This window comes from Carcharhinus amblyrhynchos, chromosome 9 (assembly GCF_965287045.1).
Source record: "Carcharhinus amblyrhynchos chromosome 9, sCarAmb.v2.hapA, whole genome shotgun sequence".
NCBI classification, from domain to species: Eukaryota; Metazoa; Chordata; class Chondrichthyes; order Carcharhiniformes; family Carcharhinidae; genus Carcharhinus; species Carcharhinus amblyrhynchos.
The window spans coordinates 39,258,119-40,411,551 of record NC_137332.1 but is presented as its reverse complement, the minus strand read 5'-3'; the positions used below and the strand labels follow the sequence as shown (position 1 = coordinate 40,411,551).

At 42.5% G+C, this 1,153,433-nt stretch overlaps 4 protein-coding genes and 2 non-coding genes across 10 annotated transcripts; 4 read left to right on the top strand and 2 right to left on the bottom strand.

The window, feature by feature from the left end:
• Positions 1–118,286: 118,286 nt before the first annotated feature.
• On the top strand, positions 118,287–127,608 carry mrpl55 (mitochondrial ribosomal protein L55). The gene is made up of 3 exons (XM_080196563.1): positions 118,287–118,720; positions 122,436–122,637; positions 127,088–127,608. The coding sequence occupies exons 1-3, from the start codon at positions 118,680–118,682 to the stop codon at positions 127,232–127,234; spliced, it is 390 nt and encodes a 129-aa protein (XP_080052689.1). The 5' UTR covers positions 118,287–118,679; the 3' UTR covers positions 127,235–127,608.
• Positions 127,609–132,379: 4,771 nt separating this feature from the next.
• slc5a9 (solute carrier family 5 member 9) lies at positions 132,380–191,821 on the top strand. The gene is made up of 14 exons (XM_080195505.1): positions 132,380–132,558; positions 133,442–133,513; positions 138,509–138,613; positions 147,418–147,582; positions 151,648–151,753; positions 156,741–156,821; positions 167,043–167,248; positions 168,686–168,821; positions 169,180–169,287; positions 172,039–172,189; positions 176,114–176,282; positions 180,650–180,865; positions 186,481–186,631; positions 189,550–191,821. Exons 1-14 carry the CDS (start codon positions 132,484–132,486, stop codon positions 189,753–189,755), a joined length of 1,947 nt encoding a protein of 648 aa, XP_080051631.1. The 5' UTR covers positions 132,380–132,483; the 3' UTR covers positions 189,756–191,821.
• Positions 191,822–221,250: 29,429 nt separating this feature from the next.
• On the bottom strand, positions 221,251–322,228 carry spata6 (spermatogenesis associated 6). Of its 2 annotated transcripts, XM_080195502.1 has the most exons (13): positions 322,039–322,228; positions 319,869–320,006; positions 313,560–313,608; positions 313,411–313,452; positions 288,188–288,312; positions 263,965–264,045; positions 261,855–262,127; positions 257,865–257,973; positions 248,440–248,486; positions 245,230–245,411; positions 224,911–225,010; positions 223,795–223,880; positions 221,251–222,874 (listed from the first exon to the last, which is right to left on the bottom strand). In XM_080195502.1, the coding sequence occupies exons 1-13, from the start codon at positions 322,084–322,086 to the stop codon at positions 222,715–222,717; spliced, it is 1,440 nt and encodes a 479-aa protein (XP_080051628.1). In that variant the 5' UTR covers positions 322,087–322,228; the 3' UTR covers positions 221,251–222,714. The 2 variants fall into 2 exon arrangements, with proteins under 2 accessions (XP_080051628.1, XP_080051629.1); XM_080195503.1 differs by lacking the exons at positions 223,795–223,880; positions 224,911–225,010.
• An 18,521-nt stretch (positions 322,229–340,749) lies between these two features.
• agbl4 (AGBL carboxypeptidase 4) lies at positions 340,750–1,132,563 on the bottom strand. 4 transcript variants are annotated; one of them, XM_080195498.1, is made up of 14 exons: positions 1,132,473–1,132,502; positions 1,121,640–1,121,757; positions 1,111,187–1,111,309; positions 1,049,185–1,049,309; positions 940,671–940,765; positions 857,813–858,029; positions 748,912–748,951; positions 538,091–538,180; positions 489,971–490,085; positions 460,676–460,787; positions 450,723–450,875; positions 434,759–434,921; positions 372,563–372,662; positions 340,750–341,648 (listed from the first exon to the last, which is right to left on the bottom strand). In XM_080195498.1, exons 1-14 carry the CDS (start codon positions 1,132,479–1,132,481, stop codon positions 341,513–341,515), a joined length of 1,596 nt encoding a protein of 531 aa, XP_080051624.1. In that variant the 5' UTR covers positions 1,132,482–1,132,502; the 3' UTR covers positions 340,750–341,512. The 4 variants fall into 4 exon arrangements, with proteins under 4 accessions (XP_080051624.1, XP_080051625.1, XP_080051626.1 ...); XM_080195499.1 differs by lacking the exon at positions 1,121,640–1,121,757 and having other exon boundaries at positions 1,132,473–1,132,553; XM_080195500.1 differs by lacking the exon at positions 450,723–450,875.
• LOC145348746 (U6 spliceosomal RNA) lies at positions 608,243–608,350 on the top strand. Its single transcript, XR_013887988.1, has one exon. It is a non-coding gene; the product is annotated as a U6 spliceosomal RNA (small nuclear RNA).
• Positions 1,003,396–1,003,594, top strand: LOC145348805 (U2 spliceosomal RNA). Its single transcript, XR_013888024.1, has one exon. It is a non-coding gene; the product is annotated as a U2 spliceosomal RNA (small nuclear RNA).
• Positions 1,132,564–1,153,433: the final 20,870 nt, after the last annotated feature.

Here is a 1,153,433-nt window from a genome sequence, read left to right as displayed (position 1 = left end):
AGTTTAAAATTCTTGTGACCACCCTGTTTATCCTTTCTGCTAGAACACTGGTCCCAGATCAGTTCAGGTGAAGACCGTCCCAATATTGCTTCTGTTCCAATACTGATGCCAATGCCCCATCAAATAGATCGCCTCTTTCCTGCACCACTCCTTTAATTACATATTTACGTCCCTAATTTTTACATCCCTATTGCATGTGGCTCAGATAGTAATCCAGAGATTATAAGCCTTGAGGACCTATTCTTTAATTTAATTCCTGGTGCCTGATCTCCCAAACAGGTCCTCTTTCCTAGTCTTGCCTATGTTGTTTGCCCAACGTGGACCACAATAACTGGATCCCCCATTTCCCACTCCAATATCTTTTCAAGCTGGTCAGAAATGTCCCTCACCCTGGCACGGGAAGGTGGCATAGCATGCGGGACTCTTGCCTCTGTTTACAAAGGATGCCCCTAATACAGAATTATAGAATCCCCCACAACTACCATTTGTCTTTTTGCTTTCTACTCTTGAATGCCTTCTGTATCACAGTGCAATAGTCAGCCAGCTCATCCTCCCTACAGCCCTTTTCCTCATCCATACAAGGAGCAAGTACCTCATATTTGTTGGACAAGATCAAGAGCTGAGACTCCTCCATTTCTATACTCAGGATTCCTCTACCTGCCTCAATTGCAGTCATGCCCTGTTGTCCCTGACCACTGACTGAATTAGAGGTAGTTAATCTACCAGATATAACTGCCTCCTGAAACAAAGCATCCAGATAACTCTCCCCTTCCCAGATACTCCATAATGTTTGAAGCTCAGGCTCCAGTTCATCAATTCTGAGTCGAAAAGACGAAAACAAATGGGAAGAGGTCATAACAGTACTTCTATAATGCACCAGAAAATCCTGCAATAATGTAAAATATTAATGTATGCTAGATTTCTGTATTAACTTCTGTGCAGCAAATAACTTCAGTTTCAAAGCTGGCTCAGATGATTGTATGCATCTCTGGATTAAAATACCCTAAAATCTTTAAAAGTACAAAAATATATAGTTAAATTTGGTTTTAAATCTTTCTGTACTGTACAACCTACTGCACTGGTTATTAAAAATAGAAGATCCTCTTCTCTATGATATTTTATGTTGTATGCAAAGAAATCATATCTACTGGTTAAGCTGTTGGTGAACTGTAACAAAACTATTGTTGATCAGTTAATTATTTTGAATGGAATTTATGTTTGAAAAATATCCTGAAATTGGCCATATTGTAGAAACACTATGGCCTGAAACTTCAGGATAGCTAGAGTTTAGGCATGGAGCGCATCCCTGCCAACTCCAACAGGCAGTTGCCATTTTATACTCAATTGAGCATTAAGTGACAACCGGTGGGATTTCCATCTGCACTCAGGTGGAATTCCCACCTTCGGGAACAGCTCTGCAGTGGTCAGAACAGGTACTGCGTCACTGTGCTTGAGCCTAAGTCCCAGAACCACGCTTCATGTAAGTTAAAAGAGTCCCTGAGGCAGGAGAGTAAGGGATGCCCTCAGGAATCAGGAGGAGGATGATCTCAGTGTCAGGGAGGCAGGCCAGAATTGGGGGGAGGAAGGGCCAGAGGTGCCAGCTCCCTGAGGAAAGGTTCCCCAAATCTGAAGGGGCCCCCCTCATCAATTCCCTCTGAAGATCAAGAAAATTCACTTTTTCTATTTAATAACTTGACATAACCAAACCCACCAGTCTAAAAATTGAAATTGGGCAATAGGAGGCATACAAGTGGCTTTAAGGGCTTTAATAGAGGCATGGTTGGGCTTCCAAGATACTGTCTGCCCTACCGTGAAATTGCATCTGGGATGAGGCAGACAGGATCCCAGAGAGAATCCCGTCCATGCAATTTTATGCTGTTTCCTGCTTGGAATCCATCTGGGAAGAAGCGTAAAATGTGGGCCTATGTATGCTCTTCAACTATTTCATCAGAGATATCAACCTATTTATTTTAAAGGTTAACTCTTAACATAATGGAGGGAGGAATTTCAGATGGATGCCTCAAGTGTTCACATTCTAATATTAGGTCCCCAGTTGTTGCTTTTCCTTTAGAAATCAACATTGTAGAATATTTGAAGGAGAAATAAATCAGAAAAATATCTATTCATAGTTTCCAATTCCAATGAGGTTGATATGTAATTATCTGCTCCATCCCCCTGTACTAAGAACCCAACATGCATTCTGGCAGTTTCAACAAAGTTCCATCTAGGTGAGAATCTGCAAGTATTAACTGCCATTTATTTATTATCTCACTCAAGAGGTCAGCAGACTGTCACATTGATGTGGCCAAAGCTTTGAATCATCGAATCGTAGAATTCCTACAGTACAGAAAGAGGCCATTCAGCCCATCAAGTCTGCATTGACCACAATCCCACCCACACTCTATTCCTGTAACACCATACATTTACCCTGCTAATCCCCCCGACTCGAAGGAGGCAATTTAGCATGGCCAATCAACTGGACATCTTACCTCAAGAGCAATGTACAGCAAAAGTGAATAAATATTCTATTCCGCCAACGAAAGGATTTGTTTTTGATTCACATTAACATGGAAAGAAATTACAAGTGGACAAAGCTGAAAATGACAGAACAATTCTTTTCACTTATTTGTTTGTCAGATACCACACCTGAGAGATTCCATCTCTATTTGATAGGATGAATGGAAGTGTAAAGAAATTCCATTCCAGTTTGCATTGCTTTCAGACTTGCCCAAATCTTAAGTACCAACATCACTCAACTCCATTTGTATGAACACATTCATAACTCCAGGGGAAAGCTCCGGTTGGTCTTGTGATGGCGCCAACATTAGGAAATGAAGGTGATGTGTAAGCCAAATCTAAAGAAATGGGAACAATTAAAGAGGAGTGTTACACAAAGGACAAACTGTTAAAAAGCTTCCATTAATATGAATTTCAACCCTGCAGCAACCTTTTCTAAGCCTGAAGGGATAAAGGGAAAGGGATCTTTATGTTCAGGTATAAATCTGTGAGCAAGTGATGTTAGACCCCAGCATATGGCCTCTTCATTATCGTTGCTGAAGTTAAGGTCATGCTTCATGCAATGCTTACAAAGAGCATTTTCCTTTGAGTCACATTTTAACCAGATGTTTCTTGACCTTCCATTGAAGAGATTCCAGGCCTTCAGAGGACAGGCTTTGAGTGTTATGAAACCAGTCAAATTTAGCCATGGACTGTGAGAAACAGAGATGTACAAGCTATGTTTATCCCTCTGAGGGAACATGCTACAATGATGAGTTCTAATATATTATCACAAAAGTCAGCACTGTAGCATGCACGCAAGAAAGTCTGACCAAGTATCAGGCTACAGTTGACTGTTATTGGTCCTGCCGGGTGCCAATTCTACGTTGCATAGAATAGATGCTGTTGGCTTTAAGGCAGACAACAAATCTCAGCATCTTCTTCTCTGCTGAAAAAGAAATGGCAGTTCAACAAAGTAATTTCCAAATGGGTTTGTCAATGTCCAGAAAATGGCTAATGGCCAAAGATGCAAGAATGGATCCTGATCCCCTATGCATGCCTTCCTTTGTACAACCCCATGTAAAGTAAGACATGAAGTAATTGGGATGATTCTGTGGAACATTCTAATTTATGTGTTGTATAGGTATTTACATGTTACAGTGATTCCACTGTGATCCCACTAATTATGTAGCCATCACTAGAAAGTCTGTCAAAGTGTTGTTTAGGACCCTCAGATGTTGCCGTGAGCACCCTGGTGGGATGACCCTGTTAGGTTGCAAGGCTTGCTGTCATCCATCCGTTTGTCGACATTAACACCGAGAGATTACTGATGACTAACCCTTTGGTGCCTATAAAGGGAGCTCAGAGTAAAATAAATAAATAACTGCAACTGGAACAAAGCTTAAGTGCAAGCTGGGGGCAAAAAAAAAGGATCTTTTGGATGCAAGTCCACTGATGTCTTATTCCCATCAGGTTTTACTGGGTGACCAACACATACGTAGACCTGAAAATGTCCATTCCTGCCAATTCTTACACATGCTGAAGGAGCATTTGCCTGCTTCAGGAGGGAGGTGTAGGTACGCATTATAGGCCCAACCCCTGTTTAGACAAGCTGGAAGCCCAGGAAATTGATTTCTGTCACTGCCATTCAGGCCACTGTCTCATTGCTACCCAATTATTTCCCAGATAAATTGAGGGTGAAATGAGAATCCTTTATAATGTAAATAGAATTCAAGAGACTAGGTGAGCAAACGTTTTGGCACATCTCAGCATCTGGTTCACATGTAAATCTTCAAATGCCTGCAGTTCAGTTCTCAACACTTCGATATACAAAAGATTACTGGAGAAAAGAGAGTTCTCACTCTTTTACCTGTTCCCATTCCAACCAGATTAAGTTTCAACAAAACACTTTCAGCCCATCAATGAACAATATTTCCCTTTCCATTAACACCACTTTTCAATGAATAATATTAATTTTTGCAAATGAGTTAAATAGAATTTCATAATAACCACTAACAATGACAATTCAACAGAGGGAATAGGGGGATTTATGCCCTTGCAATAGTTTCCACACCCGCATCACTAGGCCCCATTGAACTCTCTGTACCTCTAACTGAAACCAGTTTTTTTAAAGTTTGTTTTTATTAGTGCCACAAGTAAGCTTACATTAACACTGCAATGAAATTACTGTGAAAATCCCCTAGTCGCCACATTCTAGCACCTGTTCAGGTACACTGAGGGAGAATTTAGCATGACCAATAGACCTAACTAACATGTTTTTCAGACTGTGGAAGGAAACCTGAACACCTGGAGCAAACCCATGCAGATACAGGGAGAACATGCAGTCTCTGCACAGACAGTGACCCAAGCCAGGAATCAAATCCAGGTCCCTGACGCTGTGAGGCAGCAGTGCCACCATGTTCATCCTCCCCTCATTTACCCTACTATTTGTGTCTGTGCTTTCATCCACCTGGGGTTAGCTCTGATTACCTCTTCCACTCTTTTTAAGATCTTCCTTACACATCTGAATTAAAATAGGTTGGCTTTCCACAGAGACCATTGGCCACTCTCATCTTTCCACGCAGGAGTTAAAATCCATGTTCCAAAGTGTAAACAAATGTCTGCAGGGATGCTTTCACAATTATCGTAGAGACATGTCAGTGCCATTTAGAATGATTAATGAATATAAAACTCAATATTGATGGGTAGATTACCATCCTCAACAGTTGCTGCACTTCAGAGTAAAATAATTGGCTGTGAAATATTTCAGGACATTCTGATGACATTGCAAGTTACTTTATGAATGCAAACTCTTTCCTCCTTTATTTTCATCTCAAGCCCCATGTCAAGATGTGTAAACTAAACTGAACTCCAGTGCTGAGGAAGTGCAATATTGAGGTGACATCCTTCAAATTAGATGCTAAAAGACAAGGTTCTGCCCACTTATTCAGATGGATGTTAACATAAACAAGGGAAGATAGGAGGATTGGTATTGTGGGATGATAAGGTCAAATGGATCGAAAGGCCAACTTCATCCAAACCTATCCATTAAGATTCAAAATACAACCAGCATATTTTGACACTCCACTGATGAGGGAGTAGCAGAATATATATAATTGAAACGCTTGTTCTCATGTACCTGTCTGTTTATTAGGATGTAAATGCCTCATTCATTAATTCAGCCACTGAAAAGCACATTGTGACATGGTTTGCTGTGGAAGATCTGTCCTCATAATCATATAATTATGTCACAACTGCAATATTTCCTTTCCGTTTGCCAACATGGTTTTTCTCACTATTCCTTTTCCCAATCTTCACAGACGTGCTGGGGCTGCAACGAGTCATAACACCCCACAGTCTACAGGAACCAATGCAGACACCACCACAGAGGGAAATGATGAGCAGTCAGCCCCACCCCCCCAAGTTCACCGCCACATCTGGATATAACATGGCACAGCTGCCTCCCATTTTCGTGTTGCTACAACTCAGCAAAAGGAGGAATTAATCTGAGGAAAATTCTCTGTGAAATAACCAACAGGGGAAAACAAACGAATATCTACACATGTTCATCTGGCACTCCTTCGTAAAGTCTTGAAGCACAGGAAGCAGAAAATATGATTGCTAGACACCATGTAGAGGGGAATATCTGCAGATAGCTGTATCGTAAGCAGACAAGATGTTTAACAGTTTGGCCTACCAAGATATACAGATGCCATAATAGGATTTCAAGAAGCCACACAAGATAGATATTTAGAATATATCTGAACGACAGGTGGGATCCTGTATGTTCTTAATCAGCAGTCTAGGCAGTAACACTTGTACACAACTGTATACATTAATTTGAACAAATTACAAAGAATATTGGCTTAACTTTAAATACTGAACTAAATTCAAATCAGACATTCCTCCAATCAGCTGACCAGTTTTTCTTGTAAGACTGAGTTAAATAGAGAAGCACATTGAATCTGCTTCCACTCTTCCTGCAAGAGAAGATCTGCAAAACTCAAAGGCATCCAAATGCCATTAGAAGTTTGTTCTTCACTCTAAATGACTGTCAAACCAAGGAAATGGTTTTGGAATGAAGTATACAAGAAGGAGCAGGTGAAAGTCCCATCCACTGGAACTCCAACCCAATTTGCAGCAAGGCTTAATGCTGGACTGAGAAACAGCGTCATCCACAGTGTGTCGAATTATATATATAAATATACACATAGTTATGTGTTATCAATAAACACTTTGTTCAACCATTTAAGACTCAAAACCTCTTCATGAGATTTGCTGAACAGATGTTTTACATAAAACATTGACCTTATTGAAGCATATAAGATTCTGAGGTAGTTTGACAGGGTAATGAGACAATTTGACATCCCAGCAGCCTGGAATACCCCATCAGCTCCTTCCGCCCTCCAATTTAATCAAGGTATGTTTTGCCACTGCCAGGAGATGGATGTGGGATCACTGTGGTGATAAAGTGGGCCCAGCTGCCATGTTTCCCATTGTGACAGGCCACATTAAATCAGGCCCATTAACTCACTTCTCTCTTTATAGATGCTGTGAGATCTGTTGAGTATTCACTTCATTTTCTGTTATTAACTATTTCAGACTTCTAACATCTCACAATATTTTGCTTTTCTAATATTTCCTAATGGAAATAGATCGTGCTCGCTGTAACCACATTGCCACTGTGGTCGAGGAATAGTGTTGAAGATGCTGGATGGGATGCCAAACAAGGCTGCTTTGTCTTGAATGCTATCCAGCTTTCTGAGTGTGACTGGAGCTGGATTCACCCAGGTAAACAGAGAGTATTCTATCATTATCCCTAATTGTGTCTTGTGGATGGTGGACAAGCTTCGATAAGTCATTTAATTTCCAGTCTTGTAGCCACAGTGTTTATCTGGATTGGCCTGTTGGTTCTTGGTCAATGGTGACCCTGCCTCCCGCCTCCCCGTCTCACCCACTTCTGCAACAAGATTGCTCAGAGGTGGTCAGGTGGGGACCCACCATGCAACTTTCCAAAATTCTTTGCTCGCCCTCTACTGCCACCCAATATTTCAGGATGATGGTCTTAATTATGCTTTTTGCCACAAATAAGGATGATAATTTGCAACACCAATGAAACATCAGAATGTACAATGTGTAGCCTTCTGACAATATCTTATTGTTGAAAAGCCAACACCATTGAAACAAACCTGCCCTCTGAAATATTGGTAACGAAGACTGAATATATTCATGCTTGGTGTGTTAAGTAGCTGCCTGGCAGATAATTATCAAACCAAATATTTACTAATGTAGTTTCAAGTTGTGATGACAAGACACAATAAACTATCTCCTTTGGTAATCACTTAATTTGTGCTGCATCCAGCATTTGCTGAAGAAGCTAATTTACAGCATTTAATCCTCAATTCTCTGACAGACAATGAGGTACCCTCAAAGGAAATCCATTCCATGTCAGTTTGATAATTTGACTGTTTACATTGAAGCAGTTGCACAATGGAGGTAAATGTATGTGAACAGAATTTGTAAATATCTTGAGAATAGTTGCTGCTTTTAACTCCAACCCTGATTCATGAGAACTATTCTTCAGTGATGCCAGGTCCATGAATTGTGTGTCACAACCAGATTTTATCGCTTGGGGTTTAACGAATATTATTTACTAAATAATTCAATTCGAATAACTCTCGCTTGACGACGTTGCCATAAAACAAGTCCCCACTTAGAGTGGTACCACAGGAATGGACGAAATGATATTTTTGCCTTCCCCTTTGCTCTCCAGACAGCAAAACTGGAGCTTTGCAAATGTATTACTTACATCCAAATTTGAATCTAAATTTTTCTGATTATGAGTTTTATATGATTGTCATGTTTTGGGACTGTGTTTCTAATTTAAGGCAAAATGAAAGGGGTCATGTAACCTGTTATCTGCTTGATATCTTTCCTATTTCTTATATCGACCCAAATGATTCTGTATCTTGTTCTTTCAAGTGAAGTCATCTTTCATGACTGTACTAATGACATGCTTAATTAGTTGAGATATCCAACCAGATTCCTAAATTCCTTTTTATTTTTGAAATGTCACATACCATTCAATATTATGGTCGTAGCTCTGACCACGGTTCAACTTTGCCTCTTTAGTGGTCATCAATACAATTATTTATATTTGTGCTAATAATTATATTATTAATTATAATTAATAATTATAATTGTGCTAATAATTATATTGTGCCAGGTCCCTGCTACTGCAGGCTGCCTGAAGCACCTCCCTTCTCTTGCAATCGCGGAGGCTCGCAAGATGTAACCCCTGCCAACCCCCCACTGCCTAGACTGATCGCGGATCCTCCTTCCCCCGCCAATCGTGGACCTGCCACCTTCCCCCCACCAATCACTGCAGAGTGGCAGCAGCCCCCTCATTCTCTACCCTCCCCCCACCGATCCCTGCAGAATGGCAGCAGGCCCCTTCCCCCCATTTTCCCCTCCCCATTTGCCCCTCCCCTATTAACCCTGTCCCCATTAGCCCTGCCCCCACTGGCTCTACCTGCACTGGCCCCTCCCCCTTTAGCCTAGGAATTGCCTAGGTGTCAGACTGGCATTGCCTAGGTGCCAGGGTGGCACTGCCAGTCTGACACTGCCCAAGGGCACCTCTTTGCCCTCGGCCTTCCCAGGAGGCTTCAATTGCTTCCAGTTCCACAGGTGAGGCCAAATCAACTGCTGTCCGTTCAAGGGGAGCATGTCTATTCCTCATTGGTGAGAATCTTTCGCATCGAGTTCATAAAAGGGGAACCGAGTCCTGACAATTGAGCGCCAGGCTCGCCAAGCAGATGCAAATGTCATTTTATTAAATGTAAATATATTAACATGCTTCTTGCCCATTTCCGGTGAGAGACCGACTGTGCCATATATCTAGCACTTGTAAAATGGTGCCAGTCACGCTCAGCACTTTACAGCCCATTTTACCATCACGTCGCACCTGAGAATGGGCACAATGTGATGATAAAATCACCCCCTTTATCTCTTTCTTTTTTAAAATATTCTTAATTTCGTACATTCTGTTCCTAACCTGCCATACTTTGGTGATCATTATCCAGATCTCTACCCTGCCCTACCGCCTCATTGTTTTCCTTTAATTTAATACATCTCCTCTCGCATGATCCCTTCCTGAATCAAAGTTGTTTTACCTCATTGTATACTGTGAAAATATTTCCTCCAACTTCCTTCACTTTTTCAAGCCCTCCTGTGACTCCAGGTGTTTTATTTTCATATGTCAAAATGAAGGCCAGCGCACGGCAGCTGTCGCTTTCTTGCGTTTTCACTGTTTTCACATTTTGCGTATTTAAATTGAAATATGTGAGAGGTGAAATTTGTCTTGGGCATAAGTGAATTGATAGCTTGTTTTAGACTCTGTCTGTTGCTCCCATTTACTATTGACCATCTTGCGGATGAGAAGAATTCCATGTATAGCTTCAAGGGTGACCCCGAGCAGATCAAGAGTCTGGTGAGCTTCAACACTGAGTCCTTTGGCTGGTAAAAGTAAAGTATATTTATTAATCACAATAAGGCTTACATTAACACTGCAATGAAGTTATTGTGAAATTCCCCTAGCTGCCACAGTCCGGCATCTGTTCGGGTCAATGCACCTAGCCAGCGCATCTTTCAGAATGTGGGAGGAAACTGGAGCACTCGGAGGAAACCCATGCAGACATGGGGACAATGTGCAAACTCCACATAGACAGTGACCCCTGGCGCTGTGAAGCAGCAGTGCTAACCACTGTGCCACCATGCTGCCCCATGGGGAATGCTTCTCAAAACATTTTCTTCTTGATTTCTGACTACAAATACCTGCACTAGCTTTTGGCTACTGCTGTCATCAGAGACAACAATGTCATTTAGCTGCAACTCCTGGGTGATTTGGTCCTCATGATTCTTTTTACTGTTATCATCACGATCTTCTTTACTCTTGCTGCTACATTCATGGCTTGAGGAAGGGCTCCTATCCAATTAAGGGTGGTGGGCTCTAGAAGCTGGGATGGAGCCAGGGAATTGACACGCTAGGCAGATGAATGAAATCCCATACGCGCCCCCCCCTCTCCCCCACAACTCCCTGCCCTCTCCCCATTGGAGACTAAAAGACCAGTCACTGGTCTCAATAAATCCCTCCCTGTTCTTCATGACTTTCCTACATTGGCTCCTGGTTGGGCTGCAGCTCAATTGTAAAATCTTTATCTTAATTTCAAATTCCTCTGTGATCTTACTCTCCCCAATCTCCTCCCCAACTCTAAAACCCTCCAAGATCTCTGTGACCCTCCAGTTGTGATCTTTTATACGTGCCCAATTTTAATTGTTCCAACACTGGAAGACATACCTTGAGTGGCCTGGACCCTGAGCTCTGGGATTCCCTCCCTGACTTTTCTACCTCTCACTCTTCCTTTAGTATTGTCAAATGAGGAGACATCGGGTTGACCGCGCCTGTATTCATTGAAATTGAGGAGTCCCTAATTGAAACATACAAAATTCTGACAGTGCTGGACAGAAATGATGCAGGGATGTTGTTTCCCCTGATTGGGCTGTCTAGAACAAGGAGTCTCAGTCTCATGATAAGGGCAGGCATTTAGGACTGAGATGAGGAGAAACTACTTCACTCGGGGAGGGGGGTGGCAGGGTGATCCTGTGAAATTCTCCACCACAGATGGTTGTGGAGGCCAAGTCACTCAATATATTTAATAAGGAAATAGATTTCAAGGGGGAAATCTTACCAAAAAAATTCTAAGTGTTGAATGAATGTGACAACGGGAGAGTTTTGGGTCAGTTTTTTGAGCAAGTTTGAAATTGCAAGCTACACCACCTTGTGCAAAACGTGATGCACAATCTGATTCCTGTCAAGAGTGGGTGGGGCCTAAGCTCACCGGAAAGCCGGCTCCTCAAACCAGAGGACACAATTGCACATGCACAGGCCTCTTTCTCTGTTTTGTGCAACAGAACAGAGATTTGTCAAGCAACACCTTCCCCCCCACCAGATATCACATGCCCCCCCACCACTGGTCCCCCCAGCTCAATCAATCTCCACCTAAACACCCTACCCAGCCAGATTTATTTCTACCCAAACCCCCTCCAAATCCTGGCCCGGTTGATCACTGCCCGAACTCCCCACCCATGGCCCAGTCAGTAGCTTCCAGTCCCTCTGGCAAAGCCATCATGCCAAGTCCCGTTGGTGGGGACCATATGTGATCTATATGTGATCCTTCACCAGTGAAGTAGCTAAGGCAAGTGAACCTGGACGTTAGCGTCCCTGGCTCACTAATTGTATTTAAATTTGATTTAAAACATATTTAAATATTTAAATCAGTCTCACGCCTGAAAAGGGCATAAGGCTGATCATGCCTGATATTTGGGACCACTGGGACCAGTATGATTGCAAGAGAAGAGAAATCATATGTAATCCTGATTTTTTGCTTCCCGTGTGATCTTACTGGCTCACCCCACTCATCAACCAGTGAAACAAAAAGGTATGATCTTTTATGCTTTCCTGTAAAGGCAACAACAGAATGGGAGACTGCAGGAGTATGGTGTTGAGATAGAGGTTCAACCATGATCATATTGAATAGTGAAGCAGATTAAAAGGGCTGAATGGCCTACTCCTGCTCCTGTTTTCTATGTTTCTAAATCATATTTTGCTTAAAAACCTGCATCTTTAACCCAGCTTTTGGTCATCTGTCCTAATATTCTGATGTGGCTTACTGTCAAGTTTTGTATCATAGAGTTCCTGTGAAGTGCCAAGTGATGTTAAAGGCACAAATGCAAACTGTTGTGTTTTTGTTTAGATATTGCTTGTCCTTGCAGTTCCAAATCAACAATGAGACTGAGCCAGATCTTCAGGGTTACAGCTAAACTATCCAATTTCAGGTGGGAAGTCTGGAGGCCTCACATTATAGACCTGTTTACAGTTGAATTGACAGGTTGGATCCAACCTAAAATCAAATGATATATGACCTCCATTAACCATTACAAGTGGTACAAATCAGTGCACATTTAAAATAGACTTTCCCAAGGTTTCATGCTTGAATTGATTTGGATACTTACCAACAAAAACTGTAGAAGGTTTCCAGCACCACATCATGCATAACTGCATGAACAAGGAAATTGGATAAATCCTACATTACAGTTCTGGTTGCTGTACTGGTTCTAGACTTGAATGTGGTTTTGGCAACTGTAGCTTGTATAACTCTGGTGTTATCTGAACCATTTGATTAAATAGGTAGGAGGGAGTAACAATAACACATTCTATAAAATGGCTGAAGAATAAAAATGAAGATGTGAACTTTATCAACTTATTAACATTGAGATAGGGTGGGCTATTAATCGCTATGGTGCTAATATATCATTTTGTGCTATTTCAGAATGAAAATTGTGGGATGTTGATTTTGCAGACAAACAGGGAAGAGAAATTTGGTGCAGAAAATCACACTTTCAAAGGTTTTGCAAAGCATCCTCCTACCTTGAATAATAACACTAGACATTCCTGTTACTTCATGTATAAGTTTCAAAGAGAATGAAATTCATCTTGGGAAGGGTTGTAAAATGGATCAGTTGTTATACATTGTGTCCAATACTCAGTTCCATTGACATTAATACAAAAGAACATGGTGCTGGGATTATAATGGAACAGACTCAAGTCTCTGTTCAAATCAAACCTTATTCCCATAAAGTTCAAAAATTTATGTTGGGCAAATCACTTTAGTGGGTGCTAACATTTCAAACGCATATCATATATCTAGAACGCTGTCTGTTTGTATATTTAGTAAACAGAAGGCAACTTAAAATACTGGGGTGGACATACTTAAAACACAGGAACTGGCATACCACCAAGCTATTGGCAGTCATTATTAAACTTTATGTGAGAGAAGGATTTTCAACCGTCAGACTGAAACCATGACGGAGCTTCTGGTGGCATGCTTATATTGGGTGGAAATCTGTAGAATATTAGTTCTGTCATTGATCTACCAGAAGTTGTTCATTGCAGTTAAACAACTAAACATCAAATTTGCTTGTGTGATGGTTAAAAAGCCCAAGGAGCAAGTTGTAATGTGAAAAAATATTGTTACATTGTGCCAGTAGGTGTCAATGTTGATGGACACAATTGAATTCTGGGACTGTTATTGTTTACCCTTTCCTGTGTTTGTTTTTATTCATTCGTGGGACATGAGAATCACTGGCTGGGCAGCATTTATTGCCCATCCCTATTTGGCCTTGTTCAGAGGGCAGTTGAGAGTCAACCACATTGCTGTGGCTCTGGAGTCACATGGAGGCAGGATCAGGTAAGAATGGCAGATTTCCTTCACTAAAGTACATTAGTGAATCAGATGAGCTTTTCCAACAATCAACATCAGTAGATTCTTAATTCCAGACATTTTTTATTGAATTCTAATTTCACCAAATGCCACGTCAGGATTCGAACCCGGGTCCCCCAAACATTAGCTGAGTTTCTAGATTAATAGTGTGGCAGTAATGTCATTAGGAGATCACCTCCCCCAAGCTGAAAGCTATCTTCTTCATTCCCAAAGCTGTAATCATTTTCTTAAAATCAATATAAGTATTAACATGCTTGCAAAATATAGTGCAGATCAGTATAGTGGCATCTGTTTGAAGCTACATTACATCAGAGTCCCCCAGTGTAAAGCACTAAGGAACAGAAGTCTGAGACAAATCAGGTCAGACTGCCTTCTAAGTGTCTTCCAAAAAGCCAGACTGTACTGGAAAGGAAAAGTACTTTGATCCTCTCTCAGAGAGAACATAACTGTCCATCACATCTACTTAAATTAATATCTAATAAATATAAATTGAAGATTCAATTGCTTTGCCTGATTTGAGCGATTGTTGCTGATAATCAATGTCTGAACTAAGAAAGTATTTTATTTCCCAGAAAAACACCTTTCATCTTGCTGGCAGATAATTTGCCACTTTCCAAATAAGTTTAGAGAAAACCTGAGAATATGTTTTTCTTTTTGGACATGTCTTTTATTAGCATAGCTTTTATTTGGACTGGAAGGAATCTGTCATGATGAAATGGAATATTATAGTGTATGAAATATTAGAAAAATAACATGAAAATAAGCAATTTTCCCTTCGACACTGGCTTGGGTTCAAAGAATACAACTGTATGAATATGAATAGGATCCCAGTGGTTTAGTGCCTTTACACCAAATATTGGCCCTAATCCTTTGGTCTCCTGATTATCGGAGACCAAACAGATAATACGTGTTAGAAGATTGGAAGTTCAGATGCATGGAATTACACCCGAGAAGTTTAAACTTCTGACAGACTTCTGCTCCCAGAGACCTTCCCTAGCTGTCTCCAATTCTAAGCTACAGTTTTATTTTGATGGTTTTAGTTATCCAGAGAATGTAAGACTGATTAAAACTTGGTCTAACACCAGGGTAACACCGCAATTGACCCCTCCCCCTGTATCCCCTTCCGACCACCCAATTATCCTTAGATTATCTGACATGACTGCCCATCCCTGACCAGACCTTTCTAACCTCTGACCACCCAAATACTAACTCACCTATCCACCTCACACGTCTACCCACCTGCTGCATCAAAAGTTTTGCCTTTTGAAACATAACCAGGTAAGTGTGCAGTTTTCAGTCTGAGTAGAATTGGATGTCATGGTTCTGACTGTGTTGTGTTGTGTTTCATCTTGTGTTTAGTAGATGATAGTACATAGTTCTCCGGGAAGGCAATGGCCTAGTCATGTTATCACGAGACTATTAACCTAGAAACTCAGCTAATGTTCTGGGGACCTGGGTTTGAATCTCACCAAAGCAGATGGTGGAATTTAAATTCAATAAAAAGAATATCTGGAATTAAGAATCTACTGATGATCATGAAACCATTGTTGTAAAAACCAATCTGGTTCGCTAATGTCCTGTAGGGAAGGAAATCTACTCTCTTTACCAAGTCTGGCCTACATGTGACTCCAGAGCCACAGCAATGTGGTTGACTCTCAACTGCCCTCCAAGGGCAATTAGGGATTGGCAATAAACGCTGGTCAGCCAGCAACACCCATGCCCCATGAATGTTTTGTTTTAAATGCCACATTGACATTTTGTTTCTAGTAATCACTAAGAAAATTGGTGTGGAAAATAGAAGTCATACTGGTGCTGTGTAACCAAGTGCCCTGGGATTATGGTTAATGAAAATTTTGTGTTCATAAGGTTCCAGCACATTTTGCCCACCCCTAATTGTCTTGAGAAGATGGTGGTGGTAATATAATGGTCTGGCACATGAAAGGCTAAGTGGAACTGAGTACAGTGCAGCCCACAGAGAGATATTGGAGAACATGACCCACACCTAAGGATCAGTGCAGCATTAGACAGAGTCATGTATAGAAGCAAGCTAAGTTCCTAGCTTAGACATTTACATACATAGCTTAGAACTATGTAGATACTTTCTAGTATTTAACAAATGCTTACTGTTGTACTATCTAAAACTACAAATACCTTAATAAGACCTGCCAAACTATACCCAACATCTTTACAACATGGTGGCACTGAATGGAACAATTCAAAATTTCACATAAGAAAATTAAAATCCTAGGAAACTGAAGGAAAAAAGCTCAAGATATACAGGCACAGAAGGAAATCACCAGAGGAAAAACTCCAAAGCTGGACTTGGAAGCTGAAGGCAGAAATTAAATTCCTCATTGGAGTAGAAAGCTAACTGCATCCTATAGAAGTCCACCTTCACAACCCAGCATGTATTGAGTTAGTGGATCGAGTGAGGTGAGCTAAACAATTCAAATTCCTGGACAACACAAGTCCTATAAAAAGTTTTATGCTAAAGTGTTCAGAAACTGACATTGAATTCACAATCTAAGGGGTCGGGGGAGGTGCGATTCTCCCAAACGTGCTGAATTGGTGAGAAAGCTGTTCTAGATCACAACTGTTTTCTCAGTGCAGATTCAGACTTGAATCTCCATACTCTGTGCACTGCAGAGATTCCAATCATGAATCTCATTAAAAGCCCGGGGCGAGGGGCCTATTCAGGCTGAAGTTTGACAGTTCTGGAATTCTGCACATGCACAGTGACTCCGATCTATCAGTCTCCCTGTTTTCTAGCCAGCTTGACAGCTGGCCAGCCTGGGACCTCTGCAGTGCTGCCCCTCCAGCACCCCCGCGCCTCATTCCACAGCTTGATCATGGCCCCCACAACAATTCCTGGACCAGCTTTGACCCTACCCCCCCTGGAGGGCCCCGATGTTCGCTGTCCCCAACAGTGGTGATCCCCCCACCTCCCTCATCCTGGCAGACCCTACCCAGCTGACACCCCTCACCAGGATCAGAACCGTCCTGGGAGGCAAGCCCTTCCCGGCAGATCACCACCACTCACCCCCCAACCATCCCGATCTCCGGTCTCTCTCCAGCCCAGATTGATCGCCATGCAAAGTGACAGCAAGACCCTCCACCCCCACCAATTGCCCCTAGGCACTGCCCGCAACAGGCTGCACCTCCTTGACACTGCCTGATGCCTGATGGGAGTGCCAAGATGCCCCCTGGGCATGGGCTCTTTGCCCCTTGGTCAGTGCTGGGAGCACAGTCTGGCACTGCCAAGGTGCCCATGCCCAGGGGACACCACCCTCTGCTGCCGACCCCCCTGGGGACCTCGATTGCCCCCTCTTCATTCCAACAGGATCTCCTGCTCATTCCCCGAATGTGGTGAGCTATTCTAAAACCTTCTGGAATTAAGTACTCTTGGCGGGGTGGAAGATTGAATTGAGCCTGGCAAGTTCCCACTAATCACATGCAAAACATATTAAAAACTACATTGAAAAAAGATTCAAATGATTTACCTCTCTTCCCGCCAGTTTCCAGTGTGGTCTGGACTGCGACTGTTCTCCGGCTCTGGAAGATGCGCATTCATTCCTGGGACATGCGCAAATCCCAGAAGAAGGCCGACAACACGCATCTCCCAGCCCTACCCACCGGAAAAATTGTGGGTCGGAATGAGGGAATCGCACCCCCCCCCAGATTTCTGAGTTGGCACCTGAACATGAGTTGGTTCACTCCAAACCTACACAGTTCATTGTTAAAGATTTTTTTTCCAAAGTAGGCAACTTCAATGCTTCCATGAGCTGTTGACATTGCAATGAAGTAGTGAAGACTCTAACCCAGGCAGGCATGGATGAAAAAAATTAAATGCTAAGACTGCAAACACCATTACTGGGGGAGCCTACTAAAACCAACAGGTTCAGGAAAACCCTTTTTGCAGAAACATATAACGATGCCATCTTGGATTTTCAGAAACTTCTTAAAACTGAAACTGCAATTTAAAAATTTTAACCATGGATCAGAAATCCACAATTCCCAGATCCAAGGCTCAAATTGTACAAGTTTTGGGTTCCAATGACTGGCGACCAAGAACTTACAACAACAATAGTTTATTCAGTACTCTTATCAGCTGTAACATGTTTTCACTCTGTCCATGCCCTGGGGAGAACTCTTGCACTTCTGACACATAAGAACATAAGAACATAAGAAATAGGAGCAGGAGTAGGCCATCCAGCCCTTCGAGCCTGCCCCGCCATTCAATAAGATCATGGCTGATCTGTCGTGGCTCAGTTCCACTTTCCCGCCCTCTCCCCATAACCCTTAATCCCCTCTCTTATCAAAAACCCATCAACCCGCGTTTTAAAAATATTTAGCGAGGCAGCCTCCACCACTTCAACGGGCAGAGAATTCCAGAGATTCACCACCCTTTGAGTGAAGAAGTTCCTCCTCAACTCCGTTCTAAAACGCCCCCCCTTTATCTTGAGGCTGTGCCCCCTAGTCCTACTGTCCTTTCTGAGCATGACCCTTTAAGTAGCCATGTCATCACATGACCACTCAGTCTACAAGATCAATCACTGAGTTAGGGACTTTGGAGAAAAATTAAGATTCCTTAGACACATGATTGCTTCAGGTCCAAATAAAAAGGCAAAAGCTGAATAAGTTAACAAGGTGCTTTGTTCAGTTGGCTCAACAGCTAATGATATAATAGCTAGACAAGGAATCAACAAATCATTTGCAAAATTTGATGAAGTTTTAAAATAATCTGATTTTTATTTTAACCTCAGAATTAACAGAAACAATGGTGGCACAATGGTTAGCACCATCCTCACAGCACCAGAAGCCTACGTTCAATTCTGGCCTTGGTGACTGTCTGAGTGAAGTTTGCACGTTTTCTCCACATCTGCATGGGTTTCCTCTGGGTGCTTCCACAGTCCTAAGATGTACATGTTTGATGGATTGGCCATGCTAAATTGCCTCTTAGCGCCTCAAGATGCGTAGATTAGTTGGGTTAGCCATGGTAAATGCATAGGGTTACGGAGGTAAGGCGGGGGTTGGGCCTGGTTAAGATGCTCTTTCAGAGAGTCAGTGCAGACTCAATGGGCTGGATGGCCTCCTTCTGCACTGTAGGGATTCTATGGATTCAATGTACCTAAGACCCAAAATATCATAATAAGATCTAACGAAATATGTCCAATGCCTTACAACAGTGGTGAGTTGCCTTCTTCAATTACTGCAATCAATGTAGGAGCAAGTTCCAGGTTTTTGACACTGGGGTGCTGAAGAAATGGTGAGATATTTCCAAACCTAGGTGAATGACTTGAAGGGAAACTGACTGGAACTTACAGTTCTTGCTCTGTAATGAAGTTGTGCTGGGCCTAAGCTGGCCATTGGATATGGAGAAGTGTGGTGCTTCTGAGTGCTAAGTGTCTTAATGAATGTGAAAATCATCACAAGTTAGAAAATGTAAAAATTGAATCACGTTTTGTACATTGGATGAAGCAAGTGATTACTTGCAATTGTATTGCTCATTAATTATGAAGTTGTTTTTGATATTCAACCAGATTAACATTGTATCTATTAGCATCTCTAAGTTTATATTCACATTGATGTAATCTAAATCAAAACATAATTGACTCCGAATTTGTCCAAATTCTTACTATCCTAGTTGCAGATTATATGTTACTTACGATGTATTTATTCATATTTTCCTGTAATAAAAATTAAAAACATCAACTCAAACACTTACCATTAGGCCTTTAAGACCTTTGAGGAATTAATGTTGACACATTCGCCTTTCCAAAGGAATACACTTGAAAAATATCTGCACTTAGAACTGAGTTCATTCATTGTAAATATTTTTTGAGAGAGAGGGGACTAAGTAAGTGAACTGTCTGGATCCCCATGACATTTTAATACTGGAAGAACTAACAGTTACCAAGTTGTGTCAAATTCTGTGAAAATTGGAAGCTTCTCAAAATTAGGAGAACTGTCTATGTGCAGTAATTTTATTCATTTCAGGCCTTTCAAAACAGGAAGCACATCAACATCTTGGAAATTTGAGGTAAACAACTTTGTAACAGACCATTTGAATTAATACAGAGGCAGTATTTTGCAGTTCCATTCCCAGGAGCTATACTAACCTACTTAGTCAGTAAATACTAAAGAAATGACTGGTTTAGAATGTTTCAGACAGGGGTTCCAATAGTGCCACGAAACGCAAACAGCACGTATATAAAGTCATCAAAAGTATTTTAATATCTTAAAATATGTGGGGGTTTAACTTTGCAAAGTGAACCTTCAGCTGCAGAGATATATATTCACCTCCTTCTGCTTCCCCTTCTTCCTCTTAATCCCTAAGGCCACATTCCCTCAAATCCTTTACTTCTCCTGGTCCTCATCCCCAGCTCTCTCCAAATTTCCCTATTATATCCTCCCCTGTCTTCTCCAAGCTGAGTTCACTGAAGAAACACGTCTCTTATTCCCATTAGAGTATAGAGAAGTTACAATGTGCACGAAAAATACTGTTTGCGTAGGGGCATCTATAACCACTGTTAGAGAATTTAGACATGTATTTTTGAAAACATATTCATTATTAAAAACATATACCTCAGCTAATGACACAATGCTCTAAGGCATGATGGGACGTAGTCAAGTAGGAAGAACTGCATTCCTCAGAGCAATGCAGCTACTAAGTGAAGGGAAGAGCAACTCTTATCAGTGTCTCTAGACAGTCCTAATGAATAAGATATTCACTAACCAAAGTCTGGTTGCCCAGTCTTGAGTTGCTAAATCTATTTGAAATCTTTCTCATTTAGCAAGGTGCCACACAACATGATGAAGGGAATGCTAAGTGTGAAAATGTGATTTCCTCTACACAAGGGCAGTGTGGTTGTCACTCAATGCCAATACTGTTATGAACAGTTGGTGAGAACATCGAGAAAAGATCCTAAGTCAAAAACAAAAACCATGGATACTCACATCTCAAATATTAGGAGGCTGTAGAAAAACAACAGCAGGATTAAAAATTGAAGTCCAATGGAGGAAGACCAAATAAGAGAAAAAAGAATTGTGTGACCCCCTCTAATCTGCAGAGTCTGCGCGCAGGTTGTAGAATATAGTGGCAGAGCAGGAGCCACACTACGGAATGGAAAATGGGTGGAAGCTCATGCATGGTTTTAAAAGAAGGCTATTTTTCCAATCAGGGAAAGGTGTGATTCCAGGCAATATCTGGCATATTTGAACAGAAGTGGTGCTTTGCTGTACAGCTGGGGCTATTTGAAAAAAATACATCAATCAAAGGTCTCAGGGTTAAAGGTGAGTACTGGGATGACAGCAAAAAAAATATAAAGACTGAACAGTCCCAAGTTACTAGTGCATGCAAGAGAAATGGTGAATCAATTAGGAGCTGTGGGTCCTTGAAATGAAGAAAATGAATCTTGGTGCTCCTACTCAGTACTCCGTACAAGTGGGTAAAATTGAAAATGAGTTGCTCGTACCAGCTTTTCTCAATACAAGAAATAAACCCTTTGAATAGCTTCAGAGCTCACCTCATCTCACAAAGCCAGGAACAAGAACTTACAATGAATTGACAAAGATCCTTAAAAAGTGTTACTCTCTAAATCCACTGATCATCAAGGAACAGTTCAAGTTTCACTGAAGGAATCAAGTGAAAGGTGAAAGCATTGCTTAGTTTGTGGCAACCTTAAAAAGACAAGCACAACAGTGAGTTCAGTGAAACATTAGAAGAAACTCTTTGAAATTGCCGAGTATGTAATCTCCAAAATGAGGACATCCACCGAAGATTGTTTACTGAACATGCTTTGACTTCAAAGGCGGAAATGGAAATTGCAGTGTTGATGGAACTGACTGCTAAAGAGGCTTCACAATTTGGTGCAGGAATGAAGATCCAAAAGGGATAATGGTTCACCGTTTACTTCACAAGAATTTGAGGATTATCTCAAAATGAATGGTATTCAGCTTATAAAATCCGCACTTTATCACCTATCAACCAACTGATTAGCTGAAAGATTTGTACAATCCTTGAAACATTCTCTGAAGCTTCATGGGAGCAAAATTTATCATTACGTTGTGTGAATGGCTTTTTGGCATTTTATAGAAACACTACTAATGCTACCACTCTTAAACGGGAAGCTAAGAACTATGTTTGATTTGTAATTACTTCCAGAACCTTCAGAGATAGTAGACCAATAAGAAAAATCCCAAGTTGCTAGATGAGGGGTGAGGACAAAACAACATTAATTTCAACAAGGAGATTGAGTCTAAGCATGCAATTATGCCACAAGTGAGAAATAGGTACCAATTTCTTACCCTATTCAAACTGAAGATGAACTAGTCTGGCAATGCCATGCTGATCAATTGTTGTCATCTCAAAATGATTTCTATGAATCATCTCTAGAAGCATCAACTTCTTTAGTCCCTAGTGTTGTGAATACTATTATAGAAGACTTAGTTGAATTTGAATTGCCTGATGGTTATGTTTCTGCTACTTTACCATGTAAGAATGATGCAGTATTAGTTCCAAGAGAAGTGTCTATTAGAGTTCTAAATCATTCTTCTAGGATCAAGGACCAATTCCAGAACATTGTGTACAAGCAAAGAGGAATAGCTACCCTCCCAATCAACTGTGCATTATGATTAATGGTGCATAGTACTGTGTCTGGTGTATTATTGATCCTAGATATAATGTCATTGCAATTTGTTGTTATGACCATAAAAGAAAAAGGGGAGGGATGTTGTATATTTAAGTGATTGCATGGTTGCTTTAAGAGCTGATTACATGATTTGATGGTAATGTCATTGGGGTGTTTTGCAGGCTCCTGTTTCATTTCATTTTCTACTCTGTACAGGCAACAACGCCTGCAATAAACCTCTTGTTGTTATTTTGACTCTACATAAGCAAATTTTTTTTGTTTAAAACCCACAACTGCTGACATAGTTCGAACATTATAGTTTGTAAGATATGATTCGGGAAGGATGACTATGTAAGACTGTTGCTTGACTGGTCTCTATAGCTCTTTCAATTTTGGCACAACAACAAGGGAGCAACCACAGCCCCTCAGTGGGCTGGGCCAAGTGGGGGCCTCTTGGGCATTGCTACCTTGGCAGTGCCAGTCTGGCCCCATGATACTGCCAACCAGACATCAGGCAGTGCCAAGGCAGAACAAAGAACAAAGAACAAAGAACAAAACAGCCCGGGAAACAGGCCCTTCGGCCCAACGAGCCCATGTCGCCATCTTAACACCACCAGTACCCCCCCCTCCACCCATGAACCTTGTCTAATGTTTTATGGCCATCCACATTGAGGGAAAGTAATTTAGGGACAATTTATTACTGCCAATCAGCCTAACAGCACACCTTTGGGGTGTGGGAGGAAACCGGAGCACCCGGAGAAAACCCACGCAAGCACAGGGAGAATGCGCAAACTCCCACAGACACCGGCCCAAATCCATGTGTCTGCACAGCAATCAGTGGTAGTCACTGAGCTGTTGTCTTCCCAGTATCTGGTCCAGTTTAGGCACACACTAACGACATGAAGCACTAGGCCAATCTCGAACAACCAAGAGCAGCCCAAGTACGACCCATCGCGTGTATGCCCCTCGTTGGACACAAGGCGGACCGACTTAAAACCTGTGAATGAAAAGGGAAAAAAAAACATTATAGTTGTACCATATCCGTTTACCTTACCAGGGACGCCCCAATGCTAATGACCCTTATTTAAAACAATCTCCTATATCCACCCATCTCCAACCCACTCATGTGCCTGTCTAAGTTACTCTTAAATGACTCTAGCGTGTTTGCCTCCACCACCTTACTTGGCAGAGCATTCCATACCCCCACTACCCTCTGTGTGAAAAACCTCCCTCTAATACCTGTGTTGTACCTCTCCCCCCTCACCTTAAGTCCATGGCCCCTTGTCCTATGTGTCTCTATCATAGGAAATAGCTTACCTCTGTTTACTCTATCTATACCCTTCATAATCCTGTATACCTCTATTAGATCCCCCCTCAGTCGCCGTCTTTCAAGGGAAAAGAGCCCCAGTTTATTCAATCTTTCCTCATACCCCAGTCCTTCCATACCAGGCAACATCCTGGTAAATCACTCCTGCGCTCTCTCCAGAGTCTCCACGTCCTTCCGGTAGTAAGGCGACCAGAACTGGATGCAGTACTCTAAATGCGGCCTAACCAACGTTCTGTACAACTGCAACATTAGACTCCAGCTCTTATATTCTATACCCCTTCCTATAAAGGCTAACATACCATAGGCTTTCTTCACCACACTCTCCACTTGCACTGCCACCTTCAAAGAGGGGCCTAAAGTGAGGGGTCCTCTGTGGGGGTGGTGTCCCGCATTCGGGAGGCCAGCAGTGTGGGGCTACTGCAGATGTGCTGATTCTGGTGCTGATAAATTGGCACATGCGCAGTGGCCCGCTCAGCGCTATGCTGCTGGCCTCTCCAGCAGGAACAGGCCCCGTCCACTGATTTTTGGAGTGATTCACAGTAAGGCACCCTGCAGTACACAGAGTGTGGGAGCTTCATTTTGAAACTCCTGCTGAAATAAACGGTGGGATTTATTCCAGTTTTTACATGAATTCGACACTTAGAATTTTTTTGGGAGAATCCCACCTGTCATTTTTGGTGTCTAGATAGATGGTAGATAATCCATCCTTTTTGATTTTTCTGTGGTGGTTTAATGCAGTTGTGCGTCTTGTTGGAACATTTCAGAGAGGCAGAGTCGACCTCATTAATGTAGAGCACGTAGACCAGACTAGACAAGCACGGCAGATTTCCTTGCTTACAAGGAATTAGTGAGGCAGCAGGTTTTTATGACCATCAATTATAGTTTCATGGTCACAATTCATGGGACTAGTTTTTAATTTCATATTTATTAATTAATCAAATTCAACTATCATTCGCTGCAGTGGTGGGATTTGAGCTCACGTCCTCAAATCATTCACCGAAGTCTCTAGATTACTAATCCAGTCACATTACAATTACAACATGTCAGCATTTTTGCTTCCCTTGAGCATTACTCAACCAATGGTGCAAAGAAACCAACAAAACTCGCAGCAGCAGCCGAAGTGTGGCAGTCTGCAATCAGGCCCTTACGGTCTCAAGTTCCCAGAAGTTAGCAGCACAAACATTTCAAGGGGCGCTATATGCACAGCAGCAGATTCACACCAGCTTTGCTGAAATCACTAAAAGCGTCGCCTTGTGGGAGTTATCAACTTGGGAAATTGTCTTTTAATAAAGACATTGTTTGTTAACAAGTGATTGGAAGAAGAATTCAAGGAAATTATTTTGTTTAGAGTTACTCATCAATTTTTCATTTTAGCCAGTAGTGTGCCTTAAAGTTTAATTTATTGGTCACAAGTAAAGCTTACATTAACAGTGTAATGAAGATACTGTGAAATTCCCCCAGTCACCACAGTCGGCGCCTGTTCAGGTCAATGCACCTAACCAACACATCTTTCAGAACATGAGAGGAAGCCAGGGCACCCGGAGGAAACCAACACAGACACAAAGAGAATGTGCAAACTCCACACAGACAGTGACCCAAGCCAGCTATCAAACCTGGGCCACCATGCCACCCCAGTAGCTACTTCACAGTAGCTCCTGAGCCTACATTGTTATAAAGGTATTAAATGGGTGTCAACTGAATGCTCTGTGTTCTTTAATGCATATTAAGGAAGTGGTGATTGGAGGATAACAAGAAGGATTTTGTATTACTTTTTAGGAGAAAAGTAGGTCACTGAAGGTGATATTCTACCAACAATTCCCATTCTTTCTAGTTGCAAAGAGTTTTGCTCATCCTTTCTCTTCTGCTTCTCCTTCGTGTTCATCCATGGCTTCTGGAAAAGTGGATGATGTCTTATCAACAGTAAACGAAACCACTGAGCGAGCTCTTCATCTAGCTCATTGTAGTAAAGTAAGTAAACATGTTTCACGTACTCTGGGTCAATGCTTGGATAATTACCGATTAGAATCAACTGATTGTGGTCGGGTGCATATTAAAACCTTCATCATTTTAGCACTTTGGTCAGCAATGTGTTTGTAGAGCTGTTTATGAGCCAGCCTTGCCAGTAAATCATTGTTGCAAAGACTGTTTGAGTCATTTCAGTGTTGTACAATGCAGGAATAAGGAAGAATGAATGTAGTTGACAGGACTGTTCATGCAGAGGAGCTTTGTGTACATTGCCAGGAGGAGTGGAATGAGCAGTTCACCTGAGGTGTTGAGCTACTTTCTAGAAGACATCAAACCTCTCATACCTGTGCCTCTCTCTCACCATTATGCAACTGTTCCTCATCATATGATGTCTTCTTGTAGATCTACTGCCTTTAGCTGCATGTCCTATCCATATACAAATACTGTGCAAGATGCAGCAAGCCACCTTAACACAGAGAGTCTCTCTGCAGCATATTCCAAGGAGTATCTAGACCCATCCAGACACCTGAACTATTGCTTCAAATGAGCTCAGTGATTCTCCTCATAGTCATTCTCTGGTTATACCTGAGCAGCTCAGGTGTGGAGCACTTGCAAAGGATGATCATCAGTCACATGAAAAGGGGTAATGTCTGTCCCAAAGCAGCCAAGCTTGAACAGTCCGTGTAGGGTGGATACCCATTTGTCAGAGTGACTGGATCATCACAACTGTGTGAAAAGCTGGGACACACTTGCATGATCCTTCTGCATTGACCTACAGTTGCACACTGCTGCTCTTGCCTGTTGACAAACCAGTTCACAAAAGCTCTTGGGTTATCCTGTGGAGCCTTTCGATGTGAGTAATTAATGATGTCCTGCATAGGGAAATCAGCTTAGCTGCAATCTCTGTGGCTACCTCACTCGACTGTACACATTCGAAAAGTAACGCACTAATTGGCCCTAGGAAATAATGTATGGTGACCTACCAGATGCAGTTGTGGACTTCAAGTATAAGCTATACAGACTGAATTAAGTGAGAAACATGTTGCTGTGTATGTGCACATGTTGTTACTTAAAGCAGCTTGACAAATTCTCATCTGACCATTGTATTACCAAGTGCTTTCTCTGATTATCTTCAAAGTAATTAGGTATATATGAGATTTAATGCAAAATACATGAATACTCAATTCAGATCACACTGGAGCACTGTAATTACACTTCGGGGTTATATTATTGTAAAGTTAGACATTGGGCAGTATGGGCTCATCCCTAAATATATGGCACTGAAACCTCTTTTTGAAATGAATATATCCAAGAGAATATCAATGAAAAAGCCATCAGTTTGCAACAATGCCATCAATATTATGACTATGTGTGTGCACATGCATATATGCATTGTGATATTTTTTTCTGGCTGTGCCCTGTGCACTGGTGTTCACTTCTAACAATATCTTTTGTGATTCTTTTAAGTAGAATAGCAGAGCACTGGAATTTGACCTGTACTTGCAATCTGATTATCAGTTTAAAAGCAAAATCATCACTTTCCTTTGTTATCAACACTAAATTTCAAAGTCCAGTACACAGCATAAACGATAATAACCACTCTTTCTATCAAAGTTGTACATGGCTACACATTTCCCGTAGAATGAAAAGCATGTGTTGCTTCCAGGTCTACCTTAATTGTGTCCTCTGTGTTCGTTAGATAAGCATTGGTAATAACATCAATGCTGTCAAATATTTTATATGACAGGCAATAGGTTAACTGATGTCAATCTTTCAGGTTGATGTTTAATTTCTTTTTCACACTATAAGAAGGCATTTAACTCATTCTGCCAAATTTCCACTGGAACTATTTACTCTCTTTCTGATTCCCTACCCTTCCTTGTTTTTTCTTCCATTTTGAATACATTCATTCCTTTTTAAATAATGTTGTAATCTCTGCCTCAATAACAAAAAAAGCATTCTGTTTTCTAATAACATTTATGCGCACATATGAAGCATTTCTTCTAGTTTCCCCCTTCATTCTTGTCATGATTATCTTCAATTTGGGCCAAGTCACCAATCAGTGTAAACCCCTACTAAAAGTAAATGCTATTAAATCACCTTGGCCTCATCTGTGCCAGTGAAAGCCTCAATTTGTACAGCATTTTTCAAAGCTATATTTCATTTCTTGCTTTATTACTTCAAAACCTTCTATTTTTCAAGTACTACTCCAAAATTGAGGTAGCCCCTAAAATTTTGAACCAAATTTCTCAAATGTAATGGGCCAGATACTCCAACATTGCCTGCAGTTTGGATTCACCAGTTCCGCTGCAGTCGCTGCAGATTTGGCTGAGTGCCAAATGCTCAGTTTGCTGACAGTAATAGTGGGGCATGAATGGCTGGAAAATTGTGGCTTCTCTCTTAGGTCCATGAACTTTTTGGGCTCATACCCAACCTACCGTAGCCAACTTGTGGACATGCAATTATTTGAATTTCCACATATTGGTGTAACATTTATTTATCTTATAGATTCCTGTGCTAAAATGTCAATTATTATTTTGTCTTACAGTAAAATTAATATGATATGCGTAGCATACAAACATTTACCATTTATGTGGAGGATAATGTTAGGGCCTGGAGCTGAACCTCAAGGTATATTATGAAGCCAGATTAGAGCTCAACAGTTTTTCTAGTTTGGCATAAATGTTAGAATAGGATGCTCCGCTCCAGGAGGAGTTCCACTTAGAAATTAGGGATCTTTCATCAAAACAAATTTTATTCATAACACAGTTTAAATATATCTCTAATAAAATGAATCAACTCAACTTTTAACAGTTTAACAATATTTTAAAAAATGAAAGGAAACACCTTTAATTTCTAACTTATCACTATTTCAGTTCCAAATAAGCAATATTCCTCTTAGACACAAATGCCCATTTTAAATACAGTTAGCAAACGCAGGCATACTCTCTATAAATGTTGTTAACAGCCTTGAAGCTTTCAGAGAGGTTTTGATTTTCAGAACAGCTTGCAAAGTTTTGTATTTAAACAATTCCAGCCAGAGACTGAAGTCTGAACTGTTTCTCTGCTACACACATAGCTCCTCCCATTAACCACATCATCACATGATCCTGTATACCTAAACCCATCTACCATTCCTTTAATCAAAAAACTCCAGGGAGTCTTTTGTTCCATGAATTAAAGTCTCTTAGCTCTCTCCTAAGTATCAGCATCTAAGCTGTATTCTCACCAGACATGCTGACTGCCTGTGAAAAAAGGCTGATTCTTAAAACAGTTCCCTTCAACAGAAAATATATCAATAGCACAGTATCATCACAATAGGATAGCAAAGAGAAATGGCGGCTCATCTTTATCGAACCAATATTTTCTTCTTTGTAATTTTCTTCTCGAATTTCAGTTCTCATGTTCAGAACCGCAAATTCTTGATTACTTCCGGCTCTTGACCCCACATCATATCGGCAATGTACACAACTTGCAATTTTAATAGGAAAGTAACTGAATTGGATCAGAGTCACATTTGCTGCCCAGTTAGCATGGTGGACAAGGGAAAGGGAACAGCTCTGAGGGAGCAATGGGCCCAATTCGGGCTGGACTCATTACTGTGTTTTCCATTGAATCCACAATAGAAAATGAAGTTGAGCAGAGATGGCAGCAGTTATGGAGGGCATGAGGTAGACAGGGCCCCAAGCCACCTCGGCAGGACAAGACCACATTTTTATGAACCTTCTTTTGACGTGCTACTGGAAGCAGAGACAGCAAAGTTAGAAAGGAATGGCTAGAGGTGGCCAATAGGGTTATCAGCAGAGGAGAGGTGAGGTGTGGAGGAACTGGGTCCAGTGCAGGAAATGCTGCAACGCTGCTCTCCTCACTCAGGAAACATCAGTCCTCTGTCTGAAAAGGTCATGATTTCTGGATTTAGAGAGAACTCAATCTATGCCAAAGGCTTTTCGGTAACCTAAATGACACTGGTTAACATCACTGCCATTTGACATTTGCATCACTTAACTTTACTTCACTTTTCCCTTTGGCCCTAAATGATTAACTGTTCTGCGATTCAATCTCTCCTGTCTTCCACCCTAACACAGACCATCCTTTAATCCCTTTTCCCCTCCACTCCATGATCAAAACCTATTACATCTCTAACCTTTCCCAGTTAGAATAAAAGATCATTCTCCTGAAAGGTTAATGCTATTCTTCTCTCCACAGATACTTCCAAACCCATTGAATATTTCCAGAATTTTCTGTTTTTGTTTCAGATTTCCCACATCTGCAATATTGGGCTATAATGTCCATGGAGTGACGATCACAGTTCTCTTGCCATCCCTCACCTATAGACTTACACTAAAATGCAACTTCACCTTTCTTGCCCAAACTTCTAACTTGGCCAGGTGAGACAAATGAGGTGCACTGGGTCCCTGAGGCCTCCAATCAAGTGCAAGAGAGTTGGGAGAAAGGAAACCAGTTTGATTGACAGCTCTAAAGTGTTATAAAGGGATTAGCAGTCTTTGATGTGGGTTATGAGTACAAACATTTGATTTTATAAGGGATTAAGTAATTGAGGTTTAAATGTATTGAATTGGCTTTTTTTTTAGTATAGTGAAGTCTGTAATAGATGCTAAGAACATTTGTTTATTTTGTCTTAGCATGGCTCCTGAAGTCTGCTCATGGTGGATACTGGTAAGTTAGCATGGAGGGTGTAAGGGCAAAAAATGGTGGGTGGGATGCATGGGGATTGGCCTGAGCTGACACTAAGTTGGCTTGGGGGGTTTATAGGGCAATGGGAGTAGTTAGAGGCACATTTGATTTGATTTGATTTGATTTGATTTGATTTATTATTGTCACATGTATTAGTATACAGCGAAAAGTATAGTTTCTTGCATGCTACACAGACAAAGCATACCGTTCATAGAGAAGGAAATGAGAGAGTGCAGAATGTAGTGTTACAGTCATGCTAGGGTGCAGAGAAAGATCAATTTAATGTGAGGTAGGTCCATTCAAAAGACTGATGGCAGCAGGGAAGAAACTGTTCTTGAGTCAGTTAGTACATGATCTCAGACTTTTGTATCTTTATCAGGCCAAAGAAGATGGAAGAAAGTATGTCCGGGGTGCACGGGGTCCTTAATTATGCTGACTGCTTTGCTGAGGCAGCGGGAAGTGTAGACAGATTCAGTGGATGGGAGGCTGGTTTGCATGATGTATTGGGCTACATTCATGACCATTTGTAGTGTCTTGTGGTCTTGGGCCGAGCAGGAGCCATACCAAGCTGTGATACAACCAGAAAGGATGCTTTCTATGGTGCATCTGTAAAAGTTGGTGAGAACTATAACTGACATGCCAAATTTCCTTAGTCTTTTGAGAAAATAGAGACGTTAGTGGGCTTTCTTAATAATAGTATCAGAATGAGATTACCAGGACAGGTTGTTGATGATGTAGGTGACACTTAAAATCTTGAGGCTTCCAACCATTTCTACTTCATCCCCATTGATGTAGACAGGGGCATGTTCTTCTTTACGCTTCCTGAAGTCGATGAGAATCTCCTTTGTTTTGCTGACATTGAGGAAGAGATTATTATTGTCACATCAGTTCACCAGATTCTCATTCCTATACTCAACATTGTTTGAGATCTGACCCACTACGGTGATGTTGCCATTAAACTTGAAAATTAAGTTGGAGGGGAAATTGGCTACACAATCATAAGTGTGTAAGGAGTATAGGAGGGGACTGAGAACACAGCCTTGTGATGTACCGGTGTTGAGAATGATTGTGGAGGAAGTGTTGTTGACTGTCCTTACTGGTCGTGGTCTATGGGTTAGGAAGTTCAGGATCCAGTCGCAGAGGGAGGAGCCAAGATCCAGGCACCGAGTTTGGAGATGAGTCAAAGGTTGAGGTGTAATCAGTAGATAGGAGTCTGACATGGGTGTTTTTGTTATCGAGGTAATTGCCTATAAAGACTTGATTACCTATAAAGATTTGCATTCCAACAATTTGTAAACTGAGTTTGTATCTTTATATGCCCTATTTATGAACAGAACTCCCACTTACCTGACGAAGAAGCAATGCTCCAAAAGCCAGTGGATTTTGCTACCAAATAAACCTGTTGGACTTTAACCTGGTGTTGTGAGACTTCTTACTGTGTCCACCTCAGTCCAGCGCTGGCTTCTCCACATCTTATCTAGGTGTTCCAGGGTTGAGTGCAGGGCCATGGTGATGACATCTGCTGTGGACCTGTTGAGGCAGTACATGAACTGTAGTGGATCCAGGCAGTCTGGGAAGCTGGAATTGATTCATGCTATGACTAACCTTTCGAAGCACTTCATAATGACGGATGTCAGAGCCACCAAACAATAGTAATTAAGGCACACTGCTTGGCTTTTGTTTAGTACTGGGATGATGGTACTCTTCTTGAAACACATACGGACCTCCAATTGTTATAAAGAGAAGTTGAAGATGACTGCAAATACCCCAGCCAACTGATCCATGCAGGATCTGAGTGCTCATCCAGGTACCCCATCTGGGGCAGTCGCTTTCCATGGGTTGACCTTCGTGAAGGCTGCAATGGTGACCCCAGATATAGGTTCATGTGAGGCTTCCAGGATGGAAAAGTGTTCTCCATGACCTCTTGCTCAAAACGAGCACAGAATGCATTGAGCTCATCAGGGAGAGGTGCTTTGGAGCCAGTGATTTTACATGCCTTCATCTTATAGCCTGTTATGTCTTACAGACCTTGCCATAGTCGGTGGGGGTTATTATGGTTAATCTGGGACTCTAGACAAGACTGTCTTTTGGCATTTTTGATGGCTATCCTTATATTATATCTGGCTTTCTTGTATAGGTCATAGATTGATATGGATTGATATGGAAAGTATGAGGATCATGGGGTGGCTGAGCTCCTTGAGATAGCCTGAGTTGCATGGATGGGAGTGTGTAGGGTGAGGAGTGAGGGCTAGAAGGCCTTTGTGTTGTTCTAGTGGAATTCTCTGCCCATTGAAGTGGTGGAGGCTACCTCGTTGAATATATTTAAGTCACAGGTAGATAGATTTCTGACCGACAAAGGGATTAAGGGTTATGGAGAGAAAGCAGGAAAGTGGAACTGATCCACTTCAGATCAGCCATGATCTTATTGAATGGCGGGGCAGGCTCGAAGGGCTAGATGGCCTACTCCTGCTCCTATTTCTTATGTTCTTATGGAGTCCCAGAGGCCAGGTGCATGCTTTTTAAAGAGCACCCCAGGCTACCTCTGCACTGTTTCTGGGAGTAGTGGACCCAACTCCAGAACTTCAGTTAGCCTCAACCACAATGACCCCCGCCACCCACAATCCCACACCTGGAGAATGAATTTGACCCACAGGATAATTTTCCGCTGAATCAGGTTAGAGGAGTCAGGAATTTTCCTGAATATTAATCTCCTGGATTTACCATTGAACGGAAGCTGAGCTGGACTAGCCATATAAATGCTGTGGCTGCAATAGTAGGTAAGAGGATGAGAACTCTGAAGTACATAACTCACCTCCTGAATCCCCAAAACCTGTCCACCATCTGCAAGGCACAAGTCAAGGATGTAATGGAGTACGGTCCACCTGCCTGGATGAGGGCAGCTCCAACAACACTTAAACACCAGCCAGGACAAAGCATTCTGTTTGATTGGCACCCCATCTGCCAACTTAAACACTCACTCCCTCCACCACTAATACACCATGGCAGCACTGTGAACTACGTATAAAATGCACACCACCATGTTACCTTCCAAACCCATGACTTCTTCTCCTTTACTACCCAGAAGAACAAGGGCAGTAGACACATGGGACCACCACGACCTGCAAGATTCTCTCCAAGCCATACATCATCCTGACTTCAATGGATATCTCTCTGTTCCTTCTCTTTTGCTGGGTTGACATCTTGGCACTCCGTTCCTAACAGCACTATGAGTGCACCAGCACCAGAAGCAGTAAGTAGTCGCACAACACCAGGTTAAAGTCCAACAGGTTTATTTGATAGCACGAACTTTTGGAGCTCTGCTCTGAACGACCAGAGGGCCAACAGTCGTTCAAAACTCTCGCAATCACCTTCTCAATGGCATTTAGGAATGGACAACAAATGCTGGCCTCACCAGTGTCACCCACATCTCATGAAAAATGAAAAGTAAAGCAGGGTGACGGAAGAGTTTAGATACAAATATATCCAGCAGCAGCAAGACAAGTCAATAATTCTGCAAATGAATACACAAAGTTCTAAGCTTTTGGGATATAGAATATAAGAACATAAGAACATAAGAAATAGGAGCAGGAGTAGGCCATCTAGCCCTCCGAGCCTGCCCCGCCATTCAACAAGATCATGGCTGATCTGTCGTGGCTCAGTTCCACCTTCCCGCCCTCTCCCCATAACCCTTAATCCCCTCTCTTAACAAGAACCCATCAACCCGCTTCTTAAAAATATTTAGTGAGGCAGCCTCCACCACTTCAACGGGCAGAGAATTCCAGAGATTCACCACCCTTTGAGTGAAGAAGTTCCTTCTCAACTCCGTTCTAAACCGCCTCCCCTTTATCTTGAGGCTGTGCCCCCTAGTCCTACTGTCTTTTTTGAGCGGGAAGAGTCTCTCCACCTCTATCCTATCCATCCCATTCATCATCTTATACGTCTCAATGAGATCTCCCCTCATTCTTCTAAACTCTAACGAGTACAAGCCTAGTTTATTCAGCCTCTCCTCATAGCTCAATCCCCTCAACTCCGGTATCAGCCTAGTAAACCTCCTCTGCACTCCCTCCAGGGCCAAAATATCCTTGCGCAGGTGCGGCGCCCAAAACTGCACACAGTACTCCAGCTGCGGCCTCACCAATGCCCTATACAGCTGCAGCAAGACCTCCCTACTTTTATATTCAATCCCCCTCGCTATGAAGGCCAGCATCCCATTCGCCTTCCTGACCACCTGCTGCACCTGCAAGCTGGGTTTTTGCGACTCATGCACAAGGACCCCGAGGTCCCTCTGCACCGTCGCCTGCTGCAGTTTTTCGCCCCGTAAGTAATAGTCCTTCCTACCATTCTTCCTACCAAAGTGGACCACCTCACACTTGCCAACATTAAATTCCATTTGCCATTTCCTGGCCCATTCGCCCAGCCTATCTAGATCCTTCTGCAGACTCTCCACACCCTCCGCACAATTTGCCTTTCCCCCAATCTTGGTGTCATCAGCAAATTTCGACACCCTGCACTCGGTTCCCTCCTCCAGATCATCTATATAAATGGTAAATAGCTGAGGCCCCAGCACCGACCCCTGGGGCACTCCACTAGTCACCAACCGCCAATCCGAATAGCACCCATTGACCCCCACTCTCTGCCTCCTATTTGACAACCAGTCCTCTATCCACGCTAACACCCTACCCCCAACTCCATGTCCCCTGACCTTCTGCAATAACCTCTTGTGAGGTACCTTGTCAAACGCCTTCTGAAAATCCAGAAAGACCACATCCACCGGCTCTCCTCTATCCACTGCCCTAGACACATCCTCATAGAACTCCAGTAAATTTGTCAGACACGACTTCCCTTTAATGAAACCGTGTTGCGTCCGCCCTATCAAGCAATTCCCTTCAAGATGCCTCGCAATTTCCTCCTTAATGACGGATTCTAACATTTTACCTACCACAGACGTTAAACTAACCGGCCTATAATTCCCCGCCTTTTGCCTGGCACCCTTCTTAAACAACGGCGTAACATTAGCCGTTTTCCAATCTTCCGGCACTTCCCCGGAATCCAGCGACGTCTGGAAAATAACCACCAAGGCATCCACTATCACCTCCGCCATTTCTTTCAGAACCCTCGGATGCATTCCATCCGGTCCTGGGGACTTGTCCACAATCAGCCCCTCCAGTCTGTCGAGCACCACCTCTCTAGTAACAGTAATGTCATTAAGACCCTCCATTCCTACCACCTTTCCATCTCTAACACCCGGCAAATTATTCACGTCCTCCTCCGTGAAGACAGAAACAAAAAAGTTATTCAAGACCTTAGCCATATCCCCATCCCCTACCACTAGCTCCCCTTTCTCATCCTCTAAAGGACCAACGTTCACCCTAGCCAGCCTCTTCCTTTTTATATATTTATAAAAACTCTTGCTATCCTTTTTTATATTAAGTGCTAGCCCAGCCTCATAGCTTCTCCTACCCTCCTTTATCAACTTCTTTGTCAATCTTTGTTGACATTTAAACCTTTCCCAATCCTCTTCTCGCCCACTGCTCTTAGCTACTCTAAATTCCTCCGCTTTTAATTTAACACTTTCCTTCACCTCCTTCGTTATCCACGGCTTATTACCTCTCTTCCTACTGTCCTTTTTAACCATCGGAATAAATTTCTGCTGAGCACCAAGAAAGATCTCCTTAAAGATCCTCCACTGCTCCTCAGCAGACCTACCTTCCAACGCACTCCCCCAGTCCACATTTGCCAATTCTTCTCTCATCCTACCATACTCCCCTCTATTCAAACAAAGGACGCGTGTCTGGGAACCCACTTTCTCCTCCTCCATCTGCACCAGAAACTCCACCATACAATGATCACTCTCTCCAAGAGGATCCTTCACCGCAAGGTCCCTAATTCTACCCGCCTCATTACATAGCACCAGATCCAAGATAGCTCGCTCCCTCGTCGGCTCCAACACACACTGTTCAAGGAAATTATCCCGGCAGCATTCCAAGAACTCCTCCTCGAGCCCACCTCGTCCAACATGGGTCGACCAATCAATATGCAGATTGAAATCTCCCATAACTACTGCCGTCCCATTCCTGCACGCCGCACTTATTTGCGTGTTAACAGCCCGCCCCACCTCCAGATCATTATTCGGGGGCCTATAGACGACACCCACCAGCGTCTTCCTCCCTTTGCTGTTCCTAATCTCCACCCACAACGATTCCACGTTCTGCTCTTTGGCTCCGATATCATCCCTTGCTACCGCCTTGATACTATCCTTAATCAGCAGAGCTACGCCACCCCCTCTTTCCTCCTGCCTATCCTTCCTAAACACTTGATAGCCCTGTACATTCATCTCCCAGTCCCTGTCACCTTGCAGCCACGTCTCTGTAATGGCCACCAGATCGTATCCATTTGTGTCGATCTGCGCCACCAGCTCATCCACTTTATTCCGAATGCTTCGTGCATTCAGATAAAGCGCTTTCATCCTAGCCTTCACCTGGACCCTATTTGCCGTAACGCCACCAATTGGGACATCCTTGGCCTCTTCCCTTACCTGTACCCTATCCTTAACTTTAGACCTCGTCGCGTCACCTACCCTCGCACCCTCCCCCCCCCAATTAGTTTAAAGCCCTGTCTACAGTCCTCTTTACTCGATTCGCCAACATTAAATCAAAGAAATAAGATGGAGCCTATTGAAAGCATTGGTTCAGCCATAGTTTGATTATTGTGCATCATTTTGGGCACATTACTTTTAGAAAAGATGACAAGGCCACAGACAGCATGCAGAAATTCATAAGATGATATGAGGGATGAAAGGTTGTAGTCTTGAAAAGAGGCAAGAAAGCATGAAGCTTTTCTTATTAACAAGGTTAAGAGGAAATCTGATAGGTCTTCAAAGTTATGAAGGGTTTTGATAAGGTTAATTAGGAAAGGAATTTCTATTGGCGTATGAGTCAATGAGTTGGGGGCATAAGTTTAATATCATTACTATAAATGATAAAGGAAAGATTGATAGTTCTATTATGCAATTGGTTGTTAGGACACAAAATGCCGCACAAGAGAAAATGGTGAAAGGACAATATATGAGCTTCTGAAAGTGAAGTAGATTAATTTTTGATTCTTTTTAAGAATGAGCAAAGAACAAGTGAATGTGATAAAGTGAGCAAAGCTGTTACAAGTACAACGGGTCGAAAAGACTCCAGCGCTGTAAAATTCTATGACTGTAAAAAAAAATTAAATAATACTTAAGTTCCAGTAAATTTGTAGATTAAAGCCAGGTTATAAAGATTAATGTTTAGTTGTAAACCTGACAATGCTGAGTAGCTAACTAGTTCAGACAGCTTGGAATTTATGGAAATTACTTTCTGAAGTTTATCATGTTTGATAGTCCATTACTTAAAATAATTATCTGTAATTTCCTTGCCTCAGTCGCATTCAACTTTGGATACATTTAAGCTTGGCACGTTGAAGTACTTGTTATGTTTTACTAGCGTCTTACAATGCTCATGGATCTTTCTGTCTCAATGGCATGATTTGATTTATGCTTAGGTCTTTTATTGTCTTTTCAATGTTTCTTTTATAATTTTTTATTAAGTTGATAAAAATGTAATTAGGCAGTAAGTAGTGTCATTAGAATAAAGGTCAATTTATTGCATATTTTAAAACTTAGTGCCGTATGATTTATAACCAAAAATAGTTCGCCCAACAATGTGAGATATAGATGCCTGTTTATCACAATTTGATGTTTTCAAACCATGCTTTAACTTTCTGGTGTAGTATCAGTGAAGCTCATCACTGGGAGGTTAAAAGATGATTTATAAAGCATTAGAGAGAGTATTTTCCATCTGAGTGTTTCTAGTGCAAGCTGGGAGCACATATTAAAAAGTTGTAAAATTTCAAGTTCATTTCTTTGCTTTCCATTAAAATTAATGAAGGGAAAATTATAGGCTAGGGTGTGAAATGTCCTGATAAGCATTTCCAGTGGGCGCCAGGAGCATTATAGTGGAAAATTGCCCCTTGTATTCCTTTGTGGTTTGGCTTCAGTACAACTAGAATCAGGGTAGGTGGTAATGGACATATTGCTGCCCAAATTTCAGATGTTTATGCTTCAAACAATATCTGAAATTAATCTTCAAAAGTGAAATAAATCCTTACTTAGGAAGTAATGCAATGTAATGTGATATACAATGTAGATCTCATTATACAAACGGGCATAGATTGTTCCATAACATATTATAGCCGGAATCTTACTATGTTCACACCAGCAGGATTTTCCCATCCGGCCATTGTGAACGGAGCTTTGACTGGCCACCAAATTCTCCAATCTTGCTGCAGTGGAAGTGTAGCGTAAGATTGCATCCTAAATATTTTAAAGGTTTCCTTAAACTTAGTCCTCAGCAGTGAATGTGTGAGCAGTCTTAGTGTGTCAGTTTCTCTGGACCTCCCTCTTCAAATAGATCTCCTTCACAGATCTTTCATGAATCACTTAAGCCTAACCCATATGTTACAACTTATTACAAGAGCAAAATACTGTGGATGCTGAAAATCTGAAACAAAAACAGGAAATACCCAGCAGGTCAGACAGCATCTGTGGAGAGAGAAACAGAGAGCGAGATTCTCTGGCCTGCCCTCAGTGTTTTTCTGGGCAGTGGGAGGTAATGCACCATTTGCTGGTGGTGGGATTTTCTGGTTTTGTCGCTGACAATGAAGTGCCCCGCGTCACTGGGAAACCAACGGCAGGGGATGCAGCGCCCGGGGGACCAGAGAACCCCGCCGGCATGATCAGTCAGAGAATTCCAACCCAGGTGAATGTTTCAGCCCTGCAAAAGCTTGCTTCCATTTCTCTGTGGTTTGACCTGGTACACTAGAATGTATGTTTAATTCAAGCACCAAAAGTGAAACTTCTCCAAAGCCAGCTTGAGATGCGCAGAAGGATACAGAATACTGATCAAAGTGAAACAGACATTTCTATTATAATTACGTTCCAAAAACCTAAGACAAACACAATTCTGGCTGCATGTCAATTTCATTCACTTAATTGGTCAACATGTAAAAAGAATTCAACTAAACTGAGCACTGTGGCAATTTTAACATTAAATTTGAAATGTCCATTACTTTAAGTAAAAACTGGCAGCAATTTTAAATTATAGTGCACAATCACAAAGAGGGGTGATTCTCCCACCCCACTGCGCTGATGAAGCAGTATAGTGGGACGGGAGACATAAGCGTTTAGCAGGCTCCCCATTGGGCGCCACGATCTCCACACGTTTCTGGCCGGTGAAATTCCAGCGTCAGCAGCTCCAGGCAGGAAATCAGCATGGAACTGATTAAAATATTTCGATACAGGTTAGGTGCAGTGGCCATGTTAAATATTTTCTCTCAATGTAGCTGAACAGGTGCCAGAGTGTGGCAACTAGGCAATTTTCACACCAGCTTCATTGCAGTGTTAATGTAAGCCTACTAGTGACATTAATAAATAAGCTTTTAACTTCATTTTTACAGATTCAGGCCAGGTGTCACATCATTATGTACCTGGCTATACAATATCAGGTCCTCCAGAACTCACCAATGTCAGCTCTGCAAGGGACTGGGTGAGAGGAAAGTGGCTCCGAAGCTCCTGGAACTCTGATGTGACACTGCAGGATGCATGTCAGTGGAATAGAAGGCTGATTCCATCATACTAATTTTCATAATACTTGCAGGACAAATACAGGATCTTGTTAACAAATAGACCAGGACACGAGAAAGGGATGGAAGATTATGGAAGGGAGTACAGCAAGAATGAAACTTCCTTACAGAAGGGACTACATTCATTTAATGGGATAGGCAGCCTTTTGGAACACAAAATGCAATCACGCTGTAAAGGAGTTTCCTCCCACACCCCAAAAACGTGCTCTTAGGCTGATTGGTGAAACAAATTATCCCTAAATTAGTCTTCCCTTAATCTTCCCCAATAGGCATAGAGAAAGGTCATAGGTAGAGGAGGGCACTCATAATGTTAAAATGGCAGCGCGGGCTCGTTGGGGCGAAGGGCCTGTTTCCCGTGCTGTGTGTTGTTCTTTGTTCTTTGCCGACCATTTAAGTTTCAGAGGATGATGTGGAAATGCAACCCGCACATCTTAGAGAGAGGAGGGAAACGTCTGTTCCAGGGACAAAGGCATCGGGAGCAGCCATAAAGCTGATGTTTGTGGAGCTGGATGCTTCATGAATTGGTGCCTCTATACCAAAGGCATTCCCTTACTGTGCTATAGGATGAGAAATGGCCTCACCAATCAGAAAACCAAAGTGTTGTTCGCTGAATAACAGGACAGGGAACTGGATATCCCATGGGCAATAATTCAAGCATTTTGGGAGTTCTCATGGCACCATGTACCTTATTCCAGAAACATATAACACAGCATCATTCATCTCAATTGTTCCACATCCTGTAATGCATGTTATAAACATGGAATTTCATATCCAAGGTTCTTGTTCCCTTCCATTTAATCTATGAATTCTGGCAGATTTGAATATGGAGACTGCATCAGCCAATTAATATAATACCTTCAATCTAAAGGAAATACAAAATGTCAGGAAAATGCCAGAGGAGAAAGACATATACCTGCATTTCAACTTATTGGAAGAATTGAATGCTGCTCTGATCTGGCAATTGAACATGGAGTTGAGAGTTAATGGACTTTTGTGACCAGTTATAATTTCTGTTATGCATTGTTTCTACATGTTCTTCAATAACTTCACAATATTTCACCAGCTGTTGGTTTCCTCATAAAAGGTTGTTTAAAGACAGTAAGGTGCCTTAAACAAATAATGGGACACTTTTTCCCTCCAGAGGCTGCAATCCAGGAAACAGATGAGGAGGGAAATGATGAGCAAAAGAATGTAGTCCCCTTTATCATCAAACAATTCATCATTCCTCCTCTGCTTTGAAATCAGCAGCTAAGTAACACCTAATTGAGAAGGCGCAGTAGCGTAGACAAGGAATGACAATGTGGTGAGGCAGACAAAAGGAAACTGAAGGTTGTTGATTTAGTTCAATGGAGACCAAATACCTGTCAGCACACAGATGATAATCATGTGAGTCCTGTAATGAAACAAAGGATGTTAACCTAGCATTAAACACATATGAATGTTCTGCACGGCCTCATCCAGTATGTGTGACAAATGGCTGGGATAGCAGTGAAATCCACAGTCCTGCTGTACTCCAACATTTCAGGTAGTTTTACCTCATTTCAAGACACTGTAGAGGGAATGGTACTGCACAAACTTCTGCAAACCTTCTTCCTTTTCATGAACCTTGTAAAGAAATCTGTTAATTTAGCATGCAAGTCTTGAGAACAGTTTGGAGAGATGCATATCAACAAAACTGCAAAGTGCACAATTCAACTGACAGATATTCATAGTTTTATGTAGTTTCCTGAGTCTAGGAGACCCATATTCCCACTGATTACAAGAAACTGGAATCCTGTTCAGGAACTGGTCATAGAGGTGACGTTTTGCCTCAAAGAGTTAAACTTTGTAGGACAGTGCAGCCAAGGAGCCCTCCTCTTGTTCAATGTCCATTTTTGGGAAATGCTGGGCCCTGATTTAAGAGCCACCTCCAACGCAAGAGGCTCATAATCTTTTGCAGCACCTATGTGGGCCTCACCTAGGGTGTGATGTAGAAGAATAGGCAGGAGAAAACTTGATTGGATGCCATATTCCAACAACCATGAGGAAGAGGGAGAGCAACACCACAGAGAAAGTTGGATCTTTGTGGGTAGCTTTCTTCAGGTTCAGCCGCAAGCATCATTGCTTCACTGTTGACTTCAAAATCTGTGACTTTGTGGTTTACTTTCAGGACATGCAGTGTGTGAAATCAATAACCCTGACGAACATAGGGAATTTGACAATCTTGAAAAATATTATGGTTCTTTTCATCATTTGCTTGGAATAATTGTTAACTGTATAAACTGAATTGTCCTGGTAAAGAGAATATTGATGATTTTTCTCTTAGAAAATGTACAGCAAATTGACTCTCCGATGGCTTCATTGAATGAGCTGAATTCTAAATGTTTACAGCTGTGCTAATTTTCTCTTCCACAGTCAGAACTGTATGTGCTGTGGAGCTTGATAACTGATTTGGCTGCAACAACAAAGTTTAAGAACTGAAGCATGACGCTGCTGAGATAAACCTCCTGGTAAAGTTCTCAGAAAGTGCATTGGGTTTATATACCCTATGGATAGATACAATTGTGATGATATGGTTTCTGTCTGATGTTCCTGATTAATCTGACATCTCTTGTGGCTTACTGCTGGTCTTTTTTCTCCTCATATCAGGTAAATTGTGATGCCTATTGAGAAACCCATGGTGCAGCCTTTAAATAAATGCTCTCTGCTCCCTGAGGTCACAGTTTCTTGAGTACACATTCAACACTTTTCCTTTAAACAAGTGCCTAATAATCAGTTTTGGACAAATTGTGCACATGTTTACAAAGGAACATGGGAAGGCAGATGTGGTACAATAAATGAAAGGTGATGTTATCCCACCAAATTACATGCTCACATGTAGGTGCCAGTCAGAGAGTGGATGCATTAAGCACATTACAAAATGTAAGGAAGTTTGTGTGAGGCACTTTTTGGGCACAGAATAGATGATTAATGGGCTTAGCCTAGCCCTAATTGCAGACCCAACAAAGGTAACATTAGAAGGCTGAGTTGTCATGGCCCTATAGTTAGGGGCTGGGATGCAAACATGTGGGATAAGTGATCAGAAGAGGAGCCCTACACTTTTCCACTGCCATATTGTTCACCAGTCAGCTAATGGAGCCACTTAAGTAGCCAATCAAAAGCCTTCCTGGCCCCAGTGTTCATGAAAAAACCCTCAATTTCACTTTGGGGGCACCTTGTCATTGAGCAGCAGTTCAGAACTGGCCATTGTTAGAAAGTAAGAAATCTCACAACACCAGCTTAAAGTCCAACAGGTTTATTTGATAGCAAGAGCCACTAGCTTTCAGAGCGCTGCTCCTTCATCAAGTGAGTGGGAGTTCTAATCACAAACAGGGCATATAAAGACACAAACTCAAAACTCAATTTACGGAATAATGATTGGAATGCGAGTCTTTACAGCTAATCAAGTCTGAAAGGTACAGACAATGTGAGAGGAGAGAGGGTTAAGCACAGATTAAAAGATGTGTATTGTCTCCAGATAGGACAGTTAGTGAGATTTTGCAAGTCCAGGCAAGTCTTGGGGGTTACAGATAGTGTGACATGAACCCAAGATCCCGGTTGAGGCTGTCCTCATGCGCTGAACTTGGCTATCAGTCTCTGCTCAGTGACTCTGCATTGTTGTGTGTCGTGAAGGCCGCCTTGGAGAATGCTTACCCGAAGATCAGAAGCCAAATGCCTGTGACCGGGTAGTCCAAACGTTGCTGCCCATTGCAGTATATTGAGGCCTGACAATTGTTTGTTTTTGCCAAGTCACCTGAACCACAAAGTGAGCACCTTATGCTAACACCAATTAAAATAGTTCATTCTCTGGCCTGAAAACCTTATTATTACATCAAAAATTTATTCATAAGAACATAAGAAATAGGAGCAGGAGTAGGCCATCTAGCCCTTCGAGCCTGCCCCACCATTCAATAAGATCATGGCTGATCTGAAGTGGCTCAGTTCCACTTTCCCGCTTTCTCCCCATAACCCTTAATTCCCTTGCCTACCAAAAACCTATCTACCCGCATCTTAAAAATATTTAGCGAGGCAGCCTCTACCACTTCAACGGGCAGAGAATTCCAGAGATTCACCACCCTTTGAGTGAAGAAGTTCCTCCTCAACTCTGTTCTAAACTACCCCCCCCCCCTTATCTTGAGGCTGTGCCCTCTAGTCCTGCTGTCCTTACTGAGCAGGAAGAACCTCTCCACCTCTATCCTATCCATCCCTTTCATTATCTTATACGTCTCAATGAGATTCCCCCTCATCCTTCTAAACTCTAACGAGTACAAGCCCAGTCTATTCAGCCTCTCCTCATAGTTCAACCCCCTCAACTCCGGTATCAGCCTAGTAAACCTCCTCTGCACTGCCTCCAAGGCCAAAATATCCTTGCGCAATATCCTTCCATTTTGATTTCATTAACAATTTCGTGGAAAATTGAATGGATACATAAACGCGCAGGCAAAATACTGTGGGTGCTGGAAATCTGAGATTGGTACAGAAAAACACTAACTCTGTCTCTCTCTGCCCAGTTGGTGCCAGATCAGCTGAGTGGTTCCAACTGTTTCTTTCTTGTACAAACACCTTGAGTGGGATATTCCAGCCACGCTCGCCCCAAAACTGGAAAATCTCAGCCAAGGTCAATGGACCTTTGTGTGGACCGTCCCCTGCTGGCTACGATTCCTGCAGTGGGCAGGGTGGGAAAATTCCACCCCCCCAACCACCCCCTACCCCCCAGCCCCCACCCAGAATTGTTTTAAGAACATTTCAAAAAGGTCATACTTCAAGAAATTACAGAATCCCACTCCAAGTAAGTAAGAATGCTACAACATTTCCTGATCTGATGAGACAGATTCTGTATGAAAATAGCAGTATAAATGGACATGATCTCATTTTATTTTAACTAAGTATAAATGCATGTGATTGTCAAACGTTAGACATTCTTAACAATGCATTGTTTGCAACATTCTTTTCTTAAAATATTGTCACTGTGTCTGACAGATAGCAATAGCATGTCATGTGAACTCCCTTGCCAATTACACTTTCTTTTCACTCTTTATGTCAAACACCGGTGCTGACTGTAATTGATATAGAATGCTACAATGTTCCATGGGTAAATGTGCAAGGTAAGTGGCAGAGACACAATAAAACAATGAAGACATCCTGTGCCAGTCCCTTTAGACAATTCATGGCATTATAAACTGGTAAATATCAGACAGAACAAGCATTGTGAAGAGTACTTTTAGTACTTTAATGTAATAGTGCCTATCTAAAAGGAAAATATGCTGCCAACTGTGTTCCCTTTTTATAATGTTTGACCTTCCCTTGCATTTAATGATGAATCTGTTTTGTGGTGTTCAGGTTTAAAATCTCATTTAAATGCAGCACAATTTTGGGATCCAAATATGTCAGCAATTAACCATTTTATTTGTGTATTTCAACAATGTCAATTCACTCCCGAAAAGTTTTTAAAAAAACTTACAAAGAATTGTATCTTGATTGAGAGGATTGCAGAACCTGCTGTGGATTTTTCCTTCTATTCATTTAAATGAAAAGATGATTAATTAGGCAACTTCTGTTACCAGTGTGTAGTGCTACCCACCAGATGTTCGTCTTGTTTTGCAATGCTTAACACGCAGGTGGTTAAAAATGAAAGTCTAACTCATAATGTGCTGCTGTGTAGGTGTTAATTGAAGGTGAGGCAGCCCAATGGAGAGCTAATGTGAAGCACTTCAGAAAAAAACAAGGCAATATTTTTCTTTTTTTCCCAAAGAAAGGTTGGTAACCCTCTTTCGAAAGTTATTTGTGACCCACAAACAAAATGGTGATTTGTAAAACTACAACATAGCTCGTGAAAAATAGACAAAGACAAACCAATCACATTATACCGATAATATTCTTTTCATAGAGAGTGTGCCACTTAACCGGTACTGATGATGAAAGGTTTGATAATCTGTCTATGGAGTGTACAATTATGTGTAATAGCTCACTGCAAATCGAGCAAAATAGGTCCTGCTGGAAATAACAATGTTAGTTAAAATACAAAAGAGATCCCACCGGAATGAAAAATGCAAATCTGAAATTAAGCAGATTACTGAGAGAGAGAATTACATAAATTTCCACACAATAGGATTCTTAGAAAGCTTTCTATTTTTATATTTTAACTTTATTTTTCACAAATGATCCCATGGTTAAGACATCAAAACTTCATGCGCAGCTTTCGAAAACTAAATTCATACCATTTACATTGTAGAAAATTGCACAGTGATATCATTTTCAAAAAATTGAAATTTGTGAAAACCCAAATGTTTTCATATGTATTAGTATTCCATAATATGTAGCACATCTATTATTGGACATACATTAATTATGCACCACAAACGTTAGCGATGTGAGAACATTTCTTATAAGAGAAAGGGAGCAACAATTATTTGATCACCAAAAGAAAGTGCAGCAGTTTATACTGTGTGTGTGAGATTCATGATTGATAACTGCTCCATCCATTTATTGAAGACCCATTCCGGAGTTCAGCATTTACACTATTGTTCATATGTTAGTTTTACAGCTTGATTAGCTCAATGCATCCCAGATGTATCAAACCCTTCCTGCATAGATTTAAGTGCGTCTTTTGTGCTGAAAAAATCCCCAACAACAGGCAATTGGATTGATATTCATCTATGGAGTAGAAGGGTCTGGTACAGAAAGGGTTAATGTAGGACTGCGTATAATACAATTCACTCAGTGATGTAAGAAACCATATGACTCAGGGCCAGTGTCAATCTGGAATTGGACACAGCTGGATTAAGACCTAGAATGGGGCCAGCTCCAAACTTTCTACCATAAATTGGAAAATTTTAGAATAAATAGCTGTTTTTCTGATTGGCAGACAGTGACTAGTGGGATACCACAGGAATCTGTGCTAGGACCCCAACTGTTAACATTACATATTAATGATTTAGAAGAGGGAACTAAATGTACTATCTCCAAATTTGCAGTTTAATGTGGATAAATATGAGGCTATCTATTTTGGTAGCAAAAATAAGAAGACGGGTTATCGTTTGAATTGGTGTACATTGAAAGAGATGGATACTTGGTGAAACCTTGGTGCCCTCGTGCATCAGTCACTGAAAGCACACAGGAACAGCAGGCAATAAAGAAGGCAAATTGTACGCTGGTCTTCACAGCAAGAAGATCTGAGTATAGGAATAAGAATGTTTACTGCAACTGTAAAGTCATCATAGTCCCAGATGACCATAGGCTGCTCTCCCCTTTAACCTGAGGATTACCATACCTGAGGCAAGGGCAAGGTTGAAAAAGCTGGGCACGCATGACTAACTTCAGCTGGTATGGGAATTGAACCCATGCTGTTGGCATTGGTTTGAACCACAAAACCAACCATCCAGCCAACTGAGATAACTAACCCCCATCGGCTGTTGGTGAGGCAATCCCTGGAATAGTGAGTGCCGTTTTGGTGTCCTCATCTGAGGAAGGATGTCCTTGATGTAGAGGGAGTGCAGTGAAGGTCTACCTGGCTGATTCCTGGGAAGGCAGGATTGTCGTATGAGGAGAGGCTAAATCAGTTAGGATTATATTCATTGGAGCTTAGAAGCGTGAGAGTGGATCTCACAGAAACTTACAAAGTTCTAACAAGGTTAGACAGAGTAGATTCAAGAACGTTCCCGATGGTGGGGGAGTCCAGAACTAGGGAGTAATAGTCTGAAGATGAGGGGTAAAGCTTTTAGGACTGAGGTGAGGAGAAATTTCTTCACCCAGTGGGTAGTGGATATGTGGAATTCACTACCACAGAAAGTAGTTGAGGCCAAAACCTTATGTCATTTCAAGAAGGAATTAGATATAGCTCTTCGAGTTAAAAAGACCAAGGGACATGGAGAGAAGGGGGATCAGGATACTGAAACCAAAAGAGAAAATGTTGGAAAATCTCAGCAGGCCTGGCAACATCTGTAAGGAGAGAAAAGAGCTGACGTTTCGAGTCCAGACGACCCTTTATCAAAGCTTTGACAAAAGGCCACCTGGACTCGAAATGTCAGCTCTTTTCTCTCTTTATAGATGCTGCCAGACCTACTGAGATTTTCTAGCATTTTCTCTTTTGGTTTCAGATTCCAGCATCCACAGTAATTTGCTTTTATTTTAATCAGGGTATTGAATTTGATTATCAGTCATGAAAATAATGAAGAGTAGACCAAGCTCAAAGGGCCGAATGGTCTCCTCCTTTTCTTTGTATATTTCTCTACCTATGCTTATAAGTTGTTCATACAGACTTGGGCTGGAATTCTCTGACCTTGCCTACGGCTAGGATTCTCCAGTCCCCCTGCTGTGAATAGAGTTTTAGCTGGCACCAAATTCTCTGTTTTCTCTGGTTGTGGTGGTGGGGCGAATGAGATTGGAAAATCCCAGCCTCGACATTAACATATTCCAGACAGGAAGGTCAACAATCCCAACTTCTCCAATCTACCTTCGTAACTGAAGTTTTCCTGCTGCAGCCACTTTCACGAATCTTTTCTGCATTATCTGCAATACGTTTACATCTTTTCTAAAATGTACAGAGCTGAACACATTACTCCAGCTAAACTCTAACTAATGAAATATACAAGTTCAGCTCACCTTCTGCCTCTTATACTCCATGCTATTACGAATAAGATCTAGGATACTGTAAGCTTTATGAACTGCTCTCTCCACCTTTAATAACTAATGTACATGTGCACCCAGGTCCCTCTTCTCCTGCACATCCTTTTGAATTGTGCCCCTTATTATACCTCTCAATGAATGAATCACCTCACACCTATATGTTCATTCCACCAACTTGTTTGTGTGCTTTTGGAATTCATCATTAATATATTATCAGGAAATCATGGGTCCCAATATAAAACTCTGGAGAACTCCACTACAAATTTTGCTCCAGCCTGAAAAATAACCATTAACCAGTGCTCTCTCTCCTATTACACAGCCAATTCTATGTCCACGTTCCTACTGAAATCACACAACGTTTTGGTCTCAATTACTGCATTTTGCAACAGTCTTCACAATAGAAGCAGCTATAAACCAGAACATAAAAGGGAGGGAGGGAGCTCAGGCAAACTGCAATCACCAGAACTCTGGTACTGAGTAAATTGTTGGAGTTGTGGGCTGGCAAGTGCCAAGGACCTGATGGACTCCATCCTAAGGTCTTGCAAGAAGTGGCTAGTGAGATAATTGACGCATTGGTTTTAATTTTCTGGAACTCGCAAGATTTGGGGAAGGTTCCATTACATTGCAAGATAGCAATTGTAACACCATTATCCCAAAAAGGGAAGGAGACAGAAAGTGGGAAGTTAGTTTAACATCTGTTATAGGGAAGAAGTTAGAAGGCATTAACAAAGGAGCTATAGCAGTGCATTTCAATAAGTTCAAGGTAATCAGGCAGAGTCAACCGGGTTTTGCAAAAGGATAATCATGTTTCACCAATTTATTGGAGTCTGGAGTTCAATAACCTATGATGCAGATAAAGGGGAACTGGCGGATATACTGGACAAGTACTCCTTAAACAGATGCAGAAAATAGTCAATAGGTCTAATGGAAAGCTGAACTTCATATCTAAAGGGTTGGAGTATAGTAATGTAGAAGTTAAGCTGCCTTTGTACAAAATTATTTTTAGATCCCCTTCAAGTACTGTGTACAGGTATGAGCACCATACCTTAGGAAGGGTATTTTGGCCCTGGAGGGAGTTCAGGGCAGGTTTAGAAGAATGATATTAGAACTTCAAGGGTTCAGTTACAAGGAAAGATTGGACAAATTAGGTCTTTATTCTCTGAAATTCAGAAGTTCGAGGGGGGAATCTGATAGAAATCTACAAAATATTTACGGGGAAGTACAGGGGGGATAAGGATAACCTGATTCCCCGAGTTGAAGACTCTAAAACCAGGGGCCATGATCTAAAAATTAGGGCCAAACCATTCAGGAGAGGTGTTCGAAAGCACGTTCCTGGGGCTGGAAGTAGTCACTCGGTGGTTTACAAAAAGTGATTGAAACAAAGCTTTTGCAATAAGCAAAAATACTGCAGTTATCATTAGCTAATGGGGAGAGGAAGGTTGAAATAATTGTAGCGATAGCTCAGTATTCAAAATGACCAGAAACACAAACAGAGGCAGAGATTCTCCCAAAATATTGTGTCGAATTCATGTGAATTCATGAAGTAAATCATGCTTTTTTTATCAGTGGGGGTTTAAAAGTGAATATCCCACAGTCTGTGCACTACTGAGTTCACTAGCGTGAATCACGTTAAAAATGAGGAGGCGGGGTCTATCCGCATTGGAGAGGATGGGAGCATAGCACTGAGTGAGTCACTAAGCATGCATGGATCTGTCAGCACTGAGATCGGTGCAGCGGCCCCGCACTGCCGGCCTCCCGATTGCTAGCCAGCCCCATGATCCCTGCAATGCCAGCCCTCCGACCATCCACAGAACCACACTCAATCCCCCCCCAACCCCGCAGCCCTGATCCCCTGCCAGCTCCCCCGCCCAACAGTGCAGAAACTCCTCCCGACTCCAATCGCGCCCCCCCCCAGAGGCTCCTCCCCTATAGGCCCCTCCTCCTATTAGGCCCCACCTCTTGGCACTGCCCGATGCCTGATGGGGATTACCAAGGCGCCCCCGGGCATTGGCATTTTGTCCCTTGGGCTGTGCAAAGGGGCCAGGCTGGCATTGCCAAGGTGCCAATGCCCAGGAGCATCCCTAGCACCTGATCCTCTGGGGGGCCCCCGATTGCCCCCTTCATTCCAGCGGAGATGGGCTGCCAGCGCTCCAAAAGTGGGGAGACATTATAAACCCCGCTAGAGTGAAATACTCCTGATGGAGCAGGGCAAGAGGCTAGTGGACCTGGAGGCTTCAGTCCTGGGCCCATTAATTGTATTTAAATCAGATTTATATGCTTGTTTGCATGTATAATGCAGTTCTGCGACTATTTTCAGTGCAGAGCTGACAATGCCAGAAATTTGGTGCTGGGAGACGCTATTGGGGCAGGACAACCAGCATGGAACCCACGCATCAGGTGCCGCTTGAATCTCCTGGCCCACTGCGCTCAGTAAAAAATGACTAGAATTCAATTACAAATGAAACAGTTTGAGCTTGAAAAAGAATTAAAGCAGCTTGAATTTGAAGCAAAATTAAGAGAAAGGGAGTCCATTGCAGCAGAAACAACGAAAGAAAGGAAATAATAACAAAGAAATGAAACTGCTGGAATTGCAGGTGGGGGGGGGAGGTAAACAGAGAGAGGGAAGGGAAAAAGAGAATTTGAATTTCAGAAACTGGCAATGAAAAGTGAATGTCAATTTAAAATGGCAGAGATGAAGGGAAAAGTCTGGGAGTAGAAATGAGGACAGGGAAGAAGCGTCACAGTCTTGTAGTCAGAGGCTTGGTGGGCAGCTACTTAAATCTGTCCAAGTATTGCCAAGGTTTGATGAGAAGGATGTGGAAGCCTTTTTCATTTCATTTGAGAAAGTAACTAAATAAATGAAATGGCCACAGATCATGTGGTTTGATAAAAGTTGGCAGGTAGAACTAGTGAGTTTTTGCATCACTATTAGAGAAGGTATCTGGAGCTTATGATGGGGTGAAAAGAGTCAGTTCAAGTGCATATGGACAATTGCCAGAGCCTACAGACAACAGTTTAAAAATCTAAGAACCGGATCAAATGTCCACGGAAGTTGAAAGGATCAAACAGAGTAATTTTGACAGGTGGATAAGGGCTTTGAAAATTGACCTGACACGTGAAGCTCTTAGAGAGATAATTACTTTAGAGGAGTTTAAAAATTTACTTCTTGATGGAGCGAGAACTCATGTGGAAGAACAGAGGGTTAAAACTGTAAGGTTAGCAGCAGAAATGGCAGATGATTATGAATTTATTCATAAATCAAAGTTGGATTTGACAACAGTTCCACCTTGATGGAATATAGGGATAGAAACTGAGGGAAAGGAAATCCTCGGGTGCTAAAGAAAAGGAGATGACAGAGGGAATGATAAAGACAGTGTACCTCAGGTTAAAAAGAAAATATGAGGATGGAAGAGAAATGAAAAGTCTCCAATGTTTTCACTGTAATAAAGTGGGACACAAAAGGTCACATTGTCAGTAGTTTAAGAAAAGCACTGGGAGGAGAGATGTGGTAAAACAATATAAGAGAGTGCAGTTTGTTAAGGTGGTAAAGGAAACCCCAGTTAAAGCTAAATAGCAAAAAGAATGTACAGCTTGGTAGGGGCTGATTAATAAGACGGTGTCAGATCTATTCAAAGAATTTATGTATGTAGGTAAAGTTTACTCATGTGTGCCAGGAAGAGTAGGTAAAGAAGTTAACATTTTAAGAGATATGGGGGAAAGTCAATCTTTGATGGTAAGAGATGAGGAGTTATGGAATTTGGAAAAAATATTGATGGAAAATATGATAATATGTGGAATACAGGTTGAGAAGAGTAGTGTTCCATTACATGAGGTGAGGTTGGAGATTCCAATGAAAAGTTGTGAAGTGATAGTAGGTATAATAAAGAAATTATCTTGTTCAGGGATACAATTTATCTTGAGTAATGATCATAGGTGAGAGCGATGCCTACCGTGGTTGAAAAGCAGTGGAAAATCAAACAACTGAGTTGTTAAAGGATGCATATCTCGGGATTTTTCCTGATTGTGTGGTAACATGGTCACAAAGTCACAGGTTAGGACAGGAGGAAAAAACAGAGTTAAAACAAAGAAGTTGAAGTTCAATTTTCAGGAACAATATTTGATCAGATTGTTGGAAAAGAAAAAGAACAGGTGGAGGATGAGGTGGGTATTTCTAGTTCAGGAAACCTCAAGCCGTGATAAAACCAGCACCCTTAATACCCATTCCAACATTTGAGGGACCTTTTACAAGGGTCTGTATTGATTGTGTAGGACCCCTCCCTAAAATGTAAAGTGGGAATCAATATCTATTGACCATAATGGATGTGTAGGCTAGATTTCCAGAGGCCATTCCATTATACAATATTACAGCTAAAATGATTATAGTGGAATTACTTAGCTTTTTTACTAGATACGGACTACCCATAGAAATACAATCAGATCAAAGATCAAATTTTATATCAAAGTTACTCAAGGAGGTTATGTTAGCATGCTTTGATTTGATGAAGTGTAGGGTACTAGCAGTAGTGTTTTGAAAAATGAAGCCATCTTCGAATATTGATGGTTCATTTTTTTCTTAAGGGGGAGGTGTGACAAGACTGTGCCTTCAAGACGTGTATTTTAATCATGTTTCTTTGCAGGTTTTATCATGCAGCTCCAAGCATTTCACTGGCCATCATTTTGTCTGTAGCCAGTGTCCTCTAATTGTTACTGAAGCAATATAATGGACATATTGTTTGGTTTAACTTGGATTAATGCTGTGTACTGGGGTGCTATGGTTTTTTTTGGAATTGCTGGGTAGAGCATGATTGACAGGTCAGGTCCTGCCTGAGGACAGTTCTTTTCCCCCCCAACAGAAATGTCCAAGGTTTTAGTTTGATTTTTCTCAGAAGCTGTTTGGATGTGAGACAGAAATCCATGGCTCTTGTTTTCCCCTCATTCTGGAGTTGAAAATTCTGCTGTCGGTGAGTTGCAGTTAGAAGCTGGTGGAAGCAGGTAGTGTCTCTGTCTCTCTCTCTCAGTCTCTCTCCCTGTCTTCAGAGATATGCTGAAAGTCACAGGACTGGGAAGCCTCAGAATCTTAATCAAACATCCAAAGGGCCAATTCATTGCAGGTGTTAAAAGGCTGCAAAATCCAGCATCACATGAGTGTACTTGTTTCCTGTGCCAAGTTAGAGAGGTGTTTGTTTGTGGAGTGTTGTTTGACTTGGAACATCACAGCTAGCTGTTAAGGTTTATACTATATCATGGTTGTGTTTTATGATTGGTAAAAGTCATGCTAATTTTTCTTATGTATTAACTGTGTTCTTAATTAAACTTTGTTTGATAAAACTTTCCTAGAGGGTCACTTGAATCATATCTGGAGTAAAACACTTTATGCTCACCCGGGTCAAATTCATAGGGTCTAGGCTATCTTCATAAAACACCTTAGAGATTCTGGCCTGGGTCATAACAGTGTGAAAGGTATCTTGTAATGACTTATCCTTTTCCACTCACACAATAAAACAGGGATAAGAGAAAGAAAGGGGTACTGGGCTAGACCACAAGTTATGGTTTTACATGAGCCCAGAATCAAAAGTCTAATGGAGTGTATCTTCAGAGGGTAGGTTGGTTATCTGTGACAGGGTGGTCCATCTTTCCAGAATCAGACTTTTACAAGGGGAGAAGGCATGTAGAGTTGAATTATGGTTCAAGGCACTAGTTCCAATATTCTAATAGTTCATAATGCAGATAAGGGCCAAACAATTGTACCTGGACAGAGCTCTTTCTGCTGTTAACAGTTTGATAGTAAAATGATAAATAGCAATAGGCTGTTTGCCTCTTTGGAGGTCGAAAATTACTGAAGATAAGATCCAACAGCTTACTAATTAAAGGAATCCAGACAGCTCAAGTCATAACAAGGCCTCTGATTGAAATCCATTGGCTGCAATCTTACCACCTTGCCATGTCCCTATTAACATGGATAGCTGGGAAAACACTGGCAAAAAATCCTATCTGCGCCCAGCATGTAATGGTTTTCTATCTTCCTGGACCCTTTTGAATGGCAGCAATCATTTTGCGGTGGGTCGCAGTGGAGGCTGCAGGAGCGGGGTGCTGACTCCTGATTTGGCCAGCCTCATCGGTGTTGTCTCCTGAAGAAAGAAGGTACATGGCTAAGTGCAAGGGAGGGACAAATATCTGGGCAGATTGCAACTTACTGGAAAAAGGTCACATGAATGAAGGTTTTATGGCTTCTCAGTTCTGTGGCACACCCCCGCCCTGGCTGTTGGTCATGGCTCTCTCCATGGACTTCCCCAACAGCTCCATTGCACGCTCCTCGCTCTCAATGAGGATGCTCAATTTGGACATCCCACCTCCGATCTTCACCCACTCCTGGTGATTATGGGCTATCTTCTCCTGTGGGGATAGAAATGGGGTTTGAACACCTGATAATGAAAGGTAATGCGGTGTTAGGGGTGGGGGCAATCAGGTGGCATGTATTGGGACCGTGCCTTGGCAGGCAAGGGCTGTGACAAAGAGTGCTAGAGGGTTTGGAGGGAAGGGCAATGGGGTCAGGTGCTGCAAGGCCACTGGACTCCACAACGGCATGTTTCACCGGGAGGCCCAACCAGTCAACTGAGTGTCAGAGGATTGTGATGTAACGTGCACCAAAGAGACCAGTGTGAATTATTCTCCTTTCCTGGCCGTTATGACAATTAGAAACTTTTTGGGAGAACTCCACTCATGGGATGCGATCTTAGCAGTCATTCATGCACTGAAGTCACTGCAAGCGAAGACAGAAAACTTGGTGCTCAGCCAGATCTCCGTTCACTACAGCAGGATCAGAAAATCCTGCCAGGCTGAGCGGCTGGAAAATTCTGCCCATTGTGTCTGTAGCAGGATTCTTCAATCTGGACAAAGTAACTGGGTGTTAAGCGCAAACTGCAGCTATCCAGAGGAGTCAGCAGAAAGAGCTCTGTCCAGGTACAATTGTTTGGCCCTTATCTGCATTATGAACTATTAGAACATTGGAACTAGTGCCTTGAACCATAATTCAACTCTACATGCCTTCTCCCCTTGTAAAAGTCTGATTCTGGAAAGATGGACCACCCTGTCACAGATAACCAACCTACCCTCTGAAGATACACTCCATTAGACTTTTGATTCTGGGCTCATGTAAAACCATAACTTGTGGTCTAGCCCAGTACCCCTTTCTTTCTCTTATCCCTGTTTTATTGTGTGAGTGGAAAAGGATAAGTCAATACAAAACATCTGCTGTGACAGACACTCATTATCAAATAATTAATAAGCAGCACATTTAGCAGGGTTTTCCTCAGCAATCAAAAAATTAAAGAATACTAACAGAGAATAGAACCACTCAGCATGAAGAAGGGAGAATTACTCTGGTGGTGTGATATAGATATTAAATATTTTGCATCAATTTTTACGAATGACAGTGGAGGGAGTAAACAGGGAAAAAAAACCATGTATTATCAATGATCAAGCTAACTGTAGAAAAGAAAGTGTTCTTGTAAAAAGGCAGGAGGGCTGGGATGTTCCGGAAGGGTCAAGTTCAGACATTTTTGGGTAAAGCTGAGAAACAATAGATGTATGATTATATTGCTGGGTGTATTCTGTGAATTACCAACCTTTGGAATTGGAGTGTATTCTCAAGTTTTCAGTGGGATCAGAGTGTGATCCTAGGTTCTCAATGGGATTGGAATTTATTCCCAGATTCTCGATGGGATTGGAGTGTATTCCCAGATTCTCTGTGGGATTGGAGTGTATTCTCAAATTCTCAATGGGATTAAAGTTTATTCCCAGATTCTCGATGAGATTGGAATTTATTCCCAGATTCTTGATGGGATTGGAGTGTATTCCCAGATTCTCTATGGGATTGGAGTATATTCCCAGATTCTCAAAGAGATTGGAGTATATTACCAGATTCTCAAAAAGATTGGAGTATATTACAGATTGTCTGTGGGATTGGAATGTATTCCCAGATTCTCTATGGGATTGGAATGTATTCCCAGATTCTCTATGGGATTGGGGTGTATTCCCAGATTTTTAATGAGATTGGAATGTATTTCTAGATTCTTGATGGGATTAGGGTATATTCCTAGATTCTCTATGAGATTGGAGTGTTGGATCAGGCTTTCTGAATGCTGCCTGAGATCCTTAAACAAATAACACAAATTGGGAGACAAGGGCATATTCCTGTTAGGAACACAATACTGCATTTATCTTATGAATCAAAAGATAAGAATAGTTCTAAATCCAAAAGTTACATTGTGTCTGTGGGTTGAAAGCATTCTGCTGTTCTGAGAGGGAAATATTCCCAAGAGTTTTACTTTCTTGACTTTGGAAAGGACAGATGGGTGAATGAAACACCAGTTACCATCTATAACAATGTTTACATAAGGTAATGTAGTGCAATCCACTCAAAGATTCTTCCATGAAAGAGAAATGGAAAGTTTTAAATGTCTGAGAGGGTGATGCTCTAAACATTAATATAGTGCTACATCCTTTTACTCAAACTTATGAGAGGTATTGAGAAAATATTTGAGGGTCATTTTTTAAGTAAACACTTGTTCTAGCAGATAGCTGTGTCTTTGTTGCCAGTTGTGAGATAAATTGGTTTTGTGAACAATATGTTCTCAAATACTCAAAACACTTTAAAATCTACTTAAACAACACATCTTATATAGAATTAACATGCCCAGAGCCATGTAAGTGATGAGGAATCTCAAAAATATGAAGTCTAATTATTATAAAGATGAACAGTTAATGGTGACTATGTGTGCCTTCTCTAATCCTTTCACATTCAAACATTTGCTGAAAGAGTATACCTTCCTGTAAGACAGGGACTTACAATAAGATTTACAAAAACTGGCACGTTGATATTCAAGAGCACTTGGAAACTTTCCCAAATTTTCATGTGCTTAGAAGGACTAGCATGATGATAACCAGACTATTTCAAAGACATCTCCCTGACAATTTAATATGACAGTTTATTAAACTAATAAACTCCCCTCAAATTAATCTTAGCTTACATCAGTTCCACCTTGCCAACTCTGATCATCCAGTAGAGTTACAGCATGTGAATCTTTCCTTTGAAATTTTCTGTGAGGTGTTTTATATTTGCAAATATTTGTACTTTATTGAAGTCTTGTGCAGAATATAAATTTGAACATATATTCAAATGTTGAAATACCTGCAAATATAGCTTCTATCTGGCATCAGGAGTGGATACTTATACATACATTTCAACTACGCTTGTTAGCTAAGGCTGCTTCATGCATGATTAAAAAGTGAAAAAGGAAGTAAAATGTCCAGCTATTGTAAATATACTACATTTGCAAACTGCCAATTTTCATCAAGCTATTAAAGGTAAGAACAGAACCATTTAGCTTTCAAAAACAAAGTAATACTCATTTATAAGTGCAAATGAGTGTAAATTCACTTATCAGTGGAAAGATTACTCAGAATTTAGGAATAAAGCAACACAAGTAAGCCACTCAGCCCCTCAAACCTGTTCTACTATTCACTGAGATCATGAATAGAATATTAGGGCATTGGTCATGCTAAAGTCTCAGCGTACCTGAACAGGCACTGGAGTGTGGCGACTAGAGGATTTTCACTGTAACAAGGATACACGTGACAGTAATAAATAAACTTTAAAAAAAGAGGCAAAGTCAATTTGGAAACAACCTGTTCAATGCCAACCCACCTTGTAGTAACATGGGACCTTAGCTCCTCATTGGGGAGAACCAATGGATCCTGGAGAAAGATAAGTTTGGGGTCTTGGCCATGGGAATATCTAGGCAGGATAGGGAGAGGTGGTGGGTAGGAGTGGGTGCTGAGTGTATTGCAGCAGGTGGGTACAATGAAAGAGGAGGGGGCTTCTATCTCAGGAGTGCTAGCCCATTTGACCTTTGATTACTACTTAAATCTGGTGTGCCGTTTGCTGATTTTGGTGGCTGCCAGCCCCATCTATTATGGGGTTGAGCTCAGGGATATGCGGGAAAATGGTAGGGTGGGCACCTATCCTACTTTATGTATCCCTCGGTCAAAAATAGGCCCAACAGAGGCGCATAAAAACAGTCTTGAATTGATTTGTATCCTAACTTCATCGACATGTCTTGGCTCCATATCCTTTTTATATCCTTGTCCACTAAAAATCTATCAATTGAGCTAGTATCCATTGCCATTTTGTGCAAGAGTCTTCCACATTTCTACCCTTCTTTGCATGAAGAAGCGTTTTGCAATTTTCTTTCTGAATGTCTAGTTCTGTTTTTAATGTTATGTTTCCCTATCCTAGAGTCCACTGGAAGAAGTCTCACAACACCAGGTTAAAGTGCAACACCATCCACCAGTTTAAAGTGCAACACCATCCACCAGGTACACGGTACATACTCTTGCAACTCAGCCAGCGTTGTCTACCTGATACACTGCAGGAAAGGATGTCCTGAGGCTTGGTACATTGGAGAGACCATGCGGACGCTATGACAACGAATGAATGAACATCGCTCAACAATCACCTGTCCTCTTTCTGTTGGCAAACACTTCAGTAATCTCGGGCATTCAGCCTCTGATCTTTGGGTAAACATTCTCCAAGGCAGCCTTCATGACATATGACAGCGCAGAGACACTGAGCAGAAACTAATAGCCAAGTTCCACACACATGAGGACGGCCTCAACCTGGATCTTGAGTTCATGTCACACTATCTGTAACCCCCATGACTTGCCTGGGCTTGCAACATCTCACTTACTGTCCTGTCTGGAGACAATACACATCTCTTTAACCTATGCTTAATGCTATCTCCACTCACATTGTCTGCACCTTTAAGACTTGATTAGCTGTAAAGACTCACATTCTAATCAGTATTCTGTAAACTGAGTGTGTGCCTTTCGATGCCCTGTTTGTGATCAGAACTCTCCAGTCACCTGACAAAGGGGCAAAGCCCCGAAAGCTAGCGGCATTTGCTACCAATTAAACCTGTTGGACTTTAAGAAAAAAGGTTGGACTTTAACCTGCTGTTGTGAGACTTCTTACTGTGTTTATCCCAGCCCAACGCCGGCATCTCCACATCTAGACTCCACTACCAGCAGAAAAACTAATACGCCTACATAAGTTAATCCGTTATGTGCTGGTAGATTCTGATGAGCCTGTACTGTACACTTTCCAAAGCCAATATATCCTTTCTAAGGTGTAGTGGCCAGAACAGTACCTATTACACCAGATGTAGTCAAATCAAGGCTTAGCATAGCTGTAGCAAAACTTCCTGAGTTTATCGTTTCGCCCTTCCATTATAAAGACTAACATTCTATTCGGCTTCTTGGTTATTTTTTCTTTTCAGCTACTTCTTTTTTGTATAAAAATAGAAAATGTTGGAAATGCTGTCAGACATGTCAAATATTTCCGGCATAATATTTTTGTTACACATTTGCAGCATCCACAGTATTTTGCATTGTATATTAGTGAGGGGGCACAGTGGTTAGCACTGCTCCTCAAAGTGCCAGGGACCTGGGTTCAATTCTCAGTTTGGGTCGTGCGGAGTCTGCACATTCCCCCTGTGTCTGCATGGGTTTTCTCTAGGTGCCCCGGTTTCCTCCCACAGTCCAACAGACATGCTGGTTAGATGCATTGGCCATACTAAATTCTCTCTCAGTGTACCCGAACGGGCACCAGAGTATGGTGACTAGGGAATTTTCACAGTAACTTCATTGCAATGTTAATGTAAGCCTACTTGTGATGAATAAATTAACTTTATCCATGCAACCCTATCTTAGTGCTCAATATACCTGAGCCATGAATTCTGATTAGATCCCCACCCTCATCCCACCTGTTCCTGGTTTTTCACCAAAATGAATGCTGAAAGCTGCCTCCTGCAGTTTTGCCCACTCAGTTCGTCCATCAATGTCTCTTTGTAACTTTGTATCATATTTGCACTACTTATATCACCAAACTTCATGACATCAGTAAACCTGGATATTTCATTCTTGATCGTATCATCTAATTAATTAATGATAATGGTAACTAGCAGAGTAAGTAGCAGAGCCAACAGCACAGATCTTTGTCACTTCCTTGCTATCAGAGTAAACGACAACTTCAATGCCTTCTATGTCCTACACAGTGTTTATTTTTATTCACTACTGGGATTTGAGTATCACGACAAAGCTAGCATTTGTTGCCCATCCTTAATTGCCATTGAAAAGGTGATGTGAGCTGCCTTCTTGAACTGTTGCCGCTGAACTGGGATAGATAAACCCACAATGTGATTAGGAAGGGAGTTCCAGGATTTCAACTGGTGGAGAGGTGGATGGGAAAGGATAGCTGACACAAGGGGGGGCAAAAGGGCAGGAACAAATTGCAAGGGTTTGAAGAAGGGGGAATGATGGAAGACAGAGGGGCAGGAAGGCTTTGCAAGATGGGGAGGAGGAAGGCAAATGTTGAGATTCTTGATGACAAAGACTTCTCCAATTAGATCTATCCACAATTGATTTTTCACATGCATTGGGTACGACATATAGGGTCTGAGATTAGTTTTCAGGATGCTTTTATATCTACATGAAGGAAAATTTATGGTGCGGGTTCCCATGTTCAACTGATTGGAGCATCCCTCTTTTCATGTGTAGGAATCACATGGCCAGCTCAGCAAAGCTGAGCTCTGATGATCCTGCTCTTAATAACAGGCATAATGAGGTGTTAGGGACTTTGTCCTGCCACTTGATGTTACATCAAGATCTTCAGCAGTGAAGGTGGAATGAACTTAATTGCTTTATGTGCCACTGGTAGGTTGTCCAAGCCCCACAAGCTCCATACCGTCTCTGAAGCTGTGGATGAGCCTGCCAAATGTTGGGTTTGATTTTGCCATCATTATCCAATGTGACTTTGCTGGAGAGGTTACTCCCACAATAGCAGAACTTCTTAAGGGTGGATTGTTGGTTGTGACTTTGGGATGTCGCTGTTTGTGGACAGGGGCAGGTTGGTTCAAGATCTTTTTCAGATTTATTGTAACAGGGTTCTGAGGCTTGTGCTGTGTTCAAACCGGTGCTGTGGATAACTGTGTGATGCACAACATTACACTAGATCATCAAGTTAGTGTAAACCAATGCATTGATTCATTGTGTAATTGGTCAGATCCATGCATTGGATCATTGGATTGAATTTTTATGCTCATGATGGGTAGCGGGAGTTGAGAAAATTCCCAGCCTTGTGCACCCACCTTGGGAAAAAGTGACTTCGGATATTTGATCATCATTGCTGTGAGGCGGATGCAGGCTGAAGTTGGGCCATCCAACCCTGGAACACTCCTGCAAAGGCAGGCCTGATTTAGAAGGTGGGCTTTTCAAACTCAGGCCCTAAACAAAGGAAGTCACTCACTGTGACAGGAAAGAATTTGTGGAGGGATCACAAGGGTGTGTACAATGTTGTCATGTGAGTGTAAGTTTTAAATGTTGGCCAACTGGTTATTATTGTTGTAAGAGATATCCCATTAAGAGACTTCCATACAAAACTTTAGTTGCTGAAGTCTGCCCATTGCAAATATGTAAGGCATGTCCACACAGATGTTCACTGTTGCAAAGGTCCACCACACCCAGCCCTGCAGATGCCTGAATCTTTGCAGCTACAATGGGTCACAACACTATACAACAGATGAAATGAGCATGGCACCTCAGGGGAGGTATCAGGTCACCAGATGCATATCTTTCATGTCTAGTCACATGTCATTTCATCATTCACATTTTCATGTGTGGGCACTTAGAAGTGCCTCACACACAACTGTGATATCAGCACATTGTTCTTTAGGCATGTGTGACTCCAAGGGAATATTCTAGCAGGGTCCTGTAAGCTCCAGACCACATCATGACATTCTGGGGTGAACAGCAAAGGGACAGGCCCTTCAGTCCTCCAAGCCTGCACCAATCATGCTGCCCAACTGAACTAAAACCCCCTACCCTTCCGGGGACCATATCCCTTCATTTCCATCCTATTCAAAAAATCCTATTCAGAAAAGAAAAGCGTACAAAAGGTTCAGGGAACTAGGTAATGATAGGGATCTAGAGGAGAATACGACTTGTAGGAAGGAACTTGAGGAGGAAATTAGGAGAGCCAGAAGGGGTCATGAGAAGGCCTTGGCAGGTAAGATTAAGGAAAACCCCAAGAGCAAAAGGATGAGATGTGAAGGAATAGGACCTATCAAATGTGACGGTGGGAAAGTTTGTATAGAACCGGTAGAAATAGCAGAGGTGCTCAATGAATACTTTACTTCGGTATTCACTGTGGAAAAGGATCTTGGTGGTTGTAGTGCAGGCTTGCGGCGGACTGAAAAGCTTGAGTATGTGGCATTAAGAAAGAGGATGTGTTGGAGCTTCTGAAAAGCATCAAGTTTGATAAGTCGCTGGGACCGGATGGGATGTACCCCAGGTTACTGTTGGAGGCGAAGGATGAGATTGTAGAGCCTCTGGCAATGATCTTTGCTCATCGATGGAGACGGGAGAGGTTCCGAAGGATTGGAGGATTGCAGATGTGGTTCCTGTATTCAAGAAAGTGAATAGAGATAGCCCAGGAAATTATCAACTGGTGAGTCTAACCTCAGTGGTTGGTAAATTGATGGAGAAGTTCCTGAGAGACAGGATTTATGAACATTTGGAGAGGTATAGTATGATCAAAAATAGTCAGCATGGCTTTGTCAAAGGCAGATCGTGCCTTACAAGCCTGGTTGAGGTTTTTGAAGATGTGACTAAACACATTGATGAAGGAAGAGCGGTAGATGTGGTTTATATGGACTTCAGCAAGGTGTTTGATAAGGTCCCCCATGCAAGTCTTATTGAGAAAGTGAGGGGGCATGGGATCCAAGGGGACATTGCTTTATGGATCCAGAACTGGCTTGCCCACAGAAAGCAAAGAGTGGTTGTAGATGGGTCCTTTTCTGCATTGAGGTCGGTCACCAGTGGCGTGCCCCAGGGATCTGTTCTGGGACCCTTACTGTTTGTAATTTTTACAAATGACCTGGATGAGGAAGTGGAGGGATGGGTTGGTAAGTTTGTTGATGATACAAAGGTTGGAGGTGATGTGGATAGCTTGGAGGGATGTTAGAAGTTGCAACGAGACATAGATAGGATGCAAGACTGGGTGGAGAAGTGGCAGATGGACTTCAACCTGGATAAGTGTGTGCTGGCTCATTTTGGCAGGTCATATGGGATGACAGAATATAATATTAAGGATAAGACTCTTAGCAGTTGGAAGATCAGAAGGATCTTGGGGTCCAGGCTCATAGGACTCTCAAATCAGCTTCGCAGGTAGAGGATGTGGTTAAGAAGGCATATGGTGTACTGGCCTTCATCAATCAAGGAATTGAGTTTAGGAGCTGGGAGATAATGCTGCAGCTGTATAAGACCCTGGTCAGACCCCACTTGGAGTACTGTGCTCAGTTCTGGTTGCCTCATTACAGGAAGGATGTAGAAGCCATTGAAAGGGCGCAGAGGAGATTTACAAGAACGTTGCCAAGATTGGGTGGCATGCCTTATGAGGATAGGATGAGAGAGCTCGGTCTTTTCTCTTGAGAGAGAAGAAGGATGAGAGGTGACCTGATAGAGGCGTACAAGATGTTGAGAGGTATTGGTCAAGTGGATTCTCTGAGGCTTTTTCCCAGGGCTGAAATGGCTGCCACAAGAGGACGAAGGTTTAGATTGCTGGGGAGTAGGTACAGAGGAGATGTCAGGGGTAAGTTTTTCACTCAGAGGGTGGTGGGTGCATGGAATCAGCTGTCAGCGGTGGTGGTGGAGGTGGATTCGATAGGGTCTTTTAAGAGACTTTTGGATGAGTACATGGGACTTAGTAAGACAGAGGGTTATAGATAAGCCTAGTAGGTAGGGATATGTTCAGCGCACCTTGTGGACCATAGGGCCTGTTTGTGCTGTAGTTTTTCTATGTTCGATGTTTATGTATTTGTCAAGGCGCCCCTTAAACTCACTACCGTATTCACTTCCACTATCTCCCCCAGCAGCGAGGTACTTACACAATAGCACACTACACAAAGCCCATGAACTGTTACTCCCACCAGTACAAATCTATGCACTACTCAAGGGTCCAGCAGGTGATTGCACATGTGTACTGCGTATCGTGACATAAAGAGAGAATCATGACTTATCCGTATGCTTCATTCATTGTCATGGCAGAATATCCCAGAGGAGCAGTGTAACTGAGGCTGATGGGAAGCATGGTAGAACAATGGTTAGCACTGCTGCCTCACCGCACCTTGACCCAAGTTCAATTCAGGTCACTGTCTGTGTGGAGTTTGCATGTTCTCCCCGAAACTCTCTGCATGGGTTTCCTCCAGGTGCGCCAGTTTCGTCCCACAGTCCATAGATATTTATGTTAGGTTGATTGACAATGCTAAATTGATGCGAGTATTAGGGGGTCTAGCTAGGGTAAATGTGTGGTGCTACAAGAATAGGACCTGAGTGGGATGTGGTCCATTGAGACTCAATGGTCCAAATTGCCTCCTTCCGTACTGTAGGGATTCTATGATTAAATACACCCTGGTTCTGTGACCAGGACCTGGAGATCCTGGTGCAGGAGGTCAAAAGCTGGAGAAATATCTGTAGCAGCAAGTAGAAGGAATGCTCCTGCCCTCATAAAGAGAGCATGGCAGGTAATTATTGCTGAGGTAAATACATCAGGCCAATATGTTTGAACATGGAACCACTTGTGACATTATAAGGAGGATATTATAAATGCATCCAGTCAATTTGAGCTGTTTGACTGAATCAAACATTGGTCTCTGGTTTTGGTCTCATGACACAAATGTTGAGTATGTCCCCATTAACACGGATAGCCGAATGGACACTGGCAGCATCTCCCAGAAAGATGGCGGCAACGTTTTGCAGCCAAAACCATGGTAACCAGGCATGAGGTGGAAGAGCCTCCAGTCAGAACAGCAAGAAGGAAGGGGAATGAGATACCCTGAGAAAAAGTCCACTACTGAAATAAGCTTTCTCGCAATGACCGAAAGGCATTGTAGGCGAAGGTTTAAAATGTCCCAGAGTGGCCTGCGATAGTGCTTTGATGGCGATGTGTGTCCAAAGCATCATAACTTTCACTTGTGCAGGGCCAGCTATTGACATGAACTTCATTGCTCTTTGACTCTGAGTCTCCACGTCTGTTAGGAAATTACACTGCTCGCGTATAATAACATCAGTTCCCATCTGGGTTCAAGTGCAGCCCTCCCCTCTTTCCTGCCCAGAGCCCACTACACTGGCTTGGACATGTTCCAGTTTGATGAAAACTGCCCATATGCCAATTGGAATTGGGCTCTTAGGTACATTAATTTTATCAAAATCGACAACCCAGTGCTTGTGGGCAGGTAGCTGTTCACTGTTTGAACTCTCTGAGAATGGCTTGGGATTGGGACTGTGTTCCTCTTTTTTTAATTATTTCAGGGAACATGAGCATTGCTGGCTGGCCAGTATTTATTGCCCATCCTTAGTTGCCCTTGGAGAGCAATTGAGAGTCAACCACATTGCTGTGGCTCTGGAGTCACATGTAGGCCAGACCAGGTAAGGATGGCAGATTTCCTTCCCTAAAGGACATTAATGAACAAGCTGTTTTCCCAACAATCGACAGTGGTTTCATGGTCATCAGTAGATTCTTAATTCCAGGCATTTTTAATTTAATTTATATTTCACTATCTGCTGTGGTGGGACTCGAACCCAGGTCTCCAGAACATTAACTGAGTTTCTGGATTAATAGTTTAGTGATAATCTCACTCGGCCAACACCACCCCTCCTCATACCAATGTCATAGTTAGTGTGCCATATTGCTGGCCCACCACAGGCAATTGAAAATTCAGCCCCCAGTGACTGTGATTCCCCCCCGTTGCTACATAAATGCAAGTCATTTTTTGCTATAACAAAGAAATTGGCTGTTGATCCCATGAAGCCTACATTGCTGTTTTTACCCAGAAACTATCCAGAATCTCCACTCTCATTTTTGCTCCTAATTAATTTCAAGACTTCTCAATTTCAAACAATATATTACAACTTACAGAATGCTTTTCTTCTCGTCCTGCTAGCCATCCCATGTTAGAATTCCTACAATGCAGAAGGGAGCCATTCGAGCCCTCGAGTCTGCACCAACACTGACAAAGCATCTTTAACCAGGCCAACTCCCCACCCTATCCCCGTAACTCTATAATATTCATCTGTAATCTTTCATATGCCTTACCACAGTTTGCTTTATTCTCCAATAATGTCAGTTAGTTAAGATGCTGGAGGGCTAATGATAACCCAAGTAACCGTGCCTTAAGATCTCATGAGTCGGTAAGAAAAAAAAATATAGAAAATATTATAAGAAGCAGTGGTTGGCTTTCTTCAGGCGTCAGACACATTTATTTGTGTTATTTTAAAAGGTAAAACTCACAAATTACTGACAGATTACTTGCAGACTCTGTGTAGACTTGTCGTAAAATACAGCATATTATTGTGACAGGACTGACATAACTCATCCATCTGGATCCTGAATTAGTAACTGGAAAAAAGGAATTTCTCCACCTTGACACATCTTAGGCTGTGGTATTATATTCCTCAGTGATGGCTCTGGGGATCAGAGACAAACATATCGTCATTTTTCTAAACTAGTAAAAACAAAGAAAGTTGTACTGCTTTGTTTCATCACTGTTTCAAAGAAATCCACAATTTCTTTCAAACTAGCTGTCCAATTTATCTCCTGGAATCTGTTATGGTCTATGAATTATTTAAAAAGTCATAAATCATCAGACCATTCAGGGCATTGAATACATTTAACCTTTCTTGGTTTAAGAGAAAATCAGAATATAAATCACAGCTGGTATAACTAAGTTCCTGCCTATTTTACCATTTTCTTCCAAGTAATTCCTTTTACTTGTAAGTTCCTACAGTGCATCCTGTAGATGGTACGTACTGCCGCCGCTGTGCATCGGTGGTGGAGGGAGTGAATATTTTTAGATAGGGTGCCAATCAATTTGTCCTGGGTGATGTCAAGCTTCTTGAAAGCTGTTAGAGCTGTACTTACTTAAGCAAGTGGAGAGTATTCTATCACATTCTGACTTGTGTCTTGTAGATTTTCAGGCTGTGGGGAGACAGGAGGTGAATTACTCGCTGCAGGATTCTGAGCCTCTGATCTGCTCTTATCACCACTTTATTTATACTGCTAGTCCACTTCAGTTTCTGGTCAACAGTAACCCCCAGGATGTTGATCGTGGGGGAATTCAATGATGGTAATGTAATTGAAGATCATGGGGTAGTGGTTAGATTCTCTCTTGTTGGAGATGGTCATTGCATGGCATTTATGTAGCATGAATGTTCCTTGTTTCGTGTCAGTCCAAGACTGGATATTGTCCAGTCTTGCTCTGCATGGACATGGACTGCTTCAGTATCTGAGGAATCGCGGACGGTGCTGAACATTGTGCAATCGTTAACAAACATCCCCACTTCTTACTTGTGATGAAAGGAAGATCATTGATGAAGCAGTTGAAGATGGTTGGGCCTAGGACACTACCCTGAGGAACTCCTGCCATCCTGGAACCAAGACGATTGATCTCCAAATACTATGCCATCTTTCTTTGTGCCAGGTATGGCTCCAATCAGCAGAGAGTTTTTTCTCCTTAATCCCATTGTCTCCAATTCTACTAGGACTCCTTGATGCTGTATTTGCTCAAATGCTGCCTCGATGTCAAGAAACAGACATTTTCACCTTACTGCTGGCATTCAGCTCTTATGTCCATATTTGAATTAAAGCTGTGAAGAGGTCAGGAGCTGAGTGATCCTGATGGAACCCAAACTGAACATCAGTGAGCAAGGTTTGTGCTAAGCAAGTGCTGCTCGGTAGCAGTATTGATGACCCCATCCACCACTTCACTGATGATTAGGAATTGACTGATGGGGTAGTAATTGGCTGAGTAGGATTTGTCCTGCTGTTTATGTACAGGACATAGCTGGGCAATTTTCCACATTGCTGGGCAGATGCCAGTCCTTGGAATTTTCTTATGAACTTGCATTATTATCACCACAATTAACATCATGCAACAGTGACATGCAAAGCTATGTTAAAATTCGAGGTGATGGTACACATTTTCTAGTGTTACACTTCAAAAGTGACCCATTGCTGCAACAACTTAGGCTCTTGGAATTGGATAAATGGGTCTTCATTCACATGTTGCTGAAATCCCAATTTCTCATGGAAACTGCACTATTAGTGTGCATTAACCTCATTAATAATTCTGAAGTGATGTGACTGTGTGATATTTGGTCCCTTAAGAAATTCCCAGATAAAATGAAAGGCACCAGTGCTTGAAGCTAATTTGCCTTCTGGAAGAGTTGTAATTTGGCTGCTGCGTTTGACTTGCCAAAGTGACCTTTGGGCATTACAATTGTGTGTTTTCCTTTTTGTCACTTGCCACTGTTATCTGCAACGTAACAATCCTTCTGGTGAATATCTAGCAGCATTCCTGTTGTAAGCACCTTGTTGAGCAGAGGCATTCTGTTGAGCCTGCCAATAACTGTGAACAAGGAAGACAAATTCCTGCAGATGGAAGACAGGAACGTTCAGATCACTGACAGGCAGCACATGACATGGCTCATGTTCAACCACTTGGCAATGTCAGCAAACACTTGCTTCACTATCTGTGAAGATGGTTGTTGTTCATGTTGTACTAGAGCCTGGCATTCAGGCTACATCAAGCAGAAAAATAATCTGTCCATTGTGGACAAAGCCACTAACACATTGATCCTTTTTTGCTACAGGAGCGTTTGATGCCATCATTGACCTCTAGAATAAACAGGAAGAAAGAAGGGAATAACTCATGTGGAATCATCACTTCCCCAGGTGGCTGTGTTCCACAAAGTGCAAGGGCTCGTTGATGGCACTTCTGTTAACATCAGTACAGAACTAATACAACAAGTCAGACAGGAAATGCCATGTGGCTTGTTCTCCCCACTTGAACTCCGATGGAATGTACAATTGGTCTGGGTTGTTCTGAGAAGCTGTTGAAGATCATCTGCAATTGCTGCGTCTGCACAACTTGGTTATTTGTAGAAGGAAGTCTCTGTAGCCAGAAAGACTAAAATTGAGCCTGTACTCTTGGCTGCAAAGAAGGTAGAAGCAAGCAAAGGAAATGTGTAGTCAAGTGGTATGTAGGTTAGATAGAGTAGGGTGTCCAGCAGAAATTGACAGGACTCACAATTAAACGCAGCCCTTGAACCCATACACATTTCAATGATAATTTCTGTACCACACAAGCCCTGTACAACATGCTTTTTCTGCCTTCACTACAATGGTTATACATTTGCCCCGTGCATCAACAGTTGCATGTTCCGTTTAGGAAACCAAACACTTCAGAAGTTGAAAGTCTATTTCACATCTGATACATTTTCCTGCAGTAATGCTTTCTTCTCCAGTGTAATGCAGGGTATGTGTTGTCTACATTCTAATACCACACACCTTTTAAATACTGCCTCAGTGGAAACATCATGTGTGGACAGCTGATCCTTGAAAAGGAATTTATGGTTTCCTTGTGGTGAATGCCCTTTTTGTTGAATCAGAAAGCCTTGCCACAACTGCCAGCGCTTGGCACCTTCACTTGCTGGTTTTTCCCATTCTTATCTTCCCCTTCTGCCTTTGATAAGGCCTTTATAAGTTAATTTTCACTGACAGTTAAATTTAACATCTCCAACTTTTACCAGAGCTCATGAATATCATCAGTAAAATGCATGCAAGATTGCACCACAGTTCAGTGTATATTTAAAGTTCTGATTGTTCCATTTGAATGAAACCTCAGTTATTACAGATGGTGCCTCAATTCCTCTTGGCAGAAAGTCCTTGAGTTAAAACAGCTTTTTCAAAACTTTGGAGCCTTTCAGACGGAAAAGGTCAGGATGCGAGTTGGATTGGATGGCTTGGATTTAATGCTTCCCTGCTGGCTGGTAAAACTAATACCTATTTAGGGGTTTCATCCCACTGCCAATGGGATTAAACCAGCTGAGGGATAGGTCAAACTGCCAGTCCAGCAGGTTTCTCAGTGTAAGGTGGTGGTGGTGGTGGTGGTGGTGGTGGTGGTGGTGGTGGTGGTGATGGTGGTGGTGGGGGGAGGGGGGACAATTGCCAGTGTTCAAGGTGGCGTTGCAGATGCATGAACGCTTCTAGCCTCTGCATGGTCAGCAGCTCTGACGCCAGGCTACCTCACCTCGAGACTTACATTGCTGTTATTTTTGATAAAAGAGGTTCATGCCGGTATGCACCAGTAGACATGATGCTGTTTTCATTCTGCGACAGTGCACAGACCTTATCATTCCAGTAAGTGGACTTGATGCTGGTTCGTGGAAGATAAGAAATACTGCCTTCCAACTCATGAACACCATTGAGGAACTCTTCCAATGAGAAATAGGAAAACTACAATGAGAGCCAGATGACCACCAGGGGATGTCATGGAGCAAACATTAGCTGCTTAGATCGATCTGGAGGTACTCATTAGTACTTGTCATCAACACCATCCAGAACAATCAGGGTATGTTGCTTCCAGTACAACATTGTGCAGCAAAGAAGGAATATAGAAAGGGGAGGATGCAAGCTTGAGGATGAGGTTTTCCCGCTGGAGGTTCTTCTTTGGCGAAAATTAGGCTGATTTTCCAGCCTTGTTTTAACTTCTCATGAATTCAGTATTTTCAATCCGAGAACAAACTACCAGGTGAGCCGTAGCAGCTTGCTGCTGAATGCTGCTGTCCTTCTCTCGGATCCTGGCTGACAAACTTGTCTGTCAGTTTTGGGGATGCCTTAGAAACCTTTCCCCACTCAAATCTAATCTGAATATGAATTACATGGGCCTTGTGTCCAGGTGAAAACACTGATTACCTATCCATGAGACATCAACTCTCTTGGAATTAAACTGATAGTTTAAAGCATGACTGTACAACCCAACATTCTCAACACTCTTTTGGACCGGTGGAGACTCACAGTCTATCCCCTGTTAGCAAACAAGCTCCTGCCATTCTCTCCAAGTATAAACTTTGCACCTTCTTCCCAGTGAAACAATCTGTCCCCACTTTAATCTCTAACAATTCAAACCATCCAAGTTTACTATCGAGCAGACTGCAGAACATGTAATAAGACTCCCTTCATTTTACCTTAAATTAAAGACACAAAACATAGCGATCTTAATTGCAATATCTTCCATCTACTCTTGCACTAAATAGTTCCTTAGTGTGCATCCACTCTTTTCACATCCATCTGATGGATCCTATCACATAATTAAATCCATCATGAAATAAATGAAAGGGCAAATTGATACTCAAGACAATAAAAGGCAAGGTGTGGATTTGGTGCTGGAGAATAGTTATGTGCCCTCTGACAGTCCCTTTCAGAAGTAATAGACCCCTCTGAGGAATCATCCTCCAGCATTCCAAGCTGTACGTTCATAGGCCCTGGAAGTTAAAAGCAAGAAATATGAGTTAGCCATGGCAAAGTCACAATTTTGACCATTATAATAGTCCTTTTATAGTTTTGTCGCTGATGAAATAAGTGCCAGAAACCTTCGACCTTGCTGGGATTTTCTGGTCCCACTACAGTGAATGGAGTTTTGACTGAGCACCAAATTCTCCATTCTCGCTGGCAGTGCTGGCAAGGTGAATGAGACCGGCGAATTCGGCCCAAAGTCAGCATATGTGTGTCAGAAATAGTTGCAACTCTGCCAGCAATTTCCAGTGAGTTCCCTATCTCTTGACCTCTGATTAAGAGGGATGCCTGGCATTCTCTTCTCTATCCATGACCTGCATCGTTTTTGGAGACAACTTCAGTTCTCTCATTGTCCTTTGTGCTCTTATCTCTGACTGGGAGCAATGAGATTGACCTGTAAAAGAATGAAGGTCAGGTTCTGATTGACCTGATCAATGCAGTGTATTTTATGAGGGTGACTAGGAGACAGGTACGTTACATTGCATAAAGTTTGGACTGAATGGCAATGGTGGGAGGATAAAGGGGAAGCGATAAAGTGCATAGAAAGCTGAGTGATGGTGCAACGTACATGGGTGTGAGGCGTAATATGATGGAACATCCTTGGCAACATAAAGTAACATAGGGGAGGAGGGTTTACACCATCAAATGTGTCAAATCAGTTAGTATACTCATTTTCCTGTTCTGGTTAGGTTATTAAATCACTTCATGCACTCCATCCAAGAGCGGGCATAATGTCCTTACTGCTTATCTCCTCAGCTTCCATAAACCATGCCTTCTTGGTGAGAGCATCAGCCTTTTTCCTGTCACTGATTTTGATTTGATTTGATATTATTTATTATTGTCACATGTATTAGTGTACAGTGAAAAATATTGTTTCTTGCATGCCACACCGACAAAGCATATCGTACACAGAGAAGGAATGGAGAGAGTGCAGATTGTAGTGTTACAGTCATAGCTAGGGTGTCGAGAAAGATCAGCTTAGTGCAAGGTAGGTCCGTTCAAAAGTCTGATGGCAGCAGGGAAGAAGTTGTCCTTGAGTTGGTTGGTGCATGACCTCAGACTTTTGTATCTTTTCCCCGATGGAAGAAGATGGAAGAGAGAATGTCTGCGGTGCGTGGGGTCTTTAATAACGTTGGCTGTTTTTCCAAAGCAGCGGCAAGTGTAGACAGAGTCAATGGATGGATTGGGCTTCATTCACGACCCTTTGTAGTTTCTTGTGGTCTTGCAGTACACACTGTATGACTACAGCTCGGAGCAAATTAGGGGAAGCAAAATTAAATCTGGGTGTTGCCCTTGCCCATTGTGCATTCATGAAAATAGCTTTTGGCTCCTTCAAATTCTATATCTACTTTGTTCCTTTATATAGAGTTGAGCTCACATCTTGTGGATGCACCTCATGCCTGGACTGTGGCCTGCAGGTGTGAAAAATGGACAGTAAATTTATTACCTGGGCCAAACAGAATTTAGAGAATCAATGCACTGACTTGGATCCTGTGTTTCACCAGCACAATTCCTCTCAATTAACTTGGAAGCTGGCTTCAGATTAATATTAGGGCCAATTCTAATGCCTTGCGCCTCACCAACAGTGATTCATGTGAGGAAAACATAATACATTATTTAATCAATGTCATTCTCTTTAAAGTGAAAACCCCTGTAATTTGACATGTCTTACTTCAGTGATGTGTCAATAACTAGCTTTCAGTATTAGTAACCTCTAATTACAGCCTTTTGCTAATACTGCAGATCAAAGCTGCACATAATTGCTCAGATTCCACACTGAGCAGTTGGTTTCTACAATATTTACATTAATGACCCATTTATTTTTGTTTCCATTAAATTATAGCTATCACAGTTGTAATGTCTGCCATAGAATTAGTGGTCTGCAGTTGTTAACCAGCACATTTGTGGGAAGTACTATTCATTAACTATTGTATGATACCCATTCCTTTCCAAAACTCCAAATTATGTACTTGTTTGGTTTGGCAGATTCTGTGTCTGAGTGAAATATTTTAGCAATATCATCACATAACAAGTTTTCTAGGGTATTAACCCAGCCTCTCTCCCGTACACAAAATGGGCAGTCATTAAAATGGCAGCAGGAACTCACCCGATCCTGTTGCCTCCCCATAGGCTTGCAATCTTGACCTACTCTTCTGAACAGGAGAAAGGCAAATGGGGCCCTTCGCTATATATCTAGATGAGGCTTTGATGAAATTGTCAGAATGTGGAGATGAAGGTAATCACTCACCTGATGAAGGAGCAGTCCTCCGAAAACTCGTGCTACCAAATAAACGTATTGGACTTTAACCTGGTGTTGTGAGACTACTTACTATGCTTACCCCAGTCCAACACTGGCAACTCCACATAATCTGTATTGTAGGGATCCTATAATTCTATATCCTTGCAATATCACCCTTTGCAACCTGACAGCAATGCTCTCCTGAACATTTTCTGAACCACTTCCTATTGCTATTATTGTTGCTATTCTTTCCGGTTTTTGGCAGTAGTCTTTCACCACTCAAAATCTGTACCAACTTCTGAACTATAAAGTGCTTCCTGTCAGATTGAGACAATTGTCTGACTGGGCCTGTGTACATAGCAGCAATTAGGGAAAACTTTCCAGGCCACTTTTCCAGGATGGGCTGAAAGCGTTGCCCTTTGCTTCCGCCTGCACCCAGACAATTCATGTCCAACTGTTAATTCAGTCCTTTCTAAACATTTTACAATGATGAAATGTTGCAATGCATTATTGTCATCATAGTACCCTTGAGTGCCTTTAAGGAAAACATAGATTTTCCTCTGAGCTGGTCAGTGCTGTTGCATAACAATTGACAAAATTGAATACTTGCTGCCGCAGAAGGAACTTAACAATTTTTCGGAATGAACTAGACATGCTCTGTGCAGCTATACAGGTGAGAGAACTGCAGAAATACTGGTCTTAATATTCCAAAGCTCTGAGCAATTGTGTCCTTGGACCAGAAAATTGAAAATGCCACACAATTATTTAAGATGTGAAGGAGAGAAAAAAAGGTTAATGATACACCTGTCAGTTTAACATTAATGATGAAGCTGTTACTGGAACCTATTAACAGAGACTGAGTAACTAAGCACTCGAAAAGGTATCAGTTAATCAGAGACAATTGTCTGACTAATCTAGTTGAACTTTTTGAGCAGGTTGCAAGCATTATGGCGAAGGGTGTGTCCATGGGCATTGTCTATATGGAGTTCCAGAAGGCATTTGATAAAATTCCACCCAATAGATCATGTTTGTGAAAAAGCAAGGGATTTTAGGTGTCATGTAAACAAATACTAATGTGCAAGTACAAATAGTAATCAAGAAAATTCTTCTAGCGTTGGCCTTTATAATTAGAGTTGGAATGCAAAAGAGAGAAAATTATGCTTCAGTTGAACAAAGCCTTGGTCAGATCCCATCTGAAGTACTGGATTCGTTTACAGCACCAAATCTCAAGAAGAATACTTAATCATAGGATCTTAGAATCCCGACAGTGTAGAAAGAGGCCATTCGGCCCATGGAGTCTACACTAACCACAACCCCACCCAGATTCTATTCATGTAACTCCACATATTTACCTTGCGAATCCCCCTGACACTTGAGTCAATTTAGCATGGCCAATCAACCGAACCCGCACATCTTTGGACTGTGGGAGGAAACTGGAGCACCCGGAGGAAACTCACACAGACACAGGGAGAATGTGCAAACTCCACTCAGACAGTAGCCCGAGATTGGAATTGAACCTGCATCCCTGGTGCTGTGAGGCAGCAGTGCTAACCACTGTGCCACTGTGATGCACCAAAGTCAAAGAAGAAGTCACAGATTTATCAGAATAATATTAGAGTTAAATGCAAAGATAGATGTATTAAGTCATGGTTTATATTCTCCTGTGTTTAGAGAAGTGATCTATGTTGCAAGTATAAGGACAGCTGTACATCTTCAATGTGTTTCTGTGACAGTCAGGAATATCCTGCGTTATTGTATTCCAAAGTCATAAGTTGAATATTAAAGCTTAATACATTTTTTTGCACCTGTTGCATAATAGTAATGGCTGCACACATCTATATGTTCGACAAGTTATGTGCTTCATTGCTTTTCTTAACCAATATGTAACTTTATCTAACAGCAATAAGCTTAGAGATTACTACTGCCAATACAATATTAGCCAACAAACGCAATGCACTTCTATTTTAACACTGGTGTCAGTCTCTATACTGTATGGGCTGACACATACAAGGCAGAGAAAGAGAAATATCATAATAATGCATTTGGCATTCATCCAAAAACATTATCAATAGTAATTTTAAGTTTGCTAACTGAGCTGCACAATAGGCGCAAGAATTAACTTCAGCATCCATGAGCTGAAGCAAAGACAACTGTGTGAACCATTCCACTCCTGACCAATAATAAAGAGACTCCTGCTGGACTGTGCGTTGGTGTGGAATCTCAAGAAGGTGTTTGCTTAGCTTTGCATCCCAGGGTTTGTCAGCACTCAACACTTTGGTTTACATGTAAAGAATTGTGACTTTGCTGAGGTATGGGGAGCAGACAAGACGCTGTAAAAGCACAATTCAACATGAAAAAATGAGAGAATATTGGAAGGACAAATTGTGCAACAAAAAAAATCAACTGCAGAAACAATGCAAAGTATTTAGACTGGCAAAAGTCAAGCAGTGTACATATTGCAGTACCTGCTAAAGTGCTGTGCAATGTGAAGCAGAAATAAATAATGATGCACACAAGCAGGTGAATGCCATCACAAAGAGGTACAAGAGTCGCATTTATCTTCTTACTTTGAATGCACTTGTTTTAGTTTCATCATCCCTTTTCCAGTATCAACGTTTACACAGTCCAGACTGCAGGCATGATCCATCCCAGCTGTTGGACACTCTGTTTGATAACGGAAGGGTCAACCTCTCAATGTAATGCTACTGAATTTTTATACATTTACTCAATCAGACATCTTTGTGTCAATTTTGCAACGGTTGCTAAATGTTTGTCCAAGATCAAGGAGATGGTGCATTTTTTCAGATGCTGTAGGTTCCTGAAGCTGATTTGTGCATAATTACAAATATGTGATAATATTCAGTCTCCAAAATAATTTGATTTTAAGCATTAAAAGCCGAAGAAACTGTAACAAAACGAGACCATTTAATTCAGCCTGTACTTTAGGCTCATTTCGGGAAACGTACAAAGAACATTTTCAGTTTTCTCTTCGCTTTGCGCCAAGTTGCTAACTTGGTGCTCCAACCCAAAATAGCAAACTGTTCATTTATTTTTGAATACTTCAAAGAGTTGGAAGCTAAGCGAGGTGCCAATCTAACAGTCCTTTTGTAAGCACAAAGCTCTCCACTGATCCTGTTTCAAGCCACGTTGCTGTTAATGCTGACCTGTTTACTTTACTGGATGGTTTTAGCAGCAGTCAGAGTGGGTAGGTAGCAAAAGACCTTTGACAGTGTGAGTAACTGAAACACTACCATTCCCTTCTCTACAGGGATTGAAATGGTTACAACATCACACATTTGTCCAAAGTTTCCCCTGCTGTGGTTGAGGGAAAGGGGGGAAGTTGGCATGGCATGGAGGAGAGGGGGTACATGCTTAAACATTGAGAATACTCTGCAAGGACATAGTAATTCTAAAACTCCTTTTTCCTCATCAGTCTGAAAACAGTATCCTTTTGTTTTGCATGTGCTGTACTTCAGAGGCGATATCCAACCAACCTGCCTGCTTGCTGAAGTAAATGTAAAAGATTCCATGGCACTTATTTCAGAGCTATCTCAATGCCCTCCTCAACTGTAATCCACAACCAAACACCCACAAAAACAAATGGTTAATCATCTCTCTACCCCTTGTGGAAACTTGCTGTATGAAAATTGGTCCAGCATAAAAGAACAGTGACGACACAGTGACTACACATCAAAATGTAATTCACTCCCAGTGAATGTTTGAAGATCTGAAAGTTGATTTATCAATCACACCACAGCCATCTGTACCTGACAACCTCCACCAACTTGTCTGTGTTTGCCAGTTTCAAAGTTCCAGTGGATTGGGGATTTACCCAAGCGGTCCATGGTTCTGCTGCTTTGCATCAGTTTACAAGTGTCATTCTCCCAAAATCCCCACTGGAGTAAAGTATCAGAGAATTTTAAGCATAATTTACATCAACTATAAATCAAATTTCCACAATTTTTAATGTTGGGATGATTTTCCGGCCTCGCCGCACCTTTTGCAGATCACGCCATCCTGGAAAATAGCATGTGGGCCTAAAGCCTGACTTCATGCCTGGCTCCAAATGGTCTGCAATCATCCTCAACCCTTTTTAGTGGCACAAAGCAGAAAGGATGTGAGGCCGATTAGCATATTTAAAGTAGCATTTAAATACACTTAGCCCATTCGACGCCGGATTCTCCCAGCTCCTGGGATCTGCCAGTGGTCTCCATTAACAGAGACTTGATGTGATGGCCATGCAGGTGGGCTCGGAAGCCATTGAAGTCCCCAGGTAGTTGGGGACATGGCTTGGCAGTGCCCATCTGGCAGGGTCCAATGGGCAGTGCTCATCTAGTAGTGCTGATTGGGCACTGCCAGTGTGCCACAGCAGTGCCAGGGGATGGACCTGGACAGTGTTGGCAGAGGGGGAGATCATGTAGGAAGGTTATTGGGGGGGCGGGGTCATGGAAGGTGGGTTGTCCAGCGGTGGACCTTGAAAGAGGGTTTGCATAGGGATAGAGCACGAGGGGAGGCATGTCAGGAGTCATGAGCAGGGATGCATGGCAGGAGTCATCAGGAGGGCCCCAATGCCCCAGCACCGGCAACCCGTATCAGGGAGTTGTTGGTTGACATTTTGCTGATTGGGGGGCTCCAGAATCTGTGAGACAAGGGGGCCCTTCCAGAACAGCATCTGATCGCTTTGCAGCCAGGCTCACTGGCGTGTCTAGGCCTCATTCCCCTCAGATGGAGTGCACAACTCTCCACTCTCCAAAGAAATGTTGAGTGTGAGGTGATTGCATTCCTTACCACGTCGGTCCCACTCCGGTTTTCTCGCCATTATGACACTAAGGCTGGAAACGTCCGGCTGTTCAACCCCTGCCACTGCTGCAAGCGAGGATGGAGAATTCGGCACTCAGCTGCAGCGGGACCACAGAATCCCACTGGCATGAACGGCCAGAAATTTCCACCCTTAGTGTTTCTTTGGGGAAAATCGTGGCCATTGTTTAAAAACAGCTGTGAGGCAATGCAGCCGCAGCCAGAGAATTGATCACAGCATGGGATCCAATTAATCTGCATGGGAAGTTTCCATTGTACAAACACACTTCAGATCCTTTGAGGAGAATTTTCTAATTAGGATGGGATTTATTTGGCCACAAAGATCCAGGTAGGCACATTTTAAAAAGCTTTTAGTATTCAAATAAATCTACTTTATTAAGAAACTGACTCGGGTACATCAATCAAATTAGTAAATGGTTCTGTATTTTTTTTAAATCATAGAATCCCTGCAGTGCCGAAGGAGGCCATTTGGCCCATTGAGTCTGCACCGACCACAATCCCACCCAGGCCCTTGCCCCATAACCCCACAAATTAACTCTGCTAATTTCCCTGACAGTCAGGGTCAATTTAGCATTGCCAATCAGCCTAACCCATACATCTTTGGAGTGTGGGAGGAAATGGAGGAAACTCATGCAAATAGGGGTAAGAACGTGCAAACTCTACACAGACAGTGACCCAAGCCAGGAATTGAACCCATGTCCCTGGTGTTGTGAGGCAGCGGTGCTAACCACTGTGCCACCCATTTTTAGTGATTCCAATTCAGGCTCCCCACAGGTGGTCAACTGGGCACTCTTTTCAAAAATACTTTCTCAGCGTTATGCACATTTTCAGATTTTCACAGTGACTTCATTGCAGTGTGAATGTAAGCCTACTTGTACTAATAAATAAACTTTAAAGTTGTATTAATAAAACTGCAGGAGGGTCACCCAATTGTACCGGTTCATGTTTATGTTTGACGATACGCACATGGATTTCAGCAAAAACTAGAACCATAACTTTGTTTCTGAAAACTAATACAATTTCAGGGACAACAATTGCCTGGATTGCCAAGTACTCCCAAAGGGGAAACTCTATCCTTCTATCTTCACTATTGCCAGCAACAGTGTCATTGATGTGAGCTGCTAATGTGAAGGAGGATATTGGTTAATATTCCTGTATAAAAGGCCATGTAGGTTAAACACAGAACACGTAGCTTAACTATTGAACTACACTGGTGACAGTGAAACAGATGCAGCCTTTTGAAGTGAAGATAAACCAGTGAGTTTTTGAGGTTATTGTTTTAATGCCACATTGTATCACAAATCAGCTGTTAAGGGCATGCTCTCAGTTTTTATGAACTGGTTAAATTTTTTCCATTACGTTTTCAATTTCTGATAGAAAAACACATTTCCTTGCTAAACTCACTGCCTGTAGAATTGTTGAGTTAATAGGGAGCTCCAATATCCCTGCATCTTCAGAGATATGTTTACGATTCAAGTGCTAAATTATTACAGAATCACAGAATGGTTACAGCACAGAAGGGGGCAAAAAAGGCTATTATTTTCCTCCATCATACACGTAAATTGTGACAATATTTGGCCTTTAGCCAAAGCTAATAGCAGTACAGATGTTGCAATCCTCACACGTTGGCCTAGTCTCAGTGATCCTGCCATTCAAAACAGACCCTTTTCCTGAAGTGACAGACACAGACAAAACTGTCCTTTCTCTGGTTCACACAGCTCTCACAGATACAACAAGGAGCAATCTTTCACTAACAAAACAGACTGGTCTACAATTTAAACTGCAGCTCACTCCACTTATTGCTGAATTATGCTGAAGGAGAAATTCATGTCATGCAGTGAAGTAAAATGATGGGATTAGTGCCCCTTTAACCGACATAGACATACCACACTCTCGGGAGCAGTTAACTGGATTTTGGTTTGTGTTCTTCTCTTTGGTTTAAACGGTACAATTTTACAGTTGTATGACATTCCAGGCATAAAATGTGCATCAACCAAATTAAACTGAACAGAGGATCAAGGTAATTTACAGGTAATTTATCAGTCATGAAGTGAGAAGGTGCAACATCCACAACATTATCATCCTGTTCTAATTGTCAGGACTGGTAAACTAATGTATCTTGCAGATATTGTGCAATATTTTATGTCACTTCCAGTCTGGGCAGATGTCTTTTTTACATTTATCATCCATGGGAAAAGACAGCAGCCTTCAAAAAATTGAATATTTTCTGTTTTTGGATATTGTTAGGTTTAACATTTGCACTGAACCAATAATATATTTTAATCATTGTTTTCAAGGTTTAGTCTTACTAACATCAGGTGAAATTTCTACTTATTGAAAAAAAAGCCTTCCACTTTTGCTTTTAATGTGAAGTCAGGTGCCAGTGTGTTACTAGCCCACTGTATAGTGTAAGAAAAGTGAGTCTTAATCTAGTTCATCAGAAAAGCAGCTGACAAAGCAAACAAACACAAAGCTGGATACAGTTTGAACCAGAGCAGAAAAAGATATTACAGATCCTGACTTTTAGTTTTTGACAGTATTTGTATAAATTGCAGACTTGAGGAGAAAGGGGATAATTTTTTAAATATAAGTTTACCTGTTTGACCTCATTTAATAATTAAAATGCATGGGGTTATGAAGATTGGGCAGGGCCGGTAAAATATTTCTTTTGGCGAGTCAGTGCAGACTCGATGGGCTGAATGGCCTCCTTCTGCACTGCAGGGATTCTATTGATTCTATGTATTCTATGTCAGCCATCAAGTAACCTTCCACTGTCCATACTTGCTATCTGATTTTTGGAGGTGAATCTATAGTATAAACCATAGATTGGACTGAATCTGTCTGCACTTAGTTGATATGAGATGCTGCAAGTCATCTAAAGGACACAGCTTTAATGTCATCCAATTAAAAACTGGCTAATGGGGGTAAGTCTTTGAATCCAAACTTCAGATCTGTAACATGCCATGGGTGCCATTTCCACGTCAAAATGGCATTTATACTGCGCATACACTTCCAACAGGGCCTTGACCACTTGGGTGAGGTTATGAACCCTCTTTCTGCACTGTACCCACAATCTCAGGGTTGGACTGCTGGTATTGGCCATGATGCTCCCATTGCCAGCTCAATGTGTGTCTGGGGAAACTCCAGGCCTCTGTAAGTGGAGGATCTCTCTCCTCCTACCCACCTCCTGCATTAAAGCCTCTGGTGCTGCATCAAAGGAGCAGCCATCTGTCCTAATATGCTATTTTTACTCTTGTTCTTACCTAGAATATCTTCAACAATCAGTTCCAGGGACGAGGGATGGGCTTGGGCAAGGGCATGGAAGAAATCGAGAGGGTTTCAGAGGAGGACAACAAGTAAGTGGCGGAGAGCATGGAAGACTCGAAGAGTATCACAGGTGGGATCAGAAAGTGGAAGTGTGCAATGGGGGATGGGCCTGACATCTTGGATGTGGTCAGAGGGTGTGGGGGAAAGCCAAGGCCATTGAGAGACTAGTCAACAATACAAAGGACAACCCATGGCAAGTAGAGACGGAGGGATTGATAGCACTGAGGCAAAGGTAGTAATATGCATTATTATGAAGAAATTGAAACGTGAAGTGTTCATTAAGTGTTTTTCTAGATTGTATTTGGGCTATGAATAAAACATTATGCACATTCTAATGTTGTGCCACCTCTCACCTCTCACCATGTCTATTTGACAAACCCAGCATGGCACTTGTAACACTGCATTCTGCAGTCTCTCATTTCCTTCTCTATGAATGGTATGTTTTGTCTGTATAGCGCACAAAAAACAATACTTTTCACTGTATAGTGATACATGTGACAATAATAAATCAGATCAAATCAAATCAATCCTGAATGTGCACTGCTGGAATCTGCATGCCTGTATCTGGGAACCGAGGGACTCTGCTGGAAAGTTTCTTGCATCAGATATCTTCTTGCAGTTCAATACTGCTCCTTCCTTGCTTTAGATACATAAGAACAAAAGAAATATAAGAACATAAGAAATAGGAGCAGGAGTAGGCCATCTAGCCCTTTGAGCCTGCCCCTCCATTCGATAAGATCATGGCTGATCTGTCATGGCTCAGTTCCACATTCCCGCCCTCTCCCCATGACCCTTAATCCCCTTACCTATCAAAAACCTATCAACCCGCGTCTTAAGTGTATTTAGCAAGGCAGCCTCCACCACTTCAACGGGCAGAGAATTCCAGAGATTCACCACCCTTTGAGTGAAGAAGTTCCTCCTCAACTCCGTTCTAAACTGCCCCCCGTTTATCTTGAGGCTGTGCCCTCTAGTCCTACTGTTCCTTCTGAGCGGGAAGAGCCTCTCCACCTCTATCCTATCCATCCCATTCATCATCTTATATGACTCAATGAGATCTCCCCTCATTCTTCTAAACTCTAACGAGTACAAGCCTAGTTTATTCAGCCTCTCCTCATAGCTCAACCCCCTCAACTCCGGTATCAGCCTAGTAAACCTCCTCTGCACTCCCTCCAAGGCCAAAATAACCTTGCGTAAGTGTGGCGACCAAAACTGCACACAGTACTCCAGCTGCGGCCTCACCAGTGCCCTGTACAGTTGCAGCAAGACCTCCCTACTTTTATATTCAATCCCCCTCGCTATGAAGGCCAGCATCCCATTCGCCTTCCTGACCACCTGCTGAACCTGCAGGCTGGGTTTTTGCAACTCATGCACAAGGACCCCAAGGTCCCTCTGCACCGTCGCATGCTGCAGTTTTTCGCCATGTAAGTAATAGTCCTTCCTACCGTTATTCCTACCAAAGTGGACAACTTCACACTTGCCAACATTAAATTCCATTTGCCAGTTCCTGGCCCATTCGCCCAACCTATCTAGATCCTTCTGCAGACTTTCCACACCCTCCGCACAATTTGCCATTCCACCAATCTTGGTGTCATCAGCAAATTTCGACACCATACACTCGGTTCCCTCCTCCAGATCATCTATATAAATGGTAAATAGCTGAGGCCCCAGCACCGACCCCTGGGGCACTCCACTAGTCACCAACCACCAATCCGAATAGCACCCATTGACTCCCACTCTCTGCCTCCTATTTGACAGCCAATCCCCTATCCTCGCTAAACAGATACACAGATAAACTCTCACTTAATTTGCCTCAGAGCCTTAGATACCAGCAACAAGTACTGAATTCTTACCTCCAAATTAGTGAGCTCCACAAATCCCAAGTCTTTTACCATCTCACCGAAATGGTCACTTTTCATGTCAAAACGGCATTTATACTGTGCATAACAGGGCTTTGACCACTTGGATGAGGCTATGAACCCTCTTTCTGCATTGCACCAACATTCTCAGGGTTGGACTGCTGGCATTAGCCATGATGACTATTTACTATACTGATGAGCTGGCAAACCTTGAAAGGGGTGCTGTTTACCAGCTATTCTTCCACAGAGTATAGAGAGCTCCTCACCTTATAGAGAGCTTCCATAGAGAGCTCCTCACCTCTTCTATTAATTTCAAACTTTGTTCTGTCCTGTGCTGAGTGTTAGCCTTATTTCTTGATTTCTCAATAAAATATAAATTGAAGACAGCATCTAACTTTGCTACCATGTTATTTCATTCATGGGGAGACAGTGGCATAGTGGTTTTCTCATTGGCCTCTGATAATCCTAAGACCCAGGAAAGCATTCTGAATAGATGGTGAAATTTGAATCCAATAAAGATTTGGACTTGAAAGTTTAATGATGATCGTGAAACCATTTGTCGGTTGTCATACAAGTCCACCTGATTCACGAATGTATATGAGGGAAGGAAATCTATAATCCTTACCCATTTTGACCTACGTGTGACTCTGATGCCGGAACTTTACCGCCTCACCTGCCCAAAGCTTGTAAGATTCAATCCAAGGCCAACAGAGAATGCCATTCTGCGAGCCTCACCTGCCCCAATTCTGGCATGGGTGAGGGAGGCAGTAAAATTCTGACACAAATCTACAGCAGTGTGGTTGACACTTAAATGGCAATTAGGGATGAGCATTAAATGCTGTTCTTCTCCATCACCCCCCCCCGCCTCCCAACCACTCCCCCCAAACCTCCCAAGCAGCACAGATGAGATTAAGATTGAAAAAGACATGAAAACTTAAAAATATACAATTTTTCAATCTTCAAAATTTGAAGGAATGTGACAACACACATATAACATGGAATCCTCAGGGCTCGAGAGGTTGTTGGGTGTAATTATCACGTTATTAAATGTCACTTGCTCTCGAATGCAGCATCCCTAACTTCTCTGGTATCTTCAGTGGGGAACTAACCAGTGAGCAAGTACCCCAAGTTGATGCCCTTAGTTGTGCAGACATCAGGATGGAATTTTCCTACTCGCTTGCCACAGGAATCATAGTGGGCAAAGACAGACCATGCAAAGGTCCGTTGAACCTGGGCAGGAATTTCCAGCCTCGGGGGTGAGCGTGGCTGGAAAATCCCACTCCAGGTTTCATTGTCCTATTGATCCCTTATATGTCTTTTCTGTAAAATCCAGGACAAAACCGCAGCAAGTTGAAAGACTGCACTGGGGATGTTTGAAGAAGGTAACTAAAAATTTGAAAAATGGAAATTTGAAGTACAAACACAGGACACTTTGAACTGTACTATTAAACATGGTGATGCTGCCACCTGCTGATTAATGTTATACATAACACACACAACATTTACCACCAATAATAAAAATCAGGCCACAACATTTCTTTCATCAGGTTTAATGAAACCCTCCAACGGTGAGCCCAGTGGAGTTTACAGAGGAGAGCACCTCACTTGAATGGCGTAGGCACAAATGAGACTTCAGACATCTGCTCAGTGCCTGCAAACCCTTGCCACAAATACAAGTCCACCCGTACCCCGGTCAGCTGGAATTGCTCAGAATGTTCTTTGATCCACTGGACAGGGCAATAAGATCTAGAAATTTGTCAATGAGAAATATGGAGGAGGTTAAGGGCTCAGGGCTAAATTCCACCAGTGGGGCCCACAGGGGCCCAAGTGAAAGCCAATACCCTCCATTCATTTGGCATGCTGATCATTACTTTTTATTCGTTCACGAGATGTGGGCATCACTGGCTAGACCAGCATTTATTGCCGATCCAGAACTGCTGCTGAGAAGGTAATGGTGATCTGCTTTCTTGAACTGTTGGCACCCATGTGGCATAGGTACACACATACTGCTGTTAAGGGGGGAGTTCCAGGATTTTGACCCAGCAACAGTGAAGGAATGGTGATACATTTCCAAGTCAGGATGCTGAGTGAATTGGAGGGGAGCTTGCAGGTGGCGGCATTCCTATACATTTGCTGCCCTTGTCCTTCTAGATGGTAAAGGTCACGGATTTGGAAGACGCTGTTGAAAAAGCCTTGATGAGTTATTGCGGTGCATCTTGTAGATGATACACATAGCTGCCACTGTGCATCAGTGGTGGAGGGAATGAATGTTGAATGTGGTCGATGTGGTGCAAATCAGGCAGGTTACTTTATCCCGGATGGTGTTGAGCTTCTTGACTGTTGTTAGAGCTGTGCTCATTCAGGCAAATGGAAAATATTCCATCACACTCCTGACTTGAGCCTTCTCGATAGTAACACGTTTCAAGGAGTCAGGAGGTGAGCTGCTCTCAGAGCTTCCAGCCTCTGAACTTGCTTGCAGCCACAGTGTTTATTCTGTGCCTGGCCCAGTTCAATTTCTGGTAAGCCCAGGATGTTGAAAGTGGGGGATTCAGTGAAAGTGATATCATTGATTATCAAGGGACGATGGCTTGATTCTCTCTTGTTGGAGACAATCACACGTGTGGGGCAAATGTTACCTGCCACTTGTTGGCCCAAGCCTGTATGTTGTCCAGATCTTGCTGCATGTGGGCACAGACAGTGTCGCTATCTGAGGAGTCATGGATGATGTTGAACACTTTGTAATCACCCAACAGCAACAATAGATTTTAACAAAGGAGGAAGAGCAGGAACTTATATCTTAGGGAATCCCCATCCTGGCCAGGCCCATTAGATCAAAGTGATGAAAGTTCTTTCCATTCTCTGCAAGTCATTGAAGAATTGGCAACATTTCTGCCATTTGTCTGGAAATTTGTCAATGTGAAAACAGAGTGTTAGCAAGAAATCATTGAAACACCTGTGGAAAGTTAGAGCTATTTAAATGATTGATTTTCTTTATCTTTTGCTAAACAAAACGAAACAGGCTCTCCAAAACACTTCATTTCACCAATTTTTCTGGCCTCTTTTCAAGTGTTCTTATAATATTCCCTTTGTTTTTTAAAGTTCTTGGTTTTTGATCCTGTACCTTGGGGGCCAACATTCAAGATATGAGACCAATTTCAAAATGTACACTGATGATACCAGGGAATATTTCTCAAATTTCCATAATATCACCCATGTCGACCTTCCTGACAAACAGAATTGTGATAATGACCAGATCATCTCTTTTGGTGATGTTGTTTGAGGGATAAACATTGGCCTGGACACCAGGGATAATTCCCCTGTTCTTCTTTAAAATACTGCCATGGGATCCTATACTATCAGCACAGTAAAAGTCTCACAACACCAGGTTAAAGTCCAACAGGTTTATTTGTAGCAAACGCCACTAGCTTTCGGAACTGGCTGTTCCTTCGTCAGGTAGGCATCCACCTGACTTTAACCTGGTGTTGTGAGACTTCTTACTGTGTTTACACCAGTCCAACACCAGCATCTCCACACCTTGAGAGAGCATGCAGAGCTTCTATGTTAAAGGTGCTGCATGCATCAAATTCAATTTATTATTGCGGTTGGTAGCATCCTAATGCATGATGTTCAATTTAAATACAATTCTTGGATTAATTTGATTTTCAGTGAATTTCAGTTCATTCCTATTTGGAATGATATTCAAATCAGAACTCAACTTAATCCTTGCAGGTAATCCACCTCATGGCTTGAAATTATGTACATTCGCTTTTGCATTAGCTTTGGAAATGGCTTGTATTAATGGCAATAGAGCAACAAAACCTGACTTAGTTGTATTTCTCTTTAACACTGTGAAGTCCTTAGCAATTTCAATTCTAACGTGATTTCATGGAGCCTGCAAGAGCCTGCCCGAAACTCTCCACTCACCTGAAGAAGGGGCAAACCCAAAAGCTTGTGGGTTTACTATCAAATAAACTGGTTGGACTTTAACCTGGTGTTGTGACATGTCTTACTGTGTTTACCCCAGTCCAACGCCGGCATCTCCACATCATGACCAACAATACATGCCAACAATGAGGCATGCCGGTGTGCTTAGCCCTTTGACTAAAGACATCTTGACAAACAACATGCCAACCATGAGGCACGCCAGCACATTTAGCTCTTTGACTAATGCTATTTCAGGGCAGTGCTGTGGCACAGTGGTCAGCACTGCTGCCTCACAGCTCCAGGGACTTGGGTTCGATTCCTGGCTTGGGACACTGTGTGGAGTTTGCATGTTCTCCCTATGCCTGTGTGGATTTCCTCCGGGTGCTCCAGTTTCCTCCCACAGTCCAAAGTTGTGTGGGTTAGATGCATTGGACATGCTAAATTGTCCCTTAGTGTCCCAGGATACATATGTTGAAGTGATTGGCAGGATGAATGTGTAGGGTTGCGGGGATAGGGCTTGAGTGTTGTTGGTACAGACTTGATGAGCTGAATGGCCTCCTTCTGCACTGTAGGGATTCTATGATCTCAGCAAAGAACAATGAAGCACACATAAATATAGTGTGACAATGTAACGTGTAACATTTACATTCAAAATTTTAATTGTAAAACACTCACACCACCTTTGTGCTCTCAATGCATCTTATGTTAACGTAATGGAGTTGGGCAGGAAAGCTGTGGCTATGATGAAGGGCCTCATTGTTTGTCCAGGAAGCTCTTTCATAGCCCACCCGTGCCTGCTGTACTGTCAGCTTCGCTGGAAGGCTTCTCCAGCTGTGTGACTGCACTTGTCTCCAGTGCAGGCTGGCACTTCACATTTTAATTGTAATCACATGGAAACCAGCAAAAAGTAATAGAGTGAAAGTGGCATCCATGTCCTGTTCTGCCCTGGGAGCGTCGCAGAATAGTTAAAAATCTGCCCAGTGTTTCAACAGGGTGGCCCAGATAACTGCATCCTGGGAATAATGTCACACTGTGGACTAGATAAAGCTTTTCTTTAGAACTTTGAACATTTTCTACATCCCACCCCCTCTATCACAACACCATCCTCCCCCTTACCCAAGGATGGTTCACCTCACATATGCTGGAAACCATTAAAACTGGGATCTCTTTCCCCTTCAGAGCATTTGCCAATATCACAGACACAATAATCATAAGGACCAGAAAATAGAGAAAGAACAAAGAGACACATTTCATTCACTCCCTCACTTCATCTCACTACAGGAATTGTCATATTGAGTTATGTGTAAAACAACAAGTTAAGCACAATTTTTTGAGGTAAATACATATTTTTACTGGATAAACTGTAAATGTTCCATTTCTCACAAGTTAAATACGGCAATTGTAAAAGCTGCTATTATATCAATGATGACATATAATTTGCCTTACACCAAAACAAGTGATTAGGCAGCCTTTGCAGGACTGAATAGATTTGTCACAATCTATTAGAAAAACAATAACGTTTTATGATTCATGCATCAGGACACCCAGATCCCTGTGTCCTACAGAGATCTGCAATCTCTCACCATTTAAATAATACGCTGCTTTTCAATTCTTCCTGTCAAAATGGGCAAGCTCAAATTTTTCCACATTAACTGCCAAGATTTGACCCAATTACTTGACCTATCTATGAGCCTTTGTAAATTCCTGGATTGGATTTTTCCAGCCGTTCACACTGGCGGGATTTTCTGGCCCCATTGCAGGGAATGAAGATTTGGCTGAGCACCAAACTCTCCATCCTAACTTGAAGCAGCAGCGGGACTGGAAATGGCTGAAAAATACAGGCCCTGATGTCCTCTTCACAGCTCACTTTCCTACCTAGCTTAGCCAACGTACATTCGATCACTTTGTTGAAGTCATTGATATAAATTATAAGTAGTTCAAGTCCCAGCACTGATCCCTGTGGCACACCACTCATCACAACTTGCCAACCCAAAAAATGACACATTTACGCCCATTCTATCTTTCCTGTTAGCTAACCAAATCTCTATCTCAGCTAATATGTTACCCCCTACATCATGAGCTCTTCTTTTGTGTAATAACCTGTGGTGGCTCTTAATCTTGTCAAATTCCTTCTAAAATACAGCACATCCACAGATTCCCCTTTATCCACGTAAATTCCAATAAATTATTCAAATATAATTTCCCTTTCGCAAAACTATGTTGACTCTACGTGACTATATTGAAATTTTCTAGTTGCCCATAATAGCTTTCTTAATAATAAATTCCAGCAATCTCACTACAGCAGATGTTAAGCTAACTGCCCTGTATTTTCCTGCTTTCTGTCTCCCTCTTATCTTAATTAGAGGAATCACAGATGGGATTCTCCAGACCAGGAATTCCTGCCCAAACTCAACAAGCCAAAACATTGAATGCATTCAAGAGGTGACTCATACAGCACTTGGGGCAAATGTGATCAAAGCTTATGGGGAAAAAGCAGAATTAGACTATTGAGTTGGATGATCAGCTATGATCGTAATGAATGGTGAAGCAGGCTTGAAGGGCCAAATGGCCTCCTCCTGCTCCTATCTTCTACGTTTTTCACTCAGAGTGTGGTGGGTGAGTGAATTGGCTGCTGTCGGTGATGGTGGAGGCAAACTCGTTGGGGTCTTTTAAGAGACTTCTGGATGAGTACATGGGATTTAATGGGATTAAGGGTTATAGATAGGCCTGGTAGGTAGGGATATGATCAGCGCAACTTGTGGGCCGAAGGGCCTGTTTGTGCTGTAGTGTTCTTTGTTCTATGTTTCCATGACCTTTGAATGGTCCATCAAATCTTCTGTCTCATCCGGTATGATTCCTGCAGCAGGTGAGATAGGAGAATTTTGGCCCACATCTGCTATTTTCCAATCTTTGGAATGTTTCCAGAATCTAGGGAATTTTAGGAAATTGAAGCCAACAAATCTAATTTCTCAGCAGCTACTTCTTTTAAGGCCTTAGGGTGAAGTCCAACAAAATCAGGGGACTTGATAGCTTTTAGTTCTAATAATTTTCACAGCATATTTTCCCTGGTGATTCTACCCTCCCTTTCTCTTCCTGATTCATAACTATTTCTGGTGTGTTATTTGCACTATCTACAGTGAAGACACATGCAAAATATCTGTTCAATTTATCCGCTATTCCCTTCTTTTCCATTATTAATTCTCCATTCCCTCTCTCTAGAGGACAAATGCTCACGACTTATTTTTTCATTTTTAAATATATGTAGAAATGTTTGCTTTTTTATAAATATATTTCAAGCCATCTTTCTCTCATACTCTAATTTCTCTCTCATTAACTTTTCAGTCATTTTTTGCTGTTCCTTATATTCTGTCCAGTATTCTGACCTGGCACACATCCTTGCAGAATTACATGCTTTTTTTCTTTCAAATTGATACTATCATTAACTTCCTTAGTTAGCCACGGATATTGTATTCTTCCCTTAGAGTCTTTCTTTTTTCATTAGAATGTATTTATTCTAAGTATGCGGAAGTATCTTCTTAAATGCCTGCCACATCTCCACTGGCCTAGTCCTAACCTAATTTCTCTGTTCCCTTTAACCAGCTGTGCCTTCTCATCCTCCTAATTGTCCCATTTAAGTTTAAAACATTACTCTTAGATCCATTCCTCTCTGAATCAAACTGTGTATGAAATTCCATCATATGATCACTGCTACCTCAGGGCACCTTCATTATGAGGCCATTAATTAATCCTGTCTCATTGCACATTATCAGATCTTGTGTAACTGCACGCCCCCCTCCACTCAAGATAACGGTGGGGGGAGGGTGGTGTGCAGTTTAGATCGGAGTTGAAGAGGAACTTCTTCACTCAAAGGGTGGTAAATCTCTGGAATTCTCTGCCCGTTGAAGTGGTGGGGGCTACCTCGCTAAATATATTTAAGTCACGGGTAGATAGGTTTTTGACAGACAAGGGGATTAAGGGTTATGGGGAGAGAGCAGGAAAGTGGAACTGATCCACTCCAGATCTGCCATGATCTTATTGAATGGCGGGGCAGGCTCGAAGGGTTAGATGGCCTACTCCTGCTCCTATTTCTTATGTTCTTATGTAACCTTCTTTCGGGTTCGCTACAGGACATGCTGCTCTAAGAAGCTGTCCCAAAGACACTCTATGAACTTATCATTTAAGTTACTTTGCTAATCTGATTCATTCAATCTATATGTGAATTAAATTCACCCATGATTATCATCCTAACTTTCTTACAATATTTTCCTTGTATATCCCCTTCTATAATGTGGGTACTGTCAGTGGGCCTTTAAACCAACCCGACAAGTGATTTCTTACCTTTACTATTTCTCAGTAAGTAATCCCACAACACTAGGTTAAAGTCCAACAGGTTTATTTAGCATCACGGGTTTTCGGAGCACTGCTTCTTCATCAGGTGAATGAATCCATTCACCTGATGAAAGAGTAGTGCTCTGAAAGCTCATGATACCAAATAAACCTGTTGGGATTTAACAGAGTTTTGTGAGATTACTTACTGTGCCCACCCAGTCCAACGCCAGTATCTCCACGTCATTACTTTTCTCATTTCTACCCAAAATAATAATACACCTTGATCACCAGAATGAAAGTCATCTTTCTCTCTATTGCTACCCTTCCATTCTTCCTACCTTCCACTACTTCTTAAAAACCACATACCCTTGAATAGTCAGGACTTTGTCAATCAATGGTCATGCCTCTGTAATGGCTATTAGATCATAGATATTTACTTATATTTGTATTGCCAATTCATGTGTTTTGTTATGAATGCTATGTGCATTCAAATACAGAGCCTGTCCTGTCTTTTTACTATTTTTGTGACCTCTTGCTTCAGGAGCTGGTACATGCTCAGGCTTGTACACTTCGACCTTCCTGCCATGTTCTGATCGTCATTTCCCTTACACCTACTTTGCTTTCTTGCCTTGTCTCCTCTACTTAATTTATTGCATCTTCCCAAACTTAATACCTCACTCTTACCCTTTAGTTTAAAACTCCCTCTACCACAATCATTAAATGAATCATCAGAACACTCATCCTAGCAGTCTTCAGGTGAAGACCACCCCAACAATACAGGTCCAAGATTCCCCAGTCCTTGTGCCAGCGCCCCATGAACTGAAATCCATTTCTCCCGCACTAATCTTTGAGCCATGCATTTAACTCTCCAATCTGATTTACTCTACAAAATTTGCATGTGATTCAGATGGTGATCCAGAGACTTTACCTTTGAGGTTCTGCTTTCTAATTTAGCTGCTTATACATCTTCAGCAGAACCTCTATCTTAGTTATATTTATGCCATGGTACCTACATGGACCATGACCATTACAAATTCCTCTCCAACCTTGGCATTGCAGTCATCTGGACTCTTGCTCTTGGCTGCAAAGAACTGTGCCTATTGCCCATTATGCTGTCCACAATTACCATTATATTCCTATTACCAACTCCCTCCTCCACCTCCCACTTGAATGGCTTCCTGTATTTTGATTCGGCATAACTTTCTTCTTTTTACACTAAAGACTTCCATTTAAGAAGCCCAAGATCCCATCTGCATTGTTAGCCATTCCCTTAATCTTATAATTATGAGGTAAATAAAAATGTTGTGTTTTGGGGTTTTGTCTCTAACTTAACATGAAATGAAAGGATTCATGTGACCTATTCTGATGTCTGCTTGTCAGAAAATCTGGATGGTCTTATTGTTAGAGATTAAAGAGGGCCCAAACCATTTTATTGGCAAGAAGGGGCAAGGTGTTTATACTTGGAGATAATAGCAGAAGTCTGTGTTCTAACAGTGGGGTCTCCAAAACCCCAGAAAAGTGTTGAGAATGTCTGGTTGTAAACAGTATTGTTTTAAACTGCCCAGTTACTTGCAAGATAAAAGAGAGTTGGGGATCTCAAGGATAACTAATTAGCATTTCTACCTAGATACACAGCTTATGTGATTCATGTTGTCATAAATATGGGTTTTGAGAGACGAAGGGTTTCTAAGATATCCCTGAAAATGGATCCGGAAAAGGGAGAACATTTATAGACAACTTGGCACTATGGTTCATCATGTGGGAATGTGGGCAGGAACTCACACTCAAGTTGAAAATACCAAGTTCATGAGCAGTTAAAATGAGACTAGTAGATTTGTGTAGTCTGCATTAAAGGGAGAATCTTCATAGAAAACAATCTCACTGTGAAAGATAATTCTAAGATTGTATAATCCCACATTGAGATCAGAAAAGGACAAAAATAAACGCTGGTGAGCTTAGAATCACTTTGGGTTGGTTCTAAGAGAACTGGCACATCAGCCAAAATCTGGCCCTTAATTTTCCAACTTCAAAAGATACATTTAATAAATAAGATCTCATGATTTATTCCTTCTTTTTAAAAAACAGTCTATTTACATAAACAAGCGAGGCAGCCTAGTTCACAGATATTTTGCAAAAGTAAGAATGCATGCTCTATCTGTTTTCAGATCCTGAAACTTTGTTTACACTGGTGGTTATATTTCTGCTTTTACAGCAACACAAAGCAAACTAATGTCAAATGGACATTTGTACAAAACCAATTATGAACATGGAGTCAGATATCATGATTTCATTATCAAACGTACTAAAGCTAAGAAACGATCTCCAGTAAAAAGCTTCGCATTGTCTCATATGCATACTGGGTGCAATTTGATCTGTACCCAAGCTCATAACGTACATCTGGATGACCAGAAAACTTCTTCATATTTTCTTTTTAAAAAAACATAATTAACACAAATCATTTCTTCTTCATGGGGCTCCATCCTGGTCCAGATAAGAGTCTTAGGTGCCATGAACAAATCCCCTCAGGTCAGTTGTAAAGGCAGTAGTGAATGGACAGGAGAAATTCATTTTATTTTCTGCTCACTATCAGTCCATTTGAGTGGAAACAGGGTGCTAAGGAGAGAAAAATCATCCCCTCTAAACCAAGATGCTTCTTTTGTTTTGTTTATTAGTGTCACAAGTAGGCTTATATTAACACTGTAATGAAGTTACTGCAAAAATCCCCTAGTTCGCACACTCTGGCACCTGTTCAGGTACATTAAGGGAGCATGACCAATGCACATAACCAGCACATCTTTCAGACTGTGGGAGGAAACTGGAGCACCCAGAGGAAACCCATGCAGACATGGGGAGAACATGCATACTCTGCACAGACAGTGACCCAAGCCAGGAATTGAACCCACGTCCCTGGCACTGCGAGGCAGCAATGCTAACCACTGTGCCACTGTGCGCAATGTGAATGTAGTTGTAAAAGACCTGTCTCTGAGTTGAAAGTCCAAGATGAGCTTAATTCAATCCAGTCACCAGTTATAACTCTAGTATCTCAAATATTTCATCCAAGTAAACATTTTGAGGAAGGTGCCTTAAAGAAGCAAGATATATGCAATCGACCTTTAGTTAACTGATCCAGTTTGTTAGTGAAATAAAATATCAGTGTTATGTATGAATTTGCTCACGTTATCACAGATTAGGTTTCTTATCAGACATTAATGGCCATCAAATGTTATGGGTTCTCCCAGTCTATGCTTCTTATGTCATTGTTCTCATGGAGATTGAAAGAACTCCTGTTGAACTTTAGGCTAGCATATAATAAATATAGTTTAAAGAGCAGCTGAAAAAATGCCATGTGTAGTCATATCCACAAGGTGGTGCTGTAAATATAATAAATTGCTGACTTGTTTTGGGCTTGCTTGAGAATGCCTAATTTTATGTATTTATACTTCATAGTTACCTTGTGTTTCTTCATAGAATCTCTACAGTGCAGAGGAGACCATGTAGCCAATTGAACCTGCACTGACAATAATCTCACCCAGGCCCTATCCCTGTAACAACACATATTTACCCTCAGGGGCAACTTAGTTTGGCCGATCGACCTAACCCACATACCTTTGGAGTGTGGGAGGAAGCCGGAGCACCCGGAGGAAACCCACTGTTCATTATCTTTGATTAAGTGTTTTGTTAACACAGATTCCACTCAAAGATGCACGTTTGTATCCTGGTTTTTGGCATTCCCTCCTTCTTATTCCCCGGACCCTTCGATTTCAGCATTGTCAGCCATTCCTTCAGCTGTTCTGTCCTCAGCCTCTCAAACTTTCCCTTTCAGCATTTCTGACCCATTACTATTCTCTTGTTTGAAAGGCTCCTATTCACATTTCTTTTCAATTGCACTTTCAGATCCCAACCATTCCTCCACTTCGCCTTCCTGCTTCACACACACTTGTTGAATAGCCTTATAAAGTGGTCTGAGATATCTCTCTGCAAGTCAATGGGATAAGTGTCAATTCGTATTGGTAGCTAACAGTTAGGTACTCTCTACAACAACATGCAGGGGAACAGGTTCACAGGGATATTTAGATCTAACGCAGAACCAGCAACAATAATGATCAGGGAGTGAGGGAGAAGTTGAGCTGGAGGTGAAAGATGCTGAGCTTTGTTTGGAGGTGAGGGGAGGTAAAAGCATTTCATAGGGAATGAAGGGACTGAACTGTCAGTGGGTGGAACGCTACTGCGAGGGGGACAAGGTTAGCACTGTCAGTGAGAGGAGCTTGTGCAGTGTTGGGGTTGACAGCTCTACTTAAAATAACCTAAATCACTGAGCTGAAGGAAGACCTTTATGGGTATATCTTCATTTCAGGATTTGAAAAGGGGACATGATTGTGAAGGACTTACTCTTGACAATTGGCCACTTGACTGCATTCACCCTGTATCCCTGCTGGAGCTGGCACCAGTAAGTGCAAAGGCTTTAGCATAAAATGGTAGGTGGGCGGATTGCATTGCACTCTCTCTGTCATTGACTGAAAGAACGTCACTGTGCCACAAGCCCATGGATAACCTCACGATGCTCCACCTCTCCAGCTTCCACCCTAAACACGTTAAAGAAGCCATCCCCTATGGACAAGCCCTCCGTATACACAGGATCTGCTCAGATGAGGAGGATTGCAACAGACACCTCCAAACACTGAAAGGTGCCCTCATAAGAACAGGATATGGTGCTTGACTCACCGTTCGACAGTTCCGATGCGCCACAGCAAAAAACCGCACCAACTTCCTCAGGAGACGAACACAGGACATGGTGGACAGAGTACCCTCCGTTCTCCGAGCGGAGAAGCTACGACATCTTCTCCGGAGTCTTCAACCTATCATTGATGAAGACGAACATCTCGCCTGGGCCAACCCCACACCCCCACTTCTTGCCTTCAAACAACAGCACAATCTCAAACAGACCGTTGTCCGCAGCAAACTACCCAGCCATCAGGAGAACAGTGACCACAATACCACACAACCCAGTCACAGCAACCTCTGCAAGACATGCCGGATCATAGACACAAATGTCATCATCTCACGTGAAAATACCATCCACCAGGTACACGGTACATACACTTGCAATTTGGCCAATGTTGTCTACCTGATATGCTGCAGGAAAGGCTGTCCCTGAGGCATGGTACATTGGGGAGACCATGCAGACACTATGACAACGGATGAATGAACACTGCTTGACAATCACCAGGCAAAAGTGTTCTCTTCCTGTTGGGGAAAACTTCAGCGGTCATGGGCATTTGGCCTCTGATCTTCAGGTAAGCGTTCATGACAAGGCGGCCTTCATGACACACGACAATGCAGAGCCGCTGAGCAGAGACTAATAACCAAGTTCCGCACACATGAGGACAGCATCAGACAGGATCTTGGGTTCATGTCAACACTATGTGTAACCATTATGACTTGCCTGGGCTTGCAAAATCTCACTAACTGTACTGGCTGGAGACAATACACATCTCTTTAACCTGTGCTTAACCCTCTCTCATATTGTTTGTACCTTTAAGACTTGATTACCTGGAAAGACTCGCATTCCAACCATTATTTTGTAAATCGAGTTTGTCTTTATAAGCCCTGCTTGTGAACAGAGCTCCCACTCACCTGATGAAGAGGCAAGGCTCCGAAAGCTAGTGGCTTGTGTTACCAAATAAACCTGTTGGACTTTAACCTGGTGTTGTGAGACTTCTTACTGTGTTTACCTTAGTCCAACACCGGCATCTCCACATCATGAAAGAACTGGGCCAATATATGAAACAAGCATCGTTTTTAAAGTTTATTTATTAGTCACAAGTAGGCAATTAACACCAATAAAGTTACTGTGAAAATCCCCTACTTGGCACACTCTGGCGCCTGTGCGGGTAAACTGAGGAAGAATTTTAACATGGCCAATTAATTAACCAGCATGTCTTTTGGACTGTGGGAGGAAACCAGAGCACCCAGTGGAAACCCACACAGACACGGGGAGAATGTGCAGAGTCCGCACAGACAGTGACTCAAGCTGGGAATGGAACCCAGATCCCTGGTGCTGTGAGGCAGCAGTGCTAACCACTATGCCATCGTACCGCCATTCAGGCGCACCAACCAATATTGCACACACTTGATGCAGCCGGCAGCCAAATATGACTTTGGTGAAGGCGAACAGGTCAAAAAGGAAATAAAATCACAAATCATCGAAGGTGTCTGTCCAACCAACTACGCCCGGAGACAGATAGAAAACTGTTAGGGTTGTTGAGCCAGCATGGTCATTAGTGATTTCCGAATCCAGAGATACTGAAGCTCAGGCTGAGAAACACCACAAGTCCAACTCCTGTGAACACTGTTCATTGCTCACATGTAAGGAAACCATCTGCAAAGCAAAAATCACAATCCCACAAATACAGTTGCGACATGTCCAAACAATGCTTCCATTGTGGCGGTGCTTACCAATCCCGGATAGTGTGTCCTGCTTCCAGTAAACAGTGCAAAGTCTGTGAAAACTTTGCTCATGCTCAACTAGCAACAGAAGGGCACTATGTAGGCACAGCACAGCAAAAGGGCAAGTGAACAGACAGCACAGGCAAATGATCCTGAACATACTTTTGTACTCTTTCCAAACACAGCAACCAGCCACGCGTAAAGGCAAGCATTGGCTGCTCAGATGTAAATGCTTTCACAGAAACAGGAGCATCAGTGTCATAACACCAGGATTGCCCCATTCTCTGAAAATCAGCAAATGCAAAAATATTCACTGACAACAGTGACAACCCCCTGAAAATTCACAGTTCTTTTCAAAGACTAATCTTATTTAAAGACACAGGAACGAAGGTTGTAATTCTGTCATGTCTGGATAACGTGACACATTTGTCAGTTTCCACAACAACACATGATTGCTGATTCCAGCAACATTTTTGAATTGCATGTTGACCACCTCACTGGCATCAACAAATTGAAAGGTGTTACATATAAGTTGAATGTTGATCCCAATGTGTCTCCAGTAGTGCATCACTGGTGGCAAACCATTTCTATGTCAGGAAGCAGACTGAAAAGGAACTTTAGCATCTACTTGACTTAGAAATGATTGAGAAAGTTGGGGATAACTCTACCTCTTGGGATTCACCAATAAATGTGGCCAAGACACCCAAGAGTTTAAACCAGATTGGAACCTGCACTATGATATACTGTTATCAAACCAAGTTTAACAACCAGAAAGATACTTGCCATCGATGAAAAATGCAAGATGCTAAGCATTTCAATAAACTTGACCCTAATGTAGGATACCATCAAACTGGGCTTGCAGAAGAATCAAGATATTTTACAGTATTCAGTACTCACATTAGACCTTTTCAATACAAGAGACAAGCTCACCTTGAACAAAACCAAATATCTGAGTAAGAATCAAATTCTTCAGTCATGCATTTAATGGTGAAGGAGTATCACCTGATCTACAGAAGATTGAAGCCATTGTAAGTGTTGTATGGATGCTACAAATATACAGGAAGTCCAGAGGCTGCTGAGTCTCAACAGTATTTAGCTGCCTCATTCCTGACCTTGTGACATGATCTCCCCCTTTCGTCGTCTGACAAATGAAACCACCAAGTAGGAGTGGGAATACATCACACAGACAAGCTGAACATCAGATCAAACATCAGTTATCAGCAAGTTACAATCAGCAAGTTACATAAATGCCTACTTTGACCCTGAGAAAGTCAGCCAACTAGTTGTGGATGCAAACCCAGATGGTTTAGGTGTTGTTCTCATGCAAAAACAAAGCAAGGAACCCATCAATTGTTGTGATGACATGTTCACTACTACATTATTCACAAACAGAGAAGCGCTCTCAATCACATGGAGAATCATATATTTTCATCTATGTTTGTGAGGAAGCAAGTTTGAAGTTATAATCAATCATAGGCTATTTGCAAGCTTGTTAACATGTCCAATTAGCAAGCCACCTACTTGAATAGAGCTTGGATAGAGTTCCATGTTGAGTATCAATCATTCAACTCAGTGGACTATCTTTTGCAACATCCATTGTCGACAGTCCTACTAGTTGTAAGGAAAATGTTGCTGAACAACATCTTAATTATGTAAGAATAAATGCAATGTCAAAGTCACTAAAGCTAACTGTCATCAAAGCAACTGCAAAACAGGATGAAGTCTGAAAACTATGTATGAGGCAATGTAACTACGAAACTGGGATGATTTGAGGAAAAGAGCATCTAAAATGGAAATCGCACACAATTTGCAAGGTCATCATGATATTCAAAATGAGCTCATCGTTACAATCACACCTGATTTTGTGTCATACAATTGCATTATCATTCCAGAATCATCAAGGGAATGTGTTGTTGACAAAGCACATGATAGTCACCAGGGAATTGTCAAAATCAGATAACTACTCAGAGAAATTGTATTGTTCCTGGGAATTAACCAAATAGTAGAATATAAAATAAATCAACATTTGCCATGTCAAGCAATCACAATGTCAAATCTCCATGATCCACTCAAGAATTATCTCCAGAACCATGGACTGAGATTGGTGTTGACTTTAAAAAACGTAAGAACTACGAGCAGCTGTAAGTCATCTGGCCCCTCAAGCCTGCTCCACCATTCAATAAGATCATGGCTGATCTTTTTGTGGACTTAGCTCCACTTACCCACCCACTCACCATAACCCTGAATTCCTTTACTGTTCAAAAATTTATCTATGCTTGCTTTAAGAACATTCAATGAGGTAGCCTCAACTGCTTCACTGAGCAAGGAATTCCACAGATTCACAACCTTTGTGGGAAGAAGTTTCTCCTCAACATAGTCCTAAATTGGCTTCCCCTTATTTTGAGGCTACGCCCCCTAGTATTAGTTTCACCCACCAGTGGAAACAACTTCCCTGCATCTATCTTATCTATTCCCTTCATAATCTTATATGTTTCTATAAAATCTCCCCTCGTTCTTCTGAATTCCAATGAGTATAGCCCCAGTCTACTCAGCCTCTCCTCATAAGCCAACCCTCTCAACTCTGGAATCAATCTAGTGAATCTCCTCTGCACCCCCTCCAGTGCCAGTATATCCTTTCTCAAGTAAGGAAATCAAAACTGTACACAGTACTCCAGGTGTGGCCTCACCAGACCTTATACAGCTGCAACTTAATCTCACTGTTTTTAAACTCCATCCCTCTAGCATTGAAGAACAAAATTCCATTTGTCTTCTGAATTACCTGTTGTACCTGCAAACCATTTCCTTGAGATTCCTGCACAAGGACACCCAGGTCCCTCTGCACATCAGCATGCTGCAATTTTTTACCATTTAAATAACAGCCCATTTTGCTGTTATTCCTACCAAAATGGATGACCTCACATTTACCAACATTGTACTCCATCTGCCAGACCCTTGCCCACTCACTTAGATTATCTATATCCCTTTGCAGACTTTCAGCGTTCTCTGCACACTTTGTTCTTCCACCCATCTTAGTGTCATCTGTGAACTTTGACACACTACACTTGGTCCCCAACTCTAAATCATCTATGTAGTCTTTGCAGGCTTGTATATTGATAAAAACTTATTTGTTGTCACTAATGGCTACAGCAGATTCCCAGTTGTTGAAATGGTCACATCAACTTCAATGAAAGCAATCATCCCAAAGCTTGACCAGACCTTCACCCTGTTTGGAATTCCTCAAACAGTGAGAAGTGACAATGGACCCCATTCAGTAAAGTTGTGAATGACCTAAGTTTCACTGATCAAAAGATCACACCTCATTGGCGAAGAGCTAATGGGGAAGTTGAGAGATTTATGTGTACTTTGAGTAAAGTGGTACATACAGGTACAACTGAGAACAATTAAGTCGTGGGAGCAAAAGCTGCTTTGCTTTCTCTGCACAGAGCGACTCCTCATTCAACTCTGGAAAGCCTCCAGCTACTCTTATCTTTGGACATCCAATGTGCAGACCTTTTCCTGAGCTACCCTGTACAGTCTAATGATCAACATTGATGCAAAGGGGATTGCATACCAACAATTGAATAAGAGTAAATGCAGAATAAAACATGAAACCAAATGAATAAAACATAGTTGTTGACATTTTCCTTTCTGCCATATTTTCCTTCTCAATGCAGAAACCCCAGGAGATGTTCAAGTATTGATGTCACGATGTTTAGCATTATTCTGGGCCAACTCATCATTTGCCACAAATAGTTTTCACACCAAATTGGATTTATGCCATTTTACATGTTGAAGTGTTTATTAATTTTTAGGTACTATAATAAAAAGGAGTGTGGATGAAATGAACTATTTAAGCATCAAGTCTCATTTTAAAATCTGTATAAATTGGATTCAAATGGAGGCCATCAACTAAAAAAAAATAAATGCATTGCATATTAGAATGCTCCATTAAATCCCTGTTGCTGAGTAGGAAATGTAATTTATTTTTACTCAGTTATTTTTCTCTGCCCCAAAGGTATTATTATACGCATTCTAGTTTGGAATATGCAAGCTTGTCAGAACTAAATAAACACTAGTTTGCTTTTGCTGTAGAATTGTTGATGTGTATGATGCTCAGAATGATCATATTGCCTTTGATTGCTTCAAGTACCATTTCAGGTAATTGCAAACCATGCCAGTTTTGTAGCACATCAGAAGCAATGAGGTTTTCTTTGCGAAGTAGGGTGGTGGTTGGTAACTCATAAAATTCTGCTTATATAGGATTTTAATGTAACTGTTGATCAATCCCTCCAAACGGAACCAGAAAGCATTTTTATCCCCAGTACTGCCATTGTATCTACACACACACACACACACACATTCTGCTGCCTCACTGCGCCAGGAACCTGAGTTCGATTCCCGGCTTGGGACACTGTCTGTGCAGAGTCTGCATGTTCTTCCCGTGTCTGCTTGGGTTTTGTCCGGATGCTCCGGTTTCCTCCCACAGTCCAAAAGGCGACCTGGTTAGGTGCATTGGCCATGCTAAATTCCCCTCAGCATACCTGAATAGGCACCGGAGTGTGGTGACTAGGGGATTTTCACAGTAACTTCATTGCAGTGTGAATGTGAGCCTACTTGTGACATAAATAAATAAATAAAGTACCAACAAGAATAGCAAAAACAGTCTGGTATGCTGTTAATATGCCATCATAGAACAGATATTGCTCATTCATCTGAGCAGGGGAAATGCATATAGATTCCCTGGGATAGGCTGTCCGAAGAGCAGTAATAGGACTTCATTGGTTTCTGAGCCCAGTCGTTCTGGTATGAAGCCCAGTAATCTGGTCCTTTTCCCATTTATATCTCTGACTTTATCTGAATTTTATGGAGGTTTCGAAAGAGCTACTCTCAGTGCTGTCACTTCAATTGATAGATGAATCGGAAAACCCTGCGAAAATCAAGGTATACTGCATGCAAATAGTTCTAGTAGTAGTTTTATTAGCCCTGGGCTTCCACTTCCTGGGGAGTTGTACTCCTGAGTTACCCCACAAGGTGTGCTGGAGTATCCCTCACAAAACTGCACAGGAATTGCCTGGGCAGTTTAAACTTCTGTTGGGCAATTAACCTGCATCTAGAACAATCTGGTATTCCAATTTAAATCAGAGGCTTTGGATGCTTCCAACTTATTTTTAGCAAAATACGAAAAGCTAGAAGGATTTAAATGACCTGGGTAACTATGATATTGACCCTCCCAATGGATCCCCAACCACTTCTCGAGTAGTTGTCCCCCCCACTACCTGCCAACTAGCTGACACCCCCCACAACCTGCCACATCCCAACTACCCTCCTGATAACCTGAGGCACCCCCAGCTCCCAACCACCCCTGACTACCCTCACCCCTGACCACCAGCAACCCTGACCACCCAAATCCCCCTGACCTCCCTCCCCCTCTCAACCACCTGTTAACCCCCAACCAAATGGGCCACTGACTGCTCCCACCTCCCAATCACCCCACAACCAACCACCTGACCCTGTGATTACCTGATTCCCCCCAACACACCCAACCACTCAACCCCATCTGACCACTGAACACCCCCCCCAAAAGACCCAACTCCCCCTGACCCTACCAATTTCTCAGCTTCAATTACCTCAGCATTTAACCAAGCTCATTCCAAATCAGAAAAGTATCTACAACTCTACCTTACAAGGGACAGGTTTATTAGACACAATCAAGGGCATTTCTGACCTTTACCGAGTCAGGGACAGGCACCACAGTAACCCTACTCATGCCTAAATTCTGCCTGATGCAATTTTCAAATGGGTTTGTAAATGGGTAAGGAGCCACCCACTTAAAACAACAGGAGGGAAGAACCTCCCTATAGGTGCTCGAGGGCCCCAGGCTTTCACCTTGAGATAGAGAGATAACTGGAAATGCAGAAGCCCTTCTGTGGTCTGGTACTGACACTCGTGGATGCCCACAAGTGCCTGGATCATGGAGTTCACACCTTCCACCATGGAGTTCATCCCCTGCACCATGGAGATTGTGGCCTTCAGCAGTGCAGGACAGAAGTCCTGCACCAATGTCTCCATTGCAACATCACCCTCGTAGTGTTGATCTGGCTGCATCGGCATGTTGACATAATCCCTGGTGGGACTCCTACTGTCAGTCTTGCAATCTGAGGAGTAATGTTCCTGACGTTCCCTACTCTGCCTTTGGAGCTTCAGCAGCTGTGGGACAACTGAGCCCAGAGGAATGTCACAAAACAGGGGTTCATCAGCCACTCTACCCATGCCTAAATTCTGCCTGATGGGATTTTCAAATGGGTTTGTGAATGGGTAAAAAGCCACCCACCTAAGGCAACAGGAGGGTATAACCTCCCTGTGGCAGAGTCCTGGCAGCCAGCATTCCTCCGAGTGCTGGTTCTTTGGGATGTCCTTGTGTTCTCCTGTCCCTGCCTCCACTTGCTGTAGGTTAGAAAACTGAGGTGCTCACCAGTTTGTGACCCCAAAGCCTCTCTTCTATTAAGGCCAACCAAGGTGTTTGTCTGTGTGCTGACGGAGGGTGTGACTGAAAGCTGTGACACATTTTCCAGGTGTATGTTCGAGAATTCCTCAACTGCTGTCCGTCTGCTGTCTTCTGCCCTACCTATAAGCGGCCCTGGCTGCTACTTTGTTGTGCCTGCAAGAGAAGAGAAGTGGCATTAATGTATTGGAGTGTATAACTATGTAAGAGATAGAACACGTGTGAGTTTCACAGGGTAGACAATGGGGTTCTGGGTCCTCACTTTAATTTTTGCACCCACCTCCCCCTTACCACAGGAGCAATCTTCTCCCTCCTCAGCAAGTGAGACAGCTTTCTCCTCAAACTCTGTTAGGAGTTTCAACTTGGCCATCCATCCCGCTGACTGTGCTCCCTCCTTTTCCTGCAAGAAGATAGATGGGGAAAGTGTAAGCAGGTGTGCAGTAGGTGTGTGTGTGAGTGGGTGAGAGAAGACTGGTGAGAACAGTGACCTTCCCAGGATGAGCAAAGGAAGCCATTCATTCTCTTACTGCACTGCCCTTCCGACCTCCTGTGCAAGGAGCTGTTGCTTACCAGCGCTGCCATCGCTGCCCATGCTGAGTTGGCGATCTTGCTGAAGGATCTCCTCCTCAATGAAGGGGAAAGAATCCTGAGTCTCGCCTCCCCCACGTTCAGCATTCTGGTCAGGTCTCAGTCTGAAAACTTTCGCCTTCCTGGAGTGTTATGTAAATGTTTAAGTGGAGCTCCCCAGTAATTGAAGTACTCAGGCTAAAGGCAGGCCGGGCGAGTCAGGTTTGGTTCACTGCCAAGGTGGCATGAAACCCGAGAAAAAAATTCCTGTTTAAATGGTTAAAGATATGGAGGGGAAAACCATCACTGCCGCCAATGGGAAACACCCCAGTTTTCCCACCTGATTTAATACTTTGTCAAAACATGGGAAAATTTTGCCCCATGGGAGAACTTTTAACCATCCATTTGTGTTCTGATCAAACACTGCTCTTGCACCTATTGAAACCTGAGACAATGTCTATATCTATGTTTGCACCAAAGTGCAAAGTATATACCCCGTTCTTTTTTTTTAATTCATTCGTGGAACATGGGTGTCGCTGGCTGGCCAGCATTTATTGCCCATCCTTAGTTGCCCTTGAGAAGGTGGTAGTGAGCAGCCTTCTTGAATTGCTGCAGTCCATGTTCTGTGGGTTGACCCACAATGCTGTTATGGAGGGAATTCCAGGATTTTGACCCAGTGACTGCAAAGGAACGGTGATATATTTCCAAGTCAGAATGGTGGTGAATGGCTTGCAGGGGAACTTGCAGGTAGTAGCGTTCCCATTTATCTGCTGCCTCTGTCCTTCCAGATGGAAGTCATGGGTTTGGAAAGTCTAAGAATCTTTGGTGAATTGCTACATTGCATCTTGTAGATAGTACACACTGCTGCTGCTGAGCTTCAATGGTGGAGGGACTGAATGTTTGTAGATGTGATGCTAATCAAGTGGGCTGCTTTGTCCTGGATGGTGTCAAGTTTCTTGAGTATTGTTGGAGCTGGACCCACCCACGCAAGTGGAGAGCATTCCATCACACTCCTGACTTGTGCCTTGTAGATGGTGGATAGGCTCTGGGGAATCAGGAGGTGAGTTACTTGCCTCGGTATTCCGAGCCCCTGACCTGCTTTTGTAGCTACTGTGTTTATGTGATGAGTCCAGTTGAATTTCTGGTCAATGGTAACCCGAAGGATGTTGACAGTGGGGGATTCAGTGATTTTACACCATTGAATGCTAAGGGACAGTGGTTAGAGTGTCTCTTATTGGTGCTGGTCATTGCCTGACATTTGTGTGGCGCAAATGTTAGTTGCCACGTCAGCCCAAGACTGGATATTGTCCAGATCTTTTTGCATTTGAACATGGATTGCTTCAGTATCTGAGGAATCGCGAATGGTGCGGAACATTGAGCAATCATTGGTGAACATCCCCACTTCTGACCTTATGACAGAGGGAAGGTCATTGCTGGAGCAGCTGAAGATTGTTGGGCCTAGGACACTCTCCTGAGGGACTCCTGCAGAGATGTCCTGAAGCTGAGATGACTGACCCTCCACAACCACAACTATCTTCCTCTGTGCCAGGTATGACTCCAGCCAGTGGAGAGGTTGCCCCCGATACCCACTGATTCCAGTTTCACTCGAACTCCTTGATGCCACATTCAGTCGAATGCGGCCTTGATGTCAAAGGCTGTCACTCTCACCTCACCTCTGAAATTCAGCTCTTTTGTCCATATTTGAACCAAGGCTGTAATGAGGTCAGGAGCTGAATGACCCTGGCAAAACTCAAACTGGGCATCACTGAACAGGTTATTGCTGAGTAGATGCTGCTTGAAAGCGTTGTTGATAACCCTTTCCATTATTTTACTGATGATCAAGAGTAGACTGGTTGGGTGGTAATTGGCTGGGCTGGATTTGTCCAGCTTTTTGCGTACAGGACACATCTGGGCAGTTTTCCACATTGTTGGGTAGATGCCAGTGTTGTAACTGTAGAGTTTGGCTAGGGGAGATACAACTTCTGATGCCAGAATGTTATCAGGACTGATTGCCTTTTAACAGTATCTAGAACCTCCAACCATTTCTTGGTATCACATGGAGTGAAACAAACTGGCTGTAGATTGGCATCTGAGATGTTGGGCATCACTGGAGGAGGCCATGATGGATCATCCACTTGGCATTTCTGGCTGAAGAATACTGCGAATACTTCAGCCTTATCTTTTGCACTGTTGTGCTGGGCTCCTCCATCATTGAGGATAGGAATATTTGTGGAGCCTCCTCCTCCAATGAGTTGTTTAATTGTTCACCACCATTCTTGACTATGTGAAAAGACTGCAGAGCTTAGATCTGATCTGTTGGTTGTGGGTCACTTAGCTCTGACTATCACTTGCTGGTTTTGCCATTTGGCATGCAAGTAGTCCTGCTGTTTGGAAGCTTCACCAGGTTGACCCCTCATTTTTAGGTATGCCTGGTGTTGCTCCTGGCATGCCCTCCTACATTCTCCATTGAACCAGGATTGATCCCCTGGCTTGATGGTAATGGTAGCATGGGGGATATGCCAGGCCACGAGGTTGCAGATTATGCTAGAGTACAATCCTGTTGCTGTTCTTGCCCTACATGGATGCCCACTCTTGAGTTGCTAGATCTGTTCAAAGCCTGTCCCATTTATCACATTGATAGTGCCACACAACGCGATGGAGGTTATTCTCAATGTGAAGGTGGGACTTTGTATCCATAAGGACTGTGCGGTGGTCTCTCTTACCGATACTGTCACGGTTAGATGCATCTGCAGCCGGCAGATTGGTAAGAATGAAGTCAAATATGTTATTTCCTCCTATTGAACATAAGAAATAGGAGCAGGAGTAGGCCATCTAGCCCTTCGAGCCTGCCCCGCCATTCAATAAGATCATGGCTGATCTGTCGCTGCTCAGTTCCACTTTCCCGCTTTCTCCCCATAACCCTTAATCCCCTCTCTTATCAAAAACCCATCAACCCGCGTCTTAAAAATATTTAGCGAGGCAGCCTCCACCACTTCAACGGGCAGAGAATTCCAGAGATTCACCACCCTTTGAGTGAAGAAGTTCCTCCTCAACTCCGCCCCCCCTTTATCTTGAGGCTGTGCCCCCTAGTCCTACTGTCTTTTTTGAGCGGGAAGAGTCTCTCCACCTCTATCCTATCCATCCCATTCATCATCTTATACGTCTCAATGAGATCTCCCCTCATTCTTCTAAGCTCTAACGAGTACAAGCCTAGTTTATTCAGCCTCTCCTCATAGCTCAACCCCCTCAACTCCGGTATCAGCCTAGTAAACCTCCTCTGCACTGCCTCCAAGGCCAAAACATCTTTGCGCAGGTGCGGTGCCCAAAACTGCACACAGTACTCCAGCTGTGGCCTCACCAATGCCCTATACAGCTGCAGCAAGACCTCCCTACTTTTATATTGGTTCCTTCACCACCTGCTGCAGACACAGTCTAGCAGTTATATCCTGTCAGACCTGACCAGTTCGATCAGTAGAGCTGCTGCTGAACCAGTCTTGGTGGTAGACAGTGAAATCACCCATCCAGAGTACATTTTGCATCCTTGCCACCCTCAGTGCTTCCTCCAAGTGTAGTTCAACATGGAGGAATACTGATTCATCAGCCAACGGAGGACAGGACATGGTAACAAGTAAGAGGTTTCCTTGCTCATGTTTAACTTGAACCCATGAGACTTCATGAGGTCCAGAGTCAATGTTAAGGACTCTCAGGGCAACTGTCTCCTGACTGTATACCACTATGCCACCACCTCTGCTGTGTCTGTCCTACTGGTGAGGTAGGACTTATCCAGCGATGTTAATGGTGGTGTCTGGGGTGTTATCCGTAAGGTATGATTCCGTGAGAATGACTATGTCAGGCTGTTGCTTGACTAGTCGGTGAGACAGCTCTCCCAATTTTGGCATTAGCCCCCAGATGTTAGTAGGGAGAACTTTGCAGGGTCGACAGGACTGTGTGTTTTGCCGTTGTCATTTTCGTTGTCGATGCCAGGTGGTCTGTCTGATTTCATCTCTTTGTTGAGACTTTGTAGCGATCGTCACAATTGAGTGGCTTGCTAGGCCATTTCAGAGGACAGTGAAGAGTCGACCACATTGCTGTGGCTCTGGAGTCACATATAAGCCAGGCCAGGTAAGGAAGTCAGATTCCTTCCTAAAGGACATTAGTGAAACAGATGAGTTTTTCCCCGACGATCAACAATGCTTTCGTGGTCATGAGTAGATTGTTAATTCCAAATATGTTTTATTGAATTCAAATTGCACCATCTGCCATGGTGCGATTCAAACCTGGGTCCCACGAACATATCTGGATTTCTGGATTAATAGTCGAGCAATAAGACCACTAGGCCATCGCTTCCCACCTTTTCCAGTTGCATAAAAGCCAGCAGTACTGCAGGACTGTACCAGGATATATAAAGGTCATCAAGTTTTCGCAGAAACCATAGGGAACATCAGTGTGTGTGAATCCAGCTGTTAACTTAATGTGGAAGAGCTTCAGAACTTGTTCAGACCTGCAGTGTTGATGAATTATGAGTCTTTCACTCATACAAACAAGAGTAGTTACATGGCATACTTGGGATGATAATTAGTAATGATCGCCACCATCTGTTTTGCATTGTTGATCTTTTTTTGGCAGCTTGACAAAATCATATGTGATAAAGCATTGGATAATTTGGAAAGCTAAATTTATTCCTAGAACTATCTGAAGCCCTGTGCTGGTGAAATAAATATATGCATGGTAAATACTAAACAAATTATCTATCAGTAGAGTATACTTGTGCAATTCAAGTCTAACTTGACCTATGTTTTCAAAAGAACAATTTTTATAAAAGAATATATGATCAAAACATTGAAAATGTATGTTAGTCAAAGAAATTTGCATTTAAACATCTTCAGGTATTACCCAGGAGGGAAACATTTCCATTGCAAAGTACATATGCATTTCCACTCAATCCAGACATTTTTACAGAAAACATCATTAAATTGCTTCATAAACTAAAATGGGACAGAGAACTTAAACAAGACATATTATGAATATCCAGCTCTCTCCCTCAAAACTGCATGAACTACGTTATTTCACTCCGAGAAAAGTTTCACTGACCACTTATCTGCTCCCCAAATTCATTGAATGTCATTAGATTCTGCTCCTGTCTTGGCTCATCTGCTACTGAAATCCTTATCCATGCCTTTGTTGCCTCTAGATTTGACTGTTCCAACGTTGTCCCGGTCAGTCTCTCATCTTCCATTTTCCATAAACTTAAGCTCTCTGCTGCCTGTGCCTGAACCCACATCGAGTCCTGTTCATCCAATATTGTCATGTATTCATTGACCTTTACTGACTCACAGTCTGAGATGGGAATTTTAAAATTCCCATCCTTGTTTTCACATTTTTCTATGGCTTCATTCCTCATCTTCATAACTTTCACCAGCCTCACAACCCTCTGAGATCCTGCCCTCTTCCAATTATGACTCATTGCACATCTTGGCTGGGATTCCCCTGGCCCACTGCATTGCATGAGCAGCACAGCGGGCCAGGAGACACCAGTCTTCAGTGAGGTTCGCTGGTCGCAAATCTCCCAAGCACTTTTTTTTGGGCAATCAGCTCTGCACGGGAGACCAGAACAGAGCTGATTATCATATGGAAATAACAATTTCTATATGTTGAGCAGGCTTGAAATGGTATTCTCTGGGCCCACTAGTCCCTCCCCTCATCCGCTGGGAAAGGCTTCCTCCAGCGTGGTTTACTATTGCTAATGGAGAACAGACGTCGTCACCCCAGGGCTGGCTAGAGGCGTAGAGTGAGACAGGCCCATGGGGGACTGGAGCTGGCAGGGGGGTAGATCAGAGCCGGCTGGGGGATAGATTGGAGCTGGTGGGGTTGGGGGGGTGGTGGGTAGATCAGAGCTAGCTGGGGGGATAAATCAGAGCTGGCTAGAGATAGATCAGAGCTGGATGGGGGAGTAGATTGAAGCTGGCTGAGGGAGTGGGCCCACCAGATAAGCAATCGGGGGGTGGGGGAGTTAAGAAAACCAGTAGTGGGGAGTGATGCGTGATGGTGCACTCAGCAATATGCTGCCAGCTTTAAACTTATTTACCAGAGGGAATCATACTGAGGCACTCTGTATTGCACAGAGTGTCAGAGATTCGTTCTGACAAGTACGCCCAAAAAAATAGGCAGGAAATACTCCCTTTTTCCCATCCATTGGGCACTTAGTTTTGTTTTGGGAGAATCCCAGCCATTATTTTTGAATGAAATTTATACTTTTTAAAAAAATTTATGTCATTTAACAATTGTTTTCATTTATTTTAATTTGGTGTCTATGTGAGCAATTCAGGAAAGTTGCATCTGTAACAACTTAAATCATGTATTCATCAGTTAAAGGAATAAGCTAGGCTTTTGAAATCTGTATTGCACTTTGGCACATCTAAGTTATATTTCAAAAACATTCCCACTCTAGTTTTCTTAGAATACGCCTTATTATATGTGCAACTGTTGATGAAGGACAAGACGCTTTAACATTTTGGATGTGAATTTTTGGCAGATGTAAAGGATCATTCATACTTAAAATTCATACCTTAACTCTGCCATCTCTTAGATACCATAGAATCCCCACAGTATAGAAGGAGGCCATTTGGCTCATCGAACCCGCATGGATAACAATCCCACCCAAACCCTATTCCCGTAACCCCACATATTTACTCTACAAATCCCCCTGACACAAACAGACAATTTAGCATGGCCAATGCAGTTAACCTACATATTTTTGGACTGTGGTAGGAAACCAGAGCACCCAGAGGGAACCCACACAGACATGGGGAGAAAATGTAAACTCCACACAGACAGTGACCCAAGCCAGGAATCAAACCCAGGTTCCTAGCACTGTGAGGCAGTAATGCTAACCACTATGCCACTGTGCCACCCACCAATATGTCTATCAATGTATGTATACTGATATATACATCATGCATTTCCTGTGTCTATTTGAGGTTAGAAACATAGAAAAACTACAGCACAATACAGGCCCTTCAGCCCACAAAGTTGTGCCGAGCATGTCCCTATCGTACAGATTACTAGGCTTACCTATCACCCTCTATCTTACTAAGTTCCATGTACTTATCTAAAAGTCTCTTAAAAGACCCTATCGAATCCACCTCCACCACCATTGCTGGCAGCCCATTCCACGCACCCACCATTCTCTGAGTGAAAAACTTACCCCTGACATCTCCTCTGTACCTACTCTCCACCACCTTAAACCTCTGTCCAAAGCTTTGGATTTTTTTTCCCATTATCAAATGATATTATTAGCGAAGCACTGTAATGATCTGTCCCTGTGCATTCTGTCAGTATGTATATATGAATATCAGTTAATGCAGTAAGATTGGATTTTACTTGAAAGGAGAGTGAGAAAAGGTACTGTTGAGAGAGGGTGCCATTAACCTTTCTATAATTTCAAAGAAGCAGCTTGAGTTTTGACACACGAGGTTGCTTCTAAGTCATGCACATCAATGGTTGGGAAGTATAAAAGCAAGTACCATAATGGCTTATTTTGGCCTATGTGTGAAGATTCGGGTCCAATTTGTGAGTTTAAGTGAAGCAAATACAAAAGGCTCCAGCCCTACAATCAATAGGAGGGGAGGGAGATGACCTATCTCACAGCAAACAAGTCTTTATGCCAAAGCCTCTAACAAGATTGCTGCAATTGTATAGGGTGTTGATGAGACCACACCTGAAGTACTATGTGCAATTTTGGTGTTCTTATCTGAGGAAGATATCCTTGCAATAGAGGGAGTGCAGCGAAGATTTACCAGGCTAATTCCTGGGATGGGTGGACAGTCATATGAGGAGAGATTAAGTCAGTTAAGATTATATTCATTTGACTTTAGAACAGTGAGGAGGGATCGCATAGTAACTTATAAAATTCTAACAGGGTTAGACAGGGTAGAATCAAAAAAAATGTTCTTGATGGTTGGGGAGTCCAGAACTTGGGGTCATAGTTTGAGAATAAAAGGTAAACCTTTTAGGACTGAGGTGAAGAGAAATTTCTTCACCCAGAGAGAAGTGAATCTGTGGAATTCTCTATCACAGAAAGTAGTTGAGGTCAAAACCTTGTGTAATTTCAAGAAGGAATTATATATAACTCTTGGGATGCAGGGGTAAGGTGGGTTCAGTGTATTCAATTTCATGATTAGCCATGATTATAATGAATGGCAGAGCAGGCTCAAAGGGCCAGCTCTTGTTTCTGTTTTCTATGTATTTTTCTGTGTATCAGCAAAGAGATGAAAGATGTTATTGACAATGCTATCAAGCATTATTATAGTCTTGATCCAAAATGGACAAGTTTAACTTCATTGTTGAGGTAATAGTGACTGACTTTTTTTAAGATTCAGCATGAATTGCCCATCCCTGAGGGCAACCCTAAGAGTCATAAGAACATAAGAACATAAGAAATAGGAGCAGGAGTAGGCCATCTAGCCCTTCGAGCCTGCCCCGCCATTCAATAAGATCATGACTGATCTGTCATGGCTCAGTTCCACATTCCCGCCCTCTCCCCATAACCCTTAATCCCCTCGCTTATCAAAAACCCATCAACCCGCGTCTTAAAAATATTTAGCAAGGCAGCCTCCACCACCATCAACAGTGGTTTTGTGGTCATCATTAGATTTTAGTTCCAGATTTTTATTGAATTCAAATTTTATCATCTGCCATGGGGGATTGGAACCCAGGTCCCCAGAGCATTACTTTGGGTATCTGGATTACCAGCCCACTACGCTGCTGCCTCCCCCTACCTTAACATCAATGAGTAATTTGACCAAATCTGTAATCAAGGAATACTTGTAAAATTGGAGTTGGGGGAAACTATTCAAAGGTTGGAGTCATACCTTGCAGGAAAGTTGTTGCTGTTGGAGGCCTATCATCTCAGTTCTAGGACATCATTGCAGGAGTTCCTCGGGGTAAAGTCGCAGGTCGAATCTTCAGCTGTTTCATCAATGATCTTTCTTCCATCATAAGATCAGAATTGAAGATGTTCGCTGATGATTGCACAATGTTCAGTGCATTCACAATTTTGTTCCTCTGTGCCCACATGCAGCAATATCTGGACAACTGGACAATGTTCAGGTTTGGGTTGATAAGTAGCAAGTTAAATATTCATGCCACACAAGTGCCAGGCAATGACTATCTCCAACAACGGAAAGTCTAACCATCTCAATTTGACATTCAATGACATTACCTTCACTGAATCTCTAACCATCAACATGGGATAACCATTGAATAGAAACCTAACTGGACCAGCCATTTTGACTACAAGAGGTCAAAGGCTCAGAATTCTGTGGTAAAGTTTATTTATTAGTCACAAGTAAGGCTTACATTAACACAGCAATGAAGTTACTGTGAAATTCCTCTACTCGCCACAGTCTGGTGTCTGTTCGGGTCAATTCACCTAACCAGCACATCTTTCAGAATGTGGGAGGAAACCGGAGCACCTGGGGGAAACCCACACAAACACAAGGAGAACGTGTAAACTCTACACAGACAGTGACCCAAGCCGGGAATTGAACCTAGGTTCATGGTGCTGTGAAACAGTGATGCTTACTGCTGTGCTACTGTGCCGCTGCACCACAACTCACTTCCTAACCTCTCGAACCCTTTCCATCAAGCTGGAGGCACAAATCAGGAGCATGTCTGCCTGAATGAATGCGCTCAATTATAATAAAAGATTATGGCACAAGATAAGAGCTCATGGTTTTGCAGGTAATATGTTAGTAGTGAATGAGGATTGGCTAAATAACTGTAGAGATTCAGGATGAATAGGTCATTTCCAATGTCATGGACAGAAAATATCTGCTCTCTAACAACCCACACTCAGTATATTTTGTATAGAAAGAGGTGTGCATTCCAATTAAAGAATTCAGCAGCAAGCTTTCATAAGTTTAAAATAAAGATTGTTTATTCTCACATACTTGATCACACACACACTCACAAAGATTGGATACAGAGTCAAAATACATTTTTGCAGATTACAGTTACTTAAACATTATCACAGAATTCTGATTTATGGTTTCCAGTTTCCCATGCGGCAGGCTTGTGGTCTTTGGAATAGATTTGATTATTTGAAGTTAAAAAACAGTCTTGTAAAATGAAGGATTCACAGCAGCTTGTAAGGTTTCTTGCAGCCAAATATCTAGGAGTTTGGTTCTCAACTGAATACTGAAACTGGAACTTTTTGGCTGCTTGATGACTTGTAGCTGGATTCTCTATTAAGGACCTAACCCTTATAGGATGAACATAAGAGCATTTATTGACATCACATGGATAGATTTTGTGGCCAGAACATTAAATGATAAGTGGCATGGTGACAACAATGGTGAGCACTGCTGCCTCACGGCCCCAGGGATCCAGATTCAATTTCAGCCTCGGGTCACTGTCTGTGTGGAGTTTGCATGTTCTCCCTGTGTCTGTGTGGGTTTCCTCTGTAAGAAGTCTCACAAAACCAGGTTAAAGTCTAACAGGTTTATTTGGTAGTAAATGCCACTAGCTTTCGGAATGCTGTTCCTTCGTTAGGTGAGTGGAGAGTTCTGATCACAAACAGGGCATATAAAGGCATACACAGTTTACAGAATACTGATTAGAATGCGAGTCTTTACAGTTAATCTGCTATTCAAGTCTTAAAGACATGAGTCTTAAAGACACAGACAATGTGAGTGGATATAGCATTAAGCATAGGTTAAAGAGATGTGTACTATCTCCAGACAGGCCAGTAAGTGAGATGTTGCAAGTTCAAGCAAGTCATGGGGGTTACAGATAGTGTGACATGAATCCAAGATCCTGGTTGAGGCCGTTTCTCATGTGTGCAGAACTTGGCTATCAGTTTCTGCTCAGCAATTCTGCGCTGTCGTATGTCGTGAAGGCTGCCTTGGAGATTTTTTACGCGAAAATCAGAGGCCGAATGCCCGTGACCGCTGAAGTGTTCGCCAACAGGAAGGGAACAGTCTTACCTGGTGATTGTCGAGCAGTGTTCATTCGCCCGTTGTCATAGCGTCTGCATTGTCTCCCCAATGTACCATGCCTCGGTACATCCTTTCCTGCAGTGTATCAGGTAGACAACGTTGGCCGAATACCTCTGCAAGACATGTCGGATCATTGACATGGATGCCATCGTCTCATGTGAGAATACCATCCACCAGGTACACGGCACGTACTCTTGCAACTCAGCCAACATTGTCCACCTGATACGCTGCAGGAAAGGATGTCCCGAGGCATGGTACATTGGGGAGACCATGCAGACGCTATGACAACAGATGAATGAACATCTCTCGACAATCACCAGACAAGACTACTTCCTTCCTGTTGGCAAACACTTCAGTGGTCACGGGCATTTGGCCTCTGATCTTCGGGTAAACGTTCTCCAAGGCAGCATTCACGACATACAACAGTGCAGAGTTGCTGAGCAGAAACTGATAGCCAAGTTCCGCACACGAGGACAGCCTCAACCAGGATCTTGGGTTCATGTCCCACTATCTGTAACCCCCATGACTTGCCTGAACTTGCGACATCTCACTTACTGGCCTATCTGGTGACAATACATATCTCTTTAACCTATGCTTAATGCTATCTCCACTCACATTGTCTGCACCTTTAAGACTTGAATAGCAGATTACCTGTAAAGACTCGCATTCTAATCAGTATTCTGTAAACTGTGTGTGCCTTTATATGCTGTTTGTGATCAGAACTCTCCACTCACCTGACGAAGTAACAGTGTTCCGAAAGCTAGTGGCATTTATTGCCAAATAAACCTGTTGGACTGTAACTGGGTGTTGTGAAACTCCTTACTGTGTTTACCCCAGTCCAACGCCGACATCTCTACATCATGGGTTTCCTCCCAGTCCAAAGATGTTCCAGTTAGGTGGATTGGCCATGTTAAATTCCCCCTTAGTGCCCCAATAGGTGTAGGTTAGATGGGTTAGCCATGGTGAATGTGTGGGGTTATGGGGATAGGGTAGGAAACAATGCTTGGGTGGGACGCTGTGTCAGAGAGGTGCAGACTCAATGGGCCGATTAGCCTCATGCAGGGATTCTTTAAGAATACTTCAATTGACAACTAATGCAAACTAAAAGTGCAATCCCGATGAAGAGAGAATCGTGTCGGATATTTCACATCATGTTATACATTTCAAATGCGAAAAGAAACGGAACAAATTGACGACATCCATCATCAAAATAAGTCCGAGCTCATAGGGTATGTATCCTGGGAAAAACACCCATTTCCAAGGATGTAATTCACCCACAGACAGGGCCAAGATTCGAGCGACCCAGCGGGCAGGCAGCAGGAGGACTGACCCACAAGCACACACGCGGCCCCCGGACCGGCAGGGCAGGGCGGAACTACAATTCGGTGCCGCCGTTGCACTGCGGAGCCGGTCGGTGCGCTGAACATTTCCGGTTTGTGCAGATGGCGCTGGGCCGGAGCGCGCGGCTGTGGCGGTTTGTGCCGTGAGTATTGGGCGCGAGCCGGGCGGGGGGACGGCGGCCGTTACATTTCAAACACAGGCCCCGCTGCAGGGCGGAGCTCTCCCGTACCCAGGCTGGGATCCGTCTGCCCGGCCAGGAGCCCGTCAGTTCATTCACCTCACTGATTTGGGAGGAATACGTCATACCGTGGCCCGGATTTGATGCTGCTTTAACTCCCAGAGCGTCTTGTCACCCTGTCCCTATTTTGATTGAAACCTCCCGCGAAAAATTAAAGCTGTCAAAAGTAAGAATGAGCTGGAGATGCCGGCGTTGGACTGGGGTGGGCACAGTAAGAAGTCTCACAACACCAGGCCAAAGTCCCAACAGGTTTATTTAAATCACGAGCTTTCGGAGAATGGGATGAGCTGGATTTTCCTACCTTGTTGGAACATTGAAATGTTAGATTTAGGTTTATTAGCAGGGTTACATTAACATTGCAATGAAGTTACTGCGAAAATCCCCTAGTTACCACACACCGGGGTACACTGAAGGAGAATTTAGCATGGCCAATCCATCTAATCACTCCTTTCAAACTGTGGGAGGAAACCCAAGCAGACACGGGGAGAACGTGCAGACTCTGGACAGACAGTGACCCAAGTTGGGAATCGAATCTGGGTTCTTGGCACTGTGAGGCAGTAATGCTAACCATTGTGCAACCACCCCCCCCCCCCCCCCCCCCGCTGCCAAATGTTGCTTGATGTGAGACCAATAAGAAGTCACACAACACCAGATTAAAGTCCAACAGGTTTATTTGGTAGCACTATCTTTCGGAGCACTGCTCCTTCATCATCACTCACCTGACGAAGGAGCAGTGCGCCGAAAGCTCATGATACCGAATAAACCTGTTGGCACCTTAACCTGGCGTTGTGAGACTTCTTACTAGTCTCACATCAAGCAACATTTGACTTCTTACTGTGCCCACCCCAGTCCAACGCCGTCATTTCCACATCTTGATGTGAGACAGCAGTATTTGTGCAGAAATATCTGCTACAAACCAGCGCCACTTTAGTTTGCACTCATACTTGAAAAATGTGATCTGACAGTGCTTGTGCTTTTGGGGAAAATATGTGTATTCATATTACCAATATTACACACAAACAATAGTTTCCAATAGCTTGGAATTCAAGATTAATCTGATAATGGCACATTTTTCTGCTCACCATGTTCCAAAATTTGTGAACCTTTTTTTGTATCCTTAAAAGGCTGAACTAGATTGCTCACATCATTGGTGTCATGTTTGAATCCAAGGTGAGCTTCTGATCACATATCTGAAATAGCCTAGACCCATCTCTCATATCTCCCAACAGCACTCTTGCCTCAGCTCATCTGCTACTGAAATACCCATCCGTGTTGTTGTTACATCTAGACTTGGCTATTCCAATGCAGTCCTGGCTGGCCTTTCATATTTGTGTTCCTGTTTGTAAAATTGAGCTCATTCAAAGCATTCTGTCCACGTGCATGCTTCTTTCAATTCCCATTCATCCATCATCCCTCCGCTCACTGGTGTACATTGACTCCCCATTGAGCAGCATCTTGATTTTAAAATTCTCACTCATGCTTTCAAATCCCTCTGCAGAAAAATGTGCCATATCAGATTAATCTTGAATTCCAAGTTATTGAAAACTATTGTAAAAGATATGAAGACACATCTGTGCCTATCTTAGTAACCTCTTCCACAACTCACAGATGTGTGCTGCTTTTTGTAGCTTCTTGAACATCCAGAATTTTAATTGTTTTGCTGTTGGTGGCCATGCTGGACAAGCTGCCAAGGCCTTAAGCTTTGAAATTTCCACTCTAAGCCTCTCTTTCCTTCTTTAGGACACTACCTCTTTAACCAAGTTTTTGGGCACCTTTAATATCCTCATATAACTTAATTTCAAATTTTGCTTCAGAATTCTGTGAAGAGCCTTCGGGCATTTTGATGCTATGTAAAAAAAAACTGTGATTTCCCCAATCTTTATGGGGGATAAGCAAGATTATCAGATTTCGGTAGGTCAGATTTCTGTATTAGTTAACTTTCGCTCTTTTGTGTCATCGGACATTAAAGAAAAATATAATTTTAAAAACAATTTGGTGACTAATACTGATTTTTGGACCTCCGAAATGAAATGAAATGTCACCACAGTCCCCAAGAACCATGGGTTCCCCCTTTTGAGAGAGAGCTAACTGATGGTGATTTATTCTGAGGATCACCATACTTTAGGTGAGGGACAAGGTTGCAAATGTTCATGGATAACCTCAGCCGATATAAGAATAGAACTTATGCTGTTGGCGTCTCTCTGTATTGTGAACCACTGAGGTAACCAAATAAGATGCCTTACACAAATTGGCAAAATTAACTATGAAAACTTAATTTACTAAAAATCAAACCTTTGATTTCTTGTGTTAAGTTAATTTGCTAGAAGATATAGGGAGGTCAAATAATCATGTTTTTCTTGATAAAATTAACCATTCTGGGAAAGGAAAGTTTGAAAATTTGAAAAAAGAAAGCTCTTTGCTAATTATGAGAAACAAAGATTGGAGGTGGTGGATCAAAAGCTGCATATAATTATAAAGTTTAATAAGAAGAGCCACTAGGTGGAACAATTCCTTTGTTACCTTAGCAGCTTCCCACTATATTCTTTAAATCATTCCCTCTCCAAAAAGGCATCAAACAATCTCTTGAGTGAAAGCTGTCTTGATAACGCCCTTGACAATGCAGCACTTCTACAGCACTTCAGTGAAATGATAGCCTAGATTTTGTGCTCAAGTTTCTAAAGTAGGATTTGAACCCACAATCTTCTAATTTAGAGACGAAAGTACTAACAACTAAGTCATGTTCCCTTCATGTGAAAAAGCTTCTCCTTGGTTTCCCTTTTTATTCCTAAGTCAACTTGCTTGAAGCAGTTTATGAAAGATTTTCATATCTGCTGTCAGCCATCAGCATTGCTTGCAAGTCTTTACTGAGCTGAGTGGCTGACTCAGAATGCCCATATGCCTGACTAGAAAAAAGGAAGATTCCAAAAGAAGTATTAAATGGCAATTTATATGCACTGGATCACATTTTCCATAATGAGCCTTGACTTAGTTGTTAATACTCTAGCTTCTAAATTAGAAGATGGTGGGTTCAAATCCCACTCTAGAGATTTAAGTACAGCATCTAGGCTGACATTTCACTGAAGTGCTGTAGGAGTGCAGCATTGTTGGACGTGTCATCGTTCAGATGAGATATTAAATCAAGGGCGGTGTCTTGGGTAGATAGAAATTCCCATGACCCTATTTTGAAGAACAGCCGATAGATAACCTGAGGCAACAGAACAAAAACCTGACTATCTAATTATTACTACATTGCGGGGGGTTGTGCACAAACTAGCAGCCATTTTTCCACATTTCAACAGTTAGTGCACTTCAGATGTAATTTATTTTGGTGGTAAAGCACTTTAGGACATACTTTTGTTGTGAGTAGTAGTACATAAATGCAGAACTTTCTTTTCCCAAAAACATGATTATTTGACCTCCCCATATCTTCCAGCAGATTAACTAACATAAGGGAATCAGTGGTCTGATTTTTAGTAAGTTAGGTTTTCATAGACTTAATTTCGCCAATTTAGTTGCACGTTCAAACCTAGCTTCCATCGTCACTGAAGTTATGTATGTGCTTTAACAGACTTAGTAATCATTTCTTTAAATTTATTAGTAAAATTTTTATTTTTAACAGTTCTTTACAGCTAAATATTTCTGAAAGATTGCTTCCTGCTCTGTATCCTGTGTCCAGTGTGCCCAGGCGGAACAATTCAAATAGAACATCAATAGTTCACTTTGGAAGGCAGGTCTATGCCAGGCTGTATCCTGTTTTGCTGGTTCGACCTGATGGGTCCACTATCAATATCCGATACAAGGAGCCTAAAAAAATTATTATGGTAAGGATTAAACAATTATTCTTTAGTGAGGGAGGGAAGCAAATTTGTTTAAAAAAACAATCAAACTAGCTTATGGTTTAAGGACTTATTGTTTCTAAGGATGGCACAGTGGTTCGCACTACTGCCTTAGTGTGCCAGGGACCAGAGTTCAATTCCAGTATCAGGTGACTGTGTGGAGTTTGCATATTCTCCCTGTGTCTGTATGGTTTTCCTCCAGGTGCTCCAATTTCCTTCCATGCTCCAAAGCTGTACGGTTAGTTTGATTGGCCAAGCTAAATTGCCCCTTAGTGTCAGGAGGATTAGCAGCGTAAATATGTTGGTTTATGGGGATAGGCCTGGGTGGGATTGTTATTCATGCAGGCTTGATGGGCCACATGGTCTCCTTCTGCATTATAGGGAATTTATGAAGAAACACAAGGTATCATAAATAGAATTTTGTTATTTCAGAATCTTCCATAATGTTTTAACTCAAAAACATTTTGCAAGTATTTTAGATGAAGAGGATTTAACCCATATTAGTGGGTTTCCCACGTCAAACATTATCTTGAAAAGACTGAGTAGCTAGCTTCCAATATCATATTGAAACTTGACATAAGGAAATAAAGATGGCGGTGTATGTGTATCGCTTCATTGATCTACCTACATATAGTTCTTTATTCAAGTAGTCTCCAGGATTATAGGAAATATAAATTATATCTGCACAATAACTCAACCTTCAATCACTTAATCCAGAACACAGCAAAGACTATTTAATATCTTTCACAATTTCTTCAATGTACTGCTTGTTTCAGCAGGACTGAACTTTTTTCACAACAGCTGTTAACTTTAACAAAACATTTTACTTGCTAACTTTGTGCACATTGCTGTTTTAAGTTACAAAGAACACAATATTCATACAGCATGTGATGAAAACATAGAATAACGTTATATTTTGTGCTTTGTGGTTGAGGTGTTAAAAGTCTGTCGAAGAAGATCAGGTTAAAATATATCTGTTGCAGAAGACTTGTTTATTTAAAGAAAGGAATATGTGAGAGGAAATAAATTTCTAACTCATATTTGCATAGAATAGAAACTGAATAGATTATAGCTTATAAATTTCCTAGTAATGTTAAAGAAATCAGCGTGATTATTAAGATGGGGCTCCCCATTGCTTTACTACACAGGTTGCGGGGGAATATGTATCCTAATGTGGAGTCAGGGGAATACTTCAGCCTGGAGTCTGTTTCATTTGGTCTGAGGACCTACTTTCAATTCCATATATATCATTATAGATATTTTATTTGAGTTGAAGGGCTCGTGTTAACTGAAACATAGGTTTCACGCTGGATCAGACTTCTATTCAGTTTTTCTGAAACATAGGATAGCAACTTTGCTTATAGCAGGGTACTTAGAAAAATCAAGGTATTCAGGCAGAGTCAAAGTGATTTTGTGAAAGGGAAATCCTATTTAAGTAATTTATTGGTATCCTTTGAAGATGTAATGTGTGCTGTAGATAGTGGGGAACTAGTGAATGTACTGTACTTCGATTTCCAGAAGGCATCTGATAAACTGCCACACCAAAATTAAAATCTCATAATGAGTGGGTAACATATTGACATGGATAGAAGATTAGAACAGGAAACAGTCGGCATAAATGGGTCTTCTTCTGGTTGGTAGGATGTAACAAGTGGCATGCCACAGGAATCAATGCTGGCACCTCAGGTTTTTACAATTGGATTGGTAGCATAGTGGTTAGCACTGCTGCCTTACAGCACCAGGGACCCGGGTTCAATTCCCAGGTTGAGTTACTGTCTGTGTGGAGTTTGCGCATTCTCCCCATGTCTGCATGGGTTTCCTCCCGGTGCTCTGGTGTCCCCTCTCAGTCCAAAGATGTGCGGGTTAGGTGGATTGGCTATGCTAAATTCCCCCTTCGTGTCAGAGGGACTAGCTAGGGTAAATGCTTGGGGTTATGGGGATAGGGCTTGGGTGCGATTGTGGTCAGGGCAGACTTGATGGGCCAAGTGACTTCCTTCTGAACTATAGGGATTCTATGAATTTACATAAATGATTTAGATGAAGGAGTCAAAAATATGGTTGTTAAGTTTGCTGATGACACAACGATTGTTAAGAAAGTAAGTTGTGAAGAGAACATAAGGAGGCTACAAATGCATACAGATAGGTCAAGTGAGTGTGCAAAGATGTGGAAATGGAATATAACGTGGGAAAATGTGAAAATGTCCATTTTGGCAGGAAGAATAAAAATTAAGCATATAGCATATTTCTAAATGGTGAGAGATTTCAGAACTCTGAAATGCATAGGGACCTGGTTGTCCTAGTTCGTGAATTGCAAAAGGCCAGTATGCAGATCCAGCAGCTAATTAGGAAAGCTATTGGAAGGGGAACTGAATACAAAAGCAGGGAGATTATTCATCAGTTATACCAGGAATTGATGAAACCACATCTAGACTATTGTGTACAGTATTGGCCTCCTTAATTAAGAAAAAATGTGTGTGTTGGAAGCAGATCAGAGAAGGTTTACCAGACAAATACGTGGAATAAATAAATTGTCTTATGAGGAAAGGTTGGATAAACTAAGCTTGTATCCGATGGAGTTCAGAAGAATAAGAGGTGACTTGAGTGAAACCTGTAAGATCCTGACAATCTTGATAGGGTGGATGTGGGAGAAGCTAGAACTAGAGTCACTGTTCAAAAATGAGGGGCCACCTATTTACGACAGATGAGACTTTTTTTTGGAGGATTGTGAATCTTTAGAACACACTTCAAAAGGCAGTGGAAGCAGAATCTGAATATTTTTAAGTTCTGAATAACCAAGGGGTGAAATATTAGTGGGGTAGGCAGGACTGGGAAATTGAGGCAACAGTAAGATCAACCATGATTTTATTGAATGGTGGAGCAGGCTGGAGGATCCAAGTGGCCTACTCAGGTCCCAATTAGTATGTGCATATGCTGTTAGTCAAAGTGCAATCTAAAAGTGTTTATTTGTGTTTTATTAGTTATGCTTGACATCTCAAACTCAAATCATTATTAATACTTCACCAGAGCACCAGCAACATAGGAACAAGTGTCAGCCATTCAATTTCTCAAGCCATCCCATTAGACCTTAATGAATGTGTATCTTAATATGGCTTGCTTAATAAAAGAAATTCTTAGTTTTGAAAGTTTCGATTGACTTGTCCTCACCAGCGTCTTGAGAGAGTTTGAGATTTTCATTGCCTTTTGTATGAAGGTGCTTAGGGGTGGCACAATGATTAGCACTGCTGCCTCACAGCGCCAGGAACCTGGATTCAATTCCTGTTGTGTGTATGGAGTTTGCATGTTCTCCTTGTATCTGCGTGGGTTTCCTCCCACAGTCTGAAAGACATGCTGGTTAAGTGCATTGACCCGAACAGGCGACGGACTGTGGTGACTAGGGAAATTTCACAGTAACTTCATTGCAATGTTAATGTAAGTCTTACTTGTGACTAATAAACTTTACTTTTACTTTTATTGAATTCATCCCTAAATGGCCCAGTTCTAATTTTAATTTGATTTTATTTATTATTGGCGCATCTATTGATATACAATCAAAAGTGTTGTTTCTTGCACACTATATAGCCAGCATACAGTTTATAGAGAAGGAAAGGAGAAGGTGCAGAATGTAGTGTTAAAGTCATTGCTAGGGTGTAGAGAGTAGATCCATTCAAAAGTCTGATGGCAGCATGGAAGAAGCTGTTCTTGAGTCATCGGTACTTATCCTCAGACTTTTCTATCTTTTTCCTGATGGAAGAAGGTGGAAGAGAATATGTTCGAAGTGCGTGGAGTTCTTAATTATGCTGGCTGCTTTTCCAAGACAACGAGAAGTGTAGACAGAGTCAATGGATGGGAGGGAGGTTGGTTTCTGCGTTGGACTGGGCTTCGTTCATGACCCTTTGTAGTTTCGTGCTGTCTTGGTCACAGCAGGAACCATACCAAGCTGTAATATAACTAGAAAGGATGCTTTCTACGGTGCATCTGTAAAAGTTGCTGAGAGTCGTAAAGAAATGCCAAATTTCTTTAGTCTCCTAAGATAGTACATTGGTGGATTTTCTTAACTATAGCGTCAGCATGGAGGGACTGGGACAGGTTGTTGGAGATCTGGACACCTAGAAACTTGTTGACCATTTCCATTTCATCCTCATTGATGTAGGGAGGAGCATGTCCTCTCCAATGCTTCCTGAAGTCAATGACTTTCCCCTTTGTTTTATTGACATCGAGGGTGAGATTACTAATTAATTGTATATTGCAGTCATTTCACCCATTTGAATGACTCTTCATATTCTGCCTGTACTTTTAAACCGAATCGTTTATGTTTGCTTGTATTGTATTGGACAGGCTTGAATATTTTCCCATTGTGACTTGTGTATTTTAGTGCACTTACACAGGATAATTAGAGCACCCAGGTTGCTTGAAACAATTTTTTGATTTGTTACAGATGCCTGTCGATGTTTCCCTTCTGCCAGAAGCTGAAAGGAAAGCAAGAATGCGCAAACGTGTTCCCAAAAGAGCTAGAATGAAAGAAGAGCAATTTGAAGATGAATTTAAAGTTGACGATTATAGCAAATTCTGGAAGAAAAAGTAGTCTTCAAAATTTTGGATTTTAGAAACAACCATCACTGGACTGCTTGACTGGTGTTGACATCAGTGGAACTTTGACAAATGCACATATTATTGTGATGTAATTAATAAGTAGTTTTTTTATTTATGATCTAATTCATTTATTTTAAAATGTGTTTCTATAGGAAGCATACAAGGAATGAAAAAACAGATTCCTGTTTTTGTTTCTACTACTACATGGCTTAAATGCAAGGAGAAAATGCTTTGAATGACAATACCCATTCACATTAATTCTATGCCTCCTGTTCCTGACTACATTTGTGTGGATTTGACTTGCATATATTTAGTTGTTTTTGTGATGTATCATTAAAACCAGTTGCAGGAAACTGGATTTGAGTATTGTTAGTCATTTATCATCATTCATGGAACATTTAACTGGAGGATTACAAGTGTTTTCACTTAATTATAAATATCCTAGGAAATCAATGGTATTTGTTTACAACAATCTGAAATGCACGAGTAGTGTGGGTGGTATTAAAAGTAAAATACTTACATTTTGAAATTGGGTCAGTAATGATTGAACATAAACTTCTGGATATAACATGCACTTCAGGACAAAGTTCTGAGCAGTTTTGCCATACTAATCTTAAATTGTGCTATATTTAAAATACTGAGATGTGATTTTAATCCTATCTACTTGGCAGGAAGCAGGTTGGTGAGCAGTTTAAATTGCATGTATTAGTTATCCATCTAAGAACTGACCCATTTCAAATTAAACATAAGCAAGGGTACATTCCCAAAATATGCGAGGATCCATTTTTAGATAAGCATGTCTAGTCCAGATGATGTAATTAGGACCCAACTGATCAGAATGCAGTGATTTTTCCAGTCATGCCAACCTGGGAACAGTGGGTTTGAAAACCTTTGTAAAAAGATTGTTCAGCTTGAGTGTGAGTAATCTGTCAAATTCTGGCACGACACCTTAGCAATGATGTGAAGGTATTAGGATGCTGGAAAGATTTTCAAGAATGCTTCCAGAGATGAGAGGTGGGTAGATTAGAGAAGCTAGGGCTGTTATCCTTAGAGAAGAGAAAGTTGAGAGGAGATATGGTCAAAATCATAAGGAATCCCGTTAGATAGAAACTGTTCCCATTGATTTTAGGTGAATGACGAAAGAACCAAAGATGATATGAGGAAAATCCTTTTCACATAAGTGGTTAGTATGTGAATGAAATGCTTGTAAGTGGCAGAGGCAGATTTAATCATCACTTTCAAAAGGTATTAGGGTAAGTATCTGAATTGCAGTGGCTATGGGGGAAAAGGTGGAGGCGTTATCCTTGAGCTGACATAGCAATAGCAAGTCAAATGACTTCTTTCCGTGCTGTAAACATTCTCTCAGTCCCACATCAAATCTTGAGCACAAAAATCTGGTACTGAGGGCTTGTTGCACTGTTAGTCATGTTATCCTTGGGATGAAATAACAAAATCAAGGCCCCATTTGCCCTCTGAGCTGGTAATTAAGTATTCCCTGGTATTACTTTGAAAGAGTAAGAAGTCTCACAACACCAGGTTAAAGTCCAACAGGTTTATTTGGTAGCACAAGCTTTCGGAGTGTCACTCCTTCAGGTGAGTGAGCTGTTGTGTTCACAAATAGGGCATATGTAGACACAAACTCAATTTACAAGATAATCAAGTCTTGAAGGTATAGACAGTGTGAGTGGAGAGAGGGTTAAGCACAGGTTAAAGAGGTGTGTATTGTTTCCAGCCAGGACAATTAGTCAGATTTTGCAAGCCCAGACAAGTCGTGGGGGGTTACAGATAGTGTAATGGGTAAGCATTCTCCAAGGTAGCCTTCATGACACATGACAACACAGAATCGCTGAGTAGAAACTGATAGCCAAGTTCTGCACACATGAAGATGGCCTCAACCAGGATCTTGGACTCATGTCACACTATCTGTAACCCCCACGATTTGCCTGGACTTGCAAAGTCTCACTAACTGTCCTGGCTGGAGACAATACGTATCTCTTTAACCTGTGCTTAACCCTCTCTCCACGCACATTGTCTATACCTTTAAGACTTGATTACCTGTAAAGATTTGCATTCCAACCATTATCTTGTAAATTGAGTTTATGTCTATATATGCCCTGTTTGTGAGCACAACTCCTCACTCAGCTGAAGGAGTGACACTCTCAAAGCTTGTGCTACCAAATAAACTTGTTGGACTTTGACCTAGTGTTGTAAGACTTCTTACCATGCTTACCCCAGTCCAACACTGGCATCTGCACATCATGATTACTTTGAAAAACAGCAAGGCATACTGTCTTGGTCAATATTTATTCTTCAGTCCACATCACAGATAAAAAGATTATCTGGTCATTATCACATTGCTGATTGTGGAAGTTTGTGTGCAAATTATTTTTCCTATATTACAACAGTGATTACAAAAGAGTTAATTCACTGACTGTAAAGTGCTTTAAGACATTTGGTGGTTGAAAAAAGCATATAAATGAAAATCTTTTCTCTTTGATCAAGTTTTTGGCCATCCCATTGCCTGATTTTTTGACTCTTTGTCAAAAGTGTCACTTGATATTGCTGAGTATGCATCTTGGGATGTTTCCTAATGTCCTTTCAGGAAGGAAATCTGCTGTCCTTACCTCATCTAGCCCACATGTGACTCCAGAGCCACGGCAATGTGGTTGACTCAACTGCTCAGGCAACTAGGGATGGGCAATAAATGTTGGCCCACCAACGACACCTATGTCCGACGAATGATTAAAAAAAAGGATATGCTGACCTGCTCACTGTTGCCTCTTATGGTCAGAGATTACTATTAATTATGTTTTAGTTTAATTTATTAGTGTCACAAGTGGGCTTACATTAACACTGCAATGAAGTTATTGTGCGAATCCCCTAGTTGCTACACTCCAGTGCCTGTTCGGGTACACTGAGGGACAATTTAGCATAGCCAAAGCACCTAACCAGCACAAGCTGCAAAACTATCACGTCACATCCCCAGTTAATGATGAGACTGCCAGTGAACCTAGGATAATGGTGGTGAACTTTGTCAAGCTAATGGTGGTGAAGTTCATTAGGTTAATGGTAATGAAGCTCGTCAGGTTAATAGTGGCGAAGTTCGTCAGGTTAAGGGTAGTAAACTTTAACAGGTTAATGGCGGTGAAGCTTATCAGGCTAATGGTGGTGAACATCATCAGGTTAATGGTAGTGAATTTTGTCAGGTTGATGGTGGTGAACCTCATCAGATTCATGATTGTTTCTGAAAGACAACATTTCCTGAAAGTTTCAGACTTTTATTCTCTGAACCCCTTTCAGTTAGGGACATATACTGTAATAATGTTTCTTTAGTCCATTTCAAGTATATTCAAAAGTAATAACTTAAATTGTCATCAGTTGAAAAAGCAATGCAGCCAGTCCACTCTGTGCACTGTGAAAAATATTTATCACTCTTAACAAGAAACTGCTTTGCTTGACAGCCACGAAGAATTAAAATGGGGCAACCTTAAACAGCAGGCTTTTGAGTAAACCTGAATAATGGTCTGGCTAATTGCATTATCTGACTTAAATTTGTTAATAATTAATAATGTCTAAAGTTCAGTTTAAAAGAGTGCAACATACAGAATTCATCAAACCAGCAATCAAAGTTGCCAGAGTGTTTGAAATAAAAACAGAAAATGCTGGAAATATTCAGCAGGTTATGGCAGCACCTGTGAAGTGAAACAGTAACCCTTCAAGATCTCTGACCTTTCATCAGAACAGGGAAATGTCAAGAATGTAATAGGTATGGAGCAAGGGGTGGGTGGAAAAAGCACAAAATTAAGATCTGTGATAGGATGGAAGTCAGGAGAGATTGAAGGACAAAAGAATTAGTCTTCCAGCCAAAAAAAATATTGATGTGGCCAGAAATGAAACAAAGACACAAATTGTGTGCCTGGAGAAGGTGTGCTGCTGAAAGCAAACAAAAAAATAAGCAAAGGGAAACAAAACAGGGCAGCAATTGTTAAACTCAGTGTTAGGTCTGGAAGGCTGTGAAGTGATCAATTGAAAGATCCTTAAGCTTACATTCAGCTTCACTGGAACAGCTGCAGAGGACAAAAATGATAGCACGGGAGATAGTGGAGAATTAAAAGGACACACCATCAGAAGCCCAGGATCGTATCTATGAACAGAAGGAAGGTGAAGATCAAGTGCAGTATTGATATGCTGTGCTTGGTTGAAGTCATTAGGTTACATTTTAGCTTCATTTGAAGCAACTTTCAAGAGCGGCATCGCAGCCTTTAAGCGAAGATGCAAATGAGATCAAGCCTTGGAGGAGGAGCAATGCCTACTCCAATCCACTTGGATCATGTAGATCAAGCCCAAGACAAGAGGTGAGAGCCCTGTCTTGTCAGCTTGGATCGGAAATGTCTCAACTTGTTGAGACTCTGAATTGGACTTGATTTGATTGAATTGGAATAAAAACAAAACACAAAAATGAACAGAATGGAAGCGCTCCGCAAAGCGATGGTTCACTCTGCATTTGGTGGTCTCAATGTTGAGGGGGCCACATTGTGAGCAGCAAATGCAGCAGCTTAAACTGAAAGAAGTAAACATAAAACATTGATTGGCGTGGGAGGAGCATCTGGGACTTTGGACAGTGAGGAGAGTTGAGGTTGAAAAGCAGATGTTAAATCTGCGTTTGCATGGAAAGGTGCTGGGAGAAGGAGATGGAACAAAGAAAATTACAGCATCGTACAGGCCCTTTGGCCCTCCAAGTCTGCACCGACCACGCTGCCCGTCTGAACCAAAACCTCCTATCCTTCCAAGGACTATATCCCTCTATTCCCATCCTATTCATGTATTTGTCAAGAAGCCCCTTAAAAGAGATGGGGGATAGTCTGAGTGGATCAGGGTATCATCATCTCTATTCCATTTTGTTTGTTTTTTCAGTGAGCAGCACACCTGTTCTGGCCACATCCTTTGCCTCTTTGTTTCACTCCTGCTCACATCTTCACGCCTTTGGCCCTTGGATGACCTATCTCTTCTGTCACCCAGTCTCTTCTGATGTTCACCCTATCACAGACATCCCTTCAGTCCTTGTCCCACCCACCGCTTGCTCAAAACCTATCACACCTCCACAACTTCTCCCAGACCTGATCAAAGGTCGCAAAACTTGAAACTATTTTTTTCTCTTTCCACAGATACTTCTGTCACGTGCTGAGTATTTTTTGTTTGATTTCAGACTTCCGCCACCCACAAGCATTCTGCTTTTCGAGAATGTTTACCTTAGAGACACCAGACATCGTTGTGATTATCATTTACTTTGCATTTGTTATTAGCATTGGAATATGGGTGAGTTAATAAGAATCCCCTGAGTTAAGCCAGTCTCTTTATTTTTCAGTTTACATTAATGAAGGTTGTAGACTTGAACTCTGATGTTTACGAATGCACATTTGTACAATTGGAATAAAGTTAATATAGTGCATCTTCTGCTGTATATTGTTTCATTTGTTGGTGGGAATGTACTCCCTCCACTTTGTCGTTAAAACCTCCTTGGACTTGTACTGGAAGCTGATGTAATGCAATAAACTGACTCTGCGACCTGGTGCATTTAGAAAACCCAAGGGATTTTTAATAAAATTTTTGGGTGAAAATAATGCAGTTAAGAGATTTTAGCATTCCTTTACTATTGTTGTCTTACATCGACATAATTGAGAATTCTTTTGTGTAAACATTCAGATTCCGATTGTTCATTTTTTAATTACGTTCTTAACACTTTTTTATAGTCCTGGTGATTATACATAGATCGTGAACTAAAATCAAACATTTACTGCATGTTTATAATATAGTGAAATTTAAGCTGTTGGGAATGTCATTTAACGATCCACTTTAGGTTGCAAGCACTGCAAAATGTGAGCAAATGTTTGATTACTGTATATTTGAAATACTTTTTTTATGTGAAAATTACTCTTGGGGCTTGCTTGCTTAAGCAGACGTTTGTCGAGGTATAACTGAATTAAACAGGTAGTTTTTACTCTGAGCTGAGCAGGCTAAAAAAAATCGCGATGGCTAATTTTTCTTTGAACATTTCCTTGTTCCTGTACTTTTAAGTCCTCACTGGGTCCCAATGACCTTATTGTGATGTATACAGTTCATTTTTAATTTTTTTGTCTATTCCATTTCACTTGGACTTTGATTGAAAGACACACATCTAAAAAATCTTTTTGCATTACAGTCATCTGTGAAAGCCAACCAGAGCACAGTGGGAGGATATTTTCTTGCTGGAAGAGCCATGACCTGGTGGCCTGTAAGTGTTTTATATTTATTATTTTTGGAGCATGTCAATATTTGATAGGGATGAATGCAATATTCAAATAATAGCTAATAATCACTTGTTAATGAGTATTATTGTTTGATGTTTATGGCTTGTTCAGTTGGTCTTACAGATAAGTTCAGATACTTGTATAGTTGAACAGTATTATTTGCTGACAATGCATACCTAGTATAGCCCAAAATAGGAATTAACTTCATAGTGACTTGTACCAGTGTTCTTCCATACAATTCTACTGTCCTGTGTCTCTCTCTATATCATTTTGTTGGCACCACTGTTCTCCAATCCCACATTACCAAACACCCTTATTACACAACAAAAACAGAAAATGCTGGAAAATTTCAGCAGATTTGACAGCATCTGTGGAAAGGGTCTGGAACCTTATTTCTCTACTCTGTCTCCACAGATGCTGTCAGACCTGAGATTTCCCAACATTTTTCTGGTTTTGTTTCAGATTCCAGCATCCACACTATTTTGCTTTACCCTTATACTACATCTCCCCCAAACCTTTACCCAACACATTTACATTACAGTCCTTCTTTACTTGCTACCCCTTCCAGAATTTTGCCCCAGGCAGAACCAGTGACAGAGCAGCAGTGTATTTCCAAGTCAGGATGGTGAGTGACTTGGTAGGGAACCTCCAGGTGGTGGTGGTCCCTGGGATTTGCTGCTCTTGTCCTTCTGTGGTGTGGGTTTAGGAGCCTTGGTGAATTCCTACATTATTACATGGTACACATTGCTGTCATTGTTCATTGGTGGTGATAGGCTTGAATGTTTGTGGATGGGTAGAAAACAAGCAGGTTGCTTTGTCCTGGATGGTGTCAAGCTTCTTGAGTTTTGTGGGAGCTGCGCCAATCCATGCAAACGGAGAGTATTCCATTACACCCCAACTTGTGAATTTTAGATGCTGGACAGGCTTTGGAGAGTCAGGAAGAGAGATACTCGATGCAGAGTTCCTAGCACTTGACCTGCTCTAGTAGCCATAGGATTATATGGTTAGTCCAGTTTAGTTTCTGGTCAATGGTAACCCTCGGGTATTTATAGCCAGGGATTCAGTGATGGTAATGCTATTGAATGTCAAAGAGCAGTGGTCAGATCCTCTTTTGTTGAAGATGATCATTGCTAGGCACTTATGTGGTGCAAATGTTACTTGCCACTTGTTGCCCAAGCCTGGATATTGTCCAGGTCTTGCTGCATTTGGACATGGAATGCTACTGAACATTGTGCAGTCATCAGCAATATCCTCACTTCTGTCCTTAAGAAGGATGCTCATTGACAAAGGCGCTGAAGATGTTTGGGCCTAGGACACTACTGCAAGAAACTCTTGTGGTAATATCATGGAACTGAGATGATGGACCACAACCATCTTCCTTTGTGCCAGGTATGACACCAACCAGCAGGGAGTGTTCCACCTGAATCCCATTGATTTCACTGTTGCTAGGTTCCTTATTGCCATACTCCATCAGATGCTGCATCGATGCAAATGGAAGTCATTGTCACCTCATCTCTGATATTCAGCTCTTTTCAACATGTCTGAATCATGTTTGTACCTCTTATTCATGTTTTAGATCTGTTTGATTCTCTGTTATGAGCCTAGTGTAAGCTTTTTTCTGCTTTATTTAGTCTTTATATACTTAATCATTCAGGACATTAAAAATTTAATTGCCCTTCCATTCCCACATGTGGGAAAATGTGTCCACTCTGTCCCCAACCATTTCCTCCTATTGTTTGATTTGATTTTATTGTCACATGAATTAGTATACAGTGAAAAGCATTGTTTCTTGCATGCTATACAGATAAAGCATACCGTTCATAGAAAAGGAAAGGAGTGTAGAATGTAGTGTTCCAGTCACAAAATTAAAGCAATGTTAGAGAGTTTAAAAGAGTTAGAATGAAGTCTGAGAAGCATAGCGTGAGAGTAAAAAATAGAATTAGAAAGTATGTTGGGTGCAGCTTGCAAGAAGTCGCCACACTCTGGCGCCAGCTTAGTTTTGTTTGTATGTTTGATTATAGCTGTGTCCATCAATGTTTGATTCCAGAGTAACTGGGACTGATACCTCCTCAGCTCACTGAAGCTAATATTCATCCTATTAAATATTTTTACACTTGATTGTGCTACTCCATAACCATTCCAAACGTAATGATGTCATTGAGAGGAGATTTGAAGGAGGTGTTCGAAATCATCAGAGGTCTGGGTAGAGTAAATGGAGTGAAACTGTTCCCATTGCAGAAGGGTCAAGGGTCAGAGGACACAGATCTAAGGTGCTTAACAAAAGACCCAAAGACGACATGGGGAGAAACTTTATTTGCCCAGTCAGTGGTTAGGAATTTACTAGCTGAGGGTTTGGTGGAGGCAGACTTAGTTGTGCTTTTCAAAAGTGAATTGGATCATTGTCTGAAGAGGAAGAGGCTGTGGAGGAAAGGTTGGGAAGCGTGACTGGTTAATTGGCCCTTGTAGACAGGAGACATAGACACAATGGACCAAATGGCCTCCCTCTGTATTGTAACTATTAAGTGGTTATCCAATTCTATGTTCAAGAATATTTAAATAAATGATTAAAAAATGCATTAATGTGTCTAATTTTGCTTTCTTGTGCTCCTGCGAAATGCCTTGCCACTTTAATCCTTCCATTTAAGTTGTCTTTCCTCATTTTCCCCCTGAAAAGGTATCCCTTCACCCTCCTCTGTATTAAATTTTATCTTCCACCTGTCCATCCAGAAGGATGTGAGGCTGGAGGAGATTACAGATGAGACCCTGGATGGATTGTAAACAAGGATGATTTTAAATTGAGCCCTTGATCAATAGTTAATGTAGGGCACCAAGCATAATGGTGTCGGAGGAGTGGGACCTAGGACGGAATCTTGTGCCTTCCTCCTGTGGCAGGCTTGGTGGCAGAGGGAGCATTTAACCAGACGTGGGAGCGATGAGTAGATATCCTGCCACTTCCTCATTTCCACCCTGATTGAGTTCATGGCAGGAAACCACCAACTGAGGCTATTAAGTGAGAAACTAAATTACCTTTAACTGTGGATAAATGGAATTTGGAAAGCAGTTACACTGAAGGGAAACAATGAAATAAATGTCAACTAATTAAGATGAAATAAACAGACATGAGGATTGGGTTTTTGTATTCCCAAAAATCTCAAGAATAGGTACAGAAATTCACAAAATTCAGGCCGCAGGATCATAAATTTGAATTTCCACCTCAAGAAGAGCCCCGCACAAACTTCCCAGAGGTGGGAAAAAGTTTGGCATAGGTTTGGCTCATGGTCCAGCTTATATGTCCTGTGATGTTATTTCAGCCAAGGGGAACTTTGTATTTAATGTTTCACAGTATTTTCATCAGGATGAGGGATTTAAGAGACTTTAGGAATCTCCCCCCAGTTAAAAGAGTTTGTGAACTTTGAGAAGCCCGCTGAAGAGTTGGGAACATTCTGATGAGTAAGTGTAAAATGTCTTTGTTAGATGTCGAGTAAGTGAAAATGTGTTTTTATTGCATTGTTTTATCATATGGCTCTATCCTGAAAAGGTCTGTTGACCATTACATTGACCAGCACTGTGCAAGTGTTAGGGTGTATTGGAGTACTTTATCCATTTGAAAGCATGCTATTGCAGGTTCAAAACTGTAGAAGCGCGTGATTGGAAACCATCCTCTTGTGGTCTGAGCAGTGATTTAAGTTTCCAAAGTGCTTTTAACATAAAAAATGATGTGCTGTTCAAGCTTAGTGAGAAAAGCTTAGTGAGAAAAACATAGCCGCTTGCAACTTCTTGGATTGACAGGTCATCTGGTTTGAAATTGAAAACAGATCATCTTTTCTTTCAGTTTCAAAAGGCTCCATTGTGTGGTGCTGTAATGGTTTGCTTTGACAATGGAGTTGATTAAGAATGCTTGGCTGAGTGGCAAATGTTTGTGAAATACTTAGCTCAGCAAGTGGTTGTTTATGACAGTTGCTTAGGAGACTGTAAGCATGGTTTGATTGACATTTTTAAGAGGATTATCCTAGCGAAGCAGCAGACCCGAACCTTGCCTACCCACATCCCTAGGAGTTGAAAATAAAGCAGGAACGGGAGAAGCTGATGGGAGTGTTCAGGTTGGCAAGCCCTGACTTGCGTTCCCCAATCCCGAGATAAAAATCCAGCCTTGAGACTCAAAACTTGAAGATAAAGTAGACAACAGAATTGATTTCCTTTTAGCTAAATATTACTTGGAATAAAAGGCTGGATCTAGAACAGTATATCATGTAAGAAAATTACAACATCATTCGGATTACAAAACATGGTTCAGCGCAGGAGTCTGGTGCAAATTCAATGTGCAGGAGTTTAGAATGCTCTGGGAAAAAAAAGCAACAAGAACAGACAAGGAGGAATATGTGTTCATTTTTCTTACTATGTCATTGCTTCCCATCTGAGCTAAGAACTGTGACTGTTCCCTTTCCTCCACTAAACTGTTTTACGTTCTCAAAGTGATGTTTTGATTCGGCCTGACTACCCCGTCTACGTCCACTGGGGAAAAGAAAATGCAAGATTTAAAAAAATAGTAAAAGCAAGATGGAAGAGAGGAATTTTCACCTGTGATTGAGACACATGCTCTCTTTAATCCCAAAGTCCTTCATAAAATCAGTATCCCCTTTTCCTCTTTGCCCCTTGGATAGACTACTTGGCTGCTCATAAAGGGACCTTGTTTCCTCAACCACAATATTTAGGCATCTGGCAACAAATAATGCTAGAGCCTAAGGGGCAAAAAAGTGCTGGCATTTTGAATGAATTTCTTTGGTCTCACAGTCGAGAAAAGTTATTATTAAAGATCATATTATACCCTCAATAGATATGCTTAAAGTTGAAGTATAATGACAGAATTAACACTGATGCATTTCACAACTGTTGGAAGTCTCAGTAAAATAAAATGTCCATTATAAAAAGTGCTTAACACTGAAACCAGTATAATCCTTCTGGTTATCTTATGTTGACAGATTGGGGCATCACTTATGTCCAGTAATGTGGGCAGTGGCCTGTTTATCGGTCTGGCAGGAACAGGAGCTGTAGGAGGCATTGCTGTTGGAGGTTTCGAATGGAATGTAAGTTCCGTTGTTGTTTCTAACTTATTATGTATGTATGTTACCCTGATAAAGTGTTTTCTTTTGTCCAGTCAGGCTTAGTATGGCTTCCTGTTCTTCCACCCGCACTGTGGATCCTTGCTTAAAAGCTGCCCCTTGTTGAAACAGGAATCTCTAATGTACTGTATGGTTCAGTCTATACTGAGCTGCAGTGAAATACTGTTTCTAAATAATAAAAGCCACAGAACAAAGTTAACTAATTACAATCATTTTTTTTCTGTTTTTTCTTCCTTGTAATTGTCTTAATTTCATCACATGTATTGGATTCTAAAGTAAAGTAACATCATTTTACAACAATACTGAGTTACCTAGGAGGCAAACTGAAGACTGTAGAAACATGTCAAATTGGGACTTTTGTTATGGTTATGAGGGTCATGTGTAAAGCAGTGAGATCCAATTTAGTGAGCAGTAAAACAAAAAAGATGTAAATTATTTCAATATACTGTAGAGTAGGTCAATCTCATAAAGTCACTGCAGAGATGTCCAAGTTTTTACAATGCAATAGTTATCTACCGTAGAGACTTGGGTGCCACGCATAAAGTTGAAATCCATGTTCCCATAGATTAGCTGATAACAAATAGTGTTCTGTTTAGGATTACTCTACTTCTGAAACAATAAGCTTAAAACAATCTTTTCTAAACATCTTTAAATCAGGTAGTGCCAGGGACCCGGGTTTGATTGCCGGCTTGGGTCACTTTCTGTGCTGAGTCTGCATGTTCTCCCCGTGTCTGCGTGGGTTTTCTCCGAGTGCTCCGGTTCCCTCTCATGGTCTGAAAGATGTGCTGGTTAGGAGCATTTACCATGCTAAATTCTCCCTCAGTGTACCCGAACAGGTGCTGGAGTGTGGCGACTGGGGGATTTTCACAGTAACTTCATTGCAGTGTTAATGTAAGCATACTTGTGATAATAATTAATAATTAAATAAAATGATTCTACAGGATAGATATGAAAAGCTTATTGCCATTTACATTTTCACCCATACTCATGAAGACTTTCTATGTTACACTTGGAACGCATTCTAATTCAACACAAATCTGAGATTTTCACAATGGGTTTACCAATCGATATCCCACTTGATAAGTTCTATATTCAGGAGCAGGGGGAGCAGTAGGAGGGTACAAGGGAAGCCGGATTAATCAGGCAGGATCAAGCCAACTCAACACAGTTTACATAGCAGCATTGACAGACCCAGGTGCCTTTCCTGGGAGCTGTATCTCAGGAGGCTCCACTTTAATTATAAATGTGTGGGGGAAGCTCTATTCATCACTGCAGCAAATGCATGGCCAAAGTCCGCATTATGGGTAGTGTCTTACCATGGCACAGAGGTGACCCCACAGTTCTCTACTTGATGATTGAAACTCAGGATGCCAGAGAGACTTTGTCAGACCAGCCAATGTGTTCTGCATTCCTCTCTCTCTCTCTCTGTAAGGCAAGTTGGCTCTTTGTTGAATCATTTACCATTAGCCCTTTCCTGATTGCAAAGTTGTGAAAGACAATCTTAAAAAATACATTGTCAGCACAAACTGCAAGGTACTTCTGAGAGTATACGAAGGAATCTTTCTTAGTATCCCAATGGTTTACTCAATTATTGTCTTCAAGTATGATTCAGTACAGCACTTTTGTTTTTGTGTTAGATGTTCATGATGACACTACTAATGCTAAACATGTGAAGAGGAAGCAATTGCAGTGACATTGGTTGCAAGACAGCCGAGGAACAGATTCGTCTGGTGCATATCATTACGTAAATTTCACGCTATTATGTGGTTGTCTCAGTAAATTAAAAATCTTTATGCTGTCACCAAACTCTTAACGGTCTGGTTAAAATCATTGCTCCCCTTAAATAACCATTACTTCCAAATGCTTCCAAATCTCCCATTGTCATAAAAGGGGAACAGACATTAAACTATCCTTAAGAACATAAGAAATAGGAGCAGGAGTAGGCCATCTAGCCCTTCGAGCCTGCCCCGCCATTCAATAAGATCATGGCTGATCTGAAGTGGCTCAGTTCCACTTTCCCGCTTTCTCCCCATAACCATTAATTCCCTTGGCTGCCAAAAACCTATCTACCCGTGTCTTAAATATATTTAACGAGGTAGCCTCCACCACTTCATCGGGCAGAGAATTCCAGAGATTCGCCACCCTTTGAGTGAAGAAGTTCCTCGTCAACTCTGTTCTAAACTGCCCCCCCCCCCCTTATCTTGGGGCTGTGCCCCCTAGTCCTGCTATCCTTTCTGAGCAGGAAGAATCTCTCTACCTCTACCCTATCCATCCCCTTCATTATCTTATACGTCTCTATAAGATCCCCCCTCATCCTTCTAAACTCCAACCTTGTCTATTTAGTCTCTCTTCATAGTCCAACCCCCTCATCTCCAGTATCAGCCTAGTGAACCTCCCCTGCACTCCCTCCAAGGCCAAAATATCCTTGCGCAAGTGCGGCGACCGAAACTGCACACAATGCTCCAGCTGCGGCCTCACCAGTGCCCTGTACAGTTGCAGCAAGACCTCCCTACTTTTATATTCTATCCCCCCCGCTATAAAGGCCAACATCCTATTTGCCTTCCTGATCACCTGCTGCACCTGCAGACTGGGTTTTTGTGACTCATGCACAAGGACCCCCAGGTGCCTCTGCACCATAGCATGCTGCAGCTTTTCGCCCTTTAAATAGTAATCCCTCCTCCTATTATTCCTGCCAAAGTGGATAATCTCACACTTGCTAACATTGTACTCCATCGGCCAGGTCCTCACCCACTCGCTCAGCCTATCCAGATCCCTCTGCAGACTTTCCACACCCTCCGCACAATTTGCCTTTCCACTTATCTTGGTGTCATCAGCAAATTTCGACACCCTACACTCAGCCCACTCTTCCAGATCATCTATATAAATGGTAAATAGCTGAGGCCCCAGCACCGATCCCTGCGGCACTCCACTAGTCACCAACCACCAACCAGAATAGCACCCATTGATACCAACTCTCTGCCTCCTATTAGACAACCAATCCTCTATCCACGCTAACACCTTACCCCCAATTCCATGCTCCCTAACCTTCTGAAGCAACCTTTTGTGCGGCACCTTATCAAACGCCTTTTGAAAATCGAGAAACACCACATCCACCGGTTCCTCTCTGTCTACCGCACTAGTCACATCCACATAGAATTCCAATAAATTCGTCAAACACGACTTCCCCTTAACGAATCCGTGCTGCATCTGCTCTATCAAACAATTCTTCTCAAGGTGCATCGCTATTTCTTCTTTGAGGCAGGGAATTATAGGCCGGTTAGTTTAACGTCTGTTGTAGGTAAAATGTTAGAATCCGTCATCAAGGAGGAAATAGCGAGACATCTTGAGGGGAATTGCTTGATAGAGCAGACGCAGCACGGTTTCGTTAAGGGGAAGTCGTGTCTGACAAATTTACTGGAGTTCTATGAGGATGTGTCTAGGGCGGTGGATAGAGAAGAGCTGGTGGATGTGGTCTTTCTTGATTTTCAGAAGGCGTTTGACAAGGTACTTCACAAGAGGTTATTGCAGAAGGTCAGGGGACATGGAGTTGGGGGTAGGGTGTTAGCGTGGATAGAGGATTGGTTGTCAAATAGGAGGCAGAGAGTGGGGGTCAATGGGTGTTATTCGGATTGGCGGATGGTGACTAGTGGAGTGCCCCAGGGGTCGGTGCTGGGGCCTCAGCTATTTACCATTTATATAGATGATCTGGAGGAGGGAACCGAGTGTGTGGCGTCAAAATTTGCTGATGACACCAAGATTGGTGGAACGGCAAATTGCGCGGAGGGTGTGGAGAGTCTACAGAAGGATCTAGATAGGCTGGGCGAATGGGCCAGGAACTGGCAAATGGAATTTAATGTTGGCAAGTGCGAGGTGGTCCATTTTGGTAGGAATAATGGTAGGAAGGATTATTACTTATGTGGCGAAAAACTGCAGCATGTGACAGTGCAGAGGGACCTCGGGGTCCTTGTGCATGAGTCGCAAAACCCCAGCCTGCAGGTGCAGCAGGTGGTCAGGAAGGCTAATGGGATGCTGGCCTTCATAGCGAGGGGGATTGAATATAAAAGTAGGGAGGTCTTGCTGCAGCTGTATAGGGCATTGGTGAGGCCGCAGCTGGAGTACTGTGTGCAGTTTTGGTCGCCGTACTTACGCAAGGATATTTTGGCCTTGGAGGGAGTGCAGAGGAGGTTTACTAGGCTGATGCCGGAGTTGAAGGGGTTGAGCTATGAGGAGAGGCTGAATAAACTAGGCTTGTACTCGTTAGAGTTTAGAAGAATGAGGGGAGATCTCATTGAGACATATAAGAACATAAGATGATGAATGGGATGGATAGGATAGAGCTGGAGAGACTCTTCCCTCTCAGAAAGGACAGTAGGACTAGGGGGCACAGCCTCAAGATAAAGGGGGGGCGGTTTAGAACGAAGTTGAGGAAAAACTTCGTCACTCAAAGGGTGGTGAATCTCTGGAATTCTCTGCCCGTTGAAGTGGTGGAGGCTGCCTCGCTAAATATTTTTAAGAAGCGGGTTGATGGGTTTTTGATAAGAGAGGGGATTAAGGGTTATGGGGAGAGGGCGGGAATGTGGAACTGAGCCACGACAGATCAGCCATGATCTTATTGAATGGCGAGGCAGGCTCGAAGGGCTAGATGGCCTACTCCTGCTCCTATTTCTTATGTTCTTATGACGGATTCAAGCATTTTACCTACAACAGACGTTAAACTAACCGGCCTATAATTCCTGCTACCTTTTTTAAACAGCGGCGTAACATTAGCCGTTTTCCAATCTTCCGGCACTTCCCTGGAATCCAGCGAAGTTTGGTAAATAATCACTAAGGCGTCCACTATCACCTCTGCCATTTCCTTCAGAACCCTGGGATGCATTCCATCTGGTCCTGGGGACTTGTCCACCATCAGTCCCCTTACTTTACATGTTACAGGGATTTGCTCCACTCGATTTATTACAAGTATTTACAACTATTTACAAAAGTGTAATTTGGTTCTATCACTGTGACCATGTGAATTTCTGCACCATAATCTAACACATCTTTTATAAATATGGAACAGATCTTATACTCCTAGGCACACTAGATAAAGACATTCCTGTAAATCTGAAGGCTTCTATGGAGAGCTGGTGGAGTAATCCACTTTGCTGCTCCCGAAATGTCACCTCATTTATTCTCTCCACAAATGCTGCCTGGCCCTGTTAGACATTTCCAACATTCTCTCGTTTGTTTGAGCTTTTCAACACCAGCAATACTAGGGGCAATTCTCCCAGCCCACTCTGCTGCTCTAGTCGTGCAGTGGGCCGGGTGACATCAGCTGAGGCCATTTCGAGGCTTCCTGCTGGGCGCCCAGGTCTCCGCGCATCTCCCAGCAGAAAATTTCCAGAGTAATCGGCTCCACACCACAAATCAGCAAGGACCTGATTAGCATGTGGAAATCTGGATTTCAATGTCATTAGCAGGCCAGGGACTGAAGCCTCCAGGCTCGCTAACATCTTCCCCTCCTCCCCCTTGCCAGGACTGGTTCACCCAGCAGGATTTACAACTGCTCCCTACTAACAAAGAACAAGTGGCCTGACCCCACTACAGAGAACAGAGGCCATTGAGGGCCCCCGAGGTTATCGGGGATAAAGAGGGGCGGGGGGGAGTTGCCCCTTGGACAGTGCCAGCCTGGCCCCCTGGCCCTGCCCAAGGGGGCAAACTGGTATTCCCAAGGGTGAAAGCCAGAGGGAGAGGGGGATTGGGGTTGGGACATATTGGGTAGGCGATTGGATGAGGAGGTCCCACTGCCACTGCATTCAGGACCATGAGCAGAGGGAGAAAGGATGGCGATCTGTTTGGCCATCTGGGTTGGGGTCAGGTTGGGGCAGAGAGTGGGGCATCAGGAGATCAGGGCTGGCCAGATTGAGGGGAGGGTCGGGAAAATTGGGGCACGCCTGAGGGGAATGGGGGTCGGGACTTGCCTGAGGAGTTCCAGGAGCTCAACAAGTTCCATCCCACCATCAGACTCACCATGGATTACTCTCCGGAATTGGTTACATTCTTGGACACACGCATCTCCATTAAGAACGGTCACCTCAGCACCTCACTGTACCGCAAGTCCACAGACAATCTCACAATGCCCCCCTTCTCCAGCTTCCACCCTAAACACGTTAAAGAAGCCATCCCCTATGGACAAGCCCTCCGTATACACAGGATCTGCTCAGATGAGGAGGGTCGCAACAGACACCTCCAGACGCTGAAAGATGCCCTCATAAGAACAGGATATGGTGCTCAGCTCATTGATCGACAGTTCCGACGCGCCACAGCCAAAAACCGCACCAACCTCCTCAGAAGATGAACACGGGACATGGTGGACAGAGTACCCTTTGTCGTCCAGTACTTCCCTGGAGCGGAGAAGCTACGACATCTTCTCCGGAGTCTTCAACATATCATTGATGAAGACGAACATCTCGCCAGGGCCATCCTCACACCCCCACTTCTTGCCTTCAAACAACCGCGCAACCTCAAACAGACCATTATCCACAGCAAACTACCCAGCCTTCAGGAGAACAATGACCATGACACCACACAACCCTGCCACAGCAACCTCTGTAAGACGTGCTGGATCATCGATAAGGATGCCATCATCTCACTTGAGAACATCATCCGCCAGGTACACGGTACATACTCTTGCAACTCGGCCAACATTGTCTACCTGATACGCTGCAGGAAAGGATGTCCCGAGGCTTGGTACGTTGGGGAGACCGTGCGGACGTTACGACAACGGATGAACGAACACCGCTCGACAAACGTGAGCGGCACAGTAGCACAGTGGTTAGCACTGCTGCTTCACAGCTCCAGAGTCCTGGGTTCGATTCTTGGCTCGGGTCACTGTGTGAAGTTTGCATGTTCTCCCCATGTCTGTGTGGGTTTCCTCCGGGGTGCTCCGGTTTCCTCCCACAGTCCAAAGATGTGCGGGTTAGGTTGATTGGCCACGCTAAGAAATTGCCCCTTAGTGTCCAGGGTAGCGGAGGTTGGAGGGATTAGTGGGTACAATATATAGGGATATGGGGGTAGGGTCTGGGTGGGATTGTGTTTGGTGCAGACTCAATGGGCTGAAGGTCCTCTTTCCGCACTGTAGGGTTCTATGATTCTATGAATCATGAGGCAAGACTGTTCTGTTCCTGTTGGGGAACATTTTAGCAGTCATGGGCATTTGGCCTCTGACCTTCGGGTAAGCGTTCTCCAAGGCGGCCTTCACGACACATGACAGTGCAGAGTCGCTGAGCAGAGACTGATAGCCAAGTTCCACACACATAAGAATGGCCTCAACCAGGATCTCGGGTTCGTGTCACACTATCTGTAACCCCCACAACTTGCCTGGACTTGCAAAATCTCACTAACTGTCCTGGCTGGAAACAATACACATCTCTTTAACCTGTGCTTAAAGCCCTTTCCACTTACATTGTCTGTACCTTTAAGAATTGATTAACTGTAAAGACTCACATTCCAATCATTATGCATGTAAATTGAGTTTGTGTCATTTTTATGACCAGAACTCCTAGCCTTCTGACGAAGGGACAGGCTGTCCCAAAAGCTTGCGACATTTGCTACAAATAAACCTGTTTGGACTTTAAACTGGTGTTGTGGGATTTCTTTGAGTTCCAGGAGGCCAGCAATTGGGTGGTGTGCAAGGCCAGCGATGGGGAGATGGGGTTGCGGGACCCCATCGGTTGAATCGGTTGGACTTAAACCTGGTGTTGTTAGAGTTTTTACTGTGTTGCGGGACTGGCCAGAGATCAGAAGGCTGGCAATACAGCACCACTGCAATGTACCAATCTCCACATTGACAGATTGATGCATGCTGTGGCTCGCTCAGCACTATGCTGCCGACCCTTCCAGCGGGAATAGGCTCCACTGCCTGATTTTCAGAGGGAATCCCGCTGAGGCACTCTGAAATGCAGAGCGTCCGAGATTCAACCTGAAAATCACACTTTAAAGAATCGGGGGGAGTCACTCCCATTTTCATGCAAACTGGGGACTAAGAAATTCTTTGGGAGAATCCAGGCCACTTTATTTTGCTTTATATTGAAAAAGATTGATTGATCCCTCAGCTTTACCAACAACTGAACTAAACTTGATACTTAGGTAACAAGCTTGAGCCAAGCTTCTATCTGCAAATCACCTTAAAAATAATGAATAGCAAATTAATTTAAAAGAGATGTACGAGGCAGATTTTTTAACAAAGAGTGGTGGGCGCCTGGAACTCGTTGCCGGGGAAGATAGTGGAAGTGGATACGGTAGTGACTTCTAAGGGGAATCTTGACAAGTCCATGAATGAGATGGGAATAGAGGGATATGGTCCCCGGAAGCGTAGGCGGTTTTAGTTAAGTCAGGCAGCATGGTCAGTGCAGGCTTGGAGGGCTGAAGGGCCTGTTCCTGTGCTGTAATTTTGTTTGTTCTTTGGTTCTTTCTTTGTTCTTTGTGCTTTGTTTTTTGTTCTTTGTTTTTTGACAGGCCCCAAGGGCTGAAGTGAGACAAACAAAAATAGCTCATTTTATCCCAGTTGTTTGAATTATCTCCATGACTCACATTGACACAGGGTGAAACTAAGTTGAAATGGTCAGCGACATGGTTTAAAATAAAACAGAAAGTTAATACAGAGAGGTCTTTGAGGGCTGAATGCATATTTTTAATAATCGTTAATGAGGGGTTAGTGTGGTTTATCAAAATAATGTCACTCTGCACACAAGTAGAGATCTGAGTTCTATTCCCTCTTCTTGTTTTAGGCTACTTGGGTTCTAGTGGCACTTGGCTGGATTTTTGTTCCAGTGTACATTGCTGCCGGAGTGGTCACTATGCCTCAGTATTTGAAGAAGAGGTTTGGAGGACAGAGAATCAGAATCTACATGTCCGTATTATCTCTGATTCTGTACATGTTCACTAAGATTTCGGTAAGTGGCAGATGTGTTGCTATGTGTCGTTTCATTACTCAGTTGTAGTTTTTTAAAAGTTTATTAGTCACAAGTAGGCTTACATTAATACTGCAATGAAATTACGGTGAAAATTCCCCAGTTGCCACAGTCCGGCACCAGTTGGGTATACTTAGGGAGAATGTAGCATGACCAATGCACCTAACTCTGGGAGGAAACAGGAGTCCCCGGAGGAAACGCACGGGGACACGGGGGGGGGAACGTGCAAACTTCACGCAGGCAGTGACCCTAGCTGCGAATCGAACCTGGTTCCCCGGCACTGAGGCAGCAGTGCTAACCACTGTGCCACCGCACCGCCCCAGTTTTAGCAAGACTTCTCTAATTTTATACTCCATTCCCTTTGAAATAAAGGCCAACATTCCATTTGCTATCCCTATTACCTGCTGAACCTGCATGCTAGCTTTTTGTGATTTATGCTTGAAGACCCCCAAATCCCTCTGTGCTGCAGCTTTATGTAGTCTTTCTCTATTTAAATAATATTCAGCTCCCTTATTCTTCCTACCCAAGTGAATATCTTCACCTTTTCCTATGTTATATTCCATCTGCTAGGTTTTCACCTACTCGCTTAACCTGTCTATGTCCCTGCGTAGACTCTTTGGCCGCATTTTCCCATCCCATCCGTGGAATATGCAAAGGTCCATTTACCTTGGGTGGGATTTTCCGGTCTCGGGCGAGCGCAATCAGAAAATCTCACCCTTTGTGTCATCCTCACCACTTGCCTTCCCACTTTTTTTTGTCATCTGCAAACCTGGCAATAGTACATTCACTTCCCTCTTCCAAGTCATTAATATATATTGTAAATAACTGTGGTCCCAGCACTGATCCCTTTGGCACCCCACTAGTTGCTATCCTGAAAATGCCCCTCTTATCCAAACTCTCTGTCGCCTGTTAGTTACCCAAACTTCCTCCCATGTTAATATACTACCCCCAACACCATGGGCTCTTTTCTTATTAAGTAATTTTTTGTGCAGCACCTTATCGAACGCTTTTCTGAAAATTGGATCAACTGCTTTCCCTCTATTTATCCTGCTCATTTCTACCTCAAAAGAATTCTAATTCAAGAGGTGATGGATAAGGCAGATAAAAAAAGCAGGAAAAACTGGCCAGATCAAGAAGGGTCCGGTGGCCCAAGAACCTGTGATTAAAAAATAGCAGGTTAACATCAATAGTGCCAAACACAGTTTTCCAACAGAAAGTCCCTACCTAAGGCAATAAAGTATTCCCTCCTGCCCAACATTGGGAATGTGGTTTGTTTAACCTAATCCTCTTTCTGATCTGATCTTTATTCTTGTATTTTTTGCTTTCTGTCATTTTCTTTTTACTTGCTTTTTGGTGTTTTTTGTCCATGTTTTACATGCTAAAACCCATAGTGCTAGTTACATAGTCCCAGCACTAGTTCCTTTTGATGGATTGCAAGTGACGTTTGTACGCACAACTTGATATAAGTTAGCTACCACTTGTTGCGAGTTACTGAGTGTGTATTAAATATGGGAAAATTCAGTTTCCCCACTGATAACCTGGCCAGCATGATGGCACAGTGGTTAGTACTGCTGCCTCACAGTGCCAGGGACCTGGGTTCGATTTCTGGCTTCGGTCACTGCCTGTGTGGAGTCTGCACGTTCTTCCCGCGTCTGCGTGCATTTCCTCTGGGTGCTCCGGTTTCCTCCCACTATCTGAAAAGTGTGCTGGTTAGGTGCATTGGCTGTGCTGAATTCTCCCTCAGTGTACCCGAACAGGGTGTGGCAACCAGGGGATTTTCACAGTAACTTCATTGCAGTGTTAATGTAAGCCAAACTTGTGACACTGATAAATAAACTTTAATCTTTAAGAGACATCCATCAGGTCTTTCTATATTTTTACCAACCACCAGGGTCAGTTTGTCCTTCTCCACATGTCTTGATATGATTGATTTTTTTGAAACCTGAAGCAGTGCTATTAGCTACAATGAAACAATGCTGCATGTCCTTTGTTCATGAGCATGACTCACATTCATGGAAATAAATGACAAATCCATAAATCTTATAAATGGACATTTTAGTGCAGAAAGCACTAAACTAGAACTTCCAGCAGGAAATAATAGTTACGCCAAACTTAGCCATTTCTTCATGGTAAATGGAACTATATGCTTTATCGATATATTCACAAGTAGAAGTCACACCCAGAATTTTGTTTCTAGGTATATTTAGCCACCCTAGGGGCATAGCCAGGTGATCTAGTCCTAAGCTTCAATGCTTGTCAATTTTCAACCAGAAGTTAGAAGTTGTTCCAGACTGGTTTAGGTGACCACTAATCTGCTGCTGAATTTCCCAGTTTCTTTCACTCAGAGATGTATGCAATTGACTAAACTCATCACTCCAGAAATTCACCAAAGATCCTTCGACAGTATCTTCCAAACCCACAACCACTTCCACCTAGAAGGATAAGGGCAACAGATACTTGGAACACCATCACCTGCAAGTTCCCCTGCAAGCCACTCACCATCTTGACTTGGAAACATGTCACTGTCCCTTTACAGTCACTGTCTGTGAATCCAAAATCCTGGAATTCCCTCCATAATGGCACAGTGGACTGCAGCATTTCAAGCAGGTAGTTCACCACTACCTTCTCAAGGGCAACTAAGGGATGGGCAATAAATGCTGGCGAGGCAGCAACGCCCATGTCCCACGATTGAGTTTTTAAAAAATCCACTGACAGGGAACGCCATCCTGGATCAAGCTGTAATATCTTCAAAAATATACAAAGGGCTGGATTTTGCAGATAGCAGGAGTCAGGAAATTTGTTCCAGAAGAAAGTGCTTCGAAAGACATGATCTTCATTCCAGTGGGTCTGGGTGTTGGGTACATACTGGAGTCAGTCTCATCGCCTCCAGAAACAGTCCAGAGGCAGCCACGGAGGCTGACGACTGGCACGGCAGGTGGGTTAAAAGGCCTGACTTCGTTCTCTAGGACTTAGTCTCAGTTGTTTTGATCAATAATAAGCCCTCACCAATGATATCCCCTCATCTCATTCCCATCTACTCCCTATGTCTCATCAATGCAAATTCATGCCAAACTGCTAACCCATTTCTCCACTCTATTGCAATGGTCCCCCATATATTCAATCAAGCAGCAGTTTCCCTTGTGTGCACCTGTTTCAAAATGTTAATGGAAGCCTGGGCTTTCAGCCAAGCATACATAATGAGGATTGGCTAAGAGCCCAGAATCCCATTAAGCTTGTTTGGTCAAATCTAAAAGGTTTTGCTGGGTGGTTGATCTGCATGGTAAGTTCCCCATTGGTTTCTGGTAAAATTTGAGGAGCAACAGGGTGAGGCCCTTAGCTGGCAATTTAAGGGTCATTTTGATATGAAGACTTCCCTGCAGCCTTCTTGCCCAAGACTTGATCGGAAGGTGGAGAATGAGGGCTGGGGTAGTCCTTGGGTCATCCCACAAACTCCTCCTGATCATCAAATGACCACCTCTGCCTCAAACCCGCCTTGGGATGGCAGGGCATAAAATCTCACCACCCATCTTGTTCACTGGAGTGTTCCTGGGTTCTGGTTCTGCCCTCAGAGCAGCGTGGAGCCAAGCTAGTTTTCCTTGCCTTGATACTTGGCTTCAGAACTGTATCCTGGTGCCTGTCATCAAATAGAAATTATTTATCACAAACTTTCAGCCATAGAATGACAGTCATTTTGTTGCAGATCAGAGATCTGGAAAGTACTGAATGCTGCTGCTACCACAAAACAGGCCCCAAATGAATACACCCGCCCACATAACGAAGGCACTATGAACAGTAACAAATGATTTGTAGGGTTTAATGAACTATTGCAAATTATTTCAATTTACTTATGACATCTCTAAAACCTTATTTAGATTTTCTGCTGTAGTCTACTCAGCAGTTTAAGAACTTCAGTATTGATGGAAAATTATTACCATTGTATTTTTAAGAGAACTCTTAATTTGTCCTGATGTTTTTGTTGTTGTGTGTCGACCTTTAATGTAGGTTACAGATTGTTATTTAAAATTAAAGATTGTGTTCCTGCTTCAGACTGACATTTTCTCCGGAGCACTTTTTATCAAAGTCTCATTGGGTTGGAACCTCTACATTTCTACAATAATTCTACTGGTAGTGACTGCTATTTACACAGTGGCTGGTAAGCATTTATACAAGAAATATTTTGCTGTCTGTATGAAAAGTCCTCCACATACCACATTTAATAACAGGGTTCTAGTGCCCATGTGCTGTGAATTGTTCCAAAGCCAAGAAAGCAGACTGATGAATTCCTCTCTTATCTGGTACCAATATTGTGCTCTAACCAGATTGATAGTTTACGGGGGCGTTCTTCATACATGTACTACTGGTTCTCTTTGTGCTCAGGCTAAAATCAGGAACTCTCCACGCAGAAAGGTGCTCTTTTCTGATGGAGAGAGTGTGTACAATCATGACTTGCATTTACATAAAACCTTCACGTTAAAATCCTAAGGTGCTTCAATGGAGCGTAATCAGACAAAAATTAACATTGGGCAGGATTTTACGGCCTTACTCGTCCCAAAACCATAAAATCCCCCCCTCAAGATCAACGCTTGCCTACTCCAATTCCCCTGGTGGGCAGGACGGTAAAATTCCGGCAATTATGTCCAAAGAAGGAGACGTTAGGCTGGGCGAGGTCAAAGAGAGAGTTTTAAAGAGTACCTTAAAGGAGACAAGTTGCAGAGGTTTAGGGAGGGAATTATAGAACTTACGGTTAAGACAGCTAAGCAATTAGTATCCAGGACGTTGTACTAGCTTCTGCCTTAGCACTCTAAGGCTTGAATGTATACAGACTGATGTCACTGATTTGCTCATCCATGGTAAAAGCAGTAACATTATCCAAAAAAAAATCAACGCTGGGAAGTCTGTTGAGAAACAACAAAACTGAGTGTTTGAGGCAATTATTGTCTTTGAAACCAAACCACTGATCCAGATAATAGATGGCTGCCTGAAGAATGATAAACAAGTCACTCCTCAACATGTTGCAAGAGCTCTTCCAAGTGTCACTTTGTTAATCTACCATTCACATCAATTTTTTTATTCATCCTTCCTTAAACAAGTTAATCAGGGAGGGTTGGTAATTTCTTTTAACTTTGATCATGTGCTGCAAAAAAGTTGGAACAGTTGAGAATAATGGAGATGGATGTGCAGCAACATGGCTTTTCTCTCTCCATTGTAATGTTCATTAAATTGCCACTGTGTATTTGTAATTCTTCTTCTTCAGCAGTTAACAGAAAGCACACTCATGCAGTTGACAGATTTCTAAAGAATCCTGTTAGCTGCTGAAAGCCAAGCCAGTCAGTTTGTAGAACTAGTTCAGAAGGATTTTTCTTAACGAAAAAATCCTAACCTTGTGCAAGTTTCCTTGTGGTGGAACTCTTCCTAATGTTGTCCCCTTCCTGAAAAATATCAAAATACTAACGCAGAGTAAGTGAGTAATGCACTCACTACTCTATGGTTAGGTTCTCTCATATATTCGGTGCAATTAAGTGGAAGCTGGTGCTTGAACTTTATTTGGACCTTGTGCAAAGTAATACAGTATAAGAATCTCCAGTGGCTATTCCCTTGCAAAACAGATATACCATTTTGAATGCTGTTGAGGGAAATGGCCTCTCCGGGGATAACAGCAGTGGCCAAATTTGTGGCATTGTGGTTGGCTCTGCTGCATAGGCAAGAAGCAAAAGGCATAGAAATGCAATAGTCACAGGGATTCAATTGTGAGGGGGATAGATAGACAATTCCTTGGCCACAGAGGAGACTTGAGGATAGTATGTTGCCTCCCTGGTGCTAGGGTCAAGAGTGTCTCAGAGTGGTTGCAGACATTCTGAAGGGGGGAGGATGAACACGGTGGCACAGTGGTTAGGTCTGCTGTCTCATTGAGACAGGGACCCGGGTTCAATTCACGGCTTGGATCACTGCAGAGTCTGCATGTTCTCCCCGTGTCTGTGTGGGTTTCCTCCACGTGCTCCGGTTTCCTCCCAAAAACTGGATGCATTGGCCATGCTAAATTCTCCCTCAGTGTACCCTAACAGGCACAGACTGTGGCAACTAGGGGTGAACATTAAAACTGACTGTAAAAGTTTCCATTGGAACGTAAAGAGAAAAAGATTGACAAAAACAAATGTAAGCTGCTTATAGTCAAAAATGGGAGAATTTGTAATGGGAACAAAAAAATGGGTGAGGAATTAAATTTGTATTTTGCTTCTGTCTTGACAAAGGAAGACAGGAATAATGTACTGGAAGTTCTAAGAAATGCACATTTTAGTGAGGAGCTGAAGGAAATCAGTATGAGTACATAAAAAGTTTTGAGGAAATTAATGGGATTGGAGGCAGATAAATCTCCAGGGCCCGATAATCTTCATCCCAGAGTACTTAGTGGCCTTGGAAATAGTAGATCCATTTGGTGGTCTTTTTCTAAAATTCCTTGGACTGTGGACTGGTTTCTTCAGTTTGGAGGGTAGTTAATGTAAGTCTACTATTCAGACAGGGAGGTAGAGAGAAAATAGGGAATTATAGACCAGTGAGTCTAACGTTGGTAGTAGGGAAGTTGCTAAATCCAATTCAAGGGTTTTGTAGCACAACATTTGGAAAGCAGTGGTATAATCAGACAAAGTCAGCATGGATTTACAAAGGGGAAATCATGTTTGACAGATCTACTGGAATTGAGGAAGTAACTAGTAGAGTTGACCAGGGAGAGCCAGCGGATGTGGTTTAATTAGACTTTCAGAAAGCTTTTGACAAGGTTTTATTTAGCAGAGTACTATGTAAGGTTTAAAGTGGGATTGCAGGTAATATCTTGAGATGGATAGAAAGCTTAGTTAGCGAACAGGATGTAATTCTTTTAACACAATTAAATGTACCTTGCTAACTTTTAATTAAGCACAGATGCCAGGCACCTGCAGAGATAAAGCAGTTGGACAACAGATGGTGTGCTATTTTAATTGGAAACCTATCATTAATCTCTTACGCTAAAGAGGTACTACTAGCAAAGGAGAAAACCAGATATAGGGTCTTCTGTTGTTAGTTATGACTGGTAGCACCCAATGGGATAACTTTAAACATAATAGATTTTTTATTAGCTTTAATTAGTTATATGTTTATACAGTTTTAATTGGATTATTAATCTTGATGAGTGGTTAATTAGTTAATCTTCTGAAATGCTTTAATTTTGACAAGATATTTAAATTGGAAGTTTTTACCTGAGAATTTAAAAAGACCAGCAGAAAGTTCTAAATAAGTTTGGAGATGATTTTAAAATATTGTAGAAACTTTGGAAAGAGTGAAGAATGTTTGGTAGAAGTATAAATTAGTTGAATCATAAGAAATAAACAGCAGCAATTTCCTCGAGAAGTTAGTGCAAGATGAAAATAAAAACAGACGAGATGTAAAACATGCCATTCATTCATTCTCACCCATTTTGATTTATTGCCAAAGACTGCCGTAGGAATGTGATAATATAACACAATTCAGTTTAGAATTACAAATTGGACATAATTTTGACATCAAATTATTGCAACATTTACGATATTAATTCCTTAGACAACTGCCTAACCGTCCACATAGAAGTTAGAAAAAAGTTGTTTGTAACATGCCAAGCTCTGTTCTATTCAATTCTTGAAATATTTCAAATAGCCATGAGTTAAATTACAACTAATATTGGATTGATAATTAGCATCTAAGTTATGCCTGGATATTTTCAATTTGAGTTGATCATAATGGGGACTTCAAGAACTAGATTAGTTTTCATAATCAGATCTTAGATGCAAGCGTAATTTTTTCTCTTTATTGTCTACTTTACATTTCCAGCCTACATTGAATTTTGTAATCTGTATTTTGTAATCCTACGGATTCTCTAATTCTTCCTTTTATCAATATGTTGAACAATAAGTTCCAGTGGGTTTATACACAGAGCACTATAGGCATTGCTGTGAATTTTCAACCTTAGTTTTTCCCACATGATGATTTCCAGATTGAATAGATGAGTCACCCAAGAGCAATTATCTAGCTGCCAATTCTGGAAATGTATAGACAAAAGTCCCCCCCACTCAGCCTGGAAATGAGATGGAACCAAAGAAGGGATCAAAAACAAATTTTATTTTAGGTTGTTTGTTTTCAAAAAATCACCCTTCTTCTGTCAATGTAATAGTTGGGCAAAAGGCTGAGTGTGAAACTAGCTCAAAAAACTTTATCTATGCTGCTCTGTAATAGCCCCTAGATTGTGTTTGACAACAATTAAGTGTGGGTTACCCTCTAGTTTTTTCTTCGTGCTCCTTAAAGATGCCTTCTTCCACTCGGCACTTTTCCCAGTATTGCAGCAGAGGTTAGAATACCATCGCGTGAAGACTTTTAGAATCAATCCAGTGTTGTGGCACTCGGTATCACAGCATATTAGAGCTTTAACATACTGTGCTGCTCAAAAAAAGCAAAATTCATAAGGTACCCATTTCCCCCTCCCTCCGTCCCCCACATAATTTAGACTTGCAGTATCAGCTCATACTCATCAGAAATCTGATTAGCCATGCCACCTGAACAAGCATCAGAGCTGAATAGCCATGTCGAGCAGTAGTATTAGTAAAGGTCAGCAGTAATTTACCTTCCAATGGGCACATTGCACAGGAAAATGGAAAAAGAAAATCTATAAAGAAATGAGAGAATAAAGCTGGGAAACTGTTTTATCTTCAGCAGACATTGTTACTTATAAAACCTGAAGGACAATTGACTAATATTTCAAATTCTATGCTGGTAAGGAATTTTAAAAATCATGAGTTTCAATCCCTTCTCTTACTCAGGTCTGTGTCCTGAATTGGCTCAAGGCTTGCTTCCATTGAAGCACTATTGAATCAGAAATCTGTCCTTAAATATCTTCTGATTTGGAGCCTTGCCAAGTCCTTGTGTGAATGCCAATCATAAATGTATTTAAACTATTTGAAAGCAAAACTATGATGGTTGTGATTTCTGCAACAGACTGAAGTGTCCAAGAAAGATTTATCTTCGTTCAAATTCACCTAAAAGCTTCAGGGGAACAGCATGACTTCAGATTTAGTAGGTACAATGTGGAATTATTTGCTTGAAAAATCAGTAAATGGTTACTTTTGCTTTCCCGCTGGCAGGTGGTTTGACCGCTGTGATTTACACCGATACCCTTCAGACTGTGATTATGGTGATAGGCGCTGTTGTCCTTATGTTTATTGGTGAGTCTTTTAATATGAACAAACATAAAAATTGTACATATAAGTTAAGTATTGTCGAGAGGAATGAATATATACCGGAGAACAAATTCAGCTTACTGACTTTGAAGCCCACACATCTACCACTTATCTGTTAGTTGGAATATGATAGCTTCAGGCTGAACAGTAATATGCTTTTAATATAAACAAATTTTCAGCAGCATCGGACTACGTTTTCTGAAATGGATAAATCACAGAAAACCTTTTATATTGCATTGTATCAGTCAATTTTCCTTTTTATATTGAAAATCTAATCTAGTATTCATGAGTCTCAGTCATATGGTGTAATTTATCTCCAACCTCTATGTCCCTATCATTGTTATTACATTTCCAAATACACGATGCAGTCTCTCATGCACAAGTCCAGGGTTACTTCTATGCCTCATTCAACATTTGGCAAAAGGCGCATTATGGCACCAATCATTGCCTCCTGCAGAACACTAAAATCGGTTGCCCTCTTCTGCTTTATCACTAAACATCCTGCCCAGTATGTGCATTGAGAATTAATCTCACCAACTTCTTCCCCATTCCACTCGCACTGTCCACTATCATACTCCTGTTTCTGCTGACAGATAACAATCACTGCTTTTTCTTTCCCTTTAGAATCTCCACTTACACTTGAACAAGTCCCTTGTCTTTGAACAAATCCTTTGCCGTCCATGAAATCAATTGGATATCCTGGCTTTGATTGAAACTTGGCTCACTGCCAGTGACTCCTTGCCCATGCCAAAGCGTCTCCACTTAATAATGTTTTCTACCATCTGCCTCACCCACTGGCAAACAACAATGTGGCCCTTACTGTAAAGTTGTATCTTGACCTCAAATGTCCTCCACTGGCACATTTAGCCTCCTCTACTCAGCAGTGTGAGGTCAAAAGTAATTTTTAATCTATATTTGTCCATAAACTGTTTAAATTACTGACCCAAAGATTTATGCCAATCCACAATGCTCTATCCTACTACCTCCTGCCCTCAGTATCCTTTGCCTCTCCAACCTACCATAGGATTTTCCAGGCATCGATTCTGTCATTCTTTAACTTTTCTCTGCCTCACCTTGTACCTCGGACCCAATCCCTCTAATCATTGTAAGATTAAGTGCACACTGTTACGTAAATTCCTTCTCTACCCATGACCTGTGATCAAAAAGCACTCATAACTATTGCCATGCAGTAATGGCTAGATCAGTCACCATCTAGGATCCCAGATTCATTTGAAAGTTGTGGATGGACACCAATTCTGGGACTGCTGCTCTTATTTCCATCGCCTCCAATTTTAAGTAGCATGCAATAATGATGAAAGTGGCAAGCCCACACCCTGCACTCCCTACCTGGTCAATTCCATTGCAGTTCCAACCAGCTATGTAAGCACCTCCCAGCGCACCATTTCCCCCCCCCCCGTCAACCTCACACCTGCAATTTTCGAATATGATTCTCTATGACCTATGGTTTATGGCCCTACAGAGGAGTCATGAACTATATTCTGGATTTAAGAACCTTTGAGGTCTTACCCAGGCCTACCAGGCCCCCTTCCTTGCCAAACCATTGCCAATTTATTTCCTCACCCGACCCTTATAGCCTTCATGTCTACTCAATGTCAACTCATGTCCTACCAATCCCCAGTGACCCCTCCCACCATCTAAGCCAACCCATGGTCCTTTCACACCCACTTACTCAGTGAGCACTCTGTACAGAAGCCCATAGTAACAATGGTATGTATGAAATTGCTTAGAAAAAATGCACGCATTAACAATTCTTTGAAAAAATCTGATTTTCCTACAACCTGACAAAAATCATAGAAACCCTACGGTGCAGAAAGAGGCCATCTGGCCCATCAAGCCTGCGCCGACCACAATCCCACCCAGACCCTATCCCCACACATCTATCCACTCATCATAGGACTCATCAAGGTGAGGCAGAGAAGGGGCAATTTTAGCATGGCGAATTAACCTAACTCACACATCTTTGGACTGTGGGAGGAAACCGGAGCACCCGGAGGAAACGCACACAGATATAAAGAGAATGTGCAAACTCCACACAGACAGTGACCCAAGCCAGGAACTGAACCCAGGTCCCTGGAGCTGTGAAGCAACAGTGCTAACCACTGTGCTACCGTGCCGCCCAGTGTCAAACAAGCAGATCATTGGAGTTTCAAAGACAGAAACTTTAAACAATTCAAATCTCTTACTCTTCTGTAAATAAATATTTGGACATTAACAACATAGATCACAGCAAAAAAAAACTTACATCCATTTGAAGATTCAACCAAATAAAGTCAACAGTTCTGTTTGTCCAACCATCCCATCTCAGCCAAATAGTATTCGGTTGCCCATAATAGGCAAAGTACGCACCATACTCAATCAGACTGTGCATATAAAATCCATATGTCTACTGTTAGATGTGATTCCACCATTTTGGAGCATTTTTTTCAACAATCCTGAGTGCGCTAAAAGTTACACAAATAATCATTTTAGAGAAACCAGTCAAGCTTGTAAAATGGCACATTTATGTTGCTAGAGGTGCTGTACATTCATACGCAGGGACTCTTTCTCTGCAAACAATAAGAAAATGTTCAAGCCTTACGCTTTATTTGAATTACCTGGAGCCTGAGCACTGTGTAGTTTCCTATTGCTCTCCCCATTGCAACATCTCAACTAATCACAATTGACTTCCCAACCTTTTGCTCCTGCAACATAAAATGTTGTGATCATTTAAAATTTGGAATTCTTATATTTATCCTGATGACAGAAAGCTTTGGCAACATTTCTGTCTTTTCAGCAGTTCAAGATTTTAACTTGTGGCAGGGTGGCACAGTGGTTAGCACTACTGCTTCAGAGCGCCAGATTTGATTCCCAGCTTGAATCACTGTCAGTGCAGCGTCTGCACATTCTCCCCATGTTTGTGTGGATTTCCTCCAGGTGCTCTGGTTTCTTCCCACAGTCCGAAAGACGTGCTTGTTAGGTGCATTGACCATGTTAAATTCTCCATCAGTGGAGCCGAACAGGTGCTCGAGTTAGGGGATTTTCACAATAACTTCATTGCAGCATTGATGTAAGCCCACTTGTGTCACTAATAAATTAACTTTAGTTTTAAAATTTTAAACTTCTCTCCTTGTCTGCGTGCATTTCCTCCAGGTGTTCCAATTTCCTCCCACAAGATGTGCAGGTTAGGTGGATTGGCCATGCTAAATTGCCCCTTAGTATCCCAAGATGTGCAGGTTAAGAGGATTAGCAGGATAAATGTGTGGAGTTACAGGGATAGGGCAGTGGGTGGGCCTGGGTAAGATAATCTGTCGGAAAGTCAATGCAGACTCAATGGGCTGAATGGTTTCCTTCTGCACTGTAGGGATTCAGTGATTAACTGCAAAATATAAACTAAATATAATGATTTCTGGAAAGCCAATTATCTAAACTGCATGACATTTATAAGAACAATGCTTTTCCATAATTACTTCAAGTACCACAGAAGTGTTGATCCCACAGATTGCATCAGTTTCTTTGAAAAGAAGCCAAGGTCAACAATACCCTGTTGGAAGTTTCCTTACAGAGTACTGATGTTCATTTTCTCAAACACGAAACAAGAATTTCAAACCAAACAGTTGTTTTCTGAGTCTATCATACTGAAACATGCAGCTGATTCCACTGGAGGGCAGAAACACGGCATGTGTGGTATCTCAACTGTATATTAAGTTACAGTTGAATATGTAACTTAAGAGGAAGCTTAAAATTTCTTCCAACTCTAATGTTGTTTCCCTTTTTCTCAAGGTGTTTCCTCTTGTTGGGATTTGAATCCACTTGCAATGATCACCTTCCAATGAATTCTCCCACCCCTGCCCAGATGGCCATTCCTCATGTTTGAGATTGGCATGAGGTCTGGATTCCCCTTTTTGTTGGCTAGGTAGTTGGGGGAGGTGAGGAGGGAGTAGGAATTCTACCTGCCACAGTGACTTCACTGTAACCCATTTGTCATTCAAGGTGGAGATTGGATTGGGATTTTAAAGGGAATTAGTGGGGTAAATATGTGGGGTTACAACAAAAAGGGCCTGGGTGGGATGCTCTGTCAGAGAGTTGGTGCAGACTTGATGGGCCAAATGGCCTTCTTCTGCACAGTAGGGATTCTATAATTCTATGCAGACTTGGCTCCTGACAGAAACCCCATTACCAAAAGGGAGTCTGCTAACACCAGCATGGAAAACCCTGACGACACTGCAGCAATACCATTGAAAGAACAACTTGAAGAGATCAACAATATTAGGCTTTAACTTTGTCTGAGACAGAGATCTCAGGAGAATGAAACTGATGAATACCAAAAGCGCAAAACATGTTTACAACTGCCTTTTTGCCATGCTCACTCTCTTTCCACTGAGTTCACAGAATAGTGTTCCAAATTTCTTATGGAGATTTGTTTCCTTGACTCACTGTTGCTTTTGCTTGGTTTAAAATTAAGAATTGTGGCAATACTTTCCAAGTCAATGGAAAATAACTGTCATGGTGGAAAAGTCCACCGCTGATACACCACAGGTATATTTCATTGGCAGATTTAGACAGATTTCATCCTGAAGAAAAAGCAACAGGATGGACTAATTGGATAATTCTTTCAAATAGATATGATGGGCTGACTGGCCTCACTCTTTGTTGTAAGATTCAAATATGGAAGGAGAAGAGGCCACTATAAGGTATGTCCACTACCTGAGGGACCACTGACCTGAGATCCTTTTCCCAAAGGTCCAGGGTCAGCAGAGACAGCAGCTAATAAATGGAAGTTAGGGAGCTTACTGCATGCTGATTTGCCACTAACAGCCGTTGAAGAAGGGATGGACAACTAACATCTCAATAGCGATAGAAAGAGTTAACATGAATTTGGAGTGGGTTGAATTCAGTGATAGCCTTATCTCCAGATTGTTATGGAACTCTCCTGCTAAATTTTGTGTCGGAGAGCAGATGAAATTGCAAACTGTACACTCTTTAATAATAGGGTAGGAATTGGGGATTCACAGCCAGGCCTGCACAGACATAAACTGTGCAGCAGAGGTCACTGGTTAACAAACACAGTGGAGACTGGCGGTTGAACCAGGGATTTTGTATTTCATATGATTTGACACAACTCTGGATTAGGTCACTGGAAAAGCTTATCCTCTTGAATTTTAAAAGCAGAAAGCAAGTTAAGCATGTACAAATTTCAGTTAGTATTTGAAGCAGCAAGTGTTTGAAGCTACCTTCTGTGTTCAAGATGGAGACAGTCTTGAAATTTTTTGTATATTTTAATTTCCTCACTTTTTACTTTTGTTACAATTCTAGAAACATAGAAACATTACAGCACAGTACAGGCCCTTCGGCCCTCAATGTTGTGCCGAACTATGTCCAATCCCAAGATCAAGCCATCCCCTCCCTATAATTCTGGAGTGCTCCATGTAAAAGTGCCCATCCAATAACTGTTTGAAAGTTCCTAAAGTGTCCGACTCCACTATCACAGTAGGCAGTCTATTCCACACCCCAACCACTCTCTGAGTGAAGAATCTACCTCGGACATCCCTCCTATATCTCCCACCATGAACCTTATATTTATGCCCCCTAGTAACAGCTACATCCACCTGAGGAAATAGTCTCTGCACATCCACTCTATCAGTCCCTCTCATCATCTTATAAACCTCTATTAAGTCTCCTCTCATCCTCCTCCGCTCCAAAGAGAAAAGCCCCAGCTCCCTCAACCTTTCCTCATAATACTTACCCTCCAAACCAGGTAGCATCCTGGTAAATCTCCTCTGCATTCTCTTCAATGCTTCCACATCCTTCTTATAGTGAGGTGACCAGAATGGAACACAATATTCAAAATGTGGTCTCACCAACATCCGGTATAGTTGCAGCAATTCTGTGAAAATTTTCCTTTCATTTTTGTTTTCTTACCTGCAACTGTATGATGGCTGTGGTGAAGAAGGCAGGCACTTGATCAATGGCCCTATGCCAGTAGTAATCCCATTGAAAGGAATTAAATGTATTTGGTACTTTAGCAGCCTCCAACCCTTTAAAACAGTTATCTTCACTGATCTATATTAGTTCCAACTCTCCTCCCAACTCAAGCTTAACATTCTCATCCTTGTGTTTAAATCTCTCTACGGCCTTGCTTTCTTTTCCTATCTATATAACCGTCCCTGGTTTTACAAAGATTTCCTTCATATTATTAATTCCTCTGACTGCAGCCTCTCATGCATCCTCTCCTCCCTATACCCTACCATGGGTGAAGGTGCTATTAATCACCTAGGTCCCTCACTCTGACATTCTAGTTCTAAATCTCTCTGCAACTCCGTTTCCTCAAGACACTCCTGTACAATGCACCTCTTCAACTTTCATACTAGAAGAGATTTCATAGTGGGAAATTTACCAACTCAGTGAACCCGACCTTTAAAATTGAGCGCCTGCCAATGGAATTAGTGATTTGTATTTGGGGGTCGGGGTCTGAAAAGCAAGTTTCGGAGAGGGCGACCCTGGAATGAATGCACAAGTTGCCAGTCGTGGAAGTGGGCTGGACTCAAGACCTGCCTCTGTGCTCTCTCATTGAGTTGAAATAAATAGAAAATAACAATAAATAAAAGCATCCCTCCAACCCTAACTCCCTACACACTCCATATACCCCATCCATCCCAAATCATGCCCCTCAACTCCATGTCCTATGTCCCTCATGTCAATTTCATGCCCCTCAACTCCATGGATTCCATATACCCAATGCCAACTTGGTGCCCCTCGACCCAACCCTATCAGTCAACATGGCTTTGTGAGTAGAAAATCATGTCTCACAAATTTGATTAAGTTTTTTGAAGAGCTAACCAAGAAGGTAGATGAGGGCAATGGAATTGCTGTTGTCTCTATGGACTTTAGCAAGGCCTTTGACAATAGAACATAGAACATTACAGTGCAGTACAGGCCGTTTGGCCCTCGATGTTGCACCGACCAGTGGAACCAATCTAATGACCCTCTAACCTAAACTATTCCAACGTTATCCATATGCCTATCCACTGACCATTTGAACGCCCTTAAAGTTGGCAGGTCCACTACTGCTGCAGGCAGGGCATTCCACGCCCTTACTACCTCTGAGTAAAGAACCTAGCTCTGACATCCATCCTAAATTTATCACTCCTCAATTTAAAGTTATGTCTCCTCGTGTTAGCTGTCACCATCCGAGGAAAAAGGCTTTCACTGTCCACCCTATCTAATCCTCTGATCATCTTGTATGCCTCAATTAAGTCACCTCTTAACCTTCTCTCTAACAAAAAGTTAGAACGAGGTACCTCATGGTAGGTTGTTGCATAAAGTTAAATCTCACATGATCCAAGGTGGGGTAGCTAAATGCATACAAAATTGGCTTCTTGACAGAAGCCAGAGGGTGGTTGTAGAGGGTTATTTTTCAAAATGGAGGCCTGTGACCAGCGGTATACCTCAGGGATCAGTGCTGGATCCACTGTTATTTGTCATTTATATTAATGATTTAGATAAGAATATAGGAGGCATGGTTAGTAAGTTTGCAGATGACACCAAGATTGGTGGCATAGTGGACAGTGAAGAAAGTTATCTCCGATTGCAATGGGATCTTGATCAATTGGCCCAGTGAGCTAATGAATGGCAGATTTTAGATAAATAAGAACATAAGAACATAAGAAATAGGAGCAGGAGTAGGCCATCTAGCCCTTCGAGCCTGCCCCGCCATTCAATAAGATCATGGCTGATCTGTTGTGGCTCAGTTCCACTTTCCCGCCCTCTCCCCATAACCCTTAATCCCCTCTCTTATCAAGAACCCATCAACCCGCTTCTTAAAAATATTTAGCGAGGCAGCCTCCACCACTTCAACGGGCAGAGAATTCCAGAGATTCACCACCCTTTGAGTGAAGAAGTTCCTCCTCAACTCCGTTCTAAACCGCCTCCCCTTTATCTTGAGGCTGTGCCCCCTAGTCCTACTGTCTTTTTTGAGCGGGAAGAGTCTCTCCACCTCTATCCTATCCATCCCATTCATCATCTTATACGTCTCAATGAGATCTCCCCTCATTCTTCTAAACTCTAACGAGTACAAGCCTAGTTTATTCAGCCTCTCCTTTGAACCAGGACAGGACTTACTCAGTTAATGGTAGGGAGTTGGAAAGAGTTACAGAACAAAGAGATCTAGGGGTACATGTTCATAGCTCCTTGAAAGTGGAGTCACAGGTGGACAGAGTAGTGAAGCAGACATTTGGCATGCTTGGTTTCATCAGTCAGAACATTGAATACAGGAGTTGGAATGTCTTGTTGAAGTTGTACAAGACATTGGTAAGGCCACACTTGGAATACTGTGTGCCATTCTGGTCACCCTATTATAGAAAAGATATTATTAAACTAGAAAGAGTGCAGAAAAGATTTACTAGGAGGCTACCAAGACTTGATGAATTGAGTTATAAGGAGAAGCTGGATAGACTGGGATTTTTTTTCTCTGGAGCGTAGAAGGCTGAGGGTGATCTTATAGAGGTCTACAAAATAATGAGGAGCATAGATCAGCTAGATAGTCAATATCTTTTCCTAAAAGTAGGGGAGTCTAAAACTAGAGGGCATAGGTTTAAAATGAGAGGGGAGGGATACATAAGAACATAAGAAATAGGAGCAGGAGTAGGCCATCTAGCCCTTCGAGCCTGCCCCGCCATTCAATATGATCATGGCTGATCTGTCGTGGCTCAGTTCCACTTTCCCGCTTTCTCCCCATGACCCTGAATTCCCTTGTCTATCAAAAACCTATCTACCCATGACTTAAATATATTTAGCGAGGTAGCCTCCACCACTTCAACGGGCAGAGAATTCCAGAGATTCACCACCCTTTGAGTGAAGAAGTTTCTCCTCAACTCTGATCTAAACTGCCCCCCCCTTACCTTGAGGGTGTGCCCTCTAGTTCTGCTATCCTTTCTAAGCGGGAAGAACCTCTCTACCTCTACCCTATCCATCCCCTTCATTATCTTATACATCTCTATAAGTTCCCCCTCATCCTTCTAAACTCCAACGAGTACAGACCCAGTCTATTCAGTCTCTCTTCACAGGCCAACCCCCTCATCTCCGGTATCAGCCTAGTGAACCTCCTCTGCACTCCCTCCAATGCCAATATATCCTTCCACAAGTGCGGTGACCAAAACTGCACACAGTACTCCAGCTGCGGCCTCACCAGTACTCTGTACAGTTGCAGCAAGACCTCCCTACTTTTATATTCAATCCCCTTCGCTATAAAGGCCAACATTCCATTCGCCGTACAAAAGTGTCCACAGAGGCAATTTTTTCACAGAGGGTGGTGAGTGTCTGGAAGAAGCTGCCAGAGGTAGTACTAGAGGCAGGTATAATTTTGTCTTTTAAAAAGCATTTAGACGGTTACATGGGTAAGATGGGTATAGAGGGATATACCCATGCGAGCAATTGGAAATAGTTTAGGGATTTTAAGAAAGTGGGTGGGCACGGACAGGCTGGGTCAAAGTGCCTTGTTCCATGACCTTGTGACCCTATGACTCTAACCCTATTGCTCCCATATCTACATGCTAACTTAGTGCCTGTCCGGGCTCTCCATACATCACCCTTTGCCCTTACTCCTCCATGCCAACTCACCGAGTATCCTTGCGTAGTCCCTTGGCAACTTTCACCCTTTTAAGGCAGTTTTGACATTTGGACAGCTTTGACAGTTGGGCAGATTTTTTTACAGTTTATTGATTGCTGCTCAGTTCTTTGACAGCTTGACAGTTCCAATGAGTTTGATCGTAAAATGTGCCGAATGATAGTCAGTCTTAACAATCCCATAGTATACCTTACTTCTCCCAAAGATGTCCCAACACCCCACCCAAGTACCTGGGTGATTGCCACTAGAATTGGCAGAGGGAAAATGTGAAGAAGCAACGTTTATCTTCAAGTGAATGAACTGTATTAAATACTGATAAACAATTAATAAGCAACCACAGTTTGATCCCTGAAAACCATGGCTGATTTTTACACAGGGTATATGGGAAATTATATTTTTTGAACTGAAGGTCATGCAGTTTATTTCTACATGAGGTTGATTTTTACACGTGTATATGATATTACAGATATTAAGAATCATTCTCTTTTCATGTAATCTTAATGTATGTTTCAGGTGAATCGCATGAATGAACTGTAAAAGTCTTCTTGGCATGTGTAACTAAGAGTAATCTTTTTTTAATTTAGGTTTTAGCAAAGTTGGTTGGTACCCAGGCCTGGTGGAGAAGTATTTTCAAGCAATTCCCAATGTCACTGTGCCAAACACTACATGTCACCTTCCACGTCCTGATGCTTTTAACATGTTTCGACATCCAGTCACTGGTGATCTTCCTTGGCCTGGGCTCATATTTGGTCTCTCAGTACTTGCCACATGGTGCTGGTGCACTGACCAGGTAACCACGTCAGCCTGAAGATGTTCACATGGAAAATGTGACAACAGTTGCTACTTGATCTCCATACGACTGGATTTCTGGCAATTATTCTAGAAACTAATTGCACATTTTTTTAAATTATGGACTTCCTAAAACTATTTTCTTATCATTTCTGATTTTCTAACTACTTCTGAAGTTTATTTTTCTAGTTACAGTCACTCATTGGCACTGGGCAGCTCGATGGCACAGTGGTCAGCATCGTTCCCTCGCAGCGTCATGGACCTGGCTTGGGTCACTGTCTGTGCGGAGTCCATACATTCTCCCCATGTCTGTGTGGGTTTTCTCCTGCTGCTCCAGTTTTCTCCCAGAGTCCGAAAGATGTGCGGGTTAGGTGCATTGGCCATGCTAAATTCTCCCTCCGTGTACCTGAACAGGCACCGGAGTGTGGCGACTAGGGGATTTTCACCGCAATTTCATTGCAGTGTTAATGTAAGCCTACTTGTGACTAATAAATAAACTTTAACTACTTTAACTCATTACCATGTGTCCATTCATAACACACTGACAAGGAATTCCCATGTTAGTGAGCGCATAAGGACTTGTTTAAGTTTGAAGGGGCACAATACTGGTTGTGGAGTTGGAGCATGTAGTAAACAGACCAAGATTCTACATCGCATTGATCTTCACAAAACTGTTCAACTGAAATAAAGTCGCTATTGGTGCAGAGCTCAGAATATCCCCAATCTAACCAGACTCTCCTAAACAGTCTAATTGTTATATTGGAATATATTGTTGTGGTAATAGCAGATGAATGAATCTCTGAATGAATTTGCAGTACATTCCTCTGTTACTTTAACAAGCATGTATTAGCAGTGGTAAGCATTTTCCCACTGTTATTATCAACAGTAATTGCTAGCCTTCTGGCACTGAAATTAAGCTGCGGGATGCTAAGGTGCAAATGTTTACTTTGAGCATCTGACATTTCCTCTTTATACCTCAGTGGAAATGCTAACCCATTTAAAATAACAACCTCTAACAACAGAGGAACTCCAAACAAAGCCAAAAGAGTTAATATGTTACTATTTCATAGTGTAAATTTAGGGTTCCATTATTTCATTGTTTACCGTGTCTAACCTCAGGATTGTCATCGAAATGAATCTTTCTAACTGCCAATTCTATTAGATTTTTGACCTCTACGTCAATTGATTGTGCCTCCATTGAACTGCTCTGAAGAATGCTATGTTAAAAATGCCAGCAGCAAAATTGGTGGGATGCCCTGCTTGGCCTGCCATTGTAGCTGGCATCTGACTGCCCAATGATTGTCCATTTTCAGCTATCAGTTGAACATCATTCCTACTATAATAAATACTGCTCGCTATTGTTGTTACTGGAGTTTTAATGAGATGATAACTTTCAGACATCTTTTGAAATATATTTGTAATTGCCTCTTTTAAATAGGTAATAGTACAGAGATCTCTTTCGGCAAGAAATCTTTCCCATGCTAAAGGAGGATCCATTTTTGGAGGTTACTTGAAGATGTTGCCTATGTTTTTTATTGTTTGGCCAGGCATGATTAGCAGAGCATTGTTTCCAAGTGCGTATAAAACTCATCTGAATTTAGTTTTAAACCATAATTCAAGCAAATTCAAATTGTAACACTTGCTTTGCATAGAAAAATCAATTAAATGTTTAAATGTGGCATCTATGTAACTGATCTACATCAGTAAAGAGATAGAGAGATGAATAACAAGTGCTTTCATTTGATCCATTAAAGAGTGACAGTCCTATTCAGTAAGTTCTGTGAAATTGCATATCTTCAGGTGTATGACAAACTCACAACACAAATAGGATGAGCATATTATTTATGTTCTGAATTGTTTTTAAGAGTTAAATGATACATTTAGTGAATTGTACAATTACTGTTCTTATAAATTTAATTTGAACATCTCCAGATGAAGTGGCCTGTGTGGATCCTATTATCTGTGATTCCATTTGTGGAGCCAGAGTAGGATGTTCAAACATTGCATACCCCAAACTGGTAATGGAACTTATGCCTGTAGGTAAGAATATGCATTTACTATATTTTAGTTCTAGACATTCATATTTATGAACATTGAGCCTATTCTTTACTCCCTTGTCCACTGCCTCATGTACATTATCATTTACTGGGTCCATTGTTATGGTTCAAATCAGAAATATCCAAAATGTTGTATGGAGCTTGCCTGAATCATGAGTTTTGGCTAGGATAAGCACCATAGATATCACTTCAGGTAGATTCAAATGAACCACTAGGGAGCTTTTGTCAAACAAAGTTTATTTAAGAATATAGTTAACATGTATAGTAAGAAAATTAGTAAGAACCTTTATCAAATACAACCAAGAGACCAAAACAACCACTATAATGGATAACCCTTAACAAATATATCTGATGTGTTCCAATCAAAATCAAAACCTTCCACAGACAAAACCTTTTAAACAAGTTTAACACAGCAAAAACTAATGCTCATGTGATACTGGAAATTGAGTCCTTTGGTTGAAGTCTGCAGTCCGCTTGATACATCAGAACAGTTTGAAGATGAAACAATTTATCAGAACCCCAGGAAGAGACTCTTTGGTCAAACCACCAACTGTAGAATCTTTATTGCAGGAAGATAAGACCTTTCTTTCAGATAACCAGCAGAATTTCCAAAGCAACAGGGAGAGCAAAAACTTTTTTTAAGTCCCTTCTAAAACTAAACTGTGATGCAGAACTGAAAATGAAAGCATTTCTGCCATCCGACCTGCCAACCAGTTTGTTTTCCTCCTAACAAGGTAGAGTCATAAAAAAAATCCTAAAATATAAACAAACAACTCCCATCCAAGTCACTCAAGGAAAAATAAAAAGGCATCTGGTAGCCTGCCTGGCGACAACAATGACATTAGCTGAGGCTGAGAGCTAAAAAATCATAGAAACATAGAAGATAGGAGGAGAAGGCCCTTTGAGCCTGCTCCACCATTCATCACAATCATGGCTGATTGTCCAACTCAGTAGCTGAATCCTGCTTCCTCCCCATAATCTTTAATCCCATTCACTCCAAGTGCTACATTTAGCCACGTCTTGAATACATTCAATGTTTTGACATCATTTGGTAAAGAATCATTTTGGTGATGAATTCCATATACTCACCACTCTTTGGGTGAAGAAATGTCTCCCTGCTTCCGTCCTTAATGTTCCATCCTAAATCCTCGGACTTAAATCATGATTTTTTTAAAAAACCTTTCTTAAAGCTACACTAACGTCATACTATTCACAAGCAAATTTGTCTAAATTGTCAACTATTGTTATTCATTCATAGTTAAATTATTTCTTATCACATTTCTAAAACTTGTTTTTTTCCACCTACTATTTGATCACAAGGTGAGCAAGGTGCCTATTTTCTAGCAGAGATCAGGCAGGCAAACCACTTAGCCTAGCTCACTGTTAGTCTACTGGGACAGAATGATTTATCTTCCTTCTTTTTCCATAGATGGAGCTGTCTTGCCTTCAATCAGGCCCTTTCATTCACTGTAGAACTTAGAAAATCATCACATTCCAGATGAGAGGAATTTATTTTATTTGAAAATTTCAGTAGGATTCATTAATTTTCTGAAAATGTCAAAATCAAGGACCCATGCCCTAAATGACCAAAATCAAAGATTCATTATTGTGAATTTAACTCCCCCTGACTTGCAGAAATATGTTTAACCAAGTAGTAAAGTGAAGCTGGAAAATATCTCTCTCTATTCCTCCCTCAGCTATTTCAATGTGTTTCCTTTTGGGTGGCTAAGGTACCCATTGTGTAAGCCGATTCAAAAAGGGACCTTATACATTTCTGCCAATAGGTGGTGCACTTTCAGATTTGAGAGCCATCCACGTTCTCGGAGTTTGCATTGACCAGAAATTTAACTGGACCAGCCATATAAATACACTGGTTACAAGGGTAGGTCAGAGTCTGGGAATTATGCAGGCACTAACTGCTTCGATTCCCATGGTGGATGGGGCAGTTAAATTCCAGCCTGTATGTTTTTAAGAAGGAGTTAGATATACTTCTTGGGGCAAAAGAGATTAGTGGACATTGGGGGAAAGCAGGAACAGGTTATTGAGTTGGATGATTAGCCACAATCATAATGAATGGCAGAGCAGTCTTGAAGGGCCAAATGGCTGCCTCCTGCTCCTGTTTTCCTATGTTAATGTTCTAGACTGTCACATTGCTGACTTTTGGGTTCATTAGTAACAACCACAATCGCCTGCATGGAGTCTTAGTCACAACAGTAATTGTATGATTTAATCCCTTACGCTTCTTTGAAGTTGCTGAAAAAGATTATAATTGGGACAGCATGGTGGGGTGGGGTAGCACAGTGGTTAGCATTATTGCCTCACAACGCCAGAGATCTGGGTTCTATTCCCGGCTTGGGTCACTATCTGTGTGAAGTCTGCATATTCTCCCCAGGTCTGCGTGGGTTTTCTCCAATGCTCTGGTTTCCTCCCGCAGTCCGAAAGACATGCTGGTTAGGTATATAGGGTGTGCTAAATTCTCACTCAGTGTATCCGAACAGATGCCGAACTGTGGTGACCCAGGGGATTTTCACGGTAACTTCATTGCAATGTTTATGTAAGCCTACGTATGACACTAATAAATAAGCTTGAAACTTGAATTGTTATTAATTTACATTATCTAAATTTATGAGTTTCATCAGAAGTTTTAGATGTTGGCTTCCATTTCCCTCTCTGCACACCAAAAAATAATTGATTGTAAATATGATTGCTTTTGTTTCCTTTGTTTTTGAGCCAGGCATGAGGGGGCTGATGATAGCAGTAATGATGGCTGCTTTAATGAGTTCACTCACCTCAATCTTTAACAGCAGCAGCACACTCTTCACCATTGATATCTGGCAGCGAATCCGCAGAGACGCCACCGAATTGGAGCTGATGATTGTTGGCAGGTAACCTCACATTTCAGTAAGAAATGACAAGAAAATAAAACACAGCAGAATATTAATATGAATCACCAACTTAACACACTGCTGGATGTTCATGTGTTTTGTTTTTCTACTGGCTTTGAATTAGGTAGCCATGCTTCTGCTAAGACCAAGGGGGGCATCAGTACCATGATCAACATGGACATAGAGTCATAGAGGTTTACAACATGGAAACAGGCCCTTCGGCCCAACTTGTCCATGCCTCCCTTTTTTTTAAACCCCTAAGCTAGTCCCAATTGCCCGCATTCGGCCCATATTCTTTTATACTCATTTTACCCATGTGACTGTCTAAATTCTTTTTAAAAGACAAAATTGTACCTGCCTCTACTATTACCTCTGGCAGCTTGTTCCAGACACTCACCATCTTTTGTGTGAAAAAATTGTGCCTCTGGACACGTTTGTATCTGTCCCCTCCCACCTTAAACCTATGCCCCCTAGATTTAGACTCCCCTATCTTTGGGAAAAAATATCCGCAGCTGGAGTACTGTGTGCAGTTTTGGTCGCTGCGCTTGTGGAAGGAAATATTGGCCTTGGAGGGAGTGCAGAGAAGGTTCACTAGGCTGATACCGGAGATGAGGGGGTTGGCCTATGAAGAGAGACTGAATAGACTGGGTCTGTACTCGGAGATTAGAAGGCTGAGGGGGGAATCTTATAGAGGCGTATAAGATAATGAAGGGGATAGATAGGGTAGAGGTAGAGAGATTCTTCCCGCTTAGAAAGGATAGTAGGACTAGAGGGCACAGCCTCAAGGTAAGGGGGAGGGGGGAGCAGTTTAGAACGGTGTTGAGGAGGGTGAATCTCTGGAATTCTCTGCCCATTGAAGTGGTGGAGGTTACCTCGCTGAATATATTTAAGTCACGGGCAGTTAGGTTTCTGATAGGCAAGGGAATTAAGGGTTATGGGGAGCAGGCGGGAAAGTGGAACTGATCCACTTTAGATCAGCCATGATCTTATTGAATGGCGGGGCAGGCTCGAAGGGCTAGATGGCCTACTCCTGCTCCTATTTCTTATGTTCTTATATTGACTATCTAGCTGATCTATGCCCCTCATTATTTAATAGGCCTCTATAAGATCACCCCTCAGCCTTCTACGCTCCAGAGAAAAAAGTTCCAGTCTATCAAGTCTCTCCTTATAGCTCAAACCATCCAGTCCCAGTAGCATCCCAGTAAATCTTTTCTGCACCCTTCCTAGTTTAATAATATCCTTTCTATAATAGGGTGACCAGAACTGTACACAGTATTCCAAATGTGGCCGTACCAATATCTTGTACAACTTCAACAAGATGTCCCATCCTGTTTTCAATGTTCTGACCAATGAAACCAAGCATGCTGAATGCCTTCTTCACCATTCTGTCCACCTGTGACTCCACTTTCAAGGAACTATGAACCTGAACCCCTAGATCTCTTTGTTCTGTAACTCTCCCCAACGCCCTACCATTAACTAAGTCCTGCCCTGGTTCACCCTATCAAAATGCATCACCTCGCATTTATCTAAATTAAATTCCATCTGCCATTCATCAGCCCACTAGCCCAATTGTTCAAGATCCCGTTGCAATTGGAAATGTGTGGAAAGGCGCCAAGGACTGTTTCAGGAACAAAACTGACATTGTATATTGGTCAGACATTATAGAAACCATCAGATTTTCCAGCAAAGGTATGCCAAGTGGTCTTGCTGCAAGCAGAGCCAATGTTCTCATTCATCCTCATTTATTCCTATTCATCGGCTAAAAGAGATTTGAAAACTTCATGTTGGCAAACATTAATTACTAGAGTCTCCTCTTTCTGATGACAGATGTGCTTTGCAAAATGTGGGCATAGGATGTGAAAAACACACCAAGAAATGATCCTATTAAAGGCAAAATACTGCGGATGCTGAAACCTGAAACAAAAACAGAAAATGCCGAAAAATCTCAGCAGATCTGACAGCATCTGTGGAGAGAGAATAGGGTCAGCATTTTGAGTCTAGATGCCCCTTCGTCAGAGCTATCCTGTTCTATTAACCTGCCTTCCAAAGCCCAGCTGAGCAGAGGGGAAGATATTGGATGTAATTTTACCACCACTTTATGCCCATTTTGCAGCAGGAAAATGCCATAAAATCAGGCATAAAGCAGCTAGCAAGATTGATGCCAGTTTTCGCAACCTGTGCAATCTTATGACACCCTGAATTCTGGCGCAGTCACCTTCTCGCTAGAAATGGGCGAGAGGCTGATTTGTTTATTGAAATCAAGCTTTGTGTGTTTTTTTCGCGAGCCCGATGCTCAATTGCCTGGTCTCACATGCCTTTTTGGTCTCGCCAGGAGACGTTCCCCATGAATGGGGAATAGTTAGTTGCGTTGGCCTCACCAGTAGAACTGGAGGCAGTTAAGATCACCCAGGGAAGCCAAATGCAAGGCAGGGGTGCCCCTTCGGCAGTGCCAGCCTGGCAGTGGCACCCGGGCAAGCCAGCCTGGTTACCTGGGCAATGACCATAGGGCAGTGCCAAAGGGTGAGGCCAATGTAGGTGGAGCCTGTGGGGGAGGGCCCTGCTGTCACTCTGCATATAATTGGTGGGAGAGGATGGCAGGACTGCAATTGGTAGGGTAGGGTGGTGGGGCCATGATGGATGGGGGAGGGAGGGCGTCTGCGATCAGCGGGGGAAGGAGGGGTCCGTGATCAGGCTGGGCGCCGGGGCCTCAAATGGACTGGGTGGCAGGAGCATGACGGGGCCTGCATCTCGGTCCTGGGGCCCCCTCAATTACAGGGGATGGGGAGCTAGTTCAGTTTTCCTGCAATAGCTGGGGCCTGTTAGCTCTCTGTCTGTACATTAGACTCCTGTTACTGTTAATGTGCATGTACAACATTAGAGGTCTGCACATGCGCAATACCTCCCTCTACAGGCTGTCTGGTGAATTAAGCTCCGCCCACAGCTAGAAACTGACGAGTCCATCTTTTTAGAGACAGAGTGCATAAGACTGGGCATGAAAATTCACCCAAAAAACGGATCCAGAACTCTCCCATTTTCAGATTTGCTGGACACTTGGAAAATGTCTTATAAAATTTTACCCCGTCGAGCCTCAATGTCTGATGCAAGGACACCGGGGTGACAGTGCAGCATAGAGTTTGAATGTATGCAGGAATAATAATGGATAGTAATGCCCTGAAATTTGGCTTCAATTTCTTGTAGACATGTTGCAGTACTGACCTAAAGCATGGTGCTGTGGAGAGACAAAGTGAGAACCCACCTTGCAAGCAATTCATGCAAAAACCATTAAAACAGAGGAGAAGTGATGGGCTGTGTGTTCACAATTTTTTGTTCCATTGTGACAATCCCTTTTAATTATCCCAATGCTCTTGAAAATTGACTTTACTTGAAATTTTCCCAGTTGACACTTATGACCCAACTGGATTTTTACAAATATCTGACAACCTCATGGTCACTTACAGATACCAACTTTATATTCCAGATCTATTTATTTTAGTTCAATTCAAATTCTCCCTATATCTTCAACCAAGTGTTTGGTCAGTTTTTTTAAAATCTTTCCTTTGTTGGCTTGTTTTCCATTTTTCACCTGCCTACATTCTGCAAAGCACCTTTTATTCCTTTTTTAACCCAAAGTATATATAATGGAGGTTTTGAGAAATCATTCACCATCTTAATGTGATTGTTTGGGGCGTTTGTAATAATAAAAAGATCTCGAGTGTTTTTGCCATGATTAGCCAAGTGTCTATAAATAAAGAAGATAGTTGATGGACAGAAATGGATTAGCATAGAGACCTTGCAGTAGTTACATGGAAGCTGTGTCTGAATGTTATTTCCTATCATTTATCATGGTTATCCTCTCCAGCAGAGGAAATAAGACATTCTGATTACTTTTCTCATGCTTCTGCTTTAATTTCTTTCTTTTGGCAGGGTATTTATTATTTTCCTCGTTGTCGTCAGTATATTGTGGATCCCTATTATTCAGACAGCTAACAGTGGCCAGCTCTTTGACTACATTCAGTCTATTACCAGTTACCTTGCGCCACCAATCACCGCACTCTTCGTTGTGGCAGTGTTCTGGAAGAGAATCAATGAGCAGGTAAGAATCTGCACCACATTTGTTCTTGTGAGACAACTTTCAATTATGTATTTTGAAAGACCTCACTCATAAAGATTGGAGGCTAGCTTCAGCAGAAGGAACATTGGGATATTAAATATCTGTAATTTTAACACCTTTCATCTGGCAATACCAAGCCTGTAAAGAGAAGATTAAGAAGGCTGACCAAAAGCTTAGTTCTTGGTTGACTGAGAGTCTGAACTCAGTTAAAGTAGATAACTTGGTGCTATTCCTGATAAGTGGCACAGTGGTTAGCACTGCTGCCTCACAGCGCTAGGGACCCAGGTTTGATTCCTGGCGTGGATCACTATCTGTGGGGAATTTGCACATTGCCCCCCGTGACTGCATGGATTTCCTCCAGGTGCTCCGGATTCCTTCCACAGTCCAAAGACATGCTGGTTAGGTGCATTGGCCATGCTAAATTCCCCCTCAGCGTACCCGAATCTGGCGAGAGTCTGGCGACTAGGGGATTTTCATAGTGACTTCATTGCAGTGTTAATGAAAGCCTACTTGTAATTAATAAATAAATAAGCTTTAATAGGATTTGTTCCCCAAACAGCATTAGTGAACCAACTGCTTTTTTACGACTGTCTGACTGCCTCATAGCCACTTACTGATACAAGCTTTATTTTCCAGATTTATTTACTTTAACTGAGTTCAGACTCTCAGTCAATCAAGAACCAAGCTTTTGGTCAGCCTTCTTAATCTTCTCTTTACAGGCTTGGTATCGCCAGATGAAAGGTGTTAAAATTATAGATATTTAATACCCCGTTAATGTTCCGTCTGCTGAAGCTAACCTCCAATCTTTGAGTGAGGTCTTTCAAAATACATAATGGAAAAAGTTGTCTCACAGAAAATTCACTCAAAAATAATCCATGCTACTGAAGGGAACATTTTGTCCAGCAAAAATGTACTTTGTTGTTCAGAACCATTCTAATGTCTCCACTCAACTGGCTGAGATACAATCCCATGGGCGTTGACCAAATGGCTATACTCCAGATACAAGTGTAGATATTATTGGATGGATATCTAATGTGTGATTATTACTGTCAAGCCCCAATTCTATTTTACTCTAATTCTACCTATATATAATTTTCCAACACTGAAAACATGATCATGAACTTTGTTTTTTTTATCCATTCTGGTGTGATGACACTGAACTTTATGGTGATGGCTCCATCATCAAACCATTTGATATCATGGACCCTTTATCCAATTTCTCTTTTATATTTGTGTTTTTTTTCTGAGTGGATAGAACTGTGTTCAAAAAACCTGTGGGACAGAATTTTATGATTCCCCAGCCAGTGGGATTACAAATGGAGACAGCCTGTAAAGTTCCCCAGACAGCCTTCCCTATGTCCTTAATAAAAACAAATTACTACAGGTGCTGGAATCTGAAACCAAAAGAGAAAATGGTGGAAAATCTCAGCAAAGCTTTGACGAAGGGTCCAGACCTGAAACGTCAGCTCCTTTCTCTCCTTGCAGATGCTGCCAGACTTGCGAAGATTTTCCAGTACAATGTTAGCAAGTGTGAGATTATCCACTTTGGCAGGAATAATAGTAGGAGGGATTACTATTTAAAGGGTGAAAAGCTGCAGCATGCTACGGTGCAGAGGGACCTGGGGGTCCTTGTGCATGAGTCGCAAAAACCCAGCCTGCAGGTGCAGCAGGTGATCAAGAAGGCAAATGGGATGTTGGCCTTTATAGTGAGGGGGATTGAATATAAAAGTAGGGAGGTCTTGCTGCAACTGTACAGGGCACTGGTGAGGCTGCAGCTGGAGTACTGAGTGCAGTTTTGGGTTGCCGCACTTGCGCAAGGATATTTTGGCCTTGGAGAGAGTGCAGAGGAGGTTCACTAGGCTGATACCAGAGATGAGGGGGTTGGACTATGAAGAGAGGCTGAATAGACTGGGTCTGTACTCGTTGGAGTTTAGAAGGATGAGGGGGGATCTTATAGAGACGTATAAGATAATGAAGGGGATGGATAGGGTAGAGGTAGAGAGATTCTTCCCACACAGAAAGGATAGCAGGACTAGAGGGCACAGCCTCAAGATAAGGGGTGGGGGGGGGGCACAGTTTAGAACAGAGTTGAGGAGGAACTTCTTCACCCAAAGGGTGGTGAATCTCTGGAATTCTCTGCCTGTTGAAGTGGTGGAGGCTACCTCACTAAATATATTTAAGACACGGGTAGATAGGTTTTTGGTAGGCAAGGGAATTAAGGGTTATGGGGAGAAAGCGGGAAAGTGGAACTGAGCCACTTCAGATCAGCCATGATCTTATTGAATGGCGGGGCAGGCTCGAAGGGCTAGATGGCCTAATCCTGCTCCTATTTCTTATGTTCTTATGTTCTCTTTTGGTTCCCAAAGCCCTTCCTATTCCCAACCTGTCAATGGGATGGGCAAGGCCTAGGCCAGCCTGCAGACTCTTGTGCCAAGTCAGCCTAATTGAGACCCTTAAGTGGGCAATTAATGGTCACTTAAGAGCTGTTTTCCACCCACCCTCAATTTTGAGGCTGGCGGGAGGGGTTCAAGGAGGGGTGGGGAGAGGAATCCCTGCTTATGTGGGAAAGATGGGATGACACATTCAATGGCCTCCTTTCCGCACCTCCCCAGATCTCACCTCTCCAGCCTGCAATGAAACCACCTGCAATTTCCTGCGCCAGGTCTTAGAATCTGAGATCTGGGAACTGCTTGTAATAAGAAGTCTCACAACACGAGGTTAAAGTCCAACAGGTTTATTTGGTAGCACAAGCCACTAGCTTTCAGAGCGCTGGTTGTTCCTTCATCAGGTGAATGGGATTTCAGTTACAAACAGGGCATATAAAGACACAAACTCAATTTACAAAATATTGGTTGGAGTGCGAGTCTTTACAGATAATCAAGTCTTAAAAGGTACAGACAATGCGAGTGGAGAGAGGGTTAAGCACAGGTTAAAGAGATACGTATTGTCTTCAGCCAGGACAGTTAGTGAGATTTTGCAAGCCCAGGCAAATCGTGGGGGTTACAGATAGTGTGACATGAAACCAAGTTCCTGGTTGAGGCCGTCCTTGTGTGTGGAACTTGGCTTTCAGTCTCTGCTCAGTGATTCTGCTTTGTCATGTGTCATGAAGGCTGCCTTAGAGAATGCTTACCTGAAGATCAGAGGCTGAATGCCCGTGACCGCTGAAGTGTTCCCCAACAAGAAGAGAACATTCTTTCCTGGTGATTGTTGAGTGGTGTTCATTCATCATTGTCGTAGTGTCTGCATGGTCTCCCCAATGTAGCAAGCCTCGGGACATCCTTTCCTGCAGCATATCAGATAGACAACGTTAGCCAAGTTGCATGTGTATGTACAGTGTACCTGGTGGATGGTGTTTTCATGTGAGATGATCCGGCATGTCTTGCAGAGGTTGCTGTGGCGGGGTTGTGTGGTGTCGTGGTCACTGTTCTCCTGAAGGCTGGGTAGCTTGCTGGGGACAATGTCTGTTTAAGGTTGTGTGGTTGTTTGAAGACAAGAAGTGGGGGTGTGAGGACGGCCTTGGCAAGATGTTCATCTCCATCAATGACATGTTGAAGGCTCCGGAGAAGATGTTGTAGCTTCTCCGCTCGGGGGAAGTATTGGACGACGAAGGGTACTCTGTCCACCATATCCCATGTTTATCTTCTGAGGAGGTCAGTGCGGTTTTTCGCTGTAGCGCGTCGGAACTGTCGATTGATGGGTCGAGTGCCATATCCTGTTCTTACGTTCAAAATCTCACTAACTGTCCTGGCTGGAGACAATACGTATCTCTTTAACCCGTGCTTAACCCTCTCTCCACTCACATTGTCTGTACCTTTAAGACTTGATTACCTGTGAAGACTCGCATTTTGTAGATTGAGTTTGTGTCTTTATATACCCTGTTTGTGAACTGAAATCCCACTTACCTGATGAAGGAGCAGCGCTCTGAAAGCTAGTGGCTTGTGCTACCAAATAAACCTGTTGGACTTTAACCTGGTATTGTGAGACTTCTTACTGTATTTACCCCAGTCCAACGCCGGCATTGCCACATCATGACTACTTGTAGTTCCAGTCTTGGCCACTGCAGGAATATATCTGTTTGAAACAAAGTAGCAGGGATGAGTTGCACTATCGCAGATTGTGCACAATTACTTTACTTGAGTAAGAGATTGTGACATGATTATCCAATACAAACACATAAAAAATAATGACATTTTGCACTGTACTTTGTTCAAAGTTATCCCCCAAAAGCAACTCCTCACCTGGTGGCTAATAACATAGACTGTAAATGTTATACCCTTATTATAAATTGTCTTTGCTGGAAATGGTATTTAATAAAAGCAGTGGAACGTGTCTTTTTTTAAACCTCACAGGGTGCATTCTGGGGCCTTATGGCAGGACTCATCATCGGTCTTGTTCGAATGATCATGGAGTTTGTTTATGGAGTGCCATCATGTGGTGAAGCGGATCCCAGGCCCAGTGTTCTCAAGGATGTGCATTACCTCTATTTTGCTATAATACTATTTGGATTATCTTTAATAATTATCATCATTGTCAGCCTATTAACCCCAGCAATTAAGGAAGAGAATGTACGTAACAGGTATTCTGCATTTCACTGACCTGTCAAAGAAACTGCATCCTTTTTTCACTTTAGCGTTAGTTATAAAGTTATTTTCCATTACTGAAGTGCAATCCAAATGCTTACCTGGATCTCGTTAGGTTTTCTTTTCAGGAATTTTAGTGTATTGTCCATAAGATCTATTTATATTACATCTGAAGCCAATAGATATATGGATTTTTCTTATTTCATCTTAGATTGTTGTCTTTCTATTTTCCATTTTACTGGTATTGAAAACCCAACCCAAGCATCAGAAGAATTGCAGAATCCTTACAGTGCAGAAGGAGGCCATTCAGTTTGCACCAACCCTTATCCAGACCCTATCCCCATAGCCCCACGTATTTATCCCACTAATCCCCCTAACCTACACATCTTGGGACACTAAGGGGAAATTTAGCATGGCCAATCAACCTAACGGACACATCTTTGAACTGTGGGACGTGGTGAGAATGTGCAAAGTCCACACAGACAGTCATCCAAGGCCAGAATTGAACCTGGGTTTCTGCACTGTGAAGCAGCAGTGCTAACTACTGTGCCTCCCACTATTTCATGATTGAGCTCCTCCACTGCAGTTTCTTGCTCTGTACCATGTTGAACCAACACTTACATTTCTGGATTGGAAGAAAACCAATTTGTTCTTCATATGGGAGAGGTAACAAATTGATTGGGACTACATACATGAATCTTTGGAACTTCTTATCCCCAAAGACTTTGGATGATTAGTCATTGAGTATGTTCAAGACAGATTGATAGATTTTCAGGCATTAACTGATGAAGAAATACGGAGATAGGGAGGAGGTAGAGTTGAGTTAGACATGATCTAACTCAGTAGTGAAGGAGGCTCATGGGGACCATGTGGCTGTACTTCAGCTCTGACTTCTAACGTACTCAAAAGGTGCTAGCGCTGATTTATGGCATAATTATCTAAGCAGTCATGAAGAAAGGATTCATGGTGCCAGCTTGAATCAATCACTATTCCACTGTGAAATGAAGATGGGATTTTACATCATGATCAAAAAGATACTTAATATGTTTTATAATCAGACTTTAGCTGCTATGCAGTGCTGAAGCAGTTTTAATCTTTTGCTCCCCCCTCATGGAGCTAAAGTTGTGTGTTAACTCCAAGATCTTAATGCTTCACTTTTCTTTGATCCTTATATGTGGAGAAATTTCTATATTCCATAGCATTCTTAGGTGTCGTGATAATGTCACTGGACTAATAATAACTCGGGCTAATGCTCTGGGAACAAAGGTTCAGATCCCACCCTGGGATGGGCCTAACATTCATGAATCTTTCATGACAAGAGTCAGAGCACACGGAGTAAGAGGTCAGATAGCAGAATTGAAGTAGGTCTACAAGCTGGCTAACAGAGTAAGGGGAGTTTTTTTTGGAGGGACAGAAAGTGGGAAGTAGAGTTCCACATGGATCTGTGCTGGGACCACTTTTGTTCAACTGTAAATGTAAATTATTTGGACTCAAATTTTGGAGAAGGAAAAGGGAGAAGGCTGTTTTCATTGGCAAAGGGAGGAATGCAATGTTAAATCCTATGAAAAGTCTTTGGCTTGGAATCCCAATATTATCCAGCCCACCTCCAGGATTCTGTCATTTTGAACTCAGGACCGGTCTTCATCAATGAAGTATATATATGCATCAATGTATGTTTGAACAGATATGTCAAACATTTAAAATACTCTAGAGGTATGATTTGGTATTTTCAGTATCCGTAGACTAGTGTTAGCTTGTCTTGTGACACAGCAGGTAGTGTCCCTACCTCTGAACCAGAAGCTTCAGGTTCAAGTACCAGTCCAGCACTTAATGGCCACAGAATATGCATTTAAAACCTGCTTTGTCTGTCTCATGCCATCAGACATGGAAAACCTTTAAGTCTAAGTCTAACAGTGCACACAGCCATTAAATAAGTGTAAATTGGACAGAAATCCATAGATTTGAGTTATAGTGCCGCCTTTTGGTTACATTCTACCCATCGCTTCTCAGCCTTTTGACTAGGATCAAGTGTAGTATTGACATGCTGCACTTGGTTGAAGTCATTGGGTTGCAATTCAGCTTCATTTGAAGCAATTTTTTAAAGCGGCATCTCGGCCTTTTGGCTAAGATGCAAATCATATCAAGCCTTCGAGGAGGAGCTATACCTACTCCAATCAGCTTGGATCATGCAGATCAAGCCCAAGACAGGAGGTGAGAGCCCTGTCTTGTCAGCCTGGATCGGGAATGTCCCAACTTGTTGGGACTCTGAATTGGCTTTAATTTGACTTGATTGGATTGGAACAAAGTAAACAAAAAAAAATCTACCCAGTGACAATGGACCATTTTTATAACTTGCTTCACACTTGTAGAGATACTACTATTTGTATGAAACTACTACTTCTAGGTGGTTCTTTTACCCTTAGTGAAGTCCCCTTACTTAAGAAAGGATGTAAATGCAGTAGAGGACATACAGAGAAGGTTCATTAGATTGATTCCAGGGATGAAAGACTTGTCTTGTGAAAAGATATTGAGTAGTTTATGCCTGTACTCGCTAGAGTTTAGAATGAGAGGAGATCTAATTGAAGTATATAAGATGCTAAAGGGGGTGACAGGGTAAATATAGAGCATATGTTCCACTTTGTTGGATATTCTAGAACTTTAAGCTAAGAATGGCAGACATAAAACAGAAACGAGGAGGAATTGCTTCACTCAAAGGGTTGTGAATCTGGAATTCTCTTCCCCACAGAGCAGTAGATGCCAAAACACTAAATTTTAAGGCAGAGACAAATAGGTTTTTAATTAGTAGCGGGATGAGGGGTTATGCAGAGCGAGCAGGAAGGTGGAATTGAGGCCAAGATTACATCAACCATGATTGTATTAAACATTGGAGCTCAAGGGGCTGCATTGCCTAATCCTGCACTTAGTTATCTTCTTATGTAAACTGTCATCCCATAAACATTCACATTCAGCTACAACTGTGCTGTAATGGGCCATATAAAGAAGGCCTTTGATGCAGTGCCTTGCAAGAGACTTGCGAGAGAAGTTATGGCTTGTGGAATAAAGGGGAACATAGCGATGTGGATGCAAAATTGGCTGAATGATAGGAAGCAGAGAGTGGGGTTATGGGGATAGGACCAAGGTGGGATTGTTGTCTGAGCAGACTTGATGGGCCAAATGGCCTCCTTCTGTATGTAGGGTTTCAATGATTCTGTAATGGTCAATGGATGTTTTTGGGACTGGAGAAAGGTTTGTAATAATGTTCCCCAGGGGGTGGGATTGAGACCTTTTCTTTTCCTGATATATATGAATGATCTGGGTCTTTCCAAGCTTGTGGATGATGCAAAAGTTGGAACTATTGTAAACTGTGAAAAGGATAGTGTAGAACTTCAAAAGGACTTAAGTAGAGTAGACAGGTAGATGGCAGATGAAGTTCAATGTGGAGAAGTATGAGCCAATACAGACATGATGGGCCAACTGTCCTCCTGAACCATAACGATTTTGCGATAACAGAGGGAATCTGTGACATCAGAACTTTGCAATACCTTTTAAAAAATAAGTTTTTTTCAGAAAGTGAACTATGTTCAAAAACCATCATTCTCCCATGATTCGCATGTATTGGCAATGCAGGGAGTTGGGGGGGTGGGGAGTTGGGACTGACGATCAAGAGGCTGGCGATGGGGGTGGGGGGGGGGAAACAGTGACGCACAAGTCAACCGATCTCCCAGTATCCTGGGAGATCAGCGCATGCACAGTGGTCCCCTTAACACTCTGATGCCGGCTTCTCAAGTGAGATTAAACTCCGCCCCTCTCACCCTACCAGTGTAAATCCCTGGGCAGATTCTGTGATGCAGAATGCTGGAAATTTATTGAACTAAACTCACCCAAGAAACCTCTTGTTCCTGCCCACTTAGTTTTTCTTTAATGGAAATCGCACCCGATATCTCCAACAGTGCAGTATTCCTTCTGGACTGCCCTGGTGTGTCAGCTTTGACTTCTGTGGTCAAATCCTGGAGTGGGAATTGAATCCCGTGACTCCGAGATAAAAATATTACCCACTGAACCACAGCTGACACGTCTGTCCTTCAAGAAATTAACTTGTATTTTGTTTGCTTTTCTTAAAAGCTTTATTAGCCTGTGTTGCTTTTTCAGTGATTTGTGTGCACCCAAGATAACTTCTCTTCTCTATCCCAGTTGGACACTTATTTCCCAAGGCATTTGTGATTCTCTTTGTTTTCTCATCAAAATGTATGTTGATATCTTTCTATAATTTGTTCCTGTGTTACTCTATTAGCTACAACCACAGTTTAGTGTTGACTACAAAATTTGAAATTATAATTACAATTCTCAAGTCCATGATCAGCTAACAGCAGCTCGAGCACTAACATCTGAAAAACGACACTTCCCAACTTTTACCAATATGGGTAACAACTTTTAACCCCATACTCTGTTTTGCAGCCAGCTCTTATTCATTCTATTACTTGTTCCCTGACACCTCTGCCAGAATTTTACCGCTCCGCCTGCCCCAGGAAGTGAAGCAGGCAAGGGGTGGACCATGGAAAAGTCTGTTCACCTCGGGTGGGAATTTACAAAAAATTTTTGTGATGAGCAAGGCCATAAGATCCCACCCACATCTTCTGGTTTTAGCCATGGCTATACTATGTGGCACCACATCCAAAGCTTTTTGTAGATCTAATGGATTATGTCTACAGCTTTGCCATTATCAACTCTTTCTGCTAGTTATTTCAGAGAGTTCAATAACGTTGGTCAAGTATGACCTACTTTTTTGAGGTTCCAGTTACTCTACTACTAATTTTCTAGGTGGTACTTCTATTGCAAATTTGTGCGACAGTCTATTATTTTTCCTCTAATCTTTAACCAAGATGCATTAAACATCATCATTGCACGTTGGCAAACAGGGTGTTGAGTTTAATTGGTTTGCAGCAAAATCTCTTTTTCAAAGTTAATTTTTTAGTCACAAGTAGGCTTACATTAACACTGCAATGAAGTGACTGTGAAATTTGCCTAGTCGCCATACTCCGACACCTGTCCGGGTACACTGACAGAGAATTTAGCTTAGCCGATGCACCTAACCAGCACATCTTTGGACTGTGGGAGGAAACCGGAGCACGCAGAGGAAACCCATGCAGACACGGGGAGAATGTGCAAGCTCCACACAGACAGACAGTAACCCAAACCGGGAATCGCACCTGTGTCCCTGGCGCTGTGAAGCAGCAGTGCTAACTGTGTCACCTCTTATACAGAGTGCACGTGAATTTATTTCCATTCAGACTGCCTACTGATTGTGACTCATAAATCCAGAAACAAAATTCCACCAATGATAACATGCCAGGGGACCAAAGCAATGACACATTTGCTTTTGAAGATCTTGTTTATATCAGTTCTGCTGCAGTAAACACCCTGTTTTATCTTCCATTCAACTCAAGGTTGAAGTAGTCTGTGGCCAGTATTTTGTCAAATGAATTAAGTTTTTAAAAAAATTATTGTGCAGTCTTGACACCAAAAAAGAAACTGCATGTATGGTTTACTGAAGTCAATATAATTCACAGAGTAAATGACTGCATTGTTTGATATTTCCAAAGCTGGCTCGATTAACGTGGTGGACTAGACGTGACATAATCTTCAAGATTGAAATGCATAATACCGCAAATCAGCCAAAGAAAGTTGAAGAATCTGTTGAGAATAATGATGAAGTGCAATCTATTGCAGAGACTGAAGATCTACCCAAAGCAGGTAGATGAACAATGATTTTCTGATAGTATTGTCACATGCTAAGAAGAGAAGGGATAGGACCGATAAAAGGTGAGGGGGGAAAGGTTTGTGTAGAACCAGAAGAAATGGCGGAGGTGCTTAACGAGTACTTCGCCTCAGTATTCACGGTGGAAGCCGATCTGGGAGATTTTGTTATGGATTTGCAGCAGATGGAAAGGATTGAGTACGTGAATATTAAAGGGGAGGATGTGTTGGAACTTTTGAATTCTATCAAGGTAGATAAGTCGCCGGGACCAGATGGGATGTACCCCAGGATACTGTGGGAGGCGAGGGAAGAGATTGCAGAGCCCCTGGCGATGATCTTTGCGTCGTCAATGGAGACGGGAGAGGTTCCAGAGGATTGGAGGATTGCGGATGTAGTTCCTATTTTTAAGAAAGGGAACAGAGATAGCCCGGGAAATTACCGACCGGTGAGTCTGACCTCAGTGGTTGGTAAGCTGATGGAGAGGCTTCTGAGGGACAAGATTTACGAACATTTGGAGAGGTTTGACATGATCAGGAATAGTCAGCATGGATTTGTCAAGGGCAGGTCGTGCCTTACAAGCCTAGTTGAGTTCTTCGATAATGTGACTGAACACATTGACGAAGGAAGTGCCGTGGACGTAGTGTACATGGACTTCAGCAAGGCGTTTGATAAGGTCCCCCATGCAAGACTTCTTGAGAAGGTGAGAGGGCATGGGATCCAAGGGCCTTTGGCCTTGTGGATCCAGAACTGGCTTGCCTGCAGAAGGCAGAGAGTGGTTGTGGATGGGGCTTTTTCTGAATGGAGGTCAATCACCAGCGGAGTGCCTCAAGGATCTGTTCTGGGACCCTTGTTGTTTGTCATTTTCATAAATGACCTGGATGAGGAAGTGGAGGGATGGGTAAGTAAGTTCGCTGATGACACGAAGGTCGGTGGTGTTGTGGATGATCTGGAAGGATGGCAAAAGTTGCAGCAGGACATAGATAGGATGCAGGACTGGGCGGAGAAGTGGCAGATGGACTTCAACGCGGATAAATGTGTTGTCGTCCATTTTGGCAGAACCAACGGGATGAACGAGTACACTATTAAGGGCAGAAGTCTGAGTAGTGTTGAGGAGCAGAAGGATCTTGGGGTCCGGGTCCACAGGACTCTTAAATCGGCCTCGCAGGTGGAGGAGGTGGTCAAGAAGGCGTATGGTGTACTGGCCTTCATTAATCGAGGGATTGAGTTTAGGAGTCGGGAGGTAATGCTGGAACTTTATAAGACCCTTGTCAGGCCTCATTTGGAGTATTGTGCGCAGTTCTGGTCGCCTCACTATAGGAAAGATGTAGAAGCTATTGAAAGGGTGCAGAGGAGATTTACAAGGATGTTGCCTGGACTGGGAGGCATGCCTTATGAAGTTAGGTTGAGGGAGCTGGGACTCTTTTCCCTGGAGAGACGAAGGTTGAGAGGCGACCTGATAGAAGTTTACAAAATGTTGAGAGGAATAGATAGGGTGGACTCTCAGAGGCTATTTCCCCGGTTTGAAATGGTCGCTACGAGAGGACACAGATTTAAGGTGCGGGGAGGGAGGTTCAGAAGTGATGTTAGGGGTAAGTTTTTCACTCAGAGGGTGGTGAGTGAATGGAATCGGCTGCCGTCAGTGGTGGTGGAGGCGAACTCGCTGGGGTCTTTTAAAAGACTTCTGGATGAGTATATGGGGTTTAATGAGATTGAGGGTTATAGATAGGTCTGTAGGTTGGTAGGTGATGTGGTCGGCGCAACTTGTGGGCCGAAGGGCCTGTTTGTGCTGTAGTGTTCTATGTTCTATGTTCTATGTTCTATGCTAACCATTAGCCATAGTAATCTATCCAGTAATTCCAGCCCAAAGAGGACATGCATTCTGTCCTACAAATGCCAGTGACCTGTGATTCAAATCAAATCTGCTTTCCAGAAAGAAAATTCATTATAGCCAAAGGATAAGACTAAGAAGGGAGAAGGAGGTCTGGATCAAAAAGATATAAAAGCAAAAACAATATGGAATATTGGTGATTTTTATAGAAAATAGGGAATAAAAAGCTGTGTTTTAAAGTCTTGCTGTGTAACTTGCAGTATGTGTAATCCTGATCAGGCTAATAATGGAACATCTAGGATCTTAATGAAGATTAGGACCTAACATATTTCTCCTAGGCTGATGAGATATAAGGAATGAAAGGAATCAGAGGAATTATGGAGAAGCAGGATTAATCCATATCAAATTAATCACAGAATGAAAAACAGAGGAATTAAGGGTAGGATTCTCTGGCCATCCCCTCAGCATTTTTCTTGGCAGCAGGAGTGGACTCACTGTTTGCTGGTGGTGGAATCTTCTGATCCTGCCACTATCAATGGAAATTCTGTTCCAGCCACCCCACATCACTGGGAAACCTGTGGCAGGGACTGCCCCACCAGCGGGACCAGATAATCCCACTGGCCTGAATGGCTAGAAAATTCCAACCTAAAAGAGAAAAGAGACGTAAGAAAAAGCTAAAATTAGAATTCTGAGATCTTCTAAGATCTCTAACAAAAATATTATGTGTCGGAATGAGATTGAACGGTTGGAATTGTTACCTTTCTTGATCAGAGAAATTAATTAGCATCGCAATTGTCTCATTAGTAAATTCCAATTCTAATGTTCCATGACAAGATTAGTGTGTGAACCCAGAAAGTTCTAAAAAAAGATTTTATGGGTGTAATGTTGTTTATGCAAACAATGATGGTAATCAACCAGCAATTTCTAACACTGCATATGTCATTGAGACTTGGTGTGTCTCCAGCAAGTTTATTGTTGTTCCCCAGAATTTGGTCATTTGTTATTACATTTCCTTTGAGACACAAGGTTTGTTTATTGCAGCTGTTCATTTCATTAAATTTTACTGTTTTATTTCTGTTGAAACAGAGGAACCTCCCCAATGGAAGAAAATACTTTTTTGTTTGTGTAGCCTCAGAGTAGAGCAGAAACAGGAACTCACAGAAGAAGAATACATCGCCTTGCAGAAAAGGTTAACCAGCATTGAAGAGAAACCTCTGTGGCGAAAAGTGTGCAATATAAATGCTATTATTCTGTTGGCAATTAATGTCTTCTGCTGGGCATACTTTGGATAAGAGGAGTTTTTGGGATCTTATTTAGTGCAGGATCTGTGTTTTTTTACCTTGTTGGTGAAATAATTGTTTCTAATAATATGTTTATGGCCACAGCTATTTAAATGTTCATTTTTGTATTACTGATTGATGCAGCTAAACATTATTTCTGTTGTGCCAGATAATTTTGTAAAGCTTAAAGTGACACTTTTCTGAACTAAACATTATTATTGCAATTATAAGCGACTGCAAGTAGCTCAATTAAAGCAACCTTTCCAGGGATGCATATTTTTAAAAAGAGAAACTGAATTTTATATAAGAATGGAAAGGTAACACTCATTTTTCTCAATTTTTTCTTGTCCCTTCACCTCGACTTTGATGTTTTAAATTTTAACTTCAGCTTTTCTGTCCAATCATTCTAAACAATTATTTTTGTCATCATCCACTTATTGTAAATTAGTTGAAATATTTCTCACTAAATCAGTGAAAGACCATTCGTCTGCTTTTGTAAAATTAATATCTCATTAAAATTTTGTCAGGGCAGAATTCTTAAGTGAGGATTCAGGAACAGAGATATCTGATGGTATCAGTGTACAAATCATAGAAGGTGACAGAGTGTATTGAGAAAGTGGTTAAAAGAATGCAGGATACTGGTCTATATAAATAGAGGCCAAGGGTACAACACGGTGGCACAGTGGTTAGCACTGCTGCCTCAGACCGCCAGGGATCTGGGTTCAATTCATGGCTTGGGTCACTGCCTATACGGAGTCTGCATGTTCTCTCTCCATCTGCACGGGTTTCCTCCGGATCCTCCGGTTTCCTCCCACAGTCTGAAAGATGTGCTGGTTAGGTTCACTGACCATGATAAATTTTACTTCAGTGTACCTGAACAGGTATTGGAGTGTGGCGACTGGGGGATTTTCACAGTAACTTCATTGCAGCGTTAATGTAAGCCTACTTGTGACACTAATAAGTAAACTTTACAAAGCACTGGTTCAGCCTCTACTGAAGTACTTTATCCTATTCTGGTCACCACATTTCAGGAAGGATGCATAAGTACTGGAGAGCATGCAGAAAAGATTTGCAAGAATGGTCCAGGGATGATAAACCTCAGTTATATGAATAGATTGGAGAAGGCGGGGTTGGTGTCTTTGGAGAAGGGAAGGTTGAGATTAGATTTGATACAACTCCAGGCAAAGTAGACAGAGACTATCCCCACTGGTGGATGACTTCAAGAACTGGATGACATCACTATAAGGTGATATGGAACTAGGCTAGGATTTTACCAACATGCCGTGAGTTCTGACAAATGCAGAACCTGATAGAGCGAGAAACAGAGGCTAGTACTTTCTGGCCATTGTTGCTAGCAGGATCTTATGGTCCTGTCGATGACGCACCCCCACCATGGGTTTCCCGGGGGCGAGGGATATATTCAACAGAAAGCTCTTATCAATGGCGGGGCCACAAGATCGCTCCGCCGGCCAAGTTGATGACTTTCCATTAAAATTCTAAGGGAAAGCTAGATACAGCAGAAGCTAGTCTGTCAGGCCCAGAAAATATCACCCGAGTCTTTGAAACCCTGTGGAAATGTCCTTTGAAACTTGTGCGTTCAAAAGTAACTACAAAAGTTAAGCCCACACATTAATAAGAAGAACTAGTAACCACGAGATATACTTCAATTTTTGCAATTAGAAAAATTGATATTTGTCAGCCAAAATGAATATATGTTATAAGGCTGGAGAAGTTTTGTGAAGGAAAATACAGATTCTAAAGCTGTCACCCAAGAAGGATATTGTGAAATGGTCTTCTGGCTTTCAGTATGATTAAGATAGCAATTTATGTCAGTGAAATTTCAGACAAGCCATATTCTAACATGGCTAAACAGTATCTTGTCCAACGAACTTGAGGACTGTCAAAGTAACAGATGTCTTAAAAATTATTTGTTAAATGATGTTCCTTTTAAATGTAAGATCTTTGAAGGGTTTTGTAAGTACATTTTTAATTTTACATGTACAATCCTTGAAGTACTCACTCTAACACTGAAACTGATTTATTCAAGTAGCTTCTAGCAGTAAAAATACAGCTGCCAATTCTGTTTTACTTTTTTTTTAAAGAATTTCTGAACTGAATGCTTGGCTCACAATAACTTGATTTTATTTTTCTTCATGAAGCAGGTTTAGAGTAATAAGTTTAGTTTATTACAAATAGAAATGTAATGGGATTTGGTTAGTAATTATTTTATTGATTCCCCATTAAGAAATCGATAAGGTAAGTTTGGGGTACCCAAAAATAAAGCTAAGCAAGCCAAATTCATGGATAGCTTAGCTGTGTAATATAAATGAAATTTGGTCTATGTGCAACATTTGGATCAGCAATGCACCCCCCTTCCCTGAGCATTATTCATTTTGAGTATTGCTGAATCAATGGTTAGCCATATAGATGATCTGGAGGAGGGAACCGAGTGTAGGGTGTCGAAATTTGCTGATGACACCAAGATTGGGGGAAAGGCAAATTGTGCGGAGGGTGTGGAGAGTCTGCAGAAGGATCTAGATAGGCTGGGCGAATGGGCCAGGAAATGGCAAATGGAATTTAATGTTGGCAAGTGTGAGGTGGTCCACTTTGGTAGGAAGAATGGTAGGAAGGACTATTACTTACGTGGCGAAAAACTGCAGCAGGCGACGGTGCAGAGGGACCTCGGGGTCCTTGTGCATGAGTCGCAAAAACCCAGCGTGCAGGTGCAGCAGGTGGTCAGGAAGGCGAATGGGATGCTGGCCTTCATAGCGAGGGGGATTGAATATAAAAGTAGGGAGGTCTTGCTGCAGCTGTATAGGGCATTGGTGAGGCCGCAGCTGGAGTACTGTGTGCAGTTTTGGGCGCCGCACCTGCGCAAGGATATTTTGGCCTTGGAGGGAGTGCAGAGGAGGTTTACTAGGCTGATACCGGAGTTGAGGGGGTTGAGCTATGAGGAGAGGCTGAATAAACTAGGCTTGTACTCGTTAGAGTTTAGAAGAATGAGGGGAGATCTCATTGAGACGTATAAGATGATGAATGGGATGGATAGGATAGAGGTGGAGAGACTCTTCCCGCTCAAAAAAGACAGTAGGACTAGGGGGCACAGCCTCAAGATAAAGGGGGGGCGGTTCAGAACGGAGTTGAGGAGGAACTTCTTCACTCAAAGGGTGGTGAATCTCTGGAATTCTCTGCCCGTTGAAGTGGTGGAGGCTGCCTCGCTAAATATTTTTAAGAAGCGGGTTGATGGGTTTTTGATAAGAGAAGGGATTAAGGGTTATGGGGAGAGGGCGGGAAAGTGGAACTGAGCCACGACAGATCAGCCATGATCTTATTGAATGGCGGGGCAGGCTCGAAGGGCCAGATGGCCTACTTCTGCTCCTATTTCTTATGTTCTTATGTTCTTAAAGCTGACCGTTAGAGACTTGTGTTCACACTTACCATCTATTAACACAGGGTGTTTAACTTTCCATCATACTCCCACAGTAATAAATGTATTTGTGTAGAAATGAAGCTGTGTAATTCTTATGAAACTGACTGACCATCATTCATAGAATCCCTACAGTGCAGAAAAAGGCCATTCGGCCCATTGAGTCTGCAATCCCATCCAGGTCCTATCCCCATAGCTCCATGCATTTACCCTAGCTAGTCCCATGACAACAAGGGGCAATTTAGCAAGGCCAATCAACCTAACCCACATATCCTTGAATTGTGGGATGACACCAGAGCACCCGGGGGAAACTCACGCAGACACAGGGAGAATGTGCAAACTTGGTGTGCACAAACAGTGATCCAAGCCAGGAATCAAAACCAGGTCCCTGGCACTGTGAAGCAGCAGTGCTAACCACTGTGCCACCTTGTTCAGAGGCCAGTAGTATCAGAGGGTACACACCACCTAAGTGAGATATTACAATAAGTTTTATGAAACAATGTATAAATGAATTCATAATTTCATTTCTCATAATGTTCCTGAAAGTGTACTCGATCTACATACAGGGTTGGTTGCAATTAAAGTTTACATTTAATCCTCGCAGTATGTTTTGCAATTTGTTGGGTATGGCTAGTCAAAAAGTGAAAAGTTCTTGACAGACTTGGAGCTGCTGCCACTTCTTCTTAGAATATTTTATTAAAAGTAGTTATAATTGAGGCTTTCTCTGAGGTCCTCACATCACAGATGCTAGACTCCAGCCAAATCAAATCAATCCATCTGATATCAAGAAACGGCTGAGCACACTGAATACAACAAAGACCCTGGACACCAACAACATCCCAGCAGCGGTGCTGAAGACTTGTGCTACAGAACTAGTTGCACCTGTAGCCAGTTGTTGTGCTACAGCTGGAAACAGGCGTAGGAAAATGGACAAGGTATGTCCTATCTACAAAAGGCAGAACAAACCCATTCGGCTAACTGCCTTGTCAGTCAACTTATAGATCCCTACAGTGCAGAAGAGGCCATTCGGCCCATTGAGTCTGCATCGACTCTCTGACCGAGCATCTTGACTAGGTCCTCTATCCTGTCCTGTCCCTGTACACATTCATCATGGCTAATCCATCTAACCTAGATATCTTGGGACACTAATGAACAATTTAACATAGCCAATCCACCTATCGTGCACATCTTTGGAATGTGGGAGAAAGCAGGAGCAACTAAAACAAACCACGCAGACACAAGGAGAATGTGCAAACTCCACACCGTTATCCAAGGCCGGAATTGAACATTGTTGTGAGGCAGTAATGCCACTGTGCCTCCTTCAGTCTACTGTCAATCACCTACAAAATGCGTTGCACTAACTCTCCAAGGCTTCTTAAACAGCATTTTCCAAACCCATGATCTCTTGCCCAGCTGAAGAAGGGCAGCTGGCACATGGGAACACCACTACCTTTCTATGCCATTCCCAGGCATGGACCATCGTGACTTGGAAACACTTTGCTGTTCCTTCACTATCACTGGATCAAAATACTGGCATTCACTCCGTAACAGTACTGTGGATGGATCCACACCACAGGAGATGCAGACATTCAAGAAGGGGATTCAGCATCACCTTCTCAGGGGCAATGAAGAATGGTCAGTGAATGATGCATGCATCCCATGAATGAATAAAAAAGTAGGACATTTCAACTATTGTAATTATATAGATGAATGTTTATAATGAGTAAAAGAATGTTAGCAGTGTGTTCATTTAACATGAAAGCAAGGAATCAATAGTTCTTCACAATTAGTAAAGGATGCAGCATAAAGGTAGGGGAGTATTTCGAAAACAATATAATTAGTTGCAATGTTAACAGAAGAATACAAGGCTAACAACATTCGAGTGGATAAATGGTATTTTCACAGATCAGAAGGAAACACTGGCAAATGGAACAATAGATCAGCAATGAAAATTACATAAGCTGTGAATCTAGAGGGTATTATGTTCCAATGTGACATTTTTAAGTTTTTGCATTTATAGCCTGGGGGAGGGAGGACTCATGAGTCTCATGGGTTGAATAGTAAACGAAGCTGCAGTAGGGAAGAAATTGAGGAAGCAAATAAATTAAAGCCAACCCTCAAGCTTCAGACAGCTTGAGGAAGATAAAGTATAATAGTGGAATCAAATGTAGCTGGGGCGCATGTATTCCTGTGGATCTGTGTTCAGAGCAGAGACTGTTGGGGTGGAATTTTATTGTGTGCTTCAGGACCTTGGAGTCGGAACCAATTCGGCGTCCCGAGTCCATTCTATTAAGGACAGTGGGGCACTTGATGTGCAGGCTGAATCCGAAGGACAGCTGTTCTGGAGCCTCAACAGCCCCAACACAAGAGATAGTGCTGCTGAGGCAGGTCAGAGGTCAGGAGGAGGCCACAACATGATGGGTCCCTAATTTACAGCCTCCCCACCTCAAATGCCCCCCAACACAGGGATGGGAAAATTCAACCTATATTTTGGATATGATGTGGAGATGCTGGCGTTAGACCAGGGTAGACACAGTAAAAAGCCTCACAACACCAGGTTAAAGCCCAACAGGTTTATTTGGCAGCGCGAACTTTCAGAGCGCTGCTCGTGAAAGCTCGTGCTATCAAATTAACCTGTTGGACTTTAACCTGGTGTTGTGAGGCTTCATATTTTGGATAGGAAATGATGTTACAGTATGAGGCCCGCTCATCCTTTATCGGCAGTCTTTTTAAACCTCTTAAGGGTCATAAAAGATTCATTAATATTAAATCCTGCAGATTTAGATCATAAAAGAAAATGGTATAAAAGATAATAAAACAATTCACTAATTAGAAACCTTACCACATTCAAGAAGGTCGCTTGAATAGACGTGAATCAACTATTCCCACAATTTCCTGTCAAAGATGGGGACGATGTATGGGATTTGAAGATGAATATTTTGAAACAATAATAAATGAGTTATATACCAAAGTTCCGCTTTTCGTTTTTCAAACCCATTAAGATAAAGTAGGAATTAGCCAAAGGATCAAATCTGATTTGGGTCAGCTTTTAGACTATACCATAACATATTGGTTTCAAGATATCTTATTACCAAAAGTAGGTATATCGTAAAAACTTCAATGTAGAATGCAGTTGTTATCGGACAACAAATTTTATGAAATTGGGCACACAAAATGGAAGCAAACTAAAGCTATCCTCAGAGCCCTCCACTAAAATCACAAAGTAACAGATACTGATCAGTAGGCAAGAGCATGCTTTTAGAATGCAAATGAGGGCTAGCACATAAGGGAAATTGGACAGGATGGCACCTACAGGAACTAAATTAAAGAACACATCCCCATCCCATCAAAATCAGCACTTCTAAACCAGTCAAACAACCCATGGAGACACTTAAAATTAACACAGTTAAGGAAACATCCCTGGCCCCTCAAGCCTCTTGAAATCAATAACACACGTATGGTTCAAACCCCAGAGATTCTAGACCATTGATAACCAACCAGACAAAAACGATTAACACAGACATAAAACAATTGTTCCAACACTCGAAAACATCGAAACAGGATGGCTGAAGTCAAAAACTGTAAATAAAGGATTAGCATTTGAAACGCTAAGTTCAGGTATAACTGTAGTCCGTTGTGGGGGAGTCTTTAGAGTGCTTTCGGGGCAGTCCAACTGTATGTCCTGACTGTGCTTCTCTGTCGACGTAAAAAGAAAATAAAGCTGTGCTGTTATTGAACTTCACCCTGAGTCCATAGTGGGCGTTTCGCCCACTCGCGCTAACACAGTGTATCTTCTAGAGGTCACAGCTGATCAGAAACTGGATTGCACAATGTAGCTTTCCTAAATGTAAGCAGAATGGACGTATTTGCTTGCTTGAACTCAATGTATATGTTCAATAATTCTTGCAAATCAACTTATCTCTGGGCTTCAACGTTTTCCCAGGGTAGAAAAATCTGCTTAAAAGGGAGTGACCACTATCAACAAATGCAGCGAATATCAAATGTAGGAAAAGTAATTTGTACTATCCAATAAAGTCTTACATTCACATGGCACCTTTCACAATCTCAAAATGTTTTGCAGCCTATTACTTGCTTTTGAAGTCACTGTTGTAATGCAGGGAAACAGCACAATTAAATTGTGCTAGTGATGTTATTTGAGGAACACTTCTGCTAAAAAAAGTTTATTTATTAGTCACAAGTAGGCTTACATTAATACTGCAATGAAGTTACTGTGAAAATCCCCGAGTCACCATATTCCAGCACCTGTTCAGACAGTGACCCAAACTGGGAATTGAACATGTGTCCCTGGCGCTGTGAGGCAGCAGTGCTAACAACTGTGCCACTTTGCTGCCTGCCACTGCTATTTGAAGAATGCTGTGGATCTTTAACATCCATTTGAAGGACAGACATTAAACCTCAGTTTAATGTCTCATCAAAGGTTGGCAACTCCAACAATGTTACACTCCTTGGGCTGAGTGTGAAGTCCTGGAGCAAGTCTTGAGGTGAAGGTTCTATGCTAAGTCAAAGCAGACACCTCCAAAAGCTAAAATAGTTTCCAGCTTTTAAAAAAATGTTGAAGAAATAAATACAACTAAACATGCATTCAGTTAAGGATGTGTTATTTTATGTTAATTTACTGTCATATCTACACCATGGTTATCTATTATGATCACAATTTACAATACTGCTGAAGAGTTGTGTGAACATAATACAACTTTCAAATCCAAAATGGTTTTATGCAATTACTTGGCAAGCATCTGTCCACATGTTAACATCTGGATATTTTATATCCATAGCCTTGTATTACATTGGTTTCAGCACTTAGAATTCTATAATTCTAGCTTCCCTAACAGTGCTGCAGCCTTGGGGCTTTACAAGACCAGTGGTTGAATGTTGACAGCTGTTTAATAAACCTACGGGAAAACTGTCATAGTCTACCTTCCTGAATATAGAATGACCTTCCAGATAGTGGAAGCAGAAGTCTGGAATAATTTAAGAATCAATTGGAAAAGAAAAAACATAGAGGCTTGCGTTTATGTAGCACTTTTGCCTTACAGCCAATTAAGTTACTTTTGAAATGTAGGCACTGTTGTGAAGTAAAAACAACAAATCTAATTTACACACAGTAAATTCCCACAAACAGCAATGCAGTAATGGCCAGTTTTTATTTTAATATGGATAAATAATGACAGTAAGATGTCAGCAATAACATGTCTCTCTTTTTCAAAACCTCATGAGAGGGCAGAGTCTTGGTTTAATATCTTATCTAAAATACACCATCACTGACACTGCAGCATTCCCTCAGGACTGCACTGAATTGATAGCCTAGACTTAATGCTCAATTTTCTGAAGCTGAACCTACAACCTTATAAGTCAGAGGTGAAAGTGCTGCCGACTAAGCCATAATTATGTTGTGGGGTACTACAAACTGAAGTCATTCATCGATGGGCGACTGAATAAAGACAGACGGTAACAGAGTGGCAATGTTACTGGATAAGTAATCCTGAGGCCCAGGCTAATGCTCTGGGGACAGGAGTTCATATCCCATGATGGAAACTGGTGGTATTTAAATTCAATTAATAAATCTGGAATGTAAAACTAGTCTCAATAATTGTGACCATGACAACCATCATCAATTGTTGCAAAAACCCATCTGGTTCACTAATAGCCTTTAGGGAATAAAAACCTGCGATTCTTACTCAGTCTGGCCTACATGGGTCTCCACATCAACAGTAATCTCCTGATTCTCAACTGTTTTTTAAAACGCCAAGCAAGCCCCTTCATTTAAGGGCATTGTGCCCACATCCCTTGAAGGGATTTGAAGGAAGTTACTTAACTAACGGAGACAATCAGATGCCCTTTTTGTAAATTATAAAGTACAAATCAAGTAGGCACTTTTGTTTGTATTTAATGTTTTACTTTATTATTGTTGCAGACCAAAGACCAACTGAACAAAATAGTATACTGGAAGTTACTTGATGTCTTTTTAAAGTTTGTTTATGTGAGGAACAAAAATAAAACCCCAAAGGTGTAAATTGAACTTTCAGGCTGCATTGCAAAGCTAAGTGGAAACAATTTTGTCAGCATACTAGCATCTGCTGTATGATTACTAGAGCTTTCCATTTTCCATCCCCTGGGCTCTGGCATCCTGTTTTTTAAACATTTTAAAGCAGACAACGCCCTTCATTGCTCAAAACATGCTGGACCACGAGCTACTGAATATTTAAAATATTAAGAAGATAATAAAAGTAGGTGTCAACCTTACAGAAAACTTGCTTAATTATGCTTTTTCCTCAGTACCCCTACAATGGTGTGGCAAACAACAAGCACGACAAGTGTGCTAAACTCTGGTTGTACATGAACTGAAAGCCATGATGACATTGATAAGTTTCTCCCCTCAGAAGAGAGTCTAGGGGGCTTAATCTCAGAGTAAGGGGTTGCCCATTTAAGGGAGAGGTGGGGAGGAATTTCTTCTCACAGAGGGTAGTGAATCTGTGAATATCTTTACTGCAGAGAAATGTAGAGGCTGGGTCATTAAGTCTGTTCAAGGCTGAGATGGACAGATTTTTAATCAGTAAGGGAATTGAGAGTTATCGGGATAAAGTGGGAAAGTGGAGTTGAGGATTATATCAGATCAGTCAAGATCTTACTGAGTGGAGCAGATTCTATGAGCTAAAAAGTCTACTTCTGCTTCTACGTTTTATTGTCTTACGGAGGTAACTTTGGAGTAAATTGCCTCAGCAAAATGCTTCGTCAAGTTCCGTACATGGAGTGTCTAGAAAATTTCACTAAGTAACATATTTGATCCACTGAGAGGACCAACTACTAAATGCATGGAATTTTATTGTTGATGAAATATGCACACAACTGAATTTTATTAATAACCCATCATGTGTTCCTGATTATCACAGCCTTGACACTTACAAAATGGGACTTGTAAATTTGTAAATGTGTTGTGCTAATAGATAAGGCACTGGCCTCCTAAGCCAGGAATTGTGTTCAAGTCCCATCTGGGATGAGATTGTTTATCCCTGGGGTGGCATGGTGGCACACCGGTTAGCACTATTGCCTCATAGCACCAAGGACCTAGGTTTGATTCCTGCACTTGAGTCACTGTCTGAGTGGAGTTTGCACATTCTCCCCGTGCCTGCGTGGGTTTTCTCAGGTGCTCCGATTTCCTCCCACAGTCCAAAGATGTGCAGGTTAGACACATTGGCCATGTTAAATTCTCCTTCAGTGTACCTGAACAGGTGCTGAAGTGTGGCAACTAGGGGATTTTCACTGTAGTTTAGTTATAGTGTGAATGTAAGCCTACTTGTAACTAATAACTAAACTTTATTTTAAATTTTTCTCCAGTAGCCTCGGCAATAATTAGCAAGACTCAGTCTTTCTACTTACGTCATGACTGTAAGTACTGTGCCTTCTCTGCCATGGCCAGTATATTGGGAACTTTGAGACCCTCTGTGCTGCAGCCATGACCTTTGACTGTTTGATCAACCTTCCCTTTTGGCATGCCTCTACAAGGATAAGGTGACCATTAATACTAAGAGAACAGCAGCACTATTACCTAATGGACTCTCATCTGAATGCACAGCATTAAGAAAGGAGGACAGCAGGTCCAAAGCACATTAGACCCTGGGGTCCAGCACTCAGCAGATCCATGCTCTGCAATGTTGGAGCAGAAAATTACAGGCCGCCCCTTCAGTCAGTCCAAATTTGTTGTGCTGAATCTCTCCCACATGCTGAGTCCCCTCTTCTATCAGTTTCTCAAACCTGATTTTCCAGCTGCATTTTTGATTACCGAGTGTGATGATGGCATCCCCACCCAGGTAAAGGACATCCTGGAGATGGGTGTTCCTCCCATTGAATCATCAATACGTATGGAGACATTGCTATTTGACCAGGGTGATGAGAACCATGTGCAAGAAGCCTTACATGGAACTTTTCCACTTCTCCCACTACCCCCTCAAAAACTCTATACAGAGGCCATCGTCTTGGTTGTATAGAAGATCAACTGTATGATTTCTTGTCAACCATGACCCTTCACCTAGAACTTGGAAGATTGGAGATGCAAGTCGGCTGCTCTCTACCAGCTATGCCCCTTGGAGACATTCATCACCCTTCCTTCTTCACCCTGCCTCTAACTGCAGCTAATGGCAAATGGCACAGAATGAATGGTAAGTCCACACTTTTCTGATATCTTGATGCAGTGAGAACCATGTTCAGGAACAAACCAGCTGCAGTGTTGGCTTCAGCATACAGATGAGAAATGTGAGGATCTTTGACAACTAACTGCCTCATAATTATTAGGGTGACACTTTCATTGGCCAGATGTGCTGAACCTGAGCTCTTCCCTCCCAAAAACACCCCAGCCTCCATCAGCTCTAGGAATCTCAGTGGTCAAAGCCAGCCTGGAAAAATGGTGTGTGTCACTTTCAAAACATGCTCCATCTCCATGTTACCCACCAAATTTCTAATATCACCATTCCTCTCCCTCTGTCACACTTGAACTTCCCCCACCGGCCTATCACCATCCAAATCCACTTGCCTTTCCTCCCCTCATAGCCCGCACCTGTTACTATCCTCATGCCCACCGTGTTCCTGCCCCTTCCAGTTATCAAAGCTCCCTGTCTTGTCCCCTCCTCGTCTCACCTGATGATAGCCACCACTTGCCAGACTCTCATCTTGGACCTGCCACCATGTTACATTTCACCTCATTCCCCTTACCAACCCCCCCTGCCACCTTCTATCTGTGACTGTTCCCTCCCACCACCAGTTTCTGAGTTCCCCCACTCTTCAAGTGTCAAAAGGCACAGACCCTGCTCTCCAAGACACTCGCCCCATTTTCCTGGACACACTCTGCTGGAGACCCTCCCTCTCTTGGCACAGTGGTTAGCCCTGTTGCCTCACAGCACCAGAGACCCGGGTTCGAATCCCAGCTTGGATCACTGTCTGTGTGGAGTCCACACATTCTCCCCGTGTCTACGTGGATTTCCTTTGGGTGCTCCAGTTTCCTCCCAAGGCCCAAAAGACGGCTGGTTAGGTGCATTGGCCATGCTAACTTCTCCCTCAGTGTACCTGAACAGGCACTGGAGTGTGGCAACAAAGGGATTTTCACAGTAACTTCACCACAGTGTAAATATAAGCCTACTTGTGATTAATAAATAAATAAATAATACACTTGTAGCCTGCTTCCTGTTTCTAGCCTCTATTTCATCCTTCAAGTTTTCACCTGCTTCCCATGCCCAAACTCACTGGCAAGCTCTTGTTTCTAGTCTCTGCTCTGCCCTTCCACCCTCCCTTGCACTCTTCATCTGCCTCCCATTTGCAGACTTAGCTACTAGCCTCGATATGACTGATTGGTCCTCAAGAAGGCAAAAGAAACACCTACCGACCTGAATGTCTAGGAAGAAGTCTGCCTTGCTAAGTATCACACCATTTATCTACCATTGTGAAACAGGGCTCAATTTTACCATTTAGATTCTAGGTGCTGAATCTGGGTGCAATTCAGATCCCGACTTGGAAAACTGCTCTCAGGCACCCCCCATACACGCTCAGCTTGAAAAATAAATCATGAATCTGAATCGTGTTGTGGGCAGGACTCAGCATGCCTGAAATGCTCCAATTGGAGCGTTGAACTGCGCATGCGCAGTGAAAAAAATTTTGAAAAACGCGCCCCTGCTTTATTGCTCCCAGGCCGCAAAAAGCAGGTAAAGTGACTTAGGAGCAATGCCCCCAGGGGCATCGTTCCACCCCCACAACATAATTGACCCACCCCCCCCCCCTTATCTAACGACCCCTCCCCCCACTACCCAGACCAATCGCAACCCTCTGCCCTACCTCCCCACCACCCCTGATTGCCCGCAGGGTGGTAGCAGACACCCCACTCCTGCATCCCCCCACAAGAGATCCATCTGGCCTCCTTCCCCACCACCAACCCCCACAACCAGAGAATGATTGTGTCTCCCTCCTGCCCTCCTCCTCACCAGAGATACATCTGATACGCTCCTCCCCCACTCCCCATCTGAGAACAGTCAGGCCTCTCTCCTCCTCACCAGAGAATGATCTGACCCACCTCCCTCATCCCCACCGCCACCAATCTGAGTCAGAGAGCTGTGAAAGCTCTGAACTTACCTCTTCAGAAAGTGGACCTTTGCCGAGCAGGTCTGTTTCGCACTGGATCTGGACAGGCAATCATGATGGTATAGGGGGGAAATGCTGGTAAAGTTGGGTGGGCAGCCCATTAATTCAATTTAAATGCATGAAACTGCGGTTGCGCCCGTTTCGGCCGCAGTTTGGATTGCGACCATTTTTGGGCCTTGGTGAAGTGGGCATCTGCGCTGACGGGGATGCGGATCACGCTAATTGCCTCACACCCGGCTTTAACAAGATTTTGCGCCCGGAAACACGCGTGATGCAATGGTAAAATTGGGCCCTGAATGTTGGAAGCTGGGGGGAGGAGCAAGTTTCTGGTGTGTTGACCTTTTAATCAGCATGCACGAGATGTAAATTGGGTTCCTGGCATAGTTCTGTGAGACACTTGACCCACCTTTAAGTTGTCATGGAGGTTTGGAGAACAAGAATCTAAATTAATTTCTCGCTGTCAGGAACTGATTTTTGGCCTCCTACCAAATCTTGCTCCTCCTCCCAGCATGCCTCCCACTGCTGGAAGGAACAAAGATTCTATCCATAACTTCAACACATTCCTCCACATTAAGGGCATAAATAACAATCTAGGTGCTGATTGTTGATCTGCTGGTTGAAGCTAGTTGAGTAATGGTGGGTGAAATGAGTGAGATAGGAAGGAGGTTAGCAGAATTATTTCCCAGTGCATTGCTGACTGTGAATGCTGGCAAGAGAGGAGCATGGAGGCAACTGGAGTCATTCCTTATATGGAGATATTGCTAGGTGCTTCATTGGAGTACTTTGCAAATTGCCAGAAAGGCACTGTAGCTTGGGCTTATTCACAGAGCTTCAGGTCTGGGATGTGGATAGAGGGTTGGAGCAATGACAGGTTCAAGTAAGCATTGAGAAGGTCAAAAGAGCAGAAAGAAGGAGTGGCATGATTAAGTGTCAGCGAGGGAAAGACAAGAGAGTAAAGGAGCCAAGTGGGGTAAAGAAAAGAGAAAGAAAATAGGAGGTTTGGACTTGGGTACAGATTAATTAAAATATGCTGAAGCGGCATGGTGGCCCAGTGGTTAGCACAGCTGCTCCACTGCACCAGGCACCCAGGTAAAATCCTCGGCTTGGGTTACTGTCTGTGAGGAGTTTGCAACTTCTCCATGTGTCTGCGTGGCTTTCCTCCAGGTGCTCCAGTTTCCTCCTCCAGTCCAAAGGTGTGCCGATTAGGTGAATTGGCTATGTTAAATTCTCCCTCAGTGTACCTGAGCAGGCACCGGAGTGTGGCAACTAGGAGATTTTCACAGTAACTTCATTGCAGTATGAATGTTAGCCTTCTTGTGACACTAATATATAAACTTTTGGAAATGTTGATTCTGACAGAAGGTTGTCAACCTGAAACATTCACTTTGTTTCTCTCATCAGATATTGTCTGACCAATTGAATTTTCCCAGCATTTCCTATTTTATTTCTGGTGACTTTGATGAGGATAGATGTGTCCTGATTGTCAATGGAGAATAGAGAGAGTTCAAATTTAAATTCAGAAGTTCCATGGTAGACAGTGGGATAAAGGTAACTTGTAGATATGATAGAATCAGTTTAGATCACCGACGTCCGATATCACCCAGGTTTGGAGACTTGTGTGGACAATGAATGAATGAAGCCTGGAGTTACTTAAGTGTTTGATTTTCAGTGGATACACCACTGAAGGATCCCCTGTGCCAGCAATGGTTCGACAATCAACCATGAAGAAGCATCATGCAGATCCAAGAGTGCAGAGAACTGAGTAGTAGCCTCGGTTATTCACATTGCACATCAGCAGATATAGTGTACCACTGGAGACAGTATGGCAGTAAGAAGCTGATGGAAATCAATAAAGCAGTAGTCCAGTGGTAAGGAATGCAGGAATCTGGGAAATCAATCATCTGCTACTAAAACTGTTCAGGGCCAAGTTATTGCATCTGGACACTTCTGAAGACTCACACATGTTGAACTCAGTCCAAGACTTTTCTCAGACACCATAACATCATCAGAAGCACTTTAGAGACCCAGCTTATGTGTGTAAACAGAGTGAAATACCAGCATAAATTCCTGAAGAATTATGCATATCTTGCAACCTGACTTGAGAACCATCAGGAGGGAGATATTTCTAACAATAGTTGTTCAGATCATCACTGCTTTATTTTGTTAGGTGCAAGGTTGAGTAACATCTGGACAACATTCAGGTTGGATTGATAAGTAGCAGGTTTAATTCACATCACACGTGCAAGACAATGACCATCTCCAACAAGAAAGGACCGTTCTCCCTGGACACTCAATGGTATTACCATTGCTCTAACCTCTCTATCACCATCATGGAGGTTACTATTGACCAGAAGCTGAACTGCACCAGCCATATAAATACTGTTGCTGTGAGAGCACGTCAGAGTCTAGGGTTTCTGTAGTAAGTAACTCATCTCCTGGCTCCATATAGCCCACCAGATAAGGCACAATCAGGTCATCCAGGGAACTCTGATCTTATTTGCTTCATCTTTCCCTTTCAAGGGAAAAAAGTGCTTGACTGTGTCCAAAACATCTCTTCTTTAAGGTAGCCCATAGATCAGCTATTGTTTTTCCTGCTGACTTTTGACTCCAATTTATTCAGCCCAGATCAATTCTTACTCCGATATAAATCTTAGCCAGTCAGCTCATGTGGCTCTGACCCTAGCAGAAGCGTGAATATATCAGAGCAGAATTCAATCCCATCATCATCCAAATTCCATACGTATACACTTTGTACTATGGGACCAGTTAGTACCAATATAAAGCAGGACTCCCTGTATTTTTGTCAACTACATCTCCAGATAAGACTAACTAAAACAGCACACAGACCGAGGATTGAGCTTGACATCTCTGTGGCCTGTTATAATTCAATGTCTTACAGACAGACAGAAGCTACATTTACTAATTTAACCATTGGACTGATGGGAGTTCATGTTTATTTTATTTGTAATGCACTCCTTATTGATTATACAGCAAAACAAACATTGGCCAGATAATTAAAGTAATACTTCATTTCTTTAAGATATATTCTTTGCAAATTCTAAAATCCTGATACTTTTGTTTGCACACTGACTATCCCACGACAGGGCTGAACTGACTCCTGACAATGGAAGATGGGCTGAATCAATTATACACGAAATCTGATTGCTGAGCTAGGTATCTGTGCAGGACCCCAGGATACTATTTATGCTGTCAACCAGCCTAGTTTATTAATAGGACCTAGAAGGTTAGACCTATCACTGGGGATTGAGTTTATTTCCAATTAGTTCCCATTGACCTTGAAAGCTAATGTTTTAATCAGTAGGGTGTAACTAGTTGGATAAGCAGCAGAAATCTCCCCAGTGCTTTGCTCACAAGCTGCATATTTTTAGCTGATAAATCTTCAACTGCATCCTTGAACATACTTGAGATTTCCCTAAGTTGTGGCTTAAACTTCATGCACTTAAGTGAGAGAGTCATGCCCCATGGGAGAAAGTTTCTATTCCATACTAGGCAGACAGAAACATTGCTTATAAAGGTAAAATACTGAGGATTCTGGAAATTTGAAACAAGTACAGAAAATGTTGGAAATGATTAAGGGGTCAGGCAGTGTCTGAGGAAAGAGAAACAGAGTTAACGTGGAAGGTATGGGCGTGGGGAGGGGTGGGCATTGGGGGTGGGGTAGATTTTCTGGCCTCCCCAAAGTGCATTTCTCGCAACAGGAGGCATCATGCCATTTGCCTGTGATGGGATCGTCTGGTCTAATGGGATTTATCATTAACTGTATTCTTCACCTCTGGGAAACCCACGGCGGGGGTGTGCCATTGGTGGGACCAGAAGATCCCACAAGTGTGAATAGTTAGAAAATTCCAGCCAAAGCCAATAATTCAGACGGTCATTAATCATAGGAATTCTTTATTCCAGAGAACAGTGGGGATTCAAGGCAGAAGTTCAACAGATTTTTGATCTACAAAAGGAGTCAAAGGTTAAGGAAGACAGGCAGGAAAATGGAGTTGGGGTCATGATCAGATCAGCTATGATTGTATTGAATGGTGGAACAGGCTTGAGGAACTGAAGGGTTCACTCCTGCATCTATTTAGAATCCTACAGTGCAGAAGAAGACCATTCGGCCCATCAAGTCTGCATCAACTACAATCCCATCCAGGCCCTGTCAATATAAACCCATGCATTTACTCTAGCTAGTCCCCTTGACAACTAGGGGAAATTTAGCATGGCCAATCCACCTAACCCACTGAGATTGTGGGAGGAAACTGGAGCACCCAGAGAAAACCCATGCAGACATGAGGAGAACGTGCAAACTCCACACAGACGATGACCTAAGCCAGGAATCGAACCCGGGTCCCTGGTGCTCTGACGTAGCAGTGCTAACTACTGTGCCACCCATTGGCACAGTGGTTAGCATTGCTGCCTCACATTTCTGATATTTTTTATCAACTTTTAGGATTCTGAAGAAAGATTATTGATCTAAAACACTAATGTGAATTCCTCAGGAACATAATTAGGAGAATATCAAACAGGTTGGTGTTTCTGTGATCCCAGTTCTTTTCTAACCAACGTAAAAGGAGAAATCGAGAAACATCAATATAAATATTTTTAGAACAACAAAGTTGGGCAGATCAACAAATAAAAAAACTCACCAAGAACAGAAGATTCAAGACAGTTCTGCGAGCAGCTCATGTAATTGGGTCACCATACAAACTGTGTCAGCATTATTATAGTTTTGGTATTATTGCAAATATATGAGATATAGGGAACAGGCACACCTCATAAAATCTCAGATTCTACAAACAGAATTGAAACAGAAATTTGTGAAACAGGAATTTCCCACTCCTGACATTTCCATTTATGGGGCGGCATGGTGGCACAGTGGTTAGCACTTCTGCCTCACAGCGCCAGGGACCCAGATTCGATTCCCAGCTTGGGCAACTGTCTGTATGGAGTTTGCACTTTCTCTACGTGGGTTTCCTCCAGGTGCTCCAGTTTCTTCTCACAGCCTGAAAGGCGTACTGGTTAGGGTGCATTGACCCAAGCAGGTGCTGGAATGTGGCGTCTAGGGGAATTTCACAGTAACTTCACTGCAGTGTTAATGTAAGCCTACTTGTGACACTAATAAGTAAACTTAAATAAACTGTTGACCCTGGTAATGGGTCCTGATCATTTGATGCAGTATAGCATTTAACAAGTTATAAAATTGCTGCTCAAACTCAAAAGACATTGACCCACATTAGTAAATTTTTGTACAATTCAAAACTTCACTTCCCATTCCATTTGATAATAGAAAACCGCATATATGAAATATATATGTGCAGCTCTTATTTACTTGATCATCTACAGTTTGCATTTTTTTTCTTCATGACTTACATTTTCAAATTATATTCCAAATTATCTTTGGAACAAAAGATTAGGTTAACATTTTGTATTTCCCAGCAGTTGGTTTTACAGCACTTGAAATTAACAAAACCTTTCTTGAATAATCTGAGTAAGTTGCCGTTTACTCTTAGAATCATAGAACCCCTGCAGTGCAGAAGAAGGTCATTCAACTCATCCAGTCTACAACGACCACAAACCCACCCAGGCCCTATCCCCGTAACCCCACATATTTTCCCCACTACGCCCAACACGAGGGTCAATTTTAGCATGGCCATTCAATGTAATCCACACATCTTTGGACTGTGGAAGAAAACCGGAGCATCCGGAGGAAACCCACGCAGACACAAGGAGAACGTGCAAACTCCACACAGACAGTGAACTGAGACCAGAACTGAACCTGGGTCCCTGGCGCTGCGAGGTAGCAGTGCTAACTACTGTGCCGCCCACAATTCTGTGACATTATCCACAGCAATATTCAGATTATACGCAAAGATTAATAAGAAAGCAGATGCTGGTGTTTCATTTTGGGTATTGCTTATCAAAAATAAGTTATTTTGAAGGTATGCATTTTCTCAACAATAGATTATCTACTTTGTGGCATATTCTTTCATTGTATGATATGATGCATTTACTGCAAACTGTTGGAAACCTGACAGGTTACATTAAATGACCTGAATGTTTCCTGGTGATGTGTTTAATGAACCAGTATCAGGTCACAGTGACCCACATAGTACAAGATCTCCAATATCTTCCTAAAGTTCTGTGCATTGTTGGGGTTTGTTTCGATATATAAGCTAAAAACAACTAACTTAGTATTAAAAGAGTGGAATATACAGTATCGACAAGAATATGAGAATTAGGAGCAAGTGTAGGCAATTTGATCCTGCTATTAAATAAGAATATGACTGATTTGATTGTGCCTTCAACTCCACCTAACAGTCTACCATGTTTAACACTTGACTCCTTTGTCGATGAAAAATCTATCTAACTCTAACTCTGTATTCAATGACAGCCTCTACTGCTCTCTGGGAAGAGAATACCACAGCCAATAGCTTTCCTCATCTATGTCTTTATGGGAGACCTCTAATTTTAAAACTTTGTTCCCAGTTTGTGACTCCTCCCCTTAGCATCCAGCCTGTCAAGTCCACGCAGGATCTTAAATGTTTCAAGAAGGTCACCTCTCATTCCTCTAAACTCCAATGAGCATAGGACCAACCTACTCAGACTTTCCTCATAAACTAGCCCCTTAATTCCAGGCATCAATCAAGTGGAAACTCTCTAAATTATTTCTAATGCAAATATATCCTTTCTTAAATAAGGAGACCAAAACTGTACACTACTTTAGACGTGGTTGGACCAAAGCCCTGCACAGCTGTAACAACAGTTCTATTGGTTTTCCCCTACAATAAACACCAACATTCCACTTAGGTTCTGAATCACTCATTGTACCTGAATACTAGCTTTTTATGATACTTGGCAGATATCACTCTGTACCATAGAGCTTTGCAGTCTTTCTGTCTCCTTATATGCCAGACCTGCTATCCCAGGAATCAGCCTGGTAAACATTCACTGTGCTCCCTTTATAGGCTTGTACTCGTTGGAGTTTAGAAGAATGAGGGGAGATCTCATTGAGACGTATAAGATGATGAATGGGATGGATAGGATAGAGGTGGAGAGACTCTTCCCGCTCAAAAAAGACAGTAGGACTAGGGGGCACAGCCTCAAGATAAAGGGAGGGCGTTTTAGAACGGAGTTGAGGAGGAACTTCTTCACTCAAAGGGTGGTGAATCTCTGGAATTCTCTACCCGTTGAAGTGGTGGAGGCTGCCTCGCTAAATATTTTCAAGAAGCGGGTTGATGGGTTTTTGATAAGAGAGGGGATTAAGGGTTATGGGGAGAGGGCCGGAAAGTGGAACTGAGCCACGACAGATCAGCCATGATCTTATTGAATGGCGGGGCAGGCTCGAAGGGCCAGATGGCCTACTCCTGCTCCTATTTCTTATGTTCTTATGTTCTTATGTTTATTGGAAGGACACCCTTCCTCAGATAAGGACACCAGAACTGCACACAGTACTCCAGGTGTGGCCTCACCAATGCCCTACACAAGTGCAGCAAAACATCTTTATCCTTATAATCAAATCCTTTTGCTATAAAGGCCAACATGCTAGTTGCCTTTTAATGCCTGCTGGACCTTTGTGCTTACTTTCAGTGACTGATACACGAGGGCTCCAAGGTCTCACTGAATGTCCACCTCTCTCAATTTACCCCCATTCAGGTAATAATTTGTCTTCCTATTATCACTACCAAAATGAATAACCTCACACTTATCCACATTATACTGCATCTGCCACGCAGATGCCCACACACTCAGCCTATCCAAATCATGCTGAAGCATCTTTACATCTTCCTCACAGCTTACCCTCCCATCCAACTTTGTATCATCTGCAAATTTGGAGATAATATATTCAGTTCCTTCCTCCAAATCATTAATATATAATGTGAACAATTGGGGTCCAAGCACAGATCCCTGTAGAACCCCACCAGTCACTGACTGCCAATCAAAGACCCATTTATGCCAACTCTTTACTTCCTATCTGCCAACCAGCTTTCTATATGTTGCAAGACTTTACCTGCAATCCCATGTGCTTTAACTTTACATAGTAGTCTGTTATGTGAGACCTTGTCAAAAGCCTTCTGAAGTTTAAATAATCCACTGATTATCCTCAGTCATCCTACTAGTTATGTCCACAAAGAATTCCAACGGATTCATCAAGCATGATTTCCCTTTGGTGAATCCATGTGACTTTGTCCCAGCACTGATCCTTGTGGCACTTGTTAAAGCTTGCAAACCTGAAAATGATTCATTTTTCCCTACTGCCTGCCTCCTGTTAGCTGTCAATTCTCTACCCATGCTAATATGTTATCCCCATACCATGAGCACTTATTTTATGTCGTGATCTGTGGCACCTTACCAAGTGCCTTTTGGAAATTCAGGTGTACCACATTTATCGATTCATTTTTATTCACCTTGCTTGCTACTTCCTCAAAGAACTCTAAGAAATTAGTCAAAAATGGTTTTCCTTTCGCAAAACCATTGTTGACTCTGCCTGATTACAGCGTTATGATTTTCTAAATTTCCTGTATTAACATCTTAATAATGGTTTCTAGCACTTTTCCTATGGCAGATTTAGGCTAAACATCCTATAATTTCCTGCTTTCTGTCTTCCCCCCATTTCTTAAATAATAGTGTTATATTTGCAATTTTCCAATTTGCTGGAATCTTTTCCAAATCTAGAGCATTTTGGAAGATCACAACTAATGCGTCTCTTTGCATCTACAGCTTTTAAGGTCCCAGGATCCAGGTAAACAGATCCAAAGGACTTGCCAGATTTTAGTTCAAATCATTTTCCCAGTACCTTTTCCTCAGTGACTGTTTTCAGTTCTTCTGTCCCTTTTCCCTCGATATTCAATAAGTCTCACGATAATTTTCATGTCTTCTACAGTGAAGGCAGAAACAAAATACCTGGTATACCTGTTCAAAGCTTCCACTGTTTCCTTGTTTTCCATTATTAATTCCCCGATCTCACCCTTTAAGGGACCAACACTATTTTAGTGAGTCTTTTTGTTTTTAATTACTTATAAGAACTCTGGCAGCGCAGCAGAGTCCCTGTAGTGGGTTTCCCGCTAGGCACCACAGCCTCCACCAGTCTCCAGCTACTAGATTCCCAGCACTGTCAGCTCCACGCCAAAAACCAGCATGGAGCTGAATAAATTAGGGAAATGTGAATTTTAATATAATTTCAATATCATTAGTGAGCCTGGGACTGAAGGAAATTGGGAAAACGGGACTACCAATGGTGGGTGGGGGGCAAATCGGGGCTGACCTGGACATGTTTAGAAGGTCAGTGATCATTGGAGGGATTTGGGTGGAACAGCTTTGCAGGGTCGTTGTGCATTTCTGAAAGCTAGTGGGATTACTATCAAATAAACTGGTTGGACTTAAACCTGGTGTTGTGAGACTTCTTACAGCAATCAAGCTAGCCAGCGATCGGGAAGCTGGCAGTGCGGGTTACTGTGCATGCGCTAATCTCGGTGCTGATAGATCAGCACATGTGCTGTGGCCCACTCAGGGCTATACTGCCAGTCTCTCCAGCAAGATGAAGCTCTGCCCTTCACTTTTCAGCGTGATTCATGCTAGTGCACTCTGCAGTGCACAGATTTAATTCAGCTTTTTGGGAGAATCCCACCGTACATTGTTAGGAGGCTTATAAATTACTCCCACAAGTGACTTCTTTACTATTTCCGGTCTCTACCCAAAACTGCTTTGATATTTAAACCATTTGCCCCTTCTGCACTGTCGTCCTTGATTAACAGAACTATCCCACCGCCTTTTTGCACTTCCTATCCCTATGAAATGTCAAGTAAATTCAATATTTAGTTCACAGCTTTGGTCACCATACAATAACATCTCTGAAATGACCATCAGGTCATTCAATTTTTTTCTATTTATGCAATTAATGCATCCTTTTGTTATAAATGTTGCATGCATTCAGATACAGAGCTTTTGGCTGGAATTCTCAAGTTGCTTGTGTCAGTGGGACCTTCTGGTTCCACCAAAAGTGCAGCCCCACTGTAGATTTCCTGGCAGCATGGGGTTCAGTCAGTGAGAAATCCCATTGACAGTGGCGGGATAAAATCCCACGGCTGGCAAATGGCACACTGTCTCTGCCCATGAGAAACGCGCTATGGGGAGGCCAGATAATCCCCCTTTAGTTCTGTCTTTTTACCATTCTTGCAAACTCTGCCCTTATCTGAAAACTTCCTCAACAGTACAGCTCCTACTTTTCCCAGTGCCCCCATCAGTTGAAACTCATTTCTCCCGCACCAATCTTTGTGTCATGCATCCAACTCTCTAACCTTATTTATCTCGGTTAATTTGCTGGTGGATCAGGTGGTAATTCAGGGATCATTAGCTTTGTGGTTCTAGTTTTTAAATTTAGCCCCCAGCGACTCATAATCCATGAGTAGAAACTCTTTCCTGGTCCCATTTATGTTATTTGGGCCATGATAACAGGATCTATCCTGTTCTACTGCAAGTTCTTCTTTAGCAAGAAGTTGATGTCAAAGCATCCAGGATCAAAGTGTCCAGGTAACTTTCCCTCTTTTTGGTGTATCGCAATTTCTGAAGCTTCACCCTCAGTTCATTGATTTTGAGCTTAAGTTTTTTAAGCCTCAGATACTTACTGCAGATGTGGTCACAATGGATCACATTAGACATATTGCAGCTGCAACACATCACCTGCTCAGCCATCTTTATTGTGTTTTAATTAATTAAATTTTTGTTAATGTCTCTGGTCCTTCTTGTGCATATACTATTTCAATTAATGTTCTATATATAATTGCAATTCACTTGTTTAGATGAATAAACATACTCACCAGTATAACAACGCTGTACCTTTAAGAAATGTACTTGTGATATGTTTAAAAAAATCCTGCCCAATAAACAGTCAGCTCTATTCACCCAGTGCCACTTCGTCTGTAACCGGCCCTAGCCCCTTTTGCAGAAGCATAATTGCTCCTACTTGCTGGAATGTTTGTTTAATCTGGACTAATGCAGTTCTTTTATTGTAGTGTTTTCCCCTGAGGTTTTTTAGCGTAGGCCTTGATTAGGACAAACCATGTGATAGGGTAGGACTACACTTACACAAATCAAGTCATTTGCTACTCGGGATCTTTAGAGAGGTAGCTCTCTGGATTTGGAGACTGGGATCTGCCAAGAAATATTTTTCTCTGGAGGTTGCTCTATGGGAGTCAGAAGATTGGCATGTTTCTGTATCTGTCCAGAGGGGTTAAAAAGCATTGTACCCCTTGAGCATATATTTTTGTGCTGATTCTAAACATGGATGGGTATCTGTGGGGATTTTGATCACATTGGAACTATATAGATATCTCGCTGTTAAGAATTATACCTTGCCCTGTTTAAGTATTTCAATTGGTAAAAGTTATGCTAATTTTTTGTTATATTTCAGCTGCACTGTTAAAAAAAGTTTGTTTTAATAAAAGCTTCCTAATGGGTCAATTGAAACATACCTGAAGTGAAGCACCTTATGTCAAATTCACCTAATGCCAAATTCAAAAAAAACAAGGTCTAAGGTAACTTCATTATATATCTTGGAGTTTCTGATCTGGTCCCTAACACCAGCTAGTTTCCCACCTCCTTCTCTGTGATGTTACAGCGTGATCTTTCTTTCTAAACACCATCTCTAAAACTACTGAATAGCTGTTTTGTACCTAGTTCTGTTTTTGCTTTTCCAACAACTCACCAAGTCTAGCTCTCAGGCACTTACATTCCCATTCTTTCCAGCCATTCCAAAGTCAAAGTTTGTTGTTTCTATGCTTTTTCAAAAAAAAATCTCTCTCCACTCTTCCCCCTGCTAAGTGAAGTCTGGTGCTCTCTGCATTGTTTTGTATCCTACTCTGCCCTTTCTGTTTCCTACTGTTCATCAAGTGTAGTGTTACTTTCTCCATGTTCGTTTGTACACTACTCTGTTCTCTTTTCTCTGTTCACCATCAAAAAGTAGATTCATCAAAATGGTGCCAGGGATAAGGCAGTACAGTTACACAGAATGACTTAGACAATGCCACCATTTTCATTGGAACAAGAAAAAGGACATCTTTACTCTTTCTTGGGAAGTGGGCATCACTGATAAGATTTGCATTTATTTTCCATCCCTGGCTGTGCTTAAACTCTTGCATTTCTGTATTGTGAAGCTTCTCCCATAATCCTGTTAGTTAAGAGTTAGGAGGTAGGAGCTATCAAGTGTAGAAGTGAGCCATGAAATTATTGTGCATCTGTTATATGAAACATATTTTAATGAATACACAACCAAATAATTGGACTTGATTAAAATGAAAAAAAAAGTTCACAGCTGAAGCTGATTTTAATATATTATTAAATTATAACATACAAACTGAAATCTTTACTCCATTTTAACTTTATTTAGAAGTTTAAAAAAGTGTTGTCTTACAAAATATGCTGTAAATAACAAACTGCAAATTATTTTATTACATTAAGCAAAATCAGCTTGAAGTTGTCATAATTGTACTAAAATATTTTAATGTTAATGAAAATACAAGCTGCAATTATTTTTTTTGTTTACTTTATTCCAATCCAGTCAAATTAAAGCCAATTCAGAGTCCCAACAAGTTGGGACATTCCTGATCCAAGCTGACAAGACAGGACTCCCACTTCCTGTCATGGGCTTGATCTACGTGATCCAAGCTGCAGTTATACTGTAGCTATTAGCTTGGCATCTGAAATTTCAACCATCAGTAGAACAGTATACTATTTATTGTAAATCAGTGACTGTTACAGATCAGGTGCAGGAATTTTTAATTTTTTTTTGTTTTTATTCCAATTCAGTCCAATCAAGTCCAATTCAGAGTCTCCACAAGTTGAGACATTCCTGATCCAAGCTGACAAGACAGGGCTCTCACCTCCTGTCTTGGGCTTGATCTACATGATCCAAACAGATTGGAGTAGGTATAGATCCTCCTCCAAGGCTTGATCTCATTTGCATCTTAGCCAAAAGGCCCAGATGCCACTTCAAAGGTACACAAATTTTTAATGTTGAAATCAATTAGGACCAGCCAATGTGTCTTATCATTGAAACCATCAATTCAAACAAAACAATTTAGGCAACAAACCACTTTTAAGTTCACCTGGAATTGCACTGCAGTTGTTGTGAGATGATTTCCAAGTGGAGGTCTCACATTACTTGACATCTGTACAATCAAACATCAAATCTGGATCAGACACCTGAGTTACTGCACCTCTTTGCAAAGATGTAAAACTATTCTATTCACAACTTTAGATACGTTTGAATAGAAGGTCATTTTTAAAAAAAACTGCAATTCACTTTTTATGAATGAACTTCAATTTTGGGTTTATTGGTCACGATTCTGCATCTGGATTGGGTGGATACTGGGAGGATGAAGCTTGTAGGAGATTAGAATGAGGGGACACTGTAAAATGGAGACAAGGAGATCTTTTGAGGAGGGTTGTTAATCTCTGAAATTCCATTCCCCAGAAGTAATGGAAGCTAGGTCAATGGATTTACTCAAAGCTGAATTAAATGGATTTTTTGGATGGTCAAAAGATCAAAGGTTATTGTGGCATAAGGAAAGTGGAGTTTAGATCCCAACCAGATCAGCTATAATCTCATTGAATAGAAAAACTGGCTCCAAGGGCCAAATGGGCTACTCGTGCTTCTAAGTCCTCTGTTATTGTGCTCTAGCATCAATATGCACTGTCTGGGTACATATCACTAACACTGGTGGAACCCAACCTAATTTCCTAGGTTTGGAGAATTAAAGATGAGGCTTCTCCCTGTAAAGATTTCCCATTGCTATTTCAATGATACAAATTTATAGCAGTATTGCAGGAGGTCTGTTGCTACAGCATTACAGCAGATGGGAGTGCTGCTAAAGGGTCAGGAGTACCATGAAGATTTATCTTTTTCACCCAGTAAATACTTGTCTGAAAATGGAGCCTTCAGAAGCCAAGTGATATGGACAGGATGATGGGAAAGTAGACTGCTCAAATGCTCTCTTCCTCTATGGGAGCAAGTCAGGATTGTTACTACTGGCTTACAGTCACTTTTTCCATTGTGGCTCCTTGAAGAAACAGTAGAACTGGTAGATGGGAGAGAAATCAACCTGGGGGCTTGGATATGTCTCTACTTTCAATTATAAACTATGGGATAGGGAGAAAAGGTTTGTTGTTTTAGTATTGAAGAAAATATGTCAGATGATGAGTTGGTGGTAGGCATCACTGACGCATTTTCATTTATTCTGTTGTCTCGTCTTGTCAAGGAGAAACAACTAGTCTATTATATCATCTGCCCTTCAGCAAAGGGCCAACATTGCCTGCTAGACAATAGAGCTTGAATTAATAATATACATACCAAAAGATCTAATTCATAAACCAATAATAATTCATCTGGGATCTGTTCTTATCAGTTGCTATTAACAGTAATCTTAATTTAGAGTACTGATTGCTTGGAGTGTAAAGAAAACAACTTCTCTAGTGTGCTGATAAATAGAACTTCATAAAAATATGATGATGACAACAGTTCATATACACGGTGAAAATATATCTTGCCCTAAATGCTTTGCTTTGGAGGTTTCATTTTACTTGCAAAAACTTTGAGGTGCCTGTCAACTGCCCATTTCTTGCTTGAAGAATTGATGGTGGAAAATTGAGGGTACACAAATGTCATCTTTTGGACATCCCAGTTCAGCCTAACTTTCAGGCAACCTTGCAAATGAATGCACAACAAGCACACCCAAAACCAATGGGAGGCTGATTATAGCTACAAAGAAGAGTCCTATTCAGGTTGTACAACGCTGTTGCATTTTTTAGATACACACAGGCTTCTGTGCATTTCTCTACCCATTGCTATCAAGTGATAATTGTTTTATCCAGCATTCCTTAAGGGGTCTCCTTATTTTGGGCCTATTGGTTTGCTAATTGGCCTTTAGAGCTTGGCAGTTCACCTGAATGATACTAATAAGACACATGTGGGCTTTCCATGTGGACATTTGAGTGGGTTGTATAGATGCTTCTCCAATTTCTTGACTTTTATGAATAAATAATAAAAATTGTCCTCTAATGTCCACAGGACTGGAAATAATGAATTTAGTTAGTAAATCTAGCATGGAGAATGCATTTTAAAAGATTATCAGTTCAACTATTTATGAATGCTGCATTTCAACTGCTAAAATATTTAAACATATGTGAAATTGCCTGTACTATTCCAGTGAATTTGGGCTATATGGTTAATGTTTTCAGATGAGACTGTGAATCTAATGCGTCAAATCACAGGGCTGAATTTTTCCTACTGAGGCGGGAAACCGCAGTTGGAGCTATTTTGAGGTCCCAAATCTGCCTCCGACAGGAGAGATGGCAGCAGGAGGTCATCTGCTGAAACTAAAGAAGCCTGGGTTCAGATAACAGTAGCAGAAGAATAGGGATTCATTGCCATAAAAAATTCAGTGACTCCATGTTCTGTCAAGGTGAATGTAATCTCCAACCCTCAGGAAAGGCCTCTGGAAAATCAATCTCCAAGAGATGTAGGTGCCCCAATCTCCCAGTTTACTGTGTACATACAGTGTACTGGGAAATGTCCTGTCACTCTCCCATCCCTCCACCCCACCCCCAATCATTACCTTCACTGCCCTCTGATTGCAGGATTGGTCATCGCCCCTGGCTGATTCCCATCCCCTGACTGCAGAGGCCCCTGTCTTCTCTCCCACCACCCCATCACTGGCCCTGCCTCTCTTCAGGCCCTACCCCTTGGGCAATGCCAAGCTGTCAGTGGGTAGTGCAAGGCTGACAATTTTTTGCCTCTCACTCAATCTTACCGGCTCACCATACTAATTGACAGGAGAGATGAGCTGGAAAGATTGCCCCCAAAAACTCTGCTAAAACTGTCTTTTGAGAAAGGAATGTCTTATGAGAAAGAAACCCTCCGACAGAAAAAAAATCTCATGTCTTAAATTGGTGACTCTTTTAAACAGTGACCCCCGGTGCTAGATTCTACCACGAGGAAACATCCTCCCAACATATCAAGGATCCAATTCACTTACATAAACTTTTTTATTTGTATCCTCCTCTTGGAATTTTATTTCATGTTTTCTGTAATATCTCTTTAAAATGTCTGACATGCATCTCAAATAACCTATCCCTTAACCTCATTTTATTCCCACAAAATGGCCCTTATTTAAGTTTAAGATATTTGTATTGGACCCAATCTTCTCTCCCTCAAACTGAATGTAAAATTCAATTATATTATGATCACAGCTATCTCAGGGTACCTTCTCTATGCGGTTATCAATTAATCCTGTCTTGTTACACAGTACCAGGTCCAGTATAGCCTGCACTTCTAAGAAACGTTGCTTAAAACATTCTATGAATTCCCCAACTTGACTATCTTTGCCCATCTGATTTTCCAGTCTATGATTAAAATCCCCTATGATTATCACTGTACCTTTCTGATAAGCTCCCATTATCTTTCTTTACACTCTGTCCTACCATGTAATTATAGGGAACCTATACACCACTCATATGAAAGACTACTTGCCTTTATCTTTCTCATCCCAACCCACAACTGCAATGTGCATCTCAGTTGTAAGCCGACACATGTGAGCAGGCTTCTTCTACTTCCTCCGAAGCCACAAGTAGGAGTGGTTGAGGGTGAAGGCCACCATTTCATATGGAGCACTAAGTGGATCACTATGGAAACTCTTTCTTACTATCTGTCTACTTTCCTCTGCATTATGTAACTGATGACATTTTAAGCCACACATCTGGCACTCCTTTTATTGCTGTCATGACAGGAAAAGTGGCATGTGGTCATGAAATAATAATGGATCCTCCATATTGAGGGGAAAATCTCTGGTCAAATGAATGTCTGAATATTGTGCGCCTGCTCGTAATGCTAACTATGCAGTGCCAAGGGTACCTGTTTTTCAAATCCTCTTATGGGGCCAGAGTAATGCCTTGGAGTGGCCATGACCAGCTCACCATTCTGTACCCACGCCTTCAGCTGGTCAGCCTCAGACACTGCACAAAACACATTAACTCCTGTAAAAAAAATTTCAACCTATGCCTTTAACTGGATCATAATGAACTCTTAGAAATTTCAGTTGGCCTGAATCAGGAGGCAGATGGGACAGATATCCCATCCTTACCCCTGTCCTGGTGAACTGCTGCTGCAAATGGTGTCCCAAAATCAACATGCTGGCAGACAGCGCTGATATTTTTGGGATCCACCTGCCTTTCTTCCCATCCCTGACGATTCAGCCTGTATGTAACAATCCAGTTATTAAACATGGTGGAAATCATTCTTCATTGCTGAAACGTCATGTTATCACTTTGTGTTATTAAAAATAATGCAATCATCCTATTATTAAACTCAGTGCAATTACTGTGTTACTAAACATAATCTTATTAAATAAATCTTATGGAAGAGTGCAATCACACTATATCATTAAAAATTTGTAATCACGCAGTTATTAAACGTATCATTGCTTTGCTAAATATAGTGCAGTTACACTATGCTGTTAAAAACAGTGGCCTGAAACTTCCTCTCTGAACCTAACCCTGGAGTTTGATCTCAAATTTTTCCCACCCCCATGCCCATCAAATCAAATTCAAGTCTCCTGCAATGTTAGTAGAATATATCCAAATATTAAAATCAGCATAAACAATTGAAAAACATGGAACTTACATTTTCTTACATTCATTAAAGTTAAAGGGAAAATTAAAGTTTTTAATACAACTTACTCTATAAAAATACATTTTAAAAAATGCAGAGTATAGTGCAGGTTTCAACAAAAACTTTTTTTTAAAACCACTCCACTCGAAGTTTGCAATAATTACATGAAATTCAAATCACTTCTGTTTGCGTTAGGCAAAACGTCTGTCAGTAAACAATGAAAAAACTATACCGGACATGTTGTATTGGGTCCTTAATAGGCTGATTCATTCCTTTAACCATCTTTTGTATTTGTAGATTTAAAAACATAAATTCAAGTAACAGAGCTAGCTCTTATGCTGATTTACATAAAAATAAATTAGTAATATACAGTTGTTCAGACATTTGGAGTTCACAAAAATCATCAAAACCATAAATAAATTTAACAGGATTTGCCAATGTAATTCAATAGTTTCTCTAATGTTAAACTACCTGTACACTTTCTTAACTCCTTATATTCCAGTGTTTAACATTTCTCAGTAAGGGCTCATTGCAACAATTTCATAAATCAGTCACTTTTTAACATCATCATCTTTTCTTAGTTTAGATAAATGGAGTAAAATTTTCAGATAGTTCTATGATCTCCTGCCATTACTTTGATGGAAGATCTGTTGAACCCTCAGAAAAATCAGCATAAATGGTTGTTCACTGTTTCTTTAGAGTTAGAAATGGGCGATTGAAAGAAACCCTGAGGAAGTTACTGGAAAAGATGTATTTGTACAGCTACACGAAAATATGTAATTTTAATATTCAGTGTTCAGGAATGATTTGTCAGATTGCAAATTATTCTCCCACAAAGTTGTGTATAATGAAAAAGATGTTAAATTCTTGAGGCACAAAACTAGCATTTAGTGATTAGCTGTAAATCTTAACAACTGCAACAGCTGAAAATATATTGTTTAATATACTGCCTAAACTGTAAATATTAATTAGAAGGTATATTTTAGTGGAATTTTACAATGATTAATAAAATATGCATACCATGCTCAATATATATGACAACTCGGAATTTTTAATTAGAATTGAACTTTTCTGTGAACACAGACTACATAAAAGCAGACTGCTATTCCTTACTGACTGCATTTGACATTTAGCCTACCTAACCAATGTGAAATGCTTTATTTTTAAATGGATATCATTTTGACTTCTAACAGAGATTAGTGGCATAAAATTCACTTTTCACAGATACAGCCTTTGATCCTAACATCAACTCACTATTGATTTAATGGAATGTACATAATTTAAGCAAGTAGAGCTATGCAAGCTCTCCAAATAGTAACAAAATATTTTTCTCCGAAGTCTGAGTATGCCAAAGCTTTGGTTTGTTATTTCTAAAACTAATTTGCAGAGTCACTATATATTGAATGCAAAATGTAAAATGTTTTAATAACTTTAATATACTATAGTTGAATTCTGTGCTCCCACTTTTAGCACATGGGTAAAACAGAATTTATTTTCAAAATAAATAGGGAAATTGCCGAAAACCTAATTTTTTTCCTGATAATATGAAAAACTAAAATTGTAATGATTATTATGGACATTAATTGTTGCTACAGATAGAAAACATACCGACAATACAATTAATTATTGACCATTATTTGTGAATTCTAATACAACAGCAACAGGTTGGAGGAAAAGCCCCAAACCCAAGACAAACACAGTAACAGACAGAAGTATATTGATCTTTGTAATCTTTATGTGCTATCTGCAGCTTTTTTGTACATAGTTCTGTAGATCTTTTCTAGACTTTCTTCAAAGATTGCCCTGTGAGGCTTTCCTTGATAAACAGCAGCACGATTCGACCAATAATCACCATCACCCAGATGTACAGAAGCATTTTTCTGAAGCACTGAGCTGTATAGGGATAGAAAGAAGTCCAGATTGTACATCTGTACCACTAATTTTACAAAGCTTGTAACTTATCTATTTTATTCTAACAGTTAATACACTTCAAAAATAATTTGTTACAAAGTAACTAAAATATTTTCAGAGAAAAATACATAAAATTTGTCTATACTGCTTTTACAGTGCTTTCAAATTCTAAAGATAGAACATGTTGATGTCATAGGTTGAATACAAATTAAGTTAGGGTGTATCCCTCAAGATAAAATGAAACATGTAGGGCTTAGGCCACAGGCATTAAATGGGAAGGTGAAAACTGAAAGCCAAACACAAAATAAACAATTGTCATGAACTTCTTCAGGGGTTCTTCTAACTGGCGACCATGATTTGGGCTTCCACTGAGATGATGGCTGACAACGAGAACACCAGATGAAATTTCTGGCAAGAAATGAAGCAAAGTTTGCTCGAGAAGGTATAGTAAATATCACAGGATATGTTAGTTCACTGACTCTGGATTTGGCCAAATGGATCATAATCCTTTCTGATCCTGTGCATTTATGTACTACGAGGTATGGGATTCATTTGAAGATCAGTTGAGGACAATTAAAATCAATATTAGTTGATATAAAGCAACAACAATAAGGCAGACTGTAGAAAACAATGAGATCCATTTTTTTAGCCAGATAATAGTAAAAGACCATTTAGGTATTTCAAGGGATACATTGAATAGGGTGTTTTAGATGATCAGGGAATTGCAGATTTTTAAATAGCTGAAACAAACATCAAGTATATTGTCTTAAATTGATGATGATGATGGTAGATGGTTAGGTAGTTAAAATAAGCTCTCTTACTTGGAAACTGCCTGAAGTTTCTCAAACCCAAGAGTTTCAAGGCAAGCTTCAGAAAATTTTAGTATTAAAATCCATCTGTACCTGAGATGGTCTGAAGTGTCACACAATCGATCAATAGATGAGGCAGATCTTCTGCCTGAAGGATAATCTACTTCAGCAAAAGAATCCTACAACATGAAGCAACAGTCAAGAAATCTGATAATTACCAAAAATTCTACTTCACTATTTTCAACAATATTCTGAGGTGCAAAGCTTCATGCTAGAGTACTAAATAATCAACTGACTTCCTTTCCCACTAAGGAGCCACGACTACCAAGAGCACTTGAGAAATGTCAACACATGCTATGCACAATTTTATGCTATACTGGAATTTCCAACAATGCCAAAAGAACAAAATACATATATCAACATCAAAACTGCAATTATTAAGCTGTTAAAATTGTGAAATTTCTTCCTAAAATCTTAGTAAACTGAGATGTGATTTCAATCTCAAAAATATTGACCAGGTGATTCCTGTGTAACATTGTTTAACTATCAGTAAAGGTTTTTTGTTGGTTCTTCATAGAAAAAGTTGGAATAATTTCCTATCTCATCTGAGTTAAATATCTATTTTCACTCAATTGTTAGTTTGGCTTTGTGGAAGTACTTTCATCTTTGAGTGAGAAGACTGTGGGTCCAAGTCTCAGTCCAGGATTAAAGTAATCTAGGCTCTCAATGAGTCCTTTCACAGTCTTAATTGCCAGGGCCCATGGTTTGAGTGAGATTTTGAAACTACTTTCTCCCCATCCTGGTGAAACTTGCTGGCATTGAGAACAGCACATCGGACAGCACCGCATCAGTACTTTTGCATCTCCTCCACTGCCCCACCCCTGTTGCCTCTCCAGGGGGACCTGAACTTTCAACCCTTGGTTTCTCAGCCTATGAGAGAGGGGAATGTAGCCGCAACAATGAAATATGAAGGAAGAATACACAAAGCATTTTTAAAAAAATAGAACCATTGCTGAATATATAAAATAGAAATCAAGCTCTCAAAAAACTACGCTAAATACTAGCATGTTGAAATTCAAATTTAATTATTTAGTTTCCCTTCATTTCCGTTCCAACATTAAGTTCTTATGTGACTTTAGGTTTAGTTTTTCTGTGAATTTTTAGTCTCTGTCTCCAATACTATATAAGTCAAATTATTATAGTACTTACAAAATGCAGCTTCTGTCTTGCACTGTTTGATTTCAAAACTTTTAGTACTCGCTGATGGATCTCCTCCCATTTTGTTGGCCCAGAGAATTCTGGATAAAATCTAAATTATACATAAAGCATCCACATTGCTTTGTATCACTAGTAATAAATAAGAACAAAGTTCACACTAAATGCACTTATGGAAGGGTAAGAACCACGCTCTCTGAAGATTTTCTGAGGTCGTGACCAAAGCTTTGTGCCAAGCCACCCCTGTGACCTTATTGGAAATGGCTAATCGAAGGCCTGGCTTTATCGGCAGCATGGGCTAATCTGCCAACAATTGGATTCTGGTGGCTGCCCCAGTCTGGCCCAAAAGTCACTAATTGGCTACCTGTCGCTACCTGTAGGGTAACTGTTTCCATTGCTCACTTGCCTCTGGCATGTTTGCTGGGAGGCAGGATTGTACTGGGTGGTTGAACCAACAGGCACCTCTGCAAATCTTCCCCCATCTGCCTCCAAAGCTGCCTTTGTGTGGCTGGTAGGAGCTGCTCTTTTAAAAAGTCAAAATGCAATGAGGAAGCATGAAAATGTAAAATATATGCAATAGTAAAGCCCCAGGTTTCTCTTTTACAAAAACAGCACTATCTTTGCACTGATCTTCTATAGGAAAATAAGATTCACATAAATAAGTCCTCAAAGTTCTTTTCTCCCATGATACACATATATGTTTAAAATTATCTAAGTTGCAAGGCAACTACATCTCCTTCATGAGATAATGGGTTCTGTCACTCTAATCCCTTTGGACTGAAGCCACATTCCATAAAATTCCTGAATTTTGGAGATATGCAATTCAACCTTGTTGCAAAATAAGCTTAAGTAAGGCTAAACAATGTTGTCAGTTTTCAAAACCAAGATGGTTTTGATTTTTTTTGACAGTTCAAAAGGCGGCTCACCACCATCTTCTCAAGGACAATTAGCGATAGCAATATATGCTGGCCTAGCCAATAATGCCCACATTTGAAGAAAAAAAATCTTGAAGATATCATTACGCAAATGATTCTGACAGCACATTTGTGTTCAATTTTATAAATTTTCTTGATGAAAGGTTCTGACTCATCTTGACATGTTCATAAAACAATGTTATTTTAAAAATAAAAGTAGTCATTTTTCAATAAATCAAGGGATTTACTTAAACTATTGACAAAGTAATCTGGTAATTTGTGTCTTTCTTATGAATGTCAATAGTGATCAAAAAGCAATTGTGTGACTAGGGAAGAGAAGAGAAATAATTTTGTATTTTTAAATAACCAGTGTTGCTGTTGATCACATCAGCTTCATTACTAGCACACTGGCAATTGTACTTGTTACAGAATATTCTCACCAATAAAGCTAGTCTTTAACATCTGTTTGCCAGGCAAATTCAAATCAATCATTTAAAATCAGACATAAAGTGATATAAAAGTATTTTACTAGCTCAGCTAATTAATTGTTTGCATAATAGAGTAACAGTTTGGACAATAAAATTATTATTTTCAGGTTTATGTTGCTGTTTTAGTCAGGCACAATATGAAATATTTATCAGTTCATATCCTAGTTTTGTGAAAAGGATGACTTCCCTTTGACAATAACACACTTGGTTAATTGTAAATATTCTCACTATCAGTATGAGGTGAGGGTGACTATTCTTGGCATTTGACCCAGTGCGACATCAAGGAGTCCCAGCAAAATTGAAGTGAATGGGAACCCAAAGAAAAAATCTACCTTAATTGAAGTCATGCTTCATGCAAAGAAAGATGGCTTTGCTTGTTGGAGACCAATCATCTTAGCCCAGGACATCACTGCAGGAGCTTCTCAAGGTACTGTCCTTGGCTCAACCATCTTTTGCTGCTTCATCAATGACCTGTCCTCTATTGTGATCAGAAGTGGGGATGTTTGTTGATGATTGCACAGTGTTCAATACCATTCGCAACTTGCCAGATACTGAAGCATTCCACGTCCACATACAACAAAAACCTAACAACATTCTGATTTAGGCTGATAAGTGGCAATATTTGTGCCTTACAAATTAGCATTACCAGAGCTGAATCCCCACCATCCATATCCTGAAGATCACCATTGACCAGAAACTTAACAGCATCAGCCATCTAAACATTGTGGCTACAAGAGTAAGTCAGAGGTTTTGTGTTCTGTGGCTGGTAACTCACCTCTGACTCCACTGAACTAGCATTTTATTGAAAGCAAATGTGGATGGAGTTTATTAGTGTCTGAAAAAAAAGCCCAGTCAAGTCCTTTGTGTAAACATTTGATGTGTGCACATTTCTGTTACATCAAAGATGTACTGGAGCACATGTCCTATTACCTTTGAAATAACACATAATGAATTCCCTCGTTTCCAATATTTTATCTCACCAGTGTATTTCGTAGAACAAGTATTCATTGAGACATTTTTTTATTAACAGATAGAGAATAATGGTTCAGTCATTTGCCATTCCTATCCACTAGTCTGTGCTATTGTATAAAGTAAATGAATTGCAGCTTTACGTTATGAAATTTAGATTTTCAAAGTCAAAATGACATTAATGTTAGATATGGGATTGGCCACCCCTTGTCTGGAAGTCTCCTGGAATCAATCATTAATCTCCTTTGAACATCCAAGAGAAAACATAAGAGAGTTTTGTGGCTTGTGTATGCAGAACTTCTAATATGTCAGATTTAAGTTCTGGCTCCAAGTCCTTCCTGCCCAGCGTCGTAAAGGAGAACTCGTGTGTTGCCAACATTGGGCAAATGGCACAGGTGGCATAAGTTTCAATTGAATTCAAAACCAGACAAGAAATGAGATGAATTTGCAAAACGTATTGGCCAGAATTCAGCTGCCGTTCACACTGCAGTTTCCTAGCAGCGTGAGGTGCTTCAATGGGAATTCTCATTGACAGCAGCAGGAACAAAGTGAATGGTGTGCCGAGTCCTGCTGGAATGAAAAACGAATTAGAGGTTGAAAATTGCTTTCATGTTGGTGGGATTTCCCTGTTCGATTGACCTGTTTCCCCACCCGCCCCCACCCCTTCCAATAATATAATGGTGATCATGACTTTAAAAGGCAGGATCCCCATTTACATCCGTTTGGATGTGCACTATGCCTGATTGTCTCCCCATTCACATTTGCATGAGGGCACGATAATGTGAATCACAACAGATCCCCCATGATGTGCATCTGGTGAACAGAACCCACTAGAGGTGCACAGCGGAGAAGAGGTTATGCCCGGGCAGTACACTGACAGGGGACAGTCTGGGGGAAGGGCCAGGGGATCCACGGTGGTGGTGGGATGGAGGGAGTTTCGTTGTGGGAGGCCAAGAGGTTCCATGTCCATGGAGCGTTCCTTTACATTTTACATCTGGGTATCCTTCCTAAGTTGCTGGTGAGGTGGGAGCTGTCATCATGAAGTTGTGGGTCCCGCCCCATACTAACTTTTGACAAAGTATTTAAAAAATTGCTGGAAAAGTTGGCAGTGCACTGACAGGCTACATTCCACTTTCCCGCCCAAGAACACATTTAGCCAAAAAATGGCAGTCTACTTTTACATAAAGTTATTCTTAAATTTTTTTGTTTTTTACCCAAAAGTAAAGTTACGGACAAGCAAAGACACTCAACCATAAGGAACCCAACTTTTATATGATAAATGCTTGCAAAATGTGGGCAAATACTTAATGATCAAATGTTACTTGATTAACTCCAGGAATATATCCAATGAGAATTGACACTCAAAGGTAGATCATCTGATAGACGTTACATAAAGCGTTCAAAAATTTGAAGCTGGTGAACTGGTACAACAACAATAATAAGAACATAAGAACATAAGAAATAGGAGCAGGAGTAGGCCATCTAGCCCTTCGAGCCTGCCCCGCCATTCAATAAGATCATGGCTGATCTGTCGTGGCTCAGTTCCACTTTCCCGCCCTCTCCCCATAACCATTAATCCCCTCTCTTATCAAGAACCCATCAACCAGCTTCTTAAAAATATTTAGCGAGGCAGCCTCTACCACTTCAACGGGCAGAGAATTCCAGAGATTCACCACCCTTTGAGTGAAGAAGTTCCTCAACTCCGTTCTAAACCGCCTCCCCTTTATCTTGAGACTGTGCCCCCTAGTCCTACTGTCTTTTTTGAGCGGGAAGAGTCTCTCCACCTCTATCCTATCCATCCCATTCATCATCTTATACGTCTCAATGAGATCTCCCCTCATTCTTCTGAACTCTAACGAGTACAAGCCTAGTTTATTCAGCCTCTCCTCATAGCTCAACCCCCTCAACTCCGGTATCAGCCTAGTAAACCTCCTCTGCACTCCCTCCAAGGCCAAAATATCCTTGCGCAGGTGCGGCGCCCAAAACTGCACACAGTACTCCAGCTGCGGCTTAGTGTCAATAAAATGAAGGAGATAGTCATCGACTTCAGAAAACACAGTGGAGTACATGCCCCTGTTTACATCAATGGGGACAAAGTTCTCTAGATCACCAACAACTTGTCCTGGTCCCTCCATGCCAACACTATAGTTAAGAAAGCCTATCAATGCCTCTGCTTTCTCAGGAGGCTAAGGAAATTTGGCACATCTGCTACAATTCTCAGCAAATTTTACAGATGCACCATAGAAAGCATTCTTTCTGATTGTATCACAGCTTGGTTCCTGCTCTGCCCAAAGCTGCAAAAACCTACAAAGGGTCATGAATGAAGCCCAGTGCATCACACAAACTGGTCACCCATCCACTGACTCTGTCTACACTTCCTGCTGCCTCAGCAAAACAGCCAGCAAGGATCCCGTACATCCCAGACACACTGGGTGGAATTCACCCAAAAAAATTCTAAATGTTGAATTTGTGTGAGAAGTGGAGTAATTCATGCTTGTTTTTCAGTGGGAGTTCAGAGAAGAATCTCCCATACTCTGTGCACTGCAGAGGGCACCAGTGTGAATATCATTAAATTTCAGGAGGTGGGGCCTCTTTCTGCTGGAGAGGCAGAAATCAGCCCGCTGAGCAGGCCACTGCATAGTTGCTGATTAGTCAGAGCAGAGATCAGCGGAAGTGCAATGTTCTTGCCAGTGACGGCCTCCCAATTTGCTGGCCAGTTCGATCCCCCGCAATGCCAGCTCTCTGCATCTCCACGGTCCGTTTACTGCCCTACTAACTGTTCCTAAGCCCACCCAACCCCTCTCCTTCCAGCCCGCCATGATATCCAGCACCTCCCAACCCGCAGTGCCGACCCCCCAGCAGGCTAACCACCCAGTCCTGCCCAATTGCTGGGCTCCCGCCTTCCCCACCAATCCTGACTGCAGAGTGGCAGCAGGACCCCGACCTCCACCGATCACACCCTAGGCCCCATCCCATCAGGCCCCACCCTCTTGGCACTGGCCTATGCAGTGCCAAGTTACACCCTGGGCATTGATACTTTGCCCACTGAACAGTGCAAGGGGCACAGGCCGGCACTGCCAGGGTGCCAATGCCCAGCAGGCACCATGCCCTGCTTCCAACCCTCTGGGGGCCTCAATTACCCTTTTTCACTCCAGCTGCTAGCTCCCCAAAATGGGAGCTACTGTAATCTCTGCTGGAGTGAAATACTAATTAGGAGACACTAACTAGGGCCAGAGAATTCAGTCCCGGGCCTGCTGATCACATTCAAATAATATTGAAACGACCATTTAAATGATCTGTGCATCTCTTGGCCATTTTCTGGTGTGGAGCAGATGCCATCGGAAATCTGGCACTGGGAGATAGAAGCAGAGTGGGAACGCTCGCGCAAACCCCGCAAATCAGCCATTACAGTGTTCTCCCGGCTCGTTGCACTAAACAATTAGGGGTGCTGACCCTAATGCTGCAGGAGATATGCCCTTAATGGAATTACTTGCATTGCATAGGGAGGAGTTGTCCAAAAGAACTTGATGCAGCTAGGGAATCAATGAGCTCAAGAGGAAGAACGTGCTGAAACAAAACCCACTCGAGTTTTATCAAAGAAACAACAGTTAAGACTTTTCCAACTTAAAGCGATGGAAATCTTAACAGAGAATGATCTGAATAGGAAGTGCCGTTCCCTTGTGAGCACTGTTCAATGATACCATGAACTCCTACAAGGAGATCTACCATAAAAAGCAAAAGAAAGCTATCCAACAGTTCCTGGATAGTTTTTTCAAGCCTGTTGGTAATACTGGCTCATCAAAAGATCATCAGAATACAGTGACAAGAAACGCAAAACAACAGCAAAGTTTTCCCCAAGCTAACATGCCCAACATTAAGGCTCTGAATCACTCAAAGCTGCCTCCACTGAAATGGTTAGGGATTCCTCAAGTATTTCTGCAAATGTCAAACATCAGCAGCAACTTGTGGTGACTAACCAAAATGGGAAGAGGTTCGTTTGGGAAGGCAGTAATAAAAAGAAATACTGACCTTCCAAGCAACACTTGCCTACACGTAGCAAAGTCTGCAGATTGCTTGTTGCACTTACTATACAAGTCAACTCAGACCCTATGAGCTAGATCAGAAACAAGTCATTCATTAGCTGGAGTGACTGTTTAAGAGAGATTGGTGAATGTTGTTGAATTTAAATTTATAGAGTGTTTTTGCTAAATTCAGTGATTTCTTTTATTTTGCAAATTATTTCAGCCAGGGGAGGTGCAGTGCTACAATATGTATGGTAGAGTGTTTGAATTTTTACGTTGATTTTTCTGGACAAAAATTGTCTTCAAGAACTTAACCCTGGCTTTAACATTGATCCCTAAGGGAAACCATGCCTCACTTAAAAGGGAGATTTTCAGGGAAAACTACCACTATTTTATGTGAGGACTCATATTATTTTTAAAATAAGTTCAGCTGCAAGAATATTCAAATGTTTTTGTTTTCCATAGCCAATAGGAATGATAAATCACTCTTTTTTTTACATTAAGAATTTATATTTCATTCTTATTTATCTAATTTTCTATAGACAAGATGGGCCTAGGAGTTTAGAGATCCACCACCATTGAACAATAAGTAAAGATTTGTGGAAGAAAATGGAGTCCTTTAAAATATGGATGCAATGATATTTGGTGAGACAGTGGTGTAGCAGTAATGTTGCTGGACTTTTAATCCAAAAGCCCAGGCTAATGTGTAGGGGGCATGGGTTCAAATCCCACCACAGTAACTGGTGAAATCTGAATTCTGTTAATAAATCTGAAATATAAGTTAGTCTCAATCATGAGACCATGAAGCTATCATCGATTCTTGTAAAATTCCATCTTGTCCACTAATGTCCTTTAGGGAAGGAAAGCTGCCACCCTTAGACCCACAGCAATGTAGTTCATTCTTAACTACCTTTCGAAATGGTCTAGTAAGCCACTCTGTTTAGGGGTAATGCCTTGCTAGCAATGTCCACATTCTATGAAAATATTACTAAAAAGCTTAAAATTCCATAAAGGGACCTTCTGACAAATTAAAGTGTTTCAAATTGCAAGATCAAAAAGAATTTTAAAAATGACATCCAGAAAAGAAAGTATCAGTTTGTTGGCCACTTGATCAGAGCTGAACAGCCACGTTGACCTCTTCAGAGCAAACTGGAGAGCAGCAGAAAGGGGGATCAACCTAGGCACAGTTTGATGATGGAAGTCACAGAGTGGTTGCAGATGAATTACAGTGCATTCAGGAGGATGGCAAATAACATAGTATGACAGCAGATCTCCTGGAATAGCAGGAGTAGCTACAAACATCAGCAGCCAATAATGTCATCATTCAACTTTTTACTAATGCAGTATCGTAAGGTCATAATGCAGTATGACCTTACAGTATTTGTGATTTTTAGTTCTTCATCTGAGTGATGGTAAGGAGAAAATATTCTGGATTTTGTGTGATGTCTGATATAGTAGGCGAGCTGAGCGTTAACATAACCTCTGTTTGCGGCTACCATACTGACATGTCAACAAATGACAAAATAAAACATAAACTCATAGGGCTGAATTTTACCGTCCTCCTGGGATCTCCTCCTTGTCCCTATTAAGGCCCTTAAATGGCCACCTAGACTCAATTTTCAGGCTGGCAGATGCCAGATATCTCAGGGAGGGAGACTTAATCAATATTGGGCTGGAGTCTCCATTGGAAACTCTCTTTTGAATGGATGAAGTCCCCCCACCCCATTTTGTTCCACTCCTCTACCTATGCAAACCTCCCACAGAATATACCCTACCCACCTTTCTCTCCAACCCCTGCTGCTTACCTTACACTGACACCCTTTGTCCCAGGAATCGCATTATAGTGCCTACACCAACCATTGCAGCACTCTGCTTGCATGTGCTGGAGGGCTGTCTGTCAATCAAATTTTCAACAGCTCCCATAGAATCACAGAACTGTTATGACGTAGGCCATTTGACCTATTGCGTCTGCACCGACTCTACAAACGAGCATCATAACTTAGTGCGTTCCTCTGCCTTTTCACTATACCCCTGCACGTTGTGTCTATTCCAGAAATCACCTAATGGCCTTCTGAATGCCTTGATTAAATCTGGCTCCACCATACTTCCAGGTCGTGCATTCCACACCCAATCCACTCATTTGCCGCAACCTTACCCTCTCACTCTGCTGGCAGGGTGAGCTGGTAAAATCACGAGAGAGCTGGCAAATCAGGTTTGTGCCTGATTTCTTGCCTCTCATGATCTTATGGGCACCAGATATCCAGCGAGATCAGCCTTGCGCTGTGTTCATAGAACACAGAGATCTGAGCATGTGCAACTGTACTCTCTGCTGCTATTTGCTGGTTTTAGGTGAGTTTAGGCCCCACCCTTTTCCCTGGTGAGAGCCATGATGTGGAAATGCCAGCATTGGACTGGGGTGGACACAGTAAGAAGTCACACAACAGGTTAAAGTCCAACCGGTTAATTTGGCAGCACAAGTTTTCAGAGCACTGCTCCTTCATCAGACGAGTGGAGAGTTGGGTTCACAAACAGGGCATATATAGACACAGACTCAATTGCGAGATAATGGTTGGAAATGGTAGAAAGTTATGGCTTCCAAAGGGAAGAAACAGGTTGCCCTTAAATTCAGGTTCATTTCTCTTGAGCACCTACTGGACACAGTGGAGGCCTGCCACAAAGTTCTCTTTAGCAGGTGTGAATGAAAAACCTCACCAAAGGTGGCAAATCCAGCATGGGAAGCGGTGACAACAGTGATGAGCACCAATGCCCTAGAAAACAGGAGTCACCAAGGAAGAGGATGAATGAACTCACCAGGGTAAGTCACCCTTCTCATCATTCTGAACTCACGCATTCCTAAACCCACCACACAGTGACAGGGAACTCACTAACCGTCAGCTCAAGGGACATAGCCACTCATTCCTCACAAAAACAGAAAATGCTGGAAGATCTCAGCAGGACTGACAGCGTCTGTGGAGAGAGAATAGAGCCATTGTTTCAGGCCCTCCTGATTCGTTGACAGCTCTGACGAAGGATCATTCAGATCCAACACTGGTTCTATTCTCTCTCCACAGATACTGTCAGACCTGCTGAGATTTTCAAATATTTTCTGTTTTGGTTTCAGATTCCAGCATCCACAGTATTTTGCCTTGACATTTATTTTCTCTGTGGATCACGTCCTCATCCTGCCTTTGGTACCATTCACCACTCACAGATGCCAGGTATCCTTCTCATCTAGTCTGGCAGGTGTCCTGCTTACACTTTTCATTGACCTTCATATGCAGGACAATCTGGCTGATAACAGAAGGGAGAGGTCCCAGATTGGGGTGGGATGCCTGACTGGAAGGTTCTGACCAACTTTGAGAATAGAGTCATTCAACTGGCCAGTGAGGTTGTGGACCATTCCTCCACCCATGGTGAACTCAGTGGCACTCAACCAAGTGAGGATCTTGCATTGCCGGCAGTCAGGAGCTCTGGAGACATCTCAGAGGAGAAATGTGATAACACCCCAATTGAGGACCGTCACCAACTCACCCAAGCCAGCACAGAGACACAAACCTATATGCACCCTAGTTCTAGAGTAGCCTCAGGGTCACAATCTACTGAGCATAGCACACTGTCTGATTCATAGCAGGTAGAGGCAGGGGCATCCAGCACACCAATACTTGGTGGATAGCTGGAAGGTAGCATTCAGCTAACAAATGACAAGCCTCTGGACTTGGATCTACTTTAGTTGCTGGAGCTGCAAAGACAAACTCATAAACATTGCTCGGCATGATTGAGGAGTCTATCCATCTTCAGTCTGATGTGAAAGCACATCATGTCAACTACTGAGTTCAACACTGGTAGGATGGAAGCTGGCATGGTGACCTTGGTTCAGCACACCATACCTGCATTATTGCATGAGCTGCACTCCATTGCTGAGGCACTTGGTGGCATCCATCAGTGTAACGTGAGAGGGGGATCTAGATTCTTGTTTTCACTCCAGCTGCCTCTTCTCCTCAAGGAGTCAATCAGGAGCCCTCGGGCACTCACAGGAAAGAAGACCAGCAACTGAATGCCCAGATGACTCTGGGAGACTCCAGCCAATCTGAATCCTCTCTTCCTGAGACCACAGCATCTCCAACTCCACGGGTTGAACAAGACAGAGCTGCCATACAACAGGATCTCGAAAGCAGGCAGATGTCCTTCAAAGGACACCCACCTAGGTCATCATAGAGTGCAGCTATAAGCAGGTCACCTCTACTTCCATTATGGATGATCATGGGTGTTAATCACTGTACAGAATATTAACAATAGTAAATATGCTCCCAATAATGTCTCCTTGTCTATGGTTTCTTGTTATGATGATCAGTGTTCAGATCAATCAGATGTAAAACCTTGGCTGCTGCACAAAATGAAGGCAAGTGTTGCAGTCCAGGGCCTTTCCTCTATGCATTGATACCCTTCTGAGCACAAGTGATTGTCTGACATCAAAGTCACTCTCCAGATCAGTGATGACTGCACCTTGATGTGGATTATGATTTCTGCAAGAATCTTGTACCCAAGTGTTGCAGGGTTCTGTGATGTTATCTGTGTGCTCTCATTTCGCTAACATTCCTAACAGATAAAAGTGTGATGCTGAAGGGAACAGGTGATGATGTCTGCCAAAGGATCAAGTTGTTATGCCCTCTGTATCTCAGCAGCATCTCCCTCTTCAGAGTGTAACTGTGCTGTCCTCAGCCAGACAGGTGTCAAGCCTTCCCAACTGCATTATGATCTCAGGTGTATCTTCACTGCTTCTCATCATTCTCTTCATGGGATCTTGTGGCAACAAAGTCTCAAGCATGCTTGCCTCTTCTGGCCAGCGCAATGGCTCTTTGCCTGCATCCTTGTCTTCCAGACCTCATCACCCTGATCTCTTTCCACTTCCTCCTCACTGGAGGAGACGTGCAGCTCTTCTATTTCATCATCATCCAGGTCCTCCACCTTTTGCAATACCAGGTTGCATAGGACAAGGAAGCCAAATGATACTTGACATGTTGAGGGAGTGTTCTGGAATGTTCCACCACATCTGACGAGGCAGAACCTAATTTTCAGAATTCCGATAGTATTCTCCACAAAAGTCCAGGTTGTGGTCGGAGCCTCGTGATACTTTCTCATAACAGGAGTCTGAGGTTGCTGTATGGGTGCCATCAGCAACATCGTTTGTGGGTAGCCAAATAGCATTGGAGTGCAGGTTAGGATAAGGAAGCTCATGATACAGTTGAGCGGCTGAAGCTGTTGTTATTCGGTCATGTGGTGTGGGACAGAGGTGGGTGAGGCTGTGGTGAACTTTCAAGCACACTAAGCACTGAACCATTTGGTTGCCAGCTCTCTCTGACAATGTAAAGGGGCCTTAAGACACAGCCACAGGTGATGACTTGGCTAAGAGTGGTTCTTATGGGACAATTGATGACCATTGCATTTCTCTCTTTGATACTGCAGTGAGGAGACCATCAGGAAGATGGAACCTGATGATCTCACTTTCTGCATCATTGCTTACAGGCAGGAGAGAAAAATGAAATGGAGGTGCCTGGATCATCAAAGGGAGAAACAGAACCCTAAAGATCATGGGATGCAGGGCCTCCTCCGCATACAGAGCCTATGTAGCCTATGTAGACTCTTATAGATGTAAGGAATTTGAGATGTGCTGAGGATATAAGAGTTGTAAACACCGCAGGATCCATTTGTTATGGGTGCAGACCAGTTAAACTTGAATGGAAGTCTTAGCAGTTGACATTCTGGACTGCTTGGTGCCAGGAAGATTTTAGAGCCGCGTAGTGCAGGTAATATTACCCTGTACCGTGTGAAACCGGAAACTCTAGCTTGTTGGCTTGCCTGATCTCTGCTGAAGTTGACAAAGTTGACTTGCAAAAATGGTGTCTGCGATCTTCTGGATGCAATTAAGCTTGCAAAATCCTGCACAAGTCCCCAGTGAAACCCTGGGAGGAGCCTCTACTGAAGGAATTGAGTGCAGCTGTTATTGCCACTGGCAGTGGGCTCCCTCCAAGTTCCTGTGGCACCAAATCCTGAAGAAAGTGGCATATGTGGATGACCAGTCCCCTCGACATGGCCATCAGCAACACTGGTGCTCATTCATCTGAAGGTAGCAGTCTGTAGTCCTTAGGTCTTGTGAAGCACCTATGAACAACAACTCTCTGGGATTATCCTCTGTATGCGGAACAGGCCCTACACCCCATGATCGTTAGGGTTCTGTTCCTCCCTTCGATGATCCAGGCATGTCCATTTCATTTTTCTCTCTATAAGCAATGATGCAGAAAGTGAGATCACCAGGTTCCATCTTCCTGATGGTCTCCTCACTGCAGTATCAAAGAGAGAAATGCAATGGTCATCAATTGTCCCATAAGAACCACTCTTAGCCAAGTCACCACCTGTGGCTGTGTCTTAAGGCCCCTTTATGCTGTCAGAGAGAGCTGGCAACCAAATGGTTCAGTGCTTAATGTGCTTGAAAGTTCACCACAGCCTCACCCACCTCTGTCCCACACCACATGACTGAATAACAGCAGCTTCAGCCACTCAACTGTATCGTGAGCTTCCTTATCCTAAACTGCACTCCAACGCTATGTGGAACTATGAGGGTAAATGTTCAATGCCTATGTAAGGATAATGCTCAGGATCAGAATATTATCCTCAGTGAGTGTGCCATGCCCACTTCTCCAAAGGGATCCTCAGGCTTGCTCAGTCACCCAATGGTTCTGCTGCTCCACAACACTCAGTTGATTTTGAAATCTGCGTTTGAGGGGTTAAAATTAGAACAATGATCATGGGCACTCTCAGGAATTAGTGTTGCTCAAGTAGGAATAATTACTTCACTAACCTGACTCCAAGCATTGAACTGATGTTAGTAGAACTGCGGTAGAGGTCAATTTTTTGAATTGTTTCTCCATTTGTGTGGCTGTTTTCTTTCCCTCAATTCTCCACTCCATCCATGTGTTTGTGTGCAACCTTCCATGCTTTTCATACACACTTAAGCCCTTGCACCAAAATTTCCTTCTTTCAGTCTACTCTGCCTAACCCTCTGCCACTCCCTGCACCCACCCCCCCCTTCCGCTGCACAGAAGTCCTTGTCCTGGCAGCACACTAAAATCGAGCCACAAAGGTGACTCTGAAGACTTGCCTGTGACCCCTACCCCCGCAAATCCCAAATCCATGGCTTTCTTTCCTTGCATTCCTACTGAGATCCTCACAAGCACTGTATTGAGTTGCATAAACTCCTTTGAAGTTCCCCTTTAAGTTTAAGTTACAAGCTGATATAAAAATTGAAACAGACACTTGGCTGAAGTTTCTTCCCCAATATGGGAATGGATATAGACTGAGCTGACATAATTTCACACTACCAGCTGGCATATAATTTCATGTTATCCATGTGCCCATTTTCTGTTACCATCTCAACCTCAAGCCATTTTCCCAAGGGCAGGATCAAAAGTGGTCACCAAATAAGCCAATTATCAGAGACTAGTTGGAATTCTTCAGTTGACCACCTGCAAGTTCCTTGCGGCATCAGGAGCATAGCAGTTTTCTGAAGGTGGCTTCCTTCAGATGAGAGTCCAGCATTCCAGACAGGCTTGGTAACTCTCTCCACCTCTTCGGCTCCAGCTGTGACTACAGATTGCCCTTAGAGGAGACTCCCCCTCCATATTGTTTGGCCAGCAACTGTGGCCATGAATTAATTCAAAAGTGTTAAAAGTTGCTGATAGGACACTTCAAGATATACGCATTCACAATGTCCAATGGCAGGCTGCATCTTCTTCCATGCTGGAGGATCTCGTAACAACCCTTCGGCTTTGACAGCCCATCCACCTTCCTTAATTGAACAGTGAGCATGCTCTTTGGCCAATAGTTGATCAATCCAGCAAAAATCATTGCTGGGTGGCTGCTCTTAACATTGCCGGTTCCCAACTCAAAACCTCAACTCTTGCCCTTTGATATAGTAGCTATAGCAATTTTTTTAATGCCTGGAGTTAAAATAGGTGCTGGGGGCGTGCAGAAGGAGCCAACTTGTGCAAAACATGATCTAGAAAAAATTGACTCTCAATGTAGAACTAATGTTAAAGTTATCATAAATAAGTTTGTATAGAGCATGAACGTGGGCTAAATACTCCTCACTACATTGGTGATAATCTGGCAAAATCAAAGATTACTTAATGAAATGAAACTGTAATGGGCTCCATAGTGTGGCTGATCCGGTCATCCTTACTTTCAAATGCCTCCATCCCCAGCCTCTCTCCATCACTGTAATCCTTTCTAGCCTTACAACCCTCTGAGATATCTGTGCACCTCTAATTGTGACCTCTGGAACATCCCCAATTTTAATTGTTTCACCACTGGTGGCCCTGCATTCAGTTGTTTCGACTCTAAGCTCTGGAATTCCATCCCTAATATTTCTCCATCTCTCCACCTCATTTTCCTTCTTTGAGACATTCCTCAAAACCTCATTTTTTTGGTCATCTACCCTAATACCTCCTAATGTGGCTCAGTATCATATTTTGTTAAAAAATGTCTCTGTGAAGCATCTTAGTATGGTTTACTACATGAAATGCACTATACAAATAAAGTTGTTGTTTCTAAATAACATCCTCTGTAGCCTCAATGAAAATTGATCTTATATTTGTATTGAAGATTAGACAAGTAGATTAAATCACCAAAGCCTATTTCATAAATTTCAACACAAGACCATTCAATACTGTCGTCTACTGCCCCTTGTATAAGGATGAAAATACTCCAGGGGCTTAAAACAAACAATGGAGGTAAAGCACCACTGCGAGCATTATAATTTATGTCTTTAAACAGATTCCTTATGCAGAATGCAGCAAACATTTTACTAATACTATTGTACACCTTCATGTAGAAGATTTACAAGGCGCTAAAAAATTACTGCAAAGAAACCTGCATTTGATAACCTGTCCGTTTGTAACCCAAGCTAGTTGCTGCAATGCACTTGCTCTGACTATTTATGCAGAGGAATAGATCTGGCCTCTGACCAACAATTCAACTAAAACTCAGTTTCAGAAGACAAAAGAACCAAGCTTTCTCCAACAATAAGGAGGTTTACTGTGGACAAATTGCCGTCACATCTGTAGAATTTAAGATTCAAAGCACAGGCAAAGAAATACAGGAAGGGACAAAGACTTCCTTGAAGAATCAGAAAATGCAGGATTAATTTCAACAGTTTTGAGTAATACTTAATTCATAGTTATAAAGCAAATATATTGAAATTGTGTCCAAGGGGTATCACACATACACTCAAACTATTATTTATTCCCTACAAAAATTCATAGCTCAATACTGTTCTATTTCAAAGAACAGAATTTTCCGATTTTTTGGCAAACTGTCAACTAGGGCAGGACTGTCAACTACTGGCTGGGCTGGCAGGTTTACCAGTCATATTTTTAGCCATCTTTTTCACAGCTGTCATGCCACCTCCATGGCGAATGCAATCAGATTTGTCCATACTGCTGTCAGTTGAGTGCTTTGACACTGGGACCTCCATTTACACCCCTCCGCAGCATTCCCCACCATTTGTTCCAAGTCCAAAGCAGAGAATGGCTGCTGGGAAGGCCACCAAAATTTACAGAGGGAGCCCTAACTAGAATGTTGTACGTGATGGAAGAGAGGCTCCACAACCTTCACCTTCAGGTGGGAAGGAGACCCTCCAGCAAGATCACCAAACCTGGATGGAAGGCGGTGGCAACTCAGGTAAGCACCAACTGCCTGCACAAGAGAATGGGTGTGCAATGCAGGAACAGAATGAATGAGCTCCTCTGGGTTAAGTCACACTTCTCACCCACTCACGCAACCATTGCAACCCTGCTGGAAGTTCTGCCAACTCAAGGGTAACCACCACTTCTGCTCCCACATACTTCTTCATCTCCCATGCAGCTCCTCTCTTCATCACATCGTTGCTCCCACCCACCAACCCCACGTGCCAGGCATCCTTATCATCTGACATGGCATACGGCCTGCTTATACTCACCCCATCTGTTCTTTGGAAGGAGAGGCTAGCTCATAATAGGCGGGAGAGAGCACAGACAGCAAGGATAATGTTCAATTTAAAAATCCTGTCAGTCTGAGGACAGCCCACTTGCTGGCCGGGGATAAGGAGGACCCCTCTTGTACCAAAGTGGAGGTGGATGCAAAAAAAAAAGTGAGGATCCAAAACACAATTATCCATCTTGTCAAACTATATGAGTACTATATCTTTTATCTTTAAAGCCCTTCCATACACAAATGCCAACTTCCTTTTCTTGTTGGCAAGGCAGGAGAACTGCACAAACCTACAAACAAGGCTAAAGAGAACAGCTGTAGAGCAGCTCAGAAGCTTTCTTGAACTTGCACATGGAAATTGCATTACAGCTTCCACTGCACCTTTCAACAGCACAGAGACGCACACCTTGGTCAATAATCTGGCAGGCAAGGGTGACAGCTCAGTATTAAAGATCACTTGTTCCATCATTAACTCACAATACATCCCTCGTCTCTTCACTAACTTTGATGCCTGACCTTTATGGCCGTCCCGGTGCACTCCCTGTTCCTTCACTAACCCTGGTGCCTAACTTCTATGGGTGCCCATATACACCCTTTCTTCCCTTCAGTCACCCTGGCGGCCTTTATGGCCGCCCATGGTACATCCCCCTGTCCCTTCAGTAACCCTGGTGCCTGGCCTCTATGGTTGCCTGCTATTCAACTCCCCGTCCCCCTGACCAATCTCATGCCTGGATTCTATACCCACCCGCAGTACACTCCCCTTCCCTTCACTGACCCAGTGCCAAGCTTCTATGGCCATGTATAGCATTATCCCTCTCCTTTCACTAACCCAGCTGCCTGGCCCCCATGGTCACCCAAGTACACACCCCACTTTCCCTATAGACCTTCAACCCCACCGGATCCATAACATCCACCTTCCCACACCAGGAGCCACATAGCTGGCTTCCCCTGTGCTGCTCGATGCCCTCTCCTCCTTTAGAGTCTCTGCTAGCCCATGACAACCTGCACACTCACCTTCAAAAGTAAGGTTGCCAGGTTCCCTTTTTTAAAAAGCTGTTGTAAAACCTGCCAACATATTACAGCGTCAGGAGCAGATTATCGAGTGTCAGTGGAAGTTACGCTGGGACTGTCTGCTAATGATATGATAATAAATTCAAAATGAGGTTTCCAACCTTTCTGGGTTGGAACTGTATCATGTCAACATCAGGAAGTGGGGACAATTGCTGCTTATGATGGGTAAACCTGCCATCACAAATCCTGTTTTTTGGCTTCCGCAAAGTTTTGCATCCCAACATCATTTCTGCCTGAGGCAAAGGGTGGAACATAATCCAGGCCAAAGAAATAACACCACTCATGTTGTGATGAGCTCCACCAAAAATAAAAAATTGAAAGCAACAATATATATGAGTCAATTAAAAAACATACACCTTACTATCAATACTGTCATTTTGTAAACCAATGCAGAATGGTTGATTTTATAAAACATGAGGGTGAAAATCGTATAACTTTAATTGTGTATTTGTAAACTGTCCAAGGAAATAGATGATTGTCTCTAAACTAAAGTTTGCTGTGGTTGTAATGTTGATCAGATTGTATAGAAGCCAAAGGGTTTCGAATTGGGAAAAATATCAGGTGGTTATGCATTATGGTCTTAGAAATAATTTTCATTTATCTTCATGTGACAAACGCTGGTATTTTTAATTGGTTATTGATAAATATCAGCTCAGACACAGTATTTCCACTGTGGATCAAGCAAGGAAAGCAGGTCAGTCAAATGAATCTCTGGATTCATCTGAGCAACATTTGGCCAAAACACTAAGCATAGTGACCCAAATATGAACGAATCAATAACAATTTCTTGCAAAAGAATTGCAATTTCAAAATGTATGATCATGTAATCAATATGAGAGCTGTGAAACAGGTCACCAATCAATTTTTAAAAATGACATTTGTGACCCATGAATTTAGAACCTCATGTTGATATACTTCTACTGAAACATGTGTCTTGAATTACTTGCCTTTTATTACAGAGCCATCAAGATGGGATGCTGCTGAAATTCTTATTTTTAATTTTAGACATTTAAGCCTTAAAATTGCTGCTAATAATAAGGTTAACATCAGTGACAATGGAGTGTTACTATATTGCATCTGATTAACTGCCAGTTAGCATTCAAGTGTTGCCTGTTTTAAGAATGCTTCAGAATTGCTAGTAACATTTTGAACGCCACAGCATTACAGACATGTGTTACACTAAGTCAGTTTATTGCTGCCAGCAAAATACCTTAACAATAAGATCATTGAGGCACCATTCCCATTGAGTGGCAATGGCTCCATGGAGCATAAACACTTTGTCCTCCCACTATTGCCAATCTGCTAGTACTCCTGCTGATGCCTATCAGCTCATGCAGAAATGGTGCAGACCAAGAACTACTCAAAGGTTTGCTGCAAGGTCACCTCAATCTCCCCAGTGAAAATAGGCAACTTTCTACCAACCATGCTGTGCCCATTGGAGCATCACTGTGTAGCAGCGCATGGATAAATAAAAACATATGGAAGACAGGCACTAGGGAAAAGCACAAAGGTGATTAGTTGATTTTGTATGGAATATTGGATAATTTGATAAAGTTAGTTTGGAACTTCTGTTTTATGGTAGCTTTTATTTCAGTATCATAGGCAATATAATACTATGATGATTAGGAAAAGAAGGAAGCTAAGTTGTGAAACTGTTGGTGAATGAGGATTTGGGGTTATGTTCACTGATATTCCAGTAAAATAAGCCATTCATGGACAGCCAGCTGGAGACGAGTTCTGTTGGTTCTGTTCCCACCGCCACCCGACCTCCTTATACTCTTCTTTCTCCTCAGCAGCTTGACATATACCTGACTGCAAGGGTTGTGTCCTTATAACGGCAAGGTCTGTTGCACATTTTGCACTGCCATGACGAATTGTAAACACATTCAGGTGAGCAATGCAGAGTTCCCTCTGAACAGTCCGGGCAGTAGACCGACTGCTTAAGGCAATTCTGCTATTTGCTCAATGCCATTTTGTGTGGAAGTATGGCTTTTGTTACTTGCATGCTGCTCATGTGTGTGTGGGATTTGGGAGCCACACAGTCAGTGGATGGTCCCTGTGTCATTTCCCTGTCATGCTGCAAGCCAAGTGGAATAGAAAATACTGCACCATTGACTGGGAGCAAGTGATCGAAGCAGAACCCTTGAAGGCAGAACTAAGGCCCTCAACAGATGCCACAGTACTCACTGCAGACTTTAGAAACTTTAAATAACAGTACAGACTACCAAAGACTTCTACTCACTGCCAGTAAAAATCAATCAACTTATGAAAGAAGTTGATGGTCCTTTTAAATAGCACTGCTCCTTGCTGATGTATGTATGTTCACTTGTGAGTTTAAGAGAAGTCATTAACTGGAGCATTCGGCGCGAAAATGGCAACACTGGTATCATATCAGCGCTACACAGTGAATGACATTTAGGTACTGAAGTTACATCCATGATACTGAAAATAAAGGTGATATGCAAAAACATAAAAAGGTCTTTCTTTACTTCAAATGAAGGCATCAGGGAATATTTCAAAGAATCACTAAAGGGAAATTTCTTCTCACTATAATGTATAATGTATAAATGTTATTTAATAATCTTGGAAAAGGCGAATTTACACACAGATTCATAGAATTCCTACAGTGCAGAAAGAGGTCATTTGGCCCATTGGATCTGCACCAACAACAATCCTACCTAGACCCTGTCCCCATAACGCCACGTATTTACTTTTCTAATCTCTCTGACTCTAATACAATGCATAAACAGGCATATATATACACACATGAACAGTACATCAGTGATCTTGAAATATAAATTGATTCGAAAGAAAAAGAATAAATACCTTTCTCTGAGAGATAACCGGTTTAACACTGGGCTTTGTTTATGGAAAGATGAGGTTGTTGAATAGCTCACTGGAGCTGTGGCAGGAAAATGTTGTTTGCCAGCTGGTCCTGAGATAATAGGCTCATCAGTGTCTTCAAAAGAATAATCTAGCAGATCTTTCTCATGAGGTTTCTTGATGGCCTAGAAGATAATAAAACAGCTATAATTGTCACCAGAAATACACAATTGAAGCTTTGTCCTTGGCAAATACTAGACTTTTGAAATTCAACTGTATCTAGCTTTATTTTGATGGTCTGAAATTCAATTCGATCCATACTTTTAATCTGCAGAAACTGCAGTAAAACAGCAGCTTTGTTTATTAACAAATTATTTATGGTTTGATTTGTGTCAAGAAGTTATCAATTGTATGTTTGCATTTATAATTATTGAGCAGCAAGGTTGAACAGTTGTTGGCATTGCTGCATCACAGCGCCAAGGACCCGGGTTCAATTCCGGCCTCGAGTCACTGTCTGTGTGGAATTTGCACACTCTCCCCTTGTCTGGGTGTTTTAGTGATCAGCAACGTCCAAATAGTGGCAAGGTGAAATCTGGTCCAGTGCTTTCCAATCATCCCATATTATGCTCCTGACGTAAATCACAGATTTTCCAATCTACCATTAGCAGCGTCATGGGAAATGTGCTGATATATAAATAAAAGTCTTGCAACTGATGTGCATTTCCTTCAGTCCAATTCAGACAGTATGCATGCACATATATGCAAATTTAAATGTCACACTTTCAACCCAATTATCTTAAATTCCATTTTCATGAACAAATGGAAAAACCACCAAGAAAGTACCACTAATAGGAAACGAGAAATCAAGAATGTGCAGTTAGAAAAAAATGACTGATTAAAAAAACAGTATATATCATTACAAATGTTTTTTTCATTTCTTTTCCAACCACCCTGCCTCCACTCCCATCTTGTTTTATCTACCGCAACTGAGAAAATACTGCTAGAAATAGTTTCAATATAATAAATGCATTAAAATTTAAAAACAAATAATTCACGGCAAATCATTTTTAGTTTTCACTCGGAGGCAAGTGCTCCTCTGAGAAACTTGAGACTGGAGTTCATGCCTTTCCCAGGCCCATTATTGTCAGATGAAATGACAGATCCTAACACTCACTTATACCTAAATGAGTAAGGTGTTTTAATGTTTGATAGTATCATGGCTATTTACAGATTGCCAGAACTAGCTGTATCTAAGCCCCATCCATCACTTGCATTCCTGTGCATAATGGAAAGCCAACTGAAGACAAAGGAATCTCCAAGCAGTCCATTTTTAATAGCAGTGAATGTAACTAGGATTTGGTTTTAAGAGAAAAAATGGAAATTGAAATAAAATATGAAACTTTCCATTTTTTTCTGCATTAATTCTGTTTGAAAGACAATGTAGATTATTCTATTAAAGGACTTGTGTATTTAGAAAATGTAGCAAGCTATATGTGTGACAAACCAACATTAGCAAAAAAGGATTTGTAGTGTTTGGTAGAACAGAACATAAGCATTAAATTAACACATGCTATCAAAGTTTTATGTCTTGCACTTATCAAAACAGCTCACAAGAAATACCAACAGTAAATTTATACTGCATAAGAAGGAATTACTGATTAGCAAGTGGACTCTGATTGGTAAAGTGGCTGCCATGGAGAATTTATCAAGGAATAGTTAACTGCCAATTTTTGTTCAAATTCAAACCAGGCAGGTTGACTTTGATACGTCAAGGCGATGGGGAATGAACCAGGGAATGGCTGTCTGCCAATTTTTTATTTTATTGAAAATGGTGCAATTCATGGACAAGTTCCTTCCGTCTGCAAAGGATAGGGCCCTCTGTGTGAAAAGAATGTGGCTTTCAGGATGTATGTGAGCCACACTGCGAACTCGACTGATAATTTTATCTTGGTTTTCATGCAATTCACAGCACAATCAGGATTGTTTAGCAAATATTAGGTATGGTCTGTATTGTGCCTGTTGCAAATAGCTGAAGGGACATGCTTTGATATGATCCACCAGACATTGGGTTGTATGGCGAACATACTTAGCATCATTCCCTGGTGAGGACATGAATCTGCAAACAAGTGATGGCAAAGGCCAATACCTGCCTTCCTCTTTGGTGGTGAAGTAGTGCTGCATGAGATGTTGGCAAGAGAAGTGTCCTGTGTACAAGCCCACATTGCCATCCCACAGGTCAGAACTGTAGCATGATGTCACCAGGTCTCAGGCCACAGCTGACTGTTAACGTCCTTGGAGCTATGTTGCATGACACCAAGTCCCATTCCTCAAATCTTGCTGACCTACATTAGCTCCCAGTCAAGCAATGTTCTGACTATAAAATTTTCATCCTTGTTTTCAAATTTCTCCATGATCCCACCCCCAACTCTGTAACTTTCTCCAGCCGCACATCCCTCCAAGATATCTGTGCACATCTAATTCGGGCCTCTTGAGCATCCCCTTTCCTCCATCCACTTCTTTACCTCACGATCCTCTTTTAAGATATACCTTAGAAACTGTCCTTTGATCAATCTTAGGTTCATCTGGCCTAATATCTCTTCACATTGCTCGGTGGCCACACTTGATTTCATATTGCTCCAATGAAGTACATTTAAAAGTTTTATTGCATTAAAGGCATTATTCAAGTTCAGGCTTCTGGTATTCTTGCAGCAACTGGGATAGCTTGACATCTGTCTCTTTACTAATTCAGGCATTAGAAAGCAGATTACTATATAATTTTCAGCAAAGTTTGTCAGGGCCTCCAGACATACTTGGTGATCTCTTGTTTACAGAATTTGCTGGAGCTACATGCATCTGCAGTGTTTAAGTCAAGTGGCATAGGATTCAAACAAAAGCTGAGTGTGTTGATGTCTCTTCAATGACTGATCCTTATGACAATATTAGTTGAATGACAACAATCTCAATAGGACAGCCCTTAAACAGCAATAAGCCATGCGAAGTGGCGCACTATATTCTGTTTTTGGCAGGAGAGCAGCAAATCAGACAATGTACAGAATATTCACGCTCAGTTGGAGAAAGGGAAACAATGAAATGAAAAGACCTTTTGTACTATTTTGGTTTTCTTTTCCTTTAAATCAATATAATATAAATTCTGCAATCAATTAGGTTCATAATTTTCAAGATAAACTTGATACAACATTTAAAGCAAAATACATTTAATGAAGTCTTGCTGGGTCCATAGCTGCCACGAAGCGACGGATCTGAAAAGAATAAAACACACAAGGCACAATGACTGATCCATCACATTGAAAACAAAATAGATCTTCCCATCATCATCTGTTAATTTAAAGTCTGGCAAAATGTTTATTCCTAGTGTTAAAATACCAGTAAAATTGCAAATGCAAAATAATAAAAAAAGATACAAAGCACTTAAAGGCTGATCCCCTTGTTGGCTGCAGCCGGAAAATTCAGTGTCCATTCATCCAAACTTATTTGTCGGATGCCCAATTTTCCTTCGGGCAAACTAATATAAAAATAAAAAGAAAGCCAATTTGATAAAATACATAACTTCTAACTTGTCATATTTAATATATTTTATAATTTATCATATAATTGCAATTAGTGTTTAATTACTCAGTCTTAGGGGGATAAAATTAAAATTAAATAAAGAGGCATCAAAACTAAAGGGTTCCTAATTTTTCATTATATTAAAATTTGACACAGATAGATAATAAAAGTTAAGTAAAACATGTTAGTTCAGCAACCTATACAATAGACTGTGGCAGCATAAGGGAAGGAACTGACTGGTGAGTTTTTATTTAAATCTTAAGTTTACTAGTTTAATTAATAGAGATATGGCAGAGGACCTCAGTCCCATGGCATGTGACATGTTTCCTTGTGGAAACTCCAGGATGTTGCTTGTGCCCTGGACAACTACAGGTACACAAAGTGTTGCCAGCACAAGAAACAATGCTTCTCATGTACAGAACATGTGAAAATAATAAATCAAATCAAAATGCTGGATCACCTCAAATTCTAAGGTTTGGAGCTTGAGCAACACACTGTGCATCTGTGAGGCTCCAAATTATGTAGATAACACATCGGTATGGTCACCCCAAAGCTTAAGGACATGCAAGTAGAGATGGAATGGGTGACTAACAGACAGACAAGGGAGACCAGAAGATAGTGCAAGAGTCCCTTGAGTGCACCTGGCTCTCCAACCAGTATTCAGTTCTGAATTCTGGTGAGAATGATAGTTCTGCAGCCAGAGGCATGGTTGGCTCAGCTGTGCGGGGATGGGGAGGACGAAGATTGGGAAAACAGTACACGGAGCAGTCTTTTGTTTGGGGAACAGAAAGACATTTCTATAGCTGCAGGCCATGATTCAGGGTGCCAGTTTCCCTCCCTGTTGGCAGGAGCACTGGTGCTTCTGAGCGGCTGCAGGATTGGGGGAGGGGCAAACAACAAAAAAGTGTGGTCCATATCAGTACCAATAACAAAGGTAGAAAGAAGAATGAGGTCCTGCGTGCAGACTTTTGAGAGCTAGAAAGGAGATCAGCAGGCAGAACCTCAAAAAACTATTGTTTGAATTAGTCCAGGTGCCACGTGCTAATGAGTACAGAAATAGAAGGATAAACAAATGAAAACATGCAAAAGGAAGGACTTTAAATTTCTATGACATTACGTCACTTCTTTAGGGAGGCCTAATGGGTTGTAACTCGGCAGTCAGAATTGATGGCCCCATGGAATGGTTTGCTAGCACTGTTAGGGAAAAGTTTAAAGTAATTTGACAGGTGGATGGCCAGAATGCAGCGACAGGGAAGAAAAACAAGGTGCACAAAGGACTGGGAAAGATTGTAGTCAAGTATTGTATCGGTCAGACTAAGATGTAACGCAATTAAGTTTACAGTGCATGTATGTAAACACACAATGTAAATTTATCACAGGCAGAGTAAATATGGTTGGTGTGGTGAGCTGCAGGTGCAGAGGAATATGATGTCATTGGGATAATGAAATCTGGCTCAAAAAAGGACAGGGCAGAACTAAATATCCTTGGTTACACAATTGTAGGAAACATAGAGAAGGAAAGGAAACAGGATTAGTGAAAGTATTGTGTAAGGATCATATTACAGTGCTTGACAGCGAGAAAGAAGGGCCAAGGACTGAATCTATTTGGTTAGAGCTAAGAAACAATAAAAGTTTCACTACACTACTAATTGCTTATTATAGGCCACCAACTAGCTGGAAAGATATAGGGGGATAAATTTACAGAAAAATTATAGAAAGGTATCATGTAGAAGTGATAATGGTGAGCTTTAGTTGTCCTAATATAGACTGAGATGGGGATAGTGTAAAGGGCAAAGAGTAGCAGGAGTTTCTGAAATTCAGGAGAATTTTCTTGATCAGTATGTTTCTGGTTAACAAGGACAGAGGCCTGGTTCTGGAAAATCGAGATGAGTCAAATGGATCCAGTGTCAAGGAAAACATTTAGGAAATAATTATTATAGTTTCATAAGATTTAAGATGGACCATGATACAATGGTTACTATACTGTCTCACAGCACCAGAAACTGGGTTCAAATTCGGTTTTGGGTGACTGTGGAGTTTGTACATTCTCCCCATATCTAGCTGGGTTTCCTCAGGGTGCTCCGGTTTCCTTTCACAGTCCAAAGATGTGCAGGTTAGGTGGATTGGCCATGCTAAATTGCGTCTTACTATCCAAAGATGTGTAGGTTAGATATGTTAGCCATGGTAAATGCGAGGGGTTACAGGGAAAGGACTTGCGTGGGATGCTCTTTTGGAGAGTTGGTGCAGACTCGATGGGCGGGATAGCCTCTTTCTGCACTGTGGGGATTCTATAATTCTGTTGTTGTTCATCCACCATCATCGAACCTCAACACCATTCGTCATTTTGAGGCTGGTTGCAGTGCGTCCGAAGATGACTGATCAGGCCAATTCGGGCACGGAATGTCCTGGCACATATTGGACAGAATTGTGAAGACACTGTAGCTGTTGTGCCGGAGGCTCTGGACTTGCGCAGTTTGTGCTTAAGTTGTAATTCAGCAATACGCCTTGCTTCCCTTGACAGCCTTTGTGGATAAGGCAGCACCAGATAGGGCGGTTTTGTGCCAGCATTTCCCAGGTGGTCGTGTCAATGTCAGGGAGGCTTTGAGTGTGTCTTTGAAACGTTTCTTCTGCCCTTCATGCCAGCGTTTTCCAGTAGTGAGTTCCCCAAAAAGGAGCTGCTTGGGTATACGCTCATCTGACATACGGATGACATGACCTGCCCACCGGGTCTGCGCTCTCATCAGCAGTGTGTTGGGCTGATGGTAGACTTGCTCTGGAGAGAACTTCAGTGTCTGGTACTTTGTCTTGCCATCGGATGCGTAACATTCTGCAAAGACAAGTCATGTGGAAATGATTGAGCTGTCTTGCATGCCTTCGATACACAGTCCATGTTTCACAGGCATACAGGAGGGTAGCGAGTACCATGGCGCTGTACACCTTCAGTTTTGTTGCTGGGCTGATTCCTTGACGTTCCCATACAGTGGAGCGCAGTCTACCAAAAGCAGAACTTGCCTTTGCTATTCTGCAGTTAACTTCTGCATCAAAAGTCACTGCTTGGAAGAAAGTGCTGCCAAGATAAGTGAACTGGTCCACTGCCTGTAGGTTTCTGCCCTTTGATTGTGATTATGGGTTCTGGGTACAATGCATGAGCAGCAGACTGGTGAATGACTTCGGTCTTTTTAATGTTGATAGTGAGTCCAAAGTTGTCACAAGCCGTGGAAAATTTGTCCACACCGACTTGCATCTCTGGCTCTGAGCCAGCATACAGGGTGTAGTCATCGGCAAAGAGGAAATCTCTCAAAACAGTCTCTTTCACTTTGGTAATAACTTGAAGTCTCCTCAGATTGAAAAGCTTCCTATTCACTCTGTACTTGAGGCTGATTCCAGCAACACTATCCTGAAAGATATCATTCAGCATGGCAGTAAACATCATGCTGAACAGTGTGGGTGTGAGCACACAGCCCTGTTTGATGCCATTGGTGACTGGGAATGCCTCAGAGGATTCTCCGCCATCCAGTACTCTGGCCATCATGCCATCATGGAACTGGCGTACCATCTGAATGAATTTGGGGACATGGTCCTCCACAGGCCTTGTCAGCTTACAGTGTTGAAGGCTTTTGCGAGGTCAACAAAGGCTGTGTAGAGCTCGCAATTCTGCTCCTGACACTTCTCCTGAAGTTGGCGCGCAGCAAATCTCATGTCAGTAGTCCCACGACCTTTGCGGAAGCCACGCTGTGACTCTGGAAGCAGGCCCAGCTCCAGATGAGCGACCAGATGATTTAGCAGGACTCTTGCGAGGGTTTTTCCTGTGATGGACAGCAGCGAGATTCCTCGGTGCTTGTCGCATACTTGCCGATTGCCCTTCCTCTTGTAGAGGCGTACAATGGAAGCATCTTTAAGTTCCTGAGGAATGGATCCTTGCTTCCATAAAGGACTGGAACAACTCGGTGAGCTTCTCGAAGAGTGCAGGACCAGCAGCTTTATAGATCTCTGCGGGTATGGCATCTGCCCCTGGGGCTTTGCCACTGGATAGCTGGCTGACAGGTTTCGTGACTTCGGCTGCTACCGGTTGTTCATCCAGTGGTGCTGTTGATATCAACCTGGGGAATCCTGTCTATTGCCTCATCATTAATAGATGACGGTCGGTTGAGTACGGCTTCAAAGTGTTCAGCCCATCTCTGCAGGATCTGAGCCTTCTCTGTAATGAGAGTTGTACCATCTGTAATCAGGAGGGGGGAACTCCCGAGAGATTGAGGTCCATAGAGAGTGTTGAGGGCTTCATAGATCCATTTCAAGTTGTTTCTGTCAGCATATCCCTGTATTTCATCTGTCTAGGCGCTCAGCCAGGCATCCTGCATTTTACGCAGTTTATTCTGGACTGTCCTGCGAGCACTGGTAAAAGCATTTTTCTTGGCAGCTGAAGATGGGTCGTTCTGACAGGCCCGATGAAGACGGTGCTTTTCAACAAGTAGACCCTGTATCTCATCATTCTCATCGAACCAATCATGCTGCTTGCGCATGGAGAGCCCGAGCGTCTTCAGTGCAGATGTATGGACAGCATCCCTGAAGTGTTCCCAGTCATCCTCAGCGCTGCCTGCGAGGTGTAGGTCAGCAAGCTTGATTTCTAAGTCTTCAGCCAGTGCTGAAGCTATGCTGGCGTTCTTTAGCTTGGCTGCATTGATTCTTTTCATAACCTTGCTTCCTGGTGGTCGCCTCTTGGGTCTGATGCAGAGCCTCATTTTGGAGACAATAAGCTTGTGATCTGTCCAGCAGTCAGCACCACACATGGCCTTGGTTACTCTGACATCCTGCCTGTCTTTTGTCCTGACAATGACATAGTCGATAAGATGCCAATGCTTAGAGAGGGGGTGCTTCCAGGAGGTTTTGTTAAGGGTAGGCAGACAGAAGGTTGTGTTGGTGATGAGGAGGTCGTGTGCTACACAGGTCTTCAGTAAGAGTAGGCCATTACTGTTACACTCCTGCCCACTTGCCCACTCCATGCCTCCCAATGACTCCTTGCCAGATTGCAGAGTCACACCCTACTCTTGCATTGAAATCGCCAAGCAAGATCAGCTTGTCGGTACTTCTGGTTCTTCGTAGAACTTGTCTTTCATCTCATCTGGGTTGTTCATTGTGGGAGCATAGGCGCTGATCAGGGTGGCTTGACTTCTGTAGCTGTAATGTCATAAGCCGGTCGTTCACACCCCTGGGTAGACTATCAAGTTTCTGAACAAGGTGACTCCTGATGGTGAATCCAACTCCAGCATCATGATGCTCATCGCTGCTGCGAACGCTCCAGAAAAAAGTGTATCCACCTCCAGTAGGTCAACTGACCTACGTTGGCAAGACGAGTTTCCTCAGGGCTGCAATGTCAATGATGTATCTTGCAAGCTGTCTGGCAACAAAGGCTGTTCTCTCTGGTCTATCTGCTGTAGGGATGTCCAAAAGCGTGCGCATGTTCCAAGTGGCAATGGTGAGTGGTGTCACCATGTGTTTTATTTTGTGTGTTTGACCGCAAGATGGGATCCCCGCCAGCCGTGGTAAACTGGCGAGGGTGTAGTGAAGCAGGTAATGTTTAGGGCACCTTTTCTAGCCCCTTCCTCATACTATGAAGGTGAGCAGTGCATTCCTGAAGAGGACTGCTCAGTTGCCCAGGTAGACGCCGAGTTCCACCACTGCTTCGGTCAGCGGAAAACGACCGTCAGACCTGAGCCGCCTACATGCAGGTCTGTGACTATAGCTCCCAGTGTATCCACACCTGCTGCTTCGTCGCTCGCCCATCGCCACAGGACTTCAAGGGTTGAACAGGACACTGATGACGACGATGATGACGGTGGTGTCGAAACTAGTGCTTGATTTGGATTAAAGTGAGGGAGAGTTGGGCAGCGTCAGCCTCACTCTCTCTTCCCAATTCCCATCTAGATCCAATGACAAGACAAGAGTCAAGACGGCTGGTGGTGGGACTAGGTGCAGTGGATGACCAGGACGTCTTGTGTCTTGTCCTGCTCTTCGCTTTCCACGACGCTTGCAGAGACCACTTTCTTGACCGTTGGACCTTCCATTGGTCTCTTCTGCTCAATCCTCCAGACTCTGTATTCACATGCCCCCCACCCACTATAATTCTAAGTTACCTATGAAAAGCAGCAAGGAGCAACTTAAAATTTAAAAAATATTTAACTGGGTGAGGGCCAATTTTAGTCATGTGAGAACTGAGCTCTCCTTGATAAATTGGAATCATAGATCGGAATTTTATGGCCCCTGGATGGGTGGGTGGGGCTATAAGATTGGATGCCATGTGGCAGTGCCATGTCTGCTGCACACCCACCTCTGTGGTTATTTTATCCATAATGAGGAAGATGTGGGCACTTTGCTTGTCTGTGGGCCAGTTCAGGTCAAAGGGACAACAATAACTATGGATTATTGTAATCTACATGTAAACTGGAAAAATTAAACTGGCAGTAGTAGCCTAGATAAGGAATGCATAGCAAGTTCTTTTCATAGAGCAGCACATTCTGGAACAAGACAGCAGATTATATTAGCCTTGATATTGTGCAATGTGACAGGATTAATTAATGAACACAGAGTGAAGGCACCCCTGAGCATTAATGACCACAATATGATTTTTACATCCAGTTTGAAAGGTTTGAGTAGGTTTAAGACTAGTATTTTAAATACAAGTAAGAACAATGATGTGGTCACAAAAGCTGCACGAGCTGAAGTGAACTGCAATACTAGGCTAGAGGATAGATCAATAGAGAAGCAGTAGCAGATACTTAAAGGGATATTTCTGAATATTCAGAATAAGATATATCTACTATAAAGAAAAATTCTAAAGGGAGGACCCAATATCCGTGATTAACTAAGCAAGTTAGGGAAAGCATAAAACTTAAGGAAGAAGCGTAAAACTGTGCAAAGATGAGTGGCAGGTCAGATGACTGCTTAGTATATAAAAACAGCAGCGAATGACTAAAAGATTAATCTGGGGAGGAAATTTGAGGAAACTAGTTTGACATATAAAAATGGATAGTAAGAGTTTGCATACATATTTAAGAAAGAAAAAGAGTAAGTAGGTTGAATGTTGATCCTCTAGAGAATGATTGCGAGGATTTATTAGGCAGTAAGAAAATGGCAGATGAAATTAACAATAACTTTGCTTTTGTCCTCACTACAGATACAAAAAATATTCTAGTAAAAAATGTAAATCAGGAGATGGAAGGGAGAGAGGAATTTGGTGAAAATACAATTGCTCAGGAAGTGGGACTGGGCAAATTGATGGAGCTGCGAGTTGCCTAGTCTCTGGGTCCTGATGGATTTTATCCTAAGGTCTGAAAAGAGGTGGCGAATGAGGTAGTAGATGTGTTAGTATTGATTTTCCAAAATTCGCAATATTTTGGAAAGGTGTCAACAGACTAGAAAGTAGCAAACATAAAACTCCTATTCAAGAAGGGAGGGAGGCAGAAAACAGGAGGGTTGGTGGGGGAAGAGTTAGAATTGATCATTAGAGACATTATAGCTGGGCACTTAGAAAAACTCAAGGTGGTCGGGAAGAATCAGTACCATTTTGACAGAATTTATGAGGTGTCTAGACAATGTATATGGTGAGAAAATGTTCCCATTTGTGGGAGGTCGAGAACCAGAGAACACCCAATTTAAACTGATTGGCAAAAAAACCCAAAAGCAACAAGAGAAAGTACTTTTAGAACATAGAACACTACAGCACAAACAGGCCCTTCGGCCCACAAGTTGCACTGATCATATCCCTACCTACCAGGCCTATCTATAACCCTCAATCCCATTAAATTTATTTTTAATCCAATCCCATTAAATTTACTTTTATTTATGCGGTTGGGATCTGGAATTGCCTGATAGTGTGATGGAGGTAGATTCAATCTTGGCTTTGAAATGGAAATTGCATAAGCACCTGAAGATAACTAATTTGCATGTTATGACAAGAAGTAGGGGAATAAGACTGGCTGAACTAATGATGCAGAAAACCAACACAGATACAATTGGCAGAATGTTGGAATGTAACCATTCAATGATTTTATGGGTGACAAATATCAAAAATTAGGCAATCAAGCCACTTGCAGAGTCTGAGGTCAATCTCTGAGAATGATCATTAACTGACAGATGTGACAGTTGAGTTTACAATTTCCTTTTGAGGGAATATTACAGAGGGATTTATCTCCATTACAGGAACTAATGGATAACTGGAATCTGCAGCAGAACACCAGGTAAGAATCAGCCAGGAACCAACTGACGCTTTCATCTCTGCAGAAACACAGGCTGGAATTATGAAGGTATTTGCAAACAGAAAGGAGTGCAGTACATATACTGGCTTCTAGACCACAGTCACTACACTGACTTGTAGCTTCCAGGAGCTGATAAGCACCCCGATAAACAGTGGACTTTCAGAGAACAATAGAATGGCAACAGCTTTAGTTCTTCTGCATGATACTGCTGCCTCTCAGAATAGCTACATGTACTTGGCTACCTTATCATAGGACCACACCAGAGGAATGTGGGAGATAAGGTTCAGAAATGGTAGTGGCTTCATGCCAAGAAGAAGCTGGCATGACATATGGACCATGAACCTTTCATAGTGCATAAGAAGCCAACCACCTCTTGCATTCCTGGCCCTCAGGTTCAAAACATGTGTGTGCACACAAGGGACTATTAAGAAACTGTGGATTGTTTGTGTCCACTTTGGTAATCACAGCAATAAAAACATCTGAATTTGCTGCACACCGGAACTTCAATAACGACAGATTAACAATGTGCACCATGGTTAATATGTAGAAGCTCCAGAAAATAGTAAAATAAAGCAACTGAAGCAAAAGGGAAAGGGGAGAGGAGTGGGGCTGAGCTGAGTTACTCTTCCAAAAAGCTAGCACAAACTTGATGGGATGAATGGTTTCTTTCTGCGCTGTAATCATTCTATGATTCGATTATTCTATGCTCAAGAATATTTAAATATAAATAAATGATAAAGTGATGCAATTCTAACACAAATATTTCATAGTAGAAGATAAAACATTACAATACAGAAAGTACAAGACATTTGGCCCTACCATTATAAATCGGTGAATCCAGAGGCCAGCTCTTGTCAGAACGTGGTTTGGAAGAAGGGGAAGATGAAGCAACAAATACATCATTAGTTGGCAGCAAATTACGATTAACCTGAAAAGTACAGAAAAACGTTACTTACATTTTACCCAGTAAAATGACTTTTTACCTTTATTCATGTACATTTTATTAAAAGTAAACTGAAGATATCACATCTAATCATTCCACCTTGTCATGCCTTCAGGACATCTCAAACTGCAACGAAACCAATGAAGTATATCTGAAGTGCAGTCATAGCTTTTATGCAGGAAACCACAGAAGAAGAACCCACAAACTACAAACAAGCTGATCGATTTATTGATCAGCGTTGCCTGAAGGTAGATTATTAGCCCGAGCACAGTGAAATTTGTTTCAAACAGCACCATGAGATCTTTTAAATCAAACTAAACAGGCAGATAGGCACTTCGTGTCACATTTTTTCTGAAATAGAACAGGCATAAAATTCATACCTGCTGCACCACAGGACATGGCCCTGCAAAGATCTAAGACTGTTTTGCTGAACAAATTGTGCCACCCAATTCTTCTGGTGGGGCCTCTACAAATGACTTCTGTGCAGGCATCCCCAGCACGCACAGGGAGCTTGTGAAGCAGGAATATCGTGGAGTCATACTGACCACCCACCTGATGAAGCATCAGCATCAACTGGTCATGGCAACAGCTGCATACCTGCAAACATCACTCTGCAAACAATTCCCGAGGGATGTAAGTTGTGCCTTTACTAGCATTCTTTAAAGGGAAGGCACCAAATTGAAAGTAAAGAACTTCTGAAATTATCTGAAAATACTCTAAATTGTTTTTCCTGAGGCTGTGGTGATTTTTTTTGGATTTGTCAGTGTTGCTGCTTCCAGTCAGGGAAAACAGCAGAATTGGTGAGCAGTTCACACAAAGCTGCAAAAGCTGCCTCAGAGTCTGGAGCACAACAGGGAAATGCGGCAAAGGTTGCAGAAAGGGGAAGCTCTGCGTCAAGTCCGCTGCCATCTTGTAGTCAGAATCCTCTATGCTTGACAGTATAGTTGTCTAGTATGCCACTCTATGCACCCAGTAGCTTTGTGTGCATACCCATCAGTGCTTTTCTATATGCTGCCTCACTAAGGTCCTCATTTGAATTTTCTACAGCAGAACTTGTCTATGACCTTGTTGTCCAGGGAGCTAACAATTACCCATCCTTTATTGCCACCCTAGCTGAAGTCCACCTGTGCCCACATATGTCTGATTGTGATGATGATTGTTGGTGGGGGTGGGGAAAGGGGTGATGCCAGTGAAGACTGTTGATGGTGGAGGGAGGAAGAGGGAGGGAGGGTGTTGCCAGCATTGATCACAAGGGGATACTGGCATTGATTGTGGGCGAAATGCCAGCTTTGATCGCAGCGTAGTGAGAGAGGAAGAATAGATGCCGGCTTTAATCTCAGGGGCAGAGGGCTGATGCTGAGACGTCCATGGTGCAGTGCAGGAGGAAGGTTATATTCTTCATCTGATTGGGGTGCCATTTTTCAAGCCCTTTAAAATGCCACTCCAAACTCAATACAGCCAACTTTAACAGCTTGTTTAGGCCCTGTCTCTCAAAATAATGGCATGAAACACGCCCCCCTTTTTTGACAAAGTGCCATAAAATCTGGCGAGAAAACCTGTCTGTTTCTCTGGAGAGAAACATGGCAGTTTTCATTAACATCCTGACATTTTGCCATTTTTTGATAAGATTCTGTCCAATTTCTCTGCACCCATGAAAAGAAGAAAACCTTATGCAATAGAATTTCCAGAGTGCAAACTGCGCTGTTTTAAAAAATCACCTACTTCATCTTAACATAAACAAAGGTAGAATACCCTTAAGATAGATGTCCTTCGGTTTCAATTGCTCATTACAACTCTTTACCAAAAAGATAAGCTGTCATTGAGAGATTTGGGTAAATTAAAGGCTTTTTTAAACGAACAAAAACAATGCTGAAAGCACTCAGTAGGTAATTCAGTATTTCAGCATTTTGTTCTTATTGGTTTCAAATTTTAGCATTTAGCACTATTGAAAATGCCAACAAAAAAATGAAATTATTTTGTATTAGAGCGCAAACTGTTAAACTTAACTGCTGCAAAATAATATCGAAATTCCAAAAAAATCTAATATTAATGTATACAAACAGTTTAGTCTCTAATGCACTATATGTGATGACACCAAGATTGGTGGAACGGCAAATTGTGCGGAGGGTGTGGAGAGTCTGCAGAAGGATCTAGATAGGCTGGGCGAATGGGCCAGGAACTGGCAAATGGAATTTAATGTTGGCAAATGTGAGGTTGTCCACTTTGGTAGGAATAATGGTAGGAAGGACTATTACTTACATGGCGAAAAACTGCAGCATGCGACGGTGCAGAGGGGCCTCGGGGTCCTTGTGCATGAGTCGCAAAAACCCAGCCTGCAGGTACAGCAGGTGGTCAGGAAGGCAAATGGGATGCTGGCCTTCATAGCGAGGGGGATTGAATATAAAAGTAGGGAGGTCTTGCTGCAGCTGTATAGGGCACTGGTGAGGCTGCAGCTGGAGTTCTGGTCGCCGCACTTACGCAAGGATATTTTGGCCTTGGAGGGAGTGCAGAGGAGGTTTACTAGGCTGATTCCGGAGTTGAGGGGGTTGAACTATGAGGAGAGGCTGAATAAACTAGGCTTGTACTCGTTAAGAGTTTAGAAGAATGAGGGGAGATCTCATTGAGATGTATAAGATGTTGAATGGGATGGATAGGATAGAGGTGGAGAGGCTCTTCCCGCTCAGAAAGGACAGTAGGACTAGAGAGCACAGCCTCAGGATAAAGGGGGGGCAGTTTAGAACGGAATTGAGGAGGAACTTCTTCACTCAAAGGGTGGTGAATCTCTGGAATTCTCTGCCCGTTGAAGTGGTGGAGGCTGCCTCGCTCAATATTTTTAAGACGCAGGTTGATAGGTTTTTGATAGGCAAGGGGATTAAGGGTTATGGGGAGAGGGCGGGAATGTGGAACTGACATGATCAGCCATGATCTTATTGAATGGTGGGGCAGGCTCAAGGGACTAGATGGCCTACTCCTGCTCCTATTTCTTATGTTCTTATGTAAGTTCAGATTACATTCTACTTCACAGTAAGTTTAACATAAAAGTTCAAAAGAAATATATAAACATTTACAACTGCTAGACAGTGGAACCATGTATAGTTTCTATACAAAACTGAGTTTTACTTAAATTAACAAACTAATACAAATGCTGAAAATCTGAAAATCAGGTCAGGCAGCCACAGTGGAAAGTGAAATGGGGTTTGGGAGAGGTCATTTTAATTGGATGAGTGACAAATTTAGGTGTTGGTTGGAGCAGTTGAATGGACAAAGAATTTGGAGTATGCGGAGAACCGACTTCCTGGTTTTACTGAGGTACGACTAGGGCAGGCAGTTAACATTTAAATATGTAAACAAGGTTGGAAGCTTCCAAGTTAACCTCTTTGGAAGCCTGAAGTGAGGCCAGCTGGGTTTACTGAGCCTTGGGAAATCCAGCAGCTAGAGCAAGAAGAGTACAGAACTTGGAAAGAAGGCAAGTAGTGCCTTCATACTGCTCCTTGTGGCCTGGGAAAAACAGGAATGCTTCCTTTCACCCCCGTGACATCAGGCAACCCCTTATGCAAAACCCACTTTGCACTACCCCTCACCCGTGTTAGGGATCAGACACCCACCAGGATTCGATCCCACCCCTGGCCCTGGGATTGGTGACTGGATCAGCTAGTCCTACAACCTCATTCATTGTGAAATTTCCACCAGGAAATCTGTCAGGACAACAAAAAGGCACACATGGTGGAGTTAAAACTCTTACCGGGTTGGTAAATAAAGCTTCATCCCACCTCCCAACATAGTTTTAATATTTCAGTTCAATCAGGTCAAAGATCTTTAACCAGAATTTCCATTTGTTTAAATGTGCATTTTCTTTGGACACGTACATGTCTAATGACAAATGGAGGTTTGTTATCTGTTTCCTTTTTAAATTGATAAGGTCCAAGGTTCAGGTGTGCGAGTCTCTGATTGGCATCCTCTGAGAGCTCTGCCATCCGTCTTTTGGTATATGGTGATAGAGACCGTGTCTGGGACGCTATTGTGGGCCGCTTGTAGCTGTTATCTTTGCTGCTCTCTCTGGGGCAAGTTTTTCTCTTTGGTGATCTTGTCATGGAATTCCTGAGTGAAGGAGATTGTAGTTCCAAATTCATGTTGTCCTCCTAAACAAAAAAATTACATAAACACTTTTTCCCAATTAAATTAATAAATCAATCAAGAAAAACTTCACAAGCCGCTGTGGAGTATAACACAATCTTTAGAATAAACAATCATCTTTGAAAAGAGAGGAACACTTTAAAACACACCCATTTTAAATATTCACAAACAAGTCGAATTATATTGCAGAAGCAAGAAAAATGAGATTTTAGACAGCAATGATTTTCTTCCTCCAGGCTAAGCAAAACACAAAAAATTGTTAATTGCCTTTGAAAAGAATCACTGCATAATTTCATTAGAACATTATATTGGTGAAAAACTAAAATAACTTGTATATTTCAATTTTTGGAAACTTGATGGAAGTCCATTTTTACAAAAATAAAACCACATTCGATGGGATATATTACAAATTGGCTGTTGCACAATGCTTGTGGATTTCATCATTTTCTTGAGCTTTCCCCCTAAATGATTTGCAAACATAACATAGCAAAACAAGATGAAAATGTAAATGTTCCAGATTTCCAATACGTTATCACAGGTATTTGATAGACTACGGGGTAGTTGGACTCACACAAAATCAGAATTTGCAGAATTCATTGAAATTTTAATAATCATCACTCCTCAGTAAAACTTAAAGCCACAGCACCGAAGGAAAGCCTTAATATCCTAGGTACCGCAGTGTTTAAATTGACACAAGAAAACAACAGGCAAAAGGTAACAAGGTTCCCCAAATTTGTCCAAGCATGAAACTCTTTTGACCTCCCAAGAGTACTAAAGAACCCAAGAAACATTCTTATTACATGGAAGAATTAAACCACAAGTTATGATTATTACACAGTAGATACAAACATACAAAAATAAACTTAAAAATATATTTCTGTGTCTAATATGTATACATTTATTGTGATAAAAAAATTCTGTATTGAATAAATTTTTACCTTTTTGTTGTTTTTAATGGGTGCACCCACTCACACATACTCCTTCACTTTCACCCACCCTCACCCACTCACATGCACACTCAAAGTCACACACTTTCACCCACATACTCAGGCACGTCCTCACACACATCCTCCTCTTTACCCTGCTAATTCCCCTAATCTACACATCTTGGGACACTAAGGGCCTGATTTTACCATTTTCATCCTAAGTGCCGATTGTGGACGTAGTACAGATCCAACTTAGAAATCCGCTTTCAGGTGCCCCCATACACTCTCAGCCATCTCCAGTCTGATTCACGCTGTAGACAGGGCTTAGCGCAGCCGGAACAATCAGAGCTCTGAATTGCACAAGCGCAGTTAGGAAAAAATTGGAAAAAGTGCGCCCGTGTCAGGTCACTCCCAGGCCACTTTCTGTGCTCAGGGAGGGGGGGAGGTGCCAGATGGATCTCGGGGGAAGGGGAGGAGGGCAGATGGATCTCAGGTGGAGAGGGTGCGGGAGCGCAGGGGGGTCCTCCACGTGGCGATCAGTCTGGGTATTGGGGGGGTGGATAAGGGGGGGGCAGTGATGTGTGTGGGTAGTAGGAGGGATGGATAAGGGGACACACACACACGTCATTGCCCCCCTTATCCAACACTGCCACTATCCAGACCGATTGCCACACCTACCCAGCTTCCCCCTACCAATTGCCTGCAGAGTGGCAGCAGACCATCCGACATCCCACCACCTCCCCCACCAGAGATCGATCTGACCCGCTTTCCTCTTCCCCCCTTCCCCCACAAGACAAGTCTGAGAGAGTCCTAGATATTTACACAAATATTTGTTCTATCTTTCCAGCAGTAATGCATGTGGTCATCTGAACTGAAGAAGTTATTTTAACCTGTAATACAATTAATCAAGGCTTACCTCATATTCTATTTGCACAAAGTCTTGTGGACATTCTTTGATTATTGAAGTTGTTGAGAATTCCAATCGTGGAGCAATACCCTGAAAGGAAAATGACCAGATGACATTAGAGTCCAAATCTCTCTCATACACACATACTCACGTAGGAAAATATTATCGGACACTTCCAATTACTTGAACTGCATTGATCTCTTTTCATTCACATTTTTTCAAATACAAAATAATCATACAGTCAAGGTTTCAACTGCCACTCCGGGACTTGAGTACATATATTAGATTGATATTAGAGTGCAATGATGAAGATGTGTTACATTGTCAAAGATGTCATCTTTGGATTGAGATACTAAATTAAGATTCTAATTGCTAATCAAGGTGAATGAAATCTAGTGCCATGGCACTACTTAAAGAACAAAGTGTTCTCCCAATATTAAACAATTAAATTGTTTATCTCATGTGTTGTTTTGGGGCCTTGCTGTTCACAACTTGGCTCCAATCTGCCCAATTGACATAGTAACTACACTTCAAATATTTACAGTGCACACCTAATGCACTCGGCATGGGTGAGATTTCCATTCAGGGATCAGTAGCCTGAAGTTGCAGACACCTCCAGGTCCCAATCCTGCACTACGTCAGCACTGTTTCCATATGTGAAGAAGCTTTATTGGCCCAGAGATATCAACCATCCAATTTACAGCAAGAGGCACAGGAAGGAGGCAGGACATAGGAAGTATCAAGCCTGATTTAAAAGACAAGTGATAGCCATTGTTGAGGTTTCCATTTGTCAAAGGGATGGAAAAAGAATTGAACCAACAAATCATGTTGAAGTTTCCATCATCTTTGCACACCTGACCGTTAGATGGATCCAGGGCTTCCAATCTCATCTCCCAGCCTTAACATATACAGGTATATGTGCCTTCAGTTAAAGTTTTTTAAAGTCTATTTATTACTCACAAGCAGGCTTACATTCACACTGCAATGAAGTTACTGTGAAAATCCCCGAGTCACCACACTCTGACCCATTTGGATACACTGAGGGAGAATTTAGGATAGTCAGTGCACCTAACCAACACGTCTCTGGGCTCTGATACAAAAAGTTACTCTGATTCCAACATCTATGAGCATCGCTAAGGATGGCCATTTTTCAAGATTTCTCCACACTGGACCATGCCACCTCAGTATTCACCCTTGCCGAACAGACATCATTGAACTTGATGGTGCTGTATTGCTACTACCAGACCAGCTTTGGCTTCTCCTTTTGTTACTGTTCATGTTCTCCCGATCAACCTAGAAGACCACACACTCTCCTGCCTCACCCAGTGGCCCTGCAGTCCATTGTGATTGTATTGGACATTTCTGTCCTCCTACCTGCGCCTATCACTGTGGATGTCCCATGCCACATGTGGACTTCACCCCCGCTATCTTGAACGGTATGCATGGTTGCACATCTGCACCCTCTCACAAGAGCTGCGAGTACTGTCCCCCGCCAATCCTAACCACCCCCACCCCCAATCCATCTGTAACCTAGTACTATGCTAGCCATCCCCCAGAGTCACTGTGTTCGAGGCTCATTGACTGGCGTGGCGAACTGGTACGATTGCCCCTTACAAATTTATTTTGCTGTAAAAATAAGTAATTTCCTTTGAAACGACAAGTGGATTTCCCCTTTTTAGGAAATACATTGATATGCACATCTTTACTGAAAAGAGGGGAATCTTATAGCTGTAATTTAATTTTGTGACTTAAAACTTATAAGGGGTAGAACTGCCAAAACGTTCAATAACAGATTAGACAGCTATCGGTTCTAAGTTAAAAATACATTTCCTTTCGACCACAAGCAATTAAGAGAGATAACCAGAGGAGGCAGAATTAATGTGGTCTGTGAGGTAGATGAAACATTCATATTTGCAATAATTAAGTTATTATATTCTTTTGCTGATGGTAAGATATAATTTATTGAAAACTTTTGCAGCAAGTCTAATTATATACAAAGTCCCTGCTCTGCTTCTCTTGGATAGTATTAACCATTTACTTCATAAAATGATAACAACATGGAAGAAGTCATTCAGCCCACCATGTTTGTACTGGCTTTCTGTAAGAGAAACCCAACTTTGCTGCCTTTCACCCATAGCCCTGCAAATTTTTTTGTCTTCAGATTTGGGAGGCATGACTGAATTTGCCTCTATCACAGATATTGCATTCCAGATCCTGATTACTTGTTATGTGAAAAAAAGTGTTTCCTCATGTTGTCTCCATTTTTTTTGTCAATCTCTTTAAATAGATGACCTCTGGTTTCAATTCTTGCTCCATCAGGAGATTTCTCTCCATCTACTCTGTCCAGGCCCTTCATGATTTTGAAAAGCTCTTGTTATATAATCTGTTACACTTTGGACATACAACATACTTAAGTTACTGAGAGAAGTAATGGACTGGCCACATGCTTTGTTAATGTGAATCAACATTTTGCTAAATGCAAAGTAAGTCTAAAGTGTATGCTCCAAAATAAAATGTATGAAAGTAGATAAACCAGCAATGTGAAATGAAAATGAATTAAAAGCAGAGTAATCCAACATAATTGGTCCATAACTCAAAAGTGTATATAATTCAAAACAAGACAATAATAGTCATCAATCTCTAGTCATTAATTTTTGACAATTTATTTTGGTTGAGGTGAGTGATAGTCCTGGGATGACATCCCTTCGCTCTACAGCAGGATCACAGCATGGAAACCACCCCTCCACTCCAGCTTTAGCTATCGTGTTGAGCCATCAACATCAAATTTAGACAACTGAGATGAAGCATTAATATTCTCATCTAATTAATAGAGGATCCTTGAATTATGTCAATGCATTAATTTATATATCTTAATTTCAAAAGCTTATATCTATTCATATCTGTGCACACTTTGTAAATCCTTACTCACATTGCTATGGCAAAAATTAGGAGCATGATGGAATACTCTCCAGGAGCCTGGCCGCTCCAAAAACACTCCAGAAGCTCAACACCTTCCAAGACAAAGCAGCCCATCCAATTGGCACCCCATCCACAAGTATTCACTCCCTTCACTGCTGACACATAGTGGCAGCAGTTTTTTTAAAAAAAGATATCTTCACACAGACAGGGGACTGGTGGAAGAATTCCCGAGCAAATTATCAGCTGGTTGAACTGCGCTGTGAATGCTCCTTCAGTGACCAACAAGTCCTGGTGCTGTACTTGAACACAGAGCTTCTGGTCCACAGGTAGGGACACTGACACTGCAGGAACTCACCAAGGCTTCTTAGCAGCACGTGCATTGTGAACAACTTCAACATTGTGAAGCAACATGCCATTCCTTCCCTGTCTCTGGGTCAAGATCCTGGAACTCCCTCCTGAACAACATGTTAGTCTACCTACACCACATGGGCTGCAATAGTTCAAGAAGACAGCTCTCAGGGGCAATTAGGAATGGCAATAAATGCTGGCTAAGCAAGCGATGCCCACAACCCATGAATGAGTTAAAATTGTAGCACTTCTCTGTCAACCATTATAAATTCTTAAATCAGCTTTGCCTCTTGTAAAGTCATTCCATAAATGACTTGAAACTCATTATTAACTGTACTTGAAATTCTGCTTTACATGTTTTGGATCCATATATGATTACAAATTATCTCCAAGATATTTGGCATTCCTTGAATCACTGCATTTTCCACTTCCTGACATTAACATTTAACATGAGATATCACCACATGCAGACTCTCAAACTCTCTTTAACAGCGCTGAATAACTCCAGAGGTGCCTTGGTCACAGTTCTCTTTCTTCCTTCGGTTAACCTGACATTTTTAACAAAGCTCTTTTTTTTCATTCTTTTTAGTTGAGAAAAATTATGAACTTCAGGAACTCTGTTGTCCTGAATACATTCCGGACAGCATGGTGGCACAGTGGTTAGCACTGCTGCCTTACAATGGCTAGCACTGCTGCCTTACAATGGCAGAGACTTCGGTTTGATTCCTGGTTTGGGTCCCTGTCTGTGCGGAGTCTGCATGTTCTCCCTGTGTTTGCATGGGTTTCTTCTGGATGGTCTGATTTCCTCCCAGAGTGTGAAAGATGTGCTGGTTAGGTGCATTGACCATGCTAAATTCTCCCACAGTGTAGCTGAACAGGTGCCAGAGTGTGGTGACCAGTGAATTTTCACAGTAACTTCATTGCAGTATTAAAAGCCTACTTGTGACACTAATAAATAAATTTAAAACTGATCCCACCCCTCCTTCCAATCGCACCTCTTGTTGCATTTTTACTCACTCTTTCTGACGTATTTCTTTCAGGTCCTGAATGATCAGTCCTCAGCTTAAGCCTTCAATTCTGTGAATTTTTGAGCTTAGCATAATTCTGAGCTCTTCTACCCTTACTTTCATGCCCACTTCTTTGACCAGGAGCCAAAATCCCAGCAAAATCAGTATTATAAGCACAAGTAATACTAGAGTTCCATTTTAAGGATGATCAGTTCAAATAGATTTTACTGCCACCCTTTATTTCCAAGTTTACTGGTTTTTCCTTTTTGGTGGATAGCCAGATGAATCAGACTGAACTGGCTCATACTGACATTATGCAGTTTGTAATTGTCTCCTCATGACAAAAACCTACTAGAAGCCACTCATTACAGTTATCTGAAGAGTGCTTTGTAGAAGCTCAGCAGTATTCCCAACCTGCAGCCGCTGAGAATATAGGGGAGGGGTTGGGGTTCCAATGGCTCTCTGCCTGAAATCAGCGGGAGGATAAGGGGGGTCTGCTGCCACTCTACCTGAGATCAGTGAGGGGGAAGGGGGGGGAGGAGCCCACTATCGGTCTGGGGGTTGGAGAGGGTAGGGGATAAGGGGTCAGTAATGTTGAGGAGGGTGAGGCAATGTCTGTGGGGGCCAGGAGAAGGCATTATCCAGCCCGGGAGCGATGTGGCAGGGGAGCCGCATTCTATTTTTTTGCACATACGCAGTTGGAGGTGTGGATCAGGGCTGCAGGATTTTGGCATGTTAAGCCCCGCCCACAGGCTTGTGCAACGTGATTCAGAGTCGCTGACATTTTTTCAGGCAGAATGCGTATAGGGGCACCTGAGAATGAGTCTAAAAGTCAGATCTGAAACACTCCCTTTTTCAAGTTTCCCCAGCATTTAGAATCAAAATGGTAAAATAGGGCCCTATGTGCTAGGACTGTGAGAAGGCAATCTTGTGGAAACAACAAATCACAAAAATGGTAGTTCTTTAGAGTCCTCCTTTCTTTAAATAAGTGTAGGTATTAAAAACTGTTGTGCGAACTAGGGACAGGAAGGGCACACCATGCATGATTTTTTTGTATCCAAATGTTTAATGCAACACCAGATATGATGCTGCTGTGATAAAACTTTTTCCTAATAAATTAACATAGCTCATTATAAAGATTGAATTTCAACTAAAATTTAGATGCTAGAGAGCAATGCGAAGCTGGTAGTGTAATGCAGATCTGCCAGCTCTCTTCAGGTCTCAAAACAGTGCCTTACAATAGTTAACATGTTTATGCAAAGGAGTGCATCAGTCATGTGACTACGAATGGGTCATATTAATCCATCAATGTTTCCCAAAGGCAAAAAAAAGTAGCATCCACTATTTCACAATATCACCTTCTCAAATCACTGAGCTAATCTTAGGTCACAGACATCAAAGCTTTGCTGTGAAACTGTGGCATTGCTGACGTAAGCACAATCATCTCAATGGCACAACAATTTTGTGACACTTTAAGCTTCAATCTACACTTAACCTGGACTCACTTCAGTAACATATTTTCAATGTGCTTCTTTGTGATTTGTGATTTCTCAAAACAGCCATCATGAACTTGGTGTTCAGATGAGATTGTTGAAAATGCTTTAAAATAAAACTGGGGCAAAAATTGGTTTTGCAACACAAGCAAAGCATAGCATATGCAACATGCACCTGATGTCAGAACCCTGGCGTTCACTGCAAAATTGGCTGCAGATCACAACCAAGTGCTCTGCTGTAGTTTGCAAAATTATCTGGCTCAAATATCAGTTCAAGGTGGATAGGAGCTGGTGAATGGAATAATTGAACAAAGGCCGATATTATCCTTCCACATCAGGTAAAGGAAAAATAAAGAACTCAATAGTTCTTCAACATCATCCCGCGAACTCTTTGGTCTACAGTACATCTGAAAAAACTGAACAATATTGTACAGATTCTGTTACACTTGGCATTAAAGTGCTAACTCAGGTGCTAGGTCCCAATTTAGCATCATCAAGTGTCCTCATTGGCTTTTTAAGTGGTCATACCAAGATTCGAAAGATAAAACTAATGCCAAATGAGTTGAATGTCTGGAACATGTGCCCAAAGCTAGATGTCTGTGGCTCTGCCAAAAGCAATAACAAAAAAAGCCAAATAATTAAACTGCATGTTTTTAAAGAAGTAGCTTAATACTTAATATAGAAATCTTTATTTTGTATATGTCTCAGATTTATGATATCTAAGAGCTGCATGTTGTTAGTTATTCATTTTCAATTAGAAAATAAATGTTTAAATGAAAGTTGGCTTTTTAAAGAAATAATTCTTGGGATGAGACAGTGGCTGGTAAGTCAACATTTATTGAAGATGCAAATGAGCTGCTTTTTGAACATTGCAGTCTGTGTAGTGTGGGTACATCCACAGTGCTGTTAGGGAGGAAGTTCCAGGATTTTGTCCCAGCGACAGTGAAAGAACAAGAGATATATTTCCAAGTCAAGATGGTGAATGATGTGGAGAGAATTTATAGCATGCATCTGTTGCCTTGTTCTTTGACGTAGGACAGATCACAGATTTGGAACATATTGTCAAAAGAGTTTTGGTAAATTGCTGCAGTATGATTTGAAGGTGATACACATTGCAACCACTATGCATGGTGGTGCAGAGAGTGAATGTTTAAGATGGATGGATGGGATGCCCATAAAGTGGGCTCTGCTTTGTCCTGGATGATGATGAGCTTTGAGTGTTGTTGGGGCTGCACTCATTTAGACAACTGGAGAATATTCCATCACACTCCTGACTTGTGCTTAGATGGTGGATAGGCTGTGAAGATGTGGATGTGCCAGCGTTGGACTGGGGTAAACACAGTAAAAAGTCTGACAACGCCAGGTTTTAGTCCAACTGATTTATTTGATAGTAGACGCACAAGCTTTCGGGTTAGTCCCTCCGTCAGGTGAATGGAGAGTTCTGGCCAGAAGTCTCCATTCACCTGACGAAGGGACTAACCCGAAAGCTTGTGCGTCTACTATCAAATAAATCGGTTGGACTAAAGGCTGTGAAGAGCCAGGAGGTGCCATACTGGTCACAGAATTCCCATCTCTGACCCACTTTTGCTGCCACATTTTTTGTATGACTGGCCCAGTTAAGTTTCTGATCAATAGTAACCCCCATAATGTTGCTGGTAATGCCACTGACTGTTATGGGGTTATGGCGAGATTCTCTCTTGTTGTAGATTGTTATTGCTTAGCATCTGCATAGTGCGAATAAGCCTGACAGCTGTTCAGGTTTTCCTACATGAAGGCTGAGACTGCCGCAGTAATCAAGGGGTCGGTGCACGATATTGAACATGGTCCAATCATCGGTGAAGATTTCCACATCTGATATTATAATGGTGGGAGGTGGTTGCTGAAGCAGCTGACGATGGATGGATGAAGGACACCACCCTGAGGAACATCTGCAGTGATGTCCTGGGGCTGAGATCCTCTAACAAACAACCATTTTCCTTTTTACTGAGTATTCCCCCAATATATAGAGAGACATCCCCTCGACTCCAATTGATTTTAATTTTTTTGGGTTGTTTGATCTCATACTCAGTTAAATGCTGTTCTGATGTCAAGGACAAACAAAATAGATAAAAGCAAATTACTGTGGATGCTGGAATCTGAAACAAAAACAGAAAATGCTTGATAATTTCAGCAGGTCTGACGGCATCAGTGGAGAAAGAACACAGCTGATGTTCAGTTTCAGATACTTCACCTTTTGTTATTGACTGTCCTAATTGCTCTTGGCACTTTCGCAGAAATAAGAATTGAACTTTGTTACATTATTAATCATTGCTTACAATACGCAGAGAAATCTCTCACAACGTTTTTTGTTTGTGCAATCCAGAATTAGAAGAAAGCTCCCTGCACTCAGCTTTTGATCTGGAACAAAGAAACACATAATACTGATGGCCTGAAAATTTGATTTCATTGCGTCTAGTTTTCAGGCTTAAATGGACACATAAGCTTCCAAAATGGCAGGAAGAATTTACACACTCATTATGAATTGGAAGTGCGCTAACTGGTATTTTTGGGATACTGCTAATAGGAATCCATGGCACCAGCCAGAATTATTCAAAGCAACGATTAAAATATACAAATTAGGATCCTACACATGTTACAGGACATTTTTGTGATACAAGGCTGCCCAGTGACTGACTTACTACATAACACCAGAAGTGGTTGAGAGAGTTTAACAGGCAGGAATGACCCTTTATCAGTACTAAATAAAGGGATCATTTAGTATTTACAGGTTAGTGGCTGCTTTGTGTTTTGAACTCTTGCTGTTTCTGGTCTGTTATTTGACTGAAAACTACATTTTGACTACTGACAGAACCTGCGGGGTTCTACTGTTTTTGGCTGCCTTTGAAGCTGGAGAAGGGGAACAGCAAGAAGGGCGGTAGCGAACAGGGGCAGCTTTGATGGAGATAGGAAGAGGAGGGAACTGCACAGAGAGCATACTCACAATTGGCATTCAGAGAGCATTTTACTACATTCAATAAAGTAAGCAGCAGGTCAGGCACAATCTGTGGAAATAAATGGAGTTAACTTTTCGAGTCAAGGTGACCTTTCGTTAAGATGTTTCTTTCATTAAATTTTAAGAGGAGCGATATATGAGGTGGCTTCACTTCAGAAAGAAGACTGTCACCAAATTATGTCACCTGTTGCAGCCACAACTTGAGTCTCATACCAGTGCATGTTTGAGGTAGACTGTGTTTATCAAGTTCATCATGACAGTAAACTTTTATGGCACAGATTTCTTTCAAACTACTCCAAGTGTCATCAGTAACATGTGACAGCTTACACACCACTACATTTGGGAAGATACTGGGACACTCCACTGGAAGCAGTACTTAAATCTACTTCCCCATAGTTGTTGATTCAAGTAACTGTGGTGTGTGCCACAGACACTTAAGGAACAACTAATCCAATAATAACAAGACAGCAGTAGGCTTTGCCCACATGTCAAGATGCAAAATGCAATAGCTCGTCCACCTTTCTTTGTATACATCTTAGTCCCTTTATCAATTGTGAAAAATCCAAATCCTCAATGTGCAGCTACTTTGCAACCATAACCATTACATCATTCAGTTCTGTGCTCAGTGTCCTGATTGCAGTTAGGGCTCATTCATCTTCTGCCAACCCATTGTGCAGCTCCTACCGGGGTGGCATGGTAGCACAGTGGTTAGCACTGCTGCTTCACAGTGCCAGAGATCTGGGTTCAATTCCCAGCTTGGGTCACTGTCTGTGTGGAGTTTGCACATTCTCTCCATGTCTATGTGGGTTTCCTCCGGATGCTCCAGTTTCCTCCCACATTCTGAAAGATGTGCTGATTTGGTGCATCGACCCAAACAGGCACCAGAATGTGGCGACTAGGGAAATTTCACAGTAACTTCATTGCAGAGTTAACGTAGGCCGTACTTATGACTAATAAATAAACTTCACTTTATTCCAGTCAAGCTATCAAGGTACATACTAGGAAACAAGAGCTATCCCGTTGAGCCATTGCTCATGATTCCTATCTAGTAACAAGGCAAAGCTGCAGAGTGAGCCAACAGCTTGAGCCATGCTTGAGACACCAGATGCAATTGAAGAAATAATTGACATAATTAAGCAATGTGTAGACTTTTCCTGTGCAACTCTGCAGCAAACTCCTGAATGGGTATCCAGATGAGATCATTTGCTGTATGTCCCTTAGTTTTGCAATTATGAGGGATCAGTCCTAAGCACATCCTGGGAGCAAGAAGTACGGCAGGAGGAAGAGCATGAAAAGGAGCACAAGCAGTAGAGGCATCATTCACTTGTGCCACTACCTGCTAGTATTCTCAAAAGAACAGTTAATTGAAAAGCACTTAACTTAAACTATCCCTCCCATTTCCAATTTACCAATAGTTGCACAATCCTTACTAACATTCTTACTAACATCCCCAATTGTCTTCTTTGTATCTAGCCTTCTGGATCCTGACCTCACTTCAGTACAAATGTAAACAACTACACCAAATCTAGAACAAAAATAAAATGAACAATGAGGCAGAATCAAATGTAATAAATATGGAAACATCCTGTGCCCTGAATGTTATAATTTCCACAGGTGCTAGCTTAGAAAGCATATGGATAAAAATATTGATTATCTGACACTGTATTTATGTGGCATCAGAAATGCCCAATTTCTGATCCTCCAAAAAGGCAATATGAGTAGCTTGACCAGCACATCTACTATCAGCTTGCAACACAAATATGGTATGCTGCCTGGCCCAGCACAAACTGGTGCATGCAATATCCATTTGTACCCATTTTCTGGCACAATTAAATTACTAGGTCTGCAATTCAATTCCCAGATATGATACATTATTTTGTCATCTGTTTTTGGAGGGAAAATATTCTTCATTCCAATGGTGTATTATATTGATGTACTTCCAAAATCTAGGAATTCAAATCCTCAACACAATTTGGTTGGCTGATGATACATCTTCGCCATTGTGCAACATTAAATAAGTGGGGGAGGGGGGAATTATTTTTTCAACATTATATGACTTCTAAAAAACTTGCAGTTTCAAAGCTATATTTAATCTGAGATTGATAGAAACACGAGATTTTAAAGTAGGAAAGAATGGCAATGTATTCAGTCCTATCCAGTTAACTGGAAACACTGTTAATTTGACAACCTATTTCCCCATCTATGTAAATATCTTTACTCCCATCAAATATTCAGATACCTGGCTGGATATTCAATCGTAACTAAAATTTTATAGTTTAACTTTTCAAATAACCTATAAAATAATAAGTCTCCATGAAGCTGCTTAGCAGATAGGCAGCAAAGAGTTGGCAAAAATGGGTCTTTTTCTGATTGGCAGTCAATGACTAGTGGGGTTCTGCAGGGATCTGTGCTGGGACCCCAGCTGTTCACATTATATATTAACGATTTGGAAGAGGGAACTCAATGTGTTATCTCCAAATTTGCAGATGAGACAAAGTTGGGCAGGGGGGTGAACTGTGAGGAGGATGCAGAGATGCTTCAGTGTGATTTGGACAGGCTGAGACTGTGGGCATGTGCATGGCAGATGCAGTAACTTTGATAAATATGAGGTTTTCCACTTTCGTATTGAAGAATTTGAAGCATCATGTATCAAACTGTTGCAACCTGTGGTAGAAGACAAAAAGTTGTTTGCAAACAAGCTTGGGGCTGTGGAGCTGGTTAGAACCGGTTCAACCCGCAGCCTAGAGAATAAGGGGAAGGTGCTTATTGGGAAGTTGTTTAAGTTGTAAAATCTGTTTGGCAACAGTGAGAGTATAAAAAGAGGGACTCAAGAAAACCTTCTTTGTTATGACACTGTATGGCTAGATTGGACATCACATGCCTTCAAAATAAAGGTGCCAATTCTCTCATTGTGACCCACAAATTTCCTGGCAGATCTGGTTGGGGGAATCGCGTGTCACCATTGCGAGGGATTTGCGCATGTGTTCCCGATGTATGCGCGTCTCCCAGAGCAAGGGAACAATCGCTGTCAAGACCATGCTGAAAACTGGCAGGAAGAGAGGTAAGTCATTTGAATCTGTTTTTAACATATTTTAAGTGTAGTTTAAATGTGGATTATCGGACCCAGCACTGATCTTGCCAGGCCCAATAGCATCTCATACCCCTCCAGAAGTACTTCATTTCAGCAGGGTTTAGAGTAGCTTCTGGAGTTCGGGGAACTAATGGGAGAGCCTGCCAGAATGAAGGGGGACAATTGGGGCCCCCCCCGGGGGTTGGGTGATGAGGGGGTGGTGCCCCCAGGTATGGGCACCCTGGCAGTGCTAGCCTGTGCCCCATGGCACTGCTCAATGGGCAAAGTGCCCATGCCCAGGGGGTGAGGCCTATAGTGGGCAGGGCTGGGGGGTGGGGGGGTGGAATTGGTGGGGGTGGGGGTTGGGGGGGTCCAACTGCCATTCTGCATTATGATTGGCAAGGAGGGTATCAAATTAAAGAAAATGCATACAAAGCCACAAAGATTAGTGGGAACCTAGCGGATTGGGAAATCTTTAAAGATCAGCAGAAAGCCAGGAAAAAAGCTATAAAGAAAGGTAAGATGGATTATGAGAGTAAATTAGCTCAGAATATAAAAACACTTAGCAAAACTTTCTACAAATATATAAAATGAAAAAGAGTGGCGAAAGTAAACATTGTTCCTTTAGAGGACGAGAAGAGGTATGTAATAACTGGAAAGGAGAAAATGGCTGAGGCATTGAACAGGTATTTTGTGTCAGTCTTCACAGTGGAAGACACAAATAACATGCCAAAAATTGATGACAGGAAGGCTATGGCAAGTGAGAACTTAGAAACTATCATTATCACGAAAGAGGTAGTGTTGGGCAAGTTAATGGGGCTAAGGGTAGACAAATCTCCTGGTCCTGATGGAATGCATCCCAGGATATAATAAGAGATGGGGGGAGAAATAGCGAATGCACTAGTGGTAATTTACCAAAATTTGCTAGGCTCTGGGGTAGTTCCCGCAGATTGGAAAACAGCAAATGTGACGCCACTGTTTAAAAAAGGAGGTAGACAAAAGGCAGGTAACTATAGGCCTGTTAACTTAATTTCTGCAGTAGGGAAAATGCTTGAATCTATCATCAAGGAAGAACTAGCAAGACATCTGGATATAAATTGTCCCATTGGTAAGACGCAGCATGGGTTCATGAAGGGCAGGTCATGTTTGGCTAATTTGATGGAATTCTTTGAGAACATTACATGTGCAGTGGACAATGGGAAGCCTGTAGACGTGGTGTATCTGGATTTCCAGAAGGCATTTAAGAAGGTGCCGCACCAAACACTGCAACATAAGATGAAGGTGCAGTGTTATGGGTAATGTATTAGCATGGATGGAGGATTGTTTAACTAACAGGAAGCAAAGAATGGGGGTAAATGTATGTTTTCTGGTTGGCAATCAATGATTAGTGGTGTGCCTCAGGGATCACTGCAGCAGCAGGCGACGGTGCAGAGGGACCTCGGGGTCCTTGTGCATGAGTCGCAAAAACCCAGCTTGCAGGTGCAGCAGGTGGTCAGGAAGGCGAATGGGATGCTGGCCTTCATAGCGAGGGGGATTGAATATAGAAGTAGGGAGGTCTTGCTGCAGCTGTATAGGGCATTGGTGAGGCTGCAGCTGGAGTACTGTGTGCAGTTTTGGGCGCCGCACCTGCGCAAGGATATTTTGGCCCTGGAGGGAGTGCAGAGGAGGTTTACTAGGCTGATACCGGAGTTGAGGGGATTGAGCTATGAGGAGAGGCTGAATAAACTAGGCTTGTACTCGCTAGAGTTTAGAAGAATGAGGGGAGATCTCATTGAGACGTATAAGATGATGAATGGGATGGATAGGATAGAGGTGGAGAGACTCTTCCCGCTCAAAAAAGACAGTAGGACTAGGGGGCACAGCCTCAAGATAAAGGGGAGGCGGTTTAGAACGGAGTTGAGGAGGAACTTCTTCACTCAAAGGGTGGTGAATCTCTGGAATTCTCTGCCCGTTGAAGTGGTGGAGGCTGCCTCGCTAAATATTTTTAAGAAGCGGGTTGATGGGTTCTTGATAAGAGAGGGGATTAAGGGTTATGGGGAGAGGGCGGGAAAGTGGAACTGAGCCACAACAGATCAGCCATGATCTTATTGAATGGCGGGGCAGGCTCGAAGGGCTAGATGGCCTACTCCTGCTCCTATTTCTTACGTTCTTATGTTCTTATGTTCTTATCAGTGTTGGGACTGCAATTGTTTAAGATATACGTAGATGATTTGGAGTTGGGGAACAAGTGTAGTGTGTCAAAATTTGCAGATGATACTAAGGTGGGTGGAAGAGCAAAGTGTGCAGAGGATGCTGGAAGTCTGCATAGGGATATAGATAGTTTAAGTGAGTGGGGAAGGGTCTGGCAGATGGAGTACAATGTTGGTAAATGTGAGGTCATCCATTTTGGTAGGAATAAAGCAAATTATTATTTAAGTGGTAAAAAATTGTAGTATGCTGCTGTGCAGAGGGACCTGGATGTCCTTGTGCAGGAATTTCAAGGAGTTGGTTTGCAGGTGCAGCAGGTAATTAAGAAGGCAAATGAAATTTTGTCCTTCATTGCTAGAGGCATGGAGTTTAAAAACAGCGAGATTATGTTGCAGTTTTAGTCATCTAATTACAGGAAGGATATTAATAAGGTTGAAAGAGTGCAGAGAAGGTTTACAAGGATGTTACCGGGACTTGAGAAACTGAGTTACAGAGAAAGGTTGAATAGGTTAGGACTTTATTCCCTGCAGAACAGAAGAATGAGGGGAGATTTGATACAGGTGTATAAAATTATGATGGGTATAGGTAGAATGAATGCATGCAGGCTTTTTCCATTGAGGCTAGGGGAGAAATAAACCAGAGGACATAGGTTAAGGGTGAAGGGGGATAAGTTTAAAGGAAATATTGAGGGGGGGCTTCTTCACACAGAGAGTGGTGGGAGTGTGGAACGAGCTGCCAGATGAAGTGGTAAATGCGGGCTCACTTTTAACTTTTAAGAAAAACTGGGACAGGTACATGGATGAGAGGGGTGTGGAGGGATATGGTCCAGTGGGACTAGGCAGTAAAATGGTTCAGCACAGCCAAGAAGGCCTGTTTCTGTGCTGTAATGTTCTATGGTTCTATGTTAAAGCTGTATAAGGTGCTGGTGAGGCTGTGTACAGTTTCAGTCTCCTTACTTGAGAAAGAACATACTGGCACTGACGGGATGCAGAGGAAATTCACGAGGTTGAGAGGGTTGGCTTATGACGAGAGACTGAGTAGACTGGGGCTATACTCTTTGGAATTCAGAAGAATGAGGGGAGATCTTATAGAAACATATAAGATTAAGAAGGGAATGGATAAAATAGAAGCAGGGAAGTTGCTTCCCTTGGCAGGTGAAACTAGAACTGGGGGCATAGCCTCAAAATAAGGGGAAGCCGATTTAGGACTGAGTTGAGGAGGAACTTCTTCACACAAAGGGTCGTGAATCTGTGGAATTCCCTGCCCAATGAAGCAGTTGAGGCTACCTCATTGAATGTTTTTAAGGCAAGAATAGATAAATTTTTGAACAGTAAAGGAATTAAGGATTATAGTGAGCGGGCAGATAAGTGGAGCTTGGGTCCACAAAAAGATCAACCATTATCTTATTGAATGGCAAAGCAGGCTCGGGGGGCCAGATGGTATACTCCTACTCCTAATTGTTATGTTCTTATGATTGGTATGTGCTGGAGCGAGACCAGCAATTGGGGCAGGCTGGACAGGGTGGTGGACTGCTGGTGGAGTGGGGCGGGGGGTGCTGTCTCATGGGTGGGGGGGGTCTGATGGGGTGAGTGGGTGGGGGACTGCCACTGCTTGGGGGGAGATGGGCTGGACATCAGAGAGAGAGGTCAAGTCTGGCCTGGGAATTGTTGCAGGGGCCACAACGGTGTTGGGAGAGGCAGCACTGGTCCCAGGCTGGCCAGCAATCAAGCTGGCTAGCAAAAGGGGAGACTGACAAATCGGGACCACTGTGCTTGCGCAGAGTTCCAGAACTGTCAAAGCTCTGGCATGAATAGACCTGCCCCTCTGGGTTTTTAATGATATTCACAATTGTGACCTCTGCATAGCACAGAATGGGGAGATTCAGATCTGAAGTTGCAGTGAAAAAACAGTCGTGATCTAGACGAATTTTCCTACCAATTCACCAGTTTTGGGAGAATCACCCCCAAAAGTTCATGACCAAACTGACTCTCTTAAGAACCAGGATTTGAAGCTAAAATCTAACAGTTTGACGCCAGAATTCAACAATTGTCATATTTGGCAAGGATGATCAACATCTGAAGATCAGAAAAGGAAGCACCAAAGTCAAGAGAAGAGGCAGAGAAATGAATGCATTTGCAATAGTCGCTGGGTCAAAATCCTGGAATTCTCTCCATAACAGCATTGTATGTCAACCCAGAGAACTTAGGCTGCAGCAATTTAAGAGGGCAGTTCACCACCACCTTCTCAAAGGCAACAAGGGACAGGCAATAAATGCTGGCCAGCCAGCGATGCCCATGTCCCATGAATGAATTAAAAAAAAGGAGGTAAGCTCTCCTCCCTTTCTTTTCTTAAGATCAAGGATTTTTTCCATCTCAGATGACACATCATAGAAGTCAGTTGATGAAGTAATCGGGTATACAATCCTCTAAGGAATTTCAAGACTTTCAGGGTATCTCTAAAAAAGATGAAGTATGGGGTGCCTCTATTAATAAATGATTGATTTAAACGGGATGTCTCTACTGATTTAAACGGGATATTTAAATGGCCAGTTCACATAAGAAACCTACAACTGTGAAGGGAGGCACGGAGCCCCCTGAAGTTAGCGAACAAGAGACACAGAAATATATAAATCAATGATTGGGAAAGAAGTTACAGTTGGAGAAACAAATAGATGTTTTAAGACAAAAGTTTACTATTCACACTGATCATAACGGGGGTTATGGCCCCTACCAGACGTGCAACGGGCATTTGGAAAACGACTTGGAAAAGAATTACTAAAAATAAATTGTCTATGTGCATGGTGATAATGTCACAATTGCGACAAGAGATAATCACCCTAAAATTGCAGCAAGATAGAAGAAAGAAAATGTCCACGAAAGTGGAAGTTCATGCGAAGAGATTGAGAGAAGAATTGAGAGCTCTCAAGGAAGTTAAACATAGTCCTCGCAGAGGTGAGACTACAGATGGCAACTCGTCCCGTCCGCCCCCACAAGTTCTGCCTACTGCGAGCGTGTATCCAAATTTGGAGGGTGTAGAGAAAGAGAATAGGAGGAGACTTGTGGCTGAAATTGATTAACACCATGAGGATTCCAGCTCTGACTCAGACAGTGATCATTCAGACAAAGGGGAGGCGTCACATGTATGTCCTCTCAAAACCAAACCAGCTACTATGCTGCCTATAGGGGAAGCATCATACGAATACCATAACTGTGTTGGTTTTATTCAAGTCTTGGAATCACAGCAAGAAATGCTTGAACTTCTTCTATCTAACTCACACTGGGTCCTCTACACAGATGGGTCATCCATAGTGGAAGATGGAGTTCAAAAGGTAGGCTGGACTGTGACAACAGAAAATGCTGTGTTAGTACAGGGATCAACACCTCCAGGCACCTCAGGCCAACGAGCAGAACTAAAGGTGTTTACTGAAGCCTGTAAATTGGCTGAAGGTCAGGATACCAATATCTACACTGATTCTAGGTGCGCATTTGGGATAGCACATGATTTTGGCCAACACAGAGGGTTCCTTACTGTGGCTTGTACTCCTGTTAAAAACAGTCTACTAATTCTTCTTTGTTATGACACTGTACAGCTGGACAGCTTCCAAGTGAGCTCATGACCCTTAACTGTAAAGCACACACAAAAGAAGATACTCCGGAAGCTAAAGGCAATGCGCTAGCTGATGAAACGACAAGACAAGCCACTAGGGAAGGCAGACAAAATGATGATGAAACAACAAAGCAGCGACCAGTGTGTACAACCCTGCAGACACTGTTGCAGAAAGAAGAAATGTAAAATATGTGTAGCCGTGAGAAGTGGGAATGGATGGAAAACAGAGTGGAGCTCTTTAATGATAGTGTCTGGAGACACAGAAGTAATTGAATGATAGGTCCCACCTCAATCCTTCCTTATTTGGCGACAGATTCACTCTTTGGGACATGTTGGAACGGATAAAATAGTTCAGAGATTCTCCCAGACATGATGGAACCCACGTTTCAGAGCACAGGACAAGATAGTAGATGAAACCTGCGTCACCTGTCAGAAAAATAACACGGGAACAGCAGTTAAGCTACCCATGTTGGCTACACCGGCTCCTCCAGGATCTCTTCGTCACTTACAAGTGGACTACATCACACTACCAGCATGTAAAAAGTACACAGGAGTCTTAGTTATTGTGGATATGTTCTCTAGATGGGTGGAGGCAGCCCCATCAGGAAGGCCAGTCTCACACATTGCCAAAACCTTGTTGAAAGACGTCATTCCAAGGTGGGAACTTCTGCAATAAATCAACTCGGACCAAGGGACACAATTTACAGGGGCACTGTGTCAAGAGGTGCACAGGTTACTGAACATTCAACTGTCATATCACTGCCTCCATCGTCCACAGTCCTCGGGGATGGTTGGGAGAACGAACCAGACCATCAAAGAATGTCTATCTAAAACGTATCACAGTAAGAAGTCTCACAACACCAGGTTAAAGTCCAACAGGTTTATTTGGTAGCAAACACCACTAGCTTTCGGGGCTTTTCCCCTTCGACAGAGCATATAAAGGCACACACTCAGTTTACAGAATACTGATTAGAATGCGAGTCTTTACAGCTATTCAAGTCTTAAAGGTGCAGACAACGTGAGTGGAGGTAGCATTAAGCATAGGCTAAAGCGATGTGTATTGTCTCCAGACAGGACAATAAGTGAGATGTTGCAAGCCCAGGCAAGTCCTGAGGATTACAAATAATGTGACATGAACCCAAGATCCTGGTTGAGGCCGTCCTCATGTGTGTAGAACTTGGCTGTCAGTTTCCGCTCAGCAACTCTGCGCTGTCGTATGTCATGAAGGCCGCCTTGGAGAACATTTACCCGAAGATCATAGGCCGAGTGCCCATGACCACTGAAGTGTTCACCAACAGGAAGCGAACAGTCGTGCCTGGTGATTGTCGAGCGGTGTTCATTGATCCTTTGTCGTAGCGTCTGCATGGTCTCTCCAATGTACCATGCCTCGGGACATCCTTTCCTGCAGCGTATCACGTAGACAACGTTGGTCAAGTTGCAAGAGTATGTACCGTGTACCTGGTGGATCGTATTCTCACGTGAGATGATGGCGTCCACGTCAATGATCCGGCATGTCCTGCAGACATTGCTGTGGCGGGGTTGTGTGGTGTCATGGTCACTGTTCTCCTGAAGGCTGGGTAGTTTGCTGATGACAATGCTTTGTTTGAGGTTGTGCAGTTGTTTGAAGGCAAGAAGTGCACCTCAGTATGCCAACATCTTCATGCACAGGCTCGAACAAGACTTCTTCACCGCATAGGACCTTTAACCAGTGCTATACACTAGATATATCGATGACATTTTTTTCCTTTGGACTCATGATGAACAATCACTGAAACAGATATATGACGACATCAACAAGTTCTATCCCACCATCAGACTCATCATGGACTATTCTCTGGAATCGGCTGCATTCTTGGACACACGCATCTCCGTTAAGGACAATCACCTCAGCACCTCACTGTACCACAAGCCCACAGACAACCCCACAATGCTCCACTTCTCCAGCTTCCACTCTAAACACATTAAAGAAGCCGTCCCCTATGGACAAGCGGATTCAATAGGGTCTTTGAAGAGACTTCTGGATGAGTACATGGGACTTAGTAGGATTGAAGGTTGTGGGTAAGCCTAGTAGGTAGAGATATGATCGGCGCAACTTGTGGGCTGAAGGGCCTGTTTGTGCTGTAGTTTTTCTATGTTTCTAAGCCCTTCATGCTCAGATGAGGAGGATCGCAACAGACACCTCCAGACACTGAAAGACGCCCTCGAAAGAACAGGATGTGGCGCTCAACTCATCAATCGACAGTTTCGATGCGCCACAGTGAAACCGCACCGGCCTCCTCAGAAGACAAGCACGGAGCACGGTGGACAGAGTACCCTTCGTCATCCAGTACTTCCCCGGAGCGGAGAAGCTATGACATCTTCTCCGGAGTCTCAACACGTCATTGATGAAGATGAACATCTCGCCAAGGCCATCCACACACCCCCATTTCTTGCCTTCAAACAACCGTACAACCTCATACAGACCACTGTCTGCAGCAAACTACCCAGCCTTCAGAACAGTGACCACGACACCACACAACCTGCCACAGCAACCTCTGCAAGACATGCCGGATCATCGACACGGATGCTATCATCTCACGTGAGAACACCATCCACCACGTACACGGTACATACTCTTGTAACTCAGCTAAAGTTGTCTACGTGATACACTGCAGGAAAGGATGTCCCGAATCATGGTACATTGGGGAGACCATGCAGATGCTTCGGCAATAGACGCGGGTTGATGGGTTTTTGATAAGCGAGGGGATTAAGGGTTATGGGGAGAGGGCGGGAATGTGGAACTGAGACACGACAGATCAGCCATGATCTTATTGAATGGCGGGGCAGGCTCGAAGGGCTGGATGGCCTACTCCTGCTCCTATTTCTGATGTTCTTACGTTTACAGGACTGTCAATGACCTCATCTCCTCCGGGGATCTTCCCTCTACAGCCTCCAACCTCATTGCCTCCCAACCTGGACAGCCGGCTTCTACCTCCTTCCCAAAATCCACAAACAGGACTGCCCTTGTAGGCCCATCGTGTCAGCCTGTTCCTGCTCCATTTCCTCCTATCTTGACTCCTTTCTCTCTCCTATTGTTCAGTCCCTTCCCACCACATCCACAATTCCTCTGGTGCCCTACACCACATCAACGACTTCCAATTCTTCAGCCCAAATTGTCTCCTCCTCACCATGGATGTCCAATCCCTTTACACCTCCAATTCCTACCAGGATGGCCTCAAAGCTCTTTGCTTCTTCCTTGAACAGAAGTCTGAAAAATCACAATACACCACCACTCTCCTCTGTCTAGCTGAACTGGTTCTCTCACTCAACAATTTCTCCTTTAACTTATCTCACTTTCTCCAGATAAAAGGTGTGGCTATGGGCACCCACAGGGGTGCCAGTTATGCCTGTCTCTTTACGGGTTACATGGAGCATTTCCTGCAGCAGTCCTACTCCCACCCCTTCCCACAACTCCTTTGCCGGGTCATTGACGACTATTTTGGTGCCACTTCATGCTCTCGTCCACACCTGGAAAAATTTATCAATTTTTCTTCCAATTTCCATCCCTCTATTAGCTTTACATGCTCCACATCTGACACATCTCTTCCCTTCCTTGTCCTCTTTCTCTCTCCATTTCTGGTGATAAACTGTCCACTAGTATCCATTACAAGCCCACCAACTCCCACAACTACCTGACTACAGCTCTTCCCACCCCACATCCTGTAATAAATTCATCCCATTCTCTCAGTTCCTTCATCTGTTCTAATCATGCCACTTTCTAAAACAGCACTGCCGATGTGTCTTTTCTTTCTCAATCCGTGGTTTTCCACTCGCTCTGGTTGACAGGGTTTTTAACTGTGTCCAACCCATCCCCCAGGCTATTCCTCTCACCTCCTCCTCTCCCTACCAGAACCAGGATAGGGTCCCCCTTATCCTCACTTTTCACCCCACCAGTCTCCACATTCAAAGGGTCATTCTCCACCATCTTCTGCCAACTCCAGCATGATGCCACTGCTCAACACATCTTCCCCTCCACAACCCCACTCCCCCAACCCCATCAGCATTCCTCAGGGACTGTTCCTTCCGGAACATCCTGGTATACTCCCCATCACACCCAACATCTCACCCCCTGACCACAGCACCTTCCCATGCAATTGCAGATGGTGCAATATCTGCCCCTTTACCTCCTCCCAGCTCACCCTAAACCCTAAACATCCTTTTCAGGTGAAGCAGCGCTCCACATGCAGCTCCTTCAATCTGATCTATTGCATTGGATGTTCCTAATGCAGTCTATTCTACATCGGAGAGACCAAATGCAGACTGGGTGACCGTTTTGCTGAACATCTTCGGTCTATCCACAAGCAGGACCCAAAACTTTTTGTCGCTTGCTACTTCAACACACTTGCTCTCCTGTCCACATGTCCGTCCTTGACCTTTTGCAATGATCTAGTGAACCCAAAACGCAAACAGGAGGAATAGCACCTCATGTTCCCACTGGGCACTTTACAGCCTTCTGGACTGAACAGTTCAATTACTTCAGAGTATGAACTCCCTGCTCCACCTTCACCCCATTTCCATTTGTTTTATTTCATTCTGTTTCATCTCATTGATTCATTTTATCATCCTTCTTTCTCACTTCCATTTTTCCACTTCTCCATTCCAGCTCTCCTTCTTGCCTCCTCCCTCCCTCTCCCTGCCTTCAGGGCAACTGCCATAATCCCCAGGTAGTCCCTTAACCATCTGTATTCCTGTTTTGCTATTCACATGTTCTGATCACTTAATGGACACTTCTAGCGGCTTCTCAGCCTTCTGCATCCTCATTTACACTCCCTTTGTCTCATTCCATCCCTGCACCCCCCCACCTTCATAATATAAATCTCTGCTCATTCTCTTTGCTCGTGGCTCTGATGAATGGTCATCTAGACTCAAAACATTGAGTCTACTCCGTCCCCAAAGATGCTGTCAGACCTGCTGAGATTTTCCAGCATTTTCTGTTTTTGTATCTACCCGTTCTTTATACTCTTCAATAAACTTATTATCAGGTTAAGCGTATAGTTGCCTTTTGCTATACATATTCTATCCAGCAAAGCCAAATGCTATAAAACATCCTCTCTTATAAAAACAATTTTAAGCAATTAAGGGGAATATATAGTTTACCAGAAAAAAGTGAAGCCTAGGTTTGAAGCCAGATTAGTACTCAGATGAAAGTTTCCCATCTTCATATAAAATGCAAACATCATACTCATGCAATAGGTTAATATTAATGTCAGAGTAAAATAAGCCTTTTCTCTGACTCTAATATGGTATACTTTACTTGGGAATTCTTGAGTGACTGTTTCCTGTCCTGTCCTGCATATAGCATCTCTGATGTGGAGATGCTGGCATCTGGACTGGAGTAAGCACAGTAAGAAGTCTCACAACACCAGGTTAAAGTCCAACAGGTTTATTTGGTAGCACAAGTCACTAGCTTTTGGAGCACGGCTCCTTCATCAAGTAGCGGGAATCCTGTTCACAAACAGGGCATATATAGATACAAACTCAATTTTCAAGATAATGGTTGGAATGCGAGTCTTTACAGGTAATCAAATCTTAAAGGTGCCGACAATGTGAATGGAGACAGGGTAAAGCACAGGTTAAAGAGATGTATATTGTCTCCAGGCAGGACAGTTAGTGAGATTTTGCAAGCCCAGGCAAATCGTGGGGGTTATAGATAGTGTGACATGAACCCAAGATTCTCGTTGAGGCCGCCCTCATGTGTGTAGAGCTTGGCTATCAGTTTTTGCTCAGCGATTCTGCGTGGTCATGTGTTGTGAAGGCCACCTTGGAGAATGCTTACGCGAAGATCAGAGGCGGAATGTCCGTGACTGCTTAAGTATTTCCCAACAGGAAGAGAACACTCCTCTCTGGTGACAATCTATAGAATGATAAAATGATTGTCACCAGACAGGAGTGTTCTCTTCCTCTTGGGGAACACTTCAGCAGTCATGGACATTCCGCCTCTGATCTTCGGGTAGCGTTCTCCAAGGTAGCCTTCACAACACACAACGCAGAATCGCTGAGCAAAAACCGATAGCCAAGTTCCGCACACATAAGGACGGCTTCAACCGGAATCTTGGGTTCATGTCACACTATCTGTAACACCAATGCCTTGCCTGGGCTTGCAAAATCTCACTAACTGTCGTGGCTTGGGACAATACACATCCCTTTAACCTGTGCTTAACCCTCTCTTCATTCACATTGTCTGTACCTTTAAGACTTGATTACCTGTAAAGCCTTACGTTCCAACCATTATCTTGAAAATTGAGTTTGTACCTGTATATGCCCTGTTTGTGAACAGAATTCCCACTCACTTGATGAAGGGGCCGCGCTCCAAAAGCTTGTGGTTTGTGCTACCAAATAAATCTATTGAACTTTAACCTGGTGTTGTGAGACTTCTTACTATAGCATCTCTGACCGGGAGATCTACTATCATAGTCCAACACTGTTTCCAAAAAGTGCAAAATGCTCCCCTCTGCACTAAATCTCTTAAAATTGGATTTATAAAAGAAGATTTTTATTCCATGGAACAAAAGCTATGTTGTGATGTATTGTGAGATTTTATATTAGGAATTAACTCCACATCAATACTCACAGGAAAATCAACTGATCTCTTCATTAGTAGCTCTCTGTCCATCCCAGGATAGCTTGGTGTCAACCGGTGACCAGGATAAAGAAATTCTCTGGTGTTCTGTTCATAGAAAGCTAGTGTTTCACCGACTGCAAAGAAATATTTCAAAGCCATCAGGTCTTAAAACTCGTAATCCTATTTCAGCAGCATAACAACGGCTGAATGGAACTACTAATGCATTGCAGAGTGAAGTGACTAACACAGTCGGAACTTCTAGGATCAGGCAATAATGTTAGCAGATAGCCACGCTTGCACCAGAGTGGTCACTAGATGAGGAATATTCAATGGTGGAAATTTACTTGGTGTTGCAACCAGTTGGTGCAGTTTAACATCGCAAGTTCCCACAACAAATTAATGAAAGACCAGATAGTCTGTTTTCAAGTCATGGTTATATAGCTATATAAAAGGGTTGGCCAGAGAACTGGGAGAAATCCCAGCTCTTCAGGTTTCCCCATGGAATTTTAATGAACCAATAAGTGAGGTATTTTTTAATATTGTATTTGAAATTCACCGGCAGTGCAGCAATTTCCCAAGACTGCCTTAAGAGTTGGCCTATATCTTTGCATTAATCAATTATGGGGTTTAAACCAACAGCCCTGTCACTCAGAAGCAAGAGCATTTCTAACTGAGCTACGCTATTTACTTGACTGTAATAAATTATTTAAAGATCAAATTATACAATATATGATTGTACAAAATATACTAAAAGGTCCAGACATTTCCTTTCATAGGCGCTAATGTGAAAAGTGAGGTGCTACAATGACGTGAAGTTAAGCTCAATCTACATTTGTAGCACAGAAAGCTATGTTCTCAGGTTGAAGGGATGTGAGGCACAGAACACCAGGTCCTTAACCACTTCATTGTGTATCTTCAGCAGTAGAGCTACATGATCCACCATAATAAGATGCAAGCAGATAAACATCACCAATGACTCAATCTTTTACGCTTTCTGGCTGTATGCAATTGGTTGGAATTCAGTGAAAACAGTGATTCATTCTCCCACAATCCCACTTCGCTAGGTCCTTTATGCTCAGTGAATCATCTAATACTGACTGTTCTGTGCCAATTCCTATCTACCATTATCTAGTTCCAAGTAGGTGAGAAATTATGATGTGGTATTGGGAGAGAAGAAACAAGTGTGTGAAGAGGTTAAATTCAATGGGTTGGGATACAGGAAGATGGGGTGGGCCTCCACCACTCGAACCAGTCACTGTGTGAAAAAGTGTTTTCTCACAAAATATTTGTTTCCTTTGCAAATCATTTTAAATCTGTGCCCTCTTGTTCTTCATCCTTTTGTAAGTAGGAATAGTTTCTTCCTATCGAGTCTCTCTGACCCTCTCATGATTTTGAACATCTTTATGAAACTTCCTCTTAGCCTTCTTCTCTCCAAGTAGGCTAGACTCAACTTGCCATAGAACTACAGAATCCCTACAGTGCAGAAGGAGGCCGTTAGGCCATCGAGCCAGCACTGACTCTCCGAAGAGGCACCTCCCATCCCCGTAAACCCGCACATTTACCATGGCTAATCCACCTATTTTACACATCTTTGGACTGTGGGAGGAAACGAAATCATCCAGAGGAAGCCGCCACAGACCCCGGAAAACATGCAAACACCACACAGTTGCCCACGGTCAGAATCAAACCTAGGTTCCTGGTGCTGAGAGGCAACAGCTAACCACTGTGCCACCCATAAGTAAACATGTTTCTCAATGCTCATTAGTTTTATTTATTCTTTCAAGGAACACGGGTGACACTGACAGGGTCAACAATTATTACTCATCCGTAATTGCCCTTGAATTGAATGACAGACCGGGGAGGCAGTTGAGAGCCAAAACATTGCTGTAGATCTGGAGCTACTTGTAGGCCAAACCAGGTAAGGTTGACAGATTCTCTTCCTTAAGAGAAATTAGTTAACCAGATGGATTTTTACAATAATCGATGATAATTTTATCGTTACCATTACTGAGACTGCTCTATCCTCATAAGTGAAGTTTTTCATCCCTGGAACCATTCCTATTAACCTCTTTTCTCTCTCTAATGTGTTCACATTCAAATACTGTGGTGCCCAGAACTATATACAATATTCCAGCTGAAGTTTAACAAATGTTTTGTATAAATTCAGCACAATCTCCTTACATTTATACACTATACCCCACTGGATAAAGCCCTGAATACTATATACTTTACTAAATGTTTTCTCCACCTGCTCTATCACTTTCTATGACTTTATATAACCAGGTCCTTCTGTTGCTGCGACCCTTTAAGAATTTTACACTGATTTTATATTGTCTCTCCATATTTTTCCTACCAAAATGCACCACCTCACATTCTCTGCATTGAACCTCATTTGCCATTGATCTGCCCACCCCACCACTCTATGTCGTTTTGAAGTTCTACACTGTCTTCTTCACTTTACAATGGTTCTGAATTTTCCATCATCTGCAAGCTTTGAAACAGTCCCCTGAACTTCAAGGTCTAAATCATTAATATATATCCATCATGGATATAATGGCTCAGTTTTTCCCGCATCTTATGTTTTTATACCTATAATTTTCTAAACATGTACTGACCTCTTAAATATAAGAATTACATTATCTATCTGCCAGTCCTCTGACAGTACATCCTTTCGGAATGAATTATTAGATATAAGTAGCAATGCCTGTGTTGTCTTTTCCTGAATTATTTTAAAATAATGCAATTCATCTGGGCCAGGAATCTTGAGTTGGTTAATTTGTTCATTACATCCTCCTTTTTTATGCTAAATGCACTTATCTGGTTGCTCATTTCATAATTCAATGTAATGTCTGCCTGTTATATATCCTTGGTAAATACCAAAGCAAAGTAATATTTAATATTTCTGCCATCTCTCTACCATTAACTGTGGTATTATCTTGTCTGTTCATTAATAGTCCTATTCCCGTTAAAGCCTTCATTTTTAATTGATGTGTCTGTAAAATATTTTACAATTTTGTTTTGTGTTCCTTGTCAATTTAATGATATAGTTCCTCTTTGCCTTCCAATTGTTTTGCTTTTTACTTCTCTCCTAATCTCTTTAAAGGGTGGATGGGGTGCCAGGGAGGGGTAGTACCTCTGGTGGAGGAACATGTCGCATCCTTTTCAGAGCCGTTTGTCCACCCTTTGTCTCCAAATGGCACTCAGCTCTCACCTGTGGCCCCCCATAGCTGTTTGCATGCGACAGCGGCCACACCCCGGAAAACGGCTTCGACAAGCCGGCTAAACCAGGTGAGGGTAGCCGACGGGTCTCAACCCTCGGTGAGATAGGGAGATGTCTATCCCAGCATGTGAACACAGACTCCGGCGGATTGAGCGACGAGACTAATGGAAGGTCCAACGGTCAAAAAAGCGGTTTCTGCAAGTGTCGTGGAATGTGAAGAACAGGACAAGATACAGAACACATCCTGGTCATTCACTGCGCCTAATCCCATCTCCAGCCGTCTTGACTCTTATCTTGCCACTGGATCCAAATGGGAATTGAGAAGAGACAGTGACGCTGATGTTGCGCAACCCTCCCTCACTTTAATCCAAATCAAGCGCTAGTCTTGGCACCATAATCATCATCATCATCCTGTTCAACCTTTGGAGTCCTGAGGCGATGGGCAAGTGACGAAGCAGCAGGTGCGGATACACTGGGAGATGTAGTCACGGACCTGCACACAGGCGGCTCAGGTCTAATGGTCGTTTTTCGCTGACCGAAGCAGCAGTGAAACTTGGCATCTACCTGGGCGACTGAGCAGTCCTCTTCAGGAACACACTGCTCACCTCCGTAGAATGAGAAAGGGGCTAGAAAAGGTGCTCTAAAAACACTGCCTGCTTCATACATCCTGGCCAGTTTACTGCAGCTGGCGGGAAACCCATCTTGCGGTTGAACAAACAAAACAAAATACACGGTGACACCACTCACAATTGGCACTTGGAACGTGCGCACGCTTTTGGACAACCTTACAGCAGACAGACCAGAGAGAAGAACAGCCTTAGTTGCCAGAGAGCTTGCAAGATACAACATTAACATTGCAGCCCTGAGTGAAACTCGTCTTGCCAATGTAGATAAGTTGACTGAAACTGGAGGTGGCTACACTTTTTTCTGGAGCGGTCGCGACAGCGATGAGCGTCGCGATGCTGGGGTTGGATTCGCCTTGTTCGGAAACTTGCTAGTCTACCCAAGGGTGTGAAGACACTACAGCTTCCGTTACAGAACAGAAGTCAAGCCACTCTGATCAGCACCTATGCCCCCAAATGAACAACACGGACGAGATGAAAGACAAATTCTATGAAGAACTAGACGCCCTACTATCAGCAGTGAGCAGTACTGTCAAGCTGATCTTGCTTGGCGATTTCAATGCAAGACGAGGATGTGACTCTGCAATCTGGCAGGGAGTCATTGGGAGGCATGGAGTGGGCAAGTGTAACAGTAACGGCCTACTCTTAAAGAAGACCTGCGCAACGCATGACCTCCTCATCACCAACACACCCTTCCGTCTGCCTACCCATAATAAGATCTCCTGGATGCAACCCCACTCTAAGCATTGGCATCTTATCGACTATGTCATTGTCAGGAGAAAAGACAGGCAGGATGTCAGAGTGACCAAGGCCATGTGTGGTGCTAACTGCTGTACAGATCATAGGCTCATTGTCTCCAAAATGAGGCTCCGCATCAGACCCAAGAGGCGACCGCAAGGAAGCAAGATTATGAAAAGAATCAATACGGCCAAGCTAAAGAACCCCAGCAATGCTTCAGCACTGGCTGAAGACTTAGAAATCAAGCTTGCTGACCTACATCTCGCAGGCAGCGCTGAGGACGACTGGGAATGCTTCAGAGAAGCTGTCCATTCGTGTGCACTGTAGATGCTCGGGCCCTCTACCCGCAAGCAGCATGACTGGTTCGATGAGAATAGTGAAAAGATTCAGGCTCTACTTGTTGAAAAGCAGCATTTTCATCGGGCCTGTCAGAACGACCCATCATCTGCCGCCAAAAAAAATGCTTTTACCAGTGATCGCAGGGCAGTCCAGAAATAAACTGCATAAAATGCGGGATGCCTGGCTGAGCACCAAGGCAGATGAAATACAGGGATACGCTGACAGAAACGATTTTAAATGGTCCTATGAAGCCCTCAACACTCTCTACGGACCTCAATCTCTCGGGAGCTCCCCCCTCCTGATTACAGATAGTACAACTCTCATTACAGAGAGGGCTCAGATCCTGCAGGGATGGGCTGAACACGTTGAAGCCGCCCTCAACAGACCGTCATCTATTAAAAATGAGCAATAGACAGGATTCCCCAGGTCAATATCAACAGCGCCATGGATGACCCAACATAGTAGCCGAAGTCACAAAAGCTGTCAGCCAGCTATCCAGTGGCAAAGGCCCAGGGGCAGATGCCATACCCGCAGAGATCTACAAAGCTACTGGTCCTGTACGTATCGAGAAGCGCACCAAGTTGTTCCAGTCCTTTTGGAAGTAAGGTTCCATTCCTCAGGAACTTAAAGATGCTTCCATCGTACACCTCAACAAGGGGAAGGGCAATTGGTAAGTATGTGACAACGACTGCGGAATCTTGCTGCTCTCCATTACAGGAAAATGCCTCGCAAGAGTCCTGCTAAATTGTCTGGTCACTCATCTGGAGCTGGGCCTGCTTCCAGAGTCACAGCGTGGCTTCTGCAAAGGTCATGGGCTACTGACACATGATTTTTGCTGCACGCCAACTTCAGGAGAAGTGCCAGGAGCAGAATCATAAGCTCTACACAACCTTTGTTGACCTCGAGGATCATGTCAAAGTTCGGCTGCCCCCCCCAAATTCATTCAGATGGTACACCAGTTCCACGATGGCATGATGGCCAGAGTACTGGATGGCGGAGAATCCTCTGAAGCATTCCCAGTCACTAATGGCATCAAACAGGGCTGTGTGCTCACACCCACACTGTTCAGCATGATGTTTACTGCCAAGCTGAATGATGCTTTCCAGGACAGTGTTGCTGGAATCAGCCTCAAGTACAGAGCGGATGGAAAGCTCTTCAACCTGAGGAGACTTCAAGCTATTACCAAAGTGAAGGAGACTGTTCTGAGATTCTTCCTTTTTTCCGATGACTGCGCCCTGTATACTGGCTCAGAGCTAGAGATGCAAGTCAGCATGGACAAATTTTCCACGGCTTGTGACAACTTTGGACTCACCATCAACATTAAGAAGACCGAAGTCATGTGCCAGCCTGCTCCTCGTGCACCATACAGAAAACCCATAATCGCAATCAAAGGACAGAAACTACAGGCAGTGGACCAGTTCATTTATCTTGGCAGCAACCTCTCCCAAGCAGTGACTATTGAAACAGAAGTCAACTGCAGAATAGCAAAGGCAAGTTCTGCTTTCAGTAGACAGCGCTCCAGTGTTTGGGAACGTCGATGAATCAGTCCAGCAACAAAACCGAAGGTCTACACCACCATGGTACTCACTACCCTCATTGTTCTCCGGAGCAGTGTACCTGGTGGCTTTGGTGAGTATTGAATTTACTTGGAATCACTTTCCGACTACACTTCCGGTTCGCGGGGTTTCTGTGTGTGTATTTTACTTCCGTATCGGAAGTTAGGCGAGGGGATAGTCGAGAAGGGGGAGCGGGGGGTATAAAAAGGTAGTGATAGACAGCAGGCAGCGTCGGGAGCGGGCAGCGGAGTGAGTGGGGGACTGAGTGAGAGTTATAAGGGCTTTGGCTCGCTGGGCTTAGGCGAGAGCAGGCTTAGAGAAGGTGAGTTGCAGTTTCTATCTTTCCCGGATTGCGTTTCGATACATACAAACCCAAGGGAAGTTGGGACATGGCAGGGGCCATGGGGAGGAACATAAGCTGTGTTAGGTGCCACATGTGGGAGTTCTTGGAGGCATCACGTCTCCCGAGGGTCCACATCTGTGTTAAGTGTTTAGAGTTGCAGCGGTTAAGGGCCCGGGTCAGGCAACTAGAGGGGCATTTAGAGGATGCGTTTCTGGTCAGGGAAAATGAAGAGTTAATGGTTAGGAACCATGAGCAGGAGGAGGTCCCAGGGGCTGAGGAGCAGGATGGGTGGACAACTGTCAACAGGAAGAAGAAGAATAGTCCTGGTCCTCAGACCTCCCCAGTGGCTCCCCAAGGTTCATCGACAGGGGCACTAAAGGATAGTCAGGTGGGCCAGAATGACTCAGAGGGACAGAAGGGGGCTGGCAATGTGATGGTGATAGGGGATGGGAAGGTCAAAGGAATCGACAGGAGGTTCTATGGGCAGAGGCGTGACTCCAGGATGGTGGTCTGCCTCCCTGGAGCAGGGGTACAGGACATAACGGAAAGGATAGAGGGAATTTTGAAAGGGGAGGGGACCCAGGCAGAGGTAATGATACACGCAGGGGAGAGGGACGTAGGAAGGCGGAATAGGGCAGATGTACGTAGGCAATTTAGGGAGTTGGGGTCCAAACTGAAGAGCAGGACCTCCAGGGTGGCATTCTCTGGGCTGCTGCCTAGTACCGGTAGGGCTAGGAATAACATAAGAACATAAGAAATAGGAGCAGGAGTAGGCCATCTAGCCCTTCGAGCCTGCCCCGCCATTCAATAAGATCATGGCTGATCTGTCGCTGCTCAGTTCCACTTTCCCGCTTTCTCCCCATAACCCTTAATCCCCTCTCTTATCAAAAACCCATCAACCCGCGTCTTAAAAATATTTAGCGAGGCAGCCTCCACCACTTCAACGGGCAGAGAATTCCAGAGATTCACCACCCTTTGAGTGAAGAAGTTCCTCCTCAACTCCATTCTAAACCGCCCCCCTTTTATCTTGAGGCTGTGCCCCCTAGTCCTACTGTCTTTTTTGAGCAGGAAGAGTCTCTCCACCTCTATCCTATCCATCCCATTCATCATCTTATACGTCTCAATGAGATCTCCCCTCATTCTTCTAAACTCTAACGAGTACATGCCCAGTTTATTCAGCCTCTCCTCATAGCTCAACCCCCTCAACTCTGGTATCAGCCTAGTAAGCCTCCTCTGCACTCCCTCCAAGGCCAAAATATCTTTGCGCAGGTGCGGCGCCCAAAACTGCACACAGTACTCCAGCTGCGGCCTCACCAATGCCCTATACAGCTGCAGCAAGACCTCCCTACTTTTATATTCAATCCCCCTCGCTATGAAGGCCAGCAACCCATTCGCCCTCCTGACCACCTGCTGCACCTGCAAGCTGGGTTTTTGCGACTCATGCACAAGGACCCCGAGGTCCCTCTGCACCGTCGCCTGCTGCAGTTTTTCGCCCCGTAAGTAATAGCGAGATCATGCAGCTGAATGCATGGCTGAGGGATTGGTGCAAGGTAGAGGGCTTCACTTTTGTAGACCACTGGGAGGTATTTGTGAGAGAAGGGCAACTGTATAGGAGGGATGGGGAAAATTTGAATGGGAGAGGGACAAATGTCTTAGCAGGGAGGTTAGCTGGAGTGTTTAGCCAGGGTTTAAACTAATAGGGAGGGGGGGGTGTGGGGATGTGACTGATAGCTCAGTAGCCACTGGGGTCGGGAGGGAGTTGGGTGATAGGGTAGGTTTGGGTGAGAGGAAAATTAGCAGGGAGAAGGAGGTTCTGAGAGGCACTGGTGGGTTGGACTGCGTCTGTTTCAATGCGAGGAGTGTGACGGGTAAGACGGATGAGCTTAGGGCCTTGATGTTTGCGAGGAAGTTAGATGTGGTGGCAGTATCAGAGACGTGGTTATGTGAAGGGCAGGATTGGCATTTATATAGATGATCTGGAGGAGGGAACCGAGTGTACGGTGTCGAAATTTGCTGATGACACCAAGATTGGTGGAACGGCAAATTGCGCGGAGGGTGTGGAGAGTCTGCAGAAGGATCTAGATAGGCTGGGCGAATGGGCCAGGAACTGGCAAATGGAATTTAATGTTGGCAAGTGCGAGGTGGTCCACTTTGGTAGGAATAATGGTAGGAAGGATTATTTCTTACATGGAGAAAAACTGGAGCACGTGACAGTGCAGAGGGGCCTCAGGGTCCTTGTGCATGAGTCACAAAAACCCAGCTTGCAGGTACAGCAGGTGGTCAGGAAGGCAAATGGGATGCTGGCCTTCATAGCGAGGGGGATTGAATATAAAAGTAGGGAGGTCTTGCTGCGGCTGTATAGGGCATTGGTGAGACCGCAGCTGAAGTACTGTGTGCAGTTTTGGGCGCCGTACTTACGCAAGGATATTTTGGCCTTGGAGGGAGTGCAGAGGAGGTTTACTAGGCTGATGCTGGAGTTGAGGGGGTTGAGCTATGAGGAGAGGCTGAATGAACTCGGCTTGTACTCGTTAGAGTTTAGAAGAATGAGGGGAGATCTCACTGAGACGTATAAGATGATGAATGGGATGGATAGGATACAGGTGGAGAGACTCTTCCTGCTCAGAAAGGACAGTAGGATTAGGGGGCACAGCCTCAAGATAAAAGGGGGGCGGTTTAGAACGGAGTTGAGGAGGAACTTCTTCACTCAAAGGGTGGTGAATCTCTGGAATTCTCTGCCCGTTGAGGTGGTGGAGGCTGCCTCGCTAAATATTTTTAAGACGCGGGTTGATGGGTTTTTGATAAGAGAGGGGATTAAGGGTTATGGGGAGAGGGCGGGAATGTGGAATTGAGCCACGACAGATCAGCCATGATCTTATTGAATGGCGGGGCAGGCTCGAAGGGCCAGATGGCCTACTCCTGCTCCTATTTCTTATGTTCTTTTGAATGTTCCTGGGTATAAGTGTTTTAGGTGTGACAGAGGAGGGTTGAAGAGAGGTGGTGGGGTGGCGTGGTTAGTAAAGGAGCACATCACAGCAGTGCAGAGGGAGGACAATATGGAGGAGTTAGGAATTGAGTCTCTGTGGGTGGAGTTGAGGAATAAAAAGGGAGAGATTACGATGCTAGAGGTACACGATAGGCCACCCAACAGCCCGAGGTCAGTGGAGGAAGGTATTTGCAGAGACATTTTAGATAGGTGCAGAAAGAATAAGGTGGTTGTAGTGGGTGACTTTAACCTTCCTGGAGCAGATTGGAAGGTGCCTAGAGCTGGGGGTACGGAGGGAGAGGAGTTTGTAAAGTGTGTGTTGGAAGCGTCCCTAGAGCAGTACGTAACTAGCCCGACTAGGGAGGGGGCTATACTGGATTTAGTGCTGGGAAATGAGCCGGGGCAGGTGGTTGAGGCTGAGGTAGGCGAACAAGTGGCTAACAGTGACCACAAGTCCGTCTACTTTAGGATAAAAATGGAAAGGGATGAGTGCCGGCCGAAGGGGAGGGTTCTGAACTGGGGGAAGGCGAGCTATAGTCGGATTAGGAGGGAGCTGAAGGACACTGATTGGGAGAGGTTGTTAGCTGGCAAGTCCACGGTTGGTAAGTGGGAGGTTTTTAAGGGCAAACTGAAAATGTTGCAGGAAAGGCACGTGCCGGTAAAGAGGAAGGATGGGGAAGGCAGGATTAGGGAGCCGTGGATTACAGGGGGTATAGAAGACTTGGTCAGGAAGAAGAGGGAGGCATATGTTAGGTCGAAACGACTGGGAACGGACAGTGCGCTGGAGGAATATAGAGAGAGTAGGAGGGAGCTAAAAAGGGGTGTTAGAAGGGCAAAAAGGGGGCATGAAATGGCCTTGGCCAATAGGATTAAGGAAAATCCAAAAGCATTTTACTCTTATATTAGGAGCAAGAGAGTGGTTAGAGGGAAAATTGGTCCTCTTAGGGACAAGGGAGGGGAGCTATGTATCGAGACTGAGGGAATGGGGGAGATCCTGAATGAATACTTTGTGTCGGTATTCACGAAGGAGAGGGGATTGGTGTCGTGTAGTGTCTTGGAGGGAGCTGTAGATCAGTGGAAGGAAATATCCATTACGAGGGAGGAAGTGCTAAGGTTTTTAGGTAGCATAATAACGGATAAAGCTCCAGGGCCTGATGGTATTTATCCCAGGCTGCTTAGGGAAGTGAAAGATGAAATTGCTGGGCCTCTGACGCAAATCTTTGTCTCTTCTTTGGACACAGGTGAGGTCCCAGAAGACTGGAGGGTGGCTAATGTGGTACCGCTGTTTAAAAAGGGTAGTAGGGATAACCCTGGTAATTATAGACCAGTGAGTTTGACATCGGTGGTAGGAAAATTATTGGAAAAAATTCTTAGGGATAGGATGTATGAGCACTTGGAGCGTTGCGATCTGATTAGGGATACGCAACATGGCTTTGTTAGGGGGAGGTCTTGCCTTACGAATCTGGTGGAATTCTTTGAGGAGGTGACAAAAACGGTTGACGATGGGCGAGCCGTTGATGTCATCTATATGGATTTCAGTAAGGCGTTTGACAAAGTCCCTCACGGTAGGCTGGTAGAAAAGGTTAAGGCACATGGGATACAAGGACAGGTAGCTAGGTGGGTCGAAAACTGGCTGGGAAATAGGACACAGGGAGTAGTTGTCGAGGGGACCTTTTCTGGCTGGAGGCCAGTCACCAGTGGTGTGCCGCAGGGCTCAGTACTGGGACCTCTCCTCTTTGTAGTATATATAAATGATTTGGAAGAGGGTGTACGTGGTGTGATCAGCAAATTTGCGGATGACACCAAGATGGTAGGATTGGTAGATACTGAGGAGGACTGTCAGGTGACACAGCAGGATATAGATAGGTTGGTGTATTGGGCAGATAGATGGCAGATGGAATTTAATCTTGACAAATGCGAGGTGATGCATTTTGGAAGGAACAATGCAGGGAGGAGTTATGTGATAAAAGGTAGACCGATTAAGAGTATAGAGATACAGAGGGACCTGGGAGTGCAGGTGCACAACTCTCTGAAGGTGTCGACACAGGTAGAGAAGGTTGTGAAGAAAGCTTATGGAATGATAGCCTTTATAGGAAGGGGTATAGAGTAGAAGAGCTGCCATCTAATGCTTCAGTTGTACAGAACGTTGGTTAGACCGCATTTGGAGTACTGCGTCCAGTTCTGGTCACCTTACAACCGGAAGGACGTGGAGACCCTGGAGAGGGTGCAGAGGAGGTTTACCAGGATGTTGCCTGGCATGGAAGGACTGAGTTACGAGGAAAGGTACGAGAAACTGGGGCTCTTCTCCTTAGAAAGACGGAGATTAAGGGGGGATATGATCGAGGTATATAAAATACTGAAGGGAATAGATAGAGTAAACAGGGTAGGCTTTTCCCTAGATTGGGGACAATTACGAGAGGTCACGATCTAAGGGTGAGGGGGGGAGAAGTATAATTTGGATATGAGAGGAAGGTTTTTCACGCAGAGGGTCGTGGGGGTATGGAACGCGCTACCGAGTAGGGTGGCGGAGGCAGACACGTTGGACTTGTTTAAGGTTTACTTAGACACATGAGTGAAGCAAGGATGGAGGGTTATAGTAGAGGGTATTAAATAGGGTCAGAGCCTCGGGACGACACCGGAAATGTAGTTTTATATGTTAACGTATTGTCTTTTTATTCCACAGGGTCGGTCCACCTTGTTGTCAAACGAGGGGCATGCACACGGTGGGTCGTGCGTGGGCTGCTCTTGGAGGTTCCGGGAGTGGCCTAGTACTTCGTGTCGTTGTGTGTGCTTAATCCTGGACCAGCAGATGGGCACCGCAACAGCTCAGTGACTATCACTGCTAGCTGTGCAGATACATGGATTTGGGCCTCTGTCTGTGGGAGTTAGCGCATTCTCCCTGTGGTTGCGTGGGTTTCCTCCGGGCGCTCCGGTTTCTTCCCACACCCCAAAGATGTGCTCTTAGGCTGACTGGTGTACCAAATTGACACTATTCTCCCCTGAATCTGGCTACATTAGGGGTTCCACTCACATACACACAGGGCGGGGTAGGTGTGGGATGATGCGGCGGCGCGGGCTCATTGGGCCAAAGGACCTGTTTCCTGTGCTGGGATGTTCTTTGTTGTACTCTCCTGTATGCCTGTGAAAAGTGGACTGTGTATCAAAGACATGCAAGACAGCTCAATCATTTCCACATGACTTGTCTCTGCAAAATATTACACATCAGATGGTAAGATGAAGTACCAGACACTGAAGTTCTCTCCAGAGCAAGTCTACCATCAGTCCACACACTACTGATGAGAGCGCAGACCCAGTGGGCAGGTCATATCATCTGCATGCCAGACGAGCACATAGCCAAGCAGGTCCTTTTTGGGGAACTCTCTGCTGGAAGACGCTCACATGGAGGGCAGAAGAAACGTTACAAAGACATACTCAAGGCCTCCCTGAATTCGCTTGACATAGAAACGACCACCTGGGAAACGCAGGCACAAAATCACCCTACCTGGCGCTGCCTCATCGACAAGGGCTGTCAAGCTTACGAAGCAAGGTGCATTGCTGAAGAATAACTTAAGCATGAGCTGCACAAATCCAGAGCCAATAACGCAACAACTAAAGCGCCGACACAAGTCTACCCAATATGTGCCAGAACATTCTGTGCCTGAATTGGCCTGATCAGTCATCTTCAGACACACTGCAACCAGCCTCAAAATTACTAATGGTGTCGAGGTCCTCATGGACGACGATGGACGAACAACAATCTCTTTATATTCTGTCTTATCAAGTACTCGTTAATGTCTATGTGCTTACTGTCAGCATCTTGTCTAACCCTCAGTTTTTTTTTTATATCTTTATTTATCCATGGACTCCAACGACTATTTAATTTGTTCGTTTCTTTTAGCAAAATATATTTTTTGCTGAATCATCCTATGATTATTATTCCGTGTTTTTAACTCATTTTCCTACTTTATTAGCATATTTCTTCGTTGACCTCTCTTCCAGTATTAGGTGGTGTCTGGACTGGCCCCAATAGTATGATTGATATTTTATTATCTTTTATCTCTATACACAGAAATGTTGTTTCTGTTTTACTAGCTCTGTACTTTTTCTACTGCCATTAGAAAGTGGTTTTCTCTAATACTGCCATAATGTTTTCTCTAATAAGTACAGCTAATTCCACCTTCCCTTTTCAGTATCATTTCTACATTCTGAAATGTTTATTACCCAATCCTAATTTTTCTGCATGTTTTATTAAGCCCTATTAAATCTGGCTTCTTGCACCATATTTATTGCTTCTGGCTCCCATTTTATTGTAAACAGTGTGTACATTGCTATACGATTTAACTCATCTTTAATAACAATACCTCAAATGTTATTTTTGTTGTTTGCTTCTCTTCCTGCACATTACTACCTACCATTGGCCTGTGCTGGAAGGATTTTGTAGGTTGAAACTCAACCTATTTGGCCATGTTATGAATGCACCTTCCTTAGCCACCAAGTCCTGGGGTGGAACTTGGAGCTCCCAGTTTAGAAGCAGGGACTGCGTCACAGGACCCCTTTATGTTATTTCTAACCACCTCTAACACTTTTACATTTATATAAGTTAGTTAAGCTAATTTTTTACATTAGCACCTAAGATGGGAAAAATCCAGCTTGTACGTTTTGTCATATAAAATCGTTAAAGTGGTTACAGCAAGTAAAGAGCCTACTGAGCCTGTTGTATCTGTGTCATCTATGCATTGTTCCATTATCCCATTTTATCTCCTGGCCCTGAAAATTCCTTTTCTTCAGATACTTATCCAAATTCTTTTTGAAGGTCAATATGGAATCTGACTCCATCACACTCTCTAGTCGTGCATGACAGATTCTAAGGGCTGACTGCGTAGAAATGTTTTTCCTATTATCAACTTTGCTTCTTTAACCAACATCTGACATCAACGTTCTGTAATTCTTGATCCTTTGATCCTAGATTTCTCCCTATTCGTTCTGTCAAGACCCCTCACGATTTTGAACACCTCCATCAAATCTTCTCTTGAGGCACTCCAGCTTGTCCAAACTATCCAAGTACCTTAAGTTCTTCACCCCTATGATCATTCTTGTAAATCCTTTCTACATTCTTTCGACTGACTTCACATCTTTCTGAAGGTATGGTGTCCAGAACTCAACAGTTGTGGCCAAGCCAGTGTATTATACAGATTTATCTCAACTCCCTTGAATTTTTTTCCTGTTTATAAAGCCTGGAATCATGTATGATTGATTAACCACTTTCTCAACCTGCACTGTCATCTTCAATGATTTGTGTACATATAGCCTAGCTCCCTGTGTTCCTGCACCCTCTTTAGAATTGTACCCTTATATTGTTATATTGTTTTTATTTACTATTCACACTGTCCCGCTCACACCAATGGCACAGGCAACTCACACAATGACGCAATCCCACTCAAACTAATAGCACTGTTCGCTCACATGGCTACCCTGTATTGGTGCCACCTGTTTTCTGTCCTGTTTCTTCCATAGATTTTTTTTTCTCATCATAGTGCCGGTCATCTGCTGCCGCTCACAGGAACTGGCACACTCTAGCTCTGCTCACCTCCAACTGTCACATCCACACCGGCGCGCAGTATCTATATCTTTATTATTGTCATTGGGACTGGTCCACTTATGTCTGTACACACTCACAATTGCTTCGAAAGGGCAGGGCTTTGCTGATGGAGCTCGAACATGGGTTGACACCAATTGGTGTGCTTGGTTATGGACAGCCATTCCCCATCGACTTTCTGTGGACCCCTGGTGGGCTATGCCTGGAGCTTATTGATTGGCCGATAAGTGGCATTTGGGCAATAGCTCTGAACCTACCTGCACTGGACCCAGGGCTACTGTTTGTTCAAAAATAATTCTGGAATTTGTCTCATAGTGCATGGAGAAACTTTTTCCCACAAATTGAGACAAATTTTTTTAAAATCTTTTTTAAAAAAATAATTATTTCACATCTTTGAAATGAGATTGAGCCCGGGTGTTTTGCATCTTGCAGAACCACCTCTCCTGAATCTTGGTCCAAAACCAAACCCTGGGAAATTCCACAAGATGCCTTCCTCCAGTACGAAAAACAGGTATTCAACACTACCCTGTTTCCTGTAACTCAACTAATTTTGTACCCATACTGCTATTGTCCCATTTGTTTCATGGGCTCTAACTAACAAAGTGGTACTTTAGTTAGCACTTCACCATTTGTCTTTTGGAAGTATGTGCAATATCTTCATCAACCCTCTCTGTTGCTTCATTATAAAACTCAAGCAAGTTAATTAAACACGATTTGCTCTTATCAAATCCATGCCGGCTTTCCTTAATTAGTCTGTAGTTTCTGGCTTATTCTTACACCCTTATTGATCATGGGTGTAGCATTTGCAAATCTCCAGTTCTCTGGTACTATCCCTGTTCATAATGAGGATTCTAATGAGATTCTATAGACTCTGGAACAGTTACATCAGATTGGAGGGTTGCTAATGTAACCACACTATTTAAAAAGGGAGGTAAAGATAAAACAGGAAATTATAGACCAGTCAGCCTGATGTCGGTAGTGGAGAAAATTCTAGAGTCCATTTTCACAGATTTTACAGCAGCGCACTTGGAAATCAGTTGTAGAATCAGACAGAGTTAGCATGATTTCAGACAGCAAAATCTTGCTTAACAAATCTACTGGAATTCTTTGAAGATGTAACAAGCAGAGGGATTTTCTAGCTGCATTCGCCCTAAGGCCAGGAATTCCCACTTAAGGTCAATGGGCCTTTGCATGGTCTGTCACTGCTCACTTTGATTCCCATGGCAGGCTGGATGGGAGAATTCCGCCCGTAGAGTTGGTAAGGAAGAGCCAGTGGATGTGGTTTATTTGGACTTTCAGAAGGCTTTTAACAAAGTCTGACATAAGAGATTAGTGTGTAAAATTAAAGCATGGGGTTTGGGGTAACATTTTGAGATGGATAAAAATTTGGTTGTCAGACAGGAAACAAACAGTAGGAGTAAATGTTCTTTTTCGAATGATAGTCAGTGACTGGTGAGGTACTGTAAAGATTAGTGATGACAGCTTCAAGTTTGTGGGTGTACAGATCACCAACAATCTGTGCTGGTCCCTCCATGCCAACATTATAGTTAAGAAATCCCACCAATGCCTCTACTTTCTCAGGAAGCTAAGAAAATTTGGCGTGTCCACTATAATTCTCACCAACTTTTACAGATGCACCATAGAAAGCATTCTTTCTCTTTGTATCACAGCTTGGTATGGCTCCTAGTCTGTCTAAGACTGCAAAAAACTACAAAGGGTCATGAACAAAGCCCAATTCATCACGCAAAACAGCCTCCCATCCACTGATTCTATTTACATTTCCAGCTGCCTTGGAAAAGCAACCAGCATAATCAATGACCGTACACACCTCAGACATACTCTCTTCCACCTTCTTCCGTCGGAAAAAAGATACAAAAGTCTGAGGTCGCATATCAACCCACTCAAGAACAGCTTCTTTCCTGCTGCCATCAGACTTTTGAATGACTTACCGTGTGTTAAGTTGATTTTTCTCTACACCCTAGCAATGACTGTAACACTACATTCCACACTCTCTCCTCTATGTACAGTAGGCTTTGTCTGTATTGCATGCAAGAAACAATACTTTTCATTGTATAATACATGTAACAATAATAAATCAAATCAAATCAAAATAGGAACACCTGCTACTCACAATGTACTGTGATGATACCATGCCTTTAAGAAATGTATTTATATCATGTTTCTTCTGAGGGGTATGTTTACCTTCAGCTCTGGTCTACCTGACCAGAGTGACAATCTGTTTGCAAACCAGGCAGCTCCATGCTGAAAATGCAGCAGAATAATTGATCCTAGATAAAGAGGTGTTTGTTTTGATCTGAGCTAATACACTGTTGTTCATTTTTGGGTTTTCCCCTGGGGTTTCAGAAAAATTAGGTTGATTGACAAGAAACAGAAATATGTGAATGGGTGGAGCTAAATTTACAGGGAAAAACAAATTAGCTTCTGCTTGATCTTGAAAGAAGCAAGAGGTGTTTCCCTTTCTCTCTCTCTGGAGGCTGCTTTTTAAGTGTCAGAAGACAGAAGTTTGTTTCTGTCTCTCCATCTCCAGAAGTGTTCAAAGGTTTGAGCACTGGCAGCCCAGGCACCAGCACATAAACCTGTGTTATTTGCTAACTGATTTGAAGAGGAACTTGAGTCTATGAGGAATATTGCTTAAATTGAAACTAATAGAGATAGGTTAACAATTAAGAATTATACCTTGTCATGCTTAAGTATTTCAATTTGGTAAAAGTTAAGCAAATTCATTTATTATATTTAAACTTTGTTAAAATAAAGTTTGTTTAGCTTCCTAGTGTGTCAACAGAATCACACCTGGAGTGAAACTCCTTGTCCAGAATTTTCTGATTGTTCATGCTAGCGGGATATTCCCAAAGTGAATGGAGATTTGGCTTGCTGTCAAATTTTCGATCTTCACTGCAATGGGATTATGGCATGAACAGGCGGTAAGATCATGCCCCTTATCTTCATGTTAATGCCAAAATAAAGAGTAGTTGGGGTCTAGTCTAACTTTGCAATACACCTTGGGGTTTATGATCTGGTCCTTAACAAAATATTAATGATTTAGATTAGGGAACTAAATGCAATATCTCCAAATTTGCAGATGATACAAAACTGGATGAGAGGGCAAGCTATTAGGATACAGAGATGATTCTGTGTGACTTGGACAAGCTGAGTTTGTGGGCAAATGCTTGGCAAATGTAATACAATGTAGTTAAATGTGAGATGGTAGCAAAAACAGGAAGGTAGATTATTTGAATGGCTATAAAGGGGAATGTACAATGAGACCTGGGTTTCCTCATACACCAGGTAAGCATGCAGATGCAGCAGATGATAAAGAAGTCAAATGGTATGTTAGCCTTCATTGCAACAGGAATAGAGTACAGGAGCAGAGATATCTCCTGCCATTACCCACAGTCTTGGTGAGCCACACCAAGAATCTTGTATGCAGTTTTGGTTCCTCTGTCTGATGAAGGATGTTTTTGCTATAGAGGGAATGCAGCAAAAGTTTACCAGACTGATTCCTGGGATTGTGGGGCTGATGTACCAGGAAAAGTTTGAATTATATCTGTTAGAGTTCAGAAGAATGAAGGGGGGATCTTACAGAAACTGATAAAATTCTAACAAGACTAGATAAGGTAGATGCAGGAAGGATGCTCCCAATGGTGGGGGAGGCCAGAATCAGGGGTCATAGTCGAGGGATAAAATCCTCTTAGGACTGAGATGAGGAGAAATTTCTTCACGAAGAAAGTGGTAAGCCTATGCAATTCGCCACCACAGGGAGTGTTATATGTTTTCAAAATGAAGTTAGATATAACTCTTGGGGAAAAGGGAGCAAAGAATACAGATGGAAGGTGGGATCAGACTACTCAGTTGGATGATCAGCCAAGATCATACTGAATGGCAGAGCAGGCTCAAAGGGTCGAATGGCCTATGTTTTATGAGTTGAAATTTATATGTTGAGCTTGAACTATGCATAATTGAATCCTTCAATAATTTATTACTTAAGAGTAAAGCTTGACTCAGTTAGCAGTATGATAGAAGGTGCTAATAGATTTTCCTTTGATGTTTCAAGAAATCCTTTCAAAAATGGGGTTGACTTCTATAGATAGATTTTCTTGATGGAGTAGGGGTGCTGCAGCAGATGCAGAATATTGTTTGCTGCCCCATTAGAAAAGCTGGTTGCGAATTAATCCTGCAGTGATAATACACTCTGGTGTCCTCTTTCAAGCTCAGCATTGGACTTGCGCCCCTCAGTGGTAGAAAGTCCGGGTCTTAAGAGCTGCCCACCAATGTGATCAGTTGACAGCCTTGCAGTGCCATAGCTCAGCAGTGGGTGCTGCTGGGACTGCAAGCAATCCTACGAAGAACAGAGCAGAGATACCAAACTCAGATAATCCTGGGATTATTTTGGGGGAGCATACTCGGAAGGGATGAGTGCCCCCGGCACCACAGGTATGGGATTTGGAGAGCAGGGATTAGGCAGAAAAGTGTGGATACCATTCTGGATGGTGTAGGAGGCACCTCCCAAAAACTGTGTTCCCCTTCCCAGAGTTCACCAGTGTTGGTGAAAAGGTGGCCATCTTTCACTGCCAACTGTATTATGGCAGAATTAGGCCCTTAATTGGGCAGTTAAAGGTGGGCTAGCAGATGCTTTATCCACCTGCCATTTAAGCTTTTCTCAGTTGTCCTTCGGGGCAAATTACCTCATCTTGTTCATCAGAATTACAATGTCCATCTTTAGACACACTGTTGATTACAGCAATCTGGTCTTCACAATTATGCAGCATATGGATGTGAAAAGTACATGACCAGAAGAAGAATCAAATGGACTCAAAACATTAACTCTGTTTCTCTCGCCACAGATGCTGCGAGGCTTACTGGTTTTCTTTTCAGCATTTTTTTGTTTTTATTTCAGATTTCCAGCATCTGCAGTATTTTGCTTTTATTCTAGAGAAATATAGACCAGTCAGCTTAACATCAGTATTAGGAAAAATAACGAAATTCTTACTAAAGGAGAGAATAGGAGAACATCTAGAAATGAGAAAAACAACAATGAATAGTCAGCATGGATTTGAAAGACGAAAATCTTGCTTGCCAACCTTATTGAACTCTTTGAGGAGGAAATGGATAATCAGGAATATGTAATTTATTTGGAATTTCAAATGTCCTCCAATTTGGTGCCCTATGATAGAATAATGAATAAGATTGAAGAACATGGAGTTAGGGGACAAGGATAGAATAGATTGCTTTCTGGATTTAAGATGAAAGCAGACAGTGTGAGTAAAGTGTATTTATTCAGAGCAGTGGGAAGTGGGGTGAGTTTTTCTATAAGAGTCAGTGCTGGGATTCACGTTGTTCACAATCTACATTAACAATCCAAATCAAGAACACAGTTTCTAAATTTTTAGATGGCACCTAATTGGAAGGGATAGTTAATTCTGAGGAGGACATCAATAAACTTGCAGAATGAGCAAATAATTGACAACTTTGGTTCAACACAGGTAAATGTGTGGTGGAAAGAATGGGGGGTGACTTATTACTTGGAAGGTTTAAGTTTACTATTAAGTTTATTTATTAGTGTCTCAAGTAGGCTTACATTAACACTGCAATGAAGTTACTGTGAAAATCCCCTAGACAGCACACTCTAGTGCCTGTTCAGATATGCTGAAGAGAATTTTGCCTGGCCGACGTACCTAACCGGCTCGTCTTTTGAACTGTGGGTGGAAACTGGAACAACCAGAGGAAACCCACACAGACATGGAAGAACATGCAGACAGTGACCCAAACTGGCAACCAAACCCAGGTCCCTGGCGCTGTGAGGCAGCAAGGTACAACTGTAGGTGGGGTACAGAAACAAAAAAAAATCACTAAAAGTTGTCACATGTCAACAAGGTAAATAACAAGCAACTAAGTACTAGGCTTTATTCCTAGAATAGAATTCAAAAGGAGGGAAGTAATGGCCAGAATTCTCGACCTCACTCGTAGATGGGATTCTCCAGTCCTGCTGCAGTGAATAGAGATTTGGCTGAGCACCAAATTGTCTGTTCTCACTGGCAGCAGAAGTAGGGTGTGCAAGTCTGGAAAATTCCAGCCAATGCAAAATGTGTATCGAATGTTGGTTAGTGACACTTAAGAGTGCTGCGTACAGTTCTGATCACCATAGTACAAAAAAGCACTGAAAAATGTGCAGAGAATATCTACAAGAATGATACCAGAAATATGTATATAGACATATCAGGAGAGGACTGACATCCTGGGTCTCTTTTCCCATGAAAAAAAGAGAGGTGAAGAGTGATTCAGTAAAATTCTTAAAATGGTCTGATGTTAGGGTAGGAAATGCTTAACATTCAAGTTAGTATTTGCAGGTTAATTGATTAAGTGCATCACTGGGTGTATATAATGGGGAAACAGGAGTGATGGTAGTTGTAGAACCATATCACTGGGAATAAAGCTCCATCTGGAAGAAGTCAAGACATGGCCGGAAGTTTCCCAAAAAATGGTTCAGTCAGAAAACTCTCCAGAAAAACGGCAGATTTTTCAAAAAGACTTTCCCACACATTGGGTGCAATCTTTCTGGCCCACTGCGCCAGTCGATCGGCGGAGTGAGCTGGGAAGATAGTGCACAAGGCTTTCTTACTGGGCACGAACTAATTTCGTGCCGAGAGTCATCTTTCCTGCCGTACCTTGCCGATGTGATTGACTTTGCATCTGAAACTGATCTAAATTTTAACATGCCCGACACAGCCATTTCTGGCCTTACCAACGTTTCCTCACCAATGGGGACCAGACATTTGGTTTTGATTTGATTTATTGTTGTCACATGTATTAGTATAAAGTGAAAAGTATTATTTCTTGTGCACTATACAGACAAAGCATCCCATATATAGAAAAGTAAAAGGGAGAGTGGAGAATATAGTGTTACAATCATAGGTAGTGTGTAGAGAAAAATCAACCTAACGTGAGGTAGATCCATTCAAAAGTCTGATGGCAGCAGGGAAGAAGCTGCTCTTGAGTCAATTGGGACAGGTCCGCAGACTTTTTTAATCTTTATCCCAATGGAAGATGAAAGAGAGTGTGTCTGGGGTGCAAGGCATCCTTGATTTTGTGGCTGCTTTTCCAAGGCAGCAGGAAGTGTAGGCTGTGTTAATGGATGGCTACAAATGATATGATGGCCATGCAAGGGGTATCAGAGGCCATTAAAGCCCACAGGTCACAGGAACATGGCCAAGCATTGCCCATGGGAAAGTGCCAGGCTGGCACCCTGGTACTGCCAATGGGGCATCCTGGCACCGGGACAGTGCCAAGAGGGTGGAAAAATGATGGGGGAGAGGCAAGGGGGGTTCTGCAGGGATTGTGATAAGCAGGGCGAGGGGGAGAAGATATGCAGACCAAGGGATTGATTGGCAGAGGGGATAGGAACCGGCACAGGGAGCAATCGGTAGAGAGGCGATGTCCGTGAGTGTGGAGGGGGGAGTGGAATGCCAGCAGGTTGTCCAGTGCACTGGCAGATCAGGCGCCTGTGCAATGGCGCCCCAAGCATTCTGTCTCCAGTTTCACTGGCAAGCTTTGGCTCTGCCGCCACCCCACATCCCGCCCCCCCCCCACCCCCAACCACTGGTGAGAATTGCCTCTTTTTCGCTGTAAGATTGTGACTCATGGCTTGCTGAAAAAATTGGCGCCATTTTCTCCCATTTTCTTGCTCATTCGGCACAGAATTTGTTGCGAAAAGATTGTGCCCACTGACGTTTTTTGAAGGGACTGTGTTTTGCACCATCATTGTAAGGGGCAGGGCCTAAAAACATTGGCACCACAGAGATTAAACACAAATTTTAATTTGAAGACCCCACTCCCCATGTCCCCCCGCTTCCAGATTTCGAGACCACCTTTCCCCCATCCATCCTTATTGATGGCATATTCCATCCCCGAACATAGTTCACTGGCAAAAACCCCCAACTCCCCATCCCAAACATTGATTATCGGCATGAACTCCCCTCATTATTTTGTTGCCATGAGTCTGGCCACCACCCACACCACACCCCCAACCCCACCCCACTTTCTCATGAGCATAGATCTCCAGCATAGTAATTCTCACCGATGTTTCAACATGCTGATATGTGGGAACATATGACGTTCCCAAAAGATTCGGCATTATGCCAATTTTGCATATTTAAACTCACTGGGTGTGAACCTGCTCATGTCTGCTGGGAGGGCCTGGGAAGATCCAGATTATTTTGTGTCCTGTGCAAATTCCACTTTCAGCATCTCGCTGAGCTTTCTTGACATAGCAGGATTTGCGCCACTGATAACTGTTCACTGATAATGGGGGAAGATTTAAGGAGGAGGCAATGTTTAAGGAGGGAATTTCACCCAACTACCAATGGTACCACATTCAAAGGCACAGTGCCCAATCAAAGGACGGCATTGGGAAAGGGAAGCTCTGCTGAGAGCAATACTCCCACCCTTGCTTGCTGCCAACCACCTCCCCACCTGTTCCACCCAACAATCCCATCCCGCCTTAACTCACCTTTGGACAGGTGTCCCTCACCAATCCTTGGCCTCTGGTGGATGCATCACCACAGATAACACCACTTCCCCGGGGGCACGGGGCAGGATTTTTATCCCCTGGATCCACGATCCTGGGAAAGGCTTGTCACTGTCCACTTAAGTGCCTGATGGGCACTTAATTCAGTGCACCTTCCCAAAAGAAAGCGATGCAGGGCTCTCAACAGCTCTCCACAAGGTAAATGAGGTGTCTATTGCCTGCATTAAATACTGTCCAATATGATGAAGGCTTTGATATTTATTTTGCAAGAACGCACACCTAAAAGGTGGCATGGTGGCACAGTGGTTACCACTGCTGCCTCACAGTGCCAAGAGCCCAGGTTCGATTGGGTCACTGTCAGAGTGGAGTTTGCATATTCTCCCTATGTCTATGTGGGTTTCCTCCAGGTGCTCCGGTTTCCTCCCACAGGCTGAAAGGTGTGCTGGTTAGGTGCATTGACCTAACCAGGCGCGGGACTGTAGTGACTAGGGGAATTTCACAGTAACTTCATTGCAGGGTTAATGTAAGCCTTACTTATGACTAATAAATAAACTTTATAAACTTTATGTAGTCAGTGGATAAGTACAGAGTTAATCAGCATGGTCTCTATTTTAATTTAGATCTCCTTCTTAATTACTTTCTGGGACATGGTTTCACAAATAGTGATTGCCTTTTAACAGCCGCTCAACCTGTTATTGTTATTTGCTCTGATTGTGTGAATCACAGAATGCTTCAGAATGGAGTCTAATTCTGTATTTTACAAGAATTCACACATATGCCAGCATATTTACAGGAATCAGGACTGAGAACCCATCCAACTTTGTCTTAATAGTTCAGGGATTGTGATGCTAATTATATCATTTCTACTGTTGTTTGAGATTTTAGCACAGGTTTGAAAATCACCTGATATTTTCCTGGTCTCTACTGCTCACCTACTCAACTGATAAACTCACTGAGGCATTAAGGTGGTTTCATTTTCTTTTTTCCATTTCAGTATTTTGTATGTGCTTTCCATCTTCCTTCCACTCCCGAGTATGAAGGAACCCAAAGCATTTTAACAAAATAAAATGTCATTTGCAATATGTGTCTGTGTTTCTTCTCATATCACGCATTTATTCTGTCTTTGTATGGAAGAGAGAAATGTGTTCTCAAAATAAGTATCACATCACGTATGTCTGTTAAATGATAGTGGTACTTTACTAGGTGATAGCAATCTTCATAAAATGTATTCCCAATGTGCAAATAGTATCTGACAGGTAAACGTATTGACATTTTGCAAATATTGATGGTACCTGGCGGAGTCAGCTGTATCAATTCAAATTTTGTTGTATCCACTGTGAACAAAGGAATCATAAGACAATGTCAGTGTTAATTAAGTGTTAAACAAGTGTTGGAAATACAAATGCATGAATACAAAATATTACAGATATATTGCTCTTACTTTCCAGCATGTCTGCAACATCCCCAGGATTCATAGCTTCTGGAAAGTTCTGTATTTACATAAAAGAGTAAAAAGAACATCAATTACAAAGTACCACAATTGCTTAATACTTGGAAATAATCTTCTAATATCAGGAAACACATAAAAGTAATAGCAAATTATTGCAGGTGCTGGAATCTGAACAAAAACAGAGAATGTTGGAAAATCTCAGCAGGTCTTACAGCATCTGCGGAGAGAGGACAAAGCTAACATTTTGAGTTTGTACGGCCCTTCTTCAGAGCTCATACAAAGCTAAATGTCTTTTTTAAAAATACCTAATGATAATTTAGAAAAAAGAATTATGGCTGTGGACTCATGGGCTAAGTTTTGGTTTGAAAATGAGTTGATGAAATGGTCAATAGAAACAGTTTAGTACTTTGAGGAGAAAACTTGTGACAAGTATAATTCAAGTTATGCTCCAAATTATTAGAAATTTCAAATTAGAGCTTTTTTGCTTCATCCTTTTCCTGAGTTTGATCTAACAGCTGATCTCAATGATTTGTGACTTCTTCTGTTTGTTGTGAAGACTTCTACCAATAATGCTTTTCTTTGTTAATTATAAACAATGCCGTTGCTTTTCATTTTCAAAAATAGTAATTGACTCACGTTCATTAAATTTGTAAAGTGCTGCGCTGTTCTGAATGTTATTTGTTAAAATGAAAAGTGAACAGAAATGCAGGTTAAATTTACCTATATTTGAACAACTTCCCCTGATGTAACACTTAAGCATAGCTAAATGCCTCAAGCAATTACCTGGAAAAGGATGGGGACAATGAGAATGTTGAATAACAAACACAAATGAAAGAATCAGGGCAAGTGACAAAATACACAGTTATAAAAAGTAGCATTTGAGAAAGTTTTGAAGGTAGAAAGTGACGTATCAAGGCATTTCAGTTTGGGAAGCCCAGAGACAGGGGGTGATTCTCCCAAAGAAATTCTAAATGCTGAATTCACAGGAAAAGTGGTGTAAATCACAATTGTTTTTACAGTGGGATTTCAGACTAGAATCTCCCATACTCTGTGCACTGCAGAGGTCACAATCGTGAATATCATTAAAAGCTTGGGGGGCGACAGGGTCTATTCACGCCCTAGTCCGATAGTTCTGGGCTTCTGTGCATCTGCAGTGGCCCCAAACTGTCAGCCTCCCGTTTGCTGGACAACCCGGGACCCCGTAGTGCTGCCCCTGCCAACACCTCCACAGCCCGATCATGGGCCCATGACTATTCCTGGCCAAACCCGATCCTGCCCCACCCCCCCCAGCGCTCCAATCTTTAACATCACCCAGTAGTGACAATCCTCCCCCCCCAACACACACCCTAACTCAGCAGACACCCTCCTCATGAGAGGCAGACCCCCCCACTTCGGAGGCAGACCTTCCCCCACCTCGGCAGACAATCCCTCATGGGAGACAGACTCCCCCGGCAGACCACCGCCGCCACCTCCCCCCCAGCCCAGCTCAATTGCTGGCCTCCCTCCACTCCATCCAACCTAGGCTGATCCTGTCTGCAGAGTGGCAGCGGGACCCCTCCGCCCCCACCAATCGCCCCCTAGGCCCCCAGCTGACCCTGCCCCTTTGGCCCTGCCCAATGCTTGGTAGGCAGTGCCAAGGTGCCTCCTAGACATGGGCACATTGGCCTTTGGGCACTGCCAGGGGACACAGACAGGCACTCCCAGGTTGCCCATGTCCAGGGACACCACCCTTCCATCATCTGATCTGCTGGGGGCCCCAATTGGCCCCCTTCACTCCAGCGAAGTGTCTCACTAGTTCCCCAAAAATGGGAAGCTATTCTTAACCCCACTGGACTGAATTGATACTGGTTGGATGGGAGATGCTATCAGGCTCAGAGAATTCAGTCCCGGGCCCAACAATGATATTTAAATCATGTTAAAAATCAATTACAATGACTTGCCTGGTGTTCCTGCTGGACCGGATATCAGGCGGTGGGAGACACGTACGTGTCAGGAATGTATGCATGAATACCGCAAATCGGCGCACACGCGCATCTCCCAACCTGACTCGCCAAAAAATTAGCAGCTCGGAATGGGAGAATCACCCCCATAATAACCAATAGTTCAACCTAGACAAGGTGCACAGTGGATTTGAGTCAGAAGCTAAAAAGACACAAGATAGAACATGCAGTGAAAAAACAGAAGAGGTCCTTGTGCATGAGTCGCAAAAACCCAGCTTGCAGGTGCAGCAGGTGGTCAGGAAGGCGAATGGGATGCTGGCCTTCATAGCGAGGGGGATTGAATATAAAAGTAGGGAGGTCTTGCTGCGGCTATATAGGGCATTGGTGAGGCCGCAGCTGGAGTACTGTGTGCAGTTTTGGTCGCAGTACTTACACAAGGATATTTTGGCCTTGGAGGGAGTGCAGAAAGGACAGTAGGACTAGGGGGCACAGCCTCAAGATAAAGGGGGGGGCGTTTTAGAACGGAGTTGAGGAAGAACTTCTTCACTCAAAGGGTGGTGAATCTCTGGAATTCTCTGCCCGTTGAAGTGGTGGAGGCTACCTCGCTAAATATTTTTAAGACGCGGGTTGATGGGTTTTTGATAAGAGAGGGGATTAAGGGTTATGGGGAGAGGGCGGGAATGTGGAACTGAGCCACGACAGATCAGCCATGATCTTATTGAATGGTGGGGCAGGCTCCAAGGGCTAGATGGCCTACTCCTGCTCCTATTTCTTATGTTCTTATGTTCTTATGTCTGCTGGAGCAAATCACTGGAAGAATTTATATTTCTTGAAAAATGCTTCCTTCATCAAGAAATGTAGTTAAGAGAAATATGTGTTATAATCAAGAGAAGACATGGATACATTGACTAATTTGAGTAGCTTAATCAGTGCTTCACTAACAAAAATTCACATGGAAAGAAATACTGCTCTGGATGAAGGCAATCTATCCCCACTAATTTCAAGTATTTTATGAAATGTCAGCAGGTTTCTTTATTGTTTTCACATTTAACAATTACATTCTAAAGTAATTAATTATATGAAACACTTTAAGATGCTTCAATATGATTAAATATGATTATAGTAGCCTCCATAGTTCAATTAGAGAACTCCAGGGCAAGCAGGTGTAATTCAGTTCCCATTTTTACTTTACATATTGTATCCTAACTTCTGTATTCCCATTATAATGCAAACTGCCTATGCAAACTTGTCACACAACAATTACATCTACTTATAGTGGTATTGATGCACCATCTCCACTAGGATGGGGTGCTACTTCAACAATAGATTTACTGCATACACTCATAAAGTTCCCATTGCTAATGACAGAACAATTTTCTTATCACAATCATCTTTATGTTCCTGTTATTTTCTCTGTCCCTCTTTCTCTGCTTCATTTTTTCCTCTTTCCATTCAGTTGAAAATTAGTGGGTGGTGTGGTGTGGAATGGTACAACAGACAAGATAACTACCAATTTTCTACTGCAAATAGGAGGTGTTAGTTTCATAGTTGTATTTCCATATGGCAAGTATGGAAATCTGATTATATTGAAGACCAAGCCAAGGTTCCAGGCCATGAATTACAGCAAAGATCCAACCAGTCTGTATAGTGCAACGTCTGGGCTGTGGATGGAAGATTGTAGGCTTGTTGAGGATTCTGGTCAAACTCTGAGCTGGGGAAGGTAGAAACAATGTGAAGGGATCTGCAGATAGGTTTGGGGGCATACATGAGATTTAGCCATGGGTGCACTGCATCAGAGGAAAGCAATATAAGGATAGTGGCATCTACCATCTATTTCCTGACCTCCACACTCCATCTTCTCCCAAAGCAGCCAGCACCAAACCCAATAACATCCCCACCCCACCCAACTAACTTTGCTCTCAAACTTTCCTGGCCCTTCAAACTCCTGCTGGCTCATCTTCTTTTTCACTGGCAGCCCTCTTCCACTCATCCTTCAGTCCTTCCTTCCTCTATTGACTAACTCGTCGCCTTTTCTTCACATCCATTTCCTCTCCTCCACATTATTTTCATCCTCTACTCTCATCACATTCTTTTTACCTTTTCTTCTCCCTCACTCCCTAACCCCTTTGCTGATTCCTTTTTTGTCCACCTTCTAGGGCATATCTGAAAATGAGGTGTCAAACTGGACAAGCTACAACACCAGGACAACCTGCATGCCAAACAGCATAAGCAGCATGCAACAGACTATCCCACAACCAATGGATCAGATCAAAGCTCAACAGTCAAGGCACATCCAGTCATGAATGGTGGTGGACAATTAGACAAAGAACTGAAGGATGAGGTCCAACAAATGTCCATTGATGGTGAAGCCCAGTACATCAGTGCAAAAGACAAAGCTGAAACATTTACAATCACCATCGGCCAGAAATGCCAAGTAATTTATCCACCTTGACCTCATCTCAGATCCCCATCATCACAGATGCCAGTCTTCAGCCAATTCCATTCATTCCATGTGATATCAAGAAATGTCTCAAAGCACTGGATACTGCAAAGGCTGTGGGCCCTGACAATACCTGGCAATTATACTGAATACTAGCGCTCTTGAACTTGCCACGCCCATAGCCAAGCTGTTCCAGTACAGCTACAACACTGGCACCTACCCAGCAATGCGGAAAATTGCTCAGGTATGACAAGTTCACAAAAAAGCAGGACAAATCCAGCCCCCTGCCAATTACCACCCTTTTCGACCATCAGCAAAGTGATGGAAAGTGTTACTGTGCTGCTATCAAGCTGCACCTACTCAGCAATAGCCTGCTCACTGAAGCTCAGTTGGGTTCCACCAGGGCAACTCAGCTCCTAACCTCCTAACCAAAGATGGACAAGAGGGCTGAACTCAAGAGGTGAGAGGAGAGTGACTGCTCTTAACGTCAAGAGAGCGTGTGACTGACTGTGGCATCAAGGAAAGCTGTGGTTAATGGGAATCAAGGGAGGACTCTCCATTGGTTGAGTGATTGAATCATATCTAGCACAAAGGAAGATGGTGTGGCTGTTAGAGGACAATTGTCTCAATTACAGCACATCATTATAGGACTTCCCCAGGGTAGTGTTCTAGACACCTAATCATCACTAGCTGCTTCATCAATGATCTTCCCTCCATCATATGATCCAAAGTGGAGAAGCTGGCAAATGATTGCACAATGTTCAGCGTAACTCAAGATTCCTCAGATACTGAAGCAAGTCATATCCATATGCAGCAAAACATGGACAACAGCCAGTTTTTGGCTCGCAAGTTACAAGGAACATTTGCACCACACGAGTGCAAGGCAAAGACCATTTCCAACAAAAGAAAATCTAACCATCTCCTCATAACATCCAATGGCTTTTAATCATTGCTGAAAACCACTGACCAGAAACTGAGCTGGACCAGCAGTACAAATCCTGTAGCTACAAGGGCAGATTAGAGACTTGGAATTCTGTGGTGAGTAACTCATCTTCTGACTCCCCAAAGCCTGTCCATAGTCTAAAATGCCCATCAAATAAAAAATTATCAGAATATCCTCCACAAACTAATTCTGTTTTCTAAAAATCAAATGGGTTGTTAACTTATATGTCACCGTTTTTGTAATTTTTTTTGAGGGAAGATAGATTGGGGAAGCTCTTGGCACAGGGCAGGGTTTAGAAGTTGTCTGATAGGGAGAATGGGAGAGCTAGCAGGGACAACTTGTTTTGTCCACGGGAGACTTTTAAAAGTTGTCCCGAGGTGGCCAATTAAAATGATCATAGGTTTTGACTGGGTTGTTGCCAAGTGCAGCAACTTAAAGAGCAGACAGGGGGAAAACAAACTCCGACTACATTTTTGGAGCAGTTAGCATGAGACATATATTGGCTAGAATCGCCACATTGAGGGGCACAGCTGCAGTTAGCAGTGCTTAAACTAAATGATTGCTGAAACAACAGAGGAACAAAGACTTTTCTTATGTATTTCTTTCAATTTCAGTAAAATTGGCATTAGCGTAGTCCAATTGAAGCTTTGCTAATGCAATTACAGAACAAAGAGACTATGGCATAGAAAGAAGAAACGTAATAATACATTTAAACAAATAATCTTACATTTCAAAGCTGATAATTAAATTTGGAATTATTTACTTATGAGAAAAAACATTCAGCTTGAGAAATATTCACAGTATTGGGACAAGGTTAATTTGATAAATACATTTTTTTCAGGAAAAGAGAAGCAGGCCTAAATGATTCAAAGTGTTTTAACTAAATACTCAAAACGAAAAAGAAATTGCGAAGAATCAGGTCAATATATCTCTTTTTCTTTCTTTAGAATATGCTTGAACAAGAAGACGTATTATACCTTTTCAATCTTCATTTTGTCATTGAAGATCAATGGAAAGACAGAAGGGAGAAACTTGGTTTTCTGGAACTTTCCTAACATACATACACTAATGTAAACATCATTCTTTTCAGGTAGGAACACTCCAGGGCATGTAACCTATAATAAATTATTTCAAATAAAAAGGATCACAATGTTGCACAGAAAAATGAAATGTCATACCATCACCATCACCAACATTATGTTACCACTCATTTTGGCAATGAAATTTTACGTCTTCATGCCCTCCCATGTGTCATGTTCCATTGACAACCCAGTCATAACCTATTTTGCATCATGCACTAATATCCAACACCAAACCCCCACCCACACCTCCCACATTGATTTCTTCATTGTCAGGCAGCTTTTGTCTTTATGTTGCTGCCTTAGAGCATTCAGCAATCATTAGTAAATTTCCTGCTGGGCTAAAATCCAGTCCAATGCAGGTATTATTGCAGGTGGGACAAAATATTTGACGGATTATTTAAAGATCTGTTGACCTCTGTCAGCAATTTCCCGCATTGAGGCATGTGTGACCGGAAAATCCCACCCATAGGCTGGAATTTTCCGGCCGACTCACTGATGGGATCTTCTGGTCCTGCCAACAACAAACCCCCACTGCAGGTTTCCTGGTGGTGTGGGGTGCATAGAATGGGAAACTCCGTTGACAGCCAATGGTGGGTCGCCTCTGTCACTATAGAACATGCAAAGGTGGAGGGAGAGGGAGATGGAAAATCCTGCCCATTGTCTTCAATACATATAAATTCCACAAACAAATTAAATTTAATTCATAAAATGGTTCAAAGTTCATTTAGTAGTTTCAAAATTTTTACTTAGATAAAATTATCCCTAAGCCCATTCGTGACTTAGAGCAAATCATTTTAACTAGGTTTTCAGTCAAAATAGGTTTCAGCGATTGACAATGGACTGCTGCCAAGGACGTAATTCAAACGTGTCCTCATACTGTGTTTAATTCCCATGAAATAAACAAGGGGAGATCCTCTTAACGTCTCGACTGAGAAAATTTATATCTCCTTGAAAAATAATTTTGTTACTTTTACGCCAACAACCAGGTGATGCAACAATCACAAGTGGTAATATTTTAAACATAAGACTTGTGTGAAAGAAAGCTTCTTACAATCTTCATTGAATAAGGGGGGAAATTTCTACATTAACTTATAAACATGCTCCTACAAATGCTAACTGCTTATCATACAAAGAGTTGACATTGAAAAATCATGAAAAATGTACAGGTAAGAATACATAGATGTGGTTAAAAACTATCTAACGAATTGGAGGAAATTTTGGGAAAATCAAAGCCACAATTTTCATTTCTCGTGAGGAACTCAAACTTTTTTTAATAAAGTTTATTTCTTAGTGACACAAATAGGCTTACATCAACACTGCAATGAAGGTACTGCGAAAATCCCCTAGTTGCCACACTCTGGTGCCTGTTCGGATGCACTGAGGGACAATTTAGCATGGCCAACGCACCTAACCAGCACGTCTTTCCGACTGTGAAAGGAAACTGGAGCACCTGGAGGAAACCCATGCAGACACAGTGAGAACGTACAGACTCCACACAGACAGTAACCCATGCCGGGTACTGAACCCAGGTGCCTGGTACTGTGAGGCACCAGTGCTAACCACTGTGCCACCATGCCACCCAAACAAAACTCCTGAATTCCGTGCAAAGAACAAAATTGAAAAGCTAATTTTAAAAAACCCACAATGTAGTGAGATGAGCAAAAAAAGTTAAAATCAGAAGAGGTTGCTGCAAGTCGTTGTTGTTGTTGGGGGAGGGGCGGAGTCTTTCCCCGCCCCCATCCCACGCAGTCATTGGACACGGCGGAGAGCTTCCAGCAAATCCCAGCAGAGAACGGCCCTCTCCCTGCCTCCTATTGGCTCAACCGCACATCATTCACTACCCCCGGCCAGCTGCTGCTGCGGCCCAACGGCCGACGCTGATCAATAATCACTGCCCGTCCGCCCCTCCCGTACCCACCGCCCGGCTCACTCCCAGCCGCTCACACTCATCCCCGCCCGCCCCCTCACACCTGTCGACTGCCCGCCCGGCTCACACCCACCCACCGGTTCACTCCCAGCCGCTCTCACCACCTCCCCCCCCCCCCCCAGCCTCACCCACACCCACCGCCTGGATCTTCAAATACACCGTGAGCTTCAGAACTTTCTTCGGCATTTCTGCTTGTTTAGAAATAACACTGGATCAAGCTATTTATATCAATATATATCGCTTGAATATATATCGTTTAAAAGGGAAAGCCTGCGTAAGGTGCAGCTCGAGGCAGCGATTCAAAAGTGTGGAAGCAACGGTCAGTGGAATCCCGGCGTTGCCATGGCACCGGGCCCCACGCTGACGCCACAGAAAGGAAGTGATGCAGCAATAGTGCGGGTCAGAGTCGGGGGCCCGGTGCGGGTCAGGGTCAGTCCATTGTAGGTCAGGGCTGGCCAAATGCGGGCCAGGTCAATGATGCAGGGCCAGGCCAGTGTGGGGCATTGGAGCAAAGCCAATTCTCCTCAATCATCATTGTCCTGGCCCAGATACAATCACAACTGTCACAGTCATAGAAGTTTACAGCACAGGAAAAGGCCCTTCGGCTCATTGTGTATGCACCAACAACAGTCCAATCAAGGTTCTATCCCCTTATGATAAAAGTGAAATGCTGCAATCTGAAACAAAAACAGAAAATGCTGGAGAATCTCAGCAGGTTTGACAGCATCTGTGGAGAGAGAATAGAGCCAAAGTTTTGAGTCTGGATGCGCCTTTGTCACTGTACTGTCCTTGTCAGTGGGTTTGATCACAAGGACCTGAGAAAGTTAGGGTTAGCCTAGCCCTAACCTGAACCCCTAATGCAAGGTAGGACCTGAGAGAGCAAAGTGCAGCGTTCAGAATCCCCTTTGTCTACTAGTCCCTGACACTAAGGGTCAATTTATCATGGCCAATCAACCTAACACACATACTTTTGGACCGAGGGAGGAAACCGGAGAAATCTCACACAGATAGTCATCCAAGCCAGGTTCCTAGCGCTTTGAGGCTAATCCATTGTGCCACCGTGCTGCCCCAGCCCAGGCAGAATCAGAAATGTCACTTAGAGCTAGAAAGGTTCTTGAGAGGAGATAATGGCCTAGTATTATTATCATAGAAGAATCATAGATCCAGTCCAAAGATGTGCAGGTTAGATTGATTGGCCATGATAAATTGCCGCTTAGTGTCAGAGGAATTAGCAGGGTAAATACATGGGGTTATCATAAGAGCATAAGAAATAGGAGCAGGAGTAGGCCATCTAGCCCTTTGAGCCTGCCCCACCATTCAGTAAGATCATGGCTGATCTGAAGTGTAAAGTTCCATTTTCCCGCTTTCTCCCTATATCCCTTAATCCCCTTGCCTACCAAAAACCTATCTACCCGCGTCTTAAATATATTTAGCGAGGTAGCCTCAACCACTTCAACGGGCAGAGAATTCCAGAGATTCACCACCCTTTGAGTGAAGAAGTTCCTCCTCAACTCCGTCCTAAACTGGCTCCCCCCCCCCCTTATCTTGAGGCTGTGCCCTCTAGTCCTGCTGCCCTTTCTGAGCGGGAAGAACCTCTCCACCTCTACCCTATCCATCCCGTTCATCATCTTATACATCTCAATGAGATCTCCCCTCATCCTTCTAAACTCTAACAAGTACAAGCCCAGTCTATTCAGCCTCTCCTCATAGCTCAACCCCGTCAGCTCCGGTATCAGCCTAGTGAACCTCCTCTGCACTCCCTCCAAGGCCAAAATATCCTTGCGCAGGTGCGGCAACCAAAACTGCACACCGTACTCCAGCTACGGCCTCACCAGTGCCCTGTACAGTTGCAGCAAGATCTCCCTACTTTTATATTCGATCCCCCTCGCTATGAAGGCCAGCATCCCATTTGCCTTCCTGACCACCTGCTGCACCTGTAGGCTGCGTTTTTGCGACTCATGCACAAGGACCCCCAGGTTCCTCTGCACCGTAGCATGCTGCAGCTTTTCACCCTGTAAGTAGTAGTCCTTCAAAGAACAAAAAACAACCCAGCACGGGAAACAGGCCCTTCGGCCCAACGAGCCTGCACCGCCGCATCCTCCTACACCTATTCTACCCTGCATGTCTACGAGTGGAACCCCTAACTTAGCCAGATTCAGGGGAGAATAGTGTCAATTTGGTAAACCAATCAGCCTAAGAGCATATCTTTGGGGTGTGGGAGGAAACCGGAGCGCCCGGAGGAAACCCACGCAACCACAGGGAGAATGCGCAAACTCCCACAGACACAGGCCCAAATCCATGTATCTGCACAGCTAGCAGTGCTAGTCACTGAGCTGTTGCGGCGCCCGTCTACCAGTCCAGGATCAAGCACACACACCGGCACGAAGTACTAGGCCACTCACGGAACCTCCAAGAGCAGCCCACGCACGACCCACCGTGTGCATGCCCCTCGTTTGACAACAAGGTGGACCTCCACCTGCGGAATAAAAAGGCAAAAACGTTAACATACAAGTCTGCATTTCCGGTGTCTCCCGAGGCTCTGACCCTATTTAATACCCCCTACTATAACCCTCCATCCTTGTTTCACTCATGTGTTTATCTAAGTAAACCTTAAACGAGTCCAACGTGCCTGCCTCCACCACCCTACTCGGTAGCGCGTTCCATACCCCCACGACCCTCTGCGTGAAGAACCTTCCTCTCACATCCAAATTATACTTCTCCCCCCTCACCCTTAGATCATGACCTCTCGTAATTGTACGCAGTCTAGGGAGCAGCCTATCACTATTGACTCTATCTATTCCCTTCAGTATCTTATATACCTCTATCATGTCTCCCCTCAATCTCTGTCTTTCCAAGGAGAAAAGTCCCAGTTTCTCCAACCTTTCCTCGTAACTCAGTCCCTCCATGCCAGGCAACATCCTGGTAAACCTCCCCTGCACCCTCTCCAGAGTCTCCACATCCTTCCGGTAGTAAGGTGACCAGAACTGGACGCAGTACTCCAAATGCGGTCTAACCAACGTTCTGTACAACTGAAGCATTAGACGGCAGCTCCTATACTCTATACCCCTTCCTATAAAGGCTAGCATTCCATAAGCTTTCCTCACAACCTTCTCCATTGTGTCGCAACCTTCATAGACTTGTGAACCTGCACTCCCAGGTCCCTCTGTATTTCTATACTCCTAATTGGTCTACCTTTTATCATGTAGTTCCTCTCTGCATTATTCCTTCCAAAATGCATCACCTCGCATTTGTCAGGATTAAATTCCATCTGCCACCTATCTGCCCAATGTACCAACCTATCCTGTTGTATCACCTGACATTCCACTTCAGTATCCGCCAACCCTGCCATCTTGGTGTCATCCGCAAACTTGCCGATCACACCACTTGCTTCCAAGTCGTTTATATATACTACAAAGAGGAGAGGTCCCAGTACTGAGCCCTGCGGCACACCACTGGTCACTGGCCTCCAGCCCAAAAAGGTCCCCTCAACAACTACCCTCTGTCTCCTATTGCCCAGCCAGTTCTCAATCCACCTAGCTACCTGTCCTTGTATCCCATGCGCCTTAACCTACCATTATTCCTACCAAAGTGGATAACCTCACACTTGCCAACATTGTATTCCATCTGCCAGGTCCTCGCCCACTCGCTCAGCCTATCTAGATCCCTCTGCAGACTTTCCACACCCTCCACACAATTTGCCGTTCCACTTATCTTTGTGTCAAGGGCAAATTTCGACACCTTACACTTGGTTCCCTCCTCCAGATCATCTGTATAAATGGTAAATAGCTGAGGCCCCAGCAGTCCACTAGTCACCAACTGCCAATCTGAATAGCACCCATTGACACCCACTCTCTGCCTCCTATTTGACAGCCAATCCCCTATCCACATTAACACCCTACCCCCAACTCCATGCCCCCTAACCTTCTGTAACAACCTTTTGTGCAGCACCTTATCAAACACCTTCTGAAAATTGAGAAACACCACATCCACCGGTTCCCCTCTATCCACCGCACTAGACACATCCTCATAGAATTCCAATAAATTTGTCAGACACGACTTCCCCTTAACAAAACCGTGCTGCGTCTGCTCTATCAAACAATTCTCCTCAAGATGCCTCGCTATTTTCTCCTTGATTACGGATTCAAGCATTTTTCCTACAACAGACGTTAAACTAACCGGCCTATAATTCCCTGCCTTTTGCCTGCTACCCATTTTAAACAGTGGCGTAACATTAGCCGTTTTCCAATCTTCTGGCACTTCCCCGGAATCCAGCGAGGTTTGGAAAATAATCACCAAATAATCCACTATCACCTCCGCCATTTCTTTCAGAACCCTTGGACGCATTCCATCCGGTCCTGGGGACTTGTCCACCATTAGTCCCTCTAGTTTGTTGAGCACTGCCTCTCTAGTAACAATGATCTCATTCAGGCCCTCCACTCTTACCATCTTTCCATCGTTAACACCCAGCCAACTATTCACGTCCTCCTCCGTGAAGACCGAAGCAAAAAAGTTATTCAAGGCCTCAGCCATTTCCTCATCCCCCACCACTACATCCCCCCTCTCATCCTCTAAGGGTCCAATGTTCACCCTAGCCAGCCTTTTTATATATTTATAAAAACTCTTACTATCCTTTTTTATATTTAGCGCTAGCCTAGCTTCATAGTTTATCCTTCCTTTCTTTATGAACTTCTTCGTCATTCTTTGTTGATATTTAAACCTCTCCCAATCCTCTTCTCGCCCACTACTCTTAGCCACTCTAAACGCATCAGCTTTTAATTTAATACTCTCCTTTACTTCCTTCGTTATCCACGGCTGATTATCTCTCCTCCTACAATCCTTTTTAACCATCGGAATAAATTTCTGCTGAGCACCAAGAAAGATCTCCTTAAAGATCCTCCACTGTTCCTCAGCAGACCTACCTTCCAATGTGCTCCCCCAATCAACATTCGCCAATTCCTCTCTCATCCTATCGTACTCCCCTCTATTCAAACAAAGGACACATGTCCGGGAATCCACTTTCTCCTCCTCCATCTGCATCAGAAACTCCACCATACAGTGATCACTCTTCCCAAGAGGATCCTTCACCACAAGGTCCCTAATTCTACTTGCCTCATTACATAACACCAGATCTAAGATAGCTCGCTCCGTCATCGGCTCCAACATACACTGTTCAAGGAAACTATCCTGGCAGCATTCCAAGAACTCATCCTCAAGCCCACCACATCCAACATGGGTCGACCAATCAATATGTAGATTGAAATCCCCCATAATTATCGCCATACCATTCCTGCACGCAGCATTTATTTGCGCGTTTATAGCCCACCCCACCTCCAGGTCATTATTTGGGGGCCTATAGACGACACCCACCAGCGTTTTCCTCCCTTTGCTGTTCTTAATCTCCACCCACAACGATTCCACATTCTGCTCTTTGGAGCCTATATCTTCCCTTACTACCACCCTGATACTATCCTTAATCAGCAGAGCTACCCCCGCCTCTTTTTCCTCCCGTCTATCCTTCCTAAACACTTGATACCCCTGGACATTCAACTCCCAGTCCCTGTCACCCTGCAACCACGTCTCTGTAATGGCCACCAGATCATATCCATTTGTGCTGATCTGCGCCACCAGCTCATTCGCTTTGTTCCGAATGCTTCGTGCATTCAGATAAAGTGTCATCATCCCAGCCTTCACCTGGACCCTATTTGAAGGAACGCTACCAACCGCTATCGAGACAGGGCCTGGATGGGATTTTTGGTAGTGCATGCCTGATGGGCCGAATGGCATCCTTCTGCATTTTAGGAATTCTATAATTATCTTCAGACTATTAATCAGAAACTCAGCTAATGTTCAGGCGACCTGTGTTCAAATCCCGCCATGGCATACTGTGGAATTTTAATTCAATAAAAAATACCTGGATTGGACACCATTGTCAATTCTCGGAAAAACCCATTTGATTTACTAATGTCCTTTATGGAAGAAAAGCTGCCATCCTTACCTGGTCTGGCCAGCATGTCACTCCAGAGCCACAGCAACGTGGTTGATTCTCAACTGCTTTCCAAGAGCAACTAGGGATGGGCAATAAGTACTGACTAGCCAGAGATGCTCCTATCCCACAAATGAATAAAAATAAGATTGGTAAGGGGATCTACCGACTCAAGAACAGCTTCTTCTCTGCTGCCATCAGACTTTTAAATGGACCTACCTTATATTAAGCTGATTTTTCTCTACACCCTAACTATAACCGTAACATATTCTGCACTTTCTCCTTTCCTGCTCCCTTATGTACTCTATGAACTGCATGCTTTGTCTCTACAGCATGCAAGAAACAATACTTTTCACTGTATACCAGTACAAATGACAATAATAAAACAAAGATTACGGGGACAAAGCAGGTGGAAGGGGTTGAGAAACAGATCAGCCACGATTGAATGGCAGAGCAGACCCGATGGACCGAATGGCCTAATTTGGCTTCAATATCTATCTTTTGCTCTCAGAGGATGCTGAAAGTCTGCAAAGGGATATAGGTTGTCTGAGCGAGTGGGCGAGAGATACTTCTTATGCTCTAAATACATTTTATAGGAATATCCCTGTAGGTCTGGCAAAAGTTAAAATGTTAAGTCTGTGACTTCTCATTAGTAAGAAGTCTCACAACAGGTTAAAGTCCAACAGGTTGTTGGACTTTAACCTGTTGGACTTCAATCTGGTGTTTTGGGACTTCTTACTGTGTTTACCGAAGTCCAGTGTCAGCACCTCCACATCATACCTCTCATTAATCTAGAGTAATCACCCAGTCAGTTAAGGAATGAATATTGATGGCGAGCCAGCAAAGGTTATGGATGGGAAACCAAAAAGCTTTTAACTCAGCACATGTATGAAATACTGACAAAATGCAAATAAAACGGATTGGTTATAATTTGATTTTGACTTGATTTATTACTGTCATATGTATTGGTATACTGCGAAAAGTATTGTTTTTTTGCACACAATACAAAGTATACCGTACATTGAGAAGGAAAGGACAGGATGCAGAATGTCATGCTACAGTCACAGCTAGGGTGCAAAGAGCTATCTAATATGAGGTTGGTCCGTTCGAAAGTCTGAGGCAGCAGGGAAGAAGCTGTTTTTGAGTTGGTTGGTATGTGATCTCAGATTTTTGTCTTTCCCAACAGAAGAAGGTGGAAGAGATTATGTCCGGGATGCATGGGGTCCATAATTACGCTGGCTGCTTTTCCAAGGCAACGGGAAGTGTACAGTGTTAATGGATGGGAGACTGATTTGAGTGATGGGTTGGGCTTCATTCACGACCTTTGCTAGTTTCTTGCGGTCTTGGACAGAGCAGGAACCATACCAAGCTGAGATATAACCAGAAATAATTCTTTCTATTGTGCATCTGTAGAAATGATGAGTTTTAGTGGACATGTCAAATTTCCTGAATCTCCTGAGAAAGTAGAGGCATTGGCGGGCTTTCTTAACTACAGCTTCCACATAGAGGAACCAGGATAGGTTGTTGGTGATCTGGACACCTAAAAGCTTGAAGCTCTTTACTATTTCTACTTTGTCCCCATTGATATAGATAGGGACATGCCCTTGACTACAATTCCTGAAGTCAATGACTATCGCCTTCATTTTGTAAACATTGAGGGAGAGATTATTGTCACACGAGTTGATCAGATTCCCTTTCTCTTTCGTATACTCCAGCTCACTATTGTTTGAAATCCGATCCACAATGATGGTGTCGTCAGCAAACTTGAAAATTGACTTGGTGGGGAATTTGGCCATACAGTCAAAGGTGTATAAGGAGTATAGTAAAGGGCTGAGGACACAGCCTTGCAGACCACCGATGTTGAGGATGATCGTGGAGATGTTGCTGCCTATCCCTTTACTGACTCCAGCCTGTGGGTTAGGAAGCATAGGATCCAGTTGCAGAGGGAGAAGCCAAGTACCAGGCCATGAATGAGTCTTGTAGGCATAATGGTATTAAAGACTGAGCTGTCTATGAAAGCAGTCTGACATAGGTGTCTTTGTTATCTAGGTGTTCCCGGGTTGAGCGTAGGGCCAATTTGTAAAGCAAATCATTTGTAAAGTGAAGTTCAAAATAACCTAAAATAATTAAAATTAATTCATACATATAGACAGAATGCAATATCCTTGAACAGAAGGACTTATTTAATGTTTCATTGTGTCTATTAGTTTTATATATTTTCTAAAAATAGCCATATTTGTTATTGGTTTTGCCTTTTTATTTCTTTTCCAATCCAAACTATAAAGGGTTGTGAACATAGCCGCGTCCATCACACAAACCAGCCTCCCATCCATTGACTCTGTCTACACTTCCCGCTGCCTCGGGAAAGCAGCCAGCATAATCAAGGAACCCACAAAGACTGGACATATTCTCTTCCACCATTTTCCATCGGGAAAAATATGCAAATATCTGAGATCAAGCATTAACCAACTTAAGAACAGTTACCTCCCTGCTGTCATCGGACTTTTGAATGGACTTACCATATATTAAGCTGATTTTTTTGCATCCTAGCTATGTCTGTAACACTATATTCTGCTCTCCTTTCCTTCTCTCCTGTGTACTCTATGAATGGTAAGGTTTGTCTGTATAGCACACAAGAAACAATTCTTTTCACTGTATCTCAATACATGTGACAATAATAAATTCTCAAAATTAGGTCAAGTGGATTGAAAGTGGGACCTAAAAGAATCAAAGAAGATAGATACTGGAACACCCCCCAATCCCCAGGTGTGTTTTCTGCAGAGGTAGAGTATGTAAAATATGTCAGATGGTTAACCCACCACCTTCCCATCCAACCCTGACCTGGTCCCTACAATACAAGGGAGGGTAAGGCACTCAATAGCCAGCCCTGCCCTTAGGCCTATTGAGACATTTAAATGGACAATTATAGCCCACGCAAGGCCATCAATCCACCTCCACTGCCATGATATTCTGGGAAGTGGCAGGCGAGTAAGAGTGGACAAACTTAAACAACTTTGTGGAAAATACTGGAAGGAGGAAGGTATATTATTCTGTTGGTGTCATGTGTGTATTGGTTGGACCCCCTGCTGCAAGTTGTTACCTCTCCGACATGTGTTAGCTACTTAGGCTCCCTGACCTTTCCCTATCCAAAACCCCAGACTAGACTTTTGAATGGCCATGTCCTTTCATACTGGCGGTTCTGTGTAGCCCCATCAGTATCCACAACTGAGTTCTGGAGCTGCAGGTCTTGATAGCAGGACTTCCTACCACTGAGGGGCATGGTCCAAGTTGTTTAAAGAACAAAGAACAAAATCAGCCCGGGAAACAGGCCCTTCGGCCCAACGAGCCCGCGCCGCCATCTCAACACCACCAGTCCACCTCTCTACCCATGACCCCTATCTTATGTTTTACGGCCATCCAGATTGAGGGAAACTGATTTAGGGACAATTTATTCCTGCCAATCAGCCTAACAGCACATCTTTGGGGTGTGGGAGGAAACCGGAGCACCCGGAGAAAACCCAGCAAGCACGGGGAGAATGCGCAAACTCCCACAGACACCGGCCCAAATCCATCTGTCTGCACAGCAATCAGCAATAGTCACTAAGCTGCTGTCATCTTGCCCAGTATCTTGTCCAGTTTAGGCACACTAACGACATGAAGCACTAGGCCAATCTCAAACAACCAAGAGCAGCCCCAGTACGACCCATCGCGTGTATGCCCCTCGTTGGACACAAGGTGGACCGACTTAAAACTTGTGAATGTAAAGAGAAAAAACATTATTATCATACTGTACCCATTTACATTACCAGGGACGCCCCAATGCTAATGACCCTTATTTAAAAGGTTCTCCTATATCCACCCATTTCCAACTCAGTCATGTGCCTGTCTAAGTTACTCTTAGGCTGCTGGAAGTGTGCTGTCACTGCAGGGAGGCATAATATAAAGTCGGTCGTTTTGGAACCAACACTGCGGGGTCGGGGGGGGTGGGGTGAGAGCAGTTGGTGGGGAGCAGTTGTAAACTCCGCTGGTGGAAACTTTTCCTGGCAGGAGGGGAGAAATACCAGCAGGCCCGGATATAGCCGTCTTGGACCCACTAATCATATGGAAGTAGCAATTTCCATGTAGTAATCAGGTCGGCACAGAGCTAATTACACAAAAAAGGAGGCCTCAGAGACTCATGATCAATTGGACACCAGTTACAAGTCCTGCTAAAGGCCTCCCGCTGATATGTCCCGGACCATTGCACTACCTGAGCAGCGCAGCAGGCTGGGAGAATCCTGGCCATGATCTGTGTGAGCCTATGGGCTACCGTGACGCGGTTATCCTTTAAGTGCTGTAGCCCTTTAACACCAAAGTAAAACTGTATTGTTTGGAGCATTACTTGAACTGTTCTCAGTGAATAATGGGAGGCTAATACAACTGAGTAATTTAATTAAACAATAAAGTGAGACAGAGAGAAACTGAAGTGGTTTGCATTTGTCATCTGATCTTCAAAGTTATAAATCAACCATAGCATAACTGTCCTAACATTTCTTTTGGTATACTAGTTCCCCTGGCTCATAGACAAAGTAAAATAAAGTTGTGTCTCCTTTTTCCTGCACCAAATGTATTACATTTCTGCTGTTTCTACCTCTTTGTGTTTGTCCTTCAATTTTATTTTGTTCCTTGTCTTTTCCATATTTCCTCTTGCATTTGTCTGTGTGCCCCATGTGTTAATTTGGAATTGTGCTGCAATCTTACCTATCCTCTGAAGTGACCTAGCAAGCTGCTTAGTACAGTAACAATTAGGCATAGGCAACAAATGCTGGCTTTACTGGTGACACCCACGTTCCAAAAAAATTCGGGGTGTACCAAAGCTGGTATACTGATCAGGTCATTTTCTAAGTTGGTGTACAAGCTTTGCAGTCTCTGCGCTGAATAATTTGCTGTGGTACAGCACAACCCCATGCCTTTAAAATTCACCTAATAAAGTGCTAATAGGGGTACTTGAAATCGGAGGTGGGTTTGAGGCCTTCATCCCACCAAAACAGTGCTTGGAGGGGTGGGGGGAGGAAGTCTGACATTGTTGGACTTGATCTGGAACATAATAAGTTATTAATCTAAAGGGCCCCCTGACAGAGCCCTGTGTCAGGAGACCTAGAAAATGCTGGCAGTGTTCAGAATTTGGAAGCTCATTGTGACTTCAGTGATTTGTAGGCTTTTAATGTGAGTGTGCATTCATAAGTTCTGCGATGTCCAACTATGCCATTGAACAAAGGAGGCTTTATTTTTGAACACAAACAAGTTTTTTTTACATCTTTGCAAAGGGGAATTTAGTTGTACAACATGTCTAGTTGTAGTTGTATGGAGTTTCCCTCTGTAGGTTTCTGAGCCATTGGAGCGAGAAGAGCCTCATGCCCCTCAATTTAGTGATGACTCCCTCAGAGTCCTCCTCCATGCAGCCTTGAACCAATGTGAGCAGTGGATGCCATCTGGTAGGAAGAGAAAATTGATCAAAACCGTGTTGTCCTGAAGGAATTAGCCAAGGGGGTCAGTGTCTTGGGCTGGTGAATTTACCATTCAGAAGCTTATACGTCTGGACAGTAGTTACAATATTCAGAAGCATCCTAAATCCTTAGATTGTTCACCTAGTGAGTCTGCTGGCCTGACTTAATGGTTTCGTATTGCATTCACCTTTCCCACAGCTCAAAAGGATATTAAGGCCGGACTTTTACCAGCACACCTGCCTCAATTATGGCATTCTCCTCTAGCCTCAGGCGGGATCGTATGATTCTCGGGCGGATGTGCCGATACAATTCTGCCCTAAGGCCATACTTCTTCTGGAGCTCTGGCCTGGCTGGACAACTGCCCCACTACCCTGCCTGTGCTAAAAGCTTAGTACCATCACCTATTTCAACTTGTAAGTCAGCATCACCAGAAAAGCGAATCTTATACCACAGATTTTCAGCCTACCAGCCCCTGAGAAGGAATTCTTTTGTGGGATTTTGAACACTGGATCTCATCTGAAATGGACCAAAGCTTTAAGAGCACATTGACCTTGTTCCTGACAGCAATCTCTTTGTCACATTGTGCTGTCCTGGAGTTCAAGCCAAATTCATTTTCTTCCATTTGTGAAGGTACCCTGTAGCACAGGCAGAAGATTGCACATACTGAGTGCTTACTCACATTTCATGAAGTCATTGAGCCTTTTTTGCCAAGAGACCAGGTTCGCTTCACAATCCCAAGACTCTGACCTCCATGGCTACTCCCTTCAGGGCAGCACAGTTTTGATCAGGTTTCTCTTCTTCCTATTAGGTGGCACTCACTCCTCACATTGGTTTGAGATTGCATGGAGGTGGGCTCTGAGGGAATCATCATGCTAGCATTTTCATGCAAGACAAAGGTGTTTGCTTCTGGGGGTTTTGGCTTCTGTTTAGAGACAGTTACGGCATAAACAAGGTGGCAGAGGCATAAAGTTGTTGCTCAGCAATGGGCTTTAAAGGAGAAAGGCTTTTTGAGTTTTGTTTTTAGCTGGATATATTGCAGTTGAAGATGACAAGTCCAAGGGTGAATATCCTTCATAGCAGAAAAGTTGAACAGGACAAGAAGTTGCAAAAAGACAGATTTCCTAAAGAACCAGATAAAGTTCTGACAGCCAGGAAACTGGAACAGAAAGAATGTTTTTGGAAGACTGAAGTTAAAGGGGGGGTATTGTATTTTTCTTGTTAAAACTAATTAGAGGTTCTGTGATTCTGTTCTTCCTTATTTTCTAAAAAAAATAAAAGTTATTGTTTTTTTGAGCCAGGGTTCCATTCTGGGATCTTCCCGTCCAGTTATAACACCAACTGGGATTATAACAAAATACAATGCAAGTAGGTTCCCCTTGAGTCAGAATACACAAAATTAATCTCCGTAGATTTGGGAATAATTAACAAAATTAACTTGGCAGTAAACTGCACATGACTTGAGAATCTTTAGTCTGCAATGGCAACCATAGCTAAATGTGTCCGAACTAAAATGCAAGAAGGGAAGCGCATTTTCTGAAAAAAGAGTCATCAAAAATAAAGGTTGCTTTCCATGTCTAAGTTGAATTTTATTTTCCCTTGCATTTCACCGAAAAGGATGTTTTTTATTGTTTTTGATTTTGAGAATGATGCCACTCCTTGAGAATTTATCCTGGCTCAATTGTCATTGATTCAATGTCTAGGTATAAAGTATAACAGGAAAGACTTGCATTTATTTGGTTGTTGCATCTTTCACAAATGTCTCAGAACATTTCATATAATTACTTTGAAGTTCAGTGACTTTTACATAAACAAACAAGGCAATCATTCTGTTCAGAAGCAGCACTGTTAAGCAATAATGAGGTGAGTGACTGGTTAATCTATTTTTGGTGGTGTTGAGATATCCGTGCTTCAAATAAATCCCATCACATTCCATTGGATGTGCTGTTAAACTAAGGTCCTGGAACAGGCAGACATCACATCATATGATTTTAACATCACATTTTGAGAAAGGATAGAACCTTTAACAATGTATTACTTCCTCAGCATTGTACTGAAGTATCAGTTTAGATTATAAACTCACAACATGCTGCCTTGGAGATTGAACTGCTTCCATGTGGAGCACACACACAGAAGAACTCCTCTATTTTTGCCCAAAAAGCTCCCTCAATACCATAAAAGCATTCATTAAAGCCACAATTCGCACACCCTTGGGATCTCTATGCCTGATTTTGTTAACTGGGCTGATGTGTGCCAGCTTTGTTGGTGTAAACTAGTGATCAAATAGCTGTATAATGGCAATTAAAAATGATTTCACTTGGATCTTCACAGCTATTTGGTATAGAATCATAAAATCTGTATAATGCAGAAGGAAGCCATTCACCTGTTGAGTCTGCACTGACTCTCCAATAGACCATTCTACCCACGCCCTATCCTCATAACCCCATGTTGTTATCCTGATAATCCCCCTAACTCATGCATCCTGGGACACACAAGGGCAATTCAGCATGGCCAATCTATCTAAACTGCAGATCTTTGGACTGTGGAAGGAAACCACAGTACCTAGAGGAAACCCACACAGACACCAAGAGAATGTGCAAACTCCACACAGACTGTGACCCAAGGCCAGAATCGAACACGGTCCCTGGTGCTGTGAGCAGTGCTAACCCAATATATTTTGACCCCAAATCTAACATGCAAAATTATTCCCATGCATCTCATGAGTCCATATTTGTTTCTCTTTAATGAAGACAGCAACCATGAATTCAAGTGCAACTGATCTTGACAGCCATCTCCCACCTACCTTGACATTTTATTAATGCTGGTTCTTTAACATGGCTCATAAAAATTTTCATGAACACACTGGCTGACACAAACAGCCTGAGGCAAAAATCCCCTCCACCATTGCAAGTTGTCCTTGTGAAACTGCACCAAAGGGAAATATTTACCTTTTGAATATAAATTGAGAATATTTGAAAGAAAATATAGTTAATGACAGAAAACTTGGCATTATCTTTTACAGCAATGCCCTGTCACAATTTAAAGTAGATTAGATTATTGAACCTTGGCAGGCATGTAGATTTTTAAAAAATTGATGATCATTTTTCATATTAAGATTTAACACCTCACCTCATACATGGTGAATTTTAGTTGCAGTGGTAATAACTAACCTTCAAGAGTAATGTAGCAATAAGCAACAAACATTAAATCTATTTAACTGAAAATATTGCTTACTATATTGCTAAATAAAAGGTTCATTATATTTTGGAAGATGTTTTTCTTTTAAAATATGACAACGCACCAAATATACACATATATATAGATTATGCCATTTTTGTTATAACTAATGAGTCAAAAACAGAATAATGTTTTACCCTGGTATATCAGGCACCGAAACCATTTTGCTTAATGAGGTACTTAGTCTTTATAATTAGAACCAAAAGGGAACAATTTCTTGTTCATGGGCCCTGGTGATTATTATGTCCATTTATGCAATTAAAAAGATTTGCAATATGAATTATTTTGATAACTTGTGCATTTTCCTCCTTGAACATATTGCTGAACAAGCAGTAATCCCATCATGACAACTGTTGCACCCATAAGCTGTTAACTCTTGGGAAATTAATTAATTCAAAACTGAATAACTGAATGAATGATCTGTTGTGCAAACCAAGCTGAAAAAATTTTTTACTTAGATAAACAACAATATGTGAAATTTTTTTCCTTGCATTATTGAAACTCTAAAATGCTACTTATTGTATATTTTACTAATTTCCTATTTAAAAAGATATGTTAACATGTACATCTTAATATGTGGATTACAATACAATTAAATATTCCCTAAGGACCCTCAAGGTGCAATGACTGTCATTGTATGTAAAATAGCAATTGTATGTAAATCCCTGTGGCTTTAGATCGAATTCATAAAAAGATGATCTGAAATTCAGATATCAGGAGGCTTTCTACCGTGAATTCTTCAGTAATTAAGCAGCACAAGCACCTTATCAAATAAACACACTTTTATTAAGTTTCTATTCATTTGTTGAAATTACAACAGATAGATAAATTGTGAACTAGACAGCAACATTAATCATGCACATAGAAACTTCACTTGCAAACAACACAAAGAAAATATATATTTTTCAAAAAACGGTTAGTGTTTGCATTTCACATTCCAGTTACATTCACTAAAGCTTATTGGTATTTAGATTAACATACTTGTAAGTACAAAATTTCAAATAATGTGGCAATGACATTTAAACAGTGAAATGATTTGCCCTGCTAATCCTTTCAATGGCATTATCCTTTCAAAGGCATTGCTTACCAGATTGCAGGAAATGTTTGTCACTCCAAAAATTAGAAATATAAGGAAGAGACCAAGAAAAAAACATTACCTATATTCCACTCAATATGCTGTTCTACAGTCAGTAATGTAAAAGGTCAAAAGATTGAAGAGAAATGTTACATTAATTACAATTTTGTGAAGTGAAAGGCCTATGTGTGTTCCTGTGAAATGCTGCTGCTGGAATCTTTTTGAGGATTCACTGCAGTTCGGATAAGCAATTCAACCTATGAACCATCTACGTGAAACAAAATTCCTGTCCGCATCCAAATAAATTCAGCTTCCATGTCTAAATCTCCAAATCTAAATAAGATCAGAGGCAACTCATTGAAGGAACAAACATATCATTTTGAAAGTGTTTCTCTCCTTCGCTACTCGGAGGTTTTTGGGCTGTTCTGGGAGGATTTGTGTAATTGGTCGATAATGATAATCTCCAATCAAACACAAATCAATGTTGACTGTTTTAGTGTCCAACCAGTTTATGGCAATTACAGTAGATGTCAGTCCACCTTTATAATAATACATCATATATTACAAAGAAACAAATTTCAGAATCCAAGCAATTGAATTTACTTTCTATTGTTTCCTTAGTAAGTAGAAAATCACAGAACTGCATGCATAGCAGCAGATTTAGACATATATTAAAGCAGGATGTTAATTCTTTTATTATATATTACAAGTGTACATATTGATCTTGGAATACATTTTCATGGCATTTGTGTGACAATTTGTCTTTTCAAACTCATCAAGCACTGAAATGTCACTCAGATTGAATTCTACACAGTACCTGTCATCCTGCATTTCTGATCATTTCAGCAAGACAAACTTTATATGTTACCAATGAGTCCAACATTCATAATAACTATGAGTTTGGTTTGTGCTGTCCTCAGCTTTTTTAATTAGATAAACTACAGCAAGAATATTGAATTTTATTTTTGTTGTTTTCAATAAACTGAGCAGATGAAAATGGTCTGGGGAGGAACTCTCCATTGGCAGAAGTTATAAAAAGGAGCTGAAGTATAAACATATTATTCATACTCTATTGCTGTTTATCAAGAAATGTGCCAAAATTTCATGCTACATGGCTCTGTTTAGCGAGATAGATTAATTGGCAGATTCACAACAAATATTTAAACAGGCTATCTTGTGCTTAGCAATTGATTAATTAGGGCCAATTTTAACTGCAGTGCGAAAAGTCAAAACAAGTGACCTTGTCTGAGGGTCCAGGTCACTTAACCATCTCACTTACATTTCATCGATGAGCTGTTGACACCAAACATTTGAGGCCCCTTTGCAGCTTGCTGGTTCTAGGTAGATGGAAAATCGATCTGCTCCCACACTAAACTGGTCGACAGACATAGGCCAGATGTAGGTTGGGATTCTCCCAAATAAATTCTCAGTTCCCAACATGTGAGAAAATGGGAGTAAATATTGCCCTTTTTTTACACATACTTACCATAACGATTCTCCGACACTGCATATCACAAAATGCACCAGCATGATTCCCTCTGGTAAGTGGTGGGCGGGGTCTAACTCACTGGAGAGACCGGTAGTATAGCGCTGAGCAGGCCAGTGTGCATGCGCCAATCTGTCAGTGCGGAGATTGGCACATGTGCAGTGACCCCCCCTCCCCACCAGTGCTGGCCTCCAGGTTTCGGCCAGCCCAATAGCTGGCCTTTCAGACTCCCCCTCTCCCGGATCGCTGACCTCCCGGACTTCCCTGGGCCAACCCCTATGTGGCAAACAGGCATTGCCCAGTGGGCAGTGCCAGTTTGCCAGACTTTTGGAGATGCATAGAGGCTGTGGTGCCTAGCGGGGAATCCCATGAAATGGACTGTATTGATGTCTCCCAGCCCGCTGCAATACTTGGGCAGCACAGTGGGCTGGGAGAATTGCCCCCATAATCTCAGGATGGGTCTTAAATATTTTGGTGGCAACCCAAATGCTCATTCTAACCCCAACAAAGGGAAAGTAATACATTTCCAGAGCTGATTTGTGAGAGGCCTCCAGGATGACTGCTGGTAAGGCAACTAATCAACACCTAGTACAAATGGACGAAACATACTGGACACATTCCATTTATTTGGACCAGGAAACTGCAATTGAAGTCCAGTGATTGTAAAAGGGCAATGATTAACATACTTTGACAATCTTTCTGCCTTGTATAGGCAGGCCTCAGGCAAACTGTGGTGGACAGGATGGGAGCAAGAACCAGGTGATACATATACCACTGCAATTTAGGGCTACTATCATCCTGTTCCCACTCAGAAGTTAAAATTGGTTCTATTTCATCAGAAATAGTGCTGCATTTGTGTTAGTAAACTAATCATTAGCAAATTTAATTAACTGAAAACAGAAAAATAAACCACAGATGTTTTTCCTTACGCAGCTACCTTAGGAATCCATGAATTTTATCACCATCATTGTCAATGTCTCTCTTTGAATGTCATTCAATAAATGAAACTCAAACAAGCGAGGTATGTGGCAATTACTAGATCTTTTCTCCCAAGATAAAATACATTGGTATCATATGACATTCTTCATTGCTCAACTGAGTGGTAACCTTTATAACCAAACTCATGACCTTCCCAAAAGCATACCTAACATTTTCTAAATTAGCAATTTTACCTAATACACTAATGACTGGTATCATCCACTGCTTTTCTTGCCATGAAGTTGAGATCCCCTATAAAGTTCATGACATTCCTTTAACTAATTTACAAGAACTGCTGTTCTACTGGGTGGGACTCTCAATATCTCTGATATAAAGTACCATGCTATCATATTGATATTGCAGGCAATCTACCAAAAATGACCAACGTAGGCTGCTGAGTTTCAAAGAACATGAAGAACATTTGAAATCTTAAATTCTAAACTTCACATTAGAGGGTATTCTTATTTTGCAGCATGTTAGTTCACTCAATAGGTTGCATTAACTATGCTCTCTAGTCTAATGAAGGTAGATTGATCACCCCACGTTCGTGCAGGCTGAATTCAACAGTTCCTATGGACTGCCTATGGAGACAATCCATTTCCTTAGGTGAAAAAAAAGTAAGCAGCAAAGCAACTTGCATTGGACTTCTAGATTAAAAGCATAAGTTTGAGTAGCAGACCTGGCATTCATTTGGTAGGAAATATAAGGAAGGATACTGCTCTTTTCCTACATAAGTGAGAGTGATAGATGTAAAGTTTCAAAATATGAATTAGCATATTGATCTTGTGCTGTTACTGAGAGAAAATAATCTACAAAGAGGGATTAAAGAAGAAGGAAGTCATCACCAGACTTTATTAACTGTTCAAATGGCTTAATCGGTCAAAAGCAACAGCATAAAATGTGACAGAACAGATAAACACAAGCTATTATGATGCTTAGTAGCAGAATAAATCTTTTCAAAAATAGTTTTAAAAATTAAAATTTTGGCAATGGGAACTATTTCGAAATAGAAATTTAGAAAGAGACTTTTCTCTCTCTTTTACATACTAATCCACTTCTTGGAAAGGCCATTTCCATGCTTTAGCTATCATTCAATTTCCCTACTTACAGAGATGCAGAGATGAGAGGCGCTTGTGTGGATTGAAATTCATTGCAGCCCATCAGTTTCCTTTTAAATACTTACTGCATTTAACCTACAAACTTTCAAATCTGCAGTATATAAACCTTTGAGCTTCAAGAAGATGCTGATAACCACAAGAAATAGGAATTAAGTTAGAAGTGAATTTGATCCCATAAACATTTCTCTTCTGATGATACATCTGGACCCATTTTACCACATTAACCCCTTTTCATAGCTGTTCATAAAATGATTATAATGCCTGGGAACGAAAATCCTTTCGATTTATTTCGTGTCCCCGTGCTCCACTGACTGTTGTCTTGCTGTTTTCTGAGTTGTTTTCACAGCTTTGATGATTTGTATGTCTGAGGCCAGGTGATTTTTCTCTGCTGCAAAAGGCATGAATTATAAAAAGAAGAAAATTGCATTTGGGTAGAATCAAAGTTGTATCAATTACAATAGAAATTTACTTTTATGCCTGTTAACATTTTTCATAGACATCAATGAATTCTAATTAGAACAAGAACACAAAACAGAACAGAAACAGACCCTTCAGCCCACCAAAGCCTGCACCGACACATGACGCTTTCTAAACTAAACACGTTTTGTCTCTCCGGTCTATATCCTTCTATTCACTGCCTATTTACGTATTTGTCAGGATGCCCCTTAAACAGAAAACTCTATGAAGTATACACGTTGACAGTAGAAAATTATACTTAGATTTCATATTGGAAAGAAGTTTCACAATATGTACCCAAAAACTTCAACGAGAAAGTTCTATTTTACACTGATATAATTTGTATGGCAGATACTTTTGGATCAAAACTTTTGAGCTGATAATTCCTGTAAAGTTAGTAAATTGGCTTATTCAAACAGTTCATATGTAGTAGTTACAAAACAGGACATGATGTGGAGTTTGGGGCTGGAATAAGAACTAGTTGCAGACATCACTAGTTGTGATACATGGCAGACTATGATTGGAAACTGAGTACCACAGCCTCACAACTAGAGTCATAGAGCGGAATTTTGTTAAAAAATTCTAAATGTAAAATGGGCAAGAACACGGGGGGTTTTCTTGCCCATTTTTTCAGCGAGGTAAGTCATGGTAATTGAGAGTGTTCTGTGCATTACAGAGGCCGTAATGTGAATTTTGCCAGTAGGGGAGGGGTGTAGTCTCAGCTTGCCCATGAAGCTGGCTGCTAAGCTTTAGGGGTGCCATTGCACAGGCGCCCCGATCTCCCAGTGTAATGTATACCCCACTGGCCAACCCCACCCCTCCCTGCCCCGTTTACCACTCAGCCGATCCCCCCTCACCTATCATTGCCTGGCCAATCAACTAATACCTCTTCCCGTCCCCATTATACCACACCCCCTCAGACACTCCCCTCCTTCCCCCTCACCCATCCTGCATTAGGCCCTGCCAATTGATCGATATGGCAAGCCAGTAAGATCCCCCCAATAATCCTGAATGTGTTAAAAGATCAATTACCTGATAGCAAGTTAGATACTGCATAGATAAATTTAATATCTCCAGTGATACAATCTATAGATAAATTTAATATCTCTAGTGATACAATCTATACTCTGTTACATGAGTAAGATTGGTAAAGAGGGATATGGGCCAAATGTGGGCAATTGGGACTAGTTTAGTGGTAAAAATTGGGCAGCATGGAAAGGGTGGACGAAAGGGCCTGTTTCCATGCTGTAAACCTCTGTGACTCTATGACGATTCCAAAAATATTGTAATAAAGGGGGAGAGAAAATATGTACTGTATTGGCTCAAAATGCCTTCTCTGATCTGATCAGGAGATGTAATTGGTGGCAGCCTTAAGAAGTTTGTGACAATGGCAAATCACTTACCAAACTGAAAGGGGCTACGTTTGGATATGTGGTATGGAGATAAGATAGACCAATGGTTTCAAAGTGGTAAATGTCTTTATTTATATTTCCTTTATCAAAAATTGTCATAAAATACTACTTGCGGCATTCTTATGGTGCTACCGATAGTGTCTTCTTTTAATCCTGTCGGAATACATCGCCACAAAACAATTCACATTAACAGCCAAATAAATATGAAGCCACATTCCCTATTCAAGAGGAGCCCAAATCTGAAAATTAGTGGAAATTTATCTTATTTTATTCCCTCCTCTGCAGTTTGTCCTTTGTCAAGTATATTCTTCAACCACATACAAACAGGGACTAGGTCACTCAGCCCTTCGAGCCTGCTCAACAAGATCATGGTTGATCTGATTGTAACCTGAACTCCATATTCCCACCTAAAGTTTTTCACCCCTTGTGCATCAAGGATCTATCTTATTCCACCTTAAAAATATTCAAATATTCTGGTCCCACTGCCTTTTGCGAAAGAAAAGTTCCAAAGACTCACTATCCTCAAAAAAAATAACTTTCCTCACCTCTGTCTTAAATGAGCAAATTCTGGATTCTCCCACAAGAGGAAGCATCCTTTCCACATCCATCCCTGGAACAGGGTCTTATGAGTTTCAATCAAGTTGCCTCTTACTCTTCTAAACCACAGTAACCTGCTGGTAGATGTCTTTCCCTTATGGGGCCTGATCTTACCACCTCACCACGCCCATTGATCTGCATGGCAAGCTGGGAAAATAGCTTTGGCGCCAAAAGGTTTGATATCTTCCCAGCCCCTTTTCACTGGCGTGAAAATGGGCACAAAACTTACTGGCATGAATTTGACTGGATTTCAATATCATTAGTAGCTTCGACATGGATGGTTTCCCCCCACCGGAGGCCTCCCATCTCTACAGCAGGACATCACACCGGTGTGAATAACTACCGTCTCTTACACATCTCTGGTGACAACAATGCATTCTCAGCACTCCTTTCAGCTGAACCATCCACCTGCCCAGATACACTCACTTCAGTGGGGTATGTCAGTGGTCAGGCTTCTGGGGCACTCTTTGGTGAGCACCACACAGCTGCTGCTGCACATTGGGTGGAGGCGAGCTAGCACTCAGAGAACTGCTGGCTCCCAGGAATCAGCTGCTCCGAAGGCAGATGTCAATCCACTGGGAAACCTCATCCCAGCACAGGTACAGATGCAGAAGCAAAGCCATGCTATTCAGGTGGGTGTGTCTGGAAACTTCCTGCAAATACAAGGCCTGCTAGAAAGATCCAGAAGGCCCAGATGGACTTGGAGTGGCACTCCAGACCTTGGTCCAGTCACATCAGACCATAGCTGAGGGCATCGCCCACATTCCTTAGACTATGGACAGCCTCCAGGACTGGCATTGCCAGATGAGGCTGAGGCATCTGAAGCTGACTCCAGCAGCCACTCCATCCTATGGAGTGACCTGGAAGCCACTGACCACCCTGAAGGAGGATGAAGTACTGGAGTACAACCCTGTGCTTTCATCCCAGGATACTCTGGCATTCACCAGCCCTTCTGAATCCCCCTGTCCTGATACCAGCATCTAGTGGGAATCTGGAAGAACAAAGTGACATGGTTTCACCCATGACACCTGAAAGTCGGCCGGGCCCTTCCAAGTCCAGGCCCGCCAGAGGAGGCCAGAGGGCATGGAAAGCAGTATGCCTCTTCCACTTTCGATGTGCAATCTGGGGGAACACTCAGAAGGAGCATGAGACCTCAAAGTTAAAAAGTTGCAGGAACACTGAGTTGGCACAGATGAAGTATAGAAGTGTTAGTAATGGACAAGGGGGCACCAAATGTACACTTGCATAATTAAAACTTGTTTCACTTTAAGCCTGAGTCCCTTTCACTTTGTGCAGTGACTCTCATCAGTAGGGGATGATGGGATGGGAGTGGACAGCTTTTCTGTCTCCAGCCCAGCACTCTTCATCCCACAGGTCCTACAGACTTACTCTTAAATATAAGGCCATGTGAGCCAAAGCTAGACATGCCAGTTCAGAACTGTACCATGCTATCTGCAGAAAACCAAACTCACCCATCTGCCACCAGACTAATAAAAGTGTCCCCATCGCACACTAAGGAATGAAAAGGGAGGTCAGTGGAATGTCTTGAGACAGATCTCTTGTTATGATGAGGTGCACCACAGCTTTCCTCATAGCAAGTCGTCATCCTGATGGATGCTTAAGATGTCTGTGATCCTGCGCAAGTGGCCCACTTGAGCTCTGGAAAGATCCAGTGGCAAACAAAATGAGGGTGACAGTCACCGGGAGTGGGTGTCCTCCTCTTCTCAGTGCCAGGTGATGGAGAACCTGGCATAGGTGCTGCACTGTCACCTTTTGCAGGCATAGTCTTCTGTGGCACATGTGGTCCATCAGCTCCTCAAATTGCCAGTGCATCCTGTCGCCTCATGACTTATGATATCACTGATTCCTTGCTACCTCCATGGCCTGATGGATGGCCGGACCTGAATCTCTGCAGCAGCGTCTGATCATCCAGGTCCAACTCCTGTTGTGCAAGATCATGCCTGGGCTGCACCTGGTGCACTTGCAACTCCTGTAGGCAATTAGTAACCTTACAATATGGAATGATTCCAATCCAAAATCCATCCTCAGTATGTGAGGACAGAGAACATAGTTCATAGAACAGAGTTCATTGAACAGAGACAGTTAGCAATATTATCCATCTTTTCACTCTAACATCCTTGCTCATCCTTATGTGATGCAGCAGCTGTGGGTTGGCCAATCCTCAACATTCCCCCCGCACAGTGATCTACATCATCCAGCTTGCACAGTGAGGTCTTTGTCTCTTGTCCCCTCTTCTTAAGTTGATCTTTCTCTACACCCTAGCTATGACTGTAATACTACATTCTGCACTCTCTCCTTTCCTTCTCTATGTACAATATGCTTTGTCCATATAGCACACAAGAAACCATACTTGTCACTATATATTAGTACATGTGACAATAATAAATCAAATCAAATCTTGCCTCATGGCCTCTGACCTCCCCATCATCCCTCCCTTCACATCACCAATGGAATGCTTGTTAACGTGCTGAAGGTGGTGAAGACTGAAGGTTCCTGTCAATGAGAGATGTGAGCCTCTGGGGGAAGCTGTACTGCAGAAAGATACAATCACTGGTTCAACTGCAAATTTCAATCGAGAATTTTTGAGAGATTCAGCAAAGTTCTGAGAGTATTAATATCATCCAATGGGATAAGGATGAGACATGAGGGAGCAGCTGGTTTCCAATGGCAGAGAGCATTATCCTTTATGGAGCATCCCTGTGTGTCTCAGTGATGAGGCTGTTTATTTGATATGGGCTACATGGCAGCACTTCATTCACCTGCTACTGGGGCACCTAATTCTTGTGTGCACTCATAGAATTATAGAGGAATCATAGAAACCCAACAGTGCAGAAGGAAGCCATTTGGCAAGTCTGCACTGACAACCATCCCACCCAAGCCCTATCCCTGCGACCCCACATATCTACTGTGTTAATCCCCCTGATACTAAGGAGTAACTTATCATGGCCAATCCACCTAACAGGCACATCTTTGGACTGTGGGAGGAAGCCCACGCAGACACAAGCAGAATGTGCAAACTCCACACTGACAGTGACCCGAGGCCGGAATTGATTCCAGGTCCCTGGTGCTGTGAGGCAACAATGCTAACCAATGTGCCACTGTGCCATCCTACCACTGTGCCACCATGCCGCCTCTCAACTTTCTGATTCTCCACCCTCATCTGGTGTGAGACTGTGAATGAAGGATGTTCCATGGGAGAGAGGCCCTGGGTCAGTGATACTTTTTGTGTGTGAGGGGAGTTAAGAGCGGGCTGGCCTGAGTTAGGGATTTCTGGATGAGGACAGGACTATGCCAGACTGTGAGTAGTTAACAGGTCCAGATGTCCTTGGTACATGGTTTCCAAGGAGCCACAAGGTCAGAGCTGAGATAGGACACAGAGAGAAAGCAATACTTTTAATATTCAGCTGGCTGAAACTGATCTGGATCGGGTTAGTTGCAATACTTCAAAGAATCAATCAAAGTAGTCAGGCAAGGTTTCCTTGTCCTGCCCACCCCCCCCCCCCCCCCCCCCGCCCACCACCACCCCCAGGTCGCTCCCTTACCTTCAACTCGAACCCCAGTTGCCCCTGAGACATGTCCCCCCAAGCAAGACAAATAAGTTTGAAAATGACCATTTACCTCCTACTCCCCGTCAGATGCCTTTCCTCCAGGTTCCCACTTTTCAAATGTAATACCAAACTACACCCGCATGACTTCCGGCATTGAGGGTGGGTGAATATCATCTGGCTGCTTCATCTGGGGTCAATCCCACTAATGAGACTGAAATGAAGGTATTCAGGCAGCAACCTAATTGAGGCCAGCAGGATGGGTTGGGTCAGGTGAATCCCGAAAGACTTCAGAAAGCTGATGCCCCAATCAGTAGGCCATTGGAATTCCCACCGGCCGTCTGATGAGTGGTGAATGGTTTCCCCCCCCCATTGATTCCGCAAAATTGAAAAGAAAATTTGTAATGTTCTCACAGAAATGGTTTATGTATAAATTTCTAGGAAAATTAAACAAACGTAACCCTGAATTTATGGGGAAGTATTGTCTAGTAGGGGAATAGCAAAGTTATCGAGTAACCTCAGAAAAGTCTGATAACTGACTTGGTAGTCTTATCTACATTTAATGTCTGTTTACCATTAGAATGTGTCCTGCTTTGGGCATAATTTGTGAAAAATAGACTTATTAATAGAACATTGATATACTAAATGATAAAGTTGATGAATGAGTGTCAATGCATGTCAGTCAAAATAGCCTTACACTGAGAAATGAAAGACGAGTGAGATTGGTAAAATTTTGTCAAGAAAATGATCTGATGTTTGCAAACATATATTTTAAGTAACTAAAAAGACTGTACACTTGGAGAAGTCCAAGTGATGCACATAGAAATCAAATAGATTATGTGATGGTGAAACAATATTTTAGAAACAGTACGAAGAACATTCACACATATTGTGATGCAGTATAGATTCAGTGATCATTGTCTCCCTGTTGATAAAATTAAGATGAAATTTAAAATACCAAAAAAAAGTGACCATTTAGACCTTGATATATTGAAGGATGAGAATATCAGAGAGGCTCTCACTGTCAAAGTAAAAAGCAAATATGAATATCTCATTATTGAGGAAATGGAGCAAACTGATGTCAGAAAAAGAAATAAAAAGCAAATAGAAAAAGGTGAAAGACAGCATACAACATGCTGCTTGTAACAAGGAAAAAACTTAGAAAATGGTAAATTCTGTCCAATATCCTGTACACCTCAGAAACCTGAACAATAAGTAAGAAGAAAACAAAGGCCTTTGAAATTTGGATGCTAAGATATATGCCACAAATTCCTAAGTGCAGGCCATAAGACAAATGAGAAATGTTTGAAATTGCAAGAGCAAAAATAAATTTAAAAGGCGACAGCCATAAAAGAAAATGTCAATTTTTTGGCAATTTGATCAGAGATGAAAAGTTCTGCTAAAGAGTAAAGTATCTTATAATGACAGGTAAATATATCAGAGGCGGGAGGGGGATGGTCTTGTGGTGGAGTAGGTAGCATCCCTGTCTCTGAGCCAGAAGCTCCAGGTTCAAGTCCCATTCCAGGATTTGATGGCCAAAGCAGGTACATTCAAAACACGGCCAAATAAAACATAGCCTTCTAACGTATGCCAATGGAAGGTGGTAAGTATGGGAAAGATTCCTGGCCAGCCATGTGATGGAAAGAATGTTGGAGCCTCTAGCATCACTATCTATTGCTCCAGGCCAAATATGCATGTAAAAGTGCATGTTGTGACAACAATGGGGGTGGGACTGGCCAGTTAGCTCAGTTGGCTGGATGGCCGGTTTTAATTTGGTACCAACATCATCAATCCCCATACAGCTGGGGCAGATTTGGGATCTGCCTCCTTATTAACTCATGGTGGAGGTCATGGAGCTGTTAATCAGACCTGTCTTTGGCAGAGAACTCATGAAGCAAAGAATTATATCAGATCATTCAAAAGACATTGGGCGCAATTCTTTTTTTTCCAAGTGCTCCCGCCAATAGGTAAACTGGAGTGTTTCCCATTGGTGCTGGCAGCACCTGTCAGGTGGAATTCAAACACATTTACAACGTAAATGTACGCAAAATATAAAACATGCCGGAAATCCAGTTTCATAGAGATCAGGGTGCCCTTTAAAAAGGGCGCCCGATCTCAGCGTTCCTTGACAGGGCCCCACCCCATATCCCCTACTACAGACATGGTGACCCCTTGCTGACAAAAGGCACACTCACAACCTCTCAGCACTGAGGGGCATCCTTTCAGCACCCCCACCAATAAAAGATCAGGTGACCTGATGCCCCCATCCACAACAGCCCTCCCTTACTTCATCTAGAGGCTTCATTCGGTTCCCACAATAGAGACAATCCAATATGGAGCCCCCTTAGGTCTCCCCTGTGTGTCAGGACCAACCTTTCACTGACTCCTGGAACTCTGGCAGTGACAGTAAGAATCTCACAACACCAGGTTAAAGTCCAACCAGTTTATTTGATAGTCATAGATCTATCAAATAAACTGGGTGGACTTTAACCTGGTGTTGTGAGATTTCTTACTGTGTTTACCTCAGTCCAATGCCGGCATCTCCACATCATGACATTCTGGCAGTGACACAGCCAGCGTTTCACCGCCAGGGTGTTACTGCAAGGCTGTCACTGCCAAGGTAACACAATCAGGGTTTCACTGCTACAATGACACAGACAGGGTGGCAAGGGGAGTGGTGCCAGCCTAAGATCACAATGCAAAATGACCTCCATTTTTCCCAAGGCCAGAAGGGACAGTCCAGCCATGAGACCCCCATTCCAGGAAAGAGTTCTGATGTCAATCCATTCCCCATAATCCAACCCCCAGCCTGAGCCCACCCAACCCCCAGGTCACAGAGTCATAGAGGTTTACAGCATGAAAACAGGTCCTTTGGCCCAACTTGCCTATGCCATCCCTTTTTTTAAACCCCTAAGCTAATCCTAATTGCCCACATTTGGCCCATATCCCTCTATACCCACCTTACCCATGTAACTGTCTAAATGCTTTTTAAAAGGCAAAATTGTACCCGCCCCTACTATTATCGCTGCAGTTTGTTCCAGATACTCATCACCCTATGTGTGAAAAAATTGCCCCTCTGGACACTTCTGTATCTCTCTCCTCTCACCTTAAACCTATGCTCTCTAGTTCTAGACTCCTCTACCTTTGGGAAAAGATATCGACTATCTAACTAATCTATGCCCCTCATTATTTTATAGACTTCTATAAGATCACCCCTCAGTCTTCTATGCTCCAGAGAAAAAAGTCCCAGTCTATCTAACTTCTCCTTGTAACTCAAACCATCAAGTCCTGATAGCATCCTAGTAAATCTTTTCTGCACTCTTTCCAGTTTAATAATAGCCTTTCTATAATAGGGTGACCAGAACTATACACAGTATTCGAAGTGTGGCCTTACCAATGTCTTGTACAACTTCAACAAAACATCCCAACGTTCTGACCAATGAAACCAAGGATGCTGATTGCCTTCACCACTCTGTCCACCTGTGACTCCACTTTCAATGAGCTATGAACATGTACCCCAGATCTTTTTGTTCTGTAACTCTCCCCAGTGCCCCATCATTAACTAAGTCCTGCTCTGGTTCGATATACCAAAATGCATCACCTCGCATTTATCTAAATTAAGTGCCATCTTCCACTTGTCAGCCCACTGGCCTAATTGACCAAGATCCTGTTGCAATCGGGGATAACTTTCTTCATTATCTACTATGCTACCAATCTTGGTGTCACCTGCAAACTTACTAAGCATGCCTCCTATATTCTCATCCAAATCATTAATAAAAATGACAAATAACAGTGGACCCAGTGGACCCTGATGCACACTGCTGGTCACAGGCCTCCAGTTTGAAAGTCAACCCTCTGTAATCATTCTTTGGCATCTGTTAAGAAGCTAATTTTGTATCCATTTAGATACCTCACCCTGCATCCTATGAGATTTAACATTACGCAACAACCTACCATGCAGTACCTTGTCAAAGGCCTTGCTAAAATCCATATAGACAACATCAACTGCACTGCCCTCATCCAGCTTCTTGGTTACCCCTTCAAAAAACTCAATCCAATTTGAAAGACATGATTTTCCACTCACAAAGCCATGCTAACTGTCCGTAATCAGTCCTTGCATCTCTAACTGCCTGTAGATCCTGTCTCTCAAAATGCCTTCTAACAACTTACCCACCACAGATGTGAGGCTCACCAGCCTGTAGTTCCCCATCTTTTCCCAGCAAACCTTTTTAAACAAAGGCACAACATTTGCCACCTTCCAATCTTCAGGCACTTCACCCGTGACTATCGATGATTCAATATCTCTGCTTGGGGACCCACAATTTCCTCCTTAGCCTCCCACAATGTCCTGGGATACACTTCATCAGGTCCTGGGCATTTATCTTTCTTGATGCGTCTTAAGATTTCCAGCACCTCTTCCTCTCTAATATGTACACTCCTTAAGACATCACTATTTATTTCTCCAAGTTCTCAAACATTCATGCTTTTCTCAACAGTAAATACTGATGAGGTCCATTGGGGGAGCCTCCCTCTGCACTTTGCAGTGACAGATGGGCACATGGGCATAAAATCAACCTTCTTACCCCACCACTCGCCTCCCAACCCTAGACAATTGCCACCATGATATAATTATATAATATGAAATGTTCTTCCTTTGTTTCAAAAGAACCTGCATGGATGTAGGGGGAGATAAGGCCACATACAATTGCATAGCATAGGGTCAGACAGGATATCTATGTATAGAGCATTAAAATTCAGTATGTAAATGAAAATAAAGTTGCAAATGCAGTTAAAAAGCAGCTACTAAAATAATGAAAGTTGAGATTTTTCAAAAAATCCACACTAGATTGGGCAACTGGAGAGAAACAAGAACAAGATTCACACAAGATAGTCAGAGAAAGCAAATGATCCCATCTCATTAAATGAGCCATCATGAAATAACTGAAACTTGAACCCAAATTATTGAAAGAGCAGTAGATCACTACAAAGAAATATTGTTGTAGATATGTAGATTACTTTAGTTTTAAAACCTTGAATAAATCTTATTTATGCTAATATGTTTCCATACAGGTCAAAAATTGGATTGATAGCTGAAGCCAGATTGAATTTTTTTGGATCAATTATTTGGCTGCTACTTGTTGTTTTGTGAAAGATACATTGAAAATAAATAGTTTTGGTTTCTTTTATTTTGTAGCATTGATAGTGATTCATTGTAAAGTTTCTTCCTTATTTAGCAAATGAAGCTAGTTTTTATTCCATTCTTTAAGTTACAAAGCCAATGCGGAGTGACTGGGCAAACCTGAATCCATTTCCGTGTTTGCTCCAAAAACCAATTCAAATTCAAATTCAATCCAATTCATGATCCCTACAAGAGAGACATGCAAGGAACAAGCTGAGAAGAAAAGGCGTTGTGCCCCAACTTAGGCTTGAACTGACACTTCATCTTAGCCAAAGGTCCGAGATTGCACCACAGTTGCGCCAATCAGTATGGTTAATTAAACCAATCAGCCAAAGTGAATACTTTGAAACGTGATGCCAGTTTGAGGTGTGACACTACACATATAATATTTCAATTATAAAAGTGATTTGTACAGACAGCAAAAAATTAATTGTGTTAAAGAGGTCTTTCACATGCTATTTTCTTCCACATTTGTTCTTGGTCGTGTAAGTGCTCATATGTTGTTTGTCCTGTGCTGCCAGAATTGATGTAGGCCATTTTTTGTGCAGGCTTTCTTGAAGTACAAAAGGAGGCAATCTTCTTGCAGCATGAGCTGTCCTGCACCAGCCATCAGGCAGGGTGTTTTAGTATTGTCCATGTTTTGGTGACAAGCTCTGTTTGCTGCTTGCATCTTCATATTGTCATTCATAGCTTTCTCCAGCTGCTTCTTTTACCCCATGCAATCTTAAAGTCTTGCGAAAGACTGAAAAAAGTATCTGTGCCTTTCTGGAGCCACATATATTTAAGAGACTCCATCCTCCTAATCGTGGAATGAAATGCTTTTAGAGCTGATTTTATACTAGATTTCCTGCTTCATCTTTTGGCAAACTCCTAATGCCAAGAGAAAGTGAAGCTTGCAGTTGACTGTAGTGATAAATGAAGGACAATCCTTTAGAATCAAAGGGGATCATATGTGGGCAATTGTACTGAGAATATAGGCTCACTCCCTTCTTCTTGCTGCTCGAAATTTTACCCTATTATGATTTATATTCATTGGCCCTCATCCCCAGTAGCTTTCTGGGCAACATTATGAAAATCCCTGTTAAAATGAATACATTGACTCACAGTGATAACTCAATTTAAATGACAATCTATTGCATCAGTGAGTCACAGTGCCAAGACAATTCTTTAGTTCAGGTAAACAGTATGAAAGGAAAATATCAAAATACTTTTCAAAATAGTTCAGACATTTTACATTTTACTGAAATGAGGTAGTTCTGCGACAGACCAGATGGGTTTATATGGTAATCCAGTTTGTCTGTCTTATGCATCTCTAGAAATGGGTGCTATTAAGTAAGCGTAAATCTAAGGTAGGTTCATGATCACTATTAACGAGTATTTTATTCCAGATTTTTATTGATTAATTGAATTTAAATTTCCGAGCTTCAGAGATGGGATTCAAACTCATTTCTCTGAAGTATCAGATCAAGCCCCTTGGTTACTAGTCTAGTAATATTACCGTTATACTATCATCCCCTCGGGCACATGTAAGTATGTCATAAGGCATTAACTGTTTATGTACATTTATTACTGACTCATTGTGCAAAGCCATTACACAACCCTACAGTGTTTTTATTATTGCTGGAAAAGAGACAGGTTGAAGCTTTATCAGGACACTTTGCAAGAATACCAATATAAGGGGAAAACAATAATTTATATGTGAAATGCTGATTGGTTGGTAGGTAGACTCTGATTAGTGGTACACTTTGATTGGTAGGGCCATTTCCATAGAGAATGCACCAGGTGATAACAGTTAACTGCCAAGTGTTGTTTGAAATTTAAACCAAGGCAGTCTGACCTTGATTGGACAAGGCATTGCCCTGAGAAATGAGTCAATGAACGGATGTCACTTATTTTGTTTAGTTGAAATAGGTGCAATGTGTGTACACATTGAGGACAGTCAAAACAGGTATACACATTGTCCCTGGTTCAGCTAAACTGACAAAGCATTGACTGTTCACTGATTCATTCATCAGGGCAATGCATTAACCAATCAGGGTCAAATTGCCTGGTTTAAATTTCAAATAATGCTTGGCAGTTAATTGTCAGTCACCTGGTGTATTTTCCATGACAACACTTCTACTAATCAGAGTCCACTTACTAGCTAATCAGTGCTTTCTTCTCATATAGTATAAATTGTTGTTTTCCCCTTATATTGATACTCTTGTGAAGTATCCTGATAAGCACAAGACAAAGACCTTTGCCTTTTTTTTGTCAACAATACTCTAGTACTGTACTACCAAATGACTATTTGTACACCTGATTTTATACTGACCATTTATGTCTGTACTCCAAGAGGACTTTTATTCTAACAGATTCACAATCTAAAGGTTTGAGACACTGACACCTTCAATGGACTTTGCATATGAAACCGTTGGAACACCACCTAGCTACATCTTTTTTGGAAGTTACTAAAACATAGGAAGAGTGACAGGGTAGCACATGCCAGTCAATGTGTACATACAGCTTCACTACATTGAAACTATTTTTCATTTTGCACAAGAACACCTACTGCAAGACCTATTTGGAGTTGGACTCAGTGATTACAAAACCATGATTTTCTTGGAGGAGGTCATCCTGAAGTGATAAATGAAAATGAAGCTATTGGCTTTTTTTAGCGAATGATTAATGCCGTTCTGCTTCTGTTATGTCTCTCTATTCTTACTTGGTCCCACATAAAGTCACAAAAGAGTACCATGCAAGGATTGATTTTAGAGTTCAAGAGCTTTCATGGGAACACTTACCTATCTGGTATTCTACAACTTCTCCATCCATTAAATGTAATTACTAGTTCATGCAGCTGGGATTCATAAACTTGGCTTTGCAGCATCTTGCTCTGTTGATGTATATTCTGAAGCAAATATTTTAACATTTTTTCCTTTATTGCTACTGCCACATTGCTTGTGGCTTTGAAAACATAACATCTTATGGCAACCTATGCCTCTCTCACCAACATTTGAAGCAACACAGCTTCATAGATCCTACAGGATGCAATGTGTAAGCTTAGAAAGCTAACATTGGGTGAGATTGATATGCACAGGTAAGGAGAATAAAATGACAGTGGCAGAAGATGAACAGGCATTTGCTGTCCAGATGGCCAAGTGATGACTATCAATTACTGCCTGCACATGAAAAGGAGCATCACATTGAAATTCTGCAGCCATGTCCTACTTCTGATATGAGGAATGTAAGAGTGGAAACTTCAAAGGCACTGGTGATAGTCTTCCTTAGACACAGGGTGGCGCTGGAGGACTGAAGAACTGCAAAAGTTACACCCTTCTTCAAAAAGGGGTGCAAGGATAATGCTGGCAATTACAGTCTAGTAAGTCTGATTTCACTGGTAAGGAAACATCTGGATACTATAGTTTAGGATAAAATTAATGGGCATTTAGACAGGTGCAGAATAACTAAGGAAAGTCAGCATGGCTTCATTAAGGGAAAGTAGTGTTTAACAAACTTGCTGGGGTTCTTTGAAGTGGTAACATAGAAAGCTGATAAGGACAATGCCATTGATATGGTGTATATGGATTTGCAAAAGGTAGCTGATACAGTGCCACACAATAGACTTGTCAGCAAAATTTTAGTTCATGGAATAAAACGAAAAGTGGGCACTTGGATATGAAATTGGCCGAGTGACAGGAAACCAAGTAGTAATAAATTATTATTTTTAAGATTGGGGGAAGGTTTGTTGTGGAATTCCCCAGGGTTCAGTGTTGGGACCCTTGCTGTTCTTGATATACGTTAATAGTCTAGACTGTAAGCAGGGCATGATTTAAAAATTTGCAGATGATACAAAGATTGGAAGCATTTGTCAGCTGTGATGAGGATAGTGTTGAACTCCAAAAGGACATATACTTTTTTTCGGGAATAAGTATTTAAGTGGCAGATGCAGTTAAATACAGAAAAGTGTGAGGTGATTCATTTTGGCAGGAAGCATGTGGAGAGAAAGATTAAAACAAAAGGAGAAACTCTTAGGAAGGTGCAGAAACAAAGGACCCTTGGTGTATATTGCATAAATCATTGAAGGTGGCAGAGCATGTTGGAAGAGCAGTTGATAAAGCATGTGGTATCCTAGGTTTTATTAGTGGGATATTGAGTTCAAAGGGTCATGTTGAACTTGCATAAGACATTAGTTAGACTTCACCTGGAGTAGTGCATCCAGTTCTCGGCTCCATACTTGAGCAACAACGTGAATGCATTGGACAGAGTACAGAGGTGATTCACAAGAATGATTCCAGAGATAAAAACCGTAGCAAAAGGATTGGAGAAGCTGGGACTGTTTTCCTTGAGAAAAGAAAGTTGAGAGGAAACTTGATAGGGGTATTCAAGATGCTGAGGGGTGTGCACAGGCTATATTGTGAGAAACTGTCCCCTCTCACCCCAGCATTCTAAAAGCTGAGGAATTGATGGAGGCATTGGTGGTGATCTTTCAGGAATCACTGGATTCAGAGAGGATCCCAGAGGACTAGAAAGTAGATCGCGTAACACCGCTGTTAAAGAAGGGAGAGAAGCAGCAGACAGGAAATTATAGGCCAGTTAGCCTGGACTTCAGTCACTGGCAAGATTTTAGAATAGTAAAAAGTCTGACAACACCAGGTTTTAGTCCAACCGATTTATTTGATAATACTCACAAGCTTTTGAGGTTTCCCTCTTCGTCAGGTGAATGGAGAGTTCTGGCCTCAGACAGAGCATATAAAGCACAGACAGTTTAGAGATTACTGATTAGAATGCGAATCTTTACACCTAACCTGCTGTTCAAGACCTGAAGTGGCTGACAATGTGAGTGGAAGGAGCACTGATCACAGGTTACAGAGATGTGTATTGTCTCCAGACAGTACAGTAAGTGAGGTTTTGCAAACCCAGGCAAGTCACGGGGGTTACAGATAGTGCGACATGAAGCCAAGATCCCTGTTGAGACCGTCTTCATGTGTGCGGAACTTGGCTATCAGTCTCTGTTCAGCGACTCTGCGCTGTCGTGTGTCGTGAAGGCCGCCTTGGAGAATGCTTACCCGAAGGTCAGAGGCCGAATGCCCGTGACCACTGAAGTGTTCGCCAACAGGAAGGGAACAGTCTTGCCTGGTGATTGTCGAGCGATGTGTGACTGTTCCCTTCCTGTTGGCGAACACTTCAGTGGTCACGGGCATTCAGCCTCTGACCTTCGGGTAAGCATTCTCCAAGGCGGCCTTCACGACACACGACAGCGCAGAGTCGCTGAACAGAGACTGATAGCCAAGTTCCGCACACATGAAGACGGTCTCAACAGGGATCTTGGCTTCATGTCGCACTATCTGTAACCCCCGTGACTTGCCTGAGTTTGCAAAACCTCACTTACTGTACTGTCTGGAGACAATACACATCTCTGTAACCTGTGATCAGTGCTCCTTCCACTCACATTGTCAGCCACTTCAGGTCTTGAACAGCAGGTTAGGTGTAAGGATTCGCATTCTAATCAGTAATCTCTAAACTGTCTGTGCTTTATATGCTCTGTCTGAGGCCAGAACTCTCCATTCACCTGACGAAGAGGGAAACCTCAAAAGCTTGTGAGTATTATCAAATAAATCGGTTGGACTAAAACCTGGTGTTGTCAGACTTTTTACTGTGTTTACGCCAGTCCAACGCCGGCATACCCACATCAAGATTTTAGAATCCATTAATAAAGATGAGATTGTGCAGTACTTGGAAGTGCATGATAAAACAGAACTGAATCAGCACAGCTTCGCCAAGGGGAGGTCATGTTTCACAAATCTGTTAAGAGTTCTTTGAGGACATAACAAGGAAGTTAGATAAAGGAGACCCAGTGGATGTGATATATTTAGATTTCCAAAAGGACTTTGAGAAGGTGCCGGATAGGAAACTGTTAAATATGTTAAGAGCCCATGGTGTTAAGGGTAAGATCATGGCATGGATAGTGGATTGGCTGACTGGCAGAAGGCAGTGAGTGGGAATAAAGGGGTATTTTTCAGGATGGCAGCTGGTGACTAATGGTGTGCCTCAGGGTTGGTGCTGGGAACCACAACTTTTCACAATATACATTAACGATTTGGAAGCAGGATCTGAAGGCACTATTGCTAAGTTTGTAGATGATACAAAGATACATAGAGGGACAGGTAGTATTGAGGAAGCAGGGGGGCTGCAGAAGGACTTGTACAGGTTAGGAGAGTGGGCAAAGAAGTGGTAGATGGAATACAATGTGGAAAAGTATGAGGTTATGCACTTTGGAAAGAGGAATGGTGGGAGAGGCTATTTTCTAAATGGGAAAATGCTTCGGAGATCAGAAGCACAAAGGGACCTGGGAGTCCTTGTTCAAGATTCTCTTAAGGTTACATTGCAGGTTCAGTCGACAGTTAGGAAGGCAAATATAATGTTAGCATTGATGTCAAGAGGGCTAGAGTACAAGAGCTGGAATGTACCTCTGGAGCTGTAAAGACTCTGGTCAGATCTCACTTGGAATTTGTGAGAGTTTTCGGCCCCATATCTAAAGAAGGTTCTGCTGCCCTTGGAAAGGATCCAGAGGAGGTTCACAAGAATGACCCCTGGAATGAGGAACGGTTGAGGACTCTGGATCTGTACATGGAGTTTGGAAGGGTGAGAGGGGAATCTTTTTGAAACTTACAGGATACTATGAGGCCTGGATAGAGTGGACGTGGAGAGGATGTTTCCACTAGTGGGAAAAACTCGAACCAGAGGGTACAACCTCAGGCTAAAGGGAAGATCCTTTAAAACAGAGATGAGGAGGAATTTCTTCAGCCAGGGAGTTGTGAATTTGTGGAACTCTTTGCCATAGAGTTTGCCACAGAAAGCTGTGGAGGCCAAGTCACTGATTGTTTTTAAGACAGGTTCTTGATTATTAAGGGGATCAGGGATTATGGGGAAAAGGCAGGAGAATGGGGATGAGAAATATATCAGCCATGATTGAAAGGCAGACCAAACTCGATGGGCTGAGTGGCCTAATTCTGCTCCTATGTTTTATGGTCTTAAGAATATATCAAGGACTAGAGGGCACAGATTCAAAATAATGGATAAAAGGAATAGAAGTGATGTGAAGATTTTTTTTTCCCAGAGGATGGTTGGAATCTGGAATGAACTTCCCAAGAGAGAGGTAGAGGCAATTTTGATCAAGATATTCAGAATGGAATTGGATTGCTATTTGAAAAGAAAGAATGTGGAAGATTACAGGGATAAGGCAGAGGACTGGGATTAGGTAGTATGCTCTTTCAGAGACTCAGTGCAGACTTGATGGTCCATAAGGCCTCCTTCAGTATTTTAAAGATTCTGCGATTCTGATATTCAGTCAAAAGAAGTGATGGTTGTGCTGACTGATGTATCAGTTACCTGTTTGATGATCTGTGGTCAATACATTGACTGATACTGTAGAGGATTCCTATTCTATAGGTGAACTTGCTATTGACAACATTGTTCTTATGGTGTTAGCACCTTGAAGGAAGGTCAGCTGACTCCTTGCTGAACCTCAGCCTCTGCCAGCTATTTTTCTTATTCATTGTTAGGTAGGGTATACTAAGTCCTGCACATATGATTGGTAGCACAATAATAAATGGGAAAATTTGGTTGTTATGCCTGCTGATCTCTTGGAGATGCCTTATTTCATCTTTTACCACTTGAACCATAAAATACTGTATTTGACATGCTGTAAAATCAAGCCACATCATTTATTTTAAATTGATTTGGCAACTGCCATGGGACTCAGCAGCTTGTACTTTGATTCCTTGTCACTCACAAAGCCTCCATGAGAACCCTTTGATATGCCCCTTTTTTAAGCTCTTCTGTCCTGCTGAGGTTTTGTGAAATGCTTCACTTACATTTGACTTTCTGGTAATTTTACTCATTCCGCTCTTTTCAAAATAAATCTTTCCTATAGGTTCTGTAAAGAATAAAATGTTTAAAGGAACAACAAAAACAGATTATAAACAAAGAGAACAAAGAACAGCACTGAAAGTATTTAATTTTTTTTACATAAAATGTGTGTATCCTTTAAGAGATATATCACACGGGAATTTTCTTTTACATGTCCCATCACAAGTAGACAGGAATCATGTTGTGTCTTACATGGATTACCATTCTTTTAAATATTGAAATCCAGAGCTGAATTTGCCCCCACTAAATTTCCTTTTGGACATCAGGACCATTGTCGTACCAGTGGGCCACATGCTTGATTAGCAGTCCAACCCTCTGGGAGACCAAAAATTAACAGCTTACCTGAAGGCGCTTCTTCTGCCTTAGTTGTGCTGATATCACAGACCAATATCCATATTCCACAAACATTTATATGGGTAGTACTAGCTAACTCAACCAAGACCTGCATAATGGTAATCCTGTCAATGAAAACTTCAATTACGATGACAAGAGGGTCATCAAGTCAGCAGCGTACTCGGATATGCAAGACTTAAAGGTAGCCATTGCAGTTGCTGCATCGAGAGAACTGAGGTGATGTTTTTCAGTAGAGATGTGTGCAGAACGTGGACGACACCCTGATTCACCATCGTTATTCTGTAAGTTAGATTGTAGACAGTGAGGTCATGGGGGCAGATGTGATTTTCAGAGGAGAGACCAGCTTGCATATCCAAGTAGGTATAGCTGTAGGTACCTAAAGAACCATCATCAGGTCCTGGATACAGTGCAAGTCGTGCTTCAATTGTCTGTTGAGAGCTGGAAAGTTAAGTATTTTGCAATTAACAGCTGGCAACCATGACTTTATGTAACCTCTTTAGTATCCCTCTGCACCTGAAGGGAAAAAGAAAAACTCTGCAGAGGAATGTCTCACGGAGTCCTTTTGTTACTCTTCACATACACAGACAGCACCCTGACTCTAAAGTACCCCTTACATAACCTATTCCACGGTGAAGTCTAGTGAAGTTATTGCACCTTATGATCCATACACTGCACCCTAATTTTTCTTAACCTTTTTTTTCTCATTTCATGAGAGGTGATGAATTGTCAATCCTGATTCCAATGAAGGTGGAGAGGCCTTTAGATTGGCAAAGTGGCTGGAATCTGCCAAGGGTGAGATGTGGATACAGGAGAGTCAGGTGAAAGCACTGTATTGGCAGGGCACACTTGCAGACAAATTACAGAAGTTTGCAAGAACAACAGAGTAGTGATAATGGGTAACTTCAGTCATCCTAAGATAGACTGGGATATTGACAGTGCAAAGTACAAAGAGGAGACAAAATACCTGCGCCTCTAACCCAATGAAAAAGCAATGCTGGATCTAATTTGAGGCAACAAAGCGGGGCAAGTGGATTGTGTTTCATTAGGGAAGCATTTGGGAAGTGTGATCATAATATAATCAGGTTTCGAATAATTGTAGAAAATGAGAAGGGACAATCCAGCTGATAACCAGTTAATACTTATGTTAACTTCCATGAATTGAAAAGGGGATCTGGTCCAGGTGGGCTGGAATCAAAAATCAATAGACATTAAAGTAATCAGGAGGCCTTCAGAGAGAATATCATTTGGGTGCAGAGTAGACACATTCCTAAAAAGGGGGAAAAGAAGAGCATTAAGAGCTAGAGCTTCCTGGATGACAAAGATATTGATATTAAAACAAACCAGTGAAAGGAGCTTTATGATGAGTAATGATAGAGAAACGAGCTGAAAATAAACAATAAAGGGAAAAAGAAGGGCAAAGAGAAAAGATGAGAATAGAATGGTGGATAACATAAAGGGAATTGAAAAGGTTTTTTATTCTAAACATTTAAACATTAAAAGGATTTTCGTAAGGAGGGTGGGGCCAATTAGGAACCAAAGAGGAAACCTCGAAGAGGCAGAGGACATGGATTAGATACTAAACGAATATTTTCCATCAGTCTTCACTGAAGAAGAGGGTGTTACCAATATAGCCACAAAGGGGGAGGCAGCTGTGATATTGGATAACATTTAAAAATAAAGAAGAACTTAAAATATTGATTGGTAACCCTCAACATACGTCAGTCATCTGGTCTGGATGGGATGTATGTAACCCGGTTTACTGAAGGAGGTAAGTTTGGAAATTGCAAAGGTTCTGGGGACAATTCTCTTTGGATATGGAATTGATGTGAAGGACAAGAGGATATCAAATGCTACATCCTCATTTAGTAGAGGGTCATTGGATGGCAGCTAGATGTTGGTTAGCTTAATGTCGTCCTACTCCTTCAGGTACCGTACCATAAGAGGGCATTGGTGACCATGGACAACCATTGCATTGGCCCATAATTATGCTTGATAAAGTACTGCAGTAATTTGATATCATCTACTGCAGTGTGTCAACCAGGAAACTCTCCTGCTCTTACCACCTACCATCAGGTGTATTGGAAAGATTTACATTAATTGTTTGGCCACATTATGAACACACCTTCCATGGGCATCAAGACCTTAAGTGAGACTTAAACCTGGGGCTTCTAATTCTGAGGTAGAGACACTAGCCATTGTGCCATAAGATCTCCCCAGCTTAATGTCAGTAATGGGAAAATTGTTGGAGTCAATTATTTATGACAAAATTAACTCACATTTGGAAATGTATGGGTGAATAAAGGAGAGTCAGCACCAATTTGTTAATGACACACCATATTAACTAACTTGGTTGAATTACTCAATAATATCAAGAGTGGGCTGATGGAGGTAGTGTAATCAATCGACTTTCAAAGTGGATTCGACAAAATATCATATACAGATGTTTTTTTATGCAAAATCAAAACCATGGGTTTGAAGGGGCAGTGACAGCACACAGATAAAACTGACTAAGGGAAAGAACAATGATGAAAAGTTATTTCCCAGGCTGGGGGAGGTGATCTCCAGGTCATTATTGGGAGCAGTATTCATATATATTAATGCTCTGGATTTGGGTACACAGGACATGGTGAGAATAATAACAAACTTCTTCAGGAGGGCATTAAACAAACTGATGACAGGGGCAGGCACAAGGCAACTGAAATTTAACTCAAGGAAGTGTTAAACAAAAGAATGAGGCAAGCAATGCAAGCTAAATGGTTGCATTATTAAGGGGCTAGAAAGACCCTGGCGTGTATATCGACACATTTTTGTTGGTGATAAGATGACATGAGAAGGCTGTTAGATAAAAGCACATGAGTCATTTGATTTTATTAATAGAGGCATGTAGTAGAAAAGCATAAATGTCATGCTAAAACCTCAACCATAGTTTTGTGTTCAATTCTGGGCATCACACTTTGGGAAGAATGTTAAGACATAGAAGGGGTGCAGGAATAGCACCAGGGGTGAGGGACTTCAGTCATGTGGATGAATTGGATTTTTAGCCTTCATCTGGAAACTAACAGCGTTAGTTCTTCTGCTTGCGAAAGAAATGGTCACACAATAACAAAGATCGGGCAAAAACTGGTCGAGGCCTCACAAACCTTTGTGTTCTTCATCCAATGACCTTGCATTCAAAGCATTCATCACCAGTGTGGGAGATTGGGAAATTCTGCAAAAGTAAGCATTCACCCCTGGAATGATGCAGATGCAAAGAAATTTATTGCCACAGTCACCTTGACTGCTTCAGGCAATAGATGTTGTTCAGCTCCTTCTGCCCTCAGTTCCACTTGCAAAAGGAAGAAGATTTCTGCAACAACCTGCATGAGAACAGTAGCCTTCACTGTTACTTTGAGAGGGGAAGAATTCTGATCTTTTGCTTCTGTACTCTTTCTTCTGACCCTTAGCCAAATGTACTGGACACTCCAGCTGCATGCAGGAGTATTGCTAAGTGCAGCTGCTGATCCTCCAACTGCTGCTGCTTTGCCTGCAGTTACTGAAGTGGGTTTCATATCTGCTGTTCCTCAGTTGTCTACTTCAATTCAGAATTGGTGGAACCCATGTATTTGGAGTCTCAAATACACAAGAGTAACCAATGAAATTGGCAGGTAATGCTGCAGGAAATTTCAGCAATTTTTTCTCCCGAATATTATCAGTTGCCGCAGCCTGTCTTAGCTGCTCCTGGAATATCAAGCCTCGGTCTATGGCTAACCACAGCATTGCCGCTTCCCACCCTTTACAGCACTGAATGCATGTCACTTTCAAACCTCAATGACTTCCTGCTCTGCTTTCTGAGTTAGCAAGTTCTACACACTGCATGTGTCCTATGTGCTTCTGAAAAACTGTCCTTGGAAAATTGCTAGTAATTGCCTCATTACCAGGTTCATAACTTTCTTCCATTGCTGTGCTGGATGCTAACAGCACACAAAAACTGCCCTGGAAAAAGCAGGAAAAGGCAGAAACATAGAAAACATAGAAACCCTACTGCACAGAAACAGGCCATTCAGTCTATTGAGTCTGCACCGACCACAATCCCACTCCAGCCCTAACCCTATATCCCTACATATTTACCCACTAATCCTTCTAACCTACGCATCTCAGGACATTAAGGGCAATTTTAGCAAGGCCAATCAACCTAATCCGCACATCTTTGGATTGTGGGAGGAAACCGGAGCACCCAGAGAAAACCCCTGTTGACAGGAGGAGAATGTGCAAACTCCACACAGACAGTGACCCAAGCCAGGAATCAAACCCAGGTCCCTGGAGTTATGCAGCAGCAGTGCTTCACAGCAGCAGTGCTAACCACTGTGCTACCGTGCCGCCCCTATTGGGAAACCTACCCAACACATTTTCTCTAATTTTCCCAACACAATCCCACTTCCTAGGGGCTGGGAAAACTCCCTGTTCAATGAAAATGAATTGAAGTCACAAATTGCCTCTCCTATGACAGTGAACAGAGGTCACTTTCATTGCTACATTTAAGATTGTTCCTCCCATTGAAACAGGCTGCAGCTGGCATAAAAAAACTTTGGGCAAAGGAAGTATAATCTTCAAAGGCACTAATAAGCAGATGAAGTAACTAAGACATTCTAAATCTTTACATCCAATAATGTAGGAAATGAAATGTTGATAATAAATGTTCTATGCATTCAAATTCCACTGCTAAGCATCTTCAATCTAGCCTCATCAATTCATCCTTTCCTCTCCCTCTTCTAAACCACACAGGAAGAAAAAGATTTCCTTTATGCAATCCATTTTACCAAACTAAAATGTTTGAGTATCCATTGCTGACCATAGAAGGGAAGAGAAGTGTTTGATGAAGCTCCAGAGTGCAAAATGAAATAAATCACTGTCCAAGGTAAGTTTTAGACAGCTGCACCAAAGATGGTCTCCATTATATGATGTCTGTCTCAGGGATACCATTGCGATATTCACACCAACACTATATATGGTTGTTATTCCTAATGCTAAATTTGTGATGCTGCTTTGGATATATTGTCCGGGCACCCTAGTTATCATTTACACAAGAGAGGCAATAAAAAAAAGTTGGTTATCAGGACAGGCAATCTATAGGAAGTGAAATTTGGATGGTCATCTTTTGGAGGATTGATATTGTAATGGTAAGCATAGGACCTCCCTTTCCTCTTTACACAAACTCAAATTCCTCAGAAAATGGGAGTAGTTTCAAATGGAAATCCAATCTGATATAATTGTGGGATTCTTAGTGGAGTTAGTAAAATTAACCTTTGTTTCCAGAATGTCAGTAAACTGTACACTCATGTCAGATTTAATCATTTTTTTCAGAGCTTAGATGTAAGACATCAATGCTCAAGTGATTTATTATTTCTGCTTTGTTTTAGTTTTAATACAGTGCTGCTCTGGGAAATATTTACACTATGAATTAATGTTTAAAATCATTTAGTTACATCTGCAAAACAAAGCAACTTAGTTTAGCTAAATAAATATCTATTCCAGATTAGCATAGTTATTACAATTAGAGACAGGACTAAAATTATAATTTGTTTCTTTGCATATATTTATGAATACATTTAACAGGTTTGAATGTTATTTATGTGATTAGCCTGACTGGTACTTTCCAATTAATTTGATCTCTTGTTTGCTTTCTTATTTAAACTTATGATTATTGTTTTCTGCTAGCTCATAGAGGGTTTCAACAGAGCCTGGTCTCCAGTCATCTTGTCACCTTTGCCAATGGACTAAGGCCTTTCTCCATCAAATCCATGTGGTAACTGGTGTGCAATGGCCACTCCATGATAAAAGAATTCACACACAGGCATCTTTCACCCCTTAAAATGAAGCTCTAGACTTTGGAACATCAGGATCTTTATGGACAACTCCAACAGCAACTGACCAGTGATTTAATGCCCAGGAGATCAGGTGTTTAGACACTGACATTTCCACCCTAAGTGACACATGGTGGGTAGGGGAGACCAGTTCAAAGAACAAGGTAGTGGTGACACCTTCTTCTGGAAAAGTAAACCAGAAGAAAATCGCCGCCTCCATGAGGTTGGGCTTACAAGATAAACAAATGCTTCATGACCTTCTGGCTCACACCAGCCCAGACCCAGTGTGCTACAGTCCTCAGTGGATTTGCCCCAACACTGCAGATACAGATGAGTCCAAAGAAAAATTCTACTCCTGTCTCAGACAATTCTTGGCCTCAGTGTCAATGGGTGACGAGCTAATCCTCCTTAGTGACTTCAATACAGAGTTGGAAAAGACAGACCTCTGGGGTGGCATAATCAGCAGAGAAGAGGAAAGGTAAATCCAACACCAATGGTACACTGCTCCTGACAAAATGGCTAGAACATGATCTTTCCATAACCTATACCTTGTTGGTCAGAACTTCATGCTAACATGCTCACTCCAAACTGTCAATCAGGCTTAGACTCTGTCAACATTGTGGTCACGATCAATGGGGTACTTGTGGTTCATTTAAGCATGAAGGGAAATGAAAATAAACACAGGTGGCTGGAGGATGACTGATAATTTGTTAGAGATCAAAGGATTCCATTGGAATGGAAAGGATTTCAAAGGATTAAATCTGGTAGGAAGTCTCAGAAATACTTATATACTTATAAAAAGCTGTGTGCATACATTGGAGCTGAGTAACAGCTGTGCAGATTGGACCCTGCCCCCTTTTCTGCACTACCACCCCCCCCCGCCCCCACCCCAAGTTAAATTGACATCCCCTCTCTATCAGACAACTTCAAAAGGGTCTGGGGAAAATTAAAATCTCTGCTGCCGCATGAAGTGCTGCAATTATTTAAAATCCAGCCAGCTGATCAGCGGGAGGGGGAAAGGCAGTGGGGGGAGGGGGAGGGAGTTGCATGGAGATTAAAGTGATCTGACAACTCAGAATTTTCACAGTGATAGGCAGGAAGGCAGATGTTGTTCCTGAGCTGTTTGAAATCACCAGGCCTGCGAGGGCCAGAAGGGCTAGAAGAATCAGAACTCCCTACTCACCTGACCAAGGAGCAACACTCTGAAAGCTAGTGGCGTTTACTACCAAATAAACCTGTTGGACTTTAACCTGATGTTGCGAGACTTCTTACAGAGCTAGAAGGGGCAGTCCACCCATGACAACCCATTCCAGAGGAAAGTGATGAGGTCAACTGCTTGCACTCAGCCTGAGCCCACCCAATCCCGAAGACTTCTGAGGGACCCTCCCTCTGCAGTCTGGCAGCAGCAAAGGGGCAAATGGTCACTGAACCTACTTCCTTGTGGCCCCTCAGGGCCCAAGGCACCAGGCCAGGGTGTCAGCACCAAGGTGCCAGGGTGCAGTGCACCATAGGCACTGTCAAGGCACATGGCTTAAGGGGATGAGTATGGTGTATGAGGGGAAAGGGGTCTGACTCGGGGAATCTGAAGGGGAAGCTGAGTGGTGGAGCTGAGTGGGAAGGGGGCATGAATGGAAGGTCTGAGACGGAGGGGGCTTGAGCGGGGTTGGGTTTGAGGGGGGAGGGAGTTTGAGGAGAGAAGGGGGCTGAGTGGGGGGAGGGTCAGGTCACCCTCATGCCTACATGATGTTGGGACTGAAGGGTGCTATTAGTTATTTGTGGATGGGGTGAGGATGTCCCTCTTTGATAAAGGGTCGGTGGTGCCCCCACGGAGTAAACACCACTAGCTTTTAGAGTTTGCCCCTTCATCAGGTAAGGAAGGGGCAAACCCCGAAAGCTAGTGGCATTTACTACCAAATAAACCTGTTGGACTTTAACCTGATGTTGTGAGACTTCTTACTGTGTTTACTCCAGTCCAACGCCGGCATCTCCACATCGGTGCTCCCTTGGTCAGTGTGAAGGGCACCATTTCATTTTTTGTAGGGAGGCTATCTTCAAACATGGTTTTGAAAGAGCGGCCCGCTCTCGGAACAGCAGGTCTGGCTAGCAGGTTGCTCAAAATGAGCTTATTAACATCTTCCAGATGGATGAATCCCATCTGACAGATGTTGCCAGTGCCAGTGGGAAACAGTCCTGTTTTTCCACCAGCATGGGCACGTAGTTCCAAAATGGGTCTGGAGTGTATTTGGACTTCCACATAAAAAAAACTGCAAAAAATAAGAGCTAATTTGTTTGGTGGTAATATAATAGCTTGGAATAGGATTGATTTATGTAAAAAAAATCTGAGTCTAGATTAATGGTTCGTTTATCCGTCCTCCATTGTACCTGTTCTGATTATGCTACTTTCTATCTTCTAGGGCACTGCTGCCTCACAGCACCAAGAACCTGGGTTCAATTCTGGCCTTGGGTCACTGTCTTTGTGGATTTTGCACATCCACTCTGTGTCTGTGTGGGTTTTCTCTGTGTGCTCCTGTTTCCTCCCACTCCAAAGATGTGTAGGTTAGATGGATTAGCCAAGGTAAATGTGTGGAGTTATGAGGATAGGGCAGGTTCGGGCTTGGGAAGATATTCTGTTAGAGAGTTGGCGTAGGCTCGAAGGTCTGAATGGCCTCCCTCTGCACTCCAGGGATTCTATGATAGGATTCTAATGGTTCTGCAATATGTCTTCCTTTTTCTTCAGCTGAGGTTTCCACCATGGTGTAGTTCTCACAGCTCTCAACTATGTGTGTTCCATTCCCTCATTTCTGCTTAGAAGTTCTCCTTATCCTCATCTCCCACCCCATTACCCTTCACATTCAACAGATCTTCCTCCGTCAATTTCCCTCAACTACAGAGTGAAGCCACCATCAAACACATCTTCCCATCCCAAGCACTTTCAGCTTTCTGATGGACTGTTCCCTCTAATAGGGAAGCTGCACTGGATAATGACGGAATTTCAATGATGGAAAATGAAACAACCAGGGAGATATTGGTGGTGATGCTGGGCAGGAAGAGTATTGCAATGATTCCATGGGTTCTTTTGCAACTTGGAGACCCTCAAGGGCCACCACTATAAGGGAATGGAAGCAGATAGTCAGGGATATCAACTATTATTATTTACTGGTGACACAAGTAGGCTTACATTAACACTGCAATTAAGTCACAGTGAAAATCAGAACCAGAGACTCAGCAACAGTTCTGCATGAACTCTAACGATCTCAAGTAGATGGGTAAGGTAATGACATCTATCTACTCAACACAGCTTTAGTTCTCAGGCTGATCAATGCATCAAATCCCCATCTCACACCAACCAGCACATCCCTGAAACTCAAAAGTCATGCCTAACATCCAGATACTCCACCTCACTGTCAGACAGATAGAAATTCTGACAGTTCCTTACATCTCTTGCTGTCTGCACATGCCTCCAGCTATTCACTTATGGCAAAGCCCAAACACTGTATGACACAATCACCTGAGACTGCAGATGTTGAAACACTGCGACTTGAAGTGATAGAACTGACACAAGCACCGACATTCTTCCCTCTCTCCAGCAGGACTGGGTGGCAATGCAAGAGAACAGTGCAGAACTGGGAGGGAACATGGATGCCAGCATCCCTTATGCCTTATGCAGGGGATATGCTTTGCACCCATTGAATAGAAGCATATAATCCCTACAGTGCAGAATGAGGCCATTTGGCCCATCGAGTCTGCATCGACTTTCAGAAGATCATCCCACCCAACCCTTCCCCTCTATTCTATCCCCATGACCCTGTGCATTTATCATGGCCAATCCACCTAGCCTGTACATCTTTGGACTGTGGGAGGAAACCAAGTCATTTGCTAAGGGCCTATGGGATTTAGCTGAGAGCATTGAAGATGGCAGAACATTTCTTTCTTATGCCTCTTCTCAACTCCTGCTATCTGGAATAACAAGGGTGGCAAGATGGCACAGTGGTTGGCACTGCTGCCTTACAGCGCCAGGGACCCAGGTTCGATTCTTGGTTTGAGTCACTGTCTGTGTGGAGTTTGCACTTTCTGTTTGGGTTTCCTCCAAGTTCTCTGGTTTCCTCCCACATTTCAAAAGACATGCTGATTAGGTGCATTGACCCGAGCAGGTGTGTGGTGACTAGTGGAATTTCACAGTAATTTCATTACAGTGTTAATGTAAGTCTTACTTGTGACTACTAAATAAACTTTAAAACTTTAAAAGCTACTAATGGTGTGACCATGGACCACTTGCTTCCCTTAATACCATCCCTTCCCCTTCTTATTTCCTGCTTTTAGGCACCCAGTAATTGTTGCCTGTCCAGCCACATCAGCCCAAAGAGGGAGAGAGAGTGGAAAAACACAAGACTAATGAAAAAGACACTTGCAGTCATGGGCTCAGTTACTGATCCTGCATATAACTTAGAGACTAGTAAAGAATTAAGATCACCTTTGAGGAATCTGGCTCCATGCTGACAAAGACGATTGTGCATAGCTTGCACTCTCCACAGCCTCTACTCCATCTCTTTTTTGTGCAGTAAACCCAGAGACACTGCACTGCTGCCTCCATACCTGTTGCAGCCTTTGTGCACATAGGTCACTTACCTTCTGCTCTCCCTGTGAGGATGCATTCTGTGACAAATCCACCACCAGAAACATTCATGATAAACTTCCAGATTCTTTTTAACAAAACTCTTTAAAAAAAATCTGTGTGCAATTGTCTGACACTTTAAGCAACATTTGTGAAGATTTATGCTTGCTGTTTACAGAGTTCATTCATGAATATGCTGCCTGGACCTGCAATGTTCAAATTTGGTATTCTGGCATCACATCAGCCAGTCAGACTATATAATGTCAGGGTGGTGTTGATTCACAGCATTCTGGTGCATGCAGGGGCACCCACACATGCGTCTTACTAGTACTTCATTGAATGCCACATAGGCCATGCAGGAAGCTGCCAGCTGTGCACCCACATTAGAAAATGGCATCTGATCTTTTAGATTCCAGGATTTTTCCTCTTCCCTCCTCTTTTAACCAGGCACTTTATAGTTTCTCAGACTCAATTCTGAGTTGTAATTTCAGATCATAATCTCTGCCACCAATTTTGTGGGCGAGGCGGTTGCTATTGGAGATGATTTTACTTTTCCAATTTACATCTTTTCTAGACCCATCTTTTGTTTCTTCATTCTTCTCCAGGTAGCATTCTCAATTATTCAAGGGTCCATGGACCATAGCTTATGCTATGATTTTACTATGGGGCAGGACGACGAACAAGCCAAAGCCTACCTCAGCCAGAATGAGGATCAATTTGTTACCATTATTCTGAACTACATATTGATTATTTAGTCAGCTGAGATAACTGGTCCCCTTTGTTTCTTTACTTGTCCCTTACTACCCCTTTTTGTCTTGCACCATCATTCCTTTTGCCATTTAATCCCTCCAGCCTTCCACTCTAACACAGAACTTTCTTTTTTGCTTTTTTTTCTCTCGCTCTCCCTTTTTTTGGTTCTATGCTTACTTCAAACCTATTACATTGCTACCATTTTTCAGTCCTGATGAAAGGTCATCAACTTGAAATGCTCTCTATTTCTTTCCCCACAGAAATTGCCAGACCTGCTGAGTTTCCAATATCTTCAGTTTTTATTTCAGATTTCCAGCATCCACAATATTTTGCTTTTGTATTGATCTATTCTTTAGTTCACTAATTTACTACCCAAAGAAGGAAAATTTAAGGATTTTTGAGTACAAACTTTTCAAGTATTCTTACTGAAGTACCCAATTTGATTTATTTTTAAAGGTCTTTTGTTGCATAATCTTAATTAGATTTTACATTATATAACCTCCAATTAGAATCATAAAAACAGTTTATCAATGCTGGAATTAGTAAGGAACTGATAGAAATGAATTGGCAGAAATGTCTAAGGAAATATGTCATCATATTCTTAACAGTTATTATGATTCCATACCTGAAGGTAGCTACTGATGCTAAAGATTTTGTATTAGCCACATTATTTGTTTTATAGTAGTCCATGAATGTTCGAGCCAGGTTGTTTCCAAGTTTCATGTCTATAGATTTGTAGTTAAAGAATTTAGACATATAAAGACATAGAGAGGAACAAGTGCAATAAATTGAACATATAACCTATACAAAATGTAACTTTTGCTCTTAATTTTTGCAAAACAATCATGGCAACAAACACGGGTTTGTGTAGAACACTAAATATTGTTTAGTGTTGGCAACTAACTAATCAAAATTGGCATCTACAGGGTTTTAAAAACATAAATTAAAGACACAGTGAATCCGAAAAAAAAACCATTGTTAGGGGAAAAGGATTCAATGGAGGAATCTTACCAAACAAATTCCAGGTCCAGCATGGGCATGAAAACAAGAGCGTTTCTGACCTGATTTTTGGATGAGTTTCATTCTAATACCTTATCCACTCAGTGCAGAAAAAAATTGGGCTAAACCATTCCTTGCCTGTAAGGGAAAGAGATGGGGCTAAAATCATCAGCAAACCTGTTGTAGTAGCAGAGGGCACTATTTTGCACATGTGGACCTCTGTGGATGCACATGCACAATGGCAAGCAGGAGAGGCCTGACAGGTCTGAGAGAGCCTCCGCTGCTGCAGCTGGCCTCGACCCAGCTCTGTCCTAGCTATCGCGGGAGCAGCTGATCGCGAGCCCCACACAAAAATATCACTCCCCCTCCCACTGATTGGCCTCCCAGTACAGCCTGCCCCCTTTGTCCAGTGACTGGTGGGCAATGCCAGAGTATCCAGTAGGAAGTGCTAGGGTGCCTGGTAGGAAGTGCCAGGATACCAGACTAGCAGTGCCAGGCTGGCCCTGTCCAAGGGGCATCCCCCTTGCCTCCAACCTCCCCAGGGGGGCCTAAATGGCCTCAAGTTCTACTAAGCGAGGCCATCACGACTGGTCCATGTTGTTGGGGACCAGCAGTGATTCTTGCCAGAGAGAATCTCTCCCAACGAGGCCGCAAAGGCAGTGAGCCAGGACAGTTGCATCCTGGGCTCATCTATTACATGTAAATCAGCATTTCAACATACTTAAACAATTTATTCAGTCTCACGCCAGAGATGGGTACAAGGCTGACCTCACTGGACATTTGGTGTCACAAACCTGATTTCTCGGCTCCTGTGCGATCTTACCGGCTCATCCTGCGCATTGGCCAGAGGGGCAAAATGGTAAGATAACTATCCAAAGTTTGAGAAATGCTCCTCTTAAAAATGATGCTAATGTGGATTCCTAAATATTTGTGCAAGAATTTCAAACATACCATTATCAGAACATAAAATATTCATCTGTAGAATATTTATTTTATTCAAAATGTCTTTTTGATAGTTCCTGTGGTCACAAAATTAATATGTCAGTGTAAAAGACTATAAGGTGGAATTTTACCGGCACATGTGCCCAAGTTTTGCATGATCCCGCCCTAGGCCAAAGGAGAATGCTGTTCTCCAAGCTGAGCCCACCCCCGGAATTGGATTTGGCATGCCGGTAAAATTCCAGCCTGTGGTTCATATGATTCATGTCTGCCTGAGGTTTATATGATCCCACCTGAGGCTAACAGAGAATATTGTAAAATTCCGGTCTGTAAGTACATAAAACTTCTGTTCACTACGTTTGATCATGCTTTTGAGGCCATTGAATAATGACGACTGATGGATATGTGATGCAACGATTATTGAGATTTTAATGTGCCAATTTACAGTGAAAATCCTAACATCAGAATTAGAGGAAGTATTTTAAAATCCAGTGTTATTTGTAAAGTAGGGGGTGAGATATGATTATGAGGCCTGTATGAAAGTTAAACGTATAGTTGGAGATCTGAACATTGGATATGTTCTCGGTTGTGTTAGAAATAATTTTCATTTACAAGAGGTCAAATCAGCATTTCAATATATTTAAACAATTTATTCAGTCTCACCCCGGAGATGGGCACGAGGCTGACCTCACCGGATATTTAGTTACGGAGGACAGACAAGCAAGTGGAATTAAAGCTAAAATCATATTAGCCACGATCTTAACAAATAGCAGCACAAACTCACAGGCTGAATGATCTATTCCTGTTCCTAATTTTTCTGTTTTAAGGATGAGCGATGGAGGTTTGGTGAATTGAGCAGTGTCTGAGGCTATGGTGAAGTTGGTAGGATGTGGTATTGAGCACTTAGTGTGGAGTCATTGAGCATCTTGCTGCATGATTTTCAGGTGCTCGGACAAAGATTCCATGGATATCTCCATGGATATCTACTCCCATTGTCTTCTGTCTGTGTGTCTGGAGGTCCACGTGCCTGCTACCATACCACCCACATCCCATGCCCCCCTGCCACAGATGTGAGTATACACACTTCCGGGTGTTGTACCTCAGGTTAGATTTGTTCCCTGCATGACGCCCAGCACCTGCTCCAGCCACAATGCTTCTCCCTCTTAGAATGCTCTAACAGCTGAGCACCTCCAGCTCCCAAGTGCACTCTTCCCAAACACTTGCACACAAGTTGCCTTGCTAGTTGCCTCCCAACACCCGAGCCCACCCCACTCCATGCTTGCATGCATAGCTGGCTGGCCCCACCACAACCAAACCACAACCCCAAAGCCCCATGCATGCTTGAAGCAGAATCCACCCAGCCACACAACCCTGAGGCCTAATGCCTGACCAAGCCTGAATCTTCAGAACTCCCAGCAGCAATGCCTGCTCAAACCTGAATCCCCAGCAACAATGTCTGTTCAAACCCAAAATTCCTGAATCCCTAACAGCACACCCCTCACTGAACTGCAAGGCCTGTAGCTGGCTCCCCTGACCTTTCGAATGCTCCCCGCTCTCCTTGAAGAAGCACTGGCCTGTGGCATGCTTACCTCTGAACTCCCCTCCGAGGTGATTGCACCAGTTTTCCCTTATTGAAAAATTAGCTGAGAAAGGCACAGACATGATGTCACGTCACCATGGGTAGATTTCCCAACATGGGAGAGAATTGTTGCCTGCTAATGAGATCAAAATGAATGTAAACAGTGTTCCCAGCATTGCACTAAAGTTTTTTGTCTTGTTAATAAACCTTTAATTTTTAAAAATCCTAAAGGTGTTGCTGCAACTCTTTGCTTTTGGGATCAGTAGCTTTTCCTCCTCATTTTCAAAATACAAAATAAAAGATTTAGGATCAGCAAGACAGGTTTCATTTTGGGATCAGACTTGCATCTACTGTGGTCATAACAGTGCCAATCAAGCAGGCTGCTTTGTCCTGGGTTACATAAGAACATAAGAAATAGGAGCAGGAGTAGGCCATCTAGCCCTTCGAGCCTGCCCCGCCATTCAATAAGATCATGGCTGATCTGTCGTGGCTCAGTTCCACTTTCCCGCCCTCTCCCCATAACGCTTAATCCCCTTTCTTATCAAAAACCCATCAACCCGCGTCTTAAAAATATTTAGCGAGGCAGCCTCCACCACTTCAACGGGCAGAGAATTCCAGAGATTCACCACCCTTTGAGTGAAGAAGTTCCTCCTCAACTCCGTTCTAAACCACCCCCCCCCCTTTATCTTGAGGCTGTGCCCCCTAGTCCTACTGTCTTTTTTGAGCGGGAAGAGTCTCTCCACCTCTATCCTATCCATCCCATTCATCATCTTATACGTCTCAATGAGATCTCCCCTCATTCTTCTAAACTCTAACGAGTACAAACCCAGTTTATTCAGCCTCTCCTCATAGCTCAACCCCCTCAACTCCGGTATCAGCCTAGTAAACCTCCTCTGCACTCCCTCCAAGGCCAAAATATCTTTGCGCAGGTGTGGCGCCCAAAACTGCACACAGTACTCCAGCTGCGGCCTCACCAATGCCCTATACAGCTGCAGCAAGACCTCCCTACTTTTATATTCAATCCCCCTCGCTATGAAGGCCAGCATCCCATTCGCCTTCCTGACCACCTGCTGCACCTGCAAGCTGGGTTTTTGCGACTCATGCACAAGGACCCCGAGGTCCCTCTGCACCGTCGCCTGCTGCAGTTTTTCGCCACATAAGTAATAATCCTTCCTACCATTCTTCCTACCAAAGTGGACCACCTCACACTTGCCAACACTAAATTCCATTTGCCATTTCCTGGCCCATTCACCCAGCCTATCTAGATCCTTCTGCAGACTCTCCACACCCTCCGCACAATTTGCCGTTCCCCCAATCTTGGTGTCATCAGCAAATTTCGACACCCTACACTCGGTTCCCTCCTCCAGATCATCTATATAAATGGTAAAAAGCTGAGGCCCCAGCACCGACCCCTGGGGCACTTCACTAGTCACCATCCGCCAATCCGAATAGCACCCATTGACCCCCACTCTCTGCCTCCTATTCGACAACCAATCCTCTATCCACGCTAACACCCTACCCCCAACTCCATGTCCCCCGACCTTCTGCAATAACCTCTTATGAGGTACTTTGTCAAACTTCAAGCTTTTTCAGTATTGTTCAAGCTGAACTCATCCAGGCACATGGAGAGTATTTTATCACACTCCTGACTTGTGGGTTGTAGATGGTGAAAAAGCTTTGGTAAATTACCTGTCACAGAATTCCTAGGCTCTGACCTGCACTTGTAGCCAGAATATTTATATTGCTAGTCTTGTTAAGCTTTTAGTCAGTGGCAACCCCTAAGTTGTTGTTGGTGCTGTTTAGGCATTCATGGGATAGGAGTATGACTTCACTAGTAGGGAAGTGGTTCATGCAATTCTGTGTAGTTTCACTTCTGCGTTTAAGGACAGCTGTGATGATTATCTTCAAGCTTCCTACCCATGTATGTCTGTTCTCATGTGCCTAATCCCACAACATGTTTACACAATCCCTTATTTGATTGATGCCTTTATTTCACTGTAAAAACATGGGAAATAGTGAAGGTTAAGTAATGGTAATGTTGTTGAACATCATGAGATGAAGGTTAGATTCTCTCCTGTTCAAAATGATCATTATTTGATACTTGTGTGACATAAATGTTAATTGCTATTTATTAGCCCTGGCATGAATTTTGTCCAGATCTTACAGCATATAGAAATGGATTCCTTCAGTACACTGAGGAGCTGCAAATGTACTGAGCATTGTTATTTAGCAAATATCCATATTTCTGACTTTATTATAGACTCTTTATGCCACATTAGGTCAAATGCTGCCTTGATGTCAAGGTCAGCCACTTCAATCCCACTTCTGGAATTCAACTCTTTTGTCCTTGGTTGGATCAAAGCAGAATTGAGGTCAGGAGCTGAGTGGGACAGGCAGAATCTAAACTGAACATCAAAAAGCAGATTATTGCTAAGTAAATTGATAGCACTGTCAGCAACACCTTCTATTAGTTGGCTGACGATCAGAAGTCGACTGAGGTCTGTAACTAGTGGTGTTCCATAGGGATCAGTGCTGGGACCTCTGTTGTTTGTAATATATATAAATGACTTGGAAGAAAACATAGCTGGTCTGATTAGCAAGTTTACGGATGATACTAAGATTGGCGGAATTGCGGATAGTGACAAAGGTTGTCAGAGAATACAGCAGGATATAGATTGGAAAATCAGGCAGAGAAATGCCAGATGGAATTTAATCTGGACAAATGTGAGGTGATGCAGTTTGGTAGATCCAATGCAGGTGGGGAGCTATAAAATAAATGGCAGAATCATCAGCATAGGAGTATAGACAGACAGACAGATCTGGAAGTACAGGTCCACAAGTCCTTAAAAGTGGCAGCACAGAAGGCAAAGGTGGTGAAGAAAGCATATGGCAATGCTTGCCTCCAACGGACAGGGCATTAAGTATAAAAGTTGGAAAATTATCTTACCGTTGTATAAACGTTAGTTAGGCTACATTTGGAATACTGTGTCCATTTCTGGTCACCACACTACCAGAAGGAAGCGGAGACTTTGGAGAGAGCAGAAAAGGTTTACCAGGATGTTGCCTAGTATAGAGGATATTAGATATGAGGAGAGATTTAGTAAACTGGGATTGTCCTCCCTGGAAAGACGGAGGCTGAGGGGTGACCCGATAGAAGTTTATAAAATTATGAGAGGTATAGATAGGGTGAACAGTTGGAAGCTTTTCCTCTAGTGCAGAAATGTCAGTACAAGGGGGAACAAGTTCAAGATGGGGGCGAGGGGGTAGGTTCAAAGGAGATCTAAGGGGAAAGATTTTTACACAGAGGGTAGTGGGGGCCTGGAATGCACTGCCAAATGAGGGGTTGAGGCACTTATGTTAGCCACATTTAAGACCTATCCTACAGGCAAATGAACAAATGGGGAATAGAGGGACACACACTGTTGGTATAGATAGGTAAATGTGATCGGCGCAGGCTTGGGGGGCCAAAAGGCCTGTTCCTGTGCTGTATTGTTCTTTGTTCTTGTTATTTGATGGGTTGGTAATTGGACAGAGTTTGCTCTGCTACGTGGACAGGACATACTTGGGCAATTTTTCACACTCTGAAGTAAACGCCAGTGTGCATCTCTTTTAGGAATTAGCCAATTCAGCTCCCAAAGTCCCTTATTCTTATGGGTAGAATCTAATCTAGATACATCTTTAGAAGAAAGATATAATCCTCATCAGTGTATGCTAATAGAAGTTCTGAGGCATCAGTAGGAATCAGTAGGACTGAATGTGGCATATCTTACATGCTCAACAAAACCCGATGGGTAGAGACAGATCCTTTAAAATAAGTTAAGAGTGTTCCTTATTGCAGTTCAAAGGAGCAGAAGTGCTTCCCACAAGAGTCTGGGCCGCTGTTGCACTGAGTTTTTCCACTTTCTGACTGACAAAACAACCTCTAATCCCCCTACCCTTTACCTATCCAGGAAACCGCAGGCAACCTACAGGATCAGCGATTTTGGCACACTCAAAGTTGGCCAACTACTTCATTCGGATGAGCAGGAGGCTGCTGAGGTGTTAGCGACACCTAACTGCTAAATTAATATGTTTTGCACCTGGGAGCTAAATCCTTCCTTTAATGTTACGCACTAGAAGGGTGGACAATAAATTCATTTATGAAGCAGAGTTAAGCTGTTGTGGCTTATAAATGTTAAAATTGAGGGTCCCTTTAAGGATGAAATGGAGTAGGCTTTGTGAGGAACTTTAAATCAAATTTATAGTCATAAAGCAAATAACAAAGAAAAGGTAGAATAATTGTCTAATAGTGTCATCATTTTATTTCTATGTAAAGATAATCAATTTTTCATTCTAATTTTGCTGGCCAGACCATAAGAGGTGTAAGCTCAGCAAACACCATGCTTTGCACGTCCTGCTATGCATATCCTGGCACCAAAGTAATTTAAGGTATTTGAACCACATCTTAAATAAGGGAAGTTAAAAGTAAAATATGGGCAACATCTTCATTACGTAGGTTTAAAATCACCAAGAGGCATTTTCTTCAGGTATCTGCTATGCTGAGAATGATCTGTCAAACAGTGATGTGTCCCACATTTTGGCTGAGCTAAGTACAAAAAAATGCTGTGATTTAGAGCAATTGATCAGCCGTTATATGTCAGTTTCAAAATTATTTACTTCTCCATGTAGAAGCTGTGCAATAGATTACTTTCTGAAAATGGTTCTGTTCAATAAATTTTAATTGATTAAAATTAAGAATCAACCTCCCTAAAAGACCTCGAGTTTGCACGCCTGCCTTGCATGCATACGACATGTGAAAGGAGAAATGAAACAACTGAATTTTAGTAGGCAGCTAAATTCTTAACCATGCAATCCTAATTCAACAAAATTCTGTCAATGTTTACACTTTTGTGCTGTTTTATGAGAAACCTATGACACCAGCAAATAAGCATAATGTAAGATTGGCAAGTTGAATACATGGCTCAAAGATTGGTGTGGGAAAAATGGGTTTAAATTCATGGAACAGTACAGAGAAAAGAGGGAACTGTGCCATTGGTACAGCCTTCACTTGAACAATGCTGGAATCAATGTATTGGCAAATCATATAACCTGGCCAGTAAAGAAGATTTTGCACTACATAGAGGGGCTGGGGCGGAGTTATTTCTTGAGAAGGGAAATTTGAAAAGTTAAAGAGAAAGAACAGGCAATAGTGCAGCGTAGTGATGAGGGTAATAATAATCAGAGTGTGACATGAGGGACTGAGCATATGAACAGCAGCAAATAAGGTTAGAGCAGGGAAAAGTGGTAAAAGACAGAATTAAGGGCCCTTTATCTGAATGCTCACAGCATAACAAGATGGATGAATTGATAGCACGATTTGAAATGAAGAAGTACATGTCCCAGTAACTGCAGCTCAAGTCCAACGACAGACCAGAAATGTTCCCATGATTGGGAAGGTACTGGAAATGATGCTAAAAGGGAGGAGAATGCATCCCGAATTAAAGCTGTATGTTTCCAGAAAATCTGAGTTGATAGCACACAGGGCAGATACTGTTGTGAGGAATGAAGGTAATAATTCCTCTAAACTTGCGCCAAAGAGTATTGAAACAATTGCATGAAGGACACCCAGGTGTAGTTCAAAGGGAAGAACTTTTGAGGGCTAATTCTGGTGGTTTGGACTAGATGCCCAGATTGAACAAAAAGCCAGTCATGTGTGCGGATAAGGAACACACTGTCGTTGTCCCCATTGCCTCCATGGGAGTAGCCTAAAATGCCTTGGCAACATCTACACGTTGACTTCACAGGTTCATAAGAGGGCCACATGTTCATGGCTGATATTGATGCACACTCCAAATAGCTGGATGTTGTCCAAATGAAGTCAACAACTGTGGAACAAGCCATCGAAAAGCTCAATGAGATTCTCGGCATATTTGGGAACCAGAAAAAATTGTGAGTGATAATGGACCACAATTCACACCACCAGAGTTTGAAGACCATCTAAAGGTGATTGGTATCCGCCACATAAAATCAGCATTATATCACCCATCCATGAATGGATTAGCAGAAAAGTTTGTCCAGTCCTGGAAGTAGTGACTGAAAGCTGCCAAGAACCAATGATCTTTAAATTGTCATCTAAACAGTTTGTTTGTGATGTATTGCAATATCACATACATACTTTGAGTTTCCCAACTTTACTACTGCTGAAGAGATAGCTGAAAACTGCATTTGATTTACTCTCACTGCAGGAGATGTCTGAGATGGTAAAATCACAAATCTTAAGAGAAGGTAATTAAAAAGACATTTGTTTTGACAAGGAGAGCAAATTGTGATGCACGGTTATACCACCAATGAGAAGTGGGCTCCTGGAACTGTATTAATTTAAACTGGCTGTATCTCCTATACTGTACAGAATGAAGATGGGTTAGTGTGGAGATGACACACAGAACAATTGTTAGCTACACACATCAATGTGTTGATACTGTGTATGTCAGAACTAGCTCAGGATGAACCATCATCTATACAACTAAATACTGAGACGGCAACTCCTGGTCAATCAGCAGAAACCGAGATTGTTGAAGAATTCCTTACTGCTACCAATTTTCTTCTACAAAAAAGACTTCCAGGATAGAGGCATCCTCTGAAGCCCCGGAAAGTACCCCTAATATCAAGGATACACAAATTCCTCAAGTGTGCAGGCAACCAGGGCAGAATAGATGCCAGCCAGATTGAACTTCTTACTAACTATTATTATTGTGTAATGTTTCATTGCTTGTCTTGTATATATGTTTTAATGATTGTGTAAAAGTGCTCTGGTTATTTTTTCTTTTGGGAGTTTAGAAGTAAAGGGGGAGTGATGTAATGTGTTTGGAGTTATTGCATTGTTGCATTGCCATTTTAAGTGTCTAGTTATGTGTCTAGCCTTTGCAGGCTTTGTCTCACTCTAGATCAAACCTTTATACAGTTAAAAACTATTCAATAAATCTGTGCCACTGTTAGCATCCAAACCTATGTTCTTTTGTCCTGAGAGTGCAGTCTAAAACAGTAGATCTGTTAATTAAGGACAAGATCAGTATAGTAATGAGAAATGATCTAAGTTTGAAGGATCAATATGTAGCATCAATTTAGGTAAAGAAATAGCAAAGGATGAAAGTCACTGTTGGGAGTGGTTTTCAACCTGTTGCCAGTAACTACACTGTAAAACAGAGTATAAATCAAGAAATAATGGGGGCTTGTAAGAAATTCACTGTAACATTCATGGGAGATTTTAATTTTCATAAAAAATTGGACAAATCAAATCCGCAAAGGTAGCCTGAGAGAAGAGTTCACAGAGTGTATTTGGGATAGTTTCTGAGAATAACATATTCTGGAACCTAGCAGGGAAAGGGCTATTTTGAACCAGGGAATATGTAGTGAGACAGAATTAACAAATTACCTAATTGAAAAGGATCCACTCAGTTAGAGTGATCATAACATGACAGAATATCACATTCAGTTTCGAGGTGAGAAATTTGGGTCTGAAATTAGTGTCTTAAACTTAACAAAAAGGTATATTAGGATTAAAGACAGTTGATTAAAGTGGACTTGGAAAATAGGTTAAAAGGTAAGATGTAGGTTAGCAGTGGCAGAAATTTAAGGAGATATTTTGTAACTCTCAATCAATAGATGTTCCATCATGAAAGAAAGACAATGCAAATGATACATCATGTGTGGTGAACTAAGTTAGAATGGCATCAAATTGGAAGAAAAGATGTACAATGCTCAAAAGATTAATGGTAGGTTAGAAGATTGGGAAAATTTTAGAAATCAGTAAAAGATGACTGAAAGAATAAGAAGGAACTGGAATATGAGAAAAGATTAGCAAGAAATGTGAAAATTACAGTAAAGGCTTCTACGTGTCAACAAAAAGAAAAGGAGTAGTTAAGGTGAGCGTTGGTCCCCTTAGAGGTGAACCTGTGGAACAAGGAAATGGCAAAACTCTAGTATCTGGCTCCACAGAAGACACAGTATGTATCCCAGAATAGTAGAAAAGCAACGGGAAAAAGAGAGAACAGAATGTAAAATAATCATGATCCCTAGGGAAAAAGTACTAGGAAAACTAATGGGACTAAATGCTGACAGGTGTCCTGGGCCTGATGGTTTGCATTCTAAAAAAGTTGCAGATATACTGGATGCACTGGTTGTAATCTTTCAAAATTCCCTACATTCCCAGCATATTAGAAAGCTTCATTATTCAAGAATAGGGAGATAAAAAGCAGGAAAATATAGGCCAAATTATCTAACATCTACACCAGGAAAATGCTAGAATCCATTATTAAGGCAGTAGTAGCAGAATATTTAGAAAATCATAATAATCAGGCAGAGTCAATGGGCAGAATCTTCCCAAAAAGATTTTGTGTCGAATTCGTGGGAAAACTGGAGTAATTCACGCTGGTTCTTTCAGTGGGAGTTCACACTAGAATTTCCCACACACTGTGCAATGCAGAGGCCACCAACATGAATATCATTAGATTTGAGGGGGCATGGACCTATTCCCACCCAGGCGGCTGAAACCAGCAGGCCTCTGCACATGTGCAGTGGCCCTGAGCTGCCAGCCTACCATTTGCTGTCCAGCTCAAATTGCTGGCCAGCCCAGGAACCCCACAATGATGGCCCCCAACACCCCCATGGCCTGATTGAGACACCCCCAACCATTCCCAAGCCAGCCCTAACTCGCCCATTTTGGACAGCCCCGATTTCCAGGCCCCTCCTGCACTGCAGATTCCCTGGGAGGCAGACCTCTGCACCCCCCCCCCAACCCCCACTGATCTCCTCTTCCTCCCCAGCAGACCGCCTCCCCCCCCAAAGCCCACTTTGATTGCTGGCCTTCCTCATTACCCCGCCAATCCCCATGCAGAGTGGCAGTGGGACACTCCAACCCCACTGATTGTCCCCTAGACCCCGCCCCCACCAGGTCCCAGTTTCAGTCCTGGGTCTGCTAATTATATTTAAATTATATTAAAAACAGATTAAAATCACTTACCTGGTCTTCTTGCCAGTGCAGATCAGATGTCCACAGAAATCTGGCACTGGGAGATGTGCTCGGGGTGGAACGCATGCATGAATCCCGCACATGGTCCTCCTTGAGATTCTCCCATCCCACTCCACTAGACAGTAAGTGCGGCGGGTAGGGGAATCACGCCCCCCCCCAATGTTGTTTTTGAAAGAAAAATCATATTTGTCAAATTCTTAAGAGTTTTTTGAAGTGCAACAACCGGGAATTTACTGGCTTGCCCCGCCAATCGATGGGCGGAGCGAGCCAGTAATATCACATGAGTGATTTTGTAAGAACCAGATTTACGGCAAGGTCAGCCTCTCGCCAGGTAATGGCTGGCAAATTGCAGGCTGGCTGGCAAATTACGCCATGCCTATTGCTTGCAGCAGTGAGAAACAGTCTACACCATTTTTTCAATGATTAAGTAGGTAAGATTGGGCACGAAAACTTGCCAAAAAACGATCAGGAACTCTCCCATTTTCACCCTAGCATTCTCATAAACCCGACAAGTGGCATGGATAATGGGGAACCAGTAGTACATTTGGATTTTCAAAAGGTGTTGGATAAGGTGTCATATTAGAGGTTCCTGCAGAAGTGCTCATGGTATTGCGGGTGATATATTAGCATATGTAGAGGATTGACTGACAGGAAAAATGAAGTCAGGATAAATGGATCATTTTCAGGATGGTAAACTGTGGATAAACTAGTAGAGTGCTGCATGAATCAGTGCTGGGGCCTCAACTATTTATGATCTATAATAGTGACCTCGGTAAAGGAACTGACAATGATGGCTACATTTTTTCTGATACAAAGACAGATTTTTGATTGACAAAGGAGTTAAAGTTTATGGGATAGGCAGCAAAGCTGAGTTAAGGCCACAATCAGATCAGCCATAATCTTACCAAATGGTGGAGCAAGCATGAGGGACCAAATGGCCTACCCCTGTCCCTATGTCTTAGGAACCTACAATGTTACTTTTTTTTCTGTTATTCCTGGTTAAATTATAAATACATTCGCTGACATTAATGAATTGCAACATTTACAATCATTGAGTTTTAATATTGTGCACTTTCTAGAAAAATAAATATTGCTTACTTTCAGAATACAATGCTAAAAGTACTCCAAATCAATCTAAACCTTTTACATTCTGTTGCAATAGGTGTCTAACTTTAAATACTCTGTATGCATTGCTTTCAAATTAAAGCCTGTTGGCATTTCAATATATTGCTCTAAAAAGAAAGGGATGACATATAGGTATATAATTTTTATTGTTGCTATATTCATTATTCATCTGTAATATAAACCTTGTCTACTGGGACCACAAGTTCACAGTTTAAGAAATCAGCTGTGCACTTCAATAGCAATGCATACAAATTAATTATTAACTAGTTGCAGATCGTAATAGACAAACAGCAATTCATTGCTGTATTTATTACCAGTTCATTTAGGGCAATTTGATAAAGTTCTGCTCTTGGGAGCCATATCACTATACTTGAGAGAATTCAATATTTCTCACAAAAGAGAGTGGCATACTTTCCATACATTTCTCTTCAGAAAAATGACCATGCATTTGACCCTGTGAAAGACACTTCTGGGACCAGGATACCACTTATCAGCTCTAATATCAAGTACAATGCTAGGTCAACATGAAGGGTAACATCATCATCCTGAAATCTCCTAACGGCACCAGTCACCTTGGCCTGTAAATGTACTACCTCAATCATGGTCATTCTTCAATCAACTCTCTGTCTCAGGCTCAGCTCATGTCCTTGGATATCAGTATTTACAACCAATCTGTCTGACACAAACACTGTTCTCACTTGAGAGGGAAATTAATCTCTCTCTGCATCACGTTGCACACTACAACTTGGTATTCTGCTTCTATCTATTTGATGCACATGATCAAGTGCAACCATGCACTTCGGTACATTATGAGTATTGTTTATTGCGCACTAGGTTCTTTGCCATACAAAAGCAATTTAAATATCAACAGTCAATTGTATTCATATTTTAACTATGAATTGCAGAACAAACATTGGCATCATAAGTAGAAATTTTAATTTCGTTCACTTGACAGAATGGGAATTAAAATCCAAGTGATGCACTTACATTTATTTCCCATTCAGTAATGATTTTAACGTTGCTGCTATCTTGTGCTGCTGATGTGTGAACCTGACTCAGATGAGAGCCTCAGAAATATAACAAAAATATTGAGTACCGAGTGAATAGCCTGCTGAGGATACCTTGTTCAATAAAAGCTGGTGGACACCCAGTAGAGACCTGAGAGAGAGACAAAAACGAAATGCTGGAAGTACTCAGCAGGTCTGGCAGCATCTGTGGAGAAAGAAACAGTTAATGTTTTAGGTCAAGGGCCTTTCTCCAGAACTTGGTCCCTAGTTCCCTGAGGGAGCATGCATTGTCATAAGTGGTGTCTTTTGGATGGACATTGAAATGATGCCCTATCTAGTCTCCAAGAAGGATGCATAAGATCTGATTGCACTATTTTGAAGAAAGGGAGTTATCTTGATGTTGTGGCTAATATTTATCCCTCAATCAACAAACACGACAAATACAGATTATCTAATTAATATTTCACTGTTATTTGCCAGATCTTGCTGTGCGCATATTGGCTGTCATGCATACTACATTAGAATAGTGACCACAGGTCTGTTGGAAGTGAGTTCAGGAACAACTGGATTGAGAACGACCTGGATTTCAGTGTTGGGCTGGAATCCTCACATGATCCCACACTCTGCCTTTCACTAAATTGTTTCTTCTCCCACAAGCAGAGAAAGAAAGATGTGATCATCATGGCCAGAACTTTCTGGCCGTTCATGGGGATGGGTTTTCCAGTCCTGCCAACGCTGCACTTCTACTGTGAGTTTCATGGCAGTGAGGGGTGCATTCAGCAGGAAATCAGCAACCTGATGGGCACAATTCTGTCAGACCTATCCCACAGAACCGACAGGAGTTCCCCAATAGTTCTCCTAACAGTGGGTGACACTCCTGTTGGGCTCATTAAATCCCATCTCACAACCATCTTCTTTTCTCGTAGGTATGATTCCAGACAGTTGAAAATTTTCCTCTGGTTCCTGCTGACTTCAATGGCTCCTTGATGTCACACTCAGCCAAATGCCAAGGGTTGTCAGTCTCTAACCTCTGGAATTCAGCTCCTTTGTCTACGCTGGGGCCAAGACTGTAACTAAGTTTGGAACTGAATGACTTCGGTGGAAACAGAAATGAGCATTGTTGAATGGGTTATTGCTGAGTAAGTTTGATTCCACTGTTGACACCATTTTGCATCACTTTGCTGATGATTAAATGTAGATTGAGGCAATAATTTGCATTTGTTGGCAATTTTACACTTTGTCAGGTCAATGCCAATGTTGTCCTGTGCTGGAATAGCCTCTGGCTAGAAACACAGCTAGTACTCGAGAACAAATCTTCAGTAAAACAACTGGGATGTTTCTGGACTCATAACCTTTGTTGAATTATGCAGTCTGAAATAAATAGGCTGCAGAACTGATTTCTGAAGTAGTGGGGCCTCAGAAAGAGGTAGAGATGAATCATCCACTTGGCACTTCTGGTTGAAGATGGTTGCAAATGCTTAAGCCTTATCTTTTGTACTCAAATATTAGACTCAACTACAATTTAGCATCCAAATGCTCAGGTAGTTTCCTCATCTCTTTAGTTGCTTAACTGTCCACTACCGTTTATGATATAATGTGGCAGGTCAGCAGAACTTGAATCTGATTCACTAGTTGCTCAGCTGCTCAGCTCTGTCTATATAGTATATTGCTTCTGCTGCCTAGAATGCACCAAGTCTGTGTTGTAGCTTCACCAGATTAACACTTCTTTTTTAGATACATTTTGTACGGCTAGAATTGACACCACAATGCTGATGTTGATTCATAGTGAGCTAATGCATAGTAATATTTTGATATTGTCAAAATTCCTTTAAAAATAAATCATAAAATTATCTCAGATAATTTTTTGTAATAAGTTTGTTCGTAATTTTTTGTTGCTTAAAAACGATATAATCACAAATATAATATTTACTCAAACTGACAAACTTGGGAATGTCCAATACTCCTTCTCACTAGGTTGCAAGTACCGAAAACAAGTTGAATTTCTCTGAAGCAAAAGTTTTACTATTGCTCATGTAGGGAAACAATATTAAAGCAATAACCTGCATTTTATAGGGTATTACACAGTAAGAGGTAAAAGTGTTTTTTGACTCAATGGTTGTTCGCACTTTCAAATAATCCTTTGCGCAATATAAATGATGTTGACTCACAGCATTTCATATCCAGCAGCTTGGTAATTTAAGAAAGATAATGCATTGGATATCTCTGCTGGAAAGCACATTCAAACATTTACAATTGACTACTACACAGATTAGTCATACTGTGTCACTGAATACAATAAACAGCCAGGCAATCTGAACAGCTTGACAGTTGCAGTCATTAATAATATGATCTTTAACTTTGTATTACATGGTTTCTTAGTTGTGAAAGCACTAATTAACAGAGATATTTAATGCAAAAAATGATCCATTCTTCTGAATGCTACTTCTGTCAGTTATATTATTTTGTTTCCGACAATATAAAGTATTTAATCAACTTTTGCAATTGCTAGGATGCCTGCCATGCTCTTACAAGAGAGGTCTGAATGAGAAGACTCTAAATGCACCAAGAACTACGCAAAGTAAAGTCCAACAGACTGCTAGGTGGGTGCATCGATGACGACTAGTTCTAACTTTGCTAGAATATCCAGATGTCCTTCAACACAGGGAATGCTGGGGGCAAGTATGAAGGGATCAAAACTGCAACAGGTGCATCAGCAAAGAAAATAGTTCCATTGAAAAGTAAGCAGGGGAAGTCATCACCAACTGTAATTAAGGTTGGATGGCACACTAGCTTGAGTTGTACACCAGGGAGATCACAGTCCCCGAGGAAGCTCTAGACTTAATAGAAAACCTGCAGCCAGCCTGTCATGGGATAGCTGAACATCGAATTCACTATAGAGGAGGTTATCAAAGCTATTGATTTGCTTGCCTTGGGGAAAGCTCCAGGTGCTGATACTATATTGCCTGAACAGATTAAACAAGGAAACTGGTCACTCCTGCAGCATCTGCACAAACTTTTCTGTCTCTGCTGGAGGGAGGGGATAGTACCCCAGATTACATGCATTGCAATAATTGTGAGCCTGTAGGGAAAAAAAAGATGACTGCAACAATTTCAATAACCATCAAGGCATCTGCCAGCTGACCATCGTGAGAAATATATTTGCCCATGTTTACTTGTTGGACTGCAGATCCTGGCTATAATCCAAATTCCAGTAAAGTTTCAGAACCAGAGGATCTATAATTGACATGATCTTTGCAGTCTGCAAGCGAAATGCTGCAAACAAAGGAGACCACTATTTATTGCCTTCACTGATCTCACCAAAGCATTTGATCATGTAAGCAGAGACTCAAATTTAAGCTGCTGGAAAAAACTGACTGCCTGCTGAAGTTATTCAATGTGATCTTCTCTTTCCTTGATAACATGATTGGTAAAGTCAGCTATGACGAAACAAGGTCAGAACCTTTGTGATCCAAAATGGAGTCAAACAAGACTGTGTCCTGGCACCGATAATCTTTGGTTCACTGACTCTTCTCTTTGCTGCTATATATGCCTTCAGGTCATCTATAGAGGATGTTTATTCACATACCAAAACTGACAGAAAGCTATTCAGCCTTGCTCACCTGAGATCCAAGACAAAGCTACATCAAGCCCTCATCATAAAGTTGCTCTTTGCTTACGAAACCACAATAATTCTGTTCTAATTAACACCTTCAGAAGCAAGTGGATAGACGCTCTCATTTCTGTATAGAGTTTGCTTTGACCATCAGCATCAGGAAGACAGGATGTTGCCACACTGCCATATATCAGCATTGATGTTGGAGGATGTTAATGATTTCACATATCTGGCATCTACGATCGCCAGCGATCTGTCATTTGATGCTTAAATCAACTTGCACATTGCAAAAACTCCAGCTGTTATGCCCAAGTTGAGTAAGAAAGTTTGGAACAACAGCAATCTGGTTGAGAACACTGCACTGTGATCTACCAATCCTACATTTGCAGCGCATGCCGCTAAAGTAGTGACACTTGGATAACATGATAGGCAGCAGAAAAGTCTGAACAATTTCCACATTCACTTTCTTAAACATGTCCTCTGCAAATCTTGACAGGGCAAGGTCACCAACCAGAAGTCCTGGAGCATGCTAATATCAGTGTGCACTCAATGCTAAGTCAACAACTTCTGCTCTGGTTTGCCCACAGTCATCAGATCGATGATAGTAATATATCCAAACTTTCTGAATGGTGAACTGACCACTTGGGTCATGACCTCCTGGGCATCCAGACCTCCAAGAACACTGCAAGAACACCTGAAAGCAAGATATGAAGATGACAGACATTGACAATTGGGAGACAGGCACCAACGGCTGTGACTGTTTCAATGGCCATTAGATGGGCAAGCAGAAATGGAAAACTCAACTGGACATGAAGAAGATCTGGAAAAAAACAAAGGGCAGTGAATTAACTTCTCAGCCCACTGTCTGCCTCTGCAAAAAAACTGTCATATCAGAGTGGGGTTCCTGAGCTGTAAGGCAATACTCAACACAGATTTGATCACCACAGCGCAAGCCATTATCTTATAAGACAAAAGATTGCTAAATAAAAAGTATTTAATAAGTAATTGCATTTATTAGGATACCTGCCATGCTTTGTTTTCTTAAATTTAATATGAAATTTGTGCATTTTAAACAACATTTGGAACAGCTATATCCAATCCATGCAGGGCAAATAAATTCCCAGGATAGGTTCTGTTGGCATCTGTTTTAATTAGCACCTTTATAACCCTGAATTAACATGGAGGAGAGTTTGTTATTAACACTGTTTAGGTGTGGAAATTTGGCCCTAAAATGCACCCCTCTGCTTCCATTTTCCACCTGAAAAATTGGCATAATAAGGTCCAATTTTACTAATTGTGTTTTAGAAATAAACTCCTGACAATGTTGTGACCTTGGCTTCATAAAAAAGTCAATGTTGCAGCCTATGATTAGTTGAATGACATGCTGCATTATAGCAATTATTATTATAGTATTTGTAACACACTTCTCAATTTTCCAAATAAATAGATTTCAGTTGTATTGACTGTACATATGGGGACAGAGTTCCAATCAGTACTGACTCAAACTGTCATTCATTGTTTCAATGGGAGATTATGCTATGTATACAACAATTATTTGACAGGCAGTTCAATTGTTTTTAGGACAATAATCACTTAAAACAAGATGCCAATCTGGAATTTCATTTTGTTCTGGCAGAAGACAATGTCAATGGATTAAAGATATAGCAAGGGGCATAAACTTCAAAGCAGACACTGCTTGACTTAACTCTGTGTGAAAACAGGTTGCTCTGGCTGATAAGTGTTCTGAAGGATGATGATGAAATCAGGGAATCATGAAGAAGAGTACAACAGACAGCCTATCTCTAAATCTTTCTCTATCACAGAGTTAGTTTAAATATCAAGGGCAGGAATTTCCTTCCAGTAGCAGGAAACAGAATATGACACCATGTTTCTGTATCATGAAACCACCCAGCCACCGCCCCCCTTCCCCCCCCCCCGCCGGGGAGGCAACAGTCATTCATTATGAATACATGGTAGGGGGAGACTCACTTAATTGACCTCAAGATGGGCTTGCTGAGGACAGCAGGTGGCTTCTCAAAGCTCAAAGACAGGAAACCTTGCAGCTTGAATGAAGCTCCTGCCTGCAATGGAAGTTTCATCAATGCTTCAAGATAGATGCCTCCTTTCTCCAATGTTTTAAATCTTAAATTATGATGTGGATCATGCAGCCAAGCACTTATAGATGGCATGGCGGCACAGTGGTTAGCGCTGCTGCCTCACATTGCCTGGGATATGGGGGGAAAGTGGCATCAGGGTATTTAATTACAAAAACGGTCAACGAAGGACGAGCCGTTGATGTCGTCTACATGGATTTCAGTAAGGTGTTTGACAAAGTCCCTCATGGTAGGTTGGTTCAGAAGATTAAAGCTCATGGGATATGTGGTCAGGTATCTAGATGGGAAGAGAACTGGCTTGCAAAGAGGAGTCAGAGAGTAGTAGTGGAGGGGTCCTTTTCTAGCTGGAGGTCTGTCACTAGTGGTGTGCCGCAGGGCTCAGTACTGGGACCTCTTCTCTTCGTAGTGTATATAAATGATTTGGAAGAGGGAGTAGGTGGTGTGATCAGCAAATTTGCTGATGACCCCAAGATGGCTGGATTGGCGGGCAGTGAGGAGCAGTGTCTGGCAATACAACGGGATATTGATAGGCTGGTTGATTGGGCAGATACATGGCAAATAGAGTTTAATCCGGATAAATGTGAGGTGATGCATTTTGGCCGGAATAATGTAGGGGGGAGTTATATGATAAAGGGTAAGCCCGTAAGGAGTATAGAATCGCAGCAAGACCTAGGGGTGCAAGTCTTTGAAGGTGGCAGTGCAAGTGGAGAATGTGGTGAAGAAAGCCTATGGTATGTTAGCCTTTATAGGAAGGGGTATAGAATATAAGAGCTGGAGTCTAATGTTGCAGTTGTACAGAACGTTGGTTAGGCTGCATTTAGAGTACTGCGTCCAGTTCTGGTCGCCTTACTACCGGAAGGACATGGAGAGTCTGGAGAGAGTACAGAGGAGGTTTACCAGGATGTTGCCTGGTATGGAAGGACTGGGGTATGTGGAAATATTGAAGAAATTGGGGCTCTTTTCCCTTGAAAGACGCCGACTGAGGGGGGATCTAATAGAGGTATATAAGATTATGAAGGGTATAGATAGAGTAAACAGAGGTAAGCTATTTCCTATGATAGAGACACATAGGACAAGGGGCCATGGACTTAAGGTGAGGGGGGAGAGGTACAACACAGATATTAGAGGGAGGTTTTTCATACAGAGGGTAGTGGAGGTATGGAATGCTCTGCCAAGTAAGGTGGTGGAGGCAAACACGCTAGAGTCATTTAAGAGTAACTTAGACAGGCACATGAGTGAGTTGGAGATGGGTGGATATAGGAGATTGTTTTAAATAAGGGTCATTAGCATTGGGGCGTCCCCGGTAAGGTAAATGGATATGGTACAATAATAATGTTTTTTTTCCTTTTCATTCACAGGTTTTAAGTCGGTCCGCCTTGTGTCCAACGAGGGGCATACACGCGATGGGTCGTACTGGGGCTGCTCTTGGTTGTTTGAGATTGGCCTAGTGCTTCATGTCGTTAGTGTGTGCCTAAACTGGACCAGATACTGGGCGAGATGACCGCTCAGTGACTATCACTGATTGCTGTGCAGACACATGGATTTGGGCCAGTGTCTGTGGGAGTTTGCGCATTCTCCCCGCGCTTGCGTGGGTTTTCTCTGGGTGCTCCGGTTTCCTCCCACACCCCAAAGATGTGCTGTTAGGCTGATTGGCAGTAATAAATTGTCCCTAAATCAGTTTCCCTCAATCTGGATGGCCATAAAACATTATGCTAGAGTCGTGGGTGGAGAGGGGGACTGGTGGTGTTGAGATGGCGGCGCGGGCTCATTGGACCGAAGGGCCTGTTTCCCGGGCTGTTTTTGTTCTTTGTTCTTAATTTGATGATCAGCCATGATCATAATGAGTGGCAGAACAAACTTAAAGGGCCAAATGGCCCACTCCTGCTTCTATTTTCTATGTCTGGATCTGGGTTCAATTCCAGCCTTGGTTGACCCACTGTATGGCATTTGCACGTTCTTACTGTGTCTGCATAGATTTCCTCCAGGTGCTCTGCTTTCCTGTCATGGTGAGGAGATGCCGGCATTGGACCGGGGTGGGCACGGTAAGAAGTCTCACAATACCAGGTTAAAGTCCAACAGGTTTATTTGGTAGCACAAGCCACAAGCTTTTGGAGCACTGCCCCTTCATCAGGTGAGTGGGAGTTCTGTTCACAAACAGGGCATATATAGATACAAACTCAATTTACAAAATAATACATTATCTTGTAAATTTACAAGCTACATTATCATGTAAATTGAGGTTGTATCTATATATGCCCTGTTTGTGAATAAAACTCCTACTCACCTTATGGAAGCTTGTGGCTTGTGCTACCAAATAAACTTGTTGGATTTAACCTGGTGTTGTGAGATCTCTTACTATTCTTCTCATGGTCCAAAGATGTGCAGTTAAGTGGATTGGCCATTGCTAAATTGCCCCTTAATATCCCAAGATGTATGGATTAGGGAGATAAGCGGGGTAAATGTGTGGGGTACAGGGATAGGACAAGGAGTGGGCCTGGGTAAGGTGCTCTGTCAGAGAATTGATGCAGTCTTGATGGGCCGAATGGTCTCCTTCTGCACTGTAGGGGTGCTAAGATTTATAATGTAATGACAATAGAGTGATTGTGGTAGTGGATTCCAGTGTGAGATGCAATATTCTACACTTTAAACTTCATTGGGTTGTAGGTCAGTGTAAGTGTACAATGTAACAAGACTGCACATGTCTTGTCGTTGTGTATTCACGCTTTGAAAGTGTATTTGTAATAAAGTTAGTTTGCAGCAATGGTGTCGGTCGCCCTGCAACATAAAGAGAGTCTGCAAAATTGCACATCTCTGGACTGTGGGAGGAAATCGGAGCACCTGGACGAAACCCACGTCCCACATGGGGAAAACATGCAAACTCCACACATTCACCCAAAGCTAAAATCGAATCGGGGTCGCTGGTGCTGTGAAGCAGCAATGCTATCCACTGTGCCACCGTGCTACCATTTCCCTTTTTGAACAAAAACTTCTGACTACTTTCTGTTAGAACTAAGTAAGCTGTGAGCATAGCCGACTCAATTATTCAAATCCTCTTATCTACTCTTTTGCATCTTGTTTTGATCAGTCTATTTTGTTTTTTACTCATCTCTGTATCACTGTGTTTTTTCACAATTCTTCCACTGGATGATTCTGTGTTTAATCCTGGAGTCATCATGATGGACTGCCCCTCATTAGCAACTTCCATTTCCTCCCCAACATCCTTAAATGTGCTATTCTTTTTCAAACCCATGTCCATTCATCCTGCAAAGCTGCACTTGAATCTGTCTAATCAGTTTCTTTCTCTGAAATAGTCTAATGAAAGTCATTAATGCTATTCTCTGTGTTGGTGACCATGGTGCGCTATCCCTCTAATCCTTCTAAACGACTGAAACCTTTGACATAATGGACAACACTGTTGTCTTTAAAAAAGAATTGCATTTGTTAAATCTCAAGGTGACAAATGCAGGAATAAGAATGGACCTTGGGAAACAGTTTTACGGGATAACTATTTCTTAGTTTGACTATAAATTCTCTCATAGCCAGGTGTTTTTACAAATGGGTTCTCTTCCCACTGCTGTACTGCTTCCTAAGGTCTATTCTGGGACCTCTTGATGACACCTTACACATGCATGTTGATGGACCCAACTTCATCTCTTCAAAACTTTTTTGACCGTTTGCTGTTCTGTGCTGTTAAACTGCTCCTTCAATAACCATCTTGGAAGAGGAGCAACATTCTTCAACTGAAGACTGAAAAGTCAAAATTGGCTCTCATTACAAACGCAGCAACTTTGACACTGTCACCTTTCTTGATCACTGTCTCAGGCTGAACAAGACTGTTCACAACTTCGGCACCTTACTTGACTTGAAGCAAAGTTTCCCACTGTTAATTCTGTTCATTTTCGAAGAGTGCCTATTTCCATCTCTGTAACATTTCCCCCTTTACCCAACCTATCTGCCACTGAAATTCTTATTCATGCATTTGTCACCTTGACAAATATAATGCTCTTCTAGTTGAGTCTCTCGTGCACAACCCTTTCTTTTGTCTCACCATAGGCAGCCAAGCAATAAGCAGTTTAAGACTGATGCCTAAACAATTTCTTTAACTTGTCTACTATTCTTATTTGTGACCTTCCTGAAATCAACCTGAGCCATTACTGCCCTTCTTTGGTTTAACCTCCATTTTTCTTTCAATTCAGTGAAGTGCATGGAGACTTCTTTCTACATAAGGGACTTCTTTCTACATATTAAGAAAAGATGAGCTGAATTCCTCCTGCCCTCCCCACAAGCAACTACAGACACATTGCACTTTAAAAGCTGTTTGCCACTAAACAAATTGGTTACCATGTTTTCTACATTACAACAGTGACCACACTTGACTACTTTATTTGTTGTGAAGGTTTTGGGATGTCCTCAAATCTTGAAAGGTGTTACATAAATTCAACTTGAAGTTTTTCTTTAAAAAAACTCAATAATGGTTGGACAATTCACAAAAGTGCGAGTGGTGATAAGAAGGAAAATGTGGAGAACATGCAACTTTTCTGGTGACTGAAATAGCAGACTACTCAACAGATCTGCAGTATGCATTTTGGAAGATCTAATACAGATAGGAAATATACAGTAAATGGCAGAACCCTTAACAGTACTGATCGGAAAAGGGATCTGGGTGTACAGGTATACAGGTCACTGAAAGTGGCAACGCAGGTGGAGAAGATAGTCAAGAAGGCTTACTGCATGCTTGTTTTCATTGGCCGGAGCACTGAGTTTAAAAATTGTCAAGTCATGTTGTAGCTTTATAGAACGTTAGTTAGGCCGCACTTGGGATATAGTGTTCAATTCTGGTCACCACACAACCAGAAGGGTGTGGAGGCTTTGGAGAGCATACAGAAAAGATTTACCAGGATGTTGCCTGGTATGGAGGGCACTAGCTGTGAGGAGAGGTTGGAGAAACTTGGTTTGTTCTCACTGGAACAACGGTGGTTTAGGGGCGACCTGATAGAAGTCTACAAGATTATGAGAGACACGGACAGAGTGTATAGTCAGTAGCTTTCTCCCGGGGTAGGAGAGTCAATTACTAGGGGGCTTAGGTTTAAGGTGCAAGGAGCAAGCTTTAAAGGAGATGTGCAAGGCAGATATTTTACACAGAGTAGTGGGTGCCTGGAACTCATTGTTGGGGGAGTTGGTGGAAGCAGACACGGTAGTGACTTTTAAGGGGCATCTTGACAAATACAGGAATAGGATGGGGATAGAGGGATATGGTCTCCAGAAGGGTAGGGGTTTTAGTTCAGTCGGGCAGCATGGTCAGTGCAGGCTTGGAGGGCTGAAGTGCCTGTTCCTGTGCTGTAATTTTCTTTTTCTTTGTTCTTTGTTCTATATGTCTCTAAAGGAAAGTACCATTATCACTTAAATTAGCTGCTGTGTATAATATGTCATCAAGCAGATGTAATATAAGAATAGTATAATATAATCGAGTACAATATGCCATTAAGCATGGCCCATTGACGTATAGAACAAAGAACAAAGAAAAAGAAAATTACAGCATAAGAGCAGGCCCTTCAGCCCTCCAATCATCATTATTAAAGAGTCAAAGAGGTAAACTTGATACCAATCCACACCACAACAGTGTGAACCCCAAACTCCATGGGGGTGAAATTGGTCTACGCCAACAGCATGAAACTGATTAATGGTGAATTAGCAGCTGATTTTTCACCATGCCAGATCTTCTTTCCATTCAAGGTGCTAAGAATGATGGTTCAAATTCTTTTTCGAGGCTAATTTCCTATTCTCCCTACAGAGTTTTTCCAGCATTCTCTGTTTTTATCCTAGTCTCAATGTTGTCTTGACTTGGCTTGAGCTTAAAAATCTTGCCAATATTTTCCAAGTCAATGGAAACCACAACTATAAATTTGGCCGATGCTTCACTATGAGCTCCTGCTGCACTGCTGGTATCGACCAATTTAGCTAGTATAAAGTATGCCGTGTAGTTACCATGTGGAATATTTTGCTGGACATAGTTGTACAGCAGTCATTCAGAACCCAAGATTCAAATGAATCACAAAAGATCATTTGTTTCAAACATTCAAGTAACATTGTTATCAACAAAATAGAGAATTTCTTTCTTTGTCATAGTTTCATATGGCCTTTCTGTGAACCTGTACTGTATACTTAAGTCCTCACTAACTAAATATTATTAGTGCTTGAATATCCTTTTGAAGTAAGAACCAAACTTAAAAATAAATAACTAGCTTTGTAAAGCCTTTAACTATGCTTTGTGTTTTGTAAAACTATACTGTAATCACATCATTAGCCTCAGCTGATTTTAGGATTAGATTGAAAATGTCCAGTTCTGCATTTTAGTGACAATGGGAGAAAAAGCTGTGAATGAAGAACAGAATTGCTGCATTGCGGAGTTTTATGAAACAAAGCATTTACACATGCATGATGTGACATATTATCTGTGTGCAATTTGCATTCGGGGGATTATCAGCAGAGCTGTTGATCTGAGTTAATTAGTCTTAAATCTCCAATTATCTTTTGGTGACTTCTTGAATCATTGTTTAACTAATCTGATAGTCCTCAACCACTATCAGCCCGTTTTTCGAACCCTCTGAATGCAGTAGCGAAGTAGAACCTGTAACCGCAGAGCTGCACTTATCAAAATTCTACTCACATTGCTCCACTAAACAGGTTGTGAGCCATTTGTCACAGATGGTTGACACTCAGAACTCATTAGGTAGCATGACATTACTATTAAAAGGAAACTGGAAAAGCCTAATGAAGCTCAATTTGTTTCCTGACTTCAAAAATATAATCATGCAAACACTGAATTCCTTTCTTTTCACTCAAACATTTGGAGGTCAATTATGATTTATGAAATGGAAAGTGCTGGCATTTGGTGTTCAACAAACAATTTTGACTCTGCTAAACACTAGTGGTTTAATGTTTTAAACGGAAGGCTTCAGTTAATAGAAAGCTGAAGGTTAACAATCACTGTTACGACTGCATTATATTAGAGCGTTCTTAGACCACAATGCCAGACTGTCTTATTTTTAACTATGAAAAGTGGTTTCCCAGTACATTTCACGACTTCAATTATCAAATTTTGTAATGGCAGTTGAAATAACCAGAACAAAGCTATAAGGGGGAATTTTAATTCCGGAGTGGAAGAACAACTGTGCAAGCAGGGATCTCAGCAGATTTTGAACAGCGAAACCTCATTAACATTTGCTGATCAATTTCCTAACCAAAACAGTAGAGAAGTCAGTTGAAAATGCATTAAAATTGGGTGGTTCAGAGGCTACCCAGGAGTCAAGACAAGTGCAGGGATTGCAGTTTCAGGATGATTGTTGATTCAAGAGTGAAGGCTCTGAAGGGGTAAGGTTAGTCTAGGCCACAGAAGGCCTACTTTTCCTAGCTCCTCCAGGCTCTACCAGTGAATAAATAGACTTCTTTGTCTCTTTGCCTTCCGGCTTGTTGTCCTGGTGATCAGCCTTCAGGAGGCATCAAGCTGGAGGGGAAAGCCAGAATTACCAATGTTAACAAGAACTGATCTGCTTCTCTAAAGAACCAGCTTAAGACAGGTACTTGTCATCTTCAATTTAAAATTGTGGTCAACAGGATTGAGGTAGAATCCTGCAGCAAATTTCTTGCAATGTTGTACCTGATTTATGCCTGGAATGGAGAGTTAAAATTCTACCCATACAGTAAGAATTACCCAGAAAGGGTTTGCTGAATCTTATTCTGAAGTGCAATTCTACTGTAAACAGAAAAGCTTAAACTAGTTTTTTTTAAATTATAAAGCAACTGATCATCTATCAATCAACATTAGCTTTTTTTATTTAGATACACTAGGATTAATCCCTATATTCAAGCACACATTATAATTGAAATAATTTTCACTGGAAATTTCATACTTAGCTCACACCAAAAAAAATTACTGTTTTCTGCTGCACGTTATAAACATCAACAGCTTTGTTCAAGCTCTTCTTGGTTAAGTCCCAACAGCACAATTATAATCATTAGTTTTAATGATCACTTACATAGTAATCTAATTGCAAATTGATCCTTAATTTGTATTATTATTTCAGTCATACAGATTTGACAACTACAGAGCTATCAATAAGATGAATAATTGTTACAGTCAGTGTCAAATAAGCTAATATATGATCATAATTTTGATTTGAGCATGGAATTGCAATATAGATACAACTTCGCAACATTCTTATCAAGCGGATTTCCTGATCCAAGTATTAAGTGTAAAGAACTGGTAATACTAAGAGCTATAATGTATTGCTGGATATATAATGAGATGGGATTTTTGCAGTAAACTGCGATTTCAGATATCTCAAATACGCCGCCCTTCCCAAACCCCAATTTTGAATTGAAGAGACACCCATCGAACATTGGGATGAGAAACTGTCTCTTTACATTCCATTCATCTCTCACAAGAGAGAAAGACAAAGTAATGTTTATTTATAGTTGTTTCACTGATAGTCTGCTACTTGTAATGACTACCAATGACTGCCACTGGGCATTAGTACAGCAAGTTTGGAACAAATTGTTAGGATTTCTGGGGGAGCCCAGTATGTTGCTAGTTCTGTTGTCAAACATTATATCATGGCAGACAAGTGGAGTGGGGAAGGAAGTATAGGGAATAGGTGGAATTGCTAAAGGAACAAGGCATAGAAACATGGCAGAAACAGGATCCGCTCCAAGCTCTTTGCTTGCTCATATAATTCCAATTCTAGGTGAAGGTCTTCACATATAAAAAATTCCAGACAAATTAGTACAGTATAAATAATTAACACATTCAAAAATTTTACCTAGAAGTAGCAATATACTAAGGTTTAAAATAAATATCTATTGTTGTTCTTGTTTATTAGCTAATGCAATTTACACAATTTTTGATCTAACTTACAAGACCTGTTATTAATTATTTTGGCAAAAAAAATGTTCACCGAACCCTACATTCCCAACAGGGAGCCATGTTCAAAGTGTCAGAGAATTAAAGCTACAATATTATGAACACATCTCTGATCTGTAACTTTACCTGTCCTGACTACAGTAGAGGTAACCTGCTTTCCACTTTGTGGGCTAGTGGAGAAAAGTGAAATGGGTTCCACTAAAGCAGACTTGTTCAACCTTCTTATGTCGGAGGTGCGCATTTCCATCTTTTTCTCATTTAAGGGGCTGATCAGCCACTATCAGAAAGATAAGCTATTGCACAACATTAAACACGGATGTGAAAAAAGTGGTAAGGTATGAAGAAGAGAAATAACTTGCTCAGCAAACATAAAGTGATAACAAAGCAGTAAATGGATAACTTATATCGAAAAGTAATGAATAAAATGACCATTAGAGCACACATGCATGCACACTGTGTTAACTCTGTTTCTCTCCCCACAGGTGCTACCTGACCATTGAGTTTTTCCAGCACTTCCTGATTTTATTTCAAATCTCCAGCAACTTCATTATTTTGCTTTTATTTTACATTATATCCCTGAAGAAGAATCATTGGACTCAAGATGTTAACTCTGTTCCTCTCTCCACAGATACTGCCAGACCTGCTCAGTTTTCCTGCACTTCATTATTTAATAAGAGCAAATTTAGCAACTTCTATTGCCTCCATAGTAGGTGACCGTGATGCAGCTTCGCAGACCAAGGAGGGAATTTTCCCACTACGATTCCTGTGGCAGGTGGGGGAGGACCATGCAAAGGTCCATTGACCTTGGCTGGGATTTACTGGTTTTGGGGTGAGCGTGGCTGGAAAATCCTGCCCCGTGTGTATTCGTCAATGACCTATACAGCAAAAGGTAAAAGGATTATATACTTGGCAAATCACGGCTATAGATGGGAATATAAAATGTAGATTTCTAATAAATGTGTCATTGTATCAAGATTTTTCAGTTTTGTTCCAACACTTGGCAAGTCTTAGTGATGCAGTGCATTAATCATTCATTCAATAATTCAATATAAAACACTCCTTAGTTTTATTTATAGCATTTCTTTTCCTAAACAAACAATAACGCTAATAAGAAAATTTACAAGTAACCATTATCACAGTTGCAGTTGCTCTGCAAGAGCAATCATTCAATCTTATTTGTGTTTAGAGAATAATGAACGCCCAGGAGTGATTACAAGGCAGTAATCTCGTTGAGGATCAAATGACATCATAAACTACAGGATGAGCTTTCAGCCCTGAAATTATTCCCAGGAGTCAGTTTTTCTTTATGATTTTCCTTGGAGCTTATGAAGACAATTTGAAAGCATTCTGAGTGGAGTTTCCTGTTGCCAGTACACGTCATGACATTATTTGCTTTGCTACTTTTTCATATCAAATGCTATAATCCTGATCACTGTCTTGCTCAAAAGGCACTTTCAAGAAAGTTGCAATTCTTGTGGGTCTGTACTTTTTCATTTCCCACATAATAAATGTTTGATTTAAATGAAACATAGGAACTTAGGAATTGCCAGATGAGAAAAGACTAAGGACTACCTAGTTTGTCTTCTACCATCTTAACAGTTGCATAGTACAATGATAATGGCCTAATCATAATAATCAATCTGTACAACATATCCAGACAATGAGATGAGGAAAATCTGAATGGTGGACAGCTTTGAGAATCAGATGCCAAAAAACACCTGTTCCTCCCAAGCCTACAATCTACTTGAGCTGTTTCGAAGTAAAAGGAAAAACTAAAATATAGGAACGTTCTATTTAAATTATGCTCTTTTCCACAGGACATTGAGTGAATTTATGGTTTGCTAAACAGGGCAATTGTGTCAGTGCATGAATTTACTGCAATGCTAAATATTGTAAATATTGAGGAAACGGGAAATATATAAATAATCAGGGTCTTAAACTAGTTCCAATGTGGTAAATGTAAAATGTATGAAGTAAATATTGCCAATATTAAAGGGACTCAAAGTACATTAAACAAAAATAAAGCATACATAAATAATATAACATATAGAAGCAAGGAGACAATGGGCCAGATTTTCATCTCCAAGTGGCGATGAGGATTAGGGTACAAAATTCTATATTTGGTTTTTTTATGGAGGGAAAAAAAATCCTCTGCCATCCTGAACCTGCGGTGTTTTTGTGTGTCCTTTTCACAGGCTGGGAAGTCCTGGTGTGAAAAATGTATATGCACTTCTTCCACGGTCAGTGTCCCTACTTTGGGGACCACAGAAAAATTGTATTTCCTCTTGTACAACATTTTCATTCAGTGATGTGGGGTTTTAGAAATCCTAAAACAAGGTTCCTTGGAGAGGTCATGATCACTGGGGATTACTGCTGAGGAGTCAAAAATCTTTGGAAAGGTAAGTTAAAATGTTTTAGCACCTTCCATTGTCACTGGTAGATGCCGTATTGTAATATAAATGTGTTTTTAATGCAATGATTCATCAGATATATCCTGCAAAGATAAGTTGATTCCTACATTGTCTAATATTGTGCAACTGTTGACATACATTATAGTACTTTGCATTTGTTAAATGTGTCATAAAGCATTAAAAATATTTTTTAAATGTCCTTTCAGCCCCTATTGCCATGTTTTGAACTATGATTTAAATCAATTGTCTGTTACACAATTCAGATCTGACTTGGAAATCTGTTTTCAGGTGCCCCCATGTGCACTCAGCCTGAAAAATAAATCGCGGGTCTGAATTGCACTGTGAGCAGGGCTTAGCACGCTTGAAACGATCGGAGCTCTGAACTGCGCATGTGAGGTTAGAACAAAATTTGAAAAAGTGCACACGCGTCGGATTGGTCCCGGGCCGCAGAAAGTGGAGAAAGCAGCCCGCAAACAAAAAGCTGGAGTGATGACCTCCACAGACATTACCCCCACCCTTACAACATAACTGTTCTCCTTACGCACCCATCTTTCCCGCTACCCAGACTGGTCGCGGCCCCTGGCCCCGTATCCCCCACCAATCACCCGCAAAGTGGCAGTGGACCCCCCACACCACCCACCAAATATGTATTTTACTCACCTCCCACCCCCCCCCCCTCCCACTTCACCCCAGAGAACAATCTGACCTCACACCCCTCTCCCTCCCCCAAAGAGCAATCTGGCCTCACTCCACGCGCCCCCCCCAGCAAATGATCTAGTCTCACTGCCCTCCCCTCCCCCCAAGAGAATGATCTGGTCTCACTCCACCCCCGCCACACCCCCAAAGGTACATCTGACCCATCTTCTCCTCCTTCCACACCCCCTCACCAGAGAATGATCAAGCCCACCTCCTGACCGCCTCCCCCCCAGCCCCTCCCCACCCCACCACCAAGCTGAGTCAGAGAGCCGTTGCAAGCTCTGAACTCATCTCTTCAGCAGCTGGAGTGCTCGAATCAGGCTTTTATTCAGTATGTCCATTTCGGCGCGATTCCAGATTGGTGAATGCAGTGGTAAAAGGGGAAATGCTGATGAAGTTGGGTGGGCAGTTCATTAATTCAGTTGAAATGCGTGCAAATGCATTTAAATTGCCACTGCGCCCATTTCAGGCGCGAATAGGATCACGGCCATTCTCAGATGTCAGTAAAGTGGCCACCTGCGTGGACGTGGGCGCGGATCGTGTTAATGGCCTCATAGCCGACTTTACGTTTTTGTGCCTGACAATGGGCACAACGCAATGGTAAAATCCGGCCCATCTGTTCTGTCAGCATCAGGCAACGCAGTTGAAAATGTTTGTTATGATAGATTTGGTCATTATGAATTCTTGGTTGGGTTTCCGACCTGGAACTGGCTTCAGCTCAGCAAGTTGCTGACAGTTCTAAGAAATTTCAATAATAGAATATACTTCTGATGCTGTTTTACGTCTATTATTCGTCAAGACATTGCATTGAAGAGCATGGGGATTATCCTAGAACTGTATAAAGTATTAGTTAGGCCATAGCTATATGGAGAAACTGGAGAAGTTGGGATTATTTTCTTTAAGAGTTGAGAAGGTTAAGGTGAGATTTAATAGTATATTTGATAGACAATTATTTGTGTAGAATAAATAAGGAGAAAGTCTTTCCAATGTCAGAGTTTAAAGTTTATTTATTAGTGTTACAAGTAGGCTTATATTAACACTGCAATGAAGTTACTGTGAAAATCCCCTAGTCGCCATACACCAGCGCCTGTTCAGGTACACCAAGGGAGAATTTAGCATGGCCAATGCAACTGACCAGCACACCTTTCAGACTGTGGGACGAAACCAGATCACTCGGAGGAAACACATGCAGCCACTTGGAGAACATGCAGACTCCGCACAGACTGTGACCCAAGTTGGAAATTGAACCTGAGTCCCTGGCATTGTGAGGCAGCTGTGCTAACCATTGTGCCACCGCAGCAGAAGGGCAGCAGCCACTTGATTTGCAAAAACAAAAGACAACACGAAGAAACATTTTTACACAAAGCTATGACGAGAAAACAGGAGAATGGGATTAATTGGTTAGTTCCAGCAAATAACTGGCACAAGTACAATGTGGCTTACGTGAGGGACTATCTTCCTTTGGGTTGCCTATATTTTGTGGCTGTCCTGAAGATAGCAAGGCTGGAGAGAATGAGATGTATGTGCTCGGGTGGCATATAAGTATACTGCCTGAACCTTCAATCCTGCCAGTTAGTGGCAGGGTGGATGAATCAGTTTCCGACCCATCAGGTGATTAAGAGAGCTATTCATCTGTGATTTGCTGCCATTTTGAGCAGCAGGATACATGCTGCTAAATATGCCTGCCACTGCACATAATCTCAAAAAAGGGAAAAATCTGCCCTCCATTTTAGATGAAATACTAAAGCCACAAAATTACTCTTTGTGATATTAGCATATGAACACTGACTGTAGTTGTATGATATTCCTCTGCCTATTATTTTAACAGATGAGTTATTCAATTTAACATGGGCTAATTGCTCCACCAAAATAAAAAGCACAGGAATGTTTTCCAGTGTGTTACCTATTATTGCAGAATGTGCTAAGTTAGGATTCTAATAAGGAAGAGCTGTACCCACATCAGGATATTTACTTAAAAACTAATTTATTCACACTATTTACATTATGTACTTAGCTGATTGCAGGAAAAGCACATCTTTCCTGAGGATCTCTTGTCTGCTACTGAGAGTACCTAACATGTGACTGCCTGAAATAAATATAGAAAATGTTAGAAAATCTCAGCATGTCTGACAGCATCTGTAGAGAGAAAATAGAACCAACGTTTCAAGTCTGGATGACTCTTCATCAGAGCTGACTACCTGATGTCAGTGCCACATCACGTACTCATAGATTAGCATGTCCCTTTTGTTAACTTTTTGTACTACACCCCATCAAGTTAATCATGTGCTTTTTAACAACAACATGAAACTATTTACTTTACTGCCTCATCATCTCCACATTCTCTCCCCCCCACCTGCCACTGCAGTAACCCCCAGTTACAGACTAAAACTCAGGGGAGCCTTTATCACTAATATGTGTCCTGATGACTGCTCCACTGGATCAGAGGTTTGAGCCGAGTGGGGCGTGGGGCGTATCTGGATAGATCAATACTTCTGGTGAGACTTGAGAACATCTCTTACCCTATCATTATGTCCCACTCTTATAGAACTATCTGTTAGGATGTTACTCATATGGCAGATAACTTCTTGCTTGCCCTCAAGGATTGTTGACATGGTACACTGGAATATCTCAGGAGCAGATGAAATGCCCAAAGGGGGGTGGTTAAAGCATAATTGGCTGAAGTATATGATACAGATGTCAATGGGTATTTGCCAAAAGTTGCTGTTTACATTGAGCTTAGTAAAAAGGACACTATTTGCAAGGTTGGCAAAACTGAGATCTAAGAACATTATTGGGTAGACCTCCATCTACATGGTTTTATTAAGCTGCACAAGGTGATACAAAGTCAGAAGTAGCCATTGGGCTTAGGAATACCAGTGGGTTGGTTGTGTGACCAGAGTAATTACACCTCTGTATAAGAAGCATTCAAGTTCCCCCTTAACCTTCACAAACAGGATGTGGAGCATCCTCCTAGGGCAACAGGTACACTAGCATGGCATCTGGGAAAAAATGGGTCAAGGATGTTTCTGAGCAGACCCAGGACATTTTCCCCGTGTCTGCATGGGTTTCCTTTGGGTGCTCCAGTTTCCTCCCACACTCGAAAGATGTACAAATTAGATGGATTGGCCATGGTAAATTGCAGTTTAACTTTTCTGTCAATCATTAATAGTAGGTTTGATCTTCTACCTCAAATTCACCTTTCCACAGCACTCTCAAATCTTGAAAAATCATAAAAACAGGGGTTACAGGGATAGGGCCTGAGTGCGATTATTGTCAGCGCAGGTTCAGTGGGCCGAATGGCTTCCTTCTGCACTGTAGGAATTCTATGATTCTATGACAGGTTATACAGAATAGATTCAGAAAGCATGTTCCCAATGGTGGGGAAGTCCAGAACTAAGGATCACAGTTTGAGGATAAGAAGTAAACCTTTTAGACCTGAGATGAGGAGAAATTTCTTCACCTAGAGAGTGGTGAATGTGTAGAACTCCCTACCACAAAATATAGCTAAAGCCAAAACGTTGTCTGATTTCAAGAAGAAATTATACATAGCTCTAGAAGCTAAAGGGATCAAGGGATATGGGTGAAAGAGGGGATCAGGATATAGAATTCCATGATCAGCCACATTCAAAATGAGTGGCGCAGCAAGCTTGAAATGCTGAATGGCCTACTCCTGCTTCTAGTTTCAATGTTTTTTATGAATAACAAGATGATTTTTCAAGATTTGAGAATGCTGTGGAAAGGTGGATTTGAGGTAGAAGATCAAACCTACTATTAATAATTGACAGAACTGGCTTGAGTGAGCTGATATCTTTGATATTTTTGCATATCTCGGCTTCACAGTAGCCAGTAGTCTATCATTTGATACTGAAATGAACTCACATATCATGGCACAGTGGTTAGCACTGCTGCCTCACAGCACCAGGAACTGTGTTTGAATACCAGCCTGGGTCACTGTCTATGTGGAGTCTGCATATTTTTCCTGTTTCTGCGTGGGTTTCCTCCACGTGCTCCGGTTTCCTCTCACAGTCTGAAAGATGTGCTGGTTAGATGTATTGGCCATGCTAAATTTTCTTTCAGTGTACCTGAACAGGCACTGGGGTGGTGACTAGGGGATTTTCACAGTAACTTAATTGCAGTGTTCTTGTAAGCCTATTTGACACTAACAAATAAACTCAAACTTAAAAATAATCCTGCAGTCCAAGCTGAGTATAACAGCTTGCAACAACAGCAACCTGACAATGAGCCTACCAACAAGCCTGTGTCCTCAGAACACTCCTCTATATTGGTGAGGCCTGGACAAGATATACTAGGCAAGAGAAAGTCTGAACAGTTTCTAGCTGCACTGTCTCTGACATATCCTCAGTATCTCTTGACAGGGCAAGGTCACCAGCTCAGTGCTGGAGAATGCTAATCCAATCAGCATGTGTCCATTGTTCAGCCAATGATGTCTACGCTGGTTCAGCCACATTCATCAGATGGATGATGGCCCTATACCTAACGACCTTCTGTATGGTGAACTGGTTACTGAGTCATAACCTCCTGCTACAAGGACACCTGCAAGTGAGATACAAAGATGGTGGACACTGATAACTGGGAGACAGCTGCAGATGGTCATGGTCTCAGGAGGCTGACTGTTTGGAGGGGCATTGGAAGAGGCAAGCAGAAACAAAGTACTCACCTGGCTATGAAGAGAGTCCAGAGACAACAGAGGCCAGTGAATTGTGTACCTTCACAGCTCACTGTTTTCCTCTGCAGGAAATTCAACAGAGACTGCCAAGTGAGAGTGGGGATCATGAACCATACCAAGCGATGTTTAACACACCATGGCACAAACTCCATCATCTTAAAAAACGAAAGGATGCCACAAATGTTTAAAATTTTCATAGACAAAAGCAATGGCAGTACTGGTCAGTAAAAACAAAATGGATTTGTTATTGCGCCAAGAATTAAAAGAGCACCAAACTATCTAATGTGGTTGAGTTTAGCTGTTTGAAATATTTGTAGTTTCATGTTAGTTTATGAAAAATCTGATATGTTTCAGTGATAAATGAAATGGCTGAGGCATTCTACCAAATAAGTCATGTACCGATTAAACAGGTCATGTGTTCTGCGTCAACTTTAAATTGCAAACATACCTTTCAACTAAAAGAATCAGTTGTCAACACTACAATAAAATTGAGAAGCAAGAGAAAGGTTATGATTCTCATACCCATTTTAAACAGTGAACCAAAGCAGCATTTGATTAAAGGATTCTGAAGAACAAAAACACAAGAAGTTGGTCTTGTCCACAATTTGCATGGTCTGCAGATCAAGCAACTGAACCGTGACACTTCATCATACCACAGGCTCCCAAACTGACCCCAATTTTTGCTACAAGGATTTCTACACTCACTGCGTAAGATTTGACATTTTGGACTTGAATTAAAGCTCATATTACACACTAATTTTAAATGTAGCCATAGCCTCAGGAATTGTTTGGTGACCTTCAATAAAATTCATCTAATTTAAAAAAGAAACTTATGAAGGTGGTCTCCTTTCAACTTTGGATCCCTCAGGCTTGAAAGTAATAGCTATTAAAATGTTAGTTCCATTTGTCTAATGCAATTCCACGCTCAACATCCATCTTTAGAGATTTGCCTTACATTAACAGTTCAAACATAATTTAAAGTCTTACCATGAAGGTTATCAAACTTCTTACTACTTAGCTTTAATATCCTACTGTGTACATTCTATAATGACCCATAACTTTTAGTTATGTTAAGCTAGTGAAAGATTAGATCTGGATTGGAAATGATAAACATCATAATTCTTACCATAATGCATAGTATCTTATTTAAAAACATAATCATTTGGAGCTGGTTTAGAAACATGTGATTCCCACAGCTTATCTTGCTATCTTCTTTCACTCTAATTCTTTAACATATACAGCATACATAATTAAAAATACCCTCTGTAGAGTAAGATATAAATTAACTCATACATCAATCATGACCCACTGTGACCTTGTCTTTATTTCTTACTAAACTGAAGTGTAGTTAATAAGAGGACATTTAGACAACAGCGTGTTGACTACATTGACTTCAAACAAGTAGATTACAATCAAAGCTAAACAAATAATTATCTGATACAAACATAATATTCCTGTGTACTGTTTATAGTTTTATTATATATTACTTTTATGATGTATAAAGCTTCCTGGCAAATTAGCTGTGTTTATTAAAATCCAATTGCAGCTGATGACTAAGGCCATGATGCAATTGTTTTGGACAATAAATCAATTTTTTCATATATTTTTGTACAAATTTCTTATTTACCTGAACAAAGTTTAAGTCAATTCAAAATATATTAGTTGCCTTAATACAAAGAAGACAGTAGTTAAAACCATTTCTCTGAGGGCTAATGATCTAAAGAACTCTTATTCATACTTAACAATCAAATGTTCAAATAATCATCTTGCTAATACTAACAGATATGTGCACCTTCTACGTTGTTTAATCGTGAATTATAATCAACCATATTACAGAATTAAGACGAGGATACTCAGCAACAATAGCTAAAATCTTCAGGAGTTGTCTTCTTGTAACAATCATCAAAATATTATTAGAGGAAAGACTTCAACAGAAAATCCTAATTCTAATGAGATAATAAAATGTAGCTTATATTGTTCTGTGTATGTGTGTTCAGCTTCCACAAAAAAGACAAATATACTTCCAGCAGCACATAAATGCGACAATTGTCTCACTTACATGAAGGGAGTAGGGAAGAATTTGTCTGAAGACTTAGTTAGTGATGATCCTTGTGCAGACCAAAAGCGAAGAGGTTATCAAATGATTCCACAGAAAAAAGTCAATGGAGACATTTCACTTTTTATAACTTTTGTTTTAACAATCAAACCAAAATCAACTTGAAATAACGGGCATATTGCAGTCAATTTAAACTATATATTACAATTTAAAAAGCAAATACAATAAAGACAGATCTCATGGATTTACACATCCACTTATCATAGATGTCTTCTTCTAGTCTCTTGGGGTTGAGAATGATTTTCTTTCACACTAGGTGACTGCGGAGACAAACACAGAAGAGGTAGACGCAGGTTGGAAAAGTGGGTGGGTGGGGTTCCAGATCGCCACACTTTCCTCTTGTTATCAACGCTTGGCTTTAGCTTGCTCTTGGCGATGAAATTTGAGGTGTTCAGCTCCTGCCTGAATGCTTTTCGTCCACTTTGGACGACGTTGGACCAGGGATTTCCAGGTGTCAATGGGGATATTTCACTTTTTCAGGGAGGCTTTAAGGGTGTCTTTGGAGTGTTTCCTTTGCTTTTCCGGGGCTCGTTTGTCATTTTAAAGCAGTAAGTAGAGTGTTTGTTTCGAGAGTCTCATGTCAGGCATACGGACAATGTGACCCATCCAGTGGAGCTGATCAAGTGTGGCCCATGTTTCAATGTTGGAGATGTTGGCCTGGGCAAGAACACTGATACTGGTGTGCATATTCTGCCAATGGATTTGCAGAATCTTGCTGAGGCAGCGCTGGTCGTACTTCTCCAGGATTTTGAGATGTCTGCTGTATATATTTCGTATCACTGAAGCATATAGGAAGACAGATATCACAGCTACCATGTAGACCATGAGCATAATGTCAGAGTTAGGGGTCACTATTTAAGACAGAGATGAAGAAGAATTTCTTCTTTCAGACAGTAATGAATCTGGCATTCTTTACTGCAGAGGCGGTAGTGGCTAGGTCGTTAAATATGCTCATAGTTCTGATATGCAGATTTTCAATCAGTAAGGGAATGAACGGTTATGGGGATTAAGTGGAAAAGTTGTATTGAGGATTATGGTATCAGACCTGTCATGATCATATTGAATAGCAGAGCAGACTTGATGGGCTGAATGGCTTACTTCTGCTTCTACATTATATCAACGTTTAAACTTGGTGCTGGATCTTTGTCTTCAAACACAATCGAAGGCTGTTACACTGAGGATGGTGTTAAACCTCATAGTCGATATCGGCCTTGGTTGACAGTAGGCTACCAAGGTGTGGAAAATGGTCCACATTGTACAAGGCCTCATTGTGGATTTTGAGAACCAGGTTGGTAGTCTTCTCTGGGGTGGGTTGGTTAGTAAAGAATGTTTAGTCTAAGGCGCATGTTCTCATACACCTTGGTGAAGGTGTTGACAATGGAGCTTGGTCTCTGAATATACACAGATACATGCATCATCCACATACTGTTGTTCAAAGACAGAGGATGGGATGGCTTTGGATCTAGCTTGTAGGCTTCAGAGGTTGAACAGATTCCTGTTTGTTCTGTAGTTTAGCTCCACTCTAGCTGGGAGCTTGCCGAGGGTGAGATGGAGCATTGCAGCAAAGACAATTGGGAAGAGCATCAGTGCAATGACACAGCACTACCTGACTCCAGTCCAAACATGAATTATAATCAGAATCATGACTTGCATGTCATTGTGGAGAATGCAGAAGGGGATGGTGAGAAACTTTTGAGAGCAGGGGAAACGGAGGTGGATGCTCCATAATACCTCATGGTTGACAGTATCGAAGGCCATTGTGAGGTCAAAGAAGGCCATGCACAGTTGGTGCTGTTCTCTGCATTTCTCTTGTGCAGTGAAGATTATGTCTGCTGTACCCCTTAGTGGCCGGAATCCACACTGGGACTCTGGGGAGGCGCATTTCAGCCACATGGAGAATGCTATTAAGAAGGTCTCTTACAATCATCTTCCCTGTGGCCAACAACACAGAAATTCCTCTGTAATTACTGCATTGAACTTACCTGCCAGAATTCTACTGCCATGCCTGCTAGGGGAATCGGAGCAGGTGAGGTGCAGACAGTGGGAAAGTCTCTTGACCTCGGGTGGGATTTTCCAGTCTTGGGTCAAGCGAGCCAGTAACATCCCGCCCATCACCTTTTTTGAAGATGGTCACAATTATGGCATCTCTGAGGTCTCTTGGCATGTTCTCCTCCTTCCAGATAAGAGAAATGAGGTCATGTATTTGTGCCAAGCATGCTTTCCTGTCATGTTTTAGTGCTTTGGCAGGGATTCTTTCTGCTCCTGAAGCTTTATCCTTTAGCTGTTGGATGGCTTTTTCTACCTCATGCTATCTTGTGCTGAGGTGATAGCAAGTAGTATGCTGCAACAAGGAGTCAGGGCGAATTTTACCATCCCGTCCACTACGGGAATCAGAGTGGGCACGGGGCAGATCATGGAAACGTCCATTGACCAGGGGTGGGATTTTCCAGTTTTGGTGTGAGGGAAGCCGGAAAATCTCACCTGAGGACGCTTGTGTTGAAGACAAATAGTCCCCTTGCTGGATAAAAGAATGCTTCATGACCTTTGCTCACCGTAGCACAGTCCTCAATGCATTCACTCCAACACTGGAAGTTACAGGCAAGTCCAAAGAGGAATTTGACTCCATTCTTGAACAATCTTTGGCCCAAGTCTCAGTGGGTGATAAGTTGACCCTTATTGGCAACTTCAATGCCAGAGTTTGAAGAGATACAGATGTCTGGAGAAGTTTAATTGGCAGAGAGGGGGTAAGGAGATTCAACATCAATGGTACCCTGCTCCTGTCAAAATGCCCAGCATATAGTTGTAGCCCATACCTTGTTGTGCCAGACAAACAAGTAGAGGGCCTCATGGTAACACCCTTACTCTCAGCATTAGTTTAACAACATCATTGTCCAAGTGAGGGACTGCTAGGACCTGCATATCACATGCACCATGACAAGAGCTGATGACCGCTGGAAGGACCACCGTCTAACTCACTCTTTGATCAACATCACTGTAGCTCCAAAGCAATAACAGCAACAGAAACAATGCTGCAGGAAAATCAACACTGAGGCACTCATAGACCTCAGGACCCTGTTTAGCCAGCACCTTACTGCTAATCTGATGTTCCCCCAGTGATCCAGAGACAAAGAGTATCTACAGTGTCTAGTTTGTCCTCAAGGTCTCCATAATCAGCACCAGCGAAGATCACTTGACCAGGAAACACAAAGGCTGGTTGGATGAGAGTGACTAGGACATTCAGGAGCTAATAAGTCACAAGTGCAAGGTTTTCCTGAACCTGAAACAGCAATCCAACTTGGGAGCAAGAAAGCAGCTGTACAGATGGCTGAATGCTGAGGTCCAGCAAAAAACCTGTGGCCTAAAGAACAAATGGTTGGGTTGGAGAAAGTGAAGGAGATCTAGCAGTCAGCTTACAACTATGATGTGTGAGATCTCTTTAGCTGTTAAGATCACTCGCAGCCCAACCATCCACTGCTGGCCAAGAATGAATGCGTGCTAACTAAGAACAGAGCAGCAGCCAACGCCAGCTAGAAGGAGCACTTCGAAGACATTCTTAACACAAGCTCTGTCTTCACTATGATTGTCCTTGATTCCATCCCATGGTATTGGAGTATGCAACCTTCATTTTAGCCACAAAGTCTTTCAAAGCTCTAAATGTCCCTGGGTAGAATTTTAGCTCCTTTCCTTTGAGGCATTAGCCAGGAATCCCAATCTAACAGCAGATTTAATTCACCTAAGTTCTATGGGCACCATTTTCACCAAAAGATACATTTTTCCAGAAAACTCTCAGATTTGCTCCCAGGTCCAACCTTCTTGGCAGTCAACCTCAGCCACCATCACCTTCTCCAGCATGTGACCATCTGGGCCTGTTTTTGTGTCACACTCTGGGTCATGAGATCATGGGTTTTAATTTTATTTAACTGCTACTGATGTATTTCCAGTGGACCTTGAACAGAATAATTGACTCGCTACAGTGCAGGAGGAGGCCAATCAACCCATTGAGCCTGCACTGATAACAATCCCACCCAGGCCCTATTCCCGTAACCTTACATATTTACTGTGCTAATCCCCCTGACACTAAGGGGCAATTTATCTTGGCCAATCAACCTAACCTGCACACCTTTGGAATGTGGGAGAAAACCAAAATACCCAGAGGAAACCCAGACAGACACAGGGGGAACATGCAAACTCCAGACAGTCACCTGAGGCCAGAATTGAAGCCAGGTCCCTGGCACTGTGAGATAGCAGTGCTAACCACTGTGCCACTATTCAGTTGTGTTCCTTCTTTTGCAAAGAGTTTTCAGGGCCAAAGTTTCACCCCAAGACCCAGTCAGAAGCAAGTATCAGAATCATCCACAATAACCTCCTGAATGAATGGGGTCATCAACCGAAGGTCCATTCCCAATGGGCAGCCAGCACCACACCTATGCATTCACAATGACCCTGCTCCATGAATGAACCTTGAATGTCACCATCTCCAGCTTGCTGGACACTATCACAGTACTTACATATCAATATTTGTTAATTCTCAGATTAAATGGGTCCTGCAGAATACTGTTTTAACTTTTTCAGTATCAAAGAGGAAAGGGTAATTGTTGGAAAATAATAACAGGTTCAAATTTAGGATATACTATACTTGAAACATTTGCTTCATTGGAACTAATAATTATTGTAAACATCAACTCACTGGCTTACTTGTTCATATTAAGTGAAACATAAAATGTATGAGTAATTATGTTTTGGATTTTGAAATATATATTTACAATTTACTTAGAATTTGCTGAAATTCTACATAATTTTAATGTGACTAACGCCATCATGATACAAGACTAAAAACGTGAATACTGAATAATCATCATAATCACAAAACAATTCCCAAACAGACGTGATTGAGTAATGACATTGGGGAACCGTAACTGAAGTGTCATTTGCTTTCTTCAGCTTCATAGTAGATATTCCCAGAGCAAATATATGACATTCCTTAAAAATATGTTTGAATTTGGTATTCTGCCTGAAGTAAACAGTTTGTTATGTAGAGAATAATGACAGAAATAGCATGGAATCTAAAAAATCTTTACCAATATTGCTTATATCCAATGGCTATTTCTATCTCTAAATAATACATCTTAAGCTTTGCATGTGCTGCACAATTACAGTAAATTTTTCCTCAAGCACTTTTTCTGTCATAATTTGTTGATAAAAACAATGTATTCTCTGACTGACAGTGAGCAGAGCCATGGGAGACGTGCTTCCTTCATTTGGAAGTAGAGACCACTTTAGAAAGCATTTCAAGTTTCTGTCATACACACCGCTCGGTAGCTATCAAATTGGGAAGTATACACAATTCCACTTGAAATATAAAATTTAAGTTCACAACACTTTAAATGAATCAGTCAATAAATTTGTATGTGAATTATAAGTTATTAGAGAGAAGCTATGATCACTTATTGACATAATGCTGCTCAGCATCAATGTATCTGTGCAATGTAGTTATGGCAAGGGAGGTGAGATTATCTACATGACCAAGTGAGGACATCTATTCAGGACTGCATTTTAATTTTGCACAAATAGCTAGCTTCCCATAAACCTGACAAAATAGCAGCATACAAAAAATTGAACATTATTATTCTTAACTTTTTATGCATGTTAATTTAAATACCAACAATCTTGATAAAAGATTAGGTACGTTAAAAGAATTATGTAGAAATTACAACTCAGTAACAGACCATCCAGACCAGCTTGTGTTCCTTTCTCCTTCAGGTACTTATCTATCTTCCAGCTAAAAATATCTATAAGATTCACCCCAACCACTCCATTGGCTGGATTATATGCTCTCCCACTGGTGGAATTAAAGGCAGGGAGAGCAAGTGAAGTTCAGCAGTCTCCATGCCTGCCACCTACCCTCACCATGATTTGGAGCTGTAGGGCACTTCACCCAGCCTTGGGCATTATGAGGCCCCTATGTGGCAAATTAGTGATCACTTAAGGATCTCATCCTGCTGCCATGGATATTTTACCTGAAGCCAGGGAGGCCCATGCCAGTCAGGAAGCCTGGCAACTTTGGCTGTGTGGGCTGATGTCAGACAAGAAGTGGTGATGGGTGGGTGTGGTGGAAAATCTCATTTGGAGAATGAGATCTGAGCTCCCCAAAATCATCTCTGCCACTTCCTTTTAGCCATCTACTTAGTCTCTCAAACCCAGTCCCCAACTGGGCCTGCCAATTTAGTCCCATCAAAACCTGGGCTCCTCATTTTGGTGGGAGTAGCTGTAATCCCAGCAGTGGCCATCACTTCTAGTTGTCCTACTGGCCTGCTGTTTGGCTGGCAGCTCTCTAAAACAGACTTCCTCCCAAGAGAGGAAAAGACCTAGCCCCTTCCATTTAACAATTCTTGTGGGTCAGCTATCAGGTTCATAGGTGGGCTGCTCTCAACTTTTTAGCCAGTGGTGTAAGCACTATGGTGCATTGTGAAGTTCCGTATGATAGTATGTTCCACATTCTAACTACTGTCTAGGGAAAAGGAATCCTCTGCATTACTTAGGATAGACATTGTTTCACAGGATACCTTTGACATGCTTTACTTCTGCATCAAATTTGCAAGGCGAGCAAATGGCTAAGGCTCTATATATAAGATTGTTGATATGGCCAATCTTATATTGCGTGGACCTGCTTAAATTCCAACGTGTAATTACCAGGAATATTTAAGTTCTGTATGACCAAGAGATAATTAAACATGCTCCAATTGTTGACTTGTTTATTGGCTGCATATCAGCTGCTTTGTTCCTTATTCCTCAATTTTACGTTTGATGTGCTAACTGTTGTAGTCCTTACTAGTTCAGGCTGCTACAAGCTGTAAACTAAAGGTTAAATATTGTTCCATTTCTAAAGAATTGTGAAAAATACATTTTTATTTTCATGTTAGCCATGCTCAATTAACAAAATCACTCAAATGTACAACTTTAAAACATGCAATTTTCTGCCACATGAGCCTAACCTCTCTGTTTGCAACATAAGCAAAACACTTCATTTTTAAAAACATAACATCCATGTGAAAAAATATACTTACTTACTCATAATGTTCTATTTTCTCTCTTTCAGTAGTTCACAAATAGCACTGCTCGCTTGAATGCCAATTGTCACCACCCACTTTAAAGCAGCAGCCATTACAGGAAAAAATAATAGTGATGTTCAAAAGGAAATACTGGACGATCACTAAGCGCTAAAACAGTGACAGTAGTAGAGCAGCTAGAATGGATGTCCATCAGGCTGTACTCAAATTCTAAACTGTTTGAAGATAGACATCCCACTGTTCAATAATAATCATTAAAACAATGATCTGCTTTCATTAGTAAGTGGTCTGGCAAGATTTTACTAATATTTGTTTGCATTAAAATCCACCATTGAGTGTAAGGCAAAACTAGAGATCTCAGTTTTACGGTAATAGCATTTCTCAGAATGTACCAGTATTGCAAAAAGGCCTGTAGAGTTCAAGCTATAAAATGTAGTTATAACAAGCTTCAACTTACTTGGTGAAATAGTTGAAGCTATCACAGTCGGAGAATTTTAAAACTTCATAAATAAATACCCATGTATTCCGTGGATAGGTTTATGGACGAAAAGGGATTGGTTTAGATTAGTGGGTCATTGTTTTTTAACTGGTCGGCGCAACATCGTGGGCCGAAGGGCCTGTTCTGCGCTGTAATGTTCTATGTTCTATGTAAATACCTATACCAGGTTAGGATTTTTAAAGATTTGTCCTTGGCATGCTAGTCATACCGGCAAGGCTACATTCCTCATTGCTTATTTCTCTTTGCCTTGAGATGATAGTAGTGGACCTCATACTTGCACTAATACAGTCCAACTACTGACAGTACTTCTGCAATGGTGTTAAGTAGGAAATTCCAGGATCTTAACCAAGGAGTGACAAAGATATCAAAGATATGGTCAAGTATGAATAATGGAGGGGAGTTTGAGATGATGATCCCGTAACATTGCTGCTTTCTACAATCAGGACTGCTCTGGTAGACCCATCATTTCATCCTATTCCTGCTCCACAAAACCGATTTCTTCCTGTATCAAATCTATTTTTTACTAATCTTCTCCAGTCTGTTCCTACTTTAAACTGTAACCACCCTGATCCCATTCCCCACAGTGCCCTGTGGGTAGTGCAAGGATACATGGCCAGCAGTGCTAGGTGCCAGGCTGGTAGTGCTAAACTGGCACTTCTCAAGGGGCACCATCCTGCTCTGACTTCCCAGGCAGGGTGGGGCCTCAATGGCCTCTGCCTCACTAGTGAGGCCATCATGCTTGGTCCCCATTGCTGGGACCAGCTTTAATCTCCACAGGTAGGAACCTCCCCCACTAGGATGGGAAACATTAGTGAGCCTGGACAATACCGTCCCAAGCTCGCTACTGATATCCAAATGTCAATTTCAGTATGGTATTTAGACTTGCGCTGTTTCCTGGTGCAAGGCTGATTACACCATTAAAAAATGGCCCAGGAATATCACAACCCATTTCAGCCCTCAGCTGGTATTTCCTGGCCTGCTGCACTACTCGAGTAGTGCAGCAGGTCAGAAAAATCACGCCCATGACCTGTTTAATGGCACAATGTAAATGGTACTTAGTGGAGACACGGTGCACCAATCATGGATATTGAGTCCAGTAACAGGGTCAGTGATGAAATAAATGCTCTGTCCTGGATAGTGTTTAGTTTCTTAAGTGTTGTCACAGTTATATTGATCCCAGAGAATGGCAAATGTTCCATTAAACTCCTCACTTGACCTAATTGATGGTGCAGAGATTTTGAGGGATCAGGAGGTTAGTCACTCAGAGTATCCAAAGTTGAGATAGTTGATTTTATAAGCTTCAGGTCAATGGTGGCAAAAGATGTTGATAATGGAGGACTTGGTGATGGTTCTGCCACTAAAAATTGGAAGAAGTAGCTGAATCATTTTCATGAATTATGTTACACAAATTCTCCTGTCTTCTGACAGGGTGTACAGAGAAGAGCACACAAGCAGATGGCTCGCATTCATATCAATGGCAATACTGCGCCATCACAGTGAGTTTAAACATAGAACATAGAACATTACAGCGCAGAACAGGCCCTTCGGCCCACGATGTTGCGCCGACCAGTTTTTTTAAAAAAAAAACACTGACCCACTAATCTAAACCAATCCCTTTTCATCCATAAACCTATCCACAGATCTCTTAAACGCCCCCAAACTAGGCGCATTTACAACTGCAGCAGGCAGGGCATTCCAGTCCCTCACCACCCTCTGGGTAAAGAACCAACCCCTGACATCCGTCCTATAACTACCCCCCCTTAATTTAAAGCCATGCCCCCTCGTGCTAGCTTTCTCCATCCGAGGAAAAAGGCTATCACTATCCACCCTATCTAAACCTCTAATCATCTTATATGTTTAAGCTGTGAAAGGATAAGCAAACAGTCACTGCAGCAAAGAAGTCCCATTGATGCATTTGCATTTCCATTAGGATTAGCCAGGTAATGATCTATATATTTCCATTGGTGCTATTAGTTCATTTAGGTGAAAATACACATGTGGCAGACTGATAAATACTGAAAAGTTAAATAAAAAAAAATTAGTCATACATTTTGAAGACTGTCACTCTTTCATTGTTCAGAAAAGAAAGCATCAGATGTCCAAAAGCCAAATGAACAAACTGGTTGATTTTCTTCATGTCTGTTCCCTGTTGATATCTGCACTGTCTCTAGCACAAGAGACAGTAGCTCTTCCATGCTACTGTTCATATGTCAGGTTTGGATTGTCCTGGAAAGCCATGAAGGATAGTTGGAGCACTATCACTGCAGTCACAGCATATGCCTTTCAGGCAACTGTCCTGCAAATGATCAGGTAGTTGACTGGGTAGATTCTCTGAGTTGTGCAACACATGTGAGTTATGTGCTGTCAAGTATTGTTTCCTCGTCTGCCTGCCATACGTTATCTTGATATACCCAGCAAGGTCCTGCTATCCACTTTTTATTTAAAATCATAGAATCATACAGCACAGAAGAGGGCTGAAGGGCCCATCGAGTCTGCAGTAACACTTTAGAAAGACCTGAACTCTCACCTAATCCCATCTGCCCATCTGCCAGCATTTGGCCCAAAACCCTGAATGTTATGTTGTGCCAAATGCTCATCCAGATACTTTTTAAAGAAATGTGAGGCAACCCGCCTCCACCACCTTCCTGAACCGTGTGTTCCAGACCGTCACCATCCTCTGGATAAAAATGGGTTTCCTCACATCTCCCCTAAACTTCCTGCTCCTCAACGTGAACCTGTGACACCTCATGACTGATCCTTCAACTAAGGGGAACAGCTGCTTCTTACTGACTCTGCACACATCTCTCATAATCTTGTACACCTCGATCAAATCACCCCTCAGGCTTCTTTGCTCAACTGAAAACAACCCAAGCCTATCCAATTTGTCTTCATAACTTGAATGTTCCATCCCAGGCAGCATCCTAGTAAATCTCCTCTGCACCCCCTCCAGTGCAATCACATCCTTCTGATAATGTGGCGACCAGAACTGCACACAGTACTCTAGCTGTGGCCTCACCAAAGCTCTACACAACTCCAACCTGGCTACCCTGCTTTAGTAATCTATGTCTCGATTGACAAAGGCAAGTGCCCCATATGTCTTTTTCATCACCCTACTAACATGCCCTTCTGCTTTCAGCGATCTGTGGATAAACACACTAAGGTCCTTTTGTTCCACAGAACTTTCTAGTGTCCTACCATTCATTGAATACTTTCTTGTCAAATTACTCCTTCCGAAGTGTATCACCTCACACTTTTCAGGGTTAAATTCCATCAGCCACTTAGCTGCCCATTTGACCATTCCATCAATATCTTCTTATAACCCAAGGCACTTTGCCTTACTGTTAACCACCCATCCAATCTTTGTGTCATCCACAAATTTACTAATCCTACCCCCACATGGTCATCAATGTCATATATATAAATGATGAATAATAGGGAGACCAACACAGATCCCTATGGCACGCTACTGGTCACTGGCTTCCAGTCACTAAAGCAGCTTCCTGTTATCACTCTCTGTCTCCTATAACTGAGCTAATTTTGAATCCACTTTATCAAATTACCCTCTATCCCATGTGAATTATCTTCGTCACACGTCTCCCACATGGGACCTTATCAAAGACTGTGCTGAAATCCATATAAACTATATTGACTGCACTACCCTCATCTATACCCCTGATCACTCTTCAAAATATTCAATCAAATTTGTTATGCATGACCTCCCTCTGACAATGCCACGCCGACTATCCCTGATCAAGCTTTGCCTCTCCAAGTGGAGATAGATGTTGTACTTCAGAAGTTTTTCTAATAGTTTCCCTACCACTGACGTGAGACTCACTGTTCTGTAGTTCCCTGATTTATCTTTACGACCCTTCTTAAATAGCGGAACCACATTAGCCATTCTCCAGTCCTCTGGTACCTCCCCCATGATGTGGAGATGCCAGCGTTGGACTGGGATAAACACAGTAAGAAGTCTCACAACACCAGGTTAAAGTTCAACAAGTTTATTTGATAGTAAACCCACAAGCTTTCGGGGTTTGCCCTTCTATCAGGTGTGGAATTCTTCACTCACCTGATGAAGGGGCAAACCCCGAAAGCTTGTGGGTTTACTATCAAATAAACTTGCTGGACTTTAACCTGGTGTTGTGAGACTTCTTACTGTGTTTACCTCCCCCATGGCCAGAGAAGAATTGAAAATTCCCTGCAATCTCTTGTCTCCCACAGCAGCCTTGGGCACAATTCATCTGGACCTGGAAATTTCTCTACTTTTAGGGCCGCCAATCTCCAAAACCTTGTCCTTCCCTTTGTCAATGTTTTCACCAATAAACATAAAAATTGCTCTTTGTTAGATTCATGGGGAGTATTTTGGACAAAGGATGAACACAGGCTTCAAATTAATTCAGCATTAATAAGGCTTCTTGAAAGTTAATTATGGCCCTAATTAGTTATTATCATTATTTAAATTTGTTTAGATGTGCTGAACAGCTACTAATAGTTTTAGCCCTCAGGTGGCGATAAGGTGCAATTTTTGTGGAGCAGTATAGTTGGATCCTCGCACCCAGTCAACTGAAGTGCTCTGGCTGGCACATAGTGGCAAATTGCAAGATGGCTCAGGGACTGAGGAAGAGGGTCCACAGATGTTTGGATGTGGCACTGGTGGCAATCACAAAAGGGGCTCAGAGTACAAGAAATGTTCAGTGTTTGCAGCAGGAAAGAATGCCACCTCTCCCTTTAAAGTTTCTTGATGTGTGTTTTTTAGGTCCTTTCACAGCTTCAGCAGCAATGGTTATGAAATGGTGCACGGCCCCGGCATTGTACCTAAAACAACTTACCTTGTTTCTGAAAGCACCTTCTCTCCTTCATCCTGCAGTCTCAGCAGTGAAAACCACTAACAGGGACCACTGCTGGCCAACTGATTGGGCCAGCAACTCTGGAAGCAGTCTATCATCCTCAGTGCAATAGTGTACCTTGATGACAGTCTCTTAATTGGTCATCTCTTATAGAATGCCAACCATGGTCCCATTGCCTACCCAGGGTAGTTTAACAATGTAACTGCATTGGGGTTGGATCTTGCTTTCAGTCCCTGTAAGAGGACAACTTATCCTGAGGAAAAATTCAGCACAGTATCTTGCGCTAAATGCAGACTAAAGCAACACTTTTAGCTTAGACCCTTATCTTGGCTATCTCATTATCTCCTAAACTGTTAAGCAAAAATTGCTCCCTTTATTGCCAGGTTGATCTGAAATAAAATACCCATCTTCTGATTTGATCATGCAGCTCTAAATGTTACACATATTTATCATTACCTGTTCATGCCTTGTTCAGAGAATTAAAATTGGCTTCTCACTTTTCATTACCATAGAATCCCTATAGTGCAAAAAGAAGCCATTTGGCCCATTGAGTCTGCACCAACTCTCTAAAAGAGCATCCAATCCAGGCCCACACCTCTGCCCTATCCCTGTAACCCCATGCATTTACCATGGCTAATCCACCTAACTTACACATCTTTGGAGACTAAAGGGTAATTTAGCATGACCAATCCACCCAACCTGCACATCTTTGGACTTTGGGAGAAAACAGGAGCACCTGGAGGGAACCCTCACAGAAGGAGAGACTGTGCAAACGCCACAGTTACCCAAGGTTGGAATTGACCCTGGGTGTCTGGCGTGTGAGGCAGCAGTGCTAACCATTGTGCCATCTATTAATATTTATATTCCATTATAGAAGGTTAAGAATTGTGAGAGTTAGTGGCAGACACATTTCAAAAAACTTTGTTGTGGAGTCAGGAGAGGAAGGTGTACTCTCCTGACTGAAGGATTTCCTTATCGAGATCCATCATCCTCTTTCCTCTTCCACTCCAGCTCTCCCCCATAGACAATCCATCAACCCGCTTCTGGTTTGTATCAGCTGAACGCTTTGATAAAATTTCATCCTTCATCTGAAGTATCCATAAATCTATTCTTAGTTTAATGACATTCTAAACTTACAAGAGCTTTTGAAAGTTATTTGAACAATTTTCACTCATTATTTGTAAAACTAAAACAGTATTAATAACAGTCACTTGGAGTACTGCGTCCAGTTCTGGTCGCCGTACTACCGGAAGGATGTAGAGATCCTGGAGAGAGTGCAGAGGAGATTTACCAGGATGCTGCCTGGTATGGAAGGGCTGTCTTACGAGGAAAGATTGAATGAACTTGGGCTGTTTTCCCTTGAGAGACATCGGCTGAGGGGAGATCTAATAGAGGTTTATAAGATTATGAAGGGGATAGATAGAGTAAATGGTGGTAAGCTTTTTCCGCTATTAGAAATGGATAGAACGAGGGGTCACGGGCTTAGGGTGAGGGGGGCTAGGTATAAGACAAATATTAGAGGGCAGTTTTTCACGCAAAGGGTAGTGGGGGTGTGGAATGCACTGCCGAGTAAGGTGGTGGAAGCAGGCACGCTAGGGTTGTTTAAGAGTCACTTAGACAGCCACATGAGCGGGCTACATATAGGGGGATACAGTAGGCCTTACTAAACATTGTAGGCTTGGGAATATGTTTTGCCTCAGGGATGTTAGTCTTTGCCTGTTTAATAATGAATTTTTTTGTCTCCACAGGCATTTAAGTCCAGCAAGGGGCATGCATGCGGCAGGTTGTAGTGGGCTGCTCTTGGACGTTGCTTCGGGAGTTGCCTATTGCTTCATGTCGTTAGTGTGCTTAAACTGGACCATCTCAAGGGCAACATGACAGCTCAGAGACTATCTCTGTTACTGTGCGGACACATGGATTTGGGCCTGTGTCTGTGGGAGTTTGCACGTTCTCCCCGTGGTTGCGTGGGTTTCCTCCGGGTGCTCCGGTTTCCTCCCACATCCCCAAAGATGTGCTTTTAGGCTGATTGATTGGGTACTAAATTGTCCCTAAATTGGACCTCCCTGATCCTCGCACATTAGGCGTAGACTAAAATCATGAATAGGTCACTGAGACAGTGGGACGGCGGCGCGGGCTCGTTGGGCCGAAGGGCCTGTTTCCCGTGCTGTGTTGTTCTTTGTTCTTTGTTCTAGTTACAAAAGCCTTTGAATCAATTCAGATTGATGTCTCTTGAGGTATTGGAATGTCATAACAATGGAAAAATACTGTTGAGGAACCAACAGGGGGCTAAAATATTTAGTATCATGGTAATTGCCCCATGAGCATTTGGTCTATTTCATTAGTAGGTCGGGTAAAAAACATTGATTTGTGAATTTAACAACTTTAATGATTGACATTGCACTCCGGTCCAGGTGGGGACATCTAGCTCTCAAATAAAAGTTTTGCTTCTGAAGCAGGTGCTTGAAATGACACTGTTAAACTGTAAAGATCAATCTTGGCCCAAAGGTAACTTTCTTGCCTCCGAGTTAGAAGGTTGTGGGTTAAATCTCACTCCAGAGATTTGAGCACACAATGTAGGCTGAAGTGCTCATTCAACATGAAGGGATTATTGTACGATGAGAGATGGCAACTGGAATTTTCTGGTCATTCATGCTTTGACACTGCTGCTAGTGAGGATGAATAATTTGGCACTCAGCCAAATCTCCATTTGCTGCAGCAGGATCAGAGAAACCCATTGGCATGAACAGCCGGAAAATTCCAGCACCGATCTTTCTGTTCAGATGTATAAACAGAAACTCCATCTGCTTTTCAGGTAGAAGCAAAAGATCACATTTGTACATTTGAAGATAAACAGGGAAGTCTCTCTAATGATCTGGTCAATATTTATGCCTCAACCAAGATCACTCCAATTGATTACTTGGCCATTATCACATTCCTATTCGTGGGTTATTGCCATGTGCAAATTTGTTGTCACTTTCTCTATGTTACAACAGTGATTACAATTCCAAAGTATTTAATGGACCCAAAAGCATTTTGGGAGCTCCTAAGGTCATGAAAGGTCCTTTACAAATGCAAGAGGGGGGAAGTAAAGAGGTTAATGTTGCAAGTTCTGTGATTGCACGGGTAAGTGGCATGGGAGGGGGATAGGGAGATGGGTGTGATGGGGGAATGGGCCATGGGTATCACGAAGGGTGCACTCCCTGCGGAATGATGACAGGGGGGTGAGGAGGAGATGTGCTTCAAGGTAGCATTGTGCTGGATCTGGCAAAAATAATGGAGGATGTTCCTTTGAATATGGAGGTTAGTGGCGTTCAAAGTGAGACCAAAGGAGACCCTATCATGGTTCTGAGAGGGATGGGAAGGGTAAGGGCAGATGTGTGGAAAATTGATCAAACCTATTTGAGTGCCCAGTTAACCACACTTGGGCTAAACCTCGGTGAAGAAAAAAGCAAACATGTCAGAAGCACAATTTTCGAAGGTGATATCATGCAACAGAGATAGAGAAACTGGGAGACTGGGATGGCGTCTTTACAGGGTGTGGGGAGTGATCAGCTGTAGTCATGGTACCTGTGGGAGTCGGTGGATTTGAAATGGACATTGCTGGTCAGTCTATGACCGGAAATAGAGACATGCGATGATTCAGGTGGGTTTATTTCACCATTCCTTCATGAATTACATTTACCGAAGAGATGAAGAAATTATTTTGCAATTGGAAAGTTGGTAAATTGTAAAGTAGGTGAGATTATGCAGTGCATAATTGTCCAAATTTAAAGTGGGCTCTATGGCATTCTAAGAAAAGATATAGGGAGGGATCTGACCAGCTCACCATGCTGGTCAATCGGCGTGGTGAGCCAGTAAGGTGAGAGGCGATAAAATTGGGTTTGTGTCTGATTTCCCACCTCTCGCAATCTTGCTGGCCCCATTCTGCCAGTGAAATCAGCCTTATGCTCATGAATATTAATGGATGCTTAGCATGTCATTAACGAGCCCGGGATGCAATTGTCCAGACTCACTTAACTTAGTCCCTTTGCTGGTCAAAGTTCTCACCAGTGAGGATTGCAGATGGTCCCCACCAACGGGACCAGATGTGATGGCCTTGCCAGTGGGACTGGAGGCAATTGAAACCCCTGGCTGGTCAGGGGCAGGGCTGGACTGTGCCCCTTGGGGGCACAGTGTGTATAGAGTACACTGGAAGATCAGGGCACCCCTAAAACTCAGCAGCTGGCCTCACAGGCAGTCTGAGATGCCACACCCCCCTGAGACTCCACCCCCCCCATTGGAAAGATTCATATTGCGGCCTATGTATTGCACAGAGTGCCATAAATTACCATTACTTACCTCGCTGAGAAAAAACTGGTAAGAAAACCTCCTGTTTTCTTTCCCGTTTTACACTTAAAATTTTTTTTTAGAAAATTCGGCCCATAAATTACAATTAGTGATCTAAAAACAAAGCCTTCTGGCTTGCACTGCAAGTCATATGATAATAGTGTGAACAAATGCAACATAAAATTCCAGGATTTCATCACCTGGCCTATTTCATTGCTTCCCTTTCATTGTGAGCATAGAATTGCAGGTAGCTTGTACTGTAGCTTTCTCAGGAGCTTTTGCTCCTGATTATTACTCTTCTAAAGAAATGGTCAATAGTTTAGTGGAATATTTGTACAATAGTTCTGTGGAATATTTGTAAAGAAGGCAATCTTCATGAATTTCCAATAATCACTGGAGAACAGAATAAATAGCTGACAGTGATTGGAATATTCTGGTCTCCTTAAACTGTGGCACATCTTTTCTTCACATCTTCCTATTTTACATTTTTCTAACTTTATTTTACTTTTATCTATTATACCTTTTTACTGTCAATATTTATTTTGAAGTTGGCTAGATATATCTTTGTTCTATAAAAATATCACAAACATACAAATATAAATAAGCAAATCACTCAGAGAAGGGAAAAGCCCTCATCTCTGTCACAAATCAGTGACTCCTTGGCTGAAATTGCTCTGTATTTGGCAGAGTGAAGGAATGGGTAGGAAAAGCAACCTTGAAGGTGCTGCCACCAATGGAGGTTTTTTCCGCCATACATAGAAGAGAAAATCCAAAGAGCAGGTTGAACTCAAGGCTGATGGGGTGGGCTCTTACTGAGTACACCTTGCCAGCAACTTAGTTTTTTAAAGATCGGGGCACCATTTTTAAAGGTTGCCCAATGCATAATAGTTCACATGGAAACCCCCTCCCTCTCCTTCCCCTCCCTAGAACTGCTGCTGATACTGTCCTCTGGCACTTCTCCCGGCACTGCCCAAGCAGTGAACCATTAGTGACTGGACTGGGCCCACTACCCCCTGAGTGATGTAATCCTCTGAAGGATGGATCTCTGAAATCCTCTAGAAGGTTTGCCCACCAGGTGTACACCATGGAACACCAATTGGAATTCACACCTGTTTGTCCTCATGCCAATGTGAATGGATTTTCCTGTGTATGGGGAGGGGATAATTCAAGCCTAGAGGCCTGACAATGAGGTTCAATTGCATAATAATGATGTTCCTTATGCTGAACATCGGGAATCCTGTTATGCCACTAGCAGGGAGCAGGGACAAGCATGGCAAGACTTTCTGCTAATGTTAAACGTGATTCATGCCTCTCGCCAGATTTTCCACATCCATTATCAAACCTGCCTGAAAAGAAACTAATTCAAGTCCCTTCCATAAGGGGTTACACTTTCTCAGCATCTCCACTGTCAAACCCCAAAAAGTCTCATATATTTCAATCTGATTATCTCTCAATCTTCTAAACTCCAGTGGCAACAAGAAGAAACTGTCCAGTGAGTACTCTAATGGACTCCTTTGAACTCCATCAGAAGTCACAACAGAAGTAAAATTAATACAATTTTCCTTATATATCACTTAGTTTTATATGTTATGAATTTTAACCTGCAGGTAGATGTTGTAAATGCCACTCGCATAAATATATCTTTTGATGGTATAGTTTAAGAATGCTTAGTATTTCAACACTTTTTGCTATGTAAGCCATTTTTGCTCATTTCTCCCAAAAAAATTCCTTTTTTTGGGAGAAATTTAGATTCAGCCCCAGAAATCAACAAACTGATTAAGAAAGGGAAAAGAAAATAGGAATCCAAACTAACAAGAAACATAAAGACACAGTGTAAAAGCTTCTTTAGGTGCCTGAGAAGGAAAAGATTAGTTAGTACAAATGTGGACCCTTTACAGATGGAGACGGGGAATTTATAACGGAGAACAGGGAAATGTCAGAGAAACTAAATAGTTACTTTGCATCTGAGTTGACAGAAATAAAGATACAGAAAATCTCCCATAAATACTAGGTAACCAAGGGACTTATGAAATTGAGGAACTAAAATAAATTAGTATTAGCAAAAGGTAGGACAGGGAAAATTAACTGCATTGAAGGTTGATAAATCCCCTGGACCAGATAGTTTCATCCGTGAGTGTTAAAGGAGGTGGCTAGAGAGACTGGATGGTTATCTTTCAAAATTTTGGAGATTCTGGTAAGGTTCCAGTGGACTGGAAAGTAGCAAACGTAACCCAACTATTTAAAAAATGAGGAAAAGGGAGAATGGAGAGCTACAAATCTATTAATTTGATGTCAGCAGTAGGTAAAATGTTAGAATCTATTGTAAAAGCTGTGATTACAGTACATTTAGAAAAGAAAGGTAAAACTGGACAGAATCAATATGGATTTAAAAAAGGAAAGTCATGTTTGACAAACTTGTTGGAGTTTTTGAGGATATTATGTGTAGCATAGATAAGTGATAATGGTGTCAATATCTTTTTAATTACATTGTTAATCAGGTAATGGTTATTGGTAGATCTATGAATAGGAACACTTCCCTTCAGGGCTGAGATGTTTTATCAACACTTATAATAACACTTAGTTTAATGTTTTTAAGTTTCCTTAATGATTTGATTTTGCTTGATGCAGTATCCCTTTAAGGGGCTGTTCTTTTGACTGGTCCTTCAGTTTGTTTAACTTACAGTAAAGAGTTTCACAACACCAGGTAAAGTCCAACAGGTTTATTTGGAATCATGAGCTTTCAGAGCACTGCTCCTTTCTCAGGTGAGTGAGGTTTGTATTCCCTACAGTTGCAAAGAATGACCACACTGAAACTTAAGAAATTATTAAGCAAGTAGGTTGGATGTAGATATGATGTTTCCCTTGGCTGGTAAGTTTAAAACCAGAGGGGATGGTCTCAGGATAATAGATGGTCATCAGAAACTGAGATGAGGAGGAAATTCTTCACTTAGGGTGGTAAATCTTTGTAACTCTCTATCCCAGTAGGCTGTGGAAACTCAATTATTCAGCATGTTCAAGACAGAAATCGATAAGATTTCTGGAGACTAACAATATCAAGGGATATGGAGATATTGAGGAAAAGCAGCTCTGTGGTAGATGCTTAGCCGTAATCTAATTGAACAGTGGAGGAGATGGGCCTGAATGGCCTACCCGTTACTATGTTCCTAATTCTAGATCTTACAACTAAGGGAGTATTTTTGAAATATAGTCACTGTTGTAATGTAGATAACGTAACAACCAATTTGTGTGTAACAATCTCCCATAAACAGCATGTAATAATGACCATATAATCTGTTTTGTTATGTTAATTCATGAGTAAATATATGCCAAAACACCAAGATAAATCTGTTCTTCTTTGAAATTGTGTCATGGGATTGTTATGTCCAATTAGAGCAAATGGGCCCTCAGTTTAATGTCTCATTTGAAAGATTCCTTCCGTGCTGTCTTGAATCAGCTTAGATTTCTGTACTCCAGTCTTTTGGAATAAGATTTGAACCCATAACTCACCTGAGTAAGGGGCAGCACACCAAAAGCTCATAATTCCAAATAAACTGTTGGACTTTAACCTGGTGTTGTAGGAGTTCTTACTGTGCCCACCCCAGTCCAATTCCGGCAACTCCACATCTTGTTTAATTTAGTTTCATTGGTTATATTCAAAATAATATAAAAGGGGGATAGCTGGAACACTGAGGGGAAGGGGAAATAGGAGAGTCTGTGACTTGGCTTGCTATCTTGGAAATAAACCAGCCTTAAGGTACAGGCCAGCTTCAGACTCATTGGTCGTGAGTTTCCTGCTCCGCTACACTGGTTAAGTAGTATAGTGGGACAGGAAATGTAAGCAGGAGGCCAAAAATGAGAATTGTGCCCAGCATCCGGCCAATCGCAATCTTCCCAGGTCACGCCGGGAAACAATGCGAGGCTAATTTTAATGTTCAGTGGCTGATTTAAATCTGCTTAGCAAGCCCGGGATACTATTGTCTGGGCTGACTTAGGTTTTCAGCCTCGCCAGTGCAAGTCCACACCAGCGTGGACCACAGTTGGTCTCCAGCAATGGTTGGGAATGTAAGTTGTGAGGAAGGAGGCTTCAAGAGGACTTGGATAGGCTACACTAATGAGCTTAAACAGGGCATATGGAATATAATGCAAATAATTGTGAACTTATTCACTTTGGTAGAAAAAACAGAAAGGCAGATTATTTCTTAAATGATGAGAGGTTGGGAAATGTGGGTGTCCAAAGGGACCTGGGTGTCTTTGTTAATGAGAAAATCATGCATGTCGGTGCAGTTATATAGAGCTTTGGTGAGACCACATCTAGTTCCTTCATCTAAGGAGAAATGTACTTGCCATAAAGGAAGTGCAGCTGAGGTTCACCACATTGATCCTGGGATGATGGAATTATTTCATAAGAGATTGAAGAAATTAGCTTTGTATTCCCTACAGTTGTGAAGAATGACCTCATTGAAACTTAAAAAAAATTAAGCAGCTAGCTGGATGTAGATATGATGTTTCCCTTGGCTGGTAAGTTAAAACCAGGGGGACAGTCTCAGGATAATAGATAGGTCATCAGAAACTGAGATGAGGAGGAAATTCTTCACTCGGGGTGTTGAATCTTTGTAATTATCTACCCCAGTAGTCTAAGGAAGCTCAATCAATGAACTTGTTCAAGACACAAATCGACAAGATTTCTGGAGACTAATAACATCAAGGGATATGGAGATATTGTAGAAAAGCAGCAGTAAGGTACATGCTTAGCCATGATCTAATTGAATAGTGGAGCAGTTAGATGGGCCTGAATGGCCTACCCAGCTACTATGTTCCTAATTCTTGATCTTACAACTAAGGTAGTATTTTGAAATATAGTCACTGTTGAAATGTAGGTAACGTGACAACCAATTTGTATGTAATAATCTCCCATAAACAACATGTAATAATGACCATATAATCTGTTTTTGTTACGTTGATTCATGGGTATATCTATGCCAAAACACCATACATAACTCTATTCTTTGAAATTGTGTCATGGGATTTTAATGTCCAACTGGAGCAGGTGGGCCTTCAGTTTAATGTCTAATTTGAAAAATTCCCTCAGTACTGTTCTGAAACAGCTTAGATTTCTGTACTCCAGTCTTTTGGAGTGGGATTTGAACCCATTAATTCTGAGAGGCAAGAGTGCTATCAATTGATCGAAGCTGAGATGTTTACGTTGCACAAAAGCCAGATACAGAAGAGAGTTCAGAGATGCTTCTGGAAATGAAAGAAGTTATGGAGAATGGAAAGGATTTCAGCATAAGGACAAGATTTTTAAATAGGAGGACAACTGGCCAAGTAGTTCAGCTGGCACCAGATGGGTGGCTATAAATTGGTGCAGGAAAGGACATGAGTCGTAGTTTTTGATGAACTGAAATTAACAGAGCCTGAAGGATGGTAATGAGAGTATTAAAATAGTTAAAATCAGAAAGGCCTGAATAGGATTTTCTGCAGCAGATGTACTGATGCAGTGATGCAGAAGATGTTACAGAGGTTGAATTAGATGTACTTTGCAATGGTGAAGATAGAGATAAAATTCAATTTTAGCAGAGGTGCAAAGTAAGCGAAAGCATATCAAGCACCTTTATACAAGCTCCCCAATTTTCCATTCCACTAAAATTGCTCATAATTCTCCCAAGCTAAAGTTACACTTCACCCGATATGTCAGTAGGCGAGATCAAGTTTGAACAGGACATCATGATTGTGAACACTAAAAATTATGGCTTTGGTTTTCATCCTGTATAACTGTAGGACTGTAGATTGGAGGTGATTCTCTGCCCCTGGATAATCTCACAAGAGGGGCCATTGTGCAATTTGTGCCACAGAAAATTCCACCTTCCTGCAGCGTCATAATCTTGCTCCCGCGCCCCCCCCCACCCCCCGCTGCCACTGAACCAGATTGACATATTTGAATGGATTTTAGCTGGACTCACCTGGCTGCCAGTATGCATGGACCTGCCGATGCAAAGGGAAGCCAGCAAGAATCACAAATGGAGACCGGCGTGATGATCACATGTTGGGGGTGGTCTTAGAAGCCTTTGGAGTCCTTGGGTGGTCAAGGACATGGCAGGCATTGCCCCTGGCACTGCCAATGTGGCACTGCCAGGTTGACTGCCAATGGGGTGGGGCCTGAAAGGCGGGTCTGAACGGGAGAGTGAAAAGGGGTGGGGTGGGGTCTGAAGGTGGGGTGAATGAGAGGGTGGACATAAAAGGGTTGGGCTTCTGGTGATCCATAGTGGGGTTTTGCATTCTTGGGGTAGTGCCGATTTGCAGGCGGCGGGCGGGGGCTGATGCTAGTGAATGGGGTCTTCGTCAGTGAGTGGGGGGGTATGTTCTAGAGGGTTGTCTGGAGATCGGGGTGTCCTTTGATCTCCGAGGAGCCGATCTTGCTGATGTCTTTAGGTCCAACACATCTCTTTGCCAGCAGAAATCTCTCCAAGCCTCAAAAAATGACTTAAGTATGGATTGCGGTCTGGATCGTGCAGACCCACCTGGCAGGAATTGCACCAGTTTTCTTGCCAGCGACAACACTTTGAAATATTTTGGGAGAATTGTGCCCACTGTATTTTTATGTATGTATTTGTTTAATAGTCAGGTTTCATAAATGTCAGGTAGATAAGTTTTACAATTTGAGTTATATACTTGTTGCCATTCACTTCAATTCATGAAGATATTTTCAAGGTAGCAACAATAACAAACAACAGTTTATAAACTTAGTTTGAACTATTGATAGCTCTTATTTCTTACACTTAAACAACTTCATGATTATTTTTCTCCCCAACTGTAATTGTATCTATCCATAAGATAAAATCTATTTAATTGTTTTACATTAAAAAGGATACAGGCTTCTTCAGTGTAAGGAACTGTGCTGGTAGTTCCTCCCACTACATAACTGTAAAAGGAAACTTCCAGTGTGTAGCAGTAGGAGGTGTCATCCAGAAGACCACCAAGGAAGCGACGTCCCGTGCCTGCTTTCACAGCATCTCGATTAAAGCAAGTACTAGACTAAAAATAAAACGTTTGAAAATTAAGAATTTAAGAACATCAAGACTAATAGTGTTAACATGAAAACAGTTGTATTGCACAGCAGTACAATGTTACTATAATTCCACATTGTTATGAAATCAATGGCAATAGAATCATACTGTCTAGTGATGAAAATGTCCCTGTTTCAAATTCCCTTGGCAACTTTTAAATACAGAAATGGGAAGCATCTTGGAGCTGAAATTCAACAGCTCCTGAAACCAGGCACAGGACTGCAATGCTTAATTAATCTGCTCTTGTTGAGTATAATGCAGGAGATGGAGTGCAATGCCTCATCCTGTCAGTTTGAATCTTGTTTGATCAAGCCCAAGTTGGGGTATAACATCTCATTTCTCAGCTTGGATCTTGTTTGTCCCTCACATGTGGACCATGAATTGTATTCAATTTGAATTGGTTTTTTGGCTGGATTAAAAGTATGACAATTTGTTCTGTTTTAATTGACTTCACTGTCCAGTAAGTGCTGTCTGCGTTGTTGAATGGCTGGCACCTCAGCTGGGACCTAATATTGTGAGCCACTAGCGTTGTTCATAGCTAGCCAGCGCCTCATAAAGGGAGGTGTATTGTGGCTGCAGCAGTCATGCAGGAAGTGATTCTGACCTGTGAGCCAATGATGGAACAATATGGGAGAGACCCGGCTCCACAGTTTTTGCCTTGGTGGAAGAGTTGATAAATGGGAGAAATGTCCAATAACTGTATTGGGCCTGAAGGACCTCTGGACACAACTAAGAAGGCAATGGGGCTAAATAGCCTTAGAGGTTAATGTTAGTAGTCTAGCAGCGAGGGCCTGAGCAGTGCTGCAAAAGTCCAATGACCTCACATGAATGGTCAAGGTTAGTAAATGCACCTTCAAATGCCATGTCCCTCCAAATGCACACTGGCTTCAGACACTGTCCAATTCACTGCATCCATAAAGCTCTCTTACCAACAATTTATATCAGTCAGGACTCAGGCAAGTCATTCAAATGCTTCACTGTATCCTTACACACTGACCACTGCTGCAAGACTTATACCTACATTTCACAGTTTGCACACATTGCCAGCTACTCAACCATGATAGCCAAGTATTCAACTTTAGCGAAGGTGCAAACACATTGCACTGCTCTCTGTGACACACTTTCCTCTTTCTTACGCAAGAAGGAACACACAACAGGTGGCAGCAAGCACTAATGGGGGAAGGGGGAGTGGATGGAGCCCTACATATCCTGACCACAATGGAAGTGATAGTGCAGATGATTATTGCAATTTCCTTCGCTCAGCAGGAGGCTATGAAACTGTTGAATTTGATGATATCCTCATACCAAATCCTCTTACTCACATCTCACCTCCCCCTCATCTAACACTCCCTTCAGATTTACAAGTTGAAGATAGTGAAAGCTTCTGATAATTACTTTAAATCCTGAACTCCCCATATCATAACTTTACCCTGTGGGCCCGATTTTACTATTTTGATTCTAAGTGCTAGGCAGACTTGAATGTGGGAGTGTTTCAGGTCCAACTTTTAGACCCATTCTCAGGCACCCCCATACACACTCTGTCTGAAAAAACTTTCAGTGATTCTGAATCGCGCTGCACCAACCTGAGGATGGGGCTTATCGTGCCCGAAACATTGCTGCTCCAATCGGCAGCTCCAACTGCGCACGTTCATCAAAACAAATGATAGAATGCTGCTCCCCTACCACATCCCTCCTGGCCCGGATAATATCTCTCACCTGGCCCCCAGAGACATTGCCCCAACCTCACAGCATTACTGACCCTCTTATCCCCCCACCTGCCTGTGATCCAGACCAACTGCAGCCCCCTGCCCTCCCAAAGATCTCAGGCAGAGTGGCAGTGGACACCCCCTTCCCTTTCACTCATCTCAGGCAGAGAGATCCACTCTCCCCCTTCCACCCTACAGCTATCAAGCAGGATGATCTCCCTCACCCCCACCTCAGACCCTCCCGCACAAAGCCCCCATCTCCTCCAGACACCGATGGCTAAGTGACACCTCCCTCTTTCTCCCCTGCCCCCAGTCATTGAGGCACTCACCCACACACCAAACCCCCCAACCCCCACCCCCCAGCCCCATCAGCACACCTGCAAGGGCTCACTTGCCTTTCCCTCAATGCTAAAAAGCAAATTGCATGTAACTTGCTGGAATGTTCTGCCAGATTGCCTGCAGCTGATCTGCCCTAATGCTCCATTAAAAACTCAAGAATGGACAGGCAGACAGGCAGGCAGACATTTCTGCACAAAGTGTGCACACAACCAGCCCCCCGATTCTCTGAAGGTGGCCTGGGGAGGCTGCTAGATGCAGCAGAGGCGAAGCGGGACACCCTCTTCATCCCAGGAGGACGGAGACCAAGGGGGGCTGATGGAAATGTAGCCTGGGAGGAAGTCACTGCCTCGGTCAGTGCTAGGGCACTGGCCCCCCTGAACCAGGAAGCAGTGCTAGAAAAAAGTCAATGACCTCATCTGTGCAGCAAAATTGAGTGCTAAACTCCATTTTGCATCTTCCCCCATATCTCCTCCAGATCCTCCCATTCCCAGCCCCTGACCCCCAGCAGCTCCTTCCTCTCCCCCCAATAAGCCCCACTGTGTTAGCCCTCTAAGAGCCACCACGTGATACTCTACAGGAGTCATGCCACCATTTCTTTCATGGCTCCTTCTGTCTCGATGTGGGTATGCCGGCGTTGGACTGGCGTAAACACAGTAAAAAGTCTGACAACACCAGGTTTTAGTCCAACCGATTTATTTGATAATAGACTCACAAGCTTTCGGGGTTAGTCCCTTTGTCAGGTGAATGGAGAGTTCTGGCCTCAGACAGAGCATATAAAGCACAGACAGTTTAGAGATTACTGATTAGAATGCGATTCCTTACACCTAACCTGCTGTTCAAGACCTGAAGTGGCTGACAATGTGAGTGGAAGTCAGTGCTCCTTCCATTCACATTGTCAGCCACTTCAGGTCTTGAACAGCCGGTTAGGTGTAAGGATTTGCATTCTAATCAGTAATCTCTAAACTGTCTGTGCTTTATATGCTCTGTCTGAGGCCAGAACTCTCCATTCACCTGATGAAGGGACTAACCCCGAAAGCTTGTGAGTCTATTATCAAATAAATCGGTTGGACTAAAACCTGGTGTTGTCAGACTTTTTACTGTCCTTCTGTCTCCACAGGAGAAGACCAAGCACAACACCCTTGAGTGGGCGAAGACAGGGGATGGTGGGCCAGACCTTTGAGGAGCAGGTGCTGGAGCTCTCCAAAGAAGGGGAGATGTGGGCTGTCAGTAATAGCAGGATCAGTCTGCCGTCAAGACATGAACACCTGTCATTCCTCCACTCACTTTAGGCAACGTCTCAGGGGCATGAGTTTCGGGTGCAAGGGGCAAAGTTCAAAGTTGATGTACGAAGCATGTTTATTTGCACAGAGAGGATAGTGTATGCCTGGAACTTGCTGCCTTGGAGGTCGCGGAGGCAGATGCGATAGTGACCTTTAAGAGACATCTCTACAGCTATGTGAACAGGATGAGAATAGAGGCATATGGTCTCCAGGAGGGTAGGGGATTGCAAATCAGATGGTCACTACAGGCTTGGAAGGCCGAAGGGCCTGTTTCTGTGATGTAATTTTCTTGGTTCTTTGTTCTATGTTCAATGGAGAAAAGTGAATCATGTATCTGGCATCCTGGATTCCTCTCCCTCCCTTGTACTTAACCCTGGATCAGACCCTGACGTCCTGGGGCCTTCTGGACTACAGGCCCTGGCTACAGCTCCTACCCCTCCTGGTCCAGACAGCTTGGACAAGTCCTTGGAGAATGTGGATGAAGAAACCTCCAAGGATGGCACCGTTTTGGTGTCAACTGCCACCTCACAACTCACCATCCCAGATACTGACATGTCAGTGGGTCCAGTTAGTGTTAAGGCTTCTGGGTCACTCTTAGGTGAGCACAACACATCTGATAATATACATCGGATGGAGGAGGGAATATCTGAGGCCAGTGGCACGCAGGGTCCTGCTGGAGTGCAGGACTCAGTTAGCCCCAGGGCTACATGCTGGACTTCTGAGATCACTTCTCCCTCAGCTGCTGGAGATGCAGCAACAGAGCCAGGGAATGCAGGCAGGGCTGGCTGCCACACTGGACCAACTGAAAGGCTGTTGGGAGGAGTCCCAAAGCTTTCAGGTGGATCAACTACTGCCTGTCTTGCATGCTTCCCAAGCCAACACTGCAAGAGTGGCACCTGTAGTGGAAAGCCTGGGGCGGGGGATCCTGAGTGTCAGGCTCCAAGTGATGGCTGAGTCACAGCAGGCCACAGCAGCGTCCAGGAGAGCTGCAGCCAAGTCACAGCAGGCCACAGCTCAGTGACTGAAGAGGCTTTTCAAGATTCTGCGGCCCATGGCTGAGAGGCTCGAGAGCTTGCAGGAGACCCAGTGGGACAGTGCTGGGACACATGGGCTATGGCAGCAGACGTTGAAAACGTGGCGCAGTCTCAGAGGGTCATGGCTGAGGATTTGCAGAGCATGACGCAGTCTCAGAGAGTCATGGCTGGGGGGTTGCAGAGCATGGCGCAGTCTCAGAGGGCACTTGCTGCAGCCATTGAGTGGTGTCCCCTGACTCAAGTGGCCTCAAAGAGCTTGACCACCATGGGTAGGACGCAGTTGGTCCTCCAGGCCTGGCAGTGCCAGATGACGCTGGAGATTCTGGAGTCCCATGGAGTGACACAGGGGCCCACAGGAACTCTAAGGGAGAAGGAAGAGCTCAAGCCCATGCCAGGTCCTACCAGCCAGGAGACTGTGGCTGTAGCTATACCTTCTGACACCCCCTTCCTGACACTGGGGCATCTCGGGGGCAGTGGGATGAAGAGGGTGTCATGGAAACATCCCAGACACCTGGAAGCAGGCCAGGGCCCTCAAGGTCTCCAGAGGATGCCCACCACACACATCACTGGCCACGGGATGAGGTAGGCAGCTGGCTCCCTCCACCTGCGATGTACATTCTGGGGAGTCACTGAGACGTAATGGTAGGCCACATAAGGTTAGGAAGTTGTAGTTGCACTGAGATGGCATGGTGAAGGGCTGCACTAGTTAGCAAGATATTGAAGCACCTTAACGTTTTCTGTTCACAAGTTTTTATGTTAAAACTTCTTATTCAAACACCTTTATTGTAAATAAAAGCTTTTTTCACCATCCCCCCATGACCAATTTGTCTCAATTATGAATCCTCTTCTATTGATGATTGCGAGAACGATGCTTCATGTTGATGTTAGTTGGGGAGGCCCCTCAATGCTGTGTCACTGAGAAAAGGAAGGCATTTGTTCCGCAGAGTGATTCCCTCCCCTTCCCCATATCCTCCCGAGAGCTCTGTATGGGGGTTTCAGATCCCTTATCCATATAAAGATGTGTGCCCAGGTGCCAGTGTGCATGCACAGCTCAGGTAGGAGTCAGAATAGTTTGCACCAGGGCATCATTAACATACAGTTCCCAGGCCCACCACTCTGGTGTGACAACGTATAGAAGGATATAGAAGGAATTTGAAGGGGGGTGGGGAGTGGAACCCACAGACACAAACACCAAGCAGGTGAACCTCCTGGTTTTCAGTGCCTTCCTTGCCAACATTGCATGCCTCATTTGGGTTACCAGCCCTTGAGCATCTGGTTGGTATTCCTCAGCATGCTCTTCCTCATCTTCCACCTCCTCCTCCTGCTGGTCATCCCCGCCTCCACCAACACCCCCCTCCCACCCCCCCTCCCCCCGCACCCCCCCCCCCCACCCCCCCCCCTCCCCCCCCCCCCCCCCCCCCACCCCCACCCGCCCCCCCACCACCACCCACCAGCGACAGCTAGCTGGTCAGCCGCCACGTACTCCTCCTCCTCCTCCTCCTCCAAGAGGTCACCTCTTGTAGAGTCCAATTGTGCAAAACACAGCACACGACCACTATGCAGGAACAGATCACTAGGCTGTATTGGAGGAGCAGATTGGTCCAGGCACCGGAATTGCATCTTGAGGAGCCCAATGCATCTCCACTATCGCACGGGTGGCTACATGGGCCTCATTATAACAGGTCTCCGTCTCAGACACAGGCCTCCCCACAGGTGTCATCAGCCATGTCCAAATTGGGTAACCCATATCACCCACGAGCCCTCCCACAGCCTGGGCCCTCCTCAAATGCCTCTGGGATGTCCAAGTTCCTGATAATGAAGCTGTCGTGCACACTCCCTGGATGTATGGCACAGACGTGCATGCTGGTCATATTATGGTTGCACACTAGCTGAACATTCAGGGAGTGGAATCCCTTCCTATTTACAAATCTTCATGGGGCCTTGAGGGTAACGCGTGTGCAGTCAATTGCCCCCTGCACGTTAAGCATCCCAGCAATGGCAGCGAACCCTGCACCCCAGGCTTCCTGCTGCGCCTGGTCCAGGTTGAGGTTGATGATCTGGCCAGCCCAGTCATACAGGGCTTCAGTGACCTGCCTCACACAGGCGTGCACAGCAGATTGGGAGATGCTACAGACATCTCCACCTGGAGTCTGGAAAGGACCAGTCATGTAAAAATTTAGAGTGGCCATCAATTTGACAACCAAGAGTGGGTGCCCTGCTCGCTTCTAGGTGCCAGGCCCTGCAACAGGTTGCACAGGTGTTGCATGGTCTCCTTTTGGAGTCTGAGACATCAGCGGCATACGGTGTCCGACACCCGGTCAAAGGACACTCTGCATGGAACTGTCAGGGTCTCTGTTCTATCCTTCTCGTATGCCCCCCTCTGGGTGAGTGGTGGCCAATTCTTGTCTCTGGTGGTCATCTCTCTCTGGTCCTGTAAGTGGCCTTCTGTGCCTGCAATTTTTCCTCCAGCTCCTCCTCCTCAGCTCCAGCAGCAACCAAATGGATAGCTAGATCTATTGGTTGCATAGGAAAAGCCATGTTATCACTCTGAAGGTGGGCTGGGGGTGTGAGCGATGCGTAGGAAAGGCGATGCATGGGGAATAGGGCAGATGGAGAGGAACACATGTAGAGGTTATGGAACAGTGCTGCCCCCTAGCATATCAACAGTCACTGTTCATACCCAATAATTCCCCCAGCCACATGCTCCCCACAATCACAGCTATCCACCCCCCAATTCCCAAGTCATATGCTCCCCATAATCATAGCCTCCCAATTCTCCTTCCCACATACTCCCTACACAATCACAGCCCCCTCCACAACTCCCCACACCCCACCACCGATTCCCCCCACCACATGCTCCCTATAGTCACAGCTCCTTGCAAAGTTGAGAGGCTGCAGCAGTGCAGTTTGCAAGGGCTTTGTGCACATCCTTCAGCTGGAAGTGAGCTGAGTGCACTATGACCCAACAGCGCCACATAACCCGAGGTCAGTGCTGAGACCCAGGTCTGTGCTGCAAGTCAGACATCAGAGACCCTGCAGAGCAACAGCTCCCCACCACCCACCCACGCTCGCAGAACCGCTACCGACCTGAGAGCAAAAGTAAGAAAATTGCTCCTTGAATACCCTAGATAGATATAGCGTATTATTGAAAGCTCTTCTCCCACTCATCTCACTCCCAACAACTTATCCTGTTCTGCATTATCTAGAACATACAGCATTTCAAGGGAAATGTATATGCATACGTCCATAACTGGGAGCAACTGGCTAGTGCAGAAACTTCGAAGTAAGCAAAACTCCACAATCCTTGTTATACCACTTTCTGTAGACCTTTATAAATTTAAATGACTATAGACAGCACCAAACAGCTGTACAATCAAAGCAACAACCAGAACCAGCAATCAATCAACCAGCAACTAATCTGTATGCAGTTGATGATTCCTTTAAATATCATCGGTGGGGGTCCTTACAGCTGCTGAATGCATGTTGAATGCTGATTGACATATCCAAACAACAGTTCCTCCCAATTTCAATTTTACACTGTGCATGTATTTTGTGTATGCTTAAAACATTTATATGTAAAAATATATATTCATCAGTTATCAAGATTAGTGAAAAGTTTTGCATGTACTAAACATAAATTTGTGATCAGCTGCTCCAATAATCATTGAAACAGGACAATCTTAGCCATAAAGTTAATACATTCACATGCTACTGTGGAATATTTACTGGAATTTACAGATTCAAATATCAGATGACATAAATTATACAGTATTTATTCTTTAACTCTGATTTTCCTTTTGCTTTAATCCCTTTTATATATAGCTATTTCTATCCAGCAACAGGAGATTCAAGAAGCTGGATAATTAGAAATGTCAACAGGTATTTGAAACATAATAGAAGGCAAGTAAACAGTTCTTTTCAAACCATATAAAATGATGTTGACATTTTACCAAAATGAATTAAAAGGAGGATTCTGATATATGCAGCAGGCATATCTGAAAGCAATTACTTGAGATTCTAATTATGATGATTCCTGCCAATTACTTTGATTAACATTTTCTATCTGTTCTGTTTATCTTTCAGTCACAAATTTCTATTGTTGCTTTTTTGTCATATTGTGGCATATTCATTCACAAGACAATTCCACATATTAAATGAAAACCTGACAATACTTGGATTATCAGAGGACAACTAAAGAAATTATGCAGGTTTTCTTCAGTCTGATTTATGGAAATTCGTACTTATTAAAGTAACAGTTTTAATTAGTCTGATTCCTCATACAATTTTTGTTTAATTTGCTGCTCAAATAATGTCTTCTGAAAAATATGGGGTAGAAATTTGTCTCGAGTGATCACACAAAAATGGCATCAGATTGGCTGCCTTGAATAAAATATAAGGAGCTGTGTATAACCAGCATTCATTCAGATACCGCGAGCTTTGTGCCATTGCCTGAGATACATTTTCCCCCTTTTATTTCTGAATATGGAATACTGAACAGACTATAAATCATAGGGGCGATTCTTCCAAGTGTCAAAACTGAAGTAAATCATGCTGGTTTTTTTCAGTTTTCCAAATGAATCTCCCACAACCTGTGCACTGCAGAGTGCACTTGCGTGAATCAGTCCAGGAATCAGTGGGCAGGGCCTATTCCTGCTGGAGAGGCTGGCAGCATAGTGCTGAGCAGGCCACTGTGCATGCGCCTGCTCACCCCCCACCACCCAACCCTTGAGCTGGGGGATGGGGGGGGTGTGCCTTGATGGTCCTCCACTCCAGCAGGGTCAGGCTGTCAGCTCCCCATAAGTGGGGAACAAAACTAAACCCTGCTGGAGTGAAACAATCCTGGTGGGTAGAGAGGTTGGCAGGCCTGGATACTTCAGTCCCCAGTTCGCTGATGACATGAAAATGGTCTGGGGATGCTAGTTTGAATACATTATGCAGCTCCACGCCGATTCCTGGTGAGGAGCTGACAGCACCGGAAATCCGGCGCTTGAAGACTCCTGGTGCCCAGCAGGGAGCCCGCAAAATGGCATCCGCTCGAGTCTCCCAGCCCATTGCACTACAAAACCAGTGCAGCGGGATAGGAGATCAAATTTTTCTTTTCAATTTCATATAATGTTTGGTCAAAATTCTTTAAACCTTTCTACTTCTCTTAGTTATAGTAAGCAAAAACAAAACTTCTTTAAACATTTGTTGCCAAAATAATCTCCAGAGGGCCACCATTTTGAATAGTTACATTAGAAGGCATTCCTTCAAAGAATAGTTCCCTCTCAGGTTCTGAAATTTGACAACATGTTTGCGTTGCCAATGTACGCTGGAGATTTCCCTGAGATTAAATCTAACCCAAACAAAAAGTAACTGGATTTGTCATCCACCAACTGTTAGAATACATTTTAAATAAAGGGGCATCGTGAATTTTATAGTTATTTCATGTTGGTTATTATTGTGTTATATTTCATGTGATCTGTTATTTGTTTCAGAGAATAGGATTTTCAAAATTCCTTCTGAGAAGAAATCAAAATCTTGCTAGCTACAGCAATGACTGACAAAATTCAACCACAGCTGTCCTAAAACACATATTTAGAAGCAGCAATTAAAACAAAAATTTCAGTGGGTAAAAATACATGATGGAGAATTTTTTAATAATTTATTCAAGTGTATTAAAATAAAATCATGCTATACAGGGATGTGATAAGGATTAAAATAGTCTACAGACTGAACTCAGATAAGTAAATTATTGAGCTGCTCAAATGATTGTCATGGTAGCATTATGATTAATCTAATCTCCATGATGTACTTACTGTTTTTAAAGAAATGTAGCATTATGAACAGACCGTGCAATAAAATACATAAGCTGTTATGCCTTTTTTTCTAAGTCCACAAATCAATTTCAAATAAAATATTATAACATTCATTTAGGTACAGTGTCAGCAACAATTTATACCATAAAGCAGTCTTTGATGTGTCTATTCAATTCTCGGGTCTACAGTAAACTGACTGTTGGTAGGTAGATAAATAAAAACGAGGCAAGTTTATTGGAGACCAGGATTGTTGTGCCACAGACTGAGGCAGACAGAAAACTGTCCAGTCTTCCTCATTGTGATACACAGAAGTGTTTAATCATAACTGTCATCTGTTATTGCCCAAATATGGGGCCGAATTTTATATACATGGGTTGGATCTCAGATGCAACACCAAAAACAGGTACTGTTGCTGTATGAGCAGTCGTATGGTAACCACTTAGCAGTCCAGATGCATGGGTCCCATCCAATGGAAGAATGGGACAATGAGTGCCTATCTCTACTTCACATCATTGACGCTATCTTTAATGGTTGCCCCACGATTTGGTGATGTCTCCCTTCATGTTCTCCTCCATGCTGCAAGGACAAGGCAAGGGACAGCAAGAAAAGATCCTGCACCCTGACCAATTCTCCATAGCTGTAGAGTCCCAAACCCCTCCCACCCCCTTGAATTTGGATGCAGTGCCACAAATGGGTCAAAGGCCAATTTCACTCCACCAGGGTGAGTACTCCATACCACTTTCCTCTTTGGGACTATCATGTGGCTACATTGGTTGGTGCCCAATATGAGGAGGGAGAGACTATCCTAACAGTGCAGAATCAGAGCAAATTCTGAATTATGGCAGCGTTGCAGAAATACCCAACTCTGTGTCTTTGCTCAACCCCTGAGTGTGCATATAAGGAGGAGACATCACTTATTCCCTATCATTGGCCAAAGAGCTGCTACCAACATAAATATTGTGCTAGTCTTGATGAGAAAATGAATGCTGTTGCTCCTTCTGCTTGCAGGATAAACAGTAACAAGAAGCAGGTGAAGACTCATGGAGGCATCTAAAATATTAATAATCTGTCATCCACAGAGGGGAGATATTGGCTTGCAGGCCTAAGCTTTAATTGCACATGGTGAGACAACAGAGTGAACCTAACAGAGTGAGGAGGTGCATTACTCATGTGTCCACCACAGCACCTCTGGAGCTCCCATCAGCCATAATTGGGGTGAGGAAATGTGGACCCTTTAATCTCTAAATGGTCTGTCCCCTCACACAGGTCTTGGCATTCTAGAAGGATGGACAGCTGCAGAGATGGGGGAGCCAGCAGTCCACCTCGGAGGAGGAAGAGGAATGTTGCACCATCACATCATTACCCCGCATCCTCGCCTGCATTAAAGTATATGGGATTTGAGATAATACATTGGCATGAACTGAGAGTTAGTTAGCAGCAAAAAAAAGACAGCAGGAACAAATAAGTCTTTTTCAGAGTGGCAGATGGTGACTGGTGGGATCCCATTGGGATTAGTGCTTGGGCCCCAGATATTCACAATATGTATCAAAGATTTGGATGAGGGAACCAAATATACAAAATGATGACAGGACTGGATAGACTGGATGTATGGAGAATGCTTTTGCTGGCTGGGGGATCTAGAACAAGGTGTCATAGTCTCAGGATAGAGAGTTCCTCATTTAGGATTGAGATGAGGAGCTCAGAGGGTGGTAAACTATTGGAACTCTCTGCCATAGAATATATTTAAGAAGGAAATCAATAGGTTTCTAGACTCTAAAGGTGTCAAGAGGTATGGGGAGAGCACAGGAGTATGGCACTGAGATAGAGGATGGGCCATGATCACGCTATTTGATGGAGCAGGTTCGACCTATTCCTGCTCCTATTTTCTGTTTCTCTGTCTATAATGTATGCTACTCCAGCTATCCATAAAATTCATAGAACATAGAACAGTACAGCACAGTACAGGCTCTTTGGCCCTCAATGTTGTGCTGAGCTTTGTCTGAACCTAGATCAATCTATCCCACTCCCTATCATTCTGGTGTGCTCCACGTGCCTATCCAATAACCACTTGTAAGTTCCTAGAGTGTCCGACTCCACTATCACAGCAGGCAGTCCATTCCACACCCCAACCACTCTCTGAGTAAAGAACCTACCTCGGACATCCCTCCTATATCTCCCACCATGAACATTATAGTTATGCCCACTAGTAACAGGTACATCCACGTGAGGAAATAGTCTCTGAACATCCACTCTATCCCCCTCATCATCTTATAAAGCTCTATTAAGTCACCTCTCATCCTCCTCAGCTCTAAAGAGAAAAGCTCTAGCTCCCTCAACCTTTCCTCATAAGACCTACCTTCCAAACCAGGCAGCATCCTGGTAAATCTCCTCTGCACTCTCTCCAATGCTTCCACATCCTTCTTATAGTGAGGTGACCAGAACTGCACACAATATTCCAAATACAGTCTCAACAAGGTTCTGTACAGTTGCAGCATAACCCCATGGCTCTTAAATTCAAACCCCCTGATAATAAACGCTAACATACTATAGCCCTTCTTCACGGCTCTATCCACTTGAGTGGCAGCCTTTAGAGATCTGTGGATATGAACCCCAAGATTCTCTGTTCCTCTACATTCCTCAGAACCCTGCCATTGACCCTGTAATCCACATTCAAATTTGTCCTACCAAAATGAATCATCTCGCACTTATCAGGGTTAAAATCAATCTGCCATTTTTCGGCCCAGCTCTGCGTCCTAGCAATGTCTCTTTGCAGCCTACAACAGCTCTCCACTTCATCCGCTACTCCACCAATCTTGGTGTCATCAGCAAATTTACTGCCCACCCTTCAGCCCCCTCCTCCAAGTCATTGATAAAAATCACAAATAGCAGAGGACCCAGCACTGATCCCTGTGGTACACTGCTGATAACTGGTAATTCAGTTCTAATATCTGAAATTCTCTCCCAAAACCTCCACATATCTCTACTCTTTACTGCTCTCCATCTTTAAGAATATCTTTAAAATGTCCAGTTCCAATTATCCAGCCCACTATTTCTTTTCACAAATTAATCTCAAATTTTGTTTAATAACACTTCTGTGAAGAACCTTTGGACATTTTCCTACATTAGAGATGCTTTATAAATGTAAGTTATTGTGTTGACCTGGCCTAAAAGATCCAATAATCATTGCTGCACAGGATCATAGTAGAACAATATAAAATTCAGTGCTTATCACTCTGGGATAAAAATTAGTTCGGGCATGTACAGCCACTACATGCCAGAGACGCCCAAGGCGTCAATGGAAACGGATCTTCACTGGATTGGTTGGGCTAGAATCGGGCAAATTTGCTCGTGTTGGGAGAAGCAGAGAAAATGGATTTGTACAAAGTTCAGATTTGTTGCATATAATTTCCTTGACTACTATTGATTTGACTTTCTATGTTTTTGAGCCTATGTATAGCTTTATAGAGCTGTTGTCCTTTATAAGACTTTGACGTCATTGCCAACCAAATGCTCTGTCAACAGGAGGTATCTGGCTGTGAGCATAATGCACCAAATCAGGTTTTTCTTCCCTCAAGGTAAAGCGTAATACTTCAGTGACATGTTCAATCTAAGAGTCAACTTCAAATCTATATGCTTAGAGCTTTTGTAAAGCTTCAATTTGCATATTAAACAATCAACTAGAAATATCGCAACACCCACAAAACTCCCTTTGTAATAATCTTGCTGTAGCACATTCAGTTCGTTATTAAAGAACATAGTCAAAATGTTCCAGGGAATTTTGCAAACGTTATTGTAAATATGAAAGAGCTCAAATATAACAGATGAAATATAGATGTCCTTCTAATAATACATTTTACCACTATTTTGCTGTATAGAAGCTATTTAATATTTTTGTACTAGCACTACTAGTTAGTTATTTTGAGTGCAGCAAAATGCTAAGTGATTAATCACAGCCAAAAATGAAGGTTAATTAATGATTTTCTTGAATGATGAAGTTAATCATCAATCTGATTCTAACTTTATAAAATGTATTGATAACTCAGTTACACAGAGGGGGTGATTTGAACAGAATTTGGCAAAGTGTCCATATCAGTGAGAAAAATGGCATGCTTTCCTCTAGGACCAGACTGGTTTTCTCTCCAGATCTTATGACATTGTCAAAAACAAAAACAGGCGGGCGTATTTCATGTTGTCATGTTGAGGTGTGATGTGGAGTTGCTGGCATTGGACTGCGATAGGCACAGTAAGTAGTCTCACAACATCAGGTTAAAGTCCAACACGTTTACTTGTTGAGAGGCAAGGATTAAATATGCCCAGGTGCACTGAGTTTGGGCTGTCACATTTAAAGGGTGCCCTGACCAGAGGAAAAAAATAACCTCCCATTGTACCACAGAGGCCTCAGGGGCTCGTCCACTGTCCTGCGATCAGAGCTGGCATTCCTGCCCCTCCCCCCATGATCAGAGCCAGCATCAGTCCCCCTGTCTCCTGCTATCAGACCTGGCATTTGTGCCATTTTCCTGCAATCTGAGCTAGCACTTCATTCCCCCCTCCCGTGATCAACGCTGGCAGCTCCCCCATGCAAACAGTCAGCGCCAGCACCTCCCCCCCCACCCCAAATAATTAGAGCCAGCAGCCCCCCCAAACAGTCAGAGCTGGCATTCCCCCCCACAAATAGTCAACGTCGGTGCCTTCCCCCCCAAAACAGTCAATGTTGGCACCTCCTTCTCCGCTGCCCTGAATATCACCGTCATCAGACCTCTCCCCCAACTCCCACCCAACAGCCATCACCACCATCCCCAGCTCCCAGGTTCACTCCCACTCACCATCATAAATATATGAGGCTTCCACTGGAATCCACCCCTGCCATGGTACCTGGCATCAGTTGGCACTGCCAGATTGGCACTGCCAGGTTGACATGGTGCCAACTTGTGCAAGGGGGCAGTCACAGTAAGAAATCTCACAACACTAGGTTAAAGTCCAACAGTTTATTTGGTAGTAAACACCACTAGCTTTCGGGGTTTGCTCCTTCATCAGGTGAGTCAGGGGACAGTGCCAGGACACTACCTGGCTGTGACCCTCTCCCCTGGGGGCTACACACACTTTTACACACCCGGGGGGGATTCCCCATGACAGGTTCACGTCTGCGTAAATCGCACTGACATGACCTTACATTAATAATGTTTGAAATTACAGTGAGGGGTCAATATCTGGCAGAACGGATATCTAATTATATTAAAATATATTCAAATGTATTCAAATCAGGTTCATGCCCTTTGCGACCTCACCAGAGAGATTCATGATTTTAGGGTTTCGCCGGATGTTGCGCCCCCACCACCATTCCCACAGACAGCAAGAATGGGCTCACGATCCGCCCATAGGATCTAAATAATTTCTTTCCTGTGATTACTCAGTAATTGCTCTTCATTAAAGTTTCTTTAATGAAGGCATATCTAAGAATTGTGAACAAAATTTTGATGTATGAATAAAATACTTTGTAAATAAAAAGGCAAACCGCAAGCTAAGAAAGTTGCCTCTGCTGAAGTGAAACAAAATAGTAAGGATCTAATCAGTCCTTGAAGTAGCAATTCTGATATTAAAGAAAAACTGCTTACAAACGAAAAATCCTCAGCATTTTGGCATAGAAGCCTGGGAAAGACTGCTTGCCTCTGGAACCTCTCTTCATCCTCAAAGATGTTTCCATACATAAATCCATTCATCATAGTCGAATGAGCATGGATGTCAATGTAGAATTCCATGCTTGCTTTCTGTTAGAGAGGATAAAAGTTAATACAAAATGTAACTTGAAAATACATGAACCAGCTTCATGGATGAAATGTTTTACCAAACACTTTAACTTTGCCTTCCTGAATAAATAAAGGTCAAGGTTTTGGGAGATTAATCCAAATGGGAAAAAAGTAAATTGTGATAACCGGTTGACTGTGAAATTCCAAGAATGGTACAGTGGATAAATTTTAAGAGTGTTGCAACTTACAGTCACCTTAAATTCATAATTTTGTGGTTTGGAGTGAAATATGAAATGATGCAATAGATACTTTATTGGAATTGTCTTGATGCTTAATTCCCAGAAGTGCCCCTTGTGCATCAGCTGTGGAGAGAGTTTACTGAAACTGTAATTACCTGAAAAATAACAGGCCTCCAAATACAGTGGGTAATGTGCTCATTTTTATTCAATGAGCCAGAAGAACATTATTTTACTGTACGGACATTCATTCTGAACACATAAAGAAATCCTACATAAAGCACACGCAAAAAGATCCTCTTTTTTAAAGTACTTTTCTTTCACTTTAAATAGGCTTTCTTCATAACACGTTTTTTCAATGTTCTTTCAGCAGTTATCTTGGAAAGTATTGCAGATGTATTAAGGTTTTATCTGTATCCACAGCAATATTGAGCTTTCTACATCACTGAACCTGGCTCTGCAATGCAGGATTTTATATAATACCTTTTTTAATATATTTGTTTTGAACTTTTGAGCAATAAATAATGAACGTACTCTCCCCAGTGATTGCTGTTACAATATATAAATAAAACAAAATCCCAAATTTTGAAAAGACCAAGATGTATCAGGATAAAACTGTTTTAGTTGGTAGCAAAAAAAAACAGAATTTCTAATCAATAAAAAGGGACTGAAAACAGTAACTCAAAACAAGTGATAGATAATATACATGAACATCACAACATTATCTATTCATGACAACACTTCTACTCCTAAGGTCATAAACACATACTGGAGCACAAGCAACTCTGTTTTAAATTCCATTCACAGCAGAAGCAATTTCCTAGTGTGCAAAGTGCTGTCAGCAGCTCTGATGTTTGTGTATGAAATATAGACAATATGACTGGCCCATCGGCAGCCATGTCAGGCTGATGGATGGTGCCTGTAAAGAAGTAAAGCGGCTGCTGTTAGGAACAGTCTATCAGAAGCTTGAAGGAGATTCAAACTTAATAGAGGTAAAACTCTTATAATCGGCAAATTTCCTCAAATGATAGGAAAGGGACAAATCTGAAATATAAAGTGCAATTTCCGCTCTGGGATAGTACAGCACAGCACAGACAGACATAAAATACAATGGGTACATCCATAAGCTCAGCTAATTCAGGATGTGTTCTGGATAAATTAAATTTGCACATATCACAGCTTATTTATATTTCATATGCATCACCATTTCTTAAAAGTATCCGAAGCTCCGACAGTAGACTTGTAGATGTCAAAATGCAAGCATGCACATGGATGAATTAAAGACAAAATGGCTTTATGGGACTGTATTCATCTTTTCTGACATACCCAATACATTTATTTCTGCTTAGAAATTAATTTTCTAATACTAACAAAGGTCAAAATGAACTACATAGAAGTCCCAGGGATTTCGTCATCTTCAGCAAATTATCTCAAATGGTTTTGTCAGGTATACCTTGATAATGTTGGATGATGTGTGTCAGTACGAATAAACTGATCAGAATGATTTTTTTTAAAAATTCAATATACATATAGCAGAAACTACTGAAAAATAAATGGTTTTCTTTTCTATTTCAAGGGAATTGTGTTCAGGCTATGTTAATATTTCATAGGCTTATTAAAATTTTTGACTTTGGCTGAATGATAATTAAAGACTAAGCCACTGGGTATTAAGATCAACAAACTGCTACCGCAATTTTTAATAAATCAAAAAAAAGGGGGATTCTCTTACTTCCTCACAGAGTGTTTCTTGCAGCAGGAGGCAGTGCACTATTGGCCGACAGTGGGATCTTCTGGGATTTCCCATTGACTGCACACCAGGCCATGACTGGAATTCTCCAACTGTTCGCATCAGCAGGTTTCCTGGCAGCATGGGGTGCAATCAATGGGAAATCCCACTGACAGTGGCAGGACCACTGCCTCCCACCATCGGAAATATGCTGTGGGGAGACCGGAGAACCGCCCCCCCTGCCCCACCACCAAATATTTCACATTGTGTAGTTTAGACACAGGATCCAAAATTCCTATTTCTTTTTGTGAAAGTTGGATATAATGTATATTTGTTAGCTGAAAAATAATAGAACTTGGAATTCTTGAAAAAGTGAACAATTAACTTCAATTTAAAAAGTGGTTAATCTCTATGCATCTGAAGTAATGATCTTGTATCATAAATGAAACAACTAACAAGTGACTTGAAAAAAATCAGAAAGATTATTAATTCAGCTGTGGAATGATCCTTGATAACAGGACAATACTATCAGGAAGAAATCTAGTTATAGTCCAACAGGTTTATTTGGTGGCACAAGCTTTCAGAGCACTGCCCCTTCATCAGGTGATGGCATCTGTTATGGCATCAATTTCAAGTCTTCCTAAATCCTGTAACTGAGTGATATAAGAATATTTTTGACGATGGAGAATTGCTCTTTACATATGCAAAGGGAAAAGTATGGGAATTTGTCATTGTACAGTGAACACTGACAACAATTCAAAAGAACATGGACAGCTGAAAGCAGAAGATTACATTAAGTTAAAGGAATAAAAAGGTATGTCATGAATATCATTATAACTTAGAACATAGATCATGACGAAAAGTTGTAGCTGAAGAAAAAGTATTAACAAAAATATAACATCGGGGAAAATAGCATGTTGACACTATAATTAAGAAAACCCACCAACACCTCTTCTTTCTCAGGAAACTAAGGAGATTTGGCATGTCTGCTATGACTATAACCAACTTTTACAGATGCACCATAGAAAGCAATCTTTCTGGTTGTTTCACAGCTTGGTATGGCTCCTGCTCTGTCTAAGACTGCAAGAAACTACAAAGGATCATGCACAAAGCTTAATCCATCACACAAACCAACCTCCCATCCATTGACTCTGTCTACACTTTCTGTTGCCTCTGAAAAGCAGCGAGCATAATCAAGGACCCCGGATGTACTCTCTTCCACCTTCTTCCATCAGGAAAAAGATACAAAAGTCTGAGGTCATGTACCTACTGACTCAAGAACAGTTTCTTCCCTACTGTCATTAAACTTTTGAATGAACCTACCTCACACTGAGTTGATCATTCTCTACACCATAACTGTAAATCTGCATTCTGCACTCTCTCCTATCCTTCTCTATGAACATATGCTTTGTCTTTTTTGCATGCAAGAAACAATACTTTTCACTGAATATTAATACATGTGATGATAATAAATCAAACGGAGCATGTGGTGGACCTTAATCCACATGACTGAGATAGTTCCAACTCATTTGGGAGAAACAGCTTGAAGATTGTTGGAACTGTGGAGCTCAGAAGGCAACAGAGCACTTACCATATATCTCAACCTTGGGTGCCTCCAAATACTCTTTCAAAAATAGGGGTCGAGTTATACGTTGAGTGAAAATGTGAACCAATGGCGCAAATGAGGGTAGTCACCATTTTATAATGTGAAAATAAACAAAATACCCATAATTGATATTAAATTAATATGGCATAGTTTATTGAATGAAATAATTGTAAAAAGATGCCTTTAATCAAAATCAAAGCATTTTAAAACAATCAAATTCATGCCTTTGGCATCCAATGCAAAGAGTTAATCAAATTAATTCTGAGTGACTTCGGCTAAGGCATCATCATAAAGACATTTAAGAAAATAATTTATGAGATGTGGGCATTGCTGGTTAGGCCTCATTTTTTGTCCACCACTAGTTGCTCGAGAAGGTGGTGGTAAGTTGCCTTCTTGAAGCACTGCAATACCTGAAGTGCAGGTATACCCATAGTGCTGTTTGGTAGGGAGTTTCAGGATTTTGACCTAGTGACAGTGAAGAAACAGTGATTTCCAAGTTAGGATGGTGAGTGAATTGGAGGGGAAATTCTAAGTGGTGGTATTCCTGGGTATCTGCTGCCCTTGTCCTTTTAGATGGTAGCGGTCATGGATTTGGAAGGCACTGTCCAAGGACCCTTGGATCAGATGTGGCACTTTTACTTTCAGAATCATCCCATCAACTTCCTCTCCATCCATTAAATTGGATATGCTATATTTTGACCCATGAAACATTATATAGTTCCAAGTCATGTTGTGTGCCTCTGAGGAGAACATACAGGTTATGGTTTTCCCATGCATCTGCTGCCCTTGGCCTTCAAGACAGTGGAAGTCATTGGTTTAGAAGGTGCTCTCAAAGGACACTTGGCAAGTTGTTATACTGGTATAGACTGGTACACACTGTGTGACAGTGGTGGAGGGAGTGAATGATTAACATGTTGAATGAGATGCCAATCAAGCGGACTGCTTTGTCCTGGATTGTGACAAGCTATTTGAGTGTTGTTGGGCGTGTACTCATCCTTACAAGTAGATATAATTCCATCAAATTCTTGATTTGTGCCTGGTAGATGATGGGCCAGCTTTGGGAGTCAGGAAATCCCAGCTCTTGTAGCCATAAAATTTATATGGCTGGCCCAATTAAGTTGGCTGACCTGCCACCAATATCTGTTGCTGTTCACTGGTGCTAGATGCTTCATCACATGGAGACCTATCTATCTCATTCTCTAAACCAGTGAACTATCTTTATTTTGTCATTCACTACTCCATGGGAATCTGGAGTTGATCTTATAATGGATTACAGAAACAGTCTGCATGCAACCCAGCATAACTACATTCACTTCAGGGAGATAGTGGCAGATGATAATCAAGTAATCCAAAGTAACGCTCTGGAAACGTGGGTTTAAATCCATCTTGGCAGCTGTTGGAATTTGATTTCAATTAATACATCTGGAATATATAAAGCTAGCCACAACAGTGATGACTATGATAGCTAACACTGATTGCTGTAAAGACCTTTCTGGATCACTAATGTCCTTCATAGAAGGAAATCTGTGAAACCTTCTTACCCCGTCTGGCCTACATGTTACTTAGGCCCATAGCAATGTGGTTGACTCTTAACTGCCCTCCGAAATGGCCTAGCAAGTCATTCAATTTAAGGACAATTAGAGAAAGGCAAAAAATCTTGGCCTTGCCAGTGGCACTCAATGAAATCATTTTTAAAAAAAATCACTCATCCAGTTATATCCATACTTTTGAAGCTTAGTTCTGGTTGGGCAAATTTAATTTTTTGCAGATTGGACATCTCCAGAGAAACATTCGAACCATCTTAAATCTTCATATATCTAACTAGAATCACTCCATGATCCATCTATAACCAACGGACCAAAGAGGTTTGAAACAGAAGCGGTCATTCTGTCTCTTGGTTTTTGCTAGAGCACTCTAAAATCCATCCCACTCTTTCCCACAGCCTTGCAATTTTTGGAACATTTATTGAGGATCCACAATTGGGGGGAATGGGAATTTCTTGGCTACATCTGGCTACAATATGGCTGTATATAGAACCATAGAAAAATGGAGACCCTTCACATTTAGCCCTTCACATGTGTGCTTGTCAAAACATAGCTATCCAGTCTAATCCCACCTTCCAGTTCTTGGTCCATTGTTCTGTAGGTTACAGCAACTCTAGTGCATATCCGAGTCTTTTTTTAAAATGAGATAAGGTATTCTATTGTTACTATCCCAGTTGGTGTTGTAACTGGACAGGACGATCCCTGACACTGGCTCAAAAGATTGTAAGTTAATTGTTTTAACAACAAGAAAAAAACATTTATTAAACATGGGAAAATTGGTTTATAATACAATATTCCTTTACTCTCCATTTATCTTAACAATACATACAAATTTTAAGATTAACATGATTACAAAGTACATCTTGAGTTACATTAGTCTCGCTAACCCACGAAGTCCCTGTGAAGCACACAAGATGACTGTGATCAAGTACGTATCCTCTCTGAACCCATGTTAGTGTCTGTGGATTTTAATGCAACTGTCTCTTTAACTCAGAGCACTTGGTTTATTTTTCCTTGAGTTCTTCTGAACAATGCCTTACTCTCTGTTCACTGAACTTCAGTAGTCAGAAACCTTCTTTCAATCTCAGTTCCCTGGTTGTCTGGACAATATCTTCGTTCTTAGGAAGCCTGCATCGTTGCAACTTGATTGTCCTATCTCGCTCTTCTTGGCAAAGTTGAGAGCTGTTCACTCCTCAGTGATCTGTTTCCAACGGTGCTGGCTTCCAGTTAAAACCAAGATCAAAAGAAAATTTTCTCTCTGGGAAGTGGGCATCCTGTTGCTAAGCAATGCTCCCGCTACTATATTTGTTCTTTATGCTATAATTCTCTCTAAGCACAACAAAAGCACAGTTGGAACGTAACCGACCCTCCAAAACATACAAACACCTTTATCCAGCATGCATCTAACTATTGGCCCTTTCCAGGTGCAGAAACATTAAATTAAACCTATCTAAAACGATATCTTATTTTTCATGTATACCAATAAAAATATAAATCCCTTAAACAACTCTTCCTAACATGACCTCTACCATCAGGCAGGTAGTGAATTTCAGGGCCTCCCATCAAATACATCTAGGCCCTTCATTACTTAATACACCTCAATGTAATCTTCCCTTAGCCTCTTCGTTTTCAAAGAAAACAACCCAGCTTACCCAAATCTTTATTCACAGTTAAAATTCACCATTGAATTTGGCAACATCCTTTTGCACCTTTCCTAAAGTTATCATATCCTTCCTGTAATTTAGTGGCCACAACTGGTACACAATACTATAGTTGCAGTAAAACAGTTGTTTTATATAGTTCTAACATTACACTGTGCTTATTCTTGGCTTTGGCCAATAAAGACCAGTGTCCCATATGCCTTCTTGACCAATTTATCCACCTGTCCTATGACCTTCAAAGTTCTGTAGATGTACACTCAAAAGATCCTCCTGTTCTTCTACTTCTTTCACAGTCCTACCATTTATTGTATATTCCCTTGACTTGTTTGTCCTTTTCAAATGCATGACCTCACATTTTTCTGAATTGAGTTCCAATTGTTATTTTTCTGCCCATTGACTACTCCACTGAAATCTTCCTGCATTCTCCAGCTTTCTTCCTCACTGTCAACAACATAGCCAATTTTTGACTTATCTGCAAATGCCTTCATCTTGCTTCTATATTTAGGTCTAAATCATTGATTATATTATGAACAAAAAGGGAACAAATTGGAGTCCCATTGGAAACAGCCTTCAGGTCAGAAAAACAATTGTTCATCATAATCCTTTTCTTCTTGTCACTAAACCAAATTTATATCCCACATGCAACTTTCCCTCGGTCCCATGAGGTTTCAATCTCCGAATCATCTGTCACGTGGGACACTGTCAAAAGCACTGATAAAAATCCTTGTAGACTACATCAAAGGCCCTATCCTCCTAGTTACTTCTTCAAAAAATTAAATCAAGCTTGTCAGACACAACTTTCCTTTAACAAATCCATGATATTGCTCCTTAATTAATCTGATACTGAATAAGGTTTAATTTTTAAAATAATTTATTTAAAGTTATCATTTTCTCAACAATAATCAATCATTTGAGATATGATTATTGGTAGGGATCTGCTGTTTGCAATTATGTCCACTTTGGGTAGAATCTAGTCCAGACACACAAATATGTTTGGATCATGGAGCCCCACTTAGCACTGAAGACATAATTGGTGAGATCCCTGAAAACTGACATCATAATGCCAGTTCTGTCTTTGTCAGATGATATCTGTACTCAGAGAAGGCACAAAATGTGCCTACCATCATTTGCAGTGAAATTCATTGATTTGAACAAAAGTGGCAAAGACTTGACAGATCAAAGTTCTGTCCCAAATTCTGGCTTGCCAGCATTGTAAATTGCTGCATGCCCCCATTGCCCCTTGCATCCAAGGATTTCCCTCCATCATAAGGTCAGAATATGATGATTGCTGAATATGGTAGTGTGTTCAGTCCCATTTGCCATTCCAAGCCTGAATTTAGCAAGACCTGCACAATATTCAAGTTTGAGACGGTAAGTGGCAAGTACCATGCATGCCAGATGTCAAGCAATGATGATCTTTAACAAGAGGGAGTCTAACCACTTCCCCTTGCAATTCAGTGATATAACCATTGTTGAATCCCACACCATCAACTGGGAAGTTTATTGGACAAGCCATATAAATGGTATGGCTACAACAACAGGTCAAAGACTGTGCATTATGTGAAGAGTGACTCAGCTTCTAACCCCTGAAACCTTTTTAACCTCTTTTATGGCGTAAGTCATGAGTACAGTGCCTGAATGGGTGCTGATCCAACAGCGCTCAAGAAGTTCGACACCATCCAGGATTAAAGCATCTGCTTGATTGAGGTCACATCCAGCGCTACTAGCACAGCATTGTTGCAGTGTCTTCTATTTACAAAATGCTCTGCAGAAGTTAGTGTAAATTTATTCAAAAGCACCTTACAAATTTGTGGTGGGCAACCAATGCATGGGATCACCATCATCAGTAAGTTCCCTTCCAAGTCAGCTATGATTTGAAATGCATTGTCATTCCCTAATCATCGCAGAGTCAAAATTCTGGAATTCCCTGAATACAGCACGGTGAAAATATCTTCTCTACACAGACTGCAGCAGTTCAAGAAGGCAGCTGATCATCACCTTCTGAAGGGCATCTAGGGATGGGAAATTAGGAATGGGCAATTAATGGTGGTCTTGCCAATGATGCCTACGTCCTATGAATGATAACAAAATAAACATTGATAATGTGAAAATATCTATTTCTTGAGCTCCAACAATGGATGTGCAGGACTTGTGCAATTGGAGTGTGAAACCTAGTTCCAGCTGTTAAAAATCGGAGGTCAAATGTTTCAGTTTCCTTTGCTGATAATTACATGACAATGTAAAATTCAATACAAGATGTTTTATGAAAATAATTATATTAAATACGTTACATTGAAAGTAATTATTGCATACATTTTCATGAATAAAATTTGAATTTAAAATCATAAATTACTGTTGCAGCTTTATTCCTGTGTGCAACACTCTATCACAAACTAGAAAATTAAAATATCACCAGTGTCAATAATTATGAAAAACTTTAGATCTCATACAATATTGACCAGATTTTATCAGTGTTACCCTTTCCATATACCTATAGCTGTAAATTACAGCTTAAAATATTCAATGCTGTCAAAAGACTAATCCCTAGTGCTTTAATTGATCAGGAGGCTGAACTAGAGGAAATGGAAGAGTGAGGGTTGAAATAAAATCTGAAATAAGAATACAATATCAGGTTAAGAGGAAGTTCAAAAGAACAGAAAGGCCTTTGAAAAATGCAGCTGTCTCCAGTAAATTGCAGGAAATGGGAGAGCAATTATGCTGTTGCCAAAATTTCACTTAGCTACAGGATTTATCAATTATTCAGATAGTCAATATATGCCCAACATAAACTCTCTCCAGAGCCTTAACACTGAAAAGGAAGTTGAACATTACACAGTAAGTTAAACCTACCTTCCGAGAAAAAAAACAAAATTGTTTTTCAAAGAATACCAGTGCGGATTTTGTGCAAACCTTCCTGAACAGGATTGGTTACATTTTTGGCAGCAGTTCTCAGAAAACCATTTACAGATTGTTATATTCAAACTACAGATGACATTTCCTGTTCTGTTCAGATGACATCGTCTCAACCTTTTCACCATTATTACTCACCGGATTATCATACATTTGCACAATTAGCTGCTTTACGCCATAAAGTGTAGGATGCGCCCAAGCAGAGGGATCCTGCCAGTGTCGATTTAGATCAAACCCCATTAAAGAGCACCTAAAGAAACAGTAAGTCACAATTTATCAAAGGAAAACTTGTACAGTTATTGTACTCTCATTTGAGGCAGTTGAACAATATGATAGGATTAATCATCTGGTAAACATGAGCAACATCAATATAATTTATACAACATTTTCAATATATTAATTGTTTAAATTCAAATCTGAAAAAAATAGCATTAATTGATGAGATTTTCTTAATTGATCTAGAAATTCATGTGCCCTGTTTTCTGGGCACAGAAGTCATAATATGAAACCTGCTCTCGCCTGTTCAGATCAAGCGGGGCAGAGCACAAACTTGGTGCAATCATCTACATGATTGAGTCTGGCTAAAAGAGTCCTATGGTCTTCCTTCTTTAAATGTTGGAGGCGCTCCCTGTGCTCAGCAGGGGGCAGAATAATGTTGTTCAGAAACCACATGGTGCAACCAGCCTGCAATTTATAAAGGCAGGCTGCCCCTCCTAAAACGAAGGTGCACTGAGGAATTTTGATACAATTCAAGTATTGGTAAATACCAGGGCAAAGAATGGTAGTGTTAGAGACATTAGTAATGGAGGTGGGCAGAATAATAGATTCCTTGGTTCCATCCAGGTTCCAGAAGACCATCAATGACTTTCCTCAGAGGAAGAGAGAGCAGATCGTCAGAAAGGCCAAATGTTGAAGTCTCCACCCAAGGACATGGCAGCAATGTCACAAGAAGTCTAATAACCTCCTGGGTGCTCATTGTTAGTGAATGCATATTTACATGAGCACATTGTTCAACTAGTACCAGTCCTGATATGCAGGAGTCTCACCTAATATTCAGTTACTCTACCTCAATTTACCAATGTTGCCTCACACCCACTGCTCACTGCCTGCACCTCTTCAGCTATTCAGCAGTGATATGAACATCATTCAAACACATTGCAATGCAGTAACTGACATTTGTCTCTCTCTACGTGCCACCATCCTTCTGTCACCTCAACCTTCCTCTTCTTGTCCTGTTTTTAAGCACCCAAGAACTGCAACCTTTCCAGCCACAGACCAATAAGGAAAAGAGACCAACAGCACAGTATTTACTAACCGCAGCAAGTCCAAAACACTTAACTCCATTCCAGGTTCTCACCTATTGTTGTGGTGGTCAGCTGTAATACCAGCAGCAGCCACCACTCCTTGTGGTTCTGCTAGAACAGAAGAGCTGGCAGTCTTCCAAATGGCTGGTAGCCCTCGGAGGCAGGATCTTTGGCCTTTAAGTGGCAAAAACCCTGATGTCATGCAGTTCACTGCCTGGTGCGTAGAATTATGCGTGGTTTCTGGAAATGGTTGCAGTTGTTGGGCCAGGTTTTCCTGCTTACTGTTACGGCTATTGCCACGGCCATTAAATTCAACAAGTTCAATTATCAGGCAAGTGGCCTGCAGCCGGGATGGGCGAAGGGCAGCACAGGTGCCAGATCCCCAGAGTGCAAAGTTACACATGAGTTTTGCTGCAGGGGACTCAGGTAAGGATTTGATGGAATGGTGTACAGATAAAGGCTAATGAACAAGCACCATAAAAGATTTGGTGCATTGGCCTGTCTTCTAGAAATTCTTTTGTCACTGTCAAGCAGTATGGACGGAGTTGGGTACTGCAGAGGTTGGAGCCAATCACTTCCAGCATGTAAATTATTGCTGACTCTGTGATAGCACTTGAGAATACAACCATAATGCAGTGTCCAATGCTCAATGTCTCAATATCCACTGCACCACAAATAGAAGCCACCCAAGGTCTGAGTGCTGCACTGGAAACTGAGACTGATGTCATGGACAGTTTGTTGCTATGCAAGCACAGCTTTTGTTATACAAGCTCATCATCATGGAATCAGATACCAATGCTTAAATGAGCCTGCATTCTCACAGCTGTCCCACAATCTGCCTTCTAGCACATTGCTAGGATTTCTGACATACTGCCCTGGGGATTGGCTGTAGTTCTGTGGAACACAAACCACACAGATGATACTTCACACGCCCTCCTTGCCACTCTGCCAGTTTCTTTGCAGTTGCCCATCAGCTAGTCAGCCAAGACTGCTGTCACCCAAACTGGTCTGGTGCTGACCAAAGCCTGGCACTCTAGGTCCAGAGATACTCCTGCAGTGTGTGCCCGACAATTCAACGGCAGTCCCCGTTGAGAGTCAGCAACAGTAGTGAATGGTGATTTAGGGTATGTTAGAGATGTCATATGCTCCAGCCTGGAAGCATCCCAATGCAAAGAAATTCAGGAGCACAATCACCCTTACAGCCCCTAGCAGCATCCTTTTTCCCCACGCTGGGTTTGTAGATCTGCTTGCAAGAGGTGGTTGATTTTCATCAGCAGCTCCTTAAGAAAATGGAATGGAAGCACACACTTCATTTGGCTTAGGTTGCAATAACAGAAATATTCCCCAAAGACCTTGGAGGGATAAAACCTTCTGCTCAAGAGCCCTTCTCCTCTCCTTCTTTAAGTGAGGACATTAACTGCAGCAGCGAGGTCAAAATGGCAGTGCTGGATTCAATAAGTATTACACGGTCTGCCTACTCTGCATATTTCTACCGGATGCTTCTAAAGTCAATGTTACTGACCTTCTCAAAATGGCATTGAGGGCCAAATCAGAAGTGCATCCACACATAGTCTCAATGCCATTTTGAAGTCAAAGTGGTGCTAGTAGTGCTGAAACTACAAAACCTCTATACAATATATAAAATAATTATGCAGAATCTAAAAGTAGCAGCAGGAATGTCAGGCAGATATATAGCCATTCCTATTGCCAGAGTACCAAACACAGAAATGCTGCTCTACAAAATCGTGCACACTTTGTTGTCTTTGGTCTTGGTCTTTATTACAATATCAAATCTAATTATGCAAAAATCACTAGAGCACAAGAGTTCATCTATTTCTAGCTTTTTAATCATTTTGTTTGACTGCTAAATGTATCTCCATAAAATTGTAATATTTTTGATCTTCCCTTTCCCTGGTCCATCTACTTAAATAAGATATTTAAATCCTTCATGATTATCCCATTGTAATTCTCTGCAGTTTCTCCTGCTTATCTGAACAGCTTGCTATCTACCTGTTCACCTTGAGCTGTTAATCGATAGCTGTTGCCAGCAATTATTTTGTTGCTTTTATCTTTACTAATTTCTACCAAATTACTTCTGCTATCTCACTTTTTTAACATTCATGTGATAGGTGTAATGTTGTGCCTTACTAATCATGCTACCACCTCACCTAGTTTAATAGACTGATCTGAGCAAGCATTTGGAACCCTTTCAGTCTATCTCTATCTCTTGTCCATCTTTGCTTATTGCCATGTTATTTTGATGCATTAATGTCTATACCATCTCTCTGTATATATGTTTCTAATTCTAATATTAATACATCTTGCATCAATATAAAAGCAATAAAGACATATTTCAACATTTGCTTATTTTCCATTTTCATCATATTTTGTATTTCTTGTTCTGCTAAATGAAAATTATCTTGCAGTTACATCATAAAATATTCATGTTTCAAATAAATAGTTAAAACCACCACTAAAATGAAGGGGGAGGAACTTCAGACCAGCACTTTAATTGTCCGTTTTTATTATCTCAAATGTGGTTTCAAGGCCAAACTCCCGATCCCTTGGTCAGCACAAAACATTTGCTTATCCTCATTTATCAGACGTGGTGCACTGCTAAAAATCTAGTTTAAATAAATCCAATTTCTCTACCCTTTATGGAATTTTTCCACCTATTATGGCAGCTGAATGTGTGAAATTCTGTGGAAATTTAACACTCATGTACTTATGCTGTGTGTCACAATAACTTTCTATCTGGTTATATGTGCCATGCTTCTATTTTAACTTAACCTCCCATACTCAGTTCCTTGAACTGTCATTAGGATATTTGGCAACTTGCAGAAATTGCTTCAGGATATTAAAGATATTATATGCTTTATTTTCTTACAAATTCTTTTTCTGTTGCTCTCACAGAGTGTTCACTCTCAGTTATTATATCTTGAGTCTTGTTTCTCACCAACTTTGGAATATGAATCTTTCACCTGAAACATTAAAACTAAATAATCTGAAGCAACTTATTAGTTTTAAGTGTTGAGCTCTCTTAAAGCCTTTGAACATTGCCCTGGCTAGATTTATTAGTCTCTGGAGTTTGTATAATACCTTCCAATGTAAAGTTTACTCTTTTTAGTTCAACTAGTGGTGAACAAGATGTAACAAACTCCAATTTGAGTTCCTTCTCTCCTGAAGGCTCTCCTTCATCCCCTTCATCCTTTAAATGTTTTTGGTACTGTTGTCCATGTTAACCTCTTCCAATGCCTTACTACAGGAGCACTGCTTTCATGGTACTACTCTTTCAATGATCCCAGTCCCATATTGCTAATGCTTTTTTTTGCACAACCCAGAAATATCATTACTCCTCATGCAGATCTCTCAAAATAGCAATTGTCATGTTTCCTTCTCCAAGTTCCAGTTCACGCACATTCCAAGGATTGATTCTGTGCCCAAGAATTTCCATTGCACGGTCATGCTGAGTAAGGAACACAGAGGGGGGCATTCAATGGTCCCATCTGCTCTAGCGGGAATCCTGATGGCCCACTGAATAGGGCATCAGGGCTAAAATAGAATTGCTGCTGGGCATCAAAAATTTCTGATTCACCCAGCCTGCCCCGATCAGATTATTAAATAGTGTAAATCAGCAGATAATGTAAATGCAGGCATTCATTCAAGATTTCCCATGAAGAATGGTTCATTTTTAGTCACTGATTTCCAATGCACTAGTTTACTTTTCAAAGATGACATGTCAGTGACTGCAAGAGAAATTTGCAAGGACTGGTGCTCAGTAAAGTGTTAAATTATATCATGAATGGCTGGCCTAAAGAATGTAATGATGAGAAATTGCAGGAATAGAAATGAACTGAGTGTAGATCAAGGCATTCCCCTTTGGGGCTAAAGAGTTATTATTCTGCTAACATTTAGAGAGATTGTTAGAGGAACTTCATCAAGAGCACATAAGGATGATCGGTATGAAAGCTAGAGCAAGAAGCTATTTTTGGTATCCAAGGGTAGACAGAGATATTGAAAAGTAGTGAAGTCTCTTCCAGATTGAACAGAAATGATTCAACCAAGATTCCTATCATTTCACTGTCAAACAAAAGAAAACTTTGGGAACAGGTCTACATTGATTTCCTTGGAGCATTTTGTTTTGGTTGACAGTTTTAACAAATGGATTAATGTTAAGTTTATATCCAATAACACATATGTCAAAATTATTGAGGCTTTGAAAGTCACTTTGCAAATTATGGGTTGGCAGAGGTGTTGGTGTTAGATGATGGTCCATTGTTTATTATCAGGAAAATAGTGGTGACATTACAATATCAGGGCAATTCAAGAAATTGGAATATTTTCTGTTGGTTGTATGTTTAAAAAACTGTGGGAAAATGTAGCTGGTAGGGACAGTTTGGCTATGTTACTGGAACTAATACCTTTGATATGTTGACGTTCTTGGCAACATTGCAAACAGATGTTTACCTAAAACAAATTGGTAACAATGGGGAACAGAACATGAGGTGTTGAAGGTTCAAAGGAAGTGACAAAGTGTGAAAAAAAGGGTCATAAAGTGATTGTACGTTGCATTTACTGTTTAAAAGCTAGATTCAAGAAATGAAAGTAATTAAGTTTGACTTCTGAGGAAGTTAGTTTAGATAAGGGAAGATCAAAGGGAAAAACTATATATAAGGAGATGACTAAATCTATGCAGAGATGCTGTTTATTAGACCTCAGCCAGCAGCAGAAATAGTGATTTAACTCCCAATAAGTAGTGACTGTGAAGAAAGCCCATCTTGAAAATCAAGTTGTTTGTTCTACCTCAGAACTGCCCACAAAGAGATAGAACTGCCTAGTGTGGCAACCATTACTGGATTTGTATATTTTTTTTGAAATCTATGACATGCTGTGGAATGTTTGGGAAGAATTAACTCTAAATGCAGTGAAGTAAAGATTGTTTGAAACTCTGTAAAATTAGTAATACTGTGTAAAGCCAATGTCTTAATTAATAATGCTTCTAGTTTACTTTATTGTTATTTATTTTATTGCTTAATAAACATATATACTATTTAACATAATCACAAAACATGTAGGACATCATTCTCTGCATTTCAAATGTTTCTTCACATTATACTATATATTTCAAGTTTCCCTTCTGGGATTTGGAATGATTTAGTAGTTACCACCAACCACGTCTTGAACAAATGACAGAAGAGTTTGAAATATTTTTGAGTAAGAACAGGTTCAAACACACTCCACTACCACCACATTACCTATTGTCCAATTGTGTTACAGAAAGAAGTGCATAGATTGTGAAGATATCTTTACAGAAGCATTTAATCGGTGACAAGTAGACTGTAATTTCCATGTCTTTCTTCAACACACGATATGCTAATTTTTGTTCCTTTACAGAATACCCTCAAAGTCTAAACAGCTTGAACACCTTACAAGTTAAAGTTTAAAGACACTTCTGGGAGAAAGTTTAATTTGTTAAAACCTGGCATTAGTTTAAGCCTGAAGTAAGAGAAAAGTATGATAAAGTTAAGATGAGTCATGAAGGATGTGCCATCTGTGCATAACTAAGGAAGTTAAAGAATAATATTAAGTTGAAAGAAAAAGTGTATACTTCTTCAAAGTGAGTGGCAGGTCAGAAGATTAGAAAGAATATAAGGAACAGCCAAAAATGAGTAAAAACATTATAAACAGGAAAGAGAAATTAGAGTATGAGAGAAAACTGGCTAGAAATATAAAAACAGATAGTAAGAGTTTCTGCAGTTGTTTGTAAAGGAAAAGAGCAACCAAAGTGGGTGTTACTCCTCTAGTGAGTGAATCTGTGGAATTAGTAATGAAACATAAGGAAATGTTGAATGAAATAAACAGATAATCATTGTAGAAGATACAAATAATATCCCAGAAATAATTGCGAATTAGGAGGTGAAAGGGAGGGAGTGAACTTAAAACTATTACAATCACCAAGGAAAGGATATTGAGAAAATTCATTCATTCATGGAACACTGGGGCCAGCATTTACTGCCCATCCCTAGTTGCCCTTGAGAAGGTGCTGGTGAGCTGCCTTCTTGAATTGCTGTGGTCCATGTGCTATGGATTGACCCACAATGCTGTTAGGGAGGGAATTCCAGAATTTTGACCCAGTGATTGCGAAGAAATAGTGTTATATTTCCAAGTCAGGATGGTAAGTGGCTTGGAGGGGAACTTGCAGGTGGTGGTGTTCCCAAGTATTTGCTGTCCTTGTCCTTCTAGATGGAAATGGTCATGGGTCTAGAAGGTACTCTCTAATGGTCATCTGTGAATCGCTGTCGCGTCTCTTGCATAGAGTACACACTGCTGCTACTGAGCGTCAGTGGTGGAGGAAGTGGACATTTGTAGATATGGTGCCAATCAAATGGGCTGTTTTGTCCTGGATGATGTCAAGCTTTTTGTTGGAGCTGCCGCCATCCAGGCAAGTGGGGAGGCAAATTATTAGAGTTAAAAGCTGACAAGTCCCCAGATCCTGATGAACCTCATCCTAGGGTTTTAAAAGAAATGTTAGCTGGGATAGTAATTTGAATTTAACTTTCATTTCAGTTTTAACTTTCCAAAATTCCCTATATTCTGAAAAGGTCCCAATACGATTGGAAAATAGTGAATGTACTCTTCTATTCAAGAAAGGAAAGAAACAGAAAGCAGGAAACTACAGGCCTGTCTGCTGAAAAGCTGCTTTTTTATATTTATTTATTAGTGTCACAGGTAGGCTTAGATTAACATTGCAATGAAGTTACTGTGAAAATCCTGAGCTACCACACTCCAGCACCAGTTCGGGTACACTGAGGGAGAATGTAGCATGGCCAATGCACCTAACCATCACATCTTTTGGTTATAGGGAACATTTTTCAGTCTATTATTCAGGAGGTGATAGCAACATACTTAGAAAATGATATGCAATGCAACCAGACAGAGTCAACACAGATTTTTGAAAGAGAATCATATTTGACTAATTTATTGGAAATCCTTGAGCAAGTAACAAACAACATGAATATGTACTGTACTTAGATTTTCAGAAGGCATTTGATAAAGTGTCACATCAAAGAATATTATGCAAAATAAGAATTCATAGTGTCAGGGGTAACATACTAACATAGTTAGAGGATTGGTCAGCTAATAGGAAACAAAGGCTAGGCATAAATGGGTAATTTTCTAATTGGCAAGATGTCATGAATGGGAAGCACTCCTTGAATAGAGTGAGCAATAGGGGTGTGAGCTCGGAGAGATTGTCAAAGATGTTATGGACACAAAATAAACGGAGTGTTATTGGTATTGTTAAAGTCAAAAGGCTCTGATAACAGCAGAGAGGTAAGGTAGAACAACGTGTTAATAGCAGAACATGGGACAGCACTCTGTGAAAGCAAAACAAGTAACAGGTGGCTCTGTGGGGGAGGGTGTGGGAAAACAAATCAACAAGAAGAGAGCTCATGGTCTTAAGTTGTTGAAATAAACTGGGAGAATTTTCCACGCTCCACACACTAGGTGGACAAAGGCGGCCTACCGTTAACTGGCTGTCAATCAGGTTTCCCATTCTATGTATCCCCCATTGCTGGGAAACACGCAGCAGTGATTCACCTTCAGCCAGAAGATTCTGCCAATATGAATGGTCAGAAAATTCCAGCTAATGTTAAACCTGAACACTGTTCCACCAATTCATTTCAGTGCCTTTCCCAAGTTGATTGTATGGCTCTCTGTCTGTCATGCTGGCCACAGATTTTATACAATCATAAAATGATTCAACACAACAGCAGGCCAGTCAGTTTACTCTTCCTGTGTTGGTCCTTTGGTAGCTTACTTCATTAATCTCTCTAAACCTGCTCCTTCTTTCCCTATAGCCCCATATTTTTTGTCCTTCAAGGATTTATCCAATTCTCTTTCATGTGTTATTGTTGAGTCCACTTTCACCATTCTTTCAGGCAATGGCCAGGATTTTGGGACCTGTCATGGGTGGCACAGAAAATCTGACATCTTAGCAAAATGTCCATTGATTTCGGCAGGGATTTTGGTGGGACCGGGGAATCAGGTTTTGATGAAAGTCATTGACCTGAAAAACAATCCTGTTTCTCTGTCTATAGATACTGCCTAATGTTGGATATTAGCAGCATTTTCTGCTTTATTTTATGTTGTATTAGAGGAGATAACTTATTGGTTCTGAGGCCACAACAATTAGATGTATGCATTTAATGGATGTGGCCTCAGAAAAGGAGAACAACTTTAGCCTCTCCACATAACTGAAGTCTCTCATCCTCTGCACCATTCTAATCTCCTCTATCCAATCCCAACCAGTGTATTTCCGATTACAACTGTTTCCTTACATCAACTCTGATTTTTTTGCCAGTGACCTTAAACCTATGGTTACTGATCCCTTCATCACAGGAATCAGTTTCCCTTTATTTACCACATTCATGGCACATCTATTAAATTTCCTCTCAACTTCCTTCACTGAAAGGAAAACAATTCTAGCCTCTAGTCTCTCAGCCTTTGCACCATTATAATCTCCTCTACCCAATCCTAGCCTTGACCTTCTTCTTTCTCTTGACGTCTCTAAATGATATCACCTTTCCCTCTTGCACTAAACTTTACTTCTGCTCCAATGCATACATGTAATGGCTGTGGCCTCAGAGCCAGTTATCTCTTCTAAAAAAATAAAGCAAAAAGTGCTGATAATATCCAGCGTTAGGCAGCAGCTGTGGATAGAGAAACAGGGTCGTTTTCAGGTCAATGACTTTCATCAAAACTCCCTTCTGGCAGTTCATAATACACTATACCCAACTGGCCCAATCTCTCTTATTACAAAACAAACTTTGTTGTCTCTATCACTCCAGGTACTTGTCCTGCCAGACTGAATAATGGCCCCCTTCTGCGCAAGATTCAGTAAACGAAGTTTGATCCTTCACATAATACATATCCATGAGATGAAGCAATTGGTAGTTAGAATCCTTGCTGTGGCATCAATATGTTGCCTATATAATTCAACATATACCACGTACAGAAATTTCCTGATCTGCATAGCTGAAGATAATTAGGTATTGGCTGTACTGCTACTACATTTAGACTCTAGGCTCATGGCAAGTTGTATTAAAGTTATTGATCACTTTACCAATAACAACTTTGACTTCTTCAAGAAACTAAATGCATTTTCATATATATTGGCCAGAAATCTCCAGCCATTCATGGTGGTGGGATTCTCAGGTCCTGGAGGCAGACCCCTCCCCCAACTGGTTTCCTGCTGGCATGGGGTGATGTCAGTGGGAATTCCCATTGGCAGCGGCAGGCCCAGAGTATTCTGCTGATGGCAAACAACGCGTGACCTCCCGTCTGCAGGAAACACGTGGTGGGAAGCCGGTGAGTCTCGCCCATCATGTTTTATTATGCTCATTCTCAAGAAATAAGACTGAGCAACTCATTCAAACTGTAATCTCTAGTTCTTATTTCCTTTCACTTTTGTGTAAAATCTTGCTATTATAGTAAACTTGATAGTAGCAATGGTTTTGAATACAATATCACCACATCAGCCTTTAATTGATCTAGATAATTAGACCTACTTTTATCTGGTCATTGATTTGTCTGTTAACCAACCCACCTCAAAACTGCAAGTCATCCATATTTCTAGTATTATTATTCAATTATAAACAGGGCAGTAGCAGATCATTTTCCTGTAATGCTGCCTTTCTCCTGTCACATTACAGTTTGCACTTGATCTGATTTCATAAGAGAAAATTCAACAGTTACAATGTCACTCAAAAGCTTCCACATCTTGTCAAAATATACAATTGGATTGGGTCACAATTTTGCAGTGAAAGGTGTACATGCCTCTCTTCTCTGTCAATTTCTATTGAAGTGTGCTCTGGTGCCTGAAAAGAAACTTTTTGCATCGTCTTTCAGAATGTTTAGCACATTTCAAGTCTTAGGTGAAGGCAAAACATTATTTGCTCCAATTGGCAGATATCTCATTGTTACTTCATCTTAATGTTTGTGTGAAGGAAGGCTTCCCTAGAATACAGCAATGCCCTTTCTTGCTACTAATTCCAGAACCTGAACCAAACAGGTTCTAATTCCAGAACCTGAACCAATTCTCATGCATATTTGGCAAACATCTGGACATCAATCTGACATACGGTGCACAGTAATTGTAACAGCTTCTGATTTGGCTCCAAATTATGTATGGAGTGTGAGCTTTGTGGGAAGCAGGTCACCATGCATGGGAATAGGGTTCTGAGATTTAAGGGTTGCAGTACTGAGGAACAGAAACTTTATTTTGTCATGGCCATATTATTTTAAGGCTTAATGTAATAGCCATGGTACTTCATGTAATTTTTTTTAAACTGACACATTTTGCTTTGAAAAGCAGTACCTTTAGTTTGGAGGTCTGTAGGATTTTAGGGTTTTGAAGGAGGTTTCAAAGACAAGCGAATTGCAGGAAAAGTTTTAAGATTGTTCTCTGTGATCTAAGAGCAAATATATTGATTATGGAAATAAACTAAACATTTTAAAATTCTGGTTAGTAGATCTTCTGAATCACATTGGCCCAGAAATTGCTGCAATGGCAGCAAACACCATTCACAGAATGAATGATAAAATGATTGCAACACACAAAGCCATTTGACCCATCTGATCTGTTCTGTCCCTCTAAAGGAGCAATTCACTTCATGCCACAATCCTACCTCTCCCCTCCAAAGCTTCAGATATTTTCTTTTCAGGTAAGTGGGCCATAACTTAGAGCTGCAGGGCAGTGTGAAAGGAGGGGTACCCCAAAGATGCTCTGGGGTCTCCCCCACCCCCGCCAGACGTTCCCAGGTAAGCTTGCACAAAATTGTCCGGAAAGTGCAAAATTCCCTCGGACAATGACCCTGCACCAGGAGCCATCCAAAAAAGGGATTTAAATCACAAACTTGCATGGTTCCAACTGTGTTACATCAATAGTTAACCAGGAAAAGCTAGAAGGATGAAAAACACTTCTAATTTCTGGGTAACAATTGTACATAAACAAACTAAGGTCCCCATGGGAGCTCCCCCACCTCTCCCCATTTGCAGCACACCCAAACCCCCATGGGACACCCCAGCCCCAAGAAGGCCTTCCCCCCCCGCTCCACGGTACTCCCTCCACATGGGATTTCCTCCACATGGGAATTTCTCCCCAGCAAAGGATACGCATCCCACAGAACTCCCCCCATCATAGGATTTCTTCCCCCCTCGGGATTCTTCCTCCCCCCTACCAGGGGTCTCCCACAATGAGCTGAACTCCCAACCTTCGTGGCCTGCCATCTGACACAGCCAATATCCAAGGCACAGACTGAGCCCCGCTGCCCCCAACAAGACCCACCTCCCCAAGATCCAACCTGTCCCAGCATGCCAAATAAGCACAAACTCTCCCCCTCCACCCCCAAAGCCTAATCCACTCCAAGGCCTGAACTGACAACACTCTCCCCGTGGCACTGCCTGACCTGACCATCCCCTCCGCATGTATCCCCCACCCTACTGTCCCAGGACCCCCCAAAAATCTGCCATCCGCACAAAATCTACTTTGAGCACTTATGTTCTCCCTGGCTTGTCAATAAGTTTTGAACTTGGGCGGACCTTTACCTGGTTTACAGCACCTAGTATCATAACAAAAGGGAGTGGCCTCTTTACATCCAATTGAGCTGCCCTCAATGTCATGCCCCAGGGACATGCTGCACTGCCTAGATCGTGCCAAGTCTCAGTCAGAAGGTTGTGGAAGATAACTCCGAAAAGAACCTCAGGTGAGAAAGCAGGAGCAGAGTGGCAACCCAACTCTGCGACTCTGCAGAATTTCAGGCCCAATGATCCAATTTCCGCATAAAAGCTTCATTGGACCCCACCACCATTATATTCTCAGGCAGTGCATTCCAGATCCGAAACACTAAACCATGATATTTTTTGATTTTCTACTGCAGAAATTACACTCCTGATCACTGCAAAATAATTTGGATGAGTTTTAAAGGGTTGACAATTTAAAATGAACATGAGGCAAAATGTTTTCACTCAGAGAATCATGAGTCTTTCAAATTCTCTTTCTGAAAAGATGGTGGAAGCAAAATCCATGACTATTTAAAAGACAAAGGTGTATAGATTCTTGATAAGAAAGGGGGTGATAGGTTATCGGGGATAGGCAGGATGCAAATTTGAGTTTACTATCAGATTAGCCATGGTCTTATTAAGTGGCAAGGCAGGCTCAAGAGGCTGATTGGCCGATGCCTCCTCCTTGTTCATGTGTTAGCAAATAAAACAGTTGATATGGAGTGATGCAACTAACAAATAGAATTAGATCAATTGTAGATTATTTATTTCAATCATTGATTTGTGTTGGAATTTCAACACTGTTCATAAAGTGAAATATTTTGAGAATACAGTCAATTACAAATAAAAAGTCCAATTAATTTCTAATCAAGCATATTGTTTGCATTCAAAATAGAGTAGGTTGAAATCATTGGGTGCGATTTTACCTTTTTTTCTAAGTGCTGGGGGGACTTGAAACTGGGAACATTTCAGATCCGTCTTTTGGGCGTGTTTTCAGGCCCCCCCATATGTACTCTGATTGCAAAATTTTGAGCAAGCCTGTAGCTCGCTACAGAGACCTGTGGGCAGGGCTTAACATGCCTGAAACCCTGCAGAAGGAGGTAATGTGCATGTGCAGGCCTCTGATGCTGCACATGCACATTAGCAGTCGCAAGCCTCTGGCAGAAAAGAGAGAGCTGTCAGTCATTGCAAGCAGCCTGAAGCAGCTCCCCATCTGCAAACACAGGGGCCCACAAGCCGAGAAGCAGTCCCCACTGACCCCTGCCCCCACCAACCAATCGCGGATCTCTCCTCCCCCACCAATTGCAGACCTGCCATCTCCCCGCACACCCCCCGCCAATTGTGGACTTGCTGCCTTCCCCCCACCGATCCCTGCAGAGTGGCAGTGGGCCCCCTCTCCACCACCCATCGCTGCAGAGTGGCAGTGGGCCCCAGCTCCCTCCCTCCCCCCCACCAATCACTGCAGAGTGGTAGTGGGCACCTTCCCCCCATTAGCCCCTTCCCTACTGGCCCCAACACCCCCATCCCCACTGGCCCTGTCTCCACTGGCCTCACCCCAGCATTGCCCAGATGCCAGACTGGTACTGCCAATGTGGCACTGCCCATGGGCACAACCGCACTTGCCCTCAGCCTCCTGGGGGGCCTCAATTGCCTCCAGTTCCACCGGCGAGGCACGTTCATAGAAAGCATGTTGATTCCTTGCCTGTGAGAACCTTTCCCAGCGAGGTCTAAAGGGGGGGTGGGCCTGGATGATTGACTGGGGGGCTTGCTAAGCATATGTAAAACAACATTAAAATGAATTTACATGCATTAACCTGCCTCTCACCCATTTCCAGCGAAAGGCTGCCCGTGACAAAAGTCCAATACTTGTAAAATGATACCGGTCGCAAAAACCTGTGCCAATTGCGTAATGCACTTTACACACAACTTTACCACCACGTCACACCTGAAAACGGGTGCAATGCAATGGTAAAATTGCCCCCGTTATCTCTGGTGACTGTAGCAGGGACTGTAGCAGTTTTGAAATCGAATCCAACGGCTGTTAATACGAGTTTGCAATTAGCATGTAGTATCTTTTGTTATCCCACATACAGTTGTGTATCATTTACCTCAGGGTAAGTGCATTAACACTGCAATAATAAATGGTGTAATAATAAAAATGGGCACTCCTGTTCATTTGGATAGAAGGTAAATAGTTACAGGAATGCTGGATTTTTTCCACCTTTGCTGCTCAACAAGCAAAGCAATGAAATATCTCTGAGAAGCATTGGAACACAACGTTATAAAATTCACCAAAATGTGATCACATTTATCTTGGCAACTTTTCAGAGACCTGAACATGTTTCAACTTTTGAAAAGGCATATTAGTCATCAAATTTAACAGCTTGTAATTAGCTTGGGACATTTGCAAGGATTTTATAAATGCACACAAGCAGGAGGAAGCCTTGTATGCCAGTCATGCACATCAGAACAATGAATGCATACATATATCTCTTCAGGACACAGTAATCATTAATGCTTTGTGTTGCAAACATAAGAAATAAAAATTTACATGCAAATACATGATGCCCCACCTTCCTTTAACTACCTTTTCATTACTTATATATTTCATTAAAAAGATTGGATTCCCTTTAATCTAGTCTCCCACGTCTTTTCAGTTCTCTCCTGTATTTTATGTGTTCTGCTTGGTTCCCGACTGAATTATCAATCCAACATTTGTCTTTATCTTTTCTGTTTCATTTTAATCTGTACATCTTTAGTCAGCAAAGAATCATAGAATCCCTACTGTGCAGAAGAAGGCCATTTGGCCCATCCAGTCTGCACCAATTCTCAGAAAGAGAATTTTGCTCAGGTCCATCCTGTGCCCTACGCCCATAACTCCACACATTTACCCCACTAGTTCACCTAATCCCTTACACATCTTGGGACACTAAAGGACAATTCAGAACAGCCAATCCACCTAATCTGTACATATTTGGACTGTGGGAGGAAACTGGGCCACCTAGTGGAAACCTATGCAGACACAGGAGAATGTGCAAACTCCACACAGTTACCCAACACCAGAATTGAACCCTGGTGCTGTGCTACCATGCTGCCCAAAGAAGGTCTAGCCTTAGGTGCTTTTCCTTTCCCATCATGGAATTGTGCTTGGTCTGTACAGGAACTATTTCCTCTTTGGAAACCTCCCATTGATTGCTTATTGTTTTCCCTGCAATAAGTTGTCCTGTAGTTGAATATTTGTATGATTAATTTTCTATCAGCTTTTTCCATAACAAAACATTGATTTCGTGATCACTGTTTCCCAAATGTGTATCCATTATGCAGTCATCAGTGAACACCCCATTTTTGACCTTATGATGGAAGGAAGGTCATTGATAAAGCAGCTGAAGATGGTTCAGCCTAAGACATTACCCTGAGGAACTCCTGCAATGATGTTCTGGAGCTGAAATGATTGACCTCCAATCACTACAACTATCCTCCTATGTTCTAGTCATGTCTCCAACCAGAAGGTTTTCCCAAAATTCCCATTGATTCCAGTTTTCCTCAAGCTCCTTGATCCTATACATAGTCAAATGCTGCCTTGATGTTAAGGGCAGTCACTCCATCTAACTTCTGGAGTTCAGCTCCTCTGTCCCTGCTTGAACCAGGGCTTAATGAGGTCAGGAACTGAGTGATCCAGGAAGAACCCAAACTGAGCATCCTTGAGCAAGTTATTGCAGAGTAAGTGCTGCTAGATAGCGATGCTAATGACCTGTTCCATCACTTTAGTGATGATGATCAAGGGTACATTGATGGGGTGGTAATTGACTGGATTGGATTTGTCCCGTTTCTTATGTACAAAACATGTCTGGACAATTTTCCACATTGCTAAGTGGATGCCAGTGTACTGGAACAGCTTGACTAGGGGCGCAGCAAGTTTTGGAGCACAAATCTTCAGTGGAATATTGTCAAGGCCCAGGGCTGTTGCAATATCCAGTGCCTTCAGCCATTTTTTTGATATCATGTGGAGTGAATCGAATGAGTGGTCACTCCTACTTCTTGAACAGATGCATTTGTGGCAGGTAGATTAGTGAGATTGAGTTCAATTATGTATTTCCCTTTTGTTGGTTCCCTCGCACTGCCTGCACTTCCAGTGAGGCAGCTATGGCCTTTAGATCCTGGCCAGCACAGTCAATGGAGCTATGGCCAGACCTTTCTTATTAATGGACATTTAAGTCCTCCAAGTGGTGTTCAACATGGAGGAGAACTGATTCATCAGCTGAGAAGGGATGGTGCGTGGTAATCAGCAGGCAGTTTTCTTGCAGGAATTGGCCCTTCATGCCCTCAAGCCTGTTCTGCCATTCAATAAGACCATGCTGATCTGAAATTTCTCATGTCCACTTTCCTGCCCTTTCCCTATAACCCTTGATTCCCATACTGGTCAAGAATCAATCTATCTCAGCTTAAAATATACCAATGGATGGGAATTTACAGCCACACTCATCCCAAAACCAAAAAATCCCACCCAAGGTCAATGGACCTATCCATGGTCTGCCCCTTGCCTGCTCTGATTCCCGTGGTGGGCAGGAGGGTAAAAGTTTGGGCAAAGGCTCTGCTTCCACAGCTCTCTGTGCCATGCAGTTCCAAAGCTCACAACCCTTTGGGAGGAGAAATTCCTCCACATCTCAGTCTTAAATTGGCACCCCTTTATTCTGAGACTATGCCCTCTGGTCCTAGACTCTCCCATGAGAGGAAAAATCCCTGTCAAGACCCTTAACCCTATGGCAGCATTCTTACTGGCTCATCATGTCTATCAATCGGTGTGATGAGCCAATAAGACAAGAGGTATAAATTATACGAGAGGTATAAAAGATGTAATATGACAAGAGGTGTAAAATCGGGTCTGTGCCTGATTACTCATCTCTCACGATCTCACCGCAATGAGTTGCTGACCAAGACAATAATTTCAATATGTAAACCCTAGATTACATATAATTAGTGAGTCCAGAATGCTATTGTCTGGGCTCACTTACCTTCTCCTGCTCGCCAGTCCAGGTCTTCGCCAGTGAGGATTACATATGGTTCCACCAACAGGGACTTGATGTGATAGCCTCATTGGTGGGACTGGAGGTTATGGAATTTCCGGGTGGTCAGGGACAAGGCCAGGTAGTGTCTCTTGAATAGTGCCAATTGTACTGTCAGCCTGGCACTGCCAATGTGGCACCAGCCAGTGCCAAGGGAGATGGGCCCGAGCGATGTGAATGGTCCAAAGAAGGTGACCCAGGGTTGGGGCCATTACAGGGGGTGGGGCCACGACAAGAGGCAGGGAAGGGGGAGCTCCATAGTGGGGGTGTAGAAGGGGTTACTCTGTATCAATGGTGGGGACAGGGATCAGCCAGGGCGGCGATCGGAGAAGGCAGTGATGGGAGAGGATTGAATGTCTATGAGTGTGACCGGGGGGGGGGGGTGGGTGGTGGATGTTGATGTCTTGGGGGAGTGGGATAATCAGGAGAAAGCCGGGGGGGGGCTTGGCAGACCTACACACTGTACACAGTGCACTGGGAGATCCAGGTACTTGCGCAATGGCACCTCCAGAGTTCAGCAGCTGGCTTCCTGGCATGCCCCTCTTGGTGACAATCATGGCTGGGCTCTTTTTTTTAATTCTAAGTGCTGTAGATTGCTTCTGGGAGCTCACCCAGAAAATGGGCATGATTCTCTCCCATTTTCACATTCATTCAACACTTACAATATGTTTTGATGAGACCTCTTTCTTCTAAATGCCCATGAATAGAGTCCCAATCTGTTTAGCCTTTGCTCAGAAGGCAATCTCTCCATATTGGGGATCATCCCAGTAAACCTTCTCTGAACTAACTCCAAAATATCTTTCCTCATACAAGGGGACCAAAATCGCACAGTACTCCAGATGTGGCCACACCAGTACCTTGTACAGTTGCAGCAAAACTTCCCTACTCTTATACTCCAACCCCCTTGAAACATGGATCAACATTCCATTAGCCTTCCTTACTACATGCTGCACTTGTGTGCTAGCTTTCTATGTTTTGTGCTCAAACATGCTCAAGTCCCTTTATGTTGTAGCTTTCTGCAGTTCTTCTCCATTTAAATAATACTGTTTTTTTGTTCTCCCTTCTAGAGTGAACAATACTTCATTTGCCAACTTTTTGCCCACTTACTTAACTCATCAATATCTATTTGTAAACCAAATCCCTCTTGCAACTTGTCTTTCCATCTATTTTTGTGTCATCTGCAAATTTGGCACAGTACATATCTTCCTTTCTCCAAGTCTTAAAATATATATTGTAAATAGTTGATGTCCCTGCACTTATCCCTGTGGAACCCCACTGGTTACGGTCACCAATCTGAAAAAGAACCCCTATCCCCACTCGCTTTTTCAATTCTCTTTGTCAATTCTCTATCAATGCCAATATATTGCCTCCAACTCCATGGGCTCTTATCTTACGACTTAACCTTTTGTGAGGTACCTTGTCAAACGCTTTCTGGAAGGCCAAATACAACACATCTACTGGTTCCCCTCTATCCACTCTGCTGAGACTTCCTCAGATACCACTTTCCTTTTATAAAGCCATGCTGACTCGACTTGATTGGACTTTGATTTTCCAAATCTGCTGTTATTACTTCCTTAATAATTGATTCCAACATTTTTCCAATAATAGATGTTAGGCTAATTGGCCTACAGTTACCCTCTTTTTGCCTTCCTCTCTTTTTGAGTAGGGATATCACAATGGCAGTTTTCCAGTACTTTTCCAGACTCCAAGAACTTTTGGAAAATGGCAACCAATGCATTTATTATCTCAGTACCTACTTCTTTTAGTATCCTAGGTTGCAAGCCATCAGAGCCAGCGGACTTATCTGCTTTTAGCCCAGTTAGTTTGCCTAATATTAATTCTCTACTGATGGGAATTAATTTCTCTCCCATATTCTTTAGAATTAATAGGATGTTCAAAGTATCTTCCACTGTAAAGGCTAATGCAAAATATCTGTTCAACTTTTCCACCATTTCCTTGTTCCCCATAACTATCTTGCCAGATTCATTTTCTAAGGGACCTATTTTACTTTGACTGTGCTCTTCCTTTTTATATACTTAAAGAAGTTCTTATTATCATTTTTTATATTCCTCACTTGTTTTCTTTCATGGTTTATTTTCTCTTATTATCTTTTTAGACCTCCTTCGCTAGATTCTGAATATATCCCAGTCTTCAGGACATTTGCTTCCTTATATGTATTTTCTTTTAACTTAATATTCTCCTTAATTTCCTTGGTTAGTCATGTTGGTCTATCCCTCTCTTAGAATCTTTCCTCCTCACTGGGATACATTTTGCTGAGAGTTATGAATTACATTCTCAAATGTCTGCTTGCTTACTGTCCTTCCTGTTAATCTATCTGCCCTGTCTATTTTAGCTAACCCTGTCCTTATTTCATTGTAACTCTCCCTTTATTTAATTTGAACACAGTTTTTTTCTGACCCAAGTTTCTCACCCTCAAATGGAATATTAAACTCTCTTATGTTATGATCACTACTTCCTAGGGGATTTTTTACTGTGAGGTAATTTATTAATCCTGCCTCATTACCCTTACCAGATCCAAGATAGCCTGTTCCTTCGTTGGCTACATGACATATTGCTCCAGGAAACTATCCCTAATGCCTCAATAAATTTGTTGTTGTGGCTACCCTTTCTAACTTGATTAACTCAATCAATATGAAGATTATCCATAATTATTATGTTGTTCTTTTTACATGCTCCTATTATTTGTTGATTTATATCCTTTCCTACAGTTTGGCTTAGTAGTTTACCGTTGGTGCACTGACTTCCAAAACTGCTGGCTTCCAAGGTGTGTCAGTAACACTGGCCAACTAGGTGAGCAAATATATCCCCTTGGAGACTTGGCAGTGGCACATTGCCAAAGGAGAGCACTCCTAGTCCTTAGCTATGGGCCGAGGTACGTATTGGCAAGTGTCCTGTATAGATCATGTTGAGCGCAAGGCCTTGGACTGAAGTTGGGTAGGCTAATGCCTGGAGATATTTTGTTGCTATCTCTATGATGCAGCCAAGCAGTGCATGCTGGCTGCCTTCTTTCACATAGTATCAATGATAGCTTGCTATACTATGATTAGGGAACATATGTGAGAGTTTTCAATCCTATAGTTAATCAGATATATTCACACATCTTAGTGGTGACATCAAACTGATCTCTGTTTCTTTGAATCAAGAAGCATTTGCCTTTACTAACCATCTGCTAATGAATTCTGCTTATCTCTTTCTGTAGATGCCCTTTTGTGCTAGTGATAGAGCACTTTTCATGCTGTCTAACATACCTAAATCCTATTTAATCCTTTGCTCCTTCTCTGAAGCAGGATGGATCAATTAGATAGACCTGCAATACCTGGATTGGATTGACAGAATGCAAAACAATGGATCACCAGCCAAAGTACTAGAACTTGGAGTAACATTGAAATTGATGTGTCCTTGACCACAATGTTTATTATACAGTAATTTCACAGGATGTACAGATGAGTCATCCATCTGCCTTCCCTATAATACAGCCAGCATCAGAGGCATGTCTGGGACAATCTGGAAGTTGATGGAAAGATGAAACATTTTCCACTTACAGCACAATAATATTTAATAGTAGGCAGGTCAATTAAGTTAAAACTATGTTTGACATTCACTTACTACTCCCAACACACACATTGATAATATGCAGTATTTAAACCATGCACTGAAAGGAAATTATTCGACAGCTCTCAACGAACAAGCAAAATTTCACATAAATGAAAATCTATTGAATGAGCATGTCGGATTTCAATGTGAGATCATCAAATCTCTTCCTTTACTGTGCGGCAGTTCTTTGAGATAATGCACGAGGCATTGACAGCCTCTATCAAATTCCTCTAGCACTCTCATCACCTTCTTAACAAGCTCTATGCCCTTGGTGCCCAGCAATCTGTCTTTTCGCACCTTTGCTTTAGCTGGAATTACTTCCTGTGGGTCATTTGAGAATTACAGCTTTTACCATCTTTGCAAAGCTGTTGATGCTGATGCTTCAGACATTATTGCTGCTCTTTCACTGCTCAGGAAAGGAATGTGTACCTTGAAGTTGCTGATGCTTTTAAAAACGGAATAGAATTTACCATAATCACAGCAGCAATAAACTGAACAAGGATAATGCTGCTGGCTCAAAGCCCACCCTCCGTAACAAATGAAGGCCCAGTGAGAAATCTGGATTGTGTTAGTGAACGATTCACTTTGCCAGGCAATACCTCACACTCTGCTAACATACTAATAGGAGAGAATTCAGCTTTTCAAATTTGTAACCCAGACAGAAATAATATTTCTATTTTATAGAATCATAGAATCCTACAATGCAGAAGGAAGCCATTCAGCCTATCGAGTCTATATGGATCACAATCCCACCCATGCCCCATCCCCACAACCCCACGCATTTACCCGAGCTAGTCTCCCTGATATTAAGGGGCAATTTATCATGGTCAATCCACCCAACACTCACATCCCTGGAGTGCAGAAAGAAACTGGAGCACCTGGAGGAAACCCACGCAGATGCGGGGGGAATGTGCAAACTCCACACAGACATGACCTGAGCTGGGAATCAAACCCAGGTCCCTGGAGCTGCAAGGCAGCAACACCAACCACTGTGCCATCCTTATCCTGGGGGGATATTAACCCTTGAAATATGCAGAGGTTAAACGATGAGTGTGTGTTATAATCGAGGTAATCAAGCGTCTGTAACTCTTCCCATCAACTCCACAGCGTAGCTTAAGCTGCTGGAATAGTTTGAAGACTGGAAGATCATCCCCATGGTCATAAAAGCAATTACTCTTCAGGACTTCACCCAGCACTCAGGTATACTCACATGTATCTGTTATTCTCTTCAGAAAGGTTTAAAACTAGACTGCAGATCAGCGCTATAACTCTCACATTTTTTTAAAACCTTGCATTCCTTTTAAAATTTAGACATTCTGACAGAAAATCAGGTAGAATGGTTTTAAGCAAATGGTAAGAGTAGATAGAACGTTTAACCATATAATCTATAGATCATCTGATTTACAAAATCATACAAGAGTAACGGTCATTTGTTGCAACTTTGGAAGTTGGTATGAATGATGCAGCATTGTCACAGAAGACTTGAAACACACATCAGAAACAGGGGGAGCACAGGCTATGAAGCTCCAGGTTTATATGTCCCCATTATAAACAGAATGTCAGAACACCAGCCGAATCAGGTTGTAGCATGTGCTGTAATAACATCTGATCTGCAGCAAACCACAGGGGATCCTGTTCTGTACATTCTGCATGCACCAAGACTTTCATCCTTCTTGTTTCAAAGTGAAGCCACTAAGACATCACCAGTTTATTCTTCCATTGCCATCCCACAATCCCACCCTTTTCATATCCACATGGGAACCACTCCATCACCACACTGCATTATCTCCATCCTTTTTTTATATAGTGTTGGCAAACCACCTGCATCAATTATTTTGTATGGGACGGCGAGGGCATGGCCAAGGGCAGGTTACAGAACCCAGAATGCACCCTGTCAAAACAAATGGCCACATAGGACTCTGGCTGTTGCGACAGGACAATCAGCGGGACGGAACACATGGTTGGTGTGTTACAGATTCAGAGGAATCTATGTAGCCATTTGCTTATACACAAGGCATGAGGCAGCCACTTGTTGCTGGCAAAGGCAAAAGTTTGGGCCCCCCTGAAGTATAAGCCTCATTGTTTTGCATCTTATGTACCCCCTACGCCAGCTTACTCCACCTACTTCTCTCGGTCAAGGGGAATGAAATGTAGTCAGTTTTTTTGCACACACAGTTCCAGTGACCTCTCTTAAGCAGTACTGGACTGAAAGCTGGGAGATGTTGCAATATTGAAAGTAAAAAGGTAAAAGTTAAGTTTATTTATTAATCACAAGTAGGCTTACATTCACACTGTAAAAATCTACTGTACATGTAAAAATCTACTGTACATGTCATTACTGTGCTGTAAAAGCTACTGTGAAAATCTGCTAGTTGCCTCACTCCGGTGCTTGTTCGGGTACACTGAGGGAGAATTTAACATGGCCAATGAACCCAACCTGCACATCTTGTAGGGAGAATGTGCAAACTCCACACATACAATCACTCAAGCCAGGAATCAAACCCAGGTCCCTAGCACTGTGAGGCAGCAGTGCGAACCATTGCGCCATCACGCTGCCCCAGGACCGCTCCAGCCGAGAAGGAGCCCATGTATAAAAATTCATGGCCACCTTCACATCCAATTATAGTGTTGACCTCACCCTGCTTTGAACTGGACTTCCTTGGTGAAGTGGAGGTGTCTAATGCACTGCTTCTTACTGAGACTGAAATAGGAGTAGTCTCTGAAGACACTGGGTGCATATGGCCTCCAGCTGAGAGCCTGTTTCCCCTTCCATACCAAGAGAAATAGAAGCTCCTGCCCCTACATCTGGCAGCAAGTTGATTGTGCAGAATCTTTGAAATCAGAAACAGGGCCTGCACCACATGTCACACCATTTGTTGTAGACATCAGCATCTTTCAACGGCAGTACAGACCACCAAACATTTTTACTAACCCACAACTTCCAATGGAAAACAATCAACAAATGTGAAAGTAGTTGCTAGCCCTTTAAATAAAATACATGACACTGACACAACACATACCCAATAGCAAATGGAAAACATCAATGTATTTAACAGCCTGGATTTTTGCCAAATTAGTCCAACACATGAGCCCTTTAAGATTGGAGGATGGGACACGATTCTGGAATTCCAACACCCAATCATATTTCCTGAAAAGTTCAGGTGCAAGAGATATGGGTGCAGGTAGCTTGGTCTGAAATGGGTAGATCTAATCCTTCCAGCCCCACACCCCACCTTAAATACCCCCACCCTACACCAATATTTGGAGGTAGGTTTCTTCCACAAGTGTGCATGCTTCCCAGCCCCTCAGAGGAGTTGCGAACAAATGCAGCATCCTGGTCCCACTTGGGTACCAACTGTCAATTCTTTGATTGACAGGCTTCGAAATACAAACAAAATCTATTCTTCCTTGGTAACTGAAATAGGTTACTTCAATTGCTTGGAAAATGCATTTCTCCCTCTTCAGGTGAATTCCCGCTCTGGAAAATCTCTGCAAGATTTTTAAGTTATCCAGGTATTCTTGTTTTGAGGCTCCCATGACCAAGATGCCATGGAAGCATTCTGCTACCTTGGGTAGTAGCCCTTAAAGGATGTTCTCCATAACTGTTTGGAAAATGGCTCATGCTGATGAGATCACAAAGGACAAGTGGACATATCGTAGAGTCCCTTATACATGTTGATTGTCACATATTTCTGGGAGGACTTGTCCAATTCAAGATGAAGATAGACGCGGCTCATGTCCAACTTGGAGAACATTTTGCACCTGCTAACTTAACGCACAAATCTTTGATCTGGGGCATGAGGACCTATCACGTTTGGAAACCCGATTGACTTATTAGTTTATAGTCCCTTCAAGGACTAACTGATTTATTGCGCCTAAGAAGAGGGCTACAGGTGCAGCCCATTTTGCAAACTGCATGGACCTTACTATATCTGAACTTTCAAGGTGCCCTGGTTAAGGTTAAGGTCCACCTTCTCCAGCACGGGGTGTGGGACCAGACTTGCTCCGAAATACCTAGGTGTAGCACTGGGGTCAACGTAGATTCGAATCTTGGCCCCTTTTATTTTTCCCAGATCCTCTTGGAAAACTCTAGGGTACCTACTAGTAGCTTTACAGAGTCCCTCCATGCCTAGTCTGAAGATCTACAACCAGTTCAGCCAGATCAGCTGGAGCCAATTCTCCTCATGTGGCTTTGTCTGTGCCCTGCATACAATGAGTTGATTGCAGCCTGTAAGTTACTGGGGCCATTGTGGTGCCTTTTATTTGTAAAGGTTCTCCTGTGTAAGTGGCTAGCCTGGCCATTGTATCTTCCAAACTCCAGAGTTGGATGCCAGATTGGAGATACCTTTATTTCTGTTCTCTGATAATAGAGATTGCAACTCCCATGTTCACCTCTATCTTCAAAGGATGGCTATTCACCAATAATTCTGCCATTATTGGGCAACTTCTGTTGTGATGATACGATTCAGTTGTTATGTCCCTGTCTCTGGAAGAGGGGATACCTGTATGGCCTCAGCTTTTTCATTCGGCAGCATGCATTTTGCCTGTTCCTGAAACTTCACCTTGGCTGTGTCCTTTGACAGTGCTGCAATAATCCATCAACTGGCATTGCACCTTTCTGGAGCATGTTCTCTAATATTCATGGGATGATCACTGCGTTTACTTGATTGCCTAGTGGTGATGTTAGGGTTTCTATATCAAAAGAGGCCCTTTAACACTAATTTACACAAGCACTCTCCATCGAGGATTCATTACGTGTGGTTTCTCCATACAGTCAGAGGACATTTATGACCTGATGCCCAAATTGGGTTCTGCCAGCAGTTTCCTTCAGGTGATTAGGTCATTTATGCTACATACTCATCTGTCTCACAACATTTCATTCAGAGTAAGTTCAAATTCACAATATTCTGCCAATTTCCACAACTTGCGAAGAACTCAGTATCAGGTTCCCCAGGAGTTGTTCCAGTTATGTTAGAGTGATGTCTCTGAAGGATTAGAGGGGGCTTTGGATTGCCGTGGTTTTTCATCAAGTCTATTAGCTCATTAAACGTTTTGAGTCAGGGACATCAGATAGTTCAGACTTCTTATCACCCTGAAAGTTGGGGTCCTGCATGCCTCAATAACATAACCTTTTGTTTTTCATCTCCTTCAGTATTGTTAGCACGGAAGAAGTAATGCACGTGCTCACATATGTTGGGCCCAGTCTTTCCCACTGGTGCCATAGGGTTCAAGTTTCTGGAAAAGAAGCATGATGGCTTTTTGTTGCCAGAGAAGATAATGGACTTTCAGAGGCGGAGATGGAGAAAAAGGAAATCGTCACCAATGTAGCAATGCGTCCAAATGCCAGTTTCCTGTCACCAAACACCCTTTACTATACACCAAAGAGAAAGGCTGCACTTGTAGTTTACAGCAAGTCAGTCTACACCTTGGGACCTACAATGCCAATCTGGGGTTGAGCAACAGGTTTAAAAATCTCCACTGACCGCTTCTCATAGGGTGACCCTTCACTCGCTCAATAAAGAGGCTTGTACATTTCCAGGAGCTCAACCACAAGCTTAAACCAAGCAGGCACTTATCCGTCTGCTGATGAGGTTCCTGGAGATTCAGAATGGATGTTCACCTCCAAGAACTGCCAGCCAATCAGAGGCTGCAGGTGATTCAATGCTTCCAGGAGTGGTGGTCACTGCTAAAACTGCAGGAGGCCCTGCGAGAGGAACATTCACAGAAGCCCTGGAATCCAGGTTAAATGGGGCTGCCTCCCCCGTGCTGGTCAGTTGGATGCTGGCAAGGGATGGGAGACAGTTCAATTTAAGAAGCAAGGGTTGGTCTTGAGCAAGGGGGAGGGAGCAACCCGTGTGGCCAGCAGGGCCTTCTGTTGCACATAGGATGCGATGGGCAGAATGGTGACACAATCATTAGCACTGCTCCCTGTGTGGAGTTTGCACATTCTCCCCATGTCTGTATGCTCTGATTCCCTCTCACAGTCCAAAGAGATGCAGGATAAGTTGATTAGCCATGCTATATTGTCCCTTAGTGTCCCAAGATGTGTAGGTTGGGGGAATTAGTGGGGTAAATATGTGGGTTACAGGTCTAGGGCCTGGGTAAGATGCTTTGTCGGAGAGTGGGTGCAGACTCAATGGGCCAAATGGACTACTTTTGTACGGATTCTAGCAGGATGGAGGCACAGGTTTCAGGCAGGTATCAGAGTACAGTTGGCAGCTAGTCCATTTGGTGTGTGGCCCCTCCACTGCAGCAGAGTACCAGCACTGGCAGGCTGAGGCCTTTAAGTGGGGACATTAATTGGGCATTAAATTCTGATAATTATTTCTACAGTAAGTATCTGACTGTCTGAAGGGTTAAAAGTGAAAGCTATATAACATAAGAACATAAGAACATAAGAAATAGGAGCAGGAGTAGGCCATCTAGCCCTTCGAGCCTGCCCCGCCATTCAATAAGATCATGGCTGATCTGTTGTAGCTCAGTTCCACTTTCCCGCCCTCTCCCCATAACCCTTAATCCCCTCTCTTATCAAGAACCCATCAACCCGCTTCTTAAAAATATTTAGCGAGGCAGCCTCCACCACTTCAATGGGCAGAGAATTCCAGAGATTCACCACCCTTTGAGTGAAGAAGTTCCTCCTCAACTCCGTTCTAAACCGCCTCCCCTTTATCTTGACGCTGTGCCCCCTAGTCCTACTGTCTTTTTTGAGCGGGAAGAGTCTCTCCACCTCTATCCTATCCATCCCATTCATCATCTTATACGTCTCAATGAGATCTCCCCTCATTCTTCTAAACTCTAACGAGTACAAGCCTAGTTTATTCAGCCTCTCCTCATAGCTCAATCCCCTCAACTCCGGTATCAGCCTAGTAAACCTCCTCTGCACTCCCTCCAGGGCCAAAATATCCTTGCGCAGGTGCGGTGCCCAAAACTGCACACAGTACTCCAGCTGCGGCCTCACCAATGCCCTATACAGCTGCAGCAAGACCTCCCTACTTTTATATTCAATCCCCCTCGCTATGAAGGCCAGCATCCCATTTGCCTTCCTGACCACCTGCTGCACCTGCAAGCTGGGTTTTTGCGACTCATGCACAAGGACCCCGAGGTCCCTCTGCACCGTCGCCTGCTGCAGTTTTTCGCCACGTAAGTAATAGTCCTTCCTACCATTCTTCCTACCAAAGTGGACCACCTCACACTTGCCAACATTAAATTCCATTTGCCATTTCCTGGCCCATTCGCCCAGCCTATCTAGATCCTTCTGCAGACTCTCCACACCCTCCGCACAATTTGCCTTTCCACCAATCTTGGTGTCATCAGCAAATTTCGACACCCTGCACTCGGTTCCCTCCTCCAGATCATCTATATAAATGGTAAATAGCTGAGGCCCCAGCACCGACCCCTGGGGCACCCCACTAGTCACCAACCGCCAATCCGAATAGCACCCATTGACCCCCACTCTCTGCCTCCTATTTGACAACCAATCCTCTATCCACGCTAACACCCTACCCCCAACTCCATGTCCCCTGACCTTCTGCAATAACCTCTTGTGAGGTACCTTGTCAAACGCCTTGGAGTTCATTCACACTACAACTGTAGTACCATTGTAAATCATCTTGCCTTTGCACCAACTTTAAGTTACAGCATTAGTGTTCAACGTGATATGTGAAACAAGTTAAATGAGACTACCTGAAGGAAAATGTATCACTTGACTTTGCTTTAGAGTCTGTTTGGGCCTCGGTAGATGGTTTCTATTCCAAAGATGAGGGCCAGCAGGAGCTTTGCACCAATATTAGTATACATTTATTGCCAACATTAAATACAGAAACAGGTCAATCATACATTAAAATGGAAAGTGTTATGTTTAAAATCTGCAATTTAATGATTTTACTCACCTATAGTTTCCCAAAAATACCCCATCAGGATTGAGCATTGGCACTATTTTAAAGACCAAAACATCCCGCAGAGCTTTAGCAACTGAGTGTTGACTGACAAGAAAATCAATAAAACCTAGAAGGAACAGAAAAATTGATATTTTCAAAATATTACCAAGGTGGGCTCTTATCACTTTATACAGATTTCTGATATCAGATTTTGTCTGAGATTACTGACTAATGTAGAAAGTTGTTGCAATTCGTTTCAAAGGACTGACCGTGCTCTAGACAGAAATACACCAGTAACAGACCATCCACATCAAGTTGCACAATTCTAAACTAACAGACCGATAGCAGCAATCTGTCCTTGAAAGAAAAGTCATGCAGCAAGAGATTTAAAATATCTTAGCTGTGCCAAGTGCCACGGTACATTGACTGAAAACTTAACCTGCCTTGCAATTGAAATCTATCAGATGTAGAACGCAGTGCTGGAAAATTCCACTCATCACTGAGTTAGTAGTGAATGACTTAACATCTGAAAAACAAAGGCAACTTTCTCGTTGCAAATTACATTCGTATTTATTTCTCTATCTTTAATTCTCGGCTTCCCTCTTTGCTTCTCAGCTATACCTATGTGGTGTGTTGTTGCTCATCTTTCCTGGTTGTCAGCAATGTAGGAAATTGATAAAATTCTTCCACAGAATTAGAATCTGGTTAAAATTGAAGTATTAAATTAACATGTTTTAAAATTAGAATTATTTTGTTATTTTATTGGACCCTTTTCACACAGTGGCATATTTTAATAAAGTTCTTGTGCTTCTAAGGCACCAATAGAACTATAATTTCAAATCATAGAAATGAAAATGTATTCCACTTAAAATGAATATCATAGCCTCAACTGCAGATGGCTTCTGGAAAAATAATGCACTTATTTCAATGCACTCACTTCTATACAAGTTAATTTAATGTAAGTTAAGAATGATATTAATAAACTAAAGTCACTCCATCATCTTATGACAGAATACTAAAATTATAGGCCAGAATTTTATGGTGCTTCTCCTCCGCACCCAGCCTGAATGCACCTAAAACTGTACAAAATGATGTGGGGAGGCATCCTGATGTCATCCCACACATCTGCAATATAGAGTTCCGCGCCATGCATGGTAGTTGAAGCCACTCCCACCAACAAGTAGAGGGCCAATTAAGGCCATTAAAAAGCCTACCTACTGAGAGTTTAAGTTGCCAGTGGCAAAAAAGACAAGCTGGCATTACATTTTTATCAATTTGTCATCCAAGGGAGGAATAAAAGGCCCTTGGAGCACAAAGATATTCATTTTATTCATGATTTTGCTGCTGTCATATTTCTGAGTTTTGCCAGATTTCATTTTGATTGCGTTAGCTCTCTAAGCTTTGTTCACTTGTGCCAAAGTCCTGACAGAATAGATCAGTCTGTACAAACCATGGGGAACACTGACATTTACAAAAGATATTGGCCTTGTAAATTCATGACTATTTGCCGTATTGGGGGTGGCACGGTGGCACAGTAGCTAGCTGCTGCATCACAGCACCAGGAACTCTGGTTCGATTCCAGTTTTGGGTCATTGTCTGTGTGGAGTTTGCATGTTCTCCCTGTGTCTGCGTCGATTTCCTCCAGGTGATCTGGTTTCCTCCCACTGTGCAGGTTAGGTAGATTGACCTCAGGGATCAATGCTGGGTCCAATGTTATTTGTCATTTATATTAATGATTTGGATGAGAATACAGGAGGCATGGTTAATAAGTTTGCAGATGACACCAAGATTGGTAGCATAGTGGACAGTGAAGAAGGTTATCTCAAATTGCAACAGGATCTTGATCAATTGGGCCAGTGAGTTGAGGAATAGCAACTGGAGTTTAATTTAGATAAATGCGAGATGGTGCATTTTGATAGACTGAACCAGGGCAGGACTTACTCAGTTAATGGTAGGGCATTGGAGAGTGTTACAGAACAAAAAGATCTAGATGTACATGTTCACAGCTCCTTGAAAGTGGAGTCACAGGTGGACAGAATGGTGAAGAAGGCATTCAGCATGCTTGGTTTCATTGGTCAAAACATTGAATACAGAAGTTGGGGCATGCTGTTGAAGTTGTACAAGACATTGGTAAGGCTACACTTGGAATACTGCGTACAGTTCTGGTCACCCTATTATAGAAAGGATATTATTAAACTAGAAAGAGTGCAGGAAAGGTTTACTGGGATGATACCAGGACTTGATGGTTTGAGTTATAAGGAGAGCTGGATAGACTGGGAATTTTTTTCCCTGGAGCCTAGAAACCTGAGGGGTGATCTTATAAGAGGTCTATAAAATAATAAGGGGCATAGAACAGCAAGATAGTCAATATCTTTTCCCAAAGTTAGAGGAGTTTAAAATTAGAGGGCAGAGGTTTCAGGTGAGACAGCAGAGGTACAAAAGTGTCCAGAGGGGCAATTTTTTCATACAGAAGGTGGTGAGTGTCTGGAACAAGCTGCCAGAGGTAGTAGTAGAGGTGGGAACAATTTTGTCTTTTAAAAAGCATTTAGACAGTTATATAGGTAAGATAGATATGGAGGGATATGGGCCAAATGCAATTTGGACTAGCTTAGTGGTTTAATAAAAAGGCGGCAAGTTGGGCCGAAGGGCCTGTTTCCATGCTGTAAACCTCTACAAATCTATGACCATGGCAAATTGTCCCTCATGTGGGGTTGTGGGGCTTGTGTGGGATCGTTGTAAGTGCAGTCTCAATGGATTGAATGGCCTTCTTCTACAATGTAGGAATTTTGTGATTCTATGATATTACTTTCTTTCACTGTATGGGGAGGTGAGATGGTGGCCCAGACCCATCATAGCCATTAGTTTTGGCTATGCCACTTCAGCCAGGCAGCGCAGAGCTGCTGCATTAGCAGGTAAACCAGGTGCACCCACTTTGGATCATTCAGCTCTCCAGAGTTTAGTAGGTTATGAGTTCAAGTCCCACTCCTGAGAGTTCAGCACATGGACTTACAGTCTTAATGCGGTCCTGAGAGAGTGCTGCACTGTCTGTGGTGCCAGTGTTCAGGTGAGATGTTAATCTGAAGCCATATTTATCCTCTCAAATGTATGTAAAAAAATTAAAATTGCTAATTATGGGAATTGGTTGTGTGTAAATAGATTGGCTGGCACATTTTTCATATTTTAGCGGTGACTTCATGGTAGAACAGTGGTTAGTACTGCTGCCTCACAGTGCCAGGGAACTGGGTTCAATTTCAGGCTTGGGTCACTGTCTGTGTTTGCACATTCTCCCTGTTCTGGTTTCCTCCCACAGTCAAAAGATGTACAGGTTAGATGCAGTGGCCATGTTAAATTCTCCCTTAGGCTACCTAAACAGGCACCAGAGTGTGGCTACTAGGGGATTTTCACAGTAACTTCATCGCAGTGTGAATGTGAACCTACATGTGACTAATAAATAAATAAACTTTATCATAAAAATGGGAATAAATCCTAATAGGTTAGTAAAGATTTTTATACCATTAGACAGTAAGACACTGACAGAACTACCAGCAATGAGTTAAGTGACATTTAAACAGACTTATTAGCTAACAAGAAAGCTGTTTACACACATCTGAAATGCAGTGAGATTTAAAACGTGATTATGACTTAAAAACACATATGCTGATGTTTTTAATGTATTTTTAAGAATCATTGTTCACTTCAGACAAGGGCCGATTGTTGCAAAGCATCATTGTAAAGGGCATTAGGACAAAGCCATATTTTAAGGGAATATTGAAAACTTGCAAATATGTAAGTTTTATCAGCAGAGTTTCTAATGGTAAGAACATTCAGAACACTGAATCAAACTTCATGAATAGGGTTTATTCACTGTCCAGATAAGATGGATGTATGCCCAAAGATGGAAACGTGTTAGTTTGACTTGACAATGATCTGGAGGGAAATTTGGGGGAATGTTAACTTTGAACTTAGTGGCCAGCTGTCTAAGGGCTACAGGATGTTGAGTTAGCTAAAATGGGAAGATTTATCTGGATTCTAAGGACTAATGAAATGTTATTATGCCGGAGAGCAAGATGTGATTGGCCAAAGTACATGTATTATTGTTGATTTATGTATATTGAAGATGATTGATTAAAGCTAATAAAAGGCAGGAAGAATTACAAGAAAATCTATAATTGATCTGTTTTGACTTGTATATGTCAAAATTCATTGGAGGGGTCTAGCTGCTCTTCTCAGAGCTGACCCGAGCCTTTGATGATTTCTCCTAGTGGTTGCTGGTCAAAATAATGGTTACATCTTTAAACTGAGACACTGGCTTTGTGAGTTGTGCTTAGTCTCAAATTTCAGATGATACCCAGCCACCTTGAAAACCCAGCAGTAGTGAGGCACCCTGGACATCCTTAAATCATGAAAGATGCAGGAGAAACGTTTATTCATTTTTTTTTCTTTCTTCACGATGTAGGGATGAAGGGAACTCCCGCCCCCTACCCTGAGATTCCTCATTGTCGCCACAAAGTTTAGTTAGATCAGTGGCAGATGCTGGGCGGTACCTGTAGGTTTTCAAAGCATATTTCAGAGTTAATTTAGACAAAAACAATTGCTGGAATTCTACCACCCCACCCACCACGGGAATTGATGCAGGTGAGGGGCAAACAATGGGAAGGTCTCAGGCGGCATTTTCTGGTCTCGGGTTGAGCGAAGACATAAAATCCTGCCCAATGAGTCAAGGAAGATTTTAGGGCAGGTCAGTTCATAGCTGAAAAGCCACAGGATTGACATCATATTTGTTTCCATGTTGGAGGACTTGAAATTTAACTGAAATTACCAAAGTTCTGGGGTACCATTGGACCCAGTGTCTGACTTTTTCCAGTAAATTCAGAAGTCAGCAGCAGCACTTCAAAGAACATACAAACCAAAAATAAGTGGCATCAAGTCCAGCCCAAATCAAGTACTCCTTAAACAGAGCACTTAACTCAGGGAATTTGGTGAGTGAAGGAAGAAATGCTGCTCTGGTCCTTTACAAAACAAGAAGTGGTCTGAATGAATGTGTGCAAAACATTGAGACCTGATATCTAAAGGCATTAGTTAAGAGAGCAGGAATGTATTATATTACAAAGAGACTTACCAGAAGTGGCAGTGATGGACCTGGGTGAAGACTGATTACAGCAGCTGAGGTGTTAAGCAAGGGAGAAGAGCCTCCAGTGAAATCTCTGATAATAAAAGTAACATCTGCAATACAGCCACAGTGATGTCCCAACTACAGAAGGAGGTGACTGGTGAGTAAGTAGTATGTTTTGCAAATAATGGGCCAGAAAGTAAAGACATGGCTGGAAACTCAGCCTTGAGGAACGTACATCTTGCGTCACGCGGGAAATCCTGGGCACTTCTCATGGCCTAGCTGACAACAGGTGCAGAAGTGTCAGCAGCTATTATAGCTGCAGCTTTGTGTTTCGAAACATGCATGATAATTTGATTTGATTTATTATTGTCACATGTATTAGCATAGTGTGAAAAGTATTGTTTCTTACACGTTATATAGACAAAGCATACAGTTCACAGAAAAGAAAACAGAAGAGTGCAGAATGTAGTGTTACAGTTATAGTTAGGATGTAGAGAAAGATCAACTTAATGCAAGGAACGTCCATTTAGAAGTCTGATGGCAACAGGGAAGAAGCTGTTCTTGAGTCGTTCGGTACGTGACCTCAGACTTTTGAATCTTTTTCCCAATGGAAGAAGGTGGAAGAGAGAATGTCCAGGATGCGTGATTGGAGTTATTACGAGGCATTTGCAAGGTTCGCAGTCTTGTGTATAGCATAATTCTGGATGTGGTCATCTCACAGTTTAAAAAATGTGCAGGCAGAAAGGTAATGGATGACCATCAGAAAGACAAGGAGTACCAGGCAGGCAGGGCAGGGAGCCAGTGAGTGCATCTTACTCTCCAACCTGTATCCACTTCTGAATATTGGTGAGTTTGATGGTTCCTCCAGAGAGTGCAGACAGAACAAATTCCACAAAATATAAGAAGCTCAGGTGCAAAGTGGGAGGAAGAGTAGAAGAGCAATAGTGACAGTATGCCTCTGTGGCTACAGATGTGACTCCAAGAAGGCATGTTGCCTCCCTGGTGCGAGGGAATATTACTGAGCAGCTACAGGATATTCTAATGAGGAAGAATAAACAACCAGGGGCCATTATCCACATCAGCATCAAAGACAAAGGCAGAAAGAGGGATGATGTTATGCAGAGTTCAAGAAACAAGAAAGAAATAGACCCCCAAACAGTCTGATTATGTTAGAAGAGCAAATATGTAGGCAAACATCTGAGAAAAGTGAGAACAGTAGGGCAGTAACAGTAGGGGGTTTCAATTGTCCTAGTATCAAGTGGAGCAGAATTAATACCAAAGGCATAGAGGGAGCAAAATCCGTAAAATGCATTCAGCTGAAAAATTTTAGCCAGTATCTAGCAAGCACAACAATGGGGGAGCAGAGGGGGCGGTCACAGTTCTGAACCTTGTTTTAGGGATTGAAGCTGGGCTAGTAGAAGGTGTATCAGTTTTGGAGCATTTTGGTAGAAGTGATTGTAATTCAGTTAGATTTGGAATGATTATGATAAGAGATAACAGTAACCTGAAAGTAAAGTTCTGAGCCAGGGTAAGGCTAGTTTTATGAAACTGAGATGTGATTCTGCGAATCTGGACTGGAAACAACTACTTGAGGGTAAATCAATGGCAGATTAGTGCGAGTTTTCAAGGGAGATATAATGAAGGCTACATGCAAGGACTTTTCTTTAAAAAGAGAAAAAGGTTTGACTAACAAATCCAGAGGCCCTTAGATGTTCTGCAATAGAAAGCAAAGGATAAAGAAAAAAGAGAGGCTTATGACAGAGGCTAAGAACTCAATACAGCAGAAAACCTGGAAGAGAACAAAAGTGTAAAGGTGTAGTCAGGACATGAAAGAAATATCAGTTAATAAAATCAAAGATAACCCCATTAAAAAATACATAAAAAACAGGATGATAACTGAAAAAAAGAGTAGAGCCTATTAGGGATTATAAAAAATAACCTGTGTGTGGAGGAGGAAGGTGTTGGTATGGCTTTTGATGGATTTTCATCCTCGTGGCAGATCATGGGAGTAGGGAAAGTTCCAAGCCTGCACCCATGTCAGGAGAAAGTGCCCACCAAGGTAGGATCTTCACTGCTCACCCTCCCACTCTCCACTCTGATGGCCTAATATTCCAAGTTGTGGCATTTCCTTGCCTATTTGCCTATGGTGCAATGTCTAGAACTAATGAACCATGTGGTGTCAAGAGGACATGTAAAAAAAACTTTAAAACAGAATTCATTTGTAACTTGCTCTCATGCTGAAAGAAGTCTTCTCACTACAAGCTACTACAAATGTCAATTATCCTGACCTTTCAAAGTAGCAACAATGAAACCACAAACCCTTGAAACCACCTCACGGTGTGCAAACACATGTTGTGAAATTGACAGTTGAGATCAGAGAGTCTGAGCTACTCATCAAACAATGTTTTATATGGAGTGCAAGCATTTTAATTCTCTAATGGTTGTTTGAGCTCTCAACCAATCACACATAATAAGACTTGGCTGAGAACTCAGACATTCATAAGTTCATAAGATAGGAGCAGAATTAGGCCATTCGGTCCATCAAGTCTGCTCTGCCATTCGATCGTGGTTGACATGCTCCTCATCCCCATTTTCCTGCCTTCTCCCCATAACCCTTCAATCCATTACCAATTAATGATCTGTCTAACTCCTCCTTAAAAATATTCACTGTCCCAGCATCCACCACACTTTGGGGTTGTGAATTCCACAGACTCACAACCCCTTGGGAGAAGTAGTTTTTCCTTAATTCTGTTTTAAATTTGCAAACCCTTATCCTAAGACTATGACCTCTCATCCTAGACTGCCCCACAAGAAGAAGCATCTACTCCATGTCTACATTATCCATACCTTTCATCATCTTACATACATCTATTTGATCTCCCCTCATTCTTCTAAATTCCAGAGAGTATAGGCCTAAACTGTTCAATCTCTCTTCATATGACAAACCCCTCATCTCTTGAATCAATCTAGTGAACCCTCTCTGAACTGCCTCCAATGCCACTACATCTTTCCCCAAATAAGGGGATCAAAACTGCACAGTACTCCAGGTGTGGCCTCACGAATGCCTTGTCTAGTTGCTACAATACTTCCTTATGTTTATATTCTATTCCTTTAGCTATAAATGCCAACATTCCATTTGCTTTCTTTATTATCTGCTGTCACAGAATCATAGAATCTCTACAGAGCAGAAGGAAGCCACTTGGTCCATCAAGCCTGCACCAACTGCAGGAGCTTGCAGGAATAAGTCAATGTAATCAAAGAGAATACTGAGATACAGGCTTTAAGACTAGATGGGATTGAGGTACATATGGAGGAGGTGTTAGCATTTCTTGAGAGTATGAAAATAGATAAGTCCCCTGGGCCAGATGGAATTTACGCTAGGATTCTCTGGGAGACTAGGGAGGAGATTGCAGAGCCTTTGGCTTTGATCTTCATGTCATCATTGGCTACAGGTATAGTGCCAGAAGACTGGAGGATAGCAAATGTTGTCCCCATGTTCAAGAAGGGGAGTAGAGACCATCCTGGGAATTATAGACTGGTGACCCTTACTTCTGTTGTAGGCAAAGTTTTGGAAAGAATTATAAGGGTTAGGATTTATAATCATCTAGAGAGAAATAAATTGATTAGGGATAGTCAACACGGTTTTGTGAAGGATAGGTTGTGCCCCACAAACCTTATCGAGTTTTTTGAAAAGGTGACCAAAGAGGTGGATAAGGGTAAGGCAGTTGTCGTGGTGTATATGGATTTTAGCAAAGTGTTTGATAAGGTTCCCCATGGTAGGCTACTGCAGAAAATGCAGATGCATGAGATTGAGGGTGATTTAGCAGTTTGGATCAGGAATTGGCTAGCTGATAGAAGACAGAGGGTGGTGGTTGATGGGAAATATTCAACCTGGAGTTCAGTTACAAGTGGTGTACCTCAGGGATCTGTTTTGGGGCCACTGCTGTTTGTCATTTTTATAAGTGACCTTGATGAGAGTGTAGAAGGATGGGTTAGTAAATTTGCTGACAACACCAAAGTCGGAGACGTTGTAGACAGTGAGGATGGATGTTACAGTTTTCAGAGGGAAACAGATAAGCCGCAGAGCTGGGCTGAGAGGTGGCAAATGGAGTTTAATGCAGAAAAGTATGAGATGATTCACTTTGGTAAGAGTAACAGGAGTACAGAATATAGGGCTAATGGAAGGACTCTTGGTAGTGTTGATGAGCAGAGAGATCTCGGTACATGTGCATAGATCCCTGAAAGTTGGCACCCAGGTTGATAAGGTTGTTAAGAAGGCGTACGGTGTGTTAGCTTTTATTGGTAGAGGGATTGAATTTCGGAGCCGTGAGGTCATGTTGCAACTGTACAAAACTCTGGTGCAGCCGCACTTGGAGTATTGCGTACAGTTCTGGTCGCCGCATTATAAGAAAGATGTGGAGGCATTGGAAAGGGTGCAGAGCAGGTTTACCAGGATGTTGCCTGGTTTGGTGGGAAGGACTTATGAGGAAAGGCTGAGGGACTTGAGGTTATTTTCGTGAGAGAGAAGGTTAAGAGGTGACCTAATTGAGGCATACAAGATACAGAGGGTTAGATAGGGTGGACAGTGAGAGCCTTTTTCCTCGGATGGTGATGGCTAACACGAGGGGACATAGCTTTAAACTGAGGTGTGGTAATTATAGGACGGATGTCAGAGGTAGGTTTTTTACTCAGAGGGTAGTAAGGGCGTGGAATGCCCTGCCTGCAGCAGTTGTGGACTTGCTAACTTTAAGGGCGTTCAAATGGTCAGTGGATAGGCATATGGATAACATTGGAATAGTTTAGGTTAGAGGGTCATTAGATTGGTTCCACTGGTCGGTGCAACATCGAGGGCCGAAGGGCCTGTACTGCACTGTAACATTCTATGTTCTATGTTCTAACAACAATCCCATCCAGACTCTATTCCTGCAACCCCACATGTCTACTCTACTGATCCCCCTGACACAAAGGGCAATTTAGTATGGCCAATCAACCTAACCTGCACATCTTTGGAGAGTGGAAGGAAATTGGAACATCCAGAGGAAACCCATGCAGACATGGGGAGAATATGTAAACCCTACACAGTCACCCACAGTCAGAATTGAACAGGTTCCTGACACTGAGATGCAGCAGTGCTTTCCATTGTTTGGTGTAGTGTCCAATCCTGTTGCACTGAAAGCACTGGGCCAAAATTACAGAAGATCGATCTTGTCTGTGGGGTGCTTTGCTCCATAGTGTTGGCATAGTTGCTCTGCTGACCAGTACAGGTATTGCTTTTCCTGGCTTGGGGAATCCCTATGTGTTTGTTCTTTAATTCGCTGAACTGTAGGTTGGCCTTTGCACCATTGTTTGTTTTCTTTCTTTAAAATGGGTCTGTGCTGGTCATGAGTTCTGACAGAAGATGTATCACTCCCCAGGCCAATATTAAATCTATCCTAGGTGGTTAAGGGAATCATGGGAGGATATAGTGGTGGCTCTGACCATCATTTTTCAATCTTCTGGTATAGTCCTCATGGGGTTCTGCAGGACTCAGCGCTAGGTGTCTTGTGTTTTTGGTATATATCAATGATAGGGGAATAAGTTCATAAGTCTTTGAAAGCAGAGCCACAGATGGACAGGGTCATTCAGCATGCTTGGTTTCATTGGTCAGAACATTGAATACAGAAGCTCAGATGTTTTTTTGAAGTTGTTCAGCCATTGGTAAGGCCAGACTTGGAATACTGTGCACTGCTTTGGTCATCCTTTTATTGAAAGAATATTATTGAGCTAGAAAGAGTACAGAAAAGATTTACTAGGATGCTACCGGACTAGACGGTTTGAATTATAAGGAGAGGCTGGATAGACTGGGACTTTTTCTCTTGAGTGTAAGAGACTTAGTGGTTATCTTATAGAGATCTATAAAATAATGAGGGGCATAGATAAGATCATATGAGGGGCAAAGATCAACACCTTTTCCCACAGGTAGGGTAGTCTAAAACTAGAGGGCATAGGTTTATGGAGTGCCCCAGGGGTCGGTGCTGGGGCCTCAGCTATTTACCATTTATATAGGTGATCTGGAGGAGGGAACCGAGTTTATGGTGTTGAAATTTGCTAATGACACCAAGATTGGTGGAACGGCAAATTGCGCGGAGGGTGTGGAGAGTCTGCAGAAGGATCTAGATAGGCTGGGCGAATGGGCCAGGAACTGGCAAATGGAATTTAATGTTGGCAAGTGCGAGGTGGTCCACTTTGGTAGGAATAATGGTAGGAAGGACTATTTCTTACGTGGCGAAAAACTGCAGCAGGCGACGGTGCAGAGGGACCTCGGGGTCCTTGTGCATGAGTCGCAAAAACCCAACCTGCAGGTGCAGCAGGTGGTCAGGAAGGCAAATGGGATGCTGGCCTTCATAGCAAGGGGGATTGAATATAAAAGTAGGGAGGTCTTGCTGCAGCTGTATAGGGCACTGGTGAGGCCGCAGCTGGAGTACTGTGTGCAGTTTTGGTCGCCGTACTTGCGCAAGGATATTTTGGCCTTGGAGGGAGTGCAGAGGAGGTTTACTAGGCTGATGCCGGAGTTGAGGGGGTTGAGCTATGAGGAGAGGCTGAATAAACTAGGCTTGTACTCGTTAGAGTTTAGAAGAATGAGGGGAGATCTCATTGAGACATATAAGATGATGAATGGGATGGATAGGATAGAGGTGGAGAGACTCTTCCCGCTCAGAAAGGACAGTAGGACTAGGGGGCACAGCCTCAAGATAAAGGGGGGGTGGTTTAGAACGGAGTTGAGGAGGAACTTCTTCACTCAAAGGGTGGTGAATCTCTGGAATTCTCTGCCCGTTGAAGTGGTAGAGGCTGCCTCGCTAAATATTTTTAAGATGCGGGTTGATGGGTTTTTGATAAGCGAGGGGATTAAGGGTTATGGGGAGAGGGCGGGAAAGTGGAACTGAGCCACGACAGATCAGCCATGATCTTACTGAATGGCGGGGCAGGCTCAAAGGGCTAGATGGCCTACTCCTGCTCCTATTTCTTATGTTCTTATGTTCTTATGTTTAAGGTGAGAGAGGATAGATATAAAAGGGTCCAGAGGGCCAATTATTTCTCTCAGACGGTAGTGAAGTCTGGAACGAGCTGCCATTGGTAGTAGTTGAGGTGGGTACGACTTGGCTTTTTAAGAAGTATTTAGACAGCTACATGGATAAGATTGGCATAGAGGGATATGGGCCAAATGTGGGCAACTGGGACGAGCTAATGGTAAAAACTGGGTGGCATGGACAAGTTGGGCCAAAAAGCCTGTTTCCAGGCTATACACTTCTATGACTCAATGTTTTGGACTTGAGTGTAGGAGCTTCGATTGAATAATTTGCAGAAGATACAAAAATTGGCTGTGTGGTTGATAATGGAGAAGAAAGCTGTTAATGTCAAGAAGACATCAATGGAGGGGTCAAGTAGGCAGTACAGTGGCAAATAGAGTTCCGTCTGGAGAAATGTGAGGTAACGCATATAGGAAAGGCTAACAAGGCTAGGCAATACACGATACACGGTAGGTTTAGAGCAAGGGTCTCCAAACTATGGCCTGCAGGCCACATCCGGTCCACATCCGGATCGGAGTTTGGAGACCGCTGGTTTGGAGAAACAGAAGGACTTAGGAGTCCATGGCACAGGTCCCTGAAGGAGGCAAGACAGGTAGATAAAGTGGTTAAGAAGGCATTCAGACGTCTTTTTGAAGGATACTTGCCTTTATTAGCTGAGGCAAAAAATATAACAATTGGAAGGTTATATGCTAAAACTGCATAGAACACTAGTTAGGCCACAGCTGGAATACTGCGTGCAGTTCTGTTCACTGCACTATATGTGCTGGAGAGGGTACACAGAAAATTTATGAGGAAGTTGCCTGGACTGGACAATTTTAGTTATGAGGAAAGTTTGGATAGGCTATGGTTGCTTTCTTTGGAACAGAGAAGTCTGAGGAGAAACTGAATTGAAGTATATAAAACGATGGAGGCTTCTAGATAAAGTGGATAAAAAGGCCCGATTCCCTTTCTTTGAGGGGTCCATAACAAGGGGCTCTGATTTAGGGTAGGAAGTAGAAGGATTAGAGGGAATTCAAGAGGATTTTTTTTTTAACCAGAAGGGTTTGAAGATCTGGAACTTACTGCCTGAAAGGGCAGTAGAGGTAAAAATCCTGATAACATTTATAAAGTACCAGGATATACATTTCAACTAGCATAATCTAAAACTCTAGACTTAGAGCTGGTAAATGGGTTTAGGTTGGCTGTCTACTTGTTGACTAAGATAGATATGATGTGCCAAGTCACCAGCTTCTTGTGCTATAAATTTCTATGAATATATGATTTCTATGATTCTAAAAGGACAGGACTCAAAGTTGCTGCAGACTTACTGTGGGGAAGGATTTATTTTAAGTTGAAGTGGATTTCTGGTGTGAATTCATTTCATGTCCACAGTAGAAGCAGGAGATCTTCTATGATTTTGCGAGTGGGGCCCATTTAAACTGTAGACTCTCTGATTATGATGGAACTGCCTACCTCTCCTGAACACCTCCAGGCTGTTCCTGTTACTGACCATATGGAACCATTCCAGGGATCATTTTTGCCACATGATTCCCGCTCTGGCCTGTCAGTCAGGATTGGAAGCATTTATTTATATGAGACTCTATCGCTAAAATCTGCAGCACCTCCAAGTCCCTTGACTCTCCGGGTACTCAGCACACACTGTTAGCGCTTCTCTTCTCATACTTGGAGCCTGGGTCTCATCAGAAATGACAACTATTAAATGGCCAAAACTGATGTGAAAGCAACTTAAACAGATTTGCTTACTACATCCCAATTGTAGGTGCTCAGTTACATAGGTGGCCATTAGAAGTGTTGAGCATGCAGTGTGAAGGGTGGAACATAACACAAGACGTTACTACATTATCTTTGCAACATTATGATACGATTTTCAGATTTAAGCCTATTTCAAGTGGAAACGTCTGGTTCAACCTCTGGAATGTGAATCATACACAAAAGAACATAAGAACTAGGAACAGGAGTAGGCCCTTTGGCCCTGTTCCACCATTCAATAAGATTATGGCTGATCTTTTCGTGGACTCAGGTCCACTTACCCACCCACTCACCATAACCCTTAATTACTTTACTGTTAAAAAATGTATCTATCCTTGCCTTAGTAAAAGGGGCACAAACTCAAAAGTATATGTTTCTGCCTATTTTCCCACAATATTATACCCACTGAATTGTTAAAAATGTGATAATAATGGCTGAAAAATTGGTCTCCATGTAGAAAATAATTTGTTTTTTGTACTGGCTTCTTGATCTGTCCAAACCACTTGATAGTTTGGAGAACTGAAATGTCTGATCCATTTTTGTTTAAATGTCTACTGGTCATACATTGGAGCTGTTTGCCCTTCCCTGAACTTTATATTGCACATTGCAAGTGGTCTCCCAAACAGAAGCATTTTGGTCATCTATTTCCAGGACCTATCCAAAATAGTAGTAGCCAGAATGCCAGCTGAAACAGGTGGTATTTTCCAATTATATTAGTTAGAGATAGTTAATAATTGGCCCATATGTCAAAGAATCCACAAGATAAAATGCTCGACTTCATTTGACATTTGTTAATGGTTCATAACATTTACAAGATATGGAAGCTTGTCCTGAAGGACAGAAATGATAAAGTTTGCATGATTTGGAAGCCAAAAATGTTAAAGACCAAAAGGGTGAAATTCAATGATATAAGGGAACAACCAAAACAAATAAATAGGGGAAGTTTGTTCAACAACACTTCAACATTTTAAAAACATGCAGAGAGATAAAGACATTATTAAAACCAACGAGCAAATGTGATGTAAAAATTGAGAAATAAACAAATTAAGAGTTAACTAAAACAAAGCAAAACTTCCTATTACAGCTGCTCTAAGAGGAAAGGAAAAGAGGTTTATAAAATAAGGATAAAACATGTTAAAAGGTGACGGAGGACAAAGAGCTACCAGTAAAATATACAGGAGCTGAAGCTAGGCATAACAGCAAAACCTCTTTCATTGGCATATTCAGAAAACCGTAGCCTAAATTTGTTGGATGATAGGGTCTTGGTTCTCATCATCAAAAGATTCAGCCCCATATCCCCACTGACTCCAACTGGCCTGCAGCCAATTTACACTCCAATGAGCATTAACTGTCTACAGGCAGGACTTTCACTCCTCTCTGGGAAGGAAATCCCACCTTAGAGAGCTGCTGATCAATCTGACTGGCCAGCAGCTTCCCAGTCCCTGAAGCAACAGTGCTGCAACAGAAAGCAGAGGAAGTTCAAATGTTGGAGACTAAGTCTGGGAACCGGAAGTCCAGGTTAATTTATGGGACCTCAGGGTGGGGAGGGCAAGCAAGGTCTGGGAAGGGCACAAAGAGGTCAACCAGATTCTTGAGGGAGCAGCCAAAGGGTGAGGGAGATCCAGAGACCACCAAATCTGAAATGTGGTATGGTCCAACTTTGAAGGGGGCTTCTGATGGAGTACCCCTTCCTTCCCACCTGAGATGTAACTTTTTCATATTTTGTGCATCCCCCATGGAGATTCATTTTCCTGCCAGACTAAAAATTGAGAAATGGCCTTTAAGTGGCTATTAATTGGCCAATTAAGGGTTCCTGTTGATGCCTTACCTGCCCATCGCTGTGTGGACAGAGCAAGCAGGAACCCAGAAGAATTCTCATCCCCTCAATTTCATGTACCCCACCCCCCCCAACAAAACTGGTGGGGAAGCATAAAATTTTGGCCCATATCTTCATGAGCTGTATTTTTCTTTAAAGATTTGGAAGGACATTGGATTATCTGGATACTTTTGAACATTTTTTCAAGGAAGGTCATAAATTTCACCTTGGACTGTCACCAAGCGTGCCTTTTCCAGGAAATCACATGACTTCAGCTACCTGATCAGCAGGGTCCTCAAAGAGAGAGAGCTGCTTGTTTGTTTGAACTTATTTCAATTAGTTTAATTATTAGAGAAAAAATGGCTTAAAGGCAAAGGCCTGGTCGTTTACTAGAAATCAGATGAAAATTAAGTTTTGAACCTGTTGTTTTTGAATTCAGTTCTGGAGAATAATTCGTGAAGGAAGATTGCCCTAACTCATGCTCTTCCTCCATCAACTTGTGCCCAGGGAATCCTCATCTAAGTATAACTTGCCCGCATATGGGCACCTGCAAAGCTAAGACAAGAAGAATTGACCCAGCTCTATATTCTCTTCCACACCAAAGCTCCATTGGTGAGAACTCTCAAACATCTACTCAGACTCACATAAGGAAGCTCCAGATTGACAGTGTTGAAACCTTGTGAACTTTATCTTATTTTTAAAGCCTGTCCTGCAAAGCCTACTTTTCCAGAGTTCCTATCTGTTCTTTGTTTGTGTGTGTGTGTGTGAGACGTGCATGCGGGGTATTTTTATATAGGGCTAGATAGTTATACTTTCAGAGTGCAATTGTGTATGTATACCAGTTCTTTTTCTAAGTTTTGCTTCATAATAAATCAATTATTCTGAGTTTATTCAAAGAATTGTAGGTAGTTTTCATTAGTAGGGCAGACTAGGATCTGAGAGCATAATCTCAGATTAAAGGGATGACCCTTTAGAACTGAGGCGAGGAGGAATTTCTTCAGCCAGAAGGTGATGAATCTGTGGAATTCTTTGCCACAGTTCATTGACTGGATTTAAGTCAGATATGGATAGGTTCTTGATTGGTCAGGGTATCAATGGTTATGGGGAAAAGGTGGAAGAATGGAGTTGAGAAACACATCAGCCATGATTGAATGGCAGAGCAGACTGAATGGGCCAAATAGCTTAATTCTGCTCCTATATCTTATGGTCTTATGGAAGAGTCATAGAATCATAGAGGTTTACAGCATGTCCATGCCGCCCCTTTTTTTATTATCTCCCTCTAGTTCCCCAAATGTGGGGAGCTAGTGTAAACTAGCTGGAATGAAATACTCCAGGAGGGGTGGGAGATTCAATGGGAATCTAAATGTTCCCAATAGTGAACTGCTGAACATATTTAAAATACATTTTAAAATGATTCAAATTACTTACCTGCCTTCCTGACGGTTTCCAGCGTGGTCCGACCAGCGACTGTTCGTTGGCTCTGGGACGTGCGCATGCTTCCTGAGGCGTGCGCAAATCCTTGTACAAGCCTGGCAAAAGTTATCTCCCACCGCAATCTGCCAGAAAAATTGCAGGTCACGATGGGAGAATCGTGGCCAATATTTCCATGGGGTGGAGGGAGAATCACGTTCAGAAGGGAATGGCAGCTGGTGGCCAGAGAGGTCAATTTCCATCATCTGACCCACAGATCTGGCAGCACTGTCACAAGGAATATAATAACCTCAGAAAGATGGTTAAGATAATGAATTCACTGTGACACAGCATCTCGTACCACCATATTTTAAGCCTCTTACAATACTCAATGCATGACACACTCATCACTTACCATCAACAAATCTTAGCACTTGGGGCTCATAGGTGACATCTGGACACACCCCCTCACTCACAAATATTCCAATGATGCCAACTTCACACCCGCTTCTCACTGCCTCCACAACTAATTGTAGATTAATTGTACACAAAGTAGTGTGTATTAATTGCTGATTCACTTAATCCCTAGAAGAAATCTGTATTGGAGGTCGAAATGGTACGTAAGGGAGAAACATATCACCCTCAGTGATGCCATATGCCATGGGATATCTCATAGTTAGTCTTATGATGCAGAAAACCATCTCCTTTGTTGCATTAGGAAGTATATGCTTGCATTCTAGCAATCTCTAGCAACTAGGGATTGACTCTAGTTCTGTCCTTACCAACCTATTTTCTAGAAGTAACAATCATGTAACACCAACAAGTCTCTATGACAGTCATATCACCCAAACACAATGCTACTAAATCACTAACATTCTTCCTTCTCCCTTGTAAAAAGCTGTGAGACTTCCAAGTCCTTGGAAAGTTTCAGCCTGATATGTCAAATGATAAGCAGCTTGGAGATGCACTTGTGATTGGAACAGAAGTATATACGATGGACCAAAACAACATTATTTTAGGTAAAATAGTGTTAGTGAATTATGCTGACCTGCCTTTTTCAACAATATGCTGGCCTAAATCAATTGTGTTCAGAACATTTGTGACTGATGTCAGATTATTAAAACTACTCAATAGCCTGGCACCAGTCTTTCTCCTGATAAGTCAATACAAATTGAATTCTGAAGTTCGCACTATCAACAAGAAACAAATTAGAATATCTCATTAAGCTTAGCTTCTGCATTCTGCAGACTCCACAATCAGGAACATAATGTGATTTCTTCAGAATAATAATAGAGAAATAAGATGGGAGTTATTTTGTCTCGGTTGCAAAAAAAATCTCCCACTAAACATGAAACTATGTTGTTCACTTTCATCACTAGTAACATGTCCTTAAATTTTCAACAATTCACCACTGTCATTGGTGGCAGTTTTATTGTGCATCTGAGTGCCTCATAAACAAGGCTATCCTAATATTACCCTTGATGAAAACAAAGCTACTCACTGCATGCTGTAAATTTCTTTCACAGCTGAGCAGATTAATTGCCATACCAATTAAACTAATATAATGAGAAGTGCTGTACACAAAGGCCATTTAAAAATGTGCCATGGGTCAGGAAGGTGAGAACAAACATATCTTCTCATTAACAAGAGCCAGATCTGGGTAGGATTTTTTTTGATTCCCAAAGACCTAGTCAGGAAGAGCTAAATACATTAAGTCTTCATCAGGAGATAATTACGTGCTCAAATATACTGGTGACAAGATGCCAAATGACTGTAATGATGCTTACACGTCTGGACAGAGTCATAGACTTGTATAAACAAACACATTTGAAACACTAGGTTGGAAGGACTGGTTGCCTGAAATAATTGACCATCTGCTTTCTAAAGTAGAAACTGCGCAATATGCCAAATGATGTTACATGCATTGACATTTTAATGTTCTGGACACTATTGTGCAACTTTAATTCTATTTAGGATGTTTTTTTTCTCAATCCAGGACGCTGTTTCATTGTGGTTGACAGGGCCCTCAATTGTATTCCGTACTGTTTCCTATATTTCTGCTTTAATTTTAATCTTCATTCTTCTAATGAGAGACTTCACATATCCAATGGGTCTTCACTATGTCAGCGATACATCACTGGAAAAGTATGTAGTTGCACCTTGATATTTTTCTGGCATATCAGCCAAACATTTTATGAAATGTGCAGAGCTGTTTCTCTATACCAGGTATCACGAGAAGGAAGACCTGACCAAATGTCAACTCATTTACAAAGGTCAAGTGCTTATTATGAAATGTGTCCAGCACCTACAACTTCATGCTAGCACTCGAAGTTGGTCCATTTTGTAAATGTAAAACTGCGCTGATCTAATGGTTAATCAGGGCACAGATATTGATGTACTTACCTGTGCATATAGTTCTCCTGTAAAAAAGCTTATTTGACATATGAATTTAGAAAATTGAGGCTAAACAGTTTTATGTTCTTCCCCATTGACTAAATTAAAACACAATCTAGATGCTAAAATTTTATGAAATATACTTCGTTGCTGATATTTTGAACAGACAAGACAATTTTCTATCGGAGGAGCAATTTTGATCTGTGAAAGAAATTTAGAGCATGATGAAAATAACACATCAACAAATTATTAGAGACAATGCTAATACCTATTGAATATTTCATTGAACAAAACAGGTGTTGCATGAGTTACCCAAAAATACGTTCAGCATTTCTGTCAATGGCTTTTCAACTCAGCCACTTTTTTACAATCTTACTTGCAAGTTTTCCATCAAACCTACAGAGTGGATATAATGAGAAACTGGCATGATGCAATCTTAATACTAACTTTTGAAGCACCAATCCAAAGGTGTGATTCAGAGGATTACAATTCATGATCTCAAATATAGTGAGTTAGAATTACTCGCAATGCCACATACTATCGAGAGCAGGATTGAGAGGAAAGATCTGTGGTATACCAGAGAAGCGATTGGAGTCTTGAGGTATTGGAACCGGTTCTGAGGAAGGTGAGACCTGTACAAGCTGGACGATTAGAACTGCTCAAAGATGGGGTCAATATCTTTGCAGGAGATTTTGCTAGTTCAATTAGAGAGGTTCTAAACTCGTATGGCAGGGGATGAGAGCCAAAAGGTAGGCTTAGGTGGGTCAGATTCAGATCAGGAAATGGGAGGCAGATCACGAGTTAGTGATATAGTCAATGACTCAGAAAGACAAAAGAAACAAGGGCAAGGGTTGAAAAGCATCCAGCAAGGGAAATTGATGGGGTTGTATAACAGTTATACTTCAATGTAAGAAGTATTACAAAGCAGATGAACTAGGGGCATAGACAGACAAATGTATAATGTTGTGGCAGTAACAGAAAATTTGCTAAAGGAGGGGCAAAATTGGCAGTTCAATGTCTCAGGATATAGAGTTTTCAGGCAGGATACTGTAGTTGATAAAAAAGAAGGGAGGGTAGCATTATTGATTAAGGAATCAACACAGTTGTGAGAAGGGATGAAATACTAAACAGCTTCGCAAATGAGGTTTTATGGGCTAAGCTTAGGAATAAAAAGGGGCAGTCACACTACGACAGACCCCCAAATAGTGAGAGGGAGATAAAAAACATATATGTAGATAGATTTCTGCCTGCAGGAATAAGAGGGCAATAATAATAGGATACTTTAATTATCTCAAAATGAAGTGGATTTCAAACAATATAAGGGGCATTGAGGGTGAAAAATTCATGTACTGTATCCAGGACTTTTTTTTTCAAACAATGCATTACAAGCCCAATGAGAGGAGATGCAATTCTAGATTTAGACTTGGAAAATGAAGGTGAACAAATGAATACAGGCACTGTGGGTGACCATATCAGAAATAACAACCACAATTCAGTTATGTTTAATATTATTATGGAAAAGAACAGAGATAAATCAGGAATAAAAATTTTAAACTGAGGAAGGTCAAATTTTATAAACTGAAATTATTTGCCTGAGGTGGAATGGACAAGACTGCTAAAGAATAAATCTGTGGTAAACCAGTGGGAAACACTAATAAGTGAAATCCTTAGAGTACAAAGCAAACATGTCTTCTCCAAAAATAAAGGCAGCACGGTGGCACAGTGGTTAGCACTGCTGCCTCACAGCGCCAGAGACCCAGATTCAATTCCAGCCTCGGGTCACTGTGTGGAGTTCGCACATTCTCCCTGTGTCTGCTTGGATTTCCTCTGGGTGCTACAGTTTCCTCCCACAGTCTAAAGATGTGCCATGCTAAATTGACCATAGCGTCAGGGGATTAGTAGGGTAAATATGTGGAGTTATGGGAATAGAGCCAGGATGGGATTGTGGTCGGTGCAGACTTCATCGACTGAATGGTCTCCTTCTGCACTGTAGGGATTCTATGAAATAAGAATGGCACTGCCAAATTAGAGCCCCATGGTTGTCTCAAAAAATACAGGGGAAGATTAAACAAAAAATGAAAGCTGAGGATAATCACGAAAAACTCAACACTGTAAATAACCCAAAAGGAGTATAGAAAGTACAGGGATCAAATAAAACAAGAAATAAAGAAATCAAAGAGAGGGCATGAAAGAAACTTAACGAAAACCCAAAGATGTTTTACCAGTAAATAAAGAGCAAAAGAATAGTTAAGGAAAAATTGGGATCAATCAGGGATGAAGATAGGAAGTTTTGTGAAGATGCAGAGGATATGGGAAGAATTTTAAATTATGTTTTTGTCTCTGTATTCCCAAAGGAATGATATGGATATAGTAATCCAAGAGAAGCAGGGTGAAATATTGGATAAAATAATCATAACGAAGTGTTAGAAGAGTAGAAAGTAGAAAAGTCACCAGGGCAGGATGGATTGTTCTCTAAGATGTTGAAGGAGGTGAGGGAGGAAACAGCCGATGCTAAACTTCACTAGATACAGATGAAGGGCTGGAGGATTGGAGAAATGCAAATGTGTTCTGTTGTTTAAAAGGGTACGAAGGAAATGCCAAACAATTACAGGCCAGTTGGTCTTACTTCAGTGGTGGGCAAATTATTAGAATCAATCCTAAGAGATCAGATAACTGTCACTTAAAAAGTACATGGACTAGTTAGGGATAATCAGCATGGCTTTGTTAAAGGAAGGCCATGCCTTATAAATTTGATTGAATTATTTGAGGAAGTGACAAGAAGAACTGATGAGAGTAGTATAATGGATGTTGTCTACGTGAATTTTAGTAAGTTATTTGACAAGTCACATATGGCATGCTGGTCAAAAAAGTAAAAGCCCATGGGATATAGGATAATGTGGTGAATTGGATCCAAAGTTAATAACAGGAAACACAGAGTACTGATCGATGGCTGCCCTTGTGAATGGAAAGCTATTTCAGGTGGTGTTCCGTAAGGCTCTTTGTTGGAACCCCTGCTGTTTGCTTTATATATTAACAATTTGGACTTGAATGTGGGAACATGATTGGGAAATTTGTATTCGGCAGAAAAATTGGCCGGGTAGTGGATCATGCAGAGGATAGTTGTAAGCTCCAAAATTATATAGATTGGTTGGTGGAGTGGGCAGGAAGTGGCAGATAGAGTTCTGATAAGTGTGAGGTAATGCATTTAGTAAAAGAGAATATACAATAAAGAGGAATATACTGAGAGGGCTTGGTGAAATGAGAGATCTTGGCGTGCAAATCTTTAAGGTAGCAGTACAGGTAAATAAGGCTGCAAAAAAGGGATATGGAGTATTCTCCTTCATTGGCCAAGGTAAAGAATACAAAGAGTAGGGGTATAATGATGGAATTGTAAAAGACACTGATGAGGCCACAACCGGATTATTGTGCACAGTTCTGGTCACTGCATTACAGGAAGGATGCAATTGCTCTGGAGATAGTGCAGAGAAGATTTACTTGAATGTTGCCAGGGCTAGAATATTGAACCTATAAGGGTAGATTGGTGTTGTTTTCCTTGAAACAGAGAAGGCTGAGATCCTCACCCTGTGGTTGATTGGACACTGAATGGGTTTGACCCATTTCCCACATCTCTGCCCTCACCTTTTCCCCTACCTTCCATTGACCATGTCGTCATGGTTGATGGTTGTAAAAACCCATCAAGTTCACAAATTTAGGGAAGGAAATCTGCTATCCTTACCTGGTCTGGTTTACAGGTGACTCCAAATCCACAGCAGCGTAGTTTACTCTCAAATGCCCTCTGAAATGGCAATCAGCTAGGGATGGACAATAAACATTGGCCATCCAGCAACACCCACATTCGCTAAATGAATTTTTAAAAATTAACCCACATTTCTCCATGTAACTATTAATTTTGTCTCAAATTATTGTTTCTAGAAGATTCTCCACCACTGAAATTAAACTGATTGGCTTATAATTGCCGGGCTTATTGTTACATCCTGGTTGATCAAAGATTTAGGGCGGAATTATCCAAAAAATTCGAATTGTCTTAATGGCGAGAATAATAGGTGGTCCACAGCTGGTGTCTTTGGCATATTCCGCACCACAATTCACCGATACTTAGTGTATTGAAAGAGCTGTCACGTGAATAATGCCATCATGGGGTATCCAGGTGTGTGACTCGCCCAAGGCAGCTGTGTGCCATTAAGCTGCTTTTAAATGCATTTATTGTACTCTCAGCCTGTCACACCAAGAGGATGGCACCACGCAGACAGGCCCCATGGTTTTTGGAGGGAGAACTTAAATGGTTGTTGAATGCTGAGGTCCAAAGCAGGAAGAAAGTGAACAACTTCATTTCAGCTGCAAGGGTGAGTGTCTGTGGCCTGCCACTACATCTAAGTGACCCCCGAGGATAAATGTCAGAGGTGGAGGCAGTCAGCTGTGTTCCATGCCTCATGACCTTCAATGCCTTTAATGGGCATTTGGACTCTTGAAGGATTTTCTGTTCCCATCGCTGACCCTACCCTCCCAAAAATGGGAGCAGAAAAAGCCACCGTCTTAATTTCTATTTAGTTTGTCGCCCAAGGGAATCCACTACCCTTTCCTTTTGAGGGCACATACCTTGACTCTGCCCAAAAACCTCTTTTTGAAAGGTAGCACCTTGTTTCCATTTTTCCTGCCAATTTTTTATTCCAATTTGTTCAGCCCAGATCCATTCTTATCTCATTGAAGTTGGCTTTCAACCAGCTAATTATTCTTACTCTGGAATGCTCCTTGTCCTTTTCCATAGTCAGCCTAAACATTATGACACAATCATCACTGTCTTCTACACTCGATTTATTTGGCCCACACCATTCCCAAGATGCAGGTCAAGTCGTGCCTCCTTTCTTGTCAGACTGGAAACCTACTGCTGTAAAAAAAATTCTTGAACACAGATTAGGAAGTCATGCCCCTCACTGATTTTAGCAAAGCCTCTGACAAGGTTCCACATGGATGACTAAAAAAGGTAAAAGCACATGGGATCCAGGATAACTTAGCAAGTTGGATACAAAACTGGATTCGTGGTAGGAGACTGGGGGAGGTGGTGGAAGGCTGTTTGTGTGACTGGAAGTCAGTGCCCTGTGTACCACAGGGATTAGTGCTGGTCCCTTATTCTTCATGACATACATAAACAATATAGATGAGAATGTGGGGGAATGATATATGGGTTTGCGGATCACATGAAGCTTGGCAGAGTGGTTAATGGTGAAGTAGAGCTTTCAGGAAGATATGGATGGGTTGGTCAGATGGGCCAATCAGTGGCAGGTGGAATTTAACCCTGAAATGTGACAGGTGATGCACTTTGGGACGAGTACTCAATTAATGACAGGACACTCGGAAGTTCAGAGGAACAGAGAGATCTTGGGGTATTTAGCCACAGATCTCTGAAGGTGGCACGGCAGGCTGATAAGGTAGTTGAGAAGGCATACGGGACACTTGCCTTTATCAGTTGTAACACAGATTATAAGAGCAAGGAGGTTATGTTGGAGCTGGATAAAACTTTGGTGAGGACACAGTTGGAGTACTGTGTGCAGGAAGAATATGATTGCATTGGGGGCAGGTGTGCATTGGAGATTCATCAGGGATGTTGCCTGGGGTGGAACATTTGAGCTATGAAGAAAAGCTAGATAAGATTAGGTTGTTTTCTTTAGAGCAGAGAAGGCTGACGGGGTTCTGAATGAAGTGTATAAGATTGAGGAATATGGACAGGATGGTTAGGAAGCAGCTGTACCCCTTGGTTGATGGATCAATGAGAGGCATAATTTTAAGGTGAGGATCGGGAGATTTAGAGGAGATTTGAAGAAAACTTTTTCACCCAGAGGGTGGTGGAAATTTGAAATGCACAGTCTAGGAGGATAGTAGAGGCAGGAAACCTCACAAACTTGAAAAAGTACAAGGATGAGAATTTAAAATGTCATAATATTCAAAGCGATAGACAAAGTGCTGAAAAATAGGATTAGCGTAAATTTAGTATAGTTTTTTTGGGTGCAAATTCAATGGGCTGAAGGGCCTATCCTGTGCCGTATGATCCTATGACTTTTACATTACTACTACCCCAGTCTATATTCAGACAATTAAAGTTTTCCATTATTACCACTTCATAATTTTTGCAAATTTAGTTCCTCTTCATCCTTTTCAGTGTCTGGTGGCAGGTAGTCAACACAGAATACATTACAGAGTAATGTAATCACACAGTATTTGTTCCTTATCTCGAGCCAAATAGATTCCATCCTTAACCCCTTGCTTTGGTGCTCTTCCACTATTGCAATGCTCTCCTTCATCAATATTCCTTATATTCTTTATTTACCTTACCTATCTTTCCTGAATATCTTCTGTCCAGGAATGTCTAACACCTAGTTGTGCCCTTCTTTGAGCAAAGTCTCTGTTATAGCCACATCATTGTGTTTCTACATGGCAATCTGCATCTGCAATTTACCAATCTTACCATATTCTGCACAAATACAAACATGCACAGTAATCCTGATTTAGACTTTATTACTTTCTCTCTTACTCACACCCCACCTATTAACTTACTATCCCTTATTCTAGTGTTATCCATCTCTCCTAGTATTCTGTGCACTTTGTTATTCCTTTCTGATATTATCTCTTGCTTCCTACACCTTTCCCAAGTTAGTTTAAACACTCACCAATAGCATTAGCAAAATACTTTGCAAGGGACTCAGTCTCACTTTATTTTATCTGCAACCTATTCATCTATACATGTCCCATCTCTCCCAGAGCCAATCCCAATGTTCCAAGAATCTAAAGCCTTCCCTCCTGCACCTTTTTTCCAGCCATGTATTCATCTGCTTTATCCTCCCATTTCTATACTCATTTGTGTGTGTTACTGGGAGTAATCTGGAACTTATTACTTCTGAGGTCCTGCATGCTAATTTCCTACCCAAATTCAGGCTGCAAGACCAAATCCCTCTTTCCGCCTATGCCATTCATACCAATGTGGATCATGAAAGCTGGCTATGTGCCACTCAGTAGCATTCTTGGCCCTGGCACCAGGGAGACAAATCACCACTCTGGATTCACATTTGCGGCCACAAAAATGCCTAGTTATTCCCCTAACTACTAAATTATATATCGCTATTGCTCATTCATCCTTCTTTGTACCCCCATAACAGCTGAGCCACCCTGTGATGTTATTGGCTTGGCTCTGGCTGAACTCCCCAGATGAATCATCATTCTTGCTGTTGTTCTAACCTCTCTGCTCATTAACTGTCCCTGCTGTTCTAACCCCTCTATTCTCTAGCTCTACATGTTTTTCTAACTCCTCTGCTCTGCTCTCCAACCTCCTACTGGTCTTTTGGTGCTTGCTTCTGTCTTCCACCTATCACAGATCTTTCCTTTTGTTCCATCCTCTCCTCTACCTTTCCCTGGCTCGATACTTTTTTCAGATTTTCCAATGAAAGTTCATAAACCTGAAATAGTTACTCTGTTTCTCTCAACAGATGCTACCAGACCTGTGAAGTATTTCCAGTACTTTCTGTTCTTATTGTGCGAATATTTTTTCTTCATGGCATTTTGAGCTGTCAAACATGATTAGCAGAAGTAGCTTGAGAACTGCGAAGGCAGTGACCTACATTGGGAACAGTACAATTAGTTTTACAAAATATTTAGTAATGCCTGTTGCTAAGAAGATGGAAAAATGTAAAAGTGCAAAGCAAAGCAAAGTGACGAGAAAATTGAAGGTGATCAAATGTAAGAAGAAATATGATTGAGTGTGAATAGCAGATTTTTTAAAGATCAAAACAATAAAGTATAGAAATACAGAATACACCAACAAATTCACTAACCAACAATTATAAAGAAGGAGGAGGAAATTTCATGCACATTCCCTCTCTCAGAAACATTTTAATGTCTGCATTAAGGGGCATAGCTCAGCAAAATGTCAAAGCCTCCTCTTTGGGCAGTAATTTTCATTATCACTGTTCATCAGAGGACAATGCAATCCACAGACATTGTGCCTTTACCACAGGCACTAGTGTAGTTCTGGTACCTACTATGAAACTTGTGAAAATTTGCTGCTCCAAAAGCTCCTTGCTGAGGAAAAATATTTTTTTTTCAAAAACTGCAAATTCAAGAAATCTGAAACAAAAGCAGATAATGCTGGAAACACACAGCAGATGAGCCAGCACTTCTAGAATGAAAAAAGGTGATATTTTGAGCAGATGCTTCTTCAGAACGGAAGATTGAACTTGGAATTTTTGAGGCTTTCTATTTAACACAAATTATGTGATAGCTCCCAAAAATTGCTGGGAAATGACTATCACTGGGTATCTGGGACATTTGCCTGAAATAGCTAGTATCCCTTTTTAATATGCAAACCAGGATCTTATGACGTACATCAGAGACCAACATTCATTTTACAACAATACCAGGCAGATTGTGCACCATGCATGTTCTGTACAAACTCACAGCCAAGCCAAAGAGTGGGTAGATAAGATTAGAAGATAAATTTGAATTCACCACTGTGAGACTGCAAGGAGCAAGAGTAATTAATCTTCGGTAATCCACAAAAACAATCTGGGTTATTGTCACAACAGGTATCCCTATCCCTCAAACAGAATCCCCTGATATTGCAGTGGCACAGAACCAATAACTGGCCTGCGACATTGGTTGGGCAGAGTGTATAACTGGCACCCAATCCACTGCCACCCATTTTGTTCTCCTGCCAAAGTTGAATTTTAACACTTATAGGTACAAATTTCATTGCCCTTTTTGGCATTTTTCAGATAAGGAAATTTCATATGGTGGGAAAATCATGTAGTTTGTACCAGCTTTCCACCATAAAATTCCCTTGGGCTCTTTGGCTTCTCCTCTTATCAACTGGAGAAGTCCCTGTGTCAGCATTTACATGTATGGGTCAAACTACAAATCTCCTCACAAGTAAACCCAGAGTAACTTAGATGATGAGTTAGATGGTAAACATCTACCTACTCCTGCTCCTATTTCTTATGTTCTTATGTTCTTATTTTACCATCAGCATCAGCTGAGACAGGTGGAAGTGAGGAAGATCTGAACTAAAAGTCTGGAGAATTTCATTTACAATTTCTTCAGCAGGAAAACAATTCTTCCAGTCCTTCTTTTGCTATTCTGCATATATAAACCTGGACTTATCTCTCACCATTTCTGGGAGGTTCAGATTACTGGCAGATTTTCATCTATGAGGAAACTTAAATACCACTTAAACAATATGCATACCACCAGGTATTAATCACAATTGAAGAGAATACACATATATCATAGATCATATCAACACTTTACTAAGGTGATGCACACAAGAAGAGTGCAAATCACCAAAGAGCCAGTAAACCATTCGTATTTGCTCATGTTACTCTTTCTCTCTCTGGCTATGAAGGTGATTATTGCACTCAACTTTTATGATACAGACTTATTTTAGATATCCATGACCAATATCTGTACCATCAGCAAGGATTCAGTATGGGCATACAATTGTAAGTGACTGATGCACTTTATACGATAGCTGGGAAACTCATTAGTTTTGCCAGATAGCAGCGAAATAGAACCAGTCACCAGTTTTATAGGGTTCTTGGGTCCCATGATCCAAAGTACAACTGGTGGCATCCACATTATTTTGAGAGTTTCCACAGAGTACCCCAACAACTACCTCAATACCAACCTCTCAGCATAAGATTGTGTGAAAGTGTGCAGAGGTTCCCAAATGTCAATGCTGACACTGTGGAAGTTACCACAATGCATTTATCCTTTTGACATTTGATGATACCTGGCCTAGAAAACTGTGAGAAAACTGCTTCTGGATGAGAAAGTCTACTCATAGCTCTCATGGGTAATTGCGACACAAAGAAAGGTCTTAAGAGTTGGCAGGAATGCTGCAAGGTCGGACACACTCTGAAACCAAATGACAGATGTCACTCAAAGCATTTTCTATGGATTTCTTATCAACTCCCCCCAGTGCATGTCAGTCTACGAGCCAACTGGTCTCAAAGAAACTTTGGCCTTGATTTTCTCCGATAATGGCAAAGGCAGATGTCAGGTGAGAAAAGCAGCATTGAAGCCACTGATGGCAAAAGTGTTTTCTTGTCACCTAGTGAACTTCAGAAAAAAATTTCAAGTCACAGGTTCCATGACATATTGCTGGCGGGACAGCTTATGATTTGCCTGTTCCATAAGTAATCTAGACACTCATTGTTCCAGGCTTCTCTACTTCACATAAGGATTTCCAATCTCCATTCTTGAAATTTTCTGCCAAACTACGTTTTCACTTGGACAACTTCAACAAGGATCTACCTCCAGGGTTTCAGCCTCTTCTCCTGTTGTTCCTCTCTACTGGATCACCCTGTGCTTTCAAGCTTTGCCATGCATGCACACTTTCAGATACTCCGAGCACACCAACTGAACACTGCTGCTTCAGAAGCCCATTATAAGGAGTCACCAACTTTTGGCTATCTCCTTTGATCTCTGGCTTCTCACAAGTCCACTTTGCTTTGATCTTGCTCCCTAGAGCTTTCTCTCTTTACTTCAGAGTCTCTTTCTCTGCTCCTTACTTTAATTTCACTGAACAGAACCTTATTCAGATTCCCGTTCTTGTTCCTTACCTTAAATGTCTTCCTGGGCCTTTCCTTTCTGTCCCACTCTCTGATTTCTGTGACCCTTTATGTTCTTTTAGGAAATCTACTTTCTGCATTTCCTTCTCTCAAGCTCCATCTGGTATCCATTTCCAACGGAATTAAAACTGTTTTCTGTTTCTTCATTATGTCTGTGGATATCTTTTGCTAAATAACGGCATGGCCTTTTTCTAGTTTTGTGTTTTTTCCAACTTCCCTTCAAGAGTCATAACATCCCATTACAAATGCAGATCTAAGAAAGCTTCAGACTTGTTGCCTCCCTCTCACAAAGAGAATTCTAACTGAAACTCGACCCAGGGTTCACCTTTTTAACCCACAAATAAAGAATATAAAATTAAATGTAATTCAAAGCTACAGCTTATTCCTAAAACAATAATTACACATATCACTGACTTAAACTATCTCTAATTCCTAACATTTCCCCGATACAAGTATGCTAATAATCATTACTTGAATGAATAAACCAACACCAAACTTTCCAGTATGGCTTGATTCCATAATTAACCAGGCTGTCGATTTAGCATTGAAATAGTAGTATTGTATGTTTCTGGCACTTGGTTGCCTGCGTTTCATTTGTTTTTGGGACCTTAGAGTTATGTTTCTCTTTATTGATAACCCATCTGTTTTTTTTGGACACAATAGGCTCTTCCTGTTGCTTCTAAAGGGAATGTTCACTCCGTTCATTCCTGGAGTGGACTCAGATTTTATTTTTCCAACGAGCTCTTCCATGCGCTCCCCCACACTTGCCTGCCTCATAAACCCCCGCCTCAATCTATGTTGTGGGCAGCTGTATAAAAGTAAAAACACAAGTGATGTTGAAAGGGAGGCTAGGGCTCCCATGGGGAAATAACTGTTTAAATTATTAACACTTTAATCATTTATGATCCAAGTGCCTTTTTAACTTTAAACTCCCAATTTCAAATCAATGCTGGAAAAGCTGTGGAAATGTTCCATACATCATGAAAGCAAAAAATAATTAATGCATGGTTTCCATTAAAATATGCTGGTTCCTGGAGGAAATTTAGCAGTAAAGGCAAAATTACAATAATGTTCCATCAATGTTAATTTGTCAAAGTTTCACCCTGAAAGAAATCAAACCCATAAAATGCATCTTCAAGTATGGCACTGAACAACATAAACTTGTAATGTCCCACAGTTCTATACCTCGTCCAGTTGAGCTAATGGACCTCAGTTAGGTGATGCTGGGAAAATAACTTCATGATTGGGCCTAATGTAAGGAAAAAGTCAGCGAGGGTGTCAGGTGCTTAGCGCTAACCAGCTTTCCCTACTGTTTGCTGACAGCAGTTCAGCATCTTCAGGGGTCAGGGCTGGGATCACAACTTTTCACAATATGCATTAACAATTTGGAAGGAGGAACTGAAGGCACTGTTGCTAAGTTTGCAGATGATACAAAGATATATAGAGGGACAGGTAGTATTGAGGAAGCGGGGGTTGCAGAAGGACTTGGACAGGTTAGGAGAGTGGAGAAAGAAGTGGCAGATGGAATACAATGCGGAAAAGTGTGAGGTTATGCACTTTGGAAGGAGGAATGGAGGCAGAGACTATTTTCTAAATGAGGAAATGCTTAAAAAATCAGATACACAAAGGGACTTGGGAGTCCTTGTTCAAGATTCTCTTAAGGTTAATGTGCCAGTTTAGTCAGCAGTTAGGAAGGCAAATGCAATGTTAGCATTTTTGTCGAGAGGGCTAGAATACAAGAACAGGGATGTAATTGAGGCTGTATAAGGCTCTGGTCAGACCCCATTCGGAATATTGCGACCAGATCTGGCTCTGTATCTAAAGAAGGATGTGCTGGCTTTGGAAAGGTTCCAAATGAGGTTCACAAGAAAGATCCCTGGAATAAAGAGCTTGTCATCTGAGGAACAGTTGAGTACTCTGGGTCTGTACTCACTGGAGTTTAGAAGGATGAGGGGGGGATCTTACTGAAACCTACAGGATACTGTGAGACCTGGATATGGTGGACGTAGAGAGGATGTTTCCACTAGCAGAAAAAACTAGAGCCAGAGGGCACAACCTCAGGTTAAAGGGATGATCTTTAAAACAGAGATGAGGAAGAATTTCTTCAGCCAGAGAGTGGTGAATTTGTGGAACTCTTTGCTGCAGAAGGCTGTGGAGGCCATGTCACTGAGTGTCTTTAAGACAGACATAGATAGGTTCTTGATTAATAAGGGGATCGGGGTTAATAGGAAAAGACAGGAGAATGGGGATGAGAAAAATATCAGCCATGATTGAATGGCAGAGCAAACTCAATGGGCTAAGTGGCCTAATTCTGCTCCTATGTCTTCTGGTCTTATCCTATGTACTGATGTCAACTGGTGATAAAATGGACTCAGGTACGATGCTACCATGGTTATATAGCATGCTGATTGTCAAAATGTTTTGATCATACAACCATAAGAAGTAGGAGCAGGACTAGGCCATTTGGCCCTTCGAGCCAGCTCTGCCATTTTGTAAGATCATGGCTGATCTGACTGTGGCCTTAATTGCACTGATTTTCACTTAGAGCTGTTGGCACTTACGGGCTGGGATTTAGTGTGAGAAATGGTTGTTTCTCCCACTGCTTGGAGGGCCATTGGAATCCCTAGGTCACTTTTTCTGGGAGACCTGCTGCTGATATATTCTAATCAGGCACTTACCTGGGCAGCATCAGGTGGCCCATCCAATTAAGTCCCCAGTAAGGCAGACATCCAACCCTTTCTGGTAGAATGGTGGAGCCTTCAGCAGAAATCAGCGATGGATCCCTGGACAGCAGTCAGTCTGAGCAGGCTGAGAGTCATAGGGAAGGGTTCACCATCCGGGATGGGGGGAAGGAGTTTGGAAGCAAAGGCGGAGGGGGGTTTCCTGCGGGATTCCTAGTCTTCATGATACTAGGTGCCTCAATCGGGCACAGGGTGACAATGAATGAGGGACCATCAGCAATAAGCAGCTGGTGAACCAAGCAGGGTTTGCTGGGTAGCCTCCTGGGATGTTGGACTCCTTACCCAGCACTGATTGAATACCAGTGGTGGTGGGATGAAAATTGGCTTCCAGGATGGGAGACAGGCCAAAAGCCTTCCCACCTCAAACTTGATCCAAAAGAGATGGAAGGTGTCTCCACCTCGCACTCTCCCAATCAATTACATGGCCACATTACTCTCGCATCTGAACTCACCTGGGAAGAATTACATTGTGCCCATGGAATAAGGAGAGAAAGAGAAATTAAAATTAAAAAAATGGAAAAGATAAATCAAATTTCTGAAGTGTTAACATTTTGTATTTCTAATCATATCCAAAAGAATCATTTTCTTTTTTCAGCAAGATATGGGTTAATTTTGCTGAACTTTTTAGACTTTAGAATTTAACTTTTCATATTCTCATGGTTCAGAAGATCATTGATTTTCTGTAGTTATTCAGGTAACCTTCTAATCACTGCAGTAGCGCTTTCTCACAGTGCTACTTTCAGAATGTCAACAGGAAGAAGCTACACATATTAGGAACCACCTCCAGTTTTTATCCATTAGCAGTTTTGTATTCTGGAGCTGTGCCAGCTGATATTAATTTATTACATATACAATTGCAAAAATTATAAAGTTAAAATTATATATTCAATATTAAAACATGAAGAACTCAATGGGCGGGATCTTAAGCCAACTCTCACTGTCCATGTGATTGCTGGCGACGTAATTAGGTTCTTGCCCACAATGGGTGGGAACCTAAATTAAATACATTTTAATGTAAATAACACGCCCACCACCCCCGCTCCCCTCCCCCCCACACCTCCCCCCACCAGAAATTGCATGGGCTGGAGGGTGCTGGCATTGACTGTTGCGGAGGGTGCCAGTGGAAGAGAAGTGGCAACTGCAATCAGTGGAGTTGGGAATGTGGGGAGTGACTCCGATCAGGGTGGGGGTGAGCCACTGAGACCTCATTCATTCTCTGATTGGTGCCCCCTTTAAGCATGATGCACTGATTGCACAGCGCAGCTGGGGTTGGCTGTCATGTTTAGGCCCCTCCTCCCCCACATGACATTGTGAAACTCGCCCTTCTGTTTTTTTGACAGAGGTAAGGTCTGGAGAGAAAAGTGACTTATTTCTTTGTGCTGATTATCATGCCGAAACTAATACTCTGCCAAATTCTGGTATGATCGACCCCCCCATATTTCTAAATATAAAATAATCCTCTTATTACTTAGAGCTAGAATACCCATTCAATGGTTAAGAAATTCAAATCACAGAAACACTATTTTTGATTTGGAAGTTATTGAAATTTCCATTTCTAATCACACAGAAAGGTGTAGTCTGCTGTATGTACATTTTTGTAATGAAACACTTTTCATAACTTTTTTATCAGGGCCATTGTTCCAATTGTCAATTTTTTCCTAATTGATTAAATGCTCAAGTCTCAAGATTGAAGTCTTTGGCCTCAATGATAGTCCAAAGGCACATGCTTCACTTCGCCTAATAAGTCAATTATATTTAAGTTGCCATTAGTAGATCCAGAACTACAATTATCAGGAAACACTATGGAAGGTGAAACATGTTATGCAGTTCTGCAAGGAAAGTAATAATGAATTGGCAGGTATTCCTACACACCATGCAATTTTCATTTTCACACTGTAAAAAAAAGTATAGAATTGCTTCAGCCCCCTTCAGAAAAATAGGGATGGCCATACTAGTGATGGCAATGGGATGGTATATCCTTCATTATTACTTTAAGGGTTTAGGATTGTATTTGCAGGAGGTCTGAGGTCTGAAAATTACCCTGCCAATCCCTTCAAATACACTGTAATAGGGGAGTTAATTTACGAGAGACAGGAAGAATTTTACTAGAGCTGATTGATGCCACGCTCTGTAAAATGCTGTCTTGATATCAAGGGCAGTCACTCTCACCTCATCTCTTGAGTTCAGCTTTTTTGTTCATGTTTGGATCAAAGCTGTAATGAAATCTGAAGCTAAATGGCCCTGGTGGAACACAAACTGAAATCAGGGAGCACATTATTACTGTGTGTGTGCCGCTTGGTAGCACTACTGATGACACCTTCCATCACTTTGCTAATGATTAAGAGGGTGATGGGGCAATAATTGGTCAGGTTGGATTTTCTTGCATTTTGTGGATAGAATATGCCTAATCAATTTTCCACGTTATTGGGTAGATGCCAGCGTTGTAGCTGAATTGGAACAGCTTATTTAAGGGCACAGCTGATTCTAGAGCACAAGTCTTCAGTACTTTTGGAGAGAGATTAGAGCCAATACTTTGAGTCTGAATGACCTTCACAATGAAGATCTTCCTGCATGTGGACACAGGCTATTTTAATAACTCAGGAGTTGCAAATGGGAATGAAATCTGTGCAATATTCAATGAATATCCTCACTTCTGATCGTGTGTTGGAGTGAAGATCATTGCTGAAGCAGCTGATGATGGTTAGGCCTAGGATGCTAATCCTGCAGCACTGTCTTGTGGCTAAAATCAATGGCTTCCAAAAACAGCAACCATTTTCCTCTGATCGAGGCATTACTCTAACCAGTGGAAAGTTTTTCCTACTTCCAGTAATTTTTCTAGGACTCTGTAAAACCACATTCAGTTAAATGCTGCCATGATGTCAAGAGCAGTCATTCTTAACTTAATTCAACTCTTTTATCCTTGTTTGGATGTAGGTGCGAACAGTCTGGAGCTATACAGCCTCATGGAACCCAAACTCAACGTTGGTAAGCAGGTTATTGTTGAATAAATGTTGTTTAACAGTGGCAATGCCATGTTCATTTTTCTGTGAATTGAGAGTAGCTTGATAGGATTGCAAGTGGCAGGATTGCAATTGTCCTGTTTATTGTGGACAGAACATACATGGGCAATTTTCCACGTTGTCAGGTAGATGCCAGTGTTGTGACTGCAGTGGAACAGCTTGGCTAGGTGTGTAGCTCATTCCAGAAGACAAGTCTTCAGTGTCCGTAATAGTGGGATCTGGTACATGAAGGATTAATGTGAGACTGAGTACAGTACCATCCACACAGTGATGTAAGGCGGCACACATCCAGAGTTAAGGTCAGTCTGAAGATGGATAGAGATGGGTAAAAACTTAGACTGGAGTCATCTCCATACTTGTATCCTTCACTGTAAATGTGTACATATTTACAGGTTAATATAAAGACTTGCTGTTAAGATACTCAAGATTATGAAGTTATGGTGATTGACCCTTAAAGGGCAACACAGCAGAAGAGGGTCACCTGGTTTGATGGACCAATTGGGACGGAGAATGAATCACCACCCCAAGGAGTAGAGTTCTATCTTAGGCAGCAGAAAGTCTAAAGAGATGTAAAAGACATGTATGTCTCAAAAAGATTCTAAGTGTCAAATTTGCGTAAAAACCCAAATAAATCCTGCTGGTTTTTTCAGTGGGATATTCAAAATGAATCTCCCACACTCTGTGCATCACAGAGTGCATAGCATGATTCATGCGAAAAAGCTGTGGGTGGGGCCTATTCCCACTGGAGAGACCGACAGCAAAGTGCTAAGCAGGCCATTGCCGAGGTTGGCACGTGCGCAGTAGCCCCGCACAGCCCCGCACTGCCGGTCTCCCAGTTGCTGTCCAGCCCCACAATCCTCGCATCAATGCCTCACCGAAACTCCCCCCATGGCCCAGTTGCTGGATGTTGGCCAAGGCCACTCCCCCGGATGTGTCTGGGTCGACCTCGACCCATCTCCATCCCCTTCCCCCCCAGCAGTCCCGATTGGACCCAACATTCTTGACCCCTCTCCCTCCAATCCTGATGGCCAGCTCTGATCGCTGGCCTTTCTCCTCTTGTTACCCAGCCCGAGTGCAGAGTGGCAGCAGGATCCCCCATCCCCGCGACTGCCCCCCTCCCCAGAGGCCCTACCCCCACATTATACCTTGCCCCTATTAGGCCCAGTCCCCTTGGCACTGCTTGATGCCTGGCGGGCAGTGCCAGTGTGCCCCCTGGGCATTGCAACTTTGTCTCTTGAGCAGTGCCAGTGGGCCCAGGCTGACACTGCCAAGCTGGCAATACCCAGGGCCAGCCCCCCTTACGCCCAACTCTTTGCGGGGCCACAATGGCCCCCACTTCACTCCGTTTGAATCTCCTGACCTGCTGCACTACAAAAGCAGCGCAATGGGCTGGGAGAATCACCTCCACAGAGTCTGGTGCAGCTCTTAGCCAGGGTGGGTTGGAGGGGGGGGCGGGGGGGTGACATTTTGTGTCTGTGTGTGTGTTGGAGTGGGGTGGTGAAGCAGTGTGCAGTTTTTCCTTATTAATAAATACCTTTTATGTTCTGGATTAAAGTCTGCGAGCATGCATCATTACGGAAGCTTACTCCATGGTGACAACAAAGACATTAAAACTCTCATCAAGAGTGCTGACAAACTAAAAAAGGGCTCTTTCAAAAGATTCTGCACTATACTATCTCCCAAGCAAAGCTACAAATGCTGAGAAATGCAACAGAATAAAAATACAGAGAAAGTTCCAGAGACAGAATAACCTGGAAGCAAACAAGAAAAGGAAGTTTTACTTCAGCAGAGGACTCCATCGCATCCTCCTTTGAAGTTCAGCTCCAGGAAATAGAGCTAACAGTCTGCAAGGGTGGGATAAAATGTTTAACTTTCAGGCCAACTAGCCCTGAGAACCCCTTTTAAAACATTTAATCATAAGTGCCATGTGAAAGCAACACATCATTAAACCCGATCCCAGACTTAATGTGTGGCTCCCAAGTCCAGCAAAACAAATCGTTAATAATTGGTTCATCAATTTTGGGTGCCTAACAACCATCCAAGTTCAAAAATAGCAATCCCTCTTTTGGATTCATAGCATGAAACTACTGAATGAATAAAATCAGCAGACAGCTGACCCATACCGCCTTTTCGATCCCTTCTTCTTCAGGCAGAAGTGCACAGCTACCATTTTGAAAATCTCATGAAAAACCGGCAAGCACTTAAAGAACGTTTGTTCAGCAGTAATTGCCGACACCATCTCGGGAGCCACTGGTGTCTTCAAGCTGTGTCCACACTTTTTAAAATCATCAGAAATGGATTGCAATTACACACTTAGAGCTTCACTGGGATTCATGCATGACCCAAATCAGTCACGTAACCGAATTATTTGGAGGCAAAGATTTTTAAGATCAGCATTTCTCCCAACATCAGACAAGGCAAACTAGAAGCTGTCTGACTCTAGACAAGCTCATTCAGCTACAAGTGAATAACACAGGATTATCTTAAGGGAAGAGAAAACTTCATGCAGAAATCAGCATGAAGTACACCATATCAAGTCACAAAAATTCTAGGATGCCCCAAGTTAGAGAAAGCAACACCTCAGCAGAGCAGCCTTACAGCACTAAGGTATGAACTGCCCTCACAGAAAAAATCAGTGTCCTATAAGTACAGTTCAATTCTTCCACTGAAATACACAATGATATTTTGACAAACGTCGAAAGCCCAGCACCCCACACACTATCCCAAAGGTCAATCATGAGGTAGAGATGGAAAGCCCAGAAAATGCATACCCATTATTCTGGGATGAGATCTAAGATCTTGGTTTTGAAATGCTGACATATTGGTACATGCTCTTTGAACAAATTTTAAATTATATTTAGGTGCTGTTGTCACAGTCCTGTTAAACAAGAAACTACGGCAGAAAGACATCTTGTACAGCAGAAGGTCTTTGCCTTTCAACGAAGGGCACCCCACAGGCATGCCTGCAATACAAGTACAAAATGATCCAAGCAACCCTCTTTATGGTCCACAATTATGACTACTCTCCATCAAGCTGCAATGCTAGCATCGAGCCTAACCTCCTGTTTTTCCCATTCCTTCATCTGTCCCTGACCTCCGAGGAAGGGTCAACCCTGGCAAAGTTTTTGCCTCACTTGGAGGTCACAGAATTATTGAGACACTAATTTAAAAAAGACCAGGCATGGTATTGTGACTCCCAGCAGGAGCAGGCATTCATTTTTATCAAGGAGGTGTTACCCATCACTGACTCACTATAACCCGGCCTTGACAACCTTCATAGTAGCCAATGCTTTGTCTTCAAGTCTTGGGGCAGTTCTCTTCTAGGAGCAATTGGTTAGCAGAAGGCAACCCATCTACTATGGCTCTAAAGGACTATCAGATACGGAAACCAGGTATGTCATAATTAAAAAGGAAGTTCTGGTAGTCAAGTGGGCCTGCAAAAGGTTTTTCCCAATTATATCATCGGCCTTAAAATCAACCTTGAGGCAGACCATAATCTACTGATCTCCTTGTTAAACAAAAGGAGTTTGTAAAAAGGTCTCCTCAGATCCAGAGGTTTGGCTAATGGTTCATGAGATTTGCATACGAGACCGTTTATTTCCAGAGAAAGAATCAGGCAATGGCTGATGCACTTTCTACGGCTACCATAAGCCTTCCAACCAAACATGACATTGTCTTTGTTGCTGAGCCTGGAGGCCTACTCTCAGACCATTATCACATTCTGACCAGGCAAGCACAACCTGGTTCTAACAACTCCATCAAGAGCAGCTTCACGTTGAAGAGTATGCCTGCAACAACACCTACTGCCAACAAGGAAAGCATCAGTAGAGACCAAACAGCAGTTCTGCCGGAATATGGTTTGAACAGCACAGCCACTTCCTGCCCTCCTGATCTGTGATAAAACGCTAATCATTCCAGTCTTTCTATGGATGGGTATCCTTCAGAAGATATCTCTGGGCCACCTAGGAGTTACTAAGTGTAGGGCATGGGCCAATCTGCTGGGCATATCCACAGCAATATAAAATACCATCACAAACTGCCAGGTTTGCATATTGCACTACCATTTCCATGCAGTTCCCTAACAGGCCATGAAAAAGGCAGGACATTGACTTGTTTGTCTGCATTGGGAGATCCTAACTAATCAATATCAATTACTTATCCAGGTAGGTAGAGGTAAAGCAACTTCATACAACCACCATGGAGATGGTCATCAAAACACTTAGAGATGTTTGCATACCATGGAATTCCAGATGGGCTCAAATCAAATAATAGTCCAATGTTTTCTAATCATGCTTTGCTAAATTTGCGGCCTTGGCTGCTTTCTGTCACTATACCTATTCCTCAAGGCATCCACAGTCAAACGGTGAGGTAAAATGAGGAGTCTGTACAGTGAAACCCCTCCCGAAGAAAAGTGGGATATGGCAAAGACATTGCTCACTTAGAGGCCCACTCCTTACTAGTGTGGCCTGTTTGTATCTGATCTCCTGATAGGATAGGAAACATTGTCCTCAATGCCCAACTCTGTCAAAGGAACTCTTGCCAGAAGTTGGTAGCCAAAGACAATGGTGCAGTACAAGCAAAATAGCAGTCATACAGACAGAAGCAAGCATCTGCCTACAACAAAAGGCACCACACCAGACACTTCCCACAGCTGCAGCAGGGTGACAAGGTCTGGACGTGGGAACTTGGGAGACAGAGCTCTGTCAGAATGAGGATCAACCCTGTTCCTACCAGACTGACGTGCCGGGGACACAGTCAAATGTCCTTTTCCTAGGCAGGCTCCCTCCACTGCACAGTGAAGGACTATTGACAAAGATGCCTCAATACCAGACCAACTTCCAAGCCGATAAGATTGGTGAACAAGATATGAAAAGGTTATCAGACCTCCAGGCCATCTGAATTTCTAATTTCAAGGACTTAGCAGAAGTAGATGGGATAGTAAGAATGTTGTAGTTGCAATCGCAAAAATGTTAGAGGAACATTAAGGCCCATTAGAACAGAATATGAGAAGAACATTAACACTAAGCTAATGCGCAACACTTTTAACAGTACAGGACTTGGAAGTAAACTGAAGCAACTCCATATCCATCTGTAAAGGCTTGGGGGATGGTGTAGCAGGGCAGGCACATAAAGGATTCATGTGGAGCTGAGCACAATAGCACAGAGAGAGATTAAGAAGGCACATGATTCACAGTCAGGGTCAATCTGAAGATGGATGAAAATGGATAAAGTCCTAAACTGGAGTCAGCTATATACTTGTACCTTCTACTGTAAATATGTATATGGTTGTGGGTTGTTAATGAAGACTTGCTGTTAACGTATCCTAAACTACAAAGTCTAATTCATGGCGTCTGAAGCAGTAGATGCCCCAATCTCCTGCTCCAGGTACAAGTTCAATTCAAGTACAATTGCCGGAATGTTGTCAGGGCCCTTGGCTTTTCAGTATCCAGCATCTTCAGCTGTTTCTTGATATCAAGTGGAGTGAATCAAATTGGCTTAAGACTGATATCTATGAAAATGGGAACACAGGAAGAGACCAAGATAGCACTTCTGACTGAGAATGTTTCAGCCTTTTCTTTTGCTCTGATATGCTGAGCTCTGTCTTTCTAAAGGATGGGGATTTGCTGAGCTTCCTGCTCCAGCTCCTTGTTTCAGTGTTCACCATTTACAACTGGATGCAGAAGGTCTGATGGATTGATCTGTTTGATCTGATGTATTGATTGTAGGATCACTTAGTTCCGTTTACTGCATGCTGCATCCTCTGCTTAGTGTGCATGTCCTGAATCTATACAAGTAAACACAGTGCTAATGCCACACAACATGGTGAATTGTGCCTTCATTTCGTTTCTCCAGGGTCTGCACACTGATTACTTCAATGAATACTACAAAAGACTGATGTGGCTGTGACACATGAGTATGGCGTAAAGTTAGTTTTTTCCCTCTTTGTTGAAATCTGCCACAGATCCAGTCCAGCAACTATATTCTTTAGGACTCAACCAACTTGGCCAATAGTGCTGCTACCAAACCATACTTAATGATGGGCAGATGAACACTGAAGCACCCAGAATAGATTTGGTGTCTTTGCTATCTTCAATGAATCTTCCAAATGGTGTTCAACATAGAGGCACACGGATAATCAGCTAGTGGCAGGGTGGGGTGGTGGGGCTGGACAGGACATACAAAGGGATGATGATGGAGGAGTCTGGAGCATTGACCATAAGGTATAATTCAGTTAATATGAATATGTCAGGCTGTTTCTAGTCTGTGGGGCATCTCTCCCAATTTTGACATATCCCCAAATGTTAGTGAGGTAGACTTTGTATGGTTGACTGAGCAGGCTGTGCCTTTCTCCTTTCTAGTATCTCAGTAGTATGCCCAATTTTATTCGTTTTTAACTACCTGTAGCAGTTTGATACAACTAAGGAGCTGCTAAGCCATTCAGAGAACAGCTAAGCACCAACCATTTTTCTGTAAGTTTGACGATTAGTTAAGGATGGAAGATTTTCTTCCCTAAAGAGCATTCATTAACTTGATCGATTTTTACGACAATCCGGTAATTTAATCTTCATCACTCAGAGTAACTTTTACTTTAAATTTTTTAAATTAATTTATTGAACTTAAATTCCCCAGCTGCCATCGTTGGATTTGAATGTTTGTTTTGAGTCTCAGGATTTTGATTCTAATGGTCAATATACTACCATCCCTTTTGATCTCTCAGAGGTTATAAGATGATTGATGCAAAATATGAAAGTTTTAATTGATGGGATTGGGATGTTATTTGGGGTTTATGCAGGGAACATTAAGGGTCATAGAGAGATCTTCAATCTGAATTTGGCTTTACACTATCTGATTTGCGTATGTGTGACAATAGGAATTTATTCCACCTTCCAGTATCAATAGAATTCACTGGACCATTGAATTGAGTCAAGACATCATTCACATAACCAGCAGATAAATCTTTTGCGCCTGTCATAGAAGGAATCCACTTCGTCACCAACAATTTTCAATGGTACGCATTGACAAAAAGGATAAGGGATGCGTTGAAAGGTGGGATAGTCAAAACTTTTGAGTAAAAGGACTGTTGGTTTGGTAAGGAGAAATGTGAATAAAAGCCCACTTAATAAAACTGAAACTTGTCCTTCTTGCCTTTTACTTTGTTACAGTAAATATGAAAGTCAATGATCTAAGTACTAAAGAAGTTAATCAGAAATTTGATTATATGTTTCAAGTATAAATAAAGAGCATTACAAGTAAATGCTGATTGGGGTTTTAACCAGGGAGGACAGGTTTTTTATAAAATTGCAGAATTTTACAAAACTAAATGTATCATGAGCTAGATTAGATTGCATGGATTTAACACCAGGGAATATAGTTTTGATGGCTTTATAACGGGACGTTTAAGTATGCAAGCATGCATTATATTACAAATCTTAGGTGGCAAATTTCCAGACACAACATAGTGGTCAAGGTTATCAGGTACTAGATTTGAGCAACAGGCTTTTATTCCAGAATTACTTTCAACTTTAACTCTGAATAACAGGATGAAAATCTCCGACGTCTGAAAGTCTGACTCAAAATAGAATAACTTGAATTTAACTTCCGGTAATCTGTGGTGTAAAACTGTCTAGAAATTGGCACAAAGAGACAACAAATTTGTCGTCCTTTCTGAGGCCCCTGGATATAGAAAATTGAAATGGAATACTGGTACAGTTATGATGCTCCAATTGTTAAGGCTGTCCACGGCCTTGACACTGCTCAGAACCACAGGCCTCACTGGGGCTTGATGCAAGGTCTAAAGACAAAAATTACTTATTTTTAGGGAATTTGGAAGTGGTCATTTGCTTGCTGGAAGAAGGAAATACCGCACAAGGCTCCATTACCCATCCCAGTGCATCTGCTTTGTTCCATTCTTGGGGATGTAATGAAATCCTCATGAAATGCAAAGAGCTGGAGACCAAATGTCATGGATTTCTGCTTCCTTCACAACTATTTTGAAACCTGAAGTTAATTGTTCCCTGGGCACAAAGATGGAGGTGGGCCCATTTATTTCTCCCTTAATTTATAATGCTGATAAATATCAAGATTTCAGATGGGTAGAGATCAGTCTGGAAAATTATTGGGGCACACTTGAAATTCCCAACATACACGCCAGCTTTGAAGCTATATATCAGGAGCACAATTTGCAATATCATTTCATAGAATCCTGATCCAAAATTAATGACATTTCAGAGTTATTCAAGCTTTGTGAAAAGAAAAGCAACTGGTATATGAATTAAAACAGTTATTAAAACAAACATTTAGAGGGCTGAGCTTTGATGAGTGAAATTGCATTTTCTTGACTTTCCTCGTGTTCTAACATTTGTTACCAAAGTCTAACAAACTCATTAAGATTTTAATCTGGATGCAGTCATTTAACCTTGTTGTTTTACTGAGAATGTGATATAATAAACGGCCTGCCCTTGGAAAGGCCACAAAGCAATTGCAATTTCCTTCAATTTGCCTTATGAGACTAAAGGGCAATTTCAATTAAATCAATCTGGGAAACCATGCTAGATGAGCACTTAATTAGTTCTGAAGGAAAATTATTACACTAAAGAGATTCTGTCACAATCTTTTGTCTGTGCGTGTACTGCCACTCCTCATTATTAGCCCTATGAGGGAAAGAACTTACATATAACATATTTGTATTTTGAACTCCAATGCCTTTGCTTTATTAAACCATATAAAAAAACTAATAAAAATATGCAAATGTTGGCACAGTTGCCAATATAAATTTGTCAAACAATAAATTAAGCATAAGCAGTTATTCACAATACTTTCTGAATTTTCTGCAGTATTCTTCCATTTAAGATCATGAGTGCATTTAAAAATATGTATTATCTATAATCACACAGGTGTATAAAGATTAAAGCTAGGGAAAGTCATTTATTCAGTTATTCATTTCATTGTCATTTTGCACACATAATAATTCTTATGGCAGGCAGATATTTTCTCTATCTCTCTCTCATATGCATATGTTCACAAACACACAGAACGAAGCTATGCATTTAGTTCTATACATACAATTTGATTTCTGGACCAGTTACTGGAACCAGTAAAAGCAGTTCAAAGATCACCTATACAAAAGATATGTCAATATCTATTCAGGATAGTTATCCCACAGACCGATAATCAAAACACACGTTAGAGATTTACATCAGAAATTGTGGTACACAACAGAAGATTTGTTAGAGTGTGAAATTCATCTTGGTAGTAGTACAAAAAGGGTGTTAATGAATTGGCAGCCCATTTAACATTCTGCCTGATCTTGGAAGTCAATAGGATAGGAAAATTAGACTGAGTTTATTACAGATGGCCAATTTGTTTGAACATATTTTCTGCTACTCACTAAGGCAAATTTCAACCTGCCATTTAATTGAATCAAGAATCATACAGTGCAGAAGAGGCCCTTCAGCCCATCGAGTCTGCACTGACACATGAGAAACACCTGACCTAATCCCATTTACCAGCATTTGGCCCATTGCCTTGAATATTATTTTATGCCAAGTGCTCATCTAGGTACTTTTTAAAGGGTGTAAGGCAATCCACCTCTACCATCTCCCAGGTAGCACATTTCAGACCATCACCACCCGCTGGGTAAAAATGTTTTTCCTCACGACTCCTCTAAACCTCCTGTCCCTCACCTTGAACTTGTGTCCCCTGTGACTGACCCTTCAACTAAAGGGAACAGCTGCTCCTTGTGTAGTTTCTCCACGCCCCTCCTAATCTTATATACCTTGATCAGATTGCCCCTCAGTCTTCTTTGCTCCAACGAAACAACCCAAGCCTATCCAATCTCTTTTCATAACTTAAATGTTCCATCCCAAGCAGCATCCTGGTGCCTATCCAGGGCAATCACATTCTTCCTACAATGTGGCAACCAGAATGGCACACAGTACTCTAGCTGCGACCTCACAAAATTTCTATGCAATGCCAACATGACTTCCCTGCTTTTGTAATTGATGTCTCGATTGATAAAGGTAAGTGCTCCAAATGCCTTTTTCACCACCCTTCTGTCTTCAGAGATCTGTGGACAAACGTGCCAAGCTCGCTTTGTTCCACAGAACCATCTAGTGTCATGCTGTTCACTGAATACTTGTCAAATGACTCTTTCCAAAGTGTATCACCTCAACTTTTCAGGGTCAAACTCCATCTGCCACCTCTCTGTCGACTTGACTGTCCTGTCTATATTTTCTTGTAGCCCAAGATACTCAGTCTCGCTGTAAACCACCCGGCCAATCTTTGCGTCATTTGCAAACATACTAATCCTCTATGTTGTTTATATAAATGACGAATAACAGGGGACCCAGCACAAATCCCTGTGGTATGCTACTGGACACGGGCTTCCAGTCACTAAAGTAGCCTTCATGCTTTGTCTCCTAAAACTGAGCCAATTTTAAATCCACTTTAATAAATTACCTTGCATTCCATGTGCATTTGCCTTCATTGTAAGTCTCCCATGATGGATCTTGTCAAAAGATTTGCTGAAATTGATATAAACTACATCAACTGCACTACCCTCAACTACACATCTGGTCACCTCCTTAAAAAATTCAATCAAATTTGTTAGGCATAATCTCCCTCTGACAGAGTCAGGCTGACTACGCCTGATCAAGCCTTGCCTCCCCAAGTGGAGATAGATGCTCTCCTTCAGAATTTTCTCCAATAGTTTCCCCACCACTGACGTGAAACTCACTGGTCACTAGTTCCTGGCCTATCTCTACAACCCTTCTTAAATAGCGGAAACTCATTAGCTATTCTTCAGTCCTCTAGCACTTCTCCTGTGATGTGAAGATGCCGGCATTGGACTGGGGTAAGCACAGTAAGAAGTCTCACTACACCAGGTTAAAGTCCAACAGGTTTATTTGGTAGCACAAGCTTTCAAAGTGTCGCTCCTTCTTCAGGTGAGTGACCCAGTCTTTTGAAGAAGGAGTGACACTCTGAAAGCTTGTGCTACCAAATAAACCTGTTGGACTTTAACCTGGTACTGTGAGACTTCTTACTCGACCTCCCCTCTGGCCAGAGAGGAATTGAAAATTTGGGTCAGAGCCCTGCATTTTCATCCCTTGCCTCCCACAGCAGCCTGAGGCACAATTCATTGGAACTGGAGACTTGTCCACTTTTAAGTCTGCCAACAACTCCAATATCTTGTCCTCTCTATCAATTTGCTCAAGAACCTCATAGTCTCTTTCCCTGAATTCCTTATCTTCATCCACATTCGCTTGGGCGAAGACAAATGTGAAGGATTCATTCAACGCTCTACCAATGTCCTCTGGTTCCACCCACAGATTGTTCCCTTGATTCCTAATGGGCCCTACTCGCTCCCTGATTATCCTCTTTCCATTGATATACCTATAGAATATCTTAGGATTTTCCCTACTTTTACCAGCCAGAGCTTTCTCATATCCCCTCCATTGATTTACTCCTCTTGTACCTGCTAAAAGCCTTTCATCTCCTTCTATATCCATCAGCACTACAAAGAAAGACACACAACAATGAATATGAATACTAAGGAAGATGACCACAAAGACAGGGAAAAGGTGAACACCTTATTAACTGGGGTTGGTTTTAAGTGCTTCCATCTGGCGAGAAAAGGATGTGACTGGCCTGAAAATGGCGCATTATGGCTAACCACCTTGTTTATGTTGGCAATCTATCTGCCACTATCATTGGCGGGTTTCAGAAATGAGTGGCCGGAGCAGCCACCCATATTAAACAAGAGACTGTTTGTAATCTGATAACTGGGGCTCTAAGATTTACTGAGCATATTTCGTCATCTCCTCATGTAGAATGGACTAAACAGGCCATTCTTAGAAAAACTACTGCAGGCTGCACAGCAAATAACCAAAATAAATGTTGTGGGGGGAAGAGAACCAGGAATGTTCCTCTTGTCCGCAAAAAAACGCTTGCCTGTTGCCAATTCATGGCCAAATGCCTTAACTGCAAATTCAGTTACAGCATTATATATATGGTAAGGAATTCTTCTTTTAATTATTTTTCTTTTTCTTTTATGTTTTCTTTGATGATCCAAAATATAGAATATAACTTTGGAATTGAAAATTAAAAATTATCTTTAGTAACACCAAGAGGATTGCTGTAATGTTTTATTTAATCAGCAATAAAGTTGGGAGGTGCAATACAGCACTTACCTTGACAAACAAACGATGCAGGCGATTCCCCAGGGTGTACACGGGCAGTGATGAAAACAATCTTCTGTTCTACTCCTGGATTGAGATTTACTAAAAGGGGAAAAGAACAAGAATCAAAGACCAAGCAAATTGCAAGGGGGCGTCACTACTGTTTTATTGTGATAATCAGCATCCTCATTCATAATGTTAGTTACCAAATTATTTTATACTACAATAATAAATGTCAGCATTGTCAAAATATTACTGCTGCAAATTAAGTAAGTAAGTTAAATTAGAAAGTAATATAAAATGATCATGAAAACAAGTCTTCTTTATGTTGAACTTTATGCCTCTTTTGAGCATTAGAAGAGCATTGAAAATTGAATGAACGACAAAAAAAATTTGCGCGCTGATTTATTTGTAATTTTCTGCTGCTGGTAAAATTAAATCATACAGTGAATGCAAGTTTTAAATAATGTAACTACTGAAATCTTGTATCAAGACATCTCAAATTGACAATTATGGTGTTAAACCTTTTTATAAACAATGTAGAAAATCCAGGATCAAAGCGGTTTCTTAAGAAATTAGCTTGATTCCCAATGAATCAAGCTAATTTCTTAAGAAACTGTTTTCCCTTGTTCCCTTGTGCTGCTATACCCCATTTATTGGGGGAAAGAGAAAATACATTTCAGGTAATAAAGCAAAAAAGAGATTAGACTTCCATAACTGAAATTACTTCTTTCACATTATCATCTTTTTCTTCAACAGATACATATGCATACACATGATCTGAGATTCAGATATTTTTGACAAACACAAAAACAATACCCTTTTCTAAAACTTCTTAGTTTCATGGTGGAGGACTTTTAAAAATGTGTTCATGAGATGTAGGTGTCGCTGGCTAGGCCAATATTTATTGCCCAGCTCTAACCTTCCTTGAGAAAGTGGTGCTGAGCACTGCCTTGAACCAATGAAGTTCAAGTGGTGTAGGTACATGCACAGTGCTGTTAGGGAGTACCAGGATTTTGACCCCAGTGACAGTGAAGGAATAGCAATACAGTTCCAAGACAAGGTGGTATGTGGCTTGGAGGGGAACTTGGAGGGGATATTTCCACGCAGTTGCCATTCTACTTCTTCTAGTTTTGGGAGGCTTGGAATGTGCAGTCAAAGGAGCATTAGTGAGTTCCTGCAATACATCTTTTTAGATGATACTGCTGCCACTGTATGTCAGTAATGGAAGGATTGAATATTCATGGTGGTCAATCAACTAGGCTGCTTTGTCATAGATGGTGTTGAGCTGCTTGACAGTTGTCAGAACTCGAGTCAACCAAGAGCATTCCATCATACTCCTGACTTTTGCCTTGACGTGAGAAATTCAGAGTGTAGTGTCAAAGTGCATTGAAATACTGAGTTGTCATCCTTCGCCAGTTTGTGCATTGACCAGAACATGAGGCTAGGATACTAAATAGAAGTTAGGGGAATAATTATACAAAGCAAAAGTACACATAGGTCACATGGATTAGCTGCATTGGTAGACATTGGAAAGCAAATCAGCTACTAACATTATTGGATGAAGATTGGTGCTTGGTGTAAGATGGCCTATGGAGTGAGAGTTTTGAGAAAATAATTTCACAAACAAATACAAATTCATAATATGGCTCTCATCAATTTTCATGTTTGCATATGGCTTAGCTCCCACTCCAACAATAAGCAAATGAATTGAGTTATCAGATGTCAAAATATTTTTGAGCAGTGCTTAATATTGCTGATATTAATAGATATTCAAAGGCCACTAACTTCACATCAAAATGTTTCATTCACTTTACCCAAAGTAACAAATATACAATTGTAGTGCACAGATTTGTTGGGCAATTACTTCCCAGAATTAAGTTTCCAGTGAGAAATGGAATTGATGTAAACTATTTTCACAAACCTAAGGAAATTATAAATTCAACTGTGATCAAAAGTCGTACAGCAGTGGCTGTGTTTTTTACATCAGGAAACATTTAATGTTTTACGTTGTTTAAACATATAATGAAGTGGGTAAGAACAAGATATCAAAAGCAAGATGTGAAGAAAAACCTGAAAGTGCGGAAAATATTCAGCAGGTCTGAAAACAACTATAGAGAAGGAAACAGAATTAATGGGCCAGATTTTTGTCATTTAGACAGATAACTCATTCAGGAAATTTTCAGCCTGCCAATCCAAACAGTTCAGAGGCAGAGATGGAGGTGGACCCTGATGAGGATGGGGCAGATCATAACTTAGTCATGATACAAGTAGCCGCCCTGGACATTGTTTCTTCCATGAGGGAGAAAGCTGGTGGATTCTTGCAGGGTCTTGGGGTCAGCATTCATGTGAATAAGAACTGTAATTCTGGCCAACTAATTCACAGAAACTGATGACCCATTATGAGCCTTCCATAGAAACCATAGATTTTGATGCTGCCTATTGACCTTATCGAATAGAGGACCATACAGCATTCACTTCAATCTGGAAAGCTTCATAAGAATCAGCCATGCTGATGGCTGCATCTTGGCAGGTTCGTCAGGCCAGACACTCTGCAAATTTTGAGATCACCATGATGCATTTATTGATTCCACACACACAACCTTAGCTCTTCTACTTACCCTTTTACCCTCTGCCTCTTTGGGTGTGGATATCCAAATACGCGTTAACCTTAAAGTGGCACACTATCATTGCGGATGAATGTAACTAGGAAGGAGCAGGCCAGGAAGGTATGTACACTCAGGAACCCGCATGCTATGTTGGTATGCACAAAATAAATGCCAGCATCAGTCTGCACTCAACCAGAAATCAGGCTGCTGAACATGAATGGACGCAGGTTATGTGTTGTGCTGGATTAATCTTGCTTATCCATATGTGATGTTCATCTTCATGTTAGAATATCACAGAGGAGGACGCTCCAGAAAATCCGGGCTGGACAGAACCATGGTTTTTTCAGGCACAAGAACCATGTTGATGAAATAGAATAATTTTCTGTTCATAAATGATTTCAACAGCTGTATTAGTGCCCTTATAATGACGCGGATGCATGCTATCACTTCTTGGAATTGTGGGAAATTGGTTATGGAGGTGAAGCCTATTGCCCTTTGAGCCTGCAGCATCACATGTTTAGGGAGGTTGATGTGTCCCCCACTCAAAAAAATAATGCATCAATGATGGGGGGAATGCACCGCTGAGCAATTGATTGAGAGTTCCAGTGTTTAACATAATACTTTGCAATGTTTTGTATTAAGATACACATCTTAAATGAGAATGCTCAAAGGTGCTTACACCTCCATCATAAATTTATGAGTTGAGGCATTGGAACTGCAAAAATAGGGTCAGTTTGAACATTTCAAATGGCTTGGCAAATTTGTCATTCGCATCTGTGCAATTAATGCTCTGTCCCTTTCCCCTACTGGTAAAAATGGTTCCTGCTGGAAATGAGGGTGGGACTTTCTTAAGGTCACAGGCCTGAAATATTGAATAGGAATTTCTCATGGGCTTCAGGACTCTGACATCAAGACCAACAGAGGATCTCTGAGCCTGCAATGCTGGGAGCCAGGCTGGGAGAATTATTTTCCCAAGGTAATTTCATAAGTGGCTATCTCTAAGTTTGTTATCCAATTTGTGAAAGTTGAATGAGCTCCCAAAACTGTATGTTGAATTTCAAGGTTGGTAATTTTAGGGCCTCGGCAGTTCCAGTCCTCAGGCAGGTAGGAGAGCATGAGTGAAGTGCACTCAGAGGGGCCAAAATGATAATTCAGAGAGCAAGCAGGACAATTCCCTCTCCAATTTGAGGGGAAACCCCTCTGGCAGCAGTGTTTTGGCTGCAAGTGCAGGCTTTCTCTATTGAGCACCAGCCTTCATCTGCGACATGAGGCTACTTTGTTACTGTCAAAATACCAGAAAATGCTCTAAATGGCCTTTAAGTGAGGCCTTTATTATGCAGATCGGCTGCCCACAGCTTCGCATTCCACCCACCATCACTCCCACCACCTCAAGGCTGGGAAAATTCTGCCCATTAACAACAGACACAGATGAGTAATTTTAGTATTTTCTATTATTATCATTTAAGAATAATATATGCTGCATTGCTGCAACATAGACCACAAAACCTAGAAGGGTGGAGATTCAATGAAATATTTCCCAGCAATAGAAACCACCAAGGTTTTATTCAACAATGAAAACCTGTGTAGAACTGTTCTATCAGAATACATAGAGCATACACATTTCATTATAAACTGTGATTAAAATCTTCAAAACTTATTCACCATTATTATACCCTTCTACATTTTATTCATACAGCAAAAAATACCTGAGGTCTAAAGTATCCACATCAAGCCTCTTGGGTGCATAAATTCTATCACCATCTTATTTAAGGGAACGCTCCAATTACATACAAACACTGCAGAAATCAGCAAGAATCAAACAATGGGTGAATAACTTCAGTAAAAGCTGCAAAATATAATTATGTGATGGCTCTTATGAATAGAAATAGACCATCTGAAGCAAAAGAGAAAGAAACACTCAGCTATAAAAGTCACATTAACAGATTATTGAATGAATCCTTTTTAAATGTTAAACTAAAACTACAATAACTATGTCCAATACATCAACAATAAAAAATTGTCTAGAGAAATAAGTTAAAGGCAATTGATATGGAAGATTACAACAATGGCCTGAAGTGACATTCATCATCAGATAACCACTCAAACCTTTTCACGCCTAGACTCTACTCTGTTTTTCTTACTTGTCTACCATGCCCAGCTTCTTCGCAAATGTGGAGCACAGCATTCCCCTGAGTGCTCCATCACAGAGCACTCACTACCATTTGGTAAGTTCGTATGTCCAGTGCCAACATTAGTGAATGATGAATGGATAAATGGTGAATGGGTAAGTGGAATGATTACGTGAATGTGTAGGATGGTCAGGTGGGTGAGCTAAGTGGGGGAATGGGTAAGGTAGCAGGCAGATGAGGTATTAGGTGGGTAGAGTGGAAGGTGTGTAGGATGGCATCTTTGGTCGTACGCCTGGACTCCAGTGATCCTGAGACCGGAAGATCTGAGCCATTATGACCCCGATATTAAGGTAAAAGCAAGCTTCAGGCAGTGGAGAGGCTAGGGGATGAATAGCTGAATGAAACCCACAAGTTATGTCAGTGAGTCACACCCTCCATTTTGGCTGATAGAGGCAATACATTCTGACTTCCATGTTTTGTGTCTTGAAGTTGCATGACGGGAATGCTGCTCACGAGCATAACGTAATGCAGAATAGAAACTGAAGCAGCTAAGAGGTATTTATGATGGATGCATGAAAAAACAAGAGCAGCATCTACACTTAACAACATTTACTGGGAGTTATTGCCAGGTGCAGTCACGTACAAGACACACACACTTTCCTCCTGCAATAGAGGAAGAAACTTGCAGCTGTAACCAAGAGGCATGGTTGGATTTAGCTGAGGAGTTGATTAACAGGTGCATTGTGCCCCGCTCTTGGATGCAGTGCAGGAGACAGTTTTATGGTCAGGAAAATTAAGTACATTAGCCAGCAAAGGTGTAAACATCCCTACATTGTCTTAGCAAGCCTACCCCATCAAGTCTTTCCTCACACCCATTAAAGTTTCAGCAGCATCCAGCCATTACTTTCTGCACCCTTCCTCACTTCCCAAAATACTCAGCCATCACTGCTCTATATAAACTATATACAATGTGTTACATCTGTCTCATTGTTCACAATTCATAAACAAGCACTGGAGCAAAAATGCCTGTGGACAAATCTTTTGGGGTGTGGCGGGGCAGAGGTGGGATGGTGGCACAGGAGGGGCAATCCTCCCTAAGCACTGCTCAGCTGGTAACAAATACTCCAAGAGACCAAAATTGAAAATGAGAAATGCTGGAAATGCAGCAGCAACGTTGTGTGGTACTGACACATGTAATAGTGGAGAGAATGAAGTACTCTAACTCAAATGTTACAGAATTGGTGGAGAAGGTAACTGTGGGAATGTGTGCCATGGAGATACTCGTCATTCTTTCTATAGAGCTTCAAATACAGGCTTCAAATACAAGTCATTGCAGGCTATAGCCACAGCCAGAATCTCTGGCAGCAACATATGCAGCTGGTAGGTGTCCCATCTTAATAGACCTCCTCTTTTCCTTCGATGTTCTCCTGATCCAAAATTGTCTGATGAGTGCCTTCTTCCTCTTCCAACTGTAAGTTTCTGCATGATGTAGTGCACAGTTCAACACACCATTTTGATTCTGGACATTGCCGCGGGCCAGTATCAAATGTTACCTCCAGTCCTATCTCGGTACCTGCAGAACATTTTTAACATGCTCGTGTAATTAAAATCAACATCCTGTAGTTGAAAATTTGAAATAAAAAGAAGAAAGGCTGGAAGAACTCAGGTCTGTAAGTATCTGTGGAAAGAGAAACAGAGTTAATAATTCGAGTCAAATATGACACTTTTTCCGAGGAGAGTCATACAGACTCGAAACATTAACTCTGTTTCACCAGAAGCTGCCAGACCTGCTGAATTTGGTCAGCATTTTCCATTTTTTAACAAAATTCTCATGGCTTGCTCAATGATACACCCAGTGGTCACGTGGCTCTCTATTTGGTTTCCTCCCAGGTGTTATGAGGGTTCAGAACCTGCTGATCTTTAACCTCCTTGCAGCATAGTATCGAAAACATCCCTGGTACCTCCCGTCCTGCTGTTATCCATTTGAAAGGCATCAAAATTCTCAAAAAAACCTATATGCTGACATTAGCTCTCTGCTAAACATTTTGTCAGAGGATCTGAGTCTTTATTGAATTTGGGCAATCTGAAGTTGATAGACCCATATTAAGTGCATCCAGAACCCTTGTCCTTTTCACTGGCAAGTTTGAGTGCCAAGAAACCCATGATGGAGACATTCAATTTAAAAAAAGTTAAATTGAGGAGGGAGCCAGTGGCATAGAGGTATTGTTGCTAGACTAATAATCCTGAGATCCAGGGTAATGCTCTGGGACCTGGGTTTGAATCCCAATACAGCACAGAAATCTGGAATTAAAAGTCTATTGATCACCACTAAACAAGTGTCAATTGCACAAAAGACATCTGATATACTAATGTCCTTTAGGGAAGGAAACCTGGTGTTTTTACCTGGTCTGGCTTACATGTAACTCCAGATCCACAGCAATGTGGTTGACTCATGAATGGTCACTGAAATGCATAGCAAACCACTCAATTACTTGAAACTATTTCAATGTCTCCAAAAAGAAATGGAACTGAGTGGATCCCCGCTCCCCGCAGCACCCCCTTGCACTCCCCCACCTCCCTCCAGCCCCCAACCACCACCACTAACACCCCCCGCCCAGCAACAACTTCGGCACTGAAAACAATGGAAAAGCCAGTACTGTTGACCTTGTAAGGTGCTCCTTAATAATATCTGAGGGCTTGTGCCAAAACTAGGACAGCTGACTCACAGACAAATCAAGCAACAACCTAATACAATATCTGAGGACTTGTGCCAGGATTGGGGGAGCTGACTCACAGACTAGTCAAGCAGCAGCCTGACACAATCAGACTGACAGAATCATGCATTACAGACAATGTCCCAGACACCATAATCACCATTCAGGACAATGCAGACCACTTGATTGACATCCCTTCCACAAACATTCAATCCCTCCACCACAGTAATAAGATTCAAAAGTTTGCACATTCTTCCTGTGCTGTCTGCGTTTCCTCTGGGTGCTCTGGTTTCCTTCCACAGTCCAAACATATGCTAGTAAGGTTGATTGACCATGCTAACTTGTTCCTTAGTGTCCCAAGATGTGTAGATTAATTTAATTTATTTAGTTAACCGTGCATGGTGGATCTTCCCCTGATAATTTTTCTCTATAGTAAGGATACACTTCTTCTGTGTATTCTGAACTATCCCCTTAAACGTCTGCTACTGCTTCTCTATTGATGCAGCCTCATGTCTCAGTTCACTGCAGCTAGTTCAGCTTTCATTTATCCACATTTGTCCTTATTTAAGTTTAAAATATTCGTTTTAGACCCATTCTTTTCACTTCCAAACTGGATGGAAAATTCAATCATATTGTGCTGGCTGCTACCTAGGGCTGCCTTTACTCTGAGATCATTAATTAATCCTATCACAGTACACAATACAAAGTTAAATATAACCTGCTGTCTGGTTGAGAAGCAAGTTTCAGAACACTTCAGAATGTGCTGCTCTAAGAAATTTGGCGGAATTTTCCCATTCTGCCTGTCTCAAGTATCATAGCGGGCGGAGAGGCAGACTATACAAAGGTCTGTTGACCTCAGTGGGATTTTCCAGTTTTGGAGAGAGCGGGGCAGGAATGTCTCAAAAGCATTTTCTGAACTGCCCATGCAGCCTATGACTGCTCAATGTCTCAAACACATTTTCTGAACTTCTCATCCAGGCTATGACTGCCAATCTGATTTTTCCAGTGCAGATGTAGATTAATATCACCCATGATTATTACCATCCCTTTATCAAAAGCATACAATATTTCTTCTTGTCTACTTTGTTCTACACTTTGTTTACTGTTAGGGGGCTTGTAGACCACTCTCACTGGTTACTTATTTCCCCTATTATTCCTCATCTCTATACAAATTGATTCTACATTCTGAACCCCTAAACAATATCATTTCCAACTGTTGCACCAATGCCATTCTTGATCTCCATATTTACCTAACTTCATATTCTTATTAAATGTCATATACCCTCAATATTCAGGACCCAACCCTTGTCAGCTTGCAGCCATGTTTCTGAAAAGGCTCTCAGATCATATTTATTTACTTCAATGGACACTATCAATTCATTTATTTTGTTATGAATGCTACATGCATTCAGCCTTTAGATTTGACTTTTTGTTATCTTTGTAACATCTAGATTTGAATATTGGTGTATTCTTAGGTTTTATCTCTCTGTCCCTTCTTGTTATTCTATTATTGTTATTTCCCATATTACCATTATGGTCTCCTGCCTTGAAGTTATCCCTTCATTTGCTACATCTACTGAAGCTTGATTTCCCCAACCCCATTATCCAGTTGAAAGCCCTCTCTACTTCTCTGATTTTGCAATTCTCAAGAACACTCATCCCAGCACAGTTCAGGTATAGACTGGTACTCAAATGGTATTGCTCCCACTTTCCCCAGTAATGGTGCCAGTGCCCCATAAACCAGAACCCACTTCTCCCACACTGGTCTTTGAGCTGCACGCTCATCTCCCTACCCTTATCTGACCTGTGCCAATTTGCACGTGGCTCAGGTAACAATCCAGAGATTATTAGGTTCTTCTTCTTAATTAAGTACGTAGCCTCTCATACGGACTATGCAAAACTTCTTTCCTGCTTATGCCATTGGTACCTACATGGAGTTTTTAGTTTCCCAATGCAAGTTTCTCTCCAGCCTAAGCAGATGTTCCAAATCCTGGCACCAGGCAGGAAACAGCCTTTTAGACTCTCAATCTTTGCTACAGAGAACAGAATATTCCCTTCACTATACTGTCCCCGAGTACCACTACATTCCTCTTTGCTTCCCCCATTTGAATGACTTCCTGTACCATGGTCAACCTGCTCATCCACCTTGCAGACCTCGATTTCATCTGCACAGGTTATGAGCACTTCAATCCTGTTTGACAATTGTGAAGTTGGAAGCTTCTCCACTGTTGTCTCCTTGATCACTTTACCTGCCACACTCACGGTAACGTCCTCTTGTCCCTCACTGTTGGCCAAAACAGAAGACTCTATTGTAAGGGGCATGACCATCTTATGGAACAAAGTGTCCAGGTATTTCCCCCTCCCTTTCTTTATGTTGTGCAGTGTCGGTAGTTAGATTCTAGATCAATAATCCTGATCTAGAAATCCTCTAGCTGCTTACACTTGCTGCAGACGTGTTTGCTATGGATCACCTTTGCATCCAAAAACACCCACACTGGAATATAACACTTATCCGGTTATTGTAACATATTATTTAGTTAACTTAATTTAATTACTCAGTTAACTAACTTGAAATAATTCTTATGTATAACATGGGGCGAATTTTATCGTACCACCCGCTATAGGAATTGTAGCAGGTGAGGGTGCGACCATGAAAAGGTCCATTGACCTCAGGTGGGATTCTCTGGTTTCCGGGTGAGCAGGGCTAGAAAATCCCACCCCATATCTCTTTCCCCCATGCACTGAATTCCTACATGGATCTACTCCTGTCCCTTTGTGCGCCTTTACCGAATTATATTAAGAGTTGTGTTAAGTGTCAGTTCACCTTATGGCATAACCCCAGAAAGGGGGTTACTTATTTGCATGGAGCCAGATGAACCTCTGTCAAACCGAAAAGTGGGCATATTGTGTCACGTTGTGTACTTCAATTCTCTGATTTTTATTTTCCACGCAACCACAGCCTATCTGTTCAATGGTGTTAAAATTTCTTATCATGAAAGCTTGGTATTTGCAAATGTTTTAAAACAGTCTAAAGAGCACAAGTGGGCTGAAAAAGGTAGCATATTCAAATTATTGATGCAAAGCTTTTAAAGGTAATCATTTAGTGCGATAAACTCAGCTCACATATAAAAATCCATTTCTCACAAAGCTTTCAATCTAAGTTATAATTTCAAGTTTAGCATTTTGAGTGACTAGTTGAAATGTTGAAAATGGATTATTTTTGTTAGAATTCTATTCAGGTTGCCTATTCGCCAATCCGCATAAGCTTGGCTGTAAATACCACTGCAATTTTAGAAAATCAAATCCACACTTAATACTAGTGAACCAGCATGTGCTTATCTGACTCCACTTTGACAGATGTGGAATTATTGTTTGAAGGTGTTCAAAATAAATGACAGAACCTAACCCAAATATGAAATCCCACAGAACCCAAGATAGGGAATAAAAGGAATAAAGTTGTCAACAGCAACCTAGCTACCTCTTGGAGTTACTGACACAAAACAGGTTTTTATTTTCTTAACATTGAGCACAGTACATTCTATGACTGTGTAATCATGATTCTCAAATCTTAGAGGGCCACAGTTAGGCATCAAATGACCGGCATAATTGTAGTAAATGTCAAAAACCAGAGGTTTGAGGTCCACCATAAATTGGACACTGGGAGCATTTCAATATTACAGCAAAATTGCAAGTACCTGTCGGCTTCCAAAAGCAGATTCCCAGTTGCTTCAGGACTGAGTTGGACCATCTGCCTCATTGGCAGGTTAGGTACTCTGGGAGAAGGGAAAAGGAACAAGATGGGTGCTAATACAAGCTGGCCGTTATCATAGTAATGTGGCAGATGTGTGAGATGAATTCCTACATGAAAATTAATGTACAAAAATTTTCAGGATATTTAAGGATTGTTGTTCAGGCTGCATGTAGGTATCTCAGTGAAACAAGCATCAGGCAAAGGGAATTGCTGGCAGAGGTACTCAAGCAGGTGTTAATCCCTTGATTTGCATATACCATGGTGCCAAGGTCAGTTTTGGATTGGTGTGCCAGATCTACCTGGAATTCTGGGTTTATCAATATGGTGGTAATCCAATGCAAGAATATGTTGCACACCCTGAAGTTGGTTCTTTGTGCCTTTGTTTTCTAATTGTAAACACAGTAACAGGGGACTGCCTGGTTAAAAAATTATATGGCGCATGTAGTCCACAGTCTGATGGCTGCATGATACAATGATAATGTGTTATTGGTCAAGCATAGAATCAATTTCTGTCAATTAGCTTCTAACAGACCTAGACACAATGCACAAAAACCTTAGTAACAGACAATTTTGGAAAGTATAAGTTCAAAGTTACCTGTTCCTCCCAAACATACTACACACCCAAGGCTGGATTTTTCAGAGTCCCCGCCCCCCTGGTGAGGGTTGTCTCACAGGGATCTAATGGCCAGGAAGTTGTTAACTAGTTTGCTGTGGGACTTATACCCTATTTGAACAGAAAGTGTCGCCTCTGAGAGCTACCAGCCAATCAGATGATTGGCAGCACCTTGGTCACAGCAGCTTCACTGGGAGCAGGGGCCACTGCAGTGACTGTATATAATGCCCAACCACAAGGAGCCATGGATCCAGAATAAAGGCTAAGTTAGAGTGGTGGGGCAGCAGTAAAATATTTCCTCATTGTCACATCTGAAATTACTCTTATACCATGTGCCAAGATGCCTCTTTTGGAAAGGAATCTAGTTAATTTGCATTTTGAGTCCACCATCTCCCTCATGTCTCTGTTCCCTAGATTGATCGCTCATGTAACAAAATACTAGCCCCAACATTACATTGGAAGCTCATTTAGAGCATATCCAATAGAGCATGGAAAAGACAAAAGGAATTTCAACGCGTTTGTCTCCAGTGTTTTAATACAGTCATCTCTTTATCATTTTATACAATCATTTGATGTGAATTGCATGGCAGCCAGCACAATGAGCACCAGTGCAATGCGATCTCAGCTCCAGTGTTTCAGGTCAACCCAAGAATGGAACTTAGAAGAGTCAGTGTTTACATAAATCGAGGTGTTTCACGATAGACTCGTGACATTAAGGGTTGTATCTCAAATTAATAACACACGTTTGATAGCATATTTGACATACTCCCAATGTCTGTGAAAAGCTGGACAGAGACATTCTTCCCCAGCAAGAGGAGGAAGAATTCTTCTGCTGCCACAAGGATTGTGTGGCCAGAGGTAGTTCAGGAAATTTGCAGCAGGAGCATTCAGATTCAGTGCACCTAAGATGAGTCATGAAAAATAAGTACAGTGTCACATTTACTCACATTCTGCTGTGTGCATTTCCTCAGTCTGCCTTTATAAGCCCCTTCATCACTGCTCTATTTCTGTTTGCATTCCCACTAGTTGCAATTCAACAACACAATTTTTTTAGGTGGGTGCTTGGCAGATGGTGCATAAAAATTATATCTTAAGATTTTTATTGGGATACTGATGCCATTTTAAGTCAAATTTATGAAGAATCTACACTGCACTGGTCTTTCAGAGCCATTCAACCACGAGCACTTAGCTGTAGGTATAATGAATTGGAGGATCTGAGTACCAGGCTGTTGGAATTGGTGGGAGTGTTTCCAGATTCCATGTTTTTGATTATTTTTTGCCTTATTTAGTCTCAGTGATCTCTATTTGCTTAATTTGATTTCTGTTACTTCCAGTTTGATTTGGTTGAGGGAAAAAAGTAGAGCAAGAGTGGAGCAGCAACTTTGGCAACAGCAACCACTACACAGCATCTGAAACTCTTCAGGTAACTTGGCCTAATACCACAGCGTTCATATTATTTTAATTTTCAAAAATGCAATATTAGGAATTCCTCTAAAATCTTTTGATTGTAATGCTACATAGGCTCAAGTGCAGCATAAAAACTGGCATAGACTAATTGGGATAAATGGCACATTGCCTTGTATCCTGCATTATTAATGAAACCTGATTTATTTGAGAAATCCTGCTGTGCAGCTTTCCATCTTCCATCAAATTGGCAATAAATTATACAATGAGATAAAAGAATTTAATTATAAAGGGCGGGCGCGATCTTACTGGCCATTCACACCACACGCTCACTGCAGCAAGGTCAGAAAATTTACCACCCAGCCAAATCTCCGTTCACTGCAACGGGATGGGAAAATCCTGCCTGTGTGAACAACCATAACATTCTGGCCATAAACAATTGCATAGTGAAGGCATCCCAATTCCATCGAGTGCAGGGAAAAGGCAAGAGGGGTGTAAGGAAAAGGCAATATATCAAATGTCAGTTTAAGTTTAGGTCAGATGGAGAGAACAATTCAAATACTAGCAAGGAGTTAACATTGCAAGTTGGTAACTCTGCTTCTCTTTCTACAGATGTTGCCTGACTTGTTGAAGACCAGAATTCTTTGCTTTTATCTCAGATTTGCTGCACCTGTAGCATTTCTCAGCCACTGATTGTTTGCCTATTTCTATTTAAGTCAATGGCTACCTCGGAGTCAAGGGCCTCATCACGATTGCAGCAATACTGTAATCCAATGTGAAAAGTGCTAAACTATTTGCTAGTGCTGTTAGCAATGGCTGCTGTTACAAAAATGTTTTTGCTTTGCACAGTTGGATGGATATGCACTTGGTTTAAAAACTATCGTTGAAATGAGAATCAAGCTGATGCCAAATCTGCAATTGGTAGGATTACTGAGAAAGCACCTAAAAACCATTAGGTTAGGGTAGGGTGGGGTGGGGAGTGAGTGTAAATGACACTATATGTACATCTTCACTGCTTTTTGTTCCATAAGGCTGGAAACTCCAGTATCTACTGCACTGGGTTTGACTACATCATATTCCCCCAAAAAAGAGACTTATCAATAAAAGGGCACCTTTTGGGAGACCCAATCCATCTCTCTGAAGGCTGCACATTTCCCTCAACATATCCACTGCTAAAGGTAAGTCAATTCATGAATGAGGCACTGGAGCAGGAAGTCTCTACATAGGATTGCTGTATTTCTGGTTCCACCTACACTAGCAATGTTTACTTTCCAAAGGGCAGGAAATGGTTCTGCTGCTTTTGAGACAAGTCGCAAACTCCCGAAAACAGCAGGGACCCAGTGCAAGTATCACCCTTTGTTGCTGCAATTTAGCCAATCCTAACAATCTCTTTACGTTTGACAGGCTCTATCATTATTCATATTATATTTGGTTCTAGCTTGTGAAATGTTTATTACATTGTGAATGCTAGTATATTATATATTTGAAACTTGGTATCACAATGAGGATAAAGTGTACAACAAATATTTGTCTTAATGTGTTTATGTTTTTCCCTATTATTTGGAAAAGCTGAGCAGTTAACAGATTCGTAAGGTATTACCATGAGATAGATCCAAGATTAAATGTGTAAATGTATTACTTAATTCTTCAAATCAATTGCCAGCCATATTTTTTGTCGCCAAAGACAGGAATACTGCAGTATACAATTCTCTAATTTGCAACAATTTCTCAGCACTGATCTCAGTTTCTATTCAGTATGCCAATCTCAACAATTGGGCCTTAAGGCACTTCCATCTACATCCATGAATTTTGTGGGCTTGTGTGTGTATTTTGCATTCCATCATTTCCACAGGTTCACTTTTTAAGTTCCCTAACAGGAGATTGAAAGGGAGCATTTTCCAGCATGCATTGATTATGCACTGAAACAAATTGCAGCTCTCTATAAATTGTATGTTGTAACTATAGAACAGGAAGGATTTGCACTATTCAGATTAATTCAACAGTGACATTTCAGACCTTCCATGATATAACACAGCTTCTGGGTAAGCCTTACCAAGGCTTAGAATCTTAATGACTCTAGTTCATTAAGTATTACTTAATTTGATCATTTTTTTAATCATGCACGTAAAAGTAGAATTTTTTTAATGGGCATTGTGTTGATGGAAACATTAGCTCCACCACTAATTAATTCTGCTTTATTCAGTATAGGAATTCCTTTAATAGGAACAAATGGGCAAATACATTGCTTATCAAGGGGTTATTTCTTTTCAGAAACTTCTGATATTTTGCAGAAAAGCAACTATGGCATGCTGTTCAGAAACACACCATTACCCAAGAAATAATGTTCGAATAATCTTTTGACATTTTCTAAAATTGTGGTTTGCTGGAGTTAAATTCAAATTATTGCAACAGACAACTGAATACATATTTGATGTTCAATTTTACTACATGTATATACACACACGCACATGCACACATACATTGTAAATTTATTTCTGAAATTGGAACCAGCTTTCTGAAGTATGTCATGACATAGCTGTTCTGCTCGTATGCTATGCATGTTTATAGCCTTACCAGTATGTATTTAACTTGTGTACTGCACATTGTCATTTGGTACTGGTTGAGTCACTCTGGCTCTCTGTAGAGGGTAGGATTCTGTAGTTGAAAAAAACCTAAAGCAAGAAAAATCTAAATTCAACAACAGGGACGGGGTGGAGGATGGGGTGGGGAGGCATTGCTGCTTTGCTAAAATTGTAAACTCTAAACTATTGGCAATTCTTAACTTCTGGCTTCCTGTTTATGGCCTGAAAGACAAGTGACCAGTAGTTGGAGGGAGCTTTTTAGTAGCCCTATTGATGCCTGATGTAATTGTTCAGCACAAATGGATGGAACATGTGCTGGGCATTCTCCAACATTTTCACCAGGCATTGAACAGTCTTAAAGAGACGGCAGGTGGTTAAAAAAACATTTTGAAAGCAATTTTTGTGGAGCCAGAAAGTTCTGCCTCCATAAATATATCATGAAACTTTGACCACCTGTGCTCAACCAATCCTGGAATTGGCATCCGAAAAATGATTTTGATTTCCCAACACTAATTTCAGGGAGTCCTTTGACAGATGTCCAAATCCCACCACCACTCTGCCATTTCAGCATAAAAATAGGGTAAATTAAGATTTAAGTAAATATTGAATAGTATAATTTCTGTAGAATACACAAGCATAAAGATGTTCAGTTTAGGGAGAGCACAGCTCATTTATTTACAGGTTAAAACTTTACAGAAGCTTGCATCCTTGTGGCTACAATCTGGTCCCAAGATGATGACCAGTACAGAAGCCCTTGCTTACCGGGGTGATCCCCCACCCTGCTAGCCAATTGGTTCCCCAGGAAATGTGACCCTTACTCTACAGATTGATCATTAAAAGGACAATAACTATATTACTCCCCCTCTAATTCCCTTTATACAAATGTCAATACTCAATTTACACAGTCCAAGATAATTAAACATTTAGTACATGAATTTAGTCAATTATGAATTAAGTCTTTCAGGAGTTTCTGAATCCTTGTGGAATAGCCGAACTTCTTTGTCCCAAGTGCTTCCACAGGATTGCTGTTAGCTGAAAACCAAAGTACATAGGCATAGACAATTCAATTCTATCTATCTATTCAATTCTTTGGAGATGTCAGTTGTACCTGCAACAGGACAACCAGGTATGTCAGTGCTAAAGCTTGCCTTCTGACTGTATCGGCTGGTTTCAACACTTGCTGGAAAATTTGGAAACAAGAGGCTCAATTTTGATCTGAGACAATGGTTCATTAACAATTCTGCTGGTGGGACTCCCATTGTTGTATGTAGAGTGGTCCAGAAGCCAAGAAAGAAGCATGAGATTCTGGTCTGCAGATCTGACTGCTTCTTTAAGCCAGACTTAAAAATTTGTACAGTTCGCTCAGATAGTCCATTGATGCTGAGTGATAAGATCCGTTCTAATGTGCTTTATACCATTGAGTGGTAAAATTTTGGAGCTCAGCGCTTGTGAATACTGTTACATCATCGGACACGATGGGCCCAATTTTACCAATGATTTGCACCCGTTTTCGGGTGCAAAATCATGGTAAAGTAGGTTGTGAGGCCTTTATCACAATCTGCGCAGATCGCCACTTTACCGAGACCTGCACGCATTAAATTGAATTAATAAACTGCCCGCCCAACTCTATCAGCATTTCCCCCTTTACCACTGTGTTTACCAATCCAGAACCGCACTTTTAGGGACCTGCTGAATAAAAGTCTGAGTCGGGTGCTCCAGTCTCTGAAGAATGCGTTCAGTGATTCCAACGACTCTCTGACTCAGATCAGTGGTGGGGGTGGGGGTGGGGGTGGGGGGTGGAGGTGGGGGGTGGAGGCAAGTCAGAGCATTCTCTGGTTGGAGAGGGGAGGAAGGGAGTGAGGCCAGATCGTTGCCTGGTTGCAGAGGGAGGAGAAGGAAACAGGTCGGATGTATCGCTGGCGGGGGTGGAGGGCTGATCATTGTCTGGTGGGTGGAGGGCTGATCATTGGTGGTCGGGGGGGAGGGCTGATTGTTGTGTGGCGGTGGGAGGGAGGACTGATCACTGTCTGGTGATGGGGGGAGGGCTGATCGTTGTCTGGTGGTGGGGGGAGGAGGCGGGTCGTATGTTCTTCTGGAGGGGAGGGGGAATGAGGACAGACCATTCTCTGGGGAGGGGGAATAAGGCAAGTTCATTGTCGGAACTGGCTTGGGGGGGGGGGGTGCGAGGGGAGTGAGGCCAGATCATTATCTTGGGGGGGTTGGGGGGGGGGTAGGAGAAAGACAGGTAAGATGTATCTCGTGGCGGGGGGGGGCAGATGGATCTCTGCTGGGGGAACAGGGAGGTCCGCTGCCACTCTGCGGGTAATCGGTAGGGGGAAGGGGGGTAGGAGTGGCGATTGGTCTGGGTAATGGGAAGATAGATAAGGGGGGAAGTGATGTGTGTGTGTCCCTCTTATCCACCACCCCCACTAACCACATACATCATTGCCCCCCTTATCCACCCCTCCCGCTAGCCAGATCTGTACTACACCCAGAATCGGCACTAGAATGAAAATGTTAAAATCGGGCCCTATGATTTCATATATTCCATGGAAAAATATTGGTGTAATCTTTCACTGGTAACATGTGATGTAGGAGATTTCACCTCAAAAATGTCCATCCACTTAGTGTTGGCCTATGACTGGACAAACATAATCAATATGAATTCAAACTCATGACCAGCCATTCCCAAGGGTGCAGTAGGGCTACAGCAGGCAACCTTGGCACTGTTCATGGTGCTTGACTAGGCTCTTCATGTCGGCATCAATGTGAGGCCATCACATATACACAACGTAATTCTGCTAAAAATAGCTCTCTGTACAGGAATGACTACTCTTGCTCGCCAGAGTATGATGACATCCCGGCAAGTCAATTAATTATTGCGGGTAACGAATGGTTTCATTTCTTCAGAAATTGACTCATTGGCCCAACCTGTAAGTATCTTGTGTCTCACTTTAGACTGATGTGGATCCCAACTAATCCAGTATCTCATTTGTTTTGTGGAAACTTGTCACTTGGCCAAAGAATTTAATGCCATGGCAACTTCCTGTGATACTGGAGCAGCTGTAACACATTTTTGTAAAGGTAGGCAGCTAAGTGCATCACATTCCCTATGTGCGTTCCAGGCCAGTGCTTGAATATATATTCATAAGTAGATTGAATTAATACCCAAAGTTGAATTCTTGTTGATGCAATTGGCAGAATAGATTTGTCTTCATATAAAAGACCCAAGAGCAGCTCGTGGTTAGAACTGATGATGAAGTGCCTACCATTTAAATACTGGTGAAATTTCTTGACATCAAAAGCTATTACTATTTATTTTTTCTCAATCTGTGAGTTGCCTTTTTCGACAGCTGAGAGGGTTATTGAGACATAGTCTATTGGTCCTTCAGATCCATCATCCATCTCAACACCACACCAACACCATTTGGAGAGGCTTCACAGCTCAACACCAGATCCTTAAATGGGCTGAAATGTACTAACAAGTTTTAAGAATGCAGCAATTCTTTTAACTATGTTGAAAGTTTCTTTCTGAGGAATCTTCCAAGACCAAGGCTGGTGGTGGGGGGATGTTCTTCTGGAGGGGAGAGGGAGTGAGGACAGACCATTCTCTGGGGAGGGGGAATGAGGCAAGTTCATTGTCGGAACTGGCTGGGGGGGGGGGGGAGCGGACTGAGGGGGCAAATAATGTCAACAAGTTTGTTTAGAAACACTCAGTAATTTTCCATGCCCAAAATTGACGAGCTCTGGTGTGCTTTTGGAGCCAATGTCTCCTTTATGGCCTTGATCTTGGCTCTACACCTAAGCCAAGTCAAGTGGCTTCTCCGATAACAAAAAAAAATCCGCTTCTTTATACCTGCAGAGTTCAGGGAAGTGATGACATCCACGTTGGTTACATTCCACTTCAAACTTTGCCTATTGATTGCCTCTTCTAAATCTTCTTATTGTATTTGTGGCTGAACTCATTTCCTACCTTGCAGCTACTTCTTCAATTTTGGCCGACGGCAGTTTCCCACTCTAACTGGTGAACCATGTCATTTTTCTTGCTCTGTAACTCTTGTGCATGTTTTTCAGCACCTTCCATTGCCTGTGCTATCTCCATTGCTTGTTTAATATTTATATCAAGTAGTACCTCTACAAGTAGTCTGCATTGAATCACTGCATGGTTCACCTCTCAAACTAAGCTATCCCATAACATGTCAATTAATACAGCTCCAAAATTGAAATACTCTGATATCTGTTGAAAGATAGTGATATAAATAGCAATCATTTCATCTGGGGCTCTCCCCCTTGAACTAAACTTGAAACTCTAGAGTATGACTGATGGTTTAGGCTTGAAATGTGATTTCACCAATTCCATAAGCTCACTGAATGATGCTTGCGGCTGTGAGACTGCGCTTCAGGAATAAGTCTGTGTTCCATACATCCTCAGAAGAATTGCCTTGCACTTTGCCTCCTCTGCTATTTCATGCGCTTGGAAGTAAAAAAGGTAAAGTCACCATCAACCCAGATGACCAGAGGTTGCTCTGCTGATTGGTGGTGATTTAACCTGAGGATCATCACAACTCAGGCGAGGAGCAAGGTTGAAAATGTCTTCATAACTTCGACCAGCACAAATTGAACCTGTGCTGTTAGCATCACTCTGCATCACAAACCAGCTATTCAGTCAACTGAACTAGCTGATCAAAGTAATTCTCACTGTCTGTATTGTGTCCAGTCTTCTGTGGAAGAGTCAAATGGATCTATCCATCCAAAGAGGGGCATTTTGGTAAGTACTCTTTTTTTTCTCAATTTCAATGTAAACTGGGTACTCACCATCTGAGGATTTCTTTTTACCTTCGTCACCAATTGTAAAGATGTTCAGTCACCAGTTTAGGGAAACACAACTTGTTTATTTACAGTTTAAAACTATACAAAGCCTTGTAGCATTCTGGCTCGAATCAGCTTCTGAGATGATTCTGAGTCCAGAAGGCAGCATTTACCAGGGTGATCCCCCACCTGCTCTCCAATTGGTTCCCTGTGTCAAGTTACCTTTAGTCTATAGATTGACCCTAAAAGGAATAATCACCACAACAAGCCGAACAAAATTTAATTTATAAGAGTTCTAAAATATTATTTATTTCCTTTCAAGATCTGTTTAAATATAATGTACATTTTGTGAAGAAAGAAATGTATTATAACAATATATCTAACATGACTGGGACACTAAGGGGCAATTTAGAATGGCCAATCCAACTGACCCGCACATCTTGGGACTGTGGAAGGAAACCGGAGCACCCGGAGGAAACTCATGCAGACACGGGGAGAACATGCAAACTCCACACAGTCACCCAATGCCAGAATTGAATCCAGGGCCCTGGTGCTGTTGGCAGCAAGGCTAACCATTATGCACCTTGCTGACTCACCCATACCCTTACAACTCCGGACAATGTTTATTTCCCCCTTCCTGTCCCACCACTTAACCATGCTGATTCTTCCAACAGCCTGATAGGGACCAGGGATTCCGTAAGGTGAATGAGAGGATGTGGATCAACACTGTCCAGAGGAACAGTAAATATTGTTGGGGGGCTGACCACCATCCAGAAGAAAGGTGAACATTGTCATGGTGGTGGAGTGGAGGGGAGGGGGGGTGGCGGTGGGAGAGGAGTTGGTTTAAGCATTTTTGGGAAAATGGGAGTAAATATTGTCGGGAGGGGGCTAAATATTGTCGGGTATGGTATTGTCAGGAAGGGTGATGGATATTGTTGGAAAGTGGGGAGTATCGTTAGGAAGAGGAGGAGTGAATCATAGAATTCTACAGTGCTGAAAGAGGCCCTTCGGCCCATCGAGTCTGCACTGAACACAATCCCACCCAGGCCTTATCCCCATATCCCTACATTTTTATACCCACTAATCCCTTTAACCTACGCATCCCTGGACACTAAGGGGCAATTTCTTAGCATGACCAATCAACCTAACCCGCACATCTTTGGACTGTGGGAGGAAACTGGAGTACCCGGAGGAAATTCACGCAGACACAAGGAGAATGTGCAAACTCCTCACAGACAGTGACCTGAGCCGGGAATCGAACCCAAGGTCCTGGAGCTGTGAAGCAGCAGTGCTAACCACTGTGCTACCATGCCAGTACCGTGGTACCGTACCATATTACCAGAAGGGTGAGCATTGTTGGGAGGAGACTGTGATTATTGTCAGAGGAGGGGGGTGTGAATATTGTCATAGAAACAATACTTTTCACTGCATCCCAATACATATAATGATAATAAATCAAATCAAATAGAATTAAATCAGGTTGCGAAGGCTGTCAGGGAATGAACATTGTCAGGAAGGGGTGAATATTGTCGAGAAGGTTTGAGTATTGTTGAAAGAGGGTGTGCATTGCCGGAACGGGGATTGAACATTGTTGTGGGAGTTTTAAAGTTTATTTATTAGTGTCACAAGTGGGTTTACATTAACACAGCAATGAAGTTACTGTGAAAATCCCCTAGTTGCCACACTCCAGTGCCTGTTCGGATACATTGAGGGAAAATTTCGCATGGCCAATGCACCTAACCAGCATGTCTTTCAGACTGTGGGAGGAAACCAGCGCACCCGGAGCAAACTCACGCAGACATGGGGAGAACGTGCAGAGTCCATACAGACAGTGACCCAAGCCAGGAATCGAACCCGGATCTCTGGTGCTGTGAGGCAGCCACCCATTATTTATTTTAGAAAACGGCTTTTATTGTTTCATAGTTTCACCATCTTAAAAGCAGATCTATGGTGAGATATATGTCGATGGTTCCTATTTCCATTGCTTGCAACTATGGCCCAGCCTTCTGCTCTGGTTGGATTCCAATCTATTGTTCTCTGCATTCCTACTCTTGTTACCAATAATGGGTTTTCGGCATTGTTAGGAGTGAAGAAAATTAATTTCCCACCACTCAGTCCCCATCTCACCCTCAAATAAAGCATCATTTGCAACAACGTACATAATGCCATGAGAAATCTGAAGTCGCAAATCATTTAATATTTGATGCTTCTAAACCTGACAAAATCAGTTGCGTCAGCAAATAATAAATAACCTGATTGACCTGAGCCTGTATTTTTTTAAGTTAATTTGGTGACTTTGGAAGGAGGTAACAGTACCTGCAACAGAACAATGCACTGTAAATTATGTGATATTACATGTTCATGCTTGTAAAAATAGCATATAAACTGATTAACCATTAGCAACCTCAGAGGCAAGCCTTAAGAGTACTTAACAACATAATTCATTAGATATAGTTAATTATTTCATAATTTAATATCTTACATCAGACTTCAGGTGGACAGAGACAGACCTATAAAATAGATACAGAACAGACAAAAAACAATGCAGGCATGTGTGAAGTTAAATATTAGCTTATAATACGGTTTGCCAAATCACCAATGGATTATCCAGAGGTGCGTCCCTTTTGCCTTGCATTCCTTTTGCAAATGCACAAAAATCTCATATACCATCAAGGATCCTAAAGTGCAAAATGCAAAAATTTACTAAAATGCTCTCAGGGATGAGAGACTTTCAGCTATGTTTAGAGGTTGGGAAACTGGGGTTGTTCCCTCTAGAGTAGAGAAAATTAAGAGGACAAGTGATAGTCTTATGCTTTGGAGATATGCATAGATGACACAGCAATTTCTATGCTTAGACAGCAGCTTTATTTACAAGTGCTTCTAAAATATCTACTCATGCTCACAGCTTCTTGTTTCTTGGTAACCACACGTAGATTTGATCGATACAGTTGAATACTACATCTTCTCCCTCTTGTAAAACTGAAAGATATTATATCATTATAAACAACAAACACATGTATCAAATCACTTCTTAGAGTTCAGTGTGTCTGTTTTATTCAAGTACACAAATAGCCTTTGAGATATGAAGGTTGCCGATGATGGTGCTGAGATGTAGGAACTTGAGGTTGTGGTTATGTATGATGAGTTTTATGAGGCAGGTGATCAACATTGCAGTCATTCACTGACTCATCAGAATAGGAACTGTACCTCATAATCACCATTCTTGAAATATTCTGGTTTGCTCACTATCAAATTTCTCACATTTCACTTTGAGATATTCTCCAACAGATAAATTAATGTGTTGATCTTGAAGTTATTAATTTGATCTTTCTTTACACCTTAACTATGACTGTAACACTACATTCTGCACCCTCTCCTTTCCTTCTCTATGAATGGAATGCTTTGTCTATATAGTGCACAAGAAACAATAGTTTTCACCGTACACCAACACATGTGACAATAATAAAACAAATCAGAAGCACTCGTACCAAGTAACCGTTTGATCTGCTTAGTTCCTGATTGAGATAACGCAAGTTTGTGGTCATGATGAAGCTGTTTGATATGAAACCAATCTCCAACTTCAAATTGTGATTCCCTTGTGCAAAGTCACTTGTTAAAATATGTTTTTGCTTAACATTGTTGTTTCATGCTCACTCTGACATTCTTGTTGGATAGTGGTGATGGTTTAAGAATGGTCAATGGCATGCAAAAGTTACAAGTAATAAGTTCGGCTGGAGTCTTTCCGGTTAGAGTGGTCAAGGTGGATTGATAATTGCTAAGTAGGATATGAATGTATTGTTCCCACATTTCCTCCTTCAATACACTACCTCTCAAGCTGTCCTTTAATACGCTGCTGAAATGTTCAGCAACACCATTTGACTGCAGGTTGTATTGGGATGTCAGATGGTGATGAATTCCATAGATTGTTAAGAACTCTGAACTGACTGGAAATAGCTGTCATCCATTATCTATATGATTGTCTTCAGCAAACCCATTTTGTAAACAACTTTTCTAAAATGTCAATGATAAAAGTGTTATGGAATTTGTTGTAGGAATTTCTGGCCATTTGTGAAGTAGATCATGAACAACAAGCAAAAAATATTTCATTGCCTGGGGCTGCTTGCACCTCTCCAAAAATATCCACTTGGAGTTGTTGTCATGGTTTTGTTGAGATGCAGGAGACTGTTTAACAGATTTTTTATTGAATGTATATACTGCACAGTTTCTCATTCATTCTTCCATGTAGCAATCTAGTGCTGGCCACTAGACTGCTTTGAGGGATCCTGGTTTCATCTTAGTAACACCTGGAGGTCCTTCATGAGCAAGATGCAATACACACTGCTGTAGCACTTTACAGATAATTGCTCAAATTCTATGTGCAATACACTTGTCATCAAACAATGCAAACCCATTGCACACTCAATAGTGGGAGACCTATTCTTCATCTATTTTGCAGTCATTTGATTTTTTGTAACTGACTTACTTTCTGCAGCATTCTGTCTGGTGCTGATTCTGCCTTCAACTCCTATCTTACAACAAGACTCAAGTTGCATGTGAAACCACTGCAATCATGTAGTCTTTAATGTCACGTGTCATTTCACCATCAATAATGTCATATGCAATAGTATTATGGCTCAACTAGTTGGCTGTGTGAACTTGCGAGATAGTCAATCTCAAATTTGTACTGATGAAGACGATCTAACCATCTACAGATGCATGGAGGTTGATGGCCAGATTCTGACATGGCTAATAATGTAGTCAGCACTTTGTGAGTTGTGTAGAGAGTGAACTTTCAACCATAATGATACACAGATGCAGGTTAGTGCTTCCTGTTCTCCAAACAGAGTACTTGCATTTAGTTTCTGACAATGGCAAGATATGTAAATGATTGGCTGTTCACTCTTTTCGATGTACTGCAAGAGTAAAGTCCAATTGCATTTGCTGATGCATCTGTTGTAACATATGTTGCTGCAAGTGGGTTGAAACGCGTAAGAATTGGCAGAGATGCTTTCCTCACTTTTAACATGTCTAATGTTGTTCACTGTATGATTGTGCATCTTTGCTCAGCAGTATTCAAAGAGGCTTTGTGATTTCCGTGTACTTAAGGATGAATTTGTGATGAATTTGGTGGTTTTCGTTACATGAAATTGCATATGTCTGAATGGTTTTGATATTGTTGCATGTAAACATTACTCGAGTTGCTGTCACGATGTTACCTTGAAAGTCAATCTCCAATGTCATGAATATGCATTTGTCCTGTTAAGCACCGCATTATGTTATTTGTTGAGAGAACACCACAAACAACCACTTATTGTGTTGTCATTGAGTAAGTTGAATGTCCCTCAGCATCTGACAAGGCTGAAGAAATTATCTTCTGGAATTTGCTGGATGCTGAACTTAATCCATTAGACATCTGTGGTACTGAAACACACCTTCAAGGGTAATGGAAGCTGTAAGATAATGGTTTTGCTCCACTTATGGTATCTGAAGGTAGGTCTGTTGCATGCTGAGCTTCATGAAGACGATGGAGTCATGAATTGTCAGTAGTACTTGGGTAGTAGATAGTGTTATTTGTCTCGAATGATAACTTTGGCCACCTTAAAGTTATAGAGTCTAAGTTCACCAATCTTGCCTCCCACAATGACTGGTCTGATATCTATGACTATGAGTTGATTTGCTTGATGATACCATTTACATCAAGTTGTTTCAACAATTGCACAGGACACCTTTTCAAGTTTTATGAAAATGGCAGAATTGACATTTTGATGCGAGGACTGTGACAGTACCCATAATCCTTCAAAATCTGGTAAATAAGGAAGGATCCTACTCTCTGTATCTGATATCACTGGAGATGTCAGTATATTATCTCCAGAGACATCATCTCCTAAAATAGAATCAACACCATTAATAGGCAATTTGACATAATTCCCAAAGTACAAGAAATTAAACTACATTTCAAATTAGCTTCATGCAACAGAGTGGTTAAACAACCTTACTGAATACTCTTAATCGATACATTATATATCTTTTAGAGTGGGTTTATCTTTAGTTACCAACATCAGTAATTGAGCTGATCTATGGGCAATATATGGGCTGGATTCTCCAACTTCACCCAAACCAAGGATTCTCCAGCCTTGCTGCAATGAACGGGAATTTGCTGAGTGCCAAATTCTATGTTCTCACTGGGAGGACGGTGGGGTATGTACAGCTGGAAAATTTCGGCCCATATTTCTAAAAATATTGATTTGTTTGCCTGCTTCACCAAACAAAGGCTTGGAATCATAGAATCACTACAGTGCAGAAGGAGGCCATTTGGCCCATTGACCCTGCACCGACAACAATCCCACCCAGATTCTATCCCCGTAACCCCATCTAGGGACACCAACAGGCAATTTAGCATGGCCAATCAATCTAACCCGCATATATTTGGAATGTGGGAGGCAACTGGAGCACCCGGAGGAAGCCGATGCAGACATGGGGAGAATGTGCAAACTCCATACAGACAGTCACCCAAGGCCAGAATTGAACCCGGATTCCTGGCACTGTGAGGCAGCAGTGCTAAACACAGTGTCACGGTGCCGCCCCTTGACCCTTGAACACAAAGTTCATATAATATGCAAAGATCTGGTCTAATGATCTGGTCTTTTCTGACAGTAAATACATTCAAAATTACTGGTTTGTCATAAGCACCACTACGGTACAACAGACTCCATTCATGCTATGCACGCTCACAAATGCTACAGTTTTGGCATTTATTTACAGGTCTGTCTTGATATGTCTCCTCTTACGACAAAAATAATGGCCAAAATTTTGCGGTCATTCCTGCTGGCGGGATCTTGCAATTCCGCCGACGGCAACGCCTGGCAGGAAAACCCGCTGTCAATAGCAGGTCCAGAAGATCCTGCCATTGGCCAATGAAGGTCTGCCTCCACCGCTGCAATACACTTTGCAGGTGGCAGGGAGTGGGGGATGAAAAATCTCCCATTGAATCATACTTATCCTCTGCTTTGCTTTTTTACTACTCTGCGGAATACCTGTCTATCATTTTTGCTATCTTTCTCATTGCAATCAGTATTCTGTGCATGTCAGATCTCCTATCTCTCTAGCTCCTCTGTGGGTGTGCAAACAATGATCTGCTGTCTGCTCACGTTTGTGTGACAATTCGTAGTCATCAGCCCTAATTGCAGTGGCCCTTATCTGAGAAACTTTATAGTCTTATAGGTGGGACTTTATGTTCAAATTTCAAATTATGCTGACTTCAAAATAACATAGTATCTTCCTTCATTTAGAATCTATTCAAATTGCTGGCAACTATCAGTATGCTGAGTCAGTGGAATCAGATTATTCTCTTCCCAAAGCAATTACAATATACTTAGCACTTAAATAAAAAAAGGAATGTGTGTTGTTTTATTGTGCATAGTTACAATTCTAATTATCATTATCAGGATTTGTCAGCACTTTTACACTTCCTGTTCACCTTTATACCATAGTATCTACATTTATTATTGTTGGATTATTAAACAAAAATGAGCGACTAATTTAACTTAAAAAAGGCGTAAACGTAAGTGCTTTTGCCTGTCATCATTGACTGCTCTGCTCATCAAACTTGTTTCTTGATAATAAGACTGCAAGTGGGACCAGGAGTGCTTAAAATGGACACAGTGGAATAGACATACTGTTGGCCTCAATTAATCCAGACAGATATCCAGAGACTGTCTGCCTAAAGACAGAGCATCCACTTTTAATTAAAGAGGATAAGTTTAGTAGAAATTGCCACACCAGCAACTGTCAGTATCCATGATTAATTTGAGCTAAAGTACCACAACAACATCTTGGAATGGTAGACAGCCAGGGGCCACACACTTGCAGAAGACTTGTTATTTCTTTTCAATTCATGTCAGCAATCATTGAATATAACCTTGGAATGGATACTTGTGTCTTTTGAGCACTTTAAATGTTTCACCTCGTATCACACAAACTCTTCAATCAACAAAATAAGTGAAACATGATGCAGATTAATGGCCTATTCAAATCTTAAATAAAAATTGTTAGAATAATATCTAAGGTCTTGCCTACAATGCTGCTCCTGATAAACAATGAAATGAAATTCACAACTTGCTGATTTTAACAAAAAGTAGACATAAATAACAATATTTTAAATCAACCATGGGATGTGAGCATTGCTGACAAGGTCAGGGTATATTGCTTATACCATGAAAAGGTGGTGGTGAGCCACCTTCTTCAAACACTGCAATCCATGCGTCCAAAGCCTGAATGTTGTCAGGTCTTGCTGCATGTAGACTCAAATTACTTCAGTATCTGAGGAGTTGCGAATGGTATTGAACACTGCACACAAGATTGTACATCCCCAGTGATACATAATGGAAGTACAAAGAACAATACAGCTCAGGAACATGTCCTTTGGTCCATCAAGCTTGCACCGATATGCGATTTCTATTCTGCTGTCCGCTTCCCATTCATGTGTCTATCAAGATACATCTTGTACGTTGCTAATGTGCTTGCTTCCACCACCTCCACTGGCAGTGCGTTTCAGGCACCCACCACCCTCTGTATGAAAAACTTTCCCCACAGGTCTCCCCTTACCACTTCTCACCATAAACCCATACCCTCTTGTAGGTGACCCTTCCACTCTGGGAAAAAGTCTCTGACTATCCACCATATCTATAAGAACATAAGAACATAAGAAATAGGAGCAGGAGTAGGCCATCTAGCCCTTCGAGCCTGCCCCGCCATTCAGTAAGATCATGGCTGATCTGAAGTGGCTCAGTTCCACTTTCGCGCTTTCTCCCCATAACCCTTAATCCCCTTGCCTACCAAAAACCTATCTACCCATGTCTTAAATATATTTAACGAGGTAGCCTCCACCACTCCAACGGGCAGAGAATTCCAGAGATTCACCACCCTTTGAGTGAAGAAGTTCCTCCTCAACTCTGTTCTAAACTGCCCCCCTCCGCCTTATCTTGAGGCTGTGCCCTCTAGTCCTGCTGTCCTTTCTGAGCAGGAAGAACCTCTCCACCTCTACCCTATCCATCCCTTTCATCATCTTATACGTCTCAATAAGATCCCCCCTCATCCTTCTAAACTCTAATGAGTACAAGCCCAGTCTATTCAGCCTCTCTTCATAGCTCAACCCCCTCAACTCCGGTATCAGCCTAATGAACCTCGTCTGCACTCCCTCCAAGGCCAAAATATCCTTGCACAAGTGCGGCGACCAAAACTGCACACAGTACTCCAGCTGCGGCCTCACCCGTGCCCTGTGCAGTGCCCTGCAGCAAGACCTCCCTACTTTTATATTCAATCCCCCTCGCTATGAAGGCCAGCATCCCATTTGCCTTCCTGACCACCTGCTGTACCTGTAGGCTGGGTTTTTACAACTCATGCACAAGGGCCCCCAGGTCCCTCTGCACCATAGCATGCTGCAGCTTTTTGCCCTGTAAGTAGTAGTCCTTCCTACTATTATTCCTACCAAAGTGGATAACCTCACACTTGCCAACATAGTATTCCATCTGCCAGGTCCTCGCCCACTCGCTCAGCCTATCTAGATCCCTCTGCAGACTTTCTACACCCTCCACACAATTTGCTGTTCCGCTTACCTTTGTGTGATCAGCAAATTTTGACACCTTACACTCAGCTCCCTCCTCCTGATCATCTATATAAATGGTAAATAGCTGAGGCCCCAGCACTGAACCCTGGGGCACTCCACTAGTCACCAACCGCCAATCCGAATAGCACCCACTGACACCCACTCTCTGCCTCCTATTTGACAGCCAATCCCCTATCCACGCTAACACCTTACCCCCAACTCCATGCCCCCTAACCTTCTGTAACAACCTTTTGTGCAGCACCTTATCAAACGCCTTCTGAAAATCGAGAAACACATCCACTGGTTCCCCTCTATTCACCGCACAAGACACATCCTCATAGAATTCCAATAAGTTCGTCAGACACGACTTCCCCTTAACGAATCCGTGCTGCGTCTGCTCGATCAAACAATTCTTCTCAAGATGCCTCGCTATTTCCTCTTTGATGACGGATTTGCAGTTATTTAATTATTGATCTGTATTTCAAGAACCTGAAAACTCTGACCACATCAAAAAAAGTTAAAAAGGCTAATGGAAAGAAAGGGTTTTTCTTCTTGTCCATATAGTGCTTGATTCCTGCAGATTTTCATGTGATTGCCAGATGGCACCTGTGCAATAGAAGTTTGACTTTCACTTGTCACCAGAAGTGCAAATGAGTTAAACCTTGCCGGACTTTGAAGATCAGATGGAATTCATTCATTCATGGGACGTGAGCATTGCTGGCTGGCCAGCATTTATTGCCCATCCTTAGTTGCCTGAGGACAGTTGAGAGTCAACCACATTGCTGTGGATCTGGAGTCATATATAGGCCGGATGAGGTAAGGACGGCAGATTTCTTTCCCTAAAGGACATTAGTGAACCTGATGGGTTTTTCCAACATCGGCAATGGTTTCATGGTCATAAATAGATTCTTAATTCCAGATTTTTTTTATTGAATTCAAATTCCACCATGTGCCATAGCGGGATTCAAATCTGGTTCCCCAGAACATTAGCTGGGTTTCTAGATTAATAGCCTAGCGACAATACCACTAAGCCATCATCTCCCAATCAATCTCACTCTCAATCGCAGCCTCATTGGACAGCCTGAGCCTTCTTATGTATGGAGGTTATAATTATAAACTCATTTGGGACTTTATAACTGTATAGTCAAATTGAAAACCCAATATTTTACTCCTAGACATAGACCTAATGAACTTAATGAAGGTCCAGAAGTTTCACAAGAACCATGAAAGAACTGAATGGTTTAAGTTTATTTATTAGTGTCAAACGTAGGCTTACATTAATACTGCAGTGAAGTTACTATGAAAATCTACTAATCGCCACATTCTGGTGCCTATTCGGGTACACTGAGGGAGAATTCAACATGGCCAAAGCACCTAACTGGCATGTCTTTCAGACTGTGGGAGGAAACCAGAGCACCCAGAGGAAATCCAAGCAGACACAGGGAGAATGTGCTGAGTCCGCATGGACAGTGACCCGAGCCAGGAATTGAACCTGGGTCCTTGGCAGAGGCATTTTTGTATAGTTGGTCAATCGATCACATTTGTGTATGAGAAGAGCAAAGCTAAGGCAGATCATTGACATTGAAAGCAGACAACATGCAACAGCTACGACTTCAAATTGTGAGTCACAATAAATTGTTCAATTGTCTATGCATGGGGGAGGAATAGTGCATAAGCAGGCTCAAATCCACCAGAAACAGGTATTACAATTGCTATATAAAGACCTACAGAGAAAATCAGTCATTTACAATGCATCACTAACAGCAAAAATGGTTACAACTAATATGGAACATCTGACAATTTATTTTCTTGGATTTTGTACACTTTGAAAAAGATTTCTCCTAAGGGTATCATAATTTTCCTTCATAACTTTGGCAAGAGTTCAGAAAAACCCTGGAGAAATGTATAACCAAAGTTTTCTTTCTGATCTTCAGTGAAGTTACAGTGGGAGCTTAGGAGAATTCCCATTGAAACGATACCCCTTGATGTTTTGTTTTCTGAATGACGAAGGAATGACAGATTGCAAGATACATTGAAATGTATACACTTGACTCAATTGTTCAATGCTGCATGAATGTTTTGTGTGCGCAATGGTTTGCCTCTCACATTTCCTGTTTGTGTGTCTTGGACATCTCTTTGTGGCATGCATACTACAGAGCAGTGGGCGGGATTTTCTGGCCATACGTGCCCCAGGACTGCAAATTCCCACCTGAGCTTAACAGACCTTTAAACAGACCGTTGATTTTTCTGTTTCACTTGCTACAATTCCCATGGCATTGCGGGATGGGAAATCTTCGGTTCCTAGTGGAGATTGTTCAGCAAACTGTCAAGCTTGAAGAATGCAGAGGCCCATTTCATGTTCCTAACTGAAAAATCTGTTTCACTGTCAGACATTTAGTTTGTTAGAGTCCAAGTTGACTCACTGGCCAACAAATTTACTAACATGGCAGCACGCAATAAATGTGAAAGCGTCCAAAACTAGCAGGTAGCATGTTTGAGCACATTGATAGCCAAAAGTATGCCATTTTCTACGTTGAAGAAAACAACCAAAAGAGTTATCCAGAGCTCCCTTTGCTGATACCAAATTAATTTACTGTGACTGCAGCTGGCACCTGACTGAACATGGATGAGGAGCACCAGCAAAGTGAGGTCATGGAAGATCAAAGGGAAACTCTCCAATGTCATACCTGACAAGCAAAAAAAAAGAAAAACTACAGCACAATACAGGCCCTTCAGCCTACAAAGTTGTGCCGAACATGTCCCTACCTTACAAATTACAAGGCTTACCCATCACCCTCTATCTTACTAAGTTCCATGTACTTATCTAAAAGTCTCTTAAAAGACCCTATTGAATCCGCCTCCACCACCATTGCCGGCAGCTCATTCCATGCACCTACCATTCTGTGAGTGAAAAACTTACCCCTGACATCGTCTCTGTACCTACTCCCCACCACTTTAAACCTCTGTCCTCTTGTGGCAACCATTTCAGCCCTGGGAAAAAGCCTCTGACTATCCACTCAATCAATACCTCTCAACATTTTATACACCTCTATCAGGTCACCCTTCATCCTTTGTCTCTCCAAGGAGAAAAGGCCAAGCTCCCTCAACCTATCCTCATAAGGCATGCTCCTCAATCCAGGCAACATCCTTGTAAATCTCTTCTGCACCCTTTCTATGGCTTCCACATCCTTCCTGTAATGAGTGTGGACTGATTACAGTGTGGACTGAGCACAGTACTCCAGGTGAGGTCTGACCAGGGTCCTATATAGCTGCAACATTATCTCTTGACTCCTAAACTCAATTCCCCAATTGATGAAGGCCAGTATACCACACGCCTTCTTAACTACATCTTCAACCTGCGCAGCTGCTTTGAGCATCCTATGAATTCGGACCCCAAGATCCTTCTGATCTTCCACACTGCCAAGGGTCCTACCATTAATATTATATTCTGCCATACTATTTGACCTGCCAAAATGAACCATTTCACACTTATCTGGGTTGAACTCCATCTGCCACTTCTCCGCCCAGTCTTGCATCCTATCAATGTCTTGCTGCAACTTCTGACATCCCACCACACTATCCACAACACTTCCAACCTTTGTGTCATCAGCAAACTTACCAACCCATCCCTCCACTTCCTCATCCAGGTCATTTATAAAAATCACAAAGAGTAAGGGTCCCAGAACAGATCCCTGGGGCACTCCACTGGTGATCAACCTCCATACAGAATATGACCCATCTATAACCACTCTTTGCCTTCTGTGGGCAAGCTAGTTCTGGATCCACAAAGCAATGTCCCCTTGGATCCCAGGCCCCTCACTTTCTCAATAAGCCATGCATGGGGCACCTTATCGAACGCCTTGCTGAAGTCCATATAAACTACATCTACTGCTCTTCCTTCGTCAATGCGTTTAGTCACATCTTCAAAAAATTCAGTCAGGCTAGTAAGGCATGATCTGCCTTTGACAAAGCCACACTGACTATTCTTACTCATATTATACCTCTCCAAATGTTCAAAATCTTGCCTCTTAGGATCTTGTCCATCAACTTATCAACCACTGAGGTTAAACTCACTGGTCTATAATTTCCAGGGCTATCTCTACTCCCTTTCTTGAATAAAGGAACAACATTCGCAATCCTCCAATCCTCCGGAACCTCTCCCGTCTCCATTGATGATGCAAAGATCGCCACAGGCTCAGCAATCTCCTCCCTCGCCTCCCACAGTAGCCTGGAGTACATCCCATCTGGTCCCGGCGACTTATCTAACTTGATGCTTTTCAAAAGCCCCAACACATCCTCTTTCTTAATATCTACGTGCTCAAGCTTTTCAGTCCGTTGCAAGTCTGCACTACAACTACCAAGATCCTTTTCCATAGTGAATACCGAAGTAGAGTATTCATTAAGTACCTCTGCTATTTCTTCCGGTTCCATACAAACTTTCACACCATCACACTTGATAGGTCCTAATCTTTCACGTCTTATCCTCCTGCTCTTCACATACTTGTAGAGTGCCTTGGGGTTTTCCTTAATCCTACCTGCCAAGGCCTTCTCATGACCCCTTCTGGCTCTCCTAATTTCCTTCTTAAGATCCTTCCTATTAGCCATATACTCTTCTAGATCTCTAACATTACCTAGCTCTCTGAACCTTTTGTAAGCTTTTCTTTTCTTCTTGACTAGATTTATTACAGCCTTTGCACACCATGGTTCCTGTAACCTACCATAACTTGCCTGTTTCATTGGAATGTTGCTATGTAGAACTCCTAACAAATATTCCCTGAAAATTTGCCACATTTCTTCCGTACATTTCCCTGAGAAGAATGAGAAAGGATGATGGTCACAGTTGACAACAACTAATCATTTCTGGAGTAGCTTTTAAGAATTATCCTCAGCCTTTTTCAAATGTTTATTAATGACCTCTCTGTATAAATTCAGGATAAGGCTGTTTGCTAGAAATGCCACAGCATTCAGCTCTATTCATATCTCCCAAGATGGTGGAGCAACATAGACCAGTCTCAGAAGAACTTGGTCAACATTCAGTCTTAGACTGGTATACTGGTTGAAAACATGTCACATCGGGACCTGATGGTACATGTGCACAAATCACTGTAGGTGGTAAGGCAGGTTAAGCATATACAGGATTCCGGATTTTATAAAAAATGGCATAAAGTCCAAAACTAGGAGGTTGTTGTGAACCTTTATAAAACATTAGTTCAATCACAACTGGAGAGGGCAGACACTCGAAACTCTTTTAAAAGTTACCTAGATCTGCACCTTAAGTGCTATAAGCTACAGAACTATGAGCCAGGTACAAAAAGGTGGGATTAGAAAGGGCACCTAGGTGTCCTCAGACTGGCATTTACAAGATGGGCCCAATGGCCTCCTTGTGTGCTGTAATTTTTCTATGGTTTTATGGAGTACTGTGTCCAATTCTGAGCATCACACTTTCGGAAGATTGTGAAGGCATTGGAGACAGTGCAGAAAAGATTCAGCAGAATCTTGTGAAACCATACAAAAAAATAGTTCCAGGAATGTGAGTCCAAAGATGTGTGGGTTAGGTCAATTAGCGTTGCTAAATTGCCATTTAATGTCGGGGGATTAGCAGGGTAAATACGTGGGGGCTTACGGGAATAGGACCTGGGTAGTATTGTTGTTAGTGCAGGCTCTATGAGCCGAATGTCCTCTTTCTGCACTGTAGCAATTCTATGATTCAGTTATGAGGATAGATTGGTGAAGTTGGGGCTGTTCTCCTTAGAAAGAGAAATTTGCGAGGAGATTGATAGAGGTGTTCAAAATCATAAGGGGTCTGGACAGAATAGATGCCGGAAACCTTGACCCATTGATAGAAGAGTCAATAACCAGAGGACAGTGATTTGAAGTGATTGGCAAAAAAATCAACGATGACATGCAATGCCTGAGAGTAAGGTGGCGGCAGATTCAGTTGTTGTTTTCATTGGGGAATTTGATAATTATTGGAGGAGCAAACACATAGGAGTGGGACATTGTTCTTGGTTAAGAGCCAAAAGGGACATGATGAACCAAAGTCCTCTTGTGTTATAATAATTCTATGATTCCATTACAAATACCAGGCACCTCCAACATGAAAGGATCTACTCACCTCTGCAAAAAAAACTGCACCTGAGTTCATCACCATCAACATCTTTGAAGTCAGCATTGTACAAAAACCTTACCTGTGACATCCACATTTGAGGCTATTAATAGGAAGGTGAGCTCACCTCCTAACTCTCCAAGCTTATCCACTCTACACAAAGCTCAACACAACAGTGCAATGGAATACATCCCCCTTGATAGATGAGCTACAACAAAACTCAAAGAGCTTGACATTAGCCAGGATAGTTGAGTTTGTATGATCTGCACTCCTGTCACTAGTCACAGGAACTATTCCTCTACCACCAATGTACTGTGGCTGCATATATTCTACCTTTAGGATATGCCACAATTACTCAAGCTGTTTTGACAGAACTTTCCACTCTCAGGATATCTATCATAAAGAAGGATGAGCAACAAGGTGTTAAGTAAACCATCCTCTCCAACTTGCTCCCAAGAATGAACTATTTCTGCCCCTTTAATACCTATTCCCAGGCTTAACCCTGGTGTCCCTGCTGCACCATCATCAGGGTTTCCATTCTTGTACTGTCAGATAATCACATGGCAGTGGAAACATATCCAGGAGCCAACAATGTATACAAAATTACCTAATAAGGGATTCAACTTGAAATATGCACATCTGTGCAAACCACATGTAAACACAACATTGTGGTTGTTTGGAGATGACCGCCATAAAACTGAAATAAATGAATGAGGAACAAAAGACAGCAAGGGTGTGACAAGAAGCTGCATTCAGTTTAGATGACTCTACAACTTATATCACAGTCCTATGCAAGGAGTGCAAGAAATATCAGAATACAGGATGGTTGCCTCAAAAGAGAAGATACTAGGGTCAGTTATGGAAAGCACTCACTCAGCCATCCTCAGTATCTGGGAAAAGGCACTTACAGAATCAAAGACCCCCAAGGCACTAGTGTGGAAAACTGACCCCCAACATCAGCTGTGAGACAGATGCCAGCTGAACCAAAATTAGGAACTCTTTCAACTTCAACAGCCTATGCTAATGCATTTTGCATAAGTGAAAGTGTGCTGCCTTATTTTCATGTTACAACTGAAATTGCATATCTGAAGTCAACTGAGCAGCCACAAAGATACTTGAGAAGTGACAACGTTGGATCAAACCATTTTCAACATTGTTTCTGGGTATGAATTAGAATGTGACTTTCATGCCCCAGCCAATCAAATTTTTACACCTTAACCACACAAATTGAACAATGAAGAAATGAAAGTTGTTGAAAAGGAACTGTTAAGACATCAATGCAAAGTCATGTTTGCAATGAATAGCCCCAGCATGGAGATTGTAGTGGAATTTTCCATTTTTGAAAATGTGATGGTAGCTGGGAAAGTTAGTGTGATTGCTACTAGGCAGTGGGTAAGATGAAATCATGAGATCTTTTCAGCTTTTCAGCTCATTAATTATGCATTAGCATAATTTGTTGAATCTAGTGGCAGGGTGGACAGGGATGCATCCATCCCACTGTTACCTCGTGGGGTCAAAGGTCCTGGCGCCTTAGTTAAGCTGCACCCACACAGGTCAGTGTTTCATTCTGACTCTAAATGGTACCTAAAAGAACTAAACCCTCCGCTCCACAGTTAAGCAAAGCCTCCCTGGAGCTCTTCTCCATGCCATCCAGGAAAGGTCCTCTTTCCACAGGATGGGAGCTGGTCATCCTCCTATCTGATCATGCCGGCCTGGGAGGAGGTCACAAGAATAGTCAGCGCCCGTGACAAATAAAATAGGATTGGCCTGCAGTGCAGTAAAAAGATGAATGATCTGAAGTGCTCTGCTAAGGTAAATGAAACATCTACTCACTTCATAGTCACACTTTCATCAGGGCATCAGGCAGTTTAAGAGTTAGAGACTACAGGGATATCACATATACCCATCAGACGCGACATCAGGACTGAAAACCTGCCAACTTTTTTAAACTCACCATCTCACGTAAGTACTTGCATACAATATCTTAATCCCTTACTGGAAGAGCTCAGCACACACAGCAGATATGCATGCTTCTGAACTATTCTTTCATTCACAATGTTCACACTCAATCCATTTGTTGACATGCAGGACAAGATCTTCTACAACCAATACGAAAGCACAACGACCAAAGTGTGGCAATGGGGGAGAGACCCCAGAATTAAGGACACGCTTCATTCACAAAGATTAGTCAGCAGAGCTTGTTGCAAAGGATGGAGATTGTTCCTGTGTAAAAGATGAGATTGGCCTCCCCGAGCAAGCCAAGAAGGGTTCATCCAATATGCATCAGCCACAGGTGGACAGTGAGTGTGAGTGATTTATAATGTAGAAGCCTACGTAATCAATCACTAGTTATCTTTTCTCCAAACACCAGTAAGAAAAGTTAAAGACCTCAGCTCCTGGCCCCAGACCAACTCAGAGGTGGATGTTGCCTAGCCATCTCAGAAGACTTATCACTGTGTTCAACTGAACTCACCACCAGCACAGATACATGCTCCTCAGTGTGACTAAGTTCTAGACTCATTCTAGAATCTTTTCTCCCAAGTATATTTTGTATGGCATTTATTTTATAACTGTGGGTTTTTGGGATTCGTCGTCAATGTAAAAAACGCCTCCTTGCAGTGTACATAAGTTTCCACATTTAAGGCTGAATGTTGTTCCTTTCTTAGTTCCCACTCTCCCCGTGCGTGATGCTGAATGATCGAAATACATTCCACTGTGATGTTTGAAATATCTGCAAGAGGAGAATGAACGTATAATGTCAGAGGTATGTGATCATCCTGATAAAACTGTCAACTTACCTGTGAGGATCTTACTTTGCCCATGAATGGCTACCTAGCAGTGCTTTACGGAATTCCTCTGTAAAGGCACAGTATGTAACTCATTAAGGAATTCATTGCATGTCTGTGCAATCATTGATTTTGGTTAGATGGGAAGGATTGACCTTTATCAGATGGACAATGCCAAGGACTGCAATGCTACAAAAGGAATGTTTTGGCACATCTACTGAGTCCTCAGCAGGATCCATCAAGGTAAGTTGTCATTGATTGTTGTGTCAATACTGACTGGGCTATGTCTCTCCCAAATGCCAAAGCAATACAGGAAACAGACTTGGCGGGGTTCCGGCAAATGCAGGGTCATGAGTATTTGTCAATAATCAAACCATTGTCCTGCTGAGTCACTATCTGTGAGGACAATGTAAATGTAACTTGCAGTTTGGGTGTGTGCTGTTGAGTGACAGATCACTGCGTCCTAATGTCAGAAGGCATATTTGGACTCAGTAACAAGATGAGGCCTTAGCATTAGTCATACATGAAACCTGGCATTTGGAAAAGTAGTGCTCTGTTGTTGCTTCCTCTTGAGATGATCAAGTGCCCATCATTGATGAATGTTTTACCTTTAGCACCTTGCTGAGCTGCAGTCGTACTGACATGAGTACATCCACATATGCAATGACGTTTCAGCCATATAAAGGCTGCCATGTTTGCTGACTTGTTGATGCCATACTTGAAAGGACAAACCCTGTGTAATTGCTTAAGGAGGTACATCAGTGGAGTGCTTAATATATTCCACAGTGGTCGCATGTTAGGGATGAAGGTGATTAATGCTACTTCCATAATCATTTTGAGACTGATGACATTTTCTGATATGTTGATGCAAAGAATAAAGGCTTTGTTGTGTCTTTGACTCTTCCTTGGACAGTTTAATAATTCTTGCCCCCGGATAGTCTTTCAATACTCCACTCTGTCCCTTGACAGAAGAACAAAATTCCAAATGAATTTCTTGCTGGTGAGAAACTAACATCATCCATCAGACCAAATTTAGTGTCCCAGCCATACACAATTCCTGCTCCTGTTTCGCCCTATGTTTCAAATATTTTTGGCTGACAGAAAGAAGATGGTGGCTATCACATGATTCTATATCTATTGAATCAGAACAAACATATAAATTACCACCATATTAAAATGGACACTTTAGACATCACTATACAATTCCTCACCAAAGGCTTTTTTTATGGTTTCGACAGACCTCAAGCGATTCATACAAATTTCAAGACATAGGAATGGGGAATAAAGAAGTGGCTGAGGAATTACATACGTACTCTGCTTCAGTCTTCACAAAGGAAGACATGAATAATGTACCAGAAGCTCTGAGAGAAACAAGTTTTAGTGAGGAGCTGAAGGAAATCAGCATTCATAGAGAAATGGTTTGGAGAAAATTGATGAGATTAAAAGTGGACAGAATATCCAATCTTGATAATCTTCATCCCAGGGTACTTAAGGAAGTGGCCCTGGATATAGTAGATCCATTGATGGTTATTTTCCAAAATTCTTTGGACTCTGGACTGGTTCCTACAGATTGGAGGGTAGCTAATGTAAGCCTGCTATTCAAAAAGGGAGGTAGAGAGAAAATAGGGAACTATAGACCAGTGAGCCTAGTGTCAGTACTGGGGACGTTGCTAGAGTCCATTACCAAGGATTTCATAATGCTGCATTTGAAAGGCAGTGGTATAATCAGACCAAGTCAGTATGGATTTCAAAAGAGAAATGATGTTTGACAAATCTATTGGAATTTTTTAAGAATGTAACTAGTAGAGTTTACTGAGAAGAACCAGTGGATGGGTTTATTTTGACTTTCAGAAGGTTTTCCACAAGGTTTCATATAACAGATTACTATGTAAAGTTAAAGCACATGCAGGTATTGTTTTGAGATGGATAGAAAGTTGGTTAGCAAATAGGAAGGAAAGAGTTGGCATAAGTTCTGATTGGCAGTCAGTGAATAGTGGGGTTCCGCAGGAATCTGTGCTGGACCCCAACTGTTCACATTATATATTAATGATTTGGAAAGGGGAACTGAATGCATTACCTCCAAATTTGTAGATGATACAAAGTTGGATGGGAGGGTGAGCTGTGAGCAGAATGCAAAGATGCTTCAGTGTGATTTGGACAAACTAAGTGTGTGGACATGTGCACGGCAGGTGTGGTATAATGTGGATAAATGAGGTTATTCACTTTGGTAGTAATAATAGGAAGACAGATTATTACTTGAATGGGTGTAAATTGAGAGAGGTGGATACTCAACAAGACCTTGGAGTCCTTGTGCATCAGTCGCTGAAAGTAAGCATGCAGGTACAACAGGCAGTTAAGGAGGCAAATGGTCTGTTCATCTTCATAGCGAGAGGATTTGAGTATAGGGGTAGGGACATTTTACTACAATTATCTGCGTTGGTGAGGCTACATATGGAGTATAGTGTGCAGTTTTGATGTTCTTATCTGAGGAAGGATGCTCTTGCTATAGAAGGAATACAGAGAAGATTTATCAGGCTGATTCCTGGGATGGCAGGTCTGTCATATGAGTAGATACTAAGTCGGTTAGGATTATATTCACTGGAGTTTAGAGAAGAGGGGATCTCATAGAAATTTACAACATTCTAACAGGGTTAGACAGGGTAGATTTAGAAAGAATGTTCCCAATGGTGAGGGAATCCAGAATCAGGGGTCATAGTTTACCCCTTATCCTCAAACTATGTAGAATTGAGGTGAGGAGAAATTTATTCCATCAGAGGGAATTCACTACCACAGAAAGTAATTGAGGCCAAAACATCGTCTGATTTCAAATAAAAAAATTAGATATAGATCATGGGGCCAAAGGGATCAAGGGATATGGGAGGAAGGGCGATCAGAATATAGAATTTGATATCAGCCATGATCAAAATGAGTGGCAAAGCACCTCGAAGGGCTGAGTGGCTCCTGCTTCTAGTTTCTATGTTTAAATGTCACCTATCAGTTTCAACATTGTGATTACACAGTGTTGCTGGAGATGGATCTCCTTTAGGAGCTTTGTCAGATTGAAGGCATACAGTTATGAGCCCACTGAGGATAGCGGAGCAGCTCCGGTTCTTGTATGTTGATGTTGTGACTGGGATAGTGGAGAGATGCTTGAAGTGGCAGCACCTTCTGACATCTGATGCTGGCTGGGACACCCTCCTCAGCAATGCACCACATATCAGCAAGGGCACATGCTTCTGCAGCTCCACCATCCTTCAAAGAATTAGAACAATGTGAGCCTGATGTGAAACTATGCATTCGCACATTGAAGTGAGAACTGAAATGACAGTAATAACAATGCTAGGGATGGAGGAGGCTTGTCCAGGAGGGTACACACTGCAACTCATCATCCTACTCATGGAATTTGGTGGCAATAAGGGCCTCATACACATACCTACCTCATCTGGCTCATGTAGTGTCTCTTGCTCTCCAGACTTAGCTTCTTCAATTCGCTGGAATCATCCCTTTTGATGTCCTCCTCACTGGAGGAGACATACATATCCCCCATGTTGGATCTTTGCAATACCAGGCTGGGCTGCATGCAGAAAGCCACGATGATCCATGAGAGTAGTTGGGAACTGCACTGGCTTCATCAGATCTGTCTAGGCATCAGAATCAGAAAGATGCCTTTGGTCTGCTCCACCAATATTTGTGTAGCAGCATGAGCACCATTGTACCTTCTCTCTGAAGGACTCTATGGGCTGTCACACGGGCATCACCAGGCAATTCTTTTCGGGTACTCTTTATCACCGAGTAGCTAACCCTGGATCATGTGTGGTCCTTCGAAGATATCTGGGATCAGCAGTCTACTCAAGATGTATGAGTCGTGGACACTTCCTGGGTATCTGGCACAAATGTGCATGGTAATTTTCTTATGGTCGCAGATCAGCTGTATACTGAGTGATTGGCAGTCTTCCTGTTTGTGTGGTGTGTTGTTGCTAAGGAATATTTATAGCCACGAGTGCAGATGATGGCACTGTAAACCTGCGGGAATCTGGAAATTGCTGCAAAGCCCATTGCTCTGGCATCCTGGCTTGCTTGATCTCTATCAAATTTGACTTGATTGTGGGCCTTGGCAAAAAAGGCATCTGTCAACTCATGTATGCACTTGCAAGTTGATGTTTGAACAATCCCAAAGAAGTCTCCAGTAGAACCCTGGAAAAATCCAGTGGCAATGGATGCCCTCCCCGTGCCTGTAGTGCTGGGGAATGTGGCAAATTTGAGTCACCAGGTCCCTGGTTGAAGACATTGGTGACACTGTGTCCAGAGGAGATCCTGCTTCCTCTTGGTCTTGAGGGTTTAGCTTCTCCCTTTGATGAGCCTGGCACCTTCACTGCAATCTTTTTTTTTCCTGCTTCTATGTGAACATGCAGGCAGCAATAAATCCAGGTTCTATCTTTGGTCTCCTCTCTACAGTATCAGTCAGGAACAGACATGAGTCAGCCTTAGACTGAAGTTCCTAGTTCTATCAATGACTCATCGGTGAATGTGAGTTCAAGAGCTTATTGCAATGTTGGAAACTCATCATCTAAAAATTCAGGCCAACATAGAGTTTGTTTCAAGGTGTGCCCACTTTTGTGAACAGTTGTTATGAGATTATGAGACCCCCAAGATCTGAAAACAACTGTCAAAACCTTGAAGTCTTCAGCGGTAACAACATACAACCCAGTCCTCAAGGTCTGAAAAACAGTATGGAGGTCACTTTCTAATCCGTTTTTACTGTCACCAAAACTGCAGTCAGTATGGCTATGAAGAGGAGTGCTATTCCAACTGGATTTCTGGCCGCTTCTTTGGTGGGTAACTGCCACAGATTCCAATGCAATTGCCACACTCTCACTGATTTCTGCAACAAAAAAATCCTTAATGTTCCCAGAAATTATGACTGTAAAGTCAGATCACAGCTGCCAGTGTGCATAGCCTTGGAAACCATGCCTGCACACAGATACGATATTTCTCAATCTTGTTTTTCTTTAGGCCAGTAATCAATGATTCCATCATTTCAATGCTATTGGCAGCTTTCTTGTTAGCCTCTGCTGGAATGATATCATATCCTCATCAAACTCTTCTGGTTTCAGTGGGATCTGTCAATTTGTTGGTACCACTGACATTATTTTAATTTCCTCCAGCTGAAAACATATAGAAGAGAAAGAGCAAATGATGCAGGGATTGTGATCAAGAAAACAGAAGAATATGAAGAAGACCTCATTTTGTTCGATACCCACACACACCACCTGCTTCAAGGATCATACACATCGATCTAGCCTCTTGTTAAAATCGACTTCATCAAGTAAGATACTGAGTTACAGAGTTCAATGGGTTATTTGTGTAGCTATAAATTGTAGGCCATAAACAATATATTGGTGTTCATGGTGCAAAGGAGGAATGGAGTACAGCAGCTGGTGTATAAGCTTGCCCTTGCCAGATAATTGAACTTCTTGTTGTACTACCGTGCAATTTCAGGGGTGAGAGAGATGGCACTGCCGTCTTCCTCTCCTCTTCTGAATCACGTCCAGAAAAATTAATAGGTTGGTCTCACTAAAATTGCATGTTTTTTCTTTTTTGCCTCTTTACAATGCCCTTCTAACTTCTTTTGCAATGCCTGCTAATCTACCAATGAAAAATACTCTTTAAAATGCCACCACATCAATCAAACTCACCCTGCTGAGCACTTTGCTGCACACTTGCTTCAAAGCCACACTTACAGAATTTTCAGCCAGACTTGCCTTTTTGAAGGTTTGTTCCAATTGCCAGATATCTCCCTCATAGATTCCTCATTTTATATGAGATTGCGGCACAAAACTGCCAATGAATACATAAATCGTCTAACCCTACAAATTATGGCTCAGAGAGGATGGGTGGACAATTGACAAATGCAAAATTGCCCCAATTGACAAGTGCAAAATTGAAGTCATTATTCCTTAGGCCTTTGGGTCCATGGTTTAAAAATATGAGGTTACTCATCCTCATTTAAAAGAATTCTTTGCTACACAGGACTGTATATTATCAAGGCATATTTGCCCTAACTACCCAGCCACCTCTACCGATACTGCAGCAATTACCCTGCTGGGATAATTCAGCATTGCTGTGATTTCATGGTCAGTTAATGGTGGGAACACCAGGAGAGCATATATGCATATTACTTGAATGCAATATATAAAGCTGGATCAGAGCTCTGCTGATACTGAAGGAGCACTTGGCCAACCTTTACTGCATCAAATCTTGTCTTACTGGTACCATGATCTGTGAAGTGACAAGTTCAGATGATACAGCACTTACAGAGAGGATCATTAAGATCAGAAATAACATTAAATTATTTTATTCCCAAGAGTAAGAGATCTAGAATCTCCTAAATAAAATGTGTGTTTATTGTCTTATTATAGTTTTAGCTCAATTTGAATTGTGTTAACATTATAAAGCATAACGATTACCCTTTTCTATCTTTTTAGAGTAATGTTTTCCACATTTGTCTCTTTGTCTGTGATGTAGTGATGTGAGGCACTCAGAAATGGCTTTTCATATGTCAGTAAGTACTACAGATAAGACATGCTATGAGATCCCGACTTCTGTTGAAACTCTTTTTTTACATTATCTTGGCACTAAGATAGTAAAAAAAAACAAATAATGCACCTCTTTCCTGAACAAATAATATAGCTGACAAAACTTCAGGGAATGACAGTTGAGGGATTGCAGAGTTGTTTGATAAGCAGAACACTATTGCAAGAAATCAGAAATGTTATCTTCTGACAGTTATGGTGCATTGTGCAAATTCATATATGTCATGTAATTTTTAACAGACAATGGTTCACGTGATGGCATCTTCATCATATGATAATTAGCTAAAAAAGCACCAGAGCAAGTTCATATTTGGAAACACATCAGTGATTTTCACACTCTCCTCGAAGGAGAAGAGCACATATTTTCAACTACAATTGAACAAAATCAATGGACCACTACTTACCAGTTGATTGATAATACCATTTTTTTCATTGCACATTTAATGACATTTCACTTTATAGATTCTCTGGGATGTTGATAGAATAGATGTTGAGGAGAATATTTATCAGAAACTGAATGGCAAACAGATTTTTCCTCCAATATCACCTTGAAATAATTTTATGACTGACAATATTCCACCAAATAATCTAGTTGCTGCTGAGGATCTGAATCAATCAATTGATCTATCTAGGTTTTAACTTATGTCCTGTGTGCACTAGGCACAGTGGTCAGCTTTGAGGTTTATTGAGCAATCAGAATGGCTGCACAATGTGCTCTGTTAGCTTTCAAGCAGCGATATTACATTGCCAGGACACATTAGAGCTTTTGCAATTTTATTAATATTTGGATTGTTGAAGATAGTATCATTTTTAAATTTTGCTAATTTTTTTATTCACTATAATACAGGACCACATTATTCAGAAGTAGCTTAAAATTATCACAGCAAGGAATTTGCAAACCTGGGTATGTTTTAAAGATGCATATGCCTCATTTGAATTCAAAGCAGCATCTGGTTATTTAAAGGCTGCCACGGCTGGTACTTCAGTAAACGCATTTCCCCATGCTCAGTTAGCACTCACTGCATTACCATTCAGATAAAAGCTGACGGAATAAATGCTCAGATTTTTTTTAAAATCTACTTTTCGATTAAAAATGTGACAACCTAAGGCACAGAATTGCCATAAAATTAATAAATAAAACCATTTCTGTAATCTATAATTAAAAGCCAAATTTAATGTGTTCAGAAAGATATACAGCCTGACAAATAAGCTATCTGGTTTCAGATTACTCCAAACCTCAGCAAGAGAAGATAATTTATTTCCCATTAGTTAACTTTTAAAAACAGCATCTTTTGCTAAAATATATCTCATTCTCTCACGTCACCTTTATAATCAGTATCGCTTGCTGAGTTAATAATGTTATCTTGAACAAAGCTTTAAAATTTCTTACGGAAGTGATGACATGTTACAGTTAATTCATCTTTAAGTATCAGACATCTAAAGACTAATAATTTTCCAATCAAGGATCCAATAAGGCCAGAGACATGGAGGACCTGTCGACCTTAACTAGCAGAGCTTTATTAAGTTAAACTTCAAAAGGTTCTCACCTTGCATCTGGTCAAATTGATAGCATGGCCAGAGGTGGGACCACCAACAAGCCAACAGGAGTCTGCAACTAGGGATTTGTTGGGATAGTCAACATCAGACAACAGAGGTTGAAGGCATGAGAGGTATGGGAGTGAAGCCAAGGCTGTAATTAGAGGGGCAAGGTAGCGGTACTGGTGGGGAGAGTCAGGACAGTGTGATTGGTCTGGAGACCAATAGCTTACTTATGAGATCTGGAGAGAGCATCTTTGACTCACAAGAACTGCTCAAAGGAACGGTTTTCTGCACTTACCATGGCCTATTAGCATCTCCCATTTTGTATCTGCTGTTGGGCAACTGACTATGCAAGACTGTGCTTGATTTTCTGTTAACTTCATGTTGCTGTGCCAAAGGTGTAATTTATGACTTTTAAATGTTAAGTAGGCAAATTGACTACATTTGGTGAGAGTCTCATTGATGCCCTGATTTGAGATTTTAAAAATTTAAAGAAGCAGAAATGGACTGGAATTGGGTTTCTCTAACCTCTCCGGCGCCTCAGTTGCAGGGGATGGTGGTTGGGGTTAAAACAAAGGCCATGTTTTTTAATCCTTACTACCCAGCCCTTAAGATTTTAATTCTTTCAATGACATTCTTTCAAAAAGTCCTTCACAGATTAAATATTTTATTTCTGTACACTAACAAAGCTGCTTCAAAACCATGCAGACAAATTAATTAAAACAAGTAATAATAAATTTATGCTCTCCAGATAATATGCTCCCAGTGTACTAAAATGAGGCTGTCTTATATTATTGATTTGAAATAAATTACAATGGAGGTCTACAGTTCTTTTTTCAACATAGAGGTTAATATGGGCATTGGTTTATATGAAATGTAATAGGAACCAGAAAATAAATAAGAGGGAATAAATATGCCATCCCCGAGAAGGTGACATTTACTAAGCTTCTGGCATTATCCGCTATTTTATCAACCTTAATTAGAAGAGATAACCCATGCCCCTCATGGGATAAAATATGCAGTGTATGGGCTGAAATTTGATCTTCTGGTCACCTTGACTAAACAGCCATCTGTCTATTCCAGCACAATTTTTGTTAGAACAAAGATGTTTCTAATTTAATAAATCATATCCAGTTAGATTAGACAGCATTCTGCCCACTGACAACTAGCAATATAAGCAAATAGAGGCTGCACCTGGAACAAACAACTGTGATAACCACAAAATACTCATCATGGTTAGAATTGGATATAAACCATCCAAATCTATAACCCGAAACAACAATCTGGTTTAAACAACCATTTTGCCTCCTTCGCCTGCGTGTGTGACAAGCAAAGAAATAAAATAGGGAGCTAAGTATCAGCCATTTTAGTGACATCAGTGCTGTTGCTGACAATAACAGACTGTTACGGCAATAACTTAGGAAATAAGCTGCCTTTTTGAAAAGTAAATACACTTTATAGCTGCTATTTTCGTAAACCTTTACCCTTCAATTATTTTCCTTTTAAAAATATTGATTTTCTATTGAAAACATTTTCTTCCTTCCAGCTGATATTTGAAAGATTAAGTAGTTCAGATATTTTGTTTTGGTACTCACTGAACTATAAGCACTGAAATATATGTCAGCCCAGCATTAAATCTCTATCTGTATGATTGTTCAACATAGATTCAAATGAACTGTCCTACCTTATAACTCTTACAAAGGCTGGACCTAAGTGTACTGTCTCAATGGCTAACAGAAAGGTCACCATTTGTACTCTAAATATTTCTAATATATTATAATGTAAGCTCAAACAGATAAATTTAGACATGGTAAGAAAAAAAAGTAATGTCATTAAAGACACTTGAAAAAGAATGCAGTATCTTCAATTGTTCCACCCTTCTCTTTTGTCGAACTTCTTAATCACTGTGCCCAAACTTTTAAAGTCCCATGCACCCTACCCACCACTGCCCCATTTAACTCTATCAATAATCACCACCATTCTTCATGTTTCGCTCAAGAATGTTGCTTGACTCACAAACTTCTTAACTATTGTCTTTTGTTGGTCATTCTATTGGTTTTGATTGTAACTTTGTTCCTAGGAAGTGACAATTGTCTCTTCAGGAAGCCTCTTACATGGCTATACTTTCCACTATCTACCACCGAGGCCTCTGTAATTGTGGTGTGGTCTTATCACCAAATTACATCACGCTCTCTACTCAGCTCCTCTTTTATCTTCTCTTTATAGTATCTCACTTTGTTTCACGCTGCACACCTCCTTTAAAAGCTTCATTATTTATCTCATTTGAAGCTTCTCACCAAGACATCCACCCTCAGAATTCTGTGCATGCATGAATGTGCTCATGTGTCTAATTTTACTCACGCTCACAATTGGCATTATTGCACATGTGGTATGAGTGGACACATAATAACATTTTGCAGCAGTCTGTGGTAATGCCTCATGTCATTGGGAGTTCTTACAAATGAGCATTTTTGTACAAGACTGACTGCCAATGTGAAGCGCTGATGTTTGACAAGATAAGATCTGTGATGAAGCAAGTCACATTGTCATGGCTGAAATGACAAGAAACATTTTTTGCATTGTGTCACATTAATAGCATATGCATAAACAACTCACTGCAGTGATACCAAAAGTTTGACAGAAACCAATGTTGCACCATTTATTTTTTAAAAAGGCCACAATATCATTCTCAGCAATAAAGACTTCTCAACATGACATGAAAATTAGGAAAATCCTTGGAACGATGGTGATGGAAACAAGGGCAGTTAACAAGGGTGAATCAACTGTCCTAAGCCAACTAGGATTTATGAAGGGAAAAGAATGATAATCTACTGACATTTCTTTAAGGCTATTATAGAATTGGTAGAATGTGGCTGCAGTAGAGTTTACTTATTTTTCATTTGACCTTAGAATGTTGCACAATAACATTTTACCCATTTCCCTCTCTTAAGGAACCTAAATATCCTTCAATTGAAGTTATACGGGGTACAAATCATTCAATCACCCAAAACGATACCAAAGCTGATCCTGAGTCAGCCCAAGGTGCATATGAATGGTCTTGTAATAATTTTCCTTATTCCACGCTGTGGGATGTCTGGGCTTTATCAGCTAAGTGCAGCAAATAATGATTCATTTCAAAGTTTAAAAGGAATTGAATCATTTTATGTAGCATGCTTAGCAAAACTACTTGGAGTTAATAATGAATATACAAGTGAGCCATGAACAATTTTATTCTCCCACAAAAATACTAATATTACTTTGTACGGACAAAAAAAAAACAATTAATTAGAAAAGGAAAAAGATTAACTCCTGCTCCAGGGAAAAGAGAATACGATGGATCTATGGCTACACCTCAATGAGGAGATGAATCAGAACTACAAAGTATTCCAGTCCCCAATTGTGCATTTCGTGCTTGACCACACCTAGACCATAATGTTGGTGTATAGCTATTATGCTGGCAGCAAAATCAGTGCTTTCATTCTGTGTGAGTCAGCTATTCTGGTCATCTTCGAGCCAGCATAGCAAACTAGAGGATGATTGCTTGCTGAACATATGGCTAATAACTCCAATCCACAAATGGACAGCATTCCTATAACGTCAGCCATGTTGCAACTAGAAACATCATGAAGCAGACTATCAATATCCGGAATCAATGCTTCTGCTATACAGACTGATCGGTGGCAGAGCCCTCTAATAATTATCAGAGTATGTTCTTTCTGGTGGTCTGCTGCATTTCCACAACTTTGAGCACATTGCCTTTGCTATAAAGGTTTTTGCCAATCACCTCAGGAGGAAAAAGAAGAAGACACTTGCAACATAATTTCTATGACTGAGCTATTTGTGAGCCTTTCATCGGACTTTAGTTCCCTTGAACGTAGGCAGCAGGTTGACCATGGAGCTACTGCCACTTTGCTGAGGAACCATCTCAGCAATCCTAGTAACCTTCCAGAGATTTTTCTTATTTACTTGTGGGACATGGGTGTCATTGGCTGGCCAGCATTTATTGCCCATCCTGTACAGATTGCTGGACTGCTCTGACACCAATGCTACAACCATGGTGGCAGTAGTCTCAGCCTCCTTGACATTAGCAGATCTTATAACGTCAGTCTGATCTTCCAATTCAATACTCAGGAGCTTGGCATTTGCTTGTGCTGCAATGGAAGCTGCAACATTGGCCATCAGACATTACATCAGAGCTGGATCTGTGGGTGTGCACATGGTGTAGGCCATCGCATGCGCACTGAAAAGTACAGGCTTCAAATCTATGAAAAGTCCTGTGCTAAACTGGAGCCTAACTTGCCACCTTCCTTGATTGTGACTTAAGATTTTCTGGCTGAAATTCCATCACAAGTATTATAATGTATAAGCACATCAGCCTGACTTGGCTACAGTTTACTCATGCACCATGACACACAACATGCAGAACCTGCCTCTATACTACCCCCTAAGGTATGGTCAGTGCAAGCATCTGAGCTGGTGGATGAATGTCAGATAAAGTGACGATTTTTCTTCTTTCCCTTAGCCTTCCCCCTCATGCACCACTGGCTGGTCAGGGCAGCATTTCTTGGATATCTGAAAGCATAAATTCACAAGTGGAGAATTGATATGAGGGAAAGACGGGGGTTAGTTGGAAAACAAATTGTGCATGGTTATTGACTACATCTTCAACAGTTTGCATGTCGTATTAAATTGCAGGACAAGCATGCAATGGGATTTGAGAAAGTGCGTAAAACCAGAACATACCATCATGTTAGATGGATTCAGTGATGCGAGTTGGAACGATTGTGTTGACAGCATGCCAATGATACTGAGCACTGTCTCCTCCAAAGGAGGTGAGGTATGTGGTGTTGCCTGTTATCCACTGGTTTAATGCTTCTGCCTCCTACCATTTTGACCTGAAAGAAAAAGGGAAGAGTGTCCATCATTGTGTTGCAATGGATTTGGGTGATGTGCTTGTCATAGCTAGATAGTTGGAAGAATGTGGAAGCTGTGAGACATGGGTGTGAGGCTTGCACTAGCGGAAATTAAGTGAGAATGAGATGGAGCATACGACTGTTAGTCACAAGTCCTGATTGCTAGAGGTGGCAGCACAATGGTACATAGTTGGGAGGAATTGTCTTGGGAGACCTCAACATTTACTCTGAATTGCATGAAATCCTGTGACATCAGGTCAAGTATCAAGAATATACTCTAGCTGGCTGAATTCAATGTCCATCAGCAAGAGGCCAGGTGGCAGCTCTGTTGATTGAGCTGGCTGAACCTTGAAGGACACACTTGCTAGACCAGGCTAATGGCAGGTGGCAAGAGAACTAACACAAGGGAAAAAATTATCTAACCGTGTCCTCATCTGTTGCAAATGCAATTGTCCCTGACTGTATTGGTAGGCATGGCCATCATACAATCCTGTGAAGATGAAATTCCGTCTTCATTCTGAGGATATTTGTATTGTATCATGTTGTGATACTATCACCATGCTAAGTGAAGTAGATTAAGAATAGATCTTAAAGCTAAGGCACGATGGACTATCCACAGCAGTAGCGCTGTGATTTACCACAATGTCATCTTGTGACACACATCTGCCATTTCCATCATGCAAAACAACCAGCCTTAGTTCAGCAAGGAGCGTATAAGAACATGACAAAGCAACACCGCACAAACCTGAAAATGAGATACCACCTGGTGAAATACATACAGGATTGCATGCATACTAAATAGTGGAGGAAGCATGCTATACACAAACGGTTCTCAAACATTTGTGGTTGAAGCACACTGTTTCAAATGGATTAGTAATTCTCCATAAAATATAATATCTATAATATGAAAGTGCACCATGCAAAGTGTTTTAAAATTTTTTTTGAAATAAAATGTATTCACTTTTTACTGCTCTCAGCACTCTTCCATGTGTGCTCCCCTTCATGGTGGGAGAACCAGTTCACTCTGCACTGTCCATGTAGCAGCCGCACGGCATTAACCATTCCAGCTCACATACTTCCACATTATTTTTTCGAATCTCTAGGAAAGTCTCCACAAGAGACGCCATTTTGAGAACCTTTGGTACATATAGAGCTAAGCAATCACACAACCAGTGCATCAAACCAAAGCTCATTAAAGCCCACTGATGGTGGGCAATTAAAGAATTGGCAGGGGACAGAGTCTCTGTGAACATCCTTGTTCTCAACTATGGTGGAATACAGCATATCGGCAGCAACTTCAACCAGAACTGCCAGATGATCTTTCTCGCACTCCATCCACCAGTACAAATGTCATTCTTCAGTCAATTAAATTCTCTGATGTTTTCAATTTAGAAGCTATGCATTATTTACACTTCCAGTACTCCACTCAATTCAAGTTAAGGCTTTAGTCTTAATTTCAATATAATCAAAGTCAATGAATATTTAATCAGCATTGCTTCCAGAAATTCTGTTGCACTATTAGCCTAATATTGACTGCTGCAGCACTGACTGAATAGATTTTGGCTTAAATAAGTAACTTTATTTGAAATTTGATCATATTTGGCAGTATGGAATCAAAATTGTATAACAAAATGGTAAGTGTTTACATGCATATACAGCAGTGAGTGATTTAAAAGGTATCAATAATGAACTTTGCAGTTGGACTTCTATCTGAAAGAACTGAATTGCCAGAAAAAATGCAACTGTTATATTGAATAACCTGACAGGAGATTTTTTTTTAAAAATCCAGCCATTTCTCATTCCTCTTGGGTAGACAGAAAACTATTTTATTGCTGAATTAGGAAGTGAAACTAATTTCAATGAGAAAAACCATAAGTGACAACTGAGCTCTCTGAACAGCAAATATCTTACTCATTTCTAATAACTAGTGCATAGACGTTTTTATATATAATTTGTGTGTTTATAATGAAAGAATTTCAATAATATTTTTAAGGGATTTTGTCACTCCCCACAGTTATGAAGCCAGCATCAGTAATTCTGCACCTAAGTGACTCAATTGGGGTCAGGGCAGACCACTTGTCTGCTACTTTTGCACCACCAAAAAAATGGCACAACAAAGGAAAGGCATCAGGGTGGCACTTTACTTAGAACATAGAACACTACAGTGCAGTACAGGCCCTTCGGCCCTCATACCCCTTAATTTAAAGCTATGTCCCCTTGTGTTAGCATCTTCATCAAGGACGGTCACCTCAGCACCTCATTGTACTGCAAGCCCATATACAACCTCACAATGCTCCACTTCTCCAGCTTTCACCCTAAACACATTAAAGAAGCCACCCCCTATGGACAAGCCCTCCGTATACACAGGATCTGCTCAGATGAGGAGGATCGTGACAGACACTTCCTCCCACACCATTCTGCCAGCCTTTCCTCTTCCTACTCCATCCTCAAAGGGCTGGTAAAATTCTGATGCTCTTTCCACAGATGCAGCTGATCTGCAGAGCTTTATCAGCAGTTTTTGCTTTTGACATATTACATGTCAGCTCATGGCCACAGAACAGATGTCTGATGATCTTAGTAGTCTGCTATGAAAAGAAGATGTTAGCTGAACATCAAATATATATGGAAGTTTTGTGTCACCTCTCCCAAGATGGGCGGCGCGGTGACACAGTGGTTAGCACTGTCGCCACACAGCACCAGGGACCTGAGTTCAATTTTGGCCTCAGTTCACTGTCTGTGTGGAGTTTGCACGTTCTCCTCATATCTGCATGGGTTTCCTCCGGATCCTCCAGTTTCCTCCCACAGCCTAAGGCTGTGCAGGTTAGGTTGATTGGCTATGCTAAATTGGCAAGGGACAAAATTGCTGGGGCCTTGAGAGAAGTCTTTGTATCCTCACTGGCTGCAGGGGAGGTCCCAGAGGATTGGACAATAGCCAATGTTGTTCCTTTGTTTAAGAAGAATAGCAAGAATAATCCAGGTAATTACAGGCCAGTGAGCCTTACATCAGTGGTTGGGAAATTATTGGAGAGGATTCTTCAAGACAGGATTTATTCCCACTTGGAAATAAGTGGATGTACTAGTGAGAGGCAACATAGTTTTGTGAAGAGGAGGTCATGTCTCACAAACTTGATCAAGTTTTCAAGGAAGTGAAGAAGATGATTGATGAGGGTAGGGCAGTGGATGTTGTCTACATGGATTTCAGTAAGGCCTTTGACAAGGTCCCTCATGGCAAACTGGTGCAGAAGGTGAAGTCGCATGGGATCAGAGGTAAGCTGGCAAGGTGGATACAAAACTGGCTTGGCTCGACAATCACCAGGCAAGACTGTTCCCTTCCTGTTGGCGAACACTTCAGTGGTCACGAGCATTCCGCCTCTGACCTTCGGGTAAGCACTCTCCAAGGCGGCCTTCACGACACACGACAGCGCAGAGTCGCTGAACAGAGACTGATAGCCAAGTTCCGCACACATGAGGACGGTCTCAACAGGGATCTTGGGTTCATGTCGCACTATCTGTAACCCCCGTGACTTGCCTGGGTTTGCAAAACCTCACTTACTGTACTGTCTGGAGACAATACGCATCTCTTTAACCTGTGATCAGTGCTCCTTCCACTCACACTGTCAGCCACCTCAGGTCATGAACAGCAGGTTAGGTGTAACGATTCGCATTCTAATCAGTAATCTCTAAACTGTCTGTGCTTTATATGCTCTGTCTGAGGCCAGAACTCTCCATTCGCCTGACGAAGGGGCTAACCCCGAAAGCTTGTGAGTCTATTATCAAATAAATCGGTTGGACTAAAACCTGGTGTTGTCAAACTTTTTACTGTGTTTACGCCAGTCCAATGCCGGCATACCCACATCTTGGTCAAAGAAGACAGAGGGTAGCAGTGGAAGGGTGTGTTTCTGACAAGTGATGTTCCTCAGGGATCAGTGCTGGGACCTTTGCTGTTTGTAATATATATAAATGATTTGGAGGAAAATGTAACTGGATTGATTAGCAAGTTTGCAGATCCCACAAAGATTGGTGGATTTGCAGATAGCGATAACGACCATCAAAGAATACAGCAGGGTATAGATCAGTTAGAGGCTTGGGCAGAAAGATGACAGATGGAGTTTAATCCGGACAAATGTGAGGCAATTCATTTTGGAAGGTCTAATACGGATAGGAAATATACAGTAAATGGCAGAACCCTTAGGAGTATTGATAGGCAAACAGACCTGGGTGTACAGGTACACAGGTTGCTGAAAGTGGCAATGCAGGAGGAGAAGGCAGTCAGAAAGGCATACGGCATGCTTGCCTTCATCGGCTGGGGCACTGAGTTTAAAATTTGGCAAGTCATGTTGCAGCTTTATAGAACCTTAGTTAGACCACATTTGGAATATGGTGTTCAATTCTGATCACCACACTACCAGAAGGATGTGGAGGCTTTGGAGAGGGTGCAGAAAAGATTTACCAGGATGTTGCCCGGTATGGAGGGCATTAGCTATGAGGAGAGGTTGGAGAAACTTGGTTTGTTCTCACTAGAGTGACGGAGATTGAGGGGAGACCTGACAGAAGTCTACAAGATTATGAGGGGCATGGACAGAGTGGATGGTCAGAAGCTTTTTCCAGGGTGGAAGAGTCAATTACTAAGGGGCATAGGTTTAAGGTGCGAGGGGCAAGGTTTAAAGGAGATGTGCAAGGCAGATTTTTTACACCGAGAGTAGAGGGTGCCTGGAACTCGTTGCGGGGGAGGTAGTGGAAGGAGATACAGTAGTGACTTTTAAGGGGCTTCTTGACAAGTACATGAATAGGATGCGAATAGAGGGATATGGTCTCTGGAAAGGTGGGGGGTTTTAGTTAAGTCAGGCAGCATGGTCAGTGCAGGCTTGGAGGGCCAAAGGGACTGTTCCTACGCTTAATTTTCTTTGTTCTTTGTTCTAAATTGACCCTAGTATGAGGCGATTAGCAGGATAAATATGAGGGGCTATGGGCATAGGGCCTGGGTAGGACTGTGGTCGGTGCAGTCTCATAAGAACATAAGAAACATAAGAACATAAGAAACAGGAGCAGGAGTAGGCCATCCAGCCCTTCGAGCCTGCCCCGCCATTCAATAAGATCATGGCTGATCTGTCATGTCTCAGTTCCACATTCCCGCCCTCTCCCCATAACCCTTAATCCCCTCGCTTATCAAAAACCCATCAACCCGCGTCTTAAAAATATTCAGCGAGGCAGCCTCCACCACCTCAACGGGCAGAGAATTCCAGAGATTCACCACCCTTTGAGTGAAGAAGTTCCTCCTCAACTCTGTTCTAAACCGCCCCCCCCTTTATCTTGAGGCTGTGCCCCCTAGTCCTACTGTCCTTTCTGAGCGGGAAGAGCCTCTCCACCTCTGTCCTATCCATCCCATTCATCATCTTATACGTCTCAATGAGATCTCCCCTCATTCTTCTAAACTCTAACGAGTACAAGCCTAGTTTATTCAGCCTCTCCTCATAGCTCAACCCCCTCAACTCCGGCATCAGCCTAGTAAACCTCCTCTGCACTCCCTCCAAGGCCAAAATATCCTTGCGTAAGTGCGGCGCCCAAAACTGCACACAGTACTCCAGCTGCAGCCTCACCAATGCCCTATACAGCTGCAGCAAGACCTCCCTACTTTTATATTCAATCCCCCTCGCTATGAAGGCCAGCATCCCATTAGCCTTCCTGACCACCTGCTGCACCTGCAGGCTGGGTTTTTGTGACTCATGCACAAGGACCCCGAGGTCCCTCTGCACCGTCGCCTGTTGCAGTTTTTCGCCCTGTAAGTAATAGTCCTTCCTACCATTATTCCTACCAAAGTGGACCACCTCGCACTTGCCAACATTAAATTCCATTTGCCATTTCCTGGCCCATTCGCCCAGCCTATCTAGATCCTTCTGCAGACTCTCCACACCCTCCGCGCAATTTGCCGTTCCACCAATCTTGGTGTCATCAGCAAATTTCGACACCATACACTCGGTTCCCTCCTCCAGATCGTCTATATAAATGGTAAATAGCTGAGGCCCCAGCACCGACCCCTGGGGCACTCCACTAGTCACCAACCGCCAATCCGAATAGCACCCATTGACCCCCACTCTCTGCCTCCTATTTGACAACCAATCCTCTATCCACGCTAACACCCTACCCCCAACTCCATGCCCCCTGATCTTCTGCAATAACCTCTTGTGAGGTACCTTGTCAAACGCCTTCTGAAAATCAAGAAAGACCACATCCACCGGCTCTCCTCTATCCACCACCCTAGACACATCCTCATAGAACTCCAATAAATTTGTCAGACACGACTTCCCTTTAACGAAACCGTGCTGCGTCTGCTCTATCAAGCAATCCCCCTCAAGATGCCTCGCTATTTCCTCCTTGATCACGGATTCTAACATTTTACCTACAACAGACGTTAAACTAACCGGCCTATAATTCCCTGCCTTTTGCCTGGCACCCTTCTTAAACAACGGCGGAACATTAGCTGCTTTCCAATCTTCCGGCACTTCCCCGGAATCCAGCGACTTCTGGAAAATAACCACCAAGGCATCCACTATCACCTCCGCCATTTCTTTCAGAACCCTCGGATGCATTCCATCCGGTCCTGGTGACTTGTCCACAATCAGTCCCTCCAGTCTGTCGAGCACCGCCTCTCTAGTAACAATAATGTCATTGAGACCCTCCAGTCCTACCACCTTTCCATCGCTAACACCCAGCAAATTATTCACGTCTTCCTCCGTGAAGACCGAAACAAAAAAGGTATTCAAGACCTCAGCCATTTCCCCATCCCCTACCACTAAGTCCCCCCTCTCATCCTCGATGGGCCAAATGGCCTCCTTCTGCACTGTAAGGATTCTATGTTTCTTTCACCTTAAGATGTGTGGCAAACAGCCCAATGTTATCCCTGTCTTAGCTTATCTGCTGTTAAAACATTCTTTATTTGACTATTCCAAAATTCTCCTGGCCAGTCTTCCATTCTCTACTGTTCATAAACCTGAGCTCATCCAAATCCAGGTGTTGAGCTAATAGTCCTTGTCACCCAGCACCCATGCTCTAGTTTGACGTAAATTAAAAAGCAAATTACTGTGGATGCTGAAATCTGAAACAAAAATAGAAAATGCTGGAAAATCTCAGCAGGCTTGATAGCATCTTTGGAGAGAGAATAGAGCGAATGTGTTGAGTCTGGATGACTCTTCATCAGAGCTGGTTTGACGTGGCAGCTGAAGATTGTTGGAATGGTGCACAGGTATGGAATTAATACATGGGCTGGAATTTTCCAAAGGGAAACTCACGGCAGGGTTGGTGAGCCATTGAAATCTCCATTCGCATCAGTGGGACCTGAAGATCCCATTGACACAAAGGGATGGAAAATTCTAGCCATGGTGACTGCTGGCAGTGGGCATTGGCCAGCATGATATGCTGAGCACGATCACATTCAATGAATATCAATCTGCAGTTGCAATGTATCTCAGCATAAAGGCGTATCAACTGCAAACTGTATCTGCACAATTGATGGCACCCTGGACCAGTTAAAAGTAATTTGCTGAAATCAAATTCACGCTGGCTTTCCTTGTTTAGTCATCATTAGCCCAGGTAACTTTTAATTTTGTCCTGAATTATTATTTCTAAAAGTTTCCCCACTATCGACGTTCAACTGACTCATTTGAGCAAGAGTGTAACATTTACAATTTTCCAGTTCTCTGGCAACAAACCTGTGATCCAGGGTGAGGTGATCAAATGGATTCAAAATTGACTTGATGACAGAAGAGAGGGTTGTTTTCAAACTAGAGGCTTGTGATCAGTGGTGTGCTTCAGGGATCAGTGCTGAGTCCACTGTTATTTGTCAATTATATTAATAATTTGGATGAGAATTTAGGAGGCATGGTTAGCAAGTTTGCAGATGACACCAAGATTGGTGGCATAGTTGACAGCGAAGAAGGTTATCTAGGATTGCAATGGAATCTTGATGAATTGGGCCAGTGAGCTGATGATTGGCAGATAGAGTTTAATTTAGATAAATGCAAGGTGATATATTTTGGTAGATCAAGCCAGGGCAGGATTTACTCAGTTAACGGTAGGGCACTGGGGAGAATTATAGAACAAAGAGAACTAGGGGTACAGGTTCATAGCACCTTGAAAGTGGAGTCACAGGCAGATAGAGTGGTGAAGAAGGCATTTGGCGTGCTTGGTTTCATTGATCAGAACTTTGAATGCCGGAATTGGGTGGTCTTGTTGAAATTGTGCAAGCCTTTTACTAAGGCCAGATTTGGAATGCTGTGTTTGGTTCTGGTAACCATATTATAGAAAGGATATTATTAAATTAGAAAGGATGCAGAAAAGATTTACTTGGATGCTATTGGGCCTTGATGGTTTGAATTATAAGGAGAGACTAGATAGACTGGAACATTTTTCCCCTGCAGCATAGGAGGCTTAAGGGTTATCTTAAAGAGGTCTATAAAATAATGAGGGGCATAGATCAGCGAGATAGTCAACATATTTTCCCAAAGCTGAGGGAATCTAAAACCAGAGGGCGTAGACTTAAGATGAGAGGGGAGAGATACAAAAGGGTCCAGCGGGGCAATTTTTTCACAGAGGATAGTGAGTGTCTAGGACGAGCTGCCAGAGGTAATAGTAGAGGCGGGTACAATTTTGTCTTTTAAAAGGCATTTAGACAGTTATATGGGTAGGATGGGTATAGAGGGATATGGGCCAAACACAGACAATTGGTACTAGTTTAATAGTTAAAAAAAGGGCAGCATAGACAAGTTGGGCTGAAGGGCCTATTTTCATACTGTAGAATTCTATGGCTCTCTGACTCTATGACTATGATTATCTTTTGTGAGTTGCTAGTCTCTTCTCAATCTCTCTGCTGCTCTTATTTGGTTTTTCAATTCCCCTCTGAGCCTTGTATATTGAAGCTTATTCTCAATTGTATTATCCACCTGATATTTGTCGTATGTACCATTCCTCTGCATCATCATACTCTCTATCTATCTCGCTATCCAGGGAGCTCTGGATTTATTTGTCCTACTTTTCCCCCTCGTGGAATTGTATCTTGACTATATGAAAATTATCTCTTCTTTAAAAGTTACAGTCTTGACTGTCAATCTTTGATCCAATCTATTTTGTTCGTATTCTTTTTCTATCTGTTGAAGTTGGTCCTCCCTCAATTCATGTTCCTTATCCTTTCCCATTGTCAATCTAAACTTTATGATACAATGATCACTGTCCATTAAAGGTCCCCCATCTGACACTTGGGTAACCTAATTCCCAAGAACTAGATCCAGCAATACCTCCTTTCTGTGAATATGAAAAATTCTCCTGACCACAGTCTAGAAGCTCTTAACACTCTCTGCCCTTTACACTATTGCTATCCCAGTCTATATCAGGATAAGTAAAGACCCCATTATAAATATTCATTTTTTTTCTCTGTGATTTTCTGCCAAATTTATTCTCCATATCTTTGTCACTAGTTGGTTGCCTATAGAATACATCCAGCATTGCAATGGTAGATGTACTGCTTCTTAACTCTAATCAGATAGATTCTGTCTTTGACCTCTGTGGGACATCTACTCTCACTAGCACTGTAATGTTCTTAATTAAGACTTCTCCTCCCCCTCTCTTTTTTTCTGACAACTGCATTTCCAGGTGTTAGACATGCTCCTTAAGCAAGCCTGGAAGAATCTCAACATGAAGAAATTCAGAGCCATGGTTACTTCATAGCCACTGGTAGCACTATCCTTGCCCAGCTCTGAGGCTATGGGTGTGGTTCTAAGAATCTGAGTACCTCCTTTGTGAATTGCAGGTGATGTACACATTATTCCTGGCAAAGTTAGTTAGGAAATGTGCTCTCAGAAGACTCTCAGTGGGTAAAGCTGAGAGCCTTTCTCCCTTTTCTTATTTGTCTTCTATTTTGCTGTTTCTGCACATGCTGCAGCCCAAAAGGGACTACTACAAAGAGTCCATGGCTGAGTGCAAATGAAGGACCCAGAGGCCTACATCCACAATTAATGACTTCCCCATAGCAGTTGAGTGTATTTAAGAGGGTGATAACCATCACAATAGGGTGCAGAAAGTCAGCACTGGTATCAGATCTTCATTAGTCACTGCCTGTCAGCATCATAATCTGCCCACTCAGCAATCTTTCAGCGTATGCTCGCAACATCAGCACTCACACCTCACCAAGATAGCTCTCAGTTTGGGCTGCACCAGAAGAGAGCCAACATGGGATGCCATTTTGGGAGTACAGTGGCATGCATTGGAGCCAAATTTTAAGCCAAGGTTTTAAAATGACAAAATGATCCAACAGGGTATTTTCGAAAAAACAATTTGCTCTGACTGGGCAATTGGGAGCAAGGGGACAAAGCATATCAAGAATATTTGGAACAAAGATGAGTAAGTAAAGTTGTGTTACAAATCAAACATAATTTAACTGAATGGTGGCAACCACTTTATATGTTCTTAATTTTATCAATTGATGTTTTTAGTCTATTAGGCTAAAACACCTACTGTTGTGTTAAAACATCATCAGAATTGGTGGAATGACAATAATGATATAAAATGATATAGGTCTTGATGCCTACATTACCATGTTCCACATGTTGGTAAATCAGAATAAAAATTACTGACGTTCATGATATTGGCATTTAAATCCTATGTTTATCTCACCTTAAGTAGAATTTAAAATTCGTACATATGTCATGTAATTTCTGAAATTGCACATGTTAAATTATATTCTATCTGGAATGAAATTTGTTTTATTGTTAAGGTATGGGAAACCAACATTGAATGTTTCTGACGTCAGTGTAATTTCTTAAAGTGATTAGTAGCTTGAAAAAATGCTAATGAAATAAAAGGCCAGCTGGCACCAAGTTCAACAATTTAGAACAAGCTTAGTTGTTGCCAAAATTCTAATTCAATGCTTCAGTTCATTCTTGTAAGTGATATCCAAGTGTTCCAGTAACTAAAACGCAACTCTTCCAGTAAAGCAAATCTCTGAACTGTCCAATCAATACAAAACCAACTTGTTCATTTTTCATTTGTACATGGTAAACATTAACCACCCTTTGAGCACCAAAATATTACCTTTGATTTATATAAACTTGAGGTCAATAAGTAACATTTTGGCTTCAAAAGGATGGCAGGTTTTCAAATACTTGTTTCTAAAACAAGAATTTAAATTAATGTACTGTTTCTAAAGTAAAACTATTTCAACAGTTGTTTGATTGTACAAACTTGAATATTGCTGAAAAGAAATACAAGTTGCCAAAGCTTTTCATTTTGCACTTGCCAGGACAAATGCAAGAACGCTAAATTTCAGACAATCACAACATTTTATACTAAAAGAGAAAAGGATGCTGATTGGTTGGCAAGTTGATGTTGATTGGCCAAGGTGTTGTCATGGAGGAAACAATGGGGAACTTTTAGCTCACCAAACTCACTACCTGACCCGCAGACACTGTGTCCATAGGTCGGTAGGTGACTTAGAAGATTCTTTGAAGAACTGTTCCTCCGATCACAAGCCATTTCTCTACTGCCTTCACTACTGCTGGGATTGTGAGGCCAAGAAATATGGCACAACAGAAGTGGTTAGTCTGTTGGGGAGGGAGGGAGGTTTTCAGTGTGGGGTAATATTCAAAGCAGTGGCTGAGCAAGGAAAGTGGTTTTTGGGAGTGAGCAAGTGGCTGATGAGTAGTGGCTGCCAATTTGGGAAATTGGTGGAGGGAAGCTTGAAAATAATCATCTTGTTTGCAGAGAAGAGAACTGGTCCCTGGGCATGAATGTATATTGCTTCCAGCAAATGTAAATGAGCCATGTTTTGAGCTCAACTCATTATTTTAACTTTGTTGTTAGTGTAGCTATTAGCACACTGAAGATTGTTCAGCAAGTGTTGCCCAGTCAGCAATGACATGTAACAGCAGATGTTTTATTTTGGGTTTTGGAAATACGGACTGGTTGAGTTGGATCTGTATTCTTTCTATTATGAACAACTGAAGGAGCACATTGTATGATTCGATCAGCCAACTGTTAAGACATATAGCCGACATACCTGGCATCACAGTAGCATTAAAATTCATACATGCCATTACTCAGTTGTGTGAAAAACTTTTTACAATTTATAACAATTTGGGATTCTGCTGAGCATAGCATTATTTGCATGAACATTCCATTGTCATGTTGTTTACATCCCTACTTCTCAAATGACCTTGTGTCACAATCCTTCAACAACCATCATCTGGAAACAAAAAAATCGAATTCAATCTTGGACAGGGCCTCTATTCTGCAGATGGAAATCAAATGCTTATGCAATAATATTGATTGGTGACCTTGTGGACAGGAAGTTCAAGCTATATTTGTCTAACTAAGTCTTAGCATGTTCACGGATCTGTGCACATGCACCTCTATCCAACGTCGTGGTCCATGACAGAAACCGGTAATCTGGATAAATAGTACAGAGCAAAATTTCAAATGATCTCACTCACTTTGTACCTGGATAATGATCAGCTATCAGTTGGAAATCAGCAGGTGCTGGACAGACCTAAAGACACCCTAGGCCTGCTTGATGCCATATTCACAGAATCACAAAATTGTTATGGCACAGAAGGAGGCCATTTGGCCCATTGTGTCTGCACCAGCTCTCCAAATGAGCATTATAGTTTAGTGCCATTCCCCTACCCTTTCCCCAAACTCTGGTACTTTGTTTCTATTCAAGTACTCATCGAAGCCCTTCTAAATATTTTGATTGAAACTGCCTCTACCACACTTCAAGGCAATGCATTCTAAACCCGACTCACTCACTGTGCGAAAACGTTTTCTCCCATATCACATTTGTTTCTTTTCTAAAACGCTTTCATTCTTGATCATTTTATGAACAGGAACAGTCTCTCCTCATATACTCTGTCCAACCCACTCATGATTTTGGATCTCCTCTGTCAAATCTTCTCTTATTTAGCTGTTTTTTCTCCATGGAAAACAGTCCCAATCTCTCCAATCTATCCTCATAACTTAAGTTTCTCATACCTGGAACCATTATTGTAAAGTTTTTCTGCACTCTCCCCAATGTGGTTGCATCAGTCCTATAGTGTGGCATCTATGTACACAATATTCTAGCTGAGGTCTAACTATTGACTGTTATAAGTATAGTTCTCTCTACCTGTACTGCCACTGTCAAAGATCTATACCAATATATATTCAGGTCCCACTGCTCCTGCAGCCCTTTAAGAATTTTACTCTGCATTTTATGTTGTCTCTCCATGTTCTTCCTACCAAGATGCATCACCTCACATATCTCTGCATTGAATTTTATTTGTTACCTATCTGTCCACTCCACCAACTTATCTATATCCATTTGAAGTTCGACACTGTCCTCTTCATAATTTACGTTATTTCCACACTTTGTGCCATTCGCAACCTTTGAAATTGTCCCCTACACACCACGATCTAGATCCCTGGGGAACACCACAGCAAATCTTCGTCCAGCCTGAAAAATATCCTTTGACCATTACTCTCTGCTTCCTATTATTCAGCAAATTGTATATGCGCATTGCTACAGTCCCTTTTATTGCACAACCTATAACTTTACTCACAGTGTATAAGTGTTTTAGGTGTGATGGGGAGGGTTGAAAAGAGGAGGGGGAGTGGCACTCTTAGTTAGGGAGCAGATCACAGCGGTGCAGAGGGAGGATAACATGGGGGACTTGGGAATTGAGTCTCTGTGGGTGGAGTTGAGGAATAGGAAGGGGGCCATTACTGTGCTAGGAGTGTACTATAGGCCGCCCGACAGCCCGCGGGCAGTGGAAGAGGGTATATGTAGGGACATTTTGGACAAGTGTAGGAAGAACAGGGTTGTTGTAGTGGGAGATTTTAATCTCCCTGGGGTGGACTGGAAGGTGCCTAGAGCTGGGGGGTCGGACGGGAAGGAATTCCTAAGATGTGTATTGGAAGGATCCTTGCAACAGTATGTCGATAGCCCAACTAGAGAGGGGGCTATACTGGATTTAGTTCTGGGCAATGAGCCGGGTCAGGTGGTTGAGGTTGCGGTAGGCGAACATGTGGCTAATAGTGACCACAACTCCGTCTACTTTAGGATACGAATGGAAAAAGATGACAGCTGTCCTAAGGGGAGGGTGCTAAATTGGGGGAAGGCTAGATACAGCCGGATTAGGCAGGAGCTTAGGGACACAGACTGGGATAGGCTGTTGGAAGGCAAGACCACATTAGGCACGTGGGAGTCTTTCAAGGGAAAACTGCAATGGGTGCAGGAAAGGCATATGCCGGTTAGGAGAAAGGATGGGAAAGGTAGGATTAGAGAGCCGTGGATTACTAGAGATATAGAAGACCTGGTTAGGAAGAAACGAGAGACGTATGTCAGGTCTAAGCAGCTGGGAACGGAGAGAGCGTTAGAGGAATACAGAGAGAGTAGGAGGGATCTCAAAAGGGGAGTTAGGAGAGCAAAGAGGGGGCATGAGATGGCTTTGGCAGGTAGGATTAAGGAGAATCCAAAGGCGTTTTACTCCTATCTTCACAGCAAAAGGGTGGCTAGGGGTAAAATCGGTCCCCTCAGGGACAGACGAGGGGAATTGTGCTTAGAGGCAGAGGGAATGGGGGAGGTCCTGAATGAATACTTTGCGTCGGTATTCACGAAGGAGAGGGGCTTGATGTCTGGTATGGTCATCGAGGGAGCGGTAGACCAATTGAAAGATCTATTCGATTACGAGGGAAGAAGTGTTAGGGCTTTAGGTAGCATTAAAACCGATAAATCTCCGGGGCTCGATGGCATTTATCCTAGGCTGCTTAGGGAGGCAAAGGATGAGATTGCTGGGCCTCTGACGCAAATCTTTGTCTCTTCTTTGGACACAGGTGAGGTCCCAGAGGACTGGAGGATAGCGAACGTGGTCCCCTTGTTTAAAAAGGGTAGGAGGGATAGCCCGGGTAACTATAGGCCGGTGAGTTCAACGTCAGTGGTAGGCAAGTTGATGGAGAGGATTCTTAGGGATAGGATGTATGAGCACTTAGAGCGTTGCGATCTGATTAAGGATACGCAGCATGGCTTTGTAAAGGGGAAGTCTTGCCTTACAAATCTGGTAGAATTCTTTGAGGAGGTGACAAAAACGGTCGACCAAGGACAAGCCGTTGATGTCGTCTATATGGATTTCAGTAAGGCGCTTGACAAAGTCCCTCATGGTAGGTTGGTAGAGAAGATTAAAGCTCATGGGATACGTGGCCAGGTATCTAGATGGGTAGAGAACTGGCTTGCAAAGAGGAGTCAGAGAGTAGTAGTGGAGGGGTCCTTTTCTAGCTGGAGGTCTGTCACTAGTGGTGTGCCGCAGGGCTCAGTACTGGGACATCTTTTTGTAGTGTATATAAATGATTTGGAAGAGGGAGTAGGTGGTGTGATCAGCAAATTTGCTGATGACACCAAGATGGCTGGATTAGCGGGCAGTGAGGAGCAGTGTCTGGCAATACAACGGCGTATTGATAGACTGGTTGATTGGGCAGATACATGGCAAATGGAGTTTAATCCGGATAAATGTGAGGTGATGCATTTTGGCCGGAATAATGTAGGGGGGAGTTATATGATAAAGGGTAAGCCCGTAAGGAGTATAGAATCGCAGCGAGACCTGGGGGTGCAAGTGCACAAGTCTTTGAAGGTGGTAGTGCAAGTGGAGAGTGTGGTGAAGAAAGCCTATGGTATGTTAGCCTTTATAGGAAGGGGTGTAGAATATAAGAGCTGGAGTCTAATGTTGCAGTTGTACAGAACGTTGGTTAGGCCGCATTTAGAGTACTGCGTCCAGTTCTGGTCGCCTTACTACCGGAAGGACGTGGGGACTCTGGAGAGAGTGCAGAGGAGGTTTACCAGGATGTTGCCTGGTATGGAAGGACTGGGGTATGAGGAAAGGTTGAATAAATTGGGGCTCTTTTCCCTTGAAAGACGGCAACTGAGGGGGGATCTAATAGAGGTATATAAGATTATGAAGAGTATAGATAGAGTAAACAGAGGTAAGCTATTTCCTATGATAGAGACACATAGGACAAGGGGCCATGGACTTAAGGTGAGGGGGGAGAGGTATAACACAGATATTAGAGGGAGGTTTTTCACACAGAGGGTAGTGGGGGTATGGAATGGTCTGCCAAGTAAGGTGGTGGAGGCAAACACGCTAGAGTCATTTAAGAGTAACTTAGACAGACACATGAATGGGTTGGAGATGGGTGGATATAGGAGATTGTTTTAAATAAGGGTCATTAGCATTGGGGCGTCCCTGGTAAGGTAAATGGATATGGTACAATAATAATGTTTTTTTTTCTTTTCATTCACAGGTTTTAAGTCGGTCCGCCTTGTGTCCAATGAGGGGCATACACGCGATGGGTCGCACTTGGGCTGCTCTTGGTTATTCGAGATTGGCCTCGTGCTTCATGTCGTTAGTGTGTGCCTAAACTGGACCAGATACTGGGCAAGATGACAGCTCAGTGACTATCACTGATTGCTGTGCAGACACATGGATTTGGGCCAGTGTCTGTGGGAGTTTGCGCATTCTCCCCATGCTTGCGTGGGTTTTCTCCGGGTGCTTCGGTTTCCTCCCACACCCCAAAGATGTGCTGTTAGGCTGATTGGCAGTAATAAATTGTCCCTAAATTAGTTTCCCTCAATGTGGTTGGCCATAAGTCATTAGACAAGGGTCATGGGTGGGGAGGGGGACTGGTGGTGTTGGGATGGCGGCGCGGGCTCGTTGGGCCAGAGGGCCTGTTTCCCGGGCTGTTTTTGTTCTTAGGACAATGTTGTATTGTATCGAATACCTTCTGAAAGTCCAACTATACTCCTACATCAATAGCATTGCTATTTTCCAAACTTTCTGTCAACTCCTCAAAAAACTCCAGCAAGTTAGTTAAATATGATTTCTTCTTTAGAAATCCATGCTAGTTCCTAATGAACCCGCATTGATGACTAATGCTAACCCAAATAATTGTTTCAGCATAGGAACCAGTAAATTTCCCACTCACCATCGAGTGCAGCTGCACTGGGGAGCTTAACTGGTCCCTCAAATTATTAATGGTATTTAAATGATGCTTGAAGCCAAATTTGACCTCATGTTGGCACAGACAGACACACTAGGTGGGATTTTATGGCCTTGCTCAAGTGAGACCAGAAATTCCTACCTGAGGTCAACGGGCATTTCTGTGGTCTGCCTCTCACCTGCTCCGATTCCCTGGCGGGCGAAACAGTAGAATTCCAGTGACTGAGGAGTTGCTCAATTGGCTTTATTCCCATTTTGGGTGGAAGTCAAATATCTTACCCTCTATTAACTGAACCAAATGTTTTTCTTTTACAAAAACATATGCTCGAAATCCACAATGGTGGTTTGGCAACTGCAAGCATTTTAAAATTTTCCGAATGCTTCAGACAGCGCCTCCATTTTGGTCGCCTACCTATCCTGGTGGGGTTGCCAGCCATCCAGAAAGTCGGGTTCTGTAATTGGGTCTCTCACCTAGACAGACTGCCCATTATCATGGATTGCACTAGAGAAGGTGCAGAGGAGATTCACCAGGATGCTTCACGGGTTTCAGCTATCAAGGGAGATTGAATATGCTGGGATTATTTTCCTTGGAGCAGAGAAGGCTAAGGAGGGAATCTGATTGAGATATATAAAATTATGAGAGGCACTGATACGGTGTTTAGGAAAAAAAAATTCCCCTTAGCAGAGGGATCAATAACCAGGGGGCATAGATTTAAGTTAAGGGGCAGGAGTGTATAGGAGATGGAAGGAAAAACTTTTTCAACCAGAGGGTAATGTGAATCTGGAGCTCAATGCCTGAAAGGGTGGTAAAGGGCAAACCCTCACAACATTTAAGAAGCATTTGGATGAACACTTGAAACCCCACAGCATACAAGGCTACAGGCCAAGTGCTAGAATGTGAGATTAGAATAGATAGCTTGATGGCCAACATGGATATGATGGGCCTCCTTCCTTGCTATATTGTCCTTAATTGGATGGCCAGTGAGCAGTGGTCCTTGAGCTGGCTGTTGCCTGCAAGATCACCACATATATTAAAATTGGAATGATACAGAGAAGATTAACATGGCTCCTGCACTAGGATGACATGCAAATTCGTGAATGGCAAGATCACAGCACCATATAACCTGCTGACCCCAGCAGGATTGGGACCTGCTTTTGGTCTCAATGGCAGAAAAAAACTCAAAGCTGGTAAGATTCTGTTCATTTGCTCTCTCCACAGATACTGCCAGATCTGTTGAGAATTTCCAGCATTTTTTTGTTTATGTATCAGATTTCCAGCATCCACAGTATTTTGCTTTTGAATGCATACTTTATGACGTGAAATATTCAATCTGACTCTCAATTCACTTTTTAAGATGTAAAACAGGTTAGCAAAATTTAAAAAGCAAGTAAAGAAAAGCAAGTAAAGAAAGGTGGATAGAAAAGATTATGGAGATAAGGGCAGAGAAAAGCAAACAAAAGAGATGTGGATTAGTTCTATAGCAAAGCCTTGTGCAATTCGATTTTCACATGTGCAGTGACTTTCTGAAGTGCACTGGTTTAGTTAGTTTAGTGTTAACTGTGTTCATTGTGTCTTTAGGTCAGTTCAGGTTTTGTTGGACTTTAGCCCTCAATGAACCATCCTTGTGCCTTGTTCTAAGCAAGATCTCATTATGTGCAAAATCCTTGATGCCACGTCCTTGATGTTGAAATAATTGCAGAGTGGGGCTCCACTCTGGATTCAGCTATAATTAGCTGTTATTGATCTTTCTATGGAAATATTTTTAGTAGTGATAGAAACAAGTAATGTATGCAAAGCGAGATGTTCAAAATTATACAAACCAACTTCTGAACTTTGAAAACAGATTACAGCTGCAAACATATTCTCTGGTGTCCATTATAATTACATTTACTATCTTTGTTTTATGTCTGTTTCTAGGCCAATATTTTTGGTGCAAACAGCTGTTGGTGCAGATGTCACTCTCCCTATGTCCTTGATGCATGATGATATTCATAAGTAGATTGATGATTGTGACATCACAAGAGCAAGCTGATTGAAAAATAACCTTCAGCTGCCAAGAGAACATTCTACATCTGATACAAAGGGCAATTTTACACTGGAACGAGATCTGTTTGTAGGGGAGAGAATTCAAGGCACCAGCAAACTGGAAGAGGAAACTGCGAGAAGGCTCAGACTGTTTAGACTGCCATGTCTCATAATATGTTTGCCAAGTTGCCTAACCAATCGCGTCAGCAGCATGTCCCTTGCTCAGTTTAACTGCATAATTTTCAATGCCATTCACGAGTTAGGATATTTAATAGATGGATGCATCTCTTGAAGGGGATTTGAATTCATTGGAGTTAATTTTTTTTCCCATTTCTATCTCTTCTTGTGCTGTTCAGAGTACAATGCTGGAAGGAGCATGGCTGCCCTCAGTTCTCTGATGTCTTCCTATAGGTGAGGCTGGCAGCAGTCATAGATGATAATGGGATTTGGGTTGGGGAGAGGACCCCAGTGGCCATTTATTACTGGGAGCATTGTCATTGTAAAAATGCTCTGAATGTAGATCACTAATTGAGTGGATATTCAGGCAAGGAACATTGGAGATGTTCCTTGCCAGACCTGTTGAGTATTTCCAGCATTTTTTGTTTATATACCAGATTTCCAGTGTCCACAGTATTTTGGACAACTTGCAGCTTGTTGGATCAGTTACTGTTTTTCACTGTACCCTTCATAAAACACAAGCAATTATAGAATCAACCAACTTCAAAATCTCAATCATCCTTGGCAAAACATACGTGTGTGAATATCTAGTCTCTTATTGCACACTAACTTCTGCCCATTTCCTCTAGGTCCTCTCAGCAGCAACAATGTCCCAGTGAAGGTTGTGAAAAGGATACCACAGAGGAAAATACCCTCCTGAGGATGGTACATGGTTGTGAAAATGTCTAATTTCATTATTCATGTTATAGGAATTTGACTGTTAATTTGAGGATTATGAACATATGAACATACATATGAATGAATATACAATCATACGATCTGTCTTAAATGATCAACCCTTTATTTTTAAACAGTGATCCCTATTTCTACATTCTCTGATGAAAGGAAACATCCACCCTGCCAATATCACTTAGGATATTAAAGGTTTTGATCAAATTGCCTTTTACTCTTATAAATTCCACTGGATACAAACCTAACCTCTCCCAATCTTTCCTCATAAGACAACCCACCCATTCCTTGTTTTATCCAAGTAAAGCTTTTCTGAACTGTTTCCAACACATCTTTCCTTAAATAAGAAGGCCAATAATCCACTCACCACTCCAGATATGATCTCACTAATTCCTTGTAGAACTGGAGCATAAACTCCCTATTTTTGTAATCTATCCCCTCAATAAATAATTGAAATTTTAAAATAAAAGACAAAGAAAAACTGCTGGTTTGAGAGCGGGTATACACAATTAAAATAGTTGCAAAGGATAGTCCATCTTTATTTAAGAGGTCAGCGGTTGAAGTGTGTAAACACACAAGAATGGGCTAACTCTCCAAAAGTAGTGGAGACAAAGGGTGCTAACCGGTTTGCTATCAGACACCATTTTCCTGGCTCTGTTTTGTCAACAGGATTGATTTGAATACCATGACATTAGCTGGGCTGGCACAATCATTTCCGGTCTCTGGATGCATCCGGGAGGCTGGGAGAATCACGCATGGACTCCATCAACAAGGACCAGGTGCCATGGCCATGCTTGGCGGGGTGGGGAGGGGGGGTGGTGGGCGTGTGTGCAGGAATCAGAGGTCATTGAAGTCCCTGGGTGGTTGACCAGTGCAGCGAGCCAGTAAGATTATTGCCTTCAAATTTATTTGATAAGATTGGATCCAAGATGTCTACGGCTCTCTCACTAAGGGTTTAAATTATTCATGAGGTTCCCAGAAACAAACGGATATTTTGAAGGTAAAATTAACTGGGTTGGATCTCAGTCTGGGTCATTCCAGGTATGCCAAGTTATTACAGAAATAGATTGTGCAGGGAAGTACGATTTTGTAATTAAAAACAAAAAGCACTGGAAAAACACAGCAGATTTGGCAGCATCAGTGGGGGAAGAAACAGAGTGATGAACATCTTGAGTCCAATATGATTCTTCTTTGAAACTTTTATATTTGTTTGATACCCCTTTGTTGTGGAGTTTTCTTTTACAGAAACAATCAGTGAGCTTATGAACAATTTTGATGTAGGCATTTTATGTCTGGATCAGGAACAGCTTGGAAACAGGAGGAGAGAGCGAGAGAATCTGCCAGAAGCTGTAAAAAAGGTTGGTAATAAGCAATGGAGGTCTATCCTGACCATCCAACCTGACCATTCTCCCAAATCAACTATCCATCTTTCCATTTACCCATTTATCTGCCTCACCCACCTATCCTAACCCAACACAGCATCCCTCAGAGGATACTGATGGACAACACATAAACTTGTCTCCAGTGAGTTCAGGAACTTTGTACAAACATGTGACTTTGAACATATCACAGCTAGCCCCTATACCCACAGTCTTACGGCCTGGCAGAATGGGTAGTATGCTAAGCCAAGCACCTGTTTGAGAAATGTGCCTGAGACCACACAGATTTCTACGCTGCACTCTTCAGCCTGCAGAATGTGCCAAGCCAGGGTCTGCCCTTGTCAGCAGAGCAAATATTCTCCAAGAACAACAGGACCATGATTCCCATTGGTAAGGCCCTCTTGCAACCATGCATTGAAACCAATGTGAGTGGTGTCAACTAAGGGGAGAAAGGTATTATGATTGAAATTCTTGCAGACTCTGCCTTTTAGCACCTGGTCAAATGGTCAGGATCCAGACCACAAGCAGCCATAACAAACTGATGGCGGTACACAGCCATGCCCCATAGCCAAACAGCTATGTGGTTTTCTTTTATGGTACCCATTATGTATGAAACTGGCATCAACTACTGCAGGTATCTGAACCAGTGCCATCAACCACCACAGCACCTCAGGTATCTGGCCTGCAATAGGGGCTTTCTAAATCAATGGAAGTGGAGTTTCCATCAGATGCCAACACAGCAAGCCCTGCAGCCTCAGGATACATCACGAAGATGCCTGATGCCATCCACACTGAGAACACCGATCTGAGAACATCTCACAGCCAGTTGGCACAATTACATGCTCAGGATGCATGAGCGAACTAAACATAAGATTCAAGGACTATGTGATGAACTAGTCTACAAATGTATTTTGTTTCCTAAAAAGAGTGTGGGGGTGAGAAAGGAGACCCGATGGGTTATGTGCCAGCTGCTGTAACCCAAACAGTGCTTTGCACATTTTAAATAGTTACATGATTGCATCCACTGACTATTAGAACATAGAACAGTACAGCAAAGTACAGGCCCTTCTGCCTTCGATGTTGTGCCATGCTATGTCCGAATGCGAGATCAGACTATCCCACTCCCTATCATTCTGGTGTGTTCCATGTGCCTATTCTCTTACACAGTTATACCTCAGTACTGCTGGTTTTCTCAATATAAGTGGGGAAGATGTAGATTGGATGGTCATGTGGATGCTGAGATGATGGGGTACAAAAGTGATCAGGAGCATAGATCGCCCTGGAGTGCAGGGCAGACCCACAGCATGTAATTTATCAATAAACCTTTGTTGTTCTAAGTCCTTGGACACCAGTCATCGCAGCCCTGTACTTCTACAATCACACTGGCCTGTAGATTCTGTTGAGTCCTTAAAGTCTAATGTGAGCATGCACCTTATCTGTTGTTTTCTCAAAGTCCAACTGCAATTCTTTCTGTACATTGAGAGCTCAACTACTGCTGCTGCTCTTCCGCCTTCTCTTCACCACCCAGTACAGTGCACAAGCAGCTGTCACTGCTAATTGAGGAAAACAAATTAGAAACCAGCAATTTTCAAAGTCATAACCCATGCTGACTTCAGCAACCTCAGGAAAAAAGAGGTGCCACTGGTCTCCTGAAGTCTTTTAATCTTGAACACCCCCCACTCTGATTTAAATCAAGTAATGTTTCTTTGGCGCCTGAAAAATCCACTTGGCTAAAATGGCATCAGGTAGGACTGGGACAGGAATGATCTGGTAAGGGATCAGGTGATCACCTGATTTTAACACCTTGCACAATTCATTCCTGCCAGAAAGGGTGGTTTGATTTTCCCCGCTCTGCTCGATTATTACAGATCTAAAAGTCATTAGCCCCATACAGAAATATCTTTAACTTCTTAATTTAATGAAATATTTTATAGAGAATCATGTCATACTTTGTATGAATGCACATTCATCTCTTTCCCTAAGGTCCAATAGCATCTTTGCTGCTCTGTCATGCAATTCTATAGCACATGAAGCTGCACTCTGCAAAATGGAGATAAACATCACCAACCGTGCTTTTTGTAAATCAGGAATGCACTTAGAGAAATACAACTTTTCAATGTGAAAACTTTTATATTAAGTATTCTAAAATTGCAATCTGCTGGCTCTTGATAAGTTCTCTTTCCCTTGATGACAGGTTGCCAATAGAATATGCAGCACACAGTCGCTCAAGTGTAGCCTGCCAACTGCCAAAATATTAATGATTTTATAGTGTCTCACCCAGATTTTTATTTCAGGATTGACAATGTTTCTAATGGATTGTTATGTTTCAAAGATTTCATTCATTATATTATAATTCATCTGCTAATATAAAATGTTAAAATCTTAATGAAAGTGCAAATGTTTCAAGCACTTTTTGTTTGTACAATGCTTCAAATTTGAGCACTTGGTTATTGCATAGAGAGAAAATAACACTGAAAATTTAAATGCAGTATAAGTTAATGCAAATTTGGATTTATTTTAATGTAAGCCTTTTTAATTGAGAAATTTAGGTGAAGAGCTGAAACCAATAATGATTGAGCTGAGTAAAAGAAATCATTTCATGTCTTGCATGTTTGGGATTGAAATGCAAATATGTACTCAAGGTCCTATCTGGCTTGCCATTGTCATGTGACCCCTATCATGAGGCACAGGTGGGGGCAGCCATGTTATATTCAGTTCTAATGAAGACATTGTGCAATAAGTACTGTCTTATTTGATCTTCAGACATGGTGTCAGAAGTGGGGCTGAGATTGAATTTTGAAAAGCTGGAAAAAAAGCCACAGCCACTGAAAGAGGAACACAGAAATTTTCAGAGCTGCAGAAGGCTGTTTTTTTTTAAAAAAGTGAAAGCCATTGAACAGAAAAGCAAACAAACTGGACAAGTGAAAATGACTGTTAATTTTCCTTTCCCAGCTCCTGTCAAAATGGAAGGCTATATGTGCAGGAAGAGCTTTTCTTTGCAATGGCAAAACTATGAGATTACAACAGGTTTAATTAACAAGCAGGAGCCAACATGTCACTGGTGGGGAGAGTCTGTTAGAAATTGTGTTCTACCCCAAATCTCTGAAGAATAGGAAAAACAGATGGCAGAAATTTAAAAACATTGAAAGCACAGTTTGAACCCCAAGTGAACATAACTTACGAACATTATGTATTCAGGATTAGATAAAAAAGAGCCTATCAATCAGTATGTGACTTAAGTAACAAAGCTTGCAGAACCCTGTGAATTTGGCAACCCAAAAAATTATTCATTAAAGATAGTATTGTCTTAGGCATAAAAGATCCTTCAGTGACGGCAAGTCCACTGAGGAGAAATTTACTTGCAAGAAAACAATAGATGTGCCCAGAAGTGCAGTTATAAAATGTCAGCTAGTCCAACCTCACATGCTGTAGAATTGCATGACAGGCTTTCCATAATGCTGATAAGCATTTGAGACCGAAAGAGTAGAACAATCACGGACAAAGGGGAAGAGGCAAATATTGCAGAGGACAACACACAAAGGAAAAGAAGCCTTGTCCAGCATGGAAAAAGCAGTTCTAAAGCAGCTAAATAAAATTGAACACAAGTGTTTGATTAGAAAGGAGCTAAACAAGCTAATACAGATGGCCATTGGTGAGATATCAGCCGAAGAGTCTGATGAATCACAATACACCATACAACAGATTAGCTCCATCAAGTCTATAAATAAGAAATGGTTTGTGACTGTTAGATTGATAACTGCAGAAGAGAGCATCAAATGAATAAGAAATGTTAGATAGACATTGGTGGCCATGCAACATCATCACCAACACAGCAATCCAAAAATGAAACATTTGAAAATAAGATTGAGGCTATGTGATGGCAATATACTCATACCGAAAGGACAAATCAATCTGTGACCTCAATGCAATAGCAAGAATGAAGATCTAGAGCTCCAGATTACAGACAGTAAACAAAAGTCCTCATCTTCACCAGAACAAGTCTAAAGCTTGGACTGGTAACTCCAGACGTGAAAAAGAGATTTACAATACGTCACCACACACTAAACCATTGATTGATGAACAGATCCAAGTGGAATGCAAAGATGTGTTTACAAGGTTTGGATGTGTACAAGGAGAATACCACCTCAAGAAAGAGGAAAATGCAAAACCAATTCAGCATCTGTTGAGAAAACTTCCAGCTGCCCTTAGTCAAGCCTAAAAACAACATTGTAGAGCTGGAAAAGGAGGGAATAATCAAGAGTAACTTCCTACAGACTGGGTTAGCATCACTGGTAGCATTGAAATAACTGAGAAAACTGAGAGTAAACAGAGACTCAAAGGATCTTTAAGATGAGAGGGGAGAGATACAAAACGATCCAGAGGGGCAATTGTTTCACACAGAGAGTGGTTAAGTGTCTGGAATAAGTTGCTACAGGTAGTAGTAGAGGCGGGTACAATCTTGAATTTTAAAAAGTGTTTAGACAGTTACATGGATAAGATGGGTATAGAGGGATATGGGCCAAACGCAGGCAATTGGGACTAGCATAGGGGTTAAAAAAAGGGCGGCATGGACAAATTGGGCCAAAGGGCCTGTTTCCATGCTGTAAACCTCTATGATTCCATAAATAAAGCATTGAAGAGGTCTCGGTACTTCATGCCAACTCGCAAAGGAATTTTGCCAATACTAGCAAAGGCATAGATTTTTATGACCCAAAACACGAAGAATGGTTATTGGAAAGTGAAGCTGGATAAAAGCAGCAGCTTCCTAACAACATTCTGGATGTTCTTCAACAGATAGTTGCACATGCTGTTTGGCATTTCTTAAAGAGTATCAACACAGACAGCATGACATAGCCAGTGATCTTCCTGACGTGGAAGCTATAGTGGATGATCAGCTACTTAATGAATGTGAAGATACGCTGGAAGAAGCCATCGCTGACCAAGATCAGAATCTAGTGTGACTGCTAGGACTCACCAGACGAACCAGAAGCTGAACTAAAAAAAAATTGCAATTGAAGATGCCAGTATATAGGCCATGTACTGACAGAAAAACGTTTCCGCCCAGATTCTGAAAAGGTGAGATCTGTTGCAGCGATGCAGTGCCCAACAGGTATGAAAACAGTGCAATGATTTGTTGGAATCATTAAATACTTAGCAAGATTTTTGCCTAATTTGTTATTGGTGTGTGAACCATTATGCCAGCTCACTGACAAGGATGTGCAGTGCTTTTGGGACACAGAATAAGTAGTAACATTTAGTAAAATCAAATCTCTAGTGACAGTAACGCCAGCACAATGGTGTCAATGGTGAAGTCACCTTGCAGTGTGATGTTACCTGTGAGATGTGTCCTTAATGCAGCAAGGCAGGGCATTAACACAAACTGAATGACGCTACACTCAAATCAAGAAAAAGTTCCGGGTTTTTCACTTCATGAGCATTTCTATCAATAACTGCTTGGGACAGATAAACTGATGGTGGAATTCAACCACAAGACATGTCAAAGCATTTTCCTCAAGCCCCTAACATTTGCTCCAAAGCGTCGAGAAAGACTGTTACTTCACTGATAAAAAATACGGGGCGGGATTTTCCAGCTGCACATGCCCCAACTCTGAAACTCCCAGCCAAGGTTGATGGACCTTTAGATGGTCCGGCGAATTTTCTGTCCTGCCCACCACAATTCCCGTGGCAGCCAGGTCAAGAAAATTTCACCCATCATCTGGATGTGACATACAAGCATGGAAGACATGTACATTGTGGACATGTGGCGGCACAGTAGCATAGTGGTCAGCATTGCTGCTTCACAGCTCCAGCGACCCGGGTTCAATTCCCGGCTTGGGTCACTGTCTGTGTGGAGTTTGCATTCTCCTCGTGTCTGTGTGGGTTTCCTCCCAGTGCTCCGGTTTCCTCCCACAGTCCAAAAATGTGCAGGTTAGGTTGATTGGCCATTCTAAAAATTGCCTCTTAGAATCCTGAGATGCATAGGTTAGAGGGATTAGCAGGTAAATGTATAAGGATATGGGGCTAGGGCCTGGGTGGGATTGTAGTCAGTGCAGACTCGCTAGGCGAATGGCCTCCTTCTGCACTGTAGGGCTTCTATGACTTGATACTGGATTAGTCAATGCAGTTGACAGCAGCACTTCCTATGAGGAATGTTGAGGCAGCTGAAATGGAATGTGAAATCTTCCAGATTCAATGTGTTGTGGCAATTCAACATGTTTTGGCAGTCATTAACCATGCAGAGACATCGAATTTGACAGACATGCATCTTGTTCAAATTAAGCAAACTATCCAACAAGATGCAACTCTCCAACTGCTGCAAGAAACAATGATGAAAGAATGGACTGTGAACATCAATGGCTCACCTAAATCACAAGAGCATTTCAGACAGACAAAGTCAAATTAACAGCCCAAGATGGCAACTTGTACAAAAGAAATAGAGTCATTATTAGAGACCTTATCAATAGAGATAAGGAGAGATCCTGAAACACATCTATGCAAACCATCAAGGAATTTAGACACGTCTGAAGAAGGCAAAAAAAGTATTTGACTGTCCAAATATGAACAATGAAATCAAGGACCAGATCAGCTTGTAACGAATACCAAGCCAAGCAAGCTAGAGAGCGGCCGATGACACATCACATCCCAGACAGACCATGGATGAAGCCGGGAGCAGACCTCTTCACTCTGACAGGAACTGATTAGCTTACTAATGAAGACCACTATTCCGTTTACAACTGACTTCAAGACTACCAGTGAGATTGTAGAATGCTTAAAGCACGAGTCAGTTATTACAACACTCCAAACACTGAAGAGTGACATTGGTCCTCAGTTCATTAGTGAAGAATTCATCTACTTCACAAAGGATTTATTAAAGGAAAATTAACACTATGTCATCTCCACACTGTCCCCAGTAGAATGTAAAGGCTCAGATAGCAGTGAAAATTGCCAAAGGAATCATCAAGAAACAGAGCAAATCGAGCATACATGAATGAAAAGCAATCCTTGAGTCAAGAAACACATACACGGAAGTCAACAAAAGTAGACCAGTTCAAAGATTAATAATTCACCGCATACGAACTAATCTTCGGATAGCAAAAAAGTTACTGAAACCAGGAGTATAACAGCCATGAATGAGAAAAACAAGGTGAAACAGCAGAAAGCCAAATTTAATTTTGACCAAATTGGTAAACCAGAGCCAGAGTTGAGTCAGGGTACAAGCTTTCAATGCTCTCAATGCGCAACCACAGGCATATACAAAAAAACTAGAGAAGCAATTCCTTCACTGCAGGTGGCCGATTGGGAAGATAAGATCTCACTAGGTGCACAGAGTGCAGAATGACCATCATTCCCAGAGGTCCACCCATTCCCAGAAACAAATATAACAACATCAGCAGTTACTAAGACACAACAAATGCTTTCAGAACAACGTTGCTGAGCGAGGGAACATCACACAAACAAACAGCCAATGACAACACACGTGTACCCTCAAGAAACCTGCATGATTTCTTGATTACGCAATGCATCTGCAGAGACTGACAAGATAATTAATAGTTTGATAATTCAGGTGAATAGTGGGTAATATGGGTAACTCACAGTTACACGTGCAAATTTGTTGTGTTCATCATGAAAAGGGAGGTGTTTCATATTGAAATGCAATCATGTAATAAAGGTGCTATCTAGCTTGCTATAGTCATGCAACCTCTGTCATAAGGCACAGATGGGAGGGGGAGCCATATTCGATTCTAATAACGATAATGTACTAAAAGTTTGTAACACTGCGTAAAATTGGCACTGACCCTTGAATCAACATCAAGTACGGATGACATTTAGCCATCTAGGCACCTGTCCAAAAAGCTGTTTAACTATATAATTTAGAGTCCTAGGTTAGTTGAAGGGCTGAAAATGCAAAACTCAGATAAAAAGGGGCATAGCCCGCACTGAGCACGAGGTTTACAATGACCTAAGGAATGGTCTTTAAAAGGAATTTCTGGAGGGTATCAAGAAATGCCTATAAAATTTTGAATTGCTATTTTTGTGGTCCCAGGGAAATGCACCTCAGTTCTGTCTAATTCTCATAGTGCCCAACTCCAACCTGATATACCTTGCCTAGCCCGAGCATTTAGGAATAAGAGGAAAGTGGAGTTCGGAGGTAAGAGATCTAATAAAGCCATTGATGATGACAGTCATTTTCAGAAAAATGAGGCAATTTTCAAGTATTTGACTAGAAAAAGAGTAAAATGTTGTATCTCACTGCTACCAGTACTTCAGCTAGAGGGACATGAAAGATTAAGAGTTTATGGTTGCACCCTGACAAAAAGGTTTGAGAATACTAAACTGGATAGCTTTTGGTAATTTTTCACTGTCAAATATGATCATATAATTTGAGCATGCTATGAGTAAAAAATCTTCATCACCTCTCAAACACATTCCATGTTTCATCTTCTCGATTTCACAACACATTCACAAGACTCATAGTCCTATACTGATCGTTTTAATATCAATCCAACAAATCACATTCTCCCCTTACATAGAAACTAAGTTTAGATTTATTTATTAGTTTTACAAGTAGGCTTATATTAACACTGCAATGAAGTTACTGTGAAAATTCCCGAGTTGTCACACTCTGGCACCTGTTCAGGTCACTGAGGGAGAATGTAGCATGGCCAATGCACCTAACCAGCACTTCTTTTGCACTAGGAGCAGGAGTAGGCCATTCTGCGAGAGAAGTCAGCATAAAATGCGAGAGAGAGGAACAGAAGTCGGAAGGTGCCACCAACACTACCATTGACAGGCAGGCAGAGACTAAGTCCTGGAAATCAGTGATTCAGACAGGCCTCTGAGTGTTGAGGAATGAGAAGCTAATAGTTTACGTACAGGATTATGATTTGTATTCCTTCTTCACAGCAGCAAATATACAACAACTTTCACAACCTCAGTATTTTCAAGACTACTACTTGGAAATGTGCAGCTTCTAGCTATCATCTTAACTCTTGGCCCTCTTATTCTTGAGATTTCTTGGCAGCAGGAAGCTGCTATAGAAGGCACTTAGGTGGAGGACAATATTCATGGGAATGCACTGTCACGTGCTCTATCCCTCCCAGGCATTAGTTCAGCCATTGGTGATCTGTTGTATTACATTGTAAAGCAGAAAAGTCTGAAACACCCAACACCATTGAGTAGCAATAGATACCGGTGTCAGCGACTGTTCACAATGAGTTCACAAAAGAGGAACGTCCTCTTCCAGCTCTGCTTTGTGAAACAGAGCTCTTCAGGAGCTCAGCTCTGAAAAGAAACATACTGGCCTCACTTAAGCGTAAAAGGTATTGAAGGACCTGCAAAACAGTTTCACCATTGAAAGGAAGCAGGTTTCTGCTACTAGCCTGGCATTAACATTCTGCAATCTAACTTTAGGAATGCACTCACCTCTAGAGATACTGCAACCAAACCCACACAAAGGTATTCAACGTCACAAATCTTTGCCACTTTGGTGGAATCTCAAACAGTTGCTCTGTGGCTTATGGCTTCAAACTGCTGATTATTTTTAAGGAGCTATTCACCTTAGACAGATTGGTGACTAGTACAAAACTTAATGGTAAATATGTAAACATTTATTTTCTGCCCTCCTCAAGGCATCTTTTTCACAGCGCAATTCACCAACAGCAAGATCTTCTTATTTCCCATTGACTGCACCCCATGCTACCAGAAAACCTGCAGCGGGGGTGCACTGTTGGCCAGATCAGAAGATCCTGCCAGCATGAACTGCTAGAAAATTATGGCCTGAGTGTACATTATCATTTATATAAAATCATGGCAAAAGAGTTCTATGCAGAACCTCGTGCTGAATCTGTATTGTACATTGTAAAATATTTAGTAAAAAAGGTAGTGTTTACCTTGTCTCCAGAAGAGACACTTGGCAGGCATATTGTATCTTCAAACCTATTGATGCATCTGAACCTGTGGTTCATCAGCCTTATAGTGTGTCGAGTACAAATCTTGGTGGTTCCTGGCATCAACTATAGCTGTGTTGCTCAAACCTAATGAGTTTTCAGAGGAGTGTCATTAGCCACATATGCAGAGGTATCTTTTATTACTGTAGCAGCCGTCCTGATACCTTTCTGCGATGTTCAAATATTAGGGGGAAACGGTAGATTGGTACAGGATAGTGTATTGTGAGAGCTGGCTGGACACCTTGAAAAAATGTGTATAATCCTGTCATTAATGCAGTGGTTGCTTTCTGCATCTATGAATGTTGTGTTCAATTAATTAGTTAATCAGTCTATTATTCCCTATGCACATGAGAAAACAACTATTGCTCTAATTTTCTAACCTTTCTTCTGTTGACAGTTGACATCAAGAGGAAAGGTGATGTCCTGGTCAGCCCAAACAAACAGAGTATCTGTGATGTGCTCTATATAGTTGTGTACCCTTGGACTGCAAGATGTAGCTGATCTTTCCTCTATCAAATTGAACGGTGGAAAAGAAGTGAAGTGTGGTGACTTTGACAGGCATTGACAACACAGGGGTTCCTGGGTTCAACAGGTTGAGAAAACTTGAAGCCATATGCCTAGAGAAACACAACATCTTCAGATGCATTTCAGATAAGTATATGAAAATGGACACAGTGCCAGCTCACTGAGGTCAGTCAGGCAGAACCTGTGAGGAAGGGGAGGGGTTGGGCTCGAAGGGCCACATTATCAGTTATATAAGAACATAGAACATTATACCGCAGTACAGGCCCTTAAGCCCTCGATGTTGCACTGACCTGTGAAACCGACCTAAAGCCCGTCTAACCTACATGATTCCAATATCATCCATTTGTTTATCCAATGACAATTTAAATGCCCTTAATGTTGGCGCGTCCACTATTGTTGCAGGCAGGGCATTCCACTCCCTTACTACTCTGAGTAAAGAACCTACCTCTGACATTTGTCCTATATCTATCACCCCTTAATTTAAAGCCATGTCCCCTTGTGCTAGCCACTTCCGTCCCAGGAAAAAGGCTCTCGCTGGCCACCCTAATCCTCTGATCATCTTATATGCCTCTATTAAGTCACCTCTTAACCTTTTTCTCTCTAATGAAAACAGCCTCAAGTCCCTTAGCCTTTCCTCATAATATCTTCCCACCATACCAGGCAACATCCTGGTAAATCTGCTCTGCACCCTTTTCAATACTTCCATGTCCTTCCATGCGGCAACCAGATCTGTACACAATACTCCAAGTGCAGCCTCACCAGAGCTTTGTACAGCCATAACATGAACTTATGGCTCCTAAACTCAATCCCTCTACCAATAAAAGCTAACACACCATATGCCTTCTTAACAATCCTATCAACCTGGGTGCCAATTTTCAGGGATCTATGCATATGGACAATGAGATCTCTCTGCTCAACCACACTGTTAAGTAACTTATCATTAACTCCTTCCAGAGTGAATCACTTCACACTTTTCTGCATTAAACTCCATTTGCCACCTCTCAGCCCAGCTCTGCAACTTATCTATGTCCCCCGTAAGCTGCAACATCCTTCCGCACTGTCCACAACTCAACCGACTTTCGTGTCATCCGCAAATTTACAAACCTATCCTTCTATGCTCTCATCCAGGTCATTTATAAAAATTACAAACAGGAGTGGCCCCAAAACAGATCCTTGTGGTACAGCACTAGTAACTGAACTCCAGGATGAACATTTCCCATCAACCACCACCCACTGTCTTCTTACAGCTAGCCAATTTCTGATCCAAACCACTAAATCACTCTCAATCCCATGCCTCCATTTCTTCTGCAATAGCTTACCATGGGGAACTTTATCAAACGCTTTATTGTAATCCATATACACACATCAACTGCTCTAACCTCATTCACCTCTTTGGTCACCTTCTCAAAGAACTCAAGGTTTGTGAGGCACGACCTACCCATCACAAAACCGTGTTGACTATCCCTAATCAAATTATTCTTTTCTAGATGATTATAAATCCTATCTCTTATAATCCTTTCTAAAACTTTGCCCACAACAGAAGTAAGGCTCACTGGCCTATAATTACCAGGGTTGGCTCTACTCCCCTTCTTGAACAAGGGGACAACATTTGCTATTCTCCAGTCTTCTGGTACTATTCCTGTAAACAATGACGACGTAAAGATCAAAGCCAAAGACTCTGCAATCTCCTCTCTAGCCTCCCAGTGAATCCTAGAATAAATCCCATCCGGCTCAGCGGACTTATCTATTTTCGTACTTTCCAGAATTGCTAACACCTCCTCCTTATGAACCTCAATCCCATCTAGTCTAATAACCTGTAACTCAGAATTCTCCTCGACAACACTGTCTTTCACCTGTGTGAATACTGATGAAAATATTTATTTAGCGCCTCTCCTATCTGTTCAGACTCCACGCACAACTTCCCACTACTGTCCTTGACTGGCCCTAATCTTACCCCAGTCATTCTTTTATTCCTGACATACCTATAGAAAGCTTTAGGGTTTTCCTTGATCCTACCTGCCAAAGACATCTCATGTCCCCTCCTGGCTCTTTTTAGCTCTCTCTTTAGGTCTTTCCTGGCTAACTTGTAACTCTCAAGCGCCCTAATTGAGTCTTCGTGTCTCAACTTGATGTAAGTTTTCTTCTTTTCACAAGAGATTCAACTTCTTTAGTAAACCATGGTTCCCTTGCTCGACCAATTCCTCCCTTCCTGACAGGTACATACTTTTCAAGGACACGCAGTAGCTATTCCTTGAACAAAGTCCACATTTCAATTGTGCCCATCCCCTGCAGTTTCTTTCCATATCCTATGCATCCTAAATCTCACTTAATTGCATCATAATTTCCTTCCCCCAGCTATAACTCTTGCTCTGCAGTATATGCCAATCCCTTTCCATCACTAATGTAAATGTAACCAAATTGTAGTCAATGTCACCAAAGTGTTCATCTACCTCCAAATCTAACACCTGGCCTAGTTCATTACCCAGTACCAAATCCAATGTGGCCTTGCCTCTTGTTGGCCTATCTACATACTGTGTCAGGACATCCTCCTGCACACATTGGACAAAAACTGACCTATCTAAAGTACTCAAATGATAGCGTTTCCAGTCAATATTTGTAAAGTTAAAGTCCCCCAGTATAACTACCCTGTTACTTTCACTCCTATTCAGAATCATCTTTGCAATCCTTTCCTCTACATCTCTGGAACTTTTTGGAGGCCTGTAGAAAACTCCCAACAGGGTGACCTCTCCTTTCCTGTTTCTAACCTCAGACCATACTACCTCAGTAGACAAGTCCTCATTAAACGTCCTTTCTGCCTCTGTAATACTGTCCCTGACTAACAATGCCACACACCCCCTCTTTTCCCACCTTCCCTGATCTTACTGAAACATCTGTACTCTGGAACCTGCAACAACCATTTCTGTCCCTGCTCTATTCATGTCTCCGAAATGGCCACAACATCAAAGTCCCAGGTACCAACCCATGCTGCAAGTTCACCCACTTTATTCCGGATGCTCCTGAAGTAGACACACTTCAAACCACCTTCCTGGCTGCCAGTACACTCCTGTGATCTTGAAACATTTACAACCTCACTACCCTCAATCTCCTGTACACTGGAGCTTCAATTTAGGTAAGATCATGGTCTTTCTGCGGTGTTGGTTCTTGTCACCAGTGAGTCCCTTTGTTGAGCACAAGATTCTTCAGCAGTACATGTGTTGATGTTTTTCTCTTTTACTCCACAGGTGCATCGGTCCACCTTGTTGTCTAACGAGGGGCATATACGCGGTGGGTCGTGCGTGGGCTGCTCTTGGATGTTTCGAGAGTAGCCTAGTACTTCGTGTCGTTTGTGTACGCTTAAAACTGGACCAGCAGATGGGCACCACGACAGCTCAGTGACTATCACTGTTTGCTGCGCAGATACATGGATTTAGGCCAGTATCTATGGGAGTTTGCGCGTTCTCCCTGTGGTTGCGTGGGTTTCCTCCGTGTGCTCCGGTTTCCTCCCACATCCCAAAGATGTGCTCTTAGGCTGATTGGTGTAACAAATTGTCCCTAGATTATTCTCCCCTTAATCTGGTTTCCAATGGGGTACCATAAGCATAGACATGGGTCAAGGGTGGAGGAGGAAAAGCACATTGTTAAAATGGCGGCAGGGGAACGTTGGGCCGAAGGGCCTGTTTCCCGTGCTGTGTTGTTCTTTGTTCTTTGTACTCCTGCAGGTCACTAACAGGTCCACTGGTGGGCCCTGAATCCTCCATCAACCACCACACGCCTTTATTTAGCGACTTAAGGATCTCAATTAGCCTAGGGGAGGAAAGGCCATTCTCCAACTCTTCCCATGCCATATTTATATATTTAGGGAGAGTCAAAAATATGTGGGCTGTCCATGCCAGCCTTCCCGTTCTGTTATACAGCACTCCCCATTTCCTAGCACGCTCGTGCAAGGGATGCATTAAATGCTATGCTCTTTCTGTTGAGTATGCCTCCCAAGAGCAGATACAACTATTTTCGGATGGTTGTAGCTCCACTGTATGATAGCTATATATGTTAGTGGTCTTCCTCCTCCAATCATTCCTCCATTCAACAGGTACTCATTAATTAATCACACCATGATAAGTATGGAAAGCATCAGAATGAAAGGGAAAGAAAAGTAGGAAAGATACATTCTGGAAGCAGGAAACTTCCTGGCAAACTGGGTAGCAATAACATATTGTTACCCACTGACCTACAGCTAACTGGCACTTTTATATAGAGTTCAGCAGCTTCAGCCTTGCAGTGTTTAACCGACAGGTGAGGTGAAAATGCCTTTGGTGTCCAATCTGTATTTTAGGATCCTGCTTTTAATATATTCATAAAGGGTCTATCTGCTTGATCTTTACCGAAATCAAAAACTGCACAGTTAACTTGATGGGAATATGTCAAGACTCCAACAAAAAATGCATAATGACCATTTTAACAATCATTTACCCTGACCTAGCCAGGTAAACAGGATTAAAATACTTAACATTAAAAGCTATGGATTGAGGGTAAATATTTATGTTAATTTAATGTTAATTTTAATCCTCGGAAAGAATGTCACAGGGGGTCCTAGCAATGTGTCAGGAGAGGGCACAAAACACATGGTAGGGGTAATAATTGCTGGGAGTGTATACTATTCTAGGTTTCCTGTCTGTGACCCTAGCTATCAGCTTTAGACCATAGATACTGCACTTTGGAACTGAAAATGAGTAGCAAGAATCAAAGTAATTTAATTCAAGTACTAGCTGAGAAGTACAATGCGTTCTCTCTGTTTTTTATTAATGATCAAGTGCATATTTCCTATTTAGTACTGATGTCATAGCACTTGTTCTCCAGGCTGAGGTTAACATTTTGTTGCCTGGAGTCAGCACAGCAATGTTGATCTTTGTTTACAATTTTAATAAAGAGAATAAGATTGCCCCAACATCCTGTCACACCCAACATTGGCAAATTTGAAATATTTGTCATTCCTGCTATCAACATGATGGAATGTCTGTCAGAACCAGACATTCAACTATTGTGAATATTGTAAACAGTAGCTTAGCAGAGATTCTGTTGTCAAAACAAATAGTAAGAGAACTAGTTTCTTTTTTTCCATTAACATCTCATTAAAGCAGTGAAGTCGAGAGAAAGTCAAATTTAGTCTGAGGATATCATGTTGAATGAAGACTGATTTGGCAATAACATAGTTTTGGTCACCACATTTATTGAATGGTGTCAGAGAAACATAAATGATTAATCATATTTTGAGATATAGGGCCCGATTTTACCATATTGATTTGAAGTGCCGATTCTGGGCGTAGGACAGATCCGACTCAGAAATCTGCTTTCAGGTGACCCCATACGCTCTCAGCCATCTCCAGTCCGATTCACACTGTGGGCAGGACTTAGCGCTGCCGAACGATTGGAGCTCTGAACCGCAGATGTGCAGTTGGAAAAAAACGTAGCAAAAGCGCGCCCGTCACATCACTGCCGGGCCAGATAATCCCACACAAGGCCCCATCCCACTTACATTCCGATGGCTGTGTGACACCCCGCTCTCCCCTGTGGCCAATCATTGAGGTACTCATGCACCACCACACTCCACCCCACCCCCTAACCCCCCCACCAGCAGCACACCTGCAAGTGCTCACTTGCCTTCCCCTCAAAGCTAACAAGCAAACTGCATGGAACTTGCTGGAATGCTCTGTCAAACTGCCTACAGCTGACCTGCCCTAATGATGGACAGCTCCGTTAGAAACTCCAGAATGAACAGGCAGGCAGTACAGGACAATGTGCGCACGACCAGCTCCCCGATATTCTGATGAAGATTTGGGGAGGTTGCTGGATGCAGCAGAGGGGAGGCGGGCCACCTGCTTCCTCCCAGGTGGACGCAGACCCAGGGGGGGCTGATGGCCTTGTGGCCTGGGAGGCAGTCGCCTTGATCAGTGCCAGGGCATTGGCCCCCGAACCGCGAGGCAGTGCCAGAAAAAAACTCGATGACCTCATCTGTGCAGCAAGGGTGAGTGCTGAACCCCATTCATCATGCTCCCCCATATCTCCCCCAGATCCTATTCCCAGCACCCTAAATGCTTCCAGCTTCTGACCCCCAAGCACCTCTGCCCTTTCCCCATAATGCGCCTCATTGTTTGCCCTCTAAGGGTCACCACCTGATTCTCTGCATGAGTCACGCCACCATTTATTTCATGGCTCCCTCTGTCTCCACAGAGGAAGACTGAGCACAACATTTGTGACAAGTCGAAGACAGGGGGTGGTGAGGCAGACCTCGAGGTCATCATCCTGTTCGAGGAGCGGGTGCTGGAGCTCACCAGAGAAGGGGAGATGCAGGCTGTCAGCGACAGCATGGTCGGTCTGCCATCCAGATGTGAGTACTTGTCATTCCTACAGTCACATTGAGGCAACTTCTTGGGCGCACGAGTTTTGGGTGCAAGGAGCAGGGTGTAAAGGAGATATATGAGGCATTTTATTGGCATTGAGAGGATAGTGGGTGCCTGGAACTCGCTGCCCGGGGATGTCGTGGAAGCGGAAACTATAGGGACATTTAAGGGGCCATCACTACAGCTATCTGAATGGGATGGGAACAGAGGCATATGGGGGCAAACAAATCAGATGGGCAGCCTGGTCGCTACAGGATTGGATGTCTGAAGGGCCTGTCCCTGTGAACACTGGGATCAGTGTTCTATGTTCAAGGAAGCCATGTGATTCATGTGTTTGGCATCCCGGATTCCTCTCCCTCTCTTGCACTTAAACTTGTGTCCCGTGTTTCAGGGACAGGTCCTGCTGCCCGAGGACCTTCCGGACCACAGGCCCCGGCTACAGCTCCCATCCATCCTGAGAACGATAGCTCAGATGAGTTCTGGAGGATATGGGTGAAGGGACATCCGAGGTTGGCACCATTTATCCGTCAGCTGTCACCACACAACTCACCATCGCAGAAACACACACGCCGGTGGGTCCAGTTAGTGCTGAAGCTTCTAGGTCATTCTCTGGTGAGCACGACACATCTGCTGATGTACATCTGATGGAGGAGAAAATGTCCGAGGCCTCTGGCATGTGGGGCCTTGCTGGATATGAGGACTCAGCTGGCCCCAGGCTACATGCTGGGCCTCTGAGATCACTTCTCCCTCAACTGCTGGAGATGTAGCAACAAAGCCAGTGAATGCAGTAGGGGCTGATGGACACATTGGACCAACTGCAAGGCTGCAGGGAACAGTCCCAAAGCTTTCAGGCGGGGCAGTTCTTGCCTGTCATGCGTGCTTCCAGTGGCAACACTGCAAGGGTGGCATCTGCAGTGGAAAGCCTGGGGCAGGGAAACCTCACCATGGGTGGCAGGCTCCAAGCAAAGGCCGAGTCACAGCAGGCCACAGCTGAGGGACTGAGCAGGCTTCTTGAGATTCTACAGTCCAGGGCTGAGAGGCTCAAGTGCTTGCCGGAGACCCAGAGGGACAGTACTGAGACACAGCGGGGAATGGCAGCAGCCCTTGAGAAGGTGGCCGAGGCACAGAGGGCCATGGCTGAGGGCTTGCAGAACATGGCCCAGTCTCAGAGGGCACTTGCTGCGGCCATTGAGAGATGGCCCACGACTCAAGTGGTCATTGCGGAGGGGTGACCACCATGGGTAGGACACAGGTGGACTGGCAGTGCCAGGTGACTCCAGAGCTTCTGGAGCTCACTGCAGAAGCACCAGTGTCCCATGGAGTGACCCAGGGGCCAAAAGGGACTCCAAGGGAGGAGGAAGAGTGCGAGCCCACGCCAGGGCCTTCCAGCCAGGATGCTGTGGCTATGGCAATATCTTCTGGCTGCCCCCTTCCTGACACTGGGATATCTCAGGGGCAGCGGTTTGAAGAGGGTGTCATGGAAACATCCCAGACACCTGGAAGCCAGCCAAGGCTCTCAAGGTCCAAGGCCTCCAGAGGACGCCTGCCACACGCATCACAGGCCAAAGGGCAAGGTCGGCAGCTGGCCCCCTCTACCTCAGATGTACATTCTGGGGAGTCACTGAGATGTAGTGCAAGGCAGCGTAAGGTTAGGAAGTCGTAGTTACACTGAGATGGCAGAGGTGAAGGGCTGCACTAGTTAGAAAAAGCTGTAAGCACTTTAATGTTTTCTTGTCACAAGTATTTGAGTTTCACCAGCTTATCTGAATCTTTACTGTAAATAAATGTTTTTTCTCCACCACTACCAGCAAATAGGTTGTCTCGAATAGGATCCCTGCCCCATTGATGATCACCCAATGGATGCCTCATGGTGATATCAGTTGGAGTGGCCCCTCAATGCGGTGTCACTGAAAAAAGGAAGCCATTGGTCTCTCATATCCTACGAGCGATGACCTCCCGTCCCCCAACCCACCCGCCCCAGGGCCGTGTATGGGGGTTTCAGATCCTTCACCCACTAGACAGGCGTGGGCTCAGGTGCTAGTGTGCATGTGGATCTCAGGCAGCAGTCAAAATGATTTGCACCAGGGCATCATCAGAATGGTGCTTAGTGAGTCGTCATCACCCTCCTGCCTGGAAAAAAATATCGCCAACACAGAGTACCCAGGCCCACCACTGCGGTGTGACAATGTGCAGGCTAAATGGAAGGCATATACCGCGGGTGGGAGGGGGGAATGGAATCCACAATCACCATCCCCTTGTGACTGAACCGCCTGGTTATCAGAGCCTCCTTAGCCACCCCTGCATGCCTCAGCTGAGATGCCAGCCCTGCACCACCTGGCAGGTATTCCAAGTTGCTCTCATCTTCCTCTTCCTCCTCCTCCCCTTCCTCCTCCTTCTGTTGGCCATCCTCTTCAATGACGGCTGGCTGGTCATTCTCCACATCCTCTTCCTCCTCCAAGAAGTCACCTCGCTGCAGAGCCAGATTGAGCAAGGTACAGCACACCACTACTATGTGGGAGGAGATCAGGGGGCTGTACTGGAGGGCCTCTCCAAATCGGTCCAGGCACCAGAATCGCATCTTGAGGAACCCAATGCACCTCTTGGGTGGGTGGTTACATGGACCTCATCATAGCAGGTCTCAGCCTCAGTCACAGGCCTCCTCACAGGCACCATCATCCATGTCTGAAGCGGGTAACCGATATTGCCCAGGAGCCACCCCCGCCGCCTGGGCTCCTCCTCAAATGCTTGAGGGGATGTCCAACCTCCTTATAATGAAGCTGTCATGCACGTTGCCTGGATGTCTGGCGCAGACATGCAAGATGGTCATATTGTGGTCACACGCGATTTGTACATTCAGGGAGTGGAACCCCTTCCTATTAACAAATTGTTGTGGATTCTGTATGGGGACCCTGAGGGCGACATGGGTGCAGTCAACCGCACCCTGCACATTTGGCATCCCCACAATTGCAACAAACCCTGCAGCCCGGGCTTCCTGATGGGCCTGGTCCAGGTTGAATTTGATGTACTGCCAGCCCGGACATACAGGGCTTCAGTGGCCTGATTGACACAGGTGTGGGCTGAAGACTCAGAGATGCCACAGACATATCCAGGCGGGCTCTGGAAGACACCAGTCACAGAAGTTCAGAGCAGCCATCAATCTGACAGCCACTGAGAGTGGGTGTCCCCCCGCCCCTCCCCCCCATCCCCGCCCTTGCCCCTAGACGCCAGGTCCTGCAACAAGTTGCACAGGTATCACACAGTATCCTTTCGGAGTCGGAGTCATCGGTGGCATACAGTGTCCGACATCTCCTCGAAGGACATCATGCATGGAACTGCCAAGGTCTCTGCTCCCTCCTTCTCCAAAGCCCCCAATCTGGGTGAATGACGGCCACCTCCTGCCTCTGATGGTTGTCTCCCTCCAGTCCTGCAAGTGGTATGCCCTCCTGGGCCTGCAGTTCTTCCTCCATGTCCTCCTCCTCAGCTCCAGTGGCAACCAGGAGAACAGCAAGATCAATTGGTTGCATTGCAAAAGCCATCTTGTCACTCTGAAAGGTGGGGGGGAGGTGGATTTGGGGGAGGTGGAGATGAAACAAATGTTGGAGTTATGCAATGCTGTTTGCCCCGAGCACACCGACAATCACAGCCCCCCATCACGCCACACGATCCACCCAATCACAGCCCCTGGTAACGTTGAGAGGCTGCAGCAGTGCTATCTGCAAGGCCTTTGTGCACATCCTTCAGCCTGAAGTGAGCTGCGGTTCTAGGATCCAGCAGCACTGCAGCACCTGAGGTCAGTGCTGAGACCCAGGTCATGCTGCCGGATAAACATGGGAGATTGTGCACAGCAACAGTAACCCCCCCACCCCCACCCCCCCCCCCCCACACACACACACACACACACACACACTCGCAGAGCCGCCACCGACCCGAGACAGCGAATGGCTGCGACAACAGGACACTCATGAGTAGTGGACAGCTTTTGGGCGCCATGCACCTACCTCCTGCCAACCCTCACTGAGGAAGCGGCTGATTCAGACTTTTATTCAGCAGGTCCCTAAAAGTGCGGTTCCAGATTGGTGAATGCATTGGTAAAGGGGGAAATACTGATAGAGTTGGCCGGGCAGTTCATTAATTCAATTTAAATGCATGCAAGTGCATTTAAATCGTCATTGCGCCCAATTTGGGTGCAGAATGATCCCCGCCATTTGCAGGTCTTGGTAAAGTCGCGATCTGCTCAGACTCGGGTGCAGATCGCAATAAAGGCCTCACACCCAATTTTACCATGATTTCACGCCCGAAAACGGGCGCAAATTGTTGGTAAAATTGGGCTCATTTGGTGAAATAACATGAAAAGTTAAATGGAAGGTACTTTTTTTTTTGTTTTTGATATAAAGCCTCATGAGCCTTTGCGCAGGCAACTTTAAAATGCATGGATATGTATAGGAATTGAGAAGATCCACATTGATCTGTAATAATTTTAAAAAGCAAATAAATTTTTTTGTAATAATTTTTGTAACTGCATCATCTGTAGCCACAAGTTTGTGAAATGTGAGGTAGAGGACATGCAAGTTTCTGGTAAATTAAAATATCTGTTAACTATTAATGTGTGTCATGACAACAGAAAGCTGTGAGTGAATGAGATCCACCTATGGCTTCACCAGCTAACCTCAGACATATTGAACTATTTAAAGGTGACCTGTTTCCAAAAGATAGAAGATAAAACACTGGTTGAAAAATAGCTACCATGAGTCACCTGATGTCTGATAGTGTAAGTTAACCACTTTTTTTAGAAAGTTTCTATATAAATCGTACTGCAGACCTATTGCATGGAATTTCACACCTTTGGGATATCAAGGTCCACTTCAAACAGTAACTCTTGAAGGTAGTAAAATGCGAAGTGTTAGACTTTGGTCAGCTGTAGTTGCATCAAGACAATGGGAATTGCTAATAAGGTAGGCACATGTGACATTCAAACCCTCCTATGGAGAAGAAAATAGCTCCACCTCCTGGTGACATCCACTTTGAAATGTGCCAATGGTTTCAGAGATGAAAAAATCAAAAAATGGGATTACTTGGTCCGGAACAATGATTGTAAGACATGGTAATCCAATTCTTTTCTAGGAATATACAGAGAAGTTTTAAAAACTGGATCTGCCAAGCAGGATCAGAAGGAGGAAGAAACATAGCAGTCATCTAAAAACATTGCCGGAAGAGCAAATTTCTCTTTCATTCTCTCAGAATAATATCTTCAATAAAGTGCCAACCGGAACCAAGGCAATTCAAAAATTCTACAGGAAACAAACTAATTATATAGCTGCGACATTCAACAATTTATGCTTCAAAGAAGAGAAAAGGAGTTCACTATATATTCTTTTAACTTTTTATAGGAGTCTAACTTTGTTACTTCTGATATCTGTGTTTGTGTAATGTTTTTTTTTCTCAGGTTTAGGAATTCATAGTTACACTTTCTTTGACTCAAGAAAACCTTGTTTGATTGGCCCCTTATGACAAATAGGACCAATTAAATCAGGTTGACATGGTGGCAGAGTGATTAGCACTGCTGCCTCACAACACTAGGGATCTGGGTTCAATTCTGGCCTCGGGTACTGACTGTGTTTGCATGTTTTCTCCAAATCTGCATGGGTTTCCACCAGGTGCTCAGGCTTCCTCCCATAGTCCAAAAATGTGCAGATTAGGTTGATTGGCCATGCTAAATTGTCTTTTAGTGTCAGGGGACTAGCAGGGTACATACTTGGAGTACAGGCATAGGGTTTGGATGGGAATGTTGTCGGTGCATGCTCAATGGGCCAAATGGCCTCCTTTTATACTATAGGGATTCTATGATTCTAAACAAATACATTGGGATTGGAAAAGACATTTTAAAACCTTTGCTGCGACCAACCAAGGGGTTGGAATAGAAGAATACCAGCTCACTTTTCCTCATCCAGTTGTAACAAGTGACATTCATTTTAAGGTACATTTGGGCTTCACTTACTGGGTGGAATTTCAGAACCTCACTCATCCCAAAACTGTAAAATTCTGTCCAAGGTCAACGGGCCATTCCATAGTCCACCCCTTGCCCACTCCGATTCCTGTGGCAGGCAGGACAGCAAAATTCCGGCCACTGTGTCTATTTGATGGTTTGTTCTTTAATTCTCTATTGCATTTCAATCCTGCTGTAACCACTTCATTCCTGTCTCAAAGATGATTGGGTGGTGTCTAACCTGTGGGCTATCTCACTGGTAATTCTATTTTCTATTTTGTTTATCTCAAGCTATCCAGTCTTCTCAGTTATATCTATCACCCTCACAGATCATTGTCAATGTTTATCTCTTTTTTTTCTGTCTCTTCCAAAGATCACTGTAATTATTTTTTTCAGATTTACTTGTCCCTTTCAAAGGTTATTTCAATCAGTTTTCCATTTTACCTGTCCTGTCCATAGATTGTTATAACTTGTTATTCTGTTTCATCTTACTGCCTTAAAGATTGTTCCTAAGTTTCCCGCTTTCTATATTATTTTCAAATATCATATGTTTAGCTTCTACATTATTGTTTTTATAAAACTGTTTCAAATATTTGTCTTCCTTCATGTGCCTTGTCAAGTATGGCTGGAGATTGGCTGATCTTTCAAACCGCCATTAAAATAACTTCAAAAAACATGAAAAAAATGTTTACAGTATTTGACATCGCCAAATTATATCTGTTACAGAAGCTGGGGCAGAGATTTATCAACAGTAGTGGTAAAAGACAGGTTGCAAGCAAATCAACAGCTGGTTTAACACTGCACCAGAGATTCTCTTCAATTGAATGCAACAGAAAAGAAAATCAGGCAGTATAAAACTGGCTGCAATTTGCTATCAGCCTGTTCTATGCTACTGCCATTTGACCAATTTCATCCCCATTTATTTCAAAATACTGTTATTAAAAATATTTCCCTCACTGAATTAGGTTTTTCTTAGTTCTAGCACAACCAACAGTTGTATTGCAATACTATTGCATGTTAAATCATATTACCAAGAGAAGGATGAAAAATTAGCTGCTTTATCAGTTGCTACTAAACATTGTTGTCACGTTATGCCATATTTGCCTTTTTTCCAGTTTACTGCAGAGGTCTAAATTGATATTTTTTGAAATTATACATGTACTTTGTTATATAAATAGTCACTTCATGGAACAGAATGTGAGTATTGCTGAAAAAAGAGGCATGCAGTCAAAGCTGTTGCACCAGTCCTTGGGACATACAACCTATGTACATGGCTTGTATTGCCATTAAAAATCATATACCACAAAATTCATTTGTGTGGTAGACAGAATGTCTTTTTTACTTGACTGTTGCATCTTTATAATAGAAAACACCACTTGTATCAAAGAACAAAGAACAATACAGCACAGGAAACAGGCCCTTCGGCCCTCTAAGCCTGCGCCGCTGTTGCTACCAACTAGACTATTCATTTGTATCCCTCCATTCCCAGTCTGTTCATGTGGCTATCCAGATAAATCTTAAATGATCCCAGCGTGTCCGACTCTACCATCTTGCTTGACAGTGCATTTCAAGCCCCCACCACCCTCTGTGTAAAATACATCCCTCTGACATCTGTGTTAAACCTTGCCCCCCTCACCTTGAACCTGTGACCCCTTGTGTTTGTCACCTCCGACCTGGGAAAAAGTTTCAGACAATTCACCTTATCTATGCCCTTCATAATTCTATACACCACTATTAGGTCACCCCTCATCCTCTGTCTTTCCAGGGAGAACAATCCCAGTTTGCCCAATCTCTCCTCATAGCTAAGATCCTCCATACCAGGCAACATCCTGGTAACCTTTTCTGTACACTCTCCAAAGCCTCCACGTCCTCTGGTAGTGTGGCGACCAGAACTGGACGCAGTATTCCAAATGTGGCCCAACCAACATTCTATATAGCTGCAACATCATACGCCAACTTTTATACTCTATGCCCCATCCTATAAAGGCAAGCATGCCATATGCCTTCTTCACACCACCTTCTCCACCTGTGTTGCCACCTTTAAGGATCTGTGGACCTGCACACCCAGGTCCCTCTGTGTGTTTATACTCCTGATGGTTCTGCCATTTATTCATTGTATATCCTCCCTACATTAGTTCTACCAAAATGCATCACTTCGCATTTATCTGGATTAAATTCCATCTGCCATTTCTCTGCCCAATTTTCCAGCCTATCTATATCCTGCTGTATTCTCTGACAATGTTCATCGCTATCTGCAAGTCCAGCCATCTTTGTGTGGTCCGCAAACTTACTGATCACACCAGTTAGCTTCTTCCACATCATTTATATATATCACAAACAGCAGAGGTCCTAGTACAGAGCCCTGTGGAATACCACTAGTCACAGACCTCCAGCCAGAAAAAGACCCTTCCACTGCTACCCTCTGTCTTCTATGGCCAAGCCAGTTCTCCACCCATCTAGCTAGCTCTCCTTTTATCCCATGAGATTTAACCTTTTGCACCAACCTGCTGTGAGGGACTTTGTCAAACGCTTTACTAAAATCCATATAGACGACATCCACGGCCCTTCCCTCGTCAATCGTTTCTGTCACCTCCTCAAAAAACTCAACCAAATTTGTGAGACATGACCTCCCTCTTACAAAACCATGCTGCCTATCGCAAATGAGATTATTCCGTTCCAAACGTGCATACATCCTATCTCTAAGAATCCTCTCCAACAACTTTCCCTACCACAGACGTCAAGTACACTGGCCTGTAATTACCTGGGTTATCCTTGCTACCCTTCTTACATAACGGGACCACATTTGCTATCCTTCAATCCTCCGGGACCTCACCTGTGTCCAGTGAAGAGCCAAAAGATTTTTGTTAGAGGCCCAGCAATTTCATCTCTTGTCTCCCTGAGCCGTCTAGGATAGATGCCATCAGGCCCTGGGGATTTGTCTGCCTTAATGTTCCCTAGAAAACCTAACACTTCCTCCTTTGTAATTGAGATTTTCTCTAACGGGTCAACACATCCCTTTGAGAGATTCCCAGTCAACACGTCCCTCTCCTTTGTGAATACTGATGCAAAGTATTCATTTATGATCTCACCTAATTCCTCGGGCTCTAAGCATAATTCCCTTCCTTTGTCCCTGAGAGGTCCGATTTTTCCCTGACAACTCTCTTGTTCCTAACGTATGAATAAAATGCCTAAGGATTCTTCTTAATCTTGTCTGCCAAGGACATTTCATGACCCCTTTTTGCCCTTCTAACTCCCTGTTTGAGTTCTTTCCTACTTTCTCTGTATTCCTCCAGTGCTCCATCTGTTTTTAGCTGCCTGGACCTAACGTATGCCTTTCTTTTCTCTTTGATCAGACGCTTAATTTCCCTGGTTATCCACGGCTCTCAAATCCTACCTTTCCTATCCTTCCTCTTTACAGGCACATGCCTATCCTACAGCCCTATCAACTGCTCCTTATAAGACTCCCACATGCCAGACATGGATTTACCCTTGATCAGCCTCTCCCAATCAACAGCCACCAATTCCTGCCTAATCCGGCTATAGTTAGCCTTTCCCCAATTCAGTACCTTACCCATAGGACAACACTCATCTTTTTCCATTACTATCCTATAGAATTGTGGTCACTATTTACCACATGTTCCCCTAATGAAACTTTGATGACCTGACCAGGCTCATTTCCCAGTACTAGGTCCAGTATAGCTCCCTCTCTCGTTGGACTGTCAACATACTGTTTCAAAGAACCTTCCTATACGCATTTTATAAATTCCTCCCCGTCCAGACCCCCAGCCCTAAGCACTTTCCAGTCTACACAAGAGAAATTAAAGTCTCCCACTATAACGACCCTATTTTTTTCTGCACCTATCCAGAATCTCCTTACATATCTGTTCCTCCACTTCCTGTGGGCTGTTGGGGGGCCTGTAGTATACCCCCAGCATAGTGACTGTGCCTTCCTGTTTCTGAACTGTACCCACAGTGACTCGTTACATGACCCCTCTAAATTGTCCACCCTCTGCACCGCTGTAATATGCTCCCTAACCAGTACTGCTACTCCCCCACCTCTTCTAGTCCCTCCTCTGTCTCACCTAAAACACTTATACCCCGGAATATTCAGCTGCCAGTCCTGTCCTTTTAACCAAGTCTCCATCACTGCAACCACATCCAAATTCCGCGTAAGCATTAAAGGCCCTAAGTTCGTCTGTCTTGCCTGTTACGCTCCTTGCATTGAAGCAGATGCACTCCAGGCCTACTGAGGTCATCCTCCCCCAGAATAGCCTTGTCGTGGCCCCAAGCTTGTCCCCAGCTTCTATGCTTATTGACCTATTGTTTTGATCCCCACCTCCCCATCACATTAAACCCACCCGAACCACACTATCCCAGCCAGGATATTCGTGCCCTTTCAGTTTAGGTGTAACTTGTCCTTCTTGTATAGGTGCCATCCTCTCTTGAAAACTTCCCAGTGATCCACGAATTTGAAACCCTCCCTCCTGCACCAGTCCTTTAGCCATGCGTTCAATTGTACAATCTCCCTGTTCCTAGCCTCACTAGCACTAGGCACTGGGAGTGGTCCAGAGACAGCTACCCTAGAGGCCACTGTATTTGTATTGTAGCAGGGTGAAATAGCTAACTTCACCTGTTGTTCAAATCTTTGAGATATTTTACCCTTCCAGGGTAATTTGAGATAGACTGGACACTTATCAGGGCCAAAAGTGGTGACTTTAGGCCCATTTGTGAATATGTGCAATACAAAGCCATTGTTCCACAGGGTAGCTTTGATATGCTTTATTTCTGCATCAAGCTTGCACAATGAGTAAAAGGTTTGGGCACTATATAGAAGATTACCAGTAAGGACAGCCCACATGCTGACCAATGAAGGTCGGCTTACATACTAGTAGAGAACCCATTGAGAGAAACTGAATTCAATAAACCTGGTTATTAGTAGGATTACACACATAAAAGGTGCTAGACTGTCGTAGAGAAGTAATTTTGGATACAGGCAAAAAGTCACAATATCTGAAAGAAGGTGACAAAATGCGGATGAAAAACTTGAATCTCAGATGAATAATCCAGTAAGAAATTTCAGCATTTCTCAACAGCGACAAAAGGGAGCTTGATACACTGCTCTTTTTCCAATGGTAAGTTTGAGCGTGGCTTAAAGTGCATTATGTGTAAGGAAATTCTTACATGCAGCTGCAGGTTCAAAAATAGCAAGTGTGTCATCTATCTATTGGAAACATGCAATGGGTAGGAGATTAGGAATAATTCCATCAAAAACATGTTTCTTGTACCAACCAATGAAAATTTTAGCAAAAGCTGGCCTGAAACAGAAATCATGGCAATGCCATCTGTTTGGGCACACATTAAAGTTGAATTTGACTGCATGAATTGCTAAATTCATAAACTCAACAAATAAATATTCAGAATATGATGCCTGTGTATATCTAGGTTGCCAAATGATTGCCAAAGCATGGCTCAAATGTCCATGGCTTCCCTGAGCCACACATTAGTGAATAGGTTTGCAATGCCAAACAAGTACATAGCCATAACATTACTGTCATTGCACAGGTCATGTATAGTCTTCACAAAAGTGAAAGAATCCTTAAAAAAAGCAAATCACTGCAGATACTGGAATCTGAAACCAAAAGAGAAAATAGTGGAAAATCTCAGCAGATCTGGCAGCATCTGTAAGGAGAGAAAGGAGCTGACATTGAAAGGGTCATCTGGACTCAAAACATAATTTTGTGAAAGAATCCTTCACCTAGTTAAAGGTGACCAATAAATAATTCATGTTTAAACATACAAGTCTCAAGCTCTCATCAATGAAACATCACCATGCACCATATCATGACATAGTTGGTTAGATATCACAGCAGAGAAAGTACCATAATCTGACACAGTGATCCGTGCTATGAAAGGTGGCAGATAAATGCATGAAACCAGAACAGTTTCTCAAGGTATGAAAAATTGAAGCCAGGTGAGACACATTGTAACTTTAATGGGAAACGTGCCTGCTGAAGCTCCCAAAGTCTTAAGTTGAAGCTACAAAGGACCTGCAGAGATTAAAGAACCAGGGATAGAATCACACCAATTTGGAAGTTTTTAGAAGTTTAATAAAAAAAATCCACATTTTCCAATGGAGCCCCAGATCCAAAAAGCATGAGAAATTTGATAGCAAAAAAAACCCAACAAGTTGAGTGATAGCCTGAAATGAAAACAACAATTGCTGTCTTAAAGCAGCAACACATTAAAGTAGTAAAGGCTATGGATAGAAAATTGAAAAAGCCAGAAGTATTTCTGGCAACACCAAACAGAAGAGTGGTCTAGCACACTCCTAATAAAGCATCAAATGCAACAAGAGACCCCAAACAAAGGGCAAGTGCACTGACGGCAACAAGACACTCCAGACAGATGGTAACTGCCAAAGGCAACAAAATACCCTTGCAAGAAAGAGACTCCTGAGAGATGGCAACAAGAGATCCCTGAGAGAGGACAATAAGAGAATAAATTGTTCTTTGATTTGATTTGATTTATTATTGTCACATGTATTAACATACAGTGAAAAGTATTGTTTCTTGGGTGCTATACAGACAAAACACACCAATCATAGAGAAGGAAATGAAAGAGTGCAAGACGTAGTAGTGTTACAGTCATAACTAGGGTGTAGAGAAACATCAACTTAATGCAAGGTAAGTCCATTCAAAAGTCTGACAGCAGCAGGGAAGAAGCTGTTCTTGAGTCGGTTGGTACGTGACCTCAGACTTTTGTATTCTTTTCCCGGAGGAAGAAGGTGGAAGAGATAATATTTGGAGTACGTGAGGTCCTGAATTATGCTGGCTGCTTTGCCGAGGCAGCGGGAAATGTAGACAGAGTCAACGGATGGGAGGCTGGTTTGCATGATGTACTGGGCTACATTCACAACCTCTTGTGGTTCCTTGTGGTCTTGGGCAGAGCAGGAGCCATACCAAGCTGTGATACAATCAGAAAGAATGCTTTCTGTGGTGCATCTGTAAAAGTTGATGAGAGTCATAGCTGGCATACCAAATTTCCTTAGTCTTCTGAGAAAGTAGAGGTGTTGGTGGGCTTTCTTAACTTTAGTGTCAGTAAGTGGAGACAAGGACAGGTTGTTGGTGACTTGCATACCTAAAAACTTGAAGCTCTCAACCCTTTCGACTTCATCCCTGTTGATGTAGACAGGGGCATGTTCTCCTTTATGTTTCCTGAAGTTGATGACAATCTCCTTCGTTTGTTGACATTGAGGGAGAGATTATTGTTGCTGCACCAGTTCACCAGATTCTCTATCCCATTCCTGTAATCTGTCTCGCCATTGTTTGAGATCCGATCCAGTATGGTGGTGTCGTCAGCAAACTTGAAAATCGAATTGGAAGGGAATTTGGCCACACAGTCATAGGTGTATAAGGAGTATAGTAGGGGGCTGAGAACACAGTCTTGTGGGGCACCAGTGTTGAACAGTTGATTGTTTTTGAAGATCAAATGCAAAAGGAATACGTGACTATTCAGCAACATAAAGAAATCAAGACAGTCTTAAACAGCAGAATGGAAGGACAACAGAAGAAACTTGAGGAGAAACAGGAAAGCTCAAGATGAAGCAAGTGAGATTTTCAAAGAAAGGGAAAATCTGTTGAAACATCTTCACATGCTACAAGAATTCCTGATGACAAAGTTTACTTTACTGGAAGATTAAGAGAAGCAAAATTAAGTTCACGTCACTCTGAACAAAGTGAAGAATCAAAACAGAAAATGCTGGAAAATCTCAGCAGGTCTGACAGCATTTGTGGGGAGAGAATAGAGCTAACGCTTCGAGTCTAGACGACCCTTCATCTGAAGCGCCCTTCAACCCCTTGGAAGAAGGGTCATCAAACTCGAAACGTTGGCCCTACCCTCTCCCCACTGATGCTGTCAGACCTGCTGAGATTTTGCAGCACTTCCTGTTCTTTTTTTCAGATTCCAGAAACCACAGTATATTGCTTTTCTCTAAATTAAGGAAGCAGTTGGCAGAGAAGACGCAGTAATGTTCCATTTCAAGAAATCACAAGAAACAGATTGAAAAGCGGAAAGAAACAGTTGAATGGAAAAGAGGGGGCATTAAAAGGAAATAAACAGAACTTTCCAAGCTGCAAGCTAGAAACTATGAGTAGCACAATTACAAAACTGAAACATGTTATGACATTGCCAGAACAGATCTGGTCAACAGTGAATCCAAAATGAAGGACAAGACCAAAGTTCTGTTGCTGACAGAGAAACAAAAAAGACTGCAAATAAGACTGGAAAATGTAAATCCAATACTGAAGTTCATAAGTCTAGAAGAACAAAAAGCACTGGATGTCTCAGACATGCTGAGAACTAGTGAGCTGAATGAAATGATTAATAAGCTTGCAAAATTATTTGAAATGCAATATCAAACAGATGACAGACTGAAAATTTGTGAAACATATACATCTAGCAAGAACATGGGGGCACTATGAAAAAGAACGTCCGATTCCACTCTAGGAATGAATAGAGTGCATGTTTCCATCAGAAGGAATGGGACAACCCCAGTGTTTAAAAAAAGCAGAAGATTGCGGAGAAATTAAATTCAAAGAAGTGCATAAAGCGATTGAAATAGAGATAGCTAAGTACCAGAAACACAGAATACGACTATCATGCCTCCAAACATGACAGACAGAGATGTGGAAGAACTGTCAAGCCTCAAGACTGTCTGATTTTACAAAGTCGGGGATGGAGGAACAAGGTTGCAAATTAAGATTGTATTGTAATACTCTCTTAGAAAGGAAGATTTTGTTTTAGGGAAGAAATAGGGTCTGCCATATTAAATCGTCAATATTGGGCCTTCCCAAAAATAAGGACCTTCCCAGAAATAAGAACATAAGAAATAGGAGCAGGAGTAGGCCATCTAGCCCTTTGAGCCGGCCCCGCCATTCAATAAGATCATGGCTGATCTGAAGTGGATCACTTCCACTTCCCTGCCTGCTCCCCATAACCCTTAATTCCCTTATCTATCAAAAATCTATCTACCCGTGACTTAAACATATTCAACGAGGTAGCCTCCACCACTAATAATAATAGTAGGAGGGACTACTATTTAAAGGGCAAAAAGCTGCAGCATGCTACGATGCAGAGGGACCTGGGGGTCCTTGTGCATGAGTTGCAAAAACCCAGCCTGCAGGTGCAGCAGGTGATCAGGAAGGCAAATGGGATGCTGGCCTTTATAGCGAGGGGGATTGAATATAAAAGCAGGGAGGTCTTGCTGCAACTGTACAGGGCACTGGTGAGGCCGCAGCTGGAGTACTGTGTGCAGTTTTGGTCGCCGTACTTGCGCAAGGATATTTTGGCCTTGGAGGGAGTGCAGAGGAGGTTCACTAGGCTGATACCGGAGATGAGGGGGTTGAACTATGAAGACAGGCTGAAGAGACTGGGTTTGTACTCGTTGGAATTTAGAAGGATGAGGGGGGATCTTATAGAGACGTATAAGATAATGAAGGGGATGGATAGGGTAGAGGTAGAGAGATTCTTCCCGCTCAGAAAGGACAGCAGGACTAGAGGGCACAGCCTCAAGATAAGGGGGGGCAGTTTAGAACGGAGTTGAGGAGGAACTTCTTCACTCAAAGGGTGGTGAATCTCTGGAATTCTCTGCCCGTTGATGTGGTAGAGGCTACCTTGCTAAATATATTTAAGACATGGGTGGATAGGTTTTTGGTATGCAGGGGAATTAAGGGTTATGGGGAGAAAGCGGGAAAGTGGAACTGAGCCACTTCAGATCAGCCATGATCTTATTGAATGGCAGGGCAGGCTCGAAGGGCTAGATGGCCTACTCCTGCTTCTATTTCCTATGTTCTTATGTTCTTCAATGGGCAGAGAATTCCAGAGATTCACCACCCTCTGAGAGAAGAAGTTCCTCCTTAACTCTGTTCTAAACTGCCCCCTGCCCCCTTATTTTGAGGTTGTGCCCTCTAGTTCTGGTTTCCTTTCTAAGTGGAAAGAATCTCTCTATCTCTATTCTATCTAGCCCCTTCATTATCTTGTAAGTCTCTATAAGATCCCACCTCAGCCTTCTAAACTCCAACGAGTACAGGCCCAGTCTATTTAATCTCTCTTCATAAGCTAACCTCCTCATCTCTGGTATCAGCCTGGTGAACCTTCTCTGTACTCCCTCCAAGGCCAATATATCCTTTTGCAAATAAGGGGACCAAAACTGCCCATAGTACTCCAGTTGCGGCCTCACCAGTGCCTTGTACAGTTGCAGCAAGACCTCCCTGCTTTTATATTCTATCCCCTTCGCAATAAAGGCCAACATTCCATTCGCCTTCTTGATCACCTGCTGCACCTGCAAACTGAGTTTTTGCGATTCGTGATCAAGGATCCTCATGGCAACAGGTCAAACATGGACAAGAAAATCTCCTCTTATTATCATGTACTGCCCCCTGTTCAACTGATGAGTCAGTATTCCTCCATGTTGAACACCACTTGGAGGAAGAACTGAGGGTGGCAAGGGTGCAGAATTTACCCTGAATTGGGGACTTCAATGTCCATCAGCTAGGGTGGCTCAGTAGTACCACCACAGATCAAGCTGTCCCAGGTCCTAAAGGATAAAGCTACTAGACTTTTGATTTAATTTATTATTGTCACATGTATTAGTATACAGTGAAAAGTACTGTTGTGCGCTATACAAAGTATCCCATTCATTGAGAAGGAAAAGAGAAGGTGCAGAATGTAGTGTTACAGTCATAGGTAGGGTGTAGAGAAAGATCGACTTAATTAGGATGAAGTTTTAACAAGAATAAAAAGGAGAATTAGAAGGTGTGCTGGGCACAGCTTGCGAGAAGCCATCTCGCCATCTTGGATTGTGACAGATGGTGAGGGAACCAACAAAAGGGAAAAACATACTTGACCTCATCCTCACCAACCTGACTGCCATCAGTCTATGAGATTGTCAGTAGAAGTGATCATTGCACAGTTCTTGTGGAGACAAAGTCCCGTCTTGACATTGAGGACCTCTCCATCATGTTGTGTGGTATTACCAAAGTGCTAAATGGGATAGATTTTGAACAGATCTAGCAGCTCAAAACTCGGCATCTAAGAGCTTTGTGGGCTGTCAGCAGCAGAAGAATTGTACTCAATCACCATTACCACCAAGCCAAGAGATTAATCATGGTTCAATGAAGAGTGCAGGAAAGATGCCAACAGCAACACCAGGTGTAACTAAATATTAGTTCTCAACCTAATAAAGCTACAAAACAGGACTACTTGCATACCAAACAGCATAAGCAGCAATTAACAGATAGAGGTTTGCAATCCCACAACCAACAGATCAAATCAGAGCTCTGCAGTCCTGCCACATCCAGTCATGGATAGTGGCGGACAATTAAACAACAGGAACAATTACTGGAGAAGGAGGGTCTACAAATATCCCCATTCTCAATAATGGAAGAGTCCAACACATCAGTGCAAAAGATAAGGCGGAAGCATTCGCAGCAATTTTCAGCCAGAAATGTTGAGTGGATAATCCATCTCAGCTCTTCCAGAGGTACTCAGCATCACAGAATCCAGTCTTCAAACAATTTTATTCACCACATATGATATCAAGAAACAGCTGAAGGCAACGGAGACGGTAAAGGTTACAGGCCCTACAATGCTCCAGTAAAAGTACTGAAGACTTACGCTCCAGAATTTGCCACGCCCCTAGCTTAGCTATTCCAATATAGCTACAACATTGACATTTGCCCAGCAATGTGAAAAATTTCCCAGATATGTCCTTTACACAAGAAACTGGACAAATCCAACTCAGCCAATACTGCCCCAATCTCGATCATCAGTAAAGTGATAGAAGGAGTCATCAACAGTGCTAAGAGCAGCACTTATTCAGTAATGACTGGTTATTTATTGATCAGTTTGGGTTCTGCCAGAGTCAATCAGCTCCTGGCCTCATTACAGCCTGGTTCAAACATGGACAAAAGGGCTGGATGCCAGAGGTGAAGTGAGGTTGACTACCCTTGACATCAAGGGAGCGTTTGACCAAGGACGGCATCTAGGAGGCCTAAATTAACTAGAGTCAATGGAAATCAGGGAAAAATGCTCTGTTGATTGAAGTTGCACATAGTTCAAAGGAAGATAGCTCTGGTGATTGAAGGTCAGTCATCTCAGCTTCAGGACATCATTGCAGGAGTTTCTCAGGGTAGTGTCCTAGGCCCAATCATCTTCAGCTGCTTCATCAATGACCATCCTTTCATCATAAGGTCAAAAGTGGGAATGTTTCCTGATGACTGCATTTGCAACTACTCCTGACACCATCCATGTTCAATATCTAGGCTTGGACTGACAAGTGGCAAGTAACTTTCACGCCAGGCATTGACTATCTCCAGCAAGAGACCATCGCCCCCTTGACATTCAATGGCATTACCATCGCTGAATCCCCCCACCATCAACATCCAAAGGGTTACCATTGACCAGATACTGAACTGGCCTAGCCATATAAATATCGTGGCTACCAGAGCAGGTCAAAGGCTAGGAATCCTGCAGCAAGTAACTCAACTCCTTTACCCCCAAAGTCTGTCCACCATATACAAACACAAATCAGGAGTGCCTGGATGGGTGTAGCTCCAACAACATTCAACAAGCTTGACACCATCCAGGACATAGCAGTCAGCTTAATTACTACCCCTTCCACGAACATTCAGTCCCTCCACCAATGAAGCTTAGTTGCAAACATGTGTAACATTTACAAGATGCACTGCAGGAACTCATTAAGTTTCCTTAGGCAGCACTTCCCAAACCCACAACCACTACCATCAGCAACTGCAACACTTATGTGGAAACCCCACCATCCGGCAATTCCTCTCCAATTCTGACTTGAACATATATCGCCATTCTTTCACTGTCACAGGGTCAAAATCCTGATACTCTCTCCCTAACAGTGTTGTGAGTGTACCTACAGCTTAGGGATTAGAGCAGTTGAAGAAAGCAGTGAGGGATGGACAATAAATGCTGGCTGAGCCGACGAGGCTCATGTCCCATAAATGTATTTTTAAAAAATCATGATTTCCATTCCTGAATGCGTGGAAATCTTAAATGGGTGAGACACACAGTGATATTGCGCAGTACAACGAAGGCTTCACTTAGGAGTTGGCTAAAGGTATAACTTCATTCTTAAGTTATGAAGTCTTGAGAGCCTTGATCAGAAGGGGGAACATGGTCACTGGAAAAGAAGGTTCAATCTCGTCAGGATACAGGCATGTATAATTCCAAAGCAGAGACTGAAGGACACTTTCTAGCAACAAAACAAACCAAAGAATCTGTTTAAAAAAATTTTAAATGCATCTGCTTCCAGATAACACCAATGGACCAGAGCAAAAACAGCAGAATTTTACAAAATGAAGGCAAGATATTGCCTGGTATTGATGAACCATTTAATAATCCTGAAAAGTACTGAAGGTGACACATTAGAAAATCAGATTCTGGGCATTGTACAGAATCAAAGACTCAGCACCAACCATATTAAGAAGCTTTTTCATGTTGACGTACACTTCCAATGCTTCAACTTTGACATGCAGTAATAACTGGTGCAAACTGCCACTCAGCATTTAATTGATAACTTTCATGCTGAAACAGATTAAAGACTGCTATTTATAGGTACTGACAAAATTGCTACTCACTACTGCTGATATGACTGAGGAATTCCCTGAGCTTTTCAAATATTGAAACTGCACCAAAACCATGAGCTATGGATTCAGCATAAAACTGTAAGGCAATGGGCTGGATTTCACAGGGGCTGGGGGGAGATTATTGCTCGCCCAGCCTGGTTGCAAGAGTTGGCCATGGCTGCTAGTCCTAAAGGCTGTCTTTCAGCCATAACACAATAAAGAATGGCTAAACAGGTTGATAGGAGAACTTCTACCACTCAGTTGGAGGACGTTCTGTGCTTGTGAGCTGCCAGCCAATCTGATTGACTGGCAGCTCAAGCAGTCCCAGAAGCATCAGAACTGAGTAGTGGGCATTGCTGGGATTGCAAGCTGGCCCACACAGAAGCAGTCATTGGCCTCTATTTTACAGCTGTGTGAATGGAATGGGAATAGAGGCATATGGCATCTGGAAGGGTAGGGGATTACAATTCAAATGGGCAGTCTGGTCACTGCAAGCTTGGAGGGCCACAGGGCCTGTTCCTATGATGTTATTTTCTTTGTGCTTTGTTCTACGTTCAATGGAGAAATGTGAATCAAGTTTTTTGCATCCTGGATCCTTCTCCCTCCCTTGAACTTTGTGTCCTGCATTGTTGGGGCAGACCTAGATGCCCTGGGGCCATGTGACATCGTGGCCCCCACTGCAGCTCCTGCTCATCCTGCTCCAGACAGCTCGGATGAGTCCTCAGAGGATATGGGTGAAGGGACCTCTGAGGGTGGCAGCATTTTGATGTCAGCTTCCACCTTGCAGTTTACCATCAATACTGACACATCGGTGGACTCAGTTAGTGTTGAGGCTTCTGGATCACTTTCTGGTGAGCACGACACATCTGCTGATGTACATTGGGTGGAGGAAGGAATGTCTGAGGCCTCTGACATGCAGGGGCCTGCCGGAGGCAAGGACTCAGCTGACACATGGCTACATGCTGGGCCTCTGAGATCACTTCTCCCTCAGTTGCTGGGAATGCGGCTCATGGCTGAGAGGCTCGAGAGTTTGCAGGAGACTGAGCGGAACATTGCTAAGACACAGTGGGCTATGACAGCAGCTTTGAGAACTTGGCGTGGTTGCAGCGAGTCATGGCTGGGGGCTGCAGAGCATGGCCCAGTCTCAGAGGGCACTTGTTCTGCCATTGACAGGTGGTCCCTGACTTAGGGGGCCATAGCAGAGGGGTCAACCACCATGGGTAGGACACAGGTGGTCCTCCAAGCCTAGTAGTGCCAGGTGATGTCGGAGCTTCTGGAGCTCACCGCAGAAGCACCACTGTCCATGCAGTGACCAGGGGCCCACAGGAACCCCAAGGGAAGAGGAAGGGCTCAAGCTCGTGCTGGGGCCCAGCAGCCAGGAGGCTGTGGCTGATGCTACAAGTTCTGACTCCCCGCTTCCTGACACCGGGGCATCTCGGACTGCAAGATGAAGAGGGTGTCGAAAGGTCCTAGACACCTGGAAGCAGGCCAGGGCCGTCAAGGTCCAGGGCCTCCAGAGGACGCCCACCATGTGCATCACAGGCAACGGGACTAGGTAGGCAGCTGGCCCCCTCCACCTCCAATGTACATAGTGACTCGCCAGAATGTACATTGGAGGTGGAGGGGGCCAGCTGCCTACCTAGTCCTAACCTTACATGGCCTAGCACTGCGTCTCAGTGACTCGCCAGAGACGCAGTGCTAGGCCATGTAAGGTTAGGAAGCTGTAATTGCACTAAGATGGCACGGTGAATTGTTGTACCAGTTAGATATATCTTTAAGCACTTTAACGTTTTCCATTCACATATTTTTATGTTAGAACTTATTATTTAAACACCTTTATTGTAATCATTAAATTTTTTTTTCAGCACCCACCTGTGACTAATTTGTCTCAGATTTGTCTTGAGCAGGAATCTTCTTCCATTGATGATCGCCAGAAGGATGCTTTATGTTGATGTCAGTTGGGGGAGGCCCCTCAATGCTGCGTTACTGAGAAAATGAAGCCATTGGTTCCGTAGCACCCATGAGTGATTTCCTTCCCTCCCCCACCCTACCTGCCCCAGGGCCCTGTACGGAGGTTTCAGATCCCTCACCCACTAGACAAATGTGAGCCCATGTGCCAGCGTGCATGCACAGCTCAGGTAGGAGTCAGATTAGTTTGCACCAGGGCATCATCATAATGGCGTTTAGTGAGTCATCATCATCGTCCTGCCTGCCAAAGAAGTTCACTGACACAGCATACCCAGGCCCACCACTCTGGTGTGACGACGTTGCAGGAGATAGAAGGAGTTTGGGAGGGAAATGGAACCCACAGACACAGGTCCCCAGTGACTGAACCACCTAGTGATCAGGGCCTCCCTAGCTGTCCTCGCATGCCTCATTCAAGCTGCCAGCCCTCCAGCGCCTGGGTGGTGTTACTCAGGGTGCTCCTCCACTTCTTCCTCCTTCTCCTGCTGGGCGGCTCCCTCCCCAGCAACACCTGGCTGGTCAGCCTCCACATCCTCCTCCTTCTCCTCCAATAGGTCACCTCTCTGCTGTGCCAGGTTGTGCAGGACAAAGCACACCACCACAATGTGGGAAGAGATTAGAGGGCTGTTTTGTAGGGCCCCACCAAAGTGGCCTAGGCACCAGAATCACATTTTGAGGTGCCCAGTGCACCTCTCCACTATTGGATGGGTGGCTACATGGGCTTCATTGTAGCAGGTCTTTGCTTCAGTCACAGGCCTCCACACAGGTGTCATCAGCCATAACCTTAGCGGTTAACCCATATTACCCACAAGCTATCCCCGCAGCCCAGGCTCCTCTAATGTCTCTGGGATGTCAGAGCTCCTGAGAATGAAGCTGCTTGGGTGTCTCACGCAGATGTGCACAATGTTCATATTGTGGTCACACACCAGTTGGACATTCAGAGAGTGGAACTCCTTTCTGTTGACAGATCTTCATGGATTCTGCAACAGGACTTTGAGGGCAATGTCAGTGCAATCGATGGCCTCCTGTCCATTAGGCATCCCTGCAATGGCTGCAAACCGTGCAGCCCAGGCTTCCTGATGGGCCTGGTCCAGGTTAAATTTGATGTACTTCCTAGCCTGGTCATACAGGGTTTCTGTGACCTGCTTGACACAGGTGTACACAACTGACCAGGAAATACCACATACATCTCTGCTAGGGGTCTGGAAGGAGCCAATTGCATCAAGTTCAGAGCAGCCGTCAATTTGACAGCCACCGAGAGTGGGTCCCCTCCACCCCCACCCTCCTGCCCTGAGGTCCCAGGTCCTGCAACAGGTGGCACAGGTGTTGTTGCACAATCACAGGTGGAGCTATCGGCTCCAACATGGCACATGGTGTCCAATATCTGTTCAAATGACATTCGTGCATGGAACTGCTGGGGTCTCCACTCCCTCCTTCTCCTGCACACACCCTCCCCGTTGAATGGCAGCCTCCTCCTGCCTCTAGTGGTCATGTCTCAGTACTCCTGCACGTAATAAGGCCTAGGCCTCCTGTGCCTGCAATTCTTCCTCCTGTCTTTCCTTCTCAGCTCCAGCAGCAACCAAAAAAAAACAAGATCAATCGGTTGCGTCGCAAAAGTCATCTTGTCACTCTGAAGATGGGGGGGGGATGGGGGATTGGAGATGAAAAGGAACACATGTAGAGATTAAGGAGCACTGCTTGCCCCTAGCCCAGCAACAGTCACTGTCCATACTGCTATTCTGCCATCTACATGCTCCCCAGAATCAGACCCCCAATCCCCCACCCACATGCTCCCCAGAATTACAGCTCCTTGAAAAGTTCAGAGGCTACAGCAGTGCAATTTGCAAGAGTTTTGTGCACATCCTTCAACTGGCAGAGTGCTGAGCGCACTAGGATTCAACAGCATCCACAAGACCCGAGGTCAGTGCTGACACCCAGATCTGTGCTGCAAATCGGATATCGGACACTCCACTGAGCAATAGCCCCACCCCCTCCACACACTTGCAGAGCCCCCGACCCATAAAACAAAATGGCCACAATGAAAAGACCCCTGTAAGCCTCAGAGAGCCGTCAGACAATAGGCACTTGCTTCCTCACTAACCATCAGTGATGGAGCTCCCAAACTGGACTTTTATGGAGCATGTCTGTTTTATGCTAAATCCAGATTGGCGAACACGGTGGTAAACGGGTAAGTGCCAGTAAAATTGGGCCTGCAGCCCATTAAGTCAATTGAAATGCATGCAAGTACATTTAAACGGCCGTCGCGACTGTTTCAGGTGCAGTCCCCATCACGGCCATTTTCGGGCCTTGGTAAAGTTAAAGCTTATTAGTTACAAGTTGGCTTACATTCACACTGCAATTAATTTACTATGAAATTCCCCTAGTTGCCTTAGTCTAGTGTCTGTTCGGGTACACTGAGGGAGAGTTCAGAATGGCCACTTCACTTAACTTGCACACCTTTGGATTGTGGGAGGAAACCAGAGAAAACCCACCCAAACACAGGGAGAATGTGCAAACTCCACACAGTGACCCAAGTCAGGAATCAAACCTGGGTCCCAGTTGCATTGAGAGGCAGCAATGCTAACCATGTGTGTAAAGGGGGAATCGGAGCGGAGGCAGGCGCGGATCACGCTACTTGCCTCACACCCGACTTTACCACGTTTTTGTGCAACTCAATGGTAAGATCAGGCTCGTCGTCTCCGACATTTTGGGAGTCTTGGATGAGGAAATTGAGCAGCTCATGGAGGGCATCGATGAGAGTAGGAGAAAGTGTTTTGAAAGCCAGGCAGGGGAAGCAAATTGAGGAAGGGTAACATCTTGGGGGGTGTCCCCCCCAAGTCACAAAGGCCACCCCAATGCTGTGACTGCCTTAGTTTTTTAAAGAGTGGCCAGCCCACTCCCATCCAATTATTTTAATAGCATGGCCATGCCAATTATTTTAATAGCATGGATAGCTTTTTTAGCCTGGTCAATTGACTTGTTAACGATCCGAATTGACTCTTAATTTTTATTTAGAAATGGCAGCCAGGCTGCTAATTTTGCATGCAGGTCAGTGGTGTGAAAGAAGGTTGTCATTTTATGTGCTCACCTCATCAAAAACACACCCGATGGGGTGTTGTACAATCCTGCCCTGGTACAGTAAGATTTTTATGTTCTTGGCTATTTGTATAATGAGTTGTTCGTCACATTGCCAACATGCAGAATCTGTAATTCCTTTCAATCCAATTTTTAAAGAACAGAATAAAATTCAGGTTCACTCATGGGAATTTATTTATTTTGTGTCTTTAAAAATAAAACTATAAATCACAAAGCTGAACAGGCAGCTTACCTGTCGACAATAATATTTAAAAATATCTGCTAGATGAATCAATAGAAATGTATTTAAGACAGCATGTACGCTGACTACAATGAAAGTGAAAACAAATATATATAGATGGAATAAAACAATTAGGACAAAATATTATTACTGTTATGTTGGTATTCAATAGCAATGGATTTAATGTAATCCCTACCGCTACTGACACTATCATGGGTGGCATTAATTGTTACTGTAGAGAGGTTTGTAATGAGTAGAACTTTTAGATCACTATGACAAGCTCGTAGCCAAGTCACGGAATACCTGTATATAAGTTTGTGTCATGCTCCATGATAGGTTGAAGAGAAAACTGTTACTTCCTCCGTAGATTCCAGTGATTTTGGACCTCAGCCATTCAGATTACAACGCATATTTTCTAAATGTTGTGGCTCATTAAATAGGAACAGGACAGGTACTCAGAGACCAGAGTTAGCTGCCAAGGAATAAATTAACCAGATCTGCATTATTTTAGTACCTAGCAAGTTTTCAATGTGACCTTTTAGTGCAGTCTAATGTGACTTCATTAAAATGTTGTACATTCACCTAAATTTTGAAATGTATGAAATGAAGTCATCTGCTTAGAATGGAATTTGGGCTGGGCACTGCCTCTCCCATTTGAATGGACCTAAAGCAAGCGATAGGTACAAAGGGCGTCTAACACACACCTGTTGATTACAATATAGGCAGCACATAAAACCCTGCACCCCAAAACAGAAGTAATTTATTATCAATCATATTTACCATATTTGTTGATTTACTGTGCAATGTGGTTTAATATCAGCTCCTGAGTCTGAACTGTGAGAATATTATTATACGAAAGTTAGCTGAATGGTTTAAATGTTTTTCAATGTAAGATGAAGGGAGGGGAGCAGAAGGTAACAATACTATTATGCAGAGGGACTCATTTTAAGGTCTTACGGCAGTGGTGTTACATGCTCAAAGAACTGAGTTATGAATTGATCCCAAATAACTTTATCCCCAAGTTTCTGACTTAGATTGCCCTCCTTCTGAAGCTTTGTCTTCCTCAGGCTTCCTCATCCCATGACCGCTGACACTCTTAATTCTTCCTGCAAATGCAGGATTCTCAGTATGACAGTATTGTGCAACGTGCACCAGATCACAACAATGCATGAAATTGCAATACAGCTGGGATTCTCCCCGAGTGGTCCAGACATTTAAACCTCTGCTTGAACATTCCTATTCTGTGCTCAATAAGGATTCTGGTTGTGTCCTGGCTTCAATAGTATCTGTACTGCTCTAATGTGGTTAGGTTATGCAGGGGTCCACCTGCCAGATCTGCAGATAGTAAGCCCTATCCATCAGCAACCATTCTGGCATGTTATTCAAAGGATAAAATAGTATATGATGATAGATTATTTGAATATAAGAGCATCATGGCACTCCCTGGGTGTATTCCACAGACTTGCAAGATGTTATTTTTTTAATAGCCATTAGTTGAATATTGTTGAAGTGGTATGTTTGATAATTTACAATTGCTGCTGGCCTGTGTTCTGGTGGCGACATATGCACAGTTGCTACTTCAAAGCCACATGCTCTGCCCTGTTAATTCTTGGCATCAATGGGAAAAGTGATCTACAGTTTGTCTCAGATATACAGAATCAATGTGTGAACTGCAGACTGGGAAATGTGGCTAATGTCCCCTGCAGCAGACTGAAAGGCTCCAGTGCTGAAAATATCAAGGCTTTGGTGACCTTTATAGACAATAGTATGGTCAAACCCAGCAGGCAGCAATTCCTGGTCCAGAAAGCTGTAGGGGTCTCCAACTGACTGCCTGGAGCTTGCACAGCTCCTCATATACGTCCAACAATGTGATTATTCAACTGTGCACCTTGTATGCTGGATATGGCTTCCTCTGCACAGCATCATTTTGTGAGTCCATGGTGCTGTTGGTATTGGATTCTAAGTCTACTTCACCTAGAACAAAGAAGTCAGAATGGCTCCCAAATTACATAAAGTTGGCTTAATGGACTTAAGATTGAATAGCAAAAGCTCTATAAATACTAGTTATAATTTATGAAGCACAAGCTCTGACTAGTTTAAATGAATTTAGGCATCAAATTCAGAAATATACATAGGAGCCTCATTTTAATATTGAAATTAGATTTGTATTTATTTGATAGCTGCTTAAATAAAAACAGCCCCAACCAGTTTATCAGTTGCCCAAATTACCTTCCTGGGCACAAGGCTAATTACACCAGCTTACCAGGGCCGGTCATATCGTGAGAGACGAGAAACTGGGTGCGAACCCAGTTTTTCACCGCACTCGCAATCTTACTGACTCGTCATGCCAACGGACCAGTGTGACAATCTGGTAAGATCGCCCCCTGTGAATAAGTAGTTATTTGTTTTTTTTGAGAAACTTTGGGCTATGCTTTGGGCTAAACTGCAGCAGGCAACGGTGCAGAGGGACCTCGGGGTCCTTGTGCATGAGTCGCAAAAACCCAGCCTGCAGGTGCAGCAGGTGGTCAGGAAGGCTAATGGGATGCTGACCTTCATAGCGAGGGGGATTGAATATAAAAGTAGGGAGGTCTTGCTGCAGCTGTATAGGGCATTGGTGAGGCCGCAGCTGGAGTACTGTGTGCAGCTTTGGTCGCCGCACTTACGCAAGGATATTTTGGCCTTGGAGGGAGTGCAGAGGAGATTTACTAGGCTGATACCGGAGTTGAGGGGGTTGAGCTATGAGGAGAGGCTGAATAAACTAGGCTTGTACTCGTTAGAGTTTAGAAGAATGAGGGGAGATCTCATTGAGACGTATAAGATGATGAATGGGATGGATAGGATAGAGGTGGAGAGACTCTTCCCGCTCAGAAAGGACAGTAGGACTAGGGGGCACAGCCTCAAGGTAAAGGGGGGGTGGTTTAGAACGGAGCTGAGGAGGAACTTCTTCACTCAAAGGGTGGTGAATCTCTGGAATTCTCTGCCCGTTGAAGTGGTGGAGGCTGCCTCGCTAAATATTTTTAAGACGCGGGTTGATGGGTTTTTGATAAGCGAAGGGATTAAGGGTTATGGGGAGAGGGCGGGAATGTGGAACTGAGCCACGACAGATCAGCTATGATCTTACTGAATGGTGGGGCAGGCTCGAAGGGCTAGATGGTCTACTCCTGCTCCTATTTCTTATGTTCTTATGTTCTTTGTGTGCCTCCTTGGCTGTGTTTCCGACTGGGGGGGGATATAAAATAGGGTGGGTACCCACCTCAAATCATCCCACCCATACCCAAGTTTACCCCATAATACATGGCTAGGTGGGTGCTGAAATCAGCAGCCAGCCCTCCATATGCAAACTCAGGTGGCTGTTATCATAGTTGCAAATCCCAGTGTGCAAGAAGGCTTGCATTGTTTTACAAGAGACCAGCAATCTGTCCGCTAACACACTGCTAGGATTACATAATTGGAATGGCAGTAGTGCCCTGGACCATGAACCTGGTGTCCTTTTTCAAGGTGACAGCAATTGTCCTCATACACCACTGCCACTGTGACAGTGCTTTTGCTGTTGCTTGTTAGTCAATCAGTTCGGAGTACTGCTGAACATGATGGTCTGAGGCTAGGTCTTCTAGGATTGGAGCTGTATGAGGTGATCCTACTGGATCATTGCAGTTTCCCTCATCGAAAGGCAGCAGTCTTTCACCAGCCATACGACAGCCACTGGTGTAGCCTTCCAGAGGAGCATAACGATATGCAAATGCACACTTAATACAGGCACTACAGGATTGCACAATAATGAAATTTGAATTTTGTATGAAATATTGAATGGTTTGACAGATGGAGTTAGTGTGAACTGGTTGTTTTGAGATGGCTTTTATTTGAACAATGTGGCCAACAGCTAGGTAATTTACAGTCTTGTGGTCTCAACATCAAATTCAACAACTTCAGATGATTAGCTCTATCCCACCTCGACCCCTTTGTTTTCTTTTTATTTAATTTTTAACTGTTCCCTACCTTTTATTTCCTTATTGTCTTTCTTTATTTCCCTTCCCGCTCACTCTTTCCTCTTATTTTATCCCCCCTTCCTTACCTCCCTCCCCTTTGCTTCCCTTTTACCCCTTTTTCTCAATTCTATCTCTCTCCCACCTTTCTCTCCCCTCCCCCCACATCTTTATCTGTCACAGCTTACCCTCTGATTTCAGCTTCTCTGCTGTTTGGCCATCCATACCTTCTGTTCTCTCTATGGACTGCCATTAGCACCTCTTAGCCTTTCCCCTTGTTTTTGTGGCTATGACTCATTTTTAATTCCCTCATCCTACCATATAAATATCTCCCACTTTCTATGCCTTTTAGCTTTGACAAGGGGTCAACTGGCCTTAAAATATTAGCTCTTTTCTCTCCTTACAGATGCTGCCAAACCTGCTGAGATTTTCCAGCATTTTCTCTTTTGACCCAGGGGAATACCATTGATCAGAAAGTGAACTGAACCAGCCACATAAATACTGTGGTTATGAAAGCAGGTCAGAGGCTGAAAGTTCTGCAGCAGGTAACATAATTCCCGACTCCCAATGTCTGGCCACTATTTATAAACACAAAGTCAGGAGTGTGATGAAATACTTTCCATTTGCTTAGATGTGTGCAGCCCTGCTAACATTCAAGAAGCTCGACACGATCCAGGACAAAGGAATCCACTTGGCAACTCATCCACTACCTTAAACATTCATTCACTCCACCATTGGTGCAGAATGGCTGCAATGTATACCAGCTACATGATGCATGCAGCAATTCACCAAGCAACCTTTGACAATGCCTTCCATACCTGAGACCTCAACCACCTTGAAGGGTGAGGACAGGATGAGAAAATTCACACCTGCAACTTCCCCTCCAAGTGACACTCTCTACTGACGTGGAACTATATTGTTGTGCCTTCAATGTGGCTGGATCAAAATCCTAGAATTTCCTTCCTAACAGCGCTTTGGGTGATCCGACTGCAGATGGACTATCAATTATGACAGGTTGAACAGGTCTGAGGTCTTCCTACAATTAAAATTTTTTTTATTCATTCGTGGAATATGGGCATCGCTGGCTGGCCAGTATTTATTGCCCAGAGGGCAGTTGAGAGTCAACCACATTGCTGTGGCTCTAGAGTCACACATAAGGCATAGCAGGTAAGGACGGCAGATTTCCTTCCCTAAAGAACCAGATGGGTTTTTCCAATAATCGACAATGGTTTCACAGTCATCAATAGATTCTTAATTCCAGATTTTTTTTAATCGAATTCAAATTCCACCATCTGCCATGGTGGGATTCGAACCTGGGTCCCCAGAACATTAGCTTAGTTTCTGAATAAAGTAAAGTTTATTAATTAGTCACAAATAGATTCACATTTACTGTGAAAATCCCCTCGTCGCCACACTCCAGCGCCTATTCAGATAGAATAAATCAGATGCATCATCTAGTGATAATATCACTAGGTCATCCAGGAAGTGTGTCTCGCATGATCATTGTTTGTTGTATGCTACATAACCTTTCCTCTGCAAACTAGGGTATATACATTGATCAACCACTGGACGAGGGCCTTCATCAAAGGGATAGAAGCAGGAGACCCCATCTTAACTTCTTGTTTTCATCTCTCTTTCTTTTCTGTGTTCAGTGAAGTTCACTGTTTTCAGCCAGCTACTGCAACATTTCCCTTCATATAGTTCTGATGAAAACTATAGAAATGCAAGTCATTCTTGTTGAATAGGCAAAATAATTCTCTATATTCTGCATCTTAAGGATTCAATTATAAAAGATTGTTTTTTTTCTGATAATTCATGTTCTCAAGTAACAATTTTTTCCAATCTTTGCATGATTTTTATGACACAGCCATGTGTGCAAAGCAGGCAATATAATGGGAACTAACTAGATAACAGTGTCAATGGCATTGTGCTGACCTTGAGAAATGACTGTTGCCATGAGAACTTAAACATCTACTGTTAATACATGCACACAACTTAACATTCAGGTCATGGTACTCACTAGCTCTACAGTTACGCATGGATAAGATTATATACCAGTAGCTTTTTCTAAATGAATTTCTACAATACTTTCTGTTGATAAACTCAATTGGTGCACATTATCCTTACAAAATATATGGAATATATTGAGAAGTTAGCAAAATAGTTTCTCTACAGCAATGAAACAAATCAGGGCTAATCAAAATATGCACAAATCCCATTTATACACAATCCAAGTAATTTATTTTCACCAGATTAAAAATGTATGTGTGCTTTACAAAGTTTATCTGCATTGTCCTCAGAGCTAGCAGAACCATGCAGTACACACCTATCACTGCTACATATCACTGGAGAACCCATGATAGCAATGACAATTCTACAGTCACAAACAACAGCTGTCAGATTTGGTTAGAAAACCTTTCTGAAAAAGAGATGACAGTGGAGTTCAGTATAGCAGAAGTCTGATAAGACTGGCTGTGGGGAGTTTTGCTGGAAATGTCTCTATTTTTGTCATGCATGCCGTGATGGAGTGTAGTTTTATCCTGTACATCAAAATGGCATATGGGCAGGTTATAGACTCCATCAAACTAACATCATGCCAGAAATGCTGCTAAACACATTACAAAACTATCATCATGCGAGGAATACTGCTATATACACTCCCAATGACTCTAAGAATGTTTCTGTGCTCAGAAATATTCTCCTTGAAAACACGGATCTAATTCAGGCCTTTGTTCTTGTCAGCTGATTCTGAACAACTGAATCTTCCACCTTCTATACCATTACCACCAAATCTGCTCTCCATGTGTTGTGTATATTCTCCTCAAAGTAACTGCCTACATCCCCTGGGACAGATGCACCTGTGCTGCTGCTTACCAGAGATAGATTTAATTAGTTCAATGTGCTCAGAGCATTATGTCATTGCCTGCCACCTAAGATAGCTGTTCCATAACCATAGCAACAGAAGGGAAACAAGTGTTACAATCATATTTTCATGACAACGTGATGATATGAAGCAAGTAGTTACAGTACTTGCCTGGTTCTGTTCTTCCAAATGTGCTTCATGTAAATGCATAGGAGTTGAATAGGAGTTAAATTTGCAATCACTACAGACTGGGGTCAGGACCCCTACTAACCTTCCTCTTTTTTATTCACTCATGGGATGTGGGCGTGGTTAACAAGGTCACCATTATTGTCCATCTCTAATTGTCCTTGAGAAAGTGATGGTGAATTGAATCACCTTGAATTGCTGCTGTTCATGTAGTCTATGTACACCGGCACTGCTATTAAGGAGAAAGTTCTAGGATTTTTACCTAGAAATATTGAAGGAACAACAATATATTTCCAAATCAGGATAGTATGTACAGTAAGAAGTCTCACAACGCCAGGTTAAAGTCCAACAGGTTTGTTTGGAATCATAAGCTTTCAAAGTGCTGCTCCTTCATCAGGTGAGTGGAGGTTAGTTCACAACAGGGCACATGTAGACAAAGACACAATTGCAAGACAGTTACAGACTGGAATGTGGAGAATGGTTGGAATGTGAGTCTTTACAGGTAATCACTTCTTTACAGGTAATCACATCTTTACAGGTACAGGTTGCGTGGAGAGAGGGATAATCACAGCTTAAAGAGGTGTGAATTGTCTCAAGCCAGGACAGTCTGTAGGATTTTGCAAACTCAGGCAGTATGGTGGTGGTTGCAAGTAATGTGACATGAACCCAAACCTCGGTTGAGGCCATCCTCATGCATATGGAACTTGGCTATCAGTTTCTGCTGGGCGATTCTGAGCTGTCGTGTGTCTTGAAGGCCACCTTGGGGAATGCTTACCCGACGATCAGAGGCCGAATTCTCTTGACTGCTGAAGTGCTCCCCGACTGGAAGGGAACACTTCTTTCTGGCGATTGTTGCACAGTGGTCATTCATCCATTGTCGTAGCATCTGCATGGTCTCGCCGACGTACCATGCCTCAGGACATTCTTTCCTGCAGTTGGCTGAGTCCCATGAGTATGTACCATGTACCGGGTGGGTTGTGTTCTCACGTGTGATGGTGGTATCCATGTCGATGATGCGCGCATCTTGCAGAGATTGCTGTGGTAGGGTTGTGTGGTGTCATGATTGTACTCGTTAGAGTTTAGAAGAATGAGGGGAGATCTCATTGAGACATATAAGATGATGAATGGTATAGATAGGATAGAGGTGGAGAGACTCTTCCGGCTCAGAAAGGATAGTAGGACTAGGGGGCACAGCCTCAAGATAAAGGGGGGGCGGTTTAGAACGGAGTTGAGGAGGAACTTCTTCACTCAAAGGGTGGTGAATCTCTGGAATTCTCTGCCCGTTGAGGTGGTGGAGGCTGCCTCGCTAAATATTTTTAAGACGCGGGTTGATGGGTTTTTGGTTAGCGAGGGGATTAAGGGTTATGGGGAGAGGGCGGGAATGTGGAACTGAGACACGACAGATCAGCCATGATCTTATTGAATGGCAGGGCAGGCTCGAAGGGCTAGATGGCCTACTCCTGCTCCTATTTCTTATGTTCTTATGATCGCTGTTCTTCTGAAGGCTGGGCAGTTTGCTGCGAATAATGGTGTGTTTGAGGTTGGGCAGTTGCTTGAAGGCATGTAGTGGGAGTGTGGGGATGGCCTTGGCGAGATGTCCATCGTCATCAATGACAATGTTGAAGGCTTTAAAGAAGATGTCGCAATTTCTCCACTCCAGGGAAGTACAGGACACTGAGAGATGCTCTGTTGGTCATGTCCCGTGTTTGTTTTTTGAAGAGATCTGACGAGGTCAGCACGGTTGATTGCTGTGGGCTATCGGAACTATCAGTTGATGAGCCGAGCGCCATATCCCTTCTAACGAGGGCATCTTTCAGCATCCGGTAGGTGTCTATTGCATTCCTCCTCATCTGGACAGATCCTGTGTATACAGAGGGCTTGTCCATAGGGGAATGGCTTCTTTAACGTGTTTAGGTTGGAAGCTGGAGAAGTGGAGCATCATGAGGTTATCCGTGGGCTTGCAGTAAAGTGCTGACATGTCCGTCCCTGATGGAGATGCATGTGTCCAAGAATGCAACTGATTCTGGAGAATAGTCCATGATGAGTCTGTTGGTGGGATGGAACTTGTTGATGTCATCATGTAGTCTTTTCAGTGATTCTTTGCCAGTGACTACATGACTATATAATGACGTGGAGGGCTGGGGTGCTGTCAGCTTGGGGGTGGGTGGGGTGGTCAGCCTGCTATGGGGTTGGGGGTATCTGGAGATCGGGGTGGGCCAGGAGGGGCGTCGTGGGGGCTGCACCTGGGAATGGTCAGGGGCCACTGATTGGGCCATGGTTGGGGGACAGCCAGTATTGCTGGGTTGACAGGACTGGCCAGCTCAATTGGGAGTGAGAGGCCACTGCACATGCACCGATCTCAATATTGACAGATCGGCACATGCACAGTAGCCTGCTCAGCGTGCTGATTTCAGCCTCTCTCAGCGCAGATAGGTTCCTCTCCCTAGTTTTTAATGATATTCATTCTGGTGGCCTCCGCAGTGCACAGAGTGTGGGAGATTTTTCTCTGAACTCCTACTGAAAAAGATAGCATGGATTACTCCAGTTTTCACATGAATTCGACACTTAGAATTATTTGGGGAGAATTCCACCCATATTATCAAACCTGAGTTTTATGCACTGCATTCTGATTACAGCTTTCAAACACGAGCACAAAAATGAGGTGATTTGCAATTCAGATCTGTTTTGTACTATAATATAAATGATCAAAAACAGTCTTGCAATCACCTTTGCAAACAATTCCAAAAGGTGGAGACTTTTGTTAGCCAAATGATATTCCCTTCATTAAAATATTGCAAATTAGCATTTGGTTTACCAATCTTACTCATTTCAACAAACTGCATATGCTGTGTGGTCATAGCCATAGGATTCTTCACAAATTAGTTAGTTTCCCAAGGAAATGCAAAATCACAAGTTAAACCTCGAGGATTGACTTCATGAAATTTCTTTCTGCCTTCTGAAGGGCGTTAAGTAAAACTTGAGGCGATTCAGCTGATGTTTCAATTGACATTTTTGAACCGTGGCTAGTTACTTTCCATGGCTGATATTCCAAGAAAATAAGAAGTAGAGAACAACATGAAATGATTTAGCCCGTTACAACTTTTTCTTAACAGACCATAGACAATTTGTAACCTCATAGATTCTCTCCAATTGCAATGCTATGAATTCTTTTCAATTTATTTAATCTCCTGAGGATATTGAATAACCACACACAAAACCGTCCAAGAAGATACAGCTGTATGAAATTACATCCTTGGTGAAAAATGAATTAAGCAAAATTTCCAGGATATCAATCTTAAATTACAACCCACACATAAAACTGTCACCAGTTGCTTTCCAAAGGTAACTCTTCCATGGTTCCAACAGTAAGTGAACAATCATGTGTCTATCCTTTTTCTTATAACATTCAATCTCAGTTTAAATAGATAGTTATTCAGCTCTTTTTAAAATAAATTAGCATGACATTCACTGATTTTGCTGGGAAACCATTTCACATATTAACCAGTTAAACAAGGAACTTGCATTTATCTAGCACTTTTCATACACTCGGAATGCTGAGTTTTACATCTGAATTCCATTTTACATATTATGCAAAGATAATCAATTAGCAGACTGTTTACGCAGTGGGATATAATTAACATATGAAATAAATTTTAATCAATTTTGATAAAAGTTCACTAACCTGAGACATTGACTATGTTTCCCTCTCCAGAAATGCTGCCAGACCTGCTATTTCCAACACTTTTTGCTATTTCAGATTTCCAACATCTGTAGTATTTGCTCTTGTATTAGTTTTGATAGTTGAGTAATGAATGTTGGCCAGGATCATTCACTCTGTGCCTTGCTGGGATCTTACCTAGTTTGATGAATGCTATTAGCTTCACTCAGTTGGTAACTCTCTTGATACCAAGTTAAAAATATGAAGGTTCAAGTCCCATGCTAGAACCTAAGAACAGGCTGAACACTGAAGGAATGCTACATTGCCAAAGATGTTGCTCTTTAGATGAGATCTGATCTGAACCTCATCTGATGATTCAGTTAAGTGTAAAAAACATCCTATGCTGATCAGTTGGATTGCTCAGTCATCAACACCACCAATAAACACATTAACAGTACTCATGCGCTGCTTGTGGATAAATTGGATGCTTTGGAAGCTTGTTTACTAAAGTGCAAACAGAAATGCACTTTAAAAAGTAATTAATTCAATCTGAAAAATGTGAAAATAGATATGATAAATCACTACATAAATTCAACTTGTTTTTATATCAATTTTTGCTTTAGGCATATTAGTGTAGTAATGATATATCCTGGGCTGTAGTAAGAACACACAAACAGGAAAATGGAGCTTTCAAAAGCTTCACAACCGTCTGCAAGAAATTTCCCCTCATCTCCATCTTAAATAAAACATCCCTTAGTTTCAAAATATACCCTCCAGTTCAAGAATCTTCTGTAAAGGAGAGACACTAGGTAGAATTTTATGAGATATTTTTCGAAGTGTCCAGCTGGTGTGAATACAGGAGAGTTGCTGATCCGTTTTTCACGCGAGTTTTCACTCCCAATTTTATGCACTTAGTCTTTGAAAATATGGGCTAGACTGTTTCTAGCCACAAGAGGCAGTGGGTGGGGCCTAATTCACTCGACAGCCAGCATCTCAGATTAAATGTGCAGGAAAGGAAAAACAGCTCTGCTGACAGAACGCTTTCCAGGCCAGATACAGCCTCCCCCTTCCCTCCCATGAAATTGGAGACCTCCCCCCAACATTACTGATCCCTTCACACCCAACCAACTTCCTGGTAATGGCCCCCTCATCAGCACCCCCGGCCATGATGGCTCTCTCTCCCCTGCCCCGATCATCACAGAGACACAAGTTCCTCTCCCCACCACCCCCATCCATCAGCACATCTGCAAATGCCATATAAACTTGCTAACACAGCATACTCAGGTCCAACACTCTGGTGTTACAATGCTGCAGGAGATTGTAGGACTTTGGAGGTGGGGGAAAATGGAATCGATGTGCAGCAACATAGGCCCCTAGTGACCAAAGCACATGGTGATCAGCACCTCGCTCGCCTCACTGCCCTTACACACCTGATCCTTGACGCCGCCAGTCGCACAGCACCTGGGTGGTGTTGCTCGTCACTGTTGTCCTCCTTCTTCTCTTCCTCCCTCTCTTCCTAGTCCTCCTCCTGTTGGGCGGCCTCCTCCCCAATGACACCCGGCTGGTCGGCCTCCACCACCTTCTCCACCAAAGGTCTCCTCGCTGTTGCACCAGGATTGTGTAGGGCACAGCACACTATCACAATGTGAGACGATATCAGGGGCTATACTGGAGAGTCCCAACAGAGCAGTCCACGCATCTAAACCACATTTTGAAGAGCGCTATGCACTACTCTACTAGTGAACGGTTGACAACATGAGCCTCATTGCATTGGGTCTCTGCATAAGTCTTAGGCCTCTGCACAGGCATCAACAGCCAAGCCTGAAGCAGGTACCCATGTCCCCCACAAGCCATCCCTGCACCCTGGCTTCCTCCTCAAAGACCTCAGGGACATCAGAACTATGAAATATGAGCTGTCATGCATGCTGCTGGGGGTCTGGCGCAGACAGTCCTGATATTCAGCTGATGGTCACACAGCAATTACACATTTATTGAACGGAAGCCCTTTCTGTTCATGAATCTTTCTGGATACTTCACCAAAGGCTTGATGGCGACATGGGTGCAACCTATTGCTCTTTGCATATTTGGCATCCCTGCGAAGGCTGTGAATCCTGCAGCCTGCGCTTCCTATTGGGCCTGGTCCAATTAAATTTAATATACTGATCAGCCCAGACATACAGGGCATTCGGGACCTCCTTGACATACTTGTGGACAGATGATTGAGAAATGCCACAAAGTTGTCCACTGGCTGTCTGGAAGAAACCGGTAAAGCAGCTGTCACTTTCACAGCTATTGGGATTGGGTAACGTCCGTGCCCCAAGATGCCAGGTCCTGCAACAAATGGCACAGCTATCGCACTGTCTCCTTTCACAGCTGGAGCCTTTGGCAGCATGCGATGTCTGACATTTGCTCAAAGGATATTTTTCCACAGACGAGTGGAACTGCCAGTGTCTCCGCTCTTTCCTTCTCCTGCACGCCCAACGCCCCCCCCCCCCCCCCCCCCACCCACCCACCTAGGGATGAATGGTGGCCATGTCATGCCTCCGGTGACTGTCTCCTTCTACTCCATGAGTGGCGAGGCCTGGGCCTCCTCTGACCACAATTCATCCTCCAGCTCCTCCTCCTCAGCTCCAGCAGCACGATCAATACGTTGCACTGCAGAATCTGAAGAGGGGGGGAGCTGGAGAGAAATTTGGAGAAAGGGAGAAACAGATGGGGAGATTGCCCCGAGGCCAACACATTCCCCATACACCCACACACAGACCCCCTGCAACACACACTCCCCATACCCCACTTCACAGATTCACAGCAACACATAATCCCCACAGCCCTCTACAAACCGACATCAACACACACTCCCCATACCTCACCCCACAGATCCCAGAATGGCAACACAGCCCCCCATTCCCTTCCCCCCACTCACAAACACACATCCAGAACTCATGCAGAAGTGACCACAGAAGTGTTGCCTGACAAGTCCTGAGGTTGTAGCACTGCCAATTTAGAGACTTTCCAGCCCATCTCTCACTTGCAACAGTGCTTGCTGCTGCCTACACTAGGACCCAGAATCATCCCTCAGATTCGAGGTCAGCAATCTGAGCTGGGTTTGTACTGAGAGTCTGAGGTTTGACCCTGTGAGCAACAACAGCCCCCTATCCCCCCACACACTCGCAGGTCTTCCCCCGACATGAAATACTACAAAATAACCTGCTCTGAGTAGCACAGAGCAGTTTCAAAGCAGAGACTCACCTACTCGCTCATCCTCACTGCTGAAGCACCTGATAATGACTTTTATAGAGGAGGTGCTTCTCTGACAGATCCAGCTGCAGTGAACGAGGTGGTTAAGGCAGGTGAGCTGGGATGATTGGGAGTGAAGCTCGCTAATGACATTGTGATAAATGCAAAAAAATGCAAATTGATGTTTCGCTTGTTTTGGGCCGGCTTCCGATCGCGCCAATTTTTTTTGTAAAATGGGAATGGGTGTCATTTCCACTTGTCATATCATGCTGTATTTTACAACATTTTTCCGCTGCAAAATGAACGCAATGAGGTTGTAAAATTCCGTGGTCAGCGAGAGCACACACTCCATCCTGGATGAACCTGTAGCTGAGGTCACCATTGCAGATATCAGAGCAGCCTTCTCGAAAGTCAACGCACGGGAAGCAACTGGTCCGATGGGGTACCCGGATGAGCACTCAAGTCCTCAGCGGACTAGTTGAAGAGAGTATGTGTTTGATTTCCGACTTGGGTCACTGTCTGTGTAGAGTTTGTACTATCTCCCCGTACCTGCATGGATTTCATAGAACATAGCACAGTACAGCCCAGTACAGGCCCTTCGGCCCTCAATGTTGTGCCGAGCTGTGTCCGAACCCAAGATCAAGCTATCCCACTCCCGATCATCCTGGTGTGTTCCATGTGCCTATCCGATAACCGCTTGAAAGTTCCTAAAGTGTCCGACTCCATTATCACAGCAGGCAGTGTATTCCACACCCCAACCACTCTCTAAGTAAAGAATCTACCTCGGACATCCCTCCTATATCTCCCACCATGAACCATAAAGTTATGCCCCCTTGTAACAACTACGTCCACCTGAGGAAATAGTCTCTGCACGTCCACTCTATCTATCCCCCTCATCATCTTATAAACCTCTATTAAGTCGCCTCTCATCCTCCTTCCTCTAAAGAGAAAAGCCCCAGCTCCCTCAACCTTTCCTCATAAGACCTACCCTCCAAACCAGGCAGCATCCTGGTAAATCTCCTCTGCACTCTCTCCAATGCTTCCACAAACTTCTTATAGTGAGGTGACCAGAACTGTACACAATATTCCAAATGTGCTCTTACCAAGGTCCTGTATAGTTGCAGCATAACCCCAGGGCTCTTAAACTCAAACCCCCGTTAATAAATGCTAACACACTATAAGCCTTCTTCACAGCTCTATCCACTTGTGTGGCAACCTTCAGAGATCTGTGGTTATGAACCCCAAGATCTCTCTATGTTCCTCCATATTCCTCGGAACCCTGCAATCCGCATTCAAGTTTGTCCTCCCAAAATGAATCACCTTGCACTTATCAGGGTTAAAATCTATTTGCCACTTTTCTGCTCAGCTCTGCATCCTATCAATGTCTCTTTGCAGCCTACAAGAGCCCTCCACCTCATCCACTACTCCACCAATCTTGGTGTCATCAGAAAAGTTACTAATCCACCCTTCAGCCTCCTCTTCCAAGTCATCGATAAAAATCACAAATAGCAGAGGATCCAGCACTGATCCCTGTGGTACACCGCTGGTAACTGGCCTCCAGTCTGAAAATTTTCCCTCTACCACCACCCTCTGTCTTCTATGAGACAGCCAGTTACTTATCCAATCAGCCAAATTTCCTTCTATCCCACACCTCCTGACTTTCTTCATGAGCCTACCATGGGGAAACCTTATCCAACGCCTTACTAAAATCCATGTATATGACATCAACTGTTCTACCTTCGTCTACACACTTAGTTACCTCCTCAAAGAATTCAATCAAATTTGTGAGGCAGGACCTACCCCTCACGAAACCATGCTGACTTCCCGGATTAAGCTGCATCTTTCCATATGGTCATAAATCCTATCTCTCAGGACCCTTTCCATTAACTTACCGACCACAAGTGAGACTAACTGGCCTACAATTACCAGGGTCATTCCTATTTCCTTTCTTGAAGAGAGAAACAACATTCGCCACTCTCCAGTCCTCTGGCACAATCCCCATGGACTGTGAGGACCCAAAGATCAAAACTAAAGGCTCCGTAATCTCATCCCTTACCTCCCAAATTATCCTAGGATGTATCCCATCTGGCCCAGGGGACTTATCCACCCTCAGGATTTTCAAAATTGCTAATACATCTTCCCTCAGAACATCTACCTCCTCCATCCTATCAGCCTGTATCACACTCTCATCCTCAAAAACATGGCCCCTCTCCTTAGTGAACACTGAAGAAAAGTATTCATCCAACACCTCTCCTATCTCTTCTGACTCCATGCACAAGTTCCCACTACTATCTTTGACTGGCCCTAACCTCACGCTGGTCATTCTTTTATTTCTCAAATAAGAGTAAAAAGCCTTGGGGTTTTCCTTATCCAATCTGTCAAGGACTTCTCATGTCCCCTCCTACCTCTCCTAAGCCCTTTTATAACTCATTCCTAGCTACCTTGTAACCCTTACGCAACCACACTGAACTTTTTTTTTCATCCTTACAATCGCTTTCTTTTTCCTCTTGACAAGACATTCAGTCTCCTTTGTGAACCATGGTTCCCTCACTCGGCGATTTCCTCCCTGCCTGACAGGTACTCCGATTTCCTCCCACAGTCCAGAGATGTGTGGGTTCGATTGACTGGCCATTCTAAATTGATTCTAGTGTCCAGGGGATTAACAGGGTAAATGTGCGTGTTATGGGAATAGGGCCTGGGTGGGATTGTGTTTGGTACAGACTCGATGGGCCAAATGGCCTCCTTCTGTACTGTAGGGGGATTCTATGATTTTCCTTGCAATGCAGGCCTACATTCCATGTGTCTTCCTAGTTAGCTGCTGTACCTGCGTGTTAGTTTTTTGTGTTTCATGTATGATTACAACCAAAGCCCTCGATGCTACAGTATTCTGTAACTTCTTTCCAATCAAATAATATCTTGTCTTTGTCACAAATGCGTAATTATGTTACATCTGTTTTCAAAGTACTTTTCTGACTTTAATCCTTTACTTTGAGGTTAAAAGATTTTTTTCAAAATGGATGTACAGACAGATACCTGGTGCCTTTCGTGATTTACTGAAATCTTGTCAGACCATAAAGATGGCAATGCAGAATTATTAAAGTACAAAGACTCCTCCAGGGAGGTCCACTGAATTTTCTAAAAGGTGCAAAAACTCTTTGACTTCTAAAGGAACTGGAGACAGAAAGGGACTTCAAAGAACTTTATTGCTTGTTTGGCACAATGGCTTATTGAAAATTAACAAAGCAGCTGTTTTGTGTTTTTTGAACTCTATATAGATGGCTGTAAGAAGCCATTATGGAAGACAGGGTGAAGAACTCTGGTCAACAACATAGAAGAGGGTTATTGGCCAAGGAAGGATAAAGACGAAGGTATAAAGAAAGCAACAATTGTTAATCTGCAAGTGCCCACATAATTCTCTCCCCCAAAAGCCTGCTGATTTGCTGAGTCCACCGAAAATGCAAATCTCTCAATAGTTAACGACAGAAGTCATTGCAGTTGATGAATACAACCCTTCAATTTTAATCCTGAATTCCTGATAGCCAACAATTCACCTGCAAGCAACAGGCTACAATGGCATCTCAAAGAAACTGAATTGAAATCTTATCTTTAACTACTTTTTTTCTTTGTTTGCATTTTACTCTTTATATCTCTATTTTAGTTAATAACTTTATCACTTTAATATTTAACTTTCAACTATAATTTCATAATAAAGGAACCTTTAGCTTGTGTAAGATTGAATCTTGACAAGTGACTCACTCAGAAATTAAAAGAGATACACACACACACACACACACAAACACACACACACGTGTACATGGGACCCATTCCCCCACCTCCCCCCACAAGCACCAGGGCCATTCTACACAAGCAAAGGGGACCCAAGCACAGTGTTGCCAGAGGTTTAAAAACAGAACGGACCTTTATTCTGCTATTAATACCTGGAGTGCGCACATGGCTTCACTGGGATAACAGCTTTCCCATGTTGCACCTTGGCTTTTTAGGCAATGCATCTAAATGCAGAGATGCACAGCAACACAGAGGTTTTGGTTTCTTGAATCTGCAGTAGGTATGCAGTCATGCTCAAAGATCATGTAGATGAACACTTGGTACCTTGGCCACAGTAAAAGAGCCTATATTCTGCGTCAGTCACTGTATCATCAATAGTTGAGTCACTAAGTTAAAACTAGGGCAACAAGAATTATTTGTTAATTCATTTCCCACATACATAGTTGACCTCAGCCTCACATACTTAACACTGCTGAAGGTCACACACCTACATCTCAGCCTATACACAGCCATTTTGTCCAACATGATAACCAAATCACCCAAATGAATTGTACCACCATCACTAACACACTTCCATATCTCTTATAGGACAAGATGATATTTAACCAGAGGTAATACCTAATCCTTCTCACATTTTATTTTTATCATCCTACAATCTTTTTTGATATACAAGCTGCAGATGGTTTAAGGATGCACCCCTTGATTCCAACCATACCCTTGTGTTTTCCTTTATTCAAATATCCAGGTGTTGCAACCTGGTCAGGCAGTGATGAGGGAGAAAGAATTGGTGGAAGAATTGCAACAGGATCTTGATCAATTGAGCCATTGAGCTGATGAATGGCAGATGGAGTTTAATTTAGACAAATGCGAGGTGATGCATTTTGATAGACTGAACCAGGGCAGGACTTAACTCAGTTAATGGTAGGGTGTTAAGGAGAGTTACAGAACAAAGAGATATAGGGGTACATGTTCATAGCTCCTTGAAAGTGGAGTCACAGGTGGTCAGAGTGGTGAAGAAGGCATTCTGCATACTTGGTTTCATCAGTCAGAACGTTGAATACAGGAGTTGGGATGTCTTATTAAACTTGTAAAGACATTGGTAAGGCCACACTTGGAATACTGTGTGCAATTTTGGTCACCCTTTTATAGAAAGGATATTATTAAACTAGAAAGAGTGCAGAAAAGACTTACTTGGATGCTACCAGGACTTGAGGGATTGAGTTATAAGGAGAAGCTGGATAGACTGGGACCTTTTTCCTCTAGAGCATAGGAGGCTGAGGGGTGATCTTATAGAGATCTATAAAGTAATGAGGGGCATAGATCAGTTAGATAGTCAATATCGATTCATAAGAACATAAGAACATAAGAAATAGGAGCAGGAGTAGGCCATCTAGCACTTCGAGCCTGCCCCGCCATTCAATAAGATCATGGCTGATCTGTCGTGGCTCAGTTCCACATTCCCGCCCTCTCCCCATAACCCTTAATCCCCTCTCTTATCAAAAACCCATCAACCCGCGTCTTAAAAATATTTAGTGAGGTAGCCTCCACCACTTCAACGGGCAGAGAATTCCAGAGATTCACCACCCTTTGAGTGAAGAAGTTCCTCCTCAACTCCGTTCTAAACCGCCTCCCCTTTATCTTGAGGCTGTGCCCCCTAGTCCTACTATCCTTTCTGAGCGGGAAGAGTCTCTCCACCTCTATCCTATCCATCCCATTCATCATCTTATACGTCTCAATGAGATCTCCCCTCATTCTTCTAAACTCTAACGAGTACAAGCCTAGTTTATTCAGCCTCTCCTCATAGCTCAACCCCCTCAACTCCGGCATCAGCCTAGTAAACCTCCTCTGCACTCCCTCCAAGGCCAAAATATCCTTGCGCAAGTGCGGCGCCCAAAACTGCACACAGTACTCCAGCTGCGGCCTCACCAATGCCCTATACGGCCGCAGCAAGACCTCCCTACTTTTATATTCAATCCTCCTCGCTATGAAGGCCAGCATCCCATTCGCCTTCCTGACCACCTGCTGCACCTGCAAGCTGGGTTTTTGCGACTCATGCACAAGGACCCCAAGGTCCCTCTGCACCGTCACCTGCTGCAGTTTTTCGCCACGTAAGTAATAATCCTTCCTACCATTCTTCCTACCAAAGTGGACCACCTCGCACTTGCCAACATTAAATTCCATTTGCCATTTCCTGGCCCATTCGCCCAGCCTATCTAGATCCTTCTGTAGACTCTCCACACCCTCCGCACAATTTGCCTTTCCACCAATCTTGGTGTCATCAGCAAATTTCGACACCATACACTTGGTTCCCTCCTCCAGATCATCTATATAAATGGTAAATAGCTGAGACCCCAGCACCGACCCCTGAGGCACTCCACTAGTCACCATCTGCCAATCCGAATAGCACCCATTGACCCCCACTCTCTGCCTCCTATTTGACAACCAGTCCTCTATCCACGCTAACAGCCTACCCCCAACTCCATGTCCGCTGACCTTCTGCAATAACCTCCTGCGAGGTACCTTGTCAAACGCCTTCTGAAAATCAAGAAAGACCACATCCACCGGCTCTCCTCTATCCACCGCCCTAGACACATCCTCATAGAACTCCAGTAAATTTGTCAGACACGACTTCCCTTTAACCGTGCTGTGTCTGCTCTATCAAGCAATTCCTCTCAAGATGCCTCGCTATTTCCTCCTTGATGACGGATTCTAACATTTTACCTACAACAGACGTTAAACTAACCGGCCTATAATTCCCTGCCTCTTGCCTGGCACCCTTCTTAAACAACGGCGTAACATTAGCCGCTTTCCAATCTTCCGGCACTTCCCCGGAATCCAACGACGTCTGGAAAATAACCACCAAGGCATCCACTATCACCTCCGCCATTTCTTTCAGAACCCACAGATGCATTTCATCCGGTCCTGGCGACTTGTCCAAAATCAGCCCCTCCAGTCTGCCGAGCACCTCCTCTCTAGTAACAGTAATGTCATTAAGACCCTCCAGTCCTACCACCTTTCCATCTCTAACACCCGGCAAATTATTCACGTCCTCCTCCGTGAAGACAGAAACAAAAAAGTTATTCAGGACCTCAGCCATATCCCCATCCCCTACCACTAAGTCCCCCTTCTCATCCTGTAAGGGACCAACGTTCACCCTAGCCAGCCTCTTCCTTTTTATATATTTATAAAAACTCTTGCTATCCTTTTTTATATTAAGCACTAGCCCAGCTTCATAGTTTCTCCTACCCTTCTTTATCATCTTCTTTGTCAATCTTTGTTGACATTCAAACCTCTCCCAATCCTCTTCTCACCCACTACTCTTAGCTACTCTAAACGCCTCTGCTTCTAATTTAACACTTTCCTTCACCTCCTTTGTTATCCACGGTTTATTACCTCTCCTCCTACTGTCCTTTTTGACCATCCGAATAAATTTCTGCTGAGCACCAAGAACGATCTCCTTAAAGATCCTCCACTGCTCCTCAGCAGACCTACCTTCCAACGCGCTCCCCCAGTCCACATTCGCCAATTCTTCTCTCATCCTACCGTACTCCCCTCTGTTCAAACAAAGGACGCACGTCCGGGAACCCACTTTCTCCTCCTCCATCTGCACCAGAAACTCCACCATACAATGATCACTCTCCCCAAGAGGTTCCTTCACCGCAAGGTCCCTAATTCTACCCGCCTCATTACATAACACCAGATCCAAGATAGCTCGCTCCCTCGTCGGCTCCAGTACACACTGTTCCAGGAAACTATCCCGGCAGCATTCCAAGAACTCCTCCTCGAGCCCACCGCGTCCAACATGGGTCGACCAATCTATATGTAGATTGAAATCCCCCATAACTACGGCCGTCCCATTCCTGCATGCCGCACTTATTTGCGCGTTAACAGCCCGCCCCACCTCCAGATCATTATTCGGGGGCCTATAGACGACACCCACCAGCGTCTTCCTCCCTTTGCTGTTCCTAATCTCTACCCACAACGATTCCGCTTTCCGCTCCTTGGCTCCAATATCATCCCTTGCTACCACCCTGATGCTATCCTTAATCAGCAGAGCTACACCCCCCCCCCAACTTTTCCCTCCTGCCTATCCTTCCTAAACACTTGATACCCCTGGACATTCAGCTCCCAGTCCCTGTCACCTTGCAGCCACGTCTCTGTAATGGCCACCAGATCATATCCATTTGTGCTGATCTGCGCCACCAGCTCATCCACTTTATTCCGAATGCTTCATGCATTCAGGTAAAGTGCCTTCATCCCAGCCTTCACCTGGACCCTATTTGCCGTAACACCACCAACCATACTCATGCCCCCTACTCCCTCTATTATTGGGACATCCTCGGCCTCTTCCCTTACCTGTACCCTCTCCTCAACTTTAGACCCCGTAATGTCACCTACCCTCGCACCCTCCCCCCGCCTAATTAGTTTAAAGCCCTGTCTACAGTCCTCTTTACTCTATTCGCCAGCACTCTGGTCCCAGCACGGTTCAGACCAACCAAAGGTAGGAGTCTAAAACTAGAGGGCATCGGTTTAAGGTGAGAGGGGACAGATACAAAAGTGACAACTTTTTCACACAGAGAGTGGTGAGTGTCTGGAACAAGCTGCCAGAGGTAACAGTAGAGGCAGGTACAGTTTTGTCTTTTAAAAAGCATTTAGGTAGTTACATGGATACGATGGGTATAAAGGGATATGGGCCAAATACGGGCAATTGGATTAGCTTATGGGTTTAAAAAAAAAGGATGGCATGGACAAGTTGGGCTGAAGGGCCTGTTTCTATGCTATAAACCTTTATGACTCTAAGATAGATTAATGATGAAGAAACACTGTCCTGACATTCTCAGTCACTAGGTCAGTTACTCTAACTACATGGTTCATGATTATGGTGCACAACCCAATCACACATGGTCAGCCTGAATATAATGAAAGCCATGCTATCACACAAGACATCATTGAGCAGACTAATGAGCTGCTTAAACAATGCTCATTGGTATTCTTGTGCATGAATAGCAGAAAACTACTACACAGATAAAGCAGGTAATAAGGAAGGGAAGTGGAATTTTGGAATTTATTGCTGAAGGAATAGAGTAAAGAAGTAGGGAAATAGTGCTGCAACTGTAGTGAGACCGCACCTGGAGTACTGTGCACAGTTTTGGTCCCCTTACTTGGGGAGGGATGCAGTTGCATTGGAGGTAGTTCAGGGGAGGTTCACTAGATTGATTCCTGAGATGAAAAAAGTTTGAACAGTTAAGCCTATACTCTCTAGAGTTCAGATGAATGAGGAGAGATTTAATTGAGGTATATCAGAGGCTAAAGGGAATTGACAGGCTAGACATAGAGAGGAACTTTCCCCTTGTGGGACAACCTAGAGTGAGAGGTCATAGTTTTAGGATAAGGGATAGCAGATTTATAACAGAGATGAGGAGAAACTACTTCTCTCAAAGGATGTGAATCTATAGAATTCGCTACCTCAGAATATGGTGGATGCCGGTGGACATTGAGTAAATTTAAGGAGTATAGAGACAGATTTCTAATTAGTAATGGGTTGAAGAGTTATGGGAAGTGGGGTTGAGGCTGAGACAAGATCAGTCATGATCATATTGAATGGCAGAGCAGGCTTCAAGGGTTAATTACCTACTTTTGCTCCTAGTTCTTATGTTCTTATGTAAACCATGTAAGTTGAAAAATTCCAGGTATGGAAGGTTGAGGGGGTCAAGTTGGGCAGGTCATGAAGGATCAGTTGGTCAGGAGGTAGGAGGATTGTCAGAAATGTGGGGGAGTTGCAGTAATAGGTAGAGTACTTTAGGGTAATCATTGGACTGAGTGCTTAGTTGGGCGGTCAGGAGGGTAGTTGGGGGCGGTGTGTAGAAAGAGGGTCAGAAAGATAGTTGGGGTTGTGGGGGATTGCTGTGATGATGAGGGGATGATGGGTGGTGGACGGTGAGAGGTTTGGTTGGGGGCATTGGGAAGGTAGTTGCGGGGGCGGAGTCCAGTGGGAGGTTGGTGCAGGGGGGACAGGTAGTAGTTAGTTTGTGATCAATGCCACAGGTAAATAGAAGTTAAAAGCAGTTTTAATCCCTCTGATTTTTCCTGGGTAACATTTCTGCTTAGAGAGTTGAAACAATCTGAATCAGATGGTTCCAGCTAAACGTAATTGCCCATCAGAGATCACTTCTGGGGTTTCTCTGGGGTAGTGCCAAATGCTAACTGTGAATAACAATCAAGACTTTTACTGCCTAACACCAAAAAATTCAGGCAGTGTTGTGGCATGCTTGGATTATTTATGAAACATTTTATAATTCCAGACAAGCTGTGCATTATCAAATATATCAAGTCATTTATAAATGCTTTTCCTTCATCTTTGTGGTTTAGTTATGATCTGCAGCTGGGGTTGGAGAAGAACACTGAGACAGGGAGAAGTGTATTTAATAATAACTATGTAGGTGTAAGAATACAGAAACGATAGGCCTGCATTTTGGGATCCACGTCAGAAAAAGAGCATCAGTCCAATTATATTCAGCAGTGGTAATATAAAACTTAAAAGACATCTGGATGGGTGCATGAATAAGGAGGGAATAGAAGGATTTGGTCCAAATAAGGACAGAAGGTTTTCTTTTTAGTTTAGTCCAAAGATGTGCAGGTTAGTTTGATTGGCCGTGCTAAATTGATTCTCGTGTCAGGAGGATTAGCAGGATAAATATGTGGGGTTACGGGAATAAGGCCTGGATGGGATTGTGGTCAGTGCAGATTCAATGGGCTGAATGGCCTCCTCCTGCAATGTAGGGATTCCATGAAGTTAGGGCATCCGGATCGGCACAGGCTTGGATGTCCAAAGGGCCTGTTCCTGTGGTGTACTTTTCTAAGTTCTTCTTTGTTCTTATTATAAAGTTAATTTATTAGTCACAAGTAGGCTTACATTCACACTGCAATGAAGTTACTGTGAAAATCCCCTCAAAGAACAGAGAACAGTACAGCACAGGAACAGGCCCTTTGGCCCTCCAAGCCTGCGCCACTCATGCGCCCAACTAGACCATTCGTTTGTATCCCTCTATTCCCAGTCTGTACACGTGGCTATCTAGATAAGTCTTAGATGATCCTACTCAACCACCTTGCATGGCAGCGCATTCCAGGCTCCCACCACCCTCTGTGTAAAGTACGTTCCCCTGATATCTGTGTTGAACCTTGCCCCCTTAACTTTGAACTTGTGACCCCTTGTGTTCGTCACCTCCGACCTGGGAAAAAGCTTCCCACTGTTCACCCTAGCTATGCCCTTCACAATTTTATACACCTCTATTAGGTCACTCCTCATCCTCCGTCTTTCTAGGGAGAACAACCCCAGTTTGACCAATCTCTCCTCATAGCTAAGACCCTCCATACCAGGCAACATCCTGGTAAACCTTTTCTGTACTCTCTCCAAAGCCTCCACATCCTTCTGGTTGTGTGGCGACCAGAACTGGACGCAGTATTCCAAATGTGGCCTGACCAACATTCTATATAGCTGCAACATCATATGCCAACTTTTATACTCTATGCCCCATCCAATAAAGGCAAGCATGCCATATGCCTTCCTCACCACCCTCTCCACCTGTGCTGCCACTTTTAGGGATCTGTGGACTTGCACCCCCAGGTCCCTCAATGTGTCTATACTCCTGATGGTTCTGCCATTTATTGTATAGCTCCTCCCTACATTAGATTTACCAAAATGCATCATTTCGCATTTATCTGGATTAAATTCCATCTGCCATTTCTCCACCCAATTTTCCAGTCTATCTATATCCTGCTGTATTCTCCGACAATGTTCATCACTATCCGCAAGTCCAGCAATCTTTGTGTCATCTGCAAACTTACATATCACATCAACTACATCTTCTTCTAAATCATTTATATATATCACAAACAGCAGAGGTCCCAGTACAGAGCCCTGCGGAACACCACTAGTCACAGACCTCCAACCGGAAAAAGATCCCTCCACTGCTACCCTCTGTCTTCTATGGCCAAGCCAGTTCTCCACTATTCGTCACCAGTTCATCTAGCTAGCTCACCTTTTACCCTGTGAGATTTAACCTTTTGCACCAGCCTGCCATGAGGGACCTTGTCAAACGCTTTACTAAAATCCATATAGACGACATTGTCAATTATTTTTGTCACCTCCTCAAAAAACTCAACCAAGTTTGTGAGGCATGACCTCCCTCGTCATCACATTCCAGCATCTGTTTGGGTTCACTGAGGGAGAATTTAGCATGGCCAATGCAATAACCAGCACATCTTTTGGATACATTAATAACACCTTTATTTCAATATTTTAGACCCATTGCTTTGAAGTTGCTTTGAAGCATGTTTGTAATACACTTAACTTTTCAAGAATGTTCCATGGCTAAAATATAGAATTTGATTATTTCAAGCAAATATTACTATGATGGCAAATGAGTATTACTCAATCAGCATGAGAAGAATGGGGGCGATTCTCCCAGTGCTGGGAGGCTGAAGTGGTGGCCTTTTAGCAGGCTTCCGCTGGGTTACATGGTCTCTGCGAATTTCCAGGCGCTGGATATCCAGCGCCATCAGCTCCACACCAGAAATCAGCGTGGAGCTGTATAATGTATTTAAATGCATATTTTAATACAATTTAAATCTCACTCGCAGGCTCAGGACTGAAATCTCTGGGCCTCTCCTTGCCCCCAGTCAGGAGAGTTCCACTCCAGAAGGTTTACAACAGCTCCGCACTAGCAGGGAGCTGGTGTCCCGATCCCGCTGGAATGAAGGGGAGCCACTGAGGCCCCCAGAGGACGGGGGTAACGTGGGGTGCCCCATGGGCATTGCTAGCTTAGCAGTGCCAGGCTAGCCCTTTGGGCTAAGTGGAACTGCCCACTGGGCATTGGGCTATGCCAAGGGGGTGGGGACTATTGGGGCAAGGCTATAGGCTGATTGGTGGAGATGGGGAAGTCCTGCTGCCATTCTACACCTAAGTTTGGTGACAGATGGAGGGATCGGAGCTGGACGTCGAAGTAGAGTGGGGTGGGGGGAGTGGCAGTCAGCCTGCCCAGCAAGACAGGGCCCCAGGGTGAGGAGGAGGGTGGTGGAGTCAGGGCTGCCAGTCGCAGGGGGTTCGGAGGGGCAGGATGGTCAGGCCTACTGGGGGGAGGCCGAGGCAGGCTAGGGACGGGGCCAGACACATCCAGGGGGTCAGCAATCAAGCTGTGGGGGGATCAGAAGTCCAGTGATCGGAGGCTGGCAATGCGGGGCTACTCAGCACAAGCAGACCAGTGCATGCACAGTGGTCTACTCAACTGCTGCCAGCTTCCTAGATAGGAATATGCACTGCCCTCAGATTTTTCATAATGAATCACGCTAGTGCACTCTGCAGTGCACAGTGTGTGGGAGATTCATTTTGAAAATCATGCTGAAAAATCCAGTTTTTACACTAATTCCACATTAATTGCTCCCAGTGTGTTTTGATTGATGGTCATTATTGTAGAATTAATACCCAAGAGTTCTTACCTCCTACTCCAAATAACCAATCCTTTTAACTTTTATTCTATGTTGAAGATTAGTCCATATAGTGAGGAAAAGACTACTTTTATTTTACCCTGATTTTAGATATGTAGCATTCGTTCTATGAAACTCAATGGGTAGGATTCTCCATCCTGCCTGTGGAATCTTTCTCACGGTGGGATGGGGTGCCAGGGGGATTTCCCATTGACTCCACCCCACACCACCAGAAAGCACGTGGCAGTGTGATCTTCTCATCGGCAGGACCAGAAGATCACACTGGCTTGAACAGCCAAAAAGTTCCAGCCATTGTCTAAGAGGGGTGATTTTCTGGTCCCGTTTGACGCAGATGCAAATTCCATTACGGCCAGAAATTCTCTCAGGAGAGTCACAACGGGATTTGTGCCTTGGAAATTCTCAGAATGAGGTCTTCCCCAACCCTGCCAGCAATATCATCAGATTCAGACTCAGCGAGGGCATGAACCTGATTACTATTCATTTAAATATTCAAAACCACCTTAATGCCATAGCTTCCGAGGACGTCATATATTTCCACCCATGACGTAATGCCGGTGGGAATCACTACTGATCTCCAAAAACAGAGACCAGACACAATGATCAAGTTGGGGGCCTGGAGATCAGTGTTGTCCCAGGTGGTTGGAGACTGTGCTCTGACACCCTAGGAGTGCAAGTTAATTTGGCACTGCCAGAAAGCAGGGCCTACAGGAGTGGGGCCTGTAGGTGACCCCATAATTGGCATTCGTTTCAAACACCACACTCCACTCCCGCACTCTATGACATTAAAAACTTGCAATTATCATTGGCAGGTTCAATGCCACTTTTCCCACCTGACGTCAGACTTTGCCAAAATTGGTTAAATCTACACACAAGGCACTGACATTGATTGAAAATTAAAAGGAAAAGTATCAAGTTTCAACTGGCATTGAATTATGGATTTTCTAATAGAATTAGTGAACCCAACATTATTTTAATTGTGAATTAAACACTACAATTATTTTAATTGTAATTAACAAATTAATATTACTAAAGCAGATGAAGCAACATAATAGCAACATAATAAGCCAGTGTGATCTTCTGGGCAAGGTTTTGGAAAAAATTATTAGGGATAGGATTTATAGTTATTTGGAGAGTAATGAGTTGAATGGAGATAGTCAGCATGGTTTTGTGGCGGGTAGGTCGTGCCTTACTAACCTTATTGAGTTTTTTGAGAAAGTGACCAAAGAGGTGGATGGGGGTAAGGCAGTGGACGTGGTGTATATGGATTTTAGTAAGGCGTTTGATAAGGTTCACCATGGTAGGCTTCTGCACAAAATGCAGATGTATGGGATTGGGGGTGATCTAGGGAACTGGATTAGGAATTGGCTAGCGGATAGGAAACAGAGGGTAGTGGTTGACGGTAAATATTCATCATGGAGTTCGGTTACAAGTGGTGTGCCTCAGGGATCTGTGTTGGGGCCGCTGCTGTTTGTGATTTTTATTAATGATCTGGATGAGGGTATAGTTGGGTGGATCAGTAAATTTGCTGATGACACCAAAGTCGGAGGTGTGGTAGATAGTGAGGAAGGGTGTCATAGTTTGCAGGAAGACTTAGACAGGTTGCAGAGCTGGGCCGAGAGGTGGCGGATGGAGTTTAATGCAGAGAAATGTGAGGTAATTCACTTTGGTAGGAATAACAGATGTGTTGAGTATAGGGCTAACGGGAAGACTTTGAATAGTGTGGAGGAGCAGAGGGATCTAGGTGTATGTGTACATAGATCCCTGAAAGTTGGGAATCAAGTAGATAAGGTTGTTAAGAAGGCATACAGTGTCTTGGCGTTTATTGGTAGGGGGATTGAATTTAGGAGTCGTAGCGTTATGTTGCAACTGTACACAACTCTGGTGCGGCCGCACTTGGAGTATTGTGTGCAGTTCTGGTCCCCACATTACAGGAAGGATGTGGAGGCTTTGGAGAGGGTGCAGAGGAGGTTTACCAGGATGTTGCCTGGTATGGAGGGGAGATCCTATGAGGAGAGGCTGAGGGATTTGGGGTTGTTTTCGCTGGAAAGAAGGCGGCTAAGAGGGGATCTTATTGAAACATATAAGATGATTAGAGGTTTAGATAGGGTGGATAGTGATAGCCTTTTTCCTCTGATGGAAAAATCTAGCACGAGGGGGCATGGCTTTAAACTAAGGGGGGGTAGTTATAGGACAGATGTCAGGGGTAGGTTCTTTACCCAGAGGGTGGTGAGGGATTGGAATGCCCTGCCTGCTGCAGTTGTAAATGCGCCTAGTTTGGGGGCGTTTAAGAGGTCTGTGGACAGGTTTATGGACGAAAAGGGATTGGTTTAGGTTAGTGGGTCATTGTTGTTTTTTTTTAACTGGTCGGCGCAACATCGTGGGCCGAAGGGCCTGTTCTGCGCTGTAATGTTCTATGTTCTATGTTTGTATTTTACATGCCTGATGGGTGTATTTTTTGGGGGCTTCATAAAATAGGGTGGTGCCATCTCACCCCCACCATTGGGCAGGGTGCTAGCTCCAAAATTGGCAATCTGGAACATAATGATGTGCAGAAATCGGGAGTCCCCTGAACACTGCTTAGTGCTGACTCCGAAGTTTGGGATGGAGGCTGCCAGCAAATTTGAACCTTGGAATATCAAAGCAATGGATGGGTGGAACATCCACATGTGGATCTTCCCGATTCAGTGTCATCAAGCAAGTACATTCGCCAGCCTCAGATTGTTCCAACTAATTTTTCAGGAAGTCCATCTTCTTTCTCTAATGGTGAATCAGTGATGTTGGGCGCTTTTTAAATATGGCACCCCAAATGCTAGCAAGATGCATGTCATGCTCACCCCACCACAAAATATAGCGTTAAAGCCTTGGATGCATAATTAATAAGGTAGGAACTGAAAGATATCTCCTCCAGCCTCTGCAGCAAAAGAGACTTCCCATTCCCAGTCCCAGATGGGGGAATTCCACGCTTCATCTTCTTCAATGCAGTCTCAGCAGCATCCAATAACTTACTGCTTTCAGGACAGATGGAGCTGCTGGCCAATTGGATTGGCAGACAGTTCCAGAGGATGGGACTTCCTCTCAGGAGGGGTGGAAGACATCCTTGACTCCTGTTAAGCCCACCTGCAGTGTATTACGTTGCAGGGCAGGCCTGCATGGAAATGGGTTGGTTCCATGTCGACTTTGCTTATGGCTAGGGGACCAATCCATCCACCATTGCCCCCATTCAATTCAGTCCAATATCAACATTTCAAGGAAGGAAAATAAATTATCCTTTAGTTTCTCTGTGTAGTTCTTGTAATCAATGTCATTAAGAGTGAAGAAGTAATATTACTAACTTTCTTAAAGCAACCAACCCATTTACTTTCATATTCAAATGCTGCAATTAATCTTCAATCAACTTAAAATCACGTGAAGAAATCACATGATCTTCTGACATTCCTATCTCTATACTGTACGAAAGTCCAGTTAACAAGGAACATACAGGACTGAGTCATTTTGGTTATAATTTTGTCAAAACTAGCAACAGTCATCATTCATTTGGATTTCAAGCTTACAGACTGCAACGACTTGATTTGAGATCCCATCACAAATACTATAGCACAAATAACTTTAAAAAAATCACACACACAATAAAAGAAAAAATTGAAAAATCTCAGCAGGTCTGATAGTATCTGTCGAGAGAGAATAGAGACAATGTTTTGAGTCTGGGATGAAACTCTGTCAGACCTGAAGACAAAGAAAATAGGATGAGATTTATACTGTAAGGGTGGGGTGGGGTGCAGTCTAAGCGACAAGAAGTTATCAACTAAAGGATAAAGGGAATGTAAATGGTGGTAGTAAATGTTGAGAATAGTGCTAATAGCAGGCCATTAAGAGATCAGAGTGTGTAAATAACAGAACAAAAGTGCAGAGTATCAAAGGGCAATCTGAGACGTGTGGCGGATGGCCCTAATGGGTGGGTGGGTGGGTGGGGGGGATCGGTGCGGGGTGGCGAGGAGGGAAACAAAATGATATTTTAAAGAAGGGGACAAATTAAACAATGGACAAAATGAACATTAATAATATGAATATAAAATAATAAAAATGGATAAAATGAAATAAATGGAAATAGAGTGGAGGTGGAGAAGAGAGTTCATGCTCTGAAGTTGTTGAACTCAATGTCAAATCCAGAAGGCTGTAAAGTGTTTAATCAGAAGATAGAACATCACTTGTCGTCAATATCCATCAGTATTGAAACCTCACTGAAGCTAAAAAGTTATACACTAGAATGGGAAACAGCAGGATACAATTCACTTTTGTGAAATTTACTTAATTATATATCACACGGTTTTCTCTTTAAGAATTATGTCTCTCCATCGTTCTGCAGTAGAAACACATCAAACAATCCATACCGTACAATTTTCTGCTGCATTTTTAAGATTCTGTATTTACAATCTTTACAGTTGAAGACATGGCGCCAATCTCTGAGTGAAAGGATTAGATTTTACTTATGACAATCATATAGCTGCAAATGAGTGGTAATAGCCTTTAATTTGTGAAGTTTTGAATATGCTTAGTTCTGAATGATGTTAGGCAAGTGGAAAATTGTTCGTCATGAACATACTTTAATTGCATTCCAGGTTTTGGGAGTTATGATGAGGTGTAATTATTATTAAAACATTTTTTAAAAACTCATTACAGAATCAAAAGATTCAATCACAGGCAGAGAAGGAGGCACATCAGAGTTGAATCCAATCCTCTCCTCACCTGGGGCTATTTTCTCGTTTATGGAAATTTATGTTAAAAAAAAATATTGGCAGCTAAAAAGGATGGGAATCTACTCATGAATTTTTCTCCGTGATTATATCTGTGCTAGTGGGAAAAGAACAACTTGTGAGGGAACACATATTATTTGCGTGATTTTCCCATATTTTTTCAACTTGTCAGTCTTTGACTGAAAACCAGCATGTAGCCCTCCAGCAGCAAAGCTGAGTTTTTATTTCAAATCTTGAGCCTCTCTGAAAGAAAATACGTGGACAAGGTTTATGCCATCACTCTGGTGGGGTGGGGTCAGAGAGTGGCTGCAATACCAGCTGCACAGGGACCAGGGTGCCACCTTTAAAGGTGAGCTTGGGAGGAAAATCAACCCTCTCATGCTTTAACATCCCTCATAATTGGAATTTGTTATAGATGCTTAAACAGTCATTTAGAACAGATTAGACAGAACCAATTAGGACAGAATTTAGTAGAAAAAAGTCTGTTTCTGTGACACTGGTTACACAGATAGATGGGCCAGACCATGGAGGGCTGAAACAGGATGAAACCAGGGTGTTAACGGTGAGGAACACAAAATTGGCGGAGATGCTTTATCAATATTTTGCCTCACTTTTCAAGGTGGAGAACACTAGTACCATTTCAGTAACAACTGGCAATGCAGAGGAAATAGGAAGAGGGGAACATAGAACAGTCATTACCAATAGAAAAATAGTATTCAACAAACTATTGGGAATGAAGGCAAAAAAGTCCCCAGGGCCTAATGACCTATATCCAAGGGTATTAAAGGAAGTAACCGTGGCGTTACTGGATCCATTGTTTATAACATTGCAAAATTCCCTGGATGCAGGAAAGGTTCCAGTAGATTGGAAAAATACCAATGTAACACCCAGATTCCAAAAGGGAGGGAGTCAGAAATAGGAAACTATAGACCAGCTAGTTTAACATCTGATGTTGGGAAATTGTTAGAATCCATTATTAAGGGAGCAATAACAGGACATTGGAAAGTCAATCCATCAGAGTCAGAATGATTTTATGGAGGGTAAATTGTGCTTGACTAATTTGCTAAAGATCTTCGAAGGTGTAACAAGTCAAGAGGATAATGGGGATCCTGAAGGTGTAGTATATATGGACTTCAGGAAGGTGTTTGATAAGCTGCTACACAGAAGGTTAATAGACAAGGTAAGATCACAGTGGTTAGGCGTAACTTATTAGCTTGGATGGCAGACTGGCTAACTGACAAAAGGTAAAGAGTCAGGATAAATGGGTCTTTTTGTAGTTAGTAAGATGTAACTAATGGGGTGCCACAGGACTCAGTCTTTGGAGCCCCATCTATTTACAATGTGTATTGATGACTTGGATACAGGGATAGAAGATACTATAACAAAATTTGCACATAACGTTAAAATAGGTGGGATGGTAAGTTGAAATGAGGAAATAAGAAATTTACAAATGGATAAAGATTTGTAAAAATGAGGCGCATGGAGTTAAATGTGGATAAGTTTATCCCATTTAGTTGGAAAAAAGCAACTTTTTATCTATATGAAGGTAAACTAAAATGCTTTGGTGCAGAGGAATTTGGATGTCCTTGTACATCAGTCTCATAAAACTGGTACTCAGATACAGCAGGTAATAAAAAAAAGCAAATGGAATTTTGGCACTTATTGCTAAAGGAATAAAGTATAAAAGTAAGGAAGCATTGTTGCAACTGTATACAGCACTGGGAGAGTGTAAAGTTTTGGTCGCATTTGGTGGCACAGTGGTTAGCCTCACTGCACCAAGGACCTGGGTTCAATCCCCAGCTGGGTCACTGTCTATGTGGAGTTTGCACATTCTCTCTGTATCTGTGTGGGTTTCCTCTGGGTGCTCTGGTTTCCTCCCACATTGTGAAAGATCTGTTGGTTAGGTACATTGACCAGAACAGGCGTCAGACTGTGGCGACTAGGGCAATTTCACAGTAACTTCACAGTAAAGTGGAGTTGAGGTTGAGGCAGTAACAGCCTTCATCGTACAGAATGGTGGTGGATCAGGCTTGAGGGACTGAATTGCCTAGTCTTGCTCCTAGTTCTTATGTCCTTATGACACCACTGTGTTCAACCCTGGAGAAAAATCATCAGGATATAAAAAAGATTTTTTTTTACATTTCGTTTGAACATTTATCTTTACCAGTTCTGGAGATATTGAAAAGGGAGCGAAGAAAGAAAGTTTGGCTGACATTGGGTAATTAGTCTTTTTGCTTTTCAATTGGCATAGGAAACCAGTGCATCACAAGGATGGCTCCGTTGGCTGGAATATGGGGGCAAGTTTTATGATGAAACCTCCAAAAACACAATTAATTATAGTTGGCAAGCCTTTTTAACACTCAAATCTATCCAGTGAATTTCTTCTGCTTTTTCATCCTCTTATTTTTTTGATTTTGGATGGTGAAAAGTTTTTGCATTTTGTCCAGGTGGGTATGGAGAGAACCTGGTAAACAAATGTGACAGCTGGAGATATTTGTAACATTGGCTGTCAGTAGTTGTAAAATTGCAATTGGATTTGGATCAATGTTTGAACCTACTTTGTCATTTAATCATTCTTCTCCGCCCTATCACAAATCTTCCCTTCTGTCTTTTCCAACCATCCACCTTCATCACGGCACTTTCTCCGTGACTCTGTACTTGTTTATAAACTGTTAACTCTCCAATCTTTTCCTGTTCTGGTGAAAGAATATTGACCTGAAATACTAACTCTGTTTCTCTCTCTACTGATGCAGTCTGACCTGCTGAATATTTCATTTCTGTTTTTAGTTCTAGGATTTCTCATTAACCAGAAGAAAATACAGTGGGACAGAATTGTCCTTGTCCTTCTCCAGCAGCTGAGTTGGCAGATTGGGTGTGGATTCATTCCCAGCAGAACTTTCTTATGATTGTTCAAATATGTGGGAGAGTGTTATATTGAGGTGAAAATAACCAGAATTATATAATTATAGTCCATTCCTGGGATGCAGTACAGTTACAGCATGTAGATTTCAGGGTTTAAATTTTAAATGCCCAAGAGGAAGTTGGAACAATCACAATTAATTTGATTTTCCAGTCCTGTGAATTTTAAATCTTTTAATTAAAATAGCATCTCTCAATGCTTACCCAAGTAATTTTCCTTCTTCCCCAAAACAAGTTACATTGTACAAGCAGGAATTCCATGCCAGGAATTTGTGGAAGCCAAACACAATATTTTAATGATACCACGAGGTCAGATGGGACCAAGGACACATGATGTGGATATGCCGGCGTTGGACTGGGGTAAACACAGTAAAAAGTCTGACAACACCAGGTTTAAGTCCAACTGATTTATTTGATAGTAAACTCACAAGCTTTCGACGAAGGGACAAGCCCCGAAAGCTTGTGAGTTTACTATCAAATAAATTGGTTGGACTTAAACCTGGTGGTCAGACTTTTTACCAAGGACACAGGCAGGGGATGAGCAGAAGCCATGTCACACACTCGCTGTCCATTTTGCAGCTGGATAGAAGGTCTCATTATCAAAGGACAAATTGCATATGCAGTTGATGTCAAAATGTCAACTGGTACAGTTGTGTCATTAAGTGGCTTGAACCAGAATAAAAAATTGTTGATTTCATTCTTCTCCACCCTACCTCAGATAGGGTGATTAGATAAATGCTGATTAGATAAAATACATAAATCAGTTTGATAATAAGCTGCAATCAGCTAATATGAGCCAGCAGTGCTAAAAAGGCAACAGGATTGTAATGATAATCAACATTCATAAAATTTAATTTGTTTCAAAAAATAAAAACAGAACAAACTATCTAAACAATTGGAGCAAACTTCAAATAGTAAAAGTATGTTATACTTGATGGCAATAACTCTTTCCATCACTTCACTGCTGATTGAGAGGAAACTGAAGGTTGAAAGGTAACTGGCTGGGTTAGATTTACCCTGTTTTCTATGGACATGGCCAATCTGAGCAAAGTGTATATTGGCAAGTAGATAGATATCTGTGCATTAGCTGCCCTGAAAAAAGGCTTAGCTATACAGTGGCTCATTCTGATAGGCTCATGACCCCTGCTCTTTTACATATACTCAGCCGCTTTTTAATACCATATAGAGTGAACCAAATTGGCTGGACACCAGCATTTCAGATCATTGTAATGTCAGGAGGAATTTGAATAGAATCACCAATTCAACACTGTTACACCCACAATTATTCAGTTAAAATAACATTTTTATAGGGCACTGTCTTTAATTGGCAGTTAATGCTAGTTTATTTGTCATTCTCAAAGAAAAAGCAGCAATCAGCATAAATTCCTTATATGTTATTTTAATAAGCAGCAATCAGCATAAATTCCCTATATGTTATTTTAATTTGCACATTTAGTTGAGTCTCATAATTTTAAAAGTTGCATCCTCAATATTAAGGATGCGATTTCCCTCCCCAATAAAACTAACTACTCAACGGGTAGGATTATGGGAGTTATTGCCGCCCGTTTTTTGGGCGACGTCAGTTGAATGAATTTCCAGCACTCCACACAGTACAGAAGGTGTCAGGGGATTTACATTGGTTGGGGGGGAGTGCGGTGTGATGGTTTGGAGAGGCAGAGTGCTGGGGCCTAATCCTGCCCAACAGATCAGCCTCCCAAATGCCAGCCTTGACACCTCCTCTTTGCACTGCCAGTATGCCAGGGGAGCCCCTTGGGCATTGCCAGCCTGGCACTGCTAGCCTGGCACTTTGACATTGCCCACTAGGCAATCCCCTTGACCTGACCTCCCAGAGGAGGCCTCAATTGCCTCTGATCTCATCAGCAACTCCATCACACCTGATCCCCATTGCTGGGGACAGTACATGATCCCAGCTGGCGTGGACCTCCACCAGCAGAGTCAGAAACTGATTCAGTCCCAGGTTGAATAGATGCTAATCTGTATTAGCATATTGTAATCAACCTTGGGCTGTTTCCCGGTGTGAGGGCGATTACACCCAAAAAAATGGACCAGGAAGACCGGTTTTCCATTCCGCTGACATTTCCCGGTCCATTGCACTGCTCAAGGAGTGCAGCGGGCGAGGAAAATTGCGAGCTAAGTTTTATATATGATTAGTTCCAAGAAATTACTTAACAGTTGATAACAGGAATGTTATGGGACGAAGTTTTATTAACCCTGATAGAAACTTGTTTTGGTTGCCACAGCATATTCCAGTTGAGCCTGGGGCAGGAGTCTGAAAATTCCACAGGTGGTAGCTTCCTAAGCTGATACAAGTATGTCCTGAGAAAAACACCATACTAATTTGTTGCTCACAAACATGTTGGGTGCTGAGTCTGGAGCTGCCCAGGATTGCCCTGGAGTTTCCAGGAATTTATCCCCAGGACACTGCTGCAAGCAAACCACGAAGAAAAATCATCAGGGAGTTTACAGATTTTTTTTCCCCTGATTTTCTTAAAATGCTTTCATTTATTGGTTGCTGATAGGATAAAGGGGTGCAGTGGAGAAGAAAGCTCTTTGACCAAGTCAATAATCAGCCAGTTAAGTAGTAAGTACGTTTACCAGTTAGCTGTGGGAAGGTTGGATTTCACAAAGACAGGCTTCTCTGATGCCCACTGATGGGAGTGCTTTGGAGCGGACTGTTTGGTCATACCAGAAACCTCCAAAAATGCTTCCAACCAGAGTTGTTGACTCCAGCTGGATCCCGAACATTCCTGTGTAAATCTGGGAATAGAAGGCATCAATTGAGCTTCCAAGAGGAAAGATTTTCCCAAAGTTTTAAAATGAACCCTGACTGAGTTTCAAGAATCAGGGAATTTGATTGAATTATGTGGGTATGAGTCAGTACGAACACACCTGGGCACCTACTGAACAAAGGAATCTCACATGTATCCTGGAATGCTCATGCAGGTGAAGCCAGTAAAATTGGTTAAAAAGTATTAAGGATATTTAAGTTGTTTCCCTTTATAAGCAAGTCAATTTAAATTGTTAAACAGTACTCTTTTGCTATCTTCCAGGCCATGAACCAGCCTGCAATTTCCTGTGAGTTTCAACTTCTTTGCACGAATGTACCGAATGTCTTTCAATACCTTGCTAGCATCTAGAAAGGATAATGCTTAAGAGGCATGATCAGCAGGAAATCCAGCAGATGATGTTATCCTGCTAGCCCTGACATTGTTTGATTATCAGTGCTTCAAAGGTCAGTTGATGTTTCATCCAGCTCTGTTCCCACAGGAAACTTTTGCTGCCAGATCTTCAGAATGCACACCCAGCAATATTGTTCCATGTTCCACTCTTACAATCCCCAGAATAGATGATTAACTTGCACACCTCCAGTAGAATGTGGAGAACACTAAATGAAGAATTATTTTAACAATTTTTTGTATTTCTATTTTTCCAATTAGTAGCTCTCCCACCCATTGATGGGCACAGTAAGCTGATAAAATTGCTTAAATGCCGAGAAATCAGGACCACACTCAATTTCTCTGCTCTCAGATTCTACAAGTCGGATTTCTGGTGAGGTCAGCCTCTCACCGGGAATAGGTGAAGAGCTGAATAGTTTATTTAAATATACTTAATGTATTAAATGCTTATTTGCATCTGTTCAGTGAGCCCGGCGCTCAACCGTTGATTGTGGTTGATTACATTTGCCTTAAAGGCCTTGCCAGAAGAGGTTCTCTCGAGGGAGGCAAACATCTGCCCCCCATGAACGGGAAACAGTCATTTTGGCCTCACTGGTGGAACAAGGGGGCAATGCCTTGTTACTGCCCTCTGGGCCTTATGGGTGCAGGGCCTGAAGGGGGTAGCCCAATGGGGGGGGGGGGGGCAGGCACGATTGGTCTGGGTGGCGGTGAATGCAGCAGGGCTAGATGTCCATACATTGTGGGCTCGCGATCGGCCGCAGGTCCCTGCAATTGCCGGGGGTGTCGTTTATTGACAGCTCTCTCTAGCCTTCAGACCCTTGCTGTTGCAATTGCATATGTGCAGATACAGAGGTCTGCACATGTGCAATAGCTCCCTCTGCATGGAGTCAGAAGAGATAGTTGAGGCGTTGAATGTATACTTTTCTTCAGTGTTCACTAAGGAGAGAGGCCATGTTTTTGAGGAGGAGTGCGTGATACAGGCTGATAAGATGGAAGAGGTAGATGTTCTGAGGGTAGATGTATTAGCAATTTTGAAAAACCTAAGGGTGGATAAGTCCCCTGGGCCAGATGGGATACTTTGGGAGGCAAGGGATGAGATTGTGGAGCCTTTAGCTTTGATCTTTGGGTCCTCACTGTCCACAGGGATAGTGCCAGAAAACTGGAGAATGGCAAATGTTGTTCCTCTTTTCAAGAAAGAAAATAGGAATGACCCTGGTAATTATGGGCCAGTTAGTCTCACTTTGGTGATCAGTAAGTTAACGGAAAGGGTCCTGAGAGATAGGATTTATGACCATTTGGAAAGATTCAGTTTAATCCGAGAGAGTCAGCGTGGTTTCCTGAGGGGTAAGTCCTGCCTCACAAATTTGATTGAATTCTTTGAGGAGGTAACTAAGCATGTGGATGAAGGTAGAGCTGTTGATGTCATATACATGGATTTTAGTAAGGTGTTTGATAAGGTTCCCCGTGGTAGGCTCATGAAGAAAGTAAGGAGGTGTGGGATAGAAGGAAATTTAGCTAATTGGATAAGTAACTGGCTGTCTCATAGAAAACAGAGGGTGGTGGTGGAGGGAAAATTTTCAGACTTGAGGCCAGTTACCAGTGGTATACCAAAGGGGTCAGTACTGGGTCCTCTGCATTTTGTGATTTTTATCAATGACTTGGAAGAAGTAGCTGAAGGGTGGGTTAGTAAATTTGCTGATGACACTAAGATTGGTGGAGTAGTAGATGAGGTGGAGGGCTCTTGCAGGCTGCGAAGAGACATTGATAGGATGCACAGCTGGGCTGAAAAGTGGCAGATGGAGTTTAACCCTGATAAGTGTGAGGTGATTCATTTTGGTAGGATGCAGATTACAGGGTCAATGACAGGGTCCTAAGGAATGTGGAGGAACAGAGAGATCTTGGGGTTCATAGCCACAGATCTCTGAAGGTTGCCACTCAAATGGATAGAGCCGTGAAGAAAGCTTATAGTGTGTGTTAGTGTTTATTAACAGAGGGTTTGAGTTTCAGAGCCGTGAAGTTATGTTGCAACTATACCAGACGTTGGTGAGACCACATTTTGAATATTGTGTTTAGTTCTGGTCACCTCATTATAAGAAGGATGTGGAAGCATTGGAGAGAGTGCAGAGGAGATTTACCAGGATGCTGCCTGGTTTGGAGGGTAGGTCTTATGAGGAAAGGTTGAGGGAGCTGGGGCTTTTCCCTTTGGAGCGGAGAAGGATGAGAGGCGTCTTAATAGAGGTTTATAATATGATGAGAGGGATTGATAGAGTGGACGTGCAGAACTATTTCCTTGGGTGGATGTAGCTGTTACTAGGGGACATAACTATAAGGTTCATGGTGGGAGATATAGGAGGGATGTCCGAGGTAGATTCTTTACTCAGAGAGTGGTTGGAGTGTGGAATAGACTGCCTGCTGTGATAGTGGAGTCGGACGCTTTAGGAACTTTCAAGCGGCTATTGGATCTGCACATGGAGCACACCAGAATTATAGGGAGGGGATAGCTTGATCTTGGGATTGAACATAGCTCGGCACAACATTGAGGACTGAAGGGCCTGTACTGTGCTGTAATGTTCTACATCTATGTTTCTATGTCTACAGGCTGGCTGGTATATTAACTATAGTGCACTGCCTGCAGCAGCTAGAAACAGTCAACACCATTTTTTCAATACCCAAGTACGTAAGAATGCATGTGATAACTCACCCAAAAACAGATCAGGAACTTTCCCATTTTCATGCTAACCGGACACTTCGAATCATTCTTGTAAAATTCCACCCCTTCAAACTGTGCATGAGTCTTCAAGCTCAAGCAATTATATTTTAACATTAAACTGCTTTACATATTCTGCAAAAGATAGCACACTGGCTTTTGGGAAATGTTTTTTGAGAAATATATGATAATTACATAACTCAGCAATTATCATGTAACATTACAGGACATTTTCTCGTTCCAGAAAATTGCTAATGTTGAAACTTTTCTCTTAAGGATCTTCATCATAATTTAAAACACAAGGTGGCAAATTTTACTGTCCCACCTGCCATGGAAACCAAAGGAGGCAATGGATGGACAATGGAAAAGTCCATTGACTCCCAGCGGGATTTTCTGGTTTTGAAGCGAGCGAGGCTGAAAAATCCTATCCATGGACTATTAATATTCCTTATAACCAAATTTCACCAGATGCCTATCAGCAGAACCAATTAAACTATGAATTTAAGTTACACAAAAGGAATTTAAACATAGAAAACATAAATTTTATAATTAAAGCTTCTCCTTTTACATTTACCTCTCAAGCCCACCACAACAGCATGTTCTGTCAGTATCAAACTTCCTGAGAACTACAGTAGACCAATGTGAGCAAAATGTATCTGTGACAGTCTACTGAGGAAAATTGTAGATCAATAATTATGTCTGGCTTTTCATGTAGGATTTCAAATCTTCATCACTTCCGAAAACCATTAACTTCAATCATGCAAGACACTTCTATAGTGAATGAGCTTTCAAAAATGTTTATTAACCAATATTGTTCTTTACTATAACATACAGCAAATTATTAAAATTGGTTCAAAAAAGCACAGCAGTTTTGAATCTTCAATTGGGTTCAGGTCAGTTCAGATAAAGCACAATCCAGATGTGCATCACATAAATAGCACCAGGGCATGGGGAAGAAGAATATTGAAAATGGGATTTATCAGAAACAGAATAGCCACCCAACTGCTACTGGCTATAGTATTTACTGTTACTATATTCAAGTTCCTACCTGTGTTGTCATATCTTGTCACTGTGTTGACAGATCAATTCCATTCAAACAACATACCAAACCATATGCCACGAATATAAAGGCTTGTCAATGGCTACCAATGGAGTTAACATCTGATTATGTTATGGTTCTATAGCCCAGAGATACACAATAATTATCTCACTTGGGTGTGCTCCGTGATTGTGATTCTAGATTTTCATCTCTATTTGTAATCAACAGTATTGGCTCAATTAGTTTCTTTCAGAAATACTTCATGCAGAGCCATAAGAATGAAGCTAATTTCCTCGCATGCAGTTCTTAAATGAATTTTTTTTAAACTTGAGAAACAGTACAGAAAAGAAAGCTAGAAGCTTTGACAAAAAAAACCTTGTTTGGTCATGATACGTATTTCATGATTGTTTCTAAGTAAACAAAGCTGAAGTTGAAGTAGACCTAAGGGGCCGGGTTTAATGCCTGCGGATTTGAAGGTAGGGGGGTATGTTAAATCCGGTGGGCAGCTTGCCTGCTACATAACTGCCTGCAATTATACCAGTGGCAGGGGTGGCATCTAGCAGCCTGCCTGCTACTGATGCCCTTAAGTAGGCAATTACTATCCACTTAAGAACCTCAACTTACTGCTGCCAGCATATAACTCGAGGTGGGAGAGCCTGTGCCAAGTTGCCAGACCCCCTGTGCAGGTTGGTGGTATGAGGGGTGGGTATCTTCTTAGATTGTGCCGTGGGCCCATTGGAGGCTCCCCCCAGCCCGCCCATGTTGCCCTCCTCTGATAGCTTCTTAAACCCTGGTCCCAATCCTTCATTGATTCTTCTCATAAACCTTCAAATACTCAGAAAATTCCAATCGATTGCCGCTCACCTACTCATCACCTGGGTGTTGCATCAGCAGTGACCATCAAGGGCCGCTGGCCTTTCATTTGCCAGAAGCTCTTTGAGGCTGGATTTCAGTCCCTGAAGGATGGAAATTCCACTTCCAGTCTTAGCCATCAGATGACTGCAGGCCAGCTGTTCTTTGCACGGGTGTTCTCCCTCTGATTTTTAGCTGGGGGAGGAGAGGGGGCAGCGATTACAGCACCCCATATAATTCATTCAAGCGTTGGAATTTAATCTGAAATATCCAGGCTAGAAGAAAAATTTTAAAAAGTGTTTGGGGATTGAGATTTGTGTTTGAATGAGCTGCCTAGATACTTTTCACGTAGCTTTTCTGTTACTATTTTTCACAGATCAGCAGCTTCCTGAGAACTCTGTAATAATTGACCCTAAAGGAGCACATGAGAAGTGCCAGCCCCACCCTTCCTTTTCTCCAAACTCGTCCTCTTCCCACCTTTCCCGGCAGCGCTGAGCCTTTCCCAGTGCATGGCTGGCTGCTGGTTAATTGGTCAACCAGCATGAACTCACAAGCTGGATTCTCTGGCCATTCATGCCAGTGGGATTCTCCATCCCACTGAAGCGAACAGAGATTTGGCTGAGCACCAAATTCTCCAACCTCTCTGACATCCAGGGGGGTGTGAAAGGCTGGATATGTTCTCCAGCACACACTCCAGGCCTGACCACATTTTACACCTGCTTCCAGGGCTGTTGATTGTGTCTTTTCAGTTACTCAGAGGGTTGATGAGGGTACTGGAGGTGATATTACATCTATGGAATAGGTGTTGGCACAGTACCATATAACTTAGAGTCAGTTTAGCTCAGTTAACTAGATGGTTGGTTTGTGATGCAGAGTGATTCCAACAGTGTGGGTTCAATTCCTGTGCTCGCTGAGGTCATTTATGAAGGCTGCCTTCTCAACCTTTCCCTTTCCTGTAGTTATGGTGATCCTCAGATTAAAGCGCCACCAGTCAGCTTTTCCCCTCAAAGGAGACAGAGCAGTCCATGGTCATCTGGGACTACCATTTTAGATAACTGACTCGAAAGCAAAACTGAAGTCCATGGGATTAAAAGAGTACACAGATGGTTAAGGAACAAAAAACAGAATAGCAGTGCACAATTCTTTTCAGATAGAGGGAAGTGTGCAGTGGTATGTTTCAAGGTTGTTGTTGGGGTCACTGCTTTTCTTGGTATGTATTACTAACTTGGGTTTCGGTAGACAAGGTGTAATTTCAAAGTCTGCAGATGTCACGGAGTGAAATTTTGCAGCTCCTCCCACAAGTGAGATCTTCACGTCTCGCCAAAGTCAGTGGAATGGCTCACCACGTTTTACAGTTGTGCCTTCACTGCAATGGTGCTGGAAAATTCCACATGTGGTAACCAATGAGGATAACAGTACAAACACCAGGGAAAAAGTAGCAAATATGTGGTTGATGAAATTTAACAGTGAGAAGTTTGATGTGATTCATTTTGGTCTGAAGAATGAGAAGGGGAAATTTAAATTACATGGTACAATTTGAAAGGCAGTACAGGAATAGAAACATCTGTACATATATGTTTTCAAGTTTTTGAAGATAGGAGGACACATTGAGAAAACTGTTAAATGGGAATATCAAATAATATTTATAAATAAAGGCACAGATATAAAAGCAAAGGAGTTACACTCACCTTTCTAAAACACTGGCTAGTTGCCAGCTGGAGTTTGTGGTCAAATTGGGCACACAGGAAGGATATCAAAATGTGAGAGGATGCAAGAGGATAATCCCTACAACGGGACCAAGGATGAAATGATTCAATTATGAGGAGTAATAAGAGAAGCTGGGATTGTTCTTCTTAGAGCAGAGACAATTAGGAAGGGATTTGATAATGGTGTTCAAAATCATAACTGGTTTTGATTGGCCAAATAGGGTGAAACTTTTTCAAGTGATAGAAGGCACAGTAACCAGGGGCACAAATTTAAGTAGTAAGAGAACATTAAAAACATTTACACAACAAGCTGTTAAAACCTGTAGGGTGCTGCCTGAAAGAATGGTGGGAGCTGATTTAATAACTTTCAAGAAGATAAAAAGAATTATTTGCTGGGGTGTGGAGAAAAATCATAGGAAGGGAACTAATTGGAAAGCTCTTTGAAGGAGCCAGTACAGGCACAATGTACTGAATGGCCTCTTTCTGTGGTGTTCCAGCAAGGAGTGCCCACAAGGCCTGCTAGGCCTAAGGTCATTCTCAAAGAGGACACACAGATCAGAAACCAGTTTCTTAGTGAGGTGCAGCCTCCTACAGCACTAATGTTCTAACGTCTCTAGGAAGTTTATTCTTAATAGTGATTTCCTGTAGTGAGGGTACCAACTTCATTGTCTCTAATTTTTTCTCCCTCATGGCCAAGGATCTACATCTGCTGCTGCTGAGGGTGCACCCCATCACTGCTCATCTCTGATTTGGATTAGTTGATACCCATTTTCAGGAATGTCCTTGCTTGTCTCTAGCTGCACTATCACAGCTTTCCCACCATATCCCCATGATGCCTATGGATTCACTACCACCCTTACCCTCTACCCTGAGCAGTCCAGCACAAACCCTTAGGATACAATGAATCCATGATAACCACTGTGCATCTGTGCATGAGGTGTTGAGCCTTTCTGCTCTATAAACATTCTGAGTGGTACCCAAATCCATAACTGGCTCCCCACTGCAATGCTGCCTTCACCTTTGGGATGGTTTGACACCATTTGTGTTTCCTGTGCCTTTTCTCAGTTCAACTACCCATCAATAAGCAGACAATTTGTTTATTTGCATGCTTAATCACAAGCTAGCTTTCTGCTTCCCACTTTCAAATTCCTTCTCAAAAACTGAGCACATTGAAACCACAAAGAGAATCACAAGCGCATATGCCTCCATTCCTGTGTCTATCTTGAAAATTCATCCCAATGTAAACCAGAAAGTATAAAAGAAGACATATAAATCAGATTTAAATGATGTACATAGAGCAAAATAAAGTTTGGGTTCTATATATACAATTAATGGGTAGATAGAAAAATTAAACAAAATGAAAACCTCCAATACTGATTTTATTCCTTGAGAGAACATGACTCATAATTTGTTAAAATCAATTTTCCAAAGCCAAAGAGGCTATTCAACAGTAATTGTCACTTGTCATGCTGGTAAAAACTCATTTACTCCTGAGTACAACAGCCTCACCTTTTTCCAGCAGTTGTCAGTGTGCAACTAGTAAAGAAGTGCAGCAAGTCCACGCCTTACAGACATTTCAATGCCAAGTTTATTGTTGAGGATCACAAAGGTGCACCCAATAGAAGAACAGCGTATCACTGACAGCATTGTCTGGGCATTCTCCAGATTGTGCTGTCACATTTCCTCCAATACAAAGATACCTTGACAATTATTCACATCACAAATTTTGGGCCATTATATTTTACTGTTAGAACTAGGTTTAATTTTCAGTCTTAATATTTAAGGTATTAGACAACTGTAGCCGAGATTTTCACCTGAGTTAAGGCACGTTTTGCAGGGTCAGCAGAGCAGCACTTGTCAGATAGTACCTGCACCAGGACCAAGGTAGACTTAGATTCCACAAAAGCAGAAAATCTAGCTAGCATTCTTCAGGTATACTTGGAAAAGTTACAAAATAGATCCACTATTCTGTTGGTCCTTGTCGTCTATGGACCACAGTAATTATATTCAATTTTCCTCCTCCACAGATTTTTAAGTTAATTATTGCTTTTACTTAAATTATTTGTGTGTTAAGAGTTCAATGCTAAGTAGATTTTTCTGAAAAGTTTGCCTTTCATTCCTGGATCAATTCAATTTCTTTTTTGGACATTTCAGTATTGGTGTTTAACTTCTACAACAATAACTTATATAAGCACTTCTACCGTAATAAATGTCCCAAGGTACTTCACTGGAGCATTATACAACAAAGTATGGCACCGAGTCACATAAGGAGACATTAGGGTTAATGACCAAAAGCTTAGTCAAAAATGTAAGTTTTAAGGAGCTTTTAAAAGAAGGAAAACAAGGTAGAGAGTAGAAAAGTTTAAGGAGTGAATTCCAGAGTTTAGGGCTTGGCAGCTGAAAGCATGGGCACTAATGGTGATGCAATTAAAATTGGGAGTGTGCAAGAGTCCTGAATTATAGGAGTGCAGACATCTTGATGGAGAATACAGCAATAGGGAGAACTGAAGCCACTGTTGGTCAGTGTACAATATGGTGATAAGAAATTAGAACTTGCAGTGAGTTAAAGTGAGTAGTAGCATTTTGGATGCCTGCAAGTTTACAGAAAATGAAATATGTGAACCCGACCATACCTGCATTGGAATAGTTGATTCTCGAGATAATATCGGTATGAATGAACATTTTATCATAAAATGAGATGAGACTGGGTAAAGTAGAGCAAGACACTTATTAATGTCCAGATTTTAGCTCAAAAATTCATTTTAGGAACAACTGTGACACCAATTACGCTTAATCTCAGGTTGTTGCCCAGGACAGCAATAGAATTAGCAGCTAAGGAACTGAGTTTGGAATGGGGATAAATGTTTATTGCAAAATATTTACAATTTTCTTTTTGTTCTGAATTCTGTAATCTTCATTCTTTTGAAATATATCTTGTGAAATTTGTGGAATTTAGTTCTTCATATTTGGAAAAAGAACATTTGCAACAGTGAAAAAACATCTTTAAGTACTCTCAACTTTAAAATTCAAAACTTACTCCACAGATGGAAATCACATGAAGATGTGATTATAGTTATTTTACAGAACATTATTCACCGTACAGGTTAAGCCAGGTTTGAATTTCTTCTAAACTTGCATGCAAAGAGAATCACATCTACTTCGCCATCTACTGAATAACCTTTTTCAATATGACCATAGGGATTATGAACAAGTTAAATACAACATCCATCAGGGACTGGGAATAAAGGAACAGAAGAAAACCAAGTGAGAAACTTAGCTGTAATTAACCATTACCAATGTACTCCAAGACTTCAATACAAAATACAAGAGTTTGTCAGAAAGACCAGACTCAATCTGCTCAAAAGATGCTTATGGTGCATCACATTTCATGGTTCTGAGATCAATATCTAATTAGCTGCTGAATGGATTCAAGTGCGATCCTTTGAAATGGGACTTAAATCTATCTTCTGTAATCTCTGAGCAAGGCCTGAACATAAACTGAGTGGTCACGTGATGACACGATCACATGGCTACTTAAAGGGTCATGTATCGGAAGAGTGGGCAGAGTAGAATCATATAAGAGCTCGTGGAGTAGTGTAGTGAACTCGGGCAGTTTTAGCATCTTTATTACAACAAAGTCTGAGCCCATTGCATATCTTACTTTCATGTGATATTATTATGTATGCAACATATTTAAAACTTTTCAAACAGAATACTAGTACACATATATGTTCAGATTCCTGTCACAAATAATTGGCTATAAAGCTTTTTTATCAAATGGTCAAGTAAATTTTGTTTTACTGACATTCAAAGCTGAACTGTGAATTCTTACAACACTATTGATAAAACACCATCAATAATTTGTAAATGAACATATGTTAAAAGACTCCTTCCTATCATTATCCTAATTATATCCTTTTCACAAAATTTGCATTTTTAATCTCTACACTTCATTATTAGCAGCTCTGCAATTATTCCAGTTATACTTTCAAAAGAACCTGTAGATCAAACCTGCAGTGTTCTATTTTCTATTTTGCTCTGCAAAAGCTAGCAATTTTAATAAGTAAGAGAATGCACTTATGAATAGTGCAATAATGGTAATTAGTATAAATGCAAAAACATTCTAAAAACAGCAACAGTATTCAGAAACATAGTTAATTCCATTAAATCCTATCCTATCCTCTGTTACCCATTATATTGACATATAAACCATTGAAAGAACAGTGGGGTAATCCTAACCTAACCTCTCAATGGGTAACTGATAAAATTGGATGCACTCATTACACCCCATTCAATTTTACTTCCATTGATGGTGGTTAAGCTAAAACTGCTCGAATATGAATATTAGAAATGTCTTTTTATAAATAAGGTCAAGAAAATAAGAATATAGAGAGCAGATTATACATGTCATAAATTTAAAATGTAGGAACTTTGACAATTTTAAAATACAATATAGTAGAAATTGATGTGGGCCAGTTTTGGGCTGAAAAATACACGATTAATTAGGTGGGCCAGACAAGATTATTCAATTTGTCTGTGGCACTCATTACAATTACATAGGTGGATTGGCAGCATTAGTCCAGGAGTTGACAAAAAAAACATGTGTCAAAGGTCCCTTGCTTTTTTAACACTGCAATACCAGTCATAAGGTAAGGCAATGAACTTTGATCTTGCACCATTCTCTGCTAAACCCTGTACTTCATTAAGTCCCAGCAATCACCCTTTCCTCTCTTGAATACTTGCATTTTCTACCATTTACGAAGCACAATTCATTCTACCTCAACTGCTTCTAATGCCATATGTCTAACTTCATATTCTATGCTATCATCTTATCTCTCTGGCCTTAATGTGCACATTCTGAAAGGAAACCATCTCATTAGGTGACCGTGGACATTCTCCTCCTTTCCTGTAGGTAAAGCTAATGAACAACAATAACTTTAGAAACAAGTCATTCAGTTCATGTGAATGGGGTGTGTCATCAGAAGTGACCAAGCTGAAAAATGCATCCTGTTAGCCTCTTAGCTATATTATAACCTACCCTTTCTCACTGAAATCTCACTGAAATCTCACCCTCACACACTAAACACAACAAAGTATAACTGCTTCCAGAAGTCACTCATCTGAATCTGCTTATCCTTCATATTAAAACCTAAAACCAAATCTTAACTCAGAAAGTATACATTTCTAGCATAAGAAACTGCTCATACAAAAATTAGCTTAACATGACCCTGATGCTCTACTTTAATGAAGAACTGAATCTATTTAAGATCCATGCACGCTAAAATCCATACAGACTACATTTGGCATAGTAAAATGTGGAAAATATCAATCACTCATTTAATTAAAACAATTTAAAATATTTAAGTTTGATTAATTCAAGAATCAACATGCTCTATAATTCAAAATCTTTGAGTCTTTCCTATACAAATCTTGAAGTGTACAATCATTGTTAGTGTGGAGTGTAAATTAACAGAGAAAGCTACTAAATCTGAGTTGTAAATATAGATCAGGTTGGATATAAATAGACTTTCCTCTTTAACTGAAACATTGTATGTGCCTATTATACAGGCCAAGTACCATGGTATTGCTATGTGGCAGGGCCATTCTTTGAAAACAATTAGCAACTATTAATAGTGATTGTATTGAGCATGCAATTAGAATGTTAGAACATAAGAAAGAGGAGCAGGAGTAGGCCATCTAGCCCTTCGAGCCTGCCCCACCATTCAATAAGATCATGGCTGATCTGTCATGGCTCAGTTTCACATTCCCGCCCTCTCCCCATAACCCTTAATCCCCTCGCTTATCAAAAACCCATCAACCCGCGTCTTAAAAATATTTAGCGAGGCAGCCTCCACCACTTCAACGGGCAGAGAATTCCAGAGATTCACCACCCTTTGAGTGAAGAAGTTCCTCCTCAACTCCGTTCTAAACCGCCCCCCCTTTATCTTGAGGCTGTGCCCCCTAGTCCTACTGTCCTTTCTGAGCGGGAAGAGTCTCTCCACCTCTATCCTATCCATCCCATTCATCATCTTATATGTCTCAATGAGATCTCCCCTCATTCTTCTAAACTCTAACGAGTACAAGCCCAGTTTATTCAGCCTCTCCTCATAGCTCAACCCCTCAACTCCGGTATCAGCCTAGTAAACCTCCTCTGCACTCCCTCCAAGGCCAAAATATCCTTGCGCAAGTGCGGCGACCAAAACTGCACACAGTACTCCAGCTGCGGCCTCACCAATGCCCTTTACAGCTGCAGCAAGACCTCCCTACTTTTAAATTCAATCCCCCTCGCTATGAAGGCCAGCATCCCATTCGCCTTCCTGACCACCTGCTGCACCTGCAAGCTGGGTTTTTGCAACTCATGCACAAGGACCCCAAGGTCCCTCTGCACCGTCGCCTGCTGCAGTTTTTCGCCACGTAAGTAATAGTCCTTCCTACCATTATTCCTACCAAAGTGGACCACCTCGCACTTGCCAACATTAAATTCCATTTGCCAGTTCCTGGCCCATTCGCCCAGCCTATCTAGATCCTTCTGCAGACTCTCCACACCCTCCGCACAATTTGCCGTTCCACCAATCTTGGTGTCATCAGCAAATTTCGACACCGTACACTCGGTTCCCTCCTCCAGATCATCTATATAAATGGTAAATAGCTGAGGCCCCAGCACCGACCCATGGGGCACTCCACTAGTCACCAACCGCCAATCCGAATAGCACCCATTAACCCCCACTCTCTGCGTCCTATTTGACAACCAATCCTCTATCCACTCTAACACCCTACCCCCAACTCCATGCCCCCTTACTTTCTGCAATAACCTCTTGTGAGGTAACTTGTCAAACGCCTTCTGAAAATCAAGAAAGACCACATCCACCGGTTCTCCTCTATCCACCGCCCTAGACACATCCTCATAGAACTCCAATAAATTTGTCAGACACGACTTCCCCTTAACGAAACCATGCTGCGTCTGCTCTATCAAACAATTCCCCTCAAGATGCCTCGCTATTTCCTCCTTGATGACGGATTCTAACATTTTACCTACAACAGACGGCTTTGAGGAAAAATTATCTCCAACACATAACGTAAATTATGATGAGCATCTTTGGTTTCTATTCATATACATTTTACAACAAATTCTTTATAGCGCTGATTCTGACTTGTTCGAAATATCATGAAAACATTAGCAGGAATGTATTACAACCAAGAAAGCATTTAGTAAGGATTTTTTAAATCATTTATTGAATAAAAACATTTGTAACTCTGACCTTGGTATATTGCAGACAAATTAATTAAAAGTTATGACTAATTTCTCCCTTAGTATCTTGTGTATTATGCAAATAAGCTTATGTTTAACCTACATATCTTGTATGTATATGTAATGTCAATGCTGAAATTTTAAAGCAGATACATTGAAGGATGGTTTTATTCGTGAGCTTTTTATAAAAAAAAATGTTGTTTGCAAGTTCTATCCCCACATGTCAAAGCAGTGAACAAATAGCAGCACTAATTACAGGCAGATCTTTTTGTAACTCTTCTCTCAGAGATCACAACCTAATTAATGAAATCACTATGAACTTAGTCCATGTTAAATATCAAGTTACAAGATGCCACCGGGAACAATGGAGAATATGGATATCTTAATAGAACAAAAATAAGCCCAATCCATCACTTAGACCCTTGTCAGATGCTAACCTTCAGTCAGATCCCTAACATAATTGCCAGACCTTTGATTGTTCAACAGGCCACTATGTCATTTTGACAAATCTTCTTCTAAGCTCACCAAGAGGCACATTAGCCAATCATTTGTGACATCTGCCATTTTGGACCTGCAAAACTTACAAGTATTGAATTACTAAAATGTTGAGTCAAATTAATGCATCTGAAAATTAAAACATATCTTTAACAACTTACTGATATTTGCTTATTGTTAGTGAGCATTTAGAGATTTTGTCATGCTGATTACTTTTTGCTTTCAAAGGTCCAGCACAAGGAACTTGAAATAAGCATCCTCAAATACTTAAGCATTAGCTCTTAAATTAGGGTCAGATTTAAATCAGTACAAATTGCTACTTGAAGTACAGATAACAACTTAATCAAATGTGACAAAGTTAGTTAGCATTTTATGACAGTTAGGATACACTGTTATGTATTTAGTTTTTATTTTAGTGTACTTGATAGTTCATGCGACAATGACTTGCAATTGTATAACGTTATCCACAAAGCTTTTTGATGGGATAGGAAGACAAAGAGAATCAAGTAGGAGAAAAACTACAGAATAAAGGTGTGATGTCACAAATTCAGGGTTTACAAGAGGTCTTGACAAATGGGGACCTGAATAGAACTTACCAGGGGTGCACAGCCTCCAGCAGAGATAAGGTTATACCTGGGCAGTACCCTGCAATGCCCTGGCACAGCCCTCTAGATGGCAATGCCTGGGGTCAGTGTCATGCAGTCCTTGAGGGGTTCTGTTGAGGATTGGGTTAATTGGGGGAAGGGTTCCCTGCAGGTAGGAGGGCATGTGTCTGTTCTGGGACTACATGAGGGACTACATATATATTTTCTTCAGATTGGGGCAGGAGCGGAGGTTGAATGAGCCTACCCACCAGCATGATATTTTGGGACCTAACCTTTCCATTATGTTCCTCTAAGTGTTCAAAAATACAGCTGGAAAACACAGCAGGCAGCTGGTGGACTGCCCTCCGCTTTTCTCATTAGAGATATTATTTAGAAGCAAAATCAAAAAATTCTGCTCCAAGTGAGTCAGCGGGCTGTTGGCCGGGGTTCTGCCGCTTTCCCCATTTTAACCCGATCCTGGGCCGCGGGTGAGGAATTCTGACTGACTTTCATATGTTTTTAAGCTGCTTTTCCCTGCTCTCTGTCAATCGCCTGGCGGGGTTTTAGCGCAGCTTTTATTGTTGTTGGAATGTCTGCAATCTGACTGAAAGAATGGAGAATCACACAAAATACAGCGTGATTCACGCCAGAAAACTTGCATCACCCCAGTGCTGCAGTCCCATTGGCTGCGACGCACACACTACGTGTACTCTCATTGGCTATTGGACACGTCAATCAGAAAGAAACACCCACCGCATACGTCATCAGTCAGCCAGGCCATTCAGCCCATCGTGTCTGCGCCAGTATTCAGCACTGCCCTCCAGTCCTCTGCTCAGTCCTTCATAAACCTCCAGACCTCCCACTCCAAACAATTATTTGTTCCCCTAAAGACGTTTTGATGAAGAGTTATACTGAACTCAAAAGTGAATTTGTATCTTTATATGCCCTGTTTGTGAATAGAATTCTCACTCACCTGATGAAGGGGCAGCGCTAGTGCCAAGCCACTAGCACTTGACAGCTAGTGTCTTGTGCTGCCAAATAAACCTGTTGGACTTAAACCTGGTGTTGTGAGACTTCTTACTGTTTATCCCAATCCAACACCAGGCTTCTGCAGAAAATGCAGATGTATGGGATTGGGGTTAATCTAGGTAATTGGATCAGGAATTGGCTAGCTGATAGGAGACAGAGGGTGGTGGTTGATGGTAAGTATTCGTCATGGAGTTCAGTTACAAGTGGTGTGCCTCAGGGATCTGTTTTGGGGCCACTGCTGTTTGTAATTTTTATTAATGATCTGGATGAGGGTATAGTTGGGTGGATTAGTAAATTTGCTGATGACACCAAAGTCGGAGGTGTGGTAGATAGTGAGGAAGGGTGTCTTAGTTTGCAGGGAGACTTGGACAGGTTGCAGAGCTGGGCCGAGAGGTGGCGGATGGAGTTTAATGCGGAGAAGTGTGAGGTAATTCACTTTGGCAGGAATAACAGATGTGTCGAGTATAGGGCTAACGGTAGGGCTCTGAATAGTGTGGATGAACAGAGGGATCTAGGTGTATGTGTACATAGATCCCTGAAAGTTGGGAATCAAGTAGATAGGGTTGTTAGGAAGGCATACGGTGTCTTGGCGTTTATTGGTAGGGGGATTGAATTTAGGAGCCGCAGCATCATGTTGCAACTGTACAAAACTCTGGTGCGGCTGCACTTGGAGTATTGTGTGCAGTTCTGGTCCCCACATGATAGGAAGGATGTGGAGGCTTTGGAGAGGGTTCAGAGGAGGTTTACCAGGATGTTGCCTGGTATGGAGGGGAGGTCCTATGAGGAGAGGCTGAGGGATTTGAGGTTGTTTTCGTTAGAAAGAAGGCGGCTAAGAGGGGACCTCATTGAAACATATAAGATGATTAGAGGTTTAGATAGGGTGGACAGTGATAGCCTTTTTCCTCGGATGGAGAAAGCTAGCACGAGGGGGCATAGCTTTAAATTAAGGGGTGGTAGTTATAGGACGGATGTCAGGGGTAGGTTCTTTACCCAGAGGGTGGTGAGGGATTGGAATGCCCTGCCTGCTGCAGTTGTAAATGCGCCTAGTTTGGGGGCGTTTAAAAGATCCGTGGATAGGTTTATGGATGGAAAGGGATTGGTTTAGGTTAGAGGGTCATTGTTTTTTAACTGGTCGGCGCAACATCGTGGGCCGAAGGGCCTGTTCTGCGCTGTTATGTTCTATGTTCTTAAGTAGCATTGGGTGGAGCTTAGAGAATCAAGTTGACACAGGGACATAAGATAGCATGATTCCTGAATTATTATATCATGAAAAGTTAAGTCAACATCAACTGGAGAAATAATGCATTGAATTACAAAGTCATGGAGGACAGAAAATTCCATTAACTGGAAGCATGTCAGTTCCAATCACACACAAGAAGCAATGTGTAAAATTACCCATCATTCTAATGAAGAGCGAGGAAACATCCTTGATTAATATCATTTAAGCCAAACATAAAGAGGCTTTCTCACATAGGAACAAAATTCACAATGCAAGACAATATGATCACCAAGTACCCTCAAGTGATTGGTGAAACCAGTAAACCTATTCAGGTACATAAAAGCAATGTACAGGTTCAGAGGAACATAAGACCAGTTTACAACAGGCTTGTCAAGTGCCCTATGTTCTAAAGGAGAAAGTAGCGATGAACTGAAAAGACTTGAGACTGAGAACAATGGCCACAATTCTCCCATTGTGACCCACATCTTTTCTGGCAGGTCAAGCTGGGAAAGCGCTATTTCGCGAGTTGCCTGCAAAATTTTACGGCCTGTGCGCACATCTCCCAGCTGGAGAAAAATGACGCTGGCTGGAACTCGCTGATTAATATGAGTTTACATATCTTTACATGCCATTATCAGGATCCACACAGCAATCTCCACCTACGTCTGTGTTTCACACCTCTTTGGCATGGTGTAACTTTGACATGAATCAGATTAGGTATTTAAAACTCACAACCTGGCGAGGAAGCGTTGAACTGGCATGGGAGCTTTGAACTGACATGGGGAGGTAAGTTCTGCTAGCAGTACGCGAGGAATGTTCCAGGCAGGCCCTGGAGATGCCTGGTGGTCTTCTTCCTGCTGCCTTCAGATGTTGTCCCATGGAGCAGTGGCTCAAGGGTGCGCATTGCCCACATCTGCACACCGATCTGCATACTCTGTGCCAGAATTTGTCATGATGGGAATCTCACACAATCCTAATTGGGCCACGTATGGCACCGTGGATTATGTGGGGTTGCCACTCCCACAAGTGGGGATACTGGCCCAAGTGAGGGGTGATGCTGGGACGATGCAGCTAATGAGAATAATCCGTCATTCTGCGCTCTTTCCAAACCCCACTGTGCAGATGGGTCTTGGTTTGCTTGATCTGGGGCTGGCCACGTTGGTGGCAGCAGGAGCGGAGGAGGAACAGGAGGTGGCAGCTCAGGAGGTGGTGGGTGTGGAGAGACCACTGCAAAAGTAGCCACCACCAAACCCCCAGGCAGGGGGGCAGGGGGCTGCTGCTGAGGGCCAGGAAGTGGATGAGCAGGCTCCTGAGAACATGCACAGAAGGCGGAGGGTGCCGAGGGCAAGGATTATAAAGGTCCTGCAATTCCTTCAAGGCGCTCTCAGAGGAGATGTGCTGTCACCGGCTGTGCCTGTACAAGACCACAGTGTACCAGTTGGAGGCTAAGTGCAGGATCCGGATGTAAAATGGATCTGAGCCCGGAATCCTCGTTTCTGCGTGCCCATATGCTTTTTGCCAGCTCTGATCCGGTCTGCGCTGTGGGCAGCGCTTAGCAGTGCCGGAACAATCGGAGCTCTGAACTGCGCATGCACAGTTCGAAAAAAATCTGAAACAGCGCACCTGAATGCGAAAGACAAAACAAAAGGGATAGCCGGGGGGGGGGCGGGGGCGGTGGGGTGGGGGAGATGAGCAGCCATCGGACTCCCCTGGGAGGCAGGACCCCCACCCCACCCCCCACTGGGAGGTAGGCTCCTCTGGCAGAGTACTCCAACCTACCTTGATTGCTGCTCTCCCTCCACCATCCTTCTGACCTGCACTCGTTGATGTGGAGATGTCGGCACTGGACTGGTGTCAACACAGTAAGAAGTCTCACAACACCAAGTTAAAGTCCTGTTGGAGTTTAACCTGGTGATGTGAGACTTCTTACTGCATTCGTTGGACATCCTGCAGCACCTTCCTGGCCTTTTGCTGGTGTCTGCCAGAGGAGGGGGCGGGCTCAGATGGATCTCTGGTTTGAGGGTGGGGTGGTGGAGATTCTCCCAAGTTTGCCCTCTCCCCTATCCTCGATCAGACTCCACCTGGAAGGAGTTTAAAAACAGCGAAGTTATGTTGCAGTTGTATAAGGTCTGGTGAGGCCACACCTGGAGTACTGTGTACAGTTCTGGTCTCCTTACTTGAGAAAGGATGTACTGGCACTGGAGGGGGTGCAGAGGAGATTCACTAGGTTGATTCCAGAGTTGAGAGGGTTGGCTTATGGGGAGAGACTGAATAGACTGGGGCTATACTCATTGGAATTCAGAAGATCTTATAAAAACATATAGGAAGGATCATGAAGGGATAGAGGCAGGAAGGATGTTTCCAGTGTCGGGTGAAACTAGAACTAGGGGGCCTCAAAATAAACAGCAGCAGATTTGGGACTGAGTTGAGGAGGAACTTCATACAAAGGGTTGTGAGATCTGTGCAATTCCCTGCCCAATGAAGCAGTTGAAGCTACCTCATTGAATGTTTTTAAGGCAAGGATGGATACATTTTTGAACAGCAAAGGAATTAAGGGTTATGGTGAGTGGACGAAGTGGAGCTGAATCCATAAAAAGTTCAGCCATGATCTTATTGAATGGCAGAGCAGACTCGAGGGACCAGATGGCCTACCCCTGCTCTTAGTTCTTATGTTTATTAATTTTGATGTGGGCTGTGTATAGCAGGAAGCCCGGGCTCTCGGCTTTGAATCCATCGCCGGAATTCTGAATGTGCAGGGCACAATGGATGGCACGCACATCACCTTGTGACCCCCATGCGGGAGGTGGAAATGGAAGGCGTTCCATTCCCTGAACGTCCAAACTGTCTGCGACCATCAAATGAAGATCATGCCAGTTGATGCATAGCACCCAGGGAGTGTCCATGACAGCTTTGTGATCTGGCAGTCCCTGGGCTCTTTGAAGATCAACCCAGGCTTCTGGGATGGCTACTGGGCAATAAAGGTTATCCACTCAGGTCATGGCTGATGACATCTGTGCAGAGGCCCAAGGCAGAGACTCACTACAACGAGGTCCATGCAGCCACCCGGTCCGTTGTTGAGCGGTGCATCGGTCTGCTGAAGTTGCAGTTCCACTGCTTGGTCTGCTCTGGGGGGGGGGGTCCTCCGATATGACCCTGTGCATGCTTCACGCATCGTCATCATTTGCTGCACTCTTCACAACATTGCCCAGCAGTGGGGAGACTAGCTGCAGCAGGAAGAGGAGGAGAAGGAGCAGCAAAAGGGAGAGATGGGCGTCCCACCACATGAAGAGCCGGAGGAAGGAGGACAGGCAGAGATGGCAGGTATCCGGCAAGGAAGGGCAGCAACAGATGCCTTGATTGCAGCCTGCTTCACCTAGCTGGTGCAGTGCAGTGAGTGGGGTGCAACCAACACACATCCACCACACCTCAGGAGCAAGTGCAGCTGCTATTCCCCCTCCAAACTGACCTCGGCCCTCCACCTGTCATCCCACCACCCTACCCCCAGAAACATCCGACCCTATTAATATGCCGGTGCTGGCAAGTCTTGGTTGAAGGCTGGAGGATGATGATGACTTGCACACACTGGGATTCTGCCCCGGTGCAATTAAAGTCTGACTCCTACCTGTACTCCAAATGCACGCTGCCACCCTGGCCCACGTAGCTGTAAGGGTTGGGACACATGTTTCTTGGCCAAGGACGGGGGGTGACACTTGCACCAAGGGTCTGGTGGATATTGGGGAAGATACTGTGAAACATGTGACTGAGATTGCAGGGCTCAACAGACAGCACCTCTGAGTGTTAATGTTCCCGAACCCCAAACACAGAACATTAACACTGAGTTGTGGGAAGCCGGCGGGGGGGGGGGGGGGGGGGGGGGGGGTGGTGGTGGTGGTGGTGGTGGTGGTGGTGGTGGTGGTGGTGCAGGGGAGAGAATCAGACACACATTAGTCACAGCACAATGTGCAATTAACAGTTTATTGTGCTCTTAACATAAATGATTATCAAACCCTGAGTAATGCTGATCTTCATCAGTGCCCTCTGATGAACTACAACTTTCTAACTTTGTGCTGTCTACTGCTTCTCCTTAGTGCTACTCCTGGATGCACATCGGAGGTGGAGATTTTCAGCTGTGATGCCCTTGGCAGACGTCCCTTCAGCGGCTCAGACATGGAGGGTCCCGGCTGACTTGCAGATGGCACTGTTTCAGTGCCACCCTGTTAATCTCACTGGCCCTGGGATGCTCCGATGAGAGGAAGGGGGGAACCGGAAGATCTCGGGACATCCAGGATCTCCTGGGTGGAAGATTCTAGCATGGCCTCAAGCACTTTCTCCTCCCTGAGCTGCCCAGAGGCCCTGGGGACACTCCATGGGACGCCAGGGTAGCTGGACTGAGCTCCAGAAGATCTGGTGTCACCTGGCTCTGCCTAGATGGTCTGTCCCATGATGTGTGATCCCTTAGCCCTGGCCCTGTGAGACTTGGCCAAGCTCTGGAGCCCTCCATTACAGCATTCTGTGAGCAAACCAAGCTGTGGAGCACCTCAGCAGTAGCCCTCTGGGCTTCGGCTAAGTTGTTGAGGCTCACAGCCACAGCCTACTGTGTCTCCAGAATGCCAGTGAGAGTTCCAGCCATGGCCAGCAGTATCTCCTGCATGCCCCCGACTTCCATGGCCATCGAATGCTGTGCCTTCTGGATGCCGAAAACACCCTCACCTGTGGCCATAGCGTCTCCGTGGTCTGGACCCTGTGAGCCATGAGGACAGACCCCTGAACCAGACTTTCCACTGTGGTTTCCATCCTTGCATTGTTGGCCTGGGTCTCATACTGTGTAGTCACCACCTCCTACAACAGCACTCTGTCTGACTCCTCTAAACAGCCTTCCAGTTGCAGCAAGGTTGCTGACTGTCCTTCCACAACTTGATGCATCTCCACCAGCCTTGGCAGGAACAAGCCCAGTGACTCAGCAGCTGGCTTGGGGACAGCTGAATCCTGGCCTCCGAAGTGCTCGAGCTCTCGTATGTGCCCGCCTCCACCCGACATGCATCAATGTCTGTGATGTGCTCAACAGATCGTGACCCACAAGCCTCAACACTAAAAGTACTCACCATTGTGATCATCTTTGTGTTGGTGGGTTGTGTGGTATATGCCAGTGACGCTTTAGTGGTGCTGCCTCGGAGGATTCCTCAGTGCCTCCCTTGAGGTGTCATTCAGGGAGTTGTGCGCAGTTTGGTCCAGAGCAGCAGGAGCAGTGGCAACACCTAAAGGGTCGTGTTCCTCTGGGTCCAGAGCTGTAAAAAAGAACACACATTAGGGGAGGGAGATAATACATTCCATGCAGCATCACACTTAGAGAAGGACCAAGATTAAGGATGCGCTTCTGCTCACTTTCATACTGTATGCTGACCTGGCTGTCGGTTATCATTCGAGGTGGCCCATCACCCCCTGCTAGCTCCATGGCAGGCTCCTTATTGCTACTGAGCTGCCGCAGGTCAGGCACACCACCACCAGTCAGTGTCATCTCCCGTGCATTATGGATTTTCTTTTCCTGTAGGAACATAAGCTGGATAGCAAGCTTTAACATATTGCAGTGCATGGTGCACAACGCATGCCTGTGTCTCAGGCATCGTGCTGATAGTTTTGGGGAAAGTGATCACCACTGAAAGGTGCTCGTTGAGGGGTGAGGGGAAGAGGTTAGATTCTGTTCCTGGGGAAGGGTAACTTGTTTCTTGCCCTTCAAGTGTCTAAGCAGGGTTGGAGATCCATGCCAAGCACGTGCGGGTTTCCAAGAGGGATGCTCACTCACTCTTGCAGCTCACAGAAGGTCATACATTTTTTTCCAACACTGCCAGCCAGAGTGCGGTGTCAGGCTCCTGGCATTCACCATTTCTGTTACCTCCTCCCACAATACCGTGGCAGATGCACCACTTGGGTTGGGGCCTTGGCCAGGAAACAGATGATGACACCTCTCCTCCTCAGCATCTAGCAGGTGCTCCTGGTTGGTCTCTGAAAATGTGGGAGCCAGTTTCCGTGCAGCCATCTTTGTGATGTGACTGGCTGTGTGTCCATTCCTGCAGCTTATATACAGCTCTGGCATATCAGGGGAGATGATATGGAGATGCCTGCGTTGGACTGGGGTAAACACAATAAGAAGTCTCACAACACCAGGTTAAAGTCCAATAGGTTTATTTGGTAGGAAAAGCCACTAGCCTTTGGAACACTGCTCCTTCGTCATTTCACAAACAGGGCATATAAAGACACAAACTCAATTTACAAAATAATGGTTGGACACATCACTTTGGACTTCAACCTGGTATTGTAAGACTTCCTACTGTTATTAGGGGACTGCAGATGCAGTGAGTGTGGCCAGTCAAGGGCCCGTTGGCAACAAACACTTGTGAGAGATTTTGAAGGTTGCATTAAGTGTCATTCATCCCTTGGGATGCTGACCGGCTGCCATTCAATAGGCTGCTGTGTCCAGGGGGGATGCAATACTCAAGGTTCCCATTCAAGAGACGGAATGATCACAAGGAAAGCCTTTGGGATTGGACATACCTCGGCACAACATTGAGGGCCGAAGGGCCTGTACTGTGCTGTAATGTTCTATGTTCAATGTTGGAGTTGTGCATGCCTGCACAACGCTAGTTCCCTGCAGGGCAGCAGTGAGGACAGTATGTTCAAGGGAGGGAGGGAGGGAAATGGCCAGAAAATCCTACCCAAAATGCTTTTGCAGTTGCATAGATTGCCATTTGGTGGTTCTTAAGCCCCCAGAATTTTTCAAGGGACAATGAAGAAAACATCATAAGGAATTCAGGAATAATGTGCTATTTGGATGCCATAAATATTTCAGCTCCAAAATGTAGACCGATGACAACTATTGAAAAAGGGGCTTGCATATTTGCAAAAGCATGAAGGCACACAAATTAGAAATGTTTCAAAACTCTGTGAAGGCTTTTTGACAAAGATAGATGTCATGTCAACCTGATTACCAGAACTCCATCCAACACTACTTGGATACATGCCTGGCCAATTGCCACTGGACATCCATGTGCTTCAGTCATATGGGTTACAACCAACCTCTCATTGACCTGGTGCTGTTTGACAACTGTATACAATGACTGCCATTTCCTCCAATCAGCATTTTCTTCACTTACATTTTGTTGACAAGTCTTGGTAAGATGACCCTTGTTCTTTCAGCTGTAGTATTCTACCTTCAGAAATAAACAAAGATGGCTTAAATCCTACCAAGAGTCAGGTTCAAGCAATAAGAAATGTGTCATACTCTCAATATGTCTCTGAGCTCAGATATTTTTTGGGCTTAGTGAATGACTATGACAAATTCATACCAAGCATCCACTGAAAGAACTCTTGAGGGTGTTTTGTGCATTTGGATAAAGCAGTGTGACAAAGCATTCAAGCTGTGTAAAAATCAATTGGTAGAAGGTACAATGCTTGCACATTATGGTGTATCCAAGAAGATTAAGCTAACATGTGATGCCTCTCCATACAGAGTCAGTGCTGCGATCGTTCACATGTTGGATAATGGTGAGGAGAGATTGTTTGCATTAGCCAGTGCCAGTGGGTGAAATTATGCTCAGATAGAATGTGAGGCATTGTCTTCGATTTTTGTAAGAAGATCTCGTAAGTACTTGTTTGGTCATTGATTCATGATCAAAACTGATCATAAGCCACTGTTGTCTATTTTTAATCCAAACTCTGCAGTATTCACATTCGCTGCAGCCCAAACGCAAAGATGGGCTTCAATGTTGTCTGCTTATTAGTATGATATTAAGTACAGACAATTGGAGGGAGGATCATTGTATTGCTGATGTGATGTCTAGATTACTATCTCTATCAAAGAAGATGTATTTTCCTTTTGACAAGTAGATGAATTTCAATCACAGCAGATGACCTTTGTAGAACAATTGGTAGGGACCATGTATTGGTAAAAGTGTACTACTACATCACAAATGGATGGCCAACACAGATATTGGATTTAGAAATCAGGCCATATTTTATGCAGAAGAATGAGCTGCCAGCTGATCAAGGTTCTGTTTATGAGGACTCAGTGTTATAATTGCTAAAAAGTATAGGTCATAGTTGTAATGAGATCTTCATGATCAACAACTCGGGATGAGCTTGACAAAGAGTCTAACAAGAAGCTATTTTTTGTGATCAGGGTTAGGTAAGGATATAGAAGACACAGTGAAGCAGTGTAGAGTATAGCAAGCAGTGAAAAAGTCATCATCAGTACATCTGCAATCATGGGCATGGCCAGCTAGAATGCACTGCACATGGATTTTGCAGAAGTTGAAGGACAATATTCATAATGATAGTTGTTTGAAGTAAATTGAGACTGAATGAACTGATGACTCGAACAATTAGTAAAACTCTGCATATTTTATGTAATCCGTCTGCTGTTTATGGATTCTTGGAAAAAATTATGTGGGTGATCCTTGCAAAAGTGCGGGCTGGTGAGAAAACTGTCTAGATCACAACTGTTTTTTCAATGCAACTTCAGACCCAAATCTCCCCAGTCTGTGCACTGCAGAGGTCACAATTGTGGATACCGTTAAAAATTCGTGGGGGGCAGGGCCTATTCACACCAGAGTCTGAAAGCTCTGGAACTCTGCATATGCACAGTGGCCCTGATCTGTCAGTCTCCCCTTTCACTGACCAGCTCAATCACTGGCCAACATGGGATCCCTGCAGCATTGCTCCTCCAGCTTCCCCCCCCACAGCCCAATCGCAGCCCCCACAACAATTCTCGGGCCAGCCTTGACCATCCCCCATTCAGAGGCACCTTGATGTCCAGCCCACGCCCCCCAGTTGTGGCAATCTCCTCCCATCTGCAGACCAACCTCCCCCCCTGGAGGCAGACCCCACCCCTGACAGGAAGCAGAGCCCCCTTGGCAGAGCACCACCCTCCAGCCCACCCTGACCACTGGCCTCCCTCCAGCCCTTGATTGATCCCCATGCAGAATGGCAGCAGGACCTCTCACCCCCATCAATTGCCCCTAGGCCCCACACACAATAGGCTTCAGTCCCTTGGCACTGCCCCATGCCTGGTGGGCAATGTCAAGATGCTCCCTCAGCATGGGCACTTCGCTGCTTGGGCAGTGATGTTCGTATGGTGGAAGGTGGCCAGCAATGTCTGTATGGAGGAGGGGGGTCCAGCGATGTCTGTATTGGGGAGGGGGCCAGCGATGTCTGTACTGGGGAGGGGTCCAGCGACGTCTGTATTGGGGAGGGAAGCCAGCGATGTGTGTTTGGGGGTAATGGGCCAGTGATATCTGCATGGAGGAAGTGGGGCCAATGATGTCTGCATGGGGGTAATGGGCCAGCAATGTCAGTATGGGGAAGGGGGGACCAGCGATATCTATATGGAGGAGGGGGGCCAGCGATGTCTGTATGGAGGAGGGGGGCCAGCGATGTCTGTATGGGGGAGGGGGGCCAGTGATGTCTGTGTGGGTTTTTAATGATATTCACGATTGTGATCTCTGCGTTGAACAGAGTGGGGAGATTCAGGTCTGAAGTTGCACTGAAAGTCATGATCCCATCAATTCAACAGTTTTGAGAGAATCAGCCGCTAATGTCACATTTTCATGAATTTTACAAACTCATCTGAAAAAAAACTGAGTTTCTTTGTCAGGCGTAGGGGACGATTCTCCCATTGCGACCCACAAATTTTCTGGCAGGTCCGGTCGGGAGAATCGCATGTAGGCCATTTCAGGGGATTCGCGCATGTGTTCCCGACGCATGCACATCTCCCAGGGCCACAGAACAGGCGCAGTCGGGATCACTCTGGAAACCTACAGGAAGAGAAGTAAATTATTTTAATCTGTTTAAATGTATTTCAAATGTGGTTTAAATGTCATTATTGGGCCCGGCATGGTTTTGGAGGTTGGATGCCAGTGACCTGGATGCTAGGAGGTTTTTTCAGAAATCTCCCAGCGCTGTGCGCATGTGCAGGCTCACAGGAGTATTTCATTCCAGCGGGGTTTAGAGTAGTTCTTCACGTTCAGGGGACTAGCGGGAGACCCTGACGGAATGGTCAGGGCCCCCCAGGGGGTTGGATGACGGGAGGGGGATGGTGCCCCCTGGGCATGGCCTCCTCTCCAATACAGACATCGCTGGCCCCCTCCTCCATACAAACATTACTGGCCCTCTCCCCAATACAGACATCGCTGGCCCCCCCACCCAATACAGACATCGTTGGCCCCCTCCCCAATACAGACATCGCTGGTCCCCTCCCCAGTACAGACATCACTGGCCCTCTCCCCAATACCGACATCACTGGCCCATTACCCCCATATAGATATCAAAGAACAAAAACAGCCCGGGAAACAGGCCCTTCGGCCCAACGAGCCCGCGCCACCATCTCAACACCACCAGTCCCCCCCCCCACCAAACCCACGACCCTTGTCTAATGTTTTATGGCCATCCAGATTGAGGGAAACTGATTTAGGGACAATTTATTACTGCCAATCAGCCTAACAGCACATCTTTGGGGTGTGGGAGGAAACCGAAGCACCCGGAGAAAACCCACGCAAGCACGGGGAGGATGCGCAAACTCCCACAGACACCGGCCCAAATCCATGTGTCTGCACAGCAATCAGTGATAGTCACGGAGCTGTCGTCTTGCCCAGAATCTGGTCCAGTTTAGGCACACACTAACGACATGAAGCACTAGGCCAATCTCGAACAACCAAGAGCAGCCCAAGTACGACCCATCGCGTGTATGCCCCTCGTTGGACACAAGGCGGACCGACTTAAAACCTGTGAATGAAAAGGAAAAAAAATTATTATTGTACCATATCCATTCACCTTACCAGGGACGCCCCAATGCTAATGACCCTTATTTAAAACAATCTCCTATATCCACCCATCTCCAACCCACTCATGTGCCTAAGTTACTCTTAAATGACTCTAGCGTGTTTGCCTCCACCACTTTACTTGGCAGAGCATTCCATACCCCCGCTACCCTCTGTGTGAAAAACCTCTCTCTAATATCTGTGTTATACCTCTCCCCCCTCATCTTAAGTCCATGGCCCCTTGCCCTATGTGTCTCTACCATAGGAAACAGCTTACCTCTGTTTACTCTATCTATGCCCTTCATAATCTTATATACCTCTATTAGATCCCCCCTCAGTCGCCGTCTTTCAAGGGAAAAGAGCCCCAATTTCTTCAATCTTTCCTCATACCCCAGTCCTTCCAAACCAGGCAACATCCTGGTAAACCTCCTCTGCACCCTCTTCAGAGTCTCCACGTCCTTCCGGTAGGAAGGCGACCAGAACTGGACACAGTACTCTAAATGCGGCCTAACCAACGAACAGGTGAGCACATCAAGTGAGGCGGGCACATCCGAGGGCTCAGGCACAGGGAGGTCTGCTGGAGGCCAGGATTCAGCTGTCCCCAGGCCAGCTGCTGAGCCTCTGGGCTTGTTCCTCCCAAGGTTGGTGGAGATGCATCTGCAAGCCCAGGGAGTTGTGGAAGGACTGTCCGCAACCATGCTGCGACTGCAAGGCTGTTTAGGGGAGTCCAACAGAGTGCTCTTGCAGGAGATGGTGCCAACACAGCATGTGAACCACGCCAATACTGCAAGGGTGGCGACCGCAGTGGAAAGTCTGACTCAGGAGTCTGTCCTCATGGGTGATGGGGTCCAGGCCACTCTGGAGAAACTATGAGCAAGGGTGAGTGTGTTTCTGGCATCCAGGAGGCATGGCGTTCGATGGCCATTGGTGTCGGGGGCATGTGGGAGACACTGCTGGCCATGGCTGGGACTCTCACTGGCATTCGGAGACACAGCAAACCATGGCTGTGAGCCTCGGCAACTGAACCCAGGCTCAGAGGGCTACTGACGAGGAGCTCCACAGCCTGGTTTGCTCACAGAATGCTGTAGCGAAAGGACTCCAGAGCTTGTCCAAGTCTCAGAGGACCAGGGCCGAGGGATCACACATCATAGGGCACTCGGCCTTCAGGACTGGCAGAGACAAGTGACACTGGAGCTTCTGGAATTCAGTCCAGCTACCCTGACTCCCATGGAGTGTTCCCAGGGCCTCTGGGCACGACAAGAGAGGAGAAAGGGCTTGAGCGCATGCTGGGGTCTTTTATCCAGGAGATCCCGAACATCCCGAAACCTTCCAATTTCTTCCTTCCTCACACCGGGGCATCTCAGGGCCAGTGAGATTATCAGGGTGGCACCGAACCAGTACTATCTGCAAATCAGCCGGGACCCTCCAGGTCCCGGCCACCCAAAGGACATCTGCCAAGGGCATCACAGGAAACGGGCCGTGCATCACAGCTCGCCACCTTCACCTCCAATGTGCATCCTGGGATATCACCAAGAAGAAGCAATGGACCGCACAAAGTAAGAAAGTTGTCGTTCACTAAGAGGGCACAGGTGAGGGTCAGCGGTTGTCAGGATTTATTAATCAATAATGTTAAGAGCACAATAAACTGTTAATTTCGCCTCACAGCTGTGATTAATGCGTTCTGATTCTCCAAACCGCGACACCCCCCCCCACCCCCTACCTCCCCCACAGAGCTGAGTGGTCCCAATTCCCAAATATTGAGGTGCTGTCCATTGAGCCTTGGAGACTTAGCCACATGTTAAAGAATGCCTGCCCTACCTTCCCCAACATCCACCAGACCCTTGGTGCATGTGCCCCGCCACCCCCAAAAAACATATGTCCCCAACTCTTACAGCTGTATGGGCCAGGGTGGCAGTGTGCATTCAGAATATAGGTAGGAGTCAGACTTAAATAGCACCAGGGGCAGGATCCCTCTGTGCACAACACTGAGTCACCATCATCCTCCAGCCTTCAACCAAGACTCACAATCATTGCCAGCCCAGAACATTATAAGGGTCGGATGTTTCTGGGAGATAGGGTGGTGGGGTGACAGGAGCAGGAGAAGAGTGATGTGGTGGTTTGAGGGCCCAGATCAGTTTGGAGGGGGAATAGCGAGTGCACTTGCTCCTGGGTTGTGGTGGATGTGTGGTGGTTGCAGTCTCCTCACTGCACAGCACCAGCTAGGTCAAGCAGGCTGCAATCAAGGCATTCCTTGCTGCCCTTCCCTGCCGGACACCTGCCATCGCCACCCATCGTCTTTCCTCCGGCTCTTCATATGATGGGACATCCATCTCGTCCCTTCGCTGCTCCTCCTCCTCCTCCTGTTCCAGTTGATCTCCTCGCTGCTGGGCAAGGTTCTGCAAAGCACAACAAACGAAGATGATGTGTGAAGCATGCACAGGGTCATACTGGAGGACCCCCTCAGAGCAATCCAAGCAGCAGAGCTGTATCTTCAGCAGACCAATGCACTGGGTGGCTGCATGGGCCTCGTTGTAGTGGGTCTCTGCCTCAGTCTCAGGGGTCTCCGCACAGGTGTCATCAGCCATGACATTAATGGGTATCCTTTGACATCTAGTAGCCACTGTGGGAGCCTGGGCTGGTCTTCAAAGACCCCAGGAATATCTGACTGCCTGAGCACAAAACTTTCATGGACACTCCCTAGATGGCGTGCATCGACCTGCACGAGCCTCATTTGATGGTTGCAGACAATTTGGACATTCAAGGAGTGGAATCCCTTTCTGTTCACAAATTGCTGCAGTCCGGCATGTGGGGTCCGCAAGGCAATGTGTGTCCCGTCCAGTGCTTCCTAGACATTGGGAATCCAAGCAATGGAAGCAAAGCTGAGAGCCCAGGCCTCCTGCTGTGCAGGGCTCACATCAAAATTTATGTATTGCCCTGCCCAGGCATACAGATAGGGAGTGCAGTCAGAGCCAACTTCAGGGCATCTGTGACCTGCCGCACGCATCTGTCATGGAGGCCTGGGAGATCCCAGCTAGGTTGCCACTGGTGCCTGAAATGATCCAGAAGCATAGAAATTGAGGGCTACCGTCACCTTCATGTCCACAGGAAGTGGATGGCTGCCGCTCCCTCGAGTCCCAGATATGAGACCACCTCACAAATGTGACCGTGGTCTTGGACAATCGCAGTCGGCAACGGCACATCTCCTCCATGAAGGCCTCGAAGGAATTGCAGGGCCTGTACCTCCTTGGCCTCAGCACTCTCCGCCTTCTGTGCATCTTCTCAGGAGCCTGCTCACCCATCTCCTGGCTCTCAGCGGCAGCCCCCTACTCTCCTTCCTGAAGGTCTGGTGGTGGCTGTTCTTGCGGTGGTCTCTCCACGCCCACCACCTCATGAACTGCCACCTCCTCCCCCCCTGCTGCCACCAATATGGCCAGATCCAGATCGAGCAAACCGAGATCCATCTGCACAGCGGGGTTTGGAAAGAGCATAGGATGATGGATTATTCTCATTGGCTGCATAGACCCAGCAACACCTCAATCCCTCACTTGGGCCAGTAACCCCACACAATCCATGGTGCCATGCGCAACCCAATTAGGGTTGTGTGAGATTCCTATCATGACTAATTCTGGCACAGATTATGTAGGTCGATGTGCAGATTAGCACAATGCACACCTTTGAGCCATTGCTATGTGTGCAACTGCAGCATCCGTTACAGGCATGTGTTGCTGGTCTGTGTCACAGGGCAGGGATAGACTGCAAATCAGTACTAGATGTGTGCCCAGTGACAGCAGATTCCATGTCTGAACCTCTGCACACCGGCCTGAAACAGCAGCTGCTTCATCTAGTTAGGCCTTAGTCAGCACATGGTGCACTCCTCCTCCACGCCGGAACACCAGCACTCAGTCGAGTTTCTGACCACACCCCGCAGCAAGACAGTGCCATTGTAAAGTGCCCTGAAGGTGAAAGTTGAGCAGGACTGCTTGAGGGTGCCTTCCACACCGAGTTACAGCGCTGCCCTGGAGGGGAAGGCTGAGCAGGACTCCTCGAGGGTGCCTCCCACAGAGCTACAGCACTGCCCTGGAAGGAGGGCTAAAAAGGACTCCTTCATGGAACCTCACCCAGAGAGCTGTGAGAAAATAAAAGCCCCCCCCCACACCACAGATATCCATTGGGACGGTCCACAGGCCAGCACCTGAAGACAGCAGGAGGAAGCCCACCAGGCAAAAACATTTTGGCCAAAGTTTTTGATACCGGAAAGGTTTAGATTCGTATATATAGATCATGTTTTATCTTCCAAGATTCATAACGAAGTCAGATGTTGTGAAGAATCAAATGAGTCTGATGATTTGGATAGTTAAGATATGTGGAACATGAGTAGAATACCAATAGCTACTCCAATTTAAGACTGAAACTCCCTCACGTTCTGCTAGCAGCACTTACCTCCTCATGCCAGTTCAAGGCTGCCACGCCAGGTTCAGACTTTAATATACCTACTCTGATTTGCGCCAAAGTGACATCATGCCAAAGAGGTGGGAGACGCAAACATGGGTGGAGATTGCCATGTTAATTCCGATAATGGCATGCTAAGGTATGGAAAGTAATGAAAATCAACAGCATGCCAGTTTCTTGTGCAATCCCAGCAACACCATTTTTTTCCAGTTGGGAGATGCGCGCGAGTCGTAAATGCTCACAGGGAACTCGTGAAATGACCAACATGCATATCTCCCAACCCGATCCACTAGAAAATTCACGGTTCGTGATGGGAATATCGCCCCCTCGATTCCCACTGTATCACCCAAACTCAAATGGAGCAGCGGAGTGCAGGGTACAAATCGTTAAACATGCACTTGCAAAGCAAACCCTACAAACAAATTGGAAGAAACATCAGCTATCACTGAATCACAAATTGGAAAAAATGTGTTTATTTATTGCAACATACTTCACACCACTACCTCAGAACATCAACTGAGTAGTTTCTTAGAAGACAGCCCAGAGCGACGTTTTCATTGTTAATGGATAATCAATGGATTAAAAACAATCCAACAGAAAGAGAGTCATGATAGTGGTAGAGCGAAAGATGTCTGAAGTTGAACCAGAAGGTTAAAGTGAAAAGAATATCAACATAAGTGGTTGAAGGAAGAGTCATGAAAATAAGTGATCCTCCTCACACATTTTGGCCAAAATTTTTAATACTGGAAAGGTTTAGGTTTGTATATATAGATCATGTTTTATCTTCCAAGAGTCATAAAGAAGTAGGATGTTGTGAAGAATCAAATGAGTCTGATGAATTGGATAGTTGGGATATATGGAACATGAGTAGAATACCAATAGCTACTCCAATTTAAGATGTGTCTAAAATCAGTTCAAATCTGAGCCAAAGTCAATCAGATGTGTCTGGTGGAAATTTCAACTGAAACCCAAACATGAAATCGACTTCTGTTGAGATAAGTTCTTCTCACACTCAGGCCAAGGTGCCTTAAAGGTCATGAAAGGGGGTATCCTCTTAGGGATAGGAAACCAGTGGTTCTTGAATTTGTAAATAAATCTAAACCAAAGGGCGGAATTCTCCCAAAAAATGACTAAGTGTCATAAAGGTGAGAATAACAGACTGGTCCACATCAGTTTCTCAGGCATATTCTGCACCACAATCCTTTTTTTGGAGAGTTGGGAGTTTTGAGTCGATACTGGGAAGGTCTAAACATGCTGGTGATCCTGGCTTTAGAGCACTCAGGCACTGTTTCACAAGGGTGCCCCGATCTCAAATCCATTGGGAGACGTGCTCCCTTCTCCTCCTGACATCAGGAACCCCCCTCCCCCACCCTCTCCTGCCCTCATCGATGACATGCTCCCCCCGCACAGCATCCCCGATAGGGATCACTGGCACCAGGACCTTCCCGATGGGTGCTCCTGTTTGTCTCCCAACATGTCCCCTCCCATCATGACCCCTGACATGTCCCCCATCATAACCCCCAACATGCTTCCCCCATCATAGCCCTCACTCATGCCCCCACCTTGGCACTGCCCTGGCACACTGGGTGGTGCCCAAATGGTACTGCCAGATGCCCTATGGCTACTTCCAGAGTGCCTGGTGGTCTTCCAAAATACGCAAATGGTGTACCACACTCAAATTCATCAGAAGCAAGCCATGCATTCTTTCCGTCTCCCAGTTTTGGGAGCCGAATTTTGCAACCATATTGTTTTGTCTTAAGAGCATTGTTCAAAACCAAGAGTTGATTTTGTACTTTGTCAAAATGTTCTGCTTTCCTACAATCATCTTTTGGAACAAGGCCTCTCAATCTCTCCTATATAAATCATTAAGGTAGTACATCATGTGCTTCTGAACTAAATGAAGCTGCAACAAAATGATATACAATTGTATTGATTACGCTAATAGCCTATTAGTGGAATTGACTTACTCCCAAATGAGTTCTGATACTGTACCAAGGGAAGTAAGCTTGAATGAATGTGAAATGTTTTTCTGAACAGTCAGTTGCAAATGACTAACGGTACCTTCATTGTGTTGGAGGTTGAATTGTATATTTTAAATGTTTGATATTTCAATAAACTATCAATATTAATAAGCTACCTAATAAGATAATTGACCTTAACCATTTGAAGCAAGGAAGGTAACAGTTCAGCAAGTTGAAACTAAGAGCTGAATTCTCTGGCCTTGTCAGGAACTGAAATTCTCCCATTTGCTGCATTGAATAGAGATTAGGCTGAGTGCCAAATTCTCCATTCTCATTGGGAGTGGTGGCAGGGTGAATAAGATCGGAGAATCCAAGCCTAAATTTTTTGAGGTAAATATAAAATATTGATTGAGATGTATACAATGTTTACCATTCTGTGTTTATATCAAAAAACAATCAGTTACCTCACAATGATTTTAAATGTTTTCTGTATCTCATTTTTATTCTGCATGGGTTTATTGTAAAGAAGTCATGTAATTAAAGGCCACATCATGGTATCTGGCAGCGGTGTTCAGGAGCTAAGCAAAACTCTTAAAGTTTTTTTTTAACCTGCGCTAAAGCACATATGAGATGATATTTACCAAATACTTTAGACATAGAAGAGGCAAAGAATTAGGGTCTTAACTTGAAAAGTCAGTTTCGCACAAGATACCAGCCGGACTCCCCAACCATGGAAAACATCTTACTTGCATCTACCATGTCTATTCCTTTAAGCATTTTGTATTTTTAATGAGATCACCTCCTATTCTTTGAAACCATGGAGAATACAGGCCCAGTTTTCTTAATATTTATTTGTAAGACAGTCCTGACATTCCTGTAACAAGTGTAGTCAACCTTTATTGCACTCCCTCAATGGTAATAATATCATTTTTGAAGTTCAGAGAACCAAAACTGCACACTGTACTCCAGGTGCAGTCTAACCAAGCTTTTATACAATTGGAAAAATACATCTCTATTCCTGTACTCAACTCCTCTTATGATAAAGGCTAACATTCTATTAGCCTTCCCAATAGCTTATTGCACCTGCATGTTAGCCTTCAATGACTTATGGACAAGGACATCCAGGTGCCTTTGTACCTCAATGTTTTCTAAAGTTTTACCATTTAGGAAATACACTGCACATTTGTTCCTTCTATCAAAGTGGATTACCTCACATTTTCCACATTATACTCCATCAGCCATGTTTTTGCCTACTCTCTAAGTATGTCCAAATCCCTCTGCACCCACTTTACATCTTCCTCACAACACACATTCCCGCACAGCTTTGTATCATCAATAAACTTGGACCCACATCCAAATCATTGATGTATATTGTGAATGGCTGAAGTCCAAGTACCGATCCTTATGGTACCACACCAGCCACAGCGGGGCAACAGAACAACCAGTTTGTTCCTAATCTGTTTTCTGCCTTTTAGCTAATCATTAATCCATGCCAATATATTGTCTCCTATCTCATATGTTTTTATTTTACTAATCAACCTCCTGTGGAGGACTTTATCAAAAGCCTTCCAGAAACCTAAATATACTACATGCATCAACTCTCCTTTATCAACATTGTTAATAACATCCTCAAAAACCTCCAACAAGTTCATAAAAATTATTTCCCATTCGTAAATCCATACAAACTATGCCCAATCAGATCATGATTATCCAAGTGTCCATCTACATTCTTCACCCCCTGCACCATGAGTTTTTATATTCCACAATAATCTTTGATGTGGCAGCTTATCAAATGCCTACTGGAAATCTAAGCACAGTACATTCACCAGTTCCCTTTATCTATGGCACATGTAGCTGCTCCAATGAACTCCAATAAACTAGTAAAAGTGATTTCCCTTTCACAAAACCATATTGACTCTACCTAATTGCCTTGATTTTTTCCAAGTGCCCTGCTACAACATTTCTAACAACTTCCCTCTGACAGATGTTAGGCTAACTGCCCTGCAATTTTGCTTTCTGTCTCCCTCCCTTCTTGAATAAAAGGGTTACATTTGCTGTCTTCCAATCTAATAGAGCCTTCCCCAAAATTAAGGGAATTTTGAAAATGTTAAAACCAGTGCATCAACTATCTCATTAGCCAAGTCTTTTAAGAACATAGGGTGAAGTCCTTCCAGACCAGGGGGTCTGTTAGTCTGAAGACCCAATAATTCGCTCAATACAACTTCCCTGGCGGTTGTAATTTTCTCTCCCTTCTATTACCTGATTTACAGCTATTTCTGCGATGTTACTTATGTCGCCTTGAAGGTTGATGCAAAATACCTGTTTGTTTAATCCGCTGTAGCCATGCTTTTCATTAATAATTCCTCAGAAGCACTTTTTAGGACCAATGTTCACATTATCAAGTCTTTTCTTATTTAAATATCTATTGAAGATCTTACTGTCCATCTTTACATTACTGGCTAGATTTCTCTCATACTACAGCTTTTTCCTCCTTGTCAATCTTTTTGTCATTTTTTGATATTCTTTATTTTCTTTGCAATTGTCTAACCTGATACTTGTTTTTTCACAATATATGCTTTTTCCTTAAATTTAATACTCTAACATTTTTCGTTAACACAGATGATGAGCCCTCCTGATTTTTTTTTTGTCTATTCTGTACATTCTGAAATATCCCTTCAAATGTCTGTAACTGAACATGTTGATCTATCTCTTAAACATACTTGTCAGTTCACATTAACTCCACTTTCATGCCCTTATAAAAGCTCTTAGTTAAATTTAAAATACTAGTCTTAGACGCATTCTTCTCTCCCTCAAACTGAATTTAAAATTCAATCATATTATGATCACTATTACCTAGCATTTCCTATGCCATGAGGTTATCAATTAATCCTATCTCATTGCACAAAGCCAAATCTAGTATGGCCTTCACTCTGGTTGGCTTCAGAACATGCTGTTCTAAGAAACTTTTCTGAAAACATTCTATGAACTCCTCATCTACACTACTTTTGCCCATCTGATTTTTCCAATCTATATGTAGATTAAAATCCCCCATGATTATTGCAGTATCGTTCTGACAAGCAATTGACTTCAATGGAAATAAAAGTTGGGAAGATAATCTATGGGCTGCTGATTCAACTTTATTCATTTAAACTGTTGTACAGAATCAAAATTACCTCCACTCAGTTATTTCCTCATATAATGCTATTATTTTTCTATTTCTATTATTATAATAATTCTATTACATCAGACATGATCTGCCTTTTATAAATCTATTTCAGACTATCCATCCACATCTTTCTGAATGAAAATTAATTATGTCTCATATTATGGCTCCTGGAAGTAAAGTCACTTGACATTAGGTTGATTAGTCTCTCCCGTGTTTATCTTTTGAACAACGTTCTTATATAATCAAACATGTACTCTTCCGACACAACTTCCAGGGGCTCACAGTAGTAGTGGTTAACACTGCTGCTTCACAGCCACATGGGTTTCCTTTGGATGCTCCAGTTTCAACTCACAGTCCAAAGATGTGCAGGTTAGATGGATTAGCCTTGCTAAATTGTCCCTTAGTGTCCCATGATGTTTAGGTTAGATGGATTAGTCATGGTAAATGGGTGAACATAAGAAATAGGAGCAGGAGTAGGCCATCTAGCCCTTCGAGCCTGCCCCGCCATTCAATAAGATCATGGCTGATCTGTCGTGACTCAGTTCCACATTCCCGCCCTCTCCCCATACCCTTAATCCCCTCGCTTATCAAAAACCCATCAACCCACGTCTTAAAAATATTTAGCGAGGCAGCCTCCACCACCTCAACAGGCAGAGAATTCCAGAGATTCACCACCCTTTGAGTGAAGAAGTTCCTCCTCAACTCCGTTCTAAACCGCCCCCCCTTTATCTTGAGGCTGTGCCCCCTAGTCCTACTGTCCTTTCTGAGCGGGAAGAGTCTCTCCACTTCTATCTTATCCATCCCATTCATCATCTTATATGTCTCAATGAGATCTCCCCTCATTCTTCTAAACTCCAACGAGTACAAGCCTAGTTTATTCAGCCTCTCCTCATAGCTCAACCCCTCAACTCCGGTATCAGCCTAGTAAACCTCCTCTGCACTCCCTCCAAGGCCAAAATATCCTTGCGTAAGTGGGGTTAGAGGTATAGGGTGGGGAAGAGAGCTTGAGTAAAATACTCTTGTCAGAGAGTCAATGCAGAGTCAATAGGCCTCTTCTGCACTATAGGAATTCTATGATAAAGATATCTGAAATTCTGGAATACAAAACCTCTGCTATATCCTCTGTGATTTCTTTACATTCTAAGATGCATACCATCATGCCTTTTTTTTTCAGTACAACTTTCCTTTCCACACAAATTACTCCATGACCTCTTTTTATACCATTTCCTTCCATATTCGATGAAGTTATGATGGCAGTGTCGAAGCATCTCTAAGAACAACCAGGCCAATGAATTACTTTCTTGATATGCCTTAGTGTTAAAAAGCAGTTAGATGTTAAGTGATAGTCAAGAGTTAAGTGGCAGCTTGAGCAATATTGTGAAATATATCATCTAAGTGGGACGAAAGGCTGACTGGCTATGTGGATTTGTCAAAAACTGCATTTAAATGGGACATATTTTAAACCAGAACATTTGACAGTGTTAATAATAAATGAATACAAAAAGATGTGCATTTTAATAAGGTGCATTTGACTAATATGCATTTTAGTAGGTTTCATTTGTATATATTAATTTGGTACCTTACAGAAAATTAATTTATACACAAAAACAATACAATCAATTATAGTTGGAAGTTAAAACATAATGGGGCGGTGATTCTCCCAGTCTGCAGTGCTGCTCCAGCAGTGCAATGGGCCAGAGGACTCAAGCCAAGGTTGTATAGGGAGCTCCCCACTGGGTGCCGCAGCTTCCACGTGTCTCCAGCCACCGGATTTATAGCACTATTAGCTCTGTGCCAGAAATCAGCACAGAGCTGTATAAATTATTCTAATGTTCATTGTAAGGTCATTAGCAGTCATGGAACTAAAGTGGTGGAGGGAGATTGGTGGAGGTGAGTGTGGAGGGGGTCCAATGTCACTCTGCATTCGGCGGTGACAGAGGGAGGCCAGCGATCGGGGCTGGAATCGGGGCGGTGGAGGGGGGGGGGTGGAGGGGGCGCAAATCAAGGCAGCCCATTGAGAGGTGGTTCAGAGCTTGTCTAAGGGCCATGCGATTGGTGCATGGAGGGATTGGTGGGGGAGTGACATATGGATCGCGGGGCTGGCCAGCGATCAGGAAGCCGGCAGTGCAGGGCTACTGCACATGCACCAATCTCTGCTCTCACAGATCGGTGTAGTGGCCCGCTCAGCACTATGCTGCTGGCATCTTTAGCAGGAAGACTGATTTGTGATGAGATTCATGCTGAGGCACTCCGCAATGCACAGTGTGGGAGATTCATTTTGAAAATCCCTCTGAAAAAAACAGCGGGATTTGCTCCTGTTTTTACACAAATTCGGCATTTAGACTTTTTTTTGGGATAATCCCACCCAGAATATATGATTTTTGTCTTATTTCGCATCACTATCCCACTCCATTTTTGAAAGGTTTGAGGAGGAGAATTCAGTCCTACTGGAGTCTAATGTGTAGTTTCCAAAGAGACCCAAAGATAGTTTGGGGGAGGAGATTTCAAAACAAAAGGAGTCTTGCAATTAACAGGGAAAGAATTGGGGTCTATTTCTAAAGGACTGCAATAATGTAATTGTCATAACAATCTCTTTGTTAAAGCTTGTTTAAATAGGATGGCCAAGAACTAACTCTTCAACTCTCCCAAAACTACTATTAATCCTTCCATAGCCTGGTGGTTCTTGCTGTTTCCCTGATCTTTCTTTTTTAGGTCCTTTCTGCCCTCTTTATTCATAACTCTTTGGCATCTGTATTTTAGATTACACACATAAATGAATCATTGCTTCTTACAGTCTTGAGAGGACATTTACTGACCCTGATCTCTAGCAACATTTAGTAGGAAGCCCAAAATAATAAGTAGAAGATCTCTCTGTAAATTGATTTAGCTACTGGAGCTATCCTGTGCTTCCATAGGACTTCTGTACATCTTTGAAAGGCATTACAACCACTTCATTTCAGCTCTTAAGCTAACAAGTGAATTTATTGAATGCTGCATGAACAAATTAATATATATAATTGCAATGTTAATCACCTAAATACATATATTTAGAGTAGACGTTATATCAACCAACTCCTTAAAGAATTATTATAAATCATCTGCAATCTGTTCAGTAACCAATTATTTTGCAGTTAATTTTTTAAAACATATTTCTTTTCTTCCTGTTGTCTTTATTTCTCTCTTAACCTATCTTTCTGAGGTTTCAATTGACAAGATTCAACTCACTATGCTTCTTTGTCGCATAAGAAATGGCCTAGTTTAGAAGGAATGCAGGCAATGACTTTCAGAACATTCTAACACACATAATACTTTCCTTCTATTTTTGCAGGTGTTCCTGCTGGATTTCATTTATGACTAATCTGAGGTTAGCCAGTTACGAAGGAACATAAACATAGTCATTGCACAGGCTGTGGGCCTGACAATATTCTGGCAATGTGGAAAGTGGTCCAGGTATGTCCTATACACAAGAAATAGATAAATCCAACCTGATGAATTACCACCCCATCAGTCTACTCTCAATCATGAGTAAACTGATATAAGTGGACATCAACAGTGCTATCAAGCAGCATTAACTTAACAATAACCTGGTCAGGAATGCTTGGTTTGGATTCTGCCAGGGTCACTCAGCTCCTGACCTCATTCCAGTCTTGGTTCAAACAAGAATAAGATGAATGCTGGAGGTGAGGTGAGAGTGATTACTCTTGACATCAAGGCAGCATTTGACTGACTTCGTATCAATAGCCTTAGCAAAACTGGAGTCAATGGGAATCAGAGGGAACACCCATGTTTGTTAAAGTCATAGCTGGCACAAAGGAAAGGTGGTTGTTGTGGTTGGAGATCAATCATCTCAAGTCCAGGACATCACTGCATGAGTTCTTTAGAGTAGTGTTCTAGGCCCAAACATCTTCAGCTGCTTCATCAATGACCTTCCTTCCAGCATAAGGTCAGAGGTGAGGATGTTCACAGATGACTGCACAATGTTTAGTATGATATGCGATTCCTCAGATGCCAAAACAGTCCATGCCCATATGCAGCAAGACCTCAACAATATCTTGGCTTAAACTGACAAACAGCAAGCATCTCCCACTATCAACCTCCTGGGGGTTACCATTGACCAGAAACTAAACTGGATTGGAGCAGGTAAAAGGCTAGGAATCCTAACTCAATCTGCCCAAAGCCTGCACACCATCTTCAAGACACAAGTCAGGAGTGTAATGGAATACTCCCCACTTGCCTGGATGAGTGCAGCTCCAACAACACTCAAGAAGCTTGATACCACCCAGGACAAAACAACCCGCTCGATTGCTACCCATTCCATAAACATTCACTCGCTCCACCACTGACGAACAGTGGCAGCATGTGTACCACCTACATTGCAGGAACTTACCAAGATTTCTTAGGCAGTATGTCCAAATCTATGACCATGACCATCCTGAAGGACAAAAGCATCAGATACTTGGGAATACCATCACCTGGAGATTCTTCTCCAAGTCACTCACTATCTTGACTTGGAAATATATCGCCATTCCTTTACTGTCACTAGGTCACCACCCTGGTATTCCCTCCCCAACAGCACCTACACCTCAGGGACTGTTGCTGTTCAAGAAGGCAGCTCACCACCACCTTCTGAAGGGCAACTAGTGATGGAAAATAAATGCTGGCCTAGCCAGTGACGTCCACATCTTATAAATAAATTTTAAAATATAGTTTCAGTAAATGCTGAGTTGATAAATAAGAATTTGTTACAAATGTTAATGTCAAAAGCTATGAGATAGTGCAATTGTGAACCAAACACAGTTCTTGTCCCTTTGATATTGGGACAGGCTCTGTTAGTCTTAAGCAGTTGTTCAAGCTTTAACATAAATAATGGGAAAATAAAATTTGTGCTGTGTCTAACTAACTGAAAACAGAAAACTAATTTATTTCTTCCCTACATGGTGAACGAAACCCATATTGGTAGATAATTTAACAAGAAATAAATTAACTTGTGTTATACTTGCCATCTCTTCATTGGAAGAAATTGATGGGTTTCACATAATATTCTATCACAATATTAGAACTGCGATAGGTATACATTGAGAATACCGACTGCCATTTCAAACTACGTTTTCTGTCAATGCTTGGTACCAATAATACAATGAGAAAAAGAACCTGCGCAGAAGTCAAATATAAATTTCTCACTCTGGAATAATTTGTATTTGTAGAATAAGAAAAACTAAGATGGAAAATGCAAACCCTCTCTAAAATAATATGCTGTAAAAAAAAATCTATTTTACTGTAATGGTAAAATAATATTATAATGCTGATCCCCTAGTATTTGCCAAAATTGTTTCACAGGTTTTTTTACAACCCTTTCAATCATAGTATTCCAAAAATCTGGACTGATAATCCAAAATACATCGGGCCCAATTTTATCATCAAGTTGCTCCCGTTTTTGGGCACAAAAACTTGGTAAAATGGGGTCTGAGGCAAGTAGTGCGATTTGCACCCACCTCCGCACCAGTTTCCTCTTTACCAAGGCCTGAAAATGGCCACAATCGGGACTACGCCCGTTGGGTGCGACGGCCATTTAAATGCATTTACATACCTTTAAATTGACTTAATGAGCTGGACGCCCACACTTTACGGTACTTCCCCCTGTTCCACCACGTTCGCCCATTCAGATTCAGCACAAAATAGACATGCTTTACAAAAGTCCGATTTGGGTGCTCCAGTTAGCGAGGAGGTAAGTGCTGAGCATCTGACAGCTCTCTGCTTGAGACCTGTGGGAGGGGAGGGAGGTGGGTCCGATGTACTCTGCCTGTGATCAGTGGGGAAGGGGAAGGGGTTCCGCTGCCGCTCTGCCTGTGATCGGTGAGGGGGAAGGGGGTGGGGGGGGGAGAGATAAGGGTTCAGTAATGTTGTGGGGGTGGGGCAATGTCTGTCGGGGGGCCAGGGAGAGGTATTATCTGGCCTGGAATGTGGCAGGGGAGCCACATTTTATCTTTATCTTCTGCGCATGCGCAGTTGGAGAGGCTGATTGGAGCTGCAGGATTTCAGGCATGTTAAGCCTCGCCTACAAGCTCCTGTAGCGCAACTCGGAATCGCTGATATTTTTACAGGCAGAGTGTGTATGGGGGTGCCTGAGAAAGGGTCTAAATGTCAGATCTGAAACACTCCCAGTTTCAAGTCCACCCAGCACTTAAAATCAAAATGATAAAATAAGGCCCATTGACTACAAATTGGTTAGCCCCCCTCAAAACCAAACACAGGAATCTCAATGTGTAATCAATTTGCAACCATTGAGTGGAATGTAGGCTACATGCTACCTTTGTGTTGCTTGCTCATTTTAATGAGTGATACATGTAGCCAGTGCTCCTTAACACCATTCATTGGCTGAACATATGATTGGGGGCTCAAAATAGTTTGTAATTTGCTCTACTTAAAGCTGGCCTGCACCTCTTAAAGTGGTGGTGCATTGTACTGAAACAAGGGTTGGGAGTTATTTGACAATCAAATCTGACGTTCAAAAGGAAAAAGAGTGGGAGAGTGTGGATCCTCAAATTTTGAGACACCAAAAACCACTGGATTATTGCTGGGGGAGTTGGAAAAGGAGAGAGGAGGCCTTTATCCTTGGGGTGGAAGAGAATGAAGGAGGCCTTCAAGACAAACAATGAGAAGGCAGCGAAACCAGATGACTGTGGAAGTTAATACCAGAAGTGTAGCATTAAAGACTTGGGGGCAGAACTGAAAACAAATGTTAAGATCTCACACAAGTGGTCTGGGTCAGTGAATACATCTTCAAATGCTTTATTTTACCAATGCATCACTAGCCTCAGTTACTGCTCAATTCCCACGCTCCCATTACTCACCTAAAAAAACAACTTATACTCATAGATCACCCTTAGCGTAGTAAAATGTCTCAACACGAGTTGTCAAATTAAATTTGACACTGGGCTACGTAAGTAGATATCAGGAGGAATAACAAAACTTGGCTGAAGAGCATATTTAAAGGAAGAAAGAGAGTTAATGAGGGACTTTCAAAGCTTAGGTTCTTGACAGCTGAAGGTTAGACGAACAACAAGGCAATGCTTACGATCAGAGATGGAAGGGTACACATCTCAGAGATTTGTATAGCTAGTGGAAATTACAGAGATGAGGAGGGGAAAGGCCTCAGGTTACTTGAAAAGAAGGACCAGAATTTCAAATCAAGGTGCTTTCTAACTTGGAGCCAATGTAGGATAGTGAGTATTGGAATCACATGTGAACTGGATTTGATATTAATTGGGATGCATACAGAACTGGATGACCTCAACTGTATGGAAGGTGGAATGTGGAAGCTAACCAAGACTACAATGGTATAGTCAAGTCTACATGTAAGAAAGGCAAAGAGGAGGGTTTTAGCAGCAGGTGGGTTGAAGTAGGACTAAAACTCAGTGATGATACAGGGCTGAAAAATAGGCAGTCTTAGTGACAGTGTGGTTCACCTTGTGGTCAAGTTTGCAAATAGTCTGGTTCAGCCTGAGACAGATACCCAGGGAGACAGTGGGAGTGGGATTTAGGGAAGAGAATTTGTAGCAAGAACCAAAATTAATGGCTTGGATTTTTCCATCATTTATTTGGAGGAGGTTTCTGTTCATGTTATATTAGACGTCAGACAAGCAATCTGATAATTTAGAGACAGTGGAGGTGTTGAGAGAGGTCATGATGTAGTGAAGCTGAGTATTTTTCCTTTATCTTCTTTATTCTTTCTTTGGAACATGATGTCACTGGCAAGGCCAGTATTTGTTGTCATTCCCTAATTGCCTGAACTGAGTAGTTAGCTAGACCTTTTCAAAGGGCAGTTAAGAACCAACCACATCGCTGTGGGTCTAGAGTCACATGTAGGCTTGACCAGGTAAAAGTTTCCTTCATTAAAAGACATTAGTGAACCAGATGGATTTTTACACCAATCAATGATAGCTTTCATGGTCACCATTACTGAGACTAGTTTTATATTCCATACATGTTAATTTAGTTTAAATTACAACAGTTGCTGTGGTGGGATTTGAACCCACATCATCAGGGCATTAGCCTGGCTGGTCCAGGAATATTACTGCTACACTGCCATCTCCCAATTATTTATCTCCTCCTACTGGAAGCTTAGTAGAAATTCCTCCTCATCTCTGTTTTAAAGGATCGTCCCTTTAAACTGAGGTTGTACCCTCTGATTCTAGCTTTTCCTACTAATGGAAACATCCTCTCCATGTCCACTCTATCCAGGCCTTGCAGTATCCTGTAAGTTTCAACAAGATCCTCCCTCATCCTTTTAAACTCCAATGAGTACAGACCCAGAGTCCTCAACCATTCATCATACGACAAGCTCTTCATTCCAGGGATCATTCTTGTGAACCTCCTCTGGACCCTTTCCAAGGCCAGTACATCCTTTTTGAGATATGGGGCCCACAACTGCTCACAGTATTCCAAATGAGGTCTGACCAGAGCCTTATACAACCTCAGAAGTACATCTCTGCACTTGTATTCTATCCCTCTTGACATGAACGCTAACACTGCATTTGCCTTCCTAACTGCTGACTGAACCTGCATATTAACCTTAAGAGAACCTTGAACACGGACTCCCAAGTCTCTTTGTGTTTCTGATTTCCTAAGCATTTCCCCATTTAGAAAATAGTCTATGTCTCCATTCCTCCTTCCAAGATGCATAACCTCACATTTTTCCACATTGTATTCCATCTACCACTTCTTTGCCCATTCTCCTAACCTCTCCAAATCAATCTGCAGCCCTCCTGTTTCCTCAATACTACCTGTCCCTCTACAAATCTTTGTATCATCTGCAAACTCAGCAACAGTGCCTTCATTTCCTTCTTCCAAATCATTAATGTGTATTGTGAAAAGTTGTGGTCCCAGCACCGACCCCTGAGTTACACCACTAGTCACCAGCTGCCCTCCTGAAAAAGATCCCTTTATCCCCACTCTCTGCTTTCTGCCAGTCAGCCAATCCTCTATCTTACCATTAACACCATGGGATCTTAATTTATTTAAGAGTGTCCTTTGTGGCACCTTGTCAAAGGCTTTTTGGAAATCTAAATAAATCACATCCACTGGTTCTCTTTTATCTAACTTCCTTTTTACCTCCTCAAAGAACTCTAACAGATTTGTCAGACATGACCTCCCCTTAATGAAGCGTGCTAACTCAGTCCTATTTTATCATGCACTTCCAAGTACTCCACAATCTCATCTTTAATAATAGACTCCAAAATTTTGCCAATGACTGAAGTCAAACTAACCGGCCCATAATTTCCCATCTGCTGCCTCCCTCCCTTCTTAAACAGCACTGGTACATTAGCTACTTTCCAGTCCCTCCCTGCCTCTAGTAACTGATGAAAGATCACCACCAATGCCTCCACAATTTCCTCGGCTATCTCTTATAGAACCCTGGGGTGTATTCCATCCGGTCCAGGTGACTTGTCCATCTTTGAATCTTTCAGTTTCGCCGGAGCCTTCTCTTCAGTGATGGCCACTACACTCACCTGTGCCTCCTGATTCTTCTGGAGTTCTGGCATCCCACTGATGTCTTCCACTGTGAAGACTGATGCAAAGTAACTATTCAGTACCTCTGCCATTGCTGTGTTTCCTATTATTACTTCTCCAGCCTAATTTTCCAGTGGTCTAATGTCCATTTTTGCCTCTATCTCACTTCTTATATATTGAAAAATACTCTTCCTATCTTCTTCTATATTATTATCCAGCTTACACTCATTTTTCATCTTCTCCCCCATTATTGCTTTTTTAGTTGTCCTCTAGTTGCTTTCCCAAGGTTTCTCAATCCTTTGACTTCCCACTACTAATCCTTGACACTTTGTATGCTTTTTCTTTTGCTTTTATGCTGTCCTTGACTTCCCTCATCAGCCATGGATGCCTCATCTTCCCCCTGGCATGTTTCCTCCTCCTTGGGATGAATTGCTATTGTGCCTCCCAAATAACACCCAAAAACTCCTGCCATTGCTATTCTACAGTCTTCCCTGCTAAGCTCCCTTTCTAATCAACTCTAGTCAGCTCTTCCCTCATGTCTTTGTAGTTACCTTTATTTAATTGTAACACTGTTACATCTGATTCCAGCTTCTCCCTCTCAAACTGCAGGGTAAATTCTATCATATTGTGGTCACTGCTCCTTAAGGGTTCCTTCACCTTACATTCCCTAATGAAGTCTGCCTCATTACAAATCACCAAATCCATAATTGCCTGTTCCCTAGTAGGCTCTGTCACAAGCTGCTCCAAAAAATCATCTCTTAGACATTCTTCAAATTCCTTTTCTTGGGATCCACTACCCTAGGTGGACTGGGAAAAAGGTGGATTTTTCCAGTCCACCTGCATATGAAGTCCCTACATGAGTATTGTAATGTTGCCTTTTTTATATGCCTTTTCTATCTCCTGATTTATTTTCTGTCTCACATTCTGACTACTGTACACAACTTCCATCCAGGTCCTTTTTATCTTTGTGATTCGTCAACTCTACCCACAGAGATTCTATGTTTTCTGATCCTATATCACTTCTTGCTATTGATTTAACTTCATTCCTTACTAACAATGCAACCTCACTCCCATTCCCATCTGCCTATCCTCTCGATTGGATATATATCCTTGGATATTTAGATCCCAGCCCTGATCCCCTTGTAGCCACGTTTCTGTGATGCCCACATCATTGCACTGGCCAATTTCAATGTGGCAACAAGCTCATTTACCTTGTTCCGTTTACTGCGCATATTTAGGTGCAATACACTCAGTGCTGCATTGACCACCTCCCTTCTCATACTTGTCACCTTTTTTGCTCTGCCTGAGGTTAGATTTCTGCCACCTTCTATGCTCTCTGTTGTATTACACGGTTTTGAAACTTTACAAACCTCTCCTGAACCCTTGGTTCCTTTAACTAGTTGGAAGTCCTCATCATTAACCTGCACTTAGAACGTAGAACATAGAACGTAGAAAAACTACAGCACAAACAGGCCCTTCGGCCCACAAGTTGCGCCAATGATATCCATACCTACTAGGCTTATCTATAACCCTCAATTCTATTAAGTTCCATGTACTCATCCAGAAGACTCTTGAAAGACCCTATCGAATTTGCCTCCACCACCACTGAAGGCAGCTGATTCCACTCATCCACCACCCTCTGAGTGAAAAACTTACCCCTGACATCTCCTCTGTATCTACTCCCAAGCACCTTAAACCTGTGTCCTCTCGTAGCAACCATTCTAGCCCTTGGAAAAAGCCTCTGAGAATCCACCCAATCTATACCTCTCAACATCTTATACACGTCTTATCAGGTCACCTCTCATCCTTCGTCTCTTTAAGGAGAAAAGACCAAGCTCCCTCAACCTATCCTCATAACCCAATCCAGGCAACATCCTTGTAAATCTCCTCTGCACCTTTTCAATAGCTTCCACATCCTTCCTGTAATGAGGCGACCAGAACTGAGCACAGTATTCCAAGAGAGGTCTGACTAGGGTCTTATAAAGCTGCAACATTATCTCCCCACTCCTAAACACAATCCCTCAACTGATGAAGGCCAGTACACCATATGCCTTCTTACCCACATCCTCTACCTGCAAGGCTGATTTAAGAATCCTATGGACCCGGACCCCAAGTCCTTTTGATCCTCTACACTGCTAAGAGTCTTGCACTTTTACCCTCTCCTTTAACTTTGATTTTCTAATTCTCCATACAACTGAATCCTCTCTCCCACTATTTAAAGCCATATCTACAGCCTCGTTATACAATTTGCCAGGACTCTGATCCCAGCATGATTCAGATGAAGACCATCCCATCAGAACAGGTCCCCTCTTTCCCAATACTGGTGCCAATGTTCCATGAATTCAAACTCATTCTTCCCACACCAATCTTTGAGCAAGGCATTTATCTACTTAACCTGTGCCAATTAGCTTGTGCCTTAGGTATTAATCCAGAGATTATTACATTTTTGGTTCTGTTTTCTAATTTAGCTCCAAGCTGTTCATACTCCCTTAGCAGAACGTTTGTTCCTGTTCTACTTATGTCACTGATACCTACGTGAACCACGATAACTGGATCTTTACTCTACCACTTCAAGTTCCTCTGCAGGCCAGATGAGGTATCCCGAATGCCAGCACCAGGCAGGTAACACAACATTTGAGGTTCTTGATCCTGGTCACACAGAAGTGTCAATACCCCTAACTATACTATCCCCAATTACGACTACATTTCTTTTTTCTCCCCCAACTTGAATGGCTCCCTGTACCACGGTGCCATAGTCAGTTTGCTCATCCTCCCTGCACTACCTGTTCGCATCCACACAGGGACGAAGAATCTTGAACCTGTTCAGCGACCGAGGCTCCTGCAACTTTACCTCCTGGATCCCTCTATCTGCCTCACTCACAGCCACATCCCTCCTGTCCCTGACCACTGTCTGAATTCAAGTATTTAATTTAAGGGGTGTGACTGCCTCCTGGAACACAGTGTCCAGATATCTCTTCCCCTCCTTGATGCGTCGCAGCGTCCAAAGCTCAGAATCCAACTCATCCATTCTGAGCTGGAGTTCCTCAAGCAACCAACAATTATTACAGATGTGCTCACTGGAAACCATAATGGGGTTCTCCAATGCCGACATCATGCATGAACAACACACCACCTGACTTCTATATCTATTTTGTTCAATTAGTTTTTAATTTGGGTTTTAATTTTTTTTTATTTAAACCTTTTTATTATATATCTCCTTATTACCTCAGTCTCAATGAAATTTCTATGCAGTAATTTAAATGGATTTTCAAATTTACCACAGCTCCCTGTTAGCCAATCAAATCATAGCCTTTCTGTAATGTCACTTTCAAGTTTTTTTAGTCCAAGCTCCCTGTCAGTTTCAGAGAATCAAGAGTAGCACTTACTGACCAATCATCACTCTCCCTTTCTGACCAATCAGCACTCTCCCTAACTGACCAATCAGCACTCCCCCTTACTGAGCAATTATCACTCTCCCTTACTGACCAATCAGCACTCTCCCTTTCTGACCAATCAGCACTCTCCCTTACTGACCAATTAGCACTCTCCCTTACTGACCAATCAGCACCCTCCCTTACTGACCAATCAGCACTCTCCCTTACTGACCAATCAACACTCCCCCTTACTGACCAATCAACACTCCCCCTTACTGACCAATCAGCACTCCTCCTTACTTACCAATCATCACGCTCCCTTGTGGTCTCTGCTGCCTGTTTCACCTAACTCCCTATTTTCACCCAACTCTAAAAGCACTCCCCATAGCTAGGCAGCACTCACTGTGCGGCTTTGTTTTTATAGGCATAACTTACAAAGCCCTGGAACTGATTTTAACTATTGTACAAACAACCAGCCAAGTTCAATTGAACATAAGAACATAAGAAATAGGAGCAGGAGTAGGCCATCTGGCCCTTCGAGCCTGCCCCGCCATTCAATAAGATCATGGCTGATCTGTCGTGGCTCAGTTCCACTTTCCCGCCCTCTCCCCATAACCCTTAATCCCCTCTCTTATCAAAAACCCATCAACCCGCTTCTTGAAAATATTTAGCGAGGCAGCCTCCACCACTTCAATGGGTAGAGAATTCCAGAGATTCACCACCCTTTGAGTGAAGAAGTTCCTCCTCAACTCTGTTCTAAAACGCCCCCCCTTTATCTTGAGGCTGTGCCCCCTAGTCCTACTGTCTTTTTTCAGCAGGAAGAGTCTCTCCACCTCTATCCTATCCATCCCATTCATCATCTTATACGTCTCAATGAGATCTCCCCTCATTCTTCTAAACTCCAACGAGTACAAGCCTAGTTTATTCAGCCTCTCCTCATAGTTCAACCCCCTCAAGTCCGGTATCAGCCTAGTAAACCTCCTCTGCACTCCCTCCAAGGCCAAAATATCTTTGCGCAGGTGCGGCGCCCAAAACTGCACACAGTACTCCAGCTGCGGCCTCACCAATGCCCTATACAGCTGCAGCAAGACCTCCCTACTTTTATATTCAATCCCCTTCGCTATGAAGGCCAGCATCCCATTCGCCTTCCTGACCACCTGCTGCACCTGCAAGCTGGGTTTTTGCGACTCATGCACAAGGACCCCGAGGTCCCTCTGCACCGTCGCCTGCTGCAGTTTTTCGCTGGATTCCGGGGAAGTGCCGGAAGATTGGAAAACGGCTAATGTTACGCCGTTGTTTAAGAAGGGTGCCAGGCAAAAGGCAGGGAATTATAGGCCGGTTAGTTTAACGTCTGTGGTAGGTAAAATGTTAGAATCCGTCATTAAGGAGGAAATTGCGAGGCATCTTGAAGGGAATTGCTTGATAGAGCAGACGCAGCACGGTTTCGTTAAAGGGAAGTCGTGTCTGACAAATTTACTGGAGTTCTATGAGGATGTGTCTAGGGCGGTTGATAGAGGAGAGCCGGTGGATGTGGTCTTTCTGGATTTTCAGAAGGCGTTTGACAAAGTACCTCATAAGAGGTTATTGCAGAAGGTCAGGGGACTTGGAGTTGGGGGTAGGGTGTTAGCGTGGATAGAGGATTGGTTGTCAAATAGGAGGCAGAGAGTGGGGGTCAACGGGTGCTATTCGGATTGGCGGATGGTGACTAGTGGAGTGCCCCAGGGGTCGGTGCTGGGGCCTCAGCTTTTTACCATTTATATAGATGATCTGGAGGAGGGAACCGAGTGTAGGGTGTCGAAATTTGCGGATGACACCAAGATTGGGGGAACGGCAAATTGTGCGGAGGGTGTGGAGAGTCTGCAGAAGGATCTAGATAGGCTGGGCGAATGGGCCAGGAAATGGCAAATGGAATTTAATGTTGGCAAGTGTGAGGTGGTCCACTTTGGTAGGAAGAATGGTAGGAAGGACTATTACTTCTGACTTGGCTGATTTCTGATGCAGAATGGACCAGTCATATATTGAGCTCATCTTTTCCACATCACAGCTATGAAATTTCGCTTAGAAAGGATAACAGAACTAGAGGGCACAGCCTCAAAATAAGGCGGGGGGGGGCAGCTTAGAACGGTGTTGAGGGGGAACTTCTTCACTCAAAGGGTGGTGAAACTCTGGAATTCTCCGCCCATTGAAGTGGTGGAGGCTAGCTCGCTGAATATATTTAAGTCATGGGTAGATAGATTTCTGATAGACAAGGGAATTAAGGGTTATGGGGAGAAAGTGGGAAAGTGGAACTGATCCACTTCAGATCAGCCATGATCTAATTAAATGGCGGGTCAGTCTCAAAGGGCTAGATGGCCTACTCCTGCTCCTATTTCTTATGTTCTTATGACTGTAACATTATATTCTGCACCATCTCTTTTTCTTTTCCCCTAGCATGCAAGAAACAATCCTTTTCACTGAATCCCAATACATGTGATATCAATAAATCAAATCAATTTCCCTTCCATGAACCACATTGATTCTGCTTGGTTGTATTATAGTTTTCTAAATGTTCTGCTACTACTTCCTCAGTAATGGATTCCTGCATTTTCTCAATGACAGATGTTAGTGTAACTGATCTATAGTTAACTGATCTTAGTTTTCTGTGTCAACCACCATCCTCTCCTCATACAAAATCCCTCTACAGAATTATTTTTTCAACTTTATCTTGTGTTAATTACTCTAATCTTTTCTTTCCAAATTTCTGTTCAGTGTCCAAATCACTCACATTGCTGCACCCCACCCGGACAAACTCTTGTCTAATACCTGGGTATTTGTCAAAGATGCTATATTTATTGAAGTTGGTGATATTCAGCTATCAATTAAACACATAACTTTTATATTGAATTATTATGTTTAGTTCAAATCTAGAAATTAAGTTCATAGTTTTGAATAGGTTATTTCCATTAAATTATGGTACTTATTGTATAGCATCATGAAGCTTCACTCAAATTTGTTATGCATGTGTACATCATACAAATGCTATCACAATCACCACATTTAAATTATTACTTTCAAATCAGTTCTCTACCCATTAGTATATAAATAATCTCCTCTGAGGCTAAAAGATTTTCCATTTTCATTATTTTTGATATTGCTAAACACATTTTCATGAATATAAAACATTCAGAATATGAAAAGAGCTATATCGAGAATAAATTGTTTCTTGTTTGTGCTTCACCTTTTGGTCTCAAGAGAAGCACTGATATGAAATGTCATGTGCTTAAATCTTTGTACTTTTGGTAAACAGCAAGAACAAGAAAATAGGCTAATATATTTTGTTGTGAAGGTGGAACAAAAGAACAACTATTTCAAGAGATTACGATAAGCAACTAAAGCATTTTTGGGAGTCACTCAATTGATGCTGACTCACCAGTTAATTGTCAAATTTCTCCAGCAAAATCAGAATCCTTTTCTACGAACAGAATTGTTCTTTGTCATTCACAGTCATTCCATTTATATTACTGTGCATTCTGGCAATTCTCAGTGCCTTACTTAATGATTATGAGGAATGTATCATCTTACCAAGATTCTAAAATACCTGATGTCCTATTGATCAATGATAAATAGAGCAACAGCTAATTCCACTGTATTACATTGTAGGAGACATTGTAGGCACAAATTTCGAAGCCCAGCACCCTTTCATAGGGATCTGCCGAGCTACTAGCTGCTTTCAATACAGCATGTGCAAGCCACACTTCTGAGAGAGGTAACTGCATGAGCATCCAGAGCATGCGCCAGAAGCTTCAGAGGGAGCACAACCTGATGTCACACAATCCTACCAACTCACGTGATGTCAGAGTGCCTAATTGGACCATGCACGTGCCAACAATAAATATAGTCAAGAAAGAGTCAAACACTCAGCTGCAAGAAGGGCCTTGCACTCGCATTAGTTAAAGGATCAGGTACCCAATGTGCAAGTAAGGTAATTTTCAAGGACATCTGCTGTTGCAATGTCTGAAGATATTGGGATGAATTTTACTGTCCCACCCACCATGGGAATTGGAGGGGGCGAGGGGCAGACCATGGAAAGATTCGTTGACCTCAGGTGGAAATTTCTGGTTTTGGGGCATGTGCACAGCCAAAAAATCCTGCCCATTATGAAGCAGTCTTTTCCTTTGGTGCACAATAAAGTGTGATGGTGATGGGAAACCAGTGTGTGGCAGAATTACTAAAGCACTAAATCTAAAAACCAAGGTTAGTCTTTGAAAATCTGAGAGAAAGAGAGAGAGAAAGAGAGAGGGAGAGCAGAGAGATCAAGGCAGTCGGTCTCTATTGTTCACCACATAAAATGTGGATGGAAGCTCACACTTGGATTGAAGGAGTTTCAAGTATCTTTCAACTTGCCCCATCACCCAATGATTCTGCAGCCCCATAACACTCAGTTAATTTTGAAGTCTACATATGAGGGATTAACACAGCAAGAGCAACCATTTGCACTCTCAGGGATTAGTGTTGCTTGTGTGGGCATAATCGCTTCAGATGCTAGGCTAAATGCTTTGCATTTGCAACCCCAACCACCCACACTACCCCTGCAGCGCTGCAGTTGCACCAAATTTCCCTTCTCTCTGATACTGCTGCCCTTGCCTTGGCACTGTGTGATGACTTCAGCCAGGCTAATGAGGTTGGCTTGCTAGAGTATGAACTACCTGATGAGTCCTTGAACCTGCTTCTGGGCCTAGCAAGGTGTTCCATCTACAGGTCCAGGCAGCGGCCGATCGAGGGGGTCGTCCAACCTGATGTGGCCGAGTGTTCCTGGAAAGGGAGCACACAGTGTCTGAGAGAACCACTGACGCCTTCCGTGCCCTCTGGGCACCACAGGAAGTGGCGTATATTATTGACCTCTTTAATCACATTTTAATTTGATGTTTTAAGTTTCCTTTCCACTTTGTTTTTTGTTTCAGGCAGTTCCCCTCCTTTTAAGGGGCTGCCCTTTTTGAGTTATCCCGGTTAAGTTGATTTCATTTACTTAGTTGCACACAGAAAGATGTATCTGATGAATTATAACTGATGGTCCAAACAGAGAGTTACACGCTCCCTATTTAAAGCAGATGTGTCAGTCTCTCAGCCTGCCATAGCAGGAAGTGACCGAAAGTGTATATATATTCTAGTTACAAATAAAATAGTTGGTGACGAGACTTTCACCTCCATGGAGTTATTTCACACTATAAGCCAGCCACAAAGAAGCCATTGCGGAGGTTTGTCTCTGACAGGAAATGCCATTGATGGGTGGGTGGGGGGGGTGGCATGAAGAGGCAATCATATCCTCGATTTATACTGCCAGGAAATGCGCCTGGAGTCTTCTCATGAGGTTTTTCACTCTTGCCACTGAACATCTCTGATTGGGCGTGGAAAATTTCAGCTGAGGAAAACCCAGGTCAAAGTCATGCGAAGTGAAGCTGGTCAGTAGCATGCCACTATATCCAGTTGTGATTTAAACTGGTCTAATTTCCCACTGGTGTGGCCGAAATTGGGAAGGGAATGTGATTCCGGCTTGAGTATGTCATGAATACTCAAAATACTGCTTTTTGAGTATTCATGACATTCAAATAGCATTCCTGACATGGATCAAAGGAAAAGCTGACCTGTCATCATCCTGCAATGGATGTGGCGAATGGAAAATTGTGCCTAATTTTTCCACAAGTGGTGTCCGACTTTTGTCCTAACTTTGAATTTTCCACTCTTGCCTGCCATGAAACCTGCCAGGGCCAGCAAATTCTGCCCGTAGCACTGCCACTATGAGTAGTTAAAGCCCTCCCATTCTCCATCTATAAAATTAGTGGTGACTTTGCCTATAGTTACCTCGCTGGATTTTTCCCAGATCAACAATAAAGTTAGCAACTGCTATGCATGCTCACAACAATTTATGGTTATATTGCACCATTAATGCAGAAAAGGGCCAAAGTGTTGGACAGTTAAAAACAAGGTAATTGCTGCAAGAACGTGTAAAATTCTTTTAAAAAGTGAGTTATCCCTTTTTTAACTCAAACTAGTTTCCCACTTCTAGAAAAAATTCCCTGTTGGATAAGTGAGTGAAATTATTCCCTACCTGTACAAGATGTACAAAAAAGAAAAGCTTTAACTAATCATGCTCACGTGAACTAGTTTTTTTTAACATTTCATTCTGCTTTTGCCGTCAAATTCTTCCCTTCCTGTAAACATTTTTTGTCAAAGATGTATTTGTAGAGAGTCATTTTACCCCAATTATGTTATGTGGTGATACAACTGTATAAAAGTTCAATCGTAACAATTATAAATTGTTGGATTCTGAGTACAATTCAACTTTATCTACCCTCATTTTGCAAAATACCTTACTCCATTCCATGTGATATTTACTGCAAATCTTGCCAGCTCAAAATTCCCAGAAAAGTAACTCATTAATACTGAAAATAAAGCAAGAAAAAATACTTGCTACCTTGCCTGTAGATGTTCGCTCTCCTTATCAGTTCCATCACAGTGAATAATCTGTGTATATCAGTGATTGACTTTAAGCATTTCAGTGAACTTGGAGAAAGAACTGAAGGCAGCAAAATGTAACCACCAGGAAGAAGGGAAAACTTGCCGAAGAAATTGATTGTGAACATGCTGAGAACGTGCACGTTGTCCCACAGTAAATGAGCTGGGCCTTATTTTAAGAAAAAGGCTGGTTAATCTGAATCCTAAATATGCAATGTGGACATCCTACAAAATAACTCAAATTCAAACAATGGATGTCACTTTGGTTTTACACTCATCTCCAATGTTTACATGTATCTGGGCTGTACACAAGAAAATTGATTTAAAATATACAAAATACAGAAGCTATTCACTGAATAGAAAATAGCAGCTGGAATTACTTAAATAGAGAAATTAGAAAACCAAATGTAAAGAGAACAGTTTTAGATTTTCAAATTCAATTCATTCAGCAAGTATATTGACTTATCAGGTACTTGCTTAACTGAAATTTATCATATGTTTGGGAAAGCCACTATTATCATATTAATAAAGCATAGAGTTAAAACATGGTATTTCATAACACATTGCTCATGGTATCTCTACAGTGTGCAGTTTTCAGGAAAAAAATCTCCATTCCTGTCAGGGAACAACCTTCAGACAGAATAAAATCAACTGGACAATGCTGAGACGGAAGTCCTAGATAGGCAGCTCTAAAGACATATTACTGCTCAGGGCTAAGCCACTTCCAATATAAATGTCACTTGCTGCTATGTAAAATTTGTTAGGGGAACAGTTTGTTTCATTTAGTGTCAGAGAAAATCCCACATTTAGACAGCTTTTGTGTAAAGCAGGAGATATGAACCAGCATTTCTACTCACCAGGGTTTGTTATTGTCAAAAGGTCAAGACGCCTTTGTTGCTAAAAGACAAACAAACACTTCGTTAGAACATACTTATCACACAGTGTATGGTTTTGCTGGTGATCAAAGCTGTAAAACATTGTCTACATCTCAATACATTGCCCATGTTTTATAAAGTAAAATGTAGGCTGGCTGACAGACACAAAGGGCAGTATTTAATGGATACTTGTAAGCTAGAGGGTTGGAAGGGCCCCACATTGCTTCCTTTGTGAAAGGATAGCCCACGTTAAGTGCCTCCCAGGCCAATGGCGGGCTTTCTCCAGGATCGAGGACCTGGGGAGGGTTGGAAGCTTGGGGTGCGGGGGGGGGGGGGGGGGGGGGGGGGGGTCAAATCATTTCTTAAGAGCTGCTGACCATATGCTACTAGCTGTCCACTGTCCCACTGTAAACAGTGCCAGTGGCAGCAACTGCCAACAATGCACAATTCCACCCCACCATCAGACTCACCATGGACTATTCCCCAGAATCAGTTGCATTCTTGGACACACGCATCTCCATTAAGGACGGTCACCTCAGCACCTCACTGTACCGCAAGCCCACAGACAATCTCACAATGCTCCACTTCTCCAGTTTCCACCCTAAACATGTTAAAGAAGCCATTCCCTATGGACAAGCCCTCTGTATACACAGGATATGCTCAGATGAGGAGGATCGTGACAGACACCTCCAGACCCTGAAAGATGCCCTCATAAGAACAGGATATGGTGCTCGACTCATAGATCGGCAGTTCTGATGCGCCACAGCGAAAAACCGCACCGATCTCCTCAGAAGGCAAACACGGGACACAGTGGACAGAGTACCCTTCGTCGTCCAGTACTTCCCCGGAGCGGAGAAGCTACGACATCTTCTCCGGAGTCTTCAACATATCATTGATGAAGACGAACATCTCGCCAGGGCTATTCCCACACCCCCACTTCTTGCTTTCAGACAACCACACAACCTCAAACAGACCATTGTTCACAGCAAACTACCCAGCCTTCAGGAGAACAGTGACCACAATACCACACAACCCTGCCACAGCAACCTCTGCAAGACATGCCGGATCATCGACATGGATACCATCATCACACGTGAGAATACCATCCACCAGGTACATGGTGAATACTCTTGCAACTCGGCCAACATTGTCTACCTGATACGTTGCAAGAAAGGATGTCCCGAAGCATGGTACATTGGGGAGACCATGCAGACGCCACGACAACGGATGAATGAACATCGCTCGACAGTCACCAGGCAAGACTGTTCCCTTCCTGTTGGCGAACACTTCAGTGGTCACGGGCATTCAGCCTCTGACCTTCGGGTAAGCATTCTCCAAGGCGGCCTTCACGACACACGACAGCGCAGAGTCGCTGAACAGAGACTGACAGCCAAGTTCCGCACACATGAGGACGGTCTCAACAGGGATCTTGGGTTCATGTCGCACTATCTGTAACCCCCGTGACTTGCCTGGGTTTGCAAAACCTCACTTACTGTACTGTCTGGAGACAATACACATCTCTTTAACTGTGATCAGTGCTCCTTCCACTCACATTATCAGCCACTTCAGGTCTTGAACAGCAGGTTAGGTGTAAGGATTCGCATTCTAATCAGTAATCTCTAAACTGTGCTTTATATGCTCTGTCTGAGGCCAGAACTCTCCATTCACCTGACGAAGGGGCTAACCCCGAAAGCTTGTGAGTATATTATCAAATAAATAGGTTGGACTAAAACCTGGTGTTGTCAGACTTTTCACTGTGTTTACGCCAGTCCAACGCCGGCATACCCACATCATGAACAATGCACAAACCGGAGACCTAGGATTGTCAAGGGACCCAGATCACAGGTGACTGAAGATGGGATGGGGGTTGGGAGGGATGAGGAGGACAGAGGTCAGAAGCTAGGACAGAGGACTGGTTCTCAGCGAGAACCCCCTACTTCCCAATGCATGATCCTCAGTCAGGTAATGAGTGCCTTTGAATGAGTAACCCTGCCAAGCAACCCTGACAGCATTTGTCTTTAACATAGAAACATAGAAACCCCACAGTACAGAAAGAGGCCATTTGGCCCATCGAGTCTGCACCGACCACAATCCCACCCAGGCCCCACCCCCACACATTTACCCACTAATCCCTCTAATTTACGCATCTCAGGATACTAAGGGGCAATTTTTAGCATGGCCAATCAGCCTAACCCGCACATCTTTGGACTGTGGGAGGAAACTGGAGCACCTGGAGGAAACCCACACAGATACGAGGAGAATGTGCAAACTCCACACAGACAGTGACCCAAACCGGGAATCGAATCCAGGTCCCTGAAGCTGTGAAGCAGCAGTGCTAATCACTGTGCTACCGTGCTGCCCAATCTGCTTTTCAGGAATCCTGTCTGGCAAGTCGCCCACCTCCACTGGGTAAATAACAGCAGCGTTCGGTTGAGACCCCTAAGTGGCACCCTCTTGCCTGATGAAATGCAACCCTCTCCTCCAAATCTGCCTCAAGTGTGGGCATTTAAATTCCACAAAAAGTCATGGTGGTTTCACAAAAAATTCTGCCCAATAGAAGATCACACTCTTTGGAATTACCAAATTAAAAGGTGACCCAACAAATTATTTTGCATATTGAGCTATTCAATGTAGCCAGGAAACATGCCAGCCAGGTTCACTTAATGTGGGAAAGTCCCCACGGTAGTACAGTGGTTAGGACTGCTGCCTCTCAGCACTAAGGACCTAGGTTCAATTCCAGCCTTTGCTGACTGTGTGTGTGAAGTTTGCACATTCTCCCAGTGTTTGTGTGAGGTTTGTCCAGGTGCTCTGGTTTCCTCAACAGTCCAGACATATGCAGGTTAGGTAGACTGGCCATGTTAAACTTCCCTTGGTGTCCAAAGGTATGTAGGTTAGGTGGCTAAGCCATGGCAAATCTGCCAAGTGATAGAACAGCCATTATAGAAAAAATGGAACAAGTGTAACAGTTGTCTTAACATGTGCAAATACCTCAACATTTATAATGCAAAACATATGAGGGTTCCACTTTAGTGTCATTAGTTAAACATTGTCCTTTTGATAAATCAGGATATCCAACTCTATCTTACATTGATACTATTATATATTTACCACTTACTATGTTTCTGGATAATGGTATCTGATGATGAACATGAATTTCAAATAGCACTGCTGAGATAGCTTTGCTAAAATAATGGGGAGAAAACATGTCGCATGTTCAACAATGACCATTAATGATGCCAAATCAACAGAGAAAATTCCAACTTACATATAAGGCTGTTGTGGGTTTTTGCTCAATGATGTTTTGAAGTGTAGCAGAGATAGAGATGCAAACTTTGTTATTCATTAGAGTTTCTACGTAATGGTTTTTGGACAACAATTTTATGACTAAATGGGAGCTTCTGCGAGTTCAGGTACCCAGGGTTTAATATGGAGGCTGATCTTTATACACTGTAATAATATGTTGCAAAGACATTTTACCAGAACAAAAGGTTGCTGTCCATGAATCAGATAACAAAGGATTCATTTGATGGCAGGGCTTCCGGCATGACAGCCAGTACTTCCATGCTGACTGGACAAGTTGATTTGATTTGATTTATTATTGTCACATGTATTAACATATAGTAAAAAGTATTGTTTCTTGCACTATACAGACAAAGCATACCATTCATAGAGAAGGATACGAGACAGTGCAGAATATAGTGTTACAGTCATAGCTAGGGTGTATGGGAAGATCAACTTAATGCAAGGTAAGTCCATTCAAAAGTCTGATAGCGGCAGGGAAAAAGCTATTTTTGAGTAAGTTGGTACGTTACCTCAAACCTTTGTATCATTTTCCCAACAGAAGGAGGCGGAAGAGAAATGTCCAAGGTACGTGGGGTCCTTAATTATGCTGGCTGCTTTGTCAAGGCAGTGGGAAGTGTAGACAGAGTCAATGGATGGGAGATTGGTTTGTGAGATGGATTGGGCTACATTCATGACCTTTTGTAGCTCCTTGCAGTTTTGGGCAGAGCAGGAGCCATACCAAGCTGTGAAATAACCAGAAAGAGTGCTTTCTATGGTGCGTCTGTAAAAGTTGGTGAGAGTCATAGCTGACATGCCAAATTTCCTTAGTCTTCTGAGAAAGTAGAGGCGTTGGTTGGCTTTTTTAACTAAGGGCCATCCAGCTTGAAATGCACCTTAACATTGGAGAAGGGCTGCTGGCAGGATTTAGGTCAAATGGGGACATGGTCAAAGGGTAAGGCCAATCATTCAGGACTAAGAAGAGGAGAAATTATTTCACAGAAAGCATTGTAAATCTGCGGAATTTTCTACCCGAGAGAGTTGCTAGTACTCCATCGTTGAATACATTTATAAGAACATAAGAACATAAGAACATAAGAACATAGGAGCAGGAGTAGGCCATCCAGCCCTTCGAGCCTGCCCCGCCATTCAATAAGATCATGGCTGATCTGTCGCTGCTCAGTTCCACTTTCCCGCCCTCTCCCCATAACCCTTAATCCCCTCTCCTATCAAATACCCATCAACCCGCGTCTTAAAAATATTTAGCGAGGCAGCCTCCACCACTTCAACGGGCAGAGAATTCCAGAGATTCACCACCCTTTGAGTGAAGAAGTTCCTCCTCAACTCCGTTCTAAACCGCCCCCCTTTTATCTTGAGGCTGTGTCCCCTAGTCCTATTGTCTTTTTTGAGCGGGAAGAGTCTTTCCACCTCTATCCTATCCATCCCATTCATCATCTTATACGTCTCAATGAGATCTCCTCTCATTCTTCTAAACTCTAACGAGTACAAGCCCAGTTTATTCAGCCTCTCCTCATAGCTCAACCCCCTCAACTCCGGTATCAGCCTAGTAAACCTCCTCTGCACTCCCTCCAAGGCCAAAATATCTTTGCGCAGGTGCGGCGCCCAAAACTGCACACAGTACTCCAGCTGCGGCCTCACCAATGCCCTATACAGCTGCAGCAAGACCTCCCTACTTTTATATTCAATCCCCTTCGCTATGAAGGCCAGCATCCCATTCGCCTTCCTGACCACCTGCTGCACCTGCAAGCTGGGTTTTTGCGACTCATGCACAAGGACCCCGAGGTCCCTCTGCACCGTGACTGGGATAGACACATTTTAAGTAACTCAGGGAATTAAGGGGTATGGGGAATAGGCAGCAAAATGCATTTGAAGCCCAAATCACTCTTGCTCATGCTGAATGGCTAGATGGGTCATATGATCTACTCCTCCTTCCACTTCTTGCGCTCTTGTGTAGAAGGCAAGGACTCTGCAGAACCCCACTGACAACAGCATTCCAATTACAAAAACATCATCAATTATTCTTTGCTTTGGTCATGTCAAAAGACAGATGCCAAAAGATGCTAAAAAGCAGTAGTGGACTAAGCTAAAATTCCAAGCCATATGGACTCTCACCGACTATGGCAAGGTCTGCAACACATAACAGACATCAAGATGAAGGCAAATAAAATCGTCGGCTCCAATGCCCCCCTCCCCAATGAGCTCAATGCAATTTATACCCATTTTGAGCAAGAGGTCAGGCAGACCATGCCCTCCATCCCTGGAGCCTCAGATGAACCTGTATCTGAGGTCACCATTGCCAATGTCAGAGCAGCCTTCTCAAAAGTCGACTCTCATGGAAAACAACTGGCCCAGATGGGGTACCCAGATGAATACTCAGGTCCTGTGTGCACTAGCTGGCGGGCATATTTGCACACATCTTCAACCTCTCTGTACACCAATCTGAGGTCCCTGCCTGCTTCAGAAAGACAACCATCACCTTGATCCTAAAGAAACGCCAGGCAGTGTGCCTTAATGACTTTCATCCAGTGGCTCTGACATCCATCATTATGAAGCGCTTTGAAAGCTTAGTCATATACAAATCAATTCCTGCCTAACATTGGTCTGGATCTGCTAGAATTCACCTATTGCCACAATAGATCCACAGCAGATGCCATCTCCCTGGCCCTACACTCAACCCTGAAACACCTAGATAACAAAGACACCTATGTCAGACTCCTATTCATAGACTACAGCTCAGTCTTTAACATCATTATTACTACAACACTCATCCCCAGACTTTGAGGTCTGGGGCTTGGCTCCTACCTCTGCAATTGGATCCTAGAGTTCTTAACTCACAGACCGCACAGTAAGGATAGGCAACAACACCTCCTCCATGATCATCCTCAACACTGGTAGCCCACAAGGCTGTGTCCTCAGTCCCTTATTAAACTCCTTATACACATATGACTGTATGGCCAAATTCCCCTCCAACTCAATTTTCAAGTTTGCTGATGATACCACCATTATGGGTCGAATCTCAAACAATAACGAGACACAGTACAGGAAAGAGATAGAGACTCTGGTGAACTGATGCAACAACAACAATAATCTCTCCCTCAATGTCAACAAAGTGATAAAGCTAGTCATCAACTTCAGGAGGTGTAGTGGAGAACATGCCCCTGTCTATATCAATGGAGATGAAGTAGAAATGGTTGAAAGCTTCAAGTTTTTAGGTGTCCAGATCACCAACAACCTGTCCTGGTCACTCCATGCAGACGCTATAGCTAAGAAAGCTCACCAATGCCTCAAAATAATCAATGTGCCCTGAACAAATCCATCCTGACTTTCCTTGCTTAATCTGTGCTTTTTAAAATAACGATTAATACCGTTCCAATATTTTATTCAATAGCTTGCACATGCAGGATGGGTTGACTGGCATATATTTACCCATCTATGCTTTTCTTTCATTTTAAATGATAGTGCAATGTAGGCAGCTCTCCAGTCCTTTGGCATCACACTTGCAACTCTACAGGATTAGAAGATGATCGTAAGTGTCTCCAACACTTCCTCTCTTGTTTCTCTTAACAGCCTGAAATACATTAGAACTGGACCAAACAATTCATCTACTTTCAAATATGCAAACCCCCTTAACATTTCCCCTCTCACTGCTGAAGGTGGACTAATCAGTTCTTGTGCTTGATTTAACTATGTAGTTAAATTAAACAACCAGTTTTGTGCTTCAAATATACTGGCTGAGGCTGCTTGTTTGTTCAACTTGATGTCCACAATGAGTTATCAAGCGTTCAAAGAGATGTCTCTCTACCAATCAGAAATAATTACCGATGCATTAGCTGGAATTCTACTACAGGCTTAGTTCCAGTAGTAATAGATTGGTGACGGGATTTACCAGTAATATGTTGTTGAAATGCAGAATCAAAAATGATTCAAATTTGTATACCTTAAATACATACTACTGTTTTAAACTCATTGATGATCTCTCATTCTGTGGACTATTCTGCATCATTATCTGCAGAACTGCATACACTGGATTCTATTTTTCAAGATTGTGCTATTTTAGATTCATAGAGGTTTACAGCATGGAAATTGACCCCTCAGCCCAACTTGTCCATGCCACCCTTTTTCTTAAGCCCCAAAGCTATTCCCAATTGCCCACATTTGGCCTATATCCCTCCATACCCATCTTACCCATGTAACTGTCTAAATGCTTTTTAAAAGACAAAATTGTACTCGACTCTACCACAACTTCTGGCAGCTTGTTCCAGACACTCACCACACTCTGTGTAAAAAAATTGCCCCTCCGGACAGTTTTGAATATCTCCCCTCTCACCTTAAACCTATGCCCTCCAGTTTTAGACTCTCCTACCTTTGGGAAAAAATATTGTCTATCTCGCTGATCTATGCCCCTCATTATTTCATAGACCTCTATAAGATCATCCCTTAACCTTCTATGCTCTATGTTGCTGTAAATTTGTTCTTGAGCCAGCAGGCTTGATTAAACATTTCTGCTGTGGCCCACAGGTGTATGATTGACAATGCTGAATGATTTTGTTTCTCACACATATTACATTCTCTGCCCTTTGCTGGACAATCAGCAGTATGGAGATAATTTCAAGTGCACACACCAACTGGACTTGAAATGACGTGATGCAATTTCACCTTTGGGTTGTACTTTCCATTTGATGGATGATCAAAAGTTGTTGTTTAGTTCCCCAATCTACTTTTCAACATTTGGTTAGGTCAAGCACTGTAGAAGTTCCTGAGGTTCATCAAAAATGTATTCCTTATCCACAGGTAGCACCATAAAATTTTACAAATCTGTTATTTGTATGTGGATTTCATCACATGTATTAGTGAAATTACAGCCACAATTCTCCCAAAAGTGCTGAATTGGCAGGAAAACTGTTCTAAATCTCAACTGTTTTCTCAGTTCAGCTTCTCACCCGAATCTCTGTACTCTGTGCATTGCAGAGGTCCTAGCCATGAATGTCATTAAAAAACCTAGGGATGGGAGCTATTTGCGCCAAACAGCCTGAATCAACGGGATGAGCAGCAACTCGCACATGCGCACATTGCTGAAAGGTCGCTGAAAAGACCACCCAGCATCCAGATCACTGCCATCCAACCCTCACAGACATCGCTGGCCTCATTGCTGGCCTCCACACCCCCTCCCCCACGCACACTGCAGGCCTCATCGCTGGCCCCCACAATGCCCTCCCACACATCACTGGCCTCATCGCTGGCCCCCATAACACCCCCACACACATCATTGGCCTCATCGCTGGCCCCCACAACCTCGCCACAGAGACATTGCTGGCTTCCCTGCTGCCCCCCCAAACCCCGTCTCCCCCCACACACAGACATGGCTGTCTGTACACCTCATGCCCCCATGGATCCGGATAATGTGAGTACCCATTCCCTCTATCCCTTGAATATACTGTCCTCACTGCTGCACTGCAGGAAACTAGCGATGTGCTGACATGCACAACTCCAACATGTGATCATTCCCTCTCTTGAATGGGAGCCTTGAGTATCACACGCCCCGGGGACATAGCAGCTTATTGAATGGCAGCCAATCAGCACCCCAAGGGATGAATGACACTCAACTGAATGCAACCTTCAAATCTCTCACAAGTGTTTTTGCCAACAGGCCCTTGACTGGCCATACTCACTGCACCTGCACTCCCCTAATAAGGCAGAGCTGTATATAAGCTGCAGAAATGGACACACAGCTAGTCACGCCACCACAAAGATGGCTGCATGGAAACCTGCTCCCAGATTTTCAGAGACCAACCAGAAGCACCTACTAGATGCCTTAGAGGAGAAGTATGATCGTCTGTTCCCCAGCCAGGGCCCTAACCCAAGGGGTGCATCTGCCACGGCATCGTGGAAGGAGACAGCAGAAGTGGTGAATGCCAAAAGCCTGACACTGCACTCTGGCTGGCAGTGTCGGAAAAAAAGTACCACCTTCTGCGAGCTGCAGTGAGCGGTGAGTCAGCATCCCACTTGGAACCCCGCACATGCTTGGCATGGATGTCCAATCCTGCTTAGAACCTGAAGGGCATGCAACAAGTGACCTTTCCCCCAGGAACAGAATCTAACCCCTTCCCCTCAACAAGCACCCTTCAGTGGTGACCGCTTTCCCTGTAACTGTCAGCACAATGCCCAAGACACTAGCATGCATTGCGCACCATGCACTGCAGTATTTTTTAAATGCTGCTATCAACCTTATGTTCCCACAGGAAAAGAGCATCCACAACGCACGGGAAATGACACAGATTGGTGGTGGTGTGCGTGACCTGTGGCAGCTGACTAGCATGGAGATGTGTGCCAAGGAACTGGCAGGGGGTGATGGGCCACCCTGAAGGGTCACCAACAGCCAGGTCGGCATCCAGCATGCAAGTGAGCAGAAGCACATCCTCAACCTAATAACATCCCTCCTCCTAATGTGTGGTCTTTTTTACAGCTCTGGACCCAGAGGAACCCGGTCCTTCGTGTGTTGCCACTGGCCCCGCTGTCTGGAGCAAACTGCTTACAGAAGGCTGTAGCAGAGGGGCTCCAAAGCTTGGCCGAGTCTCAGAGGGTCAGGGCTGCAGGATCACACATTTTGAGGCAGACGCGCCTAGGCCTCCAGGACTGGCAGAGCCAGGTGATGCTGGAGCTTCTGGAGCTCAGTCTAGCTACGCTGGCATCCCATGGAGTGAGTCTGGGGCTGCTGGGCACCCCAAGGGAGGAGGAAGAACTTGAGACCACACTGGGATCTTCCACCCAGGAGATCCCGGACGTCCTGAGACCTTCCAATTCCCCTCTTCCTCATTCTGGGGCATCTCAGAGCATAGGATGGTGGATCTGCATCATGGGGTTCGGAAAGAGCATAGGATGGTGGATGAACAGGCTGGCACAAAAATACTGCCATCGTATGTCTGCTGGGGCCCAGGGGACGTCCGCCAAGGGCCTCATAGGCAGCGAGGTGTGTATCACAGCTGGACACCTCCACCTCTGATGTGCATGCTGGGGTAGCACCAAGAAGAAGCAGTAGGCAGCACGAAGTAAGAAAGTTGTAGTTCACTAGAGGGCAGGTGAAGATCAGCATTAGTCAGGGTTTGGTAATCATTTATGTTAAGAGTACAATAAACTGTTAGTTGCATATCACGCTGTGACTAATGTGTCTCTGATTCCCCCCGCTAACCCCCCCGCCCTCTTTTCTGAGGGTCTGATGGTGGCTGCCCTTGCAGTGGTCTCTCCACGTCCGCCACCTCCTGATCTACCACCTCCTGCTCCTCCTCTGCCCCTGCTGCCACCAACATGGCCAGCTCCAGCTCAAGCAAACTGAGATCCATCTGCACCATGGGGTTCGGAAAGAGCATAGGATGGTGGATTATTCTCATTGGCTGCATAGACCCCAATCACTCACTTGGGCTTGAAGCCCCACTTGTGGGAGCTGGCAACACCACACAATTCATGCTGCCATGCTTGGCTCGATAAAGGTTGTGTGAGATTCCCATCATGACTAATGCTGGCACAGATTACACAGGTCAGTGTGCAGACATGGGCAATGCGCACCCTTGAGCCATTGCTATGTGTGCAACTGTAGCATCCTTTACAGGCATGCTGATCCGTGACACAGGGCAGGGACAGAGTGCAAATCAGCACCAGATGTGTACCCAGTGACAGCAGATTCTATGCAGTCCATGTCTGAACCTCTGCAAACCAGCCTGGAGCAGCAGCTGCTTCATCTGGTTATGCCTCAGTCAGCACATGGTGCACTCCTCCCCCACTCTGGAACATCTGTGCTTAGTCAAGTTCCTGACAACACCCCACAGCAAGACAATCCACTACAAAAGGCTGTGGAGCATGAGGGTGAGTGAGAGTCCTCAAGGCTGCTTCCCACAGTGCACCTCAGGGCTGCCCTGGAGGGGGGTGGGTGGAAGTGGGAGTCCTTGGGGCTGTTTCCCACACTGCGTGACAGTCTGCCTGGGGGGAAGTGGGTAGTGAGCGGGACTCCCTGATGGAACCTCACCCAGAGAGCTGTGAGAAAACAGAGACCCCCTGAACCCCCGCCCCTGCCCCCAGCCCTCCCCCCTCCACCCCAGATATCACTGGTCCATGGGCCAACACCTGAAGGCAGCAGGAGGAAGGCCACCAAGGCCAAAGGTTCAGACTTTTAAATAGCTACTCTCATTCACGCCAAATTTACATCACACCAAAGAGGTGGGAGACACAGTCATGGATGGAGATTTTGTGTGGATCCCAATAATGGCGTGTAAAGATATGTAAACTTATGCTAATCAGCAGGCCACCAGTTTTCAGTGGGTTCCCAGTGGCGCCAGTTTTCTCCAGCTGGGAGAAGCACGTGGGTCGTAAAAGTTGGTGGGGAACCCACAAAATGGCCAACATGCGCATCTCTGGCTCAACCCACCAGAAAAGTAGCGGGTCACAATGGGAGAACTGCAGCCTACATTTCTTGCTGGTTGACAGAAGTTTGAGTAAAAACTATCACTTTGGCCATTTAATAGTACAGAACGCGAGCATTGCTGAAATAAGAGAATTGTTACCTAAGCTTTTCACTTTTCACTCATCAGGATAGCTCACAAGAAATTACCAAACCGCAATTGGGTGGAACAATTTATATTGCATAAGAAGGAAGCACTAATTCATTGGCAAATGGACTCAGATTAGTGGAGGCATTCCTATTGAGAATGTAGCTTGGAGCAGTTAGGTACCCAGCTTTGTTCCAATTCTAACCAAGCAGGTCTACTCCAGTTGGTCGAATTAAAGTCCAACAGGTTTATTTGGAATCACGAACTTTTGGAGCGTTGCTCCTTCATCAGGTGAATGTGACTCACCTGTTGAAGCAGCAGTGCTCTGAAAGCTCATGATTTCAAATAAACTTGTTGGACTTTAACTTGGTGTTGTTAGACTTCTTACTGTGCTTACCCAGTCGAACGATGGCATCTCCGCATCCCACATTGCTCTGGGGAATGGACGAGGGAATGACTGTTCCCTAAAGGTTTGTTTAGGTGAAAAAGATGTAAAATGTGCACATTCGGTTTGTCTGCTGTCCCAATCTCACTCCATATTTTTATTAAATGTGTGTGTATACATATATATAGTGTAAATATAATCTAAATGGTTAATTTCTAAAATCTTTAAAGATGGAGAAAGCTTTACAATGGCTGAAGCCATTGCGGGCAAATACTCACAAACTAGGAACTTCCCAGAATTCAGAGCAGCAACAATCTTGTTATTTCTGAAGATTTGCTAACAACCCTGTGCTTGCAGGGGCCAAATTCCAAAAGGATTGTACAATGGCATTTTACATTTCTAAGGAAAGCTTTGGCCAATGGAGGTGGCCCATCTTAAAGGACCCTGAAACCTCTGATAAACATATCAATGAATAAAGCCATAATCATCTCAAGAATCCAGACCAAGGGGAAGTGAGAATTATTCCACATGACACCACAAGCTGTCTGAACTTGCAATATTGCCTTGTGAAGCTAAGACAGACAGTTTGCTATTTACATCAATGAGATAGAAGCAGAACCAGATCACTGTCCAGGTTGAAATTCCCTGGTCCCAATCTACACTGTTTTTATACAAAGAACAAAGAACAACCCAGCACGGGAAACAGGCCCTTTGGCCCAACGAGCCCACACCGCCGCATCCTCCTACACCTACCCTGCCCTGTGTGTATGTGAGTGGAACCTCTACTTAGCCAGATTCAGGGGAGAATAGTGTCAATTTGGTATACCAATCAGCCTAAGAGCACATCTTTGGGGTGTGGGAGGAAACCAACGCAACCACAGGGAGAATGCGCAAACTCCCACAGACACAGGCCCAAATCCATGTATCTGCACAGCTAGCAGTGCTAGTCACTGAGCTGTTGCGGCGCCCATCTACTGGTCCAGGATTAAGCACACACACTGACACAAAGTGCTAGGCCACTCCCAGAACCTCCAAGAGCAGCCCACGCACGACCGACCGTGTGCATGCCCCTCATTTGACAACAAGGTGGACCGACACCTGCAGAATAAACAGACAAAAACGTTAACATGTAATTCTACATTTCCGGCGTCGTCCCGAGGCTCTGACCCTATTTAATACCCTCTACTATAACTCTCCATCCTTGTTTCGCTCATGTGTCTATCTAAGTAAACCTTAAACAAGTCCAACGTGCCTGCCTCCACCACCCTACTCGGTAGCGCGTTCCATACTCCCACGACCCTCTGCGTGAAGAACCTTCCTCTCATATCCAAATTATACTTCTCCCCCCCACCCTTAGATCGTGACCTTTCGTAATTGTCCCCAATCTAGGGAACAGCCTACCACTATTGACTCTATCTATTCCCTTCAGTATTTTATATACCTGTATCGTGTCCTCCCTTAATCTCCGTCTTTCCAAGGAGAAGAGTCCCAGTTTCTCCAACCTTTCCTCGTAACTCAGTCCTTCCATGCCAGGCAACATCCTGGTAAACCTCCTCTGCACTGTCTCCAGAGTCTCCACGTCCTTCCGGTAGTAAGGTGACCAGAACTGGACGCAGTACTCCAAATGCAGTCCAACCAACGTTCTGTACAACTGAAGCATTAGACGGCAGCTCCTATACTCTATACCCCTTCCTATAAAGGCTAGCATTCCATAAGCTTTCCTAACAACCTTCTCTACTTGTGCCGCCACCTTCATAGACTTGTGAACCTGCACTCCCAGGTCCCTCTGTATTTCTATACTCCTAATCGGTCTACCTTTTATCACGTAGCTCCTCTCTGCATTACTCCTTCCAAAATGCATCACCTCGCATTTGTCAGGATTAAATTCCATCTGCCACCTATCTGCCCAATATACCAACCTCTCTATATCCTGCTGTGTCACCTGACATTCCTCCTCGGTATCTGCCAATCCTGCCATCTTGGTGTCATCCGCAAACTTGCTGATCACACCACGTACGCTCTCTTCCAAGTCGTTTATATATACTATAAAGAGGAGAGGTCCCAGTACTGAGCCCTGTGGCACACCACTGGTGACTGGCCTCCAGCCCGAAAAGGTCCCCTCGACAACTACTCTCTGTCTTCTATTGCCCAGCCAGTTTTCAATCCACCTAGCTACCTGTCCTTGTATCCCATGTGCCTTAACCTTTTCTACAAGCCTACCATGAGGGACTTTGTCAAATGCCTTACTGAAATCCATATAGATGACATCAACGGCTCGCCCATCGTCAACCGTTTTTGTCACCTCCTCAAAGAATTCTACCAGATTCGTAAGGCAAGACCTCCCCCTAACAAAGCCATGTTGCGTATCCCTAATCAGATCGTAACGCTCCAAGTTTATGAAAACTTGAGAAGTAGTGTCTACTGCTGGAATAATTCATCCCTTTGCGATTCTCAAATTGTGGAAGTCATCAATCCTGGAAAATGCAATCTCCCAGTATCAGCTTAAGATTCCTTTTTGCTTCTGGACTCAGGCGAAACAATAATTCTAATTTTGTTTGTGGTCTTTGCCCTGTACTATTTTCTTTCTCTTATCCCTCTTTTATCATGTGAATATTCCGGGGGTTATGTTCTAACACCCCCTTCCTGCAATTGAGTGTGAAAAATAAACTCAGCCTTTGAGTTTGCTACAGGGTTATTAATGGAGGATTGGATCACTCCAAAACTGAGGGGTTGGGGAAAATACACCACCACTTATAAAGAGGGAAATAAAAATAAAATTAAAAAACACCTTTTTCTTTATGGATGGGTAGTGAGGGGAGAAATCAGGGCTGTTCTAAATTAGATCCTCTTTTGTCTGTAACACCGCTAACACTGTGAGGGAACAAGCCCTGTTATGAATATATGTGGCTCCTAGCATGGATAAATGAACCATACTACGAGCTGGAATGACAATCATAAATTGGTTTTCAGTGTAATTCCTGGCATAACCAGGATTGTTTAACAGGTGTTTTCCAATTGTGGAATCACATCTAATGTTGGATATAATGGCCGTGATGCTCCTGTATTGGTACAAAGTGTCCATGCCGGTGGGAAAACAGGAGTGTTTCTCTCTGGCATTTGCAGTGCCTTTCAGATGGGATTGACTCATCTGCAAGATGCTAACGAGACCATTTTGCACAACTGTCAGCCAGTCCCTCCAAAAGGAGCATCACCAACCCCTCACCAAAGACAGGCATCCTCCCTCCACCCAGAAATAACAGGAAACCCCCACCCCCAACATAGACCTGGAGGTGACCCAACCAACCCCCCACCCGCTCAGGCTCCCCCCTCAGACCCTCCCACTCAGCCCCCCCAAGACCATCCACTCAGGTCCCATACCTCTCAGATCCCCCCACTCAGGTCCCCTACCTCCTCAGATCCCCACTCATGTCTGTGTGGGGTGTTTTGCGTTTCTGTGGAAGGATCTGTCAGGAGGTTACTGGTATAACGTGTTCTGCATGATGTCATAGGTCCAGCCCCTTCCATTTTTCTGTTAAGAATCTGGCAGGAAAAGGAGCCAGTGGGCTGCCCTCTGATTTTCCCACCTGAGACAATACAATGCTTGAAAAATAATCATAAAATTCTGCCACTGACAGCGTTTAGTTATTAGTATTTTTAGTTGATTGTTACAATAAATATCTGATAATGTGAAATCTTGGTGGGTCATTTTCTTAGCTATTAATTGGAAGTTTGAGTTTCTTTTTAAATGTTCTTGGTCACTATGTAGATCAAAACACTATAGACAGACATTGATACGTACAATAAACTGGATCTGTACTTATTCGTTCATGACATAGAACCCCCTAAGGTAAGTAAAGCTTGCTTTCCATTTCTGGATTGATAAATTACATCCATATCATCTACACTCAACCTCAATTCCTCATAAAATATCCATATATATCTATCAATGCTCGAGCACTTTTGCAATTTAATACACATCGGGCAGGACCTTGAGCCAGCACTCACTCTTCATGAGATTGCTGACGAAGGCTCAAGATCCAGCAAAACCTGGAAATAGCGAATCTCACCAACGACATCATGATCTCCAACTTTTGCTGTCCCATACCTGTGACATTATCTGGTTCATACCTATAATGACTGAGAACCTGATTTGCATTCTTTTTAATAAATTTTAATTTATTTGAAGAGCCCCTTCAGCAGATCTTCCTTCACCCACTGGTCATGAACCTGCTATGGAGATCTACCCAGCGACACAAAGGTCACTATAGTCCCTGGAGAGAGAGGGGAACAGTCAAGCAGTGCCCGGCACAGCCCTGTTGCACTGCCCCAGTATAGGTTGGCACCCCTTTCTGAGGTTTCAATTGACAAGACGCAACACACAATGCTTCTTTGTCACAGAAGAAATTGTCTAGTTTGAAAGGAATGCAGGCAATGACTTCCAGAACATTCTAACACACCCTCACAATGCTCTCCCTCAATTTTGGCAGACGTTCTTACTGGATTACTTGTGTGACTAAGGTGATGTTAGCCAGCTATGAAGAAGCATAAACATAGTCACAACCCAATTTGTAGTTCAGAACCTTCCATGGAAAGAAAATTAGATATTGGTAATCTTTCATGTCGACCTAAAAATGAAGCGTCAACCTGGTGAAGCTACAACACAGGACTACTTGCATACCAAACAGCATCGGCGACAAGTAATAAATAGAGCTGACAAAGCAAAGTAATTCCACAATGAACTAATCAGATCTAAGCTCTGCAGTGCTGGAACATCCAGCCATGAATAGTGATGGACAATTAAACAGCTCACTGGAGGGACAGGATCCATAAATATCCTCAGCCTCAGTGACGTAGGAGGCAATACGTCAGTGCAAAAGAGAAGGCATTCATAAAATTCTTCAACCAGAAAGGTCTTCCGTCCTGTTCTAGAGGTTCCCAGCATCACAGATGTCAGTCTTCAGCCAATTTGATTCATTCCACATGATATCAAGAAATGATTGGATGTATTGGATACTGCAAAAGCTATGGGATTGACAATATTCCAGCAAAAGTACCAAAGATTTGTGCTCTAGAACTTGCTGTGCCCCTGACCAAGCTGTTCCAGTGTAGCTACATCACTGGCACCTATCTATGTGGCAATATGCAAAATTGCCCAGTGTGTCCTGTACACAAGAAATATAACAAAACCCAACCTGGCCAATTACCACCCCATCAGTGTACTCTCGATCATCAGTAATGTGATGGAATGGATCATCAATAATCTTATGCTATCAAGCAGCACTTACTCAGCAATAACTTGCTCACTGATGCTCAAGCTTGTTTCCATCAGAGTCACTCAGCTCCTGACCTCAGTACAACCACATTCAAACATGGACAAAAGAGCTGAATGCCAAAGATAAAGTGAGAATGACTGCCCTGTCCTCAAAATCTCATACATTTACCATAGCTAGTCCCCCTGACTATAAGGGACAATTCTGGCATGGCCAATCCACCTAACCTGCACATCTTTGGACTGCGGGAGAAACCGGAGCATCCTGAGGAAACCCACAGAGGCATGGGGAGAATGTGCAAATTCCACACACAGTGATTCAAGCTGGAAATTGAACCCAGGCCCCTGACGCTGTGAAGCAGCAGTGCTATTCTCTGTGCCACTGTGCAGACCCAAGATTAATTCATCTTGGGAGCATGGTCAGTTTGGTGTTTTTGAAACGAGTGCAAAAAATTCTGAAAACTCAATGTGTACTAAATGTAATCCTTCTTTAAAATTCTGCAAACTATTTTCACTGGTTTCTCCAAATTTGGATGAATTGCATCGAAATCCAGGGCAACAAAATGGGAATTATATGCTTTAATCATTAATTAAGAACTGAATTTACCCATGTTGAGACGCGATAGTATCATTTTTTTCTAAGTGTTGGGTGGACTTGAAACTGGGAGAGTTTCATCTCCATCTTTTAGGCTTGTTTAGTGGATTCGCCATACGCACTCTGCCTGCAAAATTCTGAGCGAGCCTGTTGCTCGCTGCAGAAGCCTGTGAGTGGGGCTTAACACACCCGAAAGCCTGCAGACGGAGTTAAAGCGCATGTGCAGGTCTCTGATACTGCACATGCGCATTAGCAGTAGCAGGGGCCTGAAAAGAGAGAGTTGTCGGGCTCTACTACTGCAGGCTACAGCCCGAGGTACAGTCCCCACAGTCACCCCTTCACCAACCGCCCAGATCGATTGTAGACTCATTCCCTCCCTTACTGATCGCATCCTGGCCCCCTGGCCCCTCCCCCATTAGCCACACCCCCACTGGCCCCACCCTCTCTACCCTCTCCCCATTAGCCCTATCCCACTGGCCCTTCCCCATTAGCCCCATCCTCTGGCATCACCTGGTGGGCATTGTTCAGGTGCCCAATTGTCCAAGTGCCAGGGTGGCACTGCCAGCCTGGTGCTGACCAAGGGGCACACCCCGCGCCCTCAGCCTTCCCGAGGGCTTCAATGGCCTCCGATTCCATCAGCGAGGCCAAATTGACTGCTCCCCGTTAATGGGGAGTATGTCTAATCCTCACCGGCGAGAACCTTTCCTGCAAAGCCATAAAGGGGGACAAGCCTGGACAATTGAGCGCCAGGCTCGCTCAGCAGATGTTGAATAGCATTTAAATAAATTTCCATACATTAATCTGCCTCTCGCCCATTTCTGGCGAGAGGACAACCGCACCGGAAATCTGGCGCTAATCTGCAAGACAACCGGCACCTATTGCACTATTCGCTTTACACCCCACTTTATGACCGCGTCGTGCCCAAAAATGGGTGCAACATGATGGCAAAATCCCCGCTTAGTGGTGGGCAGCCCTGGCAGCTCCTGTCCTGCTAAACAGGGGAGCAATTCTCCCAAAAAATTCTAAGTGTCGAATTCGTGTAAAAACTGCTCAAAAGCCAAACTGGATAGAATTTTTTAAAAACATTTTGCATCAATGACATCAAATTCATGCTGGAAAAAAATGTGGAGGTCTCAGAGATGAAACTAATCCCTAATATTTTGAGACAAACTCCTATTGCTGCCTTCTAAATATTTAATCTAACTGTTGCACAACTTGTCCTTGGTTTAAAAATGGACACATAAACAGCGCTTAAGAATGCAATTCCCAAATAAACAATTATATTCAATGCATCAATCAATGCATGGCTAAAGTTCCAGCTGGATGTTCTTTAATGAGAACCTAAAAATTGTTTTCTTGTTCATCAAAGCCACAATGTTCTTACAACCTGTGCAAACACAAAAAATAGAGATAGAGTAACTTTAATTGCCTGGAGCACACCCAATCATTCAACTGACTCACGGTCTTTCAAAGTCACTTCTGATATAGCAGCTGCTGTGCTCTAAACACATATCTGATTGCTGCACTGTTGCTGATAAGAATTATGGTATTAATATAAACAATAGTATCAAGGATTTTTTTTTGAAACTATATGCATGCTGGTTTAGCTGCAGAAGAACTGGTTACAAAGAGATTAAATGCACTTACAAATATTGTCATCAAAAACAATAACAAAGTTGTCATTTACTTTCAAGAATATAAAATGTTATTCTTGGCAATTGTACAGAAAGCCAGTAGTTCATTTCACACATTTTTGTGTTTTATTGGTAGGATTCATTGAAAACCACATTTGCCATATTTCTACATTCACTGAATGTATATTATGTTTCATATGCAAATTTACTGACCTTCAACAAAATAAGAAATAATTTAAACTTTTCTCCTACTAGTGTTATTCCTGAAAAAGACAAACTATAATGGAATTTTATGGCTGTGTCAACCATCAAATTATGTTATGCACCTTGCATTTATGTACATTTCTGACTTGTACTAATGTATTAATTAGATGTGTCCCAGCTGTGCAAATCATAAATATCTTCACAGTGGTATAATTTAAGTACCAGATGGATAGTAAAATAATTGGCTCCAATTTTAAGATCCCCCAGGTTTTGGGAGTTGAGGAGTACTCACAGACATCTTCAACCTCTCTTTACAACAATCTGAGGTCCCTATCTGCTTCAAGAAGATGACCATCATTCTGCTACCTAAGAAAAACCAAGCAGCGTGCCTTAATGATATCGGTTGGTAGCTCTGACATCCATCCTTATGAAGCGCTTCGAAAAGCTCGTGATGGCATGAATCAATTCCAGCCTCCCCGACTACCTGGATCCACTAGTTTGCCTACCATTGCAACAGGTCCACAGCAGACGCCATCTCCCTGGCCTTGCACTCAACCCTGGAACATCTAGATAACAAGGGCACCTATGTCAGACTCCTATTTATTGACTACAGCTCAGCCTTCAACACCATTACTCCTATGAAACTCATTTCCAAACTCCGTGGTCTAGGCCTCGGGACCTCCCTCTGCAACTGGATCCTGAACTTCCTAACTCACTGACCACAATCAGTAAAGGCAACAACACCTTCTCCGCATCATCCTCAACACCGGTGGCCCAAAAGGCTTTGTTCTCAGCCCGCTGCTGCATTCCTTACACACCTTTGACTGTGTGGCCAAATTCCCCTCCCATTCTATTTTCAGGTTTGCTGACGACACCCCCTTAATGGGTCAGATCTCAAACAATGATGAGATAGAGTACAGGAATGAGATAGAGAATCTAGTGAACTGGTGCAATGACAATAATCTCTTCCTAATTGCCAACAAAACAAATGAGATTGTCATCAACTTCAGGAAGCGTAAAGGAGAACATGCCCTGTCTACATTAATGGGGACAAGGTAGAAAGAGTCAAGAGCTTCAAGTTTTTAGGTGTCCAGATCACTATCAACCTATCTTGGTCCCCCCATGTCAACACTACAGTTAAGAAAGCCCACCAACACCTCTACTTTCTCAGAAGACTAAGGAAATTTGGCATGTCAGTTACGACTCTCACCAACTTTTACAGATGCACCACAGAAAGCATTCTTTCTGGTTGTATCACATCTTTGTATGGCTTCTGCTCTGCCCAAGACCGCAAGGAACTTGAATGTAGCCCAATCCATCTCACAAACCAGCCTCCCATCCATTAACTCTTGTTGACAATTCCCGCTGTCTCAGCAAAGCAGCCAGCATAATTAAGGACTCCATGCACCCCAGACATTCTCTTTCCATCATCTTCCTTCAGAAAAAAGATACAAAAGTCTGAGATCACGTACTAACTGACTCAAGAACAGTTTCTTCCCTGCTGCTATCAGGCTTTGAATGGACTTACCTTGCACTAAGTTGATCTTTCTCTACACCCTGGCTATGACTGTAACACTATATTCTGCACTCTCTCATTTCCCAATGAACGGTGTGCTTTGTCTGTATAGCGCACACAGAACAATACTTTTCACTGTATGTTAATACATGTGACAATAATAAATTAAATCAAATAAATCAAATCAAATTGAGTGGCCAACTGGATGAATTCAAAACTACATTACAGCTGCCCAAAAACAGACCCATGGTATTATAACTCCTGAGTGTCAAACTTCATGGAGTGACTTGCATTTTCTTTCTGTGAACATCACACACCACCAGAACATTAATGGAATAGAAGTCCTTCCTTTTTACATAAACTGTTGGTTTATTATAGGGAGACATTGTGGAACAGTGGTTAGCACTGCTGCCTCACAGCTCAAGGGACCCAGGTTTGATTCCTAGCTTGGGTCACTGTCTGTGTGGACTTTGCACGTCCTCCCCATGTCTGTGCAGGTTTCCTCCGGGTGCTCCAGTTTCCTGCCACAGTCCAAAGATGTATTGGTTAGATGAACTGGCCATGCTAAATTACCCCTTAGTGTCCCAGATGTTTAGGTTAGAGGGATTAATGAGGTAAATATTGGGGGATAGGACCTAGGTGGGATTATTGTTGGGGTAGACTTGATGGGCCAAATGGCCCCTTCTGCACTGTAGGGTTTCTATTTTCTGGTTCCCTGATAAATGCAGTTTAGTTTGCCTTGGGCATGGGAAGTCAGCCGCTTCTGCAATCCCAGCGCTCCCCCATTCTGATTACTGGCATTCATCATAAAGATAATGCACAGTTTACTCTAGCAAGGAGGGCATTTTTCTCCTGTTTGATTGTGACTATGAATTGGAAGATATGGGTGATGTTCTGTCTAACAGCTTAGAAGGACCCTGTATCAAAGTAGTTCAGATGGTGATGATTTATCAACCAGTGTCAAGGCATGGCCCTCAGTTAGGCAGATCGTACTGCAATTTGTTTTCATCTGTCACTGACAGCCTGCCTGGAAAAATTCAATTTCCTCCTCCACCTCTTCTCAGACATATCCAAGAAAGTGACTCCTGACCTCAAGGCCTTCTCCAAGCAGCTAACCTTATCTACTGTCACATAAATAGCTCACCCGCTACTTGTTTTGATTTTGACAATTGCTATAATGCTTCTTCCTCCAAAGGACTGAAGCAAAAACACATAAAGCACCATGTTCAGTAGGCTGTACTTAATGAGTATACGTGAAGAGCAAAGAAATGTGAACTAAAATCTTGGAACTGCCTTGGAATGCACTACCTACATTGGCACAAATAATATGGTGACCTGAGAGGCTATAGATGAGTGTCCTTTAGATGCAGGGGGCATTCTTGAACCCGCACTCTCCATACTTCAGAATTGCAGTGGGGGCTCAAGATCTGGTGAAATCCATAAATTGCGAATCTCAATCTAGTGATTTCTAATTTTTGCTGCCCCCTTGCCAGCAATATAATCAGGTTCACACCCACAGAGGGCTAGAACCACATTTTAATGGATTTTAATACATTTAAGAATCATTACTTGCATATGCAAAGGACCAAGGTGCATGAGAAGGACTCCTCTTTTTCTGCCTTGATATTATGGAGGGTGACAGCTTCCAGTGAATTTTGGTACCCATTTTAAGGCTGCAAAACGGGCATGTCATCAATTAATTTCTTTGTCACAGACTGTGGGCAAGTGATGGAGCAGTGCAGTACTATAACTTAACAATGCCTGAAGTACCAGTATTGATGCTGTAGGCACAGACTAACTTTGTCACAAAAAGACAGGATTTGTCCATTCCAAACTAAGTAGTCATTTAACTGCATTTTAAGCCTTAACAACTGCCACTCTGTCATTGGAAACTATTAACTTTCACAAGTGTAAAGTATAATTTCTTCAGCTTTTAATTATTGTTGGAGATTTTAAACTAAAATGTTAATACGTTTTTATTTAAATTAGTCATTTTTGTGTCTATTCATTCAATCTTTTGTTTCCTTCTTAAAAGTACTTTAAGAAGGTTTTTAAAGGACCTGAATTGAAACTGGCTTTTACAGATGCATCATAGAAAGCACTCTTTGCGGTTGTATGGTATGGCTCCCGTATTGTCCAAAACCACAAAAAACTACAAAAGGTTGTGAACGAAGCCCAGTCCATCACGCAAACTAGCCTCTTATCCTTTGACTGTCCACACTCCCTGCTGTCTTGGAAAAGCAGCCAGCACAATCAAGGACCCCATGCACCCTGGACTTCTTTTTTCTTCTATTGGGAAAAAGATACAAAGGTCTGAGGACACATACCAACCAACTCAAGAAAGGCTTCTTCCCTTCTGCCATCAGACTTTTGAATAAACCTTCCTTGTATTAAGTTGATCTTTCTCTACACCCTAACTATGACTGTAACACTACACACTCTCCCTTTTCCTTCTCAATGTACGGTATGGTTTGTTTGTACAACATGCAAGAACCAATACTTTTCACTGTATCAATACTTTTCACTGGATTAATTCCTTGGAAAATCCAGTTTGCTATCAGTTGGTGTACATTCCTTTGGACTGGCACAGTGGCACTATGGTTAGCCCTGCTGCCTTACAGCAGTGGGGACCCAGGTTCGATTCCTGGCTTAGGCCACTCCCTGTGCGATGTTGCATATTCTCCCCATGTCTGCATGGCTTTCCTCTGAGTGCTCCAGTTTCCTCCCACAAACCAAAAAACGTGCTGTTTGGGGACATTGGTCATGCTAAAATTCCCCCTCAGTGTACCCAAACAGGTGCTGGAGTGTGGCGAGTGGGGGATTTTGACAGTAACTTCATTGCACTGTCAATGTAAGCCTATTTATGACACTAATAAATAAATAAACTTCTTATGCATTATAGATATTTTGCAATTGAATCGTTGAATCTGTTAATAAAATAGAATTAATCACATTAAAATAAAAGGCGCATCAAGTAATTATGTAAAGTGTACAATGTTGATGGCACACATAAAGATTATTACCTGGACGGCTACCATAACAATGATTCTATCAGCCGGTGGGTTCTGATTTTGGCACACACAGACGCAGACACACACACTGAAATGCACTATCCTCAATTATATTTCCTGAAACAAGTTTTCTCCATATCCCAGCCTCAATTTTCTTTCACATGCAAAGTGATTTAGCTGCCTTTTTTCATTTACCTATTTAGCATACATAGTTAGTTTTACCTTACTAACATTCGTAGCCTCTTTTATGATATTGTTAAAGTATTTGCTGGTCTTCAGTGTATATTATTTTAGTATCTGATACATCTGTTCCAATATGTTGAACTACATTTGCAAAGACTGAAAATGTGTAAGTTTGATTATTTACTAGATGGAAACTTTACAAACATTTTCAGCAATCACCTGATTGTGTGCAGCTTTTACAGATTCATTATCATATAAACGTAGCAATTAGATATAATAAATCTCTGACAAAGATAAATGCCATAAATTTGGAATATCTAAAACTTATTTTTAAAACAAACACATTCATCGTAGTGTTTACTTTTTTTCACTTTTAAATAATGGTTTCTATTTTTCATTGTCTTTATTTAATTAATAAAAATAAATGCTCTCCACCAATTAAGTGATGAGGCAACATTTCCTTGTAATCCCAGTTTCAAGAAGGATGGTCTCAGCAATGTTAGGGAGAACTTAGGTCAATTAAGATATTTTTCTTAAAAAACTTTGTAAAAAGTACAGCGTTAAATCAAAATTGTGATACATGAAGCTACTTCATTAAAACTTCATAATTTATTCAATAATTTTGTTTTTTGCTGATATAAACATCTTTATTAAAGAAGACATGTCCGAAAAAGCTGGTTGAAAACTGAAAAGAGCAATAAAGTCAGAGTGTGTGGTTCACATACGTGCAAAAGCTAAGCTGCATTTTTTTTTCTGGCTGCTGTGGCATAAACCAAGAGCAAACAGCAGAGGTCATTACCATCGATGCACAAACTGCCAGCTTGTGTTTCTTGATATTCCCAGGAAAGCATATTTCTAAAATTGTTTTTTTATTTGAAATGAAATTTTTTCTGCATGTGAGTTTCTTTGCTGAAGATCTTCCGTTACAAAAATAAATATGTATGGGTCATTGTAGCTTAAAATTCTGCAATCATTCTAACCTGAGACAGAAAAAATGCGGTGCATGCAGGTAGAATATGTGGGCGTTTTCCCTGGCAAGAGGAGGCAGGTTTGCATGTGTGAGAGGCATTATAACCCCTGAAATCGATGTCATGTTAGGATTCCAATATCATTCGATCCTTTTCCAGGTTTCAGCAGTGTAGGAATGAAGACAAGCAAACTTTGGAGCTGTCAGTTATTAAGGCAAACAAAAAGCTAACTAAAAACATTTTAACGCTGATTTATGGATTTCCCAGACAGGGTACCTGTTTCCTAACCTGTCTACAATTTTGAGGGTCATTGGGATGAAGAGAGAATGGAAAGAGCTTCTCCATTGAATGTGACGATTCACGAAGGTACACTAAAGAGTTCCAGTCCTGACAATTGAGAGTTGTTCAAAACAATCCTTCTCTCAAACAGTGCTTTCACTGCTTGATGGGAAATTGCCAACTTTTTGCAAGACGCTTGACATATCTAGTTCTTCATTCATCTTTAGCTGCATTTTTCTGCTGCCAGCCTTTGCCACATCATGGGAGCAATTCATGCAGCTCCACCTTGAATCTCTAATGATGTGCTAGAGCAGGAACCACATTCGGCAACAGGATCAGAGCAGCAGGGCAATACCAGCAGCATCAGCTGTCTTCTCCTTAGTCACATGCCCCTCCACCAGGTAGAAGGGATGGACACCAAGTTCTAGCTGGAATGAGGCAAGACCCTCAGACAGGGTCAATAGGCAGGGGGTCATTCTACATACCCGAGCTCAAGTTCTCACACTAGGTTACGACAGAGATCTACAACCTTCTGGAACAAAACCTTCTTCTCAGTGGAGCAGGTGGTCACATAATATCAATGGCTAACAAGGTGTCCAACACTGAAGGACAAACATCTAAAAAACCTTGTTTACAGGGTTCTTTGGATTTCCACAGCAGATTGAAAGTGAGGTAGAGAGATCATGTATTATCATGAGGAAGACTTTGTAGCATCCTGTGCCTTCAGTCATGTCTTGATAATCACAGAGTAAATCAAATTCAAGAAATGACTGAAGACGTGACTTCTTTGTATAGTTTTACCTCCCTGCAGCTGCTGCTTTATTAATCTATCATACTGTAAACCTAGAAGTTCTGCAACTATATCCCTATACCTGGTGCAGTTGTTGTTTGGGCAAAACACCAAATCTTCTCGCTTCCCTGAAAAAGCAGCAACACTTTCTGCCAAATCCAGCAAACTCAACCACAACAGCTTCAAAAACACACTACGGTACTTCTGCAAACTTTCCAATAGCAGGACCTCACCAAAAGCACCTCATCTGCTTTAAATATTACTCATTGGGTGGGGTGTTTTCTTCTGCAGTTAAATGCATGTTTAGCTGAAAATGATTAACACGGTTTTTCAGTGGACAAGTTTGCAAAATGTATATCAAATCAACTAGATTAGCTGTTTATTAAAAATATATTTTTATTAAGATTTTTCCCATTTTTACAAACAATGCAACAAAGCATCAGGGATTAGTACAGTACAGCATAACCATTTTTCCACATATATCTACAGAAAGAGATAAGAAAGCACCAATGCGGTTAGTTTCGATTATTTACTTTTTATTACATATGACATCTCCAAAGACACAAGCAATGAAAATATATTTCAGAGATTGGAAGAAAACAGGATAACAAAATAAAGCAATTTGTACATGGCATAATGGTATACACCCTCACTTATAGGATACTGGAAACAGATGTATTTTACATTCTGGGATTTTCAAAGTACTACTTTATTGTATATTTGGCCAAGGAGTATTTAGAATATTGACACAGCTATAGAAAAAGCTCAGCAGTTAAAGATTCTCACACTACACAAGCAAGCATCAGATCATACTTGCCTCACCTCCAGCTACATCAGGGGTGCCAGTGATATAAAACAATGGGCACGATTACCCCCCAAAAAATCGAAGTGCCCAACTGGCAGTAATATGGGAGATTTTCTCATCTGTTTTTTAGAGCGAGCTTAGTAAAATGAATTTCCAGCATTCTGTGAACTACAGAGTCCTTCAGGGGATTCACGCCAGTAAGTGGGGAGCGGAGTCTAATCCTCCCTGAAAGGCCAGCATCAGGGCTAGTGTACATGCGCCAGTCTCCCAGTATACAAGCACTTCCCCTTCTGATTCCTGGCTTCCCAATTGCCGGGCTGACCTCTGATGGCCAGCCCCGATCCCCAATGGATGGCCTCTGATCCCCCACCGCACCACTAGCCCCCACCCCTCTATGCAGAGTTCCCTCAATTCTTTCCCCTCTTTCCTATTCCTAACCCCGGTTGAGATCTGGCCCTGCCTGGCTCCACTCCTTTGACACTGCCCAGTGCCCCCAACATGCTGCAGGCCTCAACGGCCTCTGGTCCCACCAGAGAAGCCATCATGCCTGGTCCCCACTGATGGGGACCATACTTGATTCCCGGTTGTATATGCCATACAACCTACCCATTGTGTCCTCAACACACTCAAGCTGTTTAAGGATACTAAGCCATTAGGATCCAATCTTGACGTAGGACCAGAAGCAATTTGGGTAGATACCCCATACTGCCTTGCAGCAGGATCAAATATGTGCCTTAAGCTTGGAGTAATTAAAGGAATATGCTGAGGAATGCATTCCATGATAAACAAATAGGCATCCCTGGTTTTCAAACAATAACAGATTCGCCTCAGTGCTCATATAATTAATCACCTCTGTCAACATAATAAATAACATCATAAAATCAAAAAAGTAGGGTGACAACTAGGGATAAAGTCCAAGATTAGTGATGAGCTGCAAATTTTGACTCAAAATTATTGCCATCCATGGACTTTAGAGAGGCCAATGACTTTTCAAACAGCCATGAGGGTATGTCAGATGTCACCTACAAGGTAGCACAATAAAACAGAGCAAACTGCATTCAGATCGCTTTCAGATGCTTTTCAGCTTCATCAAAACCTCTGCAACTGAACTATGAAAATGCATGATTACTGGCCGGGGATAAGGCCTCCAAAACAGGATACAACATGTCCCTTCAAAATCAGTATGCCCAGCTTTTGTGTCGAGATTAAGAAAACGTGGAAGCCAATTCTCAAAAGATTTAGCTAAGAGCTCACCCTCAACTCCTTCTGAAAAGCCAGTCACAAGGACACTCAGCACTCCCCAGCCCTCCAGGCCATTCAGGATATCTGACATACCATTTAACTGATTTTCCAAAGATTGAATCATGCCTCAACTGAAGAAGCTGCACTCTCCACAAGAAGGGTTCTTTCCTCCGCTTCATCAAACTTCTAAACCGCACTCTGCAGTTCAGCAATATGAGTTCTGAAATTCTGTGCTAAAAAGTCGGGTTAGCTATAACCTCAGAGTGGAATCTTAGGGGAATTTAGCAGGGTGGGGACTCTTCAAGCTGCAAACTGGCTCCACTGAGATTGGGGCGCCCCAATAACTGACCACTGCAGGTAATGGCTCCATTTCCCCCATCTGATCATCACTGGCATTAGTTCCCTTCCTTCCCCCCCGATAATCATTGGCATCAGCCCCCTCTGTACTCCAAACATAACCTAAGGGTGCAGGTTCAAGATCCTGCCCTACGTCTTTTAAATTGCAAAAGAGCTGGAACATTGCTGAGAATTATATGGATATTTTATAAGAAATTGAAGGTGGGCTTAGATGATATGACTATAATTTATTAACCCATAAATGGAAAGCAGGCTTTATTTACCTTGGGGGCTTGTATTTCTTGAATCAATCAGCATAGATCCAGTTTATCGTGCATATCAATGTCTGTTTGATCTGCATGTAGATCAATAACATTTAAAAAGAAATTCAAACTTCCAGTTAATAGCTAAGAGAATGACACACCAAGAATTTACATTATAAGTTATTTGTTGTAACACTTAACTAAAAATACTAATAACTGAATACCGTGACTGTACCATGAGGGCAGCATGGTAGCATAGTGGTTAGCACTGCTGCTTCACAGCTCTAGGGTCATGGGTTTGATTCCCGGCTTGGGTCACTGTCTGTGTGGAGTTTGCACATTCTCCTCGTGTCTGCATGGGTTTCCTCCAGGTGCTCCGGTTTCCTCCCACAGGCCAAAGATGTGCGGGTTAGGTTCATTGGCCATACTAAAATTGACCCTTAGTGTCCTGAGATGCATAGGTTAGAGGGATTAGTGGGTAAATATATAGGGATGTGGGGGTAGGTCCTGGGTGGGATTGTGGTCAGTGCAAACTCGCTGGACCAGATGGCCTCCTTCTGCTCTGTAGGGATTCTGTGAGTGGCAGAATTCTATGATTCTTTAAAACATTGTCTCAAGTGGGAAAGACCTGCAAGACATGCCAGGTCATTGACATGGATGCCATCATCTCACGTGAGAAGACCATCCATCAGGTACGCGGTACATGCTCTTGTGACTCAGCCAACAGGAAAGGATGTCTCGAGGCATAATACATTGGCGAGACCATGCAGATGCCACGACAACAGATGAATGGACACCATTCAACAATCACCAAGCAGGAGTGTTAACTTCTCTTCGGGCAACACTTCAGCAGTCAAAGGCATTCAACCTCTGACCTTCGAGTAAGCGTTCTCCAAGGCGGCCTTCATGACAGACGACAACGCAGAATCGCTGAGGAGAAACTGATAGCCAAGTTCCACACACGAGGATAACCTCAACCAGGATTTTGGGTTCATGTCACACTATCTGTAACCTCCATGACTTGCCTGGGTTTGCAAAATCTCACTATCTAACTTAGCTGGAGACAATTCACATCTCTTTAACCTGTGCTTAATACTGTCTTCACTCACAATGTCTGCATGTGTAAAGATTTGATTATCTGTTAGGATTTGCATTCCAACCATTATCTTGTAATTGAGTTTGTGTCTATATGTGCCCTGTTTGTGAACTGAACTCTTCACGCACCTGATGAAGGGGCAATGCTCCAAAAGCTTGTGCTATCAAATAAACCTTTTGGACTTTAACATGCACTGTGAGACTACTCACAGGTGAGAAAAGCATAGGAGAGCCCAACAGCTGCCTTTCCATACCCAATTTTCAAGTACTTTGAAAGAAAAATAGAAGATGCTGGATCTACAACATCATTTAGAGCACATTACACAAGTAACCTCGGCCCCTGACAGATCGGGGCACCCCTTTAAGAAAATTAAAGAAAAATGAAACGGGAAATCCCTTCCACAGACATGAGACTCTCCTCACCCGAAGCTCATCCCACCTTGAATACGTCCCCAGAACTAACCCCTCACACTACCAGTGCCTGGAATTGACCCTCTCATCGATGGGGGCTCTATGCACCCTGTAAGTCTCCAGCAGAAACGGTGTGCCAGGCCCTCATTGGGCCAGATCTGTTGTAAACCCTGCCAGCATGATGCCATGCAGCAGTGGGGTAAGAAAATCATTCATGTTGGCGTTGTCCATGACTGGACTCTCTCAATGTGTACCTGGTGGGCAGACCTCCCAGAGGAGCTCAGGTGAATACATCACTCAGGGGGAGAGGGTCATGCCTGTGCACTATTCAGGTCCTACTCCTTTGGACTGCCCAGGCCCTGCTTCCAGACCAGTGGTATTCTCCACAAATAAGTTGCTACCTAAAGCCAAAAAAAAATTCTGCCCATCATACAAATGAGCAATGTAGCAAATGCATTTCCATGCAGATGTGATGCCAGGTATGTCGGCTGTGCATCCCAACAATGGGCAAATCATATCAAATAGCAAAACCTTCAGCTGTTTACAAATGGCAAAATATTGACCATACACGCCCAACTTATGCTTGCAAAACTCAAATCTATGGGTGGAAATTTCCTGTGGCAGATAGGACAGGACCATGCAAGGTTTGTTGACCTCGGGTGGGATTTTCTGGTCTTGGGGCAAGTGCAGCTGGAAAATCCTGCCCATAGTGTCCAACATTAGATGTGATTCTGTGATTGGAAAACACCTGCTAAACAATCCTGATTGTGCCAGGAATTACACTGGAAACCAATTTAAGATTGTCTGTCGAGCTCGCAGTATGGCTCATTTACCCATGCTAGGAGCCACATATGTTCATGCACAGAGCTCTTTCCCTCACAGTGTTACAGTTTAATTCAGAAGAGCCCTGATTTCTCCCCTCCCAACCATCCATTAACAAAAAGGTGTTTTCTTAAAATTTCTCTCTTTATAAGTCGTGGTGTATTTTCCTATCACCTCATTTTTGGAGTGATCCAATCTTCCATTAATAACCCCATGGCAAACTTGAGATAGGGTAAACTCAGAGATTGCATTTATTTTACACACACTCAAATGGAGGGATGGGGTGTCACTGCATAACCCCCAAGTATATTAACAAAATAAGAGTAGGATAAGGGAAAGAAAAAGATACAGAGAAAAGACCACATACAAAATGAGAATTACCGTTTCACCTGAGTCCAGAGACAAAAGGATTCAGAAGCTGAAACTGGGTGATTCCATTTTCCAGTAATGATGACTTCCACAGTTTGAGAACTGCATAGGGATGAATTAGTCTAATAGTAGACACGGGTATAGAAGTTCAGAACCACAGAACATTACAGCACAGAAGCAGGCCTTTTGGCCCTTCTTGGCTGTGCCAAACCATTTTTCTGCCTAGTCCCACTGACCTGCACCTGGACCATATCCCTCCACAAGCCTCTCATCCATGTACCTGTCAAAGTTTTTCTTAAATGTTGAAAGTAAGCCCACTTTCACCACTTTATCTGGCAGCTCATTCTACACTCCCACCACTCTCTGTGTAAAGAAGCCCCCCCTCCAATATTCCCTTTAAACTTTTCCCCCTTCACCCTTAACCCATGTGCTCTAGTTTTTTTCTCCCCTAGCCTCAGTGGAAAAAACCTGCTTGCATTCACTCTATCTATACCCATCATAATTTTATACACCTCTATCAAATCTCCCCTCATTCTTCTATGCTCCAGGGAATAAAGTCTTAATCTATTCAACCTTTCTCTGTAACTCAGTTTCTCAAATCCTGGCAACATCCTTGTAAACCTTCTCTGCACTCTTTCAATCTTATTAATCTCCTTCCTGTAATTAGGTGACCAAACCTGCACACAATACTCTAAATTCAGCCTCACTAATGTCTTATACAGCCTCACCATAACATTCCAAATATGCATAAAAACTGTGTAAATAAGGACCAGCAAATTTAAACCAGAATAGCAACCTGGTTCTACTTCTGTTTCATTGATGCAAATGGCAAACTGTCTTAGCTTCACAAGGTAACATTACAGGTTCAGGCAGCTTGTGGTATCATGTGGAATAACTCTCACTTCCCCTTGGTTTGAAGAAAGGGTGCATATTCCTGGTCTGGATTCTTGAAATGATTATGGCTTTATCCATTGATATGTTCATCAGAATTTTCAAGTCCTTTGTCCGCACAGATGGGCTATCTCCATTGGCCAAAGCTTGCTTTAGAAATGTAAAGTGCCACTGTACAATCCCTTTTGAATTTGGCCTCTGCAGGCACAGGGTTGTTAGCAAATCTTCAAGGATCACACAATTATCACTGCTCTGAATGCCAGGAATTTCCTAGTGTGGCTTCAGGCATTGTAAAGATTTAAGAAATTAGCCATATTTATTATATATATGAGTTTTCTCTGGGTGCTCTGGTTCCCTCCTACAGTCCAAAGATGTGCAGGTTAAGTGGATTGGCCATGCTAAATTGCTCCTTAATGTCCAAAGACGTGTAGGTTAGGTGGATTAGCTGTGGTTAATGCATGGGGTTGCAGGGATAGGCCAGGGGGCGAGGGTTGTGCCTGGATAAAATACTTTTTCAGAGAATCAGTGCAGACTCGATAGGCCAAATGGTCTCCTTTTGCACTGTAGGGATTCGACGACATCTACATAGATATACATATTTTAATAAAACAATAGAGTGTCTTAGCTATGGGACAGCAGACAGACTGAACATGTGGACACTTCACACCTTTTTCATCTAAACAATAGCTTCGGGAATAGTCATTCCTGCGTTCATTTCCCAGGGCAATGTCTTGACTAATCAGAGCAGACCTGGCCGGTTAAAATTTGAACAAAGCTGGGCAGCTAACTGCTTCATGCTGCGTTCTCAATGCTAATGCCTCTACTAATCAGAGTCCATTTGCCAACGATTTAGCACTCTCTCCTCGTGCAGTATAAATTGTTCTTCTTCGGTTACAGTTTGGTAATTTCTTGCGAGCTATCCTGATGACTCTTTTCTCGGCAATGCTCAAATTCTGTACCATTAAATGACCAAAGTGATGGAAGCTTCTGTAAAAACTGTCAACTAGCAAGAAATGAATGCAAATCAAGTTCTCACTCATTACATGTGTGAAGCTGATTACATCGCTGGTGAGGGGTGATAAAAATCAGAATTCACGATTTAACTAGTGAGATTCGTGATTTCTGGGTTTTGCCAGATCTTGAGCCCCCATAAGGAACCTCATGAACAGAGTGTGCGGGCTCAGGATCCCACCCTTAATCTTAATCACATTGGCAGTTAACATCTAATTGCCTTCAATGTCACCAGGTCAAGAGCCCACTCACTGAACAAATCGTTATATTGAGGCCTCTGCTCCACCGTGGCTGCCTGTGACTACATTTTTGTGTTGAGGATTTTCATTACTTTCCTCGGCACCTTGTCCCAAACTTAATCAGAAATATTCCAGGGACATAGTACAGAGTTTTCATTCCAAGATTTAATACTTATGGGCTGTGATTCAAGGTAAATGAAAATAGTGCCATGTCTCCTGGAAACAGCTTATATCATGTGATACTGGATCAGCTGTTTGATGTCATGACCCGCCTATGTCTAATATTCTCATGGGTGCATGGCACAACCATGCTTTTTTGTCTTTTCTAGCATGAGATGCTGCACAGGTCACTCTGATGTGATGTGTGTCATCTTCTGGCTAAGCCTTCCATAGCACTATCAGCAGCAGTGTGCTATGAAGTTCAATCTCATGGCAAAAACCTTCCACAACAACATTTTACCAAGATCAGCTGCAAATCCTTTTAAATGTTGCTGACATGGCTGTCATCAGCTATCCATGACTTACAGTCATGTTAAAAAATTATCAATATTAATGTGGGTGGTGATCAAAATGGTGTTTCAGTCTTAGAGAGAGTTGTGCATTAGTATTTGGGTTGACTAAATTGAGGACCACTCAATTATTGCAGTGGGAAAGGTCTTGCTCACCATTTGATTTTTTGCAAGAAGTTTATGTCCTAATACTGTTTCGAAGTGCTGTTGAAAATGATGCAGTAAGATGAAAACGATTCCTGACAACTTCAGTGCATAAAATTTCCTTAATTTTCCAGTAGCGTGCAATTTGCACTCAGGTAGTGTTTCCTTGCCAGAAAAACTTCCCTAACCACCCAGTGTGTGGCCCGAGTTATTTGGAAATCTCATCAGAATGCCACTGATGAGCTGCAAAAAACTAGCTGGTATCCTGCTGATGTTTACGGATTCCAGTAGGTGAAATTTTAGGAGTGAGAGATGGGAGAATAGGGAGGTAGATGTGAAGTATGAGGCAGACATTGCTGTCTAGGGGACAGTCGGGCAGGTTTCTAACAGCCTGCAGTAGAGCAGATTCTACTGGGAGAGGGCACGCCAAAAAATCTTCTTGTCCTATTTTTGGGCAGCCTCTGGCAATGATAAAGCCACTTATTTATCACACATTATACCGTCACCTACAGGTTACAACTGGAGTCCCACAACTCCGATTTACATAGTCAAGTGGCGTCCAGTGTCAACCCTTTAAAATGAAGGCAATAAATTCATTTACTGGACAAGGTTGTTAGATAAACTAAGATTTGAAAATGCATTATCTCAATTAGATGACACCATAGATATAGCCATGGCTGAGAGGAGCAGGGGAACTAGCTGTGTATGCTCAACATGTAAATTAAATCCACACAAATTAAACCAGACATGCAAAATTAATCTTCATCAAATTATTGAAGCAGTCACAAGAAATAAAAAAGACATTGCAATGCAAATGAATATATAAAAACATCCCAAGATCAAATGATTTTATCGAAGTACATTGGTTTTTCACTAATTCACTGGTGCAAATCTTAGCCATCCAGTGATGAGCCTTCACATGCAAGTCAATCTTCAAGTCATCCACTTCAATCCTGGACCTAACATTTGAGCACATATGACAGCATAGCCATTGGCACTTTTCTTAATGGATCATCCATAACAATTTCTGCTATTGCAAATGGAATTGTGGGCCAAAGTACCACTATCCCACATCTATTTCTTCACCTGGGCATTTCAAATTATGTTCACTAAAATTGCCAACAAATATAACTTATCAAGACACTGTTTAAGTTTTTACAAAGTAACAGAGGAGTCTCAACTGCTATGTAACTTGTTTCATGCTTATTTGTACTGATTCAGGTGCTCTGAAGTGCTGTCACCCAAATACAAAACACTAAAGGTAATATTTGAGATTTACTAAATAATGTTGTAGTTCATTTATAAACATATACATTAATCATATTTTGCTGGTACTGTCTTTACAATTAATTCGAAGAAAATAAAAATTGATAGTACCTGGCTCTTTTGGTGATCAAATTTGTACAGAAGTTGGCAAATAACTTACTGAGATGGGAAATTCCAAACCATGGAAATATAATTTGGTGGAGAGATGTGAAATGGATGGGTAATTCAGTACCACCAATCTTATACTATTGCAAAAAGTCAAAATTACAATACAGAATTAATTAGCTACATTGTGACAGCAGGCCTGGAAGCACAAATATTTGTAAAGCGCTGTGTTCCATTTTCGGATGTGCTAGATATTATTAGATTCACCATCATTAGTAAGTATCATAAACATAGGTTCTGTACCCTATGGTCCAGCGTGTACTTTTCACTGCTTAGTAACCAGCAAAATCATAGCAGCGATCAAGATGTACCATATTTTTGCAAGTTGTTCCCTGTTTATGAAAGGTGCACTCTATTGAAACATTAAACCAACAAACCCATTTACTTCACATAAAATACATAAACCAAATGCAGTTTTTTGCAGAGGTATCAGTCAAATTTCTATGCTCCATGTTTCGTGAAAAAATAACTAATATACAACCTTGCAGATGCCCTAGGCATAGGCTCACTTTCAAACTAATCTATTTGAAGACCAGCTGGTGTCTGGCTTTCTGCTACAGGCTGCCAGGGATCAGTTGCTCATTCAGTGTCTTTGCGAGAATGAGAAAGAGAGAGCCAGTCCCTTAAGATATTCAGCCCACCAATCAATCACCAAGCAAAAGTAATATTCTTAAACTTTTGTTAATTACAAGGGGCTCAAAATAGCTCAGGTCTCACACCTATCATTTATTGCACACTGCAAGTTAAAAATCAGCCCCATAGTATCCTCCTTATACCTACCCAGCTCTGGATTGTGAATAATTCTGCCAGGGTTAACATCACATCATAACTATTTCGAGATGATTTACACCAGTGAATGAAAGTCAAAGCTAATAACTCAACATAATCTATTAAAATAATCTATCTAATGTTAATTAATAACAAATTAATGAGCATTACCAACAACTAATATTGTATTCTGCCTTATTAGCTGTGGAGAATGTTCATTTTATAGAAAGAACTGGGAATAAACTGCAAGAAGCAATTCAGTATCAGTATATTTATTGGCATTATGACTCACACTTTAAAATGAGTTTCATGAAGTGGTTTAATCCTCATACATGAAATTAATTTGCTCAAAGCTTTTCAACTTTGTGATTGTCATAATTTTAATAAAACTTATACGCATCACTTTAAAATTGATACTGTAAAACTCAGTGCTACATAATAGTGATGAAAATTTTCGAAGATATATTTCAGAAAAGTGGCAAAGCTTAGAAATCAAAAATGCGGTCAATAAAATATTTTGGGGCTGAAATTCATCATGGAAAGAAAAATTGGCCATGGTATGGAAGAGGCGACCTATTCAGTCAGTCCATTTTTTGTTACTGGTGCAGGCCAATTTCACCCTCTTTACTTTCAAATGGATTCCTACTTGTTTGCTAGTTAGTCATCAAGAAATCATACTATTCATTTAATAAAATGTCAGTGAGGCATGTAAATAGAAAATGCATTGCTCTCCTCCGGAAGAAGGTTAATTCCTTTAGAGGAAACTGTGTCCCTGGACAGGAAGCCTGACCTAGACACCTGACTGACATGCAGAATTTTTGCCACAGCTTTATTGTGTAAAAGACAAGCAAATCTAATAATACCATTTTTTTAAAGATTCAGCAGTTGAAAGTCCTGATTGAATTTCATCTCGATTTCATTAAATATTCATAAAGGCCAATTAGAAGGGCAGCTAAGAAGGCCACAGGGCACCCTTCCATCATTCTGTCAAAGGCAGTCCATCAGAAAGCCCAGTTTGCATTAAGACCTGTGACTCAGTAACTGCTCTCAATCTCAATGTAGTTTCTTTCTAAATTACTGCTCCCTCCTTGCATTTGATTTTTCTGGACAAGCATAAAAACACAAATAATTCTCAACACGAGGTGCTTACTGTGTGGAAAAAAATGCAAATAAGAAAAACATCTTCAATCAATTGGTGAAGTGAAAATTTTCTATAATGGGCAATGACATTGGCTGAGTGATGATTACACGAAGAAGACTGCTTTACATTCACGATCAATCAGATCGTTTTACTTGACTCATTGAAAACTGAACCATTGTGTGCCATTTAAATTTATATATTATTTATGATAGCTTAAAAACGATTGATTTTGATTCCTAAAATTCTAATTTTATAAATTTTTCATCTATAAATTAATCATTCAAACTTATCTATACAAATACAACATCTATATCAAATTATATATTTTTTACTATGCAGTGATTCATGACTATGAATGGGTTTTTTGTAGTATTTGTAAATAACAATCATAATGTTTTCATCCAAAACTTGCACACTATTAATTAGCTTTCTCAATGCATCTGCTTCATTCACTCTTTCATATAATTATTTCTTGGCCTTTATCAATACGTATTTTAATAGGTCTATCACATTTCTGTTTAACTGACTGTCAGCTTACTGAATATTGCAATTTTGAATTTCAATGATACATGCTGCTATTTCTCATGATCATCAAAATGAGCTTTGAGTATGATAGGAATGCAATAAGTAAATGAAATAATATAACACTTTAGATATACGTTGAACATAATATCATTCCAGTAGTTATACAGATGCATTCTGACATGTATGTTTAGTGATGTAAAACAGCAAAGTGTAATATACTTATTTCTCCAGACAAATATATTTCTTTAATCATACCTTAGGCATTAGGCAGAAAGATATTTCTCCCATTCAGTTCTGTGGTCCTTTTTTTGCCCTTCTGATTTTTTTTTTAAGTCAATTACCTCATTGTTCCTGCTGCCCACCTGTTTATATCAGTAAGACCCTTTCAGTCTCTGCCAAATTGTTTCATTCAGTGGGTCTGGAGATGACTGCTGATCATTGTCTTTATTGTTGCAAAAGCACTTAATTTGTATAACTTGCTTGGAAACTTATCACAAATTTCTGCCTAAAAGGGCAGAATTTTAACACTCCAAAAAAGGTGATGAGAGCCAGTTCATAAATTTTCCATAAAATAACCTGAGTTTCTGACCACTAAGAAATGAAAGTCTTTCTCCAATGAAAAAAGAAATATTAAGCCATACTTGCTTTGGAACAAAACACAATACCCATTTTTGTACTGTATTGTTTTCTGTCAAGATTGAGCTAAACTTCTAATTCTATTGATTACACATTCCATCTAACATAGTGCTATTTGCCTGAAGGAGCAGGTGGTGCTTGCTGTTTCCATTTAACTGATATATTAGCTATGTGGTGCATTTCATCTCGAGATAATATTAATCAATTTAGCTTAAATGACAGAAAGAATCATTCATGGTAAGTGCTAAAAGGAAAGACATGGGTGGCAAGAAATAACAAGCACTAATGAGAGAATGAGAGAAACCAGTTTCTACCTTAGTAAATGCCCCTGCCAGCTGATGCCATGTTTACCAGTGTAGTGGATAATTTGCAAAGAGACAGGATTGATTTTATTAAACAATACTCACATACCCATAATCCTTTTTATGCAAACTATTCTACCTCTTAGGAATCAAGTCCTGTATTAGGGCAAACCCTTTCAGCGCCACTAAGCTACAAAATCATTTTTGGAATAATATGTAACTGAAAACTAAATAAATGCATATGCACGCACACGTAAGAACATTTCCAAATATTTTACATTGAATTCAGGAGACATTGTTGATTTGTTTTGTGTGAGAAATTATATATTTTATCCTATTATTTTTCTTTATAGATTTAATGACTTGTATGTTTTCAGATTTCTTACTGCATATTTAATAATTACATTAAGGCTGTTGGATAAAGTCTTAACTTTGGCTGCACTTTATTACTTTTATAATTCATTGCTAGGCATTTCTATTTTGAACTACTTTGTTCACTAACCTAACCTTACTCTCCTTAGACTAATCTTTCACCAACCTAAGCCATAAAATGCAAACAAGCACTGGATTTATTTCTCGAAGAAAATAATTTAACAGCAAATAATTGATGTTAAACTTGAATAAAAACCTGGTTTGACTGGGGGGTACTGGTCTCCATATTGCAAAGGGGATATAGAAACATTGGAGAAAACACTGAAAAAATTACAATAATTATATCATAACTGATAAACGCTTGGAAAGGCCAAGCAAGCCAGAGCTCCTTTCAGTACTAAAGTAAAGGTTGGGGTATAACAATATAGAGATGTTTAAAAATTATGAAGGGATTCAATAACTGTAAATGTAGGGAAGATGCTTCCACATGTGGGCATGTCCTAAATTAAGGTCCATAAATACACAAGATAGTTACCAATAAATTCAATAATGAAGTTAGGAGAAACTTATTTACTTTGAGAGTGGTTAGAATGTGGAACTTACAGTCACATGGAGTTGTCAAGGTGAATCTCACTGATTCACCTTGATTGTATTTAAGGAAAAGTTAGGTGAAAGGAATAGAAGGGTACATTGGTCAGGTGAACTGAAGTACGCTGGGATGAGGCTCATGTTGGGTGTAATACCGGCACAGCTCTGCTAAGCTAAATGGCCTGTTACTGTGCTGTAAAAATACCTTCAGTCTAATACGATGTAATTACTTATAGGGAAGTATTTCAGGCATTGGCCTGAAATTTTGTTCTTGAAATGGATAGCAGGAGTCAGGAAATTTCCCAACTTGCCACATCTGACTTGTCAAAACATGCTCCAAGCTGTGGGATCTTTGTTCTAGCGAAATGAAATCAGGCTTGCCTTCCAGACCTGAGGCAGTCACAGAAACTGTTGAGTGTCAAGGCAGGATGTTTAAAATGTACACCTTGGTTCTATGGGGACTTTTCCCAGTTGTTTTTTTAACCATTAGTCTGTCTAGCTCTCATTTGTAACACCCTTACACCCACCTGCTCCCCATGTCAATACATGCAGCTCATGCCAACATATGCTGCCCACCCATCTCTGTGTCCCTTTATAACACTTATGGTAACTTAAAGTCAGCCCATAACTGTCCATCCATCCCTATGATCCTAATGGCCCCTTGCCAATCTAGTGTTAACCCATTCCCTCAACCACCATCCTTTTCCCTTATATCCTCCATGCCAACTCACACAATAACCATCATAGGTAGATCTGAAGAGCCATGCTAAGATGAAATAGATTCCACTCATTCAACATGCAGCTAGTGTGTGACTGTTGCAAGCAGTTCCTGCACACGTGCACTAGGTTTCTTGGCAGCTATCATAATTCATTCAGCTTCAGGCCATCATCTTGGCATAAATCAATTCCAGCTTCCTGGATTGCCTGACAGCCAGACACCCTCTGTACACAGGACCTGGCTGATCCACTACAGTTCACCTACCACCACAACAGGTCCGCAACAGCAGACACCATCTCTGGGCCCCTGTACTCAACCCTGGAACACCTAGATAACAATGACACCTATGTCAGACTCCTATTTATTGATTACAGCTCAGCCTTCAACACCATTATTCCTCCGTAACTCATCCCCAAACTCTGTGGCCTGGGCCTCGGCTCCTCCCTCTGTGACTGAATCCTGAACTTCTTAACCTACAGACCACAATCGGTAAGGATAGGCAACAACACGTCCTCCACAATCATCCTCAACACCGATGCCCCACAAGGTTTTGTTGTCAGCCCTCTGTTATATTACTTATCCACCCATGACTGTGTGGCCCAATTCTCCTCCAACTCAATTTTCAAATTTGCTGATGACACCACATAGAACATAGAATCATAGAATCTACAGTGCAGAAACAGGCCCTTCGGCCCATCAAGTCTGCACCGACTACAATCCCACCCAGGCCCTATCCCCATATCCCTACACATTTACCCACTAATCCCTCTAACCTACACATCCCAAGACACTAAGGGGCAATTTTTAGCACGGCCAATCAACCTAACCCGCACATCTTTGGACTGTGGGACGAAACCGGAGCACCTGGAGGAAACCCACGCAGACACAAGGAGAATGTGCAAACTCCACACAGACCACCATGGTGGGTCACATTCAAACAATGATGAGATAGTGTATCGGAATAAGATAGAGAATCTGGTGAACTGGTGCAACGACAATAATTTCTCCCTCAACATCAACAAAATGAAGGAGATTGTCATGGACTTCAGAAAGCATGATGAAGAACATATCTCTGTCTACATCAACAGGGATGAAATAGAAATGGTAGAAAGCTTCAAGTTTTTAGGTGTCCAGATCACTAACAACCTGTTTTCGCCCCCCAATCCCATGTTATAGTTATCAGTGTCTCAAAGGTTCATGTGGCCAGACACCCTCCTTACATAGGACTTGGCTGAGAAATCTTTTGAAGAGATAGCTGTTGACATCTGTGCACAATCCTACAATGGACATTCAGGAGTAATACATCACTGGGGAGCATATGTTAGCATGAGCTGGTATGTATGGGTATGGGGAGAGGGTGGGTAAGGATGCTATAAATGGGGGCAAGAGGGCCTGCAGTTCAAAAAAAAACTGGAACAAACTCCCAGAGAATCAAAGTTAAAGTTAAAGTTTATTTATTAGTCACAAGTAGGCTTACATTAACACTGCAATGGAGTTACTGTGAAATTCCCCTAGTCACCACACTTCGGTGCCTGTTCGGGTCAACGCATTGAACCAGCATATCTTTCAGACTGTGGGAGGAAACCGGAGTACCCAGAGGAAACCCACGCAGATGCAGGGAGAATGTGCAAACATCACACAGATAGTGACCAAAGCCAGGAATCAAGCCACTGTCCCACCATGCTGCCCAGCCAACATTTTTAAACATCCCACTTTGACATTCAACAGTCCCTGTGGTCACCTCTGATTTGCATCATTTCACCACAGAAGCCATCATTGAGCAGGCCGTTGACTACCTAAAGTTGCAGTCCCAGTGCACACAACAAGGGGTGTCATATATTATGGTAATCTGCTGCATTCTGCACAACCTGGTCCTGCAGAAAGGGATAGAACTGGAGAAAGACCATGAGGAAGAGTGCTCTTCCTGTTTGGAGGGAGAGGAGGCTAACGTGATCATCAGCCTGTGCTGCAAGGCCAGCTGGAGCATGCCAGAAGAGATAACGTTCTGATAAAGATGGTAGGAGCACCGAGACACAGGGGCACTTTTTCTGAGGCCAGAAGAGCCTGGATTAGCTTGTCCTGTGCAAATATCCCAGTATTTTCATCCACCACCATTGATCCAATGATACATGACATCTTTTGGTGTCTAGCAATAATCAAGTAGTATGTATGGAGAGAGTGCAGAGGAGGTTCACTAGGCTGATACCGGAATTGAGGGGGTTGAACTATGAAGAGAGGCTGAATAGACTGGGCTTGTACTCGTTGGAGTTTAGAAGGATGAGGGGGGTTTTTATAGAGACGTATAAGATGATGAAGGGGATGGATAGGGTAGAGGTGGAGAGGTTCTTCCTGCTCAGAAAGGACAGCAGGACTAGAGGGCACAGCCTCAAGATAAAGGGGGGGCAGTTTAGAACAGAGTTGAGGAGGAACTTCTTCACTCAAAGGGTGGTCAATCTCTGGAATTCTCTGCCCGTTGACGTGGTGGAGGCGGCCTCGCTAAATATATTTAAGACGCGGGTTGACAGGCTTTTGATAGGCAAGGGGATTAAGGGTTATGGGGAGAGAGCAGGAAAGTGGAACTGAGCCACTTCAGATCAGCCATGATCTTATTGAATGGCGGGGCAGGCTGGAGGGGCTAGATGGCCTACTCCTGCTCCTATTTCTTATGTTCTTATGTCTCCACTGTCTACACAGTGGCCTCAGTCATTTGTAATTGTCTCACAAAGCAACACCTTATTCTGCAGTTGCTATGTCTCAATATTAATAATATGACACATGTAAGGATCCAAAGAATACTCATTTCATTCATTTAACAGACATGCAGTGTTATGAGCTCCACCAAATGAAACCAGAACTGATGCTACTCCTGCGTCTCTATTCTCTGATGAGACCTTATTCAGAGTTCCTGGGGCTGAAGCAGATGTGAAAGCAGAGTGAACAGTGTGTGTCCATTGGCTGAGATATCAGTGATGCCCATTTTTGTGAGGACATCATCTCAGGCTACAGCAGTTCCAAATGTACGTGAGCAGCTTGGGTCATGGGGCTAGAGGCATCACAGGTTTCCATCAGAGAACCAAAAGGATGGCATCAGAAGATAAGGCCCCTTCAGAATTGCCACCATCCACAACATTTCTGCCTGCCTCAGCCTTTTTATGGCCCACTTACATATCTGCAAGGTCAGGGTTCAGAAAACACATTGCTTCCTATTCATGTATCAATGCAGCATCACTGCAATGGAGTGGTCACAGTCATAGAATGTACCATACGTTCCGTTTATGCCAGTTCACTGCCCCTGCATCCAGTAAATAGACTATATGTGATTCTCCATGATGTTAGCCAATCTTTCAGAGGAGAAGTTCATGCATTTATATGTCTGAGACATTGCAGTGCTCTTGCCATGAATGGACTTCTCCATTCTCTTCCCAACAGTCCATGCTTGTTCACGGAACTCTTGGTAATCTGATTACCACATGTTTTTCTTTGCCGCTCTACAGCACTAGCTTTGTGTATAACCCTTGAGCTCAGCACCTCTTAACAGGTGAACATCCTCCAATCAGCCCATGGCTGTTGTTGCTTCCACCACCTGTTCACATGATGCTGTGTTCAACGTTACTCTTTGTAAAGGCATCTGAACTATCAGTGAGGTATGTATTGGTGCTGGTGGAGGGTGTGCATGACTCCTGTTGACAGTGGCCCTCTTGTCCGCTCAGATTGGAGCAGCCACCATAATTGTCTGCTGCTGTTTCTCTTATATTGGCCTTGTGGAAAACAGAAAACATCAATTACTCAACCTCTCACCTCTCAGTAGCTTACAGAAGCAGGACAAGAAGCTTTCACCCTCTCTCTGTTGGGCATCCTTTTCACCTTCAGAAAATGCTTACCCTGTCGCTACCCTGACAATACAAAGAGCCTCCTCTTTCATCGATGTCACTAATGCCAGGTGGGGTACTCCACCCTGCAGTGACTTCTCCTTTGGGTGCTGTGCACTCATTTCTCCAGCAAGACTGAGAGTGATACTTCCCATCAGAATATTGAGGCAAACATACCAATACTTGGCAAATTATTGTCCATGGTTTTAACTCAATATTTTCCAAAAGCTAAAGTACTGTGAGTCCTTCCCTTTGGTGAGGATTTGGCCTGGGCACACGTGTCAGGTTGCTGAAACATTACATGTAATGGGCCCAACACAGAGGCTGCTGATATCTTGTGCAACCTCTAGCCATCTTGCTTAATTTGGCTGGCAGGCCTTCTCCTGCCATTCTCCAGAAATAAAACATTCCTCCAAACTTTCACTGGCATGATCACAACCTGCACAGTGGAGCAACCCATCCATGATTGACTGCTAAATTACCTCACTGAATACTTGCACACTCTGTTATTACTCAGTCTGGCTGTAGCCACATTGATGGTGACAGGTGCCCTTTGTATAGAGCCTGTCTTGTTTAGCCCCAATCTCCTGAATGTACCTTAATTTGACAGCAATTGGTCAGATGAGCCATTGAATGGCTACCTTCTACAGAATTCTGTCAGGCATTGTGCAATGACCTTGAATGGGATCGGGATCTGGAATAGGTCCTAATGTTGAATTTCTGACATTCTCAGGAAAATTCAGCTCAAAGTGTCAAAAATGTGTTGCATGCAAATCCTCTCATGGGGTATGATTTTAAAAAATTAAGATAACAAGCTGAATACATCTGAAATCCTAAGGAATAGAGTTGTTCTTCTTATTTTTTTGTGGGATATCGGCATCATTGGCAAGACCAGAATTTGTTATCCATCCCTAACTGCTCTTGAAAAAGAGGTGGAGCGCTGCTTTACATGAAATTTAAATTTATCCAAAAGTCTGCTGCCCAAACATGCACCATCACGCCTGGGCTCAATGACCCATGGTAGCTCCTGATCTGACAAAGCCTCAATTTTAAATTTGAATCCTTGTTTCAAGTCCCTCCATGGCTTCACCACACCTCACCCCGCCCACCCCCAATCTCTAAAATACCATTCAACCTTAAATCCTTCTGAGAACCAATTTTGGTATCTTAATGCGTTCCTGATTTTCAATGCTCCACTATGACTGTGCTTTCAGCTGCCTAGGCCAAAGATTCTGCAATTCCCTCCCAAAACCTCTCCTCTCTCACCGTCCATCTTCTAGATACGACTTATAACTTCTGATCAACGAATATTTCCTTATGTAGCTTGGTGCCAAATTTTGTTTGATGTTTGAAGTAATTTGAGAATATTTAGAAAAGGCACGACGTAAGTGCAAATTCCAGTTGTTGATAAGTGCAACCCTATTAACAGAAATGTTGAAAATGTCTTTTTATACACTTTTAAAAGAATGTATTATCATTTTAATAACATTGATATCATTCTGCAAGCTGCACATTCAGCCAAGTTTTTATCCAAGATTATGGCCTCTTGAATAAAGCATTCAGTCTACTGTTGAAACAAGTAAACAAACAGTCAGTTAGTTATTTTTCTATTATTTCTATTCATGGCTGCCAAAATACAAAGACTACTGAACAGCTAATAGCTACATTTGTAGAGAAAGGCATATTATTAGAGCAGAAACTTTTGACAGATTTTTAACATAGCAAAGCATTTGTAACAAGTAAGTAGCTGCCAGATCTGTTCTGTGCTTGGATTGCTTTTGGTTACTTCACAGATAACGTCTGGAGACACTGATTAATGTCTTATAATGGTACATCTCATTGGAAGGATAAGCTCATGGAAGATCAATTAAATGCTGGCAGTTTCACAAGGTACAAGTAGAAGCATTGCACATCCAGATGAACGTTGTTTTGTTCAGAGACAGCTTATGGATTATTGGTTCTTTTTCAAATAAGACACGGTATCATAGGAGTATAGGACTTACGAGCAGTGGTAGGCCAACTGGGCCTTTGAGCCTGGTCCATCATTTCAAAGTATTCACGGGTAATCTTGTTGTGGTCTCATCTGCACTTTCCTGCCTGACCCTCACAATCATTGACACTCTTGTCTATTAAAAATATAAGTCAGTCTTGAATAAATTAAATGACCCAGACTCCACTGCTTTCTGGGGAAAAAAGTGCCACAGAATAATGACCCTCTGAGAGAAAGAAATTCTCCTGATCACCTTCTTAAAAGGGAGATCTGTCATTCTTTAACTGTGCCCGCTACTTCTAATACCCTACAAGGGGAAACATCTTCCTGATACTCAAGCTATCAAATCCTCTCAAGATCTTAAAATGCAAAGTTTATTTATTATTGTCACAAGTAAGCTTGCATTGCAATAAAGTTACTGTGAAAATCCCCTAGTCGCCACACTCCAGCGCCTGTACACTGAGGGGGAATTTAGCATGGCCAATGCACCTAACCAGAACATCGTTTGGACTGTGGGAGGAAACTGGAGGTGGCACCCAGAGGAAACCCATGCAGACACAGGAAGAACATACAGACTCCGCACAGATAGTCACCCCCAAGCTGAGAATCGAACCTGGGTTCCTGGCAGCAATGTTAACCACTGTGCCACCATGCCACCCATATGTTTCAATACGATCAATTCTTATTCCTTCTAAACCCCGATGGGGAAAAGCCCAATCCATTTAACCATTCTTCATAAAATAAGCCGTTCAACCCAGGATTGAGTGGAATGATTTTTCTCTGAACTGCTTATAATGCAATTATATTTTTTTCAAATAAGGAGACTAAAACTATATGCAGTGCTCTAGTTGTGGTGTCATCAAGGTCTGAACAGCTGCAGTGAACCTTCCTCACTTTTATGTTCCAATCCACTTGCAAGAGAGGCCAATATTATCCTTGCCTTCCTAATCATCTGCTGTACCTGCATGCTAACTTTTTGTGATTCATGTACCAGGACATACAAATCCCTTTGTATCACAGAGTTCTGCAATCTCTCTCCATTTGAACTGTATTTTCCATTTTTCCTGCCAAAGTGGACAAGTTCACATTTTTCCATATTGTACTCCATCAAGGGCCACGGAAGCACTGGTGGTCATCAAGAGGAACGGTAAGGTGACTCGACCAAGCTAGGAGGGCTGAGGGGGGCTGGGCATCGAGCTGAGGGCAAGACGTGGAGGCCAGAAAGCCAGGCAGGCTGCCAGTCAGCCCGCAGAACGGCAAGGTCATTGATTGAGCAGGGGCAACTTGAACCCCTGTCAGGGCTGAGGAGGACTGGGCAACTAAGGGTGAAGCCAAGAACATACTATAGTCAGGCAGCCAAAGAGCCAGCTTGAACCCCACTGCTGAAGGGGGCAAAAAATGATTCATTTATTAAAATCAAGAGAGATCAGTCAATATGAAGTGACACGATCAATCTGGCAGTCAAAAGCAGAGAAAATTCAAGGTGAGGCAAGGGGACAAAGCTGAACAAAAAGACAGTTTGTGACTTTACTTTCAAAGGTTGAAGTGTTGAGCAGTGCACAAACTGCACATTTATCCACCAAAAGTATGGGTGAATTATCAGATGGTTTTGACTTGCCAATTTCCAGAGATATCACATCATCTGGAAAAGTCAAACTAGAAATTCAAGAACAAGAAGTGGACTCTGAAATGGGAATGAAACTACAAGCTCAGTCTTCTGCACCTGAAGTGAGGGAAGAACATGATCCTGAAGATACTGCTTCATGGCCAAAATCTGTTCCATTGAGTATGATTGAATATTTTGTAATAAATAGACAAGAGAATATAGGTAATCTGAAAAATTTGAGAAGAGTTTGACAAAGGACAAAAGCACTTCAGAAGTCTTCATGAGTCCCATTTTCTGAGGGTGAAAAGAAATGGCATGACGGAAAGGACAAATTGGTTGATTTTTTTTCAGAAATCTCGAAGGCAGTCTCCTGTTATGTTTGCAAATCACTCCCTGATCTAGTAAAGCAAAACATGTATTCGTCAATAGGTATTCTAACCAGAGAAATGTTGGCACAGATTTTGCTGATCACTGAACTTCGAAAAGTCAGATTAAGGCTACGTGTGTGTTTATTCAAATATGCAAATCATCTGGAAGAACTGATTCTGTGTTAGCTGCTTGGTTTGAAAACAAGCGTTCTTACTGGAGGAAAGTGCAGTCATGTTGTTGCCACTGTCAAACTGCTGTCCTCCTTGGGACTTCCATTGAGAGGACATGATGAGTCATCGGTGTCAAGTTGAAGAAATAACTTTTCTTAGCCTGCCTTGAATATTTCAGTCAATTTGACGAGCTTCTCAAAGAACATTTGAAAAGCTATCAGTATTGTGGCTCAAGGAAGACCAACTTTTTAATGCACAGAACCTACAATTAATTCATCACTATAATGATAGACTGGCTCAGAAACCTAATTAAGTCTAATAGCCAAATAGCATTCCATAACAGTTGCTTCAACACCAGATATGATTTGATTTGTTTTGTCATATGTATTAGTATACGGTAAAAAGTATTGTTTCTTGTGCGCTGTACAGACAAAGCATATCACACATAGAGGAGGAAAGGAGAGGGTGCAGAACGTAGTGGTACATTTGCAGCTAAGGTGTAGAGAAAGGTCAATTTAATGTCAAATAGATGTACTCAAAAGTGTGATGGCAGCAGGGAAGAAGCTGCTCTTGAGTCTGTTGGTATATGACCTCAGACTCTTGTATCTTTTCTCAGATGGTAGAAGGTGGAAGAGAGTGTGTCCGGGATGTGTGGGTCTTGATTATACTGGCTGCTTTTCCAAGACAGTAGGAAGTGCAGACAGAATCAATGGATGGGAGGCTAATTTGCGTGATGGACTGGGCTTCATTCGCAACCTTGTGTCATTTCGTGCAGTCTTGGACAGAGCAGGAGCCTTACTAAGCTGTAATACAACCAGAAAGAATGCTTTCTATGGTGCATCTGTAACAGACATGCCAAATTTCCTTACCTGCCTGAGAAAGTAAAAGCAATGGTGGGCTTTCTTACTATAGCGTTGGAGTGGAGGGACCAGGACAGATTGTTAGTGATGTGGACACCTAGAAACCCGAAGCTGTCGATCATTTCCACTTCATCCCCATTGATGCAGAAAAGGGCATGTCCTCTATAATGCTTCCTGAAATCGATGACTATCTCTTTCATTGATAGAGATTAATTGAGGGAGAGGGATTATTGTCATTGCACCAGTTCACCAGATACTCTATCGCTTTCCTGGACTCGATTTCATCATTGATTAAGCTCTGACCCACTACGGTGATGTCATCAGCAAACTTGAAAATCGAGTTGATGTGGAATTAGGCCACACAGTCATAGGTGGATAAGAGTATTAGTAAGGGGGCTGAGGACACAGTCTTGTGGGGCACTGATGTTGAGAATGATTGTGGAGGAGGTGTTATTGCCTATCCTTACTGATTGCAGTTTGTGGGTTAGGAAATTCAGGATCCAGTCGCAGAGGGAGGAGCCAAGCCTTAGGCCATGAAGTGTGGAGATGAGTTTTGTACAAATAATGATGTTGAAAGCTGATCTGCAGTCAATGAATAGGAGTCTGACATAGGTATCTTTGTTATCTATGTGTTCCAGGGTTGAATATAGAACCAGGGAGATGGTATCTGCTGTGGATGTGTTGTGGTGATAAGCAAACTGTATTGGATCCAGATAATCAGAGAAGCTGGAATTGATTCGTGCCATTACTAACCTTTCAAAGCAGTTCACAATGATGGATATCAGAGCCACTGGATAAAAGCCAGCCATTAAGGCATGCTGCCTGGCTTTTCTTTGGTACAGGGATAATGGTCATCTTCTTAAAGCAGATAGGTGTAAAGAGAAGTTGAAGATATCTACAAATACCCCCGCCAACTGGTCCCCGCAAGAGCTGAGTGCTCATCCAGTCATTCCATCTGAGCCAGTCACTTTCCATGGGTTTTGACGTCTGTGACGACTGATCTCAGATACCGGTTCGAATGAGGCTTCTGTGGTGGAAGGCGTACTCTTAATGGCTTCTTGCTCAAAACGGGCTTGGAATGTGTTCTCATTTGGGAGAGGTGCATTGGTGCCAGCGATCCTACATGTCTTCATCTTGTAGCCTGTTATATTTTGCAGACCTTGCCATCGTGGGTAGAAGTATGTTTGGCTAGCCTGGGATTCTATCTTGGTCTGGTACTGTCTTTTAACATCTTTGATGGATCTCCTTATATAAGGCATGTGGACCAATTAACATTAATTTTAATATATATGACCAGCAATGGTGAAGTTGTAGAGCGATTTATCTGTTTTGTCCAGTTACAATTCCACACTTCTAAGTGTCTGGATTCAACTGTTTTGGAAATGATTGCAAATTTAGGTTTGGACATCAAAAACTGCCGTGGGCTAAGCTTTGACAATGCGGCAAATATAGCAGGGACGTATCCAGGCCTACAAGCAAGACCCTGTGCATTATTCATCCCATTTTCCAGTCACTCTGTGAATTTAATTTGCAATGCAGCAGCTGAATTATTTGAGAATTATACTGAAACTTGTATGTTTTTTTTAGTTTCCATGCATGGTGGAATGTACTGCAATCAAGCTTGTAGAAGGCACATAGAAAATTGATTGTCAAAATAATTTGCGACACCAGGTTATCCACTTACTGGATGCTGTTTCAGCTTTGAAATTGAACTTTAAGGAATGCTTAACAGACATAGCTACATGAATTTTAGAGGAATCATGTATCATAGAATCCCTACAGGGCAGAGCGAGGTAATTTGGTCCATCAAGTATGCACCGGCTCTCTGGAACAGCACCTTACCCAGGCCCACCTCACAACCCCACCCATTTACCCTACTGATCCCCCTAACCTATGCACCTTTGGACACTGAAGGGAAGTTCAACATGACCAATCCACCTAACCTGCACATCTTTGGATTGTGGGGGGAAACGAGAACACCCAGAAAAAACCCATGCAGACACAGGGAAACTTCACACAGAAAATCACCCAAGGATGGAATTGAACCTGGGTCTCTGATACTGTGAGGCAGCAGTGCCAACCATTGTGCCACTGTGTGGTCCACAGTGTGAAAGCTAAAGCAAAATCCTTAGCAGAGAAACTTGAAAGGTGTGATATTGCAGTTTTTACTGTTATGTGGAACTGTTAACTTTAAAGAATCAATGCTATCACTGCATATTACTTTTTTTTGAAAAGTTCACAGTTGTTAGCCTCAGTAACATTAACAAAGAACACACATCCCTCTGATGACAAGAAGCATACAAAATGCAAGAAGTTATTGTTTGATGAAACTGGAGACCACTACATCTTTTTAAAAAGGAATGAGAAGATCATTATTGAGACTGTGAATGTTATTTATGACACAATAATGATGCAATTACAGGCTAAAAGGAAACTCTGAAGAAAACTGTTGAATTATTTTCCATGCTTTTCAACAGAAAGCTAAAAGCCACTGCAGTAAAAAATTAACTGAATTTGAACACTGTCCAAAGATGTGAAGGTTAGGTGGATTGGCCGTGCTAATTGGCCAAGATGTGTAATTTAGGAAGATTAGCAGGGTAAATATGTGGGATTACAGGGATAGGGTGGGAGGTGGGCCTGGATAACATGTTCTGTCAGAGAGTCGGTGCATACTCAATGAGCCAAATGGCCTCCTTCTGCACTATAGGGATTCTATGATTTTACCAGGAGGACATAGACACAAATGTTTTTGAAGATGAAGTGAAACAATTCATTCATTTCATCAATAATGGTGTGCTCTGAGCTTTGAGATCACCAGCTAATTTGTGCAGACTTGTATGTGATGGTTAGCAGGCAAACTTTCCAAATGTGGAAACCATTCTGAAAATATTTTAATAATACCTGTCACAAATGCTTCCTGTGAATGTTCTTTGTATTGAAAACATTTAAAAATTATCTGTGAAATACAATGAATCAGGAACATCTGACAAGTTCAGTTGTACTGATGATTGAAAATATATCCTTACAAGATTTTACCCATGATGATATTATTGATATGTTATTGACGATATTGTGAAGAAAAAGTGCAGAAGAAAAGTTGTCTAAATTGCCATGGATTGCAAACAACTGATGAAGCAAGAAAATCTTAAATGTAAGCCCATCTTCCATATTCTCTTGTTTAAATTCAGCTTTTCAAATGGGACCACTATTTGCTATTCTGATCTTGTAGCTGTAACATACAGTTTTAACTGGTAAATAACCACCATCCCCCATTGCTCTCAATACTGGCCTTCAGAAAGTCTCTCCTGGTCAAAGAACAGAATCCTGTCAGACAGTTGCCACTAAATCCAGATATATTGGACTTGGACTCATTTGACTCCACTTGATTGGAGTATTTGCTCCTGCACTGGACTTTTTCACATCCATTCTGTCCTGCATTGGCCTGTGCTATACTGCAGTCATATTATTGGCTGATTTCTCCATCTCATTGCTCACTGGCCAGTTCTATGTTCTGTCGCCTCAAGGAAAACATTTTGCAATATTGACCATCTCTATCATTATGCTGACAAAAGATAGGCTTGGATTTCAACTGATTAATTACAAGCTTGTTTTCATCAGTGAAAAAGTGTTAAAGCAGTTATTTATTATTTGTATTCTCTTTGTATTTTTACGGCTTGCATTGTGGATTTGAATTTCAATTCATCAACTACAGGCTTGTTTTCATCAGTTACAATGCAGTGAAGCAGTGAGTAGTGATTTGTAAATTTATACTTCTTTTGGGTCCCTGTGGCTTGCATTGTGAATTTGAATTAATCAATTACAGGCTTGTTTTCATAAGTTAAGAAGCATTGAAGCAGTGATCTGTGTACTTTCCTGTATTTTTGTGGCTTATACTGTATGAGCTGATGTGATCAGTAGAAGGCAATAGTGTCATTTTGAGGTTGGACTTGACATAATTTGGGGATAGGACTTGATATCACTGGTAGGTGGGCCATGTCACCAGGTGGGGTGGGGTGTAATATCAGCACAGGGCCCCCAAAAGCATAAGTCCACCTCAGCTCATCAAGGTGTTACATCCTCCTGTCTTTGCTATTGACCAAATTAGATAGTCCTATTCTAAGGAATGTGATTTCCTTTTGAAACAAAGTATTAGCTGACTTTCCTCTTCCCTGATAGACTGCACTGACACTGAGCCAAAGCCTTTCGAGCCATTGACATTTCTTGCTTATGTGTTGTCTTAGTTCACATTGATGTCTGCCAGTTCCCATATACTGCAGCCACAATACTGCTTTATATTGTCCCACTTCTCTCTCTCTTCTTGTTCTATTTTATGGTGTCTCACTACACTTGCCTCATGCCCTATTTAATGGTGTCTTGCTGCTGTCTCTACCCTCATGCTGCTTTATGGTGTCTTGCTGCTCTCTCTTCATTTAAGTGTTTTATGGTGTTTTGCTGTTCATTTGCTTGTAACACTGTTTTACAGCGTCTCGCTGTTGTCTCTCCCCTCATGCTGTTTTATGGTGTCTTGTTGTTCTGTCTCCATTCACACTGTTTATGGTGTCTTCAAACTTTCCCAATTTCTCCTGAAGTGCTGATGCTTGCTTGGGTATAGCTTCTTGGCTACAGCAAGCCTCCCGCGCCTTGCAAAAAAGACTTTCTTCCATTTGTGAAACTAGTCAGTGAGTATCAACAGGTTAGGTTATTACAGAAGGTCAGGGGGCATGGAGTTGGGGGTACGGTGTTAGCGTGGATAGAGGATTGGTTGTCAAATAGGAGGCAGAGAGTGGGGGTCAATGGGTGCTATTCGGATTGGCGGATGGTGACTAGTGGAGTGCCCCAGGGGTCGGTGCTGGGGCCTCAGCTATTTACCATTTATATAGATGATCTGGAGGAGGGAACCGAGTGTAGGGTGTCGAAATTTGCTGATGACACCAAAATTGGTGGAAAGGCAAATTGTGCGGAGGGTGGGGAGAGTCCACAGAAGGATCTAGATAGGCTGGGCGAATGGGCCAGGAAATGGCAAATGGAATTTAATGTTAGTAAGTGCGAGGTGGTCCACTTTGGTAGGAATAATGGTAGGAAGGATTATTACTTACGTGGAGAAAAACTGCAGCAGGCGACAGTGCAGAGGGACCTCGGGGTCCTTGTGCATGAGTCGCAAAAACCCAGCTTGCAGGTGCAGCAGGTGGTCAAGGAAGGCGAATGGGATGCTGGCCTTCATCGCGAGGGGGATTGAATATAAAAGTAGGGAGGTCTTGCTGCGGCTGTACACGGCAGCTGGAGTACTGTGTGCAGTTTTGGGCGCCGTACTTACGCAAGGATATTTTAGCCTTGGAGGGAGTGCAGAGGAGGTTTACTAGGCTGATGCCGGAGTTGAGGGGGTTGAGCTATGAGGAGAGGCTGAATAGATTAGGCTTGTACTCGTTAGAGTTTAGAAGAATGAGGGGAGATCTCATTGAGATGTATAAGATGATGAATGGGATGGATAGGATAGAGGTGGAGAGACTCTTCCCGCTCAGAAAGGACAGTAGGACTAAGGGGCATAGCCTCAAGATAAAGGGGGGGCGGTTTAGAACAGAGTTGAGGAGGAACTTCTTCACTCAAAGGGTGGTGAATCTCTGGAATTCTCTGCCCGTTGAAGTGGTGGAGGCTGCCTCGCTAAATATTTTTAAGACGCGGGTTGATGGGTTTTTGATGAGAGAGGGGATTAAGGGTTATGGGGAGAGGGCGGGAATGTGGAACTGAGCCACGACAGATCAGCCATGATCTTATTGAATGGCGGGGCAGGCTCGAAGGGCTAGTTGGCCTACTCCTGCTCCGATTTCTTATGTTCTTATTTTATCATAAAAGGAACATACTAAATATCCATTTCCCAGAATTGCTATCAGGAATAGGTACCCTTACTAGCTTTACTTTTCCTACCACGTGGTGCTGAATCTGCATTCCCAATTGAGATTAAATAACTCACAATTAATCAATAATTGAACCTGGAACCTTTAGATTTGTTTGGTACCTTAGCTATCAAAATGCCACAATGCAAAATTGGAAGTCTGCACAAAACAACCAAACACCAGCGTAAATCATGAATAATAGTTTCACCATAATTTATCTTAATTTAATGTAAACTATACAGAAGTGTACATTCTCAGCAAAGGAGTTCTGGAGCAGTTAATTAATGCAAGTTTGAACAAGTGCTCTATAGAATATAAAACACGTACACCTTAGAAGGCCACACATTTCTATACAGTATTTTCAGTATAGGAAGAAGAGGGCACAATCAGATCAGCCATGATCTTATAAAATGGCACAGCAGGTTCAAGAGGCTGAATGGCCTACTCCTGCTCCTAATTCATATTTTGTATGTCAGCCAGCTAACAGCAAATCCTGCATAATTTTGCATAATTTCCAGCATTTTCTCTGTTTCAATAAACAATCTATAATACCTGCATGAATTTGTCAATGACCCCAGTGCTTTCAGTGGTTTTCACTGAAATGACAGTCATAAAAGCAATCACCTTAGCAATATCCTTGAGGCTTGGGGCTGTAATTTCCAAGCTTTAATTTGTTTTCACAGTAGTTTGGACAAATTGAATTTGTTAATTAAAACACTAAAATGAAATGCTGAATGTTACTGACGAGATGCAAATTACATTAGTTGAGATACTGAGGGGCAACAGTTCTCAGTATCAATAGCCAAGACAAATCATCTTAGAAAGACAAATGATTACTTTTAGTTATCCGTTTCAACTAAAAGTTATTCTCCATGCCATGGGCTACTGCTCTTTCATTCACTGTCTGGTTTGATGCAGAGTATCATCAGAAGCTTCAATCTTGTCAAATCTCACTATAAACATTCCCAAAATCTATCAATTTTGAGTAAACTTTGATTTAGAACCAAAGACTGTGACAAACAAAATTAGTGGTGCTTATCTGAAATTTCGAGACTGATAAAAATTGTTCCATAAAAGAATATTTTCAGTAACACTTCAGTGGATGAACAGAAATCTATGTTAATTATAATTGAGATTAATTAACTAATTATACAAATCATAGACATTTTGATATTTTTAAATATATAAATTACATCTCACAGTGCTGTTCCGTTTACTCCCATTGTCATTAAAGAACCATTAATCCTTCACAATGAATTTTGTCTGTGGGATGATGGAGAATGTTGGTAGTTTAGCTGAGCTATAATTCATGTTCATCCCCAAACATCCAAGGAGGGCTTCCTGATCACAAAATTAATTTCAGTGTCAAAATCCCATGATGCATCTTTACTTAGTTCCTTCACGTAATGAGCGTACTGCCTGTGCCTTTGTGCCAATAAGTGTCCAAGGGCTATCCATATGTTGGGCGCTAATTTACTCAAAAGAGCTCAACCTTTCTATTTAATCTTCACATGGTTAATATTAGTATTCAAACAAGTATGTATGTCGTATAATCCAAGAGTACAATCTACTTTTGGGTTGTAAAGTAGGAAAATGGTATGTCAATGTTACTTCATTTTACCTGGAAATGTTAGTCAGTGGCTAGTTGATAGGGGATTCATTTCCCATAATGGGAAAAAAGATCAAACTTGTTCTTGCAAATGGCTAGCAAAATAAAAATTCTTCCATTTTGAATTACATCCTTTACATTTGAAAAACTTGCAAATACGAATGTTTCCCTTGCAATATTGCCCCTGGGTCTGAGGCTGAGCAATTCTCTCCATGCGCTACGACGTTCCCTGTCTATCTGGCGTTGTCATTATGAATATGATGATGCTGTTTGTTTGTTTCTCAAGTTTTGGATTTTAGAGTACAGCTGAAGTCATCATAACTATATAAACCATAGCCCATGGAATCCTTGTCCCCACCCAAGCTGGTTTTAGAACTCTTGGTTTATAGCCATGTCACTTAAGCAAGCCAAACAATGAAATAATCAGAACATTCATCTAATCATTACTAGTCAAGTGATAATCGTAGAAGTAAGATTGCTGGAAAATAACAGTAATAATAATAAAACAATAACATGATTTTACGCATTTCTACTCACTCCTTCCCTTCCCCCCAGAAACAGGATAGGGTTTGTCTCGCCCTCAGCTTTCACTCCATCAGCCTCCACATTCAGAGGATCCTGCTGTACCATTTCTGCCATCTCCTGTTTAATGTTACCAAAAACATATCATTCCTACCTCACCACTTTCAGCATTCCGAATGGACCATTCTATCCATGACACATTAATCCGCACTTCCATCATCTCTGATATGATTCCTGACTTATAACATCTTCACATCCAGGGGTAGGAGGTGTAATGCTTTTTACCCTGTCCCTTATCACCATTTTAGGAATACCCTTTTCAAGTTAATATAATGTATTAGCTGCTAACAATGCAGTCTGCTCAACACTCGGGAGATTATACAAAGATTCAGTGATTGCTTTGCAGACCAGTTCCATTCAGTTCACATGAATTTCCAGTCATGTGGCATTTTATTTGTGTATCCTTCACCCTAGCTTCTACATTGACCCCAGCTTTTTACATTGTTCCAATGAATTTCAATGGAAACCTGAGGAACAACACCCCAACTTTCAATTAGACACTTTACATCTTCTAAGCTCAACAATTTCATATCATAATCACTGCTTTGTCTTTTTCACATAGCAGGTGCTGGTTTCAATTACCATTCTATTGCTCCTGTACACCCATAGTTTGAATCTTTTACTTGTCCCTGAACTACCTCCTTTTGCCATGTACCATTATCCAGCATTCCACCCTATCAGACACCTTGGGGGTGATCAACCCCATGCCTGGACTTACCCGTGGCCAAAACCCCCCAACCGATCACAGTGGCAGGGTTTGCAAAGGTCCCCTCTCCCTTCAATTGCAGCCATCTCCATACCCACCCTCCTCCCGCTCAGATGGCCTGCCCACATCCTGACCCCGTTCCAGTGGGCACTGCCAGGATTCCGGGTGGACCTTGCCAGGGTGCCAGGGTAGAAATGCCAGGCTGGCACTGCCCAAGGGCACATCTCCCCTGCCCCTGACCATCCTGCGGGGTGGGGGGTGGGGGTAGGTAGGAGGAGGGGGTGGCTCAATGGCCTCCGGTTCTACCAGCAAGGCTATCACCATCTGATGCCGATGAGGGCCATATGTCATTCTCGCCAGAGAGAACCTTCACCAGTGAGGCCAGATAGGCAAGTAAGCCTTTGTAATATTTAAATGCTATTTACCATAGTATTGAAATTTACAATCAGCCTCACGCCCTTTTTGGGCATGAGGCTGATCCCGTCGGATATCCAGTGCTGTAAAGATCGCAAGAGGTGAGAAATCGGGCATAAATCTTAACAGCTTGCCCCACCCATTGGCTGGCGGGGCAAGAAGGTAAGATTGCCCTCCCCACAACTTTCTTTAGTATTTTTCCTGCCATTTCTCACCCTCTCCCTGTCATTGTACTTGCTTAAAACTTGTATCGGCAACATTTTCCAGTTCTGACAAAAGACTGTTTCTCTTACCACAGAGGCTGCTTGATCTGCTCCATAATTCCAGCATTTTCCATTTATAATACATGATTGCTGCTGATCAATTATTTAGTTAAAGAAGTTATCCATTCTATTTTCATTGATATAGATGAGTGAAGGATAAAATGCTATTCTGGAACAGAACTGGATTATTCATTCAATTTCTTTACTTTTTCATGGGTTGTGGGCATTACTGGCAAGTATGCATCTGTTGCCGATCCCTAATTGTCCTTAAAATGAGGGAGTATTTAAGCGTCAACCATTGTGTTGTGAGTCTGGAATCACATATAGGAGAGATAAGGATGACAGACTTCTTTCCCAAAGGGACATAAGTGAACCAGTTTTTTTTCTCACTAAGACCAGCTTTATATTCTAGATTTATTAATTGACTTTAAATTCCACCAGCTGCCACAGTTGCTTTTAAACCCATGTCCCCTGGGCCTCTGAATAGTTCAGTGATATTACCACTATGCCAACATCTCTCCATATTTCAAGTTATTTTGCAAAATCTGTTCTTATGAATTTCTAACTTGGCCTTGCCATTTACACTCAGCAGTAGTTCATCAGTAAAATTGGAAGGAAAATCTCAATTGGCCATTCTCAAACAGTTCTTAAAGGATAGGTCCAGACAGAATTAGTGGAGGTATGGAAACAGATTCTCTATCAGGAAGGAAACATTTTAAAAACAAGCTTAAGAAAAAAGGTCAGAAATAATTAAAAAAGAATGTACCAACACTGATAGAGAGCCTCAGCTACCCACGTTTTCACTACATATACAAACTAACATACAAAGTAACACACAGATGAATCATTCTCCATATTTCAAATTCACCAACAAGCTTTCCATTTTTCTGTAATAATCTTTCATGGTAGACTAATTTTAAATTTTCTAATTAATTCATAGGGTGTAGGCATCACAGTCTCGGCCAACAATCATTGTCCATCCCTAATTGCCCTTGAGAAGTGGTGCTGAGTTGCCTCTTGAAGTGCTGCAGTCTACGTAGTGTAAGTATACCCATAGTTCTGTTAGCGATAGAGTTTTAGAATTTTCACACAGCAACAGTGTAGGAATGGCAATATATTTCCAAGTCAAGATGGCAAATGGCAGGGAGAGAAACTTCCAGGTGAGGGTGGTGTTCCCGTGTGTCTGTTGCCCTTGTCCTTCTAGATGGTAGTGGTCGTGGGTGTCGAAAGTCCTGTCTCAGGAGCCCTACTGTGTTCCTGCAGAGCATACTACTGCCACTATCATTAGTGGTGGAGGGAGTGAAGCTACTTATGGATGGAGGGCCAATAAAGCATCTGCTTTGTCCTGGATGGTGTAAAGCTTCTTCTATGTTGGTGGAGCTGCACACATCCAGGCGTATGGAAAGTATTCTATCCAGACTCCAGATTTGTGCCTTTTAAATGGTAGGCAAGTTTTGGGAAGTAAGCAGGTGAGTTAATTGTGACAAAATTCCTAGTCTCTGATCTGCTGTTGTAACCATAGTATTTATATGGCTAGTCTAGTTCAGTTTCTGCTCAACGGTAACCCACTGGGATGTTGATGGTGAGGGATTTAACAATGGTAACGTCATTGAACACAAAACAAAAGAATGTTGCAGACAAGAAGACATTGCAAATATCCCTCAGATATTAGAGGGATTGATTTCAAATAACATGGTAGAAACTACAAAAATCCCAACCACAAAGGATTGAGTACTAGAGAAACTCAAGGGGCTAAACTGGATGAGTCAACAGGAACCGATGAACTGCATGCTAGAGCTTTAATAGAAGTGACTGCGGAAATAACTGACCAATTGTTTGAAATCTTTCATGACTAGGATATCAGAGGATTGGAAATCAGCCACTATGACTCCTTTGTTCAAAGAGGGAGAAAAGCAGAAGGAAGGGAACTATAGGTCAATTAACTTACTATTATTGGCAAGATGCTGGAGTCATTAATCAAAGAGGAAATAACCTATCATTTAGAAAAGCTGAATATAATCAAACCTAGTTAACATGGCTTTATGAAAGGTAAATCATGCTTGACAAGTTTACTCAAATTCTTCGTGGATGTAACAGGGAGATTGAGGGGAACGTTAGACTTCCAAAAGACATTTGACAAGATACCACATACGAAGCTGGTGCATAAAGTAAAAGCCCATGGAATTGGAGGAATTTTGTTGGCATGGATTGAAAACTGGCTGTCAAATAGAAAACAGAGAGCTAGAATAAATGGGTCCTTTCAGAGTAGAAGTACACTTCGAATGGAGTTTTTGGCCCACAATTCTTCAATATTTACATTACTGACCTGGAGGAAGGAACCGAATATAAGGCTTCCAAACTTGCTGATGACACAAAGATAGGTGGAAGACAGGTTTTCATCAGGATATAGTGATTCTGCAATGGTATATAGATAGACTGGGTGACTGGGCAAAAACCTGGCAAATGGAGTTTAATGTGGGGAAGTGTGAAATTATGCACTTTGGTAGGAGGAATCAAAAGACAGATTGTTATCTAAATGGACAAAGACTGCTGGACATTTCTTAAAACTTTCCTTCTGTAATTCCAAGTCCGTCACTACATCTTCACCATCATGTTCTACCTCCATTTTCTTAATCTGAATCTGACCTGTCTGATCCTACTCTTGGGATGCCATTCCCCTACCACACTAGTTTAAGTACTTCCCAACAGAACTACCAAAAGCCCCTGCAAGACATTGGTCCCAGCTCTGCCTGGGTACAACCCATCTGATTTCTACAGGTCCCACCTTCCCCAGAATTAGTCCCAGTGCCTCAAGAATCTGAATCCCACCCTGCTATGCAATCTCTCCGATCATGTATTCACTTGGTCTATCTTATTCCTGTACCCGCTATTGTGTATAATTGGGAATAATCCTGACATTACTACATTTGAGGTCCTGCATTTTAATTTATCTCTTAACGTCCTGTACTCAGCTTGCAGGCCCTCATCCCTTAATTTATCTATGACATTGATATCAATGTATACCACGACCACTGGCTGTTCATTTTCCCTCTCCAGAATGCCCTGCAGCCACGCCATGTGGACGATGGCATCAGGGAGGCAACATACCATCTTTGATTCATATTTAAGGCCAAAGAAACATTTGTCTGTGCCCTAACTATTGAATCCCCTATCATTATAGCCCTGCCACACATTTTCCCCTCATCGCTCTGAGCAGCACAAAGTCGTAGAGGTTTACAGCATGGAAACAGGCCTTCAGCTCAACTTGTCCATGCAGCCCTTATTTTTTATTAAACCCCTAAGCTAATCCCAATTGCCTGCATTTGGCCCATATCCCTCCATACCCATCGTACCCAGGTAACTATTTAAATGCTTTTTAAAAGATAAAATTGTACCCGCCTCTACTACTATCTTTGGCAACTTGTTCCAGACATTCACCACCCTCTGTGTGAAAAAATTGCCCCTCTGGACACTTTTGTATCTTTCCCCTCTCACTTTAAACTTATGCCCTCTAGTTTTAGACTCCTCTACCTTTGGGAAAAGATTTTAACTATCTACCTTGTCTATTGTCTCATTATTTTATAGACCTCTATAAGGTCACACCTCAGCTTTCCACACTCCAGAGAAAAAAGTCCCAGTCTATTCAGCCTCTCCTCAATCCAACAAGTCCCAGTAGCATCCTAGTAAATCTTTTCTGCACTCTTTCTAGTTTAATAATATCCTTTCTATAATAGGGTGACCAGAATTGCACACAGAATTCCAAGTGTGGCCTTACCAATGTCTTGTGCAACTTCAACAAGACATCCCAGCTTCTGTATTCAATGTTCTGAAGGCATGCCGAATGCCTTCTTCACCTCTCTGTCCACCTGTCACTCCATTTTCAAGGAGCTATGAACGTGTACCCCTCGATCCCTTTGTTCTGTAACTCTCCCCAACGCCCTATCATTAACTGAGTAAGTCCTGCCCTGGTTCAATCTACCAAAATGCGTTACCTCGCATTTATCTAAATTAAACTCCATCTGCAATTCGTCAGCCCACAGGCCCAATTGATCAAGATCCTGCTGCAATTGGAGGTAACCTTCTTCACTGTCCACCATGCCACCAAACTTGCTGCTATCTGCAAACTTACTAACCATGCCCCATATATTTTCATTCAAATCATTAATATAAATGACAAGTAACAGTGGGCCCAGCACTGATCCCTGAGGCACACCGCTGGTCACAGGCTTTCAGTTTGAAAAACAACTCTCTACAACCACCCTCTGGCTTCTGTCAAGAAGTCAATTTTGTATCCATTTAGATACCTTACCCTGGATCCTGTGAGATTTAACTTTGTGCAACAATCTATATGCGATACCTTGTCAAAGGCCTTGCTAAAGTCCATGTAGACAAATCAACTGCACTGCCCTCATCCACCTTCTTGGTTACCCCCTTCAAAAAACTCAATCAAATTTGTGAGACATGATTTTCTACTCATAAAGCCATGCTGATTATCCTTAATCAGTCCTTGCATTTCAAAATGCCTGTAGATCCTGTCTCTCAAAATACCTTCCAACAATTTATCCATCACAGGTGTGAAGCTCACTGGCCTGTAGTTCCCAGGCTTTTCCCTGCAGCCCCTTTTAAACAAAGGCACAATATTTGCCACTCTCCAATCTTCAGGCACCTCATCCATCACTATCGATGATTCAAATATCTCAGCTAGGGGACCCGCAATTTCCTCCCTAGCCTCCCACAACATCCTGGGATGTACCTCATCAGGTCTTGCAGATTTATCTACCTTGAAGCACTTTAAGAGTTCCAGCACCTCCTTCTCTGTAATATGTACACTCCTCAAGACATCAATATTTAATTACCCAAGTTCCCTAACATCCATGCTTTTCTCAACAATAAATACTGATGAGAAATATTCATTTAGGATCTCACCTATCTCTTGTGGATCCACACACAGATTACCTTGTTGATCCTTAAGAGGCCCTATTGTCTCCCTTGTTACTCTTTAGCCCTTTATGTATTTGTAGAAGCTCTTTGGATTCTCCTTTGCCTTAGCTGCCAAAACAATTTTGTGTCCCCTTTCTGCCCTCCTGATTTCTCTCTTAATTCTACTCCTATACCCCCTACATTTTTTAAGAGATTCACTTGATTCCAGCTGCCTATGCAAGTCATGTGCCTCTTTCTTCTTCTTGACCAGGGCCTCATCCAGAGTTCCTGACTTCTGCCAGCCTTGCCCTTCACTGTAAGAGAAGTGTGTTTACCCTGAACCCTGGTTAACACACTTTTGAAAGCATTACATTTACCAGATGTCTCTTTTTGTTCCCACAGACTCCCCCCAATTAACTTTAGAAAGTTCCTGCCTAATACCTTCAAAAGCAGAGCCATCTACAGTGCCATGAACTTGGTTACCGTCGCTTTCCCCTGACAGCTATCACCCCAGCTGTATATCTGTTAAAAAGGGGGATGACAACAGGCGATTCTTGCACTAACTTCCTGAATCGTTTGTTTCTGATGGTCAGACATTCCCTTTCTGCCTGTGCAATCCGCATCTGCCATGTGACCACCATGCTAAACGTGCTATCCATAACTTACTCATCATCACAGGCACTCCACAGTGAGACCACTCCCTGTTCCTGCTCCAAAATCTGATTAGCTAGAAGCTGCATTTTGATACACCATCTGCACACATGGTCATCAGAGATGCTGGGAGCGCCCCTCATTTCCCACATTGCGCAGGAGAAACACATCATGGGTGTGAGTTCTCCTGCAAAGATGCCCCTCAATTAAGCTAGTTGCTCCCTTAAAAAAAATTGCATTAGGTTGGAACCTTTTTTACATTAGTTCGGAACTTTGTTTCTTATCAAACATTGCTATTATAATTGTAGTATTCTACACTTTGTTTTTAGTCCCTACCTCAGTATTAAACAATTAATTACTTTAATAGATTGAAAATACTCACCAAATGTATTCACCAATCAGCTGCTTTGGTTGGTCCCACATCACTTTGTGAACTCTGTTCCCAGAATAATGTGGCTCACAGGTCCAGTGCTCTCCACTCCTGAAAGTAAGTGAGGGTCCGAGCCTCACACTCCCTTTATCCTCCACTCCCAGCAGAGTATCTCTCGCAGGCCCAGTGCTCTCTGCTCCCTGAAGGTAAGGGAGGGCCCCTGAACCTTGTTCTCCCTTTATCCTCTGCTCCAAGAACAGCATTCCTTGAAGATCTGGTGCTCTCTGCTCCCCGAAGGTGAGCGCCAAAGCCTTGTGCTCCCTTGATCCTCCAATCCCAAAAGAGTATTCTTTGCAGGTCCAGTGCTCTCCACTTTCCAAAGGAAAGTTGTTTACCAATCACCAAGAGCAAAATATTTAATTCTAGCCATAGTAGTAGCGTAATGAAAAGGTTAATTAGAATAAACTTTGGGTATATCTAGGACAGGTGAAGAAGTTTATCATTTGTAAATGTATTTCTCATCTATTTATCCCAAATTAGTTTTTGAAAGTATATTTCAAGCTCTTCTGATTTTGAGGTTCAGTGACTTGGTAGTCATTAAGTTTTCACAAATGATCTTTTGTGGTATTATTCATTTGGTATCACATTTATAATCTTCAGAAAGAAGCAATTATGTTGTCACAAAGCTGTACTTTGACATACTGAGAATTAATCAGAAAGATTTTGCATGAATGCCAAAAAGAGAAATGTTTTTAATCTTGGCCTCATGAAGGAAATGAACCAGTCCAACCCTTGCAGTCGTAGATGATGGTGAAAAATTAAACCACTATCCAGTAGGGAAGACTCCAAAGGTATTCTCATCCTCAATGCTGAGGAAACCCAGCATATTCGTGCAAAAGGCAAAGTTGAAGAACTGTGTTGGCAAAGATTGAAAACTGGCTGTCACGTTGAAAACACAGGGCCTGATTTCACCATCACGTTCATCTGTCCAGATTTGGCTCAAAACAGACATGCGCGGCAAAGCTCTGTTTTGGGCACTCCGGCTTCTGAAGAGGTAAGTTCAGAGCTTCCAAAAGCTCCCTAACTTAGATCGATGGTGGGGTGGGAGGGATGGACAGGGAGGCGTGCCAGATCATTCTCTGGTGGGGGGGAGGAAGAAGGAGGCGGATCAGATGTATCTCTGGTGGGGGGAGGAGGAGGAAGGGCCAGATCGTTCTTTCGGGGGGTGGAGATGGTAGGGTAGGAGAAGGCCCCATCATTCTCTGGCGGGAGTGGGAGGGAGGGCAGATCGCTCTCTGATGGGGGGAGGGGAGCAGCAGGCCCATTCATTCTCTGGTGGAGGAGGGGAAGGGAGGCCAAATCATTCTCTGGTGGGGAGGGGAGGGAAGAAGGAGGGAAGGAGGGCCAGATCACTCTCTGGTGGAGTGGGGGGGAGGAGGGAGAGCCAGATCATTCTCTGGTGGGGAGGAGAAGGAGAGAAGGAAGCCCGATCATTCTTTGGTGGGGGAGAGGGAGAGGGAAGAGGAGGGCCAGATCGCTATTTCAGAAGAGGGGGGTAGGAGGAGGAGGCCAGATGGTTATCTGGTGTGAAGGGGGCAGAGGGGAGGAGGGAGGCCAGATGGATCTCTGGTGGGGGGGAGGGCAGGGGGGATCTGCTGCCACTCTGTGGGCGATTGATGGGGGACAAGGGGTAGGGGGTCGTGATCAGTCTGGGTAGTGAGGGGGATGGGTGGATAAGGGGGACAGTTATGTTGTGGGGTTGGGGTGATACCTGTGGCGGCCGTCGCTCCCGGGCTGCTTTATGTGCATTTTGCGGCCCGGGACCAATGTGACAGGGGAGCTTTTTTCACATTTTTTTTTCACCGCACACGCAGCTGAAGGCTCCAATCAGAGTAGCAGGGTTTCGGGTGTGATAAGCCCCACCCACAATTCAGACTCGCAATTTTTTTTCAGGCTAAGTGCATATGGGGGCGCTGAGAACAGGTTTCCAAGTTGGATCTGAATTACACCCAGATTCAGCACTTAGAATCAAAATGGTAAAATCGCCCCCAGAGAGTTGAAATAAATGCTTACTTTTCAGAAAGAAAGACATAACATGTGGAGGATCGCACTGTTCAGTTCTTGGCCCACAGTTCACCATTTACTTTAATGACCTGGAGGTCAGACCCACCCCTGCGCCCCCTACCACCAGAGATCTATCTGGCCTCCCTCCTCCCCTCCACCCCCTTCACACTAGAGAACAATTTGGCCTCCTCCCCCCTTCCGAAATAGCGATCTGGCCCTCCTCTTCCCTCTCCCCATCCCCCACTAGAGAATGATTGGGCTTCCTTCTCCCCTTCCCCTCCCCCCAAGAGAATGATCTGGCTCTCCCTCCTCTCCCCTACTCCACCAGAGAGTGATCTGGCCCTCCTTCTTCCCTCCCCTCCCCACCAGAGAATGATTTGACCTCCCTTCTCCTCCCCTAAATTTGCCAATGATACAAAGATAGGTGGAAGGGCAGATTGTCATCAGGATATTGTGATTCTGCTATGGGATATAAACTGATTGGATGACTGAGCAAAACCTGGCAAATGGAGTTTAATGTGGGAAAGTGTGAAGTCATGCACTTTGGGAGGAAGAATCAAAAAGCAAATTATTATCTAAATGGAGAGAGTTTGCAGGTGAATGAAGTATAGAGGGATCTAGATGTTCTAGTGCATAAATCTCAAAAATCTAGCAGGAAGGTCCAACATGTAATTTAAAAGGCAAACAGCATTTTGGCCTCTATTGCAAAGGAGTTGGAGTTTTAAAATAGGGAAGTCTTGTTGCAATTGTACAGGGTGTTGGCCTCACCTGTAATGCTGTGCACAGCTTTGGACCCCTTACCTAACAAAGGATATAGTAACATTGGAGACAGTGCAAAGGAGGTTCACAGGCTAATTCCTAATATTAGAAGGTGATCATATAAGAGACTAAATAGTCTGGGTCTGTAATTCAGTTTAGAAGAGTGAGGGTTGAACTTATTCAAACAGATAAGTTTATGAGGGGGCATGACAGATGGTGAGATGTTTTTACTAAAGTTAAAGTTATCAAGGGTAGGACTCTTAGCTGTGTAGAGGATCAGAAGGACCTTGGGGTCTGGGTTCATAGGACTCTTAAATCGGCCTCGCAGGTGGAGGATGTGGTCAAGAAGGCGTATGGTGTACTAGCCTTCATTAATCAAGGGATTGAGTTTAGGAGTTGGGAGATAATGCTGCAAATTTATAAGAGCCTTGTAAGGCTCCATTTGGAGTACTGTGCGCAGTTCTGGTCGCCTCACTACAAGAAGGATGTGGAAGCTATTGAAAGGGTGCAGAGGAGATTTACAACGATATTGCCTGAATCGGGTGGCATGCCTTATGAGGATAGGTTGAGGGAGCTAGGTCTTTTCTCCCTGGGGAGACGAAGGATGAGAGGCGACCTGATAGAGGTTTATAAGATGTTGAGAGGTATAGATAGGGTGGATTCTCGGAGGCTATTTCCCAGGGCTGAAATGGTTGCTATGAGAGGACACAGGTTTAAAGTGCTGGGGAGTAGGTATAGAGGAGATGTCGGGGTAAGTTTTTCACTCAAAGGATGGTGTGAGTGAGTGGAATCGGCTGCCATTGGTGGTGGTGGAGGCGAACTCGTTGGGGTCTTTTAAGAGACTTCTGGATGAGTACATGGGATTTAGTGGGATTGAGGGTTATAGATAGGCCTGGTAGGTAGGGATATGATCGGTGCAACTTTGGGCCGAAGGGCCTGTTCGTGCTGTAGTGTTCTATGTTCTATATGTTCTACAGTTTATTTATTAGTCACAAATAAGGCTCACATTAACACTGCAATAAAGTTACTGTGAAACTCCTCTAGTTGCCACACTCCGGCACTTGTTTAAGTCAATGCACCTAACCAGCATGTCTTTCAGACTGTGGGAGGAAACCGAGGCACCCAGAGGAAACCCATGCAGACACAGGGAGAATGTGCAAACTCCACACAGACAGTGACCCAAGCCGGAAATTGAACCCAGATTCCTGGCATTGTGAGGCAACAGTACTAACCACTGTGCCACCAAACCACCCAAGAGTCTCGAACAAGGGGACATAGCTACAAGATGAAGAGCTAATGATTTAAAACTGAGGTGGATGGAAATTTCTTCCCGCAGATGATGGTGAATCCCTGGAATTCTCTGTCCCAAAGGGTGATAGAGGCTGTATCATCAGAAGCATTTAAAATGGAGGTAGATAAATATTAGATGAAGGAATAAAGGGCTGTGGTGAAATGACACACAAAAGGAGTTGTGGTTGACATAGATCAGCTATGATTGCATTGAATGGCAGGGCAGATCTGAAGAGCCATATTGCCTACTCCTGCTTCTATCCCCTGTGTTCTTGTGAACTTGCAACCATCTTCAGCTCAAAATGCCATGTAGATGATCCACCGCAGCCTCTACCTGAGATTCCCACCATCAGTGATGCCAGTCTTTAGACAGTTTTGCTCACTCCATCTGATATCAAGAAATGGTGGATGGTATTGGATACAGCAAATGCTATGGGCCCTATGAAAATCCAAGCTGTACTGCTGTAGGCTTATGCTCCAGAGCTAAGCTTCTAGTTCCAGTACCACTACGACACAGGTATCTATCCAACAATGTGGAAAGTTTCCCATATATATCCTGTCCACAAAAAGCATAGCAAATGTAACTGGGCCAATTAACACCCGAACGGTCTATTTTCAATCATCATCAAAGCAACAGAAGGTATTGTTGGCAGTGCTATCAAGCAGCACTTTTGAGTAACACTCTGCTCACTGATGCTTAGTTTGGGTTCCACCATGAACACTCAGCTCTAGACCTCACTATAGCCTCATGACAAAATAACTGAATTTCAGAGGTCAGATGAGAGTAGCTGTACTTGACATCAAGATGGTATTTGATCAAGTGTGGAACCAAGGAATCCGAGCATGATTAAAATTAATGAAAATGAAAAATCTCTCTGCTAGAGTCATATATAGCACAAAGGCAGTGGTTGTGGTTCTTGGAGGTTAGTCATCTCAACCCCAGGACAATGCTGCTGGGTATCCGCAAGGTAGTAAGTATCCTGGGCCCAATCATCTCCAGCTGCTTCATTAACCAATCAGAATTAACTTGCCAATTGGAAGAGATAGTGACAGAGTAACAACATCACTGGATAAACTACAAAGGGTCGTGAATGTAGCCTAGTCCATCATGCGAACCAGGTTCCCATCCATTGACATTGTCTATGCTTCCCATTGCCTTGGAAAAGCAGTCAGCATAATCAAGGACCCCACCCCGGGCATACTCTCTTCCACCTTCTTCCATCAGGAAAAAGATGCAAAAGTTCAAGGTCACGTACCAACTGACTCAAGAACAGCTTCTTTCCTGCTGCCATCAGACTTTGGCATGGACCTACCTCGCTTTAAACTAATCTTTCTCAACACCCTAGCTATAACTGTAACACTACATTTTGCACCCTATCCTTTCCTTTTCTACGTACAGTATGCTTTGCCTGTATAGCACGCAAGAAACAATGCTTTTCACTGTACACTAATACATGTGACAGTAATAAATCACTCCATCTGATATCAAGAAATGGTGGATGGTATTGGATAGAGCAAAGGCTATGGGCTCTATCAGGATCCAGAGGATAATATTCTGGGGACTTTGGGTTCAAATCCTACCACAGCAGCTGATTCAATTCTTTTCACAGTAACTTCATTGCACTGTTTCTATAAGCCGATTTGTGACGCTAATAAATATGTAAATAAATTTCGAAAATCTGGACTAGAAATTTAGACTTAGTAATTTTGACAATGAAGCTCTCACTGATTGTCATAAAAACCCAGTTGGTTTACTTATATCCTTTTAGGGAAGAAAATCCAACTTATTTACAACCTTCCCATGCTCCTGTCATTTGACCAGGTACAACCACCTTAAAATTGCACCTGATATTACTGATGTTGAGATAGTATATTCACTAGAACTTAGCAACCATTCATGTCATGTGCGTTTCTTTAAATTGTTAACACAAATCTCATTTTTCTGCTTGGTGTCCCTCCAATGCCATCAGCAGAACAAAATATTGAAATTTATTCAACCATTTATTTCCCTTATTTGTCGTAGCTGACAAAAGAACGAAATCTTCTTCTGGATTCACCCCAATGATTCAAATTTGTATTGATTGAAGGCAAAATGCTATTGATTAGTTTGACAACTTTATGAGTAAAACAGCAAACTTCCAGGATGAAGTTTGCAAAATAGAACAAAATATTCAACCCTCCTTCGTGTCCCAAGGTATGTAGGTTGGCAGATTAGTAGGGTTATTTAAGTGAGTTATTGGGAATAGAGCCCAGGTGGGATGTTTTGTCAGAGAGTTGCTGTGGACTCGATGGGCTGATTGGCCTTCTTCTGTACTGTGTGGAATCTAAGATTCTATGATTGTGTCAGTGCCAGTCAAAAAAGAGCTATTAAATCTAATCCCACTTTCCAGCTCCCGGTCTGTAGACCTATGGACTTAGGCATTTCAATCCAAATTTTTTTTAAATGTGGTGAGTGTTTCTGCCCCATTCAGGCAGTGGTTCAAGATCATCTGGGTGAAAACCTTTCACTTCAACTCCCTCTAACCCTTCTACCAATTACTTTGAACCTATGACTCCTGGTAATTGACCTCTGTTACTGGAAATACGTCCTTCTTATCTACTCCATCCAGATTCTTCATACTTTTATACACACCACCCCCAAAATTGCCCCTCCCCCTGCCACTGCTCAGGTCACTGCTTTATCATTCCAATTGGCTTTAATTAGGAAAAATTGAGAACACTGACCTAGAAAGATGGTGTTTTCCGATGCGGCAACTGCAGAGGCCACACTCCCTGCACATGCAGTTGCAGTACCTGCAAAGTTCCTGGCTCCATATTAAAGAGCAGGCTGCCATGCTACCCTTTGCCTCTCTTGCTGGATATGGTCCAATGCTAGTATTCGCGTTGTCCAATTTTCCTCTTTTGACTGACATATTGCCTCTTGGGGCAAGACTGACAACCACGACATGCCTTCAAAAGGACCAATTTCTGGTAGTTTAGTGGCTCAGCAATTTCAATGAAGCAGTTCTTAGTTTTTGCTTGGCGCTTGTCCAAAGCTGGGGCACAAACCAATTTTGAGGCTACTATGTCAAGCAGAGAAAATGCTCATAAGCCCAGTACTGTGCAACAAATGTATATGTTCCATCACTGGATTGTAGTACACTAGAGGCAGCAGCTTGAAAAGATCAGTAGCTTACACTGTTTCCTCTCTGTAGAGGGCAGGGCTAAAAGACACAAGTAGTATGGGACTGTTTTCTTAAGACTGATTATTTTCTACAATGTCAATTCTTCGTACAGGCCGAATGTGCTGGGTTTCTAACCTGTACTTGGAAGGTCTAAATGCAGAAAAACAAGCTTCATTTTCTCTGGACTTAATACATTCTTTTAACTAAAATTAATAATCTTAACAAATTTAGCACACTTTAACTAGATAATTATTTTTAAAAATGCTGAAGTATATGGTCATACCATCTTTTCATCTGAAACCAACAAAAGTAAACTGGTAAAGTAATATGTCACCAACTTCAACATAGCCCGGATTTCTTTCACTGAAATTTTCATGGACCTTTGATCTTATTTACTTTACTGCTCTCAGTTTTGAAATGTTATCCGTCATGGTAAATATTCCTGGTGATCAAGAAAGTTACATATTTCAGTTGTGAATAAACCCTCAAAGCAAACTGTTAGTTGGCTTGTGCATGCACTCTAAAATTAGAGGGCATCCTGTCACAGGACATCCACTTTTAAATAGATGTGTTCACAATTATGAGCCATGCAAATAATTCAATAACACATGGCCCTTTGCAGTAATAAAATGTTGCCTTTAGAAATTTTACCAAGCTAAAAAATTTCAAATACTGAAGTGAATTGTGAGAAAAGAGCAGAGAAATTTCATTTAACAGAGTTGCAATTACTTTTTTAGAAATCAGTGATTCACAAGATGGAGAGTAAATGTTGAGGATCATTATTTCCACCCCTCCCTGCAAATTGTCCTTGGAGGCACAGATATAATGTATTTCCCCAAGATAAATTCACCGTAAACTCAGTAAGTCTCCCCGCCGATGGACTAGCTGCAGCAGAAATCTGAGATTACTTACAGGGCATGTATTATTTTACCTGCATGGAATCACATTTGATAGAAGCAGCAGCTCCACAAAAAAAACTTGTTCAATTTAAAAATAAGAAACAGGACAACCTTTTGAAATGAAATATAATACGAGCTCACTGTACAAAGATTCCCCCAAATGACTGTATGATCAATCAAAGGGTGCTGGTCAGCCGCAAGATTAAATAGATCAAAGTCAAGTTGCATGCAGTTCATCAATGTGAGAAGGTACATTGGAATTTTAGTATCAAATCTATGTTCCGCAACAGTAGGTTTCTGCTGCAGTGTTACATAACAAATTTGTAAGTAGAAATTTAAGACTGAAATAGAGATCTGTGCAACTGAAAAAACACTTGAATGAATGACAATATAAAATCCCTTAAAATATCCGGCAGGAATGTCAAATAACACTATTAAATTGTAATCTTGTTTCACAAAGGTGCATTACAGATGTTCAACTGAAAGCATCTTAAGATAGCAAACCTATTTTTATTAAATCACATATTAATAAAGGCACAACTAAACAAGCTAATTTCAACAACTTGCATTTACATAGGACATTAATGTAATAAACATCACAAGTAGTTTCACAGAAGCAGAGCAGAGACAGATGCTAAGCAATAATAGAAGGATTAGAGGAGAAGACTAAAGGCATCGACAAAGAGATTGTCTTGAGGGGGGAGCTTTTGAAAATTAGGATTAAAGAAGCAAGAGTATAAGTTTGGTGAGAAAATTCCAGAGATAGCACAGAAATATTTGTGTTACCAATGGTGAAAGAGAGGGTGGACGGTTGTATAGGACAACACTGACACTGTACAAACTGGAACATACACCTGCAGATGGTTGCAAAATGAATGGGGAAAGGCCCCAGTGGAGATTTTAAGGATTGGGGTAAAGCAGACTTAGTGCAAGAAGGGATGGTAACTAAATAATTTTAGAAAAATTGGAATCTATGTAATGCAAAATTTCGCTGCACGGTAAGGAGTCGAACCTATTGGTTTAAAAAATATAATGCATGTGGTATGGATAGACAATGTTGAGATGTAAATACAAAGTCTTGGTGATTGATCGAGATAGGGTTTGTTATTCTCATGTGAATAGCAGATGTTATGAGTTTTAATTTAGACTTGGGATGTAGTAGATTGGGTAATAATAATCATTTAAGAATGAGTGCAATACATGCTCCTCTTTCTGTTTAAAAATCGAAACAATTTGAGACTGAGTAAAAAATGTTCACCTACACTTTCCAATCTGGAAACAAAATAACCCCATCAGAATCTACTTAGCTCCACAACCCTGACAAGGGATGGCAAACTTCCATTTAAAATACTGTAATTGAAGTTTTCTTTCTACAATGACTTCAACAATTGTCTTGTAATGGTGGACATGTATTTTGCATTGTATCTACAAGTCAGAATATCAAGGGTTAAACTTGCCTTGGCAGCGATCCAGAGCAGGGTAGAGCAATACAATAGACGCTCGTAATAAATGGTTAACTGGGAATCTGGATTTGACTATTTGCTGGTAAAATGGCAAGATAAAATATGCAACTGTTTAATGATTGCTATATGTGAATTGTTTCTTGCTTATTGCTAAAATGGTAGATAAAGACCCCAGAATTCAGCTCTATGGAAATACCAGAAACAACACATGCAGAGGGAAACTATCATCACAGTCAGTTGAACTAATCGAGATAATTACTCCAAACAAGCAGAAGAATGTAGCCCTAACCAATGGTGAGCTGCTGTGAGTGATAAACACCCGGCAACGTGTTCTAGACGGAGAAATAGGATTGCTGTGGAGCCTTTCATTGTGTAATTCAATATTCTCAGCAATCATTGAAGAACTCAAAGTATCACTTATAACTGCCAGACAGAACCACAAAAATGCACTAAGATGAACTGTGCCTGGTTATCCTGTGGCACGGAAAAGAAAAAAAGCAAGGTTGAACACTGAAGGGTAGCAGGTGGTTTTTCAGTAATTACACAGGACATCTCCCTATACTATATTAGTATATAATGTCATAATCTTTGTTGTGTTGGCAAGGTTGAAAAGAAGAAATTCAAACTTCCAGTTATTAGCTGAAAGCATGATACAACAATAGTTCAGGTTTTAAGATTTTAACTGTAACAAAAAAACTAAAAATCCTATTGACCAAACACTATTTCTGCAGGCAGCCTATACATAAAACCACAGAATAGAACTTTCCCCTTTTACTTTTAATGCAACCAGAAAACCTACATCACAGGTATACTTACAAAGTCATTTGATTTTCTACAACACAGTCCAAAGTGACTCTTAGCTCCCGATGATTTATTTCCATTCCTTTTCTTTCCCAACATGATAACCCCAGAACTGTCTTTCACAGGTTTTTCAAGGAGACTCTCTCTCTAGTCAAAGCTAGGGGAAATTGAAGCTTTGTATCAAATCCTCATGAATTTATTCTTTTCAATCTAAGCACAAGCACTCTCCCAGGTTCCTATGCCATGAACAATAGGGCCTCTAGCTGTTCTTGCTCCCATATCCTGACAGACCAACTGGTTTGTGAGTTTCACCAATGTCTTTTGGAAAGTCTCTAACCTAAACTCACAATGTTTTCCAAAGTACTCTTCCCCACTCATAGCCCAACTCCCTGGTAATTGCTTGGGCCTTGTATCTAGATAGAAATGTTGATTAGCTATCCTTGACTCTTCTAACTGTCTTTTATCTAGGAAGCATGTGAACAATCTCAACACCTTCCTGGGACTTTGAAGACTATAAGAAGTCTGACAACACCAGGTTTAAGTCCAACCAATTTATTTGATAGTAAACTCACAAGCTTTCGAGGTTTCCCTCTTCGTCAGGTGGATGGAGAGTTCTGGCCTCAGTCAGAGCATATAACAGCACAGACAGTTTACAGATTACTGATTAGAATGCAAATCTTTACACCAAATCTGCTATTCAAATCTTAAAGTGGCTAATAATGTGAGTGGAAGGAGCACTGAGTGCAGGTTAAAGAGATGTGTATTGTCTCCAGACAGTACAGTAAGTGAGGTTTTACAGTGTTGGCGAACACTTCAGTGGTCACGGGCATTCAGCCTCTGACCTTCGGGTAAGCATTCTCCAAGGCGGCCTTCACAACACACGACAGTGCAGAGTTGCTGAGCAGAGACTGATAGCCAAGTTCCGCACACATGAGGACGGTCTCAACAGGGATCTTGGGTTCATGTCGCACTATCTGTAACCCCCATGACTTGCCTGGGTTTGCAAAACCTCACTTACTGTACTGTCTGGAGACAATACACATCTCTTTAACCTGTGCTCAGTGCTCTTCTACTCACATTGTTAGCCACTTTAAGACTTGAATAGCAGGTTAGGTGTAAAGATTTGCATTCTAATTAGTAATCTGTAAACTGTCTGTGCTGTTATATGTTCTGTCTGAGGCCAGAACTCTCCATTCAACTGACGAAGAGGGAAACCTCAAAAGCTTGTGAGATTACTATCAAATAAATTGGTGGGACTTAAACCTGGTGTTGTCAGACTTCTTACTGTGTTTACCCCAGTCCAACGCCAGCATCTCCACACTTTGAAGACTAACAGTCTAACCACTGTAAACACAGATGCTGCTGCCATAGCTTCCAAGTGTGAACACTTTACTCTTTATTTCTAACAAACAACCCAGGCTTTCCTTTAATTTTTAACAGGCCTGTTAGGCAAACTTCAGAAACAGGTTACATGGCACCTTTCATTTTACCCTAAAGACGCAGTTCTGAAACACAGCACTCTTGTTAATCTTAATATTTATAACAAAACAAGTTGTTTTCTACTAAAATTAGTTCACGTAGTTAAATGAATATCACTATATCCTCACCTATGCTGGCTGACAACATCAATCTAGGCTGACAATTTAATACAGTAATGAGGCAGTGACCCGTTATTTGAACAGCATAGAATGAATAAATAAATAAGTCCCTGAAAACAACCGCATTGCACAGTTAAATCATGCCATTCGATTGAAATTTTTACTATTTACTGTAACATTTTCTGCACATAGCCAATGCTAACTATGCTACTCATTGGCTGTAAGTTTCGACAGGGAGCCCAGAACTGTGACTTCCCAGCACTCCTTAAAACTAGCCTGCACCCTTTAAAGCTAGCTTTCACCTTTGAAAGGAGAGGTACATTGTACCTAGAGCAAGTGCTAGGAGTATTCAGGAAGTGAATCTGCCCAGAGTACAGTGAAAAATAACAAAATACTAAGGTTTTTGATCATGATTGAGAAATATTAAGAAAATAGAAAACAGGAGAAATGTCTCATATCCATAATAGCTGAGCAGCCCTCCAGACACTTTGGCAAAAGGCTGCAGCAAGGGATAGCCAAGCAATCAATTCCCAAGGACTGAGATGCATTACTGCAAGAAGTTAAATGGTCTTACATGAATAGTCAAGATCAGCAATTGTATCTTCCAAGTGCCACATTGTACCAACTGCATTACCAGTCTCAGCCACTGCTCAATTCACCAAGTTGCATACCTTCCAACAATCTTGAACAATCTTGATCAATCAATATACATTTCAAATCGCACCAAAGATTTAGCACTACCGCAAGCTTCACATTCACATCTCACAGCCACATCACCCAAACTGATTGTTCCAGATTCACTGAGGGCAATTTTACAAAAAAAGGTCAAAGTGTCCAGCTAGCGTGAAACAGGAAAGTTTCAGATCCATTTTTTGGTGAGTCTTCCTTTCCAATTTTATGCAGTTAGACATTGAGGCAGTGGGTGGTGCTTAACTCATCAGCCAGCTTGCTCTAGCAACAGAGGGAGCCACTGTCCATGCGCAGACCATTGTGGCTGCACATGCGCAATTGCAACAGCACAGACCTGACAGAGAGAGAGAGATCTGTCAGGCCTCTGCTGCAGCCAGCCTCCACCCAGCCTACCAACCCCTCGCTTTGCAGGGGCCCACGGCTGATCTCAAGCCCCACACTGCCTGGAAATATCACCCCTGTCCCCACCCATCGCCCAGACCGATTATCCCACGTCAGCCACAATCTCCTGTGAGTGGCAGCAAGACCTCCCCCACCAATTGCAGCTGCAGAGTGGCAGCTTCCCTGATCTGGCCAACCCAGTCCTGTTCTTGTCCATCAGGCCCCAACCCCTTCAGGTTCCACTCCTTCAGGCCCCATCCCCAGGGGCTCCACCCATGGCACTCTCCACCCATGGCACTGCCAGGCTGACAGTACCCATAGACATCGCCAACCTTGCCCTCGACCTCCCAGGGGGAGCCTCAATGGCCTTCGGTTCTACCTGCAAGGCCAACATGACTGTTCCCTGTTGCTGGGGACGAGGTGCTTTCCATAGCGGAGGGAACATCTCCTGGCGAGGCCACAAAGGCGACTGAGTCCTGATGATTCTGACTAGGCTCGCTCAACACACGTTAATGACATTTGAAATGAATTTAAATAATATATTCAGCCTCTCACCTGAAATGAGCAAGAGGCTGATTGTGCCAAATAACTGGTGCCGATAAGCTCAAGAGAGTCAAGAAATCATGTGCGGACCCATCGATGGCGAGCTGGTAAAATTGCAGCCATTACATTTTCCTTTCTTTTACAGAACAAGGTGGCGCAAAATAAGAAACAACAGGAGCTAACCAGATAGGCATGCCAAGTTGTCCTTATCCCCATGGAGGAGTTAAAACTGTTGATTATTGGAAAGGCCATTGCTAAGACCTTGGCTAGCAGTGAGGCTGAAACCATAGAAGATGGAAATATCCTTAGATCTAATCCTGTTTCTCACAGCCTACAGTCCCTTCATCCTGTAATCTCTTCTGATTTATAAGCAGCAGATGATGTAAGATTGCTCCTCTTACTTTCACCCCTCCCTTCCAGCCTCTATTCTTTCAGATACTCAATTGTTGCAACTGGATCAGTCGGTGGAAGAATGCCATCATCTGATCTCATTGTTCACAGCCACCAACTCAGGTGAATATACTTTACAGGATCAGGGATCTGCTTGTAAGGCACTGGACAGTAATGAACCACATGCTGGTAAGAGGACAGGATGGCGCAGGTATCCAGTAAATTATTAGGATTACTGAAGTGTTACTCAATGAGAGCAGACAGTGACAATATGGAGCACAAATTTGCCGTCTGAGCTCTTCTAGGCCCAGAGCTGCTCAAGATCATCCTCCAAAGCTTTCTAGGGTCTGCACCATTGAAATCCAGGAGCCTTCCCCAGCTACACTATAGCCATTGGATAGCAGTGAATAGCAAAAAGCCAGCAAAGTTATCTGGAACAAAAGAAAATGCTGCAGCTGCTGGAAACCAGAAATAAAAACAGAAAATGCTAGAAATGCTCAGCAGGTATTCCATCAACTGTGGAGAGAGAAACAGACTAATAGTTATCAGGTTGATAACTATTCATCAGAGAGGTACATAGATGACAGACACTAATGGAATGCACAAGGTTTACATTCGTATGCAATGCTTCTAAATTTAGTTTTGGAATTTGAATGTTTTGGTGGTTTTTACTTTTACATTGTGGTCAAACAGGCATTATAATGGTCAGTGATAGACAGAAAACAAGTTGGGAGACTGCTGACAAGTGGAGAATTTGGTTGCTGTTACTGGTTTCACATTCAAATTAGTTCTTCACAGACAGCCTGGGAAGAAAAGAGTTGCATTAGTTACTCCTCCCTTCCTCTTCTCCCTCTTCCTTTTCCTCCTTGTCCTCATGCACTTCAGCAACTTGCCAAATAGATGGTGACATGTGCTGTCCCATCAGGATGTGTAGCATACAGCAGATCACCAGAAAACTTGACTTCTGATGCCAAGAAGCAACGTGTGTGCAATAAATAACATTCTGCTGAGTGCAATGCAGCTCTTTCAGCGTGTTGCAGATAGCGAAAATGTTGTTTCAATATACCAGTATGGTATCATGGTATTCACTAAATGCACATGCACACCTTTGCATGGTGTGTGCACTGGAGTCAGGAACCATTGCTTTGTCATGAAGGCTCAAATATAGCTGAGGCTGTGGTTTGCCACAGAATGAAGGAATCAGGGCTGTTACCAGGATACCAAGTATTGACCTGCTCGACATTGAGAGTGGAAACACTTTCAGTTCCAATATATGACATTGTTCACTAGTGATGCCTGCAGAGTGATGTGCATGCAGGGAATGGTTCCTTGAACTATGTGGAACCTATCAAAGAACATAGAAAAACTACAGCACAAACAGGCCTTTCGGCCCACAAGTTGCGCCAAACATATCTCTACCTACTAGGCTTACCTATAACCCTCAATCCTACTAATCCAGAAGTCTCTTAAATGACCCCATTGAATCCGCCTCCACCACCACCGCCGCCGGCAGCCGATTCCACGCACCCACCAACCTCTGAGTGAAAAACTTACCCCTGACATCTGCTCTGTACCTACTCCCCAGCATCCGAAAGCTGTGTCCTCTTGTGGCAGCCATTTCAGCCCTGGGAAAAAGCCTCTGAGAATCCACCTGATCTATGCCTCTCAACATCTTATACACCTCTATCAGGTCACCTCTCATCCTTCATCTCTCCAAGGAGAAAAGACCAAGCTCTCTCAACCTATCCTCATAAGGCATGCCACCCAATCCAGGCAACATCCTTGTAAATCTCCTCTGCACCTTTTCAATGGCTTCCACATCCTTCCTGTAATGAGGTGACCAGAACTGAGCACAGTACTCCAAGTGGGGTCTGACCAGGGTCTTATACAGCTGCAGCATTATCTCCCGACTCCTAATCTCAATTCCTGGATTGATGAAGGCCAGTAGACCACACGCCTTCTTAACCTCCTCTACCTACAAAGCCGATTTGAGAGTCCTATGAATGCGGACCCCAAGATCCTTCTTATCTTCCACACTGCGGAGTGTCTTACCCTTAATATTATATTCCTTCATCCCATTTGACCTGCCAAAATGAACCAGCACACACACATATCCGGGTTGAAGTCCATCCACCACTTCTCCGCCCAGTTTTGCATCCTATCTATGTCTCGCTGCAACTTCTGACATCCCTCCAAATTATCCACAACACCTCCAACCTTGGTGTCATCAGCAAACTTACCAACCCATCCTTCCACTTCCTCATCCAGGTCATTTATAAAAATCACAAACAGCAAGGGTCCCAGAACAGATCCCTGGGGTATGCCACTGGTGACCGACCTCAATGCAGAAAAAGACCCATCTACAACCACTCTTTGCCTTCTGTGGGCAAGCCAGATCTGGATCCACAAAGCAATGTCCACTTGGATCCCATGCCCCCTCACTTTCTCAATAAGCCTTGCATGGGGGACCTTATCAAACACCTTGCTGAAGTCCATATAAACCACATCTACCGCTCTTCCTTCATCAACGTGTTTTGTCACATATTCAAAAAACTCAACCAGGCTCATAAGGCACGATCTGCCTTTGACAAAGCCGTGCTGACTACTTTTGATCATACTATACTTCTCTAAATGTTCATAAATCCTGTCTCTCAGGAACTTCTCCATCAATTTACCAACCACTGAGGTTAGACTCACCAGTTGATAATTTCCTGGGCTATCTCTATTCACTTTCTTGAATACAGGAGCCACATCCGCAATCCTCCAATCCTTCGGAACCTCTCCCATCTCCATCGATGAGCATAGTTCATTGCCAGAGGCTCTACAATCTCTTCCCTCGCCTCCAACAGTAACCTGGGGTACATCCCATCGGTCCCAACGACTTATCTAACTTGATGCTTTTCAGAAGCTCCAACACATCCTCTTTCTTAATGCCACATACTCAAGCTTTTTAGTCCGCCGCAAGCCTGCACTACAACCACCAAGATCCTTTTCCACAGTGAATACTGAAGTAAAGTATTCATTGAGCACCTCTGCTATTTCTACCGGTTCTATACAAACTTTCCCACCGTCACATATTATAGGTCCTATTCCTTCACATCTCATCCGTCTGCTCTTCACATACTTGTAGAATGCCTTAGGATTTTCCCTAATCTTACCTGCCAAGGCCTTCTCATGACCCCTTCTGCCTCTCCTAATTTCCTTCTTAAGTTCTTTCCTACAAGTCGTATACTCCTCTAGATCCCTAACATTACCTAGCTTCCTGAACCTTTTGTATGCTTTTCTTTTCTTTTTGACTAGATTCATTACAACTTTCATGCACCACAGTTCCTGTAATCTACCAAAACTTACCTGCCTCATCGGAACATTGTCATGCAGAACTCCAGACAAACATTCCTTGAAAAACTGCCACATTACTTCTGTACATTTCCCCGAGAAAACCTCCTGCATGCTACGGTGCAGAGGGACCTGGGGGTCCTTGTGCATGAGTCGCAAAAACCCAGTCTGCAGGTGCAGCAGGTGATCAAGAAGGCGAATGGGATGCTGGCCTTTATAGCGAGAGGGATAGAATATAAAAGCAGGGAGGTCTTGCTGCAACTGTACAGGGCACTGGTGAGGCCGCAGCTGGAGTACTGTCTGCAGTTTTGGTCACTGTACTTGCGCAAGGATATTTTGGCCTTGGAGAGAGTGCAGAGGAGGTTCACTAGGCTGACACCGGAGATGAGGGGGCTGGACTATGAAGAGAGACTAAATAGAGTGGGTCTGTACTCGTTGGAGTTTAGAAGGATGAGGGGGGATCTTATAGAGACGTAGAAGATAATGAAGGGGATGGATAGGGTAGAGGTAGAGAGATTCTTCCCGCTCAGAAAGGACAGCAGGACTAGAGGGCACAGCCTCAAGATAAGGGGGGGGGGGGACAGTTTAGAACGGAGTTGAGGGGGAACTTCTTCACTCAAAGGGTGGTAAATCTCTGGAATTCTCTGCCCGTTGAAGTGGTGGAGGCTACCTCGCCAAATATATTTAAGTCACGGGTAGATAGGTTTTTGGTAGGCAAGGGAATTAAGGGTTATGGGGAGAAAGCGGGAAAGTGGAACTGAGCCACTTCAAATCAGCCATGATCTTATTGAATGGCGGGGCAGGCTCGAAGGCTAGATGGCCTAATCCTGCTCCTACTTCTTATGTTCTTATGTTCTCCTTCCAATTTATGCCTCTAATTTGCGGCCTGAGGCTTCCTAATTCCCTTACTCCAGATAAACACTTTCCTAGCTTGCCTGATCCTATCTCTCTCCAATGCTAGTGTAAAGGATATAGAATTATGATCACCATCCCCAAAACGCTCTCCTACTGAGAGGTCTGACACCTGTCCAGGTTCATTACCCAATACCAAATCAAATACAGCCTCTCCTCTTGTAGGCTTATCCACATACTGTGTCAGAAAACCCTCCTGAACACACCTAACAAACACCTCCCCATCCAAACCCCTTACCCTAGGGAGATTCCAATCGATATTTGGGGAATTAAAGTCTCCCATCACGACAACTCTGTTATTATTACATCTCTCCAGGATCTGTTTCCCAGCTGTTCCTCAACATCCCTGTTACTATTGGGCGGCTGATAGAAAACACCCAGTAAAGTTATTGACCCCTTCCTGTTCTGAACTTCCACCCACAGAGACTCCGTAGACAATCCCTCCACAGCGTCCACCTTCTCTACAGCCGTGACACTATCCCGATCAATAGTGCTACTCCCCCACCTCTTTTGCCTCCCTCCCTGTCCCTCCTGAAACATCTGAAACCCACACTTGAAGTATCCAGTCCTGTCCCTGAGTCACCCAAGTCTCTGTAATGGCCACCACATCACATTTCCAAGCAGCGATCCACGCTCTGAGCTCATCCACTTTGTTCACAACACTCCCAGCATTTAAACAGACACATCTCAAATCTTTGGCCTGAGCACTCCCCTTCTCCATCACCTGCCTATCCTCCCTCTTACATTGTCAACAATCTCTATTTGTCAGCTAACCTCCTCTCCCACAATCACTTCATTTTGATTCCCTCCCCCCAACCACTCTAGTTTGAAGTCTCCCCAGTAGCCTTAGCAAACCTTCCCACCAGGATATTGGTCCCCCTGGGATTCAAGTGCCACCCGTCCTTTTTGTACAGGTCACACCTGCCCCTAAAGAGGTCCCAATGATCCAGGAACCTGAATCCCTGCCCCCTGCTCCAATCCCTCAGCCACGCATTTATCCTCCACCTCATTCCTTTCCTGCTCTCACTTTCTCGTGGCACAGGCAGCAATCCTGAGATTACTATCATTGTGTTCCTCCTTCTCAATTCAACTCAAGCAAAACATCATATTTGTTCCACCTGCTTGTCTCTGACAGGGCATAATGAAATATCGTTGACTCTCTTTGAATAGAGAGCCTCAGTAACCTCTCATGCACATTAGATGAGAAGTGCAAGATGTTACAAGTATCTTCACCTCTAGTCTGGGAGAAGCCAGATATGTAAAATTCATCACCATGGTAACCTTCACAGCTACAGGCAATGTGATCCTTGACCTTCTCTGATGGTGCAGTTGTCACTACAACAGGCAGCAAATTTTGATTTTGATGTCCTCACGTCTTCTGATGATCTGAAAAGCATTGAAATCTCATACATCATTTCCAACTGAGATTCAGGTGAGAATTATTCCATGATCATCCCTGAACAGATATGAATAGCTGCTGAGATCTCTTCTTTTCTCCTCCTCCTCCCTCTTTGAGCAGCTTGTCCTACTCAGTGTCACCCATGCTCATTCTACCAGTAATATTGTGTTTCAAGTAAATGCACCATACTTATTAGTGCATACAGGTATAGGGGGTATTGCTCCATACAGAAGGCTTAATGTCAGCAAGATGTCCTTCAACAAGCCAAAAATGTTTGCGAATGCGTTAGCATTTAAAAATCCATCAACTGCTTTAACAATTACTGCATTCTTCAAGTAATTCACAAAATGAAACAATATTGATCATAGTGATAAAATGAAAAACACAATGGCGTAAGAATAAGTAGTACTTAATGATTGTTAGATGCAATTTTTATAGAAAAGTTAACACTGTCCATAGAATTATCTCCTGAGTCTCTTTATTATTAAAACAAAATTATGTTAATTTGTTTGAATGTAAATTGCACAACCTGGAAGGAGACTTTATTACTGTTGCATTATCCAGTTATCTTTAAACAGCTGGATAAATATTAAATCCAACATATATGCCATGCCAGTAGTAAGACAATACAATACCTTTATTTCAATTGTGGCTTTGACACTCAGAATTTTTCTAATCAATATCTTTAGAAGAAATTTTACAGCATTTCAGAAATATAATTGTTGCATTATAATCTTGAATTTCAGGAACAAACAAACCAAGTAGGTTCGAGCACTTGATTCAGATGGTACAAAATGTTTCAAGCCTTTGAAGGCTTCACAATAAGCTGTAGCTCTTAATTTAAAATCCCTAGTCCAAATTTCATTCACTCTCATGCAAATCTGTCCCATGCTTACATTTCCAATTCATCTACTAAATTTATTACTTATGAATGCAAAATGAGTGATGCTCTAATATCCCACTTTGGCCTTTCTTATTTCTGTTTAAGTGCGTTTGCTCTTGTACCTTAAGTGCTGAATATCTTTAGCCTTTAGGATCTACACATCTATAGAATCATAGAATCATAGAACACTACAGTGCAGAAAGAGGCCCTTTGGCCCATCGAGTCTGCACCGAACACAATCCCACACAGGCCCTACCCCCACATCCCCACTAATCCCTCTAACCTATGCATCCCAGGACACTAAGGGGCAATTTCTTTACATGGCCAATCAACCTAACCCGCACATCTTTGGACTGTGGGAGAAAACCAGAGTACCCGGAGGAAACCCACGCAGACACAAGGAGAGCATGCAAACTCCACACAGACAGTGACCTGAGCCAGGAATCAAACCCAGGTCCATGGAGCTGTGAAGCAACAGTGCTAACCACTGTGCAACCACTGTGCTACATCTGTATTATTTCCTGCTGGTACTTGACACTGTTTTGCATTGCAAGATTATTTCCCCAATCCTTTTTCCCAACAGATAAATTTCTCAGCATGGGAATTACTTTCTGAATTCCAATGACAATCTTTTGTTTCAAGGAGAAAGTGGAATTTCTTTGGAGGGAAAAAAGCCCCCTATGCGTGCATTTGAAATGTTCACCGCCCATTTATCCTCATTCTAAGAGTCACGTATTTAATTGTAGGCACATTTATGACTGAAGAAATTTCAGGACTACATTGAAATAATTGTTTTTGTTTATTCATTTTGTAAATTGTGTTCTATGCAAATGTTGTCATTTATTTCCCTGATGCTTCCTCTTGGTATCAATGTTATGGCAGATGCTTTATCCTCTTTTATTTAAGTACCATGAAAATATTACAGCTGTGAACTTATTTGCTTTGGGTCATTAGATAGCTCTGCAAGTGCTGCTAGAACTTCAGGGTTATGTTAGCTGATAGCTCAGCCCACCATTTGCTATTTTTTGAGATACTTTAAGGGACTGGTTCAGTTGGGTGGGTGCTTCATCATCCTGGGAGTTACCAGCCTTCTGTGTATTCCTTCTTTGTCCAAAACGTTGCCACTTTTTCTGGATGATTAGGGATCTGAGCAAAGATATACTAAAGCCACTACTAAGGATTGTGAAGGCCTTCTTCAAGGTTTTCTTGACCTGATCTCCTAATTTGCCCAATCTAGAATGTAAAAAATCCTTCTGCATATTGGAGTCTCAGTCTCAATAACTGCAGCCACACAGAATTATTGGGGGGAACAGCATATGTGCTCTGAACCTTACTGATGCAGTTCTCCAGATTCTCCAACATACATCTTAGGCATTCTAAACATTCCCAAATGACTGTATAGAAAGCTTTCCTTCATTTGGCAGCCTTCAAAGTAAGAATGTGTAGTTTCTGAAGCAGAAACTATCTTTCTTGGGTCTCAGTTGAGACAAAGATTTGGAAAATCAAGACGTAGAATTGGTTTGTGTGAAGCTAAGAAATAAGAAGGGACAGAAAATACTGGTAGGAGTAGTTTATATGTCCCTTAACACCAGTTGTATCATCGAGCAGAGTATAAATCAGGAAATTCAACATGCATGGAACAAAAATAATATCGTAATCATTAAGGGATTTTTATCTTAGTGTGACTGATCAAACCAAATTTGCGGTGATCGCGTGGAAGGTGAGTTCATGGAACAAGATACTTTTGTAGATCTGGATTAATAGTTTTCAAGAACCAACTCGGGAACATTCTATTTCAGAACAAGTACTATGCAACAAAAAATGATTAATTAATTATCCTGGAGTAAAAGAGTCTCAAGAGAACAGTGATCATAATACGATATAAACTTACATTAAAATTTGAGAATGATTAAGTCAAATCTGAATAAAACAAACAATGTGGTATTGTGGAGTGAGCTGGCAAATATAGATTTGAAAATAATGATAAACTTTTAAATAATTCATCACATACACAAATATATATTCCTTTAAAGAATAAAAACTCCATGTAAGAGAGATCCAACCACGGCTAACAACAGAAGTTAAAGGTTGCGTTCAATAAAAAGGAAAAGGTTCATAATGTTGCTACAAAGGATAGTAAGGCTGAGAATGGGAAGATTCCAGAATTCAGCAAAAATGACCAAGAAATTTATAAAAAGGAAGTAGAATATGAGTAAACTAGCAAGATAAATAATGTTTCTATAGCCATACAAATATAAGGAAATTAGCAAAAGTAACCAAGGTCTTTATAGGTAGAGAAGGAAAAAGTACAATCAAAATATTAAGATGACAGAGACATTAAACAAATACTTTGAATCTATTGTAGGCGACACAAAACAATTCAGAAATTGTGGGGAATCAAAGGCCTAGTGGTAAAGAGGAATACAGAGAAGTTATTAGTAAACAAAAAGTACTAGAGAAATTAATGTAAATTAAAATTCAACAAATCCCCTAGACCTTATGTTCTACATCCTGGAGTTTTAAAAGAAGTAAAAGAGATAGTGGACACATTGGTTATGATCTTCCAGAATTCCCTAGATCCTAGAACAGTCCGCATAGATTGGATGGTGACAAAAGTATCCCTATTTTCCAAAAAAGAATGGAGAAAGATATCAGGGCACTCTAAGGTAGCTAGCCTGGCATCAATAGCAGAAAAACTGTTAAGAAATAGTTCTTGGGGATGCGATAATGAGGCCCTTAGAGAATCGTAATATGATTAAGCACAGCCAACATATTTTGTGGAAGGGAAATCATATTTGACAAATTTGTTTGAGTTTTTTAAGTTTGTATCTAATAGGATAAATAGGGAGAACCCACGGATGTTGTGTATTTAGATATTCGGAAATAATTCAATAAGGTGCTACACAAGAGGTGATTACATAAAATTCGAGATCAATGGATTGGAGCTAACTTATCAGCATGGATTGAAGGCTAATGGACAGAAAACAGAAAGTAGGAATGAACTGATAATTTTCAGGTTGAGAGGCTGTATCTAGTGTACTACTAGAAGGATCAGTGCTTAGGTCTCAGCTATTTACAATTGTAGCAGTGACTTAGCTGAGGGATCAGAATGTAATATATCCAGGTTTTCTGCCAATTTAAAGTCAAATAGGAAAATAAGCTGCGAGGGGTGTAGCAATGAGGCTGCACAGGGAAATAGACAGGTTAAAAGGATATGGCAGATGGAACATCAGTGGCACAGTGGTTAGCATTTCTGCCTCACAGCGGCAGTACCCCAGACTCAGTTGCAGCCTCGGCTGATTGTGTGGAGTTTGCACATTCTCCCCATATCTGCATGGTTTTTTTTCCCCAGGTGCTCTGATGTGCAGGTTAGATGGATTGGCCATGATAAATTTCCCCTTAGTGTCCCAAGACGTGTAGTTGAGATGGATTAGCCATGGTAAATGTGTGAAGTTATGGAGACAGGGTGGGGAAAAAGGCTTGGGTGAAATCTTCTGTCAGAGAGCCAGTACAGATTCAATGGGCAGAATGGCCTCCTTCTGCACTGTGTGGATGTAGTGATTCTATGATAATATGGGGAATTGTGAAGTTATCCACTTGGAAAGAAGAAAGAAAAACAGAACATTTTTTAAATGGTGAGAAATTGGGAAATGTTGGCATTCAGTAAAGTTTGGATAGCCTCGTAGATAAATCACAGAAAGTTAATATGTAGGTACAATAAGCAATTAGGAAAACAAATTGTGTGTTAACATTTAATTCAAAAGGATCGGTATGTAAGAGTGAAGAAATATTGCTGTAATTGTTTAGGATTTTGGTGAGAGACACCTGGAGTATATATATAGTTTTGATCTCCTTGCCTAACGATATATTAGCCTTACAAGGAATGCAGCAAATGCTCAGTAAACTGGTTCCTAGGGTGAAAGGAATACCTTCTAGGAAGAACTTGAATAGACTGGCCCTGTATTCCCTGGAATTCCGAAGAATGAGAGGTGATCTCATTGAAACATGTAAAATTCTTAAGAGGTTTCTCAAGCTAGGTGGGTCTTCAGCCTTTGTTGCTACCTCCTCTTCCCTTGAAGAGCTGCATAAATCACCAGGTGCTGCAACCTGACCTGAATATGTAAACTGCACCAAAGGACACATATTTTGTGATCAGGAATATGCAATTGATGCTTCACAGCAGGATTGATTTTAGAGCCAGGTACATCATCCTAAGAAGATCTATAAAAAGACAAAGAAAAATATATCATCATGATGCCAGTATGTGTGATCCTTGGAGGAAGGCCTTTGTGCACTGTTACATACTGGGTACTGTAGACTGCCATAGTCATGTGGCCTGAATCATGTGATCTGACATCATTTCTTTGTGAGTAAAGCATTTCAAGTAGAAGCCGTTTTATTCACCACATGTAACATGGTGTCAAGAATGTGCAGTTGAAATTGAGTGACTTTGATAGCTGGAAGAGAGCTAGCCGTTGAATGAAACACCAGAGAATAACTGATACTTCAGTTTGCACCTTTGTATGATATTCACTGCTGGCTAAGTCAGTATAGTTTTCAATATTCCAGTACCAACTGAAATTCTTCCAGTCTCAGTGGCAGAATTATGAAAATTTCACAGAATTAAACAAGAAACCTGAACAAAGAAGAGTAGCTGTTATCACTGCTGAGGAAAGAATGCTACAAGAGTGCCACAAGCACTCTAGACATCATTGAGGAGTAGAAATATCCATCTTGTGAAACATTGGAGACCTTGAAGATCTACTTCGAACCCTCTACTAACGTTATTTATGAATGCTATGTGTTCAACACCAGAGCTGCAGAAGAGGGCTGGGCTGGGGTGTGATATTGATCAAGTACGTGACTTCACTGAGACATCTAGCTGAAGCTTGTAGGTTTACATATGAATATAACTGATGGATGGTCTCATCAGAGATAGGACTGTTCTAGGAACAACTGATCCTGCTGTGACAGCACATCTGCTCAGAGAAGAGAAAATTACCTTCAAGAAAGCTATTGACATGTGCAGAAGCTCTGAATTGATTAATCATCAGCTGAAAAGTATTGACTGACAAGGCTTTGCACAATGCAGAGAAGCATTTCAGGCCTTCCAAGTATCAGACAATGGAGAAAAGCAAGAACTATTTACAGAAGAGCCAGCATAAATATCAAGGACAGAATACTGGATGTAAATAGTGGAGGGGACTCCACACAAAAAGTGAAGGAAACATGTCCAGCATGAGGAAAGCAGTGGTCTAACTGCAAGAAGCTTAATCCCACTGCACCCACAAGTGTTTTGCTTTGTTTGGCAGGGCCGATTACCATTCATTGTGCAAAATTTGGTGCAATCTGCTGGAGGGGGCATGATGGCAAGGGGGCCAGGAGAATTGGTGGGTACCTGCGTCCAATTCCCAGCTTCAGGAAATTTTTCGCCAATTAACTTGGGGTGAGAAGGTCTTGATGTGGGGAAAATCTTGTCCCTGGGTGGCAGGTTGCCAGTTGGGCTGATTAATGAGACACTTGGCACCATTTATCCCTGATTCTACTGGAATTTAGTTGTGGCTCAGGGCTGTAACTGGATTTAGATGTGTCTCCCATGCTGCATCAAATCCTGTTGGATTGACCTGCACCTCATAGTGGAGGTCCCTCATGAAAGACACTCAGTGCCCAAATGAAGGACCTGGCACTAGGAAGGGGAGGCAATCTGAAAGGCACTCTCCTATTCTTACATCTGACTCTCCTGTTCATCCTCTCCAGTGACCCTTTCCCTGCGGATCCCATTTTTGTCTCCAGGGATCCAGTAGTGATCATCTGGGGAGATGCAGTACCAGAAGCAACCACTTCTCCAGGTGCTTCTAACAGCAGTAGAAAACTGTCAACCTCTGATTTGCTGGCAGGTCTCGGAAGCAGGATTTGCACCCGCATGATCCCTTGGGAGGCTGATGCTTGCCAGTTAACCTGGTGTATTGGGCCTGCCCACAGAACAGTAGGGCTCTAGCCAGTTCTCCAACTGTTGGGGAAGATTTGCTCATTGTATGCATGATAAGAATGGTCATGGAAAGACAACTGTTAACAACATCATTCCATTTTCGTGCCTTCACCACACCTTGTTCGAATGCACAATGAACTTGCTGTCAAGTTTGTTTTTCAAGTTATATTTGGCATAAAAGCATCAGAAATGTTTCAAAAATGCACAACAGGCATGCACAATACAAATAGAGGCATGAAAGACCTGAAAGGTTATATCAGTGTTTTTCATACTTCTTTACTGATGCTGTTTCATGCTAGATACATATAGCATGCATGCTATTGTCATAGCAAGTAGAGTTTGCACCTATGACCAGCTTTACTTTGACAGTCTTCTGCAGAGAAGAATATTTTCATCTGTTTCCATGACATATGAAGATGGGAAATAACAAAAAAAGTTACTCTGGCGTCTCCTGTTTGCTGCATATTGTAAGAAGTCTGACAACACCAGGTTTAAGTCCAACCGATTTATTTGATAGTAAACTCACAAGCTTTCAAGGTTCCCCTCTTCGTCAGGTGAATGGAGAGTTCTGGCCTCAGACGGAGAAAGGAACCTCGAAAGCTTGTGAGTTTACCATCAAATAAATCGGCTGGACTTAAACCTGGTGTTGTCAGACTTCTTACTGTGTTTACCCCAGTCCAACACCGGCATCTCCACACCATGCTGCATATTGTGGCAGAGGAGCACTCCCCAAATGTGCAAAATGTCCTTTGCACTTATTCGAGCAGAACATCCCAAATCTGTCCATTAAAATGGAATTCCTAGTCATGTTCCAGCCTATTTTCCATTGCCAACCTGAAAGATTTATAGTCAACAGAAGATTCAGCTTCCTGGAAAAGACAGTTATTTAAGAACACAGCTTCCCAGATATCCTGCCTACTGCCAGTCAGAGCTCTTTGCATTTGTGAAAGACATCAAAGCAAATTCTAAGTAGTTTCATTAGCTGACCTTGCTGCATCCGGCAAGGTCAACTGGTCAGACCATAATATGAAATCCCCTGAGAACACAGCAATTCTGGAGCAACTTCAACCAGGATTACGGAATTGATCCAATTTAGCATATTTTACAGCTACCCATTTTGAATTTGTAGTGCTGCACATTTAATTCTACTCTGATGTCATTAGTAGGAACACCTGATTATCTGGTACAAAATTAACTGTGTTTGAACTGATAGGCACAAGGGGAAACATGCCCATATATTTATTTGTTAAAGATGAAAATAAAGAGGTTTTCTTTTTACCTTTATCCAAATTTTGAAATGAGTATCATTCACTGAGAGTAATAATAATTGAGCTGGTAATTTCAAAGTGAGTTTGTCACCTATTTCAGTACAATGTCATATACAAAAGTAGCAATGGTAACGGTAGAGAATATTAAGGGATTGGTTATGGTTGTTTTTAAAGTCGAACATCAAATTAAAACTTTAATAAATGCTATGGTTAGGTTTCAATAAACATTCTTAAAATTTTGGGGACAATTTTTTCAATTCTCAATCCCAGAGAATGCCCATTTACTGTAACAACGATCAGAGCAAATATATCATAGTTCATAGTTCAATTTCATAAGTCTCCACACACTCCCCTGGAATTCCAGCTCAATTTTCTGGCAATGTAACACAGAATATCAAAATACAGGAATGAGCAAGCTGGATTTCGCATTAGATTACTATAACCTTTATTTTCACATCCCATGGCGCCATCTGTCCATGTCCAATTGTATGGCCGAGGAACATAACTTGGGCTTTTGCAAACTCACTCTTAGCCAAGTTTACCACTAATCCCACCTCCTGAAGTCAATCAAACAATTCTGTTCGGTGCTCCAAATGTTCCTTCCATGTCTGACTAAAAATCACCAGATGCTCTATTTACACTGCACAATTGGGTAGTCCAAAAATTATATTACTGGTTATTCCCAATGATATGACTTTAAACTGGTACAGCTCATTTTGTGTTACCAAAGCCAAAATTTCCATTGCTCTTTTGAATAAAGGTATCTGCTAGTATTCTTTGAGTAAGACAAATTTGGAAATAAAAGTCATGTGCCCACCTTCTCAATGCAGTCTTCCAATTGAGGAATAGGATACGAATCTGGCTTCATAACTGTATTGATTTTTCTACAGTCCACACAATCACTGGGTACACCGGGTTTTGATACCATCACTATGGGTGAGCTCCATTTGCTGCAACTCACTTAAATTATGCTTTCAACATCTCCTTGAACCTGTGCATATTTCAGAGGATTAAGCCCATAAGGTTGTTGCTTAATTGGAACAGCATTTCCTACAGCTACATCGTGCATTACTAATTTAGTACTTCAGATCATTTTGATATTCCTTCAGAATGTATATCAATAATTATTCCAATCTCTGTTAACTTCCTCAGTTTCCAATTTAATTTGAGGAAAGTCAAAGTCAGAATCATGGATTTAGTTCTTCACTCTGAGTTGTAACCATTAACACATTATGGGTTTCCCTCTTAACCTGAGATACATTATCTTTACTATTTCCCACGAGGTCTCCTTTGTCTTTACCACCTAGGATTTTGCTTTTCCTCAGTTTCTATCTCTCACAGGCTAAAACTGATGTCAAAAACTAAACTTTGATTTAGGCACTACCTCGTAATCATCTGCCATTTCTGCTCTGAGCCTCATAGTTTTAACCCTTTGCTCTTCTACCTGAGTTCTCACTACTTTGGGAAGTGCATTTTTAAACTCTCAAAATAATCATTTCCCTAAGAGCATCATATATCTGGTCTAATTTCAAGGCCGTTATCCACCTGTCAAGGTTACTTTGTTTGATCCTTTCAAATTCTACATACGTTTGACCAGGTTCTTTCCTTAGATATCAAAACCATTGTCTGTAGGCTTCTGACACTAGTTTATAGGGACTGAAGATGGCTTTTTATGCTTCATCATAATCTCTAGATACTGCCTCTGATAGTGACGCAAACACCTCACTTAGCCCTACCTACCAACTTCGTTGGAATCAACAATATCCACATGGTCTGTGGCCATTTCATTTGTTTAGCTACTTTCTAAAATAAATGAAAAAGGCTTCTACATCCATCTCATCCATTGTCATCCTCTCAACATAAATCTGAAATAGGGTCGTAGTCAGCTGGATCAGACTGCCATGCAGAAGTGAAAGAGAAACAGTCAGTAATAAGGGCCTCATAAAATGAAGTACCCAGAGGTCATTTGCTGCAAGCAACACTGGAGGTGGGAGAAAATGACCTGCAATTTATCACCATTTCTCGTCAAGCAAATTGGTAGCACCTTGTTAATGTGGGAGAACCAGGAAGCAAAGACCTAAAATCGTATGGTGTTTCACACTGAATGGGCGAAATTTTGCATGAGTACTGGTTGAGGCGAGAAAACTGGCATCCAGGTTGACGCCACCATGTTGGCAGTGCCTGGGCATTACACCCTCCTCCTGGGAGCTGTAAGTACTTATCCTCCTCTGACAGGTTACTCTCAACTGTTTCATGATTTGCAGAAACAATTGCAAATCTCACCAATGTGACAACATGCCAGCGAGGGGGGGAATTCTTAATGTGGGAAACATATGGTGGGGAATTCCTGTAAGTAGATGTAAATTTATGAAAATTGATTTGAATGAGTCTTCCACCCTTTCTGGGCAGGAACCTTGTTATGTCACCGGCGAAGAGCAGGGAACATCACAGAACTAGATCTTGCCACTGAGATTCTCATTTAACCGGTCTCACAAGAGTTTCCACCAGCGTTGTCATTTTTCCCTTTGGCTAATACCAGCAGAAAATATCTCCACAACGTTATAATAATTGTTTGATTTGAATTCACACAATACAATCTTTGTCACTTCAGCTTCTCTCATGTGGCAATTTCTGTGCCGGGTATTTATGCCATATGACAGGTTGGAAAAATGGCCAGAATTCTCCAACCTTGCCCATGGCTGGGATTCTCTGGTCCCGCTGCAGTAAATGGAGATTTGGCTGAGCACCAAATTGTCCTTCAAATTCTCCATTCTCACAAGCAGTGATGGCGGGGTGTGCCACATTGGAGAGTTCTAGCCAATATCTTCATGGTGATATCAAAGCAATGAAGTATGACTGTTTGTGTAAGGGAGGACATATAAAGAATTCAGAAATTTACCACAGGGAAGAAGGTCACTTAATCCATTAAGACCGGACCGACCTACAAGGAGTCATCCAACTAATCACACTTTTCCAGTCTATAGCCTTGTAGGTTACACCATCAAGTACAGTTAAATCATTCTAAAGCCAGCTGGTAAAGTGAGAAACGAAACAGAAATCCTTTACTTGACATTAGATTTATTTACAGACAGAATTCAGTGGCACATATATCTGCCTCCATCCTCACCACCACCTCCATGTCCCAAAATCTCTATTTCTAACTTCTTTTGAAAAACCAATGAAATTATTAACTGCTTTTAAAAGGGTACATTAACATTCTTCTTCTTTGGCAGTCCTTCAGGGTCGGAGGTGACTTACTTCCACTCTGGGGAGGTGGGTTCTGCGGTGGCTGAATAGTCCAATCCTGGGACCGCAGACTCTGCCAGAGGTTTGGTGTTTGATGAGATCTGTGGTGGAACGCTCTCTCAGTATCTTTCCACTATTAATGCTTGGTCTCTGTGTGTTCCACCAGGAGATGATCGAGGTGACTGGCGCCTTCACAGGTGCTTCTTCTCCAATTTGTGTGTTCCAACTAAACAATACCCATGTGTCGATTGGGATGTTGTATTTATTTAGCAAGCTTTAAGATTGTCTTTGTGGTGTTTCCTCTGCCCTCCTCGTGATCATTACCACTGCAAAGCTTGGAGTAGAGCACTTGGTTCAGGAGTCTTGTCTCGGGCATACAGTGTGACTCACCCAGCGCATCAAGCATGACCAGTGCCTTGATCCTTGTGCATGAGTCGCAAAAACCCAGCCTGCAGGTGCAGCAGGTGGTCAGGAAGGCAAATGGGATGCTGGCCTTCATAGCAAGGGGGATTGAATATAAAAGTAGGGAGGTCTTGCTGCAGCTGTATAGGGCATTGGTGAGGCCGCAGCTGGAGTACTGTGTGCAGTTTTGGTCGCTGCACTTACGCAAGGATATTTTGGCCTTGGAGGGCGTGCAGAGGAGGTTTACTAGGCTGATGCCGGAGTTGAGGGGGTTGAGCTATGAGGAGAGGCTGAATAAACTAGGCTTGTACTCGTTAGAGTTTAGAAGAATGAGGGGAGATCTCATTCAGACGTATAAGATGATGAATGGGGTGGATAGGATAGAGGTGGAGAGACTCTTCCCGCTCAGAAAGGACAGTAGGACGAGGGGGCACAGCCTCAAGATAAAGGGGGGGCGGTTTAGAACGGAGTTGAGGAGGAACTTCTTCACTCAAAGGGTGGTGAATCTCTGGAATTCTCTGCCCGTTGAGGTGGTGGAGGCTGCCTCGCTAAATATTTTTAAGACGCGGGTTGATGGGTTTTTGATAAGAGAGGGGATTAAGGGTTATGGGGAGAGGGCGGGAATGTGGAACTGAGCCACGACAGATCAGCCATGATCTTATTGAATGGCGGGGCAGGCTCGAAGGGCTAGATGGCCTACTCCTGCTCCTATTTCTTATGTTCTTATACTGGGCTGGGAGAGGATGCTCACTTTAGTATGTCAATCCTGCCAGTGGATTTGCAGGATTTTGCAGAGGTAATGTTGGTGGTATCTCTCCAGCGATCTGAGATGTCTGCTGTACACTGTCCATGTTTCTGATGCATACAAGAGAGTGGGGACCACAGCTGCTCTGTAGATTTTGAGCTTGGTGCTGGATTTGAAGTCTTAATCTTTGAAAACTGCTCCTCAGGCATCCGAAGTCTGTACTAGTGCATTGGAGTCAATGCTGGATTTCATCATTGATCTCCCGAGATATGGAAAATGAATCACATTGTCCAGAGGCTCACCATGAATCCTGGTGGTCAGGGGCAGTTTTGTGTGACAGGAATGGGCTGGTACAGAACCTTTGTTTTTCAGATGTTTAGTCTGAGGCCCATTCTCTCATAAGCCTCAGTGAGGGCATCAACAATGGTTTTTGCTCGGCCTCTGAATATGCGCACACACAGTCTTCGACATACTGCAGCTTGATATCAGAAATTGAGGTAGTCCTGATTCTGACATGGAGATGTCAGAGGTTGAACAGTTTCCTGCTTGTCCAGTAGGTTAGTTCCACTCAAGTGGGGAGCTTCAAGGTGATTGGTGGAGTGTTGCTGTGTGGGAGATGGAGAAAAGCAATGACACAGCCTTGTTTGACCCCAGTCTGCATACGTATTGGGCCTGTGGTTCCACTGGTGAGGATCATGACTTGCATGTCATCATGGAGCAGGCAGAGAATAGTGACAATTTTCTACGAGCAGCTGAATTTGATGAGGATGGTCCATAATCCCTCATAGTTGACAGAGTCGAAGGTCTTTGCGAGATCAAAGGAGGCCATGTACAGAAGTTAATGCTGCTCCCGATACTCTTCTTGGATTTGTCATGTGCTGAAGATCATGTCCATTGAATCTTTTGATAGGTGGAAGCCATGCTGGGACTCAGGGAGGAGCTCTTCAGCGACTGGGAGGAGGTAGCTCCGGAGGATTTTTGCGATGACCTCTCTTGTGGTGGAGAGTAAGGAAATCCCTCTGTGATTTCCAGGATCGGTCCTATCTTCTTTCTTGAAGATGGTCACAATTAAAGCGTCTCTGCTATCTCCTGGCATGCTCTTACATTATTGTAATTTAACGGTATGTTAATTTAACATTATAGCAATTCAGATATCTAAAGCATTTCAAAATTAAAATTACATTTCTGGGGGTGATTATGCACTTCAGGTCCCCAATGTCCACTGGCCATAGAACGCCTCAAGTATGCTGGTGGACATTGCTTGGGCACAGACATAACCACAGAAGAGAGACAGGTAAATGGACTGACCAACTCCTTCAGCTGTCCCCTGCTTGGACCTGGTCGCCTTGGCTAGGACTAGTAGCAGTCCAATGTGAGGCCCCTGTGATTTGCCCATCCTCCTCTGTACCGTGTGGTCAAAGATCAGAACAATCTCTATTTATACTCTTTGATATAATAATAAACACTTCAACTAATTAACAACCCCTAAGAGGCTTTGCAACAAATCAAAACTTCAAAGGAAACTTATCAAATTAAAATAACTTTACCCGGGTTGACAATGCACTCCAGCACTTGCAGAACCAATCTAATAATGGGAAACCTCAAGTGTACCAGTAGACACTGTGTGCCCCCTCTCCAGGGATGTCCAGGCACAGGCATATTCACGGAAGCAAGACACTCAGGCCAAATGACTCCCTCAACTGTCCACTGTTTGGACCTGTTCATGGCTCCCTGGGCTAAGCCCAGGTGCAGACTAACCAGGGGATCCTCTGATCTGCCTTCCCTCCCCCCACCCAACCGGACTGAGTCACCAAAGATCAGGGCCGTCTTCTTTATACTCCTTTGAGCAAACAGTGAATAAATAAGTCAATGAATATGTTGTCAGTCCCTTAAAGGGACGGTGTAACAAAAATGCCTCTTTATACCCTTTGTTCCAAATAAAACAAATTATCCAATGCTCAAACGATCAGCCCCTTCAAGGGGGCACTGTAACAATAGTCAAAACATATACGAGTGGAAAAAGTTTTTAAAAAACATAGCTTTGAGCTGCCAGGTGCACTGAACTTGAAACTGAAAACAAGAGACTGTTTTACAGCTGGGAATAGAAGTATTACAGAACTGACCGAGAAAATATGAAAGAAGACCTTATGTCGCTTTGCACCCAGGGTGAATTGGAAAGTGAGAACTGCCTTGAGTCAACAAAGTCACTGTCTGGCTTGTTTTAAATATTACTTTGCTGCCTAGTAAATATTTCCTGGCATTACTAGATTATCTCATATTGTCTAAAAGTCTCAAAATAACAAATTAATATTGAGCGTGTGCAGACGTGCAGATTTGGAGATTAATCTCTCCCAAAAAAACTTACACTGTGTGCATATTTAATTTAATTGTCCAGCCAAGCTTCCTAACTACTGTTTCTTTCTGGATGCAAAATCATCTTTTTGTGATGACCTAACGCAATTTACCAGGATACGAGTAACATTATCTTGATATGATCATTGTTTCAAGGTTATTCTCATCTAATCTACTTAATGCCTAAACCTATATTGTTTAAAAACACACTTATATATTTAAAAATGCACAAAATGTGACTTCAAATCTTAAATTTCCCTTTGATCTTATTTATAACAAACCACTCACATTCTGCAGAACTTCGCATAGAACATCACATTCATCATATAGATGCCCAGGAGTCTTCCTTTGTGGTACTGGAAGAACATTACTGGATTTAACTGTGCCACCATACTGGGTGGCTTAGTGGCACTGTGAATAGCACTGCTGCCTCACAGCACTAGAGACCCTGGTTCAATTCCAGCCTTAGGTGATGGTCCACGGGAAGTTTGGACGTTCTCCCTGTGTCTGCATGGGTTTCTTCCAGGTGCTCCAGTTTCCTCCCACAGTCCAAAAATGTGCAGGTTAGGTATATTGGCCATGCTAAATTGACCCTCAGTGTCCCAAAATGCATAGATTAGAAGGATTAATAGGGTAAATATGTGGGTTACGGGGATAGGACCTGGATTGGATGCTTGGTAAGAAAGTCGATGCAGACGCAATAGGCTGAATGGCCTCCTCTGCACTGTAGGAATTCTATGATTCTATGATATGCTTTCAATTGAATTTGCCTTCGTTTAGCAAAACAGACCAAACCAAGAAATAACATATCAATGCATCATTCAATTCATAAACACGTTTGTTTAAGTTCCACAGCTTCTGCGTCATAAGTTGCTTCGAAAATCATGTTGTTCCACTTTGGGCAGTTTATCACAAAATCATATTTTGAATCACATCTTAAACACCTGTAAACAATTCCCTAGGCATTCCAGGAATTCAGTTTCTATTCTAATCCTGTTGTCGGCCAGATCTGCTAAAATGCTTTCATTTGAATTTGTTTTGTCTTTAATTATTCTGTTGTACTGATGCTTGCACCTTTCTATCTGCACAATCTCAAAAGTCCACAATCACTGAAGCTTCATTCTCTGTGAAATAGCAGAATGTTCAATTTATGCTATCAAGGCTATTGGAAATTGCTGCTTCCCCGGGACTTTTTCTAAATGTCCAAAAGGACGTCTTTTTCTGAGAATCTAATTGCAGTTTAAACTCAGTACCTATCCATGTGCAGCACCTTAGCTCAATCCAACAATTCGAATGCAAGCATTGAACAAGGAATTTCCAAATTGAACTTTTGCAATCCTTTACATAGTCTACTAAAGTCCATGATATATTCCCATATCAAAGTCTGACAATGCCTTGAAGGCATCTAACAGATCACCTTTCTTGTATATCTCATCTATAAAGCTTAATAGAAGTGCCAAATCTCATCAGTATCCAACAGACAGGCTTCTAGTTCACAAAATACTTTGCTTCTGATTTTATCTTTGTTAGGAAGCAACAGTATCAAGGCAACACCTTGTTTTCTCTTTGGCAAGGTGGCACAGTGGCATAGTGGTTAGCACTGCTGCCTCAAAGCACCAGGCACCCAGATTCGATTCCTGGCTTGGATGACTGCCTGTGCGGAGTCTGCATGTTCTTCCTGTGTCTGCATGGGTTTCCTCTCACAGTCCAAAAGATATTCTGATGAAGTGGGTTGGCCATGCTAAATTCTCCCTCAGTGTACCCAAACAGGTGCCGGAGTGTGGTGACTAGGAGATCTTCACAGTAACTTCATTGCAATGTTAATGTAAGCTTATTTGTGACACTAATAAATAAATTTTTTAAATTAATAAACAAAAAACCCCTGTCTACATATCTCTTTAATTTTTGAACTGATCATAAAGTTCAGATTCAGAGAACTTTGATAGGTAATCCTAACAATTAATACTGACTTACTTTCAGTCATTCTTCTATAATGTAACTCAGGTTACCATCTTCTCTCTGAAAAAGAATCTTCGTTTCCAATCTTCATTTTTTGGCAACTATCCTATACTACCTTGTTAAAACACTCCAAAGCCAGATGGCAAACTAGAAAACCAGACCCAATCTTTTGCTTAATACTAAATTAATTTACAGAATGCTGAAGTACATATCTCTGCCTCTTCCCTCATCAATACCCTGTATCCCAGTAATCTATTTGATATCTTCTTTTTAAATAAGGAAATAGACAAATTAACTAATAAACAAATTAATAGCCCCTTAAAAGGTCATTGTAATGAAAAGATAATTTTAAAGGAAACTTGCCAAATTAAGTTAAAATAATGCTTCCAGAACAGATGAAGCACTCAGCTCCTACACTGCCCACTAGTTGTGGAAGGCTTCAGGTGTATATTCCCTCTCCAAGGCCACCTAGGAGCATAAGTAGCAATAGGGGAAAACACTCCAGTCAGACTTGCTCCTTTCAACCTTGTTTTCTCTCACTAGTTTCTTCAATTTATCCAAGAAACTTAAGTCCCTCATTCCTGTCTTGTAAGGCTTTTCTGCATCCTCTCCAAAATCTTCACATCCTTCCTGAAGTGTTGTGCCCAAAATGGGTCACAATCCTCTGGCTGAAGTTGAACTAGTGTTTTATAAAAGTTCATCATAGATTTTTTGCTTTTGTACTCTATGGGTGGAATTTTACCGGCACGTCCACCCGAGTTTCACACGATCCTGCCTGAGACCAATGGAGAATGCCGTTCTCTGAGCCTCGTGCACCCCTGGAATCAGGGCTGGTGTGCCGGTAAAATTCTAGCCAATGTCTCTCTTTATAAAAAGCCCAGGATCTCATATGCTTCTTTAACCACCTTCTCATCTTGCTCTGCCACCTTCAATGATTTGTGTACATATATACAAAGATGTTTCTGTTTCAGTAGATAAACAATGGCAGGTTTCTAAAAAAAAATTTATAATTTGTGAAAAAGATATATTCTACAGAATAAGAAAGACTCGATAAGAAAGATGAACCAACCATGCCTACCTAAAGAAATTAAGGATGGTATTAAATTGGAAAAAAAAGGTTGACAAAAATTACTTGTAGGCCAGAAGTTTGGGAAAAATCTTAGAAACTAACAAAGAATGACTAAAGAAATAAAGAAGGAGAAAATAGATTTTGAGATTAAGTTAGCAGGAGATTTAAAAACAGACATTAAAAGCTTCTACAAATATATAAGGGGTAAAAAAAGCTGAAGTTAACATTGAGCAGATGAGACTTGGGAATTAACAATGTGAAACAAGGAAAGGGTAGGGACTTTGAACAAATATTTTCGGTAAAGTCAACATACTTCTATGAAAGGGAAATAATGTTTGACAAACCTATTGGAGTTCCTTGAGGATATAGTAAGTATATAATGAGTGGATAAAGGGAAATCACTGGATTGAGATGGATTCCCAGACAGCATTCTATGATCTCTACAGTGCAGAAAAGGGGTCATTTGGTCCATCAACTCTGCAGCAAAAGAGCATCCTACCCAGTTCCCCCCACCCCCAGCCCCTGCTAGCCTGCACATCTTCTTTGGACATCAGAGAAAAATTTAGCATGGTTAACCCACCTAACCTACACATCTTTGAATTGTAAGGTTCCAAATAGAAGGTTATTGCAAATGATAAGAGCACAGCATATGGTGTTACAGATAATACATTACAAAGAATAAAGGATTCGTTAATTAATAGAAAACAGAGTCAGGAAAAATGGATCATTCCCAACTTGACAAAATATAGTGGAGTGCCACAGGGATTACTGCTTTTCCCCTCATGGAAATGTACCTCAACTATACCTGAGCCGACTCTTTTTGAAAAGCAGCCTATTGTTCGGTTACACTTTTGCCTGCTTATCTTTGGTTCCAATTTACTCATGTCCAATTCATTCTCATCCCACTAAAATTGGCCCTCTACTCTAGTTCTCTCCTTGTCATTTTCCATAGTTAGCCTAAACATCATGACACAAGGCTCACTGTGAACTAAATGTTCCCTACTGAAACTTGATTTACTTGACTTACCTGATTGCCTGGAACCAGGTCCAGCAATTCCTCCTCCTTCATTGGGCCAGAAACATATGGATCAAGAAACTATGCCTGAACACACTTCAAAAATCATTTCCCCTCTTTATCCTTTGCTAACCTAGTTTATATTAGGATAATTAAAGTTGTTCACTATCATTCCTCTGGCATTCTTGCACCTCTCTGCAATTTCCCTGTTAATTTGCCTCTTTATGTCTTCCCCAATAGTTGATGACTATAAAATACACACAGTAATGCAACTGTATATTTGTTGTTTCTTAACTCCAACTAAATAGATTCTGACCCAGAAATCTCCTGGATATTCTTTCATTAGCTCTGTAATATTCCCCTCAATCAATACTGCCACTCTCCCCCTTTCTTTTCATCCATATCTTTCCTGGAAATATTGTATCCAGGAAAATTTACTAGTCCTGCCATTTTCTGAGCTGGTCTCCATTTTCACCACAATATCATATTCTTGTGTAACTATTTGCACCTGCAACACATCAATGTTCTTTACCATGCTTTGGGTGTCAAAAGGTCATTTGTTCTGGCTTTGCTGAGGAGCAACCCATCCAGCCAGTTTACTTCCCACTTACGTCAGAACCTGCCTCAATGTTCCAGGAATCTAAAGTACACTGCCCACCCTACTTTCCAGCACCATTTCTCAAGCTTATTTATCTTCTCTGCCCTCCATTTATATATTCACTTTTCTAGCCCAGCGACTTAGATATAAATCAGCCCTAACTTATGTTCTAACGTGCACATGAAAAAATTAACAAATAATTAGTGTAATATAGCCTAGGCATGGTCTTAGAAAAAGCAGACTTGCTTATCCTATCATCTATGCCCCCTCTCAAAAGGCATCCAAACTACAGGCAAAAGTCTATAAGTCTGAGGCCAAGTAGGTGGTTGGAGTGACTGGAAGTTGAGGAAACATCAACTAAATGATAAGACTCCGCTCCAGATTTTGTTGGGTTTACTCTCTTAGCCATTAAACTCTTGATGCTGCCACTGTTGAAAGCACTGACTATCTGGACCCAAATCACTAAAGACATAAATTCAGGTGTGAAAGAGAACAGCATCAGGTCACCACATCTCACCCACAGGTTACCCTCTTCATTACCTGAACCTTCACTTCTCCCTGGCTCCCTTAAGCAGTCTGACCTTTCTTTAATTCACCTCAGCTCCTTTCTCTTTCCCTGTACTCACTATTGATTGTGAAGTCCCTATGGTGTCACTCCTTGATTTCTCCTTTTCTATTTAGCTCCTGGCATTCTTGCTGGCGTCTCCAGCTGCTAATTTGCTCTGATGGCAGAAAAAAGATTTTTTCAAATACAATTGATTGGCTCTGAACCTACAGCACCACCCAGCTGGTCTCTCTTTGTTCCTGCTGTCACCATTACTGTTCCTTTATTCTCCTGCTGGTCTCACCATGTTGCCATTTTCACTGCCATTGCTCCTTTATCCTCCCTGCTGGATAAACTGAACCAAAGTTAAATTAAAATAAATTAAACTACCTATTTCTTTTTGTAGTCTCCTTATATCCTCTTGCAACTTATTTTCCTACCTATCTTTGTGTCATCAGCAAATTTGACAACTACCCCTTCAATGCCTTCATCAAAGTCATTTAAATAAATTGTAAACAGCTGAGCACCCAGCACTGATTCCTGTGGCACACACTCATTACATCTTGCCAACCTAAAAAAGACCATTTCCCCTCTTGTTCCTGTTAGCCAGCCAACGTTCTACCATGCCAATTCATTACCCCAAATGGATTATTTGTTGCATGTCCATCATCCTTCACAGATGGAAGGATGCCAAGAACAAACCAATGTGACAGCAAAGGATGCTGATATTTGTATTTTATTTTCCCATTCCCACACCTCTACTTTCTCAGAAGGCTAAGGAAATTTGGCATGTCTACCACCAATGGCAACAACTTTCACAGATGCACCATAGAAAGCATCCCTTTCAGATGTATCACAGCTTGGTATGGCTCCAGCTCTGACCAAGACCACAAGAATCTACAGAGTTGTGAATGGAGCCCCGTCCATCAAGCAAACCAGTCTCCATCCATTGATTTCATTAGTAAGTGTATAGAAGACTATGTGCCAAAGAAGCAAATCCACATATTTCCCAAATAGAAACCATGGATGAACAGGGATATTCACTACTTGCTGAAGTTCAGGTCTGAAGCGTTCAAGTCAAGTGGCCCTGACCCATACACAAAAGCCAGATATGATCTAAGGAGATCTATCAAAGATGCTAAAGGACAGTACCAGACCAAGCTAGAGTCCTAGTCAGCAAGAGGTCAGCGAGAGCACGCCCTCCACCATGGAAGCCTTGGACGAAACTGTAGCTAAGGTCACCATTGCAGATGTCAGAGCAACCTTCTCAAAGGTCAACCTATGGAAAACGACTAGCCCAGATGGAGTGCCCGGACAAGCACTCAGATCCAGCACAGACAAACTGGCAGGAATATTCACAGACATCTTCAACCTCCCTTTACAACAATCTGAGGTCCCTATCTGCTTCATGAAGACAACCATCATCCCAGTACCAAACAAAAGCCAGGCAGCGTGCTTTAATGACTATTGCCCGGTGATTCTGACATCATCATTATGAAGTGCTTCGAAAGATTAGTCATGGCACAAATCAATTCCCACTTCCTAGATTGCCTGGATCCACTACAATTTGCCTACCACCGCAATAGGTCCATAGCACACACCATCTCCCTGGCACTCAACCCTTGAACACCTAGATAACAAAGACACCTACGTCAGACTCCTATTTATCATCTACAGCTCAGCCTTCAACACCATTATTCCTACTAAACTCATCTCCAAGCTCTGTGGCCTGCACTTGGCTCCTCCCTCTACAACTGAATCAGTAAGGATAGGCAACAACACCTCCTCCACGATCATCCTCAACACCGATTCCCCACAAGGCTGTGTTCTCAGCCTCTTAGTATCCTCCTTATACACCTATGATTGCCTTCCAACTCGATTTTCAAGATTGCTGACAACACCACTGTAGTAGGTTGGATCTCAAACAATGAGGAGATGGAATCTCGGAAAGAGAAAGAGAATCTGATGAATTGGTGCAACAACAATAATCACTCCCTCAATATCAACGAAATGAAGGAGCTAGTCATCGACTTCAGGAAGCATAATGGAGAACACGCCCCTGCCTACATCAAAGGGACAAAACAGAAATGGTCGAGAGCTTCAAGTTTTTAGGTGCCCAGATCACCAACAACCTGTCCTGGTCCCTTCATGTTGACACTATAGTTAAGAAAGCCCACCAACACCTCTACTTTCTCAGGAAACTAAGGAAAATTGGCTACAGCTCTCACCAATTTCTACAGCTGCACCATAGAAAGCATTCTTTTTGGTTGTACCACAGCTTGGTATGGCTCCTGCTCTGTCCAAGACCGCAAGAAACTACAAAGGCAGTGAACGAAGTCCAGTCCATCAATCAAACCAGTTTCCTGCCCATTGACACTGTCTACTCTTCCCGCTGCCTCATAAAAGTAGCCAGCACAATTAAGGACCCCATGCACCCTGGACATTCTCTTCCACTTTCTTCTGTGAGGAAAAAGTTACAAAAGTCTGAGCACACATAACAACTGATTCAAGAACACCTTCTTCCTTATTGCCATCAGACTTCTGAATGGATCTACCTTACATTAAGTTGATCTTTCTCTACATCCTAGCTATGAATGTAACTCTAGATTCTGCAGTCTCTCCTTTACTTCTCTATGTGCGGTATGCTTTGTTTATCTCGTGCACAAGAAACAATACTTTTCACTGTATACTAATACATGTGCCAATAATGAATCAAATCAAATCTACACTTCCCATTGCTTCAGGAAAGCAGCCAGCATAATCAAGGACCCATGCACATATTCTCTTCCACATTCTTCAGTCAGGAAAGATACAAAAGTCTGAAAACACGTACTGGCTCAAGAACAGTTTCTTCCTTATTGCCATCAGACTTTTGAATGGTCCTATCACATATTAAGCTGATCTTTCTCTTCACCCTATTGGCAACTGCAACACTATATTCTACATCCTATGCTTTCCTTCTCCCCTGTGCACTCTATGAATGGTATGTTTTGTCTGTATAGCTCACAAGTAACAATACTTTTCACTGTATCGCAGTACATGTGAAAAAATACATCAATTCAATTTAATAATTCAGTTCAATTATTTGTTTCAATGGTGCTATGTATATTTGCACTGGAAATGTTTTTTTCTCGTTTTCATTCTCCCCTATTGTTTTCAGTTAAAGTATACATAAGTGTGTTACAAAACATGTTTTTTAGCATAATACATAGATATTTATTTGTATCTACTTAGGAGAGCATTCTTTTTGATTGTCATCAACAATGTCACGTTCATATTGTGAAGAAATATAAAAATATGGAGAACATAAACATTTTCAATTGGATATTTTAAATGTATTAAATTATAACGTTGAATTAAGAATATTGGTGAAAACACAAATGAAAGAAAATAACATATTAAAATTTCTAACTATTATTTCTTGAGATACATATTTATATTACAAGGAGCACTTGAGGCTGAAACTACGGGTGAAGCATTAATCTATAAACAGCATTAAAGTGCCCCAAGCTCTGACTTCTGATGTTATTGTGGAAGACAGTTTACACATTTGTAATTTGCTTACCACACTTAGACCAAGCAAGTCTCTTCTGAAGTAATCCATATTCCTTCTCTCCAGGTTATCTAGATAATGTTGCAGGCGAGTATAGGTGTAAGGATAGCAGTAAGCAAACTGGTATATTTCATTATCCCGATCAAAGCAAAAGGCAAATGACATAACGTAGTTTTTTCGATGATCTGGACAGCGGTAGTAATAGACATTTTTTGAAGGGAGTCGTTGCCTGCCAAATAATAATAATTAAAACAAAGAAATTAAATGAAATCATGCAACTAGACATTCCAAATTAATTATAATTGATCAAAAAACTACAATTCAACTTCAACATGAGATGCTGCAGCTTTGCATTTGTGTGAAAACATAGCATTTTAATGTAAAAGAACAGATAAGGCACTACACTAAAATGGCATAAAATAGAATATATGTTGAGTAAAGAAGAAAATTTGAGGAAACACAAGCAAATGTTTGGTCTGACAAGTTTGTTTTGGGAGGAACACAAATAAAGAAAGTTGAAGCAATAAAAGGGTTTAGTGATAGAATCCCAGAGTATGGGGTTGGGGTGGCTGCCAATTGTAGAGAAAAGGGAGAAGCATGTGCAAGAGCTCTGAGTCAGAGGAGAAATTAATGCAGTAAGGTTAGAATCATAGAAAATCATAGAAACCCTACAGTACAGAAAGAGGCCATTCGGCCCAACGAGTCTGCACTGACCACAATCCCACTCAGGCCCTACCTCCATATCCTATATATTTATGCACTAATCCCTCTAACCTACATACCTCAGAACACTGAGGGCAAGTTTTAGCATGGCCAATCAACCTAATCCGCACACCTTTGGACTGTGGAAGGAAACTGGAACACCCGGACAAAACCCACACAGACACGAGGAGAATGTGCAAGCTCCACACAGACAGTGACCCAAGCCCAGAATGAAATCCAGGTCCTTGGAGCTGTGAAGCAGCAGTGCTAACCACTGTGCTATTGTACTGCCCATGCAAGGCTAGAAAACATAACAGAAATAAAGAGGGGCAAGGCCATAACACTATTTAAACATGAGAATGAGGTTTGAAATTTGAGGTTATGGGGGAACTGATGGAACCAAGGTAAGTTTGCAAGTAGGGGTGATTGAGCTGCTTATTTAGATGAGCTGTTCTATTTTGTGCCTGCATGCATTCTAATCTAAACATGCTTTGCAGAGAATGAGACTGGCAAATAGCATCGCTGATAGTGTAATATAGCGTCACATGGCAATAGACTCAGTGAGAATGCATTGGATGCTGGCTCCATGGAAATGCAGCTCTATGCATGACAATATATGGGATCTGTGTATAGTCAAAGATTAACAATAAACAGTTCATGTTTAAATATACATGTGTTTCTCAATACTGAGAAACCACTGCAGCTGACATCACATTTACAACATCATTGGCAGCTCGTAAAAGATATTGGGCCAATTCTCTGACCTTGCCATACCTGGCGCAGATCGTACCAATCCCAGAGAACAGCATGCGGGCCTACAAATTAGTTAAATCAGAAATCAAGGTTCTAAATCATCTGGTTTAACCTTGCACAGGAGGATAGGATTAGTGGCAAAGATACAAAGTTTATGACAGGGTTGGAGGATGATGATAGTCACCAGGAAACAAAGATCAGAAAGTATGACAAATTGGATGGACAAGTACAAAACATACCCAATTCTGTTCTCTCACCATTGGTGACTGTGTCTACAATTGTCTAGACCCTAAACTCTGCCATTCCAAAGAACAAAGAACAGTACAGCACAGGAACAAGCCCTCTGGCCTTCCAAATCTGCGCCGATCACATTATCCTATCAAGACCAACCACCTGTATCCCTCTATTCTCTGTCTGTTCAAGTGTCTATTCAGATAAATCTTAAATGTCCCGAACATGTCTGCCTCAACCATCTCACTTGGCAGTGCATTTCTGGTCCCCACTACTCTCTGTGCTCACAAACCTCTCTGCATATCTACCTTCCTTTGCTCTTTTAAAAACCTTTTTGAAATTCAATTCTTCAACCAAACTTTTAATCATTCCTTCCAATTTGCCCTAATTTTGTGATCAATGTTTGTCTGATTATATTTCAGGGACATGTCTTTGTTTTTTTTCCTGCACTAAAGACAAATATGAACACAAATTGTGTTGTTAAGAACTTCCTCGTGAACAAGCAAATGAAATAACCCTTTAGTGTCTCAAGAGACAATAACCATGTAAGCTGCCTTTCTGCCGTTTACTGTGACTTAGATATAACTTCATTAATCTCATGTTGATTGATGAATCATATTTAGTCAAATAGCTAGTTATTCTTGCTGTTATGATTGACACTTTTGCTACAGCCTCTGGTCCTTAAAGTCACCTGTATCAGTTCCTTTAAGAGATTTACGACACTCCAATCCTCAGCTGTCTACATTGCAACAAATACTGCAAGAGAACGTCTGTCAATAACATTGTTTTCTCCTTTGTATCTTATAATTTGTATTATTTCAATGTTATTTTTATTCTAAATACCAAAGAAAGTAGTGAAATTAGTACATCTATTTATGCACATCCCACTTAATTCTTCTTTGAAATAGTTTGATCTGTTTCTTTTTATGGTAGCTTCATGGCCAGAATTCTCTGGTCTCATACTACTGCTACCAAGGATTTGGGGTCCAGCCAAATCTCCATTCACAGCAGCGGATCTAGAGAATCTCAGCCGCAGGTGAGGTCGGAGTTACCAGCCTACATTTTAAAACATTTGCAAACACTATATACTTGTAACAAGAAATTGCAAAGGTGTGAACATAGCCCAGTGCAAACCAGCCTTCCATCCACTGACTCGGTCTACACTTCCCACTGCCTCAAAAATGCATCAGCATAATCAAGGAGCCCATGCACCCCAGACATACAATCTTCCACCTTCTTCCGTTGAGGAAAATGCTTTGTCCTGGCTGCATAATATTCATGTTGAGTGATTGTTGGCTGGTGGAGAAGCCCATAAAACAAAATGGGCTACTCAAGCATCTAATTCTTATGTTCTATGAATATCAAAGGATGTTGATTTGTATATATTAATGAGGTTCAGCTTGAGGCTGGCAGCATCTCTGGTCATGATGTGGAGATGCCAGCGTTGGTCTGGGGTAAACACAGTAAGAAGTCTCACAACACCAGGTTAAAGCCCAACCAATTTATTTAATAGTAAATTCACAAGCTTTCAGGGTTTGCCCCTTCATCAGGTGAATGGAGTGTCTGGCCTCAGACAGGGCATATAACAGCACACACAGTTTACAGATTACTGATTAGAATGCGAGTCTTTACAACTAACCTGCTATTCAAGTCTTAAAGATGCAGACAATGTGAGTGGAAAGAACATTAGGCATAGGTTAAAGAGAATTGTATTGTTTCCAGACAGTACAGTAAGTGAGGTTTTGCAAACCCAGACAAGTCATGGGAGTTACAGATAGTGTGATGGGTTTGTGTCGCACTATCCGTAACCCCCATGACTTGCCTGGGTTTGCAAAACCTCACTTACTGTACTGTCTGGAAACAATTCACATCTCTTTAACCTATGCCGAATGCTCTTCCCACTCACGCTGTCTGCATCTTTAAGACTTGAATAGCAGGTTAGTTGTAAAGACTTGCATTCTAATCAATAATCTGTAAACTGTGTGCGCTGTTATATGCTCTGTCTGAGGCCAGAACTCTCCATTCACCTGACGAAGGGGCAAACCCCAAAAGCTTGTGAGTTTACTATCAAATAAATTGGTTGGACTTTAACCTGGTGTTGTGAGACTTCTTACTGAGCATCTCTGGTGCCAGTAAGAGTATCCACGTTAAACCTGCTGCAGGATGGGACAGCAAATTGAGCTACTTAATTTTAACTTTCCAACTAGATCTGCAGGCAAAGACAATTAAAATCTACCCCGTTTTATGTTTACAGTCTGATCATTTTAAATTGTGACATAATTTTAATGGTTTACGCATTACCCTTTGAGCTATTTTGCATTGGTAAAACAGCTTACAACCTTTATTTTTAACATAAGAAAAAACAGGAGCAGCAGTGATCCATATGTTCCATGCAGCCTGCACCAACATTCAGGAATGTGACAGCTGATCTTCTATTCAGCTCGATTTTCCTCTCCCATCCCATATCCCTTCATTTCCTTGGCTTCCCAAAACGTCAATTCTTTTTAATTCATTCGTGGGATGTGGATATTGTTGGCATAGGTCAGCATTTATTTCTCATCCCTGATTGCCTTTGAGAAGGTAGTGATGAGCTGCCTTCTTGGACCACTGCAGTCCATGTGGTGGAGGTACATCAACAATGCTGTTAGGAGGGAGTTCCAGGATTTTGATCCAGTGACAGTGAAGGAATTGTAATATACTTCCAACTCAGGCTGGTGAATGTCTTGGAAAGGAAATTCCAGGTGACCTCCAACAGCCACAACCATCTTTCTGTGTGCTAGGTATGACTCCAACTAACAGAGACCTTACTCCCTGATTCCCATTGGTTCCAGTGTTGCTAGGGCTCCTTGATGCCACATTTGGTTAAACGCTACCTTGGTATCAAGGGCAGTCACTCTCACTTCACCGCTGGAGTTCAGCTCTTTAGTCCATGATTGAAGCAAAACGGTAATATGAAGCAAGAGCTCAGTGACCCCAGTGGAGCCCAAACTGAGTGTCAGTGAACAAGTTATGGCTAAATAAGTGCTGCTTGATAGCACTGCTGCCCTTATACCACTTTGCTGATGATCGAGAATAGATTGATAGGGCAGTAATTGGCCTAGTTGAATTTGTCTCGCTTTTTGTGTACAGGACACATCTGGGCAATTTTCTGCACTACCAGGTAGATGTGAGTGTTGTAACTGTACTGTAAACACTTGTCTAGGGCACAGCAGATTTTGGAGCAGGTCTTCAATACTATTGCCAGAACTTCAGCAAGGCCCATGGCCTCCAGTGCCTTCAGTTGTTTCTTGATATCATGTGGAGTGAATCAGATTGGCCGAAGACTGGCATCTGTGACTCTGGAGACCTCCGGAGGAAACTGAGGTGGATCATCCATTCAACATTCTGGCTGAAGGTTGTTGCAAATGCTTCAACCTCACCTTTTGCAGCCTTGCATATACGCAATAACTAAGCATCCACAGCCACGTGGAAGAGAATTCCAAAAATCCACTGCCCTAAGTGAATAAATTTCCCCTCATTTCAGTGCTAAATAGCCAATCCCTTATCCTGGGACTAGGCAGCTTGGTTCTAGACCAGCAAGGCAAAACAGCCTTTCAGCATCCAACCTGCCAAACCCTCTAAGAATTTAAGCATCGCAATGGGATGACCTCTCATTTTTCTATATTCTAGAGAATATAGTCCCAGTCTACTCAATTTCTATTTACAGAACAACCTTCTCATCCAGAGGTCAATCCATGAACCTTTGTTACACTACTGAAGGTAGAGAAACCAAAATTGTACAGCGTATTCCAGGTGTGATATCACCAAAGTCCTATATAATTCCACCAGCATTTCCTTATTCCGTCAAAATCTTTCAATAAAGACTCATGAAAGGTCGATTCCTGAAACTTAAACCAATCATTTATTGTTCTCTAAACGCTGAAAAAAGTGTTATATTTTTCCTGAAGTTTCTGTTTTCTATTTTCATTTCCAGAAGTGGAGCTTTTACTTTTTATCTCTGCAAGACAATGATATGACTTACTGAATAATAAAGGTTGATTACCATGCAACCTTTTACTAACAAAATGTTACTGCAAATCTTTTGTTGAAATAACCTATTCACTGATCTCAGATGAACCTTTGCAATTTAAAGATGACAAGTTAATATCTGCTTTGCTCTTCCCAGAAGTTTGCACTGTTCACAGTCAACTGTAAAAAGCTTTTTGTCTGTTATGCAGGAAACACAAGCATTAGGCAAGAATAAGTGCTATTTGCAAAGGATTGCCAAAAAAATTCTACAAAAACACCTTAAAATTTATATAAACAAAAAGGTTTCTTGAGGTAAAACTTTACCACAATGGGTTTAAACATTCCTCCAGATATTTGCTGGTGCAATTATTTCAATTACTGGAATATTCTACACATATATACACTATAATATCTTTACAGTTCATTCAAAGCAAATATAAAATGAATCAATAAGTTTGATGAAGAAAAAATTATGCTTAGGCACATTGCGGGGAAGGGCTTAGAGCTTGAGGACTTGGATTTTGACATGCATGGAAGGTTAAAACATGGTACATCAAGAAGCTGGCAGGAACCTGGCAACTTTCACATTTAACTGGAGCATGGCCATGAACACGCAAATGCATTCATGAGCAGGAAACCTCCATGGAACAGTTGGGTCTGATGAACCTTTAATTATAGATTCTGCCTTTAACTTCCAGTGCAAATTTCCATGGCCACCTGGAATTCAGCAGTTTTTACAAGGCAGCAGGACAATGGGAATTGGCAGGACTCAACAGCTGACAGGTTGGAAAGCCTTTAAGTATAGAGATTTAACAGCTCCTTCTTTGTTTGAGTGAAAGGTTTTTGCTCACAAGGTTTGTTCTAAGAGTATGTTTTTACTGTCTTGGAGGAGATTCCAAAACTTTAAAAGTCAATTCTGTTTCCCAGGAGTTTCTTGACTTTGATTTACACATCGCAGTAGCTCTCAACAGTGCTGCTTGCTCAGCAGTATAGGAGCAGTCCATTCAACTCTATCTTGGATCTCTGAGGAGATACAAGAAAAGCAACACCAGCAAACACCAACAGCAGCAGCAGAGGCAGTAGCAGGAACACAGCAGCCTTCTCCTCAGCCACCTGCCACATCAAAGGACGGAAGGGATAGACACCAAATGCCAGCTTTCAGAAAATATAAACCTCCAGCAACAAAGCATGCAGTGAAGGATGAATTTTCTGAATTTGACTGAGCACCAGTGCCTCAGGATCCTCTGACACTTGAGAGTCATTGCTGACATTTGCAGCTTGCTGGAAGTCGACAAAGTGGGAATACATTGTCAGTGATGGTCAAATTCACCACAGCCCTGCCATTTCTTCCAGGAAGCTGTTGGTAATGTCTGCAGAATTTCACAATCTTCTGCACACACTTGCATCTTCCACGCGATGGCACTTTGCTGCTGATGAGGCCAGTCAGAATGAGAGAGCCTTTGCATTTTTTGCTCTGGTTGGATTCCTGCAGAAAAGGAAACAATAGACTTCACTCATGGCGATCGAGCTTAACTAAAAGTACTGATTAATCAAAAGGAATTCCACTTCATTAATGCTTAGCTAATATGCAACCACTGAAGGATTATCACACATGGCTGTACCAATTACCCAGGAGATTGCCATGATGCCTTCATTCTGCGACAGTCAAATTTCCCACAAATGTTCACAACTCCAAGCAGAGATAGAGGCTGATTCTCAGGATGTAAGATATTAGCCTTGACAGAAAAAGCTGATGACAATTATGAGGAATGGTACCAGTGACACATAGGTACAACAGATGCCACATGAATACAAGCATAGTCAACTGTGATGTTAGTGTACCTTTAAGAATTTTTTTTTAATAATGTTCTCTGCAGTTGTAGGCAGCTCTTCTCAGATTTTTTCTCATTGTTGCTGGACCGTTTGCTAGTCCTTTTATTGCTACTTAAATGGCTTAAATGGGGTTTTGTTTATTTTTACTTGAGACCTTTTATGACCTCGCATTGTGAGGGGGAAGATCAATTGACAAGTCAAAGTCAGATGATTCCACCCCAGGAAAAAAATCGAAGGATTCGTTTTCAGTTTTAGTTCAGAAGAGAGTGGACATCAAGCTGAAAAGAAATGTTTCTCTCTCTCTCCTTGAAATTCTGTTGTTAGCTGGAAGAAGGTCTCTCACCTTCCCGGAGTAGAAAATCTACTGTTGGTAGTTGGCTTGGCTAGAGTCTCCTTGGAAGCTTTCTGACTCCAAGTTTGTTTGTGTGTGCATCAAAAGAGCTGTGGCATTCAACCAAAGGAATACATTCCAGCATTTGTAGTTTTTGTAATAAACCTGTGGGAAGAGTTATGTTTCTGGGGTTTTTGTTTGATTGGGGCATTTCGTTAAGGGTTATACATATAAGGACCATCAAGACTTGAAACATTGGCTCTATTCTCTCCCCAGATGCTTGTCAGACTTGCTGACTTTTTCCAACATTTTCTATTTTTGTTACAGATTCCAGAATCCACAGTATTTTCTTTTTACACAATATCATTACTGTGTGATAGTTTTGTGTTCTTGTTTGTAATTAGTAAAAATTATTGCTAATTTTCTTTCTATCCATGTTAATTGTATATTTAAATAAGCTTTGTTTTATAAAAGCTCTCAGTAGGTCAGTTGAATCATACCTAAAGCGAAGCATCTCATGCTCACCCTAGCCAAATTCAAAGTGCAAAACTTATGATCCAGGGGCACTTAATAAAAAACTTTGGCATTTCTGATGTGAATTATAACACAATGATCAGCCAATGAATTATTTTATTCATTCATGGGTTGTGGACATCACTAGCTGGGCTTGCATTTATTGCTGATCACTAATTGCCCTTGCACCGAACACTTTGCTAGACCATTGTCTAGCAATTCAGGTGCTCAGAAAGATCTAAGGAGCTCTTCATATGCACTAGCAGGATATCCAGAATGATAGTGGTGTCCTGCATCTTGTATAAAATACTGCGGCAGAGAGGTTTAGAGCTACAGGAAGAGAAAGTGATGATTCCTCAGCAGCTTTCGAGGAGAAGGAGGAAATGGAGGATCAACAGGAGAAGCAAGAGAAAGAGTGGAAGCCTGATGTGGCCAAGGTTCCAGCAGCTGCTCACTTATTTGCCAAGGGTACTCAGGACAAGCTCATTCAGGCACGCCTTCAGCTATCTGAAGCAATACAGCCATCAGGCACACAAATGTTAGTCCAATTGTGCTCACCCCCAGACCCCAGCAAAAAGCATTCCCACAGTCAATAATCCACCCTTCTCAATAACAATCATTGCTGGTTGTCTGATTTTGTCATATTATTTTCCACAAGACTGATGGACACTTGGCAGATTATGGAAATATAAGAACATAAGAAATAGGAGCAGGAGTAGGCCATCTAGCCCTTCGAGCCTGCCCCGCCATTCAATAAGATCATGGCTGATCTGTCGTGGCTCAGTTCCACATTCCCGCCCTCTCCCCATAACCCTTAATCCCCTCTCTTATCAAAAACCCATCAACCCGCTTCTTAAAAATATTTAGCGAGGTAGCCACCACCACTTCAACGGGCAGAGAATTCCAGAGATTCACCACCCTTTGAGTGAAGAAATTCTTCCTCAACTCCGTTCTAAACTGCCCCCCCTTTATCTTGAGGCTGTGCCCCCTAGTCCTACTGTCCTTTCTGAGTGGGAAGAGTCTCTCCACCTCTATCCTATCCATCCCATTCATCATCTTATACGTCTCAATGAGATCTCCCCTCATTCTTCTAAACTCTAACGAGTACAAGCCTAGTTTATTCAGCCTCTCCTCATAGCTCAACCCCCTCAACTCCGGCATCAGCCTAGTAAACTTCCTCTGCACTCCCTCCAAGGCCAAGATTGGACAACTGAACTTTAAAATAAGGCCTGTGGTGCAAAAATATTTATGGTAAAAGTGACAATTTAACAAATTATTTAACATTCAATTTGCCTTGTGAAATTACAGACTTTCTCGTACGTTTTGTTACTCCCACATGGTGCTATCCCTCTGATTATAACAGCTTTAGAAACAGGTTGTTCAGTCCCTGGCTGAGACGCTTATGGCCACATTCTCTGGACTTTGGAACCTGTGAGATCATCGGCAAACATGGCCTCCACCTTCACCAGTGCAGGACAAACACAGCTATTGAGGCAACTGGCGGCAGGTGGGACTCCAAATGAGGTGATCAAGAAATGGAAGAGCTTAGAGTAAAACCCCCACTTATATGAACCTTTACTATTATGTCCTCTTATAGCCCATTCAGTTTGCACATCCCTGTTAGCTAAGAACTGAGGATCACATTATTGCACTTCAGTGAGGCGCAAATGGCTAAGACGAGATTTTTTTCTGTTTTATTTAAACTGGGACACTTAGAACAGAATTTAATATCCCACGCATTCTGAGGATGAGGTCTGGAGGCATCAGATGGGAAGGTGGCAAACCTGCTGTCTTTCTGCCTCACTCTGACTAAACCCCAGGCAGGAAGGCTTGAGGATGGACTTCTCACATGAAGGCCAATTGAGACCCTTAGTTGGCCACTTAAGGGCCTCACTGAGCTGCCTCTCATACTCAACCAGTATTGGATGGGGTTCACACCACACAGAACTACCTGGCAGGTAGGCCTGGTGCATGGTAGGGGATTTTCTCGTTGCTAGACACTGTGCGTCAGATGGAGGCAACCACTGGCAGGAATGGAGGCATTGAGAGTAAGACTTTCCTGTGATCTTAAAATTGATTCTTTCTCTCCAGGGACTGTCTGTCTGTTTTGGGGTGAACTCATCCATTCACCTATTTCCTGGGGCTACATCATTGTAATCTACACCAAGGATCAATGTTACAGTATTACAGTGGCCACCACTCCATTTGGTGCTGCCGGCACTGGAGAGTTAGTGGCCTCTGATTGGGTGGCAGCAACTCTCATGGTTGGGTGTTGGGGTGGTGGATGAGAGGGTGGGTGATGTGCAGGACAACCATCCAACACCAGGATTTCAAGGGATAGCAGGCAGGTAAGTACCTGAATAGGACTTAGTCTCAACGGGCTTTCAAAAAAGAGGCTGCAGTGAGGTTGCCACCAGTTTCCCAGCCAATGGACAGCTCCAGTGTCACCCGTCCTCCTGCTGACCAGTCCCATCTTCCATCCACTGACAGCCCCAACTCCCCCCCGACACCCCCCCCACCCGCCCCCGGATTACCAGTGCCGACCTCCCAGTCGCCCCGACACCTCCCTACACCTGGATGGCTAATTCTGATTACTCTCACTCCCTCCTTCCCCCACCCAAAATGTCCTGCCTCCCAGTAGACCCCTCCCCTTTGGCCCCACCCCTTTATGACTGCCCTGTGCCCAGTGGATAATGCAAAGGTGCCCCTTGAGCAGTGTCAGTTTGCTCCTTTGGCAGCACTAGGGTGCCAGGCTGGCACTGCTAGATTGGCACTGAACAAGAGGTAATCCCCTTACGGCCGATCTCCTGGGGGGGCCTCAATGGCCTCTCTTCTGTCTAGTGGGGTTAGATCACATGTTCTTCGTTAGTGGGAAGCAGTAGTATACCCCGCTGGAAGGAACCAGCTAACAGGCCTGGAGAATTCCAATCTGGGCCTGCTAATCATATGGAAATGTCAATTACCATGATCAGCTGTGCACCAATTTCTGGCACAGAGCTGATTACGTCAGAAATCTTTGCCTAGGAGATGCGTGAAGGCCATGGTGCCCAGTGGGAAGCCCGCAAAATGGCCGCCACTAATGTTTCCATGGCCGCTGCGCTCTCAAGTAGCATAGCAGGCTGGGAGAATGCACATCTGCCCTCATCTACTCTTCAATCTGCGATCATATCATAGACTTTCTCTTTTGTTCCTTGTCCCACTTTCCCTCTTTTACTCGCCTTTCCCAGTTCTGATGCAAAGAGAACTTGCAGAACTTTCTGTTTTTATTTCAGAGTACATAATTAATCAGCCATGCCTTTTATCTCAACCAACTGATTTCCATTTTCATTAAGATTTCCATTTGATTAAGTCTGTTGTTCCTCTGACAACTCTTCTGATGTTGATATGCCCATAGTTCTGCTCAATTGACAAGACAGTTGGTTAGTGAAGCAGAGTGATGCCAATAGCGCAGGGTTAATTCCCATACTGGCTGAGGTTATTCATGAAGGCCTGCTTTCTCAACCTCACTCCACGCCTGAGGTATGGTGTTCCTCAGGTTAAATCACCACCAGTCACAGCCTATGATCATATGGGACTATGGAGATTTTACCTTTTCAGAGATCCTTCAATTTACTTTTTATGTTTTTCTTATTATTATTCTTAGACAGTCCCCCAGGACCAGGGACAACTTTCTTTCACTCTGGGATTGTGGGTCCTGAGGTGACAAAAAAGTCCACAGGTGAGGCAAGTAGTGCTTGGTGAGGCGGATGGATGAGATCCTCACATTTTGGTACAATCCTTATGTTGTTTGTGCTTGGCCTCCATTTGGGCCTTTCAGGGATGCATGAAATGGCTGGCATCTTCATGGATTCTTCTTCTACAGTTGGGCAGTCTTCAGCAAGAGATTTACAAATATTGGTCCACCAGTCTATTCACATATTGTCTCTTTGCCTCTCTTATTTCCGTTATCATTTCCTGCATATGTTTTCTGATTCTTTCTTACATTATCAAGTTGACTACTGTGCTGGGACCAGAGTCCTGGCGAATCGTGTAAATAGGACTGCAGACAGGGCTTTAAACTAATTAGGGCGGGGGGAGGGTGCGAGGGTAGGTACATTACAGGGTCTAAAGTTAAGGAGAGGGTACAGGTAAGGGAAGAGGCCGAGGATGTCCCAATAATAAAGGGAGTAGGGGGCGTGAGTATGGTTGGTGGTGTTACGGCAAATAGGGTCCAGGTGAAGGCTGGGATGAAGGCACTTTACCTGAATGCACGAAGCATTCGGAATAAAGTGGATGAGCTGGTGGCGCAGATCAGCACAAATGGATATGATCTGGTGGCCATTACAGAGACGTGCCTGCAAGGTGACAGGGACTGGGAGCTGAATGTCCAGGGGTATCAAGTGTTTAGGAAGGATAGGCGGGAGGAAAAAGCGGGGGGCGTAGCTCTGCTGATTAAGGATAGCATCAGGGTGGTAGCAAGGGATGATATAGGAACCAAAGAGCAGAAAGTGGAATCGTTGTGGGTGGAGATTAGGAACAGCAAAGGGAGGAAGACGCTGGTGGGTGTTGTCTATAGGCCCCCGAATAATGATCTGGAGGTGGGGCGGGCTGTTAACGCGCAAATAAGTGCGGCATGCAGGAATGTAACGGCGGTAATTATGGGGGATTTCAATCTACATATTGACTGATCGACCCATGTTGGACGCGGTGGGCTCGAGGAGGAGTTCTTGGAATGCTGCCGGGATAGTTTCCTTGAACAGTGTGTGTTGGAGCCAACGAGGGAGCGAGCTATCTTGGATCCGGTGTTATGTAATGAGGCGGGTAGAATTAGGGACCTTGTGGTGAAGGATCCTCTTGGGGAGAGTGATAATTGTATGGTGGAGTTTCTGGTGCAGATGGAGGAGGAGAAAGTGGGTTCCCGGACACGCGTCCTTTGTTCGAACAGAGGGGAGTACGGTAGGATGAGAGAAGGATTGGCGAATGTTGACTGGGGGACTGCGTTAGAAGGTAGGTCTGCTGAGGAGCAGTGGAGGATCTTTAAGGAGATCTTTCTTGGTGCTCAGCAGAAATCTATTCCGATGGTTAAAAAGGACTGTAGGAGGAGAGGTAATAAGCCGTGGATAACGAAGGAGGTGAAGGAAAGTGTTAAATTACAAGCGGAGGTGTTTAGAGTAGCTAAGAGTAGTGGGCGAGAAGAGGATTGGGAGAGGTTTAAATGTCAACAAAGATTGACAAAGAAGTTGATAAAGAAGGGTAGGAGAAACTATGAAGCTGGGCTAGCGCTTAATATAAAAAAGGATAGCAAGAGTTTTTATAAATGTATAAAAAGGAAGAGGCTGGCTAGGGTGAACGTTGGACCCTTAGAGGATGAGACGGGGGACTTAGTGGTAGGGGATGGGGAAATGGCTGAGGTCTTGAATAACTTTTTTGTTTCGGTCTTCACGGAGGAGGATGTGAATAACTTGCCGGGTGTTAGAGATGGAAAGGTGGTAGGACTGGAGGGTCTCAATGACATTATTGTTACTAGAGAGGCGGTGCTCAACAGACTGGAGGGACTGATTGTGGACAAGTCCCCAGGACCGGATGGAATGCATCCGAGGGTTCTGAAAGAAATGGCGGAGGTGATAGTGGATGCCTTGACGGTTATTTTCCACACGTCGCTGGATTCCGGGGAAGTGCCGGAAGATTGGAAAACGGCTAATGTTACGCCGTTGTTTAAGAAGGGTGCCAGGCAAAAGGCAGGGAATTATAGGCCGGTTAGTTTAACATCTGTTGTAGGTAAAATGTTAGAATCCGTCATCAAGGAGGAAATAGCGAGGCATCTTGAGGGGAATTGTTTGATAGAGCAGACGCAGCACGGTTTCGTTAAGGGGAAGTTGTGTCTGACAAATTTATTGGAGTTCTATGAGGATGTGTCTAGGGCGGTGGATAGAGGAGAGCCGGTGGATGTGGTCTTTCCTGATTTTCAGAAGGCGTTTGACAAGGTACCTCACAAGAGGTTATTGCAGAAGGTAAGGGGGCATGGAGTTGGGGGTAGGGTGTTAGCGTGGATAGAGGATTGGTTGTCAAATAGGAGGCAGACAGTGGGGGTCAATGGGTGCTATTCGGATTGGCGGTTGGTGACTAGTGGAGTGCCCCAGGGGTCAGTGCTGGGGCCTCAGCTATTTACCATTTATATAGATGATCTGGAGGAGGGAACCGAGTGTACAGTGTCGAAATTTGCTGATGACACCAAGATTGGTGGAACGGCAAATTGTGTGGAGGGTGTGGAGAGTCTGCAGAAGGATCTAGATCGGCTGGGCGAATGGGCCAGGAAATGGCAAATGGAATTTAATGTTGGCAAGTGCGAGGTGGTCCACTTTGGTAGGAATAATGGTAGGAAGGACTATTACTTACATGGTGAAAAACTGCAGCAGGTGACGCTGCAGAGGGACCTCGGGGTCCTTGTGCATGAGTCGCAAAAACCCAGCTTGCAGGTGCAGCAGGTGGTCAGGAAGGCGAATGGGATGCTGGCCTTCATAGCAAGGGGGATTGAATATAAAAGTAGGGAGGTCTTGCTGCGGCTGTATAGGGCATTGGTGAGGCTGCAGCTGGAGTACTGTGTGCAGTTTTGGTCGCCGCACTTGCGCAAGGATATTTTGGCTTTGGAGGGAGTGCAGAGGAGGTTTACTAGGCTGATACCGGAGTTGAGGGGGTTGAGCTATGAGGAGAGGCTGAATAAACTAGGCTTGTACTCGTTAGAGTTTAGAAGAATGAGGGGAGATCTCATTGAGACATATAAGATGATGAATGGGATGGATAGGATAGAGGTGGAGAGACTCTTCCCGCTCAGAAAGGACAGTAGGACTAGGGGGCACAGCCTCAAGATAAAGGGGGGGCAGAGTTGAGGAGGAACTTCTTCACTCAAAGGGTGGTGAATCTCTGGAATTCTCTGTCCGTTGAAGTGGTGGAGGCTGCCTCGCTAAATATTTTTAAGATGCGGGTTGTTGGGTTTTTGATAAGCGAGGGGATTAAGGGTTATGGGGAGAGGGCGGGAATGTGGAACTGAGCCACGACAGATCAGCCATATCTTATTGAATGGCAGGGCAGGCTCGAAGGGCTAGATGGCCTACTGCTGCTCCTATTTCTTATGTTCTTATGTTCACATGCTGCCCTTTTCTTATCCATCCTTCTAACTTCTTTGTCTTCCTGGCAGTCCTGGCCTTGCTTTCACTTTATTTCCCCTTGTGGGAATCTACCTAGAATACCCAAACATATCTTCCACAACAACCAGCCATTGCTGCATTACATTTCAGTCTGCCATGTCTTTTGAGTCCATTTCATCTGAGTTAGAGGCCTCCTTCAGTATTTTTATTTTAGATGGCACCATCTCCTGAATGTTACTTAAAATGAAAACATTTCAATAGATCTGAAGGAGCAGGGGTGCTGTTAGGGGTGCTGTTAACATCAAAGATGTTACTATTTCCTCCCTTCCAGTATACCTCTAATAATTCCATCCCAGGACATCTGAGGGTCACTGACTGCAAGGCACTAGGAACAAAATTGAAAACATAATTCAGATAAATTGGGGTAACAGGCACTGACAGCTCATGCCAAGTACGCTGATATGGTCAGAGGATCAATTTCCATCAATCCTTGGATCTCTTAGTCGATTCTGGGACCTGAGGCCAAACTTTACCCCAGTATCTACTTGTTCCCTTTGGCAAAAAAAGGTGTGGTGTACTGTAGACATACCTCCAATGAAAATTGTATGGAAGTGTATTAATTGTACGATTTCCTCTGCTAGTATTCGCTTATCTCCAGTAGCGCCATGAGTGTATTTGTTAAGCAGAGAAAGCCTTTACATGCCTGTCAGATACAACGTCTTACATGCAAATGTAATGAGATTTGGATCTTATCAGGTGTAAAAGTACAGCACTAGAAATCCCCAACTGAGTCTTTGATAAGAATATACATCACTTGGTTCTCAAATTAACCTTCTTGTCCTAGAGGTTCCATTGTTTACCATTTTTTATTCTCTGCCTTCTGTAGAAGGGCACCCCCCTACACACACACTGTGGCAGCAGATGCCACTATTAATTTAAAACCATTACAAAAATTAAAATTAAACTCATTACTTTGGCTGTTTTATAACAAGGAAGCAGAGCTGATTGTACCTCCTGGTAATGGACAGAAACAATATTCCCAGCTACAGGCAGATTGCACTAGAATACTAATGAAGTCTGGTGCATGATAGAAAAAAAGACAGCTCACAGACCTAATACATTCCATAAAAAATAAAATATCTTAGAGGTGTTTGTGCTCCAGTCCTGTAGGTCATCATCAGGAAACTCATTGTCATCAGCAGTTAAAACTGCATCTATGAAAACAATCATAGTTTGATACAAAATTAGTTATACTTACAACAGAATAATTACAGACAGCATTTTGGAAACAACTTAGAAGTGTTTTCAGGCAAACACTCCTGAATTGGCAAATGTAAGTTACTTTTTCTCAATAAAATGGAGTCACAAAAATATATTATTTCAGATTCAGGAATTTTGCAGGGACTTCAACAAATTTTCCTGCATTTGAAACAGTAATAATACTAAAAGTTTTGAAAACATTTATAAAATCAGCCATGAGAGAAGTTGATTTTCATGGCAGAGGTAAGTGACTTGACTGCAATAGTTCAATCAATTTGGCCTTTTTTTGCCATCGGTTCCATTACAGGCACCAATAGGTTTCCCAGCAGAACTTCACAAACTATTACAAAAGGAAAACAAATGAATAGATGCCAGGGTGTCAGATTAAAATTGTTACAACTGCACCTGCAGAAAGAGTGACAAGACTTTTAGGGCTGATGATTTATGTCCTGAATTTTAGGCTTGGTGTAAGTGTGGAGCCTTGAAATGGATCAAGTAGCTGGCCTAAATCACATTCTCCACGTGATTTCAAGCTGGGTTGTCAATTAAGGCTTGGACAGCTTGAAAACATGTCTCCCAGATGGTCTGACAATGCAGGCATGAGTGGGAATGAGTTGGGGTGTTTACAAAGTTTGCAGGCAGCATTCTGAAGGCTGCTCGAGGTTGCGGGTGAGAAAGTTTTCTGCAACGGGAGAAGGAATAATTGTGGTGGCAATGTCCTCAGTACCTCGTGGGCATGGAAGGTGGGAAGACAAATTCAGCAGGTATTCTGCCCCCCTGTTTTTCGAATGAGGGCCTTGGGAGATCTGGTAGAGGAGGTCAGTGGCAGATGGGACATTCTGATATACAAGGAGGACAAGCGGAGGTTGCCACATTTAACCAAGAAGACAACCTGGGCAGAGGTTGCTGCAGTTGGCAAGGGTGAGTGCAAGGGAGCATGGAAATGTGTTGAGAAGTGTAGTCAAGTGCCTGTTCCTTGGGACACTCAGGAATGTAAGAGTGTGTGTGTCAACTGACACTAAAGCCTGTGCTGTAAAGGCTGGGGTATTTGAATGTCTGGCCTCAGTGCATTGGAGATTGATGTGTGCTAGTTTGACACACTCTGCAACCTCGCCTTTGGGGAGAGTGCAGGGCAGAGCAGAAAGAAAGGGAGAGGGGGAAAGAGCAGGAGGTGGGCAGAGCTAAGATGAAATAATCCTCCAGGGAGAGGAAACACTATTTTTCTCTTTCAGAAGAGAACCCATAATGCAGTGGAGCACCCAATCTTCATCTCCTCAGTCTTTACAAGATGGATGCACTGAAGCTGGAATGCCATTGAACATAAGAACATAAGAAATAGGAGCAGGAGTAGGCCACCTAGCCTTGCAGAGCTCATTCCATTGGTCATGATGAAGCAGGTGGCTCGGGTGAGGGTGCATCGATGTGATATACCAGGGAGTGCAAACATAATGGGGTCCTCTCAACTGAAATGGAAATTCAAAGCAAGAGTGCCCATTGAAGGTCCCATGTAGGTGGCACCATGCTGCAAGTCTCCATTGTCTCATCAGCCCATCCAACATGCACAGTGATGATGGTAGACTTATAGAAGTATAAAGCACAGAAGAAGGCCCTTTGGCCCATTGCATCTGCATCAGTCAAAGACAAACCACCTAACTATTCTAATGCCATAAAAATGCTCTTTCTAACAGGAGTTCTGACCGATCATTTCTCCCTTACCTTTAGCCAGTGGATGCTAGAACAGTAGTGGCATCTCTTTCAAGATGAGGAAGGAGATCACATGGATACTTGCAGCATTTAATTGGGAAATGATGGGATCACATCAATCACCTGCTTCACACCCTGGTAAATTTTACATGCATCAGATGCAAGTGCTCTTATGGATATCTCACTATACAGGCATCAAAGTTCTCATTTCTGCTCACCAAGGCTGTATAAAATGGAGCTCAATCCCACAACATTTCAGTTTAAAGGCTGGAATGCTAGCACTGAGCTAAGGTTCACTCATCCTCTATACAAGGATGATGTGGAGACGCCGGCATTGGACTAAGGTGGGCACAGTAATAAGTCTCACATCACTAGGTTAAAGTCCAAGAGGTTTATTTGGAATCATGAGCTTTCAGAGTGCTGTTCCTTCATCAGGTGATCAGATCAGGAATGGAACAGCAACTCTTTCAGCGCCTTTCAGACCAACAGGTTTATTTGGAATCATGAGCTTTCGGGAGCACTGCTCCTTCATTAGCTCCAAAAGCTCGTGATTCCAAATAAACCTGTTGGACTTTAACCTGGTGTTGTGAGACTTCCTACACTATACAGGAGTCCAGACATCCTGATTCCCTCCATATTACTGAGATTGTGGTATGACAGGGCTTATGTTCACCAAAATCCAAGGACACTAAACCCATCGGAAATTCTGCTGGGTAGTACAAAAGTACGAGCAGCAGGTCAAATATGTTGGGGGAAGAGAAGAAATGTAACATTTAGGAACAGGAAAGAACACAGATTAATCTTCCTCATTCATACAATTCCTTTAACTTTGCTCCTCCTCTCTGAGAGTTATTCAGAACAAGGAGGATGCTTGCCATGCAACGCATAGTGTGTAAGAACCTGTGCACAAAGTCTGTTGCACTGGAACTATCAAACGGTTCTGGCTGACCGTCCCGCTCTTGCCATCTGCCATAGGCACACTGGAAGGGATTACAGGTTGATAATCAATCTGTTTGGCCATTTTATGAAGGCATCTTCATGGCCATCAAGTCCTAAAGTAGAACTCAAACTGGAGTTTCTAGCTCAGAGGTAGGGAAGCTACCATTGTGCCACAAGATCACTGATTCCTTTCATTTAAGGGAATGAGGAATTTATGATAAGATGCAATATAAAGGCTGGGATTTTCTGCTCCTGTTTGCAGTGGGCACTGTGGCGGGCAAGAGCAGAAAATCTCGTGAGATCATAAATCAGTTTTATGTTTTCATAAAAGCAGTTGTGATTGTCCATTCCTGCTGTCAAAGGCAGGTTATATATCCCACTGCTGAATGTTGAAAATGTCATTTCCATTGATTTGCATCTAATTGTAACTCCTCTAATTGAAACCATGTGCTGAACCATGTTTCATATGGTACATAAACGACATATGCACATGTGACCGGCACTTTGCTATTCAACTTGAGGCTGTTCATCTGTCTTGGTTTGAGCAGTGCTCACAGTATTCAGTGCCAGGCTTCGCTGGCAGCATTACATCGGTTTCAGGGGGCTACCATGAAAGTCTCAATCCACCAGACCAGCGGTGAGGAGGGGATGTCATTTCAATGGCTGCAAGGATAGGACTTGCTTGACAAGGATGGGAGGTGGCCTTTAGCATGTTCGAAGGCTGCAGGGCAAGGACTTGCTTGGAGAAGAGGGAGAAATCCCAGGATGTGAGGGGGATACATGTCTAACAGTGCAAGTGACCTCACGATGTTAAGCACTGAAGTGGACAGGGGAAATACGCACCTCGTCCTCAGAACATGCATGGGCTAACAAATGGATAGGCACTAGAAGAACAAGGGCATCAAAGGATACAAAGGGAGGACGGAGAGGTCAAAGGAAAGGGTAATCTTAATGTTTATTTCAGAAACGAAGTGGGTGGGAGCAGAGGCAGACTTCAGTAAAACACAGAGCTGCAATGCAGAGACCCAGCCAATGGTGGAGCAGGGAGCCCATATTGAAGATGACTGTGGAATTTGTTCAACAGCCTGACGCTGGGTGGCTCTTTTCCTACTATCGCCACTTACTGTGTTACAATCATTCCTCTGGACTGCAATCCCCCACCGGGCAAAGTGGCTTCACATTTCCCCCTCCTCCTGGCTTTTCAGCAGCAAGAAACAATTTAGCAAAAATAAATGTAAAATGCCCCTTTTGGAACTCAATGTCAGAACAGCAATGATGTCATTTGAGGCAGGGCTTGACATCACGGATAGATGGGATTTGACATCAGTGAGGGTGCAGCGTCACATCACTGGGAGAGTGGGGTATGACATCATTGGGGAGGCCCACAGAAGCAGAGCATGGGGCCCCCAAAAATGTAAATCTGCCTCAGGGTAGGGCAGGGGGGTAGGTTTCCATATTCACAGAGGGAGCGTCCAAACTAGTCTGGCAGCAAAAGCTCATCACTACCAGTGTCTTCCTACGTGCTGCAATTACACAGAGAAAAAGTATACCAAGAACAAATTTGCTGCTGGGGGATCTGCAGGCATCTTAGCTGCCAGTTTATTGCACTAGGGTGGGGATGGGGGTTATTACTAGGACACCTGAACTGCACACTGCCATATGCGATAGACATGCAGAGCTGAGAGATGTTAGTGGTCTCTCAATCACATTGCAGGAAATCACCAAAGTGAAGCAATGAAGTGCATTTAAGTGACACTAATCGCACCACGTAGCAGTAATTGATTTCCTGGGTTTAACTCCTTGCTCACAGCGATGATGAAGCTCAGTGGAACTGGGCACCTAGATAAGCTTTTGAACTATGTTGCAGTAGTGGCTCTGGATGGTTCCCAAAAGACAAGCTTCAGGCCGCTCACGCACAACATATTGCATAGCCTGTTTACTTCCAAACACTGTAGTATTACAATGCTGTATCTGAGGAGGCTAACATCTGAGCTGAAAGCAGTACATCCATCTACTTAGTCTAAGCAATCTCATAACAGTTTCTTATGATTAGGAAGAGGGGAAGTACCATGGTAAGCACCCTGCTTTGTAGATTGTTTCTATAGCAAGTAGTTGGTGACATGAGAACAGAGCCATGAACCCAATGACTCATGAATCATTACCATAAAGATTTGTATTGTTGACAAGTCCTGATTCTTGTCTGTTTCTCATTGATACTGCAGAGAGGAGGCCAGCAGAAGAATGGAACCTGGATTTGTTGCTGCCTTCATAACTGCAGACAGGAATGAGAGAAGTAGATTGCAACGGAGGATGCTGGCTCAACAAAGGGGGAGCAAAATGCTCAAGACAAGGTCCAGCAGGGCCTTTTCTAGATGCAGAAGATGTAGGTGCCTCGCTAGAGCCACGGTGTACAGGTATCCCCTGTTTTATCTACAGATTACCGAGAATCTGTGTTGCTGATGCCTTTGCATGTCTAGGGGTCTAGTAACTCATATGAATCCTCTTGGGCAGGTAGCCTAATTGAGGTGTCAACATGAATAGGGGTTTTGCAACTGCTATCTTTTCAACTATGCACTTCCAAATGAGAGTCAGGTTCACCGGTCCACATCAGGCTCCCTTTCAAATTGATCCTTTCAAGGCTGATGAAGCCTGAGGTGAGGTGCTGTCTGGTGAAGGACATGTTGCCATGAATGGTTTAAAGGTGCTGACTCTGTGATAGTGGCTTGCATGATGCAGGAGCTGATCCGCTATCATGAATGGATTCGTAGGTGGTAGCCTTCAATCAAACAATGTTCCTCAAGACAATCCATGTCCAGCAACACAACTATGCATTCTAAGTAATGTCAATGGTGCAACTGGTGGGTGGGACTTGGGCAAAGGCAGCCAAGGAGGTTCAGCAGATCTCAATCCATGTACAGGTGAATCAGTTCTTCCTGTCACTTTCTTCTCAATGCCACTGACCTCTGGCATTGTCACTCAGAGATGCTAGCCTGCATTTTTTATCACCTTGCTATGAATATGGACTACTTAAGGATGATGACATGCAAACAATTGCATGTCTGCCACTAACATACCTCCTCTTTAATGAAAACACTGTGCCCTCATGGGCAGTGCTGGCTCTGACAAATTGAAAGATTTCTGACACCATGAAGCCCTCATGGTCACACATAATTTCCACACTTAAGCTTCGGCACTTTACAGCTCATACCCCTATCTCTCCCATCAATATTGTCTGAAGCTACAACTCACGGTTCCCGATCATGCTCAATAGATCTATGGCCCACCATTTGTGACCATTCAAAATTAGCATTTGTGACCATGGCCTATGGTTGGGTGGGGACAAGCACAGCACTACATCTGTATGCTGAAGCAAGAGCCACGTAGCTGCAACATGGTGAGAGACTCTCAGACTTGTAGATTCAAACACCAGGACACTGGTTTGATTGAGAGGACCAAAGCCTCTTAGATTTAAGGTCGCAAGGTGCTCACAATTACTATTTGTACAGTCAGAAAGTCACAAATGCAGCTACCAGATAGGAACCCACAGTACCTAGGAATATCAACTCCTAGGTTGATATTCCATGATATTCCATGAAGCCCTGGCAGATGAGTGCATAGAGTTCTAGAATATATTAGCCTTCTCCGTCTGTTAAACATTTTGCCCTTCTATATTACATCTTCACCTTTCAATCGTGCATATGACATGGGAGAACATCTCTGCCTCTATGTCACACATGATGTTGATTAGCCTTAAAGACTCGCATTCTAATCAGTATTCTGTAAACTGTGTGTGCCTTTATATGCTCTGTTTGTGATCAGAATTCCCACTCACATGACGAAGGGGCAAACCCTGAAAGCTACTGGTGTTTACGACCAATTAAACCTGTTGGACTTTAATCTGGTGTCGTGAGACTTCTTTCTATGTCACACAGCCAAGAGTGAAAATGGACCACCCTGCAAAGCATATGAGCAATATGTCTTACATTGCACAGATAACATTATGGATGAAGCATCACTGATGTCAGAATTAATATGAACACGGCCAAACGCTGTGATGAAATATGATCAGACGACTCAAGTCCATTCCCATGATAGCGACATCAGTAATGGAGAGAGGGACCATGACATATCACCTGATTGACTGAAACACAGCTTTTAATAAAAAGGAGACAAACACAAGAGCAGTTAGTTGTGCATATCATATATATGCCATGAACTCCAGTGCTACCAGAGTGTTCCTAATATTTTTTAAGAATTCCTAACCACACCATTATGCCTTCCTGCTTCCCCAACATCCAGAGGTGGAGGCAGCCTGCTGACTGCTACATCCTGTTGTCTGTGATGAACCTGGTGGGTGTGCTCTGGAGGGCCAAGACCTGGATGACCCTAGCCTGCTTCAAGTGTTCTGCTGAGGGGCAGGTGCACTCTCCTCTGCCCTTGAGCTGGAGTTGGTTGAGGAGATCACAGGGAGAGGGGAGCTGGATTGGTCGGACTTACCTGGAGTTAATTGGCTGTATGGTCCCATCGTGTTGGGCAGCTGGTCTTCCTCCCTATGGGTGCCCAAGGTACCCTGGCTGACTTCTTGAGAAGAAAGTGCAGCCGAAATGAGATCACTCCTCACTCACTCCTCTGATGTTGACACTGTTGGAGGCTCACTATAGCTTCAACAATGGACTTCAACCCACGTGGCAGTGCAAGACTGATGTCCCGAACCAAGATCTCCATGGCGGCCACCAACCTGCCAGTGCTGGCTTCAGTAGGTGGCATGATCATGTGATCTCCTCGGACTGAAGGTGGACAGACTCCTCCATTGTCCCTTGCAACCTGAGGAGTCCAGCTGACATCCTTTCCTTGTGTTCCTGTGCTTGCCATTACAGCCCAAGCAACTGATTTAGGACCAAGTCCAAAGGCTCATCATCTGTCTCAGATATGACAAAATCGTGGCCTCCAGCAGTTCTCTGAGTGCCAGCAACCTTGAATGTCCATCTGCTGTGAGCCAGATTGTGTGCTGTGCTCACCAGACTGTGATCCCAAGCCCTGATCTAGGTCCTGATCTAGGTCCCACTGAAGCATGTGTATCTGTGCACATAGAAAGTGTGGTGAGTGCTCTTGATGGGTTTTCTAAGGTGCTGTCATCAGGGCCCTCATCTGAAGTGCTCCTGGGGCTGGAGCCGCAGTCCTGGCTATCTGATGGCATTAGATGCTTGCAGATGTGCCTAGGAGAGAAAGTGGATTATTGGTGCATGGTAGCTGAGGAACACACACAACAGTGCGCTCACAGTGGCACTGGCGGAGGATGATCTTGCCAACATCACCTTTGGCCAGCACAATGGCTCTGTTCTCAAAGTCACTTCTAACTCTGAGTTCCGCGGTACCATCTTGTGTACAATCTTATTCTGCATAAAACCAGTGGAGAGGGTATAATCAATACACATGGCTGGGCAGATGGCAGTTGTGGGTTGTTTCTAGAACATAAGAACTAGGAGCAGGATCAGGCAATTTAGCCCCTCAAGCCTGCTCCACCATTCAATTCAATCATGGCTTATCTCAACTTAGCTTCAGCCACTTTCCTGCCCATTCTCCATAACTCTTCAACCCATTATTCATTTAAAATCTGTCTATCTCCTCCTTAAATTCACTCAGTATCCACTGCTCTCTGGGTTAGTGAATTTCACAGATTCGTGACTCTTTGAGGGAACTTGTTTCTCCTCAACTTTGTTCTAAATCTGCTACACCTTATCCTAAAACTAAGACCACAAGAGGAAACATCTCTTTATATTTACCTTGTCAATACCTTTTATCGTCTTAATTATCATCATTATTAATCACAAGTAAGGCTTACATTAACACTGCAATAAAGTTACTGTGAAATTCCCCTAGTCACCACACTCCGGTGCCTGTTCAGGTCAATGCACCTAACCAGCACGTCTTTCAGACTGTGGGAGGAAACTAGAGCACCCGGAGGAAACCCATGCAGACACGGGGAGAATGTGCAAACTTCATATAGACAGTGACCCGAGCTGGGAATCGAACCCAGGTCCCAGGTGCTATGAGGCAGTGCTAACCACTGTGCCACTGCTTATATAAGATCTTGTCTCATTCTTCTAAACTCTTGAGAGTTTGGGCAACTGCTCAATCTCATAAGGCAAACCCCTCTTCTCTGGAATCAATCTCATGAAACTCCTCTGAACTGTCTCGAATGCCACTACATCCTTCCTTAAATAATAGGGCCAAACTGTATACAGTACCCAAGGGTGCAGTTTCACCAATGCTTTATATAGTTGCAGCAACACCTCCTTTCTTTTATATCCTAACGGCGGTACTTTACAACCTCGCTCAGGTGAGGCTCATAAAATCCCACCTGAGGCCAATGGAGAATTCCATTCTGCATGCCTCACCCACCCAGATTCTGGGGTGGGCAAGAAGGTGAAATTACAGCTTATTTCTTTAGCTATAAATGCCAAAATTTCATTTGCTTTCCTTATTACTTGGGGGGCCTGCATGTCAGTTTTCTGCAACTCATGCACAAGGACACCCAGATCTCTCTGCACCAAAGCACCCTGAAGTCTCTCTCCATTTAGATAAGTTTCCTTTCTGTTTTTCTGATCAAAATACATAATCTCACACTTAAAACGTTAAACTCCATCTGCCACATTTTGGCCCACTCACCCAACCTATCTATATCTAATTGTAAATTTCTTATTTCCTTATTGCAACTTACTACCCCACCTATTATGTTATCATCTGCAAATTTGGCTACAGTAATTTCTATCCCTGTATCCAAATCATTAATATAGATTGTAAATAGTTGGTGCCTGTGGACTGAACCCTGTGGCATCTCACTAGTTACACCTTGCCAACCAAAAAAAAACATTTATCCTGACTCTCTGCCTTCCGTCAGTTAGCCTGTCTTTTATCCAAGCTAATAAACTATCCCTAACTTTGTGATCTTACCATGCGGTTATCAAACACCTTCCTGAAGTCCAGACATATTACATCTACAAGATCCCTATTATCCAGTTGGCTTGTGACATCTTTGAAGAACTCTAACAAATTAATCAAATGTGATTTACCCTTCATAAAACAATGCTGACTCTGATGAATTACATTTTGACTTACCAAATGTCCTGTTATTACTAACAATAATAGATTCTAACATTTTCCCAACAGCAGATGTGTGAAAAACTTGCCCTTAAAATCTCTTAAATTTTCATCTTTTCACTTTCAACCAATGCCCCTGAGTAATTGACCCTTTGACCCTAGAAAAAAAACTCCATCGACCCTATCCAAGACTGTCATAATCTTGCAAACCTCTATCAGGTCCCCCTCATCTTCCAACACTCCAATGAAAACAATCCAAATTGTTCAACCTTTCTTCATAGTCCATATCCTCCAAACCAGGCAACATTCTGGTAAATCTCTTCTAGACCCTTTCCAACATCCTTCTGGTGGTGTGGCAACCAGATTTGTACACAATACTCCAAATGCGGCCTAACCAAAGTCTTATACAGCTGCAATGATTTTCCAATTCCTATACTCGACACCTTGACGATGACAGACAGCATGCCATACATCTTCTTGACCTTGTCCACCTGAGTTCCCAACTTCAAGGAACTGTGGATCTACATGCCTAGATCCCTCTGTATGCTAATATTTCTAAGGGCTCTACCATTCACTGTACACTTTCCTTCTGCAGCAGACCTTCCAAATTCCATCATCTCACATTTGTCCTGGTTAAATTTCTGCCATCTTTCTGTCCAGGTGTCCAGTCAATTTATATCCTGTTGTATCCTTTGACAATTCACCTCACTTTCTGCTACTCCCCATCTGCAAATTTACCAATCAAACCATCTACATTTTCTTCCAAATCATTTACATATATTACAAACAACAGAGGTCCCAGCACTGATCCTCGGGGAACACCGTTTGTCACAGATTTCCAGTTAGAAAAGTACTCTTCCACTGCTACTCTCTGCTTCCTATGTCCAAGCCAGTTTTGTATCCATCTTACCGGCTCACCTCGGATCTCCTATGACTTTAGTTTCTGTATCAGCTTGCCATGAGAGGCCTTATCAAAGGCTTTACTCAAGTCCATATTTACAACATATTTACAACATTTACAACTACCTTGCCCTGTCAATGTTTCTTGTCGCTTCTTCAAAGAACTCAATCAAGTTTGAGAAACATGAACTCCCCTTCACAAAACCATGCTACCTATCACTAATAAGACTCTTCAAGATGTGAGTAAATCCTGTGCCTAAGAGTCTTCTCCAATAATTTTGCCACCACTGATGTAAGGCTCACAGATCTATAATTTCCCGGACTGTCTCTTCTGCCCTTCTTGACAGAGAAACAACGTTTACTACTTGTCAATCCTCTGGTACCTCACCCATGGCTAAAGAGGACACAAAAATTTTGGCTAAGGCATCAGCAATTTCTTGCCTCACTTCTCTCAATATTCTGGGATAGACCATATCTGGCCATGGGGACTTGTCCACCGTAATGTTTTTCAAAACCTCCAATACCTTCTCTCTTTTTATCTCAACATGGCTTAGATTGTCAATATCCTCCTTTCTACACTCACCAACCACCACAGCCTTCTCCTTTCTGAATGCTGATGCAAAGTACTCATTAAGGAACTCACCCATCTCATCTGGCTCCACATACAAATTCCCTCCACTGCTCAAATGGACCTGCCCTTTTCTTAGCTACCCTCTTCTTTTTTATATACGCATAAATAGCCTTGGGATTCTCCTTAATCCTGCCTGCCAAGGACTTTTCACGGCCCCTTTTTGTCCTCCGAAGTCATGTTTTCTCATGCTGTCTTTGTATTTCTCAAAAGCATTATCCGTTTTCAATTTCCTGAAATTTATGCATGCCTCCTTCTTCTTTTTCACTCAGCTCACAATCTCTCTTGTCATCCAGAGTTCCTGAATCTTGCCATTTTTATCCTTCATTTTTACAGGGACATACTTGTCCTGAATTGGGGCGACGTGGTGGCACAGTGATTAGCACTGCTGCCTCACAGCCCAGGGATCTGGCTTTGATTCCTAGCTTGGGTCACTGTCTGTGTGGAGTTTGCATGATCTCCCCGTGTCTGTGTAGGTCTCCTCCAGATGCTCCGGTTTCCTCTCACAATCTGAAAGACACACTGGTTAGGTGAATTGACCTGAACAGGCGCAGGGACGTGGCAACTCAGGGAATTTTACAGTGACTTCATTGCAGTGTTAATGTAAGCCTTGTAATTAATGAATAAACTTTAAAACATTAAACTTTAATAACTGACTTTGAAAAGACTTCCACACCTATCAGGTATAGATTTACCCTCAAACAGCCAACCTCAATCTACATTCCCTAGCTCTGCCTAATACTGTGGTAATTAGCCTTCCCCCAGTTTAACACTTTCACTCTGAGACTATTTGTATCCTTTTCTACAAGTATCTTAAAACTTATAGAATTGTGATCACTGTTCCCAAAACGGTCCCCCACTGAGACATCAATCACCTGTTCAGGTTCGTTTCCCAGAACCAGGTCTAAGATAGCCCATTCCCGAATTGGACGATCGACATATTGCCTCAAGGAGCACTCTTGGATACACTGGACAAACCCTGCCCCTTCTAAGCACCTGCCACTAAAGGAGCCCCAGTCTATCAGAACATCCCTGTTGTTTTTACATCTTCCCATAATCTGCTGCCATATCATGGTCAGTTTTATGGATACCAACTTTCCATTTCCAGATATCTTAATCAGAATTTAATTCTCAAACTGTCATGATGAAACGTGAACTCGCCTTCATAGAATCATACAATCATAGAATCCTACAGTGCAGAAGAAGGCCATTCGGACCATTGAGTCTGCACCAACTATAATCCCACCCAGGCCCGATCCCCATGATCCCATGCATCCACCCTAGCTAGACATTTCTAACATTTATTAATCCAGTCTTCTGTATTATTAGTCCAGCAACATAACCACCATCAGCGATCATCAGCCTTTCTGGCATCATCTTGGAATTTGGATATCCAGTTAAGAAGAACCCAACATTAGGCTCGATTCAAGCAATTGTGGCACGTGCTGCAGTCACCCTAAAAAAAAATCCAGATTCCTGAACCTTCCTTTGAGCACTCCATCTTAATTCTCGAGAAATTGTCTTACCATTTGCTCCACTGAGGTATTTTACAGCACTGATGCTCCTATAAAATTCTGTATTCAGCCATGAGAGCTATGACTAATCCCATCATCCAGCTGCCACCCTGCTCCTTGTCCCTGTTACTGAAATAGAGCTGGGATACTGAACTGTCAAAATATTTAAAAAATCATAGTGTAACTTAGTATATTGATAATTGACATGAGAGAAACTTGTACAGGAGGCAATTCTCCCCGATATAATAGGTCATAAAAGTAAGATATCATAATATGAATGAATATTATAATAAATAATAATAATAATATCAATAACATCAGCAGAGGCTGTTTAGTGGGCTCCCCGCTGGGCGCTATGAACTCCATGCATCAACTGATTTGAATGTTTAAATCCCCCCCACAAACAGGGTCAGGAATTGTTCATTCCAGTGGGATTTAGAACAGCTCTCTACTAACTCCCCATTAGAGTGAAGGGAGGCCATGGAGGCCCCCTTCAGAGGTCAGGGGTAGCGGGGTGCCCCCAGACATTGCCAGTCTGGCAATGGAGACTTCTGGGAGACATCTGGGAGGCCAGCATCCAGGGGGGGTGTGGTGGTTGGGCCAGCATTGCATGGTTGCTGTGCTGGTCTGCAATCAGAAGTTCAGCAGGGCAGGCTCACTGCACACAAGCTGATCTTTGCTCTGACAGATCAGCACAGGATGTGGAGACACTGGCATTGGACTGGGGTAAACACAGTAAGAAGTCTCACAACACCAGATTAAAGTCCAACAAGTTTATTTGTAGCAAATGTCACTAGCTTTCAGAAATGGCTGTTCCTTCATCAGGTGGGTGGGAGTTCTGATCACAAACAGGGCATACAAAGACACAAACTCAATTTACATGAATAATGATTGGAATGTGAGTCTTTACAGCTAATCAAATCTTAAAAGGACAGACAATGTGAGTGGAGAGAGCATTAAGCACAAGTTAAAAAGATGTGTATTATTTCCAGACAGGACTTTTAGCAGGATGTTTTGGGGGTTACAGATAGTGTGACATGGACCCAAGATTCTGGATGAGGCCACCCTCATGTGTCTGGAGCTTGGCTAACAGTCTCTGCTCAGCGACTCTGCGCTGTTGTGTGTCGTGAAGGCTGCCTTGGAGAACACCTACCCGAAGATCAGAGGCCAAATGCCCATGACCACTTAAGTGTTCCCCAAGAGAACAGTCTTACCTGGTGATTGTCGAACGGTGTTCATTTGTCTGTTGTCATAGCGTCTGCATGGTCTCCCCAATGTACCATGTCTCAGGACATCCTTTCCTGCAGCGTATCAGGTAGACAACGTTGGCCGAGTTGCAAGAGTATGTACCGTGTACCTGGTGGATGGTGTTCTCATGTGAGATGATGGCATCCATGTCGATGGTCCGGCACAAGTTGCAGAGGTTGCTGTGGCAGGGTTGTGTGGTACTGTGGTCACTGTTCTCCCGAAGGCTGGGTAGGTTGTTGCGGACAATGGTCAGTTTGAGGTTGTGTCGTTGTTTGAAGGCAAGAAGTGGGGGCATGGGGATGGCCTTGGCGACATGTTCGTCTTCATCAATGACATGTTGAAGGCTCCGGAGAACATGTCATAACCTCTCCACTCCAGGGAAGTATTGGACATCGAAGGGCACTCCGTCCACCGTGTCCCATGTTTGTCTTCTGAGGAGGTCGGTGCAGTTTTTGCCTGTAACACGTCGGAACTGTTGATCAGTGAGTCGAGCGTCATATCCTGTTCTTATGAGGGCATCTTTCAGCGTCTGGAGGTGTCTGCTGTGATCCTCCTTATCTGAGCAGATCCCGTGTATACAGAGGGCTTGTCTGTAGGGGATAGCTTCTTTAATGCATTTAGGGTGGAAGCTGGAGAAATGGAACATCAAGAGATTATCTGTGGGCTTGCGGTGCAGTGAGGTGCTGAGCTGACCGTCCTTAATGGAGATGCGTGTGTCCAAGAATGATTCCAGAGAGGAGTCCATGGTGAGTCTGATGGTAGGATGGAACTTGTTGATGTTATCATATAGTTGCTTCAGTCATTGTTCACCATGAGTCCAAAGGAAGAAAATGTCATCGATGTACCTAGTATATGACATCGGTTGAAGGTCCTGTGCGGTGAAGTCTTGTTCGAATCTGTGCACGAAGATGTTGGCATATTGGGGTGCGAATTTGGTCCCCATGGCTGCCCCGTGTGTCTGGATGAAGAACCGTTTGTTGAAGGTGAAGACATTGTGGTCCAGGATCGGCAGAGGCACAGTGACCTATTCAGTGCTATACTGCCAACCTCTCTAGCGGGAATAGGCCCTACCCCTAGATTTTCAGCATGAATCTTCCTGAGATATTCTCTGATGCACAATGTGGGGGAAATCCATTTTGAAAATCTCACTAAAGAAATCAATGGGAGTTACCCCAATTTATACGCAAATTTGGCATTTAGAATTTTTTTGGGAGAATCCCGGCCATAATCACAAATGAACAGCACATTGAGGGAACAGAAAAGTTTACAGTAGACATAAATATGGAAATTAACAATCAGGACCCATAAAGGTATATCAGTGCAAACAATGCCCTCCATGAGCCTGGAAGACATGGGGATTTTGTACACATTGCCTTTCAATTATTTTACTGGACCCACTAAGCGTAGGTGAATAAATTGAAATTTCTTGGCAAAGTGGACGCGGTGGCTTATCTGATACAGGAACATACGATGAATTGGTCCTCTGTGGCTTTCTGAACTTGAACTGATGATTAAAAGTTAAGAGCTTTTCTGCCATGGTCAGAGATGTCTATTCTGTGGACTTTAGTGGCAGGTCTGACTATAGTAGCAAACAGAATATTTCCAAAGTTTCATGATTGAAGTGCAGTTTCCCAAGACACTGCTTATGCAAGACTATTTGGAAAACGCTACACGATAGTTAGATGCTTCAGCATGTGTATTGCTGAGATGAATTGACTCTCCTTTGGTGCTGCCTGATTAAACTGGCTTCACTTTTAGCGTCCAGCTGCTCCTCCTCTTCTTTCTGCATCTTACAGATCAAGTAAAGCGGGATTCCCAAAGGGAAGCCAATATTTCAGACTTCAGAATGCTGCTTTCTAATTGCCTTTGGCTGTAAAGCTCTTCATGGCTGTCAGAAATATAGGTGAAACCTTCCTGAGTATAATGGGGAAAGAAATTTTTAAATAGCTCCTCTTTGTTCCCAAGAAATAGCCAAAAACAATCACAACATCAGCAGGTTTCTTTTAAATAAGTAACCGGCCTTGATAAGCAATTTTTTACAACTGTGATTCCTATACAGTGGTCCATAATCAGAAGAGCTGGGAAAGTGGAAGTTATGGAGTTCATGGCTGATTTAGGGCCCATCCCAAAATCCTAACTATTACTTATTTTTTGAAGTATGGATCTTTTAAAAAGGCAAAGTCTAGGAAGGATAACTTCTGTTCAAAGTATTCATTTTAAAAGTTGAAAATAACAAACACCTGAAGATTTTTGAGTTTGTTTTAAAATGATAGTCCCAACAAAATCATTGACTAGCCACAGTGACAACAATGTTTTAGTCACAAGCACTAATTTTAGTAGAAAGCGTCTAAGAAACAATATGGTGACCACATTTAATGCAAAACTTCACAATCTTTTTCATCAAAGTTTTGTCATGAGTTTCAGGCAAAATATATCTTTCAGCAACCGTTTAATTAATTGTGAGCACTGCTTTGACTTCATCGTAATGATATCAGGTCTGTCCCTCTCTCCATCTAGTTTGATGCTCTTGGCCTGTGCCATGATGTGCCCTAGTGGGACTGCTCATTATTTTCCTGATTGAATATATCAGCACAAAATAAGTACACCTTCTCCTATGTAACAACAATTTCCATGAACAATAGAAGTCAGTATGGATTAAGCACTCTTTAATACAACTCCAAAGTAAATACAAAATAATCCGCTATTTCCTCACATCATGCTTCCCCAAATGGCAAACTGTAGCTTTCTTTCTGTTTTCCTCATGCTTCACCCAAGGGCTTGTACAATGAGAGATGGTTGGCTCTTCCTGTGCTGTAAAAGAATCATGGGACTTAGGATGGTCCTCCTCACATGCTTTTGGGAAGGAGCCATTGTTGGTTACATTGCTGCAACGTCAACTTGGGCAGTCTGATGTCATCTCCTCACAGCTACTAGAATGGTGCTCTGACCTGGAAAGCTGTGAGCCTGACATGTGCTACGATCCTGAGAAACAACAGCCTCAGGCAGGACCATCTCAGACTTTAAAAGCCCTGAGAGAAAGCATGCAGCTGACATCCTATAAATATATATTATGCACAACTGAACTTCAGATAAATTACTTCATTTCTACCTTTGTGAATACTAATCTGTAAATTTTTCACTTAAATGGCTAATTTTAACACATCATTATTCATTAACTACTAAGATCCAGTCAGCCATTTGAAATTTTGTATTTCAAAGTCCTTATAGCTGTCCTATGTTTCTCCTATTATTACTTTAATATCAGTTCAGTTATTTCAAATAAAGTGTATTTTATGTGCCCCACGTTAAATACAGACAAACTGGAAAATTATCAGGCCACTTTAGCATTGGTGGAATTGGTGGCAGCTTGACCAGAAGCAAGTGGCCAATTTGAATAATTAAAGACTCAATTGAGAGCTGTTCTTCCAGGCCAATGACATTTTGCTGGTAGCATGGTGGCCACACACACCACGTGAGAACGTTGCCATGTGCATGGAGGTAGTCTCCCATAACTTCCCACTATGGGGCCAATGCATCTCAAGATTCTATGGCGCACAACCACAACCCATGGCCTAATCCTGCCACTGGAGGGGTTATCGTTGTGATCACTTGGGCTTGCCTGCCTAGACCCAGCACAAAAGTGGTTTTTATTCTTCCCCTATAATAGCACTTCCTCGCTATTTACCATACACCAATTTTCATGTCATCTGCAAACTTACTGATCATTCTCCCATATTCACATCTGGATCATTAATGTATACTGCTAATAGCAAGGGACCCAGTACTTATCCCTGTGGGAAAACACTGGACACAGGCTTCCAATCACAAAAACAACCTTCATTTATCACCTCTTGTCTTCAGCCACTAAATCAATTTTGGATCAAAATTGACAAATTGCACTCGATCTCATGAGTTCTTATCTTTTTGATCAGTCTCCCATGCAGGACCTTGTCAAAAGCCTTGCTAAAGTCCATGCAGACTACATCAACTGCACTGCTTCATCTACACACCTAGTCATATTCGAGACAAAGCCATTCTAATTATCCTTGACTAATTCTTGTCCCTTCAAGTGGAGATTAATTCTGTCCCTCAGAATTTTTCCAATAATTTCCCTACCACTGACTTTAGGCTCATTGGTCAATAAATACCCGTTTTTTTCCCCGACTTTTCTTTATCACTACACTGTCCTTTTCCATTGAGAACACAGATGCAAAAAAATTATTTAATATCTCACCTACATCTTTCAGCTCCACACACAAATTGCTACTTTGGTCCACAATGTGCCTTACTCTTTTTCTGGTTACTGCTTGCCCTTTATATACTTATAAAACACTGTGGGATTTTCCTTTATTTTGCATGCCAGTGTTTTTCATGTTCCCTCTTCATTCTCCTATTTTTTAAGTACCCTGTATTCTGCCTGCTTATGAACTAAATCTGCCTTCTGTCTCTTACAGTCACCAGCACGTCCAGGCATATCAGGAGGGCCAACATAAGCCCTCGCCCTTGGCCTACCTTAGAGGAGGATGCTGAGGACCAAAGCCAGGAAGGCCCATCACTGCATTCACTTGCACCCTCTACCAATGCAGTAACAGATACCTCGGTGGCGCATAGCTCTAGATTAGGCTTAGGGCCACCTTCTGGGGAACCTCACTAACACATCGCCACAATTTAGAGACAGTGACAACACAGGTCTCTGGAACCTGGATGACTGCTGGAGATCAGGCACCTACTGAGTGTAAATGAGATGATGAGGTTTTGCAAGCAACTGCGGAGACAATGCTGGAGATGCAATGATAGCCAGTGGAACATCAGGCAGAAATGTGAGAGTTACTAAGAAGGCTACGGCAAAGGCTGGAGGTGTTCATCTACGTTCTGTCTTACGTTGTGTCCCCACAAGCAAATACCTCAAGGTCACCAAGGGAAAGGTGGCATAACTTGGAGATCTTAGTACAGCAGGTTTTGCCAGATCAGGGGCAGCAGTGGAACAGTAGTTAGCACTGCTGCCTCATAACGCCAGGGACCTGGATTCAATTCTCACCTCAGGTGACTGTCTATGTGGAGTTTGCATGTTCTCCCAGTGTCTGCGTGGGTTTCCTCCAGATGCCACAGTCCAAAGATGTGTAGGTTAGGTGGATTGGCCATGGTGAATGCGCAGGGCTATAGGGACAGAGCCTGGATGAAACACTTAGAGAGTCAATGCAATCTCAATCGACTGAATGGCCTGCTTCTGCACCTGAGGATTGTATGATTCTGTGATTTGTACTTGGACATGCACATCATATCTTGCTCTTGCCTCCACATGTCCCTTCTCCTCAAGGAGTTAGGAGGGGCCTCAGGCACCCAAAGGGAGGAGGACAGCTGTCTCCACACGGGATACTCCAAGGAGCTCTGGCCACTCTAAATGCCCGCTGCCTGTGACCCCATTAACTTTAGTAGGTCAAGGTAAGGAGGGCCCAAGCATCTGCTCCCAAGCATGAGATCCTTATCAGGACCAGGGCCCCCCAGGTCTCCAGGTATCCTGCCTTCCAGCACCCTGTTTCTTTACCCTTTGAAAATGTGGATCTGATTCACCTCTTGTAAAATGGGGATCCGATGCAAAGTCCAATGTCTCCTGTCACAATATTTAGCTACCTTCCCCTATAACCTCCAACCCCATTCTCAAACAGCTCAGAAATGTTTCTATGCATTCATACATATATGTTCATATGTTTTCTCACAGCATTAACATCATAATCTTTAAGGAGATACACCACGTGGTGCACCAAGTAACTACTGTGTCATTATGATTTGCGATCCACTCTCTAAATTTCCTGCATCACCACAGTGACAGCAATTCAAAAGTACTTCATTTGCTACTTCATTGGCTATAAAGAGTTTTGAGAGATAGTGAAAATCACTTTATAAATGCAAGACTTATGTTTTCTCTCAAATTCAAGCAGCAATCACACATTCTTTAAGAAATCAAGTACTGAAAAACAGTCTCCCAATTCACTATTGCACATTTTGCACAATCACCTAGGCTGAACTTAAACCCCAATATTTTTAACATTACATTGATCCATAATATGTTTGTTATGAACACATTTACTATAAAGAAAGTTGATTGCACTAAAAAGCAGTTCTATGTAACAATAAAATAAATCATTTTCTTCTACTGATTTATTTGGTATAGCAAATATCCACACAAACCGTGTAATTGGTCAGCATGATAATTAGTAACAATAAATTTGTTTCCAATTGCAACGTTACCATTGTAAATTCATAGTAGTGTCTTTTCATATGCATCCCAATCACTGCATTTATGCAGGTGTTCCATCAGCTCATTTGGCCTGTGAGTAATGTCAGATCTGAGGAGAACCTTCAGGCTTCAAACTTTTAATCTGCTTCCATTATCTCTGTTCAAGGTGGAACCACAGGGGAACAGAGCTGCTGGCAGGGCTATGATGAGTGAGAAGGCAGCCTATCTATAAAACATATTAATCACCTTCCTTTCCTCCAGACACATTTGCAAATCCAGCCTCTGCCTGGACTCCCTGGCACCTGAAAAATGGATTCTCTGTCCCTTGGTTCAGGCAAATGCCTTTCAGGGAAAGTCATCAGCATAATAATTATTGGCAGTGCTGATATAAACCTAAGTTGTGGACAGGGAACTATTAGTAAAGCAAAGAATTCTGGGATCGATCATTATAGTCTTCCCATGTTAGAATACGCATCCACTGGTTTGGCATGAGTAACAACATAAATTCCCAGAAATGTTCAGATATCAGCTGCTATGACAGAGCTTAATCCTGAATAAACTGCTTAAGTGCCAAGGGAATCTTATTCTTCTCTGCTGTTCCAAACAACAGATGCAGCCAATTAACTTTATGCAGTGACCAAGAAAACCTTTGCTATATTATGCTACATTATGCAGAAGATGCACATCTCCAGAAATGAGTCTGCAAGCTGCCTTTCATTAGCAATCAACTTTGACAATCAATCTGACAATTATCAAAAAAGGTCTAAATCTTATACAAAGAATCCTTCTACATGCACAAAAAAGTAATATGTGCATATCTGCCAAATAGGTAATCAGAGAATCATGAAATCATAAAATCCCTACTGTGCAGAAGGAGGCCATTCGGCCTACCGAGTCTGCACCAACTGCCTGACAGAGTATCTTATCTAAGTCCTCTCCTCTGCCCTAACTCTGTAACCCCCTACACTTACATGGCCAATCCACCTAACTTGCACACCCTTGGACTGTGGAAGGAAATTGAAGCACCCGGAAGAAACCCATGCAGAGACAGAGAGAATGTGCAAACTCCACACACTCACCCACGCCCGGAATTGAATCTGGCACCGTGAGGCAGCAGTACTAACCACAATGTTTCAATTTGCATTTCAAGTATGAATATGTGGTAAGTCTAAATGTGTGAACATTGTATTTTTCACTTTGCTATTTCTAAGGGGAAAAATAGCCAGTGGTGATCATTTTATATTCAAATTCAGAAAGAAAAAAAACATGAATACTGTGATTCAATCCATATGGATTGCTTGAAGTGATAATGACTCACTGTAAAATCTGATGCAATATAATTTCTATTACAGTTTCTTGATAACTCTATCTTAAATTTGCAAAAGACAATTTTCACTAAAATAACACCAAAAGAAATAAGAGAAAATATTACTGAAGTAAACTAAATTAACTTATCAACATATGCTATTTTAGAACCCATATTATACTTAGTAGCTTATCAAATGATGCAAACAAAATCTTTCCTTGGATGAAGAACAATCTGTAATCTTTAGTATTGATTAATCAAAGTGATAATAGTATGCTTTCAATTTTCAGGAAACAACCTATTACTCAATATGGCAATATAAATAGGTGTAATATTTGACCATTCTTCAAAATATCAACATCTTTATTGCTTGCATTTACCAGATTTTGCTTTTCAACTTTTTTTATTGCCATGGCCTCAATTTGTAACATGGTCCTTTGTACTTCTTTAGTTATTCTAAACATTATCATGTCAGAGTTCTGAGCTTAGCAACTCATGAAAACAGTTTGCCAACAATTTTAACGTGGCTTCATCAACATTCATATAATTTCCACTTTCAGCCTTGATAACTTAAGGTGTCAAAGTGAATCTTTGCATCATTAAATGTGATCGTACAAGTAGCTTACCGTGCTTTCTGCTTTCAGACTGTTGCATTGTAGAACACTCTGTTTTACACAGAGCACACAATGTTTCCATATTTGGTATAGTCTTTCATTTTCTAGCCTGTCTTTAATTTCAACCATTTGTAGGTCTTAACACTCATTAAGAATTTGCAGTTTTTGTAATGTAATATATCTTTTGCTTTCTGTAACTTTATCAAATAATGTTCTATTTTAACTCCATTGCCAGACAAACTACTTAATGCAGTACGTCTTCCTTCATTACATTCCTTGAATTGCAACTTTCTTTTAAACCTCTTCATTTGTTATCACTGAAGTGCAGACACATCTCATGAATCTTACCATACCTTTAGCACTGATATCTACTGAACTTATGCTCCAGAATATTCCTGATTCATAACAAGTATTTGTTTTGTGTGAAATACTTTAATTTTATCTACCATACTTGCTATTGTAGAACTTTATTCCAATTACATTAATTATCAGCATAAACTAGACAGAATAAACCATAATGAAGACTGAACAGTCTATCTATGGAACTAGAAACATTGCATATTAAGATTATCCTTAAATACTAATTTCAAACCTGACCATAAAGTTTATACTTTATAGTCAAATGTAGCCTGAAAGTTTGCCAAATACCGAGTATAAAATTAGATTCAGTTGATGGAATATATCATCGTCATAAGATTATGAACACAGTCCATTTTTTGAAGACTTTAGTGCTTTTAGGTAGGAAATTCCACGATTTTGACCCAGTGATAATGAAGGAATGTCCAGGTCAAAATGGTATGAGACTTAGGGGGAAGTAGTTACAGTTCAATAGTATTGATCTTCAACTGTTGTTGGGGGTGCACCCATCCAGCCAAATGGAAAACATGCATCACAACTACAAAGACTTTTGCCTTGAGATAGTAAAAAGGTTTCAGGATCTCAGGAGGTGAGTCAGTCATCACAAAGTAACCAGCCTCTGATCTATTCCAGCAGCCACAACATCTAGGTGGCTACTCCAGTTAAGTTTCTGGTCAATGATGGTCACTAGGATAGGGGAAGCTTGGCAATGAAACTGCAATTCATTATCAAGAAGAGGTGTTTCTGTCACTCTTGCTGAAAAATTTTTGATTTGGTTTTGTTATTTTCGCATGTGCTAATATACAGTGAAAAGTATTGTTTCTTGCGTGCTATACAGACAAAGCAAACCGTTCACAGAGAAGGAAACGAGAGAACGCAGAATGTAGTATTACAGCCAAAACTCGAGGCATAAGCATCGAATGAGAATAAAAGATAGAATTAGAAGGTATGCTGGGCACAGCTTGCAAGAAGTCAGCTCGCTCTGGCGCCATCTTGTTTCTATCTAAGATGGTCATTACCAGACGGAAGTGTTGTACAAATGTTGCTTGGAACCTATCAGTCCAAGTCTGAATGGGTCCAGATTTTGATGTGCAGGAGTGGACTGTTTGGATTTTTGAGAAATTTTAAATTAAACTAAACACGTGAAATAATCAGCAAACAGCTGATCAGCAAACTTCTAACCTTGTGATGGATGGAAGGAAGCTCATGAGCAAAGCAGTGAAAAATAGTTGGATGCAGGACATTAATCCGAGGAGCTTTTAGAATGATGTGCTGAGATGATTGGCCTCCAATCACAATAACCATTTTCATCTATGCCAAGTATTACTTCAGCCATTACCCACACTAACTTCTGTTTTACTAGGACTCCATGGTTCCACATTCTGTCAAATGTTATCTTGATGTTCAGGGCAGATATTCTTACCTCACCTCTAGTGTTCAGCTCCTGTGCTTACACTTGGACCAAGGCTATATTGATTTCTGGAGGTAAGTGTATCTTGCAGAACACAAACTGGGCATAAAAGTCATGAACATATTTTCAATCCTTTCCACTCAGCCACTGCACATGGTGAATTTAACCTCTGTCTGAATTCACCTTGTTCCTTCTACATTTGCATTTGCTGCTCTTGTGTCCTCCCTAAAATCTTCCCAGCATATAAACTCTTCCACCCATATTCACATTTTAGAAGGGGGCAGAACATGTCCAGGGAATTATAGACAAGTCACATTAACATTAATGGTAGGAAAACAAATACAATCCTTACTGATAAAATAGAAGGACATCTAGAAATGTGAAAACGTGAATTTTAAAAGGGAAATTTACTTGACTGATCTTATTGAATTTCTTTGAGCAGAAAACAGGTAGAGTTGACAATGGTGATGCAGTAGGTATAATTTATCTGAATTTTCAAAGGGCCTTCGATGTATTATAATTCAGGTCAGAAACTCCAAAGTGTATTATGAAGCCAGCCTGAATTATAAGTTTTGCACTTTGGATTTGGCTAGGATAAGAATGATATGTTTCATTTCACATATGATTCAAATGACCCACTAGGGAATTTTTAATCAAACAAAATTTATTTGAGAATATAGTTAACATGTATTGTAAGAAAATTAGCAATAACCTTTATCATTTACAAACAAAACAACCATGATAAATGCATAACCTTTAACAAATATATTTAAGATGTTCCAATTAAAGAAAAACTTCCAATAGACAAAAATTCCTTTCCATACGTTTAACACAGCAAAGGCTCACGTGATATTGGAACTGAGTCCTTTGGTTGGAGAATTGAAAATCCTGACTTCTCAGCCTTATAAATTCTAGCAGCCCTCTGGACACACTCAAAATAGTTTGAAGTCAGAACAGCTTCCCAGAATACCAGGGAGAGACACTGACAGCAGATGTTCTACTCCAGGAAGGCAAGAAGCCTTGCTTTCTGCAAACCAGCAGAATCTCAAAAACCAGGGAGAGAAAGAAAAACACTTCTTTTCACATGATATCCCTTCTAAAACTAAAAACTGCAGCTAGCCAAAACAGAAAATGAAACCTTAAATTCACCAGTAAGAAAAAACTGTCCAAAACACATGTCCTTCCTCCAAACAATGCAGGGTCATAAAAGATTCCAGGGTAAAAATAAACAAACCCATTTAAACCACTGAAGTAACAATAAAAAGTCTTATAGCAGATGACCCAGCAGCAATGACACCAAAACAGCTTATAACTGCAGAGAATATCATTTAAAAAAAAACATTTCTTTAAGGGGCACTAATGTCACAGATAACATGCCCCATATAGACTAATGAATAAGATTAGAGAATGGCCTATGATTTCTGCCTCCACCACCCTTTCAGGCAGTGAGTTTCAGATTCCCACCACGCTGTGGGTGAAAAAGTTTTTCTTCACATCCCCTCAAAACATCCTGCCCCTTACCTTAAATCTATGCCCAGTTTCTTCCTGTATACTTTATCTATACCCCTCATAATTTTATGCATCTCAATCAGGTTTCCCCTCAGTCTCCTCTACTCCAAGGGAAACAACCCCAGTCTATCCAATCTCTCTTCATAACTAAAAGTCTCTAGCCCAGGCAATACCCTGGTAAATCTCCTCTGCACTCTTTCCAGAACTATATCTCTCCTATAACATGGATTCCAGAACTGCACACAATACTCTAACTGTGGTCTAACCAATATTTTATATAGTTCCAGCATAACCTCCTTGTTTTTAAACTGTTATGCCTTGGCTAATAAAGGCAAATATACCATATACCTCCTTAACCACTTTATCCACTTGTCCTGCTATATTAGGGACCAGTGCATACACAGACCAAGATCTCTTCGATGTCCAGTGCTTCCCAGGGTCCTGCCATTCATCATATATTCTCTTGCCTTGTTTGCCCTCCTTCCTAAAGCTTTGACTGGGATCATCACACTGTTTCAACTGCTCCCAATACGTTGTTACTTTTTCTGTCAAATTAGTTACTGTATCATATCTAACCTGTTGTTTTTTTAACAAACTTGATAAGCCATCTTAAAATTACTAATGACAAGTTGACTACCGATTTAGGAATCTGTAGCCCCTTCTACAAAACCTCAGTAGATCTTACAGATGTAGATTATGTGTGCCCCACTGTTATGATCCCAGCTACTGGACAGGAAGGTCGCAGAATGGAACCCTGGCTCAATCGACTATAACTTTCAATATTGTTTTAGAAACATGAATGGAGTCACATTAGCACCAATTAACGGTTAACAAAAGAATAAAAGAAATTATTAAATATGAAAAGATTGACTATATAACTAAACGGTCCTTCATTTCATCTATATTTTCACAAATGTACAATTATTTTTAAGGATAATATAAGTTACAGAATATACCTTACACTACATTGTTCAGTAAGTACACAATCCCTGTAACGAAACTGTGGTTCGACACATCCCACTCTGAAACCAAATGGCAGATGCTACCCAATGCAACTTCTGTGGGTTTCTCATCAAATCCTCCTGAATGATTACCACACTGTGAGCCCAAGAATCTCACTGGAATAACAACAAAATACTGCAGATGCTTCAATCTGAAACAAAAAATGAAAATGCTGGAAAATCTCAGGTCTGACAGCATCTGTGGGGAGAGAATACAGCCAATGTTTTGAGTCTGGATGACCCTTCATCAGAGCTCAGAAGCCAACTTCAAATGTTGGCTGTATTTTGTCTTCACAGTTGCTGTCTGACCTGCTAAGATTTTCTAGCATTTTCTGATTTTGATTTCACTTGAACTCTGGCTTCCATTCAATGTCTCCAAACTCCAAACTCGAAAAGACACACCTCGGAATCTTCTCCCAAACAATGCTTTCTTTCAGGTGCCTTCATCACAGATCCTCTTCCAGGATTTCAATCTCTCTCTTCAGTTTTCCTCTGCCTTGAATTGCTACATGATGTGGAGATGCCGGCGTTGGATTGGAGTAAACACAGTAAGAAGTCTGACAACACAACCTGGCGTTGTCAGACTTCTTATTGAATTGCTACATGCATTAAAGCTTTCACACAATCTCTCAGGTACACAGCCATGCCAGCATAACACCACTGCTTCACAGGCTGTAGGAAAGTATCAACAACTTTCAATTTAATTTAGTATATCTAGCTTTCTGCTAGCCAACTTTACCTGCACTTTTTAGCTCTGTCTTTAACTGGGAGCCTCTCTCTACCCCCTTTTTTAACTTCGTTCAACAGTACCTTGTTCAGTTTCCTGTTCCTTTTGTCCCTTTGACTTCAATCTTCCTGAGACTTCTCTTTTTATTCTCTGGTTTCTAGAACTACCTGTTCTTTAACTTCTGGGATTTGCTTTCTTGCCCTCACTCTACTGTTTTGCTTTTTTTCTGGCAGAGCTGCTTCCTCTGCAGCTACCTGGTTCCATGTTATTGGGTAAGACAGAAGAAGTGTTCTTAGCAAGAACAATAGCAGCCTATGGTTTATGTATAGTTTGAGATTGGTGAAAGTAACAAGGTCAGTTCTGTATAAAACGTTTATGTGCACACAATTAAATTTTATTATATATTGGAACAGAAAAGTGACAAACTGGCATTCTGCAACTTCGGAGAAGCAATATAAAGTAAATGCTACAATGTTAAAAGTGATGCAGGAACAGAGAGCTGGGGGTTGATAGGCACAAATCTTTGAAGGTTGTCGGACAATCTGATAAGGGCATAAATAATCATAGTAAATCTTTCTTAATCATTGCTTAGACCTCAGCTAGAGTATTTGCTAATTGTGGACACCACTCTTTAGGAATAGTTGCAAGAGAGTGCAAAGGTGATTTATCAGAATGTTACCAGAGATGAGTGACTTCAATTGGCGAGGCTAGTAATGAAGTTCCTCAGTGAGGTATTCCCAGTATAATGTTTACATATTTTGCCACAGTTGTTTCGACTTCTTCTCTGGAGTTTCATCGTTAGACTCTTTCATCCCTTATGATCTCAGCCAGCGAATACTGAACAAGCCTGATACTTATTAAGAATCTAGTTTGATTGACCATAATATGTTAAAAAAATGTAATGCATGGAAGAACCAAGGGTTAAGAAAATAAGCAGCAGGACTCCAAGATCAAATTGAAGCAGCCAAAGAATTCTTACTATACAAACTTGAAAGAAACAAACACAAGCAATAATGGACTAAACAGGTACATGAGCAAATAAGATAACAATATGAATTTCTATGTTAAACTCAATCCAACAGACATGGCCTAGCTTCATCTTGTTACTGTGTCTTTCACTCAGATAAGCTTGGGTGGCATTTCCTTTTCTCAGGATCTAGCTGCACAAGTCACAGATTCTTTCCGATGTGACTTCCTGGTTCAAGTGCAGATATCACTGATGGTCACATGCTATGACACACGTAGACAGTCCCTTGGCATCTAATCCAATTCTGGACTTGGCCTCTCTTTACAGGGCTACTTGGTCCAACTGAATTCTCCAGAGCTCCCTCTATTCCTCCCTAAACAAACAGACCATGGGCAGCACGGTCGCACAGTGGTTAGCACTGCTGCCTCACAGTGCCAGGGATCTGGGTTTGATTCCTGGATTGAGTCACTGTTTGTGCGGAGTCTGCACATTCTCTGCATATCTGTGTGGGTTTCCTCCCACAATCTGAAAAACGTGCTGGTTAGGTGCATTGGCCATGCTAAATTCTCCCTCAGTGTATCCGAACAACTGCGGAAGTGTGCCAGCTAGACGATTTTCACAATAACTTCATTGCAGTGTTAACGTAAGCTGACTTGTGACACTAATAAATAAACTTAAAAACTGAATTCTTTGGTTAATCATAACAGACTGGAGATCTGCAGCTTCCAGGGCAGCTTCTCTTTCACTTTTTCACTAAAAAAAGTTCTCCTTTTAGAGTATAGCTCTATCCTCAGTACTTTTCTCCATTGCAGCCTCAGGCTCTCTCTTGCTGCTAAAAGCCAGTCAACTGGTTCAAGTGTAACTTGTAAGCACACACAGGCAAACTAAATTAAACTGAAGGCAAACAACCCCCAATTTGCTATTCCATCCCTTCTAATCTTGCCTTCCGTGGATCATTGTCTGTTCCCTTAGTTTAAAACACTTTGGGATGCTACTTACTTTAAACATTCTAAATAGACACAACAAACTGATGTTGTTCTAGTGATGGTAGTGCATCAGACATAGATGTCATGCAAAGTGCATACAATCTGAATTGGTATGGCCAGCTGAAGGGCAAGCATTTCACTGGACACTGTGGTCATGCATCCAAAAGGTGATCCAAGCAATAATACAAAGCTAATCACATTTTCAAAAACTAGGAATTATGAACTTACCAAACAATTTACCAACCGAAATACTGCTTTTTGCAGCACGAAAACTTTACTACCAATCACTGAAGGACACACAAATATTTGCACTACTGTCACAAATAAAATTAACAATGGATGGGATTTTCCATACATGTTTCACAGCAGAAGAGGTGACCCACTTCTGGCTGGCAGAGGGATTGTCTGGTCCCACCACTGCATTGGGGTTCCCCAGTGAATGCACCTCTTGCTGCCGTGTGTTGTCAGTGGGCCCAGAGATCCCATCGTTATAAACAGATGGAAAATTCAGGCCAATGTTTCCAAAATAAATAACGTGCATAACTGTAAATTTCATGAAAAATCTTTAAAGTTAAAAATAACTACCAAATGTTGCATATAAATTGTCCCTTACAGTAGTGTGAAGGCATCACCTCCTTCTCATGTGCTTTATAAGGATATATTTTAATGCCTTGAAATCACTTGTAGATTATTCTGCCTTATCTGCTGAACTAGAGGCAAAATTATTTTGTGCATCTATGGCACCTGCAGCAGTTCTATACTTCCAATTCTCATTTAATGAAAAGTAGTTAGTGGAGCAAATTTATGTTGCGTCACGGCAGATGAAGCATATTTATTCAGGTCCACTGAATCCAATTCATGAGGGAAATACTGAGGAGTTTCTGAGAAAGACTGAATTTTTAGTTTAGTATAACTATTATCAACCACCAATTCATAGAATCCTTACCATGCAACAGGAGGCTATTTGGCCCATTGAGTCTGCACTGACAACAATTCCATCCAGGCCCTATCCCTGTAACTCCACGTATTTACTCTGCTAGTCTGTCTGACAGTAAGAGTTAATTTAGCATGGCCAATCAACCTAACATGCACATCTTTAGACTGTGGGACGAAGTCAACGCACCGGGAGGTAACCCACATTGACATAAGAACATAAGAAATAGGAGCAGGAGTAGGCCATCTAGCCCTTCGAGCCTGCCCCGCCATTCAATAAGATCATGGCTGATCTGTCGTGGCTTAGTTCCACATTCCTGCCCTCTCCCCATAACCCTTAATCCCCTCTCTTATCAAAAACCCATCAACCCGCGTCTTAAAAATATTTAGCGAGGTAGCCTCCACCACTTCAACGGGCAGAGAATTCCAGAGATTCACCACCTGTTGAGTGAAGAAGTTCCTCCTCAACTCCATTCTAAACCGCCCCCCCCCTTTATCTTGAGGCTGTGCCCCCTAGTCCTACTATCCTTTCTGAGCGGGAAGAGTCTCTCCACCTCTATCCTATCCATCCCATTCATCATCTTATACGTCTCAATGAGATCTCCCCTCATTCTTCTAAACTCTAACAAGTACAAGCCTAGTTTATTCAGCCTCTCCTCATAGCTCAACCCCCTCAACTCCGGCATCAGCCTAGTAAACCTCCTCTGCACTCCCTCCAAGGCCAAAATATCCTTGCGTAAGTACGGCGCCCAAAACTGCACACAGTACTCCAGCTGCGGCCTCACCAATGCCCTATACAGCCACAGCAAGTCCTCCCTACTTTTATATTCAATCCCCCTCGCTATGAAGGCCAGCATCCCATTCGCCTTCCTGACCACCTGCTGCACCTGCAAGCTGGGTTTTTGCGACTCATGCACAAGGACCCCGAGGTCCCTCTGCACCGTCGCCTGTTGCAGTTTTTCTCCACGCAAGTAATAATCCTTCCTACCATTATTCCTACCAAAGTGGACCACCTCGCACTTGCCAACATTAAATTCCATTTGCCATTTCCTGGCCCATTCGCCCAGCCTATCTAGATCCTTCTGTAGACTCTCCACACCCGCCGCACAATTTGCCGTTCCACCAATCTTGGTGTCATCAGCAAATTTCGACACCATACACTCGGTTCCCTCCTCCAGATCATCTATATAAATGGTAAATAGTTGAGGCCCCAGCACCGACCCCTGGGGCACTCCACTAGTCACCATCCGCCAATCTGAATAGCACCCGTTGACCCCTACTCTCTGCCTCCTATTTGACAACCAATCCTCTATCCACGCTAACACCCTACCCCCAACTCCATGTCCCCTGACCTTCTGCAATAACCTCTTGTAAGGTACCTTGTCAAACGCCTTCTGAAAATCAAGAAAGACCACATCCACCGGCTCTCCTCTATCCACCGCCCTAGACACATCCTCATAGAACTCCAGTAAATTTGTCAGACACGACTTCCCTTTAACGAAACCGTGCTACGTCTGCTCTATCAAGCAATTCCCCTCAAGATGCCTCGCTATTTCCTCCTTGATGACGGATTCAAACATTTTACCTACAACAGATGTTAAACTAACCGGCCTATAATTCCCTGCCTTTTGCCTGGCACCCTTCTTAAACAACGGCGTAACATTAGCCGTTTTCCAATCTTCCGGCACTTCCCCGGAATCCAGCGACGTCTGGAAAATAACCACCAAGGCATCCACTATCACCTCCGCCATTTCTTTCAGAACCCTCGGATGCATTCCATCCGGTCCTGGGGACTTGTCCACAATCAGCCCCTCCAGTCTGTCGAGCACCGCCTCTCTCGTAACAGTAATGTCATTAAGACCCTCCAGTCCTACCACCTTTCCATCTCTAACACCCGGCAAATTATTCACATCCTCCTCCGTGAAGACAGAAACAAAAAAGTTATTCAGGACCTCAGCCACATCCCCATCCCCTACCACTAAGTCCCCCTTCTCATCCTCTAAGGGACCAACATTCACCCTAGCCAGCCTCTTCCTTTTTATATACTTATAAAAACTCTTGCTATCCTTTTTTATATTAAGCGCTAGCCCAGCTTCATAGTTTCTCCTACCCTTCTTTATCAACTTCTTTGTCAATCTTTGTTGACATTTAAACCTCTCCCAATCCTCTTCTCGCCCACTACTCTTAGCTATTCTAAACACCTCCGCTTTTAATTTAACACTTTCCTTCACCTCCTTCGTTATCCATGGCTTATTACCTCTCCTCCTACTGTCCTTTTTGACCATCGGAATAAATTTCCGCTGAGCACCAAGAAAGATCTCCTTAAAGATTCTCCACTGTTCCTCAGCAGACCTACCTTCCAACGCGCTCCCCCAGTCCACATTCGCCAATTCTTCTCTCATCCTACCGTACTCCCCTCTGTTCAAATAAAGGACGTGTGTCCGGGAACCCACTTTCTCCTCCTCCATCTGCACCAGAAACTCCACCATACAATGATCACTCTCCCCAAGAAGATGCTTCACCGCAAGGTCCCTAACACGGGAAGAATGTGCAAGCTCCACACAGACAGTTACCTCAGGCTGGAATTGAACCCAGATCCCTGGAGCTGTGAGGCAGCTGTGCTAACCATTGTGTCGCCATGCTGCCCAATTGTGCACATCCCAAATTATATTGCTGAGTATCAAGGTAATCTACCGCCACCAAATTCTAAAAAGACACCCCTCCGGATTTTACCATGCAGGTTCTAATAATAAACTAAGGAATATTTCAGTTACATGAGCCATATCCCTGATAGCCATACAGCAAACCCAGAAACTGTTGCAGAAAGGTGCACTCCTTCATTATTAAACTATTGACAATATTCACGTCAGTATGTCTGGAAACACACAATTGGTCATTGACGTAGCAACATTGATAATATACAGTGAAGATCTGAACAGCTGGCAAAGTTCTTTAATTAACTCATTTCCTGCAATGACATGAAACAGCAACACTTCCTGCACTTCTGTAATACAAGTATCGTCATTCAGAATACCAATAAGCCACCTGAAGGTCATTCTCTGGCTGAGTCTACAGGGTAGGTTTTATTTTTCACCAGAGGGCAGTAAACTCAGCACCACTGCATCACTAAATGTTGCCTTCTATTTCAGCCAATCAGATGCAATCAGTTTTCTACCTGGCAGCAAATATTACAACATAATCCCATATATTTTTACTGCATTGAGGGTATATTCTGTAATATGTTCTTTTAAAATTTGTAAGAAATCTATGAGCCACAATATGTAAAACTGTTTATACTGTAAATACTGTTTATTAACATACATCATTGTTAGAACAGACTTCACATTCAAGATCACTGTAATTTATTGTTCATTTCTTCCATATTGGCTGAAGGCTATTGTGCAAATTATGGCCATCCCCATTATGTACCGCTGTCATGACAAGTAAAATGGCTACTCAGAGCTACAGGACCATTGTTTGATTAAACCATCTCATCTTTCAAGAGTATAAAGAGGACAAAATTCAGTTTTTCTGATACTGACTCACTGGTTTTGCCAGGAGATATATCAATGATCTATCAACACTTTGATTGTAAATTGCAAACTTGCCTTGTCAAATCTAAAAGTTTTTACCACCAACAAAAACACAAGTCGAAGAAGACTTCAGACAGTTAATTAAAATACCATTATTTCTGATCTGAGACCATGACATAATGACACTGATGTAAAGTCACACAATAGCGGTCAACTTGCCTCCCTGCTAAAGATATAGCAGAAAATTCAAACTGCTTTTCAGTGACACTTTCAGAAAGGCAGAAAGAATTCCTTTAGAGAGAGCAAGAGGGAGGGTCCACCAAGCAAAGCCATCAACTGTTGCAGTTAAGTAGTGAAATAACTACCTACAATATCATGAAAGAGAAATTAAGCCTCTCTCTCTTCTCTAACCTGTTCTATCTTCAAGCTCATCTGCAAATACAACCTCCAGTAAGATCAACTCGAGAAACCATCACAGCTGTTGAGAAATCTCTGCATTTTTGAGAGCTTCACTTCAGCTAAAGGTAAAACTACTCACAATGAAACATTACGCCTGCACTGATATAGACACTGAGCTAAATTCAACTTTTATACTTACTATCTTCCTTGAACTGTACTTAGTTTTTGTGTGTGTGATAGTGTAGGTGAGTTGTGAGAGTATTTTTGTTAGCTTGGTTATTTAAATTAAGTGAATCACTCCAATGGTACAAAAATACATACAACCAACAACAAACATATGTGATCATGGACAATAAATGGTAATATTTCAACATTAGCAATGACACTGCAGTGTAACATTTCCAGAGCTGCATATCGTATTTCTACAAACATCGCACAAAAAACTCTATTGTTACATGTAAGAACGTAACTAATATTAATAGTTGATAGCCAGGTGCTTTTGGGGGAATAAATCTATATTTATGTGGGTGCTAGTCCCTTTAGGATCTAATACCTGGTTTAAAAAATACAGCTCAGTTCTTTTAAAGTATCATGTTGCCTGAACTCTAAACAATAGAAAAAAATAAGAGCCAACAAATTAATTATCAGGACAAGTCGGTTCATATAGAGTGGCTCTCAGCTCCAACAGTTTAAGTGTTTAGAATAAACTGGAAGGAAGGGAACATTTACTTCAGCAGATACAGTTGCAGTTCTGGGTATTGGCTAAAAGAGTTGGTAACTGAAGGATTCTTACGAACAGTGAGTTGAACTTGCTGAGAAGAGAGAGAGAGTTTTGAGTCTAGAACTCCACAGATAAAGACTATTGGAATCAAAAGCGTCTGACCCAAGGTGTCTCAGCTTAAAATACCAGAGATGCCGATGTTGAATGGAGAGTTTGCAACCTTAGGGTGGTTGGACATTTGAAATAGAAAGGCGAAAGAAATCTCAGCCTGTATACAAATTATTGACACAATACCCAGACCAAGTAGTTTATCTTTCAAGTTTTGTAAGTATCTGACTTGGGGTGCAAACTTAATGGGTGGAAGGATGTTGAGTTAAGACATTTGATTTGGAGTATAAGCAACTATATTTATTGTATGTATTTATTGTATTTATATCAGCTTTAATATAACTGACTATTGAAGATAGCGTAATTATTATAGTTATTATACTAAGTTGGGGCATGTAAAATCAAATTATTGGAAGCAGAAAGGAAAAGTGGTTGCAGTTGTTGGAAATGTCTGTAATGTCTTCAGAAAGGGCTGCAACAATAAAAGAAATGAGAAATAAGACCATAGCAATGGTCTAGTTGCAAAGTGTTCCCTTAGAAACCAATACAGTGGTGGAAAATACTACTTGCAACACAGCACAGCATAGTGGCAACTTGACATGGCTTGATTAACACGTTGTTCATTTTTTTTTAGATACTTTGCTTCAGAGGTAATCTGAAGCAATTTGAGATACAGCGGTAACTTTTCACATCCAAAAATGAGGGTCTTTGGTCCATTTCCCACAAAGGGAATACTCTCAACAGTCCAGAAAGACATCCTGCCCACCACACAATAGTCATACATGAATTTTGGCGCCAGTGCAATGCAAAATATGTAGGCCATGTGTCCCAATGATTGGCTGACAGAAGCCAAAAGCATGTTCTTGTCGTTGTTTGTAATAGAACACAAACCAACCAGTCCACGCTTGCAAGGCCCAGAAGTATCAGATGTGATTCCTTGATTGGCAGCATTTGCTGAACAATCCTGACTGTATGAATACGTACATTAATAACCAATTTAATATCATCAGTCATGTCATAGCATGGCTCATTTATGCTTGCTCAAAGTAAGATATGCAGGAGCTCATTGAACAGTTAAAAGTATACATGCTAATATAATATTCACCAAAGTGCTTGAAATCTAATATAGTTGGCCTGCCTCTTACATTTGTTTTTATTAGCTGTGAAGAAGGTATAAAATGCAATATGTGGCAAGGATATATATGTAACTTTCAAGTAAAAGCTGTGCCGCAAAATTAGGCTCCATAGCACCATTGGTGTCACTGCTATGGAAGGCCGAAAGTGAAATAATGGTGGTTGAAATGCTTCTGGCCACAGGCAAACAGGGTGCTAGCCCAGGCATGACATATAACCACCAGAAACACATAGAATGGGCAGAGTGTAATGTCAAACAGCCTCTAAGGGAGGAGGTGTAGCTCTCATATTTGAGGATTACATCAGAGCAGCCGTGAGAGATGATATAGGTTCTACGGAGGAAAAGGTTGAATCCATTTGGGTGGAAATTAGAAATAGCAAGGAGATAAAGTCACTGATAGGCGTAATCTATAAGCCACCAAATTATATCACAGTGGGACAAACAATAAACAAAGAAATAACTGATGCATGTAAAAATAATCTGGCAGTTATCATGGGGGATTTTAATTTACATGTCAATTGATCAAACCAGGTCAGTCAAGGCAGGCTTGAGGAAGAGTTCATAGAATGCATCCACGATAGTTTCCTCGTACAGTATGTAATGGAACCTATGAAGAAGCAAATTATCCAAGATATGGTCCTGTGTAATGAGACAGGGATAATTAATGACCTCACAGTTAGGGATCCTCTTGGGAGCAGCAATCATATATGGTTGAATTTAAATACAGATGGAGCATGAGAAGGTAACACCTAATACCAGTGTCTTGTGCTTAAACAAAGGACACTGCAATGGGATCAGGAAGGCTAAGGTAGACTGGGAGCAAAAACTTTATGGTGGGACAATCGAGGAACAGTGAAGGACTTTCAAAGTGATTTTTCACAGGGCTCTGCAAAAGTATATATCATTGGTAAGGAAGGATTGTAGTAAATGGGATAATCTCCATGGATATCTAAAGAAATAAATGAGGGTATCAAATTGAAAGGAAATGCATACAAAGTGGCAAGGATTAGTGAGAACTAGAAGGATTGAGAAACCTTCAAAGGTTGGCAGAAAGCCACGAGAAAAGCTATAAAGAAAAGCAAGAGAGGTTATAAGAGTAAATTAGCTCATAATATAAAAATGGATAGCAAAAGTTTCTACAAATGTATAAAATGAAAAAGAGTGGCTAAGGTACACATTGTCCGTTAGAAGATGAGAAGGGGGATTTAATAATGAGAAATGAGGAAATGGCCAAGGCATTGAACAGGTATTTTGTGTTGGCCTTAACAGTGGAAGACACAAAAAGCATGTTAAAAATTGATGACAAGAAGATGAGGACCAGAAGCAATCATTATCACTAAAGAAGTAGTGTTGGGCAAGCTAATGGGGCTAAAGGTAGACAAGTCTCCTGGCTCTGATGGAATCCATCCCAGTTTACTAAAAGAGATGGTGGGGAAACAGCAAATTAAATTTGGTAATTTTCCAAAACTCGCTGGATTCTGTGGTGGTTCCGGCAGATTAAAAAACAGCAAATGTAGTAACACTGCTTAAAAAAGATAGACAAAAGGCAAGTAACTACAAACTGGTTAGCTTAACTTCTGTGGTGGGGAAAATACTTGAATTTGTCATCAAGGAAGAAATAGCAAGACATCTGGACAGAAATTGTCCCATTGGGAAGTTGCAGCATGGGTTCATGAAAGGCAGGTCATGTTTAACTAATTCACTAAAATTCTTCAAGAACATTATGAGCCTGGTGGATGTGGTATATCTGGATTTCCAGAAGACGTTCAACAAGATGCCACACAAAAGGTTGCATGAGATAAAGTGCATGGCATTATGGGTAATGTATTTGCATGGATAGAGAACTGGTTAACTAACAGGAAGCAAAGAGTGGGGTTAAATGGATATTTTTCTAGTTGGAGATCAGTGACTAGTGGTGTGCCTCAGGAATCAGTGTTGGAACTGCAACTGTTTACAATTTACATAGAAGATTTGGAGTTGGGGACTAAGTGCAGTGGGTCAAAGTTTGCAGATGACACGAAGATGAGTGATAAAGCAGTGTTCACAGGACACTTAAAGTCTGCAAAGGGATATAGATGGTTTAAGTGAGTGGGCAAGGGTCTGGCAGATGGAGTACAATATTGGTAAATGTGAGGTCATCTATTTTGATTGGAATAATAGTAAAATGGACTATTATTTAAATGGTAAAAAATTGCAGCATGCTGCTGTGCAGAGGACTTGGGTGTCCTTGTGCATGAATTGCAAAAAGTTGGTTTACAGGTGCAGCAGATAATTAAAAAGGCAAATGGAATTTTGTCCTTCATTGCTAGAGGCATGAAATTTTAAAACAGGGATGTTATGTTCCAGCTATATAAAGTGCTGGTGAGGCCACACCTAAGAGTACTGTGCACAGTTTTGGTCTCCTTACTTGAGAAAGGATATACTGGCACTGCAGGGGGTGTAGAGGAGATTCACTTGATTCTGGAATTATGAGGCTTATGAGGAGTAACTGGAATATATACTCACTGGAATTTAGAAAAATGATGGGGAATCTTATAGAAACATATAAAATTATGAAGGGAACAGGGAGGTTGTTTCCACTAGCGGGTGGAACTACTACTAGGGAGCATAGCCTCAAAATAGGGGGGAGTAGGTTTATGACTTGAGTTGAGGAGGAACTTCTTCACACAATTCCCTACCCAGTGAAGCAGTTGAGGCCACCTCATTGAATATTTTTAAAACAAAGATAGATAGATTTTTGAACAATAAAGAAATTAAGGGCTATGGTGAGCAGAGGGTAAGTGGAGCTGAGTCCACGAAAAGATCAGCCATGATCTTATTGAATGGCGGAGCAGGTTCGAGGGGCCAGATGGCCTACACCTACTCCTAATTCTTATGTTCTTACATTTTTAAGGCACTTTCTGCAATTTTGGATGGCAGAAGTCTAGCTTTAGCTCTTTTGAAGATCTCAATGACTAGCATTATTTAAGAGGCCACTCTTGAATCTTGCAGGTGAGGTTCTTTTGACTTATTTTGCAGGTACAATATTTAAAGCATTGATTCTTACTGGAGGAGTTTGCCAATTTTTGGATTTCCAAGGGTGCGGGCTGAACTTCGGGTCGCATTATTATTTGGAAATGAACAGCAGAGGGAGAAGGAAGAGGTAATATCAGGAACCTGTTCAGTCCAGGTGAGCTGGTTCAGAGTGAATGCTGAGGCTCCGATTACCCTAAGATGTTATCCAGAAGTCACAGTTGCTCCATAATTTTTCATCTTTCAATCCATAGGCTACAGACCTTCACAATATGGTCTTGGCTGAAATCCTGAAATAATAGCTACCAACACAAAAACATTCTGCACTGGTACAGTGGTTAGCATTGCTGCCTCACAGCACCAAGGACCTGGGTTCGATTCAGGCCTTGGGTGACTGTGTGGAGTTTGTACATTCGCCTGATGTCTGCATGGGTTTTCTCCAGGCGCCCCACCACCATCATCATCCCTCTGCCATCATCATCATCATCTTCTTCTTTCTATGATGCCTGCTGCTGGTTACAACAATCACAACTGAATACGTATTTCATCAAAACCTTCCATTTTAAATTCCGGTAGTCTGTTATATTTGACCACACTGTTTCCGACCAATAGATTTGTTGTCATTATTCTCCACCTCTGCGAACTGTTTACCGATTTGTGGCATATTATAGAATAATCAAATTCTTTAAAGGAAATTGAATAATGGATGATAACAAAGTAACTAAGCATGATAACATATATGAAAAATAACAGTTGATGAGCTGGGATTACATTAAAATATTTGATTTTACAATATCAAGCATCAGCTTAAAGGATTCATGCACAACTGCATAAATTCATGATTTCATAAACACATCTGTTTGTTTGTTTAGATTATTCTAATATCATGAAATTTAAGTTTGGTTCAACCTAATGTACTGACATACATTGGTCTGTCCTGATCGGAAAATAGGACAGAGTTCCATTGCACTGAATTTCAATCCATTTCTCGGCCACCATTTCCAGTAATCACAGGAGGCAGTCACTTGAAACAGATTTGAGGTTCACTCAAAAAGTAATTTAGGGAAGTGGACATCCTACATGCCAATTTTTACATTTCGGTGCACAGAGAAATCCATTCATATTAACATGAAAGCAAAACAAGTGCAAGAGTTGCTAGTTCACGGAAATGGAATCTTGATATTAAGCTAAGTGTAAATTATTGCCACCTCTACATAGTTCTTTGCTTTTCAAGGATAGTATTCAGATTTTTATGTATCCTTGGTATAATTTTTTCAATGTCCTTTCCATTCAGAATTATTACTGACACAAGTGGAGTTTGCAAGAAGGACAAAACTAACTGAAGTTCACAAAACAAGTAAATTTGCAGCAGAAATACTGTGTGCGCAGTCAGTACCTTCACATACAAGGTAAATTAACTGGCATTGACAGCTTGTTAACCAAATGTAAAGGCTCCTGTTCTCAAAGGAAACTGGAATAACACACCTGACAACACCACAAAGATATTCGCATGTTAGATTAGTGACACTGTTGAATCCTTTCTCAAAAGAAACCAATCATAGTCTGTCATATTTTCAGTAGCACTATGTGAAAGAAGGCAGATCAAGTTATTTAACAACTGTAATAACTTGACTGATTGCACTCGATCGATATCAACAATTATTGCAATGGGGCACGGAACCTTATCTAGCAATGGTAAGATGGGAACTCGTAGAAATTGGATCATCAGAAAACCAGTTACATTGCTGTGCCGTCTAACATTCAGAAGAAAGCTGGCACATTCAGTGACAGAAACAGTCAGCATGCATTGGAAACTTAGCTCCACTTCCTTGTAATGTGTTTACAAGATATGTTTTTCCTTTTTAAGTACCTGTAGAGACTCTTACTATATGTTCTTATAATTTCAGCTAGCTTTTTCTCATGTTCTAATTTTTCCTGCTCATTTTTTTAGCCAGTTTTCACTTTTTTATATTCTGTCCAATCTTCCGGGCTGCCATTAATCTTCATGGAATTGTACACTTTTTCAAGTTGATACTATCTTTAACTTCCTTTGTTATGATGCATCCTTTTCCTAGTGTGTTTCTATTCCAGTGGAATATATCTTTGCTTTGAGTGTTATGAAATATCTCCTTAAATGTCTTCCACTGAATCTCCATTGATCTGTCCCTTAACCAAATTTTCCAGTGCACTTTAGCTAGCTCTGCAGAACCTTCAGTATATACCAACTCACAGGGTTCTTATTCATGTTACCTTTTTAAAGCAACTTCCAAATTTTGCCAAGAGCAATGTTTTCATATCTTGTACCTTAATGAGTGGAACAAATATAGACAAACAAATAAAGTTCACAGGCAAAGAAAAAGGCCACACAGCATAGAATATAAAAAATATCGGCGGCGGCGGCGGTTGGGGGGGGGGGGGGGGAGGGGGGGGGGGCGCAGGGGAAAGAAACACAGGAAATACCAGCAATAGGAGGTCTCTGCCATCTGGAGATGGTCCCTAATAACTAGAAGGGAGGAGAGATCATATTGGGGGAAGTGAGGTCATGGTCAGGAGGCGTGACAGAGGCTGTGATCAGGAAGGATGATGGGAGAAGGCTGAAGATCTAGATCAAAGTACTCCTACTCAACCTGGTCCACAAGACGTGCTAAAAATACATTTATCTCTGGAACCATCATTCCACTTCTCTTTCAATGGGTGGTTTTCTGCCCTCTGAAAATTCATGCAGCAGTAGTCAATTTTAAATTGGGCTTCCAATTGCACTTTCCCGCAACGGGACACTCAGACACCATGATATCTACCCTGAGTGTATACATAACATGCTGGAGACACAGTGGCCACATTTAATTCTTTAACTACCACCCTTACCTCCCTGACCCTCTCCTTACCAACATGGAGAGGGAGGAGTTAACATTTGCGTAACACTGCAGCTCAAATATATTACGAATGCATTAAAAGTAGCTGAACTTTAAAAAGAGTTCCATGATAAAATTTATGCATTACAGTTGTGTGGTTGACTAAGCACATATTTGTTAAATTACAGCTGGAAAGTTACACAATTTCAAGTTTAAGCTGTAATAATGTTTATATACAGGTCAAGGACTATGCAGTAATGCTCTTTTCTTTTAATTAATCAGCAAATGCCGTAATAAATATCAAGTGCCATATTATTTATCCGGTCTGTAAATAGCTTTTGCAGATCAACAGAAATTACTATTTAGAAGAAATGCACTTTAACAGTATATAGTTTCCAATAACACAACTATTGAGTTTCCATCATATCAAGATAAAAGAAAATCAGAAAATCTTAATAGCTAATGACCACAATAAATAGAGTCATAGAGGTTTACAGCATGGAAACAGGCCCTTCGGCCCAACGTGTCCATCCTGCCCTTTTTTTAAACCCCCAAGCTAATCCCAATTGCCCACATTTGGCCCATATCTCTCTATACCCATCGTACTCATGTAACTATCTAAATGCTTTTTAAAAGACAAAACTGTGCCCGCCTCTACAACTACCTCCTGTTCCAGACACTCACCACTCTCTGTGTGAAAAAATTCCCGGACACTTACGTATCTCTCCCCTCTTACCTGAAAGCTACGCGCTCTAGTTTTAGACTCCCTTACCTTTGGGAAAAGATATTGACTATCTAGCTGATCTGCGCCCCTCATTATTTTATAGACTCTATAAGATTACCCCTCAGCCTCCCAAGCTCCAGAGAAAAAAGTCCCAGTCTATCCAGCCTCTCCTCATAACTCAATCCATCAAGTCCTGGTAGCATCCTAGTAAATCTTTTCTGCACTCTTTCTAGTTTAATAATATCCTTTCTAAAATAGGGTGACCAGAATTGCACACAGTATTCCAAGTGTGGCCTTACCAATGTCTTGTACAACTTCAACAAGACATTCCAACTCCCGTATTCAACATTCTGACTGATGAAACCAGACATACCACCTGTCTGGTTTCACCACTCTGTCCACCTGTGACTCCACTTTCAAAGAGGTATGAACATGTACCCCTATCTCTTTGTTCTGTAACTCTCCCCAATGCCCTACCATTAACTAAATCCTGCCCTGATTCAATCTACCAAAATGCATCACCTCGCATTTGTCTAAATTAAACTCCATCTGCCATTCGTCAACCCAATTGATCAACATCCCGTTGCAACTGGAGATAACTTTCTTCACTGTCCATTATGCCACCAATCTTAGTGTCATCTGCAAACTTACTAACCATGCCTCCTATATTCTCATCCAAATCATTAATATAAAACAAATAACATTGGACCCAGCACTGATCCCTGAGGCAACCACTGGTCACAGGCTTCCAGTTTGAAAAACAATTCTCTACAACCACCCTCTGACTTCTGTCAAGAGGGCAATTTTGTATCCATTTAGATAGCTTATCCTGGATCCCGTGAGACTTAACCTAATACAACAACCTACCATGCGGTACCTTGTCAAAGGCCTTGCTAAAGTCCATCAATTACACTGCCCTCATCTACCTTCTTGGTTACCCCTTCAAAAAACTCAATCAAATTTGTGAGACATGATTTTCCACTCACAAAGCCATATTAACTGTCCCTAATCAGTACTTGCATTGCTAAATAACATCCCACTTTTTTTTTGAACTGGCAATATAAAAAGATGGATTATCCACCTTGGTAATGTATTCATTCTTGTAGCTCTAAGCTCTTCATTCTTATAGAATCTTCTAAACACCACATGATTTTACCCCTAATCCTAATGATTGGTTGTTCACATCCTCTATAAAAGGCAATACGTTTTGGTGGTGCATTTAGATAGATTGTACGTCTTGATTATAAATAAATAATCTTTTTTTAGAGTCCATGGAATAGCTGGGAGAAAAACAATGTGGAGAATATTTTCTCAAAGAATGAAGAAAATATTATCCCGATAGATAATCCATCTTCTGCTCCTTCTTCAGTTGTGCATATATCACAGACCAATATTTATATTCTGCCAGCATTTATATAGATACAGCTAGCTAAACCAGGCATGATCTATTGAAATTGTAGTCTTGATACTAAAATCTTACAAAATGGAACTAATCTAAAGATGGGTCTTGAAGTTTCCACATGATGAGATTGTGATTATTTCCTTCGGCAGCTTGCTCCATTGTAGGATTGTTCTTGGGAATAAAGATGCTGACATTTGGTCCTGGAAGCAAATGGTTTTTGTAGTTTGTGTGATGGCTATCTCATTCTTTGTCATTTGTGGCAGGCAGCTGGTACTTGTTTCTGTCAATTCCCACCAGTCCATTCCAGACTTTATAGAACATGGTCAGTCCATTTTTCTCCCTCTATTACTGTAGTGATTTCCAATACAAATTTTTGATCAAGAATATAACACTTGTTTCATTATACTGTGGGATGGAGGACAAATCAGGAGATAATAACAGCATATGAAAAAGGCAGTTCTCTAATCATGGGTGACTTTACTCTTCATGTAGATTGGGAAAATCAAATTGCAGAGGTAGCCATGAGGAAGAATTCATACAGTGTATTCGGAACAATTTTCTAGAACAACAACCAGGGATTGGGGTATTTTGGATTTGGTAATGCATAATGAGACAGATTTAATAAATATCAGTTTGAAACATCAGATTCCCAGGAAACAATGACCGTAACAAGGTAGAATTTAACATGTGAAACTTGGGTTGGAAACAACCGTGCTACACTTAAATAGGAGAAATTTACAGGAATGAGGGCTGAACTGTAGGCACGATGCACAACTGCCTCACCGCACCAGGGACCGGATTCAATTCCAGCTTTGTTCGATTCCCGGTTTGGATCACATCTGTGTGGAGTTTGCATGTTCTCCCCGTATCTGCGTGGGTTTCCTCCGGGAGCTCCAGTTTCCTCCAACAGTCCAAAGGTGGTTAGGTGCAATGGCCATGCTAAATTCTCCCTCAGTGTACCTGAACAGGCACCAGAGTGTGACGACCAGGGGATTTTCACAGCAACTTCATTACAGTGTGAATGTAAGCCTACTTGTGACAGATAAATAAATAAAATAAATAAACTGAATTGGTTGGAGTAGACTGGGAAAAAGTTTAGCAGGAAAGCCAGTTAATCAGCAATGGCGGACACTTATTAAAGTAGATCATCACTCACAACAAAGGTACATCACAGCGAGCAAGAAGGATTCTAGGAAAGGGATAATTCAACTGAGGGTTAACCATGTCAGGTTAAAGGGTAGTATTAAACTTAAAGAAAAATATATAACTTGGCAGAGATTAGTGGTAAATCAGAGGATTGGGAAAGTTTTAAAAACCAGCAAAAGATGAGCAAAAAAGGAAGAAGATAAACTATGAGGGTAAATGAGAAAATAATATAAAAATGGGCAGCAAGAGATTCTGTAAATATATGAAAAGGAAAAGAGAAGCCTAAGTGAACATAGGCCCCTTAGAAAATGAGACTGGAGAAATAATAATGAAGATTCTGGAAATGACAGCGGAGTTAAACAAATACTTGGCATCAGTCTCCACAGTGGAAATCACTAATAACATTCCAAAAGTACTAAATTAAGGGGCAGCAGGGGAGTGGAAGGGAAGAATGATGGTTTGCATTCCAGGATGTTAAAAGAAGTGGCTAAAGAGATAGTGGATGTGCTGATAACAAGCTTTTAAGAGTCCTTAAATTCAGGAAAAGTCACAGATGATTAGGAAATTGCCAATGTAACACTTCATTCAAAAAAGGAGACAAGAGACAAGAAACAAATTACTATAAGCCACCTAGCTTAACTTCAATCATTGGGAAAATATTGGAATCCATTATAAAAGGTGCAATAACAAAGCATTTAGAAATGCATAATATAATCAAGCAATGGCAGCATGGCTTCAAGAAGGAGAAATTATGCCTGGTAAATTTATTAGAATTCTTTGGTGTGGCAATGAGCAGGACAGATAATGGAGAACCATTGGTGTAATATACTTTGATTTCCAAAAATGGTTTCATAAGGCACCACACAAAAGGCTACTAAATAAGATAAGAACCCATGATGTAGCATGGATAGTGGATTGGCTAACTGATACAAGAAGAGTTGAACTAGCAATGTGGCACAGCAATCTTTGTTGGAGCCATAATTATTTACAATATATATTAATGACTTGGTCGAGGGACGTGAATGTACTGTTACCAGGTTTGTGGATGACATTAAAAAAGATAGGAAGGCAGATGTAATGACTTTAGCAAGGCACAGAAAGTTGGCCTCTTGGGGTATGAACTCTCTGATTGAGGTGCCCAGTGTGGAGAGGGGTGGGTCGGAAGGGTGACCTCCTTGTAAACCTGCTCCTGGGCCTGGTGAGGCGAGCTATCAACAGGTCCAGGTAGCAGGCGATTGACAGAATAGTCCATCCTGATTGTCTGCCCCTCTACCATGGCTATATTCATGGCCAGATACCCCTGGAGAGGGAGCATGCGGTGTCCACAGGCGCAGATGACGCCTTCTGCGCCCACTGGGCACTGCAGGGGCTGGGGTGTATTATAAACCCCGAAAATCACATTATGGTTTAATGTTTTAAGTTTCCTTTTGATTTTGTTTTTTGTTTGGGCTGTTCCCCCTCCTTTTGAGGAGCTGCCCCTTTTAATTTATCCCTAAGTTAATTTGAGTTTGTTTATTTGGTTGGTACTGAAAGATATCCTTGATTGAGGTGCTTGGTGCGCAGAGGGGCAGGTCAGGAGGGCGACCTCTTCATGAACCTGCTCCTGGACCTGGTGAGGCAAGCCATCAACAGGTCCAGGCAGCGGGCGATCGATGGAGTCAGCCATCCTGACTGTCTGCCCCTCTATCGCAGCTATATTCACAGCCAGATGTTCCTGAAGAGAGCATGCGGTGTCCACGGGTGCAGTTGATGCCTTCTGCACCCGCTGGGCACTGCAGGGGCCGGGGTGTATTATAAACCCCGAAAATCACATTATGATTTAATGTTTTAAGTTTCCTTTCAACTTTGTTTTTGGTTCGGGCTGTTCCCCCTTCCTTTTGGGAGCTGTCCCTTTTAATTTGTCCCTAAGTTAATTTGAGTTTGTTTATTTGGTTTGTGTCAAAAGAGATGCCAAAAAGATTGGTAGTCTCATATGTATATAAAACGGGGAGTGTCAAGTATTCTGGCACACTGGATTCTGACTGCACAGAAGCACTCTATGAATGGAATAGAGTTTGTAAATATGGGAATCTGGTGAAGGGACACTGGCCTCTAAGGAGGTATTTCAACAAATGGTGAGGAAAACAGAAAAGGTGGAATTTTTCTGTCCATTGCCTCCCTTGTGGAAAGACTGCAGAAAACTGCAGCACAGAGGGATTTGGATGTCCTCGTGCATAAATCACAAAAATTCAGCAGATAATTGGAAAGGCAAATGGAGATGTGGCAAAAAAGATACAGAATCCCTACAGTGCAGGAAGAGGCCATTCTGCCCATCGAGCCTGCACTGGCAACAATCCCACCTATGCCCTTTCCCTGTAATCCCACTATTACCTTGCTAATCCCCTGACACTAAGGGGCAATTTAACTTGGCTAATCAATCTAACCTGCACATCTTTGGACTGTGGGAGGAAACCAGAACACCAGGAGGAAACCCATGCAGATACAGGAGAACATGCAGACTCTGCACAGTCACCTGAGATTGGAATTGAATCCCTATCCCTGCTGCTGTGAGGCAGCAGTGCTAACCACTGTGCCACTGTCTCACCCCATGGGCAGCAGAGGTTCGGATGAATTTAAGTTTAAGTAGGATAGCTTGTAGGAAGCCAGCTATGAGAATGTTGGAATGTTCCAGATGAGGCAAAACAAAGAAGCAACCAGAAATGAAGCTGGTGGAGATTTAGTAACTTAAGTAGAGGACAAAATTAAACAATGATATTCTCATCAGCTAAAAAAAAATTCAGGTGAGTTTGAAGAAAACTATTAATTAGGTGATTAAACAAATAGAATTAATCTAGAATGATGATTCACAACTCAATGATTCTGCAATTTGAAATTAATAGCTAACAGCATGGCAGTTTTCCAAGAAATTAACTTCAGATCACATGAGTTCATTTCAATACGTTATTTGTACAGTTTTGTGAAATAAATTTAATTTCTGATTTTTTTATACAAAGGTTTAATTTCCAGATTACTTTCAGGAGATTTGACACCAGCAACTAATTAACGTAGCGTAATAAACATTTGTGAGAGGTCGAAATAGTCGCAACATAAACTGTTGCAAGTAATATAAAAGAGTTGAGACCATATGAAACTGGGTGACAGGAACAACAAAGAAAAAAAACTTTCCACTTTGACGAATTGAAAGGATGTGGTTAAGGGCAAGGTTGAAGGGACAGATTAGATCCAATAAATGTTTTAAAGAGGAGAAATGAAGAAGCGGGAAGGTTTACAGAAAGAATTTCAGAGCTTTGGGCTTAGATGACTGAAGGTCTGAGGGCCAGTCCCAGCACAGAGCTCCTAGTATGTTGAATGATTGAAGAAGATTACAGAGACAGAGAAGCACGTGGTCATCAAAAGATTTGAATACATGGCTGAGAATTTTAAAATCAAAATATTGGTAGACTGGGAGCCAATAACGAACACAGGATTGATGAGTGGAATTTGGAGTAAATTAGGAAATCTGTGCCAGAGATTTGGATCGTGTAAGTTTGTGGAGGGTGGAAGATGGGAGTCTAACAAGGGAGAGCATTGGAATAGTTGATTCTGGGGATAATAAAAAACATATTTGAGGGTTTCAGTAACAGATAAACTAAGCTATAGGAGGAAATAGGTTATTTAACATAGATAGAAGTAGGCAGTTTTGGAGAGATTATAGGGCCAGTAGCCCAGCTTAGAGTCAAATAGGACACCAAGGTTGTAAACAACAACATTAGCCAGGAAGGACGAATGAAAAAAAACATTTATGTCAAGGCCTAAACACAATACTTGGGGTTTTCCTAATGTTTAACTGAAGGAAACTGCATTTAATCCACAAATTCATTGTCAGACAATACAGACAGTGGCGGCATTGGCATAAGTGGGGTGAAGTTAACATCCATCTAGAATCTTCTCTTCTGTCTTTGGATGATGTTCCAAGAGGCAGCATATAGATAATAAGTAGGAAGAGTCTAAGGTTCAGATCTTTGTAGAACTCCAGAAACAGGAAGAGAAGCCATTACAGAGCTTTTTCTGGTTTTTCTGACAAGTGTGGAACCAGATGAAGGCAGTCCCATTCAATTATACATTGCCTGAAAAGGATTGAAGGAGCATGGCATCATCAACCTTGACTAAAGCTACAGACATTTCAATAAGGATGAAGAAGGATAGTGCACCACGGGCAGTCAGTCACCATGGGAGATATCATTTGTGACTTTGTTTAGGACCTCTTCACGCAATGGCAGCTGCAGATACTGATTAAAAATTGATTTGCTGGAAAGCGATTATGGGATTGCCTTGGACAGGCAAGGGTAGTTGGAGATGCTGTGATAATCAGCAGAGAAAGCGGGTGGATCTCTAGAGAGATAGCAATGATGGCAGGTACCAAAGCAGAAGGAGCTAGTTATAATATCAGCTGGCATGGAGACCAGGATGAGTAGTTGGGTGATTAGCAGTTTCGTGATAATAGGATCAAGGCAGCAGAAGTTAGGTCTTATGGGCAAGATGAACTTCAGAAAGGGGAGGAGAGAATCTAAAGGAAGATGAACATTAAATCAAGGATCATATTACATAAGAACATAAGAAATAGGAGCAGGAGTAGGCCATCTGGCCCTTCGAGCCTGCCCCGCCATTCAATAAGATCATGGCTGATCTGTCGTGGCTCAGTTCCACATTCCCGCCCTCTTCCCATAACCCTTAATCCCCTCTCTTATCAAAAACCCATCAACCCGCTTCTTAAAAATATTTAGCGAGGCAGCCTCCACCACCTCAACGGGCAGAGAATTCCAGAGATTCACCACCCTTTGAGTGAAGAAGTTCCTCCTCAACTCCATTCTAAACCGCCCCCCCTTTTATCTTGAGGCTGTGCCCCCTAGTCCTACTGTCCTTTCTGAGCGGGAAGAGCCTCTCCACCTCTATCCTATCCATCCCATTCATCATCTTATACGTCTCAATGAGATCTCCCCTCATTCTTCTAAACTCTAATGAGTACAAGCCTAGTCTATCCAGCCTCTCCTCATAGCTCAACCCCCTCAACTCCGGCATCAGCCTAGTAAACCTCCTCTGCACTCCCTCCAAGGCCAAAATATCCTTGCGTAAGTACGGCGCCCAAAACAGCACACAGTACTCCAGCTGCGGTCTCACCAATGCCCTATACAGCCGCAGCAAGACCTCCCTACTTTTATATTCAATCCCCCTCGCTATGAAGGCCAGCATCCCATTTGCCTTCCTGACCACCTGCTGTACCTGCAAGCTGGGTTTTTGCGACTCATGCACAAGGACCCCGAGGTCCCTCTGCACCGTCGCCTATTACCATAGAAGATATTACCATAGAATTCTATTACCATAGAAGAAGGTCTTAATGTATTAATTGTTTTTTTAAATAGTAATTCCAAGTTGAGGCATAGAATTTGAGCTGGCAACTAGGGAATTTGGTCTTTTCTGTACATCATTAGTCTAACCATTGGCCTTTATACATTTTTGAGCACTGAAGGGAGCAGAGACAGAGGAAAGACATGTAGGAAAAAGTTTGTCTGTGACAGCATACTCATCTTCACATTCAAAATGTCCATATTTGCTTTCTTGTTCCTGGATGTTTGCAAATGTAAAATATTTGTTGAATTACCGTACAGTGAATTTTCCACACAAGGATAAACAGTAAAGTGATTCAGCGCAAATGTGTTTTTGTGGTGTATCAGTGTCAAATATGGAGTAAAAGAAACTATATTTTGGTGGAAACTAATGAATACTGAAGCACAGTGGTTAACACTGCTGCCTCACAGCACCCGGGACCTGGGTTCAATTCCTACTTTGGTCACTGTGTTTGTGGAGTTTGCACATTCTCTCCTTGTCTACATGGATTTCCTCCCACATTCCAAAGATTTGCAGATTAGTTTGATTGGCCGTACTAAATTATCCCTTCTTGTTCAGGAATTAACAGAGTAAATGCACAAGATTATGGGGATAAGGGCCTGTTTGAGTTTGTTGTCAGTGCAGGCTCGTTGAGCCGAATGGCCTTCTTTTGCACTGTTGGAATTGTATAATTCAAAGATTATAAGACTATTGCACTCTTGATAAGTACGAGAACTACACTGGTGCTGGCTGTCCAAACGTACATCTACTTTCCTTGAACTAGTCAGTAGGAGTAAATGAGGACTAGTTGTATGCCCTTGAGTTCTGAGGTGTTAATCCATTTGGATTAAATAGGGAACCATCTGCTTTGAATCTAAATTGGCAGATATCCCAAAACAGAACAGGAAATTATTCAGGATATTATTCTCCCACAAGCAATCTGTGATATGAATAAATAGGAATATCCAACATCCAGAACATAAAGTGAGATCGCTTGAGGTACAATAAGATAAATTAATAGTTTGCCGTAACTTAAACAGAACAAGTAAATGCTGAAGTTTGAACAAATTTTCCAGCATACCTTGAGAAGCTGAAAACCGTGCTACTAGAAAAAATATCTTTAAAACTTGCTCAACTAATACAGTTATTTGTCTTTTGAACTGCTGATAAGAAACAGGCAATGTAATCAGTCTGAATGAGGCCATGGTGTTACAAATGATACATCTGTAGTTGGAAAGCAGAGGAAGACCTTCAGAGTTCTGCCAGACATGATGTAAATTATTGACTTTTTGTACAATGTGCACAATGAACCTCTCAAACATTGCTCAGTGACCTAGAGATCTGGTAAGACCAGTTAATATCTGAGATTGCAAGCTTAACTGACTCAAGTCAAATGTTGGAGGAATCCCTCAGCAAAGACAAAGGTTTTGCACAAAGTTGACAAAATTCGATGTACCAACATGCTTTGTAAGACTTTTTAAATAATATGGAACTGCTGCAGGCTGTCTTCCAGAATAGATAAGAAAGAACCATTGGTCTATGAAAGAAAACAAGACTCTCTCGTGCTTTGGGTACACAGAAACATACGCCACTTAGAAAGTCACAGCACAATACTTGATATAGAAGGTTATCTTTAAAGAACGGTTCATTTTTTGCTCCTGAATGGTCACAGTTTCTTTAAACACTGCTCAGAAACGTATCTTAGAAAGGTGGTGGCTCCATAATTCCAAGGTCCAGAAAGTTTGTAAATCTCAATTACAATACACATTTGTAGTGGAGGAAATTTTTGATACAGCTGGTATACACTGGGATTCTGCTGCAGAGGCATCCTGGCAATATTACCTTCAGTTTCAGATGCTGAAGAAGCATCTGTTTTCCTAGTAGACACCAAATGCATTTAGCAGAACGAAGATGGGATAACTTCAACTATTCGAAATTCTTTTAACTTTCCTTTTGCCAATTGCCCTTGAAAATCCTTCAGCATCCATTCATCAAAGCAGAAATACTTGGCGAAATGTAAATTGCTCTAGCGAAATTGCTTGTGAAGCCTTTTGGCTATAATTTAGGGCCCATTGCAGTTAATGGGAAAAAAAAAGTCATCCTTAAGGAGGATCAGGCCTAGTGTAAAGTTGGTTCAGATCGGGCCTGGGGGGTTGTGGGGGTTGTGAGGGTGTCAGGATTCAGGAAGACGGTAGTAGGGGCTGGGAAGTATCCTGTGAGGGCAGAGGAATTCCTGTGGCTGGGGGGAGTAGTTACATTGAAAGAATAAAGAATAGGAACAGGAGTAGGTCATTTAGCCCTTCAAGCCTGCTCTGCCTTTTAATACAATTATGACTGATCCTCCATCTCAACACCATATGCCCACAATCTCCCCATGGAGTCCAGAAACATATCTTTCTTCTTAAATATATTCTGCAATCTTCTGTGGAAGAGAATTCCAGAGGGTCACAGCCCTCTGAGTGAGGTGTAAGGGAGTGGAGGATAGTCAGGGAGTGTGAGGAAACCCCTGGAGAGTCAGAAGGTAGGGGTATCCTGGGTGTATGCAATAGGTGCCAAGAAGTTAGAAGTCATTTTAATCCTTGTATTTTTTTCTGGGTAACTATTGACGTAACCCAGTTGGAACCATCTGAAGTTTGCAATTCAAAACACATTTTTGGATGGTTCCCAGTGCAGGAAATTGTCCAGGGGAAGCTTCCACTTCTGGGCAATTGCTATGCAAACCTCACGTGAACCTCTGAAAGTCTTTGGGTTTCCCCTCATCCCCATCAACTACAACACCAGGGAGCTTGAAAGTTAGACCCCACGTTTTATATGCTAGAAGAAATTAAGAAGCACCTGGATTCTATAAATGTACTAGATTAATCAGGCACCACCAGAGAAAGATCCATATCATCCCAACACCTACCCAAGTGCACTTCGCAAAATCTTTCGCAGAAGCTATTGTGGAATTTAATGCCACCCAGAGGTGATCCAAGGGAAGGGAGAGGGCCCATTTGATCAGATTGGAAGGTGTGGTATGGAGACCTTACCATCTCCTCCCCCACTTTGCCCCTGATTAAATTTAAGCCGGTGACTTCCCTGCCCAGATGCCAAGTGAAGCCCTTAACTGGACAACCAATTCCCATTTTAGAACCTCATTACGCTGTCAAAGGGGCTCAGGGAGACTGACACACCGCAGTGGAGGGGAGTGTGTTCCTTTGTTCAAAGGCACTCCCAAGGGACTCAGCATCAGGAAGGTAATTGTTTCTGATCCCCCTCCTCCCCTCACCAGCAAACCCACCCCACAACCTCCATCTCAACATCACCTAGGTTCCTCCAGAAGTCCAATAATAATCCCTGATGAAGGCCCCATTGCATAACTGGCAGCAGCCACTCTTAGTGGCACTCCCAGTATTGGACAGCTGCCAGTCTCTGGCTGATCATTAGCTTTCAGGGGCAGGAATTCAACCCTAAGACTTGAGCTTTAATGTCCCCATGTAGTTTGGAGCCCTGGTAACAGAGATTCTGCTGCCAATTATGGACTTCATTTCCTCAGAGCTCCTGGAGGGAGGGTCATGTTAATGAGGGCCCTGTTGCCCTCATTAAACTCCACTCTGTCTCAATAATGATGTTTTGAAGAACCTCTCTTCATAACTGTAACCAGATCAGCGATCAAGATCCACAGTATGCACAGCTCTCACTATGACAGAGAAATTGACCATGGCCACAGGAGACTTCTGCCAGCTCAGCCAAATTGCCATGCACTCTTCTTTCAGACAAGTAAAGTTAAAGTTTACTTATTAGTAATAAGTAAGGTTTACATTAACACTGCAATAAAGTTACTATTAAATTCCCTTATTCGCCACACTTCAGCACCTGTTTGGGTTAATGCACCTAACCAGCATGTCTTTCAGACTGAGAGAGAAAACTGGAAACCCGGAGGAAACCCTTGCAGGCATGGGGAGAATGTGAAGACTCCACACAGACAGTGACCCAGCTGGGAATCGAACAAAGCTGGTTAGAATTTTACTTTCTGGATATTAAAAGCAGTTGTGAGCAGAAAAGTTGGCAAAGCGGCAGGGTGGATTTATGCCTGATTTTCCACTTTCCAGCTCATTAAGTATGCATTAGTAAGTAGTTTGTTGAAGCTCATAGTGGTGCAGAATAGTCTGCCCTGCTGTTACCTTGCGGTTTTGATGGTCCAGGCACCATATTTAAAACAGCACAGCTTCTTGCACATGAATTCACATTATGCTTTGTCAAACCAATGTCTCAGTTATATTTCAACAGTAGCAGAAACTTTCATGGCTCATGACACCTTTCACAAAATCTTCTTTGCTACAGAAGTGCACAGTAAATATACATGAAGATAAAAATTAAGCAAATCATTGGAATAATCTAAGGAAGGTTCCAGTGCCTAAATAGGTCTAGTGTGTCTTGCAGTATACAAACAACACCTTCCAATAATGAAACAACTAACAGTCAAAGGAACTGAGAGAACTGCAAAGTCTAATGTTAACACTATTGATGCTGAGGCCATGAAGATCAGGAAAAGGATTGTGACAATACCGTGCCTTTAAGAAATGTATTTATGTCAAGTTTCTTGAAGGGACTACTTTATACTTCAGCTGGACAACCAGTAGCCCACATTCCGAGCATGCAAAGAATAATTGCTCCTAATTATTGGGCTGTTTGTTTAACTTGGGTTAATGTAATTTTGGTATTTTGGATTTGTCCCCTAGGGTTTCAGAGCAGAGTTAATCAGGCTGATTGACAAGAGTCATGTAAATGGATGGAGCTAGGCTTGCAGAGAGACAAGCAGGCAGTAATGTTTGTATTTGATTGGAGCAGAAATTCTTTCTCACTCTGGAAACTGAACTCTGGGACTTGCTAGAAAATGGATATCTTTTGATTTGATTTATTATTGTCACATGTATTAGCACACAATGACAAGTATTGTTTCTTGTGCGCTATACAGACAAAGTATGCTGTACATAGAGAAGGAATGGTGAGAGTGCAGAATGTAACGTTACAGTCACAACTAGGGTATAGGGAAACATCAACTTAACATGAGGTAGATCCATTCAAAAGTCTGACAGCAGGGAAGAAGCTGTTCTTGAGTTGGTTAGTACATGTTCTCAGATTTTTGTATCTTTTTCCTGATGGAAGAAGGTAGGGATTATGTCCAGGATGCGCAGGGTTCTTGATTATGCTGGCTGCTTTTCCAAGGCAGCAGGAAGAGTAAATGGATGGGAGACTGGTTTGCATGATGGACTAGACTTTGTTCACGACCCTTTGTAGTTTTTTGCAGTTTTGGTCAGAGCAGGAGACATACCAAGCTGTGATACAACCAGAAAGAATGCTTTCTATGGTGCATCAGTAAAAGTTGGTGTGAGTTGTAGCAGACATGCCAAATTTCCTTAGCCTCCTGAGAAAGTAGAGGCATTGGTGGGCTTTCCCAACTATGGTGTCAGCATGGAGGGACCAGGACAGGTTGTTCGTGATCTGGTCACCTAGAAATCTGAAGCTCTCGACCATTTCTATTTCATCCTCGTTGATGTAGACAGGGGCATGTTTTCCAATATGCTTCCTATCTCTCTTCAGAGATCTGCAAAAAATGTTTCTCCCTCTCCCTGGAGTTCTGCTGTTTGAAGACAGGTCTTTCTCTGGGGGCTGCTGTCTGAGAGTCAGAAGACAGGTGTCTCCCTGAATCTTCTGTCCAAAGGTGTTAAAAGGCTGGAAGACTAGCAACCCATATAAACTTGTGTGTTTTTGCCAACTGATTCTTGATTTACGTCTATGGGAAATATTGCTTAAATTGGAACTAATGGAGATAGCTAGCAGTTAAGAATTAAACCTTGCCATGTTTAAGTATTTCAATTGGTAAAAGTTATGCAAATTCTTTTTGTTATAGTTAAGCTGGATTGTTAAATAATGTTTCTTTTAATAAAAGCTTCCTCGTGGGTCAACAGAATCACACTTGGAGAGAAACACCTTACCCTCACACCAATGTCAAAATCAAAAATAGTTGATTTAGGTGTCTAGGCTAATTTCATGGTGTACCTTGGAGATTCTGAACTGGTTCCTTACAGGATCCAATGGCAACTGCTGCTAACCTATCTCAAAACTTGGAACACTTTTAGATTTCTGCTGAACCGTTTTTGCTGTAAAAAAATCAGTCCTCTCGTCATGACTGTATCTATTGTCCCTAGCATCACCACAATAAATTATATTGCATCCTTTCCACAGTACTAATATTCTCTCTATAATGGAATGCTCAAAACTTCTTTAATTAATCCCAGTATGGCTTAATCAATGTCTTATGCAGAATCATTACCTACGTTTTTGTATTCAATGTTCCAATATATAAACCAGCAGGAAGTCATTTTACAACAACTTATCAAAAAGACATTACCTGTCAGTTCTGTACTGAAGTAACAGAAGTTTAGATATACCAGAGTTCTTACAAACCAGAGGAAATGGGCGAAGTATTTAAATGAGTACTTAGTGTCAGTATTCATCAAAGAGAAGGACTTTGTGGATGATGAGTCTGGGAAAGGATGTGTAGATAGTTTGAGTCAAGTTGAGATCAACAAGGAGGAGGTATTGGGGTTCTTGAGGAACATTAAGGTAGACAAGTCCTCAGGGCTTGATGGGATACACTCCAGAATACTGAGACAGGCAAGGGAGGAAATTGTTGGGGTGAAATCTTTGTATCCTCACTGGCTACAGAGGAGGTTCCAGACGATTGGAGAATAGCCAATGTTGTTCCTTTGTTTAAGAAGGATAGCAAGAATAATCCAGGTAATTACAGGCCAGTGACCCTTCCACCAATGGTAGGGAAATTATTGGAGAGGATTCTTCAAGGCAGGATTTTTTCCAACTTGGAAATAAGTAGACAAATAGTGAGAGGCAACATGGTTTTGTCAAAGGGAGGTCATGTCTCACAAACTTGATTGAGTTCTTTGAGGAAGTGATGAAGATGATTGATGAAGGTAGGGCAGTGGATGTTGTCTACATGGACTTCAGTAAGGCTTTGACAAGGTCCCTCATGGCAGGCAGGTGCAGAAAGTGAAGTCACATGAGATCAAGGTGAGTTGGCAAGGTGGACACAAAACTGGCTTGGTCAAAGACAGAGCAGAGCAGTGGAAGGGTGCATTTCTGAATGGAGGGCTCTGATAAGTGGCATTTCTCAGGGATCAATGCTGGGACCTTTGCTGTTTGTAATATATAAATGATTTGGAGGAAAACATAACTGGTTTGAGTAGTAAGTTTGCAGATGACACAAAGATTGGTAGATTTGTGGTTCGTGATGAGCACCATCAGAGGATATAGAAGGATATAGATCAGTTGGAGACTTGGGCGGAGAGATGGCAGATGGAGGTTAATCTGAACAAATGTGAGGTAATGCATTTTGGAAGGTCTAATACAGATTGGAAATACAAGTAAATGGCAGAACCCTTAAGAGTGTTGATAGGCAAAGGGGACCTGGGTGTACAGGTACACAGGTCACTGAAAGTGGCAATGCAGACAGAGAAGGTAGTCAAGAAGGCATACGGCATGCTTGCCTTCATCGGCAGGGGCATTGAGTTTAAAAATTGGCAAGTCATGTTGCAGCTTTATAGAACCTTAGTTAGGCTGCACTTAGAATATAGTGTTCAATTCTGGTTGTCACACTACCGGAAGGATGTGGAGGCTTTGGAGCAGATACAGAAAAGATTTACCAGGATGTTGTCTGGTATGGAGGGCATTAGCTATGAGGAGAGGTTGGAGAAACTTGGTTTGTTCTCACTGAAACGACAGAGGTTGAGGGGTGACCTGATAGAAGTCTACAAGATTATGAAAGGCATGGACAGAGTGGATAGTCAGAAGCTTTTTCCTGGGGTGGAATAGTCAATTACTAGGGGGCACAGGTTTAAGGTGTGAGGGACAAGGTTTAAAGGAGATGTACAAGGCAGATTTTTTACACAGAGGGTGGTGGGTACCTGGAACTCGTTGCTGGGGGAGGTAGTGGAAGCAGGTACAGTAGTGACTTTTAAGGGGTGCCTTGACAAATACATGAATAGGATGGGAATAGAGGGATATGGTCCCCGGAAGGGTAGGGGGCTTTGGTTAAGTCGGGCAGTGTGGTCAGTGCAGGCTTGAAGGGCCGAAGGGCCTGTTCCTCTGCACAAGAATAAACAAGAATGGGGCTGGAACTCACAACCTTAATTGATCAGTTCCTAAAATTAAAACCAGAACAGACAGTAAAATCTATTTGAAATGAGCATGTGAAGTGTGTGATAACTGGCAAATTATAGTTCTCCCACTGTTTATTATGATTTGACAGATTCTATGTAAGAAAGCACACCATTAGCAATGGTTAAGAGTTCTGATTTCATGAGCAATGTTGAATGGGCTAATACCAGGCAAGCTGATGAACTCATGATTGTTCAACCTTCCTCTTCCACAAATCTCACAACTGCAGGTATTTTTGCTGACAGGAATTACTGGATTCAGACGTCACACCAGTTATGAGAATGTTTTCTGTTACATCCACGGGGAATTTCACAATAACTTCATTGCAGTGTTAATGTAAGCCTTACTTGTGACTAACAAATAATAAATAAACTTTAATTAGGTCTTACAGTAAAGGATGATTATCTGATTACATCACAATACTGTCAGGTCTTGAACACAATACATATGCAGCATTTTAACAGTCCAAGTTTTGAAAGACTAGCTCATTTAGTTAAATCCTTTATACCAGAGTTAGTATATGATCTTATCCTCTAATAACACATCCTCCTGCCCTAATTTTTGCACCCTTGTGCCCAGTGATTCACTATATGACAATATCCTCTAACCTAAAGGATGTATACCATATGACTTGGCACTATGGCTTAGTTGGTTACAGCGCCTATCTCATAAACAGGGGATCCTGAGTTTAAATCTCAGTGGTGTCTTGGTCCATTTGGACAGTGTATTGGTGCAGTATTCTGGCACAATGGTTAGCATTGCTCACAATGCCAAGGACCCAGGTTCAATTCCAGCCTCAGGTGATTGTGTGTGTGGAGTTTGCACATTCTCCACATATCTGCATGGGTTTCCTCTGGGTGCTGTGGTTTCCTCCCACATCAAAAGATGTGCAGGTTAGGTTGATTAGCCATGCTAGATTGACCTTTACTGTTAGTGGATTAGTCGGGTAAATACATGGGGTTACGGGTATACGGTCTGGATGGGATTGTTGTCAGTGCAAGCTCAATGGCCCGAATGGCCTCTTTCTGTGGAGATTCTATGATTCTAAAGCAGTGCCTGGATTGAAATAAGACTGTGGATCTCTTGTTACTTGAATCTGATTTGTCATACTTATTACAAGGTTAGCTTGCTTCCAACCTATTGCCACTTTCACAATGCTCAAAAACTGACTCATATTAATTGTCAATTCCTCACAAATCTGCTCACAAGATTCCTTGCTTATATTTCTCGTGTCTTCCCTTGTGAATAAGTGGAAGAAATAATCCATCAGAATGTGAAGAGAAAGACAGTGATAAGGAAGCATGTGTGTCCATTTAAGTCAGATACAGATATGAAAATAATCGATAATTAGTAATTTTTAGCATGAATAAATGAGTACTTTGTATTGGTTTTCACAGAGAAACAAAAGCACAAGAAACTAGTGGTAAAAGGGAAACAACAAATCAGTCAAAGGAGAATAATTTTCACAAGAATGATGTCAGAACAATGGTTCCAATGATCAAACTAAAGTTTAGGGGTGACCTAATATAAGTACTTAAGATTATTAAGGGATTTTGACATGGCAGATGTAGAGAAGATGTATCAACTTCCTGAGGGAATCTGAAACCAGAGTCCACAAATATAAGACAGTCACCAGTAATGTGTTTCATAAACACTACTGTAGACAGTTAGGCTGGTTGTTTCTGTGCTGTAAGTTCTATGTAACCTTTTGTTTATAATTTAAATAGAAAAACGATAGTAGAAAAATAAATGAAACTAAAGACTGACAAATCTCCAGGATCTGTGGCTTTCACTCCCAGGAGTATTGAAAAAGAAAAGATGCATTAGACATAGGGGGGTCTACCGCCATGTTATAGCCAGGAAAACCTAGTCATAGCTTTTCAAAGACCCTTTCATTCACATATTGTAATTTTGTATTGTAAATTGTAAACATCATTCCACTATTTAAAAATGGACAGAGTATGAGAACAAATAATTACAGATGTGTCACTGTAACATTAATTACTAGAATCTATTATTGTACACAGAAAGACAAGTATCAAATGATCAAAGAAAACAAGCTTGCATTTATGAAGATCAGGACATATCTGACTGATATTGCTGACCTTGAGAATATCGTAAAAAGTCTGACAACACCAGGTTTAAGTCCAACCGATTTATTTGATAGTAAACTCATAGCTTTTGAGGTTTCCCTCTTCTTCAGGTGAATGGAGAGTTCTGGCCTCAGACAGAGCATATAAAGCACAGACAGTTTACAGATTACTGATTAGAATGCGAATCTTTACACCTAACCTGCTGTTCAAGTCCTAAAGTGGCCGACAATGTGAGTGGGAAGGAGCACTGATCACAGGTTAAAGGGATGTGTATTGTCTCCAGACAGTACAGTGAGTGAGGTTTTGCAAACCCTGGCAAGTCATGGGGGTTACAGATAGTGCGACATGAACCCAAGATCCCTGTTGAGACCGTCCTCATGTGTGCGGAACTTGGCTATCAGTCTCTGCTCAGCGACTCTGCGCTGTCGTGTGTCTTGAAGGCCACCTTGGAGAATGCTTACCTGAAGGTCAGAGGCTGAATGCCCATGACCACTGAAATGTTTGCCAACAGAGAGGGAACAGTCTTGCCTGGTGATTGTTGAGCGATGTTCATTCATCCGTTGTCGTAGCGTCTGCATGGTCTCCCCAGTGTACCATGCTTCGGAACATCCTTTCTTGCAACGTATCAGGTAGACAACGTTGGCCGAGTTGCAAGAGTATTTACCGTGTACCTGGTGGATGGTATTCTCACGTGTGATGATGGTATCCATGTCGATGATCCGGCATGTCTTGCAGAGGTTGCTGCGGCAAGGTTGTGTGGTATTGTGGTCACTGTTCTCCTGAAGGCTGGGTAGTTCGTTGCGAACAACGGTCTGTTTGAGGTTGCGTGGTTGTCTGAAGGCAAGAAGTGGGGGTGTGGGGATGGTCCTGGCGAGATGTTCGTCTTCATCAATGTTATGTTGAAGACTCCGGAGAAGATGTCATAGCTTCTCCACTCTGGGGAAGTACTGGACGACGAAGGGTACTCTGTCCACCGTGTCCGTGTTTGTCTTCTGAGGAGATCGGTGCGGTTTTTTGCTGTGGCGCATCGGAACTGTCGATGAGTCGAGCACCATATCCTGTTCTTATGAGGGCATCTTTCAGCGTCTGGAGGTGTCTGTCACAATCCTCCTCATCTGAGCAAATCTTGTGTATACGGAGGGCTTGTCCATAGGGGATGGCTTCTTTAACATGTTTAGGGTGGAAGCTGGAGAAGTGGAGCATTATGAGATTGTCTGTGGGCTTGCGGTACAGTGAGGTGCTGAGGTGACCGTCCTTGATGGAGATGCGTGTATCCAAAAATGCAACTGATTCTGGGGAATAGTCCATGGTGAGTCTGATGGTGGGGTGGAATTTGTTGATATCATCATATAGTTGTTTCAGTGATTGTTCACCATGAGTCCAAAGGAAGAAAATGTCATTGATGTATCTGGTGTATAGCATCGGTTGAAGATTCTGTGTAGTGAAGAAGTCTTGTTCGAACCTGTGCATGAAGATGTTGGCATATTGAGGTGCAAATTTGGTCCCCATGGCTGTTCCGTGTGTCTAGATGAAAAACTGGTTGTTGAAGGTGAAGACATTGTGGTCCAGGATAAAGCGGATGAGTTGTAAAATTGCATCTGGAAACTGGCAGTTGTCAGCATTGAGCACTGAGGCAGTTGCAGCAATGCCATCGTCGTGGGGGATGTTGGTGTACAGCACCGAGACATCCATTGTGCCGAGGAGTGTCCCTGGTTCAACTGCTCCATGTGTGCTGAGTTTCTGTAGGAAGTCCGTAGTGTCGCGACAAAAGCTGGGGGTTCTTTGTACAATGGGTTTCAGGATGCCCTCGACGTAGCCGGAGAGGTTCTCACAGAGTCCCATTGCCGGATACGATGGGACGGCCAGGTGTGTTTGCCTTGTGTATCTTTGGGAGGCAGTAGAGATCTCCAATGCGGGGAGTACGTGGAATGAGAGCACGGAGGGTGCTCTGAAGGTCCGGATCAAAGGTCTTGATCAGATTGTTGAGTTGACAAATGTGTTCTTTGGTCGGATCTGTGGGTGACTATCTGTAGTGTTCCTCATTATTTAGTTGTCGGTACACTTCTTTACAGCAATCTATTCTGTTCAGTATGACGATGGCCCCTCCTTTGTTTGCCGGTTTGATGATAATGTTGCAGTTGGTCTTGAGAGTGTGGATGGCATTGCATTGTGCTTGGGTGATGCTCGGGGCCGTCTTGTGAGTGCGGCTGATGAATCTGGTGTTAAGGCACTTCCTGATGGTTTGGGCACACAAGTCCAGTTGAGGGCAGTGGCCTTCCGGAGGAGTCCAATTGGACTCCTTCCTCTTAGGTTGCTGCACTGCGGATCTGTCGGCCGTTCTGGTTCATCGGCTGTCTCATTGTGTTTGCTGTTGGCCTCTTGGGGTTTGTGGAAAAGCTCCCGCAGCCTCATTCGCCTGATGAATTCCTCTGTGTCTGCTGCGAGACTGATGGGGTCCATTTTGGTGGTGGGGCAGAAATTGAGCCTTCAGCTGAGAACTTCGATTTCATCTGGTTGAAATGTGTAGTCCGACAAGTTGACAATAGACCTCCCTGCGGTAGTGCTGTTTTCTACTATGGTGCCAGGGGAGGCTTGGTTGTTGCTGGCGGTGATGCCGAGTTTTTCAAGTTTCCTGTTCTTGGTGTGCATGTAGGTGGTGTAGTTTCTTTGTCTCATCTGCTTGGCAGAGTTTCGCAGTTGGTCTACATCCTGAGCACAAGTTGAGAATATGTATTCCATTTTCGTTTCCAGGGTGCGGCGTTTACTGTAAAGCTGGTTTATGAGGTGGATGAGGAGTGTGAGACAGGTGCGACGGCAAAGTCTCTCAGCGTAGTCTGTGTTATGGGTTGCCCTGAGTGGGTTCATGATCTGTTGTCCTTTTGGTATCTTGTCTGCTTTCTTGCATCTCTGTAAAAACTTGATGTCTGTGTCGATATGCGCAATCTTCTTGGAGATCCTCTCCACTTGGATCCAGCAGTTTGCGGTGTCGATAGTACTTTTTACCGTGTTTACCCCAGTCCAACGTCGGCATATCCACATCTTGAGAATATCATCAGCATTTTGGATAGGGCAGTCTAGATGGACTTTCGGAAGGCATTTGACATTTTTCCACACGTAGTAATTTGTAAAAATACAAACATATGGAAACAGAGTAACTTTGTGACATGGGTAGGTAATTGGTTAACAGGTAAGAAATAAAAAGGAGAATATTCTCCGAATAGCTATGTGGTGTTTCCCAGGGATCAGTGCTGAGATTTCAACTTTACATCATGCATATTAGTGACCTGAATGAGAGAATAGAGAGTTGAATATCCGAGTTCGCAAGAGCACTAAGTTTGGGTGCGTGTGAGTTATATACAAAGCAAAATCCAGGAGATACTGAAAATCTGAAATTAAAACAAAATGCTGCAAGTATTTAGTGGGTCAGGTAGCACTTGTGAAGAGAGGAAAAGAGTTAACAGTCAGGATTTTCCTTCTGAGGTCAAGAAAGTGAGGTCGGGACCAGTTCTGAAATACACTCCCATGGGGCAAGTAGTCACAGCTCATGATTTTTGTGGAGTCAAGGCTGCTAATTAGCTGCAGGGTGGGTTGGTTGATCAATTAGCAACCACAAAAATGCAAGAATGAAGGCAGGACCACTTAAATGCAGGTCTCGTTTAAACACATCACGGCATCTATTACTGTGGTTGATGTCTGCATGATAAAATCCAAGCACCAAGGATCGAGGAACAGAGCAGAGGCTTGGCACTCAGAATAGGGCTGCCTCTCAATTTTCTGGCACTGTCCTTGAGATTCTTTTGGATGCCAGGAAGGAGAACTGGGAGGTCATGTTTCTAGAAGGTGGAAGGAAAAAGCCAATCAGTCAAACTAGACTGACATGGTCTTAGGTGACTGAGACTATCAGCAACCTCTGTGATAAGGTGGAATTGGTTTAATATGGAGGAGGGGGGATGTGAAATGGGATATGAGGGGCTAGAAGGGGGGCTGCAGACTCGTTAAAGGCAGAGTATGACCTGCTGGAGGAACACTTCCAAAGTGCACAAGGGATCCCTACAGGCAGGCCTCTTTTCTTTGACACAACCTTGCCCAGCAAAAGATGCTAGGTTATTTGCTTGGTGTAAGCCAGCCCCATCATAGGTAAAATAGTACCAGGTAAATGAATTGACCACTACCCCATAAAATGGGAGACTGGTTGGGGGAAAGCAGAAAGAGGGAGAGCAGGTCACGGTCTGCACTCCATCACCTTCAGACGTGCAGGCAGGAAAACATAAAAGTTCAACCACTGGAGTTCCAAGTACTGGCTGACTCAATTTTGAAGAAGGGCCTCATTTGTATGTACCCATCGCCTGTTTAAGATAAGGGACCTGGATACTTACGTTGCTTAGTTATGTCATGACATTTTTCCAAATATTGCGGGGGCTTCAAATTATGCCTATTAATTTCCTGGCTCAATATTGAATTATGCACTCAATTTGTTCTGAATAATAATTTTTGAATGATTATCACTTTTGACCAAAAGTATCAATTTTTATTAATATTTGGAAGGACAGTCCAAATATCTTAATTAGCCACATTTCAATGTTTCAACCACCTTGTGCCACCAGCGCAAAAGTTGCATTTGAACCAGACTTTACAGTTGCAAAGATATTTATGTCAATGCTTAACTTCAGTTTTCATGTATATCAACTTTTCCAATGCAAGATTGCCACTTGAACTTTATATTCAAACATCATTATTCTGATGCTTCATGAAATAACTTTTTTTTCAAATGTTACAATGGAGCTCAATTTATGTTAAGAAATTTAGGGATAGAGCACAAGAAATCACAATGATTGGAGTTAGGGGAGCATCCCTGCTCCTCTTGGCTCTATAGGAACATTTGATAAAAACCTCCTTTTTGTTGACAACTACGGGGACAGAATTCTCAGCAAAGAAAGTCTAATAGCTGCTTTGTATGTGCAAAACAAACTTCAGCAAGGTACCCTTCATTTACATATCTAACAAGCCTAACATCTGTTTTAAATGACCGTCCAGGATGCTTTCATCATAAAAATTTAGTAGTTGCCTGATATCTGCACAAATTCTGAGCAGGCCATCCCATTACTGAATGGTATGTTTTGTGCCCATTTCACACTGAAAAAATTGGAGCAATAGAGAGCAATTTCCACATCCTGACCTTTTGTAGCACTATCACAGCCCTTCATTTTTGATGTTTATAAGTCTAAAATATGGTTGCTGTATCAAATCTAGAACAATGTTTGAATCAATCCAATAACAAACATGTTTGTTGCCGCAATGCTTTGTAATGAACTGTAAGTTGTTTTACCATTTTGATCTGCTGGTTGATTTTACAACGGGTGTCATTCCATCTCTGTAGAGACTCTTGGTTTTGCTGAAGTTCACAATGTTGAAAATTACCCTCTGGAAAAAAATATTAAAAATCAGTTCATTAAAACTCAATACTTTTAAGTAAAGTATTTGCTTAAAGATATAACTATGGCCTTTGTAAATACATTATTTGGTAAAGTAATGGATTATTGAATGTTCTAAAGAAATTTCAAGCAACTGGAAGTAAAGTTTGACTTTCTTCTTTTAAATTGTCTAACCATATACGGATCATATGAACATGAGGAGGAGGAGGAAGAACTTCTTCTGGTTGAAGTCTGCATGATAAAATCCAAGCACCAAGGATTGAGGAACAGAGCAGAGGCTTGGCACTCAGAATAGGGCTGCCTCTCAATTTTCTGGCAGAAATTTTCAAGAAGAACTTGAGAAGGAACTTCTTCTCTCAGAAGGTAGTGAATCTCTGGAATTGTCTGCCCATTGAAGCGGTGGAGGCTACCTCATTGAATATGTTTAAGTCACAGGTAGATAGATTTCTGATCAATAAGGGAATTAAGGGTTATGGGGAGCGGGCAGGTAAGTGGAACTGAACCACTTTCAGATCAGCCGTTGAATGGCGGGGCAGGCTCGAGGGGCTAGATGGCCTACTCCTGCTCCTATTTCTTATGTTCTTATGTTCTTACATCCATACAAACATACAAGTTACAGCAGGAGTAGGCTACTTGGCACTTTGAGCCTGCTCTGTCATCCAGTAAGATCATGGCTGATCTAATTGTAACTTCAACTCTACTTTCCATCTACGCCTGATAACACAGAAACTAGGAGCAGGAGTAGGCCATTCAGCCCTTCATCCCTTCGCTTAACAAGGGCTTATTCAACCCTTCAACCCCTGGCATAGTGGAGGACATGTCCCTGACTACAGCAATGGTAGTGAAGTGGAAATAGACAACAGCTTCAAATTTCTAGATGCCCAGATCACCAAACTGTCTCCGTCCCTCCACACTGATGCTATAATTAACAAAGTCCACCAACAAGAGGTTGCTGTGAAGTTAGTGTTTGTAAAGTTATAAACATTATAAATGCTGGTAAAATGCTAAAGGTTGTAAAATTGTTTAAAACGCAGTTTAGTGTTTTGTATGCTTGGAAGCTGCAGATACAAAAATTCAATGGAGGCTGAAACAATGTAACAAGAACAACAGAGTTGCTTTGGTAACAGGCTTAAGACATTTGAATAACAACATGTTAACCAATCAATTTAAAATAAGCATTTGAATCTGATCAGCCTGTCAAATTTATATATGGTGTTTTGATAACCTGTAAACCAATCCCACTGCACAAATTTTGGTACGTCATAGGGAGTATAGAAAAAAATTGCTCCCAGCTCCAAACTGCCAGAGCCACAAGAAGACCACCTACTAACAGCTAGACAGAGAGACACAGACAGACAACTCTCAGCTAGTGTAAAAGCCACATTTTATGACTTTAAAAGAAAGCCTCATTTCATCTCAGAAGGACACAAGAATAGAGCATAGAAGAAAGGAAATTCCAGGAAGATTACAAACTTGATTAACTAAACGTATGGCTGTAAATTGGGAGAGGGGAGTGTGCAGTGGGACCCAGGTGTCCTTGTGCACTAGTCGCTGAAGATTAACATGCAGGTGCAGCAGTGGTAAAAAAGGCAAATGACATGCTGGCCTTCATTGCAAGAGGTTTTGAGTACAGGAGCAGAGATGTGTTGTTGCAACTATACAGGGCCTTGGTGAGGCCACACCTGGAGTATCGTGTGCAGTTTTAGGCTCCTTTTCTGAGGAAGGATATTCTTGCTCTCGAGGGAGTGCAGCGAATGTTTACCAGGCTGATTCCTGGTATGGCGGGACTGATGTATAAGGAGAGATTGCCTAGGTTATGATTGTTTTCACTGGAGTTCAGATGAATAAGGGGGATCTCATGGAAGTTTATAAAATTCTAACAGGTCTAAACAGGATAAATGCAGGGAGGATGTTTCTGTTGGTGGGGGGGTCCAGAACCAGAGGTCACAGTCTGAGGATTCAGAGTAGACCATTTAGGATGGAGGTGAGGGGACATTTCTTCATCCAAAGAGTAGTGAGCCTGTGGAATTCATTACCACAGAAAGTAGTTGATGCCAAAACATTGAATGTATTCAAGAAGTAGCTGGATATAGCAACTGGGGCAAATGGGATCATCAGCTTTGGGGAAAGAGCAGGATTAGGCTATTGAGTTGGATGATCAGCCATGATCGCAATGAGTGGCAGAGCATGCTTGAAGGGCCAAATGGCCTCCTCTTGCTCCTATCTTCAATGTTTTTATGATTGATATTTAAAACTATATAGTGATTATAAAACTTCTATTTTCTTCTATTTGTTAGTAAGTGGGAATTGTAATTATTTAAACAGCATTCCATTAGAATAGTATTTTATTCAGTTTGTTAATAGTCTAGTTAACCTGTTTATTGTTGGTTCGAAAATAAAATGTTACCTGTTTCTTTTAAAGAGAAAGTCTGAGTTATTTTTGATATAACCACTAAAAATTGCTGTATGCAGATTGTACCATCTCTCACATATTCTTTAAAAGATAATGAAAGAGAGGTACTTCTCTTTTGAATGGTTAAGTGTTAGTTCTGAGAGGAGATCACCATCCTCTTCGTAACAAGGTTTAAAAAAGACCTCATCCTTAACAATTTGAAGGCTGCAGATGCATCTGTCGACGATAGTATTGATGACAGTGATACTGCACAGTCATTGTGGTGGAGATGAAGTCACACCTTCACATTGAAAATAACCTCTATTGAGTTGTGTGGCACTCGGCCTATGCTAAATGGGACAGATTTCAAACTGATCTAGCAACCCAAGACTGGGCATTTTTCTGTTTCTGGGGAGAGGACCTTCTTCTTTCTTGCCTGGAGGAGCACATTCAGGGAGCCATGTCCCACTCAATTACGCTGGTGGGGCAGAGCCTGAAAGAAACGGCAACATTGATTTTTCCAGACATCAGGGCGCATTTTTAAGAGTGCCCAAATCTCCAGCATTCAAAACATAAACCTTGAATCTCTCTTAGCCACCCAGGGTTTTCCTTTTGCTAAGCCAACAAGCATGTTTTTCCCCAGGACGTCTTCTGAAGCATCTGAACGGACATGTCACAAGTTGCTTACTGGGCTGAAGGTTCACAGGTTGTTGCTAACTGAAGGGCCACAGGCTGCTTGTTGGATTGAAGAGTCACAGGCTGCAGCAAAGCTGGTCAGAAGCACTCTCTCACTGCTTGCAGTCCTTTAAACATGGTATCATCATATGTGACCACATCAAATGATGGTGCAGCAGTCACCTGAGCCTGGGTCTTTATGTAGTGAGACAGTGGACATAAATGGACTGCACATAGGGGAGTGTGCATGGGACCAACTCATCAAGGGGCAGGTTGCATATGTTTCTATTGCAGAAGACACAGGTGAAGACATTGATAAGTAAGTCAACAGAACGCTAATAGGCATGCACAATAAAATGTTTGGTGCATTGGAAAGCCTGCCAGAAAGCCTCTGCTCAATGTCAAGAAGCATGGAGCAGTTCCGCATCAACTTGATAAAGGGCTTTACACAGCACTTGGAAGGCATCCTTTGCACCAAGACGGCAAATTCTATTTGCACCCTTGCATATTCTAACATGGCGCAGCATCTATTAGTTAATGCTGTGACTTCCACAGAAGCTTCTGAGTGCTGTTGTGGATCACATTATGCAAAGATTCACAGGATATCACAGTTTTCCAGCAACCTGCACAGATTACTAGAATGGTGAGGCACTATCCCAGGGGAGTGGTAGTGGTTCCATGGATCACAAACCAGCTGCCTTCTCTCAGGAAGATAGATTCGTCCTCCTGCCTTTGCCATCTTTCATTAACTGTTAGTCTGGCAGCCCAGATTATTGCCACCCACGCCAACATGATGCAGTTCTAATGGAAGATCAGAAACCTGAAATCTGAATTTGGTTTCTCTCCAGGGATGTTGCTCATGCTGTTGAGTATTTTCAACATTTTCTGTTTTTATTGCATTTACTGATATTGCACTAAGATTTGTTCTTTACTTACAGTCCAGCCAGAAAGGGGTGTCTGGGTTTCCTCCTCCCCTTTTCCTTCTCATGCTCCTGGCTGTATTCTTGGAGCATGGGGTGATCCCTCATGTTGATAAAGTAGTGCAGCATACAGCAGACCATAACAAGTCTTGACACTTTGACAAGAACTGTAAGATTCGCTCAGGCTGATCCACACAGTGAAAGTGCTGTTTCACCATGTTAATAATATTTTTTATCATATTTTATGCAACAGTTTGGCTTTTATTATATACAGGCAGCACACATGCAAAAAGATTATGCACCAAAGTCATAGCCCCTTTTGGTTTGCTATGATGACTCACATTTTGTTTATTATATGTTAGTTTACGCTAAAAAAAATCAGTGCTTTGTACTTCCTGGTTTCTGCATGTGAAAATTCTTCAATCTGATTTGCTGCCAGCTGTTGTCGGGTGCTGGAAATCTCCTATAGTTGATACCAGAATGAAATTAGCATTGGGAAAGATAAAATCAATGTTGCAGAGATTACTAGGCAGTTTTTGTCAAAGTCAACATGAAACACTGTCACTTGACCGTTGTGACGTCAGTGTACCTCTAGAAGTGCTTTTTTAAGTCATGTACTCTGTAGCTGTAAGCAAACTTTTTCAATTTGTTTTTCTCATTGTTTCTCGGCTGTCTATGAGAGTCTTTTTATTGTTGCTTAAACGAGGATTTATTTTTATTGGCATGTTTATGACTCTGTTATGAGAAAAACTAGAGTCATAGAGTCATAAAGGTTTACAGCACAGAAACAGGCTCTTCGGCCCAACTTGTCCATGCCACCTTTCTTTTAAACCCCTAAGTTAGTCCCAATTGCCCACATTTGGTCCATATTTCTCTATACCCATCTTACCCATGTAACTGTCTAAACGCTTTTTAAAAGACAAAATTGTACTCACCTCTACTACTACTTCCAGACACTCACCACCCTTTGAGTGAACAAATTGCCCCCCTGGACCCTGTTGTATCTCTCCCCTCTCACCTTGAACCTATGCCCTCTAGTTTTAGACTCCCCTACCTTTGGGGAAAGATATTGACTATCTAGCAGATCTATGCCACTCATTGTTTTATAGACCTCTTTAAGATCATTCCTCAGCCTCCTACACTCCAGAGATAAAAGTCCCAGTCTATCCAGCCTCTCCTAGTTGGCGGTCAGGTAATCAGAGCTTTTTCATTTTCAGTTTGCAGCTGCAGGTTTGAGTTTGAGTTTTAGAAAGGCTTTCAAGCTGAAAAGAAGTCTCTCTTTCTCCCTGGTTTTGGAAATTCTGCGGATTAGCTGAAAGCAAGTTCTTGCCTTTCTGAAGGGAGGAATCAACTGTTGGTGGCTTGTCTAGAGTCTCTGGTGTTTTGGGAAGCTGTTCAAACTTCTTGCACTTCTTCTCTTCCTCCTTCCTGCAGCCAATCCTGCTCTGCAGAGCCTCTATTCATTCTCTCCCTCATGTTGTATTTGAAGGAAAATGGCTACTAGTAAACCCATCTCTTGGAGCAACTGGTTTGTGCAGAAGCCTTGAAGTCTGCAAAAGGTTCTTCAGCACCTTCTTCATCACTCCCTACAGACATTTGCAGTTTGAAATAGCTATGGAAAACCCTAAACACATGTAAAAAAATTAATAACTGGAAAAAATCAACTTGTAACCTTCAACCTGTAAGCAGTTAATGATCCCTTTAAATAGCAGATTGGTGGACCTTCCTGCTGTTCAGTTTAGATAGTGCTGGTTGGAGCATTGAGCTCCACATGGCACTGTTGGTGTCAAATTAGCACCAAATACAGAGTAATGTTATGCTCTGTCAGTTTTGCACGTTTCTAGTGGGTGTTCACTACATATGCACTAAGGCTGGCAACATTACGCATCTGATGCAACTCGATCCACACATGTGAAGACTCTGTGGATAGCTTTTTGGAGCTCTAAGAGCACTTGTCAAACAGACTGAGAGGAGATTTGATAAAGATGTTCAAAATCATGAAAGGTCTGATCAGAGTGCATAAGGAAAAACTGTTCCCATTAGTGGATGGATTGAGCAGCCAAGGACACTGTTTTAAAGTGAATGGGAAAAGAACCAAAGGTAACATTTTTTTTTATGTAGCATGTGGTGAAGAACTTAAATGCACTGCCGAAGAACGTGAGGAAGACAGAGTCAGTCATGCTTTCAAGGTTTTCAAATGAGAATTGAAAAATTATGCCATAATAACAGAGAAAAACATTGCAGAGCTATGGTGAAAGCGCAGGGGACTGGTTAACTATCATTAGTGGAGCTCAGGGGAGCTGAGTTACTCTTGCTGAATGTCAGCATGGACACAACAGACCAAACAGCCTCCTTCTGTGCTGTAAGCATTCTATGCATTCTATGATGATCCCATAAATGAATTACAGAATTATGTATACAGAACACAAAAATCGTGAGAACAAGAATATTGCAAATAAAACATCTTTCTTAGTGAAAGGCAGTATGAAAAGTCTTAAATTCAACATTATCAGCTATTAGGAAATATATAGAACAGAATTCTCCTATTTTGAAACAATGGGTGGAATTTTCCTGCCCCTCCCAACACAGGAATTGTAACAGGCAGGGGCAGACCATTCAAACATCTGTTGACCTTGGGTGGGATTTTTGAGTCTTGTGGCGAGCATGGCTGGAAAATCTCATGCTCCAATGGTGTCTGTCCCACCAACCAGATTGGTGAGATTCCCCCACCAGATTCAGCACATGGAAACTCATCAATTATGCACAGACAAGTTCTCCTCTGACTCTCCTTGCTGGTTGACAGTTGATTTGTCAGCTTACCTCAGCTGACAGGTTTGACAGTCCTGGCACCATACTTAAATACCAGCCCAGCATACTCATCACACTTTCCAGTGCGCCTGTCTTCACCAGACTGTGCAGAATGTCAACAACCCAGAGGGAAAAGATTTGCAGCCTCAAGAGGAAGCCTTTCCTTGATTCAACCACCCTCCCCCGAGCCCACCACCTGAAAGATGCCTATGCCTCACTTGCACCTCTATCCATCACATCTGGAGTCTTCATCCATCACCTTCCAATAAATAATGTGTTTTGACCCTTGTTTGAGAGCTTTTCATGCAGGCTTTATCAAGGTCCAGCTTCCCTCCCCTTGGTCTTTCCTCTGTTTTACATTGTTCATCATCTTCAACCATCTTCTTGTCCTTCTGAATGTCATCATAAGCACTCACACCCTTCCCCCAATTCCTTGAACAGCCCACCTTGCACATTTTCCTCTAATGTCTTTGTTAAGCTACACTCCCCTCACTTGCTGTTCACCCCCAGTCAAACATCAGACGCTTGTTGCAGGTGGCAGCTGGAGTCCTGCAGCATAGTCCTGTCCAGATAGATACTAGTGTGTGGCACCAGGCAAGGGAATCCCTATACTCCCCAATGCAAGCACAGTATTGATCTGACATGTTGACACAGGAGTTCCATAGATCCAGTAGCACAGTGCTATCCATGAAGAACATACGACATGGAGATGGAGGCAGGAACCAGTCCTCCCAAGCAAAGTGATGAACAGTGCATAAGGAGCAGTTCAGCACTATGGCAGCAAATTGTTGCGCTCACCCCGAAGTCTCTGACAAGCTGAAGGCCAGCTTGTACATGCCACATTCACCTAGTTCCTGGGATTCAGCCACCCACCAGAGCAACGTGAAAGCAGAGACCAGATGTGATGATAACTATGCCGGAGGGAGCCAGAGGCCACTGCAGACCCTGAGTGGTTGATCATACTGCTAGTTAATGCCCTGACAGTGCCAGAGGGGGCCTGAAAGATGGGCCAGGGGGTGCGGGGTGCTGAAAGCGGGGAGCTGAAAGATAGGCTTGGCAATCTCATAGAGGAGTGTCACCAACTTGGAGTGGGAGAGGGTCTCTGTCAGTGACTGGGGGCTGGGGACACTGTAGGGTGTCTGGAGATTGGGCTGCCTTTTAAAAATGGTGCCCCAATCTGAGGAGCCAGCTTGGCCAGCATATTTAGTTCCCAGACATCTCTTTCAATGCAGGAATCTCCAAGCTCCTAAATACGACGCTGTGTGGGTGGATTGCGATCTGGATCGTGCTGGTCCACCTGATGAGAATCTCATCACTTTTCCCACCAGGGATAACACTCAGAAACCTTTTGGAATAATTGTACCCAATGATTAAATTTGAAAATGTTTTGCTGCTGATTTTCCAATTCGATGATTTTGAGTGTTGAATAGTCATTATAAAATTAATCTTAGAAAAACAACATTTTATTCTGCTCCATTGTTGAAATTTAATGCCAGTTTGCTCCTAAACTAACTATTATAGTTATCAAAAGGTTGGTTGATGCAACAGAGTAAATGCTGGGCATTGGTATACCTTCAGTGAAGTAATAAAAATGTTTCTTTCAACATTACTTTATTATCATGAGTATCATTTAATTTTATATTTATAAAATATGATTTGTACTGAAATATGACTTCAGACTTAACTATTTTGGAAAACAATTATAAACAAATAACTATAATTGATTTACAACGAGAGGCACTATATCTAATTAAGCCACAACTTTCATTTATAGTATTTAATTGTAGGAGTCAAGAGATTATATTTAATTGCTTCCATGCCTTGATTAAACTTTTAATACATATGAATAGGTAATGATAATGCTCAGGATATCTGGTGGAAACTAAATATGTGATTTAAATTACACTACAAATAAGAAATGAAAAGATTACTTAGAAAAATATGAAAAACACTATCTACTCCTGAGTTTGTTGCATAAAATGAGAAGATTGGAGTACTGTTTTCTGCTTTTGAAAACTGCCAGAAATTCACTGGCATTTAAGTAATTTTGTGGTAAGTTGTCGCAAGTAAGAGCTGATTGTTTAGTTTAATTAGAGTTCAGGCTATATCTGCTGATCAAAAAATCTAATGGGTTTATTTCCTTGATATAGTTAACATTAAATTACAATAAGTGAGATGAGTTACTTAACAAGATTTTATTATTTTTAAAATGCTAGTAACCTTCACACACACTGGAACTGATCCAACCTTAACTGTTTTTGTGAAAATTTCATTTTAATAACTTTGGTGTTTATCCCTAATCTGATTAATTTCTCCTAATGTATAAAAAGATCTAGGTGCAATAGTTCAGTTCTTTTTGATCTACAGCATGCTAAAATTACTTCATAAAAACTTTCTCCATCATAAGAGATTTAAATCAGTGAGGGAGCATGGGATCCAAGGGAACACGGCTTTTTGGATCCAGAACTGGCTTGCCCACAGAGGGCAAAGAGTGGTTATAGATCGGTCATATTCTGCATGGAGGTCCGTTACTAGTGGAGTGACCCAGGGATCTGTTCTGGGACCCTTATTCTTTGTGATTTTTATAAATGACCTGGATGAGGAAGTGGAGGGAAGGATTGGTAAGTTTGCTGATGACACAAAGATTGGAGGTGTTGTGAATAGTGTGGAGGGATGTCAGAAGTTGCAGCAAGACATTGATAGGATGCAAGACTGGACAGAGAAGTGGCAGATGGAGTTCAACCCAGATAAGTGTGAAGTGGTTCATTTTGGCAGGTCAAATAGGAAGGCAGAATATAATATTAATGATAGGACTCTTGGCAGCATGGAAGATCAGGAAGCTCTTGGGGACCGAGTTCATAGGACACTCAAAGCAGCTGCGCAGGTTGAAGCTGTGGTTAAGAAGGCGTATGGTGTACTGGCCTTCATCAATCAAGGAATTGAGTTTAGGAGTAGAGAGATAATGTTGCAGCTATATAGGACCCTGGTCAGACCCCACTTGGAGTACTGTGCTCAGTTCTCCTTGCCTCATTACAGAAAGGATGTTGAAGCCATAGAAAGGGTGCAGAGAAGATGTACAAGGATGTTGCCTGGACTGGGGAACATGCCTTATGAGGATAGGTTGAGGGAGATTTTCTCCTTGGAGAGACGAAGGATGAGGGGTGACCTGATAGAGGTGTATAAGATGTTGAGAGGTATTGATCGAGTGGATAGAAAGAGGCTTTTTCGCAGGGCTGAAATGATTGCCACAAGGGGACGCAGGGTTTAAGGTTCTGGGGAGTAGGTACAGAGGAGATGTCAGGGGTAAGTTTTTCACTCAGAGAGTGTCGGGTGCATGGAATGGGCTGCCAGCAACAGTGCTGTTGGCAGATTCGATAGGGTCTTTTAAGAGACTTTTAGATAAATACATGGAACTTCGTAAGATAGAGGGTTATAGGTAAGCCTAGTAATCTCTAAGGTAGGGACATGTTCTTTGTGGGCCGAAGGGCCTGTATTGTGCTGTAGTTTTTCTATGTTTCTTTGTTTCTATGTTTCTAAATCACAAATTAATCCAAAGGGTCAATAGGTCAGGAAATTATGGTATGAGAGGCAAGTTAGGATTCAAAGAATAATGGTAACCATGAGGTGATTTTTTTTCTCCTGCACCTGCCTGAAATTGAGCTGGGAATAGGTAAAATGAGGTCCATGGGACTGGAATTTCAATCTTACTCCTCCATTCGCACCCCATGCCATCTTCCCCAAATTGGGAAACATGTCAGGATCGATTCCACAAACATGTCCTGTGCTATAAAGGTCACTATTATAAAGGCTATGGAAAAAATAATTTAATCACCAATGCTATTTTCATCAAGATCGAAGGGATTTGGAAGCTTGTGAGAACTCCACCAGGTAAGTCAGTTTGTGAATGTTAGAAGAAGCCTGCTGAGGAGTTAGGAACCTTTTGACCATTTGACTTTGATATGTTTATAAGGTTTTCCCAATACCCCCCTCATATCTTCCATTACTATCCATGTGCCTTCATAATCCTCATGCCCCTTTAACCCCTATGCTGCCTCCGTGACCTTTCATGTTCCCATGCCTTGCCATGACCACTCATATTCCCTACGGCACGCTTTGTCCCCTCTCTCCCATGCTCTTTCCATACCACTCTCACAGTACCCACTATGTGTAGAATGAATAACTAGCAAGTCTTTGAAATGCTCCAGAAACTGCCATTTTAAGCAAAGAGGATTTGAGAATTGCCTTTGAAAGAACTATTCATCTTTCAACATCATAAGACCCTCATTAGCCAGAACCATTCATGATATCAATGAATGCTTTAATTATCTTCTTCTGCTCTGCCCGAAGGCATGTCAGAACCACAGCTGTGACCTCCGCCACAGATAGGACAAAGATGTAGGTCCCAAATCAATCCCAGCCAGAACACGGAATGCACTCTGTGCTGTTGGCACCAATCTGATCCACATCAACAATCCAGCTAACTGAGCCTACGAGCTCCACCAAGGAGTCTGAATTGCTGTGGCAATATGCACTTCTATTTGCATATTGTAGTCTGGAGCTATGAATAATGATAATTGAGGCTATCACACGGCTCATCAGGGGTCTCTCCTGCTCTTATTGCTTGCCATTGGTGTATATTGAAAAACCTTACAAGTTGACACTCAACCTGTTTGGCTGCATAATGAATGCACCTTCCTTCGCGGTCAAATCCTGGATTCAGGATTGAATTTAGAACTTCTAGCTCAGAGCAAGAACACTATCCACTGCAGCACAAGGCCTCCTCTTTAATCACTCTTGTCCAAATAAACAAGCACTGAAAATCTACATCAAAGGAAGAAAAATTAATTTCAGAAGTGTCAAGTAAACAAATTCAGCACAACCTTTAAAGCTGTGCTAACATTGCCTACAGGGTCGAGTGCATGCCTTAGTCTTAGGGCTTAAGCCCAGCATTCATTGTGAGGCCATCTGCCAACTGTACCAATCGAAACTATTTGAACAACTGACTTCGATTTTCTCAAATGGTCTTGTGCATAGTAGGCCAATGAGATAACAGCCATTAAACACACAGCTTGATAGTTCCAATCTTACTGATCATACATTGTATACTATAAGACTTAGGAGCAGAATTAGGCTACTTGGCCCATTGAGTTTGCTCTGCCATTCAATCATTGCTGATATTTTTCTCATCCCCATTCTCCTGCTTAACCACTGATCCCCTTATTAATCAAGAACATATCTATTTCTGTCTGAAAGACACTCAATGACCTGGCCTCCACAGCCTTCTGCAGCAAAGAGTTCCACAGATTCACCACTCTCTCACTGAAGAAATTCCTCCTCATCTCTGTTTTGAAGGATCGTCCCTTCAGTCTAAGGTTATGTCCTGTGGTTCTAGTTTATGTATATATGTTATACATCTCTCTCTTTCAAAGACATTGCTTATCTTCATTACCTTTTCCCTCTTTTTCAGTCTTGTCATTAAAGAATGAACATTTACATCTAGGATAATATTTCAATACCTCCAATGTTATTAATAAATTACAATACAAGCAATTTAAAAAACCCATGTGAACAACTCAGTGTAATGGTCATTGCAATGACCCAATGACCTTTCCTCTCAGCTAATTCTACGCTTCTCAAGTGGAAGCAGAAATCTTATGGTCCTAAAATTTTGGTGGCGCCCAGTAAGCTTGGAGATAAACTAAATAGAGAGGCAAAACAAAGGGAAATAGATAGTTGGAGAGAATTTTAGTTTATTTTGAATGATCAGATAACTAGCTTTGTCAAACAGGCAGATTTATACTGAAGAAATCCTTGCGGCGGCACTTATAAAGCTAAAGTGAGGCTAATTAAGAGGAATTTTAAAGAGCATCTGGGCAATACAATTTTACTGAACTCTCCACAGCTGGAAAATTAATATTCAAATGATTTTTAGCTCTTTTGGCCACATACTCATGAGCATGTTGATCAATCAACATAAACATTCCACCTCTGCAATGTGAGACAAGTGTTTCTGAAACCACCCAAAGAGGAAGTAGATGTAGAAAGAAGACAATGGAAACTAAACTAATGCATCTAAGTCCTGAATGATGCTACCAGGATGTCATTTTTTGCTCAAAATAGTGTTCAATTAAATGCAGATCTCACAATTGGCCTCATTAAAGAAAATTTGAAGGCATATCAATGATGCATGTTGATAATTACTTATGGGGTGGTACAACAGAATTTGAGGTAAGTGCTATTAATAGAAACACAGAATCATAAAAAATAGGAGCAGGAGAAGGCCATTCAATATGATCACATCTGACCCTCCCAACCATCTTTGTGCCATCTGCAAATTTGGAGATATTATATTTAGTTCCCTCATCTAAATAATCATTATATATAGTGAATAAGTGGGATCCCAGCACTGATCCCTGCGGCACCCCACTAGTCACTGCCTGCCATTTGAATAAAGACCCATTTATTCCTACTCTTTGTTTCTGCCAACCAGTTTTCTATCTATCTAAATACATATCCCAATCCCATGTGCTTTAATTTTACATGCTAATCTCTGATGTGGGACTTAGTCGAAAGCCTTCTCGAAGTCCAAATAAACCACAGCCACTGGTGCCCTCTCATCAACTCTACTTGTTATGTCCTCAAAGAATTCCAGTAGATTTGTCAAACATGATTTCCCTTTAAGTCCACGCAGACTCTGTCCAATCCTGCCAAGACTGGAGTAGAATGTAATATCAGGAGATAGGTTGGTGGGGTTTTTAAAACTGTGTATTGGTTTACAAGTAAACAGAATAGGTCTGAAACAACCTGGCCTCAGTAACAATTGAAAGTGTTACAGCCATCCTGGTTAATCATTCCAGATTCTCACAGAAAAAAGACAATGACATAACTATAAAGGCAACAACTGTGAACCTTCACTAGTCAGCTGAATAAGTTGTGCACTCGGACGAGACCAGATGATAATTGTGACTTGTTGGAGTGAAGAACTGCAATGAGGCACCTTAAGGCTGAAAATGTTTTAAGGGCAAATAAATCATGGATAAAATGTCTGGAAAAATGTGTACTTAAGTTCACATTCTTAGATGACCCAAGGAGCATAAAATGAATCATTTTTAATGATGCTTCACATGCTAATCTTCCTGATGAGAATTCTAGCGCAACTGATTTTATAACATTGTTTATGGGTGAAAATGCAATATATTGTCGCTTAGCTTGGAAAGCAAACAACATAAGAACAGAAGAAATAGCAGCAGAGAATAGGCTATTCGGCCCTTCAAACCTGCACCAATAAGATCATGACAGATCTGATTGTGACATTAATTCTAATTTCTTGGTTGCTCCAATAGCCCTAGAACTCTCTTGTCAATCAAAAATCTGTCCAATTCAGGATGAAATAAATTTAATAACCCAGGCTCCATTGCTCACTAGGACAGACACTAATGACCTTCTATGAAAAGAAATTCTTCCTCATCGCCATCTTATATGGGAGACTTATTAGGGAGCAGGGATTTCAGTGGCCTCATTCACTGATAACGAGAATTCTGATTGCCTGCTAAATTGGGGGTAGGGGCTAAAAGCAGGATTCCCGCTGGGCATGAGGGCTTTTGGGATTCTCCCAATCTGCCCCGCCTGCTCCGATTGGATTCCCAGACAATTATATAAAACCACTCACTGATATATCACTAGCAGGCTGGACAACATATTCAATGCCACTTGCTATTTACCCGCCTCCCAATGGGAGCCGCACCAGGAGGGCTTTGGTGTTGGTCATGAAGTGGACTTGGCGTTTTGGTTTGAAGTTGCCTCCAGCTGTTACCACAAGTAACTGAAAGAAACTTCAAACCAGCTTTTCACTTCCTTTTCTGTGTAAACATAGGAATGATGGAAGGACTTGAGATACATTCAAGTGTGAAGGAAAAAATAAATAAACACAGCTGACTGCATGCTGAGTAAAAACCATTACACTGTCAATCAAATGACAGTTCAAAGGATAAGACTGAAAATGAATGGATACAGAGATATGGAGAGGTTTTCATGGCATTTCAAAGACTATACACAAAGGTTCAGAGACTTGAAATAAATGCTGTATTAAACAATAGGCTTGAGTGAATAGCTATGAAGATGGCTCCATAGCTGTTCACTCCTCCACCCTACCCCAAATTAATGAAAGTGACTGTCTTCCGACAGTCACAGGACTTGAAAGGAATCGTCTCACACCTGCAGCTTCCTAGTCAGAAAGGGGAATCACTTCTGCTGAAAGGAGTGCTGCAATGATTTGGAGACCTTCCAGCTGTCCAGGGTGTGGGGACATGGAGATGTAAGTGACCAGAGAATTTGAATGGTTTTTGAAGACAGAAACTGACCTCACCATCCTGAAATAATGCCTTTCCCAGGGCTAGAAGGGGCAGGCCAGCCACAAGATCTCCATCCTGGGGTAAAGTGGTGAGGTCAACCCCTTGCCCCCACTCAAACCCCAGGACCAACAGAAAGGGCACATGGGCACTGGACCTATCTCTTTGACCCTCCCTTGGGGTCCAAGGTTCCAGGAGAGGGTGACAGAGCCGGGGGCAGTGCACTATTGGTGCTGGAGTGGGGTGGGGTCTGAGGGAGGAGATGCGATGAGGTGGAGGTCAGATCAGGTCACAGGTGCCTGCATGGAGGGACATGCCCAAAAGCTAGTGAATTTACTATCAAATAAATCGGCTGGACTTAAACCTGGTGTTGGAAGGGGCAGTGACTTGTATTTTGAGTGGTGGGGGCAGATGCCCTGAGGGATTGGTGGTGCTCCCCTGGTCTGCAGGGGGGAGGGGTCATTCCATTTTTGGGATAATGTATACTACAAAATAAAACATGCAAGTGAGAAAAGGACATGGATTATCCTCGCTGTCTTGAAATAAATAAAGCTGGAGGGAAAGGGAATCTCTATAATTATATGGCAGTATGAAAATAATCACATATCTTATTGTTTAACAAAAAGAAATGCATAACCAAAGAAATTGTTTAGGATTCTAGAGGAGGAGTATCTCTCAATGTAATGCATAATGCACAACATGGAGTTTTTAATTTAATTGTTTTGAAATTTTGTTTGTATATGAAATTTAAGGAAAAAGGTATTTGTTAATTGTATTTTATTGGTGTTTAATATCTACCAAATGCCAATTAACTCAAAATTCACTTGTGTCCTTACAAATAGGTACACTTGCAGCCCAAGCTCTTAACCTTTGGCCACCCAATGAGGTGTTGAGGGGGAGAGGTAGATCAGAGAAATTCTTTATTGGGCTGTTCCTGGGCCTGGCCAAGGTTAATTAATCCATGCAATCCAGCTAGTCATTCAGCCTGACTGACTGCCTTTCTTCTGTGGTTATGTCCATGCCCCAATATCCCAGGGGAAGGCTACTTCTGATGTCTTCTGTGACTTGTGGGCAGCAGGTGCATTATCAGCCACAGAAACCACATTTTAATTTAAGTTAATAAATTTCCTTTAAAGTTTTCTGTTCTTGTTGCAGTTATTTAATAGTGCTCCCTTCAAATGGGGAACTTTGTTGTAGGGTTTAAATGGACACTCACCATTGAAAAAGGGCCCTTATTTAAATTACAGATACTACAAAAGAGACATAAATAGACACTGACTTCAAACGTGGTTGGGTTAGGAATTGTTTGCTTGTAATCTGTAACTGTGTAAATAAATCTTATGAAAGATGAAATAATTCCTCAAAGGCTGGTGTCCCTTCACCAGATTCCCTTTATTTATAAACTCTGTTCCACTCCTGGAGTGTTTCAAGTACACAGTCAGAATACAGCATGCCACTCTCATTTTTATATACAATGTGAGGTTCCCTAAATGGACAGGCAATTACGACCTGAATAGGGAGCTTATACTCCAAGAGACCAATTTCCTGAGCCTCATTGAAGTCATTACAAAAGTGTGGCAATGGTGGCTCCATGCTTGTCCTGCTCTGAGGTTTTAGATCCAAGTCAGATAGGTGGCACATTACAATAACCCTCTCTTTGGTGAGGCGCAGCTGCCAAACTACCATTCAAGCCAATGGTACAGGTGGGAGAAGTGTTCTTTAAAGATCTTAGATTCTTACAGCCTTCTATTGGGAACTATCGTCCTCCTCCCTCTACGGGCAGGTTACTTTTCCTGTGATGATGTAACCTAACAGAGACTGTAACTATAGCCTCTATGTCTTGCAGGCTATTGTTGCAGTCCAGCTTGGGTTGCAACATCACAAAATCCTGGCCTACAGGTCTATCACCAGGCAGGAGCTTGCAAATTAGATGGAATTAATGTACCAGTGGCACAATTATGCCTCCTCAGCATTGTCAAGGCTTTTAGTTAGGGACATAAAATGATTGCCCATCAAACGTGTGCCCAGAATTAGAACATAAGAACATAAGAACTAGGAGCAGGAGTAGGCCATCTGGCCCTTCGAGCCTGCCCCGCCATTCAATAAGATCATGGCTGATCTGTCGTGGCTCAGTTCCACATTCCCGCCCTCTCCCCATAACCCTTAATCCCCTCTCTTATCAAAAACCCATCAACCCACATCTTAAAAATATTTAGCGAGGTAGCCTCCACCACTTCAACGGGCAGAGAATTCCAGAGATTCACCACCCTTTGAGTGAAGAAGTTCTTCCTCAACTCCGTTCTATTATGAGGTGCAAAGTCATATATGGTAGAAAGTTTTAAAAAAGACATTCAGCACTTTTGGTTTACTTGTGTCAGCAAATGTTTCGCCTGGCATTTGATCCTTTGCATAATTCCAACCCACCCCCACCCAGTACCAGAACTGGTTTCCCTAGAGTATTTGCTCTCTTTGAAGTGCTTGGAGGTTAAAGTAATCAGTACAAAGAATGCCAGACAGGTCAGACTGAATGAGAGGTAGTTTGTACATACTCACTGACAACCACATGGAGAAGGTCAACAGAAAGCTAGATCCCAAGCTGCATCATCAACTGAAAGACCACCTGGTGCTAAAATGTCTTACATAGACAGCAAAATACATATAAAAAAGGAGCAGTAGTAAGCCATTCAGTCCCTCAAGCCTGCTCTATCATTCAATAAGATCATGCCTGATGTAATTGTGGGGTCAACCTCACATTCTGCCTACCCACAATAATCTTTGACCTCTGCCTTAAAAATAATCAATGATCCTGCCTCCACTACTCTCAGGGAAAAGACTCATGACTGTCTGAGAAAGAGAAATGTCCCTCACTTCCATCTTAAATGAACGGCCCCTTATTTTTACATTCATCCCCTAGTTTTAGTCTCTTCCACAAGAAGAAACATCCTTTCAGCATCCACCTTCTCAAGTCCTCTCAGGATCGTATATTTTTCAATAAGATCATCTCTCATCCTTAACTCCAGTGGATACAGGTTCAGCTTGTCCTCTTAAGATATTAAACAATGACAGTACCAGTCAGCGATAGATAAAAGTTCATGTGTGCTACAATGTGGACCTACAGAAATACATGCAACGTAGTAACAATTTTTAGTACCACCTCTTTCAGCAGTCCTCAAACAAGGGCTCAACTGTTCTATTTCTTGCCTATAGACTGAAGACTATGCATATGAACACAATAGGATGAAAATCAAACAGGCTCTATAAGGGGTGAGCAATCCACTTTGACAGATCATATTCCAAATGGTAAAGATGAATATTACCCCCACAATTTTCTTTCTTTCATTCTATCACTTCTTGATCCTCAGTCCCATCAGCATTTGCAAACGTTGCTCAGAATTTTGAATATTTCCAAATCTTTTCAGAATCTGAATTGCCCTGGGACATTAGAATGTAATTCACATTTACCATTCTGGAAGGGGTGTCACTTGTTGTTAAACATTTAGATCTGACTTATACTAGTAGATAAAGATCAGGTCCAATAAGTTTAAGAATGAGATATGATAAGATTTGAATGTAGCGCAATAATTCACTGAAGTACAGATTTTTATTTTATTGAGCACTCAACCAAAATTCAACAATGGAAAATTATGTAATTGTAAAAGATTAAGCTGTTTCATCTGACAGCGACGGCATTTTCATCCATGCCCTTTTTCTTTGTCCCAAAATTCTCTGACAAGTGTCAAAACAATTTCATCTCTTCAAAATGTTTGAAAACAACATTAAACTGTCTGTCACAAAATAAAAGAACAGAAATGAACAGCACAGCCTGAGGCTGAGTTGAGCTTTTGTTACCATAGCTACTGGGAAGGTGAGACATTGCTACAGGAAACATGCATTTGATAGAAAGCTTCTGACAACAGATGCACCTGAATAAAAGCAGTAGTGCACCTTCAGCTTAGTTTACATTAATAGCTATCAACTCTTTCAAATTATCATCCAAACAATGGAACAAAGAGCATTATAATTCACTGGGTTACGATCACTGCAATCTGTTCACCTTATTCTTCCATTTTATGGTATATTGTAAGATATCTAGGCCTTCATCAGAAAAGCAGAGTGCACTGAGCAATGAGGTGATTCACAGTCAAGCTTTTGCTTACTTGCTATATTTCTCTTCACAGCTTTCAGAAGATTTAAATAAAAGCTGATAATTACTGCTGACACATCTCTCTATTTGAAATTTAATTTATCTAACTTCTAGTTTTAAGGGTAAAGTGCAAATATGTTAGTTTCCAAATGAAACATTAATTTATAAAAAGTACAGGGAAAGACTGACAAATGAAACTAAGATATCTTTTCCTAACACAATTGTTTAGGACATCTTTTGATGGTGGAATCTTTTCATCCACTTAAAGGAACAGTTAGGACTTTGGTTTAACTTTTCATCCAAAAATGACACTTGCAACATGGAAGGATTCGCTGAGTAATGCACTGAAGTGGCTTATACGCTCAAATCTTTAGAATTTGGCTTGAACCTTTTATTCAGAAGTAGATAAATGCTGTATTTCTGAAATTTACTTGGCTCTTCCACCAAGGTTTTGATGGACGACCTGGTTTGCTCTGAAAATTTGCCATCCTAACACTCTAGTTTTGGAATATAGCTTGAACCTATGATCTTCTTTCACAGAACCAAATACTACCAATTGCACCAAACCAATTGAAGTTTGTGTTGTATTTTTTTCCCTCATCGGTTTTACTCTAATTTAGTTCAGGAAAATATACCCCATTCCTCTCATCTGTTCAGAGGTGGTGATCTAGGTATTCATCCAATAACACAACCGAAAAGAGAAAATACTGAAATTCACTAAAAATGATGTAGCACAGATGGTTAATAAAAAAAATTAAAAATTCCCTAGCAAAATAAACATTAAACTTGACAAACATAAAACTATAGCTGTTGGTCTCTCTGACCATTTTCAAATTTTGAATTATAGATGTTATCCTATTTTGAAAATAATTCAATTTATTTATGTAAACTGGATCGAATAAACACCCTTAATGTGTTATTTATAATCTCATCACCATTAGTACCCTCCAAATTTCATCAAGGTTTTCTTACTCAGTATATGCAAATATATTTTTCAATTATTTGAATGTATTTTGTAAATTATGGGCAATTCTACTTTATGACTAAAAAATGAAAAATTAGATATAATCCTTGTCACTCATTATGCCGAGCTTTGTAAACATTGCACTTAATTTTTAAATGGGTGGGGAAATTTCCAAATGTAAATTGAATCTAACGATATAATTCATTAATGTTGTCCTAATAGCTCAGGTAATATTCTTTCTATATCTTGAAAATTTATTTTAAATCAAAATGTTACCAATGAAAGAAATATAATTAGCTCCATCAATTTCCAAAAAAAGCATTTCTATTTGGTAAATTACTGTAACCTTACATGTTTAAATCAAATATGGATATTAGATAAGACTTTATTTTTGGGAAAATGCTTGGCTTCTAGGTTGTACTGAATAGAAAAATAAATGCATCTTCAAATTTTATAATGCCTATGGGTTTTAAGAGGCGGGAGGTGCAAATTTTACAATTCATTCCTATCTTATGTTATTAATACTTTGGACACAATTTCCAAGATATGATTTGGGTTTTTTTATTCATTTGTGGGACATGGACATCGCTGACTGGCCAGCATTTATTGCCCATCCCAATCTGAGTAGCTTGCTAGGCCATTTCAGAGGGCAGTTCAGAGCCAACCACATTGCTGTGGCTCTGGAGTCATACATAGGCAGACCAGGTAAAGACAGCAGATTTCCTTCCCTATAGGGCATTAGTGAACCAGATGGGTCTTTATGACAATCAACAATGGTTTCATCGTCATCAGTATATTCTGAATTCCAGATTTTTTTTATTGAATTCAAATTTCACCAACTGCCATGGCAGGATTTGAACCCGGGTTTCCACAACAGTAGCTAATTTCCTGGACGAGTGAGAATACCACGAGGCCATCGCCTCGCCACAAAGATATGCAAAGTTGCATACCTTCTCACATGCTTTAGGTTTTCAAAGAGATCATAAGAAAGTACAGTCAGCTCAGGTTTAAATGATCAATTGGGAAGTAAAATGATGGGCCAGTGAAACAGCTGGCTTCCTGGCAACCAATTCATGCTCAGCAGGACATTAATTGGTTCAGGACAAGACTTATCTGCAGAGTAAGTCCTGCCTTAGGGAGCTGCAAAATCCCAGCAGCACCAGGTTTGAGAGGTGGCCACCATTATAGACAGCGCCCAAAGAGAAGGGTTTATGGCTGGACTGAAGTATTGGCTCTAGTTGGCAGGCTGCTCCATCTTCCACACCCCCACCCCCTGACCATCTCACCCCAGTTCCCATTCAACAGCTTGTACTGTAAAAGCTTGGTTTGGGCTCTTTCCTGCTGTGGGTAAAATAATGGCAGGAGCAGGTTGAGACATTTAAATGGCCATTAATTGGCCACTCAAGGGTCTCAATAGGCCCAAGAGGAAGTGGGCCTCTTCCCAGCCCAGCAACTCTCCCCTTGGGAAATGGGAGCCAGGTTAGGGGGACAGGAGGGTGGCAAGAAAGCTGCATACTGCATTTTACAGCACATTTCTCCCCACCAACTACAAGCACGTCAGCTGCAGAGTACATATGCAGCTCACAGAGTACTAGAAATTTAATTAAATGTGGAAAAATGTATTAGTTGCACTTCAGCTGTTCATTCTAAACTTTTCTCTTGCACTTTTTCATATCATTCTTCTTCAAAGTGTTATATTTTCAATGTTCTGACTATTTCAGTTTCACTTCATTTCTTGATAGCCCTTCTGTAAAGAAAGTATTGTAACCCCTTCCTCTAAGCAACAAGTTCAATTCAACAACAAATGGCAGAACTCTTTCAATAAAGTTGCTTGTCCAGTTGGTCAAAGAGGAGAGTATGGTAGGATGAGAGAAGAATTGGCGAATGTGGACTGGGGGAGTGCGTTGGAAGGTAGGTCTGCTGAGGAGCAGTGGAGGATCTTTAAGGAGATCTTTCTTGGTGCTCAGCAGAAATTTACTCCGATGGTTAAAAAGGACAGTAGGAAGAGAGGTAATAAGCCGTGGATAACAAAGGAGGTGAAGGAAAGTGTTAAATTAAAAGCGGAGGAATTTAGAGTAGCTAAAAGCAGTGGGCGAGAAGAGGATTGGGAAAGGTTTAAATGTCAACAAAGATTGACAAAGAAGTTGATAAAGGAGGGTAGGAGAAGCTATGAGGCTGGGCTAGCACTTAATATAAAAAAGGATAGCAAGAGTTTTTATAAATATATAAAAAGGAAGAGGCTGGCTAGGGTGAACGTTGGTCCTTTAGAGAATGAGAAAGGGGAGCTAGTGGTAGGGGATGGGGATATGGCTAAGGTCTTGAATAACTTTTTTGTTTCTGTCTTCACGGAAGAGGACGTGAATAATTTGCCGGGTGTTAGCAATGGAAAGGTGGTAGGAATGGAGGGTCTTAATGACATTACTGTTACTAGAGAGGTGGTGCTCGACAGACTGGAGGGGCTGATTGTGGACAAGTCCCCAGGACCGGATGGAATGCATCCGAGGGTTCTGAAAGAAATGGCGGAGGTTATAGTGGATGCCTTGGTGGTTATTTTCCAGACGTCGCTGGATTCCGGGGAAGTGCCGGAAGATTGGAAAACGGCTAATGTTACGCCGTTGTTTAAGAAGGGTGCCAGGCAAAAGGCGGGGAATTATAGGCCGGTTAGTTTAACGTCTGTGGTAGGTAAAATGTTAGAATCCGTCATTAAGCAGGAAATTGCGAGGCATCTTGAAGGGAATTGCTTGATAGGGCGGACGCAACACGGTTTCATTAAAGGGAAGTCGTGTCTGACAAATTTACTGGAGTTCTATGAGGATGTGTCTAGGGCAGTGGATAGAGGAGAGCCGGTGGATGTGGTCTTTCTGGATTTTCAGAAGGCGTTTGACAAGGTACCTCACAAGAGGTTATTGCAGAAGGTCAGGGGACATGGAGTTGGGGGTAGGGTGTTAGCGTGGATAGAGGATTGGTTGTCAAATAGGAGGCAGAGAGTGGGGGTCAATGGGTGCTATTCGGATTGGCGGTTGGTGACTAGTGGGGTGCCCCAGAGGTCGGTGCTGGGGCCTCAGCTATTTACCATTTATATAGATGATCTGGAGGAGGGAACCGAGTGCAGGGTGTCGAAATTTGCTGATGACACCAAGATTGGGGGAAAGGCAAATTGTGCGGAGGGTGTGGAGAGTCTGCAGAAGGATCTAGATAGGCTGGGCGAATGGGCCAGGAAATGGCAAATGGAACTTAATGTTGGCAAGTGTGAGGTGGTCCACTTTGGTAGGAAGAATGGTAGGAAGGACTATTACTTACGTGGCGAAAAACTGCAGCAGGCGACGGTGCAGAGGGACCTCGGGGTCCTTGTGCATGAGTCGCAAAAACCCAGCCTGCAGGTGCAGCAGGTGGTCAGGAAGGCGAATGGGATGCTGGCCTTCATAGCGAGGGGGATTGAATATAAAAGTAGGGAGGTCTTGCTGCAGCTGTATAGGGCATTGGTGAGGCCGCAGCTGGAGTACTGTGTGCAGTTTTGGGCGCCGTACCTGTGCAAGGATATTTTGGCCCTGGAGGGAGTGCAGAGGAGGTTTACTAGGCTGATACCGGAGTTGAGGGGGTTGAGCTATGAGGAGAGGCTGAATAAACTAGGCTTGTACTCGCTAGAGTTTAGAAGAATGAGGAGAGATCTCATTGAGACGTATAAGATGATGAATGGGATGGATAGGATAGAGGTGGAGAGACTCTTCCCGCTCAAAAAAGACAGTAGGACTAGGGGGCACAGCCTCAAGATAAAGGGGAGGCGGTTTAGAACGGAGTTGAGGAGGAACTTCTTCACTCAAAGGGTGGTGAATCTCTGGAATTCTCTGCCCGTTGAAGTGGTGGAGGCTGCCTCGCTAAATATTTTTAAGAAGCGGGTTGATGGGTTTTTGATAAGAGAGGGGATTAAGGGTTATGGGGAGAGGGCGGGAAAGTGGAACTGAGCCACAACAGATCAGCCATGATCTTATTGAATGGCGGGGCAGGCTCGAAGGGCTAGATGGCCTACTCCTGCTCCTATTTCTTATGTTCTTATGTTCTTATGTACCGACACACCATGGCATTCAGAGATTTGGAAGTCAGTCTGCCAAGATTTAAATGCTGAGCAGCAATCAGTGGCACTCACACACATAGAGTGGGTATAATTGTGTGACTAGTTTTACTCCTGACATGTCAATTGAGCTACAGCAGCAGACAACACTTCACAGTCTTCCCCGAGTCAACACCCCAGGCCCCGTTTCACCTGGGTCAACCCCATCTCCCCAAGTCAACCATCACCTCCCCTCCATCAAGCCAACCCGCATATCTACCCTGAATCAACTGTCCTGTTTTCCCCGACTAGGACCCTGTTGTCCTCCACCCTGGATCCCTTGAATCTTCCACCCTGGTATCCGAGTCCTCCACTCTGGAATCTTTCCCCAGCACCCTGCAGTCTACTGCAGCGGTGCCCTGGAATCTTCCACCCCGGTACCCAGCAAGCTTCCATCCCAGTAATCTGAAGTCCTCCACCCTACCTTGAATCCCCTACCCTAGAAACCTAATGTCCTCCACCCCAACACCCTGAAATTCCACCCCCCCACCCGCACCGCCCCCACATTACCGTGGAGTCTACTGCCTGGGAACCTTGGTATTCTCCATCTCAGTACCCTGGAGTCTTCATCTGAATACCCTGGAGACTTCAGCTCTGGTACCCTGGAAGCTATGTCCTGTGCCATGTAGTGTTCCACCCAGCACCTTGGTGTCTACCCTCTCGTACCCTCCAACTAGGCCGCTGGTACCCTGGAGTCTTCCCCCGAGTACCCAGGCATCTTGAATGCAATATCCTAGAGTCACCCACCTCAGTACTCTGAAATCCTCCCCCTACTCCTCAGATTAAATCCCTGGTACCCTGGAATGTTCCCCAACACTGGTTTGGGTCTTCCTCCGATACACTGTATTTTGCGACTGGTACCCTGTAGTCCTCCCGCAGGTACCCTGGAGCCTTCCCCACCAGATATCTCTGACGATGACTAGGCCCTGGTGCCCTTCCAGTGTTAGCCCAGTCTCCCTCCAGTGCTACTCCAGTAGCCCTCCAACCAATTCTGGTCATCCCCAAGTCAAAGAATGTCCATCTCCAGTCAAAGTCAATAACTCCGAGTCAAAGTTTGGTCACCTCTAATTTAAAGACTAGTTGCCCCAGTTGGAGCTGGTATTCCCAAGTCTAATCCTAAAATAAAAGCAAAATACTGCAGATGCTGAAAGCTGAAACAAGAACAGAAAATGGGGGAAAATCTCAGAAGGTCTGACAGCATCTATTGGAAGATGAAGGATCAAAATGTTCTCTCTCCACAGATGGTGTCAGACCTGCCGAGATTTTCCAGCATTTTCTGTTTTTGTACCCGAAGTTAAAGCCTGGTCACCCCAAAGTCAAAGGTTGCTCGCCCCTGAATCAACCAGTACCACCGAGTCAAAGGCTGGTCAAAGCCTTAACATGCTGAGTCAAAGTCTGATTGTCCCCAAGTAGAGCTCATATCCTCGAGTCAAAGGCTGGTGGCCCTGCCGCCGACCCCCTCAGAACCAGTACCCCAGGTTATCCTTATGAATATGCAAAGCCATTCCAGCAAAGTTGCACTCACCTTCTAGCTACCCTCAGAAGGGTACACGTCTTCTGGAGCAGTCATGATTCAGTGTTCTGACATCATGCCACTCTGGGTGGATTATTTAAAGAAGGGAATGATTCCAGTGCATGGACCCGACAATGAGAGCAGAACCATTATAAACATGTTCCCAATGTTGAACAGCAGAAAATGCAGCCTGAAATTGATGGGGGAGGGGATGATTGTAGCACCCTTTCATGCCAACGTAAACTCAACTTTTGCCTTCTCGTGATATTTTCCGCGCCCATTGCCAAATCCGCCAGACACTAATTGCAGCGGAAAATCCTGAGCATTGTTTCCTCTGCTTTTTCACTCTTTTGGATATTTTACCATTTGATGTATGTATCTATTTATATTTTCAATATTAATGTAAATTTATACTCATGTTTAAATGACTCATACGTATGAAAAAAAGGAGGTGCCAACACAGAACTCTGAATGATGTCGCTACATATATTTTGTCATTGACATATCTGCTTTTACTGCACTTAATTCTGGCTACATGGCTTAAATACTATGGCCTTACAAAGATGTAGTAAGAGTCATTTCAGCGTGTCAGCAGTTGAGTCTGACGAAGCAGCCAAGGAAGTAAAGAAGAACTTCATCAAAATTTTATATGAGAAGAACTTTGATAGGTGAAATCTAATTGCAAGGTATTACACACTGAAAAACACATTTCCAGTAAATGATTCGTAACTAGAGAGTGGAGACTCAAAGAAATCTGGGATTGATGATAAGCTTAGTGCTCAGCATGTTCAGTTATTGCAAAACAACACTGATTCTGCACTTCTGAAGGGAACTGTACTGAAGGTAACAGTGTTTGGTGATCAGATACACTGTATACAAAGTAGATTCTGTGTATGAGGAAGGGAACAGTGAAATTGAATACATGTGTACAATGCACAAACAACAGTAATAAAAGGTCGTGAATGTAGCCCAATCCATCACGCAAACCAGCCTCCCATCCATTGACTCTGTCTACACTTCCTGCTGCCTTGGCAAAGCAGCCATGGTAATTAAGCACCCCACGCACCCTGGACACTCTCTCTTCCACCTTCTTCCTTCGGGAAAAAGATACAAAAGTCTGAGGTCACGTACCAATTGACTCAAGAACAATTTCTTCCCCGCTACTGTCAGACTTCTGAATGGAATTATCTTGCATTAAGTTGATCTTTCTCTACACCCTAGCTACGACTGTAACACTACATTTTGCACTCTCTTGTTTCCTTCTCTATGAATGGTATGTTTTGTCTGTATAGCATGCAAGAAACAATACTTTTCACTGTATGTTAATACATGTGACAATAATAAATCAAATCAAATCAAAATGAAATCATGTGAGTTTCTGCATTGACAATAGTTTGAAATCCTTTTGTTTTGCTGCATTCACTGCCTTCCTCAAAGGCTGGGTAGATTTTGTGCAGCCAATGAGACTGAAATGCTTTGCAATAACATTGCAAGTCAAGAGGAAATGAGAGTGAGCAAAGGAAAATTTAAAGTACACCAAAAAAACTTTAAAAAAGACACACCTCTTCTCCTTCATATTATTTGCGTTTAAATGACTGTAAACAAATGTTATCCCTGATTTTTCCAGAACAGTAAATCACAGCCATGCTTACGTCTGAAAGGTGTTATCAGTGAGATGAGATATATTCCCCTCCTATGATTTCCATATCCTGCTCATAAAAATTCATAGGAAAGAAAGTAGTGATGATGATAATTTGTCGAAAAATGTCACAGTAAAGTTGTATAAATAGGACTAGAAATTGGTTATGTGGAAGCACGAATGTGGTGACAGGAAGAACAATATTTCAGGTTTCATAAGAACATCAAGGGACTGACATGGTTACACAGTGATTAGCATTGCTGCCTCACAGCGCCAGGGACACAGGTTCAATCCGGCCTCAGGTTTAAGTTTAAGTTTATTTATTAGTGTCACAAGTAGGGTTCCAATGAAGTTATTGTGAAAATCCCCTAGATGTCATATTCCAGCACCTGTTCAGGTACACTGAGGGAGAATTTAGTATGGAAAATGCACCTAACCACCAAGTCTTTTGGACTGTGCGAGGAAACGAACACCCGGAGGAAACACATGCAGACATGGGGAGAAGGTCCAGACTCCACACAGACAATGACCCAAGTCAGCAATGAAGTTAGCACTCAGAACCTCAAACAGTTGCAGTGGAACTCACATTTTTTGATACTTCACTTGTTTAAGAGTGCTGCTACTGTCTCTGGAATGTCATCATTGCCTGGAGCCCATGGCAAGTGTGACGGAAATGCCCAGAGTCAGTCTATCCCCAGTGTTTTTCAGATTAGTGCTTCAAGGTATTGCTGTAGGCAGTGAGTGACCGTCATGGGAAGGCAAGTGGAGGCCACCTCATATGATGAAGACTGTCTGGGCAGAGGTGGCAGACCTGGTCAGCAGACATAATGTCGGTCACAGACCTTTGATCTAGTGTAGGAAAAGATTCAATAACTTTCTGCGAACCGCCAGGGTGAGTACTGATTCCAGTTGAAACCTTGGATAGATGTCTTTGTAGCATGGTAGCATTTGTTGGCATTCATGATGTGAAATGCAGAGCATAATGGGGCACATACTCGTATTTCTTGATAGATCAAGGCTGGCATATATGTTAGGGTGATGTGCAACAATGTGACAGGCAAGTGAACCTGACTCTTTGGAAGAGATGGGGGAGGTTGGAATGTCTCTACATGGTGAGGGTGATTAGTGAAAGCACTTTTGTCTTTGCAGGCGAAGAAGAGTTACAATGCTCAGGGGCAACGACAGATGGGCAGTGGAGCCTAAACCTTCTTATCCTATGTCAGGCAGAGGAGCAGGCACTGGAACTATCCAGCAAACACGAATCAAAGTCCATTGGTCATGGAAAGGCAGACTGTCAGACGAGGGTGACAGTCCAGGGGACAAGGAAGAGATTTGTGGAGGATATGAAATTTGTAGGCAGCGGTTGTAAGTTATCCCCATTGCTCGTCCATTCAGAAGTCTTTGCTTAACCAAATGTTCATTCTGAGTAACCACCAGACTGTGTGAACTCTGGCTTCATAATGGTGTTCAAGACTGACATATTTGCTTCCTCTCTCAGATGGCCCATCATCACGAGAGGATTCAAGTGCTGGAGAAGGGATGTCTTGCTGCAGTTATACATGGTCTTGGTGAGACCACACGTGGAATATTGTGTGAAGTTTTGGTGTCCTTCTCTGAGGAAGGATGTTTTTACTGTGGAGGAAGTGCAGCAAAGATTTACCAGGCTTATTCCTGGGATGATGGGACTAATGTACGAGGAGAGCTAGGATTATATTTGCTGGAATTTAGGGGAATGAGGGGGGATCTCATAGAAACCTATAAAATTCTTAAAGGGTAAGACAGGGGAGATGCAGAAAGGATGTTCGCAATGCCTGCAAAGTCCAGAACCAGGGGTCACAGTCTAAGGGTACAGGGTAAACTATTTGGGACTAACGTGAGAAGAAATTTCTTCACCCAGAGAATGGTGAGCCTGTAGAATTCTCTACTGTATGAAGCAGTTCAGGCCAAAAGATAGTGGTCAGGATTCTCCCAAAAAAGAGCTAAGTGCCCAACATGCAGGAAAATGGGAGTATTTCCCACCTGTTTTTTGGGCATACTTACCAGAGCGAATCTCTGACACTGTGTAATACAGAGTGTCTCAGAGGGATTCATTGTGGTAAGTAAAGGGTGGGACCTATTCCTGTCCAACAGGCTGGTAGCATAGTGCTGAGCGGGCCACTATGCATACGCTAATCCATCAGCGCAAAGATTGGCGCATGCAGAGTGGCTCCACCATTGCCAACCGCCAATCACTGGCCTTCCCAATCATTGGCCAGCCTGTAACCCTCGATTGCTGGCCTTCTGAACCCCCCCCCAGCCCCCCCCCACCCCCCACCACGATCGCAGGCTTCCCAGACTTCCCCGGGCCTTCTGATCCCACCCCACCCTACCCCAATGAGCAGCCCTGATCACTTCCTGGACAGCTCTGACTCCCTCCCATTCCCATCATCCCGATGGCCAGCTCTGATCACCTCCTCCCTCCCTCCCCCACCAATCTTGATTACAGGCCGGCACTGCCCAAGGGGCTACTCCCTTCCCACCTTTACCCCATACCTCCCACATCTGATGGAACTGCAATAACATGCACGCCATGGCACTGGACTCTCTCTGTCTATTCAGGGTCTACAGAGGCTCTGATGATCACAGAACAGCCTCTAAGGTCATCAAGACCGACGAGGCATCTCCAATCCAGGTGCCAGTGAGAGGAGAATCAAGAAATAGCACTTGGAAATGAAAGTTTAAGGCACAATAATCATAGAAGGGGCTCTCACAGGTGATTAATATTTCCCTGGCACATTTGCACTATGTATATATATCTTTGCCTTCATTACCAAAAAGATACATTATGTGTAACAGCTTTAGTGTGCCCTCTACAACCAATAGAAAACATAACTTAAGAACATAAGAAATAGGAGCAGGAGTAGGCCATCTAGCCCTTCGAGCCTGCCCCGCCATTCAATAAGATCATGGCTGATCTGTCGTGGCTCAGTTCCACCTTCCCGCCTTCTCCCCATAACCCTTAATCCCCTTGCCTATCAAAAACTTATCAACCCGCATCTTAAATATATTTAGCGAGGCAGCCTCCACCACTTCAATGGGCAGAGAATTCCAGAGATTCACCACCCTTTGAGTGAAGAAGTTCCTCCTCAACTCCGTTCTAAACTGCCCCTCCCTTATCTTGAGGCTGTGCCCTCTAGTCCTACTGTCCTTTCTGAGCGGGAAGAGCCTCTCCACCTCTATCCTATCCATCCCATTCATCATCTTATACGTCTCAATGAGATCTCCCCTCATTCTTCTAAACTCTGACGAGTACAAGCCCAGTTTATTCAGCCTCTCCTCATAGTCCAACCCCCTCAACTCCGGTATCAGCCTAGTAAACCTCCTCCGCACTCCCTCCAAGGCCAAAATATCCTTGCGCAAGTGCAGCGACCAAAACTGCACACAGTACTCGAGCTGCAGCCTCACCAGTGCCCTGTACAGTTGCAGCAAGACCTCCCTACTTTTATATTCAATCCCCCTCGCTATGAAGGCCAGCATCCCATTCGCCTTCCTGATCACCTGCTGCACCTGGAGGCTGGGTTTTTGCGGCTCATGCACAAGGACCCCGAGGTCCCTCTGCACCATTGCATGCTGCAGTTTTTCGCCATGTAAGTAATAGTCCTTCCTACCATTATTCCTACCAAAGTGGACAACTTCACACTTGCCAACATTAAATTCCATTTGCCAGTTCCTGGCCCATTCGCCCAGCCTATCTAGATCCTTCTGCAGACTTTCCACGCCCTCCGCACAATTTGCCGTTCCACCAATCTTGGTGTCATCAGCAAATTTCGACACCATACACTCGGTTCCCTCCTCCAGATCATCTATATAAATGGTAAATAGCTGAGGCCCCAGCACCGAACCCTGGGGCACTCCACTAGTCACCAACCGCCAACCCGAATAGCACCCATTGACCCCCACTCTCTGCCTCCTATTTGACAGCCAATCCCCTATCCACATTAACACCCTACCCCCAACTCCATGCCCCCTAACCTTCTGTAATAACCTCTTGTGCGGCACCTTATCAAACACCTTCTGAAAATCAAGAAACACCACATCTACCGGCTCTCCTCTATCCACCGCCCTACACACATCCTCATAGAACTCCAATAAATTCGTCAGACACGACTTCCCCTTAACGAAACCGTGCTGCGTCTGCTCTATCAAACAATTCTCCTCAAGATGTCTCGCTATTTTCTCCTTGATCACGGATTCGAGCATTTTACCTACAACAGACGTTAAACTAACCGGCCTATAATTCCCTGCCTTTTGCCTAGAGAGCCTGAGAGTTGTGTGTCACACATATGAAGGGTTGCAAAGTATATTTCAGAAGTTGGGTCTTGACTTAAAGGTGATAGAAGTGTCTCATCAGCAACAATCAGTAAGGATGTGTTTCCCTTGCCATCAATTTACCTGTTGCTTTGTATTCCTTTGATTTGATTTATTATTGTCACATGTATTAATGTACATGTTAAAGTACATGTATTGTTTCTTGTGCGCTATGCAGATAAAACATACTGTTCATAGAGAAGGAAATGAGAGAGTGCAGAATGTAGTGTTACAGTCATAACTGGGGTGTAGAGTAAGATCAACATAATGCAAGGTAAGTCCATTCAAAAGTCTGACGGTAGCAGGGAAGAAGCTGTTCTTGAGGCGATTGGTATGTGACCTCAGACTTTTGTATCTTTTCCCTGAAGGAAGAAGGTGGAAGAGTGAATGTCCGGGGTATGCGGGGTCCTTAATTATGCTGGCAGCTTTGTCAAGATAGCAGGAAGTGTCGACAGAGTCAATGAAAAGTCCTCTAAATCAAGTTTCTCTTGACTCCCTACCTCCCCTAAGCTCCTCACCCTGGGGTTCCACAGGCTCCCCCTCAGACCCAGTGCTTGAATCATCCTCCATGATCTGATCACTGTCTTCATCCTCCAGTGGGTCCCCCTTCACAAAGTCGAATTGTGTAGTGCGCAATAGACAACATTAAGGAAAACATACTCAGGAAAACATTTAAATGATCCCCCTCAGCAGTCAAGGCAGCAAAACCACATCTTGAGTAGAACTATGGTCTTCTCAATTATTACCCTTGTGGAGACATGACTGCGGTTGTAACTTTCCTCAGGGGCATCACTAGACACCTTTCGATGTCTAGGAGTCAGCCATCCAAGAAGTTGGAGCAACGCATAGACTTGGTATCTGGGAATTATGGAGGATGTGGGCATCTTGGCAGCTTCCTGAATGCCTCGCATAAACCTGCAGTATCTGACTCTTGAGATCACATAAAATCTGGATATTAAGAGAGTGGTAGCTCTTTGTATTTACAGATACTCAGCTCACCAGCTGGTGCTTTATGGACAAATGCAGGTGGCTGTGGCTCCCTGGATGTCGGAAATTTCAGAAGTTGCAGCAAAGCCTCTGGCTTACTCTACCCAGTTAGCCTCGTCAATCCTGAAGTGAATGAAGATACTGACCTTCAAAACAGCTATGTTAGAAATTAGTTTCATGCATTTTGCTCAACCGATTGGGAGACACCACATAGATCTCCCACTGACCCCTGGAAAGAACCTAAGGCATAAAAGTTCAAGGCAGTTATTACCTTTAGAGACACTGGCACAGAGTGGCGATTTCAGGATAAATTTGCATGTGGAAGTGACAGTGTCCCTGGAGAGACAGAACTTTCTTTGGCATAAACTTCAGGCAATCCAGGTAAGCACAGTGCTGCCTGTAAACTCTGCCTGCTGGATAATTTTGCCTTCTCCAGCATCTGCCTTGCACTTTCTAGTGGCTCTGTACCTCTTCTGGCCGCACTGCCCATTCCATATATCTGAATCAGGGATGCTGCCTGCGGCCATTGGCTTCCTCCCCTTTCTGACCCTCTCTTCCTGTTCTGAACAGATTCCTCCAGTAGAGCACACAATCCCAATTTTATACAGATTGCTGCACAGATTTCTGCACTGACAGCCTCTTGACAGAAAGTGCCTGCAAATGCTGGAAACCCAGAGTTCTCCAGAACACCAAGAACTATCTCTAAACGTACTCCGAACAACTCTCGTAGCAGAACTCCGAATCACTCACTGTATCAACATCTTGTGGGCCTTTTAACCCACCCTCGATATTGAATGCATGAAAATTGTGAAGACTGCCTGGCCGAGTGGCCCACGCACTGAGTTTAAAAGTGCACAGGCCACTCAATATACTGTCAAATGCTCTTTGAATGGGCTTGGTTCATTCACCCTTTAATGGTTGGTAGGCATCGTTCCAACTTCTGCACATGCCAGCCAACTGAAATATCATGAGGCAGCGCAAAGACATCAGGACTCCATCCTGACATCACCCCACCCCATTTTATAATTGTCCATGTCAACTGTGCACCAGATCAGCAAATGCAAAATTCTGGCAAATATTTCTATATACACAGCTAATTATTAAATATTTGACCATTTCCTTTCTCAATTCATGTTATATGTTTTATAATAATTGCCTAAATTAAGTTTTTACATTTAAAAAATTGTCCCAAGTTAAGTCATCTTTTTGTCATCATTGTAATTTTTTATAACTATTCTTAACACTTACCGGAACTAAATTTGGTCGATGTCATCACAAATACGAATGCATTGTCCTCACATCAGACTGGTCCATTTACATGCTGAAAACTGACCCAGAAACATTTAAATTCCAGCCTCCACACATTACATATGGCGAGATTTGAGACGTGCAAGGTTTTCATAAAATCATAGAATCCCTAAAGTGCAGAAGGAGGCCATTTGGCCCATTGAGTCTGCACCGACCACAATCCCACCCAGGCTCTATTGGCGGCGTAGTAGCACAGTAGTTAGCACTGCTAGGGACCCGGGTTCGATTCCCAGCTTGGGTCACTGTCTGTGTGGAGTTTGCATATTCTCCCTGTGCCTGCGTGGGTTTCCTCCAGATGCTCCAGTTTCCTCCCACATTCTCAAAGATGTGCTGGTTAGGTGCATTGACGCAAACAGGCAATGGACTGTGGTGACTAGGGGAACTTCACAGTAACTTCATTGCAGTGTTGATGTAAGCCCTACTTGTGGCTAATAAATAAATTTCAACTTTACTTTAAAACCTTTCTCGTAACCCCACATATTTACCTTGTTAATGCCCCGGACGCTAGGATTAATTTAGCATGGCCAACCAACCTAACCTGAACATCTTTGGACTGTGGGAGGAAACTGGAGCACCTGGAGAAAACCCATGCAGACATTGGGAGAATCTGCAAACTCCTCACAGACAGTGACCCAAGGCCGAAATTGAACCCAGGTCCCTGGTACTGTGAGGCAGCAGTACTAACCACTATGCTACTGTGCCACCCAAAAGCCACCGTGCCACCCATAGTACAGTTGGTCAGGTAATTAGAAACCAATACTGTTTATTTGTTCTCTTTTTCTCAATTCCAATTGTCTTCCTGTACCAAGTGGTGCACAAAGACAGCTTTTCGTCCGTTTCCAAAACTAGTAATTCACTCAACAGGTCGCTAGTCTGTCGCTAAGGACTTACAGCTTGAAGGCGCCACTGCCCATCAAGAATGGCTGATCAGGAGCCTCTCCCACTCTTACCACCAGCCATGGGCATGTTGGAAGTATTTGCAGGTTAACACATTCAACCTGTTTGACCACATTATGAATACTCCTTCTTTGGCCATCAAGTCCTGGAAGGGCACTCGAATCTGAGGCTTTTGGCTGCAAGGTAGGGACATGACTTGGTGTGCCACAAGACTCCCTATTTACTCTCTGATATTGGCTTAAATAAGGCTACAGAGAAAAAACAGGTGAGAGCACCTCATGCATACTGCACTTTCGTGAAAAAACTAACTCTGAAGAATGAAATGACTTGTATTTAAGCAAGGTAACCTTGAACATGCAAAATAAGCAATGTCAGAATTGCTCAGAGTCCACCACTGATATTTCACTCTGACAACAGGGGAATAAATACATCAGCTGGATGTACATTATAGACTAAAATATTACTGCTGAGTTTGATTAAACTGTAATAAATTTGACCTTAGTGCAGCAAATAGTATCAAGGCCATAATGGTAAATTCATACACCAGAACATTCAGTGGGAAAAGTATGTTGAAAGTCCCTGAAACAGTAGAAGCTTTAAAAAGGTGTTTACACAATCAGCATTGTAGTTCCTGCTGAATAGCTACCTGAAAATGTCCTGTTATGGGAGTTGTTTCTCACAGACCATGAATACTCAATCCTTCCACTCTCACTCCTAATTCTTCTCCAGCCTCGAGCAGTTGTCTTGAACCCTGGCAGCAGGCAAGCAATACAGCCATTTTGACTCTCACTTTTTGCTGCAGAGCAGTGTCAATCCCTCTATTGTATTGTCCCCTGCTCCCACTACATTCTTTTTTGCTCCCTCCACTTGAATGCTTTCCTGTGCCACAGTGCCATGGTCAGTCAGCTCATCCACCATGCAGTCCCTACCCTAATCCAATCAAGCTCAGAGAACTGCAAACCAATTAAACAATTACAAAGGCTAAGGCTTTTGCACTCCTGTTCTCTGGGTCCCCTTACCTACCTCAATCGCAGTCACATCCTCCCTTCCCTGCCAATGACTAAATCAGAAGACTCTATCCTTAAGTGATGTGATTGCCTCCTGGTAACTTTCCCACAAATCAATAAATATTTCAGATAGACAATAGTTAGATATGAAATAGATGTATCTGAGCCCTTGAGCATGCTCCACCATTCAGCAAGATCTTGGCTGATTTGTTTGTGTTGAGTTCCACATCTGGCCTTGACAACCTTTGATTCCCTTGCCGAACGAGTCAGTATTAGACTTTTAATTCTCGATTTTTACTGAACTTAAATTTCACCATCTGCCTTAGATGAATTCATACCCAGGACCCCAGAGCCTGGTACCCTAGGTCTCTGCATTACTAATCCAGTTACAATATCACCACACTACTATCTCCTATCATAACAAACTTGGATAAATTACTCTCAGTTCCCTCATCCAAATCATTGATATACATTGTAAATAAATGATGCCCACACATTAAACATTGTGTACCTGCATGTCAACTTGAAAATTATCAGTTTATGTCTGCTCACTCTTTTCTGTCCAGTAACCAATCTTTAATCCATGCTAATAATCCCAAATCCATGAGCCCTAATTTTGCGCAATAACCTCTTGTGTAGCATCTCATTAAATTATACTACGTTCACTGACACCCCTTTATCTATCCTGCTAATTACAACTTCAAAATATTCTAACACATTTTCAAACACAATTTTCCATTTTGATTCTGCCTAATCATATTATGATTTTCTAAGTGCCCTGTTCTTTCTTGAACTTTGCATCATTGCTAATGATTTATATCTACTGCTCATTGGTTATGAGTCTTCAGTTGAGAGTTCAGCCCGATTCAAGCAGTGGTGGCATCATAAGCCATCATTAATTGACATAGAGACTACTGCCATCTGCTCCTTCCTGCAATGGCATTTTTCTATGACAATCTGAAGTTGTAGATCTTCAAATTGCCACCTTCCAGTATGGAGACTTTAGCACTGAGTACTTCCATCACATGCAGACTATTCCCAATTCTTAAAGTCAATTTGATATGAATTAGTATTTTATTTGTATTTTAGTTTTGACTTCCCAACTGGTTTAATGACAACATCAAGCCTTCATCTAGTGCATCTATTGTAGGCAACAATCATCCATTCTATGACATGACCTAGCCATCGTAGTGTACATCACTTGAGCACTGCCTTTTCTGAGTTAGAAAGCCACAATATGTCTTGTTGGGAACTCTTATGCTGACAACAGATCCCAAGGATCTTTCTCAAGTAGCACATATTATATACTTCAAACTGTGTTCTGCTTCTCATATGAAGTTCAAGTTTCAGCATCATACAGCAGTCTACTTAGTATGCAGGCATTATAGATTCATAATTATGTGACAATTGTGAGCTTGGGATTTTTCCAGGCTCTTGCCTGAAGCTTGTCAAATGCTGCAACAGCAGTACCAATACAATTTGATATCTTTTCATCAAGTTCCATTTCAGTTGAGACCGCTCACCACATCTTCCAGTGTGTTGTTCAGTTGTATTGCTGCCTTGGATTGACCAGCTTGAGTATCTGTCTGTCTTTTCACTGCTGCAGTTGAGAAGAAACTTAGAACTGAATGCTTGGCTGAAGCAGAAACCTTGTTGCTCTTATCTCAGCTGCACAAGCTAACATTTTGCTAGTAAGTGCCTCTGACCACATCACCAATAATAAATTTCACATTCCCCCACTTCTGATTATCATTCTAAATGATCTTTAGTCTTTGCACACCCTCCTTTCTTGTATGTAACCTACAGGACAAACAGCCATTAATATAAGATTATCGCTAATACATTCAATACTGAATTCAGGAAAAACTTTGTTATCCAGAGAGTGATTAAAAAGTGGACCTCATTGCCACAAAGAATAGCTGAGACAAATAACTACATTTTTAAAAGTAAAAACAAATGAAGGAAAAGGCTGTTGATATGTTGCTGGGATTCGAGAAAAAGGGATTGGAGCGGAGGCTTATGTGGATCATAAACACCGGCGTGGATCTGTTGAGTCAAATGGTCAGTTTCTGTGCTGTAACTACTTTGTAATAGTTTTTCATAATGCCACAATCAACTTCTAGTTTAGATTTCATAGTGGAGAAGGTGTAATGACATGGCATCACTCATCATGGAAGATGTAGTTCCATGAGACTACATCTGAGTTTGAGCAATTTATTTGAGACATAATAGTTACAACTAAATCTCTGTTCCTTCATGCTGAGCAACAAAAATAATATGCCTATTTGAACTGTTTCATTCATGAGACTACTTTGTTTTGCTGTCAACCAAAATGGCTTCAGGCATTAAATAATCAAAAGACTAGTCTCCAAACACCTCTACAAATTACTGTATCATGTTTCTCAATGCAAAAGTAAACAATCATGTATATTCCTGTTACCTTTTTTTAAAAAAACAAATGAGTAAAACATGAGCACTTTAAAGTAAAAAAAGAGTCTTTGTATGTTGGTTAATATTATTCGTCAACCAACACTACCAAAATAAACAGACCGGAAGAACATATTGTTTGTGGCAACCTTGGAGCACATGGCAAGTTGGATAATCATATATATTTGTGGGACCCAATCCAACATAATTATGCATGATTTGAACCCTTAAGTATATTGTGACTAAGAGAAAAAGAGAGGGAGGGAGAGAAAAGAGGACGGAAATAATTTCACCTTAATTTTTGTTATACATGCATTGTTTTAGTGCTACTGACCTAATCCTGAAATGCATCTTGCATGGCAGTATTTAAAGCGCACCTTCCCCAAATTACTGTTTATATTTCCTTTGAAAAACTGCTAATTTACTGTATTTAATTATGTGTGTGAGACAAACGTTTGGCTACTTAAATACATTCCAGTATTATGAATTGCAAATAATAGAATGCAAATGTATTCATGCATTCAGTAATATTGAAAATTATTTCTTTCTGTCTACCCACACTGAACTCACAAGGGAAGAAAGTTTTATTTTAGTTTTTTTATATTCAAAACCATTTCCCCATTTAATATGCAAGAAGGATACATCATGGTTTATTCACAAGACAGTTAAAGCCCTTCAAAAATATCTGATGGAAGTGTGGATTAAAACACCAAGACCACAAAATTTTGTTTGATAGCCTTGCTCAAGCCAGAGATGAAAAATGAGTCGATGGAAGGGTGCAAGCACAGGCATGTCATGCATGTGCTGGAAGTATGCAGAGTGGATGGATTGTGATGACAATCAGCCTGTTCAGCTGATTTCACTCACATTCTGCCAATTTAGATTGCTCTTGTTGCTGATTTGGACACCCACAAACTATAGGCCAGTTGATTGAAAGGCAGGACAGGCACGTTCCCACAAAAATGAAGGATAGAAGTGGCAGGATTCGCGAACCATGGATAACAAGGTAAATTGTAAGCATAGTCAAAAGGGAAAAGGAAGCATACGATAGGTCGAGGCATCTAAAAACTGACAAAGCCCTTGAGGAGTATAGTGAAATTAGAGGATTGTTTTTCAAACAGCGGTGTGCCTCAGGGATCGGTACTGGGTCCACTGTTATTTGTCATTTATATTAATAATTTGGATGAGAATTTAGGAGGCATGGCTACTATGTTTACAGATGACATCAAGAGTGGTGGTTGTCCTCGACCAAGTGTTGCAGATTGGCACATCCCAAGGTCCAGGATTACGTGCTGAGGGATACGCTCAAGTTGGGGCAGCCGCTGCAAAGGCACAATGCGGAAAGGCCACTCTGTAAAGCCTTTCAACCGAGGGCCCGGTGACTGCAGAACACCCTCGGCCTGAGTAACTGTGTGCAAAACTGAAAAATAACAGCGCACAGTAAAATCTGAGGCATGTATATAGTTTTAAGTAATGAAATGTAATGAATGTAATGTTGTGTAAATAAGCATAGTATTGTACAGGAAAAATGTTTCTTTTTTTGGCATTTTGTAATTTTTGGATCTGTTGTTTGGTAATTGTTTATTTGAGAGTTTTTTTATGAATAAAGTGTATTTTTTGAAATTAAAAAAAATTAGATTGCTCTTTATGCTTTTCCTATTCACTCACAGCTGAACACACATTGCGTTTCATGATGATTCCCTCAATGCTAATACTATTTAAAGGGCCAGTCTTTGAACTTGAAAGTGGGGTGCTTTGGACCAACATTTGCTTTTGCAACAAAGACAGAACATTCTGGAAAATCTCAGCAGGTCTGTACAGAGAAAACAGAACTAACATTTTGAGTCTGGACGACTTTTTGTCAGAGCTCCTGCAATTCTGTGGAAATACCATGCTGCATTCTTCAAGGGTTTTTCGCGGCTTCTTTAATTTAGTAGGCAGTGTTCTGCAACCTGATAGGGAGGTCAGCAAAGTTTTCTGCCCTGCCTGCTCAAGTTATATTGCTAATAGTTGTAGTTCCTCAGGTTGCAACATGAAAGGGGGTGGGGCAAAAGCTGCAGAGAGGAGAAGCAATGCACAAAGGGAGAAGAACATAAGAACATAAGAAATAGGAGCAGGAGTAGGCCATCTAGCCCTTCGAACCTGCCCCGCCATTCAATAAGATCATGGCTGATCTGTCGTGGCTCAGTTCCACATTCCTGCCCTCTCCCCATAACCCTTAATCCCCTCTCTTATCAAAAACCCATCAACCCGCGTCTTAAAAATATTTAGCGAGGCAGCCTCCACCACTTCAACGGGCAGAGAATTCCAGAGATTCACCACCCTTTGAGTGAAGAAGTTCCTCCTCAACTCCGTTCTAAACCGCCCCCCCTTTATCTTGAGGCTGTGCCCCCTAGTCCTACTGTCCTTTCTGAGCGGGAAAAGTCTCTCCACCTCTATCCTATCCATCCCATTCATCATCTTATACGTCTCAATGAGATCTCCCCTCATTCTTCTATACTCTAACGAGTACAAGCCTAGTTTATTCAGCCTCTCCTCATAGCTCAACCCCTTCAACTCCGGCATCAGCCTAGTAAACCCCCTCTGCACTCCCTCCAAGGCCAAAATATCATTGCATAAGTGCGGCGACCAAAACTGCACACAGTACTCCAGCTGCGGCCTCACCAATGCCCTATACAGCTGCAGCAAGACCTCCCTACTTTTATATTCAATCCCCCTCGCTATGAAGGCCAGCATCCTATTAGCCTTCCTGACCACCTGCTGCACCTGCAGGCTGGGTTTTTGCGACTCATGCACAAGGACCCCGAGGTCCCTCTGCACCGTCGCCTGCTGCAGTTTTTCGAATGGCTATCATTAGAAAGCCCTATCTACAAGGGGCATTTCTCCTATGTCCATCTCAAACAGCAGCAATGTATAAAACATCTCTGATTCACTAAGGTAGCAGCTTGAACTGTTTAACCTCCTTCAATAGGACCTGTAGCCAAACAACAGGTCAAGGTAATTGGTGCTGTCAATTTCTATGCAAGTAGTTCCTTCCAGGATGAAGCAGATGCATAGCTAACATTTCCCAGATCTCATTCATCAGTACATTAGGGAGATGATGAAGGCCTTGAACAGCGTTTTAAAAGAGGTCTTCAAAATTAAAAGCTTTGATAGATTGGGTATAGTTTCTTTTTGCAGGAAAGAACCTAACTAGAGATCATCAATATAAGATAGTCATCAAGAAATCAAAGAAGGAATTCAGAAGAAAATTCTTTACCCAAAGAATGGTAAGAATCTGGAGCTTGTTACCACAAGGAGTGGTTGAAACAAATTTAAGTGCATTTAAGGGGAAGATAAACAGGCATTTGAGGAAGAAAATGGTTATTGTGATAGATTTAAATGATGAAAAATGAGAGAAAGTTCTTGTGGAGCATAAACATTGGTAAGGACTGGATGATCCAAAAGTCCTGTTTATCTGCTGTGTATCCTAACTATTCTCAGGGGGAGTAAGCACACAACTTTGCAAAGTAACATGATTTCCAACAGTTCAAGAAGCCACTGATTGCAAACACACAGTTCTCTGGGTCTCACATGTAAATGGGGGTGATGTTTTGGAACTGCAAGGGTTTCAGTCTATCAATCTGCAGTTGGTGTACAAATATTTACCGTGTATCACGTCAGTGTCAGCAACCACAATGCTGCCTTCGTGCTGAAACAGTCAGCCTTTCCTGATATCTTTGACATGCAGGACGAACAAGAGACTTTAGCTGAAATCTGATTTATGGTTCCGCTCACCAAGGAATAACAGAGGACAATGTCCCCGCAACAAGTATCTTAAAGCCACATGGAACATCGTGGAGTCAACTATCAGAATCACAAAACATTGGTTTCACTGTCTAGGCCACTCAGGGAAAGTCCTCCAGTACACACTACAGCGCATGCACAAGACCATTGGCATTCTGCTGCATAACCTATAATTTTGATATCATGAAGAGACAGCCCTTCTCACTATGCAGAGGCTACCTTGGGTGGATGGCTGGGTGGACGGAGGAAGGAGAACAAGAGGAGAAGCAGAAAGAGGTGCTAGGAACATAGAACATAGAACACTACAGCACAAACAGGCCCTTCAGCCCACAAGTTGCGCTGATCATATCCCTACCTACTAGGTCTATCTATAACCCTCAATCCAATTAAATCCCATGTACTCATCCAGAAATCGCTTAAAAGACCCCAACAAGCTCGCCTCCGCCACCACCGACTGCAGCCGATTCCACTCACCCACCACCCTCTGAGTGAAAAACTTACCCCAACATCTCCTCTGTACCTACTCCCCAGCACCTTAAACCTGTGTCCTCTCGTAGCGACCATTTCAGCCCTGGGAAATAGCCTCTGAGAATCCACTTGATCTATACCTGTCAACATCTTATAACCTCTATTAGGTCACCTTTCATCCTTTGTCTCTCCAGGGAGAAAAGACTGAGCTCCCTCAACCTATCCTCAGAAGGCATGCCACCCAATCCAGGCAACATCCTTGTAGATCAGCATTCAAACCTCCCCCCCTCCTTTGCTCCAAAAGGGCAGTCTGCGAGCAGCTATTGAAGCTCTGATTCTCTTATGATGTTCTCCCATTATCACCACTGATTCAATATTGTTTAACTCGCAATCCATGGAAAATACCAAAATATTTTTCCACATCTTAATCCAACAAACAGATCCATTAATACATGAGCATCTGTGTTGCAAATGCCTTTGCCTAATGCAATGGTCAAAGAGGTTTACAGCAGCGAAACAGGCCCTTCAGCCCAACTTGCCCATGCCACCCAGTTTTTACCACTAAGCTAGTCCCAATTGCCTGCATTGGCACATATCCCTCTATATCTATCTTTCCCATGTAACTGTCTAAACGCTTTTTAAAAGACAAAATTGTACCCGCCTCTACAACTGCTTCTGGCAGCTTGTTCCAGACACTCACCACCTTCTGAGTGAAAAAACTGCAACTCTGGATCTTTTGCATCTCTTCTCTCTCACCTTAAACATATACCCTCTAATTTTAGACTCTCCTACGCTTGGTGAAAAGATGTTGACTATCTACCGTATCTATGCCCCTCATTATTTTATATAGGATCATCCCAAGCCTCCTACATTCCGGGGAAAAAAGTCCCAGTTCATCCAGCCTCTCCTTATAACTCAAACCAGCAAGTGCCGACAGCATCCTAGTAAATCTTTTCTGCATTCTTTCTAATTTATTAATATCCTTCCTATAATAGGGTAACCAGAACTATACACAGTATTCCAACTGTGGCCTTGCTAATATCTTGCACAACTTCAACAAGGCATCCTAACTCCCGTATTCACTGTTTTGACCTATGAAATCAATCATGTCAAATGCCTTCTTCACCATCCTGGCCACCTGTGACTCCACTTTCAATGAGCTATGAACGTGTACTCCTAGGTCCATTTGTTCTATAACTCTCCCCAACACCTATCATTAACTGAGTCGGTCCTGCTCCAATTCAATCTACCAAAATGCATCACCTCACATTTGTGTAAACTAAACTCCATCTGCCCACTAGCCCAATTGATCAAGTTTCCATTGCAGTCCTAATAACCTTCTTCACTGTTCACTATACAGCCAATCTTGGTGTCATCTGCAAACTTATTAACCATGCCTCCTAAATTTTCATCCAAATCATTAATATAAATAACAAATAACAGTAGATCCAGCATTGATCCCTCAGGCACACTGCTGATCACAGGTCTCCAGTTGGAAAAACAACCCTCTACAACCACCCACTGTTTTCTGTCGTCAAGCTAATTTTGTATCCAATTGGCTATCTCACCCTGGATCCTGTGAAGTTTAATCTTATGCGACAACCTTCAATGTGGTACCTTGTCAAAGGTCTTGTTAAAGTGCATGTAGACAACGTTGACTGCACTGTCCTCATCAACCTTCTTGGTTACCCCTTCAAAAAGTTCAATCAAATTCGTGAGACATGATTTTCCAAACAGAAAACCATGCTGACTGTCCCTAATTAGTCCTTGCTTCTCTAAATGCCTTCAGATCCTGTCTCTTGGAATACCTTCTAACAACTTACCCACCACAGATTTTAGGCTCACCAGTATGTAGCTCCCAGGCTTTTCTCTGCAGCCTTTTTTAAACAAAGGAACAATATTTGCAAGCCTCCAATCTTCAGGCACCTCACCTGTGGCTGCTAGGGGCCTGCAATTTCTTTCCTAGCCTTCCACAAGTCCTGGTATACATTTCATCAGTTCCCAGGGATTTATCTATCTTGATGCACTTCAAGACTTCCAACACCTCCTTCTCTGCAATATGTACATTCCTCAAGACATCACTATTTACTTGTCCAGGTTCCCTAACATTCATGCCTTTCCCAACAGTAAATATAGATGAGAAATATTCATTTCCCTTCAGTATTTGTGGATCTCATCCATCTCTTGTGGAACTGCACATAGATGACCTTGTTGATCCTTAAGACGCCCTACTTACTCTCTAGTTACTCTTTTGTCCTTTATGTATTTGTAGAAGCTCTTTGTTAGCAGCAAGTGTTACCCAGTGGCTGCAGCACGGTTGATTTTCACTGGGGAAGATTGCAACTCAAGCTGCTACAATTGACCACACTTCTTAAACAGATAATTTTCCAGAACATGAGAAGCATCCTGGAGTTCCCACATAGCACAGGATGGACATTCACTAAGTTAGAGCAGCCCTACCATTCCTTTACTCATTTGTTACCCTTGCTCCTGATAACATAAAAACCTTGCCAATACTAATGCATCTTATTACTATTAATAAGCCTTACTAGTACTAATAAATCCTACTAATACTTAACACACTTCACTAGTTGTAATAAACCTTGAAAAATCAAAGACAATAGTCACCAGCCACTCACTTGTTCCTTATTATTAATTATTTATCATTTTTAATCTTCCTGTTGTTGGGACTCAGTATCTTGGCAGCCAATTAACTTTCACCTTTCCTGTGATGTGATGTCATCATTCAATTTCTACTTCCGATCTCTGCCAGCAGCACTGGCAATGTCAACATTGAGTCTCTTTGGAACTCTTGTTCTGTCCTAGTAGAGTCTCTCTGGTGCTTTCACTCTGTTTCTAGCACGGAGTTCCTCTGGAACTCTCACTCTGCCTCTGACACCAAGTCTTCCCGGGACTGTCTCACAGCATTTTATTTTTCTAGCCTCAAATCTCCCTGGAGTTCTCACAATCAGCATTAACTCTGGTTGCTGCCAAATCAGTGTTTTATAAAGCCTCATCATAGCTTTCTTGTTTTTGAACTCTATCCTCTGTTTATAAAGCCCAGGGTATTTTATGCCTTTGTCGTCAGTTTCTCAACCTACGCTAACACCAACAATTTATACACATACCCACAATTTCAAAGTTCAGTCAGAGCTTCCATTGCTTCTGACTGTGCTGCAGTGGAAGCTGAGACATCAGTGAGTAGGCACAGCACAGGTTCACAAAAATTTTCATGGAGTTGGTTAGTACTTTTGCATAGGACTTGGAGCCAATCAATTCCAGTGTAAAGCTTTGTGCCAAATTGGTGCCTGATGTGCCTACTTTTCTTGACAAGAAGCTGTCTGGCAGGCCTATCAATGAATCACACATTAAGGTATACATGCACATCAGTGTTCTCCTATGCAGTGAGTGCTGCAGTAGAATTTGTCTACAACCTTGTCTTCCAAGAAGCTGCCACACAAATTGTCCTTTCCTTCTTGTCTGGCTGCAACCCATTTGTGCCCAGTGACTCATCATATGCAAATCTTGACAGTATACTACTATCCCCTGAAGTACATGCAGTACTAATGCTGAACAGTTTGTGGCAATTGTCAGATCGAGTGGTAGTTCTTCTTTCTTAGAGGTCTATAGCACCTCTCATGCTTCCTTCTGAGACTGCTGTGACTGGCCAGGTGGCAGATCTTGGGTATCTGAAAGCATAATTGCAGGAAGTGTTTGGCAGGAAAGAAAGAGGAGTGGATGGAAAACATAAGATGCAGGGTCACCCAATATAAAGCGTATATTTCATACAGGATTCGGGTGAAGTGGAATTTGAGAAGGGGCATACTGAATGCCCTTGATTTATAGCCATCCCCATCATGCTGAGTTCCATCTCCTCCAAAAGGCTCAGGTGATGGAGGTGTGCCTGTTTCTTCTGGTACTGTGTTTTGTGTGTCAGCTGTCAATCAAATAGTAGCCCACTCACCTTTGGGACAAAAAAACTGGGGGTTCAAATCCCGAGTCGGGATTTGAGTGCAAAAATCAAAGCTGACATTCCTGTGCATGATGGAGCACTGTATTGTTGTAGGTGCTGTTTCTTGGATGGGCAAGCAAAACTGAGGCCGTCAGCCCTCTAAGGTGGATGTTAAATATACCACGGTACTGAGCAGGGAAGTAAGTCCCAATGTCCTCACCAATATTAATCCCTCTTCTGAACTTATAAAAACAGATGATCTCATCATTAGTATGTTGCGGTTTGTGGGAACTTGTGCACAAATTGCCTGCTACATATCCCACATTACAACAGGGATTATGCTTCAAAAGTACTTACTTGAATGTAAAGGGCTTTGAGGCTGTTATATTTGGAGCACTTGCTGTAGGATAAAATACAAAGTGGTAGCACATGGGTTTTGGGTGCAATAACAGAACAGGTTTATTATATAGCTGTTTACCGCACACTGACTAGAACTAGACTGTTCAAAACCTGTGAAGTAGCTGATGATGTCATGGACTGGCCAAGTAACAAAACCCTTAAAGGGACCATGCAACTCACAATAACTCCAAAATATAACATCTCTCCCCCTTTACTTCTATGATCGCATTATAATGAATAACTATGATATGTTTTCATAGTCATTAGAAAATATGTTATACACTGGCAGGCAATTTATCCTTATAGAGCAATTATAATGCCCACGCATTCCAGGAACCTGATAGTCCTTAATACAGCTGCTCTCAGTGCTTGGAGTAGATGTTTCCACCCTGGAAGGTGCAACAGTCTCTTCAGCAAAAGGTAGACTAATAGCAAAAGATCCAAAGTTGTGATTATACTCTTTGGTGGAATGGAAGACTTAAATTTAGCTAATAGTGTCACAAGTAGGCTTACATTAACACTGCAATGAAGTTAATGTGAAAATCCCCTTGTTGCCACACTGCAGTGCCTGCTCAGGTACACTGAGGGAGAATTTAGCATGGCCAATGTACCTAACCAGTATCTCTTGCGGTACAGCCTGAGGTAATCCTGGCATTGATGGTGATAACACATGGGTGCATGTAACCAATAACTGATCTGTATGTCGTATCTAAACTAACTCATTTCCTATTTGTACAGTATACGAGATTGGACCACTTTCAGCCATGACAGTTGCAGGAACACACTTCTCGTTGTTGGTGCACTAAAACTTGTTCCCTTTGCTGAAATAGGCATTGTTTTGAATTACCTTCCCATGATAGGATTTGTGGCTGTGCTCTACCATTTTAGATGCCTCCTGAAGTATGAATAAATCAAAAGTGATTCTCAGCTTTCTATTCATGAGTAGTAAAGCTAGCAAATTTTGTGTTGTCACATGCATGATGATAAGACCACATAACTGCTTAGATGAAGATATGATGAATTTTGATCCTTGGAAACTTTCAGTGAATGCTTCATGGATTGAATGAATCTTTCGGCTAAACCATTCATTGAAGGTATGGTGCTGATTTTGTGTTGGATATCATGCTCCTTTAGTCTTCATACTCTTGAGTTGTAAATTGGGATCTATTATCACTGAGAAATTGTTCTGGTTTCCCAAATCTGCTGAAAATCTCATCCAGTCTTTCAATGGTTTGTTCCGCACTTGTTGGTTTCATTATGACCATTTCGGGCCACTTCCAGTGGGTATCAATGACAGCCATGAATATGTACCCTTTGTATAGACCCACAAAGTCTATGTGTGAACATTGCCAAGGTACTTTAGGCAATTCCCATGGATGTAATGGGGTCAATAACAGTGTGTTCCCTACCCATGCACATGACTGGCACAGTACAGCTGTTTCTTCATTTGGGCATCCAGGCCATCAGAAGTAGCTCCTTGTAAGTTCTTTCATTTGACTATACCTGGGTGTCCTTCATGTAAATGTTCCAAAAATGTCACACTTTTGGAGGAATTATCACCCTTATCTTCACAACTGGCATCCACCCTGTACTGTCAACTCAAACTTCCTGAAAGCATATGGCTTTAAATCAGGATGCATTCCAGCTATCCTCTCCTTTAACACCAATCCCATCACAGAATCGTTTCTGTCACTGGACTTAAACATTGTTTATCTGCAAAAAGATTCACTGACGTCCTTTAGAGAAGGAAATCTGCCATTCGTGCCCAGTCTGGCCAACACATGACCCCAGAGCCACAACAATGTGGTTGACTCTCAAATGCCCTCCAAAATGGCCTAGCAAGTCACTCCGTTCAAGGACAACTAAAGGTGGGCAATAAATGCTGGCCAGTCCATGATGCCCATGTCCCACAAGTTAATTTTAAGAAGTAAAGGTACAGGAAACACTACTTGGTGGTATGTGCCCGAGAGCGAAAGGTAAACATGAAAATGTATCTGCATTGGCATGGCTTTCAGGTTGACAATATTCGATTTTGTATGAATCTGCTGATAGTATTGACGACCATCACTAATGTCTGCTTGCAGCGAGTGATGGAATACTTTAAGTGGCCCAAAGGTGTTTGTCTAAGGTTGGTGATCCGTCAACAAAGTGAAGTGATCACCATAACGATATTGATGGTACACTTAGTCCAAAAATAATATTCACTTCTTCTTTTCCAAATGCATGTAGTTTGATTCAATACTTGTTGGAGTATACAATGCTAAAGCGATTAGTCTTCCTTCCCCAGAAGGTAGTATGCATGACGCAACCATCCCAACTTCATATGGCAATGCATCATAGGCAAGCTGTAGGGGCAACTTTGGGTTGAAATGTACCAACGCATAACTTTTCAACATTTCTTTGGCTGTGTTGTAAACTTTTTCACAACTTGGTGTTCATTGGCGTGTGTGTTTAGTGTTGTTTGCTGGAGCAGACGAGGAAGGAGCATCAGAGAGAAAGCTAAGACTTTACCTGTTAAAAACCTGTTTAAAATAAGTTTAAAGCACTTTGTTCTTTGTAGAACTGTTTAAAGCATTTACTTATTGTATTTACTGCTTTAAGAATTGTGAGGGAGTGATTATCAGGCAGTTGTGGCCCATCAGCTTTAAATCAGCGCCAAGTTTAAAAGGAGGCCTGGTGTAGATAGCGGGCAGCGTCGGAGCGGGCAGCGGAGTGAGAGGGAAGCAGAGTGAGCTATTAGGGCTTAATATCAAAAAGGGCTTGAAGGTAAAAAGGCCAGGTGGAAAGAACAAGGAAAAAAAAAAAAAATTTTTTTTTCAAAACTACTACAGCAAAAAACAAGGAAAAAATTTTTTCCCACAACAAATTATATTGAATAATGGAGGGGCATGTGATGTGCGGTTCCTGTATGATGTGGGAACTGGTGGACCCCAGGGTCCTTCCCAGTGGCCATGTCTGCAGTAAGTGCAGGTTGCTGGAGGAGCTCCAGCTCAAGGTGGATGAGCTGGCCTCTGAGCTACAGACACTGAGGCTCATCAGGGGGAGAGAGGGTGTCATTGTCAATGGGGTGCAAGTGACATCCACCCCCCCTAGACTGTCTAAATCTAAGGGTCAGGAACAAAAGGGGGCTGCTGGGAGGAGGAAGGGGGGTGAGGAGCGGAGGCCTCAGCCTCTTAATCTGCATAACAGGTTTGAGGTTCTTGCTTCCAGTCTGGAAGAGGACGAGGCAGGTGAGGTTGGTGAGCAAACTGCACACGGTACAGTGATGCAGCAGGACATAGGCAAAGAGAAGGGGAAAAGGAACGTAGTAGTGATTGGAGATAGTGGGGTGAAGGGTATTGACACTGTCCTTTGTCACAATGACAAAGTGCACAGAAGGGTGTGTTGTCTGCCTGGTGCTCGGGTACAGGATGTCGCAGCTGGGCTGCAGAGGAATCTGGAGTGGGAGGGTGAGAACCCAGTTGTGGTGGTACATGTGGGTGCCAGCGACGTAGGCAAAGTGCGGACTGAGGATCTGGGGAGGGAGTATGAGAAGCTGGGAATGGAATTAAAAAGTAGAACCGACAAGGTGGTCTTCTCTGGGCTACTGCCTGAACCGAGTGCAGACGGGCGTAGGGTTGACAGGATAAAGGAAGTGAATGGGTGGCTCAGAGATTGGTGTGGGAGGAATGGGATCGAATTTATGGGGCATTGGCACCAGTATTGGGGTAGGTGGGACTTGTTCGGGCGGGATGGGGTTGGTCTGAATCGTGCTGGGACCAGAGTGCTGGCAAATCGAGTAAAGAGGACTGTAGACAGGGCTTTAAACTAATTAGGGGGGGGGAGGGTGCGAGGGTAGGTGATGTTAGGAGGTCTACAGTTAAGGATAGGGTACAGGTAAGGGAAGAGGCTGAGGATGTCCCAAGTGGTGGCGTTACGGCAAATAGGGTCCAGAAGAAGGCTGGGATGAAAGCGCTTTATCTGAATGCACGAAGCATTCGGAATAAAGTGGATGAGCTGGTGGCGCAGATCGACACAAATGGATACGATCTGGTGGCCATTACAGAGACGTGGCTGCAAGGTGACAGGGACTGGGAGATGAATGTACAGGGCTATCAAGTGTTTAGGAAGGATAGGCAGGAGGAAAGAGGGGGTGGCGTAGCTCTGCTGATTAAGGACAGCATCAAGGTGGTAGCAAGGGATGATATCGGAGCCAAAGAGCAGAAAGTGGAATCGTTGTGGGTGGAGATTAGGAACAGCAAAGGGAGGAAGACGCTGGTGGGTGTCGTCTATAGGCCCCCGAATAATGATCTGGAGGTGGGGCGGGCTGTTAACGCGCAAATAAGTGCGGCGTGCAGGAATGGGACGGCAGTAGTTATGGGGGATTTCAATCTGCATATTGATTGGTCGACCCATGTTGGACGAGGTGGGCTCGAGGAGGAGTTCTTGGAATGCTGCCGGGATAGTTTCCTGGAACAGTGTGTGTTGGAGCCGACGAGGGAGCGAGCTATCTTGGATCTGGTGCTATGTAATGAGGCGGGTAGAATTAGGGACCTTGAGGTGAAGGATCCTCTTGGAGAGAGTGATCATTGTATGGTGGAGTTTCTGTTGCAGATGGAGGAGGAGAAAGTGGGTTCCCGGACACGTGTCCTTTGTTTGAATAGAGGGGAGTATGGTAGGATGAGAGAAGAATTGGCGAATGTGGACTGGGGGAGCGCGTTGGAAGGTAGGTCTGCTGAGGAGCAGTGGAGGATCTTTAAGGAGATCTTTCTTGGTGCTCAGCAGAAATTTATTCCAATGGTTAAAAAGGACAGTAGGAAGAGAGGTAATAAGCCGTGGATAACGAAGGAGGTGAAGGAAAGTGTTAAATTAAAAGCGGAGGAATTTAGAGTAGCTAAGAGCAGTGGGCGAGAAGAGGATTGGGAAAGGTTTAAATGTCAACAAAGATTGACAAAAAAGTTGATAAAGGAGGGTAGAAGAAGCTATGAAGCTGGGCTAGCACTTAATATAAAAAAGGATAGCAAGAGTTTTTATAAATATATAAAAAGGAAGAGGCTGGCTAGGGTGAACGTTGGTCCCTTAGCGGATGAGAAAGGGGACCTAGTGGTAGGGGATGGGGATATGGCTAAGGTCTTGAATAACTTTTTTGTTTCTGTCTTCACGGAGGAGGACGTGAATAATTTGCCGGGTGTTAGCGATGGAAAGGTGGTAGGACTGGAGGGTCTTAATGACATTACTGTTACTAGAGAGGTGGTGCGCAACAGACTGGAGGGGCTGATTGTGGACAAGTCCCCAGGACCGGATGGAATGCATCCGAGGGTTCTGAAAGAAATGGCGGAGGTGATAGTGGATGCCTTGGTGGTTATTTTCCAGACGTCGCTGGATTCCGGGGAAGTGCCGGAGGATTGGAAAACGGCTAATGTTACGCCGTTGTTTAAGAAGGGTGCCAGGCAAAAGGCGGGGAATTACAGGCCGGTTAGTTTAACGTCTGTGGTAGGTAAAATGTTAGAATCCGTCATTAAGGAGGAAATTGCGAGGCATCTTGAAGGGAATTGCTTGATAGGGCAGACGCAACACGGTTTCATTAAAGGGAAGTCGTGTCTGACAAATTTACTGGAGTTCTATGAGGATGTGTCTAGGGCGGTGGATAGAGGAGAGCCGGTGGATGTGGTCTTTCTGGATTTTCAGAAGGCGTTTGATAAGGTACCTCACAAGAGGTTACTGCAGAAGGTCAGAGGACATGGAGTTGGGGGTAGGGTGTTAGCGTGGATAGAGGATTGGTTGTCAAATAGGAGGCAGAGAGTGGGGGTCAATGGGTGCTATTCGGATTGGCGGTTGGTGACTAGTGGGGTGCCCCAGGGGTCGGTGCTGGGGCCTCAGCTATTTACCATTTATATAGATGATCTGGAGGAGGGAACCGAGTGCAGGGTGTCGAAATTTGCTGATGACACCAAGATTGGGGGAAAGGCAAATTGTGCGGAGGGTGTGGAGAGTCTGCAGAAGGATCTAGATAGGCTGGGCGAATGGGCCAGGAAATGGCAAATGGAATTTAATGTTGGCAAGTGTGAGGTGGTCCACTTTGGTAGGAAGAATGGTAGGAAGGACTATTACTTACGTGGCGAAAAACTGCAGCAGGCGACGGTGCAGAGGGACCTCGGGGTCCTTGTGCATGAGTCGCAAAAACCCAGCCTGCAGGTGCAGCAGGTGGTCAGGAAGGCGAATGGGATGCTGGCCTTCATAGCGAGGGGGATTGAATATAAAAGTAGGGAGGTCTTGCTGCAGCTGTATAGGGCATTGGTGAGGCCGCAGCTGGAGTACTGTGTGCAGTTTTGGGCGCCGCACCTGCGCAAGGATATTTTGGCCCTGGAGGGAGTGCAGAGGAGGTTTACTAGGCTGATACCGGAGTTGAGGGGGTTGAGCTATGAGGAGAGGCTGAATAAACTAGGCTTGTACTCGTTAGAGTTTAGAAGAATGAGGGGAGATCTCATTGAGACGTATAAGATGATGAATGGGATGGATAGGATAGAGGTGGAAAGACTCTTCCCGCTCAAAAAAGACAGTAGGACTAGGGGGCACAGCCTCAAGATAAAGGGGGGGCGGTTCAGAACGGAGTTGAGGAGGAACTTCTTCACTCAAAGGGTGGTGAATCTCTGGAATTCTCTGCCCGTTGAAGTGGTGGAGGCTGCCTCGCTAAATATTTTTAAGAAGCGGGTTGATGGGTTTTTGATAAGAGAGGGGATTAAGGGTTATGGGGAGAGGGCGGGAAAGTGGAACTGAGCCACGACAGATCAGCCATGATCTTATTGAATGGCGGGGCAGGCTCGAAGGGCCAGATGGCCTACTCCTGCTCCTATTTCTTATGTTCTTATGTTAGTGCATAACAGTTGTGTAGTGGTTTAAGTAGAACTGCTAAGTTTGAGACAGACTTCCCATAACAGTCTATTCACCCTAGGAATGATTTCAGTTATGTTGTGCTTGTGGAGCTTTCATAATACTTTTAGGTGCTTTGTATAAATCTTTGCTGTCAATGACATGGCCCAGATATTGGATAGATTTCTGGGAGAAATCACATGCATCTTTCCTAACACAAAGACCATGAGGGTGATTCTGCTATCCAGCCGCGCTAATGATTTAACGCAGCAAGCCAGGAGAATCTCACAGTGTGCAATGTGCAGGATTTGCATATGCCTTCCCACTACAATAGTGTCTCCCAGTGCGGAATTCCAGCAGCGTCTGCTCTGCACCAGAAATCAGCAGGGAGGCGAGTTAAGTATTCAAATCCACATTTTAATATTTTAAATGCTACTACTTGGCCCGGGACTGACGTCTCTGGGCCCACTAGCATCTCCCACCCCACCAGAATGGTTCACTCCAGCAATGATTACAGTAGCTCACCACTTTTGGGGAACTAGCAGCCTGATCCTGCTGGAGTGAAGGGGGGGCAATCGGGGACCCCCCACAGGGTTGGGTAGTGGGGGGTTTCCTCTGGGCATTGGCAGCCTGGCAGTGCCAGCCTGGTCCTCTGGCACTGCCCAACAGGCAAAGTGCCAATGCCCATCAGGTATGGGGAAGTGCCACGGGGCAGGACCTGGGGCAGAGCCTAGGGGGCAATTGTGGGGATGGGGGCTCCTGCTGCCACTCTGCAGTTGGGATCAGTGGGGGAAGGAGGGAGGCCAGTGGTCAGGGCAGGCTGGAGGGGGTGGGTAAGCAGTCACACTGCTGGGGGTGTCGGCACTGGGCACAGGAATGGGCAGGGGGACTAATGATTAGGCCATGGCGGGGAGTGGGGGGGGGAGAGCCATTGTTGTGGGGATTGCTGGACTGGCCAGCAATCCAGCTCCATGCATCTGAAAATGTTGGAAGGTTGTTTCAAGATTTCTTAAATGTTCTCGTTCAATTAAGACATCATCAGGATAACACTGTATCTCTTGTAGACCACTTAGCATCTGGTCCACTGACCATTAAATAAAGCAGGTGCTGACATAATTCCAAAAGGCAATTTTTTGTAGAGGAAAAGGCCTTTGTGAGTGATGATGGTAAGCAGATGTTGAGATTCAGCTGCAATATTCATTTACAGAAAGGCCTGTGACAAGTCAATTTTGTTTAAGTTCTGTCCTCTTGCTAGACCAGTAAATAAATCCTCAATCAATGGTAACAGGTATTGATCAGCACAGAGAACTGGACTAATTATTGTCTTGAAATCTTCACAAATACATACAGTGCTATCCTGTTTCATTAAGGCACTATGAGATTGCACAGTCACTGGTAGTGACTGATTTTAAGACTCCTGTGCGTATAAGTCTTTTCAATTCCGATTAGCTTGAGACTCTTAGGTTGGTTGTTTAGTTCAATCTTGAGTAACACTTGAACTCCTTTCATTGATTCCAGTGTATCTTCAAATACATGACGGTATTTCTCTAAGACGCATTGTAAGTTTGTCTTAGAATCCACTGGTCTGTTCACAACATTCCAATTCAACTTTATCTTCTCTAGTCAAGAATGGCCAAAGAGTTTAGAAAACTTCCCTGGACAACATGGAGTGGCAGCTCCGCGCTTTGCCCACTTGACTGTACTTTGACAGTAATGCACCCTCTGAGAAGCACTATTTCTTCTGTGTAAGTCCTCCGGATGAAATTTGCTGGCTTTAAGGGTAGATGATTCTGATACTGTTTGTAGGCGGCCTCATGAATTAGGGAGACAATAAGCCATGTCAATCGCCATTCTGTCGGATTTCCCATTCTATTTTGGAATTACCCTAAATTGGTGTGATTTGCCTTGAATTGATAATATAGTCAGCTTTAAATTTCATCAAGATTCTGTGTTGGGTCTTCATTTATCATGTTGTTCTTTTCTTCTATATTACAAATTATTTTGGTGAAATTTGTTTTATTTTTCTTCTTTGGTATATCCAGGTTGTATTTAGAGACACTCTTTTTTGCAACTGTTATTTTCTTCCAGCAAGCCCTGGCTATGTGATCAATCTTGCCAGTTTTTGCATTCGGCCATGAATGGCCAGCCCGTTTTTGCACAGCAATGACATGCCTGTTGCTGGGAAGATTTCCTTTTGGGGGCACCTATGTTATGGATCCTTATGCCTGCTCCTAGCTGAGAAGCTTCTTTTACAGCAATCTCCATTGAAATGGCCATCTCCAGGGCTGATTTTAACCCTAAATTCCGTTCCATTAATAATCTTCGTTCGTATAGTTAAATTTCTAAGGCCACAAATGAGTCTGCCTCGGATAGTGTCAGCCAGAGTCACCAAATTCATAATGCTCTGTGAGGCACTTTAGGGTCATGACAAACTGCGTGATGTTTTTACATTTAACTGATTCTTTTTATGAAAACAAAAATGGTCCTCTATGATAAATGGTCTTGGGGCATAATGGATCTTCTAAAATTTTGGTTCGTTCTTGATCAATTTTACTGCCACATTTCTTGGATTGAACCAAGCTCCTTAGCAAATTAAAAGTTTTGCTGCCAATAATGCTTAGGAAAAGAGAGGCTACAGTATCCTCGGGAACTTTATTGGCAAGGATATAATAGTGAAATCTTTCTGTGTAAGGCTTCCAATTCTCATATTGCATCATCACTGGCATTCATAGTCATTTCCTCAAATGGCCCCAAAATTTCCCACCATTTTTCACTAGCACTGTAAACCGTGCAAGAGCGCCTTTGACTGAAAGTGGTCTAGATTCTATGATAGTGCAAGTCAATTGTTGCGGCTATTTTTTCCAAAGACTTACTGCAACGCAAAGTTCTTTCCTCTCCCATTCTAACAGTACACATGGTGAGCTCTGCAGCCTGAACTCCTCAGAGTGCTGATTTAGTTCACAAGGAACCTTATTTTCTGTCCACAACCTTACTGGTCTGATGTCAGGTCAGGTGCCTAATCTGTCATTGACTTTGTCCAATGTCAGGACTTGTTGCTGTCTTCCAATGGTGAAGTGCAATTTTGAGTTTTCTTGTCTTCTTTTATTAGTTATAGAATTAAAATTGGCTCCATGTTACCAGTTTTCTTCTGACCCTGTTATACTTGTGGCACATGTTGCAAGATAAAAAAAAATAAAGTGATAGCACATGGGTTTTGGATGCAACAACAGAACAAGTTTATTAGGTAGCTGTTTATTCCACAGGGGCTGGATCGAAACTGAATGAAGTCCACGTGAACAAACTGGGACCATATAAAACAATATAACTCTAATATATAACAGAGTCAAAAAAGGCATTATATAAATTAAAGTTTTTTTTGTTCTGCTCCCTCCTGTTATAGACCATTAAATCCTGCAAGAGAAAAGAAAGAATGTCTGTGAGTGAGTTGCAATGTGTTGGGTGCTGCACCTGCCATAGCTAAAGGTCTGTGGAAGCAGCAAGAGATGGGTGTGAAGCTGGCAGCATGAGTCACAGAGCTGAAATGTGAGTTAACTCCATAATAAACTAAAATATTATGCAATAAAAGTAGATGGAGATAATGGTAGCTCTAACAGAATATTAAGAAAGTAGATCAGTTTTCTGCATCTGAAGACAATGTGACTACTGTCAGGAAAACTTATCAGGGAAACTAAACTGTAAGATGTTCTGTGGTTACGTTCTGGTCCAATTTCCTAAACTGTTTGTAAGATAGTTCACTGTGAATCTAAACTGTACAGAATGATAAGTTAATCAGTCTAGCAAGACTACAAACAATGTTTACCTGAGGAAAATTAGTAAGAATGGGTATAAAACAGGAATAGGTCTGAATAGGTTGTTAGGATTCAAAGAATAATATATGAAGGCTGTGATTCTAACAGCCCACCATGCTGATTTTTTAGCGCAGTGGGCCGGGAGAATCGCATGTCGGACGATTCACGAGATTCCTGCGAGTGTTCGCGCCGTGCTTGTGTTTCCCAGGCCTAGATATCCAGCAGCGTCTGCATGGCACCAGAAATCTGCTAGGAGGTGAGACTAACATTCTCCGGGCTTGCTAGTATCTCCTACCCCGCCAGAGTGTTTCACTGCAGTGGGGGTTACATTAGCTCCCCACTTTCAGGCAGCTAGCATCTAACCCCACTGGAGTGAAGGGGGGACAATTGGGGCCCAAGGGGGTTGGGCGTTGGGGGTGGGGGGGGGTGCCCCCTGGGAATGGGCACTTTGGCAGTGCCTGCCTGTTTCCCCCAGCACTTTCCAAAGGGCAAAGTGCCCATACCTGGGGACACCTTATCACTGCCTATCAGGCATGGGGCAGTGCCAAGGGAGCAGGGCCTGGGGACGATCAGTGGGGGTGGGGCATCCCGCTGCATAGAGATAAGTAGGGGCCGGAGGGAGGTCAACAATTGGCGCAGGCTGGGAAGGGGGTTGTTCAACCTTTTGGGAGAGGGGAGTCCACGGAGGGGGTTGGAAATCAGGGTGGGATGAGGAAGTTGAGGGCTGCTCCAAGAATGGACCGGGGGGCCACGATTGTGCCATGGGAGGGTTGGGATGGCAACACTGCGGGGGTCCTGGGCTGGCCAGTGAATGACCGAGCCAGCAAATGAAAGGCTGACACTTTGGGACCACTGCACATGTGCACAGGCCCATTTATTTCAGCCTCTCCAGCATGAATAGGCCATGCCCCCTGAAATGTAATGATATTCACACTGGTGGCCTCTGCACTGCAGTAAGTGAGGGAGATTCTCGTGTGAACTCCCACTGAAAGAAACAGTATAAATTACTCCAGCTTTCCCACGAATTCAACACTTCTAATTTTTTTTGAGAGAATCACCCCCGCAATGTGTGAAAGAAAGATGTCATCAGCATGGAAAAAGTGAATTTACTTTTCTTTTAAATTTTCAAAGCTAAAAGACATGAAGTGAATTAAGGCTGGGGCAAAGCAGTTCTCAAGAAATTGGGTAAAATAAGGAAGAGATCCAAAGGGGAAAGATGTACTTAAATTTGTCGATGAAGCCTATGCGGAGAGCTATTTTCGATCTCAGCCAACAATGAGAATAACTATATAACTCCAAGTAAGCAGTGTAAAGGAAACCAGATTTGAAAAGCAAACTGCTGGTTAATCTCAGAAGCAACTCTAACAGACAGACAGGCACTGTGTGGTAACAGTTACTGGATTTTTATACATCTTAAAATCTATAAGGTGTTGTGAAAAAGTTTGAGACGGTTAGCTCTTAAAGTAGTTAAATTAAGATGGTTTGCACCTATTTAGAGTACTGATATTATACAAAGCCATCGTCTTGTTTAAGAATACTTCTATTCTACTTTTTCTTCTATTTCTTAATAAACATTTACTTTGCTATAAAATGATCACAAGTAGTTGGGGACATCAAGTCTGGATTGTGAACATTTCTCATGCTAAACAAATTGCAAACGTAGTAGAGGGTAGGTGGTTCAAGTTTCCTTCTGCAATTTGAACAACTCAAGACTTATCCATCAGCCATGACCTAAACACTACCGAAATATGGAGAAATGATTATTGCCCATATATCTCATAAACTTTGGTTAGCAATTCAATTAAATTACAAGATTTATTATGCATACTTGCATAAATTATCAAAAACTACTGTCTCATAACAGTACAATATATTTAGTACAAATAATACATTCTAATGTCTTTTGACAGTTACGAAATATTTTCATTATGCCCGTTTTCTTCAAAGGATGACAGTCTACTTGAAAAAACTTCCAAAACTTTAATTAGTTGTGAATTTCATCAAAGAACAGGTATGAACTCTGCCTTAGTTGGGCACATAAATACAATAAAAGATCAGACAGAAGTGCATTTAAGCTAGGAAGAAATCCAGACTTTGCAATCACACAACATTGCACTCCAACTGCATAAAATTGAAAAAAGTCTAAATGCTTCAAATTTCACCAATAACTTATGCCACTGGACCAGGCAATGGAACTCATAGAATCATAGAAACCCTACAGTGCAGAAAGAGGCCATTGGGCTCATCAAGCCTGCACCAACTACAATCCCACCCAGGCCCTACCTCACATCTATACCCACTAATCCCTCTAACCTTCACATCTCAGGATACTAAGGGACAATTTTAGCATAGCCAATCAACCTAACCCACACATCTTTGGCCTGTGGGAGGAAACCAGAGCACCTGGAGGAAACCTACGCAGACACAAGGACAATGTGCAAACTCCACACAGACAGTGACCCAAGGAATTGAACCCAGGCCCCTGGAGCTGTGAAGCAGCAGTGCTAACCACTGTGCTACCATGCCACCCCTATTGTCGTAATTTTAAAATATCAGACTTCTTAGCAGATGACACTTTTTTTTTTACAGTTCACTGAATAAAGACAATTTGCCAAGCTACCTATGCAACAGATTAGTCAGCATCAAACATTTTGAATTAGAGTTTCAAATATTTTGGTATCAAAAATTAACAAGGTTTACTCTAGAGTCAATCACATATTACCTATCAAATCAGTAATTGATCATTATTTTACTCAATTGTTGAAGATAAACAAATTCCTCAAAAGAATAGGTAAAATAAAGAACGTCTTAAATCATGAATTGTGGATAATAATCAACACTGTACTTCAATGTGAACTCTCCATAATCATTTGGGAGAGAACTTAACATTTTACACAGTTTGAGTATCATTGCCTAGTTATAAACTACTGTGATTTTCCTACAAAATTGCACTGGTCCAAATCTATTGGGATAAAAGCATGTATTTATTATATTGGTGTTTACAATATTTTGACTTCTCTAGCTGAACAAATTGAATTCCCATTTAGTGACATAAGTCGGGTGAGGTATCTGGGACTTATTTCAAAAGACACCCACATGAGTAGAACTTTTCTCTATTAATGAATTACTGTTAATCATCCAACACTCCACCGGGGTCTTAGGAGTCTTTCCTGTTCATAAAGAACTGAATAAAACTGAATAAAAACTGCAGCATTTTCCTATTCAAAGTTAAGCAATTTAATGATGGTCTAAAAATATCAAATTATCTGTATAAATATATAACTGAAAACTTGAAACAGTATGGCATTTATGATCATCAACACCCAAGACCTCTATTACTCCTTGTTATCAATGTTAGATGCAATATGCATGTCAGGCAATTTCTGCTCTTCTTTATAACTTTCTATATGAGGCATACAAGATGATCAAAGGATTGGATAGGGTGGACAGTGAGAGCCTTTTACCTCGGATGGTGATGGCTAACACAAGGGGACATAGCTGTAAATTAAGGGGTGGTAATTATAGGACGGATGTCAGAGGTAGTAAGGTCGTGGAATGCCCTGCCTGCAGCAGTTGTGGACTCGCCAACTTAAAGGGTGTTCAAATGGTCAGTGGATAGGCATACGGATAACATTGGAATAGTTTAGGTTAGAGGGTCATTAGATTGGTTCCACTGGTTGGCGCAACATCGAGGGCCGAAGGGCCTGTACTGCGCTGTAATGTTCTATATTCGAGAATATTCTGGCACTTTATTTCTTGTCACAGAACAAAACAACAGATATAATTTCAACCTTTGATGATTTCATAGCCCTAAACACTAAGAGAATGTCCTTTGATCCATCAAGCAGCAATAGTTGAGTAAAGCAGAAATTATTCAAAATCTCAATTCACCCTACTTTTACCATACTGCTCAGGTATAACAAAGGCCTAAGAAAAATCTCACTGAAATAGGATAACTGTAACTTTCAGCTCCCAAATGAACTGTTAGGCCAGAACTTTCTCAGAGACTTTGAGGCCCACAATGGAATCTGCTCCTGCTCCAAACAGGCATAAGTTCTATTCCAATGTTTTAGACAATCACCAATCCTATTTCCGACTGGCAGACAGGGCTAAAATTGGCCTCCAAATGTTGAGCAATCCCCCAAGATATATGATACTGTTGCGTAATCTTACCTTCCCAGATTCTTTTATGCAGATTGTTTTTTCATGAATTTGTTCCTTAGGCATGCAGATACTGCCCCATGTTGACAAATATCTAAATTGTTCTTGACAAATACCTAAAATCATGATTATAGCTTGATAAAGGCTAAAACAAATATAGGTGTTCCCACTGGAAGCCGCTTAACTTATCTGTTGAATAGATTTTCTCATTTCTCTCCTCCCTGTGCAAGGTGAAAATTGCACAAGCCACTGTGAATGATTAAAAAAAAGCTGACATTTTATTTTAATGTTGACTAGTTTTACTCTAGCATCCATAGAATGGTTACAGAACAGAAAGCGGCTTATTTGGCCGGTTCTGTCCTCCTCAATTTGTTGTAACAGCTATTCAGTTCGTCCCACACCCCTGCCTTTTCCGCAAACCTTCCAAGCATTTTCTTTTCAGATAATTATTCCGATTATTTCAGATAATTCCCTTTTGAAAGCAATGATTAAATCTGTCTTTACCAAATTTACTAAGGAATAGGATACTGATTTTTAAAAATATTGTAGAAGCAAAGATAGTAGCAGTAATGGATGTGATAAAAAAATTAATAAACATGATGTACTGAAGGTTTGGCTATCCTTAAAGTGGATATGTTTCTTGGCTTGGATGACTTTCATCCAGGTTTCTTAAAGGAAGTGGGAGTGGAGATAGGGGAAAGATGCAACAAAATCGCTTCTCGGCCTTTTGGCTAAGATCGAGTGTAGTATCGACATGCTGTGCTTGGTTGAAGTCACTGGGTTACATTTCAGCTTCATTTGAAGCAATTTTTTAAAGCGGCATCTCGGCCTTTTGGCTAAGATGCAAATAAGATCAAGCCTTGGAGGAGGAGCTTTACCTACTCCGATCAGCTTGGATCATGTAGATCAAGCCCAAGACAGGAGGTGAGAGCCCTGCCTTGTCAGCTTGGATCAGGAATGTCCCAACTTGTTGGGACTCTGAATTGGATTTGATTTGATTGGATTGGATTGGAATAAAGTTGAAAAAAAATCTTTCAATCTTGCCTGATATGGGATTAGGTGCTGGAGGATTGAAGAATGACAAATTCAAGAAAGAAAACTACAGGCCAGTCAACTTAACATCCGTGGTGGATAAGGTTTTAGAAACGTAAGGAAAAAAAATAAGCATTTGGAGGGATATTAGTTAAAGAGAGCCAGCACTAAATTGTAAAAGGCACACCATTTTTGACTAATCTCATTGAATTTTGCAATTAAGTAGCAGAGGAGGTGAATGAAGAGAATTCAATGGATATTGTCTGTATGGATTTTAAGAAAACATTTATCAAAGTATCACATAAAAGATTGGTTACCAAAATCGAGGGTCACAAAAAAGGAGTGTCAGTGGTCATTTTGATACAAAATTGGCTTAAGGACCAAAAGCATTAAGCCACGGTAAGTGGTTGTTTTTCAGACTGCAGGATAGAAGACAGTGAGTGGCGTTCCACTAGGTTCAGTGCTAGGACCACCCCTTCTATTTAAATGATTTGGATACTGGAATACAGAGTAAAATTCACTGATGATACCAAGCTCCGAGCTGTGGCAAACAGAGAGGATGATATCAATCGATTTCAACAGGATTTTGATAGACTGGCAGACAAGTGGAGAAATTAATTTAAAACAGGAATGTGTGGGGTGATGCAAATATCTCTGTGAGAGATGAAATATGGTACAGCTCTAAGGACTCTGTAGGGAGAGAGAAAGTTCACATGTATAAATCTTTGAAAGTGGCAGAACATGTTGAAAGAATAATTATTAGCAAAGCACTTGAGATCATAGGCTTCATAAATAGAGGAACTGAGTACAAAAGCAAGGGTTTATGCTAAACCTTTATAAAGCTCTAGAGTATTCTGTCCAGTTCCAGTCACCACATTTTAGAAAGGATGTGAGCATCTTTGACAGGGTACAGAGAAAATTTGCCAGAATTGTTCTTGGAATGAGGGATTTTCACGAGGATAGGTTAGGAATATACTCCTTGGAGCAAAACAGACCGAAAGGAAATTTGATAGAGGTGGACAAACATATCTTTTTTATTCATAGAACATAGAACATTACAGCGCAGAACAGGCCCTTCGGCCCACGATGTTGCGCCGACCAGTTAAAAAACAATGACCCTCTAACCTAAACCAATCCCTTTTCATCCATAAACCTATCCACGGATCTCTTAAACGCCCCCAAACTAGGCGCATTTACAACTGCAGCAGGCAGGGCATTCCAATCCCTCACCACCCTCTGGGTAAAGAACCTACCCCTGACATCCGTCCTATAACTACCCCCCCTTAATTTAAAGCCATGCCCCCTCGTGCTAGCTTTCTCCATCCGAGGAGAAAGGCTATCACTATCCACCCTATCTAAACCTCTAATCATCTTATATGTTTCAATAAGATCCCCTCTTAGCCGCCTTCTTTCTAGCGAAAACAACCCCAAATCCCTCAGTCTCTCCTCATAGGACCTCCTCTCCATACCACGCAACATCCTGGTAAACCTCCTCTGCACCCTCTCCAAAGCCTCCACATCCTTCCTATAATGTGAGGACCAGAACTGCACACAATACTCCAAGTGCGGCCTCACCAGAGTTGTGTACAGTTGCAACATGACGCTGCGACTCCTAAATTCAATCCCCCTACCAATAAACGCCAAGACACCGTACGCCTTCTTAACAACCTTATCTACTTGATTCCCAACTTTCAGGGATCTATGTACACATACACCTAGATCCCTCTGTTCATCCACACTATTCAGAGTCTTCCCGTTAGCCCTATACTCGACACATCTGTTATTCCTACCAAAGTGAATTACCTCACACTTCTCCGCATTAAACTCCATCCGCCACCTCTTGGCCCAGCTCTGCAACCTGTCTAAGTCTCCCTGCAAACTATGACACCCTTCCTCACAATCTACCACACCTCCGACTTTGGTGTCATCAGCAAATTTACTAATCCACCCAACTATACCCTCATCCAGATCATTTATAAAAATTACAAACAGCAGTGGCCCCAAAACAGATCCCTGAGGCACACCACTCGTAACTGAACTCCATGACGAATATTTACCATCAACCACCACCCTCTGTCTCCTATCTGCTAGCCAATTCCTGATCCAATTTCCTAGATTACCCTCAATCCCATACATCTGCATTTTCTGCAGAAGCCTACCATGGTGAACCTTATCAAACGCCTTACTAAAATCCATATATACCACGTCAACTGCTTTACCCCCATCCACCTCTTTGGTCACTTTCTCAAAAAACTCAATAAGGTTAGTAAGGCACGACCTACCCGCTACAAAACCATGCTGACTATCTCCAATCAATTCATTACTCCCCAAATAACTATAAATCCTATCCCTAATAATTTTTTCTAAAACCTTGCCCACAACAGAAGTAAGACTCACCGGTCTATAATTCCCGGGGAAGTCTCTGTTCCCCTTCTTAAACAATGGGACAACATTCACTATCCTCCAATCTTCCGGTACTATACGTGAGACCAACGACGACCTGAAGATCAGAGCCAGAGGCTCTGCAATCACCTCTCTTGCCTCCCAGAGAATCCTAGGGTAAATCCCGTCCGGACCAGGGGACTTATCTATTTTCAAGCCCTCAAGAATATCCAGCACATCCCCCTTATCAACTGCAATACTGTCTAGTTTACACCCCTGCAACCCAGTGTTCTCCTCAGCTACATTCATGTCCCCCTGCGTGAACACCGAAGAGAAATATTGGTTCAATGCCTCTCCAATCTCTTCCGGTTCCACACACAACTTCCCTCTGCTGTCTGTAACTGGCCCTAATCTTGCCCTAACCAACCTTCTGTTCTTAACATACCTATAGAACGCCTTAGGATTCTCCTTGATCCTATCAGCCAAAGTCTTCTCATGTCCTCTTTTAGCCCTTCTTAACTCACTCTTCAACTCCCTCCTAGCCAATCTAAAGCTTTCTAGTGCACTACCTGAGCCCTCAAGTCTCATCCGAACATAAGCCTCCTTTTTCTTTTTAACCAACGAATCAACTTTTTTAGTGCACCACGGTTCCCTAGCTCTACCAATTCCTCCTTGCCTGACAGGGACATACATATCAAGGACTCACAGTAGCTGCTCCTTGAAAAAACTCCACATTTCGGACGTTCCCAGTCCCTGTAATCTCCTAGTCCAACCTATGCTTCCTAATTCTCTCCTAATAGCCTCATAATTACCCTTCCCCCAGCTAAAACTACTGACCCGAGGTTCATGCCTATCCCTTTCCATCACTAAGGTGAACGTAACCGAATTGTGGTCACTATCACCAAAATGCACACCAACTTCCAAGTCTAGCACCTGGTCTGGCTCATTTCCCAGCACCAAATCCAATATAGCCTCACCTCTAGTTGGCCTATCTACATACTGAGTCAAAAAACCTTCCTGCACGCTTTGTACAAAAACTGACCCCTCTAACGAGCTAGAGCTATAGCAATTCCAATCAATATTAGTAAGTTAAAGTCCCCCATAACAATTACCCTATTACTTTCACTCCTAACCAGGATCGTCTCCGCAATCCTTTCCTCAACCTCTCTAGAACTTTTAGGAGGTCTATAAAAGACTCCCAACAGGGTGACCTCTCCTCTCCTATTTCTAATCTCCGCCCATACTACCTCAACTGACAAGTCCTCATCAAACTTCCTTTCTGACACTGTGATACAGTCCATGACTAATAATGCTACACCTCCCCCCCTTCTACCTCCTTCTCTACTCCGACTAAAGCATTTGAACCCCAGAACCTGCAACAACCATTCCTGACCCTGCTCTATCCATGTCTCTGAAATGGCCACAACATCAAAGTCCCAGGTACTGATCCACGCTGCAAGTTCATCCACTTTATTGCAAATACTCCTCGCATTAAAGTATACGCATTTCAAACCCTGCTCCGCCCCACCCCCATGATGCCGTGCATTGCAGTCCCCATCTATGCCCCCCTCACTTTCACCCCCTCTACTCAGGGTCCCACCCCCCCTCCGAATCAGTTTAAACCTCCCTGCATAGCCTTTGCAAATTTACCCCCCCCCCAGGGTATTGGTCCCCCTCTGATTCAGGTGTAGACCATCACTCTTATAGAGGTCCCACCTTCCCCAGAATGAGCCCCAATTGCTCAAGTACCTGAACCCCTCCCTCCTGCACCATCCCCTCAGCCACGAGTTCAAACTTTCCCTCTCTCTATTCCGCTCTAAACTATCCCGTGGCACAGGCAAGAGTCCAGAGATAACCACTCTTTCTGACTTGGCCTTTAGTTTCCACCCCAACTCCATAAATTTCTGCTTAATATCCCCTTCCCTTAACCTCCCTATGTCATGCGTCCCCACATGAACTATAACTTGGGGTTGATCTCACTCTCCCCTAAGAGTCCTGAATACCCTTTCCGATACATCCCGGACCCCAGCCCCTGGGAGGCAACACACCAGCCCTGAGTCCCTACCATTACTTCCGACTCTCCTATCCGTCCCCCTAACTGTGGAGTCCCCAATCACTAGGCCCAATCTTTTACATCCCCTAACCACCTGAGCTTTCACAATAGGCTCACCCCCAGAGACCTGCTCCCTTTGGCTATCTCCAGTTGATTCCTCCTCAACTGTAGCCTCCAGGACCGAAAACCTATTTTGGAGGGGAACAGCCCCAGGGGATTGTCCCCCCAATTGCTTCTTTCCCCTCTTCCTGGCATTTACCCAAGACTCATTTCTAGGAGTGACTATCTCCTTATAACTCCTATCGATGTCCGCCTCCGCCTCCCGAATTATGCAGAGTTCCTCTAATTCCACCTCCAGCTCCTTTACACACTCCTCCAGAAGCTGCAATCGAACACACTTCCTACAGGTAAAATCACCAGAAACACTACTGGAGTCCCTCACCACATAAATCCCACAGGAGATGCAGCTTACTGCCTGAACTGCCATCCCTGAAACAATTACCAGCAGAAAAAAAAACAAAAAAAATTTTAAAAAACTTCCCACACACTTATAATTAGGTTAGAGGAGGTGGGAGGGTGGGATTCCCTACCAGTGTAGAGAATCCCACTTTACTAATATTCAGTTATGGAATGTGGACATCATTGGCAAGGTCAGTATTTCCTGTCCATTCCGAATTGCCATAAAGAAGGTGGTGGTGAACCATCATTTTCAGCTGTTGAAGTGCATATGCTGTAGGTACACCCACAGTGATATGGGAGGGAGATCCAGGATTTAGACTCAGTGACAATGAAGGAACAGCAATATATTTCTAAATCAGGATGGTGAGTGGCTTGGAAGTCAACTTCCAGGTAGTGGAATGTATCTGCTTCCCTTGTCCTTCTAGATGGTATACACTGCTACCATTGTGGATCAGTGGTGGAAGGAATGGTGACATATTTGTGGATGAGGTGCCAATCAAGCAGGCTCCTTCGTCCTGGACGGTGTTGGGTTTCTTAAATGTTGTTGGAGCTACACTCATTCAGACAAGTAAAGAATACTCCAACACACTCACGACTTGTGCCTTCTAGATGGCTGACAGGCTTTGGGGAGTAAAATCAGCGTTACTTATCAAGGATTCCTAACCTCTGATTTGTTCTTGCAACCATACTATTTATATGGTTGGTCCAGAATCAATTTCTGTTCAATGATAGCCCCAGAATGTTAATAATGCAGGATTCAGCAATGGTAATGCCATCTAAAGTCAAGAGGTCATGGGTAGATTTTCCCTTGTTGGAGATAGTCATTGCCTGGCACTTATGTGGCGTGAATGTTACTTGCCACTTGTCAGCCCAAGTCTGTATATTGTCCAAATGGTGCTGAACATTGTACATTCATCAGCAACTATCCCTACTTCTGATCTGAACATGGAAGGAAGGTCATTAATGAAGCAGTTATAGATGTTTGACCCTAAGCCTTACCCTGAGGAATTTCTGTACTGATATCCTGAAATGATTGACCTCCAACAACCACAATCATCTTCCTTTGTGCTAAGTATGACTCCATACTAACTCCAGTTTTGCTTATGCCATAGTCAATGAAATGCTGCCTTGATAGTCAGTCTCAACTCCCCTCTGGAGTTCAGCTCTTTTATCCATGAATGACTCTGGGAGAATTAAACTAAGCATCAGTAAGCAGGTTATTTCTAAGCAAGTGTCACTTATAGCACTATTGATAACCCCTTTCATCACTTTACTGACGATTGAAAGTAGAGTGATCGAGCAGTATTTGGCCATGTTGAATTTATCCTGCTTTTTGCATAAAGAAACGTACAAGATAGGAGCAGAAGGAAGCCACTTGGCTCTTCGAGCCTGCTCTGCCATTCATTAAGATCATGACTGATCATCCAACTCAATAGCCTAATCATGCTTTCTCCTCATAACCTCAAATGTATATCCAGCTGCCTCTTGAATGCATTCAATGTTTTGGCATCAACTACTTTCTGTGGTAATGAATTCCACAGGCTCACCACTCTTTGGGTGAAGAAATGATTGCTCACCTGCATCTAAATGGTCTAAATGGTCTACCCTGACTCCTCAAACTGTGACCCCTGGTTCTGGACTCCTCCAGCATCGGGAACATCCTCCCTGCATCTATCCTGTCTAGACCTGCTAGAATTTTATAAGTCTCCATGAGATCCCCCTCATTCGTCTGAACTCCAGCAAAAACAACCCTACCTAGTCAATCTCTCCTATACATCAGTCCCGCCATCCCTGGAATCAGCCTGGTAAACCTTCGCTGTACTCCCTCGAAAGCAAGAACATCCTTCTTCAGAAGAGACCTAAACCGCACACAATACTCTAGGTATGGCCTCACCAAGGCCCTTTATAATTGCAACAATGCATCTTTGCTCCTGTACTCAAAACCTCTCGCAATGAAGCCAACATACTATTTGCCTTCTTTACCGCCTGCTGCGCCTACATGCTTACCTTTAGTGATTGGTGCACAAGAACACCAAGGACCCGTTGCACTCTCCTCTCTCCCATTTTACAGCCATTCAGGTAGTTATCTGCCTTTTTTTGCTTGCAATATGAAGAAACTCACATTTATCCAAATTATACTGCATCTGCCATTGATTAGCCCACTCACCCAACCTGTCCAGATCATTCTGAAGGATCTCTGCATCCTTGTCACTGTTCACCCTCCCACCCAACTTGGTATTATCTGCAAACTTTGAGATGTTACATTTTGTTCCCTCATCCAAATCATTTATATATATTGTGAATAGCTGGTTCCAGCACCAATCCCTGTGGCACTCCACTAGTTACTCCCTGCCAATTTGGAAAGCACCTGTTAATTTCTACTCTTTATTTCCTCTTTGCCAACCAGTTTTCTATCTCAATACACTTCCTCCAATCCCATGCACTTTAATCTTGCATGATAATCTCTTATACGGGACTTTGTCAAACACTTTCTGAAAATCCAAATATACCACATCTATTGGTTCCCCCTTGTGAACTCTAGTAATTACATCTTCAAAGAATTCCAACAGATTTGTCAAGCATGATTTCCCCTTCATAAACTCGGTCTGATCCTGCCACTGCTTTCTAAATGGTCTGCTAGAAAGTCCTTGGTAATGGATTTGAGAATTTTCTTCACTCCCGATGTTAAGCTTACTGGTCTATTATTCCCTGTTTCCTCTCTATCTCCCTTTTAAAATATTGGAGTGACATTCGTTATCCTCCAATCTGCAGGGGCTGTTCCAGAGTCAACAGAATCCTGGAAGATGATTACCAATGCATTCACTATTCCTAGAGCCACTTCCTTAAGTACTCTGGGATGTAGATTATCAGGCCCTGAGGATTTATCAGCCTTCAATGTCATCAATTTTCCGAGTACCATTTCTCTACTAATATTGATCTCTCTCAGTTCTTCCCTCTCACTAAATCTTGCATACTCCAACATTTCCAGCCTCTGATTTGTGTCCTCTTTTGTGAAGACAGAACCAAAGGACATGTAGGTCATACTAGACAGTTGCCCACATTGCTGGGTAGATGCTAGTGTTGTAGCTATACTGGAACATTGTCAGGCCCCATCGTCTTTTTCAGAAACCAGTGTCTTCCACCATTTATTGTTAAAACATGGGATTAATCCAATAAGCTGAAGAATGGCAGCTGATGCTGGGGACCTCAGGAGGAGGCAGAGATGGATCATCCACTCTGCACTTCTGGCTCTAGATTGTTGCGAATGCTTCAGCCTTTTCTTTTGCACTGATGTGCTGGGCTCAATATCATTGAGGACTGTGATATTTCTGAAGCCTCCTCCCCCAGTTAGTTGCTTTTTGTCCATCACCATTCATGATTGGATGTGGCAGGACTGCAAAGCTTGGATGTCATCTGAGGTTGTGGGATCACTCAGCTCTGTTTTTTCACATACTGTTTATGCTGTTTAGCATGTGGGTGTACATAAAATAGACAAAGAAAAACGGTTGCTACAAGCTAACAGTGCAAGGACCAGGAGTCGCAGATTTAAGGTTTTTGATAAAAAATGCAGAGGAAATGTGAGGAAGAACTTTTTAAAGTAGCGAGGTAGTAATGACTTAGAAATTGGGACCTACAAGTATGTTGGAAGCATAATCAATAATTTCAAAAGGAAATTACGTCTGTAACTATGTGTGTGTGTGACTGTGTGTGATGATGTGTGCATGATTCTGTATGCGCAATTTTGTGTGCGTAATTCTGTGTGTGCGATTGAGTGTGTGTTATTGAGCAGAAAATGGCTCAATTCCCAATTCCCACCTCAAAGGGGAAATCCGATCCATAAGTACAAAGCAAGGAAGCACTTTCAAAGCCTGTAGGGAATACAACAGGAGAATGGGGCAGACTGGGTTGCTTTTCAGAAAGCATGGGCTTTATGGACTGAATCATCTCCTTCAGTGCCATAATGAATATATGACTCTACGACACTCTCAGGCAGTACATTCTAGATTCTAACCATGCTTATGGTAAAAAGAATTGTCTCAGGTTCTTTTGTCAATCACCATGAATCAGTATCCTCTGGTTCTCAAACGTTTTAATAGTTGCTCCATACTCACTCCTCTAGACCCTCGTGATTTGAGCACCTCTGTCAAATTTCTTAACACTCACTTCTCCAAAGACAACAACCCCAGCTTTGTCAAACCATCCATGTAACTTAAGACTTTCAACCCTGAAACCATTCTTGTAAATCTTTTCTGACCTCTCCAATGACTTCAAGATCTGCTTTAAGTGTATTGCCCAGAATTGGACACAATAATCCAGCTAAGGCCAAACCAGTGTTTTATAAAGGTTCATCAAAATGTCCTTGTTTTTGTACACTATGGGTTGGATTTTTGCCTTTGAGGTGGGCATCAGGAATTGAGGCATTTTCCGACATTGCAATCCCACATCCAGCCCACCCAGGCTATCATTTTGGTGGGATTGTAAGGCTGGCTGAAGTCAAGGGTGGCGCAGTAGCACAGTGGCTAGCACTACTGACTCACAGCACCAAGGACCCAGGTTCGATTCCGGCCTTGGGTGCCTGTGTGCGGAGGTTGCATGTTCTCCTCGTGTCTGCATGGATTTCCTCCGAGTACTTCGCTTTCCTCCCACAATCCAAAAATGTGCAGATTAGTTGGATTTGCCATAAAATTGCCCCTTAGTGTCCAAGGGTGTGTAAATTAAGTAGATTCGCCATTATCAATGTGTGGGGTTACTGGGATAAGGTGGAGGGGAAGGCCTGGGTAGGATGCTTTTTCAGAGAGTAGGTGCAGACTGGATGAGCTGAATGGCCTCTTTATGTACTGCAGGGATTCTGTGGTTCTTTTCTATGGTTCTATGTACTATGTACAGAGCTCACAAGTCCTAAAATAAGATTTGGAAGATTTTGGGATAGTCACAATTACTTAAATACACATAATCCAATTGGAGCAAAACTGGCAAGAATAAAAAGTCATTTGAAAACAACTTGAGAAACACCATAATCCTATTAGAACTTCATAAAACTGTCAAGATAAAGAAACAGTTGTTCAAAAACCACTTGGAAAAAATATAAACCTATTGAAGCCTTATAAAACTATCAAAATAGCCAAGTTTACAGTCCCCTTGTCAGCTATATCAACAACCCTTGCTGAGCTAAATTGTTTAATGGGTTTGAAGCACAACGAAGAATTCATAAGATTCCATTGCATAAGACTTGTCAAGAAAACCTCCATAGCTGAATGCATTAAAGCCTGTGGAGTAATTCAAAGAGCTTGGCCATCTTAGAACCACAGAAAAGTTACGGTGCAGAAAGAAACCATTCAGTCCAGTGTGTTTGTGGCAGCCATAAATCAGAAAAAAAAAAACTAGCCACTCATTTTAATCCCATTTGCCGGGACCTGATCTGTAGCTTTCCAGGTTACAGCACTTCAGCCTTAGCCATCAACGTAGACAGTGAATTCCAGATGCCCACCACCCAATGGATAAAAATATTTTTCCTCATATCTCCTCTTATACTTCTATCAATCAACTTAAATCTATGCCCCTTGGTAAGTGACCCCTCAGCCACAGGAAACAAATCCTTCCTATCTAACCTGTCTAGACCCATCATAATTTTATACACCTCAATCCCTGCTCACAGCTTCAATTTACAAAATCCCTGGCAATATTCTTTTTAATCTGCTCTGCACACTCTCAAGAGCAATTATGAGCTTCCTGTAATTGGAGACCAGAACTGCAGACAAAACCCCACCTCTGGCGTAACCAACATTTTATACAGTTCTGTCATTACATCCCTGCTTTTTTATTCAATACCTCGTTCATTCCACATGTTTTCTTGACCACTTTATTCACCCTGTCCTGTCACCATCAAGGGCCTTTGAACATGCACTCTCACTTCCTCAGTCTTTCTCAGTATCTTCCGTTTATTGAGTATCCCCTGCTTTGTTTGTCTCCCCAAATGCATACCTTCATACTTTCAAGATTGAATTCCATTTGCCACTTTCTGCCCACTCAACCAAATCACTGATATAACTCTGGAGTTGACAGCTAGCCTCTTCACTATCATCTACAGAACCAATTTTTGCGTCATCTGTAAATTTCCCAATCATGCCACCTACATTTAACTCTAAATCATGAATATATTCAGCAAACAGCAAGGACCCCCAACACTGAGCCCTGTGGAGAACCACCAGAAATTGTTTCCTAATTGCAAAAACATCAATTAACAATTACTCTTTGTTTCCTGTCACTGAGCAAGTTTTGGATCCAACCTGCCACCTCCCTTGTATCTCATGAAACCTCACTTTTCTGATCAGTCTGCCATATGGAACTTTGTCAAACGCCTTACTGAAATCCATGTGGATACTATCCAGTACCTCACCAATCCTCCTTTTAACTTTCTCAAAAACTTCTATTAAGTTAATAAGACACGATCTTCCCCTAAGAAAATCATGCTGATTGTCCCTGATCAACACGTGCTTTACAAAGTGTGTCTCAGAATGGTTTTCTGGCTCATCATTCGCACCCTTTTTAAATAATGGTACAACATTCACAGACTTCCAATTCTCTGGTACCTCACTGTATATAGTAAGGATTGGAAAATGATAGTCACAGCAGTTTCCTCTCTTGCTTCTTTCAACAGCCTGGGATACAAACCCTGGAGATTTATGCAACTTCAAGGATGTCAATACCTCTAGTGTTTTCTCTCTCACTATGCTTATTGTACTGAATATTTCACATTTCTCCTCTTTAACTAGAATTTCAGAACTATCCCTCTCCTTTGTGAAGACAAAGACAAAGTGCTCATTGAGAACCCTGCCCAGATCTTCTGAATTGACCCACAAGTTACCATGTACATCTCTGACAGGCTATGCCTTTCCCATTGTTAGTCTCTTGCTCTTAATGTATTGGTAAAACATCTTACGATTTTCTTTAATTTTACTTACCAATATTTTTTTGAATACTCTCTTAGTTTTCCGAATTTCTATTTTTACTTCATCCCTATAGTCTCTATACTTGTCTAGGCTTTTTACAGTATTAAATATTTTGTGACTGTCATAAGCTTTATTTCTTGCTTTACATTGCCTGTATGCTTCTGGATAACTGGGGGCTATAAATTTGGCAGTACCACTCTTTTTGTTTGTGGGTACATGTCTACATTGTACCCATAGAATTTTGTCTTTGAATGCCTCCTTCTAGTAGCTGTTTTAGTCCACTCTTGCCACGCGCTCATCTCTCAGCTTCATAACATTAGTCTTCCTGTTCTATCTCTGTCCTTTTCCATAATGATGCTAAATGTAACTATGTTATGGTCACTATCTCCAAAATGGTCTCCCACTGCTACTACATCCACTTTCCCAGCTTCATTTCTTAAGACTAAATCTAGAATTGTACCCCTCTCTTGTTAATAGGCTTTGAAGCCTTAAAGCGATTGACTGAGTTGTCAATCACTGAAAAGGTTAAATCACAGGGGACAATTGACACAGTGAAATTTGAATTTCAATATTATTCAATGTAGAAGAGTATATTATCCATGGATAATGTACTCTAATACATCTATTGACTTTTTCACTTGAACAAAAATATTCACATATTTATCTTCCTATACAGTATTTCATTATGACAAGTAAAGTTGACCACAACTGTTAAACATACTTATCAAGGGCTCCCAATTCCAGAACTGGGCTTCCCAATGGTTCACAACACCTCAGAGCTAGTGTCAACCATGGCACCTCCAGAAATGAGACCAACTCCATCAAAATAGTAGGGCATCTGAAATGCCGACTGTGCAATGGAGCTGGCAATATCAGGTTTGTTGAATGCAGACTCGCTGCAATATTAACCCATACTGTTTAAGATTGCTAGCAATGGGAATAGGGGTGGGAAACCCAGAATCAGATACCATCTATCATTTATATAGTTCATCCAATAAGGGTTGGCCCCACTTCAGGACACAAAATTCTACCCAATGCCCTAACTAGTTATAAAACCCAGGATCCCACCTTATTAACTACTTTGTCAACCTGTTCTGCAACCTTCAATGATTTAAACTCTTAAATCCCCAAGGCTCATTTGCTCCTGCACCCTGTTTATTGACTCTCTTTGTTCTTCAAACCACAAAGCATCACTTCATACATTAAATTTTCTACACTACAAGTGTGTCTGCTCATTTCTATAGCCTGTTTATGTCCTCTTGAGCCTGTCAATATCCCCCTCACAGTTCACAATACTTACAAAAAAGATTTTCCTATCATTTTGTTTTGGGTAAACAATATGAGGGGGATTCTCCCCATAAAATTCTAAGTGTTGAATTAGTACAAAAACTGGAGTAAATCCAGTTTTTTTCAGCAGGAGTTTCAAAATTAATGTCCCACACTTTGTGCACTGCAAAGTGCACTAGCGTAAATCTCATGAAAATTCAGAGGGCCATTGGAGAGACCGGCAGCATCACACTTAGTGCATCAGTGCACACGTCCAATCTGTTAGTGCCAAGATCGGTACAAGCCCTGCACTGCCACCCTCCCAATCACTGGCCAGACCTGCGATTCTTCATTGCTAGCCTCCGACTTCCCCATGGCCTGATCGCTGGCACCTCCGAATATGCCCAGGCCAGCCTCCCCTGGCAGCTCCGATCTCACGATATCTCCTCCCACCAGCAGCCCTGATCACCCCCCCCCACACCCGCAGTCCATCTCCCCTTACCCCCTCCCCCAATCCCACCACCCCCATGCCCAGCCTTGATCACTGGCCCCTCCCTCTCTGCTCGTGATCCCTATGCAGAATGGCAGCAGGACCCCCACCTCCACATATCTCCCTCTGGAGGCCCCACTCCCATTAGCCTTACCTCTTTGGCATTGGCCATGGAAGTGCCAAAGTGCCCCCTACGCATTGGCACTTTGCCCCTTGGGCAGTGCCAGAGAACCAGACTGGCACTGTTAAGGTAGCAATGCCCAGGGGGCACCGCCCCTTACCTCAATCCTCTGGGGATCTCAAAAGCCCCCTTTCTCTCCAGCAATGTCTGGCTACTAGCTCCCCAAAACCCCACTGGAGAGAAACACTCCTGACCAGGGCGGGGAAGGTGTAATAGGGAGATTGTAGTAGATCTGGGGACTTCAGTCCCATCCCCGCTGATTCAATGTAAATGACATTTAAATTAGGATTGAAATAATTTATACAGCTCAGCTGACTTTTGGCTCCGAGCTGTTGGCGCCAGAAATCCCATTGCCAGGGATTCACCTAATGAGCCTCCATTTGAATCTCCCAGTCCACTGCAAAAGAGAATCGCCCCCATTCCCCCCCAATATGTTTTAACCTAAAATCCACATTTAATAATCAGTATCTAGAGACACTGGAAACAAGAAAAGCGATAAGTTATAATATTTAAAATTATACATTCAGACTTACAACATGTTTAAGCAAAAGAGTGAAGCTCACCTTCTTGGCACTGGCCAATGCCTGGGGAGTACTTGAAAAAATTGAATATAATCAACCTACATAAATACTTTACCTACCTGTAGTGTATGGAGTAAATTGCCATCTCACTAAAACCTAGCTACAGACAAAAGTCAGATCATAGTTCTGAGAGCTTTGTTGACACTTAGATCCCACTGCATCCATCTACAGTCGCACACGGACATCTGCACTGTTGTAAATGAGTGGCATTGCCTTAACTTCGACCAGCTGCTTGTTTCTATAATTTCAAACTTTCATTAGAAGAAAGGCAATGTAATGAAAAATGCTGGGATTAATTCTCCACTTCAAAAGGCACATAATTTGCAATGGCATATACTGTACTTTATTGTTCAGGATTGCTTAAACTGAATCGGATATTCTAAATAAACAAATGTCCAAATACAGATTGCACAATACAAGGCCTTTACAGACCAGCCAGTTTGAATAGAGGTAATTAATCATATTCACTGACAAAGATGCAATTCTATATACACGCCAACTGCTAAATCCTCAAGAGGAAGCTGCAAATTGAATCTGATCACCTGCTGTTCTGAGAGTAAATATAAAAAGCAGGGATCCTGTAAGTACCTATATCAGAGTTGTATACCTTGATTATTAGTAAAAATATGTCTGAAAAACTATCAGAATGCAATCAATTGCTCTTTTGGTTGCTCATTATTTGATTGCTAAATGACAGGTGAGGAAAGAATATGCAAATATGGTTATAGCTATATTGGAATCTTTAAAAATCTATATAGCCTCTGTTTTTTTTCTTTACAACGATTATAATAGTTAAAATAGGTTCCCCAAAAATGCTGGTAATCTGAAGTCAGAACAGAAAATATCAGCAGTACTCAATAGGCTTGCCAGCACATGAAAAAGAGATGATATTTAGTGTTTTGATTGTGCACCCTTGAACTCTTCTTGTATCAGAGTCATAGAATCACAGAATCCCCACAGTGCAGAAGGAGGCCCATCGAATCTACACCGACCACAATCCCACCCGGGCCTTAATCCCGTAACCCTTCAGATTTACCCTGCTGATCCCCCTGATACTAGGGTTAATTTAGCATGGCCAATCAACCTAACCCGCACATCCTTGGACTGTGGGAAGAAACCGGAGCACCTGGAGGGGAACCATGCAGACATGTGGAGACTTTGCAAACTCCACACAGTGATCGAGGCCAAAATTGAACCCAGGTCCCTGGTGCTGTGAGGCAGCAATGCTAACCACTGTGCCGTCCCAATGAAAGAGCCCATTTTTTATAAACATTAAGTACATTTAAAATTTATTAAACTTAAATGATATGCACTGGTTAATTCTCTATGATGTTGTCCACGGTGAGTCAACAGGTAAGTTGCTTCCAATGTGCAAGCTGGCAAATAGGGAGACATTTTACTCCCAAGTAACACTCATTGACCAGAATCTCCATTGTTATAATCAACTCTTCACAGGCAGGATTTCATTTCGAACTGTTCATGCAATCAGTTTCAAAGTTAAATGATGAAATAGAAGTGTGATCAAAAACGATGTGTGTATGTGTGTGTGTCATCACACATATATATTGCAAATTGGGGCAGCACAGTGGCACAGTGGTTAGCACTGCTGCCTTTCTGTGTCAGGGACCCGGGTTCAATTCCAGCCTTGGGTGACTGTATGGAGTTTGCACGTTCTCCCATGTCTGCATGGGATTCCTCTAGGTGCTCAAGTTTCCTCCCACAGTCCGAAAGATGTGCAGATACGGTTGACTGGCCACGCTAAATTGCCCCTTAGTGTCAAGGGGATTAGCAGGGTGAATATGTGGGGTTACGGGAATAGGACCTGGGTGGGATTATTGTTGGTGCAGGCTTGAAGGGCCAAATGACCTCCTTCTGCACTGTAGAGATTCTATGGACCTGACTTTTGCGTCATGTTGTGCCTGTTTTTGGGCACAAAAAATTGGTAAAGTTGGGCATGAGGCGAATAGCGCAATCCATGCCTGCCTCCGCACTGGTTCCCGCTTTAACAAGGCACGAAAATGGACGTGATCATGGACAATAACTGTTGATGTGTTCGGGGCAAGCAGTGTTCCTTAACCTCTATATATGTTCCTCTCCATCTCTTTACCGCACCCCTTTTCAGAATGAAGAGATAGCTTTTGCGATGCAACCAATCGATCTTGCTGTTCTTTTGGTTGCTGCTGGAGCTGAGGAGGAGGAGCTGGAGGAAGAATTGCTGGCACAGAAGGCCCAAGCCTTACCACTTGCAGGAGAAGAGGGAGACGACCACCAAAGGCAGGCAATGGCTGCCATTCACCCAGAGCATGGGGCACAGGAGAAGAAGGGAGCAGAGACCCCAGCAGTTCCATGCACAAGTGTCATTTGAACAGAAGTCGGACACCGTGTTCTGCCAACGTCTCCACCTCCGAAAGGAGACAGTGTAACACTGTGCAACCTGTTACAGGACCTGGCACCTAGAGGCAGGGGGAACACCCACTCTCGGTGCTGTCAAACTAAGGGCCACTCTGAATTTTTATGCGACTGGCTTCTTCTAAACCCTAACGGAGATGTCTGTGGCATCTCCCAATCAGCTATGCACACGTGTCAAGCAGGTCACAGAAGCCCTGTATGCCCAGACTGGACAGTACATCAAATTTAATCTGGACCTGGCCCATCAGGAAGCCTGGGCTGCAGGGTTTGCAGCCACTGTGGGGATGCCTAACGTACAGGGGGCCATCGATTGCACACACATCGCCCTCAAGGCCTCCCTACAGAATCCACAGAGGTCCATCAACAGCAAAGGAATCCACTCCCGAACGTTCAACTCGCGTGCAACCATAACGTGAACATTATGCATGTCTGCGCAAGACATCCGGATAGTGTGCATAATAGCTTCATTGTTAGGAGCTCGGACATCCTGGAGGCATTTGAGGAGGAGCCCAGGTTGCAGGGGTGATTCATGGGTGTTATGGGTTACCCGCTTTGGACATAGCGGATGATGAGTGTGCGGAGGCCTGTGTCTGAGGCAGAGACCTGCTATAATGAGGCCCATGTAGCCACCCGTGTGACATGGAGAGGTGCATTGGGCTCCTCAAAATGCAATTCTGGTGCTTGGACCGATTTGGCAGGGCCCTCCAATACAGCCTTTTCCTGCACAGTGGTTGTGTGCTCTGCCTTGCACAATCTAGCTCTACAGAGAGGTGATATATTGGAGGAGGAGGAGGATGAGGACATGGAGGCTGGCCAGCCAGACATCGCTGGGGAGGATGACCAGCAGGAGGAGGAGGAAGAGGAGGAAGAAGAGGAAGAGTACGCTGAGGAACACAAATCAGGCACTGGATGGCTGTTAGCTCAAACGAGGCTTGCGAGGGTGGCAAGGGAGGCCCTGATCAGCAGACAGTTCCGTCGCAAGTGGCTTGTGTCTGTGGGTTCCATTCCATCCCGACTCCCAACTTCTATCTCCTGCAACATTGGCACAACAGAGTGGTGGGCCTGGGACTCTGTGTTAGTGAGTATTTTGGCAGGCAGGTGTGTGATGACGACTCGCTAAACAACCTTATGATGATGCCCTGCTGCAAGCTGATCTGACTCCTATCTGAGCTCCACATGCACATTGGCGCCTGGGTGCATATCTGCACAGTGGATAAGGGATCTGAAACCCCCAAACAGGGCCCTGGGGTGGGTTGGGAGGGAATTACTCCTGGGGCCTAGGGAACGAACGCCTTCCTTTTCTCAGTGTCACAGCATTGAGGGGCCTCCCCAACTGACATCAACATGAAGCGTTCTGGCGATCATCAATGGAGCAGGATTCCTATTCAAGACAAATCTGAGACAAATTAGTCACAGGTGGGTGGTGCAAAACCATTTAATTGCAATTAAATCAAATGTTCTAACATAAAAACTTGTGAACAGAAAACAGTAAGGTGCTTAAATATCTTTCTAATTAGTGCAGCCCTTCACCCATACCATTTTAGTGCAAATACAACTTCCTAACCTTATGTAGCCTACCTCCACGTATCAGTGACTCCCCAGAATGTACATCGGAGATGGAGGGGGCCAGCTGCCTACCTTGCCCCATTGCCTGTAATGCACAAGGTAAGCGTCCTCTGGACCTTGAAGATCCTGGCCTGTGTCCAGGTGTCTGGGATGTTTCCATGACACCCTCTTCATCCCACTGACCCTGAAATGCCCTGGTGTCAGGAAAGGGGAAGTTAAAAGGTGTAGCCACAGCCGCAGTCTCCTGGCTGAAGGCTCTGGAATGGGCTTGATCTCCTCCTCGTACCTTGAGGCTGCTGCGGGCCCCTGGATCACTCCATGGGACAGTGGTGCTTCAGCAGTGAGCTCCAGAAGCGTCACCTGGCAATGCCAGTTCTGGAGGACCACCTGTGTCCTACCCATGGTAGTCGACCCCTCTGCGATGGCCACTTGAGTCGAGGGCCACCTCTCAACAGTAGCAGCAAGTGCCCTCTGAGACGGCAACTCTGCAACCCCTCAAGCATGGCCCTCTGCGACTGGGCCACAATCTCAAGGGCTGCTGCCGTAACCTGCTGTGTCTCAGCGCTGTCCCGTTCGGTCTCCTGCAAGCTCTTGAGCCTCTCAGCCATGGGCCGCAGAACCTCGAGGATCCTGTTCAGTCCCTCAGCTGAGGCCCGCTGTGACTCAGCTGTGGCCCTCTGGGACTCTGCTGTGGCCTGCTGTGACTCAGCCATCGCTTGGTGCCTGCCACTCATGGTGAAGATCCCTTGCTCCAGACTTCCCACTGCAGACACCACCCTTGCAGTGTTGGCCTGGGAATGACACAAGATAGGCAATAGCTGGTCCGCCTGAAAGCTTTCGGATCCCTCCCAACAGCCTCGCAGTTGGTCCAGTGTGGCCATCAGCCCCTCCTGCATTCCTGGCTCTGTTGCTGCATCTCCAGCAACTGAGGGAAAAGTGATCTCAGAGGCCTAGCATGTTGCCTGGAGCCAGCTGAATCCTCACCTCCAGCAGGCCTCCGCATGACAGAGGCCTCAGACATTCCCTCCTGCACCCGATGTGCTTATCAGAGTGTGACCCAGAAGGCTCACCACTAACTGGACCCACTGACGTGTCAGTGTCTGGGATGATGAGTTGTGAGGTGGCAGCTGATGCCAAAACAGTGCTACCCTTGAAGGTCCCTTCACCCATATCCTCCGAGGGCTCACCCAACCTGTTTGGACCAGGATGGGCAGGAGCTGCAGATGGACCTGGGGTCCAGAAGACCCCAGGGCATCCAGATGTGTCCCTGCAACACAGTTAAGTGTAAGGGAGGGAGAGGAATCCAGGATGCCAAACACATGATTCACATTTCTCCACTGAACATAGAACAAAATGCCAAGAAAATTACATCACAAGAACAGGCCCTTCGGCCCTCCAAGCCACCCATCTGATTTGTAACCCCCTACCCTTCCAGGGACTATAGACCTCTATTGTATCCCATCCACATTGCTGTAAAGACACCCTTAAAGGTCATTATCATATCTGCCTCCGCGACCTTCCCAGCAGCGACTTCCAGGCACCGCCTGCCCTCTCTGTGCAAATAAACTTGTAAATCTCCTTTTTACGTTGTCCCTCGCACCCGAAAATTATGCCCCAAGAAGTTGTCTCAGAGTGGAGGAATGACAGCTGCTCACATCTTGACAGCAGCCTGACCATGCTGTCACTGACCGTCCACATCTCCCCTTCTCTTGAGAGCTCCAGCACCCGCTCCCCAAAGGGGGTGAGGACCCAAAGGTCTGGCTCACCACCCCCTGTCTTCACCCTCTCACAGGTGTTATGGTCAGCCTTCTCCTATGGAGACAGAAGGAGCCATGAAAGAAATGGTAGCATGACTCCTGCAGAGTATCAGGTAGTGACCCTTGAGAGGGCTCATTGAGGGGAAAGGAAGGAGGTGCTTGGGGATCAGGGGCTGGAAACATGCAAGATGCTGGGGATGGGAGGATCTGGGGAAGATTTGGGGGAAGGTGTAAGATGAGGTTCAGCACTCACCCTTGTTGCACGGATGAGGTTCATTGACTTTTTTTCAGCGCTGCTTCCAGGTTCAGGGGGACCAGCGCCCTGGCACTGATTGACACAGCAACTTCCTCCCAGGTCACACTTCTATCAAAGCCCCTGAGTCTACGTCCTTCTGAGGTATCCAGCAGCTTCCCAACCTTGCCCTCAGTAAATCGGGGGGGGGGGCTGATTCCTGCACAAAATGTGTGCACAATATCTGCCAGCCTGTACAGAGTTTTTAATGGAACTGCCCCTCGTTAAGGCAGATCAGCTTGCAGACACTTTGGCAGAGCATTCCAGGAAGTTACATACAGTTTGCTTGTTGGCATTGAGCAGAAGGCAAGTGAGCACTTGTGTGCTGATGGTGGATTAATGCCTCAATAATTGGGGACAGGTAAGAAAAAGGTAAGTGTCATATAGCCATCAGTGTCCAGAGGAGATGGAGGCCTTGTGCGCAAGGTCCAGGGTGGGGGTGAGGGAGATCACTCTGCCTGATATCTGTAGGGTGGAAGGGGGAGAGTGGATCATTCTGCCTGAGATCAGTGGGGGGGGAGGAAGGGGTTCCACTGCCACTCTGTCTGATATCGATGGGGGGAATCAGGGGTCCACTGCCACTCTGCATGAGATCAGTGGGGGGGAAGAGAAAGGGGCCCCCAATCAGTCTAGGTGGCAGGGGATAAGGCGGTTATTAATGTTGTGAGAGTGGGGCAATGTCTGTGCGGGCTGGGGGAGGCATATCTGGCCTGGGAGGGATGTGGAAGAGGATTGTTACTAGCACCGAGGACAAAGGCAGCCGATTCATGGAAACACCACTGCTGGAAATTCTCTCCAACCCGCACACCACCCTAACTTGGAAACATATTGCTGTTCATTCATTGTTGCTGGGACAAAATCATGCAACTCCTTCCCTACCTTCACTGCAGATGCATCTACACTATGTGGCTTGCAGTGGTTCAACAAGGCTGCTCACCACCATCTTCTAAAGGCAATTCGAAATGGCCAATAAAAATGATGGCCTAGCCAGCAATGTGCACTTCTTGTGAAAATAATAAAAAACTTTTCCAGCAGTGTGGAAGTCCATTCTGATATTTTCATCACAAAGGGTGGAATTTTCCAGACTTACCCGACAGCAGGATTTTCCAGTCCCAACAAAGTCAATGGATTTTTGAACAGCTCACCAAATTTTATGGTCCTACCTCCACCATGATGATGAGGTGTGGATTTTACATGCTGAATACCATTTACTTTGAGATAATACTCAAACTCTTGGGAAATAAACTGTGATCCATTATCAGTAACAATCTGTTCCGGTTGACCAAATCTTACAAAAGTTTTGTTAAGTTTTTCAATAGTTTGTTGAGATGTAGTACATCTTCAACTTCTAGTAACTTTGAGTATGTATCAATTAGAACTAAGAATATGCAACCCTCAAATGGACTGACAAAATCTACATGCAAACGTTACCATGGCATTTTAGGCCACACCCAAGGGTGTAAAGGAGGCAACAGTAGTTTATTTCTTATCTGTCCACAGGATTGAATGTCCACACTTTTCCTCAATCTGAGCATCCAGACCCAGCCACATGCTAATTCCTTCATCCAGACTATTCCAGGATGTCCATCATGCAGTTGTTCAAGAACTCTTCCATGCCATGTAGGAGGAAAGATCGCTTGAATTCCCTACAATAGATACCCACCTTGGACAGTCAACTCAAGTTTTCTTGACACATATGGTTTCAACTCAGGGAGCACATGATGTGTTCCAGCTAATATTCCTTTCAATACCATATCCATCAACTTCCCCATCACGAGATCATTTCTGGTATGCCTCTGAATTTAAGAAGCTGGCATAGGCAAATGATGATGTAGAGATGGTGGCATTGGACTGGAGTAAGCACAGTAAGAAGTTTCACAACACCAGGTTAAAGTCCAACAGGTTTAGTGAAACTTCTTACTGTGCTTACCTCAGTCCAACGCCAGCATCTCCACATCATGGCTGCCATTGACACCACAAACTGCCGGCTCCAAGTGGAGAGGATCTCCAAGAAGATTGTGCATATCGACATAGGCAAATGATCCATTGGTGAAAAATAAAGAATATAAACAAAACTTGTTTGTGGTATCTGCTCAATAGGTAAAGTAAGTGCAATAATGCATCAGCATTAGCATGGCCTTCTGATTAACAATACATTGTATTAGTGTGCAGACAGGACCAATGACCAGCTTTGAAATCAGCAAGTAGCTAATGACGATATGCCTTTCTGTCGCCAAAAATAGTAGTTAAGGGACCCTGATCAGTCTCTCATGTTAAATGACGACTTATAAATAATGATGAACCCTTTGTATACCACAAATTATACTCAATGCTTCTTTTTCTAGCTGAGAATAGTTAGATTTAGCACTAGCCTAAGTACGTGAAGAAAACACTATTGGCTGCTCTTCTCCTGTAGGCAAAATATTTTAAATGACTGCCCCTACACCTTAAGGTGAAGTTGCGTAAGTAGTAATGGTAGCTTTGGATTGAAGTGAATCAATTCTTCAGACTTCTGCAAAGCATCTTTGACATCCTTGCATGTTTTCTCACATTGTGTTGTCTGTTTCACACATAGTAACTCATGCAATGGCTTTGATAATGCAGCTTAGTTAGAAACAAATTTGCCATGATAATTTACAACCCTAGAAAAAAAACTTCAATTGCGTCACCTTTGTGGGGCTTCTAAAATAGTGTCCATCTTTTTAGGTGCTTTATGAGGCCTTTACTATCAATAACATGACCCAAAAACTGGACTGACATCTAGAAAGAGTCACACTTTTCAAAGAATCCCTACAGTGCAGAAGGAAGCCATTTGGCCCACTGAGTCTGCATCGACCACAATCCCACGAGGCCCTATTCCCGTAGTCCCTGATATTAACCCTGCTAATCCCCCTGACGCTAGGGTTAATTTAGCATGGCCAATCAACCTAAGCTGCACGTTCTTGGACTGTGGGAGGGAACCAGAGCACCTGAAGGAAACCCATGCAGATACAGGGACAATGTGCAAACTCCCCACAGACAGTGACCCAAGGCCAGATTGAACCTAGGTCCCTGGCACCGTGAGGCAGCAGTACTAACCGTGCTACCCCCTTTCTTGGTACACAGAACAAGTGCTTGAGATCATTCCAGTGCTGCTTCGAAATTATTCAATACTTTCTACGGTAGATCCTGTAATTAGAATTTCATCCAGGTACCAGCGCACACCAGAGAAGCCATTTAAAATGTGATCCATCGATCTTTGGAATAGGGCTTGTGTTATTCCCAAAGTAAGAAGTCTCACGACACCAGGTTAAAGTCCAACCAGTTTATTTGATAGTAATCCCACAAGCTTTCGGAAACAGTGTTCCTTACTCAGGTGTGTGGAAGGTTCTGATCAGAGAAGGGCATATAAAGTCACACACAGTTTACAGAATGCTGATTAGAATGCAAGTCTTTACAGCTAACCTGCTATTCAAGTCTTAAAGATGCAGACAATGTGAGTGGAGATAGCATTAGCACAGGGTAAAGAGATGTGTACTGTCTCCAGACAGGACAGTAAGTGAGATTTTACAAGCCTAGGCAAGTCATGGGGGTTACAGATAGTGCGACATGAACCCAAGATTCCAGTTGAGACTGTCCTCATATGTGCGGAACTTGGCTATCAATCTCTGCTCAGCGACTCTGCATTGTCGTGTGTCATGAAGGCCGCCTTGGAGAAAGCTTACCCGAAGATCGGAGACCGAATGCCGATGACCGCTGACGTGTTTGACAACAGGAAGGGAACAGTTCTGCCTGGTGATTGTCGAGCGATGTTCATTCATCCGTTGTCGTAGCGTCTGCATGGTCTCCCCAATGTACCATGCTTTGGGACATCCTTTCCTGCAGCGTATTAGGTAGACAACGTTGGCCAAGTTGCAAGAGTATGTGCCGTGTACCTGGTGGATGGTGTTCTCACGTGAGATGATGGCAACCATGTCGATGAACAGGCATGTCTTGCAGAGATTGCTGTGTCAGGGTTGTGTGGTGTTGTGGTCACTGATTTCCTGAAGGCTGAGTAGTTTGCTACGAACAAAGGTCTGTTTGAGGTTGTGCGGTTGTTTGAAGGCAAGAAATAGGGGTGTGGGGATGGCCCTGGCGAGATGTTCGTCTTCATCAACGATGTGTTGAAGACTCTGGAGAAGATGTCATAGCTTCTCCGCTCCGGCGAAGTACTGGATGACGAAGGGTACTCTGTCCACTGTGTCCCATGTTTGTCTTCTGAGGAGGTCGGTGCGGTTTTTCGCTGTGGCGCGTCGGAACTGTCGATCGATGAGTTGAGCGCCATATCCTGTTCTTATGAGGGCACCTTTCAGCGTCTGGAGGTGTCTGTCGCGATCCTCCTCATCTGAGCAGATCCTGTGTAGATGGAGGGCTTGTCCGTAGGGGATGGCTAACGTGTTTAGGGTGGAAGCTGGAGAAGTGGAGCATCGTGAGGCTATCTGTGGGCTTGCAGTACTGTGAGGTGCTGAGGTGACCGTCCTTGATGGAGATGCGTGTGTCCAAGAATGCCACCGATTCCGGGGAATAGTCCATGGTGAGTCTGATGGTGGGATGGAACTTGTTGATGTCATCATATAGTTGTTTCAGTGATCGTTCACCATGAGTCCAAAGGAAGAAAATGTCATCGATGTTTCTAGTGTATAACATCAGTTGAAGGTCCTGTGAAGAGGTCTTGTTCAAGCCTGTGCATGTTGTCTTACTGAGGTACGAATTTGGTCCCCATGGCTGTTCTGTGTGTCTGGCTGAAAAACTGGTTGTTGAAGGTCCAGGATGAAGCGGATGAGTTGTAAAATTGCATCTGGAAACTGGCAGTTGTCGGCATTGAGTACTGAGGCAGTTGCAGCAATGCCATCATCGTGGAGGATGTTGGTGTAGAGCGCCAAGACATCTGGTCACAGGCATTTGGTCTCTGATCTTCAGGTAAGCATTCTCCAAGGCAGCCTTCACAACACACAACGCAGAGTTGCTGAGCAGAGACTGATAGCCAAGTTCCGCACACGTGAGGACGGTCTCAATCAGGATCTTGGGTTCATGTTGCACTATCTGTAACCCCCATGACTTGCCTGGGCTTGTAAAACCTCACTTACTGTCCTGTCTGGAGACAATACACATCTCTTTAACCTATGCTAATGCTATCTCCACTCACACTGTCTGCATTTTTAAGACTTGAATAGCAGGTTAGCTGTAAAGACTTGCATTCTAATCAGTATTCTGTAAACTGTATGTAACTTTACATGCCCTTCTCTGATCAGAACCTTCCACACACCTGAGTAAGGAACACCGTTTCCAAAAGCTTGCGGGATTACTATCAAATAAACTGGTTGGACTTTAACCTGGTGTTGAGAGACTTCTTTCTGTGTTTACCCCAATCCAACGCCGGCATCTCTACATCGTTATTCCCAAAGGCAAGCAGTCATAATAAAAAAGACTTCTATGAGTAACGATGGTCGGTAATGGTTGTGATTCAAAGGTTACATTCACCTGTAAATATGCTTGAAAGAACAATCTTGCTGAATTTCTGCTTGATAATCCAGCAAACAAATCTTCAATTCAAGGAAGCGTACATTGATCAGCACACAACACTGGGTTTATGATTATTTTAAAATCACCACAAATATAAACTGAACTATCTGATTTCATGACAGGTATGATGGGGTAGCTAGTCATTCATTGTAACCAACTCTAACATACCAGTATTAACAGGTTGCAACAATTCAATCTTGGAACGAATTGCAGATGGCACTGCTTTTACTTTGACACTTTTTTGTTGACTATTAGGCTTTATCTTGAGTTTCACTTGAACTCGCTTCATTGAGCCAAGTGTCTTTTTGAATAAATAAGGTAAATAAGGTAGATGAGCTTAGGGCGTGGATTGCTGCTTGGGAATGTGATGTGGTGGCCATTACGGAGACTTGGATGTCTCAGGGACAGGACTGGGTACTTCAGGTGCCAGGATTCAGATGCTTCAGGAAGGACAGGGAGGGGGGCAAAAGAGGTGGCGGTGTGGCACTGTTGATCAGGGACAGTGTCAAGGCTGCAGAGAAGGTGGATGCTGTGGCGGGACTGTCTACGGAGTCTCTGCGGGTGGAAGTTAGGAACAGCAAAGGGTCAATAACTTTGCTGGGTGTATTCTATAGGCCGCCCAATAGTGACAGGGAAGTTGAGGTGCAGATAGGGAAACAGATCCTAGAGAGATGTAGTAATAACAGAGTTGTCGTGATGGGAGACTTCAATTTCCCAAACATCGATTGGAATATCCCAAGGGTAAGGGGTTTGGATGGGGAGGAGTTTGTTAGGTGTGTTCAGGAAGGTTTCCTGACACACTATGTGGATAAGCCTACGAGAGGAGAGGCTGTACTTGACCTGGTACTGGCAAATGAACCAGGACAGGTGACGGATCTCTCAGTAGGAGAGCATCTTGGGAATGGTGATCATAATTCTATCTCCTCCACAATTGCATTGGAACGAGATAGGATCAGGCAGGCTAGGAAGGTGTTTGTCTGGAGTAAGGGGAAAATACGAAGACGTCAGGCAGTTAATTGGACAAATAAACTGGAAGGAGGCATTCTTGGGGAAAAGTACAGAAGAAGCAAGTACAGAACCCAGCTTGCAGGTGCAGCAGGTGGTCAGGAAGGCGAATGGGATGCTGGCCTTCATAGCGAGGGGGATTGAATATAAAAGTAGGGAGGTCTTGCTGCAGCTGTATAGGGCATTGGTGAGGCCGCAGCTGGAGTACTGTGTGCAGTTTTGGGCGCCGCACCTGCGCAAGGATATTTTGGCCCTGGAGGGAGTGCAGAGGAGGTTTACTAGGCTGATACCGGAGTTGAGGGGATTGAGCTATGAGGAGAGGCTGAATAAACTAGGCTTGTACTTGTTAGAGTTTAGAAGAATGAGGGGAGATCTCATTGAGACGTATAAGATGATGAATGGGATGGATAGGATAGAGGTGGAGAGACTCTTCCCGCTCAAAAAAGACAGTAGGACTAGGGGGCACAGCCTCAAGATAAAGGGGAGGCGGTTTAGAACGGAGTTGAGGAGGAACTTCTTCACTCAAAGGGTGGTGAATCTCTGGAATTCTCTGCCCGTTGAAGTGGTGGAGGCTGCCTCGCTAAATATTTTTAAGAAGCAGGTTGATGGGTTCTTGATAAGAGAGGGGATTAAGGGTTATGGGGAGAGGGCGGGAAAGTGGAACTGAGCCACAACAGATCAGCCATGATCTTATTGAATGGCGGGGCAGGCTCGAAGGGCTAGATGGCCTACTCCTGCTCCTATTTCTTATGTTCTTATGAAGGTGACAGATATTCAAGGAATGTTTGTCTGGAGCTCTGCACGACAATGTTCCGATGAGACAAGGAGGTTTTGGTAGGTCACGGGAACCGTGGTGCACGAAGGCTGTGGTGAACCTAGTCAGGAAGAAAAGGAAGGTGTACAAAAGGTTCAGGGAGCTAGGAGATGTTAAGGATCTAGAGGAGTATAAGGATTGTAGAAAGGAGCTTAAAAGGGAAATTAGGAGAGCCAGAAGGGGTCATGAGAAGGCCTTGGCGGGTAAGATTAAGGAGAATCCCAAGGCCTTCTACAAATATGTGAAAAGTGAAAGGATGAGAAGAGAAGGGATAGGACCTATAAAAGGTAAAGGGGGAAAGGTCTGTGTGGAACCAGAAGAAATGGCAGAGATGCTTAATGAGTACTTTGCCTCAGTATTCACGGTGGAAACTGATCTGGGAGATTTTGCTACAGGTTTGCAGCAGATGGCAAAGATAGAGTATGTAGATATTAAGGAAGAGGATGTGTTAGAACTTTTGAATTCTATCAAGATAGACAAGTCACCGGGACCAGATGGGATGTACCCCAGGTTACTGTGGGAGGTGAGGGGGGGTGATTGCAGAGCCCCTGGCGATGATCTTTGCATCGTCGATGGAGACGGGAGAGGTTCCGGAGGATTGCGGATGTGGTTCCTATTTTCAAGAAAGGGAACAGGGATAGCCCAGGAAATTACCGACCGGTGAGTCTGACCTCAGTGGTTGGCAAGCTGATGGAGAGGCTTCTGAGGGACAGGATTTATGAGCATTTGGAGAGGTTTAGCGTGATCAGAAATAGTCAGCATGGTTTTGTCAAGGGCAGGTCGTGCATTACAAGCCTAGTTGAGTTCTTCGAAAACGTGACTGAACACATTGAAGAAGGAAGAGCAGTGGATGTGGTATACATGGACTTCAGCAAGGTGTTTGATAAGGTCCCCCATGCAAGACTTCTTGAGAAGGTGAGAGGGCATGGGATCCAAGGGGCTTTGGCCTTGTGGATCCAGAACTGGCTTGCCTGCAGAAGGCAGAGAGTGGTTGTGGATGGGTCTTTTTCTGCATGGAGGTCGGTCACCAGTGGAGTGCCCCAGGGATCTGTTCTAGGACCCTTGCTGTTTGTCATTTTCATAAATGACCTAGATGAGGAAGTGCAGGGATGGGTTAGTAAGTTCGCCGATGACACGAAGGTCGGTGGTGTTGTGCATGGTCTGGAAGGATGTCAGAAGTTGCAGCAGGACATAAATAGAATGCAAGACTGGGCGGAGAAGTGGCAGATGGACTTCAACGCGGATAAATGTGTAGTGGTCCATTTTGGCAGGACCAATGGGATGAACGAGTACACTATCAAGGGCAGGAGTCTTAGCAGTGTTGAAGAGCAGAAGGATCTTGGGGTCCGGGTCCACAGGACTCTTAAATCGGCCTCGCTGGTGGAGGATGTGGTCAAGAAGGCGTATGGTGTACTGGCCTTCATTAATCGAGGGATTGAGTTTAGGAGTCGGGAGGTAATGCTGCAACTTTATAAGTCTCTTGTCAGGCCCCACTTGGAGTACTGTGCGCAGTTCTGGTCGCCTCACTATAGGAAGGATGTAGAAGCTATTGAAAGGGTGCAGAGGAGATTTACAAGGATGTTGCCTGGATTGGGAGGCATGCTTTATGAAGATAGATTTAGGGAGCTGGGACTCTTCTCCCTGGAGAGGCGTAGGTTGAGAGGCGACCTGATAGAGGTTCATAAAATGTTGAGAGGAATAGATAGGGTGGATTCTCAGAGGCTATTTCCCCGGGTTGAAATGGTCGCTATGAGAGGACACAGATTTAAGGTGCAGGGAAGCAAGTACAGAGGTGATGTTAGGGGTAAGTTTTTCACTCAGAGGGTGGTGAGTGAATGGAATCGGCTGCCGTCAGTGGTGGTGGAGGCGAACTCGCTGGGGTCTTTTAAAAGACTTCTGGATGAGTATATGGGATTTAATGGGATTGGAGGTTATAGATAGGTCTATGGATTGGTAGGTATTGATGTGATCGGCGCAACTTGTGGGCCGAAGGGCCTGTTTGTGCTGTAGTGTTCTATGTTCTAATATGCTCTTGTATTTATCCAAGAGGTGCTATTTCTGTTTTGGCATTGACCAATCTGTTGATAGCACTCCAATTAAGCTTTATCCTCTCCAACCATGATCTCCCAAGTAAAGCTGGAAAATTACCACAGACTACATGGAGAGGCAACTCCGCGGTCTGTCCACCAAACTCTACATTGACCATGATGTAACCTTTTAATGGCCTAATCACTTCTGTGTATATCCTGAAAATGACATCAGCTGGTTGTAAAGGAACGTGCTTCATCTTTTGTTGATATATAGCCCCAGGAATTAATGATACAGCAGCACCAGCATCAGCCTCCATCCTATGTTACCCACTTATCTTCAGGATCACCCAGAGTCTATGCGATTCACCCCACAGGGAATAGATTGAACTGAATTGAATTGATATGTTATTGATATAGGTATGGAGATACAGTGAAAAATATTGTTTCGTGCAAGCTGTTACAAACAAAACATACTGTTCATAGAATACAAAGGGGGAAGGAGAAGATAAGGTGCAGAAAATAGTGTTGCAGATAATGATAGGGCGAAGAGAAAGATTAGCTTAATGTATGGCAACAGAGAAGAATATGTTCTTGAGTCGGTTCATATGTGTTTTCAGACATCTGTATCTTTTTCCTGACGGTAGAAGGTGGAAGAGAATTTGTCTGGGGTGTGTGAAAGAACATGGAAGAAAAAAATTATTATTGTGAAGAAAATGTCTAGAAGTATGATGAAGAGCACCACCTTAATGTCTTATTAGTCATGTTAGTCATATTAGTCAAGGCACAAATCAACTCCCAGATTGGCTAGATCCACTACAGTTTGCCTACTGATGCAACAAATCTGCAACAAATGCCATTTCCCTGGCCATATACTCAAGCCTGGAACCCTTTAACAAGGGCAATTATATCAGACTCCTTTTTATTGACTACAGCTCAGCCTTCAATACCATTATCCCGATAAAACTCACCTCCAAACTCTGACGCCCAGACCTCCGCTTTTCCCTCTGCGACTGGATCCTAGCGCTTCAAGTTTCTGCTGTTCAGATCACCAACAAATTGTCCTGGTCCCTCCATGCTCACATTAAGACAGCGTACCGACACCTCTGCTTTCTCAGAAGGCGAAGGAAATTCGGCATGTCCACTACGACTCTTGCCAATTTTTACCATAGAAGTTTACCATAGAAAGCATCCTACCTGGACATATCACTGCTTGGTATGGCTACTGCTCTGACCATGAACTCAAGAAAATATAACGAGTTTTGAATGTAGCCCAGTCCATCACACAAACTAGTCTCACATCAACTAACTCTGTCTATACTTCCCGCTGCTTCAGAAAAGCAGTCAGCATATTCAAGGCCACCACACACCCCACACACACTCTTCCACCTTCCTCCGTCGGGAAAAAGATACAAAAGTCTGAAAACATGTACTAACCGACTCAAGAACAGTTCCTTTCCTGCTGCCATCAGACTTTTGAATGATCCTGTCATATATTAAGCTGATCTTTATCTTCACCCCACCTGTAATTGTAACACTGTATTCTGCATTCTATCATAGAATCAGAGAATCCTGTAGTACAGAATGAGGCCATTCAGCCCATTGAGTTTGCACCAACCACAATCCCACCCACATGCTATCCCCATAATTCCATGCACTTCCATGCTAGTCCCCCTGACACTACAGGCCAATCCACCAAACCTGTACATCTTTGGACTGTGGGAGGAAACCGGAGCACCCAGAAACCCACGCAGACACAGGGAGAATGTGCAAACTCAACTCAGACAGTGATCGAAGCCGGGAATTGAACGCAGGTTCCTAGTGCTGTGAGGCAGCAGTGTGAACCACCATGCCACCAGAGCCTTTCTTTCTTCCCTGTGTACTCTATGAATGGTATTTTTTGCCTGTATACCACAGAAGAAACAATATCTCTAACTGTATCCCAGTACATGTGACAATAATAAGTCAAATCAAAAGCAAACAAACAGGCCTTTGATACAGCTCATTTAAAGTTGGGTTGTACAGTCCCAAGTAATTGTTAGCAGCACCTCAGGCATAATGAAGTGTGAACTTTCTAAAATTGCAAGTGGCTTCTTTTGCACTGGGGTCACAGACAGACACAGGACAGGATTTTACTGCCTGGCTCAGACGAGACTGGAAATTCCGGCCCTAGGGCGACAGATCTCCATTGTTGGATCCTCACCCGTGAAGATTCCGTGGCGGGCGAGGTGGTAGAGTTCCAGCCACAGTTTAAGCCGTGCTAAGGATCTTTGTCCAGTTTTTAAAATTTTAGAACTATTCATGAGAATATCTATATATATTTTATAAAAATATTCAGCATGAGGTCTTATCCCTCAAGAGTTTCAGGGAGATTTTGAAAAGTGCATTTAAAAAAACACTATTTATAATACCCAAGCATTCAACAAAATCACCATGTTCTCATTATTAAATAATTACTTTAGTTCTTTAGTTCATTCGAGTTGTGGGCAACACTGGCATGCCTGACATTTACTGTCCATCCCTAATTGCCCTGCAGGCTTTAGCAACTGATTAAGCCAATACATACAACTAGCCACACACATAGGCCACAGCAGAAACATCAGGTTTCCTTCCCATAAGGACATTCGTAAACTAGTTGAATTTTCAGGGTTGTATTTACTGACACTGACTTTGTAATTTCCAAAGACATTTTACAATAGAACTAAGATTCTGAAATTGCCATAGTGGATTTTAATCTTACGTTCTGTGAATTATAGACCAATATCATAATCGCTATGCTACTGTATCCCTGATTCCCAGAATTATTTAGACCATAGACCATAGAATCCTACAGTACAGAAAGAGGCCATTCAGCCCATCGAGTCTGCACCAACCACAATCCCACCCAGGCCCCATCCCCATATCCCTACATATTTACCCACTAGTCCCGCTAACCTTTGCATCCCGGGACACTAAGGGGCAATTTAGAATGGCCAATCAATCTAGCCCGCACATCTTTGGACTGTGGGAGGAAACTGAAGTACCCGGAGGAAACCCATGCAGACACGATGAGAATGTGCAAACTCCACACAGTGACCTGAGCCAGGATTCGAACCCAGGTCCCCGGAGCTGTGAAGGGGCAGTGCTAACCACTGTGCCACCATGCCACCCTTTTTTAAATACGTATATGTATATATGTAGCAGATAAAGACTTTAAATGGAAAATTGGTCAGCTGCTCCTCAGGAACCTTTATTAAGTATGGGTTTGCTTTGAGATTTTTAACATCATAATATTAGGAATATTTTATTTGGGTCATTTTAACTGGAGTTCAGTTTTGCATGTCTTTCACTTTTTGGCTTTAGATTCAAATCCTGTGCGGCCTGATGGAATAAAGGTTGTCTATCTACCTTGTCTTAGGCATCCATCTGTAACGAGTTTGACATGTCTCTTAGTTCTTATTCAGTGCAGGAAAGGGGAGAAATGGTCAAAAACACCAAAAGGTGACCTACTAATTGACAAGCTCACAGGATATCTGATGTGGGAAGGAGGGTAAGAGAGCATGGGGAGGTTCTCGGGTTTAGTTAGAGGGTACTTTCCCTAGAACTGGTATCCAGCAATGATGCAATAAGCTATTGGGAGCTTTACTCTGTATCAGACTGTATACCTGACTCAAATTTACTTTTTGTCCAGTAAATGAAATGCCCACACTGGGTTAATTATTAATTTCCACATTATCTTACGCACAGTGTTAGCAAAACCATGCAAACTACATTTGCAAGAGTTGATGAATTAGTTGATAAATACATCACAATCATTTACTTATTTAATTTTGAGCTACTAGTTTGGGGAGGCAATTTTTGAATTATTTACATGTTGTCACATATGGTCACAACTTCCGTTCATTTCATATTTATAAATTTATAAGTTCTGCTTGGAACCATTTAACCAGTCCATTAATTAGTTCTGTAAGAGATTAGAATTCAATGCAACATAAATATTTATTTCATTTTCAGCCAATGGGTGGGGAAGTCTCAGAAATTTATTTTTAATTGAATGTCACTGCTATGTTTCAGATAATTTGATTAGAAAAATTTTAAAAAACGAGTAGCTGGGTACTTTTGGAATTTCGGATGTGGGGAGTACAGATAAGGGTTTTATTTAGTGAAAAATGGCAAACCTGGAAGATGCAATTCAGAGCACCAGTTCAGCTTGGAATCATCCAATCACAAGAGTGTAAGCTATAGAATAGCACTGCAGTGCCACCTAGGTTGAAAATGCAGGTAGGAGCATTCAATCACTCAGTATAAATAATGAACCATTTTAATCAAAAACAGAAAATTCATGTACAGTAGAAATAGTGCAACAGGAAATTGTGACAAGGAAAGGTACAGGATATTTATCTTTAAAAAGTCTAAAAATGACTCTCAAAATTGTCTGACAGCCTAGTCTGAATTTTCTGGCCCCACCAAGTTTATGAATGGAGGTTGACAGGGCCCAAAAATATTGGCACTGGGCATCCTGTCAGTTTCCCAGCGTTGTTCGCCACATCAGCTATTTTGGGAGAAGCAGGTTTGGGGCCTAGCAAGAGGTAAGTAATTTCAAAAATGCCTAGACTTGATGCTTGTGTATGCAATATATCTGAAGTGACTATCCCAAGTTTCAGGGGAGGGAAATTTCAGGCCAAATGGGATCCATTTTCATGTGGGGTGTGAATTGAGCACAACATGGGTGGGTGTCCACCAATATATTTTAGAGGAAGACTCAATTAATTTTCATGGTTCAGTCTTAACAATGTACTTGTCAAGCTGACCTTGCTAATGTTGTTGCCAAAAGGCAGTTCATCAACTGTGAGGAGTGAGAGATCTGGAAAAACTACATGAAAAGCCTGTGACCATTTTAAAGAGAAATGGACTTTCAAGGAATAGTCACAGAACCATAGAATGGTTAAAGCAAAGACAGCTACCATTCATCTCATCATTTCATGCTGCTGCTCTGCAACATCAAATGAGCTAGTCCCAATGCTCTGCTGCTTCTCTTTAGCCAGTGAAAATTTGCTCTTCAGATGCTTGTCCAATTCTCTCTTCAGAGTCACGATTAAATCTACCTCCATCACACTCTCAGTGAATCCAGATCCTAATCACTTGTGTTCTTCACCTGATATTAGTGTAGTTTGGTATGGCTCCTGCTCTGTTCAAGACCACAAGAAACTAAAAGGGTCATGAATGACACTTAGTCCATCATTCAAACCAGCCTCCTACCCATTGCCACTGTCCATACTTCCTGTTGCCTCAGAAAATGAGCCAGCATACTCAAGTACCTCATGCACTCCATACATACTCTCTTCCATTTTCTTCCGTCGGGAAAAAGATACAAAAGTCATGTACCAACCAACTCAAGCTTCTTCCCTGCTGCCATCAGACTTCTGACTGGACCTACCTCTCATTAAATTGATCTTTCTCTACACCCTAGTTGTGACTGTAACCCTATATTCTGCATTCTGCTTCCCTTCCCTACGTACGGTATGCTTGTCATGGAAGAAACAATACTTTTCACTGTATATTAATACAAGTGACAATAATAAATCAAATCAAATCCTCTGGGTCTCCAACCTACCCATCAATGGGAAAAGTTGCTCTCAATTTAACATAAGAACATAAGAAATAGGAGCAGGAGTAGGCCATCTAGCCCCTCGAGTCTGCCCCGCCATTCAATAAGATCATGGCTGATCTGTCGTGGCTCAGTTCCACATTCCCGCCCTCTCCCCATAACCCTTAATCCCCTTGCCTATCAAAAACCTATCAACCCGCGTCTTAAAAATATTGAGCGAGGCAGCTTCCACCACTTCAACGGGCAGAGAATTCCAGAGATTCACCACCCTTTGAGTGAAGAAGTTCCTCCTCAACTCCATTCTAAACGGCCCCCCCTTTATCTTGAGGCTGTGCCGTCTAGTCCTACTGTCCTTTCTGAGCGGGAAGAGCCTCTCCACCTCTATCCTATCCATCCCATTCAACATCTTATACGTCTCAATGAGATCTCCCTTCATTCTTCTAAACTCTAACGAGTACAAGCCTAGTTTATTCAGCCTCTCCTCATAGATCAACCCCCTCAACTCCGGAATCAGCCTAGTAAACCTCCTCTGCACTCCCTCCAAGGCCAAAATATCCTTGCGTAAGTGCAGCCACCAAAACTGCACACAGTACTCCAGCTGTGGCCTCACCAGTGCCCTATACAGCTGCAGCAAGACCTCCCTACTTTTATATTCAATCCCCCTCGCTATGAAGGCCAGCATCCCATTTGCCTTCCTGACCACCTGCTGCACCTGCAGGTTGGGTTTTTGCGACTCATGCACAAGGACCCTGAGGTCCCTCTGCACCGTCGCATGCTGCAGTTTTTCGTCACGTAAGTAATAGTCCTTCCTACCATTATTCCTACCAAAGTGGACCACCTCACATTTGCCAACATTAAATTCCATCTGCCAGTTCCTGGCCCATTCGCCCAGCCTATCTAGATCCTTCTGCAGACTCTCCACACCCTCCACACAATTTGCCGTTCCACCAATCTTGGTGTCATCAGCAAATTTCAACACCATACACTCGGTTCCCTCCTCCAGATCATCTATATAAATGGTAAATAGCTGAGGCCCCAGCACCGACCCCTGGGGCACTCCACTAGTCACCAACCGCCAATCCGAATAGCACCCATTGACCCCCCACACTCTGCCTCCTATTTGACAGCCAATCCTCTATCCACACTAACACCCTACCCCCAACTCCATGCCCCCTGACCTTCTGTAATAACCTCTTGTGAGGCGCCTTCTGAAAATCAAGAAACACCACATCCACCGGCTCTCCTCTATCCACCGACTCTGTCATTTCCTCTTGATTTTGAATACTCACATCAATTCTCTTTTTAATTTACTCCTCCCTAATGAGAATAGCCTCTTCTTCTCTAATCTATCCACAAAACTGATGTTCCTTATCCCTGGAAACACTTTCATAAATCTTTCTGCACTCCCTCCAAAGCCTTGACATCCTTCCTTGGGTTTGATGTCCAGAATTGGACACAATTGCCTGGATATTTGCTCGACTGTCAGTTAGCATGAGTCAAGAAATTACCCGGCTTGCTGCATCCGTCTCAGGTAAAGAACCCCAAATAGCAGGATCTTCATTCCGGGGCAGGTGCAGGATGCAGTCAGCTTTGCCATCCTCAACACAGATCAGAGGTTGCCACAGGGGCTGCTGATTGTCAAGGCAGGCAGTTTAAAAACCCCCCCTTCCATTCTCTGGAACTTTGTCCCAGTTATGTTGTTAAATGTTAAGCATCCTAACCCTCACCCCTCACACTTCCCATGCCATGTTTGCCAATGCATCTCAACTCATGCTAATCACCCCCAATAGCCTCTCTTTCACACTTCCATCCTTCCAACCCGAGCACCATCCACTCCCAATGACCCCTCATACCTACCAACCCAAGCCCCACATACATAGCCATCATCCCTTATAGCCCCTATGCCTACTCAGTACGACTCATACCCCACATCCACCTCCATGACCTATATCAAAAGTCCATGCATGAGCTTCCAGTCACTCAGTATAACCCCTAAGCCAACTCAGGGCCAAGTCATGACATCCAACTTTTGCCTTACACCCTCAATCTACCCAATATCAACCATAGGCAGACCTCAGGATCCATGCTGAGATGCAATAAAATTCTAAATGTCTATTGCAGACTTCACAACAAAAAGCACTGCCACTCGTGAAAGCTGACTCAATGCACTTTAATCCACTGAAATACTTAGTCCCTTATAAAATAAAATTTGTATTTATTGCCACAACATCAAAAAGAGAAAACCATTTAATAACTTCTTTGAGCTGTCAATTAAACTATGAATTTATGAACCCTCTTCCCTCTGTCCCTAGTTGTGATCATAGGTGTTGAAAAGCAGCCAAGCATTAAAACAGTAATGCTATGTAGTGCTTAGGACCTTGTCCACAAACAGCTATTAAAACTGTTGGAACAGAACTTTTTTTCAATTCTCACCGGCAGACACAGGCAGGCAGAAAACAACTCGACAGCCTGAGTTTTCTGAACTCTCAGTCATAGTCAGGAATTTACTTTTAATTTTAAAAGGGCTAGCCATTCAAACAACCTGACAGCTTGAATTTTTTCAACTCTCACTGACCTCTAACTACTGAGGTAGCATTTTTCAATTTAAATAAATTGATAGGTTCACAGTTCTACAGAGTTTACCCACCCATCAAGAGCATTTATGACCTCACTGAAGGATTAAAATTCCCACATTGCAAGTTAAAGGCATTGTTCCAGAGAAAACGGGATCTGTTTGAACTCAGCACTCAGTTAAAATGGCCCTCCCACATATGAGAGTTATATTTCTCCCCCTTTCCAACACCTCCCAGCAAAAGTAGGATTTTTAGAAATTGGGGTAAGTGGAAGGTCAGGTAGTCTTCACAACTCTGCAAAACACCAGAGCTCCTGTTCAGACAGAAACAATGCTTTATAAGGGTTCATCATTTTTTTCTCTATAAGTAAGATTTTATCCTTTGGGATTGGGCCAAATTAGGATCACAATCACATACTGTGAGGAGAAGTCAACCAGCTGTGATTTTCCTAAATTGGTCAATTCAAGGCCTGAGGCCAAACTCATGATCCATTTAATTATGGTGGATGGACTCTTTGAAGCTGGAGATCTAATATTAGGCTTCAACCTCAAAAGGAGCAGCAGGCTGCCTTTTTACCGAAGACAGAAATAGAGGTTTCCACTTCCCAACTTTTTAAAATTTTAAATAAAAATTAGACTCAACAGCCAAGCTACAATTATAGAGGGACATCCTACCACATAGGAGCTAGACAGCTGTGATCGCAAAGTTGGCCTGGAGCACTGAGCCTCAGGTCTTGTCCCAGGAGGCTGCTTCTCAGCAGATGGCTTAGTCCACTGCACAACAGGGGGTCCACAAATCAACAAGAAAATTCCAGTTGGCCTCTTCAGTTTGGCAGGATTACACCAACAAACTAGGATCATGGGAAGCCGGAATAGTTTCATTCTCTCACCTCCATGTTCTCTCTAATTGGAGGTGAATACTTCTGCACAATGCCTCCACTTATGAAACTGGGTACTTGGAACCTTCAAAATCCCATGCAGTAGCCACTGGGAGTACCTAGGAGTACTAGAATAGGAAGAAGAGTGCGTAAGATGGGCACTAAAGCTCAGACAGGACTGTTTTTTTACGGTGTTCATGGGATGTGGGCATTGTTGGCAAGAAAGTATTTATTCTAAGAAAGAGTTCCTGCAAAAGTGATGGTCAGTCACCTTTTTGAACCACTGCAGCCTGTTTGGTGTAAGTACGCCCATGATGTTGTTAAGAGGGGAGTTCCAAGATTTTGACTCAGTAACGGTAAGGAAACAGGTGATAATCTCATTTACCTGCTGTCCTTGCTCTTCTTGGAACATGCTGTGAAAGGGCTCAGTGCAGCCACTATGTGCCAGTGGTAGAGGGAATGAATATTTAAGGTAAGGGATGGGGTGCTAATCAATTGGGTTGCTTTGTCCTTGATAATGCTAAATTTCTTGAATGTTTTTGGAGCTGCATTTATCCAGACAAATGGGGAGTATTTCATGATACTCCTGACCTGTGTTTTGTTGATGGCAGAAAGGTCTTAGGCAGCCAGGTGTTTAGTTTTCAGTATTGTTAAAAGGCTGTAAAATACAATCATTAAAAAAGCTTTTCAGAGAGAATTCCTGTAGTTGCTCATCAATCTGCAATGTTTTTTGTTATGATATGAATGATAGAGCTATACTGAGAAATTGCAGTTTATTTGAAGACCCATATGCTATTCCTTTACAGTGCAAATTCACGCAGCATGCAGAAATAATCTTTGTTGCCTATATTACAGAAAGCTATCAGACTTAACGCTGGAAACTTCCAACAGTTTGCTAAATGATACTTGTAGTTGACCCATAGGTCTGACAGGAGTGCAATTTGGTCATGAGCATGGGCTCTTGAAAATGGACATGATTCAAGTGTATCGATTTATTCCTTTGCCCTATGTTATCAGTCACCTGTTTAATATATGCATTAAATTATGACAGTTCAGTTTGGAGCAGTGTGTCAAAAAGGAGTGCTTTGTTAAGAAGTGCTAAGTCAGGAATCTGGTGGAAGTAGAATCTCTCTGGTCAGTTTTCCTTGAACTGAAATTTACTTTACCATTTTGAATCATACTTTGATCTTTAAAGTTGCAAAAGAAACAGCAAATTAGCTAATATATCCAGTTAAAAGAGAGTCTGTCAGCACCAGTTAACTGCCAATCAGCTAGAAGTGGATAGCACTTTTAGAGAAGTGGTCACACAGCTAAAAAGCCTGGAGGTAGAAAGGAAATGGGTGACCACCATGTGGTCTAAGAGAACTAGGCAAGTAATGCAGGAGTCCTCTGGGGTCCCACTCTGAAATCAGTTTTCTGCTGTGGAAGATGGAGAGACTACTGGTTCTTGAGGAGTCCCGTCAGAGCCAGCTATCAGCTTGATCCCACCAACATTAAAGGAACTGTCATATAGTTCCAAGTTAGGATGTTGTATGACTTGGAGCGAAATTTAGAGGTTGTGGTGTTCCCATCCACGTACTATCCTTCTTCCGGACAGTTGAAGTCATGGAATTGGAAAGTGCTGTTGACGGAGTTTCTGCTACGATCCCAGTTGGTTTTACTACTGGACAGAGAGGTCCCAGAATGGAATTCTGGCTCAGAAGACCGTAACAATTTATTCTATTTAGAACACATGGAGGAACAGTGTCACAGGAATACCAATTATCTTTTAACATAAAAAAATTAAAGATGAAAAGGATGGCTATAATACAGTACTCCTTCAACCCCACTTATCTTCACAAATGTACAGTAATTTCAAGGATAACACAAGTTACACAACATATCTTGTGTTATAATATTCTCAATAAATATACAGTCTCTGTAACCCAACAGACTAACTGTGGTCAGACAACATCCCACTGTAAAATCAAATGGCAGATGTCACTCAATTGACCATCTGTGGATTTCTCCTCAAATTCTCCCAGATGATTGTCACACAAGTGTTTCCAAACTCTCCTTTCAAAAAAACACATTGTAAAATCTTTTTTCCATCCGCTGTTTTCATCAAGGATCCACCTCCAGGTTTTACAACTATCCTATCAACCAATGGTTTTTCTCAGTTGTTTCAGCAAGGATCTGCGTCTTCCAGGTTTTTCAACTTTCCTTTCCGTATTCCTTTATCTTGAATGCCAACATACATCCAAACTTCTACACACAAACTCAGGTACTCAGTCCCCAACAGAATAGTATTGTTTCAAAAACTGAAAATAAGTATATAATTGCTTCAACTATATAGCTTTTCTATAGCTATACACATTGGTTCTTCTCTTCTCAGGTCTGACTTTAACTTCAATGAACAGTTTCCTGTTCAATGGCAGTTCCTTTTGTTCCTTTTTATTTCAATAGTCCTGGAGTTCTTTTCTCATTCCCTGATTTCTAGAATTAGCTTTCCTGCTTTGAGCAGATCTAAAAGCTGTTTCCCTTCCAACTTTCTATCGCCAATGGCTATGAACTCAGCTAAAACACAATCACAAGGTCTGTCTTTCTGAAAGTGCTCCTGGTTGCTAATCTACACCTCAATCTTCCCCAAGCTTGTGTTTATTTCTCCCATCATAAACTCTCCTAAGACAACAGATTGAACTGAAACCAAAAACCACCATACGTGCAAACACCTTTAATTAACATGAATCCAAATAGAGTTGCACCGTTTTTACACAGAAACATTAAATTCAACTAACTTATTTCTTATACCTTATTTCTAATATTTAACAATACAATTATAGATCACTTAAAACTACATCTGTTTCCTGACACAATTTGTAAATGGTATACACTGGATGGGATTTTCCTCTTCCTCCGTGACGCATTTTGTGGCAGCAGAAGATGGCACACACTACCTAGTGGTAGGATCTTGTGGTTTCCCGGTGAATGCACCCCTTGCTGCAGAGAAACTAAGTGGCAGGGGTGTGCCATCAATAGGGCCTTAAGATCCCACTGGCATGAATTGCAGCAAGATTTTAGCGACTATTTCCACTGTGTGCTCGGGTTAGAGAGTGAAAGATTAAGGTGGCAGATAAGGTGCCAATAAAGTGGGCTGTTTTGTTCATAGATCATAGAAACCCTGCAGTGCAGAAAGAGGCTATTTGGCCCATTGAGTCTGCACCAACCACAATCCCACCCAGACCCTACCCCCATATCCCTACATATTTACCCATTAATCCCTCTGACCTACACATCTCAGGACAGTAAGGGGCAATTTTAGCATGGCCAATCAACCTGACCCACACATCTCTGGACTGAGAGAGGAAACCGGAGCAGACCCATGCAGACACGATGAGAATGTGCAAACTCCACACAGACAGTGACTCAAGCCAATAATCGAACCCAGGTCCCTGGAGCTATGAAGAAGCAGTGCTAACCACTGTGCTACCGTGCCGCCATTGTTCTGGATGGTGTGTTTCTTGAGCTTCACTCATCCTATAAAGAGGGAGTATCTCATTGCACTCCTGACTTGTGCCTTGCAGATGTTGCACAAGCTTTGGGGAGTCAGGAGGCAAGCTACTCCAGAATTCTCAGCCTCTGACCTACTCTTGTAGCCACAGCAATCATGTGGCTGAGACAGTTAAGTTTCTGATCTGCATCGAATGCCTTGCTGAAGTCCATATAAACCACATCCACCGCTCTTCCTTTGTCAATGTGTTTTGTCACATTTTCAAAGAACTCAACCAGGCTCATAAGGCACGACCTTCCCAAAGCCATGCTGACTACTTTTGATCATATTAAACTTCTCTAAGTGTTCATAAATCCTGTCCCTCAGGATCCTCTCCATCAACTTACCAACCACTGAGGTTAGACTCACCGGTCGGTAGTTTCCTGGGCTATCCCTGTTCCCTTTCTTGAATATAGGAACTACATCCACAATCCTCCAATCCTCCGGAACCTCTCCCGTCTCCATCGATGACGCAAAGATCATCGCCAGAGGCTCTGCAATCTCTTCCCTCACCTCCCACAGTAACCTGGGGTACATCCCATCCAGTCCCGGCGTCTTATCTATCTTGACGCAATTCAAAAGGTCCAACACATGCTCTTTCTTAACATCCACACACTCAATCTTTTTTTTATAATAACTTGAATTGTAATCTTCACTTTAACCATTCGGACATGTGCCCTTGCCATTAGGGTATCTGCCTATCCAGAATGGCTGGCAGCCAGAAATGTGGTACAGACTGTCTGCCACTATATTGGGAGTTTAGTTGACCTGGAAATGGCACCTCCAACTCAGGGATGGTATGGTGGCATTGTGGTTAGCACTGCTACTTCACAGTGCCAGAGACCTGGGTTCGATTCCCAGCTTGGATCATTGTCTATGTGGAGTTTGCACACTCTCCTCATGTTTGCATGGGTTTACTCTGGGTCTCTGGTTTCCTGCCACAGTCCAAAGATGTGCAGGTTAGGTGGATTGGCCACGTTAAATTGCCCTTTTGTGTCAGAGGGACTAGCTAGAGTTAAACCCATGGGGTTATAGGGATAGGGCCTGAGTGGGATTGTGGCTGGTGCAGATTGATGGGCTGAATGGCCTCCTTCTGCACTGCAGGATTCTATGGACACTATGAAACTCCATCTTGCTGGGTTTTGGAAAATAAAGGAAAAATTGACTACAATAATAAAAGGAACATAAAATCATAAAAGCCATTTGTTTATAGTTTCCCCTTATAAACAGGTAGTACCAAACTTGATCAAAAATATACTGTAAAAAGCCCCATGTTACCTCATAATAAAACCATTATTTAACCTATTCAATCAGAACAAATTTGTGGCCCTGACAATAATACACTGTGTGCTATTATCATCCCCACGGAGACCAACAAATCAAAAGAACCAAATTTACCAAGTGACCCAACGAGAAAACCAATGGACAAGATTTCACTTCTATCTGAATCATCAATAACATCCCTGTGCACTATATGGTGCTGGGCAATCACTGTGGTGCAACAGTGGTTTGCACTATTGCCCACAGTGCCAGGGACCAGGTTTGAGTCTTGGCTTGGGTCACTATCTGTGTGGAGTTTGCATGTGCAAGTGTCTGCATGGATTTCCGCCGGGTGCTCCGGTTTCCTCCCACAGTCCGAAAGATCTGATGGTTAGGTGCTTTGGCTGTGCAAAATTCTCCCTTAGTGTACCTGAACAGGCACCAGACTGTCACAACTAGGTGATTTTCACAGTTCATTGCAGTGTTAATGTAAGCATATTTGTGACACTAATAAATATTTGAAACGCCGACACTAACCATATTTTCCCTCATTTCTGCTACCAATTCCAGCCTTCGCGTTTACCTTTATTCACCTACACCACAACTCTTCTCCAGTGTCCCTGATCAGGTGGGCCATTTTTCATGCCACCTGAGACACTTGGTCTGTTTGCATCCTGCAGCCCAGGTCACGTGATCACTTGAACCTCCAAATGTATTGATCCCTTCTACCCCCCCACTTGTGAAATCACCATTCGCATCGAGCCTCGGGACAAGGCCCCTTGGGTTGGCTCCATCACTACCTCCTTCCACGCTCCCTACGTACATGCCATTGCTGTCTTTAGCTGATTAGCTTGTGCTGACTTCATCACAATGCAAAATAGAGAAGCGAAATATCCTCAGCCACATCATGAAAAATGCTAGACTCTATTACTTTTGGTTATCGATGCTGTTTTAATATCATAATGTGAACTCAGCCAACAGCATAAAAACAAATCAAGAATAAGTGGGCTGACAAATTCCATAAAGTGGGAGCACAATAGATGGAATTAGCACAGAAGGAGACGATTCAGCCCAGATTGTCCATGACAGCCCAAGGACACCCAGGTGCCCTTTCGCATCCCACCTTCCTGCATCCAGCCCACAGCCCTGTAGCTTACAGCACTTAAAGTGCAAATCCAAATACTTTTTAAAAAGTCTCTGCTTCTTCCCCAAATCAGGCAGCGAATTCCAGGCACCCACCACCCTTTGCACAAACAATTCTATCTCATGTTCCCTCTATACCTACTTGTCACCATGATCAAGACAATGAACAATGAGTTGGGCAATGAGTACACCTTGTGAAAAAAAAGATTTAATATTATTTACACAATGAGTAATTAATTACATCATTGAAGTTAATCATTTATTGCATCGCTGAGATTGTGATGGAAAGAACAAAATTGCTGCTTTTATTATATTGTTACACAATTAGTGAAGAGTTAGGAACTACATTGTTATGCACATGTATTTTCAAAATGCCACATCACTCGTGCCAAGCAACACTCTATCAGCCTGCAATACGTGGTGATATCTGTGAAATACATTTGAAGACAGCTCCAGCATTTTGTGTCTAAAAGTATGAATATTTTAAACTACTGGGAACCACAGGTGAGAAATGTGAAAATATCCTAAAATATAAATCAACTCTTTGGTTCAACGACCTTCCAAGAACTGCAGGAAAATGTATTCAGGAAGATCCTGTTAATTCCAATTTTTCAGTTCAGAATATTTACATTCCAAAGTAGGCATGCAATATAATTTGATTGAATAGTTTGAACAGAGAACAAAACAGAAATCTGATTCCGCAAGATTTAACTATTAAGGACTGACCTGATATTCCTTCATATTTTCCACAGTAAAGTCGAACCAAACCCTGAAACGAGGATTGCAAGTGTCTGGTCTGATAAACAGATCATATTCAAATTCTGAGATGTAGTCTACACGACCAAGATTTCCTATAAAAAAAAAGTATTGTTTTGACTTCTGTTCAATGTAACAACATCCTGTAATTGTTTATAGTGTTTTTAACATAATAACACATCCCAAGGCATATCAACGAAGCAATATCAAAGTTTCAAACAAAGCCAGTGAGAAGATATTAGGTCTCATGGCCAAAAGTACTTTTTATTTGGTCCTGAGTTGGCACAGAATGGTGGGAGACAGTCAGACATTGCACTGCGGCCAGAGTCAGTGTGGTCCTGTGGGAGACAGTCAGGAGCTGACGCGCACAAAACATCACTATTTCAGCTGCTGTGAGACAGCAGTGGGGGTGGAATAAAACAAGTCATGGGGAACGAGTAAATTGGTCAGTAAACAGTCGGTACAAGGGGTAATGCATCTGGAATAAAGGAAAATTAGGGCCAATATGATATGGTAATATAAGTTAACAAAAAGAATGAAAGTTAAGGCATGCAAGGCAGCGCAGTCAAGAGGAATATGTTTCCTGCAATATGTACAAAGTCATGGACACCCAACCGCCACAGGAATTGTAGCAGGTCGGGGGCGGACCATGCAAAGGTCTGTAGACCTCGAGTGAGACTTTCCGGTTTTGGTGCAAGTGGGGCTTCTGTATCCTAGCTGGCCATATGTGCACGAACTGTCGTCAGAAAATTCAGTCCTTGTTTTGGAGATTGAGCAGTGGCTGGAGCCACTTTGAATCATCTGTGAGGCTGAGAATTACATGACAAGCACGTTCAGAGAGGTGGTCACACTGCAGCTTGAGGGCCTGGATCTGAATAGCAAATGGGCGACCACCAGATAGTCCAGGAACACTAGGCAAGTCATACAGGAGTCCCCTGGGGTTCCAATCATTAATCGGCCTTCCACTCTGGAAGCTGGTGAAGATACTGGTTCCTCAGAGGGGTGCAGTCAGAGCCAGGTCTGTGGCACCACAAACGACTCAGCTGCACAGGATGGCTACCTGGCATTCATCTGGCGGAGCACCAACAGCCAGAGGTTATGATTCACATTGGTACCAATGATTAAGGAGGATAGGGGTCTTGCAATCAGAATTTAGGAAGCAAGATAGAAATTTAGCAGGCAGAACCTCAAATGTAGCAATCTGTGGATTATTCCCAGTGTCATGTGCAAATGAGTTAGCTTATCCCTTACTGTGACTTCACCTATTAACGTAACATTCTTTATGCTATCTGAGTGCAAGTGAGTCATAAATCAGGTGAACGTGTTGCTGGAAAGACGGTTCTGGAGGAGAATTTGTAAAGAGCATCGAGGAGGGCTTCTTGAAATAGTATGTAGACAGTCTAACTAGAGAAGAGGCCATACTGGACCTGATTTTGAGGAATGAGCTGGGCCAGACGATCGACGTTTCATTAGGTGAGCAGTTCGGGAACAGTGACCACAATTCAGTCAGCTTTCAGGTACTGATGGATAAAGATAAATGTAGTCCTCAAGTGAAGGTATTAAATTGGGGAAAGGTTAATTACAACAATATTAGGCAGGAACTGAAGAATGTAGATTGGGGGTAGATGTTTGAGGGCAAATCAACACCTGGCATGTGGGAAGCTTTCAAGTGTAAGTTGATAGGGATTCCTGTAAGGATGAAGGACAAATATGGCAAGTTTTGGGAACCGTGGATAACGATAGATATTGTGAGCCTAGTCAAACAGAAAAAGGAAACATTTGTCAAAGCTAGGAGGCTAGGCACACACAAAGCAAGTGTGGAATACAAGGAAAGTAGAAAGAAATTTCAGCAAAGAGTAAGGAGGGCTAAAAGGGGTCATGAAATGTCATTGGCCAGCAGGATTAAAGAAAATCCCAAGGCTTTTTATAGATATACAAAGAGCAAGAGGGTAGCCAGAGAGAGGGTTGGCCTGCTCAAGGAAGTGGGAGGAAATCTATGCATAGAGCCAGAGGAAATGGGCAAGGTATTAAATGAGTATTTTGCGTCAGTATTCACCAAAGAGAAAGATATGGTGGATGATGAGTCTGGGAAAGGATGTGTAGATAGTTTGAGTCATTTTGAGGTCAAAAAGGAGGTGGTATTGGAGTTTTTGAGAAACATTAAAGTAGGCAAGTCCCTAGGGCCTGATGTAATATACCCCAGAACACTGAGAGAGGCAAGGGAGGAAATTGCTGGGGCCTTGAGAGAAATCTTTGTATCCTCAGTGGCTACAGAGGAGCTCCCGATGTGGAGATGCCAGCGTTGGACTCGGGTAAGCACAGTAAGAAGTCTCACAACACCAGGTTAAAGTCCACAGATTTATTTGGTAGCACAAGCCACAAGTTTTCAAAGCACTGCTCCTTCATCAGGTGATTGGGATTTCAGTTCATAAACAGGGCATATAAAGACACAACTCAATTTACAAAATAATGGTTGGAATGCAAGCCTTTACAGGTAATCAAGTCTTAAAGGTAGAGACAATGTGAGTGGAGACAGGGTTAAGCACAGGTTGAAGAAATGTGTATTGTCTCCAGCCAGGACAATTAGTGAGATTTTGCATGCCCAGGCAAGTCGTGGGGTTCACAGATAGTGTGATATGAACCCAAGATCCTGGTTGAGACCATCCTCACGTATGCGGAACTTGGCTATCAGTCGCTGCTCAGTGACTCTGCTTTGTCGTGTATCGTGAAGGTCACCTTGGAGAAAGCATTCTCCAAGGTGGCCTTCATGACAGACAACAATGCAGAGTCGCTGAGCAGAGACTGATAGCCAAGTTCTGCACACATGAGGACAGCCTCAACCAAGATCTTGGGTTCATGTCACACTATCTGTAACCCCGACGACTTGCCTGAGTTTGCAAAATCTCACTAACTATCCTGGCTGAAGACAATACACATCTCTTTAACCCGTGCTTAACCCGCTCTCCACTCACGTTGTCTGTACCTTTAAGATTTGATTACCTGTAAGGGCTCACATTTCAACTATTATTTTGTAAATTGAGTTTGTGTCTTTATATGCCCTGTTTGTGAACTGAAATCCCACTCACCTGATGAAGGAGCAGTGTTCTGAAAGCTAGTGGATTATGCTACCAAATAAACCTGTTGGACTTAAAACTGGTGTTGTGAGACTTTTTACAGAGGAAGTCCCAGAGGACTGGAGAAAAGCCAATGTTGTTCCTTTATTTAAGAAGGATAGCAAGAATAATCCAGGCAACTTCAGGCCAGTGAGTCTTCTTCAGTGGTAGGGAAATTATTGAAGAGGATTCTTTGAGACAGGATTTACTCCTACTTGAAAAAAGGGGATGTATTAGTGAAAGGCAACATGGTATTGTGAAGGGGAGGTCATTCCTCACAAACTTGATTGAGATTTTCGAGAAAGTGACAAAGATGATTGATGAGGGTAGGGAAATGGAAGTTGTCTACATGGACTTCAGTAAGGCCTTTGACAAGGTCCCTTATGGTGCAGAAGGTGAAGTCGCATGGGATCAGAGGTGAGTTGGCAAGGTGAATACAGAACTGGCTCGGTCATTGAAAACAGGGTAGCAGTGGAAGGGTGTGTTTCTGAATGGAAAGCTGTGACAAGTGGCATTTCTCAAGGATCAGCGCTGGGATCTTTGCTGTTTGTAATATGTATAAATGGTTTGGAGGAAAGTGTAACTGGTTTGATTAGTCGGTTTGCAGGTGTCACAAAGGTTGGTGAATTTGCAGATAACGATGAGGACTATCAGGCGATACAGCAGGATATAGATTGAACATATAACATAGAGCTTTACAGCACAGTACAGGCCCTTCGGCCCTTGATGTTACACTGACCTGTAAAACCAATCTAAAGCCATCTAACCTACACTATTTCAATATCATCCACATGTTTATCCAATGACAATTTAAATGCCCTTAATGTTGGCAAATCCACTACTGTTGCAGGCAGGGCATTCCACTTTCTTACTACTTTCTGAGTAAAGAACCTACCTCTGACATCTGTCCTATATCTATCACCCCCTCAATTTAAAGCTATGTCCCCTCATGCTAACCATCTCCATCCGAGGAAAAAGGCTCTCACTGTCCACCCTATTTAATCCTCTGATCATCTTATATGCCTCTATTAGGTCACCTCTTAACCTTCTCTCTAATGAAAACAGCTTCACATCCCTCAGCCTTTTCTCATAAGACCTTCCCACCATACCAAAGAACATCCTGGTAAATCTCCTCTGCATCCTTTCCGATGCTTCCACATCCTTCCTATAATGCGGCGACCAGAACTGTACACAATACTCCAAGTGCAGCTGCACCAGAGTTTAGTACAGCTGCAACATGACCTCATGGCTCCTAAACTCAATCCCTCTGCCAATAAAAGTTAACACACCGTACGCCTTCTTAACAATCCTATCAACCTGGGTGCCAACTTTCAGGGATCTATGCACATAGGTACTGAGATCTCTCTGCTCAACCACGCTACCAAGTAACTTCCCATTAGCTCAGTACTCTGTATTCCTGTCACTCCTTCCAAAGTGAATCACTTCACATTTTTCCGCATTAAACTCCATTTGCCACCTCTCAGCCCAGCTCTGCAGCTTATCAATGTCCCTCTGTAACCTGCAACATCTTTCCACACTGTCCATAACTCCACTGACTTTAGCGTCATCCGCAAATTTGCTAACCCATCTTTCTACACCCTCATCCAAGTCATTTATAAAAATGACAAACAGCAATGGCCCCAAAACAGATCCTTGTGATACACCACTAGTAACTGTAATGGTTGTAGGCTTGGGCAGAGATATGGCAGATGGAGTTTAATGTGGACAAATGTGAGGTAATGCACTTTGGAAGCTCTAATACAGATAGGAAATATACAGTAAATGGCACAACCTTTAAGAGTACTGATAGGCAGAGGGATCTGGGTGTGCAGGTACACACGTCACTGAAAGTGGCAAGACAGATGGCGAAGGTCATCAAGAAGGCATACGGCATGCTTGCCTTCATCAGCTGGGACACTGACTTTAAAAACTGGCAAGTCATGTTGCAGCTTTATAGGACCTTAGTTGGGCTGCACTTGGAATATAATGTTCAGTTTTGGTTGCCATACTACCAGAAGGATGTGGAGACTTTGGAGAGGATACAGAAAAGATTTACCAGGATATTGCCTGACATGGAAGGCATTAGCTATGAGGAGAGGTTGGAGAAACTTGGTTTGTTCTCAGTGGAACAACAGAGTTTGAGGAGTGACCTGCGAGAAGTCTACAAGATAATGAGGGGCATGGACAGAGTGGATACTCAGAAGCTTTTTCCCAGGGTGGAAGAGTCAATTACTAGGGGGGCACAGGTTTAAGGTGCAAGAGGCAAGGTTTAAAGGAGATGTACGAGGCAAGTTTTTTTTTTACACAGAGGATGGTGGTTGCCTAGAACTCGCTGCCAGGGGAAGTAATGGAAGCAGATACGATAACGACTTTTCAGGGGCGCCTCGACAAATACATGAATAGGATGGGAATGGAGGGATATGGCTCTCTGAAGGGTTGGGGCTTTTAGTTCTGTTGGGCAGCAAGGTTGGTGCAGGCTTGGAGAGCCAAAGGGCCTGTTCTTGTGCTGTTGTTTTCTTTTTTGTTGTTCTTTGGAGGGCTTTAGATTCCTCAGGTACTAGGACCTACCCTGGGGGAGATGACACCTGTACAAGTCAATGGGTTGCACCTGAACAGTGCTGGAACTGCATTCTTTGCGGGACATTTTGTTAATACTGTTTGGAGGGCTTCTAACTAACTTGCCTGGAATGTGGAAACCAAGATGGAATTTCAGACAGGAACGTAAAGATGTACAAAATACTGGGAGGGACAGATAGCACTCGCATAGAGAATGTTATGTTAATACGTGAAGTCATAGTAAGGGCTAAGATAACAACATCTAAATCAGGGTTACTCTGCATATTTGTGAATGCATGGAGTATAATTGATAAGACTGGGAAGTTACAGGCACAAATTGTGCAGAAATATGATGCTGTGGCACTCACAGAGGCCTGGCTCAAGGAAGGGCAGGGTGTTAAATATTCCTGGATACAAGTTGTCAGAAAAGATAGGAAATGAAGAAAAGAATGAGAGATGGTAGTATTGGTTTAATAAAGCAATGCAGTGCTGGAGAAAGAGTATGTCCCAGAAGGTTCAAAACATAATCAATTTGCTAGAGCTAAGGAACAAAAAGCATGTAATTACATTGCTCAGTGTAGTCTATAGACCGCTAAGAGAAAAATGTAGAAGAACAAACCTGCAGGGAATTAGACAGAGATTCAAACATTATAGAGTAGTTATGATGGGGCACTTTAATTGCCCAAATGTAGACCAGGACAATGTCAGTGTAAAAGGCAGAGGGAGGGAAAAATTCCTTGACTGTGTTCAGAACAATTTTCTACAGCATGTTGTGTCCAATCCAACAAAAAGGTTTGCACTGAAGGACCTGGTTCTTGGAAAATGAGGTGGGCCAAAAGATCAAGTGACACTGAGGAAAGTTCAGGAGGCAGCGATCGTTGCATTGTAAGGATTAGGATGATGATTGAAAAGAAAAATAGTCAATCCAGAGTAAGAATAATTAACTGAGGGAGAGCCAACTTCAATAGGGCAAGAACAGTGCTGGGCCAGTTAGACAGGAAGGAAAGATTGGCAGGAAAAACTGTAGCTGAACAGTGAGCTACATTCAAAAACGAAATGGTCTGCGCACAGTCAAGGTATGTTCCCTTAAAAAATATATTTACAGCACACAAATTCAAAGCTCTGTGGCTGAAAAGGGAGATAGAAATTAAGATAAGGAAGAAAAACATTGCTTATGATTGGTGTCTGGTAGAAAATTAAATTGAGACAAAGATAAATGCAGAAAGTTAAGAGGGGAAATGAGAAAGCACACTAGAGAAACAAATGATGAGAAAAACTGGCAACCAATATAAGGGGAAATCCTAGTCTTCTATAGGCATGTAAACATAAAAGTAAATATAAAAAATTGTAAAAGGAGTAGGGCCAATTAGGAACTGAAAAGGGATTTGCACATAGAGGTAGTGGACATTGTTTAAATATTAAATGAAATCTACTCATCTGTTTTAACCAAGGAAATGCTACACATCCCATAATGAAGTTGAGGAAACTCTATCTTTAGAGAGTTCAAAATTGATAAGGAGGGAAACTGTGGAGTAGACTGTCAGTAGTTGAAGATGACAAAACACCAGGACTGATTGAGATGCATTGAAATAAGAATGGAAATTTCATGGGCGCTGACTATAATTTTCCAGAAGATCAGGGGAGATACCAGAGGACTGGAGAAGTGCAAATGTTATGCCCTTGTTCAAATATGGTTGTAAGAATAGCCCCAGTGATGACAGAATTTAACATCAGTGGTGGGCAAGCATCTGGAAATAATTATTCGTTGTAGAATTAGTGGTCACATGGGAAAATGTGATTGATTGGGAAGAGCTAGCATGGATTTCTAAGAAATTATGTTCAACAAACTGGTTGGAGTTTTTGAAGAGGTAACAGAAAGAGTCATTGAGGTAATGCTGCTGATGTGGTGTATATTACAAAATATATTCATATAGTGCCACACACAGACTTGTGAAAAAAGTAATAGCTCATGGAATAAAAGAGTAGCAATGTGAATACAAAGTTAACTGAATAGTAGAAAGCAGAGAGTAATGCACAATGGATATTTTTTAGGTTGGAAGAAGGTTTGTGGTGATGTTCCCCAGAGGTTGCTGCTGGGATCCTTGCTTTTCCTGATATATATTAATAATCTAGATCTTGGTATATTGGGGACAATTTCAGTTGATGCAGATGACACAAAATTTGAAAGTATTATAAACGGCGAGGATTCAAATTTCAAAAAAGATAGTCAAGTTGTTGGATTGGGCAGATAGATAGCAGATGGAGTTCAATGTTGGGATGTTTGAGGTGTTGCATTTTGGTAGGAAGAATATGGAGAGACAATATAAACTGAATAGTAAAATTCTTAAGAAGATGAAAGAGCAAAGGGACCTGGGTGTAAAAATGCATTGATCATTGAAGATGGCAGGACAGGTGGAGAGAACAGTTAATAAAGCAATTAGTATTCTATTTAAAGGCAATTAGAGTACAAAAACAAGCAGATTATGTTGAACTTATACGAGACAGTAGTTAAGACCTCAGCTGGAGTATTGTGTACAGTTTTGGGTGCCACGCTGTAGGAAGGGTATGAATGTATTTGAGAGAGTGCAGAAGAGGTTTACAGAAATGGTTTCAGGATAAGAAGCTCCTGTTATGAGGATAGATTGGAGAGGGAGGAACTTTTCTCCTTGAAGAGAAGAAGTCTAAGAGGAAATTTGATCAAGATGTTCAAAATCATGAGGGGACTGAACAGAGTAGATAGAGAGTAACTGTTCCTGCTTGTAAAAGGATCAAGAACAAGAGGGCACAAGTCATTAATAAAAGAAGTAAATATGAGAAAACACAGTAAGTGGTTCAAACTTGGAATTCACTGCCTGTAAGTGTGGTTGAGGTAGATTCATTCAAGGCATGCAAGAGGGATGTGATAATTATCTGAGTAGAAACAAAGTTCCAGGTATGAGGAAAAGGTATGCGAATGGTACTAAACCGTAATACTCATTTGGTTGGCTGTTGCAAACATGGTGGGACAAATGATCTCTTTCTGTGTTGTATTAATTTTGTGATTCCTTGGATGTGGGGATCGCTGGCAAGGCCAGCATTTATTGCCCATTCTTAATTACCCTGCAGAAAACTGTAATGAACTGCCTTCTTGAACTGCTGCAGTCCAACTGGTGTAGGTAAACCAGCAGTGCTGTTAGAGAGGAAGTCCCTGGAATTTGATCCAACAGCAACGATATAGTTCTAAGTCAAGGTGGTGTGTGACTCAGGGGGAGGGAACCTGGTGTTTCCATGTGTCTGCTGCTCTTGTTCTGCCAGGTATTAGATTTGTAAGGTACTGTTGAAGGAGTATTAGCAAGTTACTGCAGAGCATTTATAGATGGTATGCACTGCTACCTCTATATATCAAAGGAACTCCTGCAGCCACATCTTGGGGCTGAGATATTTGGCCTCCAATAACCATAGTCGTCTTCCTTTTAGTTTGGTATTCCAGCCAATAGATAGCTTCCTCTGATTCTTACTGACTTCAATTTTGCTGAGGCTGGTTGATGGCACACTTGGTTAAATATTGCATCAATGTAAAGGGCAGTCAATCCCATTTCATCAAATTGGTCAGCTTGATCAAAAAGGTAGTTTTTAAATGAATGTCAAAGGAGGAACAGGTGGCACAGTGGCACAGCGGTTAGTACTGCTGCCTCACAGCGCCAGGGTCCCAGGTTCGATTCTCAACTTGGTCGCTGTTGTGCGGAGTTTGCACATTCTCCCTGTGTCTGCATGGGTGTGCTCCGGTTTCCTCCCACAGTCCAAAGATGTGCAAGTTAGGTGCATTGGCCATGCTAAAATTCCATTAGTGTACCCAACAGGCACCAGAGTGAGGCAACTAGGGGATTTTCACAATAACTCTATTGCAGTGTTAATGTAAGCCTACTCGTGATTAATAAATAAATAAACTTTACTTTTTAGGGAAGCAAGATAGGGAGCTAAAGAGGTTTAGGGAGTGAATTCCAAATCTTAGGGCTTTGGCAGCTGAAGACATGTTCTCCAAGTGTAAAGTAATTAAAGTAGAAGATCTCAAGAGTCAGTGTTGGCAGAGCACCTAAAACTTGGAAGGTTCCAGTGCTGGACGAGATTATAAAGATAGTAAGAGATGATATCCTGGAGAAGTCTGGAAACAACAACAGAATTTTAAAATTGAGGTATCAGTGTAGGTAGAAGACTTATAGTGGCATTGGAGGGAACAAGACTTAGTGCAAGTTTGGACATGGGCAGTAGAGTTTTAGATTATCTCAAGTTTACAGAGGGTAGAACTTGGGGACATTCAGGGCGAGTCAATTCCAGAGATAACAAAGACTTGCAAAAAGGGTTTTAGCAGATGTGTTGAAGCAGGGGCAGAGTCAGGTGATATGATAGAGGTGGAAATCAGTGGGCTGAGTGATGGCACAGTTGTGTGTTTGGAAGCTCATCTCTGAACAAATATGACACTGGCTTGTGAGCAGTCTGGTTCTGCCTCAGGTGACTGCCAAGGAGGAAGATGGAGTCGGTGCTCGGGTAACAAAGTGACTATATTGGACTTCTTTCCCAAACCAGTAATTAGCCTTTATCAAGTAAATATGTCACAGATAATTAAGTTTTCCAAACTACTATCTACCTCAATAGTGTACATGTTGGGATGCTTCCCAATTAGAAGAAAATAAATGAGGTGACAAAAGCTGTTTGATGAAGAATGTACATATTCAATAAAGCTATTGCTTACACACATATTTCAACTAAGAATGTGAACTACCTTTATTCCAAATGGCTCAAATTTATATTGTCATAAAATTAGTTTAAAAAAAATCATTTCCAAGATGCAAGCTTTGCTAGCAATAGCAGCATTTATTGACAATCCCAAGTTTCAGTAATATCTTTTGTAATTATCTTTGTGGCAGCTTAATTCAACTGAGGGACCTGTCAGGGGACTTCAGAGGGCAGCTAAGAATTAACCATGTTAATGAGGGACTAGAGTTGCCATAGGTTAGCCAAGATAATGATAGCAAGTTTCCTCACTAAATAGTAAACAAGTAAGGTTTTGAATGACAATCCAACAGCTTTATGGTCATTTTTGTTGGTAGAAACTTTTTATTTTCAGATTCTTTTTAAATGAATTCAAATTCTGAACCTTTCATGGTGTGACTTGAAATCAGATTCTCTGGATTGCTGGTCCAATAACATAACCATTACACTTATATCAAGACAGGGAGCTTAAGTTTTTTTTCCCCATGAAAAAGCAGCATGCACTACAAATAGAACAGTGCAAACATACAACTTAGAAGCAGGAGCAGGTTTCTCAACCCATCAAGTCTGCACTGCATGGCTGGTCTGAATGCAACTTCAACCTCACAATTCCTGCCTACACCTGATAACCTTTCACGCTTTTGTTAATCAACAGCCTACCTAGCTTTGCCTTAAAAATATTCTGCTTCAACTGCCTTTTGTGAAAGAGTTCCAGAGACTCATGACCCTCAGAGAGATAAATTCTCATTTCGGTCTTAAATGAACCATTCCCTATTTTTAAAAGAGTAATTCCTGATTCCAGATTCTTCAAGAGAATCTTCAAATACTGGGATCTTAAAAATTTTGACCAAGTTGCCCCTTACTCTTCTAAACTCTTGTGGATACAACCTACCTTCTCTAATCTTTCTTCATAAGACAACTTCCCACTCTTGGTATTAATCTAATAAACCTTCTCTCAACAGATTCCTAACGCATTTACATCTTTCCTTAAATAAGAAGACCCATATTGTACATAATACTGCAGATGTGGTCTCCGATTGCCCTGTGCAATTGAAAAATAACCTCCCTAGTTTTCAAATCTTACTAATGACTCACTGCACCTGTATACCAGCTTTTCATGATTTATGCACTAGGACACCCAGATTCTTCTGTGCCTCAGAGCTCTGCAATCTCTCAATATTTAGATAATAAACTTCTTTATTCTTCCTGCAAAAATGGACAATTTCACATTTGCTTCCATTCTAGTCCATTTGCCAGATTTTTTCTCACTTGCTTAACCTATGTCCTTTTGTAGCCTTCTTGCATCTTCTTCATAATTTACTTTCCTACCAATCTTTTTGTTGCCAGCAAATTTAGCAACCATACCTTCAGTCCCTTCGTCTATGTCATTTATGTAAATTGGAAAATGTTGCAGCCTCAGTGCCCATCTCTGTGGCACACCACTCATCACATCCTGCCAACTACTGAGGCTAGTGTTGAACTTGCAGGGGCCCTGGCAGACTTATTTAAAATGTCAATATTCACCAGAAAAGTGGATGAAGAGAAGGCGGTGGATGTTGTCTACCTGGATTTCAGCAAGGCCTTTGACAAGGTCCTTCATGGGAGGTTAGTTAGGAAGGTTCAGTCACTAGGTATAGATGGGGAGATAGTAAATTGGATTAGACGCTGGCTGAATGGAAGAAGCCAGGGAGTGGTTGTGGAGGATTGCTTCTCTGAGTGGAGGCCTGTGGCTAGTGGAGTGCCGCAGGGATCAGTGTTGGGTCCATTGTCATCTATATTAATGATCTGAATGATAATGTGGTAAATTGGATCAGCAAATTTGCTGATGATACTAAGATTGGAGGTGTAGTGGACAGTGAGCAAGGTTTTCAATGCTTGCAGAGGGACTTGGACCAACTAGAAAAATGGGCTGAAAAATGGCAAATGGAATTTAACACAGACAAGTGTGAGGTATTGCATTTTGGAAGGACAAACCAAAATAGAACATATAGGCTAAATGGTAGGACTCTGAAGAGTGCAGTTGAACAGAGGGGTCTGGGAATACAGGTACAGAATTCCCTAAAAGTGACGTCACAGGTGGATAGGGTTGTAAAGAGCGCTTTTGGTACATTGGCCTTTATAAATCGGAGTATCGAGTATAAAATTTGGAGTGTTATGGTAAGGTTATATAAGGTATTGGTGAAGCCGAATTTAGAGTATTGTGTACAGTTTTGGTCACCTAGTTACAGGAAGGATGTAAATAAGGTTGAAAGAGTGCAGAGAAGGTTCACAAGGATGTTGCCGGGACTTAAGAAGCTAAGTTACAGAGAGAGATTGAATAGGTTAGGACTTTATTCCTTGGAGCACGGAAGAATGAGGGGAGAGTGAATGCAAGCAGGCTTTTTCCACTGAGGCTAGGGGAGAAAAAAACCAGGGGGCATGGGTTAAGGGTGAAAGGAGAAAAGTTTAAAGGGAATATTAGGGGAGGCTTCTTCATGCAGAGAGTGGTGGGAGTGTGGAACGAACTGCCAGATGAAGTAGTAAATGCAGGGTCACTTTTAACGTTTAAGAAAAACCTGGATGGGTTCATGGATGAGAGGGGTGTGGAGGGATATGGTTCAAGTGCAGGTCAGTGGGACTAGGCAAAAAATGGTTTGGCACAGACAAGAAGGGCCAAAAGGCCTATTTCTGAGCTGTAATTTTCTATGGTTCTACGGTTCTAATTAGAAAAAGATCTATTTATACCACCTCATAGAACAGAATCCCTACAGTGCAGGAAGAGGCCATTCACTCATCGAGTCTGCACTGACCACAATCCCGCCCAGATCCCTATTCCTGTAATCCCACACATTTACCATGCTAATCCCCCTGATATTAGGGTTAATTTAGCATGGCTAGCAACCTAACCCGCACATCTTTGAACTGTGGGAGGAAACCCGAGCACCTGGAGGAAACCCACGCAGACAAGGAATGTGCAAACTCCACACAGAAAGTGACCCGAGGCTGGAATTGAACCAAGGTCCATGGCACTGTGAGACAGCAGTGCTAACTACTGTGCACCGCTCTGTTGTGGCATATTCTCAAATGCCTTCTGAAAATTTAATTACAGTACATCCACCAGTTCCCCTTTGTCCACAGCATGTGTGATTCATTCAAAAAATTAAAGAACATTTAGTTAATTTGTTCATTTATAAAAGGTGCACCAAAATGCAAACATATATCAATTGTGATCTTTTTCCTCTTCTACTTGAACATTTTAGCAATTCAGTTTTAATAACATGAAACAGTAAACAAGCAATTTCACTTTTTGACACTGGTCTTGACCCTGAGGCTCTTCCAACTTGTGCTGGAAGAGGGAAAGAACATAGGAATATAAGAGCTAAGAACCAGCGTAGGCCATTCGGTCCTTCAAGCTTGCTCCACTATTCAGTAGAATTATAGCTGATTTGATTCTGACCTTAACTCCATTTTTCTGCCTCTCCCCCATAACCCTCAACTTCCTTGTCAATCAAAAATCTGTCTAACTCCTTTAATTTTTTTGCTATTCCATCTCATATTCCAATTTCTCCCATTTTACTTAATTTTGGTGATCATTTGCTGGTTTCTAAACTTCCCCAATCTTCTGGCCTATCATTAATCTGCACAGTATTGTTCCACCTTTCTTTCAGTCTGAGACCACTGTAATTTCTTTAAGAAATGAAGAGATCATTAACTGTTTAAATCATTCCCTTGTAGCTGTTTATTTAAAAATGGACTATGCCAGACTAAAAAAAAATGGCTATCACATGATTTGCAAGTTGACCACAGTTCTCTAACCAACCAATAGTAATTACAGGAAAAAGTTCAACCCTTATCCTTGTGGAATCTTACACTTAGCATTGTGTGGACCCATCACAACCAATGAAACAAAGGTACAGCAGGCAGTGTGTCTCCCCACCCCAGACTGATAATAAAGCTACCAAAAAGTTTGACATCAATGCTGCGTTCAACCGTTACCAAACCATCAATGCATCATTTGACATCCGAAGTTGTAACTTTGTTGACATCCAAAGTTGTAACTCTTGATTACAAAAACAGTGCTCATTTGGTATCATTATGCGATCAATTAACATCATAATCCTCCTATTCCAGGAATCATCAATGTGCTTAAAAGTGTTTAGGAGCCATCACATCTTGTTAAATTTGTGAAAGTGATCATAGGGAATAAAAGCAACAAATGAGATCATTAAGCATTAAAGCAATCAGGAGGCTATCACTGCAGCTTCCTAAATGTTCTGATGAGAAAACTAAACAACTCTAACCACTTATTTTCACAATTTTTCCCAAGAAATACCCTATCCCTTCCTTACAGCTGGCATGTTATCCTTTCCTATCAATCATTCTCTGGTGCTTCTACTGCGCTAATTTCACCAGAGTCACCAACTCTGGGGATAAAAAGAAGGAACATTTCACTGGGAGAAGGGGGTGCCAGGGCAGGTAATAAAGAAATAGTCAACATTAGTGAAAAATGTGGCATCATTAGGAAACAAGAGTGTATTGGAATTAAATTAAAAATATATTACGAAATAAGAAAGCTAATAACTCACAGGCCTCTTTGACAGCACCTTCCAAATCTGACCACCTACAAAAACAAGGGCAGCAGAGGCATATGAACACGACCATCTGCAAATTCCCTTCCAGATCAGGTACCATCCTGACTTGGAACTACGTCACTATTGCTGAGTCAAAAATCTAGAACATCCTAACAGCCCTCCTCTACTTGGCTGCTGTACTCAAGTAACTGATCACTGGGATCCTGGAGCTGGCTGGCTAGCAACATGGTCAGGGACAACAAGATGACCCATATCATTCTCTGCCACCTGCGGCTCACCAGCCACATGATAAAGAGCTCAACAAGCTGCTGGGGAGTGTCACCATAGCCCAGGGTAGTATTGAGCCCAACATCCAAACCATGCTACTGCTGAAGAGAACTGGATATCCCAGCAAGGTTTAAAGCTGAAGGAGAAAGATCAGAAAATATATTGCAAATAAAACATCAAAACTCATTAAACCTGCAGATGCGCTAACAATGACCATCTATCTCCTAAGGTAAATAATGGATTACTGATTAGAAACTGATCGTTAACCCAAAACTGTCTCATTAATGGACAACACAACATGGTATAAGCTACTTTGGCCTTTGCAAAATTTTAATATTATGTTCCTGTAATCCCAGGACATTCACTTGTTAACATCCAGCCTGCCAACACCAAAGCAAACTCTAGGCTGGCAACAAAGCTTGCCTCAAGTCTAAACCTCCTCAAAGCCTAATTCTATTTTTGGTATCTCTGTCTCTTATGTACCAACATCATCTTGTTGCATCATCAGCAACTTTGAAGGAATTCAGCGACTCCTGTGCTCAGCTAGATGAACCCATGTGAACTTTAATTCCTACATTAAAGAAACTTCACTGGTTTCTAACATTCTGGACTCTAACATTGGTGTGAACTAATATATCTTTCCTTGTCCTTTTATGATCTAAATTATTCCAATTGTAAAAGTTTCTTCTTTCTAATCTCCTTCTTGTGTGCAAGTATGTAATTCACACTAAAGTCGGTGGAGTTGTGGACAGTGCGGAAGGATGTTGCAGGTTACAGAGGAACATAGATAAGCTGCAGAGCTGGGCTGAGAGGTGGCAAATGGAGTTTAATGTGGAAAAGTGTAAAGTGATTCACTTAGGAAGGAGTGACAGGAATACAGAGTACTGGGCTAATGCTAAGTTACTTGGTAGTGTGGTTGAGCAGAGAGATCTCAGTATCTATGTGCAGAGATCCCTGAAAGTTGGCACCCAGGTTGATAGGATTGTTAAGAAGGCGTACGGCGTGTTAACTTTTATTGGTAGAGGGATTGAGTTTAGGAGCCATGAGGTCATGTTGCAGCTGTACAAAATGCTGGCACGGCTGCACTTGGGAGTATTGCGTACAGTTCTGGTCGCCGCATTATAGGAAGGATGTGGAAGCATTGGAAAGGGTGCAGAGAAGATTTACCAGGATGTTGCCTGGTATGGTGGGAAGGTCTTATGAGGAAAGGCTGAGGGACTTGAGGCTGTTTTCATTGGAGAGAAGAAGGCTATGAGGTGACTTAATAGAGATATATAAGGTGATCAGAGGATTAGATAGGGTGGACAATGTGAACTTTTTTCTCAGATGGAGGTGGCTAGTACGAGGGGACATAGCTTTAAATTGTGGTATGATAGATATAGGACAGATGTCAGAGGTAGGTTCTTTACTCAGAAAGTAGTAAGAGTGTGGAATGGCCTGCCTGCAACAGTAGTGGATTTGCCAACATTAAGGGCATTTAAACAATTATTGGATAAACATATGGACGATACTAGAATAGTGTAGGTTAGATGGGCTTTAGATTGGTTTCACAAGGTTTCACAGGTTTGGTGCAATATCGAGGGCCAAAGGGCCTGTACTGCGGTGTAATGTTCTATGTTCTATTGCGACAATCATCACTAAATATACAAGTAAACAATAGTTTTTATGTAACTCCAAAGTGAGTTTGTAGTGAGTCACTTTAAAGTTGACCTTACAAAGTGTTTGTTTGGGGAACACACCACAATCTATTTCCAAGTATTAAAACACATCTGTTTATGGACAGACGGCAAGAAAAATAAAGGATTTCCATTTGCCTTTTTTCCTTATCCATAACAGAAATTGGGGGTCTCAAATCAGAGCTAGACAAACGAGCTAAAATTTGACTAAAGTCCAAATTTAAGAAACAAGCTGAATGTGATACTAACATGTGGGTTTCACTTTCTAGCATGATTGTTAGAATTAAACTATACTTTTTTATTTCTTTCTTTTCTAAGAGCACATGCCAACAAAAAAATAAAATTCATGTTTTTCCCAGAGGGAAGTAAGAATGTCATGTCCAAAAGACATGAGATCATAAATTGTTTAATCAAACCTTACATGCTGCTTATTTAAAAATGGACCCAAATATGTCTGCTAGAGGTCAGTTGATTTGCAAGTAGGCTACAGTTCTGGTAACTACCAATGGTATTTCCAGAACAAAACTCAATCCTCATATTTGTGAATCTCACACCTAATGTGGGAACCTGTTCAAATCAATGAAACAAGGGAGCAGTAGAAGGTTTGTCTTTCCAGCCTGGACAGTTAACAAAGAGAAAGAGAGCCATCAAAACTCATTATACATCTGAAGGTGCCAATAATCGCCATCCATCTCCTAAGATGAACAATGGATTTTGTTTAGTTTATTTATCAGTGTCACAAGTAGGCTTATATTCACACTGCAAGGAATGAAGAAAAGTACAACACAGGAATAGGCCCTTTGGCCTTCCAAGCTTGCACTGCTCATGATGCCTGCCTAAACTGAAACCGTATGCACTTACGGAGTCTGTATCTTGCCATTCCCATCCTATTCAGGTATTTGTCTAGTTGCCCCTTAAAGGCCGCTATCGTATCTGCTCCCACCACCTCCCTGGCAGCGCATTCCAGAGATTCACTACCCTCTGTGTAAAAAACTTAACTTGCTCATCTCCTCTAAACTTTTCCCTATGCACCTTAAACCTATGTCCCCTAATCCTTGAATTTTCTACCTAGGAACAAGCATCTGACTATCCACTCTGTCCATGCCACACATAATCTTGTAATCCTCTATCAGGTCACCCTTCAACCTCTGTCATTCCAGTGAGAACAAACTGAGTTTATCCAACCTTTCCTCATGGCTAATTCCTTCCAGACCAGATAACATCCTGGTAAACCTCTTCCGTACCCTCTCCAAAGCATCCACATCCTTCTGACAGTATAGTAACCAGAATTGTACACAATATTCTAAATGAGACCTAACTAAGGTTCTTGACCTGTGAATTTTTATACTCAGTGCCCCGGCTGACGAAGGCAAGTATGCCGTATGCCTTCTTGACTACCTTATCCACCTGCATTGCCACTTTCAGATATCGGTGGACATCTCTCTGCCTATCAATACTTCTAAGCGTTGTACTATTTATTGTATAATTCCTACATGCATTGGACCTTCCTAAATGCATTACCTCACACTTATCCAGATTAAACTCCATCTGTCATTTCTCCACCCAAGTTTCCAACTAATCTATATCTTGCTGAATCTTCTGACAATCCTCTTCACTATCCGTAATTCCAACTATTTTTGTGTCATCTGTGAACTTACTAATCAGACCAGCTACATTTTCCACCAAATCATTTATATATACTACCAACAACAAAGGTCCCAGAACTGATTCCTGTGGAACACCACTAGTCACAGTCTTCCAGTCAGAAAAGCACCCTTTTACTGCTGCCCTCTGTCTTCTATGGCCAAGCCAGTTCTGTATCCATCTTGCCAACTCTCCTCTGATCCCGTGTGACTTCACTTTTCGTACCAGTCTACCATTAGGTACCTTGTCAAAGGCTTTTGGAGTCTATGTATACGGTATCCACTGCCTTTCCCTCATCTATCATCTTCATCATTTCCTCAAAAAACTCAATCAAGTGAGGCACAACCTCACCTTCACAAAACCATGCTATCACTGATAGTCCATTTGTTTCCAAACGTGAGTAAATCCTGTCACTAAGAATCTTTTCCAATAATTTCCCTACCTTTGTTACTGTGAAAATCTCTTTGTCACAGTTCAGAGCCTGTTCTGGTACACTGAGGGAGAAATTAACATGGGAAATGCAACTAACCAGCACGTCTTTCAGACTATGGGAGAAAACCGGAGCACCCAGAGAAAACCTACACAGACATGGGGAGAACGTGCAGACTCCACACAGACAGTGACTCAAGCTGGGAATTGATTCTGGGTCCCTGGCGTTGTGAGGCAGCAATGCTAACCACTGTGTCACTGTGCCGCTCTAAACTCAAATTAATTCTAGCTGCGGTGGGTTTTAAACCCGCAGCTCCTGAGAGACTGCAGCCTAAATCCAGCATCTTGGACCACTCGGCCACTTTACTACAGAAAGCAGAGAAACAGGGATTTAACATTTACCTGAAGCTGACTCATCAATGCGCAACAGCACATGACCTAGGCTTCTTTGTCCTTTGGGAAGTTTTAATGTTACATTCCTGGACTCCCAGGGCAGTTCAACATCCAGCTGCACACCAAAGCCAAATTCCAGGGTGACAACAAAGCTTGCCAAATCTAAACCACCTTGAAGTCTAGTTTTCTGGAAAATCCTGCCATCACCTGTAGAGTGGAATAAGGGCAGGATTTTCCAGACACTCCCTCAGTCAGGTCCCACAGCAAGTCAACGGTCCTTTGGCTGTCCCTACTGCCTCCCTCCTTGCACCCCCCTCCCCCACCCCACATCTGCATGGCTTAACTACCCTTGAGAAAGTAGTGCTCAGCTGCCTTCTTGAATTGCTGTGATGTAGGTACACCCATTGTCCTATTAGGGAAGGAGATTCCAGGATTTTGACCCAGTGACAGTGAAGGTACGGTGATATATTTCCAAGTCAGAATGGTGTGTGGCTTAGAAAGGAACTTCCCGGTTATGGCATTCCTGTGTATCCGCTGGCCTTGTCCTTCTTGATGGTGGAAGCCATGGGTTTGAAAGCTGCTGTGTGGTGAGATCTTGCAGTGAATCTTATAGACGATACACACTACTGTGCTTCGACGGTGGAGGGATTGAATGTTTGAAGTTTGGTTGCCAATCAATGGGCTGCTTTGTTTGGATGGTGTTGAACTTGAGTGTTGTTGGAACTGCACTCATGCCGGCAACAAGAGAGTATTTGAAGAAGGGGATTCCATACCAGCTATTAAGATTCATAGTCAGATTGCAGTTTTTCAGAGAACAAGGGATCAGTAAAGGGTTAAATGATTAATAGACAAGCTAACACAAACAGCTTACATATATGTGAATGCAGTAAGTGAATCAAAACAAGTAGTCATGATGTTAAAACATAAGCGCTGATATTTTAAATGTATTTAAATGTATTGTCCACTGTAGTCAAGAAAAGTTATTGAAAGGTATGGTATTAAATGTCACTAATTTAAAACCAGAGGTCAAGGAACCAGCTAATCAGCAGTATTGACATCGGAAATTCCTACGAGGGAACGTATTCTGCAACGTTAATGAACAGATGCATTCACTGCCTAAACACAAGGATAGATATTATCCTGGACACAAGAACACATGTTTGTTCAACTTGGCATTGAGCCGGTAGGAGTATTCACTTTATGGTAGTGTCTGCCGTTACCAGGCAACAGGAATATAGTTAGGTGGCCACATCCAGATTTGAAGGACAAATAAAATATCACCATGCTATTAAGTGTCATATGGTTGGCTAAGGTACTCGACAGAGATTTGTATTGACATACGACTACTATTTGAAATCGATTTTAAACTGATGAAAGGTGGAATTATTGATTAGAAAAAAAACTATAATTAACCTGTATTTAACCATGTACTTCAGATCTTTCTGAGTGGTTTTGTAGCTCATTTAACCCTTTGTAAGTCTCCGGTCAACTGTATGTTTGTTTCGTTTGTTCTATGTAAAATAAATTTGTTATGTCTTTGCACAGAGATATTTGCCTTGCAAGTTTTGTATTGTCTAAGTTAAGACATAATTGGCCACCTTCAAATTTCCTCACAACAGTATTCTATCACACAACTGACTTGTGCTCGGTAGGCCAAGGACAGAATTTGGTAGGTCAGGAGGTGAGTTACTCACCGCAGGGTTCCGAGCTTCAGACTTGCTGTTGTAGCCACAGTTATTTATATGGCTAGTCCAGTTCAGTTTCTGGTCAATGGTAACCCCCAGAAATTCGAAAGTGGGAGATTCCATGATCATAATGCCATTGAATGTCAAGCAGCAACGGTTAGATTCTTTCTTGTTGGAGATAGTCATTGCCTACAACTACATCATTCCAATTCTGAATATTGTCCAGGTCTTGCGTTTGGGGGTGGGTTGTTTCAGCATCTAAGGATCACGAGTGGTGCTGAACGCTGTGTAATCATCAGCGAACATCCCCACTTCTAACCTTATGATGGAAGAAAGTTCATTGGTGGAGCAGCTGAAGATAGTTGGGCGCAAGACACTACCCTGAGGAACTCCAGCAGTGATGTCGTGGAATTAACATGGTTGACCTTCAAAACTACAACTAGCTTCCTTTGTGTTAGGTATGACTCCAACCTATGGACAACTTTCCCCAATTCCCATCAAGGGGAGTGACTCTCACTTCATCTCCTGAGTTCAATTCTTTTCTCCATGTTTGAACATAGGCTATAATTTGGTCATGTGCTGAACGATTCTGGCTAGAACCCAAACTCAGCATCAGCAAGCAGGTTATCTCATAGAATCCCTCCAGTGCAAAAGGAGGCCATTTGGCCATTGAGTCAGCACCAATTCTCCAACAGACCATTCCATCCAGTCTCACATATTTACCTCACTAATCCCCCTAACCTACATATCTTGGGACACTCAGGAACAGTTTAACTTGACCAAACAACCTAACTTGCATATCTTTGGACTGTGACAGCACACGGAGGAAACCCATACAAATACAGGGAGAATTTGCAAACACCATATAGGCACCCAAGACCGGAATTGAACCGGGGTCCCTAGCACTGTGAAGTAGCAATGCTAACCACTGCGCTACCATGCCAGCGAAGCAAGTGTTGCTTGATAGCACTGTTGATGACCCTTCCATCACTTTGCTCATGTTCAAGAGTAGACTGATAGGGCGGTAGTTGGCCGGGTTAAATTTATCCTACTTTCTAAGTAAAGGACATAACTTGGTTCCTCATTGTTGGGTAAATGTGAGTGTTGCAGCTATGCTGAAACAGCTTGGCTAGGGATATAGCTTGTGCTCCAGGCATGTTCTGGAGCACAAGTCATTAGTTTGCTGCAGATCGCTTTAAAATTCAGAAAGAGCAGATTTGGGGAAAAATGTCATGTTCTATTTCAAAAAATTAAAATACCTTTGCTTAAAGACATACGTCAAGAAAAATGAGTTCAATTTTCTTCTCTTCCCTGTCTGTAAAACTATCTTTCACTTCCTTAGTAAGCCACATTCCTTCTGTTAGAATCTTCCTTCCTCAATGGAATTTTTGTTGAGAATTATGAAGCATCTCCAATAGTCTGCCAATGCTTCCCTACCTTCTTGCCATTTAATCTTTTTATCCAGTCCACTTTGGTCAACTCTAGATGAAATTTCATTGGCACGCCCACCCCAATTTCGGGAGCGGATAGGCAAGGCTCAGCGAACGGCATTCTCCATTGGCTTTGGGCAGGATTGTATGAACCTCGTGCTGATAAGATTCAGCCCTCTGTCTTCATACTCTTGCAACTGTCTTTATCAAAGTTTAAGACACTAGTTATGGACCACATTTCTCACTGTCAAACTGAATGTGAAATTCTATCATGCATTTGCTTTGACATGCATATTTCAAGTGCCTTTTAAACAGTATTATTGAAATTGTCATGCAAGGCACCATCGCCTCTGCTGATTGGCCGAGAAACCCATAAATAATTTGCTAGTGCAGGGGTTTTGTGAAAAAGCCACTGAAAGATACGCTGCATTTATGTCCAGATTTCTGAAATGCAATCAGACCACTTCCACTGCCACTGCCCCTACACTCTGATCCCTGCTCTTAATGCATTGCGATCTTAAATTACAGCCCTTATTATAGAATCATAGAATCTACAGTGCAAAAGGGGACCATTTGGTCCATCGAGCCTGCAATGACAACAATCTTACTCAGGTCCTACCCCCGCAACCCCACATATTTACTCTCCTAGTCCCCCTGTCACTAAGGGGCAATTTATCATGGCCAATCAACCCAACCTGCACATCTTTGGACTGTGGGAGGAAACCGGAGCACCCAGAGAAAACCCATGCAGACACGAGGAGAACATACAGACTCCACACAGACAGTGCTCAAGGCTGAAATCGAACCCAGGTCACTGGTGCTGTGAGGCAGCAGTACTAACCACTGTGCCATCATGCTGCTTATTCTTATTTACATTTGGAGGGACCAAGAAGCAAAAGATAAACAAACCTGTTTTTCCTTCAGTAGATCCAGGCTTGAATTCCCACTTGTGCCACTTAATTTTCACTTGACAATTTTATCTAACTGGAGATGCTTCAATGAAATTCTGGATCCCTTTGAGAGGTGGAGTAGGGAAACTCCCAGTGTTGAGTCTCAGTCCATAGCCAGATCCTTTCCTGTGCTATCGGCCTGATAACAGGCAGTTGAATGTGAAGCAAGACAGAGGCAGATCAGCATCAAACAAAACATCTGCAATGAGAGTCCCAATGGATTTAACTTGCATAGGCAAAGCAGATATTTCTCAAAAGGACATTCAGTCTTTCTGTCTAAAGCTGATACAACTTTAAAGCTTCTAATGGTTCATGCACCTGCCTGTAAAAGTACCTTTCCCAACGGTGTCATTGTAACAGGTGTCATTAAACATACAAAATTGCACAGCCCACTAACCTAGTCAATAAATCTAATGAGATATCTTAAAATTGATCCTTAATCAAGGGGAGTGTGTAATTATGGAACAGGCTATGGTAACCTATGCCCACAGCCTGCAACTCTGATGCTGGCTTATGAGTAAACCAGTCTAAAGGGCTTGGCAACAGTTCTGAGCAGCAAAGTGCTGGTAAATGAACCAAGCCCAATGAATCCACAATTGGAAAATAGAATCCACCTTGCATGCAAAGTTTCACCCTGCCAAATTTGCGATGGTAACAATGCATATGGATTCAGCAGATTAATTTTGGGCATGCATTCCATTAAACTAGCCCAGACTCTCAAATATCAACTCAGACTTCCATGACATGGTGCAAAAGCATGTAACAACATAAGACCATAAGAAATAAGAACAGGAGTAGGCCATTCGGCCCCTCAAGCCTGCTCCACCATTAAGATCATGGATCATCCAGTAATTCTTATGGTGGCCCACCTGCCCTTTCCCCATAACCCTGGATTTCTTTACTGATCAAAAATCTATCTATCTCAACCTTAAATGTACATAATGACTCTGCCCCACAGCTCTTTGTGGCAAGGTGTTCCAAGGACTCACAACCATCAGAAAAGAAATTCTTCCTCATCTCAATCTTAAATTGGCAGCCCTTTATTCTAAGACTGTGCCTTCTGGTCCTAGACTCTCCCATGAGGGGAAACATTCAGCATTTACCCTGTCAAGCTCTTTAAGAATCCTATATATATGTTTCAGCAAGATCATCTCCCATGAATGAATGAGTAAATAAAGAAATGAATGTATCTCTTGACTTATCATGAGCAATGAAATGGGAGATTTGCTAGCACTTTAAAACAAAAAAGTACAATATGAATACACCGCTATAATTTACTGTTAAGCTTCAGCTAAAATTTGTTATGTGATCTCAACTCAGAGTTTTAAAAAAGTCCAAAATCTTGTTTCAGCATCAAATAGCCCAACATCAAGATTGGAAGTGCATGGAACTTCCACTCACAGACAGGATGGCTGACCAAGTGCAATCACACAGCGACTGGCCAATTAGGCATTCCCAAACAAGGGAATCATCTGCTCATTTATTTCTCCCCCTGGATAGCTACAGCTGTTGCTACTACCTGTTACTCTGGAGTGATGTTTCAGAGCAGACAACAATAGTTGGTCCCACGATTTAGCAATGCTGTGCTGCAGGTTTTCCTCTGGCATGTCTGGGAATGGTGAAGAATCCTATTTTTCAGTGATGGCAGCAGGAAGACCTCCCTCCTGACCTAAGAATTTTCATCCAAATGGGATATCCTATACTTTGCATACCAAATCCTGGTCTCCGCCCATCTCACCATGGACATCTCCATCCTCAGCCTGCACCCCTGAGATCCCTTCAGGCTGTTGCACCTATTCCCCTGGACACTCCCACACTGATGCTTGAGCTTGAAGCCATCACCTTGCATCTTTCCTCAGTAACCTTCAAACTATTGAGAATTTTGGACAAAGTGGGAATCCAGGGCAAAAGGAAAAAAAGGTGCTTTTTTGCTTTTTGCTAACTTTCACCCTTCAGAAAGTGGTCTTGCCCTGCTGCAGGAGTAAACTAGGATTTGATGAGTATTTCAGCTGCTGTAAGGCAGCAGTGAAGGAACAAAAAGACAACTGTAAGGTCACAAGAAACTTAAGTTGATTAGCTAGTAACTGCTCAGTTCAAGGAGCAGTGTGTGAAAAAATTGCATCTGGAATAAGGGGAAGTTAGGGCCTAATATAGTAAGATGAGATAAAAGTAATCTAAAATAGAATAGAGTTAACATAAGAGAAATAATTGGAGTACACCTGAGGGTTCAAAACAGTGCACAACATGATGGCTATTTAACAAAATATATAAAATACACTGTAAATGAATAAATTATTTGCTTAAATAATTAAAACAGATTAAGGATAGCAGGACAGGTGAGGTTTAAAGGCTGCAGCATGTGAGAGCTTCTGAAATACATTATGATCCAGGGCAAGCATGTCTGCAGTACAAGTTCGCAGCTTGAGGAGCTTCGGCTCAGAGACGCTGAGCTGCGGACACCGTGACATAAGATGGAGAGACAGTGTTACCACGAAGCTTTGTTTCTGGAGGTGGTCACATCCCTCAGGATAGGGTATTCTGTTTTGGAAAGTGGTCAGAAGCACGGGTTGTGATTGCAGCCAGGGTAGATAAAGAAAGCATAGGGACGTAGGAGTATCAGCCTCTGCAACTGTCCAACAGATCTGAGGTACCCTCAGCTTGTCTGGGTGAAACTGGTGGCTGCAGTGTGGATGAACTGACTGGCCATGGTATGATGGTACAAGTGAGTTGGGGGGGAGCACATAAGGATGTAGAGGTGGTAGAGGCATTAGACACTGTTCTCTGCAACGAAGACCACACAATACCACACAACCCTGCCACAGCAACCTCTGCAAGACATGCCGTATCATCGACATGGATGACATCATCACACATGAGAATACCATCCACCAGGTACACAGTACATACTCTTGCAACTCAGCCAACGTTGTCTACCTAATACGTTGCAAGAAAGGATGTCCCGAAGCATGGTACATTGGGGTGACCATGCAGACGCTACGACAACGGATGAATGAACATCGCTCAACAATCACCAGGAAAGACTGTTCCCTTCCTGTTGGCGAACACTTCAGTGGTCACGGGCATTCGGCCTCTGACCTTCGGGTAAGCATTCTCCAAGGCGGCCTTCACAACACACGACAGCGCAGGGTCGCAGAGCAGAGACTGATAGCCAAGTTCCGCACACATGAGGACGGTCTCAACAGGGATCTTGGGCTCATGTCACACTATCTGTAACCCCCGTGATTTGCCTAGGTTTGCAAAACCTCACTTACTATACTGTCTAGAGACAATACAGATCTCTTTAACCTGTGCTCAATGCTCCTTCCACTCACATTGTTGGCCACTTTAAGACTTGAATAGCAGGTTAGGTGTAAAGATTCGCATTCTAATCAGTAATCTGTAAACTGTCTGTGCTGTTATATGCTCTGTCTGAGGCCAGTACTCTCCATTCACCTGACAAAGAGGGGAACCTCAAAAGCTTGTGAGTTTACTATCAAATAAATCGGCTGGACTTAAACCTGGTGTTGTCAGACTTCTTACTGTGTTTACCCCAGTCCAACGCTGGCATCTCCACATCTCTGCAACAAAAACCCAGAGTCCAGATGGCTGTGTTGCTGATTAGTGCCGGCATTCAGGACATCTGCTCCCGGCTGGACAGGAACTTGCAGTGGGAAGGGGAGGATCCTGTTGTGGTTTACGTGGGTACCAATGACATAAATAGAACAAGGAACAAGGTTCTAAATGGAGAGTTTCAGGAGCTAGGTACTAAATTAAACAATAGAACCTGGTTTATTACCTGAGCCACCTGCAAATTGGCTTGGTACATAAAATTAGAGAGATGAATATGTGGCTCAAAGACTGGTGTGAGAGAAGTGAGTTTTGGTTTGTGAGGCACCGGCAGCATGACTGGGGCAAATGGAGGATGTACCATTGGGATGGCCAACATCTGAACTATGCTGTGACCAGTGATCTTGCAAACTACATAACTAAGGAAAGAGAGAGGAGTTTAAACTAAATTAGCAGGGATGGTTCTGGAGAGGGTAGTTGTAGGCTTACAAAGCAAAAGGATATGGCAGCATTCCAAGGCAGCTGCTTGTAATGATACCCAGAATGTGACAGCGTGTACAAACATTTTAAAAAAGCATCAAATAGTGTCAAAGGGGGAAACATGGTAAATTAGCAGAAATAATGGCTCCTTACTTAAATGCACATATTATTTGGTACAAATTAAATGAATTATCAGCAACATTTAAGGTTAATGGACATGGTCATATAGCATTACAAAGACATGGTTACAAGGAAATCAAAACTGGGAACTAAATCTTCAGGAGACTTTTCCCAAGGACAGACAGGAAGGAAAGAGTGTTTAGGTAGCTTTGTTAGCACAAGATGGATTAAGAACAGCAGCAAGAAATGATCTTGGATTGGAAGAAGACACTGATAGGGGTAATCTGCAGGGCCTCCAGCAGTAACAATACTGTAAAATGGAGAATAAATCAGGAGATAATAAGAGTATGTAAAAAACGCAGTACATTAATCATGGGTGACTTTATTCTTCATGTGGATTGGGAAAATCAGTGTCATAATGTCATAGCATCACAGAGGTTTACAGCATGAAAACAAGCCCTTCGGCCCAACTTGTCTATGCCGCCCTTTTTTTTTAAAACAACTAAGCTAGTTCTAATTGCCTGCGTTTGGCCCATATCCCTCATAGCTATCTTACTCATGTAACTGTCTAAATGATTTTTAAAAGACGAAATTGTATATGCCTACTACTACATCTGGCAGCTTGTTCCACACACTCACCAGCCTCTGTGTGAAAAAATTGCTCCTCTGGACCTTTTTGCATCTCTCCCCGCTCACCTTAAACTTATGTCCTCTAGTATTAGACTCCCCTAATTTTGGGAAAAGATACTTACATTATGCTGATATATGCCCCTCATTAATTACAGACTTCTATAAGATCACCCTGAAGTCTCCTGCGCTCCAGAGAAAAATGTCCCAGTCTATCCAGCCTCTCCATATCTCAAACCATTAAGTCCTGGTAGCATCCTAGTAAATTTTTTCTGCACTCTGTTTAGTTTAATAATAGTCTTTCTATAACAGGGTGACCAAAACCATACACAGTATTCCAACTGTGGCCTTACCAATGTCTTATACAACTTTAACAAGATGTCCCAACTCCTGTATTCAATGTTCTGACCTTTGAAACCAAGCATGCCGAATGTCTTCTTCACTACCCTGTCCAATTGTGATTCCACTTTCAATGATCTATGAACACGTACCCCTAAATCTCTTTGTTCTATAACTTTCCCCAACGGCCTACCATAAACTGAGTAAGTCCTGCCCTGGTTCAGTCTACCAAAATGCATCATCTCACATTTATCTAAACTAAACTCCATCTACCATTCGTCAGCCCACTGGCCCAATTGATCAAGATCCCGTTTCAATCCTAGATAATCTTCTTCACTTTCTAGTCTGCCACCGATCTTGGTATCATCTGCAAACTTACTATCCATGCCTACTGAATTCTCATTCAAATCATTAATATAAATGACAAATAACAGTGGACGCAGCGCCAATCCCTGAGGCACACCACTGGTCACAGGCCTCCAGTTTGAAAAACCACCCTCTACAACCACCCTTTGGCTTCTGTCATCGAGCTAATTTTGTATCCATTTAGCTACCTCACCCTGGATCCTGTGAGATTTAATCATATGCAACAGCCTACCATGCAGTACGTTGTCAAAGGCCTTGCTAAAATCCATGTAGACAACATCAACTGCATTGCTCTCATCGACTTTCTTGGTTACTCCTTCAAAAAACTCAATTAAATTTGAGAGTATCCATGAGGAAGAATTCCTAGAGTGTATTTGGGACAGTGTTCCGGACAAAATGATGTGGATCAAACCAGGGAACGGGCTATTTTGAATCTAACGTGTAATGAGGCAGTCTTAATATGGGGCAGCACAGTGGTTAGCACTGCAGCCTCACAGCGCCAGGGATCCGGTTTGATTACTGGCTTGGGTCATTGTTTGTGCGGAGTCTGCACCTTCTCCCTGTGTCAGCGTGGGTTTCCTCCAGGTGCTCTGGTTTCCTCCCACAGTCCGAAAGATGTGCTGGTTAGGTGCATTGGTGATGTGGGTATGCCGGCGTTGGACTGGCATAAACACAGTAAAAAGTCTGACAACACCAGGTTTTAGTCCAACCGATTTATTTGATAATAGACTCACAAGCCTTCGGGGTTAGCCCCTTCGTCAGGTGAATGGTCTTGAACAGTAGGTTAGGTGTAAGGATTCGCATTTTAACCAGTAATCTCTAAACTGTCTGTGCTTTATATGCTCTGTCTGAGGCCAGAACTCTCCATTCACCTGATGAAGGGGCTAACCCCGAAAGCTTGTGAGTCTATTATCAAATAAATCAGTTGGACTAAAACCTGGTGTTGTCAGACTTTTTACTAGGTGCATTGGCCCAGGCTAAATTCTCCCTCAGTGTATCCGAACAGGCACCGAAATGTGGTGACTACAGGATTTTGGCAGTAACTTCATTGCAGTGTTAATGTAAGCCTATCTATGACTAATAAATAAACTTTAATAAGCAATCTCAGAGCAAAAGACCCCTTGGAAGTAGTGACAATCTGTTTGGGAGTGAGAAATCTGTTTTAGAAACAACTATGCTAAATTTAAATGTGGACAATTCTAAAGGAATGTGGGCAGAGTTGGCTGGAGTGGACTGGGAAAGGGGTTCAACACGAAAGATGACTGATCAGCAATGGCAGACATTTATGAAAATAGTTTATGACTCACAACAAAGATGTATCCCAGTGAGGCGGAAGGTTCCTGATTTGATTTATTATTGTCACGTATATTAGAGTATAGTGAAAAGTACGCTATATAAGACAATGCATACCGTTCATAGAGAAGGGAACAAGAGAGTGCAGAATGTAGTGTTACAGTCATAGCTAGGGTGTAGAGAAAGATCAACTTAATGCAAGGCAAGTCCATTCAAAAGTCTGATGGTAGCAGAGAAGATGCTGTTCTTGAGTTAGCACATAGCTTGAAAGAAATATCGTGGGGTCTGAATTGCGCTATGGGTGGGGCTTATCACATCCAAAACGATCGGGAGCTTTGAACAGTGCACGAGCAGTGAGAAAAAAAATTGAAAAACACGCCACTGTCACATCGTTCCTGGGCCGCCAAAAGAAGACTGTCCCCACAGGCATTACCCGCACTCCTACAACATAACTTTCCCCCTTATCCACCCACCCTCCATGCTACACAGACCGATCACGGCCTCCTGCCCCCATTTCTGACACCAATCGCCCATAGAGTGGCGGTGGTTGCCCCCCACCCCCGTCTCCCCCATCAGAGATCCATCTGGCCACCTACCCATCCCTGCACCAGTGAGCAATCGGGCATCCCACCTCCCCTGCAACAGGGATATATCTTATCTGTCTCCATCTTCCCCGCACCCCCCCGCCACAAACCAGAGAATGACCAGGCCTTCCTCCTTCCCCCCCACCCCCAACAGACAATGATCTGGCCTCCAACGCCCCCCCACCCCACCCCGAGAATGATCGGGCCTCCCTCCCCTCCCCACCAAGCAGAGAGCGAACTGGCCTCCCTCTACTATCCAACCACCGCCACCCCCCCCCCCACTAGAAAATGATCTGCCCTCCCTTCCCTCCCACCCCTTCAGAGGTACGTCTGACCCACCTCCTCCTCCCTCCCCACCCCCTCACCACAGAATGATCTGGCCCCCCTCCCTCCACCCCCCCATCTCTCCACCAACCAGACAACGATCAGGCCTCCTTCAGCCTCCCCCCACCAGAGAGTACATGTGATCCACCTCCTCCTCCCCTCACCAGAAAATGATCAGTTCTCCCTTCTCCCTCTCACGCCTCCTCTCTGGAGAATGATCTCACCCACCTTCCTCCCCGCTCTACCACCGATCTGTGTCAGAGAGCCGCTGGAAGCTCTGAACTTACCTCTTCAGAAGCTGGAGTGCCCGAAACAGATCTTTGCTGAGCAGGTCTGTTTCGCACCGAATCTGGATGAGCGAACGCGATAGTAAAGGGGAAAATGCTGGTAGAACTGGGCAGGCAGCCCATTAATTCAACTTAAATGCGTGCAAATGCATTTAAATCGCCATTGCGCCCATTGCAGGTGCAAATCAGATCATGGCCGTTTTCAGGCCTTGGTAAAGTGGGCATCTGTGTGGAAGCGGATCGCATTAATGGCCTCACACCCGACTTTACCAAATTTTCGCACCCAAAAACAGGTGTGACGCAATGATAAAATTGGACCAACAGACTCTACAGAAGAATATAGAGAGCGGGCAAATTTTGACAGATGGAATATAATGTAGGATAATGTGAAATTTTGCACTTTGGTAGGAAGAATAAAGGAGCTGAATGTTATTTAAATGGCGAAAGACTGCTGAAAGTTGAAGCACAGATTTAGGGATCCTCGCACATAAATCACAAAGTTGGCATGTAAGTATAGCTGGTAATACGGAAAGCAAATAGAACGCTAATCTTTATTTGAAAGGGAATGAAATATAAAAATAAGGAAGTCTTGCTAAAATTATACAAGGCACCTGTTTGACTGCTATACCATATCTGAAATACCGTGAATAGTTTTGGTAACCTTTTCTAAAGAGTGATATACTGGCATTGGAGGCAAATCAGAGAAAGTTCACTTGGTTGATCTGAGGTATGGAGGGAATGTCTTATGAGGAGAGATTGATTATGATGGGCCTCTACTCGTAGAGAATTTAGAAGAATGAGAGGCAACTTTATTAAAACATGGGGGCAACTATCAGACTGTGTTTGCCATCAGGGAGAATGACAACGTGGGCGGAAAATCCAAAGAGAATAAGGAAACAAGATTCTCACCAGCAAGGTCACGTTTTCAAATTTTCCACACCCCCTCACTGATGGTGTCACAATGTTCATGTCCACAAAAGACAAGAACCTTATTTTAATAGCTTCACATGTCTGTTATTCCCAGTATTCAGCCCCTCAACAAATGACCCTCCTCCACTGAAAATTCAACCTCCTCCATGTGATGTCATGTTGGCAAAGTTTACAACAGGTTTGGAAAACAAGATTCAGTCGAGCGGATTCCATAGCCCCCCTCCCCGCCACCATCCCCACCCCCAGGGATGCAAAGGTAAGTATAGCCCTCAGTAAAGAAGGATATTCCCATTCTATCAACCTGCATCAGGGGCCAGTGCCAGACAGGGCCTATTTGAGGGGTTCCCCTTATTTGTCTTGGGGTGTGCTGATGACTGTGACGGATGGTGTGTGCTCCCTAGGCTGCAGTAATGGTGGTGGTGAGGGGGAGAGGGAGAGGTGTGACCCAATGTTGCTGATATATGTGTGTGTGGGATGGGGGGGAAGAGTGGAGAGACCTGTTGGTTGGGCAGCACGGTGGCACAGTTGTTAGCACTGCGGCCTTTCAGGGAGGCAGGGACCTGGGTTCTATTCCAGTCATGGGTGACTGTGTGGAGTTTGCACATTCTCCTCACCCCTGCACGGTTTCATCCGGGTGTTCCACTTTCGTCTCACCATCTGAATATGTGCAGGTTAGATGGATTGGTCATGCTAAATTGTCCCGCAAAGGGGGATTAGCAGGGTGCATATACGGAGTGATGGTGAGACCTCTTTCTGTAGTGTAGGGGTTCTGTCAGTGCACCTCTTTCTATAGTGTAGGGGTTGTGCGATGGGTGGGAGCGGATGGCAGGAGGAAGCTTCGTCACTGGTGCTTCTGAGAGGGATTCTAATGTTTATGTTTTATGTTGTGGGGAGGGAGTGGGGTAACCGGGGACCATTCAGTTGCTGTGCTGATCGGGACGTCCTTTAAAGATAACACACTGATCTCTGTGGACTGGCATTAATCAGGGCCCCTGCCCCATCCTGTCAGAATGATGGCATAAACCCCAAACACCGATTTATTTTTTCACTCTGAGAGTCTCAAGATCTGAAATGAAAACTGGGCTGTGCAGCTGGAGAGCTACATGTCAGTTTTTAGTCTGAGCCTGAGACTTTGAAAAAAATGGGAAAATTCCATCCATAGGATTCTCAAGGGTCTTGACAGAGTAGATGTTGAGAGATTGCTTCCCATTTTGGGGAAAGTATGTAACCTGAGATATAATCTTAGAGTAAGGTGTCACCCATTTAAGACAGAGATGAGGAGGAATTGTTCTTTCAGAGGGTAGTGAATCTATGGAATTCTTTACCACAAAAGGTTGTGAAGGCTAGATTGTTAAATACATTCAAGGCTGAGATTGACAAATTTTTAATCAGTAAGGGAATCAAGGATTATGAAAACAAAGCAGGAAAGTGGAATTAAGGGTTATCATATCAGAGCAGTCATGATCTCATTGAATGGTGGTGCACCAGACCCAATGGCCAAATGGCCTACTTTTGCTCCTACATTTTCTGGTCTTATGATCTTTTTTCCCCATCAACATCAACCCTCAATCCATCACCCTTGCTCAGCCACCACCCAATAAGCTCTCATGAAAGAAAAGCAGCTCCCACTTATTCCAAATCTATCTGGAAGACCATGTTTACTGTTGCATGCCACCTTTAACAAGTCTCGAATCTGATGGCATGTGTTTCTCGTTTGCTGCAGAGCTCATTGCAGAGGTACTATTTAATCTGGCCAAATTTTTTTAAATAAGAATGCACAATATGCTAATGTATTAAAAATAGGTTCTTTCTATTTAGTACAGTTGGGGTTGCCAACCCTCCAGGACTGCCATGGATTCTCCAGAAATTAAATGTTAATCTGCAAGACATGACTGCAAGCAATTCCAGGAGAAAATTCATACTGTTATTAAAATAGTTGAGTTTGTAAAGTTTTCTTTGAACACTTTTCTTTATTAGCTCCAAAGCTGTTGGAGTTGAGGACAAAAAATTGACTGACTGTCCAGAATTATTTAATTTGGATAACAGGATGGGTGAAAAGAGTACCCAGAGGTAATCGGCAGCACTGAAAAGGGCAGGTGAAAAGAAAACCAGAGGCAGTCAGTAGCAGCAGGAAGAGCAAATGAATGGAAGACCCAGAGGCAGCAAGCAACAAGAAACAGGTGCATGAGTAGGTCATATGGACCTTTGAGCCCGCTCTGCCAATAAATAGAATCATGGTTGATCTTGAGCTTCCACTTCCTTGCCTGCTCTCCACATCCTATGATTTCTTGAGAAGGCAAAAATCTGTTCATTCCAGATAATGGAGCATGCACATGAGTGAAGTAATTTTCCCTTGTCTCGGTGCAAATTACTGGCCCCTTATCCTGACACTGTGTTCCCATGTTTTAGATTTTCCAACCAGCAGAATCAATCTCTCAGCCTATCAAGCCCCTTCAGACTCCTGTTCATTTCATTAAGATTGCCTCTTGTTCTTCTAAAATTGAGAGAAAATAGGCCCAATTTGCTCAGCTGCTCATCATAGGACAATTCCCTTATCTTAGGAACAAATTTAGAGAACTGTACCATATCCAATGGAGATCAAAACTGTGCACAGTACATCAGATGTGGTTTCACCAATATCCTGTATAACTCTGGCATGACTCCTTTATTCCTATATTCCAATTCTGTTGCAATAAATGCCAACATACCATTTGCCTCCCCAACTACTTACTGTACCTGCACACAGACAGTAGTTGAGGCCAAAACATTGTCTGATTTCAAGGAGAAATCAGACATACCTCTGGGGCTAAATGGGTCAAGGGACATGGGCGGAAGGCAGGAATCAGGATATTGAATTCAATGATCAACATGATCAAAATAAATGGCGGAACAGGTTTGAAGGGCCAAATGGCCAACTCTTGCTTCTAATTTCTATATTTCTTTATCAGCCAACTTATCACCAAGACTGCAACCATGCTTATTTACAATCATTGGTCCCAGAGGAAGAACACTTCAGTGCAGTCGGATTATTTCAGAATTAGTCTGTCAGAAGAAGGGGGTTAAACACCCAATTTGTTCCAATGTACTGCTCTTTTAGGCGTTTTCTCAGAATCCATTTTCTAAGAACAGGTTAATTTTCCGAATAAGCATGGGAATTCGCAGGAAGGGAGGGAAAAACAGCAAAAAAAACAAATTTATTGAAACATCCATGATGATATCATCCATAAAGAACAAAGAACAATCCAGCACGGGAAACAGGCCCTTCGGCCCAACGAGCCCGCGCCGCCGCATCACCCTACACCTATTCTACCCTGCGTGTCTACGAATGGAACCCCTAACTTAGCCAGATTCAGGGGAGAATAGTGTCAATTTGGTAAAACCAATCCATGATCAAAATTCTGCTGAAAGATCAACGAACTAAAAAATTAACTGTGTTTCTCTACAAGTGCTGTCTGACCTGCTTAGCATTTCTAACATTTCCAGCTTTTATTTCAGATTTTCTGCATCTACAGTATTTTGCTTTTGAACATTAATTATAAAAATAGGTTTGCCATAATATCAATATGTATGCAAAGGAATGCAGACACAAAACTACAACAGTTAGCTAGCTACCATGTGACATAACTTCCAACATTTTCCTGTTCCAGTTTTCTAAAGCTAGTCTTGGGTATGATGCATAGAATATATACAAAATATCAGCATCTTGTAAATGATTAGGCCTTGCAAGAAATAACAAAAGAAACTATCTCTTCCCTCAAAAGAAAAAAAGATGGATAAATCTTCAAAAATAGACAGCTGAAGGTAAAGAATTTCATCATTTACAATAGCTTGTGACATATCTGTCTCGGTATAAGAGATGAAAAATTGCAGATCTTATCAAGAAATGTGTTTAGAAGATCAGATCTGGCTGAAAATGAATTATTCTATAATGGTGCTGTAGGTGTATCACTTGCATGCAAGAAAGCCTTGTTCAAGTCATTTTCAGTGAAGATGCCTTTTTGTCACTCAACAGACTTATGATATGAAAGGCTACAACAGACTGTGACACTTTTGTGATTAACCCCTCTCTTGCTAAACAAGAATAAAAACTGATCAACAAAAGAGGTCATAAATCAAATTCCAAACACTACCATCAGCTCAGCGTATGGGCAGAAAACATAACATTCAAAATTGTCATGCAATAGTCACAACCTTCTCTGAGAAAATTGCACAGAAACAATCATATCTACTTGACAGGCAAGATTTATATCCATGTATTTTGTTCCCAAGCCAAAAAGCTATTTTCCTTGTAGATGAAGAGTATGATTCAGCACCAAGGACAACTCAACCTAATAAATTTCTTCATATCTTGTATCAATCATAGAAAAACATGTTAATAGCCCTGAGAGGTAGATAAACACTGTAATTTGACAATGTGTTATGCTTGGAACAGGATTTTTATAAAACAGAGATAGAAATTATTAAATAGCAGACATTTGTACCGCAACTTATTTAATCATTCTTTCAGAAATAAAAACAGAATTTATAATTTTTGCACAATTATCATTTTACTCAGAAGGTTTGACGGACTGAGGCAACACGTAATCTGACCATATTTTGTGCACTCTGCATTCAGAAAATTGATAAAGGCTGAATTTATTCCTGGACTATAAATCCAAGAGTGAACAAGAAGCATTGTTGTGAATTAAAATTCTGTACTTAGATCACTGCATTGTCTCAAAAAGGTCACTGACTATATTCACTCATGTTTTCTTGCTCGTTTGGCACTCAGAATTTTTTTCATAAGATCACACCAGTTGTGAGTGCATGGTTTCAGAAATCAGTTTGGAAATTCATCCTACAATGGATTTTAACACAGTCACCTTATTGTTTGGATTCATTTCCACAGCAGGATGTAAGAACATAAGAACATAAGAAATAGGAGCAGGAGTAGGCCATCTAGACCTTCGAGCCTGCCCCGCCATTCAATAAGATCATGGCTGATCTGAAGTGAATCAGTTCCACTTTCCCACTTTCTCCCCATAACCCTTAATTCCCTTGTCTATCAGAAATCTATCCACCCGTGACTTAAATATATTCAACGAAGTAGCCTCCACCACTTCAATGGGCAGAGAATTCCAGAGATTCATCAACCTTTGAGTGAAGAAGTTCCTCCTCAACTCCATTCTAAACTGCACCTCCCCCCACTTATTTTGAGGCTGTGCTGTCTAGTTCAGTTATCCTTTCTAAGCGGGAAGAATGTCTCTACCTCTACCCCATCTAGCCCCTGCATTATCTTGTAAGTCTCTATAAGATCCCCCCTCAGCCTTCTAAACTCTAACGAGTACAGACCCAGTCTATTCAATCTCTCTTCATAAGATAAGCCCCTCATCCCCAGTATCAGCCTGGTGAACCTTCCGTGTTCTCCCTCCAAGGCTAATATATCCTTTCACAAATACGGGGACCAAAACTGCACACAGTACTCCAGTTGCAGCTTCACCAGTGCCCTGTACAGTTGCAGCAAGACCTCCCTGCTTTTATATTCTAACCCCCTCGCTATAAAGGCCAAAGTAAGAACATAAGAAATAGGAGCAGGAGTAGGCCATCTAGCCCTTTGAGCCTGCCCCGCCATTCAATAAGATCATGGCTGATCTGTCGTGGCTCAGTTCCACATTCCCGCCTTCTCCCCATAACCCTTAATCCCCTTGCCTATCAAAAACCTATCTACCCACGTCATAAATATAGTTAGCGAGGCAGCCTCCACCACTTCAATGGGCAGAGAATTCCAGAGATTCACCACCCTTTGAGCGAAGAAGTTCCTCCTCAACTCCGTTCTAAACTGCCCCCCGTTTATCTTGAGGCTGTGCCCTCTAGTCCTACTGTCCTTTCTGAGCGGGAAGAGCCTCTCCACTTCTATCCTATCCATCCCATTCATCATCTTATATGTCTCAATGAGATCTCCCCTCATTCTTCTAAACTCTAACGAGTACAAGCCTAGTTTATTCAACCTCTCCTCACAGTTCAACCCTCTCAACCCCGGTATCAGCCTAGTAAACCTCCTCTGCACTCCCTCCAAGGCCAAAATATCCTTGCGTAAGTGCAGCCACCAAAACTGCACACAGTACTCCAGCTGCAGCCTCACCAGTGCCCTGTACAGTTGCAGCAAGACCTCCCTACTTTTACATTCAATCCCCTTCGCTATGAAGGCCAGCATCCCATTCGCCTTTCTGATCACCTGCTGCACCTGCAGGCTGGGTTTTTGCGGCTCATGCACAAGGACCCCGAGGTCCCTCTGCACCGTTGCATGCTGCAGTTTTTCGACATGTAAGTAATAGTCCTTCCTACCATTATTCCTACCAAAGTGGACAACTTCACACTTGCCAACATTAAATTCCATTTGCCAGTTCCTGGCCCATTCGCCCAGCCTATCTAGATCCTTCTGCAGACTTTCCACGCCCTCCGCACAATTTGCCGTTCCACCAATCTTGGTGTCATCAGCAAATTTCGACACCATACACTCGGTTCCCTCCTCCAGATCATCTATATAAATGGTGAATAGCTGAGGCCCCAGCACCGACCCCTGGGGCACTCCACTAGTCACCAACCGCCAACCCGAATAGCACCCATTGACCCCCACTCTCTGCCTCCTATTTGACAGCCAATCCTCTATCCAAGCTAACACCCTACCCCCAACTCCATGCCCCCTAACCTTCTGTAATAACCTCTTGTGCGGCACCTTATCAAACGCCTTCTGAAAATCAAGAAACACCATATCCACCGGCTCTCCTCTATCCACCGCCCTACACACATCCTCATAAAACTCCAATAAATTCATCAGACACAACTTCCCCTTAACGAAACCGTGCTGCGTCTGCTCTATCAAACAATTCTCCTCAAGATGCCTCGCTATTTTCTCCTTGATCACGGATTCGAGCATTTTACCTACAACAGACGTTAAACTAACCGGCCTATAATTCCCTGCCTTTTGCCTGCTACCCTTCTTAAACAACGGCATAACATTAGCTGTTTTCCAATCTTCCGGCACTTCCCCGGAATCCAGCGAGGTTTGGAAAATAATCATCAAGGCATCCACTATGACCTCCGCCATTTCTTTCAGAACCCTTGGATGCATTCCATCCAGTCCTGGGGACTTGTCCACCATCAGTCCCTCCATTCTGTCAAGCACTGCCTCTCAAGTAACAATAATGTCATTCCATTCGCCTTCTTGATCACCGGCTGCACCTGCAGACTGAGTGTTCGTGATTTGTGTACAAGGACCCAAGTGTAATGAGAACTTGCATAAAGCGAGTTCAGTTGGAGCATTAAGGCTACTTACTCCAAAGATGTGTTTTGAAGGAGTTGGTAGTTGAAAACATGAAAAGACAAAGTGCAAGACTGGATTCAGGGCAGTCAAAGGCTGCATCCCATTTCAGAAACATCCTCCTTGACATACCGCTGACAGCAGAGACTAGCTAGGAAATAAAACTTCATCAGCAAGAAGAGGGAGAAATTTGCTGCAGCCACAAAGAGGGCATGTTTGAGGTGGTTTAAGAGGTCAACAGTAGGAGCATTTTACCACACTCATGGATACAATGCAGGAAGTTTTTTAATGGCTTAAGCGAGTCAGAAAAAATAAGCAAAATTGCACATTTGCCTACATCCTGTTGTGCATATCATCCAGCCCCTCACTCTTCCTTGGTAAACTTATTCCATTACAATGCCCCTCACACCCCATGAAGTATTAAAAAATAAAATACCCACTTGTCTTATAACCACACACATCTTTCTATGCATTTCCCCAAATCCCCATCTATCAAGCTGCCATAGTCACTTATCCTCATCCTCAAGTAATTTGATGTTGCATTCTTATAGGCAGCCTGATCAAGCTCCTCATAAGGCTATTCTTTCCCATCTTGCAGTAAAAAAGAATGTAAAGCACAAAAGAGAGGGAGAGAACCTGAGGTGGGTATCTGCATGTAACACAATTGATGACCATAGGGGAAAAAGTACTGCATATCAGTAGCCTTCCAGCATCTCCAGCTATCAGATAGGAGAACCCGGCAGATACCTGGTGGCAAAATCAAATATAATTTTCACATCGTACAGCACTCATATTGACATGATCTGAGCAGAGAGTGAAATATGATCCTCTTAATAATGATTTGTTCCAATACCCTTAGCTTGTCAGTACTAATTCATATTTTATCATCTCTGAAAGGGCCTTCAAGTACTCAGCAAGAGCATCTAGGTCTCACAGTGAATTGTTAAACAGGATGATTTGTTTTAAGGATGAACACATGTTAATAATACATCTGCACAAATTTTTGCACTTTGGGGGGATCATTTAGACAGAGTCATATTTTCACTCAATAATTCACAATTCGTAAGTAAGCAAGTTCAGACACTGGTGGTGAGAACAGCAGTGCAAAGTGTGTGTCAAGGCAGCATAACCATCCCCAAATTCTGCTCAGTTAGACACAGATGCTGCACCCAATGAGCTGTTAATGAAAAATATACTTACTCACTGAAGAGCAGCAGATGTGCAAAGTATTGACAGGCTTTCCAAGCATGCTTACAAAGAGAATGGATTGATCTGCCATAAGCAGGAGGAGGACATTGCAATAAAGTCTCATTGCATGGATAGAGTGGTCAGGTCCATGCACACTCTGGATGCTAACATGTCTGTCACCTTAAATAGTATCGTAGATACCTTAGGTTTGGCCTTACAATGCCACACTGAGTCACTCAATGTGCTCTCTAACAAACTGTTAACAGTGAAGCTGCTATATAAATGGGACGATGGCAAAATGGGACATGGGATTGTGCTCCCAATTCTCAATTGTTGCCTCCCACCTCCTGCAGTCAGTTTCTTACATGCTGCTTCATATACTGATAGCTGAGGCTGACCCTGTAAAAGAGGATATAAGAGGAGCAGCCTTCAATGGGGCACTCATTTGTTCCAAATTGGCCAAAAGTATCTCAGGCGGCAGGGCAGAAATCAAAACAGTCTGCTTCTATTTATGGAAATATCAGGATTGCAAAACACAGTCAAGGTAGGAAAAGACAACCTGTATTCATGTACCACTTTTAACGTAATAAAATGTCTCCATCTGCTTTAGAGGAGCAATATAAAGCAACATTTGATTTAGGGATGAATTCTCCCATTCAGCCCGCCACAGGAATCATAGCGGGCAGAGCACAGAAAGATCCATTGACCTCAGGCAGAATTTTCCGGTTTGGGGGGAAGCATGGCTGCAAAATCCGACCCAAGGAGTCACAGAGTAGATGGTCAAATACTAAGAATCAACTTAAAGGAGAAAATACAAAAAGATAGGTGGAGAGATTTCTTTGAGAGGTGTGGAGAGATTACAAAGTTAGGGAGGGATGAGGCCACAGAAGGATTTGAAAAGAAGGATGAAAATTTAAAAATTAAGTTGTTGCTTAACTTGGAACCAATATGATCAACGAACAAGGACATAGGCTGCAGTGTTTTGGAGATTATGGATGGTGGAATGTAGGACGCTGGCCAAGATGGCATTGGAATGGTCCAAATCCAGAGACAACAAAGGCATGGATAAAGGTTTCAGCAACAATGAATTGAGGAGGGCAGAGACAGGTGATGTTATGAAAGTGGAATTGGGATGGCAAACTGTCTGGTTCAGCCTCAGATAGTTGCCAAGGAGAGGGATTGTCTCAATAGTTGAGGAATTAAGTTTGCAAAGGCAATTGCTTTAGTCGTTCCGATAATTAACTGGAGGAAATTGCTCATCCAGTTTGGACGTTGAACTAGCAGTCTGATAAGTGACAATGGAGGAGTTGAGAGTAGTGGTTTCCAGCATAGCTATGAAAACTGATACTATGCTTTTTCACGGTGTCACCAAGAGAGCGAGGATGTGTGTGTTGTGTGTGTCAAGCGAGAAAGTGAGTGGGAGTGAATTAATGCAAGAAAGAGTGTGTGTGAGAGAGAGAATGCACATGTATGAAAGTATGAGTGTGTGTAAGAGAGAGAAAGAGAGAGTGAGGGACTGTCACTGTGAGAGACTGTCACTGTGAGAGTGAGTCTGAATGTATGTGTACAAGAGTGTGGGAGATTGAATGCTTGAAACACAGAAACAGAAAAAGAAGCAGGAGTAGGCCATTCCGCCCTTTGAGTTTGCTCTGCCATTCATTTTGATCATGGCTGATAATAAGATTCAATATCCTGATCCCCTTCCCCCATATCCCATGATTCTTTTAACCCCAAGAGCTTTTGCTAATTTCTTCTTGAAATCAGACAACATTTTGGACCCAACTACTTTCTGTGGTAGTGAATTCCACACATTCACTAACGTCTGGGTGAAGAAATTTTTCCTCATCTCTGTTCTAAAAGGTTTACCGCTTATTCTCAAACTATGACCCCTAGTTCTGGACTTCCCCATCATTGGGATCATTCTTTCTAAATCTACCCTGTCTAATCCTGTTAGAATTTTATAGGCTTCTATGAGATCCCTTTTTACCCTTCCAAACTCCAGTGAATACAATCCTAATTGACTTCGTCTCTCCTCATATTACCGACCTACCATCCCAGGAATCAGCTTGATCAATCTCTGCTGTACTCCCGCTATAGCAAGGACATCCTTCCTCAGATAAGGACACCAAAACTACACTCAGTATTCCAGGTGTAGTCCTATAAAATTGCAGCAAAACATCCCTACCCCTATACTCAAATCCTCTTGCTATGAAGGCCAAAATACAATTTGCCTTCTTTGTTGCCTGCTGTACCTACAGTCTTATTTGCAACAAGTGATGCACAAGGACACAAAGGCGTTGCTGAGGATCCACCTCTCTTAATTTACACCCATTCAAGCAATAATACGTCTTCCTATTATTGCTCGCAAAGTGAATAACCTCACATTTATCCACATTATATTGCGTCTGCCATGCATATGCCCACACTCAGCCTATCCAAACCATGCTTAAGCATCTCTGCATCCCCCTCACAACTCCCACCCAACTTTGTATCATCTGCAAATCTGGAGGTAGTGCATTTTGTTTCCTCTTCCAAATCATTAATATATATGAACATTTAGAATCCTAGCACAGATCCTGGCAGAACCCCACTAGTTACTCCACCAATCAGAAAAAGAACCATTTATGCCAACTCTTTGCTTCCTATCTGCTAACCAGCTTTCTATCCATCTCAAGAATTTCCTGCAATCCCATGTGCTTTAATATTACATAGTAGTTTGTTACGTGAGACCTTGTCGAAAGCCTTTTGAAAGTCCAAATAAACAACACCCGCTGGTTCTCCTCGGTCAACTCTACTGGTTACATCCTTAAAGAATTCCAATAGATTTGTTAAGCATGATTCCCCCTTTGTAAATCTATGCTGACTCTGTCTGATTATACCATTGCTTTTCAGATGCTGAGTTATGAAATCCTTGATAACAGACTCTAGCAAATTCCCCAGTACCAATGTTAGGCTCACTGGTCTATTGTTCCCTGTTTTCTCTCCACCTCCCTTTTGAATAACGGGCTTACATTAGCTATTCTGTGAGTGGGAGAGAGGAAGTTTGTGATCAAGAGGGTAAGTATGCAATTGAGAGAGTATGTGTGATTGAGTGCATCTGAGAGTGTGTGCATGTGAGAGAATGAGTGTCAGAGGGAGAGAGAGTGTGACAATGTGTGAGACAAATGGGGAGAGTGAGAGAGAGTTAGTGGTCACAGGATAGAGTGCGTGCACGCGAGAGAGAGGGAGTGTGAGTAAGCATGCACGCACGCGAGAGAGACAGCAAGAGTGAGCACGTGCAAGAGAGCGAGCGAGCATGTGCGAGAGAGAGGGGGGGAGAGCAAGTGCGCATGCACCACATAGGGAGAGCAAGTGTGAGCACGAGAGAGAGGGCGCAAGCGCGCGCGCCCAATAGGGAGCGAGCGCGCACGCCTGCCCGAGGAGCGAGCGCGCACACCCGCCCGAGAGGGAGCGAGCGAGCGCGCGCGCCAGGGAGAGAGCGAGCGCGCGCGCCAGGGAGAGAGCGAGCGCGCGCGCCAGGGAGAGAGCGAGCGCGCGCGCCAGGGAGAGAGCGAGCGCGCGCGCCAGGGAGAGAGCGAGCGCGCGCGCCAGGGAGAGAGCGAGCGCGCGCGCCAGGGAGAGAGCGAGCGCGCGCGCCAGAGAGAGAGCGAGCGCGCGCGCCAGAGAGAGAGCGAGCGCGCGCGCCAGAGAGAGAGCGAGCGCGCGCGCCAGAGAGAGAGCGAGCGAGCGCGCCAGAGAGAGAGCGCGCGCGCCAGAGAGCGAGCGAGCGCGCCAGAGAGAGAGCGAGCGCACGCGCCAGAGAGAGAGCGAGCGCACACGCCAGAGAGAGAGCGAGCGCACACGCCAGAGAGAGAGCGAGCGCACACGCCAGAGAGAGAGCGAGCGCACACGCCAGAGAGAGAGCGAGCGCACACGCCAGAGAGAGAGCGAGCGCACACGCCAGAGAGAGAGCGAGCGCACACGCCAGAGAGAGAGCGAGCGCACACGCCAGAGAGAGAGAGAGAGAGTGAGCGCACACGCCAGAGGCAGGGAGAGTGAGCGCATGAGCTCAAGAGAGAGAGAACAAGCGCGCATGCCCAAGAGTGAGTAAGCGCGCACACCTGGGAGAGAGCAAGTGCACACGCCCGGGAGAGAGCAAGCGCGCAAGCCTGAGAGAGGGAAAGCATGCACACCCAAGAGAGATTGAGCACGCATGTCTGAGAGAGCAAGCGTGCGCGCCCGAGAGAGAGGGCAAGCGTGCATGCCCAAGACAGCGAGTGTGCATGCCCAAGAGAGCAAGTGCACACGCCCGAGAAAGAGAGCAAGTGCACGCGTCGAGAAAGAGAGAGTGAGCCAGCGCGCCCGCGAGAGGGAGAAAGCGCATGTGCCCGCCCGAGAAAGAGCGAGTCCGCGCGTGCCCCAGGGGGGTCGAGCGCGCGCCCATGAGGAAGAGTGAACTCGCCCGCGTGGGAGCGAGCGCTCACGCCTGAGAGAGAGCGAGTGTGCGCACGCGCCCGTGAGAGCGAGCACATGCGCCCAAGAGACAGCGAATGCATGCGCCCAAGAGGGAGGGAGAGAGCGAGCGAGCGCTACCGCGAGGGAGAGTGTACATGTACCCACCCGAGAGTGAGCACACGCGGCCGCCAGAGAAAGAGCGAGCGCACACGCCCATGCGAGGAAGAGTGAGCGTGCGCGCCTGCCCGCAAGACAGTGCGCACACGTGCCCGAGAGGGAGCGAGCCCGCGCGCCCGAGAGGGAGCGAGCCCGCGCGCCCGAGGGCGAGCAAGAACACACGCCCGAGAGGGAGCGAGCGCACGCTCCCAAGAGGGTGCAAGTGCACGCATGCGCCCAATAGAGAGAGCACACACCCCCGAGAGATAGCGAGCGCGCCCGACAGAGAGCGACGCGCCCGACAGAGAGCGAGCAGAGCATGAACAGGCAAGTGAGAGGGAAAGAGCAAGAGCATGTGCGAGTGGGAAAGAGCGAACACGCGAAGGAGCGCATGAGCAAGGGAGGGAGATGGTAATCAGCATTACAGAAGTGTTGTGGTGAGAAAAGGCTAGACAGTTGAACCTCTGTCAGTAATTTAGGGAAGATTACCCAGGGTAGAGACAGAAGGCAGGAGATTTGGCTGGGGAAGATGGGATGTGGGTGGAAAGGAAGTGGTCAGATATCATTGCTTTGTGGCTGATATGATAGGAATGGTATGACCAGGTGACAAGTGGATAAGAGGGCAGTGAACAGCTAGAGAGTAGGAGTTAAATGGAAGTTGAAATCACTGACGATCAGAAGTCACTCACTGCAAGTAGTTCATGAGTAGGATTAGGCCATTTGGCCCATTGGGTCTGCTCCGCCATTCGATCATGGCTGATATGCTCTCATCTCCATTTTCCTGCCTTCTCCCCATAACCTTTCAACACATTACCTATTAAAAATCTGTCTCACTCTTCTTTAAACTTACTCACTGTTCCAGCATTTACTTCACTTTTGGGTAGCAAATTCCACAGATTCACAACCGTTTGGGAGAAGTAGTTTCTCCTCAATCCTGGTTTAAATTTGCTATCCCTTATCCTAAGACTATGACCTCTCATTCTAGAATTGCCTACCAGTGGAAGCATCTGCTCCACATCTACTTTATCCATATCTTTATCATCTTGAATACCTTAATTTGATCTCCCTTCATTCTTCTAAATTCCAGAGAGTATAGGCCTAAGCTGTTCAATCTCTCTTCATACGACAACGCCTCATCTCTGGAATCAATCTAGTGAACCTCCTCTGAACTGACTACAATGTCACTACATCTTTCCTCAAATACAAAGACAATACTCCAAGTGCAGTCTCACCAGTGCCTTGCAAAATTGCAACAATATTTCCTTACCTTTATATTCTATTCCTTTAGCTATAAATGCGAACATTCCATTTGCTTTCTTTATTATCTGCTGTACCTGCATGCTAGTTTTCTATGACTCATGAACGAGGACACCCAGGTTCCTCTGCACCAGAGCACCCTGAAATCTCTCCCCACTTAGATAATAAGTCGCCTTCCCATTTTTGCGACCAAAATGCATGACTTTACACTTATCCACATTAAACTCTATCCGCCACATTTTAGCCCACTCATCTAACCTATCTATACCCATTTGTCAGATTCTTATTTCCTTATTGCAACTTACTGTCCCACCTATTTTTGTGTCATCTGTAAATCTGGCTACAGAGCCTTCTATCCTTGTATCGAAGTCATTCATACAGATTGTAAATAGTTGGGGCCCAAGGACCAAACCCTGTGGCACCCCACAAGTTACTTCCTGCCATCCAGAAAAAAAAATTATCCCAACTCGCTGTCTTCTGTCCGTCAGCCATCACCTATCCAAGCTAATAAATTACCCCCAATCCCCTCTGATCTAATCTTGTGAATTAACCTTTCGTGTGGCACTTTATCAAACACCTTCCAGAAGTCCAGATATCCATCTACAGGATCCCCATTATCCACTTTGCTTGTTCCATCCTCAAAGAACTCTAGCAAATTAATCGAACATGATTTGCCTTTCATAAAACTATACTGACTCTGATGGATAGTGATTTGACTTTCCAAATGTCCTGATATTCTTCTTGATAATTGATTCTAACACTTCACCAACAACAAGTGTTAAACTAACTGGTCTGTAGTTTCCCACATTTTGCTTCCCTCTCTTTTTGAATAAGGGCATTACATTAGCATTTTTCCAATTTATTGGAACCTTTCCTGTGTGCAGGGAATTTTGGAATATTGTAATAAATGGATCCATTATCTCTGCTGCCACTTCTTTTAATACCCACCTGGGACCACCACCATCTCGAAGTTCCCCTCTGAGCCACTATCAGCCTGATTTGAAAATAAATTGCCATTCCTTCCTGTTACTGGATCAAAACCCTGGAACTCCCTCCCTAACAGGATTGTTGGTGTACGTACACCACATGGACTGCGGCAATTCAAGAAGACAGGTCTCCACTACCTTTTCAAGGGCAATTAGGTAATAAATGCTGACCTAACCAGTGAGGCCCATATCCCATGAATGAGTTTTTAAAAATTAAGAAATTCATCTCTTAACAGGTAAGTGTGAAACCAGCCTAACGTGCTAAGTGAAAAATGGAAATTAATGGAAAGAGCTGACTTCCTGAAGGGTTCATGCTTCTGCAGTACATAACCCCATAAGCATTTCTGATTGCCTGACATAGAATCCATTGTCTCCTTCTATAGGAACAAATAGCATTTGATGTAAGTCCAGAAGCTTACCCGCTGCAATTTGTCATGAGCAAATTATGACTGAAGACTCAGTTAGTAAAATGGTCCTGCTAAAATTTAACCAATTAAGCTAGTGAGTGCAAAACATGGGTAGTCTCCCAATCCTTCTCTAGTATCTTGAAAATATCAAGAATATCCGAGAAATTGGAACATCTCCTGTGGACTATGTTTTGGTAATATATTTTAAACTGTGGGAATACGTGAGTGAGATAATTAAGGCAACGACAGAGTAATTGTGTGAATAGAACAAGTGCATTTGATATGTTAATGAGTCAAGCAATACTGCAAACAGATGTTTTCCTGAGAGAATTTAGTAACAATGGATACAGAACATGAATAGGTTATTAAGGATTGAAAGACCGAGAAGTAAGACGTAAAGGAAATGTGTCATAGGGAAGATAGATTGAGTGAGTTTGCTTTTAAATTCTAAAGGCTAAAATAGATGAAGGTAAGTAAGTATGGAAGAAAGCAACTTTAAAGAAATTAGGTCAGTTGAGGGAGTGATCAATGGGGAAAAATATATTTAAGGAGATACTGAAATCTATGCATGGGAGCTATTTTTTTAGATCTTAGCCAACATCAGGAGTAGCATTTAGCTCCCACTAAGCAGCATGTAACAGAAGCCTGATTTGAAAATTAAACTACTAGTTTTGCTTAGCAGCAATCCCAAGAAACATAGAAGCACTGTGTGAAAAAGGTTACTGGATTTTCTATAAATCTTAAGATCTATAAGATGTTTTCGAACAGACTGGGGAGAGTTAGCTTTGAAGGTTACGATTCTTTGAAACTGTTTAATGATACTATGTTAAGTGTAGTTAAGGTCTTAGTTAAGTGTATTTCTAGTTTCTGTTACTGTTCTTTGTTCAATTTTTAAGAAACATTTATTTTTATTTAAATCATCACAAAGAGTTGAAAACGTCATTTTCTGGATTTCAAGCCTCTCCCAATACTGTGCAAATTGCAAACACAGTTGAGGGTCATTGTTTAAATCCAAGAAGGGAAACTTGAAACAACTCAGCATTTACCTCAGCCATGCCCTTAACACTAGGCAGGAAGACCATAACAAAACCATAAGAAATAGGAACAGGAATAGCCTTTCGCCTCTTGAATTTGCTCCACCTTTCAATTGGATCATGGCTGATCCAACATCCCTTCGTCCACTTTCCTGCCTTTTCCCCGTAACCCTTGATTCCCTTACTGATCAAGAAGTGATCTATTTTAGAACATAGAATAAAGAACACTACAGCACAAACAGGCCCTTCGGCCCACAAGTCGCACTGATCACATCTATACCTACCAAGCCATAGAACTATCTGTAACTCCCAATCCCATTAGATCCCATATACTCATCCAGAAGTCTTTTAAAAGACCCCAGCGAGTTCGCCTCTACCACCACCGACGGCAGCCAATTCCACTCACTTACCACCCTCTGAGTGAAAATCTTACCCCTAACATCTCCTCTGTACTTAAACCTGTGTCCTCTCATAGTGACCATTTCAGCCCTGGGAAATAGCCTCCGAGAATCTATCCCATCTATCCTCTCAACATTTTATAAACCTCTATCAGGTCGCCTCTCAACCTTCATCTCTCCAGGGAGAACAGACCTAGCTCCCTCAACCTATCTTCAAAAGGCATGCCTCCCAATCCAGGCAACATCCTTGTAAATCTCCTCTGCACCCTCTCAATAGCTTCCACACCCTTCCTGTAGTGAGGCGACCAGCACTGCGCACAGTACTCCAAGTGGGGTCTGACAAGGGTCTTATAAAGTTGCAGCATTACCTCCCGACTCCTAATCTCAATCCCTCGATTAATGAAGGCCAGTATACCATACGCCTTCTTGACCACATCCTCCACCTGCGAGGCCGATTTAAGCGTCCTATGGACCTGGACCCCAAGATCTTTCTGTTCTTCAACACAGCTAAGACTCCTACCCTTGATATTGTACTCCTGCCTCCCGTTAGTCCTGCCAAAATGGACCACTACACATTTATCCACATTGAAGTCCACCTGCCACTTCTCCGCCCAGTCTTGCATCCTATCTATGTCACACTGCAACTTCTGACATCCCTCTAGACTATCCACAACACCATCAACCTTTGTATCGTCGGCGAACTTACTAACCCATCCCTCCACTTCCTCATCCAGGTCATTTATGAAAATGACAAACAGCAAGGGTCCTAGAACAGATCCCTGGGGCACTCCACTGGTGACCGACCTCCATGCAGAAAAAGACCCATCCACAACCACTCTCTGCCTTCTGCAGGCAAGCCAGTTCTGGATCCACAAGGCCAAAGCCCCTCGGATACCATACCCTCTCACCTTCTCAAGGAGTCCTGTATGGGGGACCTTATCAAACGCCTTGCTGAAGTCCATGTAAACCACGTCCACCGCTCTTCCTTCGTCAATGTGTTCAGTCACATTTTCAAAGAACTCAACTAGACTCGTAAGGCACGACCTGCCCTTGACAAGGCCGTGCTGACTTTTTCTGATCATTCTAAACTTCTTTAAATGTTCATAAATCTTGTCCCTCAGAACCCTCTCCATCAATTTACCAACCACTGAGGTCAGACTCACCAGTCAGTAATTTCCCGGGCTATCCCTGTTCCCTTTCGTGAAAATAGGGACCAATAGTCTGAATAGAAACAAGGATTCTGCCCCACAGCTCTCTGTGGCAAGGAGACTCACACCCCTCAGAGAAGAAATTCCTCATCTCAGTATTAAATTAGCACCCCTGTATTCTGCATAGAGATAGGCAACAAATGCTGGTCAGCCAGCAATGCTTATGTCCAATGAATGAATAAAAAAAAACTATGCCCTTTAGTCCTAGACTCTCCCATCCTTTTAGCATTTACTCTGTCAAGCCCCTTAAGAACCCTATATGTTTCAGTGAGCTCATCTCTCATTCTTCAAAATCCAATAAGTAGGGTCCCAACCTGTTAAACCTTTTCTGATAAGACAATCCCTCCATACCGGGATCATCCTATTGAACCTTCTCTGAACTGCCTCCAATAAAATTATATCTTTCCTTAAATAAGGGGACTAAAACAGCTCGCAGGACTCCAGATGTGGTCTCATCAGTACATTGTATAGTTGCACCAAGACTTCCCTACTCTGATACTCCAACCTCTTGAAATAAGGGTCAACATTCCATTCCTCTCCCTGAGTATCTGCTGCACCTATATGCTAATTTTGTGTGTTTTGTGCGCAAGTACCCTCAAGTCCCTTTGTGTTGCCAACTTCTGCAGTTTTACTCCATTTAAATAATACTCTATTCTTTTGTTCTCTCTTCCAAAATGAACAACAACTTCACATTTTCCCACATTATACTCGATTTGCCAGTATTATTTATCATTTCAGACACTGGCTCAGAGAGTCACTTGGAACCGGTTAGGCAAAATTCCAGGTCCTGGTGACAGATTTACTACTATATTAGCTTCCCCTAGTGAGCTAGGTTTTTGGGTAAAACATCATAAAGCCAAGACCTGGCTGGCTCAGGCTTTTTATTATTGACCCTGCTACGGAGGGTTAAACCAATTCCAATTTCCATTACCAGCCATAGCACCTTGGAGACATGTCAATTTAAAACAAATCCCACTTAAATTGATCATCTGTTCAATCCCACACAATGAGGACAGATGGGTTATCACCAATGTAGAATCAAAACGTACATAATCCTTCACTGATGTTGTTACAAGGATTTTTTTTCTAATTTGCAATTTCTAAATTTTCTCTTTCTGGCAGAATTAAAAAGCACAATAAATTGTAATCCTATTAGGACAATGAAAGATTGCCAGCCAACTGAAATATACAGACTTGCATTCCACCCAAGCAGGAGGAAAATGAATAGGCAGGAGGATCACATGATGCAAGCGTGGGAATAGTTTTTTTTCAGCAAATTCTGGTGCTGTTCCATTTTCAATCCTTTTTCCTGATGCACAGCTCATAATTGCTCTATCTTCAAGTGTATATGATGTCCTTAGAACATATTTGGGGGAGTACTGATGACAGAACGCTGAGGACTCTTAAGAAAATTCTTGATAAAAAAGAGGCACTCGGATCAAAGCTGGGCCTTCAACATGGCAACCTGGTTGGGGAGCAGGCACTGAGCCCAGTACTCTCAAGGGCATTGCAGCAGATAACTGCAAACATTGCCAAAATTATGGATGTCAAACTCAATGTTTAACATGAAATATGAATAATGCTCACTTGGATTAACTGCAGAATACCAGCATAAGGCTCAGTGAGGCGAAAGATAAAATCCTTCATGTCGAAAGTGTCACTTCCTCGGTCAAGGCTCCACCTCAACCCTTAGAGAACGAGCTGGAAAAATCAGGGCTAGAAGAAGAATATTCATTTGATCGGTTTTCCAGGGGGAGCTAAAAGCAGGCCCCTGGTTAAATTTTTCTAAGGTTGGCTGTCATTTTTTTTAAACATCGACACAATAGTGCATTGTATTCTATTTTCGTGGCTCAGGGACAACCAACGTCCAAAGTTTATTATCATTACATTTCCATAGCTTCAGGGACCACCAGACAGTTTTGGAAGCTGCCTCTATGATGAGACAGAAGTCTCATTCTTCTCAGACTTCTTGATGGCAGTACAGCAAAAATTCAAAGGCTTTGATGCAGTCAGAAAGTGTTTGAAGGGTTTTGGAATTCAGTACGCCCTGCACTATCCTGCTTTCCGAGGGTCATGGATCTGTTAGGATGTTTGACAATCCTGCTAAGATTCGGAGCCATGATCTGAAGTTCCTTGTTAATCCTGGACTGTAGGCAATCCAGTGACTGAGCAATGAGGCGAATTTTGCCAACTGCTCTGTTTAGAGTCATATTCTGTAGTTCGTTATTAATCCTTGAATGTAAGCCCTGTGCTGCATCTCTTAATTGATCCAGGTATGTGATTTATCCCATCAGTGAACACGTTAGCGACTTTTCATCCAATCTCCTGTTATTCTGATGATTCCAAGGACACGCATTCATCCTTATCCCCTGTAATTTTACCTCTTAATTGATTCTGTTACACAAGTTATCATATTGATAGGGGAAAGTCTGTGAGATCCTGATATCCTGAGATGAACTTGTTGACCATCTTGTTATTCTGCAGTTCTTCATCAATCCTTGTCAATCATTAAATGTGTCCCCTAAATTGCATCTCTTAATTGATCCTGAGACATGAATCCTTGCTGGTCATCCTGATGAGTCTAAGGACAGACATCCATTCATCCTTACCCCTGCAATTTCATCTTTTAATCGATTCTGTTACATAATTTATCACAATGATTGGGAAAATCCAATGATTGTAAATGTTCGCAAAATTTTCCCTTGTTATCTTGCGGCACCCAGGAGCGCTCATTTATCATTAATGGAATATATCCTACAGTGTACTTCTTATTCTTAAGGAATGTGTGGTGTAGGTTGTGTGGTATTAGAGCTGCTATAGTAAAGAAAATAAGAAGTCTCACAACACCACGTTAAAGTCCAACAGGTTTATTTGGTAGCAAAAACCACTAGCTTTCGGAGCGCTGCACCTTCATCAGGTTAGTGGGAGTTCTATGCACAAAGAGCACATGAAGACACAAACTCAATTTACAGAATGATGGTTGGAATGTGAGTTTTACAGGTAATCAAGTCTTAAGGGTACAGATAATGTGAGTGGAGAGAGCGTTAAGCAAAACGTGCCGGATCATTGACACAGATGCCATAATCTCATGTGAGAACACCAACCACCAGGTACACGGTACATACTCTTGTGACTCAGCCAACATTATCTACCTGATACGCTGTCGGAAAGGATGTCCCAAGGCATGGTACATTGGGGAGACCATGCAGAAGCTACAACGACAGATGAATGAACAATCACCAGGCATGACTGTTCTCTTCTGTTGGGGAACACTTCAGCAGTCACAGGCATTCGGCCTCTGATCTTTGGGTAAGCGTTCTTCAAGGTGGCCTTCACGACACACGACAATGCAGAGTTGCAGAGCAGAGACTGATAGCCAAGTTCCATACACATGAGGACGGCCTCAACCGGGATCTTGGGTTCATGTCACACTACCTATAACCCCCATGACTTGCCTGGGCTTGCAAAATCTCACTAACTGTCCTGTCTGAAGACAATACACATCCCTTTAACCTGTGCTTAACGTTCTCTCCACTCAGATTATCTGTAACTTTAAGACTTGATTACCTGTAAAGACTCGTATTCCAAGCATTATTTTGCAAATTGAGTTTGTGTCTTTATACGCTCTGTTTGCGAACAGAACTCCCACTTACCTGACGAAGGAGCAACGCTCCGAAAGCTTGTGGCATCTGCTACCAAATAAACCTGTTGGACTTTAACCTGGTATTGTAAGACTTCTTACTGTGTTTACCCCAGTCCAACGCCAGCATCTCCACGTCATAGTAAAGAAAGCCCAAGAACACCTCTACTTTCTCAGGAGGCTAAGGAAATTTGGCATGTTTGCTACGACTCTCACCAAATTTTAAAGATGCACCAGAGAAAGCATTCTTTCTGGTTGTATCACAGCTTGGTAAGGCTCCTGCTCTGTCCAAGACCGCAAAAAAACTACAAAGGGTCATGATCAAAGCCCAGTACATCATACAAACTAGCCCCCCACCCACTGAATTGGTTTACCTTTCCTGCTGCCTCGGAAAAGCAGCCAGCATAATCAAGGATCCCCATGCTCCTCAAACATACTCTCTTCCACCTTCTTCCATGGGAAAAAGCGACAAAAGTCTCAGGACATGTAGCAATCGATTCAAAAGCAGCTTCTTCCCTGCTGCCATCAAACTTTTGAATGGACCTACCTCACGTTAAGTTGATCTTTCTCTACAACCTAGCTATGACTGTAACATTACATTCTGCACTCTCTCCTTTCCTTCTCCATGTATGGTATACTTTGTCTGTATAGCACTATATACTAATGCATGCGACAATAATAAATCAAATCAAATCTGTGTGATTTTTGTCCCATTTGTCTTAACATCCTGTGATATACAGGGATGGACTTTTTCACCAGGTATCCTTTATTTCAATTATGATTAAAATGAATAGCACCAGTGTAGGGAGATGGGCAAGTCGATCAATACGGTTTAGTGGGTAGCGCCCTCCGAGTTTTCACATCAGATGAGGAACCCCAGCCCCTAGAACTAATGGGCTCAGGTATATTTTGTATCCTTGTTTCCTGTTAGGGTATAGACAAAGCATATATCCTGGGAGATGTTGTATTATTGGCAGCTCCAATATGGCAGAGGATGGGCAGTGCTTCCTTTGCTGCGTGCCCAACAATGGCATGAAAATCCATGATGGTTTAACCACCATTTTTAATGTGCTAATAAGCTGTTTTTTTTGTGGTTGAATAATCAATGGCAGTAGCAACTATAACGATTTACTTCTGGAATTTGTGGGGAATTCAGCACCCTATTAAAGAAAGAAGATCTTGTCTTTTCTTAAGAAGGAGCAAGTTGACACAACTTTGTTGCAAGAAACTCATTTGGATGGCAAGAAGCATATTAAACTCAAAGGGCTGGGTGAAGCAACTTTTTTTTTGCTTCTTTCTTACCAGCAGTCAAAGGGTAACAGTGGTAGTTAATAAGAATCTGCCTTTTAGTTTGGAAAGCTGCGTGAAAGGAGGTAGGTATGTGATTGTCATGGGGTTGGTATATGGGGAGAATGTATTGATAATAAATGTTTACAGTCCCCCTAATTATTCTCTGGACTCTGTCACTAAGATCTTTATGGATTTTGTTCAACTGACCTCCGATTATTCATTTACTGGTGGCAATTTTAATTGTCATCTTAACCTGCTAATTGATAAACCCTCTATTACAAGAAACCTACCTACACAGCAAGCTGGGGCACTAGCTTTGGTTTGTGAGGAGCAGGGCTAGTTGGATGTGTGGAGAACTTTGTAACCCAAGGATAAAGAGCTCACCTTTTCTCTTAGTCCCTCATTTGCATCACATATCGACTTGTCTTGTGTCAAAGGTGATCCTGCAGTTGGTTGCCTCTTGCAATATAGGTAGCATTGTGATATCTGACCACACGTCAATTGTTTTGAGAATTTCTTCTCAAAGGGGCCCACCCTTGGAGATTTGATGCATCTTTTCTTAATGACTATCATATCATCTTGTACTTCAAGAGTCGATTTGTAGATTTTTACTTGGTTGATATTAACCCCCCTATTCTGTAGGAGACCTACAAAGTCTTTGCTAGAGGTTTGGTCATTGCATACTCAGCCAAAAAGGGGTGTTGATTGATGGATCAGCAGTGTTATCTGGAGGTCCAGCTAGCTGAATTGAAGAGGGAATATGATAAGAATTCTTGTCATGCGAAGATGAAGGAAATTAGTGTAATTTAGGGTGGTGATGGATCTTTGCTGACCCAACATGAGTTTTAGGTTCGCCAAGCACGTTGTATGAATTTGAGAATAAACCAAGTAGCTCTTTGGCATTTCTTACTAGGACTCAAGGACGATAGCTTTGGTCATGGGATTCCAAGGCAAATAGAGGGATTAGGGCAGAAGATATTGACAAGGCTTTTAAGCGCTTTTATGTGAATTTGTAGAAATCAGAAAAGCTGAGGATGCTCGTGTACTTATGGAGTGTTCCTTCTCTTGAGTTTCCTTCTGCCTGAGGATCTGAGAAGAGCTTTGAATGCTCCAACCTCTGGGGAGAAGGTGGTTGCTGCCATAAAGGAACTTCAACCTGGTAATACACACAGTCCTGTTGGTTTTGGGTGTGAATTCTACAAGGGATTCAAAAATTCATTAATAGACCTATAAATTGGTATGTATAATCAATCATTTGGTAAAGGGCTGCTACCATAGTCACTTGAGGCAGCAAATATTTCCTTAATCATGAAATTGGACAGTGTACTGCTTCCAGATCCATTTCTTTCTTGAAAGTTGATTTGTAAGTGATGTCTAAGGTTCTAGCAACGGACCTGGAGAAAATCCTTCCTGTAATTATCCAGAGTGCTCAGACTTGGTTTATTAACTCATGCAATAATGTTCAGAGATTGCTGAATATTATCAAGTCTTCTAAAAGCATGCTTTGGATGAGTTGGTGATCTCCCTGGATGCTGAAAAAGCCTTTGATAGAGTAGAATGGAATTCTTTGTTCCATTATGTTGCATAAGTCTGGATTAAGAGGGGACTGTAAGTGGATTCAATTACTCTATAAGAACCCAATGGCAGTAGTTAAAGTTCTGAGAATTTTGGCTTTCAGAGAGGGAGTAGCCACAGATGTCATCTATGTTCCTTTTTTTTGTTTTAGCTATTGAAATTTTGCTTGAAGCCATTAGACATGTCCCTCAGGTTTATGGGCTGTCCAATGAAGGTAAGCAGCACAAAATTCGCTTTATGTGGATGAGGTGTTGCTGGTTGTTTCTGAGCCGAGTGTTTCCGTCCCCACTATTATTGACATGGTAGCTAGATTTAGCCTTTTTTTGGGTTGTAAGATTAACTTTGTGAAATCAGAAGCTATGCTCCAAGGCAAGTTAAGAGATTGACACCCTCGTCCTTCTTGCTTTTCTTTTAGATGGTCCCAGTTGGGGTTTTCATATCTGGGTATTCGTATTACCCCTGGTTTTTGGCAAACTTTATTGGCCATTATTGGCCTCTGTTAAGTGGGACTTATTTCCTCATTGGGTAGAATTGCCTTGATTAAGATGGATGCATTGTGTGAGCTACTTTATCCTTTGCAAATGCAACCTATCCCATTGTCAGCTAAGGTCATTAAAGAGATTTATGGGTCATTAAGTTCAATAAGAAGAAGCCTTGCTTAAAGTTGGCTCAGCTGCATTTGTCTGGTTCTAAGGAAGGCCTAGGAATGCCCAATATTAAGATGCGCCATTTAGCTTCCCACCTTAGATTTATACATGAATGGGGTAGGGGAGACCCTGCCTCCATATAGTCATAGAGTTATAGAGGTTTACAGCATGGAAACAGGCCCTTCAGCCCAACTTGTCCATGCCGCACTTTTTTTAAAACCCCGAAGCTAGTCCCAATTGCCCACATTTGGCTCATATCCGTCTATACTCATTTTACCCATGCAACTGTCTAAATGCTTTTTAAAAGACAAAATTGTACCCACCTCTACTACTACCTCTGGCAGCTTGTTCCAGACAATTACCACCCTCTGTGTGAAAAGACTGCCCCTGGACACTTTTGTATCTCTACCCTCGCATCTTAAATGCCCTCTAGTTTGAGACTCCCCTACCTTTGGGAAAGGGTATTGACTATCCAGCTGATCTATGCCCCTCATTATTTTATAGACCTCTATAAGATCACCCTTCGGCCTTCCACGCTCCAGAGGAAAAAGTCCCAGTCTATCCAGCCTCTCCTTATAACTCAAACCGTCAAGTCCCAGTAGCATCCTGGTAAATCTTTTCTGCAGTCTTCCTAGTTTAATAATATCCTTTCTATAATAGGGTGACCAAAACTGTACATAGTATTCCAAGTGTGGCCTTACCAACGTTTTGTACAACTTCAAAAAGACGTCCCAACTCGATTCAAGTTCTGACTAATGAAACCAAGCATGCTGAATGCCTTCTTCACCACTCTGTCTATCTATGACTTCACTTTCAAGGAGCTATGACTTGTACCTCTAGGTCTCTTTGTTCTGTAACTCTCCCCAACGCCCTACCATTAACTGAGTAAATCCTGCCCTGGTTCAATCTACCAAAATGCATCGCCTCACATTTATCTAAATTAAACTCCATCTGCCATTTGTCAGCCCATTGGCTCAATTTGTCTCCGATTGCAATGGGGTCTTGATCAATTGAGCCAGTGGGCTGACAAATGGGATCTGCAATGGGATCTTGATCATTTTCTTCACTGTCCACTATGACATTAATTTTAGTGTCATCTACAAACTTACTAACCCTGCCTCTAATTTTCTCATCAAAATCATTAATATAAATGACAATTAACAGTGGATCAGCACTGATCCCTAAGGCACACCGCTGGTCACAAGCCTCCAATTTGAAAAACAACTCTCTACAATCACCCTCTTGCTTCTGTCATCAAGCCAACCTTATATCCATTAAGCTACCTCACCCTGGATCCCATGAGATTTAACCTTATGCAACAACCTACCATGCAGTACCTCGCTAAAGTCCATGTAGACAACATCAACTGCACTGCCCTCATCTACCTTCTTGGTTACTCCTTCAAAATATGGCTTGATGTTGAAGTTGGTAGTACTTACAGTCACTTTTATTACTCTGGGACCCTAAGATTGTGTTAATTGTGAATATTCTAGTCTTATTAATACTCTAAAGGCATGGAGGATTGTCCATGAGTTGGAGGGAAGATCTAATTTAACTTCCGCACTTTCCCCAATTCGGGATAATCTGGATTTCCCACCAAGTTTTATGGACCACAGTTTTGATATCTGGGGTGATAGAAGTCTCTGCAGACTAGGGGATGTATTTGATGACACTACCCTGTTATCTTTTGAGTAGCTACGTCAACAGTACAATATTCTGAAATGTTCTTTTTTTAGATATTTGCAACTCAGGGGCTTTATCCTTAATACAACAACTTTTCTTTCTGATTTCTGCAGTGGAGAAAAGCCTGCTATCTATGGAGCCCAGGCACTTAGTTAGTAAATTTTATGTTACTCTGTGCTCTAGATCCTGTGATTATACATTGGACGTGCTGCAGTCTTGCGAGAGAGGCCTCACGATGAATAATGATGAGGACACATGAAGTGATAGTAAAATTTCAGCTTGCAATAGAACAAAAGAAACTCAGCTTAAGATGCTGCACCATCTGCATATTACCCCAAGCTTGTGGCACAGGTTTGACCCCACCATATCCCCATTATGCCAGCCATCCAAGGTGGGTGTAGGGGATTACTTGCATTGTTTTTGGTCTTGTGTTAAAATTAAAGCTTATTGATATAATATTCTTGAAATCTTTGAGATACTCTTTGATACGGCCTTAGAGTTTGATGGCTTGCATCTGATACAGAATCTCCCAGTCAAAAAGATCAGTAATGCAAATGGAAAAAGACTGTACAAATATCCTAACATTTGCAGCACAGAAGAATATCCTTTGCTCATAGATATTAATAAGCCCCCCTCAATTCAATATTGGCATAAAATCATTCTGGATGTATACCATTGGAATTTTTGACCTGTTTACTTCGGGCTAAATCGAATACATTCTGTAGTGTAATGAGGGTGGCATGATGGCACAATGGTTCGCACTGCTGTTTCACAGTGCCAGGGACATGGGTTCAATTCCCGGCTTGGGTTACTGTCTGTGCAGAGTTTGCACGTTCTCCCTGTGTCTGCGTGGGTTTCCTCCGGGTGCTCCGAATTCCTCCCATAGTCCGAAAGACATGCTGGTTAGAAGCATTGGGCATGTTAAATTCTCCCTCTGTGCACCTGAACAGGTGCTGGGGTGTGGCAGCTAGGGGATTTTCACAGTAACTTCACTGCAATGTTAATGTAAGCCTTCTTATGAGTATACATACAGAAAGAAAGAAAGTTTGGGACGTAGGTTCTGGGTTCCGCATTGTCCAGTTTGCTCCTGCAAGGTTCTCCACAGATTCTGTGGCTCTGTCACTGTTTTCCTATGAGCTTGGCTGTACACCACTGAGCCAATTGTGGTTGTATCCTGATATTTCCCCATCCTTCAATATATCCTTCTATTACTTGTGTGGTGGGAGGCGCTGGATACAATGAAAATCTAGACCAACTTTGTTGGTCATTTTCTTTTTTTTCTCTCTTTTCCCATTTGTATTTGTTTGAAAATGACCTTGCTGTACTATACCAATCTTAGAGTGTCTGTGTTATTTGTATCAAATGAAAAGGGACAGGCATTCAAACCCCCTGGGGAGTGTGAAAGACCCCATCTCCCATTAGCTTTTATACAAAATGAAATTTTCCAAGTGTTTCTGACAGTATATGTTTTAAAAAATAAACATGACCAAAGCACACATGGATCAATAAAATTCATCTGGAATCTACAGCCATAAGGAACTTAGAACTGTTTGCCAACCCAGAGAGTTCAGAGATTAGAAATTAAAATGCTGTACTGAAAAGCTGCCAATTCTCTCTCTCTCTCACACACAAGGGTATTGCACCCCGATTTGCAAAGTAATCATCCTGAGAACTCTAATGCAAACCTAAATCTTTTGTGAATAAAACATGGAAATCTGCCCCATACAACCACAACCAGGAAGACAACAAAAGAAAATGGCTGCACCACATCAAGACTTTCCAAAGGACAACTAATCATATAGTCTTTGTTTTTTCTTCTTCACAAAATATAAAAAACTCTAAATCTATCCTCTTAATCTACCATTTGTACTAGTGTGCGCATGGGCCCAGAGAATGTGTGTCAGGTTGAATGACGGTTGCAATTTACCTAGCTCTTTTTCATTTGGAAAACAGTTTCAATAAACTTATCTGGTTCTTCAATTAAATTCAGAAAACCTATCTGATTAATTCTATGTAATCTGAAAGCATAATAGTGGAACTTCTGCAGTATTGGCAAAGCACATCCTGCTTAAAAAAACCCTTGTTACAGTGAGATCTGGAGTAACAGAATAGGGCAGTCATTTTTATCCCTCCTCATATGGTCATAGCATTACCTTAGATTTTGCAAACTTTAACATCAGGATCAGATTCAGTCAACTTCATTTAAACCTATCATTTTTTTAAAAATTGCTTGATATTAATTAATATAATTTACAATTCGCCAACATGAGATTCGGTCCATTTTCTATTCTAACACAAAACTTATCAGACCTAATACTACATGAACTGAATACTGACCGAAGAAATGATACAAAGTTTTGATTTGAAGCAGTATTATTTTCAGACTTACCACTTTCAAAACAGGCATCAAATATTAAATGCCCCTTCTTAGGATGCCCAGTGTAACCAGTGGGAATGACAAGAAACTTATTGACATTCCCAACTACCACATCGTCACCTCCATTTTCACTACCTGTGGAATCAAAAATCATTCAATCAAAACATAATTAACCAATCATTTTCTGGGATGAAAACTTTCACGTTTGTCATAAATAAGCAAACAACTGGAAAATAGTGTTTCAATTCATAAAAGGCGAATAAATATTTTTTATTTCAAGGTGATGGAAAAAATGATCAGAAAGTACACTTTGATTGGTTACATCAGATTAACGGACAAAAAGTAATTATAGTTGTCTAGAAAAATTTGACATATCCATTGAGCCAGATGCCTCTGTCTACTGAGTCTGCAATCTAATCAGGCTTTGTAATGGCATCAGAATCATCTTCTAACTTGTAGTAAAATATATTAAAATTAGGCATTGATGATGTCATTTAAATATCCACATAATTCCCAAGGATAATCATAAGATTATTAAGTATTATGCTATTTGACCGATCAAGTCTGCTCTGCTATTCAGTAAAAACATGGCTGATCTGATTGGGGCCTAAATGCCACTTTCCTGCCTGCCCCCATAACCCTTGCCTGTAGATCACCAAACAAGATCTATGCTCCAGAGAAAAAAGGGAATTAACACTATCACATGCTAACAGGCCTGTCAACAACGTCAGTGACCTCCAACCGAAAGACCCATTTAAGATTTGGTTCCCTTTGAAGTAGGGCTTTGCTCTCCACCAAATATACTTATGTTATGCACCTACTACATTACGGGCTGAATAATATGCTCTGAAAACAGGAGACTATGTGCCGATGCCGAAATATTATTGGGCATGATAATGTTGGGTCACGTTCCTGATGTCACCATGCTGGTTCTGGATAAAACAGCTGGCAGCCAAGGTGAAAAATTGGGAACCCACTAGCATTATTCAAATATCATTGGTAGAGTATTCAATATCATTAATCAGGCAAAAAAAAACACTTGCATAGCGTGTTTCATATCAGGTGGGTTTCTTTTTTTTTAATTATTAGGCAGCCTGTTAGGTAGGTTTAAAAGATTCAGAACCCCTGGTTTTAGTTTGACAGTTCACAGTTCAGTGACTGCTGGAAGTGTTTTATACGAGAAGCAGAGTTTGTCTTTCTAACTGACCTTATTTAGAGGCTTTATTCCTCCTGCGGAGAGGTCTGTTTAGACATTGACCATCGCCTTAGCCTTAAAACTAGGCCCAACATGGGGATCCACAGGAAATACAACCTCCAGTGAGGATGAAAGGATGAGGAGGATGAGGGTGAAAGGAAGAAGAGCACATCAGGAGGTCCAAGATACACCAGATGGTGCATGAAGGTGGCAGAGTTGTGCCAGATCCAAGAGGTGCTGAAGCCATTGTGAATCCCCAACAGAGGTGCAGAAGCACCTATGAAACCCCTCGAGTATATAGCCAGAGACTCAACTATCCACAGATGTCCAAGACACAATGCAAGAGAAGGTCCAGGCTCTCAAGAACCACAGTCATATCCTTTTGTGATATGCTGGTGGGGGCAACTTTTTCCAACTGCCCATAGCCACCAAAGACACTGTTGCACTCAACTTCTCCATGATAGATCCTTTAAAGCAGCATGTGTCGACCTCAGGGGAATAATGCAGCCCGTGGCACTCGAATGTATCAAGGTCTTCTCTGAAGCTACGTTCACAAGGACATGAAATTATATTTCCTTCATAATGGACAGCCAGAGTCAATGATACTCAATTTTGAGTCAATGATACACAATACCATAAAGGGTCCAAGTAGACAACACTGCTCCTTCCTTTACAGAAAGAGCTTCGCCTCATTGAACATCCAGCTGGTCTGTGATGTTCAATGATGCAAAATGCAGGAATACACCAAAAACCTGGGCAGCAACCACAACTCCTTCATTCTGCATGACTCACAGCTGCCAGACCTATTCAGCAGTTCTGATATCCTGAATGGATAGCTCCTGTGTGACAAGGGTTACGTGACTGAGATGGCTCATGACTCCTGTGAGGGCACCCAAAACAAACACAGAGAGGAGCTACAATGACAGCCATGAAAGTTGGAGTTGGGGGTAGGGTGTTAGCGTGGATAGAGGATTGGTTGTCAAATAGGAGGCAGAGAGTGGGGGTCAATGGGTGCTATTCGGATTGGCGGTTGGTGACTAGTGGGGTGCCCCAGGGGTCGGTGCTGGGGCCTCAGCTATTTACCATTTATATAGATGATCTGGAGGAGGGAACCGAGTGTAGGGTGTCGAAATTTGCTGATGACACCAAGATTGGGGGAAAGGCAAATTGTGCGGAGGGTGTGGAGAGTCTGCAGAAGGATCTAGATAGGCTGGGCGAATGGGCCAGGAAATGGCAAATGGAATTTAATGTTGGCAAGTGTGAGGTGGTCCACTTTGGTAGGAAGAATGGTAGGAAGGACTATTACTTACGTGGCGAAAAACTGCAGCAGGCGACGGTGCAGAGGGACCTCGGGGTCCTTGTGCATGAGTCGCAAAAACCCAGCCTGCAAGTGCAGCAGGTGGTCAGGAAGGCGAATGGGATGCTGGCCTTCATAGCGAGGGGGATTGAATATAAAAGTAGGGAGGTCTTGCTGCAGCTGTATAGGGCATTGGTGAGGCCGCAGCTGGAGTACTGTGTGCAGTTTTGGGCGCCGCACCTGCGCAAGGATATTTTGGCCCTGGAGGGAGTGCAGAGGAGGTTTACTAGGCTGATACCGGAGTTGAGGGGGTTGAGCTATGAGGAGAGGCTGAATAAACTAGGCTTGTACTCGTTAGAGTTTAGAAGAATGAGGGGAGATCTCATTGAGACGTATAAGATGATGAATGGGATGGATAGGATAGAGGTGGAAAGACTCTTCCCGCTCAAAAAAGACAGTAGGACTAGGGGGCACAGCCTCAAGATAAAGGGGGGGCGGTTCAGAACGGAGTTGAGGAGGAACTTCTTCACTCAAAGGGTGGTGAATCTCTGGAATTCTCTGCCCGTTGAAGTGGTGGAGGCTGCCTCGCTAAATATTTTTAAGAAGCGGGTTGATGGGTTTTTGATAAGAGAGGGGATTAAGGGTTATGGGGAGAGGGCGGGAAAGTGGAACTGAGCCACGACAGATCAGCCATGATCTTATTGAATGGCGGGGCAGGCTCGAAGGGCCAGATGGCCTACTCCTGCTCCTATTTCTTATGTTCTTATGTTCTTATGAAAGCACCAGGGCCCTGGAGATTATTAAAAATTAGGTTTGGTTGCCTTGACAGATCAGACGGGGCATTGCAGTATATTCCACGTGTGTCTCTCAAGATCATGGTGTGCTGTGCCCTCTACAGTCTCAATATTCAAAGACAGAGGTACCCTTGAGAAAGAGGGGTCAGCAGGTAGAGGCCATTCATCTAAGGAAGAGGATCAGGGCGATATGAGGGACCATGGCGATGTTCAGGTGGAAAATCCTGGATGAGACTGCATGGATAACCATCACGTCAAGGATGCCTTGGTAACCATGATGTGGAGATGCCGGCATTGGACTGGAGTAAGCGCAGTAAGAAGTTTCACAATACCAGGTTAAAGTCCAACAGGTTTATTTGGTAACACAAGCCACAAGCTTTAGGAGCACTGCCTCTTCATCAGGTGAGTGGGAGCTGTGTTCACAAACAGGGCATATATAGACACAAACTCAATTTACAAGATAATGGTTAGAATGCGAGTCTTTACAGGTAATCAAATATTAAAGGTACAGACAATGTGAGTGAAGAGAGGGTTAAGCACAGGTCAAAGAGGTGTGTATTGTCTCCAGCCAGGACAGTTAGTGAGATTTTGCAAGCTCAGGCAAGTCGTGGGGGGTTACAGATAGTGTGACATGAACCCAAGATCCCAGTTGACATCGTCCACATGTGGGGAACTTGGCTACCAGTTTCTGCTCAATGATTCTGTGTTGTCATATGTCATGAAGGCCACCTTGGAGAACGAGATCGGAGGCTGAATGTCATGTCATGATCTGGCACATCTTGCAGAGGTTGCTGTGGCAGCGTTGTGTGATGTCATGGTCACTGTTCTTCTGAAGACTGGGTAGTTTGCTGCGGACAATGGTCTGTTTGAGGTTGCGCAGATGTTTGAAGGCAAAGAGTGGAGGCATGGGGATGGCCTTGGCGAGATGTTCGTCTTCATCGATGGCATGTTGAAGGCTCCGGAGAAGATGCCATAGTTTCTCTGCTCCAGGGAAGTACTGGATGATGAAGGGTACTCTGTCTGCCATGTCCCATGTTTGTCTTCTGTTCACAGGATATGACACTTGACAAGAACAGGATATGGCACTCAACTCATCAATCGACAGTTCCAACACGTCACAGCAAAAATTCCCACCAACATCCTAAGAAGAAAGGACATTCTGAGGCATGGTACATTGGGGAGACCAGGCAGATGTTTCCCCAATGTACCATGGGATGAACGGATACCACTTGACAATCACCAGGCAGGTGTGTTCCCTTCCTATCGGGAAACACTCCTATCAGCAGTTCCTAACACTTCCTATCAGCAGTCAAGGGCATTCAGCTCTGACCTTCAGGTAAGTGCTTTCCAAGGCGGCCTTCACAACACACAACACAGAATCGCCAAGCCAAAACTGACAGTCAAGTTACGCATACGAGGATGGCCTCAACAGGGGATCTTGGGTTCATGTCACACCATCTGTAACCCTCATGACTTGCCAGGGCTTGCAAAATCTCACTAACTGTCCTGGCTTGAGACAATCCAAATCACTTTAACCTGTACTTAGCCCTCTCTCCCCTCACATTGTTTGCACATTTAAGACGTGATTACCTGTTAAGACTCACATTCCAACCATTGTCTTGTAAATTGTGTCTATATATGCCCTTTTTTGTGAACCCAATCCTCCACTCACCTGATGAAGGGGCAGCACTCTGAAAGCTTGTGCTACCAAATAAACTTGTTGGACTTTAACCTGGTGTTGTGAGACTTCCTACTGTCCCTACCCCAGTCCGACCCCGGCATTTCCACATCAAAAAAATCTCTGTATGAGAAATAATGAAGTCAGGGTTTATTTATATAACAATTATGAGATCAACAACAAGACCCACTTGGTGATTATTGAGGAGTTATCCTAATGCATCCCTTATTATTCCCCCCTCTCTCAGTTACAGCTGCGGCGGAGACAGGCTGACCTACTACTTCTCTTTCCCTGGGTGATTTTGGTGGACATCCTCTGTGCAGCTGAAATTGTGGGTGACCCACCACATTTAGAAGATTCTTGCTGAGTTGCAGGAGGGGCTTCTGTTACCATAGCACTGTTTGAGGACTATGTCAATGGCGGGTGGAAGGAGGAGATGTTGCCCATTATAAATGCCCAATATAATCTGTGCCTGCAATATGCTCTGCTTGCCCCTCTCAGATAGTCACTAGCATGTCGATGGTAAAAGCTTGGCACTCTGAAGAGTGGGTGATTACAGTGCATGTGGCTTGGATGGATAATACCAGTCAGAGCAAGCATGCAACCCCTCTGGTAGATCCACCAAATCTCAACAGAAGCTGAGATTCTGTTGAGAATCTCAACAGAGATTGAGGCTCATCATCTGAGTCAGAAGCAGTCACTCCTCCAAACTGCCTAAGGCCTTCTCCACCACATACTCTGGCAGCTACATGTGCGAATGTGAAATGGTTTCACCATTGTGAGATTGTACCTGCCCTTGTCTCAACATGCTAACTTTAGCTGGGGTGCTAGTATCTTCACTGATGCTTGGGCCAGAGAAAGAATGAGATGATGTTTCCTCAGAAGGTTTTCCCTCAGAAAGGAATGATGGCTTGGCAATGATATTTGGACCAGTGGATGATGCTTCATCTGCACTAGAGACAGAACAAAGGCGTTAGTGGTCTTCAAAAATATTTTCAATGCTGTTCAAAGCCAAAATGGTCAGCAACTTTACTATAAAGTGCATCATGAGATCATGGACAATGTGGTTGGGAAAGGTTGATTATAAAATGACAGGGGTATGGGAATCTATGCAAGGAGTCAGAGGAGGGGGGAAATAAGGACAAGAACTAAATACAGAAAGGGAAATAAGTGATAACAAGATCAAGTACCAGAATCAAAACAGGGCCACAGTTAAAAATAATAGGAATGGAACAGGTAATGTTAAAAAGACAAGCCGAAAGGCTTTCTGCCTTAATATGCAAAACGTTTGCAATAAAGTGAATGAATTAATCAATGCTATAACTAGGATTATGAAGGCATGCCTGCAGGGTGACCAAGGATGGGAACTAAACATCTAGGGGTTTTCAGTATTTAGAAAGGGCAGACAAAAAGAAAAAGATAGGGGGTTGCATTGTTGCTTAAAGAAGAAATTAATGCAATGGTGAGGAAGGATTTTAGCTCCAATGATGTGGAATCTGAATAGGTAGAATTGAGAAACACCAAAAGGCAAAAACATTCGTGGGAGTTGTATGTAAACTGTCGTGGTAGTGTTGGATTAGAGAGGAAATTAGACACGTATGCAATAAAGGAACATCCACAATTTTGGGTGATTTTAGTCTGCATATCGATTGAGCAAATCAAACTAGTAACCACATAGAAGAGCAATTCCTGGAGAGTTTTGTCACATTTTCAAAGAACTCAACCAGGCTCGTAAGGCATGACCTGCCCTTGACAAAGCCGTGCTGACTACTTTTGACCAGACTAAACTTCTCGAAATGTTTATAAATCATGTCCCTTAGGATCCTCTCCATCAACTTACCAATCACTGAGGTTAGACTCACCAGTCGGTAATTTCCTGGGGTATCCCTGTTCCCTTTCTTGAATATAGGTATACCCAGAAGTGGGTGGTCTTGTAAATTATGGGCCCGTCATCCTAATATGCCAAATTAAATAGCAAATGAGGCCCCAGTGGAATGAGGGGTACATGTGGGTGCCAACGACATAGGCAAAATGTGAACTGAGGATCTGGGGAGGGAGTATGAGAAGCTGGGAATGGAATTAAAAAGTAGAACCGACAAGGTGGTTATCTCTGGACTACTGCCTGCACCGAGTGCAGACGGGCGTAGGGTTGATAGGATTAAGGAAGTGAATGGGTGGCTCAGGGATTGGTGTGGGAGGAATGGGTTTGAATTTATGGGGCATTGGCATCAGTATTGGGGTAGGTGGGACCTGTTCGGGCGGGATGGGGTTGGTCTGAACCGTGCTGGGACCAGAGTCCTGGCAAAGTTAAGGAGAGGGTACAGGTAAGGGAAGAGGCCGAGGATGTCCCAATAATAAAGGGAGTAGGGGGCGTGAGTATGGTTGGCGGCGTTCTGGCAAATAGGGCCCAGGTGAAGGCTGGGATGAAGGCACTGTATCTGAATGCACGAAGCATTCGGAATAAAGTGGGTGAACTGGTGGCGCAGATCAGCACAAATGGATATGATCTGGTGGCCATTACAGAGACGTGGCTGCAAGATGACAGGGACTGGGAGCTGAATGTCCAGGGGTATCAAGTGTTTAGGAAGGATAGGCGGGAGGAAAAAGGGGGGAGCGTAGCTCTGCTGATTAAGGATAGCATCAGGGTGGTAGCAAGGGATGATATTGGAGCCAAGGAGCAGAAAGTGGAATCGTTGTGGGTGGAGATTAAGAACAGCAAAGGGAGGAAGACGCTGGTGGGTGTCGTCTATAGGCCCCCGAATAATGATCTGGAGGTGGGGTGGGCTGTTAACGCGCAAATAAGTGCGGCGTGCAGGAATGGGACGGCCGTAATTATGGGGGATTTCAATCTGCATATTGATTGGTCGACCCATGTTGGACACGGTGGGCTCGAGGAGTTGTTCTTGGAATGCTGCCGGGATAGTTTCCTTGAACAGTGTGTGTTGGAGCCGACGAGGGAGCGAGCTGCCTTGGATCTGGTGTTATGTAACGAGGCGGGTAGAATTAGGGACCTTGCGGTGAAGGATCTTCTTGGAGGAAGTGATCATTGTATGGTGGAGTTTCTGGTGTAGATGGAGGAGGAGAAAGTAGGTTCCCGGACACGCGTCCTTTGTTTGAACAGAGGGGAGTACGGTAGGATGAGAGAAGAATTGGCGAATGTGGACTGGGGGAGCGCATTGGAAGGTAGGTCTGCTGAGGAACAGTGGAGGATCTTTAAGGAGATCTGTCTTGGTGCTCAGCAGAAATTTATTCCGATGGTCAAAAAGGACTGTAGGAGGAGAGGTAATAAGCCGTGGATAACGAAGGAGGTGAAAGAAAGTGTTAAATTAAAAGCGGAGGCGTTTAGAGTAGCTAAGAGTAGAGGGCGAGAAGACGATTGGGAGAGATTTAAATGTCAACAAAGATTGACAAAGAAGTTGATAAAGAAGGGTAGGGGAAACTATGAAGCTGGGCTAGCGCTTAATATAAAAAAGGATAGCAAGAGTTTTTATAAATATGTAAAAAGGAAGAGGCTGGCTAGGGTGAACGTTGGACCCTTAGAGGATGAGAAGGGGGACTTAGTGGTAGGGGATGGGGATATGGCTGAGGTCTTGAATAACTTTTTTGTTTCGGTCTTCACAGAGGAGGACGTGAATAATTTGCCAGGTGTTAGAGATGGAAAGGTGGTAGGACTGGAGGGTCTCAATGACATTACTGTTACTAGAGAGGCGGTGCTCGACAGACTGGAGGGGCTGATTGCGGACAAGTCCCCAGGACCAGATGGAATGCATCCGAGGATTCTGAAAGAAATGGCGGAGGTGATAGTGGATGCCTTGGTGATTATTTTCCAGACGTCGCTAGATTCCGGGGAAGTGCCGGAAGATTGGAAAATGGCTAATGTTACGCCGTTGTTTAAGAAGGGTGCCAGGCAAAAGGCAGGGAATTATAGGCCGGTTAGTTTAACATCTGTTGTAGGTAAAATGTTAGAATCCGTCATCACGGAGGAAATAGCGAGGCATCTTGAGGGGAATTGCTTGATAGAGCAGACGCAGCACGGTTTCGTTAAAGGGAAGTCGTGTCTGACAAATTTACTGGAGTTCTATGAGGATGTGTCTAGGGCGGTGGATAAAGGAGAGCCGGTGGATGTGGTCTTTCTTGATTTTCAGAAGGCGTTTGACAAGGTACCTCACAAGAGGTTATTGCAGAAGATCAGGGGACATGGAGTTGGGGGTAGGGTGTTAGCGTGGATAGAGGACTGGTTGTCAAATAGGAGGCAGAGAGTGGGGGTCAATGAGTGCTATTCGGATTGGTGGTTGGTGACTAGTGGAGTGCCCCATGGGTCGGTGCTGGGGCCTCAGCTATTTACCATTTATATAGATGATCTGGAGGAGGGAACCGAGTGTATGGTGTCAAAATTTGCTGATGACACCAAGATTGGGGGAACGGCAAATTGTGCGGAAGGTGTGGAGAGTCTACAGAAGGATCTAGATAGGCTGGGCGAATGGGCCAGGAACTGGCAAATGGAATTTAATGTTGGCAAGTGCGAGGTGGTCCACTTTGGTAGGAATAATGGTAGGAAGGATTATTACTTACGTGGCGAAAAACTGCAGCAGGCGACTGTGCAGAGGGACCTCGGGGTCCTTGTGCATGAGTCGCAAAAACCCAGCTTGCAGGTGCAGCAGGTGGTCAGGAAGGCAAATGGGATGCTGGCCTTCATCGCGAGGGGGATTAAATATAAAAGTAGGGAGGTCTTGCTGCGACTGTATAGGGCATTGGTGAGGCCGCAGCTGGAGTACTGTGTGCAGTTTTGGGTGCCGTACTTACGCAAGGATATTTTGGCCTTGGAGGGAGTGCAGAGGAGGTTTACTAGGCTGATACCAGAGTTGAGGGGGTTGATCTATGAGGAGAGGCTGAATAAACTAGGCTTGTACTTGTTAGAGTTTAGAAGAATGAGGGGAGATCTCATTGAGACGTATAAGATGATGAATGGGATGGATAGGATAGAGGTGGAGAGACTCTTCCCGCTCAGAAAGGACAGTAGGACTAGGGGGCACAGCCTCAAGATAAAGGGGGGGCGGTTTAGAACGGAGTTGAGGAAGAACTTCTTCACTCAAAGGGTGGTGAATCTCTGGAATTCTCTGCCTGTTGAAGTGGTGGAGGCTGCCTCGCTAAATATTTTTAAGACGCGGGTTGATGGGTTTTTGATAAGAGAGGGGATTAAAGGTTATGGGGAGAGGGCGGGAATGTGGAACTGAGCCACGACAGATCAGCCATGATCTTATTGAATGGCGGGGCAGGCTCAAAGTGCTAGATGGCCTACTCCTGCTCCTATTTCTTATGTTCTTATGTTCTATTCCATTCGTCAATGTGTTTTGTCACATTTTCAAAGGAAGAGCGGTGGATGTGGTTTATATGGACTTCAGCAAGGCGTTCGATAAGGTCCCCCATGCAACACTTCTTGAGTAAGTGAGAGGGCATGCGATCCAAGGGGCTGTTGCCTTGTGGATCCAGAACTGGCTTACCTGCAGAAGGCAGAGAGTGGTTGTGGATGGGTCTTTTTCTGCATGGAGGTCGGTCACCAGCGGAGTGCCCCAGGGATCTGTTCTGGGACCCTTGCTGCTTGTAATTTTCATAAATGACCTGGATGAGGAAGTGGAGGGATGGATTGGTAAGTTTGCCAACGACACAAAGATTGGTGGTGCTGCGGATAGTCTGGAGGGATGTCAGAAGTTGCAGCGTGACATAGGTAGAATGCAAGACTGGTCAGAGAAGTGGCAGATGGACTTCCACCTGGATAAATATGTAGTGGTCCGTTTTGGCAGGTCCAATGGGATGAAGGAGTATAATATCAAGGGTATTAGCAGTGTAGAGGATCTGAAGGACCTTGGGGTCCGGGTCCATAGGACTCTTAAATCGGCCTTGCAGGTGGAGGATGTGGTCAAAAAGGCGTATGGTGTACTAGCCTTCATTAATCAAGGGATTGAGTTTAGGAGTCGAGAGATAATGCTGCAGCTTTATAAGACCCTTGTCAGACCCCACTTGGAGTACTGTGCGCAGTTCTAGTCACCTCATTACAAGAAAGATGTGGAAGCTATTGAAAGGGTGCAGAGGAGATTTACAAGGACGTTGCCTGGATTGAGTGGCATGCTTTTTGAGGATAGGTTGAGGGAGCTAGGTCTTTTCTCCCTGGAGAGACGAAGGATGAGAGGTGACCTGACAGAGGTTTATAAAGTGTTAAGAGGTATAGATCGGGTGGATTCTCAGGGCTGAAACAATCGCTACGAGAGGACACAGGTTTAAGGTGCTGGGGAGTAGGTGCAGAGGAGATGTCAGGGGTAAGTTTTTCACTCAGAGGGTGGTCGGTGAGTGGAATCGGCTGCCATTGGTGGTGGTGGAGGTGAACTCATTGGGGTCTTTTAAGAGACTTCTGGATGAGTACGTGGGATTTAATGGGACTGAGGGTTATAGATAGGCCTAGTAGGTAGGGATATGATCAGTGCAACTTGTGGGCCAAAGGGCCTGTTTGTGCTGTAGTTTTCTATGTTCTACATCACCCTTCTGCCCACTGTGCCGGAACAAAATATTCAGTCCTGTATCAATGACCAATATCACCATGCCCAGATAAAAGTGTGTGTTAGCACATTATGTACAATTACACAGTAATGCAAACAAGCTCTCTCCATTGTTCTTTGCACTGACTTCAACTGTGGAGAACTAGATGCTTAGCCATCAGAATTTTACAGGAGCAAAAGGAACAGCAAAAGAAACACGTTCCAAGCTTCACAAATTTGAACAATGTTGAATCAGCTACTTCACAGGATAAATAGATAAAGCAGGTTTTGATCAGTAAAGTTAAGAGTACTATTGTTAAAGGGGTAGATGCCAGGAGTATTTACAGGCCGCAACACTCTGCTGCTCCATAGAAATGTCTGAGAAAGTATGCAAAAAGCCTTTTTAAGCCGAGACTGCTGGATCAGGTCCATGGTAAATCCATGTTAAATGATTTCATAAAGCACAAAAGTGAGGTGTAAAAATGTATCGACATCTTATGCCACAGTATGCATTACACTTTTGAATCACACCCTGAGTTGTGTGGTTTAGAACGGAGTTGAGGAGGAACTTCTTCACTCAAAGGGTGGTGAATCTCTGGAATTCTCTGCCCGTTGAAGTGGTGGAGGCTGCCTCGCTGAATATATCTAAGACGCGGGTTGATAGGTTTTCGATAGGCAAGGGGATTAAGGGCTATGGTGAGAGGGCGGAAAAGTGGAACTGAGCCACAACAGATCAGCCATGATCTTATTGAATGGCGGGGCAGGCTCGAAGGGCTAGATGGCCTACTCCTGCTCCTATTTCTTATGTTCTTACTTCACAAACAAGTGAGTCAAAGTCAACAACATTTAATTTTCAATGCCAAATGTTCTTGCAACCTATGGAGAAAATAGACAGCAATGTTTTCCTGGAACAGTAGAATATCTGTCTGTTCTATAAATGCATGCCACAGTCATTAATGATGAGCAACACTACTGGTGTTATATCATGTCAATTATTAGAGAATTCAAAGTTGTCCATTTTTCCACCAAACTTCAAATACTTTCTTTCTATAGTGACTTTTCTGAGTGCATTTTAGAGATGTGGAGCCACACAGTTAAAATTTTTCTGTTGGACATACGCTTGACATCTCACAAGTTTGGAAATCCATTCATCAGAAACACCAGTTGTCGGGATTTTTTTGAGCATACCCAAGCAAATCAGACCATCAATGTCCCCATCCAGATCAGACCATCTTGCATCCATCCTAAGACAGCGACACAGAGTTAACAGTCTGGTGCTCAGACTCAATTTGTTACCACCTTGCCTATTAATATGGGAGGCATTGTGACTTTGAAGTTTTAAACAGTTTCCCAATCTTCAGATGGGAGTCAGATCATTTCAACAATCAAATGTGGTGTTTCTTTAAATAAGAACATAAGAACTAGGAGCAGGAGCAGGCCATCTGGCTCTCGAGTCTGCTCTGCCATTCAATAAGATCATGGCTGATCTTTTTGTGGACTCAGCTCCACTTACCCACCCACTCACCATAACCCTTAATTCCTTTACTGTTCAAAAATTTAACTATCCTTGTCTTAAAAACATTCAATGAAGTAGCCTCAACTGCTTCATTGGGCAGGGAATTCCATAGATTCACAACCCTTTGTGTTAAGAAGTTCTTCCTCAACTCAGTCCTAAATCAGCTTCCCCTTAGTTTGAGGCTATACCCCATAGTTCTAGTTTCACCCACGAGTGGAAACAACTTCCCTGCTTCTATCTTATCTATTCCCTTCATAATCTAATAGTTTCTATAAGATCCCCCTCCAATCTTCTGGATTCCAATGATTATAGCCCCTATCTACTCAGTCTCTCCTCCTAAGCCAACTCTCTCAACTAAGGAATCAATCTAGTGAATCTCCTCTGCACCCCCTTCAGTGCCAGTATATCCTTTCTCAAGTAAGGAGACTAAAACTGTACACAGTACTCTAGGTGTGGCCTCACCAGCACCTTATACAGCTACAACATAATCTCACTTTTTAAACTCCATGCCTCTAGCAATGAAGGACAAATTTCCATTTGCCTTCTTAACTACCTGCTGCACCTGCAAACCAACTTCTTGAGATTCCTGCACAAGGACACCCAGGTCCCTCTGCACAGCAGCATGCTGCAATTTTTTACCATTTAAATAACAGTTCATTTTGTTGTTATTCCTACCAAAATGGATGACCTTATATTGACCAATATTATACTCCATCTGCCCGACCCTCACCCACTTGCTTAGATTATCTATATCCTTTTACAGTCTTTCAGCATCCTCTGCACACTTTGCTCTTCCACCCATCTTTAGTGTCATCTGCGAATTTTGACACACAACGCTTGATCCCCAACTTCAAATCATCTATGTAAATCATAAACAATTGCAATCCCGACACTGATCCCTGAGGCACACCACCAGTCACTGATCGCCAACCTGAAAAACACCCATTTACCCCCACTCTTTGCTTTCTGTTAGTTAACCAATCCTCTATCCATGCTAATACATTATCCGTAACACTGTGTGTTTATCTTATGTAGCAGTCTTTGGTGCGGCACCTTGTCAAATGCATTCTGGAAATCCAGATACACCACATCCACAGGTTCCCCATCGTTCACTGCACATGTAAATGTTCTCAAAGAATTCCATCAAATTAGTCAAACATGACCTGCCCTTCATGAACTCATTCTTTGAACAACATGCCAGAATCTCAACTTCCTCTTACCCACACATCTATCTGCATTACCACTGTCACCTGCCCAGGGCTCTCCAACAACATTTTCCTGGTTAATCTCTCAGATTCTGCTCAGGCATCTACAGCAATGAATCCAGCTCAAAAAGGGTAGGAATTGACCTCTGTTCTGTCTATCTTTCAAAAAACTTGCGAGATCAGGATAAACATTAGCAAGTGCAGCTGGCTATTGGACAACAGCTACTATCACCAATGTGGCACATCATGCTGATCAAACCATCCAATGATGCTGCAGTATAAGGCCAACTTGTATAAACCATCCAGCAACAGGGCTTGCAGGAAGCTTAGTTACCAATTTTGCAGAAACCCACTCAGGGAATTATAGGCCGGTTAGTTTAACGTCTGTTGTAGGTAAAATGCTTGAATCCATGATCAAGGAGAAAATAGCGAGGCATCTTGAGGAGAATTGTTTGATAGAGCAGATGCAGCACGGTTTTCGTTAAGGGGAAGTCGTGTCTGACGAATTTATTGGAGTTCTATGAGGATGTGTGTAGGGCGGTGGATAGAGGAGAGCCGGTGGATGTGGTGTTTCTTGATTTTCAGAAGGCGTTTGATAAGGTGCCGCACAAGAGGTTATTACAGAAGGTTAGGGGGCATGGAGTTGGGGGTAGGGTGTTAGCACGGATAGGGGATTGGCTGTCAAATAGGAGGCAGAGAGTGGAGGTCAATGGGTGCTATTCGGATTGACGGTTGGTGACTAGCGGAGTGCCCCAGGGGTCGGTGCTGGGGCCTCAGCTATTTACCATTTATATAGATGATCTGGAGGAGGGAACCGAGTGTATGGTGTTGAAATTTGCTGATGACACCAAGATTGGTGGAACGGCAAATTGTGCGGAGGGCGTGGAAAGTCTGCAGAAGGATCTAGATAGGCTGGGCGAATGGGCCAGGAACTGGCAAATGGAATTTAATGTTGGCAAGTGTGAAGTTGTCCACTTTGGTAGGAATAATGGTAGGAAGGATTATTCCTTACATGTCAAAAAACTGCAGCATACAACGGTGCAGAGGGACCTCGGGGTCCTTGTGCATGAGTTGCAAAAACCCAGCCTGCAGGTGCAGCAGGTGGTCAGGAAGGCTAATGGGATGCTGGCCTTCATAGCGAGGGGGATTGAATATAAAAGTAGGGAGGTCTTGCTGCAACTGTACAGGGCACTGGTGAGGCTGCAGCTGGAGTACTGTGTGCAGTTTTGGTCGCCACACTTACGCAAGGATATTTTGGCCTTGGAGGGAGTGCAGAGGAGGTTTACTAGGCTGATGCCGGAGTTGAGGGGGTTGAACTATGAGGAGAGGCTGAATAAACTGGGCTTGTACTCGTCAGAGTTTAGAAGAATGAGGGGAGATCTCATTGAGACATATATGATGATGAATGGGATGGATAGGATAGAGGTGGAGAGACTCTTCCCGCTTAGAAAGGACAGTAGGACTAGAGGGCACAGCCTCAAGATAAATGGGAGGCGGTTTAGAACGGAGTTGAGGAGGAACTTCTTCACTCAAAAGGTGGTGAATCTCTGGAATTCTCTGCCCGTTGAAGTAGTGGAGGCTGCCTCGCTAAATATATCTAAGATGCGGGTTGATAGGTTTTTGATAGGCAAGGGGATTAAGGGTTATGGGGAGAGGGCGGAAAAGTGGAACTGAGCCACGACAGATCAGCCATGATCTTATTGAATGGCGGGGCAGGCTCAAAGAGCTAGATGGCCTACTCCTGCTCCTATTTCTTATGTGACTATCAGGGCACCAAATTTGACAGGATCTTGACAAATAAATTGGCAAACCATATATAGGTGCAGAATATCCCAGCTGCTTTCAAATGTACATATCCAGAATACTCAGCAACTGACTGTGACTCGCGTCAAGTAATTCTGGTGAAACTGAATCAAATTATTCCTGTTATATTATAGGCAGTATTGTATATTGGAGAATGATGCTTGAGAGCACCAAGGATTTAAAACAATGGAGCTTATTTACAGGTGTGTTCTCCTAAACAGGTGCTTCTCCTCTACCCATTTCCCGCGCCAGGGGCTTATGACGTCACACGTCACTTCTGGTGGATACACGAATACAACAGAGCTCAGTAAGCCAATAAGAATTAATACAATTACATAACATTTCCTCCCCCTTTAAATCAGCGTCCCCAACAAGTTAAAAACAAGTTCAACAATAATCAATAAGTCAGTCACTAATAAGTCAGATGGTCTGGAGATTGTTGCTCTCAAAATGGCTTCTGGCATCTTCTTCTTTACACCGGTGGTAATCTCTTGCATTTTTGTCTTTGCACAATCATCATCAGTGGTAGGTTTAACAGGTGTTGACATAGAAATTAGAGGTTGTCTCTGTGTCTGATCAGTAGATGAGAGTTGCTTTATTCAACAGCGTCTGTTAGTGCTTGTAGGACCTTGTAGGAAGGTTCAAGTCTGGACTGTGTACGGTTGAGTCTGGATTTGCAGCATGCTGATTTCAGCTTATCTGTCCTCCCAGCCAACAGCTAGTCTGTCTACTCTAAATAGTGTCATTGCTGGGATAGGTTCAGTCTGTGAAAGGATTGTGGCAGGAACCCATTTCTCCCCTGTGGAGTAATTCCTAGGCAAAACTACATGTCCTTGATGGGAGAGGAAAACTCTATACTTGCTTTCCTGCTGTTCCATTTGTCCATTTATTGCTGTTGTACAGAGAAAATACAGCATCGTATGACAGCAATGACAAGGACAAATGGAATGGCAGGAGAAAAAAGCATGAAAATTTCCAAGGACAAGGTGTTTTGGCTAGAAATTACGCCACAGGGAGAAATGGGCTCATGCCACAATCCATGCACAGACTGGACCAGCGGTTTTAACTATGATCAGTATTCAATCAGTTGTTTATCTGATTTGTCACATGTATTAGCATACAATGAAAAGTTTTTTTTGCGTGCTACACAGACAAAGCATACTGTACATAGGGAAGGAAAGGAGAGAGTGCAGAATGTGGTATTACAATCATAGCTAGAACGTAGAGATAGATTGACTTAGTGTGAGGTAGGTCCATTCAAAAGTCTGATGGCAACAGGGAAGAAGGTGTTTTTGAATTCTCAGACTTTTGCATCTTTGCCTGACAGAAGGCAGCAAAAGAGAGTATGTCCAGGGTGCGCAGGGTCATTGATTAGCTGGGTGCTTTTCCAAGGCAGCAGCAAGTGTAGACAGTGTCAATGGATAGGAGACTGGCTTGAGTGATGGATTGGACTTCATTCAAAACCCTTTGTAGTTTCTTGTGGTGTTGGGCAGAACAGGAACCATACCAAGTTGTGACAGAACTGGAAAGAATGCTTTCTATAGTGCATCTGTAGAAGTTGGAGAGAGATGTAGTGGACATGCCAGATTTCCTTAGTCTCCTGAAAAAGTAGAGGTGTCAGTGGGCTTTCTTAACTATAGCATCCACACAGAAGGACCAGTTCAGGTTGCTGCTGATCTGAACACATAAAAACTGAAGCTCTCAACCATTTCTACTTCGCCCCCATTGTTGTAGACAGGGACATGTTCTCCGTTACACTTCTTGAAGTCGATGATTTTTGCTTCTAAGATGGGTGCAGGAACACATGCCTTGTTGTCTAATTTACCAAAGTATGGGCAGGCAATAGAGCAATAGGCATTTTTGATATTTGTGTAGCAATGGTCTAGGATGTTTGGGCCTCTGGTGGAATAAGAGCTGTGTTGATGGTATCTTGGTAGAATGCTTTTGAGCTTGGATTGATGAACAAGGTCACGGGCTGTTTCGTCTCAAGGCTATTTGTGGTGGTGTATATTTCATCCAGCGCTATCTTTACGTCCACATGGAGGTGGGATGTAAACTGCTGTCAGGATAACAGAGGTGAACTCCCACAGAAAGTAGTCGGGGGCAGCAATTTAGCGTCAAATAGTCTAGGTCTAATATCTCTTCAACCTTGGTAATACAAGAGAAGTCTTGGTCGTGGAATGTGTGGTATTCCAACACACTAGTAGGAATTTGTTAAGACATTTGATCAGTGAACCTTGCTCCCTGGTTGTTGTCAAGGTATGTTTCATAGTTTGCATAAAAGGATCAGCTCATCCATTGGTAGCAGAATGATACACTGCAGGCCTAATATGTTGAATACCATTCTCTTCAAAGAAACTTTTGAATTCTTAAGAGACAAATTGAGGTCCATTGTCGCTTACCATTTGTTCAGGGAATCCAAAACGACTAAATACTTCTCTCCTAGCTTCTCAACAGTCTTCTCCAATTAAGTAGATTTCATCAGTGATCTCTGGCCACTTAGTGTGAGCATCAACCGTTACCATGAATATATGTCTTTTAAAGGGTCCTGTAAATCCGCAGGCACTCATTGCCAAGCCTGGATGTAACAGTGCTAAAGATGGCAGGTTTCTTACCTTCATACAGGAAGTGTATGTTACAGCTTCCTCGTCAATTTCTGCATCCAATCCAGGCCACTAAAAATAACTTCTCACTATTTCTTTCATGCATGTAGTTCCGCAATGGTCCGCATGTGGCTTCACTCCACCATCAGTGAGAACATGGGTGTTAATGATCACTTTGAGCTTACATAGAAGACAGCCTGACTATACTGACAGCTCCAATTTCCTGGAATAGTCGGGTTTCAAGTCAGGTGTTAGTTCCGAAGTCTTTACTCATAAAACCAGATGCATCACGAGCACTCATGATTGCTCTGAATATTTTCTCACTTGCAAATACAGAACAGGCAGCACAACTAATTTAAGTGCTGCTTGACTGGTGTTTCATTGAATCTACAGTGCAGAAGGAGGCCACTCAACCCATCAAGTCTGCACCAACCACAATCCCACCCAGGCCCTATCTCTACAACCCCATGCATTCACCCTAGCTAATACCCCTGACACTAACGGACAATTAACATGGCCAATCCACCTTACCCACACATCTTTGGACTGTGGGGGGAAATCTGAGCACCTGGAGGAAACCCACGCAGACATGGGAAGAGTGTGCAAACTCCACACAGACAGCGACCCATGCTGGGAATCAAACCCAGGTCCCTGTGGTTGAGGCAGTGGTGCTGTCAAGGTATGTTTCATTGTTTGCATAAAAGGATCAGCTCGTCCATTAGTAGCAGAATGATACTGTGCAGGCTAACCACTGTGGCACCTCTTTCCTCAACATGGAAACAGTATTTTTTTATTACTCCTTCTGTCAAATTTAGGTTTCAGGTACTTTTTTTTAAATCTGTAGCATTTTCCAGTTCATATGCTTCCTGTTAGGCACTGTAATGTCATTTCATGGTCCAGAAATTTCCAAAATTCAAAACTGACTTGGTCCCAAACATTCTAGCCTGGTGAAGTTACAGTCTGAAAGGACTACTTTTAATTTGCTAAGAGAGTCAAGATAGAAAACATCACAAAATGGTGCTGTCACCTAATGGTTCAATTCTTCTAACTAACGATGGGGAAGCTAATGTTTTGTTCAGAGTTTTGCAGTTCTCTTTAATGGCTTGTTAGCCAATTTCACGCCTATCTGAACAAGCAACATACAAGCAGCTTCTTTATATAAATGACAGCAAAACTATAAATGGGAGTTCATGTACTTCAAATACTATGTCAAAACGTCAGACACACATATCAAAATCAACATATAATGGCTTCAGATCAACTTGAAGTCAATGTATAATTTCAGTAGAGCCAGTGTATTTGGGAGCAACTGACTTTGCATTGTTGTGCTGCAGTATAATTATACTCTTAAAACAAGTATTCACTTTCTGCATCCTAATCTGTTGATAATCACTATGCTTACCTGTGTTGGCTGTTCACCCAAGAGCTTATAAGGCAATGTTTATTCTTAATTGCAGTTCTTGGTAAAATCCTTGAACAAAGAATGTTGGTCCTGGTGGACACCATCCATCCTCAATATCAAATGTCCAGATTAAGTAATGCTGCTTTTATTCTGCTACAACTTCAGAAGTACATACTTCATTGGAACCAGTAGGGTTTGTTTTGTCAATTTCCCATATCAGTCATCCATATGCAATCCATATGAGAATGCTAAATAGCATTTAGTTTTGTGTTGCAAGTGCAGCTATCAGAAACTAGGTTCACATTTTCAAATTTATATATGTAGGACAGCTAAAATGATGCTATTCTTCACATGGTACCTAAATGTCACTGACATAGAGATTCCATTATTGAAATGAGAATCCAGCATACATACACACAATTCATCTGTCATTAAGAAACTTTGAATTTGAAGGAATAACCAAATACCTTAATTCTATTTGATTAGTTTTCCTTGTTAAAGACTTTGTACTCAACCAAATACAGTAAAATATAAACAGAAAAATTGGCAGGCTGAAAAGTATTTTCCCATGAACGTTGTTATGCACACAAAATGAGGCAAAACACCTATTTCCATTGCAGCATTGCTGCTGTTAAAATAAACGATTCTCATGTGGCACAACAGCTGATTTTTTCTAATAAAGTTTATGACACAAAAATTACCCACACAATGCTAATAATCAGCAGTTTAGAGACACATAACTGAACGATCCGATTACCTTTTACTTTTAAAACATGTTGTCAGTTTGTTAGAAACACATTTATAATTGCGTTTATCTTAGTATGAGAAAAATGTTCCGTAGTCCTAACTACTGTAATCTTGAATTTTGCTAAGTAACTAGTTATGATAACCTTTAAAATTAGAAACAGGTACGTGCATCTTTCAATGCCAGTAAACGAAACTGTAAATTATAATGTCGCGTTCCTTTGCCAATGTCCACTCATTGAGTGCTATTCTTTTTATTACACAACTTTACCATTCTGCCACAACATTTGAGGATATTCTTGAGGATTCGCATAAATCGAACCGCTTTATAAACACTCAGACCGAGCAGGCTAAGCACTGCAGCAAGAGCCACAGGCTCTAGCATCTATCCCACGGCATTATGGCTATACTTGGCAGCGTTCCGGTCAACCCTTCTCCAAAAAGTGCGCGAAACACGGGCTATTTTTTAAACCAATGCAAAAATACGACCGCACCAACAAATGAACGATTCAAACAAGCAACTTTACACACCAGAGTCATTTCTCTTGTCCGCCATTTCAATCCCACAATTCGTACATGTCTCCAGCCTAACGCTGAGTTGGTTACCGTGGTTACTGGCTGGCGGCGGAGGGGGGAGGGGAACGGGGAGGAGGGGAGGTGGAGCCAGGACGGCGGGGACCGGGGAAAGGCGGCTCTCTTTGGTGATGGGAGAATGAGTCTGCGGCACGCGCTCACCTCCTCCCCCCACTACCCACCCCGCCCCGCCTAACCAGGTTTCCAACGTTGGGCAGCCGCCCCGCGTGTCCCGGAGCGCATCGAACAGGCGACCGTTAGGAGCCGCTGGCTCGCGCCGCTCCTTCCCTAATCTGGGCGGCTGGAGCTCAGGCACTTACTTGTTCAGATGCCAGAGCTTGCGTGCTATGGCCCGGCAGCAAAGACTGGAGACTTTAAAACAAAAAATAGTACCCCGTCGTTAAGAATCAGTATTCTGGAAAAAGAAACAAAATATGACGGCGTATTTCCATCGGGGACCTCTTATTAAAAACTAAAATTTGCAAGCTGTTTTATTAAATGAGAATAAAGCAAAAACGAAAAGACATGGGGAGAATTTATTTATTTGCATTTGCGAATGCGGCGCGGTTACATAGGGCATTGCAGTGGGAGTGATTGAACGGCCGGGGGTGGGGCACCTGGTGCCGGGGCGGGGAAGGCGAGGCGGGGTGGCAGGGTATAGGCTTTTGTTACATTCGGTGACGCCCGAGTGGGTTCACATGCAAATAGAGTACACCAAGATAGCGAGGAGGATGCGTTTAAAAACTCAGGTACATTAAACATATAGATATGTAAATATTGAGATGTTGTTGACTGTTTAAAATTTCACAAAAATAAAGGGGAAGAAAGGCGGCCTGTGAGGGAGAAACTGCGCCAATAACAAGTTTGAGAAGTTTGAAGCTGGCTGTTGAAGCCTCAGTGGTCCACAATTGCCAAGGACAGATCATCTAAGGCTAACATTGTTTGCAAACACATCGATCATTATTGACAGTGTTGTCAGAATTGATGACATTTTGAGGGGGGAAAAAAAACACAAGTAACATCGTGAAATTTAATGAGACTTTTGGATCTAATCAGCTCTTGGTTATTCTGTGGTGTATACCTGCAGACTGAGCCATTCAACAACTGGGAACATATCCGGTTTATTAAAAATAGAAAAGATCTCAGGAACCCACAGCCTTCGGGATGATGTGGAAACCTTAACATTGTACTTGATATTAAATATTTTGTATGCTTGTGTAAACAAGAGAATTTGGAAAATAAATATTTTTCTGGAGTCATTGTTGTATTCAATTCTGCCAGTTTCTACCACCACACAGCTGTATTTATGAATTTGCACGAGGATTATTTCAAAACTATACAAAGTGAGTTTCTCTTGGAAGAATGTTTTCAAATTATTTATACAAAGGCACACTGTACCCAGCAGGTGATGTGATTATTCGTATTAATTACAGATCAGTGCTCCACAGCGCCTGACTTTCCGCTTGTTGACATTAAAGGACGGAAATCCCGGTGGTTGGGAAATGTTATTTATTCTTACCCGCCTACTGCGGGAAAAAACCCCGCCAAAACTCGAGATGTGGCGCCAAATTTGAGCAAATGAAGGAAAAACTTCAGTGCGCCTTTTTGGAAGGAATAGTAATGTCTCCTCAAGGAATTGCGATTGAAGTAATTGTTCAGCCTACGAATGTTAGTTAGTACGATGCGCATAGTTATTTTCAAAAATACGCCTGCCTATTTGAGCATAGTGAGAAATTTCACAACAGCAGGTAAAAGTCCAACAGGTTTATTTAGCGGCCAGAGCTTTCACAGTGCTGCTCCTTCATCGGGTGAGTGGAGAGTTGGGTTCTGAAACAGGGCATGTATAGACACAGGCTCAACTTCAAGATAATGGTTGGAATGCGAGTCTGACTCAAGTCTTTACAGGTGCAGACAATGGAACTAGAGAGGTGTGAATTGTCTCCAGCCAGGATAATTGTAAAATGTTGCAAGCCCAGCAAGTCATGGGGTTACATGTAGTGTGACATGAACCTAAGATCCCGGTTGAGGTCGTCCTCATGTGTGCGGAACTTGGCCATCAGTTTATGCTCGTTGATTCTACGTTGTCGTGTGTCTTGAAGGCTGCCTTGGAGAACGCTTACCCAAAGATCAGAGGCTGAATGCCCTTGACTGGTGAAGTGTACCCCAATAGGAAGGGAACACTCCTGCCTGGTGATTGTCGAGCGGTGTCCATTCATCTAATGTCGTACCGTCTACATGGTCTTGCCAATGTACCATGTCTCGTTACATCCTTTGCTGCAATGTATCAGGTAGACAATGTTGGCCGAGTCACAAGGGTAGGTACTGTGTACCTGGTGGATGCCATCATCTCATGTTCTCACGTGAGATGATGGCATCCATGCTGACGATCTGGCAACGTCTTGCAGAGGCTGCAGCGGCAGGATTGTGTGGTGTCGTGGTTACTGAAACATGATGACATCAACAAGTTCCATCCCACCATCAGACTCACCATGGACTACTCTCCAGCATCGGTTGCATCTTGGACACATGCATCTCCATCAAGGATGGCCACCCAGCACTTAACTGTACCATAAGTCCATGGATAACCTCACTATGCTCCAATTCTCCAGTTTCCACCCTAAACACATTAAAGAAGCCATCCCCTAAGGACAAACCCTCCATATACACAGGAATTGCTCACATGAGGAGGAACGCAACACACGCTTACTGAGGCTGAAAGATGCCCTCGCAAGAACATGATATTGATCAATAGTTCCGACCTCCTCAGAAGACAAACACGGGACACAGCAGACACAGTACCCTTTGTTGTCCAGTACATCCCCAGAGCAGAGAAGTTACGACATCTTCGGAGCCTTCAACATGTCACTGATGAAGATGAATATCTCGCCAAGGCCATCCCCACTACTTGCCTTCAAATAACCGCGCAACCTCGAAGAGATCATTGTTTGCAACAAACTACCCAGCCTTTAGGAGAACAGTGACCACGACACCGCACAACCCTGCCACAGCAACCTCTGCAAGACGTGCCAGATCATCGACACAGATGCCATCATGTGAGAACGCCATCCACCAGGTGCGGTACATGTTTTTGCAACTTGGCCAATGCTGTCTACCGGATACACTGCGGGAAGGGATGTCCCGAGACATGGTACATCAGCGAGACCGTGCAGACACTATGATAACAGAAGAATGGACACCACGCGACAATCACCAGGCAGAGTGTTCCCTTCCTGTTGGGGAACACTTCAGCAGTCAACAGCATTCGGCCTCTGATCCTCAGGTAAGCATTCTCCAAGGCGGCTTTCAAGACACACAACAACGCAGAATCACCGAGCAAACTGATAGGCAAGTTCTGCACACATAAGGACAGCCTCAACCAGGATCTTGGGTTCATATCACACTACCTGTAACCCCCATGACTTGCCTGGGCTTGCAACATCTTACTAACTGTCCTGGCTTGAGACAATTCACACCTTTTTAACCAGTGCTTAACCCTCTCTCCACTCGTAAAGACTTGATTACCTGTTAAAACTCATATTCCAACCATTATCTTGGAATTGAGTCTGTCTATATATGCCTTGTTTGTGAACCCAACTCTCCGCTCACCAGATGAAGGAGCAGCCCTCTGAAAGCTCATGCTACCAAATAAACCTGTTGGACTTTAAACTGGTGTTGTGAGACTTCTTATTGTGCCTGCCCCAGTCCAACGCCAGCATCTCCACATCATATTTGAGCATAAATTGGGTAATCTAGTGATATCTGGCTGGTCATTTTGCACCGTCCAATTTTATGCTGGAAGTGACAGGGGGTACAGGAAGCATCTGTTCACGTACTAGCATAAAAATGTAGACACTTTTGACCACCTCAGTCTCAACTAACATCAATGCCCAAACTTGGGTTCCTCTCCACGGTCTTTGAAATTTTCATTATATCTAAAATCCCTGCTGAATCTCTTCAATCAAGCTCCAAACTCTGCCATGGCACCTAAATGGCTCTTAACAATGTTACAAATAACATCCACTATTAGCTGTGATCATTGTGCGCTATTTGTGCTTGTCATTTCCTTTAGTTGTGAGTCTTGCCATTTTCCTCCATTGCCCAGTTCACTGTGACTCCCTTCAATTGGTCCTATTCCTATCTGCTCAATCACAGCTGGAATAGATATATACTTAATGTGCTGAAGTTCCAAAAGTGGCTATTCTTTCCTCTGCTGCTCTGTTATTTCAGAAGTATCTAAGGATCCATCTTTGGTTGCCTCACCTATGCTTTCGAACAACATAATTTAAAGAAATGGAATCAGTTTCCACATGTACGCTACTCACCTCTTGACCGTTATATTGCTGTTGACCTATCAAGTTTCTTGTTCGCCATTTAGTTATGGATGAGCCTTCATTTAATTTAGCTAAATGATGGAAAGGCTGAAGCAAATTTCTTCATCCCTTTGTTCCTAAAGCCAGCTGCTTCCTGACTGAATCAGATTGTCCACAACCTTGATAACCATTTAGGTATGAGCAGAATTTTTGATCCCATATTATCCCCATAAGAACCACCTACTTTCACCGCTTTAGTTACCTACCTAAGCCCCACAGTCAGCCTATCTACTGATCCAACTTTGTCAACTCTCAGCTGGTTTATCTCCATGCTGGCCTCCTAATCTCCACCCTCGAATTTACGCATGTTATGCACTTTTATGTGCAAGCTCTTTGGCAGGCTGCCATGTGCACTTAGTAGTTCCTGGTGTAAGTACATTTTCCTTGTTTGGTAGATTGAGGCTGAAAGTCAATATCTAAAGAACAATATAGCACAGGAAGAGGCCCTTTGGCCCACAATGTCTGTGCCAACATTGATGCCTGTCTAATATTTTCTTGCCTTTAGGGGTCCATATCCCTCTATTCCCTGCCTGTTCATTATCTATTCCAAATGTCTCTTGAACGTTGTCATAGAATCTGCTTCCAGCACTTCCTCCAGCAGCGCGTTCCAGGCATTTACCACCGTCTGTATGAAAGACTTGCCCCTACATCTCTTCTAAACCTCATTTTCAACCTTTCTCCCAAGTACTTGACCCTTCAGCCCTGGGAAAAAGACTCTGACTATCCTCCCTATCCAAGTCTGTCATAATCTTGTTAAACTCTGTGACGTTCCCCCCTCATCCTCCGATGCTCCAACGAAAACAATCCAAGTTTGTTTAACCTTTCTTCATAGTCCATTTCCTCCAAATTAAGCACCATCCTGGTAAGTCTTTTCTGCATCCTTTACAATACATCAACATTCTTCCAGTACAGTGGCAACCAGAATTGTACATTATTCCAAATGTGGCTTAACCAAGTCATATACAGCTGCAATATGATTTTCCAATTCCTATGCTCTACCGATGAAGGCCATACATCTTCTTCACTTTGTCTACCTGAGTTGCCACCTTTAGGGGACTGTGGATCTGCACGCCTAGATCCCTCTGTATGCTAATATTTCTAAGGGCTTTGCCATTTACTGCATACTTTCCTTCTGCAGTAAACCTTCCAAAGCGCATCACCTCACATTTGTCCGGGTCAAATTCCATCTGCCGTCTTTTGGCCCACGTCTCCGGGTGATTTATATCCTGCTGTATCCTCTGACAATCCTCCTCACTATTTGCTACTCCCCCAATTTTTGTATCATCTGCAAATTTACTAATCAGACCAGCTACTTAGAATCTATATAAATGATTTGGATGAAGGGATATAATGTATTTTAGACAAATTTGCTAATGGTATAATTATTGGTAGGAAAGCATTTAAGGAGGACACATCTGCAGAGGGATATTAATGGGTCAAATAAGTGGACAAAATTTGGCAGATGGAATATAATGTGAGATTAGTAGCAAGAAAGTAGAATATTTAAATGGAGAGAGTGCAGAATGCTCTGGTATAGATGAATCTGGATATTGTTGTACGTGACATAATCAGAAAAGGTTATCATGCACAGACAGAAAGTAATTATGAAGGTGAATAAAATTGTGGCCTTTGTTGCAGGGCGCATGGACTATAAAAGTAGGAAAATCTTTTTACAACTGTGGAGGGCATGAGAGAGACCATGTTGGAGCGCAATGCACATTTCTGGGCTCCTTATTTAGAGAGGGATATACTAACATTGGAGGTAGTTCAAAGAACATTTGTCAGGTTGATTTCTGGGATGAAGGGTTGTCTCATGAATAAATGTTGAGCAGGTTGATCCTGTACTCATTGTAGCTTAGAAGGATGAGGCATGATCTATTGAAATATATAAGATTCTGAGGAGTTTTGACAAGGTAGATGCTGAGAGGATATTCTCCTTCATTGGGGAATCTAGAACTAAAGGCTCAGTTCCAGAATAAGGGATTTCCCATTTATAATGTAGATGGGAAGAATTTCTTCCCTCTGAGGGTCATTAATGTCTGAAAATCTCTATTGCAGAGAGCAGTGGAGGCTGAGTCTATGAATATATTTAGGAGCAAGTTCATTTTTAATTGAGAAGGGAAATCTAGTGTTGAGGTCGCAACCAAATCAGCAATGATCTTATGGAATGGCAATGCAGTTTTAAGTGGTTAAATAAGTTACTCCTGTTTCTGTTTTTTATGTTTTTAAGAAGCTTGACACCATTCAGGACACAGCAGCCCTCTTGATTGGCAGTCCGTCCATTATATGAACCATTGACTCACTCCACTACTGGTAAACAATACGTACAAAACACACTGCAGGAACTCATCAAAGCTTCTTCAACAGTACCTTCCAGATCGGCGAACTCTCTCACCTCGAAGAAAAAGGGAACAGATGCATAAGAGCGCAGCCATTTGCAATATTACCTCCAATTCACACGCTATCCTAACTTGGAACTATTTCATAATTCTTTCCTTGTTTCTGGACCAAATCCCTGGAAATTCCTTCTTAATAACACTGTGGGTATACCTACACCACATGGACTTTGCAACTCACCACCACCTTCTGAAAGTAAGTTAGGGATGGGCAATAAATGCTAGCTGACCTGCCAACGATGCTCACACCGAATGAACGAATAAATTGATCAATTGAACTGGTTTGGCACTCAGATTAGATCAGATATTAGTTTTGATGTGTTGATCTTGAGTACTGTAATAAAACTATGTTTTAATAGCAAACAAAACATTTCTTAAAAATTGCATTTGGAGAAGTGTGCACTTAAATTTTCCATCCTTAGGTGACCCTAAGAACATAAGAAATGGGAAATAGGAGCAGGAGTAGGCCAACTAGCCCTTCGAGCCTGCCCCGCCATTCAGTAAGATCATGGCTGATCTGTCGTGGCTCAGTTCCACATTCCCACCCTCTCCCCATAACCCTTAATCCCCTCTCTCATTAAAAACCCATCAACCCGCGTCTTAAAAATATTTAGCGAGGCAGCCTCCACCACTTCAACGGGCAGAGAATTCCAGAGATTCACCACCCTTTGAGTGAAGAAGTTCCTCCTCAACTCTGTTCTAAACCGCCCCCCCTTTATCTTGAGGCTATGCCCCCTAGTCCTACTATCCTTTCTGAGCGGGAAGAGTCTCTCCACCTCTATCCTATCCATCCCATTCATCATCTTATACATCTCAATGAGATCTTCCCTCATTCTTCTAAACTCTAACGAGTACAAGCCTAATCTATTCAGCCTCTCCTCATAGCTCAACCCCCTCAACTCCGGCATCAGCCTAGTAAACCTCCTCTGCACTCCCTCCAAGGCTAAAATATCCTTGCGTAAGTACGGCACCCAAAACTGCACACAGTACTCCAGCTGCGGCCTCACGAACGCCCTATACAGCCGCAGCAAGACCTCCCTACTTTTATATTCAATCCCCCTCGCGATGAAGGCCAGCATCCCATTCGCCTTCCAGACCACCTGCTGCACCTGCAAGCTGGGCATTATAGCAATGTTATACGTGATACACTTCCTGATGGGTATTCTATTATAGCTGGTTTCGTAATTCTTGCTACAGCTAAGAATGGTATATGTCGTTTAGCTTGGGAAGCTAAGAAATTTGGAAGGACTGTTAAATGGAATTCAGCTGCAAAACATTGACTGTTGTGGAGGCAGTGGATATGGGATTCTATTAAGTGACATGCTGTACAATGGGAGCACTGATGATTGTGGTCCCATTGACTGCTATGCAGATAATCGTTCTTTGTGAGATAATGTACATTGTACGAAATGTATGAATGAGAAAAAGTTACAGAATGACCCTACTAACTTGAAACAAATGCTGGAAAGAAAGGAAATCTGTAAAATGAAATAGATTTAAACTATTTGATTGTTTTACAAAAATAATGCATTTATGAAGAAATTTTTGGAGGTCCTTGGGGAGGGGTGTCTCACAATGCGATGATTTGTACAGAATATGGAAGATTTTGATTTATTTTGTTTATTTTTGTTGGAGATGTTGTCATCGGCTCTCCCTAATTTTGAGGATACATCCACCCTGGATCGTAAGTCACTGCCATGGATCTTCATGTGACTGAACAGGCAGATTCCCAAACCACAGATCTTTGAGCACTTGGGGCATGATGTCCAGTGAGTTAATGTGATCTGGCGTGCAGGATTTGCTTCCTTTTCTTTCCTTCTCTGCCATTGCTCTGCTTCGTTATTAAGACAGTGGGCAAGAATTTATGGCCTCGCTCAATCCAAGACTGAAAAAATCCCGACCAAGGTCAAGGGACATTTCTATAGTCCACCCCTCACACACTCCAGTGCTGTGGTGAGCGGGGTGGGTAGAATTCCAGCAATTGTCTCAAAACATAATGTGGCTTAAGAACATAAGAAATAGGAGCAGGAGTAGGCCATCTAGCCCTTCGAGCCTGCCCCGCCATTCAATAAGATCATGGCTGATCTGTCGTGGCTCAGTTCCACATTCCCGCCCTCTCCCCATAACCCTTAATCCCCTCTCTTATCAAAAACCCATCAACCCGCGTCTTAAAAACATTTAGCGAGGCAGCCTCCACCACTTCAACGGGCAGAGAATTCCAGAGATTCACCACCCTTTGAGTGAAGAAGTTCCTCCTCAACTCCGTTCTAAATCGCCCCCCCTTTATCTTGAGGCTGTGCCCCCTAGTCCTACTGTCCTTTCTGAGCGGGAAGAGTCTCTCCACCTCTATCCTATCCATCCCTTATCTTATACGTCTCAATGAGATCTCCCCTCATTCTTCTAAACTCTAACGAGTACAAGCCTAGTTTATTCAGCCTCTCCTCATAGCTCAACCCCCTCAACTCCGGTATCAGCCTAGTAAACCTCCTCTGCACTCCCTCCAAGGCCAAAATATCCTTGCGTAAGTACAGCGACCAAAACTGCACACAGTACTCCAGCTGCGGCCTCACCAATGCCCTATACAGCCGCAGCAAGACCTCCCTACTTTTATATTCAATCCCCCTCGCTATGAAGGCCAGCATCCCGTTAGCCGTCCTGATCACCTGCTGCACCTGCAGGCTGGGTTTTTGCGACTCATGCACAAGGACCCCAAGGTCCCTCTGCGCCGTCGCCTGCTGCAGTTTTTCGCCACGTAAGAAATAGTCCTTCCTATCATTATTCCTACCAAAGTGGACCACCTCGCACTTGCCAACATTAAATTCCATTTGCCAGTTCCTGGCCCATTCGCCCAGCCTATCTAGATCCTTCTGCAGACTCTCCACACCCTCCGCGCAATTTGCTGTTCCCCCAATCTTGGTGTCATCAGCAAATTTCGACACCATACACTCGGTTCCCTCCTCCAGATCATCTATATGAATGGTAAATAGCTGAGGCCCCAGCACCGACTCCTGGGGCACTCCACTAGTCACCAACCTTGATGGACAATTTGTCACCATTTTGAGCAATTGAGAGCAAGCTTCCCCCAATAATTGAATGTCAATGCTGCTGCACCTCAAGGAGAGCTTCAGAAAGTCTTTTAAGCATTTTCTTTGTTCTCCCCTGAAACACAGAATATTTGAGAATTGAGAAAACAGAATCTGGTGGGGGAGATGCTTTTTGGCCAGCTGGACATAGCATCCAAACCACCAAAGTTGATTTTACAGGAGTTTTGACTTCAAGAAGAAGAAGCAGGCTTCAAGAGGAGTACTAGCATTTATTCAATGCTCTCCTCCACCCCCATCCCAGAAGCCTACATGGAAGTTTATACAGAAGAAGCAGTCCAGCCACAAGCGCCCAATCTTAGGGGAAAGTGGTGACATTAATCCCTTGCTCCCAGCCTGAGCCCACCCAAACCCAGAACCCTATGGGTACCCTTCCTCTACGGCTTGGCAGCAGCAGAGAGCACATGAGCACTGGATTTACCTCTGTGAGCACCCGTCCCCTTGGGGCCCAAGACACCAGGTCAGGGTGTTAGTGCCTGGGTGCTGGGGCAGTGCACCACCTGCACTTGCAAGGCAAGGTTTGAAGGCGGGGCCTGAGGGCTGGGTCACCCTCATGCATTCATGGTGATTGGTGGGGTGTGAACTGTTACTTAAGTGGTGTGGGGGGAGAGGGAGGGAGGAAGATGACCCTCTCTGCTGACAGTTTGGTGATGCTCCCATGGACCCGATGAATCCAGCACATCAGGTCCACGCTGGTCATTACCAGAACCAAAACCTACCAAGTGCATTTCCCACCGGAGGAGCTGGAGAATGGCAAGGGCCTGGTGTAGGCAGATCTGTGAATTGTATTGCAATTAGGAGATTTGCATAATAATTGAGTTGCTGTATGCTGCGGGCAGAAATCAATCAGGGCTGGCAGGGCATGTCGGGTTCATCCTGATCCTCCTCCCTGCAGGAATACGATTTTTTTTTGTTGCCAACACACCAGTGGAGCATCGGGATTCCTGCTGACTGTCTGACAAGGCTGGAAAATTCCACACAACTTCAACAAAAATGGGGTGAAGAGTCATGCATCAAAACCTCAGCTGGGGTTGTATACCCTTCAACCATAATAGCTGCCTCGTGATTCGCACAATGTTTAACCAGTGGCACAGTGGTGAGCACTACTGCCTCACAGTGCCAGGGACCTGGGTTCAATTCCTGGCTTGGATGGAGTATGTATGGAGTTTGCATGTTCTCCCCATGTTTGCGTGGGTTTCCTCTGGGTGCTCCAGTTTCCTCCCACAGTCCGAAAGGCATCCTGATTAGGTGCATTGGCCGTGCTAAATTCTCTCTCAGTGTGCCCAAACAGGCGCCAGAGTGTGGCAACTAGAGGATTTTGACAGTAACTTCATTTCAGTGTTAATGTAAGCCTACTTATGACACTAATAAATTAAATTTTGAAAAACAACTTTAGTGTGTTGGCTTGACCTTCTGGGACTTTAACTCCATGAAGGAAGCCATTTGACCTGTTCAGTCCATGCTGGCTCATTTGATACATGACTCAATTATCAGGTTGGGTGAATATAACTCTTCACCCCATTTTTTTGGTGAAGTTGAGTGGGATTCTCCAGCCTTGTCAGCCAGCAGGAATCCCAATGCCCCACTGGTGTGTTGGCAAAAAAACCCCCAAGATTCCTGCTGGGCGTGAGGACTATCAGGATAAACCGGACATGCCCTGCCTGCCCTGATTGGATTCCAGCCCATAGCTTACAGCAACCCAATTATTATACAAACCACCTAATTGCAATACAATTAGCAGATCTGCCTACCCAGTCACCAGGCCCTTGCCGTTCTCCAACCCCCCCAGCCTGAAATGCACTCATCTAGTTCCATACCTTACCTTTCCATAAAAACATGCAGTTTACTTTCAAGCTTAAATTGAATATCCAATTTCCTTTGGAAAGTTATAATTGAATCTGCCTCTGCCATCCTCTCAGGCAGTGTGTTCCAGATCACGTCACCTTTGATTCTTTTGCCAATCACCATTCAATTACATGGGAAGGAGGTGTTCTTTTGGTGTCATTTCAAATATACTGCCCTTTATCCTGTTTGAGATCCTCCTCCCTTACCTTGTCCAATTGGCGGAGCTAAATTCTGTAGTGCCATTTCCACGGCTTCAGAGAACCAACTCTGGCATGTCTTCTCTCAGCACCAAGTCTTTGTGCAGATGGCACAGGAGGAGAACATGGATAGTGTGTTCTCTATACATCACTAGGACCCACTAAAGTCTTACATAGAAACTGAGAAAATAGGGGTAGGAATAGGGCAATCAGCCCACCGAGTCTGCTCCATCATTCAGTATATCTATAAAATGGTTGATCATCTAACTCAATTGCCTGATCCCGCCATCCTTCATCCCCTTTGATCCTTTTTGCCCCAAGAGTTATACCTAGCTCTTTCTTGAAAACATACAATGTTTTGCCCTCAACTGCTCTCTGTGATAGTGAATTCCATAGCCCCTCCAGTCTCCGGTGAAGAAATTTCTCCCCATTCTTAGACTATGACCACTGGTTCTGGACTCCCACCATCGGGAGTATTCTTCCTACATCTACCCTGTCTAATCCTGTCAGAATTTTATAGGTTTCCCCCCTCATTCTTCTCAACTCCAAGTGACTATAAGCCTAACCAATGCAATCTCTCCTCATATATCAGTCCCTCGATCCCAGGAATTAATCTGGTGCCATGCCTGTAAGGTGGAGCATGTATGAATAAACTATTCCAACTCTGAGGCTACCTAAACAACTTAGGCGCCCGAGATTGGCTGTACCACCCCTCCTCACCCACTCCCATTTTGCCTTTGGTCTGGGTTGTCCAGAGGCAGACAAGAGGTGGGGGGTGTCCCGGGAGAAAGAAAGTATCATAAAAAAAACTTGAGGTAAGGCACCAAAAGGTCAAGTCAGCCTATATGGACCCTCCTATCTGCAAATATAACCATGTGCTGAGGAAAAGTAATATCGACTCAGAATGTTTCTCTCCCACAGATGCTGTCAGACTTGTTGAATTTTTCCAACACTTACTGTTTTATTTTGGATCTCAAGCATTGGCAGCAATTTGCTTTTATTAAGCCATATTTGATTTTGTGACCATGCTCACCCTGATGGAACTTTTGACATTACCGGGTGTGGGTTCAGGAGTGAAAAAAAGAGGGACTGTGTGGATCTGGAGGCCTTGAAAGACACAGAGGTCTTTCTCTCCCCACATTCCCCCACCAAAAAAAGGAGGAAGCACCTCTCCTTTGAACTGGAGAAGAGCTTGGAGAAGGGACACAGCTCTATGGAAGAGAAATCAATGTGTTTACTTGGAATCAGAATTTATTTATTTGGCATTCCCCTCCATCTTTCCTTACTTTACAGTTGGCAGCTGAGTTTTCAAGAACATTACCCTTACTCCTCTGAAACACCCTCTCAAAATGCCTTTTGCCTCTTCTTTCTCCATCTTTTAAAAGGCTTCTCAGAGTGTACCATTTTGGCTAGACTCTCTCACCACCACATGTCTTTATTAATTAAGGCTTAACATGTTTCCTACATAATTGCACTTTGTAAATGCAAGTTGATAGTAATTTCAATCTAGATCTTGTTGCATATAGCCTTATATATTAATTACTCCATTAATATATTAAATCGGATATAATTTTAGTCAATTTGCTTTGATAGATCTGTCACTGTGTTTTCTGCTTTTTTGGGGCAATGAAAGAAAGTCGCATGCTTATGATTTTATAGGACACAGTTAAGAATAATTGTTAACTCTGGGCACACTATGCCATAAACAACACAGAAAAAAATCCATTATTTAGATTGTAGGAGTCCCGGGATAAATTTCTTAAATTTTCCACCTGGCTGCCATAACTTTGCTAGCAACGTCTCAAATTCTGGATAAATATTTCGTCACACTTTTTCTAGGGTTTCCATGGCTGTTCAACCAAAGTTATAATGGTGAGCAGACAGGACCCCACAGAAATCTATCCCCATACTCCTCACAGAAATTGTGGGGGTGATTCTCCTAAAAGTGCTGAATTGGCAGGAAAACTGTTCTAAATCCCAACTATTTTGTCAATTCAGCTTCTCACCTGAATCTCCGCACTCATTAAACACCCAGGGTAGCGCGGGGTCTATTCATGCTGGAGTCCGACAGTTCTGGAACTCTGCGCGTGTGCAGTGGCCCCAATCTGTCAGACTCCCCGTTTGCTGGTCAGCTCAATTGCTGGCAGTGCTGCCTCTCCAGCTCTCCCCCCCAATCACTGCCCTCCCTCCATCCCAGACCAATCCTGTCTGCAGAGTGGCAGCGGGATCTCCCACCAATCACCCCTAGGCCCTGCCTACAATAAGACCGACCCCCTTGGCACTACTCAATGCATGGCTGGTGGTGCCAAGGTGCCCCCTGGGTATGGGCACTTTACCCCTTGGGCAGTGTCAGGGGGCTCAAGCTGGCACTGCCAGGGTGCTCATGCCCAGGGGACACTGCTGCCCCCCCCCCGGGGACCCCAATTGCCCCCTCATCATCCTGCAGGCTCTCCCGCAAGTTTCCCGAACGTGGGGAGCTAGTGTAAACCCTGCTGGAATGAAGTACTCCTATTGGGATGGGAGATTTAATTGGGGCCTAAAAATTCCCGCAGATTTAAAATACATTTTTAAAAGGTTACCTGTCTTCCTGCCGGTTTCCAGCATGGTCTGACTGGCTCTGGGAGATGTGCATGCATTCCCGGCGCATGTGCAAATCCCGGTACAGGGCCGGCAATGCACCTCTCCCACCGCGACCTGCTAGAAGAGTTGCGAGTCGCAATGGGATTATTGCGGCCTGTTTTTCTGCTCTGAACATAAGTCAAAATTTATTGGAGGAAATAATTGACAGAAAAAGTTAGATAAATACTCTCAAATAGAGTTAGATAAATACCCTGCATTCCAAAAAATTCTGCCACCTATAATGAATTATTAATCAAGTTCAGCAGTATTCTGTTTGAGAGTCACAATCCTCTGACATTTCAAAGAAATGTGTTCTTCTCATTATCTCCTCACTGGATATAGATTGTCCTACTGGGAAGATGGAGCATGGGTTCATGAAGAGCAGACTATGTTTGACTAATTTGGTAGAACTCTTTGAGAACATTACATGCACAGTGCTCAATGGGGAACCTGTGGATGTGGTGTATCTGGATTTCCAGAAAGCATTCGACAAGATGCCGCACCAAAGGCTACTGCATGAGATAAAGGTGTATGGTGCTAAGGGTAACGTATTAGCATGGACAGAGGATTGGTTAACTAACAGAAGGCAAAGAGTGATGGCTGTTTTTCTAGTTGATGATCAGTGACTAGTGGTGTGCCTCAGGGATCAGTGTTGGGACTGCAATTGTTTATGATTTACATAGATGATTTGGAGTTGAGGACCAAGTGTAGTGTGTCAAAATTCGTAAATGACACTGAGATGAGTGGCAAAGCAAAGTGTGCAAAGGACGCTGAAAGTCTGCAAAAGGATAAAGATAGTCTAAGTGAGTGGGCAAGGGTCTGGCAGATGGAGTACAATGTTGGTAAATGTGAGGTCATCCATTTTGGTAGGAATAACGGCAAAATGGACCAGTATTTAAATGGTAAAAAATTGCAGCATGCTGCTGTGATCCTTGAGACACACCGCCCTATTGCTTCATCTGGAGACTTCAGAACCATTACTGCCACAACCTAAGACCACCAGCCCATTTATAAGGCAGTCACAAGGACCATCAGTAAGAAGGGTACATGGCAGGAAATCCTGCTGTGAAACAAGGCCCCAACCTGGGCTGGTATGGGCAGGGATAGGGCAACCAGCCGTTTCCCTTGTGAGTTGAGGAGGAAGAAAATCCAGGTATGGATGAGGAGACAGTAAAGCATCTCACTTCCTCATTCTTCCACTGTTTTCTGTAGCTGCTGGTGTCAGAGTAAACATCTGGTTACTTAATAACATCTGTGGACGTGTTAATTTTCAACAGCTGGAGAAGGTAAAGATTCAAGCAATAAATCTTTGTGCAATACACTTCCCGTATATTTACTGCACAACTTCCGTAGGAAGGAAAAGTCTCTCATTTAAAAACTCCAACTCTCAGCTCCCACTTCTCTCCTGAGTCTCTTCAGCCTTTGTCTTTCACCAGGACCTGGTATTTTATTAGAGAGTGAGAGAAAAGTAATCCAATAATGAACTGTTGGAACTTTAGTGGGGAAAAATGGTCCGTCACCTGCCCACGCCATCCACTCAGCGATTCTTCACGGAAACTATTCAAACATAGGATCGAGTGCTGGGAATTTGGGATCATACAGAACTGAGATGAGGAGAAATTTATTCACTCAGAGTGTTGTGAATCATTGGAATTTTCTAATCAAGAGAGTTGTAGCTGCTCCGACGTTAAATGTCTTCTCTTGTTTGCCTGGCCTTCGAGGTGAAGGCGACATGTCCATCATCTGCGAACTTTGGTAGGTTCTGATGGGTATGTGGGTAACTATTAAGGCTTATCAGTACCTGGAAGGTTTTGTTGTCAATAGGACAGGGTAATACAGATGACTGAGTTTTGGATGGCTTTCCAGTTTGTGATTTCCTCTCCTTGCATATTGTCTCTGCCTATGGTATGTCCTTGCTTTCGAAGGAGGCTGCACTATGTTTTGTTTATTGCGACACGTGCAGCAATCCTGGACAAGTTTCTCCAAGGGTCCAAAGTTGATATCAAAACTCTTAAGTGTAGCCTTCAGCACTCCCCATGCAGCACTTCTGTTGACCTCCATGAATGCACATCCCAGACTTAATCTCTACACAAGCGATTCACACAGCTAAGCATCAGCCATCTTTGACAGACAAGGGAATTAAGGGTTATGGGGAGAAAGCGGGAAAGTGGAACTGATCCACTTCAGATCAACCATGATCTTATTGAATGGCGGGGCAGGCTTGAAGGGCTAGATGGCCTACTCCTGCTCCTATTTCTTATGTTCCTATGTTCTCAGAAACCAAATAGGTGAAGCATGATTAATCGTACATAACTGCTTTATATCCTGCTCGTAACTACGGTATACTAGATTTGTTCATTAGTCCGATTTAAATCTTTTCACTGATTAGCATTTTTAACATTTTTTTTTCCAACTGTACCTGTATTTTCATCTTCTTAGCATATTAGCTTTTGAAGCAATGACAAAAAGCAAGTATTTTCGCTTCCCAATCATCAAGTACCTCCAACCACTGCTAAATCAGGGCATTGCTTCTTTATAAGTGTTTTTGTCTGTGTTAACCTCTCATATTTACAGGGAAGTATTTCATGTCATTGTGTTGTGAATATCTAGTTGACAATTCATACACTTTAAAATATAACTTGTAGAAATTCTAACTGCAGCTAAATGGGGCATTAGGTTAAGAAGTTTGTAGACATCTTAAGTGAACGTAATTCAAACAAGTTTGGAATTAATTACAGTTAAAAGTTAAGCTATGTTAACCTTCAGAGCCAGAATTAGAAATTTAAACACAGTACTTTGGATGACCAATCCATTTCTGGACATTTTGGTAGAGCCAGGGTGTCGATTGTAATCTCTATAGCTAATTCTAGGAAAGTGCGTAAACAGTAATGTCAGTTATTCATATGGGTTACCGAATCAAAAAGTTATGTTGAAGACAAAATAATTAATTTACATTATTGTTAGAGGACATCCCAAAGCATACCATGTTGTCTTAGAGATAGGCTGTATGGGTAAAGGTTCTTTTGTTTAAGTTCTTTGGGTGATTGGTCAGAAATTAGGCAGTTGCAGTTTTGCTTTGGTGTAGACAGCAATCATTGGATTTAGAGAGTCAACAGGAGATGATTAATCATCTAGACTACACATTAAACAAATTAAATACTTCATTGTACATACCTCGAAATGCAGCTGGGGCTCAAGTTCAATTTGGATTTTGTGAAGGAAAAAAGCAGCTAGAGGAAGAAATCTGCACTGACCCTCACATAACCTTGTGACAGAAAGCACTGAATAGAGTTAACTTGGAAGCCGTGAGAAGGCAGTTAGGTATCTGCCAGTAATCAGAACAAGGAGCTGAGGTATTCATGGTATGAAATAAAAGTTGAAGTGTTGCTTAGCCAAAAGGCTAATGCAAGTATTCCCATCAAATATTACTTTGGAGAATGGCTGGAACATTGAAGACAATTAAAGTGAATTCCACTTCGAGAGACAAAGCTTGATCAGGGAGACTCAGCATAGCTTTGTCAGAGGGAGGTCATGCCTAATAAATTTGATTGAATTTTTTGAGGAGGTGACCAGGTATGTAGAGGATAGTGCAGTTGATGTAGTTTATATGGATTTCAGCAAAGACTTTGACAAGGTTCCACATGGAAGACTTGTAAAGAAGGTAAATTCATATGGGAAACAGAATAATTTGATAAAGTGGATTCAAAATTGGCTTAGTTGTAGGAGATAAGAGGGTGATGACAGAAGGCTGCTTTAGTGACTGCAAGCCAGTGATCAGTGGCATACCGCAAGGTTCTGTATTGGGTCCCCTATTATTAGTCTTCAATGTCATTTATATATATGACGATGTGGGGGTTAGGATTAGTAAGTTTGCAGATGACACAAAGATTGGATGGATGGCTAACAGTGAGGTGGACTGTCTTGGGCTACATGAAGATATAGACAAAATGGGCAGATGAGTGTCAGATAAAAATTTAACCCTGAAAAGTGTGAAGTGATACACTTCGGTAGGAGTAATTTGACAATGAATGGTAGGATACTAGGAAGTTTTATGGAACAAAGTGACCATGACATATTCATCCACAGATCTGTGAAAGTGGAAGGGCATGTTAGTAGGGTGGTGAAAAAGACATATGGGACACTTGTCTTTATCAATCGAGACATAGATTACAAAAGCAGGGAAGTCATGTTGGAGTTTTGTGAGGCCACAGCTGGAGTGATGTGTGCAGTTCTGGTCACCAAATTATTGGAAGGATGTGATTGCACTGGACGGGGTGCAGAGAAGGTTCACCAGGATGCCCCTGGGATGGAACATTTAAGTTATGAAGAAGATTGCGTAGGCTTGCATTGTTTTCATTGGAGCAGAGAAGACTGAGAGGGGACGTGATCAAGGTGTACAAGATTATGAGAGACATGGACAGAGTGATAAGGAACAACTATTCCTCTTAGTTGAAGGGTCAGTCATGAGGTCCAAGGTGAGCGGCAGGAGGTTTAGAGGGGGATGCAAGGAAAAACCTTTTTACCCAGAGGGTGGTGACAGCCTGGAATGCGCTGCCTGGGAGAGTATTAGAGACTGGTTGCCTCACATCCTTTAAAAAGTGTCTGGATTTGCACTTGATAAATCATATCATTGAGGGTTATGGGCCAAGTGCTGGCAGATGGTTTTAGATGGGAGTTTAGGTGTTTTTATTGTGTCGATGTGAACTCAATGAGCTGAATGGTTTCTTCTGCGCCCTATGATTCTGACTCACAAAGGCTTCTTAGGCAGCATCTTCCAAACCCACAACCACTACCATCTAGAAGGACAAGTGCACTGGATACCTGGGCATACCACCAACTAAGGTTCCCCTTTCAAGTCACCATCCTGACTTGGCAATATATCACCATTTCTTCACCATCACTGGCTCAAAATCCTTGAACTCCCTCCCTAACAGCATAGCGGCTGTGTCTGCACCTCAGGGACTGCAGCAGTTCAGCAGCTCACCACAATCTTCTCAAGGGCAACTAGAGATGGGCAGTAAATGCTGGTTTAACCAGTTAATGGGATGAATCCATTAACGAATTTGAAAAAACTTCTTCAAGAGTACATTTTCCCCCCAACCATTCTTATGCCTTATTTTCCAATAATTTTGCCTTGACCACCACCACACTTGCCACGGTAATTCAATTTTGGGTATTATAACTATTTTATAACAGTGCTGTCTCTAATTAGGCATACAAAGCATCCTGACGATGACAGCCATTTTTCTAACAGGCCTGCCAAAGCATCAGGCTTTAAACAATGATTTCAGGACTCCTCTCCAAAAAAAACAAATGTTTGATAAGTATTGGAACCAGTGGAAGGTACTGCAACGATGCAACAGTCTGCATTTCCATGATCAGAAGAACGTCTGTATAATCCAGTGACTCTTGAAGAAGGTAGAACCTTTGCCGTTGTTGCAGATCCATCATTTCACCACTGTAGAAATTCCTCAGGGCAGCATCCTAATCCGAACTGTCTTCAGCTATTTACTCAATGAGCTTTCTTCGTAAGATCAGAAATGGGATTGTTGGTTGATGATTGCACAGTGATCAGCTCCATTCGCAGTTCTTCAGATAATGAAATCCATGCCCGTGTGCATCAGATTCTGGGCAACAGTCAAACTTGGGTTGATGAATTGTCAAGAAACATTTGTGTCACAAAGTGTCAGATAATAACAAAAGTGAGTGTAACAATCTCCCTTGACATTCAATGGTATTGCCGTCACCAATTTCTTCAGTATCATCTACCTTAGGGTTACTTTTAATCAGAATTGAACTGGCCCAGCTAGACAAATGCCAGTGCTACTGGACACACTGATTTCTAGGATTTGTGGGCTTCTGTGGCAAGGGACTTACTTCCTAATTCTTAAAAGTCCCTCTGTCACCTGCAACAGAGAAGTCAGGAGTATGTTGAATATTCTCCAGCTGCCTGGATGGATGCAGTTCCAACAACACTCATCTCAGTGCTATTCGCCTTAAAGCAATCTGACTGGCACCCCATTCACTAGTTTAAATATCTATCATTGGTGAACTGAAGCTGCATGGAAACCATCACCAATTCGATCATTCCTTCTAATTCTGCAATCTCCACCACCTCGAAGAGCAAGAAAAACAAGGACACCATCAGCTCTAAGTCACACACAATGCTAAGATGGACATGTGTCAGAATGCCTTCATGCTAGCTGGGTCAAAATCCTGGATTTTCCTATCTAGCATTATGTTCAGACCACATTCATCACATGAGCTGCAAAGTTTCAGGAAGAAGGTCCACCAACACAACCTCAATGGGAACTAGATATGGCCAATAAACATTGATGATCTCAGAGTCCCAAGAATTAAATTTTAAATATTTCCCTGTGGAATATAGATC

Excerpts from the sequence above, each read along its gene's own strand:
- mrpl55 (XM_080196563.1), top strand. The coding sequence starts at position 118,680 with ATGGCGCTGGGCCGGAGCGCGCGGCTGTGGCGGTTTGTGCC. Across the intron at positions 118,721-122,435 it reads CGGCTGTGGCGGTTTGTGCC|TTCTTTACAGCTAAATATTT; the intron begins GTGAGTATTGGG and ends TATTTTTAACAG. Across the intron at positions 122,638-127,087 it reads AGCCTAAAAAAATTATTATG|ATGCCTGTCGATGTTTCCCT; the intron begins GTAAGGATTAAA and ends GATTTGTTACAG.
- slc5a9 (XM_080195505.1), top strand. The coding sequence starts at position 132,484 with ATGTTTACCTTAGAGACACCAGACATCGTTGTGATTATCATTTACTTT. Across the intron at positions 147,583-151,647 it reads ACATGTTCACTAAGATTTCG|ACTGACATTTTCTCCGGAGC; the intron begins GTAAGTGGCAGA and ends TTCCTGCTTCAG. Across the intron at positions 167,249-168,685 it reads GGTGCTGGTGCACTGACCAG|GTAATAGTACAGAGATCTCT; the intron begins GTAACCACGTCA and ends TCTTTTAAATAG.
- spata6 (XM_080195502.1), bottom strand. The coding sequence starts at position 322,086 with ATGCCGAAGAAAGTTCTGAAGCTCACGGTGTATTTGAAGATCCAGGCG. Across the intron at positions 313,609-319,868 it reads ACAAAATGAAGATTGAAAAG|AACTTTCCAGAAGCTATGAA; the intron begins GTATAATACGTC and ends ATGTAAATACAG. Across the intron at positions 223,881-224,910 it reads CAAGACAGAAGCTGCATTTT|GATTCTTTTGCTGAAGTAGA; the intron begins GTAAGTACTATA and ends TTCATGTTGTAG.
- agbl4 (XM_080195498.1), bottom strand. Across the intron at positions 940,766-1,049,184 it reads AAAATATGAAGGAATATCAG|AGGGTAATTTTCAACATTGT; the intron begins GTCAGTCCTTAA and ends ATTTTTTTCCAG. Across the intron at positions 490,086-538,090 it reads TGCATCGTTTGTTTGTCAAG|GTTTTATTGATTTTCTTGTC; the intron begins GTAAGTGCTGTA and ends TGTTCCTTCTAG.